The sequence below is a fragment of the Canis lupus genome, chromosome 7 (assembly GCF_011100685.1).
Source record: "Canis lupus familiaris isolate Mischka breed German Shepherd chromosome 7, alternate assembly UU_Cfam_GSD_1.0, whole genome shotgun sequence".
Lineage (NCBI taxonomy): Eukaryota > Metazoa > Chordata > Mammalia > Carnivora > Canidae > Canis > Canis lupus.
In genome coordinates this window covers 24,141,324-25,219,535 of record NC_049228.1, presented here as the reverse complement: position 1 = coordinate 25,219,535, position 1,078,212 = coordinate 24,141,324, and the positions used below count along the sequence as shown (strand labels likewise).

Below are 1,078,212 nucleotides of genomic sequence, written 5' to 3'. Positions count from 1 at the left end.
AGTATGAGGCAGCTAAAAAACAAAAACAAAAAACAAAAAACATGCTACTTCTGAAAAAAAAATTTTTTTTAAGATTTATTTATTTATTTATGTATTTATTTATTTATTTATTTATTTATTCAGAGAGAGCAAAAGAGAGGCAGAGAGAGAAGCAGGCTCCATGCAGAGAGCCCGATGTGGGACTCGATCCCGGGTCTCCAGGATCACGCCCCGGGCTACAGGCGGCACTAAACCGCTGTGCCACTGGGGCTGCCCTGAAAAATTTTTTTAAAGACTTTAAGTAATCTCTACATCCAACCCCATATTCACAACCCCAAGATCAAGACTCATGCTCTACTGACTGAGCCAACCAGGCACCCTTGAGATACTTCTATTTATTTGTTTGTTTGTTTGTTTGTTTGTTTTTAAGAATTTATTTATTCATGAGAGACACAGCGACATCGGCAGAGAGAGAAGCAGACCTCCCACAGGGAGCCCAATGTGGGACTCACTTGATTCCAGGACCCCAGGATCACAACCTGAGCCGAATGCAGACCCTCAACCACTGAGCCACCCAGGCTTCCTGAGATACTTTTAATTTTTTCCCAAGATACTTCTTTAAAAGCAAAGAAACCAAATCCTATTTCTTTGTGTATAACATTATTTTTACTTTAAGTTTTTGGAGAGATTAAATGAATTCAAATTAATGGAGATAAAGGGTAGGTTTATTTATATTTTCCTCTTCCTAAATAGCCAAAACCAATACCATATGGACTGCTGAAACAGTATTCAAAGGTAAGTATGCCTTCTGTGGGATTGAAGATTCTTTGAAAGTGGTACAATCATAGGTATAATTCATATATTATATATTTTTATGTCATACATATTATTTTTCTGTACTATTTGGGAGTAAGTTGCAGACATAATGTCCCTTTATCTCTAAATAGTGTGAGGTTCCTAAAAACAAGGACACACCCTTACACAATCACAGTACAATGATCAAAGTCAGAAAAACTGATGATATAGTATTATATTCAAATCTATAAATTGTAACCTAAGTTTGCCAGTTGTCCCACTAATGTTTTTTTATAGCAGTGGTTCTCAAACTTCTTGCCTTCAGGATCCTTTTGTAATCTTGCTAAGTAACATTTAAGTATTATTAAAAACTGTAATTAAATTTTGACTTTATGCACACTTGAAGGAGTCCTGGAGACTTTAGTGTCCCATCTTGCAATTTTTTTTTTCCTTTTCTAAGATCACAAATTGCATTTAGTTACCATGTCTCCCTCTCCCTCTCTCTTTCATTTATAGTCCAGAGGTCTTTTATTTTTTCTACACCCTTCATGCCATAAGTTCATAGGAAATGGGTTCTATGGCTCCTTTCTGTTGGTTCTCAGTGTGTTTCCCTGGGTGGAGTGGGCTGGTGCTTCAATTAAACCCAAGTATCTTTCTCTCTGGCTTCTTTTTCTGATGATTTTCCTTCACAGGTTTCACGAAGCTATCTCAGTTCTTACAATGCCCAATACGCTCAATATGTACATTAATTCTTTTGGCAAAAATCTTGCCCTTAATTTGTCTACAACAATGCCAACAGCACTGTTGACTTTTCCAGTTTTGTCATGTTAACCTTGATGGGCATTCCTTTCAGCACAGTGCCCATCTCCTTGACGTGTACATATCATCTTTCTTATAGATTTGCCTGTATGTGGCCAAAAGGAAGAACCTGATGTTTCCTAAGAGTCCTTAGAGTCCTTACAGATGTGGCTACAGATGTGACTCTCCTCTTTCTCTTTGTGTTGTCCTTTTGGCAAATTACTGGAAGATGGTAAATCCAGCCAGAAGGGTGCCATGTCTCTAGTGTCTTCTGGTTTGGAAAAGTTGCTCTCTTTTTTTTGTTTGTTTGTTTTAAGGTTTTATTTCTTTATTCATGAGAGACACACAGAGAGAGAGGCAGAGACACAGGCAGGAGGAGAAGCAAGGTCCATGCAAGGAAGCCTGATGCGGGACTCAATCCCAGGACTCTGGGATCACACCCTAAGCCAAAGGCAAATCTCAACCACTGAGCCACTCAGGCATCCCAAAGTTGCTCTTTTTTTAAATCATTTTTTGAGTACAAGCCAGTTATTTATTTATTTATTTATTTATTTATTTATTTATTTATTTATTTATTTTATTTATTTATTTTTTTTTTTCAAGTAGGCTCCATGCCCAGTGTGAGGCTTAAACTCACAATCCTGAGATCAAGAGTCCCATGCTCCACTGACTGAGCCAGCCAGGTGTCCCCAAGCCAGTTATTTCTGAAGACTGTCTCTCAATTTGTGTATGTCTGAGGTTTCCTCAGGATTAGATTCAAGTTATACTTTTTTAGGGGGCAGTCATACTACAAAATACTGTGTCCTCCTCAGTGCATCACTTCAGGAGACACGTGATGTCAATTTGTTCCATTACTGGTGTGATGTTAATGTTGATCACTTGGTTAGAATGGTGTCTGCCAAGTTTCTTCCTCTGCTGTAAAATTTGCAATTTTCTCTTTTTTTATTAAATAAGTATCTTGTGGGCAGATACCTTGAGAGTATGTAAATACATTGTTTTTCATCAAACTTTCACCTGCTAATTTTATTATCCCTCAATAATTCTTTTGCAAGACTTAAGCACTGTACTTTCCCAGTTATTTCTTATCTGACTAAAAAGGATTATCACTAAAAATTAGTAGAATTAAAAGAGACTAACTAAGTTAACACACTCTCTTACTGGGGTGTGAGGAAATAGACTCTTTTATCCATTGCTAATGGGAGTACAGAATGCTGTAACTGTTTGAAAGGAAATTTGACAATTCCAAAATTACAAATGAATTTAGCCTTTGAGCTGGAAATCCCGCTTCAGGAAATGTACCCTACAGATATATCTGCATGGGGGTCAGTGAGATTACTAATTGCAACCTGATTTGTAATTATAGCAAAAGATTACAAACAATTTCCATCTATAGGGTTAAGTAAACCAAGGTACGTTCCCACTAGAAGACTATGCCATTGTCAAGAGGAATGAGGATCCTTTCTTGAACTGATATGGAAGATCTCCAGTATAATTAAATGGGGGAAAAAAAGCAAGCTGCAGATAAGTGTTTAGTATGCTACCTTTTGTATCACAAAGTGGAGATGATAGGGGTGAGGGGTGGGCAGACAGGGGAGGAAGCAAGACTTCAGTATGCACCTTCTTATTTAGTGTTCTACTTTTTTTTCTCTTTTAGAGAGAGAGAGAGAGAGAGAGAGAGAGAGCATGCACATGAGCAGGAGGGTGGTAAGGGGGCCAAGAGAGAGGGAGAGACTCTTCAGCAGGCTCCACACCCAGCATGGAGCTGACACTGGGCTCCATCTAATGACCCCGAGATTATGACCTGATATCAATAAGCTGAAATCAAGAGTTGAACATTTAACCAACTGAGCCACCCAGATGCCCCTCGTGTTCTACTTTTTAACATGCCCAATTATCGTTTATTCAAAAGATCTTGACTTTGTGAGCAATAAGGGTGTCAGTACTGGATTCCATAGAGTGGGGAGAGAAAAGGGTATAATGAAGGTGGTGGCAGAACCAAAGAGGATCTGAATCAGGCTGAGCCCCTGGATTGTAATAAAGGAGAAAAGGAGAGGAGAGAAGCCCAGTTCTGCGTCTACAGGTAGAACAGAAGTGTTTAGCTGTGCCCTGCCTGGAAAAGTAATTTCTCACAGCTGTAGAACACTCCATGGTCTATTATTTAACCACTACTTTACATTAGCCTAGGTCAAATTCTTTAAATCTTTGAATTTAATGCTCACTATAATAGTGCCATGTTAAAACACTTACTACATACCAGGATCTATGCTCAGTGCTTTACAGGCATTAGCTTATGTAATTCTTCTGTTGGTTTTACCAGTTAGATATTATTATGCCCAGTTTACAGATCAGAAAACTGCTATTCACAAGGGTTAAAACTTGCCCAGATTACACAGCTAGCAAAGCTGAGATTCAGGCCGTTTGTGTGCTTGTCTCACAGGTTTTGTGCTCCTCTACGATCGCTATGAAGAAAATGTCCATCTCCCCAAATTAAAACTCACAGTGTCCAGTTTTTCTTGGAGCAGGGTTTATATGTCACCACCTGGTTCTCCTCTGAATATTCTCTATCAAGTTTGTCCATGATTCCCTCCACATCCAGGGCCCAAATGAACCCAAGAATTGCCACCTTCTTTGGTTACACATATTTTATCAGAAATCATTTGCCTCTGATGCACATTCCAAATGAGATTTTCAGTTGGTCTTTGGGCATCTTTAACACCAGCCTCATCTCTGGGTCTCATACAGCTCCCGCTTGCCTTTTCACTGTCCAGATTTTCATGACCCAACCCCCTTTCCTCTTAGTTCACCTTAGACTGGTTTGATGAGGGAAGGGGGAAAAAAAAGGCTTACATGTTGGGCAAGCTAATGTGGTTCCCCCTTCCTCCACCACCAACCCACCCATCCACAGACTCGATATTCTTGATTATTTTAACAATTGTCTATATTTAAATATATAATAACAATTGTCTATATTTAAATCAAATTTTTCATGGTAACTTCCAACCATTTCTGGAATTGGGGGCAGACTACTTCCTCTGAGTGGGAACAAGATTGGAAGGAGCCAGGGCCTCTCTGTGCTTTGCTTTGTTACAGGTAGGTTTGAGGGGCCACAGAAAGAATATAGCATTCAGTCACTCTCTCTGTTTTATTTATTTATTGGTTTAAAATTTTTCTATTTATTTTAGAGAGAGCAAGAATGCACACTTGGGGGAGGAGCAGAGGGAGAGGGAGAAAAGATGACTCCCTGCTGAGTGTGGAGTCCGATGAGGAAGCTCCATCCCAGGAACCTGAGATCATGAACTGAGCTGAAGCCAAATCAGGCACTTCACCAACTGAGCCATCAGGCACCCTACCCTCTTTTTAAAAAATACTTCCTTCAATTTCAGTAGTAAAATTTAAAAATTCCCCCCCCCAAAAAATAAAATAAAAATAAAAATTAAAAATTCCTCTTTTCCTACTCTGCCTCTAGTCTCAGCAGCAGCTTCTGAGCAGGTAATTCAGCTGATCCTTACTGTCCATTCCCTCATATCTGGGCCATTCTATTCTTCTCTTTAGATCCAAGAAGACCTTGGCAGAGAACAAATAGTAGAGCTGAGCTCCTGCTGTTGGTTATTGAGTAACTCAAAAGTTTAACTCTTTGTGGAAATTTGGCAAAATATCTAGCACACACACACACACACAAAAAGCCATCTTCAACTCTCCTGAGTTTCTAGTTTACTAAAATGCTATTTTAATTAAGATGAAATAAAGTTTATCAAAATAATTCTGCATTATTGTCAGCTTTTAGGTAAGATCCTCAAAGCACATCATCAGAATTTGTTCAAATTCTCACAACTGTTAGAAAGTCCAGCTTTAGTTTCAGGGAAACCAAATCAAAGCAACAAATATTTATCGAACATGCCCAGTGCACAGGCCACTGGATCTTCAATGTACCAGGTACTCAATAAATATTTGTGTTTGAAGAAACCCAGGTTCAGAGTGGTTTTGCTGACGTATTAACAGAATAGTACTTTAAATTCCCCCTAAATGGAAAGTTAAGATTATTCAAAATGCTTACTTATCCAGAGGGACTGACAGCTTGTATGAACAGAAATACTGAGTGAGGTTATTCTTGGGAGGTTGAACAGGAGAGAGTTGCATGTAGTCAAAGCTCATTGTCCTACTTTAGTTCAGGAAGTTGTAGGTGGTGAAAGAGAAATAGAGGAGGGGAGAAGACAGAGAGCAGAAGCAGAGGCATGGGGGAAGTTATCTGGAGAACGAGGAGATGGGCTGGGCAAACCCTGAAGCAACAGGAAGCAACTCCTTGTGAAGCTAAGGCAGAAGCCGTGTGTTTTGATAAGTACAGGTCAATCATGGGACTTGTGTCTCTTACCCACTTCTGCAGGGAGCTGCTTTAGCAGATCCATCCAAATCCATTTGAGAGGGGAGGTGGAAACGAGGATCTGCAATGAATGTAGCTTGGTAGCTTTTATCCCATTGGGACACATAGTTGGTTTCAGGCCCTTTCCAGAAGGCCAGTGCTGAAAACCAGCAGTAGCTGCTTGGGGATAGGCTGTTCCAACTTGGGACAGAAACGAGCTTTCAGGAATCACATCTTGTGTGCCTACCGAAGGTCAGCTAACCAGGGAAGGGCGCTGAAGGCAAACCCCTCCAGCTGCTCGTAAGAGAAGTGGGCCGGCGTGCTCTGGAGAGGCAGCCTGGGTCATGCCCAGGTGCAGGATTCCTCCATCAGGTTAGTCTCCCTAGCTTGTCAGGATAACAAAAGGCCCAAGTGAGATGCTGAGGACAAGCTTAGGGACTGAGGAAAATCAGAGGGCCCTTTTTAGATCACAGTAGCCTGAATTTCTTTACACTTGAGGGGTGTAAGAAGATGATAAGCTGAGGTGACTGTAGGTTTTCCTTGAAACTATTTTCAAGAGCTTCAATATTGCAAAGGTAATTTTTCCCCTTTAAACTGATGATACAGGAATAGACCTAGTGCTTGGTGAAGGGAACCATGGGAAGCAGCTGACTTTGATGGCACCCGTTTGGGTGTTGAGCAATGCCAATCATGCTTTACCACTTGTTGTCAAGTTACAGTTCAAACACTACCTCCGAAGTTCTTCCGTCCTCTTCATTCTCACTATTCTGGTGCTGGCCAGCACTCATTATTTCTTGAAAGTCTACTGCAACAGATTCATAACTGGGTTTTCTGTCTCAAGCCCTATTCCACTTCAAATCACAATAATCAAATCTCACTCTGGCTTAAAAACTTTACGGATTTCAAAAAAAAAAACAAAAAAACTTTACGGATTTCAACTGTTAAAAGATAAAATTCAAGGGTGCCTGGGTAGGTCAGTCGACTGCCTTCAGCTCAAGTCATGAACTCAGGGTTCTGGGATCAAGTCCCACATTGAGCCTCCTGTTCATTGGGAAGTCTGGTTCTCCCTCTGTGCCTCCCATTGCTTATGCTCTCTCTCTCTCAAATAAAATCTTAAAAATAACAATAAAAAATAACAAAAAAATGATAAAATACAAGTGACTCAGAACTGTCCACAAAGTTTTTCAGGGCCTGGTCTCAACCTAACTCTTCTAGCTCTCCCAACTCCTTAAAGTTCACTACAAGGCCACAATCTTTCATGATTGTCTATGTGCTCCCAGGCTTGGGAGTATTTACTCCCTACCTTGTTCATCTTGTAAACACTTCCATACCTTTTAAGAATCAACTCTTCAGGTGTAAAACTTTCCTGAATCACCTTGCTTCTCCACCTCTATGCATTGCTCCTTGAAGTAGCCTCTGGGTGATGCTAATTGTATCTTAGGTCTCATTTCCTTCACAGAAGTCTGAGGATGGCAGAAACTGGAACTTTCTGCTTCTAAATTGCTTTAAATCTCACACGTGTGGTCTTTGGACAAATAGGACTGGCATCAGCTGGTAGTGTGTTGGGTAATCCCAGGCCCCACTCCAGACCTGCTGAAATGGTAACCGCCCTTGAAACAGGAGCACCAAGTGAAATGTATGCACATTAAGTCTGAGAAGTACTGACACAGAAGCTCTACAATAAATGTGAATAAAGAGGCACATATCAGATCCCCTCATTGCCCTGCTTGGAAACTTTCCTTGGATTCCCTTTACTTTCGGAATAAAATCCAAATACTTTAGCATGGTCTGCAAGCCTCTGTGATCCAGCTCTGCCTCATCTCATGCCACGGTCTTTGCCTCAACCACTTGGTGTCTGTAATGCATTCTTCTTTCCAAAGATGGAATTCACATATCCTGTTTTCTCTTGACTAGCAGTCTCTTGTCTCCATCACCCACCATTCTGTCCATTCTTCACATCTCACCATCAATGCATCTTCCTCAGGAAAGCCTTTGCTGCCCAGCCAAGCAAGGTTAAATCTTTTTTTTTTTTTTTTAAGATTTTATTTATTTATTCATGAGAGACACAGAGAGAGAGGCAGAGACATAGGCAGAGGGAGAAGCTGGCTCCACACAGGGAGCCCGATGTGGGACTTGATCCCAGGACTCAGGGATCATGCCCTGAGCCACCCAGGCATCACAGGTTAAATCTTCTTTGCATACATTCTCATTCTCTCCTTGCTCTTCTTTTGAAGACACCTGCGGCTGGATAATTTTTTGGTAATTCTAGTGTTTTACTCGTGATTGTACCTATTTTTCAACTGTTTTCGTGTCAATTTTCATAACTAGAGTCCAAGCTCCTTGAGGATAGTGTTCTCTTTTAGTGTTGTACATGTGATTAAGAACTCAACTCAATAAATCACTTCAATAAATACCTAAGTGGGTGTTCAGTGAGTAGCTCAAAGTTCATTTTTGATTTACAACGTGTTTCAAAAAAGGTGGCAGCCATTAACGGCTACCATGTTGAAAAGTGGAGGTCTTAAAAAAAAAAAGGGGGACACCTGGGTGGCTCAGTGGTTGTGTCTGCCTTCAGCTCAGGGCGTGATCCTGTGGTCCCAGAATCAAGTCCCATGGCGGGCTCCCTGCATGGAACCTGCTTCTCCCTCTGCCTCGGTCTCTGCCTGAGTCTCTCAAGAATAAATAAAAGCTTTAAAAAATAATAAGTAAACAAAAAAGTGGAGGGGATTTACTAATTGATCATCGCAGATTAGCTGGTTAATGGGAATGAAATGCTAATATACAGAAAATACAAACTCCTATTACTCTATTTGAGTCTGTAAGGGGTCAGGAAATACCCTACCACTTGTGGGCAGGGTAGGAGTAGCAAAGTGGTAAAGATGGTACAATTGGCTTTGGAATTCCCACTCTAGATTTCTTAATATTCAAGGATGGTTGCTGTAGTTACCATCCTTAATGTCCTCTGACCTTTTTAACTATGGTTCCTTCCCTTAGGGTCAGGTATGGTACCAAAGGATATCTAATTGCTAATTGTTGGTAGGAGGTGTAAATAATCCTGTTTATGTGTATTACTTTTCTTCAAAAATAAAGGAAATGCCAGCCAATTTCTGTAAGATTACTTCTATAAATATATTATTACACTGAACAAAAAGGTCATTCCTTGGTCTTACCTAGTACCCAATTATTACTTCAAAAAGTGCCTTTGCACATTTGATTTGTTGGAATCAGGATCCAAATAAACTCTACATGTTGTATTTCTTTTTTTCCTCTTTCCTTTGAATCTAGAGCAGTCCTTCCCCCCCCCCCCTTTTTTCTTCTTCACACCACTGAATTGCTGACTTAGGCATATTTTACACCAGTCTCTAAGAGAAACCAATCTACACTTATCTTCTAACTGCGAGGAATGACTAATTGGTGGGGATTTCAGGACAATTAGAAGAATGGAAAGAAAAAAAAAATATTTGCATCAGGAAGGTACTCAGAGGAATTCCATGTTGCTTAAAAATAAAGAAGGTCCTGATTAAGAATAGCCCTAAGAACCAGAACTTTGGATGTTAGCCATGGAGTCTCATTGAACACTGACCGTAGGATCTCAAAACCATTACTTTTACTGCTAATGTGCAATTACTGTAGAACATATGAAGGAACTGGACTGCAATGTATTTAAGGCTGGAGTAATTCCTATGATATCTCTACAAAATTGGCTACTACAAGTATGTGTTTACTTGTGCATAGTATCTAATTCGCTATTTTTTTACATAAAAAGTGTAAGAAAGGTGTAACAATCCCAAGGTTAGAATAAAATGGCACAGACTCATTTATAAAAAAGACTACACGTTTCTCCTCATTAATTTATCATTTAATATAAATGCTGACAGAAAGCAGATAAAGACCTTGTAGACACTTTCATATATTTACAAACCAAAAGGTGAATCACCTCCTTCTACTTGTTAAAATAACCCTTTTATCTGCAACTCATGGGAGCTTTAAACACTACTTAGGAGCAACATGAGGCTGAGTCAGTTTCCAAGGTAATAAAGGAAATAGCATTTTAACAAATGTGGCATCTTTGATATAAACAACATGCACACAAATAATACAAAATTGAAAAAGATGGCCTTAATCCTCTTAAAAACCTGACAAGTGTAACGTCTACTTATTCAGACCCAGAATTCTGCTGCCCTAAACATCTTCCTATTACTCTATTTCCACCTCACTTATTTTGAAGGCTGTTTAAAAATTGGAAATATAAACACATTAAAGAGAAGAAAATGGTCCATTTCAAACAGGGTTCTTTTTCCTATTTCAAAAGAACTTTTAAGAGAGTCTTCAAATAAGATTTCACAATTTGTAAGATGCTAAAGAATTATTCACACAGATTGAAATTCTAACCTATTTGTCTTCTTTTTAAGTTGAAAACACTGGGAAAAAGTAAAATTTCACAAACGTTAGCAATTTAAAATCAGCTGTCACTTTAAGACTCAATATTTTTATTTCTGAACAGGTGGGTGGAGAAAGGCAAAAAAAATGGGGCTGAGGCAAGGAAAAAATAGGAATGCAAGAGAACTTTTAAAAAATGGTATTTTTGTCTAGCACTGATTTCTAAGAACAGGAGATATAAATTCTCACTATCCAAAACTAAGTGATTTCATGAAGTCATTTATAACCTGACTCAAATCTCATGGGCTCCTTTATTAATCTAAATTATTTTTGTCTTGTTAAATATACCTCTGCAGGGCACAATCACATACAATCAATACGATTGGTAAATTACACAAGCTCTATCCCAAGCAAATATGCATCAATGTTAAAAAGTTAAAAAAAAAAAAAAAAAAAAAAACAACAACAAAAAAAACAAAAAAAAAATCCACCCAAAAAGGTGATAATGACTGCAGAATGTCTCGGGGAGACTGGTATGGGCCTAAAGACCAAATTGACCATAGTGTGGGGGGTGGGGGGTGGGTAGCAGGGGTAACAAGGGAACAGACCGCACACAAAGAGGAATCTCACAACTGGAAAATGCTTAAGTGGGTAAAAGATTTTGTTCATCACTTTAATTCACTTTTTCCATTGCTCTTGTTCCAAGAAGTCATAGTATCATCATAAAGTAAGACAATGAGACCTCTGGATCAGTAAATAAAAAAGAAAAGGAAAGAAAAAAGTCCCTCCAGGTTCCTTTCATTTCCAGAAGGTGAGAAGAGAAAGGATGAAGGGGGTGGGGCTGGGGTAATGAAAATGTGGGCAATAATACACTTGGAAAAAGTAGCACTCAGGAGAGTGCCTTAGTTGAACAGAGGATGTAAAAATGATAAACAAATGTTTAAATTACCTTTAAATCAGAGGAATATTTTACAGGGTTGTTTAGATATTGTTGTAAGAATGGCAGCCAATCAGTGATTACACTATAAATGGTGATTTTTTTTTTTTTTTAAATCAGCCCCCACCCAACGAACAACTAGGCAACCAATTATCCAACAGTTTCTTTCCATCCTTTTCTTGACCCTTTAATGCACTAGCTGGGGTGGGTGGCAGGGGCTGCCTGACAGTTTCCAGTTATAAGATGACTCTGAGTGTACAACCTAAAATGGATGCCAAAGACTTGTGAGCTCTGTCTACTTAAGAGTTAAAAACAACAAAACAAAACAAAAACAATCAGAAACAGAGACCTCAATACAAGAAAATAAGTCACCCTATCTAGTAGATAATATACTAACTCCACAGGATGTAACTTTCCTAAATACACATTTTTGGACACAATATAATCTTGAGGTTTAATTTCTCTCTCTTGGGTTATTGTGCCTTATTTTCTTGTGAAAATAAAGGTTATTACTCTAGGGATGTTTTGTTCAGGAATCAAATTTAAAGTAAATTCAGTGTTTGGCTGAAAATTCAGAGGCTCTGAAAACAAGGATTCCAGTGGTGAGGTTAAGTCCCTTTATCACAACAGGATTTCAAAGGGCTTTACCCACTTTGTTCAGTGCAGTATTGAAAACCCACCTATTGGGAACACTATTATTAAAAGGTGTTATTTCTTTCTGGTGGTGGCAGTGTCCTATTCTTTATTAACATCGTAGCTAGTATTACTTACCAATGAGAATGTTATATATGGAAACATCTCTAGGAGTCAAAGCAATAAAATTTTAAAAACCAAATTATAAGGGCATTTGCTATATTTAATAGTACTTTTTGACAAAAATAGCTTTCTTTTTCAAATGGCTCAAAAAGTTGAATTAATAACTTAAAAAATATATTAACTGCAATCCACCTACAATTCCCAATAAGTCATTTCAGCAGGAAAATTTCATAAAGCTGAGCTGAAGTAACAAATAAATATAAAACCCATAGATGTTCAAGGTAGAAAGGTATGAATGAGGACCAGCAAAATGGGTAAAATGACAATAGAAGTAGACTGCTTGCTTGTTCAATTCCTAATGTTTAAAGTGAAATCTGCTTTAGTTTAGTTGCTCTAATTTTCATCTACAAGAACAGGCTGATTTTTCAGAGAAGAGATCATCTTGCATCACCATCACCATGTATCACCAACTAAAAATACACATGATCAGGCTTTTTTAGAGTACAGTTACTTTCCAGGCAGATTATATTAATTTCTCCTAAAAAGTAACTGGGTCTTACCTTTTAATAAAATATGTATCATTACAGGTGCTTTTTACAGGTAGATTTTATATATGAAACCTTTACTCAATTCTTTAAAATGAGCAAAAACAAAGTGGAAGATGGTAAGACCTCCATCCATCACCATTTGTATTTAAAAGCAAATACTTTAGTGAAAAGAATCTGTTTTTTTCTCCAAATCTGAATATAATCTCATATGCAGTGACTACAGTTTATTTCTCACTAGTCACATGCTCATGAATTCTTTTACCCAGTCTCATAGCTTGACCAAAGTGATATAGATTGTCCTTCAGATACAAGTAAAAAACCAAAACACACAAGATGCTATTATGACAAGATAATCTCAAAAAATGGGGGGACTGCTTACACAAAATACTGTAAAAGATGACATTCACTGGTTTAGAGAAACTGATGAATTTTCATTACTTTTACATTTTATAAGGCCAGCTACCTTTAACAGTTAACTTTAGACAAATCTACTTACACAATACAATCACAAATACTAAAAGGTTTCACAATCAAAATGGCTATTTCCCCCCCAAACCAAAACAGAGTAAAGCACAAGTCTTTGGCTCTCCTTTAAAGAAAACAGCAGGTTACCATTCTTAACCAGACCTTTGTTTGCCTACCAGTAGGGCAAATACCACATTTGTGCATCACTGAGTAATAACACCATTAGAAAAGGCAACTTCACAGAAGTTATTGGCTAAGCGAATTCATTTGAATGCTCTGTTTTGAGGCAGCAAACTGTCACTGTTGCAGATTAGGGAGGGCTGTGGGTAAGTCAAGGGGAATTTGCAAGATAGAAAAGGGCCAGAAAAAAAACCACAAAACTTTGAGCTCCAACCCTGAAGACCTATGGAAAGTCTGATGGAGTTACATATTCATGGTAGCAAATGAGAATCATACCAATTTTATTTTAGGCAAAAGAATAAATACACAGGAAAGTGGAGGAGAAGGGAAAGGGAAATAAGATGAGAGAAGGGAATCAGCCACATAAATGCCATACCAAATAATTTTTTATACATTGTGAGTAGTTGAATATTTGTAGCTGGCATTAGAAATAGTGTCTTATCATGTGAATACTATTACTAGAAACCTATACTACAGCTAATTGTTCTTTTGATTACAAAAGTAATAAGGAATGGATCTTTGGTCACTTTAGCTTCTGTAAATTACCCAAGACAGGGCAGGCTATTGGATTTATCTTGTGACAGTATCTAGAAGTAAGGCAAAAGAACTATATATAAGTTAGGAAATTGCGTGTAGATATCTTATTCTCAGTTCTACTCTTTTCCAGAGATACCTTTGGGGAAAAAATAAAGTCAAAGTACTTTTATATCCCTAGCTATAATAAGATTCCGGTTTTGTTATCTAAACAAGAATGAACATAGTGCTTAATATACTCCTACCATAACTCTCTAAGAATTGCTTGTGTTCATCTGTGATGTCAGTCTTGCTTCTAAATTCAGTGAAAAGCAAATAAAGTCATCTCCAGAAGAAATCCATATTTTACTAAGTAGAAAGCATAAAAACTCTATTTCCTGACTGATTTAATTTCTTAACTGTCTCTAAAGGCATACATTTTAAAAGCCAAAAAAAAAAAAAAAAAAAAAAAAAAAAAAATCAATGGCTTCTATAGGCTTTGACAAAGCAGCTGAAGAGTCGAGTAGTTTTTTTTTTTTTTTTTTTTTTTAAAGAATCAAGTAGTTTTGCCCAAATAGGCCACTTACCCTTATAGGTTCATCATTTTACAAAGTGTATCACAGAGAAAAGGAAAAGAAAAGAAAAAAAAAAATCCAAACTTTGGAGGTTTTATTTAATTCCTAAAACTGCTTATGAACACTAAGAAAGTTTTAAGAATTTCCATGAGATAAAAAGCAGTGACCAATTTAAATAGGTAAGTCATATGCACAATGAGAACAGGATATCATTCTTTTGCCTTTCTGCCAACTAGATTTCCTCTAGAGTGTGTGGGTCCTTACTGAGGTTATAGCTAGAATTAAGGCTACAATTTAAGAGATCTGCCTCCCATCCCCATCCCCAATGAAATTATCTTAAAAAGCGAAAGAATATTTTAAGTCAATTCAACTGTGGCTTTTCTAGTTTTATTCAGAATAGTAATAAAGTTAGAATAAGTTAACACCTATTCCTGCCTAACCTACCAAATCAAAATGGTGAAAGCAAGGAGTGTATTTGAAAGATATAAAAATAAGTTGACTTATTAGATGTCTCAATGGAGTTCCAAAATAGAATTTTAATTTTATTCTGAACGTCAACAAAATCAATACTCATAAATTCCTTTCCAATATCAGAATCATTCTGAGTTCCAAGCTGAACCAACTGCTTCTAAAATTTATAAATTATCTAACATGTCCAAAGGAGAAATAAGACTGCCCAAATCTGCCTACAGAATGTTGGAGGCCAAGAATGTTGCCTTTTATAGTTACACAAAGAAATGAAAAATCTTGGGACTCTGTCAGACACACAAAGTTTCTTTCCTTCTCCCAAAAAACAATAAGCACTTACATATAAGAGGGTTTTAAGCAAAAAAGAAAACAAACAAAAAGCAAAAAAAGCAAGTGTGTATTTTTAAAAAGGAAAATATGGATATCAACTGAAAAAAAATGCCTCATCTTCATTCAGTGCTTCTACCTCCCAGTCATTTTATCGCAACAGCTGCGCTCATGCGAAAAAATCCTTAAAACATACCCAATATATATACAGATATAGCTATGTATATATGTATATATATAATATATATAAATTTTTATTTAAATAAAAAAGAAAGCTCGAATCCCAAGCCAATATGTGTATATCAAATCCTTGACCAGCCAGGTCTGTAGGGCATAATCAAATTCAATGTGAAATAGTATATAAACACGGTGCCTTGACTGGGCAAATTAAATAATCGCTACTCAAAAGAGTGTTCTGTTTGGACTCTCCTACTGGTAGGCAATGGCAGGACTGTATTTCCCTCCCCCCTCCCCCCATTTGTTTCAGTTAACAGTATGATGGACATAGAGCTTACACTGAGGTTGTTATGACCTCAGCAGGAGTTAAGGGTTAAGAAAATAAGAAACAAGAAAAATACAAACTCTTGCTTTTACCCAACCAAAGCAATGCAGTAACTTATTACATAACCAGTGCTTTCTGTTGTAGTAGTATAATCCAGAAAGGGAAATTTTTAAAAAATCAGGCAAACATAGGAATGAGGAGGGTGACTATATCAAATAATCCCCCCTAAACATGTTTTATAGGGTCTTAGCTCAGTATAGACACATGGCATCAGAATATGTGCAGCAGAACTAAATTTTAAAATTTCTTATTCTTTTCAACATTTTCATCAAGAATCTCTTCACTATGAAAACTAACTTTTAGGTACTTAACTGCCTACTTGCGCCGATGATTCTGAACAACAACTATTAATTTATAAACTATCCTTAAGAACTGGGCAGTTTGTATTTGACTCATCTATTTGAAAACCAGGGGCTTTAATTTTATTTTATACTTTTGGGTTCTGACAGTAAAACAGAACAAAAACATCAACAGAAATAATGTGACTGCTCATTTTCAATTCAAGTGTTGCAGTTTTAAAACATGGTTGATTTTCCCAGTGGTTTTTGTTTTCTGGGTTTTTAAAAAACATTTTATGATTTTAACAAAAGTTTAATTTGAAAAGCACAACTCCAAATTTCCAACCATCAGCTCAGTACAGGTAATATACCAACCATGTATTTTTCAGTACTAACTAATAAATTACAGTTCATTCTTAAAATAATCTCCATTTAAAACTAATCGAACAGCCTACAATATTGGCCTGGCTTTCTGATTACATCAAGAGAATGAAATGGATCCATAATATGGAAATGAGGACTTCAAAAAATTAATTAGGAATTATCTCTCTGAAAAAGTGGAAGTAAAAACAAAAACAAGAAACAAAACCCACCTGAACAACAAAAAGTTTTAGTGCCATATGAAAAACACACACATGAAGCCAGAAACCAGAAAGGGAAAGAAAATTATGACTTTCAAATAAGAGCTCTTGGAAAAGTTGGTTTGCTGCACATTTTCTAATAACTAGTCTACTACTGTCTCTTTGTTTCTCAAGCACCACAGAATTCTCAGACAGTCCGGTGCTTTCTGTCTGTTTTAACTTATGGGGTTGTGAAAGTTGGGAAGGATCGGGGATAAGGAATTATACACTGGGTATGTAATAATACCAAAATACAAGAAAAACCTACTTCATTAAGATCATACAATTAATCAAACAGAGTGTATATATAATATCTTCTTTTTTTTTAAAGCCCTGGATCCAAGGCGTCCAAAGTTATTAAAATAAAGTTCATTCACAGAACAAAAACAAATTTAATCTGAATTGCTTGCAGATACTGCTAATTTTCTTTTTCTTTTTCTTTTTTTTTAAATTAAAAAATGCATTAATGTGAACTATGTGCAGGGTTTGTTTTTAGTAGTGGTATTTGTGCACATTGCCTCCGGTACTTTTCTTGGATTTCTCTGACCACTCTCAGAGAAAAAGTTTAGAAGTTATCTGTTCTCCTACCCCTATGCCCCACAAATTGATCAGGAGCAAAAGATAAAAGTCGAACTCTTCATAATTTAGGGAGCAGAAGTGGATGTGACTCCTCCGGCTCTCTGGGAGTCATTGTTGTCACCTCCTCCCTCGGGATCCTCTGACAGGTTCAGAGAGCTGGTCTTGTTTGACAGGAGGCTGATATTCTCTTGTGTCAAAGCTGAGCCATTTGGTACATCACTATTAATTAAAAAAACAACAACAATATTAAATAAGGAGAGATAAAAATGATTAGTAGAATAAAATCAATAGGGTCTTTCTTTTAGGAGTATGGAAAAATACACAAGTAGCTTTTAAATTTTAGTTTACAGTTCTATACCCATGCTTTATTATAGAAGTGGGCAAACGAAGGCTAATCAGTGCCTATTTTTCTAAGTACAGTTTTACTGAAACACAGCCTGCCATTTGTTTATGTATTGTCTATGACTGCTTTCACACTACAATGGCAGAATTGAGCATTTCCAGAGACTGTAAGACCCATAGTTTTAAATACTTACTAACAGGACTTTAATAAGAAAAAGTTCTGACCCCTTTAAGCTTTAGCAGGCTTACTCGTATGAGAAATTATTCTGAACTTAGGACAAATGCATGGATTTAAACAGCTAAAACTTAAGCCTGAAACCAACAGAGCATTAGAAATTATTGTTGTACAATCGTCAGGAAGGTAACTCAGGACTCTGTAGTAAATGACTTCACAATAACCTAGGGAAATAATTAAAGCTATGCAAACAAAGAATTGACTGTGATACGGTTTTTTGCGGGGTTGTTTAATCATAGCTGACATATATCCTTTCCACACCTCTAGATGATGTGGGATAGGCCGAATTAAAAACTAGGGGGATAGGGTGGAAGGTGGATTTGAAAGAGGCTACATATCCACACACTTTAAAAGGACTGGAAAGGTCTACACCAAAATGTTGAATTGGTTTTAAATAAAATAAAAAATAGGAGAAAGAAGAAATGGAACCAGAAAAACTCATTTGTTATATATTAACAATCTTGGATCTGTAAATAAGTTTCATGACTCAGAAAAACAAGTTTTAGAACTAAATTTATGTGAAAATATTTTCTCAATGTATACAGAATGATTTTTTAAAAAAGATATTTTATTTATTTGCGAGAGAGAAGAGAGGGCACAAGCAGAATGTAGAGGCAGAGAGAGAGGGAGGGAGAAGCAGACTCTCAGCTGAGCAGGGAGCCCAATGCAGGGCTTGATCCCAGGACCCCAGGATCATGACATGAGCTGAAGGCAGACGCTTAACTGACTGAGCCACCCAGGCACACCTGAATAATGGTATTTAAAAAAAAAAAATCATATTTATGAGGGAACTTCTGTCAGGATTGGATAATATAAGACTATGAAATGTCCCTTTCTTTACCTGAATGTCAATGTAAGGTCCTCAGCTGAAACCTTATTTTGTGGTTCTGGTTGTCCATTTTCTGCTTGTTTACTTGTATTCAATTTGCTTTTCATGTCCAGAGTACACTGGTTCTCCTTTGGAAGAGAAGGAAGTAAATTAAATTATCTTCTATTTAACAGTGCTAATGAAATAGACCAAATATAGATAATACAAATTGATAATCCAAAATCGTATTTTTATATGATATTTATAAATCATTTTTATAAAATGACCAAAGAAATGGGCAGCCTAAAAGAGAGACATACATGATAATAAGAGAGTACATCTGCTCACTATCCAAGCTAGAAAACAAGGGAGAGAATGCCCCAAGTTAGAAAAACTGATGACTTAGAAAAGGTAAGCAAAAATATAATCACTACCTATAACATACTTATTGAAAGCAAAAAAATGAAATACCTCATTTATTTGCTTGGAAAGAACTTATAACTATTTAACAAAAGAGTCAATTACCATGCAACCTAGGGGAATGGTTCACTCCCCCCAAATCCAAAATTTCCCAAAACCAGTATTTGTGCATTAGGAGGCATTTCCACGGATACAGTTCCTCAGGAAGGAATGTGCAGACTGCATTTCCCTCGTAATAAAAAAACAGGTCTTCAATAACTAAAGGGCTATAAAAACTGACTGCTATTTGTGAACACATAGTTTTTTAAGATCATGGTATTGCAAAATCATAACATCATCCCCTCTCAGCTTCCCTAATCAGTATGTTTAACAATAATTTAATAATACCCAATTAACTGCCTTGTTTTCCCTGCAAGTTTTTCATAATGCAGAATCCTAAGACAAAGAACACTCACATCAAAAGGGAATGAGAGGAGGAATGAATAAAAAAGGGAGGCAGCCCATCCTCATGATAATTCTAGGTATTAACCACTCACTGGAGTGCCTTAGGGGTGATGATTCTAGAGCTCTAGAGCTGCAAGTTCTAAGACATCACTACACAAAAGCTTTCCTTTCACCTCTTCTAGTTCCCACCCCTTTCCCACCAAACACTCACCAGACTCAGTTCCCGGGTTCTCTTCCCGATTTCCCTTTCCACCTGGTGCAGTTCCAAACTCAATTGCTCACTTGAAATCATCCCAGGCCATTTTGGAGTTGGTGGTGGGGGCTGTGACTGGCCTGCCAGGGTGTTGACCTCCCTCTGCAACACCAGCCTGTTACTAACAGCCTAGTGCATAAAGCCAAGCACATACACAACTCAACACATTTCACACCATGCACGGGATGACCAGGCCCATTCTCAGACCACTGCCTAAAGTAGCTTATCAGGAAGATATGTGCAATAGAAATGATGCAACTATAAGGCACTGTCTCTTTTGAGTGCCATCTGAATTAAAAAAGAAAAACTAGGTGATTTAAACTTAGTAAACAGTAATTTAACATTAGGTAGAAGTTGCTCTTACTTTATTTGAAAGAGAAGTATAAATGTACATCTTTCCCCCTCTTTCTTAAATTCAATTTTCTGAAGTAAATCCTGCGATTTATTTCAATGAAACCTCAGTAATGGCAAGGACTTTTAACCATACTGAGTTAAATATGTGGCAAACTTCCAACTGATGCTGATTATCCTTTTGGAACAGAAAATGGGTCTACAAATTTCAACTTAGACAAAAAACCATGAATTAGTATGATAAGGAATAAGAGTTGATGGAGTTAATGGTCTGAATCTTTAAAAAAGTCAACCAAAGGACACAGTCAAACACAGCATTTTTTTTTTTTACAACAGGAATCAGCAAGAAGTTCTAGACCAATGTAAATGAAATGGCACAAGACAAAATATGAATGTTATATAGTAAAAAAAATTCTAAGCCTTACTGCTTACATAAAGAACACAAGTCAGACATGTATTCCCAAAAAAGCAATCTCCTGTTGGTCTTTGTAATAAGGGAATCTAAGAATTAGTTAAAAATTTATTTCCAAAGGGATGTCTTCCTTATTAAAGATCTTGGTAGAAAGATAACTACTATCTTTCAACTGGAAGAGGAGGACTATAGCACTTGCCTGACCTACCACCAGTCAAGGTCACTGTAAGGGTCAAATAGGACCTGTGATGATATCTCATCAACTGAAAGAACTATATTAATGAAAGGCATAATCACTATACAGAGGCCAGTTTTTTTAAAGTCTAAGTTCTAAGCTTCTATCTTTTAAAGATTTAAAAATATATCCTGAAGACTAAAAGAAATGAGAATTTTTTTTTAGATTAAGAAAGGCAGTATGAAAAAATGAAAAAATGTTAAGCTAAAAGCATTTGTTTATAAAAACTGTATACCTTAAATGTGCCATCAGGGAATATAAATTCCTGCTGGGGTATTTTAGATAGTCTGTTTTCTCTTCTCATGGAATAGAAAGTTCTAAATTTTCTATTGTCCCACACTGGACTCTTAAGTACTTAAACTCTTTGAAGAATGGACACCTATACTAACTCTTTAAGAAACAGATGTTAAGTTTTTATGCTCATCCTACCTCAAAAATTCTTCCTTTTAAAACTCCTTTGAGAACTCTTCAAAAATTGGAATGAAAAAATATCTGTAAGTTGGTACCTCTAGTCCACGTAGCTGAGTCTGTTGGCTAATTTGGTGGTTTAGCTGTTGTAATTCTAGTCGTAGCTGTTCCCTCTCAGCAGATGGAAGGGGCTTTCCATGACTGGCCACTTCTGACATGGATATTCTCTCCCTTTGGTGGGAAAGAAAGGATGGAATAAATTTTAAGTTTTATTTTAAAAAAATAGTATTGACCTAATATAACTTATTGTGTCAACTATACTTCAACTGAAAAAAAAAGGTTGGTTTTAGGTTTAATCTTAGGTTTAATCTTTAGGTTTAATCTTTTCTGACATAAAAACCTGTTACTTCACTATGAAAAAAATAGAGATTATTGATAAGAAAAGCTGAATTAATTTGAAAGGTTTATAAAAGTAAAAAGAATGACACATACCTCTCACTGAAGTGTCCCTGAGAAGGTATGTTCTGATGAGGTGAATATGGAGAACCTCCCCAGCCGCCATGGGTTCCATATGGAGTATAATCTATAAGAGAATAATTTACTGTTCAATGATGCAATTCAGAGATTTCATTCTTCTCTTAAGGTGGACATAATCTAAAAGGCACAAACATATTGTATACACAGCTATCTGGAAAAATGTCTATCAATATGATACAAGGGTACTAATGTCTTTTTTTTTTTTCCTCACCGAAAGGTATCAGTCTTTGTAAATGTTTCTTTCTTGTGGGGCTTGAACTCACAACCTTGAGATCAAACCTGAACTGAGATCAAGAGTCAGATGCTTAACTGATTAAGCCACCCAGGCACCCATTTAAAATTTTAAAAATGAGAATGCATTATTTTAATAAAAGCAACAAAGCTATTAAAACAAAAACCAACACAGATGATCTTCACATAGAGAAATTTTAGTTTGTATCCTTAGAATTCCCTGGATTATAATTAGCTTTCTACATGGATAATTCCACAGAAGAGTTTAGAAGATTACTGTTTTGGGAGATTATGGAAAGCAACTGATAGTAAATGGGGAGTAGGGATGGGGGCTGAAGATCATGAATAGGAACCCACCAGATCAGCTTACCTTCAATTCTTACCTGAAATATTAATAGGTTTTGTGGGAGCACCCTGAGGTGCCATAGCCTGCATTGGACCAGCACCCTGATATATTGTTTTGGAAGTTCGAGAGATGGCACCAAACCGAGATACGGTTGGTCGGTCTCCAAATGGGATAAGGTCATCATCACTGGTTTCTGCTGCTCTTCTCTGAAGATCCAGTCTCTGGTCTCTCATTCCTTTACTCTCCACATTCTGATAAAAAGTAAAATGAGAAATCCACCCTAGACTTAGATCTCTAACATTATTTCCTTCAGGTCTGTGATAAAGTTAAAAAAAAGAGTATAATGTTCTTATTGGTATGACTAAAATAATTTGCTTGTCATCGTAAACATTGTTTTTTAAACCTCTGATCACTCCCCACAATAAGAAATGTATTTTACATCATGACTCAGTACATATATACACATTCAATATACAGATATAATCTCATGACAAATATTTACTTCTTACTGTATGTGCTCTTGTATTTTTTGTTATTTAAAAAAAAAAACTCATCACAACCCACTCTATTTCAAAACTCAATAGTTAGAAGACCACTGCCTAAAAATATTAACTGCCAACACAGATGTTTCAAAGGGATTCCAGTCAGAAAGAAATAAGCACCACCATGAATGGAAACAGAAATCTAATTGGTAGATCCTTGCTACTCATAGTTTGGGGACCAATAACATCAGCAGTAGCATTGTGGGAACTCATTAGAAATGTAGAATCTCAGAGGTCTCACCCCATTCTTACTGAATTAGGACCTGCACTTTAACATGTTCTAATTAGACTCCAACAGAATTTATATGCACACTAATGTCTGAAAAACACTGATAGTCTTTCACTCATTTGGGAAATTTTCAATTACCTCTAGGTTAAGTTGACAAGTATTTTTATTCTTTAGTGATTTAAGGAAATGAGTTGTATTTTTACTAATTTTTGTTACTTTAATATAATAAACCCTCCTTTAAAAAAAGGTTTTATTTATTTATTTGAGAGAGACAGGGAGAGCATGCAGGGAAGGGGGCCTGAAATTCTTAAGGAAAGCTCAATTATTTGTGTCTACACTATTAATGGGGTCTGACTTGTTTGGTTTATCTTGATTTGCATTAATTATGGCTTAGTTATTACACATACCATCATTTCCACACTCCCCACTGCCACCACATCTTTGGGTTTGGCATCTTTGGTTCCAATGTAGGAGCCGATCGTGTCACATGACCAGGGAGAATACTGGCTGTAGTCATTTCCTTTGTATTTCCCAGCTACCTTCAGGTCTTCATCCATAAACTACAGATGGGGAAAAAAATGTGAGTATGTATATATAAACATATAGGAAACGGGTCTTCTAAGTAACAATGCAATAAAGCAGGAATTTCTTAGAACACCATCCTAAAGCAACATAATGATGGTTATTTGATTTATGCTACAACAGAAGACTTTTGTAGACTGTGAAAAATATAAAACAAGTGAAGAGAGATGTTTAACTTTTACCTGTTGTTAGCGGAGGGTCAAAAACAAGTATCTCAATGAATCAAGACAGGATTTTTGAGGTTTGCTAATCCTCTTCTTAATTGGATGGAAGTCAACACTTAAGCTAATATGGACCAGGCCCTAGTTTTGCTGGACACTTCTCATTCTTTCTTTCAATAACATTCCAGGTAAACAAGAAAACTAAAACTATCTAAAATGTAACTTAGAACATTCTATGTAGTACATCATGATGCAGTAACTTTTTTACTGAAATCTCTTTAACATTATTAATTCATGTTTTAAATAAATTCTGGTCCTTAGGTTGATTCTGTGAAGTGAAAAGGGTAAGATACCCAATTTTCTCAAGATGAGTTCTGAAATTATGAGAATAGCTATTCTAGGTCTAATGTATTGTTATTAAAATCACAATATTCACGTTTGTGTACGGTTTTACAGTTTTGAAAGTGCTTTTATGTAAACTAACTCATATGTTCCTCAGGTCCATGGGAGAACACAGTTGATCTAAGGCTATACTATTATAGGGCGGTACTAGAAGTAAAACTTTAATACTGCTTTCACTTTATCAAAAATATATATACACTAAAAGAAAAAAATATATATATATACACTGATATAATGTAGGATCTACTGGTATATCTAAGCGGCTCTATGCTTCCCCCTAACTAAAAAAAAAACCAAAAAAACCAAACAAAACAAAAAACCTCTTTTCTGAGTCATTACTGGTTTTCTATACTGACAAAGGGTCTTGCTGTTCATAAATATCACTCATTTTCAACCATAACTCCCGTTTCTATTGTTTATAAACTCTTTTTTGTCCTAACTCAATTTAAAAATTTTATCTCCTTTATTTTGCTTCCACATGTAAACTTCACATAGAAAAGCCAGTTTTTTTAAAGAAATGACCTACTAACAACAGTGCTTATCCCTACCATCCTGATACATTATGTGATTGTTAAAAAGGATGATATAAACTTATATACTAACAAAGAAAGACATCTGGGATAATTGGGTTAAGTAAAAACAATGAACAAAAAAATGTAAATATAAAAACCTCAGGATATATTACTAAATGATCCTATCAAAAAGTAATAGGTTAGTTCGTGCACACAAAATGGGATTTTGGAGAAATTTCTCTATGGTATATGTGTGTATATGTATTTATTATTTATTTACTTATTTAGGTGGGGGAGGTGGAGATTACAAGATGGGTGGAGAGGAGCAGGGGGAAGAGGCAGGCTCCCTGCTGAGCAGGGAGCTTGATGCAGAGCTTAATCCCAGGACCCCAGGATTATGACCTGAGCCAAAGACAGATGCCTAACCAACTGAGCCATCTAGGTGTCCCATAATGTATGAATATAGTACAACTTATATGTAGATTGTTTAGAACTGAACTTTAAATATAGCTTTGTATGTCAGTAACTAAAATAATTCTAGATAAAGTTCCTTAATAGCAAGACATTATTATATTTATTAGAAGTAAAAAAAAATAGCAAATACAAATAGCTATTATTTACTGAATGTGTTACACATGCCAGATGCCTTGTGTCTCATTAAATTTTTACTACACCACTATGAAGTAGGCTTTATTATGCTGGATTTACAAATGGAAAAACTTGAGCTTCAGAGTTTAGGGAAGGCTAAGTAACTTACAAGGGAGCACACAGAGTGACACAGCTGAACTTCAAAAGTAATTATGTTTGATTCCAAAATTAGCTTACTTTTTGCAGTGTCATATTGCTAAAAAAAAAATAGTATAGTGTAACAAGGTTCTAGGAGAACTCTAATATATAATGTTTGAAAAACTGTAATGTTTATACTTAAATAAAGTAAGTAAAATTACATTAATAGAAGATGTTATGACTTTATTAATTAACCTACATTATTGTGGAAAATTCATGTAAAGTGTTTAGACAGAAAAGTCAGGAAAAAAGTTATTACCAATATTATAAGTGGAAAAGAGAACACCACTATAGACCATGTAGATATTAAAAAGATAAGACAACATTCATTCATGGTAACAAGCAGCACTGTCCAGCTGAAACACTAAGATAATCCCCAAGATTATGGTTTATACTCTATAGTACATTAACCAGTTTATTCTATCAACTTTATTTCAGTGGTTTTTCCTCTGCCTTGCACACTACTATATTAGCCCATCTTTCTTCTTTGAATCAACTTCACCATCCTATTTTCCTCATTACTGAGTTAAATAAATCCTTGATGTCCCTAACTCATAAAAAGTCTAAAAGTAGTAACAGAGGGGAATTTCATTAATTTGACAAAGATCATCTACCAAAAAACCTACAGTGAACATCATAATGATAAATTATTAAAAGCTCTATTTGCTCCAAGAGTAGAAATAAGTCAAGAATACCTGCTGTCATCCCCTTTATTTGACATTATACTGGAGGATCTTAGCTAGCACTAGGTATGAAAAAGAAGAGACATAAGAATTGAAAAGGAGAAAGTCAAATGGTCATTCTTAAGGATCTGAGGATCTGATTGTGTGAATAAAAAATTCAAAAGAATCCACTGACAAATACTAGAGCCAATAAGGAAATTCAGCAACACTGCTGAATACAAGGGTCAATACACAAAAATCTACTTAATTTCTCTGTATTAACAAAATGAAATTTCAAAAAGGATTCCATTTGTTTCAAAAAACATCAGTTATCTAGGAATAAGTTTAATTAAAGATATGCAAGACACTGAAAACTATGATTTAGGACATTATTGAAAGAAATTAAATAAGATCCAAGTAAATGGGCGGTATACAATGTTCTAGGAGACTCAATATTGTAAAGATGTCACTCTTCCCTAAATGGATCTAAAAAATGCCCAATGAAAATATAATGAAACCTACATATATATAATTTTTAAAATTTCTAACAGCCACATGAAAAAAAGAAATAGATAAAATTAATTTTAATAATAAACAAGAACAAGAACCTAACCTGAGCTGAGATCAAGAATCAGATGCTTTACCAACTGAGCAACCCAAGCACCCCTAAAGTATTATCATTTAATAAGTGATTAATAAATACATTAATGAGGAAAAAGGGGAATATATTAATTTTTTATTCCTGCGGTGTATTAAAACATCAGATCCAGTGCATATTTTATGCTTACAGTACAAATGAATTTGGACTAGCCACTTTAAGTACTCCTTAGCAGAATGTGGCTAGTGTTTACTATATTGGACAGCACAGATCCAAAGATTCAATGTAATCCTAATAAAGATTGCAGCATATATTTTGGTGAACATCAACAAGACAATTTTTAAATATTTGGAAATTGCAAAAGTAATATTGAAAGACAAAACTAGAAAACATACATCACCACATATTAAGACATACTATAAAACTACGCTAAAACAGGTGGTGTTAGTTCAAAGACAAAGAAATAGACCAATGAAACAGAATAGAGTCCAGAAACATGTATAATCACCCGACTATGATAAAGGTGACCTGATTATGATAATGGGGACTTCGGGGCACTAGGGAAAAGATGTTCTTTTCATTAAATGGTGGTAGGTCAATGAGATACCCTTAGGGGGAAAAAATGGACCTTTATCCTAACAGTAACAAGAATCAGCTCTAGATGAAATGTAGATTTAAATGTAAAATAAAATAACCTTTTAGAAGAAAACATAGGAAAATATCCTCATAATCTTAGAAACAGCCAAGATTACTTAATACTTAAACAAGACATACAACAAACAACTGATGAAGGAAAAACTGATAAATGAGACTAAAAATGATGCGCTTACTTCTTCTTGATGAAAGGTAGGAGGCAATGTTGGTGAAGGTGCGAAAGGAGGTGGAGAGATAACCTTCCTTTCCTCTAGCTGGGCCATTATTTCCTTTCGTCTGCGATGCAGCTCATCTAGGCTAGGATGGGGCTGAGGAGGAGGAGGAAGCCGGCTATAAGGAGGGTCCTGGAAATGCAAAGATTAGTAAAAACTGAAAAATAATTTCAGAACACATTAATTCATTTAGCACATATTTTTAATAGGTAGCAGCTTGCATATTAATCTCAATATTTGAACATACTAAGACTTAATAAAACAAAGTAAAACAAAATAAAGCTCCCCCAAAACTCTGAGGTTTTCCCAAAGAGCAAATTAAATTTTTTTTTCCTTGGCCTGAGACCATAATTTCCAAATACAGTTGACCCCTGAACAATACAAGCTTGAACTATACAGGTCCACTTACACACAGATTTATTTCAATAAAAATAGTTCTGTAAATATACTTTCTCTAACAATTTTAATAACATTTTCTTTTCTCTAGCTTACCTTATTGTTAGATTACATTATATAACACATATACAAAATATGTGCTAACTGGCTGTTGATATTAGGCTTCTGTTAAGTTTCTGGGGAGCCAAAAGTTATACATGGGTTTTCTATTGCATGGGGGCACTGTGCCCCTTAATGCCCGTGTTGCTCAAGAGTCAAATGTGGATCTAGAGATTTTTCTTTTTGAAGATTTTATTTATTTATTTGAGAGAGATAGAATGAGAGAGAGTGAGAGAGAGAGAGCATGTGCGCATGAGCCAGGGGAGGAGCGAAGAAGCAGACGGCCCACTGAGCAGGGAGCCTGATATAGGGCTCGATCCCAGGACTCTGGGATCATGACCTGAGCCAAAGGCAGAAACAACCTACTGAGCCACCCAGGCACCCCAGATCTAGAAATGTTAATAAAACAATCTAAGGTTCAGAAACTAAGTAAGAAGGGTTAGTGGGAGTGCGGTGGGATTTCTTTCCCCCCCTTTAATAGTTAAACAAACCAAAAAACAACCCTACCCAAATTGTGAAAAGATGAAAAAAAAGGAAGGAGGAAGCTTTCTTATTAAAAGTAATTGATCAAAGGGTTACTACCATGGCGAGAAGGTAAATCACTGCAACCAATAACCAAATTAAATCTATATAATAATAAAAAGAAAACCAGCATACTCTCATGTACGAAGGTCTGATCTGAGTTGGATGAGGAGCCACTGGATAGTAACCCTCCATCTGTTGGTATCTTTCTCTGGATTCTGGTACATAGGATGGCACTGCTGCAGGTGGAATCTCAATGGGTATAGGACTTTCTCGGAAAATCTCCTCTCTTGTATAAGATTGAGCAGGGTATACTCGGCGGCCATCATAGTGTGGTGGGTACATAGGTGGGTATTGTTGTGGCTGTGTGCCATACTGAGAGTTTACTACACGATCTTGGAGATAGGGTGGATAATGATCCAAGTAGGGAGGACCAGGTTCAGGAGCAGATGGTGGAGGTCTGACAAAGCGAGATACACACTGTGGTGGTGTAGTATAGTACATACCTGCACAATAAAAAAAAAAAAAAAAAAAAAGGGAACCCAAAGCAACAATAAGCCATCTATTTAAAATTTTTCCTTTTAAAATACTTCAACAGTAAAGAATAATCCACTCATTTCTTTACATTTTCCCCCTCTGCCTATGTAGTCAGGTTGGCTTTATGAAAAATAAGCAAAAACTAACCTTAACCCCTAAAAGTCATTGAAAAAACTAACCTATATGTAATCTACAATAGTAGATTGGCTCTCAATTTGACTTTCTGCTGTACCTTACTGCAATGCAAATACTGGAAAGCAAAAGATCACATTTCCCTGAAACTCAGGTTCCACAAATCACTCGCATGAATTCTGAATGTGAAAGTGAGTTAATTGGAAAGTAGTATGGCATACAACAGATCCATTCTGCTGGTGCAGATCTAGTAGCTGCTACATAGCTCTGGAGTTCTAGAGACAACAGCTATGATAGTAGCTTCCCAATTTTCAGACTTTGGCCTCCAGTGATATGATTCTGGTGCACAGATAGAACCCACACTTCCTATTTCTACTGCTTTCTCCCTATTAACAGACTTTTTCAGTAGCTACTTCTGGGATTCATTCCTGGAAGCCTAGCTTAAGCCGCCCTTTCCAGTACTTCCACTGATTCTGTAGGCACCTAAACTCCCTGCTTTAAACCTCTTTCCGCTTAATACAGCAAGCATAATTTCTGTTATCTGCCACTGGACCTTGACTGATACAGTGTATTTAAGGTCACCTTAACAAAAGTAGTTGAGTTTTTCCTGTGATGGATGGCCCAAAGGAAGATACAAAAAACTTTCATCTTATTTTTACATGTATTAATAGTGCCATACCAATTTAAAGCTATTCTTTTGAGAACAGAGAAGACATTTCTGATTCAAAATTAAGATAGCCTTGGGAAAAGGAAATGGAGAATATATTTAATCTACTTCAGGGTTTTGTTTTGGTTTTTTTTTTTTTTTTTTTTTTGGTTCCCTGACTGGGAAGCTAAATACTTCAGTTTAAAAAGTAATAGCAAAAAAAAAAAAAAAAAAAAAAAAAAAAAAAAAGTAATAGCACCACATGGTATCTGACAGAGATCCAACATTTTACTTTAAAAATTAGTGTTCCTATTTTTCACAGGAATTGTACATGTGAAGCCTCAGTCATCTCCACTCCATCACTTATCCATATCTAGTATTGTCACTAAAGCTGGCTTTTCAAATTTGACTACTTTATGAAATCCCTTTTTTCTCACCACACTAATACAGGCCTTAATACTCAAACCTGGTTTAACAACAGTCCCCTTACTCCACCCTCAACTCTAAACTGTTGTCTTTGCAATCCATTTGTTAATTTATCTTTTTATTCCCATACTTCTATTTAGGGCATTCTTTCATGAAGTCTTTTAGATTCCTCAAGTTCTCAATGATCTCCCCTTGAGTCTTACAGTTAATCTCTACTACACTAATAATAACCACAAGTGAATGCTTAATTTTTAACACACACATATATATATACACACACACATATACATCATACGTATACTCATACTCTTTTACTAATACTGACTCTACACTATTAACTCTCTACAATATGTATACTGTATTTTTTTATATATATTACAGGGCTCAGAAAAAATATTAGGTGATAACTGAAAGCAAGAAAAACACACTGTGTGTTTAATTTATACCCACTGTAATATTAAATTCTTTTTCATGCTCAAAGAAAATTTTAGTCAGGAAAATAGATACTGCCTTAGTTAAGCAAATTTTTACTGTCTACTTGGGTGACTTGTTATTTCCATAAATATATGCATATATTTAAATATAAATAGCTTCCACTGATGGGCAATTTGTTTTAGATACTTCTGCTAATTCATTTATTTTATACTATTTAGTTGATGACAAAACCTCTGCTTTTTCCAAAGTATTAAATAAATGCATTTATCTATCTTGAGGCTGCTGCAAATATGATCACTCTTTTTTGGAACTGTTCTCATAACTCCTAAGAAAGGACGGCAATGTAAATAAAAGATTATTACCCTGCTGATAAGGTGCTGGTTCAAATGGTGGAGCAGCTCCTCGAGGATCCTGATAATAAACATCTGCCTGTTGTGCTGGATATAACTGAGAACCTCGTGGTACCATCTGAAGTGGTTTGGTGACAGGCATAGGAGGCAGGTCTGTTGGCCCCCTTGGAGGTACAGGATGTGGATTCACAGGTAAGGCAGAAATACTCTTAGGGACAGATTCTAATCTAAAGGAATAAGATTCTACAAGTCAATCAAGGTTAAGGTTTCAAAAATACTTCTAATATACACAAATTGTTAAATGTTTTTTTTTTTAAAAAAGCCTTAACTTGAGAAATTGGTTTTTCCAAGAGTCATTTCTTCTACAAATTTTGTAAAGTTTGATCTTATTTCACACATGCTAACCATTTCTTAAAAATCACTAGCATAGGAAATAAACCCCAAAATGCAGTGTTTTATTATTTTTTTAATAAAACACCGATTATTCTTTCTTCCCTCTATTTATAAAGAAGAAACTTTAAATAAAACTTAGGAGAAATGACGTACAGGTCAGGAGGGGATCCAGGGGCACTACTGCTCAGATGATCTATCTTTCCTGGCTTCAGACTGGAATCATAGGTGGGGTCTGTCCCTCGTGGAATCAGTTGTGTTACTGTAGTCCCTGCTGATACAATTCCATTGGGCAGAGCAGGGGTTTTTCTGCTAGGCAGATCCACTGCACCTTCGTCTGGAAGGACAGCTGCTGAAGGTAGGCCCACCTCATTAAGCTGACCCAAAGAGGCACTCAGGGGTCTTCTGGGAACCAGACGTTTGTTCATTTTACGAAACCTATATAGAAAGCAAAGGCGTACACCAAAACCCAAAATTATAAAAGCAAAACCAAGAACTAAAATGTATTTGAGAAACAGATACAAAGGAAAAGATACCAAGAACATTACTTTCTAGAAATTCTCTTAAAACACTGGTTGTAGCTATCAACTTGAAAACTTGTTTGTGTAGACACTGTAGAATTTCAGGCAAAACACCAAGTATAAAATTCCTTATAATGAGTATTTGTAACATTACAAATTATGCTAATTAATATTTGTATTATAAGTTACTTTTATTGTAATTTTTATTTCTGAAATGTATTGGAAGGGGTAGAAAAATCTTTAGAAGGCAGTTTCTGAAATAACTCTAGCTTTCCCTCAAATGCCTTGGGATACAGTCAGCCTATATTATAAATTAACAATAAAACAAAAAGCTCTTGTGTACAGAAAATTTGCCATTTATTCTATTAAAATGTTTAAATAATTAAGAACTGTACTTTGTATCAGATATCATTCAGAGATGCTGATGCTATTGTGTGCCTATACAAAATTGAAATCATTTTAAAAGTGGATTAATATAAACAAAATAAAATAATGCCTAAATTTAAAAAGACATGGTGGTATATAAGACAAGTAGATTCTAAATCTAACTACAGGAAAAATATGAAGCCATCAGACTCTAGTACCTTTGTTCCTCAACAGTAAAAGCATATCTATTTACATCTGCTAGTAAGCTTTAAAAAATAATCTCAAAGACAACACCCTATAAGAATAATGCTATTTTTCTGAATGTTTCCCTTATCCGAAAATTTCAGAGGTGGAAAGGAGACAGTATTCTTCAAGTGTAACCACCATTAATAGTTTAGTACATAATTATATAGATTTTTCCCTCCATATGGTACCTTAATATTATTATGTATATTAAGACTTTTATTAACAGAAATAAGGTCATATACAACTGCTTAGTATATTTTCCTTCTACTTCATAACTTGGAAATTCCTTTATGTCAGTACATTTTAGGTTCTTAATTTTTTGCTGTTAAAACAATGCAGTAGGGCAGCCCAGGTGGCTCAGTGGTTTAGTACTGCCTTCAGCCCAGGGCCTGATCCTGGTGACCTAGGATCAAGTTCCACGTCAGGCTCCCTGCATGGAGCCTGCTTCTCCCTCTGTCTGTGTCTTTGCCTTTCTCTCTTTGTATCTCTCATGAATAAATAAATAAAATCTTAAAAAAAAAAATAAAACAATGGAGTAACAGATGCTTATGTACATTTCCTTGCATCCTCATGTGACTAACCAGAAGCAGAACTCTAATGTGTATGCACATTAGAAATTGTTATAATACTCCCAAACTATTTTTTTTTAATTTTTATTATTATTATTTTATTTATGATAGTCACACAGAGAGAGAGAGAGAGAGAGAGGCAGAGACACAGGCAGAGGGAGAAGCAGGCTCCATGCACCGGGAGCCCGACGTGGGATTCGATCCCGGGTCTCCAGGATCGCGCCCTGGGCCAAAGGCAGGCGCCAAACCGCTGCGCCACCCAGGGATCCCTCCAAAACTATTATAACTCCGACTGATAACAAAAGAAATGTCCTTTTTCATTATCTCAAACAGTGGGTAGTATCACAGTCTCTATTAATTCGATAGTTCAAACTATCATTTCTAAAAGAGTTTACTTAGAGAGTGCACATACATGTGTATGCATGCACAGGTGGCGGGAGGGAGAGGGATAAGCAGACTTGCGCTCAATGCACAACCTGGCCCCCTGTGTGGATCTCAGGGTCCTGAAATCATACCTGAGTGGACACCAAGAGTCCTATGCTTAATTGACTGAGCTACCTGGTGCCCCTCAAAATATCATTTTGTTTTAATTTGTATTTAATAATCAATGAAGTTGACATAGTTTTACACTTTTTTTTATTTCTGGATTCTTCTGTGAACTGCCTGTATGTTCATGATCCATGCATTTACTGGTTCTCCTTACAGATTTGTAGTAACTCATTTTATGTTAGAGTTGTCAGGCCTCTGTATGTCACTTTCCTACCAATCTTTTTTTTTCTAATTGTGGTGTTTGGGCCACATCTTAATAGTTTTTATGTACTCAAATTTATCAGTTTTCTCTTTTATATAGATGTTGGGTTTTCAAAATTTCTTTCCTATTAAAAGGCTAAGTAACAACAGCAAAGATCTCTTAAGTACGGTTTCCTTCTTAAAGATTGATACATTTATAATTCATTTTAATCGGGCAGTCCAGGTGGCTCAGTGGTTTAGTGCCGCCTTTAGCCCACGGCATGATTCTGGAGACCTGGAATCGAGTCCCATGTTGGGCTTCCTGCATGGAGCCTGCTTCTCCCTGTCTCTGTGTATGTGTGTCCCTCATGAATAAATAAAATATTTAAAAAACATAAACATTAATTCATTTTAATATTAAGGTAAGAATTGAGTTCTAATTATTTTTCAAATGGATAGCAGCTGTTTCAATGTCATCTTTGTTACTGATGCAAAATGCCATCTTCAGCACAAATGCTCAGTTCCTACTGTATCTTGCATTCTTTCCAGATTTTCCATTGTACTTCACTGATCTATCTGTTCCTATGCCAATACCAGTCTTTTTTTTTTTAATTAATTTTATTTATTTATTTGACACATACACAGAGCACAAACAGGGGGACCCATAGGCAGAGGGAGAAGCAGGCTCCCCCTGGAGCAGAGAGCCTGACATGGGGTTTAATCCCAGGACCCCGGGATCATGACCTGAGCCAAAGGCAGACATTTAACTGACTGAGCCACCCAGGTGCCCCAATACCACAGTCTTTATATGTACTTCAGCTCATAATACACCTTAATAGTTGTTAGTGTAGCCCATTGAAAACTTATTTTTTCAGAATTTTTCTGACCATTTGTATAAATTTACTTTTCACAAAGGATTTTGTTAAGTCCTAAAAAAATAATCATGTTAAGATTCTGAGATTTCACTGAATTTATTGTGTAAGAGAAGATAAAACCTATATAATGGTTAAGTCTTAACCAAGAACATAGTATGTTTCATTTATTCAATTCTCTTATGTATAAGGTAGCTTACTAATTCAATCCATCTAGGCCCTCAATATTGGTTAGTTTATTATTAGGTATTTATCTTTTTTGTTGTTGTTGGTAATGCCAAACGGAGCTTTAATTTCCTTTACTTTTTAACTGGTTGTGTTTCCCTTTTTAGTATATAGGAGCAATTCATTTTTGTAATTTTTTGTTTTGCTAAAATTTTCATTTCTTTTGTTTCTAAGTACTTCTTGAGTTTTTCCATGTAATGATTTTATGGCAATTTAATTTTTTGGTTATGTACAGTGGCTACCACTCCCAGAATGTTCAGGAATAGTCTCACTACTACTAAATTTTGCCTTACTGTCAACTTCAATGAGACTGAATCTAATATTTTACTAATTGAGCATCACGCAATCATACTAGCTTTTGAGATACAATTATGTTGAGAAAATGTCTTTGACAGCTTTCTTCTATTAAAGAATTTTCATCTGTTACGAACATTTGATTTTATTCAAATGTCTTTTGGCATCTTTGCATATGATCACATGGTATTTCTTCTTTAACCTATACTAATTACATTGTATTACTTTTGTACTTCATGGTGCCTACTTTAATGTATTACTGAATTCTAATATTTGGGATTTTTAAAGTATTAATATGTGAGATAGATTTGTATTTTTCATTAATTGTGCTATCTTCATCAAGATTAGTGGCAATGTTACATTGGCCTTTTTTTTTTTTTTTTACACTGGCTTTATAAAAAAATTAAGAGGTTTTCTTCCTAGTATGTGTTGGAAAATTTAACGTCATTGGAGTTATCTGATCCTTGAAATTTACAAAAATCTGTGAAATTACACCTGGTAATAAAATAAATTCACAAATAGAGAAAAGGGCAATTTTTTAAACCAGAAATACATTATTCAATTAGTTAAAATTGATGAAAATTCTTAGAGTTTTAATTTTTTTTGGTAGTGCAAATGATTCACTTCTATATTTAGTTTCCTATTTGTGTACAATATAATCAAAGCTGAAGAAACTGCTTCAGTTTTTTAAAATTCTGTATTATTCTCTAAACATTTCCCATTCGTTAAAGAGAATGCAACTACTCCTTTTCTGTTTCTTAACAGTGGCAAATTATTCTACTCAGCAATTCTACCTTATTTCATAACAAGTTATTAGAAGGTTGAGTTTAATAACTTTCATACTTACTTCTCCAGTTCCTCCTGTGAGTGTGCAAATGTACAGCTGGCCCCACGAGGGCATCCTCCTCTCTGCTTCATATCTCGACACATGTATGTTTTATATTTGCTATGCTGTGGGGGCTGAGACCAAAGTTAAAACATTAGACACTGATTTAAACTAACTCACACAATTACCTAGATGGCCCAGAACAAAAATTGTTATAAAGTCATTCTGTCAGAAGTTTCAGAGTTCAAAAAGAAATTGATTATAAAGAACAGGGTCCTGATTTTTTTGGTATGTTGGCATTAATTCTCAAATATGTAGTATCATATAAATCCTGGATTAGGGGCGCCTGGGTGGTTCAGTCAGTTAAGTGTCTGCCTTTGGCTCAGGTCATGATCTTGGGGTCCTGGAATCGAGCCCCACATGGTGCTCCCTGATAGTGGGGAGTCTACTCCCTTTCCTAACTTCCCCACTTGTGCTCTCTGCTCGCTCTCTCTCTTTCTCAAATAAATAAATAAAATCTTAAAAAGAATCCTGGATTAAATTTCATGACAGCTTTATGATTTTCTTTTCAGATTTTATAATGGACAAACAAACCACTAGAGTTTAGGGCTTTCAAATGTTTAATATGTGTTCTAATATTTGTTTTGGACAATGTTTTGTATAGCCATATTTACAATTAGGTTTTCTTAGAACACAAATCTACTATAGGCTCTATAACTGAAAAATACTTTGCAACCAATTCTTTTTAAAGATTTTACTTTTTTATTTGAGAAAGAGAGAAAGCACCTGCAGGGTGAGGAGCAGAGGGAGAAACCGGCAGCCTACTGAGCAGGGAGCCCAACTCAGGGCTGATCCTAGGACTCTGGAATCCAGGCACCCCTCTATAACCAATTCTTGATATGCAGAAGAACATATCAAGGACCTACAATAACTCTAAAAGTGCAAATGAAAATTATTATATTATTATTATTTTCCAGTATAAGACATGATGGATTAGGAAGTCAATGAGCTACCAAACATAATACTAAGCTAAATGAAATTTGAAATTTGCATTTTATCACCTATTGACAGAATTTAAAGATTAATCTTACTATTTTTGTTACATTCTTCGTGATGTCTAATGGAATACAGAGTTAAAAATAAGTTTTTAATCTTTTATTTCTTATCATAAAGTTTGGTCTATGCTTATTCAGGAAAATTGTATCCATATTATTCTACTCAGCAAGACACTTTTTTAAAAAGGATTTTATTTTTAAGTAATCTCTATACCCAACATGGGGGCTCAAACTCACAACCCAGATGTCAAGAGTCACATGCTCTACTGACTAAGTCAGCCAAGTACCACCCCCTACTTAGCAGGATACTTTTCATGTTCCTTGCCCCTCAAAGAAAAAAGAAATATTGAATAATCTATTTTTAGTATTTACCTGACCCAGATAAATTAATAACAAGGTTTTAATTTCACAAGCTCACTATTGCAAAATAAAAGACCTAGTGAACCTAACATAAATCCTGAAGGCAAAATAAAATTACTGAGGTAAAATGAAAAATGAAAAACTGTAGCCATAACATAAGCTATTACATTTTACTGCCATATACTTCACTTAAAAGTATTTGAGGAAAATTTGGCCCACTTGTATAATAGACATTATATGAATAAAAAAATGTTGAACTACTACTAGAGAAAAAGCATTTACAAATATGTGAACAGTACTAGACAAATACAGCATTAAAAACTGATATATATATATAAAACAAAACAAAAAAAAAAACTGATAGTCCAACTAAAATGTAATAGTAACCAAAGAGAATCATTTTATTTTAACATATAATCTTTAGCACAATCAAATGCTGCTATATGTGAAAAATGACTCCAGTACAGCAGAAGACCAACAGGATTATTTAATTCCATTGTTGTCAGTTAAAATTACTACACTAATCCATTAAGCTGGTTGTTAACCATGTTAAACTAATTTATAGTTTCTATAGTCAGAGTCTCAAAATATTCATGTCATCTTGTTGGCTTTGTTTGTATCTGTTATAACAACCATAGTAGCTTACTTCTAAGTTTCAAACTTCCCCCTTACCTGCTGTTGATCTGCTCCCTTTTTGCTATGGTTCTGGATGTAGTCTACTAGCCCATGTACCACAGTACGCACAGCAACCAGTCCATTTTCTAGCTGTTCCCAAGTAGGAGGAGGGGCATCTACACAACAAATTAAAACAATTTTTAAATGATGTTATTCGATATTTGTCATATTAAACTAAGAAACAGTTACTGTCAGCCCTTCAGTGAAATCAAGTTAGGTTTCATACAACTTATCAGGTAATAACTTATTCACCCAAACATCATTTAAAGGAATAGATTGTAAACTAAAATAACTACAGAGATAGGGAAGGTAACATAAAGAAAATAAGCAGGCCAGACAATAAATGGCAACCATCATTAGACTCTTAGTATTGGAAATGACAACACAGAGACAGGGAGTGTGCTGAACCGGAGAGTATGGCCTACATCTAAGGTTATGGTTACTATTCAGCTTTAGCAGATTGCTGTTATGTGATGAGGCAAGGCGGGCACTGCCAGACACACCGTTTTTTCCCCAGGGAAGACTAAACTTTAAGATTTTCATGTAAAATCACCCAGTTTAAAGTGTCAGGACCTAAAAATTTTAGAATATTATGCAGACCAACATTGTGTGGACCAAAAAAAACTTAACTGTAGATTAGCCATTTTGTAATGTCCATTTTGAAATTTGGCATAAATCAAGTATTGGTATACAAAATGTTTAAAAAGTTTAATAGAAGAGTCACTATATGAAGCAACTCTGCTATATATCCTCTTCATTTAGCATTTGTCCAGTGCCAGTGCTGTGATTTTATTTTTTTATTTTATTATTTTTTAAATTTTTATTTATTTATGATAGTCACAAAGAGAGAGAGAGAAAGAGAGGGAGAGACATAGGCAGAGGGAGAAGCAGGCTCCATGCACCGGGAGCCCGATGTGGGATTCAATCCCGGGTCTCCAGGATCGCGCCCTCGGCCAAAGGCAGGCGCTAAACCGCTGCGCCACCCAGGGATCCCAGTGCTGTGATTTTATAAAGGAAAAAACCACAAATATGAAATGTTCTTTAAAAAAAAATATAAAAAGAAGTAAGAATGCAAATATAGAGATGACTTCCTATTGGAGACACTGTGAAAGACTTCTCTAGGTGATGGCACGTAAATGAGGCTTTGAAGGACACATGGAGTTTCACTTGGAAAAAAAAAAAGAAGATATAGAGAGGTGAAGAGAACAGTCATACAAAAAAGTATTGTTTGGAACACCTACTAAGTCCTAGGTATTGTTCTATTTGTTAGGAAGCAACAGGGATCAAAACAAAAAAAACATCATACCCAAGAGAGGAGACAGACAATAAATAACTGAAATAAAAACAATTTTGATAATGATGACTTGAATAGAGCAAAGAAGAGGCATGGGACAGATCTGTGTAAAATATTGGACTGTGTGGCCTGAGAATGTCTCCTTGAGAAGGTTATATCTGATAAAAGACCTGAAAAAAAGAGAATGAGTGTAACTTGTGGATACATTAGGACAAAACTGAACAATGGAAAGCACTGGAGATTTTTTTTTTTAAGATTTTATTTATTTTTAGAGAGAGAGTTAGAGTGTACGTGTGCATGTGAGCAGGGAGAGGGCGGGGATCTGAAGCTGACTCCACCCTTAGCATGGAGCTGAACACAGGGCTCACTCAGCTCGGGAGAATTTTTGAGAAGGGTAACAGGAGCACTCTAGTTCCTATGCTAAAACCAGACCGACAATAGGAGGCTATTCTGAAATCCCTGATGAGAGATGAGGATGGGTAGCAGTGAAGGTGACAAGCAGAAGGAGTCCAGATGGATTTTAAAGGGAAAGGCCTACGGGGTATGTTAGTTAGATCAGATGTACCACATGTGAGAAAGAAGAGTTGAGATCTCCCAGGTGTTTGGCGTGAGGAAATGAAATGGAAGGTTGGAGCTGCCACTAAAAGGAAGGGGAGGTGGGATGAGGGCAGTGCCTGGAACTCACTTTTGGACCAATTAAGTTTGAAATTCTTATTAGATATTCAAGTAGGCCTGCTGGATGTTCAGCAGGCAGGTGGATATACAAAATAATTCAGGAAGAAGGTTTGATCCAGATATACAACATGCTTCACAGATTCTAAATCAATTGCAACATACACCATTATTTTATGTGCCACCAAAATAGAAAAAGATTGTTAATTAAATTACCACATCATTACCTATACAGAACCATCTCAATTTCAAAAACACCAAGATGAAAAGAAATGTGGGCTTCAGAACTGATGAAAAACAGTAAATTTGTGAGTCATAAAGATAATATTTAAAGTTATGAGACTAGATGATATTCTTCAGGGAATGGGTATAATTAGAAAAGAGATACATGGATTAAACTCTGGGAGCAATCCAAAAGTGACAGGCTATGGAGATGAGGCTCAAAGGAGGGTCTAATAAAATGAGAAGGAAAGGAGGAAAGTGTGGTGGCCTGGAAGCCAAGGGAAAAAAGTGTTAAGACTGGGGGCGCCTGGGTGATTCAATAGGTTAACATCTGACTTTCGCTCAGGTCATGATCCTAGGGTCCTGGGATAGAGCCCTACATCAGGCTTCCTGCTCTTAGAGAGTCTGCTTCTCCCTCTACCTCTCCCCCTCAGCTCATGGTCTGTCTGTGGCTTTCTCTCTCTCAAATAAATAAAATCTTAAAAAGAAAGTATTAAGAGGATCAAAAAGTAAATGACAATATTAAATGCTGCATTTAATAGGCCAAATAAAATGAGAACCAAAAATTGATGTCTGGAATTAACTACATGGAAGTCACCTGTGACCCTGACAAAGCAGTTTCGAACAACAGAGATAAATGCCTGGCTGGACTGAGTTCAAGAGCATATGAAAAAGGTGGGGAGGGGACAGCGTAGTAGATGGATGGCAAATGTTGTCAAAAGTAGGTTATGATGACAGGAATAACAGTGTTTGTTGACAGAAATACTCTAGTAGAGAAGGAAACTTGGTGATCTAAGAAACAGAAGATACTGGAGGACTATACTTGACAAGATATTAGAACATGAGAAGAAAGAGGGGCCTTAGCTTAGAGGTACAGTTTATCCACTGTTACACAAGGAGAGCAGAATATATTGGCATGGATACAAATAAATAAATTGGTCATTAATGTGGTGGTGAACTTGTGGAAGTGCTCTTCTGATTGCTCAGAATAAGCAAAGCACAATAGTGAAAAAAGAAAAATGAATGTGTTCTAGGAATATATCTGACCTGGTTTGATTAAGCAATTTTCAAAGTAAATTCTATAAAGGTAGATTTATTACAAAAAAAAAAAATGAGGGCCCTGAATGCTACTGTCAAAAGAGTTCCAAACCTTCTTTGATAAGCAATGGGGTGTCACTGAAAGTTTAAGAACACAGAAATAAGATCAGAGATGTGATTTATTTTGCAGCAGTTAAGTAGACTTGACTGAAAGAATTAAGAGTAGAGGAAAACAGAAGGCATTCAGTTTCAGGAAAAATAAGGCGCTCAACAATGCAGTATTAACTGGCATGGAAGAGGGATATGTTGGAAAGAACAGATAGATCCCGTTGTCTGAAATGGTATACAGAGCAAGTAAAAGGAAAAGATATGAGCTAAGACAAAAGATTTGGGTTTTTAAGTGTAAATATTTCAGACAATGAGGTCATTTAACAGAGAGACACAGAAGAGGAAGAGGTAGTATCAAGTGAAGAAGAATTTGCTTTGAAGAACACAGAGATGATGATGAGTCTCAGAAAGCATCTGGGAAAGTAAGGAGGAGTAATAAAGAGAGAACAGTGATAGAGATATTCATGAGTCCATTCTCTGCAGAGAGTAGTATCAATGCTGGGAATGACTGACCATCATCAACAGAATTCAAGGAAAACAAAATTCCAAGAACACAAGTGGCCTACTCATTAGTGGGCAGGAGAGGAAAGTGGTCAAAATAAGACAGCAGCAGGATTTAGACGAGTCAGAAGGAAACTATGAGAGTACAGAAAGATATCAGGAGAGTTTCTATAATGAGGAATTAGTCAACAATATTATCAAATGCTAAAGAGAAATCAAGTCATTTGAAGAATGAGAAGAAGCCTTTGGAATTTGAAGCTGGGAGATTACTTGTGAATGATGAGAGTTTTAGCTCAGGAGCAGGAATAAAATACAGGGACAGCAACAGGACACAAGCTAAAATACTGTAGATGTGAAAAATGAAGGTTGGGTGATTTTCAGGTCAAGGGGCAAGGAGCAAGAAAAGGGCTGACAAAAGTTAAGAAATACGAGGAAACTTGATGAACGAGACATTACTATCACAGAGAGACAAAAAAATGGGACCAAGATAAATCAACTAAGGACATAGGATATAGAAAAAATAAGAGAACTTTTGTTTTGTCAAACAGATGAGAATAGTAAATACAGCACAATTTTGTGACACGAAAAAGAGAAAACAAAGGATTCCAGAGTGAACCTATCTCCCTGGTGAAGTGAGTAGTACAGTAAAAAGGCTTTAAATAAATATTAGTTGAAGTAATAAAGAGATAGATGGACAAGATTAGGGCCAGAAACTTAAATACAATGTCAAAGGTCTGAAATAACTACTCTGGGAAATTCTTAGGGAATGTAACAGAAGAGAATTTAAAAAAAATCACTGAGCAAAAGGGCTAGTTTCCAAGATCTATAAAGAACTTCTTAAACTCAACACCAAAGAAACAAACAATCCAATCATGAAATGGGCAAAAGACATGAACAGAAATCTCAGAGAGGAAGACATAAACATGGCCAACATGCACATGAGAAAATGCTCTGCATCACTTGCCATCAGGGAAATACAAATCAAAACCACAATGAGATACCACCTCACACCAGTGAGAATGGGGAAAATTAACAAGGCAGGAAACCACAAATGTTGGAGAGCATGCGGAGAAAAGGGAACCCTCTTACACTGCTTGGTGGGAATGTGAACTGGTGCAGCCACTCTGGAAAACTGTGTGGAGGTTCCTCAAAGAGTTAAAAATAGACCTGCCCTACGACCCAGCAATTGCGCTGTTGGGGATTTACCCCAAAGATACAGATGCAATGAAACGCCGGGACACCTGCACCCCAATGTTTCTAGCAGCAATGTCCACAATAGCCAAACTGTGGAAGGACCCTCGGTGTCCATCGAAAGACACCTGTGGCTTACTGTGGCTGAAAATCATAAGAAACCTCGGTGTATCCATCTTCTATGGATAAAGAAGATGTGGTTTATGTATACAATGGAATATTACTCAGCCATTAGAAACGACAAATACCCACCATTTGCTTCAACGTGGATGGAACTGGAGGGTATTATGCTGAGTGAAGTAAGTCAATCGGAGAAGGACAGTGTATGTTCTCATTCATTTGGGGAGTATAAATAATAGTGAAAGGGAATATAAGGGAAGGGAGAAGAAATGTGTGGGAAATATCAGAAAGGGAGACAGAACATAAAGACTCCTAACTCTGGGAAACGAACTAGGGGTGGTGGAAGGGGAGGAGAGCGGGGAGTGGGGATGAATGGGTGATGGGCACTGAGGGGGGCACTTGACGGGATGAGCACTGGGTGTTATTCTGTATGTTGGTAAATTGAACACCAATAAAAAATTAATTTATTAAAAAAAAATCACTGAGCAGCACTGAGGCACACACAGGACAGTCTATTAATTTCCCTTGGGTTTATTTACCTGGACTAGGATCAATGTTTGCCAATAGCTCCAAATGGGGTCTTAGTCGGTTCAAGTTTGCTGGATCTCCAGTTCGCTGGAGAGCAATTGTTAATTCCTGAACACTTTGTGCAAAAGAGGCTGGGGTCTGCAACTTAAAAAAGATAAATATTAACTTTCCAAAAACCAGATAATACTTTTAAAGAAAAGACTATTTAAAATATTGCAGTCACTTTTGCAACTTATTACTTTTAATTTTATCCTGCAACACATCCTAGGCTTTGGCCTGACTGGATTACTGGTGCTTGAACAATCCTTGCACTTCCCTGCATTTACTGCTTGGCAGATGGTAAACTTTCTTCTCCCTGATGGCACTTTCCTCAAATGTGAGACCTTTCTCAATTCCTCAATTTGGAAGTTTACCCTTTCCATCTTATGTTCTTAGGGCACTATATTAGCTTGGCTCTTGGGAGTGCTTCCAAATAGTTGAAATTTAGAATTTAGAAATGTTATACAATACCAAGAACAATGAAACTGAACTCAAACTGAGCTTATATCATGACACCGGATATAACCTTTATGAACTCAATCTCAAGTCCATCTGCTATATGAACTAAATAATTTCAAAAGGCACTCCAACTCAGAATTTTATAATGGTTTGGGATTCTTGGAAGAATTTTTCTCCTCTAAAAGGTCACTTTTTAAGAGGTAATTCTTTTTAAAAAAAGCATACATATTAAGAAACATGAAAAATAACTCATCTGAATGCTGACATGCCTTTATTCAATTTTTTCATCTTTGCATGCTTTTTATACACTTCTAATCAGCCATTTACAAACTTATGGGTTTGGCTATCGTTAATATTAGAAAACATTTTTATAATGCTAATCATTTTTATTATGAAATATTTCAAAATGTTTAAAAATAATTACAATACCCATGTGTTCATCACTGAGACTTAATAAAAATGTTTCACTACTTTTTTTTTTAAAAAGCTAAATGTTATTTATCAGCTGAAGAGAGTATCTGTCTTGAAATAACTAATTTTAATGGCCATATAACCATGTTCTGAGCAGAGATAAATTCTTTAACCATCTGCTTATTTTCTACTTTATAAATAATGTGGTTATTAACACTTATAAACTCATAACCTTTTTGGAAGTTTGTATTATTTCCTTATAATAAGTTCCTGGGAATAGCAAATTTGATCAAAGGATATGAATATTTTGAGTATTTATTTACTGGTAAGTTATTTCCCAAAAGATATATATAATGCATTTTATAAACCATCAGCAATGTATGGCAATAGATGTCTCTTTTGCTAATTTAATATCTGTTATGCCAGTTTTTTATAAAAATCACTGAGCAGCAAGCACTAAGGCACACACAGGACAGTCCATTAATTTCCCCTGGGTGTATTTACCTCCAATTATTACTGGAGCTATATTCTATCCTATCAATTACATATATTTTCTCTTGTGAACTTATAATTCACGTTTATCCATTAATTTACTATGATTATTGCTTTTCATATCACTTTTAATAAATTCTCTTTACAGTCCAACACAGTACCAGCAGCAACATGTGGCTATTTAAGTTAAAATTAACTAAATAAAATAAAAATGTAGCTTTTAGCTCTTCAGTTGCACAGTCACATTTGGGTGCTAAACAGCTATGGCTGGCTAGTGATCACCATATTAGACTGCATATATAGAACATTTTCATCACCACAGAAAGTTTTACTGCTCTAGATGATAAAGTGCCACACACATTGCAAAGTTTGTTTACCAGTTTCTTGTAAGAAGGTTGCTGGATATTACATTCAAACTATTGCTCATGATGGGAAGATACTGTTACAGGATAAATTATATAGTCTAGTTCGCACAAAAAGGTCAACCTCCTTGCAGAATCTTTATAAAAGTGAGCCAAGTTTCTCTTCAGAGGTAGAAAATTACTCCTCTAAGAGACCATTACTAAGGTTTCAATACATTATTATCAATCAATTACATAACTGCAGACTTAGGAGTTAAAGGTAAAGTTTGGGCAAAGGTATCTAAAAAGATTTATAGGACAAAACAAGTAATACACATTATACTGAAAATTACATTTCCCCAGTTGTCCTTTGACATCAATACAAATGATAAATACATTTATCATTCAAATAAAACTATCTTTAGAAGTAACAACAACAACAACAAAAGTGACAGAATAGTCTGGAAAGGTTTAGTGGTTAAGAACATGGATTCTGAATTCAGTATACCCAACTTCAAATCCAGCCCTGCCACTGATTACCTATGTGATTCTGGAGAAATGTACTTAATCTATCTCTTTAGGACAATACAGAGCTATTGAAAAGATTAAATAGATTATTTTAAACCACCAGGCATCAGCAAGTTCTCAGTAAGTGTTACACAGTAATATATTTGAAATACCCTTATATCTTGATCTTATTTTTTTTAAATTAAATGTGGGTGGACTCTCATCTCTCTGGTTATAAGTATTTAAGGTAAAGCAGTAAAAGTTAATACTATTATATATATATATATTTTTTTTTAAATGGTGCTTTGAGACTTTTTCATACTTTCATATACTTCATGTTGAATTACAACAAAAACAATTATAGGATTGGCCCAGTTTTAACAGAATTAAATACAGCACTTAGAGTAAGCAACAAACAATGGAGCCTGACTGTGTATACTCTCGTTATCTTTTTATCATAACAAAGAACAGATAAAGTAGAATTAAGTTTATTGAAAATCTGATCAAATCTAAAATGATTGGTAACTTATTATGTGAAATTACTGTGGCTGAGAATCATAAGAAACCTCAATGTATACATCTTCCAGACTCTTAAATGGCTGTTACAGGAAGACAATGAAGGCATTCAGAAAATGGGTTTAACACACACAATAACTAAAACTCAGGGGACCAAACAAGAAGGGAGGGAGGCAACAATAATAGAGATGAAGACTCTCAGAAGAATACAAGAGAGTGCTGGATAGACTATTATAATACTAATTAAATCTTATATTAATGATGTCAAATATATCAAATAAAAACCCTTATGTAAACAAACTGGCATTACTCTATGACTAATGACTAGTTAGAATACTCAGCTACAAATAATGTAATTTTAAAGAGCCTGACACATGGTATTCACTTTAACATATATTTAGTAAATAGATTACTAAATCATGAATTACCAAAACTCCAAGATTCGTCCAAGAAGTAAAAAACAAAAAAGGGTCTACCTTGTCAATAATTGACTGCATATGAGACTTATGAGACTGGTCTCCATAAAGCAAAGAGGACCATTGGTCTGGTGCAATTCGTAAGCCTGCTTCCATAGCAATTTGCACTATCTGGGAGTCATGTTCTCGCCGCAGAGCTTCATAGGTTCTAAACTCTTCTTTCAGTTGCATCAAAGAAGAGTCTTCATCACGTTTGGTGACCTAGTAAGACACACATAATCTCATGAGTCAGGTAAAAAACAAAATGAGTTTATACTTTATATGAACACATATAGAGAACATACAATTTTTAAAATAACAAATTTCTTTTAGCAACAATAGCAAGATTAAAGTGGAACACAGTTTTAAGCCTGTGAAACATTTCCCCCCTTCATAGACATAAAATTTAAATTGTATATGTGTGTATATGCATTTTTGAAAAGAAGAAAATACTTGAGAAGGCTGTCTGGCTCAGCCCGTATAGCATGTGACTCTTGGTCTCAAGGCATGAGCGTAAGCCCCACTGGATATGGAGCCTACTTCTTTATATATACAACTATACTCACATATATACACACAAATAAAGCAAAGACTTTAAAAAAAAACAAAGGAACATACTCATGCAATTATTCTCAAAATAAAACAAAACAAAATGTATGTTTCTTTCTCATAACTATAGATTATTAAACTTGGGCTTGCCTGGCATTAAGCTAGCTGGTACCCCTAACTGAAAGAGCTTCATTCAGATGCTGGTGTGATTCTAAAGATGATTAATCTCTGCTTAATTTTCCAGAGTTTTGCAGTCTGGGCCACCAACAGAAAGTGTAAAATAATGATGATGATAATGTCTATTAGTAATTAAAATGACTATAACCGTTATTGAGCCCATAGTATGTGCTAGTCAGTGTGTTAACTTATTAACCATCATACTGACATATTAACTCATTTAATTCTCTAAGCTTCTTCAGGTAGGTACCATTTTTGCTATATTGTTACATTTTGAGTCAAGCTGGATTTAGGCCAAAGGCTCAAGAAATAAAAGTAAAATAATTAATTCTAGTCCAGGATCACTTGTATCCTAACATATTTCAGTATATATTATACCCTGTTAACCTTTTATTCCCATAAAGACTTAAATTTCTCTAGTAGAAAATTCCCTTTTTTTTCTTCTACCAAAGAAAACTACAGCCATGTTATTAGTTAAGACTTCTAGGTCATCCTGATATTATATTTTTAAATGTTTTCCATTTTTATTACAAGAAAGTCTAAAATAAATTGTGTTAGGTAAGTCCATGAAAGACCAAATAGATGAAAAAAAATCAAGAACTAAAGTCACAAAAACAAAATATATTTTGCCACAATTCAAAGGCAAATCAAAAGACGAAATACCTATGTGTATGTATAAAAATATCCTCTCAATATAGGCTAAACCTTACTAAAATGCAGAATGTTTTCTATATGGTATACTAGGGTTTCCTGGACTTGATTCTCTAAACTCTCTTTTAACTAAAAACAAAGATTTCCAAGAGATGCAATGTCTAAAGTAAGTCCTGGAACTATACTGTACTAAGAAGGAATAGAATTATCCCTGTTTGAAAAGGTTTTTCAAATGCAAATAAAAGAGATGCTAAAATGATGCAGCTAGAACATATCTATATCGATACATATGGCCACAAGGAAGAATGCAAAATGCCTACCAATGTGAGTTCCACAAAGAAAATGAAATAGGCATGTATTGGTAGATACTTAACAGAAACTCTGCCACAGTGAATAAAATTTAGGGTATGGACCTATTGTGATGAGAGGAAATAAATCTTTTCATGATGGAGATAATAGTACATATTACCAGCAAGAGAAGAAAACAGGTGTATAATGAAAAAAAGGGAAATAATCATGACCCAAGTGAAAAATCATTAGATTTTTACAAATTTCCAGTCTCTTTTCAATTACTATTAATTCTTTTAATTAGGATTGAGAGAGGTTCACTGTGGATATTCTGGGGTTTTTGGACCCCTTATTATTCTTAACAGAGAAGGGGTGGACTTCCCTTTTATTTTTTAAGCTTGCAATATTGAGTCTGTCTGGTACTATTAGAGAACAAGAACTTTGGAAGCAGACATTCTGAAGTGTATTCCAGATTATACTGTACAATCATATTATAATCATTACAACAAATATGAGTTATTTGGTGACAATCTGAACTGGTTGGGAGTTATTTTGGCTAGAGTTTCTGACAGTTCCAAAGGCACCTAATAAGGCAAGGACAGGGTTGGGTGCAGATTTGGAGTGCACACCTCATTTTCAGTATTCAGTATATATATAATCTGACTCTAGAAAGAAACATAATAATGTGGGCATTTAGTCAGAGCTTTAAAGCTTTTAAAAATTAAAGTGGTATGTTTCCCTGTTGATTTTGTGAATCGTTCTTTCTCAGAAATGAGAGAATAAACTATAGATTGTAGGATTTTTTAGTTTTTAGTGTCAGATGAGGGGATGTAGTGACCCAGGAATGGCTATTCTCAAAGTTTGTATGAATTTAAAAATTTTTTAGAGGCATGCCTCCCTGGTCCATGAAGTACTAGTTATGCGTGTGTCAGAAGCAAGAAGCCTTGACATTAAGAAGTCAGGAAAACAGGATGAATGATAAATGATACATAGTGAGCACGGATATTTGAAGTAGTGCTGATTCAATTTGAGATACAAAAGAGTGTGTCCAGCATTACTATATACACTGAAAATGAAATGGCAAATGGAACTCCAGTACTGTGTATGTGGAATTACAGCAGGAGCAAATAGCAAAATGAAACTTCTTGCTTCAATGACTCTCTGCTCAGACCAATTCTGCCTACAGTATTGGTGGAAAAATAACACAGCATTTTAGCCTCTTCAAATATAAAAATCTGTAAGCCTCAGTTTGATCTATGTTGTGCAATATCCAAAATACAAAATTTAATAACAAGATTTAACTTTAATAAAACACCATCTACATTCTTCTTTATTTTTTTTTATATTTTTGAAAAGAAAAAAGATTGTTGAAATTTTCTGAGGGGGCAACTTTATTTAACTCAAAGTATTACTATATAAGTTTGGGGAAAAGACAATGTTTCCTTTTAAGCTGAAATTTAACATTAGTTCATACCTTGAAGCAGGAGGCTCTATAAAGGAGCTGGACAACATGCCCAATGCTAGTTTTAGAGGCTTGAGGAAACCGTGGCTCCAACCTTTGCACCACAAAGAGAACCAATACTTTTCTTGACAAAGCAGAACCATCTTCCAAGGCCAGGAGAACCAGCTTTAGAGCTTCCTCTTGCATTGCTAGGAAAAGTTGGGCAAAACCAAAATTTATCAAAGTGCAAGGATAAGATTAAACTATTTATTAGAAGGGCAATATTCAGTAATTGCTGCAGGTACCACCACTCAATGAGCAACACAACATAATAACACATATTCACAGTTACACTTTCTAACCATTTTGGGAAAAATTTGTATTATTCTGTATATTTAAGACAGATATAAAAATAATACATTCAAGAAAAACTTCTTTCAAATGAAAACTTTTGACATTGAGAAAAGTTTTAGAGGCTCTAAAATACTGACATGGAATTACCCAAGCCATGATTGTCAAGTGACATATTTCTTTTTTTTTTTTTTAAGGTTTTATTTATTTATTTGACAGAGAGAGAGCAAGCATAAGCAGGAGAAGCAGGCAGAGGGAGAGGGAGAAGCAGGCCCCTCACTGAGCACAGAGCCCGACATGGGGCATGATTCCAGCACCCTGGGATCATGACCTTAGCCGAAGGCAGAGGCTTAACCTACTGAGCCACCAGGCACCACAAGTGGGGTATTTCTTGATAACAACAGAATACTGCTAAAAACCAGCCTTTGTATCACACTTATAGTTCTTACACCATACTCCTAGAATTATTACTATAACAAATATCAAACTTTAATCACATACCTGGTCCAAGGAACTGGCAGCCCCTAGCCCTGACTGCTGCCCAGAGATTGGAGGAGAGCTGCTGGGGATTCTGGTGCTGAAGAATGAGCTCTGTAACTGTCCGTTCACCTAAAGATCGAGCTGCTCTCATAGCACGAATCCTGCCTTCTTCTTCCACTAGTTGGCAGTGGACCAGAGTCACCAGCTTTCTCTGCATTGGGCGACTCAGAACACTCTGCGTAGTGCTATTCAGACCCACTCCTTTAAAAGAGAGTAAAAAGTTATATGTAGATTTACAACGCAGTTTTAGAGTCCACAAAAACTTCCTCTGATGGGTTGACTGACTTATGCATACATGAATAGTTCCAGTTCTACTAGAATGCTTAAATAATAGATAAAATTATATAAAGCCTAATTTGCATGTTAAAAATATACAAAAGCTGTATGTCATGTAAATATACCACTCATTACAACATTAAATATATCATTATTCATCGTAGCCACGGAGGAGAAAAGGAAAAAAAGGTTAGACAGCATTAATATTTAGTTTAAGACTCGAATCTTGAGAACATAATAGTTCTGGCATATTATTTCATAATGGTTAATTTTATCTTTCTAATGAAATAACAAGCCATAATGGCAAGGCAATAAAAATATAAAACAGAATAGAAGGCAGGCAACCCAGAGTTGTCAAATGATGGAAAGCTATTATGAAACCACTAGTATATTCACACTTTTGAAACTCATTCAAATGTTTCCAACATCATATAAACTCTAAATTTACCTATTTGATGTGGTTTATAATGATATTATTTAGTGCTCGTAGGTTTGATTTACAATAAATAAGTGTATTTCATTAGCATTCATTTACAGCCCACAATTTTTTAAAAAGAGGTATTTATTTTAGAGAGGAGTGGGAAGGGCACAGGGAGAGGGAGAAACTCAAGTAAACTCTGAGCTGAGTGCAGAGCCCAACATGGGGCTCAATCTCATGATTGACCATGAGAGATCATGATCTGAGCCAAAACCAAGAGTCAGACACTTAACTGACTGTGCCATCCAGGTGCCCCTACAGGCCACATTTTTAATGGTAATAAAAACATCTTTAATAAACATTTGTTTAGCTTCTGATTTACCTCTAGCACTGCTGAGTGGTTTCAGGTACAATGCTAATTCTTCTACACATTTCTTAGCTTCCTCATAATGCTTTGTATCTTCAACCCCACTACACAAAGTAATGGGCTGCTGCTCAGGGACCTTGAGGTCAAAAGAAAAGGTCTGTATGAGTACTCATGAATTAAACGTTTTATTGAGTGTATTTTATACATGCTACTCTGTGGTAACATCAAAGCTCCCACTAAATTTATTGAATTCTTCCAGAAGACTTTTTCTATACTAACACATAAAATTTAATGGATTACTTTGGTTTTGTAATAGCTTTACTGAAATAAAACTTGTATACCATATAAGTGACCCATTTAAGACGTACAATTCAATGGTTTTTAGTATATTCATAACTGTGCAACCATACCACAATTTCAGAACAGTTTCATCACCCTTCCAAAGAATGCCATAATCTTTTAAGTCCCCTCTCCCATATTTCCTCCTAACTCCCCACCAACCACAGGAAAACACTGATCTATTTTCTGTCTCTATGGAGTTGCCTATTTTGGACATTTTCCATAAGCAGAATCATAGAATCATACAATCACTTCCAAAGTGGCTATACCATCTTTCAATCTCACCAGCAATAAATGAGTTTCTGTTCGTCCACATCCTCACCAGCATTTCTCTGTGTTTGGATTTTAGTTATTCTAATTGATATGTAGCAGAATCTCATTGCTTAAATTTGCAATTCCTTAATGACAAATAATGTTGAGCAACTTTTCATTAGTGCATTTGCCATCTGTATGTTTATCTTCTTTTGTAAGGTGTCTATTCAGATCTTCGAGTTATGAGTCTTTTACATATCCCAGACACAACTTTCTTTCAGATATATGAGTTACAATGATTTTCTTTCATTCTGTGAGTTGTTCTTTCACTCCCTGATGGTGCCCTTTGAAGCACAAAGTTTTAAGTCTTTAGTTCAACTAATCTTTTATTTGTTATGCTTTTCATGTCTTATCAAAAAAAAAATCCAACCAAACAACAAACCACCTCCTACACTAAGGTCATGAACATTTATGCCTGTATTTTATTTTAAGAGTTCTGTAGTTTTAGCATTTATACATAGCCTTTGGTTCATTTTGAGTTCATTTTTGTGTATGATGTGAGGTAAAGGTCCAAATTCATTTTTTTGTATTGGGATAGCCAATATTCCCAGCACCATTTGCTGGAAAAACTGTCCTTTTCTCACTGAATGGTCTTGCAACATTGTCAAAAATCATTTCATATGTGTGGGTTTATTTCTGAGCTCTGTTCTATTCCATCGATCTAAATGTCTGTCTTTATACCAGTATCACACTGTCTTGATCACTGTAGCTTTGCAATTTCAAAATCTGGAGTATGATTCCTCCTACTTTGTCCTTTTTCAAGATTGTTTTGGCTATTTGTGGTCCCTTCTGATATGAATTTTAGGATGGGTTTTTTTGTTGTTGTTTCTGCAAAAAGAAAAACCACCATTGGGACTTTGAAAGAGCTTGCATTGAATTCGTAGATTGCTTTGGGTAGTACTATGATCTTAACAATATTAAGTCTGCCAGTTCATGAACATGCAATGCCTACTTGTCTTAATTTCTTTCAGCAATGTTTTGTAGTTTTCAGTGCATGATTCGTTCACTTCCTTTGCTAAATTTATTCCTAAGTACTTTATTATTTTGATGCTTACTGTAAGTAGATTTGTTTTTTTAATTTCCTTTTGGATTGTTCATTGCTAGTGTATAAAAATGCAACTAATGTGTTGACTTTGTATCCTGCAACTTTGCTTAATTCATTTATAAACTCTAACAGCTTTTTAAAGGAAATCTTTAAAGGTAAAATAGTGGCTACTATACATTAAAATGCTCTATCCTTGTTCCTCAAAATGTTAAAAGTAGAACTACCCTGTGATCTGGCAATTGTACTACTAGGTATTTACCCAAAGGATACAAAAACACAAATTCGAAGGGATCCATGCACCCCAATGTTTATAGCAGCAATATCAATAATAGCCAAACTGTGGAGAGAGCCCAAATGTCCATTGACTGATGAATGGATAAAGATGTGGTGTGTGTGTGTGTGTGTGTGTGTGTGTGTATAACAATATTACTCAGCCATCAAAACAAATGAAATCTTGCCATTTGCAATGACATGGATGGAACTAGAATATGCTAAGTAAAATAAGTCAGTCAGAGACAGACAAATACCATATGATCTCACTTATACATGGAATTTAAGAAACAAAACAGACGAACACATGGGAAGGGGGAAAAGAAAAAAGGAAAGAGGGAAACAAGCCATAAGAGACTCTTAAAGATAGAAAACAAACTAAGGGTTGATGGAGGGACATAGGGTAGGGATGGGCTAGATGGGTGATGGGTATTAAGAAGGGCATTTGTTATGATGAGCAGCAGGTGTTGTGAATAAGTAATGAATCACTAAATTATACTCCAGAAACCAATATTGTACTGTATGTTAACTACCTAAAATTTAAACTTAAAAAATTAATAAAATAAAATGCCCCATACTCAAATATCATTAAAATTAGTTGTTTCAGTTAAGATATAACAAGGTCTTACTCATTTTATGGAAAGTTAGTTCCTCTTTAGACAATTTAATGAAAAAAAGCAACCTTTAGTTATTTGCTATTAAAACAGTATATTTCTAAAATTATCCTTAATGAGTCTATTTAAATGTTTCCCAAAATGTCACAGTGGGATTTTCAAAATTAAGAGACTTGATTATGAAACGAAAAATTCAGGACAAGAAGCAAAAAAGGATCAATTGCACTTTCCCATTTGACAAATATTTTGTAGTATTGGTGACATCACGAGGTTTTTTTTTTTTAAGATTTATTTACTATTTATTCGTGATAGAGAGAGAGAAAGAGGCAGAGACACAGGCAGAGGGAGAAGCAGGCTCCATGGCAGGCGCCCGATGCAGGACTCGATCCCGGGACTCCAGGATAGTGCCCTGGGCCAAAGGCAGGCGCCAAACCACTGAGCCACCCAGGGATCCCCAAGAGAGGTTTATAAATAAGTTTTCCTTTTGAATATGCTATTCTAGAACTGTTCTCTTCATCTCCAACATACATAATATCAACCTTCCTACATTTTAGCAGCTTATATCAAGACTGATCTAGAGAACATTAATGGGGCCAGATCCGAAGTTCTAATATATTTATTCAGAAAATGATTTATGGTAAATACATGGCATTTCAGACTCACTATGCAAATTTAGTAAAGGATTACTTAAGTAAATCATATCTATCTTTCAAAAACCTGCATTTCTTGGCTTTGTGATATCTTCTGAATATATTACTAACAACTAGATTCAAGAACACAGACATAAAATTTCAGAGTATTACCATCAGAATTGCTTGACTTTTACATTTAGGTACCAGGGGATATTTGCTCCTATTCTAGAAAAATGGTTCCCAAAGGTTACGCTCTACAGTTCTTGTCACTGTCCTTATCTTTCATTTCAGTTAGTGTCTACTAAGTAAAATTGTCTGAAGTAGCTTCACTTTTCCTATTAAGTAAAATGTAATAATTTTATGAGTAATATTTTCCTCAATATTAATTAAGAGGTCCTTGTGACTTACCCTCTTAGGTTTCTCTAGTGATCTGAACCACTAAGACTGTTGAGAAAGGCTGACCACCAAGATTAAATGGCTGTTACTGTGTTATGACTGAAAATCCTGCACTGCCACAGTATATCTCTCAACACACTGACATGAAGGATTTACACAGTACTGAATAGAATTTTATCTAATTAAATAGAAGGCAACATTGCTCAATTTTTATTCAACAGGTTTCTCTTAGAAGGAAAACACACTCAGAAATTTAAAAGAATAATAAGTCATTCATCTTACCTGAGCACCTACTAGCTGCAGCAATGCTGAGTTCACGGGGAGGAGCTCAATATCTGTATTGATAGTGGTCTGGTCAAATGGGCAAGCCTTGCGGTGGAGTTTATTCAGGCACATCTTGCAGACAGTATGACCACAACCCAAACTGATGGGCTTTCGAATTGTTTCATCGAAAGTCTGAGTGCAAATTGGGCAGGAGAGGAAATCCGTCCATTGTGGAGCTTGTACAGGCATTGTTACTAGAGTTATAATTCACTAACACACACACAAAATAATCTAAAGCAAAGATTCCACTGGAATCAAAATCTTTGAAAAAAGTTTTTTTTTTTTTTAAATATCTTCTGTAGATACAGTCAGCACATAGTGTGAAATATAACCTGGAAAACAAAAAAAGAAAAAAAATTAGTGTGTCTTCCTTTTCAATTAAACTATGCATTTACACTCTACTACTTACAACCTTTTATACCCCATTTATAACACTATAGTACACTGTTTCACACTTTTATAAAATTAGAGCCTTAACAAAACATCTTGTCTCATCCCCTTACTGAAGAGATGGGGAGTGGACCCCAGGAAGAAAATTACTTGCCCCAGGTAACAAATGAAGTTAGTAATAAAGTTAAATACAGTATCTAAGTCTCTGAAGTTTATTGAAGTCTAGAATTATAATGAAGAATTAGCCTTTTTAAGGTTAAGAATATTATTTCTTATTTAAACATCAGTTACATCAATCTGTTCAGCTGTGAAAATTTAACAAGCTCTACACACTGATATTTATGCTTCTGTGTATGTTCCACCTCAATAAAGTTTTTAAAAATTGGCCTGAAGTAAAAACATTAAAATATTTTTTCATCAAAGTAGGTATGGGTAATGAGATAAAGAGTCTGTGGGCTTTTTTAAAGTCTGTTTTTAAGGGTCTTAGATATTGTTAAGAATTTTATTTGCAGATAGTTATCTTTAAACCTCTGATATGGCCTGTACTTGTTGCTACTGTGCGTTGTGTTAGAACAAATGCACAGTTAAAATTATTTACTTCAAAGATTTTTTAAATCCCCAAATTTATAAATGACAAAATAATTATAATTCAAATTAAATGAAATTTCATTGCCTATCCTGTTTTTGGCCGAGGATAAAAGTCAAATTGTAAAACTCATCACCTATATCTAAAAAAAATTCTTCTTATATACAAAAGTCAACCTAAAACTTCCAAAATATATCTTAAACAATACAATTTATACTATCTCTAACTGTAGTTTCTAAAAATGAGAATTGATGCACAGAACAATAAAGTAACAGTATTACAAGGTTCTTCAAGATTTGATTATGCTCAAGAGAGACCACTTACAAAGACGAAAAAATTATTTAAGCTGTAATTAACTAGGAAAATAAATCCTCTATATACCTTACTTTTTGAGCATTACATTTAATTCTTGTTTTATCGAAATAACTCAATCTTAAATGCAAGCCTATTATTGATGAGAGAGCTGAGAGAGCAGTTTCCATTAGGTATGCTAACAATGTATCTGTTCGCTCAACAAATATTTACTAAGCACTACTTATGTGCCAGACTGAATTGTTAGCGAAACAGCATAGTCATAATATCTGCCTTCTGAGTAATCTTAGCTTTGTTTGGGTTTTTGCAAAGTGTGCTGTAAGATAAATGGATTTAACCAAGTTAATTTCATGTTCAGGATCTAAAATTAAAGTTATCTGCATGTGTGTTAAAATGGCCCCGGCAATAACAAGAATGAGTAAAGAAATTGCTAGAAATCAAAATCTTTTGATTTCCATAATGTTTTAAAGATAAATACTTCTACTAAAATGGATTTAATCAAGTAGATTATGAATAACTACAAGTATATTTATATTATTTTTTAAGATTTTATTTATTTATTCATGAGAGACACAAAGAGAGTGAGGCAGAGACATAGAGAGAGGGGAGAAGCAGGCTCCATGCAGGGAGCCTGATGGGGGATTCAATCCCGGGTCTCCAGGATCACGCCCTGGGCTGAAGGCGGCACTAAACCACAGAGCCACTCGGGCTGCCCAGTATATTTATATTAAATTATTACTATTTAACATATTGAAACTCTCATCTAGAATGGTAAAAAAGAGAATACAGTATCTAATTACTCTATTCAACTGCAGACTCAAATGCTACATTTGTGTATGGGGTTAAAGAATGCTCCAAAAGAAAAAAAATTTTTAGAAGATAGAATATTCAGAAAAGGAACTGGTATCAGTCACAAACTGCTTTTTGAGCTTGATTAAATCAATAAAATATCACCCACATGAACTTTTCTATAGATTAGCATGGCAATTTATATCAATGCCTGTGGATAATCTGATCTTACATTAATCTCTGTAGAGTTAAATGGTTCCCTTTTATTAGTATGACATTGTAGACAACTTAAAATTTGTTAACTATAAAAGTAGAGATAAAACTCAGCACACTTTAGTCTCTCCAACACTTTATACAAGTGCCAAAGGGCACAAAACGTGTTTTATTGTATATAATTATAATTTTTATTATTTACAAAGCTATGTGCCACATACGCCTTATATAGAGGACTTATAAAAGGTAGGTAATTACCGTTATCCCACTTTACAGATTTGAGAAACGGAGGTTTAGAGAGGCTGAGTAAGGTAAGAAGAAATAGAACTAAGATATTAACTCAGATATACTGGCACAAAATCCAAACTCTTAACCATATTAAGATTAAAGGTTAAATATAAAGGAACTATTTGTGACTTCATTCAAAAACCAATGTCACAAAGCTGCCCTAACAGCTACTAACTTCATAGCAATTCTGCTAAATTTAACTGCCAAATCTAATGGTCAGGTCACTGTTCTAATCTCATTTGTCTTCTCAGTTAAGATATGAAACAATTACTAACTCCCTGCTTCTTGAAAGTGTGCATGAACCACATTCCCCTCATCCTTTCCAATTTGTTATGTTTTTGACCTCCTAAATTCTTCTAAATGCTAGAATCATCAGATCTCCATTTTGAGTTTCTCTTTCTCATCATCCTTCAGCTAAAATCCCAAAACAGCCTTCTGATTTAGAATAAAGTCTGGATTTCATATTCTGATTTACAAAATCCTAAATGATAAGACCTATTAATTCTACTCTAACTTTATTTTCTAATACTTATCCTCACCACCCCAGTACTGTCCAGCTCCTCAAATGAAGCTTGTTCCCACTTTAGTATGTTACTACAAGCTATTCTATCTAATCTTTGAACTGGAAACCACTCTTTATCACTTAGATGCCACCAAAAATGTCAAGTCCTCCCTGACCACTCAAAACTCTAAATCACTCTAGTCCATCACTATATTTAAATTCTCTATAAAGCATTTCCATCATCTATAAGTAGCATTTTCTTTCTTATATTTTTATCTGCTTACTCAATATCTATATTCTATATGAATACAGACTCCACAAGAACTGAGACCTCATCTGTCTTGTTCACTATGAAAGCTATAGCTCCTCACAATTTAGGCATACTAAAAATTTTGCATAATTTCAGAGTTCATAGATCTGTGGAAATCTATTCAGAAATCTCTAAGGTACCTAAAAACTCTACATTAAGAAATTCTTATCTATATTATTCCTAATGAGTCATAAAATTGCAAGTAAATATTTGAGATTTATTACATGTCAGACATTGCAATATGGATAACAGGTAGAAAATATGGTCAACATCAGTTTTACATATTTGAAAACTCATGACTCTCCTACCTGATTTCAGATCTGTGCTGCCATTACAAATTTTCCAAATTATCCTGTTGTAACAAGAATTGTTTAAAATAGAATCATAAAATTTTACTGGTAAAAGACCCTTAGAGATCATCTGGTTCTAGCCTAATTTTTCAAGATGAGCTAATATTTACTTATGTCCTCATTAGTAGCAAGTATTATGAAACTTTTTCAAACAACTCTTTTCATCTTAAAACCCAAAGAATTTGGAATAATTTTCCTTCTTTTTTCAGAAAAAAACATTCAGAGAACTCTGTCTAAGGTCACAGGGTAGTAACCGGCAAAGTCAGGACACAACAACCTCAGGTCAGGACTTGACACACTAAAGCCTATGTGCACTTTCCACTGCACCAATTTGACATGGAGAAGACCAAAAGGCAAAACAAGTAAAATAGTTACAAAGTCATGCAGCTTGATAATGGCAGAGCTAGGATTAGAAACCAAGTTTCCTAACTCCTAGTTTTAGCATCCCCTGCACCCTCCACCGGATTGCCTTGCATAGAAAACTACCACCAAACACCTGATTTTTAAAATACTCTTGCTTACTAAAACCATGGTTAACAATATTTGGCTTGGATCAAGGCATCCATTAATCTTTAATATGTAAAAATATTTATATATACATGCTCATTCTTCTGGGAATAAGATCCGTGACTTTTATCAGATTCTCAAAGGTTTTATTTGGAGAGGAAGGGAAAGAGAAGATAAGAATCACAGACTCAGTGAAATAAAGTAACTGGTAAAAACATAAAAAAAAAAAAACAGGAATAAAAATTTATATGAATATATATTTCCTCTGTATTTGCACCACAGTCTCAACAGACTACAACTCTTGGAAATTTTTAAAAAGTGATATTTGCAGGCATCATTTTTTTTATACGGTTACACTGGAGTATCTCCCTCTCATTCCTATCTCCCATCCCTCTAGTCTTCATTTTCATCCCACCTCCACAGGAAAACCATAGCTATTATTCTCTCTTCAGTTTCTTTATTCATTTGTCAAATATATGTTATTAATTGGAAAGAAAGCATTTTAAATGCTGTTATTTACAACTTTTTTTATTAAACCAGTTTTTCTTAGAAATTATACCTAGAAATCTTTCTCCATTCCCAGTAAAAATTAAATATTCCATTACTTGCAAAAAAAATGTTTTATTGGTCTTTACTATGTGCCCAGGAGTGGGGCTAAAAATTAGTCCACAAGCAAGTCATTCCAAGTCTGCATAGACCTTACATTGGTTCCTTCGTTATCTAATCTATTTAAACAATAATGATACAAAGTAAGTACATGACTCCAAGGCATGGTAAATGATATTAAAGTAAAGGCAAAGGACAGGGATTTAAGTACATATAACAGAGATAATCTAAACAAATTGGGATGGGGTTGTATGGGGCATTGCTTTCCTGAGGAAATGATATTTATGGTAATATTTTAAAGATGAAGAATAAATGTTATGGGAAAAATAATGCATAAAATGTGTGCACCCATTCTAGGTAAGGAAAAGTAGAACGACAGGCTCTGAAGACTATAGAATATACTACCATTAGGGAGCTAGAAAAAAACAACAGGGAAATGAAAAACAAAAACAAAAGGCAAAGAGAGCAAGAGAAATATGCATGAGATGAGATTAAAGAATCAGTAAGGACCAAATAATACATGATCTCTTATCTACTATTATTGTGCGTGGTCATAATGTAAAGACTACTCAAAAGGGCACTAAAAGAGGCAGGAAGGATCCCACTTCATTGTTTTTAATACTCCCCAATCTGCATACTATTCTTACCAATCCTCATCCACTGAGATCTCCTTCAAGGCCCAAATTGGAAGGAGAATCTAACAATACTATGGGATTTCTCTCTCATTTAATAAAGTAAATAATTATACTACCATCATGGTTATGGTTATACCACCATCATGCCTTTTAGAAAACTTGATACGTAAAAATTCTAATACAGCAAAGAAACATTACACTGACTTTCATATTACACAAACATAATCTACCAATGTATTCATAACAGAATTATTTTTTTAAGGTTTTATTTATTTATTCATGAGAGACACAGAGAGAGGCAGACACACAGGCAGAGGGAGAAGCAAGTTCCATGCGGGGAGCCCTATGTGGGACCGGGATCACGCCCTGCACTAAAGGTGGACGCTCAACCACTGAGCCACCCAGGCATCCATAACAGAATTCTTTTAAAAGAAAGGCTGGAAATCTTTGTAATTGAGACAAATTAAAAATATTGTGTTCAAAATAGGGGAATGGCTAGATAAACAGAGGGTATCCCTGTACTATGGAAACAGATGCAGTTATTAAAAAAGAAATTTATGCACTGGAAATGGAAAGGGATCCAAGATATATCAAGCAAAACAAAACTTGCAGACCTGTATATAGTATCATTTGTGTTGGAGAAAAAAATTCTATATATTAGTCTTGGTATTGATGGATGTAAATGGATGGAAGAAAAAAGTCTGGAAAGACATCTAACAAACATAGCAGTTACACAATTGGACAACTAATAAAATGTATATAATAATTATATAAGTGCAAATAAACTTGAAAGAACAAAAAGAGAAGCTAACTATATCTGGAATACAACTCAGCCTATTTCTAAGATAAATTACAGTAAAATTAAAACATTTTTCCTTATTACATTGACCATTTTACACTTATGGATATCCAAATAATCAAAACTTAGGAGTCCTTTTCAAAATTTATTAAAAGCCCTTTTATAACTTCTCTATAAATTACCTCGTTCAAAGAACTAGCACAAGTTTAATTTTATTTTTCATTTCATCTCACTTAACCTAGTAAAATGAGGTACAGTTGCTAATCTTACATTTTTTAAAAAGATTTATTTATTCATGAGAAACACAGAGAGAGGAAGACACAGGCAGAGAGAGAGAAGCAGGCGCTATGCAGGGAGCCCAGAATCACACCCGGGGCTGAAGGCGGCACTAAACCGCTGAGCCACCGGGGCTGCCCTAATCTCTTACATTTTCTAGTAACGTAGTTCTTAGAGACAACTATAACAAACTTGATAGAATAAACATACAGAACCAGCATCAGGTTCTTCACTGAAAATAAAAGCATTCTTTTGATCAGAAAGATACATATGAAGAGACCAAAGGGAAAACAGTATTTTAAAAGCTTGACTTTGCTTGGGAAATTTGATGATTACAAATAATAACTCAGTCTTTGATGATTCTATTTCAGGAATATAAAATCATAAAGCAAATGTCATTGTAGTTGTTAGATCTAAGAACAATTTCTACTTCCTCATTCTTTAAACATCTTTCTCCAAAGGCATCTTTCTAAACATTCTCCAAGCTTTCTCAAAGACAGATGTTTATATCATCTTCAACCACAAAATACATCTAAACCACATAGAACATATGGCTTAGCGAATGTAATAAACATCCTTTCAGTCAAGAGTAAATATATGAAATAAAATTACTAAAACACCAAATACCAACATCCAGATTCTTTTTTTTTTTTTTTTTTAAGATTTTATTTATTTATTCATGAGAGACACAGAGAGGCAGAGACAGGCAGAGGAAGAAAACAGGCTCCCCACAGAGAGCCCTATGCAGGGCTAGATCCTGGGACTCACAGATCACGCTCAACCACTGAGCCACCCAGGTGTCCCCCTCTTTACTTCTAACAAAATCCAAAGGAGAGGCTGCTGCTCAATGATGAAACCAATGGTTAACTTCCTATTGGTTAAAACAAGGCCTACTCCCCTATGTAAATGGCAATTAGTGATTTTACTGATACTAAGTTGATAACACAGAACATACAACAATTATATAGCAATCAGTCCACCTTGAAGAAGGCCCAAATTTTAAAATATCATATAACTTCCCCCAAAACATGCACATTTTTACAGCAGAATTAGTGCTCTTGGCTACTACAAACAAAATCATGATAGGATACATAAAAGAGCTTGGTTTTCTAAAAGGTCAGGCTTTATGCAAGGTGTTTTCACATTCTTTTCTTATTTAAATGTATACCATAAATATAAACAAAATAAACTACCACCAGTCACCAACAACTGTTAAATGCCAGCACTTTCTGTGCTCTATATACAGTATCAAATTAATTAAATGTTCACAGCAATGCTGTAATACAATTATCTTCATTTTAATGATAAAGAAACCAAAGTACAGACAAGTACCCAAAGATACAAAGCTAGCAAGTGGCAGGACTATGATTCAAACTTGGCCAGCCTAACTACCAAGCTAGTACTTTTAAATACTATAATTTGTGCCATCTTATAGAGAGTTAATATAGTCATTAAGGTAGAGGAACTTTTAAGGGTGATGGAAATGATCTAAAATTGGATTATCTTGATAACTGCACAATTCAGCAAATTCTCTAAAATTCATTGAATTACACACTTAAAATAAGTGAATTTTACACTATGTAAAGTATACTTCAATAAAACCATTAAAATCACCATTAAAGGCTTATAAATGGTCTTAATTTTCAAATTTTTAAATATAATAATTTAAAAACATAAAGACACCTTCAGATTTGTTCTATGAATGCAGCAATAGCCCTATTAAAAGCTAAATTACACTGCTTTGAAGATGTCATTTAAATATATTAAAACTGACATTCAAAAACGTGTTAAAATTGTAGTATCATCTCCTTTATATGGGTTCATTTAAATTGCCTCTGATTTACAGGGAGAAACACAGAAATAAAATTCATCAAGTATCTAGTCTGGGCCAGTCACTGCTCTGAGGCATTTTTTATGCCCATTTTATAGGTAATGCTTGAGCTTCAACAGCATTAAATAACTTGCCTAAAGCTAATAAATTGTGGACTGAGACCACAGTTCAGCTCTTAAGTGAATCTGAAGTATAAATTGTCCTGAGAAAGATATACTAAATAAAACCTTATTGTCTATAAGAACAAAATCTTGGATCTCCTCTCAGCCTGCCCTATGAGAGGAGTTTAATCCTTTATTCTTGGTCTTAATTTAATTTTCCATCCTCTGGAACATTTCCATAGCAACCAATGGGGCAATATCAGAACATTTTTAACCAACTTGAAAAATGAAGCTAAAAAGAGGAAATCAAAACAAAAAGGAAAATCAATAATAAATTATAACACTTTTCAGTGTTATAATTCTCAGCAAAGTATCAATTAACTTACAGATGAAATACTAGGCTGAGATTTCTGAGGAACCTCAAGGTTTTTTTGGCAAAAATACCCTGTGAAGAAAGATCTAATTTTGATTGTAAAAATCTCTCTTCCCAAAATATGTGAATTTGTAACCCTATATTGTACACAACATTCTAGATATAACTAATATAATTTATATAGTAATGTTAGTACAAATGGACAAATACTTGGGACAGGTATAAAAAGAATGGCTTCTGATTTAGGGGGGGGGGGGAGCCTGAAAGATACAACTTAACACAGAAGGGTTGAGAAAGCAGCAAAGGATTGATTTAGCTGGCTTACTTTCCCAGTGTTCAGAAAGACAAAAAGAAACATTTCTATCTGAAAGTTAATGCCAAATTTAGAAGAAACAGTAAGGAAAGATAAAACCATTCATGGGGAAGCTGTGTGACCTGAAGTTTGAAATAATACTTTCTATAAAGTGAACGACAACTTCCAACTTTGTGTACAGTTTCAAGTTCCAGGTTTCTATCCTACATAAAGTTATGCATTGTGTGTAAATGTGCTACACTGAAAAGGACATCACCAGTTATTAAGAGGTGGTAGAAAAGTGTCATCTTGAAAATATCTGTGAGGTAACAAGCAGGGAAAACTTACCCATAGTAGCAAACAGCCCAAAGGTTATTGTATTTTTTTCAGCTTTTCATTAGGATTGAGATGTATTACATACAGTATCCTGCTGTATATTACATAGATCGAATTCAATATATTCAATGTATTCCAAACATGAACAACCCAACAAGAACTAATAACCAAAATCAGGTATATTTTGGATTACACTACACATTTTAGTTGATCTGTTATCTTGTTCACTGCTTTCAAACTAAATGCAAATTTCTGATATTGGTTGCTTTCTTTGTAAAAATTGATGTCTCCTTAATTTGGCCTCCTTTCTAAAACATAAAGGTAACTCAGTCCCAACACAAAAATATCCATGAATGATTTTTAGTACCTAGGCCAAATATTTTAACCAGACTTTAGTTTTTCAGATCACGTTTTGAAATCTCTCCTGCTGCTACAATAATGGCTCCTTTTGAGAACAGGAAGTTTGTTCCTCCAGTCTGCACAAGTTATTTTGAGACACAATGACAAATCTGATTGGCAAGTACTCAGTAATCTTGAATGTAGGGGTAAAAGCTCACAAGGAAAAGAAAATCTAACTTGTCCCCCATAAATTCATTATTTCAGACTGTTAATTACAATGAAATTGAGACATTTTGAGGGGCAGCACTAATAATTCTTTTGTTCAACTTATCCCTTACTAGTTCTTTCCTACCAGCATGCTTAAATCCTTATTCAGAGGAGCTTAAAAAAAAACCCACATTTCTAACTCCAACCTGTCTCAGACCGTTAGTTAAAAAAAAAGAAAAAAAAAAGCACATCAACAACCTTCTTTTGAAATTCAACAGTTAAATCTCAGTAATTATCTTTTTTTTGATATAGCATTTAATAATGTTGACCAGTTATTCCTGCAAATGCTGCCCTTCAGGTTTCTATAATGGCATACTGTTCAGATATTCCACTAATGGCAGGCCACTCCTGTGTGTCTGTTGAGGGCTATTCCTTCTCTGCCCATCTCTGGAATGTATGTGGTTTTCAGAATTCCTTTCTCAATTCTTTCCTTCAAAAAATGTCCCTGAGAGATTTTGTGTATTTTTCAGCTTTCAAATACCAACTACAATGCTGATGATTTTCCAAATCTATATCTCAGGTCATACTTCTCTTCTGAATGCCAGGCAGGGCCATACAATCAGTAGGCTATTAGCCATCCATGTCTAACTAGTATCTCAAATAATTTCAACCTTACCAAAAACCTTTTGTTCCTCATGTCAATGACTGAGTCACTTATCCATTGACAGAAACATGGGGAATCATCACTGACTTCCCTTTTCCCCAAACCCTTCTCCCTCAACTAATCAGTCACCATATCCTACCATTTTATTTTTTAATGTTTCTTGAAACACCTTCCTACTCATTCCCAATACCTAAGTTTAGGTTAGCAACGTCTCTTATCAATATTACTAGATTTCTTAACTATGGTACCCCTGTTAATAGTATTCTCAGTAAAGCAAAGTTAGGCTATAACTAGACTAAGTTCCTTAAAATCAGAGAAATTTTGTTTTGTCTTCTCTCTTGCTATTTTCTCTATGGTTTTAATACAGAAAATGTCAGCCAATATACATCAGTAAACCTATCAAGCTGGAGTATTTGTTTTCCCCAATATAAAGCCAACTGAGCTGATGGAAAGCTAGCTGCTAGGGAAGAAACTTAGGGCCTTAACATTCAGAAGTATGCACAGGTCAACAAGGATTTGTAGGACTTGAATAACAACACTATGAACCAACTAGACCTTAAGGACATCCAGAGAATACCTAACAAAAGCAGAATCCTTTTCTTTTCTTTTCTTTTCTTCTTTTTTCTTTTCTTTTCTTTTCCTTTCTTTTTTCTTTTCTTCCCTTTTCTTTCTTTCTTTCTTTCTTTCTTTCTTTCTTTCTTTCTTTCTTTCTTTCTTTCTTTCTTTTTCTTTCAGATTTTATTTATTCATGAGAGAAAGAGAGAGAGGCAGAGACATAGGCAGAGGGAGAAGCAGACTCTGCAGGAAGCCTGATGCGGGACTTGATCCCAGGAATCCGGTATCATGCTTTGAGCCAAAGGCAGACACTCAACCACTGAGCCACCCAGTTACCCTGCAGAATTCTTTTCAAGTACATATGGAACATTCTTTGACAGACCACACGGTAGATCACAGAACAAGTGTCAATACATTTAAGGGGACTGAAATCACAAAAGTTATATTCTCTGAACACAATGGAATGAAATTACAAACCGTAACAGAAATAAATTTGGGGAACTCACAAATAGAAAAATTAACATACTCCTAAATAACCAAGAAGTCAAATAAGAAATCAAAAGGGAAATTAGAAAATATTTTGAGATGAATGTAAATGAAAACATACCACACAAAAACTTTTAAGATGCAACTACAGCAAGGTTTAGAGAGAATTTTACAACTTTAAATGCCTATATTAAAAAAGAAGGGGGGGGGGTGCCTGGGTGGCTCAGTCTGTTGTGTCTGCCTTTGGCTCAGGTCATGATCTCAGCGTCCTGGGATCAAGCCAATGTAGGGGTCCCCACTTAGGAGTCTGGTTGTCCCTCTCTCCCTCTCCCTCCCTCTGCTTGTGCTCTCTCGTTCTCAAATAAATAAAACCTTTAAAAATAAAGAGAAGAGGGAAGTGGGTGTGGGGATGGGTAAAATAAGGTGAAAGGGATTAACACTACTAGTTATCATGACGAGCACTTACTAGTGTACAAAATTGTTCAATCACTATATTGTACACCTGAAACTAATATAACATTGTATGTTAATTATACAGAGTTAAATTTTTAAAAACCAGTAAAAAAAATTAAAAAGAAAAATCTCAAATCAATAATTTTACTTTCCACTTTAAGACACTGGGGAGAAAATGAGATATTTAACATCAGCAGCTTAATGACAAACTGTGGCCAAAATATAAACTCTGAATTTACATTGGTAGCAAATGATGCCAATTTTAGACAATTACTCCCCTACACATTATAGAATGGAAACTTATAAACCACACATTAAGAGCTTAAAAATAATAAAAACACATTTTTAAAAAGATAAAAAATTCAAGTGTTTTATACCCTGAACTGTAACATTAATTAGTTTAAGAGGTATAAATGCAATCTTAAAAGATCTTGGTGGTTCCTTTTCCCAATGAACACACACACACACATTTCCATTTTGGAAGGAAATAAGACACCTCAAGGTTTATAAACTCAAATATAAAATCCAGGTTTTTGTTTCATTATTTTAGGCAAACAATTTATAACATGAGAAATGAGTCTTAATATATCAAAGCTGGCAAACAGAAAAAACACCCAACTTTATCTTTCAGAGGGCATTTGGAATACCACTTACAAGCAAGCTATGCTGGCTTTCCTATGAAGGAGATTTTCATAGGTTCAATATAAGCAAATGGAGACTTAAAAGGAATGCTAAGTTTTAAAATAATGGCATTTACTATGGTTAAAATATTCTTTAAAAAGGACACTATTCTATTTTTTTATTATCATAATAACCTTGCAAACTATTATTAGACCCTTGAGAAAAACAGGGCTCAGAAAAGTTAAACCATATTCTCAAAGTTCACGGCCAGTAAGGGCTGGTAGAGTTTAGATTCCAACCCTGGTGTGTCTATCTTTACCATTGTAAGACTGTCTCCTTAGGTTTTTAAATCATTTTGTGTGTCAGTTTGCAAAATTCCTCCTTTGCAATTTGACTTTGCCGCTCTTTCTATTAAGAGAGTGGGTCTATTTCCCCACCTCTTGAATCTGGATGGCCTTGACTTATTCTGAATAGTAGGATGGAACAGAAGTGATGTTGGAGGAGTTTCAGAGCTTAGGCCTTAAGTGACCTTGCAGCTTCTACCCCCACTCTCTTGGAACATGGTGCCACTATGTGAGGAAGCTTGAACTAGTCCCCAAAGGTAAAACCAACAGAACAGAGTAAAACGGTCCAAGCTCAAACCCCAAGAGCAATCAGTCCCAATCTAAGCTGCCAGATGACTGAAGCTGCATAAGTGGCCTCAGTGGAGACTAGCAACAGAACACACAGTTAAATCCTGCTCCAAATCTGACTCAGAAGTGTGACACAAATAAAACAGTTACTGTTTTAAGCCACTGAACTTTGGGGTGGTTTGTTACTCCATGATAGATATCTAATAATTGTATAATTAAGATATAACAACAGAACACTTCTAAATTTCATCATAGTCTTTTGAGAATACAGTAATATTGAATGTAATATTGATCCTGGAATTTGAAAGTTTCTCTCAATTGAATTATACCTTTTAAAAAAGTGAATATCTACCTATCCTTTTTCTAAGACCCTAAAAATTACTAATATTTTGAAGTACCTTCATAAACACAACATTCCTAAATTTAGTTTCTTAATTCTACAGCATAAATTAACAGTAACTAAGGGGAAAAGCATTTAAGTATGTCACTGGTAATACTTTCAAAGCACAGCATGGACAACAAATCCTCTAGACAAAACATGTTCCACTTAGGCTCAATTTAAATCCATCTGAAACTTTTTACTATATTACAACTTAATACATTTGTTATCTATACTAACAATCCTCCATGCTGCTGTTCCAGAGAAGCATTATTAACTCTTTTTTAAATTATTAATTCTTAATATTGATAGATTCCTAGGTTCCCAAGTTGGATGTTGTTAGTCTTTACTGGTTATAACCTAAAGACTTAACTTTCCTTACCATTCCTCACCTTAGTGATCTTCAGCAGGTTATACTTGTTTTTACCTACTCACAACTATCTTTATATACTCTCCAAATCTATTCCCTTTCCATCCCCAAACTGTGGGATTTGAGTGCCAAGTACTTGTAGATGATTGCATTTAATCCTCCAATAACCTGAGATACCTATCATCTTTACTAATGAAGGAAAGAAAACTCAGCTAATTTAGTGGTCTAGTCATAATTCAAACCTATGTTTGTCCACTCTAAAGCCTGTACATTTTCCACTGTAATAAATGTTTTCTAATTTTCAACACCTGTAATTTTTAATTAGCCAAAACTAAAAATCTAAATTAAATGGTCCTTGTTTGCAGTTTAACTTGAGCATGATTACTTTTAAATTAAGTAGATTTAGGGCAGCCCCAGTGATGCAGCCATTTAGCGCGCGGCCTGCAGCCCAGGGTGTGATCCTGAAGACCTGAGATCGAGTTCCACATCAGGATCCTGGCATGGAGCCTGTTCTCCTCTGCCTGTGTCTCTGCCTCTCTCTCTCTCTGAATAGATAAATCAAGAAAGAAAAGAAAAGAAAAGAAAAGAAAAGAAAAGAAAAGAAAAGAAAAGAAAAGAAAAGAAAGAAAAAGATTGATTTAGTGCAGGTATCCTGGAACTGTTTAAGCCTACTAGTTTATTTAAGAAAAAAATTAGGTTACAGCAACTTCTATGTTTTCTGGGGAGAATCCCAAAGAACATTAGGACATTTCACTGAGAAATAATCAGAGGACTAAAATAGAAAATGAATCTTAACCTTATATGTGTTTTAAGATACTTAATATGTATTGAAGTATGGCATACATACAGAAAGGCATATAGATCAAGAATGTTCAGGTCAATGAATTATCACAAAGTAAGCGTATCTGTACAGTTGACCTGTATAGTTGACCTGTGAACACCACCAGTTTGAACTCCATGAGTCCACTTATACTGATTTTTTAAAAAGAGTTAACAGCAAAAACCACAAGGCATTTACTTATAACTGCCAACCCCAGTCTCCATAGAACAAAACAAAGGCAACTGACACAGAGGTTGTGCCCGTTTCCCTGGCAACGCCAGGGAAACCCATGGAGGTAGTCAGCAGTCCCTGGGTGCCCTGGGACAGTGTAGGACTTCAGGTCACCCCCGGCGTGAAGGGAATGTGTACATGAGGGGTTGGGTCAAGCACCAGGGGGCGGGCAGGCAGAAGGCTAAGCTGAAGGAGGATCACATCCAGGGCCCTCAACCTTCCAATCCTCCAAGCACTGGTTCCTCACCAGGCACACTCCCCAGCCTCTGCCCAACAGCACTCAGGGCCCAGAGTCTCTAGGAGGCCAGCTACACTTACACATGGCCACAGCTCCTTATAGCACAGGTCAATGCTATATGGCAAGACAGGATAGCTGTACTGTGCCTCCAGGCCTCTGCCACAGCCAGCAAGCCACCCAGGAGCTGCCCTCCTGAACCAAGGCCACCAAGCTGTAGAACACTACCATCCCAGGACCAGGGCTGCCCCTGGTACTGGTCTGCCTACAGATGGCTTTTTTCAATAACATACATACAATACTATGAATTTATTTTACCTTCCTTCTGATTTTCTTTTCTCTAGGTTTAAGAATACAGTATATAATGCATATAACATACAAAATATATGTTAATCAACTTTACATTATGGGTAAGACTTCTGATCAACAGTAGGCTATTAGTAGTTAAATTGTGAGGAGTCAAAAGCTATAAGCAGATTTTTGACCGCATGGGGGGGGTCGGTATCCATAATTGTTTGAGGGTCAACTGTATACCCAAGATATACAGCATTACCCCCAGAAAGTCCCCTCACCAGCCCTTCCAATCATTATTCCTTTATTCTTCCTCAAAGGTCACTACTATCCTAACTTCTAATACCATAGATTAGTTTTTGCCTGCTTAAAAACTCTACTCAGTGGGGGATCCCTGGGTGACTGAGCGGTTTAGCGCCTGCCTTTGGCCCAGGGCGTGATCCTGGGGTCCCGGGATCGAGTCCCACATCGGGCTCCCTGCATGGAACATGCTTTTCTGTGTGTCTCTCATGAATAAATAAATAAAATCTTTAAAAAAACAACAAAAAATAAATAAAAATAAAATAAAAATAACAAAAATAACAAAACAAAACCACCTCTATTCAGTGGAATCATCAGTATATATTCTTTTGTATTTTGGCTTCTTTCATTTAGCATTGTATTTGTTAGATTTTTTTTCTACATTTATATTTTTAAAGTGCTACAAAACACTCCAGTTAAACTAATCAGTCAGAAAACCACCCTTCATAAAGTCATTTTTGAAGCAGTGATGACATTTGGATTTTGACTATCAGCAGATTTCTGGTATTGAACTAGAAACAAAAACCAGGTGTCAATAACAAAACTTGAGAACCAAGAGTCACCTCTTTACTCCAAAAAACAAAGCAGCATGTCACACTAATAATCCCCACTTCTTTCCTTTTGCTTGCTCCTATCTTTTTTTCCAGGGAGCCTGTGCCTTGGACTTCCTTGGTGGCTACCATAGGGCTGACTGATTCTAGAACTGGGCAACAACGAGAAAACAGGAAGATATATTCAGAATAGGTAAGCCACAACATGCTTGGGATGCAAGAGCTGGGTGATACTTCAGTGTATGCTCTGGCCTAAGGAATTTTTGCATTAGAGACATGTTCTAACATGTGTAACAATAATAAAATATTAGTATTAATAAAATGTATTGTCCCCATAATCTACTAACCAAGGCTTACAGGCACTGACATTACTTTATTTTTACAGAATACATCTGAAAGAGTTTACACTATTTCCAGAAAACAATTCAGTGATTTTCAAGCACACATGCTTGAAAAGTAATGCAACAGGGATCCCTGGGTGGCGCAGCGGTTTGGCGCCTGCCTTTGGCCCGGGGCGCGATCCTGGAGACCCGGGATCGAATCCCACGTCAGGCTCCCTGCATGGAGCCTGCTCCTCCCTCTACCTGTGTTTCTGCCTCTCTGTCTCTGTGTGACTATCATGAATAAATAAATAAAATCTTTAAAAAAAAAAAAAAGAAAGAAAAGTAATGCAACAAAATAAGAGGTATGGATTCATTTTCCAACTTAGAATTATTTCTAGACTATCCCTGGCAAAAATTTCATTTTGAGTTTTAAAAAATGGACAAACTGCTACATGGCCTCCAAACAAGAAGCTTATATAGCTACAATGTATTTTATTTATATAAAGTGGTTTGGAACAGGTAAAAATTGTAAAAGAAGATATTTTGCTGATTCCCAAGTAGTTAGCTACTGTTAGAGAATTCACTAATTTGTTGCTACTATGTCAGAATTAAACACAAAACACTTCCTTCAATATACATAATGATGACCTTTTGGAGATTAAATTCATGCTCAGTTTTGTGCAGTATATTTATGGGTGTTTCAGACAGCAAGGAATAAAGGCTGAGGTAAGTCTAACTGCTCTAGATTGCACAATAAATGGATTATGTACTAATATTATTACATTCTTTGGTAAAAACAGGGAGCTCTGCTTTTTCATCTTAAGGAATTAAGATCAGTTTGCCCACTATTCCAATCCTGAACCTTTTTTTCTCATTTCCCTTTAAGCCTTAATATATGAATTCCCGTATGAAGAGTCTTACTTGATCACTTTATTTTAAACGGATCATATATTCTTTCCATCTCTACTTCTCTGAGGACCCATATTTATTCACTCAAAAAATACTAAGTAGGCATACCTACTGTATGCCAGACAGTGCCCTAGGATGTGAATTTGCAGCCCTTAAACAACGACACTGCTCTCACAGACCACAGTCTCTCTCATCTGGATCATAGTAGTAACCCTTTAACCAATCTGCCTCTACATTATTCTCGTCTTCCTCTATCCTCCTCACAGCTACTGGTCATTCACCTATGTTTTGCTTCCACAACAAACAACTCAACTAAAACCATGGACAATAGACTCAAACATTTCACAAAAGGGGATATCCAAATGGCCAACAGGCATACCATATGCCAATTGAAGTTACAGACTATCATTACAAGGGGTACCTGGGTGGTTCAGTTGGTTAAGCATCTGCCTTTGGCTAGGTCATGATCCTGGGGCTGTGGGATTAAGCCCTGCATTGGACTCTCTGCTCAGTGGTGAAACTGCTTCTCCCTCTCCCTCTTTCCCTGCTCCTGCTCTCTCTTTCTCCCAAATAAATAAATGAAAAAAACTTAAAAGGATTATCATTATACATGAGGGGAATTTAAGTTAAAAAATGACAGATACAACCTCCATATACACCAGAAGAGCTAATTTTTTTTAGACATGTATTTAATTTTTAGAGAGAGTGAGGATGAATGGGAGGGGCAGAAGGAGAAGGAGAATCTCAAGCCGACTCCGCACTGAGCACAGAGCCTGACACAGAACCTGATCTCACAATCCTGAGATCACGACCTGAGCTGAAACCAAGAGTCAGATCCCTAACCAACTGCACTACCCAGGTGTCCTGGGCTAAAATTTTTAAAACAATACTAAAGAAGTTAGAAGCTCATACAATGCTGACAGCAGTGTAAGTTGGCCACCGTTTTGGAAAACTGGCAGCATCTCCTTAGGCCAAACAAAAGTCTACCAATGAGGGACACCGGGGTGACTCAACAGTTGAGCATCTGCCTTTGGCTCAGGGCGCGATCCTGTGCTCTTGGGATCGAGTCCGTATCAGGCTCCCCATGGGGAGCCTGCTTCTCCCCCTCTGCCCTTCTCTCTCTCTCTCATGAATAAATAAAATCTTAAAAAAAAAAAAGTCTACCAATGACCCAAAAAATTCCAATCCTGGGTATTTTTACAAGAGAGAAGACTAATTATGTCCATCAAAAGACATATACAAGAACGTTCATAGTGGCTTTATTCATAAAAAGCTCAAAACAAACTGGAAACAACCCAAATAACCAGCAATAGAATGGATAAATTGTAATAAATTCACACAATGGAATACTATATAGCAATAATAAAAGATTGATATGTTACATATAAGGTGAATGTATTTCACAGATAATTATAATAAACAGAGCCAGATACAAAATAGCACCTACTGAAAGATTTAATTTATAGAGGAAGGAAAAAGAATACATGATGCATGACTTCATTTAAAAAGAGGCAAAGTATCCATGGTGCTAGAAGTCAGAATAACTGTTAGGAAAGGTGGGTGACAGTAGGGAGGGTATTGTCTGGGAAAAAGAAGAAAGAATTCTTAAGTGCTCTTAGAGACCCTGTATATCTTGGTCTAGGTAATGATCTGGTATATTACAAGTGTATATATTTAAAAAGTCATCAAGATAGACCCCTAAAGACACGCTTAATTCCATATATATTATACCTCAATTTAAAAAACAAGTAACATCAACAACAATTTCTTTGATGGTGCCTGAAGAAGATCAAGTAGTTGACATGCCATAAAAATCTTTAGGATGTGGCCCCCACTTACCCCTCCAATCTGACTTTTCATCACTATCTGCCTCATATTTTATTCTTTACCAACAGACATATCAAATTTCCCTGCACACAATATATTCTTTTTCACTCTAGGTCTTGTTTGGTTCAAGTAGTCCCCTAAATCTAGAATGTTAAACCTCTACTCATCCTAAAGTCCCACTTAGTTCAGGAAGTTCTTTCAAGAAATCCTTTTTAGCCCAGCATATATTAGGTATTCCTCTCATGTTTCTGAGAAATATGAAATACCTTCATGTAATGAGAAAGTCCGTATTATTGTATGTTGCATTGCATATATTTGCTCAATAATTGTTCAATGACTGAAAAAAATTACTTCTCTGCCTGACAGTAACAAGTCTCATTTTTCTAAAGATAGTCAACTTGGGACAATTCACATAAAAGATAAAGCTGAATGGCAATGGGATTAAGACAGCAGGATGTATCACCACACAATAAATTTTTTAATTAATGTAGAAGTGTCTCCAAAATTAAATATATCTTTAAAAATATGTATAAGCTAGGAAAACTAAAAGTGAAGTGGTAAATTAAAAATATAAGAATAAATAAGCTAATCAGAAAAGAGTACATATTGTATGATTCCACTTATACAATATTATATTCTAGAGCATGTGGATGGCTCAGTTGGTTAAGTGTCCGACTCTTGATCTCAGTGTCATGAGTCCAAGCCCTATGCTGGGCTCCATGCTGGGTATGGAGCCTACTGAAATGAAATTTAATTGTATTCCAAATAAAAACATGAAAAGATATTCTACATCAAAAGCCATGAGGAAAATGCAAATTAAAACGTGATACCACTACACACCCAACAGAATGGCCAAAATCTGTAACTCCAACAACACCAAATGGTAGCAAAGATATAGACAGGACAGGGATGCCTGGGTGGCTCAGCAGTTAAGTGTCTGCTTTCCACTCAGGGTGTGGTCCTGGAGTCCCAGGATCGAGTCCCACATCAGGCTCCCAGCATGCAGCCTGCTTCTCCCTATGTCTCTGTCTCTCTCTGTGTCTCTCGTGAATAAATAAATAAGATCTTAAAAAAAAAAAAGATATAGAACAGGACAATGGGACAGCCACTTTAAACAATTTGTTGGTGTCTTACAAACTAAATGTACTCTTACCATACAGTCATTCACCTTGCTATTTACCCAGAGGAGTTTAATATTTTGACTACACAGAAACCTGTAAATGGATGTTTACAGCAGCTTTATTCATAACTACCAAAACTTGGAAGCTATCAACCAGATGTCCTTCAGTAGGTGAACGTAAAAATAAACTGTGGTACATCTAGACAATGGAATATTATTCGGCATTAAAAAGAAATGAGCTATCAAGCTACAAAAAACATGGACGAAACTTAAATGCATTGCTAAAAGAAAGAAGCCATCTGAAAAGGCTACTTACTGTGTGATTCCAACTACAGGACATTCTGGAAAAGGCAAAACTAAGGAGACAATAAAGATCATTGGTTGCTAAGAGTTGGGGTGAGGAGGGATCAGTAAGCAGAACACAGGATTTTTTTGGGTAATGAAAATACTCTGGGGGATCCCCGGATGGCTCAGCAGTTTAGTGTCTGCCTTTGGCCTAGGGCGCGATCCTGGAGTCCCAGGATTGAGTCCCACATCAGGCTTCCAGCATGGAGCCTGCTTCTCCCTCCTCCTGTGTCTCTGCCTCTCTCTCTCTCTCTCTCTCTCTCATGAATAAATAAATAAAAATTAAAAAAAAATACTCTGTATGATACTATAACCATGAATACTTGTCATCATACATTTGCCAAACCCACAGAATGTGCCAACTAAGAATGAACCCTATGTGAACTATGTACTTTATATCTCAATATAGATTCATCAATCTTTTTTTGTGTGTGTGATAAATATACCACTCTGGTGGTGGATGCTGATAATGTGCATGTTTGACAGCAGGAAGTATATGGGAAACTTAAGTACCTTCTTCTCAATTATGCTGTGAATCTAAAACTGCTCTACAAAAAGTCTTAAAGAGTTAAAAAAATTAACAATTGAACCTGAAATCTTTCCCAAATATGGAGAATCTATTGACCGGATTTTACTCCCTACTTCTTTCCCCTCCACCCCCCTTACCATTTTGTCATTATGCACCTAAGAGACTGTTGAGTTTTATCTCGACACAGAGTACAAGGAATTAACTAACATATGTTAATCATTAGGAAACTAGGTGCTATTACTTCAATATTCAATGATGCTTTCATAAGAACATGATCTACTCTGGCCTTTGTGATATTCTAAATTGCTCCTAAATGCACTTAGAGATTATCTATTCTAAGGATTTTATTTCACAAAACCATCTCTAAAAAAAAAAAAAAGCAACAGAAAGAAAATAAATTGGCCTTCTCTGCCCTTATTAACAGGTTTTCATCAACTGCAGACCTACAGACCTATCATATTAAAATTACATTTCTGAAAAAATTGATTCAGTTAATGAGTCAATCCACAGAACCTATAACTCAATTTTTCTAAATATATGGAGAGCCTTACATTTCAGTCTCTGATAAATTTAAAGAAAAGTAAATTCAAGCAAAGAACGTTCAATAAAAACAGTTCAAAAGCTTCTTTCAATGGGGTAATTAATGTAAAATTTGACATATAAAACATGGGTTTTAAAAGACTAATTATTGGGAAAGCATTTCAAAACAAAGCTTAAAATCCAAGGTGCAGGGATCCCTGGGTGGCGCAGCGGTTTGGCACCTGCCTTTGGCCCAGGGCACGATCCTGGATACCCGAGATCGACCCCACGTCAGGCTCCCGGGGCATGGAGCCTGCACCCTCTGCCTGTGTCTCTGCCTCTCTCTCTCTCTCTCTCTGTGACTATCATAAATTAATTAAAAAAAAATCCAAAGTGCATGTTTTTTGTTTTTTTTTTTTTGTTTTTTTTAAATACAGCACTTAAATATGGAAGACTACCACTCTTTAACAGCATGTCACCACAAAAACAGAATTTTGAGCCAGCAATGACCAGTATACAGGGAAGGTAAAATCAGAACCAAACACAATAAAGCAAAAGAGACTGACATAAGGCTCTCCACTTTTCAAGCTCTGGAAACTTTAACAAGGAAGATAAAAGTTCATGTGATAACCAATTTGGATTTTACAGATTAAAATGTAGTTTGAATAGAATCCAAGTGTAAATCCAACTGCCAAAAGAGAATTCTGGATACCAATAATGTTCAGTTCACCTCTATTCACCCTTACCAGCTAATTCATAATAGTCTTGGAAATTAATTTTTATTATCTAAAATGACTCATACTCAAAAATATTTTTTAATATTTTCCCATCATAACTGAATTATATAGAAAGAAAGCAGCTAAATGGGATAATTTTATTCCGTTAAAATTCTTTTTTTTATTCCGTTAAAATTCTAATAAAGAATAATATCACTATTAAATTTATAGTTTTTATCTATAAGTATTAATATTGGGCAATTAGATTCTAATCTCACTACTGCCATTTATTCTGAGATCTGTATATCCTTGATGAATATTCGAAAAAGTTAGAGAAAAGAAAAAGTGACTCCAGATTCTAGGAACACAGAAAAGTGGAGTAAAAGATGATACTTTGATAGGAAACTGAGGAAACCATTAATGGACAATATTTATTTGGAAAGGCTGTTTCTTGCAGGGAATAAATTTTATTATGTGAAGTTCAGGGCTGCCAGCCACAAAGCATTGAAAATGTAGACTTGAGGACAAGCTGAGATCATGTAAAGAGGTAAGTTTTCTGTGAGAGTGAACAGAACCAGAGAACTGGACCTTGGGAGGATAGTTTACATCAGCACTCTTCAATAAAACTTCCAGAGATGTTGAAAATGTTCGTCTTCAGTTTCCAGTATGGTAACCACGAGCCACATGTGGTTATTGAGCCACTGAAACGTAGCTGGTGCAACTGAGGAACTAAATTTTAGGTTTTATTTGATTTTAATTAAAACTTAAGTTTAGGGCAGCCCCGGTGGCGCAGTGGTTTAGCGCCGCCTGCAACCCAGGGCATGATCCTGGAGACCCTGGATCGAGTCCCACATCAGGCTCTCTGCGTGGAGCCTGCTTCTCCCTCTGCCTGTGTCTCTGCCTCTCTCTCTCTCTCTCTCTCTGTGTGTCTCTCATGAATAAATAAATAAAATATTAAAAAAAAAACAAAACTTAAGTTTATCCATAAAATAGAATATTTAGTAGTTAAAAAAAAATGAGCTACCAAGCCACAAAAAGACACAGAAAAAACTTAAATGTTACATTGCTAAGTGAAAGAAAACAATCTCATTCATAAAATTATATAGCACAAAGTGTGAATCTTCATATAAACTATGGAATTTAATAACAATTTATCAACATTGGCTCATCAATTATAATAAGTGCACTACACTAATACAAGATGCTCATAGAGGTAACTGAAAGGAAGGTGTATATGGAAACTCTGCACCTTCAAGACAATTTTCTGTAAACCTAAAACTGCTCTAAAAAAATCAAGTCTATTAAAAATTTTACATTTAAGTAGCCATTTGTAGCTAGCAACTAGTACTGAATAGCACAGATCCATATTAATGAAAGACTGATGTGGACAGAAAATGAGAATGGTATCTCATTCCTAACCACTACTTCAAAAGTACATATATAGGGCACCTGGCTGGCTCAGTCAGTAGAACATGTGATTCTTGATCTCAGAGTTGTGAGTTCAAGCCCCATGCTGAATGCAGAGACTACTTAAAAATAAAACCTAAAAAAAAAAAAAAAAAAAAAAAAAAGTACACATACATTTTGTCCTAAACTACGCAGTTTATATGTAGCTTGAGTAGCAAAACTATTTCAAATATTCTAGATGAGTATCTTTCTAAAACGATTTTTGTTAAACAATTTAAGGAGGAAAATAACATTTATTGAATGAGTACTAGGTATCCGGTACTATACTAAAGATGTATATTATCTCGGGATCCCTGGGTGGCGCAGCGGTTTAGTGCCTGCCTTTGGCCCAGGGCGTGATCCTGGAGACAGGGGATCGAATCCCACGTCCGGCTCCCGGTGCATGGGGCCTGCTTCTCCCTCTGCCTGTGTCTCTGCCTCTCTCTCTCTCTGTGACTATCATAAATAAATAAAAATTAAAAAAAAAAAAGATGTATATTATCTCAAACTTCAAAACAAAGTTTTGTTTTTTTTTTTGTTTTTTTTTTTAAGATTTGATTTATTTTAGAGAGAGTAGAAGCACACATGCAAGCAGGGGGGAGGAGGAGAGAAAGAGAAAATCTCAAGGAGGGTCCACACCCAGCACAGAGCCTGAGGTAAGGAGGGCTCAGTCTCACAACCCTGATATCATGACCTGAGCAGATAATCGAATAAGTTGCTTATCTGAATTGACTGAGCCACCCAAGTGCCCCCAAAACAAATCTTTAAAGGAAGGTATTACCATTTGTTTTTAGAAATGAAGAATCATAAAACTTAAGTGATAAAAGATGGGAACCTAGGTATTTCTGACTCCAAAGCTTATGTCAATATTTTTAGGACTCCCAAAATTCTGAACATAATTAAATTTTCCCACAATGAATTTATCATCAGGAATAGGTTATACAGCACAATACAATAATCAATTAATGACAGAGTCTAATGAGGTGTTGTACCTGTGTTAAATGGCCCCAAGCTAATGTGTTTTTTTTTCCGTCACGCCCCCCCTTGCTGTCCCTTTTACCTACAGTGCCTCTACTCCCACAGCTAATTTGCACCTTTTAATCTGCTATGGGATTAAAGAACAGATAATCAAATTTATTAAAATTATGTACAAACCAAGAGAGCTCCTAAATCAGTGCCTTAGTGCAGATGATGAGGTCATTAATCTTGTAACAATTAAGTCTTTTTGTATACTTCCTATTCTAAACTGGGACCTGGAAAGATGGAACTACTATTCTATAATAAAGCTAAGAATACAATCATCCTATTTCATTCAGAAATCTTCCACTAAACCATATTTTTTAGCATAGATCTCTAAACATCACCTCATTTAAAGATGTTATTTTAATGATTAAATGTATTTTTTTTAAGATTTTATCTGACAGAGAATGCATGAATGGGTGTGAGAGCACAGGGTGGGCATAGGGCCGCAGGGACAGGGGGAGGGAGAAAAATTCTGAAACAGACATCACACTGGGCATGGAGCCCCACTCTGTCTCAATCTCAGGACTGCAAGATGGTGACCTGAGCCAAAACCAAGAGTCCGGTGGCTTAGCGGTTTAGTGCCGCCTTCAGTCCAGGGCGTGATACTGGAGACCAGGAATCAAGTCCCATGTAGGGCTCCCTGCATGGAGCCTGCCCCTCCCCAATAAATAAATAAAATCTTTAAAAACAAAACAAAACAGGGGCATCCCGGGTGGCTCAGCAGTTTAGCACCGCCTTTAGCCCAGGGCCTGATCCTGTAGACCCGGGATGGAGTCCCACATCGGGCTCCCTACATGGAGCCTGCTTCTCCCTCTGCCTGTCTCTCTCTATCTCATGAATAAATAAATAAATAAAATCTTTAAAAAAACAAAACAAAACAAGAGTCCAATGATTAACCAACTAAAGCATTCCAATGATTAAATTTATTAATTTAGTATACTTAGCTTTCCAATGTTGCTATAAAAATTAATGAGGCATATATAAAAACAAAGAAATATTTACAAAGAATTAATACTGTTCTGAAAAAATCACTATAAAGGAAACCACTAATTTTTAAATATTCGTTTTTGCTTTTTTTTTCTTCTTAAGATTTTATTCATTTATTCATGAAAGGCACAGAGAGAGAGAGAGAGAGAGAGAGAGAGAGGGCAAAGACACAGGCAGAGGGAGAAGCAGGCCCCACGCATGGAGCCCGACACGGGACTTGATCTTGGGTCTCCAGGATAAGACTCTGGGCTGAAGGTGGGCGCTAAACCACTGAGCCACCCAGGCGTCCCGATTTTTAAATATTCTTAAGTAATTCTTTCTCATCACTTTTTAAGTTGTTCTTTTAACTAAATAAATTTACCGTTAAAAAGGGGATATCAATAAGGTGACTTTTCATATGCCCTTCTGGTTCCAAGATTAGGGCCAGAGGGGTATCAAGGTCACCAAGAATAATATGGATCAGGTCTGATGGAGAACTCTGACATTTGGAAACAACTAAGAAAATATGAATACTTAAAATCATGTTTAAAGGAGGGGGAAGGAGATTAATATCAAAATTTAAAATATTCTTCTCCACCTTGATCTTCTGCAACTATTACAAATCTTTACTAATAACACGAAACCTATTTTGCACTTCTCACCATAAATTTTAAGATCTCAATTTAATTCCCGGGGTGGGGGGGGGGGGAAGCTGGTTACCATTTTGAATTTAAGATAAAGATACAAGAGTATTTCCGAAGCCCAAAATCTAAACTTCAAATTTAGCAATTCTAAATTTACAAAGTCTGGGGCACCTGCTGGGTCAGTCAGAAGAGCATGCGACTCTTGATTCTGGGTGTAGAGATTACTAAAAAGAAAAAAAAAATTTTTTAAAGGGGTGTGCCGGGCTTACATGGATGGGTAGAGTGTGCAACTCTTGATCTTGGGGTTGTGAGTAGAGATTACTTACTTACTTAAGTCCAAGTATATTATTCCAGAAAGAAAAAAAGCCTAATAGTCTGTACATTATTCCAGAAAGAAAAAAAGCCTAATAGTCTTCTCTCTCAATTCATGAACTAAACCAATCAAAAAAGCCAGAAATCAACTGCTTCAGTAATAGTGTCCATGTTTTGGTGGGAGTCACCTGGAGAGCCAAAACCTAGGGGTTTTTTGTTTTGTTTTAAAGACTTATTTATTTATTCATGAGCAACACAGAGAGAGAGAGGCAGAGACATATGCAGAGGAAGAAGCAGGCTCCTCGAAGGGAGCCTGATGTGGGACTCGATCCCAGATTCTGGGATCACGCCCTGAGCCAAAAGTAGACACTCTCAACTGCTGAGCCTCCTAGGCGTCCCTAAAACCTAGGTTTTTAAGACTTATTCAACATGGGATTAAAAGCAGAGTCAGGCAAATTATAATTCTACATATCCTAAAAGATTATCAGAATAAAATAATTATAAAGTTAGATACATAAAGATCAAAGAGTTTCAACCTAAAAATCTTCTTCCAATATAATGTCAGGTAAAGACCTTGTCTGTTAACATTTCAAGTTTCTTCTACACATTAAGAAAAAAAAAAAGGAGGGGTAAGAGAAAAATCAAAAGGCAAATAAATTATAGAGAACAAACTAACAAATATTAGTGCTCATATTTGCATAGAACATTATAATTTAGTTAATTCTCATAACCCAATACGGAAATACAAATGAGTCTGAGAGTTTGAGTAGAACTCCTTTGGAATGATCAAAATTAAAACTGCAAATTGCTGTGACTTTCAACTTTTCTTCCATAAAGAGTCCCTGGCAGCCTGCCTACTGTACTCAAGAGAAGCATGCAAAGAATGAGGTGGTTTTTGATTCCTAACAATCATATCCCAAAGTTTTTTCTGCAATTTCAATTATACATAGTACTGCTCCTTAATCTTGATTCAATAGAATTTTATGTTAAATCCACAGAGACAAAGTAGAATGCTGGTTGCTAAGGACCAAGGGGAGGGAGAAATGGGGAGTAACTGTCTAATGGGTACAGAGTTTCCTTTGGGGGTGATAAAAGGGTTTTGGAGTTAAACAGTGGTAGTTGCACAATATTGTGAATATACTGCTACTAAACTGCTTACTTTAAAATAACTAGTTTTATGTTCAATGAACTGAACCTTAATTTAAAAATTATGTTAAGATATATATATAATATATATGTACATATATGTATATAATGATCCCCTTAGAACTCTTCTTCAAAAACATTGCTACCATGTTCAAATGCTATTTAGATCTTGGAGATTTTTAGATGCATTACAAGTTAAATTATTACCATATATGCATAGTAATAATCAGAGAGTTAAGTACTGACATCAATGCTAAAATGCTTTAACATCAAAATATTGCTAACATATGACATACATTTGCTAATAATCTCAAAGAAAAATATAAATGAGGGCAGCCCCAGTGGCTCAGAGGTTTAGCGCCACCTTCAGCCCAGGGTGTGATCCTGGAGACCCAGGATTGAGTTCCATGTCGGGCTCCCGTCATGGAGCCTGCTTCTGCCTCTGCCTGTGTCTCTCTCTGCCTCTTCCTCTCGTCTTCTCTCTCACTCTCTCTCTCTGTGTGTCTCCCATGAATAAATAAATAAAATCTTAAAAAAAAATAAAAATATAAATGAACCTTAAAATATTTATTCCTCCTTGGCAGGTCACAATTTCAGTCAGCTAACCCGTGCTTAAAAGGTCAACGCAAATTTTTTTATTAGAATTCTTTTCCCAAACCTCAACCAATTAAGAAAATACTGTGAACTAATAAGAAGTGTCTAATATTACATAAAGAGTAAACAAGAATATTATGTAAGAAGTGAACAGGCACAAATCTGACCAATAATGGATATAAATAATTGTGCTGAAGTTAACAGTCTTGGGGATATAGGGTGACATTATTTAGGATTAGTAAACCAGTCACTTGAAAATATATAGAATCTACTTAAACTCTGAAATAAAAAAAAATCTTCTGTATAATGCCAGACAAAATTAATCTTATGCCATAACAATCTCCAAGGCTAGTCCTGGTCCAAATCCTAGTCCTAGACTCCAGGACTAAACAAGAGAAGGAGATCTTCAAGAGCATCCTACAGAATCAGCTAATTGTGAAATCTACTGTGACTGTTATGACACAGACTGATGTGGGAATTTAAATCCATTTGAATCTAATGCCAAAGAATACCTGAACTCCTGAGTGCTGACAGGGCCAAAGCTAAACCAGGTCAGTATACCCTGCCAAAGAACATCTTGCTCCGAGGTATCCACCAAACAAGGATCATTTATCAGTGTATTCTTCACTTTGTTGAGTACCAACCATTCTCAAGATATATCCAAAAGTAGACTGATTAGACGCCCCCCTAAAATTCCATTTTGAATCCCTAAGATCTAGACATAAAAAATGCTGCAGAATTCTAAATGATCTGTGGCTTTAAAAAATTATAAATGAAGAATTTCAAATGTTAGCTGACCCAGCTTGAATATCCCTGATTGTTACTAAAATCATTTTTAAATTACCATGAAATAGTTCAAAGGCACAATTTAGTAACTGTTTACATAGCAAATTAAAGCCATGAAACCATTATAGTAATGCCATAAATCTCTCCTATGTAAATAGATGAGTTACTAGATCAACAGCATTTAAATTTGCTAAAAACAAAAATATGCGTTTCATTTGTAATTCACATGAATAAATACTTTCTCAAACTTATAAGTGATTATTTGGCAGGGTATAAATAATGTTAATAGAAAGGTATTAGGGCTAAAAGCAAGTACAGTATTACAAAGCATAGTTCCTGGTCAAAAAAAGGAAATCTGTCAACATAGGAGAGGCTTCAAAACTAAACATTGAGACACATGGTGGCAGTAGTAAAGCATCTAATTTATGCCACAAGACCTGGGTTTGAGGAAGCTCTGTAACCTATTAATTATGTGGCCTTTTTGCTAGTTACATAGCTTCTCTTAGCCTCATATTCTTCATATATAAAATGAGAATAATAACACCAATATTACAGCAAAAATAGGAGAATTTAAATGGGAATATTTTTACTCATTCAACAGAGATGCTTTAAAAAACTCATTTTTATGTACAAAAAATCCTTTCAAATTTCTTCAAATTAATCAAATATATAGTAACTTTTAATATTACCAAGAAAATTCAAATCTAATTTCTTCTCAAATCTAATTCTTAAGCTATTCTTAAGGTTCCAAACCTTAGAGAAATTCTTAAATAGTACTTGAAAAACTGAAATTATCGGATTAAACATTGAAAAAATATGACAATGCGGGGATCATATCTTAAAATAGTTTTGACAACTATTAAAACTAGAACTCTCTAAAAAAATTTTCAAAATTAAACATAAATAGGGACCCAGACCCTACCCATAAATTGTTGAGCCAACATCCAAACACAAAACCTCAACATTTAAAAATCTTTTGTTTTCAGGAAAATGATATTAAGAGGCAAATTGGTCCTTCACACAAGATTTTTTTTTTTTTTTTAATAACCAAGCACACTAACCACTTACAATTTAAGAATTTGTACGGTCTAATAGGTTTAGGGTCATAGATAAATATAAGGTCATTACAAGATAGACTCTACTTGCATTTTGTGCTGACCCAACAAAATCCAGCATAAAAAAGGAATTATGGATTCCAGTACTTAAAAAAAAAAAAAAAAAAAAGTATTCTTTCTGAGACTTATTAGCTGGAACCATGTGAAAGTTGTTCTTTCCCCATCACTTTAAAGTCTAAAAACATCCACATTATTTACACTAGGCATAAAATGAGTTATGCATATTTTTCCACTATAATTCTAAACAACAAGATAGTGCAACCTCCATGTTTATTTGGCTGTTAGTATATTTACAGTCAATTCTCTTGAAAGAATTAAGGACTAGTGCCACTCATTAAATTTCACATACACTAAAAATGCTTCGAATTATAACACAGACAATTCTAAGTAGAAATTTACCCTAAAACTGGATGGAAGACATTAACTGGCATCTTTTCTGCACAGGTCAATTTTCCTTTCAAGAACACGAATGGAGGGACCAAGTAACTGAATGTTAAACAGTAGAAAGCAATCTTCCCGGTTGCATCCAAACAAGTTTAATATAAATATCTGCAAACCTACATATAAACTGGAATGGAAGTAACTGGAATCATTCCCCCCGCCCCCGCCCCAACAGTGGAGATGGGACGAGGTAGATGCCACAAAAAACAACAACAACAACAACAACAACAAAAAACAAACAAACAAAAAAACACCTAAATTTAGGTGTTGTCGCAATTAACTGTTGAAGTTACAGGCATCACTGCCGGGTGTAATTGTTATTTGCCTCTCCAAAAGCCTAAACATTCAAAAGAGAACAGTTGTTTCCAGTTTTTGAAAGTTACAAAGAAGTTTTGAAATCCTACTAACATCTGCTTTAGAAACCAAATATCAAACCCAAAGCAACGGTTAGTCTTAGAATAAAAGACTGAAAGGCAAAATCAAAACAGGAGACAGAGCACAAGAAGTTCTAGCCTGGAGATGAGGAAACCACTTCTCTCCTGAAGAAATGCTTCGTTAGGTCCATTCTGGGCTCATGTTGTTAGTTATTTCTTATGAGGCACATTAACAGTGCAAAAACGGTGCGTTTGAAGCAAAGTCCTATTCAGACACTACGATTTGTCTTCGCCTCGCCAGTTAGTGGCTTTGTTTCCAGTTTCGTGGACTATTCTGGGATGTCAAGAGTTATATTATTACTGGTCCAAAAGAGCCCTTGTTTCCCTCTCCCCCGGGACGTGGGCATAACTTAGGTTTAGAGAGAACCGGAGCGAAGGGACGTTTTAAGAACATCCCTCAGCCCTCCACCCCTCCCCACCCCTCCCTTATCGATAATCACGTTTTACCTTGTAAGGCTTTTTTTTTTTTTTTTTTTTTGGCTGTTGCACTCAAAATGTTTCTTAAGACACCCGCATACACAGTTTCCCCATCGCCATCAGCAAGAGAGAAGACCACCTGGCTCCATCTCCAGAAGCTTCAGGGAGCTCGAGAGCCCCGTGAAACCCGCTTGGCCGAGGAAGGAGAGCGCTTAAGGGGTTAGGGAAGGGGGCAGCCGCGAGGTGCAGGGACGCGGAGGCGGTGCCCGTCTACAGCCGCCTTCACCTCCCCACCCCCACGGGCCGGGGGTCCAAAAAGCATTTCCTGCGCACACCCTGCACCCCGCCCGAGGCCCTAGGAGAAAGCGCCGGGCCGGGCACCTGGGGCCCCCTCCCCTCGCCCAGGGCGGCGTCCGCAGCTCCCCACGGCCTACCCGCTCCTGCAGGCCCTCCCGGCCGCGCTCCAAGGCCTCGGGCCTCGGGACGCCGGCCGCGGACAAGCCCCTCCGCCGCCGGCCGGGCTGAGGCCCCGGGGGGGCGGGGGAAGCGCGGGGGGCCGGGCGCTGCCGCCGAGGGGCGGAGGGCGGGCGAGGACGGCCCCTTCCCCGCCGCGGCCGCCTATTGTTCCCGACGGAGGCCGGGCCGCGACTGCCGCACTCCCCGGGCCCGGGCCGCCGCCGCCGCCGCCGCCGCCGCCTGCTGCTCGCTCACCGCGCTGGTCCGAGCAGCAGCTCCTCTCAGCTCCGAGTCCCCGCGGCCGTCGCCACCGCCGCGGCAGCCGCCGCCGCCGCCGCCGCCACCGTCGACTCTGACTCTGTCCCAGGCCGCCGGGCCACGGCCGCCGCCGCCACCGCCAGCGTCGCCTCCGGCCTCCCACCTGCTGCTGCTGAGGCTGCTCCTGCAGCAGGGGCCATCTTGTTGGTCGGCCTCCTCTTCCTCCACCTCCTCCTCCTCCTCCTCCTCCTCCGCCCCGTCGCTCGTTGTCCTCGTCCCCTTCCTCTTCCTCGGGCTCCGGCCCGCCCCGGAGACTGGGGCGGGGACGAGGGCGAGGCTCCTCCCCGGGGGGCGGGGCGCGCGGGGGGGCGGGGCGGGGCGCGCGGGGAAAGCTCTGAGTCACCGGCCGCCAACGCCCGGGAGGGAGGCCCGCGACGCCGTCCGCCAGCCCCCGGGGCGCACCCACGCCCGGAGCCGCCGAACTGGTCCCGCAGCCCGCCAGCCCTCCCCCAGCAGCGCCGCGGCGCCGGGCGGCGAGCGGGGATTGGGAAATGTCTGACGTCCCCTCGGAACCCCGCGCTCCCTCCGCCCCTGGGCTTCCTCCGCGGCCGCCCCGCGCCCCGCGGCCCCCGCCCCGGAGGACTTGTTGTTCTCGTGCGTGTCACCCACGTTCTCGATCACACCAGCTTTGCCCTGCGTCTCACCGAGTCCCCAGAGAGGTCGGGCTTCCCGTCGCGGCGACACCGCCTGGAGGCCCGAGGGGACGGGGATACCTGTCGGGGTGGGGGTGGGGGTGGGGCGGGGGGTGGGGCGGGGAGGTCCGGCCCGTGGACGAGTTCCTAGCTCTAAAAGCGAACCTTGCGACGATTGAAAGTTTCTTGTCCCTCGTGGAAAAGAAGCCATTTTGATTTGGGGTAGCGGGAAGACCCCGTGCGGACCAGCGCGCTTCGCCAACCCCGTGCTTGTAAGGGAGAGCAGCGGAGGGACACCCCCCGCCGTTCAGGCCTGATTTCCAGATGGAGCGTCCGGAATCGGGGCGGCCTCGCACGGACACCCCGCCCCGCGAGCACCCCTCTGCCGTGATTCCCCTTTTGTGGCTTCAGGTCTTGGCCAAGAGAGCGGGGATCTCTGGCTTATCCCGCCCTTTCTTCGCTGCGGACATCAGCACTCCCAAGGCCAGGGCTATGTGTAGAGAAGCTGCCGCCTCTAGCTCGATAAACTCCGTCGTTAGAACGGGGCTTTGTAATAGGTGTAAGACACACCACACACCTTTCCCAAACCCTGCGCGGCGGTCTTCTCAGTTGCTGAGCCCCTCCTGCTACTGCGATTCCAGCTTCTTTCCAGAAGACCTCCTGACGTGCTTCTATCGACTGGGATCCACTTCCCTTTGAAGTGGGCTCAATCCGTAAGCTCGCCTTCAGCCCGCCCGGGGGTAACCCCAATCCTACAAAGAACTAACTTCCAGCTCTCACAGAGGGATTAGGTCAGTGTGTGCTAATCTAAAGGCCGTCTACCTCTCGGATGGCCTTTCCCTCTTCAAGGAGCCAGGCCTCATTCCCCTGCTAGGAAAAACAGATTAATCTGTCCCTCCTGTTTTTCCTCCTCCTCGCTTCTCCCTCCTAGGGAACCTTCCACAACAGAAGGTTTTAGCGGCTGTTGCTAGGCAAACAAGCCAACTTCCCTGTTGAGGTGAAGCAAATAACCCAACTTTCCTTACAAGCTACCTAGATAACACAGTTGCTTTAAACTACGAATAGTTTGTACCTCCGTCGGTAAATCCCTTGCAAATAAAATACGATGCTGAAGTTAAGTTTATTTTTATTTCATCAATTTTTCGGTTAAACCTAGGTTTAAAGCCAAGGGGCTTCCCAGAATTCATTGTACTAATATAATTAAACAGAAACATTTGGCAGAAAAAGGAGAAAAGCAGCTTCGAAAATTACTTGAGTGTTTACAATAAAAGCTAATGTATGAGAAACATTTACATGCTTTGAACTCCCCGCTTAGGGCAGATGTGTAGATTACGAGAATAATTTGTTCCTTGAGACTGCGGCTATTTAGAAGAAAGATAATATGGTTATTTAGCAAGAAAAAAAATAGAGATTCTGGATGGTATTCCCAAATTAATAACGCAGTAAGAATTTTAGCTACTGAACTAAGCTTGTTTCTCCCCCTGATTGTGCTGTTTAAAATTTTTGCTACTGCTGTGTACTAACATTTTTCAGGGTTTTGAGAGGTACTATAAATAAGATTTAATAAGACATGTTGAAATTGATACATATATTTAACGTTTCAACCACTTAAAATTGTATGTTTTAATCCAGCGATTTGTATTAATCCAGTGAAAGAGTGTTTGAGAACTTCCTAGAGCTAAGATCACACTCTAAAGAATGTATTACTAAAGACAAACAGCTTATATGTTTTGCAGTTGTTTGTGCTTAGAAATCACTACTATGCAGTTTTAACATAACTTAAACAATTTAGTTTTATTTTGCATTTTATTATTTAATTCTCATATAGAATGCCTAGAAATTTAGACTCTGCCCTGGCCTCCATCATGGGTATACTATGAAAATTAAATGAGTCATTTCATGTAAAGGACTTAAAACAGTTCATGACACATAAGTACTCAAATAATTTTTAAATATCCGTTTTAAGTATATGTCATTGTAGTATTCAGTTTTTTCATCAGATGAGGATGAAACTCATCAAATACATTTTTGCTCTTAGCATGAACTCTAATGCTAGATTTTAGATTACACAAAACCAGTTAAAATAATGCCTTATGAATTTTTTCAATGTATTTCCTGATATGCCTGTACTCGATTGTTCTTCCTTTGATTTTGTCTTGTGTGTGTGTGTGTATGAGACGAAACTTTGTTTTTCAAGTTATACAGAGTGATTAAGCTAGCACATCCTTAAATAATACTCTGGAATGTGTGATTGTCAATCTAAGACATTGTTTATTTTAAAAATAGAAATGATTTTTAGATACAACCAACTTTTATGAAACAGAGACTGAGAAAGGTTGGATAGATCACAAATCTACCCAACTCCTTTATAGATAAATATCGTATTATTGAAGAAAGTGTAGAGAACTGGAATAGGAGGAGAAAATGTAAATAAGTCATGTGTCTCTGCTTTAAAGAAATTCAACAAGCTAGTAAGAACAATACAATAAGATATGCGTTTAAACAACTAGAGTATAAAATAAACTGGATCATTATTGCATAGAAAGTTTAAGGTTCTATGAAAGTTAAAGGGAGGAATTAATAGGAATCATTCTAATGTCACAGAGACTACATTTTGACAAGTTAAAATAACTATGTATGATATTAGATATGTACCCAGAGTCATGGAAGTATAATCAGCTCAGGGCAGGATGGGGATGAGGAAGGATTAAGGAACAGGCGACAGAAGGGTGTGTGAATAGAGTTTAGATTAACAGAAAAACCTGGTTAAAGTACAGCTAGAACCTGAGACCTCTCCAATGTAAATCATTTATGGAGGGAGAGGGAATGACATCCTCAAACACAAATGCGAGCACAAAACAGCACTAGAACTGAGTCACCTGGATTTTCTAGACTGCGTTAGGTAAAGTAAGGGTAGGAGTCCAAATAAATCCTTTTTATCCTCCCCACCCAACCCTCCCTCATACATAGATTCTCCATAACCTACTCCCTCCCATAGTCGACACACCTCTTACCACTGTTCATTAAATAAATAAATGGAGAGAAAATAAATGGAAAAGAGGAAGATATTCTAAGTAGTTACACTAAGGAAATATAAGGAAACCAGTAGTTTCTGACCTACCCTTCACCTTTAGAGTTCAGTCCGAAACCAGGCCCAAGTCAGTATTTACAAACTAGGTGTAAGAGGTTGCCTTAGATTTAGGGTAACAATCCAACATAATCATGACAGATGTAGCACAAGCTAGTTCTGGGGTTTCTGGAGGTAGGTCTCTGTAGGCTTGATCCCAAAAGAGTTCAATAAACATGTTTCTGAGTCCCTCCTGAAACTATTTCTGAACTTGTTAGTTCAACTGTAGATAGACCCAAACAGTTAAAACCAGAAACAGACCAGACAGCTTAACTCATGCTCTAAAATCTGTTGTATTTATTTCTTATCGTCCTTCCCTGAGGCATTGATGAAAGCATTTTTTAATGACACCAGACCAGAAAAGCCGTGATAGCAATGAAAGGCCTAGAGGACCACTCCCTACATATCCCCTCATATCCCCGTCCCTGCCCATGATCATGAGCTGAATGCATACCAACCTCCACCTATGACCACAAGCTCTCTGCCTGCTTTCTTGCACTCAGCTCCCCCCCATCCCCCGAACCTCTCTCTATCAAACTCTAGATGTCCATCTTGCTAGTGGAGAGGTCAGTTGTCAAGACTTAAGCCTGCCACATCCCCAAGCTGCGCACACCCAAATAGATTTCTCTCTTCCTCTTTTCCAAATTCTCATCTCTTGAGTTACTGGCTTCTCTTGTGACAAGTTTATCTGAGTTTGCTCCCTCTGCAACGTTTTTGGCGAACCCAGCCAGGAACTCTGCTTTCAATTTATCCCCCCTTGGGATTTTTCCAGGATGGAGCAGTTGGGCCCCAAAGTGTGCTGGGGCTCACCAGTTTGCTTCCTGAGTCAGCGGCTATGATAGATCTTTAGATAACAAACTAATCTACTTTTCATGAAGGCCTTCTAGCCCAAGACTGAGCATCTCTGAACTTCAGCTGACCTTTTGAGACTTATTCCGAGGTGATAGTAAACAGAACACCTCTATGAAAGAGACATCAAACAACTTTCAGGCAAGAGGCCCATTCTACACACTAATATAAACAGGATCAAGAGAAAGCAGCTCCACTTTTCCCTTGGCAAAATTTACCAAAAACTTTGTTGGATTTCACGATTGTACTAGTTTTCTAGGACTGCTTTAACAAATACCAAGACTGGTGGCTTAAACAACAGAAATGTTCTCATAATTCTGGAGGCTAGAAGTCCAAGATCAAGGTGTTGCCAGGTTTGGTCTCTTCCAAGGACTCTCTCCTGGGCTTGCAGCTGGCCATCTTCTCCCTTTGTCTTCACATTGTATTTATTCTGTGTCTATTTAAATCCCAGTCTCTTCTTATAAGGACACAAGGCATATTGGCTTAGGCCTACCCATATGATCTCATTTTATTTTAATTACCTCTCTATGGGCCCTATCTCCAAATACAGTCACATTCTAAGGTACTAGGGGTTAGGACTGTAACATAGGAATTTGGAGATAAGGAACACAATTCAGCCCATAACAATAATAAATGCTCACTTTAAGAATATCATAATTATAAAAGGCATCCTTATGAAGGTACAATTTTCAATTTATTCTATTAAAACTGAAGCTTTTCTAATTAGTCTTTATATCATAAAATATCAATGCTTTTTGGGTATAAATTAGCAATAACAAATAGGATACTGAAATTGAAAAATTGATTACCAAAATTATCTGAGTCATACCACAGTAAGTGTTATCGGAAAACAGATAGAATTTGAGGTCTATTCAGATAGAACTTGAATAGACTTAAGATTAATATGAAAGGATTTATATAGCTGATGATTTGACCCTCATTTAAAGCTCTAAATAAGAAATTATAGATATATTAAGGTCAAATACATTTTATAACCAAATGATATTCTCTAGCTCTAAATAAGAAATTATAGATATATTAAGGTCAAATACATTTTATAACCAAATGATATCCTCTAGCACAAATGTATGTTCAGTATCTCTTAGGCGATATGAGGTCTATCATGTCATGACAAGCCGGTTAAGAACAAGTTGGACATTCATGTATAAATTATTCTGGAGACCAGAACTTGAAAGATATGCTTTAAATAAGATGGAGAGGAATTTTCTTTTGCTTCATGCCTTTCTAGGATCTGGACTTGGGGGGAGTCTTTAGAGTTCTTTATGATTTTCCAAGAGGTTAGGGATTAAAGATGAGCTTGGGATGCCTGAGTGGCTTAGTCACTGGAGCATGATCTCTTGATCTCAGGGCTGTGAATTCAAGCCCCATATTGAGAGTAGAGATTAGTTAAAAAATAAAATCTTTAAAGGGCACCTGGTGGCTCACTCGGTTGGGCATTTGACTCTCGGTTTTGGCTCAGGTCATGATTTCATGGGTGGTGAGATCAAGCCCTACGTTGGGCTCCCTCCTCAGCAGGGAGGGGGATTCTGTTTGGGATTCTCTCCCTCTGTCCCTCCCTCACCGTGCTTGTACTTGCTCTTATGCGCTCTCTCTCTCTGTCTCACAAATAAATAAGTAAATCTTAAAAAAATAAAAATAAAAAAATCTTTAAAAATAAATACATACTGACATAAATACATATGCACATAAATATGAGCTCTGCCACTTGGGGCAGATCATAAACCAATTAGGAAGATATCTCTATGGTAGCTTCTTCATTGAAGATGAATATTCAGCTACATGCTACTCCTTGAGTTTATTTCCCTTTTATTATCCTCTGGGTTTGAATGAAATCTTGTTTGAATGTTCTATTGTTTTCTCAACTATGCTACTGTCTATCGACAGGAGAGTTCTGCTGCCATACTTAGGACAGGCATTCTCATGCAGGCCAGTGTAGCATTGGTAATGGGAAATACAGTTCCCCCAGAGGAAAAGCAAATCTTGGGGATAAGTGTTAGTTTTTCTTCGCCTGGATATTTGTCTCCTGTTTATAATCTTGAACAGGTAGGAAGACCTAGTAAAAAAAAAAAAAAAAACCCTTGCTGTACGCTTATTAGTTGTGTGAGCTTGTATAAGTTACAATTAGAAAGCTTCAATTTCCTTCACTATAAATTAAGGATTGTAAAATGTATCTAAGATGGTTTTTATGGATATTAAAATGAGAAAATACATGTAGCACATCTAATACAATGCCTGACGTCTATCAGACACTCAATGAGGGAGAGTTATTAAAATTATACTAGGTAGTATGTGTTGTATTAGGCTGATGATTCTCTTTTGTGGTGAACTTTTAAAAACTATATTTCCGGGGATCCCTAGGTGGCGCAGCGGTTTGGCGCCTGCCTTTGACCCAGGGCGCAATCCTGGAGACCCGGGATTGAATCCCACGTCGGGCTCCCGGTGCATGGAGCCTGCTTCTCCCTCTGCCTATGTCTCTGCCTCTCTCTCTCTCTGTGTGTGTGACTATCATAAATAAGTTTTTAAAAAAATAAAAAATAAATAAATAAAAACTATATTTCCAGCTCTGACCCTAGAAATTCACATTTGAGGTAATAATGTGGGGCCAGGGATCTTTAATTTTTTTGTATTTTTACGGATGATCCTATCCTACTGTCTGAGGTAAGAACTACTGATGTATGTCAAGGGCCAGTCAGCAAGCTTTTTTAGTAAATAGCCAGATAACAAATATTTTAGGCTTTGCAGACCATACAGTCACTGTCACAATTACTCAGCTCTGCCATTGTAGCAGGAAAGCAGCCACAGACAAAATATAAATAAATGAGCATGACTGCCTTCCAATAAAACTTTATGTACAAAAACAGACAAAAAGAGATGGTGGGCTGGATGTGCCCCCCAGACTGTTGTTTCCCAACCTAGTCTTATGTGAAGAGAGCTTTTATTTGCCAATGGCAGGGAAAGTATTTTATTATGTTGAACAGCAGCATTAAAAGCTTTACATGTAATGACCAATGTTTGGTGTTACACACAATTAACTAAACAGAAGTCCTGCCTTCCAAGGAATTAGTTTCTAAAACAACAACAGCGTAGACCTAATGTTTATAAGTAATCCCATATGACTAATTGTCATATAAACAGATGACTATATAAGACTTAATGTGAAACTGGGTTCATAAGTGGGCAGATTTTCCTAATGCTCTTGATTTACAAATATCAGATAAAATAGATGGAGCATTCAATAACCAATGTAAAGGGGAGAGCATTAACACCAGACTAGCTTCCCTCTTTGAGCAGGAGGCAATAAGAGAGCATCTTTTAAGAGGTGTCCTTTAGGGTACCTGGCTGACTCAGTCAGTAGAGCATGTGACTCTTGTTTTCAGGGTCACAAGTTTGAGCAGAGAGATAAGTAGGGAGAAAAAGAAAAAAGAAGGGTCTTATCTTTTAAACAAGACTTCATGGCTCTCCACATGGCCAAATTTGCCTTCTCTCAATTGTAACTTCTTCATCAAACACACTATCATCAGATTTATCCTCTGAGGTAAAGGGCTGCATTATGGTTGTAGTTTAATGAAACATGTGACTATTTCCCTTATTTAATCTGGGACAAAGGAAAATGTTTCCCTTTCTCAATAGGAATGATAAATTAGAAGAAAAATCAGTGGATCAATATGTGTGTTTGTATGTGCGTCTATGTGTATGTGTGAGTTTATTTAAATCAAGTGACTGGTAATTTAGTGATCTACTGCTTCCATTTGTAGAAATGATATAATAGTTGTTGGATAGGGCAAGATTCTCCTACATCTCCTTGTATTTCTGAAAGGTGGACCTACATAATGAGTTACTTGTAATTTTATGGCTGCCCAGCATCTTACCCTCCCCCTTTCACAGTGTTTGGAAATTTTCCACTTGGCAATTTTTGTGGGTGACAGGATCTCTTCTTCCACTACAGGGGCCAGAAAGTCCAGATACTTGCCTTCTGCTCTTCCAAGTGCCCTCTGCACCACCACCACCCCTACCCCGCCCAGTCACCCTAGAGTGAGGGAAAGTGAACCAACGTTGGTAGACTGGATGTTCTTACTTAGGACTTTAAATCAGGACTCAGTTACACAGAATAAGCAGAATTCATCCCCTGGAACCTGTGATACCCAGAGCCCAGAGTCTGGTGGTATCCAGCATTTATTGGCAATGGCAGTGATCCCCTCACCAGGCCATTTCAGGACCAACGTTAGCTGTGGTTCTGGCTATCCAGTTTCCCTCTACTCCCTTCCTTACCATCAAAACTGTTCCTCCAGGGATCCCTGGGTGGCGCAGCGGTTTGGCGCCTGCCTTTGGCCCGGGTCGAGGTCCTGGAGACCCGGGATCGAATCCCACGTCGGGCTCCCGGTGCAAGGAGCCTGCTTCTCCCTCTGCCTATGTCTCTGCCTCTCTCTCTGTGACTATCATAAATAAATTAAAAAAAAAAAAAAAAAACTGTTCCTCCAGAAAATTCCTTTTCTGCTTCAATTAGCCACTGAGATGATTTACATATAAAGGAAGGATACAGAAATCAAGAGATTGCAGAAATAATCCACTTTTCCCATTTCTCATATAGTTTCCCTTTACTCGCTTTAATGGAAGTTATCCATGTTTGGTGTTTTTTTGTTTTGGTTTTTTTGTTTGTTTGTTTGTTTGTTTTGTCCTGTTTTTATGACTCTAGTCACTGGAGTTTCAAAACTTAAGAGTTCATCTGTATTCTTTTCAATTAAACTTAAGTGAAGTGTCCTAAATTACATGTTCCCTTCTGTTACTCAGTTCATTGATTATACCCAAATAATAAGCACTCCTCTCAAGATTTTGATTTGATTTTTTTACTAGCTCTGCCAAGAATGTTTAGTGCTTACATTAAAAACTAATATTGCATGCATTTTTCAAGAGAAAGACTTCATATAAATCTCTCTTGACTAAAATTTTTTACAAATGCAAAGTGGTTTTTACTTTTCTCTTGAATTCCTTCTGCTAACAAGAATCTTCCTAATCAAGCATTTCTTTTGGGACAATCAAAGCCCTCTTTGCTAAGATTACATGGAAAAGGGATTCTTTTTTATAATTTTTTGCAAAAATATTTCAACTACCACCATTGAAGTATTCATTTGTGGTTCTTTTTTGCAGAGACTTATAACCTTGTTTCTACAACATCTAATTGAGCCCCAGATGTTCTCAACTAATTATATGAAAGTCAGAATGAAATTAATTTGCACCCACTTTATCACAAACAATCACAATACATATCTGATAACTGGTTATGTGCCAGTCACTGTGCTATGGTAGTACAGCAGTGAATATGATAGAGTCTATTCCTCCAGAGCTTATAGTTTAGCAGGGAAGATAGAATACTTATAAATTATTAAACAACCACAAGTGTGAAGGCCAAAGTACATAGCATATTTAACAGTGAGAATTGACTGGATCTGAGTCGAACAGAAGCTTCCTCAAGAAAATGACATTTAAACTAAAAGCTACAGGATGAGCAGAAATGAGTGAGGCAAAGAGAGAGCAAAATCTTTCAGGCAGAGAAAACAGCATATGCAAACGCAGCAAGGCAAGAAGAATGGTGGTTTGTTTCAGGAACTAACAGAAATCCAGTTTGGCTGGAGAAAGTGAAGAGGAACCTAGCAAAGAAGATGCTACAGAGGTAAGCAGGTAGGCAATGGAAACCAAAGTAAGCTGAACTTGCCTTTTCTGGTATAGTCAGTTTTCACAGCCAAGAAGGACTAGAGGCACAAAAGACAAAGCAAGATTCGAGATTTAAAGTCTACCACGAAAAAAAAAAAAAAAAAAAGTCTACCACGAGAGTTTCACTTCATAAAGCAAGACCCAAAAGGTTGCACTCTCAGTATAGGATGAATGATAAATAAATACCTCTCCCCTCCTTGGAGCTGGAAAATGCTACCTATTTTACACTTTGGTGCTGAATGAAGAGAAGAAACTTTTTTTCCCTGAAAACTCATTACTGCAACAAACCCTTCTATAGGTTTATATTTTGAATTCACACTTCTTGGACGGGCCAAAAATCTCTCAAGTCAATGAGCGTCAATTGAGTCAAAAATCTCTCAATCTCTCCTGGCTAAAATGCCCCAATCACCTGATAGATGTAAAGGCAAATCTGGGGTGCCTGGTGGTTCAGTCTATTAAACATATGCCTTCAACTCAGGTCATGATTCCAGGGTCGTGGGATCGAGGCCTGTGTCCAGCTCCCTGCTTGGCAGGGAGTCGTCTTCTCTCTCTCCTTCTACCCTTCCCCTTGCTAGTGCTCTCTCTTTCTGTCTCTCTCTCTCTCTCTCAAAATAAAGAAAATCTTTAAAAAGAAGTAAAGTAAATCCTTTCTGAAGGAGCCCTCTTGAATCCCCAGTTTTAAGAATTTCTACTGAAGGGGCACCTAGGTGGCTCAGACGGTAAAGTGTCAGACTTGATTTTGGCTCAGGTCATGATCTCAGGTCCTGAGATTGAGCCTTGCTTGGGATTCTTTGCTTCTCCCTCTGCTCATGCATACTTGTATTCTCTTAAATTAATTAATTAATTAATTAATAAAATCTTAAGAAAAAAGAATTTCCACTAAAAGTTCAAAGGAATATCATAATTCATAGTAAAACAATGCCATCATCATCATCAACAACAACAACCACAGCATCAAATCAGCAAAAATCATCCAAAATAATGGGCATCATGAGCCCTTATGGCAGAATCAGACCCATAGAATTTTCAGATGTGGAAATTATTTTCAACACAGAAAATCAATAAGTTTAATGTTTCAAAGAATAAATAAATATTTAAAGTGTGAGTCAAAAGTGGGCAGTTAAAAAGAATGAAACATCTATTTCTGATACCAGTGGATAGGAAACTGAAATCAATCCTTTTTTGAGAACAACCAGAAAAGCTGGTCAAAAAAATAATTTTTTTAATTGGAATCTTGGAAATTTGACTATCCTAAGTTCTCCTATGAAAGAACCTAGGGAGCTTGTTTGGAGGTTGTAGCAGGGGAGTGTAGCTACTCACATACCCTTGACTCAAGGACAGTCCTCCTTTGGTGGGTAGGTGGTCTTCTTCCATTGAGCACAAAGCTTTGGGAGGGATGCACTCGGAGTAGGGAATGCACTCTGGCTGCCTAACCAGCTAGATCAGCCAAATCAAACTTGCTGATCAATGGGGTGACAGATGTTGCAGCCAGATCGCCCTCATATCCATGGTCAAAATATTTTTAAAATCTTGAACATATGAAAGAACTTATAAGGCAGGGAATAATTAAAACAGAAGCTATATGTAATAAATTTGAAAACCTAGACTAAATGCAAAAATTTCTAAAAATATATGAAATTTTAAAGTTACCATGAGAAGAAATGGAGAACTTGAATAAACTTATACATTTAAAGAAATTAAAATGATAGTTAAGAATTTATCTTATCAAAAAACAAAATAAAAGGTCAAAATGATTTTTTAAAAAGATTATTTATTTATTCACTAGAGACACAGAGACGGAGCCTTAGAGATTTTGTAGGTTCAGTTCCGGACCACTGCAATAAGGGTGAATATCATAATAAAGAGAACCAAATGAATTTTTTTGGTTCCTCAGTGCATGCATATAAAAGTATGCTTACACTATACTGTAGCCTATTAAGTGTGAAATAGCATTATATCTTTTAAAAAGACAATGTAAATACCTTAACTAAAAAATTTGGGAAACAATCCCCAACATAATTTAGCTCTTTCTTATTTGTGAGCAGGTAAGTCTGCCTCTTGGTGGGGATGAGGCCAAGGCTGTCCTATCTCTAGGTTGTCTCAGCTATGTGCCAGAGCATAGCCAAGTTTGGAGGCCTAGCACCAATCCTTCACCTCACCTCAAAAATGGGGTTGGGATATTTCTTGGCCCAACCATCTCTTGATTTTAAGTGTTTTAACAGTGCCCTCAATTGTCTTCCATGTTGCTGAGGGAAATGAAATATTTTAAAATGTTAATATTAAGTAAATAAATAAATCTTAGTCTCAAAAAATACTTTATTGCTTAAAAATGCTAAGCATCCTCTGAGCTTTCAGAGAGTCAAAATCTTTTTGCTGTGGGAAGGTCTCTCCTCAATGGTGATGGTTGCTGATCAGGGTGGTGTTTGCTGAAGGTTGGTGTGGTGTGGCAATCTCTTAAGATAAGACAACAGTGAAGTTTGCTGCATTGATTGGCCCTTCCTTTGATGAAAAATTTCTCTGTAGCATGTGATCCAGTTTGATAGCATTCTATCCATGGTAGAAAAACTTTTAAAATTGGGGTCAATCCTTTCAAACCCTGCCACTGCTTTATCAACTAAGTTTATGTAATATTCTAAATCCTGTGTTGCCATTTCAACAATCTTCATAGCACCTTAGGCAGGAACAGATTCCATCCCAAAAACCCACTTTCGTTGTTCATCTCGAAGATGCAACTCCTCATCCATTCAAGTTTTATCATGAGATTCCAGCAATTCAATCCCATCTTCAGGCTCCATTTGTCATTCTAGTTCTCTTGCTATTTCCACCACATCTGCAATTAGTTCCTCCACTGAAGTCTTGAACCCCTCAAAGTCATCAATAGGTTTGGAATCAACTTCTTCCAAACTCCTATTAATGTTAATATTTTGAACTCTTTCCATGAATCACAAATGTCCTTATGGCATCTCAAATGGTGAATCCTTTCCAGAAGGTTTCCAATTGACTTTGCCCAGATCCATCAGAGGAATCACTATCCATGGCAGTGATAGCCTTATGAAATATATTTCCTAAGTAAGAAGATTTGAAAGTTGAAATTACTCCCTGATCCATGGGCTACAGGATGGGATGTTATGTTAGCAGGCATAAAAACATTAATCTCCATCAAAGCTCAACAAGTTCTTCAAATGAGCAATAGTATTTTGAAAAAAATAGGTTTTACTGAGCAGTAGGTCTCAATAGTGGACTTAAAATATTCAGTAAACTATGTTGTAATCAGATGTGCTGGCATCCAGTCTTTATTGTTCCATTTCTGGAGCACAAGCAGAGCAGATTCCACATAATTCTTGAGGGATTTAGGATTTTCAGAATGATAAAAGAGCATTGGCTTCAAGTTAAAGTCACCAGCTGCATTAGTCCCAAACAAGAGTTAGCCTGTTCTCTGAAGTTTGAAGCAAGGCATTGACTTCTCCTACATGGCATTTTCTTAGAATATAATATGAAAATTTCTTAGAATGTAAGAACATAAATATATTTTCTTAGAATCATCCTCTTCTTTAGTGTATCCACCTTCAGGAATGATCTTAGCTAGACCTTCTGGAGAACTTGTTCAGCTTCTACATGAGCACTTGCTGCTTCACTTGCTGCAGTTACAGAGATGGCTTCTTAATAGTCATCTGCTGGCTTCAGATTTTTCTTTTTCAGTGGTTTCTGGGTGGCTCAGTTAATTAAGCATCTGCCTTCAGCTCAAGTCACGATCCCAGAGTCCTGGGATGGAGCTCGGCATCCCGCTCCCTGTTCAGCAGGGTATCTGCTTCTCTTTCTCCCTCTGCCACTCTCTCTGCTCATTCTCTCACTCTTTATCTTTCAAATTAATAAATAAACTCTTTTAAAAAAAGAAACAAACTTTAGTTTTTCAGGTTTTTCACCTCCCTCAGCCTTCATAGAACTGAAGAGAGTTAGGGCTTTTCTCTGTATTAGGCTTTGGCTTGAGGGAATGTTGTGGCTAACTTGATCTTGTATCCAGGCCTATGAAACTCTCCATATCAGCAATAGTCTGTTTTGCTTTCTTATCATTTTTGTGTTCATTAGAGTAACACCTTTAATTTCCTTCAAGAACTTTTCGTTTGCATTCACAATTTGGCTACCTGTTTTGCTCATGAGGCCTGGCTTTCAGCCTGTCTGTGCTTTCAACATGCCTTCCTCTTTTGACTTAAAGTGGAAGACATGTGACTCTTTTTTTCACTTGAACACTTGCCATTGTAGGATTAATTGGACTAATTTCAAATTGTTTTGTCTCAGGGAACAGGGAGGCCTGAAGATGTGGAGAGAGATGGGGGAATGGCTGGCTGGTGGAGCACTCAGAACACACACAATATTGATTGATTAAACTGGCTGTCTTCTATGGGTGCAGTTCATGGCACCCCAAACAACTATAATAGTAACATCAAAGATCACTGGTCACAGGTCACCTTAACAAATATAATAATGATGAAAAAGTTTGAAATATTTCAAGAATTGCCAAAACAGACATGAAGTGAACAAACACTATTGGAAAAATGCCACCAATAGATTTGCTCAATGTAGGGTGACCACAAACCTTCAATTTTGTAAAATACACAGTATCTGTAAGTGCAATAAAACAAAGCACAATAGGGGCACCTGGGTGACTCAGTTAAGTATCCAATTCTTGATTTCAGTTCAGGTCATGATCTCAGCGTTGTGAGATCAAGCCCTAAATTGGGCTCCACACTCAGCAGGGAATCTACTTGAGATTCTCTCTCTCTCCCCCTCTCCCTCTGCCCCTCCCCCAGGCTCATGTGCTCTCTCTCAAAAAAACAAAAAAAAACAAAAAACCCCAAAACAAACAAAGTAAAACACACACACAAAACATGATAAAATGAAGCATATCTGTATGCACAAATCACCTTACAATATTCTTGGTGAGTTGCAGAAACTTTTATGTCATTTTAACAATTCAGACTTTTTAACTTCAGGTAACCTTAATATTGGTAAGGTTATTCAGAGGCCCAGTGATGCCTATGTTTTTAAGTAGCTTTGAAAAACCTGCTAAGACAGGCTATTGGAGATGAAACATAGACTGTCAGGAGCACGGGGTAGACAACCACTGTCACCACCATCTCCACCACTACCACCTCCATCTCAATAAAGCATTCCCCACGTCTAGACATTGTGTTGTAAGTTTGGTGGGTTGTTTTTTTGTTTTTGGTTTTGGTTTTGTTTTTTTGAGTAAAGGGAAAGAAATTTATTAAGTGAAGATACAGAGAAAGCTCTCAGGAGTGAGAGGGGTCCCAACAGGGTTGCCCTGTGTTGTAAGTTTTATGTTTATTATGTTGAATCTTTACAATTATAGGATATGGGTATTATTATCACCATCTTACAAAATAAGGCCCTGAGGTTTGTAAAGTTTAAGTAACGCATTGCAAATAAAACAGAACAAATAGTAGAGCTAAGATTCAAAACCAGTTCTGCTCATCCCAATGTACTGTCTTTATTGCCACATCTCTGACCCTCTTAGTCATTCCCAAGTAAACCAAAGAATTGACTCAGTTAACTAGATATAGAGCTGGTCCTGAGCCTGTTTGCCTGCAGATACATTTCTTGCCTTTCCTAAACTCTGTATCACAGGGAGGACTGACCTTCTTCTGACTTCCTGGTGTGTGTGGCTAATTAGAGGAGTTTGGAGAGCAGCAGGAAAAGGAAGCCAGCTTGTTTCTCATCAAACCCCTTTCCACCTGCTTTGGTTGACATCCGGGGGATCAACTGTGTCCTTCCTTATTCCAGCTGCAGCTGTGCAGGCTTTTACCCAGTAACCCTGGTCCCTGGGCTTTCTTAACAATCCTTCCTCCCAGGACTCCTGGGTGGCTCAGTCGTTGAGCTCAGGTCGTGATCCCAGGGTCCTGAGATGGAGTCCCGCATCGGGCTCCCCACAGGGAACCTGCTTCTCCCTCTGTCTATGTCTCTGCCTCTCTCTCAGTGTCTCTCATGATTAAATAAATAAAATCTTAAAAAAAAAAAGAATAAAAACCAATCTTTCCTCCCTTTGTCCCTTTAGCCTAGTGGCATCCTCCTGTGGTTAATCTAAAGCAAGAATCTTGAGTATAGAAATAAGTAGGTGTGTTTGTTCCTCTTGGCTCTATCACCATGGCCACCACCAACTGGACCAGGGGAGCAGCTCTAACTCAAGAACAGCCCACAATTGGCTGACGGGCTTCCTATGAGGGAAGTTGGAGCCAGAGCTTTGCCATCAGGTCCTTAGCAACAATCTGTCTGGTATTCGATCTATAGATTTAGGAGGTTAGTTAGTTGGTTGGAGGAGAAAAGGCAGAAAGTCACTCTGAGGGAAACAAAGGCAGAGAGAAAAGACTTGTCAACTGCAGGGCACTCAGGAAAAGTTAGCAAGTTCTTGTGGTTAGGATTGGGGGGGCTGATAGTTTATCTGTGCTGGACTCTGAAGAAACTTCCAGTTTAGAAATCACATTACAATTTTTGTCCAGTTCAGCTATACTCAGGTTCTCATTACTCTTGTGTGACCCAGGGACTGTGTCACTTCCTGCTTTTCTGGTTGGTTGAAACTTGTGGCTGAGATTTCTGCTTCTATTCTCTTTTCTAAAATTTCCCTAGGTATCTTTCCAATAAGCCATTCACTCCCTGACATAATCTGAGTGTGTTCATGTTTTTTAGAAGCAACTGAACCACCTAAAACAGTTTTTAAAGCATGTATATATCTCTTCCATCTTATCTACATTGCAACTCTACGAGCTTAGGCAGGGTAGAGATTTTTCTTTTTAAGATTTAATTGTTTATTTGACAAAAAGAGAGAGCACAAGCAGGAGGAGTGGCAGGCAGAAAGAGAGGGAGAAGGAGGCTCCCCGTGGAACAGGGAGCCGGATAGAGGACTTAGAGTAGAGATTTTTATTATCATTAAAAAAAAAAAAATTAAGCTGGGCAGCCTGGGTGGTTCAGTCAGTTAAATATCCAACTCTTGATTTTGGCTCAGGTCATGATCTCAAGGTTGTGGATCAAGCCCTGTGTCAAGCTCTGTGCTGGGCATGGAGCCTACTTAAGATTCTCTTTCTCTCTCTCTCTGCTCTGCTCCTCCTCCCTCCCTCTCTTAAAAAAAAAAAAAAAATTCATGCTTCAAATTAGCCAAATAACCTGCCTACAATAACTGAGCTAAGTGATAAGTGATAGAACCAGGAGTACGAACCAGGCATTTTGAGTTTTGTGCCAGGTACCAATGACCTTCTCTTCCCTAATTCCCTATGAACAGGCAAGTATACACACATTGGTATCATCAATGAGTAGGAAAATAGATGTTCAGACATACTGGATATCAGACATTCACTACTGGGTATTCAAGTGTCCTTCGACTTACTTGGATAATTATTGTCTCTAGGCATCTTACTTTATAGAAGAAAGGTCAAGTTGAGTCATAATAGACAAATATTCTGCAGTTGAAAACCAGACAACTGGTTTATTTATTTTTTTTAGAAACGTTTACAGGGAGCCTGCTCTGTGGTGAAAACTTGCTAAGTGCTGGGGATACAGAGATGAAAAAAAAATTCCCTTGTGGGAATTTTCAGCCTAAAGGGAAAGAGATATAAGTAGCGATAAATAATGATACAACAGAAGGGCAACAAGCACAGGCAAAGCATAGATCCAGACCAGATGAAGGTTTGATGAACTCTCTGGGGGTAGGTGACAGGGAAGACTTTCTAGAAAAAAATAAAGATTGACTAGAATTTAGAAAGTTGAACTGGAATATCAATTTAAAACATTAAAAAATTATCTTTAAGTAAGTTCCACACCCAGTGTGAGGTTCAAACTTGTGACCTGAAGATCAAGAGTTGCATGCTTTACCAACTGAGCCAGGCTGGTGCCCCCTGAAATATCAATATTTAATGGTAAAAAGAAAAGGTGCTACAAAGAGATTAAAAAGGATAATCAGAATGGAAAAAGAGAATGAAGAGAAGTAGTGACCCAAACACCCAGGGGTATGGCTTCAAAGAAGGATAGATTAAAAAAAAAAAAAAAAAAAGAAGGATAGATGAACACTGTAAAAACAAAAACAAAAACAAAAAGCAACAGTATCTGACAAGTAACATATTACTAATACATGCTCAATGGACCTGGCAAGTAGGAAGTTCTTGGCAACTCCATCCAAGTGAGGAGGGGGTAGCAATTAAGCCAGAATTCAATGGGATCCAGGTTAAAAGGGAGGTACAACAGTAGAGGTATCAAATGTTTCAGGAATCCCAGAGATGAACAAAAAATTGTGTAAGACTTCTCTAAAGTTGGAAGAAGGCTAGAGAACATGCAATGGCATGGCGGAATGAATGGAATTTGGGAGAAGAATATCTAAGGAACTAACCTAAATTGGAGACTCTTGGATTACTGTGATTTTTCTGGTATGCTTTAGTAGATACAGGAATATAACTGGCCTGTGTGTTCTTCCCTCTTCCTCATTTTCAAATTAGTACACCTGTATTACTTGGATCATTTTCCATGTCCTTCTTAGTGCACACTATTGAGAGTTTAATTTCTACCAGCATGTATATGACCAGGGACCGTGTGGCACATGGTTAGGCAGGAAAAAAAATGGACTAGAGATTCAGACCATCTTGATCTGAATCCTACCTCCATCTTATATCTACATGGTCTTATGCAAATTAATTAAACTCTTTGAGGGTACCTGGGTGGCTCAGTTGGATAAGCATCTGCCTTCAGCTCAAGTCACTATCCCAGGATCTTGAGTTTGTGCCCCACTTTAGGCTCCCTGCCCAGGGTAGGAGTTTCCTTTTTATCTGCCTTTCCACCACTCTCCCTGCTTGTGCTCGCATGCATGTGCTCTCTCTCTAAAATAAATAAATAAATTCTGTAAAAACAAAATAATAATTCCTATGTTTCTCTCCTCATCCATAAAATAAGGATAATGATAATACACATTTTGTAGCATAGTTGGGAGCTTTAACTGAATTAGAATACATAAAGTGCCTAGAACAGTACCTGGCACATGCAAGGTGACATACATGGTAGCTGTTATTATTAGCAGTATTAATTATGGAAATAATAAAACAGAATGTTTGAACTTGGAATTGTGCTGGAAAATATAGGACTTGTGTGTGCATGTGCACATGTGAATGATAGAAGCTCCATTCAAAACAATTTTACTAAAACGATGAATATATTGACTCATGTAACTGTGTTAGATTGTTTAGGCAGGGAGAAATGTGTTCTTTCTGCATCTCTTGGGACTATCTGCCAATCATTGTCTGATGGTATCATTCTCTTCTGCAGCAGAAAGGGGAGGGAGAATGTGGCTGGTAATCTCAAGGTTATATTCTTATAATACATAATGCAAAAGGAAGAGAGACTCCCAGTCTCAACCCCATCCTCGGCACAGCATTCAGGGCAGTCCAGGAGAGGAAGGGATTGGCCTAACCCATAGTATGTGCCCACTCTTGTGGTATGGAAAATGAGGACCTTGATTACTAACTCCACCAAGACCGGATGGAACCAGAAGAAACAGGCTAGGCAGCTAAATCAATGCTGCAGTATCTTTTAAAATCATATGCTCACCACACTTTGCCTTTAATTTATTTTTTAAAAGATTTTATTTATTTGAAAGCATGCGCACACGTGCACGTGTGTGTGTGTGTGAGAGAGAGAGAGAGAGAGAGAGCACACAAGCAGAGGGGAGGGAGAGAGGCTACCCTGCTTAGCAGGTAGCCTGACTCGGCCCGATCCTAGGACCCTGGAATCACACACTTTTCCTTTTAGATAAGCCGTATCAAATCTCATTTTTAGATACTTCCATAAATGACAACAATAAAAGTATGACTTGATACTTATTGAGTGCTTACTATGTGTTGGGCATTGTCCTAAAAGTACTGAATTTTAATTCTTATAACACATGTATAAACAGGTATTATTATTATTATTATTGTTATTATCTTCACTAAGTTGCTTGCCCTGCAATCACTCATCAAGAAGTGGCAGGGCTGGGAACTGAGTCCTGATAGTTGGCTCCTGAATCTGGATTCTCAGGCTGTGCTGCCAAAGAAGAGGAGGGAAAAAAACAGCCCAGTATAGTTGGATATGAGAAAACATATTTTCAAATATACTTAGTGGAGATTTTGGAATCAAACCAAAAAATCAATTTGGTTTTGAGCTTTTATAAGACGTTAAAGACTCAGAAATGTTGAAAGTTGGAGTAGATTTTTTAAAAATTCCATCAGTGTTTTAAATCATATTGGATACAATGTATCTCAGTCTCCTAGGAGAGTGTCCACAAAAAAGCATGTTTTGCACATTCTTGGGTATCTAGCTCATTTGTAGTACAAGTAACTCTACCTATCCAAGGACTGAAGATTATCTCTCTGCAGAGCTAAGAGAAAGCACTGAAAAAAAAAAAAAAAAGGAAGAAAGCATTGAGTAGATGGTTAGTTAAGTCAGAAGCTCTGGTTTGTAAGGAGTTTATGAACATTTCTGGAGATCCAGTGACACCTCCGGGCACCTTGCTTCCTTCAGGTTTATGGGATTCTTCCTGTATTCGTTTCTTCTTCACAGTTGCTACCACCCATATACATTCTTAGAAACTATCTTAGAAACTACCTCTTTAGAGGCACCTGAGTGGCTCAGTTGATTCAGCGTCTACCTTCAGCTCAGGCCATGATCCTGGGGTTCTGGGATGGAGCCTCGGATTGAAGCCCTGACTTCACATCAGGCTCCCTGCTTGACGGGGGAGTCTGCTTCTTCCTCTACCCCTCACCCTGCTCATTCTCTCTCTCTCTTTCTCTCTCTCTCTCTCTCTCAAATAAATAAATAAAAATCTTAAAAAAAAAAAAAACCACAAAACTACCTCTTTAGCTTTCTCTAACCATCCTTGATCTTAGGAAAGAAAGCCCAGAGGTCCTTCTTATTTTTAAGGAATTCCTGTTCATTGCTATGGGGAAACAAATGTGTGGCTAAAAGAAACTGACCAAACAACAGAGAAGTAACAAATATTCACAAAATGTCAACAAGTTCTTTAATTAGTCCTCACATTTTAAGAAAATGAGTCTGTAGACTGGGGCTAAATTAATTTTATCATAGTCCTTCCTGGAACTTGCTTTTTGCATAATTATTATTTATTGAGCACTTACATGCTGGGCACTCTTCCAAGTATTTTGCATATGTGAGGTGTTTTTTTTTTTTTTTTTTTTTAAGATTTTATTTGTTTATTCATGAAAGACATACAGAGAAAGGCAGAGAAGCAGCCTGGGAGCCTGATGTGGGACTTGATCTCAGGACCTCAGGATCACATCCTGAGCCGAAGGCAGACGCTCAACCACTGAGCCACCCAGGCATCCTGCATATGTTAGTTCTTCATGACATCCTTATGAGGTGGGTGCAGTCAGTATTTGAATTTATGTAAGAGAATTTAGAGACAGAATGGTTGCTCAAGGTGACTACTTGCTCAAGGTGACTTATTATATGAGTTTTGATTCAAACTAAGGCTGCCTGGGTCTAACATCTACTTTCTTGATCCTCTGGTGTAGCAAAAATCAGGACAGATGGTTTGACAAGCAGAAGTGTGTAACAGTCCCAGCGACTAAGTGGAAATATGGCTTAGGAGCCAGCTGTTCTAGTAGACCCTCTTTGTCGGAATACTTGGCAGGATCAGCATTGCCCAGTGACTGCTCCTCAGCCTTTCTTTGTTCTCTTCCTTCCTTCCTTCCTTCCTTCCTTCCTTCCTTCCTTCCTTCCTTCCTTCCTTCCTTCCTTTCTTTCTTTCTTTTTCTTCCTTTCTTCCTTTCTTCCTTTCTCTCTCTCTTTCTTGATTTTATTTATTTATTAGAGAGAGAGTGTGTGTGTGCACTTGAGCATGAACAGGAAGAGGGGCAGGAGAAGCAGGCTCCCCACTGAGCCAGGAGGTGACATGGGGCTCTCTATCCCAGGACCCCGAGATCCTAACCTGAGCAGAAGGCAGATGCTTAATCAACTGAGCCACCCAGGCACCCTTCAGCTTTTCTTATAAACCAGGTTTTCTCAATTACCCAGAGTTGATGAGTGTCTTACAGACAATTCACATTGACTAAATTCATACAACAGTAATGTAACAGCCGTAATGTCAAGTGATATATTCCTTTCCAGTGGCTGGAAACTCTTACCCTCTGTCTCAAACTCAGTTTTTCTGGTATCAGTGAAACTGAAAAACCAGAAAGTTTATTAGTAAGAGTAGAACTGTAGCAAGAGAAGTCACAAATTAGGGGGATAATGCTTCTTTAGGCTTAGGATGTAGCTGATGAAAGATTTTTCTCCCCCATGCGAGAGGATGCAACCTGATGGCTCTTGTTCCCAGATCTGATGCCTTCTTCACTGGTGAGGGGTAGGATGAACATATCTATTATTTGTCTTAGTAGATTTGGGGATGTTAGAAAACAAAAATTTTATAACACATTCAACAATGGAGGTGGAATATAAGTGGCAGGGAGGAATTCTCATTCAGTCTGACTCCAAAGCCAGAGCTCTTCAGAGGACCCCATCCTCTGATTTAAAAGGGAAATGACAGGGGCATCTGGTTGGCTCGGTTGGTTGAGTGTCTGCCTTTGACTTGTGTCATGATCTCAGAGTTCCAGGATCCAGCCTTGCCTTGGGCTCCCTGCTCAGTGAGGAGTCTGCTTGTCCCTTTCCCTCTGCTCCTCCTCCTACCCATGCTCACTCACTCTTTCTCTCTCAAATAAATAAATTTAGTTTTTAAAAAGGAAGATGGCAGTAGACCATGGTCAAGATCAGCCATCAGACAAACATTTATTGTGCTCCTTGTAAGTGCTTCATTCTATCACGCTTAGTGTGTACAGAGGACAGTCCTTGGGAGATGGGGGGATGGGGTAACTGGGGGATGGGCATTAAGGAGGGCACGTGATGTAAGGACCACTGGGTGTTATATAAAACTGATGAATCCCTGAACTCTACCTTCGAAGCCAATAATACACTATATGCTAATTCATTGAATTTAAATAAGTAAATAAAAAAGAACAGTCCTCGCCCTCACTTGTGTAGGTAAGAGCAACAAATGTAAAAGTCCATGATACAAACTCTAGGTGCCCAGATTCTGAAAAAGTCAAAAAAGAAAAGGATGACTCAGAGCTGGCATAGTCAGGAGAGACTTTAAAATTGATCACAAAATTTAGGAATGGGTTCAATGTAGACTGGTAAAGGGGAGGGATATGACATCTTTGTGGTTCAAAGACTATGAAGGTAGGGTAACTTCCAAGGAGTACAATGTCACTGAATAGAGAATTACTGCAGGCTAGGTTAGTGGGGGCACCTGATGATCGCAGGACAGGGTGTGGGTGTGATGAGTTTGCTACACAGGGTGAGTGTTCAGGGAGGCTAGTCAGGTGGCTACTGTGGTCATCCACATCTGAGACGCTAAGGGATCCAGTGTGAGGCAGGTGGAAATGGACAGAAGGAACTGATGCTTAGAAGAAGATATTATTCGGCCTTCAACATCAGAAGGAATGAACTAGAAGGATGGGTTCAAAATAACTTTCAGGGGATCCCTGGGTGGCACAGCAGTTTGGCGCCTGCCTTTGGCCCAGGGCGCGATCCTGGAGTCCCGGGATCGAGTCCCACGTCAGGCTCCCGGCATGGAGCCTGCTTCTCCCTCTGCCTATGTCTCTGCCTCTCTCTCTCTCTCTGTGACTATCATAAATAAAAAAAAAAGTCTTTAAAAAAAAAAAATAACTTTCAGGTTTCTCCCTTGTCCACTGACATTTATGTTTAACCAGTTTTTCTTCCCACATTCCCTTCACTTTCTTTGAACTCTCTTCCCCCAACCACATGTAAAACTTTGAAGAGTCACATAAAGATCAAATATTTCTGATAAACTCTTTTTGGCCAGTTTATAAATGTTTATCTCAATGGGAAAAGAATTTCAAGAATCAAGGATCTTCATCATTGTGTGTAGGTTGCCTTCTTTGAGACTTGAGCATGTGCTTTTTATCTTTTCTCTTCTTTTTCTTTGTTTCTTTCTTTTTTTCCCCTTTTTCATATGTAGGAATCCAAAAGTGAAACACTCCATTTCCTTAGTCTACAACAAGAATTATTGGCTACTACCTTCTTTTGTCAGTTATGTGTTCACCTGAAAATCTCTTCCAAATACTGTTTGATTCTTCTGCAAACACTAATAAAACTAACTTGAAGTTCATACTCCACCTTTCATTCAGAAAGATCCCAACATTCTTTACAGTGTGTACTGATGTTATTATATTATGTAGGCATGCTACATTTCCTTAGTGCCTTTCATCTGAGGATCATAAGGGGCACGACAAACATTAATTAATTCTTACAACAACCTTCTGAACTATAATTTTTATGTGTATATGGTAGATGAATCACCTGAAGGACCAGCAAAACACAGCCTTTGTAGGCAAGCCTTTGTAGGCTTGGCACAACTTAAAGTATAAACAGCCCAGTCAAATAGTTTAGAACAGGAGAGGCAGCACTATTTTTATTTAACTAAAAAACACCAAGGGAGTTTCACTAAGAGAATAATTATCCAAATAATGACTTATCTAGGTTTCCACAAACAATACTTGGACTTTTGCAACAAATATTACCACAAAAAAGAAGGAAGCATTGGTCTATTAATAGCTATACTCTCAATCTTATTGTCACTCCCAAGACAAGTGCTTCAGCAACAAAGCAGTTCTTGTCATTAACTGAAACTTTGATTTAGTATCAATGCAGAGAAAGTGTGCCACAGGCTGACTCATCAACACTTTGCTTCCCACCTAGATTTCCCTGGAGTGTCTCTCCTTCAGGTATGTAGCTTGCCAAGGCCTATATAGCTAAAGAGAGATTAAATGTTCATTATCGCTATGTAAGCTACTCTTTAAAATAAGAACAAAAACAGAAATAGAATCTATAATGGAGAATATTCACAAGAAATGGACTCTTTGTTTTCTTAATTGACTCACCAAACAATTGAGGATATATACCAATAAATGCTTTGCTCAGGGGAACTGATTTTATATTTTTCCTTTATTGAAAGCTCACCTGTATTCTAGATTTTTAGTATAGAAATTTTCAAATATATTCAAAAGTAGATAGAATGATATAACAAACACCCCATGTACCCATCTCTTAACTCTAACAATGATCACCTTGGCTCCTCTTAAATATGGCCATGAAATGAACACTTTGCAGAAGTCCCAGCACAACAGAAACAACACAGTTATCTCAAAGCTCCTCATGGAAAAATAAAAGAGAGAGAGACAGAAAGAGCTTCACAGAATCCTGAAAGCCAAATTTTAATTCATTTTAGTTAAGTTTATAAAATAAAAGTACATACTCATGTCATAAGGCAAAGTTATGGGAAAATGAGAAAACTAAGTCACAAAATCAAACAACAGAATCTCTAAACTCTAAGTAACAATAATACCACCTGCCATTTATTAAGTCAAGTGTTACACACTTTACTAGGCATTTATTCTACACACTGACTTCTTATTTAACTTTATCAACAATACCATATGGTAAGATTAGTATCCCTGTTCTAAAGCTGTGGAAACTGGGAGCACCTGGAAGGCTCAGTTGGTTAGATGTCTGACTCTTGGTTTTGGCTCAGGTCATGATCTCAGGGCCATGGGATCAAGCCCTGTGTCGGGGTCCACACTGAGCAGGGAGTCTGCTTGAGATTTTCTTTCTCTTTCTGTCCCTTCTTGTTTTCGTGCTTTCCATTCTCTCTTTCTTAAATATATACATACGTATGTACAAAGATAAATAAATAAACTTTTTTAAAAATGTAGAAACTGAGGCCTGGAGAAGCTAAGTAACAGACTTACTGTCATAGCTAGTAAGCAACAGAATTAATAATTGTCATTACCTGATTTTAAAGCTTCTACTTTGAGCAATGTCCACAATAGCCAAACTGTGGAAGGAGCCTCGGTGTCCATCAAAAGATGAATGGATAAAGAAGATGTGGTCTATGTATACAATGGAATATTACTCAGCCATTAGAGACGACAAATACCCACCATTTGCTTCGACGTGGATGGAACTGGAGGGTATTATGCTGAGTGAAGTAAGTCAATCGGAGAAGGACAAACATTATATGGTCTAATTCATTTGGGGAATATAAAAAATAGTGAAAGGGAATAAAGGGGAAAGGAGAAAAAATGAGTAGGAAATATCAGAAAGGGAGACAAAACATGAAAGACTCCTAACTCTGGGAAACGAACTAGGGGTGGCGGGCACTGAGGTGGGCACTTGACGGGATGAGCACTGGGTGTTATTCTGTATGTTGACAAATTGAACACCAATAAAAAATAAATTTATTTAAAAAAAAGAAAGAAATGTATTATTCCCTGTAAAAAAAAAAAAAGAAAGAAAGCTTCTGTTTTGTTTTATTAACTGTAGTCAAAGGACCTACTGGATATCAACTCAAAAGACATATGTTACTGATGTTAGAGAGGGACAAAAATGGTAAACATCCAATTTGGTGGGAGGTGTAAAACATCCATAAGAACTGTTGAAGTTTTGGAGAGCCTGGGTCGAATTGGTTGAGCGTCTGACTCTTGGTCTCAGCTCAGGTCTTCATCTCAGGGTCTTGAGTTCAAGCACCATGTTGAGCATACCTAAAATAAAAAATAAAAAATAGAATAAATAAAAAAAATTGTTGAAGTTTTAGCACCAAAGCTAAGGCAAAAGAATTGATTAATTCTACCTTGCATTTGCTCCATTTAAAAGTAGCCTAGAATTCTTAACATGATCAAATGAATAAATATGTCATTTAGTCAGCAATACAATAACTTCAAATAGCCATAATTACATAGTAAGGCATAGTTTAACTGTGCCCACTGTTGTAATGCCAAGTTAAACCATAAGTCATGCTAAATAAATCACCACTAATATATTCTCTAAATTCATTATAAACACATGCCATTCAAGTGAAGTGCATTAAAACTTGAATTTTATTGGCTCAGTCATCCTTACCTTTTCTAATGAACCTTTTGTCAAGGTGACAAAACAAGTGGGATTTTGTTTGGCTTTTTTTTTTTTGATAAAGGACGTAGGACCATTTTGTGTTCAGCTTCTACTGCTCAGTACTTTCTTTTTTTAAAAAATATTAGAGAGAATTGTTTTATTTTAAACTTGTATCTATTTCGCTCCACTTAAAAAATTAAAGTATTTGTTATATACTTACAATTTTTTAAATATCAAGTAGCACCAAATAAGTTATAAAGACAAACAGTAGTTTCTTATCCCACCTCTTTATACTTCCCAGTGATTGCCTTAGAAAATAAAATACTTTTTTCTTTTCTTTATTTATTTTTAAGATTTTATTTACTTATTTGAGAGAGAGGGAGAGTGCATGAGAGAGGGCATGAGCAGAGGGAGGTGCAGAAAGAGAAGAGGCAGAGGGGGAGGAAGAGGGACAAGCAGACTCCACACTGAGTGTGGAGCCCAGCCTGGAGCTTCATCTCACAACCCTGAGGTCATGACCTGATCTGAAATCAAGTGTCAGACTTGATTTCAATTAACTGACTGAGCCACTAAGGTGTCCCTACACCCTCCTTTTGCAAGAATTCTACATCTTGGATTTTGGTCTCTCTTTAATTTTCTCATTTCTATCTCTGCTTGCTGGGAGATTTCATTAACTTTCTTTCCCAACCCTTCTAATTACATTACTAGGGCAGCCTGGGTGGCTCAGCGGTTTAGCGCCGCCTGCAGCCCAGGGTGTGATCCTGGAGACCCAGGATCGACTCCCACATTGGGCTCCCTGTATGGAGCCTGCTTCTCCCTCTGCCTGTTGTCTCTGCCTCTCTCTCTCTCTCTCTCTGTGTCTCATGAATAAATAAATCAAATCTTTTAAAAAAATAATTACATTACTATTTTGGCTATTATATTCTTAATTTCTAGGATATCTTTTGTGTTCTTTTTTTTAAATACAATTTGGTTTTTGTTGTTTCTTTTTTAATGGGCATCATATAATTTCGTCTCTGAAAGTTTTGGAGTTTTAAAAAGAGTTTTCTTCTTCCTACGTTGTCTCTGTCTTCTCTGGGCCCATTTGTTCTATTTACATAGTTTAGGATGATTAGGCAGGAGCCAGTATTTTCATAGCAGGGCCACAGAATTTTTTTTCCCTGGGGCTATTCAGTTTCTGTTCTGCAGAATGAATTACTACTACTTTATCTGATTTCAGTTTTTCAAAAGCTTGTTAAAGTTTTTTTTTTTTTTTTTTTTTTTTTTTTAATCTACTGTTGTTTCTTGTCCAATTACCTTAATTTTAGGGGTAGTCTTAGGCAGGAGAGGTGATAAATTCATATACACAATCTGTCTTCTTGAACCAGAATCTATTGGAGAAATGGTAAAGCTCTGAAAAATACAGTTTGGGGATTACTCTTGATGATTGTCATGAACAGGGATAGCAAGATTTCCAGAATCAGTCTTTAAATCCCACTTCCAAGTTTTCTGGGTGAGCCTATTAGCAAAATAATGCCAAGGTCATGAGTTTGATCTTCAGGAAAGTCAATCAGCCTTACTTAATTTCACAGACTCCATCTTCTCCCCTAACTCACCAAGTCAAGAATGATGTTTTGGGTAGTTATAAAATAGGCAAGGAATAATCCAGCTTTCATTTTACTGCTCCTGTTAAGATTCTGTGTCCTAGGTTAGTTCTGCAACATGCTGCTGCAGGAACTTAAAAGGAACTACAACAACAAAAAAACACTGACAAAGGGAAATGCTGAGAAAAAGAGTACAGACCTATCAGTATAAATCAGTTTACTTCTGCTAAGGGAAAATCATTCCATATGTTTTCCAGTGTTTCCCCAGAAGCAGAGTTTAGATGGCGATTTGTGGACAAAGATTTATTGAGGATTTCTCTCAGGGACGACGCTACAAGGGACTGAGGGCAGTGGGGGAAGTTGATCCTCCATGAAGCCACAACAGAGTCCTCAACTGATCCCACAAGAAGTTCTAGATCTGGAAGTCCCTTCAGAGTTGTCCCACTTTGAGATAAGAGGCCAGATTTTATAACCTCGCATTGACCTGTTATTGGATGAGAACTATCCCAGGAAGGGAGCATGAACTTCTGGAACAGTGGCTCTTAATCAGCTGACAGCAATTTCCAGAGAGTTTTGGTTTCGAAGTTGTGAGTCACCAGTCGGTATTCCTGGCAGACCTCAGCATTCTTGATACCATATACTGTCCTCTTGAAAGTTCAAGAGTTAAAATATTGGTTCTTTTTTTTCCATTTCTCCTAGATACTTATGGGAAGAAGAAAATGAGCAACGCAGTGGCAGAAGTGCAACTGTATTTGAAGTGAAAAGGAAAAAAGGATCTGTTGAGTCCCTAACACAGATAATTTACTTCCAAGAAATGAAATTAATGGAATCAACTCTCCAGGGGTTTGAGTATTTTATTTCATGTTACTTTTGCATTTTGTGCATTTTGAGTACATTTACTTTGGCTAACAATATTCTTAGGTTTTATTGATTTATTTGCTTGTTTGTTTTTTCAAAGTAGGCTTGATGCCCAAGGTGGAGCCCAACACAGGCCTTGAATTCACAACCCAGAGACTAAACCCTGAACTGAAATTAAGAATTGGTTGCTTAAAAAAAAAAAAAAAAAAAAAAAAAGAATTGATTGCTTAACTGACTGAGCCACCCAGGCCCCCCATTCTCAGGTTTTAAGCATGAAGCCGGAGTTGCTATGTTCAGTTTTATGGTGTTAAATTTGGGGAAAATTCAACGACAATGACACTTCAAGGAAAAAGAAAACACTCAGAATGTATTTTAACTTCAGTTAATAGCACACAAAAAAGTGATAGGGGCACCTTAGCCCAGTCAGTTAAGTGCCCAACTCTTGGTTTTAGCTCAGGTGGTGATCTTGGGGTTGTGGGATCAAGCCCTGCATCAGGCTCTGTGCTCAGCCAGGAATCTGCTTCTCTCTCTCTTCCTCTGCCCCACACTGTACACCATGAACTAACTCCTTTTCTTTTTCTCTCTGTCTCTCAAATAAATAAATAAATAAATAAATAAATCTTTTTTTAAAAAGTGATAGTCAAAAATTCTCACTAATGTTTCACTATTTGTGGAGGAAGAGGAAACTAGGTCATTATTATACTAAAATAGATAAGCCTTAGGGTACCTGAGTGGTTCAGTCTGTTAAGCATCTGACTTTGGCTCAGGTCATGATCTCAGAGTCATGGAATCAAGTCCTGCACTGAGCTCCCCACTCTGCAGGGAGTCTACCTGATGGTCTCCCTCTGCCTTTCACCTCCACCCCCACTCATGCTCTTTCTATCTCTCTGTCTCTCTTTCAAATAAATAAATAATATCTTTTAAAAAGTAAAATAAAATAGATTAGTCTTTAAGCATATATAGAGAAAAACTTTTTTTAAAAAAAGATTTTATTTATTTATTCATGAGAGACACACAGAGAGAGAGGCAGAGACACAGGCAGAGGGAGAAGCAGGCTCCATGCAGGGAACCTGATGTGGGACTCGATCCTGGAACTCCAGGATGATGCCCTGAGCCAAAGGCAGAGGCTCAACCGCTGAGCCACCCAGGCATCCGGAGAAAAATTGTTTATTAGGACATTATTTTAATATATACAGCAGTAATATAGTACTGCTTATATTTTATGCTTTAAAATTGTATTTTGTGGGCAGCCCGGGTGGCTCAGCGGTTTAGCGCCGCCTTCAGCCCAGGGTGTGATCCTGGGGACCCTGAATCGAGTCCCTCATCAGGCTCCCTGCATGGAGCCTGCTTCTCCCTCTGCCTGTGTCTCTGCTTCTCTCTCTTTCTCTCTCTCTCTCTCCCTCTCTCTCGTGTGTCTCTCATGAATAAATAATTAAAATCTTTTTTTTTTTTTAGATTTTTATTTATTTATTCATAGAGACACAGAGAGAGAGAGAGGCAGAGACACAGGCAGAGGGAGAAGCAGGCTCCATGCAGGGAGCCCGACGTGGGACTCGATCCACAGTCTCCAGGATCACGCCCTGGGCTGCAGGCGGAGCTAAACCACTGCGCCACCGGGGCTGCCCAATAATTAAAATCTTTAAGAAAAATTTATTTTATTGTCAGTAGAAATATTTTTAATGCTTTAAAAAAAAACCTGTGGAAAATAGGCTATCAGCTAAAGAACTCCCATCTCCAGCCTTCCTCTTACTCTCCCTCATCTCTCTCACTCTTGCCCTCTTCTCAGCTAGTATGTATGTATGTATGTTATCTCTAATAATTACATTTTACTTCTTAGTAAAGGTGGAGAAATTTAATGCCATCTTTTGATGCATTTCGTTGTTGTTAAAAAATCAGAAATTCAGTATTTCCTAAACAAGCATATAGCAAAACCATTTGAGACAAATAGCTAAATGACACAATGGTTTGAAACTTTAATTCTGTTCTCTCAAGGTTCAAGTCTGTGGAAAACAGAAAGTAGAGGAAGAAAGGGAATCTTCCCAGCCTAAAAATTTATTTCTCGTTGTTGGGAAACTGAAGAAAATCAGTCAACTAACCCAAAACTTTAACAAGAGGGAGGGAGCAAATTTTTGCTAAGTGATGAATTAATGGGTTCAACATGACATGACAAGATGCACTGTGAGGACAAGCAGTGGCTGAGTCACATGTAGAGCACGGCTGAGCTTAGCTTTCAACTGAATTCCATGAATTCAGTGTCATGTGGTAATTGGGAACAAAGGCAGTTGGTTTCTCTCTGTTACAATAAAGGCTGAGGAGATGGTTTCAGGATCATCTCAGAGAATCTTCAAAAACCTCTGCAGGTCAGGCTCACTTGGTTGGATTCTGTTTCTTGTGCTCAATGGTTCCTGCCCTTGTGTCAGCAAAGGCTCCATCACCCACAAAATCTTAGACTCATAATATTCAAAATGCACTCCAAGATAGAGTACGAAAAGGAGGTCTTCATCCCTGCTCTGTTCTTCGGAGTTCTCATTTCCTTCCCAGAGCCAAACATTGTCTCCAGTTTCTGATGCATATGCCTTTAAGATATTCAAGAGTGAGGTTTATTTATTTATTTTAAAGATTTCATTTATTTGAGAGAGAAGAGAAGAGCATGAACAGGGGGAGTGGCAGAGGGAGAAGGAGAAGCAGACTCTACTGAGCAGGGAGCCTGATGTGGGACTTGATCTCGACCCTGGGATTATGACCTGAGCCAAAGGCAGATGCTTAATCAACTGAGCTACCCAGGAGCCCACCAGCGAGGTTTTAAAAATCTACACTTTGCTTTCTATTTTTGCTGCCACCACTCCTTATCATTTAAAATCATTATAATAACCTTGAAAATGAATTTAGTCTTATGAGTTTATAGTAAACCTCAATGATCAATTACGACTTCTTTTTAATATGATTCTAAACAATAAGTGTGCCCTTGACTTCTCCTGGGAAAGATTTCTATAGTTTTCAGGGGTTAGGTGTTGAAATTTCTTTGGGGGCTAGGCAGAAAGTCAAAATATGTAATGTGGCTAGGAGAAACCAGCAGGAAGTTAATGTACTGTACAAACCAAAATGTCTAGCTTAAAGGTATTTCAAATACCAAGAATGTTATATACATAGTACAACTGAACTGTATGGTTTTGTGGTCCCTTGTTATACCCCTTCACTCTTCTTAAAAATCATAAATACACTTACCCATCACCAGCCTCCTAACACCTAGCTCATTTTTCCTAATTCCTTAATGATTACAAAGAGCAGTTCAATAATTTTAGGATCCTGATAGATAATTTGTTTGGGTACCAGGGAATTTAAATGAAGTATGGAAATGTTATTTTAATTTCATAAAGCAGAATCACAGAGTGCTTAAGGACGCAGGCTTTGAAGTCAGAAAGACCTGGGTTTGAGCTTTGGCTTATAACTTAGCCAGACGGGGCAAGTCCCCTAACCCTTTGGGAGCTTAGCTTTTAATTTATCTACAAAATGGGAATAATAATAGTTGCTTTGAAGAGTACATTAGATAAGGTGGGTTAAGTGCTTAGCACAGTGCTCCATGTGTGCTCCAAGGCACACTTAGTTGGTGCTCAGAAGTAATCTCAATTATCATTACTTCCAAGACCTTGATACAAATTTACACTGCTTTGCCCTCTTAACCGACTTTTTCCTACTTGCTTTAATCCAGAGGTCATTTCTGACAAAAGGCAGAAACAAGACATTGATTCATTCAATGATAAATATTATTTTTTAATGAAGGTACAAATCAAGACAGAATATTGAAGATAAAGTTCCTGTTCTCAGGGAGTTTGCCTTAGAGTGAGGGATATGGACAACAAACAAATTAATTAGAATAGGATGCAGTTTCAGCTACTGATAGGTGCTGGGATAGAAAGGAAAGCAGAGCAAGAATCTAAGGTGTGAAGGTGGTGATGTTAGAATGCAGGTACAATATTGACAAATTGCATTTGATGGACATTGTTGACACAAAGGCAAGAACAGTGAATTAACATTGCCACTAGACTCAAGGAGTAGGTTGGTTCTTTTCTTTTTACACCCTTCTTAGCATTTCCTCACAAGGCTTAGTCTAGTTGGTTCTACCCTTCCTGATAATTTTATGTTGGAGCCAATCTCTTAAAGTTGTTCTTGACTGTGGACCCTACTTTCTATCTCTTGTATTTTTTGTTAAGAATTGAGATTATAATATGTTGTACACCTGAAACTAATATAATGTTATATGTCCATTATTTATTTTTTTAAGATTTATTTATTTATTTATGATAGACAGAGAGAGAGAGGCAGAGACACAGGCAGAGGGAGAAGCAGTTTCCATGCCGGGAGCCCAACATGGGACTCGATCCTGGGACTCCAGGATCATGCCATGGGCCAAAGGCAGGCGCTAAACCACTGAGCCACCCAGGGATCCCTATGTCCATTATTTCTTGATAAAAAACAAACAAAAGCACAGCAGTAATGGAGGAACAGAGGAACACCACCACCACCACCAGAAACATTTTTTAAAAAATCAAGATCATCAGAGCACTTCCTGCATAACCACAGTGATTTCTTTGGATTCTGCTTGCTATTAGTCATCACCACAAATGTTTGCAAACACTTCCCCTAATACTTTGCTGATGATACCTATAGACATGTAGCCATTCTTCCACAGACCATGTCTGGCTTCTTCCTCTACAAATCTTGAGACACAAATTATTTTTTGGCACATCCACAAAAAACAGATCTCCACAAAATACTGAGAAGGAAAGCCAGCTTTTACTAAAGATTTTGTGAAAAGAAGAAAGTGAAGGCATACTATACAACAAATAACTTTAAATTTCCAGTTGAGGGGCACCTGGGTGGCTCAGTCAGTTAAACACCCAACTCTTCATTTCAGCTCAGATAATGATCTCAGGGTCCTGGGATGGAGCCCCATATCAGGCTCCACGTTCAGCACAGAGTCTGCTTATCCCTTTCCCTCTGCTACTCCCCTGCTCTCTTGCTCTCTCTCACTCTCTCTCAAATAAATAAATAAATAAATAAATAAATAAATAAATAAATAAAATCTTAAAATAGAGAGAGAGAAAGAAAGAAAGAAAAAAAAAACCCTCCATAAACAAATTCCCCACTGAACATTTTTCCCCTTCCTCAAATGCTACCAGCCACAGTGTCTCTCACTCTTGCCTCATCCTTCATATACCCTCCTCTTAGATATAATTTAGCACTTTTCAGCTTCTCTGAGTTGCAATTGTCAACCTTCCCAGACTTTTGAAGTGTGGCCTCTGAATGGATTTAGCAAAAGCAGATCTGTCCCTAGGAAGGGGTTCTTTTCTTTTCTTTCCTTTTCTTTTCTTTTCTTTTCTTTTCTTTTCTTTTCTTTTCTTTTCTTTCTTTCTTTCTTTCTTCTTTCTTTCTTTCTTTCTTTCTTTCTTTCTTTCTTTCTTTTTCTTTCTTTCTTCTTTCTTTCTCCCTTTCTTCTTTCTTTCTTTCTTTCTTTCTTTCTTTCTTTCTTTCTTTCTTTCTTTCTTTCTTTCTAAAAACTCTATTTATTTATTTAAGAGAAAGAGAGAGCACAAGCAGGGGAAGCAGCAGAGGAGGGGAGAGAAGAACCCCAGGACCCCAGGATGATGACCAGAGTAGAAGGCAAGACACTTCACCAACTGAGCCACCCAGGCACCCTGGAAGGGATTCTTCTGCTCCCCTCCCTCCTATGATCTCATTTATATGTTATACTCCCAATGATCTTTTCTGAACCCAAATTTTTTTTATGAACTCTTGTTGTCTAGATCTAGCTGTCATTTGTCTTCTCTGCTTGGATGTCCCATAGGTACTTTGTTTGATCATGTCTCAAAAATCAAACTTACATTCTTTCCCGTCTTCCAATTCTATTCCTTCTCTATGTCTGTTATTTCAGAAAATGGTACCACCAACCATCCAGGTACTCACAGGCAGAAGCCTGGTAACCATCCCTGACTCTTTGTTTCTCACACCTTCTGTACTATCACTGCCCCAATCCATCCAGCAATCAATCACCATGTTCTGTTGTGTCTCTTTTCTCTAAGACATTTTCAGTCTGTTTCTTTTCATCCTCGCTTGCCAGAACAAACAGGTTCCCTTCTGCTCAGAAATTTACCACAATATTCTATTGTTTGACAAATAAAATTAAAGCCTCTTGGCTTTTTAAAATGGACACTAACATGAAAACAGGTTATTATGATGAGACAGTTGTCACTTCTGTTCTCAAGAAAGCCATTTACATCTGATTAAATGATAGACATACCTTTCACTCCATCCTCCTTTGTGTGTGTGTGTGTGTGTGTGTGTGTGTGTTTGTTTTTATTGAAGATAAAAGGCATCTTTAGATGCCTTTAAGGAGAAAAATAGTTTCATACGGTTTAAAACTAAAACAAGCAGTCCCTGTCTCATCTCACTCATTTCTCTGCAGAAGCAGCACTTCTCAGTTTTTGGTATTCTAGATTATATACATGCTGTCTTTCACTTCTGAATTTGGAGCTTTATGTCTTATTGGCATCTCACTATGATAAAATGTTCTCTCTCTCTTTTTCTGAAGTTTTTATTTATTTTTAAGTAATCCCTGCATTCTCTGTGGGGCTCGAACTCACAACCCTGAGACCAAGAGTCGCATGCCACTGACTGAGCCAGCCAGGCCCCCCTGTGATAAAATGTTCTAATATGATTGCATAAAAACTATTAACAGTTAAGTCAAGTAGTAAACTATGACAGCCATGACAACAACGTACAACTTTCCCCCCTTAATATTAGTAACTGTCTTTTTTGAAGCTGTTGCTAATACAGTTAGTTTTGTACTAATCAGGAATTCAACCCTTAGTTGGATTGCCAGTTGTTCAAATCTCTTCTCCACTCCTTCAAATATAATATTAGATTTGTTTTTTTGTTTTTGTTTTTGTTTTTGTTTTTTAGGAATCTCCACACCCAACCGGGGGCTCAAACTCACAATCCCAAAATCAAGAGTCACATGTTCCACCAAGCCAGCCAGGTGCCCCTAATATTAAATATTCTTTCAATTTAATCTTCATGGCAAAATGTCCCTGGAGCATTTCAACATGCTCCAGTGTGGACCAGTTGTCTGCTTCATGTCATTCTGATGTCTCCTTTCACCAATATCCTGGGAGTTCTCTTCATACCTCTTCTTGTATACTACATATTCCTCTTTCTTATTTTATTTTTTCCCCTAGTTTTGGTGAAGCACACACATCAGTAGCTTCCTAAGAAAGAGTACATGAAGGGTAAATTTTTGAGGCCTTATATCTGAAAAGATCCTTAATTTACCCTCACAGCTAATTAGTTATTTGGTTAGGTATATAATTCTAGGTTTGAAATAGCTTTTCTTCAGAATGTTGAGGGGGTCTCCATTGTTGCTGAGAAGCTGTATTAGTTTTGTATTTTTAATAAATCATAAACTTATCAGCTTAAAAGAATATTCATTTATTAGGGTGGCTGGCTGTCTCAGCTAGTAGAGCATGTGATTCTTGACATCGGGGTTGTAAGTTCGAGCCCCAAGATGAGTGGAGGATTAGTTAAAAATAAAACAAAAATTTAAAAAAGAGTATCCATTTATTGGATCACAGTTCTGTAGGTCTGAAATCTGAGCATAGGGCAGCCTGGGTGGCTCAGCGATTTAGCGCCGCCTTTAGCCCAGGGTGTGATCCTGGAGACTCAGGATCGAGTCCCACATCAGGCTCCCTGCATGGAGCCTGCTTCTCCCTCTGCCTATGTCTCTGCCCCTCTCTCTCTTTCTGTCTCTCATGAATAAATAAATAAAATCTTAAAAAAAAAAAAAAAAAGAAAGAAATCTGAGCATAGCATGACTGGTTTCTCTGCTTAAAATAACCAAGGCTGAAATTAAGGTATTAGCTGGACAGAATTTTTGTCTAGAGAGTATGGGGAAAAATTCACTTCCAAGCTTATTCAGGGGGCTGGCACAATTCGATTCTTTTAGTCACAAGACTAAGATCCCCATTTCCTTGCTGGTTGCCAGGTAGAGACTTCTCTCAGCTCCTCTAGGTGCCTGCATTTCTTGCCATGCAGCCTCATTGTCTTCAAAGCCGGTCATGTAGACTCTCCTTTTCCAAAAAGATCCCATCACCTTTTTTTTTTTTTTTTAAGATTTTATTTATTTATTCATGAGAGATACAGAGAGAGGCAGAGACATAGGCAGAGGGAGAAGCAGGCTCTCCGCGGGGAGCCTGATGCAGAAAACTCCATCCCAGGACCCCAGGATCACACCCTGAGCCAAAGGCAGATGCTCAACCACTGAGCCACCTAGTCATCCCCATCCCATCACATTTAAAGGCTCTTTTAATGCTGATGAGGGCAAGCTTTTCTTGAAGTCAACTGTGCCATATAACACTACCATGCATTTCATGGTAGTGAAATGCATCATATTCATGGTACACATAGTACACATGTACACAAAGGATGGGAAATCTTGCAGTTAGAATTCTACCACAGAAGTCCAAAATCATTCTAATTTATGATCTGTAGTTTATGTCCTATTTTTGCCTCTGGAAGCTTGTAGAATTTTTCATTGTCTTCAAGTTTCTGAAATTTCATCATATGCTTTCCTATGGGTTTTTTTTAATGCTTGTGCTGTACACTATAAAAGTCTTTTCAGTCTAGAAACTCACATCTTTCTTTCTTTCTTTTTTCTTTTTTTTTTTTTAAAGATTTATCCATTTAAGAGAGAGAGAGAAAGAGAAAGAGAGAGAGATTTTGAGCAGGAGGGGCAGAGGGAGAGGGCAAAAGAATCCCAAGCAGACTCTTCACTGAGTGCAGAACCTGACACAGGGCTTGTTTCCATGACCCCAAGATCATGACCTCAACTGAAACCAAGAGCTGGACGCCCAGCTAACTTTGCCACCCAGGTGCCCTGAAACTTACATCATTCAATTCAATTTGAATGTGTTCACTGATTATTTCCTCCCTTTCATATTCTCTGTTCTTATTTTCTGAACTCTAATTACTTAAATGCTGGTCCACCTGGATTAGGCTTTTAATTCTTCTCCCCTCTCCCTGTTATCTTTCTCTGCTTTTTGCTCTACATATGTTTTCACAGCATTATCTTTCGGATATTAAAATTTTCATTTAGATTTTCAAAGGTTAATTTCATTTAGATTTTCAAATTTTCAAAGTGCCAAAGAGCTGGGTTTATTTGTTTTGTTTTGTTTTGTCTTGTTCATATTGTGAATATTCTTCCTATATGGCATCATTTTCTTGTTTTATGGATGCAATTATTTTCTCTTATTTCTTTGAGGATATTAACAAGGATTTTCTTTTTTGAGTATCCTGTTCCCATAGTATCTTTTCCCTTTAGGTTATTTTTATATATATGTTTGAAGCTTTCCTCACAAAGCCTGATAACTGATTTTTTCTCATCTGTTTTAAACTACAAAAAACTGATTGTTAACTCTGAGCTCAAGATAAAGTCTTGTCAACTGGGAAATTTACTGTACACTGAGCTGGTTTTGGCTATCATGTTAAGGAACTCCCAATGCTGGTATTTATAGGGTCTTTCCTTTTGAACAGCTCAGATAGCCCTGGTAAGACATCTCAAAGTCTTTCATATCTCCTGTCTAGAGGTTGTTGGTCTAGTTTTCAATTTCTTGGAGCTGAATAGGGGAAAAGAACTGAGAGTATATATTCTTAGTAATGTGTCAGGAATTAAAAATCTTCTATGTTTTGGCACCAATATTAGTATATGCCTTGGTTTTCTGTATTCACACCCAGGAGGGCGCTTAGAATGTACTCTTTACCCCCATCTTTGTTTATTGAATTTCTACCATTCTTCAGATCTAAGCTCAATTTCTCTGTCTAGAACTAATTCTTCCACTTTTATAATGGTTTAAAATATGGTTCATATGGGGATGCCTGGGTGGCTCAATGGTTGAGTGTCTGCCTTTGGCTTGGGTTGTGATCCCCTGGGGTACTGGGATCAAGTCCTGCCTCGAGCTCCCGGCCAGGAGCCTGCATCTCCCTCTGCTTGTGTCTCTGCCTCTCTCTCTCTGTGTCTCTCATGAATAAATAAATAAAATCTTTAAAAAATATATGGTTTATACCATTCATGGTACTTTAAGCACACCTGCCTTGAACTGTATAAAATTGTTTACTTATCACTATACTAGGAACAAAGTCTCTGAGGGCCATGACTATGTCTACTGGAGTTTCCCACCAAGGTGTCCTGCTTTTATAGGTTTTTAACAAATACCTACTGAACAAGTGCCAGACCAGAGATTGATAACAAAATTACAACAGTATTTTCCAAGATGTATCTCTACTAATTCTTTTCTTTAGGGCTTTCTGAAGAAACATTTTTGATCTTATTCATTTGGTTTTAGAAACATTCAGAAGAGTGAATTGTGTGATTGGAAATGTAACAGGAATAGAGAAGTGTAACAGCCCACTATCTTCTTTTGTCAGGTAACTCCCACACAGAACAGTAAAAGTGTCAAATATATATAGATATTAAGATAAAGCTTTTTTTTTCCATTTCCTTTTCTGAACAATTGCCAAATTATTGTCAGAAACTTCCATAGCAGCAGGCACTACCAATTCCAAAATAATTTGAAACCAACTACTAGCATTAGCTATTTTATGGATGGTTGACAATGCATGTAACATGTCTAATCATTCTTATTCATTCTGCATTTGCTCAAATACAATTCAGTCTGAGCATCCTAATGCTTTTCTCCAACAGAGACTCTCCCCTAAAAGCTCATTTTTCATCCTGGAAAACCCCTTTCTCAATATTAGCTGTGAAAACAAGTGCCTAGTGTGTCCAAAGAAATTTACTCTTTTCAGTTCCATCATTAATTTTTGTGAAGATATAAACTTCCTTCTCTTGGTTTCAGTTTTACTTTTTAAAAATGATAAAGAAAATGCCTTAAGTGTTAATCATCAACTCTTTTTTAAAAACACCTTGGGGGAATCCCTGGGTGGCTCAGCGGTTTAGCACCTGCCTTTGGCCCAGGGCATGATCCTGGAGTACCAGGATGGAGTCCCACATCTGGCTCCCTGCATGGAGCTTGCTTCTCCCTCTGCCTGTGTCTCTGCCTCTCTCTCTCTGTCTCTGTGTGTGTGTGTCTCTCGTGAATAAATAAATAAAATCTAAAAAAAAAACCCAAAAAACACCTTGGAAGAAGCAACTTCTGGAAACTAGATTTTCCCCTGCTTTCTGATTCACTGAAGGAATCATGGTAGCAAACCTAAAAGCTCTTCCCATTTACTTTTCTCTTACTTAGTTTCTCTTTATCCTTCAAGCCTCAGCACAAATTTTACCCTCTTTACTAAATAACTAGGTTAAGTGCAAAGCAGTTTTGGAAATGTAAAAAAAGATAAAGAAGAAAGTAAAAATTTGTGATCCTATCACTCAGAGAAAAGTTTATTAGTATTTTGTAATATTTCCTAATTCTTTTTTAGGGCACAAATATATACATAATTTAATTTAAAAATTATATATGGAATTAGATCAATATCTTTAATTTTTAACTTAAAAATTATAGTATACATCTTTTCCCATATTGTAATGTTTTTCAGGACATCCTATAGTTAAGAGGATAGCCCCTAGTGTCAAACTTTTCTCAGGGCTCAGGGACACCTGGGTGGCTCAGCTGTTGAGTGTCTGCCTTTGGCTCAGGGTGTGATCCCAGGATCTGATACTGAGTTCTGCATCAGGCTTCCTGCATGGAGCCTGCTTCTCTGTCTGCCTATGTCTCTGCCTCTCTCTCTGTGTCTCTCATGAATAAATAAATAAATCTTTTAAAAAAAACAAACAACTTTTCTCTGAGTTCAAATCTTACCTTTCCCACTTATTAGCTATATGACTTTTCATGCTATAGTCTCTCTATGCCATAGCCTCCTTATCCATAAAATGGAAATGGTAATTAAATACCCACTTCAGGATATTTCTGTTTATTAAATAAATTACTGCATGTAAAACACTAGAACACGGATCCCTGGGTGGTGCAGTGATTTAGCGCCTGCCTTTGGCCCAGGGCGCCATCCTGGAGACCCGGGATCGAATCCCACGTCGGGCTCCCGGTGCATGGAGCCTGCTTCTCCCTCTGCCTATGTCTCTGCCTCTCTCTCTCTCTGTATGACTATCATAAAAAAAAAACAAACAAACAAACAAAAAAAAAAACCACTAGAACAATATCTTGCACCTAGTAAATAAATGCTTTTAAACTGTAATATAGGGATCCCTGGGTGGCGCAGCGGTTTGGCGCCTGCCTTTGGCCCAGGGAGACCCTGGATCGAATCCCACGTCGGGCTCCCGGTGCATGGAGCCTGCTTCTCCCTCTGCCTGTGTCTCTGCCTCTCTCTCTCTCTCTGTGTGTGACTATCATAAATAAATAAAAATTAAGAAAAAAATAAACTGTAATATAGTACTCTACTATTTGGTTATGTTATAACTTATATAACTAATCCCTTATTATTGAACATATAGGTTGTTTCCAATCCTTTAATATTGTAAATAATATTTAATGTGTCAATATCAATATGTATGCATCAATGTACATTTATTTGATTATTTACTTTGTTAAATTCCTAGAAATTATGGGCCATAGGATAATTAATTTACTATTTTTTATTTCTCCCTCTACTTTTTTCCCCCTAAATCCCATGAGGACAAAAGATTTGTCTTTCTTGTTTAGTACTTCATATTTCCAGTATCTAGAAGAGTCCCTGACACATAGTAAGGACTTGATAAATTCTGTTGGTTGAAAAAAGTGTAAGAATCTTGTCAATTTAATTTCCAAAAATTAACACTTCCTCTAGAATGTGTGAGTGCCAGACTCATGATTCCCTTTCCTGTTTGACAATGTCATTTATATTCTTGTCTAAAGAATCTTTGACATCAGCATCCATGAGGGGTCATTACTCTTTTGGCATGTGGCTTATCATATATCATTAATCATAAGCTTGTTAAAGAAGGTAACTAGCCTTGTATTTTTTCTTTCCTTCTCAACATAGCATCTTTTGCTATAATTAATCCTGTCTTTTATTATGACCATTCCTATTTTCATGACTGTACTGGGCTTGGAAATGTATTGGTTCTAAGTAATAGCAACTAACTTAATTTGATTTAAGCAAATAGGATAATTATTTTGAGAAAATGGAGATTTCTCACAACATTCAAGGACAAGAATGAAATGAGAGACTCTGGAAGGGTGTAGTAGGCTCTAGAACCAAGAAATAAAGATTTTTCTCTTCCTTATTCTCTCTGCAGATCAACTTTTCCCACTTCTCCTGCCTCTAGGATTTTGCACGTTACAGTTTCAGCCATGCATAGAAACTAACCTACCTATTTTGGATTACAATTCAGAATTTCTGAAATAGAGAATTTGATTGGTCCTGACTTGGTTTGGGTCAAGCATCCAATGCAGTCTAATCAATCTTGCTACAAGAGTAGGAATCAAGAGTAATAAAACATGGCTTCCAGGTGCCCATTCCTGTGGAGGGAGGATGAGTTCTGAGAAAAAGGGGGAGAATTATTTTGAACTGAGCTGAAATTCTCAAAAGTATTTGCCACAAATGATCTTACTCAAACCCTTCCCTCGTCTGAATTTGTTGGTTTACCTAAATTTGTGCATCTTTATTATCCCAGAAATAATCTCCAATTTTAGAACATAAAGATACCTCAATAGTCCAAATTATTTTATCTTTGTCCTTCCTGAGAACTTATTTTTTATCCTTAGTGTTTAGTATTGTATTAAACAATAGGTTATTTTCTAATTGTTTTATTCAGGGAGCTTTTGATTTCCAAACTGGGTAAGCAATCTGAAGAGGAGTAGCAACTCTCAAATTTCATTTCTATATACCTAGAAGGTATTCTATTAGTATTTGGTGAATTAACTAAAGTGCTTCATAAGAGTTTTGAATTCTCGGGGCACCTGGGTAGTACCGTCCGTTGAACATGCGACTCTTGGTTTCAGTGTAGGTCATGATCTCAGGGTCATGACATCAAGCCCTGTGTGGAGTGTACCAGGTTGCTTTCCATGCTCAGTGTGGAGTCTTCTTAAAACTTTTCTCTCCCTCTGCCCCTCCCCCGACCTTGTCTCCCTCTCTTTCAAATAAATAAAAAAATATTTTTTAAAAAGGGCTTTTAATTCTCCAAAAGAAAAGAATTAATCCTGTCAAGTGAAAAGATTAAATATTGCATATTTTGCCTAATGTGTACTATGCATAAAAAAATTAATAGCCAGTAGAACAAGGGTCTCTAAAACGCACCCCAAGTTCATGAACAACTTTTCATCTCTATCAACACCTTTTTTGAGTTCATCGTCATCAGTCTAAGAGACTTATTGCATTACACTTCTATCCTATGTCCCTGTTTCCTGTCTTGCTCTTTTCCAACCTATTCTTCTCTTAGTAGTAAAAAGAATCTTTTTTTCCCAAATTTTATTTATTAATTCATGAGAAACATAGAGAGATAGAGAGGCAGAGACATAGGCAGAGGGAGAAGCAGACTCCACGCAGGGAGCCTGATGCAGGACTCCATCCCAGGACTCCAAGGATCACGCCCTGAGCCAAAGGCAGACACCTAACTGCTGAGCCACCCAGGGGTCCCAGAAAAAGAATCTTCTTAAAATACAAATCTAATCATGTCATTCCTCTGCTTGAAACTCTTCAGTGACTTCATATTTTACTTAGAATAAAATCCAAACTCTTAACCATGGTCTGCAAAACTGAGTGTGAGCTGACCTCAACTAATCTCTCTGACCTCATTTTTCAAGTCATTCTCCCCTTGCTGGCACAGCCGTGCTCTGTCTGGTTCTCTCAGTTCCTCAGATAGAGCACGATCTTTCCTCAGGGTCTTTACACATGCAATTCATTACCTCTCTCCAGAGAGCTGCACCCCCACAGCATTGCCACTTCTTAAAGGTCTCAGCTTGAATGTCACCATCATTTTTTTTTTTGTTCTGGCTCTTCCTGAACACCCTCTCTAAGATCATTGTCCTCTGTTCTTTTCGTTATTAGCCTCATGTTTATTTCCTTCATAGAATGTTTACAACTCACAACTATTTTAGTTTTCTCCTCACAGTATTTGGATCTGTCTTCCTTGCTCTATTATAAACTCCATGTGTGTGCAAGGGACTGTGTTGGGCTTCTACCCCCTCTCTATTGTATCTCCAGTACCTTCCACAGGGTCTGGCATATAGTAGCTGTTCAAATTTATTTACTGATTGATTGATTTTATCAACAAATGAGTAATAAGAGAGATAAAATAGAACTTATGAAGCTAATTTTCCAGTAGTTCCATGTGGTTCTAGTAGTTTCTTGGGGTTCTATGATGGATTAGATAGAGACTTCCATGGTTGATACTATGTCATTTTAAGCAAATAATTTGATTTTTCTGTTCCTTAGTTTTCCCATATATAAATAAATTATAATCATACCCTATATGCTATGGAAATATCAAGGCAATTTGAAAGTGATGGCAAATAACCATGCTGCTAATTAGGCATGCAAATTGTGTGTATATGTGTGTTTTTAAGAAAATGAAAAATGTTATCAGCTGGATGTGTTTTCTTCCTGAGAACTGGGAAATTTGTCTATGCAAACTAATCAAAGGTTGGCCATAAAGATGATTACATTATAAAAGATCTTTTAGCAAATCTCCATGACTTAATTTGTATTTCTTCTTGGGGTGGTAGAGGAAAAGGGACTTGTGAAATCTTAAGAAGGGGATGGAGGAAGTGTTTTGAAATTGTGATTGTAGATTTCTGCTTTTTACCTCTGTTTAGAGAAGCGAGATATACACTACTGTCAGAATTTTCTAAAGCCAATCTTCATAGGCCTGGAATCCAAACAGTATATATGTAGGATTGCATTTAGTCTCCAGAATTTCTTTTTCTAATAGCTTGACTTTTAATACTTTGTGCTTTTAAAAATACTTTAATACTTTATTAATATCCTACATATTTACAATACTTTTCAACACATTTTCACATTCATAAGCATGGGAGAAATTATCACTACTTTGGAGGTATGGAAACTCAGATTAAGTAATTTGCCCACAGGCTGCATAATTAGTAGAAGGCATTGAGGGGGAGGAAGAGGCAGAGTGGGGAGGTGCTCTCAAACTCTAGCCTTTTGACTTCTTACAGCCTTGTCATCTTTCATAAGTGCTAGGCATGCTAAACTGACATTTCCTGGTGGCCCTAATAAAGATTTGCAAATAAGTAATGGAAGTGATTTTATAAATGGAACCACTCAAAAAAAAAATCTATAATTGTGCAAGCATCTAGAATATTGATCTTAGTGATCTTGCCAATATTCATGTATCAAACTTATTTTTTTTTTGGTTTATGGCTTATTCCATTTTTGGAACACTTGATATGCTTTTAAAAATCATGACTACACAGTTCTGAAAGATTCAATTAACTATTTTACAACTGAAGTTCAAAACTATCTTGATCACCTAGTGCCCTCTACTGAAATAGCCATAGTATAACAAGTAATTTCTTCTAAGAAGTTATCGAATGTTCTAAGGATAGCAAAGGCCTCTAATTTTGTAGTGCCTCTTCAACCAATTAATCATTTCTCGGTACATTATGTTACGTTATATACAAAGAAATTATACTGCCAGTACCTAGCTCAGTGAAACTCAGAGGTTACTAAGTGTTTGGTGAATTAATTTGTATGTACGTTGGTTCTCATGTGACCATCTACTGGGGCATTTTTCTGTAAAGTAATACCATTCTTTTGCAGTTTCAATTGCCCCTTGTAATTTTCTCTTTTATTCCTCTAGCCTTGCCTTGAGACTTGGCAGCCAGAGTGACAGCTAATCTTTTTCCACTCCCACCCTGGAGATTGCCATTTTTGGTTTTGCTTAAAATACAATAGAAGTTTACAAGAGTTTGGGTTTTTGGGCAAGACAGATCTGAGTTTAAATCGAGACTGCCACTTCCTCAAACAAGTTACTCATCCTTTAAGAGGTCTTCTCATATGCAGAATGGGGAAATTGTCAAACCCAACTTCTAGGATGATTATGAGGATTCAAATGATAAAATGCAAATAAAGGGCTTGGCACAATGCTTGTTACTTAGTAACTTGCTCAGTTATTTTTAGCTTTAATTATTTAATAATTTTTGTTTTTAGCTTAAGCAGGTTTGGTCTTGAGTATTGAATTCATAAGCAGAGTGAATGCACAGGAAGGATGACTCTGATTGTTACTATACTTGAAACAGCATTTGCAGAATATATTTGTTTAATAAAAATCTATCTGCAGAAAGAAAATTTTGGAAGGAGATTCCCACATTCTATCATTCTTTTTATATCTCACATTCTAACAATTTTCAGCCAGAAAGACTTGCCCTAGATTCCCATCCTTTTAGGCTTGTTTATACTTATCAGTCATTTTTATTAGTTCTCCCTCATTTGTGAATAATCCTCATGTAATAAAATGTGAGGGACCTGGAGCACAGAGAAAAAGACACTTAGAAATCATGGAACTAGACAAAAATAGAAATAAACATGGTTTTGTTTCATCTACCATAGTGTAAAGTAGTTGGCCACATTTTAATTTTGTTTTACTTTAATAAAAGAAAAATCTTTAGTTTGTTGGGAGGGTTTTATTTAATTTAAAAATTTATCATATTCATGTGTATACATAGTTTAAAAGGCCAAAGTGTATTATAAGGCTTGTAGTCATCAATGCAATCCATGGTCCCATCTCTCCCGCAAAGCTGCTGCCTCTCTCCCCTTGTTGCAGTCACTGCTTTCAAGTCTTTCAGTTGGCTGCTCTGGTAGTAAGCTAAATAACATGTTTATAATGCAATTTCTTAAGATTTCAGTTTTGAGAGTTGCTCATCTGCTACTAATTACAATCCCCACATTCATAGGCACATGTATACTTATACTTCCCCTCTCTCCATCCCCTCATCTAATCATATTGTTGGAAAAATACCCAGTATTTGTTATCATGACTTTTATACACAATGCTCACCGTTCAACTAAGTATGAAAACTCTCACTTTTACTTTTTGGTACTAGTTTTTATTTTCCCTCAGTAAATAGATGCCTGGTTCCTTCACTTAGTTTGCTCCATGATCTTGACAAATTTCTCTCCAACTCTTAGGAAATATTTAAACATCCTTTCAGAATATTAAATGTATCAGGAAATCCACCAGTTTCTTTTTTCTCTTTCTTTCTTTAAAGCTTAAAATAATCATCCTGTAATTCTCCAGTGTCTCATACCAATCTGGATTCTTCCTCACAGTACTCATCCAGGGCTTTGCTTCATCTAATTGGGAAAGATTTTGCCTTGGTGCTTTATGGGATCCCGTTTCCTGGGTCCTATAGCTCTCTCGGTACTGGATGCAGTCCAGTTGCCCCCCTCTCCCCCTCAACTCCTCCCCTCTTTTCTCCACTCTATGATGCTCTTTCCCTAGGATACTGGCATGATTCTCTTTGGCCTTTGGTTGAGTTTGGTCAGTGGGAGGCACATTGTTAAATCTGAGGGACAGAGGAAAGTGAAGATGGGGTTTTAGTCCCCTGACTCCTCCCCTCTATCTACAGCCACAGTTTAGCGCCGCCTTCAGCCCGGGATGTGATTCTGGAGACCAGGAATCAAGTCCCACGTTGGGCTCCCTGCAAAGAGCCTGCTTCTCCCTCTGCCTGGGTCTCTGCCTCTCTCTCTCTCTCTGTGTCTCTCATGAATAAATAAAATAAAATCTTAAAAAAAAAATGAGTTTCATTCAATCCTAAAACTTGACCTTCAGCTATAGGAAATTTTGTTGTAGTATTTCTTTATATATATATATATATATATATATATATATATATATATATATATTATTATTTTTGTGTTCAATTTGCCAACATATAGAATAACACCCAGTGCTCATCCCATCAAGTGCGCATCTCAGTGCCCGGCACCCAGTCACCCCCACCCCCCTTCCACCTCCCCTTCCACCACCCCTAGTTCGTTTCCCAGAGTTAAGAGTCTCTCATGTTCTGTCTCCCTTTCTGATATTTCCCACTCATTTTTTCTCCTTTCCCCTTTATTCCCTTTCAGTGTTGTAGTATTTCTTTAGTAATTTCCTGTATATTTAGGAAATGTCAAATTACATTTTTTTAATAGGAATTTTTTTTCTGTTACTTATTCATCTCTGTTTTCTCCAAGTTCCTTTTGACTATTTCTATTGGTCTTTTCTTTTCTTTAAGATTAAAACAATTTTTAACTTTTAAAAAAATTACACATTGTTTGTTTCCTTTTCTTAGGAATCACTCTTCTGGATTACTTGATGGCCGATATCTAAAAGCTGTTGTTTTATGTATTTTGTTTCAGTTATTTTAGGTGGTGGTGGGGGGGAGGGGGGATCAGGTCTCTTTTGCTCCATCTTGGTTGAAACCAGAAGTATTTTCCAGTCTCTTTTTTCTTTAATAACATACATATAAATGCATACACACACGCATATTTAATAGGATCTTAATAATATTGCACATACTATTTTGTGTCCTGCTTTTTAAAAATAATTGTATATACTGATCATCTTTGAATATTTTTAAATGTTTTTGGAAGAACAAATTCAAAATTAAAAATGTAAAGTCTTTTTTCTTTTTTTAAGATTTTATTTATTTTTGCATGAGAGACATAGGGAGAGGGGCAGAGACATAGGCAGAGGGAGAAGCAGGCTTTATGCAGGGAGCCCAATATGGGATTTGTTTTTTGTTTTTTTTTTCCAATATGGGATTTGATCCGGGAGTCCAGGCTCACGCCCTGAGCCCAAGGCAGGCGCTCAACCGCTGAGCCACCCAGGCGTCCCAAAAATATAATATCTTTAAAAATTCTTATACTGCCTATAATTATATATCAAATTTTAGCAAAATGACATTTTGAAGACCTAGAATTTTTCCAGAGCAAAGCTTTGAGAAACTGCCCATGTATTTCATTCCCAGGGATCTCATAATCATTAATTGTTGCCACAAATCTCTTGTATTAAAAAAAATTAACACTGCCTCTCTGCAGCTTAATATGGTGATTGTATTTATCTTGTCTTTAATTATAATTGTTAAATGCTGTCACCTGATCTCCTCCACTCAACTTTGCTGCTATCCCACTATTCTATGGAAATCAGATTCCCAAGTTCATGACAAATTTCCTACCATCGCCATCTGCAGAGGACAGCCAATTCAGGGCTTTTCAACGGGTACTGAAGTTCCCAGCACCAAGACACTTCTTGACTAATTAAATCTTTCCTATTTGTTAATTTATTAATGCTTTGGTGAAGGAAATGCTATCTGGCACCCAGGAGGTTAGTGTGTGGCTGAGAATCTCTGCCTTAATTTATCCATTTCCCAAAGACTTAGGTTTAATTTTTACAATATTCCAGTGAGGTTTTTGCATTTCAGTTTCATTTACTATATGCCACCATTGAAGCCAGGCTCAGAACCAACCATGCAAATTGTTAGAGTCACACCCAGGGACTGAACAAACATATTTCAATGTCTCCAATACTAGGTAACATCACTTGCATTAATGAATTTGGCCAGACCCAACCTTATTGTTTTTCCTTTGGATGAAGATCTCTAGAATATACTCTAAATGTGCTTCCCAGATTTTTGACAATAGAAGTTGTCCTTTAACTGCTAGGTTTACTTTGTATATGGTTATTTCCTCTCCTTCAGTGGATCTTGCAATTTTTCTTATGAACTATATTGGGAACTAGTTATTAGGCTTGAAAGTTTGACGGGATTCTTGATGTGAATTTTTTAAAAAGGTTTTCTTTATTCATTAGAGAGAAAGAGAGCGAGGATGAGTGGGGTGAGGTGTAGAGAAGGAAGCAGACTCCCTGCTGAGCAGGAAGCCAAATGTGGGACTCAATCCCAGGACTCCAAGATCATGACCTGAGTTGAAGACAGACACTTAACTGACTGAGCTGCCTAGGTGCCCCTTGATGTGGATCTTGAGGAGGTAGATGTTTTAAAATTTTAGGTATCATCCACATGTAAATTATATTTAAGCCATAAGATTGGATGTAGCCACTAAGAAGATGAGTATAGGTAGGGGAGAAAAGAGATGCAAATGCAAAACCCAGCATTTAGAGATCAGGTTGGGGAAGATGAACTAGCAAAGGAGAAATGGCCAATGAGGCAAGAGGAAAACTGTGATTCCCAGATGTAAATGAGGAATATGTTTTAAGGAGAAAAGAGAGATCAATGAACTGAGAATTAATCATTGGATTTGGCCACATAAAGTTTATTGCTAATCTAGAGTTTGAATTGAATGATAGGGGCAATATTGTGATTGGAGTAAGTTTAAGAGAATGCATGGAAAGACCTTGTAAATAGAATGTAGGCAAAGCTTCTGAAGTGTTTTGTTATAATAAGAGTAGAGAAATAAAGTGGGAACTGATAGAGGATACCAGGTCAGGGGAGGAGCTTTTCCTTTCTCTCAGGATAGGATGTTTTACAACATGTTTTTATGCTCCAGTGAATGCTCTAGTAGAGACAGAAGAGTTGATGTGCAAGAAGGTGAGGGGAGAATTTTCCTAATGTCCTTGATGAAGTAAGATGAGATAGAATGGAATCCAGTGCTCAAAAGGAGAGGTTGGCTTTAAGAGCCCTGATAATTCATTTTTAGGAACAGGAAAAAAGACAGTATCTGACACAGATGTAAGATGGGTAGATATGATAGGAACTTGTAGAAATTATCTTCTGAATTTTTTTATTAGTAAATTAGTAAATTTATCAGCAAAGTAGTAAATGACAATTTGAAAAGAATTATTATTATTATTTTTAAATATTTTATTTATTTACTCATGAGAGACACACACACACAGAGGCAGAGACAGAGGCAGAGGGAGACACAGACTCCATTTAGGGAGTCCAATGTGGGACTTGATTCCAGGACCACAGGGTCACGCCCTGAGCCAAAGGCAGATGCTCAACTGCTGAGCCACCCAGGTGTCCCTAAAAAGAATTATTTTTGAAAATTTTATAAAAATGTTGCAAAACTTATTTTTCATTAATTTTGTTGAGGCATAATTTACATACAGTAAAATGTACAGATCTTATGTGTATAGTTAAATGAGTTAAGACAAATATACACTCACATGTAACAAACACCACAGTCAAGACAAATACAAGATAATCCTATCAACACAGCAAGTTTGCCCCAGTTCCTTTGTATTTAAGCCCCTTATCCCTCTCCGCTCCATCCCTCGCTGCCCAGAAATTCCAGGCAATAATTATTTTGATTTTTGTCACTTTCGATTAGTTTTTACACATTCTTAATCTTCATATAGATGGAATAATAAAGTATGTAGTGTTTTGTGTCTGGCTTCATTTACTCAGCACAATGTTTTTGAAATCATCCATTTTATTATGTGTATCAGCAGTTCATTTTTTTTTAAGATTTTATTTATTTATTCATGAGACACAGAGAGAGAGGCAGAGACACAGGCAGAGGGAGAGGCAGGCTCCATGCAGGGAACCTGATGCAGGACTCGATCCTGGGACTCCAGGATCACACCCTTGGCCAAAGGCAGGCACCAAACCGCTGACCCACCCAGGGACACCCAAGAGTTCATTATTTGTTATTGCTGAGTAGTATTCCACTGCAGGAACACGCCACAGTGAGTGCATTCATTTTCCTATGGATGAACGTTTGGGTTGTCTCAAGTTTGGGGCTATTATGGGTAAAGCTGCAATAAACATTCTTGTGCTAATCTTTTTAAAAAATCTTTTTGACCCGTGTTTTTCAACTCTAATATCTCAGGTTGTGACAGATCTTTTCTCTTAGCTGCAGATTCATACACCCTGTTGCCTACTTGAGTCACCGCTTGAATGATTCCTAGGTTCCTGAAACTCAAAATGTCCCAAACTGCAAACCTGAACCTTTAGTATTTCCACTCTCAGCAATAGTATTACCCAGTAATCCCTGCTAGAAACTAGTAATCACTCTTTTTCTTTTTTAATTTTTTTATTTATTTATTTATGATGGTCACACAGAGAGAGAGAGGCAGAGACACAGGCAGAGGGAGAAGCAGGCTCCATGCACTGGGAGCCCGATATGGGATTTGATCCCGGGTCTCCAGGATTGCGCCCTGGGCCAAAGGCAGGCGCCAAACCGCTGCGCCACCCAGGGATCCCTAGTAATCACTCTTAACTCTCCTCTCCCTTGCCTGCAGTGTCCAATCTTTCTGTTGATTCTTTCTCCTAAATAACTTAAAAAAAAAAAATCTTTCAACTCCACCCATTTATCTACACTACAATCCAATCCTTTATCTATATAGAAAAAAGTATTTTTTTTCTGGCACTCATATCTGATCATCTTTTCCTGTTAAGCTATTCTATAATATCCCTTGACTTACCTTTAGGACAAGAAACAAACCCCTTAGCATGGCATACAGTCACGATCCAGCCCCAGACTACTTCTGTAGTCTGATCTCTAAGCTCTAGTCACAGTGAACATGTTTCTATTCTTCAAACGCCCTCTTATAAGAGCTCTTCTCTTTGTCTAAAACATTCCTTCATCTCCTTTTGTTTGCCGGCTAATTCCCCGCAACCTCTTAGGTCTCAGCTAAAATCTCACTTCCCTTGGCCTGCCCTCTTCAACTCCGAAAATTAAGGCCAGTTCCCCTTACTTAAATGCTTTATAGCACACACTTGATTATAATTACTTGTTGAGTTTCTTTCTTTTCCATGGCTCCAAGACAATAGTCTTCTTGTTTGTTGCTGCATTTTCAATGCTTAGCAAATAAATAGCAAGTCAATAAATCTGTTTATTGAAAGAATGAATAAGTAATGTTTAATGGGCTTTAATGTATACTGCCCATATTTTATAGGACAACTTCCTAATCTGGAACTCTTATTTTGATTTCATTATTAGTTAGCTGAATATATGCTCTAGATTTCTTTAGGGAAGAGAATATGAATGCTATTTTATTCTGAAGCCTCTCATGTTTTTCTCTTGCCATCACACCTAAGCACATTGGTTCACACTCAGTTCACCCATAAACAGTAGCTTGGATTTCTTTTTTTCTTTTTTTAGATTTATTTATTTGAAAGACAGAGAGAGAGAGAAAGAGCATGAGCAGGGGGAAGGCAGAGGGAAAGGGAGAGAGAGAATCCTCAGGTAGATTCCCCATTGAGCATGGAGACTGACATGGGACTCCATCCCAGGAACTGAGCCAAAGTTGGATGCTTAACCAACTGAGCCACCAAAGCACTCCTTGGATTTCAAATTTTATCCCTCCAACTTTGTTGCAAACTTTGTTATAGTGGAAGTTCTAAATGAGGACTACCAGATTTTTGGTCATTTATAAGTAATCTGTTTTAGTCTGCCTGAATGCTTATAAAATTCTTGTCATTCATTTGTCCCTCATTTGTCTAGAAGTGAGAGTTTTTTTTTCCATTTATTTTGTGCCACATTTTTCTCTATTTTTAAATAATCGTTTAGGTCCAAGTATTTTTGTCAATTTGTCTTTGATTTACTATTACTTTGTCCAAATTCTTCTGGGTTACTTCTCAGACATACTCATAATTCTCAGTTTGGTTTTTATCTCATCTTCTTTTGTTCCTTCTGTTTTTCTTTTGTACAGGCCATAACTTCATGCTTTCTTACTGAGGGTGTCAAACAGATTTCTAAACAAAAGTCACTTTCAGAGATAAGTAAATCTTCTGAATCTTCTGGATTATGTTCTTTTTCCCCTTTTCTACATTATTTTGTATATCTTTCTTGGGCAAGAAGACGGCTTGGGTGTCTGATGTGGACTAGGATTTTGGCAGGTGGAATGCTAGGAGGCAGAGCTGGCCAACTGTTGTGGGTAGGAAGCAAAGAGGACCTCATATCTAAGAGCCTTGCCAAGGAGCCTTGAAAAGAAAAAAATAATATGAAACATGAAATCTTTGGGGGAAGATGAACTCAAGAACTGGATCTTTTTCAAAGATTTTCAAGCAAGATTGACCTTAGCTAGTAGGTCTAGAGACAGAGCCAGGGATGTTAACTTGAGGAAATAAGACCATTAACATGTGAGAGTTTTTCATAGTGGTAGATTTGGAGGGAATTAAGACCTTAGGTCAGTTTGGATAATTTTCCCCTTCTTTATTTTCCCATTTAAATCCAGTAGAGCCATCATATACCCAGGCAGGAAATATTAATTTCCTTTGGTTCCATTCTCAGATCTCTAACTAGAAGCCAGATTGATATGTCCATGTTCATAGTAATTCCCAGTGTTTTTTTTTTTTTTTTTAATATGGCTCTGCTATACTGTACAGGACATTGCAGTACAAATGTCACTGCCTGAGATACTAGGAACTAGCTGGTTCTCTGACAAACCAAACCAATGGAATTTGTGATCTATCATCAGCTCTGCAAGCATTGTGACACACTCTACCTATAGACCTTGTTTGTAAGGACAAATCTGCCATGACACAATAAACTATTATCTACTTTCCATCCCAACCTCATTCTCCCCCACCAAATTTTGGAAGCTGGAGATCCATATAGAAACATGATAGATTCCAACAAGATCATAACCAGAAAGCAAGATATGACCCCACAAAAAAGGCAGCTGCTCAGTCTGCAGCTTTCTGACCCTGGACCCTGGCTTTCTGAGTCAGCAAGCTGACAGTGGGGGAGGGATAGGCAGACTCGCTATCTTCTTTCAGATGGGTGGATCTGCTCTGTATAATGATGCAGAGCATAAATGGGCCATCAATTGTTATTCTGAATCCAGTTTCATCAGCCTCATAAGTTGGGGTAATTCCTCCTGGCAATAAAAGGAGGGTGGGCCCCACACAAATTGGTGATGGTAGGACCACATGTGTGTTCTTGTTACATCCCCAGCCCTCCCAAAGAGCAGGATTTTAGTAACTTCTACCTACTGAATGACTGAACCTAGGAAATATGTGGTCATTTAGAAAGGTAGACCCTGTGCAGCTTTGAGACCCAGAAGACAAGACCTACCAGCACATCAGAACCTTGGTGGAACATTTCTCCTCTGCAATAATGAAGTTTCACAGAAGAGTACCTGTTCCAGAGGAACATTTTATGCTTCCAGACCACAGCTTAAACTTTATCTCAAAAGAACGTGGTTGTAACATATATTCACTTAAAACTTAAGCAGAAGAAAAAAAAACTAGTTTAATGACAGCATCTTAGGTTTCACAGGGCTTCCTACCTTTTTAAAAAATTATTTATTTATTTATTTATTTATTTATTTATTTTGCTTCCTACCTTTAGAAAAGAAATCCTCACACAGCTGTGATAAGAGTAGATGAAGATTATTTTATTACAAAATAATTACAAAGACTGTTGAGTGCCTTCATTTAACTAAGTTGAATGTAAAAGTCAATTTGTACTTTTTTTAATAAATAATACTTATTTAGAATTAGCCTTCATGATTGTAGCTTATATTTCAGGTACCTTAAAGAGGTCACTGGACTCTATAAAGTTGCCTTTAAACATGAATCTTTATAATACTAAATGATCTTTTTTCTTCCCCTTTTATTATAATATTCCTATTTGGAATAAACACTACTGGAAAACATTCAGAATAAATTGTGCATTCATTTATGTCATAAATTACAATGACAAATTACTATTAAAACAGTTTAATACTTTAAAAAAACAAAAAACTTGTCTTTCTGTATGATCTGCATTGGTATGAATTTTACCATTTTTCTTCATCTTTTTATGTTTCAGGCAGCAGTTGGGAGAGGCTGAGTCAGGGACCGCTAGCCAAATACCATTTAAAACTGGAAATGCCTCATTGATTTTTATTGTGATTGCATCAGCCTGTTCTCATTCCTCTAGCCTTTGAACACAGGATTTCCCAGGGCACAATTTTTGGTTGGTTGCTCAGTCTGCAATCTCTTTCAGGGGATTAATCTACTCTTACACCTTCATATCTGGTACCTGATGAATCTCAAACCACTCTTTGTAGTCCTGTTTTCTCATCTAAATTGTGATCCTTTATTTGCTGATTAAAAGGCATTTCTACTTGTCTACCCCACAAAATTCTCGTGTCCTTGATAGATGTTCTTCTACTTTAATTATTAAAATTGTTAAACTAGTAGAGCCCAAAGTTAATTGGGACAGGAAATAAACACTTTGTGCAATGGTCATTTGGTTAAACTGGAGGAAGCATAACCCCATTTTCACTCTTTTGCTTCTTGGAGAGGAGAAAGTGTACCATATATTCATCAAAGGTTTAGAGCATTTACTCCATCCTGTAGGGCCACACCCCACCTTCACACCTTAGTATAGCATGGCCCCCTAGCTGGCAGTGTAACTGGGTTTTTAACAGTCATATGACTGTTCTATAAGATTTGCACCAACTGCTTCTGGGTGACTGAATGCAAGACAAGACCTGTACATTGAATGGGTGTCAAACTATTGATTCACAGAGTTCATTTGTCTGAAATAATGTTGTCTGGAAAATTCATATCATGTAGGTTTTTTAAGTTTCAAGAAACAGAATACACACTGAATCATAGTTCTTGAAGTTTTTCCCCCAAGAAAGATCTCTCTTTTGCATTACCTTCAGGGTTCACCTAAATGGAGCTGAATGCCACAGAAGTCCATTTAGAGTGAGAGCTACCATACCGGACAGACCTTTCTGTAAACATAGTTGGATTTTTTTTTTCTTCTCTTCAGGCAAGTGATCATAAGGAAGTACCCATGAGGCCACAGAAGAGGAATGCAGGAAATGTGACAGGAAAATCAGAAAAGACATGCTGGGAGTGTGAGCCCACTGCATGTATAACTTCCTTAGCCTTGTTTACATTGTTTCCATTTGATGATGATGTGCTGATGCTTGACCTTACTACTAGTTAGATAATTAAGTTCATAATGAATACCAGGTATCTCAGGGGCATACACTCATTGTCCACCAGGGATCAGTAGCAAGCCACAGGCTGTTACAGAAAATACATACATATGTATTATGTGTGTGTATATATAGTACATTTTATATAGTATACTACATAATTTTGTTCTATTTATTTAAAAAATTTTAGAGATTTGGGCAGCCCCAGTGACGCAGCAGTTTAGCGCCGCCTGCAGCCCAGGGCCTGATCCTGGGGACCCGGGATCAAGTCCCACGTCGGGCTCCCTGAGTGGAGCCTGCTTCTCCCTCTGCCTCTCTCTCCGTTGCTCTGTGTCTCTCATGAGTAAATAAAATAAAATCTTAAAAAATAAAATAAAAAATAAAAAATTTTAGAGATTTTATTTATTTGAGAGAGAGAGAGAAAGAGGAGAGGGGTGGAAGGGGCAGAGAGAGAGGGAGAAGCAGATTCCCTGCTGAAAAGGGACCCTGACATGGGGCTCGATCCCAGGACTCTGGGATCATGATCTGAGCTTAAGGCAGATGCTTAACTGATGGAGTCATCCAGATACCCCTAATTTTAAATAAGAGATCATAGCTTTGTTTTGTGTCAAAGTCCTGCTGTGATTCTTCTAACAAACCTTGGCATGTTATCCATATAACATTATAATCAATCACACTTTGGGCATCAGTGGCTCAGAACTACTTGCACTTTGGCCTGGATAAGTTGGGATATCCTCTCTAAAATGAAGATCAGAAAAAAATAAAATAAAATAAAATAAAATAAAATAAAATAAAAATCAGTTTGCTACTCTCTCTATTACTAAGAAAGAGACACAAGTTTATCCTTGAACAATTTGAACTATACTGGTCTACTTATACATGGATTTTTTTCCAGTAAATACAGTACAGTACTGTAAACGTATTTTCTCTTCCTTATAATTTTCTTAATATTTTCTTTTCTCTAGCTTACTTTATTGTAAGAATACCACATATAATAGATATAACATACAAGATATTTGTCAATAGACTGTTTATGCTATTGGTAAGGCTTCCAGTAAACAATAGGCTAGTTTGAGTTTTAAGGGAGTCGAAAATTATACAGACTTGAGACCGTGTGTGAGGGTTGGTGCCCCTAATCCTCCTGTTGTTCAAGAATCAATTTTCCTTTGTGAGCCTTCTTGCATTGTGGAGTTAACATCTATCACATGAGTATGCTACTCTAACCCATTTTCAGATGAAAACAAAAGGTTATCAGCTTTGAGAGGGACTCAGAGAAGGAAGTGTCTCTAGCTGATCGTTTAAGATTCCTAAGCAGTGTTAAAATTGTTAAAAGTCAGCACAGAAGGTTTTATACTGTATAATATGAACAACATAACATTGTAGAAAAGGCAAAACTATTGAGACATTAAAATTTTCAGTGCTCGCTTCAGCAGCACATATACTAAAATTGGAACGATACAGAGAAGATTAGCATGGCCCCTGCGCAAGGATGACACGCAAATTCGTGAAGCGTTCCATATTTTTGTTTATTTGTGAAACAAGGAAATAAAGGCTTACTTCTCTTAAAAAAATTTTTTTTCAGTGGCTGTCAGTAATTTAGGGAGGAGGAAAGATGGAAGATTGAATAGTGGAGCAAAGGGGATTTTTATGGTGGTGAAAACTATTCTGTATGATACTGTAATATTGGATACACAACATCATGCATTTTTCAAAATGTAAAACACAAAGGATAAACCCTAAAGGAAACCATGGACTTTAATAGTATATCAATATTGGTTCATAAATTGTAACAATGCATCCCCATAATGCAAGACATTAATAATAGAAGAAACTATGTGGGGTGGGGAGAGGAAGTATTTGGAACCCTTTTATTTTCCATACAATTTTTCTGTAAACTTAAAACTGCTCTAAAAATAAGTATATTAGTAAAAAAACAGGTACTAACTTTTACTAAGAGTACAATCTAAATCAATATTGCAGGGACACCTGCGTGGCTCAGCGGTTGAGCATCTGCCTTCAGCTCAGGGCCTAATCCCAGGTCCGGGGATCGAGTCCTGCATGGGGCTCCCTGTGGGGAGCCTGCTTCCCCCTCTGCCTATGTCTCTGCTTCTCTCTCTGTGTCTCTCATGAATAAATAAATAAAACCTTTTAAAAAAATAAATCAATATTGCAGAAGAAAATATTTGATTAAGAGTATGTTTCACTCTACCCATATTTTAATAGGCCTCCACTTTTGTGTAGAATAACATGACATTTTTTCCTCTTCATTGGGGCCGACCGGAACAAGATGAGAGCTATGTTAGCTTTCGAGGGCTTCTTTACAATGGTTCTGTTTTTTATTAAATTCCTTTGTTTCACTAGTCTTCCAGTAAAAAAATAAGTTAAGAATTCTCAGTAAAAGGAAACACATGCATCTAATTTTGTTCCCTGCAGAAATTCCACTAAAACTTAGTAAAAAAAAGAAAGAAAGAAAGAAAGAAAGGAAGGGAAGAAAAAGCAAGCAAGCAAGCAAGCAAAAAAGAAATGAAATCCAGAAACTGACAAGCTATAAAACAGGAAAATATACAACATCAATGACATTTCATAGGCTATGAAGCAGATAGGTTGCTGGTTAGCAAGGGGAGTCCAGAAAAAGTAGTCTCTTAACCTAATAGGGGAAAACCCAAGAACTAAACTGATTTGCATCGCAGAAATGCTTAAAGTACCAGGGATTGTCAGGATCAGGTACCTCTGAAAATGGAAATAAAAGTTGGGAGAATGTTTAAAAAAAAAAAAAGATTCATTGAAAGTTAATGAAGGATTGGATAGCTAAATCTTATTTCTTTTTTTTTTTTTTTTTTGGAAATGCTATATTAATTTTATTTTTTTTAATTTTTATTTTTTTTATTGGTGTTCAATTTACCAACATACAGAATAACCCTCCAGTGCCCGTCCCCCAATCACTTCCACCCCCCGCCCTCCTCCCCTTCCACCACCCCTAGTTCGTTTCCCAGAGTTAGCAGTCTTTACGTTATGTCTCCCTTTCTGATATTTCCCACACATTTCTTCTCCCTTCCCTTGTATTCCCTTTCACTATTATTTATATTCCCCACATGAATGAGAACATATAATGTTTGTCCTTCTCCGACTGACTTACTTCACTCAGCTAAATCCTGTTTCTTACTCCAAGCTGCTGATTGATTATCTACTCCCTGCACCTACCATAGACTAGAGACTTCTTTGGGGAGGGTAAAGCCAAGAGTGTCTGGTCTGAGGGTCATCAGTCACAGTGGAATGTGGAGTACCATATCAGACATGCGGGAATGTGAGTGTAACTGAATGCTGAGTCCCCACATTGGGTGGAGAGATTACTTAAAAATAGAATCTTTTTTTTAAAAAAAGAATTTGGAGAAACCTGGGTGGCTCAGATGGTTAAGCATCTACCTTTGCCTCATGTCATGATCCCAGGTCGAGCTCTGAATTGGGCTCCCCGCTCAACGGGGAGTCTGCTTCTCCCTCTCCCTCTGCTGTTCCTCCTGCTTGTGCTCTTTCTCTCTCTGTCAAATAAATAAATAAAATCTAAAAAAATAAAATAAAATAAATTTAAAGGGAATCTGTTTATTGGTTTGCCTCTTTCTCTCTCTTTTTCCATCTTCACTCATTTGTTTCTTAAATTCACAGATGAGGGACACCTGGGTGGCTCAGTGGTTGAGCATCTACCTTTGGTTCAGGGTGTGATCCTGGGGTCCCTGGATCAAGTCCCACATTGGGCTTCCCACAGGAAGCCTGCTTATCCTTTTGCCTATGTGTCTTGCCTCTCTCTCTGTGTCTCTCATGAATAAATAAATAAGAATATTTGAAAAAAAATCCACAGATGAGTGAAATCATATAGTATTTGTCTTTCTCTGACAGACTTATTTTACTTAGCATAATACACTTTTTCCATCCATATACTTAGAGCTTTTAATTAGTTCTTATTGTCCTATTCTTAAGTATTAGCAAATAATTGAGTAACAGAAAGCTGAAGAAAACCTATAGAACAGGATAAAACCCCGAAGGAATAAATACAAGGAAGAACATTTGAGGAAATAGTAATGAGGCAGGGAGAAAACAATCTTAAATACAAGATATTACATTCATGAAACAAGATGTTACATAAAAACAATATTCAGATTATAAAAATTATTCTTTGGAATTTAAATTATGGTAGCATAAATGAAAAACTCAACAGAAGAGTTGAGGAATCAACTCAACTCAATTCCTCCGTTGAGGAATCTTCCAGAGATAGAATAAAAAAATAAGAGCTAGTAAATGAGAGAAAAGAAAGAAAAGACAGGGATCCCTGGGTGGCGCAGCGGTTTGGCGCCTGCCTTTGGCCCAGGGCGCGATCCTGGAGACCCGGGATCGAATCCCACGTCGGGCTCCCGGTGCATGGAGCCTGCTTCTCCCTCTGCCTGTGTCTCTGCCTCTCTCTCTCTGTGTGACTATCATAAATAAAAATTAAAAAAAAAAAAAAAGAAAAAAAGAAAGAAAAGACATCCAGACAAGTTCAAGAGGTCCAACATCTGAATAATAGGAGATCCAGACAGAGAGAAGTAAGAAAACGATTGGGAAGTCATTAACAAGTTAATTTACAAAAATTTCCCAGGACTGAAGCTCATGAGTTTTTAGATTGAAAGATCTCACTGTGTATACCACCAGGGATGAAAAAAGATCCACAACCAGACATATTACTATGAAATTGCATAACACTAGAGATGAAGAGAAGATCCTACAAACTTCTGAAAAGGAAAAAAGAGGCCTCATACAAAGAATCAAGAATCAGATGTCTCTTGACTCCTTGGTAGCAATACTAGAAAGCAGAAAGCAAAAGTGAAATTGGCCTCAAAATTCTGAAGGAAAATTAATTCCAACCTAGAGTTCCATATTCAGTCTGCATGTAGAGGGAAAGAAGACATTTTCAGACCTGCAAGATCTCAAAAAACTTTCTTTCCAAATATCCTTTCTCATGAAGTTACTGAAGGTTGTGTTGTATCAAAACATGAGATCTCTCCTAGAAGAAAAGAAAAGATCTCTCCTTGGAGAAAGGAACCTCCAACATGTTTGCTGAGGAAGATTCTAGAATGATAGCTATGTCACAAGTCAAAGTTGGAGTAGGTCAGAGGTCCTGGGACAGAAATATCAATAAAATTGATAGACTATATTAATAAATTTATGTAACTGGCATAGAGTTTGATTGAATTAGGAATTAGAAAATTGAGCAAACACACACATGAAAAAATTATTAACTCCAGGAAAAACAAAATATTTGAGGGGGAAAAAATGACCATAGTAGATTATATTCTTCTGTTCTGAAAGCATCATTGAAATGGCTTGAAAGCATAAAGTTGAAATCAAAATGGCTGCACTAGGGATCCCTGGGTGGCGCAGCAGTTTGGCGCCTGCCTTTGGCCCAGGGCACGATCCTGGAGACCCGGGATCGAATCCCACATCGGACTCCCGGTGCATGGAGCCTGCTTCTCTCTCTGCCTGTGTCTCTGCCTCTCTCTCTCTGTGACTATCATAAATAAATAAAAAATTTTTAAAAATGGCTGCACTAATGCTTTAGAAAAGCTCTATTTTAAATTAAGTAACCTTTTCTCTCTCTTCTGCAAACCTCCTTTCCTCCTTTCTTAGCCTTTTGTTTTAGGAACCTGGTCCTACCCTAAAGATATGACTTACAAGGCTGGCAGCACGTACACAATGCCTGACAAAATTGGCTAGATCTTGTATTTCCCTGTGAAATCCTCAGCCCCCTTCCTCCCAGTGGGCTTGGAGTTTTGAAGGCCTTACCCTGCTGCAGCCTCCTTTGCCTGGCAAAGCAATAAAAAGATTATTCCTCTTTATCCCAATCTGGTTTTTAAAATTTTTTATTTAAATTTTAGTTAGTTAATACATAGTGCAATATTGGTTTCAGGATTAGAATTCAACGATTCATCACTTACATACAATACCCAGTTCTTTTTTTTTTTTTTAAGGTCTTATTTATTTATTCAAGAAAGATGGCGGGGGGGCAGAGACATAGGCAGAGGGAGAAGCAGGCTACCTGTGGGGAGCCCAATGCAGGACTCGATCCCAGGACCCCAGGATCATGACCTGAGCCAAAGGTAGATGCTCAACCGCTGAGGCACCCAGGTGCTCCCCCATCACCATTTGTTGAAGAGACTTTTTCTCCGTGGGTGTCCTTTCCTGCTTTGTTGAAGATTAGTTGACCATATAATTATGGGTCCAGGGCAGCCCTGGTGGCGCAGCGGTTTGGTGCCGCCTGCAGCCTCGGGTATGATCCTGGAGACTCGGGATTGAGTCCTGCGTCGGGCTCCCTGCATGGAGCCTGCTTCTCCCTCTGTGTCTCTGCCTCTCTCTGTGTGTGTGCCTATGAATAAATAAATAAAATCTTAAAAAAAAAATTATGGGTCCAATTCTGGTTTCTCTATTCTGTTCTATTGATCTATGTGTCTGTTTTTGTGCCAGTGCCATACTGCCTTGATGACTACAGCTTTGTAATATAGCTTGAAATCTGGAATTGCTATGCCTTCAGTTTTATTTTTCTTTGGAAAAGAAAAATAGGACTGCTTTGGCTATTTGGGGTCTTTTGTAGTTCCACAAACATTTTCAATGTTTATTCTAGCTCTGTGAAAAATGCTGGTGGTATTGTGTTAGGGATTGCATTAAATGTGTAGTTTGCTTTGGGTAGTATAGATATTTTAACAACGTTTGTTCTTTCAATCTATGAGCATGGAATGTTTTTCCATTTCTTTGTGTTCTCTTCATTTTCTCTAAGTGTTCTATAATTTTCAGAGTATGGATCTTTTACCTCTTTGGTTAGGTTTACTCCTAGGTATCTTACTGTTTTTGCTGCAAACGCAAATGGGATTGATTCATTGAATTCTTTTTCTGCCACTTCGTTTTGGTGTATAGAAATGCAATAGATTTCTGTACATTGATTTCTATATCCGTGACTTTGCTGAATTCATGTATTAGTTCTAGCAATTTTTTGTAGAGTTTTTTGGGTTTTCTACATAAAGTATCATGTTGTCTGCAAATAATGAAAGTTTGACTTATTCCTTGCTGATTTGGATGCCTTTTATTTCTTCTTACTATCTAATTGCTGAAGCTAAGACTTCCAGTACTATGTTAAATAATACCAAGAGTGGACATTCTTGTCTTGTTTTTGACTATAGAGGAAAAACCCTATTTTTCTACCAGGATATTGAGGATGACATTAGCTGTGGGTCTTTCATATATGGCCTTTATGATTTTGAGGTAGTTCCATCTATCCCTACTTTGTTGAGAGGTTTTTTTTTTTTTTTTTTATTAAGAATGGATGGTGTATTTTGTCAAATGATTCTATTGAGAGGATCATATGGTTCTTATGCTTTCTTGTATTAATATGGTGTATTATATTGACTGATTTGTGAATATTGAACCACCCCTGCAGCCCAGGAATAAATCCCACTTGATTGTGCTGAATAATTCTTTTAATGTACTGTTGGATTTAATTTGCTAGTATTTTTTTGAGAATTTTTGCATTAATGTTAATCAGGGATTACTGACCTGTAAGTCTCCTTTTTTAAGGGTCTTTGGTTTTGGAATCAAGGTAATGCTGGCCTTGTGGAATGAGTTTGAAAGTTTTCCTTCCATTTCTACTTTATTGCAAACTCTGCCTTTGTGATATATTTTTGTTCTGAATCACAGAGGTTGGTTTTCAACAACAGATAGACTATACATACAAACTATAATACAAACACCAAATATTTATATAATTACTATATTGTAATGATGAGGAATGGAAACTGATTGTATATGTGTGTGTGTTTAATTGTGGTGGGGTGAGGAAAGCCAGTAGAGAATACCACCACTAAATAGAGTGTGGTGTAGCAATATAAGCATGTTAGAGTACAGAGGTACATGGGAAGAAAGTCATCTAGAGTTGAAAGTAATTGTCTTTAATACCAGGGGAATAATGGGTAAAAGAACCAGGACTGTTTTTTGTTTTAATTTATCTTATTAAAGTTGTTCATTTTTTAAAAAATGAAGACAAAAGTTAATTAATAATCATAGTATTTCAGGGATGCCTGGGTGCTTCGGCGGTTTGGCGCCTGCCTTCAGCCTTGGGCATGATCCTGGATAACCGGAATTGTGTCCCACATCAGGCTCCCTGCATGGAGCCTGCTTCTCTCTCTCTCTACCTCTCTCTCTGGCTGTGTCTCTGCCTCTCTCTCTGTATTTCTCATGAATAAATAAATAAAATCTTTTAAAAAATCATAGTATTTCAGAGACATTATTTAGGACACTGCAATAGTTATTATTTTTTACCATGTCTCATACGTGGTGAGTACTCTCCATTGTTTTTTGAATTGAATCTTTTGAAATGTGTCAGCAATTGTAACAAGTCATTACTGACCTGTAAGATCCTAGAGATCATGGATTATTTCTCTCTCTCTCTCTTTTTTAAGATTTTATTTATTTATTCATGAGAGAGATGCAGAGACATATGCAGAGGGAGAAGTAGGCTCCATGCAGGAACCCCAATTTGGGGACTCTGAGTCAAAGGCAGATGCTCAACCGCTGAGCCACCCAGCATCCCCCCTGGATTATTTCTCATTTATCTTTATAGTTTCTTCAGAGCATAGTGTAGCATCATTTGCATTTTACTTGTATTAATGTGTAGATTTTGCATGTTTAAGTCTCACAGAGAACTAAGTCAAATTCCTTTATATTCTTGGTTAACTATAAATGAAATTGAATATTTAACTTCACAAATAAGCTCTGCCTCTCAGTCAAGAAATCAGTGAACAAAAATTTTTTGAGTGCTTATTATAGGCAAGACAGATCACACAGTTCTTTATTAATTAAATTATATTCTCTATGAAAAGAATCTGAGAGATTTGCCAAGGTCACCCAGAGAAACAGGCAGTACCACCTAGTCTAAATCAGATCATTTGCCAAATTTTTGTGATAAATACTCTCAGAGAAGGTGTGAAGAAAAAGTCAGAAGGGTTTATCCCACTTGAGACTAACCGGCAGTGTAATTGGTTTTTGACTAAAGTGTTGATGGATAAAAGACAAAAACTGGTATGTAAAGTCAGCTTTCACTTTGTTGAAAGGGGATTAAAAATAGAAAGGAATTCTATTTAGGTTTAGACAGTGAAGGTTGAGATATAATAAGAACTTTTGTAAAGGAATGCGCTTGAATTCTTTTTTCCTACTAAAGAGCCCAAATTATGAAGCTGCCAGAATAAGCATCTTGTCTGCTTGTATTTCTGGTGTCCTGATTAATCACATGGTCATCCTAAATCAGCAGTTTTTAATCTATAAATTCACTGCCCCAGAGAGTTCATATGAGCTTATCTAGACACTATTTAAAGGACCAAAAAAAAAAAAAAAAAAAAAGGACCAGAGATCAAGGAACAAAGGAGGCTCTTTATAGGGGGTATGTGAGTACTTTCCTAATCTTTTGGTACTTGGTTATTTCTAACAAAGTAGATATGGTGTATCTGTCAAACAAACCTCTTCGAACAGTTTCTTCTATTTGTTCCCTCTCATAAATGACATTTATGTTTTATACCTCCAGTAGGGGGCAGTTATTTTAAGTAGAACAATTCTACTACTTCTATTTGCTGCATTAATAGTTGCCTCTTGAATGAAATCTTATCTTGGACATCTTAGATTTAAAACAAAAAAACAAAAAAACCCCATAAAGTACACAAAAACCTCAGAAGAGCACGCCAGGATTTCAGGAACTATAAATACAATTCAGAAACTTTTATTTTTTTATTTTTATCAGAAAACTTTTAAAAGAATGGATTCTAGGAAAAAGCAAGTGCAAGAAACCTGTATTAATAATTACTATTCAAAAATCTGCCATTCAGAAGATAACTTATAAGGACTTTTCTATTAGCTTCCTTAATTTTAAATTGATTTTCAGAGACATATTTTCTAGGTAAAAATCAAAGAAAGCAATCTGCATTTTTAGCATTAAGTGTTAGAAGATGTAACTCAATATTAACACTTTGCATTCACTGTTCTATACTTCTAAAAATGCTGTTCCATCTATATTATGAAGTAGATAATGCAGACATTATTAACATTTATAGATTAAGGACACTAAGACCTGAGAATTTAAATGACAGGGCTAAGACCTCACAAGTACATCGTGAAAGGCAGGACCAGAATTCTTGTTCCATTCCTTCATTCTTTACTGTTTATCAGTAAACATTGTATCTTTGATTAATTATGAGCATTCCTACTTGATAGTTCTGTATATGAAGACACAACAAAAAATCTTAATGGATTTGTTCAAGGTCATTCTGTAAGAAAAATGAACAGCTAAGAAAAATATATGAGCACTGACTTGAAATCCTTTGCTCAAATCACTTGACCACAATAAATGTGAGTGAAAGCTAAAGAGCTATACAGAACACATTGTTATTACTGTTCTTAAGGTTTGTCCCAGATAAAAGGTTTCCATTAACGTCCATCTCTTCTTGGCAAACACTGTAGCCTTTGGATAACTATTTGTCTCCTCTAGTAATATTAGAAACAAAAGAGAAAAAAATTTTCAGTAAATAGTGGAAATAAGACAAACCTTTAGGATGAACAGAAGTCAGAAAGATTAATTATTTTACAACTCAAATATAAGATTATGTCCATCATACAGATTAAGGTTTATAATAGGCATAAATTATTGTGTGGCCAAATAATTAAGATAATATTACATTCACATTTTGATAATCTGACTTTTACTTTTATTTGTTTTAAAATATTTTATGTATTTGAAAGAGACAGCATAGAGGGAGAGTGAGAAGGAGAAGCAGACTCTCCATTGAGCAGGGAGCCCAAGGCAGGACTCGAGCCCAGGACCCAACATCATCACCTGAGCTGAAGGCAGATGCTTAACCAACTGAGCCACCCAGGTGCCCCTTAATCTAACTTTTACAACTTAATTTTAAGTCAAAGAAACCACTACACACCAGTTGAATGATTGCTTTTGTGTTCTTAGAGTTTTGTTTTTTTTTTTAATTGGATACTGTAGTGGAAATTGGTCATTATTTGGGCCACCTGAACTGCTTCTCTATATTTAGAGAATTCCTCACCTTGTAAATCTTGTTAACATGCAAAGATGTCTCCCAAAATGGAAGTGGAAGATGTCAGATACTCACTTTCTTTGCCTCCCTTGCAGATTAAGGTGCTGGCATGTGACATAGGATTTTTAATCAGACATCTGTGCTGGACCTTCGATTTAGCTGAAGATATAAGCTGTTTCTATCTTTCTGTCACGTCTCTCTTCTAGTGTCAGTACAGTTACTGTTAAGCAACAGTTTCTAATGTAGAACTGGCCAAGGGGCATCAAGTGCTTGCTATCTGTGGCACCAGCTCTAGGGTGACCGACCAGCTTACCACAGTTTACCTAGCACTTTTTCAGTTTTAGCTTGGAAAACTCTGAATCCCTGCAAACCTTTCAGTCCCAGGAAAACCTGGATGGTTGGTTACTCTAGCCAGCTTCCTCATTAGATCAGTTCTATGGGAAGTTTATCTTTGTTATTTAGCTTCAAGCCCAGTTAGTTAGTGCTTCCAGCAATTCTGTGAGCCACCCAAAATCTTAAAAAAAAAATCTGTGGAAGTATATAACCCAATATACTTTTAATCAACTATTGTTCTGCTTAAATCAGCAAGAGTTGGTCTCTGTTCCTACTACAAAGAACCTTAACAAAAACAGACACTTTTGTGTGGAAGTAGTTTGGAGACCTGTGTTTCACAGGGACCCTATGTATCATATTGGTTGATTCAATTCCTAGGGTTACTACAAACTATCTGATGTTACTGAGGCCTTTAAATATTTTGAAAGGTCTAACAAAAGCATCAATAATAAGTATTCTCATATTTTTGAAAACCTGAGGTATTTCTCATGGTTGAGACTGCTGTGAACCATTTTCTCCTTGTGATGAGATAAACATGGACAGAATGTAAAATCACTTAGAAGTACAGTTGCTGATAGAAAATCTTTGAATTTCCTCAGCTCATCCCCTCCTATATCCCCCAAATTTATGAATATTTATTTCTCCAGGTGAAAAAATTTTAAAGTAAAAAAAAGTAGAAGGAAGTGGTGATTTTAAAAGAGCCACTCAAGTAACTATTCACCTTTGGAGCATATGTAAAGCCGTCTGTTGTCTCTCCTGATCTTTAGGCCATCCCTCTTGAACATATGCGCCTCTCATTCAGCTTTCCCTTTGTGACATCCTCACATGCCTGTGCTTGGATTTTTTTTTTTTTTTTTTTTTTTTGTCCTTTGGAGAGAAAAACCTCAGTGAGGATACTTCTGTTTATCAAATGGCTATTAAAATGTTGTTCCATAAATCACACCTCTTTATTAAAAAAATAGAAAATAGAAGACAAACAGAAAGAAGCCTCCATAATTTTGCTACTGCTAACATTTTGGTATTCTTTTTATGTAAGCATTCATGTCTATAGCTATAGAATTTTTTTAAAAGATTGTATTTATTTACTTATTTACCTAGAGAGAGTGAGCAGAGGTGGGGAGTGGGGGGAGAGGGGCAGAGGGAGAAGGAGAGAATCTCAAGCAGATTCCCATGGGGCACACAGCCCAACATGGGGCTCCATCCCACAAGCCTACGATCCCATGACTCTGAGATCATGACCTGAGCCAAAATCAAGAGTCAAAAGCTTAACTGGCTAAGCCACTCAAGCACTCCTATAGCTATAGAATTTTTAAAATTTAGGGTCAGGTCAAACTGGGGCCCCTGGGTGGCTCAGTCAGTTAAGCATCTGCCTTCAGCTCAGGTCATTGTGTCGGGGTCCTGGCCTTGAGCGCCACATTGGGCTTCCTGCTCAGCAGGGTGTCTGCCTCTCTCTCTGCCTCTGCCCCTCCTCCCCCCCAGCTTGTGCTCTCACTCTCTTTCAAATAAATAAAATCTTTAAAAATAAATAAATAAATCTGGGGTCAAACTATAAACATTATTTCAAAAACTTTTTCATTTTTAGTATTGTGAATTTTCTTCCATGTATATGCATGTAGGTATTTTAAATGATTGCACAGTTTACAATGCATAGAAGTAGCATAACACGTCATCAGTGAACTCTTGGGCATTTTTAGCTTTTAGCAACAATACTATTTAAAATTATATATTGTATCCTTGAAGGTTTTCCTGATTATTTCCCCAAAATAAATATTAGAAGTAGAATTTTTGCATCAGAAGCTGTGCTTGTTTTGAGATTTTTTTTTCTTATATTTTGCCAAAGTACTTCCCAGAAAAGTTATGCCTTTTATGCTCCCATTAGTCATTGTGAGATTTCCCCCCCTTAATAGCACCGAGTATTATCTTTCTTTTTAATCCTTATAAATGATAAACGAAGATATCTCTCATTGTTTTACTGGTTATTAGTGAGGCTAAATATTTTAATATATTTTTTGGCTTTGCATTCTCTCTTGAATTACTTGTTCCTATAAAAAAAGTGCCCATTTTCTTCAATATGGATTAACCACTTAGTTCTGAAGTGCAAAAAGTAAGCTCAAATTCTGAAAATAATTATTAACCCCTCCAAAAATGGTCATTTCTTACTTTGTCAACTTCACCTAGCTATTTAGTTTAGCTTTGTTTTAGCTGTTTAGTTTTTACAAATTACTTCCTCCCTGAAATCGGTTTCTAATTGATTTTCACTCTTAATTCCCTTCTCAAGAAGTCCTTAGATTTTCACAATTTATTTCTCTTGTCCCATGAAGTACCATATTAATATTGTACAATATTTACATTTATTATAAATACAGATGCTTAAGAATTTATATCTTGTATAGAAAGAAATTGAGCAGGTAGTACCAAAATACACTTAATAACAATTGTTTTCTCTTTAGGTTAAAAATATTGTCTCCCTGGATCCCTGGGTGGCGCAGCGGTTTGGCGCCTGCCTTTGGCCCAGGGCGCGATCCTGGAGACCCGTGATCGAATCCCACATCGGGCTCCCGGTGCATGGAGCCTGCTTCTCCCTCTGCCTGTGTCTCTGCCTCTCTCTCTCTCTCTGTGAGACTATCATAAATAAATAAAAATTAAAAAAAAAATATTGTCTCCCTTTTGAAAATAAAAAAGTACACTTGTATCTTCTTCTTTTTGAGGAATATATTAAATAAGTTTGAGGAACATATTAAACTATTAAATAAAATAGTTGCCGTATTGGTATTTATCTCAGGGTGGGAGTTTAGAGGAAGTATAATCATATCTCTGTAGCAGTATTTGCTGTGTATTTCCCAATTACTTTGCTGCTGTTTGCTGGCTCTCATGTATGTTATTACCTCAAAATCCATCATCACCCACTTCTAAAGTCCACCTGCTTGACTTTGGTGGAGGCTGTTAATATCAGTCACACCAGAAAGAGGAGAGTGGGTGGAAAACTCTCCAGGGGATCTTGGTTGGCTTCTATATCTTAGCTTTATTTTTAACTCTCTGCAATTAATGTTGATGACATTAGGCATTTGCTTAATCGCAGTGCATTCACTCACCCTTTCTTTGGCTCGTTCCTCTCACACCTTAGAGCCTTCTCCCAAGCTACACCCTATGCTTAGAGTGACCATATGCTCTCTTTTTCTAGAGTCCCAATTTCAAATATTTTGTCATATTGCCAAATCAGATGTCAGACCATATGCTTCATATTTTCTTTGGGGAAATATCTTCACTTACCTATGCTTCAGTTCCCTAAATTCTGCTCATCAAGATTTCTATTGGTTTTGCAAAAGCAGTTTATGAAAAATGTTATTAATCCAAAATACAGCTCAGATGTCTTCTCTTATGGGAAGCATTCCTTCATAGCCATCTTTCCGCCGATGTTCATAAGTGCTCCCAAGCTTTCTATGCTTCCCTCCACAGAGCATAACCCAAACCACAGATTCCCTCACCCTCTCATTAGAATCATCATCCTTCGCATATTTGGGAAAAGTGAAGGATGAGAAGGGTTGCTCTACTTCTAATATGGATTCACCCACCTGTAATCTGCTGCACAGGAAGGCATTCCCTGTCCAGTCAAAGAACACCCTTCATTTTTCTGCTGCTAAAGGTTTGGATCATATACGCTAGTCCACAGTCTCTTTCTCCTTCCTGATAGCCTATAGATCTGAGTATTCTCCAGCAGTGCATTTCCTCATCCTGGTTGTTTCAGTCTAGAATAATACCATGGGGAAGGGGAGTTTTCCACTCTCAGTCTAGTTGTGCAGCCTAGAGTCTAGAAAGAGATTTTGTGTTCTAAGGACCTAGGGGACAATCATCAGATCATACACATATATACACATTGATTTCACAAGCACAAACATCAATTTTCAGAACAGTACCAATAAAGAAGAAAAGAACCAATGTCTTAATTTTTTTAAAGAGATTTTATTTATTTATTCATGAGAGACAGAGAGAGAGAGGCAGAGACATAGGCAGAGGGAGAAGCTGGCTCCTCGAGGGGAGCTTGATGTGAGACTTGATCCCAGGACTCTGGGACCATGCCCTGAGCAGAAGACAGACGCTCAACCACTGAGCCACCCAGGCATTCCCCATTGTCCTAATTTTTCTATATAACACAACCCTTGTATATAATGGTGATAGAAATTTACATTATAATGCAGAACAGCATTAGTTCTTGTATTCATCTTTCTTTTCTCTCCTCCTTTTAAATAGGGAGCTCCTGGCCAAAGAGAAATGGACCCTCTGCTGAATCTAATTTCCTCCTAATGGACGAGAATATGATATAAGCTGTGGCCCATCTTTGCAGAAAAACATACAGCTGGCCAATGCGTGAATAATTTTACATAGTTTCAGGGCATCCGTGGGCTTGTCTAAAATATTTCCTCATCTCAGGATAAGAATTCTTGTCATATTTACACGCGTACTAGGCACTGGAGAAGCAGACATTAATAAAAGAATCAGACAGATGTAAATTACCACTATAATTTTACATACATAACACGTTAGTTATCATAGGCAGAGAGGTCCCAGTGGGCTTCTCTGGTGAAGTGATGATGGAGGTAAAGTCAAACAGAAGGGTGGAGAGAGTCCATATAGAGGAAACAGCGTGGACAGAAGCCCTGAGCTTCTGGGAGGCATAGGCATATTTAGGCAATGGAAAGGCCAGTGTGGCTAAAGGACAGAGAATAAGGGAGAGAAATAATGAAAGGAAGACTGGAGAGAGAAGCGAGTTATGAAGGGCCTTGTTGATCAGTTAGGGAACTTGGAGCATTGGAAACTGTTCATGGCAGAAGGATGATAACTGGTTCTAGTTTTGAATCATAACTCTCATGTGGAGAATGGATCAGAGTAAAGCAAGAATGGATAGGGAGAGATCAGTTCAGACTCTATGACTCTAGTCCAAGTACGAGAGGATGGTAACTTGAAGTAGAGAGATGGCTGTGGAGGAAAAGAGAAGTGGCTGGGTTCAAGGACTAGCCTGAAGTGAAATGAATAGAACTGAGATATGAGTTGGAAATGGGAGAACAGTTGAGAGAGAGGAAAATGTTATGAAGAGCATCTGGGTTTAGGGCTTCTAGGATAAATTAAATGGATGTGCCATTCAGAGATCATACACGCTAATAGGGGATCAAATTTTGGTGGAGGAAGATACTGAATTCATTTTGCACCTATTGAAATTGAGAAACTGTTATCTTTTCACTTGCAGTATGTATTAGTCTGTCTAGGCTGATATAGCAAAACACCACAGAGAGGGTGATCGAAGCAACAAATACTTTCTCACAATTCTGGAGGCTGGGAGTCCAACATCGAAGTGCTAGCGGGGTCAGTTTCTGGTGAGACCTCTTTTTCTGTCTTTCAGATGGTCACCTTCTCACTGTCTTTACTAGCCTTTTTCTGCTGTGCAGAGAGAGAGAGAGTGCGCATGCGCTGATGTCTCTTTCTCTTCTTAATAGGACGTCAGTTCTATTGGATTAAGGCCTCACACTAATGATCTCATTTAATCCTAGTTACCTTCTTAAAAGCCCTATCTTCAAATTTAGTCACTTTGAGAGTCAGCATTTCAATATAAGAATTTAGGGGGACAGGGATCCTTGGGTGGCTCAGCGGTTTAGCGCCTTCCTTCAGCCAGGGGTGTGATCCTGGAGACCGGGGATCGAGTCCCACATCAGACTCCCTGCATGGAGCCTGCTTCTCCCTCTGCCGGTGTCTCTGCCTCTCTCTCTCTCTCTCTCTCTCTCTCTCTCATTAATAAATAAATAAATCTTTAAAAAAAATAAGAATTTGGGGGGACAATTCAGCCCATAACAAAGTGTATTTATTACATAGTAGATAAAATCAGTCTTTCTTTCTTTCTTTCTTTCTTTCTTTCTTTCTTTCTTTCTTTCTTTCTTTCTAAAAGATTTTATTTATTTATTCATGAGAGACACACAGAGAGAGGCAGAGACATAGGCAGAGGGAGAAACAGGTTCCCAGTAAGGACCCTGATGTGGGACTTAATCCCAGGACTCCAGGATCGTGAACTCAGTCAAGGGCAGACGCTCAACCACTGGAACCACCCAGGTGCCCCAAATCATGGACTTTCAAATAAAACAAAACTGAGTTTAAAAGTCTGACTCTCACACCCCAAAAAGTCCATGACTAGGTGTATGGATAAATAAATAGTGATATATCCATACAATGGATTATTACTGAGCAATGAAAAGAAATAAAGTATTGAGACACACAACGTGGATGAATTGCAAAGTAATTATGTCAAATGAAAGAAGCCAGACTAAAAAGAGAATGTGTGATTTTATTTAAATAAAATTCTAGAAAATGGAAACTAGTCGATAGTGACAGAAAGCAAATCAATGGTTGCCTGAGGCAGGCATAGACAGGGAGAGACAGCAGGGAGGAATAACAAAGGGGCTTGAGAAAGCTTGGGTGATGGACCCGAGTTCATTATTTTGATTGTGGCAATAGTTTCACAGGTGTATACATCAAGAGGCCTAAAATTGTATATTTTATTTTTATTATTTTTAAAGATTTTATTTATTTATTCATGAGAGACACACAAAGCATGGCAGAGACATAGGCAGAGGGAAGAAGCTCTCTGTGGGGAGCCTGATGCAGGATTCAATCCCAGGACCCCCAGGGATCATGACCTGAGCCAAAGGCAGACGCTCAACCACTAAGCCACCCAGGCATCCCAGCATGTGGCTTTCAATTCAGGTGACTGGATATCTGGCCCAGGTCTCTGATGATGCTCTGGATGTCTTTAAAGGAGCTTTTTGGGGGGCTAATTGAGCTTCTGTGACTCTCAGTGGGACTGCCTTTTGCCCCACCTTTCTGGTCCCTCATTTGCTATTCTGAAACCAAAGATGAAGATAGATGGTTTGAGGTTTCTTGGCCCTTAGCAAATGAGGAATAAGATTTACCACTTGATTGCACTGAATGGAGTCTGTGTAGTTTACAATTGAAAAGTCTCTTTTCATTTGTTTAATAAGCATTTACTGAGTACCAGCTAAATGCAAGATGTTGTAGACATATTTACTGAGCAACTTCCCTACACCCTGAGAATGAGCCTTGTGACTTACTTAGGCCAACACAATGTGGTAGAAGTGACCTTGTGCCCAGTTCTCAGCCTAGGCCTCGAGAGACCTTTCATGCTTCCACTTTCACTTTTATAACCCTGACGGTCCATGTAGCTAATCCCAGGCTAGTCTGCTGGAAGATGAGAAACATATGGCTTCATCACCCCCACTTCCCCAGTTGAGTATTTGATGTAAACACATGAATGAGTCCAATGGGACCAGAAGAACTTGCCATGTAGGACTAGCCCCAATTGCTGACCCTACCGTGAGTTAAATAAATGGCTATTTTAAGTGTTAAAACCATACACACATTTGGTTCTTATTCTTATCAATGCCTAAGTGACTTGGGCAAATTATTTAACCTGTGTGTGACTCAGTTTCCTCATTTTAAAAATGAGATGGGAAGAAATAGAAAACCTGAACAGGCCAATAACCAGGGAGGAAATTGAAGCAGTCATCAAAAACATCCCAAGACACAAAAGTCCAGGGCCAGATGGCTGACCGGGGAATTCTATCAAACGTTTAAAGAAGAAACCATACCTATTCTCCTAAAGCTGTTTGGAAAGATAGAAAGAGATGGAGTACTTCCAAATTCGTTCTATGAGGCCAGCATCACCTTAATCCCAAAACCAGACAAAGACCCAACCAAAAAGGAGAATTACAGACCAATATCCCTGATGAACATGGATGCAAAAATTCTCAACAAGATACTGGCTAATAGGATCCAACAGTACATTAAGAAAATTATTCACCATGACCAAGTAGGATTTATCCCTGGGACACAAGGCTGGTTCAACACCCGTAAAACAATCAATGTGATTCATCATATCAGCAAGAGAAAAACCAAGAACCATATGATCCTCTCAATAGATGCAGAGAAAGCATTTGACAAAATACAGCATCCATTTCTGATCAAAACTCTTCAGAGTGTAGGGATAGAGGGGACATTCCTCAACATCTTAAAAGCCATCTACGAAAAGCCCACAGCAAATATCATTCTCAATGGGGAAGCACTGGGAGCCTTTCCCCTAAGATCGGGAACAAGACAGGGATGTCCACTCTCACCACTGCTATTCAACATAGTACTGGAAGTCCTAGCCTCAGCAATCAGACAACAAAAAGACATTAAAGGCATTCAAATTGGCAAAGAAGAAGTCAAACTCTCCCTCTTCGCCGATGACATGATACTCTACATAGAAAACCCAAAAGCCTCCACCCCAAGATTGCTAGAACTCATATAGCAATTTGGTAGAGTGGCAGGATACAAAATCAATGCCCAGAAGTCAGTGGCATTTCTATACACTAACAATGAGACTGAAGAAAGAGAAATGAAGGAGTCAATCCCATTTACAATTGCACCCAAAAGCATAAGATACCTAGGAATAAACCTAACCAAAGATGTAAAGGATCTACACCCTAAAAACTATAGAACACTTATGAAAGAAATTGAGGAAGACACAAAGAGATGGAAAATATTCCATGCTCATGGATTGGCAGAATTAATATTGTGAAAATGTCAATGTTACCCAGGGCAATTTACACGTTTAATGCAATCCCTATCAAAATACCATGGACTTTCTTCAGAGAGTTAGAACAAATTATTTTAAGATTTGTGTGGAATCAGAAAAGACCCCGAATAGCCAGGGGAATTTTAAAAAAGAAAACCATAGCTGGGGGCATCACAATGCCAGATTTCAGGTTGTACTACAAAGCTGTGGTCATCAAGACAGTGTGGTACTGGCATAAGAACAGACACATAGATCAATGGAACAGAATAGAGAACCCAGAAGTGGACCCTGAACTTTATGGTCAACTAATATTCGATAAAGGAGGAAAGACTATCCATTGGAAGAAAGACAGTCTCTTCAATAAATGGTGCTGGGAAAATTGGACATGCACATGCAGAAGAATGAAACTAGACCACTCTCTTGCACCATACACAAAGATAAATTCAAAATGGATGAAAGATCTAAACGTGAGACAAGATTCCATCAAAATCCTAGAGAAGAATACAGGCAACACCCATTTTGAACTCAGCCACGGTAACTTCTTGCAAGATACATCCACGAAGGCAAAAGAAACAAAAGCAAAAATGAACTATTGGGACTTCATCAAGATAAGAAGCTTTTGCACAGCAAAGGATACAGTCAACAAAACTCAAAGACAACCTACAGAATGGGAGAAGATATTTGTAAATGACATCAGATAAAGGGCTAGTTTCCAAGATCTATAAAGAACTTATTAAACTCAACACCAAAGAAACAAACAATCCAATCATGAAATGGGCAAAAGACATGAACAGAAATCTCACAGAGGAAGACATAGACATGGCCAACACGCACATGAAAAAATGCTCTGCATCACTTGCCATCAGGGAAATACAAATCAAAACCACAATGAGATACCACCTCACACCAGTGAGAATGGGGAAAATTAACAAGGCAGGAAACCACAAATGTTGGAGAGGATGTGGAGAAAAGGGAACCCTCTTACACTGTTGGTGGGAATGTAAACTGGTGCAGCCACTCTGGAAAACTGTGTGGAGGTTCCTCAAAGAGTTAAAAATAGACCTGCCTACGACCCAGCAATTGCGCTGTTGGGGATTTACCCCAAAGATACAGATGCAATGAAACGCAGGGACACCTGCACCCCGATGTTTCTAGCAGCAATGGCCACAATAGCCAAGCTGTGGAGGGAGCCTCGGTGTCCATCGAAAGATGAATGGATAAAGAAGATGTGGTTTATGTATACAATGGAGTATCACTCAGCCATTAGAAACGACAAATACCCACCATTTGCTTCAACGTGGATGGAACTGGAGGGTATTATGCTGAGTGAAATAAGTCAATCGGAGAAGGACAAACATTATATGGTCTCATTCATTTGGGGAATATAAATAATAGTGAAAGGGAATAGAAGGGAAAGGAGAAGAAATGTGTGGGAAATATCAGAAAGGGAGACAGAACGTAAAGACTGCTAACTCTGGGAAAGGAACTAGGGGTGGTAGAAGGGAAGGAGGGCGGGGGGTGGGAGTGAATGGGTGACGGGCACTGGGGGTTATTCTGTATGTTGGTAAATTGAACACCAATAAAAAATAAATTTAAAAAAATAAAAATAAAATAAAATAAAATAATAAAAATGAGATGGGCACCTGGCTGGCTCAGTCAGAGGAACAGGCAGCTCTTGCTCTTGGGGTTGTGAGTTTGAGTTCCACATTGGATATAGATTACTGAAAGATAAACATTTTTTTTTAAATCTCAAAATTAAATAAGAGTATAAAAATTTCTGGCACATAGGGTTGCTGTTAGTATTAAATGAGATAGTGTTTGTAAAGTGCCTTACACAGTGCTGAACACCCAGTTATGTGTTCAGAATATAGCAGCAGTGATTATTTTTAAGTCAGGACCCATATCTTTCTTATTCATCTTTGTTGCCCCCACAAGGAGCCCAGGGTCTTCTTCATAAAAGGCACTCAGTAAATGTGACTATTTGGGAACTGTGGCAAACTCAGTGAATATTCTGACTAGAATCTTCTTCTTCTTTTTTTTTTTTTAGAATCTTCTTGAAGATAATGCTATATATTTACCTAAAAGGCAGTAAGAAATCATCATCTCTATTGTTGTGAGTGCAAAGCCAACAACAAATCTTTGTTATCTTCTTTTCCTTGAAACCTGAGACTGGTATGGGAATTCTCTTATCTTCTTGACCCTATCAGCAGCATTTGATACCAGCTGATAATTCTTTTCTCCTTGAAACACTATCTTCCTTTGTCTCCCTGTACACCACACTTACCTGATTTCCCTTCTATTTCACAAGCCACTCCTCTGAGTTTCCTTGGAGAGTTCATCCTCTTAGCCTCCAATTGTTGAACTGCTCTAGGTCTCTAGGCTTGGTTCTTTTATTTTCTCTATCTTCATTCCCTCTGTCAGTGAACTCATTCTCCTGGTTCTGTTCTTTTTACGTGCATTTATTTATTTATTTTTAGTCATCTCTATGCCCTACGTGGGGCTCGAATTCATGAACCCGAGATCAAGAGTTGTATGCTCTTCCAACTGAGCCAGCCAGGCACCCTTCATTCTCATAGTTTTAAGTATCATCTCTATATACTAGCAATCCCAAATTTCTGTGGTTCAAGCGTCTTGCCTTATTGAACTCTAATTTCATAAATATAACTTTCTATATATCAATTGCCTATGGCACTGCATTTGGTTATTTAATACGCATCTGAAACTTGATGCAACCAAAACTTAATTTCTGGTTCTGTTCCCTTCTACCTCAAACTTATTCCTGAAATTTTCCCTATGTCAGAATATAAGAGTGCCATCTTTCTAGTTTCCTCTACTGTTGGAAGAACCTAAAATCCAGAGTACAATTCTCCTGGAATATTTCTCAATGTTCTGTTTCAGATGACACGGAGCAGCCAGGGGGGAGGGTGGGAGATTAGTCATGACAGTATAATTCTTAGAAGTTGTCAATCCCAGCTTGAGGCCATCTGTGATCTCCTGCCTCCTGCAGCAAAATTCTCCTGTCCTTTATTGCTTTTCCTTCTCTTCCTTCTAGGTGATAGGAAAGATATTCTGATAAATTGATTAGTTTTAAGGTGATATTTTTTCAACAAGTTTTGTGTCCCTAAAAATCTCCTTCTCTATTAGTGGGTTCCTCTGCTTGTGTCTGATAACAAGCTACTTTTCCTTGCTGAATTATTCCAACATAATGTATATATTTAATAGAAACCTTCAATGTGTTTAATCGAAACAGTAAACATTAGCTACCATAGCATGACCAGTGGAATATATTGTTAGGCAAGATAGTCTTTTGGTACCTGTCAAAAATATCATACTTGGCCATCTACTTACACTGAAATTCCCTCTGTTCCTGGATTCAAAATTCCTTCTGTCCCCCAGTCAAAGAATATCATTTTAACATTTTTTAAATCTTCTTTTCTTCATATGAGTTTCCTGTGCAAGGAGAAGAGTATTCCCCTCCAGCTTTTTAAAAAGATTTTGTTTATTTATTTGAGAGAAAGAGAGCACAAGCAGGGGAAACAGCAAAGGGGCAGGAGAGGGAGAGAAAGAATCTCTCAAGCAGACTCCATGCTGAGTGCAGAGCCCGACATGGGACTTGATCTCACAACCCGAATGGAAACCAAGAGTTGGTTGCTCAATTGACTGAGCCACCCAGGTGCCCCCAGAGGAATATTCCTGAATGAAATGTAGTGTCTTTCCTTTTTCATAAGTTTATGCAGAGTCTGGAGGAGTAAATTTCCATGGGATGGCTCATATGGCATAAAGTTTCAAAATTATTTTCACATCCACATTCTTACTTAATTCCTTTACTGTCTTTATTCTACTACTATTCTATCCTAATTCTATTGTACTCTTACCACCACTGCCTTTCATCTCTGAGATGAACTGGTACTACACCCTTACAAACTGGTTTATTGTATAACTTCCTAATAGATTCTCTGACTCCATATTCTTTGCTCAAATTCAGCATGCATTCCACTATTTAAATAAAACCCTGATTTATCAAACCTGGGCTAATTGTTCTTTCTTTAATCCTTCTGCCCTTTGTTCTTGTCTGGGGCTTTACCATTTTTGAAGTGTTTTCATATTTATTATATCACTTAATTCTTATAATAGCCTTCTAAAGTATTATTAATCTTCCTTTAACAGATGAGGGAGCAACATATACCAAGAGGAACTATCAGCTAAGAAAATCACATGGGTAATATATTTCAGATTTGTGATTCACACCCAGATCTTTGGATTCTAACTCGAGTATTTTTGAAAATAGACATGCCTCTATTCCTCTGCCTGGCCTCCTTCTTAACAAACTGCACGTGATCCTTAGCCCCATCTGTACAAAGGGCCTGTTTCTATGTTCGTACCACATAACCTCATACTCCCTAGCAACAGCGGTGTAGATATTTGACTCAAACAGTGTCATTCTAATTCTCCATTCCAGGGCATTGGAAATGGATCACAGAGACTCTGATAAATTGTTGGGAACTAGTGCTAGGAGGTACAGTGTGGGTTTTTTTTCCTTGTATGTGCATATCTTGGTGTTTATTTCTTGGGGGTCCCAAATTGACAGAGAGAGAAAAGAAGTAGGCAATGAAAAATAGAAATGAAGGAAAGATTAATCTTGGCTCTTAACTTTCCAGTTCCTGGTTCCACATGTTTGTGGGGGCCCAGATAAACTTCCTGCCCATTCTTGAATCTGTGAGAAATTCTTTTTAAATAGACCCTACTGGGATCCCTGGGTGGCGCAGCGGTTTGGCGCCTGCCTTTGGCCCAGGGCGTGATCCTGGAGACCCGGGATCGAATCCCACATTGGGCTCCCGGCATGGAGCCTGCTTCTCCCTCTGCCTGTGTCTCTGCCTCTCTCTCTCTCTCTCTCTCTCTGTGACTATCATAAATAAATAAAAATTTATTTAAAAAATAAAATAAAATAAAATAAATAAATAGACCCTACTTCATCTAAACTTTATCAAGTGGATTTTTGGTCTTATTGTCAATGATATCTAAAGCATGTTATTCTTTCCATTCCTTTTTTCTTCCTTACCGCCCATGTTTTTGCTCATGCCACTCCTTCTGCCTGGAATGCTTTCTTATTCAATTCTCTCCCTTTCAAAATTCTGCCATCCTTCAAGTCCCAGTTCAAACACCAGTCTTCTCTAATGCCTTCTTTGTTCATTCTACTTGGAATGAACAATCACTCTGTATAACTATAGCATTCACTTGGTATCAACAATATAACACATCACAAACAGTTTTGTAGAATTCTTTGTGTGCATATCTTATCTGGCCTATTGTTGAAAAAAACCTCTTGAGGATAGAAAACAGAATATTCATTTTAACTGCCCCCCCCCCCCATTGAGCCAACACAAGATAGTTGTTCAATTAATTGTGATGGAATGAATGAATATACATACAAAGATTTTGACCCATTCAGTTCTGAAAGGGACTGAGGCCTGAGGCACATCTGGATATCAGAACTGGAGCCATGTATGATATATGTGTAACTATTCTCACATAGTCAGTACCAATGGATTTCCCTGCTGGTTTAGCTACACTATCATTGGGATAAGAAAATAAAACTGAACTAACAGCTATTTGAACTGTTGGTACCCCAGGACAGAACAGAGGTGAGGTGGGCCAAAACATTTAAGTTAATTGCCTCCTAAATGCAAAGGGAAAAATTTAGCTCAGGATTTCCTAAACTGTATTCAGTTCTGAGATAAGGAATAATAATTATTTAGTATAGAACTCAGAGTTGTATAGTGAAAATATTGATGATGACAATAACATCGAATTCTGAATTTATTTAGTATTTGTAATTCTTGTGCACAGGAACAATAGTGTCACCAAATGTGATCGGCAATTATAGTTAAGAAGATAATATTTTACTTCTATATTTATATGTTTTATATGTGGACATACATATTATTATGGTGAAATTATTATATTATTATATATTATTATTATATTTTAACAATATTTTCATATTTTATTTATTTATCCATGAGAGACAGAGAAAGAGACAGAGACATAGGCAGAGGGAGAAGCAGGCTCCTCGCAGGGAGCCTGATGTGGGACTGGATCCCTGAACCTGAGATCATGCCCTGAGCTGCGGCTGACACTCAACTGATGAGCCATCCAGGCGTCCCACTTTATAATTATTTTAATTTTTTATTAAAATACATTTTAAACATTGTGTGACTTGTATTGTGAGCTTTCATAGTTTATGCCCTCAACACCCTCATCCTTTTCTCTGTTGGTACTTGCTTGGCAAAACTCCTGGTATAATACAACTTCCCACCTACTCAGTCTTACCAACTGGAGAAAAAAAAATTATCATGCTGACTGGACTCACTTTAAAATTGTGACTTCAAGTTTCAAGTGGGTTCTCAATGTTGTCCAGCCATTCTTTACATTTCCCTAGTCATTTGACTCACCGGCTTTTCCAGATGATGCCATTCATTCCTCTACACCTCTCTTTTCCATTTTAGTTGATGATTTCACTTTTCATTTCACTGAGTGAAAGAAGCCGTCAGAAGAGAAACTTTCACAACTTCTCATCACTAATCCTATCCTTCCCCCTCTATTATGAAGGCTGAATTGTTTCTATTGCTGTCTGAATCCAACCCCTACTTCTGTGCTCTGGGTCCTATCCCCTTTTGCCCATTCAAGAACTTCACTTCTAAAATTATCTTATCTCTTTTCTGTATCAGTTTTCCTCTTTTTGTGAGATCATCAACACTAACATAGAGGTATATTTAACAGCCCTCCTGGGTGGCTCGGTTGATTAAACATCAACTTTTGATCTCAGCTTAGGTCTTCATCTCAGGGTTGTGAGTTCATGCCCCACATTGGGCTCCAGTTGGGGGTGGAGCCTAAATAATAATAATAAAAAGAGAAATATACTTAATATCTCTAATTTAATAAAAGAAACCTCTTGATCTCTCATCCTTCTTTAGACACTGCCCCATTTCTTTAATCCTTTTTATAGAATTAAACTGGAAAGAAAATTTTATAAATGTGCTGTTCCTATGTAGTCATCTTTCAGTTCTGAATTCACTGCAAATAAGGCTTTATGTTCTCATCATTCCACTGTAAATACTCTCATCAAGTCTACCACTGCCCTCCATATCGCTAACTTCAATGCTGAGTTCTTAGTGTTCATCATGCTTCACCTCTTCGTAATATTCAACATAGTTGATCTTTTCGGAATACATGCTATGTTGGCCTCCAAGAAACTTCCTTCTCCTGGTCTTCCCCCTATCTCTTTGGCTCCTTATTCATAGTCTACTTTGTTGTTTCCTCCTCATTGTTTTGACAAGTAAATGTCAAAGCTGGGGTTCCCTAGGGCTCAGTTTTCCTTTATTTGTCCTTAGTCCCTGGGAGATCTCAGCCAGTTTTATGACTTTGCAAACCATATACATATACTCTTTCTCTTTCCCTTTCCTTTCCTTTCCTTTCCTTTCCTTTCCTTTCCTTTCCTTTCCTTTCCTTCCCTTCCCTTCCCTTCCCTTCCCTTCCCTTCCCTTCCCTTCCCTTCCTTGAAATCTTGAAAAATAGTAAAATCATGAAAATCAAGGAAAGAGTAAGAAATTGTTCTGGAATGAAAAAGACTAAAGAAACATAATTCTGAATAGAATTTTTTTTTTTTTAAGATTTGTTATTTATTTTAGAGAGAGAGAGAGCATGAGCAGGTGGGGCAAAAGGAGAGGGAGAGAGAATCTCAAGCAGACTCAGCACTGAGCCTGGAGCCCAATGAGAGGCTTGATCTCATGACCCTAAAATCACCACCTGAGCCAAAACCAAAAGTCAGCACTTAACCAACTGCATTATCCAAGTACCCTGAATCCTCTTGATATAAAGGTCACTAGGATTAGATGGTGGTAATATGACAGCCTTAATTTCTGGATTTCAATAGTTTTATTGTGGTTAAGCAGGAAAATGTCCCTATTTGTGGGAAGAATACACTAAAGTATTAGGAAGTGATAAGATATGAGGCAGCATTCTCACTAGGTCATTATTGAATCAACATTGACTCAAGTGACCAAGGAAAGAGTTGTTTATGCTGTACTTGCAACTTTCCTGTTAAGTTTGAGGTTGTTTTTCTCCTCCCCCCCGCCTTTTTTTTCTTTTTTAAAGAAAACTATATGTTGATGAATCTTTGAGACTCATCTCTCTATCTAGCTAATACCCAAGATCATATACCTAATTTTAATGTTAAAATCTTCACTTGGATGGTGAATTGTTTTCAAACTTAAAATGTAAAGCTGAACTTTAGATTATATACAGTCCTCCAACTCCATTTGTCCCTTCCTCAGTGTTACCACCATTTACCTAATTGCTGGAGTCAAACTCTTCATATGATACCTGATTCCTTTTCAACTCTCAGGTCATCAGCAAATCCTATTGGTTCTATCTCCAAAATACATCCAGCATCCAATCACCTCTTCCTACCTCTCCCTATATGCCTCTATTTCAAACTACCATCACCTTTTATCTGGTCTTCTAAACCAGTTTCCTAAATGGTCTCCATGTTTCTACTCTTGTTCCTCCATAGCCAGTTCTCAACTCTAGAGCCAGGTTGATCTTTTTATTTTTTTATTTTAAAAATATTTTATTTATTTATTCATGGGAGACTCAGAGAGAGAGAGAGAGAGGCAGAGACATAGGCAGAGGGAGATGCAGCATTCCAGTAGACCCCTGATGTGGGTCTCGATCCCTGGACCCAAGCATCACACCCTGAGCCAAAGGCAGACACTCAAGTACTGAGCTACCCAGGCATCCCCAGTTGATCTTTTAAAGTATAAAACCAATCATGTCACTCCTCTATTTAAAATGGTTTCTATCAACATGGAATGAAATCTAAGTTGTACACACTGTGGGCCATGGTCTACAAAGGCACTCTATCATATTGGCCACTGGCTGGCTCTTCCCACTCCCCCAATCTCATCTCCTACCACTTTTCTTTCAATAACTAGCCCCAATCACATTGGCTTCTCTGCTGTTCTTAGAGCATACCAAGGACTCTCCCACCTTAAGCCATTTGTACTAACTGACCCTCACATCATAGATTTTCTAACACTTTCCCACAGAGGCCTCTCCTGCCTGCTTTATCTAAAATGGAATTTCCTGGGCAGCCCCGGTGGCGAAGCGGTTTAGCGCCGCCTGCAGCCTGGGGCGTGATCCTGGAGACCCAGGAGACCCAGGATCGAGTCCCATGTTGGGCTCTCTGCATGGAGCCTGCTTCTCTCTCTGCCCGTATCTCTGCCTCTCTCTCTCTGTGTGTGTCTCTATGAATAAATAAATAAAATCTTTAAAAAAAAATGAAATTTCCTATTGCTTATTTATTTATTATGTTTTATTTATTTAAATTTTTATTTTGATTGCAGTTAGTTAACATACAGTGTTATACTAATGTCAGGGGTACAATATAGTGATTCAACATGCTTTTATTTTTCCTCATTGCATTTATCAGCACTGGACATTATATTATACTGCCTATTTATTTTTTAACTACTGGTGTTTTCTACAAGTATCTACAAGTTATTCTGAACTTTTTCTATCATGTTTATTGCTGTATCTCAGCACCAAGAGCAGTTTATTCTACCTAAGAAGTACTCAATAAATATTTGTTCAGAATGAATGGGAATATTTACTATTAAAATGACCAAATGAAGATGATGCAAAAAGCTTTAGTCAAGAAGGAAGGGGAAGGCTTTGAAGTAATATCCCTCAAAGGCAGAGTGTTGAGGGTAGGTAAAGGTCATATATTATTCTGATTAGAGAAAAAAGTGATAAGGGAATCATGCCAGGGACACAAATCTATTATGTCCCTATACTTTTCCTTTTCTTCCTTCTATTTATCCTCTTAGAAGGAAAGTTTTTGGATAAGAGAAAGTTAAAATATGTAGAAATGTTATTCATTAGCAAGCTATGTAACATAGTCAGTCATTGGAATTATTCCACAAACTGAAAAACTATACATATATATAAATAAAAAAAAATACTGAAAGTATTCATCGTGGAATGATGAAGGAGTTCAAATAAACTATTGATAAATAGTTACTGCTTAGAGATAAAAATATTAACTTTTACTTTGCATGTAAGTGACTACTTTATGATTTTTAAAAATCATTTGATATTCCTATTATTTTAATGAAGGATGTCATCTTTGTTAAAGCATAATTTATTGGAGAGCTGCTAATTCTGTCTTAAAGATGTCTCTGAAAAGTCTGGCTATTTGCAATCTGAAGCTGTGACAAATGTAACAGGAAGTTGCATAAAAATTTTTGAAAAAAGCACTCTAATGCAATAGGTGTGATTTTTCAGAGTGAAGCACCAGATCACCCAGCAGAAATTTCAAAACAAATTTCCACTGGTTAGATGGTTCTTAAAAACCACAAGAGTCAGGCAGTGGAAAGTGAGACTGCATTTGTGCATTTGTGAAGTGGTATTCTTTAGATAAAACAATGTTTTACATCCTACGCCTCTCTCATCTAAGGTAGGGCAGGGGAGGATGCTGGCCCTTTTACCCCTGGCCTAGTGAGTACAGATTCTTAAAGGATTATTCAGAAAACTATGGTGGGAAATTTGGGGTATAAAATACTGATATCTGATTCCTCCCACCACCCCTGGAAAATCTTGAGGGCCAGAAAGTGATGGCTTGGCAGGCTCTTTGTTATTGAAGAGGATATGCTCCGTTGCATTGGGCCCAGTAAACTCTCTTGGAATTTGTTAGGACAAATGATGCATAAAGCTTCCCATAGACCACATGTGGGCCACACAGGGGAGAACGAGCCAATCTAAAGAGATCTTTTTGACTCCTACTCAAGAGGACTATCTGATATGTCAATTGGGCTCTAACAGAAAGAACTGTATGGTGTGGATATCCAAAAAATCTGCAGCTAAGGGAGGAGTAGCCCCAAGAGGAATAGAATATATGTCCTGTGTCAGACATTGTTGGAGGAGTTGAGCTTGATTGACCAACCATGAGTCTCTGAGGAACGGTTCCCATAAGACAAAGAATCAATTTTAAACAATTTTAAACATTTTAAACATTTGACAGTCCCAGCAAGTATAAAGTCATCTCAATGTAGTACCAGCCAAGTAAGACCTTTCTGCTCCCTTTTCCCTATCCCCTCTCTGAACTGCAGCCCAGGGATTCCATCACAGTAACTACTGAGTAGAGAAGAAAGTAAATAGGAAAGAGAGAAACAGCTGACCACATTCCTTTTTATCTAAGACTTTCCTTTCTAAATGTCAAATTGAGGCTGAATTTTGTGATTTAAAGTAATTGTAAGATAAGGGAGCAGAAAAGTCATAGACTTGCTGGGATTTTCATGTTGGTCTCGGGGGAAAAACTCACCCTCTGAATTCATGTCAAGAGAACAGTTATGTTTTGACTATATCTCACAAGTCACACTAGCTCAATGTAACAAATACATAGATTTTTCCACTGTAAGGTTAGTGGAAACCTTTCAGAATTTGCAGGTACAGTCTTAGGAGAAAATACTCATTGCAAGCCCAAATTTATAAAATAAAAATTTTATAACTTCAGTATTAGTTTCATTCACCAATCACTATAGTGAATTCTGAAATAAATGAATGTGGAAAAAAGCTCTATGGAAGAAATAAATATAAAATTTGAATGAAAAAACTCAGTCTTCCTAAAGTAGGGGAAAATGCAGTATACTTTCAGTAAGATTAGCAAACTGAAATGTGTTTAAAATGCACCTTTTAGCAGTACATGGCTGGCTCAGTTGGTAGAGCATGAGACTGTTGGTCTTGGGGTCATAAGTTTGAGCCTCACATTGTGTGTAGAGACTACTCAAAGAAGTATTAAAATATACCTTTTAGCCATGGTTAAGAGGAAGAATTACCAAAAATATCATCCAAACTTTCTGTAATAGCTATCCTTCTAAATATGATGGATCCAAATAAATAGTATCAAGTTTAGAAGAATTACATTACTATGAAATGACTTTGTTTTTAAAGGAATTACATTATTATGAATTGGTTTTATTTATTTATTTATTTATTTATTTATTTATTTATTTGAGAGAGAAAGAGAGAGAGCACACACATTGTGGGGAGAGGGGCAGAGGGAGAGAGAGAGAATCCCAAGCAGAATCCCATGCTCAATGTGGAGCCCTATGTGGGGCTGGATCTCATGACCCTGATGGCATGACCTAAGCTGAAATCATGAGTTGGATGCTTAACCAACTGAGCCACCCAGGCACCCCGTTATGAAACTATTTTAATTATTCTAAAATCATGAGAATCAATTAAGGAGTATGAATTTAAAATAAGGTTTAGGGGTAAGAGTGCTAGTTAGAATTAGGTCTAGCTATAGTGAGTAAAACCAAAAATAATAAATAACAATGCATTACACATACAAGGCTTAATTTTCAATAAAAGAAGTTTTAGAAGTTGGCATTTCAGGTGGTTTGGAACTTCTACAAAGTCATAAGGGGCCTAAATCCTTCCAGCTCATCATTTTACCATTCCCATGGTGTGCTCTGCTAGATTCAACCATATCTATATTCTAGGTAAACAGGAGGGAAGAAAGAAGAGCCCATTCCTTCTCTTTGAAGAAAATGTCTCAGTTACTTCTCTTTGTCAGACTATAGTTGTAAGGGAGATCAGGAATTGCAGGGTTTTTTTTTTAGCTATGCACATTCTCATTTTGAATAAGTTTGGGGTTTTGTTACTCAGGTGGAAAGAGAAAATAGACGTAGTAGCAAGCAGTTAGGAGCCACTGGCACAGAAACTTAAATATATTTCTTCTAATAACATAGCTAGGGAAAGCCTTCATTACTAACAAATTAGAATTACTGATAAAAATCCTTACTTGTACTGTAGATATGATTTTCTTTAAATGCTTGCTTTCTCTTGAAGAGAACATTTTTTGTCACTTGCAACCAAAGAAAGACTACAATCAATTAGTAGGAAACTCAGTAACTTATTATATTATTTAAGCTTTCTATTTCATTGAGAAGATGCACCTCAGTAATTTCTTTTTTTTTTTTTTAAGATTTTATTTATTTATTCATGAGAGACACAGAGAGAGGTAGAGACATAGGCAGAGGGAGAGTCAGGCTCCTTTCTGGGAGCCCGATGTAGGACTCAATCCCAGGACCCCAGGATCACGCCCTGAGCCAAAGGCAGTTACTCAACCACTGAGCCACCGGAGCGTCTCCATCTCAGTAATTTCTAAAACAAATTTGTTGATGTGTTCATTCATGCTATTATTCATAGAATAAACATTTACTGAATGTCTACACAGTAGGGGAAAAAAAGACATGATTTTTGTCTTCAAAGATTTATTTATTTATTTATTTATTTATTTATTTATTTATTTAAATAAATTTTTATTTATGATAGTCACACACACACACACACAGAGGGGCAGAGACATAGGCAGAGGGAGAAGCAGGCTCCATGCACCCGGAGCCCGACGTGGGACTCGATCCCAGGTCTCCAGGATCGCACCCTGGGCCAAAGGCAGGCGCTAAACTGCTGCGCCATCCAGGGATCCTCTCTTCAAAGATTTAAAATCTAGTGGAGGTAGTTATGAAAAATTTAAAATGTATGAAAGTGTTACAGGTGCTGTAAAAGTGTAAAAGTAAGAAAGTATGTACCAGGTGTTGTGGGTCCACAGAAGAAAAAGATAAGAATTTCATAAGAGATTCAAAGTTATGTATCCAAAGTAAGGCAGAAAGCGATGGTGGTATTAAATTAAAAATTATTATGCAATTTAAGATATACCAAAAAGTGTAGAAAATAAATAGTTGACATCCATTTATAAACTATCTTACCTGGGCAGCCCCGGTGGCTTAGTGGTTTAGCGCCGCCTTCAGCCCAGGGCATGATCCTGGACACCCAGGATCAAGTCCCACATCAGGCTCCCTGCGTGGAGCCTGCTTCTCCCTCTGCCTGAGTCTCTGCCTCTCTCTCTCTGTCTCTAATAAATAAATAAAATCTTTAAAAATAAACTGTCTTACCTAATGAACTAAGATATTAAGGGTATAATCACAGGACATAATTTTTGTTAAAAATAATCTGAAAGCCTAGGTTTTGGTATAAAATTTGAAATTATTAGAATTGATGTATATAGGTATAAACATAAACTAATGATCTTCCACAAGAAGTTGTTATTAAATCAAAGAAGTAAAGAGTAGTAAGAGTCTTTCTGGAATGGGAGAAGTGTTAGGGATCTTTGAAAACATTCTAAAGCAACAATGTTTTTCATTTACTAATTCTCCTTTATTTTTAGGTTAGGTAGACTCCAAAAGAAGTTATACATAAACCTTTCTTTTCTTCTTCAAATTTTCAGCTTAATTTGTATGTGGCAAAGGGAAAAGGGACTCAAAATGTCTTGGGAGTAGGGGTGGGAGGTGGTGGAGAGGGCGTGGGTTTCCCTTGACTCAGAAGAGGAAAGTGGCAATTTTCCTTCCTTTACTGTGAAAGTATTTGTAATTTTTGAAGTTGTTCCTCTGCAAAACATATATATTTAAGGAATATTTCTGATACATCCGAAATCTAAATTCTAGGCCTGTGGCAAGTACTTCAAGGGAACTTGGGGTCACTGTCAAGGCTATGTCTGTGTGGCTGGTGTAATGTATGCATCAGGGAACAAGAACTCTGCTAAAATTGGTGACACAACATTGGCACAGAGGTAGGCTCCCTCTTTGACTAGATAGCTTCTTCCCATTGTTAAAACATGAGTTCCTGGGGCACCTGGGTGGCTCAGTGGTTGAGCATCTGCTTTCTGCTCAGGTTGTGATCCCGGGGTCCTGGGATGGAGTCCCACATTAGGCTCCCCACAGGGAGCCTGCTTCTCCCTCTGCCTATGTCTTTGCCTTTCTCTGTGTGTCTCTCATGAATAAATAAGATTTTGTTTAAAAAAACAAAAAAACAGCTCTTTTTCAATAGTTTCTTTACATTGTTAAAAATGTGTAACTTTAAAACCATTTCTTACATTGTTAAGAAAAAATAATGAAATCTAGAATGCTGCATAATAATCTAAAATTTTGAAAAAGATATATGTTGCCAATGTCAATATTTTGAAAGCAAGGTAGGGGAAATTCCCATGTTTTATTATTAATTAATTAATTAATTAATTTATTCTAAAGATTTTATTTATTTATCCATGAGAGACACAGGTGGAGGGAGAAGCAGGCTCCATGCAGGGAGCCTGATGTGGTACTCAATCCCTGGTCTCCAGGATCACACCCTGGGCCAAAGGCGGCGCTAAACCACTGAGCCACCCAGGCTGCCCCAATTCCCATGTTTTAGAAAAGGAAAACAGAGAAACAGAGCATGAGGGGGAACTGATGCCAGATACATACTGATATCCAATAGGAGTGGAGAACGTGCTAAGAGACTGGAAGACTAAAAAAACAGTGACTATTGATTTGTGCAACAACATGGATGAATCTCGAAGTAAGTGTACCAGGTGAAAGAAGCAACACAAAACAATACATAGTATGTGATTCCATTTATAGAAAACTCTAGAAAAATGTAAACTAATTTATAGTGGTTATGTGAGGATGGGAGAGGGTGTAGGAGAGAGAAATTACAGGGAGGTACAAGAAAACTGTTTTGAGTAGTGGATATGTTCATTATTTTGACTGTTGTGATAATTTCATAGATGTATACATACCTCAAAACTTGTCAAATTGAATACATTAAATATGTGCAGAAATGGTCAGATACATTCAAAAGAATGTATCTTTTTCACTTTTCACACCATACACGAAAATAAACTCAATATGGATTAAAGACCTAAATGTGAGACCTGAAACCGTAAAAATCCTAGAAGAGAACACAGGCAGTAATGTCTCTGACATCAGCCATAGCAATGTTTTTCTAGATATGTCTCTTTAGGCAAGGGAAACAAAAGCAAAAATGGACTATTGGGACTTCATCAAGCTTCTGCACATTGAAGGAAATGATCAACAAAACAAAAAAACAAAACTAAAAGGCAACCTACTGAATGGAGAACATATTTGCGAATGAGATATCCAATAAAGGGTTAGTATCCAAAACCTATAAAGAACTTATACCACTCGTGACCCCAAAATTAAATAATCCAATTTCAAAGTAGGTTGAAGACATGAAGAGATATTTCTCCAAAGAAGACATCCATATGGCCAACAGATACATGAAAAGATGTTCAACATCACTCATTATCAGGGAAATACAAATCGAAACTATGATGAGATATCACCTCACACCTTCAGAATGGCTAAAATCGACAACAGTTGTTGGAGAGGGTGCAGAGAGAGAGGAACCCTCTTGCACTGTTGGTGGGAATGCAAACTGATGCAGTCACTCTGTAGAAAACAGGGTGGAGTTTCCTCAAAAAGTTAAAATATAGAGCTACCCTGCAATCCAGCAATTGCCCTACTAGTTATTTACCCAAGGATACAAAAATACAGATTTAAAGGGTACATGCACCCTAATGTTTACAGCAGCATTATCAACAATAGTCAAACTGTGGAGAGAGTCCAAATGTACATTAACTGATGAATGGATAAAGAAGATGTGGCATATTTATATACAATGGAATATTACTAGGCCACAAAAGAAGAATAAAATCTTGCCATTTGCAATGACATGGATGGAGCTAGAGAGTATTATGCTAACTGAAATAAGTCATTCAGAGAAAGACATATATCATATGATTTCACTTATATGTGGAATTTAAGAAATAAACAAATGAGCAAAGGAAAAAAAGAGAGAAAGGCAAACCACGATTCTTAACTATAGAGAACACACTGATGGTCACCAGAGGGGAGATGGGTAGAGGGATCAGAGAAAGAGGTGATGGGGATTAAGGAGAGCACTAGTAGTGATTAGCACTGGGTGATGTATGGAATTGTTAAATCACTATATTGTATACCTGAAACTGATATAACACTATATATTAACTATATTGGAAATAAATAAACAAATAAATAATAAATAAATAAATAAATAAAATGTAGTCTATTATATGATGTTTATATACCTCATGAAGCTATTAAAAAGAAACAAAACATCCAAGCAAGTTAAAGACATCTTTCTTCCCATATTTGTTTATGTAATTTATTTGTTTGAAGGAATTTGGTGGTCTGCCCTGTAGAGTTTACCACATTGTGGATTTTATTGATTGCAAAAAAAAAAAAAAAAAGATTCTTATCTTTTAGAACTGTGTAATGAAGTATTTATGGGTGAAATCTACATAGGTGAAATCAAGCTGAGTGATTGGCATCTGAAGACTCATGCCATTCTCTCTAGTTTTATATGCTTTAACATTTTTGTAATAAAAAGTTAAAAAGAAGTCCTGGGTCCCCTGAATCTCTTAGGGTTCGAACATAGAAGTCAGAATTTTTAAATAAAGTCTTAGGGTAATTTTGTTATATATTAAAGAGAATCACTGCCCTAGACCAAAGAAAAAGGTTCTGATGGTGAGATGGGTGTTGGATATTTGTCACAAGGTATGGGAAAAACAGTTTTTTGGCATATGTCCTTTCTATTTCTTACCAAATTACAAAAGTTGTATGTTAGCTATCCTTTTTCAGAGAGACAGTTATGGCTTAGCCTACCTCTTCCACTGCTGAGGAGATTTTCTGATCCCTATAAATATACACTGGTTTTGTTCTTATTCAATCTTAAAAGTGTGATTTTAATATAGGTTTGCTTTATCATATAGGCTTAGTATGATTTGCATGAATTACTCTGAATTTCAGCCCTACATAAAACTGAAATATAAAAGTTTGTCTTCTGTATATCTAATCTCCTCTATGATACCTTTGCTCTCTCAGGCTCCTTGTGTCTTTCCCACTAGTAGAAAATCACTAAAAAACTATATATGATAAATTCATTTATATAGGATTGCTGGTTAGAGTCATGGAGTCCTCTTCTCAGGTAAAGTAGATTTAATGAGGGCACAGGATTTAAATTAAAGTTGAAAAAAAGAAAGTGTAAGGGCACCTGGCTCAGGTGGGCTAGTGTCTGCCTTTGGCTTAGGTCATGATCCCAGGGTCCTGGGATCGAGCCCCACATCGGGCTCCTTCATCATTCAGCTGGGAGCCTGCCTCTCTCTTTCCCTTTGTTTGTTGTGTGCTCTCTCTCTCTTTCTCTGTCAAATAAATAAATAAATAAAATCTTAAAAAAAAAAGTGTAGTGATCGATTCTCAGGCATCAAGTAACCTAGTGAAGAATAGAATTTTGGGAGATGGTTCCTTTCAAGACCCTTTACAAATTGACCAAGTAGATTGTTACCTATTCATCTCATTGAGAATATTATCCTTAGAAGAATCAGATAATGTCTTTTCTTTTGTAATGTGCATGGAAAACTTAATTTTGGCTGCAAGCAATAAAAAGCCAAATTTGAACATTTTTATTTATTTTTTAAAGATTTTATTTATTTATTCATGAGAGACACAGAGAGAGAGACAGAGAGAGAGAGACGCAGAGACACAGGCAGAGGGAGAAGCAGGGTCCATGCAGGGAGCCAGATGTGGGACTTGATCCCAGGACTCCAGGATCACGCCCTGGGCTGAAGGCAGGCGCTAAACCACTGAGCCACCCAGAGATCCCAAATCTGAACGTTTTTATTTTTTGAACGTTTTTAAATAGTCAATAAAATTTATTAGCTCAGGGAACTTACTAAATCTGGAGGAAGGGGTAGGCTTCAACCTGAGTTTGAGCTTTTCAATTATGCGTCAGCTTTATCCTCAGGCTGGCTTCCCTCAGCTGTAGCAAAGTGGCCATAGTAACTGTGGGACTTATGTCCAATCATCATACCAGCCAGAGTAAGAGACAGAGTACTTTCCTTCTGCTAATATATAGGAGATCTGGCCTCCTTTATGATTGAACCAATTTAGATCTGTCCTTGAACACTGACAGAGTTAGGTAGAGACCAAATTAGGCTATGGACATCAGTTAGGGCCTAGACCTGGGATTGGAACTGGGCCTTTTCCCATTCAAATCATTAGCTGCCTCACAATTGCAGAGGGGTAAAAATGCATGCCCGGGGGGGGGGGGGGTCAACCAATAATGCCCATTAGAAAAGAAATATAATGTTTCACCCCCATTAAATATTGTGATTTAAACTCTTCCATTTTGTTCAGTGTGTAATTTGTTTCCTATTTTTGATATTATGAAATTTTAAATTGGGAGTTGCAGACTCACATGAAGGAAACAGGGTAAGGTAAAACAGGGAATACAGAAACTTTGAGAAAGAAAAGAATTCATGTCCTGTAGCCAGCCGATAGTCACCATGTGAAAATAGAGGTCCACTGTTAAGAAATCTTTCACTTAAAAAAAAAAAGAAGAAATCTTTCACTTTTTAAAGTTTTTTTAAATTTGTTCTTTTGAGAGAGAGCACATGCAAGCTAGAGCAGGAGACAGGGTCAGAAGGGAGGGAGAAGCAGACTCTGCTGAGCAGAGAGCCTGACATCTGGGGGCTTGATCTCAGGACACTGGGATTGACCTGAGTTGAAGGCAGACACTCAATTGATTGAGCCACCCAAGCACCCCCTTTCACTTTTTAGAGAAGCTGGAATGCATGTGAAATCTTCTGGCTTTTAATTTTTAACTTTGGCTAATTTGTTTAAGCACCATGCAGGCCAAACAAAACATGTTTGTGGGTCAGATCTGGACCTAGGCCATCAGTTTTCTGTCGCATTATGAGCCATGCTAGCATAGTTTATACTCTTCTCCAAAGTGAGAGCTTTTAGTCTTTTCAAGGATTAGGGCTGCTAGCATATGCTTATTGCAAGAAGAGTCATTGTGGGTAGAGAATAGAGCAGCACACATTATGGGGACAATGTTTTGTTATTAACTCTTTGGTATGTATTTAGAATTGTTTTCCTAGGGATAAGGATAAGTTTGTACAGAATCACCTTCACTGTCTCTATCTAGGTTCTCTTGTGACTCATCTCTTATCTAGGTTCTCTTGTGACATCTCTTATCTAAGTTCTATTGTGAGGAACAGTTCAGTTTTACACAATGACCCCTGGTGATTAGAGGTGTAACGTGGCCATGGGACGGGGTTTGCTTTTTTTGTCAAAAAAGCTTCTCTCCAGTTAGAAGACATCAGAAGATAGAAACTTAACGTCTTTTTCATCTGTTGATTTCCTCATGGTTCCCAGTGTAACTTTACTCGCACTGCAGTAGAGGCTCAGTACTTACTTGTCAACTTATTTATCATTAGGCACTTGTTGGCATATTTTTAAAATAGATACAGATGATTTGAGTTATTCCAACCCTAATTTTATTAAATATCAAAATTCAGGCCCAGAACTAGGCCGACTCTTGGAATACAAAGGTTAGAGGACCTTCTGGGAAGCAGCCCAGAAGATAAGGGAAACAACAAATAGTTGCAACACTCTTGGTATGTCCCAGCATCTCTAGACATTTAAATCAGGAAAAAGAGAGAGAGGGGGGAGCCCATTGGACACATTTTGTATTTTTCAGGGTAGTTTTTGGATCTAGTTGGGGAAATCAGGGCTGAGGAATTGAAGTGGGGTAGAAGGGAGAATTTTAAACTAAAGAATTCATTCTAGAGCTTAAATCTTTGGCCATACACAGCTCTTGCTGCACTATATTCACTTATTCCTACAATTACATGTTCGGAGTACTTTGGGATGAGTCAGGCATTGTGGAAGACATAAAAAATGAATGAACCAGGTTCTCAAGTATTCCCCAGAGGAATAAAGTATCGCACAGATTTATTTACCTAGATAGGGTTGAATATATTCGGTGCCACAAACCAACAGAAACAGAATGCTATGGAAATCAGGACAATTTACAGTTCATTTCTGGCTGCAGGAGCTACAAAGGAGGATACCGACAGTTCAAGGATCAGTGTACAGTGTTTGTAAAGGAGAAAGAGTTGGTTTGTCTTATCTCCACTAGTGTGTACACCCAAATTTATTGCCCCGAAGGGCAGAATGAGGACACGTTTTCCTCATACAAACACACAGCAGGTGTTTTCCCTCTTCAATCTACCGAGTCCCACAGAACCTACTAGCAAGGGAGCGACGGACACGCAGACACCTTGGAAGAGGCAGAGAGGAGAGTAACCGGCGAGAAAAGTTAGTATTCTTGAGGGTGACTTCCTTGAGGATTACTGGGCGTGAACAGTGAAGAGATGTAAACCAAGTTTACGAGCAGAAACACAATCGCCCCAAATTTAGGATCATCTAAGAACGCGCCGACCCCGCGGGGCGGGCCTCCGGCTCCCCCGCCCCCCCGCCCCGCGCCGGGCTCGGGGACGCCCCGCCAGCGAGCCCGAACCCGCGGGCTCCACAGGCGCAGGGCCCCCTCAGGAAGGTTCTGAGGGCCGCGACCGCCTCCCGCCCTTTCCCGGCCCCCCCCCCCCCCCCCCCCCGCCCCCAGCCCGGCCGCGGCCAGGCAGGGACGTGTACGCGCGTGCGCGCCGCCCCGGGGGCAGAGAAGGCGCCTCCGCCCTCAGGAGCGCGCACGCCGCGCCGAGAGACCCGGACGCGCGCGCTCCCGGCCCGCCTCCTCCTCGGCCCGCCCCCTCCCTCGCCTCTTCCTGCCGGGCGGGCCTCCCCTCCTCCCCTCCTCCCCTCCTCCCCTCCTCCCTTCCTCCCTCCTCTCCACTCCCTCCGCCTTGCTCCCTCCGCCCTCCTAGGGCTCTGGCGGCCGCGGAGTGAACGGGACGGGCCCGGCCGCAGAGCGCGGGGCGGCGGCTGGGACGCGGGCGCCCGGCCGAGTTGTTCCGGCCCTGTCGGCGGAGACGTGAGGAGGTGAGGCGAGGGCGGCCTCCGAGGGGCCGGCGGGCGGGCGGGCGGGCGGGGCGCCGCGGGCCGGGCCGGGGGTGTTGGCGTCGGAGCTGAGCCGGGGGGGGTCGCGTGGGGGCCGGGCCGAGGACGCGCCGCGAGAGGACCACGGGGAGGAGGGCACACGGGGCTTTCGTGGCCGTCGGTCGCTTCCTGGCCCCCACGGCTCTGCCCGCCGGTCGCTCTTCCTGGCCCGGGCGGGCGGGCGGGCGGAGTCGCGACGCCCCTCACCTGGGGGCGGGGCGGGGACTTGGGCGCTCGCCCCCCGCCGAGCCCCCCTGACGTGCCGCCGCCTCCGCCGCCCTGCCTCGCTTGCCGCCCGGCTCGCGGGCTCCGCAAGCCGCCCTGTGTCCGGGGGGGGCGTGTGGTTAGGGTATTTTTTTTTTTTTTTTTAAATCCACACTCAGGCTTCTGTTCGTGACCGCGTCTCGCCCTCGCGCTCCCCCTGCCTCCGCCCGGCACTTTGCTCCGCTCCTGCTGTGGATGCTTGTGGTTTTTGCAGTTTGGGATGGGCTGCGTCCTGGGCAGATCTCTACCTGCAAGGAACGCCCCGCTTCGGAGTTGACCGCCTGGCCCCGAGAATCCTCTGTCCAGGTGTGGGTGCTCGGTGTCCTCAGAACTGACTCAAAGTTTCTGAGACTGGACTAGTACTTTGCACCGGTCGGCAACGGTGCAGGGCTGGGCAGTGCGTCAGCATGTGGAAAGGGGCCCTGGCCGGCAGAAGGTGGCTGGATGCTAGGGCACTGGACTGACAGGGCTTGTTTCGGATCCCGGGGCGATGTGTCCACGTACTTGTGAATTCCCCTTGTACCTCTCAGGATGATCTTAGAAAACTTGCCAAATGCAGGTGGTCACTTGCAGAGCTGAAGGTTTCCTACGAGTGAGGAGAAACCCCAACCTCGTTACACTAATTAATGGTAAGGAGAACTTTGGCGTGCTTGAGAGATGTCGGCGCTGACTGGAAAATGGAATTCAAGGCCTGCATCTTTGGTCCTGGAAGGTTTAGGGATTTTTTTTTTTCCAATATTTTCTTGTTCTTTTTTTTTTTTTTTTTTTTTTTTTAAGATTTTGTTTATTTATTCACGAGAGAGAGAGAGAGAGAGAGAGGCACAACACAGGCAGAGGGAGAAGCAGGCTCCATGCAGGGAGCCTGCCGTGGGACTTGATCTCCAGTCTCCAGGATCACGCCCTGAGCTGAAGGCAGCGCCAAACCACTGAGCCACCCGGGCTGCCCCAAATTTTCTTGTTCTTGATGTGGGGTAGGTAGTTGGGAGTTTTAAAAACACAATTTCATGAAAACGCTCTGACTTTTCTTACAGTAGTGTTTATATTTAGCTTCTGTACTTTTGTAGAATATCCAATACTGTGATGTCAGAAAGTACAAAGATGAAGTTTGCTTGTGGTCAAATTGGAAGTGGATTTTTTTGTCCATGGAAAATATTGGTCCACAAGCTGCTAGAGCTGGAGAACTGACCTATGATTCATTATCTTTATTAAAAAAAAAAAAAAAAAACCCATAGGAAACTGACAGTGAACTTGCAAAGGAGAAAGACCAGATGGATTTCATCTATTTGTGTTTAAATGCTCACCTGCTAGATGACTTAGTTGAGGCTATTGACTTAGACTGTTGTCTATATTAAATCAGTTCAGGGATCCCTGGGTGGCGCAGCGGTTTGGCGCCTGCCTTTGGCCCAAGGCGCGATCCTGGAGACCCGGGATCGAATCCCACATCGGGCTCCCGGTGCATGGAGCCTGCTTCTCCCTCTGCCTGTGTCTCTGCCCCTCTCTCTCTCTCTCTTTCTCTCTCTCTCTGTGACTATCATGAATAAATAAATAAAATCTTTAAAATAAAAAAAAAACCAATTAAATCAGTTCAAAATGTGCTTTGATATTATGTATTAGTGAGTCTCCTGGGGAGAAGTGGATGTAGTTGGGCAGTGCTCATATGTAAACACATTATATAGCCTACATTGTATACTAGAAAGCTGGAAACAAAGTAGTAGATCCAGGTACTATTGGGACATGTGGTGAACACATCACCAAGCATGAAAAGGTGTGACGATACATGTATGAAGTTTTGTTTTTAGTTTTTGTTCTGTTTTGGCCTGAGTTTTTTGATAGGAACTTTTATACATTACAGTTTTGATATCCTGAGAATTTTTGTTCCTTTGCTAATGTTTCATGATTCAGATGCTTTTCTTTTCATTCTAGTAGTTATGCTGTTTTTCTTTGAATGACAGAATTTTATAAGACATATGAAACAAAAGTTTTGGGATCCCTGGGTGGCGCAGCAGTTTGGCGCCTGCCTTTGGCCCAGGGCGCGATTCTGGAGACCCGGGATCGAATCCCATGTCGGGCTCCCGGTGCATGGAGCCTGCTTCTCCCTCTGCCTGTGTCTCTGCCTGCCTCCCTCTCTCTCTCTCTCTCTCTCTTTGACTATCCTAAATAAATAAATTTAAAAAAAAAAAAAAAGAAACAAAAGTTTTCATGTTTACTCACCAATGTAAAATTTGTGACTTCTAAAAAGTTGTAATTAAAATTTTTCTTTGCTTTAACCCAGATTTCAGCTTGTTCAATTACTGTATATTTACTTGAACTCAGATGATACAACATTAAAGCTGAAAGTCGTTTTATCCATTCTTAATGGAGTAGTTAAAAGAAGGAATTTTGTTGTGCTAAGAAAAAATATTATGAGTGGGAGATAGCCAAGCTTCAAGAGATGAACTTTGAAGAGAGTAATAGCTAAGTAGCAAAAATTTCTTGCATTGAAGGTGTAGAACTGGGTCTGCATTCCATCCTACCATTGTCTTGAAGACGGATGTAGGGATGATTCTGGTGGAAAGAGAATATTTAGAGAATAAAGTAGATACTGTAGTCTATAGGTATTTGTCTCAACTTTTAATGAGTTGGTGCTTGTATGTAGCTCTTGCCTTGTATAAATAGCTCAGCCACTGGGTCTCAGGATGACCAGGAGCACAAGGCTATTCTAGCCTCCGGTACTGCAAAGATAGCTCAGGAGATAGACTTATGTGCGTTTGCCACCACTAACAGAAGAAACAGAAAAAGTACAGACTTGAGCCTGAGTTATGGTATAAAACCTATATTTTAGAGGAGAGGTTTAATATTGTGAATATAGAATAAGGCATTGCTTGACTTGACTTGTGTCTTTTCAGAGTGGTAAATGATTTTCACTTTATGGTTAGTATTTGAAATTGGGTATAAGTATGTGAACTTCAGTGGACCCCTAATAAGGAATAGTTAATGGATTTAGTAGAACTTGTATGTATCCTTACATTTATCTTTTCATATTTCATTTATTTTCCGTATTGCACTCATTCAACAGGTAGGATGCCAAAATTGACTATAGTAAGTTTGTGCTCATGCTGACTCCTTTTTGTCTTTTTTTTTTTTTTTTTTTTTTTTGGTGCTTTTGGGTGTAATTTTGGGGGATTTTCCTTGGAAACTTATAGGCGTATACTTAGTTGATTTGGAGTTAGACTTGGGCTACGATTATTAGTGTACTTGAAATTCTGAGCCTTCTTGTTTTCTAAATAGCTTTAAAAATAGAAAACATAAGTCTTTATAAACACTCAAGAAAAATCTGGTTACAGATTGTGTTGTTGTGATAGACATAGAGCAGCCAAAAATATATTTAAGAAACTTCCCCTCTCCTTACCCAGTTTAGTAAGCTTAAATAAGATGAAAAGGTCCCCCCCCCCAATAAAAGCCTGATTTTCCCAGAATATCAAATCTAACAACTGTTGGCTGTGCTGTTTTTTCCCTTGCTTATTCTAAATTCAACAAGTGCATGTCTCTATGATAGAAACTTAATTCTAATAGGGATGAAAGCTTGTGCTGGAGAAATTGGCTGGGAAACATCAAATATGGAAATTTACTTTTTTATAGCACTGGTTTTCTCTGTACCTGAATTCTCAGTGGAGTGGGGACATGGGCACAAATGTCCCAATACTTGGGTTTTTTTTTTTCATATTATACATTTCCTCTTCCTCTCCCCTATCCCCATCCCTTTGCTAAATTAGCCACTGCTACTAGTAGGAGTGTGTTATGTCCTTCAGGTGTGTGGAGCTGAACTAAGTCTGAGAACCTTAGCCCTTTTGTGATACTCCCTAAGCCAAATTCCCACTCTGTAAATGGCCTTCTGGTGATATTATTAGGCATCTGTGTAGCTCTCATTTTTGAAGAGAAGTAGATTTTGGTGGTAAAGAAATTACATATATAACCAAGAATAATTTATTTTATTGCATTGTGTAGGACACATGGAAGAGACTAGGAGATTGTTGAGCTGAATATTTATTGAACTGTTTTGACAGTGACACATTGTATGTCTTGACTCAATCCTCCCCCTCCCCTCACACTCATGTGACTGCATACAAGGTTGAAAAAAAAAAAGTTTGGCAAAATAATACTTATCTTTTTAGGACCTTGCTAGAACTGGCTCATCATACTGGCTTGCAGAAGCAGTGTGCCTTTCTTTTTGCACATAGCTCCATGTTCAGTGACATCATGCTGGTAGCTTGAAGTTGGCCATGGCCTGAGAGTATTTATACCAGGAAAATCAGCAAATGGTGCAGTTTAGGACTTTTTTCTCCCCTTTATATAGCCAGTTGTTGAACATTTTCAGCACACTGCTGCCTACAACACACATTGATATTATCTATTCCGCTTCATTAAAAAAATGCTGAGTTTTGACCCCTACATTGATTTTATAACCAGCTAATGATAGATGGCAGCCTATAGTTAAAAACTGGTTTTGTCCACCCTCTTCACTCTGCAGATGAATGTTATACAGAGTTGAAGTTCAAGGTGATATAGATAGTTATTAGCAAAGCCAGGTCTCCAGAATCCTAGTAATCTGGAGTTTTTTTCTAGTGGCTTCTCTCCTGACCCAAAGCCATTCATGTAGCTCAGTTGAGGTATTTAATATGTGCCAGACATTGTGTTAAGCAGTTTGAACAGAGGTGAATAAGGCATGGACTTTGCCCATAAGGTCTTTATATAGGGATTGAATATGGAAACCAAGATTCTAAGGCAGAAAGTAACTTGTGGTAAAGAAATAAAGATAAGGCACTCTGAGAGTTTAGAGGCAGGAGAGAGCAATTACTTTTGGTTGTAAGGATAAGGGAAGAGAGGACACTTAAACTATGCTTTGAAGAATAGATAGGGTTTGCACATATGGAAATAGGACAAATAGTATGTAAAAAAAAGGCCTGCCAGGGTAATCAAGGGCATAGAGGGAAAGGGCTAACTAAGCGAGAGAGTCAGCACTGGATGGTGAAGAGCCTTGAATGCCACTTTTCCTTTCTGCTCAGTTTATCTTTCATTGTTTTGACTCTGGCGTCATCTCGTACTTCTTAACGTTAAAGAAGCTTTGTATGCTGTGTTCTTGATTAGAATATGACCCAGAGGGCACATGAGTATCCTTAGAGTAAAAGCTGAAGGAAAAAATTATTACTGTTAGGGAAGTAACCTCAAGTTTACCAATCCTAAAACTGTAGGAAAGTAAGGGAAAAATTTTTTTTTTTTTTTTTTTTTTTTGTAAGGAGATACCATTATTTTTTGTTTTACTAAACAGTATCACTTTGGCTGTAGTAGAGGAGGAAGCAGTTTTGAAAGTATTTTCAAAGTACCTTCTAAAATGTGATTTCTGAATGACTGGATCTTAATTTTTGGAGGCAGATTTGGTTCAGGCAGAAAGGCAGTCTTTACAGATTGACTAAGCCGACTAGCTACCAGAATTTAGGGCAGCAAGGGAAGGGTATATTACTACCACAGCCAGAAGTGAGGGATTGATGGATTTTTTTTTTTTTACTCCAAGTTCCTTGAATTTTGGCATTTATATATTTGACAGTCTGTGTGACTGAGGATGTTTTGAAGTCCTGGACAGAGCTTGCCTTGTTCCATAGGTGAATTAGGTGGCTAGAAATGAAGATAAGTGACAGTAAGGTGTGTCTGTTAATCAGATTGGCTGGTGGTAGTTCTCAAGGTTTTCTGTTCTGATAATTTCACACTTACTGTTTCTGATTAAAATGCTGGACAATTTGAAGAAGCTTTACTTCTTTTTGACCTCCTAGTTCTGTAAAGGTAAAAAGCCCTTTTAGAGTGTTGCCCAGGTAACAGCACATACAGAGACTGTTAGAAGCGTGTGGAAAATTTTGGTAATCTTGGTGATGAAGTCGCTATAGTAAATAACTGCTTGTTGGTAAAAGCTGGGCTACTTCTGGATGGTTGACAAAGAATTTTTGGGATGAGCTTTTGTTCCAAAATAAATACGAATTGTGTTGTTGCCATACTGTTTTTCTCACTTCTTTAAGCTTCTGATACATAAAGTTTGTCATCCTATCATTTTAGATTTTGGCAGTTTCATATGAACTGTTCCACAGGATAGCACGCCCCAAATAGTATGATAAGAGTTCAGATGCAGCATGCTTCAGATACCTCACACCAGTTGAATGGAGTAGCTAATCATGTCAGCACAGGGTGTTGGTTTTTTGTTTGTTTGTTTGTTTCTTTTTTTTTTAAAGAAGTGTTAGGTTTCCCAAATAGAGTTTATTAAAATCCTTCCAAATTTGCTATGATCATTTTTTTTGTGGTACAAACTGTGGTATTGTATTGATGTCTTTAAGTTGTGTATTTTCTTCAGATATACCCGTACACAGAAATGTGTATTATGTATGTTTATGCATGCATACCACCCACTAGTTGCTGACATTTGTGGTGAAAATAGAGTCTACTTGGCAAATGATTAAAAAGAACAAGTAGACTCTTTGAATGCTATCATGTCAAATAGTGACAGATAATGAAAGTAATGTAAATCCCCAAAGGAAATTTTTTTTTTTTTTTTGGTACACCAAATTTCTAGGAAAGGAGCACATTTAAAAGGGCAAGTCTAAAAAAAAGGGCAAGTCTAGGATACATTCACATACCAGTGAAGGATTTCTGAACTTCTCTCTGGTATATACACACACCCATATTCTGCACTCATTATCAGCAGTAAACAAAATTATAGGACTTCAAAATTTGACTTCCACTACAGGGGGATGCAAATAACAAATACTATTTTTAGAAAAAATAGAAACCTGTGGTTTTCACTTTTGCAGGTTTAAGAGACAGAACACTAGTTTTTTTTTTTTTTTAAGAGTTTTATTTATTTATTCATGAGACACACACACACACACACACACACACACACACAGAGGCAGAGACCTAGGCAGAGGGAGAAGCAGGCTCCATGCAGGGAGCCCGATGTGGGACTTGATCCCAGGACTCCCTGAGCTGAAGGCAGATGCTCAACCACTAAGCCACCCAGGCGTCTCAGAACACTAGTTTTTGATAAATCATTTTTTAAAAAATTTTTATTTATTTATGATAGTCACAGAGAGAGAGAGAGAGAGAGAGAGAGAGAGAGAGGCAGAGACATAGGCAGAGGGAGAAGCAGGCTCCATGGAGCCCGATGTGGGATTCGATCCCGGGCCTCCAGGATTGCACCCTGGGCCAAAGGCAAGTGCCAAACCGCTGCGCCACCCAGGGATCCCTTTTTTTTTTTTTTTTTTTTTTTTTTTTTGATAATCATATAGAATATTTATCTCGTGCTTCAAGATCTATACGTCATTTTGAGGCCCTTTGCTAAGAGCATTGTACAAATGCAAATGGTTCTTAAAGTGGTTATTAGGAATTTCCTTGAGTAGTCTCTTTGGAGTAATTTATCCTGTATAAATTGAATAGATTGTATTTTAGTTTAGTAAAAAGTCAGCGACTGAAGGGAGCCTATATAATATACTGGCAGACAATAAATTTTCTTAGGTTGTTTTATTGTAATTTTGTTACTTTAGCATCTGAGGCCATCAGACCTCATTCATTTATTCTACAAAGCTCTTCCCTCATGAACTGTATTCGTTCATTTTAAATCTTTGTCTCATATTTGCCCTACTGTTAAGGATCATGGTTGGACTAATGTTTTGATTTGCCTTTGTCCTAGTCTTTGTGGAAAGATGAGTTACTGCCTATCAAGTTGGTATCGAATTGTAATTCAGTTAATGTGTTCTTTCCTCCATCCATTTTTCCTTCAATATTCTAGAATACTATTATTATTCATATCCTAGGACCTATACTAATGAATCTATAAAATTTTTATGCATGAGTTAGGTAGCTTAATTTTTCACAAATGAGTCTAGGCCTTTAAGTTTTTTTTTTTTTTAATTCTGAAATGCATTTTGTATTTCCTGTCAACATTGACAATAGTTTCAATAGGTGAAACAGGTTTCTCCTGCTATAGTTGTTTTCACAGACAGTAAAATAGCAATCTCTACCATTTGTAGATATCAGATAACGTTTTTAAAAGTTAATTTAATAATAGGTTAGAGAGGGATCCCTGGGTGGCCCAGTGGTTTAGCGCCTGCCTTTGGCCCAGGGCGCCATCCTGGGGACCCGGGATCGGATCCCACGTCGGGCTCCTGGTGCATGGAGCCTGCTTCTCCCTCTGCCTATGTCTCTGCCTCTCTCTCTCTCTCTGTGTGACTATCATAAATAAATAAAAAAAATAAAAAAAAATAGGTTAGAGAAACCGGTTTGTTTAGCTTTTAATATGATAGTTGCCATTTTGCATATAAATTTCATTGTTTGCATGCTAATCATAGTGGAACTTTATTATATTCAACTGAAGCGAATTTACCTTCTAAAATAGAGGGCTTTAGTAATTTTTGTACTTTGGTGAATTTCATTTGGAAGAGGAAAATAGTAGATTTAAAAAATTTTGGTTGGGCTGGGGGATGGGGATGGACAAAAATAGTATGCTGCAAATAACCAAAAACATTTTTTGGTTTTGCAGAAGACAAGGTAGGTTGAACACAGGACCTTAATTCTTAATAGAGGGCCGCTGTGAAATTCAGAGAGAAAAAGTGATTTACTAAAGAAGTAATTTCTTTTTTGCATAATAATAATAATAATGAATCAACATTGAGTATTTAGTGGACTACTTATATAAGATACTGTGCATTGTCTAGTTAATCTTGACAATAACTATATGGGGTAGGAATTATTATAGTAATGTTTTCAGTTTGTGAAGGAGGAAATGGCTTGGAGAAGGTCAGTGGCTTGCTGAAAATCATCCAACTCTTAAGAGGTCTCCTTTCCTCCTCAATCTGCTTCAGAGTGACTCTCAACTACTATTCTCTATTGATGATTCTTTAACTGGGGTGATGATACTTGTCTTCTGTTTCATAGAGTGGTTATGGGAATTAAGAAAAGGTTTACAAAAGAACACCTGTAAATGTGCCTGGTGTTTTTGTTTTACTGGATAATTTTTGAGGAGCAAAGACATATTAGATATAGATAAACACCTATATTACTTTGTAATTACTAAAATAAGTTGAACCATAAAATAAGTTGAACAGATATTTGAAAAACTATTTATATAGTAGAAAACTTATTTTGTGTGGGTCCAGAGGGTCAGCAAGTGAAAGAGGAAGGAAGAAATGTAGGGGTGCATTGACTAACAAGTGGATTGGATGATCTCTAGCAAACTGCAGTCTTTCTGAAATGAGGGGGAGTATATATTATAATATGAGATAATTTCAAAGACCCTTGCAACATCAGGAATCTATGAGTCCTGTAATAGGTGACTTTTCTTCTATCCTGATCAGCTGGATACAGCCAAGATAATTTTTAGTTTAGCTTGGATCATCAACAATCACTATTCTTTAAATGTCAATTTTTTGCACTTAGGTTGAACAGAAGTATGTAGTTGCCTGGGAAAAATGTGGTGAGGCCACATCCCAGAAAGGGGAGAGCATGGAAGACAAGGAGCAGGAGGGAGGACAGAACTCCGAGGAGGGGCTGGGCTGTGGCTCCTCTGAAGAGCCATTACACAATGACAATGCGCGGGAGGGCTCCGAGCTGGATGCACCCGGGAAGGAGCGAGCTGGATGCACCCGGGAAGGAGCGAGCTGGATGCACCCGGGAAGGAGCGGCAGGAGCGTGCAAGGGTGCGGATGGACTCGGAGTCCCTGGACTCGGAGGACAGCTGAGCCCTGGCGGCCAGGCCCACCTGTCACAGGTAGATGCCCCAGGCCTGCCCCGGCCCCCACCCGCCACCTGCGGAGCAGAGACCTGTTGGGGAAACGCCATGCTGTCCCTTTGTATCTGTCCCCTGGGTTGTTTTTCTGCCTAACTTCTGTGATTTCCAACCGACATGAAATGACTATACAGGGTTTTTTTTAATGAAAGTAAAAAAAAAAAAAATTTTTTTTTTTTTTTTTTTAGAAACAACTAGTGTATTGATCTGGGGGGAGAAAAGGGGATGCAGATGGGAAATGGGGAGGCCAGGGACTTTAGTGTTTGCCAAAACCACGGACACACACCCTCTACCTCTTCTCACCTTCCTCTTCCAAAGCCGGCTCCCACTCTGTTCTACTACCTCCCTCTCCATTCTGCCCTATACCCACTTGACCTTGACCTCCAGTGACTGAGCAGAGCCCAGGCTTCCAGCTTCCAGGTGAGGCAGCCTCAAAGAACCTCTCTTCCCCCCTCTCCCACCTCATTCCCATCTCTTGTCTAAATAAAATACAGAAAAAGCAAGCATAGCTGGTACCTGGCAGGACTAGTCACCCTGGGGCTGAGGGCAGGGGTGGGGTGGGGGTGGGGCAGGCAGAGGAGCCTCAGCCAGGTGTAGTAGAACGGGGGCAGGGGGTGGGTTGGGGGCTGGCCCAACGCCCCCCTCAGAGGGTGGCTGGGAGGACTCCAGAGCTGCCTCTCAGGCACCATGTTCACTGGGTCCCCAGGGTGGGGGGTGGCAGGCGGGAGCAGCAGAGAAGCAGAAACTAGGTTCTGTAGGAGCATCCCTTTCCCTTGGCTTCTGGAGGAAGCCTTCTTTGGTTTTAAGGCAGATGTGGAGTTTCCCAGAAGCAGGGGAGATTGACATAGATGCTTTTTTTTTTTTGCTTGTGTTTTTCCTTCAGTATAAAATCACTGTAGAAAATAACTTCTCTTAGAAAAAAAACAAAACATAGAAGAAAAAAACCAAAGGGGTATTTTCTTTGGCTTCAAGCCCCTCCCATGAGGTGCTGGGCCGGTGTGGGCAGGGTGGGCGTGAGGCAGACAGGAGGCAGACAGCCTCCACCCTCACCCGACCTGGCAGGTCCCAGATCACATGATGCTGCAGTTCTGGGGGCTCTGGGTTTGGGGGCTGGAGCTGCCCAGGAGGTAGGAGCGGGTGACCAGGCTGTCCCCGAAGCTGCCACCCCCACTGTCCCCCACACTGCGGTAGCTGCGGGTGACTGTGACACTGGAGGTGCAAGAGCCAGAGGAGATGGATCCGCCCACCTGGGCTCCCGAGCTGCTGGCGGAAGCCTTGTCTGGAGCTTCCCCCTACCCTAAGATAAAAATATGTTTTTCAGGGTGCAGTGAGTAAAAGAGTTTAATAGTATGTTGTCACATGCTTGTACTTAATAGTTTTCATATGATTTTCCCTTGAATTTAGATGTCCTGAGTGTATATTTGCAGAAGAAAGTTAATATCATTATGGCTATGAAAGGTTGTTTTTATTTTTATTTATTTATTTATTTATTTATATTTATTATTTATTTATTTATTTATTTATTTATTTATTTATTTATTTATATTTATGATAGTCACACAGAGAGAGAGAGAGAGAGAGAGAGGCAGAGACATAGGCAGAGAGAGAAGCAGGCTCCATGTACTGGGAGCCTGACGTGGGATTTGATCCCGGGTCTCCAGGATCGCGTCCTGGGCCAAAGGCAGGCGCTAAACCGCTGCGCCACCCAGGGATCCCGAAAGGTTGTTTTTAATTGGAAGGAGTGTTATGACTTTATGGCTATAAATTCAGTTTCATTCTCTGACATTGCTTTATTTAGCAAGCATTTATAAGGCAGAGTATGGGTTCTGTGCTCAAAAAGCACAAGTAAGGGACTCTTAAGGAGCTGACAGTCATATTGGAGAAACATAAATACAGTAGAGTTTAACAAGGATGGGGCAGGATAGAATGTGTTTTATAGGAAAGCTTTAGAGGGTTACGTGACCTGGTCTGGGGCTTCAGGTAAGGCTGCCTGAAATATTGGAGTTGAGTTGAAAGAAGGCAACAGAGACATTTTAACTAGAGGTATGATAATCTAAAATTGTAACTCTTACGTAGACCCAGTGTAAGCAGCTCCTCAACTCTCAGAATCATGGTAAAATCCCCAAAGTAGATGTCATTTTTTATAAGTAATTCTTTATAAATAAAGCTTTTTAGCTCTCATTGATAACTTATTTTTATTTTAAATATGATGCTTGTGGTTTCTAAGATAGCAAATTAGGAATGATTTAGAAGAGGCAAGATGCTGTCATAAACATACATACTGGTAACAGGACAGTGAGATTGCTGAGATGATAGCAGTGAAGAATAGGAAAAACTATATATAAAAAAACCCCCAGATCTAAAAACTAGAGACAACATAAGGAAAACAGCCTTACATAACCTAATTAGCTTTAAGGTAGCAGTTATATTACTAATAATGAAAATTTGTCAGATTCTCTTTTACCAAGAAAAAGTTAAGTACATGGTCTATGTAGAACATTTATGAAGGCATTAAAGTATTTATATTAGAATTTTTTTTTTAATATGGAATACAGTAGAGTGTTGAACAATGTGGTTTTGAGCTGTACAGGTCCATTTATCTGTAAATTTTTTTGGGGGATAAATACAGTATGGTACTGTAAGTGTATTTTCTTTTTTTTTTTTTTTTTTTTTTTTTTTGTAAGTGTATTTTCTTAATAACATTTTGTTTTCTCTAGCTTGCTTTATTGTACGAATACAGTATATAATACATATTTCATGTATGTGTTAATTGATTGATTATATCAACAATAAGGCTTCCAGTCAACAAAAGGCTTTTTTTCATTTTAACAGCTTTTATTTAAAATTGTCAATTGTTTTTTCCTTATTATTATTATTATTATTATTTTAAACAATCAGCTATTAATAGGTAAGTTTTTGGGGAGTCACAAATCATCATGATTTAGATATTTTCCTATGATAGTATTTTTTCTTGATATGTGTATCTCTTGGAAAAAATAAAGTTTGTGCCATATTTATTATTAAATTTTTTTGTAATTTCTTTTATACTTAAATGGTATGTTTTGATTTTAAAAAATAAAAGCATTGTTAATCCTCCTTCCCTTACCCTTTACCCTTGCTGTACCTTGACGAATACTTGGATATGAGTATCTCTAATCAGTCCTGTTCCTGTCTTCTTGTCATTCAGATTTCAGCTCTTTTTTCATTTTCTCTAAGCCTTTCCCAAACCACTCAATCTAAAGTGGTCGCCTAATCTAGTCTTGTTTTGCCACATTGCTCTATGTAATTGAATTCAAAATACTTATCTCTGTCATAGAAATTTCCTTCCTTCCTTCCGTCTTTCTTTCCTTATTTACTCCTTTCTAAGCATCCCATAGTAGCATGTAAGCTTTTTGAGGGCAAGGACTTCACTGTTTTTTCAAAAAAAGATATATTTATTTTGGGCGATGGCAGGGGCGGGGGGTGGGGGGCGATAGGAGGCGGGGGGAGGCAGAGAGAGAATCCTGAAGTAGATTCCATACTGAGGGCAGAACTCAATGTAGACTTCAGTCTTAAAACCCTGAGATCAGGACCTGAGCCAAAATCAAGTCTTGGCTGCTCAGCTGTCTGAGCCACCCAGACGCCCCCCTCTTTTTTTCCCCCCACTTTTGGTATCTCTAGAGCTTTGAATAAAGCACTCAATAAAATTTTGTTGATTGCAGAATGAAGCAGATATTCTTGGCCTAACTAGCTTTAAGACTTTATTGAAAGTTATTTCACTTCATTTTGCCTTGGTTTCTTCCTTTGCAAAATGGGTGGGGTAATGGAGAGGAAAGAGATTTAATTAGGTTATCTCAAAAATCCTTGCCATTTAAAGGCCTGCTGTTAGCTTGTTGTGAGCTTTGAGTTCTGTTCTAATGGCATTGATGAATTTATGCTGACTTCCTTAATTACTTTCTTCCTCTGTCTTCTGTTGAAGTCAGTGGTGCATATTTATATTTGCAAGATTACCGACAGCATTAGAGAATCAACTGATTGCAGAATCAGGTTTCTTGTTGTATCTGGATTATTAAAGACAGTAGATCAACAACGTGATTTCTGTTTCCATGATCAAATTAATCAAAATAAGTTTCTTTGACATATCCAAGTACTAGGTTGAACTGAAATGGTATTTAAATAACAGGAAATTTGAGTCAACTTCTTAGTTATTTTTAACAATGAGTTATTTAAATGAAACTTGAGATAATATATGTATATAAAATGAGAGTATATAAAAAATATAGTTTCTGGAAGATGATGAGGATTGAAGAAATAAACTATAGTTTTTCATTTGGTCCATGTGATTAGAATTTTAGATGGCACTTTCATTCTTCACTTGGAAAAGCTTTATTATTGTAAAGACCAACATTTTTAAAATAGGTAAAGGAAATGAGCAGATTGTTGATAGCAGAGGAAATATAAGTAACTAGTAGAAGAATGTTAGATCTTACAAGTAACCAAAGAAAGGCATATTAGAGGAAAATGAAATACTATTTTATACCTATTTCAGTTTTTTTTGTAAATATTAATAACATAAGGCTGGTTAGATTTTAGTAAAGCGGGCATATCAAATATTGCTAGTAGTTTGTAATTTGGCAGTATGTATTTAGAGTTGTTAAACTGCTCAAAACCTTTTGTTTTGTTTTAACCTTTTACTAAACTTTCAATTTAGTAAGTTCATTTCTGAGAATATTCTAAAGAAATAACTACAGAGGGATTCCTGGGTGGCTCAGGGATTTAGCACCTGCCTTCAGCCCAGGGCATGATCCTGGAGTCCCAGGATGAGTCCCACATTGGGCTCCTTGCATGGAGCCTGCTTCTCCCTCTGCCTATGTCTCTGCCTCTCTCTCTCTCTCTGTCTCTCATGAATAAATAAATAAATCAATCTTAAAAAAAAAAAAAAAGGAAATGATACACAGGTGTATGTACTAGCAAAAGGAAATGCTTATACATTTAAGGAAGGGTGAATATAACATTTAAAGTATGTAAGAAAAAGAAGAATGCACTAAAATGCTAATTGTGCTAGCGTGATAGGATTGTGGATTTTTTTTTTCTAAATTTAGGTAACTTCTATAATGAAAAAGGTATAAATAAAGTCAGGTTTTGCTAGCTGTGATAATTTTGTTAGTATAACTAGGGTTGCTAGATTTAGTAAGTAAAAATAAACATGATGTTTGGGACATATTTATACTAAAAACTATTGTTCATCTGAAATTTAAATTGTGTGTCCTGTATTTTATCTGACAACCCTAATTGTAACATATTTTGGTGATAGTTGAATGTTATGGAGAAATGTTGGGACGCTGTGCTTCCCAAATAATTCTAAGTATTATTTTTAATTCAGGTAACTGTTTTTTTTTTTTTTTTTTTTTTTTTAACTAGGATTAGTTAGCTGGGAGAACTCTTACAAGCTAGTTTTATTTCAGGACTAGCTTTTGGGTGATGCTTGAAGGAAATATACTTCAATATTTGGCAAGAATAATTAAAAAATCTTATTATTTAACAAAAATATGGTAATATTGGATGTTACCATTTTACCTTAGGTAGAATGAATTTGGAAACAAGTTAGGCTGAAGTCAGGAGGGCAAGTTACAAAACTATTACAATAAGCCGGGTAAGGGAACTAGGGTGGAAGTAATGAAATTGGAGAGGAATAAACAGATTTAAGAAGTTCTTATGAGGTAAAATCAATAGGATTTTGTGATATATTAGATTTAGGGGTGAGAGAAGGAATTCTTGGGTCTCTTTATCAAGAGGGATTAAAGGAAGAATATAGTTTTGGGGAAAGAAAATACTAGTTTAAGATTTGATGTCTAGGAAATGAATATTGTAGGTGTCTGTAGGCAATTTGACATATGGTTATAAACTTGAGAGATGTTTGGGTTTGAAGTGTGCTAATTGAGACTAAGTAGACTAGAAGGCCCAGATTAGAATTGTGAGGAACTCTCTTTTAGAGATGGAAGAGAAAATTATTAAAAAAAAATTGTTTCTAAAAACTTAACATTTTTATGTATTTTTTCTTCTGTTTATATTTATTTCTTTTTTAAAATATATATTTTTAAAAAATTTTTATTTATTTATGATAGTCACACACAGAGAGAGAGAGAGAGGCAGAGACATAGGCAGAGGGAGAAGCCAGCTCCATACCTGGAGCCTGACGTGGGATTCGATCCCGGGTCTCCAGGATCGCACCCTGGGCCAAAGGCAGGCGCTAAACTGCTGCGCCACCCAGGGATCCCGTTTGTATTTATTTCTGTTTATTTTGCTTTAGTACATCTTTCCTCTATTAGATTACAAACCTCATTAGTCAGAACCATGTATGTCTCTTTTGTTCACCTCTGTGTGTAAAGTACTTGGTACATAGCATGCACTCAGTAAATATTTGTTGAAGGTATAATTATCATTTTGTGTATTTTTGTATTCCTTTTGTTCCTTATTACAATCTTTTAATTGTAGGCATTCATTTTGGGAATCTTTGTTCTATTGTACAATGATTCTCTTTACATTTTTTAAAAAAGATTTTATTTATTTGAGAGAGTGAGTGAGAGAGCACCAGTGGGGGATCAGAAGAGGGAGAGGGAGAAACAGACTCCCTGATGAGCAGGGAGCCTGACGTGAGGCTGGATCCCAGGCCTCTGGAGCATGACCTGAACTGAAGGCAGACAGACGCTTAACTGGTTGAGCCACCCAGGTGCGTCTCAGTTCTCTTTAAATCAGTTTCATATAGATATGTTTTTAACTTTTCATTATGGAAAATTTCAAATTTATGAAGAAGAGTAAGTAGCTTACTTAATATCCACATAACCATAAACATTTAGCAGTTTTTATGTTTGTCATCTTCATCTCTTCTTCTGGTATAGCACTGCAAATTATAGAAATGGATTTATCTTACCCCTAAATATTTATTTATTTAATTATTTGGAGGGGGGTGGGGCAGAGGGAGAGAAAGAATCTTAAGCAGGCTCCATGCCCAGCACAGAGCCTGACACAGGGCTTGATCTCACACCCCTGAGATCATGACCAGAGCTGAAATCAAGAGTTGGGTGCTTCGCTGACTTAGCCACCCATGCACTCCTATCGGTAAACATGTAAATGCATCTTTAAAAAATAAGAACATTTTCTTATATAACCATAATCACATTCTCATATTGTCACACCTAACAGTTTCTTAGTATTGTGAAAAACCTAGCCCATATCAAAGTTTTGCTACTTGTACCTGAAATGTCTGTATTAGTTTACTAGGGCTGCTATAACTACATAACAGACTGCATGGCTTAAACAACCGAAATTTATTTTCTCACAGTTCTAGCAACTGGAAGTCCAAGGTCAGGGTGTTGACAGATTTTGTTTCTCCTGAGAACTCTTTCCTTGTCTTATCGATGGCCACCTTCTCTCTGTGTCCTCCCATGGTCTTTCATCTGTGTATAAATCCCCGGGGTCTCTGTCTTCCTTTAAGGACTCCAGTTGGATTGGATTAGGGCCCACCCTGATGGCCTCAATTTAACTTAATCACCCCTTTGAAGGCCCTATCTCCAAATATAGTCACATTCTGAGGTATCAGAGGTTAGGGCTTGAAGATATGAATACAGGGGGAGGGGGCTGTTGCAGTTCATCCTGCAATGTCTTTTATTGCTTGTTTGTTCAAATCAAGAATTATACAGTTGCAGTTAGTAACACATCTTCCCACTTTTTCCTTTTGCTTCTCATGACTGTTCAGACACATAGCCAGTTGTCCTGTAAAATGTTCCACAGTTTGAATTTTTCTGGCTTATTTCATTGTTTTCTTTTTCTTTTCTTTTTCTTTTCTTTTCTTTTCTTTTTTCTTTTCTTTTCTTTCTCTTCTCTTCTCTTCTCTTCTCTTCTCTTCTCTTCTCTTCTCTTCTCTTCTTTTCTTTCTTTCTTTCTTTCTTTTTTTTTTTTTTTTGTATTTCCTAAAGCTAAAAGCTAGATTTGAAGGTTTGTTTAAATTAAAATCTTTTGGACACCAGTATTTATAGTTGCTGTGTAGATCATAATGTATGATATCTAGAGGCACATGTCTGATTATTGTAGTTTTAGTGATGAGATTGATTACTGGATAAAGTAGTGACAGAATCTAGTTGTTTTGTATAAAGTTTGTTTTTTTTACCTTATAACCAATGAGTTATTTGTGGTATAATATTTTGACTCTAGATATCATATAATTTTTTTCTTTTTTAAAGTAGGCTCCGTGCCCAATATGGAGCTTGAACTCATGACCCTGAGATCAAGAATTGCACCCTCCATCGACTGAGCCAACGAGGCTCCCCTACTATATAGTCTTGATAAATGTATTTAAGGTAATGTGGGTTGTCTGAATGGCACCAGTGGTATTATGCATAATGAACATCTGTCATATTTTTTTTCTTTTCAGCATTTGAACTCCTTTCTTGTATTTGACATATTCCCCCAATTTATGAGTCAGAGCCACCTTTTCACTAAAAGCTAAAAATGTTAGATGCTTTATTTCCAGCCCCATCTAGGACATGGATATATCCCTAGGTTCCATTAGTCAAGTACACCTATGTTCAAAATTAGAGGACCTCTTAGGGCTCATAGACTCCATTGAAATGTGATTTTAAAGAGGAGGAATATGTTAGTGCTCTCTGCCTTCCTTCTGTGTTTGATGCTAGGGTCTGCAAAATGTGGAGAGATCTGGAGTTGCCTTGCGATCCTTTTAAATCTAACTTCAGAGTCTACTGGTTAAGGACTATTCAGTAAATATCCCACTTGAGATGGAGAAAATTGTATGCACCTTGCTTTGATGCACCTTTGTATGCACCTTTACTTTTGACAGAAGTAAAGTACTTTGGAGGGTAATTTTAAATTTTATTTCTTTTAGCTTTTCTTAAAATGATTTTTCTATTTCAAGAAACTTAAGATTATATCTTCAAATAATTATTTCTTGAAGTTTTCTGCTTTTATTTTAAAGTCTTGGGTGGTATATTGTAATACATTTTTTTCCCATACTTTGATAAACATACACATAAAAAAAGATACAAGCTTATATTTTGAATATCTTTCTGTGACAATTTTGTGGTATTATACCACGAAACTGAACTGTTTCCTTATTGTTAGATGTTTATATTGCTTCCCCCCTTTCCTTCCTCCAATTGAATACAGTGTTAATATGTGTGCCTTTGTAATTATATTTTCACATACTATTGGATCTTTATATGGGGCAGTTTTCTCTGGATGAATCACTGGATTATTATGTACACTTTAAAATTTGGTTTAAAATAATTAAATGATAGTTAAATGTTGATTTCTAGCCATTTTTGGACACTAATGTTCGAACTTACTTGGTAGAGATGGAAGATGATTTAATGAACCGTGGAAGATGTTTATCAATTAGACTATTGTTAAGTTAGAAACTTCCACGGAAATTCTCAGCATACTTGAGTTTCAGGTAGAAGATGAAGATGCAGGGGTGAAGAATTGAGAACAAGCAAGGGGAGGGACAAAGGAGAGGGAGAGGATGTCAAGCAGACTTTGCTTAGCTCAGGGCATGATTTGGGGCTTCATCCCACGATCCTGAGATCATGTCCTGAGTTGAAATTAAAAGTTGGCTGCTCAACCGACTGAGCCACCCAGGTGCCCCACAAAGATTGCTAATCTCACAAAATAAAAGCTAATCCTTACTTTTTTCATTTTGATGGAAAATGAAGTGGGAATAATTTCTGAAAGATTTGATAATATTTTGGTAAGCAGTTATATAGTTTTAAATTGCTTTCTAGTGAGAAATATAATTATAGTGAGTGTTTTGATTTAAAAATAATGCACATGATGAAAATTTAAATAGTTCAGAATGTCTGTATCTTCCGCACAGACCCCTGTTCCCATTTCATCCCAACCTGTAAAAGAACTAGTCAGCTCAGTTATTCAGAGGCTGATTTTACAATTTGTTGTTATGATGTACTTTTATTCTCCATTTTATCTGACCATTTTACTGTTCTAGTATGTACATATAAATGGAAAGGGAAGAGAGAATGATCATATCTGGCAGATGATAGGTTAATTAAAAATTGATTAAAGCAGGGAATCGTGAAAAACCTAACATGTATGTACCTTAAACACGTTAACCTGAAATCTGTATGTACCTTTCCAAGCTTTTGATGTAGGACTGAGGCCTTCTGGCATTCCGTATCTTGGTTTTTCTTGCACACACCTCATCTATAATGGTTTGTTTTATTTTATTTATATTAATTTTATTGTGATGTCTTATTCTAGGTTTTTTTAATGCACTTAGAATAAAACTGTACATCTTTAACATGTGCTACAAATCTACATCATCTATCCCTTTGGCAGTTTCTAAGAAATCTTTCTTTGGTTTTCTGTGATCAGATTATGCTGGCTTTTCCATTTCCTTTTTTTTTTTTAAGATTTTACTTTTAATTAATCTCTATGCCCACCCAGTATGGGGCTTGAACTCACAACCTGAGATCAAGAGTTGCATGCTCTACCCACTCAGTCAGCCAGGCACCCCTGACTTCAATTACTGAAACTTAGGGCCTTTTCAGATGCTGTTCCCGTAACCTGGAATGATCTTTTCTCCAAATCTGTGGATGGAGAATCTTATCTCAAATGCCTGAACTCAGAGAAGCATCCTTGATATCCCTTAACATTCCAGTCTAAAGTAGGATACCCACCTCCTATGAATATCACCTTGTTTTGTTTCATTCTACTTGCCACATTTAAGATGTATGTGTTTTTTTTTTTTTTAATTTTCTGCCATCTTTACAAAATTGAAGGCTGCATGGAGACAAGGTCCATATCTGTGAGGTTTACCATGCCTGTGCTTAGAGCAGTGTCTGGCATATAATAAGCTTAAATATTTGTAGACCTGATTAATGAAATGTTTATTTTAATTGCATGCAATGTATCAGACATTGTAGGGGCATTAATTAATAAAATACCACTTAGTTATTTTATTGGTAGCCTGTAGTCTATTTTTAAGTGGAAATGTGTACATCTAAGTACGCATCATTCAGTAAAATATAGGACATTTAAATTTTTGAGATGATAATATTAGAACATGCAAATTTTATACTAAAATACATAAAACCCTTTTTAGAATGTAGGAGAAAGTGTTGTTTATCCCTTTAAAAATAGTTATTCATCCATTTTTCATTGATACTATCTTGAGAACTCTGATCATCTTATGGAAAGCTTTGGAAAGCTAGGAAGGTCATAGGCACTATTACTAATAATTGTAGTGCTTTTTTTCCCCCCCAAAAGTAATTAAGGTTTTCATGAGTCTGCATAGAGTAGAAGAGATACTTGTCCTCCGGAGAAACAAATAGGTTTGAAGTATAGAACTAGAAGTAGAGCATAGGTAATTAAAACTAAACTAATATACTGTGATTCTGATTTGTTATGTCTTAAGATCTCTTGCCCTTAATAAGATGTGCTAAGATAAACAGAATGGCAGGCATCATATGTAAAAGTTTTCCATTTTAATCACAGTTTTGTTTTTGCATGACCAGAAATTCTCTGATTTGAAAGGGCATGCATGCTATATATAAAGAACCGTGTGCAGTTAAGGTTTTGCTTTGCCTTATTGTTAAATCTATGGAATGTGGTTTCCTTACTATGGGTGAGTGAATTAGCTTTTCAAATCCCATTATAGTTGTAAAGTGGGTATGGATTTGATATTTGTATGGGTTACTTAATGTAACTAAAACATTAAAAAATCCTTTTTGTTGAAATGATCTTGCTAGAGAGAAATTATTGTTCTTTGAAATGAGTAAGTTTAACCCATCAATCCATCCATCCATTTATTTAACAAGTACGATATTGTCAGGTGCAGTATTATGTACCTGACACTTTCCTGGGAGCTGGAAATACAAAGATGAATAAAGGATATTTGCTGACTGACTGGAACTAGTTGTAATTGATGATATAGATATGTAAATAATTATGTGGTATGATAAATGCTAGAGTAAGAATATAAATTAATTTAAAATTTTGTAGAAGCACTGTAGAGCAGTGATTCACTCTTTTTGGAAGAGTTGGAGAAAGTTTCTAGGTTGTAAATCCAGACAAATCCAACTGTTGGAATTTTACACTCTGAAATTTGTTTAAAATAGGGTTTTTTAAACTACCTGCACAGAACCCCCAAGACAGAGGAGAGTAAGAGTACCCCTTGGAAGCTCAGGATACACTTCAGGGTAGCTTGAAAATTTCTTAAATTCTCTGTTTTATCTTAAGAATTCATAGGAGTGTTGCATTTCTTTGCATACTGATTATATAAATATAGAAATATTTTAATTACTACCAGAAAAGAAAAAAAATATTCACTGCTGTTCTATTAATTTTGAAATACTGAAATGAATGAAGAGAGCTGACACTACATGCCAGATTTAGCTTTCACCTTCATTTTCCTAGTGGTATCCCCAGCATGTCTCAGTTTATGCCTGGGGATACATGTATACTGGTTTGAGAAAAAACAGATTAGTCAGTCAGATCATGGAACATTGCATTCTTCTTCCTTTTTTCCCACATTCCTGTTGTTCTTTCTCCTTGATTTTTACACTTGGCTTTGTGACTGCTTGGTATGCCATGATCAGCTTGCTTACTGCCCTGCTAGTTTTTATCAGCCAGCAAACAGCAATACTAGAAGCTGCTTGGGGCATAACCAGGGAAGTTTCTGGAATAATGGTGAAAATCTGAGTCGGAAGCATTCAGTACACAGGAAATGATTGGATTTGGCTCATTAAAGTAAGTCAAGGTCTAGGAAGGCTCCTTTATGATTAAAGGGAAGATGGGCCAGACTAATAAGGCTTGGGATTAGAACATGGGACTAAGTACATTGGTAGAGTCCAATTTCTGAGCAGCAAGAAAAAGGCTGGTGGTGTTAACTTAGTTTTTTCCAAAGTGGTCAGATCAAATGGTCTGAAAATTTCATATATTGAAGTAAATCATACTCAGAAATTGGTTATCTCTGGAACCTTAGAGTTAAACATAAAGGTATGTTACTGGCTTATTTTGCAAGTAATAGCTATCTCTGGTTCACTTGATGTTGTAAGTATGTTTCACTAATGACAGCTGCTTGATCTCAAACCCGTACAGCACAGGTTTCTCTAACTGTATTGCGCATGCCAGTTGGAGGTTCAGGAGGGCCTAGTGGAATCACTTCTGCATCTCTTCAGGTTCTTAGAAAATTGAGAACAGAAACATGGTGCCAAATGTGGGACAAAATGAAGTATTGTGCTTTATTACTGGTAAAGGTAGATGGGAAAATGTAGTAAGGATTCCACTCTTCCTAGCAAGAAGTGAAACCCCCCCACATAGAACAGAAGAATCAGTTTTCTTTTCAATGCAGTGAGTCTTGACACCTGCCATAGCCAGCCACAATCCCTTCAGATGATAACTTTGGGCAGGGAACTAGGCAGGCATGTTTTAAACCATTTACCTTGGTCTCCCCCCACCCCCCAACTCTGCTTGTCCTATGGGCAGTCATTGTAGGAGACAGACCATTGCAAAGTGATATTGATTTGGTTGCTTTACCCCTGGACTCCATATTTAACTGGATGTATCAGCTAGAACAAACTATCTAATCTTTTGAAAATCTTTTGAATGTATCCCTTCATTTGTAAGTTGGGAATGCAGTTCAGTCAGTGATTGTTGTGACTATAAACACAAAGATAACTAGAATGCCCAACACTGTTTGGTTCATAGTAAGCATTTAGTAAATAATAGTAATAAAATGATAAATGTTATTTGTGAGTTAATAGTATTCTCAACAAACTAGACTTTGTTTAAATCTTTAAAAATAATAGCTGCCCCTTTAAACACATAGTATGTGATACTTATTACATTCTTAAGTTGTACCGTTAATAGAAAACATGTATCCTTTCAAATTAATACTGCTTCTTTAATCATTTCCTGAAAGCAGAAGGCTATCATTGTTTTTATGCTGATATGCTCTTATATTACAGACTTGACCATATGAATATTACTCATACCACCGGGTATAGGTTTTATTTTCAGAGTGAAATCTCAATAATATTCTCTATGTCTGGGGGAAGGGAGCATATGGTCAACTGTGTATTATTAAATACTTATTTCTCAAGTGCCTTAAGTATCACTTGAAGTAGCTTTAATTTATTTGAGCCAACATGTTAATATTTTGAAAAAGATGTGTTATATTTATATTAGTGTATAGCAAAAAGCATTGACTTGCCTTAAAGTTTATTTTTTTTTTTTGTTTTTTTTTTGTTTTTTTTTGCCTTAAAGTTTATATATGAATGCTTTGCATATAATTATTGTTTAGTATATATTTGTTGACTGGTCTCTTGGTATACATTCATTTACTCAGATACATTAAGGGGGATTCTAAAGTACTTTGTTAAGATTTGAATATGTGTAGCAGGATAAATAGTACCTTTTTATATAGAATGAAAAGGTTAAAGCATAGGTTTAATTGTATATAGTTTGTTTGATGCTAGAAATTATAACAAAGTCTGGGATTCCTGGTACTAAATTGTATTGTTCTTTGGGGAAATAATTCTGGAGCTTTTCTTGAACTAGTTACTATTTATTGATTTGATTTTAAAAATATACTTGTGGAAAGCCTTTTAAGACATGGTTTTACTGAGTTTTCTAAGTTGTTTGCATGAGGCCTGCCCCTTCCTCCCTTCTTCCCTCCTTTCTTTCCTCTTTCTCTGTCACTAGTTAAGACGTTTTATTAAAAAAATTTTTTTGCAGAAGTTACTCTGCATTATGAAGTATGCTAATACAAAATTTGCACGTTGAAAGGTAGAAAATACCTCATAGTCGAACAGAGCTGAAAGACAGTAGTTCCTGTGGGGGATTTTGATGTATTACTGGTTGGAAACCAGAAAGTGAGGAAATAGGAACTATAAGTTAGTAGGTAGGCCTTGTACTACAGTTAATTGAAGATATTTTCTTAGAACCCAGCGTTGGTCCATTGTGATGCTCTTGGATATCCCCACTGCCTTGCCCTTTGTCCACTACTTTTCTTATTTTTAGGGCAATGTGTTTAAGTACATCTCCTTGTGACCAGGGATTTGGGATACTGTTGTACTTTTGTGAAGCAAGAAGGATAATGAGAATGTTTTTTTCCCAAAGTACAATGCATAGTTACTAGGTAGCTATATCTAAAACAGATTAGAATTTATTTCAGATTGCAATACCTGAGTTTTATTTCAGAATATGTCAAGTATGAGTTTCATTTCCGTGTTTCTCCAACTGTTTATTTTCTTCATTCTCTTGATAGGATGCATTGAAATATGTTTTTGGCTTATAAAAATTTGACATATTTTTATAAAACTATGAAAAATTGTAAAAGGCTTCATCTTTTCATTTTAAACTTTTATCTTCTAATGGTTTGTCATAATATCAGGTGTTATTAAAGTGTGCTGAGACTATTATGAAAGGCTGTTAATAACTTAGCATGTTAGGTCCAAATTACTTAAATGACACACACAAAAAAAGTCACAGAATTTTAAGGGGCTGAGAAGGGCTGTGACTAGTGGGAAGAAAATTATTCGCTAATAATTGAAAAAAAGTGAAGTTCAGATGAAGAGTTAACTATTCTGGTTTCTGTGCTAATTTTCTTGGAAATAATTTTCCATTTGTAGAATTTGGTCTAAAAGTGGTAATTTTAATATAAAATATTTATGTTTTAAACTGAATTCCTTTCAGTTTATTACGGTTCCTTTAAATTGTAATTCCAAGTGTAAACTTTGGGAATGAAGAAGGGATTGCTTGTAGTGTTTACTATGTTTATGGCAATATATTTACTATTTGGGCTTATTCATACCAATTAGAAACAGTTTTTTATTTTGTATTTATAACCTATGTAATGTTACTTATGGTAGAAATACTTCCTTATTTTACTATTATCTCAGCTGTAACCTGATTAAAAGAAGATAACTTTGGTTAAACTGAATTTCTTTCTTTCATTCTTTTTTTTTTTAAGATTTTATTTATTTATTTATTTATTCATGAGAGACACAGAGAGAGAGAGGCAGAGACCCAGGCAGAGGGAGAGCAGGCTCCTGGCAGGGACCCCGATGCAGGACTCGATCCTAGGACCCCAGGGATCCTGAGCCAAAAGCAGATGCTCAACCCACTGAGCTATCCAGGTATCCCCATATGAACCATATTTTAAACCATTATACACGTGGAAGAATTAGTTCTAGACAGGGCAGTTGAGCTTAGATCTGAAGAATGGTAGAAATTCAATAAACAAAGATGTGAGGGATAAAGAGTACATTCTAAGCACTCTATTGGGTGTGAATACAAAACTATGGCCTATACTAATGTTGGTAACAAAACAGAAGATTTTGAATTCCTGACACATCACCAAGAATATATACTCTCAGTTCTTTTCCCCTATTCAGCTCTAAGGAATTGAAAACTAGACTAACAACCTCTAGACAGGAGATATGAAAGACTTTGAGATGTCTTACCAGGGCTATCTGAGCTGACTTTCTAAATTTGTCTTTTGGGTATAGGCTACTTTTTCTTTTAAACTCAGCATTTTAAAAAGTTCTTAGAATGCAAACTAAAAATCCAAGGAGTAATAGTTGCAGAACTTTTAAAAATCTTGGGTTTTATTTTTGTTGTTCTTTGAGGAATTATATGAGAAAGGAAAGTATATAGCACAGTGCCTGCTACATGATAAGCTTAATAAGTGGTAGTGTGTGTGTGTGTGTGTGTGTGTGTGTGTGTGGTGGTGGTGGTGGTGGTGGTGGTGGTGATTACTGTCTGGGTGGACTGCCATACTAGTTTTGTGACCTTGGATAAGTCGTTTAGTGTTCTGTTGTTTCTTCATTTGTAAAAATGGATTATTATTAGTTCTGCCTTATATTGGGAGGGCTAATGAGATGGAATGTAAAGTGCATAGTACAAAATAAGCACTCAATGTTAGATAACACTTAATGTTAGATATTGTATGCATTTTCTCTTGAGAGGTGTTATTCCAGAGTGGGAAAGGCAGGATCTTTGGAGTCTTGACTTGGTTTTGAGTTTTGCCTCAGCTGTTTACGAACACTGACCTTGGGGAGATTACTTCACTTGTTTTCATATCTATAAAATGAGGATAATAGCTACCTTGTAGACTTTTCAGATGTATGATAAATACATAGATACTCAGTAAATGGTAATTATTATTGGCATGATCCCTGTAATTCAGGTCAATACTATTTTCTTGGCAATGTGATCCAGCTGACTAGATTTTTTCCTTGACACGGATGGCTGCCTGAATTGAGAACTTTGTCTACAATCAAGTCAATTCTGCTTTTTCTATAAAATAAATCTTAATGGTAACAGTTTAGTATTTATTTATAATATTTTCATATGAAATGCAAATTAATGTATATTAGAGTATACTTTTTTGTGTTTTCTTATTTATTTTTGTAGAACAAAGGCAAAAGCAACATCCATTTGGGCTTGCAACAAAGAGATGCTATTCTCACTTCCCCTGGATGCTTTCTATCCTGTGTATCCTGGGAAAGAGAAATCCTGCTTATGTGGGGTTGTTTCTAGGATATAGAGGCTTTATAGAGAAGTGACAGTCATCTGCCTATTTGGGGTAGGCAATGTAGAATTTGTCTTGTCTAGAAAACAGAGAACTAATAAAAAGTGTCAGGTGACTCTTGTCACGTTCTTTGTTGTGTGAACAAAGCTGTCAGTGGCATCAGGCAGCTTGGCTTCTGGGCTAGGTCTGTAAAGGCACGAGCAGTTTCCCATGAGAGGATCCAACAGTTAGAATTTACAGAGCACCAGTGACTAATATGAAAACACCAGATGATCACCCCCTCTGAACCGAAACTACAGCAGGCAGTCACAAGTTTGCAGAAGTACAGACTGTGGAGAATGTTATCAAAGGATCTGCATATCCATTCAGATGTCAATCTCATGGCTAATTAGGACAACAAAAAATGTATCTCTGTGTCCCTCCCCCCCTTTATTTTTTTGAGAAAAGAAATCTTTTCATACAGAAACTGCAGCCTAATAATAGATTCTTGGTAGACAAAAAACTTCTGGTGAGTAACAGTGATTTTACATATCTTTTTGGAAGGTTTTGCATATAAATGTCAGACATACTATTTTTTTGAGATATAATCCACATACCATAAAATTCACCACTTTAGAGTTGGGTGGTTTTTAGTATGTTCACAAGCTGTATGCTACTAAATTCTAGGTAGAGGATACATTTTAATGATCTATCTTTTACCATACTTAGATGAACTTAACCTCTAATTTTCTTTTCTGCATTAAGGAAGCCCTATTTTGTCTTTGGCTTATCTGACTTTAAGTTTGTGTGTGTGTGTTTATTTGAGAGAGAGAGAGTGTGTGAGAAAGAGCGCAGGCAGGGGTTTGGGGTAGAGGGAGAAGCAGACACCATGCTGAGCAGGGATCTCAATGCAGGACTCAATCCCAGACCTTGGGATCATGACCTGAGACAAAGGTGGGCACTCAACCCACTGAGCCACCCAGGCACCCCTTTGTTAAGTTGTTTGAAGTTCTGCTATAGTCTCACTTTAGAGTGATTTGTTGAGCATCTGGGTTTTTCACATTAGTCATTGGTGTTCAGTAAATTTTAACAGCTGGATCTTCTCCTTTTTTTTAAATTAGGTTTATTTATTTATTTATTTAAATACTCTCTACACCCACTGTGGGGCTTCAGTTCACAACCCTGAGACCCAAGAGTGGCATGCTTTTCTAACTGAGCCAGTGAGGAGCCCCAGCTGGGTCTTCTCTTGAAGGAAAACTATTTTACCAGTTTTAGGAAGTCCTCAAACATTTTTCTGCATTAATTTCATTTTTATTGTATTTCAGAATAAGAGAAGATAGAAAATAGCATTTTGGATGACTTTACAATAAGGCTGAATGACAGTCATTTTTTGACAGTGAAACATTTGTTGGATAACTTATTCAGTCCTTCCTCTTGCATGATTAATTAAATTTTAATATAAAAGTTATTTTTTTGTAGATCAACTAAAGACGATTTTCCTTAGCAACTCATGATACTGTCATGCAAGTATTTTATAAACTGTTGTAGTTCTCTTAAATAATTACCTTCATTCTTAGGGAAGCTTTATATTTCCATCTGAAAGATATGTACAGGGCATTATAATTTTCCAATACATTTACTTTCCTTGTCATTGAAAATATGTTTGTTTTTATATACAAGTAGATAGAGATCAGTGGTAGTTATAGAATTTAGCTCTACTTTGTGATATGCCTTAATAGCAGGTTCTCTGAAAAACAATTTAAGTGTTATATTCTACTTTACTGTATTTGACTCAAACTAAAATGCAGTTCTCATTAACTGCAAAGCATGTCTCTTAAGGTTCTTTAGCTTCTAGTGAAGTCAAAACCTTTCTCCTTCCCTCCCACCCTATGTTCCTTTCCCCTTTATCTGACACCTGCAATCTCTTATAGGTCTCCTATCTATATGCCACACTGTTCAAAGGGAAGACAGTCTCTCTTTCCACTGCATTCTCTTGTGGGTTTAATCTGATGAGATAGTTTAGTTCTTATATTCTTTCCTTTACTGTTCTTAGGAAGATGCCGTGTTAATTGGTTTAAGATTTAGTGCTCCTCTTTGAACAGTGTTATGTTAAAAGGTATTAAGTTAATTGGCTTGGAGTTCACTTAGAGACACGCCCCCTCTACTCCTCCTGCATCCTTAACCCTGCCTCCAGAGGCTAGCGTGTGGGGCTACCGTACAACTCAGGGGGGGAGAGAGTAGAAGCTAGAAAACTAATATGGTTGTTGGTCATTTGTTTTTTTACGTCCTTTATTTCATTTTCAATTGGGGTATTCATCTTTTTGCCCCCTAACTGGTTGTTATATATTTAGGATAGTACCATTTTGTCATGTTTCAAACTTTTGCCTTTAAATGTTGTTCATATTGATATGCAGAAGTCATAAATTTTTATGAAGTTTATCAGACTTTTTCATTATGATTTCTTCTTTTGCAATATGCTTATTTCTTCTCTACCCTGATATCAGAAAGATTCATAGTTTTTTTCCTAGTCATTTAACACAGAATCAAGATATTTTTGACATTTGTTTGGAGTGTGATTTCTGGTAGGTATTACATTTAATTTTTCCCTAATAGTCGGTTGTCCCAACATATTTTATTGAATAATTCCTCCTTTTCCTAATATTTTGAATGGACTTGTCCTTTCACAAATGCTTTGTAACATGCCACTTTTATCATATACCAAAATCTTATGCTGGTAGACTCTTGAATTTTCTGTTCTGTTTCTTTAATTTGCCTGTGATTTTTTTATGCCATTCTTACATAATTTTGATTCACCTACCTTCTCCCTGGTAATATACCTTCTTTTCCTTCCTCCTACATTTTCTTGATAGTTTTCCCACATGTTTTCTTCCAGATGTTGATACTACTTTATATGTATTTACTGACTATGTAAAGGTGAAGTTTTTTACGGTATTAGCATATTCAATCCTCATAACAAGCCAATGATGTTGGTGTTATATATCACAATTTTACAGATGAATTTTTACAGATGAATTTTACAGATGGGTTTCATATTTAGGTTAAGTTCACATTAAACTAAGAAACTAGTATTCAAACCCAGGCAGTCCTACTGTAGAGCTCATGCCTTTAACCACTATCCTAATGATTGGACAGTGTGTCAAGTTTCACAAGAACTTTTTTTTTCTTTTAAGCAATCTCTATCCCTAGTGTGGGACTTGAACTCATGACACTGAGATCAAGAGTTGCATGCTCTACTGACTGAGCCAGCCAGGCACCCCCACAAGAACTTCTTTTTTAAAAAATTTTGATAGAATTAGATTGAACCTATAAATCAACTGACATCTTTACAATATGTAGTTACATAATGTTCTGTTTTCTGAATTCTTCTATCCTGGAAAATTATGTATATTTCTGTTTATTGGAGTTTTTAAGTACTTCAGTAGAATTTATTAGTATTTTTAATAAGTTCCTTCTATATAAGAAGTTTATTCTTATTTTATTGGCTATTTGGGTTCCTCTCACCCTCTTTTTGGTATAATGAGGTACTGCTGCCCTAAAATAAAGCTATTGAATCACTGTTTAAAATGTAAAAATGAGAATACTACATATCAAAATATTTCTGGTTTTGTTTCTGAATACCTTTATATCTGGAAGGCTTGCTTAAAATAAAAACAATACTGATTATTTCCTATTTCCATAGAGATTATATTTCAGAAAATGTTCAGAAAAATCTCTAATAGTAAACTGTGGGTCTCCCCCCCCACCCACATAAATAGAAGTGTATTCTATTTATAGGTAACTAGGAAAATGTGGACACTCTAGGTAACAGATAAATATTCCTTTTAGGATGAGAGAAATCCTGTAGCTGGTTGAAATTCTCTGCAGGGATTCAGGGTCTCTGGGTAGGGAGGCCAGTCACTTTCTTACTTTATTGTTGGCCTGGAAGCTTTTAGATGGGATCCCACACCTGTCCATGGTAGTGGTGAAGGTAGGCATTTTACTTGATGTGCAGTACTACCAAGGATATCTGACTTTTTCCCTCTGGGGCTGATGATGTTACCATAGTAGGGCAAGAAATAATCCTTGCCCTGTGGGTATGATTTACTACATTTGACATAAGAAAGGCAAGAAATAATCCTTGCCCTGTGGATATGATTTACTACATTTGACATAAGAAAGGCAGACATAAGAAAGTCCTTATGTAAAGCACGAAACTATCAAATGTGTGAAAGTTGAGAAACATTTTTAGTAATAATGACTAGCACTGTGTACTTAATGTGTCTTAAGAACTGTTATTTTTCTAATCTCTCTTACTAGTTTTAACAGTTTTTTAGTTGATGCTTTCAGATTATGACAGCTTATACAATAATACTAATATAAAGGTATTCCGGAACAAAACCAGAAATATTTTGATATGTAGCATTTTCATTTTTACATTTTAAACAGTGTGATTTTAGCTTTGATGTCTTTATTTTTCTGAGTATTTAGTCTTTTTAATTTCATTCAGTACATATTTATTTAGTATTTGCCATGTGTCAGACATTCTTTTAGGTGCTGGGGAAGCAGCAATGGATGGATCATATGTTCTAGTCAAGATTGGGGAATGTTTGTCAGTAAATGAGCAAATGGGATCCCCTCTATTTGATATAAACTGTGATTGATGTTTAGTTTTTTTTTTTAATTTTTATTTATTTATGATAGTCACACAGAGAGAGAGAGAGGCAGAGACACAGGCAGAGGGAGAAGCAGGCTCCATGCACCGGGAGCCCGACGTGGGATTCGATCCTGGGTCTCCAGGATCGCGCCCTGGGCCAGAGGCAGGCGCCAAACCGCTGCGCCACCCAGGGATCCCGATGTTTAGTTTTATTGTATTTTTACCAGACAATCTCTAACTCTAAAAATTGTCTTTTTTTTTTTTTTTGTGGGGTCTAGATATACTCTGTTTTGGAAATGAACCTTTATGTTTGGCAAAAAAAGATAGTTCAGTATTTTTGTGTGTATCTGTTAATGAACCGTATCAGTTAAACTCCACATCTGTATCCTTATTTCTTAGGCACTTGATCTGTTAACAGTTAAGTTGTCTTCTGCTTGAGTTGTGTATCTGTCAGTCTTTCATTATATTTTAAAGAGTTTATGCTTTATGATTTGATATTATACTATTTGGTATATAGAGGCTTTCAACTAAGATTTTCAGTGTGGCTTGTACTATTAATATAAAAAGAGCTTGTTTGTCCTATTTAATGCTTTTGGCCTAAATTATACTCTGATTTTGAATCTGTCTCAGTATTCTTTTTATTTTAATTTGCTGATATGATTTATACTTTTCTTTAAATGTACTTTTGTTTTAGGTATGTCTTTTAGAAGAATATATTAGATTGAACCACATGAAGTTATCATTTGTACAGGTCAAAAAAGGTCACGAATTGGCGATTTTATAGTCGAACCATGTCATCTTTTTTTTTTGGTAGTCATCATATTTTGAATCCATATAAGAATCTTAATAGGCAGATGATACACCAATAACAATAGCATTCATTAAGTACTTCTATGTCTTGTTCTAAGCGCATTACTTATGATAACTCATATTTACAGTAATTCTGTGAGGTGGGTACAGTTATCCTCCCTATTTTATATCTGAAAAAAAAATTAAGACTTTGAGAGATTAAGTTATTTGCCTAACACTAGTTAGGGTTATAATTCAAAATTAGTCATTCTTAGTGGCTGGCTTGGGATCAACACTGACCAGGTTGGCTTTGGCACCTATTAAATAGAACTCTGAATGAGCATTGAATTGATAGTAACTGTTCTTTTCTCCCTGGTAGTAATGGTGATGGTGGTGAATAAATCTGTAAGAATAGGTTTCAGTTAATTTTAAAGCTTCAGCCTTTCAGTAGGATTATACATTTCAGGGACTGATTCTAGGAATTTGACTTGTTGGTTCTATACAGCTCCCCGGGAAAAGTGCTGAGATTATCACTTACCTGGCACCTGGAGGGCAGGCATGCACTAGACACAGTTTTCTTTCTTTCTTTCTTTCTTTTTTTTTTTTATGTAGGCCCATTGTCCAGTGTGGAGCCCAGTGAAGGGCTTGAACTCACAACTGTGAGATAAAGATCTGAGCCACCCAGATGCCCCTAGACACAGTTTCTTGAATAGTTAGGAATGGCTAGAAAGTTACAAAAACAGTAAGCAAAGTGAAGAGACAAATAAAAAATTAGAGGTTGCTGGAGGGAGGGAGGATTAGGGAATGGCTGCAAGTGAGTACAGAGTTTCTTTTTGGGGTGATAAAAATGTTTTGAAATTAGACTGTGGTGATGGTTTTACAACCTTGTGAATATAGTAAAACCCACTGAATTGTTTTTAAAAAGAAAAAAGGGAAGTGTGAGTTTTTTGGCAATTGCTGCAATACTTTGGTGGGGATCGAGGGCCAGGGGTGCTTGCTCCTTTTATGCGGAGGATGTGTCCAACTTATAACTTTATTTTGTTTTTTTAAAATAGGCTTTATTTTTTAGACCAGTTTTAGATTCATAGGAAAATTGAGCAGAAGGCACAAATTTTTATGTATATCCTCTGCCCCCAAACATACATAGCCTCCTCCTTATCAACATTCCTCAAAGGGTAGTACAGTTGTTAAAATTGATGAATCTGCATTGCCATGTGATTACTATTCATAGTTTACATTAGGGTCCACTCTGGTATTATATATCTTATGAATTTGGACAGATATATATTGATATGTATCAACCATTTTAGTATCATAGAGTAGTTTCACTGCCCTAAAAGTCCTCTTTGGTCTGCCTTTTCATTTTCCCCTCTGCAGCCCTTGGCACTTATTGATCTTTTTACTGTCTACATAATTTTTCCTTTTCTAGAATGTTGCATAGTTGGAATCCTCCAATGTAGCTTTTTTAGACTGGCTTCTTTTACTTAGTGTGCGTTTAAATTTCTTTCATGTCTTTTCATGACATGATAGCATATTTCTTTTAGCTCTTAATAATATTCCATGAGGATGTACCACAGTTTATCCATTCACCTACTGGAGGACATCTTTGCTGCTTCCAAGGTTTGGTAATTATCAGTAAAGCTGGTCTAACATCCATGGGTGGGTTTTTGTGTGTACATGAGGCTTCAGCTCTTTTTGGTAAATACCAAGGAGCTCAGTTGCTGGATTGTATGGTGAGAGTATGTTTCATTATGTAAGAAACCACCAAAATCTTTTCCATAGTGACGGTCCCATTTTTCATTCCCTCCAATAATGAATGAGAATTCCTATTGCTTTACATTCTTGCCAGCATCTTGGTCTTGTCAGGGTTCTGAATTTTAGCCTCTCTGATAGGTGTGTGGTGGTATTTCATTGTTTTTATTTTTTTTTAATTTTTATTTTATTTAATTTTATTTTATTTATTTTTTTTTAAATTTTTATTTATTTATGATAGTTACAGAGAGAGAGAGAGAGAGGCAGAGACACAGGCAGAGGGAGAAGCAGGCTCCATGCGCCGGGAGCCCGATGTGGGATTTGATCCCGGGTCTGCAGGATCGCGCCCCGGGCCAAAGGCAGGCGCCAAACCGCTGCGCCACCCAGGGATCCCTCATTGTTTTTAAATTTGCATTTCCCTGATGACTTTTGTGGAGCTTTGTTTTTCATATATTTATTTGCCGCATGTGTATCTTTTTTGATGAGGTGTCTGTTAAGTTCTTTGTCCATTTTAAAAATCAGGTTATTTTCTTATTGTTGAGTTTTGAGAATAACTGTATATTTTGGATAACTGTCTGTTGTCAGATACAGCTTCTTCAAATATTTTTTCCCGGTCTGTGGCTTTTCTTTTCATTCTCTTGGCAGTATCTTTTGTAGAGTGGAACTTTTTAATTTTAATGAAGTCCAGTTTATCAGTTTCTTGAATGCGTCATGCCTTTGGTGTTGTATCTAAAAAGTTATCACCAATCTGTAGGCCATCTAGATTTGCTCCTATGTTATCTTCTATGAGTTATATAGTTTTGATTTTACATTGAAGTCTGTGATCTGTTTTGAGTTAGTTTTTGTGAAGGGGGTAAGGTCGGTGTCTAGATACATTTTATTTGGACATGGATGTCCATGTTGATTGTCCAGTTGATTTTTATATGTTAACTCTGTAGCCTGCCACTTTGCTGTAATTGCTTACTACTTCTAGTAGTTTTTTTGTCATTTCTGTACCATTTTGTTTTTGTTTTTGTTTCTGTACCATTTGTTAAAAAGACTGTCTTTTCTCCATTGTATTGCTTTTGCTCTTTTGTCAAAGATTGCTTGACTCTATATGTGTGAGTCTATTTCTGGGCTATTTTGTTCCATTGATCTGTTTATCTGTTCTTTAGCCAATAGCATACTACCTTGAATATTGTATTTTTATAGTAAGCCAGATAGCGTCAGTGCTCAAATTTTGTTCTTCAATATTAAAATGGTTATTCTGGGTCTTTTGCCCCTCTGTATAAACTTTAGAATTAGTTTGTTGATATTCACAGAGCAATTTCTGGGATTTGAATTGGGATTGCATTGGATCTATAGATCAAGTTGGGAAGAACTGGCATCTTAGCAATATTGAATCTTCCTATAAATGAACATGAACATGGACTATCTCTTCATTTCTTTAGTTGTTCTTTGGTATTTTTCTTCAGAGTTTCCTCATTTTTCCTCATATACGTCTTGTACATAACTTTTTAGATTTATATTAAGTATATACTTTTTTGAGTGTTATTATAAATGTTATTTTGTTTTTAATTTCAAATTTCACTTGTTCATTGCTGGTAGATAGGAAAGCAGTTGATTTTTATATGTTAACTCTGTAGCCTGCCACTTTGCTGTAATTGCTTACTACTTCTAGTAGTTTTTTTGTCATTTCTTTCATTTTCTACATAGACAGTCATGTCATCTGTGAACATATTCTTTATTAAGTTTGAGGATGTTTCCTTCATTCTAGTATAACGAAAGTTTTTATCATGAGTGGGTGTTGAATTTTATGAAATGCTTTTCTCCAACAATTTATATAATCATGTGATTTTTCTTTTGTATCTGTTGATGTGATAGATTCCATTAGTTGATTTTTGAATGTTAAACAGGTTTTACATACCTATTTTTAACTGTTGCCTAGCGGACACCTCCAGACTGCCTGGTCTGGTGGCCAGTGGGGCTTTGCTTGTAGTTTCACAAGACCAGCCTGAATCTAGGGGCTGATTAAGATCCCTCCCTCCCCAGTTTGAGATACAGGTCTTAGGCACAACAATTGGGACCTATTAGAAATAAAATAGGCTGCTTGGACAACCACAAAGTTTTAAGAGACAACCAAGAACTACAGTTTGGTTGAATGATAAGGTTCATTCCCTATATAAGAACACTCCTTCAATAATGGAAGAGGTGGCAGTTTTATCTAATACATAGGAATAAACACAGAGAGCCAAACAAAATGAGGAAAAAGAAGACTGAAAAAAAAAGAAAAAGAAAAAAAAAAGACGACTATGTTCCAGATGAAAGAACAAAATAAAACCTCAGAAAAAAATGTTAATGAAAGAGATAAGTAATTTAAATGATAGTGTTCAAAGTAAGGATCATAAAGATGCTCACTAAACTTGGGAAAGATGTATAAAAACAGTAAGAACTTAAAAAAGGAGTAAGAAGATTTAAAGAAGTACCAAGGAGAAGTCACAGAGATGAAGAATATAATAATTGCTCTGAAAAATATAATAGAGGGGCTCAACAGCAGACTAGATGAAGCAGGAGAAAGGACCAGTGAACTCAGATTTAGGGCAGTGGAACTCATTTAATCAGAGCAGCAAAATGAAAAAAGAATGAAAAAAAGTGAAGCTGACTGAAGGGACCTATGAGACAACATCAAGTGGACTAACATTCATATTGTAGTGGTCCCAGAAAGAGAAGAGAGAAAGGGCAGAAAACTTATTTGAAGAAATGGGGGCTGAAAACTTTAGTAATCTTCTTTGGGGATTAAAAATGAATTTTAATAAATCTTTTTAAAATTTTTTTATTTTTAAAAAGATTTTATTTATTTATTTATCTATTTATTTATGAGAGAGAGAGAGAGAGGCAGAGACACAGGCAGAGGGAGAAGCAGGCTCCATGCCAGGAGCCCGACGTGGGACTTGATCCCGGGACTCCAGGATCGCACCCTGGGCCAAAGGCAGGCACTAAACCACTGAGCCACCCAGGGATCCCCAAATTTTAATGAGTAGGTGAGTTTACAAATATCAAATCTGTGAATAGTAAGGATCAACCATATCTTTAACTCTGAAGGTTAGAAATTTAATATACATAAATATTCTATTTTTGTCTTTTTTCTTAGGGTTTTTGTTAATATTCTATTATTTTGACCCAAGTTATTATTTTTTTTCAGTGTCTGCAGTCAGGTTTTTCAGGAACTTTTTACATTTGCTTTATATTTTATGACTACATCAACAGTAGTTATTTAGACTTAGTACTGTGTAATTGATTTTATTCACTTTATTCTCTGTAGACTAACTTCCCTCTTTAAGTTTTTCTTTGTCTTTAAATTTTGATTCTTTTCTTAACCTGAAAATATATATTTGGGTAATTATTTTCATAAGGAAATAATTCATATTAGTGATTCATATTAGTGATTCATAATTCATTTCATATTAGTGATATCTTTTCTTAGTTTTTGTCCAGTCGAGAAGGACAAGGTCGTGTGTGTGTGTGTGTGTGTGTGTGTGTGTGCGCGCGTGTATGGGGTTCTTGGGTTTTGATCTTTCTATTTTACTCTGTGAAAGTGTAGGGATTGCTTAATTATAATTTGTCTTTTAGTTTTCCAGAGGAAGAGTTAAGTCTGAGATTAACTGTCCTCCCTGGCCCTTCTTGAATCGAATCTTTTTGGATGTGAAGTTTTCTTCTTGTTCATTTTTATAGTGGAAGGTGTCTGCTAGCCCAGAATTGGTTGTGGCAAAATATAGGGCTTGAGATATATTATTATTATTTAAAGATCTTATTTACTCATTTACTTGAGAGAGTGAGAGAGTGAGAGCAAGAATGAGCAGGGGAGGAGCAGAAGAGACAGATTCCATCCACACAGAGCACGGGGCCCTATGACCTGGAGATTGACTTGAGCCAAAATCAAGTCGGATGCTTAGCTGACTGAGCCACCCAGGTGTCTTGAATTTGAGATGTGTTATAAGAGATGGCTGTGGATCCAACTAAATCTTTAAATAAGTTGAAGGTAGGTAATACTGCCAAAGCCCCTGTAATAACTGAGCCAAGGTTCATAGTATCATAGAAAAGAACAATAAATGATAATCATTAATATGTATTCACCTTTTTTTTAAGTGCCAGGCAGTATGCTCAGTGCTTTTACATACATAATATTATTTAATTTTTCCCAACAACTCTTAGGTAGATTATTATTTCTACTATTTTAAAGTTGATGTCATTGAAGTTTAGAAAGATTTACTTACCTACGGTCATAAAGTTTGTAAATGGTGGAGGCAGGATTAAACCCAATTGTGTGTGTGCCTGACTCTAGTGGTTGAGAGCTTAACAGTTAGGCTTTAATGGCCCCCACTGTCAATAGTTTTTAGAGCTTGAACTTTTGTAAGTGTAGTCCCAAACTCAGACACTATCACATCTCACCATGGTGGATAGTGGGAGATGTGTTTAGATCCCTCTTGGTGAAACAGTCCCTCAATACTCCACGTAATTTTTTTCCTTTTTCTTTTTTCTTTTTTAGAGAAGGGGGAGGAGCAGAGGGTGAGGGAAAGAGAGAATCCTAAGCAGGCTTCATGCCCGGCGTGGATCTTACAACCCTGAGATCATGACCGGAGCCAAAATCAAAAGTTGGATGCTCAACTAACTGAACCATCCAGGTGCCCCTCCACTTAATGTACTTTGAAAAACCACAGGGTTTGTTCACTTCTTAATTTGGGTTATTCACAAATAACCCCTCTGATGCACATCGATAACCCTTCTCATTGCCATACTGCTTTATTACCTATTTCTTAAATGTAACATAATACTGCTGATATATTGCTTTTAAAATATCTGTTTTGGTCTATGTTGATATTCTTGGAGTTCTGGGAATGTGGTTGGCATCTTTTCCTGGAGAGCAGAGAATCTCATTTTATATGAATAAATTTTCATTGTTTGCCGTAATCCCAATCACTTAATAATTGTTAGTTAAAAGAATACTATATGTAAGTTAAATTAGATAAGGAGATTCCATAACATACGTCCTTCATATATAAAATGCATATATAAATGGCATATATAAAATGGTTCAACATTTTATATCACATTTTATATTACAATCAGCTAGGAACTTTTTTCACAACACAGATTCTTATTATGACTAGTCCTTTTTCCCTTTTCTATCCATGATATTTGGGATTCTTTTGCCTATCCTTGAGAACCACTGTTATAAGGTGTTGAGTATAGTTGGAGACTATAAAATGAATAATTCTTGATAAATAAATGCTACTTTTCTTTGATATTTAGATGTTTGCACTGTAATGATTAAAATGTCTAAATCCATAGTCTATATGGTTTAGATCTTGTTTATAATACTTTTGTTTGTAAGACCTTTTAAGAGTTTCATGAAGTAATAAACACATTATTGTCTAGTTCATTATGGAGTTTTTTTTTTTTAAAGATTTTATTTATTTGACAGCACAAACAAGGGGAGTGGCAGGCAGAGGGAGAGGGAGAGAAGGTCAGCAGGGAACATGATGTAGGGATCCATCCTAGGACCCTGGGATCATGAACTGAGCTTAAGGCAGATGCTTAACCAACTGAGCCACCCAGGTGCCCCTGGAGTTATTTTCTGTACTAAGCCAGTTCTGCAGTGACTTTGTAGATGTGATACTACTTTTGTCTTTTAGAGTAGAAGAGACAGAAAATAAATAATCCCTAGATTCAAGGACTTAATGAGAGCAAATTCAAAATAGGTGAATTTTAATTTTTTAAAATCTGATATAGTATTTTGATTTTTTATTAAGATGATTCGTTTAGGTTACATGAAAATCTTTACAAAATGAAAATATTTGTAAAACTCAAAAAGGAAATAATGAGGGTTTTTTTTGATTAGCCACAGGATGCATTGTTCTGTACTAGGAATTAATGGCATATAAACATCTCAGGTACCTATTTTAGTTTGCTTTTATTAAGAATTTGAGGTTTTGGGCAAGTAAGAGTAAGAAGAGAAAATCAAACTAAAATAGGTACTTGAGATGTTTTTATATAAGCTCTTATGTAGGTGGTAGCTAAAAATCTGGTATTCCTAAAATGTGAAACACATGTATCGCATCTTATTCTTTGGCACATTAGCAGAATAAGCTGGCATAAATAACAGTTTCTTTTCTTGATGAGAAAATTTTATGCCTTTTTGCACTTAGTCCATTAGGTTTTTATTTTTAGTTACTTGAATGTGAATTTAAAAAAACCCAAACATTTATCTGTACATGAGCTAAATGAGTGGCTCTCAAAAAATTGTTTTTGATCATACCCCTGTAGGCTAATATTTTACTAGAGCTGATTTAATCAGCTAGGGAAATTGTTGAAACTGCTTCCAGGGGTAATACAAATTATGTTTTGAAGGATTCAAATTTTGTATATTAAGTTTATACTACCTTAGCATTTAAAGATTTAAATTTTCTATGCTCTTAAAATTTTTTTTTTGTTTACTTGACCTTTCTGGGGTTGAGATAGTGTTTGTTTCTTGCTGTGTTTGTTTTCTGATCATATTGATCCTTAATATTTCTATTACTATTCCTTCTAATATGCCACAATGCTATTTGGTACATAAAATTTCAGCCACATTTTCTTGTCCCTGTTGATGATATTTTGCAATTGTATGAATGGCCTTTATAGAATAAAGCACAGTGCCTTTTATCTTGTGAAAAGATGGAAAGTCTTTTTGGGTTGCCCCCATTCTGTTCCACTCATCCAAATCTGAGGTCATTGTGGCTGTTGCTTTGCATGCCATTTTTCCTTAACTCTGAAGGACGGCCTCACTTTGGTCATTCATTTTTACTTAATCTGCTCTTGTCATTGTGGAAGTTTATAGGAACTGTTCTTCAGTTGTGGTGTGTACTTTATTTCATCATATATTTGTTTGGATGCCATATAATTTGCTAGATGCTAAAGGAGAAATACAGGTTTTGTTTTAATTTTTTTAAAACTTTCTGTACTGCTATTACTTTATTTTTTCTTCTATTTTGGCAAATTTTGAGCATAAAAATAGATATTTCAAGCATACAAAATCAAAGTGAATGATATAAATATTCCTAGAGCTTTTTACCAACTTCAGTAGTTATCAAATGATGACTAGTTTCCTCTGTGCCCACCCATATTTAATGAAGCAAATCTCAGACATCATCATCATCATCATCATCATCATATTATTATTATTATTATTATTTTGACATCATATTATTTAACTTGTAAATATTTCACTATGTATTGCCAAAAGACAAGGACTCTCTCATAACAATACCACAGTTTTCACACTCTCAAAAATATCACAATAATTTCTTAATATGGTTGACTTGTCATTGTTCTTGTTTTCTTCACATAAATGGGAAGTTTGGTGAGGAGGTCTCTAACGTTTTAGTTTACTGTCTTTTAAAAGTTACTTCATTATTTCATAAACCTGTCAAAGTTCTATGTAATGTCAAGTGTATATGCTGGTTATTTACCCAATGAAAGGAACTGTTAATGCTATTTTTTTTTATTATTTATGATAGTCACACAGAGAGAGAGAGAGAGGCAGAGACACAGGCAGAGGGAGAAGCAGGCTCCATGCACCGGGAGCCCGACGTGGGATTTGATCCCGGGTCTCCAGGATCGCGCCCTGGGCCAAAGGCAGACGCCAAACCACTGCGCCACCCAGGGATCCCTGTTAATGCTATTATATTCTCATCTTTTAGAGTCAAAGTTCTGATCAGGCTGTGGTGTACTAGATGGCTCCTTGAGTTTTAGGAACTTTGTTTTAGGAATTCAGTCGTGGATAGTCATTCATTCATTTATTCAGCAAATATTTATCTGTCTGCCATAAGCCAGGCATTCTTCTAGGTGCTTGGGTTATGTCAGTGAATAAAACAATTAGCTTTGCCTTGGAAGAAACTATATTCTAGTGGGAGAATCAGACAATAAATAGTAAATGTAATACAAAATAAATTAGATTGTATGTTAGAAAATTTTCTAAGTGTTCTGGGAAACAGTAAGTAAATCAGGATACAGGGGGATTGGAAATTGGTGATGTGGAAGCAGTATTAGATAAGCAATAAGGGTAGCTCTTTCAGGAGGATGAGATTTGAACAAAGATGTGAACAAAGAAGTAAACATGTTAGCAGACATCTGGGAGAAGAGTGTTCTGTTTTGCAACAGCCAGAGCAAGTGTGCCAGGGTTGTTTGAGAGAAAGCAGAAAGCAAGGAGGTTGTTTTAGGTGGAATTGAGTCTATCGGGGAGAAGACTGTAGAAGGTAAGTCACAAAGGTAAGGTAAAATCAGATAGGGGAAGTAGTGAGGAAGAGTGTTTGTAGTACAGGCATTAATGGCTTTGAAGGTCACTTGGCTTTTATTATGAGTAAGATGGGGGAGCTATTGGAGAGTTTTGATCAAAGGATTGGTAGGAACTAAATAAATTAAAAGGATCATTCTGGCTGCTGTTGAAAATAGACCATAGGGGAGCAAATAAAGAAGCAGAGAGTAGTTTCAGAGGCTTTTAGAATAATCTAGTTAAGAGATGATGATGGTTGGGATTGGTACTTGGTAGTGGCAGTAGAGGTGGTGAGAAATGGATGATTTCTAGATTTAGTATGAAGATGGAGCCAAAGTAATTTGCTGACAGTATAGATGTAAGGTGAAAAAGTAGAGAGAGTGGAGAGAGAGGAGAGAGTTAGTTTGAGGAAGGAGAAAAGGAGAACAAGAGGAGAAAGCATGACTGATGTTTTTGGCCAGAGTAACTGGAAGGATTGAGTTAAGATGAGAAAATTTGCTGGAAGGTAGTGTGGAGTGAGGGGTAGGTTGGTAGGGAAGAGGTTGGAAGTATGATTTTTTAATATGTTGAGTTTGAAATGTCTCTTAGATATCCAGTTGAGGAAGAATATTTTGTAACTATGCTAGTCAAATAATAAATGTTCCATATGAGCAACAACAGTGAATGCTTGTTAAAAAATTAACTGGATTCTGTATGGTATTAGAGGATAGGGCTCTAATAGTCCTATCTCTGCTCTCAGTATCCAGCAAGTCTGTTGTGGCTTATGACAAATACCAAGATGGATATCAACATGCAAATTCATCAACATGAGTAACTGTCAAATACTGGATTTCTGATGGCTTGTATTTTATCACACTTTCTTATTTAAAACATCAGAAAGCGTTTAAAAATATCCTTTAGTAGGTGCGATATTCAGTAGAAATGATAATGGGATCATTGAGTAATTTGTTCTTCTAATTACATAAAGTAAGCTTTGGATTTTGTTGCCTTGTGAGAATAAAGTAGAAAAATCTAGTACTAGAACAATTTCTACTTTGAATTATTTTCCCAATGAACAGTGACACAGTTTATAGTTTCAACTTAGCAAGACCCACTTTCCTTTTGCTTTTGTAGACACATGACATTATATAATATCATAGAAACTACTTATGAAATTTTAGGTACATGTCATAATATTTCCTAAATATTGATTTCCTCAGATTATTTTGTGCCTTTGTATTTGCTTTTGTTTAATTTGCAGCACAATTTGGAAGTCTTGTTTTTAGGATTTCAAAACTTTTTTTTTAATATTATTTAGCTTTCCTCATAAGTATCCTGCTGAATCATTTTACTGAAAAGATTAGAGAGTAGTCTGAAGTATAGTATCTCTTTGTTATAAATTCTGCCAAATCAGTGGCGCCTGGGTAGCTCAGTTGGTTAAGTATCTGACTTTGGCTTAGATCATGATCTCAGGGTCCTGGGATCAAGCTCCAGTTGCTTTGGGCTCCTGTCAGCAGGGAATCTGCTTGTCTCTCTCCCTTTGCCCCTCCCCTGGCTTCTGTTCATATTCTCTCTCTCTCTCTCTCTCTCTCTCTCTCTCTTTCTTTCTCAAATAAATAAATACATACATACATAAATATACCAGTCAATCCACCAAATCAAGGAAGAATGCCATATTTTGAAACCTAGTTAAGTTAGGGATTTTCAAGAACCCTGATTCTTTTATATGGCTCACTAATTCTGCAGAGCTAGGCAGAGAGAAATGCATAATACATACAAGCATGTACATCCTATGTCAAGAAGCTTTTGGATTTTATGTATTTAACTTTCTTCTGATGGGTTAAAAGTTAAGTCAGTCATATCTCACAATCAGTGTTATGCTAAACCCAGAGGGTTCTGTGCTTTAAAGATAGTAGTCCAATCTTTGCTTGTAGACGTAATAGGAAAAGAAAAACAATGAAAAGAAATCATTTGACTTCTTTTCTTTGATTGTGTTGGTGCAGTGATTGAGGTGCCACTCACTGCGATCTTGTGCAGATTGAATAGTTGAAGAAGGTAATTGAAAAATCTTAGTCTCTTTAGGAACCATGTCTGGTTGTGAAGTTCATGAAGTTTTGGGTGCTACCTTGAGTCTCTCTATGCTAGACCCAACAAATTGGTAATTACCATTTCCTTTGTTAAATTAGTGCCAATTATGTGGAGATACATAGTAAACATGAATTTACTCCTTTTCCTTTTTAATTCTGCTTGGTGTTATATTTTGGTATACTTTCATAGAGTGTATTATATGAGAGACCATTGGTTGGAATAAAAATGTTTGTAATAATGTAATAATTAGCAGTCCTTGGAAAGGTAATATGCTAGTAAATAGATTTCTCAACTGAGGATTTCTAGATTCTACTTCTGGCTATGTAACTTGTTAGAGAAATTATTTAATTTCTTTGTGCCATAGCTCTTAAGAAAAAAATCTATATTTCTTCTTTACATATTCAGAAGATAAGTGATGTGTAGAAGCTTTAGAGCTTAGAGATCTTGGAGATCAACTAGTCCAATATTTTTCAGATGAAGAAATCAGTGTGTTCATAGAAGTAGAGATACCTTTCTTATGGACACACTGGGCCGGAAAGAAATGTGGTAGATGCTCTATGCGGCATCATGCAACATACTAAGTGTCAGATAGTGACCCAAAGATCACCAAACTTTGGTTTTATTATACCAACGGGGGCTGTAACTATAAAGTAGACACTTTAGTGATGTAGTAGACACTTTAGTGATGGTCTTTTCCATTATGTGATGGATTTTTTTCCCCCTTGACCATATATGCCTGTATCTGCTGGGCACAAAGCTCACTGTTGGTCTTAAGCCAAGTTCATGGAACTGTGAATTGTATAGCCATCAGACTTTGATTTTCCAGGCAGTAAATGACTATAATATAATGTATATAATTTTATCAACCTTATTCTTGAATATATTGCATATATAATTATGGCAGTAAAACTAAGAGAAAGATCTAGAGTTAAAGTAATCTTCATTGAAAAGTTTGAGAATATTTTCAAAATATTTTTCATTTATGTTATTGCTTAGATATTGCTGATTAGGGTTTTCTAAACTACAATGTAATTCATTGGTCAAAGTTTTAATAAATTGAGTATGTCTGGAATTGAATATTAGTATTAGAAGGTTGGCGTATTGGAGTATATTTTAATTCAGTGGAATATGAAAATTATAGAAATCACTAGAATTTTTAGGTAATAGTTGAAGAACCATATCAATATCTCCTTGAGAGATTTGTTAGTTTACAGTGTTAGCTACTTCTGATTTTTATTTAATCTAAAGATATCATAATAATACTGAAGACATTTGAAGTTTATTTATTTATTTTTAAGTAATCTCTACACCCAATGTGGGGCTTGAACTCACAACCCTGAGATTGAGTCCCGTGCTCTCTTCTAAGTTAGCCAGGTGCCCCTACTGAAGACATTTAAAAATACGTCACTGAATTAGTCAGCCATTGCTGTGGTAATGCTATATAATAATGCTGAAATGTTTGACTTCTTACAACAACATTTAGGTTTTTAACTCATGGTTTTGTGGGTCTTTGAGAGAAACTCTACTTGTTTCTGTGGATTGGATTCAGGTTATTCTCATGAGTTGCATTTTGGGTCTCTTGGCTTCCTGGACCACCATCTTTTTATGGTAGATGGCAGAAGCTCAAGAGACCAAGCCAAATAACTCAAGACATTTAAAGTCTCTGCCCAAGTCTTGTTTTTGGGATTCCATTGACCAAAGCAAATTACATGGCTAAACCCCAAATTATTTGGGCAGGTAAATATTTTGTTCCACTTACTCTAATGGTGTTACAAAATCACATGATAAGGGGCCTAAATGTAACAATTCTGTATTAGAAAAGAAAATTGGTAACAATAATCTGATCCACAACAGTCACCTATAAATATTACCATCTTAATACAGGTTTTTGTTTATTCATAGCAAGTGTTAATTCAACATAAAAGTACTATTCAATAATTGTGAGACAAGCAATATTTACATATTCCTTTTCTATTCTGTCATTACAGTTTCAGAATTTTTATTTTTAATTGAGGCATGGTTGACATATAATAGTTTTAGATATACAACATAGTGATTCAACAATTATATACATTCTGAAATGCTCACCACAAGAAGTGTAGTTACCATATGTCACCATACAGACTTATAATATTATTGACTATATTCCCTCTGCTGTACTTTTCATCCCCATGACTTTTAATTTATTTTTTTAAGATTTATTTATTTGAGAAAGAGAGACACACAGAGAGAGAGAAAGACTGCACACAAAGGAGACAGGGGCAGAGGGGAAGGGAGAGGAAGAGAGAATCTTGAGCAGACTCCATGCTAGCACAGAACCCATAATGGGTCTAGATCCCATGACCCTGAGGTTGTGACCTGAGCCAAAACCAAAGGTCAGATGCTTAACTGTCTGAGCCACCCAGGTGCCCCATGACTTCCTTATAACTGGAAATTTATACCTCTTAAACTCCCTTCACCTATTTTATCTATCTTCTCCACCTGCCTCCCTTCTGGCCACCACTAGTGTTCTATATTTTGAGTCTCTCCTCGTTTGTTCATTTGCTTTGTTTTTTTTTAGATTCCACATATAAGTGAAATCACATGGTATTTGTCCTTCTCTGTCTGATTTACTTCATTTAGCATAATATCCTCAGTCTATCCATGTTGTTAACAAATGACAAGATCTCTTTCTTTTCAATAGCTAAATAATATTCCATTGTGTGTGTGTGTGTGTATATATATATATCCCACATCTTCTTTATCTAGTCATCTACTGATGGACACTTAGGTTGCTTCCATATCTTGGCTATTGTAAAATAATATTGTAAATAATGCTGCAGTAAATACAGGGGTACATATATCTCTTTGAATAGTATTTTCGTTTTCCATGGGTAAATACCCAGAAGTAGAATTACTAGATCTTAATGGTATTTCTAGTTTTAGTTTTTTGAGGAATCTCCATGCTGTTTACCATAGTGCCTTCACCAATTTCTAATCCCACCAGTAGTGCGTGAGAGTTTCCTTTTCTCTGCATTTTTGCTAACACTTGTTATTTCTTGTTTTTTTTTTTTTTTTTGTTTTTTTTTTGTTTTTTTTTTGTTTTTGATACTAGCCCTTCTGACTCGTGTGAGGTGTTATCTCATGGTGTTTTTCATTTACATTTCCCTGATGATGAGTGATTTTCAGGTACTCTGCCCATTTTTTATTGGATTTGTTTTTGTTTGTTTTTGGTGTTGAATTAATATGAGTTTTATATATTTTGGATATTAACCCCATATCAGTTATATCATCTGCAAATATCCTCTTTCATTCAGTAGGTTGCCTTTTTTCTTTTCCTTTCTTTTCTGTCCCTCCCTCCCTTCCTTCCTTCTTGCCTTTTCATTTTGTTGATGGTTTCCTTTGCTGTGCAAAAGCTTTTTAGTTTGATGTAATCCCAATTGTTTATTTTTGTTCTTGTTCCCCTGGCCTGAGGAGTCCTATCCAGAAAAATATCCCTAAGGTTGATGTACAAGAGACTACTGCTTATGTTTTCTTTCAGGAGTTTATGGTTTCAGATTTCACATTTAGTCTTTAATCCATTTTGAGTTTATTTTTCTGTATGGTATAAGAAAGTGGCCTAGTTTCATCCTTTTGTAGGTGGCTGTCCAGTTTTCTCAATACCACTTATTGAAGAGATTGTTTTTTCACCATTGTTTATTCTTGCCTCTTTTGTTGTAGATTAATTGAGCATATAAACATGGATTTTTTTTTTTTTTAATCTGGGCTCTCAATTCTATTCTGTTGATCTGTGTCTTTTTGTCTTATTACTCTACTGTTTTGATGACTGTAGCTGTGTAGTATAATTTAAAATCTGGCATTGTGATACTTCCAACTTTGTTGTTCTTTCTCAGATTGCTTTGGGTATTTGGGATCTTTTGTGGTTCCACACGAATTTTAGGATAACAGTAATCTCATTTACCACAGTCACTTATACGTTTTACTATCCTAATAAATTAAAAAAAATAATTTTTCCATATTTTGCATTCTATTTTTATGACATAGGAATATTATATAGTGACAATCATAGTGTGCCTACCTTTAAAAATTCCTCTTTTTCCTGTGATGACTTCTTATTTTGGTTATAAAGCATTCTATTCCCTTTTAAGCCATCCTTTGTAGGTACCCCTTCTATTACCTTTTCTTCCCCTCCTGTAATTATTTCAAGTAAGTCATTTGCTTTTTTTTTTTTCTTTCTTCACATTCAGTATTCTGTTTATGTGGGAAATTGTCAACTTTTTAGATACTGTCATCTTTCTTCATCTAGATTTTTGTTCTCATACCTAGTATATGAAAACCTAGTAAAATATATCTTATGAGGGGCCTGGTTGGCTCTTTTGGAAACATATGTGACTCTTGATCTTAGGATTGTGAGTTTGAGCCACATGTTGGATGTAGAGATTACTTAAAAACAAAATCTTAAAAAAAAGTATATATATTTATATATGTCTTGTATGTCTTTTTGCTAGCATGTAGTTATAGTAGGACTTATGAGGTTTCATGTGGCAGAAACTCAATTTAAACTAGCTTATGCAAAAAGCATTTATTGGAAGGGATATTTCGTAGAATTAAAGGAACAGTGGATACCAAGACTGAGGATGGGAACAAATGGAGTTACATCTCAGGATTCTCTCAAACAGCATGATAGGGGCTCGACTAAGACTCTCTTGCTTGTCTGTATTTAGAATTTACTTTTCTCTTTCACCGTATATTGGCCTCCTTCATATGGGGAAAAATATGGCCACCAACAATTCCTAGTTTATATCTTAAAGTTTCTGCTGTAAGAGAGACAACTCTCATGATGAAGTCTCTGGTCATCAAGAATCTTAGGAATTGGGTTAATTGGTCTAATTAGTTTGGATTCAGTGTCTATCTTTGGATCTGTTTGGCCATGGTGTTGAGAGTTCTATAAAGACTAAGAGGTATGAACAAAGGGAAGGCTTATTCTCAGAAAAAAAGTTTCGAGATTATTGCCAAAGTAGGTATCCACTAAAGTAATATAAATTAGGAAGGCCCCTTTGTGCCCTTTTCAGGGGTGGGGACATACTTGCATACGTATAATCATGTTGGTGTGGCTCTTGCCTGAGAACTGGAATAGTGAATGGAGTGTTCAGTAAGAAGAGGCTATGGTAGTCCCCCCCCAGTCCTGCCCAGACTGGCTCAGTTTTTCAAAGCACAGAGGCCTTATCGTTAGTAAATGTTGTTCCAAATTATTCAGGTCCATTTTCTTATTGTAAATTAAGAGTATTTTCTGTTTCTACTATTGTAATGAGTCTACTATAGTTGTTTGAATTTTTATGCCTAATAGTCGTTGCAGCATGTCTTGTCCAATTTTGACTCACACTCATATTTTCAGTGTTCTATTTTAGTTCAAGAGACACTTGAAAATGAATAGGTGCAAACATAATCTAAAAGCAAGAAGCTGGCTAACCACATTTGGCACAAAAAGAAATTGGACCATGTGCACCATGATTTTATACTTTTGAATGTGTTCAGTTATTTTGGGAAGAATATAGCTTCCAGTTAGACTTTGCTTAATGTTGTTACACTGTTTCTAGTATATGTGAAAATTGTAGTTTTAGGCATCCAAGTGAGGTGTTAATTTAAGATATATTGCTCATTTGACAAAAATGATGTGACATTGAAGTAAGAATTAAAAGTCATTTCACTTGATAAAGTTGGCAGAACTGTGGGGGATAAGTGTGTTTGAGTGGTTCAATTCAATTGAAAATATTTATAGAGCTCCTTTGGGTTCAGAGAAGGGGGAAAGGGGAAAAATAGAAAAAACATTCATCTAGATTTTCTGTAGTACTGATAAATTTTCTGCCGCTTCTCTTACACCTTTAAAATGCCTAAAGAATAAAAATGTGTATGCCTTGTTTTGTTTTGTTTTTGTACCTGAAGAGACAAACTTTTTATGTCAGATTTTACTTTCTAATTTTTGGATTATAATAGCATAGCCTTTTATTTTTTATTTTTTATTTTTTTGATTTTATTTATTTATTCATGAGAGACACAGAGAGAGAGAGAGAGGCAGAGACACAGGCAGAGGGAGAAGCAGGCTCCATGCAGGGAGCCTGATGTGGGACTCCATCCTGGGACACCAGGATCACACCCTGGGCCGAAGGCAGGCACCAAATTGCTGAGCCACCCAGGTGTCCCAATAGCATAGCCTTTTAACTAAATGCTTGTAAAAGTAGTTTTGCTTTCTTTCAATCACTGCTCTTCACATGTTGAGTTGAAATGGATGTGCTAGTCTTGAGGTCACAGAACAGTGAACTCTTTATTATTTAAAAGACCCCCGCAGGAGTGTTTGGGCTGCTCAGTTAAGTGTCTGACTTCAGCTGGGTCATGGTCACAGGGTCCTGGGATCAAGTCCCACATCAGGGTCCCTGCTCAATGGAGTGTCTGCTTCTCCTTCTCTCTCTGCCCCTCCCTCTGCTTGTGCTCCCTGTCTTATTCTTTCTGTCAAAATAAATAAAATCTTAAAAAAAAAAAAGACCTCTATAAATTTTCCAACTGTTGTTTCTGTTTCTTTTGATCAGAAATAATAGCAGATCTGCAGCAGAGAAAGTAACATTTTGCTTAGCATACTGTTGCATAGTAGTAGACTTAGCAAATTATATTTTGAATTGACTTGTTGAAATGGAATTCTTCAACACATCACATGGAATGAGAATCTTAAGTGACTTTAGAACTCATTCAGTCCATCTTCCTATCTGATGCAGGAGTCTGTTCTGCTACATCCAAGTTAATTGACTTGTTTATTAAACAGATATTTATTGAGCCCATGCAATCTGTGGGCACTATGCTGGGGATGTGTTGGTGAGTAAAATAAAAATAGACATATTCCCCTGCCTTTGTGCATAGTTAAGCTTGTAGTTGAGTGCTCAGTCAGTTGGTTAGTCTCAGCAAGTTGGGGAGAATTAACATGTTAACAACATTGAGTATCTCTTTATTTATTTAGATCTTTTAAAATTTCTTTCATCGGTGTTTTATAGGTTTCTTACTTTTATAGATCCTACACATGTTTTATTAGATTTATACCTAAGTATTTCATCTTTTTGTGCAATGATAGATGGCACTTTTTTTTTTTTTTAAACTTCAGGTTCCAATTGTTCATTATTTGTATGTAGGGAAGAAACTGATGTTTGTACATTGGCCTTGTATTCTGTGACCTTTGTATACTTGCTTATTCTAGGAGTCATCAGTCTTGTATACCTGGAGTATAATTCTTTTTATGTATCGTTGAATATGATTTTATAATATTCTGTCTTTAATTTTATTGTAATCTGGTTTTGGTCTTAAGGTAATGCTGGCCTCATAAAATGAGTTACAAAATGTTTCCTCTTTCATTTTCTGGAAGAGATTGTAGAGAATTTATATTAGTCTTTAAATGTTTGGAGAATTCACTGGTGAATCTATCTGTGTCTGATGCTTTCTTTTTTAGAAGGTTATTAATTATTAAATTTCTTTTTTTTTGTTTTTTTTTAATTATTAAATTTCTTGAAAATTATAGGGCTATTCAGGATATCTAATTTTCCTGGTGTGAATTTTTTTTTAAATTTGATACTTTGTATCTTCTAAGGATCTGATCCAGTTCATCCAAGTCACCAAATTTATGGGCCTTGAATTGTTTGTAGTATTCCTTTGTTACCCTTTCAATGTCCGTAGGATTGGTAGTGATGTTTGCTCTTTTATTTTTATATTGGCAATTTGTGTCTTCTCTTTTTCTTGTTTAGCCTGGCCAGCAGTTTTTCAATTTTGTTGATCTTTCCTAAGACCATCTTTTGGTTTTGATTTTTAAAATTTTTCTGTATTTTCCTGTTTTAATTTCATTGATGCCTGTTATATTTTTTTAAATTATTTTTCATCATTTGCTCTTTTTCTAGTTTCCTAAGGTTCCTAAAGAAGCTTATGTTATATATTTTAGATATTTTTTCTTTTCTAGTATAGCATTCGGTGCAATTTTTTTAAAGATTTTATTTATTCATGAGAGACAGAGAAAGGCAGAGACATAAGCAGAGGGAGAAGCAGGCTCCCTGTGGAGAGCCCGATGTGAGACTTGATGTCAGGATCCTGGGATCACGACCTGAGCCAAAAGTGAGCCACTGAGCCACCCAGCTGCCCTGAAACAAATTTCTAAGTACTGTTTTCATTGTATCCCGCAACTTTTGACAAGTTGTATTTGCATTTTCATTTAGTTCAAAATATTTTTAAATTTCTCTTGAGTCGTCGTCTTTGATTAGATGTATGTTGTTTAATTTCTAAAACCTGGGAATTCTCCAGCTATCTTCCTGTTACTGATTTCTGATTTAATTCCATTACAGTTGAGAGCATATTAAATGATTTTTATTTTTTTAAACTTGTCAAGGTGTGTTTTATGGCCCAGAATATGGTCTCTCTTGGTGAATGTTCCCTGTGAGCCTGAAAGAAAATGTATTCTTCTGTTGTTAGATGGAATATTTTATAAGTGTCAGATCAAGTTGACTGGTAGTGCTCCGCAGGTTGTTTATATCCTTGCTAATATTCTGCCTGCTTGATATGTCAATCTCACATAATACTCTTCTTTATCTCCTAGTTTTGAAGTCTGCTTTTTGTAAAATCAGTATAGCTATCCAACATTTTCTTTTCTTTGTTTTTTGAATGTTAGACATTTATTATTATTAAGCACCAATTTAATATACACAAATTTCAAGTTACTGTTCCTCAACCCACTCTCCCACCCCACACCCAAATTCCACACTTAGCCTCCAGCAGTTTGTCAAAATGATCATTTAAGTGTTCCTACCAGTTTATGGCTCCAACAGCTTCCTCTTCAGGTAAGATCTGACTTGCTGTCTTTCTCTGGATTGCCTGTCTCTCCCGATGTTGGGATGGCAGTTTGTCTCCTGAACTCAGTTCTCTGATGGATCCAAGAGAAGCTATTGATACTTAGTTTGTCCAAACTTTTCTTGTAAGGAAAGGAGTGATGACTTCCAAGCTTTTTAGCTGAAACCAGAAGTTGGGATTATTTGTCTTTTTTATTATTGAGTTGTAAGAGTTCCTCATGCAATCTGGACTCAAGATTCTTTTCAGATATATGATTTGAAAGTATTTCCTCCTCTTGTCGTTTTTAGTTTTACTTTCTTCATGGTATCATTTTCAACATGAACATTTTAAATTTCAATACAGTCCAATTTATCTATTTTGTTCTTTTGCCAGTGTGCTTTTGGTGTTGTTTCAGAAATCATTGCTTAACCCAAGGACATAAAAATTTATGTTTCTTGTTATGTTTCTTGTTTTCTTCTAAGAGTTTTATAGTTTTAGCTTTTGCATTTAGGTCTGTGGTCCATTTTGAATTAAGTTTTGTGTATGATGTGAGGTAAAGGTTCAACTCCATTCTTTTGCATGTGAATATCTAATTGTCCTAGCACCATTTGTTGAAGGCTGTACTTTCCCTATTTAAATCTTATTTCCTGCCTGTTGAAATATTTTAAAGTGTTGGCTTTGCACAAAATTCTCAGATTTTTGTGTTTGTGTGCAGATTTAGTAAGCATCTGCATTGAAATTCAAAGAAATGTTCAATAAGATAGCATTAGACAAACTTCTGAAAGTATCCCTGAGGCCCTTAGAGGCAGGATTTGATGCTAGTAATGAGAGCTGTCTTAATTCTGGTAAACTGATAGTTTTCTTGTTAGCCTAGCAGAATATCTAACATTCTCTTGGGCTAAAGAAAACCTCTTAAAAATGGACATCTTGGGATGCCTGGGTGGCTCAGCAGTTGAGCATCTGCCTTTAGCTCAGGGTGTGATCCCAGGATCGAGTCCTGCATTGGGCTCCCTGCATGGAGCCTGCTTCTAACCCTCTGCCTATGTCTTTGCCTCTCTCTCTGTGTCTCTCATGAATAAATAAATAAATATTAAAAAAAAAGGACCTCTTATTTGAATGGAGGAATTATTAGTATTCATTAACATGCTGATTTAGAGTTAATGGCCAGGTTAACTATCACTTGCCTAAGAAGAATGTCTTGGGGGAAGACATAACTTGATGGAGGGAGGAGAGGCATAGAGAAGGTTCTGTGTGCATTGTGACAGATACCAATCCTTGGAGTCTAGGAATAGGTGAGAAACTAAATGAGATGGTATAATGTTGTGGCTCAGAGCATGTACTTTGAAATCAGAATACCTGTTTTGAATCCTGGTTCTATGTTTGTTATTTGTGAGAACTTTAGCCTGATTAATGCTTTTAACAATAATTTGTTCAACACCTTTATTGAATATCTACTCTGTACTAGGTATTACACTGGGCACTTGATATTCCCATGTTAACAGAGAGTTGGAATTAGAGTGGGGGTTTATTTAGACAGGCTTAGCATCAGGGGTGGCCTTAGGCTTCCCTGTCTTCCTTTACATATCTCATCTTTTTGCTCTCACCCATGCTCATTGTGATCTATCGATCAAGGTCTCCTTTCTCATAAGCCTTTTCTCTTACCTGGGCTTTTTGTATTTGCTCTTTCTTCTATTCTAATTGAAGTTCTTTTCCCTGGTTCTTTCTATGGCTTACTCACTCTTAGTAAGCCCAAATGTCAACGGGGTCCATATTGCCTCCTACTTTCTCATTACCTTTTATAGTATACATTTCAGTGTGGGATCCTGATTTATTTTTTCTATGTTATTTCTCTCTTCCATAAGAATGTTAGTTCTAGGAAGACTGGGAGTATATTAGTCTCATTTATCATTTTAGTCTCCAGTCCCATTATAGTTTCTAAAACATAGTAGATACTCATTAAATATTTGTTGGACGGATGAATGAAAGCTGATACTTGTAGGAATTAGCCATATGAAAGTAGGAAGCAAGTGCTAAGACCCTAAGATGAGAAAGAACTTCCTGTAATTAAAGAACTGTAATGGTAAAGTGACAGAGGCACTTTGTTTGGCTTTGTAAATCCTGGCAAGTAGTTTGGATTTAGTTTGAATTTTAGTGACAAGATTTTAGAATGGAGCTTTAATGTAATCTAATTTATTTTCCAAAAGATTTCTTTGGCAGCTCTGTGAAAAGGGATTAGGGAAAGAGAAACCTGGAGTAGTAGGAGATGGATTAGGAGACTTTTTTAGTGGATGAGAACACTGCCTGGATTAGGTTGGTAAAAATGGCCATGAAGAAATGAGAATGATACAGGATTTATTTTGGAGGTGGGGCTAACATGACTTGCTGATATGAGGAATGAAGAAATAGAGTTAAATTAATAAGAATGATACTCAGATTTCTTGTTTGAGCAACTTGGTAGAAAGTGGTGTTATTTACTGAAATGGAAGATCTGAATAAGGAACAAGTTTGGAGGAGGCATTAGGAATTCCATTTGGGTCACGTTTAAGGTACTAATTAGAATTCCACATGGAAATATAAAGCAGAAAGTTGGATTCCAAATAAGAAATGTAGAGGACGTTTGGGTTGGGATAGAAAACCATCTATATTCTAACAGTCTCTAAAAGATTTCTTTGGAAATCTTTCTTTGGAAAACTTCTATTTGGGAGACTGTTAGAATATAGATGGTATTTAAATACATGGTGATGAGAGATATTACTTAGTGTGTGTGGCAAGGAGTCAGAAAAAGGCTCAGGACTTGAATTTGGGGGAATTTCTAACATTTAGATGTTAAGTCTAGGAGTAGCAGCTTGGGCTTGCAGAAGGATTGGCCACAGAAAGAACACTGGAATGTGTAGCATCTTGGCAATCTAAGATTCATGGGACAGCCTGGAAGGGTAAAGACATAGCCTCTAATACATACTACATTTTTGGAAACATTACCTGCAAAATAAAAAACCTTTGGAGGAATTGGAAGGATTTAAAAGTTAAAAGGAAGGATATTCATTTAATTCAAATAGAATTAAATGATGGCTAGCTAATTACACAATCCTAGAACAAATAATTCTTTGTTTTGATATTATTGGAAATTTTGAGTTTTGATAAAGATGGAAGTAATTAATTTTTTAAAGTGTAACCTGAAGCTTAGAGTAAAGCGTTCTTTTGGCCAAGAATAATGGTGTTAGTGTCACCTAAAGGCAAAATGAGATATTGCAGCTATATTTATATGAGGCAAAGAACAGTGTGGATCAGCAGAGTTAGAGTCCTGTGTTATTTAGCTCCAGTTTACTTGTCTTACCCCTCTATCACGTTAACCTTTGGTCACTGAACAGATTGTTTAATACATGGTTCTTTTTTATCTTTTACATTTCAGCTCAAATATTTCTGAGTCCTTTCCTATCACCTTAACTTAAAGTTGTCCCTATACTTTTTACAGCGATTCTTTGTCGTAGTAACTTATCTTCTTCATAGCCTTTAGAGTGATTCAGAATTGCCTTATTTGCTTACTTGCTTGTTTTCTTACTAGTATAAGCTCTGGCAGAGCAGACACTTTGTCTGCCTTATTCACTCATATAACCCCAGTGCCGGGTACTATGTTATATAGTATACAAGTTCAGTTAAAATTAGTTCTGTGAATATTTAAACTTCTGGAAGTGATAGACAATGTTGAGTTTCTGTGCTGTACAGATCTATCCAGAAAACAGAATTACACTATATTTGATGACAAAAACATTGTTTGCCACATGAATGCAATGTGAAAGCCTTGGCCTTTTCCCCCTTCCTTGTGCTGATAAGTGATAATGTGTCTGGAAAAGAAAAGATACATGGCTTAGGGTGCTGAATTCTTTATTAATCGGTCAACCTCAGTGGCACAGATGAGATATTTTAAGGTACAATACCTGGTCTTGAGATAAGTTTTTGGAAACATTTTGATTTAATTATAAAGTAATTTCAGTGAATATTTGTGTGAGTGAATTTGGTTTCTAGTATCATGCTTAATTCTATATATTAAAAAACAAAAATATTATTTCTAGGAGAAATACAGAGTCAAACAGTAGTAAATCTGTTTCGTTGTGACATGGGAGGGTCTGTATTGTTTTTCAGCGAATAATATAGTTCTCTTAGTCTGGAAACACAGGGCGAAGAGAGTACATTTCCATTATGCAGCCCAGTCCAAGAAGGTAGCCTCTCTAGTTTTGAGATAATTAACCTAGCCAGCAGAATTCTTCACATGAACCATTTTTAAAGGCTAAGTATTGATCAGGTACTTAATAGTTCATGTTTTTGTTCATAACATATGTATATTTTAAATCCCTGTGGTTTTTGACTAGGTGGATGTGGAAAGAGAAGTCTGTAGAATTGAAATGGAGGTCAGAGCTTCATTACAGAAGGTTAGTGGGTCATCGGATTCTGTGGCTACACTGAACAGTGAAGAGTTTGTTTTGGTTCCTCAGCATGCAGATGATACTTCTGCAAAAGATGATGAAAAACCTGAACTGAAGGTATTTCTTTCCTTTTCTTTCCACTTTTTTTTCCCTTTTCCCTCCCTTCCTTCCTTCCTTTCTACAAATGGTACTATTTTAAATTATTGTTTTTTAGTCATGAGGTAAGACTGATCTCAAGAGGTGTGTAAAATACAAAGGTTTTTCTCAATACCTACCTTGAATAGCATCAGTGTTTGATTTTTTGTATAGGCTCATTATTTGGTTTCTGTATTTTTAAAGTTTGCTTTTGGTTATTTATATTTTATTTCAGAATTTTAGAAAGAAGGAATAGAAGGGAAAATAGGAAAGGGTAATTGGGGAATTAGACTTAAATTTACATAAGACTTAACCATTACCTGGATATTTTTGTCTCTCTTACTGTTGAGTTTTTAAAGTTAATTATATAAAAGTTATATTTATTTTTACTTCAGAAATAACTTTATGGTTTTTATGTTTTAAGTCAACTGGCAATGCTCTAGCATGTGATTTAACAGTTGACTTGTCTGAATATTTTTTAGGCATATGTCTTATATTTTTAGCAGTTATATTTTTACTCAAACAAAAATGATCCTTTTTCATTTTTGTTGTCTTTCCTAACTCAAAGGTAAAGAATTAAACAAACCCAGGTATACATGCTTGAGAATTGCATAACCACCTTCTAAAAGCAGGAATAGAGAAACTAGTTGAAAGTACTATATATTGTTTATAACTTCTATTTTGTATTAACTATGGCATCAAAAGTATATATCAATCTAATAAAATTGTATAAAAATTACGTTATTAAATACGCATTTACATTATGTTGAGGATATATGGTTTTATAAGTATATTAAAGCAATCAATGGTTTTATTTAAATTTAAGTATATCTGTATTTAAATAACTATTTAAATTTATTTAAATACCTGGATTTTAGTATTAATATGTTTAAAACATTTATTAGGCTTTGTGTTTCACCTGCTTTTGAGAGAAGGATGAGTCAACTTAAATGTTAGGAAATTTCCAATACTCCTCTTGGCAGCACGCAAGCAGAATTTATAAAGAAATCACAAATATATTATGCTATGATAACAAGAAATATGACTTTTTAAATAGTAGAGTAAGCACTCTATTTAAACTTAACTGTTTTTCCCTGTAAAACACATAAATTTAAGGTTACTTGGTTTTTAGAATGTGTTCTTAAGGAAAAAAAGAAAAGGAAAGGAAGGAAAAATCTCTGTAAATTAGATCTTGGATCAGATATAGTTAGGTGCAACTGTATAAGTTCTTGGTATTTAGTAATTTATGTTTAAATTTAAAATTTAGCTTGTTTTAATATCTTCTAGAAATAAAATATTTTCATTAAGCCCCAGAACCATAGTATGATTGAAACAGAATTGTCTTGCTTTCCTTATAGGTAGTTTCTAATGGTGATGAACAATTGGAGAAAGCCATGGAAGAGATTCTGAGAGATTCTGAGAAAGGGCAAAGCAGTCATCTTGTTGATTGTCAAAGTTCCAGTGAGATTTCAGACCATTCATTTGGAGATGTTTCAACCAGTCAAACAAATAAGCCATCGCTTCAATTAATTTTGGATCCCTCAAATACAGGTACTATAAACACCGTAAGAGAAATGGGATAAAGTGATCATGAAAATTTTAAGATGAAAATTTAGAAGTCCTTTTCATTTTGTTTTCTAAGATCAGGGCTACCAGCCACCAGGTTTTTGGTTCTAGTCAACAGTTCCCATTTTGGTTCTTACATTTTTCTACATGTGAAATCAATGTCAGTGTTATTTGAGAACAGGGACTATATCTGGGTCTTTATTTTACTCTTAGCACTTGGCACATAGTAGGCACTTAGGAAATACTGAACAATTGAATAAATTCTTGTGTATCTGGAAATAGTGTAATGGACGCTATCTTTGATGTGATATACCTTTTTACTTAGTTTGGCTACAGTTATTTTAGATTATCATTTGTGAAAATTCTAAGTAAAAAAGCATATCAATTCCATCAGTGTATTAAGTAATAAATACATTTGTGATTGAATGGGATTTATAGTAGAAATACCAGCTTATAATGCAAAATCGTTTTGAGTATAAAAAAAAGCCAAACCAAACCAAAGCCAACTCCTACTTAAGCTGAGTTAGACACTAGGGATGTTGTTTGATCTGGGCTCTGATAGTGTTTTTTGTAAACTACTCAGCTTTGATCTTCTCCATGTCACCTTTCGAAGTGGCTTCCTTTATGGTCATAAAGTAGTTAGCAGCAAAAATTGGTAACTAGAGCCAGGTGATTTGTTCATGGCTGGTGGCAGAGTGGAAAGGCTCTCTTTTTTTACCTATTGAACAAAAGTTGCAAGTTTCCCTACATTGAACCATTTTCTAGTAGCCAAGGTAATCACCTAAATTGATAGTAACTGATGGTTACATTCAAACCCCGAAATCACACTTACAGACAAGATGGAATTATCCTGATTGACTCAGAGCCAATGATCCGTTTCTGAATGTTGCTATATGGTAAATATAGATTAGGCCAAAGTGCTACACAATACTATAATACTTACTCCAAATAAGCCTATAAGAAGGAAATATTGGAGAATGTCTTTATGATTGGGTAGGAACAGCCACATCATTAAAAAAAAGATAGTTATATCTGTTCTAAAAAAAAAATATGTGTATATATATATATATATATATATATATTTATTTATTTATTTTAGAAAGAGTGCATGCGTGGTGTGGGGAGGGGCAGAGTGGGAGAGAGAATCTCAGGCAGTCTCCCTGCTAAATGAGCAATCTGACTTGGGGCTCTATCACATGACCCTGAGATCATGACCTGAGCTGAAACCAAGAGTCAGATGTTCAATTGACTAAGCTACCTGGATACCCTGCTAGTTATATTTTAATACATAAAAACTTAAATCTTCTTAATGAGAATGGTACCATAATAAATGGATTTCTTGGCTTTGATTTGCATTTTAATTAAATTTTTAGACAACCACATTTTAACATTAAAAAAACCCATTCATATATCATACTCATGGGATTTCCTCCAAATGGACCATTAGTGACAGGCACCAAAAATTTCAAGTTTTTGTTTTTATTTTATTTTTTTTTTACTCTGTTCCACTGACACATTCTCAGCTACTCTATGTAATAAATATGGCTTACTGATAGACTAGGAGAAGATATTTGTAATGTGTTGGGTCCTCAGTAAAATGCCCTGGTTTGGTAATTCACTATAAATACTTATAGGTCTCAATATATAGTCATGCAGCTAGAATTAAGTTCAAGGGAACTTAAACTAAACAGTTATGTATATATATTTTAAGTAAAAATACAAGATTAGCAACAACCTTAAAAAGTATTAATTTTTGTTCTTGATTAAGAGACTGTGAGAGATTATATTACTCATTGTGCTTTATCTTTTGAATTTCTTAAATCTCTTCTCCTTCCAAGAAGCCCAAAGCACACTGATGGCACCCTTATATAATTATTTTAATAATTATATAATTAATGTATTAATTGAAAGAAGGAAATACCTTTTATATTCTAATGTAGCTCTGATGGGTTGTTGGAATAAATTATTCTTTTAAAATGGCTTGTAGTTTTTATTTTCAATAGTAAAACATCTGAATATTCTTGTCCTTCTCAAAATTCATTTTGAAATCCTAACCCAGAAGGTGGTAGGGCATTTGGGAAGTAGTTAGGTCATGAAGGTGCAACCCTCATAATTGGGAGTAGTGCCATTATAGAAGAGACCTCAGAAAACTAGCTTGTGCCTTCCACTTCTGAGGATATAGTGAAAAAGTGCTGTTTATGATCTAGAGAGTGGGTTCCTACCAGATGCCAAATCTGCCAGTCCCTCGATCTTGGCCTTTCAAGCATCCAGAACTGTGAGAAGTAAATGTCTGCTGTTTATAAACTGCCCAGTCTGTGGTATTTTGTTACAGCAGCCTTAACAGACTAAGACAAGATGTTTCAGCTGCCATTTCCTAGTTGCAGTCAACACAGTTTTGCTTAACAGAATTATTGTGGCCGGTTTAAAATGACACATTTAATGACAAGGGACTGTATGGAAATTATCTAGATTTAAATGGCCTAGAATAAACATTTAAGGTATGTTGTTTTTCATTATAAAACTAGACAGATGAAAGCTTTTGTTTAAACATCATGATAACTTGTTCAATTTGTCATTTGATGATCTTATATCTTGGCTACTTGGAGCAACTCTAACAGGGAATCTTTGCTAGTTTATTGCAGTATACTAAAATATTGGATACAAAGGTGAGTCTTCTTTTTTATACTCTTTGTTACTCTTTCTGCTGAGGAAAGGGTGATGGGGTTAAAGAAGTATGAGTTGAAGAGGACTGAATTTATATTTAGGTGGAAATGAATTATTTACATTGGTGTGTAATTTTACCAGGTCTCAAACTGTTGCCTGGGTAAAAATATTTTGCTATTTGCCTACTTACCTCAAGATCTCCATTAGTCATAATTGGATAGTTACCAGTGAGTTTTGTCTACAAGAAGAATGCAGTTACAATACGTTAAGTTGTGGTTGGGATAGGTTCTGGGTGATGCCCAGGATGATGTGCGTTTCCTATGATAGGTTGCTGAAAGGATATCTAGCCCTAAAAATATTTCATTTATTGATTAATTAATTTGATATAAATAGTCTGTCCTTTTAGACACTATTAGTAAATGCTGTAAACAAAAAGAGGATAGAACAGTTCTTTCGCTTGAAGAGCTGATACTCTGTATAATTAAATGCAGAATGAGAACTACGTTGTTCTTTTAATTCATCCTATTGTAGACCATTCATAGAGGTTAAGACATAATATTTGAAGTTCAGACCTGGGTTTGAACCCAAGCACTATCTATGGCTCTGTGACTTTGGCCAGGTTATTTAACTTCTCTAATGCTTAGTTTCCTCATCTGTAAAATAGGGATAAAATAGAATCTGCTGTATAGGGATGATGGAGGATTAAATAAGATCATTCATTTTAAGTATTTTTGTAAAATGCCTCACGAAGTACCAAATAAAATACCATGATTATCCTCCTCTTCCTCATTATCAGCATCCTCATCCTTGATAGTATTGGAATGTTGAACCTGAAGATAAAATCACATAAACTTTTGGGTCCAAGCCCAATAATTATATATACATCTTAAAATGGGTGTTGGGCAGGGTGTAGGCTCTTCATCTCCATTGAAGCACTTTAGTGTAGATCCTCCAAGGTTTCTGTGGAGCAGTGTCCTTCTGAAAAGCATTTAGATAGTTTTTTTTCTTTTAGCACTTTAAATATGTTATTCTACAATCTTCTTGTTTTCATAGTTTCTGTGGAGAAATATCCATTTCTTTGAACATTCATTGTTTCCCTGTTTGTAACATGCTGGTTTTTTCTGTATACTTTAATTATCTTTTCAGATTATATCTTTCTGATTCTTTCTTTCTTGATACCTTTCAGATTATCTTTCTGATTATATGGGTTTGGTTTTACTTGAGTTTATTTTTATTGGAGTTGACTGAGATTCTTGAATCTGTAAATTTATGTCTTTCACCAAATTTGGGAAGTTTTCAGCCATTGTGTCTTAGAAATATATGTATATTTTTCTGTATCAGTCACTTTCTCTTCTCTTCCTAGGGCTCAGACAACAAAAATGTTAGATATTTTCATTCTTCCACAATTCTTGAGACTCTCTCCATTGTTTTGAAAGTTTTACCTCTTTGTTCTTCAGTTTTAGTAATTTCTGTTGACCTGTGTTCAAGTTCACTGACTCTTTACTCTCCATTCTTTTGAGGTCCTCTGCTGAATTTTTTTTTTTAATTTTTATTTTATTATTTATTTTTTTTCTCTGCTGAATTTTTAATATTAGATATTTTATTTTTCTGTTTTCTTACCTTGGTTCTTTTTACATTTTCTGTTTCTCTGCCAAGGATTTCAATATTTTTATTCATTTCAGGTGAATTCACCTTTATATTATGGAGCATGGTTATAATACATTATACAATTTTACAATTTTTTAAAAAATTGTAAATACATTTACAGTTTTAAAGTTCTGGAAAATTTTTGCACTGCATATTCTTGGGATTGGTATCTGTTGATTCTTCTTTCACTTGAGAGTTGGTTCCCTTTTTCTGTTTTTTGTTTGTTGAGTAAGTGGATTATCTTCCAGACTTTCTAAATCTTATGTTTTGAAGTTCTTTTTCCAGTTAAAATCCTCTGAAGAACATTGATTTTATTTTATTTTATCAGGCAGTCTACCTGGTGATGTCCAGACTGCAAGTTTTATTTTCCTTCGGGTTCCAAAGTCACTTCAGTTCCCAAAACCTTTGCTGTGCTTCTTTGGTTTGTTACACACATATACAGCATTGGTGGTGAGCCTGAAACTTGTATTAGTTCATACACAAAATTAGGGATTACTTTCTTCTCCTCAACTTTCCATGGGATTTCTCTCATGCTCTCTGGGTTCCTGGCGCTCATTTTCCTCCTTCTTCTAAGTAGAAAGATAGATTTCTCTTTTAGAGTTTTTGTTTTGTTGTGCTGTCTAGCAGTCCTGCATGCCTGGAGTCTACTTTAAGACAAAGTAGTAAGAGAAAAGAGAAAAAAAAAAATAGTGATTTTTTCCATTTTTAGAAATTTTTCAAAAGTTTCCATTTTTGAATCACAGTAGTGAACCTATTTGCTTGGTAGTTCTAGACATTTGGATAGATTTTTTCCTTTAAGTTTTAGATGTCTGTGCTCCCCCATCCCTTTTCCTCATTGATTGCAATGCAGCTCCATAACTGCAGCTGGCTTTATGGTAGAACTGGGAGAGAAAAGATAGAGGAAACAAAACCAAAAACAAGTTATAATTCCCCACTCTGTGGTTTGCAGACACTCCTTTTTCTGTTTTGTTTTTTTTTTTTAATTTTTATTTATTTATGATAGTCCCAGAGAGAGAGAGAGAGAGAGAGAGAGGCAGAGACACAGGCAGAGGGAGAAGCAGGCTCCATGCACCGGGAGCCTGATGTGGGATTCGATCCCGGGTCTCCAGGATCGCGCCCTGGGCCAAAGGCAGGTGCCAAACCGCTGCGCCACCCAGGGATCCCATTTTTTTAAAAATTTCTTTCGCATTTTTGTTGTTCTTTGCACAGTTCTGCAACTGGGACTGGCTTTAGGTCAAATCTGAGGATAAAAGATTGTGTGGGGGGAAGGGAAACAACACTGTATAGGTAGTTCTTCAAGTTTTGACTCGTCTCTTTAATGTTAATTATTGTTTACTTTTTAAAAATTTTTGTGTACTTTTTATATTCTGTTCAGTGTTTTTAGTTAAGAGAGATAAGCTATAGCAGACTTAGTACTTCAGCTTGACTGATTCTGCCAGTTTTTGCTGTAGGTATTTTGAAGCTCCGGTATTAGGGGGCATAACCACTAAGTTTTCTATGGTGATTTGACCCTTTTATTATTGTGAAATGTCTCTTTTTCCTCTTTTTCTCTTTCTTATTTTGAAGTCTAATATTTCTGATATTCATATAACTGCTCTAGTTTTCTTTAGTGTTTGCATGATATGTCTACTATTTTAAAAAAATTATTTGTAGTCTATTTAGGTCTTTAAAGTGTGTTTCTGTAGATAGCATACAGTTGAGCTTTTCTTTTTTTATTCAATCTGATGAACTTTTAATTGGTGTGTTTAGACCAGGGGTCATCAAATTACTTCTCGTGGGCCAAACCCTACCCATTACTTGTTTTCAGTATGGTTTGGAGGGTAATAATTATTTTTATATCTTTAAAGGGTTGAAAACAAGTCAAAGGAGAATAATATTTTGTGCACATGAAATTTATATGAAATTCAAATTCAAAGTGTCCATAAATTAAATTTTGAGTTTTGTTAAAAAAAGTTGTGGGAGGCCATTTCTCTTTTTATATAAATACCTACATAATATCCAATCTTTTTTTCTTGGTTTACAAGCCTAAAATATTTATTAATATGATCCTTTATAGAAAAAGCTGGTGACCAGTGTCTTTGACCATTTACATTTAGTATAATTTTTTACAAGTTTGGATATAAGTGTACCTGCTTTCTTACTGTTCATTTACTCTTTGTCTCTTTTGTTTTTTTGTGTCTTTCCCCACTTTTCCTGCCTTACTTTGGATTGAATATTTTTTAATATTACAGTTTATACCCATTACTGGTATATTACTGTATTATAATTGTATACAGTCATATCTAAAATGTATAATGTTTTAGTTCTTGCTCTGAGTCTTATGACCTTTTTTTTTTAAGATTTTATTTATTTATTCATGAGAGACACACAGAGAGAGGCAGAGATATAAGCAGAGGGAGAAGCGGGTTCCCTGCTGGGTGTCTGATGTAGGACTCCATCCCAGGACCCCAGGATCATGCCCTGAGCCGAAGGTAGATGCTCAACCACTGAGCCACCCAGGCGACCCTGTGACCCAAGTCTTTAACAAGTCTGTGTTTTAATAATAATATACCACTTCATGTATACTTTGAGGATCTTTCTTTTATTTTATTGCAGACTTTATGTTGCATTTGTCATTTATTTTGCTTATACATGTTACAAATTCTACACAATACTAGTTTTTCACTATAAAAAATCTGTTGTATTTTAAAGAAATGAAAAGCGAGGAGAAAGTCTTACCCTTGTATTTAGAACTTCTGGTACTCTTCAGTTTTCCTCTAGTATCGTTTTCCTTTATCCCAAGGAACTTTTTTTACGTTCTTCTTTTCTTCTGCAATTTAGAATCTGCTGTTACAGCCACCTAAGGAGTATTTGATTTCACATCTTGCATTTTTTAACTCTAGAATTTCTTTGGGTCCTCTTTCATTTTTTTCTTTGTTTTATTAGATACTTTTCTTTAAATTCTCAATATTTATGATAGTTATTTTGAAAATTTTGTCTGCTTCTTTTGTCATTTGTCTTTTTTTGGGATCAATTTCTGTACTGTTTTTCTGTTTGGGATGTACAGAGTTACACAAATCTGTGAGTTACGTAGAGTAGTGAAATATTTTTTCAAAAAGCCTTTTTGTCCCTTTTATCTGTTATTTTTTTGGTAAGACTCCAACTACATATAAGTAAGACCACTTGAACTACTTAATCTGTCATGCTCATAAGCTACTGAAACATGGTTTAATCATAGGATCTTGCAAATAACTGTTGTGTAAGTGCTTGCTAAGTTAACAAAAAATGCATATAATAATAAGTCTAAGCATGTTAGCCTTCAGCCTTAACATTTATTTTATTTATCCCTTTTGAAATATAGCACGTTGAACTAATTCAAAGGGGGAAAACATGTTCCAGTGATTGAAGAACATGGTAGATGAAGTAATTCATTTTGAATGGCTTTAGTTTTTCTTTTTTTTTTTTTTTTAAAGATTTCTATTTATTTATTTGAGAGAGAGGGAGAAGCAGACTCCCCACTGAGCAGAGAGCTGGATGTGGGACTCCATCCCAGGACCCTGAAATCATGACCTGAGTGGAAGGCCGATGCTTAACTGACTGAGCCACCCAGGTGCCCTGGGCTTTAGTTTCTTAGTAGAAGAAAGTAGGTGGTGAGGTTGCATGTTATAGTATAGTGTTTGGGAGCTAGGAATGACTTGTGAATTATTTACTGATATTCTATAAGTGGAATCTCCTGGTAATGAGGATTTGAGCTTGGTCCAAGGATCTAGTTTGGGTGAGACAGGCATGTTTTATTTTGTGCAGTATGGATATGGGTAGTGGGAAGAGGCTAGCTCAATGTGGATTTCAGGTGGGGATGGAGAGAGTTGGCAAAAGGAGAGTTTAATAGTATCTGATATATGCAGAAAGATACTCTCTAACCACAGTTGGACCTTTGCTGTTTTAGAATTAAAGTGAACAAGTTTGTTTGTTTGTTCATTCACTATTTATTTATTTATTTATTTATTTATTTATTTATTTATTTATTTAATTAATATTTTTAAAGAAACTCAATAACAAGGAGAGGAGAATTGGAGGAACCAATTATAGGACCATAGGAAGCAATGATAGGATCTCTGAAATACTTACATAGTTCATAGAAGTCAGCAAGCCAGAAAGGAGCCAAAAAAGGGGTTTGCTTTTGTTGTTATTGGTTTGAGATGTTATATCTTAACATTGTTTACTTTCTCTTGGGAAATTAGGCTCCTTAATAAATTTGGTGCTATGCAGGTTCTTTATAGCCAAGGCAAACTTTAACTTATTTTGGTTTGTTTGTTTGTTAATTAACTTATTTATTCATTCATTCTATGTCAATTTTTATTTTTTATTTTTTTATAATAAATTTATTTTTTATTAGTGTACAATTTGCCAACATACAGAATAACACCCAGTGCTCATCCAGTCAAGTGGCCCCCTCAGTGCCCGCCACCCAGTCACCCCCACCCCCCGCCCTCCTCCCTTTCCACCACCCCTAGTTCGTTTCCCAGAGTTAGGAATCTTCCATGTTCTGTCTCCCTTTCTGATATTTCCTACCCATTTCTTCTCCCTTCCCCTCTATTCCCTTCCACTATTATTTATATTCCCCAAATGATTGAGACCATATAATGTTTGTCCTTCTCCGATTGACTTATTTCACTCAGCATAATACCCTCCAGTTCCATCCACGTCGAAGCAAATGGTGGGTATTTGTCATTTCTAATGGCTGAGTGATATTCCTTTTTTTTTTTTTTAATTTTTTTTTAAATTTTATTTATTTATGATAGTCACATAGAGAGAGAGAGAGAGAGGCAGAGACATAGAGGGAGAAGCAGGCTCCATGCACCGGGAGCCTGACGTGGGATTCAATCCGGGGTCTCCAGGATCGCGCCCTGGGCCAAAGGCAGGCGCCAAACTGCTGCGCCACCCAGGGATCCCCTGAGTGATATTCCATTGTATACATAAACCACATCTTCTTTATCCATTCATCTTTCGATGGACACTGAGGCTCCTTCCATAGTAGTTTTATTTAATCTTCATTATTTTTAGGCTGCTTCACCCTGCCTTTAGTGTAGTTTTTTTCTTCCATAGTAGTTTTATTTAATCTTCATTATTTTTAGGCTGCTTCACCCTGCCTTTAGCGTAGTTTTTTTCTTTCTATTCTACATTGTTTGTACTCTGTATCTTTGATTCTTTAAAATAAAAACTTAAAATTTTTTTTTCCTTTATAGAAGTCATAGCTAAGTAGGAATACTTTGAGAGGCTTTGAGAGTACAGAATTCCAGAACTCTGAATTAAGATGTAGCATAACATCAAAAGAATTGAAAACACAGACCTAAATTTTGTTTGCAGTTTTTCATTTGTTTTTGGGCAGTAGGTGAAATAATACTGTGACATTTTCCATTAGCTTTTGAGTGGGTGTGTGTGTTTTTCTTCAGAAATTTCTACACCCAGACCATCTTCTCCAAGTGGATTACCTGAGGAAGATAGTGTTTTATTTAACAAACTGACCTACTTAGGATGTATGAAGGTTTCTTCCCCACGTAATGAAGTGGAGGCTTTACGGGCAATGGCAACTATGAAATCTTCCAGTCATCACCCCTTTCCTGTTACTCTGTATGTACCTAATGTTCCAGAAGGTTCTGTGAGGTAAGCTCTAATCTTTTTTTTTATTTTCCCTAGACATTTATGAAAAATTTTTTGCGTGTTGGTGATGATGTTATATCATAAATTAGGCACAGGACTTATTGTGAATTCACTTTTACTCTCTAGACATGAAAAGTAAACATGTTTAGGTTTAGACCGTGTTGTTTATTTATTAGAGGCTTTTACAGAATTATGCTTGGAATATTATAAATGGAAATAGAACTTTAAGCATACCTATAATTTGTGTTTCTTTGTTCAGAAGGAACATAAAAACCTGTCTCCCCCTTGTTATATAACCGTGGTTCAAAAAAAACTAGAGCGAGTCAAAGATATACGTTTTTACATCAGACAGGGAAGAAGCAAAATGGCTTTTTCTCTTATGCTTAATTAGGAATAATATTGACTGTCATCTGGACCTTGAGTTTCTTTGAATTCGATCATGTTCTCCTACTCTCAGTGGCCTCTAGTCACACTTGTGATTAAAAAATTCTTACTATGTCTGGCCACTGATAAACTACTGCCTTGACCTGATTTTTTACCCTTCTCTTTTCTCTTGATCTCTCTCACTATGACATTTCAGTCTTAGTAGCTTCTTTGTACTTTCTCAAACACCATCATTATTCCTACCTCAGGACCTTTGCATATTCTTTCTTTTGCCTGAACAAATTTTCCTTGGTTTCGCAGTGGCTTTGTTATTTCTTTACAGTTTCACCTCAAACATTTTATCAAAAGAAACCTTTTTTGATCGGATCATATAACTGTTTTTCTTTTCCCTGTTATTGGGCCTTTATATTCTTCACAGCACTTTCTTTGACTTGGTATTATATATTTATTTGCTTATTGGTTTATTGTCTGACTTCCTCACTAGAATATAAGCTCCATGGGAGCAGAGTATTTGTATTTTTCTGTGCTGTAGCTTCAGTGTTGAGAGTAGTATCTGGTCCATAGCAGGTTTTCAGTAAGTGCTTGCTGAATGAGCAAATAAAATGAACCAAGTCTTAGAAATTAGGTTAAATGTATCCTGAACCTATAAAATTCCCTGAAGGTCTTTTTTCAAACTCTGAAATGCCTATTCTCTAAGGTTAGAATGTGAAAAAAATGTTAGTTTAGTTCTGAGTACTAAAATAATAGCTATATAAACCTATAAGTTTTGGTAAAAATGCTTTGAATTTTTCAGGAAAGGGTTTTATAGATATAGTATTTGTGTGATATTTCTTAAAAAATGTCAAAACGCCTTTTAAAGTTACCTTTTTAGTGTCAAAGTGCCAAACACACCTTGACAAAGACTTAGTGTTTTTATTTGCTTCTCTATTTCTACTGGGTACCCCTTAGTTTCATAGAGAGATCCTGATGTGGTCTTGAGATTTTAGGTCAATCTAGGGTTTAGGATTTATATAGGGAAAGTCAGAGAAATATATGCTGTGAAATTCCACAGACTCCTTTTACTTCTTAAAACTCTGTTATTAAGTTCAACTTTGGAACCACTCTGACCTTTTTTGCTTTTGGGTAAGAGAGGTCTTGGTCGAACAGTGGCCTAGGTCTTAGGTAAACTTACAGGTGCTGTTGTAAATAGAAATGAACTCTCCAGGGATAGTATTTGCTATTCTGTACTAGCATTCCTTTTGCCGTAGTAGAAAAAGGGTAGCAATTTGGGATGGGTGACAAAGCTTTTACCAGGCAATGTATATACTTGGCTTTGGGAATAAATTAATTGCATCATAGGAGATACAAAAATTAAGTAATTGTTAAAAGAAGAACTTGTGTGTGTGTATAAATGTGTATATATGTATATGCATTATACATATTCATATGTATACAAATTTAGCACAGTATGATTATTATTTTTTTATGTTCTTCAGTTAAGATTGAATTCTGTTTTTTTTTCGACTGCCGTATCAGTATGATTATTTTAATACATTCTTATAACTAGTTTATTTTTGTGATTTTTAAGATAATTATGTTTATATGTCATTAGTATAGTAAAACTGTTTTTGTTCTTTGATAGTTAATATTTTATCTTATTTTTCATCACTGTTCTGTAGAATTATAGACCAATCCAACAATGTGGAGTTAGCTTCTTTTCCGATCTATAAGGTGTTATTCTGTGCACGTGGACATGATGGGACAACAGAGAGCAATTGCTTTGCATTTACAGAGAGTTCCCATGGTTCAGAAGAATTTCAGATACATGTTTTCTCCTGTGAAATTAAAGAGGCTGTAAGTATAATATACTATAGCAATTTGCTATCAAGATGAAGTAGGGTAATATTTTTGAACCCTAGTCTCACTGTCCTATAAATTAGTATGTATCATCATATCTTCTATTACATAAATTTGGAAATTTCTAAAGAGAAAGTTAATATTTTGTAATGGCATAGAACTAAATGTGGAAAGCTAAATCTGGTAACTGTATTAAAGTGGTATCATAGGTAGGACAGTCTCAGCTTAACAGATGTAACAGAAAAATCCTCCTGGATGAGCTCTCCTCCTCACCTACCATGGTGGTACTTGCTTAGGCTTAGAAGGGCTGCTTTTGTTATTTTAACCAAGTTGATTGGTACATGTGACTTTTAAAAAAGCATCTATAACAAAACGTGTTTTTCTGCTGGACTGATTGCTACGTATTGCTTTCATTTAGATGTTGAACTAAGATTGTTTCATACATCTCTGTGGTTTTCACTGATTATTTGTTATGTTCATTCACTCGGAGGATGACTTTTGCTCTATGGAACTGGCCTAATTAAAAATACAGATCTCACCTATAAACAGAGGTATCAACTTGTAATTCTTTGAAAATGCTAGTTAAGTTCCTCTTAGTAATTATTAACTGGTGGTTTATTCTGAGACTGGAGAAGTAGTTAGAATACATGGAGAAATTGTCAGTTACATGGAGAAATTGCCTTCTTCTCTGTAGTTGTTGGATTCTCTCCAAATTAAAAATAGGTTGCACTTAAAAAAAAATCCCAGTATAATTAGGGCGCCTGGCTAGCTCAGTCCATAGAGTGTACAGCTCTTGATCTCTGGGTTATAGGTTCAAGCCCATGGTGGGTGTAGAAACTAAATAAATACAAAAACTTAAAAAAATCCAATATAGTTAACATGCAGCATCATATTAGTTTCAAGTGTAATTAGGTTGTACTTTTAGAATGTTAGTGCTTACAACCATTTTAAAGGCATTAATAAATGTCTGGGGTGGGCAAATCTCAGGGCTTTTTGCTTTTGGAAATATAAATTTGTCATTAGGAAATGCTAAAAGCAGCTATCTTATTTTCTGTTTACCATGAAACATAAATAAACCGTTGTATTATTAGGACTTCTAAGAGTTTATTTCTGGCCACAACATGGGAACTCACAGAAATATGTATTTCTGTGTGTTTGATACTAAGCATGAGGGATATGTCAGTTCTTATGCCCTGGTGACTTTATTTATACTAAAATGAACATGGATGGACACATAATTTAGATTGTAGCCATAGGAGCAAGGACCAGTGCCTGTATAAGAAGTTCAGGTTTGTTTTTGTTTTTTAAAAATACTTGTGAATCTATTTCATACCAACATTTACATTTTTATGTATATACTGTCTGCCTGGTCAAAGGTGTGATGGGAGAGTGAATGAGTATAAGTGCCTGGCACTAGGAGGCAGTGAATATAAATATGTTGAAAGAATATGTGTGTGTTTGTGAATGAAGGGGTCCATTTCTGATCCTTACAACTTCACTACAGAAGTGAGAAAGCAGAGGGTAGAGTCCTGGCATTTCATGTTGGCAGTATTTAACACACTTGTGGTTTGTGGGTAATTGGTGCTTAACAGCAAGGAAATGAAGTTTGAAGACTTGAAGAACCTGCTGCTTGGAGAGGTAGAAACGCTGCTGCAGAAGGAAATTGAAAGGGACCTGGCTTGCAAGCATTTTTCATAATTGTGATGGTATGAAACTCTCTTTTTGAATTATAGCATTCTCTTATTTACGGGTGGGGTAACTGCATATCATTTTTGAGAGCTGTAACAGTGGGTAAGCAGTGAACAAAGCTGCGGGAGAATTCTTAGCCTGACCGTTTTGGATATGGTATTAAATAGTATTAATTGTATTTCTAGAGATATGGTATTAAATAGTATTAATTGTATTTCTAGAGAGGATATTTGGTACATTGCAGGTTATGAGAAAGTGATGTCCATGTATTATTTAATTTTCTTAGAGTACATTTTAAAAAACGTTCCATTATGGGGTATTGGTGGCAAAATTCATTATTTGAAGGAGAAATACATGACATTTGTCATTAAACTTTATTATGAGAGACATTGCTAAATGAAAAAATAATACAGTATAAATGCCAGGCGCATTTAGAATGCTAAACATTTCCTTGACATTCGTAAAAACTCCATGATATAGATAATATTTATTTTGATTAGTGATCTCCTCTGCCTGGGGCAGTTCTAGTTTATGTATATTGTCCAGGTATATTATTAGTAGCACTCCTTCTTATTTTCAGAAGGGTTCTGGTTTGGCTGATAAATTGTATGGGTACCCTTTGTTTATCCCAAAGCTAAGAGAATAGACAATAGAGCGTTTCAAATGGAAGTCTCTGAATACCCATATAATTTTCAGTAATAATTTTCCTGTTGCTTAAATATTATAAAAAGCAAATGTGGATTTTGTTTTCATTATGTTTTATAAAGGTATTTATCGTTCATATAGTTTACATTCCAGCCACCTTTGGTTTTTACCCATGACTTACACAGAAGATATCTAACACCTTCCTCTTTCCCCTCAAAAAATAATACTCCTTTTAATTACTCTGAAGTCTTTAATAGCATTTACTGGTTGTCTTGTTATCTGGTTCCTAGGTTTCTTGTTTTGTGGTGAAGGCACAACTTTAGTCCTTAGTTTTTGGGTCCCTCTTGATAGGCACAAACAATTGGCAAAGATAGTTCAGGAAAGTGACAGACATTCTTAATTGCCTAAATACTTATTATGCAGCAATGTCACTAACTTATTTTTTTTCCCATTGTTTGCAGAGTCCCTGGATGAGGTCTGAAGAAGTTTGTCAGTTAAAAGCAAGAAGATATCTTGTCTTCTCAAGCAGGAGTAGCAGCATGGCTGCCATAACCAACTATCACTGTTATTCTCTTATTTTACCATAAAATCCCAAAAGCAGCATGTACCAGTAGTGTTAGGGGGAAGCCAGTGAAGATCATAGCTCTGTGGAACCTGTGGCATAAGGCTTTAGGTATTTCCACAATACATTTGACTTGGTAGATCCTGGAGATTCATCTGTAGGACTCTGTTGGGTGTGGATCTTGATTACCTATGGCGCAAGAGTTAGGGAATCCAACCTGAGGTATCTTGATGCCAATTATTTTGTTCAGGGAAAGTGATGTACTGTGTTTCTGCTGAAGAATTGCAGACAAAACAAAATATCAGAAAGCATAGTGAAAAAAGCCAGTGAGACTCATATCATTGTTGCATCTTTATGGATACATTGTACAAAACTGTAAAGATATTTTTAAAAGGCTTAGTTGACTCTGTTTTAGAATTTATTAATTCACTGTAATCAGTTTCCTCAAAACAGAGTTGATGTTTGTTGTTTGTATGTTTTAACATGATCTCAGGGTCTTAGCCTTGAGCCTTGTGTGGAGCTCTGCACTCAACAGGGAGTCTGCTTGAGTTTTTCTTGCTCTATACCCCCTCTGCCCCATGGTCTCTCTCTCTCAAATAAATAAATCTTAAAAAAAAAAGTTTCTTGTATGATATGCCTCTTTTTTTTAAACCTCCTTTCAGTGAGTAATATTTGAATAATTTGCTAAAAAATTAACACCTCTTTTCAGGGTGTCTTTTATAGAATTTTTCTGTATTTCTTGGGTGAACGTTTTCTTAACATATGGTATTTTTAAAAGAGTCAGTTATCTTTCACCACAAGGCCTTATCTTGGAAAAATCGGCTATGTCATTTAAATAAATACCTTTTTGCTTAATGGCATTGTTTTGGAGTATTTACGTGTAATATGTATTTGAGAATGTGGGAAATACTGAAATAAAGAAGAAAGAGAAGTTACCCAAAATTCCACTAGAGTTAAGATTTTGGTATATGTCCTTTCCATTTATCTCCATGTGCTCTCCCACACCCTGCCTTCAGAATCAACAACCCTAACAGTTACTTCTGTGTTTAACTAGTACTTTCTATAGATATAGCTTTCTGGGGAAAAATTATACCATATTATTGGCCAGTGAAGCTTCCCCTTTTGCAAAAACTTATGCCTATTCTAGATTATTTGTGTGTGTGTATGTGTATGTTTAATAGTGTGGCATGTATAGAAATGTTTACTATGGTGTATATTTTGAATATTCTTTTCATTGTGTAATTGGTTACCCAGTTTGTTTCAATAACTATAGACATTGCTGATCATTGTTCCTGAAGATACCTTACCAATCCTTGGATCACCATTCCAGCTATTCTTAAACTCTAGAATTCACAAATGATTTTAACCTTGTTGTTGGAAGTAGCAACTTGTAAAAGACATGGTCAGGATTAAATGCAGTTTGATTGCTATTAATAAACTGTTGTGTCCTACCTCCAAAAAGAGAAAAGTGTAATCTGATTTTCCCCCTAACATTCTCTACTACTCTGGCTCAGCCCCATATACTTAAAAACCTTTTTAAAGAGAAATTCTTGAGCCTCGCCATCTACTTTAGAATTTATCAAGTTCTTTGACTTTTTGGTGTGGTCTGGTGTGACAGACTTGCTGATAACTCTGATAAAGAAAATGAAATAGTTAGAAGAAGATATGGGAGAGGAGAAAAAAATAAATATGGTTGAGGTTTATTTCCCTATATTTACATATAATATTTTCTTAAATGAGCTGAAGGTCAATGTGTAAAATGTAAACAATAGACTTCACATTTTATTTGAGGTTAGGAAGTGGGGAGTACTCAACTAAAAGTAGTTTAAAGTTCCTATTTAAACTTAACCTTGAGTCATACTCTTCAGTGACTTGTTTTTAGTTTGTTCTTTGCTTCTGTTTTCTTCTCTGACACTTAAATTATTGAGCTAAATCATATAAATATCCATCTGAGGCTATATTTCTGCTTTTGGCTTACATAATGATTCCTTCTTTACCCACCTGAAGCGCATTCAACTCACATGTGCTAGAATGTAAGCAGTGTATCCCTAGCACCTAGAATGATACTAAATATACTGAGGGCACTCAGAAAATATTTATTGAATGAATGTGTGAATTCATCATCTTAATTGTGTAAGATTTGAGGCTTGCAGTTCTTTTTTTTTAAGTTTATTTTTTATTTTATTTTATTTTATTTTATTTATTTTTTTAAAGATTTATTTACTTACTCATTCAGAGAGAGCGAGAGAGAGGCAGAGACACAGGCAGAGGGAGAAGCAGGCTCCATGCAGGGAGCCTGATGTGGGACTCGATCCCGGGTCTCCAGGATGTGGGACTCGATCCCGGGTCCCCAGGATCACATCCCGGGCTGCAGGCGGTGCTAAACCGCTGCGCCACCAGGGCTACCCGAGGCTTGCAGTTCTTATTTATATCAGTCCTTTGTTGCTTTTGTCATTTTTACTCATTTATGTAAAATTATAATTAGGTAACACATTAGAATATTTAAAAAATTTTACAAGCACTGTGGTACAAATGATACTACTGCTGGACGTGAATTTCAGGCTGGCAGGCAGCAGTCTTACACAGTCAAAAGTATAAGTCAGCTAAAGATAAATTGGCAATGGAAAGGTGGTTTAGAGTAATCATTGATTAATAGATATAATTGTGGCTGTTGGAAGTTTGAGGACCACTTATTTTTTAATGCAATGGACCGTATAGGAGAAAAAGAATATTTGGAAATGAGGAAAGACCATATGCTCTAAGAAATTCTCTTGATGAGACTGGTCATTTCAGTCAGATAACAAAATATTTGTCTTCAACTAAAATAATTTGATGAGTAATTTGAATTCACATTATCTAAAGGGAAGGATTTGTTCATATTTAGAGAAGTCTCTTGTAATCTCCCAATGTGAGGTTATGACATTTGTTAAATTCTTATTTCATCTTGGTTTCATTGTTCTTTTATGCTTCGAGCTTAGAATTTTGAGATGGTGTGATACTGCTTTTAGTACTTCTTTAGAGTTCTTCTCCTCTTTAGGGAAAGAGTATACCATTGATATATATATATATATATATATATATTTTTTTTATATATTTTTATATATTTAAGTCACCAGGGTGGCCTAACACTAATAAAATAAATCGGTCATTTCTATTTATTTTATTGAAGCTGGGAATCCTGCAGGGAATCCTGCAACCATTTACCACAGCAACATTAAATAACAACACTCCAATCTCTTTAAACCATGTTACCATATTAGCTTATTGCTAAAACTATTATTTATATTATTCTGTGCCTCTCTAGCCTTCTGAAGCTGAGGAAAGTGAAAAGAGAAATTGAGGACTTAGGCTAACACGTTGTTTGTGTCTTTTGGGAAGTTTTAGATGCCAGCACCATTCTGATAGTTATCTTAGGATTCATTCATTGCAATATGGTATATTTGAAGGCCTAAACATCTATAAATAAATATAGCTTTTTTGTGAACTTCAATTAAACATCTTTTTTTTTTTGTTAAACATCTTTATTGACATGTTTAAATGCTAGAGTTGAAAGAAGCAAACTGTATATAAAATGTTACATATTATGTATAATATATAAACAAATACATAAATATAAGCTTATATAAAGGCCAAAAATATATATGAAATGCCATTATATAATATGTGTAAACATAAATATATAAATGTATGCTTAGTCTATATTTGCCAAAGTAAATTGTGACCATAGAAGGTTAGGTTCAATAATTAGGAGAGAGAGAATCAAAATGCAGTTAAAACCTTTGCCTAATGGTATTTCCATTTTTATTCTTTTAGGTAAGCAGAATTTTATATAGTTTCTGTACAGCATTCAAACGTTCTTCCAGGCAAGTGTCTGATGTTAAAGACTCAGTTATTCCTACCCCTGACAGTGACGTGTTTACCTTCAGTGTCTCCTTGGAGGTAAAAGAAGATGATGGAAAAGGAAACTTTAGGTGAGGTTATTTGTGAATAATAAAAATTGGTATTATGTTGAAATATAATATTGGTTAATATAACACTTCCAGAAGCTATACAATGTTGGTATACAGCTTTAAAATGATAAAGGAATAGTTGGCAGATGAATGAATATATTTCATTATTCTCATGCTTTCAGATATTTTGTGTAAATGATTTTCTTAGTGTTACTAGAATAATGATATTATAGGAAAATGTAAAATAATAAAAACAGAAAAGGTAGAGTTTTGTCATTCACAATCATTTTTAATATTTGATTTTTTCCCTTTGTTTATTTCTTTTCTTTTTTTAATGATTTTTACACATTTATTCATGAGAGATACAGAAAGAGGCAGAGACACAGGCAGAGGGAGGAGCAGGCTCCATGCAGGGAGCCTGAGTGGGACCTCATTCTGGAACTCCATGGTCATGCCCTGAGCTGAAGGCAGATGCTCAACTGCTGAGCCACCCAGGCGTCCCAAGTTTATTTATCATTTTTTAAGATTTTATTTATTCATGAGCGAAGGAGAGAGAGACAGGCTGCCTCTGGGGAGCCTGATGTGGGACTTGATCCCAGGACTCGGGGATCATGCCCTGAGCCAAAGGCAGATGCTCAACCACTTAGCCACCCAGGCATCCCCCTTTGTTTATTTCTAAGGGGTATTTTTATATACTTGTATATACATAATTTTTTCTTTTAACTTTAATATATAAGAACTTTTCCATTAAAATGTTCTTAATCAAAATCATTTTTTTTAAAAGATTTTATTTATTTATAGAGATGCAGAGAGAGAGAGAGAGAGAGAGAGAGAGAGGCAGAGACACAGGCAGAGGGAGAAGCAGGCTCCACGCAGAGAGCCTGACATGGGACTCGATCCAGGGTCTCCAGGATCACTCCCTTGGCTGCAGGTGGCGCTAAACCGCTGCACCACCAGGGCTGCCCTCAAAATCATTTTTAATTACAAATAGCATGTTGGGTGGTTTGATCATCATTTAATCATTTTCCTCATATATTTAGAATGTTTTTCTTCTGTTCACAAATAGATTATAGGGCACAGTTATGCTCTTTAATGATCACTTACGGGCCTTTAATTCTAGCAGTAACTGTTAGATATATATTTTGTTGAGGTTTTTTTGTGTGTGTGTGGATATAGACGTTGGGTCTTAGATAAGTTCTTCAAGGTATTTTTTCTTTTCAGATAAGACAACCTATATTTTAGACATTTATTGTCTTAACGAATTCTTAAGAATAGTCAATCTGGCCTAGGCTAGAATTGAAATTGTCCCTGATCCATATCTCTTTGTCCATCTTTTATTTAAGTTTACTTGAGTATGTTTCAGTTATCTTAAACAGTAGATTTTTAAAGTCAGCTCTGCAAACTTTGTTTTGCCTTGAGTTTCAGCATGTTAAAGGCTCTTAAGACCACACAACCTGCTAAATCAGAAGTGAGTCTTACAAAGTAACTAAATAAGTTACATTCTTAAATTTGTTAAATTTAAAATCTAAAATTGAAATTATATCATTTAAAGATTCTTGGTTTTAACTTTGTTAGAGATAAAGTATAAGGCCCCTATAAATCCAATTTAAAAATTAATGACTGATTTGCTGACTATAAAATTTGTAGTAAGCTGCTCTGGCAAGATGACAGTTTAGAGCATCTTAAGAATAAGGATGTTGTCTCCTTTGAACTTCAGAGTAGATTCTAACCTTGGAGTAGATTATTTCATTGTGTTATTGTACTGATAATTTCTGTTGTTTTTGCATATTTCAGTCCTGTGCCTAAGGATAGAGATAAATTTTATTTCAAATTAAAACAAGGAATAGAGAAGAAGGTTGTGATTACAGTGCAGCAACTTTCTAACAAAGAATTAGCTATTGAAAGGTAAGCAGCTTGCTCCTACATGCTACCAAAAACTCATATTAACATTGCTATTGTGTTTCAAGAGCTATGCTATTGAATCTCTGTGTATTAATCACTGTGGCTTTTCACCATACTTGTTTCTCCATTTAAAAATGAAAATGAGAATCATAATGCTCTATCCACTTTAAATAAGTTAGATATAACTGGTTCATGAAAAAAATCTCAATTGATGAGGGAAATAAATATGAATCTCCCCCGCAGTAATAACTGCTTCACCCCTGTTTAGTTACGTCCCTTATTCTTTTGCTGTCCCTTATTCATGTGTAGGACAAATACCTTAAATTCTTAATCATCTTTGATCATTAAAAAGTACATTTAGTTACTGGGATCTCAGGGGCTTAAAATAGATAGATACATATCTTTTAAATATATAAGTACACATACACATATATGCACATACATGTGTGTGCATTTATGTATTTATGTTAATATTTGGTTATATAAGACCAAAAATCTTGTAGGACAAAAGATACTGAAAACAAAGAATAACAAATGATAATTCTAGAAAAAGTATTTGTACTGTAAATGATAGATGAAAGGTTAATAACTATAATATACATAAATTTCTTAACAATTTGCAGAAAAAAAGAGGAAAACAACCAAGAGTATGAATCGACAAATACAGGAAATCTCTTTACATGGCTAACAAACATACACGTGTAAAGATGTCCCGATTCATGAATAGACAGGGAAATATAATTAAGGTAGCAGTAAGATATCAGAGTAGCAAAAATAACACGTAGATGTTATTTTCGGGGATTTGGGGAAATGGTTAAAGTGTGTGTACATCCTTTTTGAAAAATAATCTGGAAACATCTATAAAATTTAAAAATCCACCTGTAATTGTTGTATCAGTCCCATTCAGGGCAGTCTGTCCTGTTGAAAATAAAAGTACCACTATGTAGGAACATGTTTTTAAGGTTATTTATTACAGCCCTTTTTATGGTGGCAAAAAGTCAGAAATAAAAACAAATGACTATTCACTTGGCTTTAAGAAGTGGGAGCAATTGGTGATAATCATAAGAGAAAGAAAAGCCTCTTCATGAAGACTGCTGTAGACTATGACCACTACATCCCCCCCGCCACCCCCACCAATTCTGTAGACTAGGATTAAGGTGGGGGCCAGTTGAGGTGCTGGCTGATGGCATCATGGCTACCTCTGTCCCTTGTAAGTCTAGGAGAAGGTTTCTGGCCTCCAATTATCTCTTTAGAATGTTCCTTAGAATGTCAGAAATTTAGCTTTGCTTTGTTTCTGTCCTTGGGTTATCCAGATAACAGGAAAAATTCTGCTATATAATTCTGTCCTATAGTTGTCATCTTTTTTTCTTTCCTAGTGGTATAAAAATAATTGAATCATAAAATTCATGAAAAACAACTGAAAATTAAAAGTGTTTTTGATTTTTGAATATATTATTATAAAATAACGAGAATTTTTGTTTTTGTTAGCAGTAGGTATAGCAATGTTTGAATCTTTTTATTTGGAAGTTTACAGTTTCATACTTAAGAATTCGTGCAGAGAACACCTGTGTACTCTATTCAGAATCCCCTTTTGGGAACATTTTACCCCACTTGCTTTGCACCCACTTCCTCAGTCTCTCAATCTTTCTCTACCTACCTACTTAATTACCTGCATACACTCACATAATTGTTTTTCTGAGCAATTCGATTAAGTTACATACATCATGGCCTTTTATTCCTATATATTTTCTTAAGAAATGTGTATTTCTGGATGAGTCTGGATGGCTTAAGTTCTGCCTTTGGCTCAGGTCATGAATCTGGGGTCTTGGGATCCAGCCCTGTGTTGTCCTCCCTGCTCAGTGGGGAGTCTGCTTTCCCTCTCCCTCTGCCGCTCCCCCTGCTCATGCATGCATTTGCACATGCACATTCTCTCTCTCTCTCTCAGATAAATAAAATCTAAAATAAAAATGTGTATTTTCCAAAAATGAGAGTAGGGATATATCTTATATAACCACATTATATGTAGCAACTTCCGTAAATTTAGCATTCATGTGATACTTTTTGTCTAACCTACCATTTGTCTCTAATTTTGTCTGTTAACTCAGTAGCATCTTTTTCCTCTCCATGTCAGGATTCCGACCAGGGTCAAATATTGCATTTAGTTGACATATGTCTTTGGCTTTCTTTAATCTGGGAACATTTCCACAGCCTTTCTATGTCTCTTATGACGTGAACATTTTTGAAGAATACATCTATTTTTTCTCTTTTTAATATAGCATTGCTAATTTCGGGTTTATCTAATTACTATCTGATTAGATCAGGTTATTTATTGCTGCATAGGTGATGTTTCCTTTACAGTGCATCACATTTGGAGGTACCTGATATCCATCTGTCCCTCACTGGTGATGTTAATTTTGATTGCCAAAATTTGATTGTCAAAATGTCTGATTTTTTCACTGTAATTCCTTTTTTTTTTCCCCTCCTTTGCAACTGGTAAGCAGTTTGTGGGGGAGATACATGCAAATATCTTGTTTCTCATCAAAATTTTCTTCTTGAGTTAACATTCATTCATAATTCTTATTCTTGTCTGATCCAATCTTTACTATGAGGAATGCAAAATTACAGTTTTCCATCTCCTCTGTTTTCTCTAGACTTGGCAGTTAGCCTTTGGCATTCTGAGGTAAATCAAAGATTTCCCTTCTCTTTTGCTTATTGATCTACTTATTATTGGTATAGACTCCTGAATTTTTCTTCTTCCCACTACAATAATTTATAGTTCACTACAGAAATTAATTATTTCAGTGTCTAAACTGTCCAGAATTTGCCTTGGGAGTCCCTTCACACCCTATGTCCTTAAGAACTTTCTTTCTGGCACAACAAAAGGCAGCTTTCCATTAAATAAGTCTGTAAGGTAACACAGGCAAAGAAGTATTAGGTGTTGAGTAATTTAACTCTTAATCATCATCATTGAAAAATTTTGGAGTTTTATGATTAAATGGTATATTACGTCTCTATTGCAGAGGCTTGCGCTATGCTTGTATATGGGGTAATCCTTCCTTTTCCCAATGAGAAGTTCCAAGTTTGGTCAACTTGAAACCTGGATGAATGTGGGTAAAATAGTTGAATGCACTTAAAATATTTTCTTCATTAGTTTAAAGATTTACACTAAATCTAAATATATCATTCTAAATATATTTACACTAAATCTAAATATATCATTCTAAATATATCACACAAAATAACTTAGAAATGGGGCTTTTGCCTCCTCTTATATTCAGAAGCCAACTTCATTCAGACTCAGTAGTCTTCAACATCAGTATCTTCATCATTATTCTTCTTTCTGAGTAACTTTAAGGCATTTTTCCAAGGCACATTATCTCAACTTCTGCTTAAGCTATCTAAGATAAAGTACTTTTTTGACCCAGTATATGTTACTGTCATTAGAAATTTTACCTAATGCCAGAGTATGACAAAAGTAGTTAGTTTTTTTTTTTTTTAATTTTTTTTAAATTTTTATTTATTTATGATAGTCACACACAGAGAGAGAGAGAGAGGCAGAGACACAGGCAGAGGGAGAAGCAGGCTCCATGCACCGAGAGCCCGATGTGGGATTCGATCCTGGGTCTCCAGGATCGCGCCCTGGGCCAAAGGCAGGTGCCAAACCGCTGCGCCACCCAGGGATCCCCGACAAAAGTAGTTAGTAAAGAAATACGTTGTGTACACTTTGTGTTTAGATTCGTAGAAAGTCTATTCTGAAAACTAGAGGAAGTGAGATTGTTAAAATCCATCTAAGCATTACAGATGCTTGTAATTTCCAGTAGGTTGATAGAGATGAGAAGAGGAAGGGTTCTTTTTTTTTTTCTTCATTTTTTTAAATTTATTTTTTATTGGTGTTCAATTTACCAACATACAGAATAACCCCCAGTGCCCGTCACCCATTCACTCCCACCCCCGCCCTCCTCCCCTTCTACCAGCCCTAGTTCGTTTCCCAGAGTTAGCAGTCTTTACGTTCTGTCTCCCTTTCTGATATTTCTCACACATTTCTTCTCCCTTCCCTTCTATTCCCTTTCACTATTATTTATATTCCCCAAATGAATGAGACCATATAATGTTTGTCCTTCTCCGATTGACTTACTTCACTCAGCATAATACCCTCCAGTTCCATCCACGTTGAAGCAAATGGTGGGTATTTGTCATTTCTAATAGCTGAGTAATATTCCATTGTATACATAAACCACATCTTCTTTATCCATTCATCTTTCAGTGGACACCGAGGCTCCTTCCACAGTTTGGCTATTGTGGCCATTGCTGCTAGAAACATCGGGGTGCAGGTGTCCCGGCGTTTCATTGCATCTGTATCTTTGGGGTAAATCCCCAGCAGTGCCAATTACTGGGTCGTAGGGCAGGTCTATTTTTAACTCTTTGAGGAACCTCCACACAGTTTTCCAGAGTGGCTGCACCAGTTCACATTCCCACCAACAGTGTAGAGGGTTCCCTTTTCTCTGCATGCTCTCCAACATTTGTGGTTTCCTGCCTTGTTAATTTTCCCCATTCTCACTGGTGTGAGGTGGTAACTCATTGTGGTTTTGATTTGATTTGTATTTCCCTGATGGCAAGTGATGCAGAGCATTTTCTCATGTGCATGTTGGCCATGTCTATGTCTTCCTCTGTGAGATTTCTGTTCATGTCTTTTGCCCATTTCATAATTGGATTGTTTGTTTCTTTGGTGTTGAGTTTAATAAGTTCTTTATAGATCTTGGAAACTAGCCCTTTATCTGATATGTCGTTTGCAAATATCTTCTCCCATTCTGTAGGTTGTCTTTGAGTTTTGTTGACTGTATCCTTTGCTGTGCAAAATCTTCTTATCTTGATGAAGTCCCAATAGTTCATTTTTGCTTTTGTTTCTTTTGCCTTCGTGGATGTATCTTGCAAGAAGTTACTGTGGCTGAGTTCAAAAAGGGTGTTGCCTGTGTTCTTCTCTAGGATTTTGATGGAATCTGGTGCTGGGAAAATTGAACATCCACATGCAGAAGAATGAAACTAGACCACTCTCTTTCACCATACACAAAGAGGAAGGGTTCTAGGGCTGAGTGTATGTAGTGGTCAAATTTTAACTAAATCCTTACTTGAAACATTGAGTCTTCTGGATGTTTGAAAGTGAATAACATGTTAGAAGTAGAGAGTTAAACACCTTTTAAGTATTGTTAGTGTACAGGAATGATTGTGTTTTGGGAATGGAATTAAACCTGATGTCAAACCTGATGGACGTCTTGTGAGTATGCTAACTGTTCACTGGGTTCACTGGGAGACAGAGACGGGAGTAGGGAAGGAGATGCGGAGAGACGGGTTCTGTGCCCGTGAGTCTGTAGACTAAAGTTCTGTCTGTGCATTTTAGTTAATATTGCTGTGTGTCACAGGATAGACAAGTCCTAATGCCCAAAGTGTATTAAAAGTAGAGGAGGTAAAATAATCCCTTTACAAATGCCCTTTTGTTAGTTTTTAGGAAGGACTGTTCTGGGAGTGTCTGTTAATTCACCACTTAGAGCTAGATGTAGTCCTTTACTTAGTCATTAAAATGGTAGAGGGAGCAAGCAGAGGAGTGAAGGGAAGGGCTTTTTGCTAGTATCTCTACATCTAGAAGACAGTTTTAAGTTAAAACCATAGGTCCATGTGTGCGTTTTTATGAAGTACCTGTGTTTATTGTGGATGAAGTTCATTATTTTGTAACATCTAAGCTTTTTGGTTGTCCTGAGGTGACAACAGCTAGCGAATTAACCAATTTAGAAGTTTCTTTTTGTTACCATCAATAGGAAAGAAGCATCGTGGACATGGAATTGTTAAGCTGTCTCTGAGAAATGTCAGGACTTACTGGGTTGGCAGCAAAGGTGCAGAAGGAAGTATAGAGGGAAAGATGTATGCGGATGTGTTTGTATTTACATTTTAATGATAAGTGTTCATGTGTGTGTGTGTCTCTGGCTGAACTATAGTACATTAAGTGATTCAGTAGGAACATACCTCCTTGCTAATATTTGAATAGTACAGATTGGATAATGAATTCTTTTAGAAGCGTTATACGTTGCATACTCTGTTACTTTATATCTCAATTTTAATTGGACATTAAGGGATTGCAGTATTTTAATTGCAACTCAGCCAGTATCTTTATCTAGAGACCTGGTGCCATTTTTTTCCTTTATGATATTTTTGTTGCCAAGAAAGGCAGGATTACATTTTTTTTTCTTTCAGATGGAGATGATGTAGTATTATTGGTTATCAAAATACTCCTAGTTTGGGGACTTTGAAATGGTAAATATTCATGGTGTGTAAAAAAAAGCATGATACATAACTGTACAATCTTAAGTCCATTAAAATGCTCACTTGTATAGATACACACATGGGACCTAGAAGTTAAACTGTAAATTGCTTGTGATTATAGATGACTTGGTTCTTTGCTTTTTGTGTTTTTCAGTTTCCTTTTGTGCACATGTTAACTTTAAAAAAAATTTGGAAACCTAAAAAAAAAATGTGCTTAAGCCACAGGTGTCTATTTGTATAACAGTAGGATTATTTTTTTTTAAATTCATTCCATATATAACCACTTACTATATTGCTTTTATTTTAATATAATTAATCTTGATAACTGCTTAACAAATCTGGGTTCATATATCCAGCAGTAATTATTAAACCCGTGCTAAGTTTCTTTGCTTTTTTTTTTTTTTTTTTTTTTTTTGGTAAAACATATTTTGTCTGATGACCTCTATTAGTATCCAAACTAAAATCGACTGAGATTGTTTCAGGCTAATGATTCTTCCCAAACATACTTCCTTCAACATAACAAACAGAATTCCCTGCGATAATGGGAAATTTTGTAAATACTTGGATTTGTCTTCTTTGGGAAAAAAGAAACTTGCCTTTTATTAGATTATGTGTGATATTTAAGGTGTTTAAATCACAAAATGTAAATGGTGGAATTTAAGGTAATCCACCAGGTGGCAGACTTGTCAAGAGAATTCTATTTTTTTTTTTTTTTTTTTTTAAGATTTTATTTATTTATTCATGAGAGACACACAGAAAGAGAGGCAGAGACATAGGCAAAGGGAGAAGCAGGCTCCATGCAGGGAGCCCGATGCGGGACTCGATCCCGGGACTACAGGATCACACCCTGAGCCAACAGCAGATGCTCAACCGCTGAGCCACCCAGGTGTCCCAAGAGAATTCTTAATGCCTGACTCACATTGCTACTGACAGTTCATAATAGACATTGGTGTGAAAAAACTAAATTACATAATTTTGACTTATTTTTGGAAAGAGAAAATGACTTATCATTTTCAAAAGTAGCTTTTAATTATGTAAAATTTCCAACATTTACAAAAATAGCAAATAATATATTGAACCTCAGTGTACCCACCACCCACCCCAAATGCTAATTTTCAGCGTTTGGGCTTTTTTCAAAAAATATTTTTATTCTGAAAGAATCCATTTCTCTGTGTATTCATAGGTTCAAGCCTTCTTCCTGTGTAGTTACTTAACAACTTATACTGAGATTTTGTCTTGACTTCTGTGAAGGCAAATACTATGTCATCTCAGAACCTCTAATATCTACCACATTGCTAGCAACACAGAATTTTGTGGTTATCTACTTAATCCTTACTTAGCACTTCCTCTGCGCTGGACATGGTTCTAGAAGTATAGTTTCTATAATCTTCATTGTATACTTAAAGAAACCGAAGCACAGAGAGATTCAATAACTTGCCCAGGTCATACAATTAATATTTCAGCTGAGTCCATCTGGTATTAGAATACATGTTCTTACTCTCTACTGCCTCTTTAAAAATTTGTTGAAAAATGAATAAAAGGTATATAAAAATTTTATAGAGTATTGACCAGACTCATTATAATAGGACACTGCACCTGGTAGTATCCTACCTTGTTTAGAGAATATGTGAAGACTACTTTCATATCTTGAAAATTTCTAATAGTCCTTTACTTTTATCAGTGATCCATGCTAGACTTTACATATTGAGCTTTATTTAGAAACTGGACAGAAAAGAGAAAATAGTAATAGTCATTTATTGAGCACTTACTGTGTGATGTCCATAGTACAGTTGTCATAGCAACATGTGAGGAAGGCTTTATAATTATTTCCCCATTTTTGCAGATCATGAAGCAAGGCTAATAAGGAGGTTAAGTAACCTGGGTCACTTGGCTGGATTTTGGTAGAGCCAGGCTTTAAACCAATGCCATCTGGTTCCTGAGTGTGTGTATTCTTTAAAACTGTACCCAACTAAATCCTGATTGTACACTGTTTAAAATTAATCATGCCAGTTAGGAGATAAATGAATCAGTATTCTTTGTCATATTTCAAGCAGAATGTGAAGGTGAGAACATAGATGTTGGGGTGTCCATATGATTACTCAGTGACTTCAGACTCAGGCGTAACCATGTCCTGGGAGAAAAGTTGAATGATTTATAGAAGAGAAGACCAACAATAACAGCTGAAGGGAGGGAGCAAGATTGTTGTCATCTGAGATGTGTGAGAAGAGCAAGACCTAAATCTAATTTATGGCAAACCCCCAGTTAAAATGTTAAAGTGTGCAAATTCGATCAGGTCATGCTCTTCTGGTGTTTTCCAGAGCAGAAGTGGCAATCATTTCTGTGCCTGACCAGCTGACATTTCTGTGGTGTTTGGTATCATCACACGTAGAAATATTGCAAAAAAATTTCTTGTAAACTACTGAATTGATACGGATTTTTAAAGGTTTGTATACTGTTTAAAATATACTATTACCAGTACTATTAAATCACATCCACTTCAGTGCTTTGGAAAGATTGTTGGTTGTGCTTCATACTGGAGAAGTAAGGGAAAAGTTTTACAGTTTTCATTGTATAAATTTTCTGAGTAGTTGATTTTTGCCAAGTAATATAATACTCTTATTTTGTAATAAAATGATTCAGGACAATAATACAATATGTACTTTAAAAAACAAGATTTTATTTATTCACGAGAGACAGAGAGAGAGAGGCAGAGACACAGACAGAGGGAGAAGCAGGCACCTCATAGGGAGCCTGATGTGGGACTCCATCCCTTGACTGGGGCTCATGTCCTGAGCCAAAGGCAGATGCTCAACTGCTGAGCCACCCAGGCATCCCTAATACAATATATACTTAGAAAATGGGTGTTTGTAAAATTCCCTATCAAGAAGTGGTGTTTAGTGGTAATTTCAGGCCTTGTGGAAGGTTAGTTGAGAAGAGATTTTTGGCTTCAGGGTTTATATCTGTCAAACCTGTCAAATTACTGTTTTCCCAGGGATCTGCCCTGATGCTTGCTGTGTGAGTCAGAATGAAATATTGATATAGCAAGCAGAGTACAATGATTACATTTGTTATAAACATATAACTCTGTTGTATTGAGTAACATGGGCCACATTGTGAGAAAGGATTTCCATGAGTCACTTTGATCCTAATTTTGGGGAATAGAACCATTATACTTAAAAAAAAAAATACATAACACATCATTAACAGAAGGTAGTTTGATTATTTGTGGAGTGATTCAGAGACGTGCTTGTTTTGATAGTATATTTTGCTTCACTTCTTAATTTGTGCTTGCTGGCTTGCAGCAAAAACCATTTAATGAGAAATTGAAGTGTTAAGTGCCATACTTCATAGCATGAGTGATTGATAGGTACCTTTCCTTGTGTTATTTTCTTGAGGAAAAGATTTCCAAGCTGAGTACTGAAAAAAAAAATCAGCTGGGGCTCTTTTCTTCTCTCAGAAGAATTTTCTAATATGATTTGATATTACTAGAGTAGGGGAATTGTAGAACTTCAGCTGTTTATTATTTTGGGGCTAATTTGGTGTTTGACCATTCTGAAGGTCCTTTGCTGGATTTACCTAGCATTTATTTTTACCTTCACTCTAGCAAGCTATTGTTTTATTTAGAAAGAAGCTCAAGTCACTGACTTCAGGTTGCCTAGATGGTAGTTTGGTTTTTATCTTTCATTCTTTTATGGAAATTAGTATATCTTTGAAATCAGCTTTAGATAGTTTAATAATTTTTCTTAAAGGACATCATTCTTCTCCATTCTGAAATGAGAATAAATTAGGGTGGTGACCCAGAGTCTCCATAATATTTTGTTTTGCTTTATTTTATATTATTTGTGTATAAATGTGTGTGTGTGTGTTTGTGTGTGTGCGTGTTTGTGTGTGTGTGTGTGTGTATATATATATGTATTTTTTGTTGTTGTTGTTGTTGTTGTTGTTGCTGTTTTGACTGAGCACGAGTGAGCTTAAAATGGGGTGGGGAAGGGGAAGAGAGAGAGTGAGAATCCCAAGCAGGCCCAGTGTGGAGCTCAGTGTGGGGCTGGATCTCACTACCCCAAGATCATGATCTGAGCCAAAATCAAGAGCCAGATGCCCAACCAACTGAGCCACCTAGGTGCTCCTCCATAATGTTTTAAAAACTGTTCTGTGAGGGCAGCCCAGGTGGCTCAGTGGTTTAGCGCTGCCTTTGGCCCAGAGTGTGGTCCTGGAGACCCGGGATCGAGTCCCACGTAGGGCTCCCTGCATGGAGCCTGCTTCTCCCTCTGCCTGTGTCTCTGCCTCTCTCTCTCTCTCTCTTATGAATAAATAAATAAAATAAAAAAAAACTGTTCTGTGAACTTAGTCTGTCCTCTTTGAGTTTGTTTCTTTTTCCTTTCAGATCTTTGAGTTTTCTTTTAAGACCGTAGAAAGATAACTTTCTTTTTCCTTAGGAAAGCAGAGTATACAAAAAACCTTTCATTGTTCTCTGATAGTTATTTCAAGTGACAGTTGGTAAAGAATTATTGGCATTATCAGGTGAATAATTGGAAGCTTCTATCTCTTAGCCTTTTGTGGACAGAATTTTCATTATTTTCCATTATTGGCACCTGGTCGAGCGGAGTTGCAATATAGAAGTATGAATATAATGCTATTTTTCAGGATCATATTTTAAGAAATACTTTAAAAAATATTGGTAATGAAAACATTGTTTTCTGTAACATGTTTTTATGAGTTGACATATTCTAGATGTTTTAGAGCTCATCTTTAAATGAACTTTTAAATTTGAGACAATTATGGACTCACAGGAAGTTTACAGTTATAGTACAGAGAGGCTCTATATATGCTTCCTCCAGTGGTAACATCATATGTGATTATAGTACAATATGCAAACTAGAAAATTTACATTGGTACTATCTGTAGACCTCAATTGGAGGGAGCTCGTTTTGAAATCCTTTGGTAAATCATACTATACTTATATAATAATTTCTAAATTATTTTTCTAGTGGTGAGAGAGTTTTACTTAGCTTTATTTAAAACTTAAGGTGGCCAACCGAGGTAGTAATGAACAGAAGGACTGCCAGGTCCTAGCTGAGGAGAGTTGCAGGTTGTTCAAATATGGAGGGTATTTTTTTAGTTGAAATATATATGACATACAACATTGTGTAAATTTAGGGTGTACAATATATTGATTAGACATACTTATATATTGTAATATTATCCTTATAGCAATAGGTGTAAGCGCCTCTATCATATCACATGATTATTTTCCATAAGATTTCATATCTTAGCAAGTTTGATTATAATACAATAATACAGTATTGTTTTCTATACTCATTGTATTGCATATCAAATCTCTAGGATTTATTTACTATCAGTTGCAAGTTTGTGTCCTTAAACAGCATCTTACCTATTCTTCCCCTTCTCAACCCCTGGTAACCGTCATTTTACTCCCTGCTTTCATGAGTTTAGCTCTTTTAGATTCTACAGTATTGGTCTTTCTTTGCCTCATTTATATCACTTAAGAGTGTCCTCAGGTCCATCCCTGTTGTCACAAATGGCAGGATTTCTTTTTTCTCATGGCTGTATAATATTCCATTGTATCCATATACCACATCATCTTTTTCCAGCCATCCATTGACCAGCATTTAGATTGTTTCCGTATCTTGGCTATTGTGATAATGTTGCAGTAAACATGGGAGTGCATATATCTCTTTGATATCCTATTTTCATTTCCTTAGGTGTTTCCCCAGAAATGGGATTTTTTAGATAATATGGTAGATCTATTTTTAAGTTTTTGAGGGGCATCCCTATTTTTCCATAGTGTGTAAACCAATTTACATTTTCAACTTAAAATGGAAAATAACTTATTGATTTAAGAAATTTTGGGTTCTAACATGGCTATTAAGTAATTAGGAGAAGTGGTATTTTGACTATATCCTATGCCAGTTATCAACTTATTGCCTCTTGGTTCCAATCAACTCTCTTACCTGATTTACACTAGTGGAGCTTTTCTTTTTCTTTTTCTTTTTTTTAGTTTTTTATTTTGCCATTTCATTTATTGGTGTTCAATTTGCCAACATACAGAATAACACCCAGTGCTCATCCCGTCAAGTGCCCCCCTCAGTGCCCGTCACCCATTCACCCCCACCCCCCGCCCTCCTCCCCTTCCACCACCCCTAGTTCGTTTCCCAGAGTTAGGAGTCTTTATGTTCTGTCTCCCTTTCTGATATTTCCCACACATTTCTTCTCCCTTCCCCTATATTCCCTTTCACTATTATTTATATTCCCCAAATGAATGAGAACATATAATGTTTGTCCTTCTCCGATTGACTTATTTCACTCAGCATAATACCCTCCAGTTCCATCCACGTTGATAGAAATGACAAATACCCACCATTTGCTTCAACGTGGATAGTGGAGCTTTTCTTTTTTTGTATTTTTTCTTTGCAGCAAGTGCAATATTAAATCTAGCCAGTAGAGGATGGTAGAGAGACACTGCAGGAGGAAGGGTCTTTGTGGTTGTGGTCTCTTGTGCTTGTTTCTTGCTCTAAGATTCTGGGACAACTGGCAGTACTGTGCTCTAGCTATGAAGCCAGTGTACACACTCTCTTCTCGAGCTCATAATCCTGGTTTTGGCTCAGCAAGATCTTCATGTGGACCTCCAGGCACAAGAGACTGTGGGCCTCAGGCCTCACATCCTTCTGCCGGTGAGCTGGCTCCAGGGGCTGTGTTTTCCTCTGTTCACTTGCCCTGTCAGGCATGGCTATCCGCACCTTGGTTGTTTCCTGCTTGCTTCTGGTCCAGCTTTTCCTGGGCAGTCCAGCAAACTTTGCCCTCCACTGTACTATATTCATACCCTCTCTGGTAAAGTTAGAATACCAGCTTTAGGGAGAGGATCTTCTTTCCAAGGTTGGTCTTTCTTGGCGTACTCTCCCTCGGTTTTAGGGTATTCTTCAAAATTCTCTTTATAGTTACTCTCCTATTATAGTTAGTAATTCTTAATGGTAAACTTTTCCTGTTCAGATTTTGTGTTTTCTCTCCTAATTGGATCTCGACTAATTGAAGTACTTGATGAAGTAAGCCCATAGATGGAGTTTCAAATGCATTTCTGGGGGGTGGGGACTGGGAAAAAAAAATGGTTATTTTAATTTTTTTTTTTTTTTTTTTTTTTAAGGAGAGGGAGTGGCAGAGAGAGAGAATCTCAAGCAGTTTCCACACTTAGTGATGTAGGCTTGATCTCACAACAGTGAGATCATGACCTGAAATCAAGAGTTGGGAACTTAAATGACTGAGCCACCCAGATGCCCCTGGCTACTTTAGATAACTTTTTTTTTTTTTAAGCTGTTGTAATAGTGATAATGGTAAAGAAAAAACTATTTAATGATTTTTGCCATATGTCCATTTCCATCCCAGAAGTCCTGTAAAATACCTTTTTAGTTAAAGTTTTTGGTGGTAGTGTTGGGGAGGAAGCTAAAGTATGTTATTTTACCTTGCTAAGAAATACAACTAGTTAAGAGGCAATGTGAGGATTTGAATCAGGGTCTTGCTATTCCTAAAGCCTTTTTCATTTGACTCTTTTGTATGACTTATTTTGGTGGGAAGGTGCAAGGAGAGGTATTAAATATCTGTAGATGTAATTATTTTACGTCACTAGTAAGCATTGCTAAAATTCTAATATTTTATTCTTTTTTATAATGGCAGTTTAGTTGTTTTATTTTTAACCTCTTTGGTTCATTTGAAGAGAAGAAGGAGGAAGAACTACATAAAATGTTTTTATTTAGTAAGATATTAGGAAATTAACAAACGTTAAATTATATGTGAAATTTTATATTTGTGCTTTAATATTAATTTGATTTTTTCTATTTTAACTATGTTTTAATAAATTTACTTGTCCTTTTAATTCTCATGATTTTTCTTCTTTCTTCTTTTTAAAGAGGGAGAGAATGAGAGAGATGAGGGGAGAGGGGCAAAGGGAAAGGGAGAGAGAATCTTAAGCAGGCTCCATGCCCAGCACAGAACCCGACAAGGATCTTTATTTCACAACCCTGAGATCATGACCTGATCTGAAATCAAGAGTCAGATGCAAAACTACTGAACCACCTAGATGCCCCTCTCCTGTGATTTAAAAAAAATTTTTTCTTTATAATTACTTTATTTTCACATTTGTTTTTATTTAAATTTGATTTGCCAACATATAGTATAACACCCAGTGCTCATCCCATCAAGTGCCCTCCTCAGTGCCCATCATCCAGTTACCCCATCCCCCCACCCACCTCCGCTTCTGCAACCCTTTGTTTCCCAGAGTTAGGAGTCTCTTATGATTTATCTCCCTCTTTAATTTTTCCCACTCAGTTCCTTTCCTTTCCCTTATAATCCCTTTCACTATTTCTTATATATCATGTATGAGTGAAACCATATGATGATTGTCCTTTTCCGATTGACTTATTTCACTCAGCATAATAACCCTCCAGTTCCATCCATGTCGAAGCAAGTGGTGGGTATTCCATCTCTTCTGATGGCTGAGTAATATTCCATTATGTATTTATACCACATCTTCTTTATGCATTCATCTATTGAAGGACATCGTGGCTCCTTCCACAGTTTGGCTATTGTGGGCATTGCTGCTATGAACACCAATTGCTGGGTTGTAGGGTAGCTCTATTTTTAACTTCTTGAGGAACCTCCACACTGTTTTCCAGAGTGGCTGTACCAGTTTGCATTTCCACCAACAGTACAAGAGGGTTCTCCCTTTCCCACATCCTCTCCAACATTTGTTGTTTCCTGTCTTGTTAATTTTCGCCATTCTCACTGGTGTGAGGTGGTATCTTTGTGGTTTTGATTTGTAGTTCCCTGATGGCAAGTGATGCGGAGCATTTTCTCATGTGCTTGTTGGCCATGTGTATGTCTGCTGAAATTTTTGTTCATGTCTTCATTTCATGATTGGATTTTTTTGTTTCTTGTGTGTTGAATTTGATATGGTCTTTATAGATCTTGGATATTAGCTCTTTATCTGGTAGGTCATTTGCAAATATCTTCTCTCATTCTGTAGGATGTCTTTTAGTTTTGTTGACTGTGCTGTGCAGAAGCTTTTTATCTGAAGTCCCAATAGTCATTTTTGCTTTTGTTTCTCTTGCCTTCGTAGATGTATCTTGCAAGAAGTTACTGTGGCCAAGTTAAAAAAGGTTGTCGCCTGTGTTCTTTTCTAGGATTTTGATGGATTCTTGTCTCACATTTAGATCTTTCATTCATTTTGAGTTTATCTTTGTGTCTGGTGTAAGTCAGTGGTCTAGTTTCATTCTTCTGTACGTGGCTGTCCAATTTTCCCAGCACCATTTATTGAAGAGACTGTCCTTTTTCCAGTGGATAGTCTTTCCTGCTTTGTTGTTTCCAATATTAGTTGACCATGGAGTTGAGTGTCCAGTTCTGGGTTCTCTATTCTGTTCCATTTATCTTTCAGGTCTCTTTTTGTGCCAGTACCATACTGTCTTGACAATCACAGCTTTGTAATACAGATTGAAATCTGGCATTGTGAGGTCCCCAGCATTGGTTTTCTTTTTCAATATTCCTCTGGCTATTCAGGGTCTTTTCTGATTCCATACAAATCTTAAAATTACTTGTTCCAACTCTAAGAAGAAAGTCCATGGTATTTTGATAGGGATTGCACTGAACATGTAAATTGCCGTGGGTAGCACAGACATTTTCACAATATTTATTCTTCCAATCCATGAGCATGGAATGTTTTTCCACTTCTTTGTGTCTTCCTCAATTTCTTTCAGAAGTGTTCTGTAGTTTTTAAGGTTAGATTCTCTGCCTCTTTGGTTAGGTTTATTCCTAGGTATCTTATGCTTTTGGGTGCAATTGTAAATGGGATTGACTCCTTCATTTCTCTTTCCTCAGTCTCATTGTTAGTGTATAGAAATTCCACTGATTTCTGGGCATTGATTTTGTATCCTGCCACATTGCCGAATTGCTGTATGAGTTCTGGCAATCTTGGGGTGGAGTCTTTTGGGTTTTCTAAGTTTTCCTATGACATGGTATCATATCATCTGTGAAGAGGGAGAGTTTGACTTCTTTGCCAATTTGAATGCCTTTTATTTCTTTTTGTTGTCTGATTAATGAGGCTAGGACTTCGCCTGTGTTGAATAACAGTGGTGAGAGTGGACATCCCTGTCGTGTTCCTGATCTTAGGGGAAAGGCTCTCAGTTATCCCTATTTTTTTTTTAATTTTTATTTATTTATGATAGTTACAGAGAGAGAGAGAGAGAGAGAGAGAGAGAGGTAGAGACACAGGCAGATGGAGAAGCAGGCTCCATGCACCGGGAGCCCGACGTGGGACTCGAACCCCGGGTCTCCAGGATCGCGCCCTGGGCTAAAGGCAGGCGCTAAACTGCTGCGCCACCCAGGGATCCCTCAGTTATCCCTATTGAGAATGGTATCTGCTGTGGGCTTTTCATAGATGATTTTTAAGATACTGAGGAATGTTCTCTCTATTTTCTACACTGAAGAGTTTTGATCAGGAATGGATGCTGTATTTTGTCAACTGCATTGGGAGGATCATATGGTTCTTCTTAATAAGGCTTTTTTGCATCAATTGGGAGGATCATATGGTTCTTCTTAATAAGGCTTTTTTCTTTTTAATAAGGCTGGCTAATGGTTTATCTTATTAATTCTTTCAAAGAACCAACTCCTGGTTTTGTTGATCTGTTCTACATTTCTTCTGGTCTCCATTTCATTGAGTTCTGCTTGAATCTTTATTATCTCTCTTCTTCTGCTTGGTGTAGGTTTTACTTGCTGTACTTTCTCCAGTTCTTTTAGTTGTGAGGTTAGCTTGTGTATTTTGAGTTTTTTCCAGTTTTTTGAGGGAGGCTTTTATTGCGATGTTTCCCTCTTAGGACTGCTTTTGTTGTATCCCAAAGATACAACAATGGTTGCATCTTTATTTTCAGTAGTTTCCATGAATCTTTTTAATTCTTCTGTAATTTCCTGGTTGACCCATTCATCTTTTAGTAGGATGCTCTTTAACCTCCACGTGTTTGAGTTTCTTGCAAATTTCTTCTTGTGATTGAGTTCTAATTTCAAAGCCTCGTGGTCTGAAAATATGCAGGGAACAATCCCAATCTTTTGTATAGGTTGAAACCTGATTTATGACCCAGTATGTGGTCTGTTCTGGAGAAAGTTCCATGTGCATTTGAGAAGAATGTGTATTTAGTTGTATTCGGATGGAAAGTTCTGTATATATCTGTGAAATCTGTTTGGTCCAGTGTATCATTTAAGTCTCTTGTTTCTTTGGCGATGTTCTGCTTAGAGGATCTGTCATTTGCTGAAAGTGCTGTGTTGAAGTCTTCTACTATTAGTGTATTATTATCTAATTATCTCTTCACTTTGGTTATTAACTGATTGATATACTTGGCAGCTCCCACATTAGGAGCATAAATATTCATGATTATTAGGTCTTCTTTTTGGATAGGCCCTTTAAGTATGATATAGTGTCCCTCTTCATCTCTTACTACAGTCTTTGGTATAAACTCTAATTTATCTGATACGAGGATTGCTACCCCAGCTTTCTTTTGAGAACCATTTGAATGGTAAATGGTTCTCCACCCCTTCATTTTCAGGCTGGAGGTGTCCTTAGGTCTAAAATGAGTCTTTTGTAGACAGCATATAGATGGGTCTTGCTTGAGGGGGTGGGTCTTCTCTATCTTTTGGATCTGAATGCCTGTTTCCTTCCCCAGATTTGGGAAGTTCTCAGCTATGATTTGTTCAAATATACTTTGTGATCCTTTCTCTCAGCCTCTTCTGGAATCCCAATTAGATGTATATTCTTCCTTCTCAAGCTATCATTTATTTCCCTAAGCCTTTCCTCATGGGCTCTTACTTGTTTTTCTCTGTTTTCCTCAGACTCCTTCCTTTCAATCAACTTGTCTTCTATGTCACTCACTCTGTCTTCCACCTCATTTAACCCTAGCAATTAGAGCACCCAATTTGGATTGGTACTCATTTAATTTAGTTTTAATTTCAGCCTGATTAGATCTCAGTACTGCAGTAACAGTCTCTAGAGTCCTTTATGCTTTTTTCCAGAGCCACCAGTAAGTAGCTTTATAATTGTACTTCTGAATTGAATTTCTGACATTGTATTTCAATCCAAATTCTGTAACTCTGTGGCAGAGAGTATTGTTTCCAGTTCTTTTTTTTTTTTTGTGGTGAATTCTTCCTTCTAGTCATTTTGTCCAGTGCAGAGTGGCAATATGAGTGGGCTGAGTCAAAAATATCAACCACGAACTGAATAAAATACACCCTAGATGATTCTGAAGAGATCAGAGACCAGAAAATAACAGAAAAAGAAAAACAGAACAAAATAAAACAAAGGACCACTAAAGTGAAAAATAAATTTTAAAACAAAGTAGTAAAAATTAAAAGCCAAAAACCAAGAAGACCTATACTCCTATAAAGACCTAACATTGACCACAAAAACATAAACAAGATAAAAGGCAGGCAGAATGGAAAGGAAGAGAGAATATAATCTCAGAATGAACCAACACAATGTTCCACTTGGTTCTGGGTGTTTATTGGTCGTGTGTTAGAAGGTACTAACTTCCACCATTGTAAAACAAAGTGAGGCAGGAAAAACAAAAAAACAAATACCCATATCTCATGTATCTACCAAAATTAAATTGAATATGTTGAAGGGAATCCAGAAGTGAAAAATATATCCAAGATATGTAATTGTAGAAATATGAAACTCAAAAAGGAAAAACTTGTTAGAAGTCAAAACTTTTTCTCTCTGTAACATTCCAGCTGTTCTCTCTTTAAATCTCGGGGTGAATTTGTAGGAGTTCAGGATGTTTTGAAAGTTATTTGGTAAGTTTGTGGGATCAGATGAGTTTAGGACCCTACTCTTCTGCCATCCTGCCGCCTCCCTCTCCTGTGATTTTTTTCTAATTGTTATTCACATGTTTTCTTTAAGGTTCATGTATTTTGGTGAGTTACTTTATTATTCCACTATACTACAGAAGGTTGTTATTCTTTTGTTAACTGATCAAAGCTTTATATAGATTAAGTCTTTTAAAAGGAATTGAACTCCTGAGGAATCTATAGTATTTTACACACGGATGACATTGTTTAATATTAAAGTTCTCTTTACTTAGAATGTAAATATCAAGATAGGGCTCTGCAGAAGAGAGTTAACACAGTGGAGCTAAAACTGCTATTCTAAAGGTCTGCTGGTAAGGTTGGTTCTTGAATGGCATCTGGAAACTTGGATTTTGGGAGTGCTTCTCACCATTCCTAGAAATAGTAAGTGGCTCACAATGCCTAAACTCTTTGAAGAAACAGCATGATTTATGCTGAACACTTTTCTTCTGGAATCTGGGCTCTCTTATGTCCTAGGCAAAGGATGCCTGTGTGACCAGTCCCCAGTCAAAACCTTGGACACTGAATCTCTGACTTTCCCTGGCAAACAACTTTTCACACATGTCACAATTCATTGCTGGAGAAATTAAATGTGTCATCAGTTACTCCACAGGGGGCGGACTCTGCACTTTACCTGTTCGTCTTTTCCTTTTGCTGGTTTTGCTTTGTATCTGTTCACTGTAATAAATCATAGACAGAAGTACAACTATATGCTGAGTCCTGCGAGTCCTCCTAGCAAATCTTTGAACCTGAAGTGGTCTTAGAGACTCCAACACAAGAGCATTTTGTTGTAACTCATTTTTCATGTAGGAATCACATTTAAAATCACTATTTTCTTCCTTGGGAGTGTATGTATTTGTAGTTTTTGCTGATTATAGAAAATGAGCATTTGCCTAATTGAAGGTTTATTAATGAGGATATAGGTCAACTATTTTGGACCTTTATGGAGCAGTAACATTTGTGAGATGAGGGTATGAGCTGATGTATAGTAAATATATTTTTGGGTTTACAGTTCTGCAAGCTCATTAACCAAGAGTGTCTTTGGATACTCAGAAGTAGTTATATTTCCTTCACACCCTTCAAATAAAAACTCTACACTCATATTCTCTTCCCATTCCAAACCCCCCCTCCCTATCAGTAACAGGAAAAGGATGCCAATATTCCTCTGGTAGTACTGCCCTTTCCTTGACTTGTACACCTTTGTTGTTCTAAACTGTAGTAAAGCAGAGTATTCCAGAGCTCTGCATGCTCTTGCCATCCTTCTTCCTACCCTCAATCTTCAGCCTCACTGAAATCTATTTGTTTTGCCTGTTTCTTTTAGGCCTTTTAAGAAGTCCAAGGCTCCTGGGTTTTCCATCAATACTCAAATGCTGATCCCCTGTATATCCTGTCTTCTGACTCTCATCTTCCACCTTTACCCAGCTTTTGGAACATTCCATTCTATACTCTGGAACTCATAGTCTGTCACAGCATAGTTTCTTTCATCCCCAAACTGATTTCTGAATGTTCCCTTCACTTTACACAAACTGGGCTTTCACCCAAGTCTACTCCTTCCTTTAAAGCCTTTTCAAGTGACTGTTTTTTCTCCTCCAACCCCTTGTACCTTTGGCCTGGAGATGTATGAGTTTCCTTCTTGCATGTCTTTGCTCCTTCCAGACTGTTTTCCTCTTCCCTCCTTGAAAACTCACAGCTTCGAATTTAATGCTCTCAGAGTTTCCCATCTGCTAGCCTCTCTTATTGCAATTATCTGCCCATCCTTGGGATTCCCATCATTCTTTGAAGATTTTAGCCTCTGGCTCACTGTCATTCTCTGATTATTAGGCTTATCGTAATTTATGGCAGTGTCAATATCTATGTAGATGATTTTTCTAATAACCTAGCTTCTTAGTTTCTTGACCTCTTCTTGTCCACAGATCTTTTCCTCCTCCCCAACCACCTACTTCCACAACCATACTTGAATTTGACTGTGAGTTCATGACTGAACTCCCTTCATAATCTCAGTGTCATGTATCCCACTGTCTGATCATTACCTCTTATCTCTCTAATTCATTCTTATTTTCTCAATTCCACTAATTCTTTGATCTCACTGAGACTAATATTCTGTGGTCCTATCCTGTTTTACTGTCCCTCATCACCACTCACTTCATGTTTTTACTCTATTAGTTGTCTCTGTCCCAATTAGATTACATTATGTATCTTTATAAATTATTCCTTTATATACTCCACAATCCCCTTGTTCTCTTTTCCATTTTCCTACTTGCTTGGCATATTCCCATCTCTAGTTAGTTCCAGCTTTCTGCTCCTTTGCACCAACACCTATTATAACTAAATGTAGCTGGGGAAATAACAGACATATAGTCATGCTAATTGACTTCACTTGAGGTTTGTGACCATAACTTCAGTTGTACCTTTATGTTGCTAGCATCCCTATTATTTTACTAGACAAGCTATTTCATCTTTTACCTAGGCTATTTCATACCTTCTCTTCAAATATCCATCATGTCTTCTACCATGTTTGCTCTCAACCAGTGATCTCTTATTTAAGATGATAGAAAAAATAATAGAACCTAAATATTACCATCACCTTGTCTACCAGTTTATCTCATCTATACAGTCTTTTCTCTTATTACTCTGGATGAAGTGCCCATGCTTTTGGCCAACTTTCTACTTGTATAGTAGATTTTATTAGATTTTTCCTTCCTGACATTAGTTTAACAGTCTTTCCTCTACCACACTTACTCCTTAGTTACCTCACCCAGTCTTTTTAAATATATGACTTTAAATATATCTATAAATGAATGACTTCCACATTTTTAATCTCAAACCTGAGGTCTCTTCTGAATCCCAATTTTATACACACACCGCCTCCAGATCTACATTTGGCATTTGTTTCCTTGTTTGTTTATAGCATCTGTATTCATAATTACCCAAAGTTGGAAGCAGCCAAGATGACTTTTAATATGTGAGTGAATAAACAAACTAAGGTACATGCAGTCAATGGAATAATCACTAAAAAGAAGTGGGCTTTCAAGCCAGGGAAAGGAGGAACTTAAATGTATATTGCTGTGAAAGAAGTCAATCTGAAAAGGCTACCATGATTCCAAATGTATGACATTCTAGAAAAGGCAAAGCTATGGAGACTGTAAAAAGATTAGTGGTCAAGGGTTGGAGGGGAGAGAGTGTTAAATAGATGCAACATGAAGATTTTAGAAGAGTGAAACTATTTTGATGACCCTGTAATGGTGGATTTAGGCAGTCACTATATATTTGTCAAAACCTGTACACTGTACAACACTAAAAGTGAATCCTGTTTTAAAGTATGGGTTTTGGGTGATAACAATTAAGTTAGTGAAGGTTAAACAAGTATATCACTGTAGTGCAGGATGTTGACGGTAGAGGAAGGGGTTAGGGCAGTATTTCAGAACCCTGTACTTTATGCTCAATTTTTCTGAAAGCCTAAAACCACTTCAAAAAATCTATTAATTAAAATAAAACTATGTGCTATATAACTAAATATTTAAAGCATCAGAAGTAACTTCTTGGCAAACCTGAAGTACAGAATCTAGACATTCCTGTCTGTACTCAAGGCATCAGACAACACTGAGAATGGGTAGGGCAGAGCACAACAATCGCTGGGAGGCAAATCAACATAGCTGGGGGGTCTCTACCATTTATTCTCTATTAAGATATGACCTATCGAAAGGGAATGATGTTTGTGTGATCAAATCAGGTTGCTTCTCCTTCCCCATTGCAATTAATCTTTTCATCATCATCTTAATTCTCTTAGCACACTCAGGGCATAACATATTATTTTCTAGGTCTGGGGATGAAAAAGTGCAGGTGAGTAACAGGAAGAGAAGGATCATCCTTTTGGGAGTGTCAGGTACCCAGGTCTGACCTGCACGGAACTGCAGGCGAACTTAACCTTTTATGTCTGCCAAGACAGGTCTGTCATGGACCATACACCACCTGACACCAAAAGCTTGCAGCAGCAAGGTCTCAACAGAAGGAGGAATAGAACATGAACTCACAGACCTGAATTGACTGGCTCTTGCAGCAATTCTTGACCATCCTGCCAACATGCCTTCCTTTGATGAAGTAATCACTTCAACTCTATTAATCTCTTCCTGTCTTTCACTCTTACAGCTTTCCTAAATCCTTGCTCTCTTAGCCACCATCTTGCATTTCCTCTAATATGACTGCAATTTAGCCTCTGGTGATGTTTTAGGAATATTGTTTCTTTCAGAGTAAGCATATTTCTGGAGCCTCAGGTAAACCTTTATTTTCTGGCCACCAGTACTCAAATTGTTGACGCCAGTTCCACAGAGTGTCCCAAGCCACTTTATTAACTGGAGGCAAACTGGTTGGGAAAGGAAGGATTGTGGTATTACAACTATGTTTTGGACAAGACTTGAATTATTCATTTATTTAAGGATAATGAACTTTATCATTTGTCCCAGGCATCTTCTGACTGACTTCTAAAGTTGAAGAAATATTTGGTTCCATTTGATGTTCTTCATTAGATTCCTCATTAACTGGAACCAAGTGGAAACTACATTTTCTTCCTCTAATGCTTCCTCAGAGAAATTCTTACTGTTTTCATAATTTGAGTACGATATTTCTAGGAACCCTCTTAGGAGGACAAAGCCAGCAGTGTAATGTGTTAGGATATCTGTTGCTTACTCCTTTTCACATCTTCATTTGGCATTTCAAAGTTATGGTGTCCAAAACTCAAATTTGATTCCCAACCCTGTTCCAAACCTGTTCCTTTTTTTTTTTTTTTTTTTTTTTTTTTTTTTTTTTTTAGAAATTCTTTTGAGCTTTTTTTTTAAATTTTTTATTTATTTATGATAGTCACAGAGAGAGAGAGAAAGAGAGAGAGAGAGGCAGAGACACAGGCAGAGGGAGAAGCAGGCTCCATGCACCGGGAGCCCGAAGTGGGATTCGATCCCGGGTCTCCAGGATCACGCCCTGGGCCAAAGGCAGGCGCCAAACCGCTGCGCCACCCAGGGATCCCCAAACCTGTTCCTTCTATAGCCTCCCTCAGTCTTAGCAGTTTGTAACTTGACCCTTACAGTTACTCAGGGTGAATAACTTAGAGTCAGATCTTTCATTCTGTACACTTTATTCTTAGTAAATCTTATCAGTTCTACGTTTAACTATATAAGGAAAGATAAAACTCTAGACAAAAGGGTTAAAAAAAGGTATCAATACACATGGAAGAAAATTTAGATGAAATAAAGAGTAATTAGAAGAAAAAAAGTAAATGAAATTATAGCTGAGAAAAAGAATCAGGAACTCCAGATGGAATCACTATTATTCTTATATTGTTAAAAAGTGCTAAAGTTGTTTATGCTTTACATTTCCTCATATAGTTGATTTTAGGATTTTTTGCTGATGTTTTATCTTTACCTACATTTGATTAACCTTTGTGTGGGAGAAAATGAGCCCTTGTGGATCAGCAGTGGCTGTGAGGGAAAATATTATTTTTCTTTATGCTTTTTGATGTTTTTAAATTGTGTTTACAAGTATATTCAATTATAAAAATTCTTGGCTTTTAATTATTTTGATATATATTTGGTATATGCAAAAGCCCAAATAATGTATCATTATCCCCAAATTTCCTATATTATTCCTATTGAGTGGTAAAACAAAATGATTACTAAATGTTTTTAGCAGTGATTAAATGCAGTGTTAGATTTTGAAATTTCTTGGTTTGATTGTCCTAATCATTTTTAATATTCTATTTTTATCTGACTATAAGTTCTCCTTTTGTATTTGAACAGAGTTAGTGGAAGTATTCATATTTGAATATGATTCTGCATTTCAAATTTTGATCCATTATAATGTGGGAGTTAATGGGAACATTATTTCCCCAGGATGGTATGCTTGGATGTTGTGTGTTCTTGAAGTTTACTGGTTGATAATTTTAAAAAGGAAGAAAAAAAAAAAGGTCTTAAAAATATTGCCTTTTATAGCCTCTTTGCAGATTAAATTCTCTGTACTGGTATTAGATCTAAAACAGTCCTAAGCATCTATTTAAAATATTTTTTTTAAAAAGATTTTATTTATTTATTTATTTATTTATTTATTTATTTATTTATTTGAGAGAGAGCATGCGCATGTGTGAAAGTGTGAGTGGGGACAGGGGAGGGCAGAGGGAGAGGAAAGAGAATCTCAAGCAGGTTCTGTGCTGAGCATGGAGCCAGTATCACAGGGCTTGATCCCACAATCCTGAGATCACAACCTGAGCCGAAATCGAGTCAGGGACTAACCGCCTGAGCCAACCAGCTGCCTCCTAAGCATCTATTTTATTTTTTCCCTAGTAATTACTCCTAATAACCCAGATAATCTTAGAGAAAAAAGTAAAAATTTCCTACTTGAAGAACAGAAAGAAAAGAACAACCAGTTTTTTAAACCTCATTTGCTGGGAAGTATAAAAACTAATGGAGAGACTTCTTCCTGTGATTAATGTCACTGAAGCTAGCAAGGCTTTTAAGTTCACCAACTATGGAGTCCTTCATCTGGATTTAAATCCTGGCTCTGCGGTGATTTGGCCAAGTTATTTATTTATTTATTTATTTATTTATTTATTTATTTATTTATTTATTTATTTTTAATTTTATTTATTTATGATAGGCACACAGTGAGAGAGAGAGAGAGGCAGAGACATAGGCAGAGGGAGAAGAAGGCTCCATGCACCGGGAGCCCTACGTGGGATTCGATCCCGGGTCGGGTCTCCAGGATCACGCCCTGGGCCAAAGGCAGGCGCTAAACCACTGCGCCACCCAGGGATCCCTTGGCCAAGTTATTTAATTTCTCTGTGTTTCGGTTTCTAATTTGTAAATTGTTAATAATATCTTTTAAGAATTTTTGGAGGGGGCAGCCTGGGTGGGTCAGTGGTTTAGCACCGCCTTCAGCCCAGGGTGTAATCCTGGTGACTCAGGATTGAGTCCCATGTCAGGCTCCCTGCAAGGAGCCTACTTCTGCCTGTGTCTGTGCCTCTCTCTCCTTCTCTGTCTCTCATGAATAAATAAATAAAATGTTTAAAAAAATTTTTTTTTGGAGGAAAAAAATTAGACAATACTTGTAAAGTACTTGGATTAGTCCCTGACTCAGAATAAATGCTTAATAAATGCTTGCTGTTATTACTATTGGTAGTATTATCACTAGTACCTCAATCACCAGTACAACAATTACTGAGTTGGTTTTGAATGATAAGTGGAAATGATAAGTAGCCTGCACAATCAGAGTAGACCGCTGCTGTGAGAAGGCAAACACCTTGGCCAGATTTTTTAGCACTTATGTACATGCAAGTGGTCTTTGCTTTACAGTTATGATAATGCACAAATTTATATTACTTTGGTTTAGTTAAATAACACCAGTCCTGCAGCCCACATGGTTCAAATTTTTGTTATCATGGTATATTAGTTTTGAGTAATTGCAAAAAGTAAAGACTCTGCTATTAACTCTTCAGTCCATAGTCTTTATATAAGTACAAGATCAGGGACTAGTCATGTCACTACTTTGAAATTGTTTTGATAATGGTAATAGTGTATCTCTTACTTTGTTTACTACCAGACAACAAAGTGTGTTGTTGTATTACATCCTTCTCTCTCAGTGATAATAAACCTGTGTAACATTTCACAAAAATGGGTAATCTAAAGAGTTGGCCAAGAAATATAAAAGTGATAATGCTAAAAGTGAAATTGCATGTGATCTTAGATTTGGAAATGATGACAGCTGAATGAAGATAGGAAGAGACCTAAGCCCTGCATGAAGCTATGGTGTGAACCATTCTGAAAAAGTCTGGTGAATATAAAGAGCACAGTAAAGTCACTCTATCATCTTTAAGCTTCAGTAGGAATAGAGAGCTGCTTAGGGTTGAAATGGAGCATTTACTTCTACTTTGGATTAAAGACTGTGATAAAAAAGAAAATTCTAGTGAGTTTTGCTAGCAATTGAGCCAAAATTTTGAAGTTAGTTCCCACATTGAAAGGCAGTGGTAATTGCAAGACTGGAGATCATGAGGTTTCTTTAGCTGAGTTTTGGAAGAAATATACAAGCATGCAATTGAAAACATTCATGTGGGAAGCCTGGGTGGCTCAGTCAGCATCTGACTTTTGATTTTGGCTCAGGTCATGATCTCAGGATTCTGGGATTGAGACCCGTGTTGGGCTCTGCATTCATTAGAGAGTCTGCTTGAGGATTCTCTCTCTCCTTCTTCCCTTGTCCCTCCACACTATGTGCATGCTCACTCTCTTTCTCAAATCTTAAAAAAAAATGCATCATGACAGGAAGCAACAATAAACAGTATGCATGTGGCATGCATGGCAGAACTTTTACTGTACCATACAAATAACTTTTCAGGATTTGAATAGGACATAAGTGGAATTATAAAGATGTAGGACCATGGGAATGTTGACATTGCCACTGTACAGTGGAATGTAGATAGGCAGCCAGAGGAACATAGGATTAATTTAGCAGCATAAGTAAGGAAAGTGGTTGTGATGAAAAGGATGAATGTCCTGGAGGAAGTTATGCCGGCAAAAACTTCACATTAAAGGAACCCTCAGAAATACTTCATAATGTTGAAAGCACAAAGGATAAAATATTGGAAGCAGATTCAAACTGAGAAAGGAATAGGAGTGTTTACCAAGGCATAGAAAAAAATGCTTACTCTGCATTGTAAATTATATGAAAAGAAAGCAAGCTCTATTCAATCTTGTTTCTGAAGAAATAAAGCACTTTTATGTTTCTGAGTGATTTATTTATTTATTTATTAGATTTTATTTATTTATTTATGAGAGAGAATGAGAGAGGCAGAGACACAGGCAAAGCTGCAGGGAGCCTGGTGCCAGGACTCGGGATCATGCCCTGAGGCAAAGGCAGCCGCTCAACCACTGAGTCACCCAGACATCCCCTGAATGCTTTAAATTACAAAGTACTAAATAAATAATAGTTTACTTTTTCCCCCTCCATTTCCTTGTATACTTACAACTGACAGCAAAGAGTTTTTAAAGTTTTGACAAAAATAAAGGTTGCAGAACGATTAAAAATTTCCCCATTGATCCTAACATCGCTTTGCCCAGTTTCTCTTGTGTGGTTAATTGTAATGGTTCTCCATACTGCGCATAGTGAGGAATGCCTGTGTATCTGTCTTGATTCCTTTAGCGAGTGAAAAACCCAACATTTCTCATCTGGGGAACTTTTCCAACTATCTTTTAACTTCTTCAGTATGAGATTGAGTGGGATTCCAATTTTTATAAAATTCATCTTTTAGTCTGAAAAAATATGACATAGCTTTTTTTGGTATTTCTGTTTACCTCCTCTGACATACTGTCACTTTTGCATTTTTAACAACAAAAATTCAGTTAGGAAACAGTGTTTCTTAACTGACATTGGTAGGTGCTTGCCCCCTTTCGTTTTCCTTTCTTCCTTTTTATCCATAGTCTTCATGGAGATAGATAAGATTCTGATCATTTGATGGACGGAAAGCAAAAGCAAAACATTTAAGTTGACTGTTAGAGAACATGGTTTTCTCACTCTTCCATCACTTAAGTCTAAAGCAATGCTAGATTTGCTAAATTCTGGTGTTTGTGTGGATGCTAACTTGGTGTTAAAAACTGTTTCAAGTTCTATTTTGGGTAAAAACTCAGAGGTATTATGGAAGGTTAAACTTTATCTTCTTAATAATAGTGGCAATTGTCAGATCTCCTGGGCAGCTTAGTTGGTTAAACATCTGCCTTTGCCTTAGGTCATGATCCCAGGAGCCCTGTGTGGAGCTCCCTGCTCAGCCGGGAGCCTGCTTCTCCTTCTCCCTCTGTGCTCTTTCTCTCTCTAAAATAAATAAAATCTTAAAAAAATAATAGTGGCAATTGTAATAATTTATAATTGGGAACTACTTTCTAGTTTACAGTGTACTTTCACCCTGTGGGTTTTCATTTCAGCTTACATGAACATAGCAAACTTGGAAGCAGATAGCATTTGTATTTTAGAAATGTAGAAAGTGAGATATTGCAGTATAACTTACCCTGGATCACATGGAAAATTCGTAATCTTTCCTGATAGGCTACGGAGGTGACAGAGTATAATGTGTAAAAGACCTGCAGTTTTGGATCATGGACATGGGCTTGAATCCCAGTCTTTTAACTTAATAGCTGTGTTGTTTGGGACAAATCATTTCTACCAAAATGAAAACTAGTTGCATTTTGCATACGCAGGTTGTTTTGAAATGTAAATGTGCAATGTAGTAATGTCTGACTTAAGGTATTTAATAAACAGTATATACCATAATTAATGTAATAATATTAATATATCTCATTCTCAGATTTGATTTCAAATTTTAGGTCAGCTATGTACTATATTATAAATAATATCGGTTATGTCTCTTTTCTGCTTTATTAACATTCTGTTTGTACAGTGATCGTAGAACTTACCATATCAGGTTGTAATTCCCTGTTTACTTGTATTTTTCTCCTCCTATAGACTGTGAGCTGCTTGAGAAAACAGGTGTGATGACAGTTTTCTACATTATTTATAGAGTTAACAAGAAAAGGTTGAATGCTTTGACCTCCCCAATGAAATACTTAATATTCGCGTTAGGTGTTTGTGGTACTAATAATATCTAATTACTAACACATTATTCCGAATAAACCTTGCTTGTATGTGTAGGAAACCTGATGTGCTTTAATGAAATATAATTTTGAAAATGACTAATACAGCTTGATAGAAAAAACTGCAATTTTCGTGTTGGAAGAACTCCTTAGAGTTTGGGTATTATACCTTTCCTGTTTTCTAGAAGAGGAAGCAGAAGCTCAAGGGGTTGGGTGCTTTCTCTAAGGTCATACTACTGGCTGGTGTCAGGATTTTAAAAAAAGTTTTTATTTTATTTATTTTAGAGAGAGAAAAAGGGCTGGGGGCGGGGAGGGGGGCGGGTGGAGGAAGATGGGGAGGGAGAGGGACAAGCAGACGCTGCACTGAGCATGTAGCCTGGCTTGGCTTACAATCTTGAGATCTTGCCTGAGCTGAAATGAAGAGCTGGACACTTAACTGACTGAGCCACCCAGGTGCCCCAGTGGCAGGATATTTTATTTATAATCCAGGAAAAGAGCAGCATATCAAAGATCATCAAAATAAGTGAGAGAGTTGCCATTTAAGGAAAACCTAAACCTCTAAAGGTTCTTTTTTGCAGTAGAGTTTAACATGGGAATATTAGGAAAATATAAAATTGTATCAATTTTATCATTCACCTGCAAATGATTGGCAAACAAAATGATAAAAAACTTTGTTTTCAAAAAGAGCAAAAAGAAATGTAGGGAGGTTGCATACTAAATTGTTAACATTGGTTAACATTGATTCCTAAGGGGGCTGATGTTAGAGGAAGGGTAAATTATGTTTTCTTTATACATTTTGGTATCCGTTAACTTTTAAAGTGAATATATAATAGTTTTGTAACTTAAAAGCTCTCTATGTAATATAGAAAATTGTTTAAAAAAAAACATGAGAGATACAAACCAAAACAAAGCATATAGGGAATGTGAGAGATGTCTTCTGTCCTTATTACCTTTTTATTTGGGGTGGGGGACCAAATTTCATATCTGAAAAAAGAATTCACTTCTTTATCCTTGCCTAGCAAGTATTTAAGGCAGTGGTAAAAGAAATAGTACAGTAAGTTGCTTAATTAACATTTAATTTGTAGTGTTTATTACAGGAGTTCATAGGGAGATTATAGCAGTGTAATTATACTAAAATTGTGGATATTAGGGTATTATTTCCTTCATAGTACATTACATTTTGTTAGGTAGTACAGTGATGGGTTTGGAAAGTTATCTTCAGAGCTCAGTGACTTTATCTTTGTCATGTACTTGATTGTTTTTGGATGCCTAAAAGAGCCTTGAGCATGGTATCCTCAAGTACTAACAGGAAGCATGTATTATTGTTTTATCACTTACTAGACTCATATTGGGATAGAATTTAATTTGTTCACAGAAGAATAAGATGTGCTACTAGAAAAGTGAACTTTTGGAAAATAACAAGGATCAGATTGAGTAATGACATGTTAGGTGCCGGTATTTTGAAATTTAGAAAATCTTAACATATTTAATTTATTTACATTCTCTACTCCTGAGTGAAATGTTCCATAGCATATTTTATATGTTGGAAAACTACAATAAAAACACTAGTAAGTGTGAATGTGCGTTGTTGGCAGAGGGATACTGAAGGCAGATCACATTGCTTCTAGAGTTATAAGATCTATTTAATAGACAAAAGGATTAGAATAAATTGTTGAATTTCTCTGGACTCTACTTTCTTACTAAAAAGCGGAATTAATGATAACCTAACAAATATAAAAATGTTGGATTTAGCTGACTTTTATAGCTTGTAAAAATCCTTGACAAATAAAGTAGTAGTAGTATTGATGGGATTCCTAAAGCTTCTCTAGAATCAGGAAACACAGAAAAAGTAAATAGTTAATTGTATATTGTATGTTGGATAATATCTTCACTAGTATAATGGCACATTTAGTAACGAGTTTCATAAAACATTTTTTCAAACTTAAGGTATAATAAATATTAGCAGGCTACTCAGTGAAAATGACTATTGAAGACCAGGGTAATTCTTTCTGTTAATTTGACTTGATACAGATTGAGCACAGTCTTTTAAAAATCATTTTTTATTTAATTGGGGTAGTTGATTTTGACTTCTATGTTTGAAATAACTCCAAGGCAAATAAAGTCTCATTTCTACTAGAAACCAGTTCATGTCTCACTACTGTATTTTGTTTCAGTCAATAACTTGTGGCCATTTTTATTATAGTTTCTGATCACTGGTAATTTCTTACATGCAGAAATAAAGATCTGGGAATTTAGATAACTTTTTCTATGTGATTTTATTATGTATCTTAATGAATTTTTTTAATGGTGTTTCTTTTAAAAAACTAAAGCTATTTGTAAGTACAGAGCTCAGACTGTATAGTTATTATAAAAAGGCTTTTTGCTCACTGGGCTTCTATATATTCTTGATACCTTATTTGTCCTTTTTTTCCCCCCCCAATATTTTCAGATGTTTTGGAATGTTATTAAGCCCAGGTCGAAACGTGAAGAACAGTGACATGCATTTACTGGATATGGTAATGATAATCTTAAACACATTAACCAAGTATAGATGATAGTTAATTTATATTTTAGAAGTATTTTCTATTTTAAAGTTTTGTAATATTGTCAGAGTTTCTAACTTTCAACTGTATGGTAGTAATAATTTTGGAAACTCAAAATTACTTATAAGAGAGATTTAGAAAACTTTCCACCAAAATGTCATAAGCAAACTGTAAGCAAATAAAAGGATACATTTACGACAATGTCCATCCATTCATCTGTTTGGGTTCTTAGAAAGATACCTTTTCTTTGAGCTAAAAATAACAAGTACATGATTATAACAGGCATATCCAGAGTGACTATGGTGCCTTTCATTTATTTTAATGCACTGTTATTAATTTGAGTACTGTGATGAATGCTTTTGTTTTTTTGAAAGCATTTCCCTTTGTGAATTTATCCTCGTTTATTACCTATCCTTCAAAGTATATTTACTGTAGGAGTGGTAATTATTTAAGGAATTTTCTTGAAGGTTGATATATATTCGAGAGTTGATATTTGATGTAGAAATAGCTGACTATCTTAACTTTTAAACAGAAATACCTTCTGTATTGCACTTAATAAATATATTTACTTTGTGATTTAGAAATATATTCTGGTTATTACAAGGTTATTTTTTTGTAATCATCAAAAATAATATTTGTTATTACTGCCTAATTAACCTTAGTTCTGCCCTCTAGAGCAAGATGTTATGTTCTTCTGACTCATTTGAATACATGAACACTTTTAAAACAAATTTCACTTTCTTAGACTTTATTCTGACAAACTGAAAACCCTACAATTATACTTAATTTCAGAATTGTGAGACTTCTATTTATCTTGGATAATTTTAAAGTGATGCTGACTTTTCTTCCCTTTGAATATTTTCTAATATGCTACATGAATTGAGACTTTTTATAAATTTATAAACTTAATATAAGATCTACGTGAGAGAGAAAGTCGTATTTATAAGTGAAAATATTTTTTTAGGCAGATAGATTACTTATATATAGTATTTAAACAAATTATAAATAAAATTGTTTTTTAGGGGGATACAAATAACAGAGACTCCGTTTTCTTCCAGTAGTGAGAATATTTTTGGTGAAGATACTTGTACTGTAGGAGTAAGGAAATGAGAATTTTTGATCCACAGCTATTGATGCTTTTGGTGAGGAAAAATTTTCCTCTGCCTTTCAAGGTTCTTTTGTCTGGTCTAAGAATTAAATTGACAAGAGACTGATTAGTAGGAGAAAACAATTTAATTACATATGTATGGGGGCTCTGTAAGAATATGAGGCTTACAGACAGTCAGACAATGAGGCTTATTTGCCATTTTGAGCTACCCACCCCAGAAGGGGTAGAAGTTGGAGACTTCAAGGGGAAGGAAGACAATTCATAGGAAGATGAAAAACAATGTTTGCTAGACCACTCAGAAACAATGGGATATAGGAATTTAAAGAAACAGATTCTGCTAATTTCCTCCCTATGTCACCTACTTTATTTTATACTGTAGTTATCTATGGCGACTATAAGGGGGAGGTCAAAGGTTTTTTCTGACCTTTTGTTTTTTTAAAAGTAATCAGCCTGAAAATAACCCACATGCCTAAGAGATATATTTTTGGTGGCAAATTTTGCTCCCCTATAGTACCTAGGAAGAGTCTAATAGCAAGGTACCAAGAAGAGCTGAAAACGAAGTAGAGCCAGGTTTCTTGGAACTGGAATACATTTTAAAAGTCCTAGAAGTGCCTCAGAAAGTTTGTAGATCTTTACAATTAACCATTTATTGACACTAGACTAGTAGCTGGACTCACAATTACCAATACATTTACATTATAATCCAGTAAGCCTGTAATCTGGATGTGTAAAAAGGCAGAAATAAAGTTTTCATGAAACAGTTCTTATCCCTTACATGAGTGAGGAACTCTGCTATTTTTTCTTCTACTTGATTAACAAGTCTGACATAATCCACTAAATTGATTTTATGATCCACAAATGGGTCACAGACTGCTGATTGGAAAGCATTAGCCTGTAACCTCTCGAGGGTCAGGATCATTTTGTTTTGTTTTCCTTGCTGGATACTTATAGGCATACACCATGGCTTATAATAGGCTCCTATTTGCTTAATGAATGGGTGGGTTAGCATGAACTTTTTTTTTTTATTTTTTTTACTTTTTTGTGTATGTTATGTCTTTTCAGTACCATGTGTTTGCTTCACCCTACCATCTATCTGCTTACTTGACTTTATAGCTTATGCTTGCTCATGACTTGACAGTAGTTCATCTGTGGCTTACTATGTGATTCTCTGGCCTTTGTCTTATGGCTTTTTTTGCCTATTTTCCCATTGCAAACTGCCATATTCTGTCTGTATTTCCTAGTTTATTTTCCTAAGAGGAGGGCATTTAGTGGTTCCACCCTGGCATAGTTTGGGTAGAGATTTTTGTTGTCCAGATGTCCCTTCACTGCCATTCCTGATTTTGTTAGCCCTACTTGTGGTGCGGGAGATGGGTCAGGAAGAACTTTTTAGCAGATAATTGAAGAAGTATCTTTTTTTCTTTTAAAGATTTATTTACTTATTGAGAGAGCAAAAGCTAGAGTGAGCAGAGGGAAGAGCAGAGGGAGAGAAATCCTCAGGCAAGCTCCCCTCTGGGTGTGGAGCCTGACTCGGGGCTTGATTTCACAACCCCAAGATCATGACCTGAGCTGAAACCGAGTGTCAGACACTCAACTGACTGAGCCATCCAGGCACCCCAAGAAGTATCTTTATTAGAGGCTGGGAGTAAGTTAGTGTGTGTGATGGAAATGTCTAGTTCAATAATAAAAATGCCATATTTAATGAGGAGAAACTTTTATTGAGGGCTTTTGATGTATAAGATAGATTACTGTGGTAGTGTATTGTGAAGACTACAAAGACAAAACTATGTTGAGTTAGGCTATTTTGGTTAATAAGGAACAAAGTTCTGCTTAGAACACCTTAGACAACAGAAGAGTTTGTTGATCTTCATGAAATCGTATCTAAACCTGCAAAGTGGTTTCTGCTATCTAGACTTTCTTTTCAGTCTGTCTCACCTCCCTCCATGGGCTTACTTTTTCTTTGAGCCTCTTTTTAGGGTGGGCTCTTGCTCTTTTTCTACTGCTGCCCCAGCTCCCAGGCAGGCTCTGATGCTCTGCCTCCCTCTCTTTCTGTACCTCCTTCCCCTTCTCTGTTTCTTTACTTTCTCTTTCTCTCACCTTTTCCTACCTTGTCCTCCTCTCCCCCCCACCCCCCATTCCCTTCTCTCTCTCTCTCCTCCTTTTCGTTCTCTCCTTCCCTGCCTCCCAGTATCTGCTTTTGTGTTTGGACTGCATGATAATTTTTTTTTTAAAGATTTTATTTATTTATTCATGAGAGACCCAGGGACAGAGAGAGAGAGAGAGAGAGAGAGAGAGAGAGAATGAGAGAGAGAGAGGCAGGCAGACACAGGCAGAGGGAGAAGCAGGCTCCATGCGGGGAGCCTGACGTGAGACTCGAACCCGGGTCTCCAGGGTCAGGCCCTGGGCTGAAGGAGGTGCTAAACCGCTGACCCACCCGGGCTGCCCCTGCACGATCATTTTTAATGAATTTGTTGTTGTTGTTGTTTTCTCCATTTCTCTCACCACTTAGCAGTTTCTTAATACTCTGCTCTTCTTTATGTATTCTTCCCTACTTTATAATTTCTGTTATCTTATCACTTCACTTGATATGTGGCTTGTCAGGGCCTGATCTCTGAATAAAACTTTCAGCTCTACTGCTAACTGCCCACTTCCCTTGGTATTTGCCAATGGAAAGAAATTTTTTGATTGGACTAGTTCATCTTTTTAGACTCAAGCACAGCTCAAGCTCTTTCCAGAAATTGATTGGTTTTTCTGGGGTCAGATGCCCATACTTGTTCTGAATAGGAATTTAATGAGAAAATAGAGAGGAAAGGAATAGGGAGAGAGAGAGAGAAAGGGGTGGGGAGAGAGAGATGGAGACAGAGAGTGAAGATGAATGAATATATGCATGTGTTCAATCAAGTTGCTGAGTGAGTTTTCTTTACATGGCCTTGAGTATACTTCATCTCTAGAACGCAGGGTTCCTAAACTCAAGCCGACAGTTCATTTGGCTAAATACCACCAATATACTAGGAAAATTTGCATTGTAATTACCAAATGACTGAAATAATTTTATAAGGTTTCAGAGAAGCATGTCTGTGGGGGTAAAACTGTAAAAAAGTTTTTGTTTCATCTGTTCCTTTCAGCACTCTCTCTTCATAATATGAGGAAATGGGTACAGAAAATTTAAAGTACCATAGTAAATACTCCTGCGCATGCATATACTTGTATGCTGTGTGCTGTTTTCCTGTGGGAACACCTCTAACACCCCCCCCCCCTTTCCCTTGCCCCATGCTCATACATACAGCTGTATGTGATCCTGCTTTCACTATAAGAACTGCTGGCTGCTTCAGTGAGAGTCAGGAGTGTGCTGATGGATGTCTTAAAGAGTGGAGGAGATGAAGAAGGGGAGAAGGATGGAAGGGAAAGAGGGAGCTAGTGAAAGGGAGATAAGTTAATCAACTTGGGTGTTGATTACAAACCTTTATTAGTCTCCTAACATTGATTACTGATCGTAAGAAAGTGTACATTATCTGATATAGATAATAGAAAAGTATGAACTTTGAGAGGCATTGTGATAAAGTAAATTAATACTTTAAAATATATTATAAATTAGAACTTTGGAAGAAAAATACTGCTTTTCCTTTGAGTAGCTATTAATTAAAATATCTTAAAAAAAAAGAAAAAATATCTTCAGTGAGATATATACATAGCTTTAATAGAAATTGGATATCCTTGTAGGTGTAGGTATATGAAATTTTGACAAGCAACCTAAGATAAAGCTAAATGTAACTTCAGACCAATATTATGTTTTTGTGACCCAGCATATAAAGGTATACCCCTTTTTTCCAAGAGGTATGTGCCTCTAAATAGAAACTCTGAGGAAAAAAAAAAAAAAAAAAAAAAAAAAAAGAAACTCTGAGGAAAGCTCAAGGATAATTTAACATTGAAAGAAATGCTTTTGTAGGGTGACAGAAATTTTACCAAAAAATGAATCCCATTTGATTGTAAATCCAAATTTTAATAAATTAGATTACTTATAGTAAGATATAATTTAAAATGGTGATTTTCTTGGTGTGTATATTCTCAGTGATTTCTGTCTGAACTTTTACAGGAATCCATGGGAAAGAGCTATGATGGGAGAGCTTATGTTATTACTGGCATGTGGAACCCCAATGCACCAATATTTCTGGCACTTAATGAAGAAACCCCAAAAGGTAAATTTTCTCACAGTGTTCATTATTATTTGCTTTAAATTTTATATTATGGTCAGTGTTGTTTGGTTGTGTTTTTAAACATTCTGGTGCTTATTTAAAATGAAGTTGTTCTTATTTAGATTTTGAAGTTCTTTTTTTTTTTTTTAATACTTTATGCATCAATGGGGAAAACCTGCACCATTCAAAAGAATCCTCCCCAAAGACATGTGAATTAGTTTTATTAGACTATATAGAAAGTATTTGGGGTTGTGTTTCATATGTTATTAAAGAGTTACTTTATTTTAGGACAATAATGGAAGAGAGTATGAAAGAAATGGTGAAATCAAGTTCTGGAATTTTGCGTATCTTTGATAACTATGCTACCTCTTTTTTCCTTATTATAGATTACTTATATTTTTCATTTTTAAATTTTTTATTCCAGTTTTTTGATCTTTGGGATCTTAGTATGTATATTTAGGATTTCATTTGTGGCAAACACTTTTTTCCTAGTTGTTTACCTTTTCATTTTGTTTGACATATCTAGTGCTGAACTTAAACTAAACTCCATAGCTTATGAGGTTAGTGCATTTGTCATTCTCCCATTTTGTTTATTTTTGTTCCTACTTTATCCAGATATCTGCCAATTGTGTGTTTTTTACCCGTCTGCCATCTGTCCTTAAACTAAAATTTAAATTTTTACCTCATGAGTTATAGCTAAAGTTATGTTATACTAAATATTTGCTGTGATTCCACCAATAATTTATATTGAGAAAATAATGGATCAATTGGCTTAATCTTTCATCTTATATTAGTTACTTTATACCCACAGTGGATTTTTGGAAATCATTAAGGAAAGGAGCATTAGTGAATATTGCTGTGGAAATATATTAATGAAGAGCATTAAATGATAATTATTCTCAGCTTTTCTCAACAAGAGTATTTACCAGCTCCATAAATTGCACATGTTTGATCACACGTTAAGCTGTTTCACAATGAGGGCTAAAAAGAGAGAAAAATAATGATGATTACATAACCTTTCATATTTTAGGAATAAATAATTTTTATACCCACAGTTTGTAAATTCTGGAGACAGGCTTATAAAGACCAGCCTATAACTTCTGTCTTAGAATCATTTGGAAAGTAAACATGAAAATGAGAAAAATGAGCCAGTTGATAATTTTGAAAGATTAAAATATAGGAACTTCAAATAGTAAGTTATAAAAGCAGTTTTTATCTGTTTTTAATGTGACACATAGTTCAGTTTAATTTTATTTTTTAAATACATATTTGGTCTTCTATTTTTTAAGATTTTATTTATTTATTTGAGAGAAGAAAGGGAGGGCAATTCCGCATCTTGTGTGCACGTGCATGTGCATGCTTTCTCAAATAAGTCTCAAATAAGTCTTAAAATTTCGTATCCAAAAGATAAGTTATTTTATTTTATTTATTTATTTATTTTTTTTAGATAAGTTATTTTAAATTAAAATTATTTCATATGCCTTGGGATGTCTGGGTAGCTCAGCAGTTGAGTGTCTCCCTTTGGCCCAGGGTGTGATCCTGGAGTCCTGGGATCAAGTCCCACATCAGGCTCCCTACATGGAGCCTGCTTCTCTCTCTGCCTGTGTCTCTGCCTCTTTCTCTCTCTCTCTCTCTCTCTGTCTCTCATGAATAAATAAAATCTTAAAAAAAATTATTTCATATGCCACAAAAAACACCTGATTTCTAAAATTTCCAAATGGTAGCTTTAAGATTATAAATTACTCAGAGGATTCATGAATCAGTTTGATTTTTTTATAGAAGTTGAAGCTCTGGAGATGAAATGTCTTGGATCTTTTCACTATATCACCAAGTAGTGTATTCTATTTATGTGTTGTATTATTGTTTCTTACACTTTTAAGTATTCCCCTTGGTCTGATAGGGTAAGTACAGTGTCTATAGAATCCTTGTTTCTCTTGAATTGGCAGATGGTATTTATTTAATAAGAGTGTGATAATTTGGGCAGCCCAGGTGGCTCAGCAGTTTAGTGCCGCCTTCAGCCCAGGGCGTGATCCTGGAGACCCGGGATCGAGTCCCATGTTGGGCTCTCTGCATGGAGCCTGCTTCTCCCTCTTCCTATGTCTCTGCCTCTCTCTCTCTCTGTGTCTCCCATGAATAAATAAATAAAATCTAAAAAAAAAAAAAGTGATAATTTTTTTGTTGAAATTGATATTAATAGAATGTTGTATAATGTTTTTTAAAAACACTGTTGAAGGTTTCTTCTAGTGATCAGCTTGATCATTTGAACTTTAAGAACTAAAAATGCTAGACAAAATACATTTAAAAAGTACTTCAAAAATAACAAAGAAATGACAATATGGATTAACCAAACCACAGATTGAAACGTCCAGTGAGGGGTGCTCAGCTGGCTCAGTTGGTAGAGCATGAGACTCTTATTCTCAGGGTTGAATGTTTAAGGCCAATGTTGGGCATGGAGCTACCTAAAAAAAAAAAAAAAGAGAAAAGAAAATGAAAACCCTGATGAATCCTAAGCAGGATAAATAAAATAAAACCCAAATTTCAACCTATCATAGTGAAAAGACACTAGCCTAGAAGATTCTGGAAGGAAGGCTGTGGCCAACTAAACATTTTAAATAATAACTGAAATTTTGCCTCATAAAACTATACTATTGTCTAAAACTACTTGCCAGGACTCTGATAAAGATATGTAACTGTACTGAACTATTTTATCAGAGCCTTAGTGATTTTCCTCAACATACAATGAGAGGACAATGAGGATACTGACAGATCTCCAGGGTCTTCTTTTAAATCAGACAACATTGAAATATTCATTTAAGTAACATTTTCCTGTACAAACTTAACATAGTAAAGGTTGAACATCTTTTCTAATTTGACAGTCCTTTTCCATGCAACTCATTAAAGTGAATACTTTCTTATATCTTTTTTTATAAGATGAAAGGGCAAATGTTTGTGAATTTCTAGAGGTTTTCTGGGAAATTTGAAAGGGTAGTATAAAAGACATTCTGGACATTTTGCCTTACTTTTTATATTAAGGACCTGATTTGGGGAAGGAAAAAGTAAGGTAGTCAGGAGGTTTTTTTTTTTTTTTTTTTTTTTAGATTTTATTTATTCATTCATGAGAGATAGAGAGGAAGAGACATAGGCAAAGGGAGAGGGAGAAGCAGGCTTCCCTCCGGATCCCTGAACTCCAGGATCATGACCTGAGCTGAAAGCAGAGCCCAACCATTGAGCCATCCAGGTGTCCCTGTCAGAGGAGATTTTGACAATTGATTTAAATAGTCATGAGTATTGAGAAACATACTTGAAAAATGTGGTTACCTATTTAATCAAAGTGACCATACAACATTTAAAATTAAACATAGAAGGTAAGTTGATTGAAAAGAACCTTAATTTTTTCATAAGTGGGAAATCTTTGCTTTCCTGAATAATCAGATATTAATAAAGCCAGCATAACATATGGAAAATTTCTACTGCAGATAAACGAGTATACATGACTGTGGCAGTGGATATGGTAGTCACAGAGGTGGTGGAGCCTGTGCGCTTTCTCCTGGAAACAGTAGTACGTGTGTATCCTGCAAATGAGCGATTTTGGTATTTCAGTAGAAAGACTTTCACAGAGACTTTCTTCATGAGATTGAAACAGGTAGGACCTTTTGTTCTTTGCATATAATAACCCATATATATATTTTTTTTCCTATTCCTTTTTTAATACCAAGATAATTTCTTAAGTAGTGATAAAGAGTGATAAAATTCCTTAAATAATCAAGTGATACAGTCAACCAATAGAAAATTTGAAAAATCTACACTAGGTTATGGAAATAAAAAATCCCAGCTTGTGTAATAATTATGTACTTTTCTCAGTAGAAATTTGTACTGTGTCCCTGTGAACTATCCATATACTTAATACAAATATTGATTTTATATATAAAACAACATCCTCTTATATACAGTTATTTAAAACCAAAAAGACAGGGTACAGAAATAGCATATCTTTATAAAGTTATAATAAAACAATTTCCAAGTAATACCTGGGATTGTCATAGTTATTTCTACCAAAATATATGAATGTATTGTGTGACTCAGTAAGATTATAAAATTATTTTTAGTACTAAATTAACAAAAGTAGGGTTTCTGTGACATCCCTAAATTAGACAATTTTAGTAGGTAAAATACATAATTTTTGTTTTGTAGTGAGGGAAGACTATAACAGTGAAAAATAATTAGAATCCTAATAGTATCAGTTTTGTGAAAAGAAGATAAAATTTCTAGTTGAATAATGGATATCCTTTATATACTATTTAGTCCTGCCATTTCCCAAATTTAATAATGCTTGCTGGTTCATAGACTATAATATTTGAAATGTGATGTGGTGAAAGCAAGTGTCAGGGCAGTGAAAAAAATAAAGAAGCCACTTACCCACTTTCATATTAAAAAAAACTTGTGGCTCAGTTAGGCTTCATGTACTACATACTTTGCAATTATTGTGTTTTTTGTCTTCAGAAAATTCAGAGTGGTGGTTTGACACAACTTTTATTACTATTTTTTTGTAGCATATTCTACTGAAGATTATATGAACAGTATTCAAAATATTTGCCTCCTGAGTATCTTTTCATATTTTATTATGGAATATTTTCCTCCCTCCCTCCCTCCCTTCTTTTCTTTGCTTTTTTGGTAGCTTAATTGTTCTATCAAAGAATTCCCTTGTCATTTTGAGCCAAAGGATTATTCATCTATGTAAGAGTAAATAAAGGATCTATATAGAAAGTGGTCATCATTCTTCCCAGTGACTATTAATAAATCGTGATAAGAATTCTTCCTCCTTGAGGCCTGATAAAAAATAAGCTTTTTCTTGTGTGTGTGTATGTGTGTGTATGTGTATATATACATGTACATGTAAATATGTATGTATACACACACATATATGTGACTAGATAAATAAGAGTGCTAAGATTTATATATTCATATACATTTCAAGAATATATAAGATTTTTTAGAAAAGATTTTATTTCTTAGAGACACACAGAGAGAGGTATTGAGAGAGAGAGAGGGGGGCAGAGACACAAGTAGAGGGAGAAGCAGGCTCCATGCAGGGAGCCTGACATGAGACTCGATCCCAGGTCTCCAGGATCAAGCCCTGGGCTGAAGGCGGTGCTAAACGCTGAGCCACCGGGGCTGCCCTATATATTAGATTTCCTCCCCAGGCTCTGCCTCAGATAAGCAGTAATCTGTCCTTATAGATTAGGATAGTCTTTTCTAGAGTTTCATCTAACTGAAATTGTACAGTATGTGCTCTTGTGTAAGAGTTTTCATATAACAGTGTTTTTGAGATTCATCCATGTTGTGTGTGTCAGTAATTTATTCCTTTTTATTGTGATACAATAGACCTTTATAAGGATATACCACAAGTTGGTTACCCATTTATCCCTTGGGGATTTGAATTGTTTCCAGTTTTTGGCTAGTATAGTTAAAGCTGCTATGTATGTATCTCCGTGTGGACATAGGTTTTTATTTATCATGGATAGATAACTAGAAGTGTAATTGTTGTGTCATATGGTAAGTGTATGCTTCATAAGAAACAACTAAACTGTTTTCTAAAGTGCTTGATCATTTTAATTTCCCTCTGGCAATGTATGTGTGTTCCAATTTCTCCTCAACCTTGCCACACTTAGTATTATCATTCTTTTAAATTTTAGCTATTCTTGTGGATATGTAGATGCAACTCATTGCAGTATTAATTTGCATTTCATATAATGGTTTTGAGCTTCTTTAGCTTATTGTTCATTTATATATCTTCATTATAAAATCAATTTTTTGCTCATATTTTGTTTTATTGAGTTACAAGAATTCTTTATATATTCTGAATATGTCTTTTGTCAGATACACTTATTCCAAATATTCCATCCCCCAACAATGGCTTGTCTCTTTTTTTCTTAACAATGCCTTTTGAAGAGCTGAATTTTTTAGTTTTGATGGCTATATGTCTTTGTGCTTTTTGTGTCACGTTGAGGAAATCTTGCCTTAAGGTTGTGAGGATGCTCTCTTACGGTTTCTTCTAGAGTTTTAGAGTTTAAGCCTATGACTCATTTGAGTTAATTTTTATGTATGGCATGAAATAAAGCTTGAGATCCTCTTCTGACATCTTTTTCACATGGATATCCAAGTTGTTCTGTCATCATTTGGTGAAAAGACTGCCATTTATCTACTGAATTAGCTGTTAACCTTTGTCCAAAATAATTTGACCATTGATTTGTAAGTCTGTTTCCTGGACTCTATATCCTATTCCGTTGTTTGTAGGTTTGTTTTTATACCAATGCCAAACAGTCTTGACCACTATAGCTTTTTAGATAATTTTAAAGTCTGATGTAAGATTTCTAATATTTTTCAAAGTTGTTTTGTCTGTTTCACTTTTTTTGTATTTGCATCTCAATCTTAGCAGTAATTTGTCAATTTGTAGAAAAATACTCTGATTTTGATTGGGATTGCCTTATATCTGTATATCACTTTGGAAACTTGCTATCTTAACATTATCGCGCCTTTCCCATATGTACAAAACCCACAGCTCTTGTCATCCTTTAATGGGGAAAAACTGAGAGCCTTTCCCCTGAGGTCAGGAACAAGACAAGGATGTCCACTCTCATTGCTTTTATTCAACATAGTATTGGAGGTCCTAGACACAGCAATCAGACAACAAAAAGAAATCAAAGGCATTTAAATCGGTAAGGAAGAAGTAAAATTCTCACTATTTGCGGATGACATGATATTCTGTATAGAAAACATGAGAGACTCCACCAAAACACTGGTAAAACTGATAAATAGATTTGGTAAAGTCACAGGTACAAAATCAATGTACAGAAATCCCTTGCATTTCTATACACCATAATGAAGCAGCAGAAAGAAAAATTAAGAAAACAATCCCATTGCACCAAAAATAATAATTTGTCTTGTAGTAAATCTAACCAAAGAGGTGAAAGACGTGTACCTGCAAACTGTAAACCACTGATGAAAGAAGTTAAAGATGACACAAAGAAAAGGAAAGATATTCCATGCTCATGGATTGGAAGAACAAATATTAAAATGTCTGTACTACCCAAAGCAATCTACATATTTAAAGCAATCCTTATCAAAATACCACCAGCATTTTTTCACAGAACTAGAACAAACAATCCTAAAATTTGTATAGAACCACAAAAGACCCCAAAGAGCTAAAGCAAAAAAAGAGGCAAGGGAAGCAAAAGCAAAAATAAACTATTGGGACTGCATCAAAATAAAAGCTTCTGCACAGCAAAAGAAACCATCAGTGAAACTAAAAGGCAACCTATGAAATGAAAGAAAATATTTGCAAAGACATATCTGATAAAAGGTTAGTATTCAAAATACATGAAGAACTGCTATAACTCACCCAAAAAAAAAAATCCAATTAAAAAATGTACAGGAGATACGAACATTTTTCCAAAGAAGACATGCAGATGGTTAACATAACACATAAATGATGCTCATCATTACTTAGAATCAGTGAAATGCAAATCCATACTTCAATGAGGTATCAACTCACACCTGTCCGAATGGCTAAAATTAACAACACAGGAAATAGCAGGTGTTGACAAGGATGTGGAGAAGGAACTCTGTTACACTGTTAGTGGGAATTCAAACTGGTGCAGCCACTGTGGAAAACAGTATTGAGGTTCTTCAGAAAGTTAAAAATAGATCCCTATGATCCAGGAATCACACTACTGTGTATTTACCCAATGCATACAAAAACACTAATTCAAGAGGATACATGCACCTCTATGTTTTTAGCAGCATGATTTCCAATAGTCAAGATATGGAAGCAGCCCAAGTGTCCATCAGTTAAGGAATGGATGAAGAAGAGGTGGTATATATACAGTGGAATATTATTAAGCCATAAAATAGAATGAAAGATTGCCTTTTGCAGCAACATGGATGAAGCCAGAGAGTGTAATGCTAAGTGAAATAAGTCAAAGACAAATACCATATGATTTCACTCATATGTGGAATTTAAGAAACAAATGAACAAAGAGGAAAAAGAGACAAGCCAAGAAACAGACTCTTAACTTTAGAGGGAAAACTGATGGTTTCCAGAAGGGAGATAGGTGAGGGGATGGGGTAGGTGTTGGGGATTAAGGAGTATAGTTGTCATAATGAGCACCGGGTGATTAAAAATAAAAACTTAAAAAAAAAAAAATCAAGTCTTACAATCAGTGGACATGGCATATCACAAGGTATATAGCTTTTCTTTAATCCTCTCAGCTGTGTTAGGTCATTTTAGTATATGGGCTTTATTTATATTTTGTTACACTCATCTCTAAGTATTTAATATTTTTATGTGACTGAAAGATATGTTTTGTAAAATTTAAATTTTTGATTGTTCATTGCTAGAAAAGAACATTGTGCTTTTTGTATATTGACCTTGTTTCCTTCAACCTTGCTAAAAGTTCGCTTATTAGTTTTTATAAGTCCCTGTTTTTCATGTACAGTAATGTAATTAATGTATAAAAACAGTTTATATCTTTCTTTCCAGTCTGAATGCTTTTATTTCCTTTTCTTGCCTCACTGAGTGTTTTTTCCCCCATGAACTTTGCCTTCTTTAGGACAAGCCCCATTTATCCTAATACCATGATGGTATTCTTTTTATATATGTTATGATAATATTCTTTTTATATATAAACTAGATTTGAATTAGTGATATTTTGTTAATGATTTTTATGTCTATTTTCATGAGGAATATTGGTCTATAGTTCTCTTATAATGTCTTTGTCAGATTTTAGTATTAGTGTAACATTCTCACAAAATTAGTTGGAATTTATATCTTCTATTTGCTTGAAGAATTTAAGATCATTACTATTTTTTCCTTAAATGTTGGGTGGAATTCGCCAGTGGAACCATATAGGCCTATAGTTTAGTTTGTGGGAAGGCTTTTAGTTATCAACTTAATTTCTTTAGTAGATACTGTGTTATCCTGCTTATTATTTTTATTTCTTCTTGAGTCATTGTTGGTGATTTGTATCTTTCAAGAAGTTTTCAGTTTAATCAAGGATATTTATTGCTTAAAACATTGTCTTTTTCTTTTTAATGTCTTTAGGATTCATTTGCTTTTGTTTTTGATATTGGCAATTTATCTGCTTTTATTTTTGATATTGGTAATTTATATATTCTCTTTCCTTTTTAAATTAGCCTAGCTGAAGGTTTGTTAATTTTATTGATATTCTGTTAAAAAATCAAATTTCAGTTGTTTTCCCTATTGTTTTTCTGTTTTCTGCTTACTCCTTTTGTTTTCTTTATTTCTTTCCCCCCCCACCCCTCCTGCTTTGGATTTAACTTGTTTTTCTTTTTCTGGTTTCTTCATGTGAAGATTAGATCACTGATTAAAATTTTTTTTTTCTGATGCCTTTTCATTTTTAAGGTTATAACTTTTCCTGTAACAACTGATTTAGCTGTACCTGTAAGACTTGATGTTTTGTGTGTTCATTTGATTTGAAATATTTTCTACATCCTATATTTTTCTTTTATGATGTATGAGTTGTTTAGAAGTATATTGTTTAAATTTCCAAATATTTGTAATTTTTCCAGCTACTGACTTCTAATTTTGTTTCATTTTGATCAGAGAATATAGTCTGTGTCATTTCAGTCCTTTTAAGTTGTTTAAATTACTTTGTGTCTTAGTAAATGGTCCATCTTGGTAAATGTTCCAAGAGTGCTTGTAAGGAATGTATATTCTGCAGTTGTTGAGTGGAATACTCTGTAAATGTCAGTTATGTTGAGTACTCTGAAAGGGTTTTTCTGTCATGTCTACTCAGTTCTCCATTTATTCAAGGAGATCTCTCCATTCTTGTTGGAAATAACAGCAACTTCTGTGACTATTATAAGTGATAGTGATGATAGCAACTATATTATTACATGCTGTACACTGTTCTAAGCATTTTCAAAGGATTAGTATATTTAATTTCAGTACAGCATTGATGTGTAGGTGCCATTATTATCCTCAATTTTCAGATAAGCATAGGCACAGGAAGGTTATTAGTGGGTAGATCAGGAATTAAACCTAAGAAGTTGGCCCTAAAACTTATCCTTGTGAAATATGCTAGGGCATAACACTAAAATTGGGATTTTTTTTTTCTGTGAAAATTTTTCTGTATGAATCCTGGTCATTTTGTTATATTTCACTTCAACTTGTCTTCTTTATTTGCATCATCTATGACTGTTGACATCATTAGATACATTAGCGTTATATGTGAAGAACTTAGAAATAAGATCTAGGGACTCATAATATTTGAAACATTAGCAGTGCATTTTACCCCTCCAAACAGGCTCTTAGCGGCTGAAATGCCGTGATGTGTAATGCTGATCTGGGAAGAGCACACTACTTATATGGAATCATTTGAAACTGCTTGCCCAAAAGATGTATGCCGAAAAACCTTTCTAGTAGTAATGAACATCTAGTATTTTATTATTTGATACTGATTCCACTGGTTTAAAGCTTTGTTAGTTGTTAAAATGCCAGTATCCCCAGGAAATAGACCTTAATAACTTTTACCAGTCTTATTGTCCTCATTATTGATGAGTTTAATAAGACTCTTTCCTTTGGCTAGACTTTATTAGAGGAAGATTAAGAAATCTAGAGGGCATTCCTGCTTGATGTGAAGTGTTAGTAAATTGAGGAGAGAGGATCAAAGGCCAGTATAGTTTATTTTATAGTTTTTCTGAGATGCCATTACCCATTTTAGAAATGATTTTCAGTGCTTAGTTTATTAAACATTTACTTAGTGCTACAATGTGATATGCATTACCCTAGGAGTTGGGGCTACATGAATGAGTAATATATGTTCTCTGTCTTTAAGGAGTTAGAATGTAGTGGTAAAAATATTATGCCACTGGGAAATACATGCAGCTGTAGAAGTATATGCAAAGTGCAGAAGTCATGTTCGCTAATCACACATTGGATTGAGTTTAGTCTTCCTGGGGCTGTATCTCAATTTACCGTTTCCTAGATGTTTAGCCTTAGGCAAGATACTCTATATCTCTGAAGTGTGAAGTTTTATTATACTACCTCATAGAACTGTTAAAAGAAAACTTTGTTTCCTTTACTATGATTCACACCACTTTGCTTCTAACAGCAGATGGGTGGGTGTTTTCCCATATCAATCAATTGTTCAACTTGGTGGATACTAACTAGATGTCCTAAAATTTAGTTATGGCACTACCTGGAGTTAGCACAGACCCCACAGGGTAAGGGTTCAGTCCTGTAAGACTGAGCCCCCCTACCTCCAACTTTATTTTTTATTTTTTTTAATAATAAATTTATTTTGTATTGGTGTTCAATTTGCAAACATACAGAATAACACCCAGTGCTCATCCCGTCAAATGCCCCCCTCAGTGCCCGTCACCCATTCACCCCCACCCCCCGCCCTCCTCCCCTTCCACCACCCCTAGTTCGTTTCCCAGAGTTAGGAGTCTTTTTTTTTTTTTTAAATTTATTTTTTATTGGTGTTCAATTTACTAACATACAGAATAACACCCAGTGCCCGTCACCCATTCACTCCCACCCCCCGCCCTCCTCCCCTTCTACCACCCCTAGTTCGTTTCCCAGAGTTAGCAGTCTTTACGTTCTGTCTCCCTTTCTGATATTTCCCACACATTTCTTCTCCCTTCCCTTATATTCCCTTTCACTATTATTTATATTCCCCAAATGAATGAGAACATATAATGTTTGTCCTTCTCCGACTGACTTACTTCACTCAGCATAATACCCTCCAGTTCCATCCACGTTGAAGCAAATGGTGGGTATTTGTCATTTCTAATAGCTGAGTAATATTCCATTGTATACATAAACCACATCTTCTTTATCCATTCATCTTTCAGTGGACACCGAGGCTCCTTCCACAGTTTGGCTATCGTGGCCATTGCTGCTAGAAACATCGGGGTGCAGGTGTCCCGGCGTTTCATTGCATTTGTATCTTTGGGGTAAATCCCCAGCAGTGCAATTGCTGGGTCGTAGGGCAGGTCTATTTTTAACTCTTTGAGTAACCTCCACACAGTTTTCCAGAGTGGCTGCACCAGTTCACATTCCCACCAACAGTGTAAGAGGTTCCCTTTTCTCTGCATGCTCTCCAACATTTGTGGTTTCCTGCCTTGTTAATTTTCCCCATTCTCACTGGTGTGAGATGGTATCTCATTGTGGTTTTGATTTGTATTTCCCTGATGGCAAGTGATGCAGAGCATTTTCTCATGTGCATGTTGGCCATGTCTATGTCTTCCTCTGTGAGACTTCTGTTCATGTCTTTTGCCCATTTCATGATTGGATTGTTTGTTTCTTTGGTGTTGAGTTTAATAAGTTCTTTATAGATCTTGGAAACTAGCCCTTTATCTGATATGTCATTTGCAAATATCTTCTCCCATTCTGTAGGTTGTCTTTGAGTTTTGTTGACTGTATCCTTTGCTGTGCAAAAGCTTCTTATCTTGATGAAGTCCCAATAGTTCATTTTTGCTTTTGTTTCTTTTGCCTTCGTGGATGTATCTTGCAAGAAGTCACTGTGGCTGAGTTCAAAAAGGGTGTTGCCTGTGTTCTCCTCTAGGATTTTGATGGAATCTTGTCTCACATTTAGATCTTTCATCCATTTGAGTTTATCTTTGTGTATGGTGAAGGAGAGTGGTCTAGTTTCATTCTTCTGCATGTGGATGTCCAATTTTCCCAGCACCATTTATTGAAGAGACTTTCTTCCAGTGGATAGTCTTTCCTCCTTTATTGAATATTAGTTGACCTTAAAGTTGAGGGTCCACTTCTGGATTCTCTATTCTGTTCCATTGATCTATGTGTCTGTTTTTGTGCCAGTACCACACTGTCTTGATGACCACAGCTTTGTAGTACAACCTGAAATTTGGCATTGTGATGCCCCCAGGTATGGTTTTCTTTTTTAAAATTCCCCTGGGTATTCGGGATCTTTTCTGATTCCACACAAATCTTAAAATAATTTGTTCTAACTCTCTGAAGAAAGTCCATGGTATTTTGATAGGGATTGCATTACACGTGTAAATTGCCCTGGGTAACATTGACATTTTCACAATATTAATTCTGCCAATCCATGAGCATGGAATATTTTTCCATCTTTTTGTGTCTTCCTCAATTTCTTTCAGAAGTGTTCTATAGTTTTTAGGGTGTAGATCCTTTACATCTTTGGTTAGGTTTATTCCTAGGTATCTTATGCTTTTGGGTGCAATTTTAAATGGGATTGACTCCTTCATTTCTCTTTCTTCAGTCTCATTGTTAGTGTATAGAAATGCCACTGACTTCTGGGCATTGATTTTGTATCCTGCCACACTGACAAATTGCTGTATGAGTTCTAGCAATCTTGGGGTGAAGGCTTTTGGGTTTTCTATGTAGAGTATCATGTCATCGGTGAAGAGGGAGAGTTTGACTTCTTCTTTGCCAATTTGAATGCCTTTCATGTCTTTTTGTTGTCTGATTGCTGAGGCTAGGACTTCCAGTACTATGTTGAATAGCAGTGGTGAGAGTGGACATCCCTGTCTTGTTCCTGATCTTAGGGGAAAGGCTCCCAGTGCTTCCCCATTGAGAATGATATTTGCTGTGGGCTCTTCGTAGATGGCTTTTAAGATGTTGAGGAATGTTCCCTCTATCCCTACACTCTGAAGAGTTTTGATCAGGAATGGATGCTGTATTTTGTCAAACGCTTTCTCTGCATCTAATGAGGATCATATGGTTCTTGGTTTTTCTCTTGCTGATATGATGAATCACACTGATTGTTTTACGAGTGTTGAACCAGCCTTGTGTCTCGGGAATAAATCCTACTTGGTCATGGTGAATAATTTTCTTAATGTATTGTTGGATCCTATTGGCTAGTATCTTGTTGAGAATTTTTGCATCCATGTTCATCAGGGATATTGGTCTATAATTCTCCTTTTTGGTGGGGTCTTTGTCTGGTTTTGGAATTAAGGTGATGCTGGCCTCATAGAACAAGTTTGGAAGTACTCCATCTCTTTCTATCTTTCCAAACAGCTTTAGTAGAATAGGTATGGTTTCTTCTTTAAGCGTTTGATAGAATTCCCCTGGGGAGCCATCTGGCCCTGGACTTTTGTGTCTTGGGAGGTTTTTGATGACTGCTTCAATTTCCTCCCTGGTTATTGGCCTGTTCAGGTTTTCTATTTCTTCCTGTTCCTGTTTTGGTAGTTTGTGGCTTTCCAGGAATGCGTCCATTTCTTCTAGATTGCCTAATTTATTGGCGTATAGCTGTTCATAATATGTTTTTAAAATCGTATGTATTTCCTTGGTGTTGGTAGTGATCTCTCCTTTCTCATTCATGATTTTATTAATTTGAGTCTTCTCTCTATTCTTTTTAATAAGGCTGGCTAATGGTTTATCTATCTTATTAATTCTTTCAAAGATCCAACTCCTGGTTTTGTTGATCTGTTCCACAGTTTTTCTGGTCTCGATTTCGTTGAGTTCTGCTCGAATCTTTATTAACTCTCTTCTTCTGCTGGGTGTAGGATCTATTTGCTGTTTTTTCTCTAGCTCCTTTAGGTGTAAGGTTAGCTTTTGTATTTGAGTTCTTTCCAGTTTTTGGATGGGTGCTTGTATTGTGATGTATTTCCCCCTCAGGACTGCTTTTGCTGCATCCCAAAGGTTTTGAACGGTTGTATCTTCATTCTCATTAGTTTCCATGAATCTTTTTAATTCTTCCTTAATTTCCTGGTTGACCCTTTCATCTTTTAGCAGGATAGTCCTTAACCTCTACGTGTTTGAAGTCCTTCCAAACTTCTTGTTGTGATTTAGTTCTAATTTCAAGGTATTATGGTCTGAGAATATGCAGGGGACGATCCCAATCTTTTGCTATCGGTTCAGACCCGATTTGTGACCCAGTATGTGGTCTATTCTGGAGAAAGTTCCATGTGCACTTGAGAAGAATGTGTATTCAGTTGAGTTTGGATGTAAAGTTCTGTAGATATCTGTGAAATCCATCTGGTCCAGTGTATCACTTAAAGCTCTCGTTTCTTTGGAGATGTTGTGTTTAGAAGACCTATCGAGTGTAGAAAGCACTAGATTGAAGTCACCAAGTATAAGTGTATTATTATCTAAGTATGTCTTAACTTTGGTTATTAATTGATATATTTGGCAGCTCCCACATTCGGGGCATATATATTGAGGACTGTTAAGTCCTCTTGTTGGATAGATCCTTTAAGTATGATATAGTGTCCCTCTTCAACTCTCACTACAGTCTTTGGGGTAAATTTTAGTTTATCTGATATAAGGATGGCTACCCCTGCTTTCTTTTGAGGACCATTTGAATGGTAAATGGTTCTCCAGCCTTTTATTTTCAGGCTGTAGGTGTCCTTCTGTCTAAAATGAGTCTCTTGTAGCCAGCAAATAGGTGGGTCCTGCTTTTTTTTTTTTTTTATTTTTTTTATTTTTATTTTTATTTTTATTTTTTTTATTTTATTTTTTATTATTTTTTTTTTTAGGGTCCTGCTTTTTATCCAGTCCGACATCCTGCGCCTTTTGATGTGGTCATTAAGCCCGTTCACGTTCAGAGTTACTATCGAAAGATATGAGTTTAGGGTCATCATGATATCTATTCAGTCCTTGTTTTTGTGGATTGTTCCACTGGACTTCTTCTTAAAGGGGAATTTTAAGAGGCCCCCTTAAAATTTCTTGCAGAGCTGGTTTGGAGGTCACATATTCTTTCAGCTCCTGCCTGTCTTGGAAGCTCTTTATCTCTCCTTCCATTCTGAACGAGAGCCTTGCTGGATAAAGTATTCTTGGTTGCATGTTTTTCTCATTTAGGACCCTGAATATATCCTGCCAGCCCTTTCTGGCCTGCCAGGTCTCTGTGGAGAGGTCTGCTGTTACCCTAATACTCCTCCCCATAAAAGTCAGGGATTTCTTGTCTCTTGCTGCTTTAAGGATCTTCTCTTTATCTTTGGAATTTGCAAGCATAACTATGAAATGTCGAGGTGTTGAATGGTTTTTATTGATTTTAGGGGGGGATCTCTCTATTTCCTGGATCTGAATGCCTGTTTCCCTTCCCAGATTAGGAAAGTTTTCAGCTATGATTTGTTCAAATACATATTCTGGCCCTCTCGCCCTTTTGGTGCCCTCAGGAACCCCAATTAAACGTAGGTTTTTCTTCTTCAGGCTGTCATTTATTTCCCTTAATCTATCCTCATGGTCTTTTAATTGTTTGTCTCTTTTTTCCTCAGTTTCCCTCTTTCCCATCAACCTGTCTTCTATGTCACTCGTTCTTCCACCTCGTTAACCCTCGTTGTTAGGACTTCTAGTTGGATTGCATCTCATTCAATTGATTTTTAATTTCTGCCTGATTAGCTCTAAATTCTGCAGTCATGAAGTCTCTTGAGTCCTTTATGCTTTTTTCTAGAGCCACCAGTAGCTGTATAATAGTGCTTCTGAATTGGCTTTTTTTTCCTTTGGTGTTTTTTTTTTTTTTTTTTTTCTGAATTGGCTTTCTGACATTGAATTGTAATCCAAATTTTGTAACTCTGTGGGAGAGGGGACTGTTTCTGATTCTTTCTTTTGAGGTGAGGTTTTCCTTCTAGTCATTTTGCTCAGTGCAGAGTGGCCAAAAACAAGTTGTATTGGGAAAAGGAGAAAAAGAGAGGAGAGAAAGAAGGAAAGAAAAGAGAAAAAGAAGAAAGAAGGAAGAAAAAAGAAAAAAAAAAGAAGAAAAAGAAATAAAAAGAAAGGAAAAAGAAGAGGGTGGGGGAAGAAAACAGAAATCAAAAAGCAAAAAAAAAAGAACAAACAACAAAAAAAACACACGACGGGGGAGTATCTTTCAATTCTGTATACTTTAAGTCCCTTCACTTCCCCTGGATCTTGTCCGTCTAGCTGGTCTTCTGGGGGAGATCAGCCTGTTGTGCTGATTTTCAGGTGTTAGCACTTGGGGGAGCTGCTCTGCCCCCTGCCTGGTGCAGGGGCCAGTGGGGGTTGTTTACCCCATGAGGCCCCAGGAGGAACAACCACAGTGGCGGAGGCCAGCTCTGGAGCCCTGGAGTCAGCTCCTGCAGTAACTATGGTCTGCAGGGGCCTGGATGCTACGGGGGTGGGGCTGCTGATCTGCTCAGCTCGGGGCAGGACCGTCCTTGCTGTTCTGGGCCCTCCTGGTCTCTGCCTGTCCCGGGGGGAAGTCGGATCCTGGGCTGTGTCCCCAGCGCCCTGTGCTCCCGGGCCTGTGCTGTTGGATTCACGTTCCCCGCTGGGCAGCACCCCCTCCGCAGAGCCTCCACCCGAGCCCCTCCGAGCTGCTCCCGGCCGCGCAGCCCCTCCGCGGAGCAGCCCCTCCGCGGAGCCGCCGCCCGAGCCCCTCCGAGCTGCTCCCGGGTCCAGCGGTGCGCGCTGCAGCCCTTTAAGGAGCTTGGCGCACTCTCCCCGGGACAGGTGTCTGTTAATGTCCCAGGGAGCCTGAGGGCATCCCCGCCCCTCCTGGGGTCCTGCTCTAACTCCCTGCAAGCCCCTTTCCGCCTGGGAAGATTGGTGAAGCTCCTGCTTCTCCGTGATGGTGGTTTCCTGTCCTGGGGGCACTCGCCCTGGCCTCAGCCCGGCTCCTCGTTGGGCCCCTCCCTCTTGGATGCCTTTTGTTTCTTTATTTCTTTTTCCCCTGTCTTCCTACCTTGATAGAAGCATGAACAGCATTCCAGCTGTTCTCTTTTTAAATCTCAGGCTGAATTTGTAGATTTTCAGGATGATTTGAAGGTTATCTACGTAATTTGATGGGGACAGGTGACTTGGGGACTCTACTCTTCTGCCATCTTGCCCCTCCTCCCCTACCTCCAACTTTAGACACCAGTTGTAAGTCCAGTTTGACACATTTGATTTTGACTAAGTGGCTATAAATTGGAGGTTCCCACAGTTGTCCTCCTCAAATTTGATAATTTGCCAGAATAGGTCACAGAACTCAAGGAAAAAATTTACTTGCATTATTATTTTATTATAAAAGAATATAACTCAGGAACAGCCAGATGGAAGAGATGCATAGGACAAAATATGGGGGAAAGATGTCAATTGTGGAGTTTGCACGCCCTCTCCAGGCATACCACTCTCCTAGCACCTTGAAGTGTTCACCAATCACGAAGCTTTCTGAATCTCTTTATTAATGGATTTTAATGGAGTCTCCATTACACAGGCACAATTGATGAAATCAGTGACCATTAGTGATTAAGTCACTGATCAGCCCCTTTCTCCTCCTTGGAGGTTGAGGAGTGGGTCTGAAAGTTGCGATCCTCTAATCACACTGTTGATCACATTCAGTCCTTTCCTCCCTCTAATCTATAGGGGCTTTCCAAAAGTCATCTCAGTAACATAAACTGCAGTGTAGCTGAAAGAGGCATGTTAGGATTGACAAAAGATGCTCCTTTTATCTTAATTGCTCTGGAGGTATTACAGAAACTGGGGACAAAAACCAAATATTAAAAAAAATGCTTATTAGTTTCAGAGGTAGAATTTAGTGATTCATCAGTATCATATAACACCCAGTGCTCATTATATCAAGTGCTCTCCTTAATGATGTCATCCCCCAATTATCCCTTCCTCCTAACCCCACCTCCCCGTCAGCAGCTCTGTTTTTTAGAGTTCAGTGTCTCCTATGGTTTACCTCCCTCTCAATTTTCATCTTATTTTATTTTTCCTTTTCTTCCCCTATATTCATCTGTTTTGTTTCTTAAATTCCACATATTAGTAAAATCATATATTTGCCTTTCTCTGACTTATTTTGCTTAGCATAATGCCCTCTAGTTCTATCCATGTCATTGCGAATTACAAGATTGTGTTCTTTTTGATGGCTAAGTAATACTCCATTGTGTATATATAACATTTTCTTTATCTATTCATCTGTTGATGGACATCTGGGCTCTTTACATATAACCAAACCCAAATATAACAAAAGATATTTCTTTCACTTTTTTTTTTTTATTTTTTATTTCTTTCACTTTTATACCCGTGGAGCATTTTCAGGAACTAAGATGAAGACCAAAAATATATGTATTATTATATCACAGTATCATAATTGTTATGATGAATAGATAAGAATTCATGTAAACTCTTTTAGGACAGTGCTTGTTATCTGGCGAATACTCAGTAAATATTACCTATTGTTATTATTATTAATGCTAATTGACTACTTGTTTTCTTCCATCTAGTCTGTATTCTCTTTAGAAAGAGTCCTTTCAGCCTAAAGTAAGTGAATCAGTCAACCAGTAAATGAATAACTGTGGTAAGACAGGTCAGGCTTTTGAAGTATGACAGAGCAGAAAATGCCATTTCATTTGGAGAAAATAGTTGAGTAAATTTATAGAACTGATGCAAGGTGGTATGCTTAAGATATTTAGAAAAATTAAATATTGCTGAAGCGTCAGTAGACATGGTAGATAATTACTCTGGATAGTTAGTCATTACCATACTTAGAAATTTAGAGACTTTCCTCAGTTTGGGAGGATTTTAAAAGCTCTGAATGACTAGATTTGTAATAGAGAAAGCTCTCTCTGACAGGAGTGAAAAGGATGTTGATACTGGAGGCAGTAGATACGAAGTAAGTAGGCTATGATGGCCTAAAGGTAGGCAGTGGCAGTGGGGATTGTAGGACAGAGGAATTAGGCATTAATAGAGTAAAGACATTAAGATTTGGTGTTTGATTTGATGTGAAGTTGAGGGAAAACAAGGAGGCTAAGATGACTCTTTTTTTTAAGATTTTATTTATTTATTAAAGGAAAGGGACTGTGTAAGCATGTATGTGAGTTGGGGAAGGGAGAGAGAATCTCAAGCAGATTCTTTTTTTTTTTTAAGATTATATTTATTTATTTATGAGAGACAGAGAGAGAGAGAGAGAGAAACAGAGGCATAGGCAGAGGGAGAAGCAGGCTTCATGCAGGGAGCCCGATGTGGGACTCGATCCCCAGGACTCCAGCATCACGCCCTGAGCTGGAAGGCAGTAACCGCTGAGCCACCCAGTCATCCCTCTCAAGCAGATTCTGTGCCGAGATTGTGACCTGAGCCAAAATTGAGTTGGATGCTTAAGGGACTGAGTCACCTGGGTTGCCCCAGGCTAGGATTACTTCTAAGTGACTGGGTGGTTGTTGATCCTCTTGATTGACATAGAATTCCAGGGAGAAAAGTTATAAGACTCTTGAGGAAAGCCAATAGAATTTCATATATGCTGGCTGAATTTAATGTTCTTGTGAGCTCTCAGGTTAGTAGGCAGGTGGATATTTGTATTATAACCTTTGGAAGTAAAAATTTTAAAGTGGTTAATACTTGTGAATTGTGAATAGGAGTAGATGAAATCACCCAGATACCAAGTGTTGAATGAAGAGTAGAGTGCTTGAGAAATAGACATTTCATAGACTGGGAGATGATTGAGCTGAGTAAATCTAGAAGGATAAGCCCAGATACAGGGATGAAATCACAAGAGCATGAGGCCAAGAAAGGCAAGGAATAAAATTGTTTCTAGGAGGAGAGAATGACTATAGCATCAGTTACTACAGGGAGGTTAACTAGGGAGTTGATGGGTAATAAAAGACAATGGTCTTAGACTGTAGACTTGGACAGTTTCAGAGGACTAGTGGGGCAGAAGTCTGACTGCAGTTGACTGAGGGTTGAATAGGAGACAAAAATGTCGTCAGAACCCTTGTGCAACTTGGGACAAAAGATATGCTAGGTACAGATCCTTTGAACAATATGGAGGTTCAGGATGCTTACCCCTCATGCAGTGAAATTCCATGGTTAATTTTAGGCTTCCTCAGAACTTAACATCCTACTGCTGCTGACCGGAAGCTTTACTGATGGCAAAATTTCATTCTTTTTGATGGCTGAGTAATTCATTGTGTGGGTGTATATGTGTATATATATATAATAAATTGTATATATATAAAATTATTATAATATACACCACATTTTCTTTATTCCAGGACCCCAAGATCATGTCCTAAGCTGAAGTCAGACACTTAACTGATTGAGCCACCTAGGTGCCCCTAAAATTAGAGTTTTGAGAAAATTCAATCTATTTTTCCTGGATTTGGAAGCTATATCTAGTGATACCGCTGAATGAGTACTTCATCAAAATATGGAGTGCTGAACACCTATTATTGCCAACATTTAGAAGAATGACAGTAGATAAATTTTAAAACAAAGTAGTATCTTTTTGCAGAAATGGTATAGTTAAGCAATTATGTACAGACTTGCAACTAGTAGGTAAAAAAGTCCTAGAGATCTAATGCACAGCGTACTGATTATAATCAACAATATTATATTATAAACTTTAAAGTTGCTAAGAGACTAGATCTTTTGTTCTTGCCACAAAAAAAGAAATGATAATTATAGTGTCAGGATAGAGATGTTAGCTAATGCTAGAATGGTAATTATATTGTAGTATAAAATGTATCATATCACATTATATACGCATATTACACAACACTGCATGTCAATTATATCTCAATTAAAAAAGAAATTATGTTTATCACCTGATATTTCCCCTCCCTCCCTCCCTCCCTCCCTTCCTTCCTTCCTTCTCCTTCCTTCCTTCTCCTTCCTTCCTTCCTTCCTTCCTTCCTTCCTTCCTTCCTTCCTTCCTTCCTTCCTTCCTTCCTTCCTTCTTTTTCTTTTTCTCTCTCTCTCTTTTTTTTTTTTTTTTGTTTTTAAACATATGGGAGGACTTCCAAAACAGCAGAAAGCAAAATTAGAATTTTGGAACATTCTGTTGCTACAGATTCTATGTGCTTATCATGTTAATTCAAAATGATTTTTTAAAGTACCCCAAAATAGAAGTTATATTGGAGATACTCATAACTTGTTAAAAAACAAAGTTCAGCAGCGTAAATTTGAAGATCAAATTTAATGCAGTCCCTATTAAAATCAAAATACCACCAGCATTTGTCACAGAACTAGAACAAACCTAAGACTTCTATAGAACCACAAAAGACCCCAAATAGCCAAAGCAATCTTGAAAAAGAAAAGCAAAGGTCAAGGCATCACAATTTCAGATTTCAAGTTATATTACAAAGCTGTAGTCATCAAGACAGTATGGTACTGGCACAAAAACAGACACATAGATCACTGGAACAGAATAGAGAGCTCAGAAATGGACCCACAAATATATAATCAACTAATTTTTGACAAAGCAGGAAGAATATCCAATGGGAAAAGGCTGTCTCTTCAACAAATGGTACTAGGAAAACTGGACAGCAACTTGCACAAGAATGAAACTGAACCACTTTCTTACACTGTACACAAAAATTAATTCAAAATGGATTAAAGACCTAAATGTGAGACTGGAAACCATCAAAATCCTAGAAGAGAAAATAGGCAGTAACGCCTTTGACATTAGCTTTAGCATCTTCTTACTAGAATAGTCTCCTGAGGCAAGGGAAACAAAAGTGATGATGAACTATTGGGACTACATCAAATAAAAAGCTTCTGTACAGCAAAGAAAACAAAACAAAAAGGGAACCTATGGAATGGGAGAAGATATTTGCAAATGACATATCTGATAAAGGGTTAGTATCCAAAATATGTAAAATTTACTAAACACCTGAAAAACAAATAATCTAGTTAGGAGATGGGCAGAAAACATAAATAGACATTATTCCAAAGAAGACATCCATATGGTCAACAGGCACATGAAAAGATGGTCAACATCACCCATCATCAGGGAAATAGAAATCAAAACCACAACGACATATCACCTCACATGTCAGAATGGCTAAAAAATACACAGGAAACAACAGGTGTTGGTAAGGATGCAGAGAAAGGGAAACCCTCTTACACTGTGGGTAATGCAAACTGGTACAGCCACTGTGGGAAACAGTATACAGGTTCCTCAAAGTTAAAATAAAAACACCCTATGATCCAGCAATTGCACTACTAGGTATTTACCCAAGGGATACAAAAATATGATTTGAAGAGACACATGCCCTCTTATCTTTATAATGGCATTATGAACAATAGCCAAATTACAGAAAGAATGTAAAGGTTCATTGACCTATGAATGGATAAAGAAGGTGTAGAGAGAGAGAGAGAGAGAGAGTGTGTGTGTGTGTGTGTGTGTATGTGTATCTGTTGGTCTATCTATATGGGTTGAATGGGGGATGGTTATTAAGGAGGGCACTTGTGATGAGCGCTGGGTGTTATATGTAAGTGATGACTTACTAAATTCTACACCTGGAACTAATATTATACTCTATGTTCACTAATGGGAATTTAAATAGAAACTTGAAAAAATTTTGCTTTATTAAATGATTCATGAATTGGGCAACAATCCATCTAGCAAGTAGAGGGGAGCTCTAAGGACTTGTACAACATGGAAGGTTTTTATAGGAAGGAGGTGGGGCAAGAAAGTTTTTAGCAAAAGAAAAGGATTGTTCCAGGCAAGGTCACTTTCCCTTAGGAGGATAAGCAGGGGGTCTTGTCATACAGATTAGCATAACTTTATAGTGACATCATCTCTTGCCACTCTAATAAATTACTTAAGAAATAATTTAATGAACTATTATTTGTTCCTTTTTCTTTTAGTGAAAATAATGTTACACATCTAATAATCCATATACTTAATGGCAGGGTTCTTAGGATAAGAAACTGACTGGAGTACAACCTTTGTAGTAGTGTTTTTGTTTTGTTTTGTTTTATAGTTTTATAAAGTCATAGAATAATTTTATATTCTGCTGCTAGTATTTAGCCTCAAGAACTGTAAGACACTGGAAACATGTAGGTGCTACCACTTATTTTCAAACCTGCTCTGGATTGTCCTGTAAAGTGTGTTCTATCATGAGAATACATCAAAAGAAATAAAGCTCTTTAATAAAGCTGTTTTGCCTTCTGGTTACTGGAATGAGAATAGTTGGTTTATTATAGGTCTTCATGGAAAACTTGAGGAATTATTAGTTGAGTAGAAAGAATTGATTTTGAAAAACTAGCATTTGAAAATCATAAGCCAGAAAGCAGAGCACCCTTAATTACATATATTCTTTTGCAGTGTATTAAAAAATATGTCATTTGTTAAGCAAAGCAAGATGGCAAGCACAGTAACTTGAGATTTTCCTTAAGTATTAGCCTTCTCCTTTTTTTTATTTTGTGATGTTGAAAGCACTACCAAGTAGCTAATGAGTGAAGAATAACTTATATAAAGATTTGTGTTCTTTTAGTGCATTGAAAATTTAAGATAAAAACAAAAGACTTATCACCATCTAAAGGGCAATGTGACAGAGCTACTTGGATGTGATGGAAGTAGTAGCATAATTGATATTTATTAATAAAATTTTGCTTATTTCATAAATACACTGTCTTTAGGTACAGGTATTGTTTTTGTATTTAAGACTGTGGTATTGCTTGTAAAATACTACTTGTTCATCATTTTGAAATGAAATGATTTCCTGTGAACAGACATAACTGCTTTTGTTTCCAATAATGCCATATAACTTTCTTAGCTATGTTGCTCGTCATAAAAATGTTTTCTACTTTGTGCTGGTGCCAAAATGTAGTAAAAATTGGTAACAGCAAAGTTATTCTAGGTATAAAAAAGGGAAAGCATATGGAGATAAGAGCTTGGAAAATGCAACATTTACTTCAGTGAACTCAATGATCTTTTATTTCATAATTAGGCATCTATGAGGAGAGAGAGTTTTAGGAAGAAAATAGGAGCAGATTTGATTAGATGAAGTTATTGTAAAATAGAGTTCCATTTGCCAGAGGTCAATTGAGTCAGCACAGTGAAAACATGCAGGGGGTGGTTCTTGAATTCTTGCTTATTTTGGGGAAGTGAGTGATAAACTAGAAAGAACAATTTGAGGCAATAATGGATAAAAAACAATGTTACGAAGAAAGAAATGCTTATATAATACTCATTTTAAAGATAATTTTAAGAAATGTTACTTAGATTAGATTAGTTTAGGAAATCCGAAACATTTTGAGGCCAGCACAGCATATTTTAATGCAAATTGAAATTTCTGGAGATAGGAAGCATATGTTGTAGAATTAGTAAGGTTTGAATAATTTAAATAAGTTATATTAACATATCTGATTGCCATGTTGAACAGATTTTCTGAAAAAATGTTGCTTATTATGGAGATTTAAAAACTCTAATAATAATAAAAATTAAGTTGTATTTAGTTATTAGAGTATCTGGCCTAAAAGGACATACTGAATTTTACATTTGATTGAAAAGAAATCACTTACTACTATATAGATATGCAGTGTGTATCATATATTTTGAATAATGCATGACAAAAGTGTTTTGAATTTGTATAAGAAATAAGTATGTCAGATGACGTTTGCTTTCAATAGATAATTTAAAAAATCCTGATGTCCCTTTATAAGCCTTGGTTTCCTTATTATAAAATAAGAATGTAGGTTAATAGTATTAACCTATTACTATTACTGAAGTTTTTTTCCTTCTCTAAAGTTCTGTGACATTTGAATTAGCTACATAGAAGATTTTTACCACAAATAATTCTATGACTATTATAGTTAATTCAGGGTTAATTTATGGTATATGTGGTAGTGGTTATAGTGAGGATAAAATATTTAAAATATAATCCGTATTTCCAAAGGATCTCTGTGTCACCTTCTGTTAATAAGGAAATTTATAAACATCATTTTACAAAGAAGGATATGATAAATACTGAATGAAAATAATATATAGAATACTGTGGGGTTTAACAAAGGGACCATGGCATATAATGACACAAAGAGGTACTTAAAAGAAGTCCCTCTGAGGAAATAGGTGAGTCGTTTTTAATAAGCATAGCAGAAATTGAAAACTAAATGTATTTTAGCCTATAAGATAATGTCTGTTATTAAAAAACAAAATTCAGGCCAGTAGATTTGAAGACCTAATTGACTTTATTAAATGATTCATGAGTTGGGCAGCATTCCATCTAGGAAGTAGAGGGGAGCTTCACTAAGTTAAGAGGAGAATTTTAATTTATTTTTAAAGATTGATTTATTTTTAGAGAGAGAGAGTGCATGCATGTGAGGGGAGGAGGGGCAGAAAGAGAGGGAGAGAAAGAATCTCAAGCCGACTCCATGCTGAGCATGGAGCCTGATCTTGATCCCACGACCCATGAGATCATGGCTTGAGCTGAAACCATGAGTTGGATACTCAACTGAATAAGCCATTCAGGTGCCTTGAGAAAGATTTTAATTTTTCAAAAAATGTATTTTATTAAAAATTTTTTTTTTGAGAAAGGTCTTTAAAAGCAGAGGGCATAAAGAATAAGAAAGGCATTTACTAGCATTGTTTAGGCAAGGTTGCCCTTGTAAGGGAAGGAGAAGATGCTTATCAGTAAATTTCCTAGTGTTAACCAGGAAACTCCATGTTCATTGGTTAACCTTTACATTCCTAGGGGATTGAAATTGCAGTTAGATGATAAGTCTTGGTTGGCCTAAGTGGTGCCATTTTGGGCCTGTGGGTTTTCTTTTTAACAATTATCCCCTTTTGATCAGACTCTCAGCTTAACAGAAATGTGATCAAAATTAAAGCCTTAATGCCACTCTTAGTGACCAACCTCGAGCTCTAGCACTTTTTGTTATTCTTTTGTGTGGTATCTGTAGGTCCTGACATTTTTGTTTTATCTCTAGGATATTCCCAGGTCATGGCTTCAGGTTCATGTTCTTTAAGTTGGTCATTTTCTTTGTTCTTTAGATGTTCCAGTTTTAGGGAGATCATTTCCCTGGTGGTTAGCAGCTGTGAGTTTGCATTTAAAGCTTTTGAGAGAAATGCAACCAGGGAGATTATTTCACTCCTGTAAGTAGAATAACTCCCATTATATGGAGTGCACTGTAGAGATATGATCACCCAGACCCAAACCAATCAAAATCAAATAAGTCAGGGACCCTGTGGAAGGAGTCACCTTTTTAAGCCAGTTGGCTTATTTTTATGTGATTGCATTTCAGCTTCCCAGAAAGTGTTAATCCAAGCATAGCAGGAGTTGTTGGACACTGCACAGACACATCCTTGTTTAGCTTCAAGACAATCAAGAGCTATTCTGTCGGGCAGCCCGGGTGGCTTATCGGTTTAGTGCCGCCTTCGGCCCAGGGTGTGATCCTGGAGGCCTGGGATCGAGTCCCACATTGGGCTCCCTGCATGGAGCCTGCTTCTCCCTCTGCCTGTCACTCTGCCCCCCCCACCCCCCCCCCTCGGATAAATAAGTAAAATCTTTAAAAAAAAAAAAAAAAAGCTGTCAAGGACAATTTTGTCTAGAGTCTAATGATCTTTTTTTTTGGGGGGGTCTGTTATTTGCTCTAGCAATAGATTTTGTAATAATTTTAAGAATTAAGGAGAAGTTCTTGATCAAAGCCTCATTTACATTTATCTCTAAACAGGAAAATAGGGACTGCCAAAAAGAGTGAATCCTGAATTGAGAAAGCCTCTTGGTAGGTTTTTTTTTAACTCAATAATGTGAATTTCGACCAATGAGATGTCTTATTTTGCTTGTGAAAAGTTAGGGACACAATTAGATTTCCTTTAGTCTGAAATAAAAGAGACACCCCCCCCCCCCCCACCTCCTCACCCTTAGCAGTGGCCTGGGAGATACAGATGAGGGTGCCATCCTTCTAGGTCAATGCCAGAGGAAAGGAAAGGAAAAGGGAAAAAGGATTTTATATTAAAAGTATAAATTCTTGATCTGCCATTTTGGGTGGAGACAGTCTATCCTGTTTTTCTGCTGCTTTTCTTACTCATCAGTTTGTTTTTGAAGTCTCTACATATCTTAGTTTGGTAACAATGTCAGTGATTAGTAGCACTTAGTAAGGTTCCTTTTATTGATATGAGGGTTCTCTTCCTATGATGATGTTTCAGAATACCCAGTCACACTAGATCCTGGACTGTGACTGACAGGTTCCTTTGAGTTAGGATCCAGGAAAGCTTCTTCAACCTATAGATGACAGGCTTGAGCATAAAACATTAGAGACTTAACAGTAGTTGTCATACTAGGATGAGATAAGGGATGAGCAGAAGGTTATATATTGATAGAATTTTGAGAAGTTTGCATGATTTTTGTTAAGGCTTCTATGATTTGTCCAGTAAAATGGGTACTTTGATCACTGTAGAGAGTGGAAAGTACACCCCAAATGGGAAACACATTTTTTAACAGATTTTTTTTTTCTCCTGCCAGGGCATCAGCCTTGTGGCAAAGAAAGGCTTAAACCCATCCACAAAATAGTTATATAATGACAAAAATCTATTGATAACTCATACTGAATGGCAGTGTAATGGAGTCTAGTTCAGGTATTAGAATTTTATACAAGTCTCTATACCAATATCTATTTATGATTTGAGTCCTCTTTTTTTTTTAATTGGAGTTCAATTTGCCAACATATAGCATATCACCCAGTGCTCATCCTGTCAAGTGCCCCCCTCAGTAAATATACTATGGTGAGTGAAAAATGCCAAAATTGCAAATAGTGTTTGTTAGGGAGCCAGACAGAACTAGGGTCCTTCATGGGCTTCCCAAAGCCCTGCTTATTGAATTTATTGAAATTATGACTATTGTCTGTCCATATTAGTTTTTTTTTTTTAGTTTAGAAACAGGCTGTTACCATATCATAAGGATATTAGAATGGGAAAGGTCTGGCAATGAGGCACCATTCTTGGAGGAGCAGAGTAGACTATCTAAGTATGCCACAATCTTACAGATAAATCTGAAGAAGGCTTACCATTATTTAACCGTATTTCCCATGTAATTTGTGTGTTAAATATGCCTAAATAGTTTAATAAATCTTTAGGAATATTCCAGTTCAAAAAGACTTTTTTTTAAAAAAAATTCATTTTGGAAATTTTGTCAAAAATATCAAGAAAGGATTTAAAATGCTTATCTAAATAGGATCACAGATTATAAAACTTAATATTTAAAAGGTAAAGAAACTTATGCAACTATCAAAAGAGACCAAAGTCCAAGAAAATGTTTTATTTTTTTAAAAAGATTATTTACTTGAGAGAGCACACAGGTGTGAGTGGGGGAAGGGGTAGAGGGGGAGGGAGAGGAGAGAAGTAGAATTCTCACTGAGCATGGAGCCCGTGGCAGGGGTCGATCTCACCACCCATGAGACCATGACCTGAGTTGAGACCAAGAGTGAGACACCAACAAGTGAGCCACCCACATGCCCTGAAAACTTTGTATTTTTAATAAAATAGAATTTTAATTTTATACCAGCTCAATTTTGGTAATAAAGCTTACTTTTATTTATTTTCAAAATAAAGCTTATTTTTAAAAATAAATGTATTTGAATGTTAGCCAGTTAGATCACACATTAAAATAATTTTAAAAAATACTTTGTTTTAGTGTGAGAGAGAGTGTGTGTGAGTTGGGGAAGGGGCAGAGAGGGAGAGAGAGAGGAAGAGGAGACTTCATGCTGAGGCTGGAGCTCGACCTCAGAACTCTGAGCTCATGACCTGAGCCAAAATTAAGAGTCAGATGCTTAACCAATTGAGCCACCCAGATGCCCCTGCCCAAATTTTTAAACTTTTTTTTATCCACAAAACTATAATTTTTTCCAAATTTGGATTTTGTCTTTTTTTTTTAATCAGCTTCATTTTAGGAAAACAAATAACTGTTTTTCTCCTTAACAAAAATGCATCTCTTTTCTTATGTGCCCCCCCCCCCCCCCCTTTTTTTTTTTTTTACTGAATACATCTCACTTTCTGGGTATATGATGATGTTTTTCTTACTATTTTTAGAAGTTTAATTAGATATATTAGTCAGAATTTTTAACCATTGGAAACTTTGATTTCTAGTGAAAACTAATAAACAACTATGAATGTTCGTCATATCAGTATTTAAAAAATTTGCAAGTTTATGAATACATGTTATTTTTTATTATTTATTTATCTAAAAAAGATTTTATTTATTTATTCACAAGAGACAGACAGAGACAGAGACATGGGCAGAAGGAGAAGCAGGCTCCTGAGCCCGATGCGGGACTGGATACCAGGACCCCGGGATCATGCCCTGAGCCGAAGGCAGACACTCAACCACTGAGCCACCCAGGCATCCCTATGAATACATCTTAAAATTTTGAGAAGCACGTGCCTTTTTAAAAATGAAGCATTAATATATCCAAATTACTTTAGTTTCTCTGTAAGAAGAAGCCAAAAGTAAATAAACTTATATTTAGTGATTTATGTTTTAGTATTTTGTCTTACTTGGAAATGATCTAGATATTTAATGAATTTAACTTAACTCATTATTTAACTTAGCAAAATGTTTTTAAAGATTTTAAGTTCCCAAAAAGATTTGGGGAAACTATTGTTGAGGTGGAAGAACTTCCTGTGCCCTTCATGTTTTTTTTTAAATTGGACTAAGAATCAAGTTGTCAGGAGAAAATCAAATTCCTTCCCTCCCTCCCTCCCTTCCTTCCCCCTTCCCTCCCTACTTTCATTTCATTTTTTTTTAAGTTCCAGACGATTTAATATGCAATATTATATTAGTTTCAGGTGTATAGTATATTCAACAGTTCTGTGTCTTACTCAGTGCTTATCATGATAAGTGTACTCTTAATTCCCTTCACCTCTTTAACCCATCCTCTACCCATCTCCCCTCTGGTAACCATCTGTCTATTCTCTGTAGTTTGCAATCTGTTTTTTGGCTTGTTTCTTAATTTCCACATATGAGTGAAATCATATGGTTTTTGTGTTTTAAAATTCCATGAGTGAAATCATATGGTATTTTTGTTTGACCTATTTCCCACTTAGTATTATATTCTGCCTTCTACATCCATCCATGTTGTTGCCAATAGCAAGATTTCATTCATTTTTATGGCTAAACAGTATTGCATTATATACCACCTCTTCTTTGTCCATTCTTCTATCCATGGATACTCGGGCTGCTTCTATTTGTTAGCTACTGTAAGTAATGCTGTAATAAATATAGGGGTGGGGCAGCCCCGGTGGCTCAGCGGTTTAGCGCCGCCTGCAGCCCAGGGCGTGATCCTGGAGACCCTGGATCGAGTCCCACGTCGGGCTCTCTGTATAATGTCTGCTTCTCCCTCTGCCTGTGTCTCTGCCTCTCTCTCTCTGTCTCTATGAATAAATACAAAAATAAAAATAAAAAAATAAATATAGGGGTGCTTATATCTTTTCAAATAGTGTTTTGATATTCTATGGGAAATACCAGGTAGCAGAATTACTGAATCATACGGTAATCCTATTTTTAATTTTTTTGAGGAACTTCCATACTTTTTTTTCCCACAGTGACTATACCAGTTCGCATTCCTGCCAAAGTATACAAGGGCTCCTTTTTCTCCTCATCCTCACCAACACTTGTTATTTCTTGTGCATATGATTCTAGCCATTCTGACAAGTATGAAGTGATATGTCATTGTGGATTTGATTTGCATTTCCCGGGCTATAAGTGATGACCATCTTTTCACATGTCTGTTGGCCATCTGTATGTCGTCTTTGGAGAAATATCTGTGCTTGTCTTCTGCCCACTTTTAATTGGATTATTTATTTTTTGGTTGTTGACTTGTTTTAGTTCTTTATATATTTTGGACACTAGCCCTTTGTCAGATAATGTCATTTGCAGATATATTTTTCCATTTTGTAGATTGCCTTTTAGTTTTGTTCATCATTTCCTTTGCTCTATAAAAGCTTTTTATTTTGATGCAGTGCTAATAGTTTATTTTTGCTTTTGTTTCCCTTGCCTTGGGGGGCCTATTTAGAAAATAGCTGCTACTATTGATGTCAGAAAAATTACTGCCTATATTTCCTTTTAGGTTTTTTATGGTTTCAGGTCTCACATTTACCTCTTTAATCCATGTTGAATGTATTTTTGTGTATAGTGTAAGAAAGTGGTCCAATTTCCTTCTTTTGCGTGTAACTGGCCAATTTTCCTAGTACTGTTTATTGAAGAGGCCTTTTCCCATTGCATATTCTTGCCTCCTTTGTTGAAGATTAATTAACCATGTAATTGTGGGTTTATTTCTGAGCTGTCTATTCTGTTCCATTGATCTTGTGTCTGTTTTTGTGCCAAAGGTATACTATTTTGATTTCTACAGCTTTGTAGTATATCTTGACATCTGGGATTGTGATACTTTCAGTTTTGTTCTTTTTCAAGATTGCTTTGGCTATTCAGGGTCTTCTGTGGTTCCATACAAATTTTAAGATTACTTGTAAGAAGTGCTATCAGTCTTTTGATAAGGATTGCATTAAATGTGTAGCTTGCTTTGGGTAATATGGACCATTTTAGCAATAATTGTTCTTCTAGCATAGAATATCTGTTTGTGTTGCCTTCAGTTTCTTTCATCTCTCATCAGTGTTTCAGTGTTTTCAGAATACAGATATTTCACTCTCTTGGTTAAGTTTACTCTTAGGTATTTTATTATTTTTGGTGTCATTGTAAATGGGATTATTTTCTTAGTTTCTCTTTATGCTACTTCATTATTATTGTAAAGAAATGTAGTAGGTTTCTGAATATTGATTTTGTATCCTGTGAGCTTACTGAATTCAATTATAAGTTCTAGTAGCTTTTTGGAGGAGTCTTGAGGATTTTCTACATAGAGTATTATGTCATCTCCAAATAGTGAAAATTTTACTTCTTCTGTACCGATTTGGATGCTTTTTATTTCTTTTTGTTGTCTGGTTGCTGTGGCTAGGACTTCCAGTAGTAGGTTGAATAAAAGCAGTGAGAGTGGGCATCCTTGTCTTGTTCCTGACCTTAGGGGAAAAGCTCTAATCTTTTTCTCATTGAGTTTGATGTTTGCTGTAGACTTTTTATATATGAGCTTTACTGTATTGAGGTATGTTCCCTCTTAACCTGCTTCACTGAGGGTTTTTATTATGAATTGATGTATTTTTCACATGCTTTTATCTGTATTTGTTGAAATGATAGTTTGGTCTTCATCCTTTCTCTTGTTGATGTGATGTGACATTGATTGATTTGCAAATATTGAACCACCCTTGTATCCTAGGAATAAATTCCACTTGACTGTGGTGAATGATTTTTTTTTTTGTATGTATATTGTTGGATTCTATTCACTAATATTTAGGATTTTTGCATGTGTGTTCACCAGAGATACTGTCCTATAGTTTTTTGTTTGTTTGTTTGTTTTTTGTATTTTTAGTGTCTTTATCTAGTTTTCGTATCAGGGTAATGCTGGCTTCATAGAATGAATTTGAAAGCTTTTCTTTCTTTTCTATTTTTTTGAATAGTTTGAGAATAATGGGTATTAACTTAAATATGTGGTAGAATTCACCTGTGAAGCTCTCTGGTACTGGGCTTTGTTGGGAGTTTTTTGATTACTGATTCAATTTCATTGCTGGTTATTGGTGTGTTCAAATTTTTTATTTCTTCTTGATTCAATTTTGGGAGGTTATATTTTTCTAGGAATTTATACATTTCTTATAGGTTACCCCATTTGTTGGCATGTAATTTTTTATAATATTCTCTTACAATTCTTTGTATTTCTGTAGTGTTGGTTGTTATTTCTCCTTTCATTTCTGATTTTGATCCTGTCTCTCTCTCTCTCTCTCTCTCTCTTTTTGATGGGTCTGGCTAGAGGTTTATCAATTTTGTTGATCTTTTCAAAGAAGATCACTTTGTTTTCTGTTTTCACTGTTTTCACTGATAGGTTTGATTTTTTAAAAATTTAGTTTCTATATTGTTTATTACTGCTTTAATCTTCATACTTTCTTAGACTAGGTTTTGGTTTTGTTTGGCCTTCTTTTTCTAGACCCTTTAGGTGTAAGGTTAGGTTGTTTATTTGAAATTTTTCTTGCTTCTTGAGTATTGGTATAATCTTCTGTCTTAGAACAGCTTTTGCTGCATTCCAAAGATTTTGGACTATTATGTTTTCATTTTCATTTGTCTTTATGTATTTTTTCATTTCCTCGTTGATTTCTTGTTGAGCCATTTATTGTTTAGTAGTATGCTATTTAACCTTCATGTATTTGTGTTCTTTCCATACTTTTTCATGCAGTTGATTTCCAGTTCTATAGTATTGTGAGTGGAAAAGATGCATGGTAGGACTTCGTTCTTTTTTGGGTTTTTTGGGAAGATTTTATTTATTTATTTATTTGAGAGAGAGTGTGTGTGTGAGCGGGGGGAGGGGCAGAAGGAGAGAGAGAATCTCATGTATACCCCGTGCTGAGCACAGAGTCTCCCTGGGGGCTCAGTCTCACAAACCTAAGATTATGGCCTGAGCCAAAATCAGGAGTGGACACGTAACAGACAGCCACACAGGCACTCTTGACTTCCATTTTAAAAAATCCTTTGAGGCTTTTTTTTTGTGGCCTAATATGTGATCTATTCCGGAGAAAGTTCCATGGGCTGTTAAAAAGAATGTGTTTTAAGATAGAATGTTCTGGAATGTTCTGAATATATCTTTTAGATCTATCTGGTCCAATGTGTCATTCAAGGCCACTGTTGCCTTGTTGATTTTCTGTTTGCATGATCTGTGCACTGATATCAGTGGGCTGTTAAAGTTCCGTACTATTATTGTATTACTGGAGATTACTTCCTTTATGTTTGTTGTTAGCTCCTTTATGTATTTGGGTGCTTCTATGCTCCTATGCATAAATATTTACAGTTGTTTTATCTTCTTATTGGATTGTCCTCTATTACAATGTAGTGTTCTTCTTTGTCTCTTTGTTTTAAAATCTATGTGTCTAATATAAATGTTGCTAACCTGACTTTCTTTTGACAGCCATTTGCATGATAACTGTTTTTCCATCCCTTTACTTTCACTCTACATGGGTCTTTAGGTCTAAAATGAGTCTCTTGTAAGCAGCATATAGATAGGTCATGCTTTTTTATCCATTTTGTCACTTTGTGTCTTTTGATTGGAATATGTAATCTGTTTACATTCAAAGTAATTATTAATAACTATGTACTTACTACCATATTGATACTTGTTTTATGGTTATTTTTGTAGTTCTTCTCTGTTTTTTCTTGTTCTCTCCTCTCTTGGTTTGCTGCTTTTATTTAGTGATATACTCGGATTCCTTTCTCTTTATTTTTTGCATACTTATTACCAGTTTTTGATTTATGGTTACCATTAGGGTTATTTATAACATCTGCCTATATCAATCTGTATTAAGTTTATGGTTATTTAAATTTGAACATATTTTTTGCTCTTCCTCCATGTTTTAGGTATATGGTATCATACTTTACATCCTTTTATTTTGTGAGTCCCTGTAGATATACTTAATTTTATTACTTTTGTGCTTCCTACTTTTCTTGTACTTATAGCCACTCAAAGGGTTTCCTTTAGCATTTCTTGTAGTGATTGTTTAGTGGTGATGAATTGCTTCAACTTTTGTTTGGGAAGCTCTGTCCTTCTATTCTGAATGATAGTCTAGCTGGATAGAGTTCATGATTCATGATTGCAGGGTTTTTTTTCTTTCAGTATTTAAAATATATCAAATATATCATGCCAGTCCCTTCTGGCCTGCAATTTCTGCTGAAAAATTTGTGAAAGCCTTATGAGATTTCCCTTAAGGATGTAAGGGAAACACACACTGCCTTGTTTGTATATATGTATGTATGTATGTAACTATCTTCAGTTGCTGCTTTTAAAATTCTCTCTTTATTTTTTTAAAGACAGCCTCAGCCATCTGAACCAGGGAATTCCATGGGGGCTGGACAAATCAATAGGATAGCACCTGGCTAGTATTGCTAACATTGTTGCCAAACAAACCTGAATAAACTTGTCACAAGAGAAGCCAGTAACTCAGGAGACAAGGGTTTGGAAAACAGAAGAGAAAGGGAGAAATATATTTCAAGTTCTAGGAAGGTGGCAGACTCAAGCCTTAAAAACCAACATCTCCTGGCGAGATGGACACCTAGGGTTTCATTGGAGGAGGTTCAGGGGTGTACATGCAAAAGAGTAGACAAAGAGTGTGTGATCATGGGTGGGGGCTCCTTATGTGTTCAGCTCAAGATCCTGGGCGGGAAAGAGGACATTTGGGATGTGGTCTTTGAAGTATTTGATTGCTATCAGGGTGTAGTTGGAATGTTCTGTTCATTACAAAGTATTTTTGTCAGTGCCACCTGAAAGTGTAATAAGAAATAAATATAGTAGTTTATGGTTACAGCATGACTTGTTGAGTAGTCTTGTCTATTTCTGGTTTTAACTGTTTGGGTCTGTGGTTGAACAAGAGGGCTTGCTGACATTAAGTGTAACTTTTATTTATTTTTTATTTTTATTTTTTTAAGTGTAACTTTTAGTTATAAAATTTGTATCTTAGTTTTTCTGGTAAATGGAATAAGTTAAGATTATTGGTATAGATGACTAATGCTTTCTTTTAATAATTTTGGAGAAGCTACTAAAGATTTGTATTTGTCCTTGGCAAGTCAAGTTTTAAATGGCCTTTCCTTCTTGTCTTTACTTGTTAAGAAAAACCTGCCTGCAATTTGCATTTTAAAGAGATAGGCTTTCTTATCTAGAAAGTCTCAGAAATGACTTGGTAGAACACTGAACATTTTCATTTTAAATGCACAGGGAAGGGGATCCCCTGGGTGGCTCAGCGGTTTAGCGCCTGCCTTTGGCCCAGGGTGCGATCCTGGAGTCCCGGGATCGAGTCCCGCATCGGGCTTACAGTATGGAGCCTGCTCCTCCCTCTGCCTGTGTTTCTGCCTCTCTCTCTCTCTGTCTCTATCATGAATAAATAAATAAAAAATCTTAAAAAAAAATGCACAGGGAAAAAAATAACCATTTTCTAGAAGACTTTCATTTCTTTAAGGTAAGAATTTTTACAATATTTATAAACCTTCTGAGATAAATAGGGGATGTTTTGGGATTGGTGAAGGGGATTGGTAGTCTTTGAATTACTTTTGGAATCACAGCTTTGGACCTGTAAAGACTAGTTTTGTAAAGAAAGGACAGCAGTTTCTAATTTCTCACAGAATTTTGTTGCTGCCTAAATGATATCATAGTACTAACAAACCCATATATCTGTGAGAATGTCTTTTTTTCCTTTGGCTACATTTAGCTTAGGGGAAAAGGTCTAAAAAAATCTCTACCAGGCCCTGGATATCAGCTTTCCAGTTTGACCAAATTTCTGATTATAGTTATTAAATCTTTTAAAAATATCTTGTCAGGTTTCGACTGAGACAAACAGTAAAGATTTTTGGAAGTAATAACCAACCTCATGGGCCTAAAGGACCTCAAAGAGGGTGTAAAGGATACAATTTTACAAGAGCTAGGACCATTCCCCAAGATAGCCAAAGAAACAACCACCTGCATGTCCCAAGGCAGGCAAAAAGTCCAAGCTGTGTTATTGGGATGTAAAGTGAGATGGGCCAGAAATACATAGTTATTCCTAAGAGTGAAATTAATAACCAGTGGTTCTGGCTTTGAAAAGGATGAGATCATGTGAATTTTTATTTTCCCTTCTTGACTAGGCCTGGCGGTGATCTGTTAAAAACAGTAACAACAAAAATTTTTTGAAGATCCTCCTTTGTGTTAATAAATTTTGTCATAAAGCTCCCTCTTTGACCAAGATGTGGAAGATATCTGAGGAGGGTAGTTTTATTTTAACCTCAGGTAGTTTTATTATTTATTTTTTTAATTAAAAAAAATTATTTTTATGAGAGACAGAGAGAATGGCAGAGACACAGGCAGAGGGAGAAGGAGGCTCCATGCAGGGAGCCCGATGTGGGACTTGATCCCGGGACTGCAGGATCACCTGGGCCGAAGGCAGGTGCTAAACCGCTGAGCCACCCAGGGATCCCCTAGTTTTATTTTAAAAGGTAACTTTCTCTTTAGAGTGTAAAGGCAGTTCAGACAGAAATTAGTAGACAGTGAGTACTCAGGTAAAAAAAGCTAGAAGGGAGCAGTAGGAATTATGTCAGTCTTACAGTTTTTTGTCTTAGGTATTGCTTGTATTTTCAATTTTTTATTAGCCTTTTGTAATGAATCTTTCAGTGAAGCTAATTTAGAATCCTTTTAGGAAGCTTCTTCAAACCAATTAAAATAGGCTTCCCAATCTATTTAACCTGAGAACCCTTACTTTTAACTACACCTTTTATTGTTTAAAGATTTTATTTATTTGCGAGAGAGACAGAGATAGTGACAGCACAAGCAAGGAGGAGAGGGAGAAGCAGGCTCCCTGCTCAGGATCCCAGGACCCTGGGATCATGACCTGAGCTGAAGGCAGATGCTTAACTGACTGAGACACCCAAGCACCTCTCAACTATACTTTTTATTTATTTATTTATTTTTTTGGTGATATAATTATAATTTTATTTTTATTTATTTATTTTTTATCTTTTTCAATTATTTATTTATTTATTTATTTATTTTTTATTGGTGTTCAATTTACCAACATACAGAATAACCCCCAGTGCCCGTCACCCAATCACTCCCACCCCCCACCCTCCTCCCCTTCTACCGCCCCTAGTTCGTTTCCCAGAGTTCGCAGTCTTTACATTATGTCTCCCTTTCTGATATTTCCCACACATTTCTTCTCCCTTCCCTTATATTCCCTTTCACTGTTATTTATATTCCCCACATGAATGAGACCATATAATGTTTGTCCTTCTCCGACTGACTTACGTCACTCAGCATAATACCCTCCAGTTCCATCCACGTTGAAGTAAATGGTGGGTATTTGTCATTTCTAATAGCTGAGTAATATTCCATTGTATACATAAACCACATCTTCTTTATCCATTCATCTGTCGATGGACACCGAGGCTCCTTCCACAGTTTGGCTATTGTGGCCATTGCTGTTATAAACATTGGGGTGCAGGTGTCCCGGCGTTTCATTGCATCTGTATCTTTGGGGTAAATCCCCAACAGTGCAATTGCTGGGTTGTAGGGCAGGTCTATTTTTAACTCTTTGAGGAACCTCCACACAGTTTTCCAGAGGGGCTGCACCAGTTCACATTCCCACCAACAGTGTAAGAGGGTTCCCTTTTCTCTGCATGCTCTCCAACATTTGTGGTTTCCTGCCTTGTTAATTTGCCCCATTCTCACTGGTGTGAGGTGGTATCTCATTGTGGTTTTGATTTGTATTTCCCTGATGGCAAGTGATGCAGAGCATTTTCTCATGTGCATGTTGGCCATGTCTGTGTCTTCCTCTGAAATTTCTGTTCATGTCTTTTGCCCATTTCATGATTGGATTGTTTGTTTCTTTGGTGTTGAGTTTAATAAGTTCTTTATAGATCTTGGAAACTAGCCCTTTATCTGATACGTCATTTGCAAATATCTTCTCCCATTCTGTCGGTTCTTTGAGTTTTGTTGACTGTATCCTTTGCTGTGCAAAATCTTCTTATCTTGATGAAGTCCCAATAGTTCATTTTTGCTTTTGTTTCTTTTGCCTTCGTGGATGTACCTTGCAAGAAGTCACTGTGGCTGAGTTCAAAAAGGGTGTTGCCTATGTTCTTCTCTAGGATTTTGATGGAATCTTGTCTCACATTTAGATCTTTCATCCATTTTGAGTTTATCTTTGTGTATGGTGCAAGAGAGTGGTCTAGTTTCATTCTTCTGCATGTGGATGTCCAATTTTCCCAGCACCATTTATTGAAGAGACTGTCTTTCTTGCAATGGATAGTCTTTCCTCCTTTATCGAATATTAGTTGACCATAAAGTTGAGGGTCCACTTCTGGATTCTCTATTCTGTTCCATTGATCTATGTGTCTGTTTTTGTGCCAGTACCACACTGTCTTGATGACCACAGCTTTGTAGTACAACCTGAAATCTGGCATTGTGATGCCCCCAGCTATGGTTTTCTTTTTTAAAATTCCCCTGGCTATTCTCAACTATACTTTTTAAATGAGCAGTCTTGTCTAACTGAACATTCCCCATGATGGCCACTGTAAATTCTAGGTTATTTTTAATAAAAGTTTTTTCATCTTGCTAGATATCTACAACCTCTAGGATTTTGGTTCTTAGACATAAAATAAGCAGATGTGCTTGACTCTTTAGAATGTAAGTATCCCATTAGCTATGTCTTTGGATTTCTCAGAACCAACTAATACCTAAAAGTTGTGTGCTGGGGGGCTGGGGATTGTGCATGTTTTACTATTTACCTTGCAGCACAAAAGTTTTCTTGATGTTGTCAGATGACCTAGTGTTAATCTAATCCATCTGTGACCTGATCCTACCACAAGGGTCTTCAAGTGGTAAGTGCTCTAACAGTTGTCAAATACTTGACCTGTACCCACCAATTTTTATGGCTTTTTGCTTCCAAGATTCCTACTTGCATTAGTGTTTATATACATAAAACAAGATGAACAAACATGTGCTTTAATATATTAGCAGTACCATGTCTTGGCCTCAAGAAGGTCCTGTGCACACCACTGACAATTCTTGTAGAACCTTGCTGAGGATTTCTACCCAGGGGATTGTGGTCTGAAGGATTGGGGGCTTGGTTCTAGGCAGACCTTTCTGCCAGCTCAGTTGTGCTCTGGCCAAAATTGCCATCCGCACTGGGCTCTAGGCAGAACTACTAGCTCTTTTGGGTTCTGTGCATAACCGTCTGCCAGCTCAAGCTGACCTGACTGTAAAGGGCAGCCAATCAGATCAGGAGCTTGAGTGCAAACAAAAAGGCAACTCTCAGGCCCTCAAAATGACAAGAAACTCAATGAACTCAAAGGGTTTGCCTTGTTTCTCATTGTCCCTGAGTGCTGTCAGAAGTTTACTTGAGATCCCACCACTGCCACCAAATCTGTTAAATAACAAAATTCAATTCAAACATGTTTGAAGATCTAATTTTCTTTATTCAGCAATTCATGAATTGGGCAGTACCCCATCTAACAACTAGAATGCTCCAAAGAGTTCTATAAAATGGAAAATTTTTATAGAATGATGAGGGTAAGAAAGTTATTGTAAAAGAATAACAGGTTGTTACAGGTAGGGCACTGTCTAGGGAGAAATCAGATGTCTTATCATATAGATTACCATATCTTTCATTGTAGGGTAGAGAGGACCCAGGTGGCAGAACCCTGGAATGGATTGAAAAATTTCTGACTAACTGGTTAAGGCTACATTTATGGGGATTGTTGGAACCAGAGTTAGATTATGTGTTAAGTACTGGTTTGGAAACTTGGTCTAAGTGACGCTGTTTTGGGCCTGTGATTTTTTTTTTTTTAACACAGTTTTAAAGCACAAAAGGAAAATTCCATTTTGAAGATGCATGTTGATTTAAGTGTATTTAAATAAAAATATAATCAGTTAGTATAGCCAAAAGTAACTATGTGAGGTGGTGGATAGTAACTAAACTTATTGTAGAGATTATTTCCCAATGTATATGATGTATCAAATCATTATGTTGTACACCTTAAATTTATATAATGTATGTCAATTATAGCTCAATAAAACTAGAAAAAAAGTAAGTAAGTAACTGAATAGGAATAACTGTTCTAATTGCAGAAAGATGAAAATTAACAAGGTTGAAAGGATTACTTATGTGTGTGTGGGAAAATAAAAAGCCATGGAAGGCAAATGTTTTACTAACTCAACAGTTTTGTTTAGGATTGGCTTTGTTTTACAAACCTCAGTTGTTTTTTTTTTTAAGTGATTTTTTTTAAAGATTTATTTTTATTTATTTATGATAGACATAGAGAGCGAGAGAGAGAGAGGCAGAGGGAGAAGCAGGATCCATGCCAGGAGCCCGATGCGGGACTCGATCCTGGGACTCCAGGATCACGCCCTGGGCCAAAGGCAGGCGCAAAACTGCTGAGCCACCCAGGGATCCCCCAAACCTCAGTTGTGTAGAGTCAAATAGAAGCTGCTTGCAGGTATATTTTTTCCATGTTATTATATATACTGCAGCTTAGTGAGACTATATGATTGTTATATGAGTTGTGATTTTTTTAAACATAGACATTTTTGTTAAGAACAAGAGTTCTTATTGGCAAATGTTCACAATTTAGCCTTTCATCAGAAACACTTGTGGCTCTTTAAAAAACTCAGATTCTTGGACCCTATCCTAAAGATTCTGAATAGAGATAAAAGCATTATTGTTCTTTGTATTTGATGATAGTAACCATTGGAAAAAATTAGAGTTTATTTGTGTAAGTATGATGAATCTTTGTAATGTGGTTGAATCAACTACACTCTCATTGAGCACCTGCCATGTATTTATGTGTTTCAAAGTACTCTAATTAGTTCTAACATGAACTAGATAATTTATTTTACAAATACAGACAGGTAGATTTTTAGTTATCCAAAAATAAGTGAATATTGGAAACAAAAAGTATATTTTATTTAAAAAGTCATTTTGAAACTCAACTGGTGGATATAATGTTTAGGTCTACATGAGATTAATGAGATTATAGTAATAGAGTCAGTTACGCTTGCATAGTAAACTAGGTCCAGATGAAATATTTTACCACTGTTGTAACACTTATCCACAATAACAAAGTTCAGTAGTTGTGACTGAGACCATATGGTTTGCAAAGCATAAAATGTTCCTATCTAGCTTTTTATAGAAAAAGTTTGTTGACTTCTGACAAGGAATAATTGTTTATAAGTAAAAACTATTTTACTTCTTCCTTTCCAATCTGTTTGCCTTTTCTTTCTTTTTCTTGCTTTATTGCACTAGCTAGGACTTCTGTATGATAATGAGTGGGAGTGGTGACAGTCTATGTCCTTATTGTGTTCTTAGTGTTAGGAGGAAAGCATTCAGTCTTTTACCATTAAGAGTGACGTTAGTTGTAGGCTTATCATAGATACTGTTTATCAGGTTGAGAAAACTCCCTTGTATTCCCAGTTTACTGAATGTAAATAAATGAATGCTGAATTTTCTCAAATGCCTTTTTGTATTTATTGATCATATGTCATTCTTCTTTAGTTTGTGAATATGTTGGATTATATTGATTTTCCTTTAAAAGATTTAAAAAATTTATTAATGAGAAACACACAGAGAGAGAGGCAGAGACATAGGCAGAGGGAGAAGCAGGCTCTCCATGGGGAGCTGGATGTGGGACTCGATCCCAGGACCTGGGGATCATTCCCTGAGCTAGAGGCAGATGCTCAACCACTGAGCCACCCAGGTGTCCCTCTATTGATATATTCAGTGTTGAAGTATTGTTGCATTTCCCAGATAAACCTCACTGGTTTTGATATATATTTGTAACTATAAGCTATGTTGCTGGATTTTGTTAATATTTGATTGAGGATTTTCGTCTTATTTTTTTATGAGGGATAGTGGTCTGTGATTTTTTTTTTTTCTTGTAATACCTTCTTTAGTTTTGGTCTCAGAGAAATGGCCTTGTATAATGAATTAGGAATCCCTTTTTTATATTTCCTTGGAGATTAAAATAAAAAGATTGATTTATTTGAGAGGGGAAGGGGCAGATAGGGAAAAAAATCTCAAGCAGACTCCCACTGAGTCAGTGGAGTGCAATGCCGGGCTCGATCTCACGACCTTGACGTCATGACCTGAGCCAAAATCAAGAGTCACTGACTCTCACACAGGTGCCCCTGAAGATTTTTTTAAAAAATAGCATTGGTGTTGTTATTTCTTTAAATATTTAGTAGTATTTGTCATTGAAATTATATGAACCTGAAGTTTTCATTTCAGAGAGGATTTAACTTACAGATTCAATTTCTTTAATACAGGTTATGTATTTCTTCCTGGATAAGTGTGGATATATTTTTTAGCTTTCAGAGTATTGGTCCATTATATTTAAGCTGTCCAATTAATATGCATAGGGATGTTTGCATTATTCATTTTGATATTGTGATATACAATATACAAATCAATATACAATATCACAGTACAAGTGATATACACTATTTTCCTAGTTACCAGTAATTTGTACTTTCCTTTTTGCTTGGTCAATTTAGCTAGAGGTTTATCATTTTATTGATCTTGGCTAAGAACTACATTTTGGTTTATTGATTTGTGCTGTTTATTTCCTTCTTTCTCTTGCTTTGGGTTATTTTGCATTTCCTTTTCTTTAAGGTAGAAAGTTAAATTATGATTTTGGGGTGTTTGGTAATATAAGCACTTATAGCTCTAAATCTCTACTCACTGTTTAGATGTTCCACTAATTTTGATTTGTTTTATTTTCATTTTTGTTGAGTTCAGAATATTTTGTAATTTAACATTTCTCTTTGACTTTGATCCATGGATTATTTAGAAATGTTACTTTATTTTTAAGTATTTGGAGATTTTTCATATATATTTCTCTTACTGATTCCAGTTTAATTGTATATGCTCACCAAATAGGTATTTTACAATTCAATTTTTAAAACTTTTTTAAAGATTGTGTTATAACCCAGGACGTAGTTTCTCTTGGAGAAAAGTTCCATGTGCATTTGAAAAGGATGTGTACTCTGCCTTTGTGTTGTGCAGTGGTCGATATATATTAGATTTTATTGTTGATGTTCAATTCTTCTATAACCTTGCTATATTTTTATATACGTTTTTTTGTGATTATTGTGAGAAACTGTGAAATCTCCAATTATAAATAAGGGTTTGTCCATCTCCTTCCAGTTTTATCAGGTATTTATATTGTCTAGTTGTTAGGTGAATTTACTTATAAGATGCTTTTGTGTTTTCATTGAATTGATTCTTTTAACATTGTTATGACCTTCTTTACTCCTAGTGATGTTTTTTCTTGTCTGGTAGTCTACTTTATCTTATATTGATATAGTCTCTTCAGTTTTCTTTTGATGAGTGTTTTCATGGTATAACTTCTTCCTCCATTTTACTTTAACTTACCTATATTATTATATTTAAAGTTTTTTTTTAGATAGAATGCAATTCTGTCTTGTTTTTAATATAATTGGACAGTTTTTGTCTTTTAATTGGCATGGTTAGGCCATTTATGTTTAATATAATTATTGATATGTCTGAATTTAGGTCTGTCATTATATTAGTTTTCTGTTTTCATTTCTTTCTTTTTCCTTTCTTTCCAGTTATTTGAACATGCAGTTCGTATTTCATTTTTACTCTATTGCCCTATATAACTTTAGTTGTTGCTTTAGGGATTGAGGTCTCTTGAATATAGTAGAAACTGTTTCTTGAATATAGTAGAAACGCAATAAAATTTGGTTGGCTTACACCTAATAACTTTTCATGGCTGTTTTCTCTTTTTTAATGCAGTAGACAATTTTTAACTTTTATTATTTGCTAATTGATTTGAAGATGCACCTGAAATTTGATTTGTGGTTCAGAATTAATTCTTGAAAACAGTGAATAATTAGTAGTTATATTTTTATAATTTAAATGGATTATAGTATAGGTAGATATTAGAGATAATTTTATCTCCCTTTATGCCTATATTATTCTTGGTTTTTTTTTAGAGTCTAATGTGCTATAAATGTTGAAATAGTAACAAGTGTTATTAAATATTTGTTTCAGTTACTCTGGTAAATGTCTACAGTGTTTAATATACTTTGAATGAATCAACCATGAATTAGTTGATATAGATACTGTGACTCAGCAAAATTAAGTAATTTGTTCAAGACTAACCGTCTTATTAGTAGTGAAATTTGAATTCACATCCAGATCAAGTTGATTCTGAAATTCATGTTTTAGTATTAGACATTCATGCTACTGATACTTGTTGAGTACCTACTGTGTGTCAGGTACTATATTATTTCTGATTGAAAATCAGTTAAGTCCTTGCCCTTATGATGCTTACTGTCTTATGACAAGACTGCCATTAAACAAATAAATATAATAATAAATGTGTAATTACATCATGGTAATACTGTGAAGGGGAAGGGCAGGGAATGAAAAGTATTAAAACATGAGGAACTTAGCTCAGATATTTTTTAGGAGTGATATTAGAGGTAAAGATATAAGATTGATGGGAGTTAGAAAGGCTATTTTTGGCAGTGAGAAAAGGATGTCCCAGGATCTTGAATTGGAAAAGACCTAAAGGTTCCTGGAGCTGAAACAAGGCCAGAGTGATTGGAATGTAGTAACCAAACTATGGGTATTAACTGAAGAGAGACGGGGCTAGGTTATCTAGGGCTTTGTAGGCTATGCTAGTTTAATTGGCAATTGCCTTAATTTTTCCTCTTTAGAAAAGGGCTGTTTAAAATGTAAACAATTTGGGGATCTCTGGGTGGCTCAGCGGCTTGGCGCCTGCCTTTGGCCCAGGGCGCAATCCTGGAGTCCTGGGATCAATTCCTGCGTTGGGCTCCCGGTGTGGAGCCTGCTTCTTCTCCCTCCTCCTGTGTCTCTGCCTCTCTCTCTCTCTCTGTCTATCATGAATGAATGAATGAATGAGTAAATAAATAATCTTAAAAAAATGTAAACAATTTATAAAATCTACCTACTTCCATGAATTACTTGATGGATGTAGCTGATATCTCTATCTCAATGCAAGGTGTAGTCAGTCCTAGAAATCTAGCATTACTTATCTGTCTGCTCTAGAATCTGTGGTGTTTCAGGTTTTTTTGATAAAAAGAAAATGTGTACCAAAATGGTTAGTAGATTTCATTAGTTTAAATAATACTAGAAGAATAATGCATTTTTTTTAAATAATGCATTTTTTAAAAAAAGATTTTTAGTTATTCATGAGAGAGACACACACACTCAGAGGCAGAGACATAGGCAGAGGGAGAAGCAGGCCTCCTGTGGGGAACCTGATGTGGGACTCGATCCCAGGATCCCAGGATCACGACCTGAACCAAAGGCAGACTTTCTACCACTGAGCCACCCAGGTGCCCCAAAGAATAATGCATTTAGAATATCATGTAGAAAACAACACACTTAAAAAACTTTCTTAACTTAGGACATGCAGTAGATCAAACATGACATGCTCTTCTTAATTTCAGCTATTTCTGATGAACCTTGAAAATACTATCTTATAGCATTTCCTTCAAATTTCTAATACTAAATAATATGTTTATATCTTTCTCAGTCTGAGGGAAAAGGTCACGCCAATGCTGGAGATGCAATATATGAGGTAGTAAGTCTTCAGCGACAATCTGAGAAGGAGGAACCAGTCACTCCCACTAGTGGAGGGGGTCCAATGTCACCACAGGAGGATGAAGCAGAAGAGGGTAAGAAGTGGTACTTACTCAGTTCTCTCTCTCTATAGAGCTGCTTTACTTATAACCCTCAAAGGGGGGTGTGTGTATTTTTGTCTGTGTGCATGTATGTCTGTGAGGAGTGTGAGAGAAGAATGATAATTATTCCTAGTCTCTCTTACTCTTAGGCTACATTTTGCTAGATGCAGAAGAGATTTTGGTCCATTGGTTCCTTGGTTGTATAGGCTCCAGTGCCACTTATACATTTGTTTAAATTTAACAGCCTCACTTTGCTATTTTGCTTCCTGTTTTATTTCAAATATCTTTGAGGTGTTTAATGAAAACCACCTTCTCTCAAGTGGTTTTAGAATTTTAGTGATAGATCATGCCCCACGGGATGTCTGGGCGGCTTGGCAGTTGAGTGTCTACCTTCAGCTCAGGGTGTGATCCCGGAGTCCCAGGATGAAGTCCCACATTGGGCTCCCTGCATGGAGCCTGCTTTTCCCCTCTCTCTGTGTCTCCGCCTCTCTCTCTCTGTGTCTTGCATGAATAAATACACAAAATCTTAAAAAAAAAGATCATGCCCCACTACTCATTTGATACTATTTAGTTCTGACTTGTTTTTTCTTGTTGTTTTATCATTCTACTACTCAGTTTTTTGAAATAGTGTGATATGTACTCTGTTTACTACATGGATGCCACTGAGAGCTGCTAACCAACCTCACAAGAGTCACACTTCATTTGGCTCTGTGCTTGGTACTCTTCTTATAGAAGCTAGAACTAAATGGCAGATCTTTGCTTGAAGCCCTTAAATTATCTGCTTATAGGGTATGACTAATTAAAAATAAATTTCTGAATATATGTCATCTTTGAAAAAAGCATCTTTCTATGAAACCATTCCTTTATTTGGTTGCCATGCAGATAATGATTATTTTTGGCTAATATTTATTGAGTGTTTATTACATGCTAGATATTATTCTAAGTGTTTAATAAAAAGATGTGAAGGTATAGTTTCTGTACAATAGAATGCACTAATTTTATTTATTTATTTATTTATTTATTTATTTATTTATTTATTTATTTATTTATTTATTTAATTTTTGAAGATTTTATTTTTAAGTAACTTCTGTACCCAACATGAGGCTTGAACTGGCTACTTCCAAATTGAGTCCCATGTTCTATTGACTGAAGCAGCCAGGTGCCCAATGTACCCATTTTAATTGTATAGTTCATTGAATTTTGGCAAATGGATACATCTGTATAACCACCACCAGTGCCATAATATAAAATCTATCCCTTACCTGCCACCCCCACCCCAAATTTCCCTCATGCCCCTTTGCAAGAGTCATCCTTTCTTCTTACCTGTGATCTCTGGTAATCACTGATCTGTTTTCTGTCACCATGTTTTGCCTTTTCTACAACTTCATATAAAAGGAATCATATAGTACAAATCTTTTGTATATAGCATCTTTCATGTAGCAAATCTTTTGAGATTTATCTATGTTGTATCAGTAGCTGGTTCCTTTTGTTGCTGGGTATTAATTTACTGTAACGATATGCCACAATTCGTTTATCTCATCACCAGTTAATGGATGTTTGAGCTGTTTGTAGCTATTGGCTATTAGGAATAAAGCTGCTAAAAAAAAAAAAAAAGGAATAAAGCTGCTGTGGATATTTGAGTACAAGTCTTTGTTGAATATCCACTTTCATTTTTCTTGGGTAAATCACCTAGGAATGACTGGCTAGATCTTCTGGTAAGGGCATATTTAACTTTCTAAGAAACCATTAAGCTAGTTTTTCAAAGTAGTTGCATTGTTTTTCCATCCTTATCAGTAGCATATGAGTTAGTTGCTCCATATCCTTAACCACATTTGGTATTGTCAGTTCTTAAAATTTTAGTTAGTCTAGTGGGTGTATAGTGTATCTTGTGATATTAATTTGAATTTCCCTAATGACTCATCATGTTGTTCAACTTTTCATATGGTATTTGCCATTTGTATATCTTCTTGGTCAACAGTCTATTCAGATCTGTTGCCCATTTTTAAATTGGGTTGTTTTCTGATTGATTTTTTCAGATTTCATCTCACTGTATATATAGATAGATAAAAACCCATTATTAGATATGTTTTGCAAATATTTTGTTCCATTCTGTAGTTTGCCTTTTTATTTTTTGAACAATGTCTTTTGGAGAGCAAAAGTTTAAGTTTTCTAAAGTCTTATTTGTCAGGTTTTTTTCCTTAATGATTTGTGATCCATTAAAAAATTTTTTGGGGGGGGCCTTAAAAACAAAACAAAAAAACCCTGTATTATCTCTTATGGTTTCTGAAGGTCAGGAATTAGGGAGTAGTTTGTGTGGGCAGTTCTGGCTAAGAATGTCTTATGAAGAATCAGGTGTTGTCTGGGTATGTACTCAGCTTCACTTCACTGAGTGAACCTGAAAGGGGCCCATTCACATAATTACCAAAATGATGCTGTTGGTTGGCAAACAACTTTGTTTCCTCTCCACATAGGCCTCCCCATAGGGGCTGCTTGGGTGTCATTGTGGGAGAATGGCTAACTGCCTCCAGACAGCAATCCAGGAGACCAAGGTAGAAACTGTAGTGCCTTTTATATCCTAGCTTTGGAGTCATGCAACATCACTTCCTAGTATTCTCTTGATCACAGAGTTCAGCCCTACTTTTATTGTGTGACTCTACTATATTCTCTATAACACTCCCAGAAACACTGTTGTAGTCATCTCCTTTCCAGCCAACACAAAGAGGAAAAGACCAGAGATCACATGCAGGATGATTTTGGGCCAGACTTAGAGGCACATTCTTTTCTGGTAAACAAAAACCACAACACTGGTTTGGGAATGTAATTGAGCTATGTGCTCAGGAAGAAAAACGAGGTGTGACAAGTATCTACCAGAAAGTAATTTGAACATGAGATTTCAGGTAATGTCTTACAAAAATGCCATTCTCTTTAGAAATAAAAAATACATGGAACTAGGATTGGGAGAAAACAAAAATAATAGAATGACAGGTGCTACTGAACAGGAATACCTTATTATAATTTAGTAAATAAAAATTCCTTCTATCCACTAACTTAAAAGAAGGTTAACTCACATGGATTAAGTATCTGCTTTGTGGCACGTAATGAATGAATGAATGAATAGATCTATTTTATTTAAATAAATATCTATTAGATATAGATCTAATTTATATTTTACATTAGTCCTGAGAAATAAGTAGTATCATCTTTTTAGAATATATGAGGAAATAGACTAAAAATTTTAGGTAAATCATTTGTGATCAGAGGGCTAATAATAATATAGAGAATCCAAACCTATGTTAGTCTCACCCTAAAGCCAGTAAATTTTCATGACCTATAAAATCAAGATATTCTTCTTTAAACCACTGAATTGATGTAACTCTACTCTCAATTGCTTAAAAGGTAGTATTTTTAATATTACAGACAAGATATTTTAGATCTTTACATATTTTAGGTCATATTCTAGATCTAACATCAAACACCTTGGGTAGAAGACTATAATGCAATATAATATTAAAATATAACATGAGACTCTTATCTTCCAAACAGCATTGTTTTATGTGAAAGCATTTTTGAAGAGTGATTTCAGCATATAAATCAACTAGTGCATTAAAAAAGACCTTTAGATATGAAATATTTCAATTATGTCAGCCTGAAGCCAAACATCCTTCTTTAAAGGACAGATTGTAGAAAAACCTGTTGGAAGCCAAAATATTCTCTTCAACAGAAGTCTTTCAGATACACAAGCACACCTTTATTTTCCATGTATTTTGTCTGACATATTATTCGATGTTATTCAGGGCTTGGAAAGGTATTTTTTGGTTTAGTGGTAATTATTTCAGGGGTGAGGAGATTTGATTTTTTTTTTTTTACGTTTATTGAAGTATAACTAACATACAGTATTTTATTAGTTTCAGGTGTACAATATAATGATTCAACATTTCTATACATTTTCATTGTACACCATGATTAGGGTAGTCAGCATCTATCACCAAATAATGCTATTACCATTTTACCGATATTCCCTAACTGACTGAACCACCCAGGTGCCCCTGTTTGCTCTATTTAAGAGTCTTTTTTCCTTTGTCTCTTTTTTTGTTTGCTCATTTGTTTTGTATTTTAGATTCCACATATAAGTGAAATCATATGGTATTTGTCTTTCTTGGTCTGACTTCTTTCACTTACCATTATACCTTCTAGGTCCATCCATGTTGTTGCAAATCATCAGGGAAATGCAAATCAAAACCACAATGAGGTACCACCTTACACCTGTCAGAATGGCTAGAATCAAACCACAAGAAATAACAAGTGTTGGTGAAGATGTGGAGAAAAGGGAACCTTTGTGCACTGTTGGTGGGAATGCAAACTGGTGCAGCCATTGTGGAAAATAGTATGGCAGTTCCTCAAAAAATTAAAATAGAATTACCATACGATCCAGGAACTCCATTATTGTGTATTTGCCTAAAGGAAATAAAAGCACTAATTTGAATAGACATAATGCACCCCTATGTTTATTGCAGCATTACTTATAAAAGCCAAGCGATGGAACAGCCCAAGTGTCCATGGATAGATGAATGGATGATGAAGAGGTAGTATGTATGTATAGTGGAATATTATCCATAAAAATATGACATCAAACTTCATTTTTCATGTCATTTTCACAGAGTTCTTTAGACACAATTGTGTCTAAATGGCTACTTCAAAATATAAGAAATAGAGGTAGAAGAGATAGATTTGAGAATATTCTGGAGGTAAAATCAAGAGGTTTATAAATTAATTGTATGTCATGAGCAGCGTAAGAGAAGAAAAAGAATCATATTTCAGGTTTCTAGGTTAGGTAGCTGGATGATCTTGGTACCAACAAATGAGACAAGACGAGAAAGAGTGGGTTTTGGAGTAAGGGTAAGATTTATTCTGTTTCATTGATGAGTTTGAATTTGCTGAAATTTAAGTGGGACTATTTTTCAGTTATTAGAAGTAATCTTTAATTGTGAGAGAAGTTTAAAGCTGGACATAAAGGTTTGAGAGACATTGGCATGAGGTAATGAGAATGGCTGAAATTTCCTTGGGGGAAAATGTGGGAGATGCAGGTTAAAAGTAGAAATTAATTGATCACTGACATTTGTAGGGTAGATGAAGGAAGAGAAAGCCCAGCTAGAGGATTGCAGAAAAATGATCAGAACAATGTGAGGAGAACTAAGACAGTGTAGTAACAGAGTGGAGATGTACAAGGTAGGGGTGATGTGCAGCATGGCTCAGGATGAAAGGACCAAAAACTGTTAATTGGTTTTGGTGAATTTTAGAAGTCACTGAGGGTGATTTTACTGAAGTTGGGAAAGAAATCCTGTTATAGTGGATTGAGGAGGAGAGAAGAGTGTTCTTAAACTTTCAAAAAGGTAGTGAGAAGAAAAAAGATTAGATTAAAAACATTGGGTTATATTAGGCCAAGAAAGGGGTAAGAAATTTGAGTTCATCTGTAGTTGGAAAGGGAGAGCTAAAATAGGATTTAGCCACTGAATGTGTAACATGCTTCTGTGTCTTTGCAAATGCTGTTTACTCTGTTTGGAGGCTTTTTCTACTTAAGTCCACCTGAGTAAGCCTTCAACAAAGGCATATTAACCATCAAAAGAAAATAGTAATTTTAGCGTACTGGCAGTTTCTATACTTAGAGATGTTTTAAAATATTTCCTATTTTAAACATTTTTTTAGTAGGTTGCTCAGGCAAGTTACATTTAAAAAGTATTCAATGTGGGATGGCTGAGTGAGGAGCTTGGCAAATCCACTTATCGAAAAGCAATGATAAAAGTCAATAAAATTGTCAAAAATCAGACAGTTCAGGATTTGGGAAAGTGACACAAAATATTGAGAAGCATTTATTCAAGAAAAACCACTGAGCTCAGGTAAGAACAGTCTGTATTTTAGTCCCTGAGGATGCTTCCATTCTGCTCATTCCCACCAGTGGCTTATTGTCATGGTGGGTTTATGAAGGTAGGAAGCTGTGAAAACTAGGAACTTTGCAAAAACAGATCCATAAATACTATGAACAAATTGGTGGTTGCCAGAGGTGTGAGAGGTGGGGAATAGGCAACATGGGTGAGGGGGAGGGGAAGAGACAGGCTTCCAGCTGTGGAATAAATAAGTCATGGGAGTGAAAGTAATAGCATGAGGGGGGCACCTGGGTTGCTCACTGGTTGAGCATCTGCCTTGGCTCAGGTTGTGATCCTGGGTTCCTGGGATTGAGTCCTGCATCAGATTCCCCATAGGGAGCCAGCTTTCCCTCGGCCTATGTCTCTGTCTATCTCTGTGTCTCTCATGAATAAATATATATATATCTATATATATTTATTCATGAGACACACACACACACACATATATATACACACACATACGTATTTATATATATATATATATATATATATTTTTTTTTTTTATTAAAGTTACAGCATGAGGAGTGGAGTCAGTGGTACTGTGGTAGCATTGTCTGGTGATAGACCATAGTTGCACTCGTGGCGAGTGCTCCATAGCATATAAAGTTGTCCAATCACTGTCTTGTACACCTGAAACTAATGTAATATTGTGTGTCAGCTATACTTCAGTCAGTGACAGAATAATAGCTTTGTTTTAGCTGCTGGAAGGGGTTTACTTGATTTGGAGCAAACATAGAAATCCCATATTTCTGGAATGTTGTTGGAAATAGTGATTTTTGTGGCAAAAGAATGGGAAGGCCTTTTTTATAAATAGCATGTGGTTGTAGTTCTGGTTGGGGAAAGCCACAGATTGGCCAGAATTTAAACAAAATTTAAGGAATAGGTGGGTCTTCAGAAGACTGTACATATCACTGGTGGTCTGGAAGACTGTGTATGTGTGCAAAGCTGTGCACATACTCAGGAGAGACTAGAGAGAGCCCTACCTAGTCACATGTCTGTGCTGGACCTGAGGCCTTGCATGTGACCGAGTCATGTTTCCAGAGATCTGTCTCCAAAATGGTTTTGCTTTTTTTTTTTTTTCTATTCAATGGAGAGCAGCTGTGTTCCAAGTGGAGTGAATAGCTAAAGACTGATTCTCCGACCATCAAGCCTTTAGTCTTCTGCTCTCAGCAAGTGTCCACTCCTGGGCTCCAAATCTCAGAAGCCAGAATCTGACCTCTCTCTGACTTTATCATTTCTTGTACTGGATTATTGTCATTGCTCCTCCCTCCTACACTGTTGTCCCTACCTACCCTGGACTGTGTCCCACATACCAGCCATACACATCCTTTTAAAATTTGTCAGATGATTTACTTCTTCCCTTAAAATCCTCTATTGGCTTTTCATTTCACTCAGCCAAAAGTTCTGTTTAGCAAGAATTACAAAGCTGAATGTACTCTGGCTCCCTGATTTTTACCTTTCTGGCCTTATTTCTCACCACTCCCTCCCTCACAGATGCCACACTTATCCTTTTGCTATTCTTCGGACACACCAGGTGAATGCTTTCCTGGGCTGTAGCACTTGTAGTTGCCACTGGCTGGGACTCTTTTTCTTAGATGCCACATGGTTCCCTCCTTTGCCTCATCCTAATTTTTCTTCAGATGCCACCTTCTCATTGAAATCTTGCCTGCTCAATAAATAGAGTGAATAATAATAAATGAATGAACTAATAATTAAAAAAATAAATGTATTAATTATAATACATAAAATAAATGTTTCTCCTTTTATAATGCCTCAGAATGATTCAGTACTGAGAAGAATAGAAAAACAGAGGCAACACTTTTGGGTTGCATTTGAAAATATGAAAAACATACATAAAATTTTCAATTTCTCATCCTTATGTATATGGAGGTCTAAAGAAGAACAAGTCATCAGATTTCTTTTTCTCTAAAAATTTTTTCACTTCTGTCCTTATTTTTCACTATTTGAGATGTCACCTCGTCTTTTGAAATTCTGTTAGCCATAACTTATATTTAAAAAGCTACAAAAGTCACAGAATAGGAAGTAATACTTTTTTTTTAAATAGATCAAGCATTTCATACATTTTCAGTATGCTTTATTATTAGTTCTGTAATTGACATTTCTGTCAACGCAAATATCAAAAGTTAGAGCTGGAGGTGGCATAGAAATGTTTTCCTGCTGGGGGGGAATTGGAGTATTCTTTTATTTAATTATTTTCAATAATTTGCCTGTCAAAGCAAAAGTGGAAGTTCAAGTCACTCTAAATTGTCTTACCTTAACCTGTAATTTAACTAAAAAGGGATTCAGACTTAAAAGGACTAAAATTGCTCTTAATTTCCTGAGAAAGATCTAAAGTAAAATGATTTAGGATATCTTTGCATATTTTTCAACTGCTGTTCAGAAAATGAAGTTTGTTAAAGGGTATTAATTTGAATGCAGAGGAATCTTAGCAGAAAGTTAAATCCATCAATGCAACATTGAAGGGATTATTTATTTTTTATTTTTTTGAAGGGATTATTTAAAAATTACCTTATCACCTTCACATACTCCTACATATTCTGAATTTCTCCTGCCTTTGAAACTTGAGGTGCCCTTGGTATTGCTTCATCTGTATTTCAAACTGGCATTCTGTTTGTTAACCTGAATGAAATTTGTATTTGTATTTAAAACATGGATAGTAAGTTACATGAAGGCAAGAGATGGCAAATACAGTATGATTTCCTTTAAGACACATGCCCAAGTAATTGTAAAAGACCAGAGTTACAGGAATATTAGGTAAGCTTCATTCCTGGTTGTACTTTTTATGTTCAGTTTAATTGGTGGTATTTGTATTTGTATTGGTTAAAGTGCTATCTAAAAAATAATTTCCCCATGATTTAAGTGATTGTCAGCTTGTTTAACACTACTCCTAATTTATTATAACTAAAGAGCAAAATAGTCTCAAACTCAGTCTGAGGCTTATTGTCTCCTAATTTCTTAATTCATAGTCTAATTAGATAAAAGGCATCACAAAGACCTTTTAATGTAGAAACTGGTTTGCAGATGAAAATTCTTTATATTCAAATGAAAAGAAGATGGGGATATAGAAAAGAAATTAGGGATGGAGATCTTGTTTTTTTTTTTTTTGTTGTTGTTTTTTTTTTGGAGATCTTGTTAAAGTCTTGTTTCTTAAGTCTGGGAGGGAACCTGATATGCATTTCTAAAAAAAAAAAAAAAGTCTGCTGCCAGATAACCACACTACACTTTCAGTAGCAAGGATTTAATTTGCCTGCTTATATTAATTCATTTAATTCTCATATCATCCCAGAAAGGTCCACATTATTACTATATCCGTCTTGCAGATGAGCAAAATATGTTCCAATAAAACCATCTTAGTACATTAGATACTATTTCTTTAGCAATCAGATACTTTATTTATAAAATTTGTGTGTGTGTGTGTGTGTGTGTGAGAGAGAGAAGAGAGGGAAGAGGGGGAGAGAGGGAGGACAGGACTTTATAATTTTTTATTCTTGGATTTTAAATTATCTTTTTCAACAAAATGATTAAAAACATATTTAATAAGGGAAGGTATTTAAGAAAAAGTGAAGGAAGAGTGTATTAGTTTTCTATTGCTCCATAACAAGTTACCAAACAAGTAGCATCTTAAAACAACATACATTTGTTATCTCACATTTTCCCTGGATCAAGAGTCTGGGCATGGCTTAGCTGGGTTCTCCACTCAGGGCCTCAAGAGGCTGCAGTCCAGAATTTCTGTTAGGGCTTCAGTCTCATCTGAGGCTTGGGGTTCTCTTCAAAACTCATGTGATTGTCAGCTGAATTAATTTTCTTGCAGCTGTAGAACTCATGGGGGATGCTTCTTCAAGGCAGACAGGAGAATCAACTCTAAGGGAAGTCCAAGCCCTTGTTTAAGCATTTACCTAATTAGGTCAGGCCCACCTTGATAGTCTTACTTTGATTAATTCCAAGTCAAACTGGTTGGGAACCTTGTATCTGCCGAATCCCTTCACCTTCGCCTATAGAACAACCTAGTCATAGCCATCATATATATATATAATATATATATATATTATATATATATATGATGTGGATACACACGTACACACACACATTCTGCCTACACTCAAGGGTAGGGGTTTTGCAGGGTGCATACCTCGGGAGGCAAGAATCTTGGTGCCTGTCTTAGAACTGCCTATCATAGAGAACTGTTTACTGAAAATAAAGGAAACCTGTCATTTTTTAAGCATATGTTAAGTAACAGCCACTTTTGCATATACGTTATCTCACTTGTTACCATAATGACGCAAGATAGGTACTATTACTTCTCTCATTTTATAAGTTTATATTTCATTTGTCCTATTGGATTAGGCCATAGGATATAAATATATACAATTTTAGCTAAGCAGAATATGATCTAAAGCTCTTCCAAAGAGTACATGATGAGTTGCCAAATGAGTAATAAGCACATTGATTGGCGTAGGTTTCGGTGTCTTTTCTCAAGCCATTTCCATTACTTGTGAAACCCTCATCATCTCTGACCATTGAAGCCAGGGTTTAGCTATCAGTTTAAATACCTTTTTTTTTTTTTTTTTTGTCAATTTGCTCCAATCAGAAGTGATCTGTTACTCCTTGAATATAGAATTCCACTACAATTTTGCATATCTATTTTCAATGACATTTGTAATATTCTTTTTTTTCATTTATGATATTCTTTGTTAAACTACAGTTATATGTGTCTTCTCTTCCTTGACTGTAAATGCCTTCTGTGACAAGCTTGGATATTTATTCGTACTTGTATCTGTCCTCTGCTGGGCCTATCAAAGATTTCAATACAGTGGGTCACCAGTAAATGGTAGCTTTACTTCACTTTCAAATGATTCAGTCAAAGAAAATTTGAGTGAGTAATGGGATTTGGAAGAGTAGAAAGAAGGAAGCATAGCAATTTAACAGGAAGTATAGATGCAAGCAGAATCTGCAATGTGCGTGTGAGACTGTGAGATTGAGGTTGGAGAGACAGGTGAATAGGCTTTGGAGGGTCTCACTGAAAACATTGTACAGCATGGACTTTAAATGTATGAAGCCATGGCGAACCATTGAGGGATTTTGAGCCAGAGCATGGCATGAGCAGAGATTTGAGTTAGGAAGATTAAATAGGTAGTAAACTGTGTGAAATGCAGGTAGCAGCAGTGAAGAACCTGTGATAATATGTCTAATTTGAGGAGATAAAGCCTGAACAAGGGTGCTGATCCTGGAAATAGAAAATGACTGTGATAATTGAAAGGAAGGGTGATGAATCAGGCCTGTCTTTAATTGCCATATTCACAAGCTCATTGCTGGGTTAGGTTGCACTGGAAGAAAGCATATTTGTATATTAATTTCATTCATTTCAGAAATATTTGTGTACATACATATTTTTAGCAATGTGATTGGTTCCTTGAGGGACTTAAAGTTCCTTTAAGGTTACTTATGTTTTATGTGGGAATAAGCATTTTAAATCATTGCAGGGATTAAGTAATACTGTGAAACATCACAGTGTGCATTGCATTTGACCCAAATGTAATCAAGTGCCAAATGTGTGGCTTAGGTTCTAAGTGTTGTGAGATTAATTAAGATTGTCATTTGGGCTCTTGGTGTTTTCCCCTACAAATAACTAGTGGTGTTTCAAAAAAACAACTGCAATCTAACCATTGGTAGTTTGGGTATGATTTGGTCCCATATCAACTGAACTTAAGCATTTAGTATTGATTTCCTCCTCTGTGATTTGTATTTCATTTAAAAACCTAAAATAAAAACAACAACAACAACAAAAAACCTAAAATATAGGAGCGCCTGGGTGGCTCAGAGGCTGACTGTCTCCTTTGGCTTGGGTTGTAATCCTGGGATCAAGTCCCACATCGGGCTCTCCACAGGGAGTCTGCTTCTCTCTCTGCTTTTGTCTCTGCCTCTTTCTGTGTATCTCTCATGAATAAATAAATAAGTCTTAAAATACTCAATGTTAAAAAAAGCCAAGTGGTGTTTAATTCATGATTGCAGTCTTTTGAGTCTAATCTTACTTATTCCACCTCAACCATACAGTAATTTTTATGTTTTAAAGTACAGCACCTGGGCAGCCCCGGTGGCGCAGCGGTTTAGCGCCGCCTGCAGCCCAGGGTGTGATCCTGGAGACCCTGGATCGAGTCCCACATCAGGCTCTCTGTATGATGCCTGCTTCTCCCTCTGCCTGTGTCTCTGCCTCTCTCTCTCTGTCTCTATGAATAAATACAAAATCTTAAAAAAAAAAAAAAAAAAGTACAGCACCTCTAAAGAACAAAAATCTAGCATTCATTTTTTTAAATTAATTCAGTTTATTTATTTATTTTTTAATAATAAATAGCATTCAATAGAAAGTGAACTATACTCTCACATTTCTAGGTTGGTTGTCTTCTAAGAAAAAAAATTCTCATGCTGTATCAAAAAGTAATTACTCTTTCAGTTTGACAAAAATACATTTTAATCATTACCTACAGCAGTGTTTTTGTGCCTGGAAAGTTTATTGTCTTGTCCTTAACTAGAATCTAGTATTTTTTTTTAAGTGGTATGATTCTTGCATTTGGCAGATTGAAATCTGATTCTAACATATTTAATGTGTATGGGACTATTTCTATTTAAATTGTATAGTACATACTCTAGTCTTGTATATTTATAGTAAATATTTCTTCACTTTTCATAAAGTGGATTGTTTTCTTAAAAATGTATTGGGAAAAAAACAAAAAAATAAAAAATAAAAATGTATTGGGCATTTGAAAAAAAAAATCATCTTTAATGTTTTGAAGCAAATAGAAATAAATAGTTGCTCTTCAAGGGTCCTGGGTTTGATGAACTATGTCCTAATAGCAAAATCCGGCCCACAGTCTGTTTTTGTGATGGCTTCTGAGCTAAGAATGGTTTTTATATTTTTAAAGTGTTGTAATAACAACAAGCCCTCCCCAACCCTAGCCCCCCAACAAAAATAAAGGAAGAAGAGGAAAGAGAAGAACATGAGATAGAGCTGAAAATATTTACTCTTTGGACCTTACAGAAAAGATCAGAGTTGGCCAACTCTGACATTCACAGCACACTAATATGTATGTTTTATGTAATTCTTAAAATTCTATAAAGTGTAGTTATTATTATGATTTCTTTGTGTACATAACTGGGCCATAGTTTAGTTAAAGTTACTTTTTGTTAGTTGCATTCGTTACATAATAAATGCCCTTCCTATTAATGCTCTAAAGTAAACTGTTCTTCTAAAACTTTTTACCATGAATAGTATGTTATAATAAAGTTTTCATATATTTCTAATGAGAAGTATGTAAGAAATGAAATTAAAGATTTTTTTTGCATTTTGAAATGATCTTAAGTGGAGCAACTCAAAATTCATAATTTGAATTTGTTAGTAATAGAAAATATATTCGTAAAGAAATATGTGAAGTGCCAAAAAAAAAAAAAAGAAAACTTTTAGAGTTACTGTTTAATCATATAGGTGTGATGGAAAGCACCTATCTTTCTCATTTGATTATTTAAATGTGCCTTAACAATTTGTTAGTATTTAAGCTACAACTTAATATAACTCTTGGTTGTTTTGGCAGGTCCCACATATGTATTTACTTCAAACTATCATAAATGGATAATCTAATAGAAAAAGTACATCTTAATATCATAAAAATATTTTCTATTTTATATAAGCTCTTTTTCAAGGAAGATTTATCTTTAGCATTAATATAGTACAGACTCTTTGGTTAGAAAAATCAGTCTTAAAGACAATATTATGCAGGAGATTTTTAAAATATAAATATATTACATGAAGTTTGAGTTTTAACTTACAGTAAGGATAAGATTATGAATATAGTAAGTGTGAGTTGTGAATTTTTGTATAGCATGCTTTTATTTTTTTTTAAATTTTTTATTTTTTTGTATAGCATGCTTTTATTTTATTTTATTTTATTTTTTTTAATTTTTATTTATTTATGATAGTCACACAGAGAGAGAGAGGGAGGCAGAGACACAGGCAGAGGGAGAAGCAGGCTCCATGCACCGGGAGCCTGATGTGGGACTCGATCCTGGGTCTCCAGGATCGCGCCCTGGGCCAAAGGCAGGCGCCAAACCGCTGTGCCACCCAGGGATCCCCTAGCATGCTTTTAGAAAAGAGTTTTAAGTGTGTATTTTTAAATGCCCCTATTTGGTTATTAAACTTTTATAGGTTTGGGTTTTCTTGGGGTTTTGGGGGGGGGAGAGGGTTTTTTTTTTTTCCTTTCATGCTGGAGTCAATTTTGGTTCATTTAGTACTTTGTAGGTATACTATTTACATTAACTGGAACATTACTAATGTAAGAATATAGTATCAAGAATTAAGTGATCATGTCTCTTTTTCTATATATTTTCTTTTTAAAAATAATCATTTCAGAAGTTAGAAAATGAGTTTGAAAAATAGCACTCCTATAGAAAGTTATCCGTAGTTCTTCCTTAATTTACTATTTTTATGTTATGCCAAAATGCATGTGGCTGTCTTTCATCATTTTTCTAATATTGTTATATAAAAGTTTCACATTTCCCAATCCCCCAAATCTCCTGAATGCCGATTAATGTGATACTTCTTTGGCTGTCTGAAACTTGAAAGATGAAGATTAAGATTATTTTATAATTTATCATAGAGACATTGTCAAAATACTGCCTTTGTAATTTTCCTGTGAACACTTTCTGTAAACATAGAATAGGATGAAGATTGGATAGGAAAGGATATTAGAAGATAAGAGGGAGATTGAATTCAATACAATTTTATTATGCAAAATTATTGGATATAGCACCAAGGCTAGTGCTACACCAAGTTTGGATGAAAATTTGAGCACTTCCATTTCTTATTACTCAGAGTTTCCATTACATACAAAGGTAAGTTTTCATTTGAAATCCCTAAAGTTTAACTGAGATAGTATTTTGCCCTTCTTTGCCCTCGAAACCCCTTTCTCATACTTAATGTAATTCATAGAATAATGGGGAATTCAGGGAAAATCTTTGGTAGCTAAAGTTCTAAGTTAATATAGGATTTCATTCTTGATATTTCTTTAAGCAAAGTACGTCATGACCTGAGGATTTTAGATTTTGTTTTGTTTTAAAGATTTTATTTATTTGAGAGAAAGAGAGAGAGCGAGGAGGGAGAGAGCACGAGCAGAGGGGAGAGGGAGAAGCAGACTTCCCGCTGACCAGGGAGCCCAACATAGGGCTCAATTCCAGTACCCCGAGATCATGACCTGAGCCGAAGGTAGACGCTTAACCAACTGAGCCACAAGTGCCCCAGTTTCGTTTTAATGAAATATGTTTCAGATGTCCAAAGATCTCACATATTTACATGCAAAGCAATTATATTCTAAATAAAGTTATACACTGGTACTTTTCTGGAAATTGAAAGGACTAATTTAATCCTATAAATGTCTTTACCGATAGTAGGGCTGATCTTCAAATGATAGATAAGTGAACTTTGTACTTGAAGGGTCACTGCAACTAGCTAAATGCCACACAGTTTTTATAGAAATTTAATTTGATTTTTATTTATCTTTCTATAAGATTTTTGTGTGTAATTATATTTTCCTAAGTGACTTAGTAAAGCTTGTGTTTGAAAAGTTTGTCTAGATCCAGTATGCTAAAGGAAAGATAAGAATATTTATTCACAATGGCTGCAGCTTAATATGATAATAGTATTTTAAATGGTACCCTAATAAAGAAAGGAGAGTAGTTAGAAACTGTCTAGAGCTCTTAAAATATTGTTGACAAATGATGATTTAATGATGATTTAAATGTTAAAAGAAAACCCTAATTGTATTTTCTGAGATAAACTCTCTAGCAAATGTTGATATTTGTCTTTTCAATTTTACTGATTATATGAATCAACTAAAATGGTTTTTGACTGGTTTTTGAAAATCATTTATTTAGTCAAGTTTTTAAGATATTTAAATTAACAGAAGTACTGGAAAATTGTGTAAAGCCAGTTACCAATTTATGATTTGGGAAGATAAGCAACTTTGTATTAGAGAACAGACACAAAAATACATGGAGTTTCTTTTTCTTTATTGTTAAAAAATTGAAATAAATATAAAAATGTACCTTGACTGTCTGCCAATTCTAATTCTCAGGAGAAGTCATTTAATGGTTTAGATGTCATTTTCCAAAAGGAATATTTTGTATATCCTGTTTGGCAATTTGCTTTTCTCATTAAACTATCTATTTGAACACTACGTTAAACTAGTTCTTGCACTTCTTAATTGCAGAGTATTCTGTGGCATGGATACAGCATTATTTACTTTTACAGTTCTCTTTTGAATGTTCTGAAAGCAATTTCTATTTTTCGTTTTTGCTATTACATATATTGTAAAGAATAGTTGCCCTTGTATATACTTCTAAAGCACAAATGCAGATTTATAGGTATTACCGTGGTGTGCACAAACTGGTTTTTGATAGGTGGTGCTAAATTACTCTCTAGAAAGACTGCAAATTTATATGCCTTAAGCAGTGTATCTGAGCACCCTTTCCTTCATACCTTCTCTCAAAGGAGATATTATCAGTGTTTTTTTTATTTATTTATTTATTTATTTATGATATATTTATTCATGAGAGACACAGAGAGATTGGCAGAGACATAGGCAGGGGGAGAAGCAGGCTTCCTGTAGGGAGCCCGATGTGGGACTAGATCCTGGATCCCGTGAGCTGAAGGCAGACGCTTAACCTCTAAGCCACCAGGCGTCCCTTATCAGTCTTTTAATGTTTGCCGCTTCCATGATATGATAATAGTAATAATAAGAGTTAAGTTTTTAAACATTTATATATGCCTGAGACTATTATCAGCATTTTTTGGATGTTCTCTATATTGTGAATTGAGCCTTCTCTAGTCTCTGCACTTTTATTCCCGTAAGTAAATAATAGATGATCTGTAGTTATGCAAAGCCTACTTCAGAGTCTTTGTGTCTAGACCTGTGTGTCTACTGAATTCACTTTTGCTGCCAATTTAATGATTAGGATTTAGACTAAAATACTGTAATGACCACTTATCTGAGTGTGATCATCTACATACCCTGGTGATGTTGATACAGCTGCATGTTTTCAATGAATCTTTGAATTAGAAGGGATCCTAGGGTAATCTGCCTGCCCTCTCCTGAAGTAGAATTCCCTTAATACTTGGCAAGTGAACTGGTTTCTGTGAGAATAGATTGGGTCACTGATTCACGAGGCACTTAATTCCATTTTCCATTGAATAATAATGGATGATATGTATGAAAAACTATGTGAATTATATATTTAATTTGCACACCAGCCCCAGAGGGTAGTATTTTATCCATTCTTTTGGTATAGAAAAATTGGAAGATAGAGAGGTTAAGCAGTTTGCCCAAGGTCACACAGTTTGTGAATATTTTTCGTGCTAAAATCTTTTCTTTTTCAGGCTAAGGCCTTGCTTCCGTCTCCCTTGTCCTCTCAGGCACTGCCCTGCCCCCCATTATAGGTTGGAGTAGAATATGACAGACTCCTATTGCTTATCAGCCTTGTACTGGGGTTTGGGTTGAAGCCAGAAAGCTGATAGCAGCTGTGACTCCCAAGTGCATGTGTGTGAGCAGGGCGTGAGGAGATAGGTGTCTGCGGAACAGACCTGAGGAGGAAGGTGCTAATTGTTAGGTTCTCTTTATTCAATCCATTACAATCAGGACAATTTTAACAACCTCAGTTCATTAAATATTTAAATTTTGGAGACTTGCAACAAGTTAGGCATTATATATTTGGCCAGAGAATGTATTCAATAAATGTTATTTGAATTTAATTATACTGAACTATCTCATTTGTAGTTCTGGAAACTGAGATCCTGAGACAATGTGACAGTGTCAGGACCAGAATCTAGGCTCCTGATTACTTTATAATTGCAGTCTGTGAGTAATTAACTCCTTTAGCTGAAGCAAGACTGAGAGCTTATTAACTATTTGTGGAAAAATTATGGAACTAATTCATATGCCATTCCTGTACCAGTAGTTAGTAAGGAGAGGGCTTAATTTTTCAGTTGGAGAAATTATGGCTCTTGTCACACCAGGGGGATGTGGTGTTCTAATGATTTGAATATGGCATTGGGAGCTGAATACTCAGATCTCTTATAACTACAGGAAGAAGGCTGAGCTTTCTGAAAACTTAGTACTGAAAATATCACACTGACTTTAATTTTGGGACTGGAGTAAATATTTATATGATATGTGTCAGCAGAAGGGCTATACAATATTGTATATTTTCATGATACTATAAATGGAGACCGGCAAATTAGTTAATAAAAATTCTAAGTGGTACCCATTTGAGCATATTAAAATATTTTGAGGGGGTATTTTATTTTTATTTTCATTTTATTTTTCTGAAACAGAGTACATGTGGTGATGGGAGGGGTAAAAGGAGAGAGAGAGAGAGAGAGAGAGAGAGAGAGAGAGAATCTTATGGGGATTCCATGTCCAGCATGGGGCCAGATGTGGGCTCGATCTCATGACTCTTTGAGATTGTTTTTAAAAAAAAATCCAGAAATTTGGCTTTAGAAAATTAGGGCTTTAATTTGTCCTTTCTCTTTGTACCTAAACCACAAATAAATTTTATGTCGGAGAAATACAGGTTTTAGATTTACCACTCTCTTCAGAATTACCTGGCTTTTGTAATCACCTCCATCCCCATAACCTTTATTACTGTAGTGCCGATTTTCTTAGACTTGCCTCTACCATTCCCCAGCTTTGCCTGTCCTACTTACCCTCCCTTTCCAGATTCCTTTCTTCTATCCTTCCTACAATTATTTATTTATTTAGGTTTTATTTATTTATTCATGAGAGACAAAGAGAGGTAGGGACATAGGCAGAGGGAGAAGCAGGCTCCCTTTGGGGAGCCCAATGTGGGACTTGATCCCAGGACCCTGGGATTATGACCTGAGCCAAAGGCAGATCAACCACTCAGCCACCCAGGTGCCCCCTTACAATTATATTTAAAGCCTGTTATGTACAAGGTACTATTCTGAATGCTTAGGACAAGTAAATATCTTCAAGGAGTTTGCAGTGTAGAGGTAGAAGGAGGTATGTGTAAAATAAATGCAAGATAGAGGAACAAAGATGTGGAATAGTAGGAGGACCCTAGGCTTGCCTTGTCCCTCAAACAGAGCTATATAAATATCAAATCATTGTAAATACCCAAGAAATCATTCTGAGGACTCACAGGACAAACTACACAACTAGAGAGAGAAGAGGCCACATGATGGAAGGTAGGAGGTGTGGAGATGTGATTTGGGGAAGAAAAGGATCATGGGTGCTGTGGAGGGGAGGAAGCCCTAGTCACGGAGAGAGGCAAGAGAGAGAGAAGAGAGAGAGAGAGGAGTACATAAGGGATACCACAAGGAAAACACTTCCCAAAGCCATTGACTGGGAGAAGGAGAAGGGCTGACTTTTCTGAGATTTTACAACTATTGGGGCTCAAAAGCTGGAGTTTTAGAGGTCAGTGGCACGCCTGGTATGGAGCCCTCAGAGTGTTTCAGTACTCCTGTGGAGGAGGGCAGAGAGCCTGGAAGGAGATGGTGCAATCCTGGGACACATTGGGAGAGATGGTTCCCCCTTCTTGGAGTGCAGCTGCGATAGGTGGCATTGCCTCTCCAGAAACAAAAGAGCTGGGTGCCATTACCCTCCTTGTCCCTTAGCATAGGTGCAGAGATAGCTGCCTAGGTCAGATAACCTCAACACTGTCTCTTTGCTGCCCTTTAATGCAAACCACGATACTGTGCTTTGGTGCAATTGCCCCTTTGGGACAAATCTGCACTAGTCCCAGCATGGCAAGCCCCTCCCCCAGAAGACCAGCATGGGTCTGCTCCATCGTCCCTCAAGTTTGGAGTTTTAAAACTCCGCTGGCTTGCCTGGGATAGAACACAGGTGCTCTGTGCTGCTGGGGGTGGGAGACAGATGGCCCTGGATACAAGGTGAAGGCAGGGACATGAGGGACACCTGGGACACATGAGTGGAGATTGTTCACTCTTCTGGGAAGGTTTTCTGGACAGCAGTGAGGGCATTCTTCCCTCTCTGGAGATAAGGGATGGGGCTATTTCTCTCCCCCACCTCTCAGCATATAATAACTTCAGTGAGCAGCACAGTGTCAACACTGGCAGCCTCAAATGCTCGCACCAACCCCACTCCACTGCACTCTGCACACTTGCCTGAGAACCAGGGTAGTGGATCCCTCTCCTAGAAGATTTGCACAAACTCCTTGTACATCTGCTGACCATAGAGTTCTGAAAAGCATCAGCTCCAGTGGAAATAGCATCAGGTCCCTTTTAACAAGCAGAACAGAGCACACTTAGTTGAAACTTGCCATATTCTGACCAAGATCCAGACACTCCCCACTTTAGGCAAGGAGAAAGTCTGCAGAGGAGTGACCTGAGGGAAAGAGCAGCCAACACATAGCAGCAGAGTGCACATAGCATACACCAGAGACACTTTGTGAACTGCCAGGCCCCTGGATTCCACTCTTCTTTATAAAGCCATTGCTCTCAGGAGCAGGAAACATAAGCAGCTTTCCTAACACATAGAAGAAGACAGAGCTCTAAACAAAATGCTAAGATGGAGGAATTCATCCCAAAATAAAGAACAGGGAAATGTTACACCATGGATCTAATCAAAACAAATATAAGTAATATGCCTGATCTAGAATTTAGAGCAGCAATTCTAAGGATACCAGCTGGGCTTGAGAAGAGCATAGATGACACCAGAGAGTTCCTTACCACAGAGATGAAAGACCTAAAAACTAGTCAGACCAAAATGAGAATTGTGATAATTGAGATTTGAAACTGACTGGATGTTAATGACCACAAGGATGGAAGAAGTAGAGGAATAAGTAAGTGATAGAGAAAATAAAATTATGGAAAATAAGGTGAAAAGAAGAGGGAAAGAAAAATAGATTATTAATATAGACTTAGGGAACTCAGTAACTCCATAAAGTATAATAACATTTGTTTCATAGCAGTCCCAGAAGAAGAAGAGTGGGAAAAGGGGGCAGAAGGTTCATTTGAGGAAATTATAGCTGAAAATTTCCCTAGCCTATGGAAGGAAACAGACATCCAAATCCAGGAGGCACAGAGAACTTCCATTAAAATAAAAAACAGCAAGCCATCATCAAGACATATTGTAGTTAAACTAGCAAAATATAGAGAAAAAGAAAAAAAAAATCCTAAAAGTAGCAAGACAAAAGAAGTCCCTAACTTACAAGGGAAAACAAATAAGCAGCAGAGCTTTCCACAGAAACTTGGCAGGCCAGAAGAAAGTGGCATGATATACTCCACATGTTGAATGGGAAGAATATGCAGCCAAGAATACTCTATCCAGCAGAGTTGTCATTCAGAATAGGAGAAAGCGTTTCCCAGACAAAACTAAAGAGGTTCATGACCACTAAGTCAGCCCTGCAAGAATATTAAAGGGAACTCTGAATGGAGAGAAAAACCAAAAGTGACAAAAGTTAAAAAGGAATAGAGAAAATCTCCAGAAACAATGCCAAAAAAAAGAAAGAAAACGGCACTAAATTCATATGTATCAATAATGACTCTGAATGTAAATGGACTAAATCCTCTAATCAAAAGACACAGGGTATTGGAATGGATAAAAAAATAAGACCCATATATATGCTGCCTGTGAGAGACTCTTTTTAGACCTAAAGACACCTGCAGATTAAAAGTGAGGGGATGGAGAACCATTTATTGTGTTAGTGGATGTCAGAAGAAAGCTGGAGTAACAATACTTATGTTAGACAAACTAAATTTTTATTTATTATTTATTTTTATTTTAAAAAAGATTTTATTTATTCATGAGAGATAGAGGCAGAGACAGAGAGGGAGAAGCAGGCTGCTCACAGGCAGCCCGATATGGGACTCAATCCCTAGATCTGGGATCATGCCTTGAGCTGAAGGCTGACACTCAACAGTTGAGTCACCCATGTGTCCTGACAAACTTGATTTTTAAACCAAAGACTATAATCAGATGAAGAAGGATACTATAACACAATAAAGGGGTCTATCCAACAAGAAGATCTAATAATTATAAATATTTATCCCCCAATTTGGGAGCACTCAAATACATAAAACAATAACAAACAAAGTAACTCATTGATAATAATACAATAATAGTAGGGGACTTTAACACCCTATTTACATCAATGGACAGATAATCCAAGCAGAAAATCAACAAGGAAACAATGGCTTTGAACAACATACTGGACCAGATGGACTTAACAGATGTCTTTAGAACATTTCATCCTATAATACCAGAATACACATTCTTTTTGAGTGCACATGGGGCATTTTCTAGAATAGATCATATACTAGGTTACAGATCAGGCCTCAACAAGTACAAAAAGATTAAGATAATACCATGCATATTTTCTGGCAACAGTGCTATGAAACTTGAAGTTAACCAGAAGAAAAAATTTGGGAAGACTACAAATATATGGATATTAAAGACATCCTACTACTAAATAATGAATGGGTCAACCTGGGAAATGAAAGAAGAAATTAAACACATGGAAACAAATTAAAATGAAAACACAATAGTCCAAAACCATTGGGATGCAGCAAAAGTAGTCCTAACAGGGAAATATAGCCCAATAGGCCTGGCCTATTTCAAGAAGCAAGAAAAATCTCAAATATGCAACTTAACCTTACACCTAAAGGAGCTAGAAAAAGAGCAACAAATGAAGCCTAAACCCAGCAGAAGGAAGGAAATAATAAAGATTAGAGTGGAAATAAATGATATAGAAGCTTAAAAAACAAACAAAAAAACCAAAACCCAGAACAGATCAAAGAAAACCTAGAACTGATTCTTTGAAAGAATTGACACAATTGATAAATCTCTAGCCAGACTTATCAAGAAGAAAAGAGAAAGGGCCCAAATAAATAAAATCATGAATGAGAGAGGAGAGATCACAACCAACACCACATACAAACAATAAGAATATTCTGAAAAATTATATTCCAACAAATTCGGCAATCTCAAAGAAATAAATTCCTAGCAACATATAAACTACCAAAACTGAAATGGAAAGTAATGCAAAATTTGAACAGACTGATAACCAGCAGAGAAGTTGAATCAGTAATCAAAAATCTCCCAACAAAAGTCCAGGACTAGATGGCTTACCAGGGGAATACAACCAAACATTTAAATAAGAGTTAATACTACTATTCTCCCTGAAGTGTTCCAAAGAATAGAAAAGGAAGAAAATCTTCCAAATCTATCCTACGAGGCTAGCATTACCCTGATTCCCAAAATAGACAAAGACCCCTCTAAAAAAGAGAATTACAAGGCCAATATCTGTAAGGAACATGGTTGCAAAAATTCTCAACAAAATACTAGCAATTTGAATTCAACAGTACCTTAAAAGAATTGTTCACTATGATCGAGTTGAATTTATTCTTAGGCTACAATGGTGGTTCCATATACACAAATCAGTCAGTGTGATACACCACATTAATTAAAGAAAGGATAAGAACCACATGATCCTCTCAATAGTTGCAGAAAAAGCATTTGGCCGAATATAGTATTCATTATTCGTAAAAACCCTCAACAAAGTAGAGATAGAGGAAACATACTTCAACATCATGAGGACCATATCCTAAAGACCCACAGCTAACATCACCCTCAATGGAGAAGAACTGAGAGCTTTCCTCTATGGTCAGGAACAGGACAGAGATGTCCACTCTCACCCTTTTTATTTACATAGTACTGAAAATCTTAACCTCCGCAATCAGACAACAGGAAGAAAATAAATAAAATCCAAACCAGCAAGAACAAAATAAAACTGTCACTCTTTGCAGATGACATTATACTATATATAATATTACCCAAAGCAATCTACACATTTAATGCAGTCTTCATCAAAATAGCCCCAGGATTTTTCACAGAGCTAGAACAATCTAAAATTTGTATGGAACCACAAAATACCACGAATACCAAAAGCAATTCTGAAAAAGAAACAACTGGAGGCATCACAGTTGCAGATTTCAAGTTATATTATAAAGCTGTAGTCATCAAGACAATATGGTACTGCACAAAAACAGACACATAGATCAGTGGGACAAGAGAGAACCCAGAATTGGATCCACAAGTATCTGGTCAAGTAATCTTCAACAAGTAGGAAAGAACATGCAATGGGAAAAAATTTCAACAAATGGTGTTGGGAAAACTAGACAGCGACATGCACAAGAATGAACCTGGACTGCTTTCTTACACCATACACAAAAATAAATTCAAAATGGGTGAAAGACTTCAATGTGAGACCAGAAACCATCAAAATCCTAGAGGAGAAAACAGTAACTTCTTTGACATTGGCCATAGCAGCTTTTTACTAGATATGTCTCTGGAGACAAGGGAAACAAAAGCAATAATGAACTATTGGGACTACATCAGGATAAAAAGCTTCCATGCAGTGAAAGAAACCATCAAAACTAAAAAGCAGCCTACTGAATGGTAGAAGATACTTGCAAATGACATATCTGATAAAGAATCTGTAAAGAACTTGTGAAACTCAATATCCATAAAACAAATAATACAGTTAAGAAATGGGCAGAAGACAGTTTTTCAAAGACATACAGGTGGCTTACAGACACTTGAAAAGATGCTCCATATCACTTATTATCAGGAAAATACGAATCAAAACTACATCTGGCTGATTGGCTAAAATAAACAGCAAAAAACAAGTGTCATTGAGGATGTAGAGAAAAAGGAGCTCTCTTGCACTTCTGGTGAGAATGCAAACTGGTGCAGCCATTGTGGAAAGTAGTATATTATGCTAAGTGAAATAAACCACTCAAAGACAAATATAAGATTTCATTCATATGAGGAACTTAAGAAACAAAACAGGTGAACATGGGGAAAAATAGTGAGAGGCAGATCATAAAATGGACTCTTAACTATAGAGAACAAACTCAGGGTTGCTGGAGAGGATCTGGGCGGGGAATGGGTTAAATGGGGAATGGGTATTAAGGAGGTGAGCTGTGCTGAGCACTGGTTGTTGTCTGTAAATGATGAATCACAAAATTCTCCTGAAACTAATATTACACTATATGTTAACTAATTGCCATTTAAATAAAAACCTGAAACAATGAATGAATAAATGAATGGGTGAGTGAGTGAATGCAAGATATTAAAGGTACAGACCCTCAGAGAAAGACAAGTTGCATTCCAATAGTTAGAATTTGAATATCTCCTAAAGGCTATGCACCTACAATCATTCCCAAAGTAAGATTTTTGTTGAGTATTTGTAATGATTATGTTACCCAGTTAAGGGATTAAAACTCTCTAATTTAAGGAATCTTGAGTTTTTCTCTCACTTCTTTTCTTAAAAAGAGGATGATGTTTTGCATAAGTAGAACAATACATCTTAATCATAGAATGATGCAACAGATTCCTATTCCTTTCACTAGATTTTAGGGCACAGGAGCAGAAGTATGGATTGTAGTTTGACTTAATGGAGTATCAAACCTTCACATAAGTCACATTTTGTATGCTCACCTTTATCACATTTTTTAAAGGAAAGAAATATATTGTAAGTTATAAGTATATGCATAAAAAGATTAATATATCAGATCCTATGTGGTGTTTTCAACTGAAATAATATAAGCAGAATAGTAATTCTTAACATATGAGACTACCTTGTTACTCCAGTGGTGTGTGTCCTCAGTTGAGCATTTACTGTGTGCATTGAAAAATGTCCTTTATGAGAATGGAGTACATATACCAATGATATGTAGGTGGTAGAAAGTTGAGAGCTGTTGATTATAGAAGATACCTATGTTGAGATTTAGGGACCCTCAGTCCAAGCATGCATACATGGAAGGCTCTTTGACTTTTGCAATGCAATTTCATTTTGCCACCCATTCACCATAAGAAGTGTGCCAAGTGGGGATCCCTGGGTGGTGCAGCGGTTTGGTGCCTGCCTTTGGCCCAGGGCGCGATCCTCGAGACCCAGGATTGAATCCCACATCGGGCTCCCAGTGCATGGAGCCTGCTTCTCCCTCTGCCTATGTCTCTGCCTCTCTCTCTCTCTGTGTGTGACTATCATAAATAAATAAATAAATAAATTTAAAAAAAGAAAAAAAAAAAAAGAAGTGTGCCAAGCACAGTACAGACTATGGGTACATTTGGCACTATATAGACTGAAAAATGTAGACAGTTGGTGTTCAGGATATCTCCTCTAAAGAAAAGATTAATGATTTATTCTTTTAGATTTTTCAAGTGTGATTGCTAGATCAGTTCAGATTATTAGAAGGCTAGCTGTAAATTAAGTTTGTTATTTGGTAGGTTTTATTAAAATTGTAAAAGTTTAATAAACTTTTAGTGGGCACCCACTACTTTGCTAAGTCCTGTGAATACAAAAATAAGACATGACTCATCCTTGAGGAGCTTTTAGTCTAGTTGAAGAAAAAGACCTATGAATAGATAATCTTAGTAATATGCAATAAATGTGGTAATAAGATGTGAATGGGATATAGGTAAGCTGCCTAAAAGAAACTTTAGTTTGGCCTGAAAATTCAGGGAAGACCTCTTGGAAATTGTGCCTATGAGCTCTGTCTTGATTAAAACACATTATTTAGATAGAAATATTTGGATGCCTGGTAAGAGAGACTTCCCAGACAGAGAAAAATTTTGGGTGATAGAAAACAGCATTGTGTGCAGTAAAATATATTTATTTGTAAGGATGGGAAATGATAGGATATGAAATGAGAATATAGAGGCTGAGTGATGGAGGGCCTTTTAGATCATTCTATTTTTGTATTTTCTGCTTTAGTCAAGGTTTGGTATAAGAGATATTTTACAGGTATGGTAAAAAATGTCTTCTTGGACATGATTTATTATGTTATTCAGGGTATTTTGTATAAAGATTTAGGAGATTGCTCACACAAGTTGGGAAAAGATTTCTAAGTGAAATTATTTTTTTGAGCTTTTATCAGTAAGAGTTGTGCATGTGACCCTTCTTTTTTTTTTTAATATTTATTTGGGAGAGAAGGGGGGAGAGAGAGAGAGAGAGAGAGAGAGAGAGAACGAGAACACGCAAGCAGGGGGAGGGGTTGGAAGTCTTTCCTTATGCACTAAGGCAGAGAGGGAGAGGCAGAGAAATCCTCAATTATGCTCCCTGCTGAATGTGGAGCACATAGCCGGGCTTGATCCTAGGACACTCTAATCAGGACTTGAGCCAAAATCAAGAGTCAGACACTGAACCAACTGAGCCACCCAGGTGCCCAACCCATCCCTTCAGTTTTTTCATTCATGTCTTTGGAGAAGGTTAAAGCTTGGTTTTTCATTAACCTGTTGTATGTTATTTTTGCTTTAGTGTTCTAATCTAAGGTATCTTCTCTACCCCACTCCAACTTTTGACTTTTCTGTTCCTACTACTGTTGTAGCATGTATTCTGCTCTGTTGTCATGTGTCTATATCCATTTCCTTATGTTCTGCTATAACATAAATTCCTCAAAGTCAAGGAGCATGTCTATTTCATATTTTTAAGATTGGCCATGTGTTGAGTGCTTAATATTTGAAAGACTCAATAGTTGGTTGATTCATGTTTGCTTCATTTTACTTGTGCTTCTTTTTAACCTCTGTCTCAAGTATTTTGGGGGGATAAATTGGTAGGGTAGATATAAATAAGATATAATAATATGGGCTTTGCATATCTTTTAAATAATCTGTTTCTTAATACATGAGGAGGACATGATATAATAATAGCTACTGTTTATTGAATGTATACTATATGCTAGGTACTTGAGCTTCCCTTCAAATTGACCTTTCTCTGTGCCATTGCACATGTTGTTCCTTGTTTGAAAGATACACTCATCAGAACTTCTGCGTGTTGCCTTTTCATCATCATTTATTTTTGTTTAAGTGAAGATTTTGTTTATTTGAGAGTGAGCAAGAGAGAGAGCACAAGCAGGGGGAGTGGGAGAGGGAGAAGGAGAAGGAGGCCCCTCGCTGAGTAGAGAGCCAGCTGTGAGGCTCACTCCCAGGACTCCAGTAATGACCTGAGCCAGAGGCAGACACTTAACCAACTGAGCCATCCAGGAGCCCCTTCCTCATCATTTAGATCTCAGCTCAAGGCTTAGGTGTTACCTTTTCAGATAGTCTTGACTGCTTCCAGCTAAAATAGGCCCTTTCTTCTCCCTTAATTTTTTCTGGAAATCTTCCCTTACGCACTAAGGCAGTGTTATTCTTTCTTCCATCTTGTTCCAATGGTACTTTGAACATACCATTCTAATAATTCTTAAAATACTATATTATAAATATGGTCATTTAAATTCATTTCTCTCACCTTCCAGAGTGTGAGTTCCTAAGGGGCAGATGGTATTTTTTTTTTTTTTTTTTTTGAGTTCCCATTGCCTAGTATGTGGCAAGTGTTAAGTAAATATTTGTGTAATGAGTGGAAATCTTTTTGAAATGTTAGATTCAGTGAAGAACAACATATTTTTGTTTTTAAAATCTGTTAATGGGAATTAGGATAGGTGATACAAGGGTGAATGAGTGTGTAGAACAGACAACATAGCAAGCTACAGACTGCTATTTGAAGAAAGGGCTATTTGCAAGGTCAGCCCTTGGCTGGTCCTGAAAAAAAGATCTTGAGAGGGTTCCTACCATTCCCTAACTGAGAAGAGTGGTTCACTGTGCCTACACTAATTTGTACTAACAATATGGTTTGTGCTGAACACCTACTTTCCTTCTGGATTCTGGAATTTTGGTACATGCTAGGCAGAAGGTACTTACATGATTAGCCCCCCAAAAATCTCTTATGAGATTTCCTAGTAGATAATATTTCACACATTTTGTCACAACTTGTTGCTGGAAGATTTAAGTGTGTCCTCTGTGACTCCACTGGGAGAGGACCCTAGGGAGTTTGCATCTGGTTTCCTCCAGACTTCACCAAATGTGTGTTTTCCCTTTGCCAATTTTGCTTTGTTTCTACTGTAATAAACCATAAGTGTAAATATAACTATATGCTGAGTTCTTAGAGTCCTCCTATAAAATCATTGAACCTGGGGGTGATCTTGAAGACCTCTGACATAAGATAGATAAATCTTTTGTACTTGTAATTATGGGAGAGATGGCAGATAAGAAATAGACTAGAAAAATATCAAGAACTAATAATGCCATTTAGATATTTAAAATTGGTTGATTGGCCTAGATTGAGTGTTCAGCTAAAAATTTCTCTGAGGAGATCACATTTAAATTGAGATATAAGTGACAAAAAAAGCCAGCCATTGAAAGATGAGAAAAGAGCATTTCAGGAGAGGAAATAGTGCAGAGGCTGGAAGGTAAAAATGTACTTGGTGTGTTTGAAGAATAGAAAAGAGGACAGATGACTGAAGGATAGGGGGCAACCAAAAAAGTGGTACAATACAGACATGGACAGGCAGCCAGGGAACATCATGTAAGTTCTTGTAAGCCACAGTGAGGAGTTCTGTTTTGAAGGCTTTGAAGGGTTTTAAGCTAAGAAGAAGAGACAGATTGAATTCATGGTTTTAAAACACCTCTGCAACTGTATATGTGGAGAATGAAGTTCTCCAGAGACAGAACTTCAGTAGAGTAGGGATAGAAGCAGGGAGACCATTGGGAAATTCTTAAGGTAGTCTTGACCAAAATGTTGGGGCTTGAGTGAAGGTTGTAATGTGGATGGGGAGAAAAGTAGATAAATTTGAGATACATTTTGGTGGTAAAGTCTGTAGGGTTGAATAATCAAATGTAGTTGGTGAGGGTAAAAGAATAATTTGTAGATTTCAGTTTGAACAACTGCATAGCTAGTGCTGTCATTTATGGAGAATCAGGCAAATTCAGGTATGTGAAGGAAATTAAGGGTTATTTTTGAAAGCTTATTAGATATCCAAATGGAAATGTCACATAGGCAGTTGATATATAGATTCTGAAAATAGTGCACCTCTTATTTTATTCATCAAACATCTATTGAATGCTTACCAGTTGCCAAGTACTTTGATGGGGTGTGGAATACCAAGATGATTAGAACATAGTCTCTTACTTAAGTAAGTTAGTTTAGAAGGGAAAGCAGGCAAGTATTCAGGACATTACAGAGAGACAAGTTAGCACCGTGCAGAGAATGGTTATTAGCAGGTCCACTAAAATGGGATTTATGCTCTAAAATTTTGAGTTTTTCTCAAAAATCCATTATTTTTTGCTACTCTGTTACTTTCACAATTATATGTTTACTGCCTTTGTTGAATTTTAAGTCCTTATGGCAGCCTATATAAAATATTAATCTAAGTCTCTTTTGGCAGTTTCTGCTTTTTCTCCAGTTGTGTTTTATACTAGGCAATCTCTTCATCAGTTAAAATGCTTTCTTTAGGAAGGGAATATTTAAAAATCCAAATGCAGAGATGAATCTGATTTCACTGTTAACTTCCTTGATTGCTTGGTTTCATGTGACTGCTTTGGCTAGTCTTATGGACATTTTCCCTTCCTTTCTCCATTTTACTTGTGAATATTTCCCCTTGCAGAGTCATACTCTTGGTTGAAGAGGGTCATCTGCCCAGTTAGAGGACTTTTGAGTGTGTTATGTACCACCCGGTGGGTATTAGGGAGCTCCCTTTCCATCCACTAGTTAAATTAGAGCTATCCTGATAGGTTTTCTTCTCTTGTTTCTATCTCCAATGCTTGCTTAGTTTTTTTCCTCTAATTTCCTCTAATTGTGATTACACAATTACCTATTAATCTTATAAAGCTTGAATTGAATGAACAGTTTTCAAATACCCAAAACTGATTTTTAGTCAAACAAAAAACTGAAAAATATTTTTGGAAAATTTTTTCCTCGTTTTTAACAGAAAACAACTGTTGGAAGGAAAAAGACTGGCTGCCTTTTAAAAAGTCATTCTTTGAGTGATAAGTTTTAAAATAATCACTCAGTATAACTATTTACATATCTTTTTTTCTTATAATCTGCCAGGCACTAAATTCCATCTTTACCACCCATCAATTTATTTTGGAAAAAGTCATTGATAATATATTCAAATAGACACTGCCCAAATTTTTTATTATAAGACTATACTAGCCTCTTCAAACACATCAAATTATATACCTTAAATATCTATAGCTTTTTGTATGTTAGTCATACTTCAATTAGAAACAAAAGAAATGAGCAGAGAATTAAATGCATTTCTAAAACCCAGAAAATACAAAATGTAAGGGAATATCTAAATAAATTCTAAGTCATTAATATCCCAGAAAAATGTAAAATGAAACACACAAAAAGATATACTGGCCTCATGATTAAGAAAGCAGTTTGTTTAGGGGCACCTGGGTGGCCCAGTGGGTTAAGCATCTGACTCTTGATCTCCACTCAGGTCTTGATCTCAGGGTTATGAGATCTGTGGGCTGTGTTGGGCTCCTTTAAAAAAAAAAAAAAAAAAGAAAAAAAAGAAAAGGGAAAGCAGTTTGTCTAATGTTAAGAGCCTTAGCCTGTTTTTCCTCAATGTAACCTAATTTCTTTCCATTCTGATTATCTGTACAACTTTGTGAGGCTTAAAAAACAATGTTACAAAGTGGGGTGAAAAGAAAAGTAAGGTGTATTGGCTGCCCTGCTTTTCTTGACTATGGTTGACAGATTTCAATCATCAGTGATACATTTTTATTAATCACTTTTGCTTAGCAACTATAAGAATTACTAATTAGAAACTTGTAATTAGATTCAGAGTGTCAGTGATTATGATTTAATTGGAAAGAAATCATGCAATTTGTGGTTCCTTCTACCTTGAACCTTCTCTCTATGAATAAATCACTTTGCTTTTTACAGTGGGAAATGTTATCATATTTCAGAAATTAAGGATAATCTTTTACCTTAATGGTTTACCTTTGTGTATCAGCTTATATACAGAACAAATATATTCTGTCATGTGAGAAATGAGAGATTATATTATATTCAAGGTCACACAAATGTGACTATAGATTTTGGCTGTCCAAAATGACATTATTTACTACTAAGTAATCAAAATAAATCACGTTTACACTATTCCAGGTTGACATGTGTCATTATATAGACCTGTTTCTCTACAGGTTTTGCCAGATGAGTGAGGTTTTGTTTTTTTTCTCCCCCAATAGTTTAGAAGAGAGTTTTTAGTAACCTGTGTCACATGTATTATTTTCAGCAAACAGTACTTATTAAAAAGGAAAATTAAAGGGAAAAATCTTTGAAAATCTGCAATAGTCACATTTTATCTGTGGTTACTTATCAGCTTTTTATTTTATGAGTACTCCTTCAGTTGAAAAGAAAAATAAGATTTTGTGCTAATTTGTTCCTAGTTTTGTAGTTTATTTTTAACTTGTATTTGTAAAAAGAAAAAACATTGTGTGTATGTATGTGTAGGTATATATAAAAATGTATATTTTTTCCTTTTATGATGTCTATTGATACTAGTTCTGAAATTTTCCTTTATGACTAGGATGAAAAACATTGCTAATAGAAATGCAGCATTTTTTTCAAAGCGGGGATTGGTCAAAGTTAAGAGAGAGAGCCCTTAAATTATTTTGATTGAAGTGTCATTCGTATTTATTTTGTTTGATCTAAAAATTTACATTTATTGTCTTATTTTGGTATTGCACAGTTGGTTTCTGCTCTCTGCATGTTAGAAATCAGTGAATAATAAAAAATAAACCTAGAATGCCTTTTTAGGTACTTTGAAGTGTTGGGCAGGAAACTGAGGATTCAATAACAATAAAAATAATAAAAAGTGATACTTAACATTTGAGTACCACTTGGTAACCAGCACCATGTTAGTTTCACACATGCATTTTCATCTAATTTTTACAATACATGATTAATATTGTTGATTTCATTTCACCAATGTTTAAAGAAAGTAGTAGTCCTATAGTATGAGTCTGGTGACATTTGGAATCCTCTGTATGGTCCTGTTCTCTCAAGGAGAGCAATAACTGTGGGAAAATTGAAATTGATAAGGAGAGTGTTCATGGAAAGGAATGAAGTTAGGCATTTTAGAGGAGTCTCTAACAAGACTCCCTAAATTAGAGTCTCTCAGAGACCTCTTGTAAAGTGAACTTTATAGAGAAAGTTGAAGCTATTAACTATGGATTCACTCAACTCTCTCCCTTAACAAACTTATCCAAAGCCCCATATTCAGTCAAAATATGAGATGTCCTTTTGGCCAGTCACTACCTCCAAACCTGGGCAGTTTCATGTCTTTTTAGGGAATTAGACTGATTCCTCATCTTTTTCTTTCCAATGTTTTCTTTTCCAGTTACCTTAAGGGTATGAACATATTCTAAAAATAAAGCAGTAACAAATAAATACTTCCATTTATTCACTGTTGAGTGTTACTATGTGCTAAAGGCTACTATATAAAGACAAGATATACTCCTAGCCCTCACAGAGCAAGGATCTAAGAAGGGGAAAAAGATATGTAAAACATGAAAGTTATAGATATTAAATGCCTGAATAAATAATGAAAACAGGCATGTGTTTATGGAAGTCTTATAGATAATACTGTTGGTGTCTATATAGGAGCCAGAAAGGAAGAACTGGACAATTTCCTGGGGAGTGGGGCTTGATAAAGTATAATGCTTGAATTTACCATGCAGTTCTTTTTAGCTATACTACTCTCTTACCTTCCCATATTTCATGAGCTTGGATAAAGAAAAATCTACATTTCCTGTCACCACCTCCCACTCAAAACTTGCACTCCACGTTCTACTCCAGTACTATATACATCATAGGAATTCAAATTTGTTGAATGAAAACAACTTTTAATAGTTAATATGCCTGCCTTTTGCCAGGCATAATATATGTTTTTCATATAATAACCTGCTTAATTGCTACAAATACAGTATAAGATACTGATATTATTCCCATTTTACAAATAGCTGAGTCACAGAGAGGTTAAGTAGGTAACCAGGATGACAGCTAGTAAATGGTGGAACTGGGTTTCAAAAGCAGTCATTTTGGCTCCAGAATCCATTATGAATGACTAAATGGACCTGGCTGCCTTTACCCATGTCTGCACATAGATGCTTAAATACTAAAGGTCACTAATTTTCAAGGCATACATTTTTTTTGTAGTTATAATGGATTTTCCTTTTTTCTATATTCTCCTCTCCAGTTATCACTTCAGAAACTTTTAACATTCTATGGCCAAGTAGTAATCTAGGCACCAGGAATATAAAAATAATAGTCCCCACTGCCAAGAAACTCAGAGTCTGATAAGAGAAGATGTAGAGGAAAATAAATGATTGTAATATGGTTGTGATAATTGCAATGATAGAATATGCCCAGAGGGTAGTACTTATTAGCCCATTCAGAAAAGGGTAACTCTAACCTGAATTTCAATGGAAAAAATAAGATTTACCCAGGAGGATAGGAATACCAGCCTTCTATCATTTTTTGTCTTTTTTTCCTAATGTAGAATGGGATACAGTTGTTTTCTTAAAACCTTCAGAGTTACCCGTTTACATATTCACATTTTTCAACATGTTGTTCCTTCTCTTCTTTGCTACATTCTATTTTGCTAACTTCCCCACTCTGTTTCTTACTGCACTTTGGACTCCAATGTCTTTTTCTTCTTATTTTTTTCTTAAGTTTATTTCTTCCATGCTACCTAGAAACTCTGTCATATCTAACATAGCAAGAATTTTAATTTATGTTTCTTTAGCCTCCTTTCTTCCTGTTTAGAAGGATGACCAATAAGTATTTAAAACACCCATGGTGAGTTGTTTCTGCAGCAAGGAAGATAGATCTGGCTCACTTTTGAGGTCACTGAGATATCAGTTTATTTTTATTCTTCCTGAGTGTCAAGGGGATTATACCCCTGAAACCTCTCCATTAAATCTCTTGAGCCCAATTCAGTGTTTCTCCAGCATGTTGTTTTAAGTGTGCCTGCCTTTTCTATCCTTGGCTCTGGCTTCCAGCATTTACTAGATGTTGGCACTTGGCACAGACTGGTATCTGCTAAATGCCAAGAACAGTCTTCCATGAAAACGTGATAAAAAAAAATCTACAAGGAAAGGTAGTATATTTGACTCTGGAATCAAACTGAGGTTGAATTTTATCTCTCCATCACCTATTAGCTGGGTAACCTTGAGCAAATTACTTAACCTCTCTGTACCTCAATTTTCTTATTTTGAAAGTGGGCAAATTAGTAGTGACTACCTTAATAGGTTGTTTAGGGGATACAATGAGTTAGTGTCTGTAAAATTGAAGAACATGGGATGCCTAGGTGGCTCAGTGCTTGAGCGTCTGCCTTCAGCTCAGGGCGTGATCCCTGGGTCTGGGATCGAGTCCTGCATAGGGCTCCCTGTGAGGAACCTGCTTCTCCCTCTGCCTATGTCTGCCTCTCTCTGTCTCTCATGAATAAATAAATAAAATATTAAAAAGTAAATAAAAAATAAAATTTAAGAATAGTGCTTGGAATAGAGATGAAAAAAGCAGACATTCAATAAAAGCCTGGGATTCCTGTGTTCTTTGGCCAAGTTTTATTTTTTGGCCACATATTTGGCTCCTGAGTTGCTGTGGTTTCTGCCTTAATTGTTCATCAGGTATCTAGTTTTATTCAGTGTGCTTGTTTCCCCCTCTTTATTTTGTGGTTCTCCTCTACTAATCTAGGTGTTTACAATTCTGATTCCTTTTTGTGGTGGAAAATAACTTGGGAGATTGTAAGAGAGACAGTACCTTGTTGTCAGTGATGATTTTATGGCATATTAGTAGGGGTTTATAATAATAAAATCAGTTCTTGTTTTCTATTAGTGATAGGGATTATTTAAAAGATAAAAAAAGTCCTTTCCCCATGCTTATTCTAATTATGTGTGCTTATTTTAAAAGATAAGAATATTTATAGGAAAGAAACTTAAAAAGTGAAAGTTGTGTTTCCTAAATATTTATTGAATGTCTAATATGTGATGAGATACTGTTAGATGCTAAAATGTAACTGTTCTTAATAGTTTGGTGTATAATGTTACAGCCTGTTTTTAAAGGTCTTTGTAATCATATAAGTAATACTACTTACTGAAATAAACCTATACTTAAAAATTACTCCTTTGTTTCTTGCTTTTCATCACAAAATAATGTATTTTAGACGGTTTTCATATAGCATATAAAGATCTAGTCAGTTCTTAAGTTACTAGATGATATTCTTTGGAATAGATGTAACTTAGTTAATGCAGCTTTTTTTTGTGTGTAAGATTTTATTTATTTGAGAGAGAGCGAGCAAGCATGAGTGGGGTGTGGGACAGAGAGAGAAGCAGATTCCCTGCTGAGCAGGGAGCCCAGTGCAGAACTCAATCCCAGGACTCTGGATCAGGACTTGATCTGAAGGCAGAAGCTTAACTAGCTGAGCCACTCACACACCCTTAGTTAATGCAAGTTGTATTGAAGAATTCCTGATAGTTTTCAGTTATTATTACAAGCAGTAATACAATGAAGTCCTTTTACATATATCTTTTTGGCATATGTTTTCCTGGAGAATAAATTTTTAGAAGTGGTATTGCTAAATCAAATGATGTATTAATTTGGACTCAATATATCTAGAAAGATTACTCTTCTATAAACATCAACTTTCCTGCCTGTTTTCCCATATTATTATCAACACTAGGTATAATTATTCTTTATGCTCTCTGCTGTTTTCTGTTGCATTGTTTTAATTTGACAAAATTATTGAGATAAGACTTTAACATCTTTATTGGCCAGTTATTTTTTATACAGCTGTACTATGTTTAGGTCCTTGGCCCATTTTCTGTTGGGTATTTTAGTTTATTGAATATTAAGATCATTTGTCAAATGTTGGAAAAATGTTTTTGTTTTTTTAGTGTACTTTATACCTTCATATAAGCTTTTAATTTTTAGATAGTCAGATTTCTTATTCTTTCTTATGGCATTTGGTTTTGTTTCATTCCTTTCCCAGAGAGAATGAGAAGAATCTGAGATTCTCTGTGTCAGTAGTACTTTCTGATTTTTATTATAATCAAGATTAATGATTTGTTTCCTTTTTTTTTTTTTTCCTTTTCATTGTGTTCTTAGATTTTGGTCTCCATTTTAGCATATACAATTTCATCAAATACTTTGGAACCTTGGTGTATTATTATTTACTGTGGAGCAAAATAGAATATAAGATGCGACCATCTTGGACCATGCCTAATTGAATCTAATTTATATTATAAGTACTCACACTTGGTACCAGTTTATAAGAAGAGTGATCAGCAGTCCTTTTTGCCTGAAAGATTCTTAAGTTTAACCTTTTTTCGAGTGTTAACTTTTAATAGTGTCCCTTTTCATGCTCAAAAAATACCTCAGTTTGGATAAAAAATTATAAGGATTATAAGGGATAGTTGTTCACATGGATAGTTTTTAAGAATATTTTGACATTTAAGGCTTAAATTGTTTCTGTTTACATTATTCCTCCAATACTTAGCAATACTTCATTTGCTTTAGCTTTTTAAAAATCTCTCATTTCTATTACTTTCATGTTGAACTTGTTGCAAAATTCACAGAATTGTTTATGTGAGGTATTTCTAGAGCAGTAATGTTAGTGTCTATCTTCTTGAACTTCATTTTTATATCCAGAATAATGTTTGCTTTTTTGAACAAAGCATCTGAAATATGTGAAAGCATTTGTCTATGTGTGTGTATATGTTTTGGTTGTACTTTACTAAATGTGTGATAAAATCTTTTTGTGTGAATCTGACCAAATCTTTTAACCTGGCCAAATAAACCTTCCTTTATTGTATTGTTTTTTGGTGTTGATGCTATCCAGCAATATGAATTAGTTTATACTTGGATCATTGGCTTTGTAGTATGCTAAGTAATACTGTTCTTAATACAGATCCCTGTGGGATTCACTTAATGCCAGTCAGTCCCTATTGTGTTCTAACAACGTTGATAAAACATTGGTCCTTGCTATGAGCCAGACAGATTGTTATCTAGCTTATTTTATCATTCAGATAATACTTCTCCAGACTTTTCTTATATAGTACTGTGTCAAAGTCCTTGTTATGATGTAGATAAATTGTGCCCATTTCCTTTCTCTTCCAGCTCTGTTACCACTTGATTTGTACAGCTTACAGTTACTCATTTTCATCACTGATTGTAAGCTGTAACTCAACCAATCCTATTCTTTCTAAAACTATTACTTTATATATATTATGGGATATATTATGAAGTTGCCATTTTAAAAGGCCAAATAGTTTAATCTTTCCTTTAGTCAAAAGTATTTGTACTTATGAATATATCTTTAAAACCTTAAAATTAAAAAAAAACCTTAAAATTTTTTCAATATTTTTAGTTTGGTGTTTATATCATAATATATATAAATATATATTTATATTTAATTTATATTAATAAAAATATATTTATATATAAATACATATATATATTTCTCAGCATTATATATTGATATATATCTGACTTGACTTCAGTGCTTATTGGGATCATTAATAAAATACTAATATTTGAGAATATTAATCTGGTGAGTAGAATATCACATAGGAATTTCTAATTGTGTTATCATTGGCTTTAAAATTTTACCCTCTTGGGATAAAGTTATTTATGTATAGGTATTTTAAATTTCATAGTATAGAAATTGTGAATAAGAATTTTCATAAAATGTTTATGCTTTGAGAATATATTTATCTAGGCACTAAAGATAAATTATATTAATGATTTTACTTTTTTTGCAATGGGCATAATATAAACAGAAGTATTGTTTGTTTTATTAGACACATAGTCATGTTTCTTGCTTTATAAGATATAAATGTCAAATATATAATACAGTGTTTGCCATTTTTGTTTTTGTGTTTCTTCTGCAGAGAGTGATAATGAACTTTCAAGTGGAACAGGCGATGTGTCTAAGGATTGTCCTGAGAAGATCCTATATTCTTGGGGAGAATTGCTAGGAAGATGGTAAACATTTATTTTTCTCATTGAAAATTTTATATTTACATAGTTAATGTTAATTTGTCTTATTAATTAAAATCTATATGTTTATCTTAATATTAGTATTTTAATGTACTTTAAAAACAAAAAAGTTTTAACCGTGTCTCTGCCTCTCTCTCTCTCTCTCTCTCTCTCTCTGTCTCTCATGAATAAATAAATTTAAAAAAAGAATTTTGTAGGACAGTTAGGTGTTGGGAATGGGGAAGGGGTGCTGGTCAGAGCAAGAAGATTATTAAGTCAGAGTCCAGTTGGGAGAACAGAAGCCCTGCCAGCCTTTTCAAATAGAAGGGTATTATTGCAAGAAATTGGTTTCTAGTGTGTTAGAATGCTGAAAGACAGAAAGAGGACATTAAAATAACCCAAGTAGTAGGAAGCAGCAGTATCCTCAGAGGTGGAGAAATAAAATGGAAGAAATATTGTCAGTGAAATCTAGGAACTCAGTGGAGATCTCCTGAGGAGCTGATGCAGGGACTTCTGAAGAAGGCTGCCCAGCTGGTTGTTTAGGCTTCTGAGGATACTCAGAGCAGCTAGGGTTTAGAAGGGCCTGTGAAAGGAGGGGTCATTTGGTTAGTTCTTGTATTCTGAAGAGTTACCCAGACTTCTGAGCTGGTGGGGAGACACAATGTGTTTGGTGCTGCTATTTCCTAGAGTACCTGGTGGGTATCAGTAATTATCAGTTGTGGTATAGCTAAACTGTTCCATAGAACAGTCCTTGCTGTTCTACCTTTCGATCGCATGCCATTGTTAACCTAACTTGGAAACGGAGTTTTACAAGGTTATAGGATACAAGGTAGATACGCAAAAATCAATCCTATTTCTATATACCGGCAATGAAAAATTGGAAATAGAAATTTAAAATCATGTAAAAGCACTAGAAAGAGGCATGAAACATTTTGGTAGAAACTGAACAAACTGTTACTAGATCTATACACTGTATCATTTGATATAATGAAAGAAATCGAAGAAGATCTCAGTAAATGGAAAAATAATACCATATTTATAGAATGAAAGTCTCAATATTGTTAAGATTTCCATTCTGCCTGTGGTAGTCTTTGGAATCAATGTAATTTCAATAAACATCCTAGTGGAATTGTTTTGGTAGCAACTGCAAAGCTGATTCTAAAATTCATATAGAAAAGCAAAGTAACTAGAATAGCCAAAACAATTTTAAAAATTAAGAACGAACTTGGGAGACTCATACTACCTGATTTCAGGTACCATAAAGTACCTGCTTTCAGCTTACCATCAAGCTACATTATTCAAGACATTATTGATTAAAGGATAGATACATATATCAAAGGGGCAGAATAGAGAGCCACACAATGTAAATCAACATTTCTCCAGGGAAAACATACAAATGACCAGCCAGCATATGGAAAGATGCTTAACATCATTAGTCATTAGGGGAAGGCAAATCAAACCACAATGACATACCACTCATTCTTGCAGTTCCTTAAAAAGTTTAAATAGAGAGATAAGATATGGCCTAACAATCTCACTCCTGCTAATATGCCCAAGAGAAATGAAAGCATCTGTCTACATAAACGTTTGTACTCAAATGTTCATGATATCATTATTCATAATAACCAAAAAGTGAAACCAATCCAAATGTCCACCAAGTGATGGATAAATAGATATGGTATATACATATGATGAGATATTCAGCAACAAAAATCAAGTACTGGTACATCTACGACATGCGTGATCCTTCAGAACATTATGCTATGTGAAAAAAAGTAAATCAGAAAAGAGTAATTGTATGAATTCATTTATGTGAGATATCAAGGATAGGCAAATCTATAGAGACAAAAAGTAGATTAGTGATTGTCCAGAGCTGGAGTGAGGATTTAGGTAAGTGGGGAGTGAATGCTAAGAAGTACAGGGTTTCTTTTTGGGGTAATGCAAATGTTCTAAAATTGGTTGTGCTAGTGGCTATACAAACTGTGTGAATATATTAAAACCATTGAATTAATTAAATGGATGAATCGTATGGTATATGCATTATATCTTGATACAGTTGTATGCAAAAGGAAATACACACATATATGGTCTGTTGATTGTAAATAAAAATTTAATTGAAATTCAATGGAGAAAGGATAATCTTTTTAGCAAATCGTGCTTTAAATTGGAGATCTATATACAAAAATTAAAACAATAAAAACCTTGAGGCACACTTTGCCCTATAATGAAAATTAGCTCAAAATGAGTCATAGACCTAAGTATAAGAGCTAAACTATAAGAGCTATAGAAGAAAACATAGGAAATCTTTGTGACCTTTGGTTAGACAGAGATTTCTTAGATATGATACCAAAGGAATGATGTCTGAAAGAAAAAATTTATAAATTTGACTTCATCAAAACAAAACTTTTGTTCTTCAAAGGACATTCAGAAGAATTGAAAAGATACACACTGGGAGAAAATATTTGCAAAACATATCTGATAAAAGACTGGTATCCAGACTATAAAAAATTCTCAAAATTCAGTCTTAAAAAGGAAACAAAAAGCAACCTCATTTAAAAATAAGCAAAAGATCTGAACAGCTATTTCACCAAAGAAGATATTTTGGATTACAAATAAACCCATGAAAAAATGCTAAACAACATTAGTCATTAGGGAAATACCAATTAAATCCAGAGTGGGCAGTACTATGCTACTATACACATATTCAAATGATTGAAATAAAAAAGCAAAAACAACAGCAAAACACCGATAATACCAAGAGTTGGCAAAGATACATAGCAACTGCAGCTCTCATGTTTTGCTGGTGGAAATGCAAAATGGTGCAAGTGTTTTGGAAAGTTTGGCATTTTCTTAGAAAGTTGAACACATACTTCTTATACTACCCAGCAATTCCAATTCCACTCCTATGTATTTATCCAACTGAAATGAAAACCTGTGTACAAAAGTCTACAACATCTTTATTCATAATTACCCCAAACTGGAAACAATCCAGATGCTCTCCAACATGGATCAACTAACTGGTACATACATCCAGTCAGTGGGATATCCTGAACAATTAAAAAAAGGAACTACTGATTCATGCAACAACATGATGGATCTCAAATGCATTATGTTAAGTAAAATATATCAGATTTGAATCGCTTAATACTATACTTTCACTTTTTTAAGATTCTAGAAAAGCCAAAACTATCATGATAGAAAATTTATCCATAGCTTCCAAGAATTGATTGTGGTGGGTGATGTTGACTACAAGAGAGCAGAGGAGAATTTTTGAACTGTCCTATGTTTTGGTTACAGTGATGACCACACACCTATATGAATTTGTCAAAGCTCACAGAACAAGGTTGAATTTTAAAATCCTAAAAACCCAGAGTATTAATCCTGAGCATTTTAGTTGTTGAAGCACAATGTGCTACTACTACATCAGAAAACAAAAGAAGAAAAAGAGACCAAATGCTTATTTCATATTGTGTAGCACACAGAACACATCAGAACAAGTAATAAATATGAATGAAGGAAGGAAATGGGAAACAAAAAGAAAAACAGGAATGAAATTTATGGCCTATATGTAGAGTAGCTCTTTGAAGTGCATGCTTTTCTTAGGGCAGTGCCTTCATTATCCCTTGTATTCACATTCCTCCTCTCTCTTTACTTTGATTTGTAGTATTTATTGTAGGAATCACTGTCTATTCTAACTCTTCAAAGTTATGTCACAAATGCACATGACCTCCTCAAAGTTACTATTGTCTTAAAAGCCCTTATCACCGTGCCTGGAATGTAGTGGTGCACAACAAATATTTATTGAATGTATTTTTTTTCAAGATTTTATTTATTTATTCATGAGAGACACAGAGAGTGAGGCAGAGACATAGACAGAGGGAGAAGCAGGCTCCCCATGGGGAGCCCCGTGTGGGACTCGATCCTCGGACTCCAGGATCATGCCCTGAGCCGAAGGCAGACACTGAACCAGTGAGCCACCTAGGCATCCCTATTGAATATATTTGTGAATGAAAATTCCTGAAATACAGATCTCTGTCCCTTCAAGTCTATGAAAATTTTACATAGTTACATTTTGTACTTATTTTTTTCTTGTGTAATTTTTAAATTAAATTGATATACTTGTTAATTATAAGTAGATTATCTTTTAAAAATATTTTTATTTATTCATGAGAGACGCAGAGAGAGAGAGGCAGAGACATGGGCAGAGGGGGAGCCTGATGCAGGGCTCAATCCTAGGACTCTGCGATCTTGATCTGAGCCAAAGGCAGACACTCAGCCAATGAGCCACCCAGGTGCCCCAGTAGATTCATTTTCATATGACAATTATGACTGCTTTGTGTCTTGTTCATGTCATGTTATGGTGAGGTGTTTGACTTAAGCATTTTAAAAGCATCTTTCTGGCTCTGAAGTGAAAAACATCATAAGAAAGCAAAGACAGAAGCAGGCAGAATAGTTAGAGGCTATTGTAAATAAACCAAGAGAGAGACGATAATGTCTTATGCCAAGTTAATAGGAAAAAGTGACATGTGATCAGATTCCCAATTTAAGACAGAGCTTATAGAATTTGCTTGTGTTTCCTGTGTGGCCTGAGAAAAATAACTGACCAATGTTGCCAAAGTTTTTGGCTTAAACGACTAGGTCTTCCATTTACTTAAATATGAAAGATAAGAGGAAGAAGAACACCTTTGGAGGATTAAATTAAGATTTTGGAGATGTTGAGATGCCTTGTATACATCAAAATAAATGTGTCCTTTAGTCAGTTACATGTAAGATTGAGTTCAAGGGAAAGGTAAGGATGAAAGTAGGAGTTTGGGAGCCATTGGTGTATAGATGATTTTTAAGGCTGTTAGAATGGGTAAGATTACTTAGGAAGTGAATAGAGAAGTCTTCCAGGGACCAGGCTCTTGTCTGCTCTAGTGTTTGGAGGTTGAAGAGATGAGGATCATGCAAAGAAGTCCAAGAAAACGCAGCCTATGAAGCTAGGAGAAGAAACAAGATAGAAATCAAAGGAATTAAATCTGTCAAGAAGGGAATGATCAGTTGCTGATAGGTCAAGTCAGAGTAAGCCTAAGAATTTTACTTGATCCAGCTTTTCAGATGTCACTGATGACCCTGATGAGAATCTCTCAAGGTAAGAATGAAAGCTTGATTAGACTGTATCTAAGATAATCAGCAGGTGTAGAGAACTCTTCAGAGTAGTTTTGCTATAGAAGGATGATAAATAGGGACAAGTTAGGAAATACATGTGGACTGAGCGGTTATTCTAAAAATGAAGATGGTCAATTTAACATGTGATATGTTTTTGGAAATAGTCAGGAGAGAAAATTTGATAATGCCAGAGGGAGAGGACTAGTTGCAGGAGAAGTCATTGAATAGGTAATAAGATTTCTTGACTAATGGAGGAGTTGTATTTAGGAGCAGAGATAGTTCATTGTAACAAGAGGAATGGTGGGGCATGGCTACAAATAGCTGACTTAATCTACTTACTGTGTGCCAGGTAAAGTGCCTGAGCACTTTAGCTGTCTTATTCTAGTTACCACAGCAACCCTCTAAGGTAGGGATTATTATTATCTTTATTTCAGAGATGAGAAACTGAGGTGTAGCTATGTTAGGGAGCTAGTATAAAAATACAAGCAGATAATGGCAGTGAATAACTTGCTCAAGATCCCCAATAGGTAATTTGCTCTAGAGCCAGTGAGTAATTTGCCCACAATCATGCAGTGAGTAAAAGACCATGTCAGGATTTGAATCTAGGTAGTATGGCTCCAGAGCCAGAACTTTTTTAACCAGTGGACAGGTGCCATTTCTGTAATGTGGGCAGGTTAGGTTACTGGATTAGTATTTATTTATTTATCTAAAGATTTTATTTATTTATTTGAGAGAGAGAGAGATCACAGAGGGAATGGAAGAGGGAGGAACAGACTTGCTGCTGAGCGGGGAGCCCACTGTGGGCCTTGATTCTGGGACCTTGAGATCACGACCTGAGCTGAAGGCAGATGCTTAATTGACTGAACTTCCCCAGGTGCCTTGGATTAGTTTTTATAGAAGTTTTAATGAGAGAGAGAGAGAGAGAGAGAGAGAGAGAATAAATTAGGAAAATTGATTCCCTTGCCAGCCTTCTAGTATGAATTTAAAGAAAAACCATGAGAATGGCAGGAACACAAATTACTTTGATGACTAAATAAATAGCAAATTGAGAGCTTTGCTGTGTTTATAAAATTCAGGATATATAACTTGATTGGAACATACGTTTATGAAGCATCATCCTAGGCTCTAGGAGATAAATAAAGACATAGTCCTACCTTTGAGGTTTATAATAAAAAAAGATAGCAATGCATAATCATAACAGACCATTTTTACAAACTGATATTGTTTCATGTTTCTTTACCATTTTGCTTTTTTTCCCTATAAAATGACAAGTTACTTGATGATTTCATCTAACTGAAAAAAATTCATCTACTCTTTTGGGACCTGTACTAGACTTTGCAGGTTTAAAGATGAATAGGAGGGATGCTTGGGTGGCTCAGCAGTTGAGTGTCTGTCTTCCGCTCAGGGCATGATCCCAGTCCGGAATCGAGTCCCGCATTGGGCTCCCTACAAGGAGCCTGCTTCTCCCTCTGCCTGTGTCTCTGCCTTTCTCTCTGTTTCTCTCATGAATAAATAAATAATATCTTTTAAAAAATAAAGATGAATAGGAGATGATTCTTGCCTCTATGGAATTAGCCATCTTACAGAGGTATATAAATATTTCATCATAATTGTGATGTTATAAATATGCAAAAGTGAGAAAATAATAAAGAGTAAAACCTCATTTGCCCACCATCTAACTTCAGTAGTTATCAACACAGTAAAGATGATCCTCAACAAATATTTTAAAGCTAAAAGTGCTATGGTGCTTTTTATTATTTAGGAAGAAACTGTAAATAGAGAAACTGGTTGGAGGCATGAGTTGATGAGATCTTACAAACTCATGGGCCTTATAGGCAGAGAAGGTTCCAAATGGGGAAAGGCTTTTGAGGTAGAATTGATAGAGCTTCTCAGCTATAATTCAATGTACATTTTTTTTTTAAGAAAAAGAAAACTTTCTAAATTATATTTTTAGTAGTGGACTTCAAGAAATTTTTTTAAAAATTTTTATTTATTTATGATAGTCACAGAGAGAGAGAGAGATAGGCAGAGACACAGGCAGAGGGAGGAGCAGGCTCCATGCACCGGAAGCCCGATGTGGGATTCGATCCCGGGTCTCCAGGATCGCGCCTTGGGCCAAAGGCAGGCGCCAAACCGCTGCGCCACCCAGGGATCCCGACTTCAAGAAGTTTATTGAAGGAATCTGAGGAAGCTTTTATTTTTTAAAATTTTATTTGAATTCAATTAATGTATAATGTATTATTAGTTTGAGAGGAGAGTTCAATGATTCATCAATTGCATGAAACACTCAGTGCTCATTACATCATATGCCCTCTTTAATGCCCATTGCTCAGTTACTTCATCCCCTCACTCATCTTCCCCTCCAGCGACCCTCAATTTGTTTCCTATAGTTAAGAGTCTCTTATGGTTTGTCTTCCTCTCTGATTTTATCTTTATTTTTCCCTCCCTTCCCCTATGATCCTCTGTTTTGTTTCTGAAATTTCACATTTGAATGAAATCGTGTGATAATTTGTCTTTCTCTGATTGACTTATTTTGCATATCATATTACCCTCTAGTTCCATCCACATTGTTGTAAAATGGTAAGATTTTTTTTTGATAGCTGAGTAATATTTCATTGTATTTGTATACCACATCTTTATCCATTCATCTGTCGATGAACATCTGGGCTCTTTCCATAGTTTGGCTATTGTGGACATTGCTATAAACATTAGGGTACAGGTGCCCCTTTGGATCACTACGCAAGGAAACTATTTTAAACAACTAATATAACTGATTTTTTGACTTTTACAGAACTTGCTGCATCTTCTACAAATCAAATGTTTTTATTTGGCTCATTATTGCAGTTGTGTCATTATAATTCATATGTATAAAAAGGGTAAACTTTGTCTAATTGAGAGAAGTTTATATCTGTTATACAAAGATTGATAAGTTTTAATTGCTCTTGGAATATCTTTTTTATTTTTATTTTTTAAAGATTTTATTTATTTATTCATGAGAGACACAGAGACAGAGACATAGGCAGAGGGAGAAGCAGGCTCCCTGCAGGGAGTCTTATGTAGGACTTGATGTGGGCCTTGATCCCAGGACTCCAGGATCACGCCCTGAGCCAAAGGCAGGTGCTTAACCACTGAGCAACCCAGGCATCCCTGGAATATCTTTTTAAAACATTAGTGTTCTTTATATTTAGAAGCTTTCAGTGAGTCTTAGCAATACTAGTTAGGTACTTACATGAAGTTATTTTTGTGATTTATTAGGTAAAGCACCTGTTGTGTAAAGTACTACAGTTTTGCTTGGGGGACATTTTTCTTTAAAGTGAGGAGACTGTATTCTTAATAAACTTTTAACTAAAATATAGTTGAAAGTATTTTGAACTTACTTTACAACAGGTAGGTCACTATATTGAAATAAAGTGAAACCTTTATAGATAAAATCAGAATTCAGTTAATTAAATATACCACTAGAAAGATGTAAAGGGAAAAAATTTAACACTAATTTGAAATTATCAGAAAGAAATAAAGATAGTAATGGAAAGAAAGCTAAAAACAGTAGTGTAAAAAATACAGTAGTGGGTGTCTGTTATATGAGACTGTACTTGAAGTGTCTTGAAGAAATAATTGTAAGAAAAAAGTGAATGAGCTAGAATTAGGGAAGAGAGCCAGGGGCGGGGAGAGAGGAAGAGAGGAGACATCTGTGATGGGAAGACTTGGAAAATCCTTGCTGGCAAATGGTAGCAAGATTTCTGTTACATGTTAAATATATTTATAATAGTAGTACAGATGACTTGAATATTAAATTATTTAGGGAATTTTAAGGAATTGGGCGGAACTACTTCTGGATACCTGCTTCTGGTTCTGAAATTGTGTGGAAGCTTTTGAGATTTTTGAAAACTGGAAAAACAGAGTGCCGACTCTGAAAACTTAGGTATAAAGGTCAGATTTTGTAAAAGGAAGATTTCCTAACCAGAAAAATTAAGGAACATCTGAGGTAAAAATTAGGTATTGGTTTATTGAATCAAACCATCTTCAAACTTTTCATTCTCTTTTATTAGTATATCAGAAAATTGATACATATTTAGTAGGCACTTTGATGTGTTCTTCATGGCTATACTTTCTAAAGTGGGCAAGTGTGGTCTCTCAGCCTAACCAAGCATCAACAAACTGCTTGGAGAACAAAATAAAATATAAGCTCAGAATCAACCTGAAAGATTAGAATCACTAAGCAGGAATATTTATAGCTTTCTTCCTTTTCACATTAACATATAATGTTTCATTTTTTTCAACTGAGAAAAAATCTTGCTCTCCCTCCATGCCAGTATGTGCTCTTAATCTTCAGAATGACCTTTAATCTGTCTTTTTTCTTGAAGTTTTTTTTTCTTTTTCTTTTTTTTAAAGACTTTATGTGAGAGAGGGGGAGTGGGGGTGTGGGGTGGGTCAGGGAGGGGCAGAGAGAGAAGGAGAAGCGCATTCCCTGCTGAGCAGGGGACCCTGGGATCATGACCTGAGCCGAAGGCAGATGCTTAACCAACTGAGCTACTAGGCACCCCTCTTGAAATTTTTCTTAGTGTAGCTTGTTTAAGTAACACCTCGGTTTACATATTTAGATATCCTCTTGTCTTTTAGTTTCAGTTCTAGCTGTTCCTCTTCCTGAGAGAATGTTTTAAAATGGGTCAAGCTGCTGCCCTCACGTTCTCCTGTCTCCCAGCCACCTACTTCTACCTCCCTTCTGTCAAAATTGCCCTAATTCCATCAGTGACCACTCAGTGTCATTCAGTGGCTTTTCTTCTCATCTCTTGATTTCTCTGCTGTTTCTGTTAGAAGTGATACTTTCCCTTTGAAATTCTCTCTGAACAGGTTTGGAAATAGAAAAAGTCCTCATATGCTTAGGTAGTTTCAAGAAAGATGCCTCTTTTGAAGGTAACTAGATGAATACATGGCAGCTCTATGATCTTATTAAAATCAGTGAGAATGTTTACTTTTAAAAAAGCGTTCTTTTTTTTTTTTTTGCTTAGCCTTAGTAGTTGATCATACTAATTTAATTTTATAAATCTGTTCACTCATTTGTCTAAAATATATTGAATGCCTTCTATGTGCTAGGCACTGTTCTAAATACTTGGGGTGCAAGAGTAAAGAAGACGGAGATTCTTGCACTTGTGGAGTTTATATTTATGTATTAGAAACTACCTCCTAACTATATATCTTCTACATGTATGACTTTTTAAATAATTATATATCTCTTGTTTCCAGTGCATGGTTCAGCACATGTAATAACTAGTTGCTTATTTCTAGATCTCTTGATAGCTGCAGTTAATGTTTTATTAAAACAGTGGTCATATGTAGTTATTATTATTATTTTTTTTTTATTGGTGTTCAATTTACTAACATACAGAATAACACCCAGTGCCCGTCACCCATTCACTCCCACCCCCCGCCCTCCTCCCCTTCTACCACCCCTAGTTCGTTTCCCAGAGTTAGCAGTCTTTACGTTCTGTCTCCCTTTCTGATATTTCCCACACATTTCTTCTCCCTTCCCTTATTTTCCCTTTCACTATTATTTATATTCCCCAAATGAATGAGAACATATAATGTTTGTCCTTCTCCGACTGACTTACTTCACTCAGCATAATACCCTCCAGTTCCATCCACGTTGAAGCAAATGGTGGGTATTTGTCATTTCTAATAGCTGAGTAATATTCCATTGTATACATAAACCACATCTTCTTTATCCATTCATCTTTCGTTGGACACCGAGGCTCCTTCCACAGTTTGGCTATAGTGGCCATTGCTGCTAGAAACATCGGGGTGCAGGTGTCCCGGCGTTTCATTGCATTTGTATCTTTGGGGTAAATCCCCAACAGTGCAATTGCTGGGTCGTAGGGCAGGTATATTTTTAACTGTTTGAGGAACCTCCACACAGTTTTCCAGAGTGGCTGCACCAGTTCACATTCCCACCAACAGTGTAGGAGGGTTCCCTTTTCTCCGCATCCTCTCCAACATTTGTTGTTTCCTGCCTTGTTAATTTTCCCCATTCTCACTGGTGTGAGGTGGTATCTCATTGTAGTTTTGATTTGTATTTCCCTGATGGCAAGTGATGCAGAGCATTTTCTCATATGCATGTTGGCCATGTCTATGTCTTCCTCTGTGAGATTTCTGTTCATGTCTTTTGCCCATTTCATGATTGGATTGTTTGTTTCTTTGGTGTTGAGTTTAATAAGTTCTTTATAGATCTTGGAAACTAGCCCTTTATCTGATATGTCATTTGCAAATATCTTCTCCCATTCTGTAGGTTGTCTTTGAGTCATATGTAGTTATTAATAGGCAGTTTTATCAGAAATATTGAAAGCAATGATTGTATCCATAAATTGCTGTTTCCTTTGGGTCCTCACTGGTCATAGATGTATACTAGTAGTATTTAGCTTACTATCCCTTTGTGCTCCTTAAGTATTAGGGTGCTGTATGCAATATAATTACTGTATCATTACCAGGGTAATCAGTAAATTAAAGCTGTTAATCATGTAGTGTTATGAATGACCTAGTTCTTTTTAAATGTCAGTCTATGAAGATAAATAGAGCCTAGGTTTTTAAATAGGAGAAAATATTTTTTTTTCATAATGCTTGGATAGATAGATGGCTGAGGGTAAGCTAGAAACTGAACATTGATTGAGTTGAATCATATTGTGGTAAAATATCATTAGGGGTGTGTGTATGCATGTGTAGGAAAATATATTCCAAATATAAAATCATATAAATCATTATACAAAATGATCTGAGCCAACATAATATTCAGTGAAGCTATTTGCCAGCAGTATTGGAAATATATCATAGAAGGACAAGTGAATGTTAGCAAATTGTTGCGAGGTCCAGGTTGAATAAAATTGGTGGCAGTGGAGATAGAGAGAAGAAGTGCATGGAATTTGGAAAAGTTGGGAAAAAATACATTAGGTTTGTTGATGGTTTACTATAGGGCAGAGAGTAATGTCAACTCCCAGGTTTCCAATTTGAATAGATTGTGATGACAATCATTGAGGTGAGGTACCCTGGAGAACAAGGTTTAGGAAGAAAATATGGATTGAGATTTGGACATGTTGATTTTGAAGTGCCTTTGAGCCTCTGGAGCTCCAAAGACATGTGTATGCGTGAAAACGCTCAGAGACAAGAATGCCATAAGAAGTCGATCACTGAGAAAAGTGTAGAGAGAACACTCAGAGCACTTGGGAGGTTCACAGAGGAGAAGCAACAGCAGTGGGGTCTGGGAAGGGGAAGGGAGAGGGCTTTGTCATTGAAGCCAAAGGAAACAAAGTGGTCCATAGTGTGAAAGGATTGAAAAATGACCCTTGAACTTAGTGGCATGGAGAGAGGTCATGTATTACTTCAGTGAAAACTAAGGAGAGATGAAGAAGCCATGTTGAGCTGAATTGAGGAATGAGTGGGAGAGGAGGAAAGAGAGATAATGACTCTAACAACTCTTGAGAAATTTCTTGCAAGGTAGGAGACAGTATGATAGCCAGAGGGTTATGTGAGGTTGAGGAAAGGTTTTTCTTACATGAGAGGTATGTATTGGAGTTTTATTTTTTGAAAGATTTTATTTATTTATTCATGAGAGACACAGAGAGAGAGAGAGAGGCAGAGACACAGGCAGAGGGAGAAGCAGGCTCCATGCAGGGAGCCCGACTCGATCCCGGATCTGCAGGATCAGGCCCTGGGCTGAAGGCGGCGCTAAACCGCTGAGCCACCCGGGCTACCCTGTATTGGAGTTTTAATAGCTGTGGTAGTAAAAAGTGATAGCGTAGTGATCTCTATATAACGTGTAGCATGTGATATATTTAATTACTTTGCTATTCCCTTATATGAGACTTAAAATTCAGAATATTTTGCATTTAATTTCAGAGAAAATGACCTTTATATACTCGTGTTTTTAGTTAACTCAGTTTTTTACCCTAAGAGGATAGAAACTCAGCTACCCTCAAGCCACATGTATTTTTTTCTATTCAAAAGTATAATCAGAACCAAATAAATTGTGAAAAAGATCATTTTATATGACTTATCCTGGCTCTTTTGTGACATAATATTCTTTTACTAATCTTAAACTCAGTTGGCTGGTGAAGAAGAGGCAGTTGAAAAGAGGTTACACGTGTCACATAGTTTGCTCAGGTGTAAGTCTTCTTGAGAATATCTTACCACATTTTGTGAAGCATATTTAGCTTTATTTTTACAAATTAAACTTATACTTTAAAAACATGAAAGAAATTTAAAGAATTGAAATGACTTTTTTGGTGTGTGATTATAAAAGAATTTAAGTTGTAAATTAATTGTAAATTTAAGTTGTAAATCATTGTAAATATTTCAAACAGCATAGGAAAATAAAAGAAATTATTTTCCTCTTAATTCTATTACACACATATTTTGGAGTATATTCTTCTGTATTCTTTTCCTATGCAGGTTGAAATCAGGTTTCAAAATAGTATGTGTTAGAGAAAAAGAGGAGCAAGAGAGGGAAGGAGAAAGAGAATGAATATGTATTTAAAATAATACTATATATAAAATTTTGAGAGAGGGAGAGAGAATGTATATTTAAAATTATACCATATATGCTGTTTTGAAACTTGCTTTTTTTCACTTACCAGCATAACTTTGGTCCCTAATGTGCAACAGCATCTTAAATCACATAAGACCTCCCTCCTTTTATTTAATTTTACTCCAAGCTAATCAGTATGGGCAGTTTAGATTCTCTAACTCAACAATATAAAAGTTGAGGCTGAAAGAAAGTAGAATAGATAAAAACTTGATGGTTTTTTAAAAAATATTAATGGGATGAGTTTACTTGAGCTTTTGAGTTATGGAAAGTACAACAGTTCTTCCAAAATGGCCAGATGATGACTGAATGGGAAAGGAATGGAACATATTTTCAGAAGAAAGGTCTGCCAAAACTGAGATCTGGGCTGGAGATGGAAGAGTGTATATAAGCTAGAGAAAGTTGATGAAGTAGATGAGAGGGCAATTTTAGAAAATAGACATATTGATTCTCTGACTTTTAGGGCTAAATCTGGAAACCAAAGCCTGAATGTTGGATCAAACCAGAGTACATCATCAATGTTTGGAGTCCAGGTGGTAATACCAGGGTCAGCTCTAAGCGTATAAAACTGGGTAACAAATACAAGTAGACGTAAAATCTGAGCAAAGAGACATAAAAGACAGCTCCCAGGTTCAAGTTAGGCACCAGGAAAATGTTGAGGAATGGAATTTATACTCACAAGACTGGGAACTGCAAGTCAACTTCTTGTTAAGTTGTGCAGATTATTGTAGTCATATACTTACCATGTCATCATTGACTTAATGGCAAAAAATACTTGCCTGTGTTTTATTTCTAAACAACCTTGGAAATGGGTATGGTTAATAAGTCTGTGCTATTTTCCTAGAAAAGTGGAATTGTATATGTTGTATAAGTTTTGAGGGAAAGGTCTAGGTCCTTCATTTAAGGGAGTACTTTGGGTCAGGATGTAGGGGTATAGTCAAGACATGATAAGTCTGTGATCCACTTTCAGCTTCCCATTCCCCTATTCCTTATCATTCTCATGTCATTAACCAGCTTGTCCTATGTTCATGTCAGGGGATTCAGATGGTTCTTTTTACGCCTTGAAATGCTTCCAAGAAATATATAATTAACGCACTCATTATGATGAATAAGTTCATAAGTTCCAGGATATCACCGAGCTACTGTTGTATCTCATGCTCTCCTCCCCAGTTTTTCCCTCAACCCAGGCTTACATTTTTATGTAAATTTATTAATGTGCTTTCCATAACAGCAGCAGTTCAGTAGTGGTGAAGGGAGTATGAATGGTTTGTTTTCTTGTTTTCTTAGGCACAGTAACCTTGGTGCACGACCAAAGGGGCTGTCCACTCTAGTGAAGAGTGGAGTCCCTGAAGCACTGAGGGCAGAGGTATGGCAGTTATTAGCAGGTTGCCATGACAACCAGGCAATGCTGGATAGATATCGCCTTCTTATCACAAAGGTAGGAAGCTTTTTTCATATTCTTCTCATTGGACAGCATATTAAATACTGTTTTCATAGCTGCAATAAGTCATAAATGTTTTAAACTTCTTTAAAAACTGTTGGTGTTGTGCAGTGAATGGTTCTGCCTTTTGTTCTGAGCACTTGTTGGATAGTATAAAACAGTGACTTCACTTTCATTTTTTTTGTTGTTGAAGTGAAAGATATTTATATTTCAGGCGTTTTCAATTAACCTTATTGTATAAGATTTATATACAGTTATATTTGTATACCATATAATTGTACTCTAGTATAATTTTAAAATCAGATTAACTTAAAATGAAATTAAAAGGCCCTCTGTGCTTATGTAACCATACATGTAAATGATGTAGATAGTTGTTCAGACTCTTATTCTGTCAGGAGCCCCTGGTTCCAATGTAAATACCTGTGCTTATGTCCAAAGAAATGATTGCAGAGCATATATAAGGGTAATCCTCAGGCCTAGCGTCTCCTCCTAGGTCTTGCCTCTTAATTTTGTAACATACTCTAAGTCATGGATTTAAAAATCTCTATTCATAAATGAGATTTTTTGATAACCAAGACTTTGTTCCTCAGGATTTATCAACTTTTCAGTCTTTAGCCCCTCTAATTCTTTCTCCTCTTCTTTCTCTCTGTGCCTACTTCCCTTCCACAAATATTTTCTGATTACCTAAATTTACCCACTGCTAAATTCAGATTTTCTTTAAAAAAAGTTTATAATTTTTTATGATTAGTGTTTTCTGCAGTGATCCACTTGTGTGTATCCACATATGTGTGTGTATATATCTAAAGTTCCACTTGTATTTTTAAAATTGCAACACAAAGGATATTGAGTTATACTAGTATTTGCTGTGCCATGGTACTGAGGTCTCAGTACGTTGTTGGGTCCAATGACCACTTGTCCCATGTGATTCAAGAGTGATCTGAGGCAAGAAGGGGCTTGCCACACCTTAGGAAAGAATAACCGTGGTGTTCCTACTCATGTATGTACTTTCATAATATTAGAATTTTCTTGCAATTTGCATACTCAATTACATGAGTTTAAAAATTGTCTAGTTTTACCTTTAATACCACAGGGTATATAAGTGATTTAAAGAGATTGTTATCACAGGATGTTATATATCAAGATACTAAACAAACAAACCCCAAAACATACTAGTCTGTCCCTTCAAGTAAGAATTAATGTTCTGATAAGGGATGGCAAAGCAACTACTTCTGGAAGTAAACTCATGTTATAGAGAAGGACACCTGAAATGTTTGGTAATTTAAACATCACTACGTGATTTTGTCACACTGAATGCTACATGTGTTATTATAAAACACTTGCATCTTCTTAACTTAAAAACCTGGAATCCAAAATTTCAAATATGTTTAAAACTTGTACAAGTAATTACAGAAAATTTGGGACTGATTGTTAAAAATATAAAAATAAAACACTTTCTGGTTTACTGATAAGAATTCATTTGAATGGGTGCTTGGCTGACTCAGTAGAACATGTGACTCTTGATCTTGGGGTTATGAGCTTGAGCCCCATATTGGGTACAGAGATTACTTAAAAAAATAAAATCTTTTTTTTTTTAAGAAAAAAAATTTCATTTGAGAAAATGATTTCTTAACCAGATTTCAATAAAGTGATTGATGGATGGGACTGAAAAAAAAAAAATGATGCTCCCCTATTTGGGTCTCTGGATTTCTATAAGTCTTTTTCAGATATTGATAATGATTAAAACCGTGAATCAAGAAAACTGATTTTGAAATAAGTTTCAAATTGTTTCATAAACTGCTAAATGAACATTTTAAAATAACTCATATTGTATGATCCTGTTTACATGAAATGTTTAGAATAGGCAAATGCATAGAGGCAGAAAGTAAATTAATGGCTGCTGATGGCTGGAGGATAGAATTGGGAGTGACTGCTAACAGATACAGGGTTGCTTTTTGGGGTGATGGAAATGTTCTGGAATTTCATAGTGGTGATGATTATATAATATTGTGAATATACTAAAAAACACTGAATTGTATACTCTAGAATAGTGAATTTTATGTTATGTGAAGTTTATTTCAATAGAAAAATTGCACAAAATAAAATATTTTTAAATGATTCATTCAATATTGAATATTTTTGTACAGCATAAGTTTTTCATTGTTTTTATCTTATTTATATCCTATCTATGTCTATGCTTTATAGGATCTATTAGTATAGTAGCACTTTTACATAAGAAAAATTAATAAAATAAATATACATGTATTGGAAGTTTATGCCCAGAAAAGTTTTTATTAATGGGAGTATCTGAGAAAAAGTGTCCAGAGACCATAACTCTGGGTGTCAGATCATTTTTTTATATAAATAACAAACTGTATACTTTTGATGGCTGTTTATAGAATAGCAGCTACTGCTATATCCCTTTCTCTACTAAGAGGCTTCTAAAATTCATACCTTTTAGGATTTCAGACTTTGGGAGAAAAATAAAGAATAGTCTTCACAATGTTATTTATGAACTCCCAACAGTACAGTGTATGTCATATATATGATAAAAGCCTTCCCATATGTACCAAGCACCATGGTAATTTAGAGTATACAATTGCAGGAAGGAGTTTAAGATCAAGAGACAGAATGACAAAAAATGTTTTCATTGAATAGAATATTTTCAGACTCTCTTTTACTTTGGGATTTGGCTGTGATTTACTTACTGCATGTGAAGACTGGAGGGAGACAAGACCCGTATTATTTTTTTATGGCAGTAGTAAACAGATGCCTGGGCTTTTCCAGTTGTGAGGCTTTGCATCTGCCTTTAGGCATTCCATTCTGAATCACCTACCTTTGTTCTGTAGTTTCTGTTTCCTGCAGTTTCCTAACTTGAGGAGCAAGAGTAATCCCCTCATTCTCTGGACTATAGTTACAGCAAACTTAAAAGCTTGCAGTCGTGTCCCCATCTTCTGCTCTTCTAGCTCTTCCAGTGCTTAAGAACCTAAATTCTTAAGTTAAATCTCTTTTGAAATACTTAGAGCAGGTTCTCTTTCCCTGACTGAACTCTTGTCTGATGTACTTGGCACATGCTTGTCAGCTTGTTGGCACAAGATGGCTGCTCTGCGTCTGGTGTTGTATTCAGAAAAGAAGGAAGACAGAGACAGTCAGTCAAACTGAACTTTAAGGCATCAGTCCTCCAGATTGCAAGTCTGCACAGAACTTCTGACACCACCTGCAAGTTTATGGGTCCCCAGAGCCACTCCTATGTCATACTAGCTTATCTACAAACTTGAAGGTCCCTGTAGATACCTTCTAGGAGTATAGCAAAATGTTATACTCATGATTATAGGTGTGTAGAACCAGTCAAAGGAAAGGATATATAGGGCAGAATCTGAGACTGAGAGGGTTTTAGATATGAATCTTGCATCATCCTCAGGGACACATTATCCTTCCTGGATCAATGTATAGTAGTACACACTTAGAAAATCACCAACGCAGGAAGCTCACCAAGCTGTGGATTCCAGAATTTGTATTGGGGTTTCATTACATTGGCATGATTGATTGAATCATCACTCATCTGGTTGAACTCAATGTTTAGCTCTCTTCTCCCCTCCCCTGAAGTTGGGCTGATATCGTCTGGATCAACATCTCTAATCACATGGTTGGTTTTTTTTTGGCTTGGCTAGCCTTCATGCTGAGTCTTCTTTTTAACATAAACTTGTCAAGGCCTACCAGGAGTTGCCTCCTCAGCATAACCTATCAGATATGGTTGAGGTGCCCACCATGAATGAAAAAAAGACTTTCCTGTCGTTTGGAACATTCCAGGAGTTCAGAGGTTATCTCCCATAAGCCTGTACTGAGGCTAGGCCTCTTTTTGGCATAGCTGTACCAATTCTGTTGCCTTTTTCTTTTTAAAGATCCATTTATTTATTTTAGAGAGAGAGACCACATGCACATGAGCAGGCGTAGGGGCAGAAGGGAATGGAGAAAAAGAGGAAAAGAATCCCAAGCAGACTCTGCACTGAGTGTAGAGCCTGACCTGGAACTCGCTGTCATGACCCATGAGATCAAGACCCACGAGATCACAACCTGAGCCGAAACCAAGAGTCAGATGCTCAACAGTTGGAGCCACCCTGGTGTCCTGTCTGTTGCCCTTTTAAAGGGCTTTCTCTTAAATCTTAAACAATAACTTTTACTAAATCTTTTTGGCCAGAATTCTGTTATGTGGCTAGTATCTTCCTGGAAAGTTGGGAATTTTTTATATTTTTATTTTTAAGATGGGCACATTGCTTCTCTTCTCTACCCACTGAAATATGGGCTTATTAACAAGGATGAAAAGAGAAAGTAAATATTGGGTAGACACCTACCTTTCTCTGCTACAGTTGCCTGTTAATAGAGGCAAAAGTTGAGATCTGTTATGGAATAATTTATTATAAAAATTAAGTTTCATAGTTTATTTTAGAATGGCAAATGTTTAAAAATTGCTACTCGAGATTGACTAACAATGTAGAATTTAAGAAAATATCATAAATATTTTCACATTCAGTTTATACATTGATGATTACATGATGTTTCAATTCCTATTGTTAAAAAATTGTGTAGTTTATCAAAAACAACATTTTCATACAAACAGTATAGAAATGTGTGGCTCTGATAATGTTCCTTTATTCAAGCTCTCAAGTTATAACATTTCTGTGAGAGTATACAATAGTATATTTAGTTTCCTTGTCTTCCTTCTAATAAAAGATAATAAAACATGAATGTCAGTATCTTAAAAAATAGTTTTGTCCGTTTTCTATGTTTAAGGGTAGAAATTAGATAGCAAGTGCCTGTAGCCAAGAGTGTGTGTATGTACTTTGGTGGTGAATACATATAAGTTTACAAGCTGCTTGGTAGAAAGAACATGAACACCCAGTAAGAAGTGCTTCTAGTATTTGGTAGTTGTTGGTCATGGGTCAGCAGTTGGTAGTGTCTTCTTTTGGTCTAGTTAATTTTTCATGTCTTATCAAGGAAATGGCAATATTCCATATCAGTTAACAAAATGGTTCATCTTGAACAAATAGTTACTTTATAAAAACCCTACCAAAGACCTATGATTATGTAGGGAAGGAATGTGAAGTATTTACAGAAAACTTACCTAAGATTTGGCTTTTATGAAAAAGTAGTCTGTTGGGGCGCCTCACTGGCTTGGTTGGTGGAGCATGCAACCCTTGATCTTGGGGTTGTGACTTTGAGCCCCATGTTGGGTATACGGGTTGCTTAAAAATAAAATCTTTAAGAAGAAAGTGAAAGAAAAGAAAGAAAGAAAAAGTAGTCTGTTTATCATTTATTCTTTAGTAGTGGTGTAATAGTCCAGAATTAGAAGCAACAAATCACATTCTGAAGCATTCTTTTCAGGTATGGTGGCTTATAGCCAGCAGACTGAATCTAGCTATAACATGCTTTGTGTAACCATCAGTACATCAAAGAATAGTATATGTATGTGATTCAAGCTTGTACTTTCTGTTTGACCATAGACTTACTATTCATTATTTATTTTCTGTTCTTCACATATTATAATCCTTGAATGGCCCTCAAATGTATTTGATTTTGTGACTCCATTATACTACCACATCAAACATTGCCTCAGATGAGGAGGCTATCCTAGTGTGGTTTTATTGGATAGTATCTGTTTCAGCACTTAGCATTATACTGTCTAACACTATCCATGTCGTTGAAAATGCAAGATTTCATTCTTTTTTATGGCTAAATATATATCCCCCCCATATCTTCTTTCTTTATCTGTTGATGGACACTTCGCCTGCTTCTGTTGTTCAGCTATTGTAAATGATGCTGCAGTAAACATGGGGGTACATGTAACCCTTTGAATTAGTGTTTTTGTATTTTTTGAGTAAATACCCAGTAGTGTGACTCCTGGATCATAGAGGAGTTCTATTTTTAACTTTCTGAGGAACCTCCATACTGTTTTACACAGTGGCCACACCAGTATGCATTCCCACCAACAGTGCAAGAGAGTTTCTTTTTCTCCACATCCTCAACAACATCTTTTGTTTCTTGTGTTGATGATTTTAGCTTTTTGACAGGTGTGAGGTGCTACCTCATTGTAGTTTTGCTTTGCATTTCCCTGATGATAAGTGATGTTGATCATCTTTTCATGTGTCTACTGGCTGTCTGTATGTATTTCTTTGGAGAAATGTCTATTCATGTCTTCTCATTTTTAATTGAATTATTTATTTTTTGGGTGTTGACTTATATCATTTCTTTATACATTTTGGATAGTAACCCTTTATTGGATATGTCATTTGCAAATCTCTTCTCTCATTCTGTAGATTGCCTTTCAGTTTCGGTGATTGTTCCTTCACCTTGCAGAAGCTTTTTATTTTGATATAGTCCCAATATGGTATTTTTGTTTTTATTTTCCTTGCCTCAGGAGACATATCTAGAAAAATGTTGCTATGTTCAATGTCAGAGAAATTACTGCCTGTGTTCTCTTCAAAGATTTTTATGGTTTCAGGTGTCACATTTAGGTCTTTAGTCCATTTAGAGTTTACTTTTGTATATTGTGCTTATTTTGTGAAAGAAAGTGGTTCAGTTTCATTCTTTTTCATGTTGCTGTCCAATATTCCCTATACCATTTGTTGAAGAGACCATCTTTTTTCCCATTGTGTATTTATTCCTCCTTATTGACCATATACTTGTGCATTTACTTCTGGGTTTTCTTTCTTTTTCATTAAATTTTTTTAAAGATTTTATTTATTTATTCATGAGAGACATCAGAGAGAAGTCAGAGACATAAGCAGAGGGAGAAGCAGGCTCCTCGCAGGGAGCCCGATGCGGACTCAATCCCAGAACTCTGGGATCATGCTCTGAGCCAAAGGCAGATGCTAAACTGCTAAACCACTGAGGCATCCCACCTCTGGGTTTTCTTTTCTGTCCCACTGATCTGTGTCTATTTTTATGTCATACCATACTGTTTTAATTACTACTCCTTTGTAATATTACTTGAAATCTGGAACTGTGATACCTCCAGTTTTGTTTTCTTTTTCAAGATTCCTTTGGCAATTCGAGATGTACTGTGTTTCCATACAAATTTTAGGATTGTTTGTTTCAGTTCTGTGAAAAATGCTATTGGTATTTTGATAAGGATTGCATTAAATGTGTAGCTGACTTTGGGTAGAGTAGACGTTTTAACAATATTTGTTCTTCTAACCTGGAAATATGGAATGTCTTTTTTTTGCCTCATCTTGAATTTCTTTCATTGGTGTTTTATAATTTTCAGAATTCAGGTTTCTCACCTGCCATAGTTATATATATATTTTTTTTCTTCCCCTAAACTATAAGCCTTATGTTGTGTTAAGGCGTGTGTAAAGTTAAGTATGAAGCAGCATCTTTTTCCCAGGAGTCTTATCTAGTTGGAGACAGCTGTAAGCATTGGGTTAATTTGAGCATCAGGTCTTGGTATACTAGCTTCCATTGTTTTTTTCCAAAGAGTAGAGTAGGAATCACTAGGAATTACTGGCATAGTTTTGCAATGGCAGTGGGGTGTGTAGATTGAATCACCCTGAATCTTGTAGCTCAAGGCTAGAGAGTAATATTGAATAGAGAAGAGGTTGGGAGTACAGTGTGGAATAATCATACTCTCTGCTCTTGTTTTTATAATGTAATTTACAGAAAATAAAGCTTTATAAATCTTTTTGACTGGTAGGAAATGTAATGGGACCAAAAATTCTAAAAGGATGAAAAGCTTTAGACTAGATTCAACAGAAGATGAACCAGGACAAAGGTTGCAGGCTAACTGATAACCATAATCTGATGCCAAAGACAAGCAGGACCAGTTAATAAAGGTGTTAGATCTAAATTATGGAGAGTTATGTTGACTCCATTGCTAGCATCAAAAGGAGTTTTCAGATACAACTTGTCTTTGTAAAAGTGGTAGCTCCTCCTTTGGAGGAAATGTTGGCTCTCACTGTGGAGGGAGACCTTGGGTTCAGATTTCAAGTTCTGCTGCCTACTAGGTTTGTAACCTTGGACAAGTTCCTCAACTATCTTCACTCTCAATTCCCTCATTTGTATAATGGTCTTAATCTGTATCTTATGGAATTGTTGGGAGGATTCAGTTAGATAATTCACATAAAGCACTCAGAGCATACCTAATACATACATGGTAAACATTAGGGAATGAGGAAAATTATAAAGCAGTGTATGCTTAAATGAGTGGCACAGAAAAGTACTATGGGAAAAATGGAGATTACTATGGGTTCTTGAGGTCTATGCAGGTTTCAGGACATCCAACTGAGAAAAGAAGAGAAAAAAGGAAAACAACATGTGTAATACTCTGTTATCTATTTGTGTAACTAATTCATTCTTTAATGATCAAACATTAAGATGTCTTTTATGTGTGACACTATGTTAGGTACTTAGAGGTGTAAAGAGAGTAACACTTATACCTAGCCTTGTAGGAGTTAACAGTCCAATGGGGGGAGGCAGTCAAGAAAGTAGAGATACGATGATAACATGATAAGTGCCGTGATAAATTATGAGCGAAGAATTAAGGGAGCAGAGTGGAGCAGCCAACTTTGTCTAGGAGCAACAAATAGGAGGATATATTTAGGCTAAGGCAGTGCCAAGCATAAAGACACAGAGTTGTCAAAGGTCCTGCCATGGTTAGGTTGTGGGAAGTGCAGTGTGACTCAAGGGAGATCTAGACTATAAATTCTCAGCGAGGATTGTGTCTGGATATTGCTTACTGCTGTAATCTTAGCATTCAACACTAGTACTTCTCTCTAGCTAATGGTAGAAAACACTTGCTGAGGGAATTACTGGAGTGCATGGGTATTATGGAGTTATGGGCATTATGTCTAGTGCTGTCTTATGTTCTTCCCATGTCAGCCTGACCACTTCAGTGTTGTAATTCTCATTTTTACCATTGAGGAAAAAGAGATATAATCACTAAATAGCAGAATCAATTTTTGATACCATAAAGTAGAAAACTCTTTAAAAGAGAAATGAAAGGGATAGGGTATTCCTACATTTTGTCTTTTAAAGATCCTTTGGAAGGAAAAACTTCTGTATTTTTCTCATTGTTAATAAAGATAATAAAGGCTAAAGAAATAAAGATAATAAGACAGTAAAAGGCTAAAGAAATAAAAGCAGTACTATCCCTTTTCTTTGCTTTATACTGTTCATTGTATGGAAATGAAATTTATAATTTGGTTTATTTATTACTCAGTTTATATCGGGAAACATGTATAAACCCTACGAGTGGTAGAAAACATCTAAGCAGTACTTTATAGAATCAGTGCTAGAACAGTTCTAAAACATCTAACTTCTAAGATGTTACACAGTCTATCCTTTTTTTAAAAAAATATTTACTTATTTGAGAGAGAGAGAACACTAGTGGGGTGAGAGAGATGAAGGAGAGGGAGACAGAGAAGCAGACTCCCTGCTGAACTTGTAGCCCAATGCAGACGATCCCAGAACCCTGAGGTTATGATCTGAGCCGAACAAAGTCAGTTGCTCAACTGACTGAGCCACCCAGGCACCACTACACAGACTGACCTAAGGTGGCCTGAGGTTTCAGCCATTGTCTGCTGCTGCATGACTTCTACTAAAGGCTGAGGGCATCAGCACTGTTTTGGGATCAGTGGCAGACTTGTACCACATATTCCTGAAATCTTAAGTTCTTTATTGCTTGCAGTTGTTATTTCTTGTTATTCCTATGAAATTAGCATTCTTCATAATTTTGAGGTGATCTGAAAAGACAGTAGAGGATTGTGACCCTATTTCCCCTATGGGATCTCAGACAGAATTTAAAGCACCTGAACTGAGGATTCAATCTTAATATCTAGCTCGAGGAGCCATTCAGTAATGATTACACTTTCACATATTAGCAACCATTTGACATGGGGGAAGTTTGGTGTGTTTGGGGGCAACTTGAATTTTATGTTGTTTTACAGAACTGTATGTGTAATTTCTTAATTAATTAATTAATTAATTAATTAATTAATTAGTTTGTTTTAGATGATCTGGGGGAGGGGCAGAGAGGGAAAGAGAGGAAGAGAGAATCTTAAGCATACTTCGTGCTGAGCGTGGAGCCCAATGCAGGGCTCTGTCTCACAACCCTGAGATCATGACCTGAGCTGAAACCAAGAGTCAGATGCCTAACCAGGCACCCCTGTATATGTAATTTCAGTAATTACATGACATGTCTGGTATAATTTATCCATAAAATCTGCTGATTATTATGGTAAATATTGGATCATGGTTCTGTGCTCTTTTGTAGAAGTGATCTAATTTATAACATTCATATTTTGCACTGTTAAAATAAAAACAAGTTTTTTAATTGATAAGCTTTCAGAAATAACATCATCACAAGCCATTTCTCCCCACCACTTGAATTCTTGGTTTTTCCAAATGTATCTTTTCTTATATCAATAAACCTATACGCTGTATATACTAGATTGATCTAGATTTGAGTCTCACCCCTTCCACATATTAATATATGATCTTGAAAAGTTATTCCAACTTTCTAAGCCTCAGTTTCATCATTTATAAAGCAAGGATAATGGGAATACCTACTGGAATTGTTATAGGAATTAAATATGATGATAATGTGCTTGGCATATAGTAAGTATTCAAGATAAGCACTATTTTTACCAATATGATATTACATCATGAACATGATAGCAGGAGTAAGGATATTGGTGTCAGTTTATATTTCTACTTTATCTTTTTAATTATTTTTAAAAAAGATTTTATTTATTTATTAATGAGACACAGAGAGAGAAGCAGAAACACAGGCAGAGAGAAAAGCAGTCTCCATGCAGGGAGCCCGACATGGGACTCCATCCCAGAACTCCAGGATCATGCTCTGAGCTGAAGGCAGATGCCTAACTGCTGAGCCACCCAGGTGTCCCTATATTTATACTTTTTTTTAAAAAAAGTTTTTATTTATTTATTCATGAGAGACATACACATAGAGGCAGAAACATAGGCAGAGGGAGAAGCAGGCTCCCTGTGGGGAGCCCGATGTGGAACTCGATCCCAGAACCCCGGAATCACAACCTGAGCCAAAGGCAGACGCTCAACTGCTGAGCCATTCAGACGTCCCATATTTCTTTGTTAATACGTGTGTTAGAGTACTTCCAGTCACATAATTTTCACAAGAGCACGTGATGTGAATAACAGCTGACAAAACTGAGAAGGAACCTTTTTAGAAATATGAAGTGCAGACTTGTCTTTCATGTTTTTTTTTTTCTGGTTGGTGAATGTCATGGAATATTTGAATCCTAAAACTTGACTTTCTAGGGATTATGATTTATTATTTAGTGATTATGCATATTCAAGTATACCATAAAGTCAAATGATGTTCTCTAAAAACCATTCCTAATGACCGTCTGTTATAATCAAGACTGCAAGGCAAGTATTAGTCTCATTCACCTATTAATTCATTTATTCATCCAGTAACTCTTTATTGGGCAGCTTTTACGGGCCAGGCTTTCTGTGGTTTCTAGGGCTATGTAGATGAAATGCATTCATACCCTTGATGAGTGTAGCCTAGGTTAAGATAGGTCTGTGCACAGATAGATTGAGTATATTATGATACAGATTATAATAGGTATCTTAATCAGGTATATGGAATACAAAAGAGATGGTCACAGCTCAGGTAGGCGAGGGAAAAGTTCACAAGGAAGAAGATGTCTGAAGATAGCCTGAGCAGGATAGAAGAGAGGGCAGTATAGAGTTGGCTAATGTAGTGATTGAGCTGCCAGTTAGTGACTTACCTTAGATTGTGCAAGGAGACTTCACAAGTGAAATCAGTGTGCTGCTGCTTTTCATCACTCCCCACCCCATTGGCTGACTGCATCCACTATTCATGGGTCAATGCTTGTCCCCTTGTTAAATTGGAAGAATGTAATACAAGTTTATTCTTGTTAGAATAAATATGTGAAGTGAAAACTTAAGAAAATATGTCATATCAAAATTATATATCACAAGAATATTTAATTGGTTACCTAGGGTTGATGTAATAGAATTTTAACAAGTAACATTATAGATAGTTGAGTTCTTATTCTGTGCTGGTACTGTGCTAAGATGGTAATGCATATTAATTTTTGGAGTCCATGCAATGAAAAAATGCTCTGTATCAGATAGATATAAAACAGCGTAAGCTTGAAAAGTAGAAGTTCAATTTTATAAACTACAGACAGCGTGTGCTCAAACTTCTATCAGAGAGCCAAAAGGGCAGTAGTTGCAAATATTACTTTGGTAGTTGCAGTCAAAATCTCTTTTGGAATATAAATAAAAAACAGCCATGAGACTGGCCTGTTTTAAGATTCTGCAAATTCTCTGCTTTCTTGAGCATTATATGGGCACATAAGGTTTCACTCTCTTTATTCTTGTCAGGTTATTGGTACTGCTTGGAATAAAGCCTGTCTTCTCTTTATTCACTAGTGTATTATTGTAACTGATTATTTTTAATAAAACATATAGGTAAAGAAAATGTTTTATTGTATTTTGGTGGAATGTACTATAATTACTGGACATTCTCAAGAGGAAATGTTTAAATTGGTATTTTTATTATGATTGAACAACATTTAAAGAATATTTAATTAAGAAGTCAAGTTATGGTATCAGTTACAGATTTCTTTCATTTGATAAGGTCTCACAACTAAATTAAACTCTGTACATAATTTAGCCAGGTAGTTGTTTGCTTTTTCTTTACTTGGTTTATTTTTGAAAAATTCAGTGCTGTAGGTTAGTCAGATAACACTTAACATTAGATTTCATCAAGAGGCAGGGCACTGCTTAATTACACGGCTGCTCTGTTCTCTGTCATCACCTTGTCTAGTTGTAGGAAATGAGCTTTTTTGATAGAATGGGGTTATTCTATCATCTTCTATTCATTGGTATGTATAAAAGCCACAGACTTTTGTACCGAATGGTACATTACTGATATAGCCATGACATTAACAAAAATTTTTCTAGAAAATGTGTAATTCTTTAACATATACTAACCACCCAAAATAAGGTGGGCAAACAGAATAAAGGGTATTCACTGTATTGTAATGTCTTGAGCATGTAGTTACCAGTAGGTCTTTATGAAAGGAAATCAAGAATTATTGAAAAAGAAAAAAAAAGAATTATTGAAAAAGATTCTTGGGATGCCTGAGTGGCTCAGTGGTTGAGTGTCTGCCTGCCTTTGGCTCTGGTGGTCATCCTGGGGTCCTGGGATCTAGCCCTGTGTTGGGCTCCCCACGGGGAACCTGCTTCTCCCTCTGCCTATGTCTCTGCCTTTCTGTGTGTCTCTCATGAATAAAATCTTTAAAAAAAATAAAAAAACCTTTAAAAAAATGCTTTAAGAAAATGTACATTTTCTCTTTTCTTACCTAAAAAGGCAGTGATTTCTTAGTGCATAATTATTCCTTGCTTATTATTACTTTTTCACAGCATCACTTTTATCATTTTTTTCATCCTCTGAGGTCTTTCATTTTCTATGATATCTATATTCACTTTTGCATGTATCAAAACTACAATTAAATGTGAATCTGAGATGCACTGAGAGTCTTTCCCCCCAGCATTGACATTTTTCTGTAAAATTTTTAAAATTTTCATGTACTTCTTTTCATGTACTTAAGTGACAGTGTTCTGTTTCTAGTAACAGATACTGTTTTTCTTATCCTTTTTTTTTTTTTTTTTTTTTCTAGGTTAATTTTATTTTATTTTATTTTTTTTCCTTTTTTTTTTTTTTATTGGTGTTCAATTTACTAACATACAGAATAACACCCAGTGCCCGTCACCCATTCACTCCCACCCCCCGCCCTCCTCCCCTTCCACCACCCCCAGTTCGTTTCCCAGAGTTAGCAGTCTTTACATTCTGTCTCCCTTTCTGATATTTCCCACACATTTCTTCTCCCTTCCCTTATTTTCCCTTTCACTATTATTTATATTCCCCAAATGAATGAGAACATATAATGTTTGTCCTTCTCCGACTGACTTACTTCACTCAGCATAATACCCTCCAGTTCCATCCACGTTGAAGCAAATGGTGGGTATTTGTCATTTCTAATAGCTGAGTAATATTCCATTGTATACATAAACCACATCTTCTTTATCCATTCATCTTTCGTTGGACACCGAGGCTCCTTCCACAGTTTGGCTATCGTGGCCATTGCTGCTAGAAACATCGGGGTGCAGGTGTCCCGGCGTTTCATTGCATTTGTATCTTTGGGGTAAATCCCCAACAGTGCAATTGCTGGGTCGTAGGGCAGGTATATTTTTAACTGTTTGAGGAACCTCCACACAGTTTTCCAGAGTGGCTGCACCAGTTCACATTCCCACCAACAGTGTAGGAGGGTTCCCTTTTCTCCGCATCCTCTCCAACATTTGTTGTTTCCTGCCTTGTTAATTTTCCCCATTCTCACTGGTGTGAGGTGGTATCTCATTGTAGTTTTGATTTGTATTTCCCTGATGGCAAGTGATGCAGAGCATTTTCTCATATGCATGTTGGCCATGTCTATGTCTTCCTCTGTGAGATTTCTGTTCATGTCTTTTGCCCATTTCATGATTGGATTGTTTGTTTCTTTGGTGTTGAGTTTAATAAGTTCTTTATAGATCTTGGAAACTAGCCCTTTATCTGATATGTCATTTGCAAATATCTTCTCCCATTCTGTAGGTTGTCTTTGAGTTTTGTTGACTGTATCCTTTGCTGTGCAAAAGCTTCTTATCTTGATGAAGTCCCAATAGTTCATTTTTGCTTTTGTTTCTTTTGCCTTCGTGGATGTATCTTGCAAGAAGTTACTATGGCCGAGTTCAAAAAGGGTGTTGCCTGTGTTCTTCTCTAGGATTTTGATGGAATCTTGTCTCACATTTAGATCTTTCATCCATTTTGAGTTTATCTTTGTGTATGGTGAAAGAGAGTGGTCTAGTTTCATTCTTCTGCATGTGGATGTCCAATTTTCCCAGCACCATTTATTGAAGAGACTGTCTTTCTTCCAATGGATAGTCTTTCCTCCTTTATCGAATATTAGTTGCCCATAAAGTTCTGGGTCCACTTCTGGATTCTCTATTCTGTTCCACTGATCTATGTGTCTGTTTTTGTGCCAGTACCACACTGTCTTGATGACCACAGCTTTGTAGTACAACCTGAAATCTGGCATTGTGATGCCCCCAGCTATGGTTTTCTTTTTTAAAATTCCCCTGGCTATTCGGGGTCTTTTCTGATTCCACACAAATCTTAAAATAATTTGTTCTAACTCTCTGAAGAAAGTCCATGGTATTTTGATAGGGATTGCATTAAACGTGTATATTGCCCTGGGTAACATTGACATTTTCACAATATTAATTCTGCCAATCCATGAGCATGGAATATTTTTCCATCTCTTTGTGTCTTCCTCAATTTCTTTCAGAAGTGTTCTATAGTTTTGAGGGTATAGATCCTTTACATCTTTGGTGAGGTTTATTCCTAGGTATCTTATGCTTTTGGGTGCAATTGTAAATGGGATTGACTCCTTAATTTCTCTTTCTTCAGTCTCATTGTTAGTGTATAGAAATGCCACTGACTTCTGGGCATTGATTTTGTATCCTGCCACGCTACCGAATTGCTGTATGAGTTCTAGCAATCTTGGGGTGGAGACTTTTGGGTTTTCTATGTAGAGTATCATGTCATCGGCGAAGAGAGAGAGTTTGACTTCTTCTTTGCCAATTTGAATGCCTTTAATGTCTTTTTGTTGTCTGATTGCTGAGGCTAGGACTTCCAGTACTATGTTGAATAGCAGTGGTGAGAGTGGACATCCCTGTCTTGTTCCTGATCTTAGGGGAAAGGCTCCCAGTGCTTCCCCATTGAGAATGATATTTGCTGTGGGCTTTTCATAGATGGCTTTTAAGATGTCGAGGAATGTTCCCTCTATCCCTACACTCTGAAGAGTTTTAATCAGGAATGGATGCTGTATTTTGTCAAATGCTTTCTCTGCATCCAATGAGAGGATCATATGGTTCTTGGTTTTTCTCTTGCTGATATGATGAATCACATTGATTGTTTTACGGGTGTTGAACCAGCCTTGTGTCCCAGGGATAAATCCTACTTGGTCATGGTGAATAATTTTCTTAATGTACTGTTGGATCCTATTGGCCAGTATCTTGTTGAGAATTTTTGCATCCATGTTCATCAGGGATATTGGTCTGTAATTCTCCTTTTTGGCGGGGTCTTTGTCTGGCTTTGGAATTAAGGTGATGCTGGCTTCATAGAACGAATTTGGAAGTACTCCATCTCTTTCTATCTTTCCAAACAGCTTTAGGAGAATAGGTATGATTTCTTCTTTAAACGTTTGATAAAATTCTCCTGGGAAGCCATCTGGCCCTGGACTCTTGTGTCTTGGGAGGTTTTTGATGACTGCTTCAATTTCCTCCCTGGTTATTGGCCTGTTCAGGTTTTCTATTTCTTCCTGTTCCAGTTTTGGTAGTTTGTGGCTTTCCAGGAATGCATCCATTTCTTCTAGATTGCCTAATTTATTGGCGTATAGCTGTTCATAATATGTTTTTAAAATCGTTTGTATTTCCTTGGTGTTGGTAGTGATCTCTCCTTTCTCATTCATGATTTTATTAATTTGAGTCTTCTCTCTCTTCTTTTTAATAAGGCTGGCTAATGGTTTATCTATCTTATTAATTCTTTCAAAGAACCAACTCCTGGTTCTGTTGATCTGTTCCACAGTTCTTCTGGTCTCGATTTCGTTGAGTTCTGCTCGAATCTTTATTAACTCCCTTCTTCTCTTGGGTGTAGGATCTATTTGCTGTTTTTTCTCTAGCTCCTTTATGTGTAAGGTTAGCTTTTGTATTTGAGTTCTTTCCAGTTTTTGAATGGATGCTTGTATTGCGATGTATTTCCCCCTTAGGACTGCTTTTGCTGCATCCCAAAGATTTTGAACGGTTGTATCTTCATTCTCATTAGTTTCCATGAATCTTTTTAATTCTTCCTTAATTTCCTGGTTGACCCTTTTATCTTTTAGCAGGATGGTCCTTAACCTCCATGTGTTTGAGGTCCTTCCAAACTTCTTGTTGTGATTTAGTTCTAATTTCAGGGCATTATGGTCCGAGAATATGCAGGGGACAATCCCAGTCTTTTGGTATCGGTTCAGACCCGATTTGTGACCCAATATGTGGTCTATTCTGGAGAAAGTTCCATGTGCGCTTGAGAAGAATGTGTATTCAGTTGAGTTTGGATGTAAAGTTCTGTAGATATCTGTGAAATCCATCTGGTCCAGTGTATCATTTAAAGCTCTCGTTTCTTTGGAGATGTTTTGCTTAGAAGACCTATCGAGTATAGAAAGAGCTAGATTGAAGTCACCAAGTATAAGTGTATTATTATCTAAGTATTTCTTCACTTTGGTTAATAATTGATTTATATATTTGGCAGCTCCCACATTCGGAGCATATATATTGAGGATTGTTAAGTCCTCTTGTTGAATAGATCCTTTAAGTATGATATAGTGTCCCTCTTCATCTCTCACTACAGTCTTTGGGGTAAATTTTAGTTTATCTGATATAAGGATGGCTACCCCTGCTTTCTTTTGAGGACCATTCGAATGGTAAATGGTTCTCCAACCTTTTATTTTCAGGCTGTAGGTGTCCTTCTGTCTAAAATGAGTCTCTTGTAGACAGCAAATAGATGGGTCCTGCTTTTTTATCCAGTCTGAAACCCTGCGCCTTTTGATGGGGTCATTAAGCCCGTTCACATTCAGAGTTACTATTGAGAGATAGGAGTTTAGTGTCATCATGATATCTATTCAGTCTTTGTTTTTGTGGACTGTTCCACTGAACTTCTTCTTAAAGGGGAATTTTAAGAGGCCCCCTTAAAATTTCTTGCAGAGCTGGTTTGGAGGTCACATATTCTTTTAGTTGCTGCCTGTCTTGGAAGCTCTTTATCTCTCCTTCCATTTTGAATGAGAGCCTTGCTGGATAAAGTATTCTTGGTTGCATGTTCTTCTCATTTAGGACCCTGAATATATCCTGCCAGCCCTTTCTGGCCTGCCAGGTCTCTGTGGAGAGGTCTGCTGTTACCCTAATACTCCTCCCCATAAAAGTCAGGGATTTCTTGTCTCTTGCTGCTTTAAGGATCTTCTCCTTATCTTTGGAATTTGCAAGCTTCACAATTAAATGTCGAGGTGTTGAACGGTTTTTATTGATTTTAGGGGGGGATCTCTCTATTTCCTGGATCTGAATGCCTGTTTCCCTTCCCAGATTAGGAAAGTTTTCAGCTAGAATTTGTTCAAATACATATTCTGGCCCTCTGTCCCTTTCGGCGCCCTCGGGAACCCCAATTAAACGTAGGTTTTTCTTCCTCAGGCTGTCGTTTATTTCCCTTAATCTATCTTCATGGTCTTTTAATTGTTTGTCTCTTTTTTCCTCAGTTTCCCTCTTTGCTATCAACTTGTCTTCTAGGTCACTCACTCGTTCTTCCACCTCGTTAACCCTCGTCGTTAGGACTTCTAGTTTGGATTGCATCTCATTCAATTGATTTTTAATTTCTGCCTGATTAGCTCTAAATTCTGCAGTCATGAAGTCTCTTGAGTCCTTTATACTTTTTTCTAGAGCCACCAGTAGCTGTATAATAGTGCTTCTGAATTGGCTTTCTGACATTGAATTGTAATCCAGATTTTGTAACTCTGTGGGAGAGAGGACTGTTTCTGATTCTTTCTTTTGAGGTGAGGTTTTCCTTCTAGTCATTTTGCTCAGTGCAGAGTGGCCAAAAGCAAGTTGTATTGGGAAAAAGAGAAAAAGAGAGGAGAGAAAGAAGGAAAGAAAAGAGAAAGAGAAAAAAAAAGGGAAGAAAAAGAAAAAAAAAAACGAAAAAAAAAAAAAAAAGAAGAAAAAGAGAAAGAAAAAGAAAGGAGAAAAAAAGGGGGTGGGGGAAGGAAACAAATCAAAAAGCAAAACAAAACAAAAACAAAACAAAAACAAACAAACAAAAAAAGAACCACCGGGGAGTATCTTCTGATTCTGTGTACTTTAAGTCCCTTGGCTTCTCCTGGAAGTTGTCCGTCTAGCTGGTGTTCTGGGGGAGGGGCCTGCTGTGCTGATTTTCAGGTGTTAGCAGTTGGGGGAGCTGCTGTGCCCCTGCCTGGTGCAGGGCTCAGTGGGGGTTGTTTACCCCGTGAGGCCGCAGGAGGAACAGCCCCAGTGGCGGGGCAGCTCTGGAAACCTGGATTCAGCTCCGGCAGGAACTCCGTCTGCAGGGCCTGGAGGCTCCGGGGCGGGGCCGCTGCTCTGCTCAGCTGGGGCAGGAGCGTCCTCGCTGTCCTGGGCCCTCCCGGCCTCTGCCTGTCCCGGGGGAGGCGGGATCCTGGGCTGTGTCCCGGCGCCCTGTGCTCCGGGGCCTGCGCTGTTGGATTCGCGCTCCCGGGCCGCGCAGCCCCCTCCGCGGAGCCGCCGCCCGAGCCCCTCCGAGCTGCTCCTGGAACCGCGCAGCCCCCTCCGCACGGAGCCTCTTCCTCTGCCGGAGCCCCTCCGAGCTGCTCCCGGGGCCGCGCAGCCCCCTCCGCGGAGCCGCCCCCGAGCCCCTTCAGCTGCTCCGGGTCCCGCCGGGTCCCGCCGTGCGCGCTGCAGCCCTTAGGGAGCTCGGCGCACTCTCCTGGGTGCGCAGTTGCTGTTACTGACCCGGGGAGCCCGAGGGCATCCCCTTCCTTCTGGGTCCTGCTCCAACTCCCCACGGGCCCCTTTCCGCCCGGGAAGGTCGTGCAGCTCCTGCTCCTCCGGGACGGGGCTCTCCTGTCCTGGGGACACTCGCCCCGGCCTCAGCCCGGCTCCTCGCGGGGCCCCTCCCCCTCGGAGGCCTTTGTTCCTTTATTTCTTTTTCCCCGTCTTCCTACCTTGATAGAAGCGCGAACTCTTCTCACTGTTGCATTCCAGCTGGTCTCTCTTTAAATCTCAGGCCGAATTCATAGATTTTCAGGATAATTTGAAGGTTTTCTAGGTAGTTTGGTGGAGACAGGTGATTTGGAGACCCTACTCTTCCGCCATCTTGCTCCTCCCCCCTTATCCTTTAAACATAGTAAATAGTTTCCAGGTAAATTAAGGAATAGGCAATTTTCTTTTCTTTTTTATTATTTTTTAAAGATTTTATTTATTTATTCATGAGAAACACAGAGAGGAGAGAGAGAGAGAGAGAGAGAGAGAGAGAGGCAGAGACACAGGCAGAGAGAAGCAGGCTCCACACAGGGACCTGGGACTACATCCCAGGTCTCCAGGATCACGCCCTGGGCTGAAGGCAGCACTAAACCACTGAGCCACCCGGGCTGCCCAAGAATAGGTAATTTCCTAATGTTACCTTTATTTTCATGTCATGGAGTTAGCGAAGGAGTACACTGTTTGAAGGGAAGTGTTTGGATTATTGAGCATAGATCATTTAGTGACATAAAATATGTATTTATAGCTTTAGAATTAAGGATAAGAGGAAAACAGCGATATTTCTCCTAAATCATGCAAATTTTCAAGAGTCTTAGATTATACTATGACTCCTGGATTCCAATTTCATAACTTTTTTTCCCCATAATAACCTTGTTAATCTTATCTGTACATGTTTCTACAGTATAGTTATATTGGGTAATGTGGTATGATGAGTTTTCCCCAGGGTTTTTGTATTGATTTACTTTTTCATTCAGATTTGTTTTCATCTATTTACCATTAATTGGTGTCAAGGTTAAAAAAAAAGTATGAGACAACAGATATGAGCCAGGTACCAAAAACCCACCCTCAGTCCCCCACATTACACATTTCTTGTATTTTGGTAACAACAGTTCCATTTTATAGGTTACTGTTTGATTATGTAATGAATCTTTCTCAATATCTTTAGCTTTTTCTATCTCATTACAGTTTATATTTGTTTGTCTTTCCATCATTTCTTCCATTCTCTATTATCAGCCTTCTTTTCTTAACTGTCTGTAATGTAGTTCTAAAAAGTGATTTTCATTATTTGGCATTTTATATTTGCTGGATTTCATTTTCCTGTGAATTTCTCAGATTAGGCTGCTTGTTAGTTGCATGGCTTTTAGTTGATTTTTAAACTGACAAGACAGTATACTGTCTCATCATAGAGAAACTGTCATTTTGTTTCTCCAAACAAAATGTACTTTGTAGGGACACCTGGGTGGCTCAGCGGTTAGGCGTCTGCCTTTGGCTCAGGGCGTGATCCTGGAGTTCTGGGATGGAGTCCTGCATCTGGCTCCCTGCATGGATCCTGCTTCTCCCTCTGCCTATGTTTCTGCCTCTCTATCTCTCTGTGTCTTTCATGGATAAATAAATAAAATCTTTTAAAAAAATATACTTTGTATTCACAGAGCCTTGAATATAAATATTTGTTGAATGACTACATGAATTAAAATCTATAGGTCAGTGCTCCATGATTTAAAAAAGTAGGAGGGGTTAGGTTGGTTATAGTATAATAATTGGAGAATTATATTAGAAGTTAAGAATGTTGGTTTTTGTTTTTTGGTTGTTTTGTTTTGTTTTGTTTATTAGAACACTTCAAATTATAGACCAGAGCTGACTAACTGAAGTCTCATTTTTTCATCACATTTGATGAGTAGCTCTTAGGGACCAGATGCAAGGCTAGTCATTGAAAAGTTGTATTCTTGATTTATTTAGTATTTTCATTATAAGATAAATAATTACCTCTTTTAAGCTTATAGAGTAGATATGTAATTTTAATATGCACACAAAAAGGCCCCGAATTATGACACACTGTGCATCTCCTATTGCAAACTCATATCCTGGTTTCTACTTCCTTTTCCTGTCAGTAGAAAAAAAATAAACAAATGGAAAAGCCAAAGGACCATTGAGTAAATTAAAGATTATTGTGGGCCTTGGAAAAATTCAGCTTCTTTGAGAAATTTCTTGAGCTTCTTCAAGAAGATACTAGATAAATTCCATGTTGAGGATATTATTGATACTGCAGAATATTTTCAGATTTTAAAGATTTATTCCATGAACTGGCTTTTGATTTAATTAATATATTCATTCCATAGACTTTTTCAAAATAAGTATTGTAATTAATTCAATACATTGCTATTTAAGAATAATTACACCATAACAATTTATTATGATTCTCGTTGTTTTTGTCTCTCTCTTAAATCTTTACTTTTTCTAGATTGACAATTTTACCAGTAATGCTTCTATTAAGAATAAAATAAGTCTACTTTTTTTTTATTACAAACACTTCTATTCCTAATGAATGATGAATAGAGTATATAAAAGTTGCTGAAAACTTTTTTATTGCTGGGTTGGAATATTATGGGTATGCATATTTGAGAGCTTTTCTTGTTACTACTGTCAGAATAATTCAATCACTTCTATCCTTTAAGAGCTGATCTCTGACATGTTTATGAAAGCTACATAATCTTTTAATAGATGACTAATTTTCTGAAGACAGGATTATGAAGCTTTTACCTTGATACGTGCAAAAGTGATATGAAAAGAAGTAATTCCATTTAACTCTTTAAAACTTCAGTTCTTGTTTGAAAAAGTATAATGGCAACTTTTAGTTGAAAACTTAAAAAAAAAAAAGGAAAGCTTATCTTAATATTTCTACCCATTTTGTTTATTTGGTACTTAGATACTCTGGATAGGTACTCTGGATAGGTACTTCATGCAGATTATGTAACTGAAATCTCTGTAGCTTTCCTATTTTACTTTCTAGGAACTTTAGATCTTTTAAGAGTTTCAAAGCTCATTTCTGTGCAGGGATAATTTAGGAATGTTTATAAAATTTCATTCTCATTTAGTCCTATAGAGCTGATCATGCAGTCCAAAGGAAAATTGATCTTTATTACATTTGATTTAAAATCTGGGATCCCTGGGTGGCGCAGCGGTTTGGCGCCCGCCTTTGGCCCAGGGCGCGATCCTGGAGACCCGGGATCGAATCCCACGTCGGGCTCCCTGCATGGAGCCTGCTTCTCCCTCTGCCTGTATCTCTGCCTCTCTCTCTCTCTCTCTGTGTGTGTGACTATCATAAATAAATAAAAATTAAAAAAAATAAAATCAAGATTTTCTGAGTAAGAAAACTGTAAGAGAACTAAAATGAAGAACTGAAGGAATTCCCCTAGATAATCTACATACTCCTTTTCCCTGCTGGGTTGGTGATATATCTCTTGGTATTGACCTACAGTTTTTCCAACTTATTTTTACTTTCCGATTTGAACAGAAAATAGATTGAACTTGATCCTTGGGAAAAGATGATACTTAGTACCAGAGGAGAATCACTTTTTGTCCCTGTGGCACAGTGTAGTCTTGCATTAAGTGCTCTGGGATTAATTAATCAGGAAACGGCTCTAATTAAAAGGAAACTGCTCATCAGCTGCCTCAGACTATTTTACAGAAGAAACTGTAGACTTGGCTACTTGCTATCCAGCTTCTAGCAACATTCTTTAACTGCTTATGTCCCACTTGAAAGGAGTGAGTTGAAAAATTTCTTGCCAACTTTATTTTGTAGTAGGAAGCTTTGATATTTACTTATTTTAAAGATTTTATTTATTTATACTTGAGAGACACAAGAGAGAGGCAGCGACATAAGCAGAGAGAAAAGCAGACTCCCTGGGGGGAGCCTGATGTGGCACTCATTCCAGGACCCTGGGATCACGCCCTGAGCTGAAAGCAGACACTTAACCACTGTGCCACTCAGGTATCCCTAAACTTTGATATTTAACTGACTTCTTTTTAGATGTAAATTTACATAATAGCAATAACTTTGGAGTTAAAATATTTTCGTTGATCAGCAAAGTTTTTTAACTTGTATTCTTACTATGTTTTTAAAATCATGGAACAAACGTGCTATTTAGAAATAATCTTAGTTGACGACATTTGGGTATGTATGTAGATAGATACATAAACATGTATGTCATATGAGATCAAAATCAACATAAATATCTAACAACTATTAGTGGATTTATCTAACGTTGGCATTTGTGTAAGCTTAACAGTTTATTTGGTTTAACTGAAGTCTTCTTAAAGAATTAATATATAAAAGAAAATTTCATAAGGGTATATGCATTATGTATATATTCTGTCTTGTTTTCCAGGCTTCTTTGTGTTTGTATGATGATTATTATATGCAGCATATCAGCTATCTCTTAATTTACCAAATAGTAATTGATTATGAATACTACTTTATCATTGTTCTTAATGTTGCTTTTGTTAATTTACTTCCTATCTTTTGATAGTGTTTTAATACATATACAGAAGTTTATTAGTTTCTAAAATAGGCAACTAGTTGGACAAATTAGGAAGATAAGAACTGAAAAGCTTCCCTCAGTAAGAATTGGAATTGTAACTTACTCTTTTTCGTATCCTTCCAAGTCTTCCATCCCGACCTGTTGGCGCATAGTAGATTGTGATTTTTGTATTTTGACTCTTTATTTTTATGAGCATGATTTGAATTCCGGCTCTTTGGGGATCATTTTATTCTTTGCTGTTGTTTCAAATCAGTTATAGTTCAGGATACTAAATCTTGTACAAATGATCGCTAACACAACACAATCTAATGTTTACAAACTTGATGGCTATCAAGTTGGCAAACATAAGCCTTATGAACGATGGAGTTATTGCCTTTTAAATATAGATACATTTCTATTGAATTGTCCTTTGTTTAAACGTAGGAAGAAAAAAATGTTAACCCAGAAATGCCACTAACCTATGTTATGTGATGCATCTGATGAGAGCAAGATAGTATCTTGAACAAAAACAGTATTAAAGCAGATGGCATTGTTTTTACTCAGGTTTTAGATTTCTGGGCTTCTTTTTGGTTTTTGTTGTTTCTTTTTTTTTTTTTTTTTTAAGATTTTATTTATTTATTTGCTAGATATAGAGGTTGCACACACACAATCAGGGAGAGAGGCAGAGGGAAAAGCAAACTCCCTGAAAAGCAGAGAGCCCAACTTGGGGCTCAGTCCCAGGACTATGCCTGAGCTGAAGGTAGCCGCTTAACCCACTGAGCCCCCAGGAGCCCCCAGCCTTGGCTTCTTTTTGATTAGGGTTTCCTTTGAACTTGGATATGGGGCAGCTGCTTAACCCACTTAGCCCCCAGGAGCCCCCAGTCTCGGCTTCTTTTTGATTAGGGTTTCCTTTGAACTTTGATATGGGGCAGCCCTGGTGGCGCAGCAGTTTGGCCCCGCCTGCAGCCTGGGGTGTGATCCTGAGGACCCGGGATCGAGTCCCACATTGGGCTCCCTGCATGGAGCCTGCTTCTCCCTCTGCCTGTGTCTCTGCCTCTCTCTCTCTGTGTCTATGAATAAATAAATAAAAATCTTTAAAAAAAAATGAACTTGGATATGTTGATTTGCATTAATTTGCATAACTCAGTTACTCAGATGTTTACCTTATTTAAAGTATTGTCATATGTTTATTTAGTACATTAATTTTGAGAATTGACTTAGAAACATTTATCTTTTTAACTTATCTGTGGATTAGTTTGATTATAAATAATAGTATTATAATTAATGTAGAAATCTAAACGTTTTACTCAGCCCAAGGTCAAATGGAAGACATATGTCAAAACTAGAAATAGAAACTAGAGTTACGGATAATTTACTTATAATTTTTAACTCTCTTTTTAATGTTTTCCACTGAACTTGTTTGGAGCATAAAATCATAGAGACTATTTTTTCTTTACATTGTGATAAAATTGCAGGCTTATCAAAGTTTTCATGAATGGGGGGTGGGAGTGAGTGGGTGACGGGCACTGGGGGTTATTCTGTATGTTGGTAAATTGAACACCAATAAAAAAATAGAAAAAAAAATAAAAAAAAAGAAAGAACATCAAAAAAAAAAGTTTTCATGAATAAACAGTACTTTCAGAGATTAAACTGAGAGACAACTTGCTGGCTTTCCAGAGGTGGCCTTTATTCAGTGCTAAGGTATGATAGCACATGCATAGAATTTGTGCTTGTTGTCTGGGTTGCTCACCAGTGTTGTACCTACCCTCCTTGGTGTGCACAAGTGGCAGTGAATAAAAATTGTGCATCACCCCAAAATGATGTTGAATTGATCCATATTAGGCACTTGAATCATGTACTTTTCATAGGTAGCATAATGTTTAGGTTAAGTAAAGTAAGATATTATTTCCACTGATACTAATATTTTGGGTGGGAGGGGGGAGGTAAACATTTTTTTTTGAGGTAAACGTTTAATAACTGCTTTTATCACCAGATTAAGTCATGCAGTTACAGAGTTAGACATTTCTGAAAGACCATTGTTGTTTTTTTTTGAAGCTCATTCTTACCTAAATAATATCTAGTACTTCATTGGGACACTACTGTTCAAAATGTCCTGGCCAAGTAAGTCCCAAACAAAACACTCAACGCAAGGTTGTTTTCAGCTCACTGTTAATGAAGCTGTGTGTGGAATATGAGGCGTCTAAAAGAGAACAGTCGGGGCTGTTGGCAAAGCTCAGAGCTGCCAACTAGACTCCAAAATGGGAGACCAAGTGGTTTTTTGGGGGGCATTTTACTTGAATTATTGCTCAGTTAGAAAACACAATAGATCTTTAAAAGAGAAGAACAATTAATTAACATGATGAGGCTGTTACATCCTTTACACTGTATGTCATAATCGTGGTTAGTGAATTCTGACAGTCTAACAAAAATAGTCTCCAGCTTTTGCAAACATGAAGATCACTTAATTTTCCATCAGGCTTTTAATTTTTGCTGGACAATAATACATAATTAGTGAGCTATAAATGATATTGTTTTATGTTATAAAAATACAAGCTTTGTTCATTTATTATGTGTATAGGCATTCACTCTTTGCAATGATATTGTTAATGGAACTCATAAGTAGAATGATTTTATTACCATGTAGGAGGAAAGATTTTCTTGGTGCTAAATTCTATCCAGTTTGTACCAAAGTCAGTAGTGTCTTAAGTCATTGGCAATTCTTTAATATAGGAGTCTTCTGGTGGCATATTAATACTTTGAGAGAATGTTTACAAATTAAATAATGACTTTGTTTTTATTCTGGAGTTCAAGATGTTCTCTAAGAAAGCCTATAGCAGTGAAAGCTCCTTTGAAAACAAGAGAGTACTTGCTTCGGCAGCACATATACTAAAATTGGAACGATACAGAGAAGATTAGCATGGCCCCTGAGCAAGGATGACCTGCAGATTCCTGAAGCATTCCATATTTTTTGGAATATAAGAAACAGTGAAAGGGACTATAAGGGAATGGATGTAAACTGAGGAAAAAATTAGACAGACAAACCATGAGAGACCGTTAACTGTGGGAAACAAAGGGTTGCAGAAGGGGAGAAGATTGGGGGGATAGGGTAACTGTGTGACTGGCACTAAGGAGGGCACTTGATAGGATGAGCACTGGGTTATACTATATGTTGTCAAATTGAATTTAAATAAAATATTTTAAAAAAGGAAAACAAGAGAAATCCATGTTTATCTTGGTAATTTTAAGAGTTCTCTAAGGATTCCAGTATTGCTTCAGGGGCATCCCAAAGAGTCTTTAAGGGAGGCTTAGTCCAGTAAAAATATGGTAGCAGATCTAAATGTCAACATTATGTCACTTAGATTTTATTAGAGGGTAAACTTAGAATACAGTCTCAAGTGCCAATTCCATACCTGTCTGCAAGTCTTGATTTAATCATCAAAGCAGGGTCAATACTTGATAATTTGTTCTTGGTTTGTTTACATTCAGGTTTAATTTCACTGTTGACTTTTTTTTGGTCAGAAACATTATCTAGGACAGACCTTAGAATTTAATGTGTATTCAGAACACCTGTGAATCTTGTTAAACTGTAGTTTCTGATTCAGTAGGTCTGAGATGGGGCTTGCAATTCTCATTTCTAACAACTCATCTGTTAATGCCAATACCACTAATAGTCTATGAAGCACAATTTGAATAGTAGGGATCTAGGTCCTAAGGCTTAAGCTCTAAAATGTTTCTGAAATATTTTAATGATCATTAGCTCAGTAAATATATGTAATTATTTCTGGCTTGTTTTATTTAAGAAAGAAATAGCTAAAAAGTCACAATGTAATTTAATTTAATATTTATATAAAATAGTTTTTAAATTTTTCTACAATCATGTATTAACCTTTACTATAATAGAGAGATCATAACTGAATACTATTACTGTTACGAACAGATACAACAATGTAGTTTTTTCTTTTTTTTAAGAGAGAGAGTAGAGGGGTGTAGGGGTGGGCACAGAGTGAGAGGGAGATAGAATCTTAAGCAGGCACCATGCCTAATGCAAGGCTCAATCTCAAAATCCTGAGATCATGACCTGAACCAAAATCAAGAGTTCAGTGCTTAACTGACTGAGCCACCTACTTGCCCTAAGACATTATAGTTTAATTTTTGTGTGTGATATGAGAAAGTGGTCCAGTGTCATTCTTCTGCATGTGGCTGTCCAGTTCTCCCAATACCATTTGTTGAAGAGACTGTCTTTTCTCCATTGGATGTTCTTTCCTGATTTTTCAAAGATTAGTTGACCATAGGGTTGAGGGTCCATTTCTGGGTTCTGTATTCTGTCCCATTGGTCTATGTATCTGTTTTTGTGCCAGTACCATATTGTCTTGATGGTTACAGCTTTGTAACACAGCTTGAAGTCTGGAATTGTGATGCTTCCAGCTTTGGTTTTCTTTTTCAACACTGCTTTGGCTATTCGGGATCTTTTCTGGTTCCATACAAATTTTAGTATTGTTTGTTCCAGCTCTGTGAAAAATTCTGATGGTATTTTTGAAAGAGATTGTGACAATATAGTTTAAAAACTAAATATCCCTGGGTGGCTCAGTTGGTTAAGTGCCCACTCTTCATTTTGGTTTAGGTCATGATCTCAGGCATGTGAGATCCTGACGCATCCTTTGAGCTCCATGCTGGCCTTGGTGTCTGCTTAACATTCTTTCTCCCTTCCCTTCATCCCCCTCACCTAGTATACAGATCTATGTACATATTCTCTCTCTCTCTCAAAAAAATATATATATTTAAAGTAAAATTAGAATATAGTTTCTTACCAAAAGAATACTCTCTAAATAAATATAAAATGAGAATCATGACAGTGGATTAAACATAGTTGCCTTATAAGGTTTAAGTTCTTTCTTCTTTATGCTTTATGTAACATCTAAATGATCTTATACTTTTACTTGATGGAAAAGAAGGAAGGAAAGTCAGAGATCAAAGAAGTAGATATTTCTTCTGAACAATTTTTCTCTCCTGGGTTTTGGCTGTCTACTTTCAGCCAAAGTTGATTCAGGTTGCTTCTTTAATTCTCAAAATGTATAGAGCCTTTTAGATTTTCCATTTGAGCCTGAAGAATAAGAATTAAATTTTACTTCCATTAATCTTCATTCCCATACTATTTGACCCATCACATTTAAAACCTTAATGTATTTTACTTCCCAGGAAGACAAGTCCTATGCCCCATTCCTTCTGTCAAGTTATATAGAGAGAATTCTTTTGTGAAAGCCAACCACATTAATTTAAAATATTCTATCATGGAGAGAGAGTACCTTAACACCGGGCTTAAGGTTGCTGAAGGGCTAGTTTTTTTATTTTTGAAAATAGGTAAGGATATAGCCAGAAATATATTGTGACAAATAGTCCTCCAAAAAACCTGTCCAGTGCCTTTGCTATGGAAATGAAATGACATATACTAAATACATCAATGGAAAGAGCGACTTTATTTGTATTACTTTTTAGAAGTCACTCCCAGGAGGAAAATGAGTTTTTTTTTTTTTTTAAAGATTTTATTTATTTATTCATGAGAGACACACACAGAGAGAGGCAGAGACACAGGCAGAGGGAGAAGCAGGCTCCATGCAGGGAGCCCGACATGGGACTTGATCCCGGGTCCCCAGGATCATGCCCTGGGCGGAAGGCAGGCACCAAACCGCTGAGCCACCCAGGGATCCCAGAAAATGAGTTTAGATATTATTCATGACATATTTGATCACTAACATAGACATAATTATATGAATCGTGAACATATTACATATTATATTATCTGGATTGTTGATTTAGAAAGCATTGGGTTAAATGTTACTAATTTGTGAGAGCTTTTTATTTTATTTATTTAATTTTATTTATTTTTTTGTGATAGTGCTTTTTAAATGGCACTCATCATTCAGGACATGTTTATTAGTATTCTAAATGCTCAAGAGGATTTATAAACTAGCTTATTTTTTATTTCTAATATGCCTTTCATCTCTCACTTTTATTCTACTTAGTTGTATCTTCAAAATCCAATGTGGATTCAAGTTTTGTTGGGCCTGAAGCAAAATTTTGGGGTAGGAAAGCTCTTTAAGGAAAAAACCTTTTTTTCCCCTGCCAAATCTTGCAAAGGTATATAATGATGTGAGCATATTTCTAGGGACTTTTCCAGGACAGAATGAAGTTTAAGCTTGACTTTATTTTCCCCCAGTATTACAAACTAAGAAAATACTTTGTATTTTTTTTCCTGCTCAAGTGTAGTCTAGTAACTGGAAAGAGCTGACAGTTTCGACATTTGGATCATTTTAAGGTTGGCTTCTGTTGATTGTCTTTTCCTTTAAATGGGTTACAGTTTCCTGGTACTTGTCATATAATTTTGGAGCTCTGTCCTGGAAATTTTGAATATTATGAGAATATTGACTTCTTGTTTAGCAAGTGCTTAACTTGATTTTATTCAGATTATAACTCTGTCTTGCCTGTGGTGGCTAGCAGACCTGTTCTCAGTTGAGTCCATTCAGCTTGAGCCTGCCAGCCTAGTTTGTCACATGTATGCTTGTGTTAAGGGTTACCCAGAAACTTGGGAGATGTTATACACAGAATTTAGGATTTTTACTCTCTGGCTCTTCTTTTCCATTTTTCCTTCCTCACTCTCTGGCAACTGTGATTACACTGGGCTGTTAGCCTGGCTTCTCAGTCAAGAAAGACAGCACACGTTCTATAGGAACATCAGCATCACACTGTGACTGTGGCCTGCCCTCAGGTCAAAGATGCAAAAAATGCATACTTATCTCAGGTATTCCCATTCTCCAAGTTTGGATTACATCTCCAAAATATTCCTGCTTTCTTCCTCTCTCCAGAGCCCTTAGTGAGTTGTTTCTTTGTATTTACTCTGGGTCTGTTAGGGTTTATGCTGTCCTACTAGAAGCACAACTTTCTATGTGTGTCAACTTTTAGTACTTTTGAAGGGCAGCAAGAGTTATTTGTCTAAAGGCTTATTATCATACTGCTCTGAGAAGGTAGAAATTTAATAATGCCTTTAATGATATATAATGAAATAACTAATTCTATTCTAATTCTAATAATACTATAATAATAGTATTTATTATTGAATGTGCGAACTCATTTAATTATTGCTATTTATCAATATTACTTATAATTATTTAGGTGCTATTATTGAAGCATAAAGATTTTAAATAACTTGCCCAAAGTTATAGTAAACAAGAGAGTTATCTGGTTTAAGAGCACATACTTTGGATTACTTCTCATAAGAAAAAGAGAGCTTTCTGTGGTTTCTTCCAGTTTGGAGACTTATTGTAAATGTAACAAACTAGAATATGTTTTCTGCTCATTGGGTGACAATTATTTTGTGTCTAGGTTTCCTGTGCCTGATTAATAAGGATCATCAAGGGCAGCCCCGGTGGCTTAGCAGTTTAGCGCTGTCTTCAGCCCAGGGTGTGATCTTGGAGACCTGGGATCGAGTCCCACGTCAGGCTCCCCGCACGGAACCTGCTTCTCCCTCTGCCTGTGTCTCTGCCCCGCTCCCCTCCCCCCCGTCTCTAATAAATACGTAAAATCTTAAAAAAAAGGGGGGGGGGTCATCAAGATTTAAGTAATTTTTAATATTTGAACAACTTCCCAAAAATGTTTTAAAAATAGAATAGATAATTCATAAATTCAAAAATGTTTTAAAAATAGAAAATAAAATTCATAATAAAAAATCATTTATATTTCATAGCTGACTTAGTCCATTTGGGCTATTATAACAAAATACCAAAAGTGGGTGGCTTATAAACAACAAAAAATTATTTCTTACAGTTCTGAGGCTGGGAAGTCTGGGATCATGGCATAAACAGATGTAGTATCTGGTGAATGCCTACTTCCTGGTTTATAGAGGATGCCTTCTTGCTTTGTCCTCACACAGTGGCAAGGCAGCTTTCTTGGGCTACATTTATAAAGGGCACTAATCACTTCCTAGGAGCTCTATTTCTTAATGCCATCATCTTGCAGGCAAGAATTTCAACATATAAATTTTGGTAAGATGCTAGCATTCAGTTTATAGAAATAGCCCTTCTTAGTTATAAAATTTTTTATATACTTTCTAATTTTATCTTTATGAAAGCCTTTTATAATACCAATGCCAGTGATAATCCCTTCTCTCCTTTATTTATGTGGAAATAGAAGCCCAAGAGTAGTTACATGAAATAGTCTTACATAGTTCATATATCCATTCTTCTTTGAAGTTTTATTGTAAAAAATAGTGACATTTTTAGCATACTTTATATTTTTTTTCCCCAAAATGTTTCACAAATATTTTCTTATTTAATGTTCCAACTAATCATCTGGGATAAGCAAGACAATTGGTGTATGACTCTTTTTCTAGATGAGAAATCCAAACATACAAGAATTTATTTGTACAGGATACATAAATGGTAATTATAACATATGAAACTGTACCTAGATCTGTAAAACTAAGTTCTGTGTCCATTCTTCTGTACCAAACTATCTTATTTTGCTTATGGGTAACTATGATAATATAGAATATAAATGTATCTCACCAACATTTTTCTATAGTATCTTTAGACTATATCTGACATCGTAGGACGCACTTAATACTTTATTGAATCAGCAGATAATGAAGAAAAAATAAACTTTTTGATAATATCTTCAAATGTGTTTTGGACTTTTTCTTCTTTATTATCTTCTGGAAAATGTTCTGTGAGTAAAACTGCTTTTTCTCTGTCTCAAAATGAACCTGAATAATATTTCCAAAATGTCTTGCACCTGAACTTTGATTTATGAATCTACTAATGCAAAAATCTAAAAGACCTCTGGGCCAAAGGGGCTACTTGAATGCTAAGTAATATACTTTGGGATGAAAATTCATTAGAAATATTAATATTTGATAATTTTTCTATGTAATCCTCATGGAGGTCTTTTGAAGGTTTCCTTTCTTCCTTCTTTCCCTCCACACTTTTTCCTTTCATCCCTCCTGCTCTCCTTTCTCTTCTTTCTTCCCTTCCTATAGAATAAAGTTTTGTTCTGTAAAAGTCTTATCCTATCTTGTGCCAAGTTTTTTAATCCAGTTTTGGAACAACTTCTCTAGGTAATTTAAGTACAGAAGGTAGACTGAGTGTTCACTTTACTTTTGATTTATATGTGACATCTGTTTGAAACTAAACTTTCTCCAGAACCAGAAAAAAATATATTTATTTTGAGATGTGGGCCAAAGGCAAATGATCTGAGAAGTAAGCACACTTGTTCCTAAAGGAAAAGTCACTTCAGTTTATAAGAAAAGAGGTATTTGACCAAAACCAAAGGACTTCAAAAAGAAAGCATAGTATACAGTAGGATATCAAGAAAAAATTTACTGAATGATGAATGAAGGAAATGTGTGTCTGTTTTTATGGCCTACCTAGAATATAGGATATATCTTTTTTTCCTGACCCACTGTCAAAGGGGGATGTAAAATTGCTTTTGTTCAGTAGTGTTCGCCTCAAACAAGCGTACTTGGTATGAAAAGAATAACCATTATGTTGCTTACCTTCATGCCCTTAGGATTACTAGGACAGTGGCAAATAGGTTAGCTTCTGCTGCTTTTCCATTTTCAGCCTGGCATTTAAAATTAGTTAAAATGCAGATTTAACCTTCATTTTTTGCCTCAGGTTCCTGACATTTCTGTATTTCTTTAGTTATTAAATGCTTTTTGATAATGATAAAAATACACATTATATTAATTTTTAGAAATGTTCTATCATGTACTTCTCAAACTCTGTGGCATCTCAGCCATATTTTAAATAAACAATAACCATATGTCAAAATTGGGCAGTGGTGGTTTTGCTTCCTATGAACGGAACAAAAAGGTACCAGAGAAAGGTGCCAAGTAACTTTAAACTACATTCAGTGTAGTAATCTCCTTTAGATCACACTTTCTGAAGTGTCTTATTGCTATGGAATGCAAACATGAATAAATTCCAGTCTTTAATGCATCTTATTGATTTGTATGTAGCATCATTTATAGTATACCTTTATGTTCCAGTTGTGGCCATGATGAACACTTTATTACCATTATTATTGTTACAGAATTGTAGTATACCATTGGAATATAAGTTTTGTGGAATTAACATAAGCCAACAGTAGGATTATCATTTAACGTTTAGAAAAAAAGAAGATTAAATTGTCCTTGTTGGTCAGTGTAAGCAAATAATAGAGGACTTTCTACTTTCTTTTGTTGTTGTTGCTACCATTTTAGTTGATAAGGAGCGCTGTTAGCACACTGAATATTATTTGAGATGTGTAGGTCATCAGTCACAGCCTTGGGAATCTTTTTGTCATGCTGAGCTTTTTCATTACAATTTGTTATGGCATTTGCCATAAATAGGGTTTGACTGGTATAACCAACGGATACTGTAGTCTGTTATTTTTTATCAGTAGTTTTCTGTTATGTCCACAGTCTTTGTGTTCCAACACACATTAATAATAATATTTTTAATAGGCACCCTTGTGAATGTAAAAAATATCAGGACTCTCAAGAACTTTTAAAAAGCAAGTGTTGTTATCACATGCCTTATTTGGTAAGCATCATATTTTATAAATGAGACAGGTTAAGCCTTTGGGACTGGAGGGATTCAAGTGATTTTCTGTCATCCAGTAAATAGTAGACTAGAACCTTCATCTCTCATTTCTAGTGGCATTTGGCTGAGACATGAAGAATATTTCCAATAATTTTATTTAGAATTCCCCACCAATTTGGATTCTTAGGAATATTCCCCAAAATATAAGGAGCAAGTTAGACATAATAGTTTTTATTCTGATAGATTAAAAACTGAATAATAAAAACAGAACAAAAACAAATACGTCAGTCTGATTAATCTGTTTGTCTTGTATTAATGGTGGGGTTTAGACTAGTGTTTCCCGCAGTACAGTACATCTTCATGTTACTCAATAATTGACATTGTCTCTTGATTCTTTTCATATTGGTTAAACCTGTTTATGCAGTTAAAATTTACAAATATAGTGACATTTCAGCAATACTGGATAAATGGTTTATTTGAACATTTCCAAAACTTTTCTAATACCCATTTTGTGCACAGACAAAAACCTTAATTGTGATGGTGCCAGGCATTTAGTTTATTAGGAAGCTCAAAGGATTAGAGTTATAGTTATAATTAAGTTTCATCTACTTAGAGGGAAGAAACTTTATTGGTAAAATAACATTTATCATCGGAATGATTATTGGTTGACTGGCAGAATTTTACTGTAAGTTACCGTCTATTAGCCATCATCATTCTCATGAAGTTCTGTTAGAAATATTTCCTATTTAATACCTTTGCTCTTGAGCAACACCAATAGTTTATTTTCCCTTGGGTCATACAGCTGTTTCCAGCCTACTCAGAGCCATGTCAGGGCATAAAATCATCTTGACAGAAAGCTTTAAATTATAAATAGTCCCATAATGACATTCAGCTTGGGCGGTACATTTATAAAAGGAGTTATTAGGAAAATGTCATTCCAACCCATTACTGTAACTGGAATACTTCACATTTCTATAGTTATCTTTTGATTTCCAGATGATATTTGTATATGAAAGCATTTAAGCAATTAGGGCTATCTAGTTTTGCAAGTATAAAGACATACTAGGGATATTGGATAAATGGTTTCCTAAAATTTCTAAAACTTTACTATCACAAATATTTCTTGTGTGCCTTCTCCCTGAGAAGACTGTAGTGGGACTGGAGTATTAAGACAATGCCTTGATGATATTCAAAAGGCATAGCACTGGAATTATTTCCTACATGATAAGAAAAAAGAAAAGAATCTGAGATTGATTTATCTCATTGTTACCTTTTAATTAAGCAACTTCAGAATATTGGATATTGAATAGAATTCTGTGAACACTTTTTTCGTAGAGTAAATGTTGATTTTAAATTATTTGGCCTTAGTGTTCTGAGTTTCAAATACCCAATTCTAGCTTCTCACTAGCACATTTAAATCTTATGAGAATCTTTTAACCCAAGGTATATTTTTTCTTTGAACAAAATTACAGTTTCTCAGAAAAGCTTAACTTTTAAATAACTGTATCTCTCTAAATCATCTTTCTGTTTTATAGTGTTGTGTACCAGTTTATTTCAGCTCCTGAGAGCAAGGGTAGGTAAGAGAGTGAATGGGAAAAGCAGAGGATGGTAATATTTGTAATATGAGTCCATGTTGCAGAGCTACGCTTACCAAGCTTTAGCCTGTGTTATGGTCACACCAAAAGCATCTAGATTATTGCTAGTTGAAGCTGGCATTGTGGAGGTGTCAATGTTAAATTGACAGAACACTGAATCTCTGTGAATGTGTGTATATGTGGATGTATATGTGTGTGTGTGTGTGTGTTCATTTTTCTTTTCTTTGTTTTTTTTATGTTCATTTTTCAAGTCCTATCCCCTAACTCAGGAGTTTGTAAACATTGTTGCATGGTGTTGCCTAGTGGGCTTCCCAAAACCACCAAACTGATTGCTGATTCCCACTTCAGTCTTCTAATTTAAGTTTTTAATCACATTTTCTTCTTTGATCCCAAATCCTTTTCAACAGAGGTATTTTCTTACCAGGCTTCTGCCAGTTTAGCAACATTTATTCCTCTTTTAGACATGTCTTGAAAACAGCATAATAAGTTTATTCTTTCCTTTCTCAATTTCTGTCTCTTAAAAGTGGTTTCTGTCAAAGGCTCAGTGTTCTGAGTTGTTCCAATGCTACCTAATCACTTTAGCCACTTAGCTTTGAAACTGCCTGGTGAAAAACAAAGTTGTACTGGCAGATGTAGGTCAACTTGTTTGATTTCCCATTTTCCTCATTCCCCCATAACATGACCCAAGGATTGTGAGAGAGTATAATATTTTTAGCTTTCCTTTGAAAAGCTTTACATTCTCGGTGAATTTAAGCTACACTAATTTCTGTTATTTTAAGAGAATCCTGCTGTTTATTTTAAATAAGGCTCTAATTTTATGAAGTAACCTTTTGTTTTGATATTTAGCAGGAGAGGAACACAAATCAGTCAATTTGCTTTACTTAGCATATATCATACCTTGTATCATGTGTCAGGCACTATGCTTACCACATAGGATAACAGTGATGATAGATATTTTCAGAGGAGCTCATAACCTAGTAAAGAAGATAGTTAAATATACTCAACCGTTTGTTGGTTGGTGAATTAAATTGCTAAGTAAATTATTTTAGGCCCCTGCAACAGACTCTTAATGATCTTGTGCTTAATACATTTTTGGTCTCAGGGCTAGAAGGTTTTCATTCATTCATTTCTGTTGATTTTTCCTCTTCCATCATATTTTTAATGTGATTTGGAGTAAGTCATACAATATGTTTATAATATCAGTAATATCTGCTTATAAAGCATTAAGAGATCTTTGGGGAGAAAGTGCTGGCTCGACAGAAATATCATCCTTTCAACAAACACGAACTGAATATCTATGATTGAAGCATTGTGTGTTAGGCTCCATGAGCGATACAAAGATAAATGGGACAATTATCTCCGTCTAGGAGCTGACAATGCAATGTACGGAGTGGTGATAGGGTGTGGGGGAAGTTTGTGGAGTAAAGGAAAGGGTAATAATCAAGACATTCCATTAGTGCTTTCACGTAAAAGCAAAGGTATGTTTAAATGAGCATCTTATGGTAATTATATTCTTCTTATAACTCTTTTCCATCTGTTCATATGATTTGTAATTGGGTATTTTCCATAAGCTTAGTGGGCACTCTAGACCAAAAAACTGTTCATTTCTTATCAACCTAGTTATATAGTTTTCTTTAGCTTTGCCTCTCTTTCACTTGCATTGCCAGAGTACTTAATCATCATGATTAAAAGACATCTTTTGAATATCAGCTATATGTGTCAGAGTTTTCAACTTTGAATAATATATCACAAAAAAAATATATATCACAAATTTCATGGTGAAGAAAAGTCCTTAACAATCTCCTTCACTGGTATGTACTGTAAATATAATTTTAGTGTTACCTAAATGTGTGGTGATGTAAAATTAGATATAAACTCTGTATGCTTTTAGTTCTTGAGATCGTAATCTAATAAAAGCAATAAAAATATACATTTATGGTATTAATAACAATACAGAATGGTATTAATTTAATGTTATGAATTAGGTTATTTTCCTGAAACTAAATTGCTGCTCACAGTGTGACTGTGATCCTGAGAGCTACGATTTTTTTTTTTTTTTTTTTTTTTAGTTTGGCATGCTTATGGGGCCATGTGCTTTCAGATGACTCAGTTTTCCCAGCACACTTTTTCCAACCCACTCGGAAAACATTTGTATGGTATGGTGTTAGGTGATGTGACCTTTCCTTGATGCATTATTTACATATTAGATCTCTTTATGTATTATTTTCCTAGCCTGCAATAAATTAAGAACTAATTGGCTCCAAGACAGTAGTAAATGCTTCAGCAAATGTTGGCACCAATATTGCATAACAGTACTTTGTTTTGAGATAGCAGTCAGATTATCAGAATCTACTTCTAGTAAAACTTTTAGATTATGGTGGAAATAAAATTGAAAATTAAAAAAATTACAGAATATTCATGGACCACCTAGGATATACTCTTGAAGATTCCTTGGACCCCAGTTTGAGAAATATTATAAAATGTATATAATATATACAGACATATGGACCCTGTATATATATGTAGCATAAACAAGTAGAATTTCAACAACTGTTATAAAATTAATCATGTAGGCATTATGTAGATATAAATTACTACAGTGTTAAATATAATGATCAAATTAACTTGAATAATTTTCTTTTGAAGGTACAATCTAAGCACTTAATACAACTATGTGAAATTAAGTTTCTGTTTTTGAGTGCTTTTATTCCTTTTTTGATAAAAAAAATTCGGAAAAATAAGATTTTGTTGGATGATACTAATAAGCACAGGTTAAGAATAAAGCAAGGCATTGTAGATCATTTATCTAAAGGACAAAACTAGTTATTTATTTTAATAAGAGGCAACAGAATTATAATGGGCTCAGGATCAAAATAGTAGTGGTTATCACTAGTCATCTTCTTTATTGAGTAAGGCAGGTGAGGGAAGAGTTTGTGGTTTTCTAAATACCCTCTTTCTGCAGAAGTTTCAGATTTTGCAGGCTAGATAACAGGAGGCTTTTTACACCAACGAACACTACAGCTCTCCCTTTCTGTATCATAGGGGAATAAGGGGTCACTTTCTCACTGAGTCCAAACTGAACTTCTCAAGATGTCTCTACCAACTCACAAGATAAACCACAGCCACTTTTAAAATAAGCCAATTATTTTTTCGGGGACAAATATACTAAAAAAAGAGTACAAATAAAGCAGAGGAGTATGGGGAAACATACACATTTAATTATTGCTATTTATCAATATTACTTATAATTATTTAGGTGCTATTATTGAAGCATAAAGATTTTAAATAACTTGCCCAAAGTTATAGTAAACAAGAGAGTTATCTGGTTTAAGAGCACATACTTTGGATTACTTCTCATAAGAAAAAGAGAGCTTTCTGTGGTTTCTTCCAGTTTGGAGACTTATTGTAAATGTAACAAACTAGAATATGTTTTCTGCTCATTGGGTGACAATTATTTTGTGTCTAGGTTTCCTGTGCCTGATTAATAAGGATCATCAAGGGCAGCCCCGGTGGCTTAGCAGTTTAGCGCTGTCTTCAGCCCAGGGTGTGATCTTGGAGACCTGGGATCGAGTCCCACGTCAGGCTCCCCGCACGGAACCTGCTTCTCCCTCTGCCTGTGTCTCTGCCCCGCTCCCCTCCCCCCCGTCTCTAATAAATACGTAAAATCTTAAAAAAAAGGGGGGGGGTCATCAAGATTTAAGTAATTTTTAATATTTGAACAACTTCCCAAAAATGTTTTAAAAATAGAATAGATAATTCATAAATTCAAAAATGTTTTAAAAATAGAAAATAAAATTCATAATAAAAAATCATTTATATTTCATAGCTGACTTAGTCCATTTGGGCTATTATAACAAAATACCAAAAGTGGGTGGCTTATAAACAACAAAAAATTATTTCTTACAGTTCTGAGGCTGGGAAGTCTGGGATCATGGCATAAACAGATGTAGTATCTGGTGAATGCCTACTTCCTGGTTTATAGAGGATGCCTTCTTGCTTTGTCCTCACACAGTGGCAAGGCAGCTTTCTTGGGCTACATTTATAAAGGGCACTAATCACTTCCTAGGAGCTCTATTTCTTAATGCCATCATCTTGCAGGCAAGAATTTCAACATATAAATTTTGGTAAGATGCTAGCATTCAGTTTATAGAAATAGCCCTTCTTAGTTATAAAATTTTTTATATACTTTCTAATTTTATCTTTATGAAAGCCTTTTATAATACCAATGCCAGTGATAATCCCTTCTCTCCTTTATTTATGTGGAAATAGAAGCCCAAGAGTAGTTACATGAAATAGTCTTACATAGTTCATATATCCATTCTTCTTTGAAGTTTTATTGTAAAAAATAGTGACATTTTTAGCATACTTTATATTTTTTTTCCCCAAAATGTTTCACAAATATTTTCTTATTTAATGTTCCAACTAATCATCTGGGATAAGCAAGACAATTGGTGTATGACTCTTTTTCTAGATGAGAAATCCAAACATACAAGAATTTATTTGTACAGGATACATAAATGGTAATTATAACATATGAAACTGTACCTAGATCTGTAAAACTAAGTTCTGTGTCCATTCTTCTGTACCAAACTATCTTATTTTGCTTATGGGTAACTATGATAATATAGAATATAAATGTATCTCACCAACATTTTTCTATAGTATCTTTAGACTATATCTGACATCGTAGGACGCACTTAATACTTTATTGAATCAGCAGATAATGAAGAAAAAATAAACTTTTTGATAATATCTTCAAATGTGTTTTGGACTTTTTCTTCTTTATTATCTTCTGGAAAATGTTCTGTGAGTAAAACTGCTTTTTCTCTGTCTCAAAATGAACCTGAATAATATTTCCAAAATGTCTTGCACCTGAACTTTGATTTATGAATCTACTAATGCAAAAATCTAAAAGACCTCTGGGCCAAAGGGGCTACTTGAATGCTAAGTAATATACTTTGGGATGAAAATTCATTAGAAATATTAATATTTGATAATTTTTCTATGTAATCCTCATGGAGGTCTTTTGAAGGTTTCCTTTCTTCCTTCTTTCCCTCCACACTTTTTCCTTTCATCCCTCCTGCTCTCCTTTCTCTTCTTTCTTCCCTTCCTATAGAATAAAGTTTTGTTCTGTAAAAGTCTTATCCTATCTTGTGCCAAGTTTTTTAATCCAGTTTTGGAACAACTTCTCTAGGTAATTTAAGTACAGAAGGTAGACTGAGTGTTCACTTTACTTTTGATTTATATGTGACATCTGTTTGAAACTAAACTTTCTCCAGAACCAGAAAAAAATATATTTATTTTGAGATGTGGGCCAAAGGCAAATGATCTGAGAAGTAAGCACACTTGTTCCTAAAGGAAAAGTCACTTCAGTTTATAAGAAAAGAGGTATTTGACCAAAACCAAAGGACTTCAAAAAGAAAGCATAGTATACAGTAGGATATCAAGAAAAAATTTACTGAATGATGAATGAAGGAAATGTGTGTCTGTTTTTATGGCCTACCTAGAATATAGGATATATCTTTTTTTCCTGACCCACTGTCAAAGGGGGATGTAAAATTGCTTTTGTTCAGTAGTGTTCGCCTCAAACAAGCGTACTTGGTATGAAAAGAATAACCATTATGTTGCTTACCTTCATGCCCTTAGGATTACTAGGACAGTGGCAAATAGGTTAGCTTCTGCTGCTTTTCCATTTTCAGCCTGGCATTTAAAATTAGTTAAAATGCAGATTTAACCTTCATTTTTTGCCTCAGGTTCCTGACATTTCTGTATTTCTTTAGTTATTAAATGCTTTTTGATAATGATAAAAATACACATTATATTAATTTTTAGAAATGTTCTATCATGTACTTCTCAAACTCTGTGGCATCTCAGCCATATTTTAAATAAACAATAACCATATGTCAAAATTGGGCAGTGGTGGTTTTGCTTCCTATGAACGGAACAAAAAGGTACCAGAGAAAGGTGCCAAGTAACTTTAAACTACATTCAGTGTAGTAATCTCCTTTAGATCACACTTTCTGAAGTGTCTTATTGCTATGGAATGCAAACATGAATAAATTCCAGTCTTTAATGCATCTTATTGATTTGTATGTAGCATCATTTATAGTATACCTTTATGTTCCAGTTGTGGCCATGATGAACACTTTATTACCATTATTATTGTTACAGAATTGTAGTATACCATTGGAATATAAGTTTTGTGGAATTAACATAAGCCAACAGTAGGATTATCATTTAACGTTTAGAAAAAAAGAAGATTAAATTGTCCTTGTTGGTCAGTGTAAGCAAATAATAGAGGACTTTCTACTTTCTTTTGTTGTTGTTGCTACCATTTTAGTTGATAAGGAGCGCTGTTAGCACACTGAATATTATTTGAGATGTGTAGGTCATCAGTCACAGCCTTGGGAATCTTTTTGTCATGCTGAGCTTTTTCATTACAATTTGTTATGGCATTTGCCATAAATAGGGTTTGACTGGTATAACCAACGGATACTGTAGTCTGTTATTTTTTATCAGTAGTTTTCTGTTATGTCCACAGTCTTTGTGTTCCAACACACATTAATAATAATATTTTTAATAGGCACCCTTGTGAATGTAAAAAATATCAGGACTCTCAAGAACTTTTAAAAAGCAAGTGTTGTTATCACATGCCTTATTTGGTAAGCATCATATTTTATAAATGAGACAGGTTAAGCCTTTGGGACTGGAGGGATTCAAGTGATTTTCTGTCATCCAGTAAATAGTAGACTAGAACCTTCATCTCTCATTTCTAGTGGCATTTGGCTGAGACATGAAGAATATTTCCAATAATTTTATTTAGAATTCCCCACCAATTTGGATTCTTAGGAATATTCCCCAAAATATAAGGAGCAAGTTAGACATAATAGTTTTTATTCTGATAGATTAAAAACTGAATAATAAAAACAGAACAAAAACAAATACGTCAGTCTGATTAATCTGTTTGTCTTGTATTAATGGTGGGGTTTAGACTAGTGTTTCCCGCAGTACAGTACATCTTCATGTTACTCAATAATTGACATTGTCTCTTGATTCTTTTCATATTGGTTAAACCTGTTTATGCAGTTAAAATTTACAAATATAGTGACATTTCAGCAATACTGGATAAATGGTTTATTTGAACATTTCCAAAACTTTTCTAATACCCATTTTGTGCACAGACAAAAACCTTAATTGTGATGGTGCCAGGCATTTAGTTTATTAGGAAGCTCAAAGGATTAGAGTTATAGTTATAATTAAGTTTCATCTACTTAGAGGGAAGAAACTTTATTGGTAAAATAACATTTATCATCGGAATGATTATTGGTTGACTGGCAGAATTTTACTGTAAGTTACCGTCTATTAGCCATCATCATTCTCATGAAGTTCTGTTAGAAATATTTCCTATTTAATACCTTTGCTCTTGAGCAACACCAATAGTTTATTTTCCCTTGGGTCATACAGCTGTTTCCAGCCTACTCAGAGCCATGTCAGGGCATAAAATCATCTTGACAGAAAGCTTTAAATTATAAATAGTCCCATAATGACATTCAGCTTGGGCGGTACATTTATAAAAGGAGTTATTAGGAAAATGTCATTCCAACCCATTACTGTAACTGGAATACTTCACATTTCTATAGTTATCTTTTGATTTCCAGATGATATTTGTATATGAAAGCATTTAAGCAATTAGGGCTATCTAGTTTTGCAAGTATAAAGACATACTAGGGATATTGGATAAATGGTTTCCTAAAATTTCTAAAACTTTACTATCACAAATATTTCTTGTGTGCCTTCTCCCTGAGAAGACTGTAGTGGGACTGGAGTATTAAGACAATGCCTTGATGATATTCAAAAGGCATAGCACTGGAATTATTTCCTACATGATAAGAAAAAAGAAAAGAATCTGAGATTGATTTATCTCATTGTTACCTTTTAATTAAGCAACTTCAGAATATTGGATATTGAATAGAATTCTGTGAACACTTTTTTCGTAGAGTAAATGTTGATTTTAAATTATTTGGCCTTAGTGTTCTGAGTTTCAAATACCCAATTCTAGCTTCTCACTAGCACATTTAAATCTTATGAGAATCTTTTAACCCAAGGTATATTTTTTCTTTGAACAAAATTACAGTTTCTCAGAAAAGCTTAACTTTTAAATAACTGTATCTCTCTAAATCATCTTTCTGTTTTATAGTGTTGTGTACCAGTTTATTTCAGCTCCTGAGAGCAAGGGTAGGTAAGAGAGTGAATGGGAAAAGCAGAGGATGGTAATATTTGTAATATGAGTCCATGTTGCAGAGCTACGCTTACCAAGCTTTAGCCTGTGTTATGGTCACACCAAAAGCATCTAGATTATTGCTAGTTGAAGCTGGCATTGTGGAGGTGTCAATGTTAAATTGACAGAACACTGAATCTCTGTGAATGTGTGTATATGTGGATGTATATGTGTGTGTGTGTGTGTGTTCATTTTTCTTTTCTTTGTTTTTTTTATGTTCATTTTTCAAGTCCTATCCCCTAACTCAGGAGTTTGTAAACATTGTTGCATGGTGTTGCCTAGTGGGCTTCCCAAAACCACCAAACTGATTGCTGATTCCCACTTCAGTCTTCTAATTTAAGTTTTTAATCACATTTTCTTCTTTGATCCCAAATCCTTTTCAACAGAGGTATTTTCTTACCAGGCTTCTGCCAGTTTAGCAACATTTATTCCTCTTTTAGACATGTCTTGAAAACAGCATAATAAGTTTATTCTTTCCTTTCTCAATTTCTGTCTCTTAAAAGTGGTTTCTGTCAAAGGCTCAGTGTTCTGAGTTGTTCCAATGCTACCTAATCACTTTAGCCACTTAGCTTTGAAACTGCCTGGTGAAAAACAAAGTTGTACTGGCAGATGTAGGTCAACTTGTTTGATTTCCCATTTTCCTCATTCCCCCATAACATGACCCAAGGATTGTGAGAGAGTATAATATTTTTAGCTTTCCTTTGAAAAGCTTTACATTCTCGGTGAATTTAAGCTACACTAATTTCTGTTATTTTAAGAGAATCCTGCTGTTTATTTTAAATAAGGCTCTAATTTTATGAAGTAACCTTTTGTTTTGATATTTAGCAGGAGAGGAACACAAATCAGTCAATTTGCTTTACTTAGCATATATCATACCTTGTATCATGTGTCAGGCACTATGCTTACCACATAGGATAACAGTGATGATAGATATTTTCAGAGGAGCTCATAACCTAGTAAAGAAGATAGTTAAATATACTCAACCGTTTGTTGGTTGGTGAATTAAATTGCTAAGTAAATTATTTTAGGCCCCTGCAACAGACTCTTAATGATCTTGTGCTTAATACATTTTTGGTCTCAGGGCTAGAAGGTTTTCATTCATTCATTTCTGTTGATTTTTCCTCTTCCATCATATTTTTAATGTGATTTGGAGTAAGTCATACAATATGTTTATAATATCAGTAATATCTGCTTATAAAGCATTAAGAGATCTTTGGGGAGAAAGTGCTGGCTCGACAGAAATATCATCCTTTCAACAAACACGAACTGAATATCTATGATTGAAGCATTGTGTGTTAGGCTCCATGAGCGATACAAAGATAAATGGGACAATTATCTCCGTCTAGGAGCTGACAATGCAATGTACGGAGTGGTGATAGGGTGTGGGGGAAGTTTGTGGAGTAAAGGAAAGGGTAATAATCAAGACATTCCATTAGTGCTTTCACGTAAAAGCAAAGGTATGTTTAAATGAGCATCTTATGGTAATTATATTCTTCTTATAACTCTTTTCCATCTGTTCATATGATTTGTAATTGGGTATTTTCCATAAGCTTAGTGGGCACTCTAGACCAAAAAACTGTTCATTTCTTATCAACCTAGTTATATAGTTTTCTTTAGCTTTGCCTCTCTTTCACTTGCATTGCCAGAGTACTTAATCATCATGATTAAAAGACATCTTTTGAATATCAGCTATATGTGTCAGAGTTTTCAACTTTGAATAATATATCACAAAAAAAATATATATCACAAATTTCATGGTGAAGAAAAGTCCTTAACAATCTCCTTCACTGGTATGTACTGTAAATATAATTTTAGTGTTACCTAAATGTGTGGTGATGTAAAATTAGATATAAACTCTGTATGCTTTTAGTTCTTGAGATCGTAATCTAATAAAAGCAATAAAAATATACATTTATGGTATTAATAACAATACAGAATGGTATTAATTTAATGTTATGAATTAGGTTATTTTCCTGAAACTAAATTGCTGCTCACAGTGTGACTGTGATCCTGAGAGCTACGATTTTTTTTTTTTTTTTTTTTTTTTAGTTTGGCATGCTTATGGGGCCATGTGCTTTCAGATGACTCAGTTTTCCCAGCACACTTTTTCCAACCCACTCGGAAAACATTTGTATGGTATGGTGTTAGGTGATGTGACCTTTCCTTGATGCATTATTTACATATTAGATCTCTTTATGTATTATTTTCCTAGCCTGCAATAAATTAAGAACTAATTGGCTCCAAGACAGTAGTAAATGCTTCAGCAAATGTTGGCACCAATATTGCATAACAGTACTTTGTTTTGAGATAGCAGTCAGATTATCAGAATCTACTTCTAGTAAAACTTTTAGATTATGGTGGAAATAAAATTGAAAATTAAAAAAATTACAGAATATTCATGGACCACCTAGGATATACTCTTGAAGATTCCTTGGACCCCAGTTTGAGAAATATTATAAAATGTATATAATATATACAGACATATGGACCCTGTATATATATGTAGCATAAACAAGTAGAATTTCAACAACTGTTATAAAATTAATCATGTAGGCATTATGTAGATATAAATTACTACAGTGTTAAATATAATGATCAAATTAACTTGAATAATTTTCTTTTGAAGGTACAATCTAAGCACTTAATACAACTATGTGAAATTAAGTTTCTGTTTTTGAGTGCTTTTATTCCTTTTTTGATAAAAAAAATTCGGAAAAATAAGATTTTGTTGGATGATACTAATAAGCACAGGTTAAGAATAAAGCAAGGCATTGTAGATCATTTATCTAAAGGACAAAACTAGTTATTTATTTTAATAAGAGGCAACAGAATTATAATGGGCTCAGGATCAAAATAGTAGTGGTTATCACTAGTCATCTTCTTTATTGAGTAAGGCAGGTGAGGGAAGAGTTTGTGGTTTTCTAAATACCCTCTTTCTGCAGAAGTTTCAGATTTTGCAGGCTAGATAACAGGAGGCTTTTTACACCAACGAACACTACAGCTCTCCCTTTCTGTATCATAGGGGAATAAGGGGTCACTTTCTCACTGAGTCCAAACTGAACTTCTCAAGATGTCTCTACCAACTCACAAGATAAACCACAGCCACTTTTAAAATAAGCCAATTATTTTTTCGGGGACAAATATACTAAAAAAAGAGTACAAATAAAGCAGAGGAGTATGGGGAAACATACACAGGGGTCTGTTCCCTGTCAGTTCTGTTCAGTGCATAAATACTGGAGTGCTATGTTAGCACCATTTGTTACTGCATTTGTCTCACCTGAATCTTGATTATTAGTTATTAGAAAGGAACACACGAAACTATGAAAATAAAGACTTAACCTTCATCATCTAATGCAAAACATATAAATCTAAAATTTTAATTTCTTCATCTGGCTGACTCTGGGAAACAATTTATCTTACTTCCTGGTTTAAATCCTTTTAAGGCCTTACCACTGCTTATAGAACCTTCATGAACTTTCTCCTGATAGTCTTATTACATCCCTTCATTGTACTTTATAGTCCAGTGATGTTGACCTATTTTAGTTCGTTCTCTACCAGACTGTGACTTCTACAAGAAAAGGTCCCAGAACTTCACATAATAGGTAGCATGCAATAGATCTTCAGAAAAATTGGAATTTAGTTGAACTCTAATTGGATGAGTCTGGGCATAGTACTTTGGCAGTTAGGGTTAGGAGGAAATCTTTTCAACCTTTAGTGTATTCTGGGGCATAACAGTGAAGATTAGAAGAAGCACATTAGAAGACCAGAAAATACAGATTTTGCCCGAACTCTGAATAGTTTAGTTCAATGTGCATTTATTGAGTAACCAACATTTCCTGCTACTCATGAAGTTTGGTAACTTGTATGGTTATCAGAGACACATTGTTGATTATGGATAGAATGGTGAAGGATATGAGGAATATAAAAATATTTCCACTGTTAGGCCGAAATTTTGTTTTTTTGTTTTTTAATTTGGACGTTAGAGATAATTTGTAAAGACAAGAGTATGAGTATTTCAAGTTTTCTTTTGAGAACTGAGTCATAGATGTTGCGTTTCAAGCCAAGTAAAGGTTTGATTATTTTACACTTCATGGCTTTTTAAAATTCTAGTTGCTATAACAACTTTGATATTTCTTTATTATTTTTAGCACTTCAGTTGCCATAACAATAAGATATCTTAAAAAAATAGCAATTTTCTTTTATAAGGGAAAAATCTCTTTCAATTAAAAATGAATTTGAATCAACATTTCTTTCCTATAATGTGAACCTATTATTTCAACAGTAATTGTCTATTCTGTTTTTGTATAATTTTGGCAGACCTCTGCAGGAGATGTTTTAAGGTTCAACTTTTCCCTCTGTGTTTTTACTATACAAAAATTAAAAGAGGTGGCTATACTGAAAACCCTTTCTGTGACATAGTATTAATATTTGATGGGATTTCATTCATGTAAAAATCTTACTAAACAGTTTAGTTTCCAGATTTGTTTCATAAAATAAGAAAAGAACATGATTGATGAATAGCTCTTACATGGAAGATATAAGAAAGCCTGGAATTTCCTTTTCTCTTGTGTTATTTTTAAGTGTATTTATCATGTCTATTACCATACTCAGTTACCACTTCACTTATCCAGAAATAACTGACAATGCAGGCCTGAGCAATGGCATTTTATTTGTAGAATAGTATTTCTTTTACTCTTCGAGAAAAAAATTCTTATAAGCTTAATTTCTGATACTTAAGCCTTTAGAAAATTAAGGATAACAAATTAGAAGAGGAAGGAGGAGTACTGCTCTATTTGCTATGGAGATAGGGTCAGAAAATATGGGAGTTCCATTCTTTTCTAGGTGCCTGATCACTTGTGGAAATTAAATCTGTCTCTCTCTATATAAAACCTATATATCTATACCTATATATACATGTATATGCAATCTAGTAGCTACAAAGTTGTGATTGCATCATAAGATTGTTTTCTCATTGATGTTAACTGTGATGATCCCAGCCTACCAGGCAAAATTTAATTATGTTCAGAGTTCTCAGTTTAGGAAGGCAGAGGAGTGGATGATACATCCTATACAGATTTTTTTTAAAGATTTTATTTATTCATAACAGATAGAGAGAGAGGCAGAGACATAGGTAGAGGGAGAAACAGGCTCCATGCAGGGAGCCCAATGTGGGACTCAATCCTGGGATTCCAGGATCATGCCCTGAGCCTAAGGCAGATGCTTAACCATTGAGCCACACAGGCATCCCTCCTATAAAGATTTAAATGTAAAATTTCATAAAGCAAAACAAAATTTTAAAAATTTAAAAAGAGAAACCCTCATTATCTGGGAATTTCAGCATCTATGAAACTGAAGTTTTTACAGACTAAACTTTGGTAATTTTTATATTACTGTGTTGCTAATCATATAAATTTCCTAAGATGCATGGTTAGGTGCAGATAATGTTTTTTTTTTTTTAATTTTTTTTCAGATACTGTATTTATTTTGAGTGTACTTTTTAAAGGAAATTTTGAGGGAGATGGCAATTCAGTAGAAAAGTGGAAGAGTTGTTATTAATTTCTTAATCTCAACAGATTATTTGTGAGTGTAGTTTCTTGCGAAATAATTAAAAAGTAAAGAATATGCTTACCTTTAGTGTCTGAGCTTTGAATGAATGTGGTGTGCTTTTTATGGTTCATCTGTAATTTCTAGTTTTTATAACCAACTTTCAAAGCTAGGAGTTATGTCCATTTTACATATGGAAACTGAGACACATGAGAAGAATGACATACCCACAGTGTCACAGTTAATGAGGGCTGCAGCCAGCATGCCCCCCCAAGTCTGGCTCATGCTAGAGCCTATGTTTGCATCTTCAAGTCATAGTTTTATCCAGTCTTCACATTTAGTAAATATTTATTAAATATAATAGCCTACCTTGGGAAAAATGTAAAGAAAGATCATATTATGCATGGTTTTATTTTATTGTTCTACATACTATTTTTGACCTATTAATTTGATTTTAATTATATATTTTGAGGGTTTCCTCCACTTAGAGTTAAACATACATGTAAATTAGTATTATTCTTTCTGTTTTTTCCTTTGTGACTGACTAAAGATAATGAAATTTCTCAAAGGGTTTCCTTTCTTGGCCAGTTGTCTTAGATCCCAGCTAGCTAGGGCAGTCTCAGAGTGTTGTATAACTGGCATTTAAGAAGTCTTTTCTCACCCAGTGTCTCACTCGCATCTGGGCTGTTGTGTCTGTGAGTACAAACACTGAACCATGAGTCAGGTATACTGGTTGAGAGAGTGTGAAAGTAGGCATAGGATAGATGGACTTATTCTGTCCAATATGATCTATTCCTTTAGACATTATAATAACTCCCTTCTTGATGGGACATTGCTTTGGAGGATTCTTGTATTTTTCTTTTTAAACATCAATATATAGGATTTCCTGGCAACACCTTAAAATTCACTCAAGTCATTTAGGGCTCTAATTTGGTGCTTTTACAAAGAAATGGAGCACTTAAAACATGCAAGTACAGTCATAGCTTTATTATTCTTTGTGGCTGTAATTTACATGTAAGTGAAATGCACAGATCTTAAATGTCACATTTTGATGAGTTCTGATATATATGCATGTATGTTACAGATATCAAGATACACAATGTTTCCATCATCCTAAACATTTCCTAATACCTCTTGCTGGTCAGGACACACACACAAACACATCCACACCCTGCAGGAGGCAATTTCTTTCTTTCTTTTTTTTTTTTTAAAGATTTTATTTATTTATTCACGAGAGACAGAGAGAGAGAGAGGCAGAGACACAAGCAGAGGGAGAAGCAGGCTCCATGCAAGGAGCCCGACGTGGGACTCGATCCTGGGTCCCCAGGTTCTCGCCCTGGGTGGAAGGTGGCCCCAAACTGCCGAGCCACCTGGGCTGCCCAGGAGGCAATTTCTTTCATCAGAAATTAGTTTCACCTATTCCAGAATCCTATGGACATAACCACAGTTTGTTTATCTGTTTCCCTGATGATGGAAAAATGGGTTGTTTTTAGTTTTGGGGCATTAAAAGTAAAGCTGGTGTGTACATTTTTATAAGTTTTTTGTGGATATATGTTTTCATTTTGATTGGTTGGAACTGGTGAGTCATAGCGTAGGTTTGTTTAATATTTTATAAGAAACTCCCAAACTGTTTAAAAGTTTTAAAAGGAGCCCTTTTGCACTGTTGATGGGAATGCAAACTGGTGCAGCCACTGTGGAAAGTAGTATGGAGGTTCCTCAAGAAATTAAAAATAGAACTACCCTGTCATCCAGAAGTTTCATTACTGGGTATTTATACAAAGAATAAAAAAAACATGAATTCGAAAGGATACATGCCTCCCTATGTATATAGCAGCATTGTTTAACCAAATTATGGAAGCAGCTCAATTGTCAAGAATGAAATCTTCCCATTTGCAACAACATGGATGAAGCTAGAGAGTATAATGCTTAGTGAAACAAGTCAGAGAAAGACAAATACCATATGATTTCACTTGTGTGGAATTTAAGAAACAAGCAAAGGGAAAAAAAAGAGGGAGAGAGACAAATCAAGAAACAGACTCTAAATTATAGAAAACAAACTGATAGTTACAATAGGGGAAGGAAGTGGGGAGTGGGTTAAATAGGTGATAGGGATTAAGGAATGCAGTTGCCATGAGGAGTGTCAGGTGATGATGTATGGAATTGTTGAATCACTATATTGTATACTTGAAACTAATAGAACTGTGGGAAAAAAATAATATAAAAGAAGTTGAGCCATTTACATCACCACTAGCAATTGATAAGAGTTTGAATTGTTGTGCATTCTTACCAATATTTAGTAATCACTGTGTTTTAATTTTAGCCATTCTGGTAGTATATAGTGATACCTCATTGTAATTTTACTTTGTCTTTTCTTGATGACCATTGATCTGAACACTTTTTCATTTTCCTGATGGCCATTTGTGTATCTTCTTTTGTGAAGTATCTATGATAGCATTTCCCCATTTTTAACTGGGTTCTTTGTATTTTTACTAACAAATTGTAGAAGTCAGTTATACATTTTAGATACAGATTTTTTGTTAGGTATATATTTTGCTAATATTTTCTCCTAGCCTTTTGATTTACTGATTTTCTTAATATCTTTTGAAAAGCAGATTTTTGATTTTAGGTATACTTTATTACATTTTACTTCTATAATTACTGCTTTCTGTATCTTAAGAAATCTTTATCTACTTACATATCATGAAGATATTCTCCTTCTAGGATGTTTTCTTATAGAAGCTATGTATTTGTAATTTCAATTTTTATGTTTAGATCTATGATTTATCTCAAATGTATTTTTGTGTATAGAATGAGGAGGAGGTCTAAGTTCATTTTTCCCCAGATTTTTCTAGTAACATTTACTGAAAAAAATTCTCTTTTCCTCTTGACTTGCTCTAGAGTTTTTAAAAATTCAATTGGTAAGTGTGGGTTTATTTTTGGACTCTGTTCTTTTTAGTGACTTATTTGTTTATCCTTCTGCCAGTCTTGATTACTGTGGTTTTATAGTAAATCTTGAAATCAGGTTGTACAGTTCTCCAACTTTTAAAAAATCATTTTCCCACATTATTTTAGCTACCAAATAGGTCCTTTTTTGTTTACCTACAAATTTTAGAATTAACTATTTAGTTCTACAAGTAGCAATAAATCCATAGATGAATTTGAGAAAAATTAACATTCTTAATAGTATTGAGTCTTCTAATCCATAAAGGTGGTATATCTCTCCCATATACTTAGGACCTTTTAATTTTGTAGTTTTCAGGGTAGAGGGCTTACACATCTTCTGTTAAATTTATTGTTATTTTCTGCTTTTTAAGGCTACTGTAAATGGCTTATTGTTTTAAAATATTTACTATAGTTTGTTGCAAGTATATAGAAATTCAGTGATTTTTGTGTAGTGACCTTGTATTTGGACAAGATTTACTCATTAGTTCTAATGGCCTTTGGGGTAGATTTTTGAAGTATTTCTTTCTTTTCTTTTTTTTTTTTTTTTAAGATTTTATTTATTTTTTCATGAGGGACACAAAGAGTGAGAGGCAGAGACATAGGCAGAGGGAGAAGCAGGCTCCATGCAGGGAGCCCGATGTGGGACTGGATCCTGGGACCTCAGGATCACACCCTGAGCTGAAGGCAGATGCTCAACCGCCGAGCCACCCAGGCATCCCTAAAGTATTTCTTATGTATGCAGTCATCTTCCTATTCTTGTCTGTCTTAGCTATTTCTTTTTCTTGCCTATTGCACTGGCTGGGACCTCAGTACAAATTGCATGGGAGTGGTAAGAGCAGACATCTTTGTCTTGTTTTCGGTCTTAAAAAGAAAGCGTTTACTTTTTCACCATTAGATATTGTACTAGCTATATATTTTTCCGTGGAGCTTTTTTAATCAGGTTGAGGAATTTTTCTTCTGTAGTGCCACTCACTTAACACTTGTTAAATATTTGTATGTGTTAATAACCTGTCATAATGAAATAAAGTTAATAATATAAACTTGTTATCTGTTCTTGAGAGATCACTAAGTCAGTGGATTGTAATATGTATTACCTCAGATGGTTTATTCTTTTTAGCATTTAGACCAAGTTGCTTTGATGTAACATTTAAAATATATTGATATTGCATTTTGTAGCATTTGTCATTCTTAAAATAAGTAAATAATCATTATCTACTGCTAGATAGGATTTTTCAAAGCACTAGTCAAATACTCATATTGAATTGGGTTTAGGTAAAAGTATAGATGAATAATTTTGCCCTTAATTTGAGTTTAGTAGAAGGATAATTATTCTTCCTCTGCAATTTGGTCATATACTTTATAACTTTTTTGTGAAGCTTGTATGTCATTTAAGGGGCTTTCAGGGAACTTTGGATATTCTGAGTTTCGCAGAAACTGGTTCTTAGTGTTTTTCTGTCTTCTTATAGACTCTTCAAGTTATTTTTATGTGCTTTATATTAAACACTTGTTTAGCTCCAATTTTATGCCCAACAGTGTAGAGTAGGCACTTAAGATATAATGAGAAGCAAAACAGTTATTGTTCCCCTCATGGGGCTTACAGTCTAGTTAGGAAGACAAAATTGAATGAAATAGATCATTATAAACTATGATAAGTATGGAATATGGTCTAATCTAGGAATTCAAGGAAGGTATCTGTGAGGAAGTGATATTTGAACTAACTCTGAAGGTTCCATCTGAATTAACTAAAAAAGTGTGATGTCCTGAGGCAGTAGAGAACATAGCAACTATGTGTGGGACAGGGGATGGATGGAATAGGGGGACGTAGAGCCAGTTTAGCTAATCCTAAACAATATAGGAAAGAGGTAAGATTGGATAAATATGTGGAGGACAAATTTTATAGGACCTGTTAAGACTTTATCCTAAGGGCAGCGTGAAACCACTGAAATATTTTAAAGGGGGAGTGATACCATCTGGCTTGCATTTTGGAAAGAATATTCCATCTTTGTGCATAATGCATTGTGAAGCAAGGCCCCAGGCAACTCAGGAAGACCACACTGGAAGCCACTGCATCAACCCACACACAAGATAATGCTAGCTCATGGAGAGTAGTGACAGTGGAGATGGAGAAAAGTTAATAGATGGGAAGAGTACTTGAAGAAATAGATACATTCGGAATGCATACACCTTATTTATACTTTTTTAAATGTTTAAAAAAAACCTTTTCTTTATTCTGTATTTGTTTATTTTTTGCTATATTACATTGTAATATACATGTAATATTACATTACATCATTACCTACTGTTTCTCTTATTTACCACTGACTCATGTCCTTCTCTTACTTTGTTTGCTGTTTAGGCCCTGAAATGCTTAGACGTTTAATAATGAAATACTAATACATATAAAAGAATATATGAAACACACTTAAGGTATAAATAAATCAAATACCTATGATGTGTCATCTCATAAAGCTATAGTTTTAGCTGTTAGAAGTAATTCTGAAGTATCTCAAATAATAATTCCTCTTCGATATTTCCGGACCAGCATTCATCAGTTGAAAGGAAAGGGAGGTTGTTGATAATGATTCTAATAAGAATGTCAGTAATAAAATACCTAATGACCCCTAACATGAAGAGAATTATGTCTAATTTAAAAACAAAGAATGCTTTATGTAATGTGCTTTGTAAATATATGATATTAATGCTTTTTTGTTATTTGCACTTTACATTATAAATTAGTTCCTATTATAATCAGATTAGAAAAAAGAAGGGAAAGGGAGAAAAGTTAGGGGCCAATAGAACTAGTCAATCTCTAAAAAAAGAAAAGAAAAGAAAAGAAAGAATTGTCTTGTTAGAACCATTGAAGTTTTTTTGCAATTTGGTAGAAGGAAAGTAGGAAGCTTAGTGCATCAGAGGCTCTACTTGAACTCTCTCTTATCATGTATCTTTGGAAGTGTATACAATTATGGATTAGAGTATTCATGGACTCAAATCCCTGTCAGTTATAGTTTTTGGAAATAAATGTGTCAAACTAAAGCAATCTAGTACTTGAATTTCCCTATGAGGTTTTGTTTTGTTTTGTTTTTTGCCATTTCCCTGATTTTGGAAATACTACATTCAAAGCTATTTTAAAAATATGTAAAGTCTTGGGGCACCTTGGTGGCTTAGTCAGTTAAGCATCTGCCTTTGTCTCAGGTCATGATCCTGGGGGCCCTGAGATGTAGCCCAGCTCAGCAGGGAGTCTGCGTCTCCTTCTCTTTCTCCCCACCCCACCTTCTGCTCATGCTCTTTCTCAAATAAATAAATAAAAATCTTTAAAAAAAGAAAGGAGTAGATCTTTTAAAAATACGTAAAGTCTATCTTTGTAAATGGTTTATTTGTATTTTGGTGACACGGATAACTTTAATAATTGATAATGTTTTATTTTTCGATGCTTTTATAGCAAAGTTTAGTATTTAACTTTAATATGGAATATGGGATCTATCTACATTCATGAATATTTATCAAGTGTAATTTTTATTTTCAATATTTATTATAAAGGAGATTGTTAGTTAAATCCAATCTTGTTTGATTTTAATGCTTTTAGGTATCCCTAAAAGTCAAAATACTTCCCTGTAAAATAGGATCCTCTGGCCTTATGTATTACATTCAAATATTTACTTTTAAACCTCAACATAGTACTCATTCTACGATTGTTATTCTAACTTGTTTCATAAATTATTCTGGTAGTGAGAAATGCACTATATGTCACCTAAACCTCTGAAGATTTTTAACAACAATATGGCTTTCCTGTAAGGCAGTTCAACATGGAGGAAAGAATAGGGTTTTCTATTCTTTAAAAATTATTTTAAACAAAACTGATGAACATAGGGGAAGGGAAAGAAAGATAAAATAACATGAAATCAGAGAGGGAGACAAACCATAAGAGACTCTTAACAGAGGAAAAAAAAATCTCATAAGGAAATTCAAATATTAGATTGCTTTAGTTTGACACATTTATTTCCAATAACAAGGGTGCTGGAGGGAAGGTGGGTGGGGGGATGGGGTAACTGGGTGATGGGCATAAGGAGGGCATGTGATGTAATGAATCCTGGGTGTTTTATGCAAGTGATGAATCACTAAATACTATCCCTGAAAATAATAATACACTGTATGTTAACTAACTTGAATTTAAATAAAATCTAAAAAAAAAAAAATCCAAGGTAATTCTTCTTAGACATTTTCTTAGTGGCAGCCACCAGTGGAAAGGAGAGGGAAGGAGGGGTTCATCAGTATGGTGTTAGGAGTGACAGTTTTGAACCTGTTTCAATGCTAGTTTCAGGACTCTGGTAGGCAAGTTATACTTACCTTTTCTAGTACCCACCTTCTTCCTTTGGAAAATGATAATGATGGGTACCTATTCCATAAAAATCTAAGATTTTTATAGAAAGAAAGTATATAAAGCACATAGCATAATGCTTGGCACACAAAATGTGCTCAACAGATGTTAGTTATCTTCCATTTTCATCTTAATTTTCCTTATTCTGAAATAATTTGTAAATTAGTTCTAAGTCACTTTAAGGGAAAGTGCTGACCCCTTAAGAAATAGGCTTAAAATAGAAAATGTTTGTCTGTAGTTAAGTCAACATAAATGGAAATGTTTTTAACCTCCATCAGGTAAAAGAGCTTAATTTGCTTTCTTCTAACTTGGGTACGGGTGGCTCAATCACCAAATGACAGAATTCTTAGATCCTGAGTGTTTTTCATATGAGGATTAAAAAAAATGTTAAAATTCATATGGGATAAATGGTCCTTCTACTTATTTCTAAAGCCTACTTTTCAGAGTTCACATTTGATGGTAAATATTTCCCCAAATAGATTTTAGCATAGAGGTGTTAGTTCCAGTGCTTTTTTATACAGTTAAATACATCAAATTCAGCAGTTTGGTGTGGGTGTGGCAGGGATTGGAGAAATTATTAAATGACAACTTCTATTAACCAAAATATAACTGTATTTTAGAGAGTAAAAATAGTAGCCATATCACTTCAGTTCATGAAGACTTAGCTGATTTTTAATAATTAATATGTTTTTTTCTGCCAGTGAGCATTAGATTTCTGCTGACTTTTTAGTGTCATAGTACCTCATAGTAGTTTCTCTACAGGGTTTAAAGGTATATCCCAGTGCTTTTTTTTTTTTTTCTGTCCTGTCCATAGGTAATAATCTTTACAAATGCTGTAAGGAGGCTGCCTCTAGAGATTCACATGTGCCATTAATATGTTATAAGGATCGGTCAGTTGCATTGTCTTCTCTTGTCAATCTTGATCGGAGCTTGCCGAGTAAGTCTATAAGCCTGCATGTGCCTGGCAACTGTTACCTAGTGACGGTTTCAGCTGCAGTAGCCATTGGCTGTGCTGTTGATTGGGGCAGGAGGACCGAGTCACCTTTCTGATGGTGAGTTCTTCTGCATCAGCTCAGGATGAGGAGGAGGAGCAGGGCTCCGGCTCAGGTGGAGGCAGTGATACTGAGAGATTGTGAAGAATATACCGACAGCATCCTGGTAACTGCATCACAGTAAATCAGACTTCTGAATCAAGCAACCCAGCCTAGCAGCTGATAAGAGTGAATGTAGGTGAGAAGATTGCCTTATTCCTGTATGAAGAGAACTATTTTGTGATAAGTGAAACTAGGAATGTACAAGGAGGAATATCCTGTGGCTATTATAAAAGAAGAAAGACTTCCCTGAATGACTTGGTGGTGCACGAGAAAATAACTTTCAGAAGAATGCTTTCTGTTAAGCTACTGCTTTTTTCCTGAAGGAAATGTTTTATTTCTAATGCATGTTATTTCTTCAAGAGGTATGACAACAAAGACAGACAAGAAACTCTGAAATACCTGTACTTTCAAAAAGATTTTTGACAAATGTTAACCTGATACCAGAATGACCTTGGAAGCCTTTTGGATGGATTCTATCCTGCAAGCCTTTCAGTATTTCAAAGTCTAGGATTTAAACTCATCTTGATGCTTTAGAGGTATAAAATAAGACCATCTTAAAACCTACCTAATGGCCCCTGTATTAATTGAGCTCTTGCTCAAAATAGAATACAGAAATACAAGAGGCATTTTCGTAACATATGGCTGCTATGTAACTGCAGATATAACAAACAAGGTAATTTTCCACTTTCAGAAGATTTAGTCAAAGTAATCATCGAATGTGTTAATCCTCTGATGAAAATAGAAGAGATATAGAAACATAGACTACAAAGCCTAGTGGAAATACCTAAGTAATGAATAATGGCAGTATTTCTAGTCAAAAAGCTCAGAGTTTATAAGAAAGTTTCTGTTGTCTAAATTTCATATTTACATATATATGTGGGTTATAGATATGGTTGCAAGGTGAGCAATAACTTTGAGCTATGTATTTTATGATTGTGTTCCATTATAAGGAAGGTGGCATATCAGATAATGGAAGTTATTTTCTGTTTTTGATGTTGAGATTAGTTACTTATTTTCCCTTTGAAAAGGAAAAAGTATAAATTACATTATTGGTGGTAGCACTAGTAATTGTAATGGACTAAAACTGTTTTCATATGAATGCTTAAAAATTGCATGCATAATCAAAACTTTAAAGTTTATCATATTTTGTCAGGTGTTAACCCATTGTATATTACCTTCCCTATTGGAAATGCTTTTGTTTCCTCATGAGAGTTATAGGGCAATCTGGAGTCTGTTACCTCTGTTCTGCTCCTTTGTGCCCAAGTACAGCTGAGTCTTTTAGAATTAACCTTTGTGTGTATGTGTGTCAGTGGTGGTGGGAAGGAGTTAGCTTTTTTGAGAAATGAGAGAGAATTAGATCATGAAGTTGATCTACCAGCATCAAACCCTGAACGGAGCCCAAAGACACTCTTTGCTGCAATGAACTTTTTCTTAGATTTGCAACTAGATCTTAGATCTTAATTATTTAAATTGTAAAATATGAATCCACTTCTCATGATAGATGAAGCAGGAAACCCGAGACAATTTAAGACTTTTCCTTTTCTCATTCTTTTATTTGATCCCTAACAAACAACCTTTCTGAAGAGACCAAACAGCCCACAAAGGGTTTTCTTCCCTTGGCAATTGATTTTCTTTTCTTTTTCCCGATTTAATTTTTTATAGTACAAGGTGATCCATTTTCTCTAGAAGTGCCTGTGTCTTCAGAAAGTTTGAGAGCACTGGAGGAAGCTAATCAGTGACCTTTCTTCACCTCCTTTCTAGCTTACTTCCCTTTCTTCCCCCCTAAAGTTGAGATGTGTCACTGCTGCACTGAGCTGATGAAGAGGCTTGAGTACTCTCTCGGAGGCTCGGCTGTGACAGAAGCACTGCCACTGTCTACTGAAGCTGATCCTAAGACACTCTTGTGCAGAGTTTAACACATGCTGGACAGGGCACCTGCTTGCTGGAGCCAAGGCTACACGTTTCCTTAATTCCAAGCCATGAATGAATCCAGGTGGACTGAATGGAGCATCCTGAACGTGAGCAGTGGCATTGAGAATGTGTCTGAACGTCACTCCTGCCCACTTGGATTTGGCTACTACGGTGCAGTGGATGTGTGCATCTTTGAGACCGTTGTTATTGTCTTGTTGACATTTCTAATCATTGCTGGGAATTTAACAGTCATCTTTGTCTTTCACTGTGCTCCACTCTTGCACCATTATACTACCAGCTATTTTATTCAGACAATGGCATATGCTGATCTTTTCGTTGGAGTTAGCTGCTTGGTTCCTACTCTCTCACTTCTTCACTACTCCACAGGTATCCATGAGTCATTGACTTGCCAGGTTTTTGGATATATCATCTCAGTTCTAAAAAGTGTTTCTATGGCATGTCTTGCTTGTATAAGTGTGGATCGCTATCTTGCAATAACCAAGCCTCTTTCCTACAATCAACTGGTCACCCCTTGTCGCCTGAGAATTTGCATTATTTTAATCTGGATCTACTCTTGCCTCATTTTCTTGCCGTCCTTTTTCGGCTGGGGGAAACCAGGGTACCATGGTGACATTTTTGAATGGTGTGCCATGTCTTGGCTCACCAGTGCCTATTTTACTGGTTTTATTGTTTGTTTACTTTATGCTCCTGCTGCCTTTGTTGTCTGCTTCACTTACTTCCACATTTTCAAAATTTGCCGGCAGCACACCAAAGAGATAAATGACCGGAGGGCCCGATTTCCTAGCCACGAGGTGGATGCCTCTGGAGAGACTGGACACAGCCCTGACCGTCGCTACGCCATGGTTTTGTTTCGGATAACCAGTGTGTTTTACATGCTGTGGCTCCCTTATATAATTTACTTTCTTCTGGAAAGCTCCCGGGTCTTGGACAATCCAACACTGTCTTTCCTAACAACCTGGCTTGCTATAAGTAATAGTTTTTGTAACTGTGTAATCTATAGCCTTTCCAACAGCGTTTTTCGGCTAGGCCTCCGAAGACTATCTGAGACAATGTGTACATCTTGTATGTGTGTGAAGGATCAGGAAGCACGAGACCCCAAACCTAGGAAACGGGCTAATTCCTGCTCCATTTGAAGAGAACTGTATAGTAAATGAAATGTAATCTGATAGGGGTTTTGGATTGTATTCTTGATTTATCTGGAGATTTGCCACTAGAGAAATATTTACTTAAATAGTTGACTAGGAGATAAAGGGACTAAAGGTTTCTTTTTTTTTTTCCCCCCTCTTTTTTCCACAGTGGTCGTGGCGGGGAAACTAGAGAAAAGAATGTATAGAGGGTGATCTCATGAGATAATTATAGTGTATGAGTATAAATGTACAGTAATAGCAAAATTAAGCACTGAGGATGAAAAAAAGTATTGGAAAAAGTATCTCCGATCTTCCACAGGACATGAGCAAAGCCCCTCGGCATCTCTGTCTTCTTTGGCTGAGCTCTCTCCTCTGTCTTTGCCTCTCGTTCTGTCTGTCTCTGTCTCTCTCACTCTTTGTGGAAATTACTTAAATAAATTGCCCTTTATGGGAAAATGCTGCATATTATATATGTGGCAAATACAATTTTTTGCATCAAAGTATACTTTTAGACATACTAATTTGCAATCCATAAGTGGTTTCTCCATGAAAGATGCATCGTAAGCATTGTATTTTATTACCTGCCACATAACCCTTTTGTTTTTATAAAATCCACAGTGCAAAATTTCTGCTATAAACAAAAAGAAATAGTATTTTTTTTCCTTCTGGGTAAAATTGTGCTTAACCTCCTTCCCCCTTTCTGACAGCCAATTTTTTTTCTCTCTTTTTTTTCTTGATCTGCATCCAAAAGTACCTTAATCCAAAAGTGTCTTAGCTAATGAAAGAATCTACTATATAAAGCAATCATAATGTTATCTGTTCCTTCCAACAAAGCAATCTATAGCTTGATTGAGATATTGTGTTAAATATTTTTAATAGCTTTTGTAAACATTTTTATCTGTTTCTTTTTCAATTAGCTATGTGCCCAAAGTCGTTTTTTTTTTGTTGTTGTTGTTTGTTTGTTTGTTTGTTTGTTTTTGGCTGTAATAAGGTTTTGTTTTTCTTTAAGAAAACCCACAAATAATTCTAGTGCAGCATAGAATATTCACCCAGAAGTGAGATATTGATTGCTCTTCAGGTCATGCTTTTTTTTCTCCCTTAGGAGTAAATACTAACCTTTTTGTGTTACGTCTGTGAAGCTTAGTGTTGTGTCCACCAATCATTTGTATGATATGCATTTGCATATACTATATTTTTTACAACAAAGAAAATGTAAATTATATTATGTGATCTGTGCCTAATGTTTTCTTAGCACAATATATAGATCAATGTTGCTTAAGTCATCAACATTGGAAAAAATATACAGGAACTTCTTTGAAGAGAAAAATACTTTTGTGTAGTTGTTATTTAGATATTTATATTAGACCAAGCTGCATTCTTAGTACTGCTGAGAATACAATATACTTAATTATCAAGTACAGGTAAGAGCTGTCAGTATTTTCTTTTGTAATCTGTTTTCATACGCAAAGATTAAATTAACTTATTTTTTAGTGTGCTACTTGGAATTGTATAATAAATTGTCAGGGGTTTAGATGTAGCAAAGTGGCATTTGGGGAATTAGTAGTAAAGCAGGTGTGAGTGATAAAACATACAAATCTTACTTTTTTACTATAAGTTTCCTGCCTGACAGATATTTTAAAGTTTATATAAAACTACTGAGTATTTTTCTTCTCAGCATTTTGATTTCTTTGTTTTACGAAATGCATTTAATGAAATGTGCCTATGACTTCAAATTGGAAGCCAGCTGTGTTTGCACACTAGTAGTTTGACTTCAGAGGTCCTTTAAGAGAAATGTCATCACTTTATTGAGGTTGTTCTGAACCCATGTATATTTTTAAACATGTAAGAAAGGTTTAAAATAAAGAATAAAATAGTATTCTATATATCAAAATCAGACTTTGTTTCAGTTTAATTAAACACTCACTTAGAACAAGAGTTTGCTTTTTTGGAAATAAAAATTTAATTGTTTGACATTCCTGTGGTTTAGGTAATGTATATTAATTCTTGCTCTGTATTTGCCAGTAACATTTGGATAAGTTGAAATGAGCCTTTAAATTTAGACCAGTTCAAGGAAAACAAAATTCAAGAAAGCATAATACTACTAACTTTTCAGCTGTCACAAATAGAATCTTCAACATTGTGTGCATTATTTGGGAATCAGATTTTTATTTCTTTAGTTTAATGTGTAAATATAATTAGAAGGGACTCAGTAGATATTCTGTAGAGGAAACCTGATGTTGTGTTTATTGCATTTTTCTCTTCTGGCTTTTCCTCATGATAATTAATAATAATTATGTGTCAAGTTTTAATACTGTGTTGTTTTATATATATTTTAACATTTAATCCTCACTACACCCCTTTCAGATAGGTACTGTTGTTATTCTTGTCCTAAAGATGAGGAAACTAAAGAAGGGTGATTAATGCAAGGTCACTCAGTCAGTAGCAGAGGTTCATTCACACTCAGGTGGGTTGGAGCCACTCTGCTCTACTGCTTTTTTTTTTCCTCAAAAGCTTTCAGATCTTTGTACCTCTGTCTGTACCTTATCCTTACAAAATTTCTCTGAGTTTTTTTTCCTTGCCTAAATCTTTTGCTTTAGTCCTTTCCATATCTTGTGATATCTTTTCCCTTGATCTTACAAATTGCTTTTATTAAAACATCATTCTAGTAAGCCCAAACTTGCCACTTTAGTCTGTAATCAAAATTAAACCTTAGGGTATAGCATTTCCTTGACATTGTCTTTATTCACTTTTTAAAAATTTTTGTTGAAGTTTCATCAGATCTCTATACATTTCCTATTGAAAAACAATTTTTGATGAAGGAGAACAAAGAAGGGAGCCTTAATGTAGCCTACAAGTTTTAGGTTTAGATTTTAATTTATTATGTTTTACATGCAACTTGAAGGCAAGCCACTTCACTTCCTTTTGACATATTTTAATATATGTTTATGTAGTATGATAATACTTATTTTAAAACTACTCTTCTTTTAGATTAATGTATTTTAAGAATAGAAAGCATAAGCATTATTCTCATTATATTGCATTCAATGGTAATTATCCAATTTGGTTATAAGTGACAGCCAAACAATAATGCTGTAGTACTGAAGGTTCTCTTACCTGTGGAGACGTTTCTAAAGTTATGTAGTGTTGGAAGGAAGTCTTTATAACCCACCAGTGTATGAAATCTGGACTGAAATCCTGTCTTCCTGTTTGGCCCTAAGTAATATACCAAGTCCTCAGTTTTCTCATCAAAAAAATCCAGACACTTGTACCTTCCTGTTAGGCTGGATTTGAGGACTAAACAGGATAATGTAGGCTATGTGCTCAGCATGGCTCCTGGCACATGAAAACATTCAGAATATGGTAGGTCCTGTTTCACTATGGCTGCCATATTTATTGCCATCATAATTTAAAGATCACTAATTCCAATTTAAGAAAATTACATTTTATAATGTGCTTAATCCATGGGGTTTAAGAGTTTCCTAAAATAGTATTTTTTCAGATCTGTTTAAACTCAGATTTGGCTTAAACTCAGATATTTTTAAATATAGAAGATGTCAATAATTTCTGAAAGCACATTTTCCAGGAATAATTATTCATGAAGACATTTGAGATTAAGGATAAACTAGCAAGCAGTTGGGATAATTCTGAGATGAATTTACCTCCTTACCTGATTGTATTAAAATATGCTTAAACATTTTTCTTTTGTCAGGTTGGCAGTAGTAGGAAGGATTGTTGAGGAATGTTTTGCCATTTTTCTTTACATTTTAGTTTTATTTATTTACTGAATGGAATTTAAGGTATTTTGTTATATCCATGTTGGAAGAAACAAATATTTACCAGCAGGTTCATTGTACATATAGCACTGATTTATGAGTTTAGAAATAAATGAAGTTGTTGCCTTAAAGGACTTTCCTCTGTCTTTCTCCCAGGAAGTTAATCATTAGATATGAAAAAGATATAATTGTGTGATAAAGGAGGTTAAGATGTGGGGAATTTGCTAGTATAATGTGTTCATGTAAGGCATCACAATGCATAGGAGCTGATGACACTGAGTTGATGTGATATTCTGGTGTGTAGATTCCAACAGTTGCTCTTCTCCATGAACAAAACTTTATTTTTGGATTAAGAAGAATATGTAGAAAGTGGCTTACTCTACAACCAAATATATAGACATTGAGTAAAGTGAAATGACTAGAAAAGAAAAAAATGAAACAGATTCTCTTTTCAGTTTTTCTTGTGAGTTTTATTCAGTGCTAGTTTTGGTCTGTAAAATAGTCATAACTTTAATAGTATAAATATTTGTCTTTTAAAATATTAAAAGTGATGTAATCAAGTCTTTTCTAAATATTCTGTTTAATTTTTTTTAGATGAACATTTACTTCTTTTATAATCAGAAAAATAAATTTGGTTTATTAAAAAGAACACCGAGGATACCTGGGTGGCTTAGTTGGTTAAGCATCTGCCTTGCACCCAGGTCATGACTCCGGGTCCTGGAATTGAGCCCCAGATCCGACTCCCTGATCAGTGGGGAGTCTGCTTCTCTCTCTCCATTTGACCCTCCCCCTACTCATGCTCTCTTTTTTGCTCTCTCTCAAATAAATAAATAAAAATCTTTAAAAAGACTGCTGAAAAAAAAAAAGAATGCTATTTAAAAAAATATTTTGAGGGGTATCTATGGTTAAGTGTTGGAGTCTTGATACTGGCTCAGGTCTTAAGATTGAGCCCCACATCAAGCTCTGCACTCAGCATGGAGTCTGCTTGAGATTCTTCCTCTCCCTTTCCTTCTGTCCATTCTCCTTCTTGCATGTGTACGCTTTCTCTCTCAAATAAATAAATCTTTAAAAAAATATTTTGACATTTCACAAAACAGTTTTTTTTGATTCTACAAGTAACATTATCCAGTTAGGTTTCAATACTGTTTTTTTTGAAGAGAGTCTATATTGTTTTCTCAACAGTTTCATACATCATCCAGTGCTCACCACAAGTACATTCTTTAATCTCCATTATGTATTTAACCCAGTCCCCTTGCCCTCTTCTCTGTAACCATCAATTCTCTATAATTACGAGTCTGTTTCTTGATTTGTCTCTCTCATTTTCCCCCTTTGCACATTTGTTTTGTTTCTTAAATTCTACATATGAGTGAGATCACGTGGTATTTGTCTTTCTCTCATTTTGTTTAGCATCATACTCTTTAGCTTCATTCATGTCATTGCAAATGGGAAGATTTCATTCTTTTTTATGGCTGTATAATATTCCATTGTTTTATGTATATATCACATCTTCTTTATCCATTCATCAGTCAATGGACACTTGGGCTGCTTCTATATCTTAGCTATTGTAAATAATGCTGCTATAAACATAGGAAGTGCATATATCACTTTGAATTCATGTTTTTGCATTCTTTGGGTAAATACTCAATCATGCTATTGCTGGATCATAAGATAGTTCTATTTTTAACTTTTTGAGGAGCCTTCATATTATTTTCCACAGTGGCTATACCAGTTCTCATTCTCACCAATTGTTCAAGGTTTCTTTTTCTCCACGTCCTTGCCAACACCTGTTGTTTCTTGTGTTGTTGATTTTAGCCATTCTGACAGGTGTGAGCTGATATCTCATTGTAGTTTTGATTTGCATTTCCTCAGTGGTAAGTGATGGTGAGCATCTCCTTATGTGTCTGTTGGCCATCTGGATGTCTTCTTTGGAGAATATCTGTTCATGTCATCTATCCATTTTTATTATTTGTTTTTTGGGTGTTGTATCAGTTCTTTACATATTTTGGATACTAACTATCATATTATCATTTGCAAATATCTTCTTCTATTCCAGGTTGTCTTTTAGTTTTGTTAATTGTTTCCTTTGCCGTGTAGAAGCTGTGTAGAAGCTTTTTATTTTGATGTAGTTCCAGTTGCTTATTTTTGGTTTCATTTCCCTTGTCTTGGGGACCTGCCTAGAAAACAGTTGTGATGGCCAGTGTCAGAGACTCATTACTGCCTGTGTTCTCTTCTAGGATTTTTATGGTTTCAGGTCTCATGTTTAGGTTTTTAATCCATTTTGAATTTATTTTTGTGTATGGTGTAAGAAAGTGGCCCAGTTTCCTTCTTTTGCATGTTGCTGTCCAGTTTTCCCAGTACCATTTGTTGAAGAGACTTTCCCATTGGTATTTTTTCCTGCTTTGCAAAAGATTAATTGACCATATAATTGTGGGCTAATTTCTGAGTTTTCTGTTCTATTGATTTATGTGTCTATTTTTGTGCCCATACTGTAATGTTTTGATTACCACAGTTTTGTAATATAACTTAAAGTCTGGAATTGTGATGCCTCCAGCTTTGCTTTTCTTTCTCATGATTGCTTTGGCTATACAGAGTCTTCTGTGTTTCCATACAGATTTTAGAATTGTTTGTTCTAGTTCTGTGAAAAATGCACTTGGTATTTTGATAGGGATTGAATCTTTGCATTAAATACAAAGATTGCTTTGGCTAGTGTAGACATTTTAACAATATTTATTCTTCCAGTCCATGAGCATGGAATGTCTTTTCCATTTCTTTGTAGCTAGACCATAGAGTTTTACGATTTCTGTAGTATTTATTTCAAAGAAAATTTGCTGAGACATCTGATACAATATTAGATACTCTTGACTTATTTTCGCTTTAACATGTGATTTTGAAGTGTTTTTTTTTTTTTGCAGAATCTGAAATGAATCTCTGTGGCTGTGGGGTTTTTTAGCCCACCATTGATGACACCTTGTAGCATGTTGCTTATCTTTAAATAACAGAAGATTGGCCCTGTATTGCGGAAATAGGATGCAGCTGATGTGTTAACTGCATTTTATAGATAGGCAAAATATTCTGCTTCTTCAGTTCAACATCTTCAAAGACCATATCTATAATTTAAACAAATTTAATTCTAGTATATTTAGCATACAGTGTTGTATTAGTTTTAGGTGTATGATATTGTGATTCAATAATTCTATATCAGTGTTTAGAATAACTTTCTAATGGTAACTTTTATTCTCTTTTTATTTATGGTTCTCCAATAAGGTGAAAAAAATCAGAATAATAAATTCAGGAGGAGTCTGTTATGTCTGATGAATATTTAGCACGAAAGGCATATGTGATATCAGTACCTTCACTGTGGTGAATGGGACCAGATTAATTTTTCAGATTCTACATTTCTAAAATTTGCTGCAAAAAGCATATAGCATAGTGGTAGAATTTATGGAATGGAAATATTTTCTAAAATTCCAGAACTTAACGATATGCTACTTTATGCAAGAGAAATCACATTTATCTTTGACTTTAGAAATTTGACTGCAATTTTATTTTGTTTTCTATTTAAACAAGTGTGAATAAAGTTGATGCTAATTAAGTATCCAAATATGCTTTATAAATTTAAAGTGGTGGCATTATTTGAGTTGGGAGGCCCAGGGAAAAAAATCTATACAAAGTTATATAGCCTGTTCTTTAAAATTCAAAATGTATATTTGAATGCAATGCATGCTAATGCAGTGAATGCATTGCTGCAAGAGATGACCTGTGCACTTGTCTGAAGTTACACCAGACATAAATAGTTGCTCATGTATAAACTGTAAAATAGAACTTTAAAACATTTAATGATGTTTCTAAGAGAGTTTCAAGTTTAAAATAGATATATTAAATTGTACATTTTATACTAATAGCCTCTTCACAGTTTTTTTTTCCTTTTTACTCTTTCAGGAATTTTAAAGATTTTATTTATTTGAGAAAGAGTACACACAATAGAGACAGAGAGAGAAAGAGAGATCACCAGTGGTGGGGAGGGACAAGAAGAGGGAAGAGGCAGGCTTCCCACTGATTAGGGAGCCAAATACAAGGCTCAATCCTAGGACCCTAAGATCATGACCTGAGCCAAAGGCAGCCACTTAACTGACTGAGATACCCAGGTGCCCTTCTTTCAGGAATTTTATAATAAAAAATCTTAAATTGGTAAAATTGATATTATAAATGAAAAATTTGGAGATTAAAAGAATTTCTGGAAAAGCAGATAAAAAATCCTGAAAATCCTTGTTTAATGTTTTAATATATTTAAATCTAATTTAAGTTCTATTTAGATTTTTCTTATATTTATTATTTTGGCAAGGAAAGGACTCAAATTTTGGTTTTTAGAATTGCTTGAAGTTATCAATTTTAAAATAGATCACAGTTCCCTGTTTGTAAGAAAATAACTTCTGTATAATGTATACCTAGGTTTAATATAATTTGTATTGAAATAAAAAATTACAGTGAGATAGACATTCATTTTTTTCTCTTTTCAAATAGATTTTGAGGAAAATGAACATCCCAAGTATTAGTTTTCTGTCTTATTTCTGTTGTCCCAAGGCAATGTTTTTTCCCAAGGCAATTTAAAAAATGTATTACATCTCCAAGATCTTAAAACTTTACTGTATTTCTAGGTATATTTATTTGAAAAGAAATCTGGAAACCTGTATTTTGAAGATTTATATTTATAATGTCATGTTGCTAAAAGGGTCTTGTGATGGCTTCTGTTAATTAATTAATTAATTTTAAAAATTTTATTTATTTATTAATGAGAGACACACAGAGAGAGGCAGACATAGGCAGAGGGAGAATCAGGCTCCCTGTGGGGAACCCAACGTGGGACTTGATCCCAGGACTTGATCTCAACCTGAGCCGAAGGCAGACACTCAACCACTGAGCCACTCAGATGCCCTGGCTTCTGTTATTTTAGTCATCAATTTCATGTATCAGCCCTTTTTCTAAATGTGATTTAACACTTACAATTAACTAGACTTAAAATTTAGTAGAGGGCTATATTTGGATTTACTTTTTAGATTTTTGAAGTCCAGGACATTCTTTGGTAGCATAGGGACAAATAAAAGTGGGATGGGGGGACAGAGAGAGTGTTTTAATGCCTTTACCATATTACAAACTTAGGGGGAAAAGTCCTGGCATTCTTAATTGTCAGTCATTGTAGTGTGTTTAATTACAATAATTGAAGGTACACATCTTTTATGGAAAACATATTAGGATTTGAAGCAGTGTTCTTGTGCAAGATCACCATGGTGTCTCAGTTTGGAATATTACTGTGGGATGTATTCAAATGATTCAGTGTTACATGAGGAAGATGGAGATAACTATGTGCCTCTCCGATCACGTCTGAGGGCTAAGAAATTATTAGAAAAGACTGCAAGTTAAGATTTGAAAAAAACTTAAAATACTTTTTGAACATGTGTAATGCCATTGACATTATGAATTAGATGTATTTTAAAAGCTTCTGTGAGTAAGCACTATCTCATTTCACATATAGAAATCTGAGATAAGATTTTTCAGTGACCTGACAAGATCATATAGCTAGACAGAGATTCTACTGAGTATATGTCTTGTGTAGCAATAGTTTTGTCTGTGATTAGGCTCTTGAATAATGTGTTTAGGGGTGGCTGGTGGTAGAATGACCTGACCCTTCTTCCCTGAGTAGAAAATGAAGACTTAGTTGATACAGGATAAATTCTATTTGAAATTTTAACTTCTAAAGTAGGAACGATTACCTTAAAATTAACTGTATGTTGCAGATGAGATTTTGAGATCATGAAAAATGTTAATAAGATGTATTATCAACACTCCTCATTGTTTTGATATTTCTTAAAACAATTTCTCGTCCTTAGAGGGTAACAAAAATGTGCCTCTCCTTTTCAAAACATAACAGTCATCTGCTAAATATATTGAGATATATAGACTGAATTGAATGGTATTAGCTCTGTATTTAAAACACTGTAATGATGATGAACTGTCAAAATCACATTATCTTTATGTAAAACTACTTTTGAAAAGTAAACATGTCATAGTCATGCACTTTATATCCTGAATGTTCTTTGTGATGGAATTGCAATATTGTTGAAGTCATCATAGGATGGGTTTTCCTGAAGCATTATGATGGAAAAGTTTTGACATTTCTGGCTATAGTGCTTTATATATGCATTGTGTTTAGTCTATAAAATAATACTCAGGAATCGGGATCAATCTGAATCAGTGACATTTTATTTTTAGAGATTTATTTACTTAGAGAGAGAGAGAGCATGTGCAAGTGGGAGGGGTAGAGGGAGAGAGAATCTCAAGCAGACTTTGTGCTGAGCTCCATCCCATGACCCTGAAATTACAACCTGAGCTGAAAACAAGAGTCAGACACTCAACTGACTGCACCACCCAGGCATACCATGAATCAGTGACATTTTATTTTTTTAATTTTTTTTATCAGTGACATTTTAAATAAAACCTTTCTAATACATAATTCAGTTTTACTTCAGTAAAATAATATGGTTACAGAAAAATTAAAGGAACTCAACTTAGGCTAACACAGAAGTGTCTTATAAATGTCCTTAGATAAAACATTTCTTTAGTTTCTAGTATATGCAACAATAGAAATAAATTCAACTGAGTTATTTGAGAAATTTATTTTCTTACAAATTTAAAATTTCTGTGATTGTGACTAATTTATGGTATGAATTAAAATGACTTATAAGATGGGTCATTGCATAATACAAATTACTGAAATTTTAACTCACATTCCATATTGACTAATTAGGACAATAAATATTTATTGATTGTGTTTTATGTGCAGAGTATAAATTATGGTTTGTAATGCTCCTGGATGATTTTAGGTCCAAAGATTTACTTAGCAAGCAAGGAAGGCAAGCAAGGGGGCAGATCACCTAATTTCCAGGATTTGAAGGTAGAGATTTCAGAAAAGTCCTAGAAACAATGCAATAGATTGAGGAATTAGAGGGACCAGTGCATTTAAAAAGATGAACTGACCTGATTGCTAAGTAAAATAAGTCAGTCAGAGGAGGACAGATACCATACATATGATTTCACTCATTATGTGGAACTTAAGAAAGAAAAAAATTAGCAAAGAAAAGAGACAAACCAGGAGACAGACTCTTAACTATAGAGGGCAAACTGATGGTTATAAGGGAAGTTGGCAGGGGGGATTGAAGAGTACGCTTAATCATGATGAACACTGATTGATGTATAGAATTGTTGCATCACTATATTGTACACCTGAAACTAATATAAGACTATGTTGGGACACCTGGGTGGCACAGTCAGTTGAGCATCTGACTCTTAGTTTTGCCTCAACTCATGATATCAGGGTTGTGGGATTGTGCTCAGTGTGGAGTTCGCTTGGGTTTTTCTCTCTCTCTCCTGCCCTCCCACCCCTGCTTTAACATGCTTTCTCTCTAAACCTCTCTCTCTCTTTCTCAATTTCCCCCTTTCCAAAATAAATAAATCTTTTAAAAAAGACTGTTAACTGTCCAGGAATTAAAATTAAAAACTTAATTAAAATACTTTAAAAACTAGTGAATAAAGAAAAAAGAGACCAAAAACCAGACTCTGAAATATACCGAACTGGTGGTTACCAGAAGGGAGGTGGATGGGGTGATGGATGAAAGACGAAGAGGATAAAAGAGCACACAGCATGTGATGAGCACTGCGTAATGTTTAGAATTGTTGAATCACTATATGGTATACCAGAAACTAACAACACTGTTTATTAATTATAGTGTAATTAAAAATAAATATATAATTTTAAATGAATAGGATAGTTTCACATAAAGCTGAATAATAACAGCAAATTGTTAGGTTTCCATTAGTTTGACTTTAAGTGAAAGCTCTCCAGGGGTCATTGGGTCTTTCTGCCTTTTTCAGAACAGTCAATGGACTGTAGGGTCTTAAGAGAAGACCTCAGGGATTTCTTATTGAGCTAATTTGAGCTTTAGGATATTGTCTGTGCTTCATCATATATTCAACAGCTTGCCTTTTGGTAATCACCTTTTATTATCAGACAAATCAGGACGCCTGGGTGGCTCAGCAGTTGGGCACCTGCCTTTGGCTCAGGTCATGATCCCGGGGTCCGGAATCAAGTCCCACATCAGGCTCCCTGCGGGGAGCGTGCTTCTCATTCTGCCTATGTCTCTGCCTCTCTCTTCTCTTAGTTTGTGTTTCTCATGAATAAATAAATAAATCTTTAAAGAAAATAATATCAGACAAATCTATATAAAAAGATGAGCTATAGCAAATCACTTTAAGTTCTGCCTCTCTTAATTCTCATGCCTTCTACATAACTAATTTTCCCTTTGCATCCCCAATCAAGATTTATTTTAGTTTTTAGTTTTTAAAGAAGTCATCTTCTTAAGGAAATATAGGGAATACATAAAGGACAAAAAAGAGAATAAATCACCCATTTATTTTATCCATTCCATTTTTCCACTCTGGATTAGGACCTTTTTCTATGTAAAGGATATTTTTAAAGTCAATTGTGGGTTTGTTTGTTTAAGATTTTATTCCTTTATTTTAGAGAGAAAGAGAGCAGGGGGAGGAGCAAAGGGAGAAGGACAAGTAGACTCTTCCTCATTCAGCATGGAGCCCAACCTGGGGCTTGATCTCATGGCCCTGAGATCATTACCTGAGCCAAAATCAAGAGTTGGCCACTTAACTGAGCACTCAGGTACAGCTCTATGTAAAGGATTTTAAATGTATTTATTTATTTATCTTAAATACTTCCCATGTTATTGCATACTCTTTACAAGCATCTTTATAAATGAGCCTTTTCTGTTTTTAGTATTATTTTCCTACAGTTTTTAAGAAGGAGAAATACTGAGTCAAACTGTGTGAAGATATTTTAAGATTATTTGCATATATTGCCAGTTGCTTTTCAAAGGGAGTAAGCCAGTTTTTCTTCACACCAATAACTATCAAACTAGGTTGTTTCACTACAAACTTGCCAGCAACAATTCTACATTAACAAGTAAATTAAGATAATTAATTTTTCACTTTAATTGCCTCCTAGCCCCTATTAGGGGTTGCTTTGTTAATGTGATTTTTTATGGTACTTTTCTTCTCCACTTAAAAAAAGTAACTAGGATGGATCTGTGCAGCCCCATTTAAACCAAAGTGTCCAAATTCTTTATTTCTACATCTTTGAGCTCAGATCATTTTCTCACTTTTATTAGCTTACCATTTACTTTGTGCTTCTGCTTTGTTAAGACCATGTATCATTTTAAAAACACTGAATTCTTTCAATGCTGTTCTCCCATTCTTGGTGCTATTTTCAGCATTGCCTGTTTCTTTGTATGCTGTGTGTGCTACATGATAACTTATATACTGGAGTTTGAGAAAGATTTAGAACATTTTTCCATTATACTTTTCATTCTCTGTTATAGCAGTAATATCCCTACTGGCCTGTCATTGTAGGGGAAGATCTTTTTATAAGTGAAGATTTTCAAACCCAGCATCCTTTGGAATGTATGTGGACATCAAGACTTCAGCTGTTAAGGGCTGAGAACCCCAGGCCTAGTTTTGATACCAAGGATACCCCTAACCTACAAAAGCATGGGTATAGTTCCCACAGTGACAACATGAGCTGTGGTAAGCAGTTGAGTGGCTTTACCACTTTGGAGAAGTCATACCTGGTGTGGATGTCTAAGGAGCAGGGAGATGCTTAGAAGTCTGCACCCTTTCTCCTTATTATGTCTTTTACATCTGTTTCTTCAGAGTGTTGTATAGATAATGACTATTTGTTAAACTGAGTGTAAAGTATCTATATAGTAGTAAGTCATGTATTTTTAAGTGGAATTAAGTGGAATTCTCCAGATAAACTATATTTTTGAGTCTTTCCCCTTTTCCTGCCCAACTCAGTTGAGGGTGTGTTTGGACTGAAGATTACTTCAAAATCTTTTCCCTCTCTGCCTTTCTAGTAGAGTGTAAATGGAAAGCTATGGAAAAGGGTATATTAGAAGAGTTAAAAGATTCTTTAATACAAGTTAATATAGGTATCCCCTCTAATTTAATTCTTCCTTTCATAGTCTGCATTTAATAGACTTATAGGCTTTGAATATGTGTTTTAAAAGAAGATGAATGCACTTTGGGGTAGCTTTGGATTTAGGATAACTTTTATTTATATTCAGTTGAAATGAGTATCTTTCTGATACCTTCCTATCATGATTCTATAGAAAGAATTAGTCTCAGTTGCTTAAGTATTTGCCTTTGGCTCAGATCATAGTCCTGGGGTCCTGGGCTGGATCCCTGGGTTGGTCTCCCTGCTCAACGGGTGTCTGCTTCTCCTTTTCCCTCTGCCTCCCCCACCCCCAATACTTGTGCTTGCTTGGGCATGCTCGCTCTCATATAAAATCTTTAAAAACAAGAATTAAAACTTGTAGTTTGCCCAAGAACCTTCTGTATCTATTAGTAGAATGGTTGTTTCTTAGAAAAGTCTCTTACTCTTGAACCATTCATTACTTGTAAACTACTGTTTTGAAGCTCATTACTATCTTTTTCCTGAATGTGCTCTAATATATCCTTCTTTAAATGGTGCTCAGAGCTGAATATAATGTTCTGTATGTGATATGACCATTAACAAAAGAGAATGGGATTATCTTCCTTGGTTTATATATCATACTGCTATTCAGAACAGAAGTAAATTAGGTACCTTTGATAGTTGTATTTTATCACTTAACATACTGAGTTTATTTTCAATAAACTCTTAAGTCTTTTTCATACATACTTAATTATATGTTTCTTCTTCCTACATGTACAGTAGTTTGTGGGAGGTTTTTTAAGCGCAATTTTATCTTTATCTCCTTAAATTTCATCTTGTTAGAATTGGATCAGTTGTTTCAGCCTTTTTAAAACTTCATTGTATCTTCCAATGTATTTGTTAAACTTTTGTAGTCTGCAAACGTGATGAACATTTTTAATGTGTAAATCCAGATAACTAATGTTTAAAAATCAATCTCAAACTATATTGGTCATGGGTCCTCAAAACCACTCCCAGGTTCAGTGATTTGTTGCAGGTTACTCCTAAGATTTAGCATATAGTTGAACTTGTGGCTAAGATTTATTACAGCAAAAGGATACAAAGTAAAACTAGCAGAGGGAACTAGACAGAAGTGTTTAGGAGTCTTCTCCCAGTGGAGTCCCACAGCACACACTTTATTCCTCCAGTGAATTGTGACAACATGCACAAATTATCACGAAGCTCATTAGAGATTCAGCCTTCTAGGATTTTACTGGAGGCTGAGCACATAGGTACCCTCTGCCTTGCACCAACCAGAATTTCAGACTTCCAGAAGGAAGGTAGATATTTAGCATAAACTATATTGTTTGCATAAACAGTCCAGGCATTGTCATGTAGGGAAAGTTTTATATCATGGTGGGAAACTATTTATCATCTGTGTTCCCAGAAGCCAACCAAGGGCCAGGTTTGCAAAGAAGTAGTTCCATGGATAGGCAGTCTCAAGCCTGCTATATTAACTCTTTTTTTATACGTTATGTTATGTTGACATTTGCTAGAATATATGTATAGTGTAAGTTTTTTAGAATATTGGTAGGATATAATTTCTTATAGTATATACCGGAGAGTCATTCAGTTCTTTTCATGCTCATAGAAATAACTTTGAATATAGGCCTTTTTGATGAAATTGGACTTGTTATTTTTATACCAGTAACCCTTTCATCTGAAATACTTTACCACTTATGTTGATTTTTTTCTAAACAACAGTTCCAGTTATATAATTTGATAAGAATATTTAAGATATATCTCTCCTTTTTCCTCTTGATTACTAATTGTGAAATATTTATTAATTTTGTAGATTCCAGAACTTCCAAATGGCTAAACTATAGAGATGCTCTACAACTTATGGAACTTAATTTTTCCTTAATTTTTATATTTATTTTAATGTTGTTTATGATTGTATAAGATTGAGAAGAGAATTACTGCCAAAGCGAGCACAGAGAATTAGTGATACAAAAACAACAAATCACAATTTGGAAAAAAAAAAAACCCAAAATCTTCATAATTTAAATCTCATGAATTATGAAATCCTATTTAAGTTGATGCAGAAAGATACTGTTTATTTTAGAACATCAAGGCAGAAACCTTTTTTCACTGTGTGAGAAATACTTGATTTAGTGTAATGCAAATAGATATTTTGAATTCGTGTGAAGAAAATATCTTTTTGTATGCTTATATATTGAATTACACATTTTTAAAAGACCAGGAAAAAAGTCCTTCCACTTATCCATTTAGCAAATCATATATAACTTAATATTTGATTATTTGATACCATTTCCTATAAGAAATTTTATCACTTGTATTCCAAAACTACATTTAAAATATAGGAACATTTTAATACATATATCTTTAACATTTGGAATATATTTTGCAAGGGATTTTTAAGAATGCCTTTCAGTGGAGATTTTTTAAGAAGATGAAAGATAATGACCTTTGGAGTTATTATTTAAGTGCAGTTCTGCCCAAGGACAAATGAATGATTGGATGACATTTAAAAATGATCCTTACAGAGATACAATTTTGTGATACTCTCCCCATCCCTAATTTATTGTTCTCTTTGAATATTTCCACGGAAGGCTCATCCATTCTCAGGGATCGAACTACCATCTTTTTATTAATGATCTGAAGTTGAACTCTCCAAATCTGACCTTGTACATATTCTTCAGTTAAATGTATCTAGCCTTCTTATTCTAGATTTATCATAAAAATTGAAACCCAAAGAGTTACATAGAGAATTCATTATTGCCAATTTAAACTGACCATTTCTGTTTTGCTTTCTTATTAATTTCACTAGTACTAGTGTCTTCCTCGATTTCCAGCTTGCTGCTCTGTGTATTTAATAAATGGTTATTTTTAAAAAACAATTTAATTTAAATTAATTTTTAAATTTTAAAGGTCTATATTTTTAAAATTTAAATTTAATAAATGCTCATTGAAAAAAGACTACTAGAGGACCTTTTCTTCTCTTTCTCTTCCTATTTCATTCAAAATCCAGTTATTTTTAAAAAACAATTTAAAAAATTTTAAAGGTCTATATTTTTAAAATTTAAATTTAATAAATGCTCATTGAAAAAAAGACTACCAGGACCTTTTCTTCTCTTTCTCTTCCTATTTCATTCAAAATCCAGTTTGTACTGAATTGGGGATACCAATTCTTTCTTTACTGCTTCTTAAGATACTTTTTCTGAGTAACCACTTTGATCACTTGTTTCAGTCTTCATGTATAGTTTTATCATATTCTTTTAAAAAATAGTTATTTTAGTCTTCATGTATAGTTTTATCATATTCTTTTAAAAAATATTTAGTTATTTTAATAATCTCTACACCCAGCATGGGGCTCAAACTCATGACCCTGAGATCAAGAGTTGCTTGCTCTCCAACTGAGCCAGCCAGGAGCCCCTAGTTTTATTATATTCTTAATGTACTTTGAGTCATAGGAGTTTTAGGCTAATGGATAATTTATGGTCACAGTCTTTACCCCTAAGAATCCTTTTGTAACTAGTAAGATGACTTCTTCAATTGTTACACAACCTTATGGCTTAGAAACAGTTCTTCTCTGTTGATACGTCCACCATTTTGATCCTATGTCATCTCTCAGGAGAAAAACAGAAATAAGTCACCTCTCTTTTTGACATGACTCTTCTGATATTTGAAAATTGCTTTTATCTTCCTTCTCTTCCAAAATTAAGCATCTCTATTTCCCCACGTTTTGCTCATTTGGTTCATTCAGTAAATATTTAGTGAGCATCTTTTAGATACAAATCACTATTTGAAATACATGGAATATGGTGGTAAACACGAATGATTAGCTCTCCTTTCTCATAAGGCTTATGTCAAAATAGAGGTAAATTAAAAATATTTCAAATTAAGACACTGACCAGTAAAAAATAGATAATTTTGGATTTTTATAAAGACCATGAAGACAACTAAACAGGATTATAGGATAGACAGGGCATGAGGATGGGTGGCTACTTCCCATTTACTTTGATTTCCAAATGTCTCATCATCTTGGTTGCTCCACTACACCATGCTTGGGCTATGGCACTTTTCAAATTCCTGTTAACAATGAACTTCTGACCAGGTAATGTCCTCTTTGTACTTAGGAATGTAGAGGTTTCTTAATTATCGGTGAAATGGAACTATTTGGACTATGATATCAGTAAGGTCACTATTAAAAAAGAAGACACAAAAATTTACACCCTTAGGGTAATTGTTGGACCTAGACATAGCATTCTCTGGCTTAGTATGTTCTTTCATAGTACAGTGAGACTAATAGTTGCCCTGTCTAGACAGTGTGCTTCCATTAGTGCAATCTCAGATAGGCTTATCTGATTGAATAGCAGTGTTACCCTAGTTTTATAGTGAACTTTTTTTCAGGCTTGTTGTTTTTGAACTATTTTTCAACCAGATCATTTCTATTCTGAACTTGGAAATCAATTTCTTGAACCTTATTGCAGGGTTTTACAGTCATCCGTATAAAATTTAATCTCACCTAGTAGCCCTTCCTTCTAGTTTTATGTTATCTTTCTGAATCATGTTATAGATCTGAAAAGCTTACCCTCTCTGTTGTCTTTCAAGTAAACAATAATGATATAAACAGAAGAGTACCAAGGACAGAACTTAGCAAAAGTATGCTTCAAGTAGATTTTGCTTTATTTAATTAGCACATTAAAAAAAACATTTTATTTATTTATTCATGAGAGATACACATACAGAGAGAGAGGCAGAGACACAGGCAGAGGGAGAAGCAGGCTCCATGCAGGAATCCCAATGTGGGACTCGATTCCGGGTCTCCAGGATCACACCCTGGGCTGAAGGCAACGCTAAACCGCTGGGCCACCAGGGCTGCCCTAATTAGCACATTTTGAATGTGGCTGTATATCTACCTCTAGCTCTACCTAATATGGTCCCATTTTATTTAATGTTAAAATCTAGTTTTGTTTTTCCTCCTCTTTTTTTTTTTAAGATTTTATTTATTCATGAGAGACCCACAGAGAGAGAGAGAGAGGCAGAGACACAGGCAGAGGGAGAAGCAGGCTCCATGCGGGGAGCCCAACGTGGGACTCGATCCCTGGTCTCTAGGATCACACCCCAACTGATGGCGGTGCTAAACTGCTAAGCCATCGGGGCTGCCCTGTTTTTTCTCCTCTTATTTTCAATAATTTCAAATCATTTCATGGGATGTTTCCTAAAGAAAATGAAGCATAGTTGTTCAGCCTGTGTTCCAGAGAAAGTGTTTTACATAAAAGCTGAGAGCAGAGCATCCTTACTTGGGGTAACTGTACCAAGCACATGCTTGTGTTTATGCTCATGTCTTTTTATCTGAAATGAGAAAAATATAGCTGTGACTGTTTAACAGCTTCTCATAAATGGCTGAATGTCAGGTAAGTGCTGCTTTGATTTATTGTCCTAGATAATAAGCTGAAATCTATGTGTGCGTATATAATTGTATAGGAAAACATTGATGATCAGGGTTATTATTTTGGTTACCAAATATGAGAACGTTTCATGTTGCTGCCTTTGTCTTTCTAGCAAAGATATCTTTACTACTTTCTAGTAAATCAGATCTTCTCTCTGATGTGAATCAAGTTTTCTAAGTCACTAATCCAGCATTTCTTAGTCTAGACAGTTTACATGATATTCACTGACAGTGCTTATTAGATTTGAGGAGTTCCAGAAACCACCTTAGACACACTAAATCAGATGGGATCACCTGGTATGTGGGTTTCTGGAACTCGAGTTTTTTTGTTTTAATTAATTAATTAAAATTTTTTTTTGAGTGAGAGAGAGCACATGAGTGGGGAGAGGGGCAGAGGTCAAGAGGGAGAGACTCCCGTCTCCAATTTCACAATTCTGAGATCATGACCAGAGCTGAAATCAAGAGTCAGAATCTCAACCAACTGAGATACCAAACTGCTCCTGGAACCTGAGTTTTTGACAAGCTCTGCAGGTAATTTTTCTCTGCACTCAGAAGATTGAGAATCATTGCATTAAATTTTGCTGGAAGTGTCTCTGACCTGGGAAGAGGCTGGATCTTGGAGGCTCTGCTGAAGGAATCCCTCCCTGGAAGTTCTCTGGCCCCAATTTTAAGTCCCAAGTGAATCAGTTTTAAGACACTGATTGTGTCAGTGTGAGTCAGAACCAGACTTTTCTTTTTTCTTTTTTAAGATATATTTATTTGTTTATGATAGACACACAGAGAGAGAGAGAGAGAGAGAGAGGCAGAGAGAGGCAGAGAGAGGCAGAGACACAGGAGGAGGGAGAAGCAGGCTCCATGCCAGGAGCCTGATGTGGGACTCGATCCCGGGACTCCAGGATCACACCCTGGGCCAAAGGCAGGCGCTAAACCACTGAGCCACCCAGGGATCCCCCTCAAAACTGTTTTCTAACTGTACTGTTAGATTATAACTCTTTTATAAAATCATGTCCTCTCTACAGACATGGCCCACCTTCATTTTCTTACCAGTTGTGCAGGACCACTGCTAAATTTGGCAGGTACCTACCTAAATCACCCCATTTCACAGAGTACTTACCACACCTTATATTGATCCACCTTATTCTCACTTCTCTAGTATCAACCAGAAAATGATTTTAAATTTCGAGCTTAAAAAAAGGCACTTTTTCTTTCTAATACAACAAAGCTCAGTTTAAATAAAGTAAATTTACATATGTACAATCTGTTTAAACTTATTTGTATCAGGAAAGTAAATGGTAATGCTACCTTTTATAAACAAAAATAATGGTATTGAACTAATTTTCTAGAAGTGATGATGAATTTTTTGTTTTATATCCATGTTGTAACGCCTGGCCCTCCTTGAATTCAGGGGCTTTCTAAAATGCACCATTTAGAGGACAGAGCACACCAATTAACATAAATAGATTAAATCCATGACTTCATTGGCATTGTGCCCTTGCCAAGTTAATTAGTCTCAAAAGTTGGATTTTGCCTGTACGTTTTTCTCCTTTTCCTAGACAAGAGTTAAGAGGACTGACACTGTGTATTAAGTTTTTTTATCCCCTGAACTAATTAGTACAGTGGCTTATATATAGCAGATATTTAGGAAAAATATCCTTATATATCAATACAAGTGCATTTTGGCCACTTTGCATGGATTTCTTTGGGAAGGATCTTCTGCTAGGATTTTACACTTCTATTCTGGTTGTATATAGTTTTTTTGTGTTTCAATTCAGTCATATTTAGCCCTTACCTGTATTCTTGCTGAAACTCCTTTTTAATTGAATGTGATTATTACATTAATGATAAATTGTCTTGGAGAATTAATATTCTTTCTAGTTCAATTAAAAAATGTAAGCCTATGATGTGACTCAAACTGGAGATAAAAAGTGATACTAAGACAACATTCACCTTCTATATCTAGTAGGAAAGAAAGATAAAAATAGTCAACTTGCTTTCAAATACCCAGTATACCTGTTAGGTAGTAATTTATTTAAGTAATTTAAGTAATCTTTATAGATTAGAAATTTTGCTAAATTAGACAAAATCTTAGAAAAGTGTGTATTAGAATTTGAGACTAGGTAATTGTATTTTTTTAGAGGACTTGAACATATCCAAATCAGAACTAGGTGCTGACATAAATTGCTCTGATTTCTTGATCTCTGAAGCAAATCCCACTCAGGTGTTAGATATTGGCTCTTTGGTAACCAGGTTAAAGCACTTGTTCTGTACACCATGGATGTTGGAGACTTCTCCTTGGAGGAGTTCGAGCCATAGAGACTCATAATGATTACAGTCTCCTAGGAAACTTAATCTGCCTGCAGATTGCAGAATTTATTTCAGGATGTAGAGACCAGATAGGAGACTATTATGGACTAGTGTTTATGGTCTGCCTCCTAAGCCCCCCCCCCACCCCCGATTCATATGTTGAATTTCTAACACTCAATGTGACTATATTTGGAGATAAGCTTGTGAGGCAGTGCTGAAGGTTAAATGAGGTCATAAGGGTGGGACCCTAATATGATAGGGCTGATACCCTTATAAAAATAAAAAAGGAAGAGATACCACAGTGCTCTCTCTTTTTCTCATGTGAGGACACAGCAAGATGTCAGCCATCTGCAAGTCAGGAAGAATTTTCACCAGAAACTGAATTGGCCAGTAGCTTAGTCTTGAACATTCCAGCCCCCAGAAATGTGAGAAATAAATTTTTCTTGCTTAAGCCACCAGTTTGTACTAATTTGTTATGGCAGCCAGAGCAGACTGGGAGAGAGAGACCATTGTCATAATCTGAGTTTTAAGTGAGAAGGGGAGTGGTGACCAGGAAGAAATCAAAGAGATGAGTGATGCCTAAAAACATACAGGAGGCAAAGTTGATGAGTTTTGAAATGGAATATTTATACACTTTTCTCAAAGTGGGGAAAAGTGTTTTAGGAGTTATTGTGTTGAGTGTTCCCAAGACCATTGCAGTTTTGGTAATTTATAAAAGGACTCACAGGACTCAGAATATAGTCATATTCATTGCTATGATTATTATTACAATAAAAGGTATACAAAGCAAAATTAGCAAAGGGAGAAAAGCACATGGGGTAAAGTCTGGAGGAAACCAGGCACAAGCTTCCAAGAGTCCTCTCCCAGTTGAGTTGCACTGACTTATTCTTCCAGCATAAAGTTGTGAAAACATGCAAAATATCTACCAGAGAAGCTCAATGAGCCTTGAAGTCCAGGGTTTTAATCAAGTGTTAGTGACATAAGCACCATTTGTTTAGAATGTGCCAAAATTGTAGACTTTCAGAAGGAAAGTTAGGTGTTCAACATAAACTGCATTGTTTGTGCACAGAATTGAGGTCTAATAAACCACACTTACCAGTTAGAGAATGATGAGAACCATCCCAAAATTCAGGTTCCCAGATGCCAGCAAATGGCCAACCTCATAAGCACGCCTTTATAAGGATAGCAGGCTATGGCTTGCTATAATAACTCTTTTCTGCATTGGAATATTTTAAACTAGAAAGAGAAAATTACATATATGTCGCTCTTTTTATTAATAAAGCTTATGTATAACAAATTTATTTTATTTTTTTTTGTATAACAAATTTAAATTCTAATCATTATCTTCCGTTGGCAACACATAAGGATACTTTTGGCAAGTGTTAGGAAGAGAAAACTATTCTGAAGGTCAAACCATGGAGCATCATTTTAGGTTACCTTCTCTTATATAGTAAGAATACTTTTAGAATACCTTTAAGTAATAAATACCTGGACAAGTCAGAGAGATGTGGCCACTTTATAATAAATTTTGAATTAAAGAACTATTCTATATTACGTTACTAAATGTGTACTTTCTTTTCTATTGCATTGTTTTCAACTTGCAAAGAGTTCATTACATAGTAGGAATATTTGCCCTTTTCATATATGGTATATTATTACCTTCTCTCCTCACCCCTGGCCAGAATGTTAAGACAAAGCATTTAAAATTTTTATTCAGTCTCTAGAAGGATTCTATAACTTTCCATGAGATTCGGTTTTTGTTTGGTTGCTAAAAAATAGGCATGACTAAAATATGAACATGTTGAAAATCAAATGGGCTGTGTTAATTTAATTTCCAAGAGAGCTATTTGAGCAGTTCAGCATTTGTGGAAATCTACAGTCTATTTAAATGGACTTTTAAATTTCTTCATATGAAATGAGCCATGAGCTAGCCCATTAGATGATGTTGAAATACTCAGCATCAAGAACACTGTTATCCAGGAACATTTCCAGAATAATATTTAGTTGAATTGAAAATAGAGATTGATATTTCTTTACTTCTTCACATTAATTTGTCTTAAATGTTTGTCCAAGGTCTTGCATTTAGTTACTGATACTAAACAAAAAACTCACAAGGATCCTTTTCAGAAGAGTGATAAAAATATTGTAAGTCTAATTAGGAGTCATGTTGGGAAAAGAAAAAATACAAGAGCTACATTAAAGAGGATTTGGCCTGATCTCTGACTTTCATCATAAAGTCAGGAGAGTGCCATTCATGTTGTTTGTTCCACTCTATGGAATATTTTCAAAGAATTGCAGACAAGTGATTTTTCATGATTTTCAAAATAGTTCTGAGAACTGAACTCCCTGCAATAGAAATGATAATACTAGAAAATTTTCTCCTCTAAAAAATCAAGTATGAACAAAGCAATTGTGTCTCCTTGTTGTATTTTTCAACAGTGCTATTCCCTCTATTACCTACTAATCCCCAAATTGTGTTTCCCACCAATAATGAGGGCAAAATCATAGTACAGGGATATTCAAATGGTTTTTGGTATTTTTCTGATTCTTCCCTATCAACATTCACCCCATTGCTTGTATAGTCAGGAACTAATTGGTCCGATGCATCTATCTTTCTTTCTTTCTCTTCTGCCCTGGTTCTCATGCTTTTGCAGCCATAGCAGTTTGATAATGTTCACCTCTGCCTCCTGGGAGGTCCCTGCCATTTGATGTTTGTGCTGAGAGCACTGTCTCTTGACAACACAGGACCTCTGTGAACCCTCCTAGTGTGCAGAATTCCTTCTATGGCAGATGTGTGTTGCTTTCTCTGGAGTTCTTTAGAAGTACGTTGCATTCTGTAGTATCTTAGCAAAAATCAGCTCTTCCTACCCTCCAAAAAAGTAGATTTGTTAGAATGTACTATGTAGATCCTAAATCTTTCCTGTCTTATACTCCAAATATCTCGGAGAGATTTTTCAAGCAGCACCTTTTTCTATTGTTCTGGTATAGCATCTACTGTCCAGAGCTCTGGGGCAAGTCCCAGTTAGAACTGGGAAGTAGAAACTGTAGCTTCAAAGGCATCCAGAGGACAAGATGCTCTGACAGTGTTTTCCCTTTCTATAGCATTTATGGCCCTTTATTTCCTTGGAATGATCTCTTACTTTAGAGATGCCTTAGCAGTTGATACAGTTTTCTAGAAGACTAGACATGTTTTGAGGTAAGCATAATTTGTTGTACATAATTACATGATGATAGAATTTTTAAAGTTTTCAGACTTTCTCATAAAGCCAACAAAATCTCCTTTACACACACACACACACACACACACACACACACACACACTCACACACCATATACTGGGTGCTTTAATTGAAGTAGGTTGCAGTCTTGCAGCCATTCATCCTCCTGAGGCTCATGCATAGAATCTGACAGGTTTTCAGAGATTTTTTTAAAAAAATATTTTATTTATTTATTCATGAGAGACAGAAAGTGAGAAAGGCAGAGACATAGGCAGAGGGAGAAGCAGGCTCCATGCAGGGAGCCCGATGTCGGACTCGATCCCAGGAGTACAGGATCACACCCTGAGCTGAGGGCAGATTGGTCAAGCACTGAGCCACCCAGACGTCCCAGGTTTTCAGAGATTACTGATCTCTTAACTCCGTTGTTTTATAGATAGGATAAGGAATGTCCATGGAATCCAAATCTGTCATTTCTCAAAGACATTACTAAACTTTTTCTAGATTTCTTCTTTGTGAGACATGATGGAATTAACTGTTTATGCGGCATTTTGTGTACACATGTTTATCTTTTTGTTTTATACTTAAACATTTGTATTCTGTCTCTTAGTCTCTAACCTCAGAGTCTATTTTTTAAACATTAATTTTAGATCCTCAATGCCTAAGTTAATCTTATCACTTATTAGGTAGCTAATACATGTTATATTAAAATGAAATTTAATAATTTTCTTGGAAATTATTAATTTGGTTTATGAAGGATCATTTTGCATTTGTTGATATTTTAATTTTTTCTATTTTAATTTTAATTGATTGTCCTGTTAGTTTATGTGAGCAAGTTGTGTTTCTTCAACTAGATTCTCACTCTTTTAAAACCTTCTGTATCTACCTCTCATCATTAAACCCAGCATAATAGTACATTGATTAACCAAAGAGAATCCCATAGAAAATGTCAAGATACTGTTGCTTTACTTCCTTTTTAGTACCTCTTAAAACCTTCCTGACACTGACAAGTAGTAGTTAAGAGTGCTTCTTATTTCATGAGGCTGTTGGATAGAGAGGGAATGTATAAAATGAAATAACATGAATTTGTATTTGGGATCTACTGCTTATTAGCTTTTGAAAACCATGACCATGTTACTTAACCTCTCTGACCCCTAATTCCATCATCTACAAGACAGGGAATATAATAGCTTTGGTAAGTAAATGAAATTACACCTAGTGTCTAGGAGTACAACATGTGTAATAATTGATAACTATAAATGATGGTTCTTGTCATGTATAAGCAGGTGTGATGAACCTGCTAGTCCATTGATGTTTAAACTTTAATATGGGTACAAATCATGAGGAGATCTTGTTGAATTGTAGGTTCAAATTTCTTGGGTCTGAAGTGATGCCAGGGATTCTTCATTTCTAATAAACTTCTAGGTGCTGTAGAGACTATGTTTGACATAGCAATTCTGCATTATTCAGGATTCCTACCATGCATTTTCTTCCCCCATATGTTGAATGATTGGATTGTCTTTCACTATTATTATATATCTTGTCAGACGTTGTGACTGTATTTTTAAGGTAGCTAACAGTAATGTCTTGGACTTATACTTGCTTTGAACACTTCTTTTTGTTAAAATGCCAAAAGGCATGATGTATTTTTTTGAAAGTTTGCAGTGCTGGGTATCAAACAGTTAAGGGCAAACAATTATGGTACAAAGCATGATCCTGTCTATTTTTGGAGGTTTTGAATTTGAATGATATCAAGCAAGGACTTTAAGCAGATCAAGTCTTTAGCCATTTTCTTCCTGCTATTTATGAATTATCTACAGGTAAAAAATTGCAAGTATAAACCTAAATATCACATGTAAGATGAATTTTATAAATAAAAGATTTTATAAATCTTCCTAAATTGAAATTGAAATATCACTAGATTGGGAGTCAGGAGATGGGAACTCTGGTTTTGGCTCCAGCAGAGATTAGCAGGGTGATCTTGGAAAGCTGAGTGCTAATTCTAACTTTTTCATGCATTTATGATACTTTATAAAAACAAACATTTAAGCAAAGCTCTCAGTTTCCTCTGTAAGAATAGATCTCACCTATATTCTAATCTTCAGTATTCTGAGTTTAAATTTAAAACTTTTAAGTACTCTAACAAGTAGTTGATTATGCCTAGTTTTATTTTAATTATATTATTTTGTTAATAAGCTTTTAATAATACATTTGGGAGCAATTTACTGACTAATATTTCAGATATTTTTTCAAAATTTGAATATAATTTTATAAAAATACAAATTAAAGCAAATATAAAAAATTCTTTGAACTATACTTATTTTTCCTTCTCATGTATGCAGAATTATCCACTAATATAGACAAAACACAGAGGTTTATGAATTCCTGAATATTGGTAAATACTCTTTAGCCCCTGTGTGCAACTCTTGCAAATACCATGTTAATTTGTGAGTACCTGCAGAAGCACAAATTAAAACATAAAACTTCTTATATTCTCATTAATAATATTTCAAGTAAGTGCTCTGAAATCAGTTAGTGCTTAAAGGAGTGCTTAGAGATCAGTTCTCCAAAGAGATTTTTAAAAAGTATTTATATCAAACCTGCATAGTATGTTTTATGAATAAGTTGAATATGTAGGTAGTATTCCCATAGTTGAATGGTAATACGGTCATTAACTAGCAATATATTTTATGACTAATATTCTTCTGTGACTAAGAAAATAAGTTGTCATTTCTATGCAGAGTATTATTTATAAGACCACATGATATTATCCCAGGAAGCATAATATTTATATATGCTTATGAACTCCCATTCTGCCTATCTAGTGTTCAGGTGTATCCTTGTGGCCTGTAGCCCAGTCTCTGATTTGTTCCCCACCTTGTTAAAAAAAACAGAAAGATTTAAGGAAGACTGTCTCTTGTTTTGTATTTTTTCCACAAGTCTTTTTATTATATAAGAAACTATATCCCAACCTCAAGTGCACTCGCATATTGGAAAACAACTTTTAGAATGTGCTAAATTAAATGAATAAGGTCTTGGTTATTCTTTATACCTTCAGTGAGTCTTAAATTGGGGCCCCAGCAAATCACAAACCATTACTGTTTATTTAATTTCTCTTTCCTAGCTTTTGTCTGTTCTCAGTTGTATTTTGAATGACTTTTTTGTCTTTTGTAATTAATGTGCTTATTAATGGAATAGGATGGGAAATGGTACTATCATACAAGTTTTAAAATTCACCAAAAGATATTCAGATATTCAGAATTTTTCCTCTGTATTTCAACAGTGGCTTTGCCTGTTTTATTATAAAGTGTATTTCAGGTGTTTACCACAATATCCTTAATATACTTTGCTGTTTACTGATATAAGGTGCCCTAGGACACCTGCATCCAAGAATAACTGCTCTAGACCAGTACAACTCAAGCTTTAATGTAAATATGAATCACCTGGGGGTCTTGTTAAAATGCACATTCTAATTCAGCAGGGCTGGGTTTGGCCTGAGCTTCTGCATTTCTAACAAGCTCTGAGTTGATGCCAGTGCGCTCGGACCTAGGGACTGTATCTTGGAAGTATGGGTTATATCCATATGTCTAGTGCTTTTTTTTAAAGATTTTATTTATTTATTCATGAGAGAGAGAGAGAGGCAGAGACACAGAGAGAGGCAGAAGCAGGCTTCATGCAGGGAGCGCAATGTGGTACTTGATCCAAGGACCCCGGGATCACAACCTGAGCCCAAGGCAGACACTCAACCGCTGAGCCACGAAGGCATCCCTGTCTAGTGCTTCTTAATGCATATAGCATGTGTTCTAGGAATAGCTTGTTCTTAGGCAGTGATTCTCAAACTTTAGCATGCCCCCAAATCATGTGGGAGAATATTTGTTAAAAATACACGTCTGGGCTCCCTCCGCTCCTCAAATTGTTTGGGGATTGGGGATCATCTTGGGAGCCTAGAAATTTGCATTTTTCAGAACTCCTCAGATTTTGATGCAGGTAGATTCAGACCACACTTTCAGAAATAGTACTTTAAAGTTTGGAATTGCTGTGGAAATTCACAGTCCTTTTTGGAGTGGCAGCTTTTCATATATCTTTTGAAAGCCAGAGTTATAATGTAAAACCCACATAAAAAGTGGTTACTTTGGATACCAATGTAGTATTTGGTTAAGAGAAGTCAGTTGTATAACTTTGTGTGTTTCTCTGTTCTGTCCCATTGCCTCAGATAAAAGGCATATGATATTTTGTAGTTTATCAATGGAGAAGGCTACAGTTCCAGTTAGTCCCTAATTAACCCTTAGGTCTTAATTGGATTATTGGGTGGAAGTAATAGGTGAATAGGTATATTAAATGATGGTGAATGGGTGCTGGTCTTGATTCTTCGCTTGGGTAGTCTTACCAGGATTTTGACTCTCTTCAGGTTCCACTTAAATTTCTGGTGTCACCTGCTATTATATTTACCTACTGTTGCAAGACTAGCTCATGCCTTACGTAAAATATAGTGTTGGTCCTCAAGTTGAAACAAAAATTAGGAATTCAGATAACTAATGAGTTGTCATTTTAGTTTGACAGCAGTTAAATTCTAAAAGTAAGTCATTCAGAATGAGTTTTTAAAAATGACATCTTTTCACAACTTTAAAAGTGATTCTTCACCTGCTCACGACTCTCTTTCTTTTAAGGTTGTGGGTGGTATTTATATAATACCTAATTGACTATACAAATTATTTAAAACAACAGGGTTGTACAGAGGTTGCAGTTATTAGATAATCTTACCAGAAACAGTAGAATACTGTGCTCAACAGCTTGTGTAATGTTAACCAAAGTGATTTAAAAGCTTTATTTAGGATTAATCTATCATATAGTTAAATTTATTATCTGATTTATTCCCTAATTTGCATATGATCTTACAACTCAAACAAATTTAAACAAATAGGAATGTACCCCAAAATGAATTATAGGATGAATTGAATTAAAGCAGATGGTAACCAAGGCCAGCTCTGGACAGAAATGTGGGATTAGTGGGCTGTGATTACATTACTCCTTTTCTGCTTCTCTGCTCTCAAGAGCAAATTCCTTTGTGCTGCCTCTGGATTGTTCTGTTTCAGTGCCATAGTACCCCTCTGAGGTCTCCCTTGCCCTTGAGAATTTCAAGGTCTAGAGTAGAGACAGTTTTGAAACCATCATGACCTACTATTAGTGCTGTATGAGAAGGATATTTATCACATAAAATACTTTTAAGATCACACAGATTAATTCTGTGTGAAGGGAAAGGGGAGAAGAAAATAGACAAATACTTCCAGGGGCAATTAACATCCTCTCTGGGATGAGGATACAAATTTAATGACCTTTTTTGAGATGCCTTTCTGTTATGAATTTTCTAGTTTATTAATAGGCTAAGAGCTGTGCTTTACAATCTATAATACTCATACTTCTTCACACAAAGGTGGTTAGCAGTGGAGAAGAAAAGTGTCTACTGGTTTTTAAAACAAATTAAAAATTTTTCATTGCATGCTAGGAAGTAATATTATTGAAATTTGGGTAAGAATTTTGCTTTGAGTTAAGAGAACATATGAATGAAAAAGAAATGTAAAAGATATTTAAATTTTCTCACATTTAAAGAGCTTTGGATATCTAATTAATAAAATAAAGATAGGGATCCCTGGGTGGCTCAGTGGCTTAGCGTCTGCCTTTAGGCCAGGGCATGATCCTGGGGACCCGGGATCGAGTCCCACATCAGGCTCCCTGCATGGAGCCTGCTTCTCCCTCTGCCTGTGTCTCTGCCTCTCTGTTTCTCTCTGTGTCTCTCATGAATAAATAAATAAATAAATCTTAAAATAAAATAAAATAAAATAATATAAAATAAAGATAGTTATTTGTACTAAAGTGAAAAGTGTTATAGACTCACTGTCAAGTTGTTTTTATTTTAACACCTAACATTTTCTAGGTTTTTACATGTATGGTTCAAGATAGATATAAAATTACTTTAGCAAAATGTAATTAAAGGCATATACCTTATGAAATGAAAATAATGTTCAGCAGTTTACTATATTGTTATATATAACTTAGGAACTCTATATCATCTTAAATTAACTCAATTTTGATGCTCCTTGATGGCTAGAGCTATAGTAATACAACGACTAGCCAGTCACATGTGGCTCTTTAAGTTTAAATTAATTAAATTAGGGGCGCCTGGGTGGCTCAGCGGTTGAGTGTCTGCCTTTGGCTCAGGGTGTGGTCCCAGAGTTCCAGGATCCAGTCCTGCATTGGGCTCCCTGCGGGGAGTCCGCTTCTCCCTCTGCCTGCATCTCTGCCTCTCTCTGTGTCTTTCATGAATAAATAAATAAAATCTTTTAAAAAAATAGATTAATTGAAATTAAATAAAATATGAAATTCTGTTTTAAATGTTAAGCATTTCAAGTGGCTGGTGGCCACTGGGTTGGGCAGCAAAGATACAGAATATTCCCATCATCACAGAAAACTCTGTTGGACAGCACTGGTCTAGATTTTAGAGTATATGCCAGGTGTGGCATTGCTAGGATTATGCATGCACCTTGTATCAGTTAGGATTAGGTTCACTTACATAAGGCTAAATATCAAAAATCACAGTTGGTTAAGGAAAGTAGAATGTTCTATGGATGTTTGTTAATAGGTAGTGTAGTTTATAGTTGATTTTACTAAGTAAAATTACTAGAAAATGAAAAACATTAATTTTTCTATATTTTATTATTTTTCATCTTTTATGTATTCTGTTGGAAATCCTTTAAAAATCTTATTTTGGCCTATCTTCAAAGAGAAACAGTTAAAATAATGTAAGCTTCTAGGGCCTGTGATTCCTGTTTAACAATTTGTGTCTTTAAATCACTAGATTGTTCCAGTGCTCTGCAAACACATGTTTTTATTGTCATAGGTTTAGAACAAACTCTGGAAGCCTATATTCTAAGAATTCAAGCAGTTAACATATATTTCTTCTTCTAAAAGGAACCACCAGTAAAACTTCAAGAAAAAACCTTAGGTTTTATTTTCTTATGTTGTGGGTGGTGACCATTACTACTGTGGAACTTCTTTTGGAGTTCTGATTTTGCCTCAAAATCTGTGTGATTTTGCTTGTGGAATTTCTTAGGAAATTTCATGTTTGAATCTGGTAAGAACGGAGACATCAATGGATGTAACCCAATCTATGCATAAAATGAGGTTGGGTGAATCTTGCCTCATAATTTCCACCCAAATTAAAATTTTAGAATAGAATAGATTGTTAATTGGTATTGTCAGCAACTTTGTTTTTATTTTTTTTTTAAGATTTTATTTATTCATGAGAGACACAGAGAGAAAGAGCGAGCGAGAGAGAGAGAGAGGCAGAGACACAGGCAGAGGGAGAAGCAGGCTCCATGCAGGAGCCTGATGTGGGACTTGATCCCGGGACTTCAGGATCAGGCCCTGGGCTGAAGGCGGTGCTAAACCACTGAGCCACCTGGTCTGCCCTGTCAGCAACCTTATTATAAAGTTCTTTGCTCTCAGATATTGCCTTGAGAGTTGCAGCCTGTGTGTTTTATCTGATTGTCTTATTCTTATTCATCTTTATCTGTCTGGTTTCATTGACTTCTTCCCTTTGGCATACAGATTACTACCAAACCTTTTATTTTACTGTCTTCCCAGTTTTTTTTTTTAAGATTTATTTTATTTATTTGAGATATTATATTTATTATATTATATTATATTATATTATATTATATTATATTATATTATATTATATTATATTTATATATAGAGAGAGCACCCATGAGCAACAGGGAGGGAGAAGCAGGCTCCCTGCTGAGCATGGGAGCCTGACATGGGCTCAATCCCAGGACCCTGAGATCATGACGTGAGCCAAAGACAGATGCTTAACTGACTGAGCCACCCAGGTACTCCCCCAAAATTCTTTTTAAAAAGTATTTTGCTTTTTAAAACTAAGATTTATAAAAAAAAAATCACTTACATTTGCTGCCAGCCCACTCTGTAAGAGCTGCAATCTGGCTTCTGCCACCAGCACTTGACTAGGTGCTTATTTGAAGATCTCCAGTGATACATTAATTAAAACCCCAGTGGCCCTTTTCTCTTTGTGTTTCTTCATCTCTGTCACAGTTGAATTTTTGACCACTTTCTCCGTGAAATTCTCAGTTCCTACTGTTTCCTATTGAGTGTTCTTTAGTCCCTCCCTGCCCCCCTGGGACTTGTGAAATGTGTTGTCTTTCTTCTTTTTTTTAATCTTCCTTCCATTTGGTTACACAAAGCTCCCACCTGAAATATCACCCCATACTTATCTCCTCCTGTTACAGATCCTACCAGGGCTTTAAGATCTTCATATGCCATCTTCCCTTTGAGTTAAAAATATTTTTTCTCATTTCTATATCATTTTCTCACTTCTCATCCAATTACTACTTTGAAGTACTTTTAGGATCGGTTTTTCCCTTGACAGTATGATTTTGTACACATTTCTTACCTATTCTAGCAGATATTAATCACAGAGGGAGAGGGGCCACCATTGCAGCGTCCTCAGTGTTGTGTACATTCCATAACCTTAAATATTTGTGTAATGTACTGTGGCAGGCAGAATCATGTCTCCCCAAAGATATATATATCCTAATCGCCAGAACTTCCAGTATATAATGTTATATGACAGAGGAGAATTAAGGTAGCAGATGGAATTACGGTTGCTAATCAGTTAACCTTAATCCAGATTAGCCTGGATTATGCTGCTAGACTTAATCTAATTACAAAAATCCTTAAAAATGGAAAAGGGGAGGCAAAAGCAAGGAATGTGGCCAGAGTTTGAAAGCTGGAAAAAGTCAACATTCTCCAGAAAACATTCTCCGCTTGTAGCCTCCAGGAGTGCAGCCCTGCTGACGACCTTGATTTTAGCTCAGTGAGCCCATGTTAGATTTCTGACCTACTGGACTGTACGGTGTACATACTCTGAAATTTTAGAGGCATTGGGATAAGAAAAATAGGAAAATAGATCCTAGTTATTTGAAAACTTAATTCCTTCATAGGGACTTCATTCAGTTTTACAGTATTTTTTAAAAATTATTTTTCAAAGGAATAGAGCAAAATGGAATTATCCCAGTGAGAAAGACCCCATATATTGCTTTCCTTTTATTTGGGTTTTATAATTTGAAAAAGATAATGATAATCTCCCTTGTTTGAACAGGACTGCTAAGTAAGGGGAGGTGTCAAATGACGAAACTAAAACAATTCAGCTATAAGTTTGATGTCCTTTATTCAAAGGAAAATAGTCCATGGATTGGAGGAATACCATGCCTCACAAGCAGTGGAACACTATTCTGGAGGGATTTGAGTTAAGAGTGAGTTTTATGGGCCGTTAGAAGAGATAGTTCAGAAATGGCATGATTAGCTCGGAGATGCGGAATTTTCTTATGAGGCAAGCAGGCCCTATTTTCTAGGGCTTGGTAAACTGGCTGAAGCTGAGCTGGAGGACCGTGTATGGTATATGTTAGGTTTTCTTGACAGTGAAATGTCTCCTAGAAGTGCAGGCTGACTTACATTTTGATTTATGATATGGACTAGGCTACTGTGGTGGTCTCCATTTTGTGAATTCATACATATATATGGATATATATATATATATGGATATATATATATACACATGCATATGTATATATATATATAACTTTATCAGAGCTCAGTAAATGCTAATTGAATGAATGAACAAATAGAGTTAATGAGTAAGGGGGTATGTTATTCATTCTCCTAAAAAAATGAATTACTCTTAATTTCATAATTGCACTATATTCTCCCCTCTTCTCTTAGAAATAATGCTTTCTCTACTTGTAGCTTTCCTTCTCTTTCCCTTTGAAAAAGCCCTAGTGATCCTTAAAGTCTTGGTTTAAATGTTAAATCACTTGGGGAAGGATTTCTTAAATTCCTTCACCACTCATTACCCATTCTCCCCTCTTTCCAAGCTAGTCTGGTATACGTGCTTTCTGTTCCCATAGTACTTTGTATTTCCGTCTTAGCCTTAACACACTTCAGCATTATTACCCACTTAATTGTCTTTCTCTCTAGACTGTACAGTGCATAAGGTCAGGGTCTTTGTCTTTTTTGCTCACCACTGTGTTCCCAGAGCCTGGTGTAATGCGTACTTGATAAATATTTATTGAATGACATTTATGAAATGTAATAACAATCTCAAATGTGTCAAAAATAACATGTTTGATCTAAGTAGGTATAAAGTATTGTTTTCAGATTCTTTATTGCTTATCTGTTGCTGTTCATCACTCTACCCAGAATTAAATTTAATAATAACTTTATAGGCAGAATGCAATCTCTAATAGTAAAATCTTTTGTTTTTAAATAAACTATTGAAGCTTATCAAAATTTCAAGCCTGACATTTAATCTCAAGATTTGAATTATTTCACTTTTTATATTTGAAGTTAAATACTTCTTGGAATTTGCCATTTTACACTTGTTTTTCAAGAAATAATTTTACTCTTCTGTGACTTTTCTACAATGGAGTCTAATATTTTTGAGAGCATATATTTAGAACATTGATTGTGTATAATTTTTTTAGAGAGAAAATGGCACTGATCTGTTTCTTGCTTTTTGAAAATAATACTCTGTTGGAGGCTTGGAAGGGTTTATGTAGAATTAAGTGGGCTTATGGCAGTTGATGGGCTCCTGCAGATACAGCCACAACTACCTTCAGCCAGGCTGCTTTTGTGTTGATGTACTGTTTTTCCCTTGGGCCAATAGATGCTGCTTCTTGTAAGATAAGAACATGGTTGGGAAGGAAATTTGTTCTGTTTTGTTGCTATTTAAAGCACTGCGGAACTGGTTGGTAGTCCTTGACTTTGTTCATTTCATCTGCAGTTGAATTATTATTGTTTTTCTTTTTTATTAGAGAAAAAAGTTCCTCTGAGATAATTTCTACACAGTAGTTATAATTTCATGGTTTTCCATCTGAAATGAAACGATTCTCTGGAGATTTGGGCCTATTTAATTTGGTTTCAGAATCTTAATCACTAGACTGTTTTGCCTCCAGTTTGGATGATTAAACTTATTAAAAGCTAATTTATTTCTTTGATTTTATTGTTATTGTGAAATTATAAGTTGACTAGTAGAAAGAATTCTGAGCAGCCAAAATCTTTGGTCTTTTAAAATTCCATTTTAAGCTACTTTTCCCCTCTCTCCCCCTTTTACATATTTGTCTCACTCTGCCTTCCCTGTGGCTTTCATTTACCCTGAGACATATTGATACTAAGATCTGCAGGAGATAACTTTCATAGCCAAGAAAAAGGGGAGAGGGTTTTGGTGTACACACAAATCTGGGTGAGGTTTTTGGTGAATCATGTGTGATAGATATATCTTTGCTAAGTCCTGCCTATTGAGGGATGCTCCATTTCTGCAAGGAAAACACCTTTGGTGAGGAAGAGTTTAGCTTTTAGCATTTATCACCCTATTATACCCCTCATCCTCTTACTAGAAGAGATGAATTACTCCAGGAAACTGCTAACTTCTTTGAAGTATATGGGAACTTCCACCATGGATTATAAGGCTTGTAGTGAGTGTTTCCTTCAGTCCATGGATTCTTTCTACCCTGAGTGTTTGATGGGAACCAATCTCCTTCTGAAACACGCAGCATGAAATTGCATTGTTCCAGTTTACCTTCTTCCAGTCTCATAAATTCATGGAGTGGAAGTGTATCAGAGTGAAACTTTGCCTAGTTTCTATGGTGATGTGAGGAATCTTTGGGGGATATTAAAACAGTATATTTTTGTTTCAAGCATTCCCTTATTCCTGTTGTTCCAGGACTTCCCCATCCACCCTTGGAATCATTGGCATGCATTATTTCAGGATGAGAATTGATACAGCCTCAAATCAAGGGTTTTGTTCAGCTCTGGGTTTTTTAAAAATAGTTTTCTTGATGTAAACATGTACAGTAATAAAATTTAAAAGATACAAAAGGATATAATTTAATGTAAATCTTCTCTCTCTCTCTCCTTTCCCCCAACACATCACCACTCCTTTTCTCTATCATTCAGTTCTGTGTACCTAAATGATTCATTGTACATTCTTGTAACACCTTTTCTCACATAATATTTTTGCTCTAGTTCCATATTGGAACATATAAAAGTACTTCATTTTTGTTATCAGCCTTAGTAGCCATATCTGATTGGTAGACAGTTCAATTCCGGATCTTAAGTTTTAACAAATAATGCTGTGCTGAATAACCCTGTCCATACATCATTTTGTACTCATATGAATTTATCAACATGATAAATCCTTAAAAGTAGAATTACTGAGTCAAAGTCTAATGTTTTTTAACTCTCAGCTTTAAATGTGTTGGGCTTTGTTTTCTGTTTGGTCTCCCCACAAGAATACTGATGACAGTCTAGATTTGCTGAAAGAAATCGGGATGCTCTAAATTTTAGAAACTCCTCAGGATGTGTTGAAAGCAAAATTTGAAAATCTGTACATAATTTCATTATAAGCAATGGCATAAAAAAGCTCAGGATTACATGTATGTTATATACATACACATACAAGTCGGCAATTTCTGCTACTAGAGGATATAATCCTTTCCAGTGCTGAGAAGAGCCATAAGTTTGTGTCTTCACCCCCCTCCCCCCACACACCTTTTCAGAGGCTGAAAATTAAGAGAAGAAGAGTGGGAGGTGTTGATGATAGTGATGGTAATTAAACAACAACAACAACAACAACCAGTTAGCTTCAGGAGAGAACCTTAGAACATCAGGACTGCCTGAGAAAGCTGTCTCTCAAGGGACAGAGAAATTCTAAGAGCACTGATAGACTAGCCAAAACCTGTAAAGAGAGGATGGATGCTGCAGAGTACCTGGAACCTCAAAACCAGAGGTTCTTGAAACCAGAGGCTATACCAAGTTTCAGGGTCAGCCAGAAAGACTGGCAAAATCTCGGTAGACATAGGCATAAGACAAATGGTAACTAGATGGAATGGCAAATGTCTCAGGTAAAACCAATCAATTGCTTGGCCTATGACAAATGAATCAGCAGTCATTTCCCCTCCACCATGACTATGAGACACTCAACCTCCTCCTTTATAACTAGTTGCCATCCTAAGAAAGAAGATGGAGTAGAGAGTTTCCTTTAAAAAGGTTGAATTTTTTTAAATTGATTATTTATCTGAAAGAGATTGCTTTAAGTAGAAGTACTTGAGTTACCTTTAGTTGATAAATTTGTAATAATTTTCAACCCTGTTCCACCCATCACTATTAGAAGAAATGGATGGGTAATAGCAAAATTACTTAAATTGTAGAAAAGAAATTATTTTTTATACTTTTGTACATATGAGTCATAGCATATACATCTTGTCACCTCTCTCCATTGTGTACACACCTGTACATTCATGCGTACTCTCTCTGGTTACTTCTACCATGTAAAGGGCATATCCAAAGGTGGACCATAGATTGCAACATACATAAATTTCTATATGGATTCTAATATGTTTAATGGGATTCTGTTTGAGTATAAATATAGTAACTTCTAGTTACATGTAGGTATCTTTTCCAACCTGTTCCATCATATATTCACCATATCTCAGTTACCTACATACAGTTTCTTTTCCTTTTATCAGAAACCATAATAATAAATATTAATGAGTGCTATTTATGTTCTCAGCACTGTGCCCCTGCCTAATGTTTTGTGGTATCACCTCATTTATATGAGTGAAGTGGCACAAAGAAGGTAAGGAACTCCAGTGTGGAATTTAAAGTTGGAGTTCATACTCTTAACAAGGAAGCTATATTGTATATAACCACCTTGCATTTTTGCTTTCAGCCCTTCTTTCCTAACTCCAAAGTTGTGTAAATTCTTTGTTTTCTCACTCTCCCTTTCCCCCACCCCCTCGTCCCTTTGGTTTTCTGGTCTTTCTGTATCATATGAGTTCTATTTCTCTCCTTTTATCACCTGGTCTTTCTGGTACACTGATTTCTGATTCTCTGAGTCTGTTCCTCATGCTTCTCTCCCCCTCCCACTCTTTGCCCTTTTGTCATTGGCAGCTTCTTGCAGATTCCTTTGCTCTTTTTCTCTCTCAGTTCAACAAAGACTTGCTTAGAAAGAGCAGCAGCCTTGTCATTTGAACAAAAGATTCCAAAGAACCCTGTGTAGGTTGGCTATTGATTTGCTTAACTGAAAAACTGATTAGCCACTTCATCTGTGGCTGAGCATCTCTATTAATGTCAGTGAGTTACATGCTACAGTATTAGTAGATCTGACAGTGATCACTATTACATTAATTTTATTTCCTGATTACACTATCTCAGAGTCTTAACTATACAGTGATTATTGCAGTATCTCCCGGAACGGAAAATAAAATCCCTAAAAGCACCTTACCTTGCAGGCTTGGTTTATTTTAAGGTCCTGTGAGTTTCACAGGTATTATTTTCATGACATTTGGAAAACCAGTTTTATATTTTTTCCCCAGTTTTATATTTTTATTCCATCTTTTTTAACTTCTAAATCATGCTTAGAAAAAATGTTAAAATTTAGCCCTTTCATTTTTCTTAGTGTTAATTGATTTCTATTTTTTCTTTAGCATTAAAATGTAGTGGGCAGCCCGGGTGGCTCAGTGGTTTAGCACCGCCTTCAGCCCGGGTTGTGATCCCAGGGACCCTGGAGTCCCACGTCAGGCTCCCTGCAGGAAGCCTGCTTCTCCCTCTGCCTGTGTCTCTGCCTCTCTCTCTCTCTCTCTTTCTCTCTCTCTCTCGCACTCTGTGTCTCTCCTGAATAAATAAATAAAATCTAAATAAATAAATAAATGTGGTAATTGAGCTAAGGAAGAGTAAAGTTACATATGAGTTTACATGTAAATCTATTTGTAGAAATATGGGTATGCTTTCATTAATATTAATTATATGTGTTTATGTATGTAATATGTACACATTGGTTAGGTATGTTAACTGATAAAGAGCTTATTGAAATCAAGTATGTTTTATAATCTTCCTTTTAATGATTTCCCATTATTACTATGTAGACTCCAATAAATCTAATCAAAATTTATTGAGTCTTATGGATTTGAAGAATAAGCACATTTTTAACTGGAACAGAATTTTAATCATGACTATTTAGCATTTCTTTCTCCTCATTAAAGACAAGAACTAGCTCTTTGATATTTGTTATCAAGTGGCAGACCCTGAAATAAATTTGACATTTTTATTAATTTCTATGTATTTTATCAAGTCGAGAAGTCTTTCTTTCCAGAGGAGCAATCTCTTAGTTGATATTAGTCGATGTGCTGTGGATTATATTGGAACAAAGAGGTTTTCCTTATATTCTAAATTCCTTTTGGATAATATTAGGAATTAGTTCTTATACATGGAATAGGCTTTTTTATTCATTAATAATTATTCATTCCAAATTATTTTACTTTCAATCTTATGAAAGACCAAAATATCACAATGCAGTATGCACCACTGAACTGGGAAAAAATAAAAAATGAATTCCTTTAAGCAAGATCAGTTACCATATATGATGTATTCTGATCCAGGAAGTGACTTAGTAGTATAAATACTTATATATATACTACTTTTAATGTAGTTCAGATATGTCTGATGAAATCTTACAGAACCTAGAAATTCAAGTTTAAAACATCTGATCATTTTTATATGAATTTAATAACTTTAAAAGTAGTAGCACACTAGAAAGATAATTGTAATCATCAAAGTTTTTCAAATTAGCTCATACAGTTAAGACTTAGAACACTTAGGAATACTAGGAGTATTTTGGTTTAGAAAAGAGTACCATGTGAGTCATTTCTTCTTACTGGTTTGAAGTCAATACTTAGATGTTTGTAGTGGTGATTTTATTTATATAGTATTTGAAAGCTTATAGATATCTAGATATCTAGAAACATGGATTCTTAATGATGGGTTTTGGCATCCAGCTCCAATCAGTGTGACTTTGTGCTACCACTCTGAGCCTCAGTTTCCTTCGGCATAATGATAGTAATTATTCTGAGGAATTCTCCTGAAGATGAAGTGATAAGATATACATAAAAATTTAACACAGTGCCTGGCACTCATTGAAAGTAAGTAAATGGCAGCTGCTGCTAACAGTGGAGGTGGTAGCAGCTGCAGTGTTGTTTAATGTGAGGAAATAAAATCAAGCCTGAAATGTTATCATTTACTACTTTCTTGGCTTTCACCTTCTGTCTTTAATCTCTCTTCCTAGGACACTTCTTTAAGTTCATATATTATAAAACTATGAATTGTAGACCCTCATAACTTTTGGGCTGTTTAGAGTCACAGTCATAGAATTATAAAATTTTGGCTTCGGAAGGGAGTTTTGAGATCATTTTACCCAAACCTCTCATTTCACAAGGGAGATAATGATGTTCAGAGAGGTTAAGTGATTTACCCAAAGTAAATTGGTTATGGCAGATTTCCTGGTGAGTGGAACAATATCCATTTTACTGTTACATTCTGCTGCTTCTGTACCATTTAATTCAGATATGAATGGACTCTGTCAATATGGTCGATTCACTTGAGTCCTTATTCTGTACCAGTTACTATGCTAAATGCCCAGATACAAAGATAAAGAATGTAGAGTTCTTACAACACAAACATTCATAGTGAAAGGAACTAAGTGACAATAACAGGAAAGTGCTATTATGAAAGTGGGGTGCAATAAGTCTGGTTAAAAAGGAGGAATAGGAACTAAGGTTTCTGAAGTGCTTATGTGACTGATAACTACATTCACTGTCATTCAATGATTGACATAACCCTCTGATGTTAGTGTTACTATGCATAGTTTTGTTTCTTGGCAAAGCTTAGTGCCTGGTTGAGAGTGGAGGCACAATAGCCCTGAGTTCCAGGGGAAAAAAAAAACCTCAATGCTTGTCAGGACTTTGAGCTTCCAGAAAAGACTTGGTAGATATTGTTGATGAATGGGAATGATGAATCATTGAGATTTCACTTTCTTTTTTTTTTTTTTTTTTTTACCTGCAGCTGAAATTAAAGACTAAGTTGCTTTTTTTGTAATTTGTTTTCTATGAATCTATTGCCTTGAGTGGAAGACACTAAAAACTGATTTCTTAGAAGAGCAACTTTAGTCATCTGAACTGAGGAACAAGCATTTCTTGTTGTAAATGTACTTCTCTTAGTTTTCTTAATATTTCTGAGTCAATATATAGGGCAGAGGCCAAAGCCTGGGTAAGGCATTAAAGCTTCCATGTCCTTTGAGACTGCATTTTCTAAACTACTTGATTTTCTTACCTCATTTACTTTTATTGCTTGTTTTTTCTTTCTTTCTTTCTTTCTTTCTTTCTTTCTTTCTTTCTTTCTTTCTTTCTTTCTTCTTTTTCTTTCTCTTTTTCTTTTTCTTTTCTTTTTTTTTCTTTCTTTTCTTTTCTTTCTTCTTTCGAGAGAAAGATAGCAACAGATAGCAAGAGAGAGCTCAGCGGGGAGCCCAATGTGGGTCCCATCCCAGGACTATGGGATCATGACTTGAGCCAAAGGCAGACACTTAACCAGCTGAACCACCCAGGCACTCCTATTGTATATGTTTGGGGAAGGCATCCTAACAATTAGGATACTGTAAAAAATGTTTTTATTGCAGAAGAATTTCCTTTTGTAGGTGTTTCTAAAACACTTAGTTGCTCTGGCTTCCAAAAAGGTTTTCATTGGGACAAAAATATACCCACTTAAAAAACATTTAGTGTAGTATGTGTGCCCTCTTTTTGAGGGAAAATACCATTCTGGGATTCTTAGGATATCTATGAATTTATTCCTAAGTTTCAATTTTGAACATAATGGAGCTGATCCAGAAGGTATTCAAGGTTTCTTTTATATCTAAAAATCTTTTATTTTATTGGAACTATTGATTATCTTTCTAAACTATTAATTGAAATAAAGATATACAAACATACTGTGCAGAAGCTATGAGAATTATAAATACAAAATACATTAATAAATAAAAATGTGCATCACAGATTGCTGTTCTTTGTAATTATCAAAATGTATGGAAAAATAAATTTCCTGACATAATGAACTTTTTATAAGCAACAGGTACACAAAAGATTTCATGTAATTAGTATAAGCAGCTAGAACACCAGGCAGAAAATTAGCCACCAGACTTACCATCTAATCAAGAAATTGAAGGATTCCTCTCTGGGAAAACTGACCATCCAAAACAAAAGATTCCTGAAGAACTGGCCAGGTCACTGCTGCATGTAAACAACATGTATATACTGCATACTCTGCCAAGACCTATAATAAACGGTAGGGATTATTGAAGAGTATGCATGTTATTTAGAAATATGTATGTAGGGATCCCTGGGTGGCACAGCGGTTTAGCGCCTGCCTTTGGCCCAGGGCGTGATCCTGGAGCCCCGGGATCAAATCCCACATCGGGCTCCCGGTGCATGGAGCCTGCTTCTCCCTCTGCCTGTGTCTCTGCCTCTCTCTCTCTCTCTCTCTCTCTCTCTCTCTCTCTCTCTGTGACTATCATAAATAAATAAAAATTTAAAAAAAGAAATATGTATGTAAATACAGGATGAAATAGCTTAAAGAATTAAAAATAATTTCCTCAGGACAGTAAGAATCAGAAGGGGAGTGATGCAATAGAATCCTCCAGCTTCTCATTTTATTACTTTTATTTTATCACTTTTAATTTTTAAAAAGTCTTTAAACCAACAAGCATAGGGGCACAGAGAGAGAGAGAGAGAGAGAGAGAGAGACCAAGAAACAGACTCTTAACTTAGAGAACAAATTGATGGTCACCAGAGGGAAGGGTGGGTGGGAGGGATGGGTGAACTAGGTGATGGGGATTAAGCACTGCACTTATGATGAGCACCATGGAAGTGTTTGGATCACTAAATTGTACCCCAGAAACTAATTTTTTTTTTAAAAAGATAGCTGTCAGAATTATGTTTTTTGATGTAGTGTTATCACGTTAATGCTGCTGCTTCCATGTATCACTGAGATATGCAGAATTCGGTGAATATATAAACAAGAGGCATCAGAGATACCATAGAAAGTATATAGATGTTGAAATGAACAAACACCTTCTACCACTCCATTCTATTAATTTTTGTTACCTGTTTTTAGGGGACAGCTATGGTAGATAATTGATATTTACAGATGATATTTACCTTTTTAATGTTATTGGTAGTTGCAAAACTTTTATGTAGCAACTTCTTTTTACTGTAACTGTAATCAAGAAATCAGGGATCCCTGGGTGGCGCAGGGGTTTAGTGCCTGCCTTTGGCCCAGGGCGTGATCCTGGAGACCCGGGATCAAATCCCATGTCGCGCTCCCGGTGCATGGAGCCTGCTTCTCCCTCTGTCTATGTCTCTGCCTCTCTCTCTCTCTCTCTCTGTGTGACTATCATAAATAAATAAAAATTAAAAAAAAAAAGAAATCAAAAGAAAAAAAATGAAAGAAAGAGAAAAAAAGAAAAGAAATAAAAACCAAAACCCAAACAAAACTGATTGTCATGGCACACTCTGGTGAAGGTGATGATAGTAAAATGACCAGAAGGGGGAAATAAACAAGAGTTCTAGTGGCCTTGATAATCCATAGGATAGTGAACAGGTTCTAAGTGAATCAGATGAGTGTCCCTTGGGGTCAATAAACCCTTGATGGTACATAATAAAATGTCACTGAATTTTGATTTACTATTAATTATCTTGAATATACTATATTTAATATTTACCAGATAGAGCCATCTCTCTCACAGTTATATGGTTTTTAAGGCAGACACCACACTTCATTTAGTTTTTTTATTCTCTACAACATAGTCATGGTTATAAAGACATTTTTTGTGAATGGATTTTCACTACCTATGAATTAGAGTGTTGTAGCCATGTTTCAAAAGCGTCTTAAATTTGTGCACAAACACTTGTATGAGTATTATGATATCTTGAATAAATAAAAGCATTTCTTTTTCATGATTTTGCATATGTATGGTTTGTGTTAATAATAATAAAGACTTGGCCATTTTTCACTTTGGCATTAGGGGAGCCCATATCTTCCCTACATAATTCCAGCAGCATGTTGCTGTAGAACAAGGCTCAAGATCCCTTATCTATTATTTTTTTTCCTCCTAAATTCCACGATCATGACAGAGAACATTTTTTCTTGTGTGGTTTTTTACAGTGGGCTTTCAATATGCCTTAACATGTATTTAGTAAATCTGTTATGTACTTTTTGTGTTGCAGCCCTTTGCTTTTTTCTCTGAACCAATACATTTATGCTGTTTACTTTGCTATTGAATCTTGGGGTTATTTTCTTATATCTTAATATAGTTTTTCATCATTTCTGCAATATTCTCTTTGGAAAAATCTAGATTGCTTTGTAATTAAATGGTACCATAACCAGAGAAAAAGTGGTTAAGATCTAATGACATATGATGAATTGGCATGTCATTTGCAATTGTGTAGTCTACTCAGTTCTCTATTTGAGGGAGATGTTTTCTCCTGGGGGTGCTAGAGAAATTGTTACAGCATCATTCCTCAGAAAGGTTATTCATAGTAATGTAGCTGAGAGACACATCTAGTCTGAGGCTATCTCAAGGAAATGGTTGTCCTTTTTGAACAAATGTGACATACATTATTGCAAAACTTATTTTCTTTCTGTCATGGAAATAATGATATTAAACACATTTTATGACTCTAAAAAACTGTGACTCTGATACACAAACAATGCCTGTTTTATTACTTCTGTAGAACTTGCAAGTCCTATTTAGTTGTGTTCATTTTGTTAGGAATGAAAAAAGCACATTTGCGTTTAATTAAATTGGAGTGATATAGTATTATGCCATCTTTTAAAAACTACTGGCAAATTTTAAATGTTCAAAGCACTATATAAATAGGGATGAGCAGAGTCTATTCAGGGCAAGGTAATTAGAGCATATTTGGCTAGAAGATCTCTGAGTAAAAATAGCTAGTCTTCTCAGACAGTGTTAAAGGAGGGTAATTAAGGCTTAAGGAATAATGATGAAAACCTTTTGCTTAGATACCTTTCCTTTATTTTAGGCTTAGTGCCTTACATTAAAAGTAATGAACTCTAGCCTAGAAACCTTTGTGCAATCAAAACTAGCCCTTTGAGTACTAGACTAGTGAATAAGATAAATTATATTACCCTATTCTATATCTCTGATGAAGAAGGGAAATGCATGTGGCCTGGTAATGTTACAGCTTTTAAGTTAAAAATATTTATCTTGTCTCTCTTTTGTCATATTTCAATTTTATGTATATTTGTATATATAATCCCTTAACCTCACCTCCTCCTTCTTCCCCACAAATATATACAAGAATGTGTGATGGGACTCTTAAGTTGAGATTGCTGGACTTTTATGCTCTTCTAAACTCTCTGACAAACCATTTATCATCCCTTTTTCTCAAATCTCAAGTATAGGCATCCTTCAGTGAGCTATCTTCAGTCCTTTTCCTCCCTCTAATCTATTCCTTAGAATATAAACCAAAAAATCTTAACCATAGAGAACAAACAAGTTACCAGAGGAGAGGTAGTTGGAAGGATGAGTGAAATAGGTGAAGGGGAGATAAGCACTGAGTAATATAATGGAATTAATGAATCACTGTATTTTACACCTGAAACTAATACAACATTGTATGTTAGCTACACCAGAACTTAAAAAAAAATTGAACTTTAACTAGTAGATATGGATTAGAAGATTTCATATTTCCAATGTGATAAAGTATCTTTCGTTTAAATAAATGCTTAGAATACCACCAAAAGCCAGCCAAATGGCTTCAGTAATATGGAAGAAAAGTGATAAACAGAGAACAGCTTAGATTTTAAAGAATTCATAGATTTCATAGCCATGAAATACATGTATTTATAATGAACAGAAAGCTACAGATTAAGGAGGATGAGAACTCTTTCTTTACTAACAACACACTTAGGCAGAGATGAATGTTTTCAGTGAAGGATAGGTGCTAACAGGTAGGCAATTTTCATTGGTTATTAAAAAATCTAGGAGGTTCACATGTGATGCTAATGTTTAGAATTATTATTATATTATTATTTTTATTTAAATGATTAGAATTAAGCCTGCCCTTAAAAGCAAAGCCTGCCCTTAAAAGCACAAATTTAGAATACTAGAACTAAAACTAAGCCATAATTTCCACTAAAGAGAAATTAAAATTTCATGCTTATTTTTTTTCCTTCCATGGCTACCGGAGTAATTTTAGGTATAGGAATTATGCTTCTTCGTTAGATAAATTTTCTGACTCTCTATCAAGTCCTTTGGTTAATTTATCTCCTAGTGGACTTTTCAGTAGCTTGCAGTTTCTTTACACAACCAATAATTTTGTAAAATATTTTAGGTAATTTTAAATGAATACTAAGCCAATCTTAATTCTAATTAGTAAGAACAAAGGATTTCTGCATGTATTATTCATAGCCTAAACCATTTAGAACACAACGTGTCTGGCCTAGTATTCTGTCTGTGGTGGTAGCTGATGGCTAGCATTATTCCTAGGAACAGTGGTAATGGTATTATTATCATTTTTACTGCTTCTGCTCTAGTTATTAGCTTCCAGCGATTGTTCTTGTTGCGCATTTTCTAACGCTTTTCATGATTTCTGAAAGGTATGGTAATAGGTATGTTAGCCTATTTTACTCTAAAATAAGGAGATACAGAGATTAATATACACACAAAAAGTCCATGTTTAAGGCTATACTAGAATTTACATGTTATGGCCTAGCACATCTCCTCCTTGAAAGCACAGGGAACAACTAAAATTCATCATCTTATATAAAGCCATGTTTTACAGCTAAGCATTAAAGCCATATTTTCAGAGTACAGTGATCACATTGTAAGCCCTCAGTCTTTCTCTGTTCTTCTTTAAATCTTCATGTGGATAGCAGGCCAAGATTTCAAGATGAGGTAGTAAGATAAATTGGAATTTTGGTTATATGGATCTGTATAGCTCACCTGTTGAACTGGGAGGACCTCTGGGATGTTGGTGCTACATGTACTTTTCTGGAGCCCAAAATGCCGAAGACATTGCTTTAGGCTACATTGTTCTACTCATAGAAGAATTAATATTTAAACATGTACATACTGGAACACCTGGGTGGCTCAGTGGTTGAGTGTCTGTCTTTGGCTTAGGGTGTGATCCCTGGTATCTGGGATCAGTGGCTCAGTGGTTGAATGTCTGTCTTTGGCTCAGGGCGTGATCCTGGGTACCTGGGATCAGGTCCTGCATCAGGCTCCCCACGGAGAGCCTGCTTCTCCCTCTGCCTATTCTCTGCCCCTCTCTCTGTGTCTCTCATGAATAAATAAATAAAATCTTTTTAAGTAAACCTATATATACATAGAAATATATATTATTCAGGATAGTTATGTTTTAGATACAAAAATACATGTGTGTTTTCTAGCTCTTGCTAACATTCTTCATCTATAGTACTATAATGTGGCGGAATTAAGCCTGTCTGATAGCTACCGTTGTTGAGAATGAACCATTTCATAACACTATCATGTTAAAGGTTCATGTAGATGCATTAAAGTAAGACTTCATAACATGTTAATATAACCAAACTATGCCTTTATTCTATTTTTAATCATTCATGTAAGGCCTAAATAGCACCCATTAAGTACTTTTAAAATAATGATTCTATAGCATCCCTCAATAGTATTTTTAAATATATTAAGTATTATTTACTTTTACCTAGTTTGAAATGTAATGTCTGACATGAATGGATTATTTGCTAACTAAAGCATTAACTGTGAACCTAATAGCTATTGTCAGTTGCTAGTTTTCTAAGAAATCATTATAGAAAAAAAAAAAAAAGAAATCATTATAGAATAGACGAAAGCAGTATTGGCATCATGTTTTGACTAATGTTAAAATTGTTTTCTTAAATTTTAACTTCCTCATAGTTTGTTTTGATGTAGAATTTCTAGTGGTGTCCTGAGGTTATCTAAAAGTATTAATTTTATTTATTTAGAAAAAGTTATCTGAAATGAAAGCTCAGCTATCAGAGCAGGAACCTATGGGCAAAATGCAAAATTAATAAATCAAGAAATAGCTATGTCTTCAAATGAAGAACAGCATAAACCACCAACTCATACAAATGTGTGCAATTCATTTTGTTAGTTTTACAAATGTTCATATGAAGAGTACTTAAAATATAGTCTATGTAAGTTATTTGTGCTATGCTTTCTTTTCAGACTCCCTGCTATATGCAGAGCCTGATGTAGTGCTTGATGGGGAAGCTCAGTCTCATGACCCATAAGATCGTGACCTGACCCAAAACCAAGAGTTAGACACTTAACTGACCGAGCCACCCAGGCACCCCTTTTGTGCTATTTGATTTTTAAATCATGAAGCATTGCTATATTTTAAGCCAAAAAAGGAGAAGAGGTAATCTTTTGTTGGTTGAATTCATTTGCCAACTTTAAAAGCTTAAGGTTTTAGGTTGGAGTAGAAGCCAGACTGTGAAGGGACAAGAAATGGGAAGAAAGTGGAACAACAACCACATCTCATTCTTTCAAAAACCTAGATCTCAAAAGAGTTATGTAGATGTTAAAGACAAAAACAAAATAAAATGTTTTGTTTTTTTAAGTAGGCTCCTAACTCAGTATGGAACCCAGTGTGGAGCTTGAACTCATGACCCTGAGATCAAGATCTGAGCTGAGATCAAGAGTCAGATGTTCAACTGGCTGAGCCACCCACGTGCCCCAGGGACTGCTTTATAGTCTTAACAATAACTGAAGACATGAAAAAGTTTAGTTTATATGAGTTTTATCTATTTATATTTACCATATTAGAAATCAAAAATTGAAATTTTAAAAATGTTTTATCAATTACTTTATTTTTTTAAATTTATTTTACCATAGTCCCACACAGAAAGAAAGAGAGAGAGGCAGAGACATAGGCAGAGGGAGAAGCAGGCTCCATGCTCCGGGAGCCCGACGTGGGATTCAATCCGGAGTCTCCAGGATCGCGCCCTGGGCCAAAGGCAGGCGCTAAACCGCTGCGCCATCCAGGGATCCCTCAATTACTTTATTTTTTTTTTTTTTTTTTTCCTCAATTACTTTAAAGTAACATCAATAACCCCATTATATGTTACCATAGTATTTTTAAAAAGATTTTATTTATCCATGTATTTTAGAGAGAGAGAGCAAGAGCCTGAGCAGCAGGAAGAGCAGAGGGGGAAAGAATCTGAAGCAGATTTGATGCTGAGTTGTAGAGCGCTTGATCCCACAACCCTGAGATCATGACCTGAGCTGAAACCAAGAGTCAGACATTTAAGTGACTGAGCCACCCAGGCACCCCCCGCCCCATAGCGTTTTAAATGAAAAATAACTATTTTTCAGTATAAAAAGAATTTAGTTGAGAAGAGTGATGCTGTTTACATTTTTGGAAATCTCTTTAATATTTGGCTCAGTGTGTAAAACAGAACTTCAAATCTGCTTTGCATTCACTTTGTTAAAATGTGGCATCTGGAAAATTCCACAGTATATTTGAAAGAGAGTTCAAAAAAGGTAAATAATATCTTAGTATTAACAAGAAAATAGTTTTACCTTGAGGATCCTCTAAAAGGTTCTTGAGGTGCTCCCCCCACCAGATTGAGTTTTGATGTTATTAGTCTTTTGCTTTCTTCAAGCACCATCTAGTTAGCACATGTGTGTGCACCAACCTGTGGTACTAAAATGCCAAAAAGCCCTGATTGCTAAGCTCTGCTTTTTAGTTATTTACACCAGTGGGATTTTTTTCAACCTGTGTCCTTTCTTCTTCCTCCTTGTAAAGGGAAGTTCAAATTCAGCAACATTCTCTCTCTAGTCTTAAACCCATGACCAGACAAGAAATTGGAGGCATTAAATCACTGGCTAGGTGACAAGAGAGGCCTCAGGCATTCCCCTCCAGCTCAGAGCTACCTTTGGATGTTTTTCAAGCTTTTTCAAATGCATACCCTGCCAGCAATATATATTCAAGTACATAGCTCCAGTTTTTGTACTTTTACTCATTTAGGAGTTATGTACATATTCTGCATTCATATAATATTTATGTATTTATGAGTTACATACATACGCTCTTACACTCATGTTATAGAATGTACAAAAATATAAATAGAATTGATTAAAGTAAATGTGAAAAGTTTGTTTTCCTTTACATCCAAGTAGATTATGGCACATATCTCCTAGTTGTCTTTCTGTCACATTGCAGACCAGATTAGTTGTGACTTAAACACAAAAGAAAAGGGTGAGGAGGTGGTATCTGGAGAAGGGCTTTTAAGATTAAGGGAGGTTATTATTTTGTTTGGGTTTTTTTTTTTTTTTTTTGCTTGACTGGAAAAGAATCTATGTTGGGAATCAAAGATGTAAAAGATTGTTCACATATTAGAGTAGAAGGGAGAAGGGATGAATGAGTCCATGTCCAAGGTTTACACTGAAAAGCAGTAGAAACCATTTCTTTAAAAAAAAATTTTTTTTTTAAAGAATTTATCTATTTGGAGAGAGTGAGGGAGCAAGCAGAGCGGGGGTGGGGTGGGGTTAGGGGTTGGGTGGGGTAGAGCATAGGGAGAGGGAGAAGCAGGTTCCCCTCTGAACAGGGAGCCAGATGTGGGGCTCAATCCCAGGACCCTGTGATCAGGACCTGAGCTGAAGGCAGAAGCTTAATTGACTGAGCCATCCAGGTGCCCCAAGGAACAGTTTCTAAATATCCAGCAAATAGAGCAAATAATGATGAAGTATGAAGTGAAGAAGAGGAAAATTAAGAGAATTTCAGGTTTGCAGTAAAGGTGAGGTCATCTGCTAAGACTGAGGATAGGTGAGATAGAGTTAAAGAGAAGAAAAGATTTTAAATATCTGTTGTGGGAAATAACTTGTTTCAGGACACAAGATAAGATAACATGGATTGCTCAACCATAGTAAAGGCTCTACTGAATTTAGACACACATTGTTTTGGACCAAGAAGCATGGTTTGGTGACTTCTTTAGCAGTGCTTAGCATCTTGGAAATGGGAGTAAAGAAACTAAAACAAGAAAGAAAGAAAAATAGACTAGGAAATATCCAAAGTTGGAAATGGGTAAGTTCTATATAGCAGAAATTCAAGAGAAGAAGACATAGAGGGTACTAGTGATGATATATTTGGAATGGTTGCAAATGGAGCTGGGCAAATGAAATGGAGAGGGTTTTGATGAATTGATGAGAGACTATGGTGAGTATTTACTAGAATGAAAAATCACGTAGAGGAAAGAGTTGAGAGTTACAGTGTTCAGAATCTGAGACATGAGCACCATCTAGTTTGTAGTTATTAGGATGGTAGTAATAGTGGATGGTTGGAAATGAAGATCACTGAAGTTAAGTGCTAATGGTCAATGTGACTATTAAAGTCACCTTTGAGGAAGGGACTAGGGCAGAGACTCAGCTTTAAACTGTTAAAGTTCATAGAGGAGGGTTATTAGGCTGGGAACAGCTTGGTAGAAGCTTATGGCTAGGACTTGAAGAATGAGAAGTTAGTAGAACATTGGCCTGCAGTTAGCAACGAGGAACTGAGGAGTGGAGGTGGCACAAGAAATCATTCACACTGAGGACATTGAGAAAGAAAGCCAGATTTTTAATTAAGGTAGGGAGATAAAGGAATAATCAATGAAAACTTGAAGAATGTAGGAGAGTAACTCATTCCTGAATGTCCAATGAAAGGAACCATCAGAATCATCTAGTGGACTGGGGAGGAGTAGAGTAGGCGCAGATAATGATATGCATTTGGCTGGAATGTGCCAAGGATAAAAATACAGATAACAGAGAGGAAGGAAATGAGCAAAAACTTTGCTAGTGATCCTTAGTATATTTGACTATCTCTTTAGCTTTTTTTGTTACAGACACTAGTGAAACTAACCAATTCCAGGTTTCTAGAAGTAGATTTAGTAGAAGTAGAGTTAGTTAATTAGAGTTCAGGTTTCTAGAAGTAGAGTTAGTTTGCTACCAGAGAGCCTCTGGTAGTCTGCCTTCCTAAGTTCTGAGGTTCTCACTGTGGAGATCGGCTGATGGTAGTACTTCAGAGGGTGTTTGCGGATATTGCCTTCCTGAGAATCAGCCCATCAGTGTATATTACATTTTGTAGTATAATAGAAAGGCTAGTTGTATGAAGACTTAGAGGAGCTGGATCTGGTTCATCCCTTCACACAAATTTATGTTCTACACAGAGCATCTGAATTTCTTATTACATCTTTATCTTTACGGTTCTAGGTGTACCATGTTCCTTCAGGATTTTGCCCAATTGGCCCTCTCTTCCCCATCCAGATGACTTCCTTATTTTCCTGTTAGGTCTGAGTTCATATCTACTGTAATAAAATAATCTTGGTTATGAAATGCATTATTCATTAACATTCACACATACCATCCTCTGACTTTGAATAAATTTCCTAGATATATTTCCTAATATTCCCATTTGTTTTTGAATATTCCCTTCCTCATTTCAACCATTGCTTAAAACTCCTTGTTCAAGGATTGTTCTTTGCCTACCTGCCTGCAAGTATTCTATTCAGGGCTGATACCCTGCTAAAGGGAACCTGGCTGGGAGTCAGCTCACTACTCAACTCCCCAGGTGTGTCCCTCTTGGGTTGTACCACCCGGCAGCCTGGGGGAAAAGTGCATTTTTTCTAATGTGCACAAAGAAGCCTTATGAACTAACAGGGCCATGACTAGTTGTTCCAGTAAAAACTGCCAGCCCTCTTACATTTTATTACTGAATAATAATGAGAAGGAAAGTCAGTAATCAATAATGAGTACTTGCTAGTTAGTTGAGTGTTGTGTTAAAAGATTATTTCATTTATATCTCAGAATAATCCTATGAAGTAGGTCCCATAATTACAGAAAATTTAGGGGAATGGAAAAATACTAAGACCAAGTCAGCTGCATCTGAAATATACTACCTTTGCAATGTAAAATTATCTGCTCCTTTAATAAGATTAGACAAACTCTTGAAATCAAAAGGTGCTTGAGTTATCCCAGCTTTGAAAAGTGTGCATGTGTGTGTATGTGTATGATTTATTCAGTAGAAAGTTCTCCCACAGAACTTGTTTCCAGTTGACAGAGGAACTCTTTCCTGCTCATCTTTAGTTTGAAGTAATATATCTAATAGTTCTGAGAGATCTTAAGTGTTATAGTCTAGTTGAAAGATTGATTTGTTTCATTTGCACATTGGCCAGTTTCTAGACATGGTCTTTAATAAATACACATGTATTTACTCTTTATGTTTTTGGTATTGTTGCAACCATAGTTCTATATTTTTCATTGAATTGCAAGTTCCTTAAGGACAGTGATGTTATTTTTTAACTCTGCAGTATTTTTTAACTCTGCAGTAACCTACCATGACTAGATGTATTGTATTGAAGTGCTTGCATAATGAATAATTAAGAATACTGGCTGACACATACTCAGATAAATTTTACCATAAATGGAGGTAATCCTTATTACTCATAATAATGTGAGAGAAATAATTCTGGAAGTGATTTATTTTAAAAAATGTAGGTAGTATTCCATCTTGAGTTTGGGTTCTAATATGACTGTTGTCACTTAGTTGGAGGCATTTCTTGGGCACCTGCTAAATCTTTGTTAATCAAAATAGGAATAATGGTTCTTATAATATGGCTTCCAAATATTTACATGCAAAAAATTCAACTTCTATCAATCATATAGATAATTATGAAAGTCAAGAGACTAAGACTGAAGCATTAAAAATTTTCATATTAATAGGAAAAATATTCTGAAAACAGTGATTATTGTTTTAATGTAAAAACCAAATTCCAACCAATTTATCATGGTTAAATTATCAGATAATTATAGTGGGTAATATATATTGAGTAAATGCTTTGTGCCATGTACTATGTGAAATGTTATGCCTTGTCTCATGTAATCTAGAACAGCCCTGTAGAGTAGAATTACAATTACCCTTATTTTGTAGATGGGCAAACTGAGGCTTCACAGGGATAAATATCTACTAGTAGGCAACAGAGCTGGGATTTGAACAGTTATTTTTTAAAATTACAGATGCTGTAAAATGCGTATTAATAAATAAATTCTGTATTTAAGCGTTAGCTTACACTTCCTTTAATATGTGGAGCTAATGAATTAACCCCAAAAGGAAGCTATTGTAAGGTCTCTGCAATTTCACTAAGGGGAAGGATTCAGATACAAAAATGAATAATATGTTGCAAAGATACAACTGCATTAGAGGAATATTATGAGGATGCAATGTAACATTAACATAATATTAAAGTAAGTTTTATTACATTATTGAATTAAACATGGGAAATACTTATCTCAAATATTTTTTTTAAGATTTTATTTATTTATTCATGAGAGACACACAAAGAGAGAGAGAGGCAGAGACACAGGCAGAGGGAGAAACAGGCTCCATGTGGGGAGCCCGATGTGTGACTCGATCCGGATCTCCAGGATTATGCCCTGGGCCGATGGTGGTGCTAAACTGCTGAGCCACCCAGGCTGCCCTCAAATATGTTTTATAGGGGGAAATGTATAAGCAGGACTTAGTTTTAAGGACACATGAAAATTAATTTAAGAAAAGTACTAGCATCTTTTGTGATATTTTTGTGTCCTTGAAAATCTTTGTAAGATCTTCCATCTTTATTTATAAGAGAGCCAGAAATTCTCTTCTGGCAAGTGACTAGGCAGGTGATAAAGCAGGTCTGGACGAGTAATATTTCTCCAGTTCTAGGGGACTATTGATACAGCTGGAAGACAAGTTTTTAAAAAGTCTATTTCCAGAGAAATAGACTCCATAGACATATATGATAACAAAACTGTAGTTGTTAAAACTCCCCCTTCCAATACATGCACCATGATGTTTATAGCAGCATTATCAACAATAGACAAATTATGGAAGGAGCCCAAATGGCCATCTACGGGTGAATGGATAAAAAGAATATAAAAAGAAAGAAAGTATATATGTAGTGAAATATTGTTCAGCCATAAAAAAGAATGAAATCTTGCCATTTGCAATGATGTGGATGGAGCTAAAAAGTATTGTGCTAAGCTTAATAAGTCAGAGAAAGACAAATACCATATGATTTCACTCATATGTGGAATTTTAGAAACAAAACAGATGAGAGTACAGGGAAAAAAGAGAGACAAACCAAGAAATAGATTCTTAACTATAGAAAATAAACTGAAGGTTATTGAAAGGGAGGTCAGTGGGGAATGGGCTAAATGGGTGATGGGGATTAAGGAGGACATGTGATGAGCACTGGGTATTGTATGTGAGAGATGAATCACTAAATTCTATACCTGAAACTAATATTACAGTGTATGTTCATGAATTGGAATTTAAATAACAACTTGAAAGAAAGATAGATAAAATTCCTTCCTTCCTTATTAGGAGGTAAAAAATTAGCTAAGTCACTATAAATGCTCCTTGGTTATAGTGGAGTCTTCCATATGGTACTCCACTCATCTCAGTAAATTTATTTCTCTCATGAAGCAGTGTTCCACTCCCAAATAATATTTTATGGTCTTTGATGTATTTCATTGTAATTCCCTAATTTGTTTTATACCTTTACAAAAATAACATAGTTTTTTTATTATTTTGCAATGATATAATGCTCTATATTTGATATTGTTAACATTTCTTAGTTAAGAATATTTCTGATTTTTTTAATTAATTAATTTATTTATTTGAGAGAGAAAGCATGAGCAGTGAGGGGAGGGGTGGGCAGAGGGAAAGGGAGAAGCAGACTTACTGCTGAGCAGAGAGCCTTAGTTGGGGATTGATCCCAGGACTCTGAGACTGACCTGAGCTGAGGGCAGACGTTTAACCAACTGAGCCACCAAGGAGCCCCAGAATATTTCTGATTTTTTTTAATGTTAAAGCTGGGTAAAAGGTTTTTTGTTGTTGTTGTTGTGTTGGAAAGATTTATTTATTTATTTGAGAGGGAGAGAAAGAGCATGCGAACAGGGAGAGGGGCAGAGGGACAGGGAGAGAATCCCAAGCTGACTCCCCCACTGAACATGGAGCCAGATGTGGGGATCAATCCCATTACCCTGAGATCACAACCCAAGCCAAAATTAAGAATCAGTTGCTTAACCAATTGAGCCACCCAGGTGCCCGTTTTAGGTAAATTTTTATAGAGGTATAATGGACATATATCAGTTTCAGGTATACAGCATAATGATTTGGTATTTGTGTACACTGTAAAATAGTCATCATAATAAGTATATTTACTGTTTGTCCCCAAAGATACAAAAATTTTTGCTTCTTATGATGAGAAGTCTTAAAATTTACTCTCTTGGGCATGTCTTGGTGGCTCAGTTGATTAAGCATCTGCCTTTGGCTCAGGTCATGATCCAGGACCCTAGAATTGAGCCCCCTGTCAGGCTCCTTGCTTAGTGGGGAGCCTGCTTCTCCTTCTCCCTCTGCTGCTCCCCTTGCTTGTTTTCTGTCTCTCTCTGTAAAATAAATAAAATCTTAAAAAAGATTTACTCTCTTGGCTAAATGCTGTACAAAATTAACTTTAGTCACCATACTGTATATTACATCCCCATGACTAATATATTTTATAACTGGAAGTTTATACCTTTTGACCCTTTTTGATCCATGTTGCCTACCTTTAAACATCCCTCCTTTCTGGCAACTATCATTCTCTTCTCTGTATCTGTAAGTTTTGTTTTGTTTGTTCATTTGGGTTTTTAATTCCACATATAAGTTAAAATTTCCTGTTTGGCTAACTTAGCATAATACCCGCAAAGTCCATCCATGTTATCACAGATGGTCTTTTTTATGGCTGATTCCTTTGTATGTGTACATCTTCTTTATGCATTCATTCACTCTTGAACACTTAGGCTATCTAAGTGTTTCATATCTTGACTATTGTAAATAATGCTACAAATGAACAAAGACGTGTATATATTTTTTTGAATTCATGTATTTATTTTGGGGGGAGTAGATACCCAGAAGTAGAATTGCTGGTTCATATTGTAGTTCTATTTTTTTATTTTTTGAGGAACCTCCATAGTATTTAAGGTGATTAATCAACTGCCTTTACTGTATATTTACCTTTGCCAGTATACTTTCATATTTTTTTAAAGTTTTTATTTTAAATCCAGTTAGTTAGAATACAGTGTTATAGTAGTTTCAGGTGTACAATATAGTGATTCAGCAGGTCCATATATTATTCAGAACTCATCAAGATAAGTGAACTCTTAATCTCCATCCCCCATTTCACCCCCCCCCCCCACCTCCCTCCCTCCTGGTAACCATCAGTTTGCTCTCTATAGGAAAGAGACAAACCAAGAAACAGACTCTTAACTATTTTCCTTTGTTCATTTGTGTTCTTTTTAAATTTCACATATAACTGAAATGATATGGTGTTTGTCTTTCTTTGACTTATTTCGCTTAGCATTATACTCTCTTGCTCAATGTATGTCGTTGCAAATGGCAAAACTTCATTCTCTTTTATGATTCAGTAATATTCTATTGTATAAATACACCACATCTTCTTTATCCATTCATCAATTGATGGATACTTGAGCTGCTTCCATATCTTGGGTATTGGAATAATGCTGCTATAAACAGAAGGGTGCAGGTATCCCTTCAAATTAGTGTTTTTGTATTTTTTAGTAAGTGCTCAGTGTGCTATTACTAGGATCGGACAGTTCTATTTTTAATTTTTTGAGGAACCTTCTTCATACAGTCTTCCAGGGGATATACCAGCTTGCATTCCCACCAGCAGTGCCCAAGAGTTCCTTTTCCTCCACATCCTTGCTAATGCTTATTGTTTCTTTTGTTGATTTTAGCCATTCTGACAGATGTGAAGTGATATCTTATTGTATATTTGATTTGTATTTTCCTAATGGTAAGTGATCATAAGTATCTTCTCATGTATTTGTTGGCCAACTGAATGTCTCCTTTGGGAAAATGTCTGTTCATATGTTCTGCCCATTTTTTAATTGGATTTTTTTGGAGGGTGTTGAGTTGTATAAGCGCTTTATATATTTTGAACACTAACCCTTTATTGGATATGTCATTTACAAATATCTTTTCCTATGCAGTAGATTGCCTTTTAGTTTTGGTGTTTTCTTCACTGCATAGAAGCTTTTTATTTTGATGTAGTCCCAATAGTTTATTTTTGCTTTTGCTTCGATTGCCTCAGGAGACCTATCTAGGAAAAAGTTGCTATGGCCAATGTCAGAGAAGTTACTGCCCATGTGTTCTCTTCTAGGATTTTTATAATTTCAGGTCTCACATTTAGGTCTTTAATCCATTTTGAATTTATTTTTGTGGGCAATGTTAGAAAGTGGTCCAGCTTCATTCTTTTGCATGTTGCTGTCCAGTTTTCCCAAAACAATTTGTTGAAGATTATCTTTTTCTCATTGGATGTTTTTCCTGCTGTTGAAAATTGATTGACCATATAATTGTGGGTTCATTTATTGGTTTTGTATTCTTTTTTTTTTTAATTTTTTATTTATTTATGATAGTCACACACAGAGAGAGAGAGGCAGAGACACAGGCAGAGGGAGAAGCAGGCTCCATGCACTGGGAGCCCGAATGTGGGATTCGATCCCGGGTCTCCAGGATCGCGCCCTGGGCCAAAGGCAGGCGCCAAACCGCTGCGCCACCCAGGGATCCCTGTATTCTGTTTTGTTGATCTGTGTGTCTATTTTTGTGACAGTACCATACTGTTTCGATTACTACAGCTTTGTCATACTACTTGAAGTCCAGAATTGTGATGCCTCCAGCTTTGCTTTTCTTTTTCAAGATTGCTATGGTTATTTGGGGTCTTCTGTGATTCTACGCAAATTTTAGAATGCTTTATTCTAGTTCTTTGAAAAAAATGACATTGATATTTTGATAGGGATTGCATTAAATATATAGATTGCTTTGGGTAATATAGGCTTTTTCTTAATATAGACATTTTAACAATATTTGTTCTTCCAATCTATGGGCATAGAATGTCTACTTCTTTTTGTCATCTTCAGTTTCTTTCATCAGTGTTCAGAGGTCTTTCTCTTCTTTGATTAGGTTTATTCCTAGGTATCTTACTATATTTGTGCAGTTGTAAATGAAATTTTTTTCTTAATTTCTTTTTCGGCTTCATCATTGGTATAGAGAAATGCAACAGATTTCTGTACATTGACTGCATCTTGCAAAATTACTGAATTTGTTTATAAATTCTAGCAGTTTTTGGTGAGTCTTTGGGTTTTCTGTCTATAGTATCATGTCATCTGCAAATAGTGAAAGTTTTACTTCTTCCTTACTGGTTTGGATATCTTTTATTTCTTTCTATTGTCTGATTGCTATGGCTAAGACTTCCAGTACCATGTTGAATAAAAGCAATGAGAATGCACATCCTTGTCCTACTCCTGACCTTTGGAGAAAAGCTCTCACTTTTCCCCCATTAAGTATGATGTTACCTGTAGGTTCTTCATATATGGTCTTTATTACATTGAGGTATGTTCCCTCTAAACCTGCTATCATGAATGAAAGTTGTACTTTGCAATGTGCTTTTTCTGTGTCTGTTGAAACGATCATATGGTTCTTATCCTTTCTCACATTGATTTGAGAGTATTTAACCACCCTTGCAACCCATGAACGAATCCCACTTGATTGTGGTAAATGATTTTTTAAAATGTATTCAGTTTCTCAGTATTTTGTTGATGATTTTTGCATCTATACTCATCAGGGTTATTGACCTGTAGTTCTCCTTTTTTATGGAGAACTATAACTTCTTTATCTAGTTTTGGTATCAGCATAATGCTGGCCTCATAAAATGAATTTAGAAGTTTTTCTTCCTTTTTTGTTTTTTTGGAAGTGTTTGAGATGAATGAATGGGCATTAACTCTTCTTTAAGTATTTGGTAGAATTCACCTGTGAATAATTAGTGTGGTCCTAGACTTGTTTGTTGGGAGTTTTTTGATTACTTATTTAATTAATATATTTTCTTGTTTTTACTTAGTGCCCTTTCTTTTCAGTGTAAGAAGTCCCATTAATATTTCTTGCAAGGCTGGTTTAGTAGTGATGAACTCTTTTAGCTTTTGTTTGTCTAGAAAGCACTTTATCTCTCCTTTAGTCTGAATGATAACCTTGTAAAGCATAGTTGGTTGAAAGTCTTTTCAGCATTTTGAATATATTATGCTACTCTGTTCTACCCTGATGAAAAAGCTGCTGATAGTCAAATAGGGATTTCCTTGTACATAACAAGTTGTTTTTCTCTTGCTGCTTTTAAGATTATTTCTTTACTTCCTTTTTTTTTTTTTTTTTTTTGCATTTTAACTATAGTTTGTTTTGGTGTGGATCTGTTTGAGTTCATCTCTTAGGGATTCTATGAGCTTCCTGGATATGGATAACCTCAGGTTAGGAAAGTTTTCAACCATTGTTTCTTCTAGTAAGTTTTGTCCTTGTTTGTCTTTTTCTTCTCCTTCTGGGATCCCTATAATGTGAATGCTATTCCACTTGATGTTGTCTCATAGATCCCTTAAACTAGCTTTACTTTTTAAAAATTCTTTTGTTGTTGCTTCTCTGTTTGGGTAAGTTTCATTACCCTGTCTTGAAAATCAGTGATCCTTTCTTTCGCTTTATCTTGTCTGGTGTTAAACCCCTCTAGTGTATTTTTCAGTTATTGTATTCTACAGCTCTTTGACTTCTGTGTGGTACTTTGTTATATTTTCTTTGTGTTTGCTGAAGTTCTCACTGTGTTCCTCCATTCTTCTGAATTCAGTGAGCATCTTTATGATCATTACTTTGAATTCTTTATTAGGTAGATTACTTATCTATCATTAAGGTTTTTTTCTGAGGTTTTATCTTATTCTTTCATTTGGAATATATTCCTTTGTTTCTTGCTTGATCTTTATTTCTTTCGATGTATTAGGTGAAACAGCTGCCCCTCCCAGTCATGAAGCATAGGACTTGTGTGGGAGATAAACTTTATGATTCAACCTTGCTTTACCTCTTGTCTCTCAAACTTTTATGATTATTTAAGCAGCCTGATTTGTTACAGACAGGCTGTATTGTTGAGGGTTTTCCAATACCTGTCAGTGTTTTAAAGGGACAGATCTTAGTATTTATTTAGATTGAGGCTGACTGGAGACTAGACCCTCAGGCAGCAGCTTTTAAAGTATGAAAATATATACAGTCCAGTGGGACCACAAATGTAAATCTTGCTGGCTTCCAGGCCAGGCAATCTGGAGGTATCTTATGCTGACAGTTAACAAAAATTGGGGCTTCAGACAAGTGAATAAACTCCTTTTTGGAAGGTGCCTGAGAGTTGAATCAAGTTTGGGAGGGAGTGCAAAGATGGCACCCCTACCCTGTGTTCCCTGAGAACACCTCCATAGCCTCTAGATGTGTGGCAGACCTGTAGCCTGCCTCTGTAGCTAATGCTCTGAGATAAGTAAATAGGCCTTTTTCAAAGAAAGACTGGTGATAGGTTTTAGTCTGCTGCCTGAGTAGTGCGTTGGGTGTGGTATCTTGTCAAAAACTGTCTTTCTGGTTACAGTTCCATTACAGAACATGGAAGGCCCCTGGCCACCAGAACCAGGTGATCAAGGAGTGTCCCCTGTGTGAACTATGTGCCAACTTTAACAAGACAGAGAGAGAGAACAGGGCTGGTGCAAGCCTGCCAGCTTTAGTGAGGCACCCAGAGCGCAGGAGCCGGGGCACACCTGCCAGCTTTTTTAAGACAGTGGAGGGTGTGGGTGTGGGGTCTATGTGCTAGCTTTGGCAGGTTAGCAGGAGAGAGCAGGGACTGCCTCTGCCTGCCAGCACCAGCAGTGAGGTAGCTACGGAGCATAAAAGCAGCACCTTTAGCTCTGGAGAGAATTCCAGCAGGCCCCTGCTCTGGCCGAACCTTTAAGATTAGCAAATGAATCTTCTTCCCTTATAATCTAGGTGCTTTTCAAACTTCTACTTTTTTGTTGGGCTTTTGCAAATGTGGGAGCCCTCTAAGCGAGGTATCTCAGGTCCCTGCAGCCCTTTGTGTGTTCTGGACATGAACCCCGATTGTTTTCAAAGCCAAATGTTTTGGGTCTCATCTTTTCCAGTGCAGTTCCCAGGGGTCAGGGTGCCTGATATGGAGTGTAAACCCTCCCTCCTCAGGAAGAAGCTCTGGATTTGTGAGATCTTTACCAATTGTGCTTCACTTCACCAGGGATGGGTTTTTGGTAAGACTGCCTCTCTGCCTCTCTTACCTTCATGTGGCCCTTTTATTCTTTGGATAAAGGATAAAAGGAGCTATTCAGATAGTTTTCAGATCTTTTTCAGAGGGAATTATTTTGTGTGTAGCTGTAGATTTGTTGTGTCAGTGGGAGGAGGTAAGTTTAAAATCTTCCTATGCTCCCATCTTGGACTGCCCTTCCATGTAAATATTTTTAGGGTGTCAGGGGTTCAGTTATTTGTTTTTGTCTTGAAAGACTTTGGATCAGATACTGATATCTTTAGGCCGGTGGTTTTCATTTTAATTGTGCATTACAACCATTTGGGGAAATTAAAAGCAAAGAAACAAAACATATTTAAAAAAAAAAAACCCAACTCCAGAAACAGAACCAAGAAACAATGCCAAGAGCCTATCACCTGAGGTTCTTATTTAACTGGTCTGGGACAAGGCCCAGGCAAAAGTATTTTTAAATACGTCTCCAGGTGCTTCTGATGGGTAACTAGAGTTCAGAGCCACAGCACTGTACTGTCTATACACTCTGCCCTCATCTTCTGTTAGGTGTTAAATAGACATTTAGTACTGCTATGTTGCACAATTCCGGGGGACCCCGTTGATGCTGATTTCCCTATGAATGGCACTTACTCCAAGAGTGAGTGGTGCCTCCTGAAATTAGTGATTGGTTATGTCAACAAAGGAATAGCTTCAGTAATTACTGATGCAGAAATAACAGGGTTACTAGTACAAGGAATATATAATACAGCAGTTATCCTGTACACACTTCTCTTCAATTCTGATGTAAAACTGACTGCCTTGACAATTATTCTCATTTAAAATAAGTCAGATTTGTGTAATAGCAAGGATGAGAAAAAGTCTTTATCTTATAGTAGCCAAGCATTCAAAATATACTGACAGAAATAGTGGGAGCTGTGTATGAAATGAAAATCTGCACGGGGTTTTCAGAACTGCGAGACTAGGGAAGGGTTAGGTATAGCAAAAGGGCTTTTTTTCATCATTAAAGAGCTTATCTCTTTAAAACAGAACAAGAGAATACCTCTGATTATAGAAAGAAATGTCTCATTAAATATCATTAAAATAAAAAATACATGGTACAACTATGGAGCCTCTTGCTAACATGCCAAACATTTATTGCTAACTGTGCTTAGGTTCTTTAACATTTTAATTAATCTTCAATGATGTAAAATCAATGGGCTCTAGCAGTTTGATTTCAAACCTGTTTATGAGGCCGCGATGAAATGTGGCTTTAGGTTCTCTCAACACTATTGTGTATGCTTTATTGTGGTGAATATCAAAACAGCAGTTAATTATAGTAGTACCATTTCTGTTCTTCACCTCATTATCTCTGTCTTGCACTATTATTTTCTGTTGCTGCTGGCTATACAGCATCAGGCCTGGCACCAGTGAAGTGTGAACACAATGCCAGCACTGCATTCAGCACAAGAATAGAAAGGCAGATGGCAGATTTTACTATTTATAGTTGGAGCCAATTTGCCTGAGGTGAGCCCTGCTGAAATGGTTCTTATCAAGAATGTTTTCATTTATTAAAGGAGTAAGGAAACAAAAGCCAAATAAAATACCTCGGTTCCTAGGACTCTGAGAGCAAAACTCTTGCTATAGATTGTAAAGCAATTCCTAGTATTGATTATACATTTTCTGAGCTGGAGAATTACACATTTTTCTCCCTATTCTCAAAATAAAGTCTTAAGGTCCGCAGCATTCTTTGTGGCAGAACTTGAGGAATTTATTGTTCAGTGAAGTTGTGCTACCATAGCAACTTGATGCAGAGTGAATTTTAATTAATAGGAATAAAATAGGTCTATGATAAGAACTAATGATTTAACACCATGAAATATATTATCTAAACCATGAATAGTTTTTACTTTTCACTAATCATTTTTTGACTGCCATAGGAAAAGAAACACAAACTTTCACATTTGATTTGTTATATTGCTTTTTAAAAACCTTGATTGTTCAAAACTTTGATAAATATTTTATATTATCAGTTAGCATGTTGAAATAAATTTTATATTCAAAATTAAATTAACATGTGAATTATCTAGGTTTTCTTATTCTTTAGACATCTGATTTAAAAAGTGTTTTATTGTCAAGAACATAATGAGTTGATAACTAAAACAGCCTCCTGAAACACTTAGATCCAGATAATCTGAAATATAACATTGAAGTAATGAGAGTGGCAAATAAAATTCATATTACAGAAAATAAAGCATTTGTATTGTAGACTGAAAAGATTCATTCGATTCAATCATGGTCATAAAAGAAAAGTATTTTGATTGGATGTATGAAAATATAGCAGATTAGTTATATTCTAAATTATGCCAAAACATCTGTCCAATTTATTTTATTTTGCTGTCAGTAAGAAATTTACTTGCTTTTTTAAAAAATCCAGCATTGTCCAGAAAAATTTAGCAGGTTTATTTATAATTGTTATAAAGTTGAACTGCTGAAACATTTTGACTTACATTAATGCTTTATGGGCCACATTTATATTAAATATTTACACATAAATGAAAATGGAAAAACTGCCAATATCTGATTTCTGTTCCCTGTTTTTCTGCTTGCAGTAATATACTTAAGCACCTTTTGACCCCATGGGGAAAAATATATAATGTTCACAACTACCGATAACAGGAAGGAGAGAAAAAAATGTTGTTTTTTTTTTTTTTTTTTAAATAAAATGTCTCCAGACATAGTGAATTCTTAAGAACATTCTCCATGTGTACAGCATGCCAGCTGGATGTCTTCTGGCATAATTGTTACACGTTTGGCATGGATAGCACACAGGCTGGTGTCTTCAAAAAGGCCCACCAGATAAGCCTCATATGCCTCCTGAAAAGCTCCAATAGCTGTGCTCTGGAAGTCTATTTTGAAGTCCTGAGCAATTTTTTTGCACCAGACACTAGAAAGGAAGTTTGTGAATCAGATGTTCGGTGGACTTCTGGTAACATTTAATTTCACTGAGTGCTGTAGTACCAATCCTATAATGATGAGTTTCTTTGCCTCTCCAGTTGAGGCTCTTGTGAGTGGTTTTTCTAGCTGGTTGCTTCCTCTGTGCATTACTATCAGTCATTTTGAAGGCAATCAGCTTTGTATCAGGGGTAATATAGAGACATCCTTACTTACCCTCCTACTCGTTGGGCTGGAGCTTGGTGAGCTAGAGGCAACGTTGGCATTTGGCATTAGAGAACAACAGTGGCTGCCAGCATGTACATTTTTAATCATGGTAAAATATCTGTCATGAGTTTATTGATTTTATTTAGGTGAAATTACCATTTGATTTAAATTTTTCACTTTTTTATGGCTTGTACTCTGAAAGATTGAAGAAGCTTACAGAAAGCTAGATTTGGAAAAGGACAGTTACTATCTAAATTTAAGTTTTTTGCTTTGTGAATTTTTTGTTGAGTTTTGAAATACAGCAAAAAAGTAAAAAGGACTTTTAGTTAGACATGGCAGATTAAAAACATGTTGATAGCTCGTGTCTTTATCAAACCCCCTCTAAAAGGAAAATAAAGAGGTTTTAAAATAAATAAACTCACAAGGGCAAAGAAAATGGGAGAAGAGAGAAGTTATAAAATTTGGAAGATGGAAAGCAGATGTATGCATTAAGACTAACTTAGCAGACCTGAGAAAACTCAATTATAAGTTGACAGTGGGGAAAACTGAGACAACTCCAATTTACATACCAGGATATTATAATACCCAGGAATTGGAAATACTGGGTACCTTTGGAAGTTGTAGTTAAACTTCCAAAGCTGTGGGGTTAAAAACAGGAGAACTAATTTAAACTCTAAGAAACAATTGGTTTCCAAGTTCCCATCCTCTGTACCATATAGCTAGGCTATAGTACCTTTCTTATGTGGCGAAGACTTAAAGGCATATTTTCTATAGAGGGTATCAGAACTAAGAACGCCATAAACGTAAGGCAGGTGGGTGCTTTGTTGAAATCAGGTATATAGTAAATGAAGCTTTTGCATGTTGAATGTTGAGATTTCCAATCTTCTCCATCAGCCCACAGGATGTTAGTAATCAGGCATTTTTGTTGAAGCAAGAGATTAGAAGAATTTTCTTTTGGGAATGTAAGAAGTCCAAGAAAGAAAGACAGATTTCTTGGGGTTCCCAACAGAAATGGCTTAGTTGGATTATCCTTTAGTGAGCACTGCTATGAACAAACCCAATCCATTCTTCTGACCTGCCACTTAGGTTTTAGTGCCCTACTCTCTTTTCTTTTCAGCTTTAGTGGTAGATAATTGACTTATCTGTGTAAGGTTAAGGTGTACAGTGCATTTGATACACATATAAATTGTGATATGATTACCACTGTAAGGTTAGTTAATACCTCCATCATATTACGTGTGTGTGTGTGTGTGTGTGTGTGTGTGTGTGTGTGGTGGGGAGAGATGTGAGAACATTTAAGATTTACTTTCTTAGCAGCTTTCAAGTATATAATACAATATTGTTAAAGTCACCATGTTGTACTTTGGGTTCCATACAAATTTTAGGATAGTTTTCCTATTATGGGAAATGCCATTGGAATTTTGATAAGGATGACATTGAATCTATAGAAGGCTTTGAGCGGTTTTAAATTTTTTAAAAAGATTTATTTATTTATTTATTTATTTGAGAGAGAGAGAGAGAGAGAGAACACAAGCAGGGGGAAGGACAGAGGGAGAGGAAGAGAGAGGATCCTCGAGTGGACTCCATGCGGGGCTTGATCCCACAACTCTGAGATCAGGACCTGCCTGAGCCAAAACCAAGAGTCAGACACTTAGCTGACTGTACCACCCACATGCCCCTGGGTGGTACGAACATTTTAACAAGAATATTTCTTCTAATCCATGAACACGAGGTATTTTTCCACTTATTTGTGTTGCCTTGATTTTTTTTTTCATTGGTGTCTTGTAGTTTTCAGTGTACTTTCACCTCCTTGGTTAAATTTATTTCTACTTATTTTATTATTCTTAATGCAGTTGTAAATAGGTTTATTTCTTTTTTATATAGTTTATTGTTAGAGTTATTGTTTTGTCGATTAAAACAACTGATTTTTGTATGTTGATTTTGTCATCCTGCAACTTTACTGAACTTATTTATTAATTCTTACAGGTTTTGGTGAACTCTTTAGGATTTTATATATACAGATCATGTTGTCTGAGAGATGGACAATTTTACTTATTTCCCTCCAATTTGGAGGCCTTTTATATCTTTTTCTTGCCTAATTGCTCTGATGAAGACTTGCAGTACCATATTGAATAGGAGTGGTGATATTGGACACCACTGTCTTGTTTCTGATCTTAGAGGAAAAGATTTCAGCCTTTCATTATTGATAAGATTTGAGCTGTGGGCTTGTCATATATGGCTTTTATTATGTTGAGGTTACTTCCTACCGTCAATTTGTTGAGAGCTTTTAATCATGAAAGATGTTGAGTTTTGTCAAATGCTTTTTCTGCATCTATTGAGAAAGCGTATGATTTTTATCTTTCATTCCATTAACATGGCCTATCACATTCAGTGATTTGTGAATGTTGAACAGTCTTTGCATCTTAGGAATAAATTTCTCATGGTCTTCGTATATGAGCCTTTTAATATGTCATTGAATCTGTTTTCAAGTATCTTGTTGAAAATTTTTGGCATCTATGTTGAGTCAATATATTGGCCTGTAGTTTTCTTGTAGTATCTTTGTCTGTCTTTGATATCAGGATAATGCTGGACCCTTAAGATGAATTTAGGAGTGTCTTCTCTTCAATTTCTTTTGGAAGTAGTTGAGAAAGATTGATATTAATTCTTCTTTAAATGTTCTCATAGAATTCTTGAGTCAGGCCATCTAGTTGTGGACTTTTCTTTGTTGCAAAATTTTTGATTACTGATTCAGTCTCCTTCTTACCCCTTATTGGTCTGTTCAAATAGTTTGTTTCCTCATGATTCAATCTTGGTAGGTTGTACTTTCTAGTAATTTATCCATTTCTTCTTCTAGATTATCCATTCTGTTGGCATTTAATTGTTCTAGTAGTCTCTAATGATCCTTTATATTTCTGTGGTGCCAGTTATAATGTCTCCTGCTTCATTTCTGATTTTACTTGAGAAATCTTGTTTTGTAAGTCTAGCTAAAATTTTGTCAATTGTATCTTTTCAAAGAACCAACTTTTAGTTTTCTTTTTTTTTTTAGTTTTCTTAACTTTTAAATTGTTTTTGCTAATCCCTACTTCATTTATTTCTATCTGATCTTTGCTATTTCCTTCTTTCTGTTGACTTTGTTTTGCTCTTCTTTTTCTAGCTCAACATAAAGTTAGGTTGTTTGAAATATTTTTCTTAATGTAGGCATTTATCACTATTAATTTCCCTTTTAGATCTTTTGTTGCCTCTCATAAGTTTTGCTATATTGTGTTCCCTTTTCATTTGTTTCAAGATGTCATTTGATTACCCTTTTGATTTTTCTTTGACCCATTGTTATTCAAGAGTCTGTTAATTTCTACATATTTGTAAATTTTCCAGCTTTTCTTCTGTTACTGAATTCTACTTTCACATCACAGTGGTCGGGAAAGATAGATACTTGGTATGATTTCAGTTTTCTTAAATTTGTTAAGACTTGTTTTGTGACCTAACATATGATGTATCTTGGAGAGTGTTTCATGTGCATTTGAAAAGAATGTGTATATGGCGCAACTGGGTGGCACAGTTGGTTAAGTATCTAACTCTTGGTTTTGGCTCAGGTAATGAATGATCTCAGGGTAGTGAGATCGAGCCTTCTGTCAGGCTTCACACTCAATGCAGAGTCTGCTTAACATTCTCTCTTCCTCTCAGTCTGCCCCTTCCCACCACACTCTCTCAAATAAATAAATAAATCTTAAAGAAGAAATAAAATAATATATTCTGCTGCCATTGAGGTTCTGTAAATGTCTGTTAGGTACATTTGGTCCAAAGTACAGTTCAAGTCCAATGTTTCCTTACTGATTTTGTCTTCAATGATCTATTGTTGTAATTGGGTATACAAGTCACCTGCCATGTATTGCTATTTCTCCTTTCAGATCTGTTAGCGTTTGCTTAATATATTTAGGTGCTCTAATGTTGGGAATTGCTATAGCCTATTGATGAATTAACCCCTCTATCATTATATAAGTAACTTCTTTGTCTCTTTTCATAGTTTTTTATTTAAAGTGTTGTTTTTTTTGTTTGTTTGTTTTTTGTTTTTTGTTTTTTTGTTTTTGTTTTTTTTCTGGTATGTATAGCTACCTCTGCTCTCTTTGGGTTTCTGTTTGCATGGGATATCTTTTTCCATCCTTTCACTTTGAGCCTATGTGTGTCCTTAAAGCTGAAGTGAGTCTTTTGTAGGCAGAATTTAGTTGAGTCTTGCCTTTTAACCATTGAGCCTCCCTGTGCCTTTTGATTGGAGAATTTAATCCATTTAATACTATTACCATTGTATTAATTGTTTTCTGGTTGATTTGTAGTTTACTTATTCTTTTCTTCCTTTCTTGCTGTCTTCCTTGTGAACTGATGATTTTTTTTACTGGTATGTTTTGATTCCCTTCTCTTTCATCTTTTGGGTATCTCCTATAGATTTTTGCTTCTCTGTGTTACCTTGAGGCTTATGTAAAACACTTGATAGATATAAGTCAGTTTTAGGCTGATTGCCACTTAACCTCAGTCCCATACAAAAGTTCTTAACCCTTAATACCTCCACCCCGCCACATACATTTTCTGTTTTTTTTTTTTAAGATTTTTATTTATTCATGAGAGAGAGAGAGAGAGAGAGAGAGAAAGAGGCAGAGACACAGGCAGAAGGAGAAGCAGGCTCCATGCAGGGAGCCCGATGTGGGACTTGATCCCAGGACTCCAGGATCACGCCCTGGGCCAAAGGCAGGCTGTAAACTGCTGAGCCTCCCAGGTGTCCCCATTTTCTGTTTTGTTTTGGGTTTTTTTCCCATTTTCTGTTTTTGGTGTCACAATTTACATCTTTTTATACTATGTATCCATTAATAACTTATTATACTTATTACTTTTGTCCATTAACCTTTTTACTACAGTTAAGTTGTTACCATAGCACCATATTGTAGTGCTAGAGTATTTTTAATTTGATTATATACTTACCTTTACCCTAGTATATTCTTATGTTACTAATTAGCAATCTTTCATTTCAGCTTGGGAAACTTCTTTTAGCATTCCTTATAAGGCAGGACAAGTGATGATGAACTCCCTCAGCTTTTATTTATTTTTATTTGGGAAAATCTTTATTTTGCCTTCATTTCTGGAGGATGACTTTAGTTAGTATTTTTGGTTGAAAATTTTTTTTTCTCTTGCCACTTTGAATATATCATGTCAGTCTCTCCTGGGCTGCAGTGTCTAGAAAGCTCCTGATAGCCTTATAAGTTCATTTGTATGTGAGGAAATGTTTTTCTTCCTGCTGATTTAAAAAATTCTTTGTTGCTGATTTTAAACAGTGTTATTATGATGTGTCTTGGAGAAGATTGAGGTTGAAATTTTGCAGGGAGTTATGAGTTTAAGAAATTTGGATGTCCATATGTCTCCCCATATTTGGGAAGTTCTCAGTCATTGTTTCTTTAAATAATCTTCCTGTCCATTTCTCCTTCTCTTCTTCTTCTGGGCCTCCAATAATACATAGAATGTTTCTTTTAGTGGTATCCTATAGTTCATGTAGGATTTCTTAACTTGCTTTCATTCTTTTTTAAATTGGTTTTCCTTTGACTATCTGGATTGTTTCAAGTGCCTTCTATTTCACATTTTTGTTCTTCTGCTTGCTCCAATCTGATGCTGCTGTACTATCTTGCATTTTTCATTTCATTCATTATATTCCTTAGCTCCAGAATTTGTGTATTTGTATGATTTTTAACTCTCTGTTATAGCTTTTTGCATTGTTGTTCATGTAGTTTTCCAGATTTTACTGAATTTTTTTGTGTTTTCTTATAGCTCATGGAGCTTCCTTAAAATGACTATGTTCAATTCTTTATTGGGCTAGTTGCAGATCACCATATCTCTGGGGTTGATTACTGGAAAAGTATTGTATTCTTTTGGTGGTGTCATATTTCCTTATGTGTTGTTGTTGTTGTTATTGTTTTTTCATCTTCCTTGAAGTCTTGCATTGCTATCTTCACATTTGAAGATATGATCGCCCTCTTCAGTCTTTACTGACTGGCTTCGAGAGAGAAATATCTTCCATCAGCCATGGTAGGAATTCTGAGGCCTTTTAAGATTTGTTTTTCTATGAATATGCCTGTTCCCCACTTCTTGTTTCTTCTTATGGGGGAATTCATAAGCTTGTCTGACTTCTCTTGATCCTGTAAAGCCAGGACAGGTGGTGACAGCCTCCCATTTGCTTGCTTCCTCTAGAGTGGTGCAGAATGCTCAACGTTGTGTGGTTTCTCTCAGTCGTGTAGAGTCGGACCAGTTTTCTTTGCATGCTTACTAGTAGCCTGTATTAGGAATCGGGAATGTGCACAGAGAGCTGGCCATGAGGTGGAGGGGTGTGTGTGTGTGTGTGTGTGTGTAGCACAGAGCATTGGGGATGCCCATTGTGAGGCCTGTAGGAGGGTTTGCAGGTGAGGCATTCCCAGCAGCTCATGGACAGGCTTCCTGAAGGAGTCTGTGATGCCATTAGTAAAATTCACATCCCTTAATGCCCCCTATGAACCTCACCCGCTGTTTTCCCACCTATTTCCTTACTCCCCTGTCATGCAACACACCTTAGTACTCTAGCTGGGGCAAGACATAAGTGGGTCTTTCTGGCAGTATCCTGTACAGCTGGGGATTTCAGTGCCCGACTCTTAAAAATGAATGGATAGCCAAATAACCATTAGGCATTGGAAGGAAATAATTGACATAAAACAAAACAAAACAACCAATTGGAAAGATAAAGCCACTTACCACAGAGAATGAGCAGAGAGAAGAAGAAAACATAAACAATGAAATTAATATCTTAAAAAGAGAGGATAAAACAAAAAGTATATACATACCTATGTGTTCCTATAAGTAGGAACAGTCAGGGAATAAAATTAGCTAGTGGGAATTAAAAAACAAAACAAATTATTTGGTTAGAAAATGAAGTTGAGGAAGTTTTCCAGCAAATTGGCACAAATACAGAGGTAGAAGGTAGGGTAGATAATTTAATAAAGTTAGATCACAGAATTAAAAAGAACGAACTTGGCGCATACAACAACATGCATGAGTCTGAAGACAATCATTTAGTGAAAGAAAGCAGTCACAAAGAAGTATATAGTTCATGCTCCCATTTATAGGATTTGAAGAACAATCAAAACTATGGCTAGGGATTGTAACTACCTATCAGGAATGGGTATAACACATGATGGCATATTGATAGCAGTGTGGTTCCTTAGGTATATATACATGTAAACATACTTTGATCTATATACTTAACTTTTATGTACTTTACTGTGGAAGTTGTTAACTCTGTAAAAATACAGAAAAATATTAGAAAATTAAACCTAGAGACCCAACACTTGAACAGTAGTAGCTCTATGAGACAAAAATAGAGGGTAGGAAGTAAAAGAAATAATTCAAGGACATTGTCTGGTATTGAGGACATGAGTTTCTAAAATGAAAGGACACACCAGGTATCCAGCATATTGAGTAAAAATAGACAGGTGCCAACACATATTATTGGGTATTTATGCAGTCCTAAAAACAAAAGTTCCTCAAAGCTTCCAGAGAGAAAAAGTAGATTTTGTTCTTAATAGCAGAACTGGAAGCTAGAAGACAATGGAATAACACCTTCAAATATGTAAGGTATAATTAATTCCAACCTAGAATTCTATACCCAGGAAAATTACCAAAATATGAATAAAGACATTTTTAGATGTGCTAGGTCTTAATCTGTCCTTTTACAAAAAGCTACTGTGAAATATTCACCATGAAAATAAGAGAAAAAAAAAAACAAAAAAGATATGTAGCAAGTAAAAGATCTACAGTGAGAAAGAGATGCAGAGAACCTTCATGATGAGGGAAAGGACAATCTGAACTTGACAGGCAATAGGAGGCTTGTTGAGTAACCAGTTCAGATCTGAACCCAGAAGGGTCTGGGGAGAGTTTTTTTGTCAAGAAGATGGAGTTGGTAAAATACTGAGGGTACTTGAATTTATTGAGAGGAGATTTTCAAAGTTAGGGGAAAGTAATGGGTATATGGAAAACTAAGCAAATAAAACCAACTATGAATTTGGGGGTTAGGAGAAACAGTATGGAAAAGGAAAAAGAAAAATGATAATCATATATTACATGGTTCAGATACAAATAGCCTATGTAACTACATAACTCTAATACTAAATATGTTCCATCCCAGGGAGCCTGGATGGCTCAGTTGACTAAGTGTCTGCCTTGGGCTCAGGTCATGATCCCAGGGTCTTTGGGATTGAGCCCCACATTGGGCTTCCTATTCAGCAGGGAATCTGCTTTTCCCTCTTCCTGTGCTGCTCCCCCTGCTTGTGCTCTCTCTCTGTCAAATAAACACATACATGCATACATACATACATGCATACATATAATCTTTAAAAATAAATAAAAAATAAAAATGTTCCATCCAGATAGTGTACTTCTGAATACAATGGAATACTATGAAGCAGCAAAAAGGAGTGAATCACAAATCTATTTCTCAACATAGATACCAAAAACATAATATGAAGAAAAGCAAGTTAAGGAATACATGCCACTTGATACCATTTATATCAAGTGTTGTTATGTTTTTGAAAACTCATAAAACACTATAGAGAATAATGTGATACTTATATTTCCACAACAGAGCTTAAGAAGTAAATGGCATGTGATATAATGAGCTTGGGTTATTATATTACATACCCCAATGTAAATATAACGTTGTGTACATTAAATGTTAATTAATTAAATTTAAATTAAAAAATAAAAGTAGAAAAAAAAGAAGTAACTGTCACAAATATCATGGAAAGTCCCTGTGTACTTCTTTCTCTCTGTTATCTATCTGTCTTTGCTTGAAAATAGCCATTATTTAGAAGTAAGAAGTTCACATGATCATTCCTATATATGTCTTTATACTGTATATATCCCCATATATACATACACATATGTACCCCCTTATTATATATATGTATGTATGTATACACATATGTCTGTGTGTGTATATATCCCAATTATTTAGCAAACTGAATATTTTTCAGCTTTGTGTAAAGGGTAATATACTGTATGTATTCTTTTGCAGTTTGCATTTTTGTTGGCTCAACACTAATAAACTATTGTTATATCTATATAATGGCAACAGCAATTATAATAAACTAGAACTAATAAATAGACAAATGTCAAAGAAAATATGAGGAGCCTTTTTTAATGAGTTTTCCTTGTTCTAACTTGTTGCGTTACATTTCATACAAATGTTTGATTTCTAAAACTTTATTTTTTATACTGAGTTAATAAACTGTATTAATTCCTAGTCATAATAGTTCACAAATGCCCTGGCAATTTTTAGAGATACTATGTTTCATACTCAGTGGCTTATTAGGGAGTTTCCACCAAACTAATATAGTTTGATTCACTTGGGCCATGTTCACATCATGGTAAAAAGCTGAAAGGTGGTATAGTTTATATTCCCCTCCCTCTTTGGGGAAAAAAATGTTTTGAATGCCATGTTTATTTTGATACCATAAGTGTTATGGACTGCATGTTTGTGTCCTTCCCTGCCCCCCAAATCATATGTTGAAACCCTAATTCCCAATAGGATGGTATTAGGAGGTAAGGTCTTTGGGAGGTAATTTATTTAGGTCATGAAGATGCAGCCCCCATGATCAGATTAGTGTCCTTTATAAGGCAGAGAAGAGAGCCTCCCTCTCTCTACTCCATGTGGGAATACAATATGAAGATGGCCATCTGTAAACAAGGAAGAAAGCTTTCACCAGAACCTGATCATTCTGGTACTCTAATCTTAAATTCCAGCTTCTAGAACTATAAGAAAAGAATGTTTGTTGGTTAAGCCACCCAGTCTATGATTGTTACAGTAGCTGAAGCTAAAATAATAAGGGTAAGCATTGTTCAGTATTTTCTGTCTGTTGCACTTAAGACAATTTGCATTCATCTTTTAGGTACAGGTATAAACAGTTTTCTCTTTTAAAATCTTGTCAGTCAAAATACAACCAAGTTATATTTAAGTTAATAAAGAATTTCTCTTATTTTTTTAAAGGAATAAAAATAAGTATCTTGAAGATTAAAGCAGACCTTTTGGAAGGATGATGGATAAATTAGGGAGCAGAAATAAACCTTAGATTACTTCTTTCAGAAGTATCTGAGCTGTGAATTTGGTTGGTCATTTCTCTCATAAGTGCTCTTAGAAGGTGCCCCAAGAAATCACCTGGAATCATTTATTTATGGAGAAATGGGGAGAGGGTTTCTCCAAAGCAGTGTTCTCTAAGTTTGGTGTTGATTAGAATCACCTGGAGAGCTTATTCAAGCACAGGTTGCTGGGCTACACTTCCAAAATTTCTTATTCAATCTAGCTGGGTTAAGGCTTGAGATTTTCTATTTTATACTAAGTTCGCAGGTGATGCTTCATAGAATCTCAGCTGAACTGCTAAGAGAGCGCCTGGAGCTGCCAAATGGTGAAGTAGCAATTAAGCCTTATCAGTGTGGTGTACACGAGTCTAAAAATGGTGGGAATGCTGACTTCTCCTTTTCCATTTCCCCCATTGAAGGGCACTGGTGAGGGTCAGGTAGGTAAGCATAGATGTATGGGTTGTCTCAAATTTGAGGGAACTCTGGACAAAAAGCTCAGATGGGATCTGGAGAGGGTAAGGTAGCTGAGTTGGAATGGAAAATAGTACTGAGTAGTGGGGAAAATTGTATTCAAAGTGTCTTGTCCCCTCCCCCCTCTGACCCTAACTCCCACCACTGCCAGTGATCTAGGAATGAAGGTGCCTGGGCTAGCAGTATAAATAGGGGTAAGAGCATGATTAACAGGGGGTCTAGGTTAGTCCTTGCCTGCAACTTCTTTTAGAGACTGGATTGCATTGGCTACACACCAAGTTTGGTGTTGGGAATACAGCTTTCCCTGTGAGGTTTGCCTGGTAAAGGCTTTATAATTGCCTTTGATCAGACCTGAAAAATCGCACATAGATTTTTATCCAGGAGCTGGACTCCTCAATGCTGATGTTGGCTAGAGAACCAGTTTGAGAACCACTGATCTAAATTCTAAAGATAGCAATGTTCTTTCATCTACCACTTACCAGCTCATGCCTGTTTAAGATATTTATCACACTGAATTGTCACGTTTTCAAAATAATTCTCATGCATCATTTTAAGACAGCTTTCAACCATCTGTTAACTAGTAAATATTAGCCTTGTCACTACGTAATAATATAAAATGTTTGTAGTATGATTAGATACTAAGCCGTACTGTATTTTAAATTATGTATAAACTCTCACAGTTGAAAAGTAATATGGTTTGGATTCCAATTTGTAAAGCCATAGTCCTCTGCCTTAAATATAGTTTCTTGTATTAAAGCAAATAGAATAGTGGTTAAGAGTTAAGGCTCTTAAGCCAGACTTCCCCAGTTTCTGGCACAGTTTTGCCTTATTGTAGCTCTGTGAGTTGGAATGTTATTTAATCTCACTGAATTTTAGTTTCTTCATCTATAAAATGGGAATAATAATAACACCTATCTCATAGGGCTGTCATGAGAATTAAATTTTGTGAGGATTATTACATGTAAAGTATAAAGGACAGTGTCTGGCTTGAGGTGAACATACAGTCAACATTAACACCTGTTATTAGAATTAATGTAATCTTATTCTCCCTAGGAGGACTTTTATGTCATATTATTTCCTTAAAAAATGAGTCATTTGCCATAAACAGATACTTCTTTCTTTTTTGATATGTATTTTTTCAAACAGCTACTAGCTATTTGTACTGTGCTTTACTGTGAACTGTGAATAATGTTTAGCCTTTTGCAGTATTATTAATTACTGGAACACAAAATTGGATTTTGTAATTATAAGGTAAGAATAAAATATATTAGCTCTATGTATTTGAAGGTGAGTGGTAGTTTTTCAATTACAGTTTGTTTCAAGGTATGTATAACTTTTATTCTCTTTTCTCAGTCCACTAGAACAAAATAATTTTTAAAATGATTTTCATAATGATTTTCCTCTTCTAATTTTGGTATACTGCATTATAAGGCACATGTGTAAAGGATTTGTGTCCTACTAAGCAGTTATTTTTATTTTTAATAGAAATGTAATTACCTTTGATTACTTTAATTGCAGAAGTTCTGTTTTGGGATGTCTTCACCTAAGTAACTCTTTGCATATCTTTTTTGAATACGGTTAAGTTTTTTGCTTTGTCATCATGGGGCCCAAATAGATGAACCTTTCTGCCATGGCCAGAGATCTTAATATTCTGGGGGAGATGGGGATAGACAAAATCAGGGTAAGGAATTTCTGTTGCAAAAGATAAAACTTTGGAGACTCTTTATAAGATTCTGTAAATATTTATACCCAAAAGGTGAAGAAGGCAGTGACTAGAATATCTTGAAATCAAAAGTACACTGAAATGAAGTGCAATTATTGTTGTCGAGAAAACTTCAAGAGACAAAAAGAAGATATAAATATGTGTATCAAGAAGAAAGTAAATAGTGATAACTATGATGAAGCTATACAAAGGAAAGCAGGAAAAAGTAATAAAACACTTAATAAGTTCTTGTAGAGGAATTAAGAGAAGCAATTTAATGTCATAACATTAAATAAAATTAAACATCAAGGGAACATAAGCCTATTGATACACAAGAAGTGAGATTAAGGATGGTTGAATGTAAAGCCCTGAGGTTCTTTTTTCTGACTTAAAAAAATAATAAACTTGGCTGTAGAGAAAGGATAATAAAATATTATTAGATATTGTTTTCAAAAATCTTGAGAAAATAAAAACTTTTATTATTAGATATAGATTATTGGGGACTTTAAACAGGTTGACAGTTTACAACCTGCAGGCCAAATGTGGTTTGCTGCCTGCTTTTTGTGTGGAATGAGAGCTAAGAATGTTTTTTCACATTTTAAGTGATGGAGAAAAGTCAAAGAAGAATAATATTTCATGACATGGGAAAAATACATGAACTTTAGATTTCAGTGCCCACAAATAAATTTTTCATGTTGCACAACCATGCTCATTCATTTACTATCATTTATGGCTGTTTGTCCTGCAAGGACAGAGTATGGAGTTGCAGCAGACACAATACAGCCCACAAAGATTAAAATACTTATTATCTGGTCCATTTGAGAGAAACTTTGCAGACACCTGCTCTCACCCATCTGCATTCTTTTCAGCTGCTGAATACCCCTGCACTTTCCTGCTCTTGTGCCCTGGTTCATGCCACTATTCATTGTTCTCTTAACTATCTCAGTATATAAAAATACTGTCTATGTTTTAAGACCCATTTCAGATGTCTGACTTCAGTATGGATATAATTTCTTCCACCTTTTGAGTCCCAAAGAACTTGGTTTGTGATTTTCTTTGAATACTTTTAATATTCAACTTCCATTGTGGATATTTGTGAACCTCTGTCATATTTGCATTTTGATTCCTCATAGTACACAAGTGGAATCGGAAGACAGGTGGGTAATGGAACTGATATTTACCAAGTGCTTCCTTTCAGATAGTTTAGTAGGATCTTTACATGTGTTTTCTTTCATCTTATTGTATCTAATTGGGGACCTAAATATTTTTGGGGGGCAGTCCCAGTCACCCAGTGGTTTAGCGCCACCTTCAGCCCAGGGTGTGATCCTGGGGACCTGGGATCGAGTTCCACATGGGGCTCCCTGCATGAAACCTGCTTCTCCCTCTGCCTGTGTCTCTGCCTCTCTCTCTCTCTCTTTCTCTCTCTCTCTTTCTCTCTGTATTTCTCATGAATAAGTGGAATCTTTAAAATATATGTATGTATTTTTTAACAAATTAATAAGATATATCTGATTTAGCCTGTCAGTCACTAACAATATCTTTTCTTTTCTTGTTTTTTTTTTGAAGTGTGATTGCCATAAAATATTGTTTTGAATATTTTGAAAATTTCAGGTGTTGAGTATAGTGATTTGAGAATTCTATATGTTTTCATTGCTCACCATCACCAGTGTAATCCCCATCTGTCACCATACAACATTATTACAATATTATTGACCATATTCCCTATGCTGCCTATGCTCTATTTTTCATCCTCATAACCTATTTATTTAAAACTGGAAGTTTGTACCTCTGACTCCTCTTTACCTGTTAAGCCCATTTTCCACCTCATTCCACACTGGCAATCTTCAGCTGTTCTCTATGTTTCTGTTTTATTTGTTTTTTAGATTTTTTATATAAGTGAAGTCATATGGTATTTGTGTTCCTCCATCTGATGTATTTCACTTAGCATAATACTCTCTAGGTCCATTCGTGTTACTGCAAATGGCAAGATCGGCTTCTTTTTTAAGGTTGAGTAGTATTCCATTGTGTGTGTGTGTGTGTGTGTGTGTGTGTGTGTGTGTGTACACCACAACTTTACCCATTTATCTGTCATTGAACTTAGGTTTCTTGCATATCTTGGCTATTGAAAATAATGCTGCAAATTCACATAGTGGTGTGTATATCTTTTCAAATTGGTGTTTTGTTTTCTCTAGGTAAATGCCCAGTAGTGGAATTATTGGATCATGTGGTATTTCTATTTTTAATTTTTTGAGGAGCTTCCCTACTCTTTTCCACAGGTGTTGCATCAATTTACGTTCCAATGGACAGTAATAAGGGTTTCCTTTTCTCCACATCCTTGCCAACACCTATTATTATCTTTTTGTTACTAACTGTTCTGACTGGTGCAAGGTGGTATCTCATTGCGATTTTGATTTGCATTTCCCTAAAAATTAGTGATTCTGAGAATCTTTTCATATGTCTGTTGGCCATGTATGTATCTTCTTTGGAAAAATGTCCATTCATGTTCTCTGACCATTTGTAAATTGGATTATTGGTTCTGTTTTGTTTTGTTTTGTTTTTGCTATTTAGTTGTAGGAGTTCTTTATATGTTTTGGATATTAACCTCTTATTGGATATATCATTTGCAAATATCTTTTCCCATTCAGTAGGTTTCCTTTTTGTTTTGTTAGTGATTACTGACATCTTCTAAAAATCTAGTCCATGCCAGAATGTCATTAATTTATTAATGATCAAGATAAAAATACTATACAAATAATTTATTTTTAGTTCTGGAATTTATTTTTTGTATTTCCTTGTCAACATAAATTTTCTCTTCTTTAGGAAATTTATTTCCAAAAAGCAGAATTATTCAATTTTAATTTTTTAAAATACTTAACTTTTGGGGCACCTGGGTGGCTCAGGTGGTTAAGCATCTGATTTCAGCTCAGCTCATGATACCAGGGTCCTGGGGTGGAGCCCCACATCAGGTTCCCTGCTTAGTGGGGAGCCTGCTCCTCCCACCCACTTGTGCACCCCCTAAATAAATAAATAAATAAATAAATAAATAAATACTTAAAAAATATTTTTTCCTGCAACCTTTTTTCCCCCTGAAATAAAGGAGTCCCTTGTTGCTTTCAGACTCATACAAAGCAGCAAGTTAAGCAGAATAGTTCTAATTTTAATTGTTACCCAGAGCAGATCTAACAGTAAATTGGATTTTATTCTCAGGTGCATTTTGGGCTTTGTGCAATTTTAAGTGAGTGCAGTGAAGGTAGTAAAGGATTGGTTATAATCCAATCATGAAATGGGCGAAAGACATGAACAGCAATCTTACAGAGGAAGACATAGACATGGCCAACATGCACATGAGAAAATGCTCTGCATCACTTGCCATCAGGGAAATACAAATCAAAACCACAATGGGATACCACCTAACACCAGTGAGAATGGGGAAAATTAACAAGGCAGGAAACCACAAATGTTGGAGAGGATGCAGAGAAAAGGGAACCCTCTTACACTGTTGGTGGGAATATGAACTGGTGCAGCCCCTCTGGAAAACTGTGTGGAGGTTCCTCAAAGAGTTAAAAATAGACCTGCCCTACGACCCAGCAATTGCACTGTTAGGGATTTACCTCAAAGATATAGATACAGTGAAACGCCGGGACACCTGCACCCCGATGTTTCTAGCAGCAATGTCCACAATAGCCAAACTGTGGAAGGAGCCTCAGTGCCATCCAAAGATGAATGGATAAAGAAGATGTGGTTTATGTATACAATGGAATATCACTCAGCCATTAGAAACGACAAATACCCACCATTTGCTTCAACGTGGATGGAACTGGAGGGTATTATGCTGAGTGAAGTAAGTCAATCAGAGAAGAACAAACATTATATGTTCTCATTCATTTGGGGAATATAAATAATAGTGAAAGGGAATAGAAGGGAAGGGAGAAGAAGTGGGTAGGAAATATCAGAAAGGGAGACAGAACATGAGAGACTCCTAACTCTGGGAAACGAACTAGGGGTGGTGGAAGGGGAGGAGGGCGGGGGGTGGGGGTGAATGGGTGACGGGCACTGAGGGGGGCACTTGATGGGATGAGCACTGGGTGTTATTCTGTATGTTGGCAAATTGAACACCAATACAAAATAAATTTATTATTTAAAAAAAAAGGATTGGTTATAATATTTTGTTACTAACCATTAGCTGACGGACTAACTTGTCAACAAAATATCTGAATAGTACCATGATTATAATTGCTTAAAAGCATCATTTGCCTGACCCTTTTGTAATTGTTGTAGTAAATTGTTACAATAAATTATTCAGTAAATTTTAAGTAAATTGATAGTAATAAAAAAACTAGAAATAAATCCTAGTTCAACAATTATAATACTTATTAGCTCCTGGTGATTTAGAAAGAAAAGGTAACCTAACTTAATTTTTAGTAATGGAATTATTAAATTAGTAAGCTAAAAGAAATTTTGCCAAGAAAAGGATAATTTTGGTTACTGCCTTTGGCATGATTCTAAATTTGTAATTGTGGTAATTTAATGATGTGATTTCTCTTGTTTAGTGTTTTATGAATATTTTTATTTTCTATATGTAAATCTCAGATCTATGCATAAGTAAAATAAGTATGAATAAAAATATATATATAAGATCTGTGTATACATGAATAAAAATTGGAGACTCTCTGTTTTTTAAGCTAGTCTCCCCAAATTATGATTCTGTTCTTTTCTAGCTTCATACTTGTTGTAGGCCATTTTGGTGTACCATCATTCTACACCCCACTCTCCACCAGGCACATCCTTTATTAGAAACCAGTTATTTCCCTAATGTTGGTATGTGGAGGACATGCAGCATTGTTAGGAAAAGATATATCTATAAAGATAATCTGGAGAGTAAAACTCAAAATGTTTACCTTTGTGATTAATGTGGAAACACAAAAAAGCATTGGTCGTGGATGCTGGTGTTCTAATTAGAATTGCTCCTAAATTTACACCCCACAATTCTAAGGAGGATTTACTAGCATTTCCTTTCCTTTTCTTTTTTGTACTTTTCTTTTAAGATTTACTTATTTCATATATATAGAGAGAGATCAAGCACAGGAGCACAAGTGTGAGGGGTGGAGGGGCGGCAGAGGCAGAGGAGGAGAAGAGTCCCAAGTCGACTGCATAGAGCAGAGCCCCCCACACAGGGCTTAAGACCATGACCTTAGCTACAACCAAGAGTCTTACAGTAAACTGACTGTGCCACCCAGGCACTCCTTGTTTTGCACTTATATTGAAATAGAGCTTTTATTTGTAATGAAGCTTAAAATGTGTATTTCTTTCTAAAACTTTTATTTTCACTTGAATTTAAACATTGCTTCATTCTGGTGTGCAGAATTCAATTATATTAGTAATTTAATTATTTAAAAGTTAAAAATAAATAGGCAGAAATGCACACAAAGAATAGGTATTCATTCTGTCTGCAGAATTCAATTGTATTCAATTTTGTTAGTCTTTCTGGATGTGTGTGTGTGCGCGCACGCATGTGTGTGAAAGAAAATGAAATTTAGATGTTTCAAAATGTCTTAGTTACGTCCCTTCCTTCTAGGATATTATAACCTTTACATGTTCCAGTAGATTGAGTTTTTGTGTTAAAATGGGATCATGATTCTAGGTGTTGAAGTTATGTGAAATCATACTGAGATGTTGCTTTTTCTCCTTTGGGACTTCTGAACTTTAAAGTGCCACTTTCCTGATGTGAATGAATGATGTTCACTCTAAAAACCCCTACTGTTAGAGTTAGCACTATTCTAGTTTACTAGTTCTTGAACTTTCTTTTTTTTTTTTTTTTTAAGATTTTATTTACTTATTCATGACAGACAGAGAGAGAAAGAGAGACAGGCAGAGGGAGAAGCAGGCTCCGTGCAGGGAGCCTGACTTGGGACTCGATCCCGGGTCTCCAATATCACACCCCAGGCTGAAGGCGGCGCTAAACCACTGGGCCACCGGGGCTGCCCAGTTCTTGAACTTTCTAAATTAATATTTGTGTTTCCTCTCAGGGCATGTGATGTTTACTACCTCTTTTCTCCATTGCACATATGTCAAAACTAAAATAAAATCAGGCAGATTCTTATGATAGCCCCACTTACATATAAATATCTAGGTTCTTCAGGACTGTACCATCATTTTTTATTTTATGTTTTAAAAGATTTTATTTATTTATTTGAGAGAAAGAAAGAGCAAACATGAGCTGAGGGGAGAAGTAGAGAGAGAGAGAGAGAGAGAGAGAAGCAGACTCCCCACTGAGCAGCGAGCCCAATGCTGTGCTGTATCCCAGGACCTAGAGATTATAACCTGAGCCAAAAGCAGATGCTTAACTGACTGAGCCACCTAGATGCCCCATACCATTATTTTTAAAAGGAAATCTCTTCTCCATATCTCAGGATTTTAGTAGAGTCCAGGAACCCAGAATTTTTCAAGTCTGAACTATTAAGATATTAGAGAACTACATGCTCTGCACATTATAGGTACTCAGTCAGCAATGATTGCTTATGGCATAAACAGGAGCTACATAATAATTGCCAACATGGAAAGACTCTCAGTTGATCAGTGACTGATTTGCCAAAGGAAGTTTGTCTTTTGTGTGAATATTCCTATCATGAGAGGATCCTAGAGGATGCAGTTGGCCCCTGGTAGTCATATTTTCATAGTTGAGGGGAAATAATTAGTTTTATAAAATATGCAGTTCCTAAATGATTAAGGACTAATTCCAAATTTTAAAGTATTCATTGCAGTTTTTAAAAATGCTCTGAAAATACACTTCCATCTTTCAGGATAGTCACATTTCCACTGAATTAGAAATCTTGAATTTTCCATTTGCTTTAGAGAAATGTTGAACATTCTTAAAAATTAAATTGTGTATAATTTTATAAGAATCAAAAAATTTTGTTTTTGAAAAATTAATATTTTCTTCAACTTAATTTTATTATAGAATGGTATCTGCAAATAGCAGACACTTCATCAATATTTGTTAAATAAATATGATAGCCTTATGTTAACAGCATTCATAAATGCTAGCATAGTATGGATGGATTGTTTTTGTAGAAAGTCCTGTCCTTATTTCACCTCAGATTTTTATCATAATATTTTTTTTCCTCTTTGGCAATATCCTTTCATCAGTATTTTAATTATTGATGAGGCGTGCACTTGGAGAATTTATTCAAATGAATTTCTCCAGCATCAAGGGAGAAAGCACTTTGGAAATTTAAGGTAGGGCTCTTTCCTTGAAGGGGCAGTGTGAGAATGATAAGCTCTAAAGCAAAAAACCTTCCTGCAGCTGTGTGTATGTGTGTGTATGTGCGTTTGTGTGTAAGATTAAGGAGGAGAGAGATTGAGGGAAAGTGGGAGACAGAATGAATGTGTACCTTCTATGAAGTCACATTTCCAGATAAATAGAACAGTACAGTAAGTAAAAAGAAAAATAAGCCGTATAATTTTTAGTTTTATAGTTTTTTCTTTTAAAAACTGATTTTCTTTTGCCTATTATGAATAAAGTTCCTATGAACATCCTCAAAGAATTGATTTTCATCAAAATAATAATAAGATTAACAAATGGTAACTCTTAGATCAAACTGATAGTTTTTCCCCTCTAGTCAATGACTTACGCAATTAGCTTTTGGAAATGGGTATGTATTATGTGAAATAAAAATACTGTATAGTCACCTGAAGGAAATTTTGAGAACATTTAGCAAGAAATATTAATTCTTTTAAGCAGAGGGTAGAGTCTTGGAATTATTGTCTGATAGGTTTTACTCTGGACTCTTCAGGTCATTTTTTGTTTTTATAGGGAAAAGTACAGATATAGATATTGTATATTTATTTTATACTTTAATATTTTTTGGTAATACAGTGTAAAATAGACCTAAAAGGAGATTTTAAGTTACAGGACATCAGTAGATATTGAAATTTTATCTTGCTACTTCTGAAGTTGGTTCTTTGACTTAAAAGGCCAACCATCTCATTTATTGATTTCTTTGAATAGTGAGTTGCCTTTCCTGTCTCCCTCACCAAATAATGAAGATAATTTGAGAAATGTCTTTTCAGCTGAGCTTTTGTATTTTGCCACTTTTTCTATGACTTAGATGAGGTTTCAATTAAAAATAGATTATAAACTTAAATGTGGGAAGCAGTTGAATGAGTTGCTATGACAGTTCATATTATGAGGTTGAGCCAAGTACAAAGTAGTTTAATAAGACTTGAGAAACATGGAGCTGTATCAGTCCTAATTATTACCCTTTTTAAACTTGGTGTGGGTGTAAAGGGACACGTCTTCCTCTCAGGGGACAAAAGGCTAACTGGGGGAATCGTGGAGCCTGTGATGCTGAACTCACTGCCACTAAGAACCAAGTTCCTGAGGAACACTCCTCTTTCCCACTTGTGAATATGGGTAAGATTTTGGGGAAACAGAGTCATGTCTGTACGGCTGTTTCCCCAGTTCTCTATAGCCAGTCCTCAGCAGAGGTGCAATTCTTGCACTTTTTGATTCTGAAAGGAAATTTAGACTTTTTAAGTGGAATTTTCTAAATCAGATTCTGCACTTTGTATTTCCTGGTAGAATTTTGGAGTATTGCAAAGTTAATCTGTGTGTATACCAGGAATTTCTTTTTTTTTTTTTTTTTTGTATTTTTTTTTATTGAAGTTCAATTTGCCAACATAGGAATTTCAATATGCTAGTATGAATGTGCCATTGGACATTAAGTTTAGACATTAGGGAGGAAAGCAAACAACATTTTCACTGACCTCTATTTGAAGAAAAGATTTTGATTTACAGAACACTAGTCCCCAAAAATAAGAATAAAAGAGAAGAGAGATGATGGCCCCATTTTTATGATAAGATAGCTGATAAAGTTAATTTGGATAATGAAAATTCAGTAATTGGAAAAAACATATGTAACAAATTTGTTTTTACATTTCCAGAAGGAGCTGTGGGTAGATGAAATGGAAAGGTTTCATTCTTCTGTTGATAAAGTGTTGGTTGTTCAGAATGAAAATATATAAAACCAGAATTGGAGAGCCACAGATTTTACATAGGAAACAAAATCTCTGTTTATTTTTCCTAAATTCTAAGAAAAGCTCCTGATTCTTCATGGTGAAGTAGGGCTTCCATTTGAACTAATCATGTGCATTTTACATATGGTATGCCCATTTTATAACCTGTTTTAAAATTTCAACTTAAAGCATTGTGAACATTTTCCCATGTCACTAAACATTTTTGCATAAAATAATATTTAATGACTGGATAATATTTAATTATAAGGCTTTTATTATATATATTTAAACATTTTCCTATTGTTTGTTGAGTATTTTCTGATAGAAATTTTAGTATTTTACCATGAAGTATAAAGAATCCATTTTATTTTTAAAAATACCATATGCTGATTTTCCATAATGACATGCAGAGAAAAAGTACTACATGCCGGTGAGAAATAGTTTTAACAGGTCACATTAAGCAGCCCAGTTAATGAACTTTAAAAACAGCTTTCTTGATAAGGCTAGTAATACTGGATATGACACTCAAATTTGATTTTTATTAATTTTTACTAGGTTACTTGTAACTTTGGTTATTTTTCTCTGCCATCAGAATTAATTATATCACCAAGAGCATGTTTCTTTCTTTGCTTACTTGCTTTTTCATACTCTGAGCTTGTGAGGCAGGGTCTGAGCTCTCTTCTATGCCTCACATTAAAACATTACTATGTTTTAAATATTTGTGCTCTTATTGGGACATATTTTGAAGCTATATTTTTATTTTTTCTGGTAAAGAGTTCATTGAAAATAAAACTCTTTTAATTATTATGACCTTAGGGAGGAATTTTGAATATTATGATCTTTTCTGGAGATACTGATACACTAGGTTTATAGGTGATATACCATTACTCCATTAAGAAATGTTACTTTAGGGCAGCCCCAGTGGCTCAGCAGTTTAGCGCCACCTTCCGCCTAGGGTGTGATCCTGGAGACCTGGGATCGAGTCCCACATCAGGCTCCCTGCACGGAGCCTGCTTCTCCCTCTGCCTGTGTCTCTGCCTCTCTATCTCTGTCTCTCTGTCTCTCTGATAAAAATAAATAAAATCTTAAAAAAAAAAAGAAATGTTACTTTAAAACCAATACCACCAGACTAAATATTTGAAATGCAAGCATATATATTTATATTCACATTCAAATAGAACGATGTTAACTTCTTAGTTCACTAAGTTTAGAGCAAGCCTCATTAACATAGCAGAGGATGCCTTTAGTGTTACACAGGATGACTATATAGCCTCCAAGTACGTGTTACTGCTTTGTACACAGCATTGGGGCATACACGTTACCTAACTCAGCAGTCGTCATAAAGGTAGTTAGAGATACCAGAAGGACAACCCAGTAACTGGGCACTCTTCTGAGATGTGTGGAGGCAGATAGGGGAGAGGTGGAGGTGCCTCCTAGTCTGACCACAGCATGCTTCCACTGGGTGGAGTGTACATTCTCACTTTAGCCTGATTAAATCCTTGATAAAGGAGCAAAATCCTTAAGTTGAATGGATATGATGCCATTTCATTGTGCGTTTCTGTAATTATTTAATCAACGATGTTCACTGAATGCTTACTAGGTGCAGAAGTTGTGCCAAGTACTAAGAGACAGTCTCTGAGATGGTATGAGTTGAAGTGAGGAGTACACAAATAGGAAATAATGGATACAATATGCTAAGTGCTGAACCAGGAGTGTGTAGTGTTCTGGGGCAGTTTATTAGGGTGAGCACCTGAGTCTAGGGAAGAGGATAAGGAAGGGATGACCACCATTACCTTACCTTAACACCTCTCCCTCCCATCCACCCTTTTCCATGGTACTTGTAATTGCCATAGTCGAGACTTTCCCACTTACATAATTAAAATCTTATGCAGTGTTTCTCAGACATTTTTCACCCTAGAACTCTTAACTGCCAGCAAAAGATAATTATTGGGTGGAGAGGTGGAGAATAGTGCCTCCTTAGAGCATAAACCTAATGATCTGCCAGCGTGTGAGTTTTACATATTATTTTAATACTATTTTTAGTCAGTGTGGGAAATGTGATTCTGATGCATGTGTGAATACCTTGTATGTTAGGATTGTTTCAGCTCTACAAATCTTCCAATAAAATTGAATTCCAAGGAAGATTTTCCATGAGTATACAATGGTTTCACATACCCTAAGCACACTATTATTCAACAAGTATGCACCCAATTAGTTACCTTCTTTTCTACTCAGTATCTGAAAATGTGGCCACAGCAGTTGCCTCAATGGTCACATTCTGTTATGTAATTTCCTTGTTCTCCTTAGTTGAGAAGAAAGCCCCAAACTACCCAGCCTGCTTGAGCATGCCCTCTACCATCTGCCTCTAGTCTACCTTCCCACACTTAGCTCTGAGAGCCCTCTTCATGTACGCTGTGGCACAGCAAACTCTCAGCTATTCTTCGGGAAAACCATTTCCCTGCTGATGATGGCACTGCTATCTGAAATGCACGTTTCTGCACATTCATACGGGTCCTGAGCTCCCCGTTAAATGCCAGGTCCTTCTGAGGCTTTCCCTAGTTTTTCATCCTAAGTGTACTCTTTCCTCCTTTGGTTACTTTATAAATCTCTTACAGTTTTGGTTAGTATGTACCTCACCCTCCCCTTGTGATTCCTTATACACCTTTTCCTTTTCTGCCATATTATAAGCTACTAAGGAGTGATTTTTAAAAACATTTTCCTGAGCCCAGCTTTGTATACCATGCATCCTATATGGTATATGCCCCATAAATGTCTACTGAATTGAACTAAAGTTTGAAGGATAACCTTAGACATACCACTAATCTAAGGACTTGTGTATTCTATTCCCAGTGCTGCCATTTACTTTTTGAATTGCTGCCTGACATTTAACTTTTCTATGACTTCGTTTTTTTTTTTTTTACCCACAAAGTGGGTGTAATGATATTTCACTTGGCGTTATAAGATTATGTTATTTATCGAAGAACTACTTTAAACTCCCTGAGAGGAAAGTGGTCAAATTTATAGAAAAAAATAATATTTTGCCTCTGTAATGTGAACATTTGAACACAGTTTAGAGATAATTTTGTTTAAACAAATAATCTGGACCTAGAGGGCCAATAATAGCACATATATCTGTGTGTATAATCTTTTCATGTCTACAAGCTCATTTTGTTATGTGGTACCAATACTAGACCGTGGCAAATTTGTCTGCTCAATTGTTAGGAGGCTGAAATTGTTACAGAAAAACATTGCTTTATATAGTGAGTTAGACTGCCAGGGTTCAAATCACTTCTTAGCCTTCTATGATCTAGGGCAAGTTATTTAACCTTTTAATGCATTAGTTTCCTCATTTATAAATCAGAATAATAACTATTCCCACTTAGAGTATTACTTTTAAGGTGAGTTAATGCTGACACGTAAACACATTAGTTATTAGAATGTTTCCATGGAGGAATCATACATAATAGGGATTTGTTGAAGGTTAAACATAGTGGTTAAGAGCTTAGTGTCAGAGAACCCTGGATTTTAATTCTATGCTGCATATATAATTTTGTAGGGGTTACCTATTGTTTCTAGGTTTCTGTTAGGTTTTTGAAAATTGAATGATGTAATACATGTAAAATGTTTAGCTTGGTACATGATAATTTTTAATAAATATTAGCGGTTATACATACTATGACCTGCCTTTGTCTTCTTTACACAGGCTGCTTCAGTTCTTTGTTATTTAGCATAAAAGTAGAAATTTTTTTTTAATTTTTTTTTATTTATGATAGTCACGCAGAGAGAGAGAGAGAGAGAGAGAGAGAGAGAGGCAGAGACACAGGCAGAGGGAGAAGCAGGCTCCATGCACCGGGAGCCCGACATGGGATTCGATCCCGGGTCTCCAGGACCGCGCCCTTGGCCAAAGGCAGGCGCCAAACTGCTGCGCCACCCAGGGATCCCAAAAGTAGAAATTTTTAAGGAGAAAGGAGTTCTATCCTAAAGATAAAAAAAAAAAAAATCATAAAGAAGAATAGATCAAAGTATAAATTTAAGTAAAATAAGGCTTTTGCAGACCTGTCCTGAAACTCTTTTGAACTATCAGATTGGTTATTCCACTGGCTCTCCTGTTAGAAAAAGGTCCTTGGGCTGCTCTACAGTTGGGTCCAGAGACAATCTGAGAGAAATGAGAAGCTGGAAAAATTCTGCATCTTCTGTTCCATGGTCTTCAAAGTGAGGAGGATACTGTAACCCATAGAGTAAGGGAACATACTAGAACATCTCTGTACATTTATTTTACCTAAAAATATTTAACATATAGGTTGACAGTGGTACATATAGATAACCTACTAGATATAAATATATTGAGATACAGACTTAATATATTCACATATGTATGTTTATCTACTGTACACCACTTCTCCAGAGAATGTCTGTATGAAGCAGAAGCTGTAGTTATACACAAAATTTAGATACTTGCTGTGATGTAATTGGGATATTACTCAGATCTTTAAGTTTGTCAGATCTTTCCTTTCCTGCAATGTGCCATATATAATAAAAGGAAACGTTGCTCTGAGTCGTTTGCCATGGGACCCTCTCTTAAAGCCTTTTGGTCATGGTGAGGTAGGGGAGTTAGAACGATTAGAAGTGTTTTACACAAATTGAGGAAGAGGATTATATGACTGAGTTGTTCGGTTGTTTTTCTTAAATTGTATCATTTGAATTAAGATAAAGCATTTAAAACATAGCCAGTAGATTCTCATTAAATTCACTTTTTAAAATTGAGTTTTAATATAGTGATTTAAAATTAGATTTGGATTCAAATCCTCCTCCTAGATCATGCTAGCAGTGATATTTCTTTGTAAAGAGTGACAGTTGCTTCTTCCTAGATTTATTGTGGTAAGTCTCTGTTGCAGGGTCTGGCGCATAGCAAGCAAGCTGTCAGTGAATGTCAGCATTTATTATTGTTACCGTGGTAGAGGTGACGAAAAGAGAAAGCATTTCTCATACTGTAGAACTGGCTGTACTTTAAAAGAATGCAAATTGAGAGTCAGCCTAGGCTCTATTTGGGATGGGGAATGTTTTTTCCAAACTTTGGATAGACAGTCATAGTATTGATATTTAAACTGAACTCACATGCATTGGTTTTATTACCTACTATATTATATTTGAAAAAGATCGTATTTATTTTGTCTTTCAGCAAAATTAAATTTAGTTTCACATTGAGACAATTTACCCCCATCAAAGGTGATCTTAAAATGCAGTTTAGGTTCTGTGAAGCTCTCTGTGGCATTCTGTCACTAGCTATAATTTGACATTAGATGAGATGTTTTAATTTCTCACATTTTTTGTTCTAGTTCCTTTTATGAACCTAAATTTTACAAGTATGTCATAAAACACCAACTTGTTAGGAGATTTAATACCTGTTAAATTTGTGAATGCTGCTTGGCCCCTTGACATGAGTGCCACTCTGTACATAGGAGACTAGTTTAGAAGCAACTTTTCATGGGTCATTTCCCAGATGGATGTCACACATGTCCTGTTGGAGCCTGTATGGATAATTTCTCAGGGCAAAGGTAATTAATGGAAATAGGATCAACAGAATGAAGCAAAATAAGCCAAGATTTCGTAACTCTGCTATATGTATAATAATTAAATTGTTTGCCTTTTTAACTTGCTTGTAAAGTGATAGCTCCTCTTGTTAAAGTGCTGTATTATCCTTAAAAGTCCTATTTACCAGAATTTTTAAGACTATGAATAGAAATAATAAAGAAACTCTGAACTTCTTTATGAGTGTATCATACTATATATATTATAAATATAATAATGATCACCTGATTTTCTCATTCCAATATACAAATAGAACTATTCTCTAAGTTTTTCAGAGAGGTAAAACCTCTGCTCTTTATCTGTTTCTGAAATGTGCTGTGTTCATCCCCCCATAAATTTGCAGAGGGCTTCTGTATGCCACCCATCTTCTAATATCTCAGTACTTATCTGGACTCACCTCATTTTACTTAACTAATTCATCTTGGCAAGAAAATTTAACTACTCCTGAAACCTCAGATTCTGACTTTTTATCATTTTTCTGATTTTTAAGTTTAACACTCAGTAACTACTTGCTGTTATTTTAGCTGCATATGTTGAAGTAACACTAAAAGTATACCTGAGTCTCCAGTTGGTATTTTATAAGCTTAGTTAGAAGTGCCAAAAAGGTTTAAAAAATAATTTAAAACTACAACATTGACCTAGATTGAAAAAAGAAATTCTCACAAGTATAAAAATTTACACCATGAATATTTAAAAATTCAATGACTGATTCCTCAAATAGTATGGGCAGATGTTATATAGCATATGTTAAGTCATTTTGTCAATATACCTGAAAACCTGTCCTTGACTCCCCTGTGAACAGTGAAGTGAAGCAAGGAAAACTAGATTGCTCTCAAATCCATCTGCTAGGTTATCACCAACTCTACAATGATGGTGAAGCCAAAGGCTATTCTCTTGACAGTTTTTGCTAACATCTCTTGTTATCCTGCACCTTATTCTTCTAAACATATAGTTTCCCCCCATATAGTAGCAGTTCTCAAAAAAAGAAGAGGCAGCCTTATTTCCACAGGTTGATACATTATTTCGGCTATTTTCTTTGTAATGAAATTATGGAAAATAAAATTCAGAATTTTCTTGGCGTTTGGAGGATAAGGTAAGTGATTGCTTTAGATACTTGAAAGAGAGTAAGAATGCACTAAAAGAGGAGACTGGATTTTAAATATTGCAGTGCAATCCTACGTAGGTATTCAAACCCAGAATGCTAGTGAAGAGAAAAATTACTTTGAATTCATACAAACTTGGTCACCACTCTAGGCTAGAGTTTAGATCATGTAGGATGAATGGAGAGCCTTAGGCTTTTAGTAATAGCCCTTGAGATCTTAAGAAATGGGAAAAGCTAAAGAGGTAAAACTATGGAAAAGCTGAGCCAACTTGTTCCTGAATCCCTAAAACTAACTCCAGAATCTTAGGCAATTTGCTATAAATAGTGTAGAGGAGTTAGCTTTGCCATTAAATAGGAATTGAGCACTATACCAGTCTGAAACCCTGGAGACTAAAATTGGCCAGAGGACAAACTGTTTTAGTTTATAACATCTTTCTCTATCCTTCCTACCCTCAGTTTAAGGAAGTGCCTTTATAATAATTGAGGGATCTCATTTTTAATATTTTTACTAAATTCTTACTCTTTTATTTTATTTTAATTTATTTATTTTTTAAATTTATGATAGTCACACAGAGAGAGAGAGAGAGGCAGAGACACAGGCAGAGGGAGAAGCAGGCTCCATGCATTGGGAGCCTGATGTGGAACTCGATCTCGGGTCTCCAGGATTGCGCCTTGGGCCAAAGGCAGGCGCTAAACCACTGCGCCACCCAGGGATCCCATCTTACTCTTTTAAACTAATCCCCCTTCTATGGTCATTATCCCACTGAGCCACTCCCCCCCCCCCCCACCTGTCTATCATTAGTCAACTCACGATTTCTTCTGTTTCTCAACTGTCCATGGTTCTTACTGCCTGAAGTCCAAAGTCTTCATCAAGAATGTATCAAGTCTTTATACATTCCCTCATAGTTAGAGTAGCCAGGCCTCCTGTATTTAATGATTTTGTTGTTGTCCTATACACACAATGATTTTGTTATGTGTCCTATCCTAATATGCATTAAACATTTTTCAACAAAACATATAGCTTTATACATGTATAGAGCTATTTTCCACCACAGTAATTGGCACTTAAGTCATTTGAATGAAAACACTGCTGAAAATCAGGCATCCAGAGATAAAGATCTGTATAGTCCTTTATGATCTCTCCTGAAGGTTATTCTGAAGGGAACTGAGAATTAAAAGTATTTAATTTTTATATTTAAGAAAGAAAAAAGCTGTTCTTTGCCCAAGTCCCAAGTTATGAATAAGTAACTATCATTAATTAGAAATAACTCTGGATCAGTACACATGCTGTGAAAATCAACAAGTCAATGACAGCCTCACTCCAGTGGCCATGCCTTTGAAAATCAGCCAGTCAATAACAGCCTTACTCCAGTGACTTTACTTTTGAAATTTAGCAAAATAATGACAGCTTTAGGCTCCTGAAAGCCAGTCAGACACTGCTACTATATATATGTTCAGTATACCTGCTTAACATTCATTAATTTATAATCAGTGGACAAAAGAACAAAGTAAGCTGGATGTAGCCACTAGAAATTATGTTAAATATGAAAGATCTGAACAATATAATCTGCCAGTAGAATCCAACTGGCACATACATATAGAACATGTAACCCCAAAATACCAGAATACAAGTGGAATATTCACCAAGATAAACCATATCCTGGGCTATAAGACAAACCTCAACAAATTTAAAAGAACAAATCATACAGAGCATATTATCTGACAATAATGGATTCAGTAACAAAATTACAACAGGGAGAAAAATGATCTATGGGTCAAAGAGGAAGTCTCAAAGGAAATTTTTTAAAATACATATAGTTGAATGATAATGAAAATGAAAAATATCAAAATATGTCAGAAGTAGCTAAACCATTCCTGACAGGAAAATTTGTAGCACCAAATGCTTTACATTAGAAATGAGTGAAGGTCTCAAATTGGTAATGTTAACTTACTCCCTCAAGAAACCTAAGTTTCTGGGTTGCCTGGGTGGCTCAATTGGTTAAGCGTCCAACTCTTTGTCTCAGGTCAGATCATAATCTCATGGGTCTTGGAATCCAGCCCCATGTTGGGCTCCACGCTCAGTGTGGAATCTGCTTGGGATTCTCGCTCTCCTTTCCCTTTGCACCCCCTTTCAAATAAGTAAGTAAATCTTAAAAAAAAAAAAAAAAAGAAAAGAAACCTAAGTTCTTACCTCATGAAACAAAAAGATAAAGCCAAAGCAAATAGAAAGATGGAAATAACAATGATAAAAACAGAAATTAGGACATAAAAAAAATAAGAAAACAATAGAGGAAAATGAGGCTACGAAATAGCAGATCCCAATGCTCGCTCCCTTGACAGAAACAGCAAAAACAATGAATAAACAACTACATACCAAAAGCTATACATGAGAAACCAACAGCTAAAATAGCATACTTAATGGTGAAAAGCAGACAACTTTTTCTGTAAGATCAGGAACAAGAAACAAGAGAAGGATATCACCAGTTTTTTTCAACATAATACTGGAAGGCCTCTTCATGGCATTCAGACAACAAAAAGAAAAAACGGGTAAGGACGAAGTAAAACTTTCACTACTTGTGGATGACTTTCACTATTCGTGGATTTATAGAGAATATCTAAAAGACTCCACACAAAAAAAGAACTAATAAATGAATTTGATAAAGTTGAAGGATACAAAATCTATTGTTTCTATACACTTATAATGAAGGAATAGAAAGAGAAATTTGGAGAATAATCCCATTTATAATGGCATCAAAAAAGAATAAAAATACCTGGGAATGAATTTAACCAACAAGGTGAAAGACCTATACTTTGAAAATCATAATACATTGATGAAGGAAATGAAGGTAGCATTAACAAATGGAAAGATATACAGTCTCATGGATTGGAAGAATTAATATTGTTAAAGTGTTAGTACTACCCAAAACAATCTACAGATTCAGTGTAATCCCTATCAAAATTCCAATAACATTTTTCATAAAACTAGACCAAATAATCCTAAAATTTGTATGGAATCACAAAAGACCTTGAATAGCCAAAATAGTCTTGAGAAAGAACAAAGCTGGAGGAGGTATTACAATTCCAGATTTCAAGATATAATTTAAAGTTATAGTAATTAAAACTCTATGGTACTGATATGAAAGTAGACATAGAGATCGATAGAACAGAGAGTTCAAAAACAAACCCATGCGTATATTATGATCAGCCAATCTATGAGAAAGGAGGCAAAATTATAGAGTGGGGAGAAGATAGTCTCTCCGATAAATAATGTTGGGAAAACTGGATAGGTACATGCAAAAAAAAAAAATGAAATTGGAATACTTTCTTACACCATACCAAAAATAAACTCAAAATGGATGAAAGACTTAAGCATGAGACCTGAAACCATTAAACTGTTAAAAGAAAACATAGGCACTAATCTCTTGGATATTGGCTTTAGCCACATTTCTCTGGATATGTCTTCTCGGGCAAGAGAAACAAAAACGAAAATTAAATATTGGAAATGTAACAAACTAAAAAACTTTTTGCACAGTGAAGGAAACCATCAACAAAACAAAAAAAGCAATCCATTGAATGGGAGATTATATTTGCAAATGATATGTCTGATAAGGGGCAAATAGCCAAAATATATAAAGAACTCATACAACTCAAGACACACACACATATAATAAGCCAACTAAAAAATGGACAGAGGCCTGCAATAGACATTTTCCTAAAGAAGACATAACATCTGGCCAATAGGCACATGAAAAGATTTCACCATCAGTATTCATCAGAGAAATGCAAATCAAAACCACAGTGAAATATATAGCCTTATACCTATCAGAATGGGTATTATTGGGACACCTGGGTGGCTCAGTTGTTGAACGTCTGCCTTCAGCTCAGGTCACGATCATCGGGTCCTGGGATTAAGTCCGGCAACAAGCTTCCCATGGGGAGCCTGCTTCTCCCTTTGCCTATGTTTCTGCCTCTCTGTGTCTCTCATGAATAAGTAAAATATTAAAGAAAAAAAAGAATGGCTCTTATTAAAAAGCAAAACAGGAAATAACAAATGTTGGTGAAGATACGGGGAAAAGGGAACCCTTGTGACTGTTGGTGGGGTGCATCCATTATGGAAAATAATATGGAGGTTCCTCAAAAAATTAAAAATAGAAATATCATACAATCCAGTAATTCCACTGCTGGGTGCCTAACCAAAGGAAATGAAAATACTAATTCAAAAAGATACATAAAACCCTGTGTTTATTGCAGCACTATTTACAATATAACAACTATACTTACTGTGAACATTGTATTATGTATAGAATTGTCAATCACTATGTTGTATGCTTGGAACTAATATCACACAGTATATCAATTATACTTCAATTAAAAAACCCCAAGTATATACCAATGAAAATAGCTGTGGGAGAGATCTGGAGTACTATAGGGGAGCTGCAGAAGCCTCCTATTGAACACAGAAACTGGGAATACTGCATAGAAAAGCCTAGGAAATATTTTGCCTGCATCACCTCATTATCTTAGTGTGACCTTACCCTATGGGGAAAAGGATAACAGGAGGACCCCAGCAATTCTCATGTCCACCTCTGTAGACACTGGCAGCTTTCTCTACTGAAGACCCCTGTAGTCTTAATTGACCATGAACCCAGCTGACAGAGCTACCCAGAATCCATACCGCTGAACTCCTCTGCCTCTCCCTATCTTTCCAGGAATGATGAATGGCCCCAGCATCTCTGGAGCCAGAGTCAATACTCTGGAGTCAACACTCCAGCCACATGCATGTCCTGGACCCTCGCTCCACAACTGCTCAGCATATGCCTGTACATTGGGCATCAGTACCACCACTGCAGTAAATGTACCTGCATCCCAGTCCTAGGGACTATGGTCATTCTGTTCCCACCTGCCTTGGACCTTGACTCCACACATGTATATATGTTGAATGCTGGTGCCACTGCCACAGCAAATGCATCCACACCTTTGTCCCAGAATCTGCAGTGGTACTACTTGCCCCTGAGCTTCATAGCTGATCCCTGTGCACCTCTACCCCAGACATGTGTGTACCCACTGGCACAAGTGCCCCAGATCCTGCTGCTTCCATATGTACACTTGCATACCAGATTCAAGGCCAAGGAAGATCTTTGGCCAATATTTCCCATTATGGGGAAAAGGAAAACAAGAAGACTCCAGAAACCTTTACCACCGAGGGCCTCAGTAGTTTTTGCTGCCACTGGAGACACCCACAACATTGACTGTTGAAGACTCCAATGGTCTTTTCCAATGGTGACCGCATTTGACAGAGCTTCATGGATACTACACTGCTGCTGTCTCCCAGAAACCAGATCTACTGCTATATCCTCAGGGAGCCAGAATCACCATACCCCCACCCAGCCAATGTCCTTATACTCATCTGTGGGGGAAAGTCTTTCCTCACCAAAGTCTATAAAGTCTGGAGATAACTGGCCCTCAAATGTGCAGACATCAGTGCAGGGCTACAGGAAACATGAAGAATCCAAGAAAAATGATACTACCAAAGGAATACAATAATTTTCTAGTAAGTAATGCCAACAAAATAGAGATCAATGAATTACCTGACTGTGAATTCAAAATAATCGTTTTAAGGAAGTTCAGTAAGCTACAAGAGAACACAGATAGACAACTCAATGAAATTAGGAAGACAGAGTGTGACCAAAATGAGAGACTCTACAAAGGAAAATTGTATAAAAGAACCAAACAGAAATTTTGGAACTAGAGAATACAGTGAATGAAATAGTAAAATGCAGTAAAGAGGTTCAATGTAGACTCCCAAAATTGAAATCAGGTCATTTGAAATTATCTAGGCAGAAGAGAAAAAAAAATAATGAAAAGGAGTGAAAAAAGTCAATGGGATTCATGAAAGGCCATTAAAAGAACTAATATATGTATTATGGGAATCCCAGAAGGCAAATAGGTTGTGAAAGCAGCAGAAATAAGTCCTGAAAGAAATAATACTGAAAACTTACCAAATCTGGAGAGAGAAACAGAAGTCCAGATTCATGAAACTCAAAGGTCCCCAAATAATATCATCCCAAAGACTTCACAGAGACACATAATCAAATTGTCAAAAGTCAGGGACAAAGGGAGACTTTTGAAATCTGTAAGAGAAAAGCAACTCATTATATACAAGGGAGTTTCTATAAAACCATGAGTGGGTTTCTCAGCATGAAGCTTACTGGCCAGGAGAGAGTGGGATGATATATTTAAAGTACTGAAGGGAAAAAACTACTAACCAAGAATATTATCCCTGGCAAAATTATTCTTTAAAAATGAAGAGAAAAGTCTTTCCTTGACAAACAAAAACTGACAAGAGTTTGTCAGCCACTAGACCTGCCCTACAAGAGATGCGTAATACTTAACTCTCAATGAAATAGGTATAGAAAAATGTAACTGCAACACAATAAAATCCATATATGAAAAGCCCACATCTAAGATCTGGTATAAGGCAACGATGCCCACTCTTGCCACTTTTCAACATAGTACTGGAAGTCCCAGCATGAGCAATAAGACAAGAAAAGGAAATAGAAGGCATCCAAGTTGAAAAGGAAGAAATAGAATTATTTATGTTTACAGATGACATCATCTTATTTGAAGAAAACACTAAGACTCAAGGTGGGCGGGGGGTGGGGGTGACTGGGTGACGGGCACTGAGGTGGGCACTTGACAAGCACTGGGTGTTATTCTATATGTTGGCAAATTGAACATCAATAAAAAATAAATTTATAAAAAAACTATTAGAACAGACAAATTCGGTAAGATTGCAGAATATAAAATCAATATATAAAAATCTTTCATGTTTCTATACACAAACAATAAACTATCTGAAAAGAAAATTAAGTAATCAATCCCATTCACAATAGTAACAAAAAAGAAAATGCAGAAATAAACTTAACCAAAGAGATAAAAGACTTGTACACTGAAAATTTAAATATTGATGAAGGAAATTAAAGCAGATACAGATAATGGGAAGACATCCCAATTCATGGATTGGAAGAATTAATATTGGTAAAATGTCCATATTGCCTAAAGCTAACTATAGATTCTTTGTGATTCTTGTCATAGTTCAAATGATATTCTTCGTAGTAATGGGGAAAAAAACTAAAAATCATACAAATCCATCAAGATTCTGAATAGTCAAAGCAGTCTTGAGAAAGAAGAACAAAGCTGGAGGCACCACACATCGTCATTTCAAAATATATTACAAATATACAGTAATAAAAACAATGTAGTACTAGCATAAAAATAGATACATAGGCCAATGGAACATCCAGAAATAAATCAACACATCCAGTTTTTGAAAGTGATGCCAAGAACACTTAATGGGAAAAAGATAGTCTCTTCAGTAAATGGTGTTGGAAAAACTAGATATTCACATGCAGAAGAATGAAATTGGATCCTTATGTTAAACCATACAGAAAAACCAACTCACAATGTATTAAAGACTTTAAAATATAAGACCCAATACCATTAGCTCCTAGAAGAAAACATAGGGGGAAGAAAAACTCCTTAACACTGGTCTGGGCAATGAGTTTTTGGATATCACATCAAAAGCACAGGCAACAAAAACAGAATAGAGGGCAGCCCCAGTGCCTCAGCAGTTTAGCACCGCCTTTAGCCCAGGGCGTGATCCTGGAGACCTGGGATCAAGTCCCACGTAGGGCTCCCTGCATGGAGCCTGCTTCTGCCTCTGCCTGTGTCTCTGCCTCTCTCTCTCTCTCTCTCTCTCTCTCTCTCTCTCTCTCTCTTTTCTCTGTCTTTCATGATTAAATAAATAAAATCTTTTTAAAAAATAGACAAATGAGATTGCATCAAACTAAGAAGCTTCTATCTAGCAAAGGAAACAGTTAATGAAATGAAAAGGCAAGCAGTAGCAAGGGAGAAAATATTTGTAAACCATATGTTTTTATAAAGGGTTACTATCCAAAATACATAAGGAACTCATACAACTGAATAGCAAACAATCAAAGAGAAAACGAATAACCTGATAAAAATGAGTGAAGGATCTCAATAGACATTGTTTCCAAAGAAGACATCAAATGGCCAACAGGGTTGTGGAAAATGTGCAACTTCACTTATCATCAGGGAAATGCATCAAAATGCATATCTCACAGTGAGATAGCACTTCACACCTTTTAGAATGGCTGTTATGAGAGAGACAAGATAACAAGTGATGTTAAGGATGTGGCAAAGGGAATATTGTGCGCTTTTGGTGATAATATAAATTGTTATTATGGAACAGTGTGGAGATTCCTCAGTAAAGTAAAAATAAAACTACCATATTATCCAACAATTTCTTTTTTTGGATATATAACCAAAGGAAATGAAATCAGCATCTTGAGAGATGCTGTAGCTGCACTATAATGTTTATTTCATCATTATTTACAATAGTGAAGATATGGAAACAAATCTGAGTATCCATTAACAATGGATGAGGAAAATGTGATTTTCTTTATATGGAATATAATTTAGATTTTAAAAAGAACAAAGTCCTACCATTTGAAACAAGATAGATAAACCTGGAGGATATCATGCTAAGTGAAATAAGCCAGATGCATAAAGACAAACATGGCATATTTTCACTTAGGTTTGAAATCTAAAATAGCATACATCATAGAAGCAGAGAGTAAAATGGTGGTTACCAGGAGTTGGAGAAAGGGAAATGGATGGGATAATGTTTATTTAGAGGACAAAGTTTCAGTTTTGCAAGATGAATAAATACTATCAATCTGATATACTCCAATGTGACTGTAATTAACAATTTTTTATACTTGAAACTTGCTAGGTTATGGTGTAGATAAAAAAAATGTACTAACTGAAGAGATGGATATGTTAACTTGCTTGAATACGGTGATTATCTCACAGTGTATATGTATATCAAATAATCAAATTGTACACCTTAAATATAATTCTTAATTGTCCAAATATACTTCAGCAATAAAGAAAATAGGGAAAATTAATGAAATGAGATGCTGATTTCTTGAAAAAAAAAAACCAACAATATTGGTAAACCTCTGACAAGACTGAAAAAAAAAGAGAAGGTATAAATCATCAGCATCAGGAATGAAATAGGGGATATCAGTACAGATCTTGCAGACATTAAAAAGATAACAAGGGAATACTATTAATAACTTTATACCCATTTGTAGATAATTTAGAAGAAATGAATCAATTTTTTAAAAAATGCAAACTGCCAGAACTCACCAAGATGAAATAATCTAAATAGCCCATTAATCATTGATTAAATTGAAGTTGTAGTTTTAAAACTCTTGAAAAAGAAATCTCTGGTTCAAGATATTTCACTGGAGAATTCTACCAAGCATGTAAAGAATTAACACCATTTTTTTTGTACACATTCTCTTCCAGAAGATTGGTGGAACACTTTGTGACTCATTTAATGAAGCAAGTATTAACTACTCTGATAGCAAAAACAGACGAAGACAATACAGAGAAAGAAAACTATAGACTATTATTTTGCACTTACTTAGATATAGAAATCCTCAGTCAGAATCACAGAACCAGAAGTAATTACAATTAGTGTTCCTTCTCTTAGAGATTAATAATCAAAGTCTATCACTTTATTGAAAATGTTAATTTAGTGCTCTTTTAGTTACTTCTGGCATATAGACTCAAGAATGAATTGATTTGTAGTCAAATTCAGTAGGTTTTTGTAATTTTATTTTGTTCTCTTCATTTGGATCACCGTTATTTTTCAAATATAAGCTAATTACTTTTTGCAAATTAGATCAAATCTTTGGTCTTATTATTTTTAAAAATTGAGCCATCTCTCATTTCCCTTTTCTGAAAAAAAAAAGTTTTTTTTAAATTTCAGGGTATTGAACCTGCTTAATCTAAAGGTCTCTCCCCTTCCCCTCTTTAAAGACTTATTTATTTGAGAGAGAGCGAGAGAGAGTGCATACACAAGCACTCAGGGGAGGAGGCCAGAGAGAGAGAAAATCCCAAGCAGACTCCCTGCTGACTGCAGAGCCAGACACAGGTCCAATCCCATGTCCCAGAGATCATTACCTGAGCCAAAACCAGGAAAGAATCAGATGCCTGACCAACTGAGCCACCCAGGCACCCCAAGTTTTCCTTTGCCTTTAAAAATAGGTATCAAAGTGTTTCTGCATCGTATTCACGATTAGGTTAAATTTTACTGTTTCTGATCAAGTGACTGTAAAACTGGTATCAATTAAAGTTATAGTAATCTGTATCTCCTTGGCATTTGCAAGTGAGCTTCTTAAATTTTGAGATGGCAGATTTTCAAAAAGCAGTACTTCTACTTCCATTGTAAAATATGGCATAATATGTATCATAGGATGAAATGTTTGGTTTGATTTATACACTGTAATTCCCTTCTTCAAAAAAACATCTTGTTTGAAATAACTTCTTTCAATTTCAGGCAAAGTACATTCCTAGAAGTTTAAAATGAACATTTTTTTCTCTAAAGTGAGGATTCTCTGAAAATATGTTCATGGTGAGGGGCTGGCGGGGTACATACTCACATATCTTACTTACCACAGATCTTTTTTAAAGGAAGAAAATTAAAGCCCCTTTAAATTTAGTTGGTGACAACTCTTTGCCTTTTGGTGCTTAATAATAAATAGTGATAGTTGCACATTGTTGTATTTTTGCTTACACTTAGAGTTTCTAAGGCCAGCATGCAGGAAATTGCCTATTGCTTCTTAATTAGGTTTCCAGCAGTTAGAATAAGCAAGAAGGTGCTTGGCTTATGGTATTGCAGTATGTCCTGATAGGCTTCCCTTGGTCATGGTTAAAGAAAATAGAGAAAACAGCAAGCATTCTTTCATAATTATACTTTATAATTGAGAGCTCTGTTTAGAGTTAAGCATTATAAAGTAATAATATACACATTAAATATATATATGTATGTGTGTGTATATATATATACATACATATATATATATATTTATATATATTTATATATATATATATATATATATATATATATATATATATATATATTTAGAGCCTTTTAAAAAGGATTACAAGTATGCCGAGGTCTAATTGTTTCATACTCAGTTTTAACTGTTTATCATCACTGCTTAACTTACCCTAGAGTAATGTCAACATTGTTTAAACTTTAAAACACTCTATGTTTATTCAATAGATATCTTTCAGTTGCTTTATGGCAAAAGCTCTTGCAGTAATTTCCCTTACACATGTAAATACCAAGTATTTATTGAATGCCTATAATATATGTAAAACATTGTAAGCATGTTAAGGGATTCATATAACAAACATTTGTTGAGTATCTATTGTGTGCCAAAAAAGAAAAATATAAGATAGGTTCCTTTTCCTTAATGTTTAGTGTGATTAGTGGTAAATGTGACTAGTTAGATATAGTATTCATAAAGGAAAACAACAATTAGTCCATGCCAATAATTATCAGTTGACTCTCAGGGGGAAATGTTAAGGAGGGGGAAATTTTTACTTTTGGTCTGCAGTAGATAAACAGCATTAAAGGTGATGGACTTTATGTGGGTGAAGAAGATTTTGATAAGGAAAGGTCTTAGAGGCTACATTGTGGTAGAGTTAGCAAGAGCAAAATTACAGGAATGATTAAGAATACAATAGGTACTGTAGGAATGTGTTTTCTTAGGCTGAGACAAAACATCATAGCCTTTACAGAAAGGACCAAAGTGGCTGACATTGCAGCTCCATGGTAGACTTTTTTTTTTTTAAGATTATCTGTATTTATTTGAGAGAGAGAACAAGTAAACACAAGTGGGGCAGGGGGAGGAGAGGGAGAGGCTGACTCCCCATTGAGCAGGGAGCCTGACTGATGTGGGGCTTGATCCCAGGACCTTGAGATCATGACCTGAACTGAAGGCAGACGCTTAACCAAGCCACCGAGGCTCCCCCATGGTAATTTTTTTATACAAAGGAGGTCACAACAACTAACTGGAAGGTTAAATGGAATTTTAGACATGTCAGGGCCCCATAGAGTGACAGAAATGAACTGTCCTTGCCTTTATATGATTTAAAATTTCTTATTTCAAGTTTTGATGAAAACTCTGAGGGGAGAGAAGGCTGTTTTCTTTATACCTTTTCCCATTAGGTGATGATGGGAAAGTGGCTCCAAAAAACTGCACTAAACTCTTTGAACTGGGAAGGGTTAAAATGCAGGGACCAAGCTAGACTGCTTTCTTGTTCTAAAGAAGAGGGCTGAAGTCATAGTATGGGACTGCCTGCTCTCTGATCCTAAGTTGTTGTAGCAGTCTCTTTGCTTTCCATGGTCTCATCATTTTTTTTTAAAGGTATTTATTTATTTGAGAGAGTGTGTGTGTGCATATGCACATGTGAGTGTGTATGCACAAACAGCAGGGAGGGGCAGAGGGAGAGTATTTTTTCATGTATTGAACCATGAATGCTGAGACATTGCCTTGGGAGAGAATCCCAAGCAGATTCTGTACTGGTCTTTGGACTGGATCTCACAACCCTGAGATCATGACCTGAGCCAAAAACCAAGAGCTGGATGCTTAACTGACTGAGCCACACAGGTGCCCCTCCATGGTCTCATCATCTTAAATCAGTCAGAAAGCAACCAGTCCCCATGGCAGAGCAATCCTCCTTTTCTAATATGTATCCTGAAGGTTATGGTACCCTAGCCCTTAAGAATGATGCCATATTTCTATAAGGATTTAGAGAGTTGTCTCAGCCTAAGGGAACCCCTTATGCTGTTTTATAGCTTAACTGCCAGGGTAAGTTAAAATTTCCATCAAATCAAATATATATAGCTTAATAAATTTGCCTCTTTACCACATTTAACTTTGTCTCACTTTCAAGGTTTGCTAAGTTTCCCCAGAGATATAAAGATTCTGTCTATGACATTTGTCCTTCTGTTGACCTCTGCAATTGATTTGGCTGATCTTTCTAAACAAAGGAGGAGTAATTATTGGTAAAAGGTAAAAAAAAAAAAAGTATCTGGACTCTGCTGCAAGTAAGTTCTCAAGTTATATTTGGACTCAAGTTATATTTGGAGATGTACTCTTAAGTTTTGTTTTCTTTTTTAACCATACTGTCTCTTAAACCAATGTGCAGCTGTTTGCCCTTGGTTTCCTAAGTGTTACTTTATAATATTTGTTATTCCTGGTATCAAAAAGTTACTGGCACCATGGTGTTGAAGGTGAACTTCTATAGATAGTGTATGAGGTTATAATGAAGCTGGGTGAGAAAACAGGGGAGGTGAATCTATGGTCTTATAACTTAGGTGTTTTCTTTAGTTTTTTTTTTTTTTTTTTTTTTTTAATTTTTATTTATTTGTGATAGTCACACACACAGAGAGAGAGAGAGGCAGAGACACAGGCAGAGGGAGAAGCAGGCTCCATGGACCGGGAGCCCGATGTGGGATTCGATCCTGGGTCTCCAGGATCGCGCCCTGGGCCAAAGGCAGGCGCCAAACCGCTGCGCCACCCAGGGATCCCGTGTTTTCTTTAGTTTTATTTCTCAGTCATTATGAGTCTCAAACTCTAGACATATGTAGGTGTTTTTCCCTTAGAGAATATGATAGAATGAGTCTGAAGGCAGCAACCTACCTCTCTGTTGACAGAGAAAGAAGAAATAAGCTCCATAAATGGATCATGTCACCCCTTTCATGCTCTGCTTCTGTTATTTAATTATTTACTAAAATTTAAAAAATATGTGTTTTATGTTTTATATTCTAAAAGTTTTATTTTGTTATTTTTATTTCTGAAATTATTTAAATGTTTTTGAAAGAAATACTGTACTTTCTGTTATTATTATCAATACATTAGTAATAGAACTTTAATCTATTTCAAAGTAATTTAAAAATTCAACTTCAGTATATTTCAACTAGACCCTAAAAAAAGATACTGACCACAAATACACATACACACAACATATTCTTCATCAAAAAAACAAAGATTGCCAGAAATTACAAATGCGCATTGTTTGATACTGAGTGCAAGAGATAAAGACTTGAAATAACTACATTGTCAAGGGGCTTATCCACACCTTTGATGATTCAAGATAGAGGATCTACGTAATCTACTTCTTTGCTGGAGACCAAACTGTCCTGGACAGATAACACATTGAGAATATACTTAAAACATTTTCTGAATTGAAATATTACTTACTAGTTTAGATGTTTCTAATTTAAAGATGGTAGAAGCCAGTTTTCATTGCACTCTTGAGTGAAATTGAAGATAAAATTGGACGGAAGAAATTATTTCATTTGAGCCACTCTCTATTTTTTTAAGATTTTATTTATTTATTCATGAGAGACAGAGAGAGAGAGAGAGGCAGAGACACGGGCAGAGGGAGAAGCAGGCTCCATGCAGGGAGCCTGACGTGGGACTCGATCTTGGGTCTCCAGGATCACACCCTGGGCTGAAGGCACTAAACCGCTGAGCCACCCAGGCTGCCCTGAGCCACTCTATGTCTTTCCTAACTGGTCAGTTTTTCAAATCTAGTTCTGGTGAAGTCATTTGATGAGAATTAGAGTTGCTAGAGCCAAAAGCATGACCTGGCAACTCTCACGGGCTCTTGATTCTGCCAAGTGGCACTGGCACTGTGAGAATGGAGCTTCCCTGTGTTTCTAAAAGGATTTCCTATTTTAGGATCGGCAGTCATAGTCTCCATTTGGGTTTCATTGGAAGGATACTCCAGGCTTTGGAGGACTTTTGTCTTCTGTGTTCCCTGATTCTGCAGACTGGAGCTAAAGTACAGACCACCTCCATCAGAAATGCCCTAGTATAATGTTCACAGTAGTTCCATGTGTTCACTTCCAGTTTCAGTAGTTTCAGAGCCCTGCCCAAGTTAGGAAAGGAATTTAAGAACTGTGAGTAGAAAAGAATATAGAGACTGATAGGCAACTCTATAAATGAGTAAGAGAGAATATTGGGGGGAAATCTACTTTCTTAGTTATGTGTTAACTGTGATGATTCTCTCCTAGGATATTTTTAAATTTATTCAGTTGAGAGAGCACGCATACAAGCGAGAGCACCAACAGGGGAGAGGGTTAGGAGAGGGAGAAGCAGACTCACTGGCAGGGAGCCACACATGGGTTTCGATCCTAGGACCCTGAGATCATGACCTGAGCTGAAGGCTTAACTGACTGAGCCACCCAGGTGCCCCTCTCTTAGGATATTTTTGAAAACTGATTTAATATTTTCGAATTTCCTTTCTAACTCCCACGATTGAATCTTAAAGCAACTCAGCAAGACCTAGTTTCATCTGACAATATAATTCTAAAAGTATCTTTTCAGTGAGTTTAGCTATTATAAACTTGTCTAAAAAGCCTTTTAAATATGAGGGTGGAGGGGTGAACATAGGTTTCAAAACATTAAGACCTGAGTGTGAGTTTTAGCTCTGATGTAGATGAACAGATAGACATTTAACTTCTCTGAATATTAGTTTTCTTCTGTAGAAAATGAGATAAATGTGCCTACCATTCATTCTTTATAGGATTATTTCAGGACCAAATGGGAAAGCTTTTTAAGGAAGGATAGGTAGAAAAGACATCTACATCAGTTGGCATCCCTAAATTCAGGGTTCTTCAGCCTCCGCTGTATTGATATGGCTAGGTTCATTCTTTGTTGTAGGGATTGTCCTGTGCATTGCAAGATGTTTATTTAGTATCATCCCAGACCTCTACCTACCAGAAGCCAGTAACACTTCCCTAGTTGTGACAATCCAAAATATCTCCAGACATTGCCCTCAAGGAAGCAGAATTGCTGCTGGTTGAGAACTACTTTAAACTAAATAAATTATAAAGCAACTTATTCCTAGCAGTTTCACCATATTAGAGCTCTTGTTTACATGTATATTGTTTTTGTTTAGAGCAGGGATGAGCAAACTAAGGCCCTTGAGCCAAAATTCAGCCTGTTACTAGTTTTGTAATAAAGTTCTAAATTTATTTATTTATTTTAACAAAGGCAGAGATGAGTAGTTCTTATCAAGATATTTGGGTCACAAGCCTAAAATGTTTACTATCTGGCCTTCACCAAAGAGTTTGTCCATCCATAATTTTAGAGTATTTTTTCATGTATTGAACCATGAATGCTGAGACTTAAAATTGCTTGGTTTTATGTGAAGGTTTTGGTGAAAAAAAAATTTCAGTTTGTATAAGTATGTAAAATAGGTATCCGATTAAATTTAACTATTACTCATATATTTGTACATTAATGAAGATCAAAACTTTAAACCATATTGCTGTGGTTGAAATCCTGGCTGTACTCTTCTGGGATCTAGGACAAGTCATTTGACCTCTCTCTGCCTCACTTACCTCATCCATAAAAGGACAATAATATTAAAACCTATGAGGACTAAAGTACATTCAAAGCACGTAGTACAGTGTTTGGCATCTAATAATACTACTGTGATAAACAGAGGGTTCTAGAAATCAACTCAATTTTTATTTGGCCTTTACAGTTCTTTACTAGCAATACAGTTTAAAGATATGAATGTGTAATAGTTGTTTCCACGAAAAAATGCGAACATATTATTGCAATTAATTTTTTTCTTCTTCTAATGCCATTATCTTCGGTGGCACAGAATATACCTGTTCTGGTCTGATCTCTGCAGTTGTGCAGAAATGGATAAATAGGTATAAAGTTGTCAAATTAGTGTCTAGCATGACAACTCAATTCCAGCCAGAGATTAATTTTAAGAAAAAAAAAATGCCACCGCAGATCTTGCCACTAGTAGCAAATAAAATACCTCTTTCTCACACTTTTTCTTTTCATGGTTCTATTTTTCTGGTTGCACTGGTGGGCCTCTCTCTTTTCCCAGCAGGAAATTCTACCAGTTAAAGACCTCTAGTTGGATTTCAGGTAACTTAAATGCCTTGGAAACTTTTTGCTAAGTTAGAAGTATCAACTTAAGAGGAGTAAAATATAGAAAATTATGGGGGTGGGGTATACCTCTTATTTAATATGTTTAGAACTTTCTAGGTCTTAAAGGAGGTAAAATTGTTTTAAAAGTGGCAAACCTGAACTAAAGTAGAGCCACTTTGAACACATGCCAGGGATTAAGTGCCTTCTACTTCCCACAAAACAATACATCCTTCTCCAGAAGTGATTTTATAAGGTCACATTATTCATCCTCTTGAGCCCTGCAGTCATCTTCCCACAGAATATCAAACATCTGCCATGACTTTAGTTCAATGATTCTCTTTGAAAGGACAGAAAGCACATGTTAACAGGGTGCACAGGCAGTGTGCATTGAAGAGAGAAGGTAGATTAGTGGTTTCATAGGTTAGTGGGGGAATTATTAGAGGGAGAAGGATTCAGTGAGTAGCATGAGGTATCTGAGACCATACTCAGGCAACTGGAACATGAGAGAACTGTGGCTGGAATCAGTTATTTTCCTACCTAACAAGTATCTTCCACTGTTGAGACATAGGTAATGAAATACGATTTTCCCCAATCTCTTCCTACTTTCCCTCTCCTTAATGATTGTTTCCAGCTGTGTGTGAACATATTCCATCACCTACTCCCAAAAGAAGGATTTTGCTTCCTTAGATTTTAATTATCACTAACTAGGTTGCAGGATTCTCTGTCTACTGGGTTTCCAGCTAATCTTTATCTTTTCTTTTTTTCTTTTTTGACTGGTTACTTTCTATCCTTCCTCTTTTGACCCCTGTAGCTTCTCTTGGTTTTCATTTTCCTTCTGTTATCTTTGAATTCCTTTGTATATGTTAATATTAAGCTGATTGTCACAAGATTTATAAGGTATTCATTGTCTGGACTTGATGCAGTGAATTATGAAGTTTGATTTCTAATACCAAACAAAGCCATGTTGCAGTACAGCTTAAGCACCAGTCCCAAGCCAAAGAAATTCTACCTAAGCCTCATTTTCCCCATGTCCTGGTTACATTATATTGGGAACACAGGCACAGATTGCTTAGCAAGGCAAGAAAGGTGCTACAGTTAGGGGAGAATAGCTTGGGGTGATGTTTCAGGAAACTGATCATATCCATTCACTTCATAAAAAATGAGATAAAGGCTTGGCTGCTTTTGAGTGGGGTTCTCTTCCTTACATATCCTAGATGGAACTTCTTTTGGTTGTTTAATAAAGATGTAAAATTGTATGTTGTTATTCAGATAGGTAAGTATCGATCTTATCATATAGCATTATATTAACAATTCCTCATTCCTGATTAAGACTCTTAAGTCACTTTAGAATTCATTCCAAGAAATATAAAGATATCTTAGTGATATATCAGTTATTAAATATTCAGTTAGTGAATATGTTAGCTTTTATTGCATCTTTTCTCTCTAGTGTCAACCTTTGAATGATTCCATTATTGTTTATGGTTTGTACCTCTAATAGAAGCCAAGCAGAGAGCAAGAACCACAGAAGGAGAGGTTGAACATGAGTGATGAGAGATGGGGAGCATCTGACTGGTTGAGCAGGTGGATTCTCACCTAAAAAAGATTTTGGAACCTTGTCATCAAAAGGGGTTAGGGGGGCAGCCCGGGTGGCTCAGTGGTTTAGCGCCGCCTTCGGCCCAGGGGGTGATCCTGGAGACCCAGGATTGAGTCCCACCCACGTCAGGCTCCCTGCATGGAGCCTGCTTCTCCCTCTTCCTGTGTCTCTGCCTCTCTCTCTCTCTCTCTCTCTCTCTCTCTGTCTCTCATGAATAAATAAATAAATAAAATTTTTTAAAAAAAAGTGGGGGGTTAGGGTTGCTTCCTTAAAGAACAGGGGCCACTTTTGTTCTTTCTCAAGCATGTCACTGCTGGTGGGTAATAATTGGTTACCGCTTCTGAATTAAGGTCTTTAAACTTTCTCTGTTTAATACAGAGGACCTCTTGAATGTTCTGGAGAGAGGGTGGAAGGTATGTGGAGGACGAGAGCTGCAGGTGGTCATCAGTATTCACCTTACCCTGCTTTATTTTTTTTATTTTAATTTTTTTTATTGGTGTTCAATTTGCCAACATATAGAATAACACCCAGTGCTCATCCCATCAAGTGCCCACCTCAGTGTCCATCACCCAGTCACCCCCACCCCCCGCCCACCTCCCTTTCTACCACCCCTAGTTCGTTTCCCAGAGTTAGGAGTCTCTCATGTTCTGTCTCCCTTTTAAGTATTTCCCACTCATTTTTTCTCCTTTCCCCTTTATTCCCTTTCACTATTTTTTATATTCCCCAAATGAATGAGACCATATAATGTTTGTCCTTCTCCTATTGACTTACTTCACTCAGCATAATACCCTCCAGTTCCATCCACGTCGAAGCAAATGGTGGGTATTTGCCATTTCTAATAGCTGAGTAATATTCCATTCTATACATAGACCACATCTTCTTTATCCATTCATCTTTCGATGGACACCGAGGCTCCTTCCACAGTTTGGCTATTGTGGACATTGCTGCTAGAAACATCAGGGTGCAGGTGTCCCAGCGTTTCACTGCATCTGTATCTTTGGGGTAAATCCCCAACAGTGCAATTGCTGGGTCGTAGGGCAGTTCTATTTTTAACTCTTTGAGGAACCTCCACACAGTTTTCCAGAGTGGCTGCACCAGTTCACATTCCCACCAACAGTGCAAGAGGGTTCCCCTTTCTCCACATCCTCTCCAACATTTGTTGATTTGTTAATTTTCCCCATTCTCACTGGTGTGAGAGTATGAGTATCTCATTGTGGTTTTGATTTGTATTTCCCTGATGGCAAGTGATGCGGAGCATTTTCTCATGTGCTTGTTTGCCATGTCTATGTCTTCTTCTGTGAGATTTCTCTTCATGTCTTTTGCCCATTTCATGATTGGATTGTTTGTTTCTTTGGTGTTGAGTTTAATAAGTTCTTTATAGATCTTGGAAACTAGCCCTTTATCTGATACGTCATTTGCAAATATCTTCTCCCATTCTGTAGGTTGTCTTTTAGTTTTGTTGACTGTTTATTTTGCTGTGCAAAAGCTTCTTATCTTGATGAAGTCCCAATAGTTCATTTTTGCTTTTGTTTCTCTTGCCTTCGTGGATGTATCTTGCAAGAAGTTACTGTGGCTAAGTTCAAAAAAGGTGTTGCCTGTGTTCTCCTCTAGGATTTTGATGTAATCTTGTCTCACATTAAGATCGTTCATCCATTTTGAGTTTATCTTTGTGTATGGTGTAAGATAATGGTCTAGTTTCATTTTTCTGCATGTAGCTTTCCAATTTTCCCAGCACCATTTATTGAAGAGACTGTCTTTTTTCCCAGTGGATAGTCTTTCCTCCTTTGTTGAATATTAGTTGACCATAAAGTTGAGGGTCCACTTCTGGGTTCTCTATTCTGTTCTATCGATCTATGTGTCTGTTTTTGTGCCAGTACCACACTGTCTTGATGACCACAGCTTTGTAGTACAACCTGAAATCTGGCATTGTGATGCCCCCAGCTACGGTTTTCTTTTTTAATTTTCTTTTTTAATATTTAATTTTTTTTTGGTTTTCTCTTTGAAAGTTTATTGTTATTAAAAAGAAACAACCCTATACTTTTTACATTTTACATTCACCTCTCATATCATTTAATGATACCAGTTAATGATGATATATAAAAAGCCCACCAGCTGCTTGAAATGGCTGCAAATTTTTACCATGTACAGGTATTAAAGTGGTTTGAACTCTTTGGAAAAATTGGTGTAACATTAAGTACCGAGATTTCAAATTCCCAGATTAGAAGATTTTTAAGTCAGGAGGAAATTTAGTAAAAATTCAAGGCCTTAAAAGGAAATGTTAATAGAAAAACAAAAACAAAAATACTGTAAAAAACAGGATTTCCCCCCAACCCCCAAGTTAGGTTAAAAAAAAATGCAACCAACCCCAACCCATCCCCAATATTTCTCTTAGAAAAGTCACCCATTTCTTTTTTAATATTCACCCACCTATTCGGGGTCTTTTCTGATTCCACACAAATTTAAGCTGATTTGTTCCAACTCTCTGAAGAAAGTCCATGGTATTTTGATAGGGATTGCATTAAACATGTAAATTGCCCTGGGTAACATTGACATTTTCACAGTATTAATTCTGCCAATCCATGAGCATGAAATATTTTCCATCTCTTTGTGTCTTCCTCAATTCTGTAGTTTTTAGGGTATAGATTCAGAAGCATTCTGTAGTTTTTAGGGTATAGATTCTTTACCTCTTTGGTTAGGTTTATTCCTAGGTATCTTATGTTTTTGGGTGCAATTGTAAATGGGAGGGACTCCTTAATTTCTCTTTCTTCAGTCTCATTGTTAGTGTATAGAAATGCCATTGACTTCTGGGCATTGATTTTGTATGCTGCCACACTGCCAAATTGCTGTATGAGTTCTAGCAATCTTGGGGTGGAGTCTTTTGGGTTTTCTATGTGTAGTATCATGTCATCTGCGAAGAGGGAGCTTACCCTGCTTTAATCTCTTATAAGTATCAGGTTGATGTTTTGTGGTGTTTTTCAAGATTGCATGATCCAATAACTTACCAAATAATAAGTAGAGAACCTACTACCCGATTTACAGACTGTCAGATTTACAGAGTAGTCCAAACAGTATCACTTCTCCTCCTTGCACCTATTATTCTCCATTTACAAAATGAAAATTTGAAAATTACAGCATTGTCCTTGAATCCTCATGAAATAATTGCAAAGATCACTTATGTATTTGTGTCTTTTTGAGACTTTGCATATAAATTTTATTGAGCATCTTATGTGTGCAGAATTTTTTTCCTAAAGGCACTGCTGATCATGTTGGGAAAATAAAACAACTGCTGATCATGTTGGGAAAATAAAACATTGCTATGGTTTGATTGCTTTGGTGTTTCATAGAAATGATAGTTTTCATTTGCTCTCTGCCAGCCATGTAGAAAATTTCCTACTATCTCCTGGTCCCAGAAAGGATTCATCAACCTTCCATAGAGTCTATGAAGTATAACTGTAATATAATGTACCTGATTTTTTTACTGTGGTAAAATACATTTATAATTTTAACCATTCACAAGCATACAATGGAGTGTCATTAAATCATTCACAGTGTTGTGTAACCCTCAACGCTATATCTGTACTCAAAACTTTTTCTTCATCCCCAACAGAAACTCTGGACTTGTGAAACCATAATTCTGTCTTTCCCCTTAACCTCTAGTGACCTCTATTCTATTTTCTCTTTCATGAATTTGTTTATTCTAGATACCTCACATAAGTGGAATTGTGCAATATTTGTCATTCTATGTGTGGTTTATTTAACTAAGGATAATGTTTTCAAGGTCCATCATGTTGTAGCATATATCAAAATTTCATTACTTTTTATGGCCAAATATTATCCCATTGTATGAATAGATCATATTTTGTTTAGCCATTTACCTTGTGCCTCATAGTTTAGTATATCAAAGAGCTAAATTATAAGGTATATGTGATATAATATCTAAGTAAGGGAAAAAAAAAAAAAGAATATATTTTGTCAGGAGATAAAGAGTGCCTGGGTTGGAACCCTGGCTTCAACATTTACTACCTATGCGAGCTCAGGCAAGTTGCTTAATCTCTCAGGCTTCATTTACCTCATTATAAAATAGCAAAGGGCAGCCCCGGTGGTGCAGCGGTTTAGCGCCGCCTGCAGCCCAGGGCGTGATCCTGGAGACCTGGGATCGAGTCCCACATCAGGCTCCCTGCATGGTGCCTGCTTCTCCCTCTGCCTGTGTCTCTGCCTCTCTCTCTCTCTCTCTCTCTCTAGCTGTGTCTCTATGAATAAATAAATAAAATCTTAAAAAAAAGGCAAAAATTACAGTCTAATTCACAGGGTTTTTGTGAGGATTAAATGAGTTAGTATATATTCTATATTCTTAGAACCATGTAGTATTAAAATGGTATAATACAAATGCTATTTTGCTGTTTATCACTATTATTATTAATATAATTACTCTACTATAATTATTATTCCATTATTGTTGATGAACATCCCACAGAAGAGATCAGAAATGTGGTAGACCAAGGTGCCTGGGTGGCTCAGTTGGTTAAGCATCTGTCTTCAGCTCAGGTCATGATTTCAGGTTCCTGGAATTGAGCCCCATGTTTGTTGGGCTCCCTGGTCAGTGGGGTGTCTGCTTCTCCCTCTGCTCCTCCCCCTGCTCCTGCTCTCTCTCGTTCACAGTCTTTCTCAAATAAATAAATAAAAACCTTAAAAAAAAAAAGAAATGTGCTAGACTGAATGAAACTCTGCAGGATGTGATTAGAAAAAGAATTCTAAGGTGACTCAGGTATGTACAGAGAACACAGATGGCCTGTTTGCATAGAAGACAGGTGCCACACAGTGGTAAAATGGACAGCTTTGGAACCCAACAGACCTCTGCTCAAATCATAGCCCTCCCATATACTTACCATGACTTTGGATATAACCTTTCTAAGCTTTAGTCATAATTTATAATATGGGGATAATAGTAGTAATAACCCCACAGGATTAGGAGGATTAAAAGAGTTTATTTTAATCACTGAGCATGTTACCTGGCAAAGGAAAAAACTTTTAAAAAGGGATAGTCTCTTAATAATTTACTATTTTTGATCTCTATCATTTTTTGTCATTGTTATTAGTGTGATTTAATTGGATCACAGTGGAAGATATTGTTGGAAAGGTATTGAAGAGATGAAGAAAGGGTAGTTTCAGAGGTTATGGAATAGCTTTTGGAAGAGTTTGCACTTGAATTTAGATGTTGGTATGTCATTAAAGTTTTCTGTGAGAGAAAGAGAATGAGTGTGTGAGTTTGTGTGTATGTGTGTTGGTGAGAGCACATGGGGGAGGGGGTGCCTGCTGAAAGCAGTGACGAGAAAATCAGTCTGTTTAAACTGTGCTCATAGCTTGGGGATTGGATAGAAAGATAGATAAACTAGAGGGAACAAAACAGTTTATATAATTTTTAACAATCGAAAGGAAATCAGTAAGCAAAAGAAAATATTTGAAGAAAAATAATTATTTCCCTTGTTGGGTATTCATATGTGTCAGACACTATGCCAACCCCTCTGTATTGATTACTATCATTTCATGTTCCAGGTAACTTTATGATGGGAGACTCTATCATTATTTCCATTTCACAGATGAGAAGTCAGCTGCATAAAGTGGTTAAGATTGCACAGGGTGTGTAGAGACCACTAGTACACCAACATCTGTTTTCACCTCTTTCTCATAATAAGAACAGTTCCATCTGGGCACATGGCTCACACTTCCTAACTTCCTTCCTAACTTCCTTCCTTAATCACTTAAGTGTGATTAGTGACCAAAAAAATAGTGTTGTGGGTAATTTGGGGGAACTACCAGGGAGAGTTGGCTTGTTCCAACTGCCCCTTCTTTCCTTCTCTATTCCTCCTCCCTCGTGTTGTAGGTGAAGCTCATTTTAGACCATGACAGCAGGGCTGCAGTCTAGGAAGAATGGAGCAGAAAGCTGGAAGGAACCGGGTAGCAGAGCCTGTACACCAGCCCGGCACTGCCAGCCTATGGACATTTACCTAAGAGAGAAAAATAAATTTCGCTCTGGGGTTTCCTGTTATTTTCACTGGGATTTGGATCCGGGCACTCTGGCTCTAGAGCCTATTGTAACCACTGTGGAGCTGCCTCACTGTACTCTCCCTTGGCAGCCCTCAGATGTTTGCTGGTTTTTGTAAGGAACTGTTAAAAATGAACTGTGGTGTTATAGCTCAGAAAGCCAAATTTATCGAGGTTAGGCATGTGTCCAGAAATGGCTTCAAGAATCCAGTGGTGTTTTCTCTCAGCCAAGTAGAGAGAAACTTGAAAGCTTTGCTTCTTTTTACCTCCACCTAGACACAATTTCTTGTATTTCTTTTTCTTTTGCATAAATGTTCCTAATCCTGAGAAAGTCATCCTGCCACAAAAGGAAAGAAGTTGAGGAGTGGTTTGTTTGTTTTAGTTATCAAGAGCAGTGATTAATTAATGGCTTTTGGGAAAATGACACCTATCTTTAAGCTAAGGACCTATAGCTGTTACTAAGAAAAAAGCAAATTCTAGAAAACCTTTGATAAAAGGTAAATGTGCTCTTAGATGCTGCAGAATTGTAATTCTGTGGTTTTTGTTTTGAGCACTATCTAAAAGGTGTTGGAATTATGTCAGTTGATCAGTTGCTGACAGCCTGAAGCATTGGCTAGAATTTATAAGAGGTTGACAAGGCTATATGTTCATAGAAATCCTCAACCTGAAATACTTTCTGCAGCAAACAATTCAGTCATCATCATTACTTATAGAGACATCGTAGTGATGAAGATTGAATAGGTTTGGGCTGGCTTTCAAGTAAGCTGGGTTTTATTTTTCCTGCATTCTGAAAAGATGGAATGATCTGTATCTCAGCAAGTAGTGGATAAAGATGTTGTATTTAATAATCAGTGGCAATATGATGCTGGCTCCTAGAGGATCTCAAGATCATATCATCTTTCTAAGTCATATTCTATACCAGAGCTCTTCACACAAGAGCTCCTTATACAGTCTAAATTGAATTGTGCAGAGTCTCAAAAGGACATTAACATTCTGAAAAGATGTGAAATATCACAATTAATAATTATATAATTTCAGTATTAGGAACAATGAATTATAAATTGTATTTACATTGCTTCAACATAGCTCCATTGTAGCTGCAAACAAAAAATATTTGCCTTCATTTCATGATTAATCTTAATTATTTAATATTTTAAAGTTATTTGAACAGCTTAAATAAAAATTAGGAATTTTTTACTTACTGTGGGCAAGGTTTTAGCTCTGCTTTCCTATCTAATGGGACTGTGTGACAACTTATAATTAAGAACTTTAAGAAACATTTCTGCTAACTCAAGTGAGATTTAGGGTATTTATATGCACATTTAAGGTACTGTGGTATAATGGACAGAACATAGACTATAGAGTAAGAAATCTCCCAATTCTAATGCCATGTTGGAACTTGACTTTTGCAAAAATAGAACGTAACAGCTCTACATCTTGTTGAGATTAGATGAGATAACATATGAAAGTTCCTTATAAATCTTAAGGAACTGTACAAATGTTAGATATTATTACACTTGGTCTGTTTTTATGTAACATCTTAAATTTTTTTCTGTAAAGCTTCTACTATATTTTAAATGCATCAAAGCCAAAAGTTTTAAAAGGCCTTATTTCTCAACCAACATTAGAGACTCACGAGAGTGGACGTACTTGGTTGAAACTTGCTACACCACTTTGGCAGTGAAGTTTAAGGCAGAAAATGAAGCTGAAGATTTCATACTTTGAGTTGAAAAACAGTCGTTTTTTACCTTCAGTAATCTTTTTTTTTTTAATTTTTATTTATTTATGATAGAGAGAGAGAGAGAGAGAGGCAGGAGAAGCAGGCTCCATGCACCGGGAGCCCGATGTGGGATTCGATCCCAGGTCTCCAGGATCACGCCCTGGGCCAAAGGCAGGCGCCAAACCGCTGCGCCACCCAGGGATCCCACCTTCAGTAATCTTTATATAGAATGAAAGCAGGTTGGAACTAGGAGAGATTTTGGTGGTTAGTTAAAGCCAATTCCTTCATTTTGTGGTTAAGTGAATTGAGATCCAGAAATTAAGTGACTCTTAAAGCCCCATAACAAGCAGTGACCCCAAAAAAAAAAAAAAAAAGCAGAACCTCTTGACTCCCAAGCCAGCGTCCATTTCATTTTGCCATTATTTAAAAAAAAAAAAAAATGTGATTTTAGTATTTGCAAAACTTTTAAAGTCATTTTCCAGTGTCAAGGGCCATTTGAAATTAAATCTGACTTCAAAAGATGTCACTATTAAAAGATATTACTAGCTTTTTGTTTTTGATCATTGTAATGTGATTATATAAGAGGAGGTCCTTACTCTTAACATTGAAAAAATAATAATTAGTGCATACCAGTGTTTATGCTAAGAACTTTTTAAGGCCCTGGGATTTTTTTTCTTTTAGAAAACATATCCTTTAGAGATTAGGTATATTAGCCCACTATGTTATGGTACACTTTTGGCCTCACAATGATTTCCTTTTCCTGCTTATGAAATATAGTTAGAAATTATAAGACATGGCCACTATTGGTCTCAAACTTGTCCTATCTTATTTTACCATAATAAGCTATTGAATGCAAGAAATAAATAAATTAAAAGCTGAGAGTTTAGAAAAAGGTAAAACCAAACTTAGTAAAGACCTCATTAATTTAAACTCCTATAAGGATTGTGAAAAAGGCCTGAAATGAAATTTACTTTTGCTACCGGAATTCTTTTTTCATTGCTTATGCAAACTAATAATGTGAGCAAGGTTAGAAAGGGAATGCTTTAAATGGTTAAAAGAACAAAATATCTTCAGTGGCTGGAATACCTAAATAAATATAAATATAAGGGGCATGCTAATTGCAGACAGCCTTATCTAGTCATTACAGCTGGTCCCCCAAGACCTTTTTGTTACTTGGTGGAACTTGAAAGTAATAAATTTGCTTTCTTTATAATTATTCTGCAATTAAGAATTGCATAAATTTAAATCATTTTCTCATGGCATTGCCCTGATTAACTGACTGTAAACAAACAACTATATGTTCCCTGACATGTAGTACAAAATAGATACTGATGTGTAAAAAATAAAGACAGTGACTCAGTTTGTTAGAAAACATCATTCTCTCTTTTTCTGCGTTACTGTTTTGACAATAAAGTTTAAAATCTCTTTTCCATTTTTACTTATTGATCCATGTCTGAAGGTTCATATTGATCTTATGCTTAACTTAATGGAAGTAACAACCTTCTTGAATCTCAGGACTAATCTTTTTATTCTTTGGTGAAGCAAAGAATAAAGAAATTTGTTTTCCCTGTTGATGTGAAGATTGAACCCTTAAACAGGAGATATGAACAGTTTCATTTTTCAAAAAATATAGCACCTCTTTAAATTGTGTCAGTGTTGCTTTTCTACATGTAGAATAATCACTTATTAAAATAGTATTTTATTTCTCTTACTAAGAAGATATTATGTAGTTAACATTATTATAGATACTGATGTGGCATCTTTTGTTAGCTATTGGAATACTCTTCTTGGGGATCATTACCGAACATCTGATCGGTTGTTGTGCTGTTTAATTTTGGTCGTAGTAGTAGCTAGTATTAAAATAGCACAAAGAGAAATGAAAATAGCCTAAGTTCCAGACTTCACTGTTTATACATAAGAAACTAAACTTTTTCCATTAGGTGGAAGGAAGGGTGGGATGAATTCTCTCTTATGTTTTTTCTACCTCTTTCTTTTTCTTTTCTTTTTTTTTTTTTTTTGTATAATAAATTTATTTTTGTTGGTGTTCAATTTACCAACATACAGAATAACACCCAGTGCTCATCCCGTCAAGTGCCCCCCTCAGTGCTCGTCACCCATTCACCCCCACCCGCCGCCCTCCTCCCCTTCCACCACCCCTAGTTCGTTTCCCAGAGTTAGGAGTCTTTATGTTCTGTCTCCCTTTCTGATATTTCCCACACATTTCTTCTCCCTTCCCTTCTATTCCCTTTCACTATTATTTATATTCCCCAAATGAATGAGAACATATAATGTTTGTCCTTCTCCGATTGACTTACTTCGCTCAGCATAATACCCTCCAGTTCCATCCACGTTGAAGCAAATGGTGGGTATTTGTCGTTTCTAATGGCTGAGTAATATTCCATTGTATACATAAACCACATCTTCTTTATCCATTCATCTTTCGATGGACACCGAGGCTCCTTCCACAGTTTGGCTATTGTGGACATTGCTGCTAGGAACATTGGGGTGCAGGTGTCCCGGCGTTTCATTGCATCTGTATCTTTGGGGTAAATCCCCAACAGTGCAATTGCTGGGTCGTAGGGCAGGTCTATTTTTAACTCTTTGAGGAACCTCCACACAGTTTTCCAGAGTGGCTGCACCAGTTCACATTCCCACCAACAGTGTAAGAGGGTTCCCTTTTCTCTGCATCCTCTCCGACATTTGTGGTTTCCTGCCTTGTTAATTTTCCCCATTCTCACTGGTGTGAGGTGGTATCTCATTGTGGTTTTGATTTGTATTTCCCTGATGGCAAGTGATGCAGAGCATTTTCTCATGTGCATGTTGGCCATGTCTATGTCTTCCTCTGTGAGATTTCTGTTCATGTCTTTTGCCCATTTCATGATTGGATTGTTTGTTTCTTTGGTGTTGAGTTTAATAAGTTCTTTATAGATCTTGGAAACTAGCCCTTTATCTGATACGTCGTTTGCAAATATCTTCTCCCATTCTGTAGGTTGTCTTTTAGTTTTGTTGACTGTATCCTTTGCTGTGCAAAAGCTTCTTATCTTGATGAAGTCCCAATAGTTCATTTTGTTTTCTTTCTTTTTTTTTTTTTTAGAGTTTTTATCTAGATGAGATAACTCTTTGCCTGGATATAATATTTGGCCCTTGGCTTATTTTTTTTCTTCACTCCCTGTGCTTCTCTAGAACTTGGAAGAAATACCACTTTGATCCTTGTTGTGTCCAGAAAATAATTTCCAAGTATTTAACCATCTCTCATTAACACACTAGAGAAGAGACAAAGAGTTAAATTGGAGAGCATTGATTGTCTTCCCTCCATCATTCCAGTAGAAATTTCCCACCCACCCCAACCCTTCAGAATCAGCATCAATCTCGTTTTATCCAAGGGAGGTATTTTGGTTCTCATTTAGATATGTGTGACATTTGATATTAGGTACACTTTCTTGACACTTTCTCCTCCTTTGATGTCCTATCATCATTCTCTTTTAGTTTCTGTTTTCTTCCTCTCAGTCATTTGTGTAGCCAGTATTTATGATGCTCTTTGCTAGGTTTCAGGGATTTAAGTGGTAAACACAGACACGTTACCTGCCCTCAAAGAGATTCCAGTCTAAGGAAGGAAATAGTCCAATGAACAGTCTTCATGCTTTTATGACTTTATTCATGTAATTCCTTCTATCTAGACTATCTCTTCCCCCCTCCTCACACACACACACACACACACACACACACACGTGCCCTTTATACCTTAAGGTCTTGAAGATTTAAGACATAGCTCAGATATTGGATGAATTAATGCACAAATTCTTCCTTTTATCACACGGCCTGGGATTCTAATCTTGTTTTCCCATTTTCTTACCATGTGGTCAAGTTATAATTTAACTCTTCTGGAGTTTTTGTTTCCTCATCTTTAATGTGGTATAGTAATTATCTGTGTAGCTCATCAGATTGCTGTGAGCATTAGATGAAGTAGTAATATATAGCAAGTACTAGATAAAACTGGAAAATTCTGAACAAGGTGAAGTTTGCTCCCTTCGTCCTAGCTCTCTTCTTGGCTCTTTTTCCTATTCTCTTTTCTTTCCAGAGGACCCTGGAAAAGTTGTTTTTGTCCTAAAAATAGTATGTCCTCCTGCAGTTACTGGAGGGAATATAGCCAATAATCTAATCAGAAAATACATAGTTTCCTAGTGGCTATAAACTGAAGTATTTTGAAGTCATTCTAAAACCAACCATTACAACCTGAGTTTAATCTGTTTAACACATAAAGAAAGCTGTTTCATAAGACCCTGAAACAGATTTATGCTAAATAGTCTTATAAAATGAAAATGCTGTAGCATCAAATATTAATATTTTGCTAGCAGCAGGCAGCCCAAATGTTAATGGCTGGTATGTATTTGAAGGCCTACTTAACTGTGAATTTTATTAGGACCATTTCTCAGAGCTGCAGTTATAAATGGGCTTATAAATGAGAAATTAGCCTAGCCTCTAGGGAGAAGCAGGTTCTTTGAAATCTTAATTAACCAATCACATTGAGCTTCCCTTCTTTCAATTCTCAATACTTGGTTAAATGTTGAAGAAAACATTATCTAGTTGGAAACAACTTAAATAATGGGAACACTATTCTTTTATATGTTGAAATAAATATAATTGTAAAATGGAAAATAAAATATAAAAACAGCTTAAACTTGCCTTTTTGAATATTTTCTTTTGTGCATTGTACTTTTAAAAATTGCACTGTAAATCTAGGATTAAAAAATCATAAAGAAGTATAAGAAACCTAGGATTTTCATCTCTATATCATTACTTGCAGTTATGACTGTTGAAGTACTACTTTATTTTTTCTACACAGAAGGTCAAAAATTGAGGCAATTTGTGTAAAGAAGTTAATTTTCTTTTTTGCAGTGAATAAGCAATGAGTTTATTATACTTATTGTCGGAGTGCTTTAATAATAAGAAGTTTCTGAAATAATTTGCATTTTATTTATAAAGTCTCTTTATAATTTTTTCTGAACCTTGATGAAGAGTTGGACTTTGCATGTAATTACCAACACTTCATTTTTCTGTACCTTTCCCTAATTAATACATATTCTCATACCCCAAGTGATGAACCTCTGAAAGTCATCACACATTATGTATTTAATTCATTCACTCAATCAAAAACACCTTTCAAGCAAAAAGAAAAGATATATGTAAATAGGAAACTCAGTGAAATTTAATATCAGTCTGTCAATTTGTTTCTTATGTTTCCTTATTAAAAATGCCAATACCTGCATTTTATAACATTTTTCATTTTCATTTCATTAGGAATTTTGACTCAGCATAAGACTATAAATATAGGAAATTACAGATTTTTAAGAAAAAACAAGGCCTTCTTGATGTCCTACTAATATATTTCTTTGTTCTTATGCCTTCCATATGAAGTCTAAGAAATTTCCATAAGAGGAACTAAGAAACTCTTAGTTTCCATCTTGGCCTGGACTTTGTTAGGATGATTTTGATTACTGACTTAATCTCCTTATTAGTTATTGGTCTATTCAGATTTTCTGTATCTCTATGATTCAGTCTTGGAGGATTATAAGTTTCTAGGATTTTATCCATTTCTTCTAGGTTGTGCAATTTTTTGGTATATAATTATTCATAGTGGTCTCTTTGATTTTTTGTATTTCTGTGGTATCAGTTGTAACCTTTATTTCCAACTTTATTTGAGCCCTCTTTTGTTTTTCTTGGTGAATCTAGCTAAAGGCTTGTCAATTTTGTTTACCTTTTCAAAGAACCAGCTCTTAGGAGCACCTGGGTGGTTTAGTTGATTAAACATCTGATTCTTGATTTCAGCTCAGGTCATGGTCTCTGGGTCATGAGACAGCCCTGTATTGGGCTTGGCACTCACAGGGAGTCTGCTTGAGTTTCTCCTCCCTCTTCCTCCCCCTCTACCCCTCCCTGCACTTGCATGTCTCTCTCTAAAATAAACCAATCCATCTTAAAAAAAAAAAAAAAAAAAAGAAAGGGAACCAGCTCTTAGTTTCAATGATTTTTTTTCTATTATCTTTTTAGCCTCTATTTCATTTATTTCCACTCTAATCTTTATTATTCATTTCATTCTACTAACTTTGAGCTGCTTTTGTTCTTTTTCTAGTTCCTTTAGGTGAAAAGTTGAATTGTTTGAGGTTCCTATTCTCTCTTGTGGTAGGCCCACAAGAGTTGAGTTGGTACAAACTTGTCTCCTAGAACCACTTTTGCTACATCTCACAAATTTTGGTATGTTGTTTTTCTGTTTATATTTGTATGTATTTTTTTCATTTCTCCTTTGACTTATTTTATTTTCCTCTTGTAATTGATTTCTAATTTCATACTCTTGTGGATAGAAAAGATGTTTGATATGATTTCAAAATCTGGAATTTCTTGAGACTTGTTTCTTTGTTCTAATGTGTGATCTATTCTGGAGATATTTCATATGCACTTGAGAAGAATGTGTATTCTTCTACTTTTAGATGGAATATTGTGTATATAGCTATGAAGTCTATCTCGTGCAGTGTGGTGTTTTAGGCCAGTGTTTCCTTATTGATTTCTGTCTGAATGATCTATCCATTGATATAGGTAGGGCATTAAAATCTCCTATTATTGTCTTACTGCCAGTTTCTCCACTTAGGTCTCTTAGTACTTGCTTTATATATTTTGGTGCTTCTGTGTTGGTACATATGTACTTATAAATGTTATATCTTTTGCTGGATTAACTCCTTTATCATTATGTAATGTACATCTTTGTCTTTAATTACATTCTTTGTTTTGAAATCTCTTTTCTCCAATATAAGTATCACTACCCCAGGTTTCTTTTCACTTCCATTTTCATGAAATATCTTTTTATATCCTTTGACTGTCAATCTTTGTCTCTCCTTACTTCTGAAGTGAGCCTCTTATAGGCAACATATAGATGTATCCTGTTTCTTATCCATTTAGTGTCTTTTGATTGGAGAACTTAGTCCATTTTGGTTTAAAGTAATTATTGTTAGATATGTACTTACTGCCATCTTCTAAATGGTTTTCTGACTGTTTCTATAGTTCCCCTCTGTTCTTTTCTTCTCTTGCTCTCTTCCCCATGGTTTGATGACTTTCTTTAGCGTTATGTTTAGATTCCTTTCTCATTTTTTTGTTTTTGCCCAAAGTTTCTACTTTGTGGTTACTTTGAGGTTTACATATATCATCCTTTGTATGTAACAGCCTATTTTAAGTTGATGGCAACTTAAATTTGAACACATTCTAAAACTACACTTTTACTCCGCCTCCACATTCAATATTTTTGATGTCACTTTGCATCTTTTATGTATCCCTTAACTAATTGTTGTAGTTTTCGTTAATTTTACTACTTTTGTTTTTTCACCTCCTAAGTAGCTTTATAAGTGATTAATGACCTTTTTTGGTAAGATTTTCTACTTCCATATGTTTTCTTGCTATTAACTAGTATAATTAGTTTTCAGCTTAAAGAAGTTTCACTAATATTTCTTGTAAGGCTGTCTTAGTAGTGACTAACTCCTTTTGCGTTTGCTTGTCTGGAATACTCTTTATCTGTCCTTTGTATCTGAATGATAATCTTTCTGGGTAGAGTGTTCTTAGTTGGAAGTTTATTTCTTTTAGTACTTTGAATATGTCAGTGCTACTCTCTTCTGACCTAGAAAGTTTCTGCTGAGAAATCTGCTGAGAGCCTTATGGGGGTTCCCTTGTATGTAACAATTTGTTTTTCTGTTGCTGCTTTTATGATTTCTCTCTTTATCTTTAAATTTTGGCATTTTAATTATACTGTGTCTTGGTGTGGGTCTTCTTAGGTTCATCTTACTGGAACCCTCTGGGCTTCCTAGGCTTGGATGTCTGTTTCCTTCCCTAGGTTAGGGAATTTTCAGCTATTATTTTCTCAAATAAGTGTTCTGTCTCTTTCTCTCTCTCCTTTTTATGCAACCCCTTTAATGCAAATGTTATTTGATGTTGCCCCAGTGGTCTCTTAAGCTATCTTTACTCTTTAAAATTCTTTTTGTATTTACTGCTTTATCTGGGTGAGTTCCAGTGCTTTCTCCTTCAGCTTGCAGATTTTTTCTTATGCTTCATCAAGTCTCCTATTGAACCCCTAGAGTATATTTTTCAGTACAGTTACTGTATTTTTCAGCTCTGTGACTGTTGTTTGGTACTTTCTTAATGTTTTCTCTTTCTTGAATTCTCACTGAATTCATCTATTCTCCTCCTGAGTTTGGACTATTCCAATATTCATCTTTATGACTATTAATTTGAATTCTTTATCAAGTAGATTTATCTTTTTCTGTGGTTTTGTCTTGGTCTTCCATATGAAACATATTTCTGTTTCCTCATTTTGCTTGCATTTCTGTGGTTTCTATGTATTAGGCAAAACAGGAACCTCTCTCAGTCTTGAAGGAGTGGCCTTGGGTAGGCCTTTTGTAGGCCTTCATTTTGCCATGCCCTACTTTTATCTGTGCCTTGAATTTTTGTGATTTTCTAAACCACCTGGTTTACTCTTGATGTGCACCCATTGTTTAGGGTGTGCCAAGACCTGTCAGTGATCCAAGGTGGGGGCATCTCATTTAGCACATGGTTTCAGGCCAGTCACTCAGGCTACAGCTTTTAAAATATGCACGTATGGGCATGCCTGGCTTCTTCCATTGGTGAAGAACCTTCTTAAGCTCTGGGTTATAAATTTGAGCTCCATGCTGGGTGTAGAGATTACTTAAAAATAAAATCCTTTGGGGATCCCTGGGTGGCTCAGCAGTTTGGCGCCTGCCTTTGGCCCAGGGCGTGATCCTGGGGACCCGGGATCGAGTCCCACGTCAGGTTCCCTGCGTGGAGCCTGCTTCTCCCTCTGCCTGTGTCTCTGCCTCTGTGTGTGTGTGTGTGTGTGTCTCATGGATAAATAAATAAAATCTTACAAAAGATTAAATTAAGTACAAAAATTTTAAAAAATAATAAAATCTTTTTTAAAAATGCAAGTATATTCAGTCCTGTTGGGTCACAATCGTAATTCTGTTGAACTCCAGACCAAGAGATCTGGAGGTGTCCCCTGGGCAACAGTTGCAAAAATAGGAGCTCTGTGTGATTACAGAGGCCTATTTTTGAGAAGACTCATCAAGCTGTAATGAGATCAGGGGGTACACAAGGATGGTGTCTCATTGCTTATGTTTCGTGGTGGCATCTCTTTTCTAGATGTGTGGGAAACCTGAAGCCTGTCCCTCAGGCTTCAGCTCCAGGCTAAGTAAGTAGGCCTTTTTTTTTTTTTTTTTTTTTTTTTTTAGGAAGCCTGGAGTCATGTTTCTTTCTGTTATTTGTGTAGTGTCCTGGGGGTGGTGGCCTACCAATAATTGTCTTTCTGATTGTTACAGTCCTAGTGAGCTCTGGAATGCCAGTCCTCTTGACCACCAGGGCCTGGTGATCAAGGGGTGTTCTAGTGTACCTGCTAGCTTTAGAAGGCAGCAAGGTAAGGTAGAGGGCAGGGCATGCCATGGCCTGCCTCAGAAAGAGAGCAGGAAAATGTCTTGACTGCTCATACCTACAGACTAAGCAGTGCAGTGAGAGTGCCTTATCTGTCTGCATCTGCTGGCTTTTGGCTGGGAGAATGCCATGATCACTTGCACTGGTCCGCCCTAGCCTGGGTTGGGGGACTGCAGAACTGCCCATTTTAGTGGACGTTAGCTTGAGAGGGGAGAGAAGTCAGATTGATCACACTTTCCTACTCCAGCCAGGGAGCAGGGGGGTGCTGCAACTGCCCATGTTCTCTGGCTTCAGGAAGTGTGGAGACCATGTACTTCAGCCTTTGTGGGAGGTGGGATATTGTGTCCAAGCTCGCCCACCGATGCCAGAAGACTGTGTGTAGAATGCAATAATGGTAGCTACCAGCATCTCTGTCGTTGGGAAGCATCTCACCTGTCCCCCACCCCTCCTTTCAGTGCCCTCAGATCAGGAAATGAGTCTCCCTCACATATAGTCTAGGCATTTTCAAACTTCTTTTTTGTTGTTATTTTTGGGTCTTGGGGTAAGTAAGACCATGAGCCAGCCCTTCAAGAGAGGAATCTCAGTTTTTGTTTTTTTTTTTCTTTTTGTTTTTTTTTATTTATGATAGTCACAGAGAGAGAGAGAGGCACAGAGACACAGGCAGAGGGAGAAGCAGGCTCCATGCACCGGGAGCCCGATGTCGGATTCGATCCCGGGTCTCCAGGATCGCGCCTTGGGCCAAAGGCAGGCGCCAAACCGCTGCGCCACCCAGGGATCCCTTTTTTTTCTTTTATAGCATTTTGGAACCCCCTTCTCCTTAAGACATCAGCTCTGTTGGCTTTGCAAGTCAGACATTCTGGAAGCTCATCTCTAGTGCAGATCTCAGGGTCAGGAGTGCTGATGTAGGACATCAACCCCTCACTCCTCTGGGAGAAGTGCCTGTGCAGTGAGATCTCAATCTCTCTTGTGGGTTACCATACCAGGAGTGTGGGACATTTTGTGAGAATCTGTCTCTGCGTCTCCTACCCATCTTAGTGTGGTCCTTTTATCCTTTGTTGTGGAGATCAGTTCATCTAGTTTTTAGATTCTTTTCAGAGGGAAATGATCCATATGTAGCTATGGATTTGGTGTGTCCGTGGGAGGAGGTGAGTTCAGGATCTTCCTACACCGCCATCTTGGACCTCCTCCTGGTTTTTCTTTTCATGACCAAAAATAGCAATGCAAACTATAGCATCTGTTTTATACACATTAGGATTCAAATTATGTAAATCTCTAATTCTACACATAAAAAGGATTTTTATCAGATTCTATTTATAAAGTCAGGAAAATTCCTTTCACCAGAGCCTTAATTCTTATATTTTTCAAGTGCTTTTAAAAAGAAAGAATCATTAAAAAAAAAAATGCCTGCAACTTACTGTATGAAGATTTCATATCATCTAGTGAGTCCATTATACTTTTTTCTATAGTCATTTGAGGGTAATTGGGTTTCACACAGCCATATTGATCAAAATTAGGATCATTATATCTTCATCCCATGTACATATTTTAGAGCCTATCTTTGACAACTCTATCTCACTGTGGCCCTAAATATTCCTTTCCAAACGAGTCAGATGCTCTCTTCTTTCCTGCTCATCTGCATCTCCTAGGAAGTGAGAAGTTTTAAAGTTTCTTAAAATTCTAGTGTGTTCTAATGTAGTGGTGTTCAAACTTTTTTGATCCTCCCCCTACATACATGTATGTTTGTGTGTCAGAAGCAGGAATTTTCAGAAATGATTCAGTGAGATGCACTATAGTATTTACCATTCCTTTTTTTCCTTTTAATTCTGATTATGACTCACTACACTGAGTATTAGATCATAATCATGATTCAGTAATAGAGACTTAAAGTTTCCATGGCTTGGGATCCCTGGGTGGCGCAGCGGTTTGGCACCTGCCTTTGGCCCAGGGCGCGATCCTGGTAGACCCGGGATCGAATCCCACGTCGGGCTCCCGGTGCATGGAGCCTGCTTCTCCCTCTGCCTGTGTCTCTGTGCCTCTCTCTCTCTCTCTCTGTGACTATCATAAATAAATAAATAAATAAATAAATAAATAAATAAATAAATAAATAAATAAATATAAAAAAAAATAGTTTCCATGGCTTGTGGAGAAGCTCTAAGGCTGGCTATAGATTTTCTAAGCCCCAGATCTGTTCACCATGACTTTGTCTTATAAGTGTTATCTATGATCTAGCTGCTTGATAACATCAGAAGGCTGTAGGATTTGCCCTATTTCTAGGTGGCGGAATTATTGCCCTCATGCTGTAGAGAAAAAGCAAAACAATCCCAGGTTTAATAATATCCACCATGAATTGAATGCTTACTATCTGTCAGGCAGTATGATTGATATACATAATATCTAATCTTAAAACAAGTTTGAAAATTAGGACCACCATCACTATTTTGGTGGCAGAGTGGAGAGAGCACAAGGCACACAAAGCTTAGAGACATTAAGTAATTTGTCTAAGATTATATAGTTTGTAGGTGGCTTTATAGCTCAAATTTTTTCACTACCATACACTTTCTGTAAATGACATTCCATTGTGAAGGGTCTTCTTTAATGCTCCTCTTTATTGTGCCTAAGGAAAATTGAGACCTGGAAAAAACTAAAGCCCTAAATTGGACTTTGATAATCTAGCCTGTAAGCATTCTTGCTGTCAACATTGTCAGGTCAGTGCTCTCTCGATACGGGATGAATTAATTTTTGGCAATCCCAGCAGCAAAAGTTATCTCTGTGATGTGCACAGTCTGCTGAGTTCTTTGAAGCCAAAGTTTATGGAAAATGTTTAAGACCACTCTCCTGTTTCTGGTTTTTACTGGTGTTTCTCTATTTGCCTACAGTAGTAAGATAAGTTCTTAATAGTTGTATCCCATATGGAAGCATGGCTAACAAATATCATTATTGGTAATGGGCTTAGCAGCTTCATAAGAAATCTTGGCATCCCAGAGGACTGATGAAAGTAGCAAAAGCATAAGCGGTTCTTCTCTGTAATGATTAGTCATGTGGCTAGCATCTTATATACTTGGAAACAAGTTTTGAGAACTTCATTCCATCCTTCTCCCTTCTCTGTTTTTACTCCCCCACCCAAGACACATTTTTCCTATACCCCTACAGGAGAAAAGTTTGTGGCAAAGGGATTGAAAGTGTGGAGTTTGGTTTCTGAGTTAAAATCTAGACTTGCATTGTCTAGTATGGTAGATACTAGCAACAGTGCTGTCAAACACCTGAAATGTGGCAAATCAGAATTGAAAAATTTCATATCAGATTTTAAAGACTTAAAGTATGGAATTTCGTTGTTAATTTTTAACACTGATTACATGTTGAGATAATATTTCAGGTTCATTGATTTTAATAAGATGTTATTAAAATTTTCACCTTTTTTGACTTAATGTGGCTACATGAAAATTTTAAATTACATTATGTGGCTTACATTATATTTCTTTTGGAAAGCGATTCTAGACCAGTGCTCCAGCCACCTGGCTCAACCTAGCTTTGAAATATGGCTCATTAACTAACTTCAGGACACCACCCCTCCCCCTCTCATTTGAGGAAAGCTAAATTTTGCTCAGTCTTTTCTTCTGATCCTTTCTCCCTATACCTTGGTTGAAGGAGTATTTGGTGATTTACTGGACAGGTGAGGCCCATAAAAGAAAATCAAGTTTGTCCATTTGGAGATGAGGACAGATAGTCTTGTTTGATGGGATAGGAACACCAAGCACATAGAAAGTGGATTTGTTGTCAACGTTCTGTGAAGTGAATTTAAGGAAGTACAGCAAAGTTCAGATATTTCCCATTTTGACTGCCTCAGTGATTTTTTGTTTTGTTTTGTTTTGTTTTGTTTTGTTTTGTTTTGTTTGAGAGAGAGAGTGGATGTGAATAGAGGGAGGAGGTGAGAGAGAGAAAGAGAGAGAATCCCAAGCAGGTTTCACACTCAGTGCAGAGCCCGACATGGGGCTCCATCTAAGGACCCTGAGATAATGACCTGAGCCAAAGTGATTTTGTTTTTGATTGGAATATCAAATTCTTCCAAGATAATGTGCTCCTTAATTTTACGTGTTCATTTCGCCTAGTCAGTCTGTTTGGTTTACTCTTAGAGGTCACCAAAACCTTATGAGTGCAGCCATATGGAGTGGGATGGTAGATTGTCAATTCCTGAGCCATGGGAGCTAAGGTCCTGCTGCAGTTGGTTGGTTGCAGCCAAAAAGACCAAAATAACTGATGAAAATTATTTCGAAGGAAGTGAACTATCATGTGCATTTGTGTGTTTCTGTAGTGAAGTCTGTTTAAAAAATTTTTTTCTATTCAAGTAGTTTTCAATTAAAAATTCTCTATTTTAAAGAAGATAATATGAAAAGAAGAAAAACACATTTTTCAATTAATTTACAATGCATTCAAAGAAAGACTAACAGTTTGTTCAAAAGTGTACCATTTAATCAGATACTGTAGTGTCTGCTAGTTTATAAAATTTCAATAAAAATTTTAAAACTAGTCAGAACAGTAAGAATATTTAAATAGATGCTAATGTTTATTTACTTAAAATATTAAAAGGAGTTGTTTAAAATACACAACCCATTAAATTTTTGTTATTCCTGAATTTGTGTTTTATGAGGGTTGCTTGTCCCCAGACCACCACAGCCAAGTCTTTCAAGTTGTGTCCAGATGCTGTTTCCTATAAATATTTGCATTGTAAATACTAGAACAATAAATCCTTCTTTGATAAAGCTTAGCAGAGCACCAAAATCTCAGGTGTAGGTATATGCCATTATACTAATTTTGAAACCCATTTTTTTCTTTGACCAGAGAAGTTTTTCGGATGTCCATTGATTGATCTTTATTTGGCATTTGAGCAGAGGAGAGTTGTTGACTAAGTAAATATTCTGTGTTCACTGGGAGGAATCTTTATCTGTTTCCTGCCTTCATGTCTTCAGGGACTTCAGACCAGTCTTCTGTATCTTAATTTGATCTTATTTTCCAGGTCATCAATTCAATTTTTCTGAGCCTCACAGGCTTGGTAGTCTCACTAACAATGGTGTCTGTCCATTGTTATCTAGATGTCCTCATTTTCCTCTCAGTCTTTTATAGTTTAGAATAGATCTTTCTGAAACTATTCATAGCAGTATTTGTGGCATTTAACTAATATTTGTTTATTTTTATAAAGTAAATTTAACACAGCTTGCTTGAGAAGTCAGATGTAACTAGTTTATATCAAATATGGTATCTTTCAGACCAAGTATTTAAAAGCAACTTAAATAAGAAAGAAGTGGTATATAAAATGTACTCAGGAATTGATTTTCCCAGTTCCTTGATATTAGTAAACTGGGTAAGGCTACCAGATTTAGCACACAATAATACAGGATACTCACGTAAATTTGAATTTCAGAAAAACAAAAACTTTTTTTTTAATATAAATAAGTGTGTTTCATGCAATATTAAATCCCATGCAGTTTAGCTAGGCATTCTACATTTTATCTGGGAATCCTAATAAACACAGCAAACACAGTAGCTTTAAACTCTTGGAATTATAAAATTGTAAGATAACTAAAGCTCACATTATAGCTGAGCACATTGAATTGAGTGCATTTTCTTTATAGGGCACTGATTCTTGTAAGTACCTGCCCTGCCCTAAAAGTTAAGAATTCTTTTACTCATGAAATATTGTTGAGGTCCCCTTCCCCTTCTTCTTAACTTTCTCACTTTGCTGATATTTCCTTGATTCTCCCCAAATGGCAGTGGTGCAGGGATGTTGCAATACCTACTCTTAGGGTTAGAGCCGGACCACTTGCTTTGCCTCACTTACCCCATCCCATCTCCATTTCTCCCTGACTTGCAGGAGTTGGAGATATTCCTTTAGTGGCAAGGGCAGAGTTGTCCTCTTGGCTGATATTCAGGCTCAGAATGCTGCATCTTTGTTGTTTAAAGAGTCAAAATCAGCCACTACTGCCTTCCTCTCCTTGTGGCTCTCACATTTGTGAAGGGTTCTCTGGTTCACACTATCCTCTTCGTGTTTCAGGACTCTATATTTTACTACTCTGCTCTTGAACATACTACAGCCATGATCAGCAAGAAATACTAACTTGGAGGAGTGCTGTTTTCAATGGCTATTTAGATCAGCACTGCCCTTCATAAAGCATTTTAGCCTTTGCCAGATGGAGGGTACATTTAAGTGAAATGTGTACTTTCTGTTGATCATAATAAGCCTGTGTGGAGGCTTCTTTGATTTTTCTTTCCTGTAAATTGGGAAGTTAGGGGCACCTGGATGGCTCAGTTGGTTAAATGTCCGACTCTGTTTTGGCTCAGATCATAATCTCAGGATCCTGGGATCAAGGCCTATGTCAGGTTCCCTGCTTGGCATAGATAGAGAATGCTTGAGATTCTCTGCCTCTCCTTCTCCATATGCCCCTCCCCCTACTCACATGGGCCCTCTCTCTCTCTCTAATAAATAAATACATAATAAAGTCAAATAAATAAATAAATAAATAAATAAATAAATAAATAAGCTAGGAAGTTAGTATTATGAACAAAATGTGCTAACATGCTCTAGTTCCTTTAACCCTTGGAAGAGCAGAACAGTGAGATCATCTGTTTTTTGTGGGTAAAAATGTTAACTGTGGCAGTGGCTGTGGTAGTATCCCTGTCAGATAACAGAGCATTTCATAGGCAGATGTGAGTGCCCAAGGAAGGAAAATTTGCCCCAACCTAGTTTCCATTTGTGGCTCAGCGTTGGACTTGACCCATGTTCTTCTTAATTAGCAACATGAGTTCATTCTTTATTCTCTTGTCTCTCTGTCTTGGCTTACCATGTTTTCCTTTCATAAAATCATTTATTCAACAATTATCTGTTCAGCCTCTACATTTAGTAAATGTGTTGCTATAACTATACTATGGACTATACTATATATACTGTACTATGTTACTATAGACTATACTATAAATGTGTTACTAGACTATACTGTGTCTAGTGGCCCAGATCTCAGAGGAGGTAAATATATACCTTACTCCCCAGGCAACATGTAACAGGTTTTATATAAGTTTATACAACTTGGTGTTATTATACCATAAGGAAAGAGGGCATTGTTTTTACTTGGGATCATCAAGAAAGCACCATGGAAGAAGGCTATATGAGCCCTTATAAATGGACAGGATTTCAACAGGAGAAAATGTGGGAAATAGGGCCGTCCAAAGCAGAGGAAATTGCACAAAAGCATTGAAGCTTGAAAGAACAGTGCAATTTTATGGAATGGGATGTGAATCAGATGGAATGGAATAAGCGGTTTTTTGGGGGGGTGGGGAGGTGGTGTTTTGAGGATAGTGGGTAGGACCACACTAGATAGATTTGATTGCTACACAGGAGCAAATCAGTGCTTTATGTAGGTTAACCTAAAAGTATTGTACAGGATGAAGTAAAAGAAATCTTCTCTGTGATGATTTAGAAGCCTTTGAAATAAAGTGATAATATTCGGAAATTTGATGGTGGTGCCAGAAAAGGACACATGTCCTAACTGACCTTAACAATGTTTGGTTTGCCTAAAAAATAATATTAGTTATTTTCATATTGTGAATAGTTGTGGATTATACCTAATTACTTTGCAACTAGGAACTGTTATGTGTATGTAACTTGGTATCAACCACTTAGAGCTTAGGAAAAATGAGAGAGCTTTTCTTTGTAGAACCAGGTCTAAATAAAGAAGTGCCAGGAAAACACCTGGGAAGAATCCTCCTTTCAGTCCCCATAGCTAGTGAATCAAGTCAAAGCTCAGTACACAAATGGCAACTTAATAAATGAGAAATAAGTGGGTTGGGTTTTTGTTTTTGTTTTTGTTTTGCAATTTCTTAATGTTTAACCAGTTATATTTTCTTTTTCTTTTTTAGAAATTTAGACTTTAAAAATCTTCTTAGTGACTTGGGTCTATTAGCAAGAAAATTACATAAAAACCCATGGCCCTTGTAGCATTTAAATCAAGAAGCAAATATGTATATTGATTAAAGGGGGGGAAGTAATGCTTCCAAAGTGAGAAAGACCACAACCATAAACCGTTTATGTATCTGTATTTTTCTCATGTCAGTGTTACAGAGCCTAAATAGCTAGCAGCCTAGAAGATAGAAAAAAAATCTTCCATTTCATGTGTATCTTATAATCTTACGAAGTAGAAGATTTTACTCTCTTAATTTATAACTTCTAAAAGGCCCTAAGATAAAAGAGGAGTATCTGTATCTTCCTCTGATTTAATATGGTATTAAGAACCTAGTAAAGAACTTGAGTCTATTAAACACTATAATCCTGAGGTGCAATGAATAGGAAAGAATTTCCTGATTCTTGCCTGTGATCTCAGTCTATCATTTCAAGCTATTTTACTGAGAAAGAGTTAACATGTAAACTCTGATGGTTACTGTAGATTTCTAAAACACCATATTTTTTTAATAAATTTATTTTTTATTGGTGTTCAATTTACCAACATACAGAATAACACCCAGTGCTCATCCCGTCAAGTGCCCCCCTCAGTGCCCGTCACCCATTCACCTCCACCCCCCGCCCTCCTCCCCTAGTTCCACCACCCCTAGCTCGTTTCCCAGAGTTAGGAGTCTTTATGTTCTGTCTCCCTTTCTGATATTTCCCACACATTTCTTCTCCCTTCCCTTCTATTCCCTTTCACTATTATTTATATTCCCCAAATGAATGAGAACATATAATGTTTGTCCTTCTCCGATTGACTTACTTCACTCAGCATAATACCCTCCAGTTCCATCCACGTCGAAGCAAATGGTGGGTATTTGTCATTTCTAAAGGCTGAGTAATATTCCATTGTATACATAAACCACATCTTCTTTATCCATTCATCTTTCGATGGATAGAATAGCCATAACTATCCCTTCCACATAGCCAAACTCCTTCCACAGTTTGGCTATTGTGGACATTGCTGCTAGAAACATCAGGGTGCAGGTGTCCTGGCGTAAAACACCATATTTAATGTACTTTGCCTCTGGTTGGGTTTTGAACACATTATGTGATTCATCTCTTGTCATTTTTGAAGTAAAAAGACTGATTTTGAAATAATGTAGCATTTGAATGTATCTTTATCTTTTATTGATTTTCATATAAAATGAGGCAAAACGCAGTGGGAAAACCCCAAACACCTTTTTGTTATGATGATTTTTGCAACTCCAGTAGTGGTAGGATTTCTAATTTCTTTTTTAAGATAGAGATCCATTAGTGGGTTTTTTTTTTCTGTAGTAATATCTGTAGTTATTTCCATGTATCATCTTTGGCATTGGGAGTAAGGACATTTTGGTATACATTCTGCTGTGAAATTTTGGCTTGTAAATCTATGAATACTTTTTATCATCTTTGATTTGGGGCAAATTATTTCCTTTTGCTACTGCATCTGACTAAATGAGGTTACAAGAGAATTTAGAAATCAAAGCAAAAATTATAAAATTCAAGTCTCTCCATCATGGAGAGTATACACTTACCATGCCTGCTTCCCTTATTCTGAACTATTTAGCATCCATTTACTAAGCACCTACTAGAGTCTCCATTACCAGGGAAACAGAGATAAATAACAACTAACTGATCATGGTCTACCTAGAGGTGATAGTCAAGTGGGGATATTCAGACATGGGTACTAGTTAATTAATACAGCTGAGTAGAAGACCAAAGGACCAATTGATTAAGGGAGGAAAAGGGAAAAGACAACTTTCAGAATAATTCTTTGGATGTCAGCTCAGACATAGAATTTACTCCATGTAAATAGAGATTGAGAATATAAAAGGACATCTGATTTTTGGGATATTCTGACTTGAGATTTTGACTTGTTAAGTTTTAGGTGTAAAATGATAGATCTGTTAGACCAGTAGTTCCTAAATAATAATTTGTAGACTTTTGCTTATGGCTGTGCAAGGATTTGTTAAAAATATAGCTTGCCTGGAAATACTATAGAGATTTTAGTAACTTAAATCTAGGTGAGATCTGGAAATATGGGTTCCAAAATAGCTTCTCAGATGGTTCTGATAATCGGTAAGATTTGGCATCTACTTTAGTCAAGAGCAAGGAGAGAGAAGACAGATGGTAGTTGAAGTTGCAAGAATGGATATGATTTCCTAGGAAGAACATGGAGGGTAAGCAGAGAACAAGGCCAAGGATGTAACACCATCAGCTAAGGAGTACACAGACGAGGAATCAGAAAAGAAACTAAAAAGGAATATACTGTGTTGAGGAGTTGGAATATATATTTACCTAGATCCCGTAAGTCTTAGAATAGTAATGCTCATTTCTTAATCAATACAGAGAAAAAAAAGTATAGAATAAAAATCTCTAGGTTTCTACTTAGATTTATTCCAAAAAGGATTAATCTAGCTTCAAATGTGCTTTATTGCAAAAAATGCTTTTTTCTACTTCTAGAACAATCTGTTGAAGAAACAGAAATTGATCCTCTTGTATAGGGAAACTTGAATAAAGTAGATTATCAGAAAAGGAAGTTAGAATATTAATCAGAATTCATAAAACAAAAAATGCCTTATTATATACACTTACTAGATGGAATTAGAATATTTAATTCATTGAAATAACCTTTATAATTGAGAACTAGAACTATTATTCTCTCAGGAACAAATGTTTCTGTTCTCAGCCCTTCCTGTTTCTTTTGTTATTGTTGTAATTGGTGCAGTTTCTGCTCCTAGCTGAGTAAAAACTTGTGTTAATGGAAATATGCTGTTATGAAAAGGAACAAAATGGTAACTCTATAACTTGACTTGATATAAAAATTAATTGCCTTTTTCAAAATTCATATTCCAGCATGAGGAACCTTATTGATCTTAAAGGATTTTTAAAATATATACATTATCGACATTTACTTGGAGATGTAGTTATCATTCCCTTACACTCACTCTCCTCTTAGGTTTCAGGTGACCCTTTATGTAAGTGAATTATAGGATCACTTCAGTAGTTGTCTGTTCTCCTTTTAATTTAGTGGTCTTCACTTCACTAATCACATATAGATTTTGGGGGTGCTCAGTGAACAAGTGGTCAAATGGCCAATAAGTGATCCTATATTTTTAACCTGTAGGATTCTACATTAAAGGTGAGTTTTTTCATTATTTTATTTACTTACTTATTTATTTATTTATTTATTTATTTATTTATTTATTTATTTATTTATTCTGAGGGAGAGTGTGTGCATATGGGTGGGGGGAAGATCAGAGGGAGAAGGAGACAGAGAATCTCAAGCAGGCTTCACGCTCAGTGCAGGTCCTGACTCAGGGCACAATCTCACAACCCTGAGATCACAATGTAAGCCAAAATCAAGAGTTGGATGCTTAACTAACTGAGCCACCCACCCAGGTACTCCTACATTAAAGATGATTTTTTTTTAAAGTCATCTGAATTAACACAGTATTAGAGGACTGTTTTATTGTGAATAATATTTTGTCAGAGAGGAAAAGGTAGGCAGTTAATCTTTTAATAAAAAAAAATTTACTGGTGAGAATACTACAGTGAGTTCTTCAAATTATGAATGGTCAACTTGTTATAATATAACCAGTTAAGAAGTTAAAAAAGGAGCATAGTCCACAGAAGACTACTATCACTTCTGACATTGGTTGTCAATTTATGGTGTTACCAGAACCACCTTGAGGTTCAGTAATTCACTAGAAACATTCAAGGAACTTCATGAAAGCTGTTAAATACATGGTACCTGTATTATCGCTAAAGGATAGAGATTAAAGCCAGCCAAAGGAAGAAGTGCATGGGGCAGAGTCCAGGAGAAATGTCAAACATGGAACTTGTTTTGGTCTATTCCCCCATGAAGTTATCAACAACGAACTTTCCTGGCACCAGTATGTAACAATATACAAGGAGTATTGCCAACTTCATTTAGGGGAAGCTTACTGAGTCTTGCGGTGCAGTTTTTATAGGACTATTCACGTACTGCCCACATGACTGACCTTTATTTTTCAGTCTCTTAATAGGTAGAACTAATGCTGTATGACCCAAAGCCCCATGATAAATCATGTTTGTTGGGTGACCAAAGCTCACACGCTAACAAAGACCTCCTATCAGACATGACATTCCAAGGCCTAGAGATTACTTTCTAGTAATTAATGATAAGGGCCAGCACTCTTTTTGTGTAAGGTTAATTCATCAGTACACACTAATTCTTTCAGATAGTAACATTAGATGAAATAAACTGAAACAAGAGTTCACAAAACTGACTACAAAGACCATGAAATGAAATGGCCAGATAAAATGGTTCCCTGTGGTCCACAGGAGTAGGTTAAAATGTCTTCATTCAACATTACCTTTCCATATTCTAGATCCCACTCAACTTGTACTCTATGAATTCTTTTCTATAGAAAATTAGAGTCATATCTCCTGGGCATGCCTTGGAACCCCTGCTCATGCCACCTTGTACTGTATAGTTGACTCTTGAACAAAATGAGTTTGAACTGTGTGGGTCCATTTATACACCAATTTTATCTGATAAATACAGCATAGTACTGTAAGTATATTTTTTCGTCCTTATGATTTTCTTAATATTTTCTGTCCTCTAGCTTGCTTTACTGTAAGAATGTGGTATATATGGGCAGCCCTGGTGGCTCAGTGGTTTAGTGCAGCCTTCAGCCCAGAGCCTGATCCTGGAGACCCAGGATAGAGTTCCATATCAGGCTCCCTGCATAGAGCCTGCTTCTCCCTCTGCCTGTGTCTCTGCCTCTGTGTGTGTGTGTGTGTGTGTGTGTGTGTGTGTGTGTGTCTCGTGAATAAATAAAACCTTAAAAAAAAATAAAAGAATGTGGTATATAATACGTATAACACAAGATATGTGTTGGTTAACTGTTTATGTTTTGGTAAGGCTTCCAGTCAATAGTAGACCATTACTAGTTAAGTTTGAGGGGGTCAAAAGTCATTTTTGTGTGGGGAGTTTGCACCCTTAATCCCGAGAATGTTTAAGGGTCAACTATATTCTCTTGAGATCTTTCAATTTTGTTGAACCCATCCTGTCTCTAGTGTCCAGCCCAGTCCTCATCTTCTGGGAAAGTCCTTTTTTTTACCAGTGAACACTTTCTTTGCCCAATTTCTGTAGCTAACTTTGCCTGCATCATTTAGTTGGCTGTTAGCATATGTTTCCTTCCAGTGATATTTGCACCTATATCTTGTCTTTACAAGATCTTAACCTCATGCAATTTAGGGATACTATAGACTATATCCTATTTTTTTGATCCCCTAAATCCTAGTACAATGTCTTGCACATGACAAGTGTTAGATAGATGTTGGAATGTTTATATGGACATGTGCAACCAGAAACATAATATTCAAGTATATGAAGTAAAACATTTTGTAAAAATGATCTAAATTATACTTATAAATTGTACATTTATAAATATAAAATATAAGGGCATCTGGGTGGCTCAGTCAGTTAAGCATCTGCCTTTAGCTCAGGTCATGATCTTGGGGTCCTGAGATTGAGCCTCATGTCAGACTCCCTGCTAAGCAGGGACTCCTTCTTCCTCCCATTCATGCTCTCTCTCAAATAAATAAATAAATAAAATATTTTAAAAATGTATAAATCTAAATTATACTTATAAATTTCTGAGATAGCCATGTTAATCCAGAAAAATATTGGAGTAATTTTTGGCAATTCATTGAAGTGATCTGCACACAAATGTCAGCATAATGCTGGAAAATGTCTAGAGAATTATTGCCATTCTGCTTCCACCTCAGAGCTTATGCACATGCTTTCTCTTTTGCCTATAATGCTCTTTTCTCTAAATAGTTGAACACTCAGAAAGGCAAAACCACCCTGCCTAAAATACCAGCTTTCTCTTCACTCACTACCTATTTACCTTGTTTTATTTTTTTTCATAGTACTTTTCTCTAACCAATATGATATACTTGTTTTCTGTTTCTTTTCCCTGCTACTAGAATGTAAGACCCAAAGGGAAGGACACTACCTTGCTAACCATTGTATCTTCTGTACTTAAAATAGTGCCTGATTCTTAGTAGGTACTCAGAACTAAGTATTTGTTGGATACATAAACAAATTTGTACTATGCAACAAGTTAGAAAGCTTAATTTTTTAATGTCCATTCAACTTTTATATCACTTGATTTAAGAAGATGTAATTGAGTTTGCTCAAACTGTTTCAAAGAGAAACATTTAAAGTAATTGAAGGAGTGGTAGAATGTTTTCTAAAATTACTAAAAGTTATTCAGTCTGTAAAAAAATAACTAGGTATATACATAATCAAATTAATAAAATTATAAAATGTAAAGATTAGGTGAAAATAGGCATTTTTAGCAAATGCTAGTTATTAGAGGTATCCTTTAGTTTTGTGGAAAAATAAAAAGGTGTTATTTTTATACAATTAGAGTAAGTATGGAGCTCTTAAAATTTTTATTTATTTCAAAGTTTTTACGGGGCTATTTTGATGAAAATCATAATTTAAAAAAATAATACAAAGTTAGAAATGCATCTCATTTTGGAAAATAACATCATGGATTTCAGTTATTGTGCTTCATTCCAACAGAAGTTGCAGAGCTTATCATTGTTCATTGAACAAGCTTCCAAGACTGTCAAGTGCCTCAGTTGAACCTTTATTTTGGGACAATGAGTGGTTAGCAACCCTGGAATGGGGACATATCCATATATGGCCATAGATGCATTTGGTGGATGTATTTGGAGTCTAAAAGTAACCCCAGGTATTTGTCATAGAGAATCATCTCTTCTCTGACCTAAATTTCATAGGATCCCTGGGAAATCCAGGCTGTGCCCATAGGCTGCAATGCTTCTTAATCTTCCAGTCCCAAAAAAATGCTTTAGTCTATTTAAATATTTCTCACTCCAGTCCTTGCACTTCCTTCAGGATCAAGGTATCTGGTCTTAGAAATAGCACATTTTTCTGCCCCCTTCCTTCGCCTTCTTTTAGTTCTCACTGTTGCTTCTCTCCCTGAAGAGATTTCTTTCTAGTTGAAGCTAGAATGTGACTTATGCCTTGACCTTTGTGTCAGGCTTTGATTCTGAGACATTTGGCAACATGTGTGTTCAGTGCCTGTAAAACAGGTTACTTACAATATGATTTAGTTAACGTGTATTTCTTTGCTTCCATATTAGCCCACTTATACTAAGACTTGCCCCCCTCCCCTGTATATTCAAGGAATGAAGACTGGCAATGATCCATTCTTTTTGTGTTACTGTTTCTAGCTCACGATTTCAATAGCATGTTTGAAACTAGAATTCACTTTCATATTTTCTCCTTTTATCTCTGCCTCTTATAATTTTTGGCAAACATCAAGGCAAATAAATCAGACCCACCACTGCAAACCCATCTGTTTTCAGGGACATGTAAGCCGATCAGTTTGTGATGTTTTACCATAGATCTAGCTCCAACATAGAACTAAAGGAGGATCCCTGTGAAGTAAGAATAGAAGGCACGTTCTAAGGTCAAGTATTTTTTAAGCTCTGAATCATTTATCTGCTGACTGTGTGTAGGCTTGGTCTACATTGGCATTTTTAATAACACTAACAAATCAGCATGGTATTTATAAATGAAATAATTTTGTGGTATATGAAAAGTGAAAATGCAGTTATACTTTGGATTTGACAGTAGGGATTAATAAGAAAGATACTGTCATAGTTGTAAAAATGTAGCAAATTAAGGTGTAGTCAACGTGTTCATTTATCAGACATCACTTTTACACTTCATCTGGTGCTAAGGTCACATGTGAAAACAATCATCTGTAGTAGAATGCCTTTCCAGTTGTTGACAGCCCAGAAATCGTTTTATAAAAAAATAGGCTATGATCATCCAAACCTGCCTTCCTAATACTTGTTGACACTTGAATGCTGTATTCATTTTTTTTTTCTCACAACAAACAAGTAAGCAATGATTCTCTTGCAATAGGAATTAAGAGGATTGCAGGGTGTGTGTGTGTGTGTGTGTGTGTGTGTGTGTATAATACTAGAAGAACAAGTCACATAATACTCTTGATAGCAGGCTGTAAGTTGAATCCACATAAAATGATCAAAAGTTAATTGAACTACTTCTCATATCTCTTAGAGTTGGTTTTAAATTGACTTTCAACAAGCCAAATTATATCCTCTGTTGGAAACAGAGGATGGATTTTATCACACTAGGATGATGTTTTTTGAAAATTAAAAGATAATTTAGTCTTGTGACTTAGCAGTTTGGGATTTAAAGAAAATTCTTCAAAGGTAAACAATATTGAAATTTAGTTTCAATGTGGTGGTGGTGTCAGGGGTGTGGGGTGGGAAGGAGACAGTTAAAACTAAACTTCTGAGACTTTCTTCCAGACCTCTCACTTTCTTCCAGACCGCTCACTCTACTCTTTACTGATTAGAATCAGCTTTTGTGTGTGGCCCAGCCTGACTCCTCCTTAGACAGGATAGATGATCTCAAGGACTTTGCCTACCAATTGCATCCTTGGTGTTGATGGTCCAGAAGGAAGGCATGCAAAAGAGACCATGGCATTTGTCTTCTCCATAACCGTGACTTCAACCCTTCTCTGATTCTCAGAATCTAAATTCTGAAATAGTGATGGACATAGTAGCTACTTTGGCAAATGTAGTTTCTGCCATACCCTGTCCTTTCCGTCCTCCTTCTGGGCTGTGTATATCTTTATTTCATGGATACATGCAAAGCTGGAGCCAGAATGTGTATCAGTTGATAAAAATACTAGTTTACAAATGATTATTCGTTTTTGCCTCTATTCATGGATTAATAGAAATAAGGATGATTTAGGACACCTAAGATACATGATGGGAAATTCAGAATGGGATATGTATTTATTAAAAATGTCATCATGCTGAAAGCTCTATTCAGAATGTTAATGATATCCAAAGAAAAACAGTGGTTTGTTTCATTATTTAAAGTGTACACATACAGAAAGATGTCTAAAATGCATTTTTACCAAAACATTTAAACAGTTAAGTGTGAATCTTAAGGGATGCTTGGGTGGCTCAGCGGTTAAGTGTCTGCCTTTGACTCAGGGCGTGATCCTGGAGTCCCAGGATCGAGTCCCACATTGGGCTCTCTGCATGGAGCCTGCTTCTCCCTCTGCCTGTGTCTCTGCCTCTCTCTCTCTCTATCTCTCTGTGTGTGTGTGTGTGTGTGTGTGTGTGTGTCTCTGTGTCTCTCATGAATAAATAAATAAAATCTTTTAAAAATGTGAATCTTAAAAAAAGGGGTAATAATAATTGACAATTACTATTTTTATTTGTTTCTTTAATGAATACTCAGTTTATACTAGGCAGTGTGCCATGTAAGCACTTTGCATGCATTATTTTATTCTAAATGACACAAATTTTATATTACCATCCCATTTTGCGGATGAGAAAACTAAAGTTTAGTGACATTAAATAACATGTTTGGGATACTATACATATTAAGTGGAGTAGCCAGAAACAGAACCAATGAGTCTATCTGGCTCCAAAGCCACTCATCTCCCATATTGGACTGAAGATCAGAATGAGAGATGCAATTAATGGGGAAGTAAATTGCAGGTCAATTTGTGAACCTCTGGATATTGGTGAAGTACTGCCCATGAAGGAATGGCTTCTTTCTTCTCCCCATTCTGATGATAACTGTCAGGATTTAAGGAGACTCTGCTCATGGGAACCTTCCAAGAAAATGACCTCATATCAGTGTTGGTTGTGCTATAAAATGTTTTTAGTCATATATAGTAAAAAAAGAAAAAGGATTTGCTCATGAAACTTTTTAACTCCAAATATTTAGATGGTGAAATATTTGGCCTCTTTTTTGTTTTTCTTTGTTCATTTTATTTCTTATAAAAATTGACAACTGGGCAGCCCTGGTAGCGCAGCGGTTTAGCGCCGCCTGCGGCCTGGGGTGTGATCCTGGGGACCCTGGATCGAGTTCCACATCAGGCTCCCTGCATGGAGCCTGCTTCTCCCTCTGCCTGTTCCACTACCCCTCTCTCTGTGTCTCTATGAATAAATAAATAAAATCTTTAAAAAAAATTGACAACTATAATTGGAATAAGTCTAAACAGAAAATTAATATTGAAGAGAAAAATGATTTTATCATTCTTTTACAGAGTGTTAGCTTTGTTTCAAATATTTGTTAAAAGAGTGAGTGAATTTGGGACTGCTCTCAAATCTCAAGTGTGGATTCCTGAAATTTATACTGTTCTTACTCTCAACGATATGGGTAGTTGGGAGATGATTAGCTTTAGCTTTGAAAACATAATTATTTTTTCTAGTCTAATACACAATTTTGTTCATATTAGTCTATTTGTAAGACTCTAGTGTACCTCCTGACCTTCAGTTATATGAAAGGGATCAGTGAACAGTATAGCAAAATATTTTATTTAGTTTATAAAGTTCGAGAAATTGTTCCCTTATTCAACTGAGAGCAATATAGCAATATGTTGGAAGAAAACTCCAGAAAGCATTTAAAAGAAATCCTAGGAAGAGAAGTTTCATTAAGGAAAAGTTGATTTTTATTTTCATTTGATTTTTGCCCATTTATTTTTAGAAACAAGGAAGATTCAAGTATGCATAGAAAAAATTACTGAGTATTATGCAAAGTTACTTTCTAGAAATTTTTGATCAATTTCCCTTTCTGTGAATCAGACTGTTGGTACCATTTAAACACAGTGTGATGCCAAATGAGTAGGCAGTTTCTAGGGAATATAGTCCAATGATTTCTCTCCCTTAACATCTTGAAAAGTGTAAAAAGAGTTATCCTGTGAACCACTCAGCACATGTTTGCCCCTGAAATAGTTCAGCAATGGCAGTAGTAACATTTTCATTGGTCATCTTTTCAAATGGCTTGTGAGTGGGAGCTATTACTGCATGGAAAGAGAACCTTTCTATTGGGGAAAACCTAGACAGTGAAAACTAACTTCTACCTGGTACCAGCTCCCCACCTCCCCTCAAAATTTTCTTTATTCTTAGAACCTGCATTTGTCTTGCTAAATATAAACTTTCTATGTATTCTCTTACTTAAAGTATGATACTTTTTTTTTTTTTAAGTTTCATTTTTATTCAGCTGTAGCATTACATACCTCTAAGCCATCAGAATTTCTTCTGGATTGATTTGCAGTGTATTTGGTGTTTGCTAGCAAATTTGGAACATTTCAGTTTGTGTCCTTTCTCCACATGGTACAAGATCTAATTACCACTCAGCATGAAAAAGCAGCTGAAATGAAAAAGGCAGCAAGAGAAGGCACTGGCTTAACTTAGAGCTAATCAAGGACTTTCTTCTTACATACTTCTCAGCTGCAGAGAAAAGGGAGCTAGCACTCATTAAAGTAACTCATGTATTAAACATTTTTTTCCTTTCTTGATTTTAACTGAAATAGGGAATTTGTTCAAATCTTTATGGAAGCAAGACATTAAACAACACTTTTAATTTGCACTGGAAGTCACTGATACTTCCTTAAATTGTGCAAAATATTTTCATCATCAGTGTTGCTAGAAGGAGTCCCATCCTATTTACTTGACATTTAAACAAGTAAACCACATTTATGGGAATCAAATGAATGACTAATCACCTTTTATAAAGCTTAGAATTTTACTCAATTTTGGGCTTTGGGATCCTGAATTTGTCTAAAAGGAACCTCCAGATTTCTCTTTAAAGCATATGTCATCTTATATAGTAGTTTTGGGGCTTTTTATTTTCTGGAGTGAATGAGTTAAGTAATTAACCTATTGGGGGAAATGATTGATATATTTACTTCTTAAATCATTGCAGCCTGAGTTTTCACTTACCAGATTGTCAAAAATTTGAAAAGTAAGATAGTATGTGGTGTTGGGCAGATATCAAAAAAACATGTACCCCACCAGTGTTTGGGGTATGTATTGTTACTCCACCTCTGGAGGGAAAGCACTTTGTCAGAAATGAAATGTATATACTTTTTGACCTAGCAGTTCCACCTCTAGGAACCTGTCTTGAAAACGTATGTATAAAAATGTTCCTAGTGATATTATCTGTAATGTAAATAGAAAAATGCAAAAACATCATTAACAGGAGAGTATTAAATAAATTGTGATATATTCATATCCAGATACCTCATTCTTTTTAATAGCTGTTCTTACAGAGAATGATATACACTTGCATATATTGATTAGGAATATTCTGTAAGTTATCCTATTACATGAAAGGAGCCAATAGTTTTCTTCTATTTGTGCTTCAAAAAGCAAAGAATAGAGATATGTTTATACAACTTCTCTTCCTCACCTCCCCCTTCCATAAGCATATATTCACACATCTATAGATAGGTAGATGAAAAGATTCAAAAGAAACTGTTGGTAGCCTTTATAGCTGTGAATGGGACTATGGGTCTGGATGGAAGGCAGATATTTTTGGTGGGGGGGGGAAGCATACTTTTATGTGCTCTTTGAGTATTTTTTTAGCATATGTACATATTATTTTTCAATTAAGACATTTTAAATTAATGACTGGGTCTATCTTTTTCTTTTCTTTTTTTTTTTTTAGGACTCAGCCCAGGAGAGTGTCATCACTCGAGATATTCATCGTACATTTCCTGCACATGATTACTTTAAAGATACTGGAGGAGATGGCCAGGAATCACTCTACAAGATCTGCAAGGTAGGGCTCTCCACCTCATTTTTTCTAACTTATTTTATAGGGCTATATTTTAGGAACCCATCTTAAAGACTTTTAGATTTTTTTTCTGTCTTCATTTCTTATTTGCACTGTGCCCTATTGATGCTAGATGGCCAAAGTCCCTCACCAGAGTTCTTGGCTTTGCATGAGAAAGAATTCAAGAGCAAGCAGGGTGCTTGGAGAAAGGGACAAAGATTTATTAAGTCTAGAAGTAAGAAAGGAGCCACTTCATAAAGTAGCAGTCTCTCGTCCCAGATGAAGAAGAGGACCCTCTTTGTCTCTAATGAAGGATTTTAAGTTTTTAAAATTAGTTAATGGTATGGGGGAGGGGGCTTACTGTTAAATTTTGGGTTATCATTTACATTGGGTGATTAGTTTTTACATTGTTTTAGGGTTGCAAAATTATACACAGGGAGCAATTTGATAAATGTCAAACTTTCACTGCTGGAGGAAGTGAGGTTTTGTGGTTTTCTAGGAGTCAGATTTTCTCTTTTTATGAGTGGCTGGCTGCTAGGTTAAGGGTCAGCCTAAAACCAAAATAACTATACTTAGGTCACTTTGTCTCCTGAGTCTCTGTTCCCTCCTGCCTCAGTGTCTTTGCTCAGTACTGACTCCTAAAGGTAACTCTTTGGCTGTATGTTCCAAGCATCCTCATCAGGGAGAGGACACAGTATGGCCTCACTTTGGCTCTGCTGCTAAAAGAAAAGGAACAAAATGTCTTCTTAGGCTACTATAGTAAAGACTCAGAGGAGTGCTGATAACTGCCCTTTTGACAAGATTATGTGGCAATTGTCTTAAATTTCGGACAACACATAAGGGTAAGAAACAATGTGGTTTTTAAATACTAGCAAGTTCTCTGATATTATTGGTATACTCTAACTTTTGTCACATTATACATCTTCATGAAGTTTTTAAGTCTCATTTTAAAATCTTTCCCCCCATTATTAGTGAGCCTGGAAGAGAACTTTTTTCTGATTTTTGGTAAATATCCTCTACTTGGATATAAAAGATTCTCTATTTGTTAGTGTACAGTAGTCCTCAGATTATTAATTTTTCAAGGTTATATCAGAAATGCAAAATGACTTTTTAAATCATTACCTGTAGTTAACTTGTGTTTGTCAATGCTAATTAAGGCTGAAAGCTAAAAATTACAAAGTCTATTAAACAAAGTTTTGACTTTTATCCTCAAATTTAAGTTGCCTGACAAAATGTGGTAGGTAAACTCAACATTGTCCTCACCTACCATTCCAGTAGAGATTATTACTGAAAAGTGAACTACACAAAAATCTTGTAATAATATGGAGAAAAGGCAAATACCCTGGCTAATTTATAAGTTAGGTAATCAGTTCCTGAATAATCAAATTTATCTTTTTCTTGATTAATAAAATTTGGCCAGTAGGTATTCAGAAATACATATCAGTGTCATTTTATATTTACTGATTTTTTTATTATTACTTACAAAAGCACTTGCCTGCTTATGCTAATCAAGTAGGATTGATGCTTCATTCTGCAGGTGGCATAACTTTCATTAAAATCCTTCTTGCATGTTTGTGGTTTAGCCCTCTGCCCAATCTTGTCTTGTCTTTTTTCCCTTCTCTCTTGCTGTAGCCATTTGGAGGATTATAAACACTGATCAGAAATCTCTTTTTCTATGAATGTATCATTTAGAGCTAGAAATGCATAAGTAACTTAAAATCTGAGAGTGTACTGACTTCTGGAAAGTAATATATCATCTAGTTTTAAAAACTGCCACAAACCATTGAACACTATTACAAATGTATAACATATTCACTATATAAGTGTAAAAGGCAAAAGTAATTATTAAAAATTTTTCTGCCAGTTTTGAAACTTTGTAAGCTAATTAGCTCTGGCTTATATAAGGAAAGCATCAAAATTTGTGTAGTTTCTAAATTCATGTAGAAGGGTCTGACTTATGATATATGGGAGAACATTTTTCCCCTAGCATTCAGCGTATTTTTAGCCAATCAGTAACTTTTCCTTCAATTTTTCTCTGGTTGATACTAGATAGTTTTTTCACATAACTAAAGCAGATGGTTTTATGTGCTTGCAGCCTCCTGACTTACAATTTTGCTCCATTGTAGTAAAAACAGTATTGCTCTCATTGTGTAATATTTACAGAAGAAATATTTGAACCATTACCAAACGTAAAGATAAAAGTTAAATAGTTGGTGTATTTAGAAGTTGATATCCTTTGCTTTGATATTTTAGATAATAATCCAACCTTGAATTCATTAGAGTATTGATTAATACATTCACACAGCTCATGAGGCTATGTTAGATTATCAGTGTATATCTGCAACATGATGAGACCGTTTTAAAGCTTTTTCTGTGTAAAGAATATTACAACAATGGAGCTTTAAAATACCTTGTACTGCACAATATTTTAAATTACACTACATTTTGTAAAAATATGGAAAAGAAAAGAATTATACTAAAAGCATTTAAAAATTCAAGATACTAAATGAAAGTTGCTAAGGCTTGTAATGTTGTACTAAAATATATATTACCTAAACGTGATTTTGCAGCACCCTTTGTTAGTGGGGGAGAGCAGAAATGAATATATATATATATATTTATATATATATTCTGATGAATATGTTATAAAAACTAAAGTTTGCTGGGTTCCTAAATGACACAGTTCCTTTTCTTCTTGATCTCTTATTTAACAGCTTAATGCTCATGCAGGGCAATCTCAGGTGGTGGTGATAACTCACAAATAGGAAAGCATACTTATAAGTACTTTAAAATTGAATGTTCTTTTCAAGTTTATGCATACACTTTCCTTTCCAATTTGAGCCATAGTCTTTCATTTTAGGACTCTTCTTCCCGTATCCCCCAAAATTGCTATATGTAAAAAGGCCACTGAATGTGGTCTACCTATTCTATCCTTTTTATCCCTAGAATCATATCCAACATCATACCTCACATTCTCAGCAACAGACCTTTGAGTTTCCATCTTGGATATCTTGCACAGGCCTGAAATAATACCTTGATTTAAAAAGGCTGCTTCTTTATCAGTTCCTTTTTTTTCCCTTAAACTTTTTCTTGTCTTGATGCACTGGCCAGAACCTCCATTATAAGTGTTAAAATGAAGCAATCATAGTGGACATCCTTGTCTTGCTTCTGATCATAAAAGAAATGCATCTAATGATTTACTACTAAAATGGTATATCTTATTCACATCAGCAACACACTTAATAGAGCTTTTTTAAATACAGTGCCGTCCATGTGTTATAATAATTTCAAACGTACAAAGTACTTTTACATATATTACCTCATTTATTTCGACAACTTCTTATCAATGGAGCCCCTACTAGAAATAGAACATGTTCTGCTCTTAAATTGAGACAGAAATTATTAAGACAATTTCAGTTACAAAAAGTGTGGAAATCAGTTCTGGTTTCAAGGATACAGAAATCTGACTTTGTAGTTGAAAAGTTTTCTGTGGCTCTGGTGAAATGAGAAATGATCTGAACTGTCAGGTTAGAGGGAAGACTGTTAAAAACTTTCTGTCATGTTTTAATGGCCCTGTCAATTTCAGTTTTTTCCCCTTAATATCTTTTTCAGAGTAGGAGGAAATTGAAATGGTTCAAAGATTCTTATGTTGTCATAAATTTATATGTGGAAGTTAAACTGAAGGTATAATAGAATTCATAGATTCTGAAAATGAAAAGTTTAGAATTTTCTAACCTCCTTCAATACCCCCTTCCTCCTTCCTCCCTTCCTGTCTCTCCTATTAGTCAAGTTAATAACATTTTAAAATAGTGTCCTTGAAAGGAGGAAAAAAAAATAAAAAAATAAAAAAATACTAGTGCCCCAAGTATCTTTAGCATTTTTCTAGTTTAAATATGATAAAAATCTGTTTTGAGTTGGGAGACAGGTTGGCACAGTTTAAAGGAAATCTGGTTCTTGATCCTTTCTGTAAGCAGACCTTAAACTCTGGGGAAATCACTCTTTGGATTTCCTCCTCATTAAGGCTATGGGGTCTGATACGATTATTCTGATTTCCAATTCCAATTTGCAGTGATTCTAAGAGTTTTAATTTTTTTTCTTAAAATATAACAGATAAGTGCAGATTTTAATAATTCCTAAGTCAAGAATAATATATATACTTGTAATAAAATATAGCTCTGTTGCTCAATACCACAGCTATAAGTAAGTGTAATTTAACATTTAAGACTTCACCTGACTTTCTATTATTGTGTTTGGGTGTGTGTTTCATGCACACATGAAATGGAATACATTTAGTGGTTTACTTTGAAACACACATCTGTTTAAAGACCTAAGACCAGTCACAGTAATCAGCTAAAATATTGTTCACAACGGTATAGATTGAAGAAACTCTTGGTGTGCAATTTAATTTAAGGCATATTGCCTTTTCTAATTTTCTGATTAAAGTAACAGTTTTCTAAAAAAGAGGCTACTGTTGTGAATGGAAAGGGAGGGATCAAATATATTACAAAGAGATCAATACCTTTGTTCATCTGGGTTAATAATTTGATCATATAATGGTTTGTGGAAGGATAAAAATAAACTTAACCTTTGTTGTTTTCAAATATTGTTCTCAAAACAAGATTGAATAGTATAAGAATTAAAACATTTCAGGTATTATTTTGATACCAATAATGAGTGACCTGCTGCATGATTTTGAAGAGTGCAAATGGTCGCTGACTTTTGTAAAGTTAGATATATTTTAGTATATGTGCTGCCGAAGCGAGCACTGTAAAGTTAGATATAATTATACATTTTTTATATTGTTTTCTAGAATCACAGGGTATTAGTGGTTATAGGGATGAATTATTTTTCACTGAGTCGATTGTATTTTCAATATAAATTTCTATTTGAATACCCGTAATTCAACTCTCTTCTTTGGGATGCCTGAATGGTTTTTTGTTTGAATGGCAGCATTTACTGAGCACATTATATGCCACTTTTCTTTACAAAGCCCAAGAGCATGAGCAAGCTGTGAGACTCCTTCTGCTCACATCCTTGGAATCTGATTAGCCCCAGAATAAGGTCTCATTGGTGTGGAATGCTAGGTATTCCAGGATCAAAAAGGATTTCCTGTAGGGCTGTACCTTGGGGAATCCAGCAGCCCATGGAGAATCAAGCAGTCCTTTTCTATTCTCTGTGTATCTCCTCTCTCGAGTTTCTGGCATCTTCTTTCAATCATAGCAACATTCTAAGGTAGATCCAAATGGGGTGCTGCTAAGGAACCCTTCAAATCCCTAGGGTCACTGTGCTTTGCCAGCACATCATAATGAACAGTGAATTAAGTGGTTTCTGAATACCTTGAGGTTGGAAGAGTATTCTCATACAAATTAGTTTCCTTAAGGAAAAATTAATTCTTTTAGGTCATAAAAGGCTCAGAGAACCTTCCTAAAATTTAGATGATAATCAACATAAGCACAGCAATGATAGTGGAAACTTGTGAAGCACTCTGGTATAGAAAGCACTTCTCTACCTGTTATATGATCTCCATATGTACTCCCATTGGGCAGATGGAATTTCTTGTTTTATAGATGAAGTCCAGAGAAATTAAATTATTGGCTTAAAATTATATAGCCACTAAATGGAAGACACTAACTTGAATCCAGGTCTGTTAGCTTAAAAATCTGTGGTATTTAAATGAACTATTATGATTGCGCATTTGTAATGAAGAAGAAAAATTAGGATTATTAAATACCTTCTGTGTACCAGAAACAGTGCTAGATGGGTTTTTTTTTTTTTTAAAGATTTATTTATTCATTCATGAGAGACACAGAGAGAGAGAGAGGCAGAGACATAGGCAGAGGGAGAAGCAGGCTCCCTGCACGGAGCCCAATGCGGGACTCGATTCTAGCTCCTGGGATCACGCCCTGAGTGGAAGGCAGATGCTCTACCGCTGAGCCACCCAGCCGTCCCAGTGCTAGATATTTTAATATGTATCATGTTACATAGTTTTGACAGTTATCCTGGAAATAAAAACTATATCTGTATTCTTATAATTAGGCTAACAGAGTCTCAGGAAGACTAAGCATTTATTCATATCACACAGAATAAGAAATTATGAAACTAGTATGCTTCCTAGGTAGGTCTGTCCTGTGGCAGAGTCCAGATTCTTTGTACTATGGTGGCTTTTCTTCATTTTAGAGGGACAGTTTTTAAATAGCAAATGATCTTAGCATCATTATTGTAAGTTAAATCCAGAAAACAAGAACATATTTTTCTCTTAAGCTAAAAACTTAAATGCAAAGAAAAAATAACTTTATATGCATATACTATAAGTGTCTTATTAAAAATAATAATAGGGCAGTCCCGGTGGCTCAGTGGTTTAGTGCTGCCTTCAGCCCAGGGCGTGATCCTGGAGACCTGGGATTGAGTCCCACATCTGGCTCCCTGCATGGGGCCTGCTTCTCCCTCTGCCCCTCCTCTCCCCCCACCCCGTCTCTCATGAATAAATAAATAAATAATCTTTTAAAAATAAATAAATAATAATAATAAAGAGAAGATCGGAGCACTAGTGGGGACTTCACCAATGTACTTAGAGTCACTCAAACTCTTAGTCCAGGTAAATGTTCTAATTAATTTTTAAAAATTTTTATATATTTTTAATTCCAGCATAATTAACATACGGTGTTAGTTTCAGGTGTACAGTTTAGTGATTCAGCAATTCTGTACATTACTCAGTGCTCATCATGATGATAACCAGCAGTTCTCTATATTTAGGAGTCTTTTTGTTTGTTTGTCTCTTTTTTTGTTGTTCATTTGTTTTGTTTCTTAAAATCACATATTATATCCTCGAAATCCATCCATCTTGTTGCAAGTGGAAGATTTCATTCTTTTTTATGTGTTTCAATTATGTTTTTGTTAGGATAGCCAGTGCAAGAGTGCTTAGAAGACAGACCAAGGACATTCTTTGGGGTACCATAAAAGAAAAATGAGTTCATCTTTAATGATTACATCTAGAATTTTATAATCTTAAATTCTAGAAAGAAGTTATGTTAATTTTAGCATGCATATAAATTTTTATTCCTTTTTATGAAAGATTATTTGAAGTACATATGGAGAATGAGGACCTTTAGTGATTAGGGCTTTTAATGATTTAAATAAGACTCAGGACTTCTTGGGGGTGCCTGGGTGGCTCAGTCAGTTGAGTGCCTGACTCGGTTTCAGCCCCAGTCATGGTCTCAGGGTCATGATGTCAGGGTCGTGGGATTGAGCCCTGCATCAGGCTCTGTATTCAGTGGGGAATCGGCTTCAGGATTCTGTCTCTCTCTGCTCCTCCTCCTGCCCACGCTTGCGTGCACGAGCTCTCTCTCTCTCAAATGATTAAGTAAATTTAAAAAAAAGAAAAAGACCTCAGGGACTTTTTTTTTTTAAGTGTATTTGTTTATTTTAGAGAAAGAATGGGAGAGAGAGAGACAGAGGGAAAGAATCTCAATCAAGCAGACTCCTAGCTGAGCATAGAGGCTGATATACTACTGTTGTGGTTTCATAGACATTTCCCTTATGACTTCAGAAGATGAGCACTTTTCACAGTCTATATCCATTAGGATAGACTCTACCATGACAAATTTGTTTGTCTTTTACTTGTTCTTACAATTGGGTTTTCTCTTATTCTTGCTTTGTAGGAGGTATCATCATGAGTATGAAGTCCTTTTTTTAGATATATGTATTGTTAATATTTCCTCTATGGTTTTATTACTCTATTAGTAGTATCTCTTGATGGAAAGATACTATTAATTTGTATAAGGTCCAGCTTATTAATTTTTTCTTTTTTAAAACATATTTCATTATTTCAGAGAGAGAGAGAGAGAGAGAGAAAGCATGAGTAGGGGGTGGGGGAAGGGAGAAGCAGACTCCTTGATGAGCACAAAGCCTGATATGGGGCTTGATCCCAGGACCCAGGATCATGACCTGAGCTGAAGGCAGATGCTTAACTCACTGAGCCACCCAGGTGCCCCAATTTTTTCTTTTGTGGTTAGTATATTTGTGTCTTGTTTAAGAAATCTTTGCCTAACCAAAGTCACGAAAACATCTTGTGATGTAATCAAGAAATCTTATTCTTTTGCTTTTTACACTAGGGATTATATATCTGTCTCTAATTGATTTTTGTATGAGGTGGAAGTCAAGGTTCATTTTCCTTTCATATGTATGACTAATTGATCCAGCATTATTTTTAAAGAACCATTCTTTCCCCACTGTATTGCTGAACAGGCATCTTTGTCATAAATCTGATCCATGTATATGTGGGTGGTATCAGGACCATTTTTTAAATTCTTGCTTTTATAATTTCTTTTTTTTGGATATATTTGATATGTAACATTGTGTAAATTTAAAGTGTATAGTGTATTAATTTGATAATTTATATGTCGTAATGTGATTGCTGCTGTAGTGATATTTAGAACTTCTGTCATATTACATAATTATCCTATCCTTTTAGTGGTTGGAATAATTAAGTTTTAGTTTCTGAGCAAGTTTGATTATTACAGTACAGTATTATTGACTATATCTATTATACTGTGCATTCAGTCTCTTATTTACTACTTGTAAGTCTGTACCCTTAAAGAATATCAGTCTTATCTAACCCTGCCCCTCCCCCTGGTAATTACCATTTTACTCTGGTTTTTTTTTTTACAAGTTTGACTTTTTTAGGTTACACAGATAAGTGTTATCATACAGTACTTGTCTTTCTCTGGTTGACTTAACTCACTTAGCATAATGCCATCCATGTTGTCATAAATGACAGGATAGCCCTCTTTCTGATGGCTGAATAATATCCCATTGTATATATACCACATTTTCCATTCATCTGTTGATGGGTATTTAGGTTCCTTCCATATCTCAGCTTTTGTGAATAATGCTGCAATAAACATTAGTGTGCCTATATCTCTTTGAAATCCTATTTTTGTTACTGGACCATTCCATTCCATTGATCTGCTTATCTATCTGTGTACCAGTATCACACTATTATAATTACAGGAGCTTAACAATAGGTCTTTTTAAAAATATTAGCATGTTATTCTGTTTGAAGGCTTTTTATAAAGAACCTCTACTTTGCTTCTAAAAGAAACTTATAAGGCAGCATGATGGGGGCTACTGTTATCATCTTAAAGATAAGGAAAAATTATGTCCATGGCTACTTATCTGGATTTAGATAAAGTTCAAATCTAGAGTTTTCTCTTTCTTTCTTTCTTTCTTTCTTTCTTTCTTTCTTTCTTTCTTTCTTTCTTTCTTTCTTTTTTTTTTTTTTTTTGTAGTTTCAAGCAATTCCAGTTGGTTCACATTCAGTGTAATATTAGTTTCAGGTATAGAATTCAGTGTTTCATCACTTATAACCATGCCAAATGCTAATCACAACAAGTACCCTCCTCAAACCCTATCACCTATTTAATGCACCTCCTCACCCACCTCCCTTCTGGCAACCATCAGTTTGTTCTCTATAGGTAAGTCTTTTTTATGGTTTGCCTCTTTCTCTTTTTTTCCCCCATGTTCATCTGTTTTGTTTCTTAAACACATATGAGTGAAATCTTATGATATTTATCTCTCTCTGACTTATTTTGCTTAGCATAATACTCTCTAGCTCTATCCACATTATTGCAAATGGCAAGGTTTCATTCTCTTTATGGTTGAGTAATAATCCAGTGCATATATATATACCACATCTTCTTTAGCCATTCATCAGTTGATGTCCATTTGGGCTCTTTTCATAATTTGGCTATTGTTGATAATGCTGTAAACATCAGGGTCATGTGCCCTTTGATTCTGTATTTTTGTATCCTTTGGATAAATACTTAGTAGGGCAATTGCTGGATCATAGGATAGTTCTATTTTTAACTTTTGGGGAACCTCCATACTGTTTTCCAGAGTAACTGCACCAGTTTGTATTCCCACTAAGAGTATAAAAGATTCTCCTTTCTTTGCATCCTTGCCAGCATCTGTTGTTTTGTGTGTTGTTAATTTTAGCCATTGTGACAGGTGTGAGGTGATTGACACAGGTCTTAACTATCCGGTAGTGTTTGTCCTGCAACTTCGCACTACTTCAAAATTATTTTTACTCTGTTGGCCTTTTATAGTTCCATTTGTTAGAATCAGCTTGTCAGTTTTTGCAGGGAAAAAAAAGGCACCTGTAAGAATGAAATCTTGCCACTTGCAACAATGTGGACCTTGAGAGCATCATGCTATGTGAAATAAATTAGAGAAAGACAAATACCATATAATCTCACTTATATGTGGAATCTAAAAATAGGTAAATAAAGATGGAACAAGCTAATAGAGAACAGATTGATGATTGTCAGAGGTCGGAGGTGGGCAAAGTGTGTGAAAGATGTAAAAAAGTACAAACTTTCAGTTATAAATAAATCATGGGGATATAGTATACAGTATAGTGACTGTAGTTAATACTGATTGCATATTTGAAAGTTGTTAAGAAAGAAACTCTCCTCACAAGAAAAAAAATTGTTGCTATATAGTGACAGATGTAAACTAGGCTTATTGTGGTGCAACTTTGTAATGTATACAAATACCAAATCATTAAATTGTATACCCTATAGTAATATGTTATATATCAATTATACTTCAATAAAATTAATCAAAGAAAATAGTTCCACTTCCAAAAAAAGAAATGACAGTTGTTCTAAAGGGGAAATATTGACAGGTAAAAAAGATCAGAAAATGCTTTTCATGTACTTTGAGTACAAAAGAACCAAAGGAACCTGGTATTCTTTATTGTTTTATCATTTCATAAATCAAATAGATTTTCTTTCCTGTTAAGTTCTAAATGTTAAAAAAGGATATCAAACATTCATATCATCCCAAAAAGTTCCTTAATGCCCCTTCACAGTAAATCCCATCTAAGCCTGATCTCAGGCAACCATTTATCTTCTTTCTGCCATTACAGTTTCCATTTTTCTGTAATTTAATATAAATAGAACATACATTGTATACTTCTGGTCTCTCTTACGCAGTATAATGCTTCTGAGATACATCCATATGGTTGAGTGTTTTTTTTTTTTTTTGGTTGAGTGTTTTGATAGTACATTCTTTTGTATTTCTGGGTACTATTCCATTGTAATCTCACCAATTTTGATGCCATATTTTATTACTACTTAGTTGTAAATATTTTTCAATATCTATGATTGTATCTTTGACCCTTTTACATTTGACGATTTTTAGTAATTTTTTGGTAATGATTTCTATCTTACGTTTACTTTGGTCAAAGAACATGTTCTGTATAATTTCAAATTTTCTAAAATTTTCTGAGACTTGCCTTTTGATCTAAATATGTTTTATTTTGGTATCATTAGATAAACTCTTTAATCATACTTTTCTAATAATTTTTATAGCTTTTTTCTCTCTCTCTGTCAATTACTGATGAAATTATGTTAACATTCCTAACTGAATTTGGACTTGTCTGTTATTCCTTTAGTGCTGTCAAGTTTTGCTTTATGTATTTTGGGGCTATGTTATTAAATGCTTACAAATTTAGTGTTATTATGTCTTCATATTGGATAACCTTATTATCATTATAAAATGTCTTTCTTATTGCTAATATGTACCTTGATGTATACATTTTTAGCTTTATTTTGCATTATATAACTTCTAATATCCTTTTACTTTCAATTAAGTTCTTATATTTAAGGAGTCTCTCCTTTAAGCATCTTGTAATTGAACTTTGTTATTTTAAGCAGCTCTATATTTTTTTAATTGGGTTGTTGGGGATATTTTTAATGTACTTACTGACATACTTAATTTTTTTAAAGATTTTTATTTATTCATGAGAGACACACAGAGAGAGAGGCAGAGACATAGGCAGAAGAAGAAATAGGCTCCATTGCAGAGAGCCCCATTTGGGCCTCAATGGGGACCCTGGGATCACACCCTGAGCCAAAGGCAGACACTCAACTGCGGAGCCACCCAGGTGTCCTGACATATTTAATTTTAAACTTAATATCTCCCTATTTGTTTTCTATATGTCTAATCTGTGTTTTTTCCCTAATTTTCCACTTTATACTCCATAGCTACTGTATAGTTTGTATACTTTTAGTGATTACCATAGGGATCACAACACGTATTCTCTGCTTCTTATAATCCACTTTAGGTGAGTACTTTGATCACTTCTATGTAATTCAAGAACCTATATCTCTTTAACTCCGTATATTTTTTGTTCATTGTCCTATTGTCATGTATTAATTCTGTACATATATCAATACCACCCCCCACACACAGGGTATTATTTTTGGTGTTTTTAACCATCCATATTCATTTAGATTTACCTGTTTCTTCCTGCATTGTCTGCTTCCATCTGGGATTGTTTTCCTTCTTCTTAAAGAAATCTTTGATATTTCTTGAGTAAAAGTCTGCTAGTGAAAATCATCTCATTTTTTTATTTGTCTGAGAGTCTTACTATTTTGTCTTTATTTTGGAATGATTTTCATTTGTTATGGAGTTCTAGGTTGGCAGGGGTTTTGCTAGCATTTTAAAGATGTTATTCTATTGTCTTTGTGCTCTCATCATTTATGTTGAAAGATGGCTGTCAATCTTATGATTTCTTTAAATGTCATGAGGTCTTCTTCTTTGGTAGGCCCTATACCTTACTTTCTGTATACCACTAAAATCTCTGCTTAGTTGTTTTTAATATTCTTGCAGACCACTGTTTCTAAAATTTTACCTTCAATGAAATACTATTTTGCCCTTGTGAGCAAATATAGGAGATGAAATTTTCACAGTGTTCCCCCCAAACTTTTTGTTAGATAAGTTGTTGGTTAATAGATTCAGATTTTCTGGGGGAGAGGGGAAATTTTCCCTGATCCTCTTGTTTTTTTGTGGGATAAAGAGAGTATTAGATTAGCACACTGATAAATCTTAATATCTCAGAATGAGTTTCATTTAATATCCCTGCCCTTAAATCATTCATTTTCCTTTTTTTATTTTAGGCAAATTATCTAATTTTGCTTCATTGCGAAGGACAGTTATGTTTATAGTCATTCAGAACAGCAAGTGCATTCTCATACATATACATAGACATATAAAAGAAGTCTTAGCAACTTAAAGTTGAAAAGCTTCACTGTGTGTGTATTCAAAGGTTAACTTCATACTTGGCATTCCTTATAATATTTCATTTTTTATTTGTTAGTATCAATCATACATGAAGGACTATTTGAAGTTTATTTTTAATTTTTTGGTTCTTTTTAATATACATGTTAAAAGATAGACTTTCTAGGAGTCAGAGCTCAACTGAGAAGATATGTTATTTTAAATACGAATTTTTCTTCTGAAACTATAATAATGAAAAGGTTGGATTTGTGAAAGAGAACGGGTGATTTGTAATGCTCTTGAAAGTATCTGAAGAAATTTTTAAAATTTCTTTATGTGCCTGGTCCCATAAGAGCTTTTCTGAAATAGCTTTGTAGTTTCTGTGGAACTGGTAGTCTTTTAACTGAAAGGCTAATTGAAGCCATCACACCATTACTAGAATAAAGAAGAGAAAGGGTGGGATTATGAAGATGATAAAAATGGAATAGGTGTATATTCTAAAGGTTTGATTATAGCCACTCTTTTTCAAAAAAAACATTACTCTTTGAGGAAAAAAAGATAAGTAAGATTACTTTTTAAAATAGAAAAGGAAAAAAATAAAATAGAAAAGGAAAAGGAAAAACAAAACTAACCAAAAACATAACACAGGGAGCCTTCAAATAAAATTCTACTCCTGGTGTCCTGAATTTATGATTTTTCTCAAAATAGAGATCTATTTCTGTAGTCGATTCGAGTGCCTTAAATATTCCAAACAATAGACTCACAGTTATTCCTGACTGAATTAGTTATAGGATTATGAGGACTTATTTCCTGTTTACTAATTGTTATCCAGTTGGCAATATTTTTACAACTTTGAAGCCTCCTCCTTAACCAGACCTTTTCCTGCATCTTTTAAAGACCAAGGAAGGGTGTGAAGCTGAATTGCTTTCCTCCTCCTTCCCATCTGTCCAAATCTTACTAGCCCACTTCCCTTGTGAAGCTTGTTCTGCCCACTTCTACCCACAGTGATTTATAGATTAAAAATACTCTATAAAGTTTAGATGATACGGATTATGTTTGAACAGTATCTGATTAATTTCACTTGTCTTTTCTTCAGTTCAGTCTTTGAGAGAAGAGGAACTCTGACATTTTCTTTTTCTTTGTTTTAGAAAGTAGAGTGCAGTACTGGCTACGTGATGCAATATAATTAACTCTGTGGTCTTGACTTGATGAAACTGTGTTATTCCAGGTCTTCTAAGAAGCCTGTTATCAAGACAGGATTAAATGTGTAGGCAGTGTATTAGAAGAGATGCCTATAAGAGAAAATGGAGAAGCTGGGAAAACCATTAGACTACAATGTTAATCTGACACCAACAGAAGAAGAGAGGAAGGAAGATTAGGTAGAAGTGTCATAGGCTATAGTGAACTTCTAAGGAAAGCTTGGCATGACTAATGGGAGTCGTTGGCTCAAGTTATATGTTGAGGTCCCACTTCTCCCAGCAGCTGGCCTATTTTAATATTTTGTTGTGCTCATTCATTGGCCTCTGGGAAGTGTGACCTTGGTGCAAACATAGAGATGGATTTTAGAGTATAATAGTTGGAACCTTTGGTCAATTATGTTTTCTGCTGTTGGAGATCTGAGAGGTGCATTTTCATGGTCACCATACTGATAGTTTAGATGAAAACATGTGGTATATAAACTCTAAAGGAACTCTCTATTTCTATAAATTTTTCTTCTAGAAAATAATTTTATTTATAAAAATTATTCAACTTAAGCTCTTTAAAGAGCAGGGATGTTGTTTTTCTTTATTTTGTAGAGTTCCTTCTTGAAGTCCTTTATGTTACCATTTAAAAAATAAATAAAAAGTCCAAAGATGTAAACTGAACACTCCAGATAATTTCCCATAATCAAACAGTAGTTTACTTATATTAGGGACGTTAAATTTTTTTTAAGGATATGATAGTCTAGTTATTTTACATTTCCTTTTTTTAAAAACGAGTGTATCAGTTCACTTTTAAATTGTTGCCAAGGGCCTTTTTTTTTGTTGTTATATAAAAGGAAACTTACATCTAGGAATTTTGCCAGCTATGTTAGATAAGAAAATTGCTTTGTGAGTGAATATTTGTGAGTACATCTAGCTTTCTACGTTATAGTCGCCAGAGTATAGATTATTTCATATCAGAGAATCTATTTTTAGAGCTTATGTTAATACTTTTTTTTTGCCAGCATATAGGACAAACTTAATAACCTTTTTTAAGTCCCAATTTATTATTATTAGACAAAAGTATTCTATCAAGTTCATTTATATATGTATGTATATTTCCATATATTTTTTAAAGAATGTCAAACTTACAGGGAAGCTGCAAGTACATAATTTTGTTTTCCTACATCATTTGAGAGTGATTTGCCAACATGATGCTGTATCACCCCCAAATACTTTAGCATGTTTTCTAATAAGCAAGAATATTCCCTTGTGTAATCAATAAAACATCCAAATCAAAAAGTAACATTGATATATTGCTACTACCCAAGCCTTAGACTTCATTCAGGTTTTACTAGTTGTCCACATAATGTCCTTTATAGAAAAAGGACCTAGCACAAAATCACACATTTCATTTAGTTGACATGCCTCCCTAATTTCCTTTTATCTGGAGTAGTTTCTTGCTCGTTGCTTCACTTTCTTGACCTTGGTACTTTTGAAGGTAATAGCCCAATCAGTTTTTGGAATGTCCCTCAATTTGAGTTTGTCTGATGTTTCCTCATGGTTGGATTTAGGTTATACATTTTTGGCAGGAGTATTACAAAAGGAATGATCTCTTCTTATCTCTTCCTCTCAAGTAGCACACAGCTGCAATTTTTTCCATTATTGATGATCACTTTGATCACATAAATATTATTTACCGACTTTTCCACCGTGAAATTTCTTTTCTTCTTTGTAATTAAGAAGTATTTTTGTGTGAGATAATTTATAACTAAAAAAATATATCTTGGGGCAGCCTGGGTGGCTCAGCAGTTTAGCGCCACCTTCAGCCCAGGGCGTGATCCTGGAGACCTGGGATCGAGTCCCACGTCGGGCACCCTGCATGGAGCCTGCTTCTTCCTCTGCCTGTGTCTCTGCCTCTCTCTGTCTCTGTGTCTCTCATGAATAAATAAATAAAATCTTTTAAAAAAATAAAAATAAATAAAAAATATATCTTTTTGGGGGCACCTGGGTGGCTCAGTTGGTTAAGTGCCTGCCTTGGGCTTCAGGTCATGATCTAGGGCCCCAGGCAAGGCTACCTGCTCAGTGGGGAGTCTGCTTCTCCCTCTTTCTCTGCCCCTTCCCCCTCATGCTTTCTCTCTTTAATAAATAAATAAATCTTTAAAAAACATACCTTCTTTATCAGACTTTCCATTTATGTATGCATTTATGTATATATATGTATTATCATATTCAGATGAACTCATGAATTCTCATTTTATTCATTGTATTTACTCTCTTATAATTGTTTTGGTGCTCCCATTGTTCCCAATTGGACAGTGGGAGATCTTCAAGCTGACGTTTGAGCATACTCTGTCATTTTCTGAGCACTGCCTTTCTTTCTGTCTCAAAAGATATTCCAGACTTACTTCTTTGCCCCAGAACTAGAATTAGCTATTTCACTAAAGAACCCTGCTTTCCTTAGTTAAAAATGGTAAAAATCGCAAAATCTGTATGCTAGATGTATTCATTGCTATTAGGATGTCATTACTCCAAGTCATCTCAATAGACAGAGCTTATATATATATAAACTTATATATATATATATTCCTTATATATATATTCCTTATATATATGTGCATATATTCATACAAACATAAATTTTCTTCTGTATTTTTAAATTTTTTTAAAGATTTATTTATTTATTTTAGAGAGAGAGCAGGTGAGTGGGGAGAGGGGTGGAAGGAGAAAGAATCTTCAGCAGACTCCCCACAGAGCCCAAGGTAGGTTTTGATCTAACAACCCTGAAATCAGGACCTGAGCTAAAATCAAAAGTGGGACGCTTAACAGACTGAACAACCCAGGCATCCCTTCTGTATTTTTTAATGAGATATATAATTCATATACCATAAAATCCATCCTTTTGAATAAGTGTACATTTTAGTGGTTTTAGTATATTCATGAAGTTATGCAACCATCATCACTGTTTAATTCTAGAACATTCGACCATTCTTAGAAAGAAACCTTGTATCCATTAGAAGTCACTCTCCAGCATCCCAATTCTCAGCCTTTAGCGATCATTAATCCACTTTTTGTTTCTGTGGATTTACCAGGTTTTGTTACTGTTTTTATTGTAGTAGTTTGGTTGGTCTTTTGTGAACTAATTATATAAAGTTTGTATTCTTTGTCATATGTGGCCACTAAAGTGTCTGCTTGGTGGTTAGCTAATGATTGGTCAGAGATTTGCTTAAATTTCTTAGAACCAGTAACTTTCCCACTGTTTTTTTGTTTTGTTTTGTTTTAAGATTTTATTTATTAATTCATGAAAGACACAGAGAGGCAGAGACACAGGCAGAGGGAGAAGCAGGCTCCATGCAGGGAGCCCAATGTGGGACTCGATCCCAGGTCTCCAGGATCACGCCCTGGGCCAAAGGCAGCGCTAAACCGCTGAGCCACCCAGGGATTCCCAACTTTCCCACTGTTTACCAAGGGGCTCTGTGTATGTGTTTGGGCATACTTTCATTACTCAGCTAACCAGGTGACAACTCTATCTTACCTTCATTTCCTGCTTATGCAGAGCCTCAATGTCAGCCAGAAATGAGAGTTTAGACCTTCTCATCCCTTTTCTGAGCTTACCTAAAGCTTTGGGCATCTGTACAGCCTTGCACATGGGCATGGACCTCTAGATTCTCAGAAATATGTCTGAGTTTTTCAGAGCCCTTATGGATATCTCATTCTTTAGCTTTTCTTTTTAAGCATTTTGGTAGGTCTATTGTCTGCTCCAACTTTTATCTACCATCGCAAAGCAGTCATAAAATTGAACAATCGCTTGTAATTGTTTTTGACAAATGCCCTGGGGAAAAGGCTTTTCACACTGAGTTAGCTTGCAGGTGGTCTGGGCATCCATCATATATAATGGTAATTCTCTGCAAGTGATGTTTTGCTGGAGCTCTAGCCTATTTTGCTCCTCCTGATAGTTGCCCAGGCTGCTTGTTTTCACTGCAAATGCAAAGTGTTAGTTTTCAAGGTTATCATGGAGATGTAGAGAAATGTATAGAACTATGAGAAGTTAAAAAAAAAAAAAACTATGAGAAGTTAAAAATGCCACAAAATTCCCAATTCTTACAGAGATTCAGTTGTTTTTCTGTAATAAATGTTCCTCGGACTGCTGCAAACCTTAGGCCAGTTTCCAGAACACTGGAAAAGCTGATTGTAATAATTTTTTTGCTATTTTTCCTGCTGTTATAGAGGATGCATATTGTGTTATAGATGAAGATAATCTGTTCTTCTTTATCATAGAGGTCCGCAAAACATTTGTCTATACTTGCTGTAACCAGTTCCTCTCCTCCATTTCCTAAACTCATTTCAGTCAAGATTTCATTTGCATTACTATGTTGTAAATGATCTTATCAGAAAACAAACATATTCCAAATCATTAAATACTCTATCATCTTATTTAATAGTAACTCCATTCTTCCTATTGCTCAGGCTAGATAGCTGGAACCATTTTTGACTCTCTTCTTTCTCTTACACTACAAGTTTATTTATTTTGAAAGGTTTTATTTATTCATTCATGAGAGACACACGAGAGAGAGAGAGAGGCACAGGCAGAGGGAGAAGGAGGTCCCATGCAAGGAGCCTGATTCAGGACTCGATCCCAGAACTCCAGGATCATACCCTGGGCCGAAAACAGGCACTAAACCCCTGAGCCACACAGGCATCCCAGACTACAAGTTTAAAAAGTGTTAGCTACCGCTAAGAACAGTGGTCCTGGGATGTCAACCCAATGCATAGTTTGCAAGTGTTGGGATTCCTAAGAGAGACACAACTCATATAGGCACTGGTTGGAACAATGCTTTACTCTCATAGGAAAAAAGACAGAGCAAGGTCAACTTCAGTAGTGAGTGTCAGTCCCACAAGATGACTATCATAGGGAGATGGTCTGCATGCACCTCTCTCATACTGTAAAAGAAGGACCAAGGACCCCTGTTCTCTCCTACAAAGAATATGAGTAACGGTGGGGTTGACCAGGTGCCATATGACACATATACCTACGAAGAAGTACATGTGAAGCCTGGAACCAGGGAATGTCTTCCCAAACAAGGTGATATGCCCAGTACAGGCTATCCTAACCATATTGTTTTTATGAGAAAAACACATGCCCAGTTTCAAAGAAAATACTGGTAAATGAACTGTTGATCACTGTGGACTATCTGTGCTGAATTCTAAAAGAATAGGAATATATGTCATTCATAATGATTCTAAAGGCTTGGAGGAAGAGGAATATTTGGTGCTAATTTTTTTTTAGAAAACTATTGATTTATTACCAAATCTTAAAACTTATTTGGGGGGAGGGGGGCTTAAAACTTTAAATCATAGTATGGGACTAAATCTACATTACTTTTTCATTTACTTTATATTTCTAATGTTTATGGCCTTCCTTAAAACTAATAATTTGGGCACCTGGGTGGCTCAGTCAGTAAGCGTCTATGTTCAACTCAGGTCATGATCTTGAGGTCCCAGGATTAAGCCCTGCATCAGGCTCCTGCTCAGCAGGGGGTCTGCTTCTCCCTCTCCCTCTGCTTGTCTCTCTGCTTCTCTCTTTGCTTATGTTCTCTTGATTTAAAAAACAAAACTAAACAAAACAGAACTGAGACACTTGGGTGGCTCAGTGGTTGAGCATCTGCCTTTGGCTCAGGTCATGATCCTGGGGTCCTGGGATCAAGTCTCACATCAGGTTCCCTGCAAGGAGACTGCTTCTTCCTCTGCCAGTGTCTCTGCCTTTCTCTCTGTGTGTGTGTCTCTCTCTTTTTTTAAAGATTTATTTATTTATTTATTTATTTATTTATTTATTTATTTATGAGAGAGAGGCAGAGACACAGGAGGAGGGAGAAGCAGGCTTCATGCCAGGAGCCTGATGTGGGACTCGATCCCGGGACTCCAGGATCACGCCCCGGGCCAAAGGCAGGCGCTAAACCACTGAGCCACCCAGGGATCCCCTCTCTGTGTGTCTCTTATGAATAAATTTTAAAAAAATTTTAAAGCCCTAATAATTTATTATTAATCAGTAACAATTTTGATTTTATTAATTAAAAATGCTTTGTATTGATTTGCTTTTGTAGGCTAATTCAGAAGTATAAATGATTTCAGCTTAATTCTGGATATGGGTATATGTGTGTTTCCAAAGATATATTTATATATTCCTAAGAAGATATTTAGATAGGGGTGCCTGGGTGGCTCAGTCTGTTAAGTGTCTGCATCTTGATTTCAGTATAGTCATGATCTCAGGGTTGTGAGATTTCACCGTGTGTTGGGCTCTGTACTCAGTGAGGAGTCTGCTTGAGATTCTTTCCTTCTCCCTTTGCCCCAACCCCCACCTCTCTCTAGAAAATAATAAAAAAAGAAGATGGATATAGTTAGATATAGATGTTTATCCAAGAGGATACATGTACACAGAGTAGATCTCCATTATTCATAGATTCCATATTTGCAAATTTGCCTACTCACTAAGATTTATTCATAACCTCCACATCATTACTCTTTTTTTTGATCACAAAAACATTGGCTGATGTGCCTGTCCACTATATGGAAAAACTTGAGTCATTTGATATATACATTCCAAGTTCAGGTGAAACCAGGTAATGCTCTGCCTTCTTGTTGCAACTCTCATTCTATAAACAAGTGTTCTTTTTTGCCGTTATTTAGTGCTACATTTTTGTGTTTTTTTGTGATTTTCATGTTGGTGATTTTGCTGTTTAAAATGGCCATCAAGCATAATGCTGAACACTGTCTAGTATTGTTAAGCATAAGATGGCTGTGCTACATACTTTACATAATGTGCCTCACAGAAAAAAATGTGTGTTAGATAAGCTTTGTTTTGTTATAGTGATGTTCCTGATTCCAATATTAAGTAATGAACAATAAATATTAAATAAGGTGCCTTTAATAGAAACACATATAAAACAAAGTTATCATTGATCAATTGCCCAAAACATTGTGACCAGGGACTCCCAGAAGCCTAACCCTCTCTATCACCTAGTAGCAGCAATTCAGTATTTGCTTGAATTCAGCAATGATAATAATCTTATAGAGCATAACTCCTGTAAGGAATGAGAATTTACTGTACTTATGTAGAATTATCTCCAAGAACAGTAGTTTTCATTGGTTATCTACTTCACTATTTTAATTACCTATGCTAAATTTCAGTGAAGCCTTGATCTGTGTCTTTCATATTCATATTCTAGAAATGTCACCTAAATTGAAATCTTATCACTAATCATTGAATGGGAAATTAGTAGCAATTTTTTTAATTTAGAATTTTTTAGATTATGAAATATTCATTCAAATGAGAAAACATAATTTATGATTTTTTAAAATAACAAAAGTAATATCCTTGCATCAACAACTTAGGAAATACACTACTACTGGTATCTTTGAAAAATTCAAGGTGCTCTTCTCAAATTCAGTCTGCCTCCACTAGAGTCAGGGACTCTCCAAAACTTTATGATTAATGTTTCTCTACATTCTTTCAGTAAAGCCATCTCTATGATTAGTTTATGATTATGTATTTAATACATCACAAAAAGAAGAATTTATGTTTTATCATTAAGTTTTTGTGGTTGCTCACCTGAACTCTGCCACATATGTCAACAATCATTAATATCTTGAGTCTATATAGTAATAGTAGCCAAGACCTTGAGCTCTGGAGCTGGGCTGCCTGAGTTTGAATTCTGGCCTGGTCCTTGCTAACTAGGTGACCTTGAACCTTATTATTTAGCTTCTTTGTGCCTCAGTTTCTTCTTGTATAAAATGGGTGTTTTTTTAAAGTTCTTATTTCCTTATTCATGAGGGACACAGAGAGAGGCAGAAACATATGCAGAGGGAAAAGCAGGCTCCCTGGGGGGGAACCTGATGCAGGACTCAATCCCATGACCCCAGGATCACAACCTGAGCCAAAGGCAGATGCTCAACCACTGAGCCACCCAGGTGTCCCTATCAAATGGGTATATTAATGGTACTTAACTCAAAGTTGTTGTAAAGATTAAATAAATTCATACATATAAATACCTAGAACAATGGGTAACAAATATTAACAAATAAATGTTAGTAGCTGTTTAACAGAGAAATTAATGCTAAATGATTCTTTGAAAAACTACTTGCATTCTTAAGTATTATATTAAATAATCTTTGCTTTAAATGTTACCCTAATTTCTTTTAGATAGTCAGGTATCTTATGATTCTCGTCACTCTGTGATCTCTTTTTATTTAGCTTACTGTGACATTACTTAAAAATAGTCTTTCCTTGATGTCTCTTTTTGTCTCTTAGATTGTGTGAGAACAGATCTCTTTTTAGTTGGTAAATAAATTTATTTCCACATATTTTATACTTGGTTGTTTCCCTGACATACTTATTTAAGAGCTGGTACCAAGAACAATCTAAGAGCTGATTCGTTTGTTTGTTTTGATCTCATGTTGGCAGAAGTTCATTATAGGTAATAGATGAAACAGCTTGTCTATCAGTAGCCAATAATTCAGCAAATGTATCAGTTGCTTTAGCAGTGCCAAGAGCTAAATAGGGATCTGTTTTAGATGTTTGATCCTTTCTTGTATGCCCACGGAGCAAATTCTCTGTCTTCTTAGAGAACATCTTCTGTTTTTCTTTTCATTTTTCCTGTAAATCTGAGCTTCCTTCTTCTTTATCTGTAAGTGTGCTTGTCTGATGAAATAGTAGTATATGTTGCCTATTCCTGAGACAAAAGAGAAATATTCCGTGTTTTCTGCATCAACCTAGTAAAGGTTTGTGTGTTTGGGGAGAAAGAGAATTGTAGATCAGTTGTTAGATATAATTTAGCTGTAAGACTAAAAATTTTCCCTAATGATTTTAAGGTAATTCAAGAGCAGTAGTGGTTACTGTCTGTTTTGGGTTGGTAAAGAAAGTCTTACTACCCTGTGGAAAATTATTTTCAAAGTTAGCGTCCATATCAATGGATAACAGTAACTTGCTTAAAGAAAATCACGTGTTTTCCATATTTATGTGATAAAGAAGAACTTATATTTATAGGTAAATGTTACCACCAACTAGATTAAGCCTTACAAATGTATTTTTTAATATCTAAGTTTTAGCCTATAGTTAGCATGTTAATAAATATATCACATAAAGAAATGAAAAGTTCTTCCCTAATCCCAGAAATCATGGATTGAAAAAGATTACGCATTGTCATTAAGAATTGTCATTTCTCTTGAGACTATGGAGTCTTACCCCCATCTCTATTGAGCCCCATGGCAAATCAGGAGATAGGCCCTCCTATCCTTTGTGGACCCAAATACATAAATGTCTAAAAAGAATAATTCTAATTCTGCCCAGAGTGAGTCTAAGTGATTTTCTTAGTCTCGTCAGGCTGCTATAACAAAAAATAGCATTCACTGGGTAGCTTAAACAATTTGTTTCTCATAGTTCTTGAGGCTGAGAAGTTCAAGGTCAGGGTGCTGGCAGATTCAGTGTGTTGTGGGCTTGCTTCCTGGTTGATAGAAGGCCATCTTCTCACTGTGTCCTCATATGGCAGAAGAGGCAAGGAACACTCTGGGATCTCTCTCTTTGGTTTAATTTAAGTTTTATGTAGTTAACCTACAGGCAATATTGGTTTCTGGAGTAGAATTCGGTGATTACCACTTGCATAACAACACCCAGTGCCCATCATAACAAGTGCCCTCCTTACTACACATCACCCACCTGGCCCATCTACCACTCCCTCCCTCCATCAACCTTCAATTTGTTCCCTATCATTAAGAGTCTTTTATGGCTTGTTTCTCTTGCTCCCTTTTTTTCTTTCCTCCTTCCCATATGTTTATCTGTTTTCTTACATAAATTCCATATATGAATGAAATCTTATGGTATTTGTTTTTCTCTGACTGATTTATTTTGCTTAGCGTAATACACTCTAGGTCTATCCATGTCATTGCAAATAACAAAATTTCATTTTTTGATGACTAATATTCCATTGTGTGTGTGTGTGTGTGTATATATATATATATACACCATATATATATATATATATACCACATCTTTAGCCATTCATCAATCAATGGACATGGACATTTGGGCTTTTTCTCTGTAGTTTGGCTATTGTTGATAATGCTGCTATAAAAATTGGGGTGCATGTATCCTTTTAAATCTGTACTTTTGTATCCTTTGAGTAAATATGTAGTAGTGCAATTGCTGGATTATAGGGTAGTTCCATTTTTAGCTTTTTGAGGAACCTCCATACTGTTCTCCAGATTGGCTGCACTGATTTGCATTCCCACCAACAGTGCAAGAAATACTGCATCCTGGTCAATATCCATGGTTTCTTATGTTGTTGATTTTAGCCATTCTGACAGATGTAGGGTGGTATCTCATCATGGTTTTGATTTGTATTTCCCTGATGATTTGTGATGCTGAGCATCTTTCATGTGTCTGTTAGCCATCTGGATGTCTTCTTTTAAAAAGTGTCTATCATGTCTTCTGCCCATTTCTTAACTGAGTTATTTGTGTTTTGGGGTGTTGAGTTTGATAAGTTTTTGTAGAATGTAGAATTTGGATACTAACCCTTTATCAGACATGTCATTTGCAAATATCTGCTTCCATTCTGTAGCAGATGAATGCTTTTGTTTCCCTTGCCTGTGGTTATTTATGTGTCTAGTAAGAACTTGCTGTGGCCAAGGCCAAAGAGGTTTCTTTCTTTCTTTTTTTTTTTTAAGATTTTATTTATTTATTAATGAGAGATAGAGAGAGGCAGAGACACAGGCAGAGAAAGAGACAGAGAGAGAGAAGCAGGCTCCATGCAGGGAGCCTGACATGGGACTCGATCCCGGGTCTCCAGGATCATGCCGTGGGCCAAAGGCAGGCGCCAAACCGCTGAGCCATCCAGGCATCCCGCCAAAGAGGTTTCTGCCTGTGTTCTTTAGGATCATGATGGTTTCCTGTTTCACATTAAGGTCTTTCATCTGGAATCTCTTTCATAAGGACACTAATTCCATTCATGAGAGCTCTATCCTCCTGACCTAATCACCTCCTAATGGCCCCATGTCCCAATACCATCACATTTTAGGTTGGGTTTCAGCATAAAGATTTTGGGAAGAACACAGTCTATAGCAGTGATATAATACAGATATTAAGGGTACATCTATATTTAAGGGTTATGTCTGCATTTCAACAGATTTGGTTCAAATCCTGGCTCTAGCTTTTGTCTTGTCCAAGTTAATTATCTTCTCTAAACCTCACTTTTCTCATCTCATAAGCTTTGTGAGGATTGAGAACATACAAAAGCTTTTAGTACAGTGTCCCTCACATAATAAAGAGGTCCAGCTCTCTTATGCCTTTGTACATGCCTTTCCCCTGCAGCATGCCTCAAGAATCTCCATATTCTTCCTTCAAGAATATGAGGCCAGGTTTGTAGCAATTTTGGTCCTGCCTTTTTTTTCTCTTTTTTCTTTTCTTTTTTTTTAAGATTAAGACATCACCTTGTCTGTGATGTCTTCCTTGCCTTTAACTCTACCTCTGACACTATGACACTTACACTTACTCACCCTTTCCCTCTGAGCTTTCATCTGTCTATCAGCACTCCTCTTAAGGTGCCCTTTTTCACTGCACATGCCGAATTCTTCTACAAGACTGAGCTGAGGTGCACGGACCATGTCTTTTCGTCACCACATCCAACTCACTAAGCACAGTGTTTGATTATATAATAGATGCTCAGTAAATACTGACTTGCTGAATGAAAATATGGAGTACTCTTGGGAACCCAACCAGAAAAGTAGCCTATAGTTCAGAGCAGAAGAAAAGACAGAGTGCAACCTCAGATTTTTTCCCCAAACTGTTATGAAAAATTTCAAATATATAGAAAAGTACAAAGAACTATATAGGAAACATCCATCAACCTATCACCTAGGTTTTACAATTAAAATTTTGTTACATTTTCTTTGTCACTTACATATTAATCCATCTACCTTCTATTCAATTAATCCATTTTAATATTTTAAGGCACATCAAAGTAAATTGCCTTTGTGTGTCTTTATACCTTATGCCTAATAGTGCAACATGCATATTATTAGCTAGAGCTCAGTATTTGCTAACAGTTTTCTTTTGTAGTTACAATTTACTTTCAGTGAAGTGCACAAATATCAGGAGTGCCATTTCATTAATTTTGATAAATGCATACACTTGTGCAATCCAAGACATAGAATTTCCCACATGTCTTCACGGTTAATCCCTGACCCTTCCCCTTGAAGCAATCTTTGATTTTTTTTTAGCCCTATATTGCTTGGACTTGTAGAGCTTTATGTTTGCTGACCTGTGGAGGAAAATTATTTTTCTGTAAGATGTAGTTCACACAGCATAATAGTTCTCAGATTCTTCCATGTTACACGTGTTCATAACTCATTACTTTTTGTTGCTGAGGAGTGCTTCATTGTATGAATAGAGCACAGTTTTTTATCAGGAAAGTTACACTTTCCTGATAAGGGATATCTGAGGCTGCTTACAGTTTGGGGCTATTATAAATAAAGCTGCTAGAAATGTCTTAGCCCTATATCAATCTTTCTTGTATACATTTGCATTCATTTCTCTTGGGTGAATATACAGATATGGAATTGCTGAGTTATAGGGTAAGTGTATGTTTAGTTTTCTAGAAAACTGTCAAATTCTTTGTAAAACAAAGTAGTTTTACTGTTTTACACTCCTACTAACAATGTTTGAGAATCCAGGGATACTAGCATTTGGTATATCAGTCTTTCATTTTAGTTTCTGGTGGCTATGTAGTAATATCTCACTGTGGCTCTAATTTCATTTTAACTTGTTGACTAATGATGTTGAACACTTGGCCATGTTCTTATAGACCATTCATAGATAACCCTTTGTGAATTGTCTCTTCAAATCTTTTGTTTTTAAAATTGAGTTGTTTGACATTGAATTGTAGGGGTCCTTTATGTATATGATGCAGAACTTTTTCCAGATATGTTTGCAAATATTTTCCCAGTCTGTGGTTTATCTATTTATTTCCTTCTTTATCTATTATTTCCTATTTATTTATTTATATATCATTCATCATTGAAGGCTTTTTAAATTTGATAATGTATACTGTATCAGTTTATTTTTTATAGTTAGTGCTTCTGTGTCCTAGCTAAGAAACCTTTGCCTTCACCAAGTTACAAAGATACTGTTTTCATTGAGTAGCCTTATAGTTTTAGTTTTATGTTTAGAATTGAAATAGGCCTGAAATTAATTTCTGTGTTTGAAGTGAGGTAGGGATCAAGGTTCATTTATTTTCCCCATATGGATTTCTAACTTTTTGAGCAATTCATTGAAACTATTTTCATATACTTACATGTTTACATATATAAACTATTTTCCTCATTGTATTATCTTGGTAACTTTGTTGAAATCAAATGACTTTATAAATGTGCTTATACTTCTAGACTTTTTATTGTTTACTGATCATTTGTCCTTGTATCAGTTTTATCCTATCTTGAATATTGTAATTTTACAGTAAGTGTAGTATAGTAAAGGCTTCTCTCGTTAGTCTCTTTTTCCCAGAATTTCCACTTTCACTTTCTGTTACCCAATCTGTGTCATTCTCCCCTCCAGTTTCTGACTGCTTTTGTTTAGCTCATCTTTGTCTCTTTTATGTATTTGCCCAGATACAGTTTAAATTTGTTGACAGAGAGAAGGTTGGTCCAGTAGGAGCCACTCCTCCATTATAGAAGTGGTACCCAGATGGTTTTTAAAAGTCATACTGAGCAGGCATCTGGCCAGAGATGCAATTAAAGCAAGGAATGGGGAGAAGTTGAGTGCAAAGAGGGGCAAGTTTTGAATAGAGAGACAGGATTCAGTTCACCTCAGTTAGGGAAGGCTTAGTTAGACTAATGCTAAACAGTGCTTGGGAGAACTCCAAGAGAAAGAACTTGCTAGAACACTGTTTTTGATTTTTTAATTTTATTTTTAATTAAAGATTTTATTAGAGCAAGCACAAGTGAGGGGAGGGCAGAGGGAAAGGGAGAGGGAGAAGCAGATACCCCACTCAGCCAGGAGCCCAATGTGAGGCTCGATCCTAGGATCCCGAGATCATGACCAAATTGAGCCCCCCAGGTACCCCTAGAACATTGTTTTTTAAATTGTGAATTATAAAAGCAATTTAGGAGGTGGCCTCTGAAAAGTCATTTTTGCTTCTAACCTAACTCAAAACCATACAACAAAAGAAAGTAAGATCATTGCATTATGGATTTTCCCTTTTATCCGTAGCTCTCTAATTAGAGAATAGTCTCTGGAGTCACTGAATTCCTACCTTCTCTATGATAGATCATGGACTTTAATTTTCTGTTGGACTTCTCTTGTAACACATATGATCATATAAACAGCATACTTCTCAATAAATGTTAAACATGCTTCTGTAAATAGATCAAACATTTGTTAAAATGATGTCAGGGTTAATGAAGCATGACGACTTTTAGAGATACACAATTTTAAAGACTCCTTAACTGATATCTTTTATGGGGAAGAGGAAGTCTTGAAAATATATTCATCATTCATGTAACATGCTCTCTCATCAACAAATCCCAAGAACAAGTTCCTTGTTCTTGAAAAGGGAAATGACAGAGCACTATTGGGAATGCTTTAAATTGGGATAGTATTAGAACCTTTTGCCTCTTTCTTCCTTTTTTATTCCTCTTCTATTCTCTCTGTCTATAACCCTTCTTCTAACCCCTAATACACACACTCATGGTGAGGTCTGGGTAAAAGTACAAATTAAGCAATCAGAACTATAAACTGTATAAATCTAAGAAAATTAAATAAGTAAAAGGATGCTAATGCATCTTTCAATTTTTAAAATTAGGCAGAGCTCTGGAAATTGGTGATAATGAAGAAAAAGCTCCTCTCAGATTCATTAGATAATTTTTCCATGATCAAATTTTTCTCTCATTAGGAGAGAGTGTGATAATTTCATCATTAGCAGAAGAAGGTTAAAAGAGAACAATAATACTTCAAAAGACACCATTAAGAAGGGCAGGGCATAGACAGGGAGAAACTATTGACAACACATAGGTCTGACAGTGAACTTGTAAACAGAATGTATCAAGAACTCCCAAGAACCAACACTAATAAGACAAACCCCCTAATTAAACAAATGGGCAAGAGCTTGAAGAGACAGTCACAGAAGAGTGTATCAATTGCCTAAAAGCACATGATAATACGCTCTACATTGTTAGCATTCATGGAAATGCAAATCAAAACTACAGGCATTTTTTTAAAGATTTTATTTATTTGTTCATGAGATATATATATATATATATATATATATATATATATATATATATAGAGAGAGAGAGAGAGAGAGAGAGAGAGAGAGAGAAGCAGAGACCCAGACAGAGGGAGAAGCAGGCTCCATGCAGGAAGCCTGATGTGGGACTCGATCCCGGGACTCCAAGATCACACCCTGGGCTGAAGGTAGGCGCTAAACCACTGAGCCACCCAGGGATCCCAAAACTACAGGAATTAATAAAAGGAAAAAGACTGGCAGTATCAGGTGTTGACAAGGATGTGAAGCAGTGAATACTCCTAGTTTGCTGGTGTGCATGTAATATTTGTGTTACAACCACTTTGGAAGACATTTTGGCAATTTGTTATAAAGCTAACCATGCACTTTCATTTAAACCTTGAACTTCCACTCCTAGGTATATACTTAAAGAGAATGAAAATCTATATTCATAAAAATCCCTTGTGCATACATAGCAGCTTTATTTATACTAACTAAACATGAAAAACCCAAATGTTCAACATGAGAAAGGATAAACAAATTGTGGTATGTTTACACAGTGGAATACTATTCATCACTGAAAAGGAATGACCTACTGATGCATGTAGCAACGTGGAGGAATCTCCAAAACATACTGTGCAAAAGTAGTAGCCAGGCACAAAAGTGTTTATATTATATGTTTGTATTTGTATAAAATTCATTTAAAAATGTAAAATTCATTTAAAAATGCAAAGTTAATAATATATTTTGATAAAAATCAGACCACAGGCTGCCTGGAGTAGAGATGGTTTTGACTGCAAAGAGGCATAGGGATGTTGTGGAATGATGGAAATATTCAGTAATGATGGGGTTACATAAATGTAATTATAAATCTCAGCTCAAGGATTAATATATGCATTTCACTGAATCCAAAACTATTTCAAGAAAGTTGATTGTTTGTTTTTAAGTAAAAAAATAGTTCCAGACCCATACTGTGACTACCTTGGCATATGGGAGCTACCACACTTAACGCTCCTCTCTTTGGTAACTCTTCCTAGTCTTCTTTGATAACCACTGCCCTGGACAGAGACAATTTTTATAATCACAGTACATTTTTATTAAGCACACTAAATGGAAAGCCCTTGGGACGCCTGAGTGGCTCAGTGGTTGAGCATCTGTCTTCAGGTCAGGGTATGATCCTGGGGTCCTGGGATCGGGTCCCGCATCGGGCTCCCTGCAGGGAGCCTGCTACTCCTCTACCTATGTTTTTGCTTCTCTCTCTGTGTGTGTCTCTCATGAATAAATAAATCTTTTTTAAAAATGGAAAGCCCCTCACTGAAATGAAGCAAAACACAGGGATGGGATACGTGGGATGGAATACATGTCCAGGATTCAAACTGCACGATTGTTTGTCTTTGCACTAACTCCCATATCAACTCTAGAACCTTCTCACCCTCTTCTACCCTTTGTTTCATCCTCACATGATCCCATTTGCCTGACTACAAACCATAATGGAGCTTTTAAAATTATATGCTCTGAGCATTTCTTTATTCCAGATTCTAAAGATGAACCTGAGGATAATGGGACATGTATACAATTACTTTAGGAATTGTACAGCATCTTTGGGGGATCTCACTGTGCTACGACTCACATATTTACTTTGAAATATCAGTGAAATTGTGGTAGACAGCCCAGGGTCAAGATCAAGCAGCAGCCTGATGTTTACTTATGCTAAAATCTGTGACTGTTTATAGTATTTTTGTCTCTTCACCTTTTCTCTAGGCCTACTCCGTCTACGACGAAGACATTGGGTACTGTCAAGGACAGTCCTTTCTTGCTGCTGTATTGCTGCTGCATGTGAGTAATTTTCCATGTGATAAATGGCACAGTGCTGCCAAGTTTATTTTATTTTCTACTTGGTTTTGTTCTTCTTTCCTATTTTCCATTTATCTGATGGAGATTATACATGGCACATCTTTTTTAAAGTGTACCTTTGGTGATAAAGTAAGAGGTCTGATGTCAAGTACAGGACAGTTTCTCAATTGAATTAATATTCCTGATGGGGAATAAATTGCTTATTTGGAGTTTTTTTAATGAGAATCCTCTAGAATTAAGTCGATGTAACTGCTCAGATAGGAGCAGGAGTAGAACCATTATGAAGGACTATGGCAAGGAAGTCTTACCTTTTCTACAATTTATTTTTGTATACTCTTTTTACTCTCAGTCACCTTCATTTAATGGGACATTTATTGATCATCAGTCTGTCAGTGCTAGGTTAGGAAGTGGGATTACAAATATGAATAATTTATCATGTGTGTTCTCAAAGGCCTCGTGGTTTAGGATAGGGCACAAGAACTGTAGGCACACACTGATTATTTTTATTCTTTTTATGTGTCTTTATTGATTTTTCTGATGTTCACTAAAGAAGAACTGACAGTGTGCTAAGTAAAAGCAATACACAGAGTAAGAGTACAAAAAGGAGAATTACCCAGCCCAGCTCTGTCAGAACTTTCAGGAAAGACTTTCTGGAGGGGATGGTAGCCTTGCCTTGACAGAAATAATTGAGATTGGGGAAAGGTGGCAGTAGAGATAGCTGAAGAAGAGGAACAACATGAGCAAATGTATGAAAATACAGAAGGTCACAGCATATAAAGGGGACAATATGAAATTACAATTTCTGTAGGAAATGTATGTAAAGACAGATATGAAATAAAACTGGTCAGATGGGCAGGGACCAAATCATAAAGACTCTTGACTCATGTCAAGAAAGGTGGTCATTATTATTGAGTTAATGAGGAGCCATTGATTAGTTTGGAGAAAGGGAAGGACAGTTAGATGTTCATTTCAGGGAAATTATTCTTATACCCTTGTAGAGGGTGAAATTAAAGGGGATAGGCAGCAGCAGGGAGACCAGTTAGGCACTATCAATCTAAATGAGAGATGTTGAGACTGAGAGAAAAAGAAGCTGAATTAAGAAACACACAGGAGGCAAAATTGGCAAGTTTTATGGAAGGGTTGACAAAAGAAGAGTCAAAAGTAACGTCTAATTTTCTAGCTTTGGTGACTGGATAACTTGTGGTATTTTTTTTCTTTGACTTGTGGTATTTTTAGCTGAGATAGAAAATATATCCATTGAGATTGAATGGAGAAAAATGATTAGGAGTTGATGATGAATTTTGTTTTGAATTCTTTGAGTTTGGGATATTTTGGGGACATCTGAGTGAAGCTGATGCTGAGGGAGAAATCACAGCTGAAATCATGAGAGTGGATTAGATCATCTAAGAAAAATGAATAGAATTCCAGAGCCCAGGAGTTCCAGATATTTAAAGAGCTTATGAGGAACAGGAATTCCTAACGAGTTTCTGATTTTCAGTAGGAAGGAAGCAGTGAATGCTGTCAAATGCAGCAAAGAGGTCTAGAGACTTTAAAGCATTTCTTTTAGGTTTGTATTCTGGAAATGAAGAATGATTATAGTAGATTTATGGTCCTAATTCTGATAATTTGATTCCAATGATAATAATGATATATAGTGGTTTTGCTGTGATAAATCACTTTATTTAACTTTGATTTCTTCCTCTGTTGCATTATCCTCTTTATTATTATTATTAAATATTTTATTTATTCATTCTTGAGAGACACAGGGAGAGAGAGAGGCAGAGGAAGAAGCAGGCTCCGTGCAGGGAGCCTGACATGGGACTCGATCCCGGGTCTCCAGGATCATGCCCTGGGCTGACGGTGGCACTAAACTGCTGAGCCACCCAGGGATCCCCTCCATTATCCTCTGTTTATGGTCTTCTTGATCTTTTCCTTGTTATCCTTCTTTCTTTGATATCTCCATGGCCCATCGTCTTGGTATTCCCTAGATTATCAAGCCACTGGCCACAAATTCCCAGAGCTCTTGTTCTGCTACTGAACCCGCCTACTGTCTCACACAGTCAGCTCTCTGACAAAGGGGGGTGGAGACAGCACGCAGGGACATGGGTAACATGTTAACCGAGATTCAGAATCATCTTTCTTCTCCAAAGAGCCTTTATAATGATTCTGATGAGAAGCCGAAGTTGAAGCCATGGGTGGTGAAATTTCATCTTCCACAAAGTAATCTTTGCATATATCAGTTTACCACTTTAGACCTGTAGCCCTCCTAATAAACACATTACAATATATTGATTAAACTTCAGTGAGAAGAACATCTGTCTCAGAAATCTGTTTTTAGATTTCACAGAGGGTTAAATATGAGTTCATATTTATTTGGAAATACCTTCCCACAACAACAAAAAAAAGCCAGTGATCCAAATAACTAGAAAACTCAAGTACCTAGAATTTTTTTTGTACATTATCTCCTCTTATAAGGGTCACATGGCAAGTCAGCATTCTAAACTTTGTTTTCAAACTACGTCACAAGATGGACAGAAAGAAATTCAGTCCAGTTTTCTCAAACTTTCTACAATAATAGAATTATGCAGTTGTTGCCGTGGCTTATAAAAATAACTAGAAATATATAAATAGATTCAGAATCCTTGAGGAAAGTTTCACTAATATTTTGCATAGTGTTAATGAGAAACATATTATTGTAATGTTTAATTGAAAGTATATGCAATAATTCTTTTAATTAGCATATTCCAATAACTGACCAACCCATCCATTAACTAATTTGAATAAGAGAAAATAACTGTAAATTCTTTTTCTTTTTCATACTTTTGCCTCTGTAGGTAGAAGAATACAGTCTAAACAATTCATCATATATATTATCTCAGGTTCTAGGGAGATACGTTATTAGGGTGTTACTGACTAATTTTTTTTATCAGTTACATAAGCAATTGCTTCTTTCTGCTGCCAGACATTCTTTGGCAGCTCCATATTAATCATTGTCAGAACCTGATTCTTTTGGGGATGCTGTCTTTTCCTTCACCATGGCCATTTATATTTCACATTCACTGCCTCAGAAGAAGGGAAGATCAAAAATGAAAGTATGTTCAAAAACTAAAGTTTAGAATTTTTAAGGTTTTCCATTGTGTAAGTAGTTTTAAGTAATAATTAGGTTCTCTTTGTGCTTGGAAATTTCCCAGTGCTTTGATAATAGCTTTGCAATTTGTAGTATTTTAAGCAGTACAAGAATTGTTTATCACAGTAGATGCTATTATATCTATTGATAGAATTGCAAGAAATTTATCCTTTACAGTTGATCAAGAAAGCCATAGCACAGATAAGTAATATGATCATTATAGTATTAATCATTGCTTATTTGGAAATATATTTATAAATATACATATAGGAGGATATAATGATATTTCCTTTTATATATTTCATTTATTCTAAAAATCATATAAAATATTTTAAATAATTTTTAACCTGATATATTTTTCTAGCATATTTGCTGCAAGTATTTTAAAATTTTTTCTTTGGAAAATCATGTTCCTTTTTAAGGTTAAATTACTGTATGTATATTACTATTGGCATGTATGGAAACTTTCCTACTCCAGAAAGGATTATTTTTGGATAGTCCAGAATGTTTAAAATTATTGAATTTTTTAAAAACACTATGACTTGGCAAATTGAACTTAAATAAAATATTAAAAACAAAACCCACTATGACTAGTCACAATTCCTTTGGAAACCAAAGACTTTATCTGACAAAGATATGCATACCCATCAATTCCACTCCTAGGTATGAATCTTAGTCAAATTTACACATACGTATACCAGAGTCATGTATTAGAATTTCCCCAGGATCAGTGTTTATAACAAACAACTCAAATGTCCACTTTAGAATGCCTAATACCAGAATTGTAATTAGACATTAAAATGGAAAAATTGTGTTATATTTAATAGTGGAAAACTATAACAATGAAATGAATGTTTTACACTATATAAGTTAATGTGAATGAACCATACAAATATAAGGTTTAGTAAGAAAGCAAAGAATAACTTGGCATCATTTGGTATGATTACATTTAGCATAAAGTTCAATAGCAGACAAAACTAAATTCTATTTTTAGGATGTTACCTAGATAGAAAATACAAATAACACCAATGAAGTGATTACTGATAAAGTCAGAATAGTAATTTCTTGACAAATTGGGAGTCATGATTGGGATCGGACATAAAGGGATCTTCAAGAGTATTGAGAGTACTCTGTTTCTTAACTTGGGTGGTGGTTCCACTTGTCTATAATTTTTTGGGTTTATTTTATGATCAAGTGATTTATTAAAGTGTGCATTTAACTTTTATGCACTTTTTGTGGGTTGTATTTTAAATGAAATAAAGTTTAAAAATTGTAAATCCTTTACTGCAATCGCCTCAAAAAAATAGGTTTAGGGTAAGATTTCACCAATGGAGTTAAGAAAGGAGAGGCAGAGCTACTTCTTAGTTTTCATAAAGGAATTCCACAGAATCCAGGGTATAAGATACTGACTTCCTGGTGTCTTTATATGTTTATGTAAGAAAAAGTATTTGTGCAATCATATTATTCAGGATTCTGCTACATGTGACATAACCTTAACTCCAAGTATCTGAAATTAAAAAGGAAATTTATAGGTTCATATAATGAGGAAGTCCAGGGCAGAGATGATTTTGACATGATTGGATTCAAGAGTTCATATTTTGTCATCAGGAATCTATGTCTCTCTATCTCTGTTCTGCTTAAATTTTTTTTTAATTTATATGGGCAGGTCACAAAATAGGCAATATGGCTGACCTATCTTCCATATGTCTTTAACTTTACAACTTCATTTAAAAGGGACCATCTTTTGCTCTAACTACTGCGTGAAAAAAAAAAAAAAAATCCCCGGAGGACTCTGATTGGCCCATCTTCGGAACCTGCTGCTATCTCTGAATCAATTACTGAGGCCAGGATGCTATGATATTCTGATTGGCCAGGCCCAGGTCTTGAGTCCATCTTGTCGCTGATAGTTAACTAGATGAACTTCTCCCTACAGGGAAAGGGTTTTTGATTCCAGGTGAGAAGAAAATAGGATGCTAGATAGATATATGTTACATTATCTAATAGTGATACCTTTACTACAGGACTTTTAGTGTATTTTAAAGAAGTCCTCCTATACTACCAAATCACTTTTTCCTTAAGACTGCAAGAAATTTTCCTGTTCTAAGTTAATTCTTGCATCAGTGCTTTTGAGCCATTTCTCAACATCCCCCTGTGAGTAAATACAGTCAAGACATTTTACCTTTAAGAAATACTCTCTTAGGGGGCACCTGGGTGGCTCAGTCAGTTAAGTGTCTCCAACTCTTGATTTCAGCTCAGGTCATGATCTCAGGGTTGTGAGGTTGAGCCCCTCATCAGGCTCCATGCTGAGCATGGAGCCTGCTTAAGACTCTCTTTCTCCTCCAAGAGCTATTTCAGAGCCCAACCCATAATCCTCCCTGATTGTGGAGTCGAACTAGTACAACTACCCTCCCTGGGGAATGTAGCCCCTAACTTTGTTCACCTGAAAGTGATTGCAGAACCCAGAGAGTGGCCCCACCTGACAGTGGAACATGGGCCCTATCTAATCAGAGAGTCCACCCACTGGCCCTGCTTGATTATTGAGCACAGCCAGCAGCCTCGCCCAACTGTGTAGCCCAGCTAATACCATCTCCCCTGACCTTAGAGCATAAGCAGTGGCCTCATTCAACTAGACTCTGATAGCAAGCCCTGCTTGCCAGTGAATACTATTAATTGGCCCATCCAGTACCCTAAGCTGAGCTAACTGGTGAAGATCTTTTCATGCCAAACCAAACTTGTAATGTTTGGAAGAGGAGACTACTTACTCAAGTATGCAAATAACAATCCAAGGAATCAAGAATCATGAACAATCAGGTAAACATGACACCACCAAAGGAAACTAATAAAGCTCAACTAACTCTAAAGAAACAGAAATATGAACTGTGTGACAAAGAATTCAGAATTGAGAATAATCCTTTTAAAGAAGTTCAGTGAAGTGTAAGAACACAGGGATCACTAAATAAAATTAGGAAAACAAAATGAAGTTGACAAAGAAATAGAAACCATCAAAAAGATTCTAAAGCTGAAGAATACAATGACTGAACTGAAGGCTTTAATAGAAAGCTACAACACACTTAACCAAATATAAAAAGAAATCAGTGAACTAGAAGATAGGTCATTTGAAACTATTAAGTCAGGGGAGCAAAAAGAAAAAGAATGAAAGGGTGCCTGGGTGCCTCATTTGGTTAAGAGTTTGCTTTTGCCCCAGGTCATGATCTCAGGATCCTGGGATTGAGTCCCACATTGGGCTCCCTGCTCGGGAGTCTGCTTCTCCTTCTACCCCCTCCCCCAGTCATGCTCTGACTCAGTCTCTCTCTCCCTCTAATAAATAAATTTTTAAAAATCTTTAAAAGGAAAGAAAAGAAAAAGAATGAAAAAGTGAAGAAAGCCTACAGTAAAAAAGAAAGAAAGAAAGAAAGAAAGAAAGAAAGAAAGAAAGAAAGAAAGAAAGAAAGAAAAAGAAAAAGGAAGAAAGAAAGAAAGCCTACAGTACTTATGGGACACAATCACATGAAACAGTATATACATTATGAGAATCCCAGAAGGAAATGAAAAAGGGACAAAAAGTCTTTTAAAAGCAATAATGACTATAAGCCTCTCAAACTTGGGAATACCAAAGGAATTCCAGATTTATGAGGCCCAGAAGACTCCAGATGGTTAGAATCTGAACAGGGTTCAAAAATCAAAGGGAATTTTGAGAGCAACAAGAAGAAAGCTACTCATTACATACAAGGGAATTCCCCATATGACTATTCAGTTTCTTAACAGAAACATTATAGACCAGGAAAGAGTAGGATGATATATTCAAAGAATATATTGAAAGAAAAAGAATATGATACCTAGTAAAGCTACCCTTCAAAAATGAAGGAAAAAGAAAGACTTTCCTAAACAAACAAAAGCTGAGGGAGTTAATCATCACTAGATCTCCTTACAATAAATGCTAAAGGGTGTTCGTTCATCAAGCTGGAATAAGTGGATGCTCATTAACATTGTAAAAACATATGAATGTATAAAATTCACTGGTAATGGTAATTATGTAGTCAGACTCGGATTTTGTAATATATAATGGTGGTACATAATTCACTTACAACTCTTGTGTAAAGTTATAAAATATTAAGAATAACCATAACTATAATAATTTTTCTACACAATATAAAAAAGATGTATACTATAACATCAGTAACCTATAAAGTGTGAAGTAGGGGAGAAGTGAAAGTTAATACCTTTACTTAGTAGTTTCTGTATACTACCAAAGTTAAGTTTTCATAAACCTAAAATAAGATATTTTAAGTAAGTTTCATGGTAACCACAAAGCAAAAACTGAAGTAGATTCACCAAAGATAAAGAGAAGAGAAAGCATAACAACACAGAAAGTCATTAAATCACAAAGGAAGACAGCAAGAGAGAAAGCAAGAAACAACCTACAAAAAAGTCAGAACACAGCAAAATGTCAATAATGAATTGTTACCTATTAATAATTACTTTATACATAAATGGATAAATTCTCCAATCAAAAGATATAGAACAGCTGATTGGGGGGGGGGGGGAAACAAACAAGACCCAGCTATGTGTTGCCTATTAAGAGACTCACTTTAGTCTTAAGGACACACATAGACTGAGAGTGCAAGGATAAAAAAAGATATTTCAAGCAAATGGCAGCCCAAAGGGGATAGAGGTGGCTATACTTAGACAAAATAGACTTTAAGCTAAAAGAGGTCAAAAGAGACAAAATCATCATACAATGATAAAAATGTCATCGGAGATATAACAATTAGAAATATGTATTTGCTCAAATTGGAGCACCTAAATATATAAAGCAAATACAAATAGAACTAAAAAGAGAAATGAACAGCAACAATATTTGGGGACTTTGATACCTCACTGTCAGCAGTGGGTCATCTAGGCAGAAAACCAACAAGGAAACAGCAGATTTGAATAGCACCTATAAACCAAATGTAATGAACAGGCATATACAAAACATTCCATCCAACACCAGAATACACATTCTTCTCAAGTGCACATGGGACATTTTCTAGAATAGACCATACGTTAGACCACCGAAACATTGCAAGAAATTCATTAATATAGAAATTATATGAAGTAGCCTTTGTAAGCACAGTAGTATGAAACTGAAAGTAAAAGGAGAAAAGGTTGAAATTTCATGAATATGCAGAAATTAAACAACAGACCCTTGAACACACAGTGATTTAAAAAAGAAATCATAAGAGAAGTTAAAAAATATCTTGAGAAAAGTGAAAATGGAAAAACACTATTATCAAATGCAGCAAAAGCAGTTCTAGAAGAAAGTTTATTGTGATAAATGCATGAATCAAGAAAATAATCATATATCAAATAACCTAATTTTATATCTCAAGGAAGTAGAATAAGAAGAACAAACTAAGCCCAAAGTTAGTAAAAGGAAGAAAATAGTAAAGGTTGGAACAGAGTAGCAAACAGAATTGAACACCACATTAAAAGGATCATACACACAGAAAAAAATAAAATAAAATAAAATAAAATAAAATAAAATAAAATAAAATAAATAAAAGGATCATACATCATAAGCAAGTGGGATTCATCCATGGAATGCAAAGTTGGTTCATACAAAAGTCATAAATGTGATACATCACATTAGTAGAATAAAAGATAAAAATCATCTCAGTAGATGCATAAAAAGCATTAACAAAATTCAACATTCGTTCATGATAAGAATTCCCAATAGATTGGGTAGAGAATGTACCTCAACATAATTAAGGCAGTATATGACAAGCCAGTTGTTAACATCATACTCAATGGTGAAAGGTTAAAAGTTTTCCCTCTAGCCATACAAATGACCAAGAGGTATCCATGAAAGATGGATAACATCACTAATCATCAGGGAAATGCAAATCAAAAACACAAATATTAACTTACATATATTACAGTGCTATTATCAAAAAGACAAGAAATAACAAGTGTTGGCAAAGATGTAGAGAAAAGGAAAGTTTTGTGCACTATTAGTGGGAGTGTAAATTGGTGAAGCCACTGTGGAAGACAGTATGGAGGATCTTAAAAAAATTAAAAGTAGAACTACCATATGGTCGAACAGTTCAACTTCTGGGTATTTATCCAAAGGAAATAAAAACACTAAAGCAAAAAGATATATGTACCCCTGTGGTCATTTTAGTATCATTGACAATGGCCAAGATATGGAAACAACCTAACTGGCCATTGATGGATGAATGGATAAAGAAAATGTGTCTCATATATGAAAGAATGAAATCTTGCCATTTGCAACAACATGAATGGACCTTGAGGGCATTATCCTAAGTAAGTTAAACAGAGAAAGACAAATACTATTGATCTCACTTATATGTGGAATTTAAAAAAAAATTTCATAGACATAGACAAATTGATAGTTGCCAAAGATGGAGGTAGTGCTTAGGGGTGCATGAAATGGGTGAAGGGAGAGCTAAAAGGTGTAAACTTCTAATTATTAAATAAATAAGTTATAAGAATGTAATGTACCGCATAGTTAAAAATACTATATTGGTATTTGAAAGATGTTAATAGAGTAAATCTTAAAATTCCTCATTGCAAAAAAAATGAACTGTGTATGGTGACAAATGTTAACTAGACTTATGATTATTTCACATTATATACAAATATTGAACTATTATGTTGTATACCTGAAACCAATATAATATTATGTGTCAATTACATCTCCACTAAGAAAAAGAAAAAGAGGGATCCCTGGGTGGCTCAGCGGTTTGGTGCCTGCCTTTGGCCCAGGGCACAATCCTGGAATCCTGGGATCAAGTCCCATGTCGGGCTCCCGGCATGGAGCCTGCTTCTCCCTCCTGCTGTGTCTCTGCCTCTCTCTCTCTATGTCTATCATAAATAAATAAATAAATAAATAAATAAATAAATAAATAAATAGAAAGAAAGAAAAGAAAAGAAAGAAAAGAAAAGAAAAGAAAAGAAAAGAAAAGAAAAGAAAAGAAAAGAAAAGAAAGAGAAAGCTTTTTCTCGAAGAACCAGGAACAATACAAGGTTGCCTACTCTCACCACTCCCATTCAACATAGTACTAGAAATCCTAGCCAGAGCAGACAGCCAAGATAAAGAAATCATAAATATCTAAATCAGAAAGGAAAAAAAATGAAAGTGTCTCTTTTGCAAATGACGTGATCTTATATATAGAAAACCCTAAAGACTACCAAAAAACTATTAGAACTAACAAACAAATTTAGTAAGATTGCAGGATATGGAATCAACACACAAACTTCACTTCTGTTTCTATATGCTTAACAATGAACTATCTGAAAAAGAAATAAAACTATCCCATTTACAATAGTATTAAGGAATTAAATATTTAGCAATAAATTTAATTAAGGAGGTGAATTATTTATACACTGAGAACTACAAAACACTGATGAAAGAAATTGAAGACGACTCAAATAGAAAGCTATCTCATGCTCATGGATCAGATGAATTGGTAATGTCAAAATGTTTATACTAACCAAAGTCTATCTACAGATTCAGTGTAATCCCAAGGGCAGTTTTTCAGAATTAGAAAAAACAATCTAAAATTTGCATGGAATCACAGAAGACCCCGAATAGCCAAAACAATCCTGAGAAAGAAGAGCAAAGCTGGTGGTATCACACTTTCTGATTTCAAACTCTATTACAAAACTATAGTAATTGAAACAGTATGTTACTGCCATAAAAATTGATATGCAGACCAGTGGAACAGAACTGAGAGCCTAGAAATAAATCTATGCATATATATTCAACTAATATTTGACAAGGAAGCTAATAGTATTTAATAGAGAAAGATAGTTTAATAAATGGTGTTAGGAAAACTGAACAGCCATATGCAAAAGAATAAAAGTGTACCCCTATCTTACATCTCTCATAAAAATTAGAATGGATTAAATATTTGAACGTAAGACCTGAAACCATAAACCTCCTAGAAGTAAACATAGATTAAAAAAAAAAAAAACTTTTTGACATTGGTCTTGGCAATGATTTTTTGATTATGACATCAAAAGCAAAGATAAACAAGTGGGACTACATCAACTGAAAAACTTCTGCATAGCAGAAGAAACATCAACAAAATGAAAGGGCAGTCTACACAATGGCAAAAAATATTTCCAAACCACATATCTGAGAAGGGCTAATATTCAAAACATATGAAGAGCTCCTATAACTCAAGAGGAAAAAGAAAAAAACCCAAATTACCCAGTAAGAAGATGTGCAGATGACTTGAGTAGACATTTCTCCAAAGAAGATATTCAAAATCTAACAGGCATATGAGAAGTTGCTCAGAATCACCAATCATCATGCAAAACAAAAACACAATGAGATATTGCCTCAAACCAGTTAGAGTAGCTATTATGAAAAAGATAAGAGGTAACAAGTATTGGCAGGATGTGGAGAAAAGGGAACCTTTGTGCACTGTTGGTGGTGGGAATGTAAATTGGTGCAGTTACTGTGCAAAACAGTATGGAGGTTCTTTGAAAAATTAAAAATAGACTACCATGTGATCCAGCAGTTCCACTTCTGAGTATATATCCAAAGAGAATGAAATTACCATCTCAAAATGATATTAGCACCCCCATGTTCATAGCAGCATTATTTACAGTAGACAAGACATGGAAACAACCTAAGTGTCCATCAGCAAGTGAATAGGTACATATAATGTATATACATATAATGGAATATTATTTAGTCATAAAAAAGGAAATCTTGCCATTTATGACAGCGTGATTGGACCTCAAAGGCCTTATGCTAGGTAAAATAAATAAAAGAAAGACAATTACTGTATATTAGTTATAGGTGGAATATAAACAAACTGAAGTCATAAAAGAGAATAGTCTGTAAGTTGCCACAGGGGGTGGGGGAAATGGGTGAGTGGGGGTGAGTGAGGTGAAATAGTTCAAACTTTAAGATATAAAATCAGTAAGTTTTGGATATATAACAGTTTCGTGACTATAGTTGACAATACTGTATTGTATATTTGAAAGTTGCCAAGAGAGATCTAAAAAGTGTTTACTACACACACACAAAAATTGTAACTGTGTGAGGTGATGGATCTGCTAACTAATCTATTGTGGTCATCATTTTGAGATTACATTGCCTAAAGCTAGACATGAAGGATAATAGCTCTAAGACTCCTAACTCTCTTAACTATAAATTTTTTAAAAATGAAGATTATAGACTGGGATTGTCCATTTTATTTGGGGTGATCAAGTTCAAACTTACAAAGGCTTTTGTTTTTGGAGAACATGTATTAGATATTTTGTTTGTGAGAGAGAAACCGATGGAGAGAGAGGAGAAGGGAGCAGAGAAAGATGGAGATAGAGAGATGGAGGGAGGGAGAATTTAAGCTCCATACCCAAAAGCAAAGCAGAGATTTATGTTCATTTATCATTTTCCTGACTAATTTGCCCTGGTCATATCCAGCCATTCTTCTACTTGTGCTCTAACTGTGGTGATATCTAACTCCTCATCTACACATCCTACCTCTCATATCCCAGGATTTCTGTGTCAATGTCAAAGTCAAGGAGAGGTGCCTATTTACTAGTCCTTTGGGAAGATGCGATAGCATTACTTTTATATCCACAGGGCCTAGCACAGTGCATGCATCTCTCATGTTCATGTATGAATACTAAAAGGCATTTAAAACCTTTTATTTGCTTTAATGGTCTTACCCATGCAAGGCAATAAAGGTTTATCCCCTTTATAGGTTACCAAATGATAAAATATTCAACTAAACATCATTCACTTAGAAAAAAATAAGCGAATTGGTTCTCTAGTCCTGGCTATGGTTATTTTACAAGAGCGCTTTTGTATGACCATTTTAATAGAGATCTGAGAGGAAGTAGGAGAGGCTTAGATCATGGTGGTGAGAGTAGTATACCATGCATATGCAAATTAGTGTCACTTGAAGCTTCAATGACAGAACTGTTGGGGGAGGAAGAATACAGAGCACTTGTATTCTAAGTATAAGCTGAAAAATACTTGTTGAATTGAACACCTGGGGTCAAAGCCCCGAATACCTCATAGGTAAAAAAGAAATAAACAAATGTTTAGAGAATCAAAATGACAACTGGGCAGCCCTGGTGGCTCAGCAGATTAGCACACCACCTTCAGCCCAGGGCCTGATCCTGGAGAACCAGGATGGAGTCCCACGTCAGGCTTCCTGCATGGAGCCTGCTTCTCCCTCTGCCTGTGTCTGCCTCTCTCTCTCTCTATGTCTCTCATGAATAAATAAAATCTTTTTTTAAAAAAACAACTAAGTATACTTACTTTAGGAGGTTTTATTTAATTAATCTGTATTTCATGGTTTATTAGAAGAATTAGAAGTGGCCAATTTGTGTAGGAAATTTAAAAAACAGTTACATTTCTAAGTGAGTAAATAGAACTCTACTTGATTCAATTATTTGGGTGGGAATTTAGTCTAAGAAAGGAGTCTAATACCATAATCATCCAAGGTCAGACTTTCAAAGAAGTGATATTGAAAGTAAATGTTTACTGGGGTCCCTGGTTGGTGCAGTCAGTTAAGCATCTGCCTTCAGCTCAGGTCCTGTCTTGAGGTCCTGATCTCAGGGTCCTAATCCCAGGGTCCTGGGATCAAGCCCTGAGTCGGGCTCCCTGCTAAGCGGGGAGGGAGCCTGCTTCTCCCTGCTGCCTGTGCTCATTCTCTCTCTTGCTCTCTATCTCAAATAAATAAATAAATAAATAAATAAATAAATAAATAAATAAAATCTTTATTTAAAAAAAGTGAATGTTTACATAATAGTTACATCTTAGGACACTGAGTTAAAGATAAAATCTTTTTCTATTTGCTTGATGTAATTTCTAGAATATTGGATATGTATCTTTCTAAATCCCTTCAGTTTATTGATACCACAATTTAGAGATTTGTTCCTTGGATTTTAGATTTCATTCTCTGTTCAGATAAAAATGCCTCTGGGAGGGGTATATTAGATTTTGCCGTTTAGGGATCCCTGGGTGGCGCAGCGGTTTGGCGCCTGCCTTTGGCCCAGGGCGCGATCCTGGAGACCCAGGATCGAATCCCACATCGGGCTCCCAGTGCATGGAGCCTGCTTCTTCCTCTGCCTGTGTCTCTGCCTCTCTCTCTCTCTCTGTGACTATCATAAATAAATAAAAATTAAAAAAAAAATTAAAAAAATAAAAAATAAATAAAAAATAAAAAAAAAAAGATTTTGCCGTTTAACTCTTAATGATAAAAGTTCATAAAATTCTTTCCTAAAACCTTTGTGTAGAAAGAAAACAACAACATCAAGAAGACCATGGGAAGACAGTACCTTATTATCAAAATGAAAAATACATTTATCCTTTGACCCAGAAATCCCTCTTTGGGTAATATTATTGAGGGCGGGGGAAGCAAGATGCATCATAATGTATATAGAATATTATGTGGGAAAGGGAAAAAATAAAAAGAAAGTGATTCTTTTATTTGCATAAAAACACACTAGCAGGATACTGAGAAATTATTGAGCGTAGTTACAGGATTATGCCAAAGAGGTGGGGATCAGGTTCGGGAATTATTATACAGAGGTAAGACTTTTACCTTTACATACTTTTGCATTGTATTGATTTTTTAAATCATGTGACTGTATTACCTGTTTTTAAGATGGCTTAATGAGGGCAGCCCCTGTGGCGCAGCGGTTTAGCGCCGCCTGCAGCCCAGGGCATGATCCTGGAGACCCTGGATCAAGTCCCACGTCAGGCACTCTGCATGGAGCCTGCTTCTCCCTCTGCCTGTGTCTCTGCCTCTCTCTCTCTCTCTGCATCTCTATGAATAAATAAAGAAAATCTTAAAAAAAAAAAGATGGCTTAATGAATGAATTAACAGGATGATCAAAATTCACAAAAGGGTGAAGTTCATGTCCAGTAAGGAAGCTGGAAGGTTTCAACACAAATTTTACCAATATTGCTGCAGAGGGCTGGCTCTGAGGAAATTAGCTATTAATGCAGAGGACTAATAACAGGAAGGAACTTTTCTGACATTCTGGCCAAATGCCATTCAGTCATGTTTTATATAAATCTATTTTCCTGTAGATGCCAGAGGAACAAGCATTCTGTGTTTTGGTGAAAATCATGTATGACTATGGTTTACGAGATCTCTACAAAAACAACTTTGAAGATCTTCATTGCAAGTTCTATCAGTTGGAAAAACTAATACAGGTAAATAAAATTTAGGCTTTTGCCACTCAAGGATTGAATTACAGAAAAAGTAATAAAATTGATGAACAATAATAATTCATGAAAGTTTAATGGAATTCTACAGAAAATGTAAATACAGTTGGTTTCTGACCAGTACCTGCATTGGTGTTAATATTTATTTAACCATTTGATCATTTTTAAAATAGCTTCCATTGTAAATATTCAATTTTAATATACTTTGAAGTGTGAATATAGTGAATTAAGTATATGAAGAGATTTCTGGGTATTGTTTGCAAAGAAATGAAGATATTTACAGAATAAAAATTGAAATACTTAAGAACTTTCCCTTCCGTAATTATCACTAGTGCCAAAATTAGGGCCACATGTAGAGAACTCTTGAAAGAAATAGAAAAAGAATTGAAAAAGAATAACACTTAAACACTTTAATGTGAGGACATATTTAAATTTTTTTCTCATGTAATTTCTTGATTTCAAACAATGTTATTGTTTTATAATATGTAAATTTATATGTATGAGGAACATATCATTTTATATATGTCAAATATTACATAATAAGAAAGTTTGTGAGCAAGGGCAAAATTTTTGACTAGTGCTGATAAAAGGAATTACTGAGTAGCTTTGAAATGCCACCTGAAGTTGGAAATCTTAAATTTACAATGGGTCTATATAACATGTTTATATGGCTTTCTCTGTAGGAGTTTTGAGAACCCAAGAGAAGTGTGAAGTAAATACATGAGTGGATAGATTCCACATTGGGGAAAGGTAAAGTGGTTAAGGAGGAAGGTTAGTGGGTCATGACAGTAGAGACAATGGTAAGAGCTTGTTGGCCTGATCTATCAGAGCTCTATAGGTGTCTGAAGAGGAAGTGGAGTCAATGGGAGACTAAAAGACTAGAACAGAGAAGACAGATTAGCAGTGAGTTTAAACTCTACTGGGAGAACAGAATGTTGGAGGGTAGAAAACCTAAAAGAAGAAATAGGGGAAAGATGTTAAATGAACTATAAACCCAATGACATATGGGCATCAAGGAGAAAAAAGACTATGTAGAAGAATCTGGTAACTATGGATATTGAAAGCAGTGGGCTCTTTTTTAGAGGTCTAAGTAAATATTTGAGATTATTCACTTTTTTACCTTTTATTTACAAAAGTTTACATTTTTTTGAAGGTCAGTATTCTTAAGAGCTTTGAGAGTCAAATAAATGTACCTGATAAATGAATAGCAAGTTCATGGTATTATGAAAAAATCCAAACACATTCTTCTATTAGCAATCTTTGACTGGATGACCTTTGGACACCCCATTTAAAGTACCTGATGGGTAACTTTGGGTGCTTTTCAAAAACATTTTGTACAAGAAGTAGGGTTTTTCTTTTTGTTTTTATGATGTTTATGAAAACAAAACTAATGTGGGCTTTTAGATGTCTTTGCTTTTCAGTTATAGGAATAGCTTTGCTAATACCCTGCCCTTTACCTTTCATGCTTTTGAAAAGCATTTACCTGTGTAAATTGGGAAACAAAGGATAAGGGTAGCATAATAGGAGACATCCAATTTCCTGCATTATATACTTGCATGATTTCTATAGTTTGTCATTTTTAATGTCAAAAATAGATTGTTTTAAAGTCTGGTGACATTTTGGGCTTTTCTCAATACCTCCAAAATATACTGAAGTGATATCATAGATCCCAGATGGTGTTGGTATTAAGTGGTCTCCAAAGAGAGGATATATTTCTTTCCTAGGTAGTAAGGTGTAACCCATTAGATCAGGTGCTAGATTTGACTCTGGAGGGATGACATTCATTAGACTACAGAGTGTTCTGTCAGAGTAAGCATTTCCCAAGAAACAAGAACAATCAAGTGAGCAAGAGCAATATGATCTTTATTTGTTTATAACAAGTCTGCCTTTATTTTCCTTGATTATCCTACTCCCAATGCTCATCTCCTATCCCCACTTCTGTGTAGTTACATAAAATTCAATGAATGGTGCAAAAAATCAAGAGTACTCATAGAAAGCTTGTCATAAGTTGCAGTTGTAAGAGGAAATAAAGTTTCCCAATTTTCCACTTTAACTTTTTAGGAGCAGTTACCGGACCTGCACCACCATTTTTGTGTTCTGAACCTGGAAGTTCATATGTATGCCTCCCAGTGGTTCCTCACTCTTTTTACAGCCAAATTCCCACTCTGCATGGTCTTCCACATCATCGACTTACTGCTTTGTGAGGTAGAGTGACTGCATCTCTCATACCTAAGCCAAAATAGAGAGTAGTTTCTATTTAAAGTGGTTATAATTTTCTTTCTTCATTTTATTTTTCCCTATACTTAACAGCCATAAATACTGACCAGAAAGTTCTATTTGAATTTTTAGTAAAGATTATTTTAACTATAATTTTATTATTTGTGAGAAATGAAAATGTTAAAGCATATATAATTCCTACACAGTAAGATGTAGTAGTTAAATTTGTGTAATTAAAATTCATAATAAGCCTTTATCTGCGTAATAATGTATTACTAATATAAAGGATAAAGGACCTTTAAAGTTATATAAATGAATTCAAAATCAGATGTTTTTAATAGTAATGCAATTACACCCCAAGAGTGAATAGAAATGAAAATTGCATAGTAATTTATATTTTATTTTATTTTAAACTCCAGTTTAGTTAACATACAGTGTTATATTAGTTTCAGGTGTGCAATATAGTTATTCAGTAACTCCATACATCACCTACCACTTCTCACAACATGTGCACTCCTTAATCCTATCCCTATTTTACCCATCTCTCCACCCATCCCCTCTGGTAACCACTAAGTTTGTTTTCTAATTATATAGTAATTTAATCCTTAATTCATATTTCCATTGCACATGATGTTTGGGACTCCTACCAGATAATAGTAAAGTTATGCACTAAAGCTTCTATACCATATATTTCCATAGAATATTTCAAAAATTAGTTTGCAAATTTCTTAGGTATCTGATTTGTTTCATTTATTACTTTTAGTTCCTTATATGGCTACATTCATTCATTTTACTCTTTTAAAGAAATAAGCCACATTATGCATGCATATATTATATGCTGCCAATCAAAATGTTCAACAGTCTTAGCAGTGATACGAAAGTTTTTGGATGAGAATTTTTTTATTTGAAATATAAATGTATGTAAATTATAGCTGTCTTACATTAGAAAGCTGGAGTAGTAAAAAATATAAACCTAATATAATCTAAACAGTTTTGTATTGCTACATTTCTTTTCATACAAAGTTTCCTTTATTAAAAGTCTAACCATTTCAATTATATTAATCAAATTTAATCAAATATTTATAAAAAAAGATTTTAAAAGATAAAATGCATAAGCTGTACAAAGCATAACTGTTATTTTTCAGTCTACCACAGCAGTAACCATTTCATATGCAACCATAGTTGGATTTTGTTCTTCAGAGGTTCTAGTTGGAAGTTGCACAGTACTTGAAAGTTGCAGAGCATTTTGTAAAGGTGTAAGATTTTAAAACATTTGTAACATGTTTTTTAAAAAGATTTATTTATTTTATTTGAGAGAGAGTATGGGTAGAGGTAGGGCCAGAGGGTGCATTGGAGTACTTTGCTATGAGCTGTTGGTAGGATATCCACCCTTTGAGAGCCCTTCCCATAATGAGACCTACAGACGCATCCTCAAGGTAGACCTACGATTTCCCCCATCATTACCTTTGGGGGCCCAGGACTTAGTCTCCAAGCTTCTCAGATACCAGCCTTTGGAAAGGCTACCCTTGGCCCAGATCATGGAGCACCCCTGGGTCAGGGCCCACTAGAGGAGGGTGTTGCCTCCATCTGTTCAAATGGCTTCTTGAGGCCTGTCTGCACCTGTTTCATTGTGTTTGTTCAGAGCTTTGCTGGCTCTCTTATCTTTTGTTTCTTCTAAGATGCTAATTAATAAAAGCTGAATCATTTTGTAAAAAAAAAAAATCTCAAGCAGACTCCCTGCTGAGGGAGAGCCGGAGGCAGGGCTTGATCTCACCACCCTGAGATCATGACCTGAGTCAAAATCAAGAGTTGGGAGCTTAACCTATGAGCCACCCATGTGCCCTCATTTGTGACATACTTTGATAAAGAAAAGTTGAGCGATTTGCTGAGGGTCACAGAATGAGTTTCCCAATTCTGAATATAGAACAGCTGGCAAACCTGATTGATAACACAGTGATTCACCTATTTGTTTTACTTACAAATTAGTTTCTAAAATGGATATCTAAATTTAACCTAAATGAAGAATACAGATTTAGGAGCTAAAACTATTCATTTCAAAATGGAGTTTACCACATTATACACAAATTTAGACATTTGTACTAAAAATTCTACTTTGCCTGGTTATCCAAACTGATATGATGAACAGTTCTGACTCCTCAAATTTAGTGCAGTACTCTCTGAAAGTAAAAACCAGATTTATATCTTTGACTTCTGTGATCTTAAAGTAATACTAAAATTTCTTTTTGATAAATAAATATTCATAGGTCCTATTCACTGAATACTGTACTGAATTTGGTATTTCATGGTATTTATTTAAAAAATAGGAAAGTAAGGGTATGACATTTTAACAATTTTATATATAGTAGGAGCTTGCAGAAGTTAATACCATTGCTTCATATTTTTTGCTGAAAGAGATTATCCTCTTTCATACTAGATTAGTTTTATAATGTTTATTATAGAAAAGAGAATGAAATTAATATGCTTACACCAGTTGAATTGAATTTCTCGGTGTCTTTTGGCAGAATAGTAACACTATCCTCTAGTTCACTGGAGTAATGACTTTCTAAAATCATCTTTATCTGAATGATTCCATACCTGACACTGGAGCATTGTCAGTGGGTCTTCTGGAACCCAGATTCACAATTTTTCAGGAAATTTTATTTTAAAGATACTTGAATTTCTAATACATGCTAATAAAATTAGCAACATTTATGGTAGGGAAAAGAAAATTTATAAGTGTTATCGCTTACCAGCTGTGATTTATAATTACAATGTTCGAAAGATCTTAATGTTTATTAAAATTAATAAGAGCATCATAGATACTACTTTCCCTTCCCTTAAATCTGTACTCTGTAGCTGTTTAAGGTAGTTGCATAGCTTCCCAAAACATGGAGTAAGTTGTAATCACAAAATCATGGTAACCCGGGAAATAAATAATAACATCCCTTAACAGTTAAAAATAAACTTTATTGGGAACAGTATCAGGATATTCATTCTTTCCACTAACTCATCTTTGTCAGAGGATTATTTTGCAAAGGAAATTTTTAGATAAACTTTTATTTCCTGCCTGTCTGTGTTCTTTCTTTGCCCCTTTCCTTCTTGTAGTTAATAAAATATTTATATCAAAGCTCTTCTTTCATATGTGGTAAAATATTCTAAAAGAAGAAATGATAACATAGTCTTAAATAGAAACATCTATAGGTATCTGTTTTTGTCATATTCTCTTTTTTTAGAAAATGATTCAAATATTCATGGTTATGAATTAATATTTAGTTACAAATGGAATGCTAAGAAATTCTCAGATGGAAAAGTTGATTTTTCAAAATTGATCATTTTGACCAAAAACCTCCAAAAACTAAACAACAAAAAAATCAGTCTTTTGCTCAGAGATCAGTCCTATTGCAAAGTGAGAAAGACGTTGAGCTGGAGACTTGTAGAAAGCATATCATCCTCTCATGCTTTTCTAAGCTTATATGCTTTTAAGGATTTTTTCATTCATTCTAAGGTAAAAAATGTTGAAGTTAATTTAGTAGCAGAAAATTTGGGAAGAACTTCAGTACACTTTGGCAATATAGTCTGAATCAAAAACTCCTGGTTAACAATTTTATTTAGAATGTTTGTATAAGCCTGAATATATGGTAACTCAGATTAATTCCCTTATTTAGTGAGGACAATGACAATAGGATTCTTTTTATAGAAAGAGAGAGAAAGTGGCATCTGAGTGCATGGTGGGAGAGGGGCAGAGGAAGAGAGAGAGAGAGAGAATCTTAAGCAGGCTCTCTGCAGCTTGAGGTGGAGTCCAGTCTCATCACCCTGAGATCATGACCTGAGCCAAAATCAAGAGTCAGAGACTTAACCAACTGAGCCACCCAGGCACCCCAACAACAGGATTTTAAACTAGAGTTTGGAAAAAAAAAAACATTTTATTATACTGAGATAGATGGAACTTTTGAAAAATGATCATCTAGCCAATAATTGAAATTAAATTTATATAAAAGAACCAAAATCTTCTGTTTTTTTTTTAATTTTTTTTTTTTATTTATGATAGTCACAGAGAGAGAGAGAGAGAGAGAGAGAGAGAGGCAGAGAGATAGGCAGAGGGAGAAGCAGGCTCCATGCACCGGGAGCCTGACGTGGGATTCGATCCCGGGTCTCCAGGATCTCACCCTGGGCCAAAGGCAGGCGCTAAACCGCTGCGCCACCCAGGGATCCCTCTTCTGTGTTTTATTATCTGTCTGTATGTGGAGAGATAAGAAAAAGGATAGAAGTATTAACAATTATAAATATTGTGCTCTTAACCCACTAAGAATAGAACATTGCCTTTTTAAAAGAACTTTTTGTTAAAGTGTAACAGATTAAAAGAAAATTTGCAAAAATTAGTGCAAAACATTGATGAATTTTCATAAAGTGAACATAATTTATGTAACAAGCAGCCAGATTAAAAAAAAAAAAAAAAAGGAAAACACTGCCTGCATTTCAGAAGCCCTCCTCCCCTTCACTGCCCCTGCGGTCCCTACCTCTCTGAGGAGTAATCACTGTCCTGACTTCTAGCACTGTAGCTTAGTTTTTATTGCTTTCAAACTTTATTTAAAGAGTAATACAATATGAACTCTTTTCATCCAGGTTTTTCATTTATCATTATGTTTGTGAGACTCATCCATGTAATAGTTGCATCTAGACATGGTTCATTTGTTCCATTGTATGGATTATATTACCATGTATCCATTCTTCCATTGTACTGTTGATGGGCATTTGGGTTGTTTCCAGATTAGAATTATTATAAATAATGTTGCTATGAACATCTTGAACTTGCCTTTTGGTAAGCATTCAAATGTACTTCTGTGGGTACACATCTGGGAGTGGAATTGCTGGATTAGGGCATGTATATACTAGGGTGTAGCAGATGCCACCAAACAGCTTTTCAAAGTATTTTGAGCATTATCTTTTGAGTTATTTTCATTCAGTGAAAGTCTTCTTTGTGATTAGAGGCGAGTTTTTGTTTTGTTTTGTTTTTCAGGTGGCAGGTCCTAGATCAGATTAGAGTTGATGAATATGGAACAAAATAAAATTTATCTGGTTAAAAATTCGTCCACTTGATTTCTGCAGTTGCATACAGATGAGAATTAAGAGCTGGATCTAAGAGCTGAATCACTCTTGTACTTCTACAGTTAACCTGATAGGAAAAATCCAGCAGTGTATTCAGTTATAGAAGAAGCAACATAGAGACGGTTTAACATTGGAGTTAAGATATTTTTTTTTATTTAACCCTTTCTGCATCACATTATGTTACTTTACCTGTATATATCTGTTTATTTCTCCGAAAAATGATGCTAACAAAACCAGTGTCCCAGATTTATTTTAAGGATTGAATGAGAATATGAAGTGCCAAGCACTGTGCCTGCTACATAGTAAATATATAATTAAGAATGTAACCCTCCATTCTGTTCTATCCACCTATATAGCTCTTTCATTGCTTCTCAATTTCTTCAGTTAACTAGATGACACTAGAAATTCTTAAGAGAGTAGGTCAGCTTAGCTGTTGGTTCTTTCTTACCTTTCTAACCACCTTTGTTTCCCTCTAGTTGAGATGCTTTTTTGCTAAAACCAACAGTATAGCCATTGACCTTAATGGAAGTTTAATTGATTTCATTTTGACTAGTGATTCAAGTAGTCCTCCTAAAGTATTTCTATTCTTCCACTTTCTTTCAGAAGACATAAGAAAAACAGTATTTCTTTTATTCTTGACAAGATAACTGACATAATGTTTGAAGTTGGCTCTTCCCAGATAGTTCCGTTTTTAGAGTATCAAATTATATTCAGCTTTATATAGTAACTTGGTATTTTATGGAATGTAAGGAAATCATTGACCCTTCAAATTAGAGTATATTTCCTGTCTCCTTTCTTCTTAGGGTGATGAAAAAGATGACAGTATAGTACTACATTATCTAATTAAATATCACCATGCATATGCCCTCTTTCAAAACAGTTTTCTGAGGCTGTTATCTGAAGAGTAGATTCATTATATAATATTCTTATTCTTTGCCCCCATTTTCTCCCTCAAATGGTAATACCTGAAATTTTTTAGAGATCTAATTGAGACATAACATTGTATAAGTTTGAGGTATACAGTGTGTTGATTCAGTACATTTATATATTGCAATGTGATTACTATATAAGCATTAGCTAACATCTTTATCAAGTAATCTATTGAATGTAGAATAAATTAGAATGAGCATAGGTGACATAAACATAAATATTGTAAAAATGTTGAGTAGCAATTGGTTACAAGACTAGGAAAAGAAAGGCTTTGACCAACCAGTAAATACTGTAAAGTTTATTTTAAAGTGTTTTTTTTTAAGATTTTACTTATTTATTCATGATAGTCATAGAGAGAGAGAGAGAGAGAGAGAGAGAGGCAGAGACACAGGCAGAGGGAGAAGCAGGCTCCATGCAGGGAGCCCGACATGGGATTCGATCCCGGGTCTCCAGAATCGCGCCCTGGGCCAAAGGCAGGCGCTAAACCACTGCGCCACCCAGGGATCCCTTATTTTAAAGTTTAATTTGTCAATAGAAATTTTCAGGACTAGAAAAAAAAAAAAACTCTCTAAAATCTTTTTTCTGGATTCTAACTTCTTTCTCACCTACAGGGTTTTTATGGTTCTCACGTCAGTTGTCTTACAGCCCTTTCTTGTGTTTGCATTAATTTTGACACTACAGGAAGAAGTAGAAACCTCAAGTTTAAATGGCAGAACCATTGTCTGTGCTTACTATGACTTTAAAGGAATATTTCACTCATTCATTCATTTATTCAACAACCATTTATTGAATACTTCTCCTAAACCACTCAGGTTTGGGAATACAACAGTAAAGAAAAGCAGACAAAACTCTTACCTTCATTAAATTTTTATCCTTGTGGAAGATATAGACAATAAATAATTAAATAGAGCATATAACCTATCAGAGGTGTTAAGTGCTATGGAAAAAGATGAAGAAAGAGAAATGTAACAGGTCTTAGTAGGGACTTTTAACCATTGTAGAGAATTTAGGTTTTACTGGGCTGAGATGGGAAACAGCTGGACAGTTTTAAGTATAGGAGAGGCATACTCTGTTATATATTGTAATAATCTGGGTTGCTTGGACCAAGTTCATGATAGTGGACATGGTAAGAAGTGGTTGATTTCTAGACAGATTTTTAAAGTAGAGAGGACAGGATGTGCTGATGGATCACTGGGGGTTTTATTGATTATATAGTTTCACTATATAAGTGGTGAGAGGGAAGGATGGCTGATTGTGCAGCTTCTCTGCTTTAGGGAACATCTTGGGGACCACTGATGTTGAGGAGTGACTGGGGCATGTTATTGTTGCATGCTTTATTCTGGAAATGCTTGAATTACAATTTCTCTACAGTGTTTTTCTAGAAGCAGATTCTGGTACCTTTGAGAACATTTAAGGTCAATCTTTAAGAAATATACAGGGTGGCATAATTATGAAAAATGATCAGTGGAAGAATAAGCATGTCAAACCTAATCTTTTATTTATTTTTTTTAATTTTTTTAAATTTTTATTTATTTATGATAGTAACACACAGAGAGAGAGAGAGAGAGAGAGGCAGAGACACAGGCAGAGGGAGAAGCAGGCTCCATGCACCGGGAGCCTGACGTGGGATTCGATCCCGGGTCTCCAGGATCATGCCCTGGGCCAAAGGCAGGCGCCAAACCGCTGTGCCACCCAGGGATCCCCAAACCTAATCTTTTAAAATAAAGGTACATGTGTACTGTTAAAAGTAGGAATGGTATTTGTTTTAGCAGAATCAAACCCACATTACTTTGAAGACTCACAATGACTTCATAAATCTCAAACCTATTTAATAACTCACAGCATCTAATTATGTGTAAACAGTTCCCATAATGAGAACATATATCACTGACTTAAAAGTTATAGGGTAACAGGTTTTTTTTCCAAGTAAAAACCTTTCCATTTATCATGAATTGGAATAACTAAAGTTACTTTATAGTATTTTTTGTTGCAGAAAGCTCATAGTGGATTAAATTAAATAACTAAATATATTGTTATTTTTATGATTCAATATTTAAAACATTTTTAAAAGCATTAACACGTACAATAAACTCTTCTATATCTATCTCCCTGGTAAAAAATAATAAAAATATGAACGAGATTAGTTTGTATACTATTACTTCCCTCACCCCAGAAATACCTCCCTCCCTACCTTCCTCAAAGGAACCATTATACAGAATTCAATGTTTTATCATTGCCCTGCACATCTGTATTTTTTACTGCATATGTATGTATCTCTGAGTAATTTATAACTGAACATATTTGGAAAATATTATACTTACTGGCTTATGAAGTACACTTCTTGAAATAGGCCTAGAAAGTTGTTTTCTTTTTCCAAACCAGTATCACATACTATTTAGTTACTTCCTCACTGTTCTTTCCACTTGACCCTCTTCTATTCCATTATTCTCCGTAGCATCCAGAGAGATTCTCATAAAACACATATCAAGTCAAGTCATTCCTCTGCTGAAAATCGTTGAGTGTTTCCCAATAAATAAAACTCCTGTTGTTTCACTTGGCCTATAATCTTACCTTTCTTTCCTCTTCAGTGGTAACCTTGGATCAGTCTTTCTCTTACTATACTTCAACACTGGCCTCTTTTAGTTTCTGGAACACTTAAGATCTTTCCAGGTCAAAAACGTGTGCATATTCTTTCCCTTCTGCCTAGAATGTACCCTTCACTCTTTACCTGGCTGACTCCTTTAGGCCTAAGGTTAAATGTTACTTCTTTTAAGAAGCTTTTCCTGATCAGTAATTCTTAAGTAGTCTAAACTTTTGGCCTTCTGTAATAGCACCCTGTAGTTAGTGGTTATTTATTTCTTTACTGTGTATTACTTTTCAAAGGCCTATTTCTCCCACTAGATTATATATTTTTGAAAAGAGAAGCCATATCTCTTGTGTGGACTACTGTATATACATTATAGTCAACTTGTAGACATACAAGGAGTATCTGTTGAAGGAAAATAGAAATGCAGAATTAATGGACAAATTTATTTTTATCATCTTTACCTGAATGTTTCTGTGAAATCCTGTAGTCTGAAAAATGGCTTTGCTCTTGAGTTTTAATAATATATTTGGAAATTCCTTCTGTTTGAGTTAAGATATTTTAAGAAATAGAAACCTAGACATAATAGCTCAAGAACAGTGGGAGATTATTATAAATATACAGGGAATCCAGGAGAAGATGAATAAGTAGACCTCAGGAAGGACAGGTGCCACAGGAACTCCAGGCACTCATGTCTCTTATTCTTTATTACTCTCTATGAATTGAATGTTCTTCCTTCTTTCTCTACCAATTTCTTTGTTGCTTTGTTTTGCATTGGATCTTTGGTATCTTAGAAAGTTTTGCCATGATTGTTCAAGTCTAGTATCAACAGTTCTTGGCAAATGTCCCTTATATGTTTTAGGTAAAATTCTTGAGGGATATAACCTAACTGGTCCTGCTCATATTTTGAAATAAGGCTGCATAGTCCTAGATCTTAGGTATGTACTACCTTAGGCTAGTTGTCCAAGTCTTATCTAATATGTGCTGGAAAGAGGTAGCCTTGGTGAGTCATATGACTTATAGCCCACTCAACAGGAGCTGTACATGGAGGCAGATTTTCTGAGAACAGTCATTGGTATATCTGGCACAACAAAACATTTCTAGTGTGCATATACCTCATGGACTAAAATTCTTAGTATCAACTGCTTTAAAATATGGAATTTGATAAACATAAAATTTATTAAATAAAATTCTCAAAATATCTAAAAAATATTCAGTCATAGATATTTATTTATTTTTTTCATAGATATTTATTTAATTAGAATCAGGAAAAAAAGATAAAAATAATTAGAATCAGGAGTCGCACAGTTTTAATATAGGGTAAAATCTTAAAAATTATGATCTTAAGGGTTGAATGAATGGTAGTGTTCCAAATCATTTTTATGGTATAGTTTTTTCAGGTAGAGTTTTGAGTAAAGGCAGCGTGTAATTTTGATCTGTATTATATTTTAATGATTATTTGCAAAGCTATATAAAGTATTTGAATGCTTCCCATTGCCTGGAAATTGGATTGAGCAAGCATCTTCTTTTTTTTTTTTTTAAAGATTTTATTTATTTATTCATGAGACACAGAGAAAGAGAGAGAGAGAGAGAGAGAGAGAGAGAAAGAGGCAGAGACACAGGCAGAGGGAGAAGCAGGCTCCATGCAGGGAGCCCGACGTGGGACTTGATCCCGGGACTCCAGGATCACGCCCTGGGCCGAAGGCAGGCACTAAACTGCTGAGCCACCCAGGGATCCCCTGTGAAACCATCTTCTAACGTAATTGTTTAAATAACTGCATTGCGATCATTAGTAATAGTTGTCCAGTTTAGAAGTTATTTAGATTGTACAATACAGAACAAAGTCTATCACATGGAATTAGCAGGAATTGAGGCCTTGTTTTGGAGAGTAGTTGCCTCTCCAATTCTATTTTATTTATTTGTTTTTTTAAAGATTTATTTATTTATTCATGAGAGAGAGAGGGAGAGAGAGGCAGAGACACAGGCAGAGGGAGAAGCAGGCTCCATGCCGGAAGCCTGACATGGGACTTGATCCCAGGACTCCAGGATCATGCCCTGGGCCGAAGGCAGGCGCTAAACCGCTGAGCCACCCAGGGATCCCTTCACCATTCCAATTTTAATTAATACCTAATTTTTGCTGACAAACTCTCAGGCTTCACTTTTTTTTAAAAGATTGATTTTATTTATTTGTTTGTTTGTTTAAAGGGGAGGGTGGTGGAAGAGGAGCAGAAGAGAGGGATAAGCAGACTCTGCTGAGTATAGAGCCCAGTGTGGAGCTTGATCCCACAGCCCTGAGATCATGACCTGAGCTATAATCAAGAGTCAGATGCTTAACTGACTGAGCCACCCAGGTGCCTTCACAGACTTCATTTTTTTAAATCTCAAAGATTTGAGGACAAGATACTAGTCAGCTTTTCTGGAGAGTATTTCTGGGCCATTCACCGTGCTAAAACTTTATATAACGTGGTCCTGTTTTTTTTTTTTTTTTTTACCTTCTTGAAACAGACTGCCATGCTTTACCTTCTTCATATAGTTGGTCAAATTAGAAATAATTTTTTTTTTGCTTTTGTTTAATTCACATGGGCAGAAAGTCTTATATTTATTTATTTATTTATTTATTTATTTATTTGAGAGAGAGGGAGTGAGCATGAATGGAGATGGGGGGGGGGGGGGCAGTGGGACAATCACACTGCTTGCTGAACACAGAGCCCAGCACAGGGCTTGGTCCCAGGACCCTAATATCATGACCTGAGCCGAAATCAAGAGTTAGATGCCTAACCGACCGAGCCACCCAGACACCCAAAATATTGTTATTTTTGTCTGCCTCTCTAGCAAAGAGACCAATGGCCTTTGCCTCTTTTAAGAACCCTTCATTATCTACTCTCATTTAAAGATTAGAGTCTTATCGATTCTCAACATCACTTGGAGTCTCTAAGACTCTGTTTGACCTCATATCTCAGGTATTCTTTCTATAGTCTAGCAGAATTTCAACATGAAAAGCTTTTTTTGATGTTCATGGTATTTTTCTGTCTTCCCTTTTCAAGTACACTTTACCATCAGTGTCTTTGTTTGGCATTTTTAACTAAATAGTGATTTGACCTTTATCTTATTTACCCAGAACTTCTTAATTGTATCTAGACAGTATCCAACCATCAGTACTAGAATTGCTAACTGCATTGGTTTAAAAGAAGCATAATAGGACTCTCTGGTCTTTTGCTTTTTGGATTGTCTTCCCAGGGTTTTCAGAAGCTCTTATTTTTTAGAGGTCCACTTGACATTTTGATTCTTGTCCATGTCCTAGTAATATAGCCCATTTTGCGGGCATTTTTTGCTGAGAAGTAATGCCAGAAAATTTCCATACTTGAACAATTTCCTGCATGTTCCACTGGCTCATTGACCTACTGGATTATAGTGTAGACTGTGTCACAGTCTGGTGGTTGTTTCTTTCTTAAGGCATTTAGTGACCATGGTCTAGTTGTTCTCCAACATCCCAAATGAAGTAGATATATCTATTTCTGACCCGTTCTCTTGTTCGTATGAATTGACAGAGAAGGGTCTATTTTGTCCACAAGAGTCCTTAATACACAGAAAAACTAGTGCATTCTTAGTATTCAGAATCTCTGTCTCCTTATAAATCCATTTAAAGATCACTTATTAATATAGTATAGGACTCTTGTAAAAAGATGATAGATACCCAATAGTACTGATTAAACCTCCTATTTAAATGCTCTTTTTTTATTAAATAGGGTCAAAATACATTTTATCTAAAAAGCTTTTAGCTTGAGAAGTAAACAGCTTAAAATAAGTGAATATGGGTTGAAACTAATGTGCTCAACATATTCAGATACTATGAGTCAATCCTAAAATACACAACATTATCAGGCTATGAAAAAACAGGTCACCTTTGGGAGACAGACATTACTTTGCATATTTCACCTATCTAGAAATATTCAGTTTTTGTCCCAGATCTTTTTTTTTTTTTTTTTTTTTTTTAAGATTCCATCTATTTATTCATGAGAGACACAGAGAGAGACAGAGGCAGAGACACAGGCAGAGGGAGAAACAGGCTCCACCCAGGGAGCCTAATACGGGACTCCATCCCGGGGCCTCCAGGGTCACTCCCCAGGCTGAAGGTGGCACTAAACCACTGAGCCACCCAGGCTGCCCCCAGATCTTATTTTTTTTCAAAAATCAGTATAATTGCTTTCTGTTTATGTCTGATAGTACAGCACATAGAAATTTTACAAATATTACTTGTTTTATGAGAATCTCCTTAATTTCAGAAGAGCATGATAATACAGTGCAATACTGAAAGAAAAAAGAAGTCTTGCTGTTAGCTGATCAGTTATACCAGTGTATGTTGAAGGATCTAGAGAGTAGTTCTTTTCTGCAGGCTCAAGGCACCTGTTACAGAATTCATCTTGGGTAGGGATTCATGTGAGGTGGGGTTCCTCTGTGTACTTCTATCTATCCTCCGCGATCCTCAAGGGTAACACTTGACTCTTTTTCAGCCACCCGCTTCCTGATGCCTCAGGGAACCTCCCTGTGAAGCTTCTCTTTAGTTATCTCTATAAGACTTTCCATCTTTTACCTCTGCTTTTACTCTTTTGCCCTCTCAGCTTTTCTCCTTTTTTTAGGTTTTTAGCCTGGGTTTCAGTTACTGAGTTTTACTTGATTTTACCCTGGAGAATGTTTCTGATCCAACCAGGCTGGGAAAGACTGAAAGAAAACAGCTGGTATTGGCCCTTGGGATCTACCATCTACAAGTTAATCAGACATTTCTCTCTACCAAGATGGTGACCTGTTGGCATAACTTTGTTCCTTTTTTTTTTTTTAAGTTTTTTTTTAAGATTTTATTTATTTATTCATGATAGACATAGAAAGAGAAAGAAGGGTAGGGCAGAGACACAGGCAGAGGGAGAAGCAGGTTCCATGCCGGGAGCCTGACACAGGACTTGATCCAGGGACTCCAGGATCATGCCCTGGGCCAAAAGCAGGCGCTAAACCGCTGAGCCACCCAGGGATTCCCCATAACTTTGTTCTTAAAAATCTCTACCTCATTTTTCTTTTTAAGCTTGTATTATAAAAGGCTCTCTTCTATTATCCTAGGCTAGTATGTTTTCAGCCCCAAAAGGAAAAGGAAGGATGTGCTGTGCCCCAGGAAGAGGATGAGCGAGGAGAAAAAAAATGTCCTGGCTCATCTTATGGCCCAATTGGATTCTACCCAGCTTTTAACTGTTAATAATCCCATCCATTTTTAAGATCTTTGTCATCATACACTATTCTAGTGACAGCAAAACATTCTCTAGATGTATTAGGCTGAGTATGAGGATGGAGACCCAGGCAGAATCTCTGCTTCCTTCCTAGGGAAGGAAAGGAGATATGGTTATGCTGAAACTATAGCTCCAGCTTATATGGTAATTTTCAGTACCAGTGTTGCCTCAGGTAGAGGGCCAACTTTCCTTATAGTTCAGTAGGTTTTCTGAGGCTGTCTTTGTTTCAGCCTTTAAAATGACATTTTAAAATTGTGCCAGCCAACATTTTCTTAAAAATCTGTGTATTTTCCTTCAAGGAGTATGAGCCAATTTTTCATTCTCTTTAGTAAAGATAAATTTGGATTTTAACTGAAATTTATTTATTTTTAATTTTTATTTATTTATGATAGTCACACAGAGAGAGAGAGAGAGGCAGAGACACAGGCAGAGGGAGAAGCAGGCTCCATGCACCGGGAGCCTGACATGGGATTCAATCCCGGGTCTCCAGGATCGTGCCCTGGGCCAAAGGCAGGCGCTAAACCGCTGAGCCACCCAGGGATCCCTAACTGAAATTTATTAATAAGCCTGAATTACATTTAACCCACTGTATTAAGAGTCTTCAACTTTGAAATTTTTACTACTCTTGATAACAGTACTTTGAACCAAGTGGAGTTTCACCCTCCTTTACCTAATTTTTCAAATTATAGAACTACTGTTAGCAAACATCTGTTAAATCTTCCTAAATTCAAGAAATGATCCTTGAATTTAATCTAGCATTTGGATAAGATCCTTGAAAGAATTGGGCATTGGTTACAACAAAATAAAACAAACTAGAACTTTTGCTGCTTTCCCTAATGGAACAATTTTAAGGATTTGTTTAGATCAGATATGGCCAATTCAGTTGCACAAAAATGAGGGAAATCAGCTGGATACAACATAACCTAGAGTAGTGGGAACTGTATGAATTAGAGAGTATGTGATTCATGTAAAGGAACTCAAATCAACATTTGTAAAAATAGAATGTGGCCAAACAGACTAAATTCAACTGAAGGATATAGTTTGTGATCTCTGATTTAGATAACAGGATGAAATTTTATTCTTTTCTGGGGGGAAATGTAGAAATGGTGGGTGAGTTTCTAAACTGTGATAAATAAATTAGTATATTTTTATTTTAGAAGCCTATATTGGAAAAAACATATTTATAGTGATTATAGAAATAAGACATTTGATGGAAGTGTAGTTGTGCTTGATGGCATAAGCCAATATTTCTCAAAATATAGTTCATACACAGCTTTAATCAGAATAATTTGAGGAAGGGGACACAATTTCAAAACTTATTATAGGCATATCTCAGAGATATTATGGGTTCAGTTCCAGACCATTGCAATAAAGCAAATATTGCAACAAAGTGAATTAAATGAATTTTTTGGTCTCCCAGTGCATAGAAAAGTTATGTTTATACAATACTGTGGTCTCTTAAGTGTGCAGTAGCATAATATCTTTTTAAAAATTCATACCTTAATTAAAAATGCTTTTTTTTTTGCTAAAAATGGTAACCATTATATAAACTTTCAGCAAGTTCTAATCATTGATCACCAATCATCATAACAGAATATAATAATATATTAAAAGTTTGAAATACTGTGAGAATTACCAAAATGTGACATAGAGACAAATTGAACAAATGCTATTGGAAAAATGAGACTTACTCCACACAGGTTTACCACAGGCCTTCAAATTGTTTTAAAAGACACAATATCAGGACGCCTGGATGGCTCAGCAGTTGAGTGTCTGCCTTTGGCCCAGGGCATGATCCTGCACCTGGGATCAAGTCCTTCATCAGGCTCCCCACATGGAGCCTGCTTCTCCCTCTGTCTATGTCTCTCCCTCTCTCTCTGTGTGTCTCGTGAATAAATAAATAAAATCTTTTTAAAAACCCACAATATCTGCAAAATGCAATAAAGCAAAGCATAGTACATTGAGGTATTCCTGTACAAAGCTATAGTAATTGAAATTCTGTGGCAGTGGCATAGGTATAGATGTATAGATTAATGGATTAGAATTGAAAGTTCAGAAATAGTATACTATTTGTGAGCAATTGACTTTTGACAAGGGTGTCAAGACAATTCAATAAGGGAAGAATATTCTTTCCAACAAAGTTGCTAGGATAACTGGATATTGACATATAAAAGAATGAAGCTGTATCCTACCTCATGCTATAAATAACTCAAAATGGATTATAAGCTTAACTGTAAGAGCTAAAGCCATAAAATCCTTAGTAGAAAACCTAAATGTAAATTTCCATGACCTTAGATTAGGCAGTGATTTCTTACATATGACAATTAAAGCATAAGCAACAAAAGGATAAATAGATTAAGTTGGATATCATAAAAATAAGAAACCTGTATTTCAAAGGATACTATCAAGAAAATGAAAAAAAGCTATAGAATGAGAGAAAGTATTTGCATATCACATATCTGTTTAAAGGCTTTGTATCTAGAATATATATAAGGAATACTTACAACTCAGCAATTAAAAAACCAGATAACCCAATTTGCTCACTTCAAAAGCTCTGAATAGACATTTCTCCAAAGAAGATATACAAATGGCCAATAAGCATATGAAAAGATGTTTAGCATCATAAGCCATTAGGGAAATGTGAATTAAAACAACGATGAGAAACCACTTCACACTTAACTAGGATCGATATAATTCAAAAGATGGACAAAAACTACTGTTGTTGAGATGTGAAGAGAATGGAACCCTCAAATTGCTAGTGTAAAATGGTACAGTCACTTTGAAAAATAGTTTGGAAATTCCTCAAAAATTAAAAATAGAGTTGTCATATGACCCAGCAATTCAATTCCTATGTATATACCCAAGAGAACCAAAATCATAGGTTTACCAAAAAAAAAAAAAAAAAAAATCATTGTATGTGAATGGTCATACAAACATTTTACATAATAACTAAAAGGTGTAAACAATTGGAATGTCTAACAACTGATGAATGAATAAACAAAATATGATATACCCATATAATGGAATATTATTTAGCCATAAAAAGGAATGGTGTTCTAATACCTGGTACAAGATGGATGAACTGTGAAAACATTATGCCAAGTGAAAGAAGCCAGGCAAAAAGGCCACATATTATATTATTCCATTGATATGAAATTTATATACAAATCTATGGAGACAGAAAGTAAATTAGTAGTTGCCTGGAGTTGGGGGGAAGAGAGATTGGGAGTGTGCTAATGAGTACGAGGTTTATTTTGGGGGTGATTAAATGTTCTGGAATTAGATAGTAAGGATGATTGTTACAATCTTATGAATATACTAAAAATCACTGAATTGTACACTTTCAAAGGGTAAATTTTATGGTATTTGAATTCTATATCAATTTTAAAAATAACTTGGTGGAGAGAGGGGAAGATGGCAGCAGAGTAAGAAGACCCTAGGCTCACCTCATCCCACGAATATAACTAGATAACTATTATATCATCCTAAATATCCCCAGAAACACAAGCACAGCTTGGGAGAAAAATGGATCTTAGGTGCTGTGGTGGGGAGGTAGCTGCAGTCACTGAGAAGGATGAGAGAAAGATTACCATATAAGGGAATGCACAGGGAAAACAATTCCCCACAGCAGTTGGCTGGGAAAGCAAGAGGGCCCAATTCTCATAAGTTCTTGGAACAAGTGGGACTTAAAGCCTGCAGTTTTAGAGATTATTGTGCTTGGATCTGGGAAACCTTGGAGGACATTGGGGCTGCTCTTGGAGAGAATGCAGGCAAAGAGCTCATTAACTTATAGCATGGAAACAGTGATCTGAGGAGCTCCTGAGTAACGCAATGGGGAAGTTAGTTCACCTTGGAGTGTGTCCCAGAGAGGCAGTGTTCACAGAGAGACCCCTCTGGGAACAAAGGAACTGGCTAGTGTGATTTCCCTCCCCTGCTTATCAACATAAACATAGGACCACGTATAGGAACCAGCACAGACATTTGTTACCTAACTTGCTTACACTAAGCCCTGACAAGCCCCCATCCCCCCAACCAAGCCCCCTCAACCCAAGAACTACCCTTCCCAGTCACACTTGCCTCAGTCCCTGTGTGGCACAAAGACACAAAGAAATGGAAAGACGTTCCATGTTCATGGATTGGAAGAACAAATATTACTAAAATTTCTGTACTAACAAAGGAATCTACACATTAAATGCAATCCCTGTCAAAATACCAACAACATTTTTCCCTGACCTAAAACAATCCTAAACTTTGTATGGAATCACAAAAGACTCCAAAAAGCCAATACAATCTTGAAAAAGAAAAACAAAATGAGGGGTATTATAATTCCAGACTTTATATTACGAAGTAGTAGTAATTAAAGCAGTATGGCACTGGCACAAAAATAGATACATCGATCAGTGGAATGAATAGGAAACCCAGTAATTAGCCCACAATTATATGGTAAGTTAATCTTTGACAAAGCAGGAAAGATTATCCGATGGGAAAATACAGTCTCTTCAATAAATATTGCTGGGGGCAGCCCCGGTGGCGCAGCAGTTTAGCACCGCCTGCAGCCCGGGGTGTGATCCTGGAGACCAGGGATCGAGTCCCACGTCGGGCTCCCTCCATGGAGCCTGCTTCTCCCTCTGCCTGTGTCTCTGCCTCTCTCTCTCTCTGAATGAATGAATGAATGAATGAATGAATGAATGATAAAATACATACATACATACATACATAAATATTGCTGGGAAAACTGGTGGACAGCAGCATGCAAAAGAAATGAAACTGGACCACATTCTTCTACCATACACAAAAATCAAAATAGATTAGGGGTGACTGGGTGGCTCAGTTAGTTGGTTAAGCATTTGACTTAGTTTCTGCCCAGGTCATGATTCAGGGTAGTGAGATTGAGCCCTGAGTTGGGCTCTGCACCTCAGAATAGAGTCTGCCCTGAGATTCTCTCCCCTCTCCTTCATCTTTCCCCTACTACTCCCCCACAACACTCTTTCTCTCAAATAAAATAAATGAATAAAATCTTTAAAAAAAATAGATTAAAGACGTAAACTTGAGACCCAAAACCATAAAAATCCTGGAAGAAACACAGGCAGTAACTTCTTTGACATCGGCTGTATCAACTTCTTCCTATATATATTTCCTGAGACAAGGGAAAAAAAGCAAAAATAAACAATTGGGGCTGCATCAAAATAAAAATCTTCTGCACAACAAAGGAAACAATCAACAAAACTAAAAGGCAACCTATGAAATGAGAGAAATTATTTACAAATGACGTTATCCAGTATAATGGTTAGTATGCAAAATATATAAAGAACTGATGCAACTCAAGACCCAAAACCAAATAATCCAATTAAAAAATGGACAGAAGACATGAATAGACATTTCTCCCATGAAGACATCCAGATGGTCTAACAGACACATGAGAAACTCTCATCATCACTTATCATCAGGGAAATACAAATCAAAACTACAAGATATCAGCTCACAACTGTCAGATTGGCTAAAATCAAAAAGATAAGAAATAACAACTGTTGGTGAGGATGTGGAGAAAAAGGAACCCTCTTGTACTGTTGGTGGGAATGCAAACTGGTCAGTCACTCTAGAAAACAGTATGGAGGTTCCTCAAAAAGTTAAAAATAGAATTACCTTATGATCCAGCAATCGCATTACTGGGTATTTACCCAAAGAATATAAAAACACTAATTCAAAAGGATACATACACCCTTATGTTTATAGCAGCATTATTTACAATAGCCAAGATTTGGAAGCAGCCCAAATGTCCATTGATTAATAAATGGATAAAGAAGATGTGAAATATCTATCTATCTATCTATCTATCTATCTATCTATCTATCTATCTATCAGTATCATGTGGAATTGAAGAAACAAAACAAATGAGCATGGGGAAAAAAAGAGAAAGAAACCAAAAAACAGACTCAACTCTAGAGAACAAACTGATGGTTAGAGAAGAGGTTGGTGGAGGGATGGGTGAAATAGGTGATAGGGATTATACAGTGCACTTGTGATGAACACTGGGTATTAAAAACAAAAAAATAAAAATAAACAAGTTTTGGCCATTCTACTTGAAAAAAAAATTTGGAGGTTTGAGAAGTGCTTGTTAAATGTGCAAGTTGTATAGACCCATCTTAGCCTCCAGATTCTTTGAAGCTTTGACCCTAGGAATCTGCATGTTTAAACAAATGTTCCCAAGTTTTTAAATTTTAAGAACTGCCAGTGTAACTGTTTCATGTACTTATACATTGAAATGTGTTTGGGCTAAAGGCTATATGCTTTTTGGCAGTTTTAATCATCAACAGCAGCAGGAGCTAAGTTATTGGGGGAAGTACTTTCCGTTCCATATGGGAGTTAGTGAATGATACAGACCTAGTCCTTTCTCTGGAGGATTGAGAAGAGTGAGATGGAGAGGCATGAGATAGTACACTTTTTCATTTCTTAGAATTCATTACTTTGGCAAATTCTAGGAAGTAAAATAATAGTCCAAGGTAATGAATTCAGAGAAACACAAATCTTAAGGGAAATATTCTGCAATATTTCTGTGGTTGCTTCATTTTTAGTGTTGATTCTGGGGGTAAAAACCTTGGTCTGTTGATTTCTTCAAGGCTATTTTGAACAGATGTTACTGTTGGCCCATCAACAAAGCCAAGATGACAGAGAACAGATGAGTGTTTTAACAGCTAAACTTCCTTGGCACTAGTATCTGGATCAGATTTGTTTCACAGCAGTACTGCAGCAGGACGAGTTATGATTAAAAATGGGCAGATACTTTATTTCATAAAGATCTAGGCAGAGAACAAGATGGACCCTTTTTAGAGTTAGCAGTTACCCAGTAACAATGAATCTACATTGTTCCAATAGAGGCTATTTGGGGGCTTATCAGATTTTTACTTTTCTGAAGCAGAAAATAATATATGATTAATAGTATTCCATACTAAAAATCTTTTTGCCTTTTTAAATACAGTTATTTTTAGGAAGACAGAGTCAAAAATAGTGCAGATGGTACTAGAATATAGCAAAAATCATGCTGCTGATACCTCATGGACAGGAGTTTGGGAAACAGGTACCTCAGGTACATAGCCCCCAATGACCTCTACTCCCCTTTACTTCCTCCGTTACCTAGGTGCCTCCACTGCTTGCTACCCAGAGCCTCCAGTTCCTCCTGGACCCCAATTCTAGCTCTCTCTCTGTACCTCTAATAATATCAATACTGACAGGATCCTGGAGCTATCTTTTCTAAAGGAATCTTTGTTGGGGTGTTACTGGGTGTCACCTGTTCAATTAAAAAAAATTTTTGAGTATAGTTGATACACAATTATTTTCAGGTATACAACATACTGATTTCAGCATTCTTTATAGATTATGCCATGCTCACCACAAGCATCTGTACATACAGTGGCATTACGATATCATTGACCACATCTCCAGGGCTGTGCCTTTTATACCCACAACTTAGTCATTTTGTAACTGGTAGGCTGTATCTCCCACTCCCCTTCATCCATTTTTCTCGTTGCCCCACACCTCCCCCCTCTGGCAACCATCAGTTCATTCTTTGTATTTTTAGGTGTGATTCTGCTTTTTGTTTGTTCATTTGTTTTTTTTAGATTCCACATATGATTGAAATCAGATGGCATTTGTTTTTTTCTCTGTCTTATTTCAGTTAACACCCTCGAGATCCATCATAGAGGCATGTTGTCATAGAGACATGATCTCATCCTTTTTATGACTGTATAATATCCCTCTATGTGTGTGTGTCTATTTCCTTACCCTTTTGCTGTCAGTGGATGCTTAGGTTGCTTCTATATCTTCACTATTGTAAACAATGCTGCAGTAAAACATAGGAGTACATATATTTTTTTAAATTAGTGTCTAAACATCTCTTAAAAATCTTCAGGACACCTAGCTGGTTCAATCGGTAGAGTGTATGACTCTTGATCTCAGGGTTGTAAGTTCGAGCCCCATGTTGGGTAGAGGTTACTTAAAAATAAAATCTTTTTTAAAAAATCTAAAACTTCTTTTCTCAAAGCATCACAGCTTTTTTTAAAACTCAGATTCACAAATACCCTTTTATAAAAAGAGAAGTGTGGCTTGATACTCAATAAATCCTTTATGGTTGATGTCAGGCACTCTTACTGCCTATTTCTTTGACAATAAAAGTAGATGATCAAGCTTAAAAAAATTCTACACTTACATAAATGGTTTATTACAATTTTTTTGTTCTATGTAAGCCCCAAAGTATGCTATAGGACAAATACATTGTTTATTTGGGGTGTGGGAACGTGACTGTTTTTCCCACGTCTTCTATGTCATGTTTTTCCCACATCTTTTTATGTCATGCCATTTAGCAAATAGTTAACAGGAGTCTTTTGTGCCTCAACCTGAAGAAGAAGGGGGTTCTATTACCAGTGTTTCTTCCAAAATATGGAATTTCAGATACTTGTGTATGCTCACAGTGTACAAAATTGATCCACTGTACAAATTGAGCCCAAGTCAACATTTATCATGTTTTATTTTAGGCAAGTCATAGTACTTGTTGATAGGAAAGAGTCAAAGCATAGGTTTTATTTCAAAAGACCCAGGTTGCGGTGATCAGATACAAATTGACATGAACACTCTTATATTGATCCATAGGAAGTTGCCATTTTTGTCAAAAATTACTGAATATTGGCAGTTTCCTATGGTTCAATCTAATATAGTACTCAGAAAGTAATATATAGGCGAGATTGGTTCATAAGACAAGGAACATCTGATCCAAACTGGGGGAAGGCCCACTGTCCAATCCCAGCATTACTGGGCTGTAGTAATCACTATATGGTAAATGAATGAAGTCCTCTGTGATGTCTTTTTAAATTTTTTTAAGGTTTATTTATTTTAGAGAGAGAGAAAATGCATGCACAAGCAGGGGGATGGGCAGAAGGAGAAAGAATTCTCAAGTAGACTCCCCGCTGAGCAAGGAGCCCCACTTGGGGCTCTACTGGAAGTCAAGAGTAGGCTGCTTAACTGAGCCACCCAGGCACCCCTATCTGTGATATCTTTTTGATACATATTGGGTATCTGTTACATGTTTAACAGTCTCTCAAACTCAAAGCTTCTATAAAATTGCATATCATATATTAAAATTTCATTTTTGAGGGCACCTGGGTGGCACAGTTAAATATCTGATGCTTGGTTTCTGCTCAGGTTGTGATCTCAGGGTTGTGAGATCAATCCCCTTGTGGGGCTCCACACTCAGTGAAGATTCTGCTTAAGATTCTCTCTCTCCCTCTCCTGCCCCTCCCCTCTATTCTCTCTCTGTCTCACTCTCTGAAATGAGTGAATCTTTTAAAAAATAAATAAAATTTCATTTTTGAATTTTACATTTTGTTCCACAAATAGAGCCAGAACTGTTTTAATATAAATATTTTTTTTCAAATGTTCGAGTATAAATTGTTTACCTAAAAAAAAAATTTTTGTCCTAGGAAGTGTACCATATTTGCTTTGGCGGCTCCTCTTCTAACACATAGCTCTCTGTACCTTCGCTTTGGCATACCATAGTTTGGAAAGCACAGTTACATAAATGGAAAGCTGCAGAAAGTTTAAATCAGGCATGATAAAGTAGATGCTTTACAAAGGTAATTCTGGAAGGAGCCATACTAGTTGTGTAATATCAATTGACATATATTTAATGAGAAACATTAAGAATAACTGCTAATGTTCTGGATTGTGGTTTCCGCGTCTGTCCTCTAGCACATGTGCCTTTATCTTTTGCAGTAAGTATACATTTAAAGTATGTGGTATAATGCCAAATTGTCTAACAGTTCTACATTTTTGTGGAATTATGGAGGAGGGAACACATTATACAGTGTATATAAAATTTTTAGATTAGATTTTCTTTTATAGCCTTTTCTTTGAAGTGGTTTCTTATACTTGGGGAAGAAAGAATTTATAGAACACATTAGTTAATGTGTTGCATTGTAGGCAGGATAACTAGATTTTTAAAGGTCGAGTAATTAAATGTTTATATGGCAATCTGAAAGGACACCTAAGTAATTTATTTTCAAAGTCATCGAAAGGGAGTGAGAAGTGGATGATTATCTAATTCTAGATACGAATATGAGACAAACTAGTACATATAGCTGTTAGGATTCCAGGAAAGCCAAAAAAGGAGCAGAATATGTTTCCAAGTTGTTCCAAAATGAGGCTTTCTCTTTTGTCTCTAGGAAAATAATAACTAATAGCTCATCAATTCAACACCTAGGGAACCAGAGATACTCACTGAAGAGAATGTCTTATTTTTCCAGTCACTCATTTATTTAATAAATATCGAACACCTAAGATGTCCTGACATGAAGCCAGACCTAACAGATATCATGATTAATTGAAAAGGAATTGTCTTTGTACCCATGGAGCTGAGAGGCTGATAGGAAGACAGGTAATAAATAAATACAAAAACATGATTTTACATTATAATGCTATGAAGGGAAGGTTCAAGCTGCCTCAAGATTTTGTAATAAGTAAACCTATTTTAGAATAAGGTTTCAAGAATGGTCTCTCTGAGTAAGTGACATTTAGAGCTGAGATCTGAGAGATGAGTAGGAAAATTCCCATTTAAGAGGGGGGAAGTAGTGCATGTGTAAGGCTTTTAGGTGGGAGGAACTAAAAGAAAGCCAGAACTTCCAGAACACAGAGAACAGTTGGCCAAGAGGTAGGTGGACCCAAATAATAGCAGGGCTTTGCAGCCATATTGAGGAGGACATGGAGTTTCATCCCAAGTGATGCAAAAAGCCACTGATGACCTTTAAGCATGGAATTGGATGGTCTGCTTTAAATGTTTGAGAGATGATTACAGCTATTGTAGATGCATCGAAGGGGGATAAGGAAATCAGACCAATTAAGGGCTCCTACCCACAGAAGAGCTGATGGTGGCTAGTCAAAACTGTCTGCAGAGGATGAAGGGTGGTAGATGAATTCCTATTTCAGAATACAGGCCATGGTTGTTATGCACTGAGGTGGCTCTTTGAAGGATTCTGACAGCTCAGTGAGAAATGATGAGAGTAGAATAGGATTGAATCAAAAAAGAGTGTCTGCCTAGGGCGAAAAAGCATTTTGCTAAGTGGATTTTCTTTTTTCCTTTATTTATGGTTTGGACCTAAAATGAATTTACGTAATTGAAGGTCAAAGCTAACTGTAAGTTAAACTCTAAAGGAGTAGTATTGCTGTATTTCACCCAGAAAAAATATCTGAGTGGGACAATGGAAAACATTGCCATCTTCTGAAAGTACTACATACTAGTTTAAAGCATGAGAAGGAGAAATACATTGCAGGAAATTTTTTTAAAGATATTATTTATTTATCCATGAGAGACACAGGGTGGGGGGGGCGGGGTGGACAGAGACACAGGCAGAGGGAGAAGCAGGCTCCATACAGGTAGCCTCATGTGGGACTGGATCCTGGCACTCCAGGATCACGCCCTGGGCCAAAAGCAGGCACTAAACCACTGAGCCACCCAGGACTCCCCTGCAGGAAATTTTTTGAAGAGTTTTTGTTGTTTTTTCTTCTTTTTCTTCTGAAAACATGGTCTCTTCTTTTCTCCCCCACAAGCTGTTTGGAAAAAAGAGATTTAGCAGAACTTAGACTTCTACATTGGAAGCACCAATAGCATACAACCTTTTATATCACTTTACGTTTTATTTCTTTTAACCTTTCATTTTCCTCCTGTAACTTTTATGGAAATTGTGTCTATGGAATCTCTTTTCTCTCTGTAGAAAGCTTTAGTCCAGGTGCTTTATGTTTCCAAGAATGAAATAGCTTCTGAAGTCCTGTCTGCTTGCCGGCTATGTCAGAGACTGGAAGGGCTCACTTATGCTAACGGTGTGTTCAAATAGCTTGCCTGCTCTATGTTCTGGGACAGTGCCTGGAAGTGTTTGGAGTCAAAAAACAGAATTGTGATGTAGTTTCATAGAAGAACATTTAATTCTGCTTGAGCTGCAGTTGACAGTACCACACATTATCATTATTGATTGAAGATATAATTACTTTATGTCCTTAATTTTTTTTTTATGTTTTTTTTTATGTCCTTAATTTGTAAAGCGACTTGTTTATTTAAGTTTGGCACTTTGAATTTCCCCTTTGAATTTTCTTCTTCCAAAAATCTTTCCTCGGTTGGAGTTTTCACGTTAGGAGTTATGTTAAGATTAATAAGGGTTACTACCTCAATAGGTAGTATAGGCTTTGTCTATAAATTTATTTGCAACAGACTTACAAATTAAGATGGCTTTTTCTTTTATTTCCTTTGGTCAGCAAAGCTGGATGAAAAGCAGCTTCTGCTCCTAAAGTGAATTTTCAAAATGAAGTCTTTTAAATCATCTGCCACTATTATAAAGCTAATTAGAAAATTTGAATTATTTTTAAAAAGATAGCAATTTTGACAGCTTCATCTTTGATTTTTGTCACTTTCATTGATGCATGGCGCCATCTGCTGTTTGTGGGAAGTAGATTATATTTTGAACCACTACGCAAAAGAGATCTGTAATGTCTTTTAAAAATTCAAAAACAGATAAAATGGGAAAATGCAGAAGTATAGCCTGTTTGAGACTTTGTGTTCTTTGTTTATTTGCTTATTTTTATGTAATATCATTTTTTAAATCTGGGTTGTCTTTAGTATTTGCATGAATCACAAGATTTTTACTCATTTTATTCTAAATTTTGGCTTTTTGCTCATATATTTTACCTTTTTTCTTAGAGTAGCTCAGGTCTCAGCCCAGAGTTAGTAATCAGTAAACATTTCTGGTTGGTTCTTACTTGTTTTTTTTTTTTTTTTGAAGATTTTATTTATTTATTCGTGAGAGACAGAGAGAGAGAGGCAGAGACACAGGCAGAGGGAGAAGCAGGCTCCATGCAGGGAGCCTGAGGTGGGACTCGATCTTGGGTCTCCAGGATCACGCCCTGGGCTGAAGGTGGCACTAAACCGCTGAGCCACCCAGGCTGCCTTGTTACTTGTTTTTTATGACTACACTGGGCATCTCCTCTGTAATCCCCATCCTGGATTAGTATAGAAGCAGCATTGGATTTGGAGTGAGAAAGACCTGGTTTCCTAGCCAGGTGCTGTGGCTTATAGGCTGCACTGCCTCTACAAATCATTTCACTTCTTAGCACCTTTGTTTCCTCTTCTGTAAAAATAAGATAATAATATCCATCTCTTAGGATTGTTGTGGGGATTGAATGAGATTATATTTGTCATATGCCTGGTACAGTCCTCTCCTTTCATTAAAATGATATGTCAGGTTCAAGTGAGTTTTTTTTTTTACCTTATTTCAAAGACTCCTTTGTCAAGAGTCAATTTTTTTTTCTAAAGATTTTTTATTTATTAATTAGAGACAGAGACAGAGACAGGCAGAGGGAGAAGCAGGCTCCATGCAGGGAGCCTGATGTGGGACTTGATCCTGGGTCTTCAGGATCACGCCCTGGGCCAAAGGCGGCATTAAACCGCTAAGCCACCAGGAGGAGGGGGGGCGGGGCTGCCCAAGAGTCAAATTTTATTATTATACAATTGTAAACTCTTTGAACTAGAAGGAACTTTAGCAAGTAGGTCTCAAATTTTAATATGCATTTGAATCCGTTGATGATCCTACTTAAATTGCCAGTTCAGATTCCTATTTGTGGTTCTGGAATGGAGAACCTAAGAGTCTGCACATCTAACTCAGTTTTAGGTGATGCTGTTACAGCCTCCACAGAGCACACATTCTGTAGCAAGGCCCTAGAGAAGAACAATTAAACCACAACAAACAGCTAGTGAAGATTCTGGTTTTGCTTTTCACACACTTACTCTCATGTGCTAGTCATCAGAATTGCATTCTGTTTTAGAGGAGAAAAGGAATCCAGAGTCTCTCACCAGAAGAAATTGCAGACTAATTTCTTATTCTTTACCGTCAGCAGTTAAGACTGTTTGGAGAATTATATTCAAGAGCCAATCATGGGATCCCTGGGTGGCGCAGCGGTTTGGCGCCTGCCTTTGGCCCAGGGCGCGATCCTGGAGACCTGGGATCGAGTCCCACGTCGGGCTCCCGGTGCATGGAGCCTGCTTCTCTCTCTGCCTATGTCTCTGCCTCTCTCTCTCTCTCTCTCTCTCTCCCCCTCCCCCTCTCTGACTATCATAAATAAATAAAATAAATAAATAAATAAAATAAATAAATAAAAGAGCCAATCATGTATTGCTCAAGCCCTATAACCTCCACACACTACAACCTTCAAATATATAGCTAGAACCAGTTCCAAATTCAACTACAGCTTTTATTTCTATCTGTGATTTGTTACCCATCGATTTCCCTTTGTATAGTCTTTAAATTTTTACAGCATTAAAAAATGAAAAGCTAAATAAATTAGTTCCAATAACTCAATGTAAATTTTAGAGCAATTACTTGACTCAACTAAGCCTTTTTGGGTGCATTCCATTTGCAGTGCTTTTCTCTTCATGTTTGGATTTTTGCCTATACTGGTTGATTGTGTTTAAGCCTCAATATTCACATTTCTAGTGTACCAGTAGGGGTACACCAAGATAAAGTGTCCACCCACATATTCTCTGAGAAGGAATGCCTTTGATTTCACCTGAGGGATCATCTGGCCCAGTCACACAATTTCAGAGTCCTAAAGGGAATTAAAACACAAATAAAATAAATTTGGCATGGGGACATACGAATTTGATTACAAAAGTCAGAATTATGGCCTCTGAGAGAAATGTAATGGACTGAACCCCTTCAATTTTAAGTGGAAGAACAACACTACCCATCCTGCTTACTTTCCCTTAGGTAGCCCTAAAGATATCCTACCATTACCTAGTGTAGCTCACTGTCCCCAGATGTATTGCCTCGAGACTATTAAAAGATCATGAGGGCCACTAGGAATTATATAGACAGATTTTTCTGTCTTTCTGTTTGCAGATACTTAGATATCCCTCTAAAATAAATGTTTGTCCTGTTGTTTAAGTTGTCTTGAGAAGAAATTTCTACTTTGGTAACTTTTTCAGAATTTTTAGTACTCTGAATTTCTCAACATTTTTTTAAAAAAGATTTTATTTATCTATTCATGAGAGCGACACAGAGAGAGGCAGAGACACAGGCAGAAGGAGAAGCAGGCTCCATGCAGGGAGCCCGACATGGGACTCGATCCTGGGTCTCCAAGGATCAGGCCCTGGGCTGAAGGCAGCGCTAAACCGCTGAGCCACCTGGGCTGTCCTGAATTTCTCAACATTTGTGGTAAATAGATTACAGTGCTTTTTGGCAAATATTTTTTCTAGTCCAGAAAACAAAGTAAAACAAAACGAAAACCTCCAGACCCTAAATCTTCAATTTGAGAATTTTTTTTCCATACCATTCCTGACCATCTTTACTTTTATCATAAGCCCACCATCATTTAAGTTTGCAAGATACCTGGAAATTCCTCCAGTCTTAAAAAGGCTAGGTTCTATATGATATTCTGGAAAGGAGCCTTGGTTTCCAGATTCTGCATGGTAATGTTGGTGTCTTCCTTGTTACACCTTGTGGTAAACTAGAACCTAAAGGTAGCCATGTCTTTGTGAATCTACCCAGTCCATTCTTAATTTGAAACCAGAAAATCAAATGTTTCTATTATATTTAAATCATAAAAAATAATGGATTGTTACACTTGGGAAGTGCCCTACAGGTAGTTCAAGCCAATAGCCCTTTTTTAAAAGAAGGGGAGGAGGGCGGGGGGTGGGAGTGAATGGGTGACAGGCACTGGGGGTTATTCTGTATGTTAGTAAATTGAACACCAATAAAAAATAAATTTAAAAAATAAATAAATAAAAGAGAGGGCTGGGGTGCCTGGCTGGCTCAGTTGGAAGAGTGCGCAACTCTTGATCTTGGAGTCATGAATTGGAGCCCCAAACTGGATGATAAGAGATTACTTAAATAAATAAAAACTGAATGACTGAATGAATGAATGAAGAGGACTTGTATAAGTGAGGCAGGAAAGGTTGTTAGACCCATGGGGTATCTAAAGCCCAAAGCAGGAGTATGCAGTTTAAGATGAGGGCTTAAATTTAATATTCTGAGTATAAGGTAATTCTTCAGCATACTATCTAGTTTTATCTTACATTAGGAAATTTAGGAAGGCCTCAGAAAGAATTCATAGGTGAACAATAAAAGAATTTACAATTTTTAAAGATGAGGATAGATTAAAGGAATTAAGACTATTTAACCTTGGACAGGGTACCTTCAAAAGTATCTTCAATGACATGGAAAAATTGTGACCAGGTGTTCCCCATTTCCTTTGAGGATGAACAAAAGGAAGTAAATTTACATTATAGCAAAGGAACAGCAGTTAGATAGAAGGCAGATCCACACAATGAAGCCAGTAAACATTGGAACAGGAGGGATATTTGGCTTCCTGGTTATCTTCCTCAGATTCTCTGGTTATTATCAGTGTCTGTTTCCTGTGGCTGGGATTTGACATCTCCAGGCCCAAGTGGATGCACCTGCAGAGATCCTGTGATCTGCACCATCTGTCTGAGGTGCCTGATAGAGGCAAGGTGGCCTGTCCATAGCAAACATCCAGTGTTGTCAAGCACAACTAAGCTGTTTTACTGAAGTGCCTTTTTAAAACTCCAACTAATGGGGATCCCTGGGTGGCTCAGTGGTTTAGCGCCTGCCTTTGGCCCAGGGCGCGATCCTGGAGTCCCGGGATCGAGTCCCACGTCAGGCTCCCGGCATGGAGCCTGCTTCTTTCTCTCTCTCTCTATGTCTATCATGAATAAATAAATAAATCTTAAAAAAAAAATAAAATAAAACTCCAACTAAGGATTAAGGAACAAATGCCAAAGACTAAATTAGCCAGCTTCCATCATTTTCTAGAAGTAGAAACTATAAGCATCTCTTCTAAAAAAAAAAAAAAAAATGCACCTCTTCTTTCTATCAGTTTGCAAAGGTTATTAATCCTTTGGTCTTTTCCTCTTAAAGTATTAGCTGCTTCCCTTTTCTAGTGACCTAAGTTTTTCCTTTCAAGACTTGAGTCTTTGATATGATCAGATTGATTAGAAGAAAGAGAATTTTCTTCAAGAAGTTATAGAAGAAATATGTAGGTCAACTTTTATCAAAATATGTAGTAACTTTCTTGAGATTTGGAATTACTGAAATTCCTTATAAAAATTCTAGGAAGTTCAGTTTTGAGGACTTTAATACCACAATACTGTGTTCAGGCATATAGTGCTTATCTGTGTGTCAGGCGTTGTTTGTAAGTGCTCAGTCCTCACAACAGCCTGGTGAGGTAAGTGCTGTTTATGAAGAAACTGAGGCAGAGAGAGTTTAAGTAATTGCTCTGAGTCATACAGTTAATAGGAAGTGAAAGGTTAGTTCAGGAAAGCTGGCTCAGATCTGTCTCCTAACCCCTACCCACATACTCACTCCCACTCCACTGCCTTCTGTGTATTTTTGCTGCCCAAATATCTCTGCCACTGATAATAATTTGGATCAAGATGTGGATAGTTACAAGGGTCAAAGCAAGCCTCTGGCTTCAGTCCTCATCCCTGCTCACATACACTTTGTCTCAGCCCTCCCAGATCACCACATGCTATTCCTGAGTGCACCGGACTCCTTCACTGCTCTCTGCCTTTACGTATGCTAGGCTGTTGGTTTGCAGTGCGTTCCTCTCAACATTTTAACATGTTTTTTCTTTAAAATCTTGTTCAAGCATCCACTGCTTTGTGAAGCCTTTCCCTATTTACCCAAGAGGATCTAATCTTTCTATTTTGGGGCTCCCCCCTTGCCATGTACATACCTCTTTTGTTGCATTTTCATTCATTCAACAACTATCTAGCACTACAGTTTCCCAAACACTGTTCTAGACAGTGGGGAAAATAGCCCAGGTTTCTGACCTCATGAAGCTATTTAGTTAGAGGGAAAAACAAAAACAAAAACAAAAACAAAAACAAAAAACAGCAAGAATGAGCAGAGTCTGGACGCTGTGTGGAGAATAGACTATGGAGGACCAAGAGGTAGAGGTAGGAAGACCAGGAGGCTATTGTATTAACCCAGGTCAACAGATGATGGTGGCTTAGGCTAGGGTAGGAGATGATGAGAAATTGTTGAGTTTTGGATATATTTTGCAAGTATATCCTACAAGATTTCTGCTGGTGGGTTGGTCATGGTTTGTGAGAGAAACGATACCTTGAAGGCTTTTTGCTTGAGCAACTGGAAGAATGAAGTTGCCATGTTAACTTTGGTGGCAAAGATAGGAGGAAGAGCAGGCTTGTGGGAAAAATATAGAGTTCAGATTTAGACATGACTGAGATCCTTATATGGACATCTGATCTTGAAGTAGTAGGATATATGTATGAGTCTGGAATTCAAATGAGACAGTTGGGCTAAAGATGTTGATTTAGGAGTGATCAACATATAGCATGTATTTAAAGCCACAGGACTTGATGGGGTCACCTAGAAAGTGAGATTCAATAGAGGAAGATCAAAAATTGAATGCTGGGGCACCCATCAGTAGACAAAATGTGGAAAATCCTGCAAAGGAGGACTTTGAAGTAGTGGCCAGTCAGGTAGAAGAATCTTTTCAGGTGCTTAGAGCATGTAATATTCAAGGGTAGGACTGTGGTTTATCTTTGCATCACCTAGCACAGTTGTTGCCCTTCAGCAGAAAATGTTAGTATATTGAAAGAAGGAGTGGCTCCTAGCTGGAACACCAAGCATGACTGTCGGGATCTCAGAAGATGGTGATATTCAGAATGCAAGGTAGGTCCAGTAAAGTTTTCAAGTCCCAACCAAAGGGAAGCAGGATCTCATTTCTAAACAGGGTCTGGCAACAGTAAAATAAGGTCCCCGTCTTTTAAAAAGCCTAGAGAATTGAACAGGATCTCAAGACAGCAACTTAGCAAACATAAGAATTCAGAGCCAGAACTCAATTAAGAGACAAAAACTTGGTCTTAGGAGAAAGGCAAATGTCACTTATTATAAATGAGGCACAAGATGAGATGAACTAATATCAAAGCTATCTTTATGCTCAGCCTCTTGACTATTGAATTGTAAAACTCCTTCTTTGCAACTGAGAACACATGCCAGGACCTCTCTTTACACCATTGGTCAACCTATTGCTAGAAGCCAGTCATAGTTGATATCTGTTCATGCTGTTCAATTAAGTAGAATTATTTATAGTACAAAGCACCTTTGCTTATTTTGTATGCTTTTATATTCTTGTATCTTTCCTACTAATTGTTCAGATGGCTTTGGATCATATATGTTTCTTTAGTCTTTTCTAAAAGTAGAAAGAAAGAAAAGTGCATTTAATTTGGAAAAGTAGTACCTTGTTCTTGTATAATTCTTCTCATTTCATTTATAAACATAAAGCATGGATTGTCCTCCCTTAGATAGAAAACTTCCTGATTTCCAATAACCTAGATAATTGGATCAACTCAACTAAATTAATAAAAAAAATATTAAGTGTTTATAATATGCTCAGCTCTAGATTGGCTGTGAAATTATCAAGGTAAAACATGGTCCCTGGCCTGGAAGGATTTCCCATCTCATGGGGAAAATGAATATACATAAACAACTAAGTATCATGAAGTGAATGTAGCTAGCAATAATCTTAATAGAAGACATGTAGGTAGAAAATGGTCAGAATATAAATGGACATTAGTAAATCTCCTTTGAGGGGCATGAGAATTTTAAGTTGTAAGTTGAAAGACCTGTAATCACAGAGAGTTTCAGGAGGTGATTACCTCAAGCTAAACTTCTCTCCTGGTCATTTAGCCATCTGAAGGAAGGAAATGGCGTCCCTGATGCAAGAAGCATGGGAAATTAAGTCCCAGTTAGAAAGAGAGGAAGCCTTCAGTAAATAATCAAAAGGACATTTTACTGGTGATTTTCACCCCAGCAATTGCAATGGAATGAGTTGCAGCGACAGAAGCAGAATGGCAACAAGTAGAATGGTGACTCTGGAATAAGGAAATGAAATACAAACTTATTTGTTGTATAAGGATCTTCTTCGTTTGATCTATATCAGTATTTCTAACTTTTTCTTCTTTGGCTTCTCTTAATCCTTAAAAACAAAACATGAAAGCCAATGGTTCCTAAAGCCAGCGTATTATTAGAGTTTGTGGAGTAGGGTGAAGGGTGCTAAAATATATAATAGATATTCATGCCCATCCTGTACTTGCTGAATTGGAATCTTTCAGAATAGGACCCGGGAAGTGAGCCCTTAACAGACCTCTCTGCATTATTCTTCATTATTCTTCATTATTCTTAACTGGTCCTCTCTGTTTCATTATTTAGGAATCTTACTCCCAGAGGTTGAGACATTTACCTAAGCCAGTCAGTAGCAGAAATCGAACTATGGTACAGATATTTTAGCCCTGCTCTGAAACTTTTTGGCTCATATTATTAATGAATTCCTACAGTGAATTTCTAGATTATTTAATAGTAGGCTTGATTTACTATGTTTAAATGGGAATGAATTTCACAGGGCTTCTAGAGTTTTTCCTTACAATTAAAGAACATTTGCAGCAACCACTGTATTCCTACAGTGTTGCTACAGTGTCCTATGCTAATTAAATCTCTTTGCTTTGTTAGAGCTCTTACTTTTAACTTGGGTTTTTTGTTTTGTCATTTACTAGATCTCAAACCAAATTAGCTGAACTAATTCTTCCATCTTTTCTTAAGTGAGGACATCTCTCCTCACTATGGGAGGTAGAATTGTGGAAATCACAATTTCTTGTAGTGAAGCCAGGATTTCTTGGAAAAGAACTTTCAATAAAGTGATTTAATTATCTGCCTGCTTTAGGTGGATACCTTTTTCTGGGTCAGCTCCTAATAAAAGAACAGGCCCTCCCATCTGTTTTACAGCTTAACATAATTTTGAGTGAGCTAAATTATATTCTAAAGCCATCAAATGACTAGACTACTTTATGTACCTGAAGTACTGGGCATTTTGTTCCATGATAGCTCATTGCTAACACAAGATGGTTAGCTACATAAATAATAGTACTTCATTGAAAAGACTGGAGGGGCACCAGGGTGGCTCAGTCGGTTGACCCTCTAACTCTTGATTTCCACTCAGGTCGTGATCTCAGGGTCATGAGATCTCACTCTATGCTCAGCAGGGAGTTGACTTGAGATTCACTCTCCCTCTGCCCCTCTTGTGCATTCTTCTCTCCCTGTCTCTTTCTCTCTCTCTCTCTCTCTGGTGATTTTCACCCCAGCAATCTCTCTCTCGGTTGCTAAAATCAATCCTTAAAAAAAAAAAAAAGATTGGAAACTCGTTTACTTTTTGTTTTCTAAAAACTGGATAATTATTATGACTCCTTGGTAGAGTTATAGATTTTACATATTCCTGGTATATGAATGGGGAAGTGAATGTAGGAGAAGTATATTCTAAATTATTGTGATTGCTATGCAAAAATTCCTGTGTTAGATCATAAACCTATGGAAAATAGGACTTTTTCAACTTACAACTGTTTTTAGTGTTGAAGGAAAGTGAATTGCTCATCAGAAGATTTTGTTACACTTAAAAAAATTATCATTTCTGCTTTATAAACATTTTTTGTTTAAGGATTAAACTTTCAGATTGCAGTTAGAAATTATTACTATTTTTGAAAGCACGTATATTGTCTCTTCTAGTAAGGAATGTGATTTCTGGTCAAGCAACTAATATGTACTTCTGTTAAAATTTGAGGACACATTTGTAATTGATGAGCAAATATTGATTTTCAGTAGAAATAATACTGATAGCTTGTTTTCTCTAAAATCCCTTCTGTGACCAGTTTCTTTTTTTTTTAATAAATTTATTTTTTATTGGTGTTCAATTTACCAACATACAGAATAACACCCAGTGCTCATCCCGTCAAGTGCCCCCCTCAGTGCCCGTCACCCATTCACCCCCACCCCCCTCCCTCCTCCCCTTCCACCACCCCTAGTTCGTTTCCCAGAGTTAGGAGTCTTTATGTTCTGTCTCCCTTTCTGATATTTCCCACACATTTCTTCTCCCTTCCCTTATATTCCCTTTCACTATTATTTATATTCCCCAAATGAATGAGAACATATAATGTTTGTCCTTCTCCAATTGACTTACTTCACTCAGCCTGTGACCAGTTTCATAAAATTTATCTGCTAACTTGAAATTCTGTGGCTTAGCTTTTATTATATGCTGTTCTTTTGTCACCATTAACCTGCCAAATTTTAGCACTTTGAAATCTTTTCATCTTTATTAAGCTTAACTCATTCAATTGTATTTCCTGTAGATTTTTATAGTCAATTTTATAGTTTCCTTTTAAAATAGAATACCAACTATATAAAATATATACATGTATACATACAGACATAAATCCCTGAAGACACTGGAGAAATTTGGTACAAGTTACATATTTTCAACAACTTTCCAAGTGACCACTCTTTTTTTCTGCTCACAAATTATCTGATGAGGGTATATAGACTAGCTTGCAATGTATCCCAACTTCCATGTTTTTATTTATCATTTTATCTGATTGCATCATTATGTATTCATTTTTAAATTCATAAAATACAATGTTTTAAGTACTTAAAATTTCATGCATAATTCACATAAAGTGTTATATATGGATTTACTACTGTAGAGAAGCATCAATTATCTTTTCTTGGTGGATTATTACCTATATGAATACACTTGAAGAGTTATTCATTAGAGAATTGAATGTAGTCTGCTTTTTAAAAATAATGTATGATCAGCATTAATAGGTTCCAGAGAGATTATTCAACATCTTCTTTTTGTCTGACCACAATTTCTAAAAAGATGAGACTGAGCACAAGATCAGTCTTATTTCTTAAAAATATATTAGTCACTATTGTCATCATTATTTTCAGATAGATTCTATAACTTTTAATTAATTGAACACACAACTGCAATAGAATTCACATTATATTTAGTGACATTTCGTTTTGATGTTTGACTTTAAAAATTTTGCATAGGTGAACTTTAGAAACATTTAAAATATTATGAAATAGCTATAAGTGGACTTTAAAGAATTTTAAGATGGGCTTCTTAGAAGCATTATAAAATGATTCCCACCCTTGACTGCATATTATTCACCTGGCCCCACCCAGACCAATTAAATTAGACCTGGAGGTTATTGTTAAAGCTTCCTAGGTGACTCTAATGTGTGGTTGGCTTGAAAACTTTAAGCAATTCTCAGTCTGGATTCATATTAGAGACTCCTAGGAAGTTCTTAAAAATACAAGTGGCCATGCTGTACCCCCAAGAAATTTTTATTTATTTGATAGGAGGTGGAACTGCTACATCAGTGTTATAAAAGCACCCCAGGTGATTCTAATAAATAACCACAGTTGTGAACTACTCAGCTAATGGTAAAAGAATTGGATTAGAATCAGGAAGCTTGTCATTTTAGTCCTAATGCTGTGAATTTAGATAAATCACCTAGCATATTTGAGGGTTTTTTTGTAAAATGAAGATACTAATATCAACTTCTATACCTGACAGATATTGTTATGGTTGAATTACACAGTGTGCTCAGAAGTTCTTTGCAATAAAGTACTATAAAGATGGTTGCATTTAAGATTTACCATATAATGGCTATTGTGAAATGGTGTATTTATTTTGGTGCCAAGTTCTGTGTAGTTCTGTAGACAGAACCTATCTCTGAGACAGGAAGAAACTTGGGCTCCTTGGCTGTTTTCAGCATATATCATCCTAATTCTTGAAGTTTCCACTGCCTTTTTTTATTCAGACCAGGCTGCTAGTGGTTCTAAGTGGCAGGGAACAGAGACGGAGAAAAAGAAAAAATCCCATCTGGTGATTAACGAAAAAATTGTGAGTTTCTAAAATTAGTAACATCCTTGTCATACCTTCAAAGAGACATGGCTGGCAACTGTGGAGCTGTTTACCTGATTTAACGTTTTAAACTCTCTTTCAGGGGTGCCTGCTGGCTCAGTGGGTTTAAGTGTCTGACTCTTGATTTCAGCTTAGGTCATAAGCTCAGGGTTGTGAGATCAAGACCCATTGCAGGCTCTGCACTGATTGGGGGGCCTGCTTGAGAGTCTGTCCCTCTCCCTTTACATTTGTCCCACGCCTCCCTCCCTCTCAGAAAAAAAACAAAAACAACAATAACTTTCTTTCATGTTTTTGGAGCTCCTGTGTTACCTCTGCCCTGTTGTCCCTAGTGTTTAAGCTTCACTAACACTTACCCATGTACCCAGTGAGGACAGAAGAAAGAGAGGGCCACGAAAGATGAATACACTCATTAATGGTTTCCCCTCATAACACAAACCTCAGGTCTTTATCCTTGGATGGGTAAGAATTGATGATCCAGAGCATTTCCTTGTGTGTTAGTCTAGTTGCCACCTTTCACGGGCCCATCACCAAGCAAATTATATACAATATATTGTGGCTTTTAAACCCCCTCAACTGTGTACTTGACTGCATGTTCTTGAGTTGTTTTTCGGTTTTCTCCCCTATGATTGGTCTTTGGAAGTACTTAAAAGATAGCTTTTGCTTATGTTTGAAGATAGTAGTAAATGTGTGATTGATTTTCTTTTCCTAAAGCACATCACCCTAATGCATTATACCCCCATTTCCAGATTTGGAAAGAGGTAGTGAAACTCCTGGGATAGAAGAAGATAAAAGATAATATGTCTGAATTTTAATGTTACTGTTCAGGAGCTCACTTTTCATATTTAAGAAAGAATGGAACATAATTTGTTTACCTCTCCAAATAACCTGAAAATGAGGCTCAACAACCAAAAAAAGTATGTAGTTCATATCAAGAAATTATAAAGAAACCAGTTTGAGGAACATTTAATGATTTTTTAAAAAGATTTATTTATTTGAGAGTGAGAGGAGGAGAAGGGACAGAGGGAGAGGGAGAAAAAATCTCAAGCAGACTCCCCATTGTGCACATAGCCCAGTGCCCAGCTCAGTCTCACAACCCTGAGCTGAAACCAAGAGTTGGGTGCTTAACTGACTGCCACACAGGCACCCTATCATTTCATGATTTTTAATTCTCATTAAAGCCCTGTTTCCTTGATCCCATCAATCCTATTCATTTCATCTGTTCTTTTTTTAATAATAAATTTATTTTTTATTGGTGTTCAGTTTGCCAACATACAGAATAACACCCAGTACTCATCCCGTCAAGTGCCTCAGTGCCCGTCACACATTCACCCCCACCCCCCGCCCTCCTCCCCTTCCACCACGCCTAGTTTGTTTCCTAGAGTTAGGAGTCTTTATGTTCTGTCTCCCTGTTCATTCAACTAATACTGAACACCTGTTCTATTGCAGGTAGTGTCCTGAGTGATGGAAATGCACCAGTAAAGACACAGGCAGGATCCTGCCCTCATGTAACTTACAGGGAAATGTAGACAGGTAAATGAGTAGTTACACAGCAGTGGATGAGTGCTGTGAGATGGAGAGTCCAGGATGTTTTTAAAGAGCCCTAATAAGGGGTACCTAACCCAGTCAGGAACACCAAGAAAACCTCCTCAGAGGAATTAGCATCTCATCTCAGACCTAGAAAAAGAGAACATCTAAAGAGAGAAGAATTTCCAAGTAGAGAAAATATCATATAGTAAGGTGCAGAGGTTCGGGGCATGGTCTAATATTGGGGCAGCTCCTTGAGAAGAACCTAGTTTACATTTCCCTACAGCTCTGAGATCACTAAGAAGGATAGGGTTTGTAGGGAGTGGATACCACCAATGAAATCCCTACATACACCATGGAGAAAAGTGACATGGAAAGGTGTCAGATCATTTAGAAGATAGTACATGATGTGGTAGCAGCCAGCTAAGAGAGTTATCAAAGAGGGCTTTACAAAATTTACCTGTTGGTATAAATCTTCTGGTTGGGATTCCCTGGATTAGCATTCCAAAGGGAAAACCTTAGTTGTCATTGTCGCCTTGTTTTAGTTCATCAATTGTAATTAGGTCAAGTTCTAGAGAAGATTTCACACTACCCTTACTCAAGTTATTCCTGCTCATTTGGATTGCCTGTTTCATTTTTCTACAGGTGTGTAATTATGAGGAGTCCCAAAAACGTGACTTGACATATTGTACTGAGTATTGCTCTGTTCTCTAACCTTTTCATATGACTTCCTCTCCAATTGTATTAATTTTTAAAAACATATTTCTTTAAAATTTTCAAAACACCTCCATGCCATGCTGAATACATAGCTAGTGTTCTATAAATATTTGTTGAATTTAGATTAATGTGTTCCAGGATTTTTTAAAGAGCATTTTCATTGGGGAAAAAAAAAAACGGTGTTGGTACAAAACTCTAATAACAAGGCTCCTGTACCTTTTGGCTTCCGAGTGATTTGGGTCAATGGAAACTCTAGCAGGAGATTGGAGTAAAGGGAGGATCAAGATCAGTTGATAGGAATTGGTGGAAGTCTGTTTTTATGAAGGGCATCAAAAACATGCCCACAGCTGTGGTGGTTGACTGATAACTATAGCCAGAAGACTGTATAATCTGAGACTTATCATGACGTAAAGGGATCGAGAACAGAAGGGTGATTGCCAATGTTCATTACCAATAAGGCATCTTCTGTAGGAACTATAAAGTACTCTCCTGGTCACACTTCTCCCCTGTTAGCCTGGGGTAATGTGTTACCTATTTATATTTTTATCTCCAGTCCTAGTTTGGGAGTCCCTTGTTGGAGAAATGATTTATCCATCATTGTAAACATACAAATAAGTGTATATACTAAGTAATCTTCAGAATGCCTAGCACATAGATTTGATAAATATTTGTCAAAACCTGTAACTTGACTTGTTTCTCTTATTTTAACTCCTTTGTTGTTGTTGTTGTTTTTTTAAAGATTTTATTTATTTATTCATGAGAGAGAGAGAGAGGGGCAGAGACACAGGTAGAGGGAGAAGCAGGCTCCATGCAGGGAGCCTGACGTGGGACTGGATCCTGGGTCTCCAGGATCATGCCCTGGGCCGAAGGCAGCGCTAAACCGCTGAGCCACCCAGGCTGCCCAACTCTCCTTTATTTCAAAAGGTTTATTTAATTCAGATTTCATAAATCACTAAGTATTTTTCCCAGGGTCACTCATAATTAAGGAATCAGACTCTGTAGGTATACTTTTATGTAGTATTTCACTTATAAAAACAAATGCAAGTCAAGCAAAGATAAAAAAAAAAAAAAAAAAAAAACACCTACATGGGGCACCTGGGTAGCTCAGTGGTAAAGCATCTGGCTTTGGCTCAGGTCATGATCCCGGGTTCCAGGATTGAGTCCCACATCAGGTTCCCCATGGGGAGCCTGCTTCTCCCTCTCCCTCTCTCTCTCTCTGTCTCATGAATAAGTAGATAAAATCTTAAAAAAAAAAAAAACCCAAAAACCCCTATAACTACACAGATGTATTCATATGTTTATCCCCTCACATTCTTGTATTCCTTCTCCTACTCATGAAAAAGCAAATGAATCTATAATAAAAATGGAAAACATAATAAAACTGGAGGAAATGGAAAATTGCAATCATGAAAGTTTTGTTATATTTTATATATTAGTAAATGGGTAGTAGATATAAGGGAGGACTTAGCTTTAAGGGTTTTAAAACATTAGGACTTAATTGAATTTATATGCTAGGCTGTTATGAAGGCCCCTGAAATCTTAAGTTTCGGCTTGGTTTCCAGTGTTGCAATCCTGACCTCTAGTGGACATCCGTAAACAAATACCCAAACCTAAAATATCACATTATTTACTGGGTACTCCATCAAACTCCATTATTTTGTCAACCTAAAAGATAGAATTTTTAAAGAGTTTACAATATAAGAATGAGAATAAAGTAAAATACCTTTTGGCTAATGTGTTACAGTATTCTTGCTATTAGGCCTCTGTGTTTAAGAACAGCCAGTACTTCTTTATATTTGCATGGTAATTACTGTCCCTTTCTTCTTTCCATGGTAAAATGTGTTATTTTTTGGACTACAGAAGTAAGAGATTTATCTTACCCGAAGAGAAGCCCAAAAAGATTCTGTTCTGGTTACCTGATGTGCATTAGAAGCTGTATCAAACCTGAGTGACTTTAAAACAATGACTTTGAAATGAGACATATTATATAGTCTCCTGATGTGATATATTGACACAACATTGATTCTGTTATCTGTGCCAAGAATACATAATCTAAATTTAATCATAAGGAAACAGCAGACAAATCAAATTGAGGGACATTGTACAAAATAACTATCCTGTACTCCTCAAAAATATCAAGTTCATCAAAGACAAAGACTTTCATCTGCTATCTATTGTAGATGAAAGAAGACTAAGGAGACATGACAATATAATGTAATATATGATCCAAGATTGGATTCTAGACCAGGAAAGGACAGTAGCGGGACATTCGACAAAATTTGAGTACTATTATCTTGGTTTTGATAGTTGTGCTGTGGTATGTAAGATGTTAACATTTGATGAATTGAGTTAAAGGTACACAGAAATTCTTAGCACTACTTTTGCAAATTTTTTCTAAATCTGAAGTTATTTCAAAATGAAATAAAACAGCCATTTATTTTATTCACAATTCCGTAAGTCAGGAATTTCAGAAGGATTCAGCTGTGTGGTTTATCTTTGATCCACAACTGAGGCACCTGAAGGTGGAGGATTCACTTTCAAGATTACTTCTTCATTCACATATCTGGTACCTGGGTGATCATTGGCCTCTGTTTCTTATGTCATCTTGCCTTGAAGGCCCTTTCCTTTTGTTTGGCTTCTTAGAGCACGGGGTCTGAGTATAACTGTACTTACATGTGGCTGGCCTTCTGGAGGGAGCATTCCAGGAGATGGGGCACAGAAGTTTGTACTGTTAAGGGTTGGGCCCAGAATATGAGCATAACTTCACTTCCACCATATTTTGTTGGTCAAAGTGGTAGCATAGTCTGCCCTGATTCAAAGGGAGAGGACAGGGATCCTTGGGTGGCACAGCGGTTTGGCACCTGCCTTTGGCCCAGGGCACGATCCTGGAGAACCGGGATCGAATCCCACGTCAGGCTCCCGGTGCATGGAGCCTGCTTCTCCCTCTGCCTGTGTCTCTGCCTCTCTCTCTCTGTGTGACTCTCATAAATAAATAAAAAATTAAAAAAAAAAAAAACAAAGGGAGAGGACAAAGACCCTACCTCTCAATGGGAGAAATGTCAAAGAATTATGACCATTCTTAATTCATCATAGATAGCTAACCAGAGTCTTACTGAATTTTTTTTTTAGAGTCTTACTGAATTTACAGTAGAGATGAAATTACTGAAAAAGCTATGGAGTTGGGGCTTTTTTGGTTTTGTTTGGTTTTTGTCTGACAGACATAAGTTCTAGTCCTGGCTTTACCATTTACTAACAGTGATGTCTCTGGGCCTCTGTTTCCTCATCTCTAAAATTGTGGCAGTGACATAAGCCATGGAATTATTGAGAGAATTAAGTGAAAAATCCATCTAAAAGGGCATCTGGGTGGCTCAATTGGTTATGCATCTGATTCTTTTTTTCCCATTTTTTAACTTTATTTTTTTGAAGATTTGAGAGAAAGAGCGTGAGTGAGGGAAGGGGCAGAGGGAGAAGAAAAGAGAAAATCCTCAAGCATATTCCACACTGAGTGCAGAGCCTGATGAGGAGCTCGATTCTAGGACCCTAAGATCATGATCCAAACTGAAATCAAGAGCTGGCCGTTCAACCCACTTAGCCACCCAGAAGTCCCAAACATCAGACTCTTGATTTTGGCTCAAGATTGTGAGATCAAGCCCTGCCTCAGGGTCTGTGCTGGGCAGGGAGCCTTCTCTCTTTCCCTCTGCTCCTCCCCACTCTCCTCCTCTTCTCTAGAAAAAAAAAAATATCTATTTCGATTGATGGATCAATCGATTTGTCTATATTGCCAGACATGACAAGCAATAAATATGCAAACCTAATAATATATGCCAGCATTTATTGAATATTTAGTTCAGTTCCTTTGATATGCTCATTATATACTATTTCATGTAGTCATCACCCCTTCCCAGGAAGACAAGTCCTATGTTGGTTGGTTCAGAAAAGGCAGCACACATTCCCTCTAGATTTAACTACTTTTGTCTGTGAGCCAGCTCTGTTTACCTTGGCCACTTCTGATTTGATCACTTCTCACTCCCTTGTTGTTAGGATTTCCATTTCCACATACTATGTGTTTCCCTTTTATTTGGATCCCTCAGGACCCCGGCACTGATGCACACTTTGCACTGTTGGGCACTACCTCTTGAGTATTTGCTCTGGGTGCTGTCAGCATAGTTTATGACAGCTTCTCACTCAATCTGGCAGCCCCCTCTGAGCCACAGTTGCCTGCTCATCAGAGCCAAATGTTCAGTGTCTTTGTTCCAATGAGTGCTTTGCTGTCAGCCTTTCTTCATGCAAGATTGTGGGCGCTCACTTGTTGGCCTACCCAGGAACACGATGATCTGCACTTTTGGAGCAATTATTTAATTTGGGGCAATTACTTGTAGGTGTTTTTCAAAGTGAAGATTTTGCCAGGCTGTGACAGTTTTGAAACAGCAGCTTCCCTATCGGTTAAGGAGTCATGTCATGAGCTCCATCTGTTGTCCCTGGAGGATGGTGGTGACCCTTTCTTACCACAGCATGCTAGGTTTGTATGGCCTCACATCCTGCAGCAGTCAGCTGCTCTTTGTCAGTGTTTTTTGATATGGGGTAGAAGTCACCTATTATCTTTCTACTCTCTGCTTTCAAAATTCACTTCAAATGGAAGAAATCACTTTAACCCACTAGGAATTAGAGGGCATGTTAAATAACCCCAAATAAAGAATGTATTCATTTCTTTAATGGGCCATTTTCTCTAACTTGGTGGTTAAGAGAATGACTTCTAGAATTGTCTGCCTTAGTTTAAAATCCCCTTAGTAGCTGTGTGACCTTGGGGAATTTACGTTGACTATGTCTCAATTTGGATGGAATGAAAGTGGAATTTAGGATTGTGGGATTTAATAAGGACATGTTTTCATTGTGATTAACTCAGCTCTTGGTACATGGAAATATTCAGTGGATATTGGCTCTTATTTATTATCTTCTGCTTGAAGTTAGACCTTGTACCATAAATAATAAGTACCCATAACAATATATTTACATGTTATTTTTAGTCTTAATAGTTCTCCAAATGTTTTACTCTTTGAGTCCAATTAGGAACATTTGTTTACCCCTCTGTACTCAACAAAACTGCTACAGATTACATATTTCTGAAAAGGGGAGGCATCTTGAAAATGTATGACATCTTATTCTTTTTAAAATGTATTTCAGAGGCACCTGGGTGGCACAGTTGGTTAAGTGTCTGACTCTTGGTTTGGCTCAAGTCATGGTCTTAGGGTCATGGGAAAGAGCCCCAAGTCAGGCTCCACATTCAGTGTAGAGTCTGATTAAGATTCTCTCCCTCCCCATCTGCCATTCTCTCTCTCTCAAATAAGTAAATCTTTAAAAAAATATATTTCAACAAATATATTTCAGCTCAATTAGTCAAAGGTTGGATCGTGTAGGAGTGGATGGATAATAAAGTAACAACAGATTTAGTTCATAGAAGCTTGGAAGAGTGAAGAGTTGTTCCCTAATAATTCACTTCATGTTGGCTAAGAGGTTTTAAGATTGACATTGCCATCTTAAAGCCAATCTGTGTATGGTACTGCACTTTTAAACTGGCCAAATGTTGGCCTGTGGAAGGTTTCCATAATTTAAGGATACCTCTAATTATATTTCCAAATGAGAATAAGTCTCATTTAAAAGAAAATATCCAACTAAAGTTGCCTTCTTTATTCTCCTCTTAAGAAATCAAGATATATTTACTAGTGAAATAAGGAACTTGATAGAATACCAAGTTTTTCCTGATTTCCAACAACTTAAGAGGTTTGAAAGTATCTTGTCTGCATAGTCAGGCCACACTATTCTATTTTAGTTTAAGGTTTGTGAAGTCTTCTTTATTTTTATAGGGAATGTCCAGAGCTTCAATTAGCAGATGCACTAATATCTTGTTGCCATGTACCAGTTGAAAGAGGTTACATATATAAATTGTTTCTGGTAACTGAAAGGTCTCGCTTTAGCTTTCCAAACTAAAAATTATCTCCTTTTTATTTAAAACACATGCTATGCTTCCTTTTTTAAGCAGAATATTTTGAACACGATGTAAACACTCATTAACATTGCTGGATTATCATTATGAAGTAACAAACTATAGAAGGATTATTAGCTCCACTAAATGGGCCCAGGCAACTATATGTTTTATAGTTTTTAGGAAAGTATAGCTTCTATTTCTGTCAGATTTAATATTTTAATTCTGACAGCTGTCTCTGTAGGCTATTTGTCTCTAATCCTATCTACCACACTTTTTCTTTCAGTTTACTACTTCTGATACCTATAAACTATAAAATCATATCCCCAAACTAATTCAAAGTGCACATAAAATAAAAATTTGAATACATTTTTGTGGTGTTGGTGCTATTTTGGCGATTTAATTTTTTAAATTTTAATTTAAAATTTAAAATTTTAATTTCTTTTTAATTTATAAGTTCTTCATGTTTCTTGTAGCTCACTTGACTTTGAGATCATTGAAGAAGAGCTTCCTTACTATAATTTGATGATGATTCTATAACTGGCCTCATTGGGTCCGTAAGGAAAAGAATAAATCTCATAAATTTTGTCCTCAAATAAACACTTAGCTATGTATGTTATACCAGCACTGAGTGGTATAAATGCTATAATTTTTAAGGAAAATGACCTTAAACCAGACATTAGGAGTCTTGGGGGATCCTAGCCTTCAACTAAATACATTATAACCTTAGGCTAGTCAAGTTCACATTCCGAAAAATGGGAATCACAATAGAGGTTGTTATGAGAATCAGTGAAATTTCACTCTCCCTGTGAAAGCAAGGAGATTGAGAATATAGCAGAGTTGGTTGAACATGGAGTGGAATTTCCAAAGCATACCCTGAAGGGACTTAGGAGGGAAGGAGTGGGAATCTTACTTAGAAGAAAGGACCAGAGCATTATAAGGATTAGAGAACTGGAGACAAGAGGGGTTTACATTTTGAGCAGTGACTAGAAAAACAAGATCCAGAGACATTGTGGACTTGGGCCTAATGCCAGGTTGATAAGCACTCTGGTTGTAACAGTTCACCACTACCAAGCAGCTGTGATGTGGGGAGGGGAGTGGAATAGGGCAACAGGTTTGGACTGCAGGTTTTGGCAGCAGTGGGCAGCAACTAGTAAATGAGGGCCCAAATTTAGATTAGGAAAGTGAATTTGGGGGACACCTGGCTGGCTCAGTCAGTGAAATGTGCCACTCTTGATCTCAGGGTTTAGATTTGAGCCCCACATTGACTGTAGAGATTACTTAAAAATGACAGCTAAAAAAAAAAAAAAGGAAAGAAAATTTTGCTTAATTGTAACCCAAGCTTCTTCATTTACAATAGTCTTCTTTTCTCTAAGTGGTAAATTATGATCAAAACAAGTCTAGACTCATTGCTTGGTGTGCTAATGAACTGTGCTGATTCGGTTTTGTCTCCTGGCCTGGTTATACGTCATGCTGCTTTGGTTTCTTAAAGAGTTAGCGGAGTAAACCGCAAACCTCCAACCAAATATTTTATGTTTATTCATCCCTTCTACAATTAAATAATACTTTAGGTAGTTGACTATGAAAATATCAGCAAGTTTTTTTTTTTTTAAGATTGTATTTATCTATTAGAACAGGCTAGAGAAGCAGCAGGGGGAGAGGGAGAACCAGATTCCCCAATGAGCAGGGAAGCCCCAATGCAGAGTTCAATCTCAGGATCCTGGGATCATAACCTGAGCCAAAGGCAAATGATTAACCAACTAAGCCACCCAGGCACCATGAAAGATTGGCAAATTATAACAGGAATTTACTCTGAGTACCTAGTCTTAATCCTCATTTCTGATTTTAGAGACAGGAAAGGGATGGTATATTAGAAGTGCTTTGCATAATACATCTGGTACAACTCTGTATCCAAAAGGCAGATAGACTTTGTGACCAAGATGAACAGGGCACATAGACCCTGGACGTATGGGAGATGTCAACACATGCTTGAAAGATCTTTCTTCTCCTGCACGATGACTTACATGGCAAGGAAGCAGCATATTTCATGGCAGCTTTGTTTCTGACTCCGTCATCTTGAGCATTTAAGATTTCCTATATTTTGAACTTCACATCTCAACTGCTCTTTGGAGTCACTGGGCTGAACTCAGAGCTCAAAATTCAACTCCAATATGACTTCTTAACAAGCTGTTTATTCCTAAAGAGATATTACTTTGGTTTTCAGAGAGAAAAAAAAAAAAAAAGAAAAGGCAGTCTAGCAGATAGCCCCTTATTACACACCTCTAGTTTTACAAATACTACTTGAAAGCACAATAAGAACAAGTAGTAGAAATCCAGTGTGATGCTTATAACTGCCCTCATATAACCTGTCCCAATTATCAGCAACACTGTATTGTTTTGTCTATTGCTGGCCATTTAACCAAAATATACATACTGGGATTAGGAATTTCAGTTAATTTTAGACTTCTGCATCATTCGTATGTTGATCAAAGAACTTCACTTTCACACGCCTTAGACCCATGAAGATAATCCAGAAATTGAAGGAAAAATAGTTTATTGAATAATTTATTGGAGAATTAAGGGAAAATAATTTATTGTAAGAACAGCAATTTTATGTGAACATTAGTTAGGTAACACCAAAAATTTGCAGGAAGCCTCATAGAGAAGGAAGATGCCTTTCAAAAAAAATCTCATGGTTTAATTATTACTCTATGTGAAGATGAAAGCAACCATGGATTTTATTAGAGATGTATGGGAAAATACTTAGTAAAATAGTGATTATATATGGCTGTATTGATTTGGAGTCTTTTTCTATTTCAGGGTTTGAATATAATCTTTCATGTAGCCTTGGCTCTCCTAAAGGTAAGTCTGTTTTTATCTTTAAATTGAGCATAATTCAAATTTATAGGCTTTGACACATTATAGATTATTGAACACAAAAAGACTTCCGTAAGGAACTCTGATTCTCTCCTCCCATCCTTTGTAGTTGTTGTTAATTTGATTTTGTTTCTTTACTTTTCTTATAATCTACTTAATTTTGCTGTCATAGCACTCTTTCCAGTAACATATAAAGTTGTTTTCATTCATACAAGTTGGATGATATGAAAGTTAAAACCTGTTTTCTGTCAAAATGATGCCAGCCTTTTTCTTAAAATACTTCTTACCATAATAACATCCGTGGAGATACCTAAACATAGAATTGAATTATTAGAAAGTTTTTCTAGTATACTGACTAAAAAAAGAAACTGCTGCATTTCAATTTGCACTTCTTTCTCTGAGAGCTAGAAATTTATAAGACACTTTAGAATTCAATTATAATTACCTTGTTGAATTTTATGTCAACATATCAAAGGAGCTTTAATAGTGTGGTAATAGCAAGACATTTGCTGCAGAGTTGGTGAAAGGAATTCAGTCAATCAGTTTTTGTCCTCCAGTCAAAGATGACATTCTGTTGCAGAAGGCGATAATTGCCTTATTTATTCAAAAACCATGCCGGCCCACCCTTTCCCAGTAAAACATAATTGTTAAAATTGCAGACTCTGGACTCAGATTTGGTTCTAATTTCAGCTCTAGTATATGACCTTGGGCAAATTACTCTTAAGTGCTCAGACCCTGAGTTTTAAGATAATAATAGAAACTAATTTATGGGGGGCGCCTGGGTGGCTCAGTGGTTGAGCGTCTGTCTTCCGCTCAGAGCATGATCCTGGGGTCCTGGGATGGAGTCCTATATCAAGCACCCAGCAGGGAGCCTGCTTCTCCCTCTGCCTAGGTCTCTGCCTGTCTTTCTGTGTCTCTCATGAATAGATAAATGAAATCTTAAAAAAAAAAAAAAGGTAACTAATTTATGGTATTGTTGTAATAATTCAATGTGATGATACATAAAAATACTCAATGTGTCTAGAAAATTTTATTGCCTAATTAATGTTAGCTGTCATTATTGTGATTACTGTTATATTCACAAGGAAATTTAGAATCTCTAGATTCCCCATCATTTTCCCAAATTTCACAAAAGATAACGACTTGGTGTCTTCAGAGAGCCACTTGGTATTTTACGAGAGCTTCCGTAACTTACAGACCTTGACAAAGATATGACATAATATGGGACCTATGTATTATTTTTTGTGAAGTTTTTAAATTGTACTTTAAATTGTTCATTAAATCATTTTGAGTTTAGATATAAACAATTCTTTTTTTTAATAAATTTATTTTTTATTGGTGTTCAATATGTCAACATACAGAATAACACCCAGTACAACAAACAATCCAATCATGAAATAGATATAAACAATTCTTTTTTTTTTATTTTTTTTTTTATTTATGATAGTCACAGAGAGAGAGAGAGAGAGGCAGAGACACAGGCAGAGGGAGAAGCAGGCTCCATGCACCAGGAGCCCGATGTGGGATTCGATCCTAAGTCTCCAGGATCGCGCCCTAGGCCAAAGGCAGGCGCCAAACCGCTGCGCCACCCAGGGATCCCGATATAAACAATTCTTATACCAAAGTTATTTAGGAAGTTGGGAAGATACTTAAAGTATTTTCAGTAAAAAAGATTCTATCTGTATAGGGCTGGGATAAGACATTTAGAATGCCTAAGCAGTCAAAGTATTATATAATTCAGACTAAAAAAAGTACTTAAACATAAAGAGAGTGTAAGAAGGAAGTCCAACAAAGATGATTTTTCCTATCATGTCTAACTTATTTTTGAGATTCAGATATTACATCTTTCCCAAAACTTTTTTTTTTTTTTTTTGGTGATTTTTCTTTACTGGTGCTGTCAGCACACACTTAATCTGTCTTTGGGGGGTAACCCAGGATTTCCTGTCTGGGTATTCCCTGTCAGCCTGCCTAATACTGTATCTGTCTGGTAAATTATCTTCCTGATGGACAGATATTTTTTGTTTGATTGCATTATTTTCATTTATTTTTGTTCATGTTAATTCAGATATGGCCTGTGCAGAGGACATTCTCTGGCCCCTGGACAGAAAGACTTTTGAATTTTCCAGAAATACATGGATGCTCATCTAGTACCTTGTAGAATTTGCCTAGTTAGAGAAGATTAAAAAGGAGAGGTTTCTCACTACTATTGGCTTATATTTTACCCCTTCCTCGTATGAATCCCAGAGCTTACCCCACTAGAGACAGTATATATAAGCTGAACTGAAGTGTACCAAATTGATCTGATTGCCCCCACCCAGGGAAACAATATCCCAAACATACATGACAGTGACTAGCATTTAGCTTCTAATCTTAAGCCATATAAAAGAATGTATATTTGTTTACATAAAAATAACACACTTAGGGATAGTTCAAAGTGCTTATGAACCCAGCATGAATTAACCAGTAACACACATTAAATGTCCAGGTGTTATTTGTAAGAGAATTGTGAATTTTGTTAATTAGAGAAAACTATTCATTTTTCTCCTGTAGTTGATAATTGAGGGAGCCAAGGCCCCAGATTGCCTAGTCTTTTGGCTTAATGATTGCAAAGCCGGATTTATGATATTTTTTAAGCAGTATAAATATAGGTGAAGGTCTCTGTTGTTCAATATGATTTAAAGACACCTACTTTCTGAATGGGAGCTACTTTCTTTTGAGTTAGAAATAGTCTACCAAGTAACTAGAAAGCTATTGAGCTAAAGGAATGATTCATTATCATAGGTAGCATCATCAAATCATTTAGGATATTGGCAGTGTCCATTCATTTCCCCCAAATCTGATTCATTTATTATATGAAACAGCATATAATACATTATAGTCACAGCATACAATACATTATAGATTAGAAATGATCAGTCAGGGACACATGGGTGGCTCAGTGATTGAGCATCTGCCTTTGGCTCAGGGCATGATCCCACATCAGGCTCCCTCTGGAGAGCCTGTTTCTCCCTCTGCCATGTTTCTGCCTCTCTCTCTGTGTCTCTCATGAATAAATAAATCTTAAAAAAAGAAAGAAATGATCAGTCAAAATAAATCTTAGCCATTATTTTGCCAGAGAATTTTTTATCAGAATGGGTTCTTTGCATTCAGATAGTGGTTAAAAGTAAATGATGGGTGGGGGCACCTGGGTGGCTCAGTCAGTTAAGTGTCTGTTTTTGGCTCAGGTCATGATCTCAGGGTCCTGGGATCAAGCGATCAAGCACACTTTGGGCTCCCCACTCAGCAGGAAGTCTGCTTGTCCCTCTCTCTCTGCCTCTGCTTGTGCTCTCTCTGTCACTCTCTCAAATAAAGTCTTAAAAAATAAATAAATAAACAAACAAATAAACAAACAAATAAATAAATGACAGGGGGTACCTGGCTGGCTCAGTTGGAGGATGCAACTCTTGATCTCAGAGTTGTAAGTTCAAGCCCCATGTTGGGAGTAGAGATTACATAGTAAAAGAAAACCTTAAAAAAAATGACAATGTTTTTCTCCCCCCTCCTCCAAGCTCATCTAGTATCTTATATATGCATATAAATATTACAGAGATAAAGAAAATCCACTCACAATTTCATCCCTAGAGATAACCATAATAAAAATTTGGCATAAAAATCTTCCTCCCATGCTTCAATGTATGAATATGTAAGTGAGCATTGCCTATTTCCATTCATACACATGTATATGTATATATAATTTTTAATATGGGTTTGTGGATTATAGTTAAGAAAATGGGAGGTAGGAGATAAATCCAGAAGAACAGTGTACAAGGATGAAAATCCAGAAGAACAGTGTACAAGGATGAACATCTATGTGTTTTCTTTCGAAAATTCCTGGTGACTCTTTTTCATTTAATAATATATTAAATATATTATTTAATATAAATATTTCATTAATAATATATTATGACATGCCTGTGTCACTACAGACATGTAGTGGTTAAAAGCATGGATGCTAGAGCCAGACTACTGGAGTTCAAATCCCATCTCCCACAATTTATCCAGCAATCTTAAATAAATTACATTTTCTCTATCTTTAAAAGAGTGATATTAGTAACACTTATCTCATCGGATTGTTAGGATTTAATGAGTTAATATATGATTGGTGCCTGGAAATTTGTATATATGAAAACGTACTCAGGAACTATTATTACACATAGAGCTGCCTTAGTTTTTTTAATGACTGATTGGTATCTTATTATGTATACCATAATTTTACTTAACCAGGGCAGCCCGGGTGGCTCAGCGGTTTGGCACCGCCTTTGGCCCAGGGCATGATCCTGGAGACCTGGATGGAGTCCCAGGTCGGGCTCCCTGCATGAAGCCTGCTTCTCCCTCTGCCTGTGTCTCTGCCTCTCTCTCTCTCTCTCTGTCTCTCTCTCATAGATAAATAATATCTTAAAAAAAAATTTTTTTTACTTAACTAGTTTTATACTTAGTTTTAATGGACACTTATTTCCAGATTTTTCCTATTAAACATCCTTAAATTTCCATCTTCGCATACTTATTTAATGATGTCTTTTGGATTAACCCTGAGGAATGTAATTGCTGGGTCAGATTATAATCATATTTAAATTGTTTATGCATATTGCAAAATTGCTTTCTACTAGCAATATGAGAGTACATTTCTCCATACTCTTGAAAAAGCAGAATTTCTAAATATGTGCTTTTATGAACAATGAAAGTAAGTTGTAAAACAAAGCAGCTTAAAAAAGTAAATTAATATACTAATTTGTTTCATTATAAACAAACATAAATCTTCAGACACTTTTGAAGAATCCAGTGTTCTTTCATTTGGGAACATTTAGGTTTTTGGTTGTTGTTGTTGTTGTTGTTGTTTTTTCCCTAGGGAAGCCAGCTGATCATGGCTAAATTTTAGAAAAATGAGCCCTAGCTTGGATGGGCTTTTTATATTATGTAAAAGTTCTAAAGCATATCTTTGATGTTTTTGGCTTTTCAGCCTCTCTACTGTGGTCTTTTTCCTTATCATTCCTTTGAAGCTTGCTTTCTTTCTTTCTTTCGGTTTTCCTGGAGGAAGGGGGGAAGGGAGGGAGGGGGAGAGGGACGGGAGGGAGGGAGGGACGGAAGGGGGAAGGAAGGAAGGAAGGAAGGGAGATGGGAGGAGAGATGAGGGAGGGAGGAGAGAGACAGGGGGGGGGAGGGAAGAGGCTTTGAGGAGGGGGGGGGAGGGGGAGGGAAGGGAAGGAGGGAAGGGAGGAAGGGAAGGGAAGGGGAGGGAAGGGCGGGAAGGGAAGGGAAGGGCAAGGGAGGGAAGGGAATGGAAGGGGGGGGAAGGGACGGGAAGGAAGGGAAGGGAGGAAGGAAGGGAAGGGAAGGGCAAGGAAGGGAAGGGAAGGGGAAGGAGGGAAGGGAAGGAGGGGGGAAGGGAAGGGAGGGAAGGGCGAAGGAAGGGAAGGGAAGGGAGGGAAGGAAGGGCGGGAGGGAAGGCGGAAGGGAAGGGAAGGGAAGGGGGAAGGGAAGGGAAGGGAGGGGGGAATGCTGGAAGGGGGGAAGGGCTTTCGGGAAGGGATGACGGGCCTGGTTGAAGGAAGGGAAGGACTTGGTTGGGATTAATTTCCTTTCCTTTCCTGTCTCCTTTCTGTTCCTTCCTTTCAGTTTTCCTTTCCTTTTCCTTTCCTTTCCTTCCTTTCCTTTCCTTTCCTTTCCTTTCCTTTCCTTTCTTCTTTTCTCCATGCCCAGCAGAAAGACACCAGGCTCAACCTCATGACCCTAGATCATGACCTGAGCCAAAATCAAGAGTCAGACACCTAATAGACTGAACCACTCAGGTGCCCCATATTGAAACTTTTTTGATGAAATCACTAACAAAATCAGTGAACATGTTTCCATTTTTATCTTAGTTGATTACTCTTTTTTTTATTTTTTAATTTATTTATGATAGTCACACAGAGAGAGAGAGAGAGAGGCAGAGACACAGGCAGAGGGAGGAGCAGGCTCCATGCACCGGGAGCCCGACGTGGGACTCGATCCCGGGTCTCCAGGATCGCGCCCTGAGCCAAAGGCAGACGCCAAACCGCTGTGCCACCCAGGGATCCCATCTTAGTTGATTTCTCAACAGTTATCCAAATAGTATAAAGATGTAAAACTTCCCTTTTTTGAAACGTTCTCCCTTGGCTTCTGTCTTATTTTTTTTTTTATCTCCTTCTCATCTTCTCATTTTACTTTTGCTTACTTTTTTTTCCTCTAGTTATTAACTTGAAGTTCCACAGAGCTCCAGCCTTCAGGAGCTCATTTGACACTTCTTTGTGTCTTGTTTATTCCTCTACTTTCATCTATAAACATTCACTCTCATCTTTATATTTAGCCCAGATCCAGATATTTGGCTAAGGACTTACATGTCTGCTTGGATGTTTCAGAAGCACAACAAATCCAAAAGCCAAAGCTGAACTGATAAGCTATCCTAGACCTTTGCCTCCTCCAGTAACCTTCATCTCGATGAAGAAATGATCCAGCGGCTCAAAGCAGAAACCTGGAAGTGGTCCTTAATGCTTTTCTTTTCTTAATCCCCAACATCTACTGAGTCATCAACTCCTGTTGAATCTACTTCTTAAGAATCTTTAGAATCTTTTCACTTTGGTAGTCTACCATACCCTCTAACCTGATCTGATGCAGTGACCTCTTTCAGTAGTAAGTATTGAACATCTACTAAGTGCTAGGCCCTTTTCTAGGCACTGGAGATAAAGTATTGATAAGGAAGGACCCTGCTTTTCTGGAGCTTGCATTCCAGTGAAAGAAAGATAGTACTTAAACAGTTATGTCAGCACAATCTGAGGTTTATGAAGGAGAATGATGTTGATGCAGAGTGAAGAGAGCTCCCTTCTTTTGATTGTCAATGAAAGTGCTCTGAGGAATGGTATATTTGAATGAAAAAAGTAGCTAGCATGCCAAAATCTGGTGAACGAGCCATGTAGGCAGAAGCAGCAAGTACGAAGGCCTTAAAGATTTTTATATGCTTAAGAAAGTGAAAAGAAGTCTGTGTCTGGAGTGTGATAGGTAAGAGAAGATGGTGGCTTGGATTTGGGTGTTAGCAGTGGTGCTGAGAGAAATGGATGTTAGCTCTTCCTCCAGCTGCTCATGACCACTGTCCTATCCAGTCCCACAGTGTGACCAGAGTACTCTTTAAAAACAAACAAACAAACAAACAAACAAACAAAAAGATTGATTGATTGATCTGGAGGAGGGGTGGTGAAGAGGGAGAGGGATAGAGAAGCTTTAAGCAGACTCTATGCTGAACATGGAGCCCAAGGCAGGGCTTGATCCCATGACCCTGAACCGAAACCAAGAATTGGATGCTTAACCAGCTGTGCCACCCAGGCAACCCCCACCAGAGAACTCTTTAAAACAGATTTTATGGGATGCCTGGGTGGCTTAGCAGTTAAGTGCCTCCCTTCAGCCCAGTGCGTGATCCTGGAGTCCCGGGATCAAGTCCTACATCGGGCTCCCTGCAAGGAGCCTGCTTCTTCCTCTGCCTGTGTCTTTGCCCGCCCCCGCCCCCCATGTCTCTCATGAATAAGTAAATAAAATCTTTAAAGAAACTAAACAGATTTTATTATTCACTTGACCAAACACCTATTCAGAGATAGATACTATTCTGTGTGCTTGATTCGATCAATGAACCTAAAATAAAAAAATACTTGCCTCTGTGAGCCTATATTCTAACATAGAGTTAATAAACAGTATACAGTTAATAAACAATAAACATAACAAACATTACATAATAGTGCATGGGAAGAAGGAAAAGTACAGCAAAGGAAAGGGATCTTTGGGTAGGTTATGCAGTGTTAAATCGGGTAGTTGGGGTTAACTGGAAGTCTGTTTCTTGATTTGTTTCTCTCATGTTTTTCCTCTATTCATTTGTTTTGTTTCCTAAATTGCACATGAGGGAAATCATATGGTATTTGTCGTTCTCTCATTTCACTAAGCGTTATACTCCATCCATGTTGCTTTAAATAATTTAAAGAGAGTCAAGTGTTGTTACTCAATGTTGCTGTGGTATAAATGCATTGCAGGATTCCCAGCTGAAATGATTTATTTATTTTATTAGTGTTAAGCCACCCTGGTGACTATTGTAAAAAATATCTATCAAAGGCTTATATTCTTTCTCTAAGTGGAGAAATACTGGGGTGCCTGGGTGGCTCAGTGGTTGAGTATCTCTGCCTTTGGCTCAGGTCGTGATTCCTGGGTCCTGGGATCGAGTTCCACATCAGGCTCCCCAGAGGGAGCCTGCTTCTTCCTCTGCCTATGTCTCTGCCCCTCTCCCTGTGTCTTTCATGAATAAATGAATAAAATTTTTTTTAAAGTGGAGAAATAATCTAAATCCCATGCTCTTTTAGAAGTTATTCTTTTCCTTGGCTCCAAAAGAAGCATCAAATGATGATTTGTTCTCTTCTAGGATTTTTATGGTTTCATGTCTCACATTTAGGTGTTTAATCCATTTTGAATTTATTTTTGTGTATGGTATAAAGAAAGTAGCTCAGTATTCCCAACACCATTTGTTAAAGAGACATTTTTTTCCTTTGGATAGCCTTTCCTACTTTGTCAAAGATTAATTGACCATATAATTGTGGGTTTATTTCTGAGTTTTCTATTCTGTTCCATTGATCTGAGTGTCTTATTTTTGTGCCAGTACCATAGTGTTTTAATTACTACAGCTTTGTAATATAACCTGAAGTTGAGAATTGTGATGCCTCCAGCTTTGCTTTGCTTTTCAAAATTGCATTGGCTATTTGGGGTCTTTTGTGGTTCCATACACTTTTTAGAATTGTTTGTTCTAGCTCTGTGAAAAATGCTATTCATATTTTGATAGGGATTGTGTTAAATATGTAGATTGTTTTTGGGTAGTATAGACATTTTAACAGTATTTGTTCTTCCAACCCATGAGTATAGAACATCTTTCCATTTCTTTGTGTCATCTTGAATTTCTTTCATAGGTGTATTATAGTTTTCAGAATATAGGTCTTTCCCCTCTTTGGTTAGGTTTATTTCTAGGTATCTTATGGTTTTTGGTGCAATTGTAAATGGGATTAATTCCTTAACTTCTCTGTGAGTTCATTATTGGTGTATAGAAATGCAACAGATTTCTTCACATTGATTTTGTATCCTGTAACTTAACTGAATTTGTTTATTAGTTCTAGCAGTATTTTGGTGGTCTTTTGGGTTTCTTTATATATAGCATCGTGTCATCTGCAAATAATGAAAGTTTTACTTCTTACTGGTTTGGATGCCTTTTAATTTTTGTTGTCTGATTGCTATGGCTGTGATTTCCAATACCACATTGAAAAAAAGTGGTGAGAGTAGACATTCTTGACCATAAAGGAAAAGCTCTTGGTTTTTCCCCATTAAGGATGTTAGTGGTGTGTTTTTTCATAGATGGCCTTTATTATTGAAATTTCCTCTAAACCTACATTGGTGAGGGTTTTTATCATTAATGGCTATTGTGCTTTGTCAAATGTTTTTCTATATGTATTGAAACGATCATGTAACTCTTATCTTTTCTCTTCTTGGTGTGATGTATCATGTTGATTGATTTGTGAATTTTGAGCCACCTTTGCAACCCAGGAATAAATCCCACCTGTTCATGGTGAATGGTTTTTTTTAAAATGTATTGTTGATTTTGGTTTGCTAGTATTTTGTTGAAAATTTTGGCACCTGTTCATCAAGGATATTGGCCTGTAGTTCTCTTTTCCAGTGTGTTTTTCTGGTTTTGGTATCAGAGTAATGCTGGCCTCATAGAATGAATTTGAAAGTTTTCTTTCCTTTCTATTTCTTGGAATACTTTGAGAAGAATAGGTATTAATTCTTCATTAAATATTTGGTAAAATTTGCCTGTAAATCATCTGGTCCTAGACTTTTGCTTGTTGGAAGTTTTTTGGTTACTGACTCGATTTCTTTGCTGATTATCAGCATGTTCAAATTTTCTCTTTCTTCCTGTTTCATTGTTTGTAGGTTATATGTTTCTAGAATTTATCCATTTCTTCTGGGTTTCTCAATTTGTTGGCATATAGGTTTTCATAAGATTCTCTTTTAATTATTTGTATTTCTGTGGAATTGGTTGTTATTTCTCCTCTCTCATTTGTAATTTTATTTATTTGGGTCCTTTCTCTTTTCTGTTTGAGAAATCTGGCTAGAGGTTTATTAATTTTATTAATTTTTTCAATGAACCAGCTCCTGATTTCATTTGATCTGTTCTATTGTTGTTTTCTTTCTTTTTTTTCCAGTTTCTATATCATTTATTTCTGCTATGTGATTATTTCCTACCTTCCACTGACTTTAGACTTTGTTCTTTCTCTAGCGCCTTAGGTATAAGGTTAGAGTATTTATTTGAGATTTTTCTTGCTTCTTGAGGTACACATGTACTGTATACTTCGCTTTTAGAACCACTTTTGCTGCATCCCAAAGATTTCAGACCATTGTGTTTTCGTTTTCATTTGTTTCCATGTAATTTTTATTTCTTCTTTGATTTCCTGGCTAACCCATTCATTGTTTAATAGCATGTTGTTTAACATCCATGTGTTTGTGGTCTTTAATCTAGTTTTTGTTTTTGTTTTTTCTGGTTGACTCCTAATTTCACAGCATTGTGGTCGGAAAAAGTTCATCGTATGACTTCGGTTTTTTGTATTTGTTGAGGCCTGTTTTGTGGCCTAATATGTGATCTCTTCTGGAGAATGTTCCATGTGCACTTGAAAAGAATGTGTAGTCTGCTCTTTAAGGATGAAATGTACTGAATATGTCTGTTAAATCCATATAGTCCAGTGTATCATTCCAAGTCATTGTTTCCTTGTTTATTTTGTTTAGACGATTTGTCCATTGATATAAATAAGGTATTAAAGTCCCCTACTATTATTGTATTATTATCTATTCCTTTATATTTATTATTAATTGTTTTATGTATTTGGATGCTCCCATGTTTGGAACATAAATATTTACAATTGCTAAGTCTTATTTTGGATTGTCACCTTTATTATTATAAAGGTTCTTGTTACAGTCTTTGTCTTAAAATCTAGTTTGTCTGATATGTGTTGCTACTCTGGCATTCATTCATTCATTCATTCATTCATTCATTTATTAATTACACAGAAAGAGAGAGAGAGGCAGAGACACAGGCAAAGGGAAAAGCAGGCTCCACACAGGGAGCCTGATGTGGGACTTGATCCCGGGTCTCCAGGATCACGCTCTGAGCCATAGGCAGGCACTAAACCTCTAAGCCACCCAGGCGTCCATCTGGCTTTCTTTTGACATCCTTTTTTTGTGTGTGTGTGAGTATGTTGACTGACTTTTTTACAGGAAAGTTCATTTTTACTGCTTTAATGTTTCCTGCCATTGTACTGTCACTTTTGGTCTCTTGTTTCCCCTCAAAGAGTCCCTTTTAATATTTCTTATAGAGTTGCTTTAGTGGTCATGAATTCCTTCAGTTTTTGTTTGCCTAGAAATTCTATTTCTCCTTCTATTCTGAATGACAGCCTTGCTGGATAGTGTCCTCTGGCTGCAGATTTTTCCCATTCAGCTCTTTGCATTATCATGCCACTCCCTTCTGGCTTGCAAAATTCCTGTTGAAAAAACCGCAGCTAGCCTTATGGGTTTTCCCTTGTAAGTTAATGACTTCTTTTGTCTTGCTGCTTTTAAAAGCTTTTCTTTATCACTATATTTTTCAAATTTAATATACAATATGTTTGATACGGGTCTGCTTTTGTAGATTTTGTTGGGGGTTCTCTGTGCCTCCTGGATCTGGATGTCTGTTTCCTACCCAGATTAGGGAATTTTTTTAGCAATTACTTCTTCAAATAAATTTTCTGCCCCCCTTTTCTCTCTATTCTTCTTCTGGGACTCCTATAATATGAATGTTACTATGTTTGATGTTGTCACTGAGTTCCTGAAGTCTATTCTCCTTTTATATAATTCTCTTCTCTCTCTTTTGTTTAGCTTGATTACTTTCCATTAGTCTGTCTTCTGGGTCATTAATTCATTCCTCTGCTTCTTCCAGCCCAGTGATCATTCCATCAGGTGTGTTTCCCATTTCATTTATTATGCCTTTCATCTCTGCTATGTTATTCCTTATCTCTGCTAAGGGTCTCATTCATGTCTTCCACTCTTTTCTCAACTCCACTGAGTATCTTTATGACCATATGACCATAAAGACCATTGTCATATGACCATTGTCCTTTCTCAGGCATGTTACTTATGTCTATTTCTCTAGTCTCTCTGACTGTGGCCTTGTCCTGTTCTTTCATTTATGGTAAATTTCTGTCTCTTCCTTTTGTGTGCCTCTGTGTCTGTTTCTCTATGTAAGAAAGTCAGCTGTGTCTTCTGCTGAAAGCAGTGACTTTATGAAGTTGAGGTCCTAGAGTGCTCTGCAGTGCCGTGTCCTCTATCACCACAACCTGGCACTTCAGAAGAGAATCCTGTAGTGTTGCTTACACCCTGCTGTTTCAACTGAGTCACTTTCCTTTCAGTACACACAACTTCCTGTTGTGAGCTGTGCTTACTCTCCATAGTATTACTGGGACCCAGGAGGGCCAGTTCTGAGGGGGTTGCCCTCTGGAAAACTTGGGAGCAGGCCAGTATTAGCAAAATTTACCCTGGGCCACTAGTTTTATGCTGGATCCCTGAAAGTGTTGTCACCACTAGGGGCTGCATGCAGGGGTGGCCAGAGACACAAAGCTGGGCTTGGTGCACAATGATGGCACAGCTGGTTCAGTGCATGAAGGGGTTTGGGGTTGCATTGCTGAGTGTGGTGCAGGGCAATAGCTGGGAATACTCAGCTAGGTATATCACACAACAGTGGCTAGGGACACAAGGCTGGACACCACAGTGGATGTGTGCCCAGCAACAGGGCAGGGCACATATATGGCTTTAACAAAATTTTCCCTGAGCCTAGAGCTCAGGTTACCAGGCTTAGAGTGGGTGAGTCCTCAGGAGAACTTGTGGGCATGGCACTCTGCTAGGGGGTTTGGTAGCAAGTATATGTGCAGCTCTGCTTCCTACAGGTGGCTCTATATTTATAGTGGGGTGGGGGGTGGAGAATGGCATCTGCCAGCTCCCTCATTTTCAGAGAACCTTCCAACATGCTCTGAAGTCAGTATGAACAGATCTTTCCCCATTTGCACCCGGCATTGTGTAAACTGCCACTTTTATGTTGCCTTTCTGTGCAAGCTGCTCTTTAAGGGTGGCAACCCAGTTGTCACTCCCCTCCCAGCTTGTCCAGTGCTGAATCAGCTGACTTTTATAGCCCCAGACTCCAAGTCCCACAGGTTTTAAAAACTCAAAGAATTCAGACCCTCAGGTTTCTAAAGTCAAACATTATGGGGATTAGTCTTCCTGAGGTGAGCTCCCTGGTGTGAAGGCCCATTTGTTTCTTTGCTCTCTCTGCAGGCACAGCTCCCTCATCTTGCAAACAGCCTAGTCCTGCCTTTCTGACCTTCCTAACTTTTCAGATGCAGATTCTTCTTTATATTTAGTTGTGGAGTTTGTTCAGCCTATCTTTGGTTGGGAGGATGGGATCACTCTCCAGTTTATTGACTGGGATGAGTGATACCTAGTTGAAAATGCGTGATGGAGTGAGCTCAGGGTCCTCCTATTCCACTGTCTTCCCAACTTTCAGAGATTTCTTCATCTAAGGTTTTTTATCGCTTTAGCTCTTACATTCAGCTCTTTGGTCTATTTTGAATTTAACTTTGTATATGGAGTGAGACAGAGTGTTATGGATTGGATAGTCATCCTCCCTCCCCACCCAAAATTCATGTATTGAAATCTTAACCTCTTAATCTTGCCTCAGACTGACTGTATTTGGAGATAGAGCCCTTAAAGAGGTAATAAGGTTAGAATGAGGTCTTTAGAATGGACCCGAATCCAGGAGGACTGGTGTCCTCATAGGAAGAGGAGATTAGACATAGACATGCACAGAGGAATGACCATGAGAACACACAGGAAGAAGACAGCCATCTACAAGTCAAGGAGAGAGGCCTCAAAAGAAACCAACTGTGCTAACACATTGGACTTTTAGCCTCCAGAATGGTGAGAAAAAATAAATTTCTGCTATTTAAGCCACTCAGTCTGTGGTTCTTTGTCATGGTACCTCTAACATACTAATAGAGTAGAAGTACAACCTCATTGGTTAGCATGTGGACATCTAGTTGTCCTGTAACATTTGTTGAGAAGACTATTCTTTTCCCATTGAATTATCTTGGTGTCCTTGTCAAAAATCAGTTGACCGTCAGTACCTGGTTTTATTTCTAGACTATTTTATTGATTTCTGTCTATCCTTATGCCAGTACCACACTGCCTTGATTACTATAATTTGATAATAGGCTTTGAGATCAGGAAGTGAGTCCTTCAACTTTGTTCTCCTTTCTCGAGGTTGTGTGGTTGTTGCGGTCCCTTGCATTTCCATATGAATTTTAGAATCAATTTGTTAATTTCTGAAAAAAAAAAAAGAAAGAAAAAAGACTGTGGGAGTTTGATAGGAATTGCATGGAATCTTTAGATTAATTTAAGAGTTAATGTCATCTTAACAATATTAAATCTTCCAATCCATGAACACAGGATGTCTTCCCATTTATTCGGATTTTCTTTAATTTCTTGAAACAATATTTTATAGTTTTCAGTGCACGAAAGTTTTGCACTTCTTTAGCTAAATATATTTCTAAGTATTCTGTTTGATGCTACTGTAAATGGAATTGTTTTCTTAATTTCATTTTAGATTCTTCATTTCTGTTATCTAAAATTATGATGGTTTTTCTGTAGTGGTTTTTTCTCCTCAAACCTTGCTGATGTCATTTTTAGCTCGTGTGTGTGTGTTTCTTAGGTGTTTCTATATATAAGATATTGTCATCTCTGAAGTAGAGTTGGTTTTACTTCTTTCCCAATCCGGATGCCTTTTATTTCTTTTTCTTGCCTTACTGCCCTACCTGGAGTATTCTTTTGACTTTTCAAAGAATGATTTCCCCTTCCCTTTCTTCTGGGAAGAAGGGTCAGTTTATGGTCCAGCGGCTCTCTCCCTGAAGGACCATATTTGAAGCCATACAGGGCTAAAGAACAAGAAGTGAAGAGCAGAACACCTTGAAAATGGAAAATGGATTTCAGTTCTCCCTAGGCTTTGAATCACCAACTTAGATTAAAGGTTCTTGTTTCTGTGCTTGAAAATGGTGACATAAGGAAGGGATGAAATTAGGAGTGCCATTCACCTTACAAAATCAGAAGTCTAAAGCCCTGGGAAAAATGAAGCAGCTATAAAGCTTTGAGATTGCAGTGATTTTTGCACATTCAATTAGTTTTCTAATCTTCATGAAGGAATGCCTATTGTCCTGTTGGCGGCAGTAAAACATTACTCCTGTGGAAATAGAAGCAAAGAGTCTGGCACTTCCAAGTATTCCTGGTTCCCATTAACATTCATTCCTTTATATTGGTTTCCCCTTCCAACATAATTTGTTTAAATGTTTGGTTTCCTTTTTAGCTTTTCTCTAGTTTATCCTCAGCTAGATGATACTCTAGTGTTAGGGCACTATCTAATAAATGCTACAACCTACATAATCAGGGGCGCAAGATACTCAAATTTTAAAGTTCCAGAAATAATGCATTTTATGGACTAGGGATCTATATCAGAAAAAAGAAGTATATCATCACAGTAACATGCATGTATTACATAAAACTTTAAATTTGTTAAAGTGATTTCTCATTATTTCTCATGAGATAATCCAAAATGCTAGGGGGGAAAAATGCTAGGGAAGAAGGATAGTTGACTATCATGCCATGCCCACATGGTCAGTAATTCATTTACACTTAACATACCCTAAAAAAATACAAGGTCACTTGACAGAGATAAGGACAATAGAATCTAGTGTCCCACTTGTTCTAGTTCTTTGAGAAAACTAAGTAATTTTAGCTTAAACTCATTCAAGCTTTTTTCTCTTTTACTTAAAATTTCTCTTCGGGACACCTGGGTGGCTCAGTGGTTGAGCATCTGCCTTTGGCTCAGGTCATGATCCTGGGGTTCTGGGATTGAATCCTACATCAAGCACCCTGTAGGGAGCCTGCCTCTCCCTCTGCCTATGTTTCTACCTCTCTCTGTGTGTCTCTCATGAATAAATAAATAAAATCTTTAAAAACAAAAAAAATTATCTTCATTTGCATCCTCCTCTGCTGTGCTCCTATCTTTATTTTTTATTTTTTTTTTATTTTAAATATTTTATTTATTTATTCATTCATGAAAGACTGAGAGACAGAGAGAGCCAGAAACAAAGGCAGAGGGAGAAGCAGGCTCCATGCACCAGGAGCCCGATGTGGGATTCGATCCCGGGTCTCCAGGATCGCGCCCTGGGCCAAAGGCAGGCGCCAAACCGCTGCGCCACCCAGGGATCCCTGTGCTCCTATCTTTAATGAAGGTTTGTGCTGCCTTCATTTCAAGGCTAATTTCCCATCTTGGTCCTTGATCCCAACTTTCTTGACTCCTTTTAGAGAAGCCCGTGATGGTTGGTTAGTTCTTTTATCCCACAGACATTCAGCAGTCCCTGAAGGCCTATTATTGGTGAGTCATAGGTCAGGTGTGGCAGCTTGCAGAGTTGACGGTCTGGATCCTCCAGTTGTGAGTCTAATGGAGGAAGCAAACAAGTAGACAGTTACAATTTGGTGTGACTGCTCTGGGGTCTTTAAAGGGGGCTCCAGGCACCCAAAGGCTGGATGTCAAATCCATTCTAGGAAAACCAGGAAAGATTTTCCAAAGGTGGCAACTAAACTTAGAGGAGGGCATTACAGGTAGAGTGAATAGCATGTAGAAGAGGCAGGAGGAGGAATGATCAAGTCCTTTGCTATCTTCCATTTGAGGGCAGTGTATGGAAAGAGATTCTTAAGGGGTTTTAATTACATTTTTGCCACCAACTTACTATGGGATTTGCATCAAATCATCTAACTCTCTAATCCTTAATTTCTTCATTTATGAAATAGAGGGACAGGAAAATATGATTTCTAAGGCTCTAAATTAGTGTCTTGTTGACTACCAATCTATGCCACATGTATGTATGCATTTATATGTGTATATGTATGTATTATGTACATACACTGTATATGCTATCTACGACCATCTTGGTCCTTTATGAATAGATAAGAATCATCTAATAATTAGCACAATTATTATTTAAATGTTTGACTGAAGTTTATCTTTGTTTCTTTTACCAAAAAGTTTGCAGATCAATATAATTAAATTTGGAGGAAAAGAATAATCAATCTATTATAGTTCTAAATGAATGCCAGCAAATTGTCTTCAGCCCCACTTAAAAACCCCTTTAGCACAATCCTTGACAACTTTTTGGTTCTAAATTAGTGAAATATTAGTGTGCATGTGTGTATTTGTGTGTGTGTGAGGATGTGTGTATAGTGTATATACCCTCTGTACTACCATTATTCTCACCAGCTCTTTCCGGATATCCAAGTAATATGTTGGATTCATATAAAAAAAAAACCTGGCAACTAAAACCAATAACTATTTAACTATATAACATTTACCATTTGTGATAAACTCAAATGCATTTCAAAAATAATTAATAAATAATAGCAATACACCTGTCGCTTCTTGAGCACTTAAAGTGTGCCTGGTGCTGTGCTAATAAACACTTTTAAACTAATCTTCATGACCTTTAAAATTTTTTCTTTTAAATTACAGTAAAATATGCATAACATAAAAATTACCATTTTAGCTGTTTCTAAGCATAGTTCAGTGACATTAAGTGCCTCCACATTGTTGTGCAATCTTCACTAACATCCATCTCCAGAGTTTTTTCACACTGTAACTCTGAGCCCATTAAACAATTATGCCCCATTTGCCCTCGCCCCCAGCCCTTAGCAACCGCCATTCTACTTTCTTTCTATGAATTCAACTGTTTTAGGAACCTCATATAAGTAAAATCATATAGTATTTGCCCTTTTGTAACTGGCTCATGTCACTTAGCATAATGTATGACCTTTAACTTTAAAGATCATAAAGAAACTAGGATACTTGGTAGGAGCAAGGTATAAACTGAACAAAACAAAGATGCTGTGACAACCAAAAATCTTTATATAACACAGGCAAAGTTTGGTGATTATAACACTTATAACACTTTTTTTTTTTTTTTAAGTGAGCATGTGCTAGTGGAGTCCGGGAGGGGAGAAGGAGAAAGAATCCTAAGCAGGCTCTACACCCAGTGTGGAACACAATTCAGGGCTTGATCTATTGACCCTGAGATTATGACCTGAGCTGAAATCAAGAGTAGAATGATTAACCCACTGAGCCACCCAGGTGCCCCTGTAGCACAAAGTCTTCAATTTCCTCAAAAATTCTTAAATCAAATACTCCTAACTTGGATTAGCCTTTTTTTCCCCAGTGCCTTTCAAAAAGGACAGTGCATGGCTTGCATGCTTTGCAAGTTAATAGAATCGAGTCACTAGTGACTTTTTCCAAACATCTGAAAAGAAAATTTTCTCATCAAGAGGAGAAAGGTGTCTTGAATCTTTAAACATTGCAGTCAGTAAACATAATATTTTGTACCTATTCTGCTCAAGGTATTACCCAAGACTCAGTGATTTTCTTTTAAAGATTTTATCTGTTATTTCATGAGACACACAGAGAGGCAGAGAGATAGGCAGAGGGAGAAGCAGGCTCCATGCAGGGAGCCCGATGTGGTACTCGATCCCAGGACCCCGGGATCATGCCCTGCGCCAAAGGCAGATGCTCAAACACTAAGCCACCCAGGTGTCCCAAGACTCAGTGATTTGTATCCTCAAGCATTTGAGTTTAAAGACAGTTCCCTAATTTATGAACTGGTTGGTGTCAGTTAATGTCTCCATTTTACAGATGAGGAAACAAAGGCTTTCAGAAGGTAAATAACTTGGCTAAAGTCATTCAGTTAGGTGAATGATGCATCAGACCTAGAACTGGGCCTGTCTTACCAAGTGTTCTTAACTACTAAACTTTGGCAGGTGTGTATGTTTTAAGCCCTCCAGTTACCCTGTCAATAAGAGATTATTATTCCTACTTGACACTCAGTCCCAGAGCTCTTACTCAGAATTCCGGCATTTACATTTTATGTAGTCAGACACCCTCAAATTCCATTTTAAAAATACATGTTAACATCGTAAATGAATGAAAAGGAAGTTTTTTATCTAAGCTGTTTGAAGATTGTATAGGAGAAGAAGAAAATTTCCTCAACCTTCTTAATGTCTCTGGCTAGATCTGAAAATTAAACTGGCAAAAACAAAATTAACAGAAGAGAAGCATACAAATTCATTTAACAAGTTTCACATGACATGGAAGCCTTTATAAGGAAATAAAGACCCTAAGAACTGGTTAAACTTGAGTATTTTTATGCGTGGTTTGAGAAGAGTGAACAGTTGTAGAGAAATATATAGGACAAAGGGAGTAGGAGCTAAATGTAATAGATGGAGAAATTTCACTCTGCCTTCTTGTTTGGATTCTTCTCTTATCCTTCTGTCTTGGAGGTAAGGATGTTCCTTTCCTCCAGGTTTGTGGAGGGCACTTCTCACATAAGGATATTATGACCTTCAGGGGAGAATTGCTGGGGAAGATCAGAGAAACCTTCCTGCTTCTGTTGTTTTCTCGAGCTTTTTCAGCTTAAAATATTCAATATGCTGAGGTCCCATATTTGGAAATAGTGTGTTCCATACTTCATCAACTGTATGCTCAAAGATAGTTGTCCCAGTTTTTAAATGTCACTGGTTGAACAGGGCAAAAGCAGAGCCAGAGCAATTAGGAGCCATTGTTATATTAAGAAATAACTGAATTTAGGCTAATGAAAACAAACTCACTATCAAGAATGATCATGAAATTAAAATATTCTCTTCTCTTGACTGACTAGAATAATATTTGGTTTCTGAGTTCTGCTATCCATTTCTTCTTTCATAGCTTTTAAGATGTATGAAGTCATCCCGAATCCTGTTTAACGCCCTATTCAAACTCTTTTCACTCTGACCAATCACTGTGTATGAGCTGATCTTAGGGAGATAGTATCAGGAGACTTTTGTCAGAGGATGTCCCTGCCCAATAAGTTTTTATGACCTTTTTTTATCTGCAAGAGTTGCTAGTATTGCTTTTCAGCATGAAATAGACTAATTTTGTTCATTAAAGTGCTGACAGAGTTGATGACTCACTGTAGGAATCAATTGATATTATCACAATAATATAACCAGTTAGAGGAAATTCACTGAAGCATATAAAAATTTATTTGATAGTTGGTTTATGCAGGTTGAGAAAAGGTTGAAATATGCTTTTACTGGAAATACAATAACCAAAACCCTCATAGGCTTGGTCTTTTTCCCCTTCCTTTGTTGTTTTCCTTTGACTAAGGAAATTTGATTTTGGCAAAGCCAAGTGAATATAGAACAGAATCTTTTATTTGTGACAAATGTAACCTTAATTAATTAGAGTATAAGCTAAGCTGCTGTTTAAAAAGAGAAAGAGTACATGAAAGAGGAACCATAAAACATACAGTGGTTTAAATGAGATGGTTTATTTCTTTCACACATACCATTCCAGAAAGAGGAGTACTGGTCCAAAAAGGCAGACAGGTCAGCTCCATGAGATCACTCAAGGACTTAAGTTCCCTATGTTTTTACTCCACCAGTTCCTAAGATGTTGGCCTCATATAGGTAGTTAAAATTAAATCAATGTCTCATCCAAGTTCCAATTCAGAGAAAGAGGGAAATTTTAAGCAAAAGTAGAAGACAAGCAATTTTCTTTTAAGCAATAGTAAGGAAGTTGAATATGTTACTTTTGCTAACATTCCATTGACATATGTTTTATTCATGGCCACACTTAGGGCAGGGGAACTAGGAAATACAGTCTAGTTCAGCAGCCATGTGACCTGTTAAATTCTTATGTCTATGGAAGAAGGGGGAAATTTTTTTAGAGAACAATTAGAAGTCTGTCACAGTTTGCTCCTCTGGCCATTCACCATATCTATGATTACCTTTATTCTTACATATAAACACTATCTTCCTCCCAAGGGAGACATTCAAAAAGCCCATTCAGTTATTTCATCTGCTTAAAGTCAAGGGATTCTGGATGAGGCATAGTCCTTTCTCTCAGATATGGAATGTTTCCTTGAAGTCCAGTGACAAAATATCTGCTCATCTCTCATACAGTGCACAGAAGTTGTAGGGAAAAGTGTAACTTCAACAGAAGTTCTCATTTGGAAAGGGAAGAATAGGAAACATACCATAATCACCAGTCTGTCGGAATTTACTGCTCTAGTGGTAGAGGAATGTTCTTGTTTAGCCCATTTGGCAGCCCCCTTGTTCTTTTTTTTTCTTTCTTTCTTTTTTTTTTTTTCTTATCTCTAGGAGTATTTCATTATCCATTGTCCTCTGTGATGACATCTGAAGTTAGTATAAGAGAGTAAGTATGCCCTTCTTGGAAACTCTACAGTTTTCAAAGTGTGCTTCCTATTTGTGGAGATTTGGAAGCCTTGGAGTTGTTTTAGTGATCAAACAAATAGAAGCTTTTTTTTTTTTTTTTAAGTCAGCCTTTTGCTCTGTTTAGGGAATTAATTAATTAATATTTTTGTGAACTTTTGGTCTTTTGCTTCTAGTTAGTTTGTTGTGAATAAACAGATCCAAAAATTTTTTTCTAGACATAGTTCTTAAGTCTTCTTGTTGTCTGTTTGCTTTTAGTGGCCCATTCTCTTCTTCTTCCATTTTAATAGATGTTACCCTGAGGCCAGCTAAAACCACAAGCTTGGGTAGGAAAGCAGCACCCTTAAATTGGTCTTTAACTTTTGGCTCGATCTATATTTTGGCTGAGAAGATTTAATGAGATTGATTAAATGAGATTTAATGAGAGATTCTTAAGAAAAAATAAAGAGCCTATTTATCCTACCATTTGGAGGACAATTTAGATTTTCTAACTCCGGGACACCTGGGTGGCTCAGTGGTTTGGCGCCCCCTTCTGCCTGGGGTGTGATCCTGGAGACCTGGGATCGAGTCCCACGTTGGGCTCCCTGCATGGAGCCTGCTTCTCTCTCTCTGCCTGTGTCTCTGCCTCTCTCTGTGTGTCTCATTAATAAATAAATAAATAATCTTTTAAAAAAAAGATTTTCTAACTCTGAGGCCTCAAAATCAAGGTACTTGATCAGTTTAAATTATAGACCACTTAACAGCCACTTCCTCTACAGTGACAGGTATCATAGACACATTCACTCTACCTTTTAGTTATTACACTTTCACCTTTATTGTGACATTAAAAGGTTCACCAATTTTCCAGTCTGTAGTATCTGTTTTCTTGCCGTATCTTTCACTCAACCACAAAGCTAAGAAATTTATTTTAAGTTTTAATTTTGAATTTTGCTAGCATCTTACTTCTAAGTACCAGTTTCTGTATTATAGGCTAAATTGCCATACCAATGCCAAATACAGTGCCTTAAACAAGAAAGACTTTTTTTTTTCTTTTTTGTGACAGACTGAGGATAGGCCTGTGGTCAAGTTCAGTATGCAGCTCAGCACCATGAGATCATCCAGAGAACCAAGTTCCTTTCATTCTGTTATTCTACTTGAGGGTTTCTCAAACTCAGTATTATTTTTTAAAACATTTTATTTATTTATTTGAGAGAAAGAGAGAATGAGAAAGAGAGGGAGAGAGCACAAGCGGGGGTGAGGGGCAGAGGAGAGGGATAAGCAGACATCCCGTGAAGCAGGGAGCCCGACTCAGGGCTTGATCCCAGGACCCCTGGACCATGACCTGAGCTGAAGGCAGTTGCTCAACTGAGTGAACCACCCAGGTGACCCTCAGACTCAGTACTATTGATGTATTGGGGCCAGCTAATGGTTTGTTGTGGATGGTTACCCTGTGCAGTATAGGATGTTTAGCAGTATTTCTGGCCTCTATATACTGGATGTCAATAGCACTTAACTAGTTAAGACCAACAAAAATGTCTCCAGACTTACCAGATGTCCCCTGGGAGGCAATATCACTCCTGGTTGTGAAACATTGCCTTATAATCTCTTGGAATCATCTTCATATATGTGGTCAAAGAAGATTTTGATCCATACTGGAGAGAAAAACCAACCAATCCAAACAGTCTCAGATGCTATAATTAGCAATGACATTAATATAGTAATTATAACTTTATTCCATATGTTCAAAAAGTTAAGATATGGAAGATGTAAAAAAGACCCAAACTGAAGTTAAAGAGATAAAATTACAATGTTTGATAGAACTAAGAAATATGTTACATGGAGGTTGGCTGGGAAGACAGCAGAATAGGAGGACCCTAAGCTTGCATCATCCCACCAATATAACTAGATAACACTCATATCAGCATAAATAATGTGGATGATGATCTGAAGACTAGTAGAACAAACCCCACAACTAAAGGTAGAGAAGAGGCCATATCAAAGAAAGTAAGCAGGGTGAAGACACAGTTTGGGAGCGAAATGGACTGTGGCCATTCAATGAGGTAAGGAGGGAGCTAGTCATGTAAAAAACAGAATTTCACAACAGCGAACCTATGAATAAGGAGGATGAATCGCCATAACATTTGTCTTTGAAAGCAAAAGGGGCCAAATTTCATGAGTTCTTATAACCAGTGAGACTTAAAACCTGGAATTTTAAAAACCAGCAGGTTCAGCTCTGGGAGAGCCCTGAAGGCATCAGGAAGGGAGTCTCTGCCCTTCAAAAGACAGCAAGACAAAAAGCCCATGCACGTACAGCATAGCACCAGCAGTAGACTGGAGGGAGAGTGATTTGTTCATCTCAGAGCATGGCGTAGAGAGATAGGGATCATTGGGAGACCCCTCCAGGAACAAAGGAGCTGGTAGGTGCCATTTCCCTCTGCTGCTCCCCAGCATAAACAATGGCTACCTGTGGGAGCCAGTAGCACTCATTACCTAACTTGCTTGCACCAAGCCTCTCCATCTATACCCCCCACCACACACCTCCACACTTCAGCAATCTGCCCTTCCAAGTCATATTCTTGGCACTGCAGGCCCCCTCCTGCAGACTGCTACAAATCCTGCCAACACCATATCTCCTGACCTCATTTCCAACAGTGGAGGAAACAGGTCTCATTTCACAAGCAAACTACCGTGTGCCTTTTTAAAAAGTACCCTACTCCTCCTGGGGACCAAATACTGCCCATAATAGTCAAAGAGAGGCTCTGCAGACAACTGGACTGAAAGAAAAATAGACCAAGATCCAACAGCCCAGAACATGCAACACACAAAGGAGATACTCCCTGAAGTGCCAGGCCCTGGGAACACTACACTACCAGGCACTACAGGACCTCTTCATCATAAAGCTATTTATTGTCCTTAAGAGCAGGGGAAGTAGCTGACTTTGCTAATACATGGAAACAGACACAGAGAGTTAGGCAAAATAGGAAGACAGAGAAATATATCCCAAATGAAAGAACAGGACCAAACCACAGCAAGAGACCTAGGCAAAAAAGACATAAGTAATATGTCTGATAAAAAATTTAAAATAATGATCCTAGGGGTACTTGGCTGGCTCAGTAGAAGAGCATGTGACTCTTGATCTTGGGGTTTTGAGTTTGAGCCCCACATTGCGTGTAGACATTAAAAAATAAAAATAAATAAATAAGCAATGATCATAAAGATACTGGACCTGAGAAAGAGTAGAAGACATCAGTGAGATCCTTAACACAGAGATAAAAATAAACCAATCAGAGATCCAGAACACAATAAATGAAATTTAAAATACACTTGATGGAGTAAATAGCAAGTTAAATGGATCAGGGGAACAAATTAACAACCAGGAAGACAAAGTAGTGAAAAGTAACCAGCCTAAGCAAGGTTCAGAAAAGAAAATTATACAAATAGAGATTAGTCTCACAGAACTCATCAAGTATAATAACACTGGAATTATAGGAATCTCAGAAGAAGAAGAGGGAGAAAAGGAGACAGAAAATTTATTTGAGGATATAATAACTAAAAACTTCCCTAATCTGGGGAAGGAAACAGATATCCAGATCCAGGAAGTACAGAGATTCCCCCAAAAAATTCAACCCATGGAGATCCACTTCAAGACATATAGTCATTAAAATGGCAAAAATTAGTGATAAAAAAATTTTTAAACAGTGCAAGAAAAGACAGTTATATACAAGGGAAACCCCATAAGGTTCTCAGTGGATTTTCAGCAGAAACTATGTAGGCCAGAAGAGAATGGCATGATATATTCAAAGTGCTGAATGGGAAAAAGCTGTATCATCAAGGAAATCATTCATAATAGAAAGAGAGATAAAGTATTTCCCAGACCAACAAAAATTAACAAGTTCATGACCACTAAACCAGCCCTACAAGTAATATTAGAGACCCTTTGAATAGAAAGGAAAAACCAGGGACACCTGGATGGCTCAGCAGTTGAGCATCTGCCTTTGGCTCAGGGCGTGATTCCGGAGTCCTGGGATCGAGTCCCATGTCGGGCTTCCTGCATGGAGCCTGCTTCTCCCTCTGCCTATGTCTCTGTCTCTCTCATGAATAAATAAATAAAATCTTAAAAAAAAAAAAAGTTTAGGGTGGCCCGGGTGGCTCAGCAGTTTAGCGCCGTCTTCAGGCCAGGGCGTAATCCTGGAGACCCGGCATTGAGTCCCACGTCGTGCTCCCTGCATGGAGCCTGCTTCTCCCTCTGCCTGTCTCTCTCTCTCTCTCAGGATTAAATAAATAAAATATTTTTAAAAAGTTTAAAACATAAAAAGAAAGGAAAAACCATAAGGAAACTATGAAAAGTAAAAAACACACAAAAAAGTAGAAATTTAATACATCTATAAAAATTAGTCAAGGAGGGGTGCCTGGGTGGCTTAGTCAGTTAAGCATCTACCTTTGGCTTGGGTCATGATGCCAGGGTCCTGGGATCCAGCTCCATGTGGGCTGCTCAGCACAGAGCCTGCTTCTCCCTCTCTCTTTCCCCTCCGCACTGCTTGTGCTCTCTCTTGCTATCTTTCTCTCAAATAAATAAAATATTTTAATAAAACCAGTCAAGAGATTCATAAAGTAAAAAGATTCATAAAATATGACACCATATACCTACAATGTGGTGGGGAAGAGGAGTAAAAAATGGGTTTAAACTTAAGTGAAAAAAAATGAAAAAAAAGGAAAAAAAAAAAAAAACTTAAGTGACCATCAACTTCATATAGACTGCTATATGCAGAAGATGTTACTTACATACCTAATGGTAACCACAAATCAAAAACCAATAATAGATATGCAAAGAATAAAGAGAAAGGAATCCAAGTATATCACTAAAGAAAGCCAACAAACCATGAAAGTGAGCAAGAGAAGAGAGAGAAAAATCTACAGAAACAACCACAAAAAAAGTAACAAAATGTCAATAAATACATATCTATCAGTAGTTACTTTAATGTAATTAAAGTAATTTAATTTAATGTAAATGAACTAAATGCTCTAATCAAAAGACATAGGGTGACAGAACACATTAAAAAAACAAACAAACAAACAAAAAACAAGACCCATCTGTATGCTCCCTACAAGAGACTCATTTTAGACCAAAAGACACATGCAGATTGAAAGTGAGGGGATAGAGAAACATTTATCATGCAAATGGATGTCAAAAGAAAGCTGAGGCAGCAATACTTATATCAGACAAACTAGATTTTATTTTATTTTTTTTAATTTTTTATTTATTAATGATTGTCACACACACAGAGAGAGAGAGAGGCAGAGACACAGGCAGAGGGAGAAGCAGGCTCCATGCACCAGGAGCCCGATGTGGGATTCGATCCCGGGTCTCCAGGATCGCGCCCTGAGCCAAAGGCAGGCACCAAACCGCTGCGCCACCCAGGGATCCCCAAACTAGATTTTAAAACAAAGACTGTAACAAGAGATAAAGAAGGACACTGTATAATAATACAGGTGACAATCCAGTAAGAAGTTATAACAATTATAAATATTTATGCACCCAACATGGGAGCTCCCAAAAATAAAGCAATTAATAATAAACATAAAGGAAATAATAGAGGACTTTAATTACCCCACTTATATCATTGGACAGATCATTCAAAGAGAAAATCAACAAGAAACAGTGGCTTTGAATGACACACTGGACCAATGGATTTAACAGACATACTCATAACAGTCCATCCTAAAAGAGCACAATACACATTCTTTTCAGGTTCAGATAGAACATCCTCCAAAGAAATCACATATTAGGCCAGAAAACAAATCTTAACAAATTAAAAAAAAATAGGAAGTTATACCATGCAGCTTTTCTGACCACAACAACTCTGACACTAGGAATCACATGCAAGAAAAAAATCTAGAAAGAGCACATATACATGGAGGTTAAATAACATGCTACTACAGAATGAATGAGTCAAATAAGAAATCAAAGAAGAAATCAAAAGTACATGGAAACAAATGAAAATGAAAACACGGTGGTCCAGGGGCAGCCCAGGTGGCTCAGCGGTTTAGTGCCGCCTTCAGCCCAGGGCCTGATCCTGGAGACCTGGGATCGAGTCCCGCGTTGGGCTCCCCCCATGGATCCTGCTTCTCCCTCTGCCTGTGTCTCTGCCTCTCTCTCTCTCTGTGTCTCTCATGAATAAATAAATAAAATCTTAAAAAAAAAAAGAAAAGAAAACTTGATGCAAACCTTTGGGATGCAACAAAAGTGGTTATAAAAGAGAAGTTTATAGCCTAACTGAAGTTTATAGCCAGACTCAAAAGCAGAGAGGACACAGATAAATAAAGTCACTAATGAAAGAGGAGAAATAACAATAACACTGCAGAAATAAAAACATTTATAACAGAATGCTATGAAAACCTGTTTACCAACAAATTGGGCAACTTAGAAGAAATGGATAAATTCCTAGAAACATATAACCTACCAAAACTAGAGGAGGAAGAAATAAAAAATTTGAACAAACCAAACACCAGCAATGAAATTGAATTAGTAATAAAAAAAACTCACAAAAAGACAAAATCCAGGACCAGATGGCTTCACAGGTAAATTCTACCAAACATTTAAAGAATTATTACCTATTCTTCTTCAACTATTCCGGAAAATACAGGAAGAAGAAAAACTCCCAAATTAATTCTGGGAGGTCAGTATCATCCTGTTAATAAAACCAAATAAAGACACCACAGGAGTGCCTGGCTGGCTCAGTCAGAAGAGCATGTGTGACTCTTCATCTAGGGTTGTGAGTTTATACTCCTTGTTGGTTATAGAGATTATTAAAAAAATAAATAACCTTTAAAAAAAGATACCACAAAAAGGAGAGAACTACAGGCCAATATCTCTCATGAGTATAAATGAAAAAAATATTATCAAACTGAATCTAGAATACATTAAAAAAAAAACACATACCATGATCACGTGGAATGTATTCCAGGATGCAAGAGTGGTTCAGTATTCACAAGACAATCAACATGATATGTCACATCAATAAGAGAAAGGATAAAAACCATATAATCATTTCAATACATGCATAAAAAGCATTTGACAAAGTACAACATCCATTCATGATAAAAATCCTATGCAAAATAGGTATAGAGGAAACATACCTTAACATAATAAAGGCCTTATATGAAAAACCCACAGCCAGCATCATACTCAATGATGAATCTGAAAGCTTTTCCCCTAAGGTCAGGAAAAAGACAAAGATGTCCACTCTTACTACTTTTGTCAACATAGTGCTGGAGTTCTCACCATAGCATAAAGACATTAGACATCATAAAGAAATAAAAAGCATTTAAATTGGTAAGGAAGAAGTAGAACTCTCACTATTTGCAGATAACATGGTACTCTATATAAAAAACCCTAAAGACTCCACCAAAAAAACTACTAGAACTGAGAAATGAATACAGTAAAGTCACAGGATACAAAATCAATGTACAGAAATCTGTTGCATTCCTATACACTAGTAATGAAGCAGCAGAAAGTGAAATTAAGGAATCAGTCCCATTTACAATTGCACCAAAAACAATAAAATATATAGAAATAAACATAAAGAAGTAAAAGACTTGCACTCTAAAAATTATAGAACACTTATGAAAGAAATTCAAGATGACACAAAGAAATGGGTTAGAAGAACAAATATTGTTAAAATATCTATATTACCAAAAGCATTCTACAGATTTAATGCAATTACTATAAAATACCAATAGCATTTTTCACAGAACTAGAACAAACAATCCTAAAATTTATATGGAAACACAAAAGATCTCAAATATCCAAAGCAATCTTGAAAAAGAAAAACAAAACTAGTGGTATCATAATTCTAGATTTCAAGTTATATTACAAAGCTGTAGTGATTCAAACAGTATGGTACTGGAACAAAAATAGACACATAGGTCAATGGAACAGAATAGGAAACCCCAAAATAAGCCCACAATTACATGGTGAATTAATCTTTGACAAAGTAAGAAAGAATATCCAATGGAAAAATAGTTTCTTCAACAAATGGTATTGGGGAAATACATATATGCAAAAGAATGAAACTCAACCACTTTCTTCCATAAAATGGATCAAAGATCTAAATGTGACACCTGAAACCACAAAAATCCTCAAAGAGAACACAGATAATAATGTCTCTGACATGGTCTGTAGCAACATTTTTCTAGATATGTCTCCTGAGGCAAGAGAAATAAAAGCAAAAGTAAACTATTAGGGAGTACCTAGATGGCTCAGTCAGGTAAGCATATGCCTTCAGCTTGGGTCATGATCTTGGGATTGAGCCTTGTGTCAGTCTTTTTGCTCAGCAAGGAGTCTGCTTCTCCCTCTGCTCCTCCCCCTGCTCATGCTCTCTTTTATTTTCACTGTCTCTCTCAAATAAATAAATAGAATCTTTAAAAAAATGTTTTTAATCCTAAACTATTGGGATTACATCAAAATAAAAAGTTTCTGCACAGCAAAGGAAACAATCAACAAAACTAAAAAGCAACCTGCTGAATGGGAGAAGATATTTGCTGGTGACATATCCAATAAAGGGTTAGTATCCAAAATAACTAAAGAACTTATAAAAGTCAATACCCAGAAAACAATCTAATTTAAAAAGGGCAGAAGACATGAACAGACGTTTCTCCAAAGAAGACATATAGATGGGGATGCCTGGGTGACTCTTCGATTGAGTGTCTGATTCTTGATTTCAGCTCAAGTCGTGATCTCAGGGTTGTGAGATCTCAGGGTTATGAGACCCTTGGGCTCCATGCTCAGCAACAGTCTACTTGAGATTTTCTCCCTCTGCCCCTCACCCACTGTGGAGTGCACATGTTCTCTCTCTCTCTCTAAAATAAAGGATATCTTTAAAAAAAAAAAAATACAGGTGGCCAAGAGACACATGAGAAGATCCTCATCATCACTTATCGTAAGGGAAATGCAAGTAAAAAAAAAAAAAAATTAAAATTAAATAAATAATTAATTTAAAAAGGGAAATGCAAGTGAAAACTATAATGAGATTTACCTTATACCTATCAGAATGGCTAAATTAACAACAAAAACAACTATCAGCAAGGATGTGAAGAAAAAGGAACTCTCTTACACTATCAGTGGGAAAGCAAACTACTGCAGCCACTGTGGAAAACAATATGGAGGTCCTTGAAAATGTTGAAAATAGAACTACTTTATGACCCATCAATCATACTACTGGGTATTTATCCAAAGAATACCAAAACACTAATTCAAAGAGATACATGCACCCTAACATTTATTGCAGCATTATTTACAATAACTCAGATACGGAAGCAAGCCAAGTGTTCCATCAATTGATGAATGGATAAAGATGTGGAATATATATATATATATGAATATATATATATATTCATAAAATGGAATATTATTCAGCCATAAAAAGAATGAAATCTTGCCATTGGCAACAACACAGATGGTATTAGAGAGTATAATACTAAGTGAAATAAGTCACTCATAGAAAGACAAATACCGTGTGATTTTACTCATATGTGGAATTTAAGAAACAAAGGAGCAAGGGGAAAGAAAGAGAAAGAGAGAGAGACAGATAGACAAACCAAGAAACAGACTGTTAACTATATAGAGAACAGCCTGATGGTTACCAGAGGAGAGGTGAGTGGGGGAATGAATGAAATAAGGAATGGGGTTTAAAGAGTACACTTACTATGATGAAAAATAATAAAAATAAGAAAAGAAATACCATTGATCAAAAAACTGAAATATAGTGAATGGGATTAATGGCAGATAAGACATTGCAGAAGATTAGCAAACTTGCAGACACACCAACTGAAACCATTCAAATTTAAATGCAAAGAGAAAAAAAAATTTTAAGATTTTATTTATATATTCATGAGAGACACAGAGAGAAGGGGGCATAGACACACAGACAGAGAAAGAAGTAGGCTCCATGCAGGGAGCCCTATGTGGGACTAGATCCCAGGACTCCAGGATGACGCCCTGGGCTGAAGGCAGGCGTCCAACCACTGAGCCACCCAGGTGTCCTGAGAAAAAAGAATTTTAAAAAAGAAAGGACTAACTAGTTTTATGATATTTCAGAAGGCCTCCTGCATATGTAATTGGGGTCCTTGAAGAAGAGGCAAGGGCAAAAGGGCAGAAAAACCATTTGGAGAAATAGTAGCTGATGTTTTCCCAAATTTGATGAAAACTATAAATGCATAGATCCCAAAAGTTCAATAAATTCCAAGCAAAAGACATATGAAGAAAACTACACTGAGGCATATTATAATCAAACTGTTCAAAACCTGTTATGAAAAGAAAATCTTAAAAGTGGTCAAAGCAAAAAAGACACAGTATCTATAGCAGAACAGAGTATTATAGCAGATTTCTCCTTAAAAACAATACAAGCAATAAGGTATTAGGACAGCAGGGCACCAGGGTGGCTCAGTTAATTAAATGTTTTCCTTTGGATCAGGTCATGATTCCAGGGTCCTGAGATGGAGCCCCAGGTCAGACTCCTGCTCAGCAGGGAGTCTGCTTCTCCCTTTTCCTCTGTCCCTTGCCTCTGTGCGCGCTCTCCACCGCCCCCCCCCAGCTCTTTCTCAAATAAATAAATAAAATCTTTTTTTTTTAAAGGCAGTAGAACAGAAAAAAAAAATTGAAAAACACAAATGTCTTTACAAAAGTAAGACAAAATAGTTTTACAGACATGTAAAACTTGAAGGAATTCATTTCTAGCAGATAAGAATTACTGAAAATGTTAAAGGAAAGCCTATGGCTGAAGGAAAATGATACTTGATAGAAACAGGAATGTGTTCTACACAAATATAGAACACTGCAAATGGTAACTATATGGGTAAATGGATAAGACTTTTTTCTTTTTGTTTAAATATCTCTAAAATATATAATTCATTATTTAAACAAAAATAATAACAATGTGTTATGGAGTGTATAGCATATATAAACTAGAAATGTGTGACAGCAATAAAATATAAGGCAAGAGGGAAGATACGGTAGTATGCCATTCATTGTAAGGCACTTAAGCTAAATGTGAAATGTGTAATACCACTTGAAGGCAAACTGTGATAAGTTAAAGCAACACTAATGCAACCACTAAAATAGCAAAACAGAGTTATAGCTGATAAGCCAACAAAGGAAGTAAAATAGAACCATAAAAAAATTCAACCTGAAAAAAAAAACTAAAAAAAAAAAAAAAAAATTCAACCTGAAAGGAGAAAAAAAGGAAAAAAGAGAAAAGAGTAGGTCAAACAAATAAACAATACAAGATGATAAACATATATGTACACAATAAGACTTCTAAGCAGACCAGGAAAGCAAGAGAGAAGATGCATATTACTAACAACAGATTCTACAAACATTACAAAGGATAATAAGAGAACATTCTGAACAGCTTTATGGCAATAAATTTGATGACTTGGATGAAATGGACAAATCTGAAAACCACAAACTGTCAAAGCTCACTTCAAGAAGACCGAGATCATCTGATTAGCACTTTATCTGTTAAAGAGTACTCTTTTCACAATACATTTTATTTTGCAACTTGAAACTCATTAACTAGAGGAACTAGAATCATGGTCATAGGGGTACTAAGTTCTAACATTTGAACAAAGCGGTATATCTTGTATCTTAAGACATAGAAGCTGCTGAGAAAAACAGCGTAAGATTAATAGAAGAAAAGATGTTTTCACAATTTACCCCCATCTAGTCAAAATTCTCTAGTTAGTATTCTGTAATATGTACCCCTCTGTTCTTCCACAGTTATGGATTCTTGAGGTTCCTTGCTTTTCTGCCCATCCTTTTGATAGGTTCCTCTTCCTTCTCAGGTTTTAGCAGTGGATGGTCTTTGGGCCTTTTGCATTTTTGCATTGTGTGAATTCACTTTCCAAAGAAAATAATTCCTAAATTTTGTTCTAGCTCAAGTTCCAATTTTATTTTTTCAGCCACCCTATATAAAATCTTCAGTGGCCTTTGATATTTCTTTTTTTATTGTCACTATTGATGTGTGGATAAGGCAGCTTATGTATCGTACAGCACAGCTTCATAGGGGTGTCATTTACAGAGACAGTGATCTGCATATCTGTACATCATGTTCTTGATGATTACACTATCTTAACTTTTTTCATTCTCCCATTAAAGTCTCTGAGCTAAACCCTAGCACTATATTCTGAAAGCAACTTAATTCTATATATCATGCCTCCTTTTCTTTCTTTATACAGTCTTCCTAGCCCCCATGTACTTATGGCTCAAACCCTACCCCCTTTAAAGGATGGTTCCTGACTCCTTCTGCCTGAACATGAATGAACATCTGCTGCAATTACAAAGTGTATCATTCACTTTGTCACTAACATACTGTGTTTCATTTTATTAAGAGCTTTCATATAGGTATGTCCTGCATTCTCCCATTAGATTATTTCTTAAAGACAGTATGAAGCTTTCTTTTTATCTGCCAGAGTGGCAAGTGCATTTCTGCATGTTCAGCAGTCGTCCCTAATTCCAGGATTGATGCACAGAGTAGCAAAAGGCCAAAGGATTAACCTCATCCTTTTTCTAGTTGTTGTATATAAGTAGATTGCACTTCATCTTAAGCAATACTTGAAGTAGTTTTGATTTTTCCCTAATGATCTATCCTTGTTTTCATGTTTTATATTGGAGAGAAAGAAACCACACTAATCCTTGCTTCTTTAGATTAATATTTGTTAAATCGTTTATATAGTAAATGCAGGTCTTTTCACATTGATTATGTATGCCAAAAACTCCTTTGAGTACAAAAGTCCCATTTTCTTAAATTATTTTTTTTTTTCAATTTAAATAATCATGAATGGAAAGGCGGCACCTGCGTGGCTCAGTGGTTGAGTGTCTGCCTTTGGCTCAGATCATGATCCTGGAGTCCTGGGATCGAGTTTTGATCAGGCTGTCTGTAGGGAGCCTGCTTATCCCTCTGCCTGTGTCTCTGCCTCTGTGTGTCTCTCATGAATAAATAAATAAAATCTTTTTAAAAAAATTGTGCATGGAAAAAAATTTCCCTCAGTTAAAATTACCAGTGTTTAGTACAGTTTTAGACACTGTTTCCATCCCTTTTCTTCTGTATTTAATAGAATTTTACTAACTCCTAAAGATTGGAATAGAATTCACATGCCTTAGTCTTTTCCTGGAAATTGTCCATACTATATTCACATGGATGATTCTAACTTCATCATGAATCTCTACTCCTCTACTCCAGCTGAACTGGAAGTGAACTCAAGATTAGCCATGCACACCTTGGGCTTGTCTGCTTTCTGTATGGAAATAGCCTTTCAGCCTTTCTAAGTCTACATATGTTTTCAAGTCCAGCTCACACCTAACCTCTGGTCATCATTTACCTTCCTGTGTTATAGTCTTCAATAGGGATATCTCTCAGGAAAATACTGATGTGTTACAGCTTACATGCTAAAGTAAGTGCTTTTAAATATCTGCTTTATTTTACTTAAGTGCTACGTAAAGAATTTAAGGGAAGTTCTTTGAAACTAATTTGTTCATTTGTTACTGTGCGCTGGGTCTGCTCTGCAACTCTGTGTGGGTGGCACTTTGCATTATAGGAAAGATTAGACTTTTTGCAGGTATAGTATATTGGAGTGGGGGTGTGAGGGAATACCAGATAAGGAATCTAAACACATTGCTGGCTCTTCCTGAGTCAGTTATTCACTGAATAACTTTAGTGACATCATTAAATTCGTTTATTCCTGATACACGAGACATTTAAATAGAATTACAATAGACATTCAAATCTGTTAATTCTCAGTTTGAAATTTAGTGCCACCATTTTCTGTTCATAAATTGAGTGTGAGATGCACATCTTTGCATCTTTGGTATTTTTTCTCATTTATTTGAATAATTACAGACTTGACTACTTTTACTATCTTATCCTTTCTCTTTAGCTTTCTTCATCAATTTGTTATATGTACCTTATCTCAGATTTCTTTCTTTGACATTACTAGTCTGAGATCTCTCCCTCTTGTGGCAGGAAGTGGGAGAGGCTGATTCCAGCAGGTGTGGGACTGGTAGTGAGTTATCTATCTGAGATGGTAATACACTCATAAAGTTTGAGAGTTGAGCAGATGAACTGAAGGGCATCACCAAGATGGGCATGGGCCATCCAGTAAGGCTGGCCTAGGATGAGTTTGAAGAACCTGAGTACAAAGCCAAGAATAGACAGAACTGTCAAGAAAGCAAATGAAAATAAGTGTAAAGAGGGCAGTCTGGAGATGGAAGAAGGTAGGGAGCAGGTGGGGGGTAGTGAGGTAGTGGGGAGTCGAGTAGATGCTTATATGCAACTGGGCTTTTACGTGTTCTGCAAGCTCTTAGGTGCTTGAGCCAGCTCCATTTTAAATGATCAGCCTTGGAAAGGAGGTTACCAGTCAATCTATTCTTTTTTTAAAAAAATCTATTCTTAATTATTAAATTATAAATGCCTCCTCCTTAATTATAAAATAATGGAAGATGGCGTATTTCAAATAGGACCCATTTTGTTCTTGGTGATATTTAAGAGGCTATTAGAAAGTTTTTCTTCTTCTTCCTTTTTGTAGAGAACATACTGCAGTATTTCAAAAAATATACTGTTAACAGATAAGTGATTTTATTTTATTTTTTTTTTAAACTTTTTTTTTTTTTAATTTATTTATGATAGTCACAGAGAGAGAGAGAGAGAGAGAGAGAGAGAGGCAGAGGGAGAAGCAGGCTCCATGCACCGGGAGCCTGACGTGGGATTCGATCCCGGGTCTCCAGGATCGTGCCCTGGGCCAAAGGCAGGCGCCAAACCGCTGCGCCACCCAGGGATCCCCCAGATAAGTGATTTTAAAACAGAGAATTAAGTCTTACTTTTATTTATTTATTTTTTTAAGTCTTACTTTTAGATTAAAGTTAGTTTTTAACTCAGCTACCATTTTAATAAAATAGGCAATTTCAGTAAATATAAAAATATACATATGTATATGTAAATTGTAGTTATCATGACTTGGCATTTTATGCTAGGTTTAGGCAATTTTATGTAAATAGAAGAAATCAAAGAAATTCCTGCTGAGCACAGTTATAGTTGGCATATTCCTATTGGAAAATAATGTGTTCTCATTTCAGAGCAAAGACAACAAAGCTGACATTGGTATTTAATGAGCTAAAGGAATAATGCCTCCTTTAAGCACAAGACCATTCAGGGCCTGGGGAAGCTCTTGAACACGTTTATTCAAGTGCTGACCATACAGACTATACTGCTTCTCCACTATTATGTGCAGACTGTAAGCCTTGTAGTGGTGACACCTGCTCTCAGGCCCCATTGTCTTATATACAGTGAAATACTTACATATTAGACTTTAAGTTCTTGATGTTTGGCTAGATGTATCAACTTTCATTCATAGGAAAGGAAGAAAGAAAAACCATATGTAAATATAAAACAAACGGGAATGCAATTCTTTGCTTAATTTATCTAGCCTGGCTAATTTCATTTCAAACATCTTACCCATTTACTTGCAGTTTTTATCTTATCTAAATGTAATAGTTATAGGGGGACATGTGGAAGTGTCTTCTATCTGCCATGGTGATTTCCTTGTCATTTTCTTGATTGTGCTTTCAGTCCTGTTATTAGTAAATTTTGAGTATTGCCCTCTTGGACAAATCAACTTGCCAATCAGATGTTTTCTTAAAGGTGTATTTTATGTTAATGTAACTTTGGGCACATGTCAGCATTGTTTAGAAACCTTTGTTTGAGAACTTTAATGATTGGATTTTGCAATACTGATTACTTATAGCCAAGTAAGTTACTACTTCCATCAACACTTACATTTTGTTTCCATGTGAAATGGAAGATATTTTTTAATTTAACACTCCCCTCCTCAATGTATTTTATGTACTAAAGTCCAGACTAAAACAATGACTTCTGGGCTTCGGTTTGTGTCCTTCCAAATGGACTTCCAAAGTGTCTATCCATTTGTCCATTGATCTACCTCCAGAGAACTAACCTGTCTAATGATGAGAGCCGCCACACTCCCCAAGTCAAATTTATTTGTTTCTGAAGGAACTACTGAGTCATAGCATATTGCTAAATAATTTGAGTTTTATTTATTTTCTTATGGCTTTTACACTGTTTTACTATGTGTTAGCATTTTCCCTCTCTTCTTTTAGAAATCCATAGATACTGCACTTGCTTTCTTTTTGACCTTTCTTTTTACTAATTCAGATATTAAATAAAAGAGATACTTACAATCCCCTAGTGTAATAAAGGTCTTTTTAAAAATTAAGCTCCTATTTTTTTTAAAGATTTTATTTATTTATTCATAGAGACACAGAGAGAGGCAGAGACACAGGTAGAGGGAGAAGCAGGCACCACGCAGAGAGCCTGATGTGGGACTCGATCCAGGGTCTCCAGGATCACGCCCTGGGCTGCAGGCGGCACTAAACCGCTGCGCCACGGGGGCTGCCCTTAAGCTCCTATTTTAATTCCATTTATAACTAACTTCTTCATTTGAGCATCAGTTATTCATTTATTTACTCAATATTTATTTAAATAATCTGCAACCACCGTGACCAAGAGCTGTTGGGTAGTGGAAATGCCAAGATGAATATGTTGTAGTTGAGTCAAGGACTTCACAAATAAATTAGGAAAGACAGGTATGCAAATAATTGCCACAGATTGGTTGTTACTGTGTGGTCAGTGAAGAAACAGGACAGGGTGCAAAGACAGAGGAGGCAGGTAATGATAGGGATGACTTGGAAGAGAAATTGACATTTGAGTCTTGATTAGCAAGGGGGTCACCTGGGTGGCTCAGTCAGAAGAGCATCTGACTTGCTCTAGGGGTCATGAATTCAAGCTCTACATTGGGTGTAGAGATTACTTAAATTAAACTTAAAAAGATTAGCAAGGGAAGACAAGGAATATTTTAGGCAATGAGAACAGCATATGTGAGAACCAGAAAATACAAAATACAGCATGTTGGGGGAGAAGCTTCATGAGAACAGTGAGCTTAAGGTGTCAAGGTGACAGATGTAATTGGAAAGGCAGGAGAGGTCTCGATTGTCTGAAGGGTGTCTTATGGTTAAGGTTGTGTGCTAACCTTTGAATCTGTGGGCCAGAGGCTACCTTCAAACAGTTATGTAGTTAAATGTGGTGTTTTAAGAAGAAAATTTTGAAGACCATGAGAGATCAAGGGAAAAGTGAAGAGACAAGTAATAAATATAGAGAGTAGTTAGACTATGAGGATGGTCCAGAAGAGAAATCATGAAGGCTTTTTGAACCAAGTCTGTGACAGTTGAGATGGAAAGGGCATGGGGGATGCTGACAGCATTTCCCAGGTGCCATCAGGGAGACATGGGAACAATTAGATGTGCTCAGTGATAAATGCTAAGTCATTGCTATTCTCATTGCTATTCTCTCCTTTATTTCTCTCTCTCTCTTGTCTTCTTAACAACTTTCCAGTCCTGTCCTCTCTTTAATTTTAAGGAAAGGAGCTGCATATAAAATGTTTTTTGTAGGGAAGGCAGCTTATTAGACCATACATATTCTCACTTACTGCTCATTCAGTGATAACCACTGTGTCCCTGCAGTTGAGTAGTGCTAACAGATCAACTTGCACCTGGTTCAGCCTAAAGCACTAGGGTTCGTACTCCATTAATAATTAGCCTCGCAGAGAAAGGGTCCAAACCAATTGATCTTTTAGCCCAATTTAGTGCCTCAAAATTAGCAACTTTGAGGGAGGATTCATACGTCAGGGGGCATTTCACTTCCTCTGTGGTGTGTCTTTCCCTGATTTGGTAAAGAATATTATCTCTGGCAATTTTGTATCAATGAGTTCTATAAAAGAGGCCGTAATAAGCCACATGTACTTGGAAAGTTATACAAATAAAACGAAGAGCTATTTTTCCTTTATGATGCATCTCAAATTTAAGCATTGTTCTGTGTCCATGGCAACCACAACGGTCCAGGCTTTCCTCTTCTCACATTTGGCTCACTGCAAGCACTTTATGACTCGTCTACCTTCAGTCTCTTCTCTTAAACTCTCTTGCGTTCTGCTTCCAGAATTCATCTTTCTAAAGATTGTCTTCATTGTATTATTCACCTGTCTATTCACTCTGGCATTCTGCTTTCATCATAATCTGACCTCAGATGTACCTAGTGGGCACATTTTTATATACTGTCATGTGGATCCCCTAATGTCCCAGTCATGGGTCTTGTTTCTGCTATAAGTCCATAATGCCATTTAGGATAGAGACCATATTCACTAGTTTTATATTCCACTAGCACCAAGCACACTCTGAGCTCATGATGTATATATAGAGAATTGAATATTTTGTCTTTCACCTTTTGCCCCTGGACTTGTTTAGTCCTCTTTCTTCCTACTTGGTTTAAGGGGTGTTTCTGCTTTTCTGTGTTAATTTCTTTCTCCTTCCTAAAGTAGTTGACAGTTTTATAGCATATATTATACAAAGTCTTCAGGACTTTAAAACCAATATTATGATATCTTTGTTTTTAAATATAGAAACCTCTCTCTATCAAAAACCACAATGACTCAGCTACTTGCATGTCTAAAATGGTTTCTGCAATTTTAGGTGGCTAGTCTTTATGATAGTTATAGATTCATAGTAGCCCTTTTAGAAGCATAACATTTAGTATTAATCATAGCATTCATTATTACAGTTAACCAGGTAGACCTTTTTGTACAAAAATGTGTATAAGACATAAGTTCAGGGGGGAGAAAAGTTGACACTCATGAATGGTATATTCTACAATGCTTTTAAATGTTTTAATACCACTATGATATTTTTATTCAGTGTCTTTTTTTATAAAATTGAGATAAAATAACTGCCTTGTCATAAGAACATAGAATAACCAGAGACTATAAGGTAAGCTCACTTACCATCTGCTGCATGAAAGTAACTAAATTCATTCCTCAGCAAACCCACAAGTTGCTGTGTTATGTTATGGCCTTGTAGGGTCTCTCAGGGAGAGCTAAAATGATAAATATTGAATCTATAAATGTCAAAGGATCACTTTCATTGCCTTCTGGTTGCTATAGAAAAGAGAGATTCAGAAGGCTCTGTAGAGTAATAACCTTTTAAAGTAAAAATGAATGAATGAATGAATGAATGAATGAATGAATGAAAGAAAGAAAAAGAAAGAAAGAAAGAAAGAAGCTGAATCCGGAAACTTATTTTACACTTATGTTTTTCTCTAATAACTTGTTAGGAAAGATTATTTAAAACTCTCCCTCCTCAGGGTGCCTGGATGGCTCAGTCAGTTAAATGTCTGCCTTCAGACCCATGATCCCAGGGTCCTGGAATTGAGTCCTGCATTGGGCTCCCTGCTCCCTCTGCTTCTCCTTCTTCCTCTGTCACTCCCCTTGCTCATGCTCGCTCACTCTCTCTAATAAATAAAAACTTTAAAAAAGAAAAAAACTCTCCCTCCTCTCCCCCATGAGCCTTGCCCTGATACTTTCTAGTAGGAGAAAGAGGTAACAAATGAGAAAGAAGTAAACAGTTCCAAGTAGTAATAATGAATGTCATGAAAGAAAGAATACAAGAAAGTCTGATGTGTTAGTGCTCTCCTTTAGATAAAATGATAAGAGAAGTCCTCTGTGAGCAAAATAACATTTGAGTTGAATGATGTAGTGGACTTAGCCTTATGAAGCTCAGAGGCAACAGCAAGTACAAAGGCCCTCAAGCAGGAGAAGTTTTGTATGTTCAGAACAGAGGAGGGGCCAGTATGAGCAGAGCACCATGAGTGAGTGAGCAAGTAGTGAAGAAGGAGATGCAGTCAGGGAGCTAGGCAGGGCCCAGGTCAGTAGAGACATGGAAAAGGTAGTGAAATGTTAGCATTTGGGTTTAAGGGGAAGCCAATATAAGTTTTAGCAGGGAGAAATTGTATCTGATTTGTGGTTTTAAGACATTTGGATTGATTAATCCTGGCGTATGGAATGTAAGTTGAAAAGAAGCAAGAATGGGGACGAGTCAGATGCTGTTTTAGAAGGCCAAGCAGGACATGATGATAGCTTGGATTAAGGTGGTGACAGTGAAGATGGAAAAAGAAGACAGATTCAGATAATTTTGTATATAGAGCTGACAGGACTTGTAGATAAATTAGACTTGAAAAGCTGAGGGACACCTGGGTGGCTCAGCGATTGAGTATCTGCCTTTGGCTCAGGGCCTGATCCCGGATTCCCAGATCGAGTCCTACATTGGGCTCCTTGCATGGAGCCTGCTTCTCCCTCTGCCTGTGTCTCTGCCTTTCCTTCTGTGTCTCTCATGAATAAATAAGTAAAATCTTAAAAAAAAAAAAAAAAAAGACTTGGAAGGCTGAGAGAAAGTGGGAAATCAAGGATGTTGTAGAAATCAAGCAGACTGGTTTTGCAAAAGAGACACTGGCTGGCTCTGTCAGAAGACCATGCAACTCTTGGTCTCACGATTGTGAGTTTGAGCCTGATGTTGGGTGTAGAGATTACTTAAAATAAAAACTTAAAAAAAACTGACTTGCAAAACATGAACAAATCATTTCTTTTAGCACTGACCTCATTACAACATATTATAGAAATGGAATAAGACTGTGCATGGAAGTACATGGCACAATGCCTGGCCTTCACAACAGGCACTTGTGAAATTTTTATTCTTGCCTCCACTTTAGCACATTTTTATTAGAAATTTATATTGTCATGTTACTAATTATTTAGGTCACCAAATTTCAAGCAAATGACTAGAAAGTCCATCAGTGAATATTATATGAGATTCAATCATTCATCAACTCAGTAATTATTTCCTGAACTCTTTCTATATGTAGTCACTCTATTGGGTGCTGGAAACATGTTGGTGAATGAAGCAAATGTAAAATGTTTTCTTAAGGAGCATTCTGTCTGGTGGGGTCAGTTATTTCCCTGATAATATATATGACTCATTATTAAATCACACTTGGCATAATTGAGAAGAATATCATGACATAATATGAGAACATCTCTTCATGGCTTTCAATATTTTCCCTAGTTTACCTCATTCATTCCCATACTTCACCAATGATTTCTAAAACCATCTGTTGGCTCCATATCCATCTTTCCTATGGCCTATGGAACATCTCCAACAGGTTGCCACATATTTCTTACCAACTCCATTCATCCTCCACCCAATCTGACCCAGTGCTTTTTCTCTCAGTTATTCTCTGTACTATCATCCCAGTTTACCAACCTAGAAATGTCATAGTCATTAATAATGTTAGCAACTTCTTAAGATTACTGTTTTAAACACCTCATTTCCTTAAGGAAAATTAAACTCAAAGAGGTTAACTTTCCTGAAGTCACACAGTTACTAGACATCGAATGTTGGCTTTAAATCCAGGTCTTGGGCAGCGGTTTAGCACTGTCTGCAGCCCGGGGTGTGATCCTAGAGACCGGGGATCGAGTCCCATGTCGGGCTCCCTGCATGGAGCCTGCTTCTCCCTCTGCCTGTGTCTCTGCCTCTCTCTGTCTCTCTGTCTCTGTCTCTCTCTGTGTCTCATGAATAAATAAAATAAAATAAAATCTTTAAAATAAATAAATAAATCCAGGTCTGTTTAACATCTCAGTTTTTGGGATCCCTGGGTGGCGCAGCGGTTTGGCGCCTGCCTTTGGCCCACGGCGCGATCCTGGAGACCCGGGATCGAATCCCACGTCGGGCTCCCGGTGCATGGAGCCTGCTTCTCCCTCTGCCTGTGTCTCTGCCTCTCTCCCTCTCTCTTGGTGACTATCATAAATAAATAAAAATTAAAAAAAAATCTCAGTTTTTGTTTTCTCTAACATTTTGAAGGTTTGTTAACATTTTCAAAGAAAAAAATGATGGACAAAAAACATTCCAGAGGGATCCCTGGGTGGCGCAGCGGTTTGGCGCCTGCCTTTGGCCCAGGGCGTGATCCTGGAGACCCTGGATCGAATCCCACGTCGGGCTCCCGGTGCATGGAGCCTGCTTCTCCCTCTGCCTGTGTCTCTGCCTCTCTCTCTCTCTCTCTCTCTCTGTGACTATCATAAATAAAAAATAAATAAATAAATAAATAAAAAACATTCCAGAAAGAGGGAAGAGCATCTTAAAAGGCTCAGAAATAATAAAGCACCAATATCTCTGATCAGAGAAATGCTTGTCTGTCATTCTCCTACACATATTTTGTCTATTTTGAATGCTGAATCATTTTGATAAATAATTATGGGGTACCTATTATGTGTTAAGTAACTGCCTCTGCTGGATTTTTAGGACACAAAGAAGGACAGTGCATGATACCTATCTCTAACTGCCTTAGCAGGGGAGAGGGACCCTAACCCCTGATTTTCATGCAACTCATTCAGGTATAAGCCTGCAAGTGCTGTGAGAGAGACAGCAGAGGTGGAAAAATGGGGGAGCAAATAGTGGGCCAGGTGTTCCAACTGTGGATTGAAGGGTGGTTCCTGCAGGAAGTGATATCAGTTGAATTTTGACAGATTAATAAAGGGCAAGTGAATTAGATGGGGAAACACTATTTAAGAAAAGGAAAAAGCATGTCATACTAAGGGCTGATCTCAAATCAAAAGAGATGGGAGTTGAGGAGAGGGGATAGTTTTGAGAGACAGTGAGAAGGTTGAATCCACTAGACTTGAATGATGGGTTAGAGGTAGAGGGGGGTAAAAAGGAGGACTTTGGGATGACACCCAGGTGCCAAACTGGTCAGGAGGGGAACCCATTAGCTAGGATAAGAAATGTAAGAGGAGGATCTGTGCTGGGGAAGAAATGGTGACTTTACTGAGATGAGGTTACAGGTTAGGCTACACATAACCTATTTCCTGAACTCTTTGTATATGTAGTCATACATATGTTTGGAGGTAGATATACACGTTGGGAACTCTGGAGAGAGGGCTGATTCCGTGGCTGTGTTGTTCAGTAGTGTTTAACAAGAGGGTGTGGATAGGGTCACCAGGTCCACCCTGTAACACCTGTTACTCCTTGGGCATAAGTTTTTACTCTGTTTTTGTTTCTGTCATTTCTTTTAGCACCCACAACACACTAGTCCCTCAGTATATTCATAGTGACATGACTGTGCAAATCCTGTTGTTTGCACTGGACTAATTTGGTTAGTCTCTAGGATATAACCTATTTAAGTCTACTTCCTTCACTATTTAATAAATTAGATTTTAAACATTTGGTAGTTATCAAAAAACTATAGTTGCAGTTACCACTTACTAGCAATATGATATTGGGCAAGTCACTTAACTCTTCTAAGCTCAGGTGCCTCCAATGTGAAAAAGTCATAATTGGTTAAGATTAAATGCAGTAATGCATACTCTTAGGACTTACATGGTTCATAGCCTTTATAGATACTAAATGAATAATAACCACTATTATTCATACTTAGAGTGACTCACATATCTACCAGAGTTTGTGATGTATAAGTTGCTTTGTTAGGCCCTGCTTAGAACAAATATGAGTATGAGATAGGTAAAGGAGCCTACCAAGCAGGAAAGCCCCCTGTATATGTGTTCTTCTGCCATCATGTAGGACAGCCTGTAGCAATACTGAGTATATAGGAATTGAACTCCCAGGGGAGTTCACCCCCAGTGAAAATAGAGGAAAAATCACCTCCATTCTCACCATTTTGCAACCTCTGAAATTCTACTGAATCCATTTAAAGTTGTGAGGGAAGGGGGAGGGGCAAAGAACTAGTATGGCTATATGGCTATTACCATTATTATTGCAGAACATGGACTTGTCTAAGCAAAAAAACAAAACAAAACAAAAAAACACAAACAAACATGAATGTCCCCATCTTGATATATTCATTTTATGGAAATAAATTCACTTGCTAATACATGGGCTGACTCATATAACTACTCTGCTGAAAATATTATTTTTCAAAGTGACAGCTATTAAACTACACTTAGCATTCTATGTAACGTGAAGATGCCAGAGATAGCAAATTTAATAGAGCACTGGAGGTAGACCATGGGAAGAAGGTAGAGGCAATTCATAACTTATCAAGATGAATAAAGCACCTCATTATTTTTAACAACCATGACAAACAATACAAACATACACTCATACACACACATAAAAACAAAAAGTAAAATGCTGATCCAGCATGAGAGAATTGAGGAACAATCTTGATTTTATAGATCATTATTCTAATCTGATCAGTTTAACATAAACAGGCCCTGCTAATATTTATTTACACTTCTGCTTACCTTGAAAATAAATGTAAGCCTTATATCAACTGCCCAGGGAAAGGAATGAATGAACTGAGACAGCATTCCATTTTCAAGCCTACATCACTAACATGGCTTTGAGAAAGCTACTCTTAAGTAGACAGTGGCTGAGCTGCCAAGGATATAGCCTCTCTAACTGATTGAAGAAGAGAGTGCTCCTTGGTTAAAAATTGAGAAGGCAGATGTGCTTTATTATCATAAATGTGTGTTCAGAAGATATTATTCTCAAGGCAGGCTTTTGGATGCCCCTCTCAACTCAAATCTATGAATCTTAGATTCTTTCATACCACATAGCAGGCACAGGCTCCAGATCAATTTCATATGAAGTAAAATGGTAAAGTACAGTTTTCCTAATAAGACAGTTTTTTGTTTTTAAATGGGCTACATTAATTGAGAGACAACAAGTTACAGTGCCAGAAATGCAAGGTTCCCTGCTGTGCAACTGGGCCCTGGGATCTTGGCTTCCAGGCTCTGCCTCAAGCAAGTTTTATGATCCTAAACAGGCACTTATCTGCTGCCTCAATCTTACCATCAATAGGATAAACGTGTTAGACTTTGATGCTTTCTAGGGTCTAACAAAGCCACATTATTTTATGATTTTGCTGTCATACCTAGAGTATCCAGAAACCAGCTTATAGGAGGTCCAGTTAGCAGCAGGGATGGTTAGCTTGGAGAAAAGGTAATTAAGACTGCCTTCAAATATTTTAATTAATGTCACATAAAAAAATAGACTTATTCTATGTTGTTATAAACTGTATAACCCAATCCAATGACTGGAAGTTTTGCATTTCTGGCTTACTGTAAGTAGTATTCTCTAAAAAATAAATGTCCAATAATAAAATAGGCAACCTTTATAATTGTCAAGAAAGATAAGGAAGTAGAGGTAAAATGACCATTTCTTGCAGACTGTAGAAGTTCCTGCATTAATAAAGGTTTATGCTAGAATCTAGCTATACAAGAATGTGTGATAAGGTCGTAGTGATGCTACCATGACTGTGCAGCATGTTATTAAATTATTGTTGGTGGGACAAAGTTATCTCTTCTATTAAAAAAAAACAACCCTCCTTTAAGATGGTTATGCCTTAAGTCTTAATGAGAGGTCAGACCATTCTTAAACAGTAGATTAGTCTATAACATTTTACAGGAATCTTTTTTTTCCCTTTGAATTCCTATAAATTTGTTACCTGACCATCCACCACGATGTTAGTTAATTAAGTATTTTATTTTATACTCCAATTCTTCAGTGTATGATTCCAGCTATAAAATAATGAGACTCATTTCCCTGTGATATAACTTGTATGCTCAGTCTTACTATATTTCATTTTAGCCTCTTCTTCAAATAATGTGAATAATATATAAAGTTAAAAGCAGCATCTGGTGTATCTTTCTACCTCCAGAAGCATGTAGCAGAATGCAAGCAGAATAAAGACTTGAATGGTAGTGTGTGTGTTGTATAGGTTACATGTATGCCAAGATACAGTACTACTTACTGTGTCATCTTTATTTGACCTATTTGTTGGATCTTAGGAACTTGTCAAATTATTGAGGATTCATCTTTTAAAAAGTTATCTATCCAGGGGCACCTGAATGGCCCCATTGGTTAAGCATCTGCCTTGGGCTCAGGTCCTGATCCCAGAGTCTTTGGATCTAGCCCACATCCAGTTCTACATTGGGCTCCCTGCTCAGTGGGAAGCCTGCTTCTCCCTCTCCCTCTGCCCTGCCCTCTTGCTTGTGCTCTCTCTCATGCACTCTCTCTCTCAAATAAAATCTTAAAAAAAATCAAAATAAAAAAATAAAAAGTCTATTCAACAAAAAAGAAATAACTAGATAATTCAGTTTTTGCCCTTTTACCTTTCCAAGTTTAGAAGAGTATAGGTCCTTTCCTACTTATTACTACGTGTTTAAATCTTCAAGATTAGGGGCAGTTGGACTCACTGGAATTTCTTTTATTGGTATTTGGTCAATCCTCTTTCTAATGTGAATGCATTCAGAGTCATTTTTGTCTCTCTAAAGCCTAAGCCAGGTGAACACAATGCATTTTACAATTGCTTTCCTCTTCTATATGACTTACTGAAAAGACTAGCATCCACCCTATGCACTAAATTACTAAGTTTTTAGAGCAACTTGGCTAAGTACATGACATTAGCATTTTATAGAGATTCAAAGAATATTAAGTAATTTACCCATGTCCTACAAGTAAAAGTGACTAAAAGATAATGTAAAAAGCAGTGTCCTGTTTTGCTCCTAAAGGTATGTTTAATTCTCATTATTCTTGGATTTAGGTCCAGGCCAGTCCCACTAGCATAAGCCTACTTTTGTCTGCATCCATTGTGAATAACAAAGATGTAACTAGATCATAATACGGTGTTGTTCCTCCTTTTATGATGTCTGCATCCTGCTTTGTCTTTGTTTGAATGTTTCTCCAGTTTTAAATTCTTGCAGATTGGAGAATGTTTCCTTCTTCACCTTTGTAATCCCTGGAATAAGTAATTGTTTCTTTGCACTCAGTGTTCTTAATTACAGTGCAATAAATTAAATCAGATATGCTTTTCAGTTTACAATGGGAGTCTATTTATGTCTTGTGCATGTCCAGCAATCATGACACAGTGGAGTGGCTCAGGGAGAGCACTCAAGCACCAGGTTCTAATTAGGACTATGCCACCGTCCACCTGATTCCAGCACTCCAGAGAGCAAGTCTTCTATTTTTTTAGACCATGGCTTAAGGACCATTTGCCTAGTCCTCTTTACTTTTTTCTCACTCTGCTTCATTGCATGATTCATCCAAATTTCCCATCTTATCTTCAACCTGCTGTTGAACTTCCTTTACAGATTAAAAAAAAAATCTTCATGATAGTGTAAGGAATTTGAGAAATCATGTGTCTTTAACTGGTTAATTTAGAAGAGGTTTTTTTTTTTCTATCCTTAGTTTCATCTTTGGACTACTTTATAACTCAAAATTTTATTTATCAGAAGTGTACTGTACTGAATCTCATCAACAGTAAATAAATTACTTTATCTATGGGGAGTTGGGGATGGAGAAGAAAAAATGCTCACCAAGATGAGTCACTCTTCTAGGGCTTCAAAAATGCCTGGCATCCATTGTTCTATTTCACCAAGTTGTTCTATACAAGAGTTATTTTACCTGATATTGATCAATGGCTTATTCTCCAAGACAACCTGAAAAAATTATGGAAATTTTGAAAGCAAGGATGATACTTTAGGGGACGGGGGCTGGGGCTGTTTATAAAGGGTACTTTATTCTCCATAGTATGATATGCCGAGACGGGTTGGGCTTAGGCTAATGTCCCCATATAGACAGAAGTGAATAGGTAGGTTTCTGAGAAATCTGGTTCACCTTGATGTGGGAAGGAAGAGGAGAGGATGGGGATGGGCATTACAACCTGCGTATGTTCGTTCCTATGTGTATACTGGCCTGGAGTGCAGGGAGATGAGACAGGTCTCAGTATCTCCTGCCATTTCTAGGCAGGAGATACTTTCTGGGCCTGGAGGGCTTTCTATACCATATTTCCCACTGGGAATTATTTACCTTCAGCCTTTGCCCTTTTCACCAGCTCAACACATGTTCTCGGTCCATGGGGACAGAGTTATAGTTGCTCCATGCTTTTGTTCCCATTTCATCTTCATCCTTGCTCTTAACTGCCAGTCTGGCCTATGAAGCCCTAGGACCTGGATCCAATTCTGCATGTCAGCAGCTACATCTTCTCCATCCCCCACTTGGCCAGCTCTGCCTCTTCTGGTTTGGCATCTTGGTTCGGGGGCTGGTAGGAGTAGACAGCTGGGCCTGCTCCCACTTCTTCCTTCCTCCTGTTCCTCCTCTGGCTCTAATCCCCATGCCTTCTGCAGGACTCTGGTGTGGCTCCAGTTCCTCAGACTGGCTGGAAGGTGCGCTCGGGACCCATGCTACCTCCCCATAAAGCCACAGCTGCCCTCCCAGCAGGGGCCACTCAGAGCCTGGGCTGAACCCATACCTTGACTTCCTCAAGGATAATGCATTTTTGAGGGGGAAGATGATGGAGGGATTAGGAAAACTGAAATACAGAACCACTTACTAATTTATAATGGCTTTTACATAGCATTTCTTAAATGTACCTATGTTTTAAGTTGGTTTATTCATTAAATATCATTAAAATATCACACTTTGGTTATTATATTTGATAGAGCTTCTTTTGTGAGCCAAACTATAGTTCTGAAGTCTTTTGATTAATTTTGACTTCTTACCTGGATGCATTTGGGCAAGAAATTCTTTGTTTCTGGTTTATGTAATAAAAAATAGATGCTTTTACCAGAGTTCTTTGAAACCAAATCAGTTGCATGGAAACATTTCCCCTATCTTTAAATATATATATATATATATGCAAAAAAAAGTCCTATAAGCAAAGGACTCACTGAATTCTCCCTTCCTTTGCAAGTAAAAACGTCCCCTTGTTCTTAAACAGGAAGCTTCCATGGCAGTGCTTTTCACACTTACATAGCAGTAGCACAGTCTTTTCAAACAGAATTTCATGCAGAACTCCAGTATGTAAACAAGATAAAAATGGAGCTGTTCCCTTCGAGTCTTTGTGTGTGTGTGTGTGTGTGTGTGTGTGTGTGTGTGTGTGTGTAGGGGTAGGCTATGAAAGGCCCAGAACCTCTGGCCTCAACCTTATAGTCTCCCCCTTCTAGCTGAACCAGCCCCTCCCTGGGTAGCCCATCAGATATTTCCTCATTTCTTCCAAAACCTTAGGGATCTGAAATATATATCATATTCTCATATTCTTATGGTTTTGATCGTCTTACATTAAAATCTCTATTTTTTTTTAAGAAATTATATTTGGAGGGGCACCTGGGTGGCTCAGTTGGTTAAGTGTCTGACTCTTGATTTTGACTCAAGTCATAATCTCAGAGTTGTGAGATAGGCCCCAGGACGGGACAGTGGTAAGTAAGCATGGGGCCTGCTTTAGATTCTCTCTCTCCTTCTCCCCCTCCCCCCAGCATACACAGGCTCTTTCTCTTTCTAAAAAAAAATGGAAAAGAAAGAAAGAATGAAAGAAAGAGAAAAAAAGAAGGAAGGAAGGAAGGAAGGAAGGAAGGAAGGAAGGAAGGAAGGAAGGAAGGAAGGAAGGAAGGAAAAGAAAGAGAAAGAACGAAGAAGAAAAATTATTTTTGGAAAAAATCATGTTTGAAGAAATAAGCTTTACAACAATATATAAATATCTTATTTAAGATTTTGTTAATACTCGAAATGTTTAACAAAAAAATGTTTTATTGAATTTTGGAAAGAGGAACTCAATATTCTGTTAAAGCAGGAAATATTTATTTCCCTTTAACCCCAATTCTGTATCAATCTATTTCTTTAACAAAGATCACAGAGATATGCTGATAAATATGTTTCTATTTCTATTCTTGCAGAGATCTATAACTCTTAATTGTCAGAGCAACAGACTAAGCCTCAGAAGGAGCTAGGTCTGGCTCTCTTAGTCCTGTTACTCCATATCATGCTACAACTCACATGGAGAAACTGATCTGGTACTTACTAAAGAATTGCAGCACCAAGATTCTGAATATAATTAGTTATTTGTTAGCTAAAGTTTAGAAACTGTTCCTAAAGGTGATCTTGTCTTTTTGCCCTCATTTGGCTGTAAATGATTATTCACTCCAAGGAAGTTAATGTAGCATGGACTAAGACTGTAAAATTTTAAACCATGGATATCCCTCAGTTACATTATTAGTAGGGAAGGATTAATTTGACCAGAGAGTATTAAAATAATGTTTTGAACTATTAACTGAGTGTAGCTTAAGAAAGTTATTACTGCTTTGAGAATCTCAACTTTAGTGATTCCTTAGATGTACACTGTCATTATATTGTAGGTTTTTGTTTTATCATACTGTATGTTTATAAAAATCCTACTTTTAATTATGGCTTCCCAGAATGCTGAAATACTTCACATTCTAGCATTGCAAAAAGTCATTATTATTGCATAAACACTGCAACTTGAGGGTGTGTCGTTTCTTGGAAGCTCTGTCTTTGCTCTCTGTTCATCCTGTATCATGTCACCCTAAACCTCTCTTCTGTAGAGATTTCAGTAATGTAACAAGGATTGGAGCATCCCACTTTAAATACGCAGGATAAAATCAGACTTTTATCTGTTACGGTTATTAGAAAGCAAGAGTGAAGAAAGGTCAGCCTTTTAGCTGGCAGGCTGTCGGGTTTTTCTGTGAGCATTACATGTTAAGAGAAGCTAGTTCATCTGTCTTTGGTTTTAGGATTCAACAGCATAAGCTGTCAGACTAACGCTGAAGGTGGGCCAGGAGGGGAAGCACATCTGTCCAACGACTCGCCATTGGTTTCCTATTACAGCATTCTCCCCCGAGACACGCTCTGCATGCTCATTCACCTACCTCCTCCTCTGCCCTCCCCTTCCTTCCCTACCCCTTCATTACTGATTCACAGCAAGAGGCGGCAGCGGCAGCAGCAGTGGCGGCGGCAGCAGCGCTGCTTGTCACGAATCAAGGATTGCAATGAGCTCATCCTTTTCTCCTTGCAGCTTCACAACTGCCCTGGCTTCCTGGCTACTGCTGCTGCTGTCTGCTTACACGCAGACACACACTCACGCGCACACACACACATACACACACACGCACGCACGCACACACACACACTCTCTCTTACACGCTAGACCCTTCTAAGCTGCTTGTACATTTTAACACATGTATCTGAACTCTCCTGCATCACTCTTGGCCATTTTCTTGCATTCGATTGCTTTTGCCGTTTTTTTATTTAGATCAGGATTTGATTTCATTTTCCAGTCTACTTTGGGGCTCTTGCACAGTGGATAATTTAGCCAAAATGTTCTTCCTGTGGAGACGTTAGCTGACAATTCCCACCACAGACTGGCTTGTGCGTGCTCCTGGGGAAACCTAAGCCTGGCTCCCCTCCCACTGCAGTTCTCAAAATTGTGGATAAGAGATCCAGCTTTCTCATTCTGGATACCTACTTACTGCTCATGGAAGAAGGGGTGCCCTGCCCAGCCCCAGCTGCTAAGCTCACACCTCCTGTCAAAAAGTCCCAGGACATGCACGACGAGAGAAGCAAGCTGGTGAATGAGTATGCATGTCGAGTGCTGGAACTTCTGGGGATGGGGCATCGTCTGTTTGTGCCTCGGCTTCTGGCGGTGAGACTGTTTTTCATTGAACTTCATTTGTAGGGAATCTGCCACCCTCTGTGAGAATTCCTGTATCCCTAAAAGAGGCTTGCAGTCTCCTGTTTTCTTCTCCTCTTCCCCACACTACCAGGAAGGAAGTGCTGAGTGGCCACTGCCCTGGGGCTCTAGCTGAGCCAGGTCCATGCCACTCCTTAATTGGCCAGAGGAGATATGGCTCTTCTCTAAGAGCCCAGGGCCACATTAGGGGCATTATCTCTGTGGCAGGGAAAAAAATTTTTTTTTCTGGCTGCCTAGACTCAGCAATAAAGCAGAATGCCCAAGTGCTTGATTTAGACATTCTGTTATTACGTCTCCAAAGGGTTAAATTTCACAACAGGCATCATTGCTACTTATCTAGACTACTGTGGTTTGCGTTCTAACCTCACCATTTGATTGCCAACTTGATTTTTTTTTTTTTTTGGATGGGGAATTTTACCCCCTAAAATTCCTTGGGTAGGAAATTGAAAATCTCTCCCCTGGAATGTTTTAACTATGTATCTATGAAGCAGCTTAAAGCTGTTGGGTTTGTGCCCTGAATCTGGGAAGTCTGCCTTGCTTGTTTTTTTTATTTCCTGAACAAGAGGAAAATCACTCTTCCTCACTTCCTACCAAGGGTTAAAATTAAATACCCACAATCACTGGTGCAGGGTTTCTTTTTAGTGGTTTGAGAACTATACCTAGCAACTGTTCTATAACGTAATTGGCCTACAGTAGTCCTATACTATTATTTGGTAATTGAACAAGAATAATAAGCTTTGTCTATTTTATACAATGGAGTTTAATACCATTCCAGACTGGTTTTCATTATGGTTATGTCATATTTGAGTCTTTTCAGAAGTACAATGTTAACTGGATTTAACACTTTTCTCTTACATATCTCTCTCTTCAGTCTAGCCATCTCTGGTTATATTATCTTTGCAGTTACCAATTCAGTACTCATGTATTCGCATGCAAATATCATCCCCCTTGTATAGTCACAACAACATTTTTAGGTAGCTGTATGCATGAGGGATTTTTCGCCATGAAAAAAAGTCTGTTTATTGTTACAAGATGAAGTTAGAAGCAATGACCAGTGTACAATTATTGGGGAGTGTTTTTGAGAAATACAGTTTCTTTGTCATTTAAGAAAGAAAAAGAGTTCAATACATATGTTTTAATGCCCACAGTGCTCACTTGAATTTTGTTTCCCTGAGTCACATTTTTCTTAATAAAAGAGAAAACTGAAGGTTTATGTTTCTAGTAGAAATCTAGTAGGATTTTTTTTCTTTTAAGTGAAATAAAAAGCATTTTATTCAGGAGCTTTGACACTATTAAGTGCTAAAATATATTTCAACAAATTATCTACATCTCTTTGAAGAGTCATTTTTAGGCCTAATATATTTTCCTTTTCTTAGAGACTACTTAACTTTTGTGACTCCAGGGCTTCCACTATAACTTTCCAGTACTCTGGTACTGCGTTTCTTTGGCACTTTATATTTTCAGTGCTTTGAAGGAAAACATGAAGTGATAACTGTCTCTCATACTTAAATATGCATTAGGGTTGAATTTAAACTGCCTATAGTTTAAAACAAATTATCAGGAATAAAATTCACAAGGAGTTGGGCTCATAAGCTTCAGATCTTTTGGAGGTCATGTGTATCTGTATGTTGCAACCATATAAAGTTGACTTGGTTGCCCAATTAGGTATCCAAGGTATCCCTCAGGTTGTTTGGGGCTCTCACATTCAGAGTTTAGGTAATGGTGCCATTTGTATTACGTGTAAAAGTATATACTGAGGTGTCTAGAGGGTCATTTGGCAATCTCTGACTCTGTCTTACAGTATCGTATTTATAAGATTATTGATAGAACTAGGGTGCTCTACAATTTGGGAAATCACATACCCTTTAATTAGCAATATGGCTGTGAAGTGAGATCACCTATTCAGTGAGTTACTGCTTAAAGTTTAGCATGTGTACCAGGAAGAAGTACAGTTGTTCAACCTTGTGTTATTGGACTGGCTAATGATGTGAGATCGATGGCTGATCTGCACTGGGTGGTCCTAGGAGGAATCCTGCCACATATGATATTGCAACCTTCCCATTACCATTCAAAAAGGCAGGCACTGAAGTTTTGGTTTTCAGATATGTTTTAAACATGAATACATGTACGTTATTAAACCCATGTAAATATGTTATTTTACTTTAAAGATCTTGGTAGGTTTTTTTTTTCATGTAAGTTAACTTTCTTAATGAACTGATCAAATAAATGAAGATTTACCAAGACAGTGTTGTAGATTCGGACTTTGAGACTTATTCATTGTCCCCTGATTCACAGAAGGACCATGAAACTACTAGAACACCAAGCACATTTGAAAAACATTTTTTAAGTTTTTATTTAAATTAGACATTTGAAATTTTTGCTTCTTGTCCTTCAAAGGTACACCTAGTAAAGAATAATTTTCCTTTAACAAATCAAGTACAAGTACTTCGTTTTAGGTATTACCATAAGGCATAAATTCTATGTGCAGACTCACCAAACATACGTTTCTTTGGTGAAATTAAAATACCAAAGCAAGAGATACAGGTATCCTAGATACCAGCTCAGTAATGTTTCCCTCTTCTAAAGTCTGTGCTTCCAAATGATTCTCAGATTTCCAAAAATATGTCTCTACTAAGAGAAATCCTGTTAGACACTATAAAGAAAGAAAAAGCCATTTGTGGTAGAAATAGTGAAGGTGAGAAAGAGAACCATTCCTAGATTTAAAAATAATAATAATAATTCCTTAAGATAATCAAACCTAGAATTTGCTGCTTATCAGAGGCCCTTGAAGAAAGATTGATCATTCAAGAGTCGTGAGAGGTTCAGAATAGAAGCATCTAGAGCTAACACCCAAATGTTAGAGCTGTTCCTTTCCACCCACCCTGCCTCTTTAAAAAAAAAAAAATCACTTTAAAATGTGATACTCTTGCACTGAATTTTTCAGTGGGAAAAACACACTCAAAATGGTATCCGCAATGACACATAGCCAGAGTCCATACTCTGTAAGTGTGTGAGATTTTAGGAAAAAGGGAAAACTTTTATTCTACTTATGTTCAAAATCTCCCTTTTCTCCATTTAGATTTTATTTGCTATTATATGGTGTGGAAAGTTATTATCAGATCATTATATATTAATGTCAGTGTTGGCTATAGTTTCAGTACTGATACTGTGGGCTCTGTGCACAGTAAATCCAAAGGAGGATTGATATTAAAATGAAAAATAAGTATACCTCCCATTCTTACTACTGTCTTAACTGCTATAAGGATTGCTCATTGAAGAGAGGTTGAAACTCTTCAAATTTAAAGACCTCAAAATAGGAAGTTGCCATGCATACCTCTGATGCCCTTCAAAATATAAAAATCTATTTTTATATTAAAATAAGTCCTAAATCTACTTTCTAATTTACAACTTATTAATTGTGACTTTTTAATACTGGATGTGCTTGAAGTGGAGCTTTCATGAATTTACAGAACAAATTTATGTTGGTGTCTATTATGTGCCTGGCAATTGGCTTAATTCATTTTAGTGGGGAAGTGAGAAGGATACCTAAATTAACATCCTACTTTTAAAAAATTCTACTTACCTTTTCCTTCTGGATATTTCTCTTTACCTATTTGAAAGGAAGCAGAAGGAGGACTGGTTGAAATGTTTTTAATTGTCCAAGTAATCTTTATATACAATTTTATTCAAATGAAGTAAAAAGTAATGTTCCCTTTGGAGGTGTAATTGATAACATGTTCCATGTTGTCACTTAAAATGATTTGACAGCAAGTTTGGGGAGCAAAAAATGAGTGTTAATGGAACCACTAATTTTTAAAAGTTATCATTTATTCTTATTTAAAAGCTGATAGAAAAAAAAAGCTGATAGAGTTCTCTATTTTGCAAGGGAAGAAAACATGTCTTTGCTTATTCAAATTTCCCTACTCTTGTCTGTGTTACCTTCTGGCTAATATTACTTAGCAAATAATGTCAGGAAAGTAATTGCATTTTCATTATGATACTCTTTCCTCATGATCATTCTGGAGGCAATATAGAAAAACTCTTAAGAACTTCCCAGTTGAAGAATTGCCTTTCCAGCTTAAGTGAGGTCTTTTAGCCTGACCGAGTTGTGTTGTAGTGAGATGGATGGATAAGGATAGCCGGAAGCTGGTCTCTCCTCCTTTGGGTACTTGGTGTGGTTCTTGAAATGTTAGTCTGCCTGTTGGGGTGCATTTTTAAAGCTTGGGTCTTATCACAAGAGATCATGTGTTCAGTGTAGACAGGTAGCACTTATACATACAATTGTAAACTTAATTACAACCATTAAATAAGTTTACATCTCCATAGTCAGTTTATTAATAAACTGTGTGAAGTCATATTTTAGTTTCATAGAAAGCACTGCTACATATATTTTGGACTAATACTATTATATTAATGCTTCATAGTTGTGAAGCATATATATTTAACAAGCTGATATGTACAATATGATCCAAATTTTCTTTTTCTTTTTTTTTTTTGATCCAAATTGTCTTAAATATGTGTGTGTAGGGATAGGGAAAAAATGATAAGCAATGTAACAAAATGTTAATTATGTTTATCTCTGGGTAGTAAAATCTTTTAGGCTTTTAAAAAATATTTTCAATTTTGGAGAAAGTGAATATGTAATCAATAAAAAATGTATAACTCTCATTATGTAGAAATGCAGACACACATATATATACAAAGTATGATTTTTACAACATATTTAAAAAACCCAACAACTTCCTGATAAATTCTTAGTGAAGCATCCAGATTTTTGCAGACCAAGAGGCATCTATCCCTCAATTGTAGAAGATAAACCTCTCAGATACAGTTATGAGAAATGGAGAGTTATCCCTATAAATTTGTGATCTACTATGGCATAAAAAGGTATATGGAAATGATACTTAATGACTATGGAAATCTTTTAAAGATAGAAAATTGGAGGAAAAAACCCATCAGAATTAAGGTAGGACTGTAGATTATCTTCTGGACCAATGGCAAACAAGGTTTTTGTTAATGTACTTTTTGCTTATTGGCATGTTTTTTTGGCCCATGGCATTGTCTTCTGGTGTATTTTTTTCTAATTCACAATGAAATTAGCTTTATTTCAATCCATTGACAGGAATATAAATTCTTAAGATTGCTTGTTTTATGTAATTAAAAATGTCAGTGAGAGCAGGTATTATTTGTATTATTTGTAACTACTAAAATATCAGTACTTGAGGATACTCAAACAGCACAGAGACAACTTTCCAAATTGTCATCCCTTATGTTTGTTTTGGGGTTCACAAGGTGTACATATGACTTATTTCTTTCTCTAATACTTGAGGTTGAAGATACTCCCTTATTGAGGTAGAACAGTAGAGATATAGGCAACACCTCAAGTTAGCTAAAGTTGGGATCAGAATGAATTTACTTCATCCTTTGCAGCCTTATTTAAGTATCTTTAATTGCCAGCTACTTTTTTTTTAAAGATTTTATTTATTTGTTCATGAGAGAGAGAGAGAGGCAGAGGCACAGGCAGAGGGAGAAGCAGGCTCCATGCAGGGCACCCGATGTGGGACTCGATCTCATGTCTCCAGGATCAGGCCCTGGGCTGAAGGCGGCGCTAAACCACTGAGCCACCCGGGCTGCCCGCCAACTACTTTCTAAAGTATGAAATTAGGGGATCAAATAACATGCAGTTTCCACATGTGTGTCTACCTGAGTCCTTCTGCTCTGTGATTGTTAAGAGCTCCTGTCGTACAGGGCATAACTGAGTTGGCCATGGGATCTGAAGCATCATTAACACAAGCAGTGTCTTGGAAAGGACAGTCACAGGGCACTCTGAATTCTGGTTTCCAGAGACCAACCCAGGTTGAACTTCAGCCCCACCCAGGTGGGGAGTTTCTTGCTGCACCTCTCCTGAGCATATAGCCTCCTTCAAACCGCATCTTTTTTAAGTGGCTATTCCTGAACTGACCACAGGTCACATGTCACAGGCTATATGATTCCTCATCTCTAATCTTTACCTTTCTACTTTTGCATGAACTGAGAATCTAGACTTGAAATCAGGCCTTGGGCAGTATTAGAAAATTAGCTAATTACCATGACTACCAATCATGCTACTGCCTTCAGGCAAGGAACTATACCACCATTTTGAGACATCTGTTACCAAGTCACTAGAGCTTAGTTGAAAATAGAAGTGGTGCCCTCAGAGGCTTTGGAGTAGGGAGGATAGCTGCTCATCCTGCTTCCCCACAAATTCCATAAGCAGGGTGTCTTGAGTTTTCCCCACAGTTAGTAGGGAGCTGATCATCAACCCCAGTATCACAGGTGAGAAAAGAAGATAGGGGATATAGTTGTCTGGTATATCTGGTAGCTGGATGCTTTCCCAGTAATTCAGCAGTTGCTATTTTGGGCAGAAAAGCCCTCTTTTAGGCTGAAGTTTCTCATAACTGTCTTTTCCAACTAAGTTAAGGTGAGTTGATAGAACTCTGTCCATGCCATACATTCTCTCTACCACTTATCACCATCGTGTCTAAGTATCCATGAGGAGGAAGTCAGTGTGAGATATACTGAGGCTTGTTTTTCCACTGCTGCTATTAGCCTAGCTCTACTTTCTGATTACTAATTTATGGATCTAAAGCTGAGGCAACCTGGTGCCCCTGTGGAAATGCTGACATATGAATTAATACATTATTTTTATTTTACATATTTCTGCTTAAAAGGGAGGGGAGATGAAAGTAAAATTCATCCAGTAAATTTTAATTGAGTACCTCCTATATTCTGGTTATTAGCCTTGTCACTGTGGATACAGCAACAGACAAGATAGACAAGGCCCCTTTCCTTAGGAGGAAACAGATGTAAAACGGGAAAATGAGTTGGTGGAAAATGACTTGATGGGCTGGGGGTGGGGGAGAATTTAAGTGCTCAGAAAAGCCCTCACTCAGATCTTACATTTGAGCTAAAATCTTAATGACAACAAGTGGCTATGCTCATGAAGATTTGGGAGAAGACTGTCTCAGCAGAAGGGGCAGCAGGGGCAGCTGCCTTCAGCCAGGAATGAACTCGATGTGTGCAAAAAACAGAAACAAGGCCAGTGTGCCTGGAGCTTGGAACAGCAGGAGATGTGGTTCAAGACGAGGTTGGAGGGGCAGGCAGGGGCTCCAGATTGTGAGGGTCTTGTGGGCAATGGTAACAGTTTCGGATTTTACTCTGAGCACAGTATGATCCACTGAAGGGCTTTACCCAGAAGAACCACATGATGTGAAAGGGTATCACCTGACTGCAATAAGGAGAGCATACTGTGGGGAGCAAAGGTGGAAACGGGGAGACCAGTTAGTGGGTTACTGCAGGCACTCACCTAAGATGACATGTCCACTAGTTTGGGGACCAGGGTCGTGAAGACAACTCAGGCCAGTTAAGATCAGGAATTTCTCTGACTTCCTTATACTCTTTCAGTACAGCCTTTTAAGGTTAATCAGCTCTACATTTGAGTTTAAATAAAGTAATATTTTGAATTAGCACATAGTTCTATGATTTCTAGCCATCCTAGCTTGTTTTGTTTTTTCATTTTATTCCTGAAGTTTTTGATAATTTCTGACTCTTAAAAAACATATCTCATTTTTCTTTGGCTTACTTCTGTGTACTCAGTCTGCTTAACCTGTAATTTGTATCATGGTGTTTGCCAAAAACTGCTTATATTTGTTGATTAAAATACTTTTTCTTTCTTTTCTTTCTTTCTTTTTTTTTTTTAAGTAGGCTCCACACTCAACCTGGGGCTTGAACTCACAACCCCAAGATCAAGACACACAAGCTCTCCCCACTGAGCCAGCCAGGCGCCTCTCATTGTCTTTCTTATTACACAATCTTTACTGCAGACAATGCAGCAAAATATAAGAGAACCCCCCCCCCACGATCCCACTATCCAGAGAAACTTTTTATTTCCTTTCATTCTTTTTTCCATGCATGCATATATTTATTTCTAAGTGGTTATTTCTTGAAGAAGTAAATTTTGCAAACAGTAGTTTTCATCAGCTGTTCACTAGTTAAGTGATTTGCTTCATTTATTTTTTCATAGCATTCTTTAAGGTGGGGGGATCCATTTCTTACTTTTTTGAACCACTGTTATCATTAGTTGAAAAGCCCTATTCCTATTTGGTGTTCATTATGTAACTCTAATATGCTTTGATTACATTGTGGCTTCAACTGGGGTTCTAATAATACCCTTAAAATACCCACCCAGCAAGCTAAAGTCATAGATTAAACCCAGAGTTAAAATTTTTTGCTTTTCTGGCATTTTTCTTTCCTCAGAGCTGTAACTTGGTTAACTTTGCTGGGATCTGTCATTCTAATCTTCAGGTTATGTAAATTAAATATGTTAGCCTCTTAATTGATTCTTATACTGTATCTAGGATTTATGGTGATTTATTTCAGCTTATGGTAAAGAGGTTAGAAAAATCTCTTCCGAAAAACTTGTGGAACTAAGCTAGATCTTAGCTACCAACATGCATTTGGGAAAATAGAAACTCTTTTTTTCAAATTATTTGTCCTGAATGCAGGCTAAAATGTAATGATGATTCTTGGGATTATTTTGCAGACCTCAAAGGAAGATCTTCTGCAGGCTGATTTTGAAGGTGCTTTAAAGTTTTTCAGAGTTCAGCTTCCAAAGAGATACAGGGCGGAGGAAAATGCCAGAAGATTGATGGAGCAGGCTTGCAATATTAAGGTAAGGTACATGGATTTATATATAATACAGACAGAACTTGAATGCAGAGAGAATGTGGCCAATTATGTAAAACCCTTTCTCTGTATGTTGCTGGATTTTGACTGTATTTAAGGTGATATTGTGTATCAACTAATCTCTCCCAGAAATTTTTGTGAGGCTGGTATGTGTATCATACCTTCTAGTAGGACTTTGAGTGAAAGTTTTAGTAGGTTCAGATTGTAACTAACAATAGGGAGACAAACATTTATCTTATAGGTAGGGCTCTAGAATGGACTGCTGTGATAGTGGTTTCCATGGCAGCAGACTTAGTATTTAGCTTTTGGCCATCTGTTTTAGGATTATTTACGACAAAGCAAGAAAAGCCTGCTTAGGCAGTGCTTTCTTTTCTCTAAGGGACTTGGAAAGCTTTGAGTCTTGGTCTGCCCATTCCTACCCCACATCTGCAAAATGGCCATGGATGTATTATTGTTCCTTATCATATGCCTAATAAAACTAAACAAGTTTTATAAAGTAATTTGATATGGAAATTTCTATCCAGAAACTGATGGTATCAAGATGAGAAAGCACATTTTTTAAAGATTTGGAACCAATATACTGATGTTAATTCCCATACCTCTAGAATATATAGGGAATCTTCTTACCTAACTATGACATAAGTATAAATTTCCCTTCTGAACAAAGAGACAAAGATCCCATGTCTTACAGACCTTATGTTCTTGCAGAAGGGAACAGACAATAAATGTCTAACATAATAAATATTTAATATGCTAGAAGGTGACAAATAGGTATGAAAAAAGGAGAAGCAAGACCCAATTGGGGAGGAGAGGGAAGGTTACAGTAGTTTCTAGGTAGTCAGAGTAGGTAGACCTCATTAAGGAGGTGAAGAAGATGGGTTAGTTGTGGAGATATCTAGAGGAAGAGCATTCCATCAGAGGCAACAGCTAGTTCAAAGGCCCTGAGGCTGGCTCATGCCTGGTGGGTTTGAAGAACAGCAAAAAGGCAAGTGTACTCAGAGTGAAGTGAATGAAAATGAGAGCAATGGAATAGGAAGTTAGAGAACTTACAAGGAGCCAGAAAATGTAGGTCATTGTAAGGATTCAGGCTTTGCTCTGAGTGAAGTGGGTAGTTCTTGCAGGGTTTTGAGTGGAAGAGTGATATGATCTATTTGAGGTTTTAGAGGATCACAATGCTTACTGTGTTGGGAACAGACTACAGGAAGGTAAGGGTGGAAGTAGAGAGAAGAGATGGGGTTTTTGCAGTAATCCTGTTGAGAAATAATGATAGAGTTTACCAGAGTGATAATAATGAGATAAGATGGAGATGGAGGTGGTTGGAACCTGAGTATATTTTGAAAGAGAACCAAAAGGATTTCACGATATATTACACATGAGTATGAGAGGAAATAAGGAGTCAAGATGACTCCATAGATTTTGGATTAGGCAATTAGAAGATAGAGTTGCCATTGAATTATTAAGCTCATTATTTAAAACATACTTTGACACAGACTTCTTTAAGCATCATACCCACTCTAACCATTTTTTGTGTAACACTCTTGTTTTTAATTTTAACTTATGTTAAAGTAAATCCTAAATGTCAAAATTACAATTCAGTGCTTAAAGTAAATAACTGGGCAGAAAAAATAAATTGTCTTTCAAATGAATTCTATATTCAAAAAATCATTTTCCAAAGATATTAAGCAAAACAGACTTCTGAATCTTCATCCTGAAATGCAAACTTGTAAAGCCTTCCAGACTGATTATTTTAATTTAGGTGGGCCAAATGAATAAGCTTGAGCCACATTTGTCTGTAGACTTTGAAAATACATTTCAGTGGTCATGGTAGCTTTGATTGAATTTTGTAGGTGGTGTGTTTGAAAGATAGGCTTCAGTCTCTCCAGAGCTGTCAGAGAAAAGTACTGTAACTCGAACAGTGCTATAGGAATCTGTTAAAAATAAAACATTTATTTCTAAGAATGAGATGAGTGTTAGGAGGTACAGGTAAGATAGAAAGTTAAATGTCTTCAAGGGAAATTTGGTAGCAGTGGACAATCACAGAGAATGGAAAACCCAGGCAAACAATCCAGAATTGTGAGATGTGCAGGGAAAGACTTTTTCCCAGTATAATTTATAATGCTCCTCAAAGGATGGAGGCAATTAACAATCAATTGTCAAACCAGAAACATGGGACCTGACAGATGCAGAAACTTAAAATGTTGGAAAGTAAGTTCAAAATGTGGTATGAGTGGACTGTTTATGGAATGAACATGTGCAACCAGAATGATTTATGTGAACATGAGTAGATAGACATGAGTTGTTATTTTATTTTTTTTGAGTTTTTATTTTAAGTAATAATGGATTATTAGATTTTGTTTTTAGGTCTTGTTTTCAGCTTTGTTTTTTGCTTTTGCATTATATAAGGAAAGTAACATTTTCTTAGATATATGAAATAGTTCTCACAGGACATCATCTTTATTAAGGTATAAATGACATAACGTTATATTAATATCAGTTGCAAAATTGTGAAATGATCACTGCAATAAGTTCAGTTAACTTCTGTCACCATACATACTTAACAAAATATTTTCTTTCTTCTCATAAGAACTTTCAAGATCATTCTCCTAGCTACTTTCAAACAGACAATACAGTGTAGTATTATTAACTACAGTCACCATGCTGTATAGTATATCCCCATGACTTATTTATTTTTATAATGAATAATGTCATTATTTTATAATGAAATTTGTACCTTTTGACCTCCTTCACCCATTTTGCCCACTCCTACCATCTGTCTCAGGCAATCAGTCTGTTCTCTGTATCCTTGAACTTGGTATTTTTGTTTAGTTCTTTTAGATTCTGCATATAAGTGAGATCACATGGTATTTCTCTTTTTCTGCTGGCTTCTCTGTTGCGTTCCATTGATCTGTGTGTCTTTTTTTATGCTCCTACCATATTGTTTTGATTGCTTTGCATTTGTAATACAGTTGAAGTCAGAGAGGATGATGCTTCCAGCTTTGGTCTTCTTTCTAAAGATTGCTTTGGGTACTTGGTATCTTTTATGGTTCTATATAAATTTTAAAATTGTTTGTTCCATTTCTGTGGAAGATGCCATTGGAATCATGATAGGGATTGCATCAAATCTGTAGATTGCTTTGGGTGTATGGACATTTTAACAATTATTAATTCTAATCCATGAACATAGAATAATTTCTCTTTATGATAGAAAGAGATACTTCTATGCATGTATAGAAGTACAACAGAGTTTCATATATTGATTTTATATCACAGGATAGTACTTTAATTTATAATGTGATTATGAGGCAGATATGAGGTAAAACTCAGAGAAGGAAGACAGAAGTTCTATAACATCCAAGGATCGTGCTGGAACTGCAGTATAGGTTTCCATCTTAAAGGTTTAAAGTGGTTTTTAAATAGACTTACATCTTAAAATAGATTTTACATCAAAACCCTGACCAAAGACAGACACACACACACACATACACACACACACACACACGTACTTATAAGGGTATTTCTTCAGATATATAAGTACGTGTGTGTGTATTCTGTGTCATTTAAACTTCTTCAAGAAAAATTTGCAAACCAGAAAGATAGTCATAACTCAGTAAATCAATTTCACAAAAGCTTGCTGTTCAGAGGCCTATCATACCATTCACATCACCTCCCCCTTCCCCATTCTGATATGCTGCAACTTGTGAGAAGTTGTGGAGTTTTAGGTGTAGCAATGAATAAAGGAAGTAGGGGTGTGGTAAAGATGTGAGTTGGCATGCCGTCATTATAGCATAATATGTGGGCAACTGCAAATTTTAGGAAACGATGGATTTATAGACCAAAGCTATGTGTTAGGCAAAGCATTCACAGACAAAGGTGACTCCAGGTATGGCCTAGGCAAAACAGTTGCACTCACAATTTCTTATCTACAGCCTTGAGATTAAAGATAGAATTCTAAAAAAAAAAAAAAGGAATTCTATTAAAAGTAATAAACTTTATTCTTCTAAAACCGGTATAATATTAAATTTCAAAAATGTCTTTGTGTTTATTTTTTCTGATTTAACTAACATAATTTAAAATTTTTCTGATATCTCCCTGTATTTATGACTTCAGCCAGGGTAAAATCAGAAATAGGCTGACCCATTAGATTTGATTTGAAAAGTCATTTGCTTGCTTTAATACGTGAATATCATATACTTCCTCAGGTTTTCTTGAATATCATTATTCAATTGTTACTTATAGTTAAAAATTCCACTGCTGTAGACCTTCTTAAACTTGAATCTTGGCTTCATGGACTCTAAATCAGTAGAAATTTGAATTTTATAACACAAGCATATGAGCATTTTGATTTTCCTGGTAAAAGAATCTATAGCTTTCATTAGATTCAGTAGCTCAAAAAATTTTTTTCTGATTGATATTTCTATAAAGCATAAGCATTTATGGGTGGGATATCTATAGATATTCAAGTGCTTATACATATAACCTTTATAATTATTCTTGATCTGTCTGTTTTTCTACATAATTTTGTTCAACATCATTTGTATTGTATTAGGTTGAATTGATAAAATTACCATTCTTGTTGGTCAAAAATGTAAGATATTAGACATCATATATGATTTAATTCAGTATTTCATGTCTCTCCATGATTCAATGCTATGTATATATAGATGATGAAATATTAAAAATTTGAGTCTTTTAATTATAATGGAATTCATTTCGCTGGCATTGCTCTGATAAGAACAAAAGGATAAACTAGAGGAGTAAAACACCTGCAGTTGGACTTAGAGTACTGTGTATACCTTAGTTCTATGGACATGTAAAGTTTTCCTGAAAATCATTTTCCAAACCCTGGGAAGCAGGTCTTGTCCATCCGTCCTTCCTTCCTTCCTTCCTTCCTTCCTTCCTTCCTTCCTTCCTTCCTTCCTTCTCTGTCTTTCTCTCTCTCTCTCCCTCCTTCCCTTCCCTCCCTTCCTGCCTGTCTTCATTGCATCTTGCCCTTCCTCCCTCCTTCCCTTCCTCCCTCTTTCTTTTTTTTCCGGTTCATTTTTATTTAGAATACTGTTCCAAATTCCACATTTGTGATGCATCTCATTAGTAGCAAAGTTCATCACATCGCTCAAAATATTCTGTTGGTAGATCTTCATAAGAGAATATTTAAAAATAGAAATCAACCTATTTCATTTGATTTTATTAGTGAAATAATTTGAGCAAAATTAAAACTTCAAAATTTGATGTTAAACTAAAGGTAGCTAGGAAAGGAAGTTCATTTATTAAGTGCCTTTGGGGTGCCAGAAACTATGCAAGAGAACTTCTGAGAGGAAGTAAGAGTTAAGATGAGACCTGAAGGGTTAGCAGGAGTTAAGGAGTATCTTAGGCAGGGGGATATGCCCAGAGGTAAGAAAATGTGGCATTGTCCAAGCCCTAATCACAGTTGATGACTAGACAATAGGGAATTAGGAGAGTAAATAGAAACAAGACAAAGTAAGCAGGAGCCAGACACTGGTGCAGAGCCATGTAAGCCATGGTAAGCAATTTGGAGTTTATCCTGGGAGCAATGGGAAGCACTGTGGGGTTTTTAACTAGGAGGCAGAAATAATCAGCTGTTTGTTTTTAGAAAGGTCTTTCTAGCTGCTGTGTGGAGGATGGGTTGAAAGGGGTAAGATTAGATATTGGTGACAGACCAATTCAGGGATGGTTACAGTAATCCAGGTGAGAAGTGACCAGACTATCTATTATGGACTAGAGAGATATCAACAGATTCCAAAGATATTCAAGAGATAGAATCAACAGATCTTAGTAAATCTGAGCATTAGGACAGGGAAAGAGAGCCAGGGATGACATCCAGAATTCTTACATAGGCAACATGATAGTAATCACACTGCAAAGGAACAAACAAAGGAGAACAAATTACAAGGATGGAAGATAATGAGTGATGTGTTGGACATGTTAAGTTTGCAGTGTATATCCACAATCTCATATCCAAATATATAGAAATACCAAGGAAGTAGGTGGATATGGAAGTAAGATCTGAGCTGAAAGTAGGTATTTGGATGTCATCAATATCAAAACCATGAGAGTGGGTGAATTCTCCTAAGGGAGCAGAGAGAAGTGTTAAAGATAGGTACATTAACATGTAAAAAATGGGCTGAGAAGTAGAAGCTGGTGAGACCGAGAAGGCAGGAAGAAACCCAGAAGAGAAGTGAAGTGTGACCACTAAGGGAAAGGATATTTGTTTTCAAGAAGGAAGAAGTTGAATAAATGTCAGGAATGCTTAAAGGTCATATAAGGTAATGAGGAGTGAAAAGCAGACATTGTGCAATAGTTAATGATAAAGATGTCCTTAATGGCCTTAGTGAGAGCAGTTTCAGTGGAGTGATGAAGCATAAACTCCAATGATTCAAGGAATAAATAGGAGGGGAGGAAATGGAGAAAGAAAGATAAAACTACTCTTCTAAAAAGGTTAGAATGCAAAGAAGATGGGGGATGGAAGAGACAGCCAGCAAGCCAGAGAATAAGTACAAGAGAGATAAGAAGACGTGAGGTTGAGACGGGTCTTTAAATGCTAAAAAACTTCAATGAATCAGTTTCTTCATTGAGTACCTACTATATTCCTGGCACTGTGCTAGGCCCAGGGAATATAAGGTAGATATGCTCCCTGAAATTATGAGATTTCCTTTCCTCCAAAAACTCTTCTATTTGAAAGACAGTTTAGTGACACTGGAGGATGATGCTGACTTGGACTTAAAGGTTTTCAGTTGTTAGCTCAGGTTAATTAATGGCAGCAGAGCCATGCCAATCGCTATTTTGCCATCTATGGGCAGCTCCTCTGACCTGCCTCCCTTCTTAGCAACAGTGCTGCCCTCTCTCCCGTCTTCCTGTGATCAGAGACATTTGAAATGCATTGAGGCAGAATAAACAGAGATGGGAGAGGCAACAGGAGCAAGAGAAATGAGGAGGGCCCATCGTGGCTAAAAACAAAGTTCTGCCCTGGTGTATTCCTCACACATTAAAATTGCCTTCCTCCCCCATGCAGGAGAAGTAGCCACCCATGACAAAGGGATTACTGTGGTAACTGCTTGCCTCAGAAAATTCTAAGCTCTACTCCCCTCAGTTACCCTTTTACCGAGATGGACAATTATCTACTTTCCCAGAGTGGATTGATATAATTTGATCTAGCCAACCACAAATCATGTTTGTAATGGAATATAGTAAATTTGTTTGTCTAGAAATATAACATTTTTTCCCTTTAAGACCTCCACATGTGTAACTATGGATTTGAATTTAACTGTTTGAAAAATAATTTTCATACTAGAGCAAAACTGTAAAGAACATTTATATTAAAAGCAATTTACGTCTAGTTTCTTCATGCTGTTTGCTATTTATTTCTGACTTTTGTTGCTGTGTGTAAACAAGAACAAAATCTCCCAAACAAGGGCTTTCTTTGAATTAGCAATGAGGCCACATAGAAACTTCTGTCAACTCCATGGATCTAAAATGTGTGCCCTTACACGCACTATGGAAAGAGTTCATTTTTTTAAAGATTTTATTTATTTATAAAAACACAGAAAGAGAGAGGCAGAGACATAGGCAGAGGGAGAACCAGGCTCCCTTAGGGGAGCCTGATGTGGGACTTGATTCTGGGTCTCGGGGATCATGCCCTGAGCCAAAGGCAGACGCCCAACTGCTGAGCCACCCAGGCATCCCAAAAGGGGTCATTTTTAATGGAACCACACTTAGTGTTCCTTTCCTATAAAGACTTCTATGTTGACCACCACCATTGGGAATATTTGGTTTAAAGGGTCATAATCTTCTGCTGGGGAAGTGTTATGTTATAGGCTACAGAGATGTGATAAATAACAAAGTAATAACGAGGCAGTTTCTATATGAAAACATTTACCTCTTTTTTCCTTTGAGGCTTCTTTTTTAAAGATTTTATTTATTTATTTAATGTGAAAGAGAGAGTGTGGTGCATGTGGGAACATGCATGAGATAGGCAGAGGGAGAGAGAATCCCAAGCAGACTCTGCACTGAGCATGGAGCCCGACTTGGGGCTCAATCTCATGACCCTGAGATCATGACCTGAGCTGAAATCAAGAGGTTGATGCTTAACTAGAGTGAGTCACCCAGGTGCCCCTCCTTTGAGGCTTCTGTTAATATTTGTAATCCTCACTGCGATGCAGATTTGGGGCATTGTTTTGTTTTTCCCCCAAATTAATGCAATTGGATCTTGCTTCTCACAATTGTATACTGTGGGAATGAGCAGGGAACATGTAAATGTTGGACGCACTCTGAAACAGTTGATAACAGGTGGAGAAAATGGGCCATAGCTCCCAGAGCCCAGGCATCAGGCACCCTCCATGTTTAGAAAATTCAGCTTTTCTGGCTGTTACTAATCAGCTGGAATACATTTGTCCCCTTTATTTACTTCTGCCATTTTATTCTACCGTTATCCCTATGTCTGCCAATCATTTTCTTTCAGTTTATTAAGGAGAAAGCCATATAGATATTTAAAAATTAGCCTCATGGGTGAACGTGGGTATTGTATCATGAGCTAATCTGTATAAATCATTAGGTCGTCCTACACCAAAGAAAAATAAGATAAATGGATATAAAAATTGATTTTTCTATGGGTTTCTCTCTTTTTACTAAGGGAAACAATAAATCATAGGAATAAAGCATTATACCCTTATGTGCATTCCAGACTTCGTACAGTGGCCTCATGCAGAGCTTTCCACATAGAATTAACAACAAAAAAAGAATACTTCAAAACTGCTATTTCAACTAGCAGTTTCTTTTCCTTCAGACCTTAAGTATCTTTTTCTCCCCTGCAACTAATTCACTCTCAGCAATCTTCCAAAGACTTAGTAAGATTAATGGTTATGCTTTTAAATGGGAGTTTTCATACTTTATATACCTTTCTACAGTGCTTTGCCCTTTCTGTCTGCTACAATTTGTATTTATCTGTGTTGGCAAATAAAGTTAAAATCCATCCTGACTTTTTGGAAACATTGGTAATAGATAATTTTCCCACAACTACTTACACTGAGATCTACCTTTCCTAGTTTTGTGTGTGTGTGTGTGTGTGTGTGTGTGTGTGTGTGTGTTTGAGAGAGAGAAAGAGCATGCACGCACAAGGCGAAGGGCAGAGAATTTTAAGCAGGACTTCACTCCCTGTGCAGAGCTGACACACAGGGCTCCATCTCATGACCCTGAGGTCATGACCTGAGCAGAGATCAAGAGTTGGACACTTAAACAATGGAGCCACCCAGGCACCCCCCTCTTTTTTTTTTTACTTGTTTTTTTTTTTTTTTTAGTTATTTATGATAGAGAGAGAGAGAGAGCCAGAGACACAGGCAGAGGGAGAAGCAGGCTCCATGCACCGGGAGCCCAATGTGGGACTCGATCCCGGGTCTCCAGGATCGCCCGGGGCCAAAGGTAGGCGCCAAACCACTGTGCCACCCAGGGATCCCTTTTTGAATACATATTAAGATTATATTTAAAGTGTGCTTCACAGTTTGTGTGTGGGAATCTGATATAGACAAGAAAATATATATGGTGTTTTGTGCCCTTGTTGCTGCTCACAACAAGAAATAATTCAATTTTTTTAAGGTGACAATAAAAATAAATTTAAATGTTGGAGGTGTTTAAGATAGGTCAAGATAGCTGGGCCATTGGATCCTGGGGGCTTAGTGTTCAAAACCTTTCAACCACAGCTGTTTCAGATGCCAGTGCCTCTGTAAGAATGATGAATCACTGACCTCTACTTCTGAAATGAGTAGCACATTATATGTTAATTAATTGAATTTACATCTTAAAAAAAGAAAAAAAAAGATGCCAGTGCCTTTACTCTGGGAGGTATAAGGTAAAATTACATTGTATTTACTTAGTTATTATATTCTTGCTTCACCAACACATGGACCCATTTAGCATTTAGCTGGCAACTAACCTGACCGAATTAATGCTCTGGAAGACCTACTTCTTTTACTATTATGCCTTTTTCTCCCCTTTTCTTTAGCTCCTGGCAAAAAAATTCTTATAAGGTGGTGGAAGTAACACGTAAATGAGAATAGCAACCCAAAAAAGATAGTGAAAAATGTTAAGTGTTATTATTCACATGTCTCCAACTGTTGTCACGCTTTCTGAAGCTCCACTTACAGGCAACCAGACTGCTGAGGGGAAAATTATATTCTTTGCTATAGCTGATAGTTGTGATTAAATGTGAAATACTTCCTCATTGTCAGTCCCTCTGGCCAGGGGATTTTTTATCACTCCCACCCATGAGAGAGGGAACACTTGCTTTAGTCCAGAGTATCGGAGGACGCTCCAGGCGTGCACCCTGTCCCACCCCAGTGACTACACTATGCAGCCCACATGGTCTCTTCGAGACACCATTATTTATACTCGTTGACTACTTCTTCTGTTGCTGCTGCTATTGTTGTTCTCATTCTGTGAGACGATCTTGGAGTACAAACCACATGAGGAGGTGGTAAATGGTAAAGCTCAGTGATAGGTGGTTCCAGTGAGAAGCTATGGCACCCAGTGTGGCACGGGTTCAGCACCTCTACTGGTGTGTTTGTTGTATGCAGTGTTGCATTCCTTCCCTTTCCATGCCTGGCCTATCCTCCCTTCTCCCTTGCCCTCAGGATTGCTGTACTTCCCCCTGGCTCTTGCTTCATGCTGGAGTTTCTTACTGGATTGGTTGCTAAATAGACTACATATTTTCCGGCTTTCATGTCAGGCCGCAGTGTCATGTCTGTGGTAATTGCTAGGGCTGCCGTTGTGAAACCCCACAGGCTGTGTGGCTTAAGCAGCAGAAGTTTATTTTCTCACTGTTTGGAGGCAAGAAATCCAAGATCGGGGGCGGCAGGTTTGGTTTCTCCTGAGGCCTCTCTCCTCATCTTGCAGTGGGTCATCCTCTCACGTGTCCTCGCATGGTCATCCCTCGGGCTGTTTGGGTCCTAATCTTCTCTTCTCGTAAGGATACCAGTACTGGGAGTTAGCACTTCAACATAGGAATTTGGGGGACACCACAATTCAGCCCATAATAATGTCTTTTTTTTTTTTTTTTAATAATGTCTTTTTCACAGTCAACAAAATTCCAGTTTCTTCCCAGTTTCTCTGAAAATACTTCCTTCTCAACATGAATGACTCTGAAGGTCATTTTGGTGACCCTGAAGTGGCCTCCAACATCTGATAATACATGACACTTTCCCATGTTTGTCAGCACACCCACATTCTCCTGTTTTATCCTCACATCTCAGATTATTGAAAAGATTTTACAGTTCCACCCTCCACTTCCATCAGCCCACTTGGTTGGTCAGATGTCTTCTGACATGCATGTTAGCTTGTGGGAAGTTCTAATTTATGTTGTATACACTTGTTCTGGTATGGTCTTACTGCATTAACTTCCTTATAGTCCCACCTTTACATTGTATCATATCCTATATAAACCACAACCTCCCTGTTTCTTTTCCTTTCCTAAAAAGAGGCAGTCAGTTGAGCAAGTAAATAAGTTACATCTTAGCAGGGTGTCCAGTGATAGAAGAAAGTCTATATTCTATTCTAATAGAATGGATATTTTAAGCAACAACAGAATATGAATACTACAAAGTACATAGAAACTTAGTGTCTTTTCTAAAATCATTCACATAAAATTTTTTATTCTAAGACACTTCATCAAGTCTTAAGATGGCCATTGTTTAAGAAGACAGATTGGAGACATTGCCTTATGGGGGAAGTATTGTGAAGAAAATTGTCTGGCACAGCAGTAGCTTCTTAGACCTTTGAGAATTCATAGTTTCAGGCCCTGACTTTGCCGGTCTGGACTGTTACAGTCACCACAAACTAACTGGTCTCTCTGGCTTTAGTTTTTGTCTTCTCCAGTTTTCTGTACTCACTACCACCACCAGAGTTGTCTGCCTGGAAAATCAGCTTCTTCTTGTTGCTCCTCACTTCAAAGAACACTGTTGGCTCCCTTTTACCTGCAGGATAAACCCACACACACCCCTCAGCTTGGCAGAGAGCCCCTTCTTTCACACCAATATTCCATGCCCCTTCCTGGCCTTGTCACATCTTGTCCCTTCCGCCTGGAATCGTTTCCCTCTGTGGAGTGCCTGGAAAAGGCAGGGGCTTTCGAAGCAGACAAGTCTAGTTTTGAATTCTGACTCCAGTTTTACTGAGTGATCCTGAGAAATTTACTCAATCTCCTTGAGTAGTCTTCTTATCATGAATGAGGCTAATACATACTGCATGAGGATCTTATAAGAATTATTAAAGCCAAGCATATGTGTGACTCACTGCTAAATTATTTATCAATTCCTCTTGCAGTTATGGGATTAAGCAAACCCTTTTTACCCTTTAAGACCCAGATGAGACATCACCTCCTCTGAGAGCCTAGGCTGTTATTTATTCTAACTCTGGTCATTCCTTCACTAGAGAAATGCTATGTAGTTTAGACTGTGGTTTTTCTGAAGCCATGTTGTTGGAGTTCAAATCTTGACTTCTCTATGTATTACCTCTGTGATCTCTGGCAAGTTACTTATACTCCCTATACCTCAGCTGTCCTGTAAAATAAGGATAATATTATCTATGTAATAGGATTACTGTGAGGATTAAGTGGGATAATATATACACTTGACCCTTGAACAACACAGATTTGAACTGCGTGGATCTACTTATACGTGGATTTTTTTTTTGCCGTACTGTAGATAATATTTTCTCTTCCTTATGATTTTCTTAATAACTCTCTTTTGCTCTAGCTTACTTTATTGTAAGAATACAGCATATGTTACATGTGACATTCTATGTCACATGTATCCTATACAACATAGAGGTGATCAGTATGAGTTGGTCCACCTCTGTGTTACTGATGAAATTTCCAAGTCAACAGTTGGCTATTAGTAGTTAAGTTTGGGAAAAGCCAAAAGTTACATGTGGATTTTTGACTCCGTGGTGGCGGTGGGGATCAGTGCCTCTAACCCCCTGCATTGCTTAAGGGTCAACCGTGTAAGAAATTTAGCACAAGGCTGTGCATAGTTAGTATACAAAAAATGTTAGCCATTATCACTATATTCATTTTGAATCATTTTCTCTTATTGTGAGATCCTCAAGGCCTTGACTCTACCTTGCTCTTCTCTAGATGCCTTATGTCTGATCCAATGCCTAGCCTATGCTAGGATCAAAGAAGGCCTAGCTGAGTCAAAGAAGTCCCTCGTTAAATAGTTATTTAGTTAGCAAATCCTGTTCATTTAAGATGAAGAATATTGGTCTTTAAATCTTCTTTGAAAATACTGGAAATAAACAGAAAAATTCTCATGTATTACACTGAATAGTATTCCAGGTTTCTTCCTACAGAAAAATGAAATAGCTGAGTTTATTGGTCTGAATTTTGCTTTTAAGAAAGGTGTCTGAGTTCCTGGATATAGCTTAGTTGGTTGAGTGTTGGACTCTTGGTTCCAGCTCAGGTCATGATCTCAGAGTCATGGGATAGAGCCCTACATTGAGCCCCACTCTCAGTGCAGGAGTCTGCTTGTCCCACTCCCTCTGCCCTTCCTCTCTCCTCTCTCTCTCTCTCTCTCTCAAATAAATAAAATCTTAAAAAGGAAGGAAGGAAGGAAGGTAGGTAGGTAGGTGTGTGTCTGGGGCACCTGGGTGGCTCAGTAGGTTAAGCATCTGACTCTTGATTTCAGCTCAGGTCAGGATCTCGAGGTCATGAGATCGAGCTCCACCTGGACTCCATGCTCTGCATGGAGTCTGCTTGAGATTTTCCTTCTCCCTCTGCCCCTACCTCTGCTTGTACTTTGTCTCTGTCTCTAAATAAAATCTTTTTTTTCAGAAGGTGTTTATCATACTATATAAACCACAGGAATCAAGAAATATGACTTTGTGAATCTTCTACCCTTGTAGACCTTTAAGACTTGGATAGAAGGTCAGTTTTTTTCTTTGATGCTCTGGTAACCAGGTGCCCTCTCATATCTTCAACTATTAGATTTTCCAGATCATAATTAAATGATTTTTAGAATACTAAAGGTTTTGGAGCACCTGGGTGGTACAGTTGGTTGGGCATCTGACTCTTGGTTTTGACTCAGATCATAATCTTAGGGTCATGAGATTGAGCCCCATGTTGAGCTCTGCACTCAGCATGGAGTCTGCTTAAGATTCTCTCTCCCTCTGCCTCTACCCCTCCTGCTCAATGCAGGAACAATCTCTTGCTCTCTCAAATAAGTAATCTTTTTTTTAAAGGAAAAAAATAAAATTTTTTTGAGTTTCATCTAGTCTCATTTGCATTAATTTATTAGTTGTCTATAATAAAAATAACTATTTGAAAGAACTGAGGCTAGTATGTGTATGCCACAGCCTTTTTAAACAGGGAAAAATGTCAAATTAATAGTTTATAATCAAGACTGCTAATATTGATCTCAAATGGCAAAGTGTTCCTTATTTATGTATGAAATTGTAATCATATTTTGTATTTTCTTCATGTGTTTCATAATTACCAATTTTATTTTATTCTTCATAAACTAAATCCAAGGAATGTCAATAGTAGATCTGCATATTTATACTTACACATTGTGTCATTTATCTATTGCTGCGTCACAGACAATCCCAAAACTTACTGTTTTATAACAAGACTTCTCATGATTCTGTGAGTTTGCTAGGTGTTTCTTCTACTGTTATCTCTGGATTAATTAATGTGAAAGCATTCAGCAGGTGGGACATCTAAGGGTAGGATCTCTCTTTCCATATGTTTTCTCATTGGCTTCTTCACGGTATTATGCACAAGCATAAATGAAACTTCTATTTGTGTCATATTTGTCAGGTTATGTTGACTGAAACAAATCACATGGAGAGTCAATGTTAGAGGAGACTACCCATGGAAAGTGGATACCAGGGAACATAATTGATTGGGAACCAGTCCTCTAACAATCTACCACACATGCACATGGTAAATTTATGTTACATATATATATAAATTAATTATAGGGATGCCTGGGTGGCACAGTGGTTGAGCGTCTGCCTTTGGCTCAGGGCGTGATCCCGCCATTTGGGGATTGAGTACCACATCAGGCTCCCTGCATGGAGCCTGCTTCTCCCTCTGCCTATGTCTCTGCTTCTCTCTTTCTCTGTGACTCTCATGAATAAATAAGTAAAATCTTTAAAAAAAAAATTAACTTCATTTCTGAGAATTTGGTGTGGAAAGGATACTACCTTGACATTTTAATAATATTTAGGAATATTTAGTAATAATTTTTATTTAATAATATCCTTTTAAAATTATGAGCTGATGTTATATTTTCAATTTAAAAAAACTTGTTTCCACAATAAAAGTGAGTAAAGCAGAAGCAAAAGTTGGTTATAAAAGGTTAATAAAACTTAAGTAGGGATACTCTGATTACAAAGAAAATCCATTCTGGGAAACAGACAAGGGGTAGTGGAAGGGGAGGTGGGCAGGGAGATGGGGTGACTGGGTGATGGGCACTGAGGGAGGCACTTGATGGGATGAGCACTGGGTGTTATACCGTATGTTGGCAAATCGAACTCCAATAAAAAATAATACAAAAGAAACTCAAAATCCAGCCTGTGATACTGATTTCATCATTCAGCAGGGAGTTCAGAGGAAGTTTTAAAATTTTTAAGTGTTCTTACATTATTGCATACTCAATGGTGAAAGGCTAAAGGCATTTCCTCTAAAATCAGGAATAAGGCAAGGATACCCATTCTTGCCTCTTTCATCCAACATAGTATTAGAAGTCTTAGTCAGAGCAGTTAAGCAAGAAAAAAAGAAATAAAAGGCATCCAAACCGGAAAGGAGATGTAAAACTGTCAGTGTTTCTAGATGACATGATATTATATATAGAAAAACTTAAAGACTGTCAAAAACTTAAAACTAATAAATTCAGTAAAGTTGCAATATAAAAAAGCAATTCACACAAATATGTGTGGTTCTACACATTAATAATGAATTATCAAAAAGAGAATTTAAGAAAACAATTTCGGGACACCTGGGTGGCTCAGTGTTTGGGTACCTGCCTTCGGCCCAGGGCGTGATCCCGGAGCCCTAGGATCAAGTCCCACATTGGACTCCCTGCATGGAGCCTACTTCTCCCTCTGCCTATGTGTCTGCCTTCTCTCTCTTTGTGTCTCTCATGAAGAAATAAATAAAAAATCTTTAAAAAAAAGTAAAACAATCTCACTTATAATTGCATCAAAAAGAATAAAATATCCTGGAATAAATTTAACCAAGGAGGTGAAAGACCTATATATTGAAAACTACAAGAAAGGACAATCTCTTCAATAAATGGTGATAAGAAGACTGTACAACTGCATGCAAAAGAATGAAAATCCACCACTGTCTTATACTATACACAAAGATTAACTCAAAATTGATTAAAGACTTGAACATAAGACTGAAACCTTAAAATTCCTGGAAGAAAACAGAGGCAGTAAACTCCTTGGACCTAGTTAATTCTATTTTTGTTCTAATTTATCTCAGGGTTCAGCTGTAGTTATTTTATCCCAACAGATACAACTTTAGACTCTTAATATGGGTAATGTAGTTAAACTCATCTTAATGTAAATTTTTCATGGAGGGTCATGGGTAGATGGTGGTCTCAGGATGACTAAAAAGAACTAGTTTATATCTAAAGAAAAGGGTAATAAAAGTTTCTTATAAAATAATCAGACCTATAGTCAGCATAATATCATAAGATCCATATTCTAATGATTTTATTTTTTAATGGATCCAGGATCTAGGGGGTAGGGGGCAGAGAATGGATGCAAAAGAAGATAATTGTGTAATATATTTTCAGTATTTAGAGAAAATGCAATTGGAAAAAAGACCAAAAAAAAAAAAAAAATGGGAAAGATCTAGTATTTTGTTTTTTGAAAAATAGGATCCATGAGTAGAGTATTGCATTTGTTGGGAAAACTGCTGCATTAGACAGAATTTGCCTTTAATGCCCAGAGATATGTGCTACTGTCAAAAGGAGCAGAAGTTAATCTTGCAATCTTAATCTTTGGCTGATATTCACACATATTTTTGATAATTTGAGCCCAAAATCAGATCCAAAGACATCCTCCCCACAGAGAGTTGGTGATGGATCATGTGAGCTAACTGCTATGAGCATGTTGCAAAAAGAGATGGCAGGCCCATCCCAGGCTCTCCTCTCCTCACCGCTGTGTCAATAATGTCTGTGGGCTGGCAGTGGGCACTCATTCAGCCAGTTCCTCCTTGTCTCCCTCATGGATGTCTCTGTGTACTCCTCCCTCTTGCTCATGCATTTGTAGCCCAAGTGCCTTCTACAGCTTGCTGTTCTTGTGTGTTTCTCCCTTCTGATTCTATAAAACTTGTCACTTTTGTGTGAAGGCACCACTGGTTAATATTAAATTCATAATGACGACAGCCACAACAATTATATCTTGCTTCCATAGATGCCTGGCATATTTATCACTTACTCGTTATTTTAACATAATGAAATACCCTATTGACCTGATTGTATAAAGTAGAAAGCAGACACAAAACGTTTAAGTCTATAACAGGGGCCACTTGGCTAATAAGCAACTAAGCCAAAATCTGAATCCAGGCAGCCTGGTTCTGGAGTCTGTACTTTACTACCTCTCTTATACTATTTTTTGTATTAATCTTTTACTATACCACTAGTTTTTGAAGGCAATCAATATTTATAAGTTGATAAATATTGCCCATATTTATCAGTCACTTACAGGTTTAAGACTACTCTGACTCAATATGATTACATTAAATTGCATCTATTCATTCTTTTGCTTAGGTTTGTTGGGTAGGACACCTAATGTGTCCTAGTATCCAACTAGGCATTTTATTCAGTAATAATCACATCAGACAAGATTCCAGTCCTCCTGGAGCTTACAAGATGATGGAAAGGGGCAGATGACACAAAATAACATATAATCAAAAATTGCAGTAAAGGTTACAAAGGGAAAGAGAAGTTTGTTACAAGAGAGAAAATAGTAAGAAGCTAATTTGGAATGGGGAATGAGGATCAAGGAAAATTTTTCAGAGGAAGCGACATTTTGAGCTGAAGCTCTAAAAGCTTAATAGGAGCTAGCCAGCTGAAGAGGACTAGTAAAATATGCCATAGAAGATCTTTTGTTTCTGGCAAAATAGCAGACCAGATGTCAGTTTAAACCCTTCTGATACAGGGATCCCTGGGTGCCTCAGCAGTTTGGCGCCTGCCTTTGGCCCAGGGCGTGATCCTGGAGTCCCAAGAACGGGTCCCGTATCGGGCCATCAAAAGAATGAAATCTTGCCATTTGCAACAATGTGGATGGAATTAGAGTATATTACACTAAGCGACATAAGTCAGAGAAAGACACACACCATAATGATTTCACTCATATGTGGAATTTAAGAAACAACATGAACACAGGGGAAGGGAAAGAAAAATAAAATAACAGAGAGGGAAGGCAGCTCGGCTGGCTCAGTGGTTTAGCGCCGCCCTCAGCCCAGGGTCTGATCCTGGAGACCCGAGATCGAGTCCCACGTTGCACTCCCTGCGTGGAGCCTGCTTCTCCCTCTGCCTGGGTCTCTGCCTCTTTCTCTTTGTGTGTCTCTCATGAATAAATAAAATCTTAAAAAAAAAAGAGAGAGAGAGAGAGGGATCCCTGGGTGATGCAGCGGTTTAGCACCTGCCTTTGGCCCAGGGCGTGATCCTGGAGACCTGGGATCGAGTCCCACATTGGGCTCCCTGCATGGAGCCTGCTTCTCCCTCTGCCTGTGTCTCTGCCTCTCTTTCTCTCTCTGTGTCTATCGTGAATAAATAAATAAATCTTAAAAAAAAAAAACCTTCTGATACAGAACATCTAAAACTTCTGGATAAAATAATTCAAATATATTTTTTAATGTGTAGCTGAGTTAATGGAAAAATAAGAAAAAACTTTAGGAACGAGAAATTAATGTGAAAACTGGAATCTTCAGATAATAGCAAATTCTAAACTTATATTTTGTTCTTTAGGCATTCGCCAATCCCTGGCAGCCTAGATATTGGGCTTTAACAGGCCTCATGCAGAAGACAAAAGCTTCTCTGTTGATAGGGGGACTAGGGGGAAAACCCATCATCCTCTCCCTATACCTCTTCTTTCCAGAGTGAAAGAGTTGGGTTAATTGCCTGTCTTGGCCTTGATACTTGACTAAATGGGAGTCAGATGCATCAATGTATTCTTTTATATGAAAATCTATTTCATGATAAAAAGAAAATAGACATTATGGTTTTAAAAAAGTTTTTTGTGTTATTTTTTTGTGGTTTTTTGTTTGTTTGTTTGTTTGTTTCCTGGGCAGGGGAAATACTAGTGATAAAGCTCTTAGGCAGAAAGGCATTTGCCCTTTTCAAGGAACTGAAAGGCTGGTATAGATTGAGCAAAATACATGCTGGCATGTATTTGCTCCAAATGAGGTTGGAGATGAAGCCAGGGACCAGATTTTTGCAGGGCCTCAAAGCCTTTCTTTGGGGTTTTATTGTGAGTACCATAAAAATCTTTTGAAGGATTTTCAAAAGATTATCGGACTTATGTGAGAAAGAACAGATTAAGAAAATGTATAAGTAGGGAGCTGCTTTAAAGGTAGAGGTAGAGATTAAACTATGGCAGTAATCCAGGTGACAAGTGGATTGACTTGGATTAGGGAAATTGAAAGAAAATAAGGAATCCAAGATATACTTTGAAAGTAAAACCTGTTGATAAATTGGATGGAGATTTTGGAGGAAGCTCAAAAGGGTTATTTCCCAGGATCTGGCCTGAATAATTGGCTGTCCAGAGGTCTTTTTCTAAAATGACAAAGACATTTCCAGAGTAAAGATGGAGGGGAAGATCACATATTTGGTTTCAGGAATATAGAGTTTTGGAAATATTCAGTTTGACAAATAAGAAATCCAAGTAGAGACAGTACCACTATTTGATATAAATGAAGAAACTTTAAAATATCTTTGTATAGTTGAATTTATAATGAAAATTTACCTTTTACAAGCAATTCATTTTAATGGTAAGTTTCATCAGGAGGGAAACTTGTTAAGTAGTAGAATTTCATTGTAATAAATACACCATTTAAATTCACATCCCTAGGATGCAAGAGCTGGGTGTATTTGCAGATGAAATATAATAATCTGGAAAAGACACTAGCAGAGATTGGATTATTGTTCACCAAACCAGTTTTCCTTTCTTTCTGCTGATACAGCTTGGACTACATTTCCCAGCTTCCTCTGCAGTTAGATGTAGCTACGTAGCTGTGTCTGGGAAAAGGAAGGAGAGTAAAAGTGATATACGTTTCTTCCTTTGGTCTAGCTATTTAAAGAGAAATCTCCCATATAGCCTCCCTGCTCTCTCTACCCCCTGTGCCAACTGAATACTGGCATCCAAAGGGACCATGGAAACCACATGTTGAAGATAATAAAATCTCCCTCAGAGTTCCTAAATGATTACATATTAAAGAAAGCCCCAACCCCACCCTCCTGCTACCTGAACTTTGCGTGATCAAAAAATGAACTTCTGTTATTTTAAATTACCAAGATACTGTGATTTAACTATTTCAGCAGCTCACATCACATTAAAAGAAGATGTTAATCTTCTTTCAAGGTAATACCAAGAACCTAATTTGATTCACATTCATTTCTCTTCTCATTTTTCTTCCATGTATGTTTGCTGCCATAAATGACCAGGCAATTTGAATAGATTAGGGTGTTTGGAGGTTTGTAAAGGAGTGAAGGGGGTTGAAGATGTTTGAAGTAGGAGAGAGGATTTCAAGGATATAATTGCTTCGTATTCTCTGTGTGAGAGATAACCATCACTCCCCTTCTCTCTGGCCCAGCCATTTCAAAGATTCACACTCCTCCTGCAAGCTGCTGCTTTCCATCTGCTAATGGCATCTTCATTGCAAAGCAAGTCGGTGAAGACCTTGATCGCCATTCCCTTCCTTGCCTAATTTAATGTTTATATATAATCAAACTTATACCCTGGGATGAAAACTAACCATAACATTAAAACTGAGAAATATTTCTTATTTTTTATGGATCTGATAATAGATGTTGGGGGATCTCTCATGATAAACAGTTTTATGAGAGATGCAAAATGTTGTCAGAAGTTCTTATCCCTGGGGCACCTGGGGTGGCTCAGTGATTGAGCATCTGCCTTTGGCTCAGGCCGTGATCCCAGTTCCTGGGATCCAGTCCTACATCAGGCTTCCTGCAGGAAGTCTACTTCTCCCTCTGCCTATATCTCTGCCTCTCTCTGTGTCTCTCATGAATAAATAAATCTTTTTTTTTAATCTTTATTTATTTATTTATGATAGGCACACAGTGAGATAGAGAGAGGCAGAGACACAGGCAGAGGGAGAAGCAGGCTCCATGCACCGGGAGCCCGACTTGGGACTCGATCCCAGGTCTCCAGGATCGCACCCTGGGCCAAAGGCAGGTGCTAAACCGCTGCGCCACCCAGGGATCCCTAAATAAAATCTTTTTTAAAAAAAATGCCCATCTCTGATAAGACATAAACAAAACATACCTATTGGAATCTTTGACCAATAGATTAATCATAGATACTCTGATGGGGCACCTGGGTGGCTAAGTCAGTTAAGCATCTGCCTTCAGCTCAGGTCATGATCCCAGAGACCTGAGATCGAGCTGCTGAGCAGGGAGCCTGCTTCTCCCTCTTCTTCTGCCTGCCATTCCCTCTGCTTATGCTCTCTCTCTGTCAAATAAAATCTTCGAGAGAGAGAGAGATTCTTGTGCTGTTTTCTTATTACTTACTTCTCAGTCTGTTTGCCTTGCTGGACCTTCATGATTCCTTCCTTTGAGGGAAGGTAGAAGGTAAATTCACTTCCCTATAGTGAATATCTGGTACATTGGTGCTGTTAGTGCTTAGAACTTCTTGATTGAAAACCAAATGATTGCTTAAAGTAGTATGATATGTGTCTGACTGATGTGAAAAGTGTTCCTTGTAGTATGCATCTTCTGTATTCTTTCTTTTCATCACCATCAGTAATGTGCCTTTTTAAAAAAAGATTTTATTTATTCATTCATGAGAGATACAGAGAGAGGGAGAGAGAGAGGCAGAGACACAGGCAGAGGGAGAAGCAGGCTCCATACAGGGAGCCTGATGTGGGACTCCATCGCGGGACTCCGGGACCATGCCCCAGGCCAAAGGCAGGCGCTAAATCGCTGAGCCACCCAGGGATCCCCAGTAATGTGCCTTTAAGATATAGATCATTATCTGCAATTGAAAGTATTTTTATGAAAAACATTATTATGATAATGTTTGTTGTATAAGGAATTTATCTAAATTTATATCCTCTTGGTTTGATGAATATATCTTCAGTTGTATACCCTAAACAAAACTATTAGATTATTCTTGTGATTGGTAGAGTTTATAATTTTGCAGTAATTGAGCAAATTGCACACACACAGGAACAGTTTGGACAGACCACCCTCCCCCTGCACGAGCTTTAAAGGAATACATTCTGGCTCTGTGGATGACTGCCTCCTCTTAAATCCAGTAGCATATGGCTAGGCTAGGGCAAACAGATGTCTGGACCTAATCAGGCATTTATTGTCTCAGTTCAGGTGCTAGGCCAGGCTGATGTTTACAACTGTGCTGTTGAAATTTTAAAGCCACAGGAGTTTATTCTCTGAATCTGGTGTACCTCTAATCTCAAATGTGATACTGTTGGCTTGTAGAATTATTTTCTCTTCCAATTTATAAGATGATAGTAAAATTTATTCTCACAGGGATTGTGATAAGCAAAGTGAAATTAAGTTCTAAAGTGTCATAGGTTAAATTAAAAAAGCTTTTTGTCTATGTGGCCTTAGGTGGCAGAAGTGTAATTATAATTAAGACCCAATTTCTTCTACACACACCATTGCCTAACCATGGTGAATAGATGGCTACTTTATAGAAGTAGTTATATCAGTCATTTGATCCCTTGGAAAACTAGCAGTAGGTGCTATTTGATATAACTTTTTGCAAGGAATTTCTAGCTGGATAGACTAAATTTACCTCTGGTGGCATAGCATATGGACTTTTATCTTGGTAGTGATTACATTTAAATATACAGGAAAAGAAAAAAATATATACAGGAAAAGCTTGTAATGCAATAAAATAAGCATATCTATCTTGGAAGTCACTGAGAACCTGGGATAGAATGCATAATGTTTGGCCATCAGAAATGAAGAAACCTGGGATGCCTGGATGGCTCCGCGGTTAGGCTCTGCTTTCAGCTCAAGGCCTGATCCTGGAGTTCAGGGATGGAGTCCCACGTCAGGCTCCCTAAGGGAGCCTGCTTCTCCCTCTGCCTGTGTCTCTGCCTCTCTCTGTGTGTCTCTAATGAATAAATAAATAAATAATCGGGATCCCTGGGTGGCGCAGCGGTTTGGCGCCTGCCTTTGGCCCAGGGCGCGATCCTGGAGACCCCGGATTGAATCCCACGTCAGGCTCCCGGTGCATGGAGCCTGCTTCTCCCTCTGCCTATGTCTCTGCCTCTCTCTCTCTCTCTATGTGACTATCATAAATAAATTTATAAATAAATAAATAAATAAATAAATAAATAAATAAATAAATAAATAAATAATCTAAAAAAAAATAAAGAAAGAAAGAAACTTAACCAGTGTACTAGTCAGGCCAAATCTAGGAATATCTGTATATCCAGAGTCTTTTTTTCTAAGGGATCTACCTATAGCACCTTCCTGAGGATCACCTCAAGGCACAACTCTAGGTGGCCGTGTTCTGTATTGCTTGACCTTATCATCTGCATTTGACCTAAAGCAATCAGGTTTTTGGGAGTCTGACCCATTAAATGACCTGGCACAAGTACTTTATATATCCATTTCATCATGGTGACATAGTGGACTGATCGGATCCTCTCTTTTAGGAAATTTTAAATTTGAGCTAGAGAGAATTATTTGATAGGAACAGAAGTCAAATACTTGGCCAGAAAAAAAGTAGACAAAGATGACATGAGTCACTAGAAGCCATGAGTAAGCAAGAGTGATAAATAAGGAAGAGCTAAGTCATGATATTTTCAAAAAGTGTGCGTGGGGCTGCAGAGATTTTACTTCTATATCTGCAGAGGAAGAGGATGATCAACAAATTAGTGCTGCCAAAGGCATAATGAACTAACCAGATTTTTACACATCTGTCTAATCCTGGACAACTTGAATCCTGGCAACTTGAAATCGCAACTTGAAATTCTCAGCCTATGTTCCTGTACTTCGCATGAGGCCTAGTTAAGCTGCTTTCCATGGATTACCCTCAGGCCTACCTACATGGCATACCTTGTAAAGCCTATAATAATGCCCCCTCTGATTCTCCTCTTTCCACACACACAACCACACACAGTTACTGGAAATAACCTGAGTGAATCTCTGTTCTTTGTAGACAAAGGATCCTAATTTATGCAACTGCCCTATGAGTTCAACTCTTACTGTTTGGGCTGTAGCCGAGGCAAGGACTGATGAACAGTAGCAGCTTTATGCCCATAGCAAGAGTATACAGGCTTTGAACAGGAAAGGCAGTTTACCTTTAATTGTTTAAGAAAGCTGACGTGATACAGGGAGGACCCAGAGAAAGATGGAGAATCTGATGATATAACATGACATTTGAGGAAACTAGCATTTAGAAAATAAAACACAAGAACAGTATTTTTTCTTTTGTCTATGCTAAATTATGAATTCTGCACGCATTCATCTGGTATGCCTCACCATTGCCCAGGAAGGGGCTTTGCACCATAAGTAGGTAGAATGCTAAATTGATAATATTATGTGGCCCAGCCATTAGTTTGTTTTATTTAGTATCAGCTTTGAATTGGCTGGTAAAAAAAATAAAGACTTTTAGGCAGACTAAACTGTAAACTGAAGAGAGAGACATGAGTCAGAGACAAAAGTAGGATTTCCAGAAGCTTCTGGGGGAGGTAGATATAGACAGTGCAAAAATAGCCTAGAAACTACATGAGCAAATTTCAGAGAGCCAGATAAGAAACTGCCTTCCTCCCTCAGGGTACTAAGGACCGAAACAAACGGTTATTGGGAACATCTACAGGGTATAGTACAGCATAGGCTTTGGCCAGAGAGCATGAGGGTAGGGAATGGGTATTGGAGGAGAACTGACAAAAACAAATTCTAGATTCTAGTTTTAAATTGGCGGAGCATATGGGACGCCTGGGTGGCTCAGCAGTTTAGCGCTGCCTTCAGCCCAGGGCGTGATCCTGGAGTCCCGGGATCGAGTCCCACCTTGGGCTCCCTGCATGGAGCCTGCTTCTCCCTCTGCTTATGTTTCTGCCTCTCTCTCTCTCTTTCATGAATAAATAAATAAAAATCTTAATAAAATACAATAAAAATAAAATGGCAGAGCATATATGGTGGCGTTCTCTCCCTTCTCTCTGACAAATCATCCAACTGCCCTAGAAGAACAAAAAGAAGAAACATGAACCCCATTTTTAAAGAAACTAGGGAGACAGGCAACCCCAAACCACAGTGTGCAATGAGAAAGAGACAAATGCAGTCGAAGAAAGATATCCACAGCTACAGGTCTCAGACAAACCAATAAGGCCCAGTTTAGACTAATGGGAATGGGTGTGTGGGCTGGCAGCAAGAGCTTCCTTGGCCCTGATTAGGCAGAAAGAGGAAACAGGGTAATGGGCTGAATGGAGAATCACACAGACAAGATTGAAAACATGGGCAAAAGCATACTGGGAAAACACAAACAATAAGATAGGATTGCATCTTTAATATAAGATATGATTGAATTGGAAGAAAAAGCTTTAAATAAGGCAAAGAAGGATGATTCATAATAGCAATATACCACTACCATCTATAAAGCAAAAACTGCAGGAAATATGAAGAGAAATAGTTACACGACCTAGGGAACATTAATTCACATCTCTTAGTTCAGGAGATGAGGTAGACAAGAAATAAGAAAAAGAACACCCACATAAATAATAACTGGAGCAATTGTTTGGTATTTGTCACTTTGTATTCTGAAAGCTAATAGACCTTTTTAAATGCTGAAATTTACAGAAATCCACCGTAAAGGAAATTCAATGAATTTCAAAAGTTGAAAGGAATACATATGTAGCGTTCTCTCATCTTTTTGCAATTAGACAAAAAATGAAGGAAATAATTTTTTAACTTCTAATTTGCGCATTTAAAATTTGTTATTTAGGGACGCCAGTATGGCTCAGCAGGTTAGCACCTGCCTTTGGCCCAGGGCCTGATCCTGGAGGCCTGAGATTGAGTTCTGCGTCGGGCTCCCTGCATGGAGCCTGCTTCTCCCTCTGCCTGTGTCTCTCTGCCTCTCTCTGTCATGAATAAATAAACAAAATCTTTAAAAATTAAAAATAAAAAATAAAATAAAATTTGTTATTTAAAGAGCTAGAGGAAACCAAAGAAGTTATGGAAAATCTAGGGGAAAAAGCACAATGAAAACACTTCCTATTGGATTCTATGGGACCGAGCTAAAGCAGAATTCAGAAGCACCTCTCTTACTGAAGAAAGAAACTGACTCAATTAAATATCTAACTCAGAAAGTTAGAAAAATGATCAACAAAACAAACCTCAAACACCAGAAGATAGAAATAAAGATAAAAATTAATGAGCTAGGAAAAGGAAAATCGATCAGATAAATAAAAGACCTGGTTCTTTAAAAAAAAAAAATAGATAAATCTTTAGCTAACCTAATAAAATTAAAGAGTAGGGAAGAGAGCATAAATGAGAAATGATCATGGGGAGATGATAAAACAGAAAAGAATAAGAGAATCGTAAACTCTTTTGCTCAATCCTGTGCAAATTAATTTGAAAGCCAGGAAGAAAGGATGATTTTCAAGGAAAATAGAAATGATCGATACTGATCTCAGATAATTAGAAAATCTAAACTATCACAGAATAGCACTGTCCACCCCAACCCCTCCTGGGCGAGGCCCAGGTGATTTAACAGGGGACTTCTATCAGTTTTTCAGGTCAAATAATATCAATCTTCCCAAATATATGTGCTTTAATAAATAAGGATATCTCTGAAAAGAGACATAAACTAGTAAACAGTTGTTCCTAGGGAATGGAGCTGGGGCTAAGGGACAGTATTAGAAGCAAGTCTTACTTTTTACTATTTATCTTTCATGTCATTCTCTTTTATGCCATATGCATATATTGCTTATCTAAGTGTGAAAAATTTAGAATATCTTTGTTGCACATTTGGATAAGTTCATAAAGCCATCTAGCTTTTGTTGTCTTGTTTTGTTTACTTTCATTTTTTTGGTAGGCAAAAATGTTTAAATGGCCCCCTTACAGATGTCCCACCCTAATCCTAGAACCTGTGAATTTGATGAGATCTGACTTCTGTGATTAAGTTATGTTCTAGGGATCCCTGGGTGGCGCAGCAGTTTGGCGCCTGCCTTTGGCCCAGGGCGCAATCCTGGAGACCCGGGATCGAATCCCACGTCGGGCTCCCTGCATGGAGCCTGTTTCTCCCTCTGCCTGTGTCTCTGCCTCTCTCTCTCTCTCTCCTGTGTGTCTGTGTGACTATCATGAATAAATAAATAAAATCTTTAAAAAAAAAAAAAAGTTATGTTCTATATCATAGTTGACCTTAAAATAGGGAGATTATCTGGATTATCTGAGTGAGCCTGACCTAATCATATGGGCCTTAAAAGCAGAGAGCTTCTTATGGCTGCTGGCAGAAGGCAGTTGAGGAAATAGGAAGGAGGAGAAGGTATTCATGTGCAGTTGTGATGAAGATGGAAGGGATCATAGGGGAAGGAATGCAGTTGGTTCTGAAGAGCTGAGGGCAGCCCCAGGTGGCAGCTGGAAAGGAAACAGGACTTCATTCCCACAACTGCAAGGAACTACCTCCTGCCAACAGCCAGAAAGCTGGTTCTTCCCCAGAGCCTTTGGATAAGAGCCCAGACCGCCTGCCAGGCATCTTGATTTCAGCCTGTGAGAGCCTGAGCAAACTAGCAAGGCCTACCTGGACTCCTCTGACTGCAGAGTTGTGTCCTGACTGCAACGATGGGTGTTGCTTGCAGCCATTAAGTTTATGATAATTTGTTATACAGCAACAGAAAACTAACAGTAAAATTACATTTTAAAGCCTCCATACAGGGCTGGGTGGCTCAGTTGGTAGAACATGCAACTCTTGACCACAAGGTTGTGAGTTCAACCCTACGTTGAGCATGGAGCCTACTTACAAAAATCAATCGATCAATCAATCTTCCATACACATGGGGCTTTATGGAAGCCATCTTCTCTGCAGTCTGGGTGTGCTGGGATGGTGCAAATCAGCCTTGGAGCCAGTGGCAAAGGGGCCTTGTGTCTAATCAGGGGCTGCATGTTTCTCATTAAGTACAAAATTCTTCACTGTATTTTCACCAATTGTGTAAAAGTCCAATTTTATTACCTTAATGAGAGAATACATTTTTTATACCTGTCTTTTTTTTCTTGTTCAAATTATAGTATTGAAATAATTTTTTCTTGTTCAAATTATAGTATTGAAATAATTTTTTTTTTTTGGCATTTTGTTTTAAACAGTCTTCTCTGTTTTGAGTGAAGAAGTTGAATTACTTTTTCCTTTGGATGCCTTAGCAAATTAACTCCTACCTTTGTAAAACTTTGTGGGTTTATGTGATCTATTTTAAATTTGTCATCTGAACAATTTTTTTTATCATGATAGCACACCAAAATGACACTATAATTCTTTGACTACTTTTGTTTTTCTTTTTTTTAAATGATTTTAGTTTTATTTAGTCATGAGAGACACAGAGAGAGACAGAGACATAGGCAGAGGGAGAAGCAGGCTCCCCTTGGGGAGCCGAGTGCCGGGCTCAATCCCTAGGCCCTGGAATCATGCCCTGAGCCGAAGGCAGATGATCAACCACTGAGCCACCCAGGTGTCCCTACTTTAACTTGAGTTGTTCCAGTTTTGTTCCAATGCCAGTTTTCTCCAAGACCAAGTAAAGAAAGTTTGCCTTAAATTTGTCAGACACTAGAACTTATCTTTCAATTAAGTATTTGAGTTTAGTGATATGAGAATCAAATATTTAATTTTTATTTATTTATTTTAATTTCATTTTTTTTAATTTTTTTATTTATTTATGATAGTCACAGAGAGAGAGAGAGAGAGGCAGAGACACAGGCAGAGGGAGAAGCAGGCTCCATGCACCGGGAGCCCGACGTGGGATTCGATCCCGGGTCTCCAGGATCACGCCCTGGGCCAAAGGCAGGCGCCAAACCGCTGCGCCACCCAGGGATCCCTAATTTTTATTTAATTGACTGCACCTTTGTAAACTCTTACCTGGAAATGTTAACTCTGAGAACTACGGAAAAGAAGTGTATTTATCTGTTAGATCTTTAGAGGGCATAGGAAGATTCCAGAATGTGGAGAATTGCTTCTGTGGTCCTCTATCACTTCAAATTCTGAATAGAAAAGCACAGGAGAGTTGCAAGCAAGTCAGTGTCACAAGCCCAACTATGCTGGTGCCCAACCAGCACCAGCAGGTACAAAATCACATATCAATCTCTGATACTGAGTTTTGATGCATTTTCTTTTGGTGAGTTAACATTGTCCAATTTTCTTTTCCTGGACAATTCTAGGGGCTCATTTTCAACCTGTTGAAGTCAGGAAATAACAAAAACTCACTGAGCAATATGTTATAAAAAGATTTATCTAAGGTAGATGTGAAACCTACACGGAAAAATTTTAACAACTGATGTTGATGATTCTAGATTGTATGACTAGCAGACAGAACAAAGGGTTTCCATTTTGCTTTGATAATCATATTTCTTTAAAGAATATTAGTCCTCATTAGCAGTTACTTATCTATGGAATGAAGTTAAATTTTTTATTTATTTATTTATTTTTTTTAGGAAAGGTTTCCAAAAGGAACACAACTGTATTACTAATTCTGTAGTGGTTTGAGACATTTACAGCAGCAATAATTATATTAATACTCTGTGCCAAAATATATAAAATGGCTTTATTACTGGTGTCTGAATCATGGTAAGGTACGCTGTTTGAAAAAGAGAGCAGGCATTTTTATTAAAGTCCAGGAATATTTTTATCTAATCAAATACATATACTGAGCTTTATCTTCTCTATATAGAAGTTCAGACGCCTCTGTATCTTTACAGATACTGATTTAAAAGAAATCTCTGGTGGGCTCAGATTTCAGAATTGTGTGTAACTCATAAGTAGCACACTCCCAGGTCTCAACTCAAAGGCTAGCTTTGCTCCAGAGCCCAAACCTGGCTGTGGTAGATTATTTTCAGAGACTCTTAACTTTGCTGAAAGAAGGGAAGAATGATTAGAGATTGCCCTAAAGTCATACTGGGCTTTTTCCTACATTTGGGGTTTCCCTTTGGCCTGTTTACCCTATGAATAATGCTTCTCAGAGACTAAATATAAAAAGTTAGTTTTCCAAATGAACCCTCCACCTGATAAAGGATGTGTCAGAAATATGTTGAGGGATCCCTGGGTGGCGCAGCGGTTTGGCGCCTGCCTTTGGCCCAGGGCGCGATCCTGGAGACCCGGGATCGAATCCCACATCGGGCTCCCGGTGCATGGAGCCTGCTTCTCCCTCTGCCTGTGTCTCTGCCTCCCTCTCTCTCTCTCTGTAACTATCATAAAAAAAAAAAAATATGTTGATAATCAACAATGATGTGGTGGCCACAAAAGAGAAACAAACTTCTGAGCCTGAAACTCTAAGAATGTTAATGAATGTCACATTGTGGGCTGCCCATGGCAAATCCAGCAGCAGCATACCACAGTTTGCTGTCAGTAATTTGGATCTCTGTGGCTTTGGGGTAGTAGTGCAAATAGGCAGTGTGTAGTGAGCTCATTAAACAGATGTACATCTTGTAGATTAAAAAATTGGTTTTATTATAATAACAATATTGACTTCATGGGGTTGGGTTTTTTTTTCTATTTTTTGTTCACTGACTTCATGAATGAATTACGTGGTTGGAGAGCAAGTAATACACTTCCTGTAACTTAATACAAGTTACATATGTGTTGAGGCTGAAGAATGGCATAGATGGGTGCCCTTATTCATAAAACAGGGGTAGAAGTGAGATTATTCCTTTAGAAACAATATAAATTACTGAAGGGAATTATGACCAAGGATATGTTTTGGGTGAATAGATGCCAACTTCCCATCTCACTAGATGATTACTATTCTAAATATTTTTCCATTAGCTAGTTTCAGCTCAGGAAATGGATTAGACCCTTAATGGCCTAAGCAACCAGGAAATGAGCCGATATATTTATAGATTCCACCAGTGAATTTGAAATAAAACTTCTTGCCTATTAAAAATTCTGACTATAATACTCAATATAAATGCATTTTTTAATGTTTTTTTAAAAATGTTCCCTCCTCCTCTCCTATCCCAAACCTTTTAAAGGTCTGATATTCTCAATAAAGGGAATAAATCATCTAAAATCATACTTTGAGGAAAGCTTGATTTTATATTAAGTATGGAATATAAAATTACCATTGAGTCTAGGTCATATGTTTTAGTGGTAGAAACTAACCCATTTCTGGTGTTGTTTGGGGGGTCTGTAGCAAGTCAAAATCAGGGTGGCCACCGTGGACCACTCTGATGACCCTATTCAGGCCTAGAGCTTTTCTAGTCTAAATGGTGCTGGAGGAAGTGTATTTCCCCAAAACCCTGGTGGCTTAGCCATGCTCTGTGGGGATAGGCTATGTCCTAGACATACACCAAAGGGAAGGTAAGCTTTGGCTTCCATTAGAGGCCTTACTTACAAGGGCTGATTCCCATCTTAACTTTGCCTCTGAATAATAGCTCTAGTTGGGGCCCTTGACATAAACAATTGAGTTAGAGAACCCCCGAAGGCCTGAGCAACTCTTACATCATGAGTCTAAATTCCACCTATGGTTTCATAGAATCCTGAAGCAAGTATTACATTCCCCTTCTATGGACCCTGTTTTCTATACCTGTTGAGCAAAGAAAGGCTCCTGAGAAAGAGGGACTCCTAAAAGCAGTGAAAAGAAAGGCTCAAATCAAAGACATTTTTATTTTATTTTTTTAATTTTTATTTATTATTTATGATAGGCACACAGTGAGAGAGAGAGAGAGAGGCAGAGACACAGGCAGAGGGAGAAGCAGGCTCCATGCACCGGGAGCCCGACGTGGGAATCCATCCCGGGTCTCCAGGATCGCGCCCTGGGCCAAAGGCAGGCGCCAAACCGCTGCGCCACCCAGGGATCCCAAAAGACATTTTTAAATGGACTGAGGTTATTATTTGTGTTTTTATGGGGAGGGATTAATATATTTACTCTCATTATGTGTAGAAATTTCTTTCATTTTCTTCTACAGCCTACTGATAAAAATCCGGGTTTCTTGGATTTTTCAGTCTGATACTCCAGATGTTTAGCACTCTGCTCTGTAAATAGGAGACACATAGTAACTATATATTCTCTTAAACTTCACTTGAAAAAGTGAAGTTATATCAACTACCTTTTTGTATCTGAACTGTTTCTAAGTTTATTTTTAATAATGGATGGATGTTTGTGCAACAGCCCTTTTTTATTTGTACTAAGCAGTTTTCATTAATTGGCCAGTTTATTTATTTATTTTCAAAAGATTTTATTTATTCATGAGAGACACAGAGAGAGAGAGAGGCAGAGACATAGGCAGAGAGAGAAGCAGGCTCCATACAGGGAGCCCAATGTTGGACTCGATCCTGGGACTCCAGGATCATGCCCTGAGTCAAAGGCAGGAGCGTAACCGCTGAACCACCCAGGTGTCCCTAAACAGCCAGTTTAAAAGAGAAGATTTTGTGCTCTTTATTTTAAAATATTACAAAGTCCTATTCCTATTCACATGATTTCAGCTAAAACTGACCAGTTACACACTGGAACATCTGGACAAATTTAAAATACAATTTAAAACTTGTATAGAAGCAGCCAGAGGCGAACTACCATGTTTAACTGGATCTGCCTTTTTATTTCTGTTTTATTTATTATATTTGTAGTTAGGCCTTTAGATTAAAAGTCCCAGGATAAGCCCAAGAAAAACGTTCCAAATATATAAAGGTTTAAAACATACTCAACACACCCACCCTTCATGTGGGGACCATTTAACAGGAAATCAAGCTTTAATCAAGTGCTATAAAACATCAGTCTAGAAGCTAGTTGGTTCTGTCCACCACTGTCAGGGAGGTTATGTCTGCCTATGGTCACCTGCTCCTGCAGGTCTCCTCCAGTAGCACCTGCCCCTTGATAGGAATGCATTCATTACATCTCTAGTTCTTGTTCTGTGTGAATCCCAGGGACCAAGATCTACAGCTGGTGCTGGTGAGGCTTCAATAAAACTAAAAAAGCTAGAATATATAAATGTTCTGGTTGTAATTCATGAGGCAAAAACCTCAAGTCAAGGTGAAAGAAAGTTCTTCACAGATATTAATGAATAACTCATTTATTGGTAATTTTCAGTAGGTTTGATACCAGCTCAGTAGGGCCTGAAATCTTAGAACTTATTTTAAAAAGTCTCATGGTTGGAGGTCAGTGTGGGATTTAAAAATAACCCCTTTCTGTAATTTTAGTTTGTAGGTATAGATCTATATTCATAGTTCTCAACCCAGGGTAGTTTCTCCTCCCAGGGGACATTTGGCAAGATCTAAAAAATACAGAGCTGCCATAGCCTTGGGGGCTGGGTATACTTCTAATATCTCGGTGTGGAGGCCCATGATGGTGCAAAACATCTTAAAATTCATAGGACAGCTTTCTAAAAGAAAAAATTATTCATCCTCAAATGCTTGTGGTGCCAGGTTTAAGAATTTTTTCTATATGACTCAATAGAGAGTTCTACAGTTTGGAGTGTGTGCTCATGTTTAATTCTGGTAGCCATTGAAAACTAAATAGAGGTCATTAAAACTCACGTCTTAGTCATGCATTTCATTACAAACTGCTTGCTGACTTTTGGCATTTTTCTTGGCCTTTTACTCTTATCTGGACCCTTAGATTTTTGCAGTGGATTCTTGAGTTTGGTCTGAGGCAAACTATGGAAAACAAAGAGAGAAAGCACTCAAAAGATATTACTAACTGGTATTAAGTGTCCCGTCCCAGCAAGTTTAAAGATGAGGTAATTATTTAATAGATTATAATTCTTTATCATAGGATGCTTCAAGTTTGAGCTATGGATGTTAAACTGAAGTAGACTCTACCGTTTAGTCCAGTGCTTTTCTTTTAAAATAAAATGAAAAGCTGCCTTTCAAAGCTCATGGGTGTTTGGGTGTAGAACCAATATAAGGCATGATTGCAACCCAGACACTATGCACTTCCATTACCTCTGTAAGTTCTTTTTCTTAGCTTCTTTATTAAAATGGACTCTCATTAGCCTCTGCATCAAGCTTTGCTCAGTGTAGACTAAGAAATTTCAGGGAGAAGTTGATTTTGTGGACAAGGGGATTGGCACGTATATAACTTGCAACATAATATTAAAAATGAGGAAGGGGGGTGGAATCCCTGGATGGCTCAGCGGTTTGGCACCTGCCTTCGGCCCAGGGCATGATTCTGGAGACCCAGGATCGAGTCCCACATCGGGCTCCCTGCATGGAGCCTGCTTCTCCTCTGTCTGTGTCTCTGCTTCTCTCTATATTATCTGTCTCTCATGAATAAATAAATAAAATCTTAATAAAATAAAAATAAAAATGAGGAAGGGGGAAAGTACAGGAACAGGAAGAGAAATTTTCCCTTGAATCCTCAGAATGATAGAATTACATCCCATTTCCTGTCTTTTCTTTCCATCACAACAGGTGAAATTCTATAGTTATTTGCCTTTTTCCTTTTTAAAAAAAGTTTCCATTGTTATACCCAATGGAATAAGGTTATTCCATCAGTTATTTGCCTTTTTCCTTTTTAAAAAAATTTCCGTTGTTATACCCAATGGAATAAAGGGTATTTCTCTTTAGTCAGTGAGTTGATATAGTAAGATCTTTTTTTTTTTTTCTTTTTTAATTTTTATTTATTTATGATAGTCACAGAGAGAGAGAGAGAGAGGCAGAGACACAGGCAGAGGGAGAAGCAGGCTCCATGCACCGGGAGCCTGATGTGGGATTCGATCCTGGGTCTCCAGTATCGCGCCCTGGGCCAAAGGCAGGCGCCAAACCGCTGCGCCACCCAGGGATCCCGATATAGTAAGATCTATTAAAAAAAGTTATTAGAAAATGTGCACATTAGGGGTGCCTGGCTGGCTCAGTGGGTAGTAAAGCATGCAACTCTTTTTTTTTTTTTTCTTGAGAGAGAGAGAGAGAGAGATCACAGAGCATGAGCAAGAGGGGCAGAAGGAGAGAACCTGAAGCAGACTTTGAGCTGAGAGTGGAGCATCTTACAACCCTGAGATCAGGACCTGAGCTGAAACCAAGAGTCAGATGCTTAACCAACTGCGCCACCCAGGTGCCTCAAACATTCGATACTTCATCTTAGGATTGTTTGTTCGAGTCCCACATTGGGACTACTTAAAGTTAAGTCGAGCCTACTTCAAATTAAAACAAAATGTGCACATTAAAAAACAAGTTTTTCAGCGACCTAGTAGCTTAAGTAGCATCAAGAAGCTGTAGCTTTAATAATTTCATGTCACTGTAAGATAAATTTTTCTAAAAATAAAAAACCAGGTGTGACTACCCTGAAAGTGGGAATTTGAGGAAAATTCCTCAAGGCAGAAGCGATCTATAGAGATCACTGTTAGTAGTAGTAATCAGAGCATACCGATCTGATTTAATTTGAGATATCCAAAATAATTAGGCTGTTGAGTGTAGACGTGAGTATAATGATCACCATTTAAATAAAGTTAAAATGTTAATGTATTAAAGTAACATCTCATTTGATGCCAGTGGAAAACAAAATGTTTAGCCATTATTGCAGAAGTCACTAAACCTCTGTTACAATCTGATTAGCAAGTTCTTTTTCCTTTTTGCTTTTCAAATACTATTCCCTAATTTTGCATTTAATTTATCTTTTTCTGAAAACCTGCTTAATTGCATGTACTTCAGCCCTAGAGAAGAAAATGTTGCTTAGCAACTACCAAAATAACTAATAAGCCTGTATCTAGTAAAGGCTTAAAAGACTTATTTTATATTTATATATTTCTTTATTGACCATTAAAACCAAGAGCAAGTTGTTTCACTTTGAGTTTCTTCGGATTTCTGCATCTTTTTTGTTAATTTATACATGGGCTTTTTGTAGCAAAAACAAAACAAAACAATAAATTTAATATAAATATTTTTCTCCCTCCAAGCTTTTCATAATGTCGTATTTTCATCACGTGCTTTAGTTACTTTTCAACATAATACCCTATCAGTGATATATGCTAGATAAATGTTTTCTAATCACTGGATACAGAATTCTACAAGATTGTCTTTTAATGTTAAGAAGCTATTTTCTTGTTAGAGGAAATATATTAAGGCTTTAGGAAAGGGAAATAAAGATAAAATTGAAATGGTTGATATAATAAAACCTATAATGGTTTTATTTTTTAGTTATTTGACCCAGAAGTATCTCAGAAGAGTCATGTAAACTGAGGGCTTCTGGGGTGGAAAGGGGTGCTGTCACATTGCAAGGTCCTGTCAGACTCCTGTCACTTAACCTTGCTTGCTATGTTCACTTTCCAGAGGTTTAGGTCTTCCCATTATGACATAGAGAGTTTTATTATTATCCCAATCTCAGACCTATTTTCTTCCCTTTGCTTCTGTTCAGCTGCCCTGGGGTGAAGACAAAATACCAGTAAATTTGTTTATTTCCTTTGTGTTCTGTGGTGTTGTCAATTAAAGACTACTCTTATAAATATATCAATAATAAAAAGAACACAGGAGGGACCCCTGGGTGGCTCAGTGGTTGAGCATCTGCCTTTCATGCAGGGCCTGATCCCAGGATCGAGTCCCACATCGGGCTCCCTGTATGGAGCCTGCTTCTCCCTCTGCCTCTCTCTCTGTTTCTCAGGAATAACTAAATAAAATCTTAAAAAAAAAAAAACACAGGAAATTTATATTAATACTGTTAAGGCAGTCTTCATTAAAGAGAAACTGTATGTGATTTCAAAGAGAATTTTGTCTTGGAATGAAGCTCCTTTACAAAATGGCTATTTTACCATTGTTTCTTATGGAAGCTTTGGACAAATTCATAGCTATTTTCTTTCAGAGGAAAAACTCATGGGATATCATCTTGCACAATGGTTAATTACCCTACACATATTACTGGGATTTTTTAAATGGAATATCTTCATTAATATATTACCCTAACAGGGGATCCCTGGGTGGCTCAATGGTTTGGTGCCTGCCTTTGGCCCAGGGCGTGATCCTGGAGTCCTGGGATAGAGTCCCGGGTCGGGCTCCCTACATGGGGCCTGCTTCTCCCTCTGCCTGTGTCTCTGCCTCTCTCTCTCTCTCTATCATGAATAAATAAATAAAATCTAAAAAAAAAAAAAAAAGATATTACCCTAACATAAAATAAAGGTTTTTTTTTAAGCAATATTGAATTACTAATAGATGCAGTAACTTTAATAGAATAACTATCTACAGTTGGCTAATATAGGACTCATCTTTGAAGTATCTGTAAGGTCATGTACTGTGTTCATCTCTGATTTATATTGTCAAACCTAATATAGAGAGAACAATGTAGAATAACTGGAGTTAAGTTTAAGAGTGTATATAAGGGCAGCCCAGGTGGCTCAGCAGTTTAGCGCCACCTTCAGCCCAGGGCGTGATCCTGGAAACCTGGGATCGAGTCCCACATCGGGCTCGCTGCATGGAGCCTGCTTCTCCCTCTGTCTGTGTCTCTGCCTCTGTCTGTGTCTCTCATGAATAAATAAATAAAATCTTTAAAAAAAAAAAGAGTGTATATAAAAGTGTATAGTTAGTAAATTATTTGATATAATTACATGATGTGCTACAGAATCAGATAGTTTAGGACAAAAATAATCTTTTAAAAAGAGATGTGTATAAGAGAGACAGATAATGGGAGGAAGAGTTGAGAGAAGGGAAAGAAAAAAATATTACTGTTGAAATTTAAAGACTTGCTTAAAAGTAAAAAGAAACTCTCAAGTTTGGTTAATAGTGAATAAAATAGTTAATAAAAGCAGCCAGTTACTAATGCTTCCATTCTGTGTTCCAAGTGCAGATAATGAAAAATTCATTTTATTCCTTATAAAATTTAATATCAGTTTAATACATAATGTTAACTTTTTATTTAGTTAACTTCATGGGGCAGTTTTCCTATGATAGTCCTTTATTTTAAAAAAATTAGTTCTTTATTCATGAGAAACACAGAGGGAGAGGCAGAGACATAGGCAGAGGGAGAAGTAGGCTCCCCGCAGGGAGCCTTGGTGTAGGACTCCATCCTGTATCCCTGGATCATGCCCTGTGCTGAAGGCAGATGCTCAACCACTGAGCCACCTACTTCTACTATAGAAGGCGTCCCCCTACTATAGTCCTTTAGACAGCTCTCCTCTATACATGGGAATAGAAAATAGAAAGTATGGATAAAACAGTTAACTTTCAAATAAAGAAATATTCAAATAATGAAACTTTTATTTATTTTAGCTCTTAATTTTTTTGGTGCTGCTGTTTGATAGGTTTCTTTATATATATGTGTGTATGTATATGTATATACGTATGTATATGTATATTTTTATTTACTTATTTATTGAAGTTTGATTTGCCAGCATATAGTATAGTACCCAGTGCTCATCCCATCAACTGCCCTTCTCAGTGCCCAGTCACCCCATCCCCCCACCCGCCTCCCCTCCCACTACCTGTCTTCATTTCCCAGAGTTAGGAGTCTCTCATGTTTTGTCATCCTCTCTGATTTTTCCCACTCATTTTCCCTCCTTTTCCCTATAATCCCTTTCACTATTTTTTATGTTCCCTGTATGAGTGAAATCATATAACGATTGTCCTCAAACTGACTTACTTCACTCAGCATAATACCCTCCAACCCTATCCACATTGCAGTAAATGGTGGGTATTCGTCCTTTCTAATGGCTGAGTGATATTCCATTTTTATATATATATATATAAAAGGTTTTTTTTTTTAAATTGGAGTTCAATTTGCCAACATATAGCATAACACCCAGGGCTCATCCCATCAATATACATATATATATATTCACATCTTTTTCCATTCATCTGTCAGTAGACATCACAGCTCCTTCCACAGTTTGGCTATTGTGGGCATTGCTGCTATAAACGTTGGGGTGCAGGTGTCCTGCCGTTCACTGCATCTGTATCTTTGGGGTAAATCCCAAGTGGTGCAATTGCTGGGTCATAGGGAAGTTCTATTTTTAACTCTTTGAGGACATTCCACACAGTTTTCCAGAGTGGCTGTACCAGTTCACATTCCCACCAACAGTGCAAGAGGGTTCCCCTTTGTCCACATCCTCTCCAAAATTTGTTGTTTCTTGTCTTGTTAATTTTCACCATTCTCACTGGTGTGAGGTGGTATCTCATTGTGGTTTTGATTTGTATTTCCCTGATGGCAAGTGATGCGGAGCATTTTCTCATGTGCTTGTTGGCCATGTCTATGTCTTCTTTGGTGAAATTTCTGTTCATGTCTTTTGCCCATTTCATGATTGGATTGTTTTTTTCTTGGGTATTTTTTTTTTAAGATTTTATTTATTTATTCATGAGAGACATACACAGAGAGAGAGGCAGAGACACAGGCAGAGGGAGAAGCAGGCTCCATGCAGGGAGCCTGATGCGGGACTCGATCCCGGGTCTCCAGGATCACACCCTGGGCTGCAGGCAGCGCTAAACTGCTGCGCCACCAGGGCTGCCCTGTTTCTTGGGTATTGAGTTTAATAAGTTCTTTATAGAACTTGGATACTGGCCCTTTATCTGATATGTCATTTGCAAATATCTGCTCCCATTCTGTAGGTTGTTACTTACTTTTGTTGTCTGTTTCTTTTGCTGTGCAGAAACTTTTAATTTTAAGTCCCAGTAATTCATTTTTGCTTTTGTTTCCCTTGCCTTCATAGATGTATCTTGCAAGAGGTTGCTGTGGCCAAGTTCAAAAAGGGTGTTGCCTGTGTTCTCCTCTAGGATATTGATGGATTAAATGTCTCACATTTAGAACTTTCATCCATTCTGAGTTTATCTTTGTGTCTGGTGTAAGACAATGGTCTAGTTTCATTCTTCCACACGTGGCTGTCCATTTTCCCAGCACCATTTATTGAAGAGACTGTCCTTTTTCCAGTGGATAGTCTTTCCTGCTTTGTCGAATATTAGTTGACCATAGAGTCGAGGGCCCATTTCTGGGTTCTCTATTCTGTTCCATTGATCTATGTGTCTGTTTTTGTGCCAGTACCACACTGTCTTGATGATCACAGCTTTGTAGTACAACTTGAAATCCGGCATTGTGATACACCTGGCTCTGGTTTTCTTTTTCAATATTCCCCTGGCTATTCGGAGTTTTTTCTGATTCCACACAAATCTTAATATTATTTGTTCCAACTCTCTGAAGAAAGTCCATGGTATTTTGATAGGGATTGCATTGAATGTGTAAATTTCCCTGGGCAGCATTGACATTTTCACAATATTAATTCTTCCAATCCATGAGTAAGGAATATTTTTCCCTCTCTTTGTGTCTTCCTCAATTTCTTTCAGAAGTGTTCTGTAGTTTTTAGGGTATAGATCCTTTACCTCTTTGGTTAGGTTTATTCCTAGGTATCTTATGCTTTTGGGTGCAATTGTAAATGGGACTAACTCCTTAATTTCTTTCTTCAGTCTCATTGTTAGTGTATAGAAATGCCACTGATTTCTGGGCATTGATTTTGTATCCTGCCACATTGCTGAATTGCTGTATGAATTCTGGCAATCTTGGGGTGGAGTCTTTTGGGTTTTCTATGTACAGTATCATGTCATCTGCGAAGAGGGAGTTTGACTTCTTCTTTGCCAATTTGAATGCCTTTTATTCCTTTTTGTTGTCTGATTGCTGAGGCTAGGACTTCTAATACTATGTTGAATAGCAGTGGTGAGGGTGGACATCCCTGTTGTTTCCTGATCTTAGAGGAAAGGCTCTCAGTGTTTCCCCATTGAGAATGATATTTGCTGTGGGCTTCTCTTAGATGGCTTTTAAGATACTGAGGAATGTTCCCTCTGTTCCTACACTCTGAAGAGTTTTGATCAGGAATGGATGCTGTATTTTGTCAAAAGCTTTCTTTGCATCTATTGAGAAGATGATATGGTTCTTGTTTTTTCTCTTGTTGATGTGATCTATCACGTTGACTCTTTTACGAGTGTTGAACCAACCTTGCATCCCAGGGATAAATCCCACTTGGTCATGGTGAATAGTCTTCTTAATGTACTGTTGGATCCTATTGGCTAGTATCTTGTTGAGAATTTTTGCATCTGTGTTCATCAGGGATATTGGTCTATAATTCTTTTTGGTGGGGTCTTTGTGGAGTCTTTGTCTGGTCTGGTTTTGGAATCAAGGTGATGCCTCATAAAACAAGTTTGAAAGTATTCTGTCCCTTTCTATCTTTTGGAACAGCTTTAGTAGAATAGGTATTATTTCTTCCTTAAAAGTTTGATAGAATTCCCCTGGGAATCCATCTGGCCCTGGACTTTTTTTTTTTTTTTTTAATTGGAGTTCAATTTGCCAACAATATAGCATAACACCCAGTGCTCATCCCATCAAGTGCCCCCCTCAGTGCCCGTCACCAGTCACCTCCACCCCCCCTTCCCTTTCCACCACCCCTTGTTCGTTTCCCAGAGGTAGGAGTCTCTCATGTTCTGCCTCCCTTTCTGATATTTCCCACTCATTTTGGCCCTGGACTTTTGTGTCTTGGGAGGTTTTTGATGACTGCTTCAGTTTCCTCCCTAGTTATTGACCTGTTCAGGTTTTCTATTTCTTCCTGTTCCAGTTTTGGTAGTTTGTCGTTTTCCAGAAATGTGTCAATTCTTCTAGATTGCCCAATTTATTGGCATATAGCTGCTCATAATACGCTTTTATTTTATTTTTTTCATAATACGCTTTTAAAATCGTTTGTATTTCCTTGGTATTGGTTGTGATCTCTCCTTTTTCCTTCATGATTTTATTAATTTGAGTCTTTGTCTTTAATAAGGCTGGCTAATGGTTTATCTAATTAATTCTTTTAAAGAACCAACTCCTGGTTTTGTTAATCTGTTCTACATTTCCTCTGGTCTCTATTTCATTGAGTTCTGCTTGAATCTTTATTATCTCTCTTCTTCTGCTTGGTGTAGGTTTTATTTGCTGTTCTTTCTCCAGTTCCTTTAGGTGCAAGGTTAGCTTGTGTATTTGAATTTTTTCCAATTTTTTGAGGGATGCTTGTATTGCGATGTATTTCCCTCTTAAGACTGCTTTTGTTGGGAATCCCTGGGTGGCTCAGTGGTTTAGCGCTTGCCTTCAGTCCAGGGCGTGATCCTGGAGTCCCACGTCAGGCTCCCTGCATTGAGCCTGCTTCTCCCTCTGCCTGTGTTTCTGCCTCTCTCTCTATGTCTTTCATGAATAAATAAATGAAATCTTTAAAAGAAAGAAAAGGATTGCTTTCACTGTATCCCAAGGGGTTTGAATTTGAATGGTTGTATCTTCATTTTCATTAGTTTCCCTGAATGTTTTTTTTTTTAGTTTTTATTTATTTATGATAGTCACACAGAGCGAGAGAGAGAGAGAGGCAGAGACACAGGCAGAGGGAGAAGCAGGCTCCATGCACCGGGAGCCCAACGTGGGATTCGATCCCGGGTCTCCAGGATCGCGCCCTGGGCCAAAGGCAGGCACCAAACCGCTGCGCCACCCAGGGTTCCCTCCCTGAATGTTTTTAATTCTTCTCTAATTTCCTGATTGACCTATTCATCTTTTAGCAGGATGTTCTTTAACCTCCACATGTTTGAGTTTCTTTCTTTCTTTCTTTCTTTCTTTCTTTCTTTCTTTCTTTCTTTCTTTCTTTCTTTCTTTTTCTTTCTTTTTCTTTCTTTCTTTTTTTCTTTTTGTGTTTAAGTTTCTTCCAAATTACTTCTGTGATTGAGTTCTAGTTTCAAAGCATTCTGGTCTGAAAATATGCAGGGGACAATCCCAATCTTTTGGTATCAGTTGAGTTCTGATTTATGACCCAGTATGTGGTCTATTCTGGAGAAAGTTCCATATGCACTTGAGAAGAATGTGTATTCAGTTGCATTCAGATGGAAAATTCTGTTTATATCTGTGAAATCCATCTGGTCCAGTGTATCATTTAAAGCTCTTGTTTTTTGGTGATGTTGTGCTTAGAATATCTGTCATTTGCAGAAAGTGCCATGTTGAAGTCTCCTACTTTTAATATATTATTATCTAAGGATGTCTTTACTTTGGTTATTAATTGATTGATATACTTGGCAGCTCCCACATTAGGGGCATAAATATTCATGATTGTTAGGTCTTCTTGTTGGATAGACCCTTTAAGTATGATATAGTGTCCCTCATCATCTCTTACTACAGTCTTTGGGATAAACTTTATCTGTATGAGGATTGCTATCCCAGCTTTCTTTTGAGGACCATTTGAATGGCAAATGGTTCTCCACCCTTTCATTTTTAGGCTGGAGGTGTCCTTACGTCTAAAATGAGTCTCTTGTAGACAGAAAATAGATGGGTCTTGCTTTTTTATCCAGTCTGAAACCCTACGTCTTTTGAGAGGATCATTTAGCCCGTTCACATTCAGAGTAACTGTTGAAAGATATGAATTTAGTGTTATCGTATTACCTATTCAGTCCCTGGTTTTGTGGATTATTTCTTTGGGCTCCCTCTTTCTTTTACAAGTCCCTCTTAATATTTCTTGCAGAGCTGGTTTTGGTGGTCACATATTTTTTCGGTTTCTGCCTATCTTGGAAGCTCTTTATCTCTCCTTGTATTCTGAATGAGAGCCTTGCTGGATAAAGTATTCTTGGCTGTGTGTTCTTCTCCTTCGGTATCCTGGATATATCATGCCAGCCCTTTCTGGCCTGCCAGATCTCTGTGGAGAGGTTTGCTATTAATCTAAGATTTCTCCTCATATAAGTTAAGAATCTCTTGTCTCTTGCTGCTTTAAGGATTTTCTCTTTATCTTTGGAATTTGTGAGTTTCACTATTAAATGTTGAGGTTTTGAATGGTTTTTATTGATTTCAGAGGGGGAACCTTTCTATCTCCTGGATCTAAATGCCTGTTTCCCTCCCCAAATTAGGGAAGTTCTCAGCTATGATTTGTTCAGATATACTTTCTGGCCCTCTCTCCCTCTCAGCGTCTTCTGGGAACCCCAATTATATGTAGATTCTTCCTTCTCAGGTTATCATTTATTTCTCTTAGCCTTTCCTCCTGGTTTCTTAATTGTTTATCTCTTTTTTCCTCAGCTTCTTTCCTTACCGTCAATTTGTCTTCTATGTCGCTCACTCTTTATTCCACCCCATTAACCCTAGCTGTTAGGATATCCCGTTTGGATTGCATCTTATTTAATTTATTTTTAATTTCGGCCTGATCTAAATTCTGCAGCAATGAAGTCTCTAGAGTCCTTTATGCTTTTTTCCAGAGCCACCGGTAGCTTTATAATTGTGCTTCTGAATTGGCTTTCTGACATAAAATTGTAATCCATAATCTGTAACTCTGTGGCAGAGAGTACTGTTTCTGATTCTTTCTTTTGTGGTGAATTCTTCCTTCTAGTCATTTTGTTCAATGCAGAGTGGCTGTATGAATGGGCTGAGTCAAGAATATTAACCACAACCTAAGTAAATTTCACCCTAGATGATTCTGATGAGGTCAGAGACCAGAAAATAAAAGAAAAAGAACAGAACAAAATAAAAGGACCACTAAAGTGAAAATTTTTAAAACAAAGTAGTAAAAAATAAAAGGCCCAAAATCTCAAAGAAGAAGAAGGGGAAAAAAAAAAAGTAAAGAGGAAAAAGAGAAAAAGAAGAAACAAAAGGAGGGGACTGGGAGATGGTGGTGGTGAAGAAGTTGTAGTGGCGAGAGAATGTAGTCTACCTGAGGGGTCCTAGAGGGTGATCCTCTTGGTTCTTAGTGTATTAAGTTCTGTATGTTAGGGAATGCCTTGGTGGCTCAGTGGTAAAGTGCCTGCCTTCAGCCCAGGGCATGATCCTGGAGTTCCAGGATCAAGTCCCACATCAGGCTTCCTGCATGGAGTCTGCTTCTATCTCTGCCTCTGTCTCTGCTTCTGTTTCTGTGTCTCTCATGAATAAATAAATAAAATCTTTTTATTTATTTATATTTTTTCCTAAAGATTTAACTTATTTATTTATTCATAACATATTTATTTATTCAGGATCACGCCCTGGGCTTGAAGAGCTTGCTAGAAGTGAAAACTTTTCTCTCTGTAGCACTCCAGCTGTTCTCTCTTTAAATCTCAGGTCAAATTCATAGGTGTTCAGGATGTTTTGAAAGTTATCTAGGTAAGTTGGTAGGACCAAGCGAGTTGAGGACTACTACTCTTCTGCCATCTTGCCCCCTTCCTTAGCTCTTAGTTTTAACTTGTTTTTCTAGTGTAGTCATTTGACAGAGATGATTAGAAATAACATCCACCAGTTAGTCACTAATTAGAATGTTTCTTTCATTTCCTATTTTTGTACTCTTTGGAGTACAGATACTAGTAAGTAGTAAAGTGTCAAACAACTAGGTGGCTATTAGGAGAAGCAAAAGGCGTTATAATTTACATAAATTGAAATTCCTCACAAATCAATATTTAATACATATTTGTGTTCAGTTTTACAGTCTGATCATTTATACAGGTTTGCTAGCATATATACATTCCTCTAGTCTCAGCTTGTTACACCATCATTTCAACAATAATTAAATGTTGATCATTTAGTATTATAAATCATAATCTCATATTATGTTGCATACTTAAAAATTCCCCATAAATGCATGCTAAGTTGTCCCAAATGGATATTTTTAATTTTTAATTTTTTTAAGATTTTAAAGTAGTATCAACACCCAATGGAAGGCTCAAACTCACAACCTCAAAATCAAGAGTCGCACACGCCTCCAACTGAGCCAGCCAGGAGCCCCTCAAAGAGATATTTTTTCTTTTCTTTTCTTTTCTTTTCTTTTCTTTTCTTTTCTTTTCTTTTCTTTTCTTTTCTTTTCTTTTCTTTTCTTTTCTTTTCTTTTCTTTTTTTCTTTTCTTTTCTTTCTTTCTCCTTTCCTTTCCTTTCCCTCTGTCTCTCTGTCTCTTTTTTCTCTTTTCTTTTCTTTTCTTTTCTTTTCTTTCTTTTCTTTTCTTTTCTTTTCTATTGTCTTGTCTTGTCTTGTCTTGTCTTGTCTTGTCTTGTCTTGTCTGACAGAGCAGCAACTGAGCATGCAGGCAAGCCTGCATAGGGGGAAGAGCAGAGAAGGAGGGAGAGGGACAGACTCTCCAGCAGACTCCACACGGCCTGGCCCAAGACTCAGTCTCATGACCCTGAGATTTGAGATCATGACCTGAGCTAAACTAAGAGTGGAATGCTCAATGGACTGAGCCACCAAGGAGCCACTTTTCAATAAGGATGCATCATAGACTATGGATGTCCTGTGGCCTAAAGGTGGTCCTTAGAATTTGTAAGTGAAAGTAAACCCTTTGGCAGCTATGAAGGCAATAATATTGTCTCTTAACTTCCTGCTGTCTTTGATGAGTAACACCTAAGGATGTTAGCTATTTTTAGCTGAAAAATAAAAATCATGATACTGGAAAGAGATTCTTTGCAGCGATACTTTCTGACAGTTCTTAGGCTTGAAATGACAACTTTTGGGGAATATATTTTACGTTGAACATGAAAAATAAATTATTGGGTTGCCTGGCTGGCTTGTTAGGTAGAGCATATGACTCTTGATCTCAGTATTATAAATTCAACCCCCACAGTGGGTGTAGAGATTACTTAAAAATAAAATCTTTTAAAAAATTAAAAGTAAAATAAGTTCTTGTTGAAATGAATGAACTTGCCACCATTCCTACTAAAACCACTGTTAAAAAAATATGAAGACCTTTTTATTACTATTCTATTAGCACATTAAGCAATTTACTATTGCAAACAAACAAAAAACCAATTTTTAACAACGGAGAAGCTGTTGTTAACAGGTCATTCAAGGAATGCTGCTTCAGCACACGTGATATTTTCTATTCTAGCAGACCAATAATATGTGCATTATACTTGTCAGTATTTGGCCTCTGTTTTCTTTATATTTGCAAATGCCTTATATAAATAATACTGTTAGATGCAAAATGAGTTTTTAGTTCATATTTTCAGTGTGCATTAATATCATGTTAAAAGCAAAGTACTAAGAGGGGAATGCCTGGCTGCCTCAGTCAGTGGAACATGCAACCATTGGTTGGGGTCCTGAGTTTGAGCCCCATGTTGGACATAGAGCTTGCTTAAAAAAAAAAAATTTAAAAGCAAAATACTAATAGAAGAGAGATACAAAGTCCAGCTTTGGAAACTGTAAAGCTTCTATTTCAAGATCTCCAAGTTGAGTTTACTTTCTTCTCTCTTGAATTCATCTTATGATGAACCTGTTGGGGGTTGGGGAGACACACAACCTTTCTAATCACATATTTCAGTTTTAATCATGGCTCTGATTTACTAGTGGTATATTCTTAAATTACTTAAGCTCATAGGGCAGTGATTTACTCTTCTGTAAAATGAGAATAATAAAACCAGCTTCAGAGTATTGTTGTAAAAACTAAAAGAGTGTAGTTAGGGGATCCCTCGGTGGCGCAGCAGTTTAGCACCTGCCTTTGGCCCAGGGCGCGATCCTGGAGACCCGGGATCGAATCCCACGTCGGGCTCCTGGTGCATGGAGCCTGCTTCTCCCCTCTGCCTGTGTCTCTGCCTCTCTCTCTCTCTGTGTGTGACTATCATAAATAAATAATTAAAGAAAAAAAAAAAGAGTGTAGTTAAAGCTCTATCCTGGCACAGTAGATGTTAAATATGTGTTCTCTCCTCCCTCCCCCTTCACTCCTCATCAAACTCAGTTGATATCTTTGAAATGAAATGGAATAACAGTTTTATTGGTCAGTTATAAGCTTCGACATAAGCTGTTACTCTAAACCATTGTATAGGATATTTCTTTTGACTCTGAGATACTGATGAACAATGGAAAATCTTGTTATAATACAGTTATAAAGAAGGATTATGTATTTCCACATATTAGCCCATAGTAACAGTGTTTTGTTGATCAGGTTACAACAGATGAATATCGGTATACAACAAGTGCTCTCTTTGTTCCCTGTTCTCATCACAATTGCTTAATTTAATAAGAGGTAATTGATTAAACTCTGCATTGTTGTCAGGAAACTGAGGAGGGTGGCTAAAGTACAGGAGACCACACCCCCCCCACACACACACCATCAAGCTTTCATGTCCTCTAACCTGTCCGCATGATTTCTGACAGAAGGACATGCGTAAATTTGCTCCCAAATAATGCAACATCTAAAAACATTTCATTGCTTAGGAAAAACTCGTGGAGAATTGGGGTTGTGTGACATCATCTCTTTCTCCTGGATTTTTATTAATCAGATAAGGAAATAGAAAACGGAGACATTGTGTTCTCGGATACTGAGCATACCACCCGACCCACCTCAGTTCTGAAAGTTACAATTCTATCTTCTCTTCAGTGTTTACCAAATGGTCTTGTCCCTACAGATGTCATTTTTATTAAAATTGATAATAACAGCAAATAGCAGCAACATTAACCAAACACTTTCTGGAGCCAGGCAGCTAACTAAGGGATTTTACGTGCATTATCTTATTATCCCGCATGGTAACAGCATTGTTATTATTTTCTCATTACATGAATGTGAAAACCAAGGGTAAGACAGCCTATGTAATTTGCATATGGTCACAGAACTAGTATGTTGCAGAATCCGATATTATTCTGAACTCCGAAGCCCATATGTTAACCATTCTACTATCGATCCTTCCTCTAATGACAAAAATGGAAGCCAGAAAGGCAGAAACTTCATGGTCTTCAGTGACTGCCATTGGCTTATACACCATGTTTTCCAAATTTATTGACCTGATATTTGAAACCTATCACAGGCCAATTCAAATTTGCCTTTGAAACCTTATTCCCTGTTGTACCCCACCAATATCAGTTTACCTCTCTGACCAGGCTTACTTTCCTTATCAAAAAATTATTTCACATTACTTATCTAAATCCAATCTGTCTTTTCCATGAATGACAGTCCTGTATGCAGATAGAATTCATACTATTACTATCCTAAAGTCACTTACGATTGCATTACTTGATAAACATAGCATATTGTATTCTAGGGTGGGGGTGGTGCCGGGAGGAGATACCAGTGTTTGAAAAGCAGTAATTTCTGGCCCATGGCTGATTCTCAGTTTATGTTTGCTTATTTCCCTTATTGACCTTTAATGATGAAGGGCACATACCTTGAAGCCAGACACATTTGTTTATGAATAGTATCAGCTCCATTTCTGATTGTAATAATTGAGTCAAATCATTCAACTTCTCCACACTTTAGTGGAGAAGCAGGAATAATTATAGTTCCTACTTCATTGACTTACTGTGAAAATTAAATTAGATTTTATGTCTAAGACACAGTAAATGCTTACTACATGTTAATTGCTATTATTATTATAAAAGATTTTTTTAGGATATATTAGTTATTTTTGTGTGTCTTTGTGTTTCTTTTAAGTAGGCTCCACACTGGGTATGGAGCAGGGGCTTGAACTCATGACCCTGAGATCAAGCCCTGACCTGAGAGTCGGATGCTTAACCCACTGAGCTACCCAGGCGCCCCTATTAGTCATTATTATAAGTAAATTGTATGTTACTATATTAAAATTTTTAATATAGTAAGCCCCCCAACTCCCATGCACATTACAAGCATTTAGCAAATGCTGTTGGGTTTTTTATTTATTTTTTATTTATTTTTATTTATTATTATTTTTTAAATTTGTATTTATTTATGATAGTCACACACAGAGAGAGAGAGAGGCAGAGACACAGGCAGAGGGAGAAGCAGGCTCCATGCACCGGGAGCCCGATGTGGGACTTGATCCCGGGTCTCCAGGATCGCGCCCTGGGCCAAAGGCAGGCGCTAAACCACTGCGCCACCCAGGGATCCCTGTTGGGTTTTTTAAATTGAGATATAATTCACATAGCATCAAATTCATCAAGTTGGTGGGGTTTTTTATTTGTTTTGCAGTTTTAAAATTCTAGTTAACAGTGTAATATTACTTTCAGGTGTACAATATAGTGCTTCAACACTTCATCCATCACCTGTGCTCATCACAAGTGCCTCCTTAATCCCCATCACCTATGTCACCTTCTACCCACACCCACCTCCCCCTGGTAACCATCTGTGTGTTCTCTAGAGTTAAGCTTCTGTTTCTGATTGGCACCTCTGTCTCTGTCTGTCTGTCTCTCTCTCTTTCTCCCTTTTTCTTCCCCTTTGTGTGGTTGCAAATGCATCAGGTTTTAACTGTAGGATTTAAGTCAAGTCCACCACTGCAAGGTGTCTGTATGTGACCTGCTGCAGGGACCTGAGAGCCTGTTGGAAGAGACTTATCCAGGCTGGAGTCACCAGCCCTGCTGGAGGAACTTGAGATAAATGAAGACGTAAATAATTTTTTGCTGTTCCCTAAAACCATTTTCTGATCTTGGTTAAAGAGAGAGAGAGAGAGAGAAAGAGAGAGAGAGAGAGACTCTAAAACATCCTGTGCAATGGTTTGATTTCGTTGTTAGTACAACTTTTTTAAAATTTAAAGAAATGTTTTAAAGCATTATTTGAATGCTTTAAAAACTAAGGTGAAGTTATTCGTAAATACAGTTCAGTTGTGCATGCTGCTCAAAATGAGACAAGATGAAGCATTGCTCCTATTTTTAGATATGTCTGAAATCATCCTCAGCAAATATCAGTGAACGCTTACAAGCACTAGAAGCACTTATTTTTGTTTAGGTAAAATTTAAGTGAATGTGTTGTGTTAAAAAACAATACTCAACCGAGTAAATTTTAAAGATCTTATTGGCTTTATCCAATGATTTATGACTTGAGCAGCATCCATTCTAGCAGATAGGAAGGAGCTCTGAGGAGTTGTACAAAAGAAAAGACTTTCATAGACAGAAGGGAGCAGGAACAAAGAAAGTTATAGTCGACAAAAAAGCAGATTCATGATTTTAAAGGGGTCTGTTGGGCAAGTTACCCAAGTAGTGCTGATTGGGCAATTTCTGAGTGCCTGGTTTAAGATTCCATTTCTAGGAATGGAATCTGGAATGCAACTGTAATGAAGTCTCTGTTTGGTGACATGGGGCTTTACATAAGTGACTCCATTTGGGGCTTGTTTTCTTGTTTTTAACAGTTGGCTGTGGATTTTACAGTTACAAATGAGGTAAAAAGCTGATGGTTAGAGAGTTGCAGACTCTCACAGTCTGGGCTCTACCTCACCCACATTCTTTGTATTGAGATTCGAATGAGGAAGTAAGATACCCAGTATAGCTAGTAGGCAAGTATTTAGGCCCCACTGGTTTTTCTTTTCTTTAACGCTGGGCATTTTCTCCCCCTTAAGAATCTGTGTTTTCTGAGGTTTTGAATTTGCCTAGCCATTGCTAGGAGAGATAGGAAAGATAATGAGCTGAATGGCTGGAATTTGACACAAGAATAATGGTTTTTCTTTATTTACCTTTGCATGATTTTTAAAGAAAGCTAGGATTTAGCTTATTTATCTTTTACTTTTTGTTCTTTTCCCTTTGTAAAAGCGCAGTGTGTGTTACTGGACCATTCTGAAATCCAAAATACTCTCAAAAGCTTTCTTCTATTGATACTTCTATGACTTCTCATTCTTCTTTACTCTTTTGTTCTCACTTGAGTTTTATAAGGTACACTCCTAAGTGTGAAACCTACTTGGAATATTGGGGTTTTGTGATTAAGAAAGTACTTGTAGAATTTTGCTTTCTTACAGTGGTTTATGCCAATACCATGAATATTTTGTGGAGATCTTTTAGAACTGTGTACATTCATGTACACTTCATGAATGTTTATGTTGAATGATTTAGCAACAATTAGACAAGCGCCGCTGGGGAGGGAAGAAGAACATCTGTAGGGTTCCACCTGTGCATGTGGAGTGTATAGAAGACCCTCTGCCCTTTTTTTTTTTTTAATTTTTATTTACTTATGATAGTCACACAGAGAGAGAGAGGCAGAGACACAGGCAGAGACACAGGCAGAGGGAGAAGCAGGCTCCATGCACCGGGAGCCTGACGTGGGATTCGATCCCGGGTCTCCAGGATCGCGCCCTGGGCCAAAGGCAGGCGCTAAACCACTGCGCCACCCAGGGATCCCTCTAAAAACACCCTCTGCCCTTGATAACACATTTCTGCCATGGTGCTTTTCTCCTGCTTTCCATCTTATCCTGATTGTATGGCTGTTGTAATGAGAATGTTCAACGAGTAGAGCTGAAGGCCTGGGAAAAAGGTCTTTACAGCCACTCTGTGGCTCTTTTTAAAGACATGCAATCTATTTTTTAACATATTTGCTCCTCTCATTTGAATTCTACTATCATAAAGCTACTTTGCTTTGCTGCATTTAGGGAGAACACAGAAATTAGAAAATGTTCACCTCTTATTCAGGCTTTTCTTGACTTGTTTTGGCTGTACCTAAATTTGGACACATGAGAATAGATGTTCTCCGACGGTCACGAATGGTTCATTAGATTTGTACTCACTCAGGATGACCCAGGTATGGTTTTTGTTTAAAAGGAATAATCCTAGAAGAATGATTGTTGGAGCAAAATCAGCTACCAGAGTAAAATCTGTCAATGTAAGATGTTAAAACAGCACTTAAAAATCATTAAAGATATATATGTTTAAAGATTTTATTTATTCATTTGAGAGAGAAAGAAGAAGAGAACATAAGAATAAGAGGGAGAGAGAGAAGTAGACTCCCCGCTGAGCAGGGAGCCCGATGTGGGGCTCCACCCCAGGACTGGGAGATCATGACCTGAACCAAAGGCAGATGCTCAACTGACTGAGCCACCCAGATGCCCCTCACTAAAGATAGTTTGGTCTCTAAAATTTTTCTTATTTTATTGAGATCTGGAGAGGCTTTTTTTTTTTTTTTTTAAGATTATTTATTTATTTATTCATGAGACAGAGAGAGAAAGAGAGAGAGAGGCAGGGGGAGAAGCAGGCTCCACACAGGGAGCCTGATGTGGGACCGGATCCCGGGTCTCCGGGATCAGGCCCTGGGCTGCAGTCGGCGCTAAACTGCTGAGCCACCCGGGCTGCCCCGGAGAGGCTTTTAAAAATTATTTTGTAGCCAGTATGACCTCTAAATTGAAAGACTGTGAAGAATAACTAATAAAAAGTATCACAGCTGTCATTGAATCCTCTTCATAGGCAAAAGAGTTGACGTGAGAGAATCCAAAGTAGGGTACAAGGTAGACTGCATCGGTGGGGACACATTACAGCAAGCCGGGGAAGAGGGTCTTTCTTAACCTCTGGGATTAATGTTACCCTTTGTTTTTTATCCTGATAGAGATTAAAAAGGTTTCCACCTTCACATCCCCCAATAAGCCTATTTAATGAAGGGAAATTGGATACTTAGCTTTGGACTATTTCTGAGCGCACGTGAAAACCTCTGATCTAGTCCATCCCTCTCAATTTACATGACCATGAGGAAATTGAAACCTAAGGAGGTTGAATGACTTGCCCTGGGACAGACAGCCAGCTAGTTCCTGCTTGAACTGGCGACTGCCTATTGGTTACCACTGACGCCTTGTTTGCTGCTGCCGGTTGGATATACAGTCCTCTCCTGGTAAATTTTAGCAGCAAATGCTGCTGCTGCACCCCTTGGTCTCAGGTAATTCCCCACCCCCACGCCTTTTTATGGTGTTGCTGCATGATGGGAAGTAGAGGACTGCAGACGCAGGTGGAAACAATCCTGGGAGATCCGTGGGATCAGTTCATGGGGGAAAAGGCAAAAAGGATCTTGCAAGGGAGTGGAGGGTTGTTGGTAAATAGGACTATAACGTGCCTGATTCCTGAAGTTTGGGGAGGGCATGGTAGCTGCTACTTCTGAGACTGGAGACAATGTCTTAAAAGGCCAGTTCAAAGACAGGTTTTTAAATAGATCATGGGTTTTCAAAAAGCATGTTATTTTGTTGGGACCACAAGTATACATTTAATTGCAAGAGAAAATAAACCTTGGAATTTTTCCTGCCCAGGCTCAAAGTCATATATGGAGGACCATTTTAACGGTGACAAAAATGAAAGGTGCAAGTCTAACTTAGGGAGCCCTTGCTCTAGAATATGCATGCATTGTGGCTTTGGTAGAGGACCTCTTCGATTTATGTTATTCATAATTCGAGTGGCTGTGGCTAATTAGAACAGTCTTTTGAAGGTAATAAATCAGAAGCTTTAAAAATTACCTAATTATTTACCTGAGAACCTGTGTGGAATTCTAAAAGGATTGAATCATGTAAAGTCGGTAGCTTCTGTTTATGTAATTTTAAAAGTATCTTCACAGCCTTTGATTGTTTCTAACACGTTTTGTACTCTTAGAGCCCTGATGCCTAAATATTTTATGAGTTTAATACACCGCAGTTTAGCTATTTGATAATGTTTTTCTGGTCCTTTTTTTTTTTCTTGCATTATGAGTATTCTTAACCAAGAAGATTACCCCTTGTTACACTGAATTGCTCTCCGGGGTGCATAGGCAACTGCTCCAATGTGGTTTGTACTTCTTGTTTGCCCCTGGGCAGTTGCCAGCAGGGAGTAAGGCATTATGGGAAGTAGTTTCTTTACCTTCCACAACAGGTGTCTTTGTCAGTACACCTTATTCAGGTATCATTGTGGAAGCACTGAGTCACAGTAGCAAAGAAAAATATGAAAGCAAGAGGAATTGCTTTCACATCTAGAGAATGGTGCCGCAAGATAAGCCTGAAACCTTCTGGTGCTAGTGAATGCATGAAGAGGTTCACAGTATCTTTTACAGTACTTCTGAAAAGATAAAAAGGAATTTAAAAGGTATGAACTGCCTGGATGCTTTATGAAACCTTTTCTTTTGATGATCATTTAATTTTTACCGGGTTAGTCAGCGTTACGATAAATACACTGGGAACTTTTTAACCAAAATAAAGCTTAAAGACAAAACCGCATTGTAGAAAAAAAAATTAAGTAGAAATACTTTACTGGCCCCGACAAGGGTTAAGCACAGTTTGAAGCTGTTTTAATCTTAAAGATTTATTGAAAGTATTGCATTTTCTGTCAAAATAAGCCTATTAGACATTGCTTGTTTCCTAGCAATAAGGTGTTTTTTTCCTTCCGTGTTGTGTTTAATCTAGAATGCTATAGCAATTGCAAAACTCTCCTAATCATATTTAAATGGAAGAAGGTGCTATTTAAGTAATCATGTTAATTTAAGTGAAGATACTTCAGGAAAATAAGGGAAAATAGACACCATGAATCTCATTCTAAGTTTTGTCTTCTGAAAAGCAAACAATTAAACAACCTAACAATACTATTGATAATTAGGGCTAAAAATTCTGACCAGTATCTCTATTTGATTATAAACAAACATTGCCAAATTGATTTCTAATTCTAACAAATCATATTTCTCGTGGTACTGCAATGTCATAATCTATAAAAAGCAGAGAAGATAATAGCTTAATTAGAAATTTTGGAAAAACAACTTTCAGAGGAGCTTCATTTGTTCTCCCCTTTTTTATTTGCTTAATACTTTTTCCATGGAATTAGCATACATTATATTTCCTGGCAATTAGGCAACCTTGTAATGATAATTATGGGGCAGCTTTCAAATTTTTCACCAGGGCATATTGAGATTCATTTATGGTTTCCAACTACAAAACACTTCTGGTGGCTAAGATACCAGTTCATGGCTAATACCATACCAGTTCATCTGCTAATATGGGTAATTAAACCTCTAAGCTTAAAAAAAAAAAGGAGAACTTTTATCTATGGGAGAAAAACCAGAAGTTTAGAAATGAGACCTTTGTGTTGCTTTCTGAGTAACTACAAAAAACAAAGTCCCCCAAATCAAGAATTTTATTTAAAAAAAATTTTGTCTGTTTTTAGTCGGAGAAGGGGAAATGATAAATAATTGATATTGCAGATATTGCACTGTTTCATTTTTTATATTTTGGTACTTTTTTTTAACAGAAAAAATCAGAGGTGAAAAAGAATCTCTTTTTTTTTCATACTTCAGGAGATAATTTTTAACTTCAGCAAGAATTCTCTAAGTTCTGAAAAACTAAAGGTTGCCATCTATCTCTTTTCCATGAATGTGAAAAAAATAAGCCGTAAGAAAATCCACTTCTCCAAGAAGAAGAATCTTGATATAAATAATACTGAAGTAAGAAGATAAAACTATAGAAGTTTCTAATTACCAAGAACATAACCTAAATCAGCTTGGGGACTTTTGTTCTGTTTTTGCTATAGGATATTTCCAGTTAGAAAACTTTCATTTATTTCTCTTTTGTGAAGCTTAAAGAAGATTTCCCCAAACTGAACTTTCCAGCTGCTGTGTTAAGAATGCAGAAGGTGTTTATAGTATATACTTCCTCCACAGATAAGAGACCTCCCTTAGTTTTCTACTGGGGGGTGAATTGCCAGACAAGCCTGTGATAGCAGCTGCTTTTTTTTTTCCTTCTGGATTTTTGATACTCCGCCCCCTCAAACTCAGGTGGGTGTGGGCATTGGCACTGAGCTGCAGTAGGATTTTTCCTTGGATAGTCTGGTCTGGAGCCGGGGTAGCAGCTGAGCTGTGGAAAGGCCAGCTGGCAAGATGATGGAAGAAATCTCCATTATGGTGGCCTACGACGCCCATGTTTTCAGCCAGCTGCACGATGAAGACTTCCTCACTAGTCTGGTGGCCATCAGCAAGCCTAGGTCTATGGTAGGTGGTGCCTCGCACACTACTCTGGGGCTGTTTTTTCTTTTCGGATGTGACAGCTGGACTCCTCTAGCAACTGAGAAAAACTTCCTGATAGTTAAAATAGAAGTATTGCTTTTGGCTTTGTGTTCAGGCTACAAGATGTCTATAGGTTTTTAATGATTTATTTACATCACTAAACACTATTATATGTGAGTAGTGCATTTTGGAGGGTTTTAGGAGCAAAACGTAGGTTAATACTTTGAATATGTAGTGAGGGTAAGAGGAGTGTTATAGTGGCAGATAGCAGTTTGTCCCATGTGCTTGTCTTAATGTATGTATATGATTATTAGGTGAAGGTTACCTACATTTAAACACATACGATTCCATCTTTTTGAAGCAGAACATTTTTTTTTTTTTAACCAGTGGGTGATAGCTTCAGCACTGAGAATCGAACTATCTAAAAGTCAGATAACTCAATGTTTACAGTATTACTAGGAACTATTATGAAAATAACTTCTAGTATAATTCCCATATGGATTTAATGTTTTTTAACCATTCTCCATGTGCATGTCCTTACATAATAGAAAAATGAAGTTCTTGCAAAATGTTTGTTGTTTCTTTTCTGTAGATGTCATTCTTATAATGGCTATCGAGTTTAAGATAGCAGTGAGCCATACTTTTTAAACTAACTCTCCTAACCATTGCCATAGTAACCTCTTACTCATTATATTTGATAGTACTCATGGTAAGCAGTAGAATGAAAGACTATATCATAAAAGTTATCTTGCTAATATGAAACGCTGATTCTCTATTTTAAGGCCTAAAAACCTTAAAAACATACTATGGCAATTTCGTCAATAAATTACAATGAACAACATAAAGGGGATTTCATGATTGATTTCAAAAGACTTAAGGACTATATTAACTAAATGTAGTCTATTGCCATTGCTTAGATGCTGATCTGAACAAACTATAAAAAACATCTATAAGATAATGACCACTAATTAGATATTTAATGCTGCTAAGAGGATTATTCATTTTTATGCAATAGTGATATTATAATTATGTTAAAAATGATTATTTATAGATATATATTAAGATAATTAATGAAATGTCTGCAAAGATTCAAAAATATTTGTGATTCACTAGAGGGGTTGGTGGTGTGGATGAAGCTAGATGACTATATGTTGATAATTGTTGAAATTGAGATATGAGTACATAGGGATTCATTATACCTCACTTTTGTAGGTTTTTGGGTTTTTTTTTTTTTTTTTAGGTAAACTCCATGTCCAACATATGTTCTTGAACTCATGACCCTGAGAAGTCACATACTCTACTGACTGAGCCAGCCAGGCACCTCTGTAGGTGTTTTATAGATGCAGTTTAAAAGAGTCAGCTGGTCCAAAAAAATAATAAAAGCCAAATAAATATAATATACTTCTATAAGTGTTCATTAATGCAGAAACATCTAGCCTTTTGCCTTCTTATCCTATTTAATATGTATATATGTCATATTTTTTCTATTTTTATAATTATATGTATTACATGGATATTATTACCAACCCTTAGTTAACTACAATATTTTACTGTCAGGATAGTCCATCAGTTATTGTGGATAATCCTTTAATTCATTTTAGCCATTAGTTTCACTATATTCTGACATGAAAATTTATCCAAGGAATTCATAATTTTATTTCTTTTTGATAGTCCTGTCAAGATCCTCTTAAGGGATCTGAGCTGAGTCTTCAAACACTTGAAGGAATTTTCCAGGCTGAAGGGGAGAAGAAACAATAGATATAAAGGGGCATGATATAGAGGACATAGGAAACTGAGGAGGTAGGCAGTGACCGAGTCATAGGGAACATCTTACACTCATCAAGTGTAGGACATTGTGTGGTGTGCATGTGTGGTCACATGCACTTGTACAGGAGACATGAAGACAGAGGAAATGAATCCATGAATTAATATTAATGTGCTTATCAGGAAATACTTCCATTTGTATATTATATGAACATTGAATATGTTGATATATGTTGTGTCTTTTTTTTTTTTTTTTTTTTTTATGTTGTGTCTTGATACAACTTCAGCTCCCCCAAAGCACACTTCTCCTAACCCTGGAGCAAGTTTGATATGAAATTTGGTCACCAATATGGAAAGTCTCAGATGTATGATAAAGATACAAAATATTGTTCTGTATACGAAACGTTTAAATAATATAGATGTTGGGGTGTTGAATTTGATTATACAACTTTCTGGAGATAGTTTTCTTTATATGAAATTTTAAAAGAATTGACTGGTACAGTTTTTTGAAGATGATACTTGGTTTGGTTCATGTGGAAAAGTTATCCTAAATTTGTGCTAAGATGAAATATTTATCATTTGCTTTTTATTCCATGTTAAATTTTTTGCTGTGTCTGAGATGAACCCTTTAAATTGTATGAAAGAGATAAATACTCATATTTTCTACCATATAAAATAAATTACTTCTCAGTCTGATTTATTACTGCACTGTGAAGCAAATTACATTCTTGCTAACATATAAAATCCTTTGGGTTTAGGTCGATTATTACAAAAGGTATTTAGAAGCTTTCTTGGTGCAGGGTTAATTAAATATCTTTCAGTAACTGGGCTTTGTTTCATAATGGAAGGTATCTTGATTCCTCAAATGGTAAAAACCCCGTTAGGAACAGTAGTTTTGTTGTGGACATTGAATCTTTTCTTGTTCCCGTGGCTTTCTGACATTTCTGGTGGAGACACATGGTAAAAAAAATACAAGCCCCATTTATGCACCTAGGACTAAAAGAAAATTTAACTAAACAATACTTTGGTTGCTACATGTGATGTATTCAATTTTTTTTGTTTTGTTTATAGGCTGGTTATGTTCCACTAAATTGATTTCAGAAATGTCTCATGCCACACTTTGAAAAATACAGCTATATCCTATTGATCCTTTGAATAATAATGCAATAAAATCACAAATCCCTTTATACAGGTCCCTTTAGGCAATCATGGCAAGAAAAAAGGGTAGGGAAGCCAAACATAACTCCTCTTATGTTCCAGATCTCTTTCTTTTTCATTCTCTCTCTCTCTCTCTCTTCCCCCTCTCCCTACACCCAAGAAATTAATTACCTAGAGCTTTTGACTCTTGATATCAGGCTCTTGAGTTCAAATCCCATATTGGATGTAGAGATTACTTAAAAGAAATCACTTAGGCCAGTATTGTATTTACTAAGGCAAACTAAACAAAAGCTTAGAGTCACCACTAGCAAAACTCTTATAAGAACTTTTTAATTACAGCATAAATAAGTTGGTGTGAAAGGTGAAAATCCAGCAGAGTCAGAATGGCTCCAGAAACATGTAGGAAGGTGCCTCACTGAACACAGTATTCTGGCTTTCCTTTAAATCTAACAGATTACCTTTTCTTTGGTTGTTCACCAGCTGAAATTAACTGGCTTGCATTTTGAGACAAAGTTCTATCCCCCTGCCCCAACAAAATATGTATCTTTAAATCTGGCCTGAGGTGCTCACACAAGGAGTAATAAACAAGTGAAAGAAGCAGTCTCTGAAGTTGTCCTGAGTCATGGCCTTCTGTGTCAGAGAGGAATGGCCAGCATTCCTCTCTACCTCCTCCACCATTTCCAGTTATTTCTATAGCTGACTAGTATAAATAAAGGGAAAAGATCACATCTGTTACATTTATTATGCATTCCAAAGGAAGCCTTGAATATGTATTTAAATTTAAAATGTATGATTTAAACAGCTAACAAGCCTAATAACCAATGCATAATCACTGTCAAGCTTGAATATCTCAGGTTAAATGTTAATTTATATTCTGCTGAATTATTTCAATTCTTTAATCTATAAAGTGGTTACAGAGGGAACATTGTGTTCTGACGTATGTTAGGGCAGCATGTAACATTATGAACATTTTTGGGTTAAATATAAATAAATATAGAATATAAATAAATATTATTAATAGAATATCCCTTCCTTCAGTGACCTCACAGACAAGTAAAAGAAACAAATGTTTATGGCAGTGATACTTGGCTGTGATAGGGTAGATCAAGGTGGAGATAATTACCACTGATTGAGCAGTGTAGAAGAAGCCTTCCAAAGGGGGTGATTTTGAAGGCTGACCAGGTGCTTGCCAACTAGTACAGGAGGGTAGGACCTTTCTGAGCAGGGGGAGCAGCTTGTGCAACGGCCAAGACGTTAACTGCTTTGGGGGCTTTTTAAGTTATAGTGTCCGGTTCAAGCCTTACATCTGCTACTTATTGGTGTAAGTTACCTACATTCTCTAAATTTCAGTTTCCTCATCTGAAAAATGAGGGACATAGTAGTACTATCTCATTAGATTGCTATAAGGATTAAATGAGAGCATTTGTACAGTACTTAGCACAGCGAATGCCCTTACTAATTGTCTCTCTTCTAACAAGGAAAGAGCTATTCAAACTGGAGAACGCATAAAGGAAGGAGTGGGTCGAGTAGATAAGGCACCATAGTGATGTGGAAGAAGGAGGGAGGTTGACAAAAGGAGAACATGGGCTCATTGAGTTACCCTGGTGAATCACTTTCTTGATCAGGGAATCACTATCAGGATATCTGTCCTATAGGAAACTTGGAAGCTTTTTGCCCTGAAGATGGTACGGAGGGTCTTAGGTTTGAGCCTCAGGAAGGTGGGAAGGTAATGGAGAATCAATAGGAAGGATTTATATGGCCAAAATATCTGCTGAGTAAATATATCAATTGTTGTAGCAATAATCTGGAAGTAATGAACTGACAGGGGCTACATTGCCCATGGAAAAATTTTTAATGGACATTGTAACAGTGCAGGTGAAAAGTTGTAAGTATCTGGTCTTAGACACTTGACAATGGCAGTGTGATAAATTAGTCCACGCATGTTGGTTAATTCTTGCAATAGATAGATACAATAATACTGCATAGGAAGAAGCAGCAGCTGATTTATATGAGAAAAGTAAATTATTGAGATAAATTGAAAATTACTATAAGCTTCCCACCTTATATAATTTGAACGATTATTGTGACAACTTGAATCGGAAAGTTAGATATCAAGAAGTAATGGAGGGGCACCTGGGTGGCTCAGTGGGTTGGGCATCTGACTCTTAATTTCAGCTTGGGTGGTAATCTCAGTGTTGTGGGATCAACCCCTGCATGGGGCTCCTTGCTCAGCAGGGACTCTGCTTGAGATTCTCTCCCTCTGCCCCTCCCACGGCATGCAAGTTCTGTGTCTCTCAAAATAAAAATATATCTTTTTTTTTTTTTTTAAAGAATGTAATGAAGAAAAGGTAGCCTGGCTTTACCATGTTCCACATCTAGAAATTCTAGGTCCCATATCATAAAGACTTGATGTTCAATGGCTAGAACACTGTTCATTAACAAAAGCTGTTTACCCAGGCTAACACATGTATAGGCCTTATTGCCACTAGATATTTGTTCTTTACTTACAGAAACCAAAATAGCAGCACTGTGCCAGCAAAGGAAGGGAGCTCTTTCAGGGAGCTACAGTTTATCAGTTCTATCAGTGGGAGATGAGCATTCTGAATTTACTTCCTCCTTATTGGGTTGGCACACTGATGTAATCTAGCATGCCAAATTAGAAAAAAAAAATTCAGAGCAATTCCATGTGCTAGAGATGGGGGAAACAATGAAATCAATAGTTATTTCTAAATCTTCACTGGATACACATTTCATATATTGATTAGAATAAAACATAAGACTAATTGATATGTCCATATTTTTAAAAAAATGTTATTATCTGAACATTTTTTATTATTAATTTTTATTTAACATGTACACATTCTGGCAGTATTCCATCAATTTCGGTTTAGTATCAGAAGCCAAATCTTCCCTCATTTGGTTGATTAGTTCTGATAATGAGTTAAGGTTCTTAGAGTTGCAAGTCATACAATCTTGAGCTATCTTAAACAAGAAAGGGAACTTACCATAGAGACATCAGGGTGTGTCCCTTTAAACACCAGGGCAGAAGTTCAGCCAGGCAGCAGGGCTGGTACTGCACTGATGCTGGCAAGCGTTCTTCCTGTCTCTTGCCATCTAATTAACTTCTCTCTTGGCCTCTTCTTTATTTATCTCTCTTTACCCAAGTTTTCTGCTTCTTCATTCCTGAGGAATATGGCTGCCATATAGCATCCAGATTTACAGTTCTGTCATGTGCAGAGGGTTAAGTTGCTTCCCCTAAATCACGACTCCAGATTCCTCAGGAAGAATCTGGCTGAGTAGTGTCAGGTGAGGTGACATAGTATAGAGTAGAGCCTATAGGCAGGGGCTCAGGAGACAAACTGTCTGGGTCAGATCCCACCTCACCTCCAGCTAGCTCAATGACTTTTGGCAGATTACTTGACCTCTCGGAGCTTCATTTTTTTCATCTGTAAAAATGCAGCCATATTAGAAGCATCTTACCGGATTTTGTAAGAATTAAATCAGTTAATGCAAGTAAGGCATTTAAACACATAGCAAGAAGCATAGGAGTATTAGTTGGTATTATTCCAAACTGATTTCTCTTTATAAAAATCTTGAAATAAAATGAGAATAACTTTAAGCTGACTTTATGAAGAAATTCATCATCCAAAAATTATTTAGATTGTTTTCCTAATAAGTATGACATCATTGAACCGGCTTCTGTAACAATAGTTAGAACTTTTCTTTATTTAATCCTGTTTTAGATTTTAGAAATCATCTTTCTATACTTGATACTGGGAGTGATATTGATTTGTAAGTCATTTCAAAATATTTTGGGGGGTAAGAGGTTATAGAAACAGTTGGTATAAAACGTATAGCACATCCAATTTTTTCTTTCTGCTTTTAAATCCTAACTTACCCACAGTGGTTGAAAAAAATCTTATCCTAGGTTTTTGTTTTGTTTTAGCATCCATTTTTGTATTCAATTTACTAATGAAAAATATTCATTGATCTACTTTGTGCTATGCTATATTTAGCCCTGGGAGTGAGGTGTAAACATGAAAGACATGTCAATTTTTTTTTTAAAGATTTTATTTATTTATTCATGAGGGGCACAGACATAGGCAGAGGGAGAAGCAGGCTCCCTGCAGGGAGCCCCCAGGCATCCCGAAAGACATATCAATTGTGAATCTTATCCTCTTTTGGGACGAAGTCAGATAGAAATATTAGCTAGTGATACTACTTATCACCTAGTGATAAGTATTATGCAGAGACTTAAAATGGAGTTACATCATCAAAAGGGATTAATTGGAAGCTTTCTTTTGGGCAACCAGTGGGAGCCTCAGTGGTATCAGTTGAGAGCTGAATGACATCCATGGGAAAAATCAGAAAAAGAATAGCTCAGGCAGAGGAAAAAGCTCTGAAAGGTCCCAGAGTGGTAACAACAAATTGATATATTAGCAAAACAGGAGGGTCAGTGTGGGGTCATAATGTGGAGTAAGCGCCAGGAGCAGACAGTGGTAAGAAATGTGTCAGGAAGAAGTTGGGAACCAGGTTATGATGTAGGGCTTTCTAAACCAGAAGGAGGAGTTCAGACTTTATTCTTTATTTGATGTCCTTGTGTTTTAAAAACCTAATGGATCGTATTTTAGAATGGTTAACAGAAATTTAAACCAATGATTAGATTATTGGAGAAGCTAGTATTCTATCAAAAACTCACCACAGTGCTCAAACTCAATATGAAATGAAATTGTAACATTCAAACTCAATGCCAGGACTACAAGCTGGCTTATAAAAAGGATTTGCAACCAAACAAAGCAAAAATAACACTGGAACCCAGATCATTGTAATGCCCACAATAGGATTTCTGGCAGGCTGAAATACTGAAGAAGCCCTTTTACCTGACATAGTCAGGACTGTAGTTGGTTAATAGAAAAAGTTGGCTTAGGGCATGAAGCATTAAAATAAAAGTACATACTAACTTTAAACATTTATTTAGACATTTATTTATGGATGGTTAGGGTTTGGCTGGTACAGTTGACTGTAGGTGAGTTTACTTAGCTTCAGGACCCTGATGTGGTTAGATCTGTTCCATACCTCCCATTCTTTTGTAATATTCATATATTACATATATTCATTATCAATTTTCTTTACAGGAACCTTAATGCCCTTTCTTAGAATAGGAATTCTGAAATACATAATACTTTCTAGTTTGTTTCCTTAAGAGGGCAGCAAATTAAATATAAACTTATGAAGCAATCTAATGCAAACTTTGCAGTGTTTTTTTTTTAAGATTTTATTTATTCATGTAAAAAAAATTCAGAGCTATTCCATGTGCTAGAGATGGGGAAAACAATGAAATCAATAGTTATTTCTAAGTCTTCATTGGATATACATTTCAAATATTCATTCATGAGAGACAGAGAGAGAGGCAGAGACGTAGGGAGCCTGATGTAGGACCCCAGGATCATGCCCTGAGCCAAAGGCAGATACTCAGCCACTGAGCCACCCAGGTACCCCCAAGTTTTTGCTTTTGTTTTTGTTTTAAAAAAAACTTTTTACATATTTGATATTAGCATTATAATGATTTAATGTGACTATGACTTTTCTATTTCACCATTCAGCTTTTGGAAAGTCTTTCCAAATTGCTCAAATTAGTTTTTATAAGAACAGCAATTCAGTTTTTTTTTTTTTTTTTCCACATCCATCTTATTTTGAACATAAACATTTTGGGAACAAATGCAATTAACTTGTTTTTAAGAATAAACTATGTTGTGGCCTAGTCACCACGAGAGGTAAACATGCCCAGGGTACCCAATTTCTTCATAGAGGGACTAGAGAATGGTATTAGTTAATCAGGCAAAGGTTTTATTTTTATTTTTAAAAGATTTTATTTATTTATTCATGAGAGACAGAGAGAGAGGCAGAGACACAGACAGAGGGAGAAGCAGGCTCCATGCAGGAAGCCCGATGTGGGACTCGATCCAGGGACTCCGGGATCACACCCTGGGCTGAAGGCAGGCACTCAACCACTGAGCCACTCAGGCATCCCAGGCAAAGTTTTTATTTTTTATTTATTTTTTATTTTTTTTATTTTTTTTATTTTTATTTATTTTTATTTTTATTTTTATTTTTATTTTTATTTATTTATTTATTTTTTCCAGGCAAAGTTTTTAAAGAGCATTCTTACCATACTTAGTCAGATATTGCTGCGCAACAACCAACCATAAATCTTGTGGCAAATAACAGTAAGCATTTATTTTTGTCTTATGAGTCTTTGGATAGCTAGGGTTTGGCTGATCTTGGCTGGTACAGTTGACTATAGCTGAGTTTACTTAGCTTCAGGACCCTGATGTGGTTAGATCTGTTCCATACTCCCCGTTCTTTTGTAATCAGTAGGCTATCTGGAATGTGTCCTTCTCAGGACAAGAGTTTAGAAATTCCCAGAAGGATCAATGGAAACATTAGATGCTTCTTAAAGACCTGGTCTCAGAGCTAGCATGTTCCATTGGCCAAAGCAAATCAGAAAGTCACTACCAACATGGTGAATCAGGAAAGTATACATCACCAAGGAGGTTCGAGGAGGGGGAAGTGACTATTTGCTGAACAGTCACCTACCGCATATGTAATAATTGACCTTTCATGTGATCATCATGGTTAGGTTAGCTGTCTAAAATATGTAAATACTGTGTTCCTCAATAACCTATATTGTTTATATTTATACAAACTGTATACCCACAGATTTGTCATCAGAAAATGACATATACTCAAAAAATATAATAAAACTTGACTATAAATTTGAATTCACCAAATACTCTATTATACTTTTTCATTTTAATTGGAACTTTAAAGTGAATTGGCATTCTTCTTTCCCATCTATCCCAAAGGTTATTAAAAACAGAAATTTCTTCTCCAGTAACATGCTATGTATGGTATGCCAACTTTGTTATTCCAACCTGAACCATGTTGATAGCCCAGGGATTTTTTTTTTAAAGATTTGTATTTATTTATTCATGAGAGACACAGAAAGAGAGGCACAGACAGAGGCAGAGGGAGAAGCAGGCTCCATGCAGGGAGCCTAACGTGGGATTCCATCCTGGATCTCTAGGATCACACCCTGGGCCGAAGGCGGCACTAAACGGCTGAGCCACCTGGGCTACCTGGCCCAGGGATTTTTAACAATTCGGGGGTTATGGACTCTTGGCAGTTTGATTGAATGCATGGGACCCTTATCAGATAACTATTTTTAAATGCATAAAATAAAATTACACAATTATAAATACCAACTATACACAATATAAAAACAAATTATATTGAAATATAGTTATCAAAACAGAAAAATTATATTTAAAAAATTGAGATATAATTGACTTGTAGACATTAGTTTCAGATGTACAACATGATTTCACATATGTATACATTGCAAAATGATCACAATAAGTCTAGCTAACATTCAGCACCACACATTACGATTTTTTCTTTGATGAGAAATTTTTTTTTGTCATCACTTTCTTTTAAATTGAAGGATGAAAGTTGCTCACGTTTCAGAGATTAACAGGCCTCATGCAGATGGTTAAAACCATACTTCTCTTTCTTGTTTAACCATCTCCTAGTTTCTTTTTTTTTTTTTAATTTTTTTTTTAAGATTTATTTGTTCATGATAGACACAGAGAGAGAGAGAGAGGGGGCAGAGACACAGGAGGAGGGATAAGCAGGCCCATGCCGGGAGCCCAACATGGGACTCGATCCCGGGACTCCAGGATCGCGCCCTGGGCCAAAGGCAGACTTGCAAAACCGCTGTGCCACCCAGGGATCCCCATCTCCTAGTTTCAAGTAATGTCTACAAGTTCTTCAGAACCATTTGAAATTGATCCTTTGAGGACATCCACTCCACAGCTACCTAACAAAGGTCTTGACCACATGCACTGCTGGGCAGTATTTTCCTGGATGTCATCAGCAGCAAAGAGATCTATAAAATCATTTTTAAAAGGCTTCATGGCCTGCCTTTTCATTGGCTGCCAAGTTCATCAGGAGCCAGGTGCTGCCTCCTGTCTCATCTGGGTCCATGTAGGGCCTAGCACCCTTGAGAAATCTGGTGTCCACCTCCACTTCATCTCCCCTACAGTGCTTCAGGCATTCTTGGTCCTGTGAAAAGAATTTTTAAGATCTACTCTCAGCAACTTTCGAATACACGATAGAATATTATTTTTTATTGACCTGTAGTTGCCATACAACATTATGTTAATTTCAGGTGTATAGCCTAGTGATTTAAGGCTATATGCATTGTAAAGTGATTACCACGATAAATCTGGCTACCATCTGTCCTCATACAAATTTGTTACAATATTATTATTATTATTATTTTTTTTAATATTTTTTTCTTTATTTACTTATGATAGTCACACACAGAGAGAGAGAGAGAGAGAGAGGCAGAGACATAGGCAGAGGGAGAAGCAGGCTCCATGCACCGGGAGCCCGACGTGGGATTCGATCCCGGGTCTCCAGGATCGCGCCCTGGGCCAAAGGCAGGCGCCAAACCGCTGCGCCACCCAGGGATCCCTTGTTACAATATTATTAACCATATTCCCTATGCTGTACATTTGCATCCCCATGCCCTAGAAGTTTATATCTTTTAGTCCCCTTTGCCTATTTTACCCACCCACACCCACTACCACGGCAATGTAGTATTATTAATTATAGTCATCATATCATACATTTCATACTCAGGACCTTTATAGCTGGAAGTTTGTACCTTTTGAGCACCTTCACCCATTTTGCCCATCCTCGACTCTCCAAAATCAGATTTATGATAGAGTACTATGTGCTTCTTTTTTTTTTTTTTTTTTATTTATTTATGATAGTCACAGAGAGAGAGTGAGAGAGAGGCAGAGACACAGGCAGAGGGAGAAGCAGGCTCCATGCACCGGCAGCCCGACGTGGGATTCGATCCCGGGTCTCCAGGATCGCGCCCTGGGCCAAAGGCAGGCGCCAAACTGCTGCGCCACACAGGGATCCCTGTGCTTCTTTATTAATACATTAAATAACAAGATATGGTATCAAGTAGAATAACTACCATAATTAGTGATAAATATAAATAATATTTTGAGGTATATGCAATAACTGTAATGTGAATGAAAATGTCTAATATCTATAGCTGATAGTTTCAAAGGTTCAGGAAAATAAAGATATTTTCTCCATCAAGCTCAAGAACATTGAACTCTCTCTACAGTCTCCTAACTTAACATTTATATTCTCTGAGACACAAAAGTTTTAGGTAACTTTCCTTTCATTATGCCTGGCTAGGAGAAATCTTGGCCATTCCTAGCATTCTGTCTTCTCCTTGAAGATATAGAAAAATACTTGAAAAACTTGTATGATTATTTGATTAATCTTTTACTCATAACATCCATGAGAGCAGGGCTGTGTCTATTTCTGTTTACCGTTGTATCACCAGCCCAGCATTGTGCCTGGTGCATTGTTCTCTCTGTACATATTTAATTGATGGTATTGGGAGAAAATGAAGCACCACATAAGTATAATCATTGGTCTACAGTAGATGATGTTTGTGGCAGTTGAATATATTCATAAGTATCTGTACACATAAGACAGTAATTTAATTTTTTAAAATTTTTTATCCTGGGGTGCCAGGGTGGCTCATTTAAGCATAGGACTCTTGATTTTGGCTCAGGTCGTAATCTCAAGGATGTGAGATCAAGCCCCATGTCTGGTTCAAGCACTGGGCATGGAGCCTGCTTGAGATTCTCTCCCTCTCCCTCCACTCCTCCCCTCCCCTCCCAGCCTTTTTTTTTTTTTTTTATCCTTAGACCTTTATAGTAAATTCTTATAAAACTGATTATAGAATCAGTGTAGAGTCTAGCTAAGTACTTAATTATTACTTCCTAATTGTTAAAAAGTGCAGTGCTTGTTTCTGTTACATCTTATTCAGTGGTTCATTTAACATGCATATCTCATAGGTGCATAGCACTGTGTTAACCTCTGAGAGATCTTCAAAGAGATGGCAAATAATTGAAGAGACAGCCATGTAAATAGTTTCTATGGGCCAGGGATAAGAGTGCTATTAGAGAAGTAAGAGATGCCTGCCTCTGTATCTGTGACACTCTGCACTCTGGGCACCCTGAGATACTTTATCTGCTTTTTGAGTTGTACATTGAGGTTCATTTTCCCTGCAGGTTGTTTTTACTTTCCCTCTCTATGTACCACAGCACCTGGTATGTAGTATCTGTAGTCAGTAAAGTTTCTAATGAACCTAGAATAAAGGGATGATCAGAAGAGTGTGGGAAATAGAGATACTTTCATAAAGATGTGGACACTTTTTTTTGGTAGCATTTTGGTTTTTAAGCTTTTACAGTTTTACTTTTTGAGTAAGTACATTCACATGATTTCAAAATTTTAAAAAATATAAAATGGCATCTAATGAAGTTCCCTACACATTCCTGTTGCTCTGTGGTGTAAATAGTTTTTTAGAACTATCCTTCCCGAAATATTTTATGTGTAAATACATACAAGCAAATTTGTATGCATTCTTTCACTCTCTTTTTACAGAAATTTTGCAGAATGGTGTCCTATTCTATGCTTTTCTCATTTAACAGTATGTGTTGGGGATTTTCGTCAGTACATCAAGGACTCCTCGTTTATCTGACAGCTGCATAGTGTTTTACTATATGGATTTCCATGTATTTAGTCAATGCCCAGTATATGCATATATAAGTTTGTTTCCAATATTTTGCTGCTGTAAACCATGGTGCAGTGAATAATCTTATATATCATTGTTTCACAAATGTGTGAGGATATCTATAGATTAAATTCCTAGGAGTGAAATTGCTGGGTTGAAGAGTAAGTGCATTTGCAATTTTGATAGGATCAAATTGCTCTCTTTAAAGGATATATCATTTTCTCCAACAACAGTGTATAAAACTGTGCCCATTCAAAAGTGGAAACTTTGGGGTAGAATTCTAAGGAAAAAAATAGGAATATTTCAGGTGGCCAGGTAGAAGGAAAAGATGTTCCATAGAGAAGGAATAGTATTTTCAGAGGCACACAGGAGCAAGAGAAGTACCGTGTCTGGAAATTTCAGCTTGTTCCGTCTGGCTGGAATATGGGAGCAAGGCCAGGAGGTGGTAGGATAGTAAGAGTTGGTCATGAATGGTTTTGAGTATAATTCTAAGAAACTGATATTTTTAATTCCATAGGTGGAGGTTTTGAGTAAGGATGTGATGTAATGAGGATGATTAGCACATACTATAGAATAAATGTTTATATCTATTTATTTAAAGTGAAAGTTGCCAAATAGGTCTATTCCCTAAAAACTTTTTTGCAACTTAAAGTTTTTTTCCCTCATTAATGACTAAAATAGTATGTTGATATGCAAGGTTTGGGAAAATCCATACAAATAAAAACTAAAACACAAAGAAAACAACAATTATTCATAATTTTACCACTCTGAGATTTTTCCATATCCAAATAACTCCTGTTATTCTTAAAACAGTCAAAGAATATCAATATTATGTACCAGGTTAGAAAATACAGACCAAATGGTTTCCAAAGACAGCCACTTGTTAGAAGTCTTATAATTTCTTCCAGGAAGAAAATAATAAATAAATAAATTAAATAAATCACGAAAAAAATAAATAAAATAAATCCCAGCATAATTGTCAACGTAGGGTTATACAGTGCAACCTTACCTTAAACATATGGGTGTCTTTTAGGGACATAACCATTTTATTTATTTTTCTTTAAGGACCTTACTACAAACCTTTTCGATAGATATCCATTACATGTGCTGCTTTTCCTCTTTGTGATATTTCTTTTTTTTAAAAGATATTATTTATTTATTCATGAAAGACATAGAGAGAGAAAGGCAGAGGGAGAAGCAGGCTCCAGGCAGGGAGGCTGATGTGGGACTCCATCCTGAGACCACGGATCACGCCCTGAGCCAGGGGCAGGTGCTCAACCGCTGAGCCACCCAGGCGTCCCCTCTTTGTGATATTTTGCTGGCAGGTACTTCTCTAATCAGGATCTCAATTATCAGCCATAAAAAAATGTGTAAAAGGATGGTATGTTTCAGAAAACTGGACTCCACTGTTCATACTCAGAAGTCTTTTTGTGGAGTAATCCTAATAGTGCAGTGTTCTACTTGTAGAGCCTGTTGGAAGAGTTTGTGGCAGATCCTTTTCAAGCTGTTCCTTGTGTATAGGATTTGAAAAATAATCCCTAAGGCACTAATGCTCTGTTTGAACACATCTATCCTATTGCTTCACAAGTGCATTAAGATATCTTGAAATATGAAAAAAATAAAAATAAAAAATAAAAAAATAAAAAAGAGTAATAAAAGGATTAAAAAAAATTTCTGGAATGAAAAAAAAAAAAGATATCTTGAAATAAATGTTTTCCTTCCCTAATTACATCCTAAGAGTTTTAAAGGGGAGGGGAGGAGGGTCCCAGGGGCATTTACTGGTCTATCCGTTAAAGTAGTACAAGCTGATAGATTTTAACAATTTTGATGATTTGGGAGTCAGTATATCCAAAGTAGTATTAAAATCATACGTATTTAATGCTAGAATCAGCGTAAATTACCTTAATAGTTAAAATCTGACCTTTGGTTAGAAGCCCAAAAGCTCTGCAGTATCCTCCAACCTAACAATCACGCTTACATTAATTTGATTCCTTCATGTAAAACAATCATTTTTATTACTCCTGCCTGAAAGGTGCAAATTGCTTTCCCTCTTGGGTGTAAGCTGCTCAGTCTTCTTATTAAAGAGACAGGAAATGTATCTTCCCATTTAAAGTATTAATGTCATCTGTAAATGTGGAATCTAATTTCTCATTGACTTGAACTGTTTGAGGAAGATTTGAAAAACAAGGTGTAACTTAGCACCAAAGATTGTCACACAAGAAGTAAATGTTTTCAGTGACCAGCCTTCCCAGTGATGAAAAGGTACAGAGAGGAGGGTAAGAAAGAGGGCTGGAATAGGTGGGAATATATTTCATGTAACTAAGGGTATGACTGAGTTGACTGGACTCACAAGTTCATTTTTCTCCTATGAAGAACTTTGACATATTACGTAAAGAAGGCAACACTCTTTATAATCATTGATGGAAGTGGAGCTTAGCACACCACATTTGGGGAGAGAGGGTGTTGAAACTGGACTCAAGGGAGAAGAGAGGTCATTTGTTAACAAACACTAGCCGAGAGATGAAGGCTTTTTCTCAACCCTTCTCAGATTAAAACATGATAGATATTCTCTACCAAAATGGGTTAAATATGTAAATGGAGTAATTGAATGAAAGTTCTTTCTGTTAATCGGAAATAATAGAAGCTATGTGTAAATCTCAGCAGACTTGAGAATAAAGTATTGAAAAAACTTAGATTGTAGAAATAACCTTGAAGCGATATTAGTGTTCCAGAATAAAGAGCTACTTGTCTCCTCCCTTAAATAATCTTTAAGGAGGGATCCCTGGGTGGCGCAGCGGTTTAGCGCCTGCCTTTGGCCCAGGGCGCGATCCTGGAGACCCAGGATCGAATCCCATGTCGAGCTCCTGGTGCATGGAGCCTGCTTCTGTCTCTGCCTCTCTGACTATCATAAATAAATAAAAAAAAAAAAATAGAAAAAATCTTTAAGGAAAAAACAGAAATGAAAATGCAGCGAAACAAAAGTACTCAATCCATCGAGGGTAAAATGGAAACTCAGTACTTTAACTTGTGTAGTTAGCAGTTTGTATGTTCAATATATTTGAACATTATGTAAAATCATTACGAATTCATACTGAAAGATTTCACCACCTGGGACCTATTTTGTTTTGTTTTGTTTTGTTTTTAAGATTTTATTTATTTATTTGAGAGAGAGAGCACAAGCAGGGGAAGAGGCAGAGAGTGAGGGAGAAGCCGACTCCCTACTGAGCAGGGAGCCTGACATGGGGCTCTGTCCCAGGACCCTGAGATCAGGTCCTTCAGGACCTGAGCTGAAGGCAGACACTTAACTGACTGAGCCACACCAGGTGTCCCTCACCTGTGAGCTGTGTAGACCAAACCCATAGGACTCAGCTGTCTTCTGGTTTCAGGGCCTGGGCCCCCCCTGTGCCAGGATCATGTGATGAGGACTGTACTGCATGAGGACAGCATGGCTGGCAATGTGCTGGTCCACCTTGCTCACAGTGCTGTGTGGCCCATCTGCTCATGTAGATCATCAGTCTTCTGCTTTTGGAGAATTTCCCATATTAAGAATATGACGTACTTGCCTTTAGTGAGTTTGGTACCCCTTTGTACAAAAAGAAAGAATTTCCTTTCTAAATTCTGCACTGACTTCAAATTAAGGAGACTTGGAGTAGGAATAGGAAATCAATCTACTCACAAATTGAGATAACAGAGAATTAACCTAATAAAGGGCAGGGGTCAACAAATCCGAAGGGTTAGAGCATGGGTTTCCTCTTAATGCTACTAAAATAAACACAGAAGAAAAAGAATGACACATCATTATTTTTACATTTGATTTCTTTAACACATTATTCTTTTTTAACTCACTTCATCATCACAATGACTCTAGCAGGTAAGTACAGATTTGAGGCTGATTTGCAGATGATCAAACTGAAGCACAGACTAAATGACCAGCTCAGGGACACACTGTGAAGTGCTGGCTTCTGGCTCTAGGGCAGTGCTCTTAATCACTACGCAAGACTCATGGCATTGGGCTTTGTACTCCATTATTATCCCCAATATTCCTTTGATTATAGATCTCTTTGATCATCAGAAGCCTGAAATCTTATACACTTCAGCAATTTCTGAGGAAGGTGATTAGTTAGACATTAACACTATAATTAGAGCTTTCTTCATTTTTGAAGCATGAAACTGAAGGTGAATGACTGCTCTAACAGTGATCAGTACTGTCACCAGATTCTATTCCCTTGCTTTTAGGGATTTGAATAGTAAGGTAAATATGCTTGTCTAAATTCCAAAAGTTCCATGTTTGACTTTGTGCCCTATCCATAGAAAGCAAGCCTTGTTCTATAACAAACGTACTGATAATGAATAAGTAAACCCGTTAACAGTTCCTTCTATTTTGAATTCCCCTAACTGTGGAGAGGACATACGGCAATGGAAGTTATTGTTCAAATGTAGAATTGTTGCCATCTGACTTGAATCTCACTTTGCAGTCTTTTTTTTTTTTTTTTTTGCAGTCTTTTAATTCAAATATGTCTGTGAGCAAAGCTAAGAGCACATATTGGTTTAATGGGGGAAAAAACTACTTTGATAGTTCAGAAAGTGGTAGTTTAGAAGAAGATCAGACACATAAAAAGGTGTCTTATATTAAAAATTATCTTTGGACAGTTTCTTAAAGGAAGAACAATTATATAAAGGCAATATATGTTTTTTGTAGCATTTTTATCAAATTTATAGATAACTAACATGGATAGCTAGAATATTCGTTGGCAGAATGAGGATCCTGAGATATCTGACTAGAATAGTGCATCCATGAAACACAATAAGGCTAAGGGTAATATATGAGATTCAAGTCCAAAAGAATTCTGCATAGTGTAGAAAGTTAATGGCATTTTATTTTTTAAATTATTTTTATTATTTTTAAAAGATTTTTATTTATTCATTAGAGACACAGAGAGAGAAGCAGAGACACAGGCAGAGTGAGAAGCAGGCTCCATTCAGGGAGCCCAATGGGGGACTCGATCCCGAGTCTCCACGGTCACTCCCTGGGCTGAAGGCTGTGCTAATCCACCGAGCCACCTGGGCTGAGTTAATGGGATTTTATTTTTTTATTTTTTTTGTATTTTTTTATGGGATTTCAATTTGCCAACATATAATATAACACCCAGTGCTCATCCTGTCAAGTGCCCCCATAGAAACTTTTAGCAATTACAAGCAATTTTAAGCCTTTGCAAAACTGAATATTTATTGTATAGTTTGTGCTCAGTAATGTGTTTGTGTTAAGGCTACAGAAGAGACCAAAATAAGTGTGGTCTCTACCTTCACAGGGTTTATGGTCTAGCAGGCAAGATTAATATTAAACAAATAATCCCCAAAAAAGGTTAATGAGTTTTTCGAGAGGAAATCCTGAGTCCTCTGGGGACACGTAGGGAAACCTAATATAAATTAGGGGTCATAGGTTCTATGGGAACAAATTCAAGTTAGGATTCAGAGAAGAGCTAAAAGACAAATAGGATTCAGTTTGCTGAAGAGAGTGAGGGTAAGGAGGAAAGTGTAGTGGGAAGAAGAGAAAGAATATTCTAAGTCTTAGAGGTGGGCAAAAGAAGAATTTCAGTAAGTGGTGGAAAGAATGCAGGTGAGGGGAGCAGGGACAAGCCTGACATTAGCCTGGGGAAGATAGCAGGAACCAGACCATGATGAGTATTACTAGTCATTTAAGGAAATTGGGCTTTATGCAAAGGGCAACACTAGGCTGTGATTTAAATTTGGCAATTCCTTTGACCTTTCTAGTTCTAAATCTGTCTTTAAGCAGGAGACTTGGATTAGCCTTTGCAGATCAAAGATCATTAATGTGAGTTTAAGAATCCTAGAAAAAAGTGGGACGCCTGGGTGGCTCAGGGGTTGAGCATCTGCCTTTGACTCGGGGTGTGATCCCAGGGTCCTGGGATTGAGTCCCACATCGGGCTCCCTGCAGGGAGCCTGCTTCTCCCTCTGCCTATTTCTGCCTCTCTCTTTCTCTGTGTCTCTCATGAATAAATAATTGAAATCTTAAAAAAAAAAAAAAAAAAAAACAACTATATCGTAGGAGTCATTAGAGTACTTTCCCTATAACACTAAAATATGTTTCATGACAAAATCTGTATTCTTTTTTTTAAAGTCATTTTGTTATCATAAATAAACTGTAGATATGTACTACGGAAGAAAATTTAAATGTAGAATATGAACAAGAAGGAGATCATGATCATGGACCCCATGATCCTAAAACTCTCGGAATATAGCTGACTGGAGGGTTCCGGCTGACAAAACTAACCACAAGGGAAATAGTGCTTATTGGGGGAGTGGAATATTGGAGGTACAGAAACAGTCTTTCAGATTCCTGAAAAGGATTATTTGTGGAAGTTGGAAGCAGGAGGCAGAATTGTGTTAATGAGTAAGAGGCTGCTAGAGATAGGCATTTTACCTCAGTATTGGGGAAAACTAAACTAACAATTAGAGCTGTTCACCAGAAAATTAGTGAATTCCTCTGAATGCTTTAGGTATTCCAGTAAATTACTACATATGTTTATGCCATATGTAGTCACTTTAGGGATTTTTTTTTTAAGTTTTTATTTATTTATTCTTGAGAGACGGGGGGGGGGGGGGGGGGGAATGGGCAGAGACACAGGCAGAGGGAGGAGGAGGCTCCATGCAGGGAGCCTGATGTGGGACTTGATCCCGGGACTCCAGGATCACACTCTGGGCGGAAGGTAGGCGCTAAACTGCTAAGCCCCCCAGGCTGCCCTCACTTAGGGATATTACTGGGGCAATCTGAGCATCAGACAGAAAGTTAAATTATATGAACTTTGACTCCATATAATTGAGAGTTTTATTTTGGAATCTTAATTCACTGCATGTTTTGATGAATACCATAATTGATCTGAATGATAATTTAATACCTGTATGAAAAAGAAAAGCCATTTAAGCTGCTTGATATCTTGACTTGACATATCCATCACCTCTCATAGTTACCTGTCGTTTTGTGGGGGTATAAGAACACTTTGAGATCTACTATCTTAGCAAATTTCAAGTATATATTATTATAACTATAGTCACTGTGCTGTACGTTAATTAGGTCTCTAAACTTAAGCATCATATAACTGGTATTTTGCATTCTTTGACCATTTCCATTTTCCCATTTCCTGCAGCCCCATTTTAAAGTGAACAAATCAGTGATATTTAATACAGTCACAACGTTGTGCAACCATCACCTTGTCTAGTTCCAAAACATTTCCATCACTCCAAAGTAAAACCCCTTATTTATTAAGCAGTTTCTCCCCATTCTCCTTTTTTTTCCGTCTTCTGGCAACCACCAAATCTGCCTTCTGTCTCTGTGGATTTATCTATTCTGGATATTTCATATAAATAGAATCATATAACGTATGACCTTTTGTATTTTGCTCCTTTCATTTACCATAGTATTTCAGAGGTTTGTCCACATTGTAGTACAAATCAGTACTTGTTCCTTTTTATGGCCTAATAATATTCCACTGTGTGCATACACCATAGTTTATCTGTTTATTTCTTATTAGACATTTGGCTGTTTCTACCTTTCAGCCTTTGTGAATAGTGCTGATGTGAACATGCTTGTACATGTATGAGTGCCTGTTTTTCTTTCTTTTTTGCTATATACATAGGAGTTGAATTACGGGATCATACAGTCATACGATCATAAACATAGATCATTCTATGCTTAACTTTTTTTTTTTTTTTTAACTTTTTTTTTTTATTATTTATGATAGTCACAGAGAGAGAGAGGCAGAGACACAGGCAGAGGGAGAAGCAGGCTCCATGCACCGGGAGCCCGATGTGGGATTCGATCCCGGGTCTCCAGGATCGCGCCCTGGGCCAAAGGCAGGCGCCAAACCGCTGCGCCACCCAGGGATCCCTCTATGCTTAACTTTTTGAGGAACTCCCAAACTTTTCTACAATTGAACATTTTATATCACCAAGAGCAATGAATGAGCGTTCCAATTTCTCCACATCCTTACCAACACTTGTTATTTTCTGGGGTTTTTTGTTTTGTTTTTTAATTCTGGCCATCCTTGTGGATGTGAAATGGTAGGTACTTCATGCTGGGTTTTTTTAAGGTATTTTTTATTGTGATAAAATATATAGGACATAAAATTTGCCTTTTGATTCTCGTAATCTTGTTATAGAGACACATACCTGAGCACTAAGAGATCCTTACTTTTTCCAGAGGTCAGGCTGTGCTTGCCTTGATGGTGTAGAATAAAGATACAGATGACCCTGGAGACAGTGGGTTTTAAGCTACTCAGAGGGTCAGGTCATGTTTTATTCCAAATACCCTAGTTTTCTCCTTAAAGTTTCTGTGATTTGCTGACTAGGCTTGGAGTAATACAAAAAGCCCTGCTTAGTTGGAAAACTTCCTCTTATTGCTATGTTTCTGGCATTACTATTCACAGTAGCTCCTACCCTTGGCAGTCTTGTTTTTACTTTGTAGGTCAGATGAGTAAATAGGTAAGATTTAATTTTTACCCTTGGAAAATTAAAGTATAAATCAAGTTGAGTAAGTATTTATGCTTTATAAACTCATTGTTTGATAAAATAAAAAACATAAAAAATTGGTCAATGGAATGTCCATGGCTGGCAAGTGTTAATGAAATACTAGCCATATGTTCAATATCCACATGAGACAGATGATTATATTCTGTTCAGTAGATTTTACTACTTTTCTCTGCCAATGGCCTCTCAAGTTTATCTCCCAGAAGGGACCAGGCAAAAGAATATGGACAGATCAGCTTACATCCATTTTCCTGGAAAAGTAACTCAAAGATACGCCCAAAGGATAAGATACTTGTTTCATCCCTGTTTAAGCTGAAACTATGCATTTATAAGTGGCAAGGGTGTACCATGGCTTACAATAAGAGATATCACAAAAGCCAATATGTGCTCCTTGATCACAAGAAGTTTCAGTATTATCAGAAAAGAACACACCCACACCTAGAAATACCTTATGACTTAAAAGTGAGTTAAAAACAAGTGCAGATGAGAGGATGCAAACTGAATCTGTTTGGGACAGTGCCAACTGTGTCTAATCAGATAAGTTTATTTCTTATGGAAAATACATATCAATTTGAGAGATGAGGCCTGCTAGCTAGTTGAAATTACCTGTGAATTCTGGCATCTACTATATTTTCATAAAAAGATTCATTTAACAGTAAAACTTATTTCAGGTGTTTATAGACTGTTTATTTTCAGGTTTTTTAACCTAGAAAACAGTGAAAATAATTGACATAGGTGCCATTTTAATGCTGTCATTTCCAGTGTCATCTGGTATACGCAGTAAGCAGTACAATCACTCAGTTTGATTATTGCCCAGCATTGTGTGAAAACTTACATCTCTATTATATAAGATACAGACTGTTGTCTCTAAGTAGAGGTCCCCATTCATAGTCCACTCTACTTTTATAAGATAAAACCATATAACTATGAGGATTTGTATTGTTTCCCCCAGAAATTTTGACTTACGCATCATTGCCATATGAGTAAGTAACCACTAAGCCTTGTGTTTCTAGAGGTAGAAGGTTTGTCCTCGTGGACTATCAATTAGGACAGGGAGTTTCTCTTGTCTTTCCTGTAGAACAACATACTTGTTTTTGTGATACAATCTTCCTGATAAGGTAGATATGTTTACCCAAACCCTTACTTGGTGGAAATTTTACAAAGCCTAACTCTGGAACTTTTAAAATGGAGAAAAGTGCACTGTCTTGATTTTTCAGCACTGTCACAGTTATATTTTTAAGTCAGATGGCAGATAAGTAAATAACTACCTTCTTTATATAAATGAGCTCTCCAAAAAAGCGTTTTTATACTGTTTAACTATTAAAGTTTCAATTCAGAACTAGGAAAACAAAAAGAACAGATTTAACTTAGCACTATTTTAATGCCAGTGGTTGTATGAAATGAAAAATACTGGCAATTCATTGTTTCAGAAAGTAAGTCTTGACACCTGAAGAAGCAACTTACAAAGCTTCAGTAACTTCTGGAATATTCTTTCAATACAAACACTTCAGATATACACTAGTGTCCAGGATAGATTTCCCAGTATATTGTCTACAACAGATCTTAAATATTGAAAACTAACAGAAGTTGTTGCATAATTTTTTCTGTAATTAGATAAGAACATTCTTACTGCTGGTCTGCAAACAGTTCATAAAGATAGCTGCTGCTTAGGATTCTTTACAGTTAACAAATGTTGAGTGGTGAACTGCATTCTTCATTTTCTATAATGTAATTGTATTATCCTAAAATCCAGTGGTTTTGTCACATATAGTCCAGGGTTGAAAGGTCTGAGGTCAGTAGGACAGCTCTGCCATGCTGTTTGGAAACATGCCAAGCTGTTTCCATCTATGGGTCCAAGGAGTTGTTAGAGCTCTTGCCTTCTCCCTGCAGTGGGAAAAAGAAAGGGGAGGACACACCCCTTCCCTTTTAAGGGCACTGGTACAAAGTAGTATACATCACCTTCGCTTGTATCCAGACTTAGTCATGTGTCCCCACCGAGCTGCAGGGAAGGCAGGGAAAGGTCCTTAGATGGGTATCCTGGAGCCCGTTGAGATTCAGGAAGAATAAGTATTTATAGAGTTGTGCATCCATTACCATAGCCAGCTTTAGGGCGTTTCTGTTACATCCAAGAAATTCCCCCATCCTCATCTGTACTCAGTCCCCATCCTATCCCCAGACCCTGTCACCTGTAAGCCACTTTTTGTTTTTATACATTTGCATCCTCTGGAAGTTTAATATACGTGAAGTCATATAATGAATAGTTTTTTGTTACCTGGCTTCTTTCACTGTGCATGAGGATTTTGAGGTCCCATCTCTGCCATTACATGTCTTGGCTCTTTGTTCCTTTATTTTGCATAGTACTATCATGCCCTGTGTGGATGCCACACACTCTGCATATCTGTTCACTAGTTGGTGGATTTTTTTTTTTACTCGTTTCCAGTGTTTAGCTGCCATGAATAATATTTCTATGAACATTCCCATACAAGTTTTTGTGTGAACATACGTTTTCATTTTTCTTGGGTGGATGCCTAGGAGTAGAATTGCTGAGTTGTATAGTAAGCGTATGTTTAATTTTTTAAGAAACTGCCAAATTTTTCCGAGGTGGCTCTAACATTTTACATTCCCACCAGCAGTATAGAGGATTCTCATTTGTCCATCTTCTCAACAACCCTGGATGATACTAGTCTTTTTCATCATCCCCATTCTAGTGGGTATATAGTAGTATCTCATTTGAAGTTCTTATTTACATTTTCCTAATGATGTTGAACACCTTTTCAGGTACTTATTAGCCATTGGTATATCTTTGGTAAAATGTCTGTTCAAAGTTTTTGCCCATTTTTAAATTGTGTTATTTGTCTTCTTGTTGAGTCATGATAGTTCTTTATTATGTTCTGGGTACAAATCCTTTATCCGATAACTGATTCATCAATGCTTTCTCACTATCCATGGCTTTTCTTTTTTGCTTTCTTAATGATGTCCTTTCTTTTTTTCTGAATGTTTCTGTAATTGAATGCAGACCCATTCATAGAATTAATGATGTCTTTTAAAGAGTAAAAGTTTTTAATTTACCAGTTTTATTTTTCATCTAAATATTATGCTTTTGATGTCCTAGCTAAGAAATCCTTGCCTAATCCAAGTCACAGTGATTTTCTTCTAGGCTTTCTTCTAAACATTTTTTAGTTTTAGCTTTTACATTTAGGGTCTGTGATCCTTTTCCCCCCTATGATGAACATTCATTTTTGCATAGCAATATCCAATTATCTTGGCACCATTTATTGAAAGTATTGTTAAATATACTTGGCATCTTGTAAAAAATGATCATAAATATAAGGATTTATTTCTGGACTCTCAATCTTGTACATTGATCTGTATAACTGTCCTCACCTGGCTAGATTTTTTTTAAAGATTTTATTTATTTATTCATGAGAGACACACACACACACACACAGAGGCAGAGACACAGAGGAGAAGCAGGCTCCATGCAGGAAGCCTGATGTGGGACTCGATCCCAGGACTCTAGGATCACACCCTGGGCTGAAGGCAGGCGCCAAACTGCTGATCCACCCAGGGATCCCCACCTGGCTAGATTTTTAAGACTTTCACAGCAATATATCTGAACTTACCTTCTTGCTTTGTCATGCAGTCTAGTTAATTATGGGACCTGAAATGACCTCGTAATAACACTTAAGCATCACTGAAAATTGTGATACAGGAGCTAAACTTTTATATTCATAGGCCCAGATAGAAGTCCAGAAGGCAAAAAGACCAAAAGTGAAAAACAAATTACAGTCACAAAAACGTAGTATTTGTTATATTACAGTACAGGTTAACAAAGAGTCTAAACAGATAGTGGCTTGAACAAGGAAAATCTTCATTTTCCTCTTCAATATCAGTTTGCGTATATGCAGTCCAGATTGGCTGTAATGGCTATACTGAGGTCAGGAAACCAGACTCAGGATTCCTGTCTTGTTGCTCTACCATCTTTAGGGATGTTGCCCTCATGTTCATGGTCAAATATACTCACTACCATATTTTCTAATTCTATATTCTAATTGGAGAGAAGATTGAAAATTGGAAAAGGAAAGCATACCCCTTTCTTTGAAGGAAGTTTAACATATCAAGTGCCAAAACTTGTCACTGGCCAATCTAAATGCAAAAGGAGGCTAGGAAGCAGAATTTGCCTCTATTTGGAGGCATGCACCTGGCTTAAAAATGTATTAGTAAAACAAAAGAGGAAAATGCATAGTTAGTGGCACTTAGCAGGTGACACCTGCAATTATATTTCTAATATGTATAGTTATATTTATGTACATCTCAGAAGATGAGCATTGAGCAGCTACATTTGAGGCACTGTTTGGGGATTGTGAAGGTTGCCCTTTGTGAGATTACCAGAAATTAATTATTAGTGGTGGTTGTAAGCACTCATGTCTTATGTCTTAAAAAATTTTGCTCTGAAATGAAAAATGCTGTTTCTGTTTTTCAAAGACAACCACTGAAGATCTAAGCTGCATCATTTTACAGTTTCTTTAGCTGTCTTATTTTGGTAACTCTTTACTTAAAAAACAAAACGATTATTGAGTATCTGTCATGTGCCAGAGATAGTAGGGTAAATTGTCTGTATCCAGAAATATAATTATGTTTCGCCTTAGAGAACATGTAGGATACCCTGAAATGTAGAAGTTTGAATAATAGCAAGAGATGGTAGGAGGCTTTTATAATATAAGCTGTATTATGAGGTAATTGTGCTTTTGAAAGAGCCCAGGACTGAAAGTGAAGAGACTTAAGTGTGTGTCCCAGATTTGTCACTCATCAGGTAACTGGACTGGCCTCAGTTTCTTCACCTTTAAAATGAGGACGTAAAAAAATAAAATAAAATGAGGAGGTAGATTATATGCTTTCTACAGGCTTCTTTGCTTCTGTGCTTTTCTAGCTCTTGATATCTATGATGTATATATTATGTATGCAATATACTGTATATTATATATTCTCTGTAGTCTTTGTGATTCTGTGGTTTTGATTTTCTATAATCCATAGCTGTAGTGTATCGATGCCAATCCCTCTAAAACATAGTATCTTAAAACAACGACCGTTATGTTCACAGATTCTGTATGTGAAGAATTCAGACAGGGCTTAGTGGGCATGGCTTATCTCTGCTCTTTCTGGAGCCTTATCAGAAAGACTCAGCAGCCCAGGTGCCTTGAAAGACCACAGGCCAGAATTATATGAAGGTTCTTCACTTTTGTGTCAGGTGCCTGTAATGGAATGTATTAAAAATAGGCCTCACCTGGGATTGCTGAATAAAATGCTTGCTTTGGAGTCTCAATATCATTTGGGTTTCCTCATAGCATGGTGACCTGGCTGTCTTACATGACAGCTCAGGGCACCAAGAGCTAACGTATTCCCACAGCAAGGTTTTATCTTATGAAATGATGGAAGTATTTTAGTGGAATAAAAAGTTTAAGAATTATTTTTAAAACCAAATACATGAAAAATGTTAAGTATCAAGTAAGTGGAGTTAGAAAAGTTTACTTGAGGCTACCAGAACACTAAAACTGTAATTCTTGAGTGTATACTACAGAGTAGGTGTTGTTTCACAAATACTTTTAAAGATTATCTCACTTATCCTTTACAGCAATCTTAAGCAGAAACCAAGGCTTAGTGAGGTTAAGCAACTTGTCCAGGTAATAATGCTGATAAGTGGTTGAGCCTGTGACTCAAAACAGATCTAACTCCAAAATTTGTGGCCTTAACTGTTATGGGCTGAATTGTGTTCTCCCTACCCAGTTCACATGTTGAAGTCCTAACCTCTGGTGCCTCAGAATATGGCAGTATTTGGAGACAGGGATAATTGGAAAATGGGCCCTAATCTGACAGGATAGGTGTTGTTTTGTTTTGTTTTGTTTTAAGACTTATTTGAGAGAGATAGAGTTGTTGCAAGCACGAGATGGGGATGGGGAGGGGCAGAGGAAGAGAGAAACTCAAGCAGACTTCATGCTGAGCATAGGGCCCTTCAGGGCTCGATCTCAAGACCCTGAGATCACGACCTGAGCAGGAACTAAGTTGGAAGCTTAACCAATTGTGCCACCCAGGTGCCCTGATATGATAGATCTTCTTAAAAGAAGTGCAGATTAGGACACGGACACAGGCCTGGGGTGAAGACCACGAGAAGATGGCCATCTATAGGCCAAGGAGTGAGGCCTTAAAAGAAACTACCCTACTGACACCTTGATCTCAGACTTCTAGCCTTCAGAACTATGATAAATAAATATCTGTTGTTTAAGCCACCTAGTCTATGGTATTTTGTTATGGCAGCCCTTTGAAGACTAATATTACTACTAATGATACTATATTAATATGTGTTTTTGTCATTTTTTTTATTTGTTACTCTGTCCTTTTTAAAATTGAGAAATTTTTCGTATATAACACTGTCCATTTTAGGTACAGTACCAAATAATGATTTAATCTATGTATGTATTGTGAAATGATCACCACAATGTGTTTAGTTAACATTCGTCACCACACATAGTTACAGATTTTCGTCTTGTGGTGATGTGTTTTTATCAGCCTCCTCAGGCTGTCTTTCGGAAGTCCTGTCCCTTAGAGATACTGTCAACAAAATCCATAATAACGTATTTCTTCTATACTTATATTATTTTCATCTGTTTTTTTTTATTTTCATCTGTTTTTATATGAATCTACAAATTCTATCTCCTCATTATCACTTGCTGAGGAATATAATAAAGACGTAGAATTCTTTTTTTTTTTTAAGAATTTATTTATTTATTCATGAGAGACCCAGAGAAAGTGAAAGAAGCAGGCTCCATGCAGGAAGCCTGATGTGGGACTTGATCCCGGGACCCCAGGATCACCCCTGGGCCAAAGGCAGGCACTAAACCACTGAGCCACCCAGGGATTCCCAAGATGTAGAATTCCTCAAGGTAAAAATACCTTCTCTCAGGCATGCCTTACCTATAAGATAAAATTGGAGTTTTCCCCTTTTTTGAGATATAAGCATCAGTAGCTCCTAAGGGCATTATTTTCTGCAAAGGACAAGGTTTAATTAAGATTATTTCAGAGTAATCCAGAGTAATGTTACTCTGTCCTTCAATTTTAAAAACTATTTCTATCCTGACATGCCCTTCAGTGACAGCAGTATTCTCTCCCAGCACTGCTTTTTCACTAGGGAGTTGAAGAGCATAACCTACGCACATGTTGGGAGAAAATATTTCTAAGGACCAGGCAGTTGATCACTTTGTGAGATATTCTTGGGCTCCTCCAGCTAAAAAAGCCAATGACAACATTATCCCTAAAACCAGAACATATGCATGTTATTCATGTCTCCGGTATAGTAAAACTTTCCATTTTATTTTTTATTTTTTTTAACTTTTCATTTTAAAAGTTGGTAAAGAAATCCATTGTAGTGGAGAAGTGTGGGCTCTCTCTGGGCTCAGATCCTGTCTGTGCCCCCCTTACCAGCTGTGTGGCAAATCATCTTAACCTTGTGGTACTTCAGTTTCCTGTTCTGTAAAATGTGGGCAGTAACAGACAATGTAGAGTTACAAGAACAAAATAAGGTAAAGCATGTTATTTGGGTCAACAGCACATGGCACACAGGAAAGATGACGCAGACGCTAGCCGTTATTTTTACTAAAACAGCCCAAATCATCTTTAAGGCTGATGGATTGGAGTAAAGCACAGTAGGTAGTCACTGAATGTTTATCAGGTAATGGTTAAAGATATGTGAAGTGCCTATGGAGCCTATATTGAATAGGTGACTATTTTCTCTGCATGATTCCAAGGTTCCAGAACCTTCCCAGTAAGCAAGAGCTGTGCTCTTTATCCCATGTCTGGATAAATGATATGAAGTCAACTTACATAATATGTTAGTCATTTGAGTATATTCTACATAAACAAAACTTTAGAAGTCTGCTGCACAGTTGTACACTTTGTCACCTTTAAGGTTTAATCAGAAAAGTATTTAGTCAAAGGAGTGCCTGGTTGGCCCAGTTGGCTGGAGCATGAGACTCCTGATCTTAGGGTTATAGGTTCAAACCCCACATTGAGTGTAGAGATTACTTTAAAAGAAAAATCTTTGCAAAAAAAGAAAAGAGTATTTAGTCAAAACTTACATTGCCAAGTGGTTTCACTGGGAGTTGCAAACGTGGCTGAGCTATCACACCCAGGTCTGATGTACCTCAGGCTTATAAGAGGTTCACTTTGAAACTACAGGACTTTGCAGTTAGTTTCATAAGAAAGGTACAAAATACTATGGGACTCTGGAAAGGAGAGAAAGAGTATTTCTCATTGCAGAATCAGGAGGTAGGGCTTTATGAAAAAAAGGGGGTGGCATTTATGGGGAACTCTAAAGGACAACTTTGTTTCCTACTTCCCAGAAAATGTAGGGTAATCAGATGCTGCTTGGGTACATTTTTCTACTCCTAACATACTTTATTTTCTCCAGGCTTAGAAGAATACTTGTTCCCCTGTTGTTTAACAGTAATTCTTTCAAGCTTGCTCCCAGTCTGATCCTTGCCCACCCCCCCACCCCCCCAGGGCCATGCACCAATGGGTAATCTCTGTTGGCACAACAGTTTCAGCTATTCTTCTGCTGACTCACATTGTCTTTCTTAAATTAAAAAAAAACTGGTCAGGAAGCTCTTGGGCCCTCTCAGACTGGTACCATCTCTCTCTTTCTCCCCTTCCCCTTGAAGACAAACTCTACAAATGAAGAGCTTATACTTGTCTCAACTTCTTCTGCAAACTTAAAAAAATTCTTATTTTTCTTTATGAACTATTTCAAAAGCAGAATTATAGAATAAACACCCGTGTATTGTGAACAGATTAATAAATATTAATATTTTGAAAAGCTACCAGTTCTGTGGCACTTAACTATGTACTGGACACTGTTCTAAGCACTTGGCGTATATTGTATTAGGGTTCTCCAGAGAAATAAAACCGATCGGATATATAGAGAAAGCAAGAGAAAGATTTATTTTTGTTTGTGTGTTTTTGTTTTTGTCTTAAAGATTTTATTTTTAAGCAATCTCTGCACCCAATGTGGGGCTCAAACTCACAACCCCAAGATCAGGAGTTGCATGCTCCACCAACTGAGCCAGCCAGGTGCCCCACGAGATTTCTTATTTTAAGGAATTTGCTCACACGATTGTTGAGGCTGGCAAGTCTGAAATCTGTAGGACAGACTGGCCCGTTGAAAATTGAGGCCAGAGTTAATGTTGCAGTCTTGAGTCAATCCTGAAGGGCGAGGGGCTAAAAACTTGAACCAGGATTTCTTACATTGCAGTTTTGAGAATTATTTCTCTTTTGGGAAGCCTAAGTCCTTACCCTGAAGGCCCTCAACTAATTGACTCATTTTCACTATGGATTGTCTTCTTTCTACTGTTTTATATAGGTCTTTATATATTAATCATTTACTGATTGTATCTGTTAGACATATCTTTCAGTTTTTCTTACTTATGAACTTCGTTTATGATGTGTTTCTGTATGCCAAAATTTCTAATGTTAATGAGTTAGGTTTATCAATCTTCATTCACTCATTGGTTCAATAAATATGTATTGGTACTCTGCCAGGCACCGTTATACTTGGGAAAACGATAGTGAGTAAAAGAAGCCAAAGTCCCTGCTCTCAAAGAACTTACATTTACTTGAAGACAGGAAGTAAATGCACTCAGTAAAACTATTTAGTATATTAGAAGATGGTAGGTAATGTGGAAAAAAATAGAACAGGGTCAGGACGATCAGTCATACTGGGAGGGGCACAATGTTAATTAAGTGCGTTGGTTAGGGTGGATTTCACTAAAAAGGTGCATTTGAGCAAAGACTTGACTGGGGCAAGGGAGTGATCCATGTGGCTCTATAGAAGAAAGTGTTGCAGGGGGAGGAGACAGCCTTTGGAAGGGCTGGGGCAGGAAAACGTCTGGTACGCTGGAGAATAGCCGAGACTCAGGTCTTGGAGGGGAGAGAATCATGGTAAGCTAGAGGAGACCACAGAGGAAACCACTGGAGAAGAGAGAGCCACATGGAGCAGGGCCTGGTAGGCCATGGCATTTGGTTTCTATTTTTATTTTATGATTAGTGCTTTTGGTCTCATTTTAGATTTCTTCCTTACTCAGAGATCTTAGATGATGATGAAGATGAAGATAAAGGTTAATATTAATGAATTATTTACTGAGTGCCAGGCACTTTTTAAAAACCAATTTTTGGGGTAGCCCTGGTGGCGCAGCAGTTTGGTGCCGCCTGCAGCCCGGGGTGTGATCCTGGAGACCCGGGATCGAGTCCCATATCGTGTTCCCTGCGTGGAGCCTGCTTCTCCCTCTGCCTGTGTCTCTGCCTCTCTCTATGCCTCTCTTTCTCTCTATCTCTCAATAAATAAATAAAATCTTAAAAAAAATAAATAAACCAATTTTTATAGATTTTCACAGAGATTAGTGTTCTATATATAAAATTTTCAAAATACTTGTTTTTCTCATTTAGATATTTAGTTCATTTATGCGAACTATTTCTTTTATAGTGTGAGGGGACCTAATTCTTTTCCTCTTTTTGATAGCCAGTTGTCTCTTCTCCATTTATTAAATAAGCCATCCTTTCCATATTAATTTGTAATAACACTACCTTAGTTTTGTACCAAGTTCCATATATACATGGGCCGGTCTCTGGGCTCATTAATTCTATTCTGTTGGTCTGTATGTCTGTCCCTGAGCTGCTATGACAGTTTCAGTTAGCAAAACTTACCATAAATCTTTGATATTTAGGAGGACAAATGCCTCTTCTTTTATATTTGTTTAAAATTTGTTTGACTGTTCTTGGTCCTTTACTCTTCAGTATGAATGTAGATCAGAATGTATGTAGATTAACTTATCGAGGCTTCTATGAACAAATCCTTTGGGATATTGAATGGAATTGTATTGAATTTATAAATGAATCTTAGAAGAATTGATGTTATCAATGCTATTGGGAGTCTTTCCATCTTTTTTATTTAGGTCTTCGTTTACATTCTTGAGCAAAACTAAAATCTTTTTCTCAAGAGGCTTTTTGTCAGATTTTTTTCCAGAAACCTGATAGTTTTTGTGGCAAGAAGGAATGGGCTTCATTTTTATTTACATTTTTTAATTGGTTGTTGCTAGTGTATAGCCATCTATTGATTTTGTAAATTGACCTTGTATTTAACAAACTTGTAAAAGGCTCTAAATGGTTTTATTCCTTTACCCATAGATTAGGTGTCTCTAAATAAACTATTAATCATCTATAAATGACAAGGGTTTTTTGCCTTCCTCTCTAATTTTTAAACTTTCTATTTATTATTTTCTCTCATCTATTTCATCAATGAGAACTTCAACTATAACTATTGACCCATAATAACAAGCATTTGTCACGTTCCTGGCTTTCAAGGGAATGTTGTTAAGGTTTCACTATTAAATATTTACTCCAGGTTTTAGATGGATAGCTTTTGTTGAGTTTAAAAGTCTTTTTTATTTACCAATATGCTGAGTTTTTATTTTTTTATTTTTTTATGCTGAGTTTTTAAAATGAATTATTAATGGGTGTTAATTTTGTCGACTGCGTTTGTGCATCTGTTTAGATGATTTTATGATTTTTCTCCTTTAATATGTGAATTCCAGGAATATTTTTTCTTACATAATAATATTTTAAATAGTAGAATAACGTAGTTCAAAATCCAAACTGTAAAACTGACCGACTAACTGTATCCTCCAAACCTACTCCTCTTTGTCACTTCTCATTTTTAAAGAATAGTACCAGCCAGCTAGAAAACTTAGGAGCTCATCTAGGCACTGCTCTCATCTACTCAATGACCAGGTCCTGTCCATTTTCTGCTTCTTAACATTTGTCCTCACCTCTTAATCCTTTCCTGGTTGCTTAATCATTCTCCACATTCCTGCCAGAGATGAAATTCCTTTGTTTAAAATCCTTCAGTGACTCCCTAATTCATAGTATCTAGAAGTCTGAGCTCCTTGCTATGCCCTAAGAAGGCTGTGCAGGCACTGGCTCTTCTCCAGCCATCAGGCCCCTTACACTCGGCTTCCTACCCATTCCTCTGAGAATCAGTTACTGGGTGGGGGGGAGCAGAGCTTTCTCGGCCTCCCTTTGTCCATCCATCTACTCACTTACCTGCCTCTCTGATACATGTCCTGACTCCCAGATAGAGTAGACCATTTAATCTTTGTACTCCATTCTATTCCATACAGAACTTAATCTTTTGACCTTTTATGGTCTTTATTCACTTATATATTTATCTCCCCTACTAGACTAGACTTAAAGGTAATGACTAGTTATTTTATTCATCATTGTATCCCCAGCACAGTGGAGGTATTCAGTATATATATTAAGGGGTAGGTGGATGAACAAGGAACAAACAAACAGGCAATAATTGAGATAAAGGAGAAGGGTTATTTCAGAAGGAAAATAATATAACCAAAAAGCCTATAAAGATTCAGTTGGGGGGATCCCTAGGTGGCTCAGTGGTTGAGCGCCTGTCTTCGGCCCAGGGCATGATCCTGGAGTCCTGGGATCAAGTCCCACGTCAGGCTCCCTGCATGGAGCCTGCTTCTCCCTCTACCTGTGTCTCTGCCTCTCTCTCTCTCTCTCTGTGTCTCTCATGAATAAACAAATAAAATCTTTAAAAAAAAAAAAAAGATTCAGCTGTAACAAGTGTTAATTTCATTATCTACCTTTTTTTTTTTTTTTTTTTCCATTTTTTTTTTTTTTCATTATCTACCTTGAACCCTGAGTGGAGCCTCTGGGAACTCCAAAAATGTTTATGATTGAAACAGACTTTTTTTTTTAATCTGCAGTGTTTTATGACTTTGTTGCTATTTTCTGTCTTGTTTTGTTTTGTTTTATTTTAAGATTTTATTTGAGAGAGAGAGAGAGAGAGAACACAAGTGGGGTGGAGAGGCAGAGGAAGGAGAAGGCTCTTGGCTGAGCAGGGAGCCTGATGTGAGGCTCCATCCCAGGACCCTGGGATCATGACCTGAGCAGAAGGTAGACCCTTAACCAACTGAGCCACCCAGGCTCCCCTGTCTTTCTATCTTTCTATACAGAGCTTTTTGCTGTTTCCCTCTCCATTTTTTGGAGATTTTGTTTTCTTTTAAATTCATTCATGCATCTGGTCAATAAATACTTGTACCTGCTGGTACATGCCCAGTGCAAGTGTTAAAACTACAGTTGACCCTTAAACAACACAGGTTTGAACTGTGTGGGTCCATTTCTATGCAGATTTTTTTTTTATAGTACAGTGTCCTAAGTGTATTTCATCCTCCTTAAGGTTTTTATAATATGCCTTGACAGTTTGTTTGGTGAACAGGAGAGTAAGTGGGAGTGATTGAGGATGAGGTGCTGAAAGAGATTGTCTCCTATTTTATCTATCACCTTCTCTTCCTTATTCCCAGCTACTGTGTTGAAGAAGGATTCCCTTCCTCAAACTGACAAAAAAAAACAAAAAACAAAACAAAACAAAACAAAAAAAAAAAATGACTAGGCTTTTGTGCCTTGGTTAGATTAGAAATTAGAAATTTAAGATGTGTTAATTCCTACTGATTTTATTTATTTTTTTTTTAAAGTTTGAGCCTAAGGGCACTCTTTTTTTTTAAGATTTTATTTATTATTTATTCATGAGAGACAGAGAGAGAGAGAGAGAGAGATGCATAGACACAGGCAGAGGAAGAAGCAGGCTCCATGCAGGGAGCCCGATGTGGGACTCGATCCCGGGTCTCCAGGATCACATTCTGGGCTGCAGGCGGCGCTAAACTGCTGCGCCACCGGGGCTGCCCAATTCCTACTGATTTTAAAGCAAAATTCAATGAGCTTGATTTTGTCTTTGCTGAGTGATCTACTTGGTACTTTACTGTCTTCATTTTCTGTGTTGAGAAGGAGATAAGGAAAAATGTGTCTCAGAAAACTGTGATCTAGAAATTGAAATGTAATGTAATACATTTATAATGGATTGTTTATAGTATGGGCATTCGGAAATAGGACCAACTTACTATATAAGCCTATATCTAACTTCTATTAAATGTTTGCCTCATGGTATATCAGAACGTGAGTGAAAATTGATTATGTTATGTGTGAGGATGACAGTAACTATTAAATATGATTGTAGGGGATCCCTGGGTGGCTCAGCGGCTTAGCGCCTGCCTTTGGCCCAGGGCATGGTCCTGGAGTCCTGGAATCAAGTCCCACATCAGGCTCCCTGCATGGAAGCTGCTTCTCCCTCTGCCTGTGTCTCTGCCCCCGCCCCCCCCCCCCGCCCCCCCATGTGTGTGCCTCTCATGAATAAACAAAATCTTTTTAAAAATAATAAATAATAAATAAATTGTTGTCTTAGGTGATTAGAGCATAAAGGATAGAATTACGTTTCTAAACCAGTGATTTGATCATTTATTTATTTACTTACTTACCTCCTTACTTAATTTACTTATTTATTTACTTACTTACTTATTTGATAGAGTGAGCAAGCCTGAGCAGGAAGGAAGAACAGAGAGAGAGGAAGAAGCAGACTCCCTTCTGAGCAAGGAGCCCCGAACCCCATGTGGACTCAATCCCTGGACCCTGGGATCATGACCTGATCCAAAGGCAGACACTTAACTGACTGAGCCATCAGACACCCTAAACCAGTGTTTTAAATAAGACTTAAATCCAAATAAAAATTCATTGTGGTACTGCCATAATTATAACCAAAGGTTTTAATAATAGATGCATTAAAACCCCTTTTTTTTTCATGGAAATTATGAAACACATACAAAAGTAGAGCAGTGCCATGAATTTCCATGTTCTCATCACCTATCTTCAATAACCATCAGCCTCTTGCTTTCCTTGTGCCATTTCTCCTCTAATTTTTTTTGCTGAAATATTAAATAAAATTTAAGATATACCATTTCACTCATAAGAACTTAAGTTATATATCTTAACAGATAAGGACTTTAAGAATATTACCGTAATAATGATATCATACCTACTAAAATAACAATAATCTAATGGTACATTTTTAAAAATTCAGATGAATATGTAACAACCAAAATCTAACTAAAGGAATTTATCGGGTTCCGATTTGCCAAGTGGGAAATAGTTTGGTTTTCTTTAAACTCTGAAGTTTCTTGGTGTTTTGTTTTTATTTTAACTGGAAACATTTAAAAATCATTGCACCCTATTTTAAAACAATGATAAGGGGAACCCTGGGTGGCTCCGCGGGTTAGCGCCTGCCTTTGGCCCAGGGTGTGATCCTGGAGTCCCAGGATCAAGTTCCGCATTGGGCTCCCTGTCTGGAGCTTCTTCCTCTGCCTGTGTCTCTGCCCCTCTCTCTCTCTGTGTCTCTCATGAATGAATAAATAAAATCTTTAAATAACTAACTAAATAAAAACAATGACTAATAATAATGTGGCTGCTTTTAATGCATACTTTTGTTTTTTCTCCTTGTTTGCTACTTCACAATATACTTGTGCCTCCTCTGGACTGGGCTCTGAATGGTTGGAATGAATATGCATGTCCACTGAAACTTGGTCTTTTCTTACATAGGTGAATATTTCCCATTTCTTTTAAAAAAGGAAGTTGATAGAATGTCTTTTGTGTTATGTTTTACGAATAAAATTCAGAATCTCTAGTGCTAATAGTAAGATTGATAATCTAATACTCTAATTCTAAGCCTACCTTTGAATTCTTAGAATATGGAAGTCATTTCTTATGGCTTCTAATAGATAATACTTTATTCACTGATCCTCTTTCAGGGATTTTCTTTGGGAGGCTTTTCAGACTTACCAGGAGTCAGTGCTTTGAGCCAAATCAAAGCTTGCTTCGACCCTGGCAAGACTTAAATGCTTTCTAAAAAAGAGATTAGGGAAGACAGCTATTGTCATGCGTTTCACTCAGCTATACTGAACCATTGGTTGTCTCAGCCAATTGGAGATTTATGAGGGGTGGAGGAAGACAGAAGAGTGTTTGTGTCTATAGAACATATATATCTCAGTTCTGTCCTTTACTTTAGATGTACATTTACTACTTGTCATCACTCTACTAAGAAGCAAAGAAATGACTCCTATTTTACCCTGGAAGGCTTCGTTAATATTTAACTTAAAAAAAAACATTTAAACCTATTGTTCCTTATTACTTCCTGGTTGAGGCTAAATCATGTGACAGAAAGACCATGTAGAAGACTGTCCATGCTAGCCCCTTTAGTTGAAGACATTGTGTGACCCCCATTGTGTACAGGTGTAGATTTTTAAGACTTGCCTTCTTACTATTAAAATAAGATTTATAGTATAAAACAGCTTTCTTTAGACTCATCATCACTTTTTTTTTTTTTAAGCATATGGTTATTTTCCTGTCTGGTGAAGTTCTGAGCTATATATGCTCAAATTCTGTTAAGTGCACGCTGAATGAGAGATAGGCAGGTAGATAGTAAATAGGTAGAATTGGTGAACCAGAAAGGACCCAGAGAAATCATCTGGTAGGATGATTTCTTTTCCATGTAGGATGATACCAAAACCACTCCAAAAAGTCAGTCCTTTTCAGCAAAATTTCAAAGAGGAATATTTGTTCATTTTACAATGAAACCTTGAGCCACATGCTATATTCAATTTTCTCTTGAGCCACCACCTTCGGTCTGGAACAGTTTTTCAGTCTTTCTTGACATTTATAAGCTTGATACTTTTGAAAATTGCAAGCTAGTTATTTAATAGACTGTCTCTCAATTTGAGTTTATCTGATGGTCCTGATGGTTCCTCATGAGTAGATTTAGGGTATACATTTTTGACCAGAATTTATCATAGAGATGATGCTGTATTTTTCCCATTGTATCTATTCTATCAAATGGAGCATGATTTTGAGTTGTTTTATTACTGGTGATACTCACTTTGATATTTAGAATAGGGTGATTCCTTATAGGTTCTTCATGCAAAGTTGCTCTATTCCTCTTTGCAGCTGGTAAGAATTTTGTGGGAACACTGGTGTTTGAGACCCATTGTCCTAGGGAGAGATAAAGGCTCTTTTTAGCATCCCACTCTACATCCAGGCTATCTGTTGCATAATGAAGATTCCCTGATTGTCATGTGTGCCTGAGGACCATTTTTAGGATTTTGGAGACATCTCAGCATTTTTTTTTTAATTTTTTTTAAATTTATTTATGATAGTCACACAGAGAGAGAGAGAGAGAGAGAGGCAGAGACATAGGCAGAGGGAGAAGCAGGCTCCATGCACTGGGAGCCCGACGTGGGACTCGATCCTGGGTCTCCAGGATCGTGCCCTGGGCCAAAGGCAGGCGCCAAACCGCTGTGCCACCCAGGGATCCCGACATCTCAGCATTTTGATCTTTTGTCTGGGTCAGACTGGAATATTCAGTTCAATTTGCCAGCTTTGAAAAGCCCAATCCTCCAGGGAAAATTATGAACTTGTAGGAGAATTCAATTTTGTCTTTTTAGCTTAGAGACCTTTTTATTAAAGCCTAACAGAAACAGTTAAAGCAGAAATCAGAAATGGTAACAGCAATATCAGAGCAACAGAGGTTGTACAGTTTTTGTTTATCTTAAGCTCACATATGATGTAAGAATGTAAATTAATGAGCTGTTAGTCTCATATTGGGTATGTTTTCTTCACTTATCAAAAATATGGGGCACAACCCTTGTGCATTGTTGGTGGGATTGTAAATTGGTGCAGCCACTGCAGAAGAAAAGTATGGAAGTTCCTCAAAAACTTAAAAATAGAACTACCATATAATCTAGCACTCCCACTTGTGGATGTACATTCAAAAGGAATGAATACTTCTCAAGGAAGTATCTGTACTCCCATGTTTATTGTAGCATTATTCACAATAGCTAAAATCTGAAAACAATTTAAGTGTCCATCAATGGATGAATAAAAAAGATGTGCTACATATAATGGAATATTATTTAGCCATGAGAAAGCAGGAAATCCTGCCATTTGCAGAAAAACTTGGATGACCTTGGGGGACGTTATGCTAAACAAAGTAAGTCAGAAAAACACATTCTGTACTCACTTATATCTGAAATCTAAGAAAGCCAAATTCATAGAAGCAGAGAGTAGATTGGCAGTTACCAGGGACATGGGAGTGGGGAGGAATGGAGAGATATTGTTCAAAGGCTTCAGACTTGTAATATGAATAAGTCTGGGAATCTAATATACAACATGGTGACTACAGTTAGTAGTATTGTATATGTGAAAACTAAGAGAGTAGATATTAAATGTTCTCACTACCAAAAAAAATGGTAATTCTGTGACATGATGGTGTTGTGAGCAAATAAAGTGGTGGTTTATCATATTACTGTATATTACAGTATATTCATACACCAAATCAACATGTTATACGGCTTAAACAGTGTTAGGGGCACTTGGGTGGCTTAGTTGATTAAGCATCTGTCTTCAGCTCAGGTCATGATCAGGGTTCTGGGATCAAGCCCTGTGTCAGGCTCCCTGCTCAGTGGGGAGCCTACATTTCCTGCGCCTGCCCCTGCCCATGTGTTCTCTCTCTCTCTCTCTCTCTCTCTCTCTATCCCTCTCATAAATAAACTCTTAAAAAAAAAAAAAAAACTTGAACATGTTATATGTCAATTATATCTCAATAAAGCTGGGGGAGAAATAAAGTCCTTAACATGATCTAGAATGTTAAATATATGTGCCTCACAAATTTGACTTCTATAGACGTGGAGGTTTACATTTCAAGTGAATAAGATAGATTCTGTAGTAAAATAATTTGACAAGAAAATCTTTTTTTTTTTCTAATGACATGGAAGCATAAGCAAAAAAAATGTATTTATACTAGAGAATAAATATAGTCAGTTCAGTACTGCGGCCTTCACCTCAACAGACTAGCTAAGAAATCTGTTTTTTAATTTAGATTCCGGACCAGATATATTCTTTATCATTTAGCTTTTTGATCAGCAGAAAAGGCTAATTTTGACATGGTTCCTGGATTTAAAAATATTTTCAATTCAAATTAGAGTTCCCTTGAAGTAAAGCTGATTTCCCTTCTTAAAGAGTAAATGATATTTCTGGTTTTTCATGTTCTCTGTTGTCAAAGAAGGGCTTTGTTACTGTTCTTCATGAAATTTTTGTAAATATTTCTGGTTCTCTATTCTGAGTGCCTATGAATAACAGTTTCGGAAGTATCTAGGTGTGATACCTTTGACTTTTTTTTGGACTAGAAATAACAGATATATAATACATACCCACTCAAATTTACAAAGTCTAGGAGATGAAATAAATCACTTAATATGGACTTTGGCTTAATTTTGTCTGGTCCTTATATATTTTTATTTGTAAATAATCCCTTGAAAAAGTACCTCAGCAGGAAATTGTTAGCATTGAAAAAGGAAGTTTGAGAAACTTAGTACTCCAAAATTTATGATAATAGATTTTTAAATTTATGAATTTATCATTTGTGATTTCAACACTTTGATGAGATTCTCCTAAGAGCCATAACACTGTAACATTTTGTAATTTTGCAAAAGTACTAGTTGTCAGTATATGCCCTGTAAGTCTGGGTAAGGAACAAGTCTTATGAGACCAGTTGTCTTTTTTAGTATTTAGATTTCAACTTAACTTTGCTTCTGGGTGGAAAATGTCTCCAAAAAGAAAGCCAATCATTAGTGCTGATGGTAGAATTGATGAGAACACAAAGGCCAAGGAAATTATGGTTTTTCAGCAAGAAAAGAGTAATTTTAGATTAAGTTAAAAGCATGCTTTAACTTGTCAGATTTCATAATACTTTCTGTGTTATATACCTAAATCACTGTATACTTTATAGAGACAACAAAGTGCTTCATAAAACTATTTTAATTATTGTAGCCAGGGAAAATTTGCTTACAAAAAGAGAAAGAAAACACATTTATGGAGTATTGGAAAGTGCCAGAACTTATCAATTACTTGGTTTCATATTTGTGGACTCACCTTGGGCCCCAGAAGTCACTTTCATTTTTCTCTATTGATCTGCACCTTATAGCTTAATTTCTATGTTACATTATAAGTGACACTTGGAAAGTCTCAAGACAGTCCTCATGTACATCAAGGTTTCTAGCAGTGAGGGATGGGGAAGAAAGTTGCCATAATTTTTTATAAGATTAATTATAAAATAATAGTTCATTTTTAAAAAGTTATCTGGTAGTTAGAAACTTTTTTTCATAAACATATTACCAGTGCCTGGTACAAGATGACAGGTAGGTCCTCAATATTGACCTAAATATTCTCCTAATCTTTTTTTTTTTTTTTTTAGATTTTTAAAAAAATTTATTTATTCACAAAGACAGAGAGAGAATAGAGAGAGGCAGAGACACAAGGAAGAGGGAGAAGCAGGCACCACACCGGGAGCCGGATGTGGGACTGGATCCCGGGTCTCCAGGATCACACCCTGGGCTGCAGGCGGCGCTAAACCACTGCGCCACTGGGGCTGCCCTATTATCCTAATCTTGATTTGGAAGTATTACCTTGGAGACTGTGGTAAGAAGAAACTCACATAGGCCCCACAGGTTCATTCCTCCTTATCTTGTTGGCTAATGCTCTTGACACCATTCTGTTGAATTGTATTAGATTATGTTGAGGTTTTGTATTTGCCTGAGGCAATGTAAGTAGAAGCCAAGTTACAGTGAACAATTTGGAATAACAACCCCTCCAAAAAGAGTGAGAAAGTACCCCTGAGATAGAATTAAGTTATGGACATGTAAAACAAATATTCCTCTTTCTTTTTTAGCCTTCACATATGTTTAAAAGGATGGCATTCATTTCTGTTATTAATGAGGATATTTCTCTGTGAGTTTAAAGCTTATAACACGTATTTCCATCTATAAAGCATCCTGTAGGGACGCCTGGGTGGCTCAGTGGTTAAGCATCTGCCTTCAGCCCAGGGTGTGATCCTGGAGTTCTGGGATCAAGTCCCACATTGGGCTCCCTGCATGGAGCCTGCTTCTCCCTCTGCCTGTGTCTCTGCCTCTCTCTGTGTCTCTCATGGATAAGTAAATAAAATATTAAAAAAAAAATAAAACAAAACATCCTACATATGTGTTCTAAAGCCTTTCCTTGTATGTAGAATGGAAATGGGCAATCTTAGGCAAGTTCTGGCCTGTCCTTTTAATGACAGTAGCTAAAGAAACATGGGTTTCAACCTCTATTTGAACTCAGGAGCCAAGGAGATTTGAATACTTGAACATAATCTAATACAAATTTCAAAACCTGAACATAATCTAATACAATTCAACAGAATGGTGTCAAGAGCATTAGCCAACAAGATAAGGAGGAATGGACCTGTGGGGTCTATATGGGTTTTTTCTTACCACAGTCTCCAAGGTAATACTTCCAAATCAAGATTAGGAGAATAAACTACAGAGGAGCTCCAAATTAGGATATTCATTTTTCAGTGTGGATTCGAGTAAAATCTAACTGTTTACATCAAGAAGCAATATTGAGGACCTACCTGTCATCTTGTACCAGGCACTGGTAATATGTTTATGAAAAAAAGTCTCTAACTACCAGATAACTTTTTAAAAATGAACTATCATTATTTTATAATTAATCTTATAAAAAAATATGACAACTCTCCTTCCCCATCCCTCACTGCTAGAAACCTTGATGTACATGAGGACTGTCTTGAGACTTTCCAAGTGTCACTTACAATGTAACATAGAAATTAAGCTATAAGGTGCAGATCAATAGTTAGAAAAAAATGAAAGTGACTTCTGGGGCCCAAGGTGAGTCTACAAATATGAAACCAAGTAATTGATAAGTTCTGGCACTTTCCAATACTCCATAAATGTGTTTTCTTTCTCATTTTGTAGCAATTCTCCATGTTTATGAAATTTTTTGCAAATTGCTATAATGTAAAATTTGTAGAATTTTTTTTTTTTTTTTGCAAAAGTCTAGGTTCCTCAGCAGGTTCATCAGACTCCGTGCTCACACTCTAGATAGAGCTGACAATCTTCACATAGTTTCTTGTAATAAAATACAATATAGTGTTTTTGATTTTTTTTCTAGAGAAAGCACATGAACATGAGGGTGGAGGAAGGGAGGGGCAGAGAGAGAGAGAGAGGGAGAAAATCTTAAGCAGGCACTGTGCCCAGTGCACAGTCCCACACGGGGCTCGATCTTCGCACCCTGAGATCATGACCTGAGCCGAAATCACAAATCAGATGCTTAACTGACTGAGCCACCCAGGCACCACTGATTAAGTAGTTTTTTAAAGTTAAATTAGATCCCTCCTTCCCCTCTCTTTTCTCTTTCCTCCCTCAGTTTAATTAGTTCCTCCATACTTTTTCCACGTCCACCATTTGGAGGAGGTTTTTGACATCACAGTGACTTGATGAGGACTGCTCTTCATTTCACTGCATTTCTTGCCCATAGCCATTTGTTTAAAATAATAAACAAGGGGCATCTGGGTGGCTTAGTCCGTTAGACATCTGACTCTTGATTTCTGCCCAGGTTGTGATCTTAGGGTGGTGGTGAGATCGAGCCCCACATGGGTCTCCCACGCTGGGCACAGAGTCTGCTTAGGATGCTCTTTCCCTCTCCCTCCCCACTGCCCTACAGAGGCATGCTCTCCCTTTCTCTCTCTCTCTCCCTTTGTGTGAAAATAAAATAAAATGATATGTGTTATGTGGGCATCTGGCTGGGTCATTCTGTAGAGCATGTGGCTCTTGATGTTGGTATTGTGGGTTTGAGCCCTGTTTCGTGTAGAGATTACTTTTAAAAAATGATATATGATACTGCAATTGTAAAAGATACCAAAATACTAAATCCAAAGAGTGTTCTTCTTCCTCTAGCTTCTCCTTGTAAATTATTTTTTTAATATCTTATTTATTTATATTTTATATCTAAGGCTGAGGGCAGAGGGGGAGGGAGAGGAAGAGAGAAAGAATCCCGAGCCTAAGCCTACTCCTACTCTGGGGGAGAGGGGCTCAATTTCAGGACCCTGAGATCATGATCCAAGCCAAAACCAAGAATCTCATCACTGAGCCACCTAAGTGCCCCTCCCCCTTGTAAATTATTACAGGGGGAATTTATTAGGAAAAGTATCATTTAAAAATTTTAACAACTGCAATATATTGTCATTTGCAGCTCTCAGCTGACATTCAAACAGCTGCAATCTATGAGTGAGCTTTCACTTTCGGCTGCTGGAGGTCTTTCAATTCCTGTTCCCATGGAAATGAGGAGGGCTGGATGGGTGGAAGGGAAGTGAGGGTTGAAATGCATATTTCCCCATACCTTATTTTTCTGGCCTCCTCACAGTTGCCATGGAAATGGGAACATAAATGCCACTCCACCCCAAGCTTTGGAGAGCAATCATTCATGTGTAAACAGCAGTAGAGGGACCTGAAACAAGCATACAAAAAAAGCTAATTTTATGGTCTTTCCTTTACCTGTGTGTGGCCAAGTCTAATTTCAAATTATTCTCATTTGATCTACTCTGAGCATTAAAGATGATTCAGTTAATTTTTAGAAAGTTAGTTTGATATTACCATTTTTCCAAAATGAGAATTCTCTTATGATTGTCAGATATATATCTATTTTTCAAGTGTTAGGCATTCACTGTGTGTGATGTTTTTACTTTTTTCTTATGTCTTCCCTCCACCCCCTGCCCAAAATTAAAGAAATGAATTTCAATTTACGGAAGAGCATCCAACTGTATAGCATAAGAAGTCTCCCAAATAGTCTCATTCGTATGCACCATTTCAGAAATTGCCCCACAGAGCAGAGGTAATTATTGGCTCTGTCAAACATATCAAGGAAAACTGCCATTTTTAATTGGTTATCACAATCTTCTCATTTAGGTAACAAAAATATCCTATGTTAAGTGGATTTCTATGTCTTTCCATTTATCAGCTCTATGTCATCACATACCTCCTGTAATACCCATACTCAAAGAAAATATATGGGCATAGTCTTCATCTGTCTTTCTTATTCTAATACTTTAATTAACAAAATCCACTTGAACCTCAAGACATTAAGAGTATGCTTTAACTGCAAGGATCGATTTAGGCTTCTCCTAAGTATTCAGCTTTGTGTTAAGTTGAAGCCAGTGATGATACCAAGTTTAAATAAGGGTTTTGGTTTTGGTTTTGGTTTTCTGTTTTTTTTTGCCTTAACATATCCTAATCAGGAAAATTCATACCCCAGGAAAAGCTCTTTATACCCATATGTGATTATTAAATGAGTGGTAGAGGCAAATTCTAAAGGAGTTTAAGGAGGGAAGGGATCATTGGGCCTACCTGAAATGACAGGAGAGACTTCCTTTAGAGACTTCTCTTCTGCTTCTCACGGGCCTTCCTTTCCACTTCTCTTGTCACCTTCTTCACAAAGGCCTTTTCTCCTGACCTGTTTTTAAAACTTCCTAAATACCCTTTCAGTTGCCACCTTCCTCTTCATCTTGACCCTGTCCCCTAATTTAGCATAGATACACCATTTCCAGATGAACATTCTCACTGGCTTCTATCCCCTCAACACCTCAGTGACCTCTTACCATTACAGGAACAAGACTTATTTCAAAGATAGCTCTAACGTCAGAGATTCTGTTTCCTAAGCCCTATAAGCTACCAAAACAATCAAAACATTTTTAGCATTTTAGGTTCTCTTTCATCTTCCAAATTGCTTCTCACATCCAGAATGGACCCGAACATCTGTTAAGACCATGTGCCTGATTTTTCTTTCAGAAAATATGGTCACTGAACTAGCTACTACCAAAATAGGTTCATGCTTTCATCAACTGGTGATGACCTAGATCTGATGAACTGGCCTCAGTGCCACCTTTGCAGCGTTCTCTGCAGTTGCCAAGCACCAGGGGCTCTAGCTCCTCACTCAGACAAACAATTGCTTAGCAGGGTTAGCAGGCCCACACTTTTAAGCTCCATGCCTTTGCTTACAGCAGTTTCCTTCTCCTTTCCTGTATGGAATGAGGAAAAAAATAAGCAATAATGAGCTGGTTTTTTCTTTATCTTACTCCTCTCTGTACCTATTATAGTCCTACCTGTTTGTTATATACTCTCAGCAATTTACATTAAAATACTTCTATCAACACAATGTGATAAAACGTGTGTTAAAATACTCTAACCAACAGTGTGATAAACTGTGCATTAGTTTTAGTCTGTACTTTGGACTTGATTAATATTTGAAGCACATGATATGGGAATACAGTCTAGGGTTAGTTGGTTGCATTGGAAAAAACTATAATCAGGAGATAACTACCGTGAATTTATCCTACTTATATTTAAATCTACAACAGAGGGTTTTCTAATTAGCCTAAAGGGTGTCAAGTAATTTTAAATTGAATTGGCTAGAAATACTATTTAGGCCCCTCCAGCATTGCATGGATCGCCTGTAAGACTGGCAAATGAGGCATTGTAACACCTGCAGAATGGCATCTGAGGCAGAGCACTCTGGGCTTGTTTGCCACCTAACAAATGCTTCTTCCTACCTTATAGAAAGGCAGTGGCAGGGAAACTTGTGGCCTTGCTATTGCCCAATCTTTGGAGGCCACTAATACAAAAAAAAAAAAAAAAAAAAGGAAGAAGGAGAGAGGGAAGGAAGGAAAAGAATGGTAAGAAAGATCCTGACACTTGTGAATAGTCAATAGCAAAAGCTCCCCCCAGGACAATGCTTATAGGCTAGCTCCTCCTTAAAGTCTGTCCTAAATTTCCTGGTGAGTTTATGAAAACATTCTCCTCTAAACCTTAAGAGCATAAGGCTTCTATTACCAGAATGACATTGATCAAATTTTAAAGTTTATTGTGAATTTTTTGGTTAAGGGGTTGTATTCTAGCTATCTTTGTGTCCCAGAAGGCATTTGGCATGGTGTCTTGCACAAAGTAGGTATATGTGGAATTAATGAGCACATGTATGCACTTCTCACTTCTGTAAGGAACAGATCTGGCATTGGGTTATGGGGACACCGAGAACTCATATGGGTTCCAGAGCACTAGTAATTAGGTGTTCACAGTTCCTGGAGTCAGTAGTAGCTGTCCATAACTGTACCAGCTCTAGTTAGTCATCCATCCAAAAAGATACATAGGACTGTCATCAACAGCAAAGGAAGGCAGCACCGTCTATGTCATTTCCTTTCAAAAATTCATACCTAAATATATTTCCTGCCAATTCTGACCCTAACAATGGAAAAATTTTAGGAAAATTATTTTTCTTGTGTATCTCTTAGCCACTTTGAGGCAGGATATATGGCAAACCAAGTAGGTAAGAAGGATATAGTGACAGCAGAAGACCAGGGAGAAAAAAAATGAAAAGCGCATAAATATAGCATATAGACTTTTAAAGCAAAGCAAAATGAAACAATGTTAGTTAGATGGTAGTATAGCATAGTAGTTTGTAGCAAGGGCTTTGGACCTTGGCTGCCTGGATTGGAATGAATCCCTACCTTGCTAGCTGTGTGACTTTGGGCAAGTAAGTTATTTCTCTCTGGGTATCTGTTTTCTTCTCCTTAAAGTGAAAATAATAGCACCTACCATGGGGTTCCTGGGTGGCTCAGTCAGTTGAGCATCCAATTATTTCAGCTGGCTCGGATTGTGATCTCCAGGTCATGGGATCAGCCCCATATCAGACCCTCCTTGTTCAGCAAGGAGTCTGCTTCCCCCTCTTTCCTCCTGTCCCCCTCACCATGCTCATGTGCCTGTTTGCATGCATGCTGTCTCTAAAATAAATAAATCTTTAAAAAATAATAGTAATAGCACCTACCTCATAAATATGAGGCTAAAATAGATTAATACATCTAAAGCATATAGCATTTGGTACCTGGCATGTAGGAAGTACCAGGTATGTTTGCTATTTCTATAGTGAAATGGCCAAATCATGGCCCTAAAGTCAGAAGAAGGCTAATTTCAGTCTGTTTATGTCAAGTGAATAATCTTCATGCCTTGAATCTCTCACAAATTGGTGCCTACACTTTCATGTGAAACCATATTCTGCCTTAAATTACAGAATTATTTGTAAGCTTCTTAAAAGCAAAGACTCTTCTTTGTCTTCCTCTTAGCACCCAGAAGAGTGCTTACATAACAGCTTGGCTTATACAATAGCTCTTTAATAACTATTTTGGGAACTGTAAAGGAGACAGAGCAGGTTGGTCCCTGAGGTTGGTCCCTGGAGGCCCTATTCCTGGGGTTTGGGCCTGTTTACCTCCCATATTTTTTCAGCCTCAACTAGCCTTTTCTCTCCCAATGATGCTTCTACTGGCCTTTGGCCCCTCACACTGGCTGTCTTTCCCAGAGCCAGCTTCATGGGCATGTGGCTTGTCCAATTACACAGGTCCCCACACTTGGTTGCATGTTCCGCCATCTTGAAATTACCGCTTTTTAAACAAGGGGTTTAAAATTTTAATTTTTACTTGTCCTGGCAAAGTACGTAGCCAGTCTCGCTCTTCCCCACCCTGTGCTCCTTATTCCCCCTGTGCTGGGAACGCTCTTTCTCCCAACTCTTCACTGGCTAACTGACTCCTCAGCTTAATTGTCATTCCTCAGAGATGTCATCACAATTAGAGCCACATGTGTGACAATCTCTCCACCTTTACTTTGCCCTCACAGCATTCACCTTACTTTGTAAGGTCAGTATTGATTTAGACTGTGTGATTATTTCTTTTAAAGACTCTCTCCCCATCAGACTGTGAGCTCCTTTAGGAGACAGACCATGAATGGTCTGATGGCTAGATGGCTATACCTGCTGCGTAGTAGGTAGTCAGTAAATATTTGACTGAATAAATGGATGATTCTTTAAAATGCGAAGTAAGGGTAAGTTTTCCTTCTCATGGGGTGCCTGGGTGGCTCAATGATTGAGCATCTGCCTTTGGCTCAGGTCATGGTCCCAAGTCCCTGGGATCAAATTCCGCATTGTGTTCCCTGTAGGGAGCCTGCTTCTCTCCCTCTGCCTGTGTCTCTGCCTCTCTCTGTGTGTCTCTCATAAATAAATAAATAAAATCTTAAAAAAAAACAAAAAACATTTTCCTTGTCATGTTAAAAGAGTGATGTAAAAATGGCAATGCAGCCATCATGCAGCATGATCTTCTGCTGATGCGAAATAAACAGTTTTACTTCCTGTCTTTAAAGGTAGATGAATACAGGAAAAGCTCCATTTCTCTTTCCCACTCTTTTGTCCTTCTCTATCTGGTATGATAAAATTGAATCTTTCTAAAGACAGAATTAACTCAGATTGTCTTAGCATATTAGTCTTGAATTAAATGTCCTACAGCATAAATGTCTACAGCCTTCTGCCTGTTATGAGGACTTTTAGCAAGAGATATATCTTTACTTTCGCTTAAGTGCCAGGGACAACTGACATAAAAGTACTCTTTTAGATTTCTTAGCATTCCATGCTGCAAAGGTCAACGTTATTATAAAGAACATAACATTTGATGATAATAAAAAACAGTGTCCTCCTTGGTTCCCCTGTCATTCTTTCTCTCCTGTATCATTGTCTAGTTTTAAATAAGCTTAATTAGCTCGCTTTTGAATGCATAGCTGTATCAGCTTTCTGCGGCCCAGTTTTGGGACTACATCTGGTTAATCTACTCCCTGGAATCAGACCAACACCATCCAACATGTAACTAGATTTAGTGTATTACATACCATCTTACAGCCTTAATTTTTAGCACTTGGTAGTCATTCTGTTATTTTCTAAACACTATAATAAAAATGTTAAGTGGTAAATTTCTAACCAAAAACTTATTCAGTTTTTTAAAAGATTGTAGTTATTCATGAGAGAGAGAGAGAGAGAGGCAAAGACACAGGCAGAGGGAAAAGCAGGCTCCATGCAGGGAGCCCGATGTGGGACTTGATCCCGGGACTCCAGGATGACGCCCTGGGCCGAAGGCAGGTGCTAAGCCACTGAGCCACCCAGGGATCCCCCCAAAAACTTATTCAGAAATAGAATTTCACTTGCCATATTACAGTGGATGTTGAGCATCTTGCCCTAAAATAAAATAAATAACAAACATCCGTTTATTATGCCAGCTTAAGATATTATTGCTTCTTAATTTTTACAAAGAGAAAAATAACAAAATTTTCATAATTCAATCTAAAGTTGAGGATATAGTGAGATGAGATTACTCTTACTACTTAGGAGATAAACAAGCAAAATGTCTTTTTTCTCTCTCCTTCCATTGCAAAGAATCTGAGAAAAATAGATTTAAAAACCAGTAGAATGAGTGCTAGTAAACCAGCTGCAGCGTTTACAGTTGCATATGGCTGCAGAAAAGTACCCAACATTTTTTGTACAAATCAGGATGTGAAGCAATAAGAACAGAAGGAAATCTAGAAAATCATACACAGAGAAGAAAGGCATTTTCAGTGAAACTATAGGGCTCACAAAATGTTCCATCTAAGAGCTGCCTGATTCCAGTACCTTAAGGTAATTGGCTTTACACTGTAAATCTCCTGGTATCAATGGTATTAATGCCTCAATACTTGTCTTCAGAGGGCTAGGAAAGAAGGAAAATATATGATTTCAATCTGCCTCTTCTTGAGACTTTATGAAATTCTATACAGGCTTCTCCCAGAGTTAAATTCCTGGTTCAACCACCCCAGAGTCTGTTTGACCTTCTCTTTTTTCTGGCTTGCCAGAAGTTTCAGGGTGATGGTGTTTATACTTTTTTGAGTTCCAACCTGATAGTTGGTGATACAGCAGATATCTTAGGTTTGTTATCTCCTAGTCAGGAGTTAAAATAGTATCTCCACCATCCTGCAGTTGATTAGCTTGGTGCATTGCAGCCAGCGGCTGATGAGAAGGACCCCGGGTTTGAGAGCTGTGTGTGCTGGACAGGTGACAGGCAGTGTAGAGGACAGGCATGTAACCCATTGATTTTGATGTCAGAAAGCCTGTTGGGCCAGTCATTATTATGGTCCCTTTTCCTTTTTTTTTTTTTTTTTTAAGATTTTATTTATTTATTCATGAGAGACACACAGAGAGAGAGAGAGAGAGGCAGAGACACAGGGAGAGGGAGAAGCAGGCTCCATTCAGGGAGCCCGATGTGGGACTTGATCCCAGGTCTCCCAAGACCACACCCCAGGCCTACAGCGGCGGTAAACCGCTAAGCCACTGGGGCTGCCCTATTATGGTCCCTTTTCATGTTACTTTGTCTTCCTCAGTATACTTAATTTTATAGAATGGGTAAAGTAAACCCAACTCAACTTTGTGAGGCTTGAGTAATAAAAAATATGTTAAGTGCTTAACCTAGTACAATGACATGCATTGTGTGCTCAATAAAAGGAGGTGGTCACAGTGGTTGTGATTTGTGTTAACCCCATTTTAAAAAAATAAATAATTAAAGCTCTGAGTAAGAGGTTTAAGTGATTTGCTTCTAAAATTATGTAGCTAGTATTTACCAGAGAAGAACCTCAAATGCAAGCTTATTTAGCCCTAAGCTACCCTAAATATAATATTGAAGAGAAACTCGATTGCTTAAATATTCTTGAAGCAAATGATTTTTCCTTATCTATCTATCTATCATCTATCTGTCTATCTATTTAAAGTGGGCTCCATACTGGGTGTGGAGGCCAACGTGAAACTTGAACCCACGACCCTGAGATCAAGACCTGAACTGAGATCAAGAATCAGACTCTTAACCAACTGAGCCACCCAGGCACCCCAATTTTTCCCTTTTTACAACTTGATTGTGTCCTTACAGCCAAACTGTTTATATAATAGATTCTTGAGATATTCTGGAACATTAAAAATAGTCCTTCCTGATCTTACAAATTTATTCTCCCCTAAAGTTTATTTATAAGTTGGTTGTTTGAAACACAGAATGGATATTCCCTTAGAAACTGGTGATTATATTCTTAGGCCAGTCCATTAAAAGCCTCTTCAGCCTGCGCCCCACTCCCTTAGCACTTGATGTTTTAATTCAGTGGTTTTTAAACAGACAATACAGTATAGCAGAATTGCCTAAGCTTTGTAAAATTAGAGGTGCCTGATCATACCTTAGACCTTTCAATTAGAATCCTGAGGTGAATATGCTGACTCCATCCCAGCAGAAGGAATAGCGCGCCCATCCTGAGATAAGTCAGAATATGTGCAGAAGGAAGTAAAAGAAGTCCAGGATGGCTATGGCTATGGTAGAACCTGGTGAGCCTGGGACGCCCGGGTGGCTCAGCGGTTGAGCATCTGCCTTCAGCCCAGGGTGTGATCCTGGGATCCCAGATTGAGTCCTCCATCGGGCTCCCTGCAAGGAGCCTGCTGCTTGTGTGTCTGCCTCTCTCTCTCTATGTCTCTCATGAATAAATAAATAAATCTTTAAAAAGAAAAAGAACCTAGTGAGCCCTAAACTCTTTTCATTATGCATTCCTATCAGTAAAAGCAATTTAAGCACATACTTCCAATATATGTACTTTCATTTTTAAATACATTAATGTATACTTTAATAAAATACACACAAAAATAGACATTTGAAAAAGATAAGGTTAAAAAATAGAACTAGAGGGGTACCCAGGTGGCTCAGTGAGTTAATAAGCACCCAATTCTTGATTTTGGCTCAGGCCATGATCTCAGGGTCCTGGGATCTAGCCCTGCATCAGGCTCCTTTCTCAGGGATGAGTCTGCTTTTCTCTCTGCCCTTCCCCTTTCCCTTGTGCTTATACTCTTTGTCTCTCAAATAAATAAATAAAATATTTTTAAAAACTAGAAATTCTGATAATTGCCTTTTGCATCTATTTGGATCCTTTCGTGTACTTCTTGGGATGGGTGAACCCCATTTTTACAAAATGGAGGCATAGAGAATGAGGGAGGAATAGTAGATAGAGACCAGATCCGATAGGACAAGCAGAGTTATGTCAAGTATTTCTCTCTCTATCCTAAATGCAACAGGAAGCAATTGAAAAATTTAGGAAGAGGAATGATAAGAGATTTGCATTCTGAAAAAACATTGCCCTATGGAAAAAAAGTTTTGGAGTAGAGCAAGGACAGATACAGAGAGATCATTTTGGAGCTTATTGCAGTGATGGGAGGGGATTATGGCTTAAATTTGGTTGGGGTCAACAGGATTCAAAAGAAGACAAGCAAGGAGACATGAATGATTTCATGGTCCTCGGTGGGGGTAGGAGTCACCTGTGGGTTTCTCACTTGAGCATCTGGATGGAAAATGAACAGTGGGAGAACTGGCTGGAGTTAGGCAGTGGGTGATGAGTCCAAATTTAAAATGTCTCCTATGTGAAATATCTAAAAGATGATATCAGGTTAACAGGTGAATAGGTAGGTTGAGCTCAGTAGAAGTCCTGGGCTGGAAATTGTAAAATAGGAATTGTCAAGATATAGATAGTAAAGAAATTACTCCACCTCCAGATATTATTTATTGGTAGGAAAGCCCAAGCACAATACCAAGGAGTTCTAAAAAAGAAAAGTATACAAGATTAGATTCATAGGACTGGAAATGAGGAATTAGAAATGAACAGATAAGCAGTTTCTGTCAAATGCCACAGTTTCTTAAATTTGCTACAGCATTAGGAACAGACAGCATATATTAGAATGTGGTAAAGAAAGTTGAAATAGATATTTCATAAACTTTCATAGATATTTTGATAAGCATACCACATTCAGGAGTGAGCCATGAATATTGGAAAGTGACTCACATCATACAATTATTCATTAATGAGTCCAGGAACCTGTCATGGGTGTGTGCACCATTAGGCTTGAGTAATTGGAAAGCTGAACATGCCAGATGAGATGAATTCAGGAAGAGAACACCTAGTCATTTGATGTCTATAAGCCTACAAGAGAGAAGTACTTTCCTTGTCCCCATGCCCTTAAACCATTCCTTACTAGAATACAACTTGCCAGAGGTGGGGGGTAGAAGATGGGTGAAATAGGTAAAGGGGGTCACAGGGTACAAACTTAAAGTTATAAAATAAATAAGTCCTTAGGGAAATAATGTACAGCATGGTGGCTGTAGTTAATAATGCTGCATTGCACATTTGAAACTTGCTAAGAGAGTAGATCTTATGAGTTACAAAAATACTTTCTCTAACTTAACTAGACTTATTTGAGATGATCATTTTGCAATGTATACAAATACTGAATCATATCATACACGTGAAGCTAATATAAGGTTATATGTCACCTATGCCTCAATAAAAAAGAATACAATTAATCATCATTTATAGGTTCTTATGGTCTCTGAAGTTTTTTCCCCCCTAATCTCATGGGGTAAAATATCATTGACTATGTTCCGCCTCCTCCTAGTGCTAAAAGCTTAGAAAGAGTCAAAGTAACTTCTTTTGCTGAACACTGTGAAGAAGATTAAGTGAAGCCTACAACCCCAGATCACCAAGAAATGTCATACCATAGTTGTCTGTTTCTTCTCTAATGATTAAATGGGATCATCTATATTCATCCTAAGAAATTATTTGAAGCAAAAAAAATTATTTGAAGTGAGCAAGAACAGTACATAATTTCTAGAACCTTTGGCTTATTAATTTTTTGGGCACTCAGACTCCTGGCCATCAGGAAAATTTTAAATAGATCTCGGCAGCCTTTTTTTTTTTTTTTTTTAATAGTGATTTACTTTGCCAGCATTTGCATCCATTAATAAATATTTTTGTATCTTTTATTTTTGAAATAGAGAAGCAGACTCATCAAGTTTTAAATAATAGCTCTGACAAGTGACTAGCCCATTGTTAAAATTTAGCACAGGAGAAATGCGATTTTTTAATTGGGCAAGAAAGCTTACATACGCCAGTCTTAATGAAAATTCTCCCATGGAGGTGCTCCTCCCCGTCCCCCAGCAAATTTCTTCTTGCACCTTTTATGAAAATATGTACTGATAGCCTTTTATTGCACATATGAAACTATATGGTAATTAGACGCATATTTGGCACTACATCTAGGTTGTCGGCTTCCTCAGGAGCTTTGCCTTAATTGGTCCCAGGCGGTAGAGCAAAGTGGTCAAAGAGGACAGAAGATAGAGGGAGATGGTGGCCTAGATCCCATTTCTGACTCTGTTTACCAGCTGTATGATCTTGGGAAAGTTGCCTCTCTTCAAGGAGGTTTTCTTATTTGTAAAATCCAAATAATACCTCGCAGAGTTGTTGAGAGGCTTAAATATATAATTTTCTAAATTATAGCCTTAGAAGTGTTAGGGAATTCTTTGACATGCAGGCACTTCGTGTTTCTCTTTGTGCCAATTACTGCTGATCCAAAACAGAACAGAAGGAAGAGGACATCATAATATATGAATGCAGTGCTGAAAACCTCCAGTGCCTGTACTGACAGCACAGCTCAGAGGTTTTCAGCACAAATCCCACTTTTTCTCGAGTGTCTACCCTTCATCCCTTAATGCCTTCCCCTTCCTCCCTATTTGTGTTGTGTGGGCATCCAAACCGTAACGGTGACTGGAGGGCACAACCAACATTTAGTAGGCGCTGTCATAAATGGGCAAAGGATACTAGGGGCTCAGAAATGGGAAGTAGACCCTAATGCAACCCCAGATCATTCCACCCAGAATGCCAGTAATACCCCTACCTTGAGAAACACTAGTCGCTCCTAGATTCTTTTCTCTAGTTAATTTCGAATCCACTTTTCACAACATTGATGCACTCTTCCATAAGACCAACATATGCCAAGAATCCTGCCGTATACGCTGCAGAGTACAGACCAGGTTGAAAATCCTGCACACATCTATTCAACTCTCTGTGCCACTCCCCTCTTTCTGTGTATATATTTCCCTTGTTAATAGAATGGGCAAGCTTCCCATTTGTTAATTCAGAATTAGTTCTGTTATTCCATTAGTTACAATCCAGAGCTTAAGATCTGTGCTGTTTGAAAAGACACCTTAAACGCCTTCATGTATAAAGAATCACATATGATAATCAGGAATCCTAACCACATCATGTATGTAAGAGAAGTATGTTTTATTAAAAATAACTAACACACATGAAATTCAAGTATTAGCAAGGACTACTCAATGTAATAAAAGTAAAAGCGAGGCAGTAAAACTAGGTGTCGCTAGTGAGATAAAGATGGTTAAATTAATCTAAAATTGATATACAACAAAAATTATGTATATACACAAACGTATTTTCATTCTATCAGAGTCATATGTAAAAACAAGACATGTATGCTTTAGATGAAAAGAAGAGAGGGGTGCCTGGGTGGCTCAGTCGGTTAAGCATCTGCCTTCAGTTCAGGTCATGAGGTCTGGGATTGAGCCCCACATTGGGCTCCCTGCTCAGGGGGAACCTGCCTTTCCCTTTACTTTTGCCCCTCCCCCTCCTTGCACTCTCTCTGTCAAATAAATAAATAAAATCTTTAAGAAAAAAACAGAAAAGAAAGAAGAGGGAGAGCATAGGAAAAGAAAGTTGAGCATATTCTTCAGTCTTCCTCTCCCACTTCTCCAGCTGAGGCTGGTATGATGGCATGATGACAGGTGAGAGAAATAATAAAGCAAATAAGCAACTATTGCACTTTCTCCTTTCAAGGTCACTCTCCCACCGCCCCCTTGCCCTTAAGTTCATAAAGCTCTTTTCTATGTATTTCCTGTTAACAGCTGAATAGGACCCACTTTCATCAGTAAATGGCAAGTGACTGCACTGGTGACCAGGACAGGAGTTAATAGAGCCTCCCCAGTGATTTAGTATTATAGCCCAGTGAGGATGAGTGTCAGGGTAATAGATGAAAAAGCCCCCTTGATTTAGTTATGTCCTTCAAACTGCTGCTCGTGGAGTCATTTTAGATCTGAACAGGCATTTTAAAAATGGAATATGATAAAATGCAAGAGAAAATATCAGGAGACATCATACAGATCCTTAGCAAAAATAGTTCAGTTTAAGAAATGCCACAACTGGTTGCCATTGGTGGTAAGGAGGAGAAGGCAGGAAGGGACTCAATGAATCTACACATTGGCTGGGGTGGAGTTGTTTTTATCTACTGCTTACTGCTATTCTGATATTTGTAACGTAAGAACTGACAGTATACAGTTTATTTTATATTGATGTAATTTGCGATTGGTTGTAAAATGCGGTTACTCTTTCAGCAAGAGCTTTTAAGACTTTCAGTGAGTTTTGTTTGTAAACACTTGGTAGTTCAGTTGATAGTTATGATTTATAATATGTTGTTGGACTAGTTTCTTACTGTTACCACAACACAAAACTATAAATTTAGAGGCTTTTTAAAAAAATATTTTATTTATTTATTCATGAGAGACACCGAGAGGCAGAGACATATAGGGAGAGGGAGAAGCAGGCTGCCCCCAGGAAGCCTGAGGTGAGACTCTACCCCAGGACTCCAGGATCAGGACCCGAGCCAAAGGCAGACGCTCAACCACTGAGACACCCAGGTGCCCAAATTTAGAGGCTTTAAAGACTTTGATAAATTTATTATTTTACAGTTCTGTAGGTGAGAAGTCTAACATGGGTTTCATTAGGCTAAAATCAAGGCGTCAGCAGGGCTGCATTCCTTTCTGGAAGGCTCTCCTTGTCTTTTTTAGATTCTAGAGGCTGCCCACATTCCCTTCTTCCTCTGTCTTCAAAGTCAGCAACATAAAATTTATTTGGCTTTTCTGCAACAGTCACATCTCCTCTGACTGAAGTCTGGAAAAGGTCTCCTCTTTTTATGACTCGTAGGATTTCATTGGGCCTACCTAGGAAGTCCAAGATCACTTCCCCATCTCAATGTCCTTAACCTCAATCACATCTACAGAATACAACTTGCCTTGGAAGTTAGCATGTTCATAAGTTCTGGGCATTAGGATGCAGACATCTTTGGTGGGGAGGGGGCATTTTTTGTCTACCATAATTGTGTATATTGACTCTTGCTTCCAAAATATTTTTCTTGTAAAATAAATTTGTGTAAGAAAGTCAATTGATTTAAGGAAAAAAATCATCGATAAAAAGTATTTGGATATGGCAAAAATAATGAAAATAGCACTCACATGACTTAAAGAATATTGGGAAATACACAGGTCCTGACAGCCCAGAGTACAAGCCAGAGAAACAGTGGTCCAACCCATATTCCAGATCATTCTGCCACAACCAGCTGGCTCAGTCCAATGTTCTTAGCATGTGGGTTCACTTTCCTCATCTTGAAGACAGGGATTGTACCAGAAAGACGGTCTCCAAAGGTCCTACATAAATGGTTATATTATGAATTTAAATGTCAGGGTTAAGCATATTGTGAAATAACCAAAATACCATATAATATTTAAAACATTAAAACACTGCTTCTTTTTTTCTTTTTTTTAAAGATTTATTTATTTATTTATTTATTTATTTATTTATTTATTTATTTATTTATTTATTTATTTATTTATTTATGATAGAGAGAGAGAGGCAGAGACAAAGGAGGAAGGAGAAGCAGGCTCCATGCCAGGAGCCCAACGTGGGACTCGATCCTGAGACTCCAGGATCGCGCCCTGGGCCAAAGGCAGGCACCAAACCCCTGAGCCACCCAGGGATCCCCTAAAACACTGCTTCTATTTGAAATGCTTGCTTCCCCAAATGTAGTTGTCAAGTCCAAAATGTCAGGCCTTGGCTAATTATTTAAACGATTGCTATTATACTTATTGGGGATTGTCCTCCCAGAGTTTCTCTATTGGGGTTGTTTTTAAAAAACACCTTTTTGAACTGGTGAATGCTCATTATCAGTTGCACTTATCAAACAATTATGGATTCTTTGAGGATGTTTGCTGAATTTAGCCAAATAGGGGGTATCGGACAGGTAGAAGATGGATGGTGGGTGGAAGAAGTCTCCCAAATTAGGTCAACATTTGAAAGGATTGGTGATTTTCCAAGTGCACACTTCTATTAAAAATGTTTAACTTAAGGGGAGAGATGTCTGTAGTACTTTGAGATAATAAGTTGTTTCAATTCTAGTAATTCTTAATGACTTTCTGTTCTTTTAATTAAAACTACATATTAAAGAAATATTTTATTCCTTTCTGTGCTAAGAAAAATTTTAAGCTCAATAATACATTCCCCAAAATAAAATCAATTTTGTCCTGAAATACAGTTTTAAAAACTGTGATAGTCTATGTTCTTTGATTATCTCATAAATAGCAGTTTCATATCAGCTCACCTTTCTCCTTCCCCCCTCCCCCCCTTTCACTTTGTGCCAATCACAGGTGGATGCTCAATATCACCCCACAGCACAAGATAAATAAGCTTGGAAGGTTTCCTAGCAACATATTGTTCTGGGAACCTGCTCTGTTTCCCTGAACAAGATGAAGCCAAACATCCTAGAATCTCAGCCAGATGGGAAAGGATTAGCTTATTGAGGGTGTTTAATGCATTCTTTTAAAATTTCACATTAAAATGAACCTCTTAACATAAGTAGCAAGATTGACTTTTAAAAGGACACTTTTTACATGAAAAAAATTCTATAATACTTTGAATTTTTAAAATATGATTTTAGAAGATATTCTCTAGAAGCAAGCCTACAATGTGTAATTCAGCCATTGGTGGGTGAATAGGTCCATTTTAGAAACCATGTAGAAATACTTCCACATGGGACTGATGTTCAGACTGGTCCCCACTAGTTCCTGTGTTCAGGTGCAGAAATACGGACGTACTTCTCATCTTGTGGGTAAATGGCTGCAGGAGGAGGCCCCCCATCCCACCCCCCCTTGATCCTGCTCCTAGGATGCCTTAGAAACACCTGTCCCTGCTGAAAACTGAGACTTCTTCCCCTTTTCCTCAGCTCCAGGGCTACTTCGGTGCCAAGGACTTGCTACTTCATCTTAAGAGCCTTTTGGTTTTTGGAGTATAGTAATACATACAGAAAAAAAAGCAGCTAGAGGAAATTGAGGCCCCCTATTAAAGCTCAGAAGAGGGGGCACCAGGGTGGCTCAGTCGGTTAAGCGTCTGCCTTCAGCTCAGGTTATGATCCCAGGTCTGGGGCTTGAGCCCTTGAGCCCCCTGCTCAGCTCTCCCTCTGCTGCTCCCCCTGCTTGTGCTGTGTCTCTCGCAAATAAATAAATAAAATATTTTTTAAGAATTAAAAAAAAATAAAGTCTAGAAGAAATAATGTTGCTGCTATTTTGTTGGTACATGATCACATATATTTTCCTGGTTTATCTGATGATTTTGAGGCCAAAAGTCAGGAGTTGGTGCTTTCCTGCTGTTTGCATTCTGGCTCAGCACGGTGTACTCTTGAAGGTCTCTGGAGATGAAGTAAGAAAAAATGAGTTTCTCATGACAGTATTCAGCAGTGGTTTTGCAATTCAGTTCCACCCTGAAAAATGTCCTTAACTTCTTGTTTCACTGGGGAAACTCCCCCATCAGCCAGAAGGATATTGTCACTCTGTGGTTGTTGAATGATTTTTACTGTCTCAAGTTTGGACTGAGTTTGTGAAACCTCCAGGTTGTGGTGAGAAACAGGTAATTCCAGTACTTGGGAGTGCTCCTGGATGTAAGAGCAGAGGGATTAGAATACAGAGGGGCAGGACCCATGGCATCTTTGCTTTTTATTTAACAAGTTCTCTGGCCAGATTCTAACATATATTGCATGTTTTCTAAATACCGTATCTTGAACTCGACAAGAAACCATCTGCTGTGAGCCTCCTGTGGGCCAACGACTTATCGTGACGACAGTTACTAAGGAGCATCATCAACACATCATCTTCGCCTTCCAGTCCCTGAGAATCCAGCAAAATAACACATCTGTTGTCTTTTTTAAAATTAGATAATTTTTTCCCTTGTTTCAAGTCACTTATTCTAGCACCTGAACATTAAATAAAGATTTTGATGTTGAAAGGAATTATATAATTTTGATTGGCCAAGGAAGGCCTAAAAGTAGGCTTAATCTGTTATATGGAACATAGATGAAAGCATATTAATTTTATTGAATACTTTAAAAAAATTTTCCAGGAACCAGGTAATATTTTAGATACTTGGCCTGCATTACAGCGTTTAATTTTCCTGACAGCCGTTACGAAGCAGAAATTTGTTTGCCTGTTGCTATATAGATGACAAAACTCAGGCTAAGAGAAGTTAAATACTGATTGCTAAGAGGTTTCATAATTAATAATAAAAGAAAAAATAGTAGGCATTCAGACCCTGGTCTATCTAGGGCCAAATAAAATGACCTGTATTCTGTGTTATGCTTATGTGTTTATTTTTAGTATTATAAGTCCTAGTCTTTTTTCAGAAAACAGTAGACTACTGTCTTTGAAAGATGACACAATTTAGTAAGAAATAGATGAGTTGTTTAGATGATTTTCTATTATCTCATACAGCACAACGATTCTGTTATTTATTGGGAGTTTTCAGTGACAGACCTTATTCTCCCTGATGCAATATATTAACTATTTAGAAATATTTCATGTTACTCACTTTTTTTATTTTTATAAAATAATTTTCCTTTTCAACATGGTAGAGGCTACGAATGAATTTTACCAAAAAGTGGTTAGAATTAACCACTGGCAAATACATTTACAAGGAACAGTTATGACATAACAATGTTGCAGAACAGAAATGGACATTTGCAAATAAAGTTTTGTTTATTTACAACACAGCCACTCTCGCTTGCTTATGTATTACTTACAGCAGTGTTTCTGCAATGACAACAGAGTGGAGTGGTTGTGACCTAGACCATGTGGCCCAGCCTAAAATGTACTGTCGAGGCTTTGACAGAAAAAGTTTCCAGACCTATGCTCTTGGATCTATACTGCCCCCCGCCCCTACTTTGAGTTGGGTGTGTGCCATTAGAATACCAGAGACTTAAATTAGGAAACATACCAGGAAATGTTTTCCTGGGGTGCCTGGGTGGCTCAGTGGTTTAGTACTTGCCTTCGGCCCAGGGTGTGATCCTGGCGTTCCAGAATCGAGTCCCACATCGGGCTTCTTGCATGGAGCTTCCTTCTCCCTCTGCCTGTGTCTCTGCCTCTGTGTATGTGTGTGTCTCATGAATAAATAAATGAAATCTTTTTTTTTTTTAAAGGAAATGTTTTCCTACATCATGTCCTTATCTGACATGCTTTTCTTCTAATCCCTGTAGGTACCAACCAAGAAACTGAAGAAATATGAGAAAGAATACCAGACAATGCGAGAGAGTCAGCTGCAGCAGGAAGACCCAATGGATAGATACAAGGTATGAGAGGCCTGGGTCACCCATGAGAGCAGAGTGCCTTCTTCCCTAAAGTAGGAGTAGTGGCAAGTTCCCCTCCCTCTGTTCCTTCTTGATTTAGACGCACTCTGGCCATGATAAATGTCCAGGTATGTTTTCATTTCAGGAAACTCTTGAGTAGCCAACCATAATATTTCTTTTCTTTCAGTTTGTATATTTGTAGGTAACTCCACCTGTTGCATTTATACTTGGAATCTTCATAAGAAGCTGAGAGAAAGAGAGGGAAAAAGAAAGAGAGAAAGTGGCTATCGACTACTTTCAAAAATGAGAAAACAAGTGGCACAGTACTGTGTTAGCTGTGCATGGTCACATCCACAAAGACTTTTAGAAGGTGAATTGTTCCCAGCTTGGCACGAGAATGTTTCAGACTTTCCTCTGTCTGTAGCAACTGTCAAAAATACAAACTCATTTGGAAGGAAAAATAAAACCCACAAAGGTTAATGGAGCACAGTAATGGTGTTTGTCGCAACATTTATTTCCACAAATCTGAGTAACAGTGACATCTCATTATAGTACAGTCCCAGAATCAAGGCTGACTTCAGTTGAATATCTTAGTTAGTTGTAGTATTTTTTAAAAATTGGGCCCCTCTCATCGATAGAGCTCTTCAATGGTAATTAGCAACACTATTCCCATGAAGCAATGTTGGGGAAACACTGATTTCAAACTTACTGTTTTCCAGCTGACATATTGTCTCTCTTGAACATGTTTTAATTCCTCAGATTCCTACAGATGGGTAATGGTTCCCTCCCTTTTCATGTCAGTAACACTGGGATTACAGAGTATTGTAATTTTCACACTGAGCACCACCAATGCCAAAATATGCTGCCAAAAAAAAGTACTGGGGCGCCATTATTAATTTAATCACCCACAGTGGGCAGACTTCCACTTTTGTAACTGTAGTTGCCTTTATGTGGTCAGAGAAATCAACAAGGGCCGCTGTAGCCACAGTACCTCTTGTCTCTGTTGCTGAGCTGAGTGACATGGGAGGCTCCCAGAGGGGCATGGCAGGAGTACATGGATTTTGTAGTCAGAACTGAGTTCAAATACTGGCTTTCCAAGAAAAAAAAACACAGAATTTGTTATCCACATTGAGGGGTTTTAATACCTATCCCATTGTTCAGCATCTTGGCTAGTTATTGAACCTCTTCCTCATCTGTGAAACACATAGTAGCATACACATTTCCTTGAAGGACTTTTGCAAAGATGAGGGATGTTGTGTGGTAGTACCTAGCACATAGTTGGTGTTCAGTAATTGGTTGTTATTAGCCTTATTAGACCTACTGCCTCCAAGTACCCCGATATTACTAAAGTAATATCCCCTCACATGAATCTGTACTCCCAGTCCCTTGCTTATCTTCTCCATATATCTCCCAAGCATTGCTTCCCGATAATCCGACATCAGTATGTTTCTCCCTGTGTTTATAGAACTGGCTAAAGGACTGACAGTAAGATCCCACATACTGCTGTGGTAGGTAACATTAACCCATAAACTACTCACAGAATAAGGTTTGAAGCTGATTTCCACCACCACCACCCCTCAATAAAACTAATTTTAATGTAGCTTACATAGCATGCTGCTTTAGAAAGGCTTGAAGCAGTCATTATAAAATTTTTTTTTAATTTTTTAAAAAAATTTATTTATGATAGTCACACACAGAGAGAGAGAGAGAGGCAGAGACATAGGCAGAGGGAGAAGCAGGCTCCATGCACCGGGAGCCCGACGTGGGATTCGATCCCAGGTCTCCAGGATTGTGCCCTGGGCCAAAGGCAGGCGCTAAACCACTGCGCCACCCAGGGATCCCATAAAATATTTTTAAGGATTTAAAATGAAAAAAAAAAAAAAAAAAAGGATTTAAAATGAAGCCCTCCTACTGCTTATACTATCATTGTAATTTTCTTAGTTGCCATCATTACAAATAAATCTGGGAAGAGTGCTTTAAAAACAGAAGAGAAGGAAACGAAAGACTAAAATTGCATATTTAAAATCAGTCTGGGACTGAGCTTCATACTGTTTCTTAAATCCTTTTCGTATCAAAGTAGATATGTATAAACAGTGCAGTGTATATTATTTTTTAAAGAGTACTTATCACACGCAAGACTTTCAGTGTGTGCACATTTTACTGAGAGACCAAACTAGAATTAAACTTTTTTTTTATTCTGAAAGCAGATACTACTTTTAACTTATGATATTCTCTATAACTCTTTCTTTTGTATTATTATTATTATTAAAGTTTAATTTATTTATTTATTCACGAGACACAGAGAGAGAGAGGCAGAGACATAGGCAGAGGGAGAAGCAGGCCTCCCACTGGGAGCCCCTTGGTCCCGAATCCCAGGATCACACCCCAAGTGGAAGGCAAACGCCCAACCGCTGAGCCACCCAGGTGGCTATTATATTTATATTTTGTGTTATCATAATAGCTTGTCAATACATCTAATATTTCTATACCCTTTTAATAACATTTAGATATTTATATTGGCGATATACTTGGTGAAGTTATGGTTCTCAAATTATAATTACATTTTCAAGGTGACAGTTGACAACATGGTTTTCAGCCATCAATAGATTTGTTCTTTCAGATATTCAACATCCAGTTTAAGAAGCTAATTATAATTACCTTAAAGTAGGAGAGTGTTCTAAGAAATACCTTTTTAGCCTTTTAGCCTCTTCTAAATCTAATCCTGTCAAGAATAAGATCTATGTTCCTGGAATGAGCACTTTATAATTCATAGATTTTGGACTGGGAAGCCAGTTGTGTAAATTCTTAAGAATTACTTGGGAAGGGGGATCCCTGGGTGGCTCAGTGGTCTGCCTTGGGCTCAGGGTGTGATCCCAGGGTCCCGGGGTGGAGTCCTGAATCAGGCTCCCTGTGGGGAGCCTGCTTTGCTCTCTGCCTGTGTCTCTGCCTCTCTCTCTGTGTCTCTCATGAAGAAATAAATAAAATCTTAAAAAAAAAAAAAACCTATTTGCACAGATGTGGGGTAAGCCTTAAAAAGCACACCTAATTAAATTAATTTAGTGAGTCTTCCAAAGCATAATGAAGATTATGTTATTACCTGTTCTAGATGGGCAAATCCTAGAAAGAATCAGGAATGCTTAAACTCTCTTGAGTTTGTGACACAGACAGCATTATACATCATTTCTAATTGAAGTATCTTATCAATGTTTAGTATAATTAAATTTAGAATGTTTAATTTCTTCCATGAGGCTAGAAATAGGAATTCTCTTATCAAAGTGTAATTCAAACAGGAAGAAATAATTACTCTAAGTTTACAAAAAGTTTGTCTTCTACATACTAATTTTTGTAGAGCAGTTAGTTGTTCCTGCACATAATTTAAAATTAAGCTATTTAATTAGACATACCAAAAACAATAAAAAATATTTGAAGTAAAGCTTAATTGGACTTGTATTATTTGCCGTCCTTCCATAGCTAATGAAATAACTTAGACCAGTTATCACATTTTGTTTCTAACTTGTCAAGGGAAAGAAGTTTAAATTTTGCTAAACTTCTTACCTGGAAAAAAAAAAAAAAAGACTTCCATTTTTTCTTACTGTGTGGTGCCTTTCCATACTCAGGAAGTCAAGATAAGTGAATCTATCTTTGAAAAGTGTTTTTCTACCAATGAAAAGAAACTTACATTTTATTAATTTTCCTCATCATGGAGACTGTCATTGGTTTTTGGAAGTATTTATGTTTATGAAATAATGTGCTTTTAATGAATTGTAATAGTCAAGAACATGGTTTCTATCTGCCTGTGATAACTTTGTGATAGACTTCAGAAGGCTGCCACTCTTTTTGAGCATGAATAATCCAAAGCATTCACTGTTTGTAGGATGGTGGAAATTGCAAGCCTCAGCAATATTGAGGAATCTTGAGCAAATTTGCTAAGGGACAGGTGGTTTCTGAAGATGCCTGTTCACTGATTGAGTTATACTTAACGTTTGAGAGAGGTGTACATGTTACGCATATTAAGAATTTCTAAGTTAGTTTATTGATGATCTTCAGAATTCTCCAAGAAGTTTATTCCATTTTTTTGTAAGTTTTGCTTCCTGTAGTATTTCCTAGTAGTATTACTGGGAAATTATGTCACACTAACATGTTTTGACATTATCTGTAACCCGTTTGCTTTCTTAAAAGTTGATTTGTATACTAGAGCAGGGACCTGCAAACTACGGCATGTGGGACAAATCGTTGCACTGCCTGTTTTTGTAAATAAAGTTTTATTGGAACACAGCCACAACCATTGTTTACTTATCATCACCTAGGACTGCTTTTGCACAACAGTGGCAGAGTTTGAGTAGTCCCAACAAAGACCGTATGGTCTGCAAAGCCTAAAATACTCAGTGTCTGGCCATTTACTTTTAAAGTTTGTTGACCCCTGTGCTAGAAAATAATCTAAGACTATTTTTTAAATGCTAGAAGAACTGCAGTCTGGTTTGCCAACTGCCAGTTAGTTATTACTGACAAGAGTTTGTTTTTAGTTTGACATTTAAATTTTAAAAAATTTCTACCAGAGGGATCCCTGGGTGGCGCAGCGGTTTGGCGCCTGCCTTTGGCCCAGGGCGCGATCCTGGAGACCCGGGATCGAATCCCACGTTGGGCTCCCGGTGCATGGAGCCTGCTTCTCCCTCTGCCTGTGTCTCTGCCTCTCTCTCTCTCTCTCTGTGTGACTATCATAAATAAAAAAATTAAAAAAAAAAAAAAAAAAAAAAAAAAAAAAATTTCTACCAGAAAGATAAAATTGGATATGTTGGGTAAAGGAAGAGCTTAAAGTAATTTCAAATATCCAGATTTTTCTCTCTCAAATCTTCATTTGCAGACAATGTAGACATTTAAACATTTCATCTGTAGGCATTTGTCTTTGAATGTCAGAAAACTGTTTGCTGAAATTTGATGATAATTATCAACTCTCTTAAAAGAATTACCCAAACGAAAATATGCGACAGATGAGTGTGTTGTCGCTAATAAAACAGTACTGGGTCTTTTAGGAAAACATTTTCTCCTGACCCTTAAATGTCTTTAAAAACCATGTGCCAAGAATTCATTATAGCTGTAGACGACACACCCCAAAGGCTGAGCTAGAGTTTCTGAAGCTGCCTCCTCCCCTCATCATTTTTTTCCTTTTTGGCATATATTCTTCTGAATGCCAGTTCACATTTCTCTGGTTTCTCATCATGGAGTAAATGACGTTTGTCATCCCTTGTACTGCTTCACCCACACTCCAGCCCTCAGACGCACAGGACAGCTGGAAGCATTCCCCTGCCCAGCAATTTTCATTCTGTTGCCTAAAAATGAACTGTTTTGCAAGATTTCCGACCTCGTCATATAAGGAAGTCCCTTCCCCCCCAGCTGACATAACAACAGTGTAAACAACTCACACCGTAGTTGCTAATAGTTCACGTACAGCATTTCCATCAGCCACGCAGACTGCAAAGGGCAGTGTGGAGAGGGAGGAGTTTAAGTGTTAACTAGTCTTCCTGAGTTGAGACTTGCTCCCTGGCTGCCTCAAGTATACTTTCTTCCAGAGAATGTTTGCCGACATGGAGAGAACTTAAGAGTGAATGACACTCTAGGAAAAACCAAATAGCAAAACAGCAGTAACAAGCGTCTGCTTTGGTTATTGTTTCATGACTGTATTAGTAGGTGTGCGATTTCATTGGATATTCTGTTTTGTTTTTTTTTTTCAATTGTCTTTGTACCTATGATTGAAAACGGTAGTTGGTCTATGACTTTTGAGGAGGTAAGTTATTCATCTGTGTCTGTCTGTGATACCGGCGTCTGTCTGTCTGAAAAAAAATGCAGTATCCTCCTCCCAAAAGTTGCTAACCCAGCTCTCGGGGCGCGCAGCTCCTGTGCCAGCGGGAGGGACTCTGGGGAAAGGGACTCTGCTCTTCGTCCAGGGCTGTCGGCTGTGTGAGATGAAGGGTGCTTGGCCCGGCGCAGTGGGCGCCTTGGGGGCGATGGAAGCAGCGTCTCCTGCGGTCCTTTCGGAGAGGGGCGGGAGGCCGGCTGCCTGGTGTTGGCAGGCTCGGAGCAGCCGGGCACACCTGCGTGTGCAAACCGTGGCACGCGGCTGCCTCTGCACGCACAGGCTGGCGGGCTGACCTTTCAGAGTGAGGCTAATAAGCCCATCCAGATGGAACTTTCTTCTCTGTTCTAGTAGAAAGGTGAACTTTTTCTTGCATCAGTCAGTTCGGTGGGGGAAGTGCAGGGGTCAGTTTTGGCTCCTCCGGGAAAGGCTGCAAAAGCCAACCCAGTAAGAATCCTCACTCGAACCCTTAGCAAGTGGGGGCAGCTTCCCTCGCAGGACCCCCCACCCCGGGGTGGACAGCGGCGCCCCGGCTGCCGGCTCAGGGCCAGGGAGGACGGCTGAGCACGCCTCCCGCCCCAGGTTCGGACTTTGGAGGACGATACTGCATTTTCGGCCTCACAGCTTGCTTTCCCACGTGTCTGTGAGTGCAGAGCCGGGTCACACTCCCACCGTGCTGCTTGCTGTGCACACACCCAACCGAAGCTTCTTGCTAAAGCCAAGGCAGTAGGGGCGCTCCCATAGGCGAGTTTGCTTTTGAGGGATGCTTAGACACCCCCCCCCAGTATCTCCCAGATCTTCCCGGCCCACCCTGCACCCCCTCGGCCGCGTGTCCATAGGGAAGGGTTCCAGGTGCCACCGGCGTGGTAACGGCACGTTTCCAGTCAGCACGTCAGCCGAGCTGACGTCTCTTCCTTAGATGCTGTCACCCACCAGGCGTTTATCTCCCGGCAACAGTGAAGTAGCCACCTGGTGCATCTTTAAAGGACTCGGAACAAAGTGCTTTTCACGTGTACTTCGCCTGTAGGTTATTTTAACTCCCTGGCAAGTGTGTGTCACTGTCACCTGAAAACCCGGTAGCTGCGACATTGTCACTTGTGCTAAATGACTAAGTAATGGCTGAGGGGACTGTACCTTGGAGTCCCGCAAGGAGTTTCCGGAGGACTCGGACACATGATTCAGGAGCAGGGGCTGGAGGAGCGTCCCCCTGGGCCCCTGTGAAAGGATTCGGCGCGAGGGAGGCTAATCGCTTCCCTGCCCAAGCAGCCTGCGCGTGAACCGCGTGTGCTGGAGCCGAGCCGGGTGCTGCGCCTGGTTCCCGGCCGGGAGGAGGAGATTGGAAACAAACGTTTGTGAAACTTTCTTTTTATATATAATTCTAGTTTTCAACAAGTATGTAAGTTGTTGCACGAGAAGGAGTAATAAAAGACCGACTCTCTTGCCCCTGCTAGAGTTTGGGTTGCTCCAGCAAAGATGAGAGATTTAGCTTGGGGCCCTGGCTGTTTGGCGTAGACACATGCATGTATCTGGGCGCCTGCTGTTAGGATACTCCTGTGGGAGGTCGGCACGGTCCGCAGATTGAGGGGACAGACAGCCCGATGGGGAGCGGCGTGCCCCTCCAAGTATGGACAGTGTCTTTTCAGGAACATCTGGGAAAGAGTTCCTGGCAAGACCACCCCTTGAGGGGTTACATAGTATGAAGGTTCAGCCTGATTTCGGGTAGAATATGAGCTTCTAAAAGGAGTGATTTTAAGAAAAAGCTTCAACGTTGGCGTTTTATCCTTTTCAATGGAATTGAATGGCTTTTAATTTTTTTAAACATTTTAAACACGTATTCTGTATTTATTGTTGAAAACTTAGAAACACTTTGAAAGTACAAAGACAACAATAAAAATCACCCACTGCCTGCTATTCATGTTATTTGTTATGAAAACGAGACTTTCTAGTTACTTGTCTTTTTTTTTTTTTTTCTCTATGAAGTGGCTGAAGCATTTCTTTGATCGTTAGATATTTTTCACTTATATTTTAACACTGCATGGAATTCTATCGTGAATTTATTTAAAAGTATTTAAGAGATTTTGAACCTTTTTTTTTTCTTTTTCAGTAGATTTCTTTTTTTAAAAAAATATTTTATTTATTTCTTCATGAGAGACACAGAGAGAGAGAGGCAGAGGGAGAAGCAGGCTCCATGCAGGGAACCTGACACGGGACTCGATCCCGGGACTCCAGGATCACACCCCAGCCGAAGGCAGGCGCTAAACCGCTGAGCCACCCAGGGATCCCCAGTAGATTTCTTTTTCAAAAATGTTTTGGCATTCCCCAACTGTCCCAGTCTTTCTCTTCCAGAAGAGAAGACAGAAATAGACTCTGTTGGCTGGTTCTGGTCAAAGCACAGGTTCAACCTTTGGCTTCTGTTAGGGGAGCCTCTGCCTCCGTGAAAGTCTTAGGCTCTGTCCTTACCATTGGTTTCTTAGCCCTTCTTTAAAAAACAAAAAGAAAAAAAAAAAAAAAAAGAAGAACTTAGGCCTTTTTTTTTTTTTTTTTCCCACATAAGCAACCCTAGGTTGTTTTATGGAAGATAAAAAAGATAAAAGTCCTTTCACCCCACACGTTACACTGTGATATACTATCTTCCAGGGCATAGATTTGTCTTCTGGTTGTGTAGCACTGCTTCGTCTGAGTTTCTGCCAGCCTTGCAGAACACACTGTTAGGAATGTAAATCTGAAAAACAGGAAGGCCTCATCATGTTGAAGTCTTTCCTGTCAGCTCTCTTTGAATCTATCACTGCTAACAGTAGCAAAAAAAAAAAGAAAAAAGAAAAAAAGTACTTTTGATACTTTGTAATGGAAGACAGTAAATTGCTATTCTGAAAATCAATGTGAATGTACACAGTTCATAATGTTTAGTTCAAAGGGGGCCTTTCTTCCTAAGAATGTGACTTGGTTCTTTCACCGTAAGACTTTGTTTCAGATTTTTCCTGGACGTTCAGGAGGAAAAAACCAGCTCAGTAATTTCTTTTAATTTGTTTTTGTTAAAAAAAAAAAAAAAAAAACAAGCAAACATGTCAGAAGGATTGTTGCTCTTACTAATACAAAAATTGGTGTTCAGAAAAGTATTTTTACCCCAAGAATGAAAATGTCCATTGATAGCAAAAGTCACGAACCCACATTATCCTGATTCTTGGCTTAGTGCTCTTAATTAAATAGATTCAATTAATTTGAACTCTGATACTGGAAAAACAATTTGAAGAGATGTCTAGTGGCTTCCCCCCATTTCATGCCGTCTATGTAGTGCAGTTCCCCTGGAGGTTCAGAGTGGGATTGTTGTGCGTGTTTCAAACAAAGGGTGGCCCATGTCTGTGTTCTAGGTGAAAATGCCACAGGATGGGGGAGATGTTGGAAATTTTTCCTTTTGTGGCACCTTTTTTTTTTAAAAAAAGAAGCCTTTTAAGTGCAGCCTGTGGGGGACAGTTTTAAGTTTCACTGGGTCTAGAGAACCGCACCCGCACCGCTGGCTTAACTCACTATTGTTTCCCAGACAGCAGTCCTGCCTTCCTGTGCCACTTGCGCCTTCTCCTTTTTACACCTTCAAAAGTTCACTTTGTTGTTGTTGCTTGTTCCCCTCACCGGTCCCCTTTGCTTCTGCTGGTTTGTCTCCGCACTAACGCCCCCCTCTGGCTGTCGCTCTCTTCCTGCAGAGGGAGAACCGGAGACTCCAGGAAGCCAGCATGAGGCTGGAACAAGAGAATGATGACCTCGCCCATGAACTAGTCACCAGCAAAATTGCTCTGCGAAATGACTTGGATCAGGTAAACTTGTCATTTGCTGGGTGGAAACCAAACCATGATGACCTCCTCAAGGGCAAGGGCCAAGTGGCTCTCACTGCAGTCCCGCTGTATTGGACACTGACTTGGCTGGATGAATGGGCAGGCAGTGGGCGAGAGGGGACAGCTTTTGGACTGAATCGAGAGGGTGGAAGGCTCAAGCCTTTGCAAATGATTTGGGTTATTTCCAAACAGCATGTGTGACATATTTTTTTATACCTCTAAACTTCTCGGGTGTCTCTTCTCTTCATCTGTACTTTTCCTAAGCCAAGGGCTGCCAGCATAATTACCTGGGAAGATCAATCACCAAGACTCTACTCATGCCACTCTAACAGCGGGAGGCAGTTTACTTTCAGTTCCAGAGAGAATTTGCATCCACAATAAATGTGAAGATTTTAGATGCAGTATGTACATTAAGATATATGTACTGTTGGATAGACAGGCATTCTAGTGGCTAAGAGCCAAGATTGCCAAGGTGTGAATCCTGGCATTACAGTCTGCTCAGCACGTGACCCTGGGCAGTTCTTAACCTGCCTATATGTGTTAAATTGGGTAAAGCCTTTCAACAGTGTGTGTTCAATAAATGTTAGCTGTTGCTAGGAAGACCTGAAATTGTTCAACTTCCCTGGTTCTTTCCAACAGTACAGACAGCTTTAGGACTTCCTATTTTCTGTGTTTTAAAAGATAGTTGGCAATATGGAAAGAGTCTTGGGTGGATTTAAATTATCTCTCTTTTCTGAGTTAACAAGTGAATATTCCCAACAAATGGTGCCAGGGTCAGAAAAAAATGAGACTTAAACTGTTGAATCTGTATTAATGAGACTATGGTGGGGAGTCAGTACTTTAAGGAAAATCTTTTTTCTTTTTCTTCCCTGTAAGGAAAATCTTGTTTTCATGTTAGCTCTCCTAATGGTCTGACTTGCATTTGATTCTGTTATTTCAAATCTTTTATCCACTAATAGTTTTCTTAAGATGGATAACTAAATGAGAAGGAGTTTTAAGCAGCTGGACCCTGCAGGGGGATTCGGTGAAGTTCCCTAGAGAGAGTCATACATTGCAGTTGTACAGGGAATGTACTTGGTGTTACTGATCAAAGCCTTTCAAAGGATTAAAAAATAAAGAGATGGAATGTCTACTGAATACCTACTATGCACCAAAGACTATATTTAGCAATTTTATAAGCATCATCTCATTTAATCTTGCTCATGATTCCACCAAGCAAGTATTATTTTAATCTTACATTTAATAAATGAGGAAAATGACATATATACTCTGACTTGGAAGCTATTCTAACAAAAGTAGAAATCTGGTCAAGAATATGTATGCAAGATTATTTACTGCTTAGAAGTAGTAAATACGTGTACAAGATTGTTTACTACAAAAATAATGTGCACAAGATTGTGTTACTTAGAAGAATAAAAAGTAGAAATAATGTATATGCCCAATAGAAGGGGAGAATAAAAGAATATCTGTAAAATGTCTTTTTGGAATCATTTTTAGAAACAATGGGAAGATGATGTTATAATAATATTTTTGTAAAACCTATAAATTTATCTGTATATAATTCTTACATATAAATTGCAAGGGATATGGCTGGCAAAGGGCCATTATGTAGGAAAGGACGCTGAAATGTACTTTAAAATAAAAAAAGCCTACAAGGAAATCCATCAAAATATTAATACTAGATATCTCTGGGCGACGAGAGTCAAATCTAATTTTTTGGTTCATTTTTATACATTTTTTTCAATTATTCTGTCTTTTATAAGGAGACCACAAATTCTTAACCGCTCTTGGTTTAGTAATAATATGTATTATACCATTTTAATAATCAGAAAAACTATTTTTAAAATGTTGTGCCACCAAGAAAATCCATTTTCTGGATCAATCTGGAAAGACTGCTGCATGAGTACTCCTGAAATAATTGATTATTGACTACCTGGGTAGACAGCTCATGGAGATTCTAGGTACTAGTCCCTGAAGAAAAGATTCCTTCATTCTTTCATTTTTGCCTCTTTCTCTTATTTCCTCCCTTTATACCTCTCTTTTTTAAAAAGTAAGAAAGACCTGGCCCCTGCCTTTTGAAGCTTATTATCTAGGTCAAAGAATAAAATTATCTATTTCTTGCATATCTCCTCTGAACATCTGATTTTGCAGTTTCTGCCTGACTGAGGTTTGTTTGCCTATAAAGAAGCTGTCCCTGTGCTTTGGGCATCATGCCCCCCAGCCAGCCAGGAAGGGCACCAAGAAAGTTCCAGCTCTGCCTGCCTTCACCCAGTCCACCCTGTACTTTTCCATTGCCACTTCTATCAAAATCAGATCTCTTAATTAAAACAGCAAAACTTTGGCAAACATTAAACAAACGTGAAAGCAGATTGTATTCAAGACAATATTTAAAGCAAACAAGAACTAATTAGGTAATTAGGTACTCTTTCAAAATGAATTATTCCTTACCCTCATCATGTGACTGCTGGCTTCGGGCTTCCTGGGCACCAGAGGCTCTTAATTATTCTCTTTGACAGAGCCTTCTGCTTTGACAACTCGCCCTCCCTCAGACTCTTAAAATAAGGACTTTGCAGTGATTAACAATGTAAAAAGATACAACATCTCCATTTCAGTTTCTGTAGCTAGCTACCTTCTAGCCTTTCTGGTCCTTTCTTGTTTCCAAGGAACAAACAGAAGAAACACAACCAGTACTTTCCCACTAATGACGCTGCCTGGTCCTAACCATAGCAAGTTCTGCGTTAGAGCAGAAACTCCATGTAATGAGTGACAGAGTCTTCAGTTTGGTTTTAAATTGAACTGGCTTGGCTAGTTCTTCTAGTTCTTTGAGAAACCATTTCTGACAGATCCTCATCCCTGATGTGAGAGCTGAATCCTTTGATCAGGTTATCGGTTGATTCATGATGGAATCACAAAAGGCAGTGCTTTTTCCTCTTATGTGTTTGTCATAGGAGCTTTAGGTAGCAATTACAAGTCTCCGTATCAATAAGGTGTTATAAGATATTGGTAACTGATGGGGTGGCTCATTCAGTTGGGTGGTGGACTCTTTTAGGCCAGGTCATGGTCTCAGAGTCCTGAGATTGAGCCCCACATCGGGCTTCTCGCTCAGCAGGGAGTCTGCTTGAGATTCTCTCTCTCCTCCTCCCTTTCCCTCTGCCCCTCTCCCTGCTCGCTCACTCGCTTTCTCTCTCTCTCAAATAGATAAAACTTTAAAAAAAAAAAGATGTGATTAGAATTAATAATGACAATGATCTTAACAAATTACGGTGAAGATTTTATAGTTTGAGTTCAAAGATGGAATATGAGTATCTTTATGTGTAGTACTATGTTCCTAGGGATTCATTTAACATGAAAGATGATTTCTAATTAAGTAAGTTATAGAAATTGGGTGTACAAAGACCGAGAAGACTATTTTTAGAAGGAGAACCAAGTTTTTCAGATCTGGTCCTGTCTTGATCAACAGCAGAATCACTCCAACTTAACTGTTTAGCATAAAGGAGAGACTCTGGATGAAGCTTCTAGAAAATTCTGATGCTCCTCCCACATGGGACCCACAGCAATTTTTGCAGGTGTTGGAAATGTTTCTTTAGTGTTCCATAACTATGAAATAACATGTCTAGATGTGGTACACAACTTAAGAAGCTTAAATGTCCAGGTAGCAAAAATTTACAAAAGGCTTAAAATATGGGGTCTCTTTAAGAAACCAAACTTAGGGGATCCCTGGGTGGCTCAGCGGTTTGGCGCCTGCCTTTGGCCCAGGGCGCAATCCTGGAGTCCAGGATCAAGTCCCGCATCGGGCTTCTGGCATGGAGCCTGCTTCTCCCTCCTCCTGTGTCTCTGCCTCTCTCTTTCTCTCTCTGTGTGTGTCTATCGTAAATAAATAAATAAATCTTAAAAAAAAGAAAAAGAAAAAGAAAAAGAAACCAAACTTAGAGAACATTCATTCACTTCAGAGTGGCATGAAGAGAAAGGACTCTTCTCTTCACAAAATGGAAACTTCTGCGAGTACTAGAAGAGAATATTAAATTGTACTTTTCTTTACTAGGAGGGCTGTTGCTCAAATAATTCTGGGGTAGAACCAGTTATAGGGAGCTACATTTGGTTAGATTTTCAAGAGCACTGAAATGATCCATATAGTTATTGGATTCTCTACCCTATCACCTTCCATCAGAGACTTTTGGGGAGCCCCTCCCTGCTTTGACTGCAGTCACCTGACTAGCTCCAGAATTCACTGTTTTGAGTTTCTATAATCTGTATCAGATATCTTACAATTCATGAAAACTTCACTTGCAACATATATTTTACCTACCTCTAATTTTAGGATATTTTTTTGCTATGTAGATTTCCCCCTGCAAAATCTAACATACCAGAACAAATTTTAGAGTCTTTAAAAGGGACTTTTTCATCTTAACTCCACAATAGTTCCAAATTATCTGAAAACAGAGCGATAGCCACTAGAATATGGGACATCAGGAACTCTAGGACAGAACAGAGAAGCCAGAGTGCAGTTTCCCTGCGGACTGCGCTGGCCTGGCCATCTGGACATGTGGGAGATATGGTGAAACACAGGCCACCTGGCCAGTTTTTACGATTACTTGGATAATTTTTCACTGTCGTCAGCCAAGGAAAGCTTCTCCAAATAGCTGCCTCTCCTCTGTGTCTGTGGCTCTCTCTACTGAACTCATCCTGTGGCCCTCTGCCACCTGCACTCCACACGGTGCACTAGGAGAGCCACATCCATTCACTCCCCAAGTGCTTGTGGAGGACCTGATGCTCCCATGCTGGCCTCGGTGCTGGGGAGAGAGGGATGAGCAAAAGAGCTATGGTTCCTTCCTCCCAAAGCAGGAAAGTCTAACAGGCGAGATAAGTAAGTAACACATGTAATCTGTTGTTACAGATTATGCTAAGTGCTATCAAAGGAAATAAGAGAGAGGTCAGCAGAGGAACTCATGTAGATGGGGGTGAGCAACTGATTTAGGTAAGGGTGAGTGGGACAGGGTTCAGGGTCACTTCACTGCGCATGTGGACTTGAAACAGACCTCCAGGGTGAGGTCAGGGTCTAGAGTGTGTAATGGGCATGTGTTCACTAAGTTAAATATAAATATACACACAGTGCTTTCCTATCTAATTGGATTCTATATCCAAGATCTATTCTGTATTCTCTCTGAGCTTTGTCTCGGCCTTTCTAGAAACATGGTCTTTTCTGTTTGGACTCCTGTTCCATACTTCAGTTTTCCCCAAGGCTATCTCTTCCATGGGTTTTTGGTCTTAATTTCTCCTTGCCGTACTCCCTGTCCTGTGTGAGGACCTTCGTGAGCTGTTTTACCTCTGCTGGTCTTTGAATTTTCTCACCTGTTGTCCATGGATCAGCTTGTCTCCTCTCTGAATCCATCCTCATCCCCCGCCCCCACCATGCACTAACAGCTAGAAGCTTCCATGTGAGGCTCCACCCATTCATCCAGTCCATCTACACAGTCTCAGAGTGAGTGCTGTTGTGATGTCTGACAACATGTAAGAAGTATTTAGAAAGATCATGTCATTCACGTCTGAAGTCAGATCATGGCTCTGATCTTAGATGTGTGCCCTAGTCACATTAATTCATCTCTCCAAACTTCACTCTCATTATCTGTAAAATAATTACTGTTGTGAGGATGAGAGATAATGTGTGCCAAGTGCCGGCTGTATACTTGGCATTCGATAAAACAGCTGCCCTCTGGGTGAGCCAGGAGGAGGAAGTGGGTTTTGGTAGTGATGCAGCAATCATAACTAGAGAAAGCACACGCTTTCTTTCTTCACCTTGATGATTGTGATGTTCTCTGATGTGCAGGCGGAAGACAAGGCAGATGTGCTGAATAAGGAGCTCCTCTTGACCAAACAGAGGCTGGTGGAAACCGAAGAGGAGAAGAGGAAACAGGAGGAAGAGACTGCCCAGGTAAGAGGCATAGGTGGGCTTTTCTTTGCACAGGTGTGTCGGCGCGTGGAGTTAATACTCTAAGCATCAAGTAAAATTAAACTTATTCTAAATCAAGGGCAATGTTGAAGCAGGACATGTGAGTAGTGTTGGGTCTTGCCATTTCATTTGGAGGGGGTTAGAAGTAGAGGCAAGACCTGATTTCTACCCTTGAACAGCTTTTAGGAATACGCCTTTACTCAGATATCTAGCAAGAGGGTTAGGTTTTCTCTAAGTTTAGCAATTTGGAATTATGATCCAAGAGCTTTGGCAAATCTGCAGTTTGTGTCCCGTCTCCAAGGTAATTGACTTCAGCGGTAGTTTGAGAGGCCCAGGGAGCAGGAAGCCTGCAGAAATCTCAGCTGGGAGTTGCTCGGTTTTCCTGATTCATGCCTTGGAAGGAGTGTCGGCATTCCTGCCAGAGCTCTCAACCCTTAACTCCCTGGGAGAATGAGAAAGGCAGCCCTTTGGGAACTAGCCTTGAGGTTGGCACCCTCCGGTCTTCACGTGCATTATGAGGATGATGGGCTGGATGACACCATCTGGATGAAAGACAGGAGGGGCCTCTCTACCCTAGGAGTTGAGACTTCTGGTCTTCCTGAGAAGAGCAGGCCGATGTTCTTCACTGATGTTCTCCATCTCTGCCAGTCCCAGCCAGGCATGAGTCACTCACTTATTTTAATGACACCAGGACACCAATAATACTAAATATAAAACAGAACACAAAGCATTTCAAAAACCTGTATCCAAGCAGAAAAAAGTCCACTGAAGTTACTCAGGAAGGCATGTATCATTTAGCACCCTCCGGGACTGACAAATCCGCCCCCCCCTCCGCCCCCGTTTTTAAAACAGATTTTATTTATTCATGAGAGACACAGAGAGACAGAGGCAGAGATAGAAGCAGACTCCATGCAGGAAGCCTGATGCAGGACTCGATCCCGGGACTCCAGGATCATGCCCTGGGCCGAAGACAGGCACTCAAATCGCTGAGCCACCCAGGGATCCCGCCCCCCCCCCCCCCACATTTTTAATTGGAAAATGATGATGACTCTTGGCATTTAGTGTGGACCAAGATTTTTTTTTAAACATAGAATTTTTCAGGAGCTGTTTAACCAGTTTGATCTGAGCTTTTTTGAGGGGTTTTGTTTTTCTTTACCTCCTGTCTTTCTTGGGCCCATTCTTTAGGTAAAGAATGAAGCAAATTATTAATTTATTATTTATTATTATTATATTTTATATTACAAAATAATAAATTTTATTATTAGCAAATTAATTTAACCCATGTTTCTTCCCTCCCTTTGTGCATGTGCACATGTGTATTTGCATATGTGTGTATATCCTGTTTTAATTGTTATGGTACCTTTGTGAGGGGAGGGATCTCCCTTCATTTGCCAGATAAGGAAATCATGGTTTAGAGAAACTAAATGACACTAACTCAAAGCCTGTGAGCTTTCTAAGTCTGCCCTGAGGTCTGTGGGGCCTTCTCGTGGGAGGGTGGAGAGGTGTGATTGGCATCCTTAAGTTACATGGCAGAGAATAGAGACTAATATAAATAAATAACTTTGAATCAATAGAACTTATAAATTGATTTTAGGATTTATGGAGCACCTGGGTGGCTCAGTGGTTGAGGATCTGCCTTCAGCTCAGGTCCTTATCCTGGGGTCCTGGGATCAACTCTCACATCAGGCTCTCCCCACAGGGAGCCTGCTTCTCCCTCTGCCTATGTCTCTGCCTCTCTTTGTGTCTCTCATGAATAAATAAATAAAAATTTTAAAAAAGAATATAAAAAACAGGGGCACCTGGGTGGCTCAGTGGTTGAGTGTCTGCATTTTGCCCAGGTCATGATCCCAGGGTCCTGGGATCAAGTTCTGCATCAGGCTCCCCACAGGGAGCCTGCTTCTCCCTCTGTCTATGTCTCTGCCTCTCTCTCTCTGTCCCTCATGAATAAAGAAAATCTTTAAAAAAATAAATAAAAAGAATTCAAGGACACAACAAATAGAAAGAAATTTGAAAGGATTCTAGCTTGATAAGGAGTCCAATCATAAATTGCAATAATTATGAATTAGCGAATACAGAGTCTACCCATTTATAATGTGGGATGCTGCAAAGGAGAATTCAATTTACTCTGGTGATGTACTTAAAGATTAACCAGAGTTGTTTTGTGTTTGTTTGGTCAACAACTTGAAAGAATCGAATTCTTTCCTTCTCTGGTGGCACCTGAGCTTTGTGACTGCCCTACTTTGCTTGCTACCTGGAATTCCCGAGTTGCTGGGCTACTGAAATAAGCGATCATGGTTTAGCACTTCTCTGACTATAGCAAGTACCTGCACTGTGTGGCATGCTGGCTCCTTCGAAAGCCTCTGTTCAGTCCCCAAATCTCCTGACCTCAGAAGGTCTAGACCTGCCTCCTGCTCTTGCTGGCCCCAGGCTCAAAAGCTTCCTGTTCCCACCTTCAGAGGTACCAGCAGTGACAGGAGGAGCTCTGGATGGAAATGCCGAAAATGCTTCTTCAGTCATTGATTATACAGCATTAGGAGAAGACACAACATTGACTTCATGGTTTTTTTTAGACCCTCATAAGAATAAAGATGGCTTCGGGGCGTCCAGCTGGCTCAATCGGTGGAGCAGGAGACTCTCGATCTCCGGACTGTGAGCTCAAGTCCCACCCTATGTGTGGAGATCACTTAAAAATTAAATCTAAGAAAAAAAAAAAAGATGACTTCTTAATGGACACTTATTTAACCTATATAAAATAAGTGGTAAGGATAAGCAGTTGTATAATGGGGTTGTTCATACATCTTATACATTACAGGAAAGAAAGAGATGTCCGTATCCCTGGAGAGGATCAGGCTTTTCGAACGCTAAAGATAGAGCTTCAGTGAGGAGAATTTATACAGTTGTAGTTGCTAATGTCAGCCTTGACCGGATCAGGCCGGCCTGACATATGTGTTTGTTGAAACTCATTAGGGTTTTGACTGAGGCTTGGTGTTTCTCATTCTCTGTCCTTCTAGCTAAAAGAAGTCTTCCGGAAACAGCTGGAGAAGGCAGAGTACGAGATCAAGAAGACCACAGCTATCATTGCTGAGTATAAGCAGGTATCGTGCCACTGCAGTCTGTGTTGCCATAAAAGTGACTATTGTTTCTCTTTGGGGGAGAAAAAACATTTTTGTCTTGGGAGTTTCCAGAACAGTGACTCATTAAATTTGGTGGCTTACTCTCTGCTCTGAAATAAGCAGTGATTGGACGTGCTTGCTGATAATGTGGGAGGCGTAACTGGGCAAAACAGTCTGCTGGCTATTTACAATGTTGGGTAGCTTCAAAGGAACAGGAAAGTTGATTGTGACCATTGGGATCCTGTCTCTGCCCTACTCAGAAGCGGATTTCCAGTAGACCTCACTGCTAACATTTGCCTCTCTGCCAAGGACTAAAGTTTGGTGATTGTATCCAATCAGTATGTCCTTTGCTGTCACATGGCTATGTGGCCTTACCCAACGATGGCCAACACTAGCAGAAAACCTTCTGCTAGAACCTTTGATCCTTTGGTCTCTTAGTGGAGGGCTTCCTCTTCATGAGGACTCCTGGCCCCAACATCAGTGCTCCCAGAAAGCCCTCATTCCAGATAGAGTAGTACTGTCTTACCTCTGCTGCTCATGCTGGGCCACGGCAAGGACTCCACCTTCTGAGAAACCTTTGCATGGACTGCGAAGGTTCCATGTTTCCAGAGTTAATCAAGGCACCATGTATCACCTGCTTTTCCTGAGAACTTCCCTGGGGTCTCCTGCCTCATGTAGGAGTTGGAAGTCTGATTCCTATTCTTTTTTAAAATGTGTTTTACGGCTTAAAAATAAAATGTATGTTCCTCATGGAAAATTGAGAAAGTGTAGAAAAGCACAAAGAAAACACTAACCCCCCCACCCCCGCTTAACCTTGCCAACTAGAAATAATCACTGTAATACACTGAATTTGCTTGCATTGTTGCTGTATACATAAAAATGTCATTTATATTGTTTGTGTTAATTTTTTGCAACTGGTTCACTTCATATATAATGAACATTTTTTCAGAAGGATTTTTCTCTTTCACGGGAAATTGCTTAGAAATAAGGCTTCAGAGCTGTCTTACTTTATGATAATCAATATATGTTTATTTAATACCTGCTATCTGAAACCCTTGATTCCTTAAGGGGAGTAAAAAAGATTAATTCAATTTCTCTCCTTCAGAAGCAGATCTTGTAATGGGGAGGTAATATCTGTGCACAGATAAGAGGAAAGGGAACTTATTGCCCATGGAAAATGAAACCCTTTCTGGAGGAGGGGTAATGTGAGCTGTGCTTCAAAGGTGAGATGAAGTGCGATTTAGGTACGTGGAGGCAGAGGAGGATGATAGAAACGAGGGACAGAGAAAAGCATGCAAAGGCACGGAGGTAGATTAGTGAACACAAACAGTTTTGTTTGTCAAGAGTTTCGAGTACAGTAAAGAAGCAAAGGTGAGTTGGGTCCCAGTTCAAGAAGGGTCTTCAGGTTAGGCAGAGGAGTTTGGATTTTATTCTGTTTACAGTAGGAATATATGAGCAAGAAAGTGGAATGATCAGAGACATACTGTTGGCACTAATCTGTGCCAGTGAGAAATGTGGAACCAAATGGAGACCCACAGGCAAAGATACAGACCAGTAAGAGGCTAACGGCAGAGTCCAGGTGAGAAAATACAGGGCCCTGAACTAAAATTAGTAGTGAAAATGGAGAAGAGGAAGACACAAATACAGTCATTTTTTTGCTAGACAAGGGAAAACACAAGGTGATCCAAGACTGTCACTTTGGGTAACTAGGAGAAGGGATGGTTAGACATTAACCAATCCAAGGAACATTAAAAACCATGTGCTGTGAAACTTGCCATCACTGCAAATGGGTTTTTTCATCACCACATTAGGCCATGGTTGGCCGCCATATGCAGCACTCTTCAAAATAGTAATCCTCAGGACTGTTCTTGAATATTATCTGGCAGGCACTACCAGTAATGTAAAAGGCAACAGACCCATCTGTTGGAAGATAATTAGGATATAAAACATAATCCCAATGCATTCTATAGTTGGAATTGGCTATGATTGGCTTTATTTTGTAATCTTTGGGGTTATTTGAAAGGGTATTTGTTTTGCCAAAATTACTAGGGAGATAACTTCTTTCTCACATTAGCCAGTACAGTCCTATTTATTGTTTCCAGGCTTGGATCTGGAGACACTGGCAACAACTCTATAAGCAGACCTTTGTCTCTAGAGCCATTTTTTAGTAGACTGGGATTTTTTTTCTCTTTTAGTTGAGAGCTATGAGTGGTGGGAGAGGCGGAGGGAGAGGGAGAAGCAGACTCCCTACTGAGCAGGGAGCTCTAAGTGGGGCTTGATCCCAGGACCCTGGGATCATGATGTGAGCTGAAGGCGGATGCCTCTCAAAACAGACATTTAAAAAATCCCAGGGGGGACACCTGGGTGGCTCAGCAGCTGAGTGTTACCTTCAGCCCAGGGTGTGATCCTGGAGACCCAGGATCGAGTCCCACATCAGGCTTCCTGCATGGAGCCTGCCTCTCCCTCTGCCTATGTCTCTGCCTCTCTCTCTCTCTCTCTCTCTCTCTCTCTCTCTCTCTCTCTGTCTTTCATGAATGAATGAATGAATTAATTAATTAAATAAGTAAATAAATAAATAAATAAATAAATAAATAAATAAATGCTAAAAATTTTTTTTTTTTTAAATCCCAGAGGCACTTGGGTGGCTCAGTTGGTTAAGTGTCTACCTTCAGTTCAGGTCATGATCCCAGGATCCTGGGATTGAGACCCCCATCCCTGTAGAGACCCTCCCCTCTTCCCCAGAACTCCCTGCCCAGAGGGGAGTCTGCTTCTCCCTCTCCCTCTGCTCCTCCCTCCCCAGCCCCTGCCTCCCTCCCCCCAAAATTATAAAATATTTTTATGTCTATTTTGATAATAGAGGTAGATCTTTATGTTTTTACTTCAAATTGCATTTTATTTTATTTTTTTCAAATTGCATTTTAAAATTGGACATCTCGTACCTTTTTTTATTCCATTTTTCAAAAATAAAAGATTTGTATGTCATTCAAACAATTTGAACTTCCAGTACTTTTTTTAAGCAAATGCTTTTGTTTTGTTGGTTGATATTGACTTTGAAAGCACTTATTTCTACTTCCTTCTAGTACTTGTTGTTAGCACCTTATTTCAGAGTCAATAATAATGAGATTTTTCTTTAATGAGCATTTATTATAGGCCAAATACTATATTGAATCCTTCACATAGATTTCTTTTTCTTTTGCTTATCATAGCACAGAACTATATGAGGGAACCGAAGCTTAGAAAGACTAGTGAATTTGCCCAAGGGACACACTGCTGTAAAGTACTAGAGCTGGACCTCAGGCTTGTCATTTCATACCATGTTGCCAAACCACTTGATCAGAAGTTTAGTCTTTATTAATTTCTGATCATTTTAACTCTGTTTTATGCCTTCTGGCACTTCTTAAGGAAAGTTCAGGTAATTGAAAACAGATACTCTCTCTGTGGCTGTACACAGAAGTTTCTAGTCCAGAATTCTTTTTATCAGGTTTCCACAATGGTACCTTGTACAAAGTGGATATTCAGCAAAGATTTTATAGATTGATTCCAAAATAGGAGAGGAATTCACTGGAACTAGTCACAAAGGCTAGTGATAGGAAGAAATCAAATTATCCCATGTTTCTACTAATTAAGATTAAAATATGGTTTAGGCATGGAACTCTCTCGGGCTTCCTGCTGTGCATTGCATTTGCAGGGCTGTTCTTTTGCAAAATTTCTTCTAGCATCAGAGAAGCCAGAGTAATATATGAGTTGATAAAGATATATGCACCTGCTACTAGCGTTGTTCTGTTTTCTAGTAAAGAAATTCTTTTCTTTCCTTCAGATCTGTTCCCAATTAAGTACCAGACTGGAGACGCAGCAAGCAGCCAGCAAGGAGGAGCTGGAAGTGGTAAAGGTGAGGAAGAATGAGCTAGATCTGCTGTGATGGTTTCTTCCAGATTCACACGGTCTTAAGTCAGTACCTGGGGGGATATCCCAGTGCATGAGGACGAGCCACAGGCAGGACAGTTTACAGACATCACATCCACCCTGCCCCTCCCATTGTTTGAAAGACTTTAGGATCTGTGGAGAACAGTGTCTGCCTCTGACCCGGGTGTGATCCTCTTTCCTGCCAGCAGAAGGATGGTGTTCCCATAAATTTTAGGGATTGTCTGAGGCAGGTGGTAGGAGTGCAGCCTGCATCCCGACTGTGCCTGCATAAATATGGCTTCAGTGTGCAACCCTTGGTGAGCATTCTGGGAGCATCATCCCATTGCTCTCCACCATTTTTTAGAGGGTTATTTTTAAAGAAAACTGTAGCATTTATTTATATGCTGCCCCCTGGTGGTAAAACTTTTGTTGCTTAAGTAAGAAAAGCCATTGCTTTATTCCATAGAAACAACAGGAAGCCAAATAAATTGGTGTTCTTGAGAAGCAGTGTTGGCACAGCCAACTCTTGTGACCTGAGGTTCAGAAACCTGACATATTTCTCTTTGAATATATCCAGGGTTAATGCTAGTGATGAAGTGCATTCTAGGCACGTTGGCATATAATATAACAACTTGTGGACAAGTTCTTTACCTCTAATCTTTATTTTGTATCCTGTACAATAGAGACAATATTACCTGCTTCAGTGAGTGATTTTTTTTTAAAGATTTTATTTATTTATTCATGAGAGACACCGAGAGAAACAGAGAGGCAGAGACACAGGCAGAGGGAGAAGCAGGCTCCATGCAGAGAGCCTGACGCGGGACTCAATCCAGGGTCTCCAGGATCATGCCCTGGGCTGAAGGTGGCGTTAAACCGCTGAGCCACCTGGGCTGCCCTCAGTGAGTGATTTTGAAGATTAAATAAGATTATGTATATAAAGTGCTTAGCTTAGTATTTGGCACATAATAATATGTATTTTTGTAAGTTTATGACCTGAAAATCTGAGACAGGAGAATTGAAAATATGAACCTTATTCTGACTTTATATTCCAAGTGTTTTTTTCTTATTTCATGTTCAAAAACAATCTATTATTAGTGACTATGATCTTGGTCATCTCCCTGCCCAAGCCTGCTAAAGTTTTGGGTTTGTATCTTCCCTCTCTGGTTTCCTTTTACTTTCTTCTGACTTATATGCCTTTATTATCCTTTTTTAAACACTGACCAACATTCAGTTAATGAGGTGCCTTGCATATTAACTATCCTTTGTGGAAATAGAAATGAAATTGATTTATGTGGATAACTCAAGGTTTTGTTGAGCATCTAACCGTGGCCACAGCTATTAGACTTATGTTGTTTTACAGAAAGGATACATAACAAAAAGTTTAGAATTTTCCTGCAGGAGTAAGATCTACATATGCATGTGAAATATGTAGGGTATAATAGTTCAAAAGCATGTAAGTCAGTGCTGAGTTGGATGACACTGACAGGCTGGATTGTAGAGAAAGCAAAATCCTAAGAACTACAGACCAAAGATGACTTTGTGGAGGAGGCTGAACTGAGGAGGTTGGGTGAGAATTCTGTTAGGATTTAAAAAGGACATTCTGGAAGAAACTGTGAGTGAAGACCCAGAAATCAGAATGAGTCTCATTAAGGAGACTCATATACTTAAGAGTGTATATTAAGGAATAGAGGAACTACTGGATAAGGAGGTAGGGGTGTCTAATGAAAGGCCATACATATATTCAGGAAGAGGAACTTGAACTTGTTTTATCTGAATAAATACTTACTGTGTATATTGTTCTAAGGATTATCCAATTTAACCCTCACAACTTCCTGAGAAGGTAGACACTATTATATCTTTTTAATGATTTATTAGATCTTATTTTTATTGATGATGATTACCAAAACAGGTAATTCATGATCTCAAGGTCACATAGCTGGGAAGCAGTAAAGACAGGATTTGAACCCAGGGAGTTAGACTCTCTTCTCCATTTCCCTTAGTGGTGATAACCATACTACATCCTCTTTCTCCAGTGCTATTTCCTTTTCATCTCTGGTTTGGTGCAATGCTATAGCTTTTGATTTTTCCATCCTCCCACAACACCATTCCCCTTTCAGGTATTCCTCCTCTATACTAGAATTAGAATGAACATTCCCTAGCGTAAATTTGACTCTGTCATTCTGTGTATCAGTTTAGAACTAGTTTGGCCACATATAGGAAACCCATAATAACAATGGTTTAAACACAGAAAATGTTTATCTCATGTAAAAAAAAAAAAAAAAAAAATTCCAGGGCTGGAAAGATCCTTGGTTTCTTTCTTTTTTTTTTTTTAGATCCTTGGCTTCATCAGCAATCCAGACTCACCAGTTATTGGTGAGCCACATCCTCAGCAGGGGCTCCCATCCTCTAGGTGACCTAAAGGTCAAGCCTGTCAACTGGAGTTGCCTCCATCACAGCCACATTCTAGGATAGAATTTTAGGCCTTAGGAGATGCAAGGGTACAAGGGCCTACCTCCAACCAGGGGAGCTCTAAGTGGCCTCCTTAAAGCTCCACACCACACTTTGCTTACATATCAGAACTGAATTTCATGGCCACACTTAAGCTTCAGGGAAGTCTGGGAAATGGCAGACTGCCAGCCCTAATAACATAGGAGTTCCGTTAGTAAGGAAGAGGGGAGATGGATCCTGGGTGGGAATCTGCAGCCTCTGCCACACCTCTGTTCTTCAGCACACCTGCCAGACTGCAGCTTCATGAAGCTCATTGTTCCCTCTCCAACATGCAGTACACGATATGGTAAATGAATTTTCTATAGGACGAAATCAGGATTCAATAGCGTTACATTTAAGAACCTTCAAAATGAGGCACGGAGAACCCTTCCCACTTCCTGCCTCTCACTGTTGTGCCATGTACTCTCTGCTCAGGCTCCCTGCCGCCCTCTGAAGAGCCCGTGTCTTTGCACACAGTGTTCTCCCCGCTGAAATGTTCTCCTCCCTCAGTGAGTCTATTCCTGCTTAGGCTCAGCCTAATAAAACTGCTTACCCAGCTTGGTGAACTTTTAATCATTTAAGACCCAGAACAAAAGCTAGCACCTTAACGTTTTATTTAGTTAACAGTAAATGTATATAAACAAATACTTGCTGCATGCCTATTTAGTGCTAGCAGTGGACTAATTATTCTTCTAGGGTTTTAAAAGAATTGCAAGATATCCTTTAAGTGTCTGATGAATATTAATCAGGTAGGAATCTGAAGAGTGCATTAAGGATGAGATAAGAAAGCAATCAGTGGGGTCTGAGAAAGCGACTTCTAGGGATTCAGGCCTGGGATGAGGAGAGCTTAGACATGTTAGAGAAATAATTTGATGACCAGCTAAATATGGAAAGAAGGAGAAGGTAAAGAAAAGATGACCCCAGTGTTCAGGCCTAAATGGTGGAGAAAGGCATGATGACACAGAAATGTGGGGAGAGTTGCTCTATGTGTGTGTGTCTGTGTGTGTGAGTGAAGAGAGGAATATAGTTTTGGTTATGAAGATATTATAATATGTAGTAGTGCATTAAAACAGAAATATTCTGTAATATGTTTTACCTCTAAGCTATTTTTGGAGATATTTTAAGAAAACAGTAGCACCATTGACTTGAAGAGTTGCTGTTGTTCAGTGCCATGTGCCTGGTTGGCAGTCTGGGCATGAGGCAGAGTTACTTTCATCACCTAGAACAATAATGATCATCTTCGCTGAAAGCTGAACAAAAGGACATAAACTTTATTTGTTGCAAGCATAGGTTTAGTGACTTTCTCAGTCTGCTGTAGGCTCTTGTTACTTAAACTGAGTTTCTTCACTAATAAAAAGGGGGGGGGGTGGATAATAGTACCTGGTCATATAGTAACTCTAGGATTCACAAAACTCTGCATGGAGAGCAATGGCATGGGGTTCTAGAAAGGCCTCATGGCAGCACAAAACTTCTAGAACAAGTTTCAAAGAGGTGCTATAATATTTTCCATTTCCAGGGTCTCCCTAGAGATACTTTAAGAAAAAGGGAGCACCTAACTTGCATAGTTGGGTTTGGTGCTGACTGAGCACTTTGGTTGCAGCTCAAGAAAAATAATTACCTTCAGAAGTGGACCTGCATTTGATGACAACAAGCAGTGTCTAGATGAAAATCATACCCAGTTGTTTCAGGAAGTGATATATGCTATGAAATTGTTTGATGTTGGTTATCTCTTTTGACTCTTTCAGGGTAAAATGATGGCTTGTAAACACTGCAGCGACATTTTCAGCAAAGAGGGCACTCTGAAGCTCGCAGCCGTAAGCAGGGAGGAGCAGGGGCTGGAACTGGATGATGAGAAGGATTCCCTGAAGAAGCAGCTGAGGGAGATGGAGCTGGAGTTGGCACAAACCAAACTGCAGCTGGTGGAGGCCAAGTGCAAAATCCAGGTTGGGGACTGATAAAAGATCAACAAGAAAAAAGAAGCAATCGGTGCTCTAGGACACATTCTCATACTTTGGAATACACCTAGCTCAGCATCCTAAGATGTTTCCACATATGATGAATACATTTCTTGCCCAATGATATGTCCTCCATAGTCACATTTTTACGTCATTATTTTTAAACAGTGACATAAACACAGCTTTAAATGAAAATGCAGTAATTAAAATGATATCCTGTGAGAACTTAAGCGTATACTTTTTCATTTTTACCCCGAAATTTTTGTAGGCAAGGTCCTTTCTCATTGAACGTTAGCCACTGTGGGGCTGATCCTGAAAATGAAAGGCCAAACCTTCCCTATTGTCCTTCCCCGAATAGTTGAACATTGGCTGGCACCCATTCTTGGCTTTGGAGCATTTTCTCCTTCATCTTTACCTAACTTTACCAAGTCCCTTTCCCCAAAATCTCTGTCCATATTGGAAGATAACCTAATTAGAAAAATAGTCCTGGCTTCCAATGGACTGTTCCCCATTTTCTTTTTCCCAAAGTCCTTACGCACCACCATCACCTGCCCTGGCAATGATGTGGGCCGCACTAGTGGTCCTTAACTGTTTCTGGGCTGGCCCTGGTAAGTTCTCAGGGGAAAAGGCCATGGGTTTGAAACTGGAACTCATTCATGCTTACGTCATCAGTAAAAGTTCCATCCATCCATATGTCTATTTGTGTTTTAAACATGTTGCAATCTGAATCTAAATTTGGACCAAAAATGCAGAAGGAAGAAAAGATACAATGAGGTTTCATTTCACTGTTCAGAGAAAGCCAGATTCTGACTTTCAGTGGTAACTCTTTTAGCTCTATACCATTTTCTTGTATTAAGAAGCCAATTAAATCTCCCCACCCCCCTGGGTTTTGTGGGAGGAAAGCTAGGGCTATGCATACACACCTAGGGATTCCAAAAAGCTATACTCTGATTTTTTTGGCAGAGAGAAAACATTTATATAACTCAGGTGATTTTCTTTTTTTAATTAGGAACTTGAACACCAGAGAGGAGCCCTTATGAATGAAATCCAAGCTGCAAAAAACTCTTGGTTTAGCAAAACCCTGAACTCTATCAAAACGGCCACAGGCACCCAGCCACTGCAGCCACCGCCGGCCACCCAGCCACCCAAGGAGAGCACATAGTTCCAGCCTCACCCAAGCACAAGAGCACAACGATCAAAGTGACAGACACCCAGGAGGAGTCTCCCAGTATCCCTTTACTGGAAAGTAAAGGAGGCCAGAAAGCAAGCCAGGATCTCTCAGTAGCCCTCACTCTTTCTTGTTTGACACTTTGCAAAGGGATGTTATTTAAACTGACCTGAGTTTTATTGAATACCTGCTTTCGAACCTCTTCATGGAAGGCCATGTTCAGTTCCATCATAGTATTACACACTATTTTATATGCCTGATGTTTAGTTGGAAATAAGTAATTCAGAACTAAATGATTTTTATTTAGAACTAATTATTAATAATTACTTTCATCTTACATAAAAATGGAGATGTCTTTTATTCCAAGGTTAAAGTGAAAAGATGATATTTGTCACAGAAAAAGAAAAGAAAGAAAGAGAAAGAAGAAAGAAAGAAAGAAAGAAAGAAAGAAAGAAAGAAAGAAAGAAAGAAAGAAAGAAAGAAAGAAATTAAAATCTAAACGTCTTAACGTTTCAGGATTTATTCAGATTAAAGCACACTGTGGGGCCGTTCATGACAACTGTGAGGTTTCTCTCTGAAAGTGACTCCCTGGAAAACGATTATCCTGTCCAAAGAATAAACCGGGGATTGAACAGTCCCCAAAAAGAATTAATTTCTTTTCATTTTCTGTTGGGTATATCTGGAAATGAAGTGCCAAGAACCATGGAATAAGATAGACTATTGAAAAAACACACTAGATGAAAGGAACTGAGATTTTGATAAACGCAGGATAAGAGAAATCATTTGGCCCTAGTATCCTAACAGGTCTTTTTGAGAAACTCTACACAGGAATTGCAGATTCCTAAGTATGAACACAGTTACGACTTCCAGCAAGCGCTAAGTCAGAAGTGCTATTGCGAGCTGTAGCATTAGGGAACCTTTACCAGAGAAGCCTAGAAAGGCCCAGTTTGGCCACCGTGCTTCATATGAAATAGAGAACCAGGGACAGAGTATTTCATTTAATGTTGACATAGATTTGCTAAGGAAACACTAATATACTATACCTTTTCAAAGTTCTGGAATGGGGAATAAAGGTCAGCTTCACATCATCTTAGTTTACTGTTAGATAACTTTTACTGATGTCTGTATCTCCCTAAAAAATGTGTCCTTGGCACCCCAGATAAAGAGATGCAAATGTATTGGTAACATTTTTGATTGAATATAAAATCTTTATAGAAATGCATATCTCATGGAACGTTAAAGCTATTGTTTAAAAGTTGGTGGAAATAGTTTTTTTCAATTATATTTAACAGGTCTATTTAAATAGTCCTTGCTGGAAATCCTTTGGTAACAGCAAAACTAATTTTCCCATTTTCTAAGCTCATTCAGAGGCTTTGGCCCTTTTACGCCAACCAAACTACTGTTGGCTATGTATAATAACACTTATTGATACTCATCCTTGGCTTCATTGTTGAACATACTCTTGCAACAAATCTTAAACTCTTGTAGCGCCAGAGTGATTTTCATCTGTGCCATATGTTGCAATTAAAAGCAATACGTTCTTGGAAGTAAAAATTAAATAAGAACTATCTCAACTCCAGGAGCATGTGTTAAGTTGCTCATGGTAGATCCTTTCCTCCAAAATGATCATTAAACTCTAAAAAGTTAAGTCCCTATCATTGAGTTATTATATCCTTTACAACCCATAAAACTAATATGGATGGTAGCCTTTGTTACACTCATCAAATAATACTTTTCTTACAGAATTCTTTGTGTTTTGTCCTCCCATTTACCATTATAATATTCATTTCCTTGTACCCAAAAGGAAAAAAAATCCAGCATTCTGAGTGTCTATGTTGACTTTGATAGTCCCTATTTGGTGATTTAGAAAAGGTTTTGTTTTTTGTTTTTTGTTTTTTGTTTTTTTAATATAATGGCTGGAAAATTGCATCTTGGTACTTGTTTCTGTAAATCATTTAGTATAATTTTTTAGCTTTGCTGGTACTTTATGCTTTGATTCCAAGAAGCCTTGTACAAGTTGCCTTATCCAATGGCCAGCTAAATTAAAGATGTTGTTTTCTGTTTTGTGAATCTTATAGTTTTACTGTACAGAGCTCTTTTTAACTTCCAAAAATCAGCACATTCCACAGAATGCCTAAAGTGCATAATTTTCCTTACATGGTAGTTGAGGGAGAAATAGTATGGCTGTAGGTTCAGTCCTCACCTATACACCTGGCTCAGTTCCAGAGCCCCTTATATTTTTTTTTCTTTAAATAAAATCACCAGGTACATACATTCCAAATGTGTAATCTGTCTTTTGCATTTTCTCTTAACTCTTTCAAACGATTTTAATGGCAACCTATAGATTTTTCCTTCTTCTTCAGTTCCATATCATACTTATTAGGTATGCGTATTGGTACCATAAGTCTAAACTGTTCCTCACTGCAGGGTCTTTGGGTCAGTTGCAATATTAGAAAGAAAATTCAAAATTTGGTATATGATAATGATTATTCATTATGTTAGCATTGCCCCAAACCACATATCCTTCCCCAAAAAATACTGAATGTATTTTTTGAAAACTCATGCATCCTAGTATTAAGTAATTGTTACCTTTAATTTCACTTATTTTGAAAATTGGTACTCTTCTCTTGAATTTCTTTTAGAAAAACATCAACCAGCCCAGATAGCTAGGAAATTTCCAAGTATTCTAGAGTGTTCTTCATCTTTTCCTAGGATATGCTGTATAAAACATTCCTCCAAAAATCCAAGACTTGTAGCATTCTAAAAAGTGATGATTTCTCTTCTCATTAAATTCTGCTGAATAAGTTAAGGGAATGCATTTCAATTTGGTAATTTAGTTCATTAGCTTTTATATCTTGAGATTCTTGTTTAACACTTTCTTTAAAGCTGAAAAAAACCCAGCTGAATTTTGCAGTGCATATGTTTGCTATCTTCACATCCTGAGCCATGGTGCAATTTGATTATATTTAGTTACATATAATTTAATGCAAAGAAATTCTCAGTTCCCTAATGCTCTGTGTATGAGTGCCTAATAGAAACACTAATAGGAATGTCATATAGGCCTCTGGCCTCTCTTTCCATACAACCACTCTCTGTCTCTTTCTCTTTACCTTTCCAGCTATTAAATTCATAATTTCTTCATTGGCTTTTCTTAAATTTCCAAAGTACAAAAGCAATCTTTGTACTGATGTTGGGATAATGAAGACTTGTTTCTTTTTTTTTCAAAATTTCATTCTTTTATACCGTGTTTTAAGATTTTTCTCAACCCCCTACTCCATTTTTAAAAAATATTTTCCAATTAATAACTAGTGGCTTTATTTCCCAGTGAAAGTGAGAAAAACAAGAGAATGCACAGTTCAGGGCATGAGATGAGAGATCCTTAAAGGAGCTGATCAGTTACTGAGGAGGAAGCCCGCACTAACGTAAGGGATTGAGTTTTCTTTACCTGCAATCAGCCCGCTAACTATTCTAAGGCGGTTGTCTGATTTCAGGATCCTTTGAAGGGAAAAGGAGCTTTTAAAAAATTAAATACCTTATTTGTTTTCTCTCTCTGGGAATGAACACTTTTAATTACTTAGCAAGAGGATTCAGTTGTATAACTTACTCTTTAAAAAAGAGCCACTCTTAAATAGCTCTGATTTTCTTGCTTCAATTACAAATAGATGAGAGAATGGACAAACGCTGTTGTTTGATGTGAACACTTCGATTTGTACGTGTGTGTGACTGATAGAATTTTACGAAGAGGATCATTGCCTCTTTTGTACAGCCAGGTACCATGTGACTAAATACACACATGGCAATCAACTACAGAAGGCCAAACGAGTTCAGTGGCCTGTGTGTCCTACAACCAGATATAAAACTGTCTTTCCCTCTGGTTGCCATGCTCATGTCACACTGAACTCGAATTGCTCTAGAACATCCTTCCTCTCTTACAGTGACTTCCATGTAACACAGGTAAAGCCCTTTATCTTAGGAATTTCCTTATCTTTCCAAAGTTTTCAAAATGAATCCTTCTATTTGAGAGGATGTTCATGAGTTTGTAATGAGGAAAGTGGATGTTTACAAGTGGCTTAGTGACTACAGTCAGCTGTCAGATGTTACCTTCCTGGCTTCCATCTAAAAGGCTACATGTCAAGCATATCCCCAAATGAATTTGTTACCTGTTACAAAAACATCTTCATCAACATGTCTCATTCTCCCCACCTCAATCCTTGGTTTATCATAGTAGTATTCTGAAAACTTTAAAAAAAAAAATCATTGAGTAGAAAATAAACATTTTAAGTTACTTTCCTTTTTCACTGGCAATAAGTTAACACGTAAAATTTTTTCCATTAAAATGTAACTTTTAATAACTATATATTATATATGGAATAAAATATAGGAGACTTAATTATAAGTATATAAATGCATCAAGACTCTGGTGTCATGAAAGCACAAGAATAAAGCTGGAGATGGTCCCAGAATCCAAGATGACCCAATAGCATTTTGCATCAATTTCTCCCATTTTTGGTATTTTGCATAATGTATGGATCCTCAGTTCAAATGAAGGAAAATGTCTTAATCAGCATCATTCCTACCTTTCCCTTGCTTAGGAGGTAGTAGGAAGTCTGTACTGTTTATTTTTATGAATTCTATGATTTTGTCCATGACCTCTCTAATGAAAACAGGTTCTAGAATAAAGGAGTTGATTGGCCCAAATAGTGCTAACTGAAGAGAGAAACATGAGGGAGCAGCCTCTGTAAACACTGACCAATTAGATGTTTCCATAATTCCATGTATTATGTATAGTACATGCTATTGGTGTAAATGTAATGCTTGTTAAGAAAAGTGCAATTTATTGTACATTGTCCCAACAAATGTTTACTTTTATAACAGTTATGAACTTGGATTAGTATCTTGTTTTCCTGTGTGAATGAAGCCTTGTGAAATAAACAAATTCAAGCAAGAAGGTAACAAGGTGACTGTTTTTGTGAGTCAGTGATGTTTTCAATGATTTCTGTTGCCCCTTTGGCCCCATTAAGCAGTAATATTCTGAAGTCCCAATAGTCTTTTTGATTTGTTTCTAGTTGACTTTATTCTAAATCATCTGAGCCCAATGTTTATGTAACACTTCTTAACTGACACTGGACTACATTGACTGCAGAAACTGCTGGGAGTTGGCTCCAGGCTATCCCCTGCAGAATGATACTGTGCCGCAGCACCGCCAGTGCCTACAGCCCTGTTCTCTCTCTACGGAGACTACCCTGTTGCTAGTACCCAGACACTCACAGCTAGTTTAATAAGAATAAGGCAATTAACTAAAAGGAACAGGTGTATTCATCTCCTAAAGGCCAAATATTTGGGCCTGAAGAGGTGTTGGACAAGGACAGGAATGCCATCAGGAACTTCAGCAACCGTTTTCCTAATCAGGCCTCTGCCATCTTGCCAGGTCATGCTTACCTGCTGCTGCTTCTCCCTCTGAAAATAAGTTTTCTTGCTTCCAAGTGCACAACCATCTCAAGTTCACGTTTTCTCTTCAAGTCACCAGCAGAGATGGACTAACGTACCCTTGTACCCTTAGTCCAGTTCCAAAGTCTCCCAAAAACCAAATTGGCTAATACTGGATGAGGTCACTGCTGCAAGCCTTTCAACACACAGCACAGTGGGTGATATTATAATTCAAGCCGAACTCCAGAGCAGTTCTCTGAAGTGGAGGCAAAGTGCAGAGAATCCCAATTTGCATTTTGTTCTGGGAGTTCATGGAACCTAAGTGAAATCCAAGAGATTAGTCAGCTCTCTTAGAATTCCACATGTATTCAGAACATTAACCAGAGATTGTAGGACTACAGTTTGTGGTCCAAACCCAGACCACAGACCTCTGTTGTTTGGCCCATGTGGTATTTTGTTTAATTTTTTTTAGTAATCTCTACACCAATATGGGGCTCAAACTCACTATCTCAAGATCAAGAGTCACATACTCCGGCCCATGTGGTATTTTAAAAAATGAGAAATTTTACATAAAAAGTAAAACAGCAAAAATATTCAAAAAATATCTACTGAATTTGGTAGTTAGAAGTCATGAGTGCTCTTGAGCGCGTGGGTGGCTCAGTTGGCTAGGTGCCTGCCTTAGGCTCAGGTCCTGATCCCAGAGTCCTGGAATCCAGTCCCACGTCACACTCTCTGCTGAGCAGGGAGTCTGTTTCTCCCTCTCCCTCTGTCCCACCCCCTGGCTCATGCTCATTCTCTCTCTCTGAAATAGTCTTAAAAAAAAGTCATGGGTGTTCTCGACAAGAAGAGTAAATGAAATTCACTGTTCACTACTGATTAAAGGCCAATACAGTGAAGTTACATGTTAAATTGTAGATTTAACTTTTCAGTGGAATGGATAACTCCAAAGGTTATATACGGCTTATTACCTTGGTAGGACATTAGCCAGTTTGTATCTAACTCTGCAACCTTACACTAACATTCTATTATCAATTGAACTTGAGGTGCCTGGGTGGTTCAGTTGGTTGGGCATTTGACTCTTGGTTTTGGCTCAGGTCATGACCTCAGGTCATTGATCTCAGGGATCAAACCCCGTATCAGGCTCCATGCTGAGTGTGGAGTCTGCTTCAGATTCTCTCCCTCTGTGCCTCGCCCCACCCACTACTCTCTCAAATAAATTATTATTTTTAATAAATTCTTTAAAAAAGTAAAAATAAATTGTCTCTAAGGATCCATTATGCAAAGGCGCTTTGATAACAGTTTTAACATATGACTGGTTCCCTCATTAACTGCACTGAATATTTGTCACATGTTCCTTTTATGTTTGCATGGGATTCTAGATTTCACCTTTTTGAAATTCTATTGTAACAAAACTTTTGATTACTGACTACTGGAGACAGAACAAAATCTTTTAAAAGTTTACCTGCATGGTAAATTTGCAAGAATTTCAGGCTTTAGCACAGGCTCACCAAATAGGAATTATTTAAATAACAAAAATAAAATGCAGACCACCAGGTCTATTAAATTAATTCAAGCAAATTTACTGACTGCCTACTATACCCATCTCTGCTCAAAGTGCTAGAAGTGAGGTGAACAAACAGATCCCGCCTCTGTAAAGCTTAAACTCTAGCACAGAATTTTTCTCAACCTCAGAGAAAACTACTGACATATTGGGCCAAAGGGTTCTTTCTTGCAGGGGCTGTCCTGCATATTATAGGATACTTAGTCACATCCCTGGTCTCTCTCCACTACATATTAGTAGAATTTCCCCAGTTGTGACAACCAAGAATTTCTCCAGACATTGCCAAATGTCTGAGGGGGAGGGAGTACCCAAAATGTCCACAACTGCTCCCCAATGGAGAATGACTGTTGCAGTATGGAAGACTAATAAATTGCAGGTAGTAATAAGTACTGTGAAGATAAAAACAGGGTAAGAGGGTTGAGAGAAATGGTGAGTGATGGGGAGGAGATTGGTAAGGATGGTTTTTAATATGTGAACTTGGCTAGCCTACACTCTCCAGTGATTCAGCCAAATACTAAGTGTTGCTATGTAAATCTTCTGCACATAGTAATTAAAGCTCTTAATCAGTTAGCTTTGAGTAAGGGAGATTATCTGGGATAATCTGGGTGGGCCTAATTGAATCTGGTGGAAGGCTTTAATGCAGGGCTGAGATTTCCTTGAGAGAAGACTGGAGTTCTTCCCTCTCTGACTTCTGTGGATGAAAGTTTCAACCTGTTCTCATGGGGCCCAGCCTGCCTATAATCCATTCTTGCTTGTCTGGCCTACAGATTTTGGACTTGCTTAGCCAGTTCCCACAATTGTGTAAATTAGCTCCTTGGAATAAGTATCTGCTACTGATTCTGCTTCTCTGATTGAAACCTAACTAATACAGCCAGGAAGAGCAGCCCTACGGTTTACTTAGAGGCCTGAGTAAAGTGAAGAAATGATCTATGTGAGGGAATGGAGAAAAAGCATCCTATAGAGAAAAATACAGAGTAGACTTTGAGGTGAGTGCAAACTCCGTGGATTCAAGAACAACATGCATGCTTAAACCAGGGAGACGGGGGAGCTGTGAGATGAGACGTAATACAAAGGTGAGATAAGATCATGCAGTATATGCTAGGTCATGTTAATAAGTTTGCACTTACTCTAAGCCTAACAGCAAACTATTGAGAGGTTGTTAACCAAAGGAATATGATTTGAAAAGATTACTCTGGCTGCTTTTTGGAAAACTAACTGTAAAGGCACAGTCATCAGTTATGAGCCTAAAAATCCAGATAAAACAATTATGGCTTGGTGTTCAGTAGTAGAAATGGAGGTTGTGAAAAGTGATTATGATTATCCACGTATTCTGTGCATAAGGCCAGTAAGTCTTGCTGCAGGATAGGAAGCAGAACCTGAGATTGAAGACTTAAGCATGACTCACTGGCCTGAGCAAATAGGAGCAGGAGGTAACCATTCACAGAGCTGTAGAATAACTGTAGAAACTGATTTGGGGTGCGAAGATGATTGGGAGGAGATTGTTATTGTTGTTGTTAAGATAAGCTAAATTTGATGTACTTCTCAGACATCCAAGCAGAGACAGAATGTGGAGCTCAAGGAGAGGTGTTGCTGAAGACACCGATTTAGGACTCACTGGATAACAGATGGTATTTAAAATCTTCTAACTTTACTTAAAAATCAAACTACCCTATTACCCAGCAATTGCACTACTAGATATTTACCCAAAAGATACAAAAATGCTGATTTGAAGGGACACCTGCACCCCAATGTCTATAGCAACAATGTCCACAATAGCCAAATTGTGGAAAGAACCCAGATGTCTGTTGACAGATGAATGGATAAAGATGTGTGTGTGTGTGTATTTATTAGCCATCAAAAGAATGAAATCTTGCCATTTGCAACAATGTGGATGGAATTAGAGTATATTACACTAAGCCACATAAGTCAGAGAAAGACAAACACCATAATAATTTCACTCATATGTAGAATTTAAGAAACAACATGAACACAGGGGAAGGGAAAGAAAAATAAAGTAACAGAGAGGGAGGGCAGCTCGGCTGGCTCAGTGGTTTGGCGCCACCCTCAGCCCAGGGTCTGATACTGGAGACCCGAGATCGAGTCCCACGTTGCACTCCCTGCATGGAGCCTGCTTCTCCCTCTGCCTGGGTCTCTGCCTCTTTCTCTTTGTGTGTCTCTCATGAATAAATAAAATCTTAAAAAAAGAGAGAGAGAGAGAGAGAGAGAGAGAGAGAGGAGAGGAGAGAGGAGAGGAGAGGAGGGAGAGAGGGAGAGGAGAGAGGAGAGAGGAGAGGGAGAGAGGGAGAGAGGGAGAGGAGAGGGAGAGAGGGAGAGAGGGAGAGAGGGAGAGAGGGAGAGAGGGAGAGAGGGAGAGAGGGAGAGAGGGAGAGAGGGAGAGAGGGAGAGAGGGAGAGAGGGAGAGAGGGAGAGAGGGAGAGAGAGAGAGAGAGAGAGAGAGAGAGAGAGATCCCTGGGTGGCGCAGCGGTTTAGCGCCTGCCTCTGGCCCAGGGCACGATCCTGGAGACCCGGGATCGAATCCCACATCAGGCTCCCGGTGCATGGAGCCTGCTTCTCCCTCTGCCTGTGTCTCTGCCTCTCTCTCTCTCTCGCTCTGTGTGACTATCATAAATAAATAAAAATTAAAAAAAAATTTTTTTTAAATAAATAAATAAAAATAAAATAAAATAAAATAAAAAAGAGAGAGGAAAGCAAACCATAAGAGACTCTTAACTATAGAGAATAAACCAAGGGTTACTGGAGGAGATAAGATGGCTAACGGGCATTACGAGGGCACTTGTTGAGATGAGCCCTGGGTGTTATACGTAACTGATGAATCACTAAATTTTACTCCTGAAACTAGTACTATGCTAAATGTTAATGAACTTGAATTTAAAAGAAAAAAAAAAGACGAGTAATAAAATAAATCACCTAACTTTAGACTACCTGGTGGTAGAGGGAGTTGCCCCACGTCCATCGTCAAGCAAATTAGAAAACCACTGCCTAAAAAAAGAAAAGAAAACCACTGCCTTACGTCAAGCTTTCACGCAGTGCAATGGCTTATTTGTTCCTATTTAAGTGCAAATAATCCCAGGCTTTTAGCTGGACACTTTTTTAAAAACAGGAAGTTATTATAAAGCAAAACGCACGTATCTTCGGAGTTCATTCCATCAATTTTGACAACGGTGATGTTTGAGCTTAACATTTCACCTTCTCAGGAAAACGGCCTCCTGGACGTACTTAAATAGAACTCCTAGCTAAGTATTCCATACAAAAAAATTGCACTTAAGTTTACAGTTGCATGAAATTTCTACAAAGTGAACACACCTGTAACCAACATCCAAATCAAGAAACAGGACTTTATCTGAACCTCAAAGCCTCCTGATGGCGGTCATTGTCCTCCCCATCCAAGGGAAGACCAGCCTGATTTTAAACACCCTAATGACTTTTGCTGGCCTTAGCCTTCGTTTAAATAAAACCAAACGACAGGAGCGCTTCTGGCTCCTTCCCCTAAGGTCACGTCCGAGTCGCAAGCTTACTAAGCAGCCCTGGTGGGTCCACTTCCCTGGCGCACTCCAGTCCTCCACCGCGCAGTGGTCAGCCCGCACCCTTCAGGCAGCTTTCACCCTCCTCACCTCGCTGACTCTAGTCGCTACCTTGGGCCATATGTACAGCGGGGTGAGGGCGGACTGGTTTTCCAGAGGTCACTAGGTGTTCACAATCGTGTTGCCGACGTTTTGCGGCGGCCAAAGGCTAGAATTATCTGAAAAAGAGGATGATGATGTAATCCCAGGAAAACTCAGCCTACGTTTTCTCTGGTTAACAGGCTCAGTTAAATCCAATTCAAGCCTGAGTCACAGAATGTTCGCTGAAGGGGACGAAGGTACCAGAGCAGCAACCCAGTCAACGGGGAAAGGCGGCGCCCCACTGCGGCCGGGCACCGCGAGAGCCGGGGTCAGCCGCCGCAACCCCAGGCGGCTCCACTGGGCCCTGTCACGTGGCCAGCGCAACCCCCACCCCTTCCCGTGGCGCTCCGTGATGACGCAAACATATCGTAGACGCTAAACCGTGGTGACCTCTCGAGGGCGTCGGACCCCACGGAACACCGAACTGTTCCCTTCAGGACACTAACTGTCAGTCTTTTCCGTTTTAACATAAAAAGGCTGCCTCTTCTCCCCCCTGGGGTCCGTTTCTCGCAAACGCTCATAAACTAGCTTTAGACAAGATGGCAGCCCTCCAGGGGACGAAACCAGCCGACTCTAACCAACTTCCGGTTTGGACCCCAAAAACCAGTACGTTATTTCCGGGGTTGGGTTAAGGCGCGTCATGACAGCGGTTCTGAGCTGCGACTGCGCAGCGGGGACACGCGAGGTCAAAGTAGAACACGTACAGTTTCCCGGGCGGGGAGGAAGAGGCGTTACTGTTCTCGAGCTGCTGGTTTGCTCGCGAGAGTTGAGCGTTGCTAGGAGGCTCGGCGGGAGGGGCGGGGCCAGGGTCGGCGGGGCGGGGCTGGGCGGGGCTAGGCGAGGCGGGCGGCGCGCGCGCGGAGTGAGGGGTTGGGGGGGGTGCGCCGGCGACGGACTCGCGAAGGTTCCAGAGGCGCCGCGTGCGGGAGGCGGGCCGGGTCTCGCGCCGGGTCGGGTGTGCGCGCAGGCTTGGGGCGCTGCGAGCCGTGCGGGTGGGGCCTGCGTCCGGGCGAGTGCGTTCCGTGCGGTGTTTCCTGTTCCCTCCCCTGCGCGGCTGCAGCTCGGGCCTTGCCTGATCAGCCCGACCATGGCTTCAGCTTTGGAAGAGGTAAGGGTCTGGCTTCATCTTCCTCACGCGGCCGTGCGGGGCTTCGAGCGCCGGCGCTCGCGCCCGTCCCCCGCCCCGCGTACCTAGCGGAGGAGCCGGCGGCCGCCTCCCTGGCTCCTTCCTGCGTCGTCGGCTCCCCGACCTCTGCCTCGGCCGACCCGCCGCCCACCTGCAGCGGCCCCTGCCGGCTTCCGGCCTCCGGCCTCCGCTGAAGTGGTGCCCCCGGGGAGCGGGGCGGGCTGGTCACCTTCACGTTCCCCTCAGGCCCCGCCGCTCCCGCCGGCCGAGCCCGAGGACGCGAGGCTGCTTTACGTAAACGCTGGCGGCAGAAACCGAGGTGCACTCCGCCGGGTGAGGCTGCCGGCGCTCGGCTTCCAGTCGCGTTTTCTCAGCGCGCTTTAGTGGCTGTGTGCCTCGGGGCGAGTTGTGCGCTTCTCGGCCCCACAGCAGTGTCCATTTCCGAGTTAGAAAGGCCAGGCACTACTATTAAATGTTGAAAACCCTGCCTGGCAAACTGTAGCGTGCTATGTGGGCTTTAAAACTAAGTAAATTGGACGGTTAAGTGTTACTAGCGGTGGGAAATAGCCATTTTCTCTTGTAAGCTCTGTGAAGTCTGAACAGGAACGGTTTAACTTTTTTTTGAAGACTTAGTTCGCGCACTTTCAAAATGGGAATAAACCGTACTTGCATTGCCCTTTTCCTGGCCCAAGGTGGTTCTCCATACATGATACTGCTGAGTGTTAACTAGATTTGTTCTCTGGAAATCTTTCCCTCAATATGAACAAGTTTGAGAAATCTCATACCTGACTTGGAAGTCCTTAGAATCTGCTGTAGATGAAGAAAATGCGTGTGTGCGTGGGTACGTATTATACTGGATCCCTTGCCCCGGGTCTATGTTCTGTCACAGATAGGCCTTGGCTGCCCGAGTGCCCTGGGGAAACCACCTCTGCAGTGGCTTTACGGGCACACTTTATGGATAGCTCCGTATTAGCCCTCTTCAAAATCAGGGATTTTTCCTCAGTTGAGGTAGTTAAAAATACACTCAGGTTTCTGGGGTTGTTTTTGTTTGATATAAAATTCACTGTTCAATCATTTTAAAGTGTGTTGTCCATTGCTGTTTAGTACATTCAGTGTTGCACAGCTGTCACTTCTTTATAATTCCACAACATTCACGTCATCACCAAGAGAAACCTATTAAGCGTATTAGGCCATCCCTTACGATTGTCCCTCCACAACCACTAATTGCTTTGTCTCTGTGGATTTGCCTATTGTGGACATTTCATATAAATGGAATCTTACGGTATGTGGCCTTTTGCTTTTTGGCTTTTTTCACTTAACATAATCTCTAGCTCCTCCGTGGTGTGGCGGGTTTTCCTTTTTTATGGCTGAATAATATTCCATTATATGGATATGCCACATTTTGTTTCTTCTTTATCGGTTGATGGACATTTGGATGATTTTTGGCCATTGTGAACTGTGCTGCTGTGAATATTGTGTACAGCTTTTTATGTGGACGTGTTTCCAATTCTGTGAGGTGTGTATCTAAGAGTGGAATTGCAGGAGCTCGTGAATTCTTTTTTTCAAAGTGGCTGTACCACATTACCACAAACTGTATGAAGGCATCAGTTTCCACCTACCCTTGTAAGACTTGTTATGGGGGGGGGGGGGGATTTTTGTTGATATTGGCCACCCTGGGGGTGGGAAGTGGCATCCTATTGTGATTTTGATGCACATTTCCTAAATGATTAAAGATGTTGAGCATCTTTTTTCATGTGCTTGATGTGATGGCTGTATTCAAACTCCTTTGCTTATTTTGAGACCCTTTGGTTTTAATGCTTCTTGTTGAAGAAATCGGAAATAGATAAGATAAAGCTTGAATATGTTTATGGGTGGCGGTAAAAGGAATGTGTGATTTTGCATAAGGAACACGAATGCTGAGGTAAATTAGATGAGAAACTGCTGTATCTATGTCATAAGTATGTGTGCAGAAAAAGTACCAAAGGGATCAATGTTACTGGTTTCAGGTCTGCAAATAACAGAACTGAGGAATTAAAAATAGGCCTGTTGGAAAGTCGCCTCAGAATTAGAGTGGCTCCCTTTTTTTTATAGTATGTGAGTCAAAACTGGCTGTAAAGAGGGCCTGAGAATCCCTAATTCTCAGAGTTAAGTCTGCTAGAAAAAAGGGTATCTATCCAGTCAAAAAAATAAAACATCTTGTTTAGACTTGATATATTTTCTATTTTGTTGTTGTTATTACCTGAATCCTTACTTGGGAACAAATACACTGATTTTACATTTCAAAATTTTTATCATATTGGTGTTAGAATCCATGTGAATTTTTTAGATCACCATAATGAAATATTGCTTCGAACAAAAGCATCTTGGATCTGTGCTTAAAAAGATGAAATTGCAGTATTGTCTTAGTAATATGAGTTTTTGGGGGGAGGCGAGTAGATAAATAAGGACAGGAGAACTGCCACAGTTGGACTTTTTATTTACCATCCTAGTAGTTAACGGTAAGTGAAGTGAGAGCATCAGAGTTAAATGAGATGATAAAAGACTAAGGGGTAGAAAGCATTTGTTTTTCTCTTCATTTTGTAAGACTTAGAAAACAAAGACTTTAAAACTCTACTTGGACATTATACTGAGTTATCAAGCATTTAAAGTTTTTGTTTTGTTTTGTTTTGTTTTTTTAATTCATTAGAGGCAGAGACACAGGCAGAGGGAGAAGCAGGCTCCATGCAAGGAGCCCGACGCCGGACTCGATCCTGGGACTCCAGGATCACGCCCTGGGCCGAAGGCAGGCACTAAACTGCTGAGCCACCCAGGGATCCCTGCATTTAAAGACTTTTATATTGCATTTTTAAAATATGATTTCAGGCTAAAGTGTACAAGGTCAGATTGCTATTAAGCCAGAATGTAGTTATTTTAAGAAAAATGAAATCCTTGTTTGCAAGGATCTTTTGCATTTGTAGTATATCAGAGGATAATTGGGGAAAAGGTTTTAAGCTGATTAATTATCAAAGAGTGTCTTCAACTATAGAACTTCATAAAATATTGGCCCTCTCTCTAGAAAGTAGAAATAAACACTGGTAGGCGATGTATTGGCACGCAGAGAAAAGAACAGGTGGTTTTTCAGTGATCCAGGAGTGTGTCGCAGTTTGGATATTTTGCCTAGGTACTTCTCCTCTATGGGGCAACTAAGACCCAGACTTTTGACTACATTAACCAGGAGATTCAGAACAAGACCTTTTCTTTTCTTTTTTTAAGATTTTATGTATTCACGAGAGATGTAGAAAAGCAGAGACATGGGCAGAGGGAGAAGCAGGCTCCCTCTGGGGAGCCTGATGCGGGACTCAATCCCAGGACCCCAGGACCACGACCTGAGCTAAAGGCAGATGTTCACCCACTGAGCCACCCAGACGTCCCAAGATTTTTTCTTAAAAGCATCATAATGTCTTTATTTTTTTATTTCTTAAAAATAGAAAATTTTTAATGTCTAGTAGTTGGGGTAAGAACCAGTCACAGAAAGTAGACTACCTCACTCAGTAAAGTTGCTGTAGCATTTCACCATGTTCATTGTGTATTCACTTATCTTTTTTAAGATTTTTAAAATTCCTAATACGATGACTAAACATGTTTTAAGGAAATACATAAATATAACATTGCTTCATTCAACTTTTATGAATCACAGTATCTTGTAAATAAAATGTTCCAAAACAAAGGCAGATAACAGCTACCAAACTGGGAAATATAGGTTTGATTCATTATTGTTACTTTAAGTTTTCGGAAGCTTTAGTTATTTACAGCTCAATAGGCTGGAGAAAAGAATCTCAGGTTGCAGCCCAACCCTAGAAAATTTCAATGAATCTCTCAATTCTTGGCTTTTCAGTAAGCTGAAATGACTAGTAGGCACAATATCCAGCTATTATTATATTTGTCATAGCTAACTTACCTTCTATTTTAACACAGCTACAGAAAGATCTAGAAGAGGTGAAGGTGCTTCTGGAAAAGGCCAATAGAAAAAGAGTACGTGATGCCCTTACAGTTGAAAAATCCAAGATCGAGACAGAAATCAAGAACAAGATGCAACAGAAATCACAGAGAAAAGCAGAACTTCTTGACAATGAGAAGCCAGCCGCTGTGGTTGCTCCCATTACAACAGGATATACAGTAAAAATCAGTAATTACGGTATGACTCACTACCCTACATCCAGCTCTTTCTGCCTTCCAGCAACTTATTTCTCAGTAGTAACCCACTAAATTAGACCCACTAATTTTTAAAATAGTCTGTTTTTGGTGGTTTGAAAGACAAGACCCATTTTATTAAGATCTCTGGAAGAGATGAAAAGGGAAAGAACAGATTTAAAAGCTGTCAGCAAGAGCAAGATGATATATATAGTGAGTGGCAATGAGAATGAACCTATTCTGAAATATGTTCAGCATTTAAGGAACACAGTTGTTTTGTTTTAATCCTGTTTTGCATTTTATTTTGCTAAACAATGAGCAGTATTATCTAAAGAAAGGAATGTAGGTAAATTCAAGAAACAGTTTTGAGTGCCTGATCTATGTCACTCTTGTGCTTGGGCCTGTAGATGCACAATAGTGACCAAGACCCAATCCTTGCTTGTGGTGTGATTAGGACACAGACATACAACTAACACCATAACATGTAAATGATACCATTTTCCCTCAGATCATTTTGGGATAGTCATTTTTCTTTGTGCTCGCAATGTCTAGGACAAATATTACTTAATATTTGCTCAAATGAAACAAAGGTTGTGAAGTTTTGTGGGAATACAGCTGATGTAATCTGAAGGAGGTAGGGAATGGAGACTTAGAAGAGACATTTGAGGTTGAAGGTTGAATTTGGCAAGTGTAAGAAAAGGAAGGGGATTGTGTGAGCAGAGAACACGCATAGAGCCATGAGAGGCAGCATGTATTTTCCATATTGTCATAATGGAAAACTGTGCTGTGCTTAAGAGCTGTAGTATAGTATAGTGAGGTATGCTTTGTACTTGACTATAAGAAACTGGTTTAAGCTTATAGGATTACGGCATATACCCAGCAACCTTGATTTGCGTTAAGGGAGAAACTTCTCAATGTGGAACTCAATGTGGAAGATGGATCAAATGAATGGGAAGAAACTAGATGTAGGTCTTCAGAAACCCTTTAGAATGTCTTTTGATTAACACTACATTTCTATTCTATAGGACTAAGCAAGGGACAGTCAAGGATATATATATACACACACACACAACCTATATATATACAATAAATTTGTAAACGTTTTTATGTGAAGTTTGTATTTTTTTGTTGACAGAATTCATCTAATACACACAACCTATATATACATAATAAATTTGTAAACATTTTTATGTGAAGTTTTATTTTTTTGTTGACAGAATTCATGTAGGTTAGAGACTAATATGAATAGTTTGATAATATATACTGAAATGGCATTTAGTAGGTATATTGGTAGGTTAGTCAAATTAGATTTGGATGAATCGGACCTATATTTTACTGTGTCAGGGAAGGGAATTGAAAAAGCTATGATTGCCTTTGAACTGTTTAGAGAAACAAATGATTATGAAATTAGGTAATACTAATATTTAGCCATTAGTTTAATAGAGAATTATGGATCCTTAGGTACAGGACAAAATTTCCACAAAAAGAAACTGCTTTTTAAATTTGAGTATAGGTGACCCACAATGAGACATTAGTTTCGGGTGTACAGCATAGTGATTCAGCACCTCTCTGTTAATGTTGTGCTCACAAGTGTAACTACCCATTTGTCACTGTACAATGCTATTATAGTGTCATCTATATTATGCTGTGCCTTATATTCTCCCCAATTTATTCATCCCATAACTAGAAGCCTGTATCTCCTACACCCCTTTACCACTGTGCCTATTTCTTCCCCTTAACCCAGGCAACCATTGGTTTGTTCTCAGTACTTAGGGATTTATTTTTGATTTTGCTTGGTTTTTCAGATTCAACATATAAATGAAATCATACAGTATTTGACTTAGCATAATACTCTCTAGAGCCATCCATGTTGTGAATAGCAAAATCTCCTTTTTTATGGCTGAGTAGTAGTAATTCCATTGTCCTATGTACCACATCTTTATCCATTCATCTGTTTACAGACACTTAGGTCGCTTCCCTCTTTTGGCTATTGTAAATAATGTTGCAGTAAACATAGGGGTGCATGTATCTTTTTTTTTTTTTTTCATGTATCTTTTCTTTTTTTTTTTTTTTTTAAATTTTTATTTATTTATGATAGTCAGAGAGAGAGAGAGAGAGAGAGGCAGAGACACAGGCAGAGGGAGAAGCAGGCTCCATGCACCGGGAGCCCGACGTGGGATTCGATCCCGGGTCTCCAGGATCGTGCCCTGGGCCAAAGGCAGGCGCCAAACCCCGCTGCGCCACCCAGGGATCCCTCATGTATCTTTTCAAAGTAGTGTTTTTGTTTTCCACAAGTAAATACCCCATAGTAAATTTACTGAATCATAATGGTATTCCTATTTTGAATTAACTGATTAAGCTCCATAACTGTTTTCTACTTTGGCTGTACCAATTTATATTCCCACAGTGTACAAGGGTTCCTTTTTCTCCATATCCACACTCACATTTGTTATTTCATGATTTTTTTTTTCTTTTAAATTCTAGACATTCTGACCAGATGTAAGGTAACATCTCATTGTAGTTTTGATTGGTATTTCCTATGATTAGTGATGTTGTACATCTTTTCATGTGTCTTGGCTAACTGTATGTCCTTTGGGAAAACATTTATTCAGGTCCTCTGCCCATATTTTAATTGGATTGTTTGAGGGGTTTTGGTGTTGAATTATATGCAAGTTCTTTATTTTATATATTAACCCCTAATCAGATTACTTGCAGATATCTTATCCCATTCAGTAGGTGGCCTTTTCATTTCATTGATAGTTCTTTTATATACAAAAGCTATTTATTTTAGTGTGGACATAACTGTTTTTGCTTTTGTTTTGTGCCTCAAGAGCCACATCTAGAAAAATGTTGCTCTGGCCAATGCCAAAGCCACTATTGTCCGTGTTCTCTTCTAGAAGCTTAGGGTTTCATGTCTCACATTTTGGTCCTTGTCTATTTTAAGTTTATTTTTGTGTGTGGTGGTAGAAAAATGAACTATTCTTAAAGAATGTGTTAAATGATCATATTCCTTATTCTAATGAATTAAAAAAGGGGGAGCTCTGTGTTTAAAAAAACCTGGATTTTAGAAGTTCTGCCACTAGCTAGATGCCTAATTTTGGGTAGATTTTGTAGCTTTGTTACAAGCTCAATTTCTCCATCTAGAAAATTTCTTATATTTTTAATATTTCCCATGTTTCTAATACTAGAATTTAGTTTCCAACAGTTTTAGGAGCCATATGCATTTGCTGTTCTAGAGATAGTTACTGACTTTATTCATGTCCCTTTTTTGTTATTACTAGGATGGGATCAGTCAGATAAATTTGTGAAAATCTACATTACTTTAACTGGAGTTCATCAGGTCCCCACCGAGAATGTGCAGGTGCATTTCACAGAGAGGTGAGTTCTCACAAATGGGAAGTATAATGATCATTAAGTCAGAGATTGCCTTATTACTCCTTTTCTTGTCAGTTTCTAAAACTGTTTAAATTTAGAATTCTCCTTTCCACCTACTTTGAAGAGGTTAATATCACCAAGGATGGACAAATGCACATCCTAAAATAAAACTTATGGCTTTTTTCCACAAGAGCTATAGAGCACCTCTCATATAACCAGAAAGATCATGTATTCACTATTGTATTGTAGGTCATTTGATCTTTTGGTAAAGAATCTAAATGGGAAGAGTTACTCCATGATTGTGAACAATCTCTTAAAACCCATCTCTGTGGAAGGCAGTTCAAAAAAGGTAAGTTTGCTTTTATTTTATTGTGAAACCTCATTAAATTGAACCAGGTTAATTTAGAATTGAGAAAAACTAGAATTTTTCTGTAATGGATCAGCAACTACAGCCTGATGGCTATGTTATTGGAACAGGCCCCCCTATTCTCTTGTTTGTGTGTTCTCTGGCGCTGATTATGTTATAATGGCATAATTAAGTAGCTGCGCCAGAAGCCTAAAATATTAACTATCTGGCCCTTTGTCAACTCTTGCCTCTAGAATAGATCATTATAAGAATATTGCATTTAAATCAGGAGGGGAAAAAAATAAATCAGGAGGGGAATAAGCTTCTAAATTGATTAAGAGTGAGCTTGAATATTAATGTCAAAAAAATAAAAAGAATTTTAATGTCAGTTTTGCCACTTACTAGTTGTGACTTTCTGGCAGCTCAATCATTCTGTGCCTCAGTTTCCTCATTTGTACAATGGGAATAATTTATTTTACAAAGCTGAAATTATATACTGAAATGAAATACATATAAAATGGTTAAATTAATGGTAGCTATTATTAGAAGCACCATACCTAAATTTTTGATACATAAAAAGACTTAATTAAGCTAAGTTAGGCTAAGGACTTAGCCTAACTAGAATTAGTAAAATCTATAAAAATAAATAGCCTTTTAAACTACTACACTTTTCACTAATTCAGATAATCTCTTTTCTATTTAAGTTAAATAAGGTTTAATGCAGCTGGCACATAAATGTGCCATTCTGCCATCTGTGTTTACATAATTATGTAGCAGCTTAAAGGCAGTATTAGAATATAATTTATTAATTAGCTTGTGTCTCCGTGCTTCCTCCTTCATCCATTAATCTCATAGTTGAATAAATACTCAAAAGAATCCTGGGAATTACATGGATTGTTGTTGAAACAGTTGAAATTATATGATTTTGCTTTGTGCCTATCTCTGATCCCTCTTACTCTATCACTCTCCTTCAATCACCAAAATCCCACCACACACACTCTTTTTTTTTTTTTATCAGACCCACCAAAATCATCCTGTTTTATAGCCTATCTTGCTGTGCCCTTCTGGATCTTGGGTCACAGCTCAGATTTCACCTCACAGAGGCCTTTCCTAATGAAGTTCTTCCCTCAAACCCCATTAACACCTTCTTTGTCTTGGTTTTTGTCTTAACATAATAGTAACTTGATTGAGTAAATGTTTTCCAAATAACCATGTTTATCGCCACATGCTGTAAGTTGTACTTGTTTTCTTCCAGGTCAAGACAGATACAGTTCTTATCTTATGTAGAAAGAAAGCAGAAAACACACGGTGGGACTACCTGACTCAGGTTGAAAAAGAATGCAAAGAGAAAGAGTGAGTTTACTTTCATTTCTTTAAGAATTTTAATGTATTCTTTGCTGGGATTGTAGATTTTTAACACTTTGCCATTGTGGATAAGAGTTGTATGTGATTTGACCATTTACCTCTTAATGTTCTCTGAGTAACCCAAGCATCTTACATCTTTCTGTCCACTTATCTAAGGAGGGCACATGTCCAGGAAGTTGCTTTTTACAGTGGACTTAGTTTTGATTGGGTCTTTTGTATTGGTTCTTAACCCTGGGCTTTTAAGAGAGGGATCATGTGTGAGCAGATTTGGGGGGGCGGGGAATGCGGCGCAGCCAAGGGAGAGAGAATCTTAAAGGGCTCCACACCCAGTACAGAGCCTGACACAGGGCTCTCCATCTCTCGACTCTGAGATGATGACCTGAGCTGAAACCAAGAGTCAGACACATAACCAAATAAGCCATCCAGGAGCCCGGCCAGTTGTGCTTCTATGTAGCTTGTGTGTCCATTCCCAGAGGTTCCATTTCATTAGTCCCAGATACCTAGATACACTTTTTGAATTCCACAAAAGTTTCTCATATGTAATTAGTTTCACTCTCACTGGCATAGAGTAAAAAAGACTATTTTTATCCTACTTAATGGCTATTCTAAAAAGTGTTTATTTAAAGATACTTCCATTCTAGGTCAACCTGTTCCTCTGCTTGAATGTACTGCAGCGGTGATGTCCTACATTAACTTGTTTCTTTCACTCCTCCCCTGTAGCCTGGTGCACTTGGTTGGCTAGGGTTAGGAACTATATGTATCTGAATTGACTTAAATCTAGAACAAATTGCCTGTGTACAGGACCATGTTTTTCTCTTGTTGCATCCTCAGTACCTAGTTATGCGAGCTGGCCCTTAACGAGAGAAGTGAAAAATGTAAAGTTAATTAGTCCTTCCTGGACATAGAGCCAGAGGCACTAATTATATTAAGTACCATATCATATCAGTAAATGGGATCATTTAGATAGATATCTATCTCCATTACTGATTGTTTTCTTTTTCTTACAGAAAGCCCTCCTATGACACTGAAACAGATCCCAGTGAGGGATTGATGAATGTGCTAAAGAAAATTTATGAAGATGGAGATGATGATATGAAGCGAACCATTAATAAAGCCTGGGTGGAATCAAGAGAGAAGCAAGCCAAAGGAGACACAGAATTTTAAGACTTTAAAAGTCATTTTGGGAACTGTGATGTGGAAATATTGATGTTTCCAATGAGGAAATGTTGGTGAGCTGCACAGATAAATCTGACAGATAACTACTTACATAGCCTTCTTCTAAGTAAAGGCAGTGAACTCTCCCATTTCCTCCTGGAGGATTTATTTAAATAAAATATGCTTATTAAAACACTTCCTCCAAAGATGGTTTCCTTAGTAATCTGGGCATTTGTTCAAAAAAGGATAATATTGTATTCTTGTGTGAAATGTAAAAAAAAGCAAGTCTTGCCTAATGATAATGCCACATTGTGTGTATTTTTGTTCTGCTAAGAGGTAGAAAAGTTATTGTTTGCCTATAAGTTCTTGATAATCAGCTCCCACCAATGTAAGAATAAGTAAAAATAAAACCTGAATTTTTGCATAAAATGAGAATTTGTATCTGTGTTTCAAGATTGCAATAGTTTTTTCTCTGAGCAGCTTTATATACCACACATTAACCATGCCCTACTAAACCAATCAGACGTTTTCCTCTAGATTTAAATGTTCAGAAATAAAACTAAATCTAAAAATAAAAATCCATCTATTCTATGTTCAGTAGTTGATTAGGTTTTGTTCAATGGAATAGTTCTGTCCAGGAGTATGTTAAGAAAGGCTTTTAAGGGCAGCCGGGGTAGCTCAGCGGTTTAGCGCCACCTTCGGCCCAGGGCCTGATGCTGGAGACCCAGGATCGAATCCCACGTCGGGCTCCCTACATGGAGCCTGCTTCTCCTTTTGCCTGTGTCTCTGCCTCTCTGTGTCTCTCATGAATAAATGAATAAAGTCTTAAAAAAAAAAAAAAAGGCTTTTAAAAGGGAGGATTTTAGAGTTTACTCCAAAAAATCAGAAGATGCCTTGTGATCTTCATTACTACATTGTATTTGCCAATACAATTAGATAAAAAGAAAGCAATTAAACACATCTAACTACAATTAAGAGAATTTGGTAAAAGCAGTAGGGTTTTAAATTAACACATAGGTAACTTTTAGAATATAGTAACAGTAACAGCATTTCAAAACTGCAAGAGAGCTGAGCATTTGACATAACAGCCAAACAGATCAAAGTTCTCAATGTCAAAATGAAGCCTTATGAATACTTAAGACACACGGACAGAGCTCCAAGACTATACTATGTGATTTCAAATCTAGAAGTCAAAGCTAAATCTGGACGATTTTAACTACATAATGTTCACATGGCAAAGACTCCACAGTAGTACCCAAAACAGGACATACTGAGGATTCCCAAACCAGCTTCATAGAAAAAGCAATATAAATGACTTCAATATATGCAAAAGATCCTCACCTTGTTCAGAAGACAAAAACACTTTTACTGGAAAAATTCCCAAAAGTTTAATCTGTTGAGAGTATGGGGAAATACCTAATATGGGAATGGAATAAAGGTGAAGGTTAAAACTGTTGTTAATACCCACCAGAATTATATTTGCATTTATCCTTTGACAATTCTACTTCTAGCCTCTTACCTCACAGCTAACACTGGCAAAAATTTGGAATGATAAATGAAAAAAATTGGAATACCCAAATGTTAACAGGACTAGCTGAATAAACCTATCTACATAGGAGGTCCTTACAGTCACAAGAAGAAATGACTTTCTAGATACTGATAAAGATTGATCACCAGGATATAGGAAAAGCAAGTACAGAAAATTGTTTATGGTAAACTTACCCTAGTGTCTAAAAGGGTGAGATGTGTGAATACACAGACATACAAGTACTTCAAAAACTAGAATAACCCAAAAACAAAAAAAAGGGGGGGTAACATAGGGGAAAGAATGAGGTGGGATGAGAATGGTACTTGTGAGTGCACTTTTGTCTAGTTTCAACTTTAGAACCATTTTAAATTTAACATTTAAAAGCTAAATAAAAAGTAATCCTCACATTTGGAAACCTAACATAGCAAGTGAGATGGGACACCCACAGAAGTCTTAACACTACGATCAATTAGTGAAATCAGTTTACGTTGAAGCAATTTATATGTATTACATGATAAAGGTAATGAACAAGTCATTAGGAGCTTATACTTGGACAAGTACAGAATCAATATAAATTTACCATTATTTTTTAAAATGCACATTTCTTAGCAACACCCACCAGAAGGGCAAGAACAATTCAGAATTCAGTAGCAAACAGCAGTACCCTTAGTGCTCATATGTGGTCTCTAAACGTCCCTACTAAAAGGATCAGGGATTCTTGAAAAAATGTCTGAAAATAACAAAGGTAAGCCTGCATTACATTATGACAAAAAATGAGGAAATACCAAATATCGTTCATCAAGTCAACAAGATACAGGACCCACCAATGGGAGGACAACCAGAAAGGTGCCTTCTGATGTGACTGGAAGTAGTACACAGCTCACTTGTGAAAATGCATTCCTAAAAATTGAGCCTGAATCTAGTTGTCTCTGTAACTAGGTTTTAGGGATGGAGCAATAAAGGACACGTGAATAGCCAAATGTTGACCCTTCTACAGGACAAATGACCTGGCTCCTCCAACAAATGAGTGACCTGAAAACGTTAGAATGAGCCACCAAGTAAGGTCGATGGATCATACTGGGATCCCCGATTCAAACAATGGAAAATGAAAACAAATGAAAAGCAGGTGTCCTACCATTGATAACGCCAGAAATCAACACATGTGGTCTTCTAGTTATGATCTGATGGGTTACTAGTCGGGATATTAGCTAGAGCATTCCAGCTCGTAAGCTATAACATAAACTTGGGAAACATGAATCCAAAGTTTGTGATCATTCTCTCACAGCTTCACCTCCACCAAAATTCCAGACTCTGCTCTGCAGCGGCACACCAGACTTCTCCACTGGGAAGACAGGCATCTCAAACAGCACGAATGAAACCTCAGCCCAACCCACCTGCCCCTTTTCCTCCAAACCAATTCTTTTCTTCCTGTGTTTCCTATCTTGGGGTTGCCTTCTACCATCCATTCAATCCCCCTTACCAGGAATCCACAGGCCCCTTTACCTCTTCAATATAATGAGTCTCTAAGTCTTGCCTGATTTTCTAAGTAAGACTTCTTAAAATCTATCCTCTTGCTTGCCTCCACTCCCTTAGTTCAGGCCGTGGTCTTCCAGAACAATTGTGACACCCTGCTAACTGGTTTAGATCTACCACACCATTGTTTGTTGTCTGTAGGGCAACTGGTGATTATCAATCCTCTGCTCAAAACTTTCAATAGCTGGTATTTCACTGAAGGCTTACCTTCCCAGAATGTGGTATCTTCCGTGAGATGGCCTTTGTCTCGTGTTTCATGTTTCTCACCCAGTGAAGGGACTGCTGTCCCACTCTGATGCCTTCGCGCCTCTGCTTCCACGGTTCCCCTTGCCAAAATTTCATCCCTTGCCTCTTAAGTTCAGACGTCAGCTCTGGGAATATTTTGCTGACGTTACATAGGTGCTTGCCTACTACACCCTGGACATTTCTATCACTGAAGCAGATCACTGCTGAGTTACTGAACAAGACGATCTATTTTTTTTTTGAAAGAATTTTTTTTAAAGATTTTTTTTTTTTAAAGATTTTATTTATTCATGATAGACATAGGGGGAGAGAGAGGCAGAAACACAGGCAGAGGGAGAAGCAGGCTCCATGCAGGGAGCCCGATGTGGGACTCGATCCTGGGACTCCAGAATCGCGCCCTGGGCCAAAGGCAGGCACTAAACCGCTGCGCCACCCAGGGATCCCTTTTTTAAAGATTTTATTTATTCATGAGAATAATATTAATATTATAATATAATATTATAATATAATATAATATAATAATATAATATATTATTTATAATATTATAATAATATTATAATATAATATAATATTATTTATTCAGAGAGAGAGAGAGAGAGAGAGAGAGAGAGAGAGAGAAAGAGAGGCAGAGACACAGGCAGAGGGAGAAACAGGCTCCATGCAGGGAGCCCGACGTGGGACTTGATCCCGGGTCTCCAGTATCATGCCTTGGGCTGAAGGCGGTGCTAAACCGCTGAGCCACCCGGGCTGCCCTGAACAAGACAATCCTTTGCTACCTTTACCCATTTCTGTTACAGACAAAATAAACAAGAATACAGAAAATGTAAACTATTCCAACAATTTTTTCCTGTTTGGATAGATTTTCAGGGGCTTAAAGAGACATTTGTTCTAAAGGCTGTTGAAGATGGAACAAGAAAACATGTAGTGCTTCTGCCTCGGGTCCAACTACCACACAGAGAAGTCGAGCATGAATTAGATAACTGAGAGCATAAGCTCTACCTTGTTGCCCTAACAGTAGAGTGTGCTGTGCAGCGTAGGGAAGCCAGGCCATGAGGACAAATTGCCACAAATGAGCTACTTGTCCATGAGTTGCATTAACTATTAGATGACACTGCTTTATCAAACAATGCCCTTAAAAATACAGGAACCCTCATACGTTGCTAAAAGTTTTAAGTGTGAAGGAAAAGGCAGGCATACAGAGAATATTTTCACAGAATATTTTTTTTTCACAGAATATTTTTTATTACTCTACTCCTTGTACCATGCATGGAAACAGTGTGTTTCATTTTTAAGTCCAAGAGAAAAGATAATTCTCAGATAGCTGGAATTCACGGACAGAATGAAACATCCAAATTTCTTCATTTGAAGTTAAAAAGTACTTTAACCGTAGGCAGCATCAGGCAGAGCAGACTCCCATGCTGCACCCCTGTGAAACTAGGTTTTCCCCGAGCAGAGAGGTCTCTTCTTGCCAGAACTGGTTTCCCTGCTCAGAAGGTTCAGAAGCCGGTTACCATACTGCTCGCTGGACCCCGGACAGCTGCCCGTGGTCTGCTAAGTGACGGAAGACAATACGACTAAGCCTCCAGCGCCGCTTTACACCACGTGGACGGGATGTCATAACACACCGGTTTCGGATTCTGACAGGACAGCTATCCCGGGGAAGGGCGGCAATTTCTCCATCAGCCACTTCCTAAGGGAGTCACAACATTACTACCCAGATCACATGCACAGTTATTCTAGATGCTTAAGTCGGAACAGAGGGCTAGATTCACTGATGTAGCCAGTCTGCCAAAGAACCTCAGACACAGTAGTGAACCTTAACCTCTGGGTAGGTAGAAACAAATAGACCAGGAAAATGACAGAAATGTTTGGCATGCTCCCAAAACAATTTTTAAGAATTTTATAGAAATTTAACATAGACACTCAAGAATCCACAAACCATTAAGTGTAAAGCTCAGTAACTTAACATCTCTGTAACAAGCAACCAGAGATGTAACCAAACGGCAGTAGCAGCCCGGGCCCCACCTGTGCCTCCTTTCAGACACTGAACACAGGCACTGTAGCCAGCAGCTCACCTGATTACTAACACCAATGATGAATTCTTATTTAGATTTTATATAAACATAGCCATACAGTAGGCATTCTTTTTTTATTCATTTCTCTTTGGCTTTTTTATTCAATAATATGCTTGTGAGATTCATCCCTGCTGTTTGTTGCATGTGTTGGGATTGATTCATCCTCACTGGTGGTGATTTTCTTTGTGTGAACATATCATAATTCCTTTATCCATTCTATAACTGATGGACATCTGGGTAGTTTCTAGTTTTGAGCTATTACGAATAGGGCAGCTACCTAAATTTTTCTTGGATCTTATTTTATTTCTATTGAAGTATACTTGACACACAGTTTCAGGTGTACGACAGTGATTCGACAAATCTATACTTATGCTGTGCTTACCACACGTGTAGCTACCTTCTGTCACCACACCACACCATCACACCAGTGACCATATTCCTATGCTGTACATTTCATCCCATGACTCAGTATAAACAGGAAGCCTATACCTCCCACTTCCTTTCACTTCCTGTGCCCATCTCTCTCCTCCAACCCTGGCAACCATTAGTTTGTTCTCTGGATTTATGGGTCTGCTTTTGTATTTGTTTCGATTCCAAATATAAGTGAATTCTCATGGCATTTGTTTTTCTTCCACTTAGCATAATACTTTCTAGGTCCATCCATGTTGTTACAAATGACAAAATCTCATTTTTTATGGTCGAATAATATTCCACTGTATATACATAAGTGTATACACACACACACACTCCTTCTTTACCCATTTTCCTTTTGATGGACACTTGGGTTGCTTCCCTATCTCAGCTACTATAAACAATGCTTCAGTAACACAGGGGTGTATGGATCTCTGAATTAGTGTTTTTGTTTTCCATGGGCAAGTATCCAGGAGGGGAATTACTGAATTATACGGTAGTTCTATGTTTAATTTTTTGAGCAGCTTCCATGCTGTTTTCCACAGTGTCTGTACCAATTTATATTCCCACCAACACACACACAAAGTTTCTCTTGAATCTACATCCTTGCCTACACGTATTTCTTTTTACTTCTAACTATTCTGACAGGTGTGAGGCGACATCTCATTGTAGTTTTGATTGGCATTTCCCTGGTGATGAGTGATATGGAACATCTTTTCATGTGTCTGTTGGCCATCTGGATGTCTTCTTCAGGAAAGTATCTATTCAGGTCCTCTATTTTTAAATATTTGCTTTTTTGGGTGTTGAGTTGTATAAGTGTTTTTGTTTTTAAGATTTTATTCATCCATCTGACAGAGAGTGAGCACAAGCAGAAGTGGCAGGCAAAGGGAGAGAGAAAACCAGGCTCGCAGCAGAGCAAGGAGCCCAAAGCAGGGCTCTATCCCAAGACCCCAGGATCATGACCTGAGCCAAAGGCAGATGCTTAACTGACTGAGCCACCCAGGAGCCCCAAGTTGTAGAAGGTCTTTATAGATTGTGGGTACTAACCTCTATAATCATTTGCAACATATCATTTGCAAATATCTTCTCCTATGCAATAGGCTTTCTACTTTATTGATGGTTTCCTTTGATGTGCAAAAGCTTTTATTGTGGTGTTATTCCCAAAAGTTTATTTATACTTGGTTCCCTTGCCTGAGGAGACATATATCTAGAAAAATGGTGCTACAGATGATGTCAAAGAAATTACTGCCTATATTTTCTTCTAGGAGATTTATGGTTTCACATCTCACATTTAGGTCTTTAATCCATTTTGAGTTTTCTTTTATGTAGGTATAAGTACATGGTCTAATTTCATTCTTTTGCATGTAGTTGTCCTTTGTCATAGATTAAGCGAGTTTATTTCTGTCCTATTTTGTTCCAGTGATCTATATATCTATTTCTGTGCCAGTGCTACATTGTTTTGATTATTATTGCTTTGTAGTATATCTTTTCTTTTTTTAAGATTTATTTATTTATTCATGAGAGACAGAGACAGAGAAGAGAGAGAGAGAGAGAGAGAGAGAGAGAGAGGCGGAGACACAGGCAGAGGGAGAGGCAGGCTCCATGCAGGGAGCCCGACATGCGACTCGATCCCGGGTCCCCAGGATCATGCCCTGGGCTGAAGGCGGCGCTAAACCGCTGAGCCACCAGGGCTGCCCCACTTTGTAGTATATCTTGAAATCTAGGATTGGGATACCTCCAGCTTTGTTCTTTTTCAAGATTACTTTGGTATCTGAGCTCTTACATGGTTCCATAAAATTTTTAATATTATTTGTTCTAGGGACTCCTGGGTGGCTCAGCGGTTGAACGTCTGCCTTTGGCTCAGAGCGTCCCAGGATCGAGTCAAACATCGGGCTCTCTGCATGCAGCCTGCTTCTCTTCCCTCTTCCTATGTCTCTGCTTCCTTCTGTGTGTCTCTCATGAATAAATAAATAAAATCTTTAAAAAATATATTATTTGTTCTAGTTCTGTGAAAAGTACTGTCGGTATTTTGATAGGAATTGGACTGAATTTATAGAGTTCTTTGGGTAGTACGGACATTTTAACAATATTAATCCTTCCAACCCATGACCATGGAATAGCTCTCCATTTGTTTGTATTGTCTTCAATTTTTAAAAAAATTTTTATTTATTTATTCATGAGAGACACAGAGAGAGAGGCAGAGACACAGGCAGAAGCAAGCTCCATGCAGGGAGCCCGACGCAGGACTTGATCCTGGGTCTCCAGGATCACACCCTGGGCTGAAGGCGACGGCTAAACCGCTGAGCCACCAGGGCTGCCCTTGTCTTCAATTTCATCAGTGTTTTATAGTTTTCAGAGTACAGGTCTTTTATTTACCTCCTTGGTTAACTCCTAGCTATTTTGTTTTTGGCGCAGTTGTAAACAAGACTGTTTTCTTAATTTCTCTGTCTGCTACTTTATCATTAGTGTATAGAAATGTCATCAATTTCTGTATATTAATTTTGTATTCTTGTCTTCCTTAGTTTTTCACCTAATACCACACATTCTTGTTTAAATCATTTGGAAAATACATGAACATATTTCTGTTGTCTCCTCATAGGTTTTTCCCATTTTGAGATTTAACTGTGTAACACACTATGATGATCTGATATATGCATACACTGCAAAATAATTACAATAAAGGCCTAGTGAACACCTCCATCATCCCAAATAATTACCCTCCCCCCCCTTTTTTGGTGATGAGAACATTTAACATTTCCTCTCTTAGTAACTTTCAAGCATATAATACTTTATTGTCTATAATTACCATTTGATATGTTAGACTCAGAACTTACTCACCTTATAAATAGAAGTTTGTAGATTGCCCAAGATCTCCCCATTTTCCCCTACCTCCCAGCCACTGGTAACCACCATTCTAATCTGTTCCTAGGAGTTCAACTTACTCCACATTCCATATGTAAGTGAAACCAAAAAGTATTTGTCTTTCTCTGACTTACTTAACGTAATGCTCCCCAGGTACATTTATCTTACTGCAAAAGGTAAAATACTATTGTATGTTGTATATGTGTGTATGTACACCACATTTTCTTTTAATAAATATCACATTCATTTGCTGGCACTTAGGTTGCCTCCCTATCTTGGCTATTGTGAATAATGCTGCTATGAACATGGGAGTGCAGGTATCTTCTCAAATTACTATTTTAATTTTCTTCAGATATGCAGAAGCAGAACTACTGGGTCATAGGGTAGTTCTATTTTTAACTATTTGAGGAAGCTCCACACAGTTTTCAATAATTAGTGCACCAATTTACATCCCCAATAGTGCACAAAAGTATCCTTTTCTGCACATCTTTGCCAAAAGTTACCCTTTGTTTTTTTGTTTTGTTTTGTTTTTAAAGATTTTATTTATTTATTCTTGAGAGACAGAGAGAGAGAGAGAGAGAGAGGCAGAGACACAGGCCAAGGGAGAAGCAGGCTCCATGCAGGAAGACTGACATGGGACTCGATCCTGGGACTCCAGGATCATGCCCTGGGCCAAAGGCAGGCGCTAAACCACTGAGCCACCCAGGCGTCCCCAGTTTGTCTTTTTGATAATAGTTATTCTAACAGTTATTCACTTTGTCTTTTTGATAATAGTTATTCTAACATCTCATTGTGGTTTTGGGTTTGCATTTCCCTGATCATAAGTGATGCTGAGCATCTTTTCATGTACCTGTAGGGGACATTTGTACATCTTTGAAAAAAACATCTATTTAGGTTCTCTGTTCATTTTTCAACTAAAGTGTTTTTGGGGTTTCTTTTGCTATTGAACTAGAAGAGTTTCTTATATATTTTGGATATTAACCCTTTATCAGGCTTTTGGCTGTGCAGAGTTATTTACTTTTATGTAGTCCCACTTATTTTTGCTTTCGTTGCTTGTGCTTTTGGTGTCATATCTTAAAAAAAAAAAAAAAAAAAAAATCACTGCCAAGACCAAATGTCAAGGAGCTTTTCCCTCATGTTTTCTTCTAGTTTTACAGTTCAGATAAGTTTTCATTCATTTCGAGTTAACTATTGTAAGTGGTGTAATAAGACAGATGTCCAATTTCATTCTTTTGCACCTAAACATCTAGTTTCCTTGACACCATTTATTAAAGCAACTATTCTCTCTGTGTTGCATAGTTTTGGTTCCTTTGTTGAATATTTGTTGACCGTATAGGAATGGGTTTATTACTGGGCTCTTGGTTCTCTTCCACTGTTCTTAGTGTCTGTTTTCATGCAGTATCATACTATTTTGAGTATTACAATTCTGTAATAAAATGGTTATTTTATTTTTAAGTAATTTTGATACCCAGTGTGGGGCTGGAACTCACAACCCTGAGATCAAGAGTCACACACTCCACTGACAGCCAGTCAGGAGCCCCTATAATAAAGCTTTAAATTAGGAAGTGTGTTGTCTCCACTTTGTTCTTTTTCAGGATTGCTTTGGCTATTCAGGGCTCTTTTGTGATTCCATATGAATTTTAGGCTTTTTTTTTTTTTTTTTTTTACTTTCTGGGGAAAATGCCATTGGAATTTTGATAGGGCTTGCAAAAAGTCTATACATGGATTCGTGTATAATAAGGACATTTTCTTTTCTTTTAAAGACTTATTTATTCATTTATTTATTTAATTTGTTTATTCGTGAGAGACCCACACACAGGGAGAGGCAGAGACAAAGGCAGAGGGAGAAACAGACTCCATGCAGGGAGCCCAACGCAGGACTCAATCCTGGGTTCCCAGAATCACGCCCTGGGCTGAAGGTGGTGCTAAACCCCTGAGCCACCCGGGCTGCCCTAAAGACTTATTTATTTATTTTAGAGAGAGATAGAGAGAGGGAGAAGGGACAGGGGGAGAGGGAAAGTAAGAATCCCCAGCAGACTCCCCACTGAGCACAGAGCCCAACACAGGGCTAGATCTCACAACCCTGAGGTCATGACCCAAGTTTAAATCAAGAGTGCCCCACATATGGACATTTTAACAATATTAATCCTTCTGATCCATAAACACAGGATCAACCACTGAGCCAACCTTTTTAAAAAATTTTCTTGCCTGAGTACTCTGGCTGGGACTTCCAGTACTGGGCTGAATAGAAGAGCCATGAGTGGACATCTTTTTCTTGTTCCTGACTTTAGGCAAAAAGCGTTCAACCTCTTACCACTAAGTGTAATGTTACCTATGGGCTTATTATTTTGTTACATGTTTCTTCTACACCCAATTTCTAGAAAGCTTTTATAAAAAAATCTTGTTATTTTGTCAAATGCTTTGTCTACATCTGTTGAGATGACTATATGATTTCTGTATTTCATTCTATTAATGTGGTGTATCATATTTATTGATTTGCATATGTTGAACCATCTTTGCATCCTAGGGATAAATCCCATTTGATAATAATGGATGATACTGTTAATATGGTATTGGATAGGATTTGCTAGTATTTTAAAAATTTTTGCATCTACATTCTTCAGGGATATTGGTCTGTAGTTTCTTTTCTTTGAGTGGGAAGTTGAGGGGGGAGGCAGGGAGGGGAGGAGAGAAAGACAGAGAGAGGGTGGGGGGGAGAGAGAGAGAGAGAGAGAGAATCTTAAGCAGGCTCATCACCCAGGAGAGCGCCATGCAGGGGGCTTGATCTCACAATCCTGAGGTCATGATCTGAGCTGAAATCAAGAGTTAGCCACCCAGGCACTCCTTTAGTTTCTTTTCTTATCGTGTCTTTATTTGGCTTTGATAACAGGGTTGTTTATTTGCTGTTGTTGTTTTTTTTTTAAAGATTTTTATTTATGCATGCATGAGATAGAGAGAGAGAGAGAGGCAGAGACACAGGCAGAGGGAGAAGCAGGCTCCACACAGGGAGCCCGACGTGGGACTCGATCCCGGGGCTCCAGGATCATGACCTGGGCTGAAGGCGGCGCTAAACCGCTGGGCCACCGGGGCTGCCCTGGTAACAGGGTTATACTGGCTTGATAAAATAAATTTAGAAATGTTCCCTTGCCTTCAAGTTTTTGGAAGAGTTTAAGAAGTATTGTATTAATCTACCTTTTTCTTTAATGATTTAAAAAAAATTTGGAGGGGGGAGAAGGAGAAGGAGAAGGAGAAGGAGAAGGAGAAGGAGAAGGAGAAAGAGACTCCCAAGCAGGCTCCATGTCCAGCAAGGAGCCTGGGATGGAGCTTGATCACATAACCTTTAGATCATGACCCAAGCTGGAAATCAAGAGACAGACACTTAACCAATTGAGACACTGAGGCACCCTAGTATTACACCTTTAAATGTTTCATGGAACTCACTCATGAAGCCATATGGTCCTGGGCTTTTCTTCACTGAAAAGTTTCTGATTACTAATTCAATAGCATTATTCATTATTGGTCAGTTCAGATTTTCTATTTCTCCTCCATTTAGTCTTTTTAGGCTGTATATTTCTAGGAATTTATCCATTTCTTTTGGGTTATCCAATTTGTTGGCATATAATGGCTCATATCAGTTTATTTGTATTTCTGTAATAACAGCTGTAATGTTTCCTTTTTCATTTCTGATTTTGAGTTGTTTAGCTAACGATTTGTCAATTTTGTCTATCTTTTCAAAACATCAGCTTAGTTTCACTGATCCTTAGTATTTTTCTAGTCTCCATTTATTTCTGCTTTTATTCTTTGTTATTTCTTTTCTTTCCCTTTTTCTTTAAGTAAGCTCTATGCCCAATGTGGGCCTTGAATTCATGAGTTGCATGTTCTACCAACTGAGCCAGCCAGGTGCCCCTGTTATTTCCTTTCTTTTGCTAACTTGGGCTTACTTACTTTGCTCTTCTTTTTTCTAGTTCCTTAAGATATAAAGTTAGGGGGGCAGCCCTGGTGGCGCAGCGGTTTAGCGCCGCCTGCAGCCCTGGGCGTGATCCTGAAGCCCCGGGATCCAGTCCCACGTCAGGCTCTCTGCGTGGAGCCTGCTTCTCCCTCTGCCGCCCCCCCCCCCCTCTGTATCTCTATGAATAAATAAATAAAATATTTTTAAAAAGATATAAATTTAGGTTATTTCCCATTTGACTTACCAGTCATGAAAACGTGAAACCTCTGGGATACAGATCAAATGTGATTTGAGAGGAGGCTGCAGAAGGGTGACAGAGCTCTGACACCTATGGTAAAGATTCTGACTGCTGGAGAAGTGAAGATGAGAGATCAGATGAGATTTACATTTTTAAAAGATCACTTGCAATATAGAGAATGAATCTAGTAAGGACAAAAGTGGTTGAGATGGAGGAAAAAGAGATTACTGCAGAAGCTTGCATTAAGGATTTCTCAGCAGAGATTTTTTCTTATATATGTGCATATTAATGTGTGTGATTATATTCACTCAAATATGACAAGTATGACTGACCCTCCACCAGACTGTGAGAAAGCACATTAATTACTCTAACATAGTACATAAATTAAATAAGATAATGTATATGAAAGCCACTATATTAACTCAAACTATTAAGCATTAAAGAGTATTTCCTCAATCGGAAAAGGACAATCATCATATGGTTTCACTCATATGTAGAATGTAAGACATAGTGAAAGGGATTATAAGGGAAAGGAAGGGAACTGAATGGGAAAAATTAGAGAGGGAGACAAACCATGAGAGACTCCACAAAGGGTTGTGGAAGGGAGGTGGGCGGGGGACTGGGGTAACTGGTGATGGGCACTGAGGAGGGCACTTGATGGGATGAGCACTGGGTGTTGGCAAATCAAACAAATAAAAACAAATGTAAAAAAAAAAAAAGTATGCCCTAGGTATTATATTCTTTTTGGTATAATTGTAAATGGGACTGTTTTCTTAATTTCTCTTTTTCCTACTTCATTATTAATGTTTGGAATTAGAACAGATTCTGTATATTAATTTTATATCTTGCACCTTTATTAAAATCATTTATCAGTTCTAATAGTTCTTTGGTGGAGTCATTTGGGTTTTTAAGAATATTTTATTTATTTTAGAGAGAGAGAGAGAAAGCATGCGCACACAAATGAGTGGAGGGAGAAGAAGGGCAGGGAGAAGGAGACAGAGAATCTCTCAAGTAGATCCCTTGCCAAGTGTGGAACCTGACGCAGGGCTCAATCTCACTCCCTGAGATCATGACTTGAGCTGAAACCAAGAGGGGTTCTTAACCAACTGTGCCACCCAGGTGCCCCAGGGTTTTCTATGTATAGTATTAGGTCATCTGCAAACAATGACAATTTTACTTTACCAATTTTGATGACTTTTCTTTTCCTTGTGTGACTGCTACAGTTAAGAGTTCCAGTACCATACTGAATAAAAGTAGTGAAAGTGGACATTTTTGTCTTATTTCCAAATTTACCGGAAAAGCTTTCAATTTTTCACCATTAGTATTACATTAGCTGTAAATGACCTTCATTTACATTATATAAATGACCTTCTCATTAAGTTGAGGTATGTTCCCCTTAAATCCAGTTTGAGTTTCATCATGAATGGCTGTTGTATTTTGTCAAATACATCTACTGAGATGATCATATGGGTTTTATTCTTTGTGGGTAGTCTGATTTGCCAAAAGTGAACTACCCTTGCATCCCTGAAATAAATCTCTTTGATTGTGGAGAATGATCCTTTGAAATGGCTTTGCTTTTTTTAGGATTTTTTTTTTTACCTATGATCATCAGAGGTTTTGGCCTGTGGTTTTCTTTTTTTGTAGTGTCCCTGTCTGCTTTTGGTATTGGGTAATGGGGGACATGTGAATGAATCTGAAAGTTTTCCTTCCTCTTTTATTTACTGAAGTAGTTTGAAAACAATAGATATTAGCTCTTCTTTAAATGTGTGGGAGAATTCACCTGTGAATACATCTGATCCTGGATTTTGTTTGTTGGGAGCTTTATTACCAATTCAATTTCATTGCTAGTAATACGTCTGTTCAGATTTTCTATTTCTTCCTGATTTGGTTTTGGAAAATTGCAGATTGCTAGGAATTCACCTATTTCTTCTAGGCTGTCCAATTTGCTGGTATATAATTTTCCAAATATTCTCTTATAATCAATTATATTTCTGTGGTATCGGTTATTTCCTCTCCTTTATTTATTTTATTCCTTACTTCTTCTTGATAAGCCTGGCTGTTTATTAATTTTGTTTATCTTTCCAAAGAACCAGCTTTCTATCATTGTTCTTCTCTGTTCTTTTTTTCCATGTCTATTTCGTTTATTTCTGTTCTGATCATTATTATTTCCTTCCATCTACTAGCTTGGAGATTTGTTAGTTGTTTTCTGGCTCCTTTAAGTGTTAGGTTAGGTCAGTTATTTGAGATTTTTCTTAATTCTTAAGGTAGGCCTGTATGACTCTAAACTTCCCTCCTAGAAATACTTTTGCTGTGTCCTGAAGATTTTAGCCTACACTATTTTCATTTGGCTCCATGTCTTTATTAATTTTCTGATTTCATCCTGATTCATTTGTTGCTTAGTGTCATGTTGTTTATCCTCCAAGAGTTTGTGGGTTTTTTCTTCTTACAATTATTTCTAGGTTCATACTGTTGTGATCAGAAACGATGTATGATATGAGTTCGATCATCTTAAGCTTTTTGAGACTTTGTTTTATGACCTTACGTGTGATCTATCCTAGAGAATGTTCCCTATGTACTTGAAAAGAATGTGTATTCTGCTGTTTTTGGATGGAATGTTCTGTATATATCTGTTAGATCTGGTCTAATGTATCATTCAAAGATGCAGTTTCCTTATTGATTTTCTGTCTGGATGATCTACATTTTACTGTCAATCTCTCTCTTTATATCTATTAATAGTTTTGTTTTACTGTCAATCTCTCTCTTTATATCTATTAATATTTGCTTTATGTATTTAGGTGGTCCTATGTTGGGTACAGAGATTTGCAATTGTTATATCCTCTTATTGGATCGATCCATTTATTATTACATAATGCCCTTCTTGGTCTCTTGCTACAGTCTTTGTTCTAAAGTCTTTTGTTTGTTTGTTTGCTTGGACATACGAACAAGTTTAATTACCTGCTACACCATCCAGATGGAAATACATGGGAAATGGATGAAAACAAGGTTCATAAACTTAGGAAACAGGCATGCATCTTTAGACCATTTTAGGTTTAGACATTTACCAGACAATTTTTGAATATTTAGAAGATTTTTTTTTTTTTTTACCACAATAAGCAAAACCATATATTAAAATGGACTTCCAGAGGTGCCTGGCTGGCTCAGTCAATGGAGTATGTGTTTCTTGATATCCAGGTCGTGCATTCAAGCCCCACACTGGGTATAAAGATTACTTAAATAAGTAAAACTGTAAAAACAAAAAAAAACCTGACTTCCAGAAATGGCCATCTTTTTTTTCTTTAACCTAAGTTTCTTTTCACATTTCTTTAAATGTCAAGTTTTCTTTGTGGCAAATTTATCCAAAATACTAAATTTTCACTGTAAAACTTATTTTATAGTTATATAAGAGTGCCCTAAATTGATGTTCATCAAGATATCTAAGCCCTAATGGTTTCTACCTTCCTTTTAAAATGTATTGTTTTAAGTTGTCATTCTCAGAAATAGCAGAGAAAAAAAATTATGAATTAAACACCTATAAATTCATCTTCATTTCTGTTATAGTGTAGCAATTTATCATCTAACCCATAGTGGTCTATCAACTGAGTAAGGCTGGATTTCTTCTCCTCAAACATAGCTGATACAACTCATAAAGCAATAGGTGGCTCCAGCTTCTCTACTTCTTTATTAACAACTATAACAGACAGGACAATCTTTGAGCTGTAAATTTTTACCAGTTTTAGCCTCTGAAGAAGGTGTTCTTTCTCCTCAATCTGCTTGTCCAACTTTGCTTTTTCTTCACTTAATCCTCGTTTGGGAAGATCATTTACAATGTCACTTTGAAGATCACTGCAAGCCTCAGTATCAAGTGATTCAGTTTCACATGCACTGATTTTCTTTTCTTTTTTTTTTTTTTTTTGACTTTTTTTTATTTCTAAGTAATCTCTATGCCCAATGTGGGACTCAAACTTTCAACCTTGACATCAAGAGTCGCATGGTCTATCAACTGAGCTACCTAGGCCCTGCAATGACATTCTTGAAGGTATTTTTCAAATAAATTTCTTCAAATTCACTATCTGTGTGTTTAAAATTTTCTCGAAATACCAAACAGTTTTCTTCTATCGAATATGCTGGTTTCTCTGAAAACATCTCATCATTTTCTTCATTCTCTATGTCAAGCGTTTTACCACACTGTAACAGGAATTAAATGAAGATCTAGTTTTCCTTAAGCATTCTCTAAGGGCTGCACTCATAGCTTGTTTTCTTGAACTACTCCCCATATGGGAGACAGTGGATTGGCATAGTCCTGAGGAGTGCTAGCTAAAATCACAGCTGAGTCGGATGGGCTTTCCATCTTGAAAATGAAACCTTGATGACCCTCTTCTACTGCCATTCCCAGAGTGCAGAAAACACACCTCAAGTATTAGCCTGGCTTTTTTTTTTTTTTCACTCCTATTTGCAGGGTTTACGTTTTTCCACTTTCAGTCTGTATATACCTTTACGTCTTGAAGTGAGTCTTGGGTAAACAGCATGTAGATGGGTCTTATTTTTTTTATCCATTCAGTCACTCTATGTCTTTTGATTGGAGCATCAGTCCATTCACATTTAAGTAATTATTGATAGGCACAGACTTACTACCAGTTTGTTAATTGTGTCCTTATTGTGTTTGGTTTTTTTCTTCTTTTGCTCTCTTCCCTTGGGGTTTGATATTTAGTCTTATGCTTGAATTTCTTTAGCTTTATTTTTTATGTATCTACTTCAACTTCTTCATTTGTAGTTACTCTTGGGTTATATATAACATCTCATGTGTATAACAGTTTATATTATATTGATTGTAGCTTAAGTTCGAACTAAAAGCAGTAAATTCCTACCCTCCATGTTTTATAGATATGATGTCATGTTTTACATCTTCTTATTTTGTGTATCCTTAGACTAACTTTCATTGGTAAAACTGATTTTACTACCTAAGTTTTTATGTTTTTTTTTTTTTAAGTTTTTATGTTTTAACCTCCATATTGGCTTTATAAGTAATCAATTTACTACCTTTATTATGTCTGCCAATTTAACCAAGGAGGTGAAAAATTCTATATTCTGAAAACTCTAAGACACTGATGAAAGATACTGAAGACAACACAAAAAATGGAAAGATATCCCATGGTCATGGATTGGAAGAATTAATATTATTAACATGTCCATATTACCCAAAACAATCTACAGATTCAGTGCCATCCCTATCAAAATACCAACAGCATTTTTCATAGAACGAGAACAAATAATACTAAAATTTGTTTGGAACCACAGAAGACCCTGAAGAGCCAAAGCAATCCTGAGAAACAGGATATACTACAAAGCTCTAATAATCAAAACAGGATGGTACTGGCACAAAATCAGACACAACTGGAAGCCCAAAAATGAATCCACGTTTAAATGGTCAATTAATCTATGAGAAAGGATGCAAGAACGCACAGTGAGGAAAAGACAGTCTTTTCAGTAAATGGTGTTGGGTAAACTGGACAGCTACCTGCAAAGGAATGAAACTGAACCACTTACTTATACCATATACAAAAATAAACTTAATATGGATTAAAGACCTAAATGTAAGACTTGCAACCAGATTACTCCTAGAAAACAAAGGCAGTAATCTCTTGGATATCAAACACAAAAAGGCAACCTACTGAATGGGAGAAGACCTGTACAAACAATACATCTGATAAAGGGCTAACATTCAAAGTATATAAAGAACTTATACAACTCAATACCAAAAAGGCAAATAATCCAATTAAAAAATAGGCAGAGGACTTGAATAGACATTTTTTCAAAGAAGACATAAAGATTATAGATGGCCAACAGACACAGAAAAGATGCTCAACATCACTAATGATCAGGGAAATGAAAACCAAAACCACAATGAGGTATCACCTTACAACTTTCAGAATGGGTAAAATCAAATGCTGGCAAGGATGTAGAGATCTGAAATCATGACCTGAGCTGACGTCAGGAGTCCAACACTTAATTAGAGCCACCCAGGTGCCCCAATAAGACTCCTGAATGCAGGTATTTTATGTCACCAGTTAGGCACAGGACCTTATGCTCTTATGCTTCAGGAAGTCAAATAGGGTTGACATCCTCTTATTCAAGTTAAGAGTAGAAGAAAGTAAACCTAGATGGGAAGCCGCTTCAGCACACAGAGGTGGGCAAAGGAGTTCAGAGAGATAGGCTAGGAGCTGCCCTAGGAGAGGAACAGGTTAGGCCAGGCAGGAGGCAGATGGCCTCCCTCAAGCATCAGCAAAACCTCCCAATGCCTTGACAGTTCAAAGAGTTGGAAGTAGGGAGAGAGATCTTAGGTCAAAATAACTGCCCAATCTGTGTGCTTACCAGTAGATTCTAAGGGTCATCTAATGAAACAGTTAAAAGGTGAGTTAGGAATGAATATTCTCTTTAATCTGAAACTCACCAAAATCACTTCAAGGGTATTAATTTATGTTAACAAGAATTTGATATTCTCCAGAAATTATATTGTCACTAAGTCACAACAGTTTCAACAGTACTCTGATTTGAGAATGATCTTGTGGCAGAAAGGGGCTCATCCTAATAGGCTCACCTGAAGATCTTTTGGCAAGATGGTATTCTTTCTGAGTGAATTGATCCGTAGCCTCTCATCTGCATATTCATAGGCCATTTTTCGTCTCTTCACATCACGCAACATTTTCCAGTCCACATAATAACCTCGAACTTGGCCTGAAGCTGATGAAGGAACCATCTAAATAACAAGGAACAAGGTGAAGGATAGTGAGATCCAGGCTTTGCCAGTGTCTCTCATCCTGTGATCCCTTTTATTGACTATGACCTAATACTTTTTTTTCTAATCATTTTGGATCACTTTAAAGATTTTATTTTATTTTTTTAAGATTTTATTTATTTATGCATGAGACACAGAGAGAGAGAGGCAGAGAGAGAAGCAGGCTCCACGCAGGGAGCCCGACGTGGGCCTCAATCCCGGGTCTCCAGGACCCCACCCAGGGCTGAAGGTGGCGCTAAACCGCTGCGCCACCGGGGCTGCCCAAGATTTTATTTTTTTTTTATGTATTTGCAGAGCACAAGCAGGGGGAACAGCAGAAGGAGAAGCAGCAGCAGACTCCTCACTGAGCAGGGAGCCTAAAGCAGGGCTTGATCCCAGGATCATGGCAGAAACTTAACTGAGATTCCCAGGTGCCCCTGGATCACTTTAATAATGTAAACTAGTGGACAACTCAAAATAAATTACTTCCACAAAAGTACATTAATCCAAATGGTGGTAATTAATAATGCCAAAAAGGTGTGTTGGAGAAATTTTTTAAAAAATTTATTTAAATTCAATTAACATACAGTGTATTATTAGTTTCAGAGGTAGAGTTCAGTGATTCATTAGTTGCATATAACACCCAGTGCTCATTATTACAACACGTGCCCTCCTTAATGCCCATCACCCACTCACCTCACTTCCTCCCCCCCCTTCAGTGACTCTCTGTTTTCTATAGTCTCTTATGGTTCATATTCCTCTGATTTCATCTTATTTTATTTTTCCCTCCCTTCCCCTATGATCCTCTGTGTTGTTTCTTAAATTCCACGAGTGAAATTATAACTGTCTGATTGACTTACTCCACTTAGCAGAATACCCTCTAGTTCCAACCACATTGTTGCAAATGTTAATAGTTCTTTTTTTTTTAAATTTTTTATTTATTTATGATAGTCACAGAGAGAGAGAGAGAGAGAGAGAGAGAGAGAGAGGCAGAGACATAGGCAGAGGGAGAAGCAGGCTCCATGCACCGGGAGCCCGAGATGGGATTTGATCCCGGGTCTCCAGGATCGCGCCCTGGGCCAAAGGCAGGCGCTAAACCGCTGCGCCACCCAGGGATCCCTCCCTTGTTAGATTTTTAATATAATTCTGTTGGATCTTTACTTAGGCTAATAGTTACATGGTTCAAAAACCAAAAAAGTATATAAAAAAGAAAAACCATGCAGACTCTCTCCCACCTTATCCCTTACCCAATGACCACTGCTCTACCTTCAATGGTACCACTGTTACTAGATCTTGTGTATCCTTCCAGATACCTACACACACACACACACACACACACACACACACACACACACACACACACTCTATTTCCCAGGTTTCATGTCCTCCTCCCTTTTTCTTCATTTAACAATATATTTTGGAGAGCTTTCATATCCACATGTAAAAAATTTCTCCATTTTCTTTGGGCTACATATTCCACTGTCCATGCAGTGGACTTGACAAGGTTCAGGGCACACTACCTCAAAATATGGCACCTTGATATACATTTCAGGCAAAAGGAATCTGAAACACAACAGGTACAGTAAAGACTTTCTGACCTCCCCCTGAAGCAGGTGGTAAGACCCTCAGGTGAGACGTGCCTCCCTACACTTAAAGGGGCTTACGGCAGGGGGTGGGGGGTGGGGGGTGTTGGTCAGCCTTACCATTGAAGATGGAGGGATGCCAAGAGGAATGTGAAGGAACAGGCCTTGGCAATCCCTGAGTTTACCACACTCAGCTCATATTTTCTCTTATCACATTTCCCCAAAACTTAGCACTTCACCAGACTTAGCATAAATACTCAGGTTAAACCACTTCTTCCAGTCGTCATTGCCTTATGAAGGCTCACTGTCATGTAAAACTTACATATTTGTATGCTTTTCTCCTGTTCATGTCTTTCGTTACAGGAGTCCCAGCTGAAAACATAGAAGAACAGAAGGAAATTTTCTCCTCCTCACAGATGCATCATTTAATCAGTCTGTGACCTCCTCGTGGACATCTAGATCACATCTCATCATTTATCATTCAAAACAATGCACTGAATGCACTGAATAACCTCCTACATATATTATTTTACATTCATCCCTTTAGATCAGCAAGATACATTCTTGGAAGCAGAATGCTAGGGTAAAGGGCACTTTGAAATTATCACTGAGCTAATATTTTTAGCACAAGTTGTTCTGTAATAAGACAATACATTTCTCACTGTCACATGTTTACTTGCTAAAAAATAAAACCACATGGCCAAAATGGCATCACTTAGGTCGGGTCCTCAAACAAGAGTTTAATACCTAATCTACTCACAGTTTCAACCTCCCTCAGAAAAGTAGTCTTATCTGACTAGTCAAGAACTTTCTGATGGGTGCCAGTAAGTACCACATAGGCCAGTCCCCCAAAGGAAGATGAGGCCATCTGCTTAAGATCTCCTGTTCTTATGTATTTATTTTAGATTTAAAGATTTATTTATTTTTGCAGAGGGGAGTGGAATGGGGGAAAGAGTTTTAAGCAGACTCCACACAGTGTGGAGCCCAGCACAGGGCTCAAATCCACAACCCTGAGATCACAACCTGAGCCAAAACCAAGGGTCAGATGCTCAACTGACTGCCACGTGCCCCCAAAACTCATTTTTTAAAACAAATTCATTTTAGGGATGCTCAGTGGTTGAGTGTCTGCCTTGGGCTCAGGGCATGATCCTGGGGTCTGGGATGGAGTCCTGCACTGGGCTCCTTGCGGGGAACCTGCTTCTCCCTTTGCCTGTGTCTCTGCTTCTCTGTGGGTCTTTCGTGAATAAATAAAATCTTTAAAAACCAAATACATTTTAATCTTAACCAGCTTGACCACATATTAAAATTCCTTTTCAAAGATTCCTTTTCCACAAACCCTCTATTGCTCTTTTTTTCCTCTGTATTCCAGTTTTGTCCTTTTTCTTTCTTTAAACAACCAGTCTCATTTTAGGACAAAATTAATTTTTTTCCCTTTAACAAAAAATTCATCTCTATTTCTCATACTTTCCTGAAAACATCCTATTTTCTTGACATATGGAAATGTTTCCTTTTTTAGTAGTTTTAATTACATACATTCAAACGTTTTACCTTAGAAACTGTAATTCATACTAAAAACTAAGAAGCGGGCAGCCCCAGTGGCTTAGCGGTTTAGCACCGCCTTCAGCCCAGGGCATGATCCTGGAGACCAGGGATTGAGTCCCATGTCGGGCTTCCTGCATGGAGCCTGCTTCTCCCTCTGCCTGTCTCTCTCTGTCTCTAATAAATAAATTAAAAACCTTTAAAAAAATAAATTAAAAAAAGAAAACTAAGAAGCAATTGTGAATGGAGTGTTAACCACCATTCCTTAATTTTGCCAAGTTATAAATACATTTCATATTATGTAGAAGCATATGTGTCCCTTTTAAAATTTTTTTCTTGTAGTATTAACACATATAAATCTCTTTTAGTTTCTTTGTAGTAGGAATCCAAAATAGATAAACCTATGTTTAGTAATGTTTTAGTGTTTTGTCTTATTCTATGTATTTAATGAATTTAACTTAACTCATCATTTAACTTAGTAAAAGTTTAAGAGCCTGATGCAGGACTCGATCTCAGGACTCTGGGATCATGACCTGAGCTAAAGGCAGGCATTGAACTGACTGAACCACCCAAGTGCCCCCAGGAAAGAGTTTTAATATCAAAAGCTGGTACCGGGGCACTTGGGTGACTCAATTGCTTAAGCGTCAGGCTTGCTTTCGGCTCAGGTTATGATCTCAGGGTCCTGAGACTGAGTTCTGTGTGGGGCTTAATGCTCAGTGGGGAGTTTGCTTCAGATTCTCTCTCTCTCTCAAATGAACAAGTAAATCTTAAAAAAAAAAAAAGAAAGAAAAGAAAAAAGAAAAGAAAGAAAAGAAAAGAAAAGAAAAGAAAAGAAAAGAAAAGAAAAGAAAAGAAAAGAAAAGAAAAGAAAGAAAAGAAAAGAAAAGAAAAGGCTGGTGGTACAAAATGAGGATCTGGTTTTCCCTCTGCTAAAAGGACAGTTTTCTTGGACTTTCAACCTGCTTTTGATTAATACTGACAATTTTTTTTTTACCTTTTAAGTTTCATAATGATCTGTGATCCTATTTAGGCAACTGCTTTTGGAGATTTTTAATAAACTTCCCAAAATCAAATTTAGATGAAGCCTTTGGCCTGGAATATCCTAAAAGATTGGTTAATTAAAATGTAAATTAGAAAAAAAAAAAGGAGGGATCCCTGGGTGGCGCAGCGGTTTGGCGCCTGCCTTTGGCCCAGGGCGCGATCCTGGAGACCCGGGATCGAATCCCACGTCAGGCTCCCGGTGCATGGAGCCTGCTTCTCCCTCTGCCTGTGTCTCTGCCTCTCTCTCTCTCCCTCTGTGACTGTCATAAATAAATAAAAAAAAATAAAAAAAATAAAAATAAAAAAAAAAAAAGGAGACAAGAAAAAATATGTAAATTACATGAGAAGCACTGTCAAGGAAGTAATACTAAGTCTTTATATTGTATTTGTAAGATTGTGGCACATGTGCCTGAAGTCCATTCGGCTTCTGCAAAAATGGACTCTCACTACCAAACCTGCCATTTGTGTGTCCTTGTAACATGACAACAGTTGGCTCTTACATTGGAGATATTAAGATGGCTCAAAAACCGCTGCCCACAAATAGGACTACAGGAAACCCAAAACAGCCATGTGGCTCTTCTCTGCTGTCAAACCCTGATTTTCAGTTTTTGCATTCCTTCACCCTCCATGATACATTTAAGATGATTCGAACTATGGACAGACATTAATGTGGAGACTTCTTTCAAATTACAAAAACCGTCTACTAGTAATGTCCAATCTGTGTAGGCCACAATCCTGGAAAAATCCTGTTTGTGCTCCCAGAGGCTTCAAACCTCCTTCTGTTGAGCACTTGCAGCTGATTTCATTTAACTGCCACTTAGCATGGGCAATCAATATGTTCCTGTTATTTTAAGTGTTTTCTGATTGGACTGAAGCTTTCCCTGACTGCAAAGCTGATGCCCTCCCACAACAGCAAAGAAATGGTTAGAAGTGTGTTTCCATGATCTCCAAGGACCAAAGTGCACCCCTTTCACTAGGTAAATCATACAAACATTAACAAAAAACCTTGCAAACGTTTTGGAATTTTTTTTAAAGATTTTATTCATTTATTAATGAGAGAGAGAGAGAGAGGGGGGCAGAGACACAGGCAGAGGGAGAAGCAGGCTCCATGGTGGGACTTGATCCTGGGACTCCATGATCATGCCCTGGGCCAAAGGCAGCGCCAAACCGCCGAGCCACCCAGGTTGCCCACATTTTGGAATTCTATCTACATATGACATTCTGCTGATCTCTTGTTGTCTTATGCTAGTATGGCGAGCTACTATAAATCTTTAATACCTTAAGCTAAACTCTATAATCAATATGTACATAAAGCTTTCTCTGAACCCCAGTTCAAAGGATCCTACTGGTTACAGTCTGGAAGCTGAGAATTGGGCATTTTGAAAACATCATCAGAGAAAAATAGTTCTCGAGCCCCACTGGTAAAGACCTTACCCAAGTGCTCCTGACCACTAACAGTGCTGCAAAACCAAAAGATATTAGGCCATGGATACACACAGCCAGAAAAACCACTCCACCTGACACCTGGCCTATACAGATGCTTCAGACTTCTTTTTTTTTTTTTTTTTAATATTTATTTATTTATTTATGATAGTCACACACACACACACACAGAGAGAGAGAGAGGCAGAGACACAGGCAGAGGGAGAAGCAGGCCCCATGCACCGGGAGCCCGACGTGGGATTCGATCCCGGGTCTCCAGGATCACGCCCTGGGCCAAAGGCAGGCGCCAAACCGCTGCGCCACCCAGGGATCCCCATGCTTCAGACTTCTAAATCAAATTGACAAAGAGAAGTAACTGACATTGCAACAGACTACTTCCACTCAAGATGACAGATCAAGACTTCATACAATAAACATAAAACCAGCTCTCCTTTTCCTTTCCTTTAATCTGGTACCCCCTGGAAAGATTAATGTCCTCATTAACGTCCCAGGCCCTTGTGAAGAGGGGGTAACTCTTATTTCAGCCTAGGAGAAAATCTAACTGTGCTCTTGACTTTTCATAAGCAAAATAAGACATCTTATTGGTCAATTTCCCTGAATTCACATCGTTGAGTTAAAAAGGACCTACCAGGAGGCTTTCATGACTCAGATTTATTTGACAGGCCCATATTTCTCTGATTGGGATAAACATAAATGAGGCTATGATCAAGAACTGCTCCTTAATTCTTAAAATTATTGCAAAATAAGTTACTAAAGCAGTAACAGCCCAATAAAGATCCTGAGACTCCCTAGCCAAAGTTGTCCTTGATAATAAATTAGCTCTCGATTATCTTTTATCTGAACAAGGTGTCAGTCCTTATGGCCACCACCACCTGCTGTGCCTGGATTAACACTTCTGAGGAAGATGAAACTCAATTACATAAAATCACAGAACAAGTCATTTGGCTTAAAAAGGCAGCTCCTTCCCAGGGTCTTTCTTTGACTTATTTAATTTTGATTCATTTGGCTCTTGGGGACCATAGCTCTTTAACATATTCCATATATCAGGAATTATCTTGCTTATAGTAATCATAACAGCTCCCCTCATGCGTTGTATTCTCTCAAAAGTTATTAATGCATGTTCACGGCTGCTAACCACCAAGCAAATGATCTCCCTAAGACCTGAAACATCTGGGGGCGCCTGGCTGGCTCAGTCGGTAGAACATGCAACTCGATCTTAGGGTTGTAAGTTTGAGTCCCATGTCAGGCATAGAGATAACTTTAAAAATTTTTTAAATTAGGAAAAAAATTGAAACATCTAAGGAACAAAGAAAATGACCAACTTAAAAAACTGAACCTAAAGCCATGATCTGTGAATATCCCAGAGGTTAAGCCAAACATCACGACCTACAGAAATCACACACAGAAGAATAACAAAAACTGCTAGAACTTGAAGTTGGTTACTGGGTGATGCTAATGCCTTCAATTCTTTTTTTTTTTTTTTTAATTTTATTTGTTATTCATAAGAGACACACAGAGAGAGGCAGAGATATAAGCAGTGGGAGAAGCAGGCTCCCTACAGGGAGCCCGATGCAGGTTGAGATCCCAGGACCCCGGGACCATGCCCTGAGCCAAAGGCAGATGCCACCCAGGCGCCCCTAGTGCCTTCAATTCTTATCACATTTCTGTCAAGCTGAAAGTCTGACCAGAAGGTGGTAATTATAAGAGAAAACCACAGGCCCAAAATGGCATCATTTAGGCCAAGCCCTCAGGCCAAAGTTTAATACCTAATCTACCCCTGGTTTCAACCTCCCCCAGAAAAAGCAGTCTTCAGTCTTCACTGGTCAGTCAGGAATTTTCTAATGGGCACCAATAAGTGCCCCACAGGTCCTCCATCCCCCAAAGGAAGATGAAGTAGTCTGCATGAGAAGATCACTGTTCATTCCCTCTAAGGGGAAGTGATATTGCCTGGAACAATCCTTTTCTTTTGCTAATAACTTTCTTGCCCCACCCTCTTTCCTATAAAAACCTCCATTTTGTACAGTTCCTGAGAGCTCCCCTCTACTTGCTAGATGGGAGGGTTCCTGATTCCAACATCAATTAATAAAACCAACTAGATCTTCAAATTTACTCAGTCCGATTTTTTCTTAATTTAGTTCAGGCATAGATTACATAGGCCACCAAAATTCAAGTCTCTCCCAAACCAGAGCAAACATTACATGTTAATTAAATTTCAGCTATGAAGGGACACCTGGGTGACACAGCTGGTTAAGCATCCAATCCTTGGTTTGGACTCAGGTTGTAATCTTCAGGGTGGTGAGATCAAGCCTGGAAATCGGGCTCCTCACTCAGTGTAGAATCTGCTTGGGATTCTCTCCCTTTGCCCCTCCCCTTCGAACTCACACTCTCTCCTTTCTACAAGAAAGAAATCAATCTTAAAAAAAATTTTAACTATGGAAATGATGATTTCCAATAAAAGCTCTTTATAGAATATACGTACAGCATTATACAGAATATAAATTGAAAATGAAATTACTAGAACACCAACATTTTTTCAATCTATTAATAAAAGATAAACTGAATGCATTCAATGCTAACGGGTAAGACAATTCTACAATCACCCTTGGAAATGAAACAAGCACAGTGGAATTCCAATATTGATTTAACACATGACTAAGTTAAATGAATACCATGGTTACTGGGGCTGGAAACAACTATCATGGAAAAAGGGGCTTTAGCAAAGCTTTGAAAGGACTGACCGGATTTTTGACATAGCTGCGGGGGCGGGTGGGTGGGTTGGGGAACGGGACAGTGGGAGAGAAGCTGAAGTTTGTTCAACCCAAACAGGAAAATAAACAAGATAGACTCCTAAGATCAGGGGAGATCATTCTGGCTGAAAGAAACAATTTGTGTTGAAGGGCAACTCAAGGTTCAAATCAAACTGAAAGTTAAGGAAACTTAGAAAACAAAATTAAACATTTTCTTTCTTTTCCAAACTATTCCTAATCAACCTCTCTACCATCTCTGAACAGGTTTCTATCTATTTTTAAACGTCTTTCTTTCTTTTTTTTTTTTTTATAACTTTTTTTTTTCTGGCTAGCTCTTAAATACTCTTAAAGAAATACTCTTAAAACATTTATTGGTCTATTATATTATTTCTTCTGAGAATGTTTTACGTCCTTTGCCTACATTTATAGTATCAATATTTTGTCGGTTTCAAACACTGCTATATACATTAAGATTGTATTCTATTCTGTACACATCCTCTTCTGCCCCCCAATCTGTCTTTAACTCCCAAAATGCTTTCAGTGGGCCCTCAATTCGTGCTCTACAGTCATCAAAATCATCTAAATCCTCAACTTCCCTTAACATCTTCAGAGTTTTGCTCTAGCTGAATCCTGAATCCCTCCTGCTGGCTTTCCCTGTAGTTTTTTTCTCCCGTGAATGGCCATGGAGGTGGGAGAAATGTATTCCTTGCTCTTCAGGGAAGCTCCCAAACTTTTCTTCCTGAAAGCAAGCTCTGACTCTTGCTTTTGGTTTGTACCTTTCACCACCCCTCAACTCCTGCACTCATCTACCACAGCCCTTCCCTTTCATTTTCACTGAATCTAGATCCTGGCTCACTGTCACTCTCCAATATTCTTGTCCTAATTCCTGGTGATCTCAGTATACACGAAATTATCTCCTGATAATTTCCTCGAACTCCTCTCCTCCAGTGATTTTTGATACTCCCTTCCATGCCCTGGGTTTTTTACTACCAGTAAGTGGAAACTTTCCATTACCTCAGTTTTGTGTGTCTCATTCTCTATCACTTCTGTCTGGCTTGCTCCTTCAAACACTCCAATACCAAGCCCTATGAGGTTTTTAATTCATTAATTGTACCACCTTTTCACTCTCAGCTTTTGATTTCCTGTTTCCCCCTTACCCAGCCTAAATTCCACAGTGTGAATGGGTGACGGGCACTGGGGGTTATTCTGTATGTTAGTAAATTGAACACCAATAAAAAATAAATTAAAAAAAAAATTCCACAGTGTGTAAATACAATGTTGTATCTCATACAATCCCAACTCCCTCCACTCTGATATAGCAGCCGCTAACCCCATACTGCTTCTGAACCCCTGAAATGTAACCAGTGCAGATGGGGAATGTAATTCATAATTTTATTTAATTTTAATTCATTAAAAATTTAAACTGAAGCAGTTGTAAACGTCAAGCAACTTTACTGTCTTGGTAGGACTACATTTTCCATCTTCATGGTGGAAAATGTAGCATTCAAACGGAGATGTGCTGTAAGGAAAACTCCCAACTGGATTCTGAAAATCTAGTATGACAAAACAATGTAAATATCTCATAAGTCATTTTCATAGGTTACATACTGAAGTAATATTTTGGATATACTGGCTTCAAAATATTTTATTCAAATTAATTTCAAGTTTCTTTTTACTTTAACATAGCTACTAGAGTATTTTAAATTACATATAGAGCTGGCATTATATTCCTGTTGGACAACACTACCACAGATGATGACCTGCCCATGTTCCTAAGACCAAACAGTGTAACTTGAGACTCACCACCTGTCACCTGCACAAGGGTACAGGTCCAGCAATTTTCCCCGCCCCCCGCTTACAGGATCTTGCCGGTTAACACAAAGACAGGCAGTTACTTCCGACACGTGGAAAAACATGCACACAAAACACCCACTCTTAACCCACCTCTCCTTCCCGTAGCTACTGACCCATTTTTCTGCTCCCCTGGCAGCAAAACATCTGCAAAGATTTGTCTATACTCGTAGCCTCTCCCATTTCTTTCCTCTCGTCCTCTCTCTCGAACACACCGAAACTGCTGTGATGAGGGCTCCAACGACTCTCACGCTGCTAAATCCGACAGCCAGGTCTCAGCCCCCTGTAACTGGCCTGTCAACTTTGCGCACAGACCCTGCTCCCTGCCACGCTGTCCTCGCCTGGTTCTGGGCCACCGGTCTCCGGGCTTTCCCTCTCCCTCGCTCGACTCTCGTCAGGTCTCCTTTGCTCTCCTCGGAACGCTGGAGTCCCTGGGGGTCACAGTCCACCGACACCCCCCAACCCCCACCTTCTCTTCTCCGCCTGCTCTCACTTATAAGTCGGCGGCAATCCGCAGCTTTCAGCGCCGGTGCGTTACGGGCTTACGAACACCAAATTTGCATCTGCGCGGCTCGGAGACCTCCCCTGGGACGACTCCGCACTGGACCCTACGGGCGGCAGAGTAGTAGGAGGGGACCCGCGGGTTTGGGGATTCAGTAGGGAGGGCGGGGCACGGGGCTAAGGGCGCGCGCCTGACCTGCCGGACGGTCCGCAGCAGAGAGCCCAGCACGGAGGCCGCCATGTTGTCTGCCGCAAACGCCGAAGCGCAGGAATATTTATTGACGGCTCTTTACGGCGAGGACGCGAGGGGCGGGGCCCGGAGCGCAGGGGGCGGGGCGCAGGGCGGGGCGTTAGCCTATGGCGGGAAGGCTCACTTATTGGCTTTGCGTTCTCGCGGTATTTCACGAAACGTGAGCCAATTACAAACCCCGGAGCGCGGCTTTGATGCTGATGGTGCCGCCGGCTGTCCTCGCGTGCTGCTGTTTTTTCTTCAGCTTTTCGATACTTTTCAAGTATCTTTGCCCCTACCTACCTCCTTTCCTCGGCTCCCCAGGACCTACCTTCGTCACCAAGTTCTCTTCTCCTGGTTCTCGGTCTCGCTGAGCCTGCTCCTCCTCCTATGTCCTCCATCCAGTTTAGGATGCTATTTCCCACGAACCTAGAATTCTTGCCAACTCCTCCTCCTCTGTAATTCCTCCTTAGACTTTGCAAATCCTTTCCGTCCACTATAATGGAGATAATGATTGTATAGATAATGGCAATGATAAAGACAGTTCCAGTTTATATGTCTGGGATTTTTATATACATTAAAACACTTTTTCTTTTTTGCGGGGGGGGGGGGGCTTGTTGTCATTTATTTTATTTTTTTTAAAGATTTTATTTATTTGTGAGAGACACAGAGAAAGAGGCAGAGACACAGGCAGAGGGAGAAGCAGGCTCCCTGCGGAGAACCCGAAGTGGGACTCGATCCCGTGCCCCTGGCAGAAGGCAGACCCTCAACCACTGAGCCACCCAGGCACCCAGATTGTTGTCATTTAAAAACTGCTTTTGCAGGGGCGCCTGGCTGACTCAGGAGACCACGCGATTTTTGATCTCAGGGTCATGAGTTTCAGCCCCATGTTTTACTTGAATAAAAATGTTTTAAAAGGCTGTTTTCAGACTGTAATACGGGGAACTTTTATGTCATCTTCACAGCAGATGTCCTTGGTCTGGAATGAACACTTTGAGGGGGTCCTTACCTTTGGGTGTAAGGCTGGTACCCCCTACCCACAGTTCTGGCAGGAGAGTACCAAGGCGTGTTGTAGTACCTTGGCAAACACCTGTATCTTAGATGTGCTGATGGAGGAAGGAGATCCCCATGTGCTATTTACATCTTCTGGGAAGGAAGCGGAATGTCGACTCCCTGCTTTAAAGGTTCAGGTTTTTTGGAACATAGTTAATGGACAGGGGAGGAACTGACTGAGGCCAACTGGCAGCAAAAAACATGAGTCCCTGTCACCGGTAGAATCAGAAAATCCCTGACCATGTCATCAGAAAATCCCTGACCGTGTCAGGTAAGCGTGGATTCCTACTGTTAGCCCATGGGATGCCTTTCTCTCCCCACAACTGAGAGTCATCTGTAGTCAGCTCACAAAATGAGTGAGCCAGTTTTGTGTACAGTGGCCTTTTGCTTCCTTTCTGTAACAAGAGTTCTGAAAGCATCCTTCAGCCACATCGGTAACTTTAAAAGAAATTGTAGTAGAATATATACAATATAAAATTCCCCATTTAATCTTTAAGCGGTATTTAAATTTATTTATTTATTTATTTATTTATTTATTTAGTCCAGTTCAGTGGTATTAAGTCCATTCACATTGTTGTGCAACTACCACCACCATTCATCTCTAGAACTTTTTCACCCTCCCAACCGGAAACCCTGTACCCATTAAACAATAACTTTCTATCTTCCCCCACTGCCATCCCCTGGCAACCACTATTCTGCTTTTGTCTCTACAAATTTGACTACTCAACCTACCTCATGTAAGTGGAAGCATACAGTTGTCCTTTCGTGACTGGCTTCTTTCACTTAAGAGAATGTCAAGTTTCATCGATGTTGTAGCATGTGCCTGTACTTCATTACCTTTTATAGCTGAATAATACTTCATTGTATGGATAGACCCCATTTTGTTTCTCCAGTCATCTGTTTGCTGATGGACATTTGCTTTGCTTCCACACATTGGATATGTGAATAATGCTACTATGAACATGTATGTACAAATATCTTATATAGCATTTGTATCTTATCAGACTGTTCTTTTTTCTTTTAAACTTTTTTTTAAATATTTTTTTTTCTAAAGATTTTATTTCTTTATCCATGAGAAACAGAGAGAGGCAGAGACACAGGCAGAAGGAGAAGCAGGCTCCATGCAGGGAGCCCGACGTGGGACTCGATCCCAGGACTCCAGGATCATTCCCAGGGCTGAAGGGAGGCGCTCAACCACTGAGCCACTCAGGCGTCCCCATTCTTCACTTTAAGAAGAGTTAAAGCAATTTCATGGCTAGTAAGATAGGCAGCTTTCAGTAAAAGGAGACTCCAGGGTTTTCTTTAATTGATAGTCTTGGTTTTGTAAAACAGCCTAAGATTTTTCCTCCAATGCCCCTTCCTCCATTAGTGTGTCTGGCAGCTTTGCAAGGCTAAAGAAAGCTCACTTAACCTTGAGTTTTCCTAAGAAGTCTATGATTCTCTGTGGCCATTTGACAGAATATGGGGGAGGCTGTTGGCCTTACTGCTCTGGAATTCTAGGATCAGAAGAACCATCACCATTCACTCATTTATTCATTCAGTAAGTATATATGAAGTGCCTATTATGTACCCTTATTGTGTATTGTTATGTGTATGTGTATGTGAGGTGGGGTAACAGAAGAAAATCCTGACCTTCTGATGGAAGGAATTTCCTTCAACTGGAAATTCCAAATTTAGATATTGGTGGAGATAATCACAATTGTTAGTTATATAGCTTTTGCTTTTTCTGTATAGTCTTTCTTTTAGAGGCTAGAAGGTACTTTTTATTTAATTTTTTAAAAGATTCTATTTTTTTATTCATGAGAAACACAGAGAGAGAGGCAGAGACATAGGCAGAGGGAGAAGCAGGCTCCCTTCAGGGAGCACACGCTCAACTACGGAGCCACCCAGGCATCCCTAGGAGGTACTTTTTAGATGGATAGATAAAAATTTAATTAAGTATTTTGAGATTTGACTGTGAGAAAGTATTCTAGTCATGATGTTGATTCTAGGACTAATAACAAGAACCATCGTATGGATGATGAAATTGAGGCACAGAGAGGTTAGGTGACATGCTAAGCTCACAGAGCTAGGCCCCAGACCCAGGGGTCTTAATCCTCATGCCACACTGTCCTCTGGAGGAGCACCAGCTCAAGGACAAAGGCCTGACTGCTGTTATGGAATCCTTACTTGTAAAACATATCAATTGGTTAATGTACAGATTTCATGTTATTTCAATCAAAACTTCCAATGGGGTGGGGGTGGGGGGACTTCCAATGCATTTTTTTTTCTTAACAAAATAATTCTTAAATATGTGTAAAAGAATAACTCGGGAATGAGGTAGAAGGCTATGCAATTTTTGAAAAGGAAAATAACAAAGAGCCTTCCTTGCTGTACTAGATATTACAATGCTATATATATAAAGCCATAGTGATTAAACTAGTGTGGGACTAGGGCCAAAGTCAACAGACAAGTAAAGGAACTAAAACCAGGTAGGCCAAAAAAAAAAAAAAAATCCCAGTGTAATTACAATTTGGTTATATATTAACGGAAGTGTAACAGTCATTGAGCAAATGGTAGTAGAACAACTAGTTAAAGATTCAGGAAATATTTGTTTCTTTAAAGATTTTATTTTTGTTTAAGTCATCTCTACACCCAGCATGGGGCTCAAACTCATGAACCCAAGATCAAAAGTCACGTGCTCTATCGACTGAGCCAGCCAGGTACCCCAGGAAAGCAAGCTTTAATTATATCTTTGCTTGCTTTATGTAGATTAAGGAGTTAAATGCTAACAAAGCTTTAAAAAATAGAAGAAGAAAACATAGATGAATATCTTTTTAGACTTAAAACCCAGTAGACAATCCTCAAATGTCTAATAAGATGACAAATATTCAGCCTCACTAGTTTCCAAGAGAATGCAAATTAAAACAGTGACGATTTCATCTAGCAAATTAACAAAGGTTAAAAGAAAGTTTGGTGTTATTTTGAGTGTGGGGAAACAGGTAATTTCCTATCCTAGCAGTAGCAATATAAATTGGCATCACTTGTCCTCGAAATACTTTGACAAGACTCTAAAATTTTTATCTATTGACCCTGTTACACCACTTTTAGGAATCTATTCCAAGGGAATACTGAGAAACTAAAATTTATTTATAAGGACGTGTGCCAAGGGATTATTTAGAATAAGAATGAATAAATAACAGTCTAACAGTAGACAGAGAGTTAAGTGAATTAAGAAACAACATGTTGGGCAGCCCAGGTGGCTCAGCGGTTTAGTGCTGCCTTCAGCTCAGGGCGTGATCCTGGGAACCCGGGATCGAGTCCCACATCAGGCTCCTGCATAGAGCTGTTTCTCCCTCTGCCTGTGTCTCCGTCTCACTCTGTCTCTAATGAATAAATAATTTTTTTTAAAAAAGAAACAACATGTTGTAATTCTAGTTTACATATGATGGGTTCCAAATTTCAAAAAATATATGTTTAAAGATACAGATATAGTTATGGGAAGGTAGATAGGTAGGTAGAAAAAGATTAGAAAGGGGGCACCTGGGTGGCTCAGGTCATGATCAAGGGGTCCTGAGGTCAAGCCCCTTGGGGGGGGGGCTCCTTCTCCCTCTCCCTTGGACCCTCCTCCATGCTTGTGTTCTCTCTCTCTCTCAAATAAATAAATAAGTAAAATCTTTTTTTTTTTTAAAGATTAGGAAGGAAGTAACTCAAATACGGAGTAATAGGTGAGTGACCAGATTACTGATTATATTTTTAGAATTTTTTCAATTTCCCTATAATTTATATTTTACTTTTAGAATCACAAAAATGTTGACCTTGACTTAAATATATTAATCTGTCCTTTTTTAAAAAAAAAAAAGATTTTATTTATTTACTTGACAGAGCACACACAAGCAGGGGGAGTGGCAGGTAGAGGGAGAGGAAGAAGCAGACTCCCTGAGGAGCAAGGGAGTTCCATGATGCAGGGCTCTATCCCAGGACGCTGAGATCATGACCTGGCTGAAGGCAGGTGCTTAACCCACTGAGCCACCCAGGTGCCCCTGCCCTTCTCTCTTTATGTCTTTATTATTTTACCCAAAATATCCAAAACGTGTGTTTCTCCAAAGACACGAAGGAAGGGGTCATGCTCTGGTTCCAGTCAATATCCTCTGCTAATTGGTGGGGACACTTGCAGTCAGGACCCTGGACAAAGCTGGAGGAAATGAAATCAGGGATGCTCGCTTCATTCATAAATAGTGCTAAATCATTCACTCTCCCTTTGGGCTTCATTTCTCTGGCTCCTCTGTGTCTACCATCAAAGAAGTAGTTCCTTCAGTGTCTAGTCTATAGCTAATACAGGACTGATCATTTCCTTAACCTTTCTATTTTGGGGGGAGGATTAATTATTCTTTTTCATCATTTTGTAAATGGTAAATACCAAGACTCCTTGGCTGCAGCCCTTGGAATCACAGAGCAAGAATATTTCCTTGGTGTGTGCCTGTCCCTAGGGACTCTGTCTGGCCCAGAAGTCTAGGCTGACTCACGAATCTGAGTGAGCAGCTTCCCAGAACCCAAACACCCTCCCTGCCTCACCCCTGAAGTACTTCAAGACCCAGGTGTTCTCCAGAAAGGACTTGAGGGCCAGGCTGTCCACATATGGGAAGTTGGACTTGGTTTAACTCAAAAGAAACAAACTTCTTGGGCTTTTGGTGATCTTTGTGTGGGGACAGCTATGAGAGGGGAGAAAAGAAGAGGGAAGCAGGAGTGAAGGAAAAGATGATGTAGAAAGAGAAAGGCACAGGGATGCACACACATCATGTGCACACCCAAGCATCTTCAGCCCTGGCTCTGGAGTGGTGTGTATAGGTCATCTACCTTCATTAAGCACCATCAGTAGTAAACCTCTTGATTACTGAATAGTAACCCTATCAGTGTACCAGCTTGGCTGTGGACAGTGGGTGGCCTTAGCACTTAGCTGTGGAAGCAGTGGCAATGGTCCCTACCTGGGAGTCTCCTCCTGGAGCCACATGCTGTGCATTGATTGAACACAAGGTGGCAGTAATACCACATCTGAGCTCGCATGCCCTCCAGGCCATCCTCTCCCTGTTCCTACACCCAGGGTCTGATGCAAACTGGAAAGGAGTGACCCCCCTGCCCCCGTGCGCACCCACCTCTATCCTTCAGATAAAATGATGACAGCATATGTTCAGATAGGATTGTGTTTTCTTTTTTAAAAAATTTTATTTAAAATAAATTAATATATAGTGTGTTATTAATTCCAGGGATAGAATTCAGTGACTCATTAGTTGCATATAACACCCAGTGCTCATTACATCAAGTGCCCTCCTTAATGCCTGTCACCCAGTTACCCCATCTTCCCACTCACCTCCCAGGACCCGTGTGTTCAATGATGTTTGTCTGTTTTGTAGGCATCATAGGCAAGATAGACTACATGATTGGTAGGGCCCAGTGCAAAATGAAAATTTGGGGCTCCTTGTTCAAAAAGCAGGAAAAGGGTGCTGTTAAAGGAAGTAAAATATAAGGCTGAGCTCAGGATCAATGGGACAACACCTCAAGCGTACCTCAGGCACCTCTTGCTGATTGTCCTGCGGCTTCTCTGGGGTCAACACACAACACCTAAGGAACCAGGGGCCTGCTTTGCACTCCCATAGACAGGGCTACCAAGTGCAGGGCTGTGGACACCCGTAGAGACATCTGAACCAATGCGGAATGGAAGCCTATGGAGGAAACCTATCCTGTGACTCCTTGTCCTGTGACTTCACAGGCTCAGAGAGGTAGAGCTCCAGTCATGAACATAAGGGCACATCCTGGGATTCACTTTCCCTCCTGCTCATTTCCCTGCTCTGATCCCTCTCTCCTGCTCCCCAGGCTGGCTATCCACAACTACTACTTGCAGGGAAACCTCTGTTTTGGATTCTGCTTTGGGGATGTTGGGGGAGTAGCAGGTGAGTTCAGGCTAAGACAACAATATCCCATCTAAACAGGTCATCCAACTCTTGTTGCTTCTATTTCTGTATTTTTAATCTTTTCCATCCCTATTCTGGCTCCTTTAGGTCAGACCTTCTTCATCTCTTGCCCGAATTAGTATCAAATGGTTTCCTAATTGCTCTTTTTCCCTACTCTCCTTTTATCTATCTATCTAGTAAGTAAGTAGGCAAATAATCTCTCTTTTTTTAAAAAGATTTTATTTATTCATGAGAGGCAGAGACACAGGCAGAGGAAGAAGCAGGCTCCCCTCAGGGAGCCTGATGCAGGACTTGATCCTAGGACCCCAAGATCACGACCTGAGCCAAAGGCAGACGCTCAACTACTGAGCCACCCAGGTGTCCCAGGCAAGTAATCTCTATACCCAACATGGGGCTCAAATTCACAAACCTAAGATCAAGAATCACACACTCTTCCAACTGAGCCAGCCAGGCACTCCTTCCTACTCCCCTCCTTTTACTTAACCTATCACTTTCCTCACATCCCCTCTTTTCTGCTGCCAGAGTGAACTTTCTAAACCACTGCAACTACTCATTTTTGGTAGCTCCCCATTGCCTGCAGAATAAAGCCCAAACACCTTATCTTGATACCCGTGAGTGTACCAGACTTCTGTAGCACCATTTCCCATCCCTGCCAAGCACTTCTAGCCATGTTGGATTCACCATCTTACAAGGGGACCTCCCCCGTGGTAGTTTTTCCTTGTGAAGCCTTTATTTCAGACCACCTCTCCATTCAGTTCAATTTAGTTTATCAAATGCATAACTGAACACCAGGCACATAGTCATTTCCGCCATCCAGGGGGGCAAGGAGCCAGTGATGAGGTGGGTGGACCCACTCTTTCTGCCAGGCCCGGCTCCCTGGCTCACAGCTGCATTACTATTCTATGATTCAGAGACATCAAGTAAATTGGTGCTTAAGATAGAAATGGTTTTAGGATCATCTATTTATCAATGAGGCACAGCTCTGTAGATAATTCTCAACCCTTCTATCCAGCTCCCAAGGTTCATAGTCTCAGACATGGTCTTGATATTGTCATCCGCCAGACCCCCTAAACTTAGGAAACTTCTAGAAGCCTCTGCCTACCTATCAATGTTATCTTTTAGAAACTAGCTAATGAATTGCTGAGGGCAGAAAAAGAAACATTTTGAGTATGACCCCTAGGACGATGCCTGCCTAGATGAATTGTAACATGCCTGATAGTTCCCTCAGCTTCATGAAAATGTTAAAATCTCTGCTCTGGGCGGGACATAAGCTTCATCCACATAACATACAACATATGAATAGGTGTGCTTCTGAGGGTGCAGGTGGAACTTCATTCCTGCACTTTACATGCCATGATCAAGGGCTCGTCTTCTGAATATCCATCTGAAATGCTAACAAAGGGAGCCTACTCACCTGTTTGTGGGGAATGGGTCCCGGCTTTCAAGGCTGCTCCCCTACTCCCCATGTTCTCATTTGCTGCAAATAAGGATAACTTCGTGAGGCAGGCTCCACCTGGGGTAGTCTGTTTGTAACTCACCAAGGAAAGGGACCCACAATCGTTTGTAACAGTATCTGTGCTCAGAGGCCAGTGCCATCAACTCCTCTTTCCATCTTTGCTACCCTACACCCTTCCTCCAAGGCTAATTCCAAGTTCAAGGGCCTTGTTTGCTCTTCCTCATTATCTTCATTACCTGTGAGTGATAGAAAACAACAGAAATGTGTTGTCTCACAGCTCTGGAGGCCAGCAGTCCAGAATCGAGGTGTTGGCAGTGTCACTTTCCCCCCAGAGGCTCTAGGGACAGATCCTTCCTTGCCTCTTCCAGCTTCTGGTGGCTCTTGGCATTCTTGGCTTGTAGTGGCAGCACATTCCAATCTCTGCCTTGGTCTTTCCCTGCCTTTCTTTCCTGTGTCTTTGTGTTTGGACTCTTAGAAGAGCACTCTCATTTGCATTTAGGCCATCCTAAACCAGTGTGACTTCATTTCAGTCCTTAACAATGACATCTGCAAATACTACGCTTTCAAGTGCAGTCACAGTCTGAGGCTGTGGAAGGATATGAATTGGCGGGAAACTTTCTGCAACCCACCACCCTCATCTGCTTTCATGTTATTGAGACTCCCATGCCAGCACCCCTACTTCTTCACCTCCTTTTCCTCTTCTTGCCTCCAACTTCTTCGTTTCCTACTTGACTCCATCAGGAGTGACTCATAATTTGTGTCTCAAGACGTGGCCATCTCCTTTCTAAAGAGATATATAAAGGCAAGTACATATTTATCAGAATTCTCACGGGGAAAGTAAGTCAAAGTCGGGGCGGGGGGCTGATGTATTCACCTCTACCTTCTTAATGTTGTGCTTGTCTGATACGTTCCCCATGCTGCTAAAAAATATATAGAGTTATATGCATATTTTATTATTCTGTATTATATATATTATATTTATTATAAGTATATAATCATATATAGATTATTTGTATTAATTTCCTCAACTCATTTGCAAATTCCTTAAGGCAATGTGTTGTTTTCAACTTAGTACCCAAGTTCTCAGCAGTTTCAGGTATATGTAGTAGCATAAATATTTATTGGATTTCAATCATTCAGACTTTTACCTTTGACCACGTCCTAACCAGACACTGCCAGTCTGAACAGTAAAGGGCTTAGGCACAAAATTCTCTCTTCATTGCTCATGGGCTTTTCAAAGACCAGCCTCTATGGATGCAACCTGCTGGTCAAGTATTTTAGGGAAAAAAAAAACTGCCCTTCTGTCACTCTATTCCCAGGCATGGCAAAGACTATACTCACAGCGCTGATGGGAATAGTCTAAGCAATTTTGTCTTTTCCAGAGGAGAGGTCCCAGAGTGGCCCCAAGAAGATGCTGAGGGAGTGCAGGGCTTCATGGACCTCTTTGAAACACAGTCATAAGGCATGGAAAGAAAGTAAAGTCCATGAGGACAGAGATGAGTCTCGGCCTCTGTATTCCTAGGATCAAGTATGCTGCCCTGCACACAGACAGACCCAACAAACCCTGGATGATGATGACCATACTTCTTTATCTGGCTGAAACCCAAGCAGATGTGGTCACTCTGCCCTCCCCGGGAATGCCCAAGAAAGCCTTGCCTGTTCCCCAGAGAGACACAGACCCCCAGGGCTACCTGACCTTCCTGGTTTCCAGACCTCTGCCCCAGCAGTTCCAGGGAGCCACAGCACTCTGTGCCCATGGGCTCTGTGCCCAAGGCCATGGTCCTCTTGGTTGTCAAGCTGATTCTGTTGCTTACTCCTGCCCCTGCAGCTGTGTGGGTGCCCCCCTCCCCTCATACCAGAGGGAAGCCTACACTTATTCTGAGGGTTTGGATCCAACTCAGTGCTGTCCCAGGCCCTCTCCTCCAGCTGCTTGTGGCCCAGCCTGAAACAAAATGTTTTGTGTGGTTTCAGGGATGAGATCACACCCGTTTTCTGTTGCAATGTCCTTCATAGATTTTCATTTGGGGAAATAAACAGTTGATAGGAAAGAAACTTCTTCTTTCCTTGACATCTTTTCTCCTTTTTATTTTTTCTTCCTCCTCTCCCCAGTTTTTGTCAATTCCCAACCCTAGTGAAAAGGAAAAATGTTAGCATTTAACGGGAGTACATGGCTTTCAGTAGCTATGGGGACGAAAATATCAAAGAGCCAGAAGTTAATGGGATTCAAAGGTAGAAAATGTCTGCAGAGCCACAGGGTGGGTCCTCACGGTGCCAACACAAGGCAGCAGTGGGCTTTTCTGGAGAAGACACACAGTCAGGTGACCCTGCAGGCCACCCAGCAGCCTGGGCACAGCAGGAATGTATATCCTTTTTTGTCCATAGTCCCTTCTGAAGGAGCGAGAGGAAAGCACACTCATTCCATGTCTATCCAAGACTCTTCTCAATGGCTTTCTCCCAGAGTCACAAGGATCCCTGAGTTCTACCCTATTGGCTCCCTCCCACCCCAAGCCCTATATCTACCAGTTCCCAGCTGCCAGCCACCAGGCTTAACTTATGTCAAAGAAAAATGCTCCTGGATATGCCTTGTCTCCTGCTGAGTTTATTAGTTGTCAGTCAAACCAGGTGGATTCAAATTTTGTCCCAATTTATTGTAGAAAAGGAAATTAAATTTGTGTTCTTAGTTTTTTTTTTCATCCTCTACTCTTTGCTATCATACATAGCTAATACACTCTTTTGTGTTATTCACTAATTGCTTTGTGTCCTATATCTGAGCGTAGGACTCAGGTCACAGCACGTCCCTGGATTTCTCGCAACATACAACACACAGTGGACATTCAGTCCTCAGTAAACATCGTTTCATCAGGTAATTAAGTTACTGGATTGAGCTTGGTTTGCTGGACATCTGCTTTCAGGGATCCATTTGGGATTTTGTTTTCTTTCCTTCCTTGGATCTAATTCACGTGTACAAGCACCCTCAACTTCTCTGCTCAAGGAAGAGAAAAGGGGGAAAAAGTGCAATGGTAGCTACCTAAGTCACTACATCCCCACAGAATGCAAGCCATAGCGTTGTTAGTATCCTGTACAGCACGGGGAGATCTCATGTGTAGCCCTTGAAAGATACATGAAGAATACAAACTACCATTAATTCATTTACTTCTTTCATAGAACTACAGGGCAATACTTCATTAATATTAGTTCCCTTCTACTACAGGGAATGCTAGTCTGTCTTTCCCTCTAGATATGTAAACTCCAGGAGGCATTGGTGATGATGCCAATGATAATTAGGCTGTTTTGTCCAACTCTATATCCCTATCTCACAGAGCAGTGTCTGGCACATAGTATACATTCAATAAGTATTCGAATGGATGGAGTTCAGGTTATATTCTGTATAACCTTGCAGATTGTGGTAATCAGCAAAGTAGAGATTAGACTTGCCCTCACATTTCAAGTCTGTCCTCGCAATTTGATGTTAGGTCAAATGTTTCTCACTCTGATTTGATCTGGGATTCTGTAAAAAACTTTAACCTAGAGCTTTTGACAAGCATCAGTGGTCTGCTTCTGGGAGATGTGAAGTATTTGCAGTTATGAGGGGGAATGGCAACCCAGTTGAAAAAGCTGATGTAACAATGACAAGAGAAGAGGCCCACATGTGTGAGTACTTCACTGCAGAATACATTCATCTGTGTGGGATGTCCATTGTGACCACAGAGATCTTTGACAGGGTTCTTTCGCCCTTTTGTTTCATTTAGTTATCCTTCACCCTTCTGTGCTAATAGGTTGGTTTCTGACTAGTGTTGATTTTCATACTGCGGAAAGATTGGAGGCTTGGCAAAAAAAAAAAAAAAAAGTCATTTATGATGCTTTTATTTGGAATAATAAATCTTGGTGATCATTGTTTCTTCCAAGAACACCCAGACTTCTCAAATATAGACAAGGGTTTGTTAATTTTGCAGGGCTCTTGCAAGGCTAAAAGATCATTTGCTCCACTTTTCAGATTGTTTTTTTTTTTATTTTTTTCTTTTATTTATTATTTATGATAGTCACAGAGAGAGAGAGGCAGAGACATAGGCAGAGGGAGAAGCAGGCTCCATGCACCGGGAGCCCGACTTGGGATTCGATCCCGGGTCTCCAGGATCGCGCCCTGGGCTAAAGGCAGGCACCAAACCGCTGCGCCACCCAGGGATCCCACTTTTCAGATTGTGAGACCAAAGCATGGACATTGACCTGATGCCAAGCAGGCCAGTCCTGCCATGACCATCTTTTACCCTGGCTTCATATTGTCAGAAAGCAGTAGGATCTTGACCGGTTGCTACCATCCGATGGAGAAAATGATGTGCTCCGTGATTACAATATTATCATGTTTTTTATGGCTTATGTTTCTTACCACTGGAATAAAAGCCCAGACAAAAGTGATCATCTATAAAGTCCTTTGAATTTAGGTCCTGCCAATCCCTACAGGGAAACAGAGGGCATTAGGGGAAAATGAACTGGTGGATATTATGTAACTAAAAAATTTTGAAACAATTAGTGGTTTCTGGCCTGTACACTGGGGTGTAAACCCAAGAAGCTTTTGCCCTCAGTGTTCCATCCCAAGGGTGGGATGCAGTGGGAGTTGCAGGCTATGGAGCCAGACAGTGTTGGCTTCATCATGTCTTAGTTCTGGGAAGCTGAGCAAGTTATATGATGTCTCTGTGCATTGTGAACTTCTCACCTGTAATAATACCCACCTCATTGGGGTATTGTGAGGATAAAATGATTTAGCATGCTCCATACTTTAAAGCTCTTTAAACAGCAACTGACACACAGTATGTGTTCAATAAACCCTCTCTGATGGATTAAGATGATGATGATTTTCCTTCTCACTCTAGGCCATAGGTACTCTTTCCTCCAATATTACTCATGTCATGAAATGGCAATTACTATATCTGATTGGCATCCAATGTGCTGGACCTTACCCCAGAATGAAAATCATCTGGGCATTTTCCACAAAGGAAAAGAAAAAGAGTAAGATTTAGGAAGAAAGCAGAGGAATGGTTAGAGAGATACAAATAGAAAAAGTGATTAATTCTTGTATTTACTCAACAATCTTTAATATGTATCTGCCATATTCAAAATACCATACAGGACTGTGGGGGGGGGGACATATAGTACATGCACACATGTGCACGCACACACAATATTGTTTCTGCCCTCAGAGCACCTATACCCCTTTTCTTCAGGGAGCTTTCCCTGGGACCCCAGGCAGAGGTAGGGCTACTCCTCTGCACCCCATACCCCCAGTATTCATCATGTTAACAGACTTTAATGGCCTGGTTGCCTAGAAAACTGTGCGCTTCATGAATGCAGGAACCTTGTCTTTTTTGGCATTTGTAGCACTGAGCAGGTATGCTTGTTGGGCAGGACAGGACTGGATGGAATGAGCAGAGGTTGCCTCTTTGGTGTGTATCTTCCTCTCCACTCCCTTGCTTTGATGTCATACTTTAGCCTCAGACCTCCCTTTTAAGTCCAACTGTAATCTTTGACCTCTACTTGGTCCCTCTTTACCTGTGACTGTATCTCTGGCTTTTAAAAAATTGTTTTGCCTCCTTGATTCCACTGGATGCATTGGAATCTCTTACCACTGAGCCAAGAAAAAGAAGGGGTCTGTATTCTCTAACAAAGTGCATCTTGAGGAAAGTTAGAGGGATCAACCATAGGATTCTTGTGCTTCAGGTCATTAGCTACTTAAATTCTGGCTTTTGCATCCTCCAGAGGTGGCCTCTCTCTGCCTATTCACTCACCTTTCACCAAAAGAGAAGCTTGATATGGAGTGAAACTGGGGGCTAAGGGTAGGGTTGGCCAAAGCTTAGATCAAAGAACGTCATGTGCAATTGGGTTTACCTTGTTCTTTCTTTCTTTCCCTATTCTCCCCAGCCAGACTCCTGAGCAGAGTTCTCATTTTCCCTGAGGGCAGCAAACTTGTCCAACTCATCTCCCAGTTGAGTCTCTGCAGCTTCTGCCTTCTATCATTGGCTGGAAGCTTAGGGCTTTCTGAAAGTAACTACACAATGTGTATCTGCAGAGTGTTTATGCCAAGTGCAATCTCATGCAGACATCCATAAACACACTGCCAGTTATCAACCATACCTAGTACTCTTATTTTTTAAAGATTTTTAAAAATAATCTCTACACCCAACATGGGGCTTGAACCCACAACTCCAGGATCAAGAGTTGCATGCTCCACTGACTAAGCCAATCAGGTGCCCCATCCCTGGCACCCTTTTCAACAGTCTAAATGGCTTTTCATCTTTCCAGTCCACCCAGAAAGGCTCCTCCTTCTGTGACATGCGTGCTCCCTAATACATGCCAGCCACCAAGGCATCCGATGAGGTGCCTTACTGGGCATTCAGGTTTACAAACTCACTGTGCACCCTGATGCCTTCTTCAAAGACCCAGCTCATCTCCATCTCTCTCTGTGCTCATGTTTAGCCAGATTATTCATTTTTAATTGTTTTTGAAGCTTAGCTTTAAACCTCTCTTCAAACCACAGTGGTATGGTGGTAGGTAAGTCTGCCAGAGTTTAAGAGTCATAAAGTCTGTCTTCCCCTTGCCTCAGGCCATTTTCTTCTTCTGGAACTCTGTAATGGAAAGGAGGACAGACATTTTTCTGCACTTGTCTGATGGCTCCTTTTGGAGTATAAACTAACACATGGCCCATGTGGCGCCGAAGCTCTGTAGCTGAGACTCATCAGAGAGGTTGTTGGATGAGCTGTAGTTGGTTTTAGAGTTGGCTAAACCAGAAGGAATCCCAGGGGATGTTTTCTGGTCCTTTGTTGTTGCTGAGGGGCTGGCTATGAGAACCAAGCAAAAATAATGATGGCTTTTGAAATTCTGGGTTTTACTCTCCAACTTCCTTAAGTCAGTAGCGACTTGGGTTAGACAACGTATTTTTTTTTGAGAAATATATTTTTAATAGGCCACTCTATACTTTCTATTTCCAATTCTTGACCATAGAAATCATCGTTTGGGCTCTTGACCCATAGTGTTTTTTTAGTTCGCCTACAGGGGTGGGAGGCTCAGCCAGGTACAGTCAGTACATACATATTTGTCATCACCACGAATCACGAAGGCCAAGGATCAAGTGTCAGTTTCTTTGCCTTGCATTCAAGGACCCCCAAAATATGGCTCTTACTACCTCAATGTACTATGCCCTTCTTTGAGCTCTTGCTTTGATCATAATGGTACTCCTTATTTCATATAATTTGATTTTCTTACTCCTTTGACAATTCTCTCCCAGTCTCCTTTTAGGGCACCTCTTCCACCATAAATATCAACTTTCCAAGGGTTTGGATGTTGGTGTCTTTCTGCCCTTCTTACTGATACATGTTCTTATTCACCTGAGGTTTCAACTACCACCACTAAGTTCATATCTCTGTCTCTGTTTAGGAATTTCTCTCTAGACCCATATAATCTCATTGGATAACTTGGATATGTCAGTGGACACCTCAAACTTAACATGTCTAAAACTGAATTCGTATTTCTTCTCAAGTTTGGTTCACCTTCTGTATTTTCTGCCTAAGAGAATGACCCCAAAGCCAAAATCTGAGATTCACCCTGCATTTCACCCTCATCTTTACTTCTCACCCCAAATTAGAACTCTTTTTTCCCCCAAATTAGAACTCTTGATCCCACCCCCAACAAATGCCTCCTCCATCTCAGGAAATTGTGTCATCATATGTCTACCTGCCCAAGAGAAAAACTCTCAAAGCCTTCTTGGCAGCTCCCTTTCCATCATTCCCACATTTCGTCCATCAGCAAGTCCCACTAGCTTTACCTCCAAAATATCCCCCCAACCCTTACTTCTTGTTAAATGTATCCAAGAAGTCATTAGGTTCTACAGATTTGATACCATAACATCTCCCCTTTATCACTTTACCCTTTTCCTAGGTACTCTCCCTCCTTTGTCCAGACTATCCTAATTCCTTCCTTATTAGTCTGCCTGTCTTCAGTCTTAACATCCTTTAAAGCCATGGTTGATTCATTTCACCAGGATTGATGAAGTGGCAAAAGTGCTTGGGAGACAGGAGTGAACAAGGCAGACATGATACCTGCCCTATGGGATTTGCATTCTGGTGAGGAAGACAGACATCAAACCCATACTTGTAGCTATGACCAGTGGTGGGAGAACCCCAACGGGCTGAGATTGTCGAGCGTGGAGACATAACCTAACCCTGGGGCTCAGACAAGTTTTTTCAGTGAAGGAAAATCTCAACTGAAAACATAAATGGGGGCACCTGGATGGCTTAGTGGTTGAGCACCTGCCTTTGGCTCAGGGCGTGATCACAGGTCCTGGGATGGAGTCCTGCGTCAGGGCTCCCCATAGGGAGCCTGCTTCTCCCTCTATCTGTGTCTCTATCTCTCTCTGTATTTCTCATGAGTAAATAAATAAAATCTTAAGAAAAAAAAAAAGAAAACTGATGAATGAACAGGAGGCAACTAAGTGAAGGGGAAAAAGGTGAGGGGAAAGGAAGGGTATCCTACTCAGAAAAAGATCACCTGACAAATGTGTCATGAATTTCCTCCACAGTTACCTGCTTAATCTCTTATTTTTGAAAATCTGTTTTTTGTCTGATAAAAAGTAACAAACATTCATTGCGGGATATTTGGAAAACACTGAAAGATTTAGAAAGGAAAATAACCTTTATTCACAGCCTCACCAGCCAGAGACAAGCACTGTTTACACTGAGGCACATGTCCTTTCAGTTTGTCTATGCACACCTGCATTTCCAAAGTGATCTCCCCTTGCTAAAAATCTCATTGTATTATTTCCCTTATGAAAAGCAATGGTAGGTTCTCACAGTCTAGGAGCCCAAGTGCCTGTCTTACTGCTTAGCAATAAATGTTTGCTGAATAGATGACTAAACGCAAGAGTGAGTGAATAAATGTATGTGCACTCACCTCCAGGTGCTCTTCCTCTTTTCCATGATCTGTTTGGCACAGTCTTGTCTTAGGGTATGACTCTATCCAAAGCCTTCTTCAAAGGCTCCAACTCTCATGGCAATGCTTGTCTTCAAGCACAGATTGTGTTGCTTCTCAGATCCGTAGCAGAGGTTAACTGCCTTTGAATGTTGTTTTTCTAAATTTACACTTAGAAGCTTTTCATGCTGAACTGTCTGTTGATAACTGAACATCATTCTATCCCTTCTATATTCCACCCTTATTTAGGGGTTGAAACCTGAGAACAACACTTCCCAGCATTCTTTGCTGGCAGCATTCCCAGTTAGAGTCCACCAAAGAAAGGCATTTGCCTGAAATATGGAATGAGAAAGAGAGGCAGAAGTGTTTTTATTGCTTCTCTGGCTGTGGAGGCACATGTGTGGCTGGAAATTTCTTACCTTGGTGCTTGAGGCAGCTGGGATCATCAGTAGTGGTTTATGTCAGCTCTGGAAGCACCTGATTTTCTGAAAGGTAGAGACAAACCTGAGAGCCAGCCTTTGCTCTTCTGTCCCACCTATCCTGTCACCTTCTATGTCAGTGCTTCTATTTTCCTGGCCAAAGCCTGGCCTGTGAGTCTTTTTGCCTTCTCATCTGCACAGTGCCTAGCCTGGCTTGATTCCTTGGCACATGTTTGCTGTTGCTGAGAACAGTGGTATCCCCCAATACTTCATCACTGTAGGCAAAACATCTTATTTAATAGACAGAGCTGTAGTTTGTTGAGTGGTTTCTCCTCTGCAGCATTTATTGAGGATGTGTGCACTTACACAAATATAACAGAAGAGTATCACAATACAGGTAAAAAGAGGGACTCAGTTCCCTGAGGCCAACACCGATTTTGCAGCACGATGACCACAACGACCATAGTGAATATTGATGGGCACCCATCTATATTCATTAACAGCTATCTATTGTGTGTCCAGAGCCCACATTAGGTCTTACTAGGGTTGGGTACCAGGGAAAGTTATGATAAACTTATGTCTGTTTGCTGACTGCCTAGTATGAAGACCCCGCATAGTGCTGGGTATTGGGATTACATGTTGAACAGGAGCAACAGCTCTCTGTCCTTCCATAAATCACAGCCTAGAAATCTCATCGCTTGATGGACATTACTGAGAAGAAATGAGGCCAGTCATTCACTCTTCCCACCCTACTTCCTATGACCCTGGCGTGAATGTCTTCAAGCTCACCAGGCCTGCTGAGCCTCCAGAATAGCACTGGATTTTTTAGGAGATGGGACTGTGAACCAGGGATTCCCTCCAGCATTCCGGCATACCTATGGCCAGGCTCAGCTGATCCTTTCAAGATCACTTGCTTCTTGCTCAGCATTCCATTCATTGTGGAACACTGGCTGGCCTGGAAGCCAGTGGCATCCAACCCTCAAGAGGAGAAAAAAAGCAAGATGAGTAGTAATGCGATTGTCGACAGGCAGGGTTGGATAAACTTGCACAAATGAACTAGAGCAGTATTCTGTGCCAGGCCACTGGGTAGAACATATGGAGGATAGAGTAACATTTAAATAGCGTATTCTGAGATTTTAAGGAAAAATAAATGTAAAAACCCACTAAGTAACTGAAGGACAGTGCAAAGGTGGCCATTCCATTGGCTTAACTAATGTTTATCAGGTGTTTATTGTGTGCCAGGCACTGTTCCCAATGAGTTATATGAATGATTCACTTAATCCTACTCATGAGTAGGTGCTACTATAGTCCTTATTTGACATGTCAGGCAACTGAAACAGGAGAGTAGAAGCACCTTGCCCAAGGCCATATAAGTATGTGGTGCAAACCTAGGTGGTTTGATGAAAATAAGGAGACATATCAAGTCCCCATCCTTTGGAATTTCTCCTGGTTCCTTCTGAGCTAGTCTGATCTGAACACTCAGATATCAAATGCCAGCAGTGCTATTTTTAAGAGGGAGCTGTAAAAAGCCTTGCGGATGTTTTCCATTACTGTTGGGATCTGAAGAAATGATCACGCTTGAGCCACAACAGTCACATTTATTCCTTTGGGCTAGACTTTTGTCCTAACATGTGAATGTGCCATCTGATCACCAATCAGCCCTCATGGGTAAATCACCACATTAATTCACTTTATTTTCAAGACACAGGGTTCAGGGCAGACAGCGAGGTGGCAAAACCTTTAAGAAACATGTACATCCTTGAAATAGTAGAAGCATCCTCTTGGTGATTCTGAGGTACTGGGTATAAGGATTTCAACACCTAAGTTTGGAGGATACACTATTCAGCTCATAACATTCCCTAAATTAATCTATAAATTAAGGACTACCCCCATCAAATCCTAGGAAGGTTGTTCATAGAATTTAATAAACTGAATCTGAGTTTATGTGAAAGAGCAAAGGTCAAATATAAACTAAACACTTTTGAGAAAAGAATGAGATGGTAGGGTATGCCTGTTTGCATATTGAATCTTACTGTAAAGTTGTAATAATTAAGGCAGAGTGTTATTGGTATAGGAATAAGCAAATAGATCAAGAGAACACAGAAGAGACCCTGGAAGCAAAACCACACATATATGAAAACTTGATAAATGACAGATGACATGGCATATTAGAGGGATAAATATGGCTCATTCGATAAACAGTGCTAATAAACTTGATACCCATATAGAAATATAAAATAAAATTGGATGCTTTCTTTATACTGTGGACAAAAATAAATGCCAGGTATATTATAAACCTAAATGTGTTAAAGCAACACTTTAAAACCTCTACAGAAAAATATAAGTGACTGTGTTTTGGGCCTCAGGATAGAAAAATATTTCTTAAGTCATGAAATAAATCATAAAGAGAAAGACTGATAAATTTGACCAAATTAAAATTTAAAAGTTCTGCATATAAAAATGTCAGAAAAAAGGTTAATAGATAAACACAAGAAGAAAATATCTGTAATGCAATAATACAAAGAATTAGGAACCAGGACACATAAAGAACTATAAATAGATAAGAAAAGTACAGACAAACAGAGAGCTACAAACAGTCCAGGACAATTCCCAGAAAGAGAAACAAAAATAACATATGAAAAGATACTCATTACCTTTTACCAACCTCATTGGTAACTCCAGAAATAAAAATAAGAACCAGGAGATACCATTTCATAGTTCTCCGATCGCCCATAATATAAAAATATTAAAATAATTCTGTCAATTTCAAGAGTAGGAAACTATGTGGAATCGTAAGGAAGTCACACACTTGCTAGTGGAATGAGAGTAAGCCATAACTGCTCTGGAGAGTAATTTAACCACATCTAGGAGAGCTGATGACTTTTGGTGTGCTGAAGGCCTAGAAGTTTCCTCGCAGGTAACAGAAAAGATTTGTAAAGATCATTAAGCATGAGATTGTTTATAATAGGAGATATTGGAATCAAACTAATACAATCATTAACAGCAAAATGGGTAGACTTTGTGGTATATTGCACAATATAATAATACATAACAACAAAAATAAGTGGACTAAAGTAACATGTATCAACATTGTGGCAGATAGATCCCAGGCAGACCGACAGATCCCAATAATTCCCGTCTACTGGTATCATTACCTTTGTGAAATTGTCTCCCTTGAGTTCAGGGACACTCAAAATCGATGAGATAAATCTTATATATCATATAACCTCATTTTAGTGGACTAGAATGTGAGATTCTGCTGGCCTTACAGAAGCAAGCTGCTATGATGTGAACCACTTAGGGAGAGGGCTACAGGGCAGGGGAATGTGTGTCCTCTAGGAGCTTGGGCTCTCAGGCTTACAGATTCAAGGAAATGAATTATCCCAATAGCCTGAATGAGCTTGGAAGCAGATTCTTCCCTGGACAGGCCTCCAGATGAGAATGGGATCTGATCAGTGTTTTGATTGCAGCCTGTGAGACCATGAACAAAGGACCCAATTAAGTCACACCTGGATTCCTGATCCACAGAAATTTTGGGATAATAAATGTGTGTCTTTTTATTTAAAGTTTTTTTTTTAATTTTTATTTATTTATGATAGTCACAGAGAGAGAGAGAGAGAGAGAGAGAGGCGCAGAGACACAGGCAGAGGGAGAAGCAGGCTCCATGCACCGGGAGCCCGATGTGGGATTCGATCCCGGGTCTCCAGGATTGACGCCCTGGGCCAAAGGCAGGCGCCAAACCGCTGCGCCACCCAGGGATCCCTGATGTGTGTCATTTTAAACCACTGCATCGGTGGTTGTTACGAGGTGATAGAAAACTAATACAAACATTAATGAAAACATATTGATAGAAATAAAGCAAGATGGAATAAGAGACATACAATATATATACCATTTACATAAAACTTAAAAGCCTTCAAAAACAACTCTGTATACTGCTTAGGCTTATATATAGACATACATAGTAAAGGTGTAAAGACATGCACTGGAATAATAGCCCTAATTTCAGGAAAGTGTTTCTCCCTTGAAGAAAAGGGAACAGGATCAGAGAGGCATATGCAGGGACATTAATAGTGTTAATTATATTTTACCTCCTAACCTGGGTAGAGATTCAATAGTGTTTATAATAGTCTTCGCTATGCCTTTTTATATATCTGAAATATTCCATAATTTTTCCCAGGCCTGCAATTGGCAAGAGGGAGTGGGAGAAAGAACTGATAAAGCCAGGCTGGCTATGGGATATGGGATAATAGAGGTGGAAGGAGATGAGAGGACAGATGGCCAGAGGGACATCAGTCTGCAGAGGTACGTGATGGAAGCCCTGCCCCTCAGCCACTCAGGGAGCCACCCATAGACTCATCTCCCAGATACCATAGATGGTCTCAAATGGGTAACCTCAGCAGTTCCACAGTAAGACCTTGTCATTACTGTGGCTTTGCCCTTGCATGCAATGGAAGAGTTACCACACAGCAGCCTTGCCGTAACCCTACACTCTGAGAAAACAACAATTAAAAAAAAAAAAAAACCACCAAAACCCCAAATGTTGGCAGTTAAAGAATTAGGGAGAATCAAAGTTGTCTTTCTTTCTTACTTTTTTTTTTTTTTTTTTTTTAACAAGAAATAAAAGCCTGGACAGCCTGGCTTTAGGAGGAACATTTGAGATGGGAGGCTGTGACTCAGTTTGCAAAGAAAAGTATTGTATTTTCCTATCAGTTTTTAGCAGTTAGTCATCTTCAGGGAAGGACAGTGGGGTCTTTCTTCTCTTTGATTTATAGCCATGAAATTTGGGGGATGTCATGATACCTTGATTGTATAAGAATGACCAAAAGAGGAATCTCCAGTAACATTTAATAGCTGGCTCTCCAGAGAGAAAAAGCACTTTCTTGATTTCCTGACTTCTACTCTCACAATGACTGATTTTTAAGCTACCCATGTAGAAAAAAAAAAAAAAAAAAAAAAAAAAGCTACCCATGTGACATCACTGAGTGTGGGGCTGGGAAGAGTTAGGGAGAGATGCAGATAATTGCCCCCCTGAAATCCATACATGTTGGCTTAAACATACAACTGAAACTTCCTTCCTACTAGAGTGATGGACATCTCTGGCTGGAGGTCTCAACCATAGGGAAGGTGACTAGTATCATGGAGGAGACTCCTACATCTGTGGCCTCTTCCAGCCCCCTCTTAATCCAAAGATGTTGAGATTATATCATTCCACTTTAAATGTGAAAGCTGTTTCTTCATAGTCAAATATTTCTAGAGGATAAGAATATATGAAACACATTAGTACCAAAATTAAATTCCTTTTTTAAGAAAAGTAATACAGATGAGTTGTCCTCTCTGAAGAAGCCAGGGAGTTAGTGTTGGTGATGGAAGTCAATTTATGTACCATGCCTTTTCCATCATTATCAGCCTTGAGAGCAGGTCTTCTTAGAGATCTCAGGGAAGCTTCCTCCCAGGATAAGTTTGGAAAATCTCCTTGTAGGATTTCAAATCTTTGGGTTACTGTGCTCAGTCTTAGAGTCCCCTCAATGTTTCTCAGTCTGAAGGGCATTGTCAGGATGCCTGTATTGTTTAGGATAATATGAGTATAAGTAACAAAGCACTCTAACCCAATTGGCTTAAATAATGAAGAAATATGTTATCTCAGATAATGAGAAGTCCTAAGGTAGGAAGGCAACAAGGTTAGTTAATTCAGGGGTTCAAGAATCTCATTAAGGACCCAGAATCCTCCTGTATTTCTGCTCTATCATTATTTGTCCTATTTAGCTCCCGTCATGGTTATAATATGGCTGTCATATTCCAGGCAGGCATAGAAACAGCCATTGGATAGAGAAGGACCAACTCTTCTAAAATAAGAAAATTTTTCCAGGAGACACATTTGACAACAGTGTGTCAAATATTCTTTCCTAAATCAAACCACGTTGAAGAGACTGGAATTACTATGATTGGTTTAGAATAAATCAGGATTTAACTATAAGTCAAATAGGAGAGAGGTAAACACCCAGACAGAATTGTGGTCTTGGTTAGCAGACAACTGTCACTCCAGGATTCTTCTACAATTCTGACCACATACAGGTCAGTTTGGTCCTTTTGGCTGGTCAGCGAGATCTACTTGAATCAGACCAATCAATTTTATCAGAAATCATTTATGCAATGTTAAATTGATTGACCTTGAGATTAACTTATCAAAAAGTATTTGTTAAGGACCCAGTATTAGGAACTGACACTTAACAGTGATAACTATTAGACACTGGACCTATGGCAAATTGGACTTAAGCTCCTAATCAGCTGAGTAAAAATTTCTTCCAGCTGAGCTGGAACTATCATAGGTATTTAAAGAATACCTATGATATTCAACAAGGGTGCCAGGACTACTCAACGAGGAAAAGAAGAGTCTTTCTAATAGATGGTGCTAGGACAACGGGATATCCACATGCAAAAGAATGGAGTTGAACCCTTACCTCACACCATTTACCAAGATAAACTCAAAATAAATCATTGATCTAAATGTAACTCCTAAAACTATTAAAAACTTAGAAAGAAACTTTTAAGTCTTGTGACCTTGGAGTAGTAAATAGTTTCTTATATAGGACACCTCAAGCACAAGCAGCAAAAGAAAAAAAATAAATTTGATTACATCGAAATTAAAAAATTTTATGGGACGCCTGGGTGGCTCAGTCGTTGAACCTCTGCCTTCAGTTCAGGGCATGATCCTGGAGTGCCAGGGTCGAGTCCCGCATCAGGCTTCCTGCATGGAGCCTGCTTCTCTCCCTGCCTGTTTCTCTGCCTCTCTCTGTGTGTCTCTCATGAATAAATAAATAAAATCTTAAAAAAAAAGAAATTAAAAATTTTTATGCTTCAAAGGATGCTTTCATGAAAGTGAAAATAAAATCCAAAGAGTGAGAAAAATATTTGCAAATCATGTTAAAGAGTTTAATTTACAGAATGTGTAAAGAACACTTACAGCTCAACAATAAGAGTATAAATAACCCAATTATAAAGAACAAAGGATTTGAATAGACATTTCTCCAAAGAAGATATACCAATGGCCAATAAGCACATGAAAAGGAGCTCAACATCATTAATCATTAATGAAGTACAAATCAAAATCTCAAGATTACTACTTCACACCCACTAGGATGACTGTGATAAAAAAAGTCAGACAACAACTAGTGTTGGAGAAGACATGGAGAAATTGGATCACTTATACATTGCTGATGGGAATATAGCTAAACATAAAGTTACCACACAGCCCAGCAACCAATTCCACTCTTAGGTGAATACCAAGAGAAATGAAAATGTATATCCACGGAAAAACTTGTACACCAATGCTCATAGCAGCAACACTTATAATAGACAAAAGGTAGAAACAACCAAGTTTCCAACTATGGATGAATGGATAAGCAAAATGTGGTATATCCATTTGATAAAATATTATTTGGCCATGGAAAGGAATGAAGTACATGTTACAACACGGAGGAACCTTAAACTGTGTTATGTGAAAGAAGCCAGTCACAAAAGGTCACATGTTGTATGATTCCATACAACAAATCCGATTATATGAAATGTCCAGAAAAAGCAAATTCATACAGACAGCAAGTAGATCAGTGGTTTTCACAGACTGGGGGAGGTGGAAATCAGAAGGTACTATTAATGGGTGTGGGGTTTGTCCTTAGATTGAAAAACATGCTCTCAAATTAAGTAATAGTGATGGCTATTCAAGCTTGTGAATACATGAAGAACCACTAAATTGTAGAGTCCCATTAAAAGTATGAATTCTATGTTATGTGAATTATGTTGCAATAAAAATATTTATATGACTAATCTCATACAAATATCTCAAGGGGGAAACAGGACAAAAAATCAGTGGACTAATAAATGTTTAGTTTGCAAAATTTATAAAACTCTTATGATTCTGAAATGTACACATCCCATTTTATCACTTCCTATCTCCTTGGTCCAAATGACTTACAGCACAAATCAGTGGTTCTCAACCCTGGCTGCACATTTTAGAATCACCGTGGGAGCTTTTAGAAAATATGATGTCTTGGCCTGACCCCATGGCCAATTAAATCAGAGTCTCTGTGTCTCCTCCCCCTCAACCCTGGCATCTTATTTTATTAAACACGCCCAGGTGATTTCCATGTGCTGTCAAGCTTGAGAAATTAAATAGTGGATCAAGATCTGGGCAGCACTGGGTTGTATTATGAAGTGATTCTTTTTTTTTTTAATTTTTATTTATTTATGATAGTCACACACACATTGAGAGAGAGAGAGAGAGAGAGAGAGAGAGAGGCAGAGACACAGGCAGAGGGAGAAGCAGGCTCCATGCACCGGGAGCCCGACGTGGGATTCGATCCGGGTCTCCAGGATCGCGCCCTGGGCCAAAGGCAGGCGCTAAACCGCTGCGCCACCCAGGGATCCCTATGAAGTGATTCTTTAGCTAAGTGTTTTCCCCCTTTGAGTCGGGTTTATTGAGATATAATTTGTATACATTAAAATTTACCCCCTTAAAGTACACAGTTCAATGAATTTTGACTAATGTATAAGGTTCTGTGACAAGCACCACAATCCAGAAAAAGAACATTTCCATTACTCTCGCAATGCCTTCGTGTCCCCTTGTAATGAATCTCTTCTCCCATGTATTAGATGCACATACTAGGATATTATACAACATTAAGGACCATGTCCTTGAAAGAATTTATAAGAAAATGGAGAAAACAATTTCTATGTAAAGTTAAAAGCAAAGAGCAGAAGAAAAATCCCTAGGTAATTTGATCCTAATTGTTTAATTTTTTAATACATATGCACAGATATACACATCTCTCTCTCTATATATATATATGTGTGTGTGTGTGTGTATGTATGTATATGTATATATATATATATATACATTTATAGAAAAATCAGTGGTTATCTCTGGTTGTGGGAATTATAGGAAATGTTTATTTTCTTCTTTATATTTTTCTGCATGTTGCAGTTAGTCTATAATAATAAGTGGCTTTTAAAATGGAAATATTAATGATTACCTATAAAACAGTGATCTATGGGCAAGTGATGCATGAAGAGCCTCCTTAAAACTAAACTGCTGCCTTCTATAAGGTTCCAGGTCCCTGGCAGCAAATCCAGCCTTCTGATCCAACACACACTTCAGGTCACTGGCTCCTAGCAACTGTTATCGCCCAAAGAGATTAATAAGAAGATATTGAATTTTACTGAGATGGATATCAAAAAATATTGACCCAAGAGAAGAAAATATTGATAGAAGAAGAATCAAGGTCTTTAAATGCCTCGAAGGAAGTAATAATTTTTGCTTTGCTGAAAGCCTTTTGCTGAATGTCATATTCTGTGGTCTATTTTTGTAGGCACTTGCACATTTAAAGTCTAATATGGTACATCCTTGTAAACACTAACAGAGAACCTACCACAGAATCTACCATAGGGGGAAGATGACCCTATGGGTACAGAATATACAGAATTTATAACAGAGTGAGTGAGTAAACTGAAACAAGATGGTGGCAGTGGCAATCTGCTCAGGTTTGGTTTCAGTTCCTTCAGATTCAGCAGAACTGTAATTAAAAATACTAACGCATATCTTCCAACCAGCTCAAACAGACCCAAACCAGCCAAGGTCAGTTCCAGATTTCCTGACTAGACATAACTGATTGAGGCTCCCTCAGGGCTAATGCATTGGGTTTGGGGTGATTTCTTAGGACAAATAAAATTGGAGATGACGGGAGTTGGAATGCTTTTTCCTACATTTTTCTCAAATAAAAGAAGATGATATAATAACATGTTGGTTGAACCATCATTTGAAACAGCAACTTTGTTTTTTTCCAGGTTGTTCTGGAATGGGTTATAGTATTTGGACAAAATAATGAGTTAAACTTTGTTTCAAGTTAAATTATGCCCCTAGTTTGGGAATAGGTTCTGCATCATTTTTCCATTGTTGCATAGCAAACCTCTCCAAAATACGGTGACTTAAAACAATTAGTTATTTGCTCCTAATTTTGTGGGTTGGTAGTTTGGACTAGACTGTGCTCGGATGTCTCACATAGTATTGGCTTCACTCATTCATATGTCTGGGGCCTCAGCTAGGATGGCCAGTTTTCTTTCTCCTTCTGCTTTTTTATCCTCCAGAAGCCACTTATATTCCAAGAAGGTGATAGCAGAAACTCTAAGGCCACTTGAGGCCCAATAATAATAGAATAATAATGTCACTTCGCCACATTGTATGGGGCGAAGGAAGTCACAAAGGAAGGCCAATTTCAAGTAGTGGGGAAGTAGACTCAGCCTCTCATGGGGAAGAGCTGCAAAGAATTTATGGCTATTTTAAGCTTACCATAGACTCCTAACCTAAGGACATCATGGTGGAGCTAATAGAACTGAAAACTTTGGAAACTGATTTCCCAGTCTCCAAGTCATGGCCTGTGCTAGCTGTGACTATTTCCCCATAGGTGTTCCCTACATATCTCATTCTATGATCTCAATAGAATGTCAATAAATTACTTTGCTATTAAAACATTAACTGAGCAATATTGAATTCCTTAGATGCTTTTAGCTCTAAGAAATAAAATGCAGACTCAAGAAAGTTCTGAAGTAGTAAAACTCTACTTGGCTAGTATCCCTTATGTTTGGGAGACATTTTCATATGTTTGCCAGGTGTCTGACACAGTCCTTATATAAAGATGTGACAATGTCTGTCTCTTCTTTGGGTCATTTATTTATCTTTTGAGTGAAAGAAACCTTCGAAGCCCTGCCAGCAGCCTCTTCCTACATCTTACTGACCTCAAACGTATTGCAAGATAATGTCTGGATTAGTCAGTGGCAGTGGAATTAGATCTGTCGGAACCCACCTCATTGGGCAGGGAATGGGTCCAGACTCCCCTGAAGCCCATGATCAGGAAGAAGTGGTTGGATATCTAAATAAAATTGGAGTTGTTATGGGAAAGAGGAAGGATAAGGCTTTTGGGAGGTAGACAGAACAGTACCTGCCAGAATGGTTTAGCCCTGCTATGTTTGGGGAATTTGCTTTGCTCTTGGGCATTTTGAGGAATAAATCTGTCATGATGGAATTTCAGGTAATGTATTATGTACTTTGCAATACCATAGGTGATGTGAGGGGAAAAAAGAAAAGAAATTCCTTGTTCTCCAGGAGTTCCTACTGAACTTAAGGAGGCTCTGTGTGGGGATGCCTGGATGGTGCAGTGGGTTGAGCGACTGACTTGGTTTTAGCTTGGGTCATGATCTCAGGGTTATGAGATCGAGCCTAGCTTTAGGCTTTGCACCCAGTGGGGAGTCTGCTTGAGATTCTCTCTCCTTTCCCTCTGCCCCTCTCGCTTGCACTCTGTCTCATAAACAAACAAACAAATCTTTTTTTTTAATTTTTTATTTATTTATGATAGTCACACACAGAGAGAGAGAGAGAGAGAGAGGCGGAGACATAGGCAGAGGGAGAAGCAGGCTCCATGCCAGGAGCCCGATGCGGGACTCGATCCTGGGACTCCAGGATCACACCCTGGGCCAAACGCAGGCGCTAAACCGCCGCGCCACCCAGGGATCCCCAAACAAATCTTTTTAATAAAAAAAAAGGAGACTCTCTGCATGGACACATGGCAAAGCCAACCAGCACTATTGGTCTTGAAATGAGGGATACAGGGAAGATATTCTGTAACTGAGGTGCCAAGTGAGGTCACCTTTCTTAGAGAGTTAAATTTAGTCAGGTCTAACCTCCAACCTCCAACTTGTAGAAAATCCGAAGCACCCCCTGTTTCCATCACCAATTTCTGTGAATTCTATCCTGGACAAGGTATAGGGGTTTATGGCCTACAGACATGTCTGGCTCTGGATTTTTGCTTCCTGTGAACTCTGTTGCATGGTGTCTTAATCCTCTGGCTGTTTCCTTTTGTGCCACACTGACCCAGATGTGTGATCCAGTCCTTCCCTTTGGTTTTTCTTCTCCCTTTTAAAAAAAAAAAAAAAAAAAAAAAAGCCTCTGTGTGTGTGTGTAAGACTCAGCCTTAGGTTGAGATTCTCTGTGTGTGTGCGAGACTCAACCTTAGGTTGAGTTTTACGGGATCATGAAGGAGGGTTTATATAAGGCAAAGCAAATACTTTAATATTGAATAGACATTCTTGTTCTTAAAATTAATTTATCTGTTAAGGATTGTCTCACTGGCCTAGGAGTCCTCTGTCTTCATGCTTCATGCCTCACCACCTCCATAATCTTTTATGTTTCCCCTTGTGAGTTCCTGTTCATCCCATGCAGAGCAGTGGCCTTTATTGGTTTGTTTCTTAGTTTCATTGCAAGCCTGCCCTTAGTATCCCAAGTATTTTTCTCCATGAATAGTGTTACCTCCCTAAGAGAAACTTTGGAGCCAGCTGTTAGAAAAGCAAAGATTTCACTTTGGTTTAGGCCATAATAGTAGGGAAATCAGAGATGATCATGGAGTGGAGATGGGCTTGGCCTCAAGAAGAGGGGGCACAGGTAAGATGAGCATTGTGTGTACCAGGACCCTCGAAAGCTAGCTGAGTGGTTGAAGCCTGACCACTTGCATTTGCAAACAGTGGAAGATGAGTTTGGACATGAGGATGTGATGCGGCCATTACAGAGAGCTTCAGAAACTTGAGTCTGTAGATAATGAGAGCTTCTGAAAGATTTGGACAGATGAGTGACATGAGAGCTTACAGTTTAGAGAGAGCATTTTGCCAATGGTACTTGGGTGGGCTCTGTGGCAGAAGTCAAGCTGTCCATCAATGTTCATTCTCCTTTTTTGAACTAATACTGCTTCTGAGCTTTCATTGTACACAGGGCCACTTAGCTGATGATATGCCAGGGTCTCTGGCAGCTGTGTGTGATCATGTGACTAAATTATGCCCAAAGAGAAGCTACAGAAATGTGTGCCCCTTCTAGGCTGTGCCCTTATCCAAAAATGTCTATCATTCTCCAGTAGAAGGAAACAAGGCTCCTTGGAAAAACAACGGATTTTAGGATTAGGGCAGGAGAAGTCCAAGATGAGCCTGACTATTTTGCTTTTCAGAAAGGAACTGCTCAAAAAGTGGCAGGGGCATGTTACGAGGACACAGGAACCAGCTGAAAGGGCTCTCCCTGGTCAAATCTGGGATTATTTGAGCAATGAAATAAATAATGAGAATAAAGGAAATATGACATATAGAATAAAAAGTAAGGATACATGAGTCAGTTTTTGAATATAGATAAATAAAATAATAAAGTGGGGGGAGAGGAAGGAAAATCCCTACTGCATAATAGAATTTCATCTATGAACATGGAAGGAGTGATGGAATTAGAAAAATTAGAAAAATTACCATCAGCAGAGTAAATATTTCAGGTAAGATTTAACAATGGGTGCTCAACTAGCAGGTAGAAGTAGAAAACCAAGCCAGACATTTACATGGTCTCAAAACTTCTTCCCACAAGACACCTACCAATTACCAAGGGAAACACCTATTTCAGTGGAGAAACCTAGCAGACCCCATCTTAATCAAGTGATCCACATCACCGACACTGGGACAATTTGATATTAAATGCCTCCTGGTAAGATGCACCAAGGATACACCACTTCTGTTGTATTCCTGCCCCAAATGTATAACCTAAATCTAGTTGTGTAGAAGTATCAGACAAACCCAAACTGAGTCTGTTCTACAAAATGATTGACCTTCACTCTTCAAAAATGCCACAGTCATGAAAGACAAAGGCTGAAGAAGTGTCCTAGGTTTAAAGAAACTCAAAAGATAGGACAATTAGATACAATGAGTTATACTGGATTGCATCCTGGATCAAGAAAACAATTTTTATTTTGCTATAAATGACATTAGAGAGACAAATGATGAACTTTGAATACAATCCAATAATTAGACAATAGTATTATGTCAATGTTAATTCCCTTATTTTGATCATTGTATTGAGGTTATATAAGAATATGCCCCAGTTTGGGGGAAATATTATACATGGAAGTTAGGGGAGGCAAAGGAGTAAAGGAATAAAGAGATACATCATGTCTTTGACTCTCAAATGTTTTAGGAAAAAAATATATAGGAAGAATGAATGATAAAGCCAATTTGGAAAATGTGGGTGGAACTTTATTGCAAATGCTTTGTAATATTTTTGTAATTTTTCAGCAAGTCTGAAACAATTGTAGAATAAAAAGATTTTGTTTTTGTTTTTAAGGAATGCACATGTACTTTCTCTGCCCTCATTTCTTTAGTCTTACCTCTGGCTGGGAGATAGTCCTGGAGAGAGGTGGCTGTGCACTCTGGACAGTGGTGCTGCCCTACCAGCTCCAGGTGGCCTTTGTTATGTGAGAGGGAAATAATCTTCCATCTTGTTGGGCTATTTGCATTGGGTGGGAGAGCTCTTTGTTAGAGCTATATGTCCTGCATCTAACTCAAACAGGCTAAAGGAGGAAAGGCCTGGAGGAAAGTAGCCTCTTAGGAGCTTGTTGCATTGCTTTAGTTATTCCTATTTAAGGCATGGAAGATGAGGTAACGGAGAGAGTTGGTGAAGATCACTCATTGGAGGACAATTAACAAAAGTAAATTAAGACTAGGAGAGCAATGTGAGGAGACAGCAGGATCCTAGGAGCCTCCAGGAGACATTTTGCTATTTAAGAAGCAGAGAAAAAATATCCAGGAGAGAAAAGAAATGTTTTAACTCACACCACAATGAAAATACCACCACTGTGTATTGCTGGTCTGTATTCAAGGGCAGAGAGTAGGGCTACGTGGTTTTGAGTAAAGAGGGGCAGATAACTCTGAATCCTTCTAGGCTGAGGCAGGAATTATCGAAGACTACTTAGTGAGGTATGCAAGAAGAATCTTTATTTATTTTTTTAAAAGATTTTATTTATTTATTCATGAGAGACACAGAGAGAGGCAGAGACATAGGCAGAGGGAGAAGCAGGCTCCACGCAGGGAGCCCGATGTGGGACTTGGTTCCCAAACTGGGATCATGGCTTGAGCCAAAGGCAGACGCTCAACTGCTGAGCCGCCCAAGCATCCCAAGAAGAATTTTTAAAATAATAATAATGACAATAATGACAGCTAACATTTATTGAATCCTCGTGTGCCCCTGGGACTCAGTCAAAATTCTTTAGATGTATATGCTCCTTTAATCCTCACCATGACTGTATTATTCTTCTTTGAGAGATGAGTAAACCAAGATAGGAAGAAGTTAAGTCACAGGTCACTTGCAAGTAGCAGATGCAAACTTCAGATATAGGGAACTTGACTCTGGATGTACCCTCACACTTCTGGGGCAACTGCTCCACCCCCCGTCTCTCCTGTCCTTCTTTCCTTCCAACAACATTCAGTGCCTACACAGGTAGGCTGAAACATATTGGCTCCTTCCACTGTGTCACAGATCTGCATTCTAGAACCTACTTCAGGCAGGGTAGAGGTGGGGTGGAGGGTAGAAAGGACAGTGAGTGTCAGCCATGGCTCATTGGAATAGATCTGGTTCATAGAAAGAATTAAGGTCTGTCCATCTGATGGCAGAAGAGGAAGGGGCAACACTCTGTTTTCCTGGTGATGGAGCCCTTCTGTGGCTGGTGTGCGGGAGGCCTCCTGGAAGGGGTAGGCCAGGGTGGGCAGTGGAATCGAATGCCTAGGACCTACTGTTCTTGCTCCTAGAGTCCTCAGAGCCTCATTCACTCAGAGCTGTGAATTGATGGAAGGAGGAGATGGGAGGTTGCAGGAAGCTCTGTCCCTGAGGGTCTCTGCTCATTTCTTTCTGTGCCAAAAGTCATTTCATATTTAAAAAATCGTAGGCAATTAAGTCCCATGGTGCCTAAGACAGAAAAAAAAAAAGAAAGAGACTGTATAAAATCTCTTTCAAACTCAAAGACCCAGCTCCTGGCCAGGAGACATGCAAACTCTTTTAATAACCTTATTCTGGATCCACTTAAATGGAAACAGTCTCCAGTATTTTTAGCTGCTGCGTAATAGATGTAAAAAAGAAGGGGGAAATGTGTACGGTTTTTCTTCCCTAGTTAGAATACGAAGGAATTGCTCATTATCTCTTAACTGAGTCTCTTATGAGAAGAGGGAAACACCCCAGAGTCCTCATTGGCTCCTCCTCTGGCCCCAACGGGATTTAAACCCAAGGAGGGAAGCTCAGAGGGGAGAGAAGGCTGGAAGGAGCAGCACCGAGTTCTGCAGCACAAGGGGCCCAGGTCCTGAGTGACAGAAGTGTTGGAGGTGGTGCCCAGCAGCCTTTGAGGTAAGAGCACCAGTGTCTGAAGGCTTTACCTATGACAAGGAGGAAGGTGGCTAGGTGGGAATGAGCTCCTGAGCCTGAAAATCCAGACAGCGTAACCAGTGTCCTATTACTTCTGGTGGGAAGGAAAACCCAATTAGGAAATATTTTCCAGGACCCAAGCTACATGTCCTTAACCAGCAATATACTCGATACTCCAACAGGACTGAGTGCAGTCATCATCTTACCTGATCATGCTAGTCTGTGTGTTGTAGGAAATTTCTGCCTGGGGTAATAATAGATTTTTACATACAATGTTTTCTTTAAGTTTGGTGTGTCCTTCTCAGCACTATTTCTTTGTTGGCTTTTTAAAACTATTGCTACAATGTCAAAGTAATTTTTTGGTAATTTTTCTTACACCTCACTGTTTAAAAGAATTCTAAAATGAAACTTTGATTTTAGATGTGATCAGAAAACTATTCTAACTTTCCCCTTTTCTGGATTTTGCATATGCCAAGTAAGATGATATTTGCAAATGCACTTGAAGAGCTTTGAAGTTTTTTCAAACAGTTAATTTTTTTAGGTTTTCTTTCTTATTTGTAAGAGGACAATTTCCTCCTCCAAAATTCCCATGCCATGACCCTTGCAATGCCTCAAGAACACCCATTGGAAACATTTCAAGAAACTATGTGGTGAACCAGTTCTTGGGGGTCTCTTTACTCACTTATCTATTTATTTTTGTGGTTGGGAGAGAGTTGAGGGACTGGAGAGAGAGAGAATAAATGAGAATAGTCACCTAAAAGCACAAAACTGGAGTTGCTGATATAAGCATTAAAGAAAGAACAAATCCTAATGTGAAAATAACAAACTAGGTTAGCTGCAGTGCCTAATGTCCATGGGCTCTTTGAGGAGCCAGCCAGGAGCCAGGTGACCCCTGCTTAGCCTGGACTATAGACTGGTGGCCGGCTAAGCACAGAATCTGCATGAGAAGAATTTGGTGTTTGTTGGAGACTCAAAGTCCAGGTGATGAGGCTGGGAGACAGACTCTTAACATCAGTTATCATTTTTTCCAAGGGGAGGAGGGAATTCTCCCCACAGCCCCAAACCAGACATTCTTTCATTCAGCTTTGAGTCTTGCTATGTCCCCAAGTTTATGGCTATAGCTGAGTCCTGAAGAAGGCAAAATGGGGCAGGATGACTTCAGATCATCTTGTGGCTTCTGGTTTCTATTCCAGCATCGTTCTGTGGTTTGAAATGTAGGGTACGCTGAGGTCTGCTCTGGAGAAGACGCCTTTAGGAATCATGTCAGTGGAAACTCTTATCCATCCACTGCTCATTCCAGAGCCTTGGCTCCTATAGGGTCTGGGTAGAGACGTGAGATCATGGTTTAGGTTCTGGAGCAGTATCTGGAGCCACCAGTCTGTGAACTGACGATGCTAAGATCTCAAGCCTGGTCCCTGAATGGCCAGGAGCTTTGCAGGGTCTCACCACAGTAGACTCACTGCTAATGTCAACCAGCCACTGTCTGAATATGTGCTGTTGGTCTCAAGGGAAGACCAGAGAGTATGGATGGAACCTAGCGTCTTTGGGAGAAGGCTGGCACTTTAAAAGTATTACAATAAGTGGAAAAGCATACGTTAAACTAAGGAAAGGAAATGCAACATTTTCGTAATATGCCTCGCTTCATTATCACTCAGCTGAAACAGTTTGTCATCAGAAGCTCCCTATACCTGTGTGTCTAGCAAAGTGATGCTTTAAAACCATTCTGGAGATTGGCTGTGTGGCTGGATGTAGGGGAGGCAGGTCTTGAATTTATGCTCCTGTGCCCATTTCATCTTCTCACTGTGCATGAGCCTGTGTATGCCAATGAAAGTGAATGGAAGGGCTTTCTGTGAGAAGGGGATTCATTCCCATGGTGTAAATGGACATTTTTGCTTGATGCTCAGGAAAAGCATTAAGAAAGCTTAGCACAGAGCCTGGCACATCAAAAGAACTGAGAAAATGGAAACTACTATTGTCACCCATTTGAGCCCCCATAAGGTAGATTAATATTTGGTTGATGGAACAAAACAACCACACCAGCTCGTGACCACCCCTGAAAAGGTGATTGAGTGCTGAGGCTGGAGCAGAGACACCATGTGTTAGCTTTTCTAGCTTACGGTATGTGAGCAGATTGGTGGAAAGAGCTCTTCAGGAAAAGGGGTCTTGCATGGCAGTGTGAGTCATCTACAAGGACTTTTTGGACACTCATGGGTGTGGTCTACTAGATCCAGAAGAGCGGGGGACCGGATAAGCCTTATCCCATGAAGCCAATTGTTCGTTCTCACCCATACTTGGTGTTTCATATCCTATATGGTATACCTGTGCAGAGAGTTCAGTGTCACAGGGACCAGAAATAAAAGTGATCGTAAATATTTGGTTTGTCTGGAGTGTGACCTAGCTGAAAGAGCACTGTCTTGTGCATCTCACATGCTTGCATTACCGCAAGAGAAAGAGATCAGAAGTGAAATCTCTTATCTCTGAGATCAGGCTGAGGTGTCAGGCTGAGGGTGAGCCAGGCACCCAAGAACTTGCTCTTCTGGACCAAGTACTTGGGCCAGAAGACGTGGGGGTCACCTAGGGCCCAGGCTGTAGATTAGGGGCAGAAAATGTCCGAGAGAGTTTGGGGAAGGAGTGACAAGTTTGCCAGGTGGCATTTGTGACATCAGTGCATCCCTACCACCATGTGCCCCACTTTCCTTCATGGTTCGATGATATCCACCCTGTGATTTGGGGGCAGAATATTAAAAAGTATCTTTTTAACTCTACTGGAAATGGATGATACAATTTTTCTAAAACCCAAAGCAGTGCTCTCATTTGCTTGTGGTTAATTGTAAAGGCAGGATGAGGTAATACGGGAACCAAAGAAAGCCCTGAATTTAAGTAGAAAGATTTGTAATGGTGGCTAGAAATTGGCTGCCACTCTTTTTGTTGTAAGTAATGTATTTTATTTCTGACCAGGATGTGTGTCCTTCTTGGGGAAAACGAGGTGATGTGTAGACCATCTGCCCTAGGATAGGAGAGGACCATCTAGGACACAGGCTCTATCCTCTTCTTCTGGCCAAGCCTCAGTTGACATCTGTCCCTATAGACAGAAGTCTTGGTCTGCTTTGTGTTTCTTGGGAAGGCACTTCTCCACATCTCATGAGAAGCAAGCAGGATTTAACCTCATTGGGGGAAAAACAGTTCTCTTTCTAGGAGATCATCCTCGGCACTGCTCAGAGAGGAAGTGCAGGCATAGGATTTAGCTACTGAGCAATTCATATTGACTTGAGCACCCAGTAAGCTGTGAGTTTCTCTTATTTTCAGAAGAATCTCTCTTAAATATGATAGACAAGAGGACAATGATTTCTTTCTCACATGTAGTAATCTTCTCACTGGCTTTTTTTTTTCTTTTTTTTAATTTGGGAGCAGTACAGATAGCAGAGAGATGAAGAACACAGATAAGGAGAGTGGACAGACCTGGTGTTTGATCTCAGCTCTGTTGCTTATTAGCTGTGTGCCCTTGGGCAAGCTACTAAACCTCTCTGAACACCTGTAACAAAGAATGAGATCAATGGATTCTCAGGATTCTGAGGACTAAGTGAGAATAACATTTATAAATTGCCCAGCCCAGTCCCCATCGTCTAATAAACACATATGCAATAAACCTAGGTGCTATTGTTACTTAGTACACAAACCATTACCTTGGCCAAGATTGTGCTATGAGACTAGAGATACAGAAGGGATCAACATATTCATAGCCACTGCCATGAGTGAGATTATAGGGATGTGTAGGTGAAGAACACACATAGATTTTGGAGCTATCAGTGTTTGGCTGGAGATTGAAGCCACGGGGGTAGGTGTGGCCATCAAGAGAGAATGAACAGAACACAAAGGTAAATCCCTGTGATATCAGTATGGTTCTCAGGGCAGAACCAGGGGAACCATCCATCCAGCTGATGATCAGCATCACACACCTCAAAGGGCTTTCTCGAAAAAGCAATACCAGGCAGCATTTGTCTTGAGTCTTAATATGCCTCTGCCCACCCCCATCCCCACCTCCCCAGATCCCCTACCATCCCTCCTGCAGTCAGAATTAAAGACAAGAGGAGAGTCAATGAGACTGATTCTCAGGGACACCTGGTTTCCTGTAGGCACATTCCATACACGTAAACCCCCTTTGTCTCATACATTCCTACAGCATTTGCGAAATGTTTTCTCAGCAGAAAAATCATCCCCATTCGGAAACTTATCCTGCATTTTCCTGGGTGACATTTGCTGCCCTGTCCGCCCCCTCCCCACCCTGCCGGAGCTCTCTGTCTGTGGTCTGCTGGCCGTGCATACTAAAGGCATTGGTGAGGTCATCCCTTCCCTGTGCTCTTACGCAAGGGCAAGGCCGTCTCTCCTGCCACGTGTTGGAAGGAAAGCCAGCAGCTTCTCCTCTCGCTCATTACACTTGACAGAAGTGCTAGATTGAGGATTCCTCCCTCCCATCTTCTTTCGAACGATCACCCTGCCCGGGGAAATCTGAGCTCAACTCGGGGAATCCAAGAGGCTGCAATTAGCGAGGACATCTTGTAACAAGCGACAGGCGGCAGAAGGACAGGCGACACCGAGGGCTCCTATGAGGGCTTCTGGGGTTTCTCATATTCCAGGCTTCCAAAAACAAACAGTGAGACTGGGCTTCGCGCAGCCTTGCTGCGGTTTATGGCAAGAGTCTGTGGCTGTTTTGCATTCGTGCAGAACTTCTTCAAAAACCCATCTGTACTCCATTTGCGTCTCAGAAAAGAGTGAGCCATGGGGTGGGAGCGGGGTTTGGATGGCAGCAGCGGGCAGGGAAGTCTGAGTCCGCTTCCCTGTCTCCACCGTTGCCTGGGAAGGGGATTCATGACACTGAAAACTCCATACAAAGAAGTTGCCTTAGAGATCAGTGTGTGTGGTTATTGGGGGGTGACAGAAATACGGGGGTGGGGGGTGGAGGGCTCAGTTAGTGGACCCTGTGTAGATGGCTTTAAGTTCGCAGCCCTGCACTTTTGCTGCATAGTCAAAGGCACATTGCCTCATGCCCCCAAGTCTCATTTTCCCACCTTGGGGAGGGAACAGATCGATGTGAGTGATGGTGTTTTCATGGGGTTGAACTTTTGAGGACAGCAATCGTGAAATATCATTATTTTTACCCAAAACCTGCCTTCCAACGTGCTCTACTGGCCCTCCTCACCCCCACCCCCCTCCTCTGACAAAAATCCCAAGCAGATTCCAGAGATTTGCTGGTCACTTTTGGGACTGGAAGAAAACTCTTTTGTGAAGGGGAGGTAGATCCCAGTAGGAGAGCCTCAGTCTCCCATCCAGGCCACATGTTTTCTTTCCACCCAGCTCAGGCCTGATGCTGGAATCTGCAGATGGGCAGGAGGGGAGGGGTCCCTCTGGGTCTGGTACCTTCCTTCCTCCACTGCCTCCCCCACCTGGCCTGGCTGCTTCTGGCTTCCCCAGCTTGCTGACTGAGGCAGGGAGGCAAGTCAGAAGGGAACAGGTATTTTTATCTAGTTAGAGCTATGATGGTTTCCTTCTAGTTATCGATGCCTTTGTTGTGGCAGCTGCTCCCAGTGCTGGCTCCACCTGCCCCCACTTGTGGGAATCTGTTGTGAGTTTTCCAGACCCTCTGCATTCTACCCTCTGGGTACGTCCTCTCATGGTTTGCCCACTGGGGAGACACACTCCTGCTGAGCAATAGCCCCTCAGCTCTGGCCCCCAGCTGCCTTTTATATGTGGCATAGACTTGACCTATGGCAGGATTTCTATATTCTTGTCTCCCCAAACTCTTGGGGGCACAGTCTCTCCCACCATTGCCTCCTCTGATCTCTGCTGTGCAGGCTGTGCCAGGCAAACACTCACCTCTGAATTCCTCTGGGCAAGAGGCAGGTACTGGTCTCTCTGCCCTCCACCTTCTATGTAAACCAACCTACCCCCAGAAAATCGCCAGTAAAGCATTTCCCTTTAGAATGTGTGGGCGCTTATTACCCACTGTGCAAATCCCATGACAAGGAATGTCTCACTGACCATTCTATTACCTCAGCAAGGTGTTGAGTCCAGTTCCTGGGACATAGTAAGTGCTCAGAAAAGGTGCATTATTATAATTTTTAAAAAGGTTTATTTATTTATTTATTTCTTGTGCATGAGCGGGGGGAGGGGCAGAGGGAGAGGGAGGAGAGAATCTCAAGCAGACTCCACACTGAGCACGGGGGCTCTGAGACTGGGCTCAATCTCATGACCCTGAAATCATGACCTGAACTGAAATTAAGAGTCAAGTGGTTAACAGACTGAGCCACCCAGGGGCCCCAGTTATTATTATCCATACTGCATGCTTTGAATTATAGGAAGAGCTAAGAAGGAGTGAGTGGGGCAAAGGGATGATATGAAGAAGAACTCTCCTTTGATGCTGCTCTGTTTAGATCAGAGTGGTAGTACAGCCCTTGGGTAAAACCTTAGCACAGGGCATCTGCCCAAAGGAGGGAATCACATAGGGAGGGTATACGCTGAACTCTTGTGTTATTTGTGTCAGAATTTCATATTGATGCAGAGCAAACACAGGCTTACAATCTGATGGACCTAGTTTTGAATCCTGACTGTGCCATTTACTAGTTGGATCACTCCTGGTTTCACACCTCATTGCTCACCCAGGATAAGCAGAGTAGCACTAATCTTGTTTAGCAGCTCTGAAGATTAACTATGAGGATTAATGTACCTGGCCAACGTGTGGCACAAAGCAGCAGCTTGACAAATAATATGTAGTATTATTGTAATATTATTATTGTTATCTCTAATAATAATTCAGCCAGGGATCTTCACCCCCCACTTCTTCATACTAAATAAACGATGACTCTTAGAAATCAAAGATTTTATAAAGTATTAGAATTGGGTTCAATGATGCTTTCTTCCCTTTCTGACCAATGGAGTTATCTGCCCAGGTCAACTCTCTTGATGGTGTTCTGCTGACTGTGACTAATGAGTAGGAAAAGGGGCGGCATCTGATGATGGCCTGAGGAGGGCTTCTAGGATGTAGGCAACATTAGAGTTCTTAGCTGGGTGGTGGTTCCATGGCTGTTGCCTTTATAACAATTCATTAAAATGATGCCGTTTTTGTTGCATGCTCTTTTCAGGATAGATATCACCCTTCATAATAAAAAAGGATGAGAAAGAGAAGGAAATCACATTCAGTCATTGATTAAAACCAAAACCTCAAATATTTATTGAGCACTTACTGTGTTCTTGGTATGGTACAAAGTGCTCTCCACATATAATGCGGTGAAGCAGGTGTTAACATTCCCACTCTATCAGATGAGGCTAATGCTGGGACAAGCAGTCTTCACAAGGCTAGACACCTAGCACCTGACTTGTCTTTCCAGAAAATTGTCACTGCTTCTCACAGTGGGGACAGAGAGCTTGGGCTTCAGTCTTGAAGACTTGGGACTTTGCCACAGGAAAGGACTAGGCTACCTGACTTCAGTCTCTGTACAAATGCTTGAGCATCTTGTGTTGGTCAAGAAGCAGCCCTACAGCTCTAGCTAAGGGGTGCCATGACAGCCCAGCAGAGAGGTGTTCTGGTGAACACGTGCCCCTAAACAAATGTGAGGCACCATCTGGGTCTCCTGTGGTCTGCCCAGTCTCGGTCTGAGAGTGGTCAAGAACGTGCCATCCTGGGGGCACCTGGGTGGCCCAGTGGTTGATGTCTGCCTTTGGCTCAGGTCATGATCCTGGGGTTCTGGGATTGAGTCTCACATTGGGCTCCCCACAGGGAGCCTGCTTCTCCCTCTGTCTGTGTCTCTGCTTCTCTCTGTATGTCTCTCATGAACAAATAAATAAATCTTAAAAGAAAAAAAGTGCCATCTTGGGATAGGAGCTGGGGAGAAGCATCCTGTTGCACATTGATGGAGCTGGGGGCCAGGCTGGAGGTGAAACCTAACAGCCTGTTCCTGCTCCAGTGGCCTGACTGACAAATCAGGCCTGCTGAGCACTGACAGATTTGAGGGTGACTGACCCCTCAGATTGTGTGACTCTGTGCTCCTGCCTTGGGAGGGCTCCACAAGGAATCGGCCTTGGGTCCTGTGCTTAAGAGGCCGACAGCTTCATGGGGAGACAAACTGTGTATAAGAGTAACTATAACACAAGACAAACCATCAAGAGGCCCACAGAGGAACAAATCCATTTCTCTGAATTCTCAGCAGAAGGAGAGCCAGTAGTGTCCAGCTGGAGTGACACAGGGGACATGAGAGAGGGCTTCACGGAGAAGGTATTTGTGTTAGAAATTCTGGTCCTTTGTTGGCTTACAGGAGTCAACAGGCAGAGGTGGTAAGCAGAATCCTGGCCCGGGATCTGAGTACAGGCTCTGCCCTTCCTGCCCGTGGCACCCGGGACAATGTGTTCAATCCCGTGAGCCTTGGTTTCCTCATGTGTGCAAAGCTGCATAACATAGTGGACATGGATTAGCATGGACTCTGGAGCTGGACTGCCTGGATTCACATTCTGCAACTCTTGGCCACTTGCTGGTGGGCAAGTTATTTTAGGTGGCCAAGCCTCAGTTTCTGCATCTGTAAAATGGGGTAATAATAGGAGATTTCACTAAAGATTGTTGTGAGGATTGCATAAGATAAAACATGTAGAACACTTAGGACAGGGCCTGCCTGGTACATAGCCTGCTCTCTCTGTAGGTGGTGTTAATGGGGCAGGTAATATTAGGGGTGTGGTATAGATTAGGGATGGGGGGAATCGAAGCCCGGTCACAGTAGGACAGGAGGCAGGAATGGGTAGTGTGTGAGAAGAAACAAAAAATTTAGTTTAGATCCTCAGGAGCCACAGGGTGAAATATTTCTGCTGGTTTCTCAGCCTCCTGTGGGCTCCTAAAATCTACTCAAAAGGCCAATTTCCATCAGCAAATATCCATGGTTTGTCTTTTGCATCTTTTCTGGATACAGGTCTCCTAGAGGGTCTGCTCCTGAGGATGGGTCTCCAGGGGACATTCTGCTTCTCCCTGGGGCTCCTACTTGGCTCTGTGCTTTTGGTGGCATCAGCCCCAGCCACTCTGGAGCCTCAGGGCTGCAGTGACAAGGAGCAACAGGTCACTGTCAGTCACACCTACAAGATCGACGTGCCCAAGTCTGCTCTGGTCCAGGTGGAAACTGACCCTCAGCCCCTTAGTGATGATGGGGCCTCGCTCCTGGTCCCCGGGGAGGCTGAGGAACAGAACATCATCTTTAGGCACAACATCCGCCTGCAGACACCACAGAAGGACTGTGAGCTGGCAGGCAGCGTCCAAGACCTCCTGGCCCGGGTGAAGAAGCTGGAGGAAGAGATGGCGGAGGTGAAGGAGCAGTGTAATGCCCAGCGCTGCTGCCAAGGAGCTGCTGGTGAGCTTGCCACCTGGTATTCATTCAACAATTATTAATATTTTTTAAGATTTTACTTATTTAGTCATGAGAGACACAGAGAGACAGGCAGAGACATAGGCAGAGGGAGAAGAGGCCTCCTGTGGGGAGCCTGATGAAGGAGGGACTCAATCCCGGGCCCCCGGGATCACCACCTGAGCCAAAGGCAGAAGCTCAACCGCTGAGCCACCCAGGTGCCCTCAACAGACAATTGATGGGCCCCTTCTATGGGCCAGATGTTTCCCATGAGCCTGGGGTGCTCCCACCTCACTCTGGGTTTTCTCGGGGTGTGAGGGGGTCTTGTCCTTGGCAGTAGCTGCAGGAAGTACCCGCAGGCCTCAGGAGACAGGGGCCGGGGACTCCCAAAGTGAGTCTGGACTCCTGGGTTTCGGCTTGTGGGCGCTGAGAGACCAGGGGATCCAGTCTCTACTGGGAGGGGAAGCAGCAGCGGGGGTGGGGGTGGGGGGTGGGGAGCTAGGTCAGAGTCTGGCTCAGGTGGGAAGGGGCAGCGCCCTGTCTTCGTCCTGGGCCCTGCCTCCTTCAGAGAACGCGTCCTGCCAGGACCCAGCGGGGGCTCCGGGGGGCGCCTGGGGGCGGGGAGGCCCGCACCCCAGCCCGCTCTCCCCTGGCGGCAGGTGCGAGCCCCCCCTGCAGCGGCCACGGGAGCCTCTCGCCGGACACCTGCGGCTGCATCTGCGACGAGGGCTGGGAGGGCGCGGCGTGCGAGCGGCCCGCCTGCCCCGGGGCGTGCAGCGGCCACGGCGTGTGCGTGCGCGGCGTGTGCAGGTGCCACGAGGACTTCACGTCCGAGGACTGCAGCGAGCGGCGCTGCCCCGGCGACTGCAGCGGCCACGGCTTCTGCGACACGGGCGAGTGCTACTGCGAGGAGGGCTTCAGCGGCCTGGACTGCGCGCACGGTGCGAGCCCCCCGCCCCCCCAGCTCCTTTCCCGGCCCCCGCGCCCGCACCTTTAGCCGTGGACACGCGGGCTCCTGCGCGAGGACCCGGCCTCCACCCCCCGCGCCCCCCCCCCCCCCCGCCCGCGTCGTCGGAAGCCCTGCAGGGCTCGGGAAGCACAGATGGCTGGTCCCCCCCTCCGTGTGGGAGGCAGGGCGTCGGGGTGGGGCCCGAGGAGTTGCCGTAGCAACGAGTCCTAGATGATACTGACGCTGCAGGTTTGAGGACCAGTGGCCGTCTGCGATCTGATGCAGCCGTGCGTGCATCTGTGCGTGTGTCTGGGGATGTCTGAGTCGGTGCTAACACCCAGCCCTGTAACTGCCCGCGGAGGGTGGGGCGGGGGTAGCTGTCCAGAGCCGGGCCCTACACAGGCGCTGTGTGCCCTACACCTGCCACCGCAGGTGGGTGGATGAATGAAGGGGCAGGATTTGGCTGGCACAATACTATATAGTCGGTGACTCCACGTTGGTGATGCATCTTTGTCCCTGTTTCCCCACCCTCTTCACACCTCTTCCTGTTCCGCATCCAGTGGTGGCTCCCCAGGGCTTGCAGCTGCTCAAGAGCACCGAGAATTCCCTGCTGGTGAGCTGGGAGCCCTCCAGCGAGGTGGACCACTACCTCCTTAGCTACTACCCTCTGGGGCAGGAGCTCTCTGGGAAGCAGATCCAGGTGCCCAAGGAGCAGCACAGCTATGAGATCCTTGGTTTGCAGCCTGGAACCAAGTACATAGTTACCCTGCGCAACGTCAAGAAAGAAGTTTCCAGCAGCCCACAGCATCTGCTTGCCACCACAGGTGAGGGAGTGAGGAAGCGGCAGGATGCCTGGGGTTTCCCAGGAAAGGCCCCATTTTAAATATTTTCTTACGTTGTCCCCACAAATACCCTTCTGCTCCTCCGGAGCATTGTCCTAATTTGGAGTTGAAAAACATAGCCACTGCAATCCTAGTTTCTGGAGAAAAAACTCAGTCCTTGCTCCCTTCTCTCAGCTCCTCCAAGTCAGTGATAGAGCCTACTGGATTGGGGCTCAAGGGGTATTTTCTACCCCCGAGATCAGTAAGGCCTGATTGCCCTGCAGCCACACACACCCAGGCCCTCTGAGCCTTTGAGGCCACTCAGCAGGTTTGAGTTGGGGTGGGTGAAGATTTGCCACCTGTATCAGACACATCTCTGCAGGAAAGAGTGAACAGCGTAATTGAAGATGGTTTAGTGAAGAGGCATGAATGGGTAGGATTTGGCTGGTACAATGCTCTAGGACTAGCATCAGTGGGGACCCACCCCATTCTGAAGGGGCAGGGATGGAAATTGGGTCTCAGACCCAAAAACAGCTGTAGGAGAGGGCTGCCTGAGGAGGTACTTTTGGTACAGATGTAGGCATTCCACCATGACCTCACTGGGAGGGAGGGAAGGAGATCAGTTGCCTGACTTTCTATACTGCCCTCTGAGCTTCTGGTAACTCACTGGCTGAATGTAACAAGAAGCCAGAGGGCAAGGGGATCTGACTAACACAATTCATAGAGGTCATAATCTGGGACACACAGCAGGACAGGGGATGGATCTGGAGGGACAGAGTCTCTGGTGTACCACCAAATGTTACCAAAAGGTTTTGGAAAGACAAGCCTCACTGCTTACTGTTTAGAAATTCTTATTTTCTCATGAAAGTTCTTTTTTTTTTTTTAAGATTTTATTTATTTATTCATGAAAGACACAAAGAGAGAGGCAGAGACACAGGCAGAGGGAGAAGCAGGCTCCATGCAGGGACTCTGATATGAACTCGATTCAGGGACTCGAGGATCATGCCCTGAGCCAAGGGCAGGTGCCCAGCTGCTGAGCCACCCAGGCATCCCTCTCGTGAGAAAGTTCTTAAAGCAGCTTAGATCTTCAAGAGCTTGGAGAAACCTAGTTATTTGATTGCTTTGGATCCATGCATTCACTCATTTTACTGCACATCTACTGTGTACCAGGCACTGTTCTAGATGCTAATAAAAATCAGTTGCCTCAACTCTTCACTAAACTCTTGAGGAGAGATCCAGGGAGACCCAGATGGATGGGCTTTTGGGCACATAGCTGTCTCTGCAGAAACATCAGGCTGCCTATCCTGTTTGGTGGTGGGGATGGGGATGACTCCATGTTGGAAAGGACCATGAGGGCCCCCTCATCCTGGCAGTACAATTTGTGATTGCCTCTCTCAATCCCCTCCAGCCATAGACTGCCCAGGATACCCCTCGAGTTAGGTGGGTTAGGTTTATTGACTGTTGGAGTGTAGGACAACACATCATGGGTGTCCCAGTAAGAGCATTACAAAGGACTGGGGTAGAACTGGGGTTCGGGTTAGGTGATTTAGGGGAAGGTAGCCCGTAGGCTTTGCTTTGGCATGCATGTTATCAGGAAGGGGAGTCAACTCTATGACTGTAACTTAGTGAACCTTATCTAGAAAGAGCAGACTGGAGGGAGGCTAAAACCAGCATCAGTAAAGAAGGAGTAGTTACTCCTATTGGTCAAGAGAGAGAATATTTAGTTGTTTTTGTGGTTTGGACAGTGTTCATGTTTTTACCTGTATTCAGACACGATTACAGAATGGCCCTGTTTTGTCTTGAGCTATCGTGGCGACACAGGGGCTTGTCAGATGTTGATATTCTGTGAAATCGTTTATGTTCAATGGGAGCGCACCCAAGCTGACCCAGGCCGGCTCTCCACCATCGGGGTGCTTTTCTCTTTCTCCCCTCTTTGTCTGTGCCTGCCTCTCTCTTCAGACAGGCCAGTGCCCAATGCCTCCCAACGAAGAGGAGAGACATCTGTTCTGAAAGTCTTAGTAACCCCTCTGGGCTTCTGCTCTAGGGACTTGTAAAAGCTTGCAACTGAGCGCTTGTCTTTCTGTCTCATCTGATTCATGTTAAACCCATTCTACTTGTTCCTCAGGGGATCCTCCCTCCGAGAGATCCTTATCCCCATAATAATCTTGAATATTTTCATTAAGTCTCTGCTTTTTCATTTGTGAGCTGTCTAGGACAGGTCACCTCTTGACCTGTTCCCTCAAGGAATTCCCATCTTTGAAGGGAGGACCTGGAGGCTTGCAGATGGAAGCCAGTAGGTGTGGGGGCACGGCGGAGGGGCAGATTCTTCAGAGAAAAGGCTCTGTGAGGTTCTTTTTTCATAACAGAGTGAGTCAGAAACATTCTGAACTGAGGGGCCTTGGAGCACAGAATTCACCCCCTGCCTGAGGCATGGATTCTCTGTCCCATGCCCTTGACAAGTGGTCAGTCAGCCTAGGGAATAATTAGGGAACATCATCAAGGTGGTGAAGGTGGGCAGGTGACCAAGGAAGGGGCAAGGCTGGGAACCTAGGGGCTGATCTTCCCTGTTCCAAAATTCAGATCAGATGACATCCACCTGGTGATACGGCCATTGAACACACCGTGCTCTCAAAGACTCAGTGCCCCTTCCTCAGCCGCCACCGAAAACTGCTTCTTTTGGAGCCACATCATTTAGCCATTAATAATATTTGACTATGAATAAATGGGTACAGTAACTCTCCTCTGCAGGCTGAGATCACCAGGTCTAAACTGTGGTTGGAGGTGCAGGAAAGATACTCAGAAGGACCAAGTTAAAATTCACCTATTTAAAAAAAAAAAAAATTCACCTATTTTATAGTTTTGCCTATGGTTAGTCCTCACAGGAGAGTTTGAGCAGTGAGGAAGGAGCTGTAATTTGGGAGACAAAGGAAGAGACTGGTTGTATTATTGTATTATCTATTTGTTCATGAGAGACACACGGAGAGGCAGAGACCTAGGTAGAGGGAGAAGCAGGCTCCCTGCTAGGAACTCGATGCGGGACTCGATCCTGGAACCCTGGGATCACACCCTAAACCAAAGGCAGATGCTCAACCACTGAGCCAGCCAGGCGTCCCTGTTATCAGTATCATACTCCAGAAAATTTCAGATGCGTTTCCCATACTTTACGTGGGAGAAGCTGTGCTTCTCATACTGGGGTTGAGTCTTTGAGGGCAGCATTCTGCAGCTAAAGGGTGTATTTCATTCGGAGCAGCCTGACCCCTGAGCCTGGCAGTTTGGAGGATTGGCTGGAGAGGTATGGTCCAGGGCGTGGCCCATGGCAGCTTGGACAGGGAGGGCAGCATGGCATCCGATGGGATGGGATGGAATGGGAGAGAGGAGGCTTTCGCAGAAGATAGTCTGTCCTCTGTGGGTAATATGAGAGCCAACAGGTTTTTTTTGCTACTATGGAGTTTTAAGACACCTGTCAAGGATGGTGTCCTGGGCTGAAGCATGTTCTCAGTGTGTCATGTGTCATGAGAGGGCGCTGACCGGTAGCCAGTGGCCTGTTACAGACCTGCTGGACCTCTGCCCTTCACTGCTTTCTTTTGCTTTCTCTGGCCCCTGCCCTAGATCTTGCTGTGCTTGGCACCGCATGGGTGACAGATGAGACTGAGAACTCTCTGGATGTGGAATGGGAGAACCCCCCGACTGAGGTAGACTACTACAAGCTGCAGTATGGCCCCCTAACAGGACAGGAGGTGGCCGAGGTCACCGTGCCCAAGAGCAGTGACCCCAAGAGCCGATATGACATCACTGGTAAGAGCCAACACTGGGGATGTGAGATGTTTGCTGTGGATGCTGAGGTGGGGACAGTGTACACAGAAAGTCCTGGGACCCTAAGGAATCACTTGAACTCTGACCCTGAAAGTCCTGGATAAGAGCCCATTCTGTGGGCCTTCAGACTGTGCTCTAGCATCCCAGAGCTGACTCTGGAATCTCAGAGCGCCCGGGGAACCGATTATAAGCCCAGTGTGCTCTTGGAAAACCCTGTCTGTGTCTCAGGGTGGGTATGCTGGCACAGACATGCCTTTTGGAAGAAGTGTGTGTGTGTGTGTGTGTGTGTGTGTGTGTGTGTGTGTGTATGTGGTTGGGATCACATTTTGTGACTCCTGAAGCTATAGAATTTAGCTTCCTTTAAGGGAAATAATACACAATCATGAATACCCAAGTGAATACCCTTGGAAGTGGCCCATGCAGGGGAGGGGACCCTGAGGCTTATTGGTTCCATGGTGATGTCCTCCTCTGGGGCCTCATTCTGCGGTCCACTCTGTGAGTTCCATCTTGAAAGGGCATCTTGGATTCCCAGTGTTTGCAGAGTGGGGAGCAGTGTATGTGCCTGCCACATGCTGCTCTTGGCTTGTCCTTTGCCGCAGGCTGGATATCTGCATCACAAAGGACAGTCCTTCAAACCGCTGCCACAGAGAAATAACAAACAAAAACAAAAAAGGCAAAGCAAAGAAGAAAATAATGGAATACAGTTAGGCTAATTATTACAATGAGACAGAAGGAAACTTGTGGTGGGGGGAAAGGAAGGATCATTGGCATAAAACCATTTGGGCTGTAAGTAAAATTGGGAAATCAGTGTTTGGTGGCCCAAGAAAGGAGCTCCATTAACTTGACCTCATCCACTCTGGCCCCCCACTCCCATCCCCATAAGCCCCTCCACGATGCCTGGTGTCCCACTGGTCCTGCCACTCTTTCTCTGCCTTAGATTAATCTTCAGGTGAGAAGCATAGCCCCTCACCTCCCCTCACAAGGGAAATCCTGGGGGAGAGCAGGGTTGGGGGAGAGGGTCTGGAGCCCGCGCTCACTGACCTTGGCTGTTTGTTTGCAGGTCTGCAGCCTGGGACAGAGTATAGGATCACCGTGGTGCCCATGAAAGGAGAACTGGAGGGCAAGCCGATTCTCCTGAATGGCAGGACAGGTAGGAGCTATTTTAGAGGCACCATGAACATTTCTTGAGTTTGCTTTCAGTTATTTTTCTTGGCTGACTCCTCTCTGGATAAGATCTCTGGGATTTGTGTGCAGCGAGATTCTCTCTGTGTGTCCTGACATCTATTTTGTGGAGCAGAGGAGGGGAAGTAAACTTTTCCTTTTGGAAGTGTTTCTCACCATTGAAAATCTCCTCCAGGATCTTAGAGTCAAGAGGAAAGGCCATTTCTGATACTTTTCTGCTTATCTTATTAGCCTTTATCACTGGTTTATTTTTTTAAATAATAATTTAATAATCACTGGATTATTTTGATTCATTATCTTGGACCTAGGCACATAACTCCGTATTACCTGCAATGGGTGATTTATAATTTTTTTCTCATCATTCTTGTGTTTTTTCCTGATGATTGCACTCAGGCACTCTGCTGGAAAATGTCAAAAGATTTTTAAAGGCTCTCACATGGGAGCAGTGGTATATTTAACATCTGTGGATTGCAAAAACACATAATGACAAATGTTGTAAATCAGTAACATTTGACGATAGATTTGCAAGTTATGAATCAGAAAAGAATCCAAAATCCCTGTAGTCATATATACAAGAGAGTCCATGTATAACTTTGAGTTTTGAGCCAGTGTTCAAATCTGTATGGAATGGTGTGTCTCCTGCAGTGGCTGGGCTCCTGCCAGCCCCAGTTGGGAACTGGTGAGCTAGATGATAATGCCACTGGGGGAAGGCTAATCCTTGATGCTAGCCAAGAAGGGATCTTTGGATTTGGAGACTTCCTTAAAAAGCATTTTAGTTCTTTTCAATTTGGTCCTGGCAGGAGCTGGCCAGGGTGGTGAGATGGGTGCAAGAATTGAATTTGCTATTTCGGTTGCCTGACAGATCGCATATCTGTAGTGTGAAAGTTAGAGTCAGACAGTTGGGAAGGATAAGATACAACTTCATTTAGGAACGAGACGATACAGACTGTGCAGCCTGCCCAAGTGGTGGACTGGTGAAAACTTTCAGTGGGGTGGAAGATGGTGAGGGCTTTCTTGTTAGCTGTGAATTAATTGAGAGCCTCCTAGGTGTCAGGCATTATACTGAGTACTTCACATAAATTATCTCATTTAGCTCTCACTGTAACTATGTGGTAGGTCCTACTATTATTTCTAAGTCACATTAAAAAAACAAAACAAAAAAACAAACAACCAACAAACAAACCAGTGAGAAGGTTAAACTCTGGATTGCCCAGGCAAGAAATGACAGAGTTGGGATTTGCACCTAGGATATCTCCTTCAGTGGACCTAAAACTAAAGTGTCTCCCACTTTGCCTTTTTACCCATTGTTTCTGGTTAATTCTCATACTGTTTACTTCCTACATAAAAATTTTCTGGGACTCCTCATTGCTTTAGGATAATGCAGAACTCCTGTTACCTTGGCCTCAGTGGAGCTGGCCTCCCGGGCTGTGGTTCACTTCACTACTACTTCCCAAAGGGAAGCCTTCCTGCTGCTGTCCTGTTCTTGGGGTTTCTTCTTTTTCCTTTCCTTTTTTTTTTTTTTTAAAGTAGGCTCCATCCCCAGCATGGAGCCAAACATGGTACTTGAACTCATGACCCTGAGATCAAGACCTGAGCTGGGATCAAGAGTCGGATGCTCAACTGACTGGGCCACCCAGGCGCCCCTGTTCTTCGGGTTTCTCAACACTGAAGGCTTATCTCCTTATCTCTCCATTATGGGTTTTTTCATGTTGTGACTCCAGCCTAGGAAAGCCTCCATGGTTATCTCTAGCTATCCATTAATTCAATCAGGAATTCAATTAATTCGAGCTATCAATTAATTCAACAAAAAGTAATTGCAGAGCACTGTCTGAGCACTAGAGACATGGTCCCTTTAGATTCTTCCAAAGATGAAAAGTCCTGGTCCTTGCCCTTTGGGGGCTCATAGCAATAAGATCACTCATCCTTCCAGGCTCAGCTCCAACCTTAGCCTCTCTGCCGAGGCCTTGTGGGACCACATTAAATAGCAACCATTTTTGTCTTGGGATTTTTAGAGCATTTAATCACACGTGGCCTTGAATTGCTAGTTAACCTTTCGAGTATGTTATCCCGACTAGAATGTGAGCACTCAAGAAGCGGTTTTATTGTCAATTATCATCTAAAAGCAGGATGGGATATTTTATTGGAAAGCAAATAAATTTGTGTCATGTGTCCTACAAACATAAAAAAAAGACACAATCACTTCTGAGGTCAGGAAACACTCTTAAACCTGGCTAGACTGTTCATTAATTTAAGGGGTGGGGGCGGGGGAAAGATTCTCTCTTTTCTCCAAATATTTTGCATTGCCTGAGATGGAAAAAGACACTGAAACGTATAAGAATAGCATAACCACGTGCAGGGAGGAAATGACACAGTTCAGGTATTTTCCATTTAACAAGTCACTCAGTGGAACTAATCCATGAAAGGGAAGGGGTCAATTGAAAATCCTCACCCTGTTAAGACACTCTAAGTGCATTGAAGCATCTTCCAGAAAGGCAAAGCTTTAGAAGCAGGTCAACTTCAGAGGAGCCAGCACCAGCCAGACCAGTGTCTTCAGGGGGAATGTCCCTGGACTTGGCCGCTGAGCCCTTACAGCCACCTCACCTCCAATGACAAGAAGGGCAGACCATTAAATAAGAGGTGATGCTACCACTTTGTCCTCAGTTTCTCCATCTGTCAAAGGAAAGGTTGGACTAAATGAGTTAAAAGTCCCCCCCCCCCTTTTTTTACATTATTATAAGTCTTTTAATAACTCCTGTGATTCATGCTTTTCTGTGGTGAGTCCAGAACAAAGGACTGCTTGTTTTGTCGTAATTTCACAAGCTCCTCTGAACAGCAGAACACACAGCCTAGCATATTCACGTATTAACAATTTTCTTAGAATTTTTCCTTTTGACAATGCTGTGAAATAGCAATTCGGCCTCTCTTAGGATCTTTTTCACCTTTTACTGCTTTCCACACACACTGCTGCATTTGTAATGGCCCAGCCCCTAAAACTTTCCTTCTTACACTCCTTCATGTTTCAAGATGAACTCCTGCCAACATTCAGTGCTCCTGCCTCACACAAAACCACCCACATACAGCCAGTGGCTGAAAAATAATTATGATCTTCATCATTTGAGTATCCCCTATATTCTAGGTACTGTGGGACTTCATAAATATTATCTTTGGTCCTTATAACAGCATCATAAGCATTATTATTCCCATTTTACAGGTGAGAAAATGGAAGCCCACAGAGTTTAGGAGAGTCAGGGTGAACTAGTGGATGGCTTTTGAATGTGGGTTTGCTTGAGGTCAAATCACAACCTTTCCAGAAGCAAAGCTGGAGGAGAACAGGTAGAGAGAGGTTGATCTCTAAGTGCATTATCTATAAATAATGCCTTTGGAATAGTTTTATTACCACACTGAAAGCAGTAGGGGAGGCCTAAAGCAGTGAGATGATGGGACACATGGCTACTGGAGTCCAAAGAAGGCCTTATCTACCAGGAACTCACTTTCAAACTAGGGGCATAAGGCGCTATCCCCCATCTTTGCCCCCAAGTCCATATCCTGGTAGATTTTAGATCCTGGCTGTGCCATTTTCCACTAAACCAACTGGGTGGTTCAGAAGTAGCCACTATGAATGGAGAAAGCTATTCCCAATGCCTGTTGCCATGGACTGTAGCAGGGACATGTGAGGCTGGTGTTCTAGCTCAGGCTTCGGACCTCAGACAGCCATGCCCTACCCAGCCTAGTGGTGAATCTCATCATAAAGAATAAACTTTCCTGATGTGCCCAGAGCTCTTAATTAGCTTCTTCCGCACACTCATTTTGGCAAATCAGATCTTTGGAGGTAGGGATGCCCTTTGGTCTAACACATGCAACTCAAAAGTCTACCTCCCAAGTCTTGTCTTAAATCTCTCTTACCTTGAATGGCCCTAAGAAAGGTCCTACCAGGGCTTTTGGTGTCCAGCAGGTGGGAAAGAAGTTGGGGCCTCAGAAGGAGAGCCTGTCTCCTCTCTGCGGCTCCCATTGTGACTCATCTATGATTCAGTCAGCATCTGCAGCTCCTGGAAGGCTTTGTTCCATGGAAAAACTGTTTATGATCTCCACATCCCTTCTTGGCAGACAGGGAGGCTTTGGTCTTGCTAAGCTGGCTTCTTCCAGCCATGTGGCCCATCATTGGGGTCCCATCACTGAGGCTGTCCTCCTGCTTCTGTGACTTGGCATCTGGTTCCCATCCTTAGATTTATCACAGAAAGGAGCAGCTCCCTGAAGACCCTCCTTCTGGCTCAGGGTATTGCTGTTAGGGATTGAGAGCAAGGGCAGAGTCCTGAGTATCAAGCTGGCCAGGCCTCTGACTGGCTTTATGACCTTGGAAAAGTCACATCTCCTCTCTGGGCTAGGTCTCCAGAACCCTGGCATGGGAGGATCCTATTTTTCCTTCCTACCTTCTTATTCTTCATAGCCGAGATGCCTTCCCCAGCTTTTCTCCATTCCTTGAGTGCTCTGAGGCTGTTGAGGGAACAAGATGTGTCAAGGCTGGTTACACTCACGTGGGCATGGTGGATCTTGAGAGGGCTCCACACACAGACATTCCTGACCCCACAAGGCATAGGCCTGTACTGTGAGTCCTGCAGCTATGGTGCCAAGCACTGATCTGGGCCAGGCAGGGGTGGTGGGGGGCACTGCTGGGACCATGGGTTGTATAGATATGGGTCACTTTGGAGATGATGAGGACCAAGGACTTTGAGAGGCAGGACTGTTCCTGACCTCTTTTCCCCCCATTGTCACTTCCCATTCTAAATGTCCCCATTCCCAAGACCACCCTGGTTTCCCAGATTGACATGTTACCTTTGGACCTTCAGAGGCTCTCTTCATTCCCTCCTGTCATATGCAGAACCATGCTTTGTGCAGAAAGGGGAATTGGGTGGGGAGCGAGTTCTCCCTCTTGTGTACACTGTCCCCTGAGCCTGCTGGAGCCTCCAGAGGCCTGGGACATGGTCACTGCCTGCTCTACTATGAGGTTTTCCTTGCCCCATCTCCCAAAAGCAATGATATAAGACTGTTTCCTTGTTCCAGTTGTCACTTTGAGCTCCAATCCGCTGCTGCTGCCAGACTCAGATTGCAGGTACCTTTCAGGTCACTCTTGATTTTTATTTATTTATTGTTCTTATTTCCATAAGAAAAGGTTGGTGATAGTGCTGCTCAGGACATACAAAGTGGAGATGCAGTCTTTGACGGATAGGAATGGTTCACATCTTGGCTCTAGCACTTAGTGTCCAGGTGCAAATTCTTGGCCCTACCTCACCCCCCTTCTACTGCAAACTCTGCCCTCCCTCAGATCTCTCCATCTCTGTAAATGGTCACCCCATTCTGCAGATTGCTCAGGACCTCAACCAACATGGACGGATGGAAGGATGGATTTGTATCCCACATCAATTCTATCAGCAGATTCTGATAAGTTTATTTATTTATTTTTAATTTTTTTTTAAAGATTTTATTTATTTATTCATGATAGTCACAGAGAGAGAGAGAGAGAGAGAGAGGCAGAGACACAGGCAGAGGGAGAAGCAGGCTCCATGCAGGGAGCCCAACGTGGGATTCGATCCCGGGTCTCCAGGATCGCGCCCTGGGCCAAAGACAGGCGCCAAACCGCTGCGCCCCCCAGGGATCCCTCTGATAAGTTTACATTTGAAATTTCCCCAATTTCAGTCTTTCTCATGACTTCCATCTCTGCCACACTGGTCCACATCCCTGTCTTCTCATGCTGTTGAGGTGGCTTCCCAGGGGACTTCTTCTCTCCACTTACTACAGCCTGTATTCTCTCTGGCAGCCAGAGGGATTCTTTGATAAAGCAGATCAGATCATGCCATTCTTCTGTGCCAACCGCCCAGAAGCTTCTTACTTCATTCAGTGTAAAAGCCACAGTTGGAGGCTGTCCAGAGTCCACTGTTCTGCTACCTCCCTGGCCTCACCTCTAGCCGCTCAAGCCCCCTCGCTAACTGTCCAGACACTTTGGCCTTTTGCTGCTCCCTGAATATGTGGAGCAGAGCCTTTGCACTTGCTGTTCCTTCTGCCTAGAATGAGATTTCTGGACTGTATATGGCCCACTGCCTCATTTCATTTCAGTCTCTGTCTGAATGTTGCCTTCCCAGAAAGACAGCTCTTTCATCACCTCCCTGTTTAAGCTCATAGATATCTTTTGTTCAGCATTTTCTAATCCTCTGTCTTGCCTTATTGGGCTTGCTATCATCTTCTCCTTCAGGAAAATATAAGTTCCATAGTAGTGTCTTTATTCTGTTCATTGCTTCTGCAGTTGACCCTTAAGCAACATGGATTAGAACTGCACTGGTCGACTCATATGCAGATTGTTTTCTTTCCTTTATTTTTTTTTAAAAATTATTTATTTATTCATGAGAGACACAGAGATGGAGAGACATAACAGAGAAAGAAGCAGGCTCCCTGCAGGGAGCCTGATGTAGAACTCAATCCCAGGACTCCGGGATCATGACCTGAGCCAAATGTAGACATTCAGCCACTGAGCCATCCAGGTGCCCTGTAGATTGTTTCCAATAAATATATTGGAAAAAATTTTTTGAGATTCGTGATGATTGGGAAAAACTCACAAACCACATAGCCTAGAAATCCTGGAAAAAAAAACTAAGAAAAAAGAGGCATTATTGTTAGAATACAGTATATGATGCATATAACATACATGATATCTGTCACTCAAATGTGTGAGGCTACTGGTGAGGCTTCTGGTCAACAGTAGTTTATGAGTCCAAGTTTTTAGCAAGTCAGAAGTTACACGTGGCTTTTCAGCTGAGCAGAAGAGTCAAGGAGCCTCATTTCTGCAGTGTTCAGGGGTCAACTATATTAGTATCCTAGGGCTGCTTAGCAAAGAACCAAAAACTGGGTGTTTTAAAAGAGTAAAATGTATTGTCTCCCAGTTGTGGAGGCTGGAGGTCTGAAATCAAGGTGTCTGCAGAGCTGTGCTCTCTTTGACAATTTTAGGAGAAATCATTCTTCACCTCCTCTAGCTTCTATTGTTTGTTGGCCATCCTTGATGATCTTTGCTCTATCGATGTAGCATTCCAGCCACATGGCTCGCTACTCCCTATGTGTCTTCCTATCATCGTGTGTGTTTGTCTGGCTCTGTGTCCAGATTCCCCCTTCCATCAGGACACCAAGCATATTGAATTAGGCTCACTCTAATCACCTCATTTTAACCTGATCATCTCTAGAAAGACCCTATTTCCAAATAAGGTCATGATCTGAGATACTGAGGGTTAGCATTTTGACGTATCTTTTTTGGGGGGTAGGTGAGCACACTTTAATTGATAACTGAGTTAAACTGAGTTCCTATCTCCAACTAGGCACTCAGGGAATGTTTGTAGGATGTGTAAATGACTATCATTTACTAGCTGAGTGACTGGCTGAGTTATCTAACCTCTCTGAACCAGATATATAATTAGTGCTCTAAAAATGATAACTATTATTAATTTTCTAAAATTGTTCACAGGGAATCTGATAAATGCCTTGAATTATTACTATGAGGTTTGATAAAATAATGTGTAAAAAGCACCTTCCAGTTAGCATATGCTCAGCCAACGACAGTTGATTTATTAAATAAAATATGCACCATCTCTGGTGATGGAACATATTTCATTTCCTTGCATACAAGTAAGACACTGCCATTGTGCTCAAGAAAGGTAATTCTAGTTGATGTGAAAAAATGCAGCTATGTAAAGTTCTAACTTCTCTGCTGGAGAATTGATGGCCAGGAGAACTAGAGTAGGATGGGAAGGAAGCAAAACTGCTTGAATTTCTGAGAGTAAGAAGCTGTTTTGTATGTCTTTACACAAAAAGATAAAGATCTGCATGTAGGGAGGGTTCTCGGGGCATGCGTCAGCTTTGTTCTGTGAGGCACCTTTGTAAGTGTCCTTGATGTCTGCTGCACTCAGATGGCTTACTTATTAGGTTTGTAAATGATAAACTAGAAAGGAAAATCAGCATATTAAGTGAATGACTAAATTATGAATGAAGTCCATAAGATAAAATATAACAAGAATAAACACTGGATTCAGGAAATATATTTTATATGCAGAAGTGGGAAAGATGTGGTTTAGTGTGGGGTTTCTCAACCTTTTGATGTACAGGAGAATCATCTATGGAGTTTTGCGTATTTGTTTTTTCAGCAGAGATACCAGCACATATCTGAGACCTTCTGAATTGGACTCTCTGGGGGTGGTACTTAGTAGGTGCCCAGTGTTGACAAATGTTGAGAACCCCTTGGGTTAGTAGGGACATGTGTGAAAAAGCATAGGGATTTTCTGAGGCTGTGGGCTGAGGATATGTTACTGAGGAGCATTGTGTCTAGGACATGGAGGGCATGCTGTTCTGGGTTGGTCCTTCTAGAGCATCAGCCTGGCATAGGCAGAGATTTCTGAATGTTTTGTTCATTGGTGATTCCTGAGTGCCATTATATTCCCTGGCATGCAATAGATGCTCAGTAAATTGTTGAATGAATGGACTGAGATTTTTCTCTGATCAGGCAAAAAAGGAGCAAGTTTAGATGTGCCAGGTCTAGAAACTATAATTTGGAAGTATAATATGATATGATGTGGTGTGGCATAGTATGGTATAACAATATAAAAGCTCCTAACTTAAAAAAAAAGCTCATAGCTTACAAGTGTACACATTGGGAGGTGAAGATGTTTTGATTGGAGGAGAATTGGGAAGGAGAGTGGTAACTATTCTTGAGCACCTGATGGAGGGTCTCCCAGAAGAGCATTAGGTGTATTCCATCTGCCTCTTGAAGGAGTTCCACTTCAAGTGGTTACATTTGAGGGGGTCTTGTCTATTGTGCTCAGTGGTCTCAAAGTGGAAGGGACTGTTTTATCCCTCAGAGAGCCCTTTCTCAGCCAAGGGTTCAAGCAGAGGCCAATTGTCTACCTGTCACAGAGGACAGAGAGACCCTATTGCATTGTGTGGACCTTGGAGCTAGGTCACTCAAGTGAATTAGATCTTGAAGCAGCTGTGATCTTGACCAAACAACTGTCTTTCTCTAATTTTTCTTTCTCACGTTTTTATGAAGAAATTGATAGTCCAACCAATGTGGTCACTGATCGTGTGACAGAAGACACAGCGGTGGTCTCCTGGGCCCCAGTCCAGGCCACCATAGATAAGTACGTGGTGCGCTATACCTCCGCTGATGGGGATACCAGGGACATGGCGGTACCCAAGGAGCAGAGCAGCACCGTCCTGACGGGCCTGAAGCCGGGAGAGGCATACAGGGTCTACGTGTGGGCTGAGAGGGGCAACCAGGAGAGCAAGAAGGCCAACACTGACACCCTCACAGGTAAGAGAGGAATGGGAGCCTCATTGGGTTTTCTCATGGCAGGGAGACAGCTGGTTTGTGAGTCAGAGCCTGATGCCCACCTAGCATCAGCTCCTTTGCTTGCAGGCATGGGGAAGGGGGTTGCAAAAGCAATTTAAAATTTCACAGTTACGATTTTTCCCTTTTTAACTTCAAACAAAAGAAACCAGCCTTTTTATTTTACACAGAAGGTCATACTTATTTGGGTTAGAATTCCATTCCATTCCATTCTCCTCTTCTCTCAGAGAAGAGTAACACTTCCTAATTTTCATTTTTTGGACGTTAAAACTCAAAGCATTTGGCTGACAGTGAATTTAAATGCTTATCTCCCTTTGCAGAGGCTGTACAGGCTCTTTGCTTACAATCTGGAGTTCTCTTTCAGACCATGGAAATGGTTTGCATCCTGAGTCAACAGTCACCAAATGTCCCGATTCTGCCTTGAAGCTTTCAGAAACCATAAGGGTCCGTCCCCATACTTCACCAGCTGTTCCACTCAGCATGTGTTTGCCACCGTCCTGAGATGGCAGGGGGCATGTCCCAAGCATCCTTTCTGCTTACACTCTCCTCTGCTCCTGTCCCTGAATTCAGAGCCGTCTAATCTCAGAGCCCACTTGAGGTTCCAGATACTCGACAGGAAATCATAGAAAAGGATTCACTTATTGACTGGGGTCTGTTCTGGACAGTCAGTTAGCATGGAGACACTCACAGAAGCCAATAATTAGTTAGGAATGTGGTTTCAGAAGCTTGAACATTCATGTTTTAAGCCCAGTTCTACCGTTTACTAGCTGAGTGGCTTTGGGCATGTCACTTTGCCTCTGTTCCTCAGATTTTTTTTTTTTAAGATTTTATCTATTTATTCATGAGAGACAGAGAGAGAGAGAGAGAGAGAGAAGAAAGAAAGAGGCAGAGACACAGGCAGAGGGAGAAGCAGGCTCCATGCAGGGAGCCTGATGTGGGACTCCATCCCAGGTCTCCAGGATCATGCTCTGGGCTGAAGGCAGGCACTAAACCGCTGAGCCACCCGGGCTACCCATGCTCCTCAGATTTTTATCTGTAACTTAGGGCATATGAGTATTTACCTCATAGGGTTATTGTAAGGGTTGCCTGAGTTAATTCATGGAAGTGCCCAACATGTAGCAAAGTGCTATGTGAGTGATAGTAGTGATTATTTCTTATGGTGTGTCTCAGTCTGCTCAGGCTGCTATAATAGAATACCATAGACTGAGGGACTTAAACAAAAGAAACTTATTTCTCACAATTCTAGAGGCTGGAAAGCCCTATGACCTGGGTGCTGGCTGTTTGGGTTCCTGGTGAGAGCCTGCTTCTGGCTTATAGGTGGCCACCTTCTTCCTACACCCTTACATGGTAGAGAGAGGACACTTGGGTCTCTTCTTACTAGGCACTGATGCCATCATGGTGGACCTACCCTCATGCCCTCTTCTCAGTCAACTTATCTCCCAAAGGTATCACCTCCACAGACCATCAAATTGGGAGTTAGGGCTTCAACATAGGAGTTTGAGGAAAATACAAACACTCAGTCCATAGTGAATGTTAATCAGCATTCAGCCCTTGACATATTTCACGGCATGGAACCTCCTGGGTCCAAGTGGGGCTTATCTCCTGCAGAGGAAGGAGAAGCTGCCATTAAGGATGGTGAGATCTAGATTTGTTTAAAGGCAGGGTCAGCACTTTCTGTGAGGGGCCAGATGGTGCATATTTCAGCTTTAGGGACCCTACAGTCTCTGTTCCAGCTATTTAGCTCTGCCATTGAAATGTGAAAACAGCCACAGAAAGTGTGTAGATTAACTGGTATGACTGTATTCACTAAAACTTTATATAAGAAGGCAGTGGGTCAGATTTGGCCCAGGGAATGTAGATTGCCACCTCCTGGTTTATATTAAACAAGGCTTTCCCTTTACTAGGATTTTGAGTATTGTGAAAAGAAAGCATGTGAGTCAGTCTTTTTAAGATGGTAGAAATTGGAACAGAGAAGAATCTTCCCCACTCTCGGATGGGGGTGGTATGAATTAGCACCCCAGATTATTGGGAGCCACTGGGATGTGTACCTGATACCACGTTGCTGACAGTATCAGGTACAGAGCTAGGCTCTTTGGGGTTGCAAAGATGAAAGACATAGTTCATGCTCATGGCATTCACAACCACCTGGGTAGAGAAGACAAGTAAAAAAGATAAAGTACAGTGAATTATGTTGTTTCTAGAGCTAACAAATGTCTGTGGAACTATAGGAATCAGAAAAAAAAGGGTACATACCAGAGACTGGAATGAGAGAGTGGGATCATGGCAGGCAGTAGGAAGAGGTGACACCTGAGCAGGGTCTAGACAGATGGGTGGGTGCTCATTAGCAGTGGGAGAAGCATGTGCAAAGTGTTAAGGTATAAGAATAGGACAGGTTGGTTTTCTGTCTTATCTCAATATGCAATTATCTTATAACCTTGTGTGGTGTTGATGGTGGACAGGTTTATGAGAATGGAGTAGTGAAGGATGAGAATGCTAGAGTGCAAGTCCTCCATATATGTCCTCTGTCTCTAGTGTTTTCTGAACTCTGTGCTCTCCAAGGCAAGTTGTCTCCCTTGGCTGTGCGCTCCACCCACCTGGCGTGGTTGTGCATGTCCAGCTATGGAGCACAGGTTGGAAATGCAGTTGCTGTCACAGAAAGCTCAGCCATTTGAGGAGGTGGTTTTCGAAACAGGAATATGAAGGCATGCTAATTGTGCACCACCACTACTTGGATTTCCAACTCGAGGGGTTCACATTTTAAGGAAAAAAGGGTATTTCATGCCTCAAATGACACTCATAATAACAAAGAGCTTATATTTAAGCATTTACCAAGTGAAAATCTCATTTGCGATTTGCCATAACCTGTGAGATGGGTACTGCTCTTTCCTTCTTCGTGGAGGTGAAGGGACAGAGACTTAAGTTATATAGTCTGCCCAAGTTAGCAACTAGGAAATGGTGGAGCCCAGATTCCAACCCAATTTCAACTGCATAGAAACCCAGACAGATTCTGCAAGCAGGATTATTTTTATCCGCCCAGACCTCACATACCATCAATTTAAGTCTTCCGGTTCTCTGGCCACAGACATAATGTTTTATATGGAAAGAACTGACAGCTCCTACTTCCAGGATATTTTTCTTCCCAAAGAAAATATTAGAGCCTATGCAGAGATTTGTTGATGTATAATTGCTTTCAGGTATGAGGAGTCAGGAACTGAAAGAGTGTATTATATAAATCCAGGGCAAAGGAGAAATTTGTATATGAAGACCATTTTTTAAAAAAATCCAAAGCCTACTTGTGGGTAAAGTTTATAGAGCTGAGACTATTTTGGCTTTGTCTAAAAACTCTACATATCATTAAGTGATATAAGCTCATTCTTGGAATTTCAGACCACTTGCTTAATTAAACCCTTATGTTCTCCCAATCACTGGCATAAAAGACTCTGAAATTTGTTGAGATCATCATTTTGTCTGTGTATATGCTGGCCTTTTAGGAACTAGAGAGTTGGTAAATGCTACATTCTTTCATCTCTCTTTAAGAAATTGACAGCCCAACAAACCTGGCCACTGACCGGGTGACAGAGGACACAGCCACCATCTCCTGGGACCCGGTGCAAGCGGTCATCGACAAGTACATGGTGCACTATACGTCTGCTGATGGGGACACAAGGGAGGTTCCAGTGGGGAAGGAGCAGAGAAGCACTGTCCTGACGGGCCTGAGGCCAGGTGTAGAGTACACGGTCCAGGTGTGGGCCCAGAAGGGGGCCCGGGAGAGCAAGAAGGCTGACACCAAGGCCCCAACAGGTAACAAGAAAAAGATGGTCAATCAGAGTTGAATTTTGAGTGTGTGGATTCTGAGTGTGCCTAGAGCCAAAGATGTGGCCTGACATGAGAGACCTTGCAAAGAAAGTCCTAAAGAGCAAAAAAGACAGTGAGTTCCAGTAGTGATCTCCGTGAGCTGGTAGCTGGTAGCTGTCACTGCCTGATGCTGGTGAGCGGCTCACCATACCACTCAGTCCACTGGAAGGGAGAAGTAAAGTTGTGCAGTGGCCGTGTGTTCAGTGGACTCAGCAAAGATGTTTATAGGCTCTGACCATTCAAGTGCTTGTGATAATCCTCTTAGAATGATTGCTCATGAAGTAGCCCTTGATAAAAGGATAAATTGGGTACCCTGAACGTTGTGGCAGATGTTCAGTGATTGATTTGATGTGCCTAATGTTGCTAAACAAAGATGTCATTCCTCCCACATTTTAGGGAGCTGAAAGCCAAGAAAGTATGTTAAGTTTACAATGAGTGGTCTTTTGAAATTGGGGACCGGGGGTTACCCTGTCCCTTGGCCACCTAGCAGATTCTGGATGGGAATACCATTGCCTTGTGCTAAGAGAGTTCTAGAAGATAAAAGTGACAGTGATGGGGTGGTGGGCATCCCTCCCATGGCTTCAAAGCTTAGGCTTTTCCAAATATTTTTTAAAAGAAATTGACAGCCCCAAAAACCTGGTGACTGACCGGGTGACAGAGGACACAGCCACCATCTCCTGGGACCCGGTGCAAGCGGTCATCGACAAGTACATGGTGCGCTACACGTCTGCTGATGGGGACACCAGGGAGGTTCCAGTGGGGAAGGAGCAGAGAAGCACCGTCCTGACGGGCCTGAGGCCAGGTGTGGAGTACACGGTCCAGGTGTGGGCTCAGAAGGGGGCCCGGGAGAGTAAGAAGGCTGACACCAAGGCCCCAACAGGTAAGAGGGCATGCGTCACCACTGTGTTGCTGCTGAACTCATGGTCCATTTCAGTTGGTTTTCCTTCTGTGACCTTGGCAGAATGAGAGGTTTCAGGGAAATGCAGGTTGGTGTCCTTGCAGAGTCCACTGTGTCCCCCTTACTTCTATTTCATGGCTTCTCTTAGAATGCATAGCTCGTCTTGTCTCCAGCGTAGGTCTTTAAAAACTGATCTTATTCCTCACATTCCTTTGTTCTCTGCATGTGCATCTTCTGTGTTGTTAACATGCTGATTGCTTTACCTGGTGAGGAGTAAATGTGATTGAAAGCAAGAGGGCTTGCCCTGGGGGAGGGAGCCTAACTGTAAATCCAAACCTACTTTGCTTTCCCTCCTCCCCTGTTTAAACCCTTTCTGTGGAGCTTGTTTTTTGTTTCTGCCCTTTTGGATGAATGGTTTAGGCAGAAATAATGAGAGTGTTTTGTTAGCTAAAAATAAGCAATATCTGATCACTTTAATCCCCAATATGTATCATTTTAGTAATTAAAATATCTCTATCAATACTTCATTTAAAGTTCAAGCTTCTCCACTCCACTAGCTCAGGCCCTTGGCAGGCTAAGTGCCCGCCATTTGAAAGGGGTGTGTTCGGCTCCTCTTTGCTTTCCCTTCTGGTGCTTAGACCCCTTCCTTCCAGCATACTAACTGAGATTTTTTGACCCATTTATGTTTGGCACAACTTGGAGAGAGGAGAGGAGGAGAGCTAAGGGGTCTTACTTGACCATAACTGTCACAGCTGCCCTGGGCCTGCTGTTGGGCCTGCTGTGTGTTAAAGCTAACGTGTCCCCTCATGGAGCACTTCTGCATGTTCTTCAGAGACCTTCTTACACTCCAGTCCTTCATTGTAATGATCCTGTTGCAGATGCATCTCTCCTGCTAGTCACTTGCTCCCTTTCGTCCTGTCTGCACATGTGGGGTGCACTCCAGTGCCTTTCTGGTTGGGCCCACCTCATCCCTCTGGGTGAGCCTCTTGGACAGCTTCTAAAACAATCCGAAGTGGGCTCTTCTTTCCCTGGCCCACATCTGGCCCACAGGGAGCATGCATGCACCCTTTGTTCTTTCAACCAGATGTTCAGTTCTTTTGCAGTGCTGCAGCGTCTCACCGATCTGCATCAGAGCAAATGGCCATTTTCTCACCTCTTAGATATTTTAGGCACATGTCAGACACCAGCCCACAGTGGTTCCCAAGCTGTGGGCAGTGTTTCTCAATCTTGGGACTATTGGAATTTTTGGCTGGATAATTCTCTGTTGCCAGAGTCCGTCTTGTGCACTGTAGGCTGTTTAACAGCATTCCTGGCCTCTACCCATTAAGCACCAGGAGCCTCCCTATCCCACACTGAATTGTGACAACAAAGTTGGTCTTGAGACATTGCCAATCATTCCTGGTCAAGAACATTTGCTCCAGGGTATGCATAACCAGGTCTGTGAGGGATGCCATTGCAATTGCTTACTCGAGGTTCGGGTTTCCACCCATGAAGTTCACAGTATAACTCTGCCTAAAGAAATCCACTCTTGAAGTCCCATCTCTTTGGCTTCCCCAACCTATGAAAGGGATGGTTGGTCAGCTAAGGGCCACAAGACTGTTGACCCTGCCTTGGCTGTGGGCTCTCAGGTTGGAATGTAGATACCAGTTTTCTTGGGGGTCATAACTCAAACCAAGATAAGAGAATCCTGCTTGAACATACTGTTGCACATCTGTGACAGGACTTAGAAGCAAGGATTTTAGGGAAATGACTTTTGCAATGAACTATTTGGAACAAAGACATGCTATTATTTTCTTGGTGACTATATTTTTGAACACCTTCTCTGTGCATAGTATGGAGGAGCATAATCATCATTCATAAAATATCAACAAAGTTATATCATTAATAATAACTTATGGTCATTGGGCACCTACTCTGTGCCAAAAATTGTCATAAAGGGCATATTATTATTATTTTTTTAAAGGGCATATTATTAACTCATTTGATGTATAACAAGTCTCCGGGGTATACACTAACATCTTCCTCTGCCTCTTCTTTCTACAGACACTAATATTCAATATTTTCAATGTCTCTTTTTATACTTTTTTGTCTGGGTTTTCAGATGACAGTGAGATATGTACAATAACTATTGGTCCTGTTTTATAAATGTAGAGAAGTGAGGTGACTTACCCAAGGTCATGAGACCAATTAGTAATTTATGAAATTAGATGTATATATGGAACATTAGCACTCAAAGGAACTTTAAAGGCTGTCCAACCTAAACCCCAGATTCATACATGATGAGACTGAGGCCCAACCAGAAGCAGCTGAGATGTGCAGAGCCATAGATTTTCTGACTCTGGACTTAGTTCTCTACCTTCCTGTGCTGGCTCCTTGAGGATCTAAGAGTTCAATCATGGAGGGAGGGTGTATGTCCATGAAACAACTGAAAACTGACATAGGAGATGGGAAAAACAGAAGAACAGGAAATTGCCTCCTTCCAAGCAACATAGTCTAATCTTTGGTGCTTGTTTGGTGCCCTTTAACTTTGCTTTCAGACATTGACAGCCCAACAAACCTGGTGACTGACCGGGTGACAGAGAACACAGCCACCATCTCCTGGGACCCAGTGCAAGCAATCATTGACAAGTACATGGTGCGCTATACATCTGCTGATGGGGACACGAAGGAGGTTCCAGTGGGGAAGGAGGAGAGCAGTACTGTCCTGACGGGCCTAAGGCCAGGTGTGGAGTACACAGTCCAGGTGTGGGCCAAGAAGGGGGCCCAGGAGAGCAAAAAGGCCGACACCAAGGCCCCAACAGGTAATGGAGCATTGTTTTTTGAGAATGTAAAACCAAAACCTATGGCTGGTCAAGTTTTATTTTCTTCATTTGATACTGGCAGATTAGATGATTTATGGAAGGACAAGATGGTGTCCCTTCTTAAGAGACTGCACAGACCACCCTTCACCTCCCTTTTACATGTTATCTGAAACTAAGGAGCCCACCTTCAACTCATGAGAGAGAGTGAGGGGAAGGGCAGAGGGAGAGGAAGAGAATTTCAAGTAGACCAAACGTTCAGCATGGAGCCTGATGTGGGGCTCCATCTCACCACCCTGAGTTCAGGACCTGAGCTGAAATCAAGAGTCAGACACTTAACCAACTGAGCCACCTAGGGGCCCCTTCTCATTTTTTAAAGAACAGATTTATTGAAATAAAATTTACTCTCTATAAAATGTATTCTCTTAAAGCATATACTTCAATGGTTTTTAGTATATTTAAAGTTATGGAACTATTACTAGTATCTAGTATCTATTACTAATTCAGAAGATTTTCATTACTGAAGATTTCTGAAAGGAAATCCCTGGCCCATAGCAGTCCCTCCCCATCCCTACTTCCCCCAGCCCTAGGAAACTACTACTTTTTATCTCTATAAGAGTTCCTGGTTCTGACATTTCATATAAAAGGATCTATACAACATGCGGCCTTTTGAGACTGGCTTTATTAACTACATGGAATATTTTCAAGGTTTATCCATGTTGTAGCATGTGTCAGCACTTTATTTTCTTGCCAAATAATATCCCATTGTATGGATGTAATACATTGTGTTTATCTATTTGTAACTTGAGCATTTGGGTTGTTTCTGTTTTTTGACTATAGTGAATAGGGATACTATGAGCATTTGTGCTCAGATTTTTGTGTGGACATTTTTTAGGATTTATGCCTATGAGTGGAATTGCTAGGTCATATGGTAACTCTGTGTTTAGCTTTTTGAGGAATGACCAAATTGTTTCCAGAGTTGTGGCACCATTTATCATACCCACCAACAATGAATAAGGGTTGTATTCCTCATTTACTTGGTCCTCAGAGGCATTTGGTGACATGGGTTGAGCAGGGATAAATATCCCCATTTTATAGTTGAGAAAACTCAAATGCAGAGAGGTGAATAAATTTTTATAAGATATGAAATTAGTTGATGATTCATGAAGTCAGATTTGTAGAATATTCGTGGAATATTATGGTACCTTAGTATCTATATAGTAAGGCCCACATTTTATAAAGAAGGAACCCAGGCTCAGCTAGAGGCAGTAGAGCCACCTGTCCAGGGCCACAGCTGGCTGAAGACAGAGCTGGGCCTAGACCCCTGGACTGTTGGCTCTGCTCAGGGCTTTTCCTGCACCTCTGTTCTACATATCTGGGCTGGAACTTGAACTTTGCTCTTCTGACTCTGGATACTAGTGCTCATTCTACTGTCTTGTGCTGCTTCCTTGAGGATCCAAGAGTCTAGCCATGGAGAGAGGGTCTACATCCATGAAATTACTGAAAACTGACATAGGAGATAGGAAAAACAGAAGAACAGGAAACTGCCTCCCTCCAAGCAACATGATCTAATTCTAGGTGCTTGTTAATGGTGCACTTTAACCTTGCTTTCAGACATTGACAGCCCAACAAACCTGGCCACTGACCGGGTAACAGAGGACACGGCCACCATCTCCTGGACTCCCGTGCAGGCCGTCATCGACAAGTACATGGTGCGCTATACGTCTGCTGATGGGGACACAAGGGAGGTTCCAGTGGGGAAGGAGCAGAGCAGCACTGTCCTGACAGGCCTGAGGCCAGGTGTGGAGTACACAGTCCAGGTGTGGGCCCAGAAGGGGGCCCGGGAGAGCAAGAAGGCTGACACCAAGGCCCCAACAGGTAACAAGAAAAAGATGGTCAATCAGAGTTGAATTTTGAGTGTGTGGATTCTGAGTGTGCCTAGAGCCAAAGATGTGGCCTGACATGAGAGACCTTGCAAAGAAAGTCCTAAAGAGCAAAAAAGACAGTGAGTTCCAGTAGTGATCTCCGTGAGCTGGTAGCTGGTAGCTGTCACTGCCTGATGCTGGTGAGCGGCTCACCATACCACTCAGTCCACTGGAAGGGAGAAGTAAAGTTGTGCAGTGGCCGTGTGTTCAGTGGACTCAGCAAAGATGTTTATAGGCTCTGACCATTCAAGTGCTTGTGATAATCCTCTTAGAATGATTGCTCATGAAGTAGCCCTTGATAAAAGGATAAATTGGGTACCCTGAACGTTGTGGCAGATGTTCAGTGATTGATTTGATGTGCCTAATGTTGCTAAACAAAGATGTCATTCCTCCCACATTTTAGGGAGCTGAAAGCCAAGAAAGTATGTTAAGTTTACAATGAGTGGTCTTTTGAAATTGGGGACCGGGGGTTACCCTGTCCCTTGGCCACCAGCAGATTCTGGATGGGAATACCATTGCCTTGTGCTAAGAGAGTTCTAGAAGATAAAAGTGACAGTGATGGGGTGGTGGGCATCCCTCCCATGGCTTCAAAGCTTAGGCTTTTCCAAATATTTTTTAAAAGAAATTGACAGCCCCAAAAACCTGGTGACTGACCGGGTGACAGAGGACACAGCCACCGTCTCCTGGGACCCAGTGCAGGCCATCATCGACAAGTACATGGTGCGCTATACGTCTGCTGATGGGGACACCAGGGAGGTTCCAGTGGGGAAGGAGCAGAGAAGCACTGTCCTGACGGGCCTGAGGCCAGGTGTAGAGTACATGGTCCAGGTGTGGGCCCAGAAGGGGGCCCGGGAGAGCAAGAAGGCTGACACCAAGGCCCCAACAGGTAACAAGAAAAAGATGGTCAATCAGAGTTGAATTTTGAGTGTGTGGATTCTGAGTGTGCCTAGAGCCAAAGATGTGGCCTGACATGAGAGACCTTGCAAAGAAAGTCCTAAAGAGCAAAAAAGACAGTGAGTTCCAGTAGTGATCTCCGTGAGCTGGTAGCTGGTAGCTGTCACTGCCTGATGCTGGTGAGCGGCTCACCATACCACTCAGTCCACTGGAAGGGAGAAGTAAAGTTGTGCAGTGGCCGTGTGTTCAGTGGACTCAGCAAAGATGTTTATAGGCTCTGACCATTCAAGTGCTTGTGATAATCCTCTTAGAATGATTGCTCATGAAGTAGCCCTTGATAAAAGGATAAATTGGGTACCCTGAACGTTGTGGCAGATGTTCAGTGATTGATTTGATGTGCCTAATGTTGCTAAACAAAGATGTCATTCCTCCCACATTTTAGGGAGCTGAAAGCCAAGAAAGTATGTTAAGTTTACAATGAGTGGTCTTTTGAAATTGGGGACCGGGGGTTACCCTGTCCCTTGGCCACCAGCAGATTCTGGATGGGAATACCATTGCCTTGTGCTAAGAGAGTTCTAGAAGATAAAAGTGACAGTGATGGGGTGGTGGGCATCCCTCCCATGGCTTCAAAGCTTAGGCTTTTCCAAATATTTTTTAAAAGAAATTGACAGCCCCAAAAACCTGGTGACTGACCGGGTGACAGAGGACACAGCCACCATCTCCTGGGACCCGGTGCAAGCGGTCATCGACAAGTACATGGTGCGCTACACGTCTGCTGATGGGGACACCAGGGAGGTTCCAGTGGGGAAGGAGCAGAGAAGCACCGTCCTGACGGGCCTGAGGCCAGGTGTGGAGTACACGGTCCAGGTGTGGGCTCAGAAGGGGGCCCGGGAGAGTAAGAAGGCTGACACCAAGGCCCCAACAGGTAATGGAGCATTGTTCTTTGAGAATGTAAAACCTAAACCTATGGCTGATCAAATTTGATTTCTTGCTTTGACACTAGCAGACTAGATGATTTATGGAGGAGCAAGATAGTGTCCCCTCATAAGTGACTGCACACACTGTCCCTTACCTCCCTTTAACTGGTTTCCTCACAAGTCAGGTCTTGTGGCAGTTTCAAGCTACAATTTTGCCATAATTGGATGGTCATGCCCGGGGACTCCTTATCTGAGTGCATGAATATTTCATTGTGGGCAGTGTTAAGGGTCTCTCACCATGTTTTCAGTAGGAACAGAAAATGAAAGTTAAATGTTAGTATTAATAATAATATGTTGAAAATTCAACTTTGAAAAATAGACTTTATGTCTACCAGAGCAAGTAGACATATGTGTGTGCTTTAGCATGAATGAATCATGATGATTCTGGTTTTAAGGGTAAGGATAACTTCTATGTTTTATTCTAATTTTATTGTGAAAGAGCTGTATGGCTATATTTCTGTAGTGATTTAACCAGCAAAGCAGCACTACAAGCAAATCTACAATATGTAAAGCATATTAAAACTGATTTTTAATTTGGCTGATTCATTTAACAAGGTGTACTGAGCATTTACCATGTGCTCTGTTCTCTATGAGGCTGTGGGAACTCCAGAGGAATGGGAGATGGCCCTCTTCCTCTGTGAGCTGACATTTGCATCTGGCTATTAGAATCATCTTCTATGAAATCAGAAGTCTTCATTGACATGATGTTAGAAACAAAATTATTGCTGCTTGTGAGCATGGATTGTGTCTTCTTTAACCCTACACACTACCTAACACCATGCCTTGTACGTGGAAGGAGTTTGACATATGCTTACTAAATAAATAATGGAATTTGTTTTATTTATTTATTTATTTATTTATTTATTTATTTATTTATTTATTTATTTTAAAGATTTTATTTATTTATTTATTCATGAAAGACTGAGAGACAGAGAGAGCCAGAAACAAAGGCAGAGGGAGAAGCAGGCTCCATGCACCGGGAGCCCGATGTGGGATTCGATCCCGGGTCTCCAGGATCGCGCCCTGGGCCAAAGGCAGGCGCCAAACCGCTGCGCCACCCAGGGATCCCTGGAATTTGTTTTATTAAACCCTTGGTGGAGGTAATAGTTAGATTTGCAGATTTTGGTTTACTGTGCTTTCTTCCTGAGGAGCCAAAGTCTGTCTGGGGAGAGAAGATGTACCTCATGAAGTAGTTAGAGGATAGGTGATAGGAGAAACCATAAAACATGAAAGGGTCCCACCCCAAGCAAAATGACCATGAGGTCCTGTACTCTGGGGCCTATTAATAGTGCATGTTGATCAGTACTTTTCTTTTTAGACATTGATGGCCCCAAAAACCTGGTGACCAACCAGGTGACAGAGAACACGGCCACCATCTCCTGGGACCCGGTGCAGGCCATCATCGACAAGTACATGGTGCGCTACACATCTGCTGATGGGGACACCAGGGAGGTTCCAGTGGGGAAGGAGCAGAGAAGCACCGTCCTGACGGGCCTGAGGCCAGGTGTGGAGTACATGGTCCAGGTGTGGGCTCAGAAGGGGGCCCGGGAGAGTAAGAAGGCCGACACCAAGGCACCAACAGGTAACAGGACGGAGGAGAAAAGAAACTAGGGTCATCACTTTGGGCTGACCTGCCTCTGCTAGTTATGCCCCTGCTGCTTTTGGGGTTGGTGACTCAGGGACTACTTTAGGAAAGTTGCTGTAAAAAAACTTTATTCCTAAAGAAAAATCCAAGTGCAGTTACGGACTCCATACTGAGCCGTCCTGTGAAGGTCTTAAAATTCTTTTCCCAAGCCTGTTTTAATTGCTGTGCCTCTCAGTGATAACAGATTATAGGGAATAGGGTAAAGCCAATATAAAATTCCTAAAAACACTGGATTAGGAGCCGTTTTGTGACAAGCTGTTTTATGTAGGTTGGTCTTAATAGATGCTATGTAGTTTTGAGGAGCAAGTGTTGCCTTGACAGGTTGGAGCTCTGTGTCTATTTCAGTAGACATCTAAGTTTTGATGAGCATCTTCCAAAAGCCAGACCTGGGAAGCAGTGACAAACAAGACAAATATGATTCCTATTCTCTTAAAGTCCAGTGGGAAAGCTAGACAGTCAACAAGCAAACAAACTTATAACTGTAAACTGTAGTAAGTTTTGTGACAGACATGAACATGGTGCAGGTAGAAAGAATAACAGGGTAGGGATGTTTCTTGGAAGCAAAGCAATATACATTGCTAAGAACGTCCAAATAACATTTGCTTAAATAAGAAAGAAATTTATTCTTGTCTGTGGACTGGCCAGAGGGTAAGTAGGCCAAGGCTGACTGAGGAGCTCCATGGCACAGGAAAGCCAGGATCCTTCCTTCTTGCTGTTCAGTTATCCCTAGGGAGTGGCCTCCATCTACATGGTCATCCTCCACCCACATTCTGGTAGAGGAAAGGGAAGGGTGTGACTGGAACATTTCACACGTTCTTCACTTCTTCTCACATTCCACTGGCCAGATCCAAGATGCAATGCCAGACTTTACTACAAGAAAGGCTGGTGAATGAGGTCTTCAGCTGGGTGATCATGTGCCTAGCCTACACTTCTGTTATACTGCCCTGTTCAACACAGTAGCCATTAGCCTCATGTGGCTATTTAGACATTAATTAACTAAAAGTAATTAAATGACTTTCAGAGTTGTACTAGACACATTTCAAGCGGTCAGTAGCCACATTGGTTAATGGCCATTGTGTTGGACAGTGCAGGGTATTTCCATCATTACAGAGAGATCCATTGGATAGTATGCTTATGGAATAAGGGGAGAATGAGTATTAGGGAAGACTCACCATTTCTGGCAGAGGGAAGGGGGTGCTTGATAGCTCTAAGCAGAAACAGCTGAGATGCCTGGAGAGCTGTGAGGGGGCTGGTGTTGCTGGGGCAGAGAGGGTGCGAGAGGAAGTGGCTTGGAGTGAGGTGGGAAGGAAGCCAGTCACTCACACAGGACTGCATGGTGTCTGCAATGGAGAGTGTGTTGTATTTATTAGAAGAAGAGCAACATGATGTGGTATGTTTAAAAAAGATTATTCAGGCCACAGTGAGGAGAATTAGTGGAGGACATAACAGGAGTAGCACTAGGAAGGTTAGTGAAGGAAGAGTCCAGTGTAAAATTCCAGCAAGAGGTGGTGACGGCCGTTGGGAAAGAGGACGGGGGGATACCTGGGTACAGGTTTTGGATATATGAATGCCAGTATTTGCTGATGGATGAGATGTGAGGCAGGAAGAAAGGGAATCAGGTATGACCTGTGTTTCTGGCTCTAGCAACATGGAAAGTTGGGGCAACATTTTCTGAGAGGGGAGACTAAGAGATAAATAGGCTCAGGGAGGAATGTTAAAGCTTTTAGACATTTGAACTGGAGAAACTTGTGAAATTCCTTGGTCATTTGAGTGATTTATTTATTGATTCTATAAATATTGGTCAAGTGTCCAGTACCTATGAGGTGCTGTGGTGGATATTCAGTTGCAGATGCAAGCCAGGGGCTCAGGTCTTGGGGAGAAGAGAGCATCGGTTGGTATTCAAAGCCATGGACATGGATGAGGTCACTTAGGGAGAAGTGTAGAGAGAGGAAGAGGGGGCACCGGAGGCTCATTTCCAGGTTGCTGACCAAGGGGACAGAGGAAGAGTCAGGCAGTTGGGAGAAAACCAGGGGAGGGTGTAGTCATGGAAGCCAAGAGTGTTTTAAAACAAAGGGAGTGGATCAACTCTACCAAATGCTGCTAAAAGTCCAGTGAGGTGAGGATGACGAGCGTGCATTGGATTTGGCGATTTGAAGTTGGGGGTGACATATATGGGAGGCTTTAATGGTGTGCTTTTAGTGAAAAGTGCCAAACTTCATTGAATGGAAGAGTTGAATGGGAGGGGAAGAGTGAAGGGAAGGTATGAGAAGTCTGTCAGTTAAGGGGTGCAGAGGGGCAGGAGGTCCTACAGCTTGCAGTCTGGGAACGACAGTAGAAGAGGAGCCCAGTGGTGCCAGAGAGCACACAGATGAAAAGGAGCAAAGTCCCTCAGAAGATGCAATTCAGAGCAAAGTAGGGCCTGTCTGGGTTTTAACACAAGGGAACAGCAGGATCTCGGGTAAGTCTTTTTCGCTTCTCTGGGCCTCCCTTCTCTTCCCCTTTTATAAAAGGCAAGAGAGTCAGAAGATCTGACTTCTCACCTCTGAGATTCTTTTTTTTTTTTTTCTTTTCACCTCTGAGATTCTGTGAAGCAAAATAACCAGATACCACAGAGATAATAAGAGGAGATTCTTCAACAGCAATTTGGGCAGCTTATCTTGTTGCTCAGGAGACTTTTATTGTTACTTCTGTGGAAACTAGAGAGTCAGAAAATTTCCATCTTGATGAACTTGACAAAGACCTAATTCCTCCCAGTTGTGATACCCAGTGGTTTATTTCCCTGGAAAATGGAAACCAGGAGCCTTCCACTCTTGTTTTCAATGGAATTATACTGTTATTAAAGATAATTTGGATGGAGAGCTCCTGGTGATGCGGTGGTGGGATGGCCTCTCTCAGTTCTAAAATTTGGCCTTTCCTTTTTAAAAAGAAATTGACAGCCCCCAAAACCTGGTGACCAACCGGGTGACAGAGGACACGGCCACCATCTCCTGGGATCCGGTGCGAGCAGTCATCGACAAGTACATGGTGCGCTACACGTCTGCTGATGGGGACACCATGGAGGTTCCAGTGGGGAAGGAGCAGAGCAGCACTGTCCTGACGGGCCTGAGGCCAGGTGTGGAGTACACGGTCCAGGTGTGGGCTCAGAAGGGGGCCCGGGAGAGCAAGAAGGCTGACACCAAGGCCCTGACAGGTACTGGGACTAGAAACCCTGTGCATCCATCAGAACAGTCTTCCTCCATCCCTGGGATGCCGAGGGGACCAGGGAGGGCAGCTGTTTCACCCAAGGCCATTCCCCGGAGTGGTTTCCTCTTTACCTTTCTGAGGTAATAGGCGGGTGTGACAGTTTTGATGAAGAAGAGTGTAGAGGAGACCAAAGCCGTGTGGCTCTTCCAGGTGGTTATGCACAAGTAGCCTCTCTCACCATCCCCTCCACCCTGCCTAGCTCGCAGGCTCTCCACCTAGATGTCAGAACCTGGTTGGCCCCAACTCCAGTTTGGAGAAGAGAGAGGCAAGGAAGCTCTTCTGCCTCCATCTCCCTCACTGGGGCCCAGGAAGCTCACGGTGCCCACCCTGACATCCTCATCCTGTCTCTTGGAACAGTCTGAGCAAGGCCTGGCTGTCTTCTTTGTGGCCGGCTACACCACGTGTGGCCACCAGAGTTAGATGGCCCTTGGATTTCTTTATCAGTTACAATCAGCAGGGGTTTTTTAATTTAAAAAAGTAAAGTATACCTGTAGTAAAAATTTTCAAACTAAACAAAGGTATGTAGAAAGAAAAACTCTTCTATGCCCCAGACTCCCTAATAGCCAGTGCAGTTCTCTAGAGGCAACCAGTACCTCCCTCCCTCCCTCCCTCCTCCCTCCCTCCCTCTCTCCCTCTCTCCTATTCCCCTGTTCTTTCCTTGTCTGCTCTCTCATTATCTTCTCTTTGCTTCATTCTTGCCATTTTTAAAGACAACAGTGTTAGCATCTTTCTGCTGCACAGAAATTGGAAGTAACCAAGACAGAGCTCTCAAGCCCATAACCAGGGACTTGGTGGGCAGAGCTAGTGGAGACCAGCTTAAGATATTTAAATAGTTAAGGGTTTGCTTAATTTTTGAAATCAGGAAATTCAGTTTTGTGGTGTGATGGAAAGAAGATCCATACCAGATGTTATGCTTTAGAAAGTCAGACCAAGCTGATATTACCGAAACTCAGAATTTGTCAAAACATCTTAATTCAAAACAACAGCTGCCTGATTTCTATTAAAATATTGCAATTCTGTTCTCAGCTGAAATGCTACTGGGTAGAAAATAGCTTGGAGACATCTTTTTTGGGAACTTCTAAATTAAAATCATCTTCTGTGATGATTTTTCAAAATGGAAATTTTCATTCAATATCTTATTTGGTTAAAAAAAAATGAGACATCTGACCAATTAATATGGTGTTGACTAGAATTTTTGCTGAGCTTTAGTTTCCTTGGTCTACAGTATGCACGCACACACCCGTGTATTCAGGGTCAGAGGAAAAAGATCTGCTTTTCCTCTTCTCCTCTCTTCTTCTCTCTTCTCCTCTCTTCTCCTCTCTTCTCCTCTCCTCTCCTCTCTTCTCTCTTCTCTCCTCTTCTCTCCTCTCCTCTCCTCTCCTCCCCTCCCCTCCCCTTCCCTTCCCTCCCCTCTTTTTTCTTTCTTTTTTTTTTCTTTTCTTTTCTTTTCTTTTCTTTTCTTTTCTTTTTTTCTTTTCTTTTCTTTTCTTTTCTCTTTTCTTTCCTTCCTTCCTTCCTTCCTTCCTTCCTTCCTTCCTTCCTTCCTCCCTTCCTCCCTTCCTCCCTTTCTCCCTTTCTCTCTCTTTCTCTCCTTTTCACAAGCATCCCACTGCTTCCCTAGGCTTTCTGTACAGCATAAACATCTAAGGCCATATATTTGGTTATGTAACAGATAGAACTTTATATTCCTATGCCAACTTAATGTTTATCACATTCTTCATGTTGGTCAGAATCTCAGCAAATTGAGGGTCATGCTCCCTCACCAGGGCTGTGTGTACAGTCCTGGGAAGTTTCCCAGTGCTAAGCATGGAGAGGCAGGCTGAATGCCTGGAGTTGGATCATCTTTCCAGATAGGTGTTTGCTGAGATCCCTGGTTTCTGGGCTCAGGGCCTTTTCAGACCTGCATTCTCTCAGTATCCCATGCCCCTTTGGGAACCCTGCCATCTCGGAGAACCCCTCTGCTACTCTAGATTGCTCATACCCATCATTCTTGGAGAATCTGCACCCACTCAACCCCTTCCTCTTTAATCCCCTTGTTCTCAGTCGGTGTGTGCTTTTGGAAACAAGGGTCATAAGGGGCTGGTGGCAAGGAAGAGCAGACAGGAGGAAACTGTTACTTGCTGGACAGGAGGAAAAGAAATGGGAGGAGAAGTAGGGAGAAAATATGTTGGGGCATCTGGGTGGCTCAGTGGTTGAGCATTTTCCTTTGGCTCAGGTCATGATTCTGGGGTCCTGGACTTGATCAGTCCTGCATCAGGCTCCCCAAAGGGAGCCTGGTTTTACCTCTGCCTACGTCTCTGCCTCTGCCCCTCTCTGTGTCTGTCATGAATAGATAAATAAAATCCTAAAAAAAAAAAATGTTAACACATCAAAAATGATCGTGCCCTCGTTGGAATAATACTTAGTAATCATAATTATCTGGCCTTTTATATACAGACATCGACCCTCCCAAAAACCTTCGTCCATCTGCTATAACACAGTCTGGAGGGGTGTTGACTTGGACATCCCCCTCTGCTCAGATTGATGGCTACATTCTCACCTACCAATTCCCAGATGGCACCATTAAGGTACTGGAAACTTCTTGGTTTTTCCTCTTGGTACCCATGTTCCACCTCTGTATGAAGCAGGTGACTTGGGCCCCCCAGCTTGAATGCCAGTATGATGGTGACCTGCTGAGAAATGAGCTGATCCTTAGTGATCATCTGCTGTGGTAAGGGAGGGTGCTACGCAGTTACTTGTTGACATCATACATGTGGCCTCATTTCATAAGACTAACCTTTGTGCCCGCTCCTAGCTGACCATTGCATATTTGCTGGCCACACATCTGTCCCGTGTTATTTTTTTTTATTGTTTGTCTTTCCCAATTAATATTAGCTCCATGAGGACAAGGACTTTTTGTCTTTTTTATCTATCACTGTATATTGAAAGTGCTTAGAACCTGGCACACAAGAGGTGCTCAGTAAATATTTATTGAATGAATTGATTAACCCTCATTTCAAGAGTTATACCTCCCACCTGGAATCCAAGGGCCAGCACATTTTTGTAAATTGTTCTGATAGAAAATTCTTCTTTCTTCTCAGCAAGAAAGAAGGGAGGAAAGGGAAAAGGAAGGGCGCTTTGATTTATTCATGATCTCAGTGATTGCTTCTGCCAGCTCACCAAGGAAAGTTAGCCCTGTGTTTGTAGAGGAAATAAGATAGGTTCTGAAGGAAGTATTGAGAGGCCACTTCTGGCCTGCTTTGCATATCAGTGGTCACTTTTATTTCCCTTGTTGGCTTGTCAGCCCAGCATTGCCAGCCTCGATGGCTGTAGCTGGTGTCCCAGCATGCATCTGGAGGCTGAGGTTCCCAGGAGACCTGGTGGGGGCTCCCCCAGGGGCAGGACCTGTTGCTGGCTCTCTGCTGGTGCTTCCAGCAGGTTGAATCTCCGTGGCACCAGCCTCCAGGGAAGCTCCTGGGACCCCCTTGGGTGCTACCAAGCCCTCAAAGAAACAAAACATCATCATCTCAGAGAACGTCTGTCCTTAGTACCAGGGAATGCTGTTGACTCACCCCTAGGGCACTAGGGGTGACACACTGACTGTCTACTATCTCCTTTGTTTGGTAGGAGATACAGCTTGGAAGAGGGGATGAGAGGCTCGAGCTGCAAGGCCTTGAGCAGGGCATCACCTACCCTGTCTCCTTGATCGCCTTTAAGGGTGATCGCCGGAGCAGGAGTGTCTCCACCACCCTTTCCACAGGTAAGATGTCTATTAGAACATGGTAGAGGACAAGCATTAGAGGGCCCAGCAAAGTGTCCACGGAGGAGTAGGTGGACAGAGTGATGGATTCCTTTAGAAATGGGGCCCTAGGGATAGAGTTAGGGGTTCAAATGAAGTCCATCTCATGGTAGAAAAAGGGGAGCAGAACAGGATGTTCTTCTGTGGGAGTTGCAGCAGGAAGTGATATGAGCTTGAGCTTATTTCTAGTATATCAGAAGGGTTTGGTGACAGCAGGGTGAATGAGAAACATAAGATCTCACTGAGGAGTTGGAGGAAGCAATGTAGTAGGAGGTTATGAAATAATTTCTAAACAAAATAAAGGATCTCAAAAATAGAAGACAAGCCCCGCTCCTTCTTCCTTGCCCTTCTCCTAACGACACCACCTCTCTGCTGGATTCCTAGTTGGTGCCCGCTTTCCACATCCTTCAGACTGCAGTCAAGTTCAACAGAACAGCAATGTTGTCAGCGGTCTATACACCATCTACCTGCATGGCGACGCCAGCCGGCCCCTGCAGGTGTACTGCGACATGGACACGGATGGAGGCGGCTGGATTGTGAGTCTTTATCCAGGGGAGATAGGAGCTGTGGTGGCTCACCCTTGCTTTCAGAGAGATCCCAGCCTGCCCCCAGCCCACCCTGCTGTAAGAACAGAGCCTGAAGGTGCTTCACACCTGCAAAGGTTAATGGAGCCCATAGGCTTATCAGCATCTAATAATGCCCACTGTGTATGCATCACCTATATTTTCTGCTCTTCCACACTCTGTCATAAACACGACTCTCACACAGAACTTTTCGAGTAAGTGACAGAGGTCATTATTTCTATTTTATAAATAGGTAAGTTGAGGCTCACAGGGAGAAGTGCCTTGGCAGTTTGAAAGAATTAATGACAAAAGCTGGGAGCAGGTTTCAGGACTCCAGCCTTCCAGGTCATTGGTTTTCTCTGAGGGTCCTCTCGACCCATCCAAGATGGAAACACATGACCTCTTTGGGCCTCAGGCCTCCAAACTGAAGCCCTTTGTCTCAGTTCTGCATCCTGTTCCTCAGTTCAGAAGCAAAACTTTAGTTTGAAAGACTAAAGCCTGAAAGAGGGAACCTTGGCAGTGTGCTGGTGGTCTCTCTGCTGTGTGGACACCGCTTTATTCCCTTGGGCCATTGTCTGCTTATACCACATGGCACCTACTTTGATTGCATCACCCTGATCCAATTATATGATGAGCTGCCTTTGAGGGTTGCAATCTGATCCCCTCTCCCCCCACTGCCTTCTCCTGTGCCTGAATGGATAGAGGCTTTCACCATCTCCGAACCAGCATGAGGCCTTACCTGCTGTGCATCCACAGCTCATTGTGGGGAGGAGAAAGCATGAGCTCCCTGTACTCAAACTACATTCATTTACACGTTTGCTCAGGGGCCTGAGAAACCAAAGACACTGGAGCAGCCGCGGATAAAATGGTCCCATCTGAGAAGTAGCAGTGAAGAAAACTTATTGGCACAGCTGCATCTGAAAGGCAGGAACTGGATTGGGTGGGGGAAATTCCTGATTGATTTATAAAAATAACTGAACAGAATATAACATGGGAGGGACTCCCACCTGAGCAGACCCATAGGGCTGTACCCACTGCTTTTCATCAGAACTCTCCTAAGCATTCAATCTCTTCAGGCTTGAAGCCACTTTCCTGCCTTGTGCCCATACTTGACCATTGGCAGAAGGTTAGTCTCGTCCGGTGTGGCCTTTTTTGAAAGCCAGCCTCCCCTAGGGGGAGGGGCTGCTTGACTAGGGCAACCTCTAGAAAGATACATGCCAGTCTGCCTGCCTGGGAATATCCCAGCTTTTTTCACAAAAATTTATTGAGTGCCTACTATATGTCAAGCAGTGTTTTATATATTCAAGAGCCAGCAGTGAACCAAACAGACCCAAATCCCTGCCCTCAAGGAGCTTGCCTTCTCCAACCTGCTCACAGACACCGAGGTCAGTTCCAAAAATATTCAAATCACTCTGAGTTCTAACCAACACCAGTCCCTCACCCCCATCCCAAGTCTTGTTTTCTGACCTAGACTCCTTAAGGTGGTACATGAACTGAGATTCTGTAGGGTTCTCTTCAATGCTGTCACAGTCCAGAAAACAAGCAGAATCCTGAAAACTTCTACACCAAATCTTTTACTAATGGTTTCAATGTTTTTGGGCTCCAGAGTCTTTTGCCACTGAGAAATGACCTTAGTACATTGCTCTTTTATTTTTTTTTAAAGATTTTATTTATTTATTTATTATTTATTTATTTATTTATTTATTTATTTATTTATTTAAAGAGAGAGCATGAGTGGAAGGAGGGGCAAAGGTAGAGAGAGAATCTTAAGCAGATTCCCTGCTGAGCATAGGACCCCATGCAGAGCTCGATCTCATGACTCTGAGATCATGACCTGAGCTGAAACCAAGAGTCAGACACTTAACCGGCTGAGCCACCCAGACACCCCAGTACATTGCTCTTTTATTATTTTTTATTTATTTATTTTTTTTTAAATTTTTATTTATTTATGATAGTCACACAGAGAGAGAGAGAGAGAGGCAGAGACACAGGCAGAGGGAGAAGCAGGCTCCATACACCGGGAGCCCGACGTGGGATTCGATCCCGGGTCTCCAGGATCGCGCCCTGGGCCAAAGGCAGGCGCCAAACTGCTGCGCCACCCAGGGATCCCTACATTGCTCTTTTAAATGGAGCTTCTAAAATCCTTTTAAGGAAATTTTTCTCTATGGAGTGGCACGAACCCAATGTGATGAAGAGGCCAGAAGAACCCAACTCTGAGGTAATTGATGCCGCAGGGGGCAGACCAGACTGAGGACCATATGGGAATATTTAAGGGCCTCAAGCCTTTCCATCTTTGTTTTCCATCTTGCAAACCTTAAGGACTACATTAGAAGTTCTTTCCACAGGCATTTAAATGACATTTTCATTTTTTCCTCCCCATGGAATCAGGACATTGAGTAAGTTCTAGAGTGCAGTGACAGCTCTAGAGTGTAGAACTCTGCTGCCTTGAGGCGTACCTGCTAAGGGGCTTCTGTTACTCCACACAATTCATATAAGGTGTTTGCACTGCATTGAATGGGAATGGGCTAGATTCTGAGGGAGTCAAATCAGTCTGCTTGATCAAGATGTACAAATGATCATGGTGGGTCACTTCATTTGGAATCTGAAATAATAACATACAAACTAACATTTATTGAGATATAATAATAACTTATTATATCTGCATGTGCCAGTCTCTGGCCTTCCCACTTTTATGATTTATCAGGATTAGTGATCTTGCTAAAGCCTTGATTTAAGAGCCTGACAAATGGGCTATTAACATCTTGATCTAATAGTCCAGAAAAACAGGGCTTGTCAAGGTTAACTAACTTGCCCAAGGACATTCCTAGTAAGTGCAGAGCTGGGTCTCAATAGTGATGCAGAGAGCAACAAACCATTGTTCACAGTTTTCCTAGCTGAGTTGAAGATTATAAAAAAAAAAAAAAAATCAGGGAGGGATGCCTGGTTGGCTCAGTCAGTTAATCGCCCAACTCTGTTTCGGCTCAGGTCATGATCTTGGGATCCTGGGACCGAACCCTGCATCATGTGCTGTGCTCAGCTTCTCTGCCCCTCTCTCTTTCTCTCTCCCTCTGCCCCTCCCACTGCCCGTGCTCCCTCTCTAAAATAAACCCATCTTTAAAAAAAATCAGGGGGACAAACCCCTATCATTGATTGGAGATTGCCTTTGTAAAGTGCTTGTCCCAGGAGGGCAGGATCAGATCTGAGGCTGACCTTGCACCATAACTAATTATGTTAGTGGGAATGTGATAGGACTCGATGTACAAGGAACCAAACATCCATACGGCGGCGTGTACCCTGGGATTCCACCGTCGATGGCAAAGGAAGAGTCCTGGGGAAGGGACTGGAGTGGGCAGCATGCTAGGAAATGAACAGTTAGCCCCAGAATCTTAAATGACTTTTGGAATATAGACTCAGTAAAGCTGGCATTTTCAAACTTTCTGATGAAAAGATGAGGAGATCCGTGTTTTAGCCTTGCATCGGCCACTAAAGAATCAGCTGATTATTATTTAATCTGGCTAATCACTTTTCTGCACTTTCACATCTGTAAAATGGCATCATAGGGACTTGGCCTGGAGCCAGCACACCGTTCAGTACACGGTGGTTACATGAGCAGATAAGCAGATGAAGAACTGAAGGAAGCCAAAGAGGCGTGTGAGTCTCTGACGTAAGGACAAAAGGGGAAAGAAACCATGATGTTCAGGCAGTAGGTAATTACTTGGCCAGTCATCCCCTCAATTCTGCTCAGCACCTCGGTAGCCTTGTAGAACATTTTTACACTTACCCTCTCCCTGATTCTCCAGCACCTCTGAGATGGACTTTTCCTTCCCGCTTCTAACCCTGTTTGTCACGCAGCTGGCCGAGGCTTGGTGATAGAGGGGACTGGCTCATTGCCGCTGGCCAGCCGGTGGCCGTGGTCACCCTCTAAGCCCCGGGTTTGCCCTGGATGCCCCCAGTTCCATGCTTCCTGGGCCAGCGAAGGTGGCTTGTGCCTCAGAAGGGGGTCAAATGTGAGCTCCCCTGTGGAGCTGGCAGCATTGTTGCACGCAGCCTGTCCTCTCCGCCCTCCCCGTCTCTTCCAAGAAAAAACAGAAATGCACAAATATTGGGAGGTTTACCTTATCAAATTTGAGATACTGTGTTTTACTTCAAGGCACCTGCTGTGAAGCAGGATGGAAAGCAGGGAGGTGGAGTTGTGTGTCGGGGCTCCTGCATTTGAAGGAGTACAGGGAAAGTGGATGGAGACAGATGCCGGTCCAGCCTTCCAGAGTTCCAGAGTCATTTCTGCCTGGAGCTAGGATGGTGTCGTGTGTGGCTTTCAAGGTCACAAGGAATGACATCGGTTACTATCAGTTCCAGTCGTATACACAGGAGTGTTTAGCTTGTAGGTACTTTTCAGGTCTACCTCATGTGAAAGCATCCGATTTGCTCTGACTGGCACTGCCTCCCCCCCACCCCCCAGCAGAGGAGCTTCGGGAAAGGAGGCAGCGTGCGGTTTCATGAAATAGCGGGACCCCAGGCTGCGTCTGCTCCCCCTTCTCACTCACGCTGCAGGCTGTTCCCGCTGGCTGCTGCCCTCATCTCTCTCCAACACAGCCTCTGCGGGAGTCCCTCGTGATTCCTGTGTCACTACATCCCATGGACACGTGTTCCTAGGCCTCGTGTTACCTGCCTTTGACACCAGCGGCCACACCTTTCTCTGTGTTATCTGTGCGGTCCCATGTTATCCTGGGTGTCCTTCTACACACCTGGGTCCTCCTCCTCCTCCTCCTCCATGAGTGCATCCTCTGCACCTGGCTGTGGTGTAGTGGAGGTCCGGAGACTTGATGTTAGCCCGTGTTCTTTTTTTAGTTCTCACTTTCTTCTCGGGGTCTCAGCCTCTCCAGCGGGTTTGCTTTACTATGTCCCCGTGGGTTTCTGGATTCATTAAGATAGAGCGGGGCTATGCTGTGGCAGTGTGCTGACGCCAGAGTCCGATGATCTAAGACACAAAGAGTTTCTTCTCATGCGTGCAAAGTCTTGGTGGTGTGGCAGTCACTTCTAAGTGGTGACTCCGGGATTTAGGCTGATTCCAAGTCATGGCTCTGCCCTGTTGACACTCGGCCTACTCAGCAGTGGCGGGGGGGGGGGGGGGCAAGGCATAGGGCAGTGGAAGAGAAAGCATGGAGGGCCCCCCTGCCTCCCTGCCCTTTGGCTAGGATGAATCACATGGCTCCGGCTTCATTGCAAGGGAGCCTAAAAAAGAAGAGTTCCTCCTATCAGTGTTCCTGGGGACAGGAAAGTGAAATGGGACTTGGGGTGAATGCTTAGCATCATCTCTGACACACGCTTACCTGTGCAAGTCTGGCCCAGCTCTCTTTTCAGAGCCCTGGCCCTCACGCCCAGCTACTACTATGGCATCTTCATTCACCAGGTTATGTCAGGAGTGGCTCGTCCTTACCTAGTCCCAGGTGAGCTCACACCCACAGCACCTGTCTCCACTTGGAGCCCCCATCTCAGTGAGAGCTGAATGGACAGCCGTCCAGTGCCACAAGCCCAAACCCCAAGGATCACTCCGGCTTTGCCCTCTCTTTCAATTCTGCTTTAAATCTGTAACCACATCAGTTTGACCTTCTCTCTGCCCCTGTCCTGCCTCAGGGCAGCTCCCCACCCAAGCTCCTGTCTACTTAGGCTCAGCCATGTCTGTTCAGGTGTGCCAGAATGAAAGGTCTGTCTCCCTCTACAGGTCTTCCAGAGGCGCAACACTGGGCAGCTGGATTTCTTCAAGCGCTGGCGCACCTATGTGGAAGGTTTCGGGGACCCCATGAAGGAGTTCTGGCTTGGTATGATCTCTGAGATTTTAGGAGGGCTGTATTGTGGAGGGGGTATTGCAACCCCCAGAGCTGCTTGGGCCACTTGAGAAGGCTCACCACGTTCAGGAGGATGTCCCCACTGCCAGGGACCGGACCCCTGGAGGCACCTGCCCATCAAGGTGTCAGGGGCCAGGTCTCTGGGAAGGTTCTCATGTGCTGGGCTTGTGACAGGGTGGGGCCATTACAGGTGGTCTTTATGCTGCATGTAAGCCCCACAGGATCGGCCTGGAGCCTGCATGTCTTAGAAAAATAGTTGACCAATGGGGATTCTGGGCTATTATTAGGAGGGCATGCCTGTAATCCCTGCAGTTCCACTAGTAATGCCAGTCATTATGGGGACCGTTTTTCCTTTTCCTTCTGCTCCACTCTGGAGCAGATATTCACAGAGAGTGAAATAACCAAGAACTTCAGTAGGGAAATAAAGTATTAAAAAATCATAACCTGGAGACCCAGTGTCTGATAGAGTATATGATTTTTTTAAAAGATTTTATTTATTTATTCATGAAAGACACACAGAGAGAGGCAGAGAGATAGGTAGAGGGAGAAGCAGACTCCCTGCCGGGAGCCTGATGCAGAACTCGATTCTGGGACTCTGGGATCACGACCTGAGCCCAAGGCAGTCACTCAATCACTGAGCCACCAAGGAACCCCTAGAGTACATGTTGTTTGTGGTTTGCTTGGCACAGAATTCCTTCAGTGACCCCACAGTAGTAGTCGATGTCCTCTTCCACTTGGCAGGATGCAGGGATGATCTGGGAAGTGCTTCTGCTTTAGAGAAGACTCAAGGGGCAGGTTCACCACATGATTGCCCTCCACTGCTCCTCCCCAGAGGACGTGGTCTCCACATTCATTAACATGGCTGTGCCAAAGAAATAATAGGATGGGAATACAGGCATCCCAAAAGAGCTAGTGTGAGAACAGCCCACATTAGCAGAGGAGGCAGAGGCTAAGGTGACTTGGGTGCTGAAAATCTCAGATGCTAGTAGGTGAGTGCTTGCACGTGTAGGTCGATTGGTTATCGGAATTCCCTTCCTTATTTTTAGGACTTGACAAGCTACACAATCTCACCACTGGCACCCCGACCCGGTATGAAGTAAGAGTGGACCTACAGACTGCCAACGAATCTGCCTATGCCGTATATGATTTATTCCAAGTGGCTTCCAGCAAGGAGAGGTACAGGCTCACAGTCGGGAAATACAGAGGCACAGCAGGTAGGAAAACACATTTCCCCCCTGCTAAGGTCTCTTGCTTTCTGGGTATATCAGGATTGGACCACCGCATGTCATGGATCTGGGGCATGAAATATTGCTCTGTGGAGGTGAATTGTCCTCATTGATGGTTGAGGCCCTGCTCCCTGCAGGGAGTTGGGGGGAAACAGACGTGAAAGCAATCCTTGACCATCTTAAAGTTGGAACTTTTGTACATTATACATTGATCCCCTCACCAGCGAAAGCCCTCCTCTTACACTTCCCATGATCAGCCAATGAGCCCATATCCTGAGTGGTTTTTGGTGCCTTTCACTGGGCTCCAGCAATGTGGCTGCTGTCCTTCCACAGAAGTGTGTGTGTGTGTGTGTGTGTGTGTGTGTGTGTGTGATTATTTAAATATTTTGCAGCATTTTGCTGTAAGTAAAGGGAAAAATGAAAGTGCTGATTCAAACAAGAAGTGTAGGTCTCATTAATTTCGTACTACTGTAGCAACACAAGTTAGCAGTTCAGCTGAAAGCAGGGAACATCTAACCTTGATGAGTGTCTCATTGGACATAAGCCGGTTGACAGTGTGTTCAGTTGTGAAAGAAGAAAACAAAGTCAAGCCACACGACTGAAATACTGAGATTATATCACAGAATATCCTGTTTAAGAGGGACGGGATAGTTACCGTTTTAATGTCATATTTTAAGCCTGTATATATAGTTTTGAACCTCCAACAAGTGAGTCTGTTGTTTGATTCTTTTTTTTTTATTTTTATTTATTTATGATAGTCACACAGAGAGAGAGAGAGAGAGAGGCAGAGACACAGGCAGAGGGAGAAGCAGGCTCCATGCACCGGGAGCCCGACATGGGATTCGATCCCGGGTCTCCAGGATTGCGCCCTGGGCCAAAGGCAGGCGCTAAACCGCTGCGCCACCCAGGGATCCCTGTTGTTTGATTCTATGTGCTTTTGACTTTGGGGTGACCAGCTATGTAGGAATGTGTAACGCCCTATGTGGGCCATGATCTGTCCCCTCAGACTGCCATGTAAACACCTAAGTAATCACCAAAAGTAACTTTTGCAAAGAGCCACGAAAGTGGTGAAGCAAATGAAGAGCTCTAGCATGTGAGAAAGTGGGTACATTGAGGCCCCAGGCAGTTGAAGGAAGCTTCCTGGAGGGCAGTAGGCTGAAGCTGGGTAGCAAGGGTAGGACTCAGATGGGAAAAAAGGAAGGGGCCCCCAGGCCTGGGAGAGTCCATGGTGAGCAGAGATTGAGCAGAGAGTGTGCTCGTGAAGCCTGAGGCCACTCTAGAACCCCCTAATGGCAGAGGACCATGAACAGACACCTCTTAGTGTCTGGGGCCATGATCCGAAGTGGCCAACAACTAAGGCAAAGTTTCTTGTAGATCTTATAATTTAATTGTTTTAAAAAAAATCACATGAACTTTGATTTGCTCTTATTTCCCAGTGCTTAGCCTGGAGCCTGGTGCAGAGTAGGTGAGTTTCAAACATGATTTTAATAGCAAGAACTTTCTGTGCAATCTTATAGATGTTTTATGCTGTAAAGGGGACTCCCTGAGACCCAGATAGCTTGCCCCAGGGTCAGTGAAGGTGTGAGCTGGGTGACAAGGGAACCGGGGAGGTGACAAAGTGGGCAGGGTGGGCACCTGCTGGAGAATTGTTCAGGGGCTCAGAGGGGCAGGGGAGTGTGCAAAGGGAAGGGTAAAGTATGTCAGGGAACAATCCTTGGGAGGAAAAATGCACTGCTGTAGAAGAACTGTCACTTCTCTCCTCAGGGGTCCTGGGTCTCCATGCCCTGGAAGCGGGCTGGGTAGCCCTTTTCTACTTTATATACAGTTTCTAAAAGTTCGCTATGTAGCACTACATCCACTCACAGTACAACGTAACACATGAAAGTTGGGCACAAGAATAAGGCAGTTAAAATACAGTTGGGAAAACAGGCGGACATTCATGGGATTACAAGGATAAAACTGAATGAGGGGGGACTGGGAAATGCTATTTTGTACCACTGTGCACTCTGCCTACCTTTCCCCCAGCTCTGGGTAAAATCAGACGATGCTGCTGAAGGCTGATTCCGGGAGCTCTAACCATTAGGAGTAGGGGGTGCACACATCGCAGTCTCCCTGAGACCCCATGGGCCCCCTCCTGCTCTGCTCAGTCCAAGTGGAGGAGATCTGGTCATCCCTTTCATTCCCCTTTACTACTGACCCCAGTGATCAGTTGGTCTGCCTTTCTCAGGCTAAAGAGTCCCGGCCTTGGGAGGCTCCTTGTGGGACCTTCCTCAGTGAGATACAGCGTCCTCTGTCTCTCCCTGAAGCACAGTGACGTCCCTCCCACCTGCTGGCTGGGGACCCACCCCCTCGGGCCTGCCTACGCGCTGCCCATTCTCTCTCTGCCAAGCACACGTAGCTTTTCCAAGGCCTGTCTTAAAATAACCAGGAAATGAACATTGATGCTAATGGGAAAGTGAGTGAGAAGGAGTCAATAGAGTCACGAATTAATGTGATTCTCCTCCCAGGTCTCTATTTGCATTTTAACTGTGATTAGGGGGTAATTCCCATTCTGAGGTTGTGGAGGATGTGTTTTTTTTACTAGGAAGCCTTGGGAGACCTTTTAGATCACAGCTCATTCAGCCCACGATCTGGTCTCCCCATAGGAGCAGTCATTCCTGCTTGGAAACGCTGAAGTTGCATGGTGGGCTCAGTGGGGTTTTAGCCTTCCTTGTGTATGCTGATTGGTCCCCAGGAGGGTTTTGAAATTTAGGAAGCTTCTGGCTTCTCATGTCCTAAATGATGAGGTACTGTTTAGAGGATGTGGCATTCAAAGAGAAGGTGAACAGTCCGATACCTCTGGTGCCAGCTACCCCCACTAGGGCTCTGATTTAGAATCGGAGATGTGTGGCCTGGGGGGAAATGTGCCAGTAAGGATCTCTGCTACTCGCCCTGTCCAGGGGGGGTCCTCACCTTCTGCCTCCACTGAATGCCTAGCAGAGAGCCCATCATTCCTCCGTGAAGGAAACCCCAGCAGGGCAATGCTGGATAAATTTAGTTTCTGATTCTGAATCTGGGAGTGGGGCAGGGAGGACGGCTAATGGGCTCTACTTTCAAGGTGCTGTTCGTCTCTTGGAGAAGTTATCATGATAGACATCATAAATAGACATTTAGGGTGGAGCAGAGTGATTTCTATGAGCTTGCCAATCGTTTCCAGCTGGTTTTAAGTCCCACCTACGGGAGACTCAGTGATGCCCAACCAGGGATGGGTCCACCCCCTGGGCTCACTTGGAAGCGTGACTGAGGAACTCCACCAGAGCTGGGTGACAGGAGAATCAGGGAGGTGACAAAGTGGGCAGGGTGGGCACCTGCTGGGTGGGGGGGCCCGGGGATGCCAAATTTCCACAGTAAGGAACTGCTCTATGCAAAATTGCCTTCCTCGCTTTGAAATGGATTTTTCAATACTGGTACTTAAGGAGGAAAAATGTTGCATCCAGGAACAAGAGGGAAAGCCAAAAATGGCACACATCACTCTTTCTTTGGCCCGTTCCTAGTCCCATGGTCCAAGGTCCAGACACATGGTCCTGTGTGACTTATGAGGGATATGTATGACGTGGATAGCTTCCTCAGGTCTGTGGGGGCTCAGTTGTCTGGGCCTTCCTGCCTGCCTCAGGAGGTGATGTTGGAGTCATGTTAGATGAGATGGGAGATGACCAGCTCAGTGGCCGCACCCTGGGCTTTTCTGGGCCTGCCACTGACCCCTCCAACTCACTCCCTGAGGAGAGCCAGCTGCCTACCTAAAGCCATTATACTAGATGTAAGGGTGCTTATTTCTCATCCAATGTTTTCTCCTAAAACCGTAATAGAAGAGAGAGGGTCTGACCACCACTGGCTTCTCTACTTTATCTGACTTAGGGAGATAAGCTTAATAAATCAGAATACTGTGTTGGCTGGGGGCCTGACAACCGGAGAAAAGTGATTTTTTGATTCATGGGTATACTCACTGTCTGTGCTCTGAACGTCAGCATGGCTTCAGTTTCTGGAAGCGAGAAAATCTATCTGTGCAATAGACTGCCACACTTAGCCCGAAACCTGCTTCACTTTTCTTGATCCCAGCTCCTAAAGTTAGAGAACCACAAACAAATCCTTAAGAAATAGCCTTTGCACAGACTCTTGGAAAACAGCTCTGGGAACTTTAGATGCAAGGTAGGTAAGCTGTGCTCATTAAATGTGTCACCAAGGGAGCCATCATGTGTTATTTTAAGCTGTACTTAACTATCTGCCAGAAAGCCGAAGGGGAGAGGAAATGCGGACGATACAGCGACACAGCGACGACGACTTGCCTTTCCTCAATTGGAGGAAACAAATGGGGACAGAGTCCTTCAGCTGTCTTAGCCGGAGTGGCTGGGGCTGCCCTGCTAGGTGTGGTGCGGCAGGCCCCATTGTTTAAGCTGCCAAGTCAGAGAGACAATCTGGGACCTTCTCATTTTGCAACCTGTTGTTAACTCTTTCCATAGATCTGCCCCCTAGTACCCCCTAGCACCCCCTAGTACCTACCCCTTAGCACCCCAGCACCCCCAGAGCAGGGACGCCCTCTGCCTGTATTTGCAGGGACTCCCTCTGTCTGTATTCTCAGAGCCTAGAGTGATGCGGGGGCCCAGCTAGGGTTCTGAGGTTTCCCGAATAAATGAAGTTGCAGACTAAAGTTCTCCGACTTTCGCTTGCACCCCAAGGGCTTGTCATCGGAAGGGCTTGTTAAAACTCGGATTGCTTTGCAGGTGGGTACTACCTCAGGAGTTTCTGCTTCTGCAGACTGGGAGACTGGGCCTGAGAAGGTGCATTTCTAACAAGTTCTCAGGTGGTGCTGATGCTGCTGGTCCCTGGACTGGACCACACTTGCAGAACCAGAGCAGTGGGCTTGCTCTTTGTTAGCATAACTAAAGGCAGAAATGAGGAAGCCTCAGGCAAGTTGGTGTTTGGGGAAGAACTCTGGACTTGGAATCTGAGGACCCAGGTTTGAGTCCCAGCCTTGCTGTCTGTGGACAGTGGGGCCTTGACAAGTCCACAGAGTCTAACCTCTGTAAGTCCATTTCCTCCTGGGACCACCTCATAGGCTAGAGTGGGGGTCAGAGGTGGGTATGTATGGGAAAGGGTCTGTAACTCTGTTACAGGGCTCTGTAACTCAGAGCTCCGACGAAAACATAAGTGTTCTTACTGTAGGAACATGATTTGCTTTAGCTTAGGATTGATACAGGCCCTTATCACCTCTTAGGAGCTGAATTAAGAAATAAAACTGATAAAAAGATGACAGATATGATGGGGAAATAGTAGAGATACAAGCAAAATGATGCAAGCGGATTTCCAGACAGGATGTCACAAAGCCCTAAACTATACATATGTGTCAGGAGGGCTTGGGAAACAGGCATGCGTGCTAGGAGAGTGTGTGGATGGATTATTAAAGAGACTGGCCCCTCCTCAGGAGTGGGGGCTGCCTGGGCTTTGAGGAATGCTCAGGATTTGGACTGAGGAGGGCAGAGAGAAATGGAGGACAGACCCCTCCACTGGTCATAACTGCCATGTGCCTGTGGGGACAGTGGGCTCAGAGATTGTGCGAAGGCTATGGCCAAGGGACAGGCCTGCAAAGCCAAGCAAGGAGGAGCAGCTTCTCTTCCTGTGGCAGGAAGGAAGACATTAAGTCTGAGATCATGCATGTGGATGCGTGTGCTTCAACCCCAGGAGGGCCATTGTGTAGAGATAGACCTGAAGAGAGGAGGACAGGCCGGGGTGGCAGCTGTGGGAGCGAGAGCATCCGTGAGTGATCTGCAGGAGAAAGGGCTCGATAAAGGATACAAGTTTGTCAGTGTGGTTTGGAGTTTGAAGTTGGGTGGCTGGGAGGATGGTTGAGCAGACAGGGAGGACGGGAGTGGGGTTACTGCGGGTGGGGGGTGGTCAGGTACTGTGGGGAGAGCTGATGGATATGGTTTGGGATATTTGATTACATCACATGATGGCAGGGCATCAGAGTGAGAATGCTGTTAAGGCTTTCAAAGCTATTGGAGTGACAGGCCGAAGTTTGGGTGACAGGCCAGGAAGGGGAATCTGATCGTCTGTATCATGTCCTCATCTTGGCTCTTTTGAGAGACGAGTGATTACCTGTGACATCACTGGCTGGATCCTCGGTGTTTTCATGCCCTAAGATTGTCCTGCTGAGTCCAGAGCACGCTCACCAGCTCAGTGGCAAAACTTAGACGTTCACTTCTCTCATCTCTCCTCTCCTGCAGGGGATGCTCTTACTTACCACAACGGATGGAAGTTTACAACTTTTGACAGAGACAATGATATTGCCCTCAGCAACTGTGCCCTGACACATCATGGTGGCTGGTGGTACAAGAACTGCCACTTGGCCAACCCCAATGGCAGATATGGAGAGACCAAACACAGTGAGGTAAGTGACAGGTGGATTTTTTTTTTTTTTTTTTTTTTTTTGTCCCAAGCTCTGCTCAAAATTTTCAGTTCCCAAAGCGACCATCTCCAGGCTGATTTGGCTCCGCATCTCCTTCTGACACTTCCAGTTAGGGCAGTAGGGCTCTTCTCTAGGCTCCACGGCCTTGAGGGCAAGGCCTCCCCTGCCTGTCTGCTGCAGCCCTTCCCCCTCTGCATTCCCACAGTGCTATACACTTACTTAGCATAGGTGGGTGGGAGCCCAGGCTGTCCACTGCTGGATAGACAAATAATATGGATTATGCACCATTTGTTTACTGGTTCACACATGGACACTGTCTTAGTAACAAACACCATAGGTTGGGTGACTTGAACAACACACATTGATTTCTCATAGTTCTGGAGGCTAGGAAGTCCAAGATCAAGTTACCAGCAGATTCAGTTCCTGGCAAAAACTCTCTTTCCATCTTGTAAATGGTGGCCTTTCCACTGTGTCCTCATATAGGAGAGAAAGAGAGAGAGAGAGAGAGAGCACTCTGGTCTCTCCTTTTCTTATAAGGGCACTAATCCTGGGGTGCGGGTGCCTGGGTGACTCAGTGGGTTATGTGTCTGACTCTTGGTTTCAGCTCAGGTCATGATCTCAGGGTTGTGAGATCAAACCCTGTGTAGGGCTCTGTGCTCTCAGTGTAGAGTCTGTTTGAGATTCTCTCTCTCTCCCTCTCCCTCTGCCCCTTCCTCCTGCTTGTTCTCTCTCTCTCTCTCTCTCTCAATAAGTAAAATCTTTGAAAAAAATAAGGGCACTAATCCCACTCTCATGATCTCCCCTAACTCTAATTACCTCCCCAAGGTCTTCCCCTACTCCCCCTATACTATCACACTAAGGGTTAGGGCTTTAACATATGCATTGGGGGGCTGGGCACAAACATTCCATTCATAATTCTTTCTAGATTTTCTCCCAGTGAAACCAGGGCTATTTTTCTCAAATCCTCTGATCACCAGGAAAACAAAGTCTTTTCTGCCTTTGATCAGACCTACCTTTGGATCCACTTCATCCAAAGCCACTCAGGGTCTACCCAGAGTAGACCATTAGTCTCTCCACTTCAGGAGGTGCACACAGGACTGAGAGTTCTTGATGGCTACTCTACCCTTCCTTGCTCTGAAACTTGGCTACTGATGATTTCTCAAACCTCTATGACCTGTGCACATCACCTTGACTCCTTGGCCAGATGTGGAGCCTCTCCTGGCTGCTCCCATACAGCCACTTGAAAATGGCATCTTTGTTCCTGCTCATCATTAATCCATCCCCTCCAAAAGCTCCTCCCCATCTTGGGTTTCTATTTCCGGGGTCTATTCTAGCCTTCAGGAAGCCACCTCTCCCCAGAACTCACCTAGTTACCAATATTACTGTAAATATTAGCACATCTCAAGTCCAGGTACAGTTTGATTACTATCAGGCAGCAGGGACTCCCAATCCTTCAGTGATTTTTCAGAGGGAAGAAGAAACATTCCCCCCCGGGGAGGCCAAGGAGGGTGGGTCCATGAATCATGGTGGCAGCTAGTGGGCTGACTCAGGGAAGCTTGCGATCAGAGATCAAATATTTGAAATGAACAGCCAGCATGCCCTAAAGCATCCCCACATTTGCTAATAAAAGACATTCATCTGGTTAATGTGCTTTTCACAGTCTGCAAGGCATTTAGCTTCTTGTTTATTATTTACCTCACAAATTAAAATACATAAAATTGGTCACTTGGGCTCTTTATTGGCCAGGTTGCAAGGTTATTAAGTGAATTAAATATTATTGCGCTCACCAGTCAAAAGACATAAAATGAAATTTAGTTTTCAGCAGGCTATTCGTTACCCCAGAGCTGGTATCTAAACAGCCTAAATTGAAAATGATTTTACACGATTGACCAATTAATATGTTTATTTTTTGCCTTTAATTTTTTGGAAAGGAAAAGAGCGAGGCAAAGATAATGTGCGCATTGCTGGCCAGGTTGACACCCTGTTAGCTTTGCGGCTGCTGTGGTCTCCTCGTCCCCTGGGCTCACATCACATCCTCCCAACCACTGGGGTGGGGGGGGGTGGGGGTGGGGGTGGGGGTGGGGGTGGGGTCTTCCAAGTCATCAGCCTGCCAAACCTCGGCTGCCCAGCAGAGGCTGTATGTATCTAGCTTGGGCTCTCTACTTCCCTTATGACAGATAACTACCCCAGTCAAGGCTCCTCTAATTTTTCTCTCCCCTAAGCAGAGAGGGAGTGGTTTCCCTTGACAAAGAAGCATTCCTTTGTATCGCAAGCCACCCCTCCTTCCTCCCAAGTGCCTCTTCTTTATGCTGGCTTTCTTATGTAGGGGGTGAACTGGGAGCCATGGAAAGGACATGAATTCTCCATTCCTTACGTGGAGCTGAAAATCCGCCCTCATGGCTACAGCGGGGAGCATGTCCTGGACAGAAAGAAGCGGACACTGGGAGAAAATTCGAGAACGTTCTGATGGCCTATTGGAGCAGTTGTCACATGAGACAAGACCAGCCCAGGGTGGGGCTGTGAGGGCTTGGGGCAGGGTGGGTAGTGGTGACTGGTTAATGGAAGTTTGAGGGATGCTCCTGGCCCCTGGTTTCTGAGATGGCTGGATAACCTGCAGGACAAAGCATGTTATCAAGCTTCAGACAAATCAGGTTACTTCCCTATCACCTGCGTTTTTGCCCATCTGTATTGGGGGTCTGAAAATCAGCCAGTAGTAGCATATGAGGAAGACAGCACTGGACTACAAGGTTTTTCAGTCTATCTTTAGTAACAAATATGTGAGATTGGAGGGGGGAAGAGGAAAAAAAGAATCATCTAGCACTTCACCAATTGGAAATCTCTGGAAATTGGTATATATATTATATATATAAATATATATAAAGCTCCTCTACTAGAAATCTTTTCCTTAGAAAAAAAGCACCAAGGAGGGGTTCTCTTTGATGGCCAAGGGGCTAAAGTAGTCTGATGCTGGTCACCTGCCATTACCACTGGGCTTTGAGGGAAAAGCTGTAAACCTCCCCCTGTTTAAAAAATGCTAGTGTTAGGGGGAAGAGTACAGGGAACCACGGGGACCAGGATGGATTCCCATCTTGCTAAGCTCTGACCAGCATGCTGGAGACCAAGCTTCTGTGTTACTATTCTTCTCAAGAGCCACCTTCCCACCTATTTGCATAATCACTTTCATAGATCTACATATGTTGTGAATAAATTCTCACTCATTTCAACTTTAAATAACTTGACTCTTGATGATTGATTCCTCCTGAAGAGTCTTCTATGACTCCCTTTCACTCCCTCAATCCTCAGCCCTGCTCCTGTCCCTGGCCCCCGACACCTTAGGTTTTCTGAAGGTGCTCCACAACAAAGGCATATTGTTTGAATGGGCACTTGGTCAGTCAGATCCTTTGGGCTTATTTTCCTGTCACTTTGGAAGGTTTTTCTATAGCGAAGTCAGTGATCATTATTGAAGTAACTTAAATTCCCACTAAAAAAAATAAAATAATAAACCACCTGATTAAAAAAAAAATGCCTTGTGTTATTTAACTCACATGAGTGCACTTGAATTCTAAATTTAACCTAAGTGCATGAGAAGGTACAATTTGTGCATTATAATGGGATTTGGTTGGCCTGTGGTCTCACAGTTGCAAGCTGACGAACAATGGTATTTGGAATCAGGAGAGGTGAGGGAGTGGGAAGGCATGTACCCTACAAGCTGCAGTGCTGCTCCAGGACCAGGGAGTCCTTTAGTGCCTGTGGTTCTCCAGGCTCTAACCTCTGGCTGAAGGCGAAGCCATACCCTCAAAAGGATTCATGTCACCTGTGTAAGTTTTCAGCACCGCCCCCCAGCCCCACAAACACTCACAATGCCACAGTGACTGCTAGATCTGGTGAGGGTGGTCCAAACAAGAATTCAGTGAGGACTTGACATCTGCCTGCTTCTTCCCAGCAGTGTGCTCTATGCCCTGGGTGGGGACAGAGGTGCGATCGCAGAGGTGAGGAGCCAGACATTCATTCCTCCACTCATT

At 37.6% G+C, this 1,078,212-nt stretch overlaps 6 protein-coding genes, 4 long non-coding RNA genes, 2 other non-coding genes and 2 pseudogenes across 51 annotated transcripts; 6 read left to right on the top strand and 8 right to left on the bottom strand.

Annotated features, from left to right (window-relative positions):
• Positions 1–9,763: 9,763 nt before the first annotated feature.
• On the bottom strand, positions 9,764–89,126 carry RC3H1 (ring finger and CCCH-type domains 1). 5 transcript variants are annotated; one of them, XM_038542463.1, is made up of 20 exons: positions 88,985–89,126; positions 55,990–56,363; positions 52,115–52,235; positions 51,000–51,239; positions 50,181–50,356; positions 47,063–47,263; positions 43,833–43,965; positions 38,145–38,263; positions 36,079–36,191; positions 31,566–31,847; positions 31,032–31,246; positions 28,629–28,999; positions 27,441–27,608; positions 23,315–23,467; positions 22,174–22,387; positions 21,515–21,605; positions 21,121–21,253; positions 19,575–19,745; positions 18,533–18,648; positions 9,764–17,333 (listed from the first exon to the last, which is right to left on the bottom strand). In XM_038542463.1, exons 2-20 carry the CDS (start codon positions 56,218–56,220, stop codon positions 17,180–17,182), a joined length of 3,402 nt encoding a protein of 1,133 aa, XP_038398391.1. In that variant the 5' UTR covers positions 56,221–56,363; positions 88,985–89,126; the 3' UTR covers positions 9,764–17,179. The 5 variants fall into 5 exon arrangements, with proteins under 5 accessions (XP_038398391.1, XP_038398394.1, XP_038398393.1 ...); XM_038542466.1 differs by having other exon boundaries at positions 19,575–19,718; XM_038542465.1 differs by having other exon boundaries at positions 43,833–43,959.
• A 58,947-nt stretch (positions 89,127–148,073) lies between these two features.
• Positions 148,074–148,180, top strand: LOC119872769. The gene has a single exon (XR_005362787.1). It is a non-coding gene; the product is annotated as a U6 spliceosomal RNA (small nuclear RNA).
• A 40,161-nt stretch (positions 148,181–188,341) lies between these two features.
• RABGAP1L (RAB GTPase activating protein 1 like) lies at positions 188,342–932,697 on the top strand. Of its 14 annotated transcripts, XM_038542442.1 has the most exons (27): positions 188,342–188,493; positions 188,934–189,120; positions 246,889–247,059; positions 248,436–248,628; positions 258,387–258,597; positions 260,637–260,811; positions 267,524–267,681; positions 269,455–269,565; positions 301,834–301,900; positions 307,126–307,228; positions 310,702–310,868; positions 354,020–354,161; positions 392,917–393,010; positions 408,009–408,159; positions 620,040–620,153; positions 651,418–651,492; positions 666,705–666,830; positions 668,904–669,047; positions 717,823–717,864; positions 779,335–779,463; positions 899,404–899,496; positions 909,043–909,153; positions 914,996–915,100; positions 918,130–918,213; positions 922,049–922,120; positions 926,367–926,564; positions 927,586–932,697. In XM_038542442.1, exons 2-27 carry the CDS (start codon positions 189,010–189,012, stop codon positions 927,736–927,738), a joined length of 3,300 nt encoding a protein of 1,099 aa, XP_038398370.1. In that variant the 5' UTR covers positions 188,342–188,493; positions 188,934–189,009; the 3' UTR covers positions 927,739–932,697. The 14 variants fall into 14 exon arrangements, with proteins under 14 accessions (XP_038398370.1, XP_038398372.1, XP_038398373.1 ...); XM_038542444.1 differs by lacking the exon at positions 188,934–189,120; XM_038542443.1 differs by lacking the exons at positions 188,342–188,493; positions 188,934–189,120 and adding an exon at positions 189,142–189,443.
• LOC119872771 lies at positions 435,204–435,310 on the top strand. Its single transcript, XR_005362789.1, has one exon. It is a non-coding gene; the product is annotated as a U6 spliceosomal RNA (small nuclear RNA).
• On the top strand, positions 467,146–471,694 carry GPR52 (G protein-coupled receptor 52). Of its 2 annotated transcripts, none has more exons than XM_038542458.1 (2): positions 467,146–467,280; positions 468,506–471,694. In XM_038542458.1, exon 2 carries the CDS (start codon positions 468,724–468,726, stop codon positions 469,807–469,809), a length of 1,086 nt encoding a protein of 361 aa, XP_038398386.1. In that variant the 5' UTR covers positions 467,146–467,280; positions 468,506–468,723; the 3' UTR covers positions 469,810–471,694. The 2 variants fall into 2 exon arrangements, with proteins under 2 accessions (XP_038398386.1, XP_038398385.1); XM_038542457.1 differs by having other exon boundaries at positions 467,279–467,417.
• Positions 734,382–767,782, bottom strand: LOC102157119 (annotated as a pseudogene).
• LOC111096658 lies at positions 875,067–888,225 on the bottom strand. Its single transcript, XR_005362067.1, has 5 exons — positions 888,087–888,225; positions 887,827–887,902; positions 882,702–883,372; positions 881,698–881,805; positions 875,067–875,460 (listed from the first exon to the last, which is right to left on the bottom strand). It is a non-coding gene; the product is annotated as an uncharacterized LOC111096658 (long non-coding RNA).
• On the bottom strand, positions 910,378–939,626 carry LOC102152829. 13 transcript variants are annotated; one of them, XR_005362055.1, is made up of 7 exons: positions 938,366–938,745; positions 933,184–933,489; positions 931,905–931,983; positions 926,240–926,572; positions 925,718–925,871; positions 917,443–917,815; positions 910,378–915,822 (listed from the first exon to the last, which is right to left on the bottom strand). It is a non-coding gene; the product is annotated as an uncharacterized LOC102152829 (long non-coding RNA). The 13 variants fall into 13 exon arrangements; XR_005362060.1 differs by having other exon boundaries at positions 917,569–917,815; XR_005362059.1 differs by lacking the exon at positions 925,718–925,871 and having other exon boundaries at positions 938,366–938,744.
• On the top strand, positions 938,860–950,385 carry CACYBP (calcyclin binding protein). 4 transcript variants are annotated; one of them, XM_038542461.1, is made up of 6 exons: positions 938,860–939,022; positions 943,497–943,716; positions 946,994–947,090; positions 947,337–947,436; positions 948,689–948,786; positions 949,806–950,385. In XM_038542461.1, exons 2-6 carry the CDS (start codon positions 943,611–943,613, stop codon positions 949,960–949,962), a joined length of 558 nt encoding a protein of 185 aa, XP_038398389.1. In that variant the 5' UTR covers positions 938,860–939,022; positions 943,497–943,610; the 3' UTR covers positions 949,963–950,385. The 4 variants fall into 4 exon arrangements, with proteins under 4 accessions (XP_038398389.1, XP_038398387.1, XP_038398390.1 ...); XM_038542459.1 differs by lacking the exon at positions 938,860–939,022 and adding an exon at positions 939,328–939,524; XM_038542462.1 differs by lacking the exon at positions 938,860–939,022 and adding an exon at positions 939,727–939,875.
• A 4,076-nt stretch (positions 950,386–954,461) lies between these two features.
• On the bottom strand, positions 954,462–980,606 carry MRPS14 (mitochondrial ribosomal protein S14). 2 transcript variants are annotated; one of them, XM_038542440.1, is made up of 3 exons: positions 971,471–971,512; positions 969,389–969,547; positions 954,462–954,948 (listed from the first exon to the last, which is right to left on the bottom strand). In XM_038542440.1, the coding sequence occupies exons 1-3, from the start codon at positions 971,495–971,497 to the stop codon at positions 954,766–954,768; spliced, it is 369 nt and encodes a 122-aa protein (XP_038398368.1). In that variant the 5' UTR covers positions 971,498–971,512; the 3' UTR covers positions 954,462–954,765. The 2 variants fall into 2 exon arrangements, with proteins under 2 accessions (XP_038398368.1, XP_038398369.1); XM_038542441.1 differs by lacking the exon at positions 971,471–971,512 and adding an exon at positions 980,467–980,606 and having other exon boundaries at positions 954,475–954,948.
• LOC102151987 lies at positions 965,550–967,843 on the bottom strand (annotated as a pseudogene).
• LOC119872523 lies at positions 978,190–980,232 on the bottom strand. The gene is made up of 2 exons (XR_005362053.1): positions 979,886–980,232; positions 978,190–979,471 (listed from the first exon to the last, which is right to left on the bottom strand). It is a non-coding gene; the product is annotated as an uncharacterized LOC119872523 (long non-coding RNA).
• A 33,867-nt stretch (positions 980,607–1,014,473) lies between the features above and the next one.
• TNN (tenascin N) lies at positions 1,014,474–1,077,421 on the top strand. 5 transcript variants are annotated; one of them, XM_038542435.1, is made up of 22 exons: positions 1,014,474–1,014,567; positions 1,023,534–1,023,965; positions 1,024,619–1,024,900; positions 1,025,469–1,025,732; positions 1,029,339–1,029,524; positions 1,030,603–1,030,692; positions 1,039,801–1,040,064; positions 1,043,638–1,043,901; positions 1,044,572–1,044,835; positions 1,047,391–1,047,654; positions 1,049,266–1,049,529; positions 1,050,199–1,050,462; positions 1,051,132–1,051,395; positions 1,052,766–1,053,029; positions 1,056,019–1,056,282; positions 1,058,772–1,058,902; positions 1,059,942–1,060,074; positions 1,060,498–1,060,649; positions 1,066,399–1,066,495; positions 1,067,569–1,067,736; positions 1,074,009–1,074,172; positions 1,076,517–1,077,421. In XM_038542435.1, exons 2-22 carry the CDS (start codon positions 1,023,560–1,023,562, stop codon positions 1,076,655–1,076,657), a joined length of 4,590 nt encoding a protein of 1,529 aa, XP_038398363.1. In that variant the 5' UTR covers positions 1,014,474–1,014,567; positions 1,023,534–1,023,559; the 3' UTR covers positions 1,076,658–1,077,421. The 5 variants fall into 5 exon arrangements, with proteins under 5 accessions (XP_038398363.1, XP_038398365.1, XP_038398364.1 ...); XM_038542437.1 differs by lacking the exon at positions 1,044,572–1,044,835; XM_038542436.1 differs by lacking the exon at positions 1,050,199–1,050,462.
• Positions 1,028,644–1,034,748, bottom strand: LOC111096656. Of its 2 annotated transcripts, XR_005362052.1 has the most exons (6): positions 1,034,628–1,034,748; positions 1,033,174–1,033,394; positions 1,031,052–1,031,185; positions 1,030,584–1,030,676; positions 1,029,945–1,030,180; positions 1,028,649–1,029,132 (listed from the first exon to the last, which is right to left on the bottom strand). It is a non-coding gene; the product is annotated as an uncharacterized LOC111096656 (long non-coding RNA). The 2 variants fall into 2 exon arrangements; XR_005362051.1 differs by having other exon boundaries at positions 1,028,644–1,030,180.
• Positions 1,077,422–1,078,212: the final 791 nt, after the last annotated feature.

What these genes read in the sequence shown, in the direction of transcription:
- RC3H1 (XM_038542463.1), bottom strand. Translation starts at nt 56,220, where the DNA reads ATGCCTGTACAAGCTCCACAATGGACGGATTTCCTCTCCTGCCCAATT. An exon ending in TGCAGTCAATTATTGACAAG is followed by an intron (nt 43,966 to 47,062) that starts GTAGACCCTTTT and finishes ATCTTTTTTAAG; the next exon opens with TTGCAGACCCCAGCCTCTTT. An exon ending in TCACAGGAGGAACTGGAGAA is followed by an intron (nt 31,848 to 36,078) that starts GTAAGTATGAAA and finishes CTTTCTATATAG; the next exon opens with GTTTCGTAAAATGAACAAAC.
- RABGAP1L (XM_038542442.1), top strand. Translation starts at nt 189,010, where the DNA reads ATGCTTGTGGTTTTTGCAGTTTGGGATGGGCTGCGTCCTGGGCAGATC. An exon ending in CCCGAGAATCCTCTGTCCAG is followed by an intron (nt 189,121 to 246,888) that starts GTGTGGGTGCTC and finishes GTTTTTGACTAG; the next exon opens with GTGGATGTGGAAAGAGAAGT. An exon ending in TAGCCTTGGCTCTCCTAAAG is followed by an intron (nt 717,865 to 779,334) that starts GTAAGTCTGTTT and finishes ATTATTTTGCAG; the next exon opens with ACCTCAAAGGAAGATCTTCT.
- GPR52 (XM_038542458.1), top strand. Translation starts at nt 468,724, where the DNA reads ATGAATGAATCCAGGTGGACTGAATGGAGCATCCTGAACGTGAGCAGT.
- CACYBP (XM_038542459.1), top strand. Translation starts at nt 939,504, where the DNA reads ATGGCTTCAGCTTTGGAAGAG. An exon ending in TGGCTTCAGCTTTGGAAGAG is followed by an intron (nt 939,525 to 943,496) that starts GTAAGGGTCTGG and finishes ATTTTAACACAG; the next exon opens with CTACAGAAAGATCTAGAAGA. An exon ending in CAGGTGCATTTCACAGAGAG is followed by an intron (nt 947,091 to 947,336) that starts GTGAGTTCTCAC and finishes ATTGTATTGTAG; the next exon opens with GTCATTTGATCTTTTGGTAA.
- MRPS14 (XM_038542441.1), bottom strand. Translation starts at nt 980,511, where the DNA reads ATGGCGGCCTCCGTGCTGGGCTCTCTGCTGCGGACCGTCCGGCAG. An exon ending in TGCTGCGGACCGTCCGGCAG is followed by an intron (nt 969,548 to 980,466) that starts GTCAGGCGCGCG and finishes CTTGTTATTTAG; the next exon opens with ATGGTTCCTTCATCAGCTTC. An exon ending in TCTTGCCAAAAGATCTTCAG is followed by an intron (nt 954,949 to 969,388) that starts GTGAGCCTATTA and finishes TGACTCCCTTAG; the next exon opens with GAAGTGGCTGATGGAGAAAT.
- TNN (XM_038542435.1), top strand. Translation starts at nt 1,023,560, where the DNA reads ATGGGTCTCCAGGGGACATTCTGCTTCTCCCTGGGGCTCCTACTTGGC. An exon ending in GCATCTGCTTGCCACCACAG is followed by an intron (nt 1,025,733 to 1,029,338) that starts GTGAGGGAGTGA and finishes CCCCTGCCCTAG; the next exon opens with ATCTTGCTGTGCTTGGCACC. An exon ending in CTCCACCACCCTTTCCACAG is followed by an intron (nt 1,060,075 to 1,060,497) that starts GTAAGATGTCTA and finishes CTGGATTCCTAG; the next exon opens with TTGGTGCCCGCTTTCCACAT.